Genomic DNA, 1,153,433 nt, shown 5'->3' with positions numbered 1-1,153,433 from the left:
TTTATGACTATTGACCTAATTATCTTTGTTACTTGTTTATTCATATGATGATCATGTTTTTCTGTGATGTCAGATGAGCAATATCTTTCCGCTGTTATCCCCTTTAAGGGAAATTAAATGTCTGTACCACCGCCTCCCTTTCCAAAAATAATGTCGAGGTTCGGATCCCATTTGTTTTTAAAGTTCCTAGTAAATAAAAAAACTTCGTACCATAAGATCGAGGCCTGACTGGAAAGAAAGTTATTTTAAACAAAAGGTGCTACATAGCAGCCGTGGTGTTGGCTCTGGAATTTAAAATGTTATACGAGATTTACAAAACTCTCGAAGAACGTAGTGTAGCTCCCAAAGTTGCTGCGCTGCGTTGCGTGACAGGGAGAGACAGTAGGAACCTGCAATATATCCTACTAAGATGGCACTCTTCTCTTCTCTACCTGCTGCTTGGGGCACAATCAATCTGCCGAAGGTCAGGCACTTACACACACCTTTACACCGTAGTGCAAAGGTGTCTGCATGAGTCCAGCATAGGTTTTGTACTGGAAGGGTGCCCTTTAACTTTAAAACTTTTCCACCTTTGGATGTGTTCTGTATTGTGTATCACACATGTAAAGTGGGAAAAGTTAGTAGAAAGAAAGGTATTTCTTCTTTTTGACACCTGCCTCAAAGTGGCATCATTTTTTGGTGCAAAACCTTGTCTACTATTATTAGTAGATACGATTGTGCATCAAAAACCATGCCTAGTTCCATGAGAATACCCATGTACCACCCATGAAACGCCCCTTGTCTCAGAGTAACTTGCTTCACTTGTATGATACAAACCAAGCAAAAAATGTTAGAACTTAACTCTTCTATTCACTTCCATTTATCTTCAGCAGTAGCATCTCCCCAAATGTTAACCATGAACCTGGTGATTATTTTCAAAAGACACACTTTTTTCCAGTCATTCACTTTCCCTCAGCAAACTCCAACTCAATGATTTTAGGTATGTGAGCTGAATCTGGTACAATGGAAATAACCCATAACTACAACTCCCATAATTCATTATGATGTCAAGGATTGTTACTAAAGTATCCTACTGGCATGCAGGGAAATAGCAAACCTACTTGAACCAGCACTTTATTAGATTACATTGAATTTTAAGAAATATAGCAATTTAAATAAAAATACCTTTTATCCTTGATTATGCCACAAAATTGGTTGTTACAAGAATAGACTAATGGCTCACATAAATTAGAGAAAAAGTATATGTGTTGTAATTCTAACCAGATCAGCATCAGACCACATAATATGATGAAACTGAAACTACATAGCTTCATGGTGATTCTAGCTATGAAACAATAAAATACTCTAAATCATACAAGTCATGCTTTTACTTTCAGTTCAAGCTGACACCCACTGCAGGGTATTTTAGGACGGAAAAGTCTTCTGCGTGGTAAAATATGAATACACCTGCCTTCAGTGCCCACCTCTACTGTTGTCTGTATCTCTAAAGCAAATTTTTTGTCCTAGACAAACATGGATCATGTGTGCGCGCCATGGCATAGGCACAAGCGTAGTGGTAGCAGCATACCATCTAGTGAACAGGTACTTTTTTTATTGCTGCGTTCCTGTGAGTTGGGTGGGGCACACAATGGAGAAAGGGAGGAAAGGACTCACCCTTAACATTTCAAAAGAGTGCTATTTAGGTTTCACCTGCACAATTAAGAGAGGCTTAGAACCCTCCCATTACTTACTTGTACTTACCATTGGCTGGAATCAACATCAGTCTAATTTTCCATGCTTCTGATTAGTCAGCATACTGTCTTTTTTCAGCTTGAACGTCTTCCTGCTTTGCCTGTCCATGCCTTGGAGCATGGCTCAAGTACAGCTTCCTGCCACTGCTAGCGGCCAGTGTCCTTCCACACACTGCCCACTTCAAAAGATAGTTAAAAAAAAAAAATCCTAACAAGCACTCCATAAGAGTGCATCTGCAGGCCATCTCTCTCCTCCCCGGCAATCATAGCCACACCACAGCTCTCAGGCAGGTGATAAGTCAGAAGTAATAACTGTGTAAAATTGCATGGAAGAACAGCTGGCCATCTCAGAGTTTCTACAACTGCATCTTGAAAGAGCGATCTCTGTTAGAGGTGCTCATATTTACAGCAGCCTGTGCCTTAACTAGTCTGCTATAATCATCAGTTTTCCCCGAGTGCCTCCATTTTGCCTGTTGGAGAGAGAACCAGATGTTTAGGCTTGACACCACATTACATGTTTTTATTATCTATTTCGTTTTTCCTCTGCCACTCCATCAGTGGGTAACCTGTCAAGTGAGGAACATTGCAGCCTCCAGTCTCTGCACTCGGAGGCAAAGAATATTGCCTGTTAGTATTTTTCTTGAAATAATTTTACTGCCCTCATGGGCTACTAGTATCACTTTGGTCTTTTTAAAGTACGTTTCAACAGAACTCGCAATAGAACTCTAATTTTACCTGTAAAATGGCAGCCCAGCTGCTGTACGAAATGCCGAAACACACATCACTCGAAGGACTAAATTTGGGAAGATGGAGGGCACAGAAATGGTGAATAAGGCTCAAGTTTCGTGTCAGAGGCTCTGTGCGTGTGTTTATTTTTTGCGCTCTGCCTGCACAGCACTTGTTTAACTCGTCCTCTTTTAATAGTTTATATTTTTGATACCAGTTTATATATTTCTTTCCTGATAAATGGTTGCTTTATCCCTTTCAAAAAAACAAAACTCCAGAACAAAGGAGGCTATCCACCTTTAGCATGATCATGCATTCTGGTCAGCAGGAGACATTTTCAATATATAGCGTGTAGACTATAACTGCTATATGTCATTTATTAACTCATTCAGTCATAGTTCTGTGTCTGCTCTATTCCGAGTTCATTTTGGAAACCTTTAAAAATAGCTCGAAAGTCTGATAATATACTGCTGGAAGTTGTAAATCCAGTCCTGGCAGCCCAGGCTCATGCTTTTATCATTCCAGATCAATAAAACGTTGGGTGAAATTATCAAAAGTTCGTTATTTATTTGAGATATTAAATCCTGCCTGCGGTGGTACAATATAATGAAGGACATGCAAGAAGAGGGTCTGACCCATCCAAGGTGCTTTGAAACATAAAGGACCTGATTTATAGTTTGGCGAATGGGTTACTCCTTCACAAATGTGACAGATATCCCGTCCGCCGTATTACAATTTGCATAGGAAATATTTTTATATTACCTTTTTTGTGGTAGTGTGGGCGAGCAGCAAGGCTTATCAAGGAATTGCATTAAGCATTTGTTGTACTTACAGAGGCAATAAATGAGACACACACTCAATGAATAAATCCAAGACCAATTTAGAAAAATAACAGTTGTTTTCATATATGCTTTGAACCAAAGAACTTCATTATACGGTAAGCAGTTTTGAAATAAAAAATACTTTGCTGTTTCAAAAATCTAAAGTGCAATTTTCAGAGTTCTTCAATGTTACCCTATGGGGGGAGACAGTGATGCAGTTTTGCAGGTAAGTACACCCAGATTTATGGTCCCAGTCTTCAGGGCTTTAGACTAGCACTGGGCAAGGTTAAGGTTGGTACCAAGGCTGCACCCACAGTGACACGGAGAGGCTGGGTGCAGAGGTCAAAGTCGGAGTCGGTGCCCAATGTTAATCAATGGAGACTGGGGGGGGTGGAAGGATGAAGACACGCTGCTCCAAGGTAAGAACAAGCAGTGGCAGAGGTTGGTCTCCGATAGAAGAGGTGAGGAACGGGGGTGGGGAGGGTGGGAGAGGGGGGAGAAACAGGGCAGCACAAAACTTATACCCTCAGCGGCATGGGTGGCTGGGTGTAGAGTGCCAACACAGCGTCAGGCGCCCAATGCTATTCAATAGAGACAGGGGGTATCCGCTGCCCACAGGTGAATAAAGCATAGTCTGGGGGCGATCTCCTGGTGGTAAGGTAAGTACAAGGGGGAAAACAAGGCAGCACCAAACTTACACCCTTAGCGGCACATGGACAACCGGGTGCAGAGTGCTAACACAGCGTTGAGCGCCCAATGTTATTCAATGGCGGAGATCACTTTCAGAAACGGGCTACAGGCTTAGGCCAGGAGGCCGGGAGAGGTCAACCCACAGCTGCCCAGATACATTGAGATGCCAAGGGTTGTAAGTACACTGACTGTTCAGCTCAGAGGTTCCGGGTGCAGGGATGTCTTTAGGTGTCGGAATCAGCTTACCAGTTAGTTCACGGTCAGGAGGAGTCCCCGGATTTAGGTTGCAGGCATCACTGGGGGGTCCAGCAGGGGTCAGCCTACTATGGACTCTTGGTCAGAAGCACTGGGGAACCTTCACTGGATGGGTGGGCCACTTGGACTCGGGCCAGGGATGTTGGTGCAGTGGTCACTTCTGGTGTCTGGTTTCGAGGTTCCATAGGCAGGCTTCCCCTTCTTTGAAGATGGTATCTATTGGATCGGTCCACTGTCCACAGGAGTTCTTGGTCTTTTTCAAAGGCAGGCAGACCCCCCAATGCTTTGGAGGTTGCAGGGCTGCATGACAGATGGCTTCTGGGTGCAGGTTTTTTTTTAAGGCTGCAGACAGGCCGGTAGGGCTGGGGCCAAGTCAGTTTGTGGCTTCAGTTTTCTCTGCTGGCGACGTGTCCGGCTCTTCTTAAGTTGCAGGAACCTGATTCTAGGTTTTAGGGTTGCTTTTTGAATACTGAATTTAGGGGTATTACAGGGAGTGCCAGGTGGTAGCCAATGAACTACTCAACTTTAGGGTGACTACACCCTTTCTATGACCACTTCCTCTGGGAAGTGGCATACCCCTAACCCTGTTGGCCTAATTCATTCCATGCAAGATGGAGGAATTTAAAAATTAGTATCCACTTCAGCTCATCTACCCTAGGGGTGGGACTGGCATGAAGAGGGCACTCCTCGTAATTTACTTATTTTTCCCGCCAGTCCTGCTGCAAAAAGTGGGGTCAGAAACTGGGGGTCGACCTCCTCCACTATTTGGAGAGGCCTGGGTCACATGTCGAAGGTGGCAATGCCTTTGAAACTCTTCACCCTGGAATGTCCATCCTGCCTGAGAGAGGAGGTTACACCTCTGCCCAGAGAAGGCCTTTGTTCTGAGCCCTCAAGAATATTGTCTCTCACCTCAAGGGGCCAGAACTCTGTCTAAGGTGACTGTACTGGTTTTGACCAGTCAGTGCCCACGCTAGGAGTTGGTAGGTTTTGCAGGGGTACCTCAAAGGTGCCCTCTGAGTGCATGTATTATTAATTACATTACTGGATTCAATGAGGGTTTATTAATATGAGATATTTGGCTCCAAACATCTGTATGGTTAGTGAAGCCATCATGTAGCTGGGGAATTTGTAATGACCAGTGTCCTGCACATGTACTTAAAATGGCTTCACTGTACAATGACTATTTCTGAGAATCGACAAAGACATAGCAGGGGAATATATGCTCGTGCAGGTATGCCCTCACATGTAGTATAATGCACCCTGCCTTTAGGGCTGGAAGGCCTGCCAGTGGGGTGACTTACGTATACTACAGGTAGTGTCCGGGAACAGGGCACACAGGCTGTGTGCCATGTTGTATTTTCATTTGGGGTCTGCACCAAGAAACACAGCCTGAAAAGGCAGCACTGTGTGCACTGAGGTGAGAGGGTCCCTGAGGGTGGCACAATCTCTGCTGTAGCCCTCAGGGACCTCCCTTTGGTATCCCATGCCCTAGGTACCAGGGTACCATTTACTAGGGGCTTACAGTGGCAACTAAAATGTTGCCAATTAGTAAAAATGACTGTGCAGTTTTAGGGAAAGAGATCTTGCACTGGGGACCTGTTTAGCAAGGACTCTGTGCACCTTTAGTTGAAATTGCACCAAAACCAGGCAAAAAGTGTAGAGGGTGGTGACCATGTCAAAAGAGGCACTTTCCTACAGTTCTGGTTTCCTTAATAGCTGATGTTATTGAGAGAAACATTTGGTCATCGTCATAACAGGACAAGTCAGGTTTTAAAACCTTTACCAGCGAACCTACATTATGCAAAAACACATGTTTAAACCCTGAACTTTATGGAAATACTGGGGGCAAGGAGATACCTACTGCTAGATCATATCACAAACTGGATAAAAGATTCAGTATGTGATGTAGAGATTTCACATGAGGCATCTGGGGCAGCACACACCTGAACAAACATATTCTACTTGGCACAAACAAGACTGTCTTGCATTTTTAGAGACAATGTAGGTTATGATTCCATGCAAATCCTGAAATTAGGTGTGCAGCTGCCTTCCCTCATAGAGATAAAAGCGTAAACTATTTTGCCAGCTAATGTCCAGACCTATCCTCAGTCTTGCCTGGTGCTTCCCCTTAGGAGTTAATGTAACTCTGTGATCTGTAGGAACTCTTCTAGTTAATGGGAGTGCAAGATAGCTGCACATTAGAAGTGAACCCTTCTGTGTACAGTTGTATGAGACTCAATGATTGGAGAACCATTTTTCTCACCTATAGGCCCTACACTATTATGTGTTTGTGTCCATAAAATAGAGGGTGGCTGTCTTCCCATAGACACATGATCAACCCATCTCCCTTAGGCTCCTTTTTAGTATTGACTATTGTTCTAAAAAAAACATGCATACTATACATACATAGAAGGGCTTTTGATCACTAGGCTTCATCCATTAGTCTACTCAATTGTCATTCACATTCTGTTCCGCACAACATATGGTCCCTTCAAACCCAATCACACTTTAAAGTTTGTAAGTCAGTCTTGAATTAATGCCAACCCTCCTCCAAGACAAGGGTTCTCACATTTGGCTCAATGACTTGGAACTCCAACTGCTGTCCTGAAAGGCTAGTATCTTCTCCCATTCCAGTTACTGCTGCTCTCAATCTGGAGCAATCTTTGTCTTTAAACTCTCTTTTTAAAAATCACATTTTCAAATGTGTCTCTATCCTTATAGTTTTCACATGCAAAGTGCTTGCTCTGAGCTTGCGAAATCTCTTGTGAAGAAAACAAATCTTCAAAAGGGGCTTAGACCCCGCCCATTGCTTACCTTTATTCACCATTGGTTGGTTCCCACCTCACTTTTGTCTCCTACCCACCTGTTGGTTGGTGCCTTTTCCTCGCCTCTGGCTTCCTTCTAGGCTTCAGTCTTCTTGTCCTTGTTATGGAGGTATTAGTGTGTTTTACATGAGCACCAGTTACATTGAACAAGGACACATTCGTGTTTGATTTTAGACACAGGGAGGTTAAGTGAATTGTCCAGAATCACAGGATGTTGAACCAACACCAAGACTTGAACCCAGTTCCCCAGTCGGCAGTTCTGGCCTTTACGCCACATCATCTCTCTAGAGGAGGGGTTACTTGCCACCCCATAAACCCCAGCATTGCTGTAAAGCATAGTGTACAGCAGCACGGGCTGTAGGGCAACATGTTGTAAAGTCATTTAAAAAAAATGCTTTGAAGTGGTCAGTGCTGGCCACGCCATAGAGCTTTTTAAAAAAATGTACTTTGGGCTATGTTGAACAGCACTCCACGCTGCTGTGAAACATCTTTAAAAACATTGACAATGCAAATAGGTCTCACATAGGTGAAACCTATTGGCATTGCCAATGCTTGTTGATTCTGTGTTTGTTCACAAGGAAGGTGCCTGGGCATGTCTCAAAAGGGAGATGGTGCTGGTTCTGGTAAGGGAATAACAGAGTAGTGCTGGGAGCCCATGATTAACTTTTCGATGCACATTTTACTGTGGCTGACATCCAGGTCTGAGCTCCTGTGGCCTGTGCTGTGGGAGAATTAGCTTCAGAATCATCCCTCCTGTGACAGACAGACTTTCAAGAGAAGAACAGGAAAAGTGTGCACTTCAAAAGAAGCAGAACCCCACCATGAAACTTAAAAGACTCAGAACCTAAATTGCATTTGGGGTCTGGAAAAGGACTATATGAAGAGACGGTTGAGACCCCAAAATATGTCATCTGCCAAGAAGCCAGAAGGACTGCGCGAGGAGGAAAAGCACTGCAAGAACTCTGCTTCTGACGAGGACTGTTGGAAAATGGATGTTAGTCTCCCTGCTGGGTGAGGTGATCTCTCCCAGGTAAAACCAAGATCACCTGTCCTCAGGCTGCAGCCCCAGCACCTCCCTGCTTGCCAAGACCAGTGTGAGGAACAGGAAAGCATTGGAGGGAGCGCAGTCCAATGGGAGGCCCTACCGAGAAGACTCCCTGTGCGAGATGTGAAAAAATGGCTGTGTACTGAGGGTTGTTGCACGTGCGCATGAGTGTGTTGGTGACCTCGTATGCCAAGAGAGGGCTGCCGTGATCTGAGCTGTGTCACAAGTGGAGTACAGGTCACCAAGGTCTGCACCTGATTGATTCTCAGGGAACCGCGAAGGATGCTGCCTGACACTTCGCACCCTCGCTGCCCTCCATTTGAGAGCCAGAGGATCAAAATTAATTAAGAGGATTGATGCAGAAGATCAGGACTGTGCGAGTCTCCATAAGACTCTGTGAGTCTTCATAAGGCTTAGTCCAAGGCTAATAAACTTGTGCGAGTCAGAGATTTCAGATTATAACTTCATGGGTTTATTCAAAAATATAATCATTACAGAAAGCAAAAAGTAATTAGTTTGTCAATTTGAAATCAGCTTAATCAAAATAGACAAAGCATTACATATAGACGACTAACATAAGGTCAGCCACTGGAGACAACCCATAGAAAGAACTAAGCATAAAGCAAATAGGCAGACTGAGAATCTGATCAGTTAGAATGCCAGGAAAGCTCTGACCCATCTCCAGAATAAAAAGCTTTTATGATGATTCAAGGTACAGTAGCTTCACACATTTCACGGTATGATACTACACAACAGGGTTCGACTAGCAATGATGCAAACACATAAAACAACAAATATTCAGTTCAACACAATACTTCTGCAGTCACATACTTCTTAATGCATCTCATTAGATAGGTTCCTTCTTCCTAATGCATCTCATTAACTAATTACGAAAACACATTGACAATGTTATCTAACACAGCAATACAATGGCTGGAAACCTTGAAAAATTACAAATAAAGAAATATCCTGAACATTGCTCCATTGAGTGACCACAAATATTACATTACAAACAACAGCTAAGTCTTTTCACTGATTTTTCTGAAATGGAAAAATACACAAGCATACAGAGCAAGAGAAAGGCTCATTCACATAAAATAAACATTGACTATTATTCTGCATAAGGTGAATAGCTATCAATGCCAGCTGACTGTGGTCTAGTAATGCCAACTCAACCAGATCTTAATTAGGCATTATTTTTGTAATTGCTAAAAATGTGTCTACCACCCCTTGGTCTACGTTTTGCTTTCCTTTACTCATTTCTTTCCTGCTTTCCAGTGCTCTTCCTCCTCACATTTTGAATCAGATCCTCTCCATATGCAGGTTGAAAAGCAGAATAAACAACAATGATCCTGTATCAGCAGATTTCCCCAGGTCTTGAGCTCTCTGTAAATCCTGGAGCCCTACGTTTCAATGTACTGACCTATGTTTTGGCACTTTTGAGAGTGTTTTGTTGTTCATGATTGTGAGAAAGTAGCCTCTTTCTAGCCTTGTTACCCCCACTTTTGGCCTGTTTTGTGAGTGTATGCCAGGGTGTTTTCACTGTCTCACTGGGATCCTGCTAGCCAGGGCCCAGTGCTCATAGTGAAAACCCTATGTTTTCAGTATGTTTGTTATGTGTCACTGGGACCCTGCTAGTCAGGACCCCAGTGCTCATAAGTTTGTGGCCTATATGTGTGTGTTCCCTGTGTAGTGCCTAACTGTCTCACTGAGGCTCTGCTAACCAGAACCTCAGTGGTTATGCTCTCTCATTTCTTTCCAAATTGTCACTAACAGGCTAGTGACCATTTTTACCAATTTACATTGGCTTACTGGAACACCCTTATAATTCCCTAGTATATGGTACTGAGGTACCCAGGGTATTGGGGTTCCAGGAGATCCCTATGGGCTGCAGCATTTCTTTTGCCACCCATAGGGAGCTCTGACAATTCTTACACAGGCCTGCCACTGCAGCCTGAGTGAAATAACGTCCACGTTATTTCACAGCCATTTTACACTGCACTTAAGTAACTTATAAGTCGCCTATATGTCTAACCTTTACCTGGTAAAGGTTAGGTGCAAAGTTACTTAGTGTGAGGGCACCCTGGCACTAGCCAAGGTGCCCCCACATTGTTCAGAGCCAATTCCCTGAACTTTGTGAGTGCGGGGACACCATTACACGCGTGCACTACATATAGGTCACTACCTATATGTAGCTTCACAATGGTAACTCCGAATATGGCCATGTAACATGTCTATGATCATGGAATTGCCCCCTCTATGCCATCCTGGCATAGTTGGCACAATCCCATGATCCCAGTGGTCTGTAGCACAGACCCTGGTACTGCCAAACTGCCCTTCCTGGGGTTTCACTGCAGCTGCTGCTGCTGCCAACCCCTCAGACAGGCATCTGCCCTCCTGGGGTCCAGCCAGGCCTGGCCCAGGATGGCAGAACAAAGGACTTCCTCTGAGAGAGGGTGTTACACCCTCTCCCTTTGGAAAATGGTGTGAAGGCAGGGGAGGAGTAGCCTCCCCCAGCCTCTGAAAATGCTTTGTTGGGCACAGAGGTGCCCAATTCTGCATAAGCCAGTCTACACCGGTTCAGGGGACCCCTTAGCCCTGCTCTGGCGCGAAACTGGACAAAGGAAAGGGGAGTGACCACTCCCCTGACCTGCACCTCCCCTGGGAGGTGTCCAGAGCTCCTCCAGTGTGCTCCAGACCTCTGCCATCTTGGAAACAGAGGTGCTGCTGGCACACTGGACTGCTCTGAGTGGCCAGTACCACCAGGTGACGTCAGAGACTCCTTCTGATAGGCTCCTTCAGGTGTTAGTAGCCTATCCTCTCTCCTAAGTAGCCAAACCCTCTTTTTTGGCTATTTAGGGTCTCTGTCTCTGGGGAAACTTTAGATAACGAATGCAAGAGCTCATCCGAGTTCCTCTGCATCTCTCTCTTCACCTTCTGCCAAGGAATCGACTGCTGACCGCGCTGGAAGCCTGCAAACCTGCAACATAGTAGCAAAGACGACTACTGCAACTCTGTAACGCTGATCCTGCCGCCTTCTCGACTGTTTTCCTGCTTGTGCATGCTGTGGGGGTAGTCTGCCTCCTCTCTGCACCAGAAGCTCCGAAGAAATCTCCCGTGGGTCGACGGAATCTTCCCCCTGCAACCGCAGGCACCAAAAAGCTGCATTACCGGTCCCTTGGGTCTCCTCTCAGCACGACGAGCGAGGTCCCTCGAATCCAGCAACTCTGTCCAAGTGACCCCCACAGTCCAGTGACTCTTCAGTCCAAGTTTGGTGGAGGTAAGTCCTTGCCTCACCTCGCTGGGCTGCATTGCTGGGAACCGCGACTTTTGCAGCTACTCCGGCCCCTGTGCACTTCCGGCGGAAATCCTTTGTGCACAGCCAAGCCTGGGTCCACGGCACTCTAACCTGCATTGCACGACTTTCTAAGTTGGTCTCCGGCGACGTGGGACTCCTTTGTGCAACTTCGGCGAGCACCGTTTCACGCATCCTCGTAGTGCCTGGTTCTGGCACTTCTCCGGGTGCTACCTGCTTCAGAGAGGGCTCCTTGTCTTGCTCGACGTCCCCTCTCTCTGCTGGTCCAATTTGCGACCTCCTGGTCCCTCCTGGGCCTTAGCAGCGTCCAAAAACGCTAACCGCACGATTTGCAGCTAGCAAGGCTTGTTGGCGTTCTTTCGGCGGGAAAACACTTCTGCACGACTCTCCACGGCGAGAGGGATCTGTCCACCAAAGGGGAAGTCTCTAGCCCTTTTCGTTCCTGCAGAAACCTCAGCTTCTTCTGTCCAGTAGAAGCTTCTTTGCACCCGCAGCTGGCATTTCCTGGGCATTTGCCCATCTCCGACTTGCTTGTGACTTTTGGACTTGGTCCCCTTGTTCCAAAGGTACCCTAGATTGGAAATCCACAGTTGTTGCATTGCTGGTTTGTGTCTTTCCTGCATTATTCCTCTAACACGACTTCTTTGTCCTTAGGGGAACTTTAGTGCACTTTGCACTCACTTTTCAGGGTCTTGGGGAAGGTTATTTTCCTAACTCTCACTATTTTCTAATAGTCCCAGCGACCCTCTACAAGGTCACATAGGTTTGGGGTCCATTCGTGGTTCGCATTCCACTTTTGGAGTATATGGTTTGTGTTGCCCCTATCCCTATGTTTCCCCATTGCATCCTATTGTAACTATACATTGTTTGCACTGTTTTCTAAGACTATACTGCATATTTTTGCTATTGTGTATATATATCTTGTGTATATTTCCTATCCTCTCACTGAGGGTACACTCTAAGATACTTAGGCATATTGTCATAAAAATAAAGTACCTTTATTTTTAGTATAACTGTGTATTGTGTTTTCTTATGATATTGTGCATATGACACTAAGTGGTACTGTAGTAGCTTCACACGTCTCCTAGTTCAGCCTAAGCTGCTCTGCTAAGCTACCATTATCTATCAGCCTAAGCTGCTAGACACCCTATACTCTAATAAGGGATAACTGGGCCTGGTGCAAGGTGCAAGTACCCCTTGGTACTCACTACAAGCCAGTCCAGCCTCCTACAATGATGTCTTGTGTTTTTGGGATGACTGTGTTTGGCATTGTTCAATGACCCTGTTGTGTCTAGGAAGGATGTGGTGTCCCAGGGCTTGTCATGGGGTTTTTAGAGTCTCTTTTGGGTTGGGGAACCAGGGTTGTATCTAAGGTTATTGGGTGCATTGTATCTAGTCTGGATCCCACTAAGTCTGGGGGCATCAGAGTCTGAGGAGATGTTGGTCTCCACAACCCGTAGGTCTTGCTTCAGTTCTGGTATTATTGCCACTTAGGAACCCCTGTCTTGCCCTGGCACTGAAGCACCCGGTTTCCACCAGAGACACGCAACATATCCCCATCTTACTTGGGATGGAGATTCCCTATTGCTGTGTTGGCAGCACTCCCAATGTCCTCAAAGTGTTTGTGCCCCTGGCATTACACCTCGTTCGATGGGATACAGCCACACCTCTTCCCAGTCCAGAAGAAAGTAGGCCTCGGATGGAGCAGGTGCACACATCACTAATCAATCAATCAAGATTTGTAAAGTGTGGCTAATCACCCGATAGGATATCTAGGTGCTTTCAGTTCCTGGAGGCTTATTCGAACAGCCAGGTCTTGAGGGCGATTAGGAATTCCGTCAGTGAGGTGATGGTCTGGAGGTGCGTGGGGAGGCTGTTCCAGGTTTTTGCTGCAATGTGAGGGAAGGAGCATCCTCCACTTCTGCTTTGGTATATGTAGGGAATAAGGGCAAGTGAAAGGGAGGCAGAAAGTAGTCTACTCAATGGTTGGTGGAAGTTCAGGTGGTGGTTAATGTACACAGATCCTTGGTTATGTAGAGCCTTGTGTGCGTGGGTCAGCAGCTTGAACTGGCATCTCTTCTTACGGGGAGTCAGTGGAGTTGCCTGAGTTGGGGTGTGATGTGGGTTCATCAGGGAAGGCTGAGGATAAGTCTGGCTGTGGCGTTCAGTATGGTCTGAAGTCTCTGCAGGAGGTGTGTGGCGATTCCTACATAGAGGGAGTTGCCATAGTCTAGTCGGCAGGTGAGAGGGCCTGTGTCACGGTGCATCTCATGTATAAGGATAACCTCTTGAAGATCTTACATAGCATGCACAAAGTGAGGAATCAGGCAGAGGAGACAGCATTGATTTGTGATATCATGGTGAGCTTGTTGTCAATGATGATTCCGAGGTTTGTAGCGTGGTTGGAAAGCAAGGGCACGGGTCCTAAATCTGATGGCCACCAGAAGTCATTCTATATATTGCTGCTGTTGCCAAAGATCAGTACTTCCATCTTGTCTGTGTTCAGCTGCAGGCAGTTGTTTTTCTTCCAGTCAGTGACACTAGTCATGCATTTGTGGAAGTTGATTTTGGTGGTGGAGGGGTTGTCCATGAATGAAAGGATGAGTTAGGTGTCATCTGCGTAAGAAATTATGTTGAGACTGTGGGATCTGACAATGTTAGCCAACGGGGACATATATGCTTTGAACAGGGTAGGACTGAGGGATTAGCTCTGGGGGACACTGCAGGTGATCTTCTTGGGTTCTGAAGTGAAAGGTGGGAGGTGGATCCTCTGGGTTCTTCCGGTGAGGAAGTAGGTGATCCATCTGGGTGCATCCCCTTGAATGCCGATGTGGTGGAGTCTGACGATCAACATATGGAGGGATATGGTGTCGAAGGTTGCTGAGAGGTTGAAGAGGATCAAAGCTGCTGTTTGTTAGTCGAGAAGGGTTTTGATGTCATCAGTGGCTGCGATCAGGGCAGTTTCTGTGCTGTTCTTGCTGCTGAAGCCAGATTGGGTGCTGTGGAGTAGCTAGTTCTGCTCCAGGTATGTAATGAGTAGCTTATTGATAATCTTTTCCAGTACCTTTGCTGGGAATGGGAGCAGGGACATTTGGGTCGGCAGAGGGATTTGTGAGTAGTGGTCTGACTTCGGCATGTTTCCAGGTGTTGGAAAATGTTGCAGTGGTCATAGAGGTGTTGAGCAGGGTGATGAGTTCCTGGCCTATCCTTTGGTCTCCAAGGTTGCAGATGTGGTGGGGGTATGGGTCTGTGGGAGCTCCCAAGGGATTAATTTCATGGTGGAGGTGATGTCCAGGATGGAGAGGATGTTTCAGGTGGTCAGTGTGTGATTCGTGTTGGTTAGGGTGGTGGGATATCTGTTGAGGAAGTCAGTAGATGTGGGTTGGGGTTTGAGGTTTCTGTATATAGATACGATCTTGTCGGGGAAGAAGTGGGTGAGGTTGTCGCACAGCTCCTGTGAGGGTGTGAATTTGTTTTTGCTGGCATCTGGGATAATGCAAGGCTGCTCATACTGTTGAGGAGGTGTTCAGTGTTGTTGTTGGGGTCGTTGATGTGGAAATTTAGGTCGCTGAGGAAGATGTAGTACTTGGAGTCTAAGATTAGGGGCACAATGAAGTCTTTAATGGTGTAGAAGCTGGAGTACGGGCCTGGGAGTCAATATGCGAGGGTGCCTCTGATGGTTGTTTTATCATTGGTGTGGAGATTGAAGTTGAGATGTCAGTGGTGGTGGTGCACTGTATGGTCTCTTTGTGGATGATGGCTGTTTCTCCCACCAGCTTGGTGGTGCGGTCCTGCTGAGTGATTTTATATCCGACTGGGATCGCTGTAGCAACGTCTGGGGCAGATGTGGGGTTGAGCCAGGTCTCAATAAGGAAGACGATGTCGGGTGCGAGGGTGGCGGTGAGGTTCCATAATTAGGTGCAATGCTTGCATAGTGATCGTGTGTTGAGAAGGGCGCATGCAAGTTGATGTCTTTGTTCAGGTGGTGTCTGTGGTGTGTTCAGGGTGGGGCTGATCGTGGGCTAGTGTGTGTGTTGTGGCAGTGAATGCAGGTGAAAAGTCCTAATGTGGAGCATGGGTCGATGTAGTGGAAGTGTTTGAGGCATCTGAGGTGGAGTGTGTAGAGCTTAGTGATGGTGTATCTTCGGGGGGGGTAAGGGGTTGTGGCACTGGGTGTGGTCCAGGTACGGCTGGGCACAGACTGATTTGCCTTTGGTGCACCAGCGGCGCATCCTCTGTGCGCAGTTGCACTATGGCCTGCATTAAGTAGGTTCTGGGGTGGGTGGGGATTTTGTTGGCGGGAAGAACGGTGAGTGGGAAAACTCGGTCAGGAAAACCCCAGCCAGAAAACCAAGGCAGCTGCAGTGTCACTGGAGCAGTGTGGAACAAGCAGGAACTGGAAGCCACAAACAAATGGATGCTAGGTGTCCAGGTGCCTATTCCAAATGTGCCAAACTTTTTTGCTACCAGCTGGCACACACCTAGGGCCTTCTCAATCTTTCCAGGGTCTCATAGGAACCCATTCCTCTGTTTTTGCAAGATTTGGGAGTCTTGTGGGATCAGAATGTGAGGTGGAGGCCCTGTGAGGGTGTGGTTATACATAAACTGCGCTGAAGTCCTTCCTTAGATTTTCGAAACCGCCCTTGCAGCAAAAGAAGCATATTGGTAGTCCATGGCCCCAGGGTGAGAAACACATCAAATGTATGCCTCTGGACTGAGCTGTGTTACATGAGTTTCAGGTTAAGGCCTAAAAACAACTGATCCCAATCACCTACAACTTAATTCCAAATAACTGGGTGTAATAACTACTGGATCAGTCTAGGGTTCACCTGTCACTCTTGAAATCTAACATCTCCACCAACACAACATGCAGACTCTTGGTCGCCTACAGCGCCTTGAAGTAACTGAAAGGTGGAGCATGGGGCTATGAAAATATCCTTAATACATAAATAAATCAATGAATGAACATGTACAGACAAAAAGGGCAGCAGAGTACTTATGTGCCTTTGATTTTTATCAGAGCCACAAGCCTGCTTTCTTTTAATGAACTGCTGTAGCATCTACGAACCTGTTCAGCATTCGCAACCCATTTGCATTGTACTGTACTGTTCCTGCACTTCATACTAGTGCCAATGAAGCATCAATCTGTTGTATTAAGATATGTGGCTAGGAAGACTTCAAGGAAATGTGGTAACACTTTAAAGGTAGAATACAAAGAACGGAACACTGATGTGAGATGTAGGGCACATCTTGGAGTTTCTGATGCTAGGCAGGAAATATGTCCAGACGAGTCTTAACAACACCTTGGCTGCATCTGCTTTATCATGCAAACTTCTGAAAATGGCATTCCGTAGACCGCATCAGGTGCAAGCCCCTCAACAGCATCAGTTTTTTGACTGGCAACATAGAGCTCTCCTGAGAGCTCAAGATAGATTACAAACAACCTGTCACTGTGACCTATTGTTAACCATAGGGCAGATCTGAGGATGGATCAGACAGGCAGGTTTGGGTTTGTTATGTAAGGGGGGAGGTGTCTGGATGAAGTGTATAGTTTAAAAATACTCATTGGATGGTGGGATTGTGAATGCTGAATTTATTGCGAATGAATTTTTATGTATTATGAGTTATGAATTGGCATAGAATTTAGTTAACATAGAAAATAATGTGCGACTTGGAAAATATGCCCACTAGAGTGGCCCCATTAAATACATAGGGTGTCATTATGATCCCAGTGGTCGGTGTAATAGTGGAGGTTTGGCCAAAGCCAAACCGCCAAGTTAACACACCGACTGCAACGGCCGTAACTACCGCCGGGCTGGAGACTACAGTCTCCAGCCCAGCGGCCGTCACTAGGCCGCCCATGGAATTTTGACCCCGTCCACCGCCATGGTTTCCGTGGTTTTTGTACCACCACGGAAACCATGGCAGTAGGCACTATCCATGCCAGGGAATTCCTTCCCTGGCACTGATAGGGTCACCCCGCCCCCTCCTGCTCCCCAGAGTCCTCCCCCTCCCACTTCCGAACCCCCCATATTCACACACACACACACACACACACACACATACATACACTCACATACATACACACAATCACCCACACATGCATACATTCATACACACTCACACCAACATACATCCTGGCACACACGCACTCACACTACACATCATGACCGTACACACACACACACACACTCATGCACACACGCATGCACGCATTCAAACACAGTCACACACACCCCCACACAACACCCCCCCTCCTGTTGGAGAACCGTAATTACCTGCTCGCAGGGGGTCCTCCGGCAGGAGAAGGGATGCTGCGCTGCTGCCAGCAGCAGAGTGCACCAGCAAAACACTGCCAGGCCCTATCATGAGACCTGATACAGTAGGCGGCATTTTGCTGCTGTGGCGCTGCTGCTGGCAGAAACGCCACCTTACTGCCGTCCGCTGCCATGACCATAGCCGGGATTCCGCCAGCCTTCTGGCGGAATTCCTGCTACGGTCATATTCGATGGATGGTCGGTAGCCACGGCGACGGTATGTTGGCGGCCGTCGCCGTGACGGTAGGCGGCATTTGTCGCCGTGACGGTAGGCGGCATTTGTCGCCAAGCTTGTAATGAGGGCCATAATGTTTTAGTAAATGTAATACTAATGCTTATTCAGAGCATATATGTAGAAACGTTTTGTAGTAGTATGTTATATTAATGATTTGATGTTATATTTGTACTTAATAACTGTAGGCCTTAAGGTAGCAAGGTATCGGGCCTGGTTTGCACAGCCTCATATTATACTGCAATGTCTGAATAAAAATCGTGAATTCATGTTTAGAAAACAAAGATGTATTGTTCACATTGAGTTGACCAAACGTTTAGCAGATGTCTTTAACTTTCTCATGAGAACTGCTTGCTAGAGTGTTCTGTATTAGTAATTGATACAATGTTAACTTGATGCGTGAGACAGGAATGTTCCCAGGAACCAACAATGGATGCACTGACTAGAGTATGGATGGATACAAGAAAGTTACCTGACGAGTCTGACGATGGGAACTGGTGAAGGGGAGTCAATCATCGACGTGTGAAAGACAGTTACTTTATATCACAGATTTGGAGTTTGATTCTAATTGGATTGACTGTAAACATACGATTTTCTGACAAGTGGTAATGTGGGAAGTTCTTTAGGTGACTCTAATTTAGGATGACTGCACAGAGGAGAAAAGCACTCATTCTATTCTGTTTGGGAGCTGAGCAGTTCCTGTTGACTTTATTCTTAACTTTAACTTTGAAGCTTGACGGCTAATTGATTTGATGCTGCCCTTAGAGATTGCTTCTTAGATGGTTCAGATTGCGTAAAGATCCGTGTCTGAGCCATTCCCTTCATTGCCCCTTTGCTGAAGAATACCAGACAGACGAAGAGAATTGCAGCTTGCTGATTCATATTGAAGAGAGGTATAACAAAATGCTTTTGTCTTGGTGGTAGATATTATTAGTTGTTTTATGTACCAACCTCTAATTTTGTTAGAGCATAGTTAGATGTTTTTCCAATTTAACTTTTGAATAAAACTGTTTTTGCATGAAGCCCAAACATGCTATTCTAATCCAATGGTAGAGAGGGGGACACAGAAAATGCTAACAGATCATTACTAAATAATTCATGTTGTTCATTTGCTGTATTTAAATGTATGCTATTTCTAACGCACAGTTATTCTTGTTATTGATTTGTACCATGATTCTAGAATGCTTGACAGTCAATAGCTTAGTTAAATTGAGATTCTTTAGAAGATTTGGTCAACCAGTGTTATTTGTCTATGTTTATCAGTTGATTTTGAGATTCACTTAAGTGATTTTAGTATTGTTAATCTAGGGAAATAAACTTTCTAACTTTTACTAAATGGTGTGGTTATTCATGACCAAATAGGTCATGGTGCGTGATAATTAATGAGTCTATAAGGTTTTTGTTGATGTTTATTGACTATGCTGATGTATTTATACTGAGTTTAGGGACTTATGGTGGAATCACTCTAAGCGTAGTCAAAAGGTCCATCGACCTATAATGCATCCCTTTATCTATTAACATATAAAGACCAAATAAGGACAGACACTCTAACAGGACTGAGAATGGTCTCCTGCATGGCTCTGACAGGTGCACCCTGCCGTGGATTAAATAGCACTGTAGCTTTTGGACACACGTAACTGTGTGTGCGCTGGAAATATCTTTTTGTGACATAGATCGAGACCCAGGGCAGGGCTCTGAGGTTTGGAGGGGCACACAATGTCCACCCTTCTTTGGAAATGGCCACTCTCAGCTAGAACTCTAGCTTGAGATTGCTTTCCACGGAAGACACTTTCACGCAGCCTCAGGACACCTACGTTTTCATTGTGCTGTTGTCCGATGGGAAGGAGTGCTTGTACCAGTTGAATAGGATAAATGCCCGCATGGAGGTGGCATATCGGGCCACTGGAGCTGCCCTGGACCTTATCCTCGTGACTTCCACTGGTGCTATGCTTGTGGCGGAGCACAAGTAATCAGTCGGAGTGCACACCATGTGACGGGAGAGGGAAGCTATATTTTGTGCGATAACTCCTTCAGGACCATCTTGGAGAAGCTTGTGTTCTTTATGCTGGTTTTCCCTTGCTGGAGGAGAATGAGGTGGAGCGCTGCGCTGAGATGTTGGAGCCAGATGAACTGCTGGACCATCAAAGCCACGAAGAGCCATCTGGAGGGCATTCAAGCCCCGTGACAACCACCAGCAGGATAGCAGTCTGGACTGAGTCAACTTCTGGTCAGCTCTCAACCTGTCTTTGCAAGTACTAGTGGCCGTGGTACAAGTCCCACACGCTAAAGAGATTGTTCAAAGACAAGATTAAAATCGGGACGTAGCTTTGGACCCAAGGCGAAAGGTTGGAGTGGAGGGTGAGCTTGAGCTAGCTTAATCCATGCAATGGTACCAAGAACATAATATGTGAATTTGGAAAGGGGGATGGATCATTGGTTTTGATACGCACAAACTGGACAGGGAGACACAAAATCCTTACGAGCTGGAGCCCTTCCTCCCCTTTTTTACACACCACTTCAGTTGCTGATATTTCCATTGCCAAAGGTTTTGGAGAGCTGCCTGAAGATTACTGCAATCCTGCTCAGACGTGGTGCACAGTTTACCTTGTACATCACCCCAAATAACCCTCTGCTTATGGAATTCCACTTGGGTTCAGGAGGCTAAGAAAGGTCATCCACAAACAACATACTTGTTGGTCACTTCAAAGAAAATCAGATGCAGGTATGGAAACAATCTAAACAATGTGGGAGCTATTCACAAAATAAACTTTAGCTGTGAGTAAATATACACTTGTAAAGTTACTTTTATATTTTGTAATTACGTTACTACTTGAGGCTATTCACCATTTTCAAATGCAAAGTTAAGATAAAGTGCAGACTTCCTTGTCCCCATCCCCTTAAATGTGGGTGGAGTCAGAAAAAAAATACTATGGTAAAATCAGACTGAGTAGTAGGAACTTTACACATGTTCATTGTGCGATGCACACTTGGTGGAAGCCTCTGCAACCGGGGCGGAGATCTCCTTATTGTAAAGTATTGGGAAATTTGTATATATATATATTTTTTTAAATTAGAAAATATATTTTTATGTTAATGTAAATTATTTGTATATATTTATTTTGAATGTAGCAAAAATTACAAAAAAAAATCTATAGCATTATTCACTTAGTTTTGATTAAGTATTTAATTAATTAAATTGCAATAATTTGTTTTGATCATACATGCCAATAGACCCGATTCAGGCAGGAGACTCTGGATTTTTTAAGCCAAAAATTGCATTATTTTAGGTGTCTCCCACCGAAAATAGCCTTGGCTGCAATATAAGCCAATGGGAAACATATATTCTCCGATTTTATTTCAAAGTCTGCTCTTCCGAGTTTGAAAATGTCGCATATGTGTCTGTAATAGATATATTAATTAAAAAAATGCTACCTGGGCTGGAACAAAGGCAACCCTCCCACTTTAGGCGAGCTCTACTCGGATGGTTTGATACTTTTTCTGGAAGAGATTCGGGAGGAATGGCTCCTTAACAGAATACGTGATTTCAGGCCCACAGAAGCGATGCATTGGGCCGGCTCCAGCGTGGTGAAAGATGGGGCAACCTGCGAGAAACCCCACTAGAGACCACGTCCTCTGTCCCCCCCACATTGGCTACTAAAATGTTGGTGTACATGTGCATAGATGTTTAACAGTCGGGGCAGGAGCCGCCTCAGCGAAACGATAAGGGATCGGAGGTGTAGACCTCCGCACGTACGTTTGTGCAGTGGCGTAGCGTGGGGGGTGCAGGGGGGGCCGGCCGCAACATCTTGGAAGAGACTAAATCCACGGGTTAGGGGGCGCAAATTACTTGCCTTGCCCCGGGTTAGGGGGCGCAAATTACTTGCCTTGCCCCGGGTGCTGACAACCCACGCTACGCCACTGCGTTTGTGAATAGCATCCTTCACAAACTCCTTACTTACTAAGTGGGGCTGAGAGGAAAGACACCTTTTAATTTTATAAATTTAAAGCTCCTATACAAATGGCTGTGCCCCAGGCTGTGGGAGACGTGGGGGGAAACAGAGTGAAGACTTTCCCTTGAGGTCTGTAGTCTGTCCCGGAGTACACGCCTACGACAGCCGCTGGTCCTGCCTAAGCATCCATGTTAGTCAAAGGCAGTTCTTAATATGGAAGTTGTGTTTGATGCAGAGGGTGTGTCTGTATGGGATGTACCACTGTAAATGTCAGCAACGTTTGTTGCCTTGATGACAGTACAGCTACTGGTATGTGGTATCACTGCCAGTGGCGTAACAAAACTTGCGAGCCCCCCCCCCTGCAAAGTACATGGAGGCACCTCCTTTTGAACTCACTCAGGAGCTCTCAGGCCAGGGTAGTGTGCTGAGGGGGACCCCTTGAGCTTGGGAGCCCTCTGCACTGCGTGGGCTGCAGGGGCCTTTGTTACACCACTGATCATTGCCACCAGCCCGGCAACACAATCTGTGCTGTCTACTAAGCAGTATTGTTGAGTTCTGTCACTGCACACAGGAAGCTTGCATTGTTGTACTGGCACACACTTAGCTCCTTTGTATTGAAAACTATGCAGGGCAAAATGTTGACTTGCCTGGATTTTAACTAAAATAATCGACTTTGAAAGCAGATGAGCTGTTGAAGCTTTAGGGGCGTGAAGGTTGCAATGGATTTTTTAAAGTTTGGCTTAGGGACCGCTGTCCCTCAGGATTCATATAAATAAAAAATCATATAAAAATAATTATGGAAGTAGGAAGCAAGATGTTGGCCAAGATGGTTTACTTTATGTGATTTGGTGTAAATCCGTTCAGCAGTTTTTGGGAAATTAATATTATAAAACATGTAATGAGTGATGTAATATGAGGGTAATTAGCTGTGCATGGTGAGGGTGCAAGTTATAGTTTCTTTAGGGCATTTTTCGATCCATACACTAACTCATTCATCCACACACTCATTGTTTTAGGCACCTGTCCATGTTATGTTATATTAATTTGTATACTGTACTAATCACACATGAGTTCATGCAGGCACTTGGGCAGGTGTGTAGGAGTACTGTCCCCTCAGTGTTTAATCCAAATGCCGGGTCTTCAGCTACTTGCGGAACTCAAGAATGGATACGGAGGCTCTGATGTGTTGAAGGAGTTTGTTCCATGTTTTGGTTGCGATGTAGGAGTAAAAACAATCTCCTGCTCAGCTTATGCAGATAAGGGAGTGTGTGTGTGAGTGAGAGTGAGGCCGAGCTTAGGTGTATGGCAGGCTGGTGAACATGTATGCGATTGTTCAGGTATTCTGGTCCTATGCTGTGTAGGGCTTTGTGTGTGCGAGAAGTTTGGATTGGCTGCTCTTGTGAATGTGGATCCAGTTAAGCTGCTTGAGGTGCGGTGTGATGTGGGTGCAGTGTGGGAGGTTGATTATGAGTCTTGCAGCAGCATTCTGGATGGCCTGGAGTCTGTGTCGGAATTGTTTGGAGATTCCAGCACAGAGTGGGACGTAGTGCATCCTGCTGATGATGAGTTTTTACTTGACGGTCCATCCGGTGTTCTGTGGCAACCATTTGAAGTTATTACGCAGCATGTGTGGGGTATGAAAGCAAGAGGTGCTCACTTGTGCCATTGTTTTGAGCTTGTCGTCTACTATAATCCCTAGATTTATTTCGTGGTCTCTGGGTGTGGGCAAGGCTTTCACTGCCACCTGGTGGAGTCCCATGGGGAGGTCTTGTTGGGGAAGATCAGTAGTTCCATCTTGTCAGAGTTGAACTTCAGACAGTTGGTTCGCATCCAGTCTGCTACCGTGATCATGCAGTTGTTGAAGTTGGTTCTGGTGTTGGTTGTCTTGTCCATCAGGGATAGGAGCAGTTGGGTGTCATTAGTGTAGGAGATATCAGTAAGATCTTGTGATTGGATAATATTAGTGTGCGGTGTCATGTATATGTATATGTTGAAAATGATGGGGCTGAGGGATGATTCCTGTGGGGCTCCACTTAGTCTATGATGAGAAGGGTCGCAGTCTGACTCTTCAGTTTCTTCCCACGGGGATGCTTTTATGCCAGTCTTGTGGAGATTTCTGATGAGAGTATTGTGGGAGACAGTGTTGAAGGCTGCGTAGATGTCGAGCAGAATAATGGCAGCTGTTTCTCCTCTGTCGAGGATGGTTTGAAAGTTGGTGGCCATGATGTGTGCTGTTTCAGTGCTGTGGTTCTTTCTGAATCCTGATTGGGTGTTGTCTAGATGCTGGTCCAGCTTGAGGTGGATTGTCAATTGCTTGTTGAATGCCTTCTCAATCACCTTGGCTGGATAAGGCAGCAGAGAGATACATTTGAAGTTGCTCAGTTGATTTGGGACAGCTGTCCACGTTTCCATTTATCTGGGAAAGTAGCTGACGTGATTGAGGTATTGATGTGGGTCAGGATAGTGCTGATTGATTATGTTCCCACTGTGTAGATGCGTTGGGTCAATAATCCTTTGGGGCCCCAGAGTGGATGGGTGTGTTTTTCTGGTGAGAGTTGTCCATTCGGTCAGGTGGCCATCTTGGTTGGCAGTGAGTAGGTTGACAATGAGTTCTCTGGAATTTACTGATGATAGCATCTGAATGCAGCCTTGCAGGTGTTTCTGTCAGTGATATCATGGCTGGCTCTCCTTTTCTTTTCTAGTTGTTTACAATTTTTATGTCTTGGAAGTCATCTGTGTCCCAGCTGGCATGCTTGTTTGATCTATTTTGCTTGTTGGGTTTCGTGTGTGCAAAGGAGTCTGCATAATTCTTGATCCTGTTATTGAATTTGTTGATGTCCTTGTCAAGGTTGTCTGTGGGTCTGGGTTGATCTGTGCTTAGGGCACTGAGCCAGTCTGCTTCTGTGATTTTGCCCAAGCTGCGGCTTGGAAAGCTGATATTTGGTTGTGATGTTTACCTAAGGTGCGTTGATTTGTAAGTGGATGATGTAGTGGTCAGTCCATGTGAGTGGCGTTGTGAAGTTACATTTGAAGCTGCCGCTGGTGGTAAAGATGGGGTCCAGTGTGTGTCCTGCGGTGTGTGTTGGTACTGAGACCAGCTGGGTGAGTCTGATGTTGCCCAGGCTTTCGAGGAGTGCTGTGAAGCAGGGGTCGTTTCTGTCTTCCAGGTGGAAGGTGAGGTTGTAAAAAAGTATGTAAACCCTGCAAATGATGGTGAGCGGAGCGATGAAGTCCGTGATGAGGTTAGCAAAGGTGGCTCGCAGTCCTTTTGGTCAGTAAGCAAGGGTTTCTTTCAGGGTGACGTTTTCAGAGATTTACAGGATGAAGTGCTTGAAGATGATAGCGAGTTCTCCTGACTTGTGAGGGTGGTTCTGACAAGCAATCTTGTAGCCCACTGGGATAGCCTTGGCTATATCAGGAGCCAATGTGGGTTTGATCCAGGTCTCACTAATGTGGAGGATGCCTGGTGAGTTGCTACTCAACCAGTCCCATATTTCTGTTGCGTGTTTTTTGAGCGATCGTGTGTTAAGAAGCATGTATACGATTGGGTGTTGATATGCAGGCTTGCTGTGGCACATGGTGTTAAGTGGAGGTGGGGGAAGGGTTATTAGTGTTTGCATTGGGTGTGTGGGTAGCTGCAGGAGCACTGGCAGTGAGTACAGTTGAAAGTTCCTTCTGTGGTGTAAGACATGGCAGTAGTTGAGGGGACACATCCAAGGGTCAAGTGATCTAAGGAGAACTGTGAGGTATCATTGGGCAGTGATCGGACCAGAGTTTCTGGTGCTGGGTTCAGTCCAGGAGTGGATTGGTGTGGACAGGCTTGCCTTTGGTGTGTCTTCTGTGCACCAGTGGCAGACTCGCTGCACAGTCGTGCAGCAGCCACTATTAAGTAGGTCCCAGGAAAGGGGGTGGACATGAGCGGGAAGAAAAAATGGGAGTGTCAGGACCGAGGAAGGAGCAGGAGGAGGGAAAGATGGGAAACGCATGGAGGGGGGATTTTGGGGAGTTCAGCAGAGGCCCGCACAGTGAAAAGGGTGCACAAGCTGAAGAGGCACAAAAGTGGTAAAAAGAACAGAGGGTGAAAGAGAGTAGATGCAAGCCAGTAGTAGAAAAAAGTCTCCAGAAGCAAGAGTGAAAGGTGAAAAGAGGCTTGAAAAGTATAAAGAGGCTTAAGAAGTGAGAAGAGACTTGAAGGAGAAAGCAGACACGCAAGAGATGGAAGGAGAAAAAGAGAGACAAGAGGAGATGAAGCAAGGGGCGAGGTGGGACCCTCAGGCGGAGGAAAATCCGAAAGGGCCTAGGTTGGTAAGAGGATCAGTCACAGGTAAGTGGGTGGAGGGGGGCTGGGTCTAGGCACTCATTCACCTATTCATGAGTTATTCTATCTATGCACTCAGTCATTCATGCATTCTTCCAGCGACTGGCTCACTGACCCATTCAAAAAAACACACACACTCGACAGTCAATGAAAGAGCATTTTAACTTACTTGTAAAATAGTCTGTTTCCTTATGTTTTAGAGAAAAAATTTCTGTTTTTTAACTATCAAGTGATTACTTGTCTTGTGTTGCACCTCCATCCAGTCGATTTTTGTAGCCCACAGTACCTGCGTACTTGGAAGTAAAAACCCGAAGATTGCAGAGTGCAGGTGGATAAAAAGGCCGAACATTTTCAGCTGTGTCAGTCCAATTGTTTCAGATGGAATAAACAAAGATTACAACTCCCAGGATGCACCGGGTTAACGGAAAGCACAGGATATGAAAATAGTCTCCATGGAGTTATCTTGTGACCTTATTTTAACTCAAAATGTGTCCTTGGGATGCCCTCTCCCAACATGCATGACAGTGGCCGAACCCCCAAAAAAGAGAAGTCTTTTTGTAACCTGGTTTGCTTTCAGTGCCCGACTTACCTCAGTGCAGTTTCCGTGCTTTAACATTTTTTGAGCGAGTTGTTTTTGGTTTTGGACTTGAATTTGTTCCATGTGATATAACGCTAATTCCTGGAAAGCCTGTTTAGTGTTCTTTCTGATGAATTATTTTCATCCGAGCAGGCCAAGAACTGAAAGTAACCGGAATGTAGAAAAAGTGGGAGATTTCTAGACAAGTCTCTGACTGTATGACTGGGGCTGTTGGTCACATGAGAGAACCTCCGTGATTTATCCCCAGGACGTCACTTCACCAAAATGGGAAGGGTAACCCAAGTGTCCTCACTAGCGTGAACAGATGGCGGCATGCCACGGGGACACCACTTTACCATTCCTGATGACAACTGTTACAAATGAGTGCACGCTGGGAGCTGTAGTCTTGGATAATTTTGTCGAGCCCACTCGACAAATACACCTTATAAAAATGACATGTAAAACAAAAGTCCAGGGATAGAAAAATGGTGTCCCAGTGATGCGAAGCCATCTTGTCAGCCTAGGCCTCACATATTCTCTGACCCTGAGGAGCAGAGTTGTCAGGTTTGAGGTCCGTATGTAAGAAGCTCATCCAGTTCAGTTTTTATTTGCTTTCTGGGACATGTAGTCCTAATTTTTATAACATGAAAAGCAGAAGTCTGATCCCAGAATGCAAAGTAAACCACATGGACTGGATGAGCTACTCGAGCGTTAGAACCGAGAAACCTGATAGCTCTGTGATGACGTAAAAGAGTTGATTCTTATCTTGCATCTTACGATCTTCAACAACCTCGTATTTGTGGACCAAGGTGCAAAATACAGAAAGCAAAGATGGCACAGAGGACCCTGTTTACTGACTTTATGACCCTTGGACTCGGGATAGGGAGGGCAGGGCCAAGGGTTCTCAAGCGAAAGCCAGGAGTAGCAAATCTGCCGCTTTACAGGGGCTCACCGGGCCGGCCACACCAATAGCTGAAGTTAGGAAGCCAAGAATCATGCTAGGTATTTTAATTTTTTTCCTACCCTTGCCAGACCAGCTGATATTGATTAGCGTCAGATTGCGCCTAAAGTAGACTTGGGCACCCTTCTCCCATAAAAAGTGGCTCAAATCTGTGGATTGTATATTTTTGCCAAAAGCTTATTTTTATCACAAAGGGAAATGGGAGAGGATTTTGGAACTAGGGAACCGGGTTCAAGTCCCACCGTCAGCCCAACATCCTGTGATTCTGGGCACAACATTTAATCTCCCCTGCCTACAAAAATGAACATGTCCTTGTATAATGTAACTGGTGCTCATGTAAAACGCACCAATACCTTCGGGTCGAGTTAATAAAACTGCAGAGAATAAAAATAAACTGGATCTTGAACTAACATGCAAATGGTGTTCCATATCGGAATATGTTAAATCTGCAATAATTTCAGAGCTCACAAATGGAAGCTATGCATATTTCAGGACTTTAGCAAATATTTGTAATATCTGTAAAAAGATGAAGAGACTGAACTCGAGGTGCCCCTGACCAAGAAACCTAAATCGAGAATTATTTTAAAATCCCATTGAATCCTTCGTAAAGGATGAGAACTGCAAAACCAAGGCTTGCTGTTCCTTTAAATCACACGTTTCCTATCCCATTTGATGGTCAGAAAACACATTTAGATTTATAAATAACAAACAAACACATATACTTGATCGTGAAAAGTACCACCTGTCCTTACAGACTTCTGATTACTTGAAGGCTCTACGTGGCCTCCTGGTTTACCACGAAAACCCTGGCGGAAAGGCTACCGGTGACAGGGAATGTCTTCCCTGCCACCGGCAGACGACTCCCCTCCCCACCCCCCCCAAAGCAACCCCAATACCCCTCCCCATCACCCCTCCATACCAAAAACCCCCATCCCACGCCCCCTTCTGGTACAGAATCCCCTTCTAGTTCAGTGCATCCTCCCCGCATACAGGCACACAGATACCCACACGCACACCGCATACACTCATTCACCAACACGGACATACACGCATTCACTCACATGCATCCATACACGCACTCACTTCAACATTCATACAGGCATTCAACCACACATAGACACACCCATACACACTTACATTCACACATGCAGACAACACCCACTCACACACGCACACACAACACACCACACCCTCCCACCCCACTCCCGTGTTGGACACCCGACTTACCTTGTCCGGCGAGGAGGTCGTCTGGCAGGGAACAGGAATAGGCTCTTCCACCGCCAGCAGCGCCCCTCCATCAGGACACTGCCAGGCTGTATTACAGATCATAATATGGCTGGTGGAGTCCTTTTGGTGGGGGGGTTCTTTGATGGAACTGCCCATGTGCCTCCGACCGCCAGCACGACTACTGCAGGATTTCCGCCCATAATGTGATGGAAATCCTGCAGTACTCATAATATGGTGGGCAGAAGACTGGCGGTCTTCTGGCGCCCGCAGCCTTTGCGGTCTTTGAAAAAGGCCACCAAAGTCGTAATGAGGGCCTGTGTGATATAAGTGCCTCCGACAAAGGTTTGTGCACAACTACCAATCACTGTTTTAGACTCTGGCAGTGTCAACTCAGCTGTTGATCATTCCGAGGCTGTTCCGATGTGCACCATTGCATTGTAACTTAATGCTTAAGATATTTGTTGAGCGCAGAGCTATCTCGAATAGTGAACCTAAGACCAGTCCTGGTAAGTAAGGGGATGGAAGTTAAACTGTAACATTTAAAAACATACTTGTTTAAAGTTTTCTGAATTTCATTAGGTTGGATTTGGCCCATAAGAAGAAAAGTTGAGCGTCCCCGACTCTGGAGATAGTGGCAGACAATCAGTGAGATCCAAACTTGTCTTTTCTAAAATCAGGAACTGTTAGGAGATGATGTGATGTAGTGCGCAGGATGTAAGGTACCACTAGAAAATTAAAGGGATGTAACACTTATGAGTCGAAGGACAGATGGCTTTACATATCATCAGCATTTGAATAAGCAGGAATGGACAAATATTTTTACTTGAGACTGAGAGACGAAAACAGGTTGCTAAAAGGTCTTTACATATTCTTCAAAACAAAGTTTAAAATAAAAAATAACCTAAGCTTTTTGTATGTTGCAAGAGTACCGGAGGGCTGCCCAAGTTTTCAGGCCACCAGTTGTTAATTCACAGTTTATGGATCAAATCTGTTTATTATTTTGAACTGTAAACATACAAAAAACAGCATATCACAGGGCCGTGAGAAAAATATATCATGCAGTAGGAACTCAAATCTACAGATAAAGTCCCTCCAATTAGTCCCGCACCATGCTCAAGGGGACATTACCGCCCACCCCTTCCTTACAGTCAAACGAGCAGCCAGACAACGCCCAATAGTCTTCAGACTGCAAGTCCCCCTCATGAGGCCCAGTGTAAACACAAAAATAAAGACATACCAACAATGCTTCCCCTCCAGCACCTGTGTCATCTTAGTTTCTCTCCACTCCTCTACTCCTCCCTCCCGCCCACGCAATCTCAACTCTCCCAGACATCCCTCTCCACAACATTCTAACCAAAGTTCAAGTTAGCCTCAAGACTCTCAAATAGGCCGGGCATGTCAACTCTGCGGATAGGATCTGAAGGAATGGCTTCCATTATTCACTCATTTCTCCCATCCGCTGCTGGGAGGCTAGGGTGAGTTTCTCCATGGCGAGGATAAACCACAGCTTCTGAAGCCATGAGACACGTGTCTGAAGCCTAACTGTACCCCACAACGCCAGGATCAGCTGTAACGCTGCGTTAAGTGCCAGAGCCATCTGCCTCCCTTTTAACGATCTCAAAGGAAAGGTAAGGGGATTGGGAAACCCCAACAAAATGTACGATGGGAATCTAGGGATCTTGGTATGGAACGCTGCATCTATATCATCTATAATGCTTGCCCAATAACGATGGAGCTTGGGACAGTGCCAAAGTAGATGCACAAGTGTACCTGTGGCTCCACACCCCCTCCAACAGAGATCAGACTTAACATGGTCCCATGCGTGTATCCGTGCTGGAGTGTAATACGAGTAGGAAGCCACTTTATATGATGTCTCAGTCCCTGCTGCATTATAGGCTGTGTGGTGAATCCTATAGGATATGCTGTCCCACTCCTCATCTGAAAATTCCCTCTCCAGCTCTCTCTCCCATCTCGACTGTCCCTTTTACTTAGGCGGGCGCTTCTCCCCCTGCAGAAGCCGATAAAGTTCTGAGATAACTCTTTTATCGTCCTTCTTTAGCAACAGCCATTTCTCGAACGGCGTAAGTGGCCTATCTATTAATGCTCTGTTAGCCGGCTGGAGAGCCCAGTGCCGTATCTGATAATACATCAGCCTATCTGCCTCCAACAAGCCGTACGTCTCCCGTATCTGTTTGAAGGACAATACCCCTTATTTGACAAAAAGGCTTCCCACCCTCTTGCAACCCCCTTCATACCAGTGCCTCAGGCCTTCCAGATGAAGTCCAGGCTCAACATCAGGGTTCGCGCCTATGGGGGTCATCGGGGACGGAAAGGACGTCAACCCTGATCGGCAAGCCACCGCATCCCATATGTGTAGCGTTGCTCCCGTAATCGGGGAAGAATAAAGTCCACCCGCCCTGTGCCGACGCCGGAGCCAAGGCTCCTTCCATATGTGAGAGCCCGCCACCACCTGGTCCATAAAACACCAATGTTTCTCAGTGAGTGGGTGACTCCACTCTAGGAGAAAGCACAATTGTGTTGCCTGAAAATATCGCAAAAGACAGGGAACCGCTAGCCCTCCCCTGCTTTTAGGGCGATATAAAACCAGCGTCGGGAGACGCGCCGGCCTACTCTCCCATACGAATCTCAGAACCGCTGATTGAAGAGTGGATATCGTCCGAGGTGGAGTCAACGGAAGCGCCTGAAACACATGCAGTAGATGCGGCAGGATTGTCATCTTCACTGCCGCCACCCTACCAAGACAGTTTGTGTCTCCCCCATGACTCCAGGTTCCGCTGCACCTCACAAACGAACTTCGTGTAATTCAGGCTCGCCGTCTTGGCAGCTGAAGTCGCTAATTCAACCCCTAAGTAGGAAAGACGCGAAGACGACCAAAGAAAGGGGTACCTAGCTCTCAAGGTTTCCTCATGATCCAAGCTAAACGACAAACTAAGGACCTGGGACTTCTGCATGTTCACCCGGAATCCCGAAACCTGGCTAAACTCGGTTATGTATAACAGCAATGGTGGCGTCCAACATACTAGGCGTCAGTGCTCCCAATGTCCGGAAGGAATTGAAATGCCTCACCAAGAGCGGGGCAAGTTCTGCACAGAAGGTCTTATAGAATAATGCCGTAAACCCGTCCGGGCCAGGGGATTTCCCAGCCTCTAGGCAGGAAATTGCTGATATAACCTCTTCCAACCTTATCGGTTGGTCCAGCTGGGACGCCTCCTTCTCACCAAGAGGAGTGATTGCTATACCTTCTAAAAAGGAATCCAGGGCCGCGTTGTCTCGCACCTCCGCGTATAACCTCCGGTAGAACTCTGCAAAAGCCTCTGCAATCTGGTCACTCGTGAGGGCCTCCCTCCCGGACGGGCATCGGATCAGTTTTATCGCCGACGCCGCTCGTTGCTCTCGCAACCGGTGTGCCAAGAGCTTTCTGCACCTATTGCTCCCAATGTAGTATGTGTGCTTAAGCCGCGCTACTGCATACTCCACCCTATCCCAGTCCAACCGCTTCAACTGTTGCCACACTTTCTCTAATTCCCGCCAGATTCTAGGCGCGCCAGTGGATTTATGGGAAGGCTCCAGCACAGTCACCCTCCACTCCAACTCCTCCCTTATCTCTCTCCTTGCCTTATTATCCCTCGCGGACAACGCCATCACCTCACCCTGCACTACTGCCTTCAGGGCCTCCCACACAGTCTCCAAAGCCGTACTGCCATTCTCATTAAAGCTAAGGTAGTCCGTAATTGCGCGCCAAAGCGACTCCACCACTGTCACACTCTGGATCAGAGAATCCCTAAAGCGCCAGCTTGGGGGCCCCACGTGACCCACCTCCATGATAACCTCCACAGTAATCGGAGCATGATCAGCCAAGGCCCTAGGTTCAATCGTGGCCTTCCTAACCCGGGACAAAAACTCCTGTGAGGCCAGAAAAAGATCGAGCCATGCATAAGTCTTGGCCGCCGCTGAATAAAAGGAGTAGTCCCGGAGCGTGGGATGCAACTTCCTCCACACATCCTCCAACCCACATTCAGCCAACCACTGACGCCCCAACTCCGATAATGCCCCCTCCTGCCCAAAGCGTTGGCCCGAGCGGTCGAGCTCGTTATCCATCACCAAGTTAAAATCCCCCTATTACAAAGATGGCCCTAGCTAAGTATCTGGGAAATCGCCTGTCTCAGGAATGCTTCCTGTTGGGCGTTCGGAGCATAAAGTGAAGCAATAGTGAAAGAGAAGGCCCCAAGTCTTATTCTCATAGCCAAAAGCCTGCCTTGCACTTCGTGCACCTTCCCCACTATCTCCCCGGCAAAAGTCTTTGAAAGCAATATGGCTATCCCCGCGTGCTTCGTAGTTGCGGATGACTAAAACTGTCTAGGGAACACCGTGAGCGAATGCGAGATGTGTCTTTGTGCAATAAGTGTGTTTCTTGTAAAAAACAAATATGACTCCCGGTTTTCTATAGACCCGACAGTATCGCTAACCGCTTAGTCGGGCTGTTAAGCCCGCGAACATTCAAACTTAAACACTTAACTGTCATACATCACAAAGGAGAGATTGCCCGGGGGGGGAGGAGTTTCGCGGAGGGGCCACAACCCAGAGCAGCACCTCAGCCACCCAAAATCACCCAGCCCGCCCATTATGACCTTTAATGACCAGACACGCAGGGAAGCATACCAATGTATAACCATAACGCACAACAGGTGCTCATAATAAAACCGTCCTCTCACACACATCCCAAAGAGGAAAAAGTCTCAGCAGGGCCGTAGAACCACACAAATTTGCCCTCCAGGTCCGTCGACTCCGGCGCCCAGGCCCCACACATCGGTCGCAGGCCCACAATGAACAGCCCAATTCTATCCGGGGACTCCCGCCGCTCCTCGCCTAGGCACTTGTCCCGGCCACTACGCTGTTCACAGCCGATTGGCGTTCCGAGATCTGCTCCAACGCAGAAGGGCGCTGTTGTTTCCTCCTTTTCTCCTTCCTCCACCAGCGCGGACGGCTCCCGCCACCCGGACCCAGCTTCGAGTCCGAATCAAGGACGTCTCCCTCCAAGCCCAGGATCCGGCCCGCCTCCGACACAGACTTCACCTGATGTAGCTGGTCCTCCCAGCGGAAAGCAAGACGGAACGGATGACCCCACGAGTAGGACACAGCATGTGCGCGCAAATACTCTGTAATGGGCTTCAAATCAAGCTGCCGTTGTAAAGTCCGAACCGAAAGGTCCTGGTATAGTTGGAGCTGATGACCTCTAAAGTGAACCTGCGGGAGATTGCGCGTCCGTTGCAATATACTTTCTTTCAGCCCAAAATTGTGGACACATGCCAGGATATCCGGCGGGCGGTCCCCAGCTCCGCCAGGTCGGCCCACACAATGGACTCTGTCCAGGACAATTTCTTGCGGCGACTCCAGGTCAAGGACCAAGCAGAACAACGCCACCACAAAGTCTCTAATGTCGTCCTTCTCTGCCCCGATCGGCGCCTCTCTAATGCGGATGTTATGTCTGCGCGACCAATTCTCCAGGTCCTCCACCGTCATCTGGAGGAGATCCTGCTGCTCCCGCAAGCACAGAACCTCCTGCTGCAGGTCTGCTAGCTCCTCACCACGGGCCGTTTCACCATTCTCCACCTGTGCTACTCACTCACCCAAGGATGTGAGCTCAACTCGCAGTTCCTTCACCTCCTGAGATATGTCTTTGCGAAGTTCCTGCAGGTCACTGCGAAGCGATTCGAACAAGGAGGTAAGGAAGCCCTTCGTGACTGGGGCTGCCTCGTCCTATGTCATCTCTCTCCTTGCCTCGGGAGACCTCGCAGGCGGCGGTTCCTCAGGGCCCCTCACGGGCCCGGGCCCCCTCCAGTCAGCCTATTTCTTACCGTCCGGTCCCGCTTGGGCTTGGAGGCCGCCATCACCTCTGCTCTCTTACTCCGAAGGCATAAGGGACTCAACTGGGCCTCTGCGCGTCATCGCCAGGGGCTTTATTCTCCTGGCCTCACACCCCTACCAGCAGCCATTGGTCTTGCGCTGTAGGGCTCTCTTTGAGGCTCCTCCACCCCACAGCTCGCTTCCGCTTTAAGCAAGGTCTCCTCAGGCCACCCGATACACTGACCAGTGACCCAGGCCCACTGCGCCACCGCTAACTCCTCCACGTCAGTGCCTGGTGGCACGAGAGCACTTCTGGCCGCTTAGCGTCTTCTTTGGGGCTCCCTGATGCCGGGACAAACAAGGAGGGCGCAGCCGCCTCCCGGGCCCCAGTGCCCAGCTTAGCACCAGGCTCGCCTCGTGGGATCCTCTTCTCTGCCCATTCGCGTCCTCCACTACGGGCGCCACCTCGCCCCCACGCCGAGCCAGCAGGCCGCCGGCTCTGGGCCCACCTCACGGCACGACCACAGTACACCGCTCCCGCCTGCAGCAAGCGCCGGCCCAAGGCGTGCAACTCCTTGCGCCCGACAAGGCCGGCCGCGGACGCCCCCGGTTCTATCGGTACCCTGCTGCCCCAGTACCTCAGGCTCCACAGCGGGCCCCCCCAGGCCACAAAATCAGGGGCCGCAAAGCTGTTTCAGAGGCCTGGGCGGCGGAGCTCGGACCGACGAGTCCACTCACGCCGCCATCTTGGCCACGCCCCCCTAATTCACAGTTTAGAGTTGCTGAACATCACTATCTCTGTTTTGCTGCCAGTTAGTGTTAAAGAGATTTGATTCATCCACAGAGATAAGTATTTGAGACTGGACGAGAACCTAAGAGAAGTTTCCTCTTCGTTTATGTTCAAAATCAGAATAGTTTGAGTATTGTCTCCATAGGAATTGAATTTAAAGACTCAATGACTTTTGCAAGAGGGAATACATACACATTGAATAAAGTAGGACTGAGAGTAGATCCCTGAGGTAGTCCTGTCAGGAGAGGTTTCGGTAGGGACTTAAAATTACAAAGGGCAACCCTTTCAGTGCACTCCTTCAACAAGCATTGGCATAGCCAATAGGTCTCACCTTTGGGACCTATTAGCTTTGACAATTTCTTTTTGCTGAACTGTAAGGCACTGAAAGCGGGGGTGATATGTAGATGGGGCATGAGGAGCAGCAGTGTTCCTCATTCCGACAGTGTTATGATGAGCTGCGGACCGGGTGAGGTAGGCTGGAGCAAAGTCCCATGAGGCTTGCACAGAGCACGTTCGCACTAGAGTAAGACTGTTTCACCAGTGGCCAAGAGGCTAAACTCTGGTCAGGGAATAAAAAATAAAAAACACAAGGAGAAGGGTTAGGCGGTGAGCACAGAGGCAACACAGGGAAGGGTGGGGGGATGAATGTGAAGGCAACATGGGGTTTGGTTGGGTGATGAATCTGAAAGCAACACAAGCGAGGAGTGGCGCTACTTTCATATTCCTACGGACTGTGATTAAATGTAGCACCACGGATGCTCGATTACTAACTAAACAAGATGGCCTAGCCCAGATGTGGAATGCCAATAAGTTGTACTGGATGTCAGGCTCTGGGTTTGGCACCAGGATGGCCACTGCAGCCAAGCTGCGGACCGGGTGAGGCAGATGTGAGAGTCTCAAACAAAGTCCCAGGAGGCCTTTGGAAAGCATGGATAAAGCTGGGTGTTTTGAATCCGGTGATTAAAAGCGCCGAAACAGAATGCTGCTAATGAACTAGTTGGCAAAATCAATGAGCAGAGTGGGGTAAGCGAAGAAACCAGCATGGACTGGTTGGGGAGGGGGAAGAAAGAGACAAGTGAGAGCTAGTCAAAACACAAACACTACTAGTTTCCCCAATTAAAAAAAGAGCCCCAGAGGCAGACACTAAAACAGGATAAGTGGAAGGCAACAAGTACTGGGGTGCTGCTCCATAGGCGTGAACAAAAAACAAAAGGGCGGGACAAAAAACAAACCTTAACCACTTGCAAGGAAGGATCTTTATAGGACACATTAACAAACAAATAGCAAGCAAAAGGGGAGCTGTAAGCCCACAGAGTAGATACTACATGTCTCGAGATGGTGCAAGCGACCTAAAAAATACTTGAACCAAAGATAGACAGGGCCCGAAATGCCTACTTCAGCAAGGAGATCCAGAAGGGTGCAGTGGGAGATGGTGTCAAAAGCCGTTGATAAATCCAACAGTATTAAGGCTGCTTTCTGCATTACTGATTAGCCTAATTTCAATAAAGCTTTTAGTAACAACAGGTTCTGTGCTTATTATTAATGTATACTAATAAAACCCTTTATTTAGGCACCAAAAGACATTTTACTTAATGGTGTGCATCAGGGGTGGTTTCTCTTTTAGGGCTGAGGGGCTGTCCCCCTCTGAAATTCCTACACATTCATATAAAAAATAATATATAGATAGATTTGTTTAGAGATACAATCATATCGCTAAACAAATCAATGCATTTAAATCTGGGCTGTCTGTCCCGCCTCGCTTTGAAGCACTAGACGGAAGCCAGGCAGTAGATCAACTTTCTACACTTTGACGCACGATGCAAGGCTGACTGCTCTAAAGCCCTTCATTTCCATTGTGGTCTATGACAATATCCACTATACGCCAATGACGCTTTTAGCGTCATGATTTTGGGCATCAGAGTATTCGTCCCTGTGTGAGGGCAACCATCTATCATTAACAGGCATAGATCCCACCCTTTCCCTATTTGTCACAAAGTATAAGTGGATGCAAGCATGTGATTTAGTGCCTTGTCTTTGGTTACGATAAGTTTTATAATGCTAAGTGTGTATAATTTTTATTGTACTGAGATCTCTTGCCACGCTAACCTTCCCCATGTGACACCCCAGGCCCTGGCTGCAGACTGCTGGTTCCTTTAGAAGTGGAGCTGCTGTATTTGTTCCTCGTGAAACTGTTCCAAAACACGAGCAGGGTTCTTGCTCCCTTGCGAAATGGATCCAAATATCCAAGTCAAGCGCAAGGGGAGAAATACGTGCTTGCAGTAAAGGCAGTTATCTGCTGTATGGCCTTAAAACTGGCGATGTCTTCATGCCCTTAACCTTAATGCCACCAACATGGATTGGTATGCGAACAATCAATGTTAAAAATGTTTGTAATGTGTCAGCCATTTAGTTCCTCTTATTTCACATGTTTTACTTAATATTCCATTCTCCAAGAGAGTTAGCTGTTTCATCATGATGTGTTTCTGTGCATTGTATTACTCTTGCATAGTGCATACTTTGATTCGTGCCAGGTGTTTGAGAGGCTGGTGCTGAGGCTGAAGGCAAAGCAAAGTGCCTGACAGTGGGTTAGTCCCTCTGCAGAGCACACAGAACAATGGTCATATTCCAAATTGAATATTCAGAGTAAATGTGTTTGAAGGGGTGCGTAGAGGTCAAAATATTTAAAAGGCAAAAGCAGAATGAAATAAAGTGCTTAAATGTGAATGACTACAGTGTATGTTTGGGGTGTTAAAATGAGGGAGGTGCGAGGGAGTGCATTCAGGAGAAAGGGTAAAAGAGGGTGATGAAGAGGAAAGAGTGGAGGTTGAAAATGTGGAAATGGATGAGATGTAAAGAGAAAAATTGCATACATATCTAACGTAACTCACACATAACTGAAAGCCATAGTCCTTCCATAGGCCTCAATAAAATGTAATTCAGTCTTTCAATTTTAGAATTGAAACCTTTACAATGTTGTTTATAACTAATCATTGTTATTACTAATTTTTCTTAAATATCTAACAACCATTGACAAAGCCAATAGTACCAACAGGTTTGGGTGTATTTAAGTTGTTGTGTTATATTTCTGGATGCAGTAACATCTCAGAGAAACAAAAGTACAGGCCGGGTGGCACACTATGGGAATCACAGAAATTAATTTTAGATGTTCCCTTTTATAGAACCCCCACTTTTTTCATCCCACTTAAAGGTCTGTCTGCACATATTTCTGTACAATTTATTGCAGCCAGCAGCTATGGGTGCTTCCTGATACCTGGTTAGAGAATTTTCTTCCAAAGTTGATGCTGCATGCAGTGCAAGACACTGGGCAAGCACACACTTTAACGGGCCTGAAGTTGTCGCGCTGTACAATTTGCACATTAAAGCAACTGTTGAACATATTACTGCAGTAAGATATGGGGCAGTTTTTAATGTGTTTGGTATGTCAAGACTATACATTCCCACTTCTTTATAAACCTTGCTTTCTCACTAAATTCATTTACTTTCAAATGCACCATTTGTAAGTTTTTTTTTCTTCTGGGGAGGAGAATTCACCTCGGACCCCACGTTTGTCCATTAACCTTGCTCACTTTGCTCTCTACATAAGACATACCCAACTTTTACGCCCCACCACTTTCAAATGTCACCAGCCGCCACTTGTGTACCTTATTCAAAAGGTCAATTCTTGTGAGAAATTGTGAGAATTGAAGTTAAACCATGCCCACTAAACACCAGCCACAGCAAACAAGAGGTGAAGCAACAGCAGATAAGAGTTTTTTTTTTTTAAATGTGTGCTACTGTCAGTACTTTCCTCTTGAAGAGAGTGGTTGGTATAACTGTGCTCACCATACCCCCTTTCCGTATCCCCCTGTAAACTATTAATATTAAAGAGGGGAAAAGGAGGATGTCTGTGTACTTCAGGGCAGGTTAAAGCCTGAAGCTGGCTGTTCTGACGCACCTGCCCCTGCGTAGGAGGTCTTTCTGCCATAATCTAATGGTGAAACGGAAGGCTCTCCTGTTACAACTAATGCACATGACTGTTTTTGTGTACCTACGTTCACCATACACATGCTCTGCTTGCCCAGGCAGCCCCATTGTCATTCTGTGCTTAACTATGGGGCGACCCAACAGTGTGTCCTTGAGGTTGTTGCAACATTTTGCTTTCTGCAGAAGTAGTGTGAATCAGCTGGCACATTTATTAAATGTAGGGGAGAACTGGTCCCCATCTATCCTCAATCACTGGGCCTTGAGCAGCAACGAACATCCGCTTTGCCAGTCCTACCCTGTGTTTGATGTATTGCCAAGCATCAGCATTATGAAAGAACACATATTACAATGAGTAGCATATCCAAATGTTGCCTGGAGAGTCAGGGGCACACATAAAGAAGCAATTGTAAGACATCACACACTTAGCTAATAGTCAGCAACAGAGCATTATCACATTCTATGAGGAAAATGTTTTATTTGTAGAAAAACTGCCTTTATTAAAAAATACCAACCATGTTTTCATACATAATGTTGTCATTTCCATACATTTAGATGATCAACTACCCATTAATATGTGGTGAATATGCATATAACACACAATTAATAGATTACCTTTTAAATGTTATTTTCATATTTAATTTGTGATCATATCTAGTTTATTGTAGTTTTTGTATATCACTCACACAGTTAGAAGGCTGCTTCAGAACACTTATAGAAAAATAACAGGTTCACAACCTTCTGAAGTTCCAGGATGTAAAATTGCACTCCTGTCCAATGGCACATTTTGTACTATATCGCTAGTAAGTGCATTTGCATTGACAGAGACACTAAATTCATACGTTTGGAATATAAGGGGAAACAGGGGTGCATTGCTTCCTAAATCATTATTTATGTTACTAATTTCTTGTTTTATTTGCTGGCTGATATGATTGAATGTTTATAGATGCAAAGGAATCAGAACATGAAGTTTTGTGTTTTAAGTGGTGAACCCAAAAGGCACATGCAGCAAGTTATAGCATAGTAGATTCTTTTGTTTGGACTTGCACAGAATGCGACTCCCACTTGATATAATGTCTACCAACAATTAGAGAAATTTTACGTTGTTGAAAAACACAGTATGGTGTTCATTGGTACAGGAAAACAGTGAGTTAAATAAGGTAGATAGTTATACTAGTATTGTACAAAATGGCAAGTTTTTACGCATTTACATATACTTGTAAAATATTATTTTTTTAACAGTTTGAAAGGGGTAGGTATTTACTAAGTATAAATTAGGCGCACAATAGAGTTAGTTGTATTAAGTTGTTTTTAGTTTGCTAAAATAGTATTTGTGAAAGAGAATTGAGGTTGAGAATGGTTATTTAGTAGCATAAAGTTTGGCAATAGTGTTGATGGAAAGCATGTGCTGTATGTGCAGCACTAAGGAGAAAAGGCAGGGTGTTTGTTAGTAACTTGTATGGAATAGCTTTTGTTAACAATAGAATTGTGCATGTTGTTTAATAACAATGTGGTAATAGCCGTGGAATGTAGACAAAATACAATTATTTTTGTTGTATTTTTAAGACAGTCTATGGACCAATGCAGCATTGGAGTGCCACATTATGACCACGGTGGTCGTGCCGCGGTCGGACCACCAGGATTAGTTGTACCGGCAGTCTGGCGGTCGTGGCAGTCCTAATCCACCAGGGCAGCGCTGCCCTGGGGATTATGACCCCCTTCTCCGCCAGCGATTTCATGGCGGTAACACCACCAGGAAATGGCTGGCGGAGAAGGGATGCAGGGAGTCCCAGGAGGACCCCGGCACTGCCCATGCACGTTACATGGGCAGTGCAGGGCCACCCCTGGCCAACACCATGTTAATGTTCACTGTCTGCTTTGCAGACAGTGAACATTGCGATGGGTGCTGGTGCACCCTACACACTACAGCATTGCTGCCGGCTCTAAAATGAGCCAGAGACAATGCTGTAGGCTGTTTCCCGCTAGACCAGCAGGCGAAAACTGAGGTTCTACCCGCTGACCCAGCGGGAAACCTGTATTGGGCCCGGCGGGGAGGTAGCCACAGTGGCGGCAACCTCCCCATCGGAATTTCAGCAGATGGGCTTTTCCGTCTGCCAAACTCGTAATGAGACCCTATGTGCTGACATCTTTACTTTGTGATAGACAACAGGGGAAACCCTTAGGCCTAGGAGGACAAGGACATGTCTCAAGGGGCAACATTTAAAATAACCAATTTCCATCATCCTTGCAATATAATAACTCAAGATATTGCTTATGTAAACAAATTATGGAAAACGATATGACCAACAGTAAAACATATTCATACATACAATTGTTCAAAGGCAGCATCAAGTCTAAATGCAAAGTGCTCGATGTGCAAGGTGAGCCCAAAGTGCTTGTGAAATTAATGTGGACGGCGCAAAATTAAACACCTAGAAAAGGAGAATAAGGCACCAGCTAAAAGTAATAGTCCAAAATTGTGTGTGGAAATAATGAACAGAAAAGCTTGTACATAAATCACATTGCACAATAAAAGTCTTTTTCAGGCGGCATTTCGACCCTTCATTTGTTAACAGGTCATCATCAGGACAAAGGGAGCACAGATGTCATGATTGCTGTCTGGTATATTTCATGTAGATGGTATTAGATCAGCGAGGACTGATTTCACAATAATGTTAATAATTAAATGGCGTCCGTTGGAGGTTAGGCAACTAAGGCCATCAATTTGGGATGTAGTGTGAATCCACTTACAGTGAAAAAGGAAATCACTTATAGGGAAAAGTGTGGAATCACAAGTTCAGGAAGTGTGTGAAACCAGAAACAATGTTTCAGAGTGTGAGCCATATTGTCCGCCTAAGTGTTTGGTGTCAATCAATGAGACAAATGTCTCAAATTGAAATGTGGGTAGATTCATGTCCCCTGCATACAATGACTACCAGGAAACTTGGGACAAGTTGTGTGAGAAAGAATTCTCAGGAACTAAGGTGGATTTGGTTGGGTATTGTGGAATAAAATTGCCCATTATAGGATGTTTCCAAAACAAACCTATGCTTTAAAGAAAAGGGAAACTACGTGTTGGGTATATGTGGTGGAGAAAGAAAGATGTTTACTTGGTTGGAGGGAACAAACAGCATTAAATATTGTATTGAATCGAAATGTGATGGAACCAATGTTATTGCTGATGCATGAAGATGTAGAAATGTGGAAGAAAGATTTTCCAGGGCTATTTAGAAAAAAACTGGGATACCTGAGAAAATTTGTACACAAAATAATTCTACAAAAGGGAGCGATGGCAAAAGCCCATAAGGTGCGAAATGTACCTGTAACACTGAAGGATGCATTGAAGACCGAATTGGCCAGATTATTAGAAAAGGTGTGATAGAATACATAGTCATCAGGATGGTTAAGACTGGTGGTAATTGCCTTTAGACCAAATGGTAGTATCAATATTTGCATAGATTTGAGAGTTCTTAATGACAACATATAGGTAGATTGACATCTCATACCCAACATAAATGAATATTGGCTGTTGTTAGAGGGGGTGTTGTTACTTTATGCTCGACCACTCAAGCACATACCATTAGATGTAATTGCACCCAGATATGAGACATTAAGCCTCGTTCATAAAGCCTGAAGGAGCATTCCGGTTTGTGCACATGCTATGTGGCCTTGCATTTGCTTCGTCAGTACTTCAAGGGGTCATGCAAAAATTGGTGGGTGAGGTGGAGAATCTAAGATTCTTTCAGGATGACATTTTAGTTTGGATAGAAAGCAATTATATGTACAATGTGTTTGTACGAAAGGTGTGTGGGATATTGGAGAAGGCGGGACTCTCAGTGGAGGTTTAACAAGTGTACATTTGCATGTCAAAATGTTGAATATTTTGGCCATACCACATCATACGAGGGAATAAAACTGAATAACAAGTTAACCCCTTCGCTGCCAGGCCTTTTCCCCCTCCTGTGCCGAGCCTTTTTTTTGCCATTTGGGGCAGTTCGTGCTTAGGCCCTCATAACTTTTGGTCCACATAAGCTAGCCAAGCCAAATTTGCGTCCTTTTTTTCCAACATCCTAGAGATTCCAGAGGTACCCAGACTTTGTGGGTTCCCCTGAAGGAGGCCAAGAAATTAGCCAAAACACAGTGAAAATTTCGCTTTTTTCAAAAAAATGGGAAAAAGTGGCTGCAGAAGAAGGCTTGTGTTTTTTTCCCTGAAAATTGCATCAACAAAGAGTTTGCAGTGCTAAAATCACCAGCTTCCCAGGTTTCAGGAACAGGCAGACTTGAATCAGAAAACCCAATTTTTCAACACAAATTTGGCATTTTACTGGGACATACCCCATTTTTTAAAATGTTTGTGCTTTCAGCCTCCTTCCAGTCAGTGACAGAAATGGGTGTGAAACCAATGCTGGATCCCAGAAACCTAAACATTTCTGAAAAGTAGACAAAATTCTGAATTCAGCAAGGGGTCATTTGTGTAGATCCTACAAGGGTTTCCTACAGAAAATAACAACTGAAAAAGAGAAATATTGAAATTGAGGTGAAAAAAACATCAATTTTTCTTTGTTTTACTCTGTAACTTTTTCCTGCAATGTCAGATTTTCGAAAGCAATATACCGTTACGTCTGCTGGACTCCTCTGGTTGCGGGGATATATAGGGCTTGTAGGTTCATCAAGAACCCTAGGTACCCAGAGCCAATAAATGAGCTGCACCTTGCAGTGCGTTTTCATTCTATACCGGGTATACAGCAATTCATTTGCTGAAATACAAAGAGTGAAAAATAGGTATCAAGAAAACCTTTGTATTTCCAAAATGGGCACAAGATAAGGTGTTGAGGAGCAGTGGTTATTTGCACATCTCTGAATTCCGGGGTGACCATACTAGCATGTGAATTACAGGGCATTTCTCAAATAGATGTCTTTTTTACACACTCTCTTATATGTGGAAGGAAAAAATGTAGAGAAAGACAAGGGGCAATAACACTTGTTTTGCTAATCTATGTTCCCCCCAGTCTCCCGATAAAAATTATACCTCACTTGTGTGGGTAGGCCTAGCGCCCGCAACAGGAAATGCCCCAAAACGCAATGTGGACACATCACATTTGTTTTAAAGAAAACAGAGGTGTTTTTTGCAAAGTGCCTACCTGTAGATTTTGGCCTCTAACTCAGCCGGCACCTAGGGAAACCTACCAAACCTGTGCATTTTTGAAAACTAGAGACCTAGGGGAATTCAAGATGGGGTGCCTTGTGGGGCTCTGACCAGGTTCTGTTACCCAGAATCCTTTGCAAACCTCAAAATTTGGCTAAAAAAACATGTTTTCCTCACATTTTGGTGACAGAAAGTTCTGGAATCAGAGAGGAGCCACAAATTTCCTTCCACCCAGCGTTCCCCAAGTCTCCTGATAAAAATGATACCTCACTTGTGTGGGTAGGCCTAGCGCCCGTGACAGGAAATGCCCCAAAATGCAACGTGGACACATCACATTTTTTGAAAGAAAACAGAGGTGTTTTTTGCAAAGTGCCTACCTGTAGATTTTGGCCTCTAGCTCAGCTGGCACCTACGGAAACCTACCAAACCTGTGCATTTTTTAAAACTAGAGACCTAGGGGAATCCAAGATGGGGTGACTTTTGGGGCTCTGACCAGGTTCTGTTACCCAGAATCCTTTGCAAACCTCAAAATTTGGCTAACAAAACACGTTTTCCTCACATTTCGGTGACCGAAAGTTCTGGAATCTGAGAGGAGCCACAAATTTCCTTCCACCCAGCGTTCCCCCAAGTCTCCCGATAAAAATGATACCTCACTTGTGTGGGTAGGCCTAGCGCCCGCGACAGGAAATGGCCCAAAACACAACGTGGACACATCACATTGTTTCATAGAAAACAGTGCCTACCTGTGGATTTTGGCCTCTAGCTCAGCCGGCACCTAGGAAAACCTACCAAACCTGTGCAGTTTTGAAAACTAGAGACCTAGGGGAATCCAAGATGGGGTGCCTTGTGGGGCTCTGACCAGGTTCTGTTACCCAGAATCCTTTGCAAACCTCAAAATTTGGCTAACAAAACACGTTTTCCTCACATTTTGGTGACAAAGTTCTGGAATCAGAGAGGAGCCACAAATTTCCTTCCACCCAGCTTTCCCCAAGTCTCCTGATAAAAATGATACATCACTTGTGTGGGTAGGGCTAGCGCCCGCAACAGGAAATGGCCCAAAACACAACGTGGACACATCACATTTTTTCATAGAAAACAGTGCCTACCTGTGGATTTTGGCCTCTAGCTCAGCCGGCACCTAGGGAAACCTACCAAACCTGTGCAGTTTTGAAAACTAGAGACCTAGGGGAATCCAAGATGGGGTGACTTGTGGGACTCTGACCAGGTTCTGTTACCCAGAATCCTTTGCAAACCTCAAAATTTGGCTAAAAAAACATGTTTTCCTCACATTTTGGTGACAGAAAGTTCTGGAATCAGAGAGGAGCCACAAATTTCCTTCCACCCAGCGTTCCCCAAGTCTCCTGATAAAAATGATACCTCACTTGTGTGGGTAGGCCTAGCGCCCGTGACAGGAAATGCCCCAAAATGCAACGTGGACACATCACATTTTTTGAAAGAAAACAGAGGTGTTTTTTGCAAAGTGCCTACCTGTAGATTTTGGCCTCTAGCTCAGCTGGCACCTACGGAAACCTACCAAACCTGTGCATTTTTTAAAACTAGAGACCTAGGGGAATCCAAGATGGGGTGACTTTTGGGGCTCTGACCAGGTTCTGTTACCCAGAATCCTTTGCAAACCTCAAAATTTGGCTAACAAAACACGTTTTCCTCACATTTCGGTGACCGAAAGTTCTGGAATCTGAGAGGAGCCACAAATTTCCTTCCACCCAGCGTTCCCCCAAGTCTCCCGATAAAAATGATACCTCACTTGTGTGGGTAGGCCTAGCGCCCGCGACAGGAAATGGCCCAAAACACAACGTGGACACATCACATTGTTTCATAGAAAACAGTGCCTACCTGTGGATTTTGGCCTCTAGCTCAGCCGGCACCTAGGAAAACCTACCAAACCTGTGCAGTTTTGAAAACTAGAGACCTAGGGGAATCCAAGATGGGGTGCCTTGTGGGGCTCTGACCAGGTTCTGTTACCCAGAATCCTTTGCAAACCTCAAAATTTGGCTAACAAAACACGTTTTCCTCACATTTTGGTGACAAAGTTCTGGAATCAGAGAGGAGCCACAAATTTCCTTCCACCCAGCTTTCCCCAAGTCTCCTGATAAAAATGATACATCACTTGTGTGGGTAGGGCTAGCGCCCGCAACAGGAAATGGCCCAAAACACAACGTGGACACATCACATTTTTTCATAGAAAACAGTGCCTACCTGTGGATTTTGGCCTCTAGCTCAGCCGGCACCTAGGGAAACCTACCAAACCTGTGCAGTTTTGAAAACTAGAGACCTAGGGGAATCCAAGATGGGGTGACTTGTGGGACTCTGACCAGGTTCTGTTACCCAGAATCCTTTGCAAACCTCAAAATTTGGCTAAAAAACACATTTTCCTCACATTTTGGTGACAGAAAGTTCTGGAATCTGAGAGGAGCCACAAATTTCCTTCCACCCAGCTTTCCCCAAGTCTCCTGATAAAAATGATACCTCACTTGTGTGGGTAGGCCTAGCGCCCGCGACAGGAAATGGCCCAAAACACAACGTGGACACATCACATTTTTTCATAGAAAACAGTGCCTACCTGTGGATTTTGGCCTCTAGCTCAGCCGGCACCTAGGAAAACCTACCAAACCTGTGCAGTTTTGAAAACTACAGACCTAGGGGAATCCAAGATGGGGTGCCTTGTGGGGCTCTGACCAGGTTCGGTTACCCAGAATCCTTTGCAAACCTCAAAATTTGGCTGAAAAACACATTTTCCTCACATTTCGGTGACAGAATGTTCTTGAATCTGAGAGGAGCCACAAATGTCCTTCCACCCAGCGTTCCCCAAGTCTCCTGATAAAAATGATACCTCACTTGTGTGGGTAGGCCTAGCGCCCGCGACAGGAAATGGCCCAAAACACAACGTGGACACATCACATTTTTTCATAGAAAACAGTGGCTACCTGTAGATTTTGGCCTCTAGCTCAGGCGGCCCCAGGGGGGCAGAAATGGCCTAAAATAAATTTGTCCCCCCACAACCACCACCCCACCTTCACCCCCCCCCCCCCCCTCCCCAGGATCGACCCTTGCCAACGGGGTCGTTCCCCTGATTGACATTTGCGCCACAAAAAAAAAACCTGGTGCCTAGTGGTTTCTGCCCCCTTGGGGGCAGATTGACCTAAAATCGGCAATCTGCCCCCAAGGGGGGCAGAAATGGTCTAAATACAATTTGCTCCACATCTCTAAAAAAAAAAAAAAAAAAACACACCAAAAAAGTTTTTCCTGGCGCCTAGAGGTTTCTGCCCCTTTTGGGGCAGATCGGCCTAATAACAATAGGCCGATCTGCCCCCAGGGGGTGCAGAAATGGCCTAAATACAATTTTCCCCTCCAGGGGAGCGGCCCTTGTCTAAGGGGTCGCTCCCCATCTGAAAAACAAAAAATCCCTGGTGCCTAGTGGTTTCTGCCCCCCTTGGGGGCAGATCGGCCTAATCAAAATAGGCTGATCTACCCCCCCAGGGGGGGCAGGAATGGCCTAAAATAATTCCCCCCCCCCCCCCCCCAGGGGAGCGACCCTTGCCTAAGGGGTCGCTCCCCTTGCGTGAAATTCACGTAAAAAAGAAAACTCCCTGGTGTCTAGTGGTTTCTGTCCCCCTTGGGGGCAGATTGGCCTCATCAAAATAGGCCAATCTGCCCCCAAGGGGGGCAGAAATGGCCTAAATATAATTTCCCCCCTAGGGGAGCGACCCTTGCCTAAGGGGTCGCTCCCCACACCTAAAACAAAAAAGTAAACAAAAAACAAAAACAAAAAAAAACAAAAAATGATCCCTGGTGCCTAGAGGTTTCTGCCCCCGGTGGGGGCAGAAAAGGCCTTCCAAAGAAATGCCCCCCCTGGGAGTGACCCTTGCCCAAGGGGTCGCTCCCTTTATGACAATTTAAAAAAAAAAGAAAACATCCCTGGTGTCTAGTGGGCGTTTCAAAAGCCAGATTGCAAGCAATCTGGCTTTTGAAACGCTTGGAGAGACTTCAAAGGGAAGGAAATACATTTCCTTCCCTTTGAAGCCTCTCCGGGCCTCCCCCACGTGATCGAAAGAGAAATGCAAAGCGTTTCTCTTTAGATTGCGCAGGAAGCTGAGCTTCCAGCACGATGGGGGAGGCTCTGTGACAAACAGCGCGCACTAGCGCGCTGATGTCACAGGGGTGGAGAGGTCGGGGGTGGAAGGGGAAGGGCTTCCCCTTCCATCCCTGCCTTTGGGGGGGTGTGGGGAAGCACACAGAGGGAGCGAGAGCGCTCCCTCTGGGCTGTGTGCCGCGGACGTAATGGTTACGTCCTCGGCACAGCAGCACTGTGCCGCAGGACGTAACCACTACGTCCTCGGCATAGAAACGGTTAATGGAAGCTATTGAAAAGGTTTTGTGTCCAGTTGATACAGATCCATTGAGATCTTTTTTTAGGCCTGGCGGAGTTTATTGGAATTTTTCAGATAAAGTGCAACCTCTTCAGATGTTAATGGAGAAGGGGCAGAAATATATGTGGGTGAGTGAATATCAGCTAGTATTTGACGAGTTTAAGAAAAATATAGTAAATGTAGTGAGTTGAAACCATTTAAGGTATATGATCATATCATAGTTTCTACAGATACAAGTATGCCTGGACTGGGGTTGTGCTTAAGTCTGCAACCGAAAAGAAAGCGTGGTGGCATTTGCCTCGAGAACATTGAAGGCGGTGGAAGCAAGTTATTCCACAACTAAAAGGCGGTGCTTGCCTGTATGCAGGGAGCACATTATTGTCGACATTTTGTGTGGGGTAGGGAGTTCGAATTGCGAACTTATACACCTCTAGTGGATGTTTTCACTACAAAAGGTGCAGGGAGAGCTTCTCCAATGGAAATGTACAGAGAGATGGCCTATGATGGGAGAAAGTGTGTGTGAATTGACAAACTATAAGAACATGTGGTCGGAATTGTTATTTCAGGACGGTGTTGTGAGAATAGGAGATGAGTTAGTGGTGCCAGATGAGTTAAGGGAAAGATTGTTGGAGATTTTGCATGAAGGTCATGGAGGAATGTGTGGCATGAAGAGGAAGGTGAGAGAAGACATTTGGTGGCTGGGGTAAACTGGTACATGAAAACGTTTGTAGGGAAATGTAGGAGTTGCATGTAGATTGACAAAAAACATGTAGTAAAAGAAACTCTGATAGTTACAATTAGTTTTCTGTGCAAAGCGTGGCAAAAATTAGCCATGGACGTCTGTGGTCCGTCTGATTTGGAATGCACTGGGTAAAGGTTTACCATAGTTATGGTGGACTATTATTCCAAATGGCTCGAGGTGAGTTTGGTAAGCGAAGTTAAACCCCAAACAATAATTGAGTTTTGTGAGGAGGTGTGGCAAAGGAATGGTCATCCTGAGGAAGTTCTGACAGATAATGGTCCTTAATTTATATTGGAAGAGTTTGGTGTGTATCTGGAACAGTATGGGGTGAAGCATATGAGGACAGCGATTGGTCATTCACAGAAAGACAGCCTGGTAGAAAGATTCATTAGTAAAGTCCTACAATTGTCTGTGCAAAGTGGATTAGCCTAGAAGGAGGAAGTAAAAAAAAAATGCTGGGGAGCTATCGCACTTCTCCACACTCCACTACATCAGAAGTGCTTTTAGTGTTATTAAAGGGAAGTAAGCTATGTAATAAAGCTGTACCAGGATGGATGGGGAGTATGGGAAGACGAAACGTAGATAAGTAATTATTGAGAAGGGTACAGGAAAAGCAAACAAAGTACATGAAGGATGGGAAGTGTAGAGGTAATGGAAATGATTGTGTGTGGAGATTTTGTTTGCATGCGTTGTTGGGTGGCAAAACAAAGGGACTACCGAAGTGGTCAACTTCAAAAAGGGTTGTGAATCTGAGAAGGTACAGTGTGGAGTAAGAAGGTGGAAAAAGGTGGAGGATAAGAAGCACAGTAAGGTGTGGTAAGGCAGGAGTGGAAAGATGGATTAGTGGTGAGGACAAGAGTGAGGACACAAAAGAGAACACATTGAAAGAAGGGGTGAGGGAAGAAAAGGTAAAGTCCTGATTGAAGAGGAGTGATAGGACAAGAAAGGTACCTGACCATCTGAAAGAATATGTTTTGTGTAGGTCGTGAATGTACTACCAAACAAATGTAATTGTATATAGTTCTGTTTTTAATTTATATATTATGAATAGTGTGTATTTATGCATAGGCAGTATCTATATATATTTGTGCATTAGGTGGGTTTTTATTTGTTATGCATGTAATAGGGTTCTTGGGAAGGGAGATGTGATGTATTATAGTAGAGCATACATATGTAATAGTGGCCTTAGCAACATGCTGCTAAGCAATGAAATAGAATATAGTATATAGAATTTCTGTGCCATGATTGAATATAGCGCTGACAGTTGCTGACGGCGTCTTACGCATGTCTGTACTTGAGAAATAACAAGAAGAACTTCAATGTTGGTGAAAGTGTGCTTTCTCAGTTTCCATGCTGGGGTGTCATCAACCCACCATTTAAGCAGCTTCAGCTCAAGCTGGGGTCACTGTTAAGTGGGGGTCACTGTTTCTGGGTAATTCTGTAGAACATGAACCATTTAAGTTTTCATTTATGGCTTGCAGTCAAAGAAAGAAGGGCGGCAGGGTGGAGAAATGGGAAGTAGGACAGAGAGAGGATGGATAGATGCGGTGGATGAGGCGTGGTGCAGGGGACTGGAGATGGATGAAGCAGAGATAGATGGAGGGGTAGATGGTCAGAAGGAAGAATGGTTGGTGAATGGAAAGAAGGATGACCTTAGCGCTGGAGGGAAAGAAAAGAGAGTGGCGATTAAGAAGAAAGGGATATGGGCGGGTGGGTAGATGGGTAGATCGCGAGAATGGATAAAAAAGGAAAGAAATAAAAAGACAAGGATGGAGATGAGGAAGGATAATTGGAAAAGGTAGGAAGAAGGATGGATGGATGGATGAGTAGTTGGATGATGGAAAAAAGTACAGAAAGGATGGAAAATGAAAGGAAGGGAAGATGTAAAAAGGCAGAAGGAGGGAGAGAAGCAAGGTAAAGAAACTGAAAGAAGGGTAAGGAATAGCTAGGAAGGAAATTTGAGAATTTCAAAATTCCTCCAGGGAAGAAACTTCTTAAATGGCTGCCAGATTTGCGTGCCTCACCCCTTCACTCAGGGCTTGAGATATGTATCTAGGTGGGTAAATTAAATTTTTCTGGCTACTCCCTTGTTAACAAGTTATACAGAAAGCAAACATAACTACCTTCCTAGACAGTTTAAGCTTAGTTCCAAATGACACAGAACACAGGTATGTTCAATTGTTCATGAATTCATTGTATTATCCAAATATGTATTTTTCAAAAATCATAGTATAACATCAAGGTTTTCAGTACTGAGTGATTGCTTCAGAGACACACCATTAATCACAGCAAGAACACCATCACCAGTGATAAAAGGAGTGCCTAAAATGCTTGGAATATATAAGTAATTTCAACACAGCAATTTTATTTTGGCGAGACGCTAATCAAATGATCATTCCAAATGTAGCTGGGAGAAATAGTTCTACACTAATTCTTTTGTCCCCAGAGATTTCTGAAGAATGGATAAGGAAGGGAACCAATAGTCTTAATAGGGAAGGGTGAGGGTATTATTAAGAGGTCCTTTATGATGCAACCCAAATAGTACTGAGCTTAAGAACCTGTCTTCCCCAGTGTGGATATTCAACACTTTTCAACTCCAATGATTTTGCGGTCTCTTCAGTCCCAGGGCCGGCCATCTTAGTGGGAGGTTCTGAAACTCCTCCTAAAGAGATAAGGAGCAAGTAAGGAAGAGGCCTTGAGTGTGAAAATGGTGGACAACCTCTGTGTGTGTCACACCTTCCCTATTCAAAAATGTAAGGGCCCTAATGATGAAGGGCTTTTTCTAGGTAACAAGAACAGCCTGGTAGAGTGGCACATACTCATATAGAGGAACTTTCAAGAAATTGTGACAAGTTGTATTGAAATAAGAGAATTTTCGGGAAGAGCAGGTTCTAATCAGCGGGGTGGTGTTGGAGTGGCTCCTCTGTGTTTGGAAAAAATCTTGGGGAAACCGAATCACATATAAAGTTGTGGCATTTGCGGGCATTGATGGGTATTGTAGTTATTGCAGCTCATATATCATTAGTGAATGTGGATCTGCTGGGAAGTCAGCGTGATTTGGAAGGTTCTGGGATTTGTAGTTGTGCCATATGTACTCTTGTAGGGCCACATACCTTTGCAGAGAGATCATGAGTGAAGGTTTATAGAAACGTTCATGAGAGTCAAGATTGTGTATCTCATTGGAGATTTCGGGAAGTCATTGCAGGGGCACGTTTTCCGATGTCCACAGTCAGCCTGGGGTTGATTCATTACATTAAAGAATTATTGTGAACAAGACTGACAAAAAGAGCAAAACAAAAGAGTAAAACTGCCCAATAGATGTATTAGGTGAATTCAAGTGCAGTGCAGCTGGAACTTAAAGTGCTGATCAGCAAATCCTATGTTGTTGAGCTCTGATAATTCATGAAGGTCGCCTCTTACGATGTCACATTTGAGAATAAAATGTGGCTTCTCTCATCAGGAGGACGTGCTCAATGTTGCTGCCTCTCGGACCTTTCTTGATGATATTTAATACAGTCCATTTCCATTGATCTTCATTTTGAGAGCTTTCCAGGAATAGTTTTAATAGGGCAGCTGCTGTCTTTTTACAGCCTATCCTGGATGTATCTTCTTGATTGGTTTTTACCAACGTACAGTTCATAGCCTGGGCATACTATTCCATATAACACATTTTTTGCCTTACAGTTAGAACATCTTTCATATGTGATCTTGTTATCGCCATAGTTAAATTAAGTACAGGCGTGATGGAGTGTGTTGTAACAGAACGTCTCCAGTCCTGTGACGAATTTAAGCTGGTGGTTACTGATGGGGACACACATTTTGTGGAACCGCAACTTATTTTTCCTCATCAGACATTGACCAAGAGCAAGAGAGGGGAAAATAATCACAGGGGAAAGAAGGCGTCCAAGAAAGACAGAAAACCCAGCACAAAGGAAGGAAGCAACAACCTAAAAGTGAGAGATAAAAGGGCAGGGAATGTCTAGCAGAGGATTAAAGAGGCATCAGGTGGATTTAAAGCTATGCATTCTGCATGCCGATATTTAACAGCACTGGCGGCGGGCTGCTGGGCAGAGCTGTGGCCACAGGCATTATTTTACACATTAAGCACTGCTTCAAGACCCACTGGCATCAGGCGACCAGAGGTTCCAGCTAAGAAGCAATTAATGTCACCATAGGGTACTAACCACTGAGCGTTTGAGCATTTTAATCAAGGGAGGACTTTTTAAGCAAAAAACACAACTTGGCGGACTGCAAAGTGTAAGAACAGGAAAGAAAACCACAGGTATGAGACGGCTTATCACAGTGAAGACCATCTCATGGCTTCAGTAGAGAAAATACTCAACAACTGAGCAAGGCATCTTTCAGTGATGGCCAGCCACTGCAACAAATATACCCTGCGCCCACGTCTACTGAAGCAGAAGAGTTGGGGGATTAAATGTACGCTGTGTGTAGTGGCCCTGAGTATAGACTTCCATTTAGGAAATTAACAGTTTCTTTCGGTGTGGCTGAGAAGTAGGATGAAGGACAAACAGGAGTAAGAAGCGGAGAGAAGAAGACCGAAAATGGCCAACTGATCAAGAAGCGATAGCAAGCATGGCAAACGTCTAGGGGAGAGTGTGGGAAAGAGAAAGTGAAGTGAGAATCATACAATTCTGGAAATGCATACGGAAATTAAGAGCGGTGGACACAAAATGAGACTTAATTCAATGGGGAGACAGCAGAAGACATTCAAGAAAGGACTAGCACATAGATGAAATAAGGGTGATGGCAAAGGAGAAACTCAAAGAGCATGAGACAGAGGGGAGGGAAATTGAATATAGGGGAATGGCAGAAAGGAAGGTACGGTGCTAGAGTGAGAAGTCTGAACATGAGTAAGATGGGGACTATATCAGAGGACAGAATTGTATACTGTGTATGTATAAACAACATAGGGCTTAATTCACAAATGTATTTTGTGAGTATCTGTGTATTACTCCTTACTTAAGTATCAGTTATGTCTACATTTTCAGGAGTAATTAACACTCACAGAAGTAAAACTTTGTGAACCAGGTTTATCGTTTGCTACCTATCAAGGATGAGTATCCTTTTGCATTGAACTGTGGGTCCAACTTTCCACTTGAGTGCATTGGGCTGGGTGTATATTTTGGAGACTCTCAGGTTGCCAGAAAATGAATGGTAGTCCCTCCTTAAATTAGACCAAAAATACACAATGATGTTTTCACACATTAACTTGAACAGTGTTGTGTACAGTTCCAATCTTTCCCACTAATAAGTCCCTCTGGAGGAAGAAAGGCTTCAGAGGCGGTGAAAGCTATTATCTGTTGTGCTCACTACACTCACAAACTGCACTTAGACACTGAGTACGAGCCTTGTCTGAGAGTGGGATGAAGGACTGGTTTGGTATATTTTGAAGAAAGATATGTTTTGCGTTATCGAATGCCCTTCCCAGGCAGCTATCACTAGAGTGTGCATCCTTGCAGTAAGAAGCAGCCATTTGTGATTCAAACAGTAGCTTGAATTTTCCTCTGATCTCCTACTTGGATGGAGTAAGACTGGGCTGTTTTTGGGACTTGCTTGCCAACATCAACCTTCCGCAGCTCCAGGAACTTGGGGTGGGGGCACCAGGTGGGAATATTGTGAATGAAGTGTGCCACAAGTTTGTTTTAAATTTAGTTTAGGAACTTTGCAGTGCAGTTCCTGCATACATGTGTCCTCTTCAGAGTGCAAGGTGAGGAAAAAAACACTGACCACGCACAGGAAAAAGGCAATATTAGGGGTGAAGGCATCTGATCAGGTAGGGTACTCCTACCAGAAGTTGTACCATCACAGCTCCTGTTGGCCCACAGGATCCATTAGAATTCGAGTCTGAATAATTACGTTTTTGGGAGTTTCCTGAAATGCATGAGATTTATTGCCAGTTGTACGAACCTCCGTTTTTACATTTCCTAAATAGCAAATTCTAAGAAATCAATTGCTATTTAGGAAATGCAAAATGGAATGTACAAAAATAAAGATTTCCTAATAGCAATTCTGTCGTCAGTCGTGGGGAAAAGGATTACTAGAGTCATTAAGTTTGATATGTATATATTTATTCTTTCTTCTAGATGGGGGTTATAGTGGACTTCTTTAAGCGATAACTTATAGTCTCTCCTTTCTTTCCTCCAGGACATCTGGGGATCTCGTCCACCGGTACCCTGGTGCAGCCATGCCCCTCTGGGATTGTGGCGGGAGGGGAAACTCTGGCGGTGTCCGCTCCGTGTGTCGGTCTTTCTCTCACTGGATCCTCTGCTTTTCTGTGTTGAGGGTTCTCCACATCTCGTCTGGGCTCTACAATGACCGCTGAATCTTCGGTTCCTCCTTTCCACGTGTCAGAGATTCCTCCACTGTCCGCCTCCATGTTCAAAGGAATACGCACCCGTACAGACTCCTTCCGGGTTCCGTCCGCTTCCTGCTGGGTCTCCGCCTCTTGTGTCTCCACACCCGCGCAGACTCACAGGAGCGGTTGTCCCATCCTGAAATTCCTGAATTCCGGTTTGTGTATCCCCGAATACTCAGCTCTGTAATAGAAGAAGGGTGCATGTGATGTCAGTTTCGGTGACAGGGAAATGAATTGACATGTTCTTGTACCCCATATTGTGACAAATTCCTACAGAGTAAAAGTCACTATTGGGAATTAGTTATTTAGGAAATGCTACACAATTAATTCTTCTGGGCCAAAGAATGGTTTTGCATTTCCAAATTTGCGATTTCCTAATAGGAAATCGTAAATTGCTGAATGCACAACCAAGGGGGCCTATGCCCACTTTGATGCAGTCCAAAAAACAGTGGTGCACATGTTAAGCGCTCAAATGCACTAGGGCTACGTGGCACTTTGGGTGCATTTTTTAAAACTGCACATGGTTACTATCAACTTCGAGTCAATGGTTATAGCATTTCCTAAATGCCCATTTCCCATTTAGAAAAAGCTTTGTACTTGTGCTAAGGAAATCGCAAATAGGAAACCCCTACACTGTGTAGAAACCACATTTTGCAACCACGTTTAGGCCTTTGTACATGTTGAAAGGCAGTATTGCATTCTTAATGGACCGAAATTGTGATTCGGTCCATTAAAAAATGCAATTTCCTTTTGTAGAACCGGCCCTTAGTTCTCTAGGGCTTGCGGACAAATCTTAAGAATGGCGATTTCCAAATAGCGATTTTATTCAAATCGCTGTTTTGAAATCACTGTCCCTTTTATATGAAACTTTGTGTTTATTGCTTGTGATTCCTAGTGGGTCGCAAAGAGACCTGCCTAATGAATATTAATGAGGTATGTCCCAGTCCGCAACCTATTAGGAATGGCTGCCATCACAGGAATGGTAGCCCGCTGAGGTCAGAAGACCACCATGTCTGTGATTGCTTTTGAATAAAGGTTTTTTTTTTGTTGAAATGCAACCTGTTTTACTTGAAGGAAAACGGTATGTGTTACAACAACAAAAAAAGAAACATTTTGTTTTAATTTTTTAATAGCAGGTAGTGGTCAGTGGGACTTGTGCCTGCTCCTAAACAATATTTTTCCAACATTCACAAAAAGGAAGGGGTTTCAAGGGGACCCCTTCCCATTTGCAAATGCATTACTACCAACTTTGAGTTGGGTAAGAAAATATCAAGGTTTTGAGACTGTATTTCGTCACTAAACATTGATAACATAGCACTAGAAATCACTATTTGGGAGGGACGCTCTACACACGCCTCTTCCAAATAATGGTTTCTACACCCAAACTGCGATTCTGGACATTCACAGTTTGGATGTTTGTTCAACAGGAAAGGCATTTTTGCCGTCATAAATGGCACAATTTTGCGATTCCGGCCATTTATGATGGCAAAAATGCTTCATACATATGGCCCATTTATCTTAAGTTGGGGTTGAGGTCGTTCCACAATTTCAGCTTCCCACGGATCTGCTTCTGTATTTCATCCTCTTGAATTACCATTAATGGATCAGGTGGGCAGACAATGAGCGCAGGTTTGTGGCTTGGGTGTAACATGGATCATGGGGCTAGTGTCTGCAGGTATTTTGGAGTTTTTTTTCCAAAAGGCTCTGTAGAAGGTGTAAAGAACCTTGATTTTAATACTGGTTTCAATTAGTAGCCAATGGAGAACTCTCAACGTGGGCTTTATGTGGTTTTATGTACGTGGGTTAAAACATGGAGACTGGGGCACGTCGACAACTGGAAAGGGACTTAGACACAAGCCTTGGGCATGTGGGATGGAAATGGACACTGGTATGGGCACAGAGACTGAGAGGACATGGGGGCCCAAGCATAGACACTATAACAGGGTGACATGGATGCTGCAACATAGTCATAAACACTAAAACACAGAAACACAGACCCCTGACATTGATATAGGGTATGAAGACACAGTCACGGAGAGAAATGGATCATCAGACTGAAAGACATAGGCACAGGAATAGAGACATATAAACACTGGGCAAGAGATAAGAGAGTGCGATAGAGACAAACAAAGAGAGAAAGACCCTGGACCAGGCGTCTTAGCCACAGGCACCAGGTTAGGAATATGTACAGCAAAAGAGGGAGACAAAGACACTGAGGCAGAGACATGCACATTGAAATTGGGGAGGCAGATGCTGTAATATAGAAATATAGTGCATTTTTAGAACATACAGGCCAACCGGTGAATCATCAACAGCCACCTTAACCTCCAAACCTGAAGATGAGGTTCAAGAGGTTTGTGATTTCTCTGATATTTCTCATCCAGTGGAAAGGCTTCAGTGTTGGTCCACCATTTTTCCAAAGCATCTACATAAGCATGTAGCCTCGTAAGGCGGGGACATGGCCATGCCCAAAATTAAGCCGAAGATCAGCTCTTACTTTAGCGTCTCCTATTCACTTGTGTTGAGCATGTTGCTACACTCTGTACAATGATGAAAGCAAGCCAGTCAGATCAACAGTCACTCCAGTGTTTTTTGTGCTCCCCTGGGACTGGGAGGGTTCTTATATGGGCAGTGGATGGCACAGAAGGCAGGCAGTCGGCCTCCAAACATTCGCATGGCGTGCAAAATGTCAAACTGATACTTCTTCGTGGATTCATGGATACTGTGGGGTCCAGTTAGGGACACAGTTTGGCCACATAAAGTGCCAGATTCAAGATAGTAGTGCCATGGCTGGAAGCTGTAGGACATACCTAATCCTTGGAAGCTGCAGGACCTACTTAACCCAGTCCAAATGTGGCACAGTCTCTTCCTATGAGTTTAGTTCCTGTTCAGGCACATAAAAGGGCAGTACTTTTCATAGTGCACTTGTTCACTGATTTTATTACAAGACCCGGAGGATCCATATATGCTATCATTCCTTGCATTTATTTGAATAGCAGGCAAGAAAAAAACTAGAACTCCCAGCAAGCTTTCGTAAAAGAACTACATGCTGTCATAAAGAACAAACATCCAATGACGTGAAGACTATTACATAAAGGTCTTGCCTGAGAGCAATAAGTCCTCTTTTTTTTGCTGCTCGCAGTCAAGATAAGTACTCTATCACATACTATCTGTCTCATTACTTTAAATAATTTGGTTGCAAATTTATATGTATTTTGTAAAATGGGCCTGGTGTGTAGTATTTAAGTATTTAACAATCACTAGATTCCACTGTTATCGCTTAACATTACTTTCCCTCACGAGTTGCATTGCGTCCCAGTAGATTTTGTATAACGCCGACAGAGCTTTGTTTTTTGCTTGCCAACGTGTCACTGTTTTCTGTTGCTGCTAACAGGAGCGTTGCTTAGTAGCGAGTAGTGAGCTTCCTGACAGGAGTTTGTGGCATCCTGGAGCATCGCTTAGTAGTGAGTGGCGTATTTACCTGACAGGAGTTGGGCCTCGTCAGACATCATTCAGCTCACTCAATTCTGTTTCTTCGTCAGAATGGTGTCCTTCTTCGGAACCAGTTCTCTCCTATGCCCTCTCTGCTGGCAGACCATCTGTTTTCTCAAGTGCTGACTTCCTCACAGAGACACGCCCTGGGGCTCGACTCCATTTCTAGTAACTAGAACAGCAAGTTCTTTTCCTGTTTTGACGTGTGCCAATGTTTTAACTTATCATAAATGATCATTTTAATACTTATGCCTATTTAGAATTTACATTTAATCTTTTTCAATATAAATATTACATTAATTTAAATTGAAAATGGAATTTTTTTCTGATGATGAAGAAACACAAATGTTTAAAGATAATCTGAATTATTTTATTAAAGATTCAGTGCAACAAGCTGTAACAGCATCTATGACTAATATTTCCAAAACCCTTGAGGTCTCTAGGAAAAAAATACTGGCCAGTGATTCCAAACACATTAATCCTAAAAAGGCCAAGAACCATGTTGCAGGTAATATGGATGTTTCCAATGATTCTCCTCAAACCCCAGCTGATGTTTCTAATAGTTCAATTAAAATAAATTTTCCAAATAATGTAACCCAGATACAAGATACAGATGATGATATGGGTGTTTCTGGTGACAATATGGGTAAGGATGATCCAGATATAATGATCTGATCTGGGCTTGTGAAGAAGAGGTGAAAACTTCTCCTAATGAACTGGGAGAATCATCCAAAACTGATACTGATAAACATTTGGATAACCTAGGTCAACCAATGTTTGATCCTACACTTAACCGTTACCCAAATTCCACTGAATGGTCGCCTTGCGAGCATGTATCTCTTTATGTATCTAAAAGATTGAGGCAACCTTTGGATAAATTGTCACGCAATAGACTTCCTTCAGAATGTCCTTGTCCTTTTCTGCCTTACAATATCGCTGCCACGCCAACTATTGATCCTAACATGCTCCTATTTTTTACAAAGTTCAGAAAGGACCCTAAAAAAGGTATATACAGAGCCTGGACAAACTGTCAGGACAGACTGCTGGATCTCACAGGTCCTCTTACTAGAAGTTTAGACTCAGCGGAAGAAGCATTAATGGAGGGCACCAAAGTAGACTATTGCCTTGTCAAACTGGGCCCAGAGGGCGCTATGTCTTTTAGGAAATGCCACTTCTGCCATTGCACAAGAGAGACACAAAGGCTTATCATTGAAAATTGATCCAAAACTGAGCAATTTAGCCTCCAAATAGATGGTTCAAGAGGCAAACAGTTTACTTTTCGGTGACTCATTTATTAAAAAACTGAGTAAATATGTCACTATTTTTGCTTCAATAGATAAGACACAAACTTCTTTACAGAAGATTTTTCATGGTTGTGTTTTTGCCTTGGGTTCTTCAGGGTTACTGTATAGATCTTTATAGAATTCCAACCCAGGACAAGATTCCCAAAACCCTATCTTTTTCGACAGGACAGGAAAATTTTCTGTCTCAAGAACTCCAAACACTTCTTCACAAACAAGCCATAAACGTTTTTTCCCCTCATCCAAAGGGTTTTATAAGAACACATTTTTTAGTTCAAAATAAAAACAAAACGTTTAGTCCAGTCATAAGTCTAAGGTCCTTCAACAATTATGTAGTATATCATCTTTTCAAAATGGAGACAATTCTCCATCTCAGAGACTTGTTATTGCATCAGGATTGGATGGTGCACCTGGATCTGCAGGATGCATATGTTTCAATTCCGGTTCACCAATCATATAGGAAATTCCTTCAATTTCAGCTCCTTGGTGTTTCCCCAAGGTGTGGAAACCAGTCATAACCCACATGAGAACACAAGATGTCAGATTAGTAGCTTAATTAGACAATTTTCGTCTACTACATCAGGACAGAACTTTGCTAATGACACATTTAATGAACTTAACATCTCTCCTTCACGATTTGGGCTTTCTCATAAACAAAGACAAATCAGCACTAATTCCATCTCAGCAAATACAATTTCTAGGTTTTGTAATAGATTCAGACAAAGCGATCCTTCAACTCCCAAAAGATAAGATTTCTCACTACAAGAAAGATATGTCACAAGTTTTGAGTCAATCCACTCTATCTCTTAGACTCTTAGCTCGAATTATGGGTCTACTGCCATCTTCAATTCAAGCCAGGTCCATTACATTATCGGGCTCAAGATTCGTCATCTTCAAAAAGGTCTCACTTATGGAGATGTAATCCCTCTAGACCAAGATTCTTGTTCAGAACTCCATTGGTGGTGGATCACCTAGAAGCATGGAACAGAAGAGCGATCTTCTCTACAAATCTTGTCTTAGAATCCGATGCAGTGAAAAGCGCGACAAGGCTGTCCATGGCAGCCCCTGCATTGCCCATGCCAAGTGCATGGGCAGTGCAGGGGCCCACATGGGACCCCCGGCACCCCGTCTCCGCTAGCCTTTGCATGGTGGTAGAATTGCCATGCAAAAGCCGGCAGAGAGGGGACTCGTAATCCCCAGGGCAGAGCTGCTTGCAGCGCTGCTTTGGTGGATTAAGACCGCCGGCACTGCTAGGCTGTCAACCGGTGGCAACCTGGCAGTGCCAGCGGTCGGACCGTGGCAGCTCCGTTACGGTCACAATGTGTAGGCAGGACTGCTGCTTTGACGGCGGTCCAACAGCCACCGCAAGTCTGTCGGTCCCAGGACCGCCAGACTCGTAATAAGGGCCTAAATGTTTACCAGAAGCCAGGATTATTCAGCCAATAAAGGTTTCCGAGTGGATTTCTCAATTGGTTGTAGCACATTGGGTCAATGGAAAAATAAGGCTATGTGTAAACCTCAGGTGTCTCAATTACAATATCATTGTAGACCAATTTAATCTTTACAGGGTGGATAGAATGCTTTCCTTGAAAAGAAATGCCAAGTGGGTCTCCACACTTGATGTGCCCTCTGCATATCACTAAATAGTGTGCACACATACAGGGGATGCACGTATGGCTCTCCTACTCAGAGCACGGCAGCTGTGCTCTAAGCTTGTAATCTGGGAATCCCGGAGCCGAGAGGCCACACTGTGGAGTTGGCTGCAGTGGCAACATCTGGCCGCGAAGCGGCGGACATCTTTGGTTTCCCGGCGATCTGGTGCAGCAGGGCTGGAGGTGACTGGAGGTGAGCAGTGAGGTGCGGCTGTGACAGAATGGCGGCCCAACCTCCAGCTGCCCCTGCAGTGGGCGGTGCGGGCCGAGTGGGGGTTCCACTGTGACCTCTTTCATTTGCCCGTTGTGAAGCTGCCTTTGCCCATTAGGACAGATGGTCTCTGCGAGTTGGATGGCTGCTGGAGCAATGCTGGTGTGAAGGGAGCCCCAGCGGCCTGGTGTGGACAGAGGGAGCTAGAGGGGCACCACCTCCAGTAGGTGATTGCTGCTCTTTGCTTCTGGAATGCTCTCAGCCCCCTAGTAGCCATGGAGACAGGGGCTATTTCACTGGAGGGTCAGCTCATGCCCCCTCTTGCAAATTACTAGACCGACTGATCCTCAGAAGGCACAGGAGCAGATGGGGTGCGAAGAGGAACTATCCAGGGCCGAGCTGCTGGCTGAGATCCTGGTCTCCAGGCTGGCTTGCTGGGATCCCCGTTTGGCTCCCCTCTGACTGCTGGTGTGCTGCCCTGCCAGATTTTCACCCCTGGAGTGGCCTGGGGGGCCAGAGGACTCATCATGACTGCTGGTAGTACACCTGTGTCATGATGGGCAAGGAAAGGGGCGCCTAGTTCAACGAAGGACAACACATCATCCAAAACACCTCAGTTCATACCGCCTCCTGCAAATGACTAGACAGACTGCCCCTCAGAAGGTGCGGAAGCAGATGGCATGCAAGGAGGAACCATCCAGGGTCGAGCTGCTGGCTGCGATCCAGGTCTCGCGAACAGCCCTCGAGAGGAAGATAGAAACGGACTCCATTGAGCTGAAACTCTTGCAAACTGAGCTCCGCAAGGTGAGGGACAGAATACAAATGGTGGAAGGTTCTGTTGCGGACTTTTGCAGACATAGGTCAAAACCCTGAACACCCAAGTGGTGAAGATGAATGCAGATGCCAGGGTCCTGGAGGAGAGGGTAGAGGGTGCAGAGAATCACTCGCATTGCAATAACTTGTGCTTGTTGGGGTTCCCAAAATGGGGGAGGGACAAGATGCAGAGTTCTTCCTGGACAGAACTTTGTCCTGAGGGGTTTTCACTGCTGTTTGCCGTGGGGCAGACGCACAGATCTCTTAGTGCGCCACCCTTGCTTGATACCCCCTTGAGGGCCCTGACTGCCTGCATCTTTAATCATAAGGGCAGAGACCGTATCCTAGCTGCGGCCGGAGCAGGAGTGCTGTGTTCCTTTTGAAATCACAATGTAGCTATTCACCCCCACAACACTAGAAAGGTGCAGATGCAACGCAAATCCTTTTTTGAGATGAAGCAAAAGCCTAGGTCGCTGGACCTTAGATACATTCTGCTCTTCCTGGCACAGCTGAAAGTTATAGCCCAGAGGCAAACCCACTTTTTTGTGCAACCTGAAGAGGTGTGGGCATGCCTGGAGACCTGGGACAAGGGAAGCCTAAGGAGAACTGAGCACCCTCACTCTGGGAAGCAGAGCCAGGACTGGACTAAGGTCCGCAGAAGGAGACATCGCAGGCCGGGCAGCCAAAGGACCAAACGATGGGGTGCGTCTCAGACCATGGTCCAGGATGATGGAACAATGGCCAGAGCAGAGAAATCCTCGGCTGATAACAGAGAATCATACACAGACCACCCTGACAACACTTTGGAGGTGAATGCCCCAGCTGTGAAGGGCCTCTCCCCTCGCAGTGGCCTGCTGGAGGTGGACACTTAATTTTGACCTCATTGCCCCGAGGTAGTGCCTCTTGATGAAAGCTGGGCAGAACTGAGAGTCCTGAGAACCCCCACTGCTTGGGGATGGGTGCTGTACTGAGAAACTTGGTTCACTACATAAACAACAGACTGGGTGACCGTGGAGTGAGCAAAACCCCCGCCTTTGTCCTCCTTACCCACTGGTTCCCATGAGCTGGGAAGCGGTGCGAAGCCCTGAGGTCGGATCTGTGCTGGTGGTGCTGTTACTGGGCTGGGTCACCCCCCCGGGCCTGTGCATGGGCTAGTCTGCCACTGCCTGCATTCAACTTTTATTTTCCTTGACTGACATTGTTTTGGTGGATTTGTCTACTTGCTGAGGGGAGAGGGGGATCAGTGCACCTTGTTCCTATGGCTTGGTGGGTGGTATCACACTTAGGCGGGCCATTGGTTGAGGAGGGTATGGCATCTGCACTGTGGGTGGGGTTGTTGGGTTTCAAGGCACCCGCTGGGGCTCGAAAGTTGTTGTTGGGAGGATTTTTAGACTTGCAGCCTACTGACACTGGAGTCACTGCTTGCAAGGCAGGCTAGAACACATAATTAGATTGTTTGCAATTGCCCGAAAGAATGGGCTTTGCCTTGGACTTTTGCTGCTCATTTTATTGCACTATTTTCAGAACATTGATTACATGGAATGTCAAAGGCTTAGGTAACTGCCCTAAGTAGTACAGAGTTCAGATTGTGCTTCTTCAGGAGACTCATTTACTCAAGCGGAGGTCTACAAAGTGGGGAAAGGCTGGAGAGGTCACCGGTAATCAGCTACCTAATCTAACTATTGTAGAGGGGTTGTGATGTGGATTGCTGACGGGGTTCCGCTCTTGGAGCAGACAGTAATATTGGACCCACTGGGTAGATATGTGGTTGTGACTGGGTTTCATGATGGGATAGAGACATGCCGCATCAATACGTATCCACCCAATGTGGGTGACCAACAGTTCTTCTCTGACATTAGGGCCCTTATACCACCTCACATAAAATGAGGCTAATCTGGGCTGGGGACTTCAAGTGCCTGCTGAACTGGCAGATGAACAAACTGTCCCTGTGGCAAAGTGTAGGCCCAATATGGAGGTGGCACTCTGTGGTGCCTTAGAGGATCTTAATCTTTTCAAAATATGGTGACATCACCTCCCAGGGGATAGAGACTTTTCCATTCTATTCTTAAATCCACATGACTTATAGTAAGTTGGAGTTGGTGCTTGGGTGCATTGCTAAAGTAAATAATGCACGGTCAATGTAAGGGGGAAGTACTCCTAGACTTCCACGGTAAGCTAATGATTAGACAATTATGTATATCCAATCTATGTTACATAAATTATGCTTTATTACTTTAAACTTCTTTTGAGCGATTTAGCAGCATGTATTGTACATTTTTTAAGACAAGAGAAGATTGTACTTGTGATGATAGGTGCTCCTAATTGTAAAAACACAGTGAAAGTGAATATTGTGAAAGGAAGTGATGGTGTTATATACAATATATACAGAAGGTGGTTTAAGAACAATATGAACTTCTAAAGGCTCCGTCAATCCAGGAAGCCCTGAAGTCACATAGAATGTCTTTACAATTTTAATCCACATTCAATATCATGTCGATGTTTTGACCCTATATGTAGACATAAATCAATAGTGGGTCATCATGAGGACTGGGGATATTTTCTGTTCGGTAGCACCTAGGGATTTCAGTGAAGGATTATGGTCTTCTGATCAGAGACCTATATATCAGTAGTTCTCTTTAAAGCAACAATATGGTGAAGCCTGGTCTGTGGCTGTCAATCCAGGATATGCAGTTCTCTGTCGGGTACTGTCAGTATAATTAAGTCGCAAGGCAGCCGTACAATAATGTTGGCTGGAGGCTCACGGAATTTGTATTTTGTCTATGGACGTCTACTCGTGTAGCCGGGGATCTTAATTTCAAGCCACAGACCAGGCTTCACCATATCGTCGCTTTAAAGGGAACTACTGATTATACGTCTCTGATCAGAATACAAGCTCGGCTTGTGGGGGGAATGTTTGTCACGTATCTAGGGGGCTAGAAGGCACCTCAAGGTGAAACTGACTGACCTGGAGTGCGAGCTGGCTCACTTGGATAAGTGAAGCATGCGGCGGCCCTATGAGCTCTAGGATTAGACAATGGTGAAAAGGCAGTTGGGGAAAACATAGGCACGGCTGGAGAAGTACACAAGCACACAATATCAGCAATGCCTGTTTTGAGAAGGTGATACATCAGAAAAAGTGCTGGCATGGTTGTTGAAGCAAGACCGACTCCACACTCATATATTAACTCTCCAGGATGCTGGACGACCTGACATTATTGATAGGGAAAAGATAAATGATGCTTGTTCTGTCTATTTATGACAGGAGTTGGCCTGAGCGGGAGCCACTGCTCAGGAGGAGCTGTATCGTTATCTCTCTGAGATTGATCTCCTTCACCTCACGGCAGAGCAGCGGCAGCTCTTAGACAACCCGCTAGAGCTGGAAGAGTTCAAGACTGCCCTCGCTAAGCTGCCCCACAGCAAAGTGCTGGGAGCAGACCGGATCCCGCAGATCTGTACCAGGCGTTGCCTGTCTCAGCACTGGAGAGGTTCCTGGAAGTTTTTCTGGAGGCGAGATAAAAAGGGATCTTGCCTCAAACTTACTACTATCATTAAGAGAAGAGGTGATGGTCCTTATTCCCAAGGAGAGACAGGATCCACTGGGCCTGGCTTCTTATAGGCTGCTATCGATGCTGAACACAGATTTAATATTGCTGAGTAAGGTCCTGGCTGCAAGGCTTCTATGGCTTGTGGGTGGCCTGGTGCACTTACATCAGATGAGGGTTCATTCTGGGCAAGAGTACAAGGTGAAATATCCAACGCCTAAAGCATGTGCTGCATATATTGGCCTGCTCTGAGTCTTTTGCCATCCTGGAACTGGAACGCAATTTTGACACAGTGGGGTGGCTGTACATGTAAGCGGACCGTCGATGTATGGGGGTTGGTCCACAGTTCATTCAATGGGTGCAGTTTCTGTATACTGTCCTGTGGCCCAAGTGCGCACTAGGAGTATAGTCTCAAAGGCATGGACCCTGGGTAGAGGCACTAAACAGGGATGCCCACTATCCCTGGTGCTATTTGTGTTTGCGGTGAAGCTACTGGCGTGCCGGTGAGGTCAAGGCTTGGACCCTGGGGAATCCGACTGGCTGCAGTGACACATGTGATGTCGGTGTATGCGGATGATACACAGATGTATCTACGGGATCCCGCACAGTCCACCCTTCTCCTGTTGGAGGAATTGAGCGCCTTTGCGCAGGTGTCAAGACTGCTTAGCTACAGGCCGATGTCTTGGTCCCCATGGGCTGGCTTTGACAGAGAATCACTGCTTTCCCCCAAAGCTGCAGTGGGAAACGCACAGGTTTTGGGATTTGGCAATCTGGGTGTCACACGATCCTGTTGCCCAGTATGACTCAAATATGGGGATAGTACCAAGATGGACTTAATTGATTGATGGAATTCTGGACTGCCCCGTCTCTGTCTATGATATGACGCTTAGCACTGGCAAACATGGTATTTCTCCTGCGCAGTATGTATGTGTTACAAAATGAAATGTGCCCAATCCTGAGTACCGCTTTTACATGCCCTGATAGATTGCTTGGGACGCTGGTGTGGGCTGGAAAGTGAAGCAGAGTAAAACCTAAAACTTTGAAGCTCTCCTGGGTGGAGGACATGCTGGGACTGCCAGACCTGTTTCTCTGCTGTGCAGCTGCCAAGATCCAGCACACTGTGAGTTGCTTTGACAAGGGCCATAACTGGGAGAAGGCATTGTTGGAGGGCCCCCGTGAGGAGCACACTCTCCCAGACCTCTTTCCGATGGGCAAGGTGAAACCCACGGTCTCCTCAAACCTGGTCCAGCTGATGGCAGACGTCTGGCACAGCATGGCCTGCAAAATGTTCTGGAGGGCCCCATTTGAGGAGGTATCGATGGAGGATTAGAGGTCAAGTTGGGCTTATTAAGTTGATTTTGTTTTCACGGTTATAACATTTGTAACACTAGAATCAATTCTTGTTTCCAAGGCAGTGGTCATAATGGTTGAGTTGGTACTCAGACTTGTTTCGGAGAAGTTGGTTAGAATATCTCTGTCTACCAAATCTTGTACTGAAAGATCTGTCATTTCAATTCCAGACTGAGTTAGGGGGCTTCTGTGTTTTGGCCTGAAAGAACAATATCAACTTAAGTTTACGTGTAAATTTAAATAGCTCTACCTGTGTTTTAGTCACATCCCAGATGGCAGTTGGGCAAAAAGATAATTCTTAGTTCATAATGTCCATTTCTGCTTTGAAAAGAGGAATGTTGGTCAAATTAATAACTACATTTGTGTTGTTGATAATCCCATCTTCAATTCTTTTTATCTTACTCGTGTTGTTTTGGTGGTTTGGCCTTCATTGTTCTGTGATGTTTCTTGAGGGGTTTCTTGTATCCTATATGTTTAGTATCGGTGTACCTAATGTGTGGCATCTTAATATCAACTTTTTATATATATATATATATATATATATATATATTGGATATTTTGTATTTTTAGCATTTACATCCTGCTTATGTATTTGTGTGGTATAACTATTGTGGGACCGTTACCAACATCTTCATTATTAATACTAATGTGCAATGTGCTATGTGCCTATCATGGATATATAACCGCTATTTATTCATCTTTGTTATGGAAATTCCATTCCATATTTATGGTGTACATCTTTCTATTTTGGTTGGGTATATACCATATGTTTTACTTTTTATTTTGCTAACTTTATCAGCCTTGAAAAAGACCCAGGTCTACACGCAGAGAAAGGGTGAAACGTGTTGGCTGTTGTTTCTTCTGAAAACTGGTTCAACGTATGAACCAGCAACACTTATTTATTTAAATAAAGCAGGATGTTCAAAATATAAATTGGACCTATGAGTCTCTATGCAGAGCAGGACCTTAGATATTAATAAGCCTGACTTGACCCCTAATCCTCCAGCAATACTTTTGCTCCGGTGGGAAATGGGGTTCTTCATTTTATTGAGGCCAATCAGGAATACCAGAACTTTAACTCAGTCATAAAGAGTTTGTGACACAAGGGACAAAGCTCCTTTTTGAGTAGTTTGGCCAAGGTGCAGGGCAGTTCTTGCACTATGAAAAAATTGCGCACACGGCCCATGGGATATGGCTAACCGTCTCCGACAAGCCACAGGAACATGCCACTGTGCATCAACTGCTGGATTTAGTTGGTTGCCGGAACCTGATTACTCACCTACATGTAGCCCCAGAAACTGATAACGGTGTTGCTACAGATCAAGCTAGAAATAGGTAGTGATTGGACTGTGCGGGTGACCTGACTTAATCTAACTGGATGAGGGCTTGCGAGCAGGTGAAATTGGTTGCTCCTAATGCAAGGTTTAAGCTGCACAGAACATACATGACACCTACAACTGTTCAGGATCTATCCCAATAGCCGCATGGCTTGTGTGCGATTCCCCACCCCTGCAGCTGACTTCTTACATACAACATGGAACTGCCCTCTACTGACAGTCTTTTGGAGCGATGTGCTACAGTGGCTGCATCACCTAAATGGATATGAGCTTGAGGGTTCTGACAAGGGCTGCCACGCCACAGGCGCTCTAAGATGCAAGCTAATTTTGTGTTGCTGCTGGTGTTGGCACGACTGACCAATGCAATTCAATCAGTGTCGGCAAAGGCACCTGAAATGCAGCGGTGGGTCTCAGACCTTTTAGAGTGGGCTGTCGCAGATGAGCAGCATTAAGACATACCTGGCGAGATAAGAAGGTGACGGATGACTTATTGATGTGGGGTACCATGCTTGGCAGGATTGTTGAAAGGCCTGCTGGCACCCTTGTGGTTAGCCAGGATATCTCGCAGGAGAACGGGAGGATGGAGTCAGTTTGAGGCCACAAGGGGTTAAAATGCGAGTTAAGTGTCATACCGTACTAGAATACATATATCAAGTCTGTATCACCGAGGAATAGCTTGTGGGGAGGATGGAGGGTTCCGATGCTTGTGTCATGGCATGTATAAAAAAAGCTAATAAACATATTATTTAAAAAAAAAGTAAACCTGTTTGGATGTGTGAAAGTAAAGATGTCAGTTGGGATCATTTAGAAGTAAAAACGATGATTACTGCATCCCAGAATAAACGGAAACTGTACTATGATGCAAAACACGATGTGAAAGATGTTAAGTTGTGTATGGGACAACGTGTAAAAAAAGAAAGAAGAAATTCCAAGGGGAAGGTATTTTCAGTGATCTGACTCAAATTGATAAGATTATGAAGAATACTATCCTTTTGGAGGATGGAAGTGTGTGGCATGTGAGTGGGATTGCAATTGTGAGAGGTGGAGTTAGTGGTCCGATTGGTCGTCAAAGTGAATTAGGTCACCTAGCTGTTGGTTGCCATGAGGTTAAAGAACAAATATTGGTGGCTAGCCGAAAGTGTTTTAGATGCTGCCAGTGTGGATGGATATGTGAGTGAAAATGGTGGCAATGAAAATTCAGAACTGTACTTTGTTGCAGGGGAGGATGATGATGCAAATTTGGAAGGCTACCGGAATGGTAATCATGAAGTTGGGTTGAGTCCACTGAGTGGTCTTGCAGAAGACTCAGATAAAAGTATGAATGGACGTAGAGTTCAATCCATGGATGCTGAGAGGGTTACTGCCTTTGGAAGGAAAATCAGTAGGCTAAAGAATCTTTGAATATATGATTGTACATGAAGATTATTAGCTATTTGATTAGTTATTATCATTTGGGTTTTTTCATAGATGTATTATGTGTTAATAAGTATTTAATTTTTTCTTGGAAGAAAGCGGATGTGTAGTAGAGGTTTATTTTTGTAGTGTCTGTCTTTTATTTCTTTTGTAGAAGGTCATGTGCACCTTGTGCTCTGCATGTGATGTTAGTTAAAGGGGGGTTGTAGGTTCTAGAATTGCGGTTGAAGTTGCAGTTTGAGGAACTAGCCCCTCTGACCTTGGTGGTCAGCAATAAAGGCACTATAAGCATCTACGTGTGATGCCTTTTCACTACAATGACCAATTTCCTACTTTTACAAAGTTTTCATCCGTCCAAGATAACTTCCTCATTTTATTCAACTCCTTCTTTTACCCACCATGAAAGCCTGAAGAGACCTGTACACTTCACTTTTCCATGAATCCCACTGCTGACATCCTGCCTCACCTCGGTCTGAAATGTAAAAACTGTTGTGACACCCCACAGAAGCCCTGATTTGTATCATGACACAAGGACATACCAGAATGCTAATAAAGCCATAAAGGAACACATTAACCAATCTGTTACCGTTAGGGCTTTGTATTCTTAGTGATGGTGGGAGACAGACTGCAGTCTTGTGAGGTAGTCTATTCCAGTAACACTTAGGGGCTGAGTTAGATCGTGCTGTATGGATTTACTCCATCTGGGTAATAGAGTAAAATACTTCATCGTCCTGACAGAGTAACTGTACTCCAGATTTAGAGATGTCCGCCACTCCGGTGGGCATCTTTTACATTGGCAGGAACCACCGTCGTGGCGGTTCCTGTCAATGCATTAAAATGTGACGTGCGGATCCGTCAACATCAATTCCCATAATCCCATTTTTGAAAATAAAAAAGCAATGACCCCCTCAACGTGGGAGTTTTCTCCCATGGCTTAGGAGGTCATTAAAATATTTTTACTTTCATTTGCCACCACATTTTGGATGGAGGTGTATGAAAGTAAAAACTGCCCATTAGTCTGCCCACTTTGAATACAGAGGGTGGACAAATGGCCACACCTTTGAAGACGCCTACTGACATCCTTAGGTTCAGTCTGATCCAAATGAAATGGACATAACTTCAGTTTGGCGGTGTGGGTACTCAGTCGTCTTAGCAACAGATTTCCATCTCTGCCAAAATCTAAATCAGGCCCTTAGTTTCTAAAGATATTTATGTCACTCAACACCAACAGCACCTTTGCCAGTGAGACATACTGGCCTAAATGACCTTTCCAAGATGGCTCAGGAAGAACACACCCCACAGAATACCAGACACGGACTGGATGGCTCTGAGAATTAAATACTAACCACAAAGCTTTGAGATGCATGTCACAACTTGCAAAGTGTAGCCAGACTTCTATTCTCCTGAAGTCAGTAAAATGAAGATCATTAACTTGGGGTGACAATTATAAGTGCTCTTACAGGGCTAAAAAACTGTAAAAGTGAGGCATGGGACTCTGCTCTTACGTGCCGGACAGGGGGAGTGGGAGGGAAGAGGTCAAGTGTGGCAAGGAAAAGCTTTTTAGGGACGGTGGGGCGGGAAGAAGGAGGAGGGATGGGGGTGGAGGTTGAGGGAGTGGTTGTTGGAGGAGTACGTCTGCTGGACTTGGGTTCAGGTGCATGGGGAGTGTGCTGATGTGAGGTGGATGGCTGCTGGGCATCTGAGTGCTAGCGTTTGTGTGCTTTGGCGGGGGACAGACGGTTGGAGAGGACACGGGATGCGTGCATGGATGTTGTGGAGGTGTCTGCTTGTGAGGTGTGTCTGCTGCTTGGTGTGGCGATGCTGCTGCTGGTGGTTGAAGCAGTGCGTGCTGGTGTGAGTGTGGACGTGACTGTGAGGGAGGAGGAGGAGGGGGGCAGTGGAGGCAGTGGATGTGGTTGTGTCTGCAAATGTCTGGTGTTTGCGTGAGTGCTTGTGTGTTGAAGTGTGGTGCCTGTGTTTGACTGTGCTACTCTTGTGTGTTGTCTTGTGTGCATGCTCGTCTGTATGTGTGCATGGGATCGGTTGGGGTTGAGGAGACTGGGCCTGGGAAGTGGTAGTTGGAGGGGAGACGGTAGGGACAGGGACAATGGCTGCTATCAGAGAGTAGGCCAGAGCCTGAATCGATCTCTGTTGGGCCGCCAATCCACTGTGGATGCCCTCCAGGAATGCATTGCTGCATCTGGGATGACATTGATTTGGCTAGATGCCACAGCAAGATGAGGGCCAAACACCGCCAACTGCACGCCACCTGGGACCCACTAAGCCCTGTCTGACATGGAATGCAACCTAGCTAGGTTACCTTATTTTCCCTTTCAACCATTACCCTTGAACTAGATCACTCTGCAATGTCTGGCCTGCCATGACAGGGCACCCACTAACTGACACCACCCGGATCCCATGCCACCTATCAATTATTGTAGTAATGCTTACTGTACTCACCCCCTTGTGGCTGCTGTGATGCCCTCAAGTGCCCGTCCAGCTCTGGGCATGCCACCGCCAGTATGCAGGCCATCAGGGGGGGTCAGGTTCTGACGGGCACCCCTTCCTCGTTGGGAGGCCATCCCCAGCTGGGCCTCCACGGTTTTCCGTACCCAGCGTCTCAGGTCCTCCGACCGTTTCCGACAGTGGGTGCTCCACCTGCCATAGACCCCCACGGTCCGCACATTCTTGGCGATGACATGCCATAATCCCTTCTTTTGATGGGTGCTGACCTGCAGAGGCGATACAGACGGGAAGACACCATTACACATACAATCCAGCCTGTCACACATATGGACCAACAATCCTGTATCCATCACCATTGGCACACACATCGCCCGGCGCACACTATGTACACCACCACATCCCCCCCATGACACGATGCTTTCACACACATCTCCATGCATCCTTCCCACATGCCTCTTGCCCAAGGTGTACTCACCTGTTGGTATGGAGGCCCATACAGCAGTCCTTACTGGGGTAGGACCCCATCCACCAATCGCTCAAACTCCTCCCCAGTTAAGGCAGGGCCCCTTTCTCTGGTCACACAGGCCATGGTAGGTTCCAGACACAGGTCACAGCAGCACACGCAGTGTAGGTGTTCTTCTGGTAGAGGTCAGAAAACAAGTGAGGAATTGGATAGAAAATGGCAGTCACGTCTACGGCGGTGTACACCGTCACCGCCGGCGCTGATCCCCATTGGTCACTGTACTCCATTGAGCCCAATATTATGCAATGAGGAATTGCACGGCAGTGCAAGACCGCCTTCTGCCACGACGCCCAACGTTGGCGATGTTACCTCACTTCCACCTATCCCTATATACAGGACAGGAAGTCGCCATGTCATGGAGATGGACAACCATCAGATTAACCTTTACTGTGTCACTGGCACATACCTGTCATTACCACTGTCCCATCACATAAATGCACCACATATACTGAGGTTGTGGTTCCATTGTTCAAATTGTGACAGCCTGCTCACTGTTGTGACCCTTAGATATCTACCGGTGCAGATGAATGGGAGGAGAAGATGAACCCCCGTGTACAGACCCCTTGGGGACTTGGCTACACTGGAGGACAGGCACATTATAATCCCCTATAGACTGGACAGGGCCACAATCACAGAGCTGTGTGCCCAATTGGAGCCTGACCTGATATAAGCTATCCCTCATCCCACTGGGATCCCCCCACTTGTGCAAGTGCTATCAGTGCTCCATTTCCTGGCAGCTGGTTCTTTCCAAGTGACAGTGGGTTTGGCAGCTGGAAAGTCACAGCCAATGTTTTCTATTGTGCTGGCAAGGGTCTTGTCTGCCCTGGTGAAACATGTGCAGCTACATTTCTTTCCCCCAGATGGAAGATTTGGCCACTGTAAAGGCAGGATTCTATGCAATGGGTCATATCCCCAATATAATTAGTGCGATTGACGGTACGCATTTTGCGTTAGTCTCCCCTGCCAGAATGAGCAGGTGTTCAGGAATAGGAAGAGTTTCCACTCACTGAATGTGCAAATTGTTTGCATGGCAAACCAGTACATCTCCCACATCACTGCCAAGTATCCTGGGTCGGTGCATGACTCCTTCATCCTGAGGAATAGCAGCATCCCAAATGTGATGACCCAACTACAGAAGCACAGGGTGTGGCTAATAGGGGAGCCAGATCCCCCACCCACTGTATGTCAGAGTATGCCTTCAGATGTTCTCCCCATAGGATTGTGTAAGGCTAAGTGTTGTCTCTCAATACTTGCAGGTGACTTAGGCTGCCCAAAACTATTGTGGCTGCTGACCCCTGTGAGGAATGCCAGGACAGGGGCTGAGGAATGTTATAATGAGGCACATGGGCAAACCAGAAGAATAATCGAGCGGACCTTTGGCCTCCTGAAGGCTAGGTTCAGGTGCCTCCATCTGATGGGTGGATCCCTGTGCTACTCACCCGGAAAGGTCTGCCAGATAGTAGTGGCATGCTGCATGTTGCACAACCTGGCCCTCAGACGACATGTGCTTTTTCTGCAGGAGGAGGGGACTGGAGATACCCCTGTTACAGCAGTGGACCGTGAGGATGAGGACAACAGAACATCAGTTATTCGACAATACTTCCAATGACAAACAGGTGAGACAGTGGAACTGACCATTACTCTGACTATTGATTTATATGTGTGCCTGTGGCATTCACTTCCTTTGCATCTCAACTTACTGTCACCTATGCTTCTCATTTTCCAGATGTTGGTGATATGACAACATTGTCCTGTTGTGATCACTACAGACTGTTCCAGGTCATTATTTGTTAGCTATCACAGTGTTCAGATCATTTGCACTCGATGTGACTGTTCCCACAAATGCACATTTAAGACTAGGAAAACAGTGTTACTCCAATTGTGTTCAAGGGTGTTTATTGTAGTGCTATATACATGATGGTAAAGTGCAATGGAATGGGGTGATGGTGAAGGAAAGTCCAGGGTATTGTTCCAGTCAGTTTGTAGCACAGGTCCAGTGTCCAAGGAGCCAAAGGAATGGGAGCAATGGCAGTCAAAGTGGACAAGGTGACAGGGTGGGGCATAAGGTGGACAACCAGGAGAGTCTCATTTCCTGGCAGTGGTCTTGGTCTTGGCAAGTGTCTCTCGATTCTCTCTGGTTCACAGGGAATGTTTGCGGGGTGGTTCACCTTCTGCAGGGGGAGGAGTGCTGGTGGCCTGTGGCGGGGCCACCTGTCCACTAGCTGAAGTGGAGGGCTGGTCAATAGACTGGCTAGTGGTAGGGGCCCGCTGCTGTGCTATCCATTCCCTCATGATGTTGGCCATGTCTGCCAGCACCCCTGCTATGGAAATCATGGTGGTGTTGAGTGCCTGCAAGTCCTCTCTGATCTCCTGATGGTGTTCCTCCTGCAGCCGCTTGTTCTCCTGCATGTTGTTCAGGATTTGGCCCATTGTGTCCTGGGATTGTGGGTAGGCACCCAGGACACTGGGGAGTGCCTCGTGGAGAGTGGGTTCCCTGGGCCTCTCCACCCCCTGGGGCACGGCGGTCCTCCCAGTGTCCCTGTTTCACTGCGCCCCTGTCACCTGAACGGTGTGCCACTGCCACTGACCCTAGGTCCCTGATTGTCTTGGGTATGAGGTGTGGACTGGAGTCCTTGTACAGGTGGGCACACTGCTGATTGACGCGTCCTGGGGACAGAGGTGTGAGTACACTGGGTGGGTGCTGTGGTGTTGGTAGCTGATGGGGGAGGCTCTGTGGTGAATTGGGAGTGGGCTGGGGTGACTGACTGTCCAGTGGCCCCCGATGGGCCAGGTTGTTGATCCAGATACTGGAGTCCAGAGTTACTGTCATCACTGGGGGCATCTTCTGTTGGAGGACTGGAGTTGTGGCACCTCCTCTCCACTGAGATTGGCTGGGGCACTTGTGGGTATGTAAGAGATGCATTATGCTTCATGCCTGTGATATGTTGTACATACCTATCTTCCCCTCTATGGTTGCTTTTTCCCTGCCACCTTTAGTTGTGTATGGTGATGTATTGTGGGATTCTTAGTTCCTCTATGCTGTACATGCTTTGGTGATGGGTGTCCATGCAGGGTTGGGAGGGCTTTCCATGCATTGGTATGGCATGCAGGGCTTGGCATTGGAGTTAGTCATCTGTGTTGTTGCAGTGTGTGGGATGGAGTGGAGTGATGGGAGTGAGGGTATGAGATGGCATGCAGGTATGGGGGTGGTGATAATTGTTAAATGTTGACTTACCAGTGTCCAGTCCTCCGGCTACACTAGTGAGTCCCTCAGGATGCAATAATACAAAGACTTGCTCCTCCCATGCTGTGAGCTGTAGGGGAGGAGGTAGGGGTCCACTGCCAGTCCTCTGTATGGCGAGTTGGTGCCTTGCTGCCACGGAAAGTACCTTACCCTGTAGGTCATTCCACCTATTCCTGATGTCATCCCTTGTTCTTGGATGCTGTCCTACGGTGTTCTCCCTGTTCACCATTCTCGGCCATAGCTCCATCTTCCTTGCAATGAATATCTGCTGGACCTGTGCTCCAAACAGCTGTGACTCTACCCTGACAATTTCCTCCACCATGACCCTCAACTCCTCATCTGTGAAATGGGGGTGACTTTGTGGGGACATGGGTGTTGTGTGGGTGTTGGGTGCTGGGATTGGGTGTGTAGTGGAGTGTGTGAGGGATGTATGGGTGTGTGTATATTTGTCGCAGTGGTCTAGATGTCTGTCTGGTGGCAAGGATTTGTATTCGTAAAGGGTTGTGGGTAATGTGGGTGTGTGTTTTATAGTGGTGTGAGTGGGTGGGTGTGGTGTGTGTATTGGTGTCAGGTGTGTGTTGTTTGAATTGGCCAATGTTGTGCAGTTTAGTTTTTTGGTGTCCATTCTGAGCACGCCAGTGTGTACCACCAATAGTTTACTGCCATTGAATGTCTGGCGTGGTGATTCGTGGGTCATGGTGTGGTGGGCGTTGTTCTGTTGGCGTAACGGTATGCGTGTTGGTACCGCCACTTTAGCACTGACCTTTGGGCTGGTGGATTTGTGTATCTGGCTGTATTCTGTCAGTGTGGTGTGTGTGTGTCGTAATATGCCAAACGGTTATCCGTCACCGCGGCGGTATGTTGGCAGCTGTCAGTATGGTGGTAAGCGGGATTTACCGCCAATGTCATGATGAGGGCCAAAATGTCTTTTGCCCATGAACGCACAGTGTCAATAACAAGTCAAGGTTCTTAGCAGTAGGAACTCTTAGAGCCCAACTGGGAGGTAACTGGATTGCTGCTAAAAATGGTTGGATCCTACGTCCTCTCACCTCTGATTTCCCATTCCTTATTTAAAGATCAGAAGAAACTGCTTTTAGTTTGAAACCCATTAGACAGCACAGCTGTCTGGTTGCAAAAGATTTATTATGACATGCTGATATGTGACCGGGAAAGCAACTCCACCCATTGCTTTCCATTGAATGTTTGTCTTCTCACTCTTATTTTCTTACTTTCTATTAGATGATTTAATTCGTTTTATCCCATCCATGCAGTCTTTGTCCCTCCCTTGGAGGCCAGCCTGCTTACCGTCACTCTGATTGACTCCTTTAACCCCTTCCCCGCCACGGACGTAATGGTTACGTCCATGGCAGCGCCCGTGTGGCGCCATGGACGTAACCATTACGTCCTGAATGCTTCCCTCGGGAGAAGCGCTAGCGCTCCTCCCGAGGGCCGCCCCCCCCACCCCCCTAGGTCAGGGCTGACCGGGGAATCCCTACACCTTCCACCCCCGACCCCCCCACCCCCCCCTGTGACGTCAGCGCGCGCTGATTTGTCACAGGGGCCTCCCTAGTCGCGCTGGAAGCTCTGCTTCCAGCGCGATTGAAAAAGAAATGCAAAAGCATTTCTTTTTCAATCACTTGGGAGGCCCGGAGGGGCTTCAAAGGGAAGGAAAAGTATTTCCTTCCCTTTGAAGTCCCTCCGAGGGTTTCAAAAGCCGGATTGCTTGCAATCCGGCTTTTGAAACCCCACTAGACACCAGGGATTTTTTTTTTTCTTCATTGAAATTGACAAATGGGAGCGACCCCTTGGGCAAGGGTCGCTCCCAGGGGGGGCATTTTTTTTTAAAAGGCCTTTTCTGCCCCCCCTGGGGGCAGAAACCTCTAGGCACCAGGGACCATTTTTTTTTTTTTTTGTTTCATTTTTTTTTATTGAGGTGGGGAGCGACCCCTTAGGCAAGGGTCGCTCCCCTTGGGGGAAAATTATATTTTGGCCATTTCTGCCCCCCTTGGGGGCAGATTTGCCTATTTTGATGAGGCCAATCTGCCCCCAAGGGGGGTAGAAACCACTAGACACCAGGGTTTTTTTTTTTTTTATTATTGTTATTGACAAAAGGGAGCGACCCCTTGGGCAAGGGTCGCTCCCAGGGGGGGCATATTTTCGGGAAGGCCTTTTCTGCCCCCCCTGGGGGCAGATCAGCCTACTATTAGGCCGATCTGCCCCCAGGGGGGGCAGAAACCTCTAGGCACCAGGGACCTTTTTTTTTTTTTTTGTTTCATTTTTTTTTTTTTTTGGTGGGGAGCGACCTCTTAGGCAAGGGTCGCTCCCCTTGGGGGAAAATTATATTTTGGCCATTTCTGCCTCCCTTGGGGGCAGATTGGCCTATTTTGATGAGGCCAATCTGCCCCCAAGGGGGGTAGAAACCACTAGACACCAGGGAGTTTTTTTCTTTGCGTGAATTTCACGCAAAGGGAGCGACCCCTTAGGCAAGGGTCGCTCCCTGGGGGGGAGGGCAATTTATTTTAGGCCATTTCTGCCCCCCCTGGGGGCAGATCGGCCTATTATTAGGCCGATCTGCCCCCAGGGGGGGAAGAAACCTCTAGGCGCCAGGGCAAAAAACATTTTTGTGTTTTTTTTTTTTGTTCTTTCTTTTTTTTAGAGATGGGGAGCGACCCATCAGGCAAGGGTCGCTCCCCTGGGGGGTAAATTGTATTTAGACCATTTCTGCCCCCCTGGGGGCAGATTGGCCGATTTTAGGTCAATCTGCCCCCAAGGGGGCAGAAACCACTAGGCACCGGGGATTTGTTTTTTGGCGCCAATGTCACGCAGGGGGAGCGACCCCGTAGGCAAGGGTCGCTCCCGGGGGGCGGGGGGCGGGGGGTGGGGGTTGGGGGGGCAAATTTATTTTAGGCCATTTCTGCCCCCCCGGGGGACAGATCGGCCTTTTATTAGGCCGAACTGCCCCCGGGGGGGGGCAGAACACTCTAGGCGCCAGGGCAATTTTTTTTGTGTGTGTTTTTTTTTTGTTGTTTCTTTTTTTTAGAGATGGGGAGCGACCCATCAGGCAAGGGTCGCTCCCCTGGGGGGGGGAAATTGTATTTAGACCATTTCTGCCCCCCTGGGGGCAGATTGGCCAATTTTAGGTCAATCTGCCCCCAAGGGGGCAGAAACCACTAGGCACCGGGGATTTGTTTTTTGGCGCCAATGTCAAGCAGGGGGAGCGACCCCGTAGGCAAGGGTCGCTCCCGGGGGGGGGGGGCTTGGGGTTTGCTGGGGCAAATTTATTTTAGGCCATTTCTGCCCCCCCGGGGGACAGATCGGCCTATTATTAGGCCGAACTGCCCCCGGGGGGGGGGGCAGAACACTCTAGGCGCCAGGGCAATTTTTTTTGTGTGTGTTTTTTTTTTGTTGTTTCTTTTTTTAGAGATGGGGAGCGACACATCAGGCAAGGGTCGCTCCCCTGGGGGGGCAAATTGTATTTAGACCATTTCTGCCCCCCTGGGGGCAGATTGGCCAATTTTAGGTCAATCTGCCCCCAAGGGGGCAGAAACCACTAGGCACCGGGGATTTGTTTTTTGGCGCCAATGTCACGCAGGGGGAGCGACCCCGTAGGCAAGGGTCGCTCCGGGGGGGGGGGGGGTGGGGGTTGGGGGGGCAAATTTATTTTAGGCCATTTCTGCCCCCCCGGGGGACAGATCGGCCTTTTATTAGGCCGAACTGCCCCCCGGGGGGGGGGGGGGCAGAACACTCTAGGCGCCAGGGCAATTTTCTTTTTTGTGTTTTTTTTTTTTGTTGTTTCTTTTTTTAGAGATGGGGAGCGACCCATCAGGCAAGGGTCGCTCCCCTGGGGGGGCAAATTGTATTTAGACCATTTCTGCCCCCCTGGGGGCAGATTGGCCAATTTTAGGTCAATCTGCCCCCAAGGGGGCAGAAACCACTAGGCACCGGGGATTTGTTTTTTGGCGCCAATGTCACGCAGGGGGAGCGACCCCGTAGGCAAGGGTCGCTCCCGGGGGTGGGGGTTGGGGGGGCAAATTTATTTTAGGCCATTTCTGCCCCCCCGGGGGACAGATCGGCCTATTATTAGGCCGAACTGCCCCCCGGGGGGGGGCAGAACACTCTAGGCGCCAGGGCAATTTTTTTTTTGTGTTTTTTTTTTGTTGTTGTTTCTTTTTTTAGAGATGGGGAGCGACCCATCAGGCAAGGGTCGCTCCCCTGGGGGGGCAAATTGTATTTAGACCATTTCTGCCCCCCTGGGGGCAGATTGGCCAATTTTAGGTCAATCTGCCCCCAAGGGGGCAGAAACCACTAGGCACCGGGGATTTGTTTTTTGGCGCCAATGTCACGCAGGGGGAGCGACCCCGTAGGCAAGGGTCGCTCCCGGGGGGGGGTGGGTGTTGGGGGGGCAAATTTATTTTAGGCCATTTCTGCCCCCGGGGGGGGGGCAGAAACCTCTAGGCGCCAGGGGAATTTTTCTTTTTTTTCTTTTTTTTTTTCTTTTTTTTTTTTTTTTTTAGAGATGGGGTCGCTCCCCTGGGGGACAAATTGTATTTAGGCCATTTCTGCCCCCCTTGGGGGCAGATTGGCTGAGTTTAGGTCAACCTGCCCCCAAGGGGGCAGAAACCACTAGGCACCGGGGATTTGTTTTTTGGTGCCAATGTCACGCAGGGGGAGCGACCCCTTAGGCAAGGGTCGCTCCCGGCGGGGGAGGGTGGGGGTTGGGGGGGAAAATTTATTTTAGGCCATTTCTGCCCCCCCGGGGGGCAGATCGGCCTATTATTAGGCCGATCTGCCCCCGGGGGGGGGGGGGCAGAAACCTCTAGGCGCCAGGGGAATTTTTCTTTTTTTTCTTCTTTTTTTTCTTTGTTTTTGTTTTTTAGAGATGGGGAGCGACCCATCAGGCAAAAGTCGCTCCCCTGGGGGACAAATTGTATTTAGGCCATTTCTGCCCCCCTTGGGGGCAGATTGGCTGAGTTTAGGTCAACCTGCCCCTAAGGGGGCAGAAACCACTAGGCACCGGGGATTTGTTTTTTGGTGCCAATGTCACGCAGGGGGAGCGACCCCGTAGGCAAGGGTCGCTCCCGGCGGGGGAGGGTGGGGGTTGGGGGGGCAAATTTATTTTAGGGCATTTCTGCCCCCCCCCCCCCCCTGGGGCCGGCTGAGCTACAGGCCAAACACCACAGGTAGGCACCTTGCAAAAAACACCTCTGTTTTCTGTGAAAAAATATGTTGTGTCCACGTTGTGTTTTGGGCCATTTCCTTTTGTGGGCGCTAGGCCTACCCACAGAAGTGATGTACCATTTTTATCGAGAGACTTAGGGGAACGCTGGGTGGAAGGAAATTTGTGGCTCCTCTCAGATTCCAGAACTTTCTGTCACCGAAATGAGAGGAAAAAGTGTTTTTTGGGCCAAATTTTGATGTTTGCAAAGGATTCTGGGTAATATAACCTGGTCAGAGCCCCGCAAGTCACCCCATCTTGGATTCCCCTGGGTTTCTAGTTTTCAAAAATGCACTGGTTTGCTAGGTTTCCTCAGGTGTCGGCTGAGCTACAGGCCAAAATCCACAGGTAGGCACTGCTTTTTATAAAAAAAATGTGATGTGTCCACGTTGTGTTTTGGGCCCTTTCCTTTCGTGGGCGCTAGTCCTACCCACACAAGTGATGTATCATTTTTATCGGGAGACTTGGGGGAACGCTGGGTAGAAGGAAATTTGTGGCTCCTCTCAGATTCCAGAACTTTCTGCCACAGAAATGTGAGTAACATGTGTATTTTTAGCCAAATTTTGAGGTTTGCAAAGGATTCTGGGTAACAGAACCTGGTCCGAACCCCACAAGTCACCCCTCCTTGGATTCCCCTAGGTCTCTAGTTTTCAGAAATGCACAGGTTTGGTAGGTTTCCCTAGGTGCCGGCTGAGCTAGAGGCCAAAATCTACAGGTAGGCACTTCGCAAAAAACACCTCTGTTTTTTTCCAAAATTTAGGATGTGTCCACGTTGCGCTTTGGGGTGTTTCCTGTCGCCGGCGCTAGGCCTACCCACGCAAGTGAGGTATCATTTTTATCGGGAGACTTGGGGGAACGCTGGGTGGAAGGAAATTTGTAGCTCCTCTCAGATTCCAGAACTTTCTGCCACAGAAATGTGAGTAACATGTGTATTTTTAGCCAAATTTTGAGGTTTGCAAAGGATTCTGGGTAACAGAACCTGGTCCGAGCCCCGCAAGTCACCCCTCCTTGGATTCCCCTAGGTCTCTAGTTTTCAGAAATGCACAGGTTTGGTAGGTTTCCCTAGGTGCCGGCTGAGCTAGAGGCCAAAATCTACAGGTAGGCACTTCGCAAAAAACACCTCTGTTTTTTTCCAAAATTTAGGATGTGTCCACGTTGCGCTTTGGGGTGTTTCCTGTCGCCGGCGCTAGGCCTACCCACGCAAGTGAGGTATCATTTTTATCGGGAGACTTGGGGGAACGCTGGGTGGAAGGAAATTTGTAGCTCCTCTCAGATTCCAGAACTTTCTGCCACAGAAATGTGAGGGACATGTGTTTTTTTAGCCACATTTTGAGGTTTGCAAAGGATTCTGGGTAACAGAACCTGGTCCGAGCCCCGCAAGTCACCCCTCCTTGGATTCCCCTAGGTCTCTAGTTTTCAGAAATGCACAGGTTTGGTAGGTTTCCCTAGGTGGTGGCTGAGCTAGAGGCCAAAATCTACAGGTAGTCACTTTGCTAAAAACAGCTCTGTTATCTGTGATATGTCCACGTTGTGTTTTGGGGCATATCCTGTCGCGGGCGCTAGGCCTACCCACACAAGTGAGGTATCATTTTTATCGGGAGACGTGGGGGAACGCTGGGTGGAAGGAAATTTGTGGCTCCTCTCAGATTCCAGAACTTTCTGCCACAGAAATGTGAGGAACATGTGTTTTTTTAGCCAAATTTTGAGGTTTGCAAAGGATTCTGGGTAACAGAACCTGGTCCGAGCCACACAAATCACCCCTCCTTGGATTCCCCTAGGTCTCTAGTTTTCAGAAATGCATAGGTTTGGTAGGTTTCCCTAGGTGGCGGCTGAGCTAGAGGCCAAAATCTACAGGTAGTCACTTTGCTAAAAACAGCTCTGTTTTCTGTGATATGTCCACGTTGTGTTTTGGGGCATATCCTGTCGCGGGCGCTAGGCCTACCCACACAAGTGAGGTATCATTTTTATCGGGAGACGTGGGGGAACGCTGGGTGGAAGGAAATTTGTGGCTCCTCTCAGATTCCAGAACTTTCTGCCACAGAAATGTGAGGAACATGTGTTTTTTTAGCCAAATTTTGAGGTTTGCAAAGGATTCTGGGTAACAGAACCTGGTCCGAGCCCCGCAAGTCACCCCTCCTTGGATCCCCCTAGGTCTCTAGTTTTCAGAAATGCACAGGTTTGGTAGGTTTCCCTAGGTGGCGGCTGAGCTAGAGGCCAAAATCTACAGGTAGTCACTTTGCTAAAAACAGCTCTGTTTTCTGTGATGTGTCCAGGTTGTGTTTTGGGGCATATCCTGTCGCGGGCGCTAGGCCTACCCACACAAGTGAGGTATCATTTTTATCAGGAGACGTGGGGGAATGCTGGGTGGAAGGAAATTTGTCGCTCCTCTCAGATTCCAGAACTTTCTGCCACAGAAATGTGAGGAACATGTGTTTTTTTAGCCAAATTTTGAGGTTTGCAAAGGATTCTGGGTAACAGAACCTGGTCCGAGCCACACAAGTCACCCCTCCTTGGATTCCCCTAGGTCTCTAGTTTTCAGAAATGCACAGGTTTGGTAGGTTTCCCTAGGTGGCGGCTGAGCTAGAGGCCAAAATCTACAGGTATTCACTTTGCTAAAAACAGCTCTGTTTTCTGTGATGTGTCCACGTTGTGTTTTGGGGCATATCCTGTCGCGGGCGCTAGGCCTACCCAAACAAGTGAGGTATCATTTTTATCGGGAGACTTGGGGGAACATAGAATAGCAAAACAAGTGTTATTGCCCCTTGTCTTTCTCTACATTTATTCCTTCCAAATATAGGGGTGTGTGTAAAAAATACATCTATTTGAGAAATTCCATGTAATTCACGTGCTACTATGGTCACCCCGGAATTCAGAGATGTGCAAATAACCACTGCTCCTCAACACCTTATCTTGTGCCCTTTTTGGAAATGCAAAGGTTTTCTTGATAGCTATTTTTTACTCCTTATATTTCAGCAAATGAATTACTGTATACCCGGTATAGAATGAAAACGCACTGCAGGGTGCAGCTCATTTATTGGCTCTGGGTTCCTCGGGTTCTTGATGAACCTACAAACCCTATATATCCCCGCAACCAGAGGAGTCCAGCAGACGTAACGGTATATTGCTTTCGATAATCTGACATTGCAGGGAAAAGTTACAGAGTAAAAAGTAGAGAAAAATTGATGTTTTTTTCACCTCAATTTCAATATTTTTCTTTTTCAGCTGTTATTTTCTGTAGGAAACCCTTGTAGGATCTACACAAATGACCCCTTGCTGAATTCAGAATTTTGTCTACTTTTCAGAAATGTTTAGGTTTCTGGGATCCAGCATTGGTTTCATGACCATTCCTGTCACTGACTGGAAGGAGGCTGAAAGCACAAAAAATTGCACAAATGGGGTATGCCCCAGTAAAATGCCAAAATTGTGTTGAAAAATTGGGTTTTCGGATTCAAGTCTGCCTGTTCCTGAAAGCTGGGAAGCTGCTGAGTTTAGCACCGCAAACCCTTTGTTGATGCCATTTTCAGGGGAAAAACCACAAGCCTTCTTCTGCAGCCACTTTTTCCAATTTTTTTGAAAAAAACTAAATTTTCCCTGTATTTTGGCCAATTTCTTGGCCTCTTTCAGGGGAACCCACAAAGTCTGGGTACCTCCAGAATCCCTAGGATGTTGGAAAAAAAGGACGCAAATTTGGCTTGGTTAGCTTATGTGGACAAAAAGTTATGCGGGCCTAAGCGCGAACTGCCCCAAATAGGCAAAAAAAGGCCTGGCACAGGAGGGGGAAAAGGCCTGGCAGCGAAGTGGTTAACCCTTCCACAAGTGTCTGCGTTCTGTGAACTTTTTTCTTCTTCTTTTTCTAAAAGCACTTCATTAGATTGCATGTGTTTCCTCAGTATTCTGTGTTTTCTCGCTTCTCACAGCAAATTTATTTTTATAACCTCTAATTTTCCACAACTTTGTCCTTCGAGACGCTTTTACACTTTTACTTTCATACATCTTCGCCGTTCGAGCCACTCTCTTGTGTGTTTTAACTCCACGGTGTGCTCGGTCTTGTTTGTTCGATTTCACCCCGGCTCCTTGTTCCCCTGTCTCTGTGTTGTCCCCCATGCTTTCCATTCTGCTTCCCCATGTGCACCCTCTTGTTTTTTCACTGCGCACTCTCTTGCTCTCCTGCCCTCCTGTTGCTTCCATGCCCTCCATGATTCCGCTCTGTGTTGCTTCCCAACCACCTGCTTTCTTTCCCTCTACATCTGTTCGTTCCTTCACCCGCTCGCTTTACTTTTTTTTTTATTTACCGATCCAACTCAGAATGGTGAACATAAAGTAAAAAAACCACTTGCGTCTTTTTGCAGGGGTACGCATGTTTGGCGCACATACCTACAGAATGACGCAGCTGTCCGAGAAGGATGTTTTCCCTGTCTATTAAACGTGATGCTGTGCAGTGCAGCGTGGCGAAATCCAGTGGCAAAGCCAAGAGATCCCGAAGGCAGACCTATTGGCATTGGGAATGCATGCGTCATGTAGCAAAGCCGCCGCCACCGCTGACGTTGGGATAACCATTGTGCAGAGCGTAGGAATTGCTGTATAAGGACTATACTATTTAGGGCGGCTCTGTTGATTAGGGGTGTAACTCGGGGCGTTGCAGGGTGACCCCCAGCACTTCCGAGGGCCTCCAGCCCTTTAGGGTGGCCAGCATTCAGCGAAAGGCCAATGAATATTTGTGAGATATCAGAGACTAAATGCCCCCCCTTCAGATTCTGTAGGGGGAAGGGCATCATTTTGCCTTACGCCACTGCTGTTGGTTCCATGTTTGCATCGATTGGCTGCCCTATACAAAAGGAGTGCTTGGGGGGAAAAAGACAGCACCTCAGAAGGAAACTGTAGATTTGCCACCAAATAAATGAACTTCTATATTCAATTCTGGTAGTTCAAAGGCTAAGTCAAAACCGCATACAGCCTGAAATTTAGAGAGAAGTACTTCGATAAGTGGCCCAGCACATCAAAGTTGTTTCCATAAAAACATTTCTAACAAACCACACATAAATCATGAGACACGAGGAATACAGCATGTCACGCCACTTAAAGACAAATATGCTTTTTTAGATATTTTTGGAAATGTCTTCTGCTGTTTGGAGCCTCCACATTCATGCATTTTGCAATTGCAAGATATCAGTGTGTGCACAGTTTAACCCCTCTCACATCAGTAGCTCTTCTATTTGGCATTTTCGATCACATTTTTCCCCATAGCTGAAAATCTGCAAAAGCAGATATGGACCCTCATCTCCCACAGCCTGGTAAGGACATCTATCTCCCAAAACCTTGTTCAGAACCCCTGTTTTTAACGCCCTTTCCATACCTAACAGTTCCGAAGTCTATTTGACATCTGTTCATCCATCAGTTTTTTTTCACAATCACCTCCTCCTCCTCTGACACCATTGTACTGGGTGGTCACATCGTCATTCTGTTCTCCTGCCATTACGTCTTACACATCCCAGTTAACCAAAAGCACCAAAAAATAATTTCAGTGTCTCCTTCAAACTATTCTGTAATGATATTCTTGGGTACAACATCATACTGACAGTCACAACCCAACCCAAGCCTTACCCAGCATCAACACTCTTCTTGACTCAACCAAGTCTACACTGACCCTCAGTGAACATGCCTGTGGCCCTGTAAAATGCTACTTCACAGCCCTCTATACCCCAAGCTACACGAAAACCTTCTAATTACAAATAACCATCTGGCAAAAAGAAATAAATGCCATAAAGCCAAATCACAGGACATTCTAACATAGGTCACAATTCATACCCAGTTAGCAAAGAACCTAAGCCTGACACCCAATACAACACCCCACATGTCAAACATCACCAGGGCTTCGAACAATGGTTGAAAACACTGTTGCCAATCCTCTTCCATACAAGCCAATGCCTCACTAAATCAGCAAATGATATACTGTTAATCAGTTCTGAAACACAAACAAGATGATTCACCATATTGACAGCACCAAGGATTCCCGTTCATCCCAAACTCTGTCTTACATTCCACAGTGAAACACCCTGTAGTTACTTCCAAACACATATCACACAAATCTCAGCAGCATTCTCTTACCCCATTTGGTCAACAATTATCAATATGACATCATACCACGACCATTGAAATGTTTCTCTCCAGAAAACACCCCTACCCTTCTCAATGCTTCCACCAAACATATTTCTGCAACATTACTCACAACTATGACAGATCTTCCCACTCCAAAGGAAAGCGATTAGACCTGGATGAACTTGCCAAGAACTGAGGTCTTTTGTTTAGGCGTTCCTTAAACAAACAAAAAAAATGAGAAAACGGTCAAAATTCAGATGTGAGACCAAATCAACAGCTATTACGTCCTGCAGTCCAGCTTCAGACTTTCCTGAAGCACCAAAATGCAGAATGCTCCCCTGTTGCTGCAACAGGAGATCCTCCCCGGGAGGCAACCTGATTGGAGGACTAATGCTCATGCTTAGGAGTTCAGGATACCAAACTCTCTGTGCCCAATTCAGAGCCACAGGAATGATTTCTGATCTTCTAGCGAACTCTGGGCAGGAGTGGTATAGGTGGAAAGGCATACAGGAGGTCTTAACTCCACTTGAGACGAAAAGCGTCTCTGAGCGAGAGTCATATTGAAAACTCCAGCGCTTAGAAGTGGTGACATTGTGCGTTCTCGGCCGTGGCAAATAAATCAAACCAAGGTTCACCCCAGTCTGCAAAGAAACCTTGCACCACCTCCAGATGGAGGTGCCATTCGCAATTCGCAAGGCATCAATGGATGAGTTTGTCTGCTCTGGTGTTCAGAGAGCCCACCAGGTATTGAACCACCAGGAAAATGTCCTGATATTCCAGCCATGTCCAGAGACGCAGGGACTCTTCACACAGGATCCACGGCCCCATCCCACCCACCCTGTCTGTTGAAAATGGTGGTGGTGTTGTCCATGATCACCTAAACTAGCTTTCCATTGATAGAAGGAAGAAAGGCTTTCAGTGCCATTCGGATCGCTCTCAACTTAGACAAGTTGATGTGGAGCTGAGGCTCCACCAGAAACCAGAGTCCTCTGATCACCACCTCTCCTAGGTGGCTGGCCCAGCCCACGAGGGACACACCTGTCCCTACATTCAGTTCTGGTTGGGGAAGGGAGAGCAGTCTGCTGCTAACCCAGTCACGGTATGTCAGCCACCACTTCAGGTCTGTTGTAGTTTCCTCTGAGATCTGGACCTGGTCAGAGAGATTAGTTTGATGCTTTGCCCACTGGGTCTTCAGGTCCTACTGCAGAGACCGCATATTTTACCAGTGGGATGCAGGAGGCCATGAGGCCCAGCAGTCTCAGAGTCAGTCTCACCAAAATATAGGAGAAAGGCTCAAACATTGGAATCCTAGCCTGAACATCCTTGACTCGTTGATCCGGAGGAAAGGCCAGAAACTGCACTATATCCAGAACAGCTCTCATGAAAGGGAGAGCCTGAGAGGGAGTAAGGTGTGACTTCAGCATGTTGATAGAGAATCCCAGCAAGTGCAGGAAATCTGGCGTAATCCAGAAGTGGAAGATACTGACAGTCATCGAGGTTGGGAAAGACTGGAACCCCTGACTGCAGCATATGTGCTGCAATCACCACCATCATCTTGGTAAACATCAGAGGGGCGCTGATAAGGCCAAAAGGGAGCACATTAAGCTGGTAATGCTCATGGCCCACCGTGAACCTCATGTAACACATGTATTCCGGCAGGATGAAAGTGTAGAAATAGGCATCCTACAAGTCCAGTGGAGCCACCTAGTCTCCAAGGTCTAGGGCACACAGAACCTGAGCTAACATGAGCATCTTGAATTTCTCCTTCAGGAAGAAATGGAGAAGGCACAGGTCTAAAATAGGGCAGAGGTCTTTGTCCTTCTTGGGCACCAGAATGTAGCAGGAGTAGAAACCTTGACCTACTTCCGATGCCAGCACCCTCTCTATGGCTCCTTTGGCCAAAGGAGCCTGTACTTCCTGATGGAGCAGGGAGAGGTTGTCCTCCGTCAGCCGTACTGAAGATGGTGGCATGGGTGGTGGGACTTCTAGAAAAGGGATGGAGTAACCTCTTTGAATGATCTGAAGTTCCAACCGTCAGATGTTATGAACTGCCAGTGGGGCAGGTGATGCCAAATCTTATCACCAACTGGGTGGCTGTGATGGTACAAGGTCAAACTAAAGTGGCTTTGAGGCTGAGACTGCTGGGAGTGGTAGATTGGGTTGAACTTAAGCTGATTGTCCAAGTAGGCTTGTGGGAACCGCATCTGTGGCCACAAAAGGCCAGGAGAGTCTGTTGGCCATGGTGAATGGGCAGGAATGGACGTGGTTATTAGCCCCTACCCTAGCCACGGAAGGGGCAAAAAGCAGAATGGGGTTGGTGTGGGGCTAGAGAGAGGCTCCTGGACCCAGCAGTGGCTCAGCTATCTTTAAAGGGCTCAAGCACTGAATCTGTATTGCCTCTGAAGAGACGGGTGCCATTGAAGGGTATGTCATTAAGGGATGTCTGGACATCCCCCAAAAAGCCAGTCGATCTCAACCAGGTGTGGAGTCTGAATGCCACTGACGGTTCAATCGCTCTGCCTAGCGAGTCGGTCATCTCCAGTCCACAGTGAATGGTACATTTTGCTGCATCTCTGCCATCTTCAGTAGCCTGTGACTGTATGGCTCGGGCCTCCTCCGAGACCATGTGCAGCACTTGAGCAACCTAATCCCAAACTGTGTGGGTATATCAGCCCAAAAGGCCTGCAGTGTTTTCCAACCTCAGTGCACGGCTGACAGAGAAGAACATCCTTTTGCCAAAGGTGCCCAGCCTCTTGGATTTCCTATCTGATAGTGAAGTAGGGAATATGCCCGGGTTGACTTTGGAGATGGACACCGGGAAGGTGTAGGGTGCTGGGTAGGGAAAGCTGAGTCCCCAGGAGCAGCGCAATGATGGCAAGCAATTGTCCTCTGCACAGGTGCCCCTGTGCAAGGCTTGTCCCAAGCATGACATGGGTGAGGGTTTTGTTAAAAGGGAAGAGAGGTTCGGAAAGGGTGACTCCCGGATAAAGCACCTCTGTCATGATGTTTGTCTCCACTGCCACCGAGGGCAGCGTGAGGGCCAGGATCTCGGCTGCCCTCACCACCACCATAACAAATGAAGTCCCTTCCTCAGATGCCAGTGTCTGGTGAGGTGCCCAGACCACTGGCATCTCCCAGTTCCTCATTCCAGTTGTCACTGGCCTCCTCAAGGGGGTTATAGCCATAAGGATCCTGGGATCCTCCCTAATCCTATTCCTCTCCAGGCCTATCAGAGAAAGGGGACACTGGTTTTGATTCGAAGGCTGAGTCCCGTTCTGTGGGAACAGCATCACTGGAATGGGCTTCGGGGAAGGTCACAGTCTCACGAATGGAGCCAGTCCTGTCTGGACCCAACACCAGATCCAGGGGGCTTGACCGAGGTCAAGGGGGGGACCCGCCGGTAGGAATCTAGTGGCTCGACGGCGCTCCAGAGGGGTCGCCCATCATAAAATGAGAAGCAAGGCCTCATAAAACACTCAGAGTTGGGTGATGGTCACTCCATGTAAGGAAATGCCTGCTTTTGCATGTTCACCCCTACATTTTTGGACTGAATCTGATGTTTTTTGACTCTGAGAATGCACAGAGGCCTGCTAACCAGACCTCAGTGCCTGTGTTCTGACCCTGTACAAATTGCATGACGAATTGGATACACTTAATTAGCGAAGGCTGACTTATATATAAGTCCCTAGTATATGGTACTGAGGTTACTCAGGGCACGTAAGGCAGAGTGTCCACTCAGGACAGCAGCACTGTTTGTGCCACTCTGGGTGTGACAAAGTACAAAATTGCCCCCAGCCTGTCACTGCAGGCTGGAAGGACAGCGTTTTCACTGCTATTTCGACTTTGCCATTCACTCCAATGGCAAAGCCACCCTATCCCTTAACATTATTTGTAATTGTCCCCTAAGGAAAGCCTATAGAGCCCTATGGCAAGAAGTCCTATTTTGTTAAATAAGACATTTATTTTTCAAATGTCTCAACAGCAACACTGCCAAATCGTAATTTTACTGAGGATAAAGTTAGCAGCCCCATTGGCTAGCACAGGGTGTCCGGTTGGCATTCCAAACTGGCTAACTCCTGAATGGGACTACCAAGCTGGGTCATGTAGGGTATCAAATTAATCGTGGCAATAAACCCAACCTGATACCCAGGGTGAATTTAATACCATTATTAAAGGTAAGCAACTTTTAGAAAGTTGCCACTCTGTGCTCCAGCTAGCCCAGCAGCTTCACAAAGGCCCTGGCACACAGACGGGTTTCTGACGGCATGGAAAGACGTGTGAATGACTCCCCTGCACAGGAACAAAGGCAGTGCCACAGAAAGAGATGTCGCCCTCCCCCTCCCCCAGGAAGGCTACTGAAGGTTATTAGCCCAAAAGGCAAGATTCAAAGGTGAAGCCACCTTTGTGCAGGAAGTAGCACCACACCCCTGAGAAGGAAACCTTTTGTTCATGCGGACAAAATTGAGACATGATCAAAAAGGGAAAATCCACACCAAACCAGTTCTACAGTGGGTGTGTAGTCCTCTGGTAACATTACAAAAGGGGCCCAGCTAAAAGAACTACCACAAGATGGATAGGAAAAACGATTATCCTGTTAGAAAAACCCTCACCCACCAGGGTTACCACTTGGTGGCATGCTTCATCATTGGGTTTCTTCCTGTTCCGCTATGGAGTGGGGCATGCTATGACCTACGGGATACATGGGAGCACTAATATAGTCTTGTCGATGTCTTGGGTGAGTTAAAATACCTGCCTCCTAGTAATTCCTATGATTTAATAGATCTCTTGGAGGTGGTATGATTAAAGTGTCACTTTGAGGAAAGTGTGACTACAAGCACACCGCCCTCCCGGAGGAGCTATGATATGAGAATCCAAATACTACTGAGTATCAATGACGGACACCATAAACAATATGTATCATCTTATGACACCATATTAGTAAGATGAATTGCACCATATCACAGAGCATGTATTATTTATGCTTTTATTAGAGGTAGTCAAACAAGGAGTGGCACCAGGGAGTCCACCTTTGTCCTGAAGAGGAACCTAGGGGTATGGCTCTGAAACATGTAGATTAGGAAGTAAGGTACATTACATCCCCCACTTCCGCAGGCCCTTTTTAATCATACCGCCTCCAAAAGATCTATTAAATTGTTGGAATTACTAGGAGACAGGTATTTTTAACTCACCCAAGACGCCACCACTCCTATCCTTCCTATGATTCATATTGACGAGACTGCATCAGTGCTCCCACGTATCCCGTAGGTCGTAGCACGCCCCATTCCGTAGCGAAACGGTAAGAAACCCAATGATGAAGCATGCCACCAAGAGGTAACCCTGGTGGGTGAGGATTTTTCTAACAGGAAAATCTGTTTTCCTATCCATCCTGTGGTACATCTTTTAGCTGGGCCTCGTTTGTAATGTTACATAGGCTATAAGGAGGACAGACCCAGCCCCACAACCTCCTTCTCCCTCTTTGTTTTTGTATAGTCCTTTGGTAGCCAAACCTCTAGGGTGGGCTTCCAGGCTCCTAATGGCCAAGGAAGGGTCATGTCATCTTAAAAGAGGTACACATGTGGCACTCTGGGATAGCCAGATGCCACACATCACAGGAACGTCATTACTAGGTTCGAGGAGACCCAGTAACCCACTCGCTACTGACTGCGTGGACCCTCATTACACTTCTCTGTGATAAATATGGCACCATTGTCACTCTGACCCTCAGATCATGCTGAAATAAGAGAGAAGACTGAAGTTGGACTTCTCAGCTGCCTTTTAACGCGCACAAAGAGAGGCTGCACACTCTAAAGGACTGCACATGCTGTACTTGGGGCTAGCAGAGTTTGGAGTCACTGCTGTTGTTGGATGTCTGGAATCAACTTTTCTCGGAGCCTGGAGCCATAGGCACAGTCCAAAGAACAGTTGGCTGATCTCCTGGAACCAGTTTGAGGGACACAAGAGCTGAAGTCTCAAAAAATCACCAAGTTGGTAGCCATCATAGAAGTTTTGTGGCTACCAGTCTTGCATTGATTATATAAAAAAATAATAGGCTGTGAGAAAATGCATTTTGAGCTACCTATATCACCTCTGCCTCACTAGACATGCATGTTTTAACTCTATATCCTCTCTGTCTCATTAGACATTTTTAGGGGAAACTGAGATGAAAAATTCACCATTTGTCCTTTGTGCCCCTAAAATTTACATAAATGGAGGAAAACCAAACAGCCATGAGGAGGGGCACCCTTGCTTATGACACTATGGAAGCATTGCAATACATCAGAAAGGCCCCTTCAGAACCTATAGCTTTTACACAAAAACCTTTTCTTAAGATGATGCACGTCCACATTGGCATATTCTTTAATGCTAGCACCACTGATGTGAGGGATGGGCACTGAAGATGCAAGATATGGGAATGTAGTGGAGGCTGGAAGTCCTATGTACTCAGCTGAAGGGCACTGAGGTAACCTGGGTCCAAGTCAAGTAACCTACTACAAGGTTTTCTTTCTCCTACCCCCAGACCATGACATTTCTGTTACTCAGGAGAGCTGGAAGTCTCTGTCTAAACAGAAAAAGGTAAGGGTAGAAGCAGGCAAGGAGAAGCAAATCGGTGGAAGAGAAGAAAGGAACAAAAAAAGATTTGATTCCATGGGGCGGTGAAAACTGTGCAGGGCTGTGATTTTCACTTTTGCAGCAAGAATGGCAACTGTGATGTCGACTTTATTTGTGACTACAAATATTTTGCAATTAAACCTACAACCCCAATTGCTGTGCTCCTCTGTATTATTTTAATATTATGCACTGGTCCACTAAAAATGTCACAAATGTTCTCCCTGCAGTGGGGAGGATAAGGTTCGATAGATACTGAATTACATGGAAATATTGTTTCTCAAATCAAAAAGAAATGCCTACATCAATGCTCCTTCACACTTTCTTGTCACTACTCTGCTTGCAGACATGGGCAACTTGACATTTTGACACTTTTTTCATATCTCATTTTCTGAAAGAACGAATAGTGTATAATTCAGTATTTTGTGGCATCACCAGAGCTTAAATTAGCTGAAAATTGTTCTGAACCGGAGTCCCCCAAAATAAGTCTTGTCCAGGGCCCCAGAAATCCTTAATATAGCACTACAATGGCAATCCTGAATCCTACTAGGCAGAGAGGTCCAGGGTAGGCAAGGATGCTCAGCTGAAGGCTAGACAGAAGAAGGTGGCATTAATGAAAGCCGGTGACAAACTCGCAATTGCAGGCCCGGGGCGACATATGAATAAGACTAATTTTCAAGGTAGGGTGTTTAGCACGTGGCCAACACTCAATAACAGGGTGGAGATGATGAAGAATGCTCAGAGCTCCCGGTAATTGGATATTGAGGCTCCCTACTCTCCCATCCGATAGTACATTTGACAGAAGCAATATGAGTCTTCTACGAAGGGCATCTGAAGTTGAATAGAAGTACTGCAGCAATGCAGGTAAAGAGGGTGTATAGACTACCGTCTAGGTGCCCCGGCACTCAAGGAACAAGAGGTAGTGGCATCATTACTGTAACCCTGTGCAATGGCTCTGCAATGGTTATTTACCTGAATTCATACTGAAGAAGGTGGCTGCTCTCAAATATTTCTTCCTGGTCCATGGTCATAGTATTCCTGCTGATTCCACACCTTAGTGCTAGAACTCACAACAGGCAAAGTACTGTTTGAGGTCCGAAAAACACTCCTGAAGTGCTGTATCACATTCTCTTTTTGATGTGCTGGCCACTTGACTAAGATGTATGTGTTCTCTCCGGTGGAGGCAGCCCATGAATTCCTTGCAGCGTCAAGAGTGAAGAAGACGATATTGCAATGAAGTTAAAGATGGTAGAGGCCATTATGGATGCGCACGCTTGCTGGACTGTATGTCAAAATATCAAGGTCAATAATATCGAATAAGAATTAAATTAATTCAAGAGTATGAAAAACCACCATTCGTCAGGGTATACATAAAGCAGGAAGTATATCTACATAACTTTACAATGTGTAGTCGATCGAAGTTCACATCAAAATAAAAAATTCAATATTTTGTTAGAACACCCTCTTGCTGCCCCAGCCAGGCCCTCTCACGTGCCAGATAGTCTCTTTTGGGAGTATGGATTGATGTCTTAATAGAGCTGAATCAGGATGAATACTTAGGGCCTGATTTAGAGTTTGGCAAAGGAGTTACTCGTCACAATTGTGACGGATATCCCGCCCGCCATCTGAGAAGTTCGGTAGGCTATAATGGAATTGTAATGTGGCAGACAGGATATCGCGTTTGTTATGGAGTAACCCCCTCCGCCAAACTTTAAATCAGGCTGTAAGTGTTGTGCATCCTGTTCCTCGCTTACTGTGTTTTCCCCTATGTATCTGTTCTCCCTGAGCCCATCTTTCTTTTCCCTTAACTTTCTTCCCCATGTCATACACTAAAGTTGCAGAATTTAAAACATTTATAATGTGTGGTGCTGCTGGTTTATAATGTGAGGTTATGCTAGCGGCAGACATTAACCCTGTGCCCCTGTACACATGGTTTTACTCCTGTTTACTTAAAGTTGTTTTTTTGTGCACAAGCTCTGCATTACTGATGCTTTTTGGTGTGCACTCTTAATGGAAATTATATGAATACAAAATGATGCTGCAAATTACACTACCTGCTCACCCATCAGTCTGACACTCCTAGGGAACGTTGAGCTTATTTACATATTTATGGTGGGTATTTACGCCCCTGACTTTCAAACATTACTACCTTTCATTGAACATCTTGTATAAAACTAGATTCCAGCACTTTTTTTTTTACAAGGACCTGGCAGATCCTGCATGCAGGTGCAGCCACATTTGAATGTTATTTGAAAGTACACCCGAAGTATTCTGAGATAGCTACTGTTCATGTGTATGCATGCGAACACAGGGGCAGCCATCTTTGAATGTTTTTTTTTCTAACATATAATAAAGAACATTCAAAGATGGTTCCTCCTATGTCTGCATGTATGAACATGCATAGGCAGCTAAATCTGAATATTTTTGTTATACCTTACAATAACTATTCAAAGGACACAGGAATTGATAAGACAATAGTGGAGAAGCCAAAAACCGACCCATTGGTTTTCCAGTGCTTGTTTGGGATTGTGTTTGAAACTCCTACTAATGGACCACAAAATAAAAAACACAAGTGTGAAATTCTTTGGGCACAAAGCAAGCCAGCAGTGCCTTAAAAACGCAAGGTTATTACAGAGCAAATAATGCATATAACTGCTCACTTTTCAGGCTGGCATTAGCCAAAACCTCTCGGTATCACTAGAATAATATGTATAATATACTTACGTTAAGGGGCTTTCAGCCAGCTCTCTTCATTCATTGGTCTGTTATTGTGTCATTCATATTTTGCTTCCGCCCACTACAGCATATACCATGGGGAAGCAGGTCAGGCCTACTTCAGGCAGCAGCTAATGTTACTTTGAGTGACAGCATTTGCTCTTTCACATCGCAACATCCTTGCATATAGTTCCCTTTGGTTCAAGTGTTTTTGAATTTACTTAATTAATATTACTTTTGTGTTGCCTTTGTTGTTTAGAGCCGGATGTGATAGCAGGATACTTTCTACCAGTTTTTTTTTATCATGAGCACTGGGCACTTTCCAGCTTTATCAGTTCCTGTCTCCTGCTAATGCTGCTGTAAATTCCTGTTGGCAGGGCTTTTGTTTATCTGACTGCTGCTTTTTCACAGCATATCAGATTGTTTCCATTTGAAACTGTTCTTTATAAAGTTATCCCCTTTTTAGTATGCATGCAATGAAGTGCACTTATAACTGTACTCCTGTATATCTTGCTGATAAATATTTTAATTGAGGACTACGTTATACTTGTAAACCACTTTTGTCAGTATGTCCTGCTTGTATGGATTCTAGTTTGTTTTCAGTACTCTTCTATGTAGTGCTTGTATACAAATGTAACTATTATTTTAATGTAATTAAAGCTCTGCCATTTCCTCCAATTATCTATCTATTTATTTATCGACTTGTCAGTGTATCTATCTGCCCATCTGCCTATTTATCTACCTGTCTTCCTGTCTATCTGCATGTCTATCTATCTATCTATCTATCTATTTATCGACTTGTCAGTGTATCTATCTGCCCATCTGTCTGCCTATTTATCTACCTGTCTTCCTGTCTATCTGCATGTCTATCTATCTATCTATCAGTGTATCTATCAGTGTATCAATATTTCTGTCTATCAACCTATCTTTCTGTCAGTGTATCTATCTATCAATTTGTCTGTCTACCTATCAGTCAGTCAGTCTGTCTTAGTCTGTCTATTTATAAATCTATCTTTGCAAATCTAGCTATCTATTGGTCGGTATATCAACCTGTCTGTCACTGTATCTGTCTACTTTTCTGTTTATCGGTCTATCAACCTATCTATCTTCTTTTCAACCTTCTTTCTAATATGGATTTACAGAAATAGTACAAAAAACACATTAGCAAAGGCAAGAGTCTGGAAGCAAAAGCCAGACCAAATTTATTTTAGGTATGGTATTAACCAAGACCTTTTGATTTTACTAAAATCAGGTGTTCTTAAACCTACTCCAGCAAGTGTCATGGGGCAATGGGTCAGCTCTCTTCAGTCACTGACTGACTTCACTGTGAGTTATGGCATGGTGCCCTTTTACAAGGAGCAATTCCACACTTGGTGTAGTTTTCTTTTGTGTCAGTACCAAGTGCTTTTTTAGACCATTTTCCTTTTTTTTTTGCGTATAGCCAGTTTCTTTTTTTCGAACAGATAAGGGCCTAGCAGATTCTGCAACAATAACATTTTGCAAAAACCATGACAGAACATCAAGAATGGCCAAAGACAAATGGCTGGTGATCTCAGCTCTGCCTCCTTGAAAGAACGGAGCTTCAACTCTTCTGCTTGCCCTCTGTGCTGTGGGCCAAGTCTTTTCTGGAGAAGACAAGTACAGCTTGAGGAGAACGTTGAGTGGACTGAAAGATTGAGAGGGTGGAAAAACATCCTCAACAAACCCCTCATTTACATCTCCTAAAAGGATGCACATGGGTAGGAGACAAAGACTCTTTCTACCAATGCCTGCCTCTTCAGATGCTTCTTTCTCTTTATCCCACCCACAGCCTCCTATCAGCCACCCATCGACTACCGTATTAGGTACTGAGATGCAGCAAGGACACCTGCTGTTGCGATCTGCTACAACTGGAAACAGGGGAAGCATCAACCAGTATAGAGAACAAGGAAGGGGCCTGTGATTGCTGTCCTCGAAGTGGGTGGGTTAGTAGTCTCCAGCACTTCAGAAAATCTGGATTGGATCCACACCCACCCAAGTGATCAGAGGATTTGTGGGAGCCAATATAAAAGGTCTGATGTGACTGATGGTGCTAGCTAACTGAGCATCACTCAATAAAGTGACGAAACCTGCAGAGCAAATCATAACACCCAGCTAATATAGACTGGGTGCACCCTATCCCCAACATCTTTCACAATCACACCTCTAGTCTCTGTGAGCCAAGAGACCATAAGAGCACCACTCTGATCACTCACGCACAACACCAAAAACCAGGGGCGGCTCCTTCGTTGTAGTGGAGGAGCGTCACCCCACTATTAAAAATTTCCCCAGACACAAAAAATAAAATGGTGATAAAGTAAGAGGGTCAGGACAGGGCAGGGCCTGCTGAGTTGCAGCAGCAAGGAGAAGTGGTGGGCTGCCTGTGCACTTGTTTAAAGTGCGCATGTCCCTTTGACCGTCTGTCTTGCGATGGCCAGCTAGACATGCACACGTTAAACCTCTCAACCCAGCTATCTTAGACAGCTGGATTGAGACCAAGCACAGGACCACATAGCCCTCGGGAGCACCAAGAGGGGCCGCTCTCTCCAATCGTGGTGCTTCTCTCATCCTTGTTAATAGCATGAGAGCAGCGCCAGGATTGGTTTAGGGAGTTGGAGCCTGACCAGAAGACGGAAACCGGAGCGAGGAGGATGTCATTTTGCAAGCAAGATAAGTTATTTTTATTTTATTTGTTTTATGTACCCCCTCCTAGCACCCACCCACACTCATTTGCCCGCCCTACCACAGTTGTCAGCCGCCCCTGACAAAAACGTTCCCCACATAAGCTCACAGTTGTACAAAACACTTCCAAACAAGCACTCTAAACACAGCAGTGTGCTAGCGGATGGATAGATACACTTTAGTGGCCCATAATGGGGTATGAAACACTATGCTCATACAATTACAAAACAACAAACCTTCACATTGAGCTGCATCCCCGGTTAGTTCTACTGAGTGGTGCCATATCTCTGAACATGTTGTTAAACTAGGCAGTACATGGAGCATGTGCTGGAATACTGATATCAGGCTCCCTCCTGCCAGCATCCTGACTCCACGGTACCCTAAGGGGACACCAAGTTACCCAGCAGGTGGCACTGAAGGCAACATGACCTCAGTGTGGGTATGCAGACTGGTGCTGCCACAGGTGACATTCACACAGAAGTGTGTACATCGTGTTGTAGCCCGACTGGTCAGTGGCATTGGGGGTACTGCAGATGTCTATCGGTTAGCCACTGCTTCTGTCTATCCTGGTGGTCCAGGTGGCTTTCGGAACGCCACCACTATTCATGATACACGAGAGGAGGCCTGCGGGGCTGCTTGTGAGGCGGAGCTAGGCCACTCCTACACAATGGCACTTAAATACTTCCTCTCTTATATAGGGGGTCTCTTGGAAGGACATGTCAGGCATGGAAGGACACACCCACTATGACTGCACCAGCCTTAGCACACAGGTTGCATTCATTAAGTCAAATTAGCACAATATAAAGGCAACTGGTTTCTCAGGCAGGTGCGTCGGACTCCTTCTGCTGTAGCTCAGCCCCTGCTCTCTAAACCTGGCCGACTCATGCCTTCTAGCTCTATTTTGTCACAGTTTGCGTAGCACCCCTGGAAGAAAACCACTGCAGTGGTGCATTTAAGAAATTGGCTACACAGCAGGAAGTAGATGGATCTGTCATCGCTTTGCAATCAGTGTGTGGACTGCGCTGCATAGATGGTGAATCATTCATTGTGTGAAGTGGTAGAGTACAGCTTTCATTCTTCCAGATATCGTTTCACCAGCTTGAAATGACACTGTCTGTTGCTTAACACACAGAATGCATTGGTAACTTCCATTGTAGTCGAACTTATTTCTGGAAGACTTCCTTCACGAGTATGTAAATAGTGCTACAGGAGTGATCTTTTACATACTCCTACCTGCCTTTGTGATTCTGTCTTGAAAAGTCCAAATTTACAATAAGTAAATGTGTTAAGAGGGCACAGACTTTTCCATTTGTATTAACTGTGTGTGAATATTCCCATTTTAGATGGTTTGTGGCTAATTCACAAATGCATGTAAGAGCATTTAAAATAGTACTAAGGAGAAGACTATGACTTTTTGATTAGGGCTCTGTATCCAGAGTGGTGCACTCAGTGCCACTGGCATAGAAAAAGAGAGAAAGAGAGAGATAGAGTTCACCTAGATGTTCTCGCCCCATCACTGTAGGGCGAGGGGAAAGGCTGTGCATAAGGGGTTTGGTGAGGAAAGAGACCATGGGCATATTAGTCAGTCATACAGAGCGGTGTGTGATTTTTTTTTTTAACAAACAAGGAGGTGTTTCAAACTAAAATGGCTGGTGCGACAAGTGGTAATGGGGAGGCAAAAGGGGGAATGGGGTGAAATAGGTAGATGTAATAATAGTGTTCCTGAATTTGAGTTTCTAGGATGAGTTACTCCATCACATATGTGACAGATTACCCATTTGACATACTACTAATGCCATATGAAATAATGCACTTGTAATAATGCTGACAAGATATCTGTCATGTTTGTGACTGAGAAACCTGTCCGCCAAGCTATAAATCAGGCCCTTTATTCTCAAAAGTAAACATCTTTCTTCATAGCATTCATGAATTGAACCACAAGTCACATGACAGATACCCATAGCACTCCAACTGGCTGCTAATAATGTATTTACCAAGTGCAGTATAACCAGCACTAACATTGTTATGTTTAATATGTACTTTAAAAGAGAAGGATTTTGGAATTTACAACATCTTACAACACATCCACAGTAGATTATACAAAGTTATCACTTTATAGTTTGAATTCTTCAAACAGATTCACAATACCCTAATGCTTTTGGCTAGTGTAATTCATTGATAATAAACATATTCCTACACAATTCGTTCTTGTAGATTTTACCCAACACAGGTATAACTAGGGAGATCACGAAAATCAACTCTATTTAAACGTACCCCATGCACTGATACCCACTTCTGAGACAACTGCATTGCTTGATTAGCACAATAAACTGCTGTCCAAGGCCTGATGCATCTTCTGGAAGAGATCATCACCATTAAAGGCACATCTGTCCTCATCTGTTCACTGCTGTCCCAGAACTGAGGCATCCAGGGGGCTTATATAATGCACCTCTATCCTAACCCTCAGAATGCACTCGCTTCTATGAAGGAATCACCCAGCAAACGCTCCTGATGCACCTCTGTATGCAATCGTGACCCAGCACTGAGACATCCACTGAGCTCTCGTATTTCTCTCTTTGATTTGACTCGCACCATGTCCATAGAGAGGTATTCACCAGACTCTCACCATCGACCATCATACTACCTTGCATGGTGCACCCATGTGCCAAGTAGTGAAGGCTTTCAAGATGCACCTCTATATGGATCTGCATATTGTACTGATGTCCCAGTCCTAGGACTTTTATAGGGCCACTCTCCTTCTGTGAGGGGATGACAGAAATAGTTTAGAGAGTCGGCAATATAGCCTTACTGAACAACAAGGCACATGCAGAAAATATTGGTGCCTCTGGTGGACCCCTCTTCACATTTCTCAGGCGAACTCCATGATGGTACATTACCCAACCGTGGGGTGTGCTTCCTTATTGAGCTTGCTCTTGTCTGCGGCTGAGTTCATCTGTCCACAGAGTGTGGCGGGCAGTGTGGTATCTAGTGGCGCACGTATGCAGTCTGGGTTTACTTCCCAAAATCTCACTTTTCTATTGTGGAACTACACCCCCACCTCCTCTGGGCCCTATTAATACCGGCCTCTTGTTCACTTTTTAAGATTCTGTAAAGGCCAAGAAATAGTCCTTAACTAGAATTGTATGAAGTCTTCTGTGTTGACTTTTATATAACCTTTCTATGCTGACAATAACTGTTTAAAGCATGCACTGATAAACTGAACAAATACCAGTTTTAGGTGATTTTTATAATTTTTGTGCAGGCAGGGGTATTAAAATACCGATCATGTGGTATGACACCAGCCATGAGGCAACACTAACTACTGTTAACGTCGTCCAGATTTCTACTAATGTGAAACCATGGAAGCGCTCTTCCTGGTATCCAGCTGATTCCCAAAGACCACACTAAAGAATTTACAGTAAACTAAGTATTCACTCTAAATTTCTACTCAGTCAGCAAAGGGAATTACTGGACAATTCACCATTATGAGATCTGGGAATACTGCATGCGTGATAGTTTAACCTCTGGACTTTTCACCTCGTGAAAACAGATGAAATGTGTGGGGCAGGAATGAGCTGAAAGTGGTAAAAACTAAGAAAGATTCAATGCAGAATCACAGTTTTCCATATTTTCCTCAACTTTTAGTTCTGCTATGCAACCACATTCTAATTTTGTGATAGGCACATACATCTATTTGGTGCTGCAAAAAAGCTCTTGGATTCTGTGGTAGATTTTGAGGTATTACATTGGTTCAAGCCTCTCCCCCCGCCTAACAGGGGCGTAGCTTGCTCAGTATGATTGGGGCCGGGGTGAGCTTCAGATTTCCCAACAAGCACGCGGGGACGTTTTGTTAAAACACATTATATGACAAGCAGGGCATTTATGGGGCTTAAGGGGCAGTGGAAAGAGAGGAGTGTGGATTGTTAGTGGTACTTAAAACGCAATATTTTTCCAAATAATCAAAAAATGTTAAGGCCTTCAAAACATAGAGGAGAGTGTGTGTTTTTGTCAGTGTGGGCATGTAAAAATCACAGGTGAAATCCGACAGACACTTCACATTGCCTGACTGAAACACTTGCAGCCAACTATTTAGCACAGATTAATTTGCTTAGGAGGTTGTAACACCCCTAACACCCCCCTGGAGCTATGCCCCTGCCCCACTTTTCAGGATTGTATTTAAAATATTTGAAACTATGGCCCTAATTACAGGTTGAGGGTTAAACTGTAATCATTATGCAAACAGGAGTTTGTGTAGGAATTGGAATTCCACTTTGTATGATAATTATAGCACCCCACTGTTTTCTACTGATAGATTTTTTCAGGCCAAACCCGCCAATAGAGTTTTTATGTGTTATGCCTCATTTCCAAATCTAAAGCCTAGAATGCAAATACCTCATGCCAGATTAATGGTATTTATTGTGTGTAGCAAATATCTCACTTCCCTCTTTCCTGCTTACAATCAATCCAAAATGCCTTCAAATAATTCATATAGCCCTGTTTGTAGAAAATATATTTGGTGATTACAGCTGTACATTTTATGGGGGGGGACTAGGCAACTGAATATATCAGAACTCTTCTTGTTGTTATTAGCACTTATACTGCACACAGTTTCTATAACTGTGGTGCTGCAGGCAATGAATGAAAGAAATGCTGACACCAACATCTGTGAAGGCAAGTCATTGTCAGTGATGGAGTAAAACCACAGATCAAAGCTGCTCACACGTCATTCATCGCGTTGGGTCATTTAGTAGGCATGAAGTCATGGAAAGTCTCCTGAGTTCTTTGCAGTAGAGCTTTAAAGCCACTATTTATGCCAATTCACCAAAATGCCAGAGGCAGTGGAGGTGTCATCGCACATATTTTCACAGCTGATGTCATCAGAAGGGTAACCCCTTGTTCCATACCAAGTCCCTCTACGGCCTGTGATTTGCTGCCAGTAGAGGTGAAGCACAAGGTCTAAAATGAAGTTGACTGTTAGAACCCTGTTTTGTTTCCATTCCCGCTCTCATCCTCATGCTCCTGATACAATGTGTGGCAAGGGCAATACCAGGGGTGTAAATGGGTAAGCCAGGGGTAGCAAATGCCATCTTTGGCTACCACCAATTAATGTGCATACACACATAAGCAACACAGGGAGGAACCCCACTGCCTCCTACTGACACCACGAGATGATTCACCCCCATGAAATCTGAGAGCAGAAAAATTCTAATAATTTAGAGCAGCTGTATCAAAGGTGTTGTATCCACATATCACAGCTGAAATAGCCTGCAAATATATTGAGATCATACAATCGACTCTCAAAATATTGCTACAGTTGTATTAATAGTGCTAAATGCACACTTGCCTTGGCAATATTTTGGTAGACAAAATATTCATGAAATAGCTGCAGGTCAATATTTTGACTGTGACATGCCACCCTTTAAGGCAATCAACCATACACCACCCCAAGAAATTAAAGATACATCACATGCAGGCAGTGTAGGTACTGCCCGTTACAGGCAATCAAAGAACAGCCTTGTCCAGAAAGTCTTAGAGATGCAGTGTCCAAGCAACCTAAGAACAGCCATATGTAGGCAAACAAAAAGCAGCCACATTCAATCAATTTAAAAGAAGATCATCAGGCCTATCTAAGCCCAGGCACATCCGGGTAAAACTACAGCAAACCGGCCCTCTAACAACGAAAGCCCGACATTCAATGATAAGCAACAGATGAAAAACAAACAGATCTGCTGCTGCTGTAAGACTGGCTAGACTTGCCTGATCTTTGTCTGTACGCTGCGGCTCTTAAATTGCCTGAATATGGCAAACAGCAACCTAAATGCGCCATGTGCAAATTATTGAGAAACATTCACAAGGCAGCTAAGAGCAGTTGCTTCTAGACAATCTAAAGAAAGGCACTACCAGACGGTCTGAAAAGATTAAAAAGGTATCAGCGAAAATTATTAGACGTCCGCCATAGAAAGGAAAATTTAACATAATATATCCTGGCAACCCAAGATTGGTCACATCCAAGAAATCTAAGCCAAGAAACTTTTCCTAAAGACAACACAGGGGTAACAACCTCCAGACCGGCAAAGTACGCCTATTTCCTAGCAATTTAAGCACAGTCATATCCAGATAATCCATGAACTACCACATTCAGGCAATAAAGGAGCAGCCATGCCCAGAAACCTAAGAGATGCCACACTGTGGATGTCTACAATAAAAACAGCTACATTTAGAGAGTCCACAGATCCACATCCTGGCAATCTAAGACCAGCCACATATGATTAGCAACATTTAGCCAGACAAAGAGCAAAAACATCCAGTCCATCTACAATCAATTAAATTTGTATATTCAAAGGGTAGCCATGTGGAGGCAATCTAAAAGCATCCACATAACCTAAAAGCAGTCAAGTTTAAGTGGTCAAAGATCTGCAACATCTGAACAACCTAAAAGTTGCAAATCCAGCCAATGAAGAACGGTAAAATCCAGACAACTGAATAGCAACCAGTCAGTCTAAGAGCAGACAGAAGCCTGTGGTATAAGATCGGTCATACATATCTAATCAAAGAGCAGCCCTATGCTGCCAATTTAAGACAAGACACATCCAACTAACCTAAAGGCAATCATGTGTAAGGGAAGTAAGAAAAGCAAAATTGAGACATGTAAGAGCAATAACATTCAGGCAGTCTAAGAGCAAAAAATCTAAGCTATTGGATGAAAGCCACAACTAGGAAATCTTAGATCAATCACTTTTGTGTGACCAAAGAACAGCAACATCCAGCCTATCAATGAACCACCACATCCATGCAATCTTAAAGCAGCAACATCTAGGCAGTCTGGGCAGACACATATATGACCAAACAGCAGTAACACCCAGCCAGCCTACGAACTGTAACATCCAGGCAATCCTAGAGCAGCCACGCCCAGCCAATCCAAGAGCAGTCACTTGCATGTGATCAGAGAACAGCAACAGTCTGTCAAACTAAGAGGAGTAATATTATCTAAGAGCGGCCAAATCCACAGCACCCAAGAGTAGTCACATCTGGGTATTCTACAAAAGCCCAATCAGACTAAAGGCAATCACAAGCAGTCAAAATACGGGCAGCAACATCCAACCAATCCAAGAGCACACCCTAGCGTAATCATGTCTAGTTACACCATGACCACCCAACCCATCTAGGTGCAGTCACAAGGAGGCAATATATAGACAGCCACATCCAAGAGTAGTCATGTCCAGGTACCCCAAATACTATAAGAGCACCCAGCCAATCTCTGGGTAGTCACAAGGAGGTAGGATATAAGCAGCCATATCCAGCCAAACTAACAGCAGCCAAATCCAATAATAGTCACGCCCAAGAACTCTAAGAGTATACAACCAATCTAAGGGCAGCCACATCCAGGCAATAAATGAGCAGCCACACCCATCCAATCTAAGAGCAGCCATATCTAAGAGTAGTCATGGCCAGGTACTCCAAGAGCATCCAACCAACCAAAGGGCAGTCACAAGGAGGTAATACATGAGCAGCCACATCCAGACAAACCAAGAGCAGTCAAATCCAATAGTAGTCACGTCCAGGTACTCTTAAGAGCGTCCAACCAACCTAAGGGCAGTCACAAGGAGGTAATACATGAGCAGCCAATTCCAATAGTAGTTGCATCCAGGTACGCAACAATCTAAGGGCAGACACATTCGGGTAATATATGAACAGCCAAATCCAGACAATCTAAGAACAACCATATCCAAGAGTGGTCATGGTCAGGTACTCTTAGAGCATACAACCAATCTGAGGGCAGCCACATCCAGGCAATAAATAAGCAGCTAACCCAAAAAGAGGGACCGGGAGTGTTGCTGGTCCAGTGTACAGTCTCCCTATAATGGTAACTATATAGAGTTACACTGTTCAAAAAATAGAAAAAAGGGGAAGACGAAAACAGGGGAGACCTGTAATCTCAGGAGCAAGAGCCCTCAAGCATCACTCTGGATGACTAGCATCATCATCGGGAATAGCTCCTCACTAGGCCGGCACTGCAATGCCTAGTGGGCACCCCGAAGTGGGGGCTCTCAGCCGGATTTTGAGATAGTGACTAGAAAATTCAATAGTGCAAAATGAGGGTGCCGTAAGTCACCACCAAAAGCAAAAAGAGGAAAGAAAGGGGTTTAAAATTGGTTATTCATCCATAAACTTAATCATTTAATCAGTCAAATGTAACAAGGATGAAGACCAAGATTAAAAGCAGTATTGAAAGTAAGATAGAGGATTATGCTCATACACCTTTCAAAAGTAAAAGTACTAGAGTGTCCTAAACATTACAAGGCACCTCTATGTTATGGTCGACATGTTTCGCGTCTATTGGTCTATACAGATCCACTGACGCTTCATCAGGACCTACGTAACTAGGTAAACAGACCTCTTTAGAAATATATAGACACCGGTCACTTACTTAAGTTGACTGGTAATACAGGTACCCACCCCCTACTCGAGAACAGGTTCCATGGGTAAGGCGTCTCTAGGACTCATGGTGACAATACTTAGTCACTGGTCCTGTACTCGGACCTACCCTCGGAGACAGCCACCCGGAATCGACCCAATCTAAGAGCAGCCATATCTAAGAACAGTCACGTCCGGGTACTCTAAGAGCATCCAACCAACCTAAGGGCAGTCACAAGGAGGTAATATATGATCAGCCACATCCAGCCAAACCAAAATCAACCAAATCCAATCGTAGTTATGTCCAGGTACTCAGCAAGCTAAGGGCAGCCACATTTGGGCAATGTATGAACATCCAAATCCAGACAATCTAATAACAGCCATATCCAAGAGTGGTCCTGGCCAGGTACTCTTAGAACATACAACCCATCTAAGGGCAGACACATCTAGGCAATAAATGAGTAGCCACATGCAGCCAATTTAAGAGCAGCTATATCCAAGAGCAGTCATGGCCACATACTTTACAAGCATCCATCCAACCTAAGGGCCAATACAAGGAGGTAGTATATGAGCAGCCACATTCAGCCAACCTAACAGCAGTCCCATCCAAGAGAACCTATGTCCAGGTAATCTATGAACATACAACTATATTTTAAGAGCGTCCACAAGCAGGCAATAAAAGAGCAATCAAGTACACTATCATGTGCACTAATCTAAAAACAGAAAAGGCCTGTGACTGTAGGAGCAGTCATGTCCAAGTACTCTTAAGAGCATCCAACTGGTCTAAAAGCAGGGAATCAAAGAGTAGTCACATACAGCCAATCTAGGAGCAGTCAGATCCAGCCAATCTAAGAGCAGCCACATCCTGTTTCTCTAAATGCATCCACTGAGATTAAGGGTAGTCATAAGCAGGCAATCTAAGAGCTGCAATATCCAGCTAGTATAAGAACAGCCAGCTCTAAGCTAGTCTAAAGGAAGAACATGCAGGCAATCTAAGATCAGTCATATCCAGCCAATCAAGAACAGCAAAATCCAGCCAGTTAAGAACAGCCATCCAAGAGCAGTCATGTTGTATTTACTGTGTGTGGTAAATACCTCACTCTCATCTCACTCGCTTGTAACCAGTCCAGAATTCCTTAAAATACTTCAAATAGCCCTATTTAAAAAAAATAATAATAATTGATGATGCTGGTTGTGGAGTTTCAGGAAGAGGATTCGGATAGCGAATGTCTCAGGAATGTTCTGCTACACACATTTTATATAACTGTGGTGCTGCAGGCAATGAAGGCAAGAAATGTTGACGCCAACATCTGTGAAGGCAAGTCATTGTCATTGATGGATTAAAAGTACAGATCAAAGTCGCTCACACGTCATTCATCGTGTTGGGTCATTTCCTAGGCATAAAGTTATGGAAAGTCTCCTAGACATTGGAAAATGTTGTCTTTTTCAATGCAGCTTTACAGCCACGATTTATGCCACCACATGCTTATAGAGGCCAACTCACCAAAATGCCAGGGGAAGTGGTGGAGTCACCACACACCCATTCACACCTGATGGTATCATAAGGGTAACCACTTATTTCATACTTATGACCTTTGCAGATTGTGATTTTCTGCCAGTAGAAGTGCAAGTTGTAATTTAAGCTTGAATATTCCAACCCTGTTTACTTTCTATTCCTGTTCCCAGCGTCATGCCCATGATACAACGTGTGGCAAAGGCAATACCGAGGGTTCAAATGGGAAAGCCAGGAGTAGCAAATGTCGCCGTTGGCTACCACCAATTAATGTGCATAAATACACAAGCAACACAGAGAGGAACCAGAACCACCTACTTCCTCCTACTGACACCTTGACAAGATCCACCCTCATAAAATCTGAGAGCAGCAAAAACCTGACAATCTAGAGCAGCTGTATCAAAAGTGTTGTATCCACATATCACAGCCTGCAAATATATTGTGATCATAAAATTGACTCAAAATATTGTCATGATGAAATCAATAGTAGTAAATCCAGGGGCAGCTCCTCCATTAGGGCTGAGGAGCGTCACCACTCCCCCGGCAGCAGCAGCTGCAAACCTTTACAAGGAAAGGATAATAAACAGTGTTTATTATTGTATCCTTATAAAGGGGCGGGCCACTTGGATGACGAGGAGTGAGTGAGGGGGAGTGGACAGCACTCCCACCCCCCCGGTCCTCCCCAGAGCGTATGTGTGTTTGGCCAGCTCTCTGGGGCTGGCCAAACACACATGCGCAGTAGGCACTCTCCAGCCCAGCAACACAGTTGCCGGTCTAGAGATAGCCTGCACGGGCTCCCAGTCGGCCTGGGAGCGCCCGGGCTGGGCGCTCCCAGCCAATCCTGATGCTGCTCTGAGCAGGTCCAGTTTGGCCACAGGGCAGGCTGGGAGCCTGTGCCTGCCTGCAGCGATGGAGGAGGTAAGTGTTTATTTTATTATTTTTTTATTTAATTTTTATTCCCACCGGACTCCACCTCCCCTGCCCCTTCCGCACGGCGCAAGCCACGACTGAGTAAATCCACACCTGCCTTGGTGATATTTTGGTAGCCAAACTATTCACGACATAGATGCAGGTAAATATTTTGACTGTGACAACATGACATGCCACCATTCAACGCAATCAACCACACACCATCCTCAACTACTAGGCAACCTAAGAGCAGCCATGTGCAGGCAATTACAGAAAAGCCACATTAAAGCAATCCAACAGAAGCTCATGGGGGCACTCTAAGCCCATGCACGTCCTGAGAAACCCAGACCTAATAAGCCCTTGAATAACCACAGCCTGGCAATCAAGGATAAGCAAAAGCTAAACAATCACAAGTCTGCCATATCCAGGCATCTAAGAGCCACAACATACAGACGAAGATCAAGCATGTCTAGCCAATCTCAGAGAAGCAGCAAACAGGCAAATCGAAAAGTGCAAAGTGCAAGCATTTCAGAGCAGTCACAAGGCAATTAAGAGCAGACATGTCTAAAGAGTCTAAAAGGAGGCACTACCAGGTAGTTTGAGAAGATTTGCATGGTCTCAGCACTGCAAAGACTGCCATATCGCAGTCTCCAAGCAACCTGAGAACAGCAATATGCAGGCAAATAAAGAGCAGCCACATTCAAGCAATTTAACAGAAGCCCATTAGGGCATTCCAAGCTCAGGCACATTCTGGTAAAACTACAGCTAACTGGCCCTCTAACAACTAAAGCCCGGCAATCAATGATGAGCAACAGCTAAACACCAAACAAATCTGCTGCAAGACTGGCTGGATGTGCCTGATCTTCGTCTGTATGTTGCAGCTCTTAGATTGCCTTGATATGGCAAACAGGCAACCTAAAAGCACCGTCTGCAAACTACTGAAGACCAGTCACAAGGCAGTTGAGAACAGCTACGACTAGACAATCTAAAGAGAGGCACTACCAGGCAGTCTGAGAAGATTCAAAAGGTCTCAGCAGTGCAAGGACTGCCATATCACAGTCTACCTCCCTCTTCGGTGCTCCCACATGGAACCCTTCCTCAGGAAGTACCCTATACCCACTCCACACTACACTACACTTACCAACATGGGCAGCATTTGTCTACAGTCTCCCCCACCTTGAAGCTCCCCCTTTGAGGAAGCCCTGCAAGTACAGACAGGCTCTGCTCCAAAGTACTAAGAGGCCGAGTAATAATCAAACATCTGCTAAAGGAAGAAAAGTCTAACATAAAGAATCCTGGCTACCCAAGAGCAGTCACATCCAGGTCATTCAAGATCACTTTGATAAAAGCAACATAAGAATAACAACATCCAGACAGGCAAAGTGCAGACACTTTCTGGCGATTTAAATGCAGACATATCCCTACAATGCATGAGCCTCCACATTCAGACAATAAAGAAGCAGCTATGCGCAGAAACCTAAGAGAAACCACACCGTAGATCTCTAAAATGAGAACAACAACATCCAGATAGCTAGCCCCAATCCACATCCTGGGTAGTCTAAGACAAGCCACGTATGAATAGAAACATTTAGCCAGAAAAAAGAGCAAAAATATCTAGTCAATCTCCAATAAATCAAATTAATGTATATAATCAGCAGCCACATATAGGCAATCTAGAAGAATGCACTTTCAGTACCTTAAGACTAGTCAAGTTTAAGTGGTCAAAGAACAACAACATCTGGGGAACCTAAGAGTTGCAACATCTAGCCAACATAAGAACGGTAAAATCCAGGCAACCGAAGAGCCACCATCCAGTCGGAGTAGCCATAAGCCAGCGATATAAGACTTGTCACACAGATCTAATCAAAGAGCAGCCCTGTCCAGCCAATTTAAATGAAATCACATCCATTCAATCTAAAACCAATCACATGGAGACAAGTGAACTAAGAAAAGCAACATTGAGGCGCGTAATAGTAATAACATTCAGCGATCCATGAGTCACTATAACTAGGCTATTCGAGGAAAGTCACAACTACGAAATCTTAATTCAGTCATGTGTGTGTGACCAAAGAACAACAACTTCCAGCCTATCTAGGAACAGCCACATCCATGCAATCTAAGAGCAGCAGCATCTAGGCAATCTTAGAGCAGTCACTTGTGTGTGATTAGAGAACAGTAACATTCTGTTGAACTAAGAGCAGCCAAATCCACTGAACCAAGAGTAGTGACATCTAGGAAACCTACGGGCACCCAACTAGTCTAGGAGCAGTCACAAGCAGGCAAGATAAAAGCTATCACATGCACCTATCTAAAAAAAAAGCACAGGCCTATGAATCTAAGGGCAGCCACATCCAAGAGTAGTCATTTCAAGGTATTCTATGAGCAACCATCTAGTCTAAGGGCAGTTACAAGCAGGCAATCGATGAGCAGTCACACCCAAGAGATATGGAGTCCAGGTATTTTAAGAGCACCCAACGGATCTAGGGGCATTCACAAGCAGGTGATATAACAGCCACCAATCTAAAAGCAGCAAAACCTGTGACTCTAAGAGCAGATATAAGCCGAGTAGGTACAATCAGACATGTCCCAAAATGGATAATGCAGCTACTGTCAAACAGTTACGTAAGCACACCAAAAATGTGTAGCGTCCAGGTAATATGCAAGGCTGAGACCAAGCAGATATTCAAGTGCTGTACCAGGTCATGTGCATCAGACATTTACTCACAGGTAAGCAGGATAAGTTGAAAAATAGACTTTGAAGCACTTTTCGGACCGTCCGAGCATGTAACTCAACAGGTATCGTAGGCAAATCGTTTCACCAGGGGCACCCACAAAAAAAATCTACAAAGCCCAACTACCGCCAAAGAAACAATGAAAATACACAAAAATGTGGACAGACAAACCAGCCAGCTGTAAGTTTGAATACAGACAGAAGGGACCACAGAGTTAGCAAGCATAGTTAGCAGCTACACACCTTAGTGGCAGAGGCGTAAGAGATTCAGCCAGCGCCGGGGAGGAAATATAAACAAGGAACTGTAGCGAAAAGCAGTCAAAGATAGAGCCCCAAATATAGAGAAATGCCGAGTCACAGAGCAGCCACAAAGGGGAGACTGTGTAGCCAAACGTGGACTAAATCGCATCTCTCTTATTGGGGTGAGTTTTTCCTTAGGAGAGGGTCTGTAAAGTGAGCAGTGGGATCAGACATTTATCAGCCGCCAGTAGTAATGTTGAGACAGACCTTCTTTAAAGGCACCCGCTTAACGGACTCATGGCTGGACCCAGGATGAAGGTATTACAAAGGCAGCCTGAACAAAATGCTCTGCGTGGGCCTGCCCTTCTCACCATCCACTGCCTAGGTGAGACCTACTTCTTTGAAAAGCACGAACTCCCAGCAGACACACCATCCCTTTCTTTTGCGTCAGAAAAAGAAGGACCAGCATCTTTTAGATTAGCCTTTAGTCAAGAGCCACATCAGACAAGGGGAAATGACCCAGTCTCCACACAATTTCCTACCAATTTCTCCCAACCCCATGTACCTTTCTTCCCAAGCCATGTCAGCGCTATATAAATCATAGTTGACTTTAGCACAACATAACATAACATTCACAAAGCTGCCATAATTTCCAGGCCCATATGGTATGGGAAACTCATCCAGTCCAGTGTTTTCTTTGCTTTCTGGGATTGGTAGTCCTGTTTTCCAGTATAAAATCAGGACTGTATGCCCCAAAATGCAGAGAAAAAGCCAGGCTTGGAGGAGCTACGAATAGACCTGGGATACTTAAGATCTCTGAATAATATGATATGAGGTATACTTGACATGGCAACCCATGATATAAAATAGTTTTTTTTAACAAGTCTGTCGTCTAAAGAGGAACATTTGACCTTCTTTAACCTAAAGATTTGGAGAGACAGTACATGGCAAACGCTATATCTCTCTAAACCTAAATCATGTAACTCCCCTCCATGACCTGCGCATCCATTCAATGTGGAAGTAATTGTATTCCTTGAGTAAGGGAATTCTCTTTCTCCTGCCACCACTGATGGGAGGCAGTTTGGTTGGCATGTTTCACATCCTTTCTCCTCTTCTGCACCCTAGAGGGTGCTTCCAGCTCTTCCAGCTCACCCGAGTTCCAGCGATACCTGCCTCCTACCAGGAGCAGAAGGCTATCTCCTTGAGGGTCTTCCGGAGCTCCTCGCTCCTGAAGGCATAGATGATGGGGTCTATCACTGAGTTGCATATAATAAGGATCAGAAACAAGTTAAAATAGCTGAAGACACAAGTGCAGATGGGATTTTTGGGGCAGCTGACGATAAGTGTGAGGTGTAGGAAGAAGGGACCCCAGCAGAGGAAGAAGATCCCCAGCAGGATGGTGAGGGTGACGGCCCCTTTTAGGCTTGTCCTGTGAGGTGCGGACCTCCTCTTGTTGAGGTTGGAGATACTTCTAGCGTGTTGGCGAGCCAACACAAACATGTGGATGTAGAGTGTCACCATCAGAATAAGCATGAAGAGGAAGAAACTGATGAGGCAGATGATGACCACGTTGCTGCTGTGATAGGCAATGAAGATAGTACTCGAGATGGTGCTGAGCACCCAGATTAGGATGATGATGATCATTGCCCGATGGATTGTCATGATGCTGTGGTAGCGCAGGGCATAGAAGATGGTGATGTATCGGTCCACGGCAATCACTCCGAGGAAGGAGAGCGAGGACACCACTGAACTGCAAATCATCATGTCAAAGATATTGTCCATCTGGCGCAGGACATTTTGCGGTATGTCTACAACCCCATGCTGTATCATGAGGATGACTGAGGTCTCCACAAGGTGACTCGCGCTGACCAGCATGTCAGATACTGCCAGGCAGCAGATGAAGAAGTACATAGGGGAGTGAAGGTTCCTGTTCTTCAAAATAGCTATCACCACCAAGATGTTTTCCAGCAGGCTGAGCAAACTGAGAACCACAAAAAGCTCATTGGGGGTGTAGACCCCAGTACAGGTGGTGTTAGTCACGTTGGATGCACTCTGGTTGGAGGCATTCACAGTGGTACTCAGGAGAGGTACGGCGGACATGTCCTGTTGGTGCCTTGAGCTTGGCAGTCCTTTCTGTGGAAGATACAAATAACATAAATGACAGACTTGCAGCCATTCATTCAATCAATCAATCATAAACAAATCTAAGAGATGTGCATAGTGCTAAAACCTCAGCAAGGCGACAACTGGCAGTTTGCATGGGTTTTGAGTGCTTTCAACAAAAGAATTAGTTGGTAGATGTTTCTCAATCCGTCTGGAAAGGAGTTCCAGAGAGAACTCTCAACTATTTAAAAGGTTCAACTGCTGGCATTTTTTTTCACCCTAAGGAGGTATAAGGAGTTTTTTGTTTGTTGAGTTGCCGACCTTAAGGCACTTTGATACAGATGTACTTTGTGCTTTAAATATGGCCTGAGGTCTTCCATGCACAGTCTTGTGGGTGAGGGTCAGAACTGGTTTCTGGAGGCGATTGTAAGTGTTTCAGGAAGGTGGGTGTTTCATTCAGACTCCAGCATTTCGCCCACCAACACAAAAATATACTCAATTGTTGGTGCCTATGAATAGCATGCCCTACTTCTTAAAATATTTTGCAAAGTAATATTTTGTCCGATGTATGGGGGCAAAAAAAGCACAGTGTATCGTATACAAACAGTAGGATTGCCTCTTACTAGCTTAAACTCCTAACCTCGAAGAGCTGTAAGTAGAAAGCCAATATCTGCTAAGAAAAGTGGTGTCAAAAATAACCGATATCGCATATGATGCAAACGTTTAAATTGTAGGAGCCCCAAGACTTGGTCACCAATTGGTCTATAATTCAGCAACTACTTACACACACACACACACACCCCTACACCTGAATACATCTTAAGCTGATGTCGTAGCCTGAAGCTATGCATAAAGCACACCTGGAACCTACCTGAGCAGGAGAAGAGTGCAACACCAAAAGATCCAGCAAAGAAGGCCAACCGAGGAGGGGGGCTGGAAGGCGGTCTACCAGCTGGCAGATCCTCGCTTTGGGACAGAAGTACTCTTGAGCCTCGCACACAAAGACACAAGCGGGCTGTCTCTTTGGAGCTTGGCGCGGTTTATCAAAAACACAGGTCTCTGAAGCAGCTGAAAAGTCCTTATGGATGAAAGATAAGCGGACTGTGTTCTCCAGTGTGATCCTGCAGGTGCTTTTGACATAGCCAGTGTTATGACTGGGGGTCGCGTACTCTACCTTGGTCCCGGTCGTCACTCCACAATTCCTCTCATTTCCAGCCTTCTGCTTTTTGATCGGCACTTGTTGCGTCCCGGGGGGTGCAGCTCCTGGAGGTTGAGTCGATCGCGTCCCGTGTAAGGCTCAGAGGTTTCGACTCTCGGGCGTAGAATTGTAGTATTACACACGACCAGGCTGGTAGGGTGCCCCCTCTCCCTTCCAGTTCATTTGCAGAAAGTAATTGATTTGAAGAGGTTAGGAGAAAGAATGAGCTCTTTCTCCCTTCCTCAAAGGCATTTCTTTGACATTCCCCTTTGATTGAGGATGGCTGAACACATGATAACATCCCGGTCAACAAGCGCATTGATTGGCAGAAGGCATGTTATGAAACCAAGAATAGAATTATGGCCGTGGTCCTACCCCACCGCTTTATATGTATGCTGATGGTATCGACCCGTGCACTAGGTGGGGGTGGGGCGAGAGGGGTTAAGTCAAATTTGTTAATCCGTGTAAGGTGATGAATTAGAACGCAAGATACGTTTTGCAAACTGGTGTAATTTTCTTTGAGCTGCAGGAAAAAAACACGAGTTTAAAAACACGATGGCCGACTTCGAGAACTTTCTTTCTGTGAAATCGCTGAAGGCGAGTCTCCTCAAGCAAGGAGCGTTATGTCTCAAATTAGGTTCCGAATGCTGATATTTTTAAGTACTGAAGGCCCTTGGAGTGTTCTGTCTTGTCAGGTCGCCGTTGACGTTAGTGGGAAGGGATTATAAAAGTTGTGACATCGTATACATCATATAGCAGACAACTTTACCGCTGGCATCTTTGCAGCATACTTCAGGCTGCTGAGGTAACACAGAGGATCGGATAAGACGACATCAGTGAGCAAGCTGGGAGTGACGCCATTTTATAGGACTGGACTGCTTAGGCCAGTGGGCTGGGACTGGCCTACAGGGGAATCAGGCCCTGCCAAAAGGCGGTTTGTGGACCGAATTTATGATCTGGTGGGCTGGTTTTTATTGTTCATTTCTCTGAATATTACCACAAACTTTGCCTCCAGCTAGCACAAATGCCAGTAGTCTCCCATATACCTTGCAAAACACCTATACAACATATCTTTACAAGTTTAAAACGTCATTAATTTGCAAATGTGGCTCACTTTCCTTTAGCTATGGGATTTGCAAATGTGTGCCACTTTTAATTTGGGTCCCAGGCCTCTTTTCTGTCCCAGTCCAACTCTAGAGGCCAGCAGTGGACTCCGCTTCCGTGGCTTGTGCTTTTAGTTTGTTGTCGCACTGTTGTGTATGAGGTGCGTTCCACATGTTAGTAATGTGGCATATCAATGCCATTCATTTCCACCTATTGGCTATGAGCCAAGCTTCACACATCCAGCCCAATACCCATCGCATTCCACTATGCAGTAGTCTTGCCTATGCCAATCAGTTTATTTAGATACAGGGAATCTGGAATCACCAGAGTCTACCTTCAGTGCGGGTGCTGGCATGCCAGCTTGCCTGGCTTTGAACAGTAGAGTGATGTTCTTCATGCTGGTGGAATGTATTTTTCAGGAGAATAGCCTGTCATCTTTAAAATGGCTGCACTTGACATCACGCATTGTCCGGTGATTAGCAGGGGTGTCTGAAATTCACATAATTTGCTTTTGCACAATTTGTTGAAATTTCTGGAAAACGAGGCCAAATCCCACAAAATGCAAGTATGCCAATTAGCGCTCTAGATTTTAGAGTGAACTGCAGTTTTGAGTTCATTTTGGTCATGAGGTTGCGTTTTGCTCTAAAAATAACACCAAAACAGCAAGTACCATACATGACCGCTAACCTCGCCCTGGTCATTCACGTTGTCCCAGCACTCCTGCATTATAATTTTGCTGCAAAATTACATGATGAGGCGTAAAGAGTAACACGAAATTCCTGAAATTATGCAAATTACACCACTATCATGGAAATTCCACCTGGGCTTAGTGATTTGTTAGGGTTAATTTCCATTTTGAGTAAACAAAACTTACACTAGGAGTTTGCAGAACAAAAATCAGACGTAATGCAACAGATGAGAGCTATATGGCGTTATGGCCTAGTTATTCTTTGAATGAAGAACCTCACACCCCTTTCTCACTCCCCTGTGGCCTGTCCATCCTTACCTGCCCCCTCACTACTCTTCTGTAATTAATATTTCAATGTTAGTGTTCTAAGAATGACTTCAAGGCTCAGTGATGTGCAATGCTGGCCACAGGGGATGGGCCATGTTGGATTTTCAGCAAACCACTGACTATATAAGTTATCTCTATTCAGATTCATTGTATCATCATCGTCATCAAAGATGGATATAAAATGTGGCATAGTCCCAGCCCTCGCGTACCAATGTTGGGCACCTCTGGTCTAATCTCAATCACGGATGTTGAAAAAGTCAGGTGTAGCATAAGTGAAATCATGCACACCTTGACCCAGAATGACATCACGTGAATGACCACCTGCCAGACTTTTAGCCTTTACACAGCTCCATCTTTGCTCCTGAAGAGCTGGGCTAAAGGCAATAGGTTGAAACTACAGAAATTAGACAAGACTCCTGGAGTCATCTTTACTTTCTCTTCTGCAGCTTCCTTTATTAACTTTGAACATACTGGGTGCTGCTGTCCTGCCTAAATGAAGTTCACGTTTTTTTTGGTTGGTTTTATATAGCACGGATTCTACCCGAGGGCAGTGGAGCGCTTAAGACCAGCACATTACACAAGGACAATACGATTTTGTTTTTTTAGCAACAGCGAGATTAAGTGATTTGCCCAAAATCACATACCTTTGAGCCGACTCAAACCTCGAACCTGGTTCCCCAGTGCCAAGGTCGGCAGCTGGTCACATTCTCCCCCTGTTCTCAAACTTTGGAAAACCTTTCTGGTATGTGAACGGTTTGCAGATTCACTTAGTGACTTGCACTGGAACCCAGATGTGGGGACCTGGGTTATCGTTCATAGCTCCTGAACTTTAGTCACGCCCAGTTGCCCTTCTTTCCAAATGTTGTGTAACTTCACCTAGCTCCAAGAAACCAGCCATGAAGCGCATGCACTTACTAAATGCCATATAACATAACAAGCGTAGGCGCGGGGTGATATAGGGATTTGCTCAGAAAACACAATTTTGGTGGTGAAAGGCCAACTTCCAAAACCCAGCAGCTCAGCAACTCGACCATATCTCCTCACAACACAGGGGCGGCCTTTAAATGTGAGCATTTAGAACACAAACTCTCTTTAGTTACAGCTGTATTTTCAGCACTTTCCGATTGCTTCCATTTGCGATGGTCAGTTAACTTGGGCAGTTTTATATGCAACGCATTCTTTAAAATTATTCCTTTAAACAGACCGTTTTGCTGTTGTACACGCTTTAAGTAAAAATAGATTTGTCATTGCTTAACAAATCTCTTCCTTTCATAGTCCACTAAATGGAGAATTTGAGCTATTTACCTTTCACGTATTTAATTTCAAGAAGACAACTTGAAAGGTTCACGGAAGAAGCCGTGCACTTAGGGGGGCTTCCATGGAGTAGGGCTGCTGGGTTTATGTAATAGGCTCCTTGCCACCGGCGGTGCATTAATCATAGTGTTTTGAGTAATTTTACATATTTTGATTCATTTCTGCCATCTGTACCCGTTTAGGGTGCAAGGTCCACAGTTTTCCTTAGGACCCCGCTGCCGGGGTCGCCCAATACCAAGGTTGCCTGGTCTCGATCCACCTCATCTCTCTTTCTCCCACCACCTTCCACTTCCTGGCTCTTTATCTCATTGCTGCTGATTCTTATTTCTCCGTCAGTTTTCCTATCTTTCTATTCCTCCTCTTACCTCCCTTCTCTGCCTTTCTCTCTATTGCTCTGGGTCAGAGCCTGATGACAAAGAGAAGTCCTGGTCTCCGAGCATGAGCACCAGTGCCCACCCACTGTAGGCACTGGGCCTGACATATAATAGTAAGAAATGCCCAGGGCACTACATACTGTCCACAGTAGACAACCCCAGAGTGGTCGTATTATTGTTACTTTTTTTATTATTATTAATCTTCTTTTCTCTTCAGTTCCTTTCCATTCTTTTACTCCTTTCTATTCTTTCTCTCTTCGTTTCTATCCTCTTACTTTTCTCAGTCTCGTTCATTGAGGGGCATATGAAATGCCACGGTTTAACCCTTTGGGTGTGGGTGTCAGCCACTGGCCGACGCCCGCACTACCTCCCTGGTGCGAGTCACGACCAGTGGCCGACACCAGGGAGGGGGTTAAGAGGATTTTTTTTTTTTTTTTTTTTATGCCCCGGGAGACACAGAAGCTTTTCAGTGTCCCTCCCCGCCCCTTTGTGACGCGCTGACGTCACTTTGTGTATTTCCCCATCGGAGCGGCCGCTTCCTGCTCTGATGGGGAAAACGGCCCCAAACGGCCTTCCCCACGTTCGGGAAGGCCTCGTAAGAAAGGGGAGACTCTCCCCTTTGTTTACGAGGCCTTCCTGAAAGTGTTTCCTGGCCCCCGATCGCAGCACAGCTGCCATCAGGGGCCAGGAAACACCACTAGACACCAGGGATTTCACTTGGGGGGGTCGGCCCCCTCGGAAAACGGGCCGGCCTCCCCGGTGGCATATTTAAAAAAAAAAAAAAAGTAAATTTTCTTAAAAAAACCCAAATTAAAATAAATGGACAGGGGGTCGCCCGTGGGCAGGGCGACCCCCTGTGGGGGCAATATTTTTTTTAGTTGTTGTAGGGTTTCCCTGGGGTGCATTTTGGCCCCCAAGGAAACCATACAACTACTAAAAAAAAATATAGATCTATATATATATATATATATATATATATCTATATATATATAGAGAGAGAGAGAGAGAGAGAGATCTATATAGATATATCTATGTAGATATATCTACATGGATATATCTATAGATAGATCTATATATATATATATATATATATATAGATCTATATATATAGATATATCTATGTAGATAGATATATATATATATAGAGCTAGATCTATATATATATATATATATATATATATATATATATAAATCACTTTTGTCAATACATGTGTGGTTTCCCTGGGGGCTGCGATCGGCCCCCAGGAAAACCAGACCCACATGTAAAAAGTGATCTATATATATATATTTGCCACCAGTTGTCTTGCAGTTGCAGCTTGCATCTTCAAAGCAATGGACAAATTTCAACTGACGTATTTCAACTGTAGCTTTTAGGCAGCAATAAAAAAGTCAAGTAAGTATTGTGATTATGTTTCTGCTACAAAAGGGTCAGACTTTTGTCTTGTGGCAGTTTTAGTGCCATAAAGAAGCGCAGAAGGTTTATATGCCTACTGCAAAGAGCAAATCTGTATTTTATGTAAATAGATGAGTACATTAGTAAAGTAAGCCATTACCTGCGCTATAATACAAATGAAATGTATGTGCGGGGTGGAGGGCGGCTATGGAGAGATGAAGGGCACTTTTGCTGGGTGGCAATGAGGGAATCCGAGGAGGAGGGAGTGGGAGCACCAATAATGATTGTTGGACTGGGCGCAGGAGGTGCTAAAGACTGTGACGAATGGTATGTGACAAGGTGTTTTTTGAGTGTCTTGAAAGAACGTGCTGATTGACGGAAGAAGCGCAGGTAAGGTGGCCTCTACTGTTGCACGTATCTCACACACACCATCGATTTTGTGACTGTCTACGTAGGCTAGTGTTTTAGAGCAACAGTTTAGCCAATAGCAGAGAAGGCATCTTGATGGATGACTGCTGCCTTCACTCGGGTTACAGAGGACAGCTCTGACATAGGATCAGAGACTGAGACATCAGATACTGAGACAGCATCTGAGGGATAGGACAATGGCGCAGACTCTGGGAGTGATTTTTCAGTTGGAGGAGTCCCATACGATAACTCCTCTTCCAGTAAATTATGAGGGAGGTGATGAGGACAGTCCTGCTGTCCCTTCGCAAGCACAGTCTGTGCAACGGGGTAATAGTGGGTTAGCCCAACCCAGAGAGCAGGTGAATGCGGCGGCAAGCAGAGAGAGAGAGTGCTCAGCCCCAAATTCCACCACCCAAATCGTATTGTGGAGACATCAAAATTATCTATCAGAAAACAAACTGATTTTGTAAGGCAGGCACCTGTGTTTTTGGTCCTGGGTTCGGCGGTCATATAGAGAAACACACTAAACCCAAACATTTCTGGAAACTAGACATTCGGGGGAGTCCACAGAGGTGTGACTTGTGTGTATTCCCCAAAGTTTTATTACCCAGAATACCCTGCAAAGCTGAAATGTTGAATAAAAACTCTATTTTTCTTGCATTTCGGTCACACAAACTACAGGAATATGCTGGGATCCACAAAATTCCTACCACCCAGTGATTCCTCACCTGTCCTGATAAAAACACTACCCCACTTGAGTGCCTACACCTAGTGCCTGCGTCAGGAATGGATCACCCCAGGGTCAACAGCTGCCTCATGTAAGGACCAACATTGACCGTTGTGTGATCTATTCCTGTCGCGGGCACCAGGCCTACCCACACAAGTGAGGTACCATTTTTATCAGGAGACTTGGGGGAACGCTGAGTGGAAGGAAATTTGTGGCTCCTCTCAGATTCCAGAACTTTCTGTCACCGAAATGTGAGGAAAATGTGTTTTTTTTAGCCAAATTTTGAGGTTTTCAAAGGATTCTGGGTAACAGAACCTGGTCAGAGCCCCACAAGTCACCCCATCTTGGATTCCCCTAGGTGTCTAGTTTTCAAAAATGCCAAGGTTTTCTAGGTTTCCCTAGGTGCCGGCTGAGCTAGAGGCCAAAATCTACAGCTAGGCACTTTGCAAAAAACACGTCCGATTTCAATGTAAAAATGTGATGTGTCCATGTTGCGTTTTCTGTCGCGAGCATTAGGCCTACCCACGCAAGTGAGGTACCATTTTTATCGGGAGACTTGGGGGAACACAGAATATCAAAACAAGTGTTATTGCCCCTTGTCTTTCTCTACATTTTTTCCTTCTAAATGTAAAACAGTGTGTAAAAAAGATGTCTATTTGAGAAATGGCCTGTAATTCACATGCTAGTATGGGCACCCCTGAATTCAGAGATGTGCAAATAACCACTGCTTCTCAACACCTTATCTAATGCCCATTTTGGAAATACAAAGGTTTTATTGATACCTATTTTTCACTCTTTATATTTCAGCAAATGAATTGCTGTATACCAGGTATAGAATGAAAACCCATTGCAAGGTGCACCTCATTTATTGGCTCTGGGTACCTAGGGATATTGCTGAACCTACAAGCCCTATACATCCTCGCAACTGGAAGAGTCCAGCACACGTAATGGTATATTGCTTTAAAAAATCTGACATTGCAGGAAAAAGTTAGAGAGTAAAACGTGGAGAAAAATGGCTGTTTTTTTCAGCTCACTTTCAATATTTTTTTATTTCAGCTGTTATTTTCTGTAGGGAAACCTTGTAGGATCTACACAAATGACCCCTTGCTGAATTCAGAATTTTGTCTACTTTTCAGAAATGTTTATCTATCCGGGATCCAGCATTGGATTTACACCCATTCCTGTCACTAACTGGAAGGAGGCTGAAAGCACCAAAAATAGTAAAAATGGGGTATGTCCCAGTAAAATGCCAAAATTGTGTTGAAAAATGTGGTTTTCTGATTAAAGTCTGCCCGTTCCTAAAAGATGAGAAGATGGTGATTTTAGCACCAGAAACCCTTTGTTGATGCCATTTTCAGGGAAAAAAACCACAAGCCTTCTTCGGCAGCCCTTTTTCCCATTTTTTTGAAAAAAACGAATTTTTCATTGTATTTTGGCTAATTTCTTGGTCTCCTCCAGGGGAAACCACAAACTCTGGGTACCATTAGAATCCCTAGGATGTTGGAAAAAAAGGACGCAAATTTGGCGTGGATAGCTTATGTGGACAAAAAGTTATGAAGGCCTAAGCGCGAACTACCCCAAATAGCCAAAAAAGGGCTCAGCACTGGTGGGGGGTGGGGGATGGGGGGGAGGCGCAGCAGCTAAGAGGTTAAAGTGGTGACCTCACGATAAATTGCATAGCTGGATATCTCATTGCAAGGATAACGCATTACTTTTTTTCCAACTTACGCTATAACATAAGCATCTTACTTTATCCACTTTATTGAACATGAAAATGAGCTCTGCACCCCCATCCCCTATTAATGTATGAATCACCCCATGGGATGGGCTCCCTGGGGGCTCGGAGAGGGGCCGCACACACCCAACCCCTTAAAATGTGTGTGTCGGACCTTGGGGACGGGGTCCCTAGGCCCTTGGAGAGTGCGGCTCAGTGCCCCCTCTCATTGAAAAATTATTCCCGGGGCCCTATGAAGCTCAGGGAGGGGGCCAAGCAGCCCCCTCCCATTTGATTTACATAGCAGGCCTCCAGGGGATAGAGTCCCCAGGTCAAAAATCAGCTTATAGTGGGGGTTCCCATGCAGGCCCCCTCCCCCAAATAATTTTATATTTTGAACCCCAGGCCATGGCCCACCAGGGGCACATATTATTTTAAAAAATTGTCGCCACCCTTTTATTTTTTAACCATAATCCCTGCAGGAGTACTGCAGAATTGTGTCAAACAAGACCATTTCTTTTTTTTTTTTTGCCCCCCAGGGTGGTTCCTCTGAGACCCCCAACAAGGGCTTAGGGGGCCAGGCATCTATAGCGTTTGTTTAAAAAACATTTTCAAGGCAGGGGACTAAGTCTCTGAGTCCTACAGTGGCAGCTGCAACATTTTTGTTCATGTTACGGACAGCCCATCAGATCACTTGCTACCCCTGGACCCTCACTCTTGCAGGTTCCTGCTTTCTCCCTTTGTGAGATTTCTTCCGTCTTTCTCTTCCTCCTTCTTTAAGATTTGTGTGTTTTTCCTCTCTTGCTCTCAGTAAATATGTGACGTGGAAAAATATGTCCTGTCCCCAAAAACAAGTGCCAGTTGTCCCCACCAGCACCAGTTAAAAAAGCACTGGCTAGGCCCCTATTTAAATGTTCTTTTCTTGAGGTGGGGTGGCCAGTCACCTGCAAAGATGGCCGTTTAAGCTTTTAACTTCCAACCTGCACCACATGATCAGACAGACATTGATAATATGAGGCGCAATCCACACCCGAAAGCACCCGTCTGTGCCCACAGATGATGCCCTGAATGCCAGGTGGGCAGATGTTTTGAGGAACCCTGGCAGTAGAAGCTGGTTGGCAGAAGTGGGCTTGTGCATCTGGCCATGCTGCTGCTTCTGATGCCTGAGGCCTGAATTTGACCAGGAGTGGACCCGCCCTCAATGCTGCACTTACTCGCTTTCAGTCAGGCTCCTAGCCAGGACTATGGTCCCCATTATGACCTAGGCGGTAAATGTCGCCTACCGCCACAGCGTCGGTCTCCAAAAGACCATTGCCATGGCTACCTACCGTCTGCCATAATATCACCGTATCCGAATCATGGTGGCGGACGGCGGTAAGGTGGCGCTTCTGCGAGCAGCAGTGCCACGCCAGTAGAACACCGCCAACCGTATCATGACACATGATACGGCCTGGCGGTGTTCCACTGGCGAACGCTGCTGCTGGCAGGAGACTTGCATCCCGTCTCCTGTCGGAGGACCCCCTGCAAGCAGGTAAGTCAGGTGCTCCGAAAGGGGAGGAGGTTGGTGGGGGTTGTGTGTGGGGGTGTGTCTGACTGTTTTTGTGTGCTTGCATGCGGGTGCGAGGCGTGTGGAATGCGTGTGTGCAGGAATGGGTGTGAGTGTGCGTGTGTGTTGTGTGAATGCGTGTGTGCTAGGATGTATGTCAGTGTGTGTTGGTGTGTGTGTATGAATATATGCATGCATGGGTGAATGTGGGTATGCGTGTGTGTATGTCTGTGCGTGTAGGTGTGTGTATGTCGGGAGAGTGGTCGCGAGGACTCTGGGAGGGGGGCGGGAGAGACCCCTATCAGTGCCAGGGAAGGAATTCCCTGGCACTGATAGTGCCTACCGCTGTGGTTTTCGTGGTGGTAAGATTGCCACGAAAACCATGGCGGTAGGCGAGGTCAAAATCCCGAGGGTGGGACTGTGACGGCCGCCTGACTAAAGACCGAAGTCTCCAGCCCGGCGGCTGTTACCGCCCTCGCGGACGGAGTGGTACATTGGCAGTTTGGCTTGAGCCAAACCACCAATGTCATATTTTGGGGCAAGGTACCACCAGCCTGTTGGCAGTACCTTTCTCCAAAATAACACCGTCCACCAGGGACGTAATGAGGGCTTATATGTTTTGCGCAGCATAGCCTAAGTAACAGCATAAAAAGGTTACTCAGGTGATGGGAAAAGTGTCTCGCTGCCCACCAATTGTTTAAAAATACAATTTATTGAGACTTTAAAGGACACCAAATATTTGTAATGAATTATGCATTTTAAGAACAATCGGCCAGAAGCATTGTTAAAAGCTGAAAGTAATTTTACTTGGCGGTTCCTCCTAGGAACTTCTAGCTATTTTGTTACAAATTTCCAGATAACTTATTGGATTGTATTTAGAGACATCTTTACAGGTATTCGGTTACATTCCAGAAGTTTTGTGTACGATAAAACGAGTGGAAAGCAATGTATAAAGCCCATTAGGCCAGTGACATTGCACAGTGCGCCAGTGCCTTATGGGTAGGTATTCTACAGTGGCTAGGTATGCTTGGGATGTTCCCCCCAATACATTTTGGGAACGAGCTTCAATCACATTGGATCAGAAAACCTTGTCATAGCTAGATAGACTTTCATGAGAGAGTTGCAGGACGTTTGAGAATTATTTTTGGGAAACATGGCATGACCCCTTCATTCTCAGCCACAGCAGGCCTTCCACCTTGCATCTGCAGGTTATCACAGCTAGCAGCAGGAGAGGCAACATGGTCGGAGGTATGTGGGGAGAGTGCAGCCAAGACTCGGGTAACATTTGTGGCCAAACCTGGGAGTAAGTGACTCCCATCTCCATTTACAGTACTGGAGTTTGCCCTCTGCACAGGGCATCCCCTTTCACTACGCTGGTGATGCAGGTGTCATTAAAATGGCAAACGAGCGGCCAAAATTCTACGGTATACAAACCCTGCTGTAGACTGTTTATGCGAATGTGCTGGAAGCCATGTTTGGAGTATGGCTGCGTCACGGTGGTACCCTCAAGGCATCTGCAGAGGCTTCCTGAGAAAGCCATGAGCTGGAGGAGTCTACGCTAAGATTTCAGAAATCAAGGGAGTCTAACCCCTTTGCTGCAAGTGCAAAGCTTTACTTTAGAAACACAATTATTGTGCAGATGTCAAGGATATCTAGGGTTGGGGCTGAAACTTCTTAATTAATATTATTATTACTGGGGGGTTTTGAACCACAAAATACACACTGAATGCATCTCGGCACTGAAAACACAGCCTTACAGAAAAAATAAATGTAGTGTAAATAGTAAGGTTAGCCACTGGAGGGAAAGAAGGAGGTTTATACAGATTTTCTAAATTTCAATAAATCTATTCAGCGCAAATAAATTGAGAAAGCATTTCATCTGATGGAAGCTGCAACCGAGAAAGTCCTGCCACCAGTTGTAGCATACTTCAGCTTGAGGATTCCAAGGAATCACTGATGCAAGTGAAAAGTTTGTACCAGTTAAAAAGGTGAAGTAAGGAAATTGTTTGGAATCACAAAAGGCTCTCTGAACCAGACTTACAGATCTGAAAAGGATCCTGTTCTTTACAGGAAGACAGTGTAGAAAAGCAAGTAATGTGGAGATATGATCACCCTGCTTCAGAACCATTGCAAGCCTGGCAGCAGAGTTTTGAACCAGCTGAATTTTTTGTGGTTATGTTGAAGGAGGACTAACCAGTCCACAACACGAGTCAAAATCGGCAGAAATTAAAGCATTTAGGATTTGAAAAGGTGCAAAAAAGAAAAGCGAGTTAAAATCCGTCCCAGAGTCTATCACAAACCAAAAAGACACTGCCAATGCCAATAGCTCGCACATAGGCGAGGCCTCCTTGCTTTGCTAATGCTTGTTTACACAAAGCGATGCCTTTGACTCTGGATCAAGGTAGTGAGGCCAAAAGGAATGCTCTCAAAACTGGGATGGTCTTAAAGGCAACAATATTTGAGTTTTGTAATCATTTTCACCATTCAGTTGTAATTGGTTTAAACATATCCAACTTTCATCCTTTGTAAGGCACTAATGAAACATAGCTGTTCCTTTAATGTGAGAATGACAACACTGGTTAGCGGGGCTGCTATAGGTCCAGTAACGTAAGCCACACTTCCAAAGAGGGCTACCATGCATTTAAAAGGACAGTCATTTCAGCAGTACTCAGCAGGGCTATCTTACTTCTGTTGGACAGTACCAGCAGTTCTCAGCAGCGACGTCATGCCTTTAGTCCCACAGGGGACACATTCGAGAAAAGGCTGCTATATGTTTAACAGAATCACACCAACACTTTGCAAGAAAGTTTCTATATCTGCAGTAGAACAACTCAAACCCTTCTCGGGAGAGTTGCTTTACTTTTCCAGGGAACTACAACAATTCTTCCCAGGCCTGCTACATCTTTCACTGACAGAGCCAACACTTCTCAGCAGAGCTACCATAATCTAACAGAACATCATAAATACACCTGAACGTTCTTCTACTTTCCAGTGACAACTTTCTCCAGCAGGGCAGCCCCATAATTAGTGCCATAGTATCATCCCTTCTCAGCATCAATGTTCAACAGTGCCAGTACTTCTCAGAAGAGATGCTTATACCTTTCACGAAAAGTACCACTACGTATCATCAGTGCTGCACTACACTTTACAGATGCACCAAGACTTATCATCAGGGCTGCACTACATATCACAGATTTACCAAGACTTATCAGGGCTGCACTACATCTCACAGATATATCAAGACTCCTCAGCATGGCTTCACTACATCTCACAGGTCTACCAAGACTTATCATCGTGGCTGCACTACGTTTCACAGATATACCAAGACTTCTCATCATGGCTGCACTACATCTCACAGATGTATCAAGACTACTAAGCATGGCTGCACTACATCTCACAGGTGTACCAAGACTTCTCACCATGGCTGCACTACATCTTACAGATATATCAAGACTTATCATCGGGGCTGCACTACGTTTCACAGATGTACCAAGACTTCTCATCAGGGCTGTACTACATATCACAGATATATCTAGACTTATCATCGGGGCTGCACTACGTTTCACAGATGTACCAAGATTTCTCATCAGGGCTGCACTACATCCCACAGATGTACCAAGACTTCTCAGCAATACTGCACTACTTTTCATGGGCAGTATCGACACTTCTCAGCAAGGCTGCACATAAGTGGATCCTTTATTGCCCTCAGTTGCTCATACATTGCTTTAATGTGGGATTCTTTCAAAGATACCCCAGTAATTTAAAGACTGTCTTACGAAGGTTTTGTTGGTATGAAAGTCTGAGGTGTAATTTTCTGCAAAGCTAACAAAAGTTTACATCTTTATGAGGTCAATAAAATGGGTTCTGATGAAACATAGATAGGAATAATTACTCATAAAATGACATGTGCACAGCGCTACGATAAGAACAGCTTGTTATTATCACTCCTGTTTTATATCATGCTTAAAAAGGGAAGAAGAGCTTACTCATTTTCTCATCGTGTATCCCTGCCATTAAAATCTAATGCAGCATGGAGAATAAGCTGACTATTCGGCAATACAGTGATGTCCCTAGGCATCTCTCTTATTCACTGTAAATAAAGAGAATTTCCTCTGTCATATAGTAACACTAACTAAAGACACATCCTCCTGTCAAAGAGAGGAGGTGGATAGAGCTAACAAATTGACCCATAACCAGCCGTGGTTTGTTCAACAACAAGATTTATGTTTTTAATTCTGGGACCTTTAATTTCACCTTACCAAGTATGAGCCTACATATCACAACATGTTGAGCACTGCAAGCTAAACAAGCATTTGCAATGCAATGGGTCTCACATTTGCTCGACTTAGAGCTATTAGCGTTGTAAAGTCCTAACTGGACAATTATTGCCACATAGATTGAAAGTGAAAAGTATTACAGTTTTAAATAAGTGAGCCGATTCAAAGCACCACGCCACGAGCATGAGCGTGAAGGAGCACACAAAAGGAAACATAAGTTTGCTTGCAGTCAAACGTATCCGCAGTTATACAATTACCTATGTGGCAGGGTCGATGTCATGCAAAGCGCTGGACTACTGCCCAGCGAGATCGCACTGTGTAGGAAATAAAAATAAAAAGTAGTCCAGAAGCCATGCGGAAAACATGGAGCCTTGTATGTTTTCAGTAGTTGGCCAGTGCACTCGAGTACACCGGAAAAGGCATGGCGTATGAAATCAAGCCATTTTAGAAAGGCAAGCCCATAAACCAATGAAACTGATGGGCGTGCTGTGGGCATGGTTAAAATACCACAGAGAGATTACAGCAGGCTAGAACGCTTGCACGCTCGACCCTAAAAACTGACTTGTTCAAGATGTAATTATGGAGGTATGGGTGCGCAAGGACGTTGTCAAAAAACGTAAAACACACCCCACTTTGATCCATGCCTCTAATGCCACTGAGCGAACCGACCTGATTCATCTTATAAGAGTTCCCTACACCCTTCCATCTACCTACCCATCTATTTTTAGACTTCCATCCAGATATTCATCCATCTTTTCACCATTCCATTAATCCATGGTTCACCAGTCTATCCCTCCATCCGATCACCCATTCATCAATTTATCCATCCATTCTTTTATTCTTTCATCTTTTCACCAATCCATAATTTAACTACCTCATCTTTTATTTCATGTATCCCTCCATCTTTTTAACCTCACACCAAACCACCCACACTTCCATCCATCCACCATTTCATCCATTCACAGATCCATCTATTTACTTATGCATCCTTCTGACCATTCATCTATCCTTTTACCAATCCATCCATTCTTCCACTATTCGATTATCTCCCCCTTCCACCCTTCTATCCTTTCATGTATCCATCCAGGCCTCATCGTTCTATCATTCCACTTCTTTACTATTTTTTCACGTTTCTATCCTACAATACTTTGTCTTCCTTCTTTTCACCTTCCTTCACTTTATCTTGACTTCTTATTACAATTCCTTTACACCTTTCTTTGTTTTACTCATACACCCGGTTTCACCCTTTCTTTCATATGTTCTTCCTTTCATATTTCCTTTCTTTCACCCTTCCTTCTCTTCATTTCGTCAATCATTTTTTCCTCTTTTGTTTACTTTTTCTTTCTTACCTTCCTTTCTCTCTGTACCTTTCTATTTCTGTGTCCTTCGTGCTCCTATTTTTATCAGTCCTCCTTCCAGGTCTCCCATACCATGCATTGCTCCACATCTCTCCGCTCTGTCATGATTCGAGCTTACATTGTTAGTTATAAGCTTTTATCTGCTGATTTGCATTCAGAAGGGGCTCATAAATAATCAATTAGCCTTTTTGTGGCACAGTATATTAGTCCATAATTCTCAGTGGCAATTCCGTCCTCTACTTTGGCTGCTAAAACCGGTTGTTCCCAACTCCACAATCGGTGAGGAAGAATGAAATAGTGAAGCTGCATTCTTTTTTACCAATATACACAATATAGAACATGCACACTTAATCCTCCCAGTAGTGGATGATGGAGAATTTTTTTTATGCACCCTTTGGTAGAGGCATCATTCACTCCTGTTGGAACAAGAGATGGGGTGCAGAAGGGACAATCCTTTGTCACCTCTTTCTCCCTAGGGAATTCACTGTCAGGAGCAGCAGTATATTTGGAAAGAGATGGATTTTCTCAAAAAGGTGAAGTTTTAAAGCCCTTGAAGAGCTGTGCATAGTGCGATCTGAAGAGTGGTTGAATGTACGATGAGTAAGACAGCTGTTACCATGGTATTTTCATTTACTCATCAACCTGTCTTTGTCCAATAAAAGTTAACTTTCTCATTCTCCAGGTTGACAACTATACTACCACCTCATCATTGTTACAAGGAGCATAAAACTTTTAGAAGTACTCTGAAAGAACACGTTACTTACCTTTGGTAACGCTTTATCAAGTAGTAGAGACTCTATCTAGCCACAGATTACTTACCTTTGAATTTTCCTCAGGTGTCAGTCAGGATCTGGAAATTTTCAAGCAGTACACCTGCACACCAGTAGGTGATGTGGTTCAGCTCCACGTCCGTATCGTCCACTCCCGAACTGACATGCACAATGGCTATATAGGCGCTACCCCAGGGAGCTGACGTCAGTTTCTTTTCACGACTTTCCATGCCAGGAACACAGTCACAAGCAACACTGACAACTGGATTAAAATTATATGGCTCCTAGAAGGGTGACCCTCACACTATAATCCGTTTGCAGAGGGGGAGGACGAGAGGGTCCATAAGGCATCTGCGACTAGATAGTCTCTGCTACAAAAGGTGTTTCCAAAGGTAAGTAACTTGTTCATCTGATAGAGACTTTTGGCTGTGTATTCCTATCCTTAGAATAGATATCCAAACAAAACGTATTCGGAGGCGGGTCCGCAAATAGATCAGAACAAAAAGTCCTGCAGGACCAAATAGGTAAAATGCCCATCATGACAGACTTGACTGTCTAGACAGTAGTGTTTGCTGAATGTAAGTATTGACGCCTGAGTTGCTGTCTGACAGATGTCTAGGACAGGGACCCTGCAAGCTAATGCAATGGATGCAGCCCTGGCTCTGGTGGAGTGGGCACACAAACCCTCAGGGTGTTGCTTTTTGGCCAGTGCATGGCAGAGCACTATCTATAGTGTGGCGGTCCATTTCTGCACTGCCTTGCTTTTCTTAGCTCCAACATAACCTATGAAGAGTTGAAAGTCCACCCGGAACAGCTTTCTTTTTGGGTCCAGATGGTGGAGTCTCTCCTCTTCCTTAGAAGGATGAGACGGAGCAAAGAAGGTAGGCAAGGTGATGGTCTGGCCTACATGAAAGGGTGTTACAGCTTTCGGCAGAAGGGAGGCACAACTCCTGAGAAACAGCTTGTTTGGGTAAAAGCTGGTATAATGAGGATGTACAGAGAGTGCCTGCATTTCACTGACCCTTCTGGTTGATATAATAGCCACTATGAAAGTCGTTTTGAGGGTTAACAAATGTAGTGGACAGTTGTGCAGCTGCTTGAAAGGTGTACAAATGAAAGTGAGGACCAGATTTATGACCCATTGGGGCATGATAAATGGTCTGGAAGGAAACAGATGTTGTAGACCTTAAGGAACCTAGTCATAACAGGTGACTTGAACAAAGAAAGTTGGTCCGGCAACCACAAAAAAGCTGACATGGTGATAAATCGCCCTTAACTCTGCCCAGAGCAGATCCCTGCTGGGCCAAAGACAGATCATATCCAGAGACATAGGGCCTTCTGTCAAAAGGTCCACTACCAGGCCTGCCCTGTTTGTTGCAGTACCACAATGCAGTGGTATTGTCCGCCAACACCTGATCCAGGCTTCTCTTGATCGAAGGAAGAAAGGCCTTCAAAGCCAACCGGATTGCCTGGAGCTCCACAAGGTTGATGTGAAGCCTGGACTCCACTGGACACCAGAGTCCTCTAATCTCCACCTCTACCAGTGGCCGTCGCAGCCCGGCATCTGTCATTACAGTAAACTCTGGCTGGGGATGGGAAAGGGGTATTCTGCGACCCAATCGTGGTTTGTCAGCCATCACTGCAGGTCTGTTGTAGTTCCCTCTGAGACCTGAATCATGTCTGAGAGATTCACTGATGCTGTGCCCACTGGAACTTCAGGTCCCACTGCAGGGCCCCCATATGCAAATAAGCATGCATCACAAGAAGGATACAGGAGGCCAAGAGGTCCAACAGCCTCAGAGTCAGTCCCACTGAAATCTGCAATACAGGCTGAAACATCAGTATCAGAGCCTGAATATCCTGCTCAGGAGGACAGGCACAAAACTGCACTGTCGAGAACAGCCCCAATGAAAAGGAACATCTGAGACTGAGTCAAGTTTGAATTTGGTGCATTTATAGTGAACCACAGGGAATGCAGGAGATCCGCCATAGTATGAAGGTGGGAGGCGACTGCCTGGGGCAGGCTCGCCTTAAACAGCCAATAATTGAGGTGGAGGAAAACTGGAACCCCTAATTTCCACGGATGTGCTGCAACCACTGCTATCACCTTGGTGAGCACCCGTGGGGTGCTGGTAAGGCCCAATGGGAGCATAGCAAACTGAAAGTGCTCTTGCCCCACCGTGAACCACAAGTAATGTCTGTAGGCAGGCAGGACAGGGATGTGTAAATATGCATCCTGCAGTCCAACACTACCATCTAGTCTCCAGGATCCAGGGTAAGCCGGACTTGAGCTAATGTGAGCATTTTGAACTTCTTCTTTTTCAAGAAGAAGTTGAGAAGGCATAGGTCTAATATTAAACAAAGGTCTCCATCCTTTTTGGACACCAGAAAGTAGCGGAAATAGCAAGCACAACCTTCTTCTGATGTCAGTACTCTTTAAATGGCTCCCTTGGCCAAGAGTGCCAACATTTTCTGATGGAGAAAGGAGAGATAGTCCTCTGTTAGCTGGTTGTATGTGGGTGGCATAGGTGGAGGCGTGTCCAGAAAGGGGATGGAAAACCAATTTGCGGACATTATCAACTGCCAGTGGTGCAGGTGATGGCATATCATGACCTCTACTGAGGGCAAACTAAAGGGGTTTGGAGGCTGCAACTGCCAGCGGAGTGGTGGACTGCCTGAACCTTTGGCTAGTTTTAGCACGTGGTCTGGGGGGAACCGCATGCCCAGCCACAAAAAAGCTGAGAAGCCTGTTGACCTTGGTGGCTGGGAGGAAATGAACGCAGCTGGAAGCCCTTTCAGTAGCCGCAACACAAGAGGAAGGCAAAATGGGGTTCGCAAGGGGCCATGGATATGCCCAAGGACCTGGCCATTGCTCTGCTATCCTTGAAGCTCTCCAACGCTGAGTCCACCTTCTTAACTAAAGGCAAGAACCATCAAAAGGCATGTCCATATGTGATGCCCGGACATACCCTGAAAAGCCAGTGGTCTCAGCCAGGCATGGCGCCACAGGGCCATCAATGATGAAATTGCTCTGCTCAACAAGTCAGTCATGTCAAGTCCACATCAAATTGTGAGCTTTGCAGCATTTCTCCCAACAGCAATAGCTTGGGAGAGTATGGCCCAGGCCTTCTCTGAGACCATAGGCAGCACTTGAGCAACTGAATCACACAGTGTGTTGGTATCGGCCCAAAGCATATGTGGTGTTCACCATCTACAGTGCTAGGCTGGTGGAAGAGAGAGTCCTCTTTTCAAATTTATCCAGCCTCTTGGATTCCAAATCCAGCAGAGTGGTAGGGTGTGTGCTGGAGTTGATACTGAAAGTGGAGGCTTGGGCCACCAAGCTCTCTGTGAAGGGGTGCTGGGTGAGGAAACTGGGGTCTCCAGGAGTGGTGTGATGGCGGTGGGCAATTGTCTTCTACACAGGAGCCCCTGTGCAGGCTTCAACCAGGCCCCAAGTAGGACATCCGTGAGGGCTGTGTTAAATGGGGGTAAGGGTTCGGAGGTGGCAATTTGCGGCTGAAGCATCTGTCAAGATGTTTGACATGACAGCCACTGAAGGCAGCTGAAGGTCTAGGACCTCAGACACCCTCCGTACCACTACTAAGAAAGAGGCACCCTCCTCCATAGTTATGGTAGGGGCAGAGACCAGGCCAATGTTGTTGAGGAGTCCAAACAACTGGTATCCGCCAGAGCCTCCTACCAGTTGTCCTCTGTGTTGTCTAGATTTGTGTGTATAAGCCCCTACAATAATAACCTATCTCACACTGCCACAGAGGAGTATAGTGGACACAGGGCAATAAATCCTATTAAACCTTACTACAACTAAACATTCAACCGTAGTTCATAACAAGTTACCATTTCTGACATTCAACAGTGTTTACATAGTAAAAACAGATTAGTAGTGAAGGCGTGAGCTACATGATGCATATAGTGCCAAAGCATGCTTACATATAGCGTTCAAGTGCAGAACATGAAAGTGTAAGGCCTTACAATATTAAGCATGTTTTTGTAGTTGTGTACTCAATTCAACAATACAGCATATTATAGTGTGTGTGGATGGTCCTAAGTAGCTTAAGGGAGAAAACTCTAATCTTTATGAACCTCACCCAATTTGGCCAATAAGTCCCCCCGTTGGTCTGACACTGGTATATTCCTAAAGTTCTTAATTTCTTTTAGATGTAACAATATAGCTTTGTCTTCTGTCCATTTATTGATCTCTAATTACCAACCTTCAATCGGGGGCAATGTGGGTTTTCACTTTATGGCAATTGTGCGCTTTGCCAACAGAAGGGAGAGGTCTATAAATCTGGAGGTGGCCCTAGTGGTCGCTGATTATGGGATCTACCCAGATTTTATATGTTCTTGTGGCCTGTTATTAATACCAACATTGTGTCCAATAGTCAGCTAGAATTGGGCATTCCCAAAACATATGGCAGAAGCCAGTAGCAACACGTTAACATCTTGGGCACTTTGCTGTGGCAGCAGGGTAACTCTTATGAAGCTTCTCAAGAGTCAAGTATGGTCTGTGAAGACTATTAGATAAGACCATAAGGGTCCTCTGACCCCTCCCAATTGTCACCCTCTCCAGGCTTGACAAACAAAAAAGGCACTGGCTCCAACTTGAAAAGCATTGACCTTGGCTGGCGCTGGATTTGGTGTCGAGCGATGTTGATCTGGCTCTGTATAGGAATCAGATTTAAAGATGTGGCTCCGGCTACGACAAGGTATGAGTGGTGTCTGGAGCGATGGTACTGGAGCGTGGTCTCGTGGGTGGCACCGCTATGGATCCAGCAATGGATCCAATGCGCTTTTCTGGTGCCGCAGGCAAACTCACTGGCAGAGAGCCAGTTGGAGTCCCTTCAGTACTTAAGGGACCAGAAGGAGCTCCAGTGGGGTCGGGCTGCCCATAGATGAGGTGCAAAGCCTCATAAAACTAAATGAGTTGGGCATGGGTCGCTCTGGGAAACTCTGGAGGCAGCGAGCTGACCCTGACACAGGCTCCACTGAAGAGCAAGTCCTGCAGTGCTGAAGCTTCCGTGCCAGATCCAAGGGATTTGGACTGGCACAGAGAAGTTGTAGACCTCTTTGCCTTCTTAGAATTCTTCTACTTTGACTTATCTAACGATTGGGATCGAGGCAGCGACCGTCTGGAGACGTTCTGCGAGTGATCCCGGGACCTTCTCAGCAACCGAGGTCTAGAATGTTGTAGGGCCAACCGACGTCAGGCGACAAGGAGCTTGAGGGACAACTCCCTCAGAACCTTCAGATTCATGGCGTGGCAATCCTCGCATGTCTTGGAGTTGTGATCAAGCTCCAGATACCAAAGGCAAACCAGATGTGGGTCTATCAGAGATGTCTACCTGCTACAGGCACCACATGTTTTGAATCTGGTGATCTTCTTTGGGGACATCCCTAGCACACCAGGAAATGGAAATCTCAAAAAAGGCCTCCATAAAAGTTGAGGAAAAAGTAAGTCAAAAAAAGACTGGGGGTAACTCTCTCTGGATCTGCACTGACTGGTGCAGAAAGAACTGACATCAGCATGCTAGGGTGGCACCTATATAGGCACAATGTGTGTCACTTCCAGCACAGATGGCTCCAACGTGGAGCCGAACAAAGCCACCTACCGGCATGCAGGGGTACTATTTGAAAATTTCTGGATCCAGTCTGACGCCTGGGGAAAATTCAAAGTAAGGAATCTGCGGCTAGAAGCCTCTATCAGATAAGGCTTTTCGAGGATAATTTGAAGTGCCTACATAGAAAAGGTGAAAGCTAAGATGGGTTACAGGGAAAACAGTTTGGTAGTTGTAGCTAGGGAGAGTTTGAAAGTTGTACTGTAGGCATGCTGATACCCTGCTCTGTGGTTTCCACAGCTAAAGATCCCCTCCCAGATCCCCTCCCATACCATCAATTTCAATCTACTGCCAAACATCAACATCATTCATTCAGACAACAAACCCCAAATCCCACACACTTTTAACATGCATTGCAAATAACATTCTTACAGTCTTATCAAAAACCCACATCATTCCAACTGCAGTGTAACTAGACCAATAGTTCAGGCATTAAAGGAATATTGTATGGTAATGTGAAGCATTACAAGCAGATAGCATGGGAAATGATATGTATTTGTCTGAAAGCAAAGAACTGTAAAATAATATTGGTGTATGTTAAAAGGTCATATGATACTTGCAGTCAACCCAGACCTAAACGTCCATGTAGGTTAATGACTGCCCTCCAGCCCATCTGTGTTGCTGTCAGACAAAAACAACATAAATTATCCAGTTATCTAAGACTCTTTAATAGCTTTACAGTATCATGCCTGTGGCTAAAAACTGAGGGTCAGGAATCTATTTTTCTATGTATTTTATAGTAGTGGCAGTGTCAAATTAATATTTCAGCGTGCAACAGTATTACATTACATTATCTACTCAACCACTCTTTCCTAATATCATTTAGCCAATTTTGGCTCTGTATATAATCTTTTTATTTTAATTATTTGGTTTACAGTGTAGTGTTATAATTCGTCGTGCATGCATTTTATTTCTTTATGCGAAGATTTGTGTGTGTAAGCTCCTACAATAATGAACTCTCACATTGCTACAAAGGGATATAGAGGACACAGAGCAATACATCCTATTAAATCATACTACAACTAAATATTCGTCTGTAGTTCACGTTTCAAGTTGACATTTCTAATATTGGACAGTATGCATATAATAAAAACAGATCAGTAGTACAGGTGTGGGCTACATGATGCATGTAGTGCCAAAGCATGCTTACATTTAACGTTCAAGTACAAGTTATGAAAGTGTAAGGCCTAACATCAATAAACATGTTTTTGTAGTTATGTACTCAATTTAACAATACAGCATATTATCGTGTGTTCGGACAACCTTAAGTGGCTCAGGGGAGAAAAGTATAGCCTTTATTGATCTCGCCCACTATGGCCAATAATTTGTCCCATTGGTCTGACCCTGGTATCTTCCTAAAATTCTTAATTTCTTCTAAGTGTAACAATATAGTTTCAGCTTCTGTCCATTTATGGAGATCTAATTACCAACCTTTAATTGTGGGCACTGTGGAGGTGAAATGAAATTAAATGTAGATTTATATAGCATAGCTTATCACCCGTGAGGGTCTCAAGGCGCAGTCCAGGGCACGGGGAGATTAAGTGATTTGCCCAGGATCACAGGACGTTGCGCCAACACTGAGCCTCACTCCTGAAGCGGTCACTCTGAACGATGTGCTACATCCTCTCTCAGGTGGCCTTAGTTGCCACTGGTTATGGGAAATGCCCACAAAGGAATAATTCAAGATTTTATATGTATGTTCTTGCAGCCTGGTATTAACTTCAACATTGTGTCCAATAGTCGACTGGATCTGGCCATTCCCAAAACGTATGCCAGAAGCCTGTACCAGCTCGTGCACATCCTGGGCACTTTGTCGTGGCAGGAGGGTAACTCTTATGAAGCTTCTCAAGAGCCAAGTATGGTCTATGAAGGCTGTTAAGTTGATTATATTTGAAACGGACATTCTGAGAGAGAGTTTAGGGGGATGCCATTATATAATTTCATTCCTTGTCACTGACACATCTACTCAGATCATTATTCCTTTTGTCTTTCATTTGGGATGTATGCTTGCTTATAATCTTTTTTTAAGCAAGTTGTCTCCCCTCACGCATTGTGTTAAAGGTTTATATGTGTTCAAGGGTGGCTGGTTCAGTATCTGTAACGTTCCAATTTATTGAAAGTGGATTAGTGAGGTCATTGTTTTTTAGGAATTGTCCCTGTGTAAACCCAAAGTCTTCATAACCAAGTCAAACAAGAGAAGTTGACCATTCTCGAGCATGTCGCCTATTGAATGTGTACCTACCTCGTCCCATTGCCCCCAGTGATCTCGATCTTTAATATGAAATAATCTTTTGCCTTAAGAGACCTCTTAGAGTCTACTGAGGGCATATTGGACTGTTCCATGTCTTATGTTTCACTGCTTTCTAACAGTGCTATATGACATTTAGCAATTTAGGGAGCGCAACGTCTGATGTACGATTATCTTACAACATACAAAATAGCTTACCATCTGATATGACGTCAATAGGCTACCCAGCCTCAGCAGTGTTGCATACAGCTAGCCTGTGCTTCAATCGCTGAAGCTGGGACTCCAGATATTATAAAACCATGTTTGCAGCCCCCACCCTACTTTTGTCTGTTGAGACCTTCAATCTAGGCAGTGCAACTTACCTCCTACAGTGTCCCATATCAGTTCTCACTAGGAGCCATCCCATTTCTGGTAGGCTAACAAACTGGCCAAGCACTTTGGGGAAATCACCATTTTTGCAATAGCCACCCAGTCTATTGGATCCAAATAGCAACCTGCTCCCTTAGAGTAGTAATTGCGGCACCCACATTGCCCTCCAGTACAACTGTATCTTTAGGGGACACTCTGATTCCCAGGTATCTAAATGGGTATGGATACTATGTAATATTATCTTGCCTATGAATGAGTTGAATTGGAAGCGCACCTACAATTGTGGAGTAAATGTAGGATTTAGTCCAGTTCATTTTTAGGGCCTCATTTAGAGTGCATTTCTTACATCAGGGCGACAGAGTATTGTTACTCCGTCGCCCTGACGGAGTAAACGCACTCCAAATTTAGAGATGTCCACTGCTCCAGCGGACACCTGTTACATTGGCATGAGCCGTAGTCACAGTGATTCCTGTCGATGCATCGAAAATGTGCTGTAAGGCTCTGCAACACGAGGAAGCTGAATGGCACACTTGTAATATTTTTTTTATTTTCAAAAAGAAAATCTCAAAGCAGGATTTTCTTTTTGAAAACAAAAAAATGCAATGACCCTTCTCTCACCATGGTAGTTTTCTCACATGGAGTGAAGGGCACTGAAATGTTTTTACTTTCCCATACCGCTATGTTTAGGGCGAAAGTTCGCAAAAGTAAAAACTTGCCATTTGTTCACTCACTCTAAATAGGTTGGGGGGACAAATGGCAAAATCTCCGAAGGCCCTTACTTCGTTGGAAGTGTATGACAACAGGGGAGACTGAGTAGTCCCTGCCACCCCACTGTAAATAAGGCGGGTTGACCTTCAGTGCAGCAGAAAGGTACTCCATTGCCATTGCGATAGAGTACATTTTTCGTCTGCACTCTGAATTGGGCCCTAAGTCCTGCCAGTACCTCCGTTTTATGGAGTATCTCAAAATGGATTCTAGGCTCCCTTGTGTATCTTTGATGAAATGATCATACCATCTGGTACAGCAAGACAGTGGAGTCCATCATTCAGAGGGCTATCCTATTCTGCACCAACTATTCTCAATGCTTCAGCAAATGGTTCCACTAGCAGTGAAAATGAAATAGGTAACCATTTTTACTCTAGTTGTAGGACATTTGTTTAATAATAGTATCCAGTGGTGCCTATGATCACTTTAACTGTACGTAAAAAAAATAACAGGTAAACCATCTGTTCCCAGTGTTTATTTTGTTGGGAATCTATGTTTTTTATAAATAGATTTTATTAGCATTTTCATCATAGTACAGTGACATATAATAGTCTTCAATTGCTGATATTAGAATAACAGTCACACTATATAAACATCTATAGAATTGAAGACTTCAATCATACCATAAGGCCAATGTAAGAGTTTTAGAGTTGCCATTCCCCCCCCACCCACCCCTTCCCCAATCCCCTCCCCCAAGTCAGCGAAAAAGCAGCTACCGTAATCAGTAGATCTAATAGATCTATCAAATAAAGCAGATATCACTTGAGAGTCCGGGTCTTTCAGACATGCAGTCAGTAGGTCCCAAGCTGACACTGCCGCTAAACAGCCTATTCCACTGCACGCTTCTTTACGTAATAGAGCCCCCTCACATTCCACCCACTTCACTAGCTCTCATATCCAGGAAAGTAGGCCAGGACCTCTGGGATCTTTCCATTTTCTTGTTATCTCTCTCTTAGCAAGAATTAATCCTAAATCCTAAAATTTACTAGTCAACTTATTTTTAGAAGTATGAGGAAACCAATGTAAGAGACAGTGGGCTGGCGTGGCAGGGACTGGTTTCTTTGTAATCTCTGCAAGTAATCTAGTGACCTCAGCCCAATACAGAGTCAGAACTGGGCATGTCCATAGCATATGTAAGAAGGTGGCCACCGGTTTGTTAAAATATCTATTTATCTTGTCTGGGGTTAAATATGCTCTAGGCAAAACATTGAAGCTAATGAGTTTAAATCTTACATTTCTGGAGACTCTGGGAATCCACTCTACTATTATCTCCCACGTCCTTTCTGGTATTGGAATGCCTAGATCTGCCTCCCACTTGGCTCTAAGATCATCAAGGGGTTGAATCGCCTCTGTTTGCAAATAACGGTACAGACAAGTAATGGCTTTAAATGTACCCTCCACCTGGAGGACATAGTAACCGCAGCGATGGGATTGGGACTCAACGTCCCCCACCTTCCAACGCCGACGAATGGTCATCAAGACTGCCCCATTGAGGAAAAAATGTCCCCTTGTAAACCAAATCCTTTTCTAAACATCTCAAAGGAGGCCAAAGTGGCGTCTCAATAAAAATCCCCCAATATACTGATGCCAGTCTCTACCCAGGCCGCCATTCCCTCCCACCCGTGCTCAGTTTCTAGTAGCGTAAGAACGGCAAGGGGCAGCTCCGGAGAGTAGGGCTTCTTAATGCTGGACTTACTCGTACATCTCGCCCAGCATTTTTGCACGGTTCTGTGGGCGTGCCATGGCATTTCGGTTGAATTAGATGTCTGCAGTACCAATCTCAGTAAGGTATTCTCTGAGGGAATAAACCCATTCGGGGACGCATCCATGCAACACCTACTTGCCAACTATCTCTCTAGCCATTGTAGTTGGGCAGCTAGGTAATAAGATTCAAAGTCTGGGGCTGCTAGACCACCCTGGGACACTCTAAGATTCTAAGAAGTAGGGTTGAGGCACCCAGAGTAGAAGGGTCCCTGTTAGAAATGGGGTCTTTAGTTGGCAGTCGGTTAGCACCCTGTCTAAGTAGGGACCGTCACTCTAGTCAGGATAAGGGAGATACCCGCTCAGATAACACCTGCTCACCCCCTTGGTAGCTTGGCACGAGCAGTCAGGCTTATCTCAGAAGCAATGTGTAAAGCATTTGCACATAACACACAGTAATAAGTGAAAACACTACAAACTGACACCACACCAGTTTTAGAAAAATAGCGAATATTTAGCTATGTAAAACAAGACCAAATACAATAGAAATACAACATACAGTAATAAAAATATGAATTCTGCAAGATTTACTCAAAAATGCAGTTCTTTGAAGTCGATAGCTCCACCTGGGGTTATCGTGGCGTCATGATCAGCAAAACCAACAATTCAGGCCTGCTGTGGCGTTGCGGGCCAGCTACGGTGTCGGGAAGACCCGCAAACAGTACCTTGGATTTTCAGGACATCGTGATCCTCGCGGTGAGCTCCGGAGAGCGGCGTTGCGGTGTCGGTTCCGGAGTCGGTGCAGGAGTCGTTGGGCCCTTGAGGTCACACGCGTTGCGAATTGAACTCCAGGCTGATAAAGTCAGGTGCGCCGCCGTGGATGGCATTGGGGCTGCGGTGCAAAGCAGGATGATGTGATGTGCAGGGCCCACAGGTCACGGTGCAGGCAGTGGCTCGGTGACGGCGCCCAGCGGCGTCGGTGAGACCAGGGCTGCAGTGTGAAGCAGGACGGTGCGACATGCTGTGTCCACAGGTTACGGTGCAAGCAGCGGCGTTGTTGTTGCTGAAGCGCTGTCGGCGGTAGGCCCAGGCCAGCGGTGCGGGACGGGACGGTACTTTGTGACTCTCACAAGCGGTGCCTACAGACCACAGTGCAGGCAGGATGCCTGGTGACGACACAGGAGCCGATAGTGCTGGCGTCTGTGGACCGGGGCTGCAGTGTGGGACGGTGCTTTGTGTATCCCACAAGTGGTGTCCACAGGCCACAGTGCAGGCAGCAGCATCGGTGTCAGCAGGAGTGTTGTCGTCGGGGATGCCCAGGCTGCGGTGTGAGCAGGCGATGCCGGAGTGCGGGACCCACAGGTCGCGGTGGGAGCAGTGGCTCAGTGAAGTCGTCTGATGATGGCGTCGGTGAGACCAAGGTCGCGGTGCGAAGCGGGGCAATGCGACTCTGTGCGGCGTCAGCAGGTCACGGTGCAGGCCAGCGGCGTCGTTGGCGGCGTCGCAGTGGTTTCTCCTCTTGAACAGCACAAAACACACAGTTCCCAGTGCTGCAGGTCGAGGAAACTGAAGTCTTTGGTGTCCCTGAGACTTCCAACAGGAGGCAAGCTCTACTACAAGCCCTTGGAGAATTTTCTCAAGCAGAACACACAGCAAAGTTCACCCTATGCACTCTTTTCAGGCTGAAGCAGCAACTGCAGGCCAGTCCAGCAAAGCAACACAGCAAAGGGACAGTATTTCAGTTCGTCAGCTCTTCTCCTGGGCAGAGGTTCCTCTTGGTTCCAGAAAGATTCTAAAAGTCTGGGTTTGGGGTCTTCTTCTTATACCCAGTTCTGCCTTTGAAGTTGGCAAACTTCAAAGCAAAGTCTCAAGTGTTTGCAAGATCCTTCCTTGTCCAGGCCAGGCCCCAGACACTCACCAGGGGGTTGGAGACGGCATTGTGTGAGGGCAGGCACAATCCTTTTAGGTGTGAGTAACCACTCCTCCCCTCCCCTCCAGCACAGATGGTTAATCAAGATATGCAGGCTACACCCCAGCCCCCTATGTGTCACTGTCTAGAGGAGAGGTGTGAACAGCCCAACTGTAAAACTGACACAGACAGGGAATCCACAAACCGGTAGTGTCACAGAATGGATTAAGCAAGAAAATGCCTACTTTCTAAAAGTGGCATTTTCGAACTAACAATCTAAAAAACAACTTCACTAAAAGATGTATTTTTAAATTGTGAGCTCAGAGACCCTAAACTCCACATTTTCATCTGCTCTCAAAAAGAATCTGCGCTTTAAGGATATTTAAAGGCACCCCCCATGTTAACCTATGAGAGAGATAGGCCTTACACAGTGAAAACCGAATTTGGCAGTATTTCATTGTTAGGACATATAAAACACACTAGTATATGTCCTACCTTAAACATACACTGCACCCTGTTCATGGGGCTACCTAGGGCCTAACGTAGGGGTGCCTTACATGTAGTAAAAGGGAAGGTTGAGGCCTGGCAAGTGGGTACACTTGCCAAGTCGAATTGGCAGTTTAAAACTGCACACACAGACACTGCAGTGGCAGGTCTGAGCCATGTTTACTGGGCTACTAATGTGGGTGGCACAACCAGTGCTGCAGGCCCACTAGTAGCATTTGTTTTACAGGCCCTGGGCATCTCTAGTGCACTTTACTAGAGACTTACCAGTAAATCAAATATGCCAATCATGGATTAACCAATCAACAGTACACTTTACACAGAGAGCATATGCACTTTAGCACTGGTTAGCAGTGGTAAAGTGCCCAGAGTCCAAAAGCCAACAAAAACAGGTCAGAAAAAAATAGGAGGAAGGAGGCAAAAATACTGGGGATGACCCTGCAAAAAGGGCCATTTCCAACAGTCCCAAAGAGGTATAACAATCAGGGCAGAGTCACCATCTCAAGAAGGGCGACTCGGCCCGCTACTGGCAATGGGAGAGCTTGCCAGAAAGCAATAGCGGATTTCAATTTCCGAAGAACCATCCCATAGTTTCCATCAAACATGTCAGTAGCGGTGTGATATATTTTAATTTCCACATAGGGGAGACATTGGAGTTCCATTTCTAGGGCTAGTGGGAGGTCCTGCAGGGCAATATCCCCACCGATGGGGAAAAGCTTGGTTTTTGTCCAATTTACCTGCAATCCAGACACCTCAGCGCAGCTTTCCACAAGGATCTAGCTACCTAAAGGTCTTCTTCTGTATCCCTCAGGAACATGAGATGATCGACAGCATACAGAACTATCCTCTGTGTATTGTCACCTGTCCTAATGCCGTCGTATTAATTGCACAAACGACCCATTGCCACCAGAGGTACAATAGCAATGGCATTTAGTAAGGGGGAAAGCAGACACCCCTGCCGAGTGCCCCTCTCTATTGCGAAACTCTCGGAGATGTATTGGCCCTTTTGCACTCGAGCCACGGGGCAAGTATAAAGAAGGCGCATCCAGGCTATAAAATCTGGGCCTGCACCCATAATAGTCATGACGTCCTATAAATATTCCTATTCAAAGCTATCAAATACCCTCTCAATATCAACTGCCAGTACTGCAGCCCTATTTCTATCATAAGAGTTATCTTCTAGTATGGCCGTGAAGCTTCTTATGTTAACGGTGGTGTTGCGTTTAGGGATAATGCCTATTTGGTCGCAGTGAATCAGTTCAGGCATATAAGGGAGGAGCCAGGAGGCCAAAATCTTGTTCAGGATTTTATAATCTACATTAAGCATGGAGAGCAGGCGATATGCTCCCACTTCATTTGGTGGTTTCCCTGGCTTCAGCTGAGGAACAATCAATGCTTCTCTACTAGTTGGAGGCAAACATCCTCCTGTTCGAACATCGTTGTAAAGCTTTACCAACGGTGGGGCCAGTTCAGTTACAAAGGTACTATAAAACTCTACTGCCAGGCCAACTGAACCTGGGACTTTTCTGTGAGCAATCCCCTTAATCACCCCCAGTACTTCTGGCAGGGTGATCTCTCCGCCCAGGGTATAAGCTTATAAAGGAATCAGGGGTGGGACTGCAACAGTTTGAAAGAAACAAGTACATCTCGGCTCACCCTGAGATAATCTACTAGTATACAAAGTACAATAAAATGAAGCAAAGGAGTTGTTGATCTCTTGAGTTACCAGGAGCTCACTGTTGTCTGCAGTCACCTCCACTATCAGAGAGCCCAATATCTGTGTTAAACCTTTATCAGATGTTTTTGCAAAGAGTAGTTTCCTCAGTGTTTTGTTTTGGCATGTGCACAGACCCTCTAGCTCTGAGGTCGGAAACAGTTACCCTGGCATGCCCAATCATCGCTAGACTCAAATTTTAAAGAGAGAGATATTGTCCGACACCTAGCTAAAGAATGTGGCACAATAGCCTATCAGAGGACTAAGGTCTCATTACTTCCGGATTTCACAGCAGTGGTGCAGAAAGCCAGACACTTGTTGGCTGAATCAGGCCATGCGTTGAGCGGGTCTCACTTATTTTAAGTATCCTGTCAAACTCCGAGTAGTTTTGGATGGCTGCCCATCCTCTTTCACAGAGATGATGCCCCTAAATGCTGCAAGAAACTCCACAGAAAGAAAACCTCTGCACAATCCTCTTTTCCTGTGTCTGGTTCTCAGATGCACTTGAGTGATGTAGAATAATCTGTTCTTTTCCAACCTCACAGGTTTATATAAATGGCAGGTAAGCTGGTTTTATTATGTAATCCAGTTGGGTTGACAACAACAAAATATTATACTGCTAATGGCACTTCTGGCACAGATGCTTCATACTTTAAAGGTGCATGTAATGGTTAGAGTTTCACAGATCATATTCCATTGTTGCTTTGTCTCCTCTAAAGTATTTGTAGGTGTGATTTTTAAATGGGTGGTTTGGGATGGAACACACCACTTTGTGCATTCCACAAAGACAATATATGAGGCTGTTCTGGTACCAATTGTTTGGGTTGTCTACACTGCAAGTTGGCAGTGGCGGCTTGTGGGAAGGAAAAGGGGCAAGGCAAGAAGGCTCATGGCGGGGGAGAAATAAAATAAAATATATATTTTTTTTAACGTACCTTAATTCCACGCTGTACCATGCTGCTCTGCTCCTCTGTCCTCGACAACAGGAACATGCTCCCAGCCTGCCCTGAGGCCTATCCTGACGCTGCGCAGAGCAGTGTTAGGATTGGCTAGGAGCGCCCAGCCAGGGAGATCCCAGGCAGACTGAGAGCCTGCTCTCTCCAGCCCGGCAACACAGTGCCGGGCTGGAGACAGCCTACTGCGCATGTGTGTTTGGCCAGCCTGAGGCAGCCGACCAAACATACATGTGCTATGAGGGGGAGTGCTGTGCACTCCCCCCTGGGCTCGTCACAGTCCGCGGCCTAGTTCATTATCGTTTTGTATGAAAAGATTTGCAGCTGCTTCTGCTGGCGGGGGGATGATGCTCCTCTGCCCTAGCGGAGGAGCCACGCCTGCAAGTTGGAGAATACAGTGTGAGTGGAAGGTGGGGTGTGAAGGTTTGGGAGAAGCTATGTTTGGTTGTATTTGGTGGAATCAACAGTGCCTGAAAATGGATTATATTTTAGGATGGGCGGATGTCCACCTCAAAGAATAATAAAACAGTTGTCCACCTCAAAGAATAATAAAACTAACTCAACTAACCCAAAAGTAACTAACATAAGCTGAACTTATGCCCTTGAGAGCTATGGCACCAGCAAACAGGATTAACTTAGGGCAATATGTAAAATAGTTAAGCAGTATCAAAACAGTAATAATGTAAAAAAATACTCTAATATAGAAATAAAAGTACAATTTAATAAACAAAATCACATCAAATCAACTCAAATCCAATAAGGGGAGCCTAAGACATGAGCTGTTAAAGTCTTAAGTGAAATGGCACCAAAAAGCACAAGCACCAATGATAGTCTATGATCGCAGTAAACTGAGACGCACTTGATGAATCGGGTACACCAAACGGGAAGGACTGGTCAAGCATTTTAACTTCAGGCCTTAGGGCCTGATTTATATTGTGGTGAGCAGCTGTTTCTCCACCAGGGAGACAGAGTAAATTACGAAGGTGCCGCCAACCAAATTGAGAAATTACCACCATGTTTTTGGAAGTTTGGCACACAGCTCCATCAACTTGACAGAGCCATGTATAAAACTGTTTTCTTTTTTAAAATAAAAAAGAGAAGAGGACTCCCATGGCCAGGGGAGCATCTAGCAGTTTTCACTGCCCCTTACCGCCAGGGTTTTCCTAATGGCGAGGGCAGTGAAAGCCGACCTCTAAATACCCCATTTAAATCAGGAAGGCAGAATGAGAGGTTTGCCTCTGATGGTTTTACTATGTTGGGCCCTCACTCTGTTGGGCCCTCAGAGGTATTTAATCGTGGTGAAGATGGAGTAGTCTCCTCTGTGATTAATCCTAAGGCCCACCTGCATCTACATTTGGCAGATGGACCTCATTCATGGTGGTATAGATAATCCATAGCTTGCCACAGAGTATCTAGATGACCAAGATATAAATCAGGGCATTAGTCTGCAAAATAGTGGAAAACATCTTCTAGTCATGCCCCCAGCTTTTCCAGTTTTTGCGAATCACGCTTATCCAGTGAAATTTCAGGAGGCACGCGAACCCAGCTATGTTTAACTTTTCTGCCACAGTAAAACATCATGTTGTTTGTTTGTTTTGTTGCTGTAGATGACCTCTTGCCCGAGGACAATAGGAATCATCCCCTGGCAGAAAAGCAGCAAAGAGGCACCTTTCCCCACTCCTCCTCCCTGCAGCTGGAGCAAGAGCGAGGACTCCAGTGTGTCTCTTAGAGATACAGCTGAGGGTGCAGGCATCGCTATCTCTAAAGCATACCTCGATGTTGGGGATATCTATGTTTAGTTTGTGCAGTTCTGCCACTACATGAGTTAATGCTTTACCATTAACTCTTGGTGCATGTATCGCATGCACACACACACACACATATATATATATAGATATATATTTAGATAGATAGATAGATTTTTTTTTTGTTCAAGAAGTAATGATAACGCAATAACCATTGATGCATACCCATGTAGTGGCTGAATTGCACAAATAAACCTAAAAACCTGGGATGAATCCCTACTTCCCTGCAGAACCAAATAGTATGATCGTAGGGAAATGTTTTATTTCAGCAAAACCCTTTTTAATTCTTTACCACAAATGACAGCACCTTAAAATACAGGAGTTTAGTATCAGTATTTGTGCTGTACAAAAACTTATTTTGTTTGTTTCATTGGGCTATAATGTTGCTCCATGTTTTGAAAGAATGTAGGCCACATATAGGGTATGCATGACAACCAACTTGCCTTTGTGATATGGAAAACCTTTGCATGTTAAACAAATGCACTTTTTTTTTTTTTTTTAATATTTTATCTTATTATTTTATGATATTTGCTGCATGATCTACATGCACATCAGCACTTCTTGTCAACATCCTGATGCATCATTATAGGACATAGAGTCCACCTATTGCATCCACTAGACCATGTTAATATTAAGAATATCAACTATCACTTCACTGGGGTCGGTACTAATGTTCCCAATATGTGTTTTGCATACCTTTTATCTCATAGACAGGGCATGTGAGAAATTGTATCAATATGCGGTTGGCCAGTGTATTAGGAATTTTTGAGTAAAATGAAGTCTGGGGTCCAATGTGATTATTAATCGTGGACCGTTTCAAATGATTGTACCCAGATATACTAGTGATGCTGACTGATGCTCCTTGTGCCTGAAATAAGTGATACCAATGTTTTGTGAATTGTCATTTTCATTATTTTTATTTGCATTCTTGTGGTGTAGTTGTTGTATGTCTTCTATCTTTATAAATCTGTGATTATATATTTTCTGGGTGAAAGGAGCATTTTACCTGAAAAAGGCTCTGCTGAGCTGAAACGCTGCATCTGTTTTTCTCACTATTAAACAAGCGGGTGCAATCACTGAGTTACAGTTTCTTCAGTTGACTATTACTGGTGAATTTCCGTGTTTTTTAAATGGTTTTAAACATTTTTAACTCACATTTTCACCTATGTTACTTTAATCTTTGTTTTTTCAGTGTGTATATATATATATATATATATATATATATATATATATATATATTTTATATATATTGTTTTTTAAAGAACAGTGCACACTTCCACTCAGATTACAAAATGCTGTTAATGTGTAGGACGACCTACTGCAAAGTACTTGTATTGTGTATGACCACATTCAGGATGTGTGGTAGTACATAATAAAACCAGTTTGCAAGGGAGGATGCACACTGTTCTTTATTGCAATGGATGGTAAAGGGATAGATGTACATGTATTTGTAAATAAATTAATATGTAGAAAGCTCATTCTCACAGACTACAGATAAATTGGGGAGCACTTAAATCTCTTCCTATAAGTGACATACTTTGAACCTAAAGTCCAACACAAGACTTTGCAAAACTAATGAATGGTAAATAAATAAAGTGGCTCAGAAATGCAGCTAAAAACTCCATATTGTACTATAAAATTTCACATATTGTGCCACAAATTTTCCTTGTAAATTACGCAACATCTTGGGGGGTCAGTCTAGTGGGCAAAGACAGCAGACTGTATCCAGCTAATTTGAATAGCCGTTAGAGCCATTGGTTTAGGTGGGAAAAGGTCCATGCAGGAGAAACTTACATTTCCTGTCTGCTGAGGTCCAACCGTTGTACGGGTACTTTTCATGCCTTCATCTCTAAAATGGAAGTTCTTTTTTCCAGCATGGCATAGCAGCAGGCTGTATTCAATGAGGACTCCACAAGACCAGTTTTCTTCTCACTGTGGGTCTGCTGAAACAGAGTTGCTGTTGCAGAGAAGCTCCAAGTGGGAGGAACGTATTTCTTTAGTCCAGCGAAGTCACAACTTTGCTGAATCAGCTCTGGTGGCTGGTACCAGTCTTCCAGCACAAATCTTTGCAGGGTTAAGTCAACTTTTCCTCATCTCTTCACCTAAGGCTCCTAGACGTCAGAGGAGCTTCTTAGGGTTTTTTAGGGCTTGGCCCAGTAAAAGCCTTTAGCACTGGCCAGTGATGTCCAGTTGGGATTAGGCAACTGTGAATTCAGAAAAAAAGTGTGTTTTCCACTTTTTCTGTCTCTGGGGGTCAGCCCAGTGACCCTTGTAGTCCACTTCACTGTCCTTGGTACATGAGAGAGCAAATCAATTTCTTCAGGGTTCCTCTCAGTTTACTGCAAGCTAGGCCCAGTCCTCCTATGATCTTCCACAGGTCCAGAAAGTATTCTGAGGAAGGCTCCTTTGGGTGCCACCTTTACGGGTGGCACTAGTCAATGGATGGGGTGACTCCCGGCTCCTCCCTAACCAATAAAATAAAAGTTCCCAAAGGTAACTCTAACCACATCTTTAACAGTTCCTGTTTGCCCTACTGCAAACAATCACACAGTGCAACATACTTCTAAAATTCAAAATGGGGGAACATTCCTCTCTTGTGCAAAGCCTTTGTACCCATCCAGAGATGTGGGCAAGGAAATCGGCAGTTCGTTGCCCTCTGTCTGCCCCAACAAAAATATGGGGGGGCTGCTTCCCTCCCACTGGGTTTGGAGCCAGCCTATGTATTTTGGGCCTAGGGAACAAAGGCTTGCCTTCCTCCAAGTCTCACATTACATCTGCTTGTGAAAGAGCAGGTCTCACTTTGGTCTCATTCAAGTTAATGAAGTTCCAGCCCATCTCAACTATCCTTCTTGCAAGGGTAAGAAAACAACACTCCATATCCAGGTTATTGTCTCTGCTGTGGGAGAGGTTTTCACATCTTATTTTTAGAGAGGCACTGGCAGGCCAGCTGTCCCAGGTCGATGCTAATCAGCCTAACTGTGGCTCAGATTGGAAAACTACAACATTCTAAAAGTTACTATTCCCTCATATTTAATCAAATTCTGACTTCACCAAGGAATTGGATTTTTAATATGTATGAACAATAGACTTTAAATCAGGCTTCTGGTTTCTGTGAAATGTTACAGATTAAAGGTTATAATCTGTACTTTGACGGTTTCCAGGATCCAGCTACAGCTCTGTCGGGGAAAAAGGCTTTTGGCAGCTAGTCACTGGAGAAACACGCTGACTTTAATTTCATACATGCACCACTTTTAAATTTCAGGCACCCCACCTTATGAGCATCAAGGTGTACTTAGGGGCAATATTCCCTCTAATTATTTTCCCTGTGTGCAGCAACAGCATGTCTGTGTACACATATTTCTTCACAGTGTGCATTATTAAGAGTTGTAATGGGCAGCTGTGGAGTGATCATAGGCAGAGTGATATTATGCCTGATAGACAGTTAAAGCACTACAAGGTCACAAAACAACAAAGGAACACTATACAATTGTCAGATAACAACAATGTGTTGAACTGGGATGTTTTATATGGTGTGGTTGTGAGAGCTGCGTAATCCTTACTAAGCCAGTTAGGCTTCATTTGTCAAAATCAACCCTGGATAGCTGTGGCTTTGGGCAGTCAGACTTTAACAAAGAAACAAATGTAAAGCATTAAAATAGCACCAAAACAACTGAAGAAGAAAGAAACACAACTTTTAAGAAATCTGATACAATTTATAAAAATAGCTTATAATTTTATGAATTTATGGGCCTCAAAAGAATTCTGCCCACTCCAAAGATGGCTGAACCATTCTCTCTGTGCGTGAGGCTCAGTAGCCCGTGCTACAGGTGTGGCTACCTGGGTGCTACATGTCCATGGAAAAACTGGTTCGGCCAGTGTTTCTCACTCTTTATCCCCAATGCCAACCTGTCTACCCACATAGAAGAGTAACCCCTCTTGAGTGTGTTCACCATTTGTCCTTCAAAGGTGGCTTCCCCTTTAAAGCTCAACTTTTGGGCTAACACCCTGTGTGGCTTCTTTCCAGGAGGAAGTAATATCTCTTCCACCAGCAGGTCTCTATGGTTAAATGTGGTGGAAGCCGCTGACATGTCTCCTCAGGCGGGCAGAAGGCTGTCTCATTGCCAGCATCGGCAATTGGCCACTGGAAACCTTCGGCAACCAAGTTGTTACTTTTTAAAAGTAGCATCTGGCAACAAGTTACATTAATTTCGACTTGAGCATCAAGTCAAGTTTAATGTAACAAGTTACTTGATAGTGAAGTGCCAGCTTTGGTAATCCCATTCAGAAGTTAATATACCTAAGTTGTCAGCATGTAACTCTGTACTCAACAAAGGGGCTACCAAGTCTCTCTCACAGTAAAAACATGAATTACAAGTTTTTACTGTCAGAACACGTAAAACACATGTTCTACGTTTTAATATGCTAAATCCTGTCTTAGGACTCAATCGGCTTGCTAGAGGGGGTGCTTACATATGTTAAAAAGGGAGTTTGGGCTTTGCCCAACTAAGATAGCTTATGCCAGTTGGGTATAGGTCAGTCAAACATACACATTTAAGGTTCAGGGCACTGAGGCATTGTTAGAAGGCCTCAGTGCACTCTCAGAGTCGAAAAACCAGCAGCATCAGCCCAAAGACTTTCGGGGTGACCTTACAGAAAGAGACATTTCCTTACAAATAATAACACAATTTATTTACAATTATATGAAAGACTGCTGCGGAAGCACTCTGGTGTTCAATAACTGGGAAGATGTCTCAGAAACTTAAATGGTTGCTGCTGACATAAATGCTGATCAACAGTGCTTGAATCTAGCTAGGCCGATTTAATCTTTTCTTTACAGTGCTAATAAATGATAAGAAATGGTAGGAGTGTAGTATGGAGCACTATACTTCACCTAAGGAGCGTCTGAGCTAGGACTGCTTGTAACAGAAAATCTGCTTTATACCCAACCATCACTTTCAAAACACCCTTCACCCCTAATCCGCACAGCTTTGGGCTGTGCGAGGAGAGGTGCCGGCTACAAGGTATGCTTCTAGGATGGCTGGGAAGCTTTTGAAAGTTTGGACTGTTGTGCTGGTGAAGACTAGCCGCACGCTCTGTGTGGTGTCATTGAGAGTCCCAGCAAAATGGAGGTAAAATTAGAGGAGGCGGTGCTGTGTGACCTCTCTCCTGATTTGTCCCCTTCCCAAGCTGCCCTCTTGCTCTTTTCCATCACCACTATTGAGATGCAGGAAGCTCCCCGCAGCACAGACAAAGCTGTCAAGTTGAGAAAACTCTAATGAGTGATAATTTATTATCATATTTGATGACATCACAGGAACTAATGTTATGCTGACTACAGGAATATCAATTAAAAGACAAAACAATTCAACGTGAGTTTAAAAATTATACAATAACACAGTACTGTCGCTAAGGTAGCAATAGAGGTGACAAAATTGTGGTGGCCGCTCCAAAGTTTCTTATTCAGTTTCTCCTGTTAAATGAAAGAGCCTTTTGGAGACTTTCTCAGATGTAGTGTTCTTTCCGGTATCTTCTGTAAAAGCTGCCTTGCACAAGGCATAGGCCTTGTTGTAGTTACCTTGGGGCATGAGTTATAGTTACTTGAGATAACTGTATAACCAGTGCTTTAAACAGGCAGGTACTGTCCGGTACTGAGTACCTGCACTTCTTTAATTTAAAGAAGACAGTACCTGCTCTTCTCAGCACTGGTACAGTGTATTTAATTAGGAGAGTACCAACACTTCTCAGAAGCAAGCAGGTACTCTGGAGAGTGAATACCTGCACTTCTCTATTTCCATTTAAAGCACTGTCTATAACAGATGCATTTTCTATGGTTTAGTACATTTAAAATGTGAGCCTAACTATAAGATCCCTGTAAACCTTGTTTTTTTAAGTGAATATGTTTATATGTGTGTATTATTCTATGATTAACTTGTTCGTAGGTCATTCCATAGTTTCTGTATAAGTTGTATTAGACGCTTATGACTGTTTTATTTATCTATCACAATAGGTAAATGTTATCTTAACTATTGATCTACAAACATTTCATTATTGAAATATTGAGGAAAACATAAAAATAATGCTATAAAAAGTAAACAAATAAATTAACTTCAAATGCTACAACATTTGAAAGTCTGTCTTTATACAATACATCTCTAAATCTCAGTATATTATCTTCCTTATACATATATTCCCTTTCTATGTAATCATGTATCTATATATTCATTACGTTAACCCTACTGTACAAGAAAAAAAGTAAAAATAAATCACTCTATCCAGCACCCTACTGTCTCACCCTATACCTCTATCAATCCATCCACTAGCTCCACACTCAGACTCAGCCCAAACCTCATTCTACTACTATGATCCCCGAAATAACTCTTACTAGGCTGTTCCCTCCTTTAGCCCTCCTGGCTCAACCCAAACCTCAGTTTACTACTATGATCTCCGAAACAACCCTACTAAATTCTCCCATATGTTCTCTCCTTTGACTTATCCCAAACCTCATTTTACTAGTATGATCTCCCTAATGCCTTTCTACAGACTCTTCCCCTCTCCATCTCTCCTTTACTCATCCCGAACCTCATCTTACTACAATGATCTCCCAATTAGCACTTTCTGGATTCTTCCCTCTTCTATCCCTCCACAATTCTATTCAATCCAACTTGGCAGCCATCTTGGAACTCAGTTTCGGCTGAGTCCCACAAAAAAGTGAAAAAAAGACAAGGGGCCAAGGTAGAGTCATCCTGACCTCTTAGCTCTGGTGCTGGGGTCACCAAGGGACCTCTCCCAGGGCTAAAAATCACTTAAAAAAATTTGCTGCAATTTTGCAACAACATGTTTTTTACAAGCCCCCAGGTGGGCCACGTCCCAGGGCATTCATATTTTAGATGTTGGAGGGGCCCAGCCCCGGGGTCCACCACCTCCCCGGGTGATTTACAAAATGGATGTGGGTGGGGTGCCTGGGCCCTGCAGCCCGGGGACCTCCACCTTCCCAGGGCGATTTACAAAATGGATGTGGGAGGGCCAACGGACCTCCCTGCAGCGGATCGCCACCTCCCCAGGGCATTAATAAAATAATGCAGGGGTGTCTGTTTTGACCCCCCCCCCCCCCCCCCCCACAGGCCCCGGGACCCCCACCTACCCAGGGCTTTAATTAAGTGAAGAGTGGGAAACAGCCACCTCCCCGAGGCAGTCATAAAATAATGGTGAGGGCAATACAAATTGGAGGGGGGCAGTGCAGCCCCCTCGAGGAGCTATAGACGGCTCTGGGGACTGCCATCCCCCACAGCCGGTTCCTATTATGTCCTGGGGTGCCCACCCCCGGAACATAGCTGATTGCTCTGACTTGGTGGGAACTTTGACAGCTCCCGCCAAGTCAGAGCAAGCACTTCACTTTCTGCAAGTGAGAGCTGTTACACAGCTCTCACTTGCAGAAAGTGAAGTTTTCATCTGTTGCTCTGCACGCAGATTTGCATGCAGATGAAAACATTGCTCCCACACGCAGGGAGCTGCTATTTAAGCAGCTCCCTGCTTGTGGGAGCAATGCCGGCTCCCTCAAGATGCGGGGAGCCGGATAGGACCATGGGCGGTCCCATCTCTCTCTCTCTCTCTCTCTCTCTCTCTCTCTCTCTTCTCTCTTTCTCTCTTTCTCTCTTTCTCTCTCTCTCTCTCTCTCTCTTTCTCTCTCTTTCTCTCTCTCTTTCTCTCTCTCCTTCTCTCTCTCCTTCTCTCTCTTCTCTCTCTCTTCTCTCTCTCTCTCTTCCTGTAATGGGATGGAAGAGCGAGAGAGAGATATGGTTATTGCAATGATGGAACATTCACATTTCCTCCCTACCAAAATCTTTGGGTTGACTGAAATAGGTGTGTCTGGACACAGCACAGTAAGGAGTCACCTGTGGCATAATGTTTAAGGTCTCAGACCTTTACACTGAAAGTTGAGGGTTCTAGCCCAGGTGTGCAGTGGTCATTTCCCTACTTTAATTTGTTTTCAATTTCAAATGTTTAAGGTTCATACTGAAAGGAGATTTCACTTGTTTAAATTGACAAATACACTTGTCTTTTCAATTTGTCCTAAAATATCTCATTGTAAGTATATCATTCATCAAAGCCTAAATCGCTCTAGCTCTCTCTCTCTCTCAATCTATCATTTTCGCTCTCTTTCTGGGTTGGGTGGTTAGGGAGGTTGGCTGCAGGGATTGCAGCCAACCCCTGCCAAAGCACGGCCAAAAGCAGTGCGTGTGGCGATGGTTGCATTAATGTATAGTAATAAAAATTACTTTACATTACAAAAAAACATAGAAATTAACTGAAAAAAACAAAGGCTACAGAGATGTTATAGTTAGGAAATAGAATTTAAAAAAAACATAGAAATTCAATGAAAAAAAGAAAGGTTACAGAGACATTATAGTTAGGCTCACATTTTAAATGTACAAAACCATAGAAATTCAGCTGTTATACTTAGTTATCTCAAATAACTATAACTTGGGCCCTACGGTAACTATAACTCCCACCCTCGCCATGCACTGCTAACTGCCCCACAAATTACAGCACTCATGACATCGTTGATAACATCACTGATAATATCAATGCAATATTTGCAATAAAATTGTTGACTAAACAACTGTGCATGGCAGGGGGGCGACTTATAGGTCCCTTAGGGCACTATACCTTAGGTCCTGATGTCTTCTCACTTGGAGGGGAGACGGGACTGGTCTCTTGGAGCATAGTGACCTCCTCCTGGGCAACTGCTACGTCAGTGGGCCTGGTGGTCCGCAGCATAGTGGACTGGACATTGCGATTGGTGCCTGCAGGAAGCAGGGAAGTGGCTCCTCCACTCTAAGGGAGATGCTGATGGGCTGGCAAAGTGCTGAAGAACTTCTGAGGCTTTTGGAGCCCCACAGCTGCAGGACGAGTCACAATGTCACGATATTTGGGACAGGAGCAGGTAGGCAGACAGGGTTTCGTGGCAAAAGTCCACCAGCCGTCCACAGTTTTTGTTCCTTCAGCTCCTCTTTGTCGTCTTCGTCTTCTTCTTTAGGTCACATCCGTTCTTCTGGTGTCAGGGGGCTACCTACATTCTCAATTTAGGGGGGTTTAGGGGAGTGTAGAGTAGTAGTTAAAGGGCTACTTACTCTTCGGGTGACTGCACCCCCTATATAACCACTTCCGGTGGGGAGTGGGCATACCCCTAACCCAGAAGGCTTGGTTTCACCAAAAACAAGATAGTGGAACCCTTCCTTGAATGTCCACTTCAGGTAGCCCACCATAAGGGTGTGGCTAGCCCAAGGGTGGTATACACCTACTGACTAACTAATTTTCCAACCTGTCCTGTGCCAAGTGGGCCTCAGGGCAGTAGGTGGCAACACCTAGGCCTTGGGAAGCCAGGGCTGCATACCAAAGGTGGCAGGGCCTTCAAAGTCACTGATCTTGGTATGAAGATATGCTAGCCCTCCTGCTGGAGTAGGTGACAATACCTTTCTCTGGAACAGGCTTTGTTCATGGCCTCTGACAGTTCTGTCTCTCCCCTCAGAGTGTCATAAACCTGTCTGTGGTGGCAGGCTGGTCGAGACCAGTCAGCCAACACACTCAGAGACTGGTAGGGTTCAGGTGGCACCTCGAACGTGCCCTTTGGGTGCATGTCATAATAAATCAGAGTCTGGCATCAGCCTGGATTTATTAGGACGAGGTGTTTGATACCAAACACCATAGGTTTCAGTGAAGCCATTATGTATCTGGGGAACTTGTGATGATGAGCGTACAGCACATACCTTAAGATGGCTTCCCTGCTTACTTCCAATGCTCAACAATGGAGCTGGACATCTGAGGGTCATATCTGCTCCTGCAGATAAGATGTCACATCATATATAATGCGCCCTGCCCTAGGGCTCCAAGGTCTACTGTAGGGGTGACTTGCATACAAATAGATACAGTGGTTGGGGCATGGCACAAAATGGGTGTGCCATGTCGTATTTTCACCTGGTCTGCACTAGGACATGCAGACTGCAATGGACGCCGCAACTGCTACACCTGCATAGGAATGAGGAGCCTGCAGAAGACTGTGACATTTCCAATTGATGGATGATAGTTTCTCCTCCGAACGATACACTCTTGCAGATTGTGTATCCAGTGTGGCCCTCAAATAGTGCAGGTTTTGTACTGGGTGAACAGTGGATTTTTGAAAATTGATCTGAAGTCCCATACGTGTGAGAGTCTCTACACAGATATGAAAATGCTCCTTTGTTTGTAATGGAGAGGGGCTGTTTATTAGCCAGTCGGCGAGGTAAGGATACATAAAGATTTTCTTTCTCTTTAAGAATGCTGTGACGATGGCCATGCATTTTGAGAATGTTCTTGGGGCTAACTTGAGGCACAATGAGAGCACGTTGTACTAATAGTGCCAAATTCCCACTTTGATATGGAGAAATTTGTGATGTTTTGTGGAGATCAGGATATGGAAATATGCATCTTTAAGGTCTATTGCACTCATCCAATCCTCTAGCTGCAACTGCGGATAGATTTGGAGCAGAGACAGTATTCTGAATTTCTCCCAGTGTATGTATTTATTGAGTACTCTGAGCTCAAGAATGGGTCTGAATTCTTGCTTTGGTTCTTTCTTCTTTTACTAGAAAGTAACGGGGAGAGATTGTTAACACAGGACCTCCTCTACAGTCTCTTTTTGAATTAAGGTGTTGACTTCCTACTGCAAGGCGTCTAGCTGGTACTGGGATGTTTTTGCCGGTGGAACATTTAGAGGACGAGACTTGAAGCGAAGACAGTAGCCATTCTGTAGAATAGTCAAGGCTCATTTGTCTTTGGTAATGGACTGCCACTTTTCCCAGTGATTTATAATACTTCCCCTAAACGGAATGGAGCACAGTGAAGGGTGAAGTAACTCCTCATTGCTTGGGAGAAGGCTTTCCTACAGCTGGAGGCTGCTGTTGCTGAGAACCCCTTTTCTCTGGATTGTCTACGAGGATGGAAGTGAGATCGTGCCTGCTGTTGGTGTTGCTGGCAATTAGATGTTTGAATCCTCTCTTGGAAATACATCCTTTCATAGGGCCTATAACATCTGCAGAATTATTTATTTTTCTCAAGGCCTACAGCCTTTAAAGTGTCCAGCTCCATCTTAATTCTGGACGCCTTTTTATCAGCATGAGAATCAAAATGAGTGTTATCAGAATATGGGAGATTCATGCTGTGATGTTGCGCCTCAGGTTTTAACCCGTAAGGCATAGCCAGGATGATCTCCTTGCACAGATGCCATGTGCATACCCATGCGCCGCCAGATCCGAGGCACCCGCAACAGCGCTGATTACCTGATTGGATACCAGGCTACCCTCATTAAGAATCTCCTGGAAATCCTGCCTATCTTCCTTAGACGTTATGACAGATCCTTCTGGGATTCGTTGACCAGGTTCACTGAAAAGCTGTCTGAGCAGAGCTGAGGAAGTAATTACCTTCATGAAAGATGCAGATGTTCCACACATATTTTTTCACAGGCCATCCATCTGCTTGCTCTCTTTGTCTGGTGGAACCAAAGAAGAGGAAGAAGCTGCAGAATGAGATTTTTGTACAGTCACTACTATGACCAAGTCTGGAGGAGGATCAGCTCTGAGAAACAGTGGATCCTGATCAGGAGCTTTGTACTTTTTCAGGATCCAAGATGGTGCGGATCTTAAAGATGCTGGTGTTAAAAACAGTTGCACTACAGGCTCTATAAAGTTAGACACTAGAGGTAGCAGTGACTATGATGCAGTTCTGTGATGTAGGGTTTCAAAAGTCACAGACGAAGACGTTGTCATTGTTAGTATGTCTATATTTAGTTTTGATGCACTCCTGATTAATCCATCATTTAATGTTAACAGGTCATCCACCGGGGACACTTTTGCTGGAGGTGTATTAGAGCGTGTAGGCAAATAGTCCCTCACCGAAGATCAAGATGTGGTGGATCAAGATGATGTTCTCCTCTTGTGCCTAGATGAGGTAGTGTGAGATCTGGACCTTATAGACTTTGACCTTGTTCTAGGGGCTGTCTGTGATCTAGAACGGTGGTGAAGAGGACTTCTTGATCTCCTAGGGGAGGGTTTTGGGCTCCCACACGTGGTCCCTGGAATCGTAGGAGGCACCAATGGCGTGCTAGGAGAGAATCTTGGAGGAGGTGTTCATTTTGGCAACGGCATACGAGGCCTGGAGGGACAGTATGCTTGTGAATACTCATAGTTCAAAGTCACAGGTGCTGGTCTTTTTCTCACACACTCCAACCACCTTGGAGAAACATTAACAGGTGACTGCGACCTGGACCTGGAAGGTGATCTGGGTCTCCTTAAGTCCATTGAAACAACTCTAATGCCTGGGGTCATCAATGGAGGCCTTGCTGCAACACTTTTCTCTGTTGGCATTGACATATGTTTTGCCTTCGATGTCGAGCTGGGTTTTTCTATAAGCCTTGACGTTGACTGTGTCTTTGTCACCGATTAATGCTTCGCGGGCAGCAAATGAGTTGACGGTGCATGTTTCAACATTTTGTCCTTCGACACCCGGCAATATCGTCTGTTGGTCAATGATGACCTCGACGGCAAAGGCTGTCTCGGCGTTGAGGAGTGTCTCGACGTCGACTGATAGTGCCTTTTTGCTGGTGATGTGACTCTAGATGTAGAGCGCTGCAGTGTTCCGACATTGAACGATGAGTTGAACCCCTCTTTGACTGGGTCTTCGATGGCGAACATACTTGCATTTTCCTCAACGTCATACCTCTCGATGCCAACCAGGATTTCTAGTTTTGATGGTTTTCCCAAGATTTCCCTCTGTGGGTGTTCCTTTGGACGAGAGGAGGGCTCTTTAGAGGATGATGTGTGTTCCCCAAGGCCTCCTGTGGATGATCCTCTGTCTAGGAGTGCCTGAACTGTCCTTGAAGGTTCACCTGGACAGCTTCTGGCAGTGAGGACAGGTGTCAGGATGGTGGGGCTCTGCAAGACAGACAATGCAGGCTGAATGAGGGTCAGTCTATGTTTTCTTTTTCCCACAGAAAGGACACTTTACAAAAATAGAAGGCATATTTGTCAGAAAAAATAATATTTTCTATTTAAAAAAGGATGTTGGTACAGCAGATACTGGCAACTTCCAAGTGAAAGTATTTTGAAAAAGATTTAGAAAGATGTTTCTGGAACTTTTTGTCAAAAAGGATAATTCAGTGCCCCAGGATGCTAACGATAGGAGCTGGGAAAATGAACTGACCTAACTGTCACCTGTGGGGTCTGATGGGATACAGGGAGTACTGTGAGGTTCTTAAAAGCACGGTGACAGTTTTATGTCTACTCATTGTAATGGAAGCCTATTGGTTAACAATGTCTCATATTTCCTTTCCTTTTTCTCTTCAATAAAGGTTTGTTTAATTGGTCAGTTTTTCTTATTCTTAATATGAATTGTCTTGAATTATATATTTAAAAAAGTAAAAGTAAATTTCATCTGGACATTTTTTACCCTTTTCTATAGGCTGCATATATATATATATATATATATATATATATATATATATATATATATATATATATATGTATATATGTTAAGTATTACGTAAAAAGTTAATTTATATATATGTATGTGTGTATATCTATTTATATGTATGCATATAATATTTAGGTGTTGCGGGGTCCCGCACATGGGCGGGACTCTTTAGTGCTTATGACTTGATGCTTGATGAGGGTCCCTTGGAAGAAGACTGCTTGGAATCATTGTTGAAGCCAACTTATCTTTGGCCCTCATGCTTTCTATATCTCATGCATCTTCTTTTAGCATCTTAAAACTGCATGAAGTATTCTGACATTCATACATAATAGATGTCATGTTCCTCTGATCACTGCATTTGTTCATTGTCACCACAACTATGGCACTATGACTCTTACCAGCACCTGACAAATCTCTGAAACTGTGCGGCCACCCTTTTTAATTTGCAATGTTTAAAAAACACAAAAATATTTCACTTTTCTTAAAATAATGCATAGCCTTCTGGTACGTTAAAGCATTGGAACTGTGTTTAAGTTAATATTCCATACAGCTTTTTTCAACACTTCCCAGATTTTATTGCATGTAAATTCTGTTGGCACATAGCTCTCCAAAAGTGAAGGTCGAATGATCAGTTCCTCCTCACAATCCCTAGAACTAGAACTGTCACCTTCTGCAATCGTGCCTTCTTAATTGCAGACACTAGGAGGTAGAATGATCTACCCTTACATATCCCCTCTAAATCTTCACTTATTATTTTCTGGAAAAGCTTGAAAACGCTTTTATTCTTAAATTAGCTTCTTAAACTCACACTATAGTTAGGTTATGTTCGCGCCAAGAAACAACATGCGTGCGCTGTTTAAGTAACCTTAACTAGCATAATATATTTTGGCTTTGAGTCAGCCCAGTTCATCGGTTGGTGTGTTGGGTTCACCACAGCATTCTGCAAAGGACAAGGGTCCGCCCTCTTCAGCCACTGGCTCTCCCGCACTGGGACTCGCATCATTTTGCCTGATGGCATCCTCCTAAAAAATAAAGGTGTTCCAGTGACGAATGCATTTTTCTTTGCTAATACTTTTATATTTTCCGTGTTTTATTTAATTATTTAAAGTCCTTTTCTATTTACACGAGGTAGTCAGGTTGCAGTATTGTCTTTTTCCTTGGGCAAATAAGAAACATCTGTACACCAGTACTATGTAAATCTACCTGCTAAGAGATACCAGTACCGTTCAGTTAAAGTCATATGCAATGGTTATTTCTTGCACCTGAACATTTTTATTGCGATCATAAGACTACACAGGTGGCGCTATTTTCTTCTGTTCATTCGCGTTGCACAAAAAGTAGTCTTTTTAAAATAATGCATTTATTGTTTTCTTCCTCGATCAGCATTTGTTTTGTTATAAGTGTTTATGAAAAAGGATAAAATGTTTAACATTTTTAAATCTATAATATGTAACAATTCTACATTTTTAAATAGCGCCTATGTTGCAGATGCACGTAAATCATATTGAACATGTGATGTAAACATTATTGTAGTGGCATATTATTTCTAATGACACATGCATGGAACACATAAGAACAGTTAACGAAACTGAAAATGGAAGGGAAATCTAACGGTGAAGACCAGCAAAGATTGCATTGACAGATATCAGACATACCAGAGTTGCAATGGAAGAGCGAGCTGAGAGAAACAAAAACAATGTAGTGGTCATTAAAGTTATTTTATTATACAAACTTAAAATGTGTGTTTTTTGGGGAAACTTGTATAACAGAATCTGCACAGGTCCTACTGTCCGAAAAGAGGGTACTTTGGTGCCGTCACAGCAAAGGGCCAAGCAGGGGTCGGTCACTGCATGACAAAGGCATGTTTTTTAAACTTTTGTTTATCTTTAGTGAGGCCTGGTAAGGAGTGTGCGGCAGTTGTAAACCAGCAGAGAACTGTCCTTCTAGTGTTGTGTCTCCTTAGTCTACTGCAATGAATGGCCCATTCCGCCCTGAAGGCAGAGCGATACCTGCTTTGTGTTTTTCCGAAGCGTTTGAATTTAAATGTGCACTCTGAGACTTTGAGCCTGGCAGGAAGGTAGCATATGTGCAGGTGCACACCTAAGAGGGAGCATAGCTTAGAGGTGATTTATTAATATTTAAAAGCAGGGCTTCCCATCTGTCAGAAAGGGTTATTCTGACAGGCTGGTTTTAGGCTCTTGGATTCAGGCTGCACACAGTAGGCCTAAAGCCAAATACATATTGCTCTCCTACAAGAGACTCACTTGGACCTCAAGCGACCAGAAGTCTTAGCCTCAACGTAGGGCTCATGTCAAAGTTTCTCTTCACTTAGCACATATCAAGGCGAGTTGCTGTTATTATTAAGAGGATTGTTCATTTTTATATTGGGCAGTGCATTCTCTGACCATGAGGGTAGAATGTTGTTTATCACTGGTACACTTTGTGGTCAATGATGTAAAATTGTGACCATATATGCCCCAAATGTTGAGTCTTCCCAATTTGTGGATGATGTTGAAATATTATTTCATGAATATTGGAATTTCAAGGTGATATGTGGGAAGGACCTTGACGTAGCTGCAAATGCCACACTTGATAGAACAGGTCTAATTCTTCTTGGCCGCTCCAGACTGGCAAAGCACCTCATCCAGTTACAAGACATAAAAAGAAATACAATCACTTCAGAATTTGAAAAAAATGTATCATATTTTTACATTAAGTTTGTTGCACGACATACATGTCAAATGTTTTCATGGCTCAGCTTGTACATGGACTCTTAGAACCCAGTCGGACTAATGGTTCTGCTCTGGTTCAGCTCCCCCTATTAACTTACCTACACACCTTCCTTTATTTGTGGTTTGGACTTAGGACATGGGGCAGTCAGTCACTTGATAAAATGATGTGTAAAAGGTAGGGACTAGACACATGGAGCCCTGCCCACATGCACCAATTTGACAACTCTACTACCAATGTAGTGCAGTGTGTGCAGCGAAAATACATTTAACATTAATGATCCCAGGACAGGGACATCAGGCCATTGTGTTGTATGTGACCATAGTCACGGGTTCCCAGAGAAAACTACCAGACACAGGTGGATAGCAGGAGCATAGATTATTTGGGGTGTGACACCCCTTAAAGGCATTCTTGGTTTAGAATTTGGGACTTGGGGACCTAAGTCAGGTCCGCTATGTCTATGTTAGCTTTTCTTTTCACCCACTGCACCACCCTAGACAGGGGCCCACCCAATGGATATCAGTACGGACACTGTTCCTTGTAGGAACCATTAATCCCAAACTTTTGTCATCTCACCCCTCTGCCCTGCAGTTCACAGCTTCTTAGATGGGAAATTTGAGATTCATACCCTCCCCCGAATCTCACTGACTGACCTACGATCCTGCCTTTGGAGTCCCCCCCCCCCTAATGTCACTGAAATTATCAGGGTGATAGAAAGTTTCCCAGGGGGAAAGTCCCTGGGCAAGATGGGCTTATTGTTGAATTCCATAAAAATTATAATGATCTATTATCTACTTAGCTCAAATGTTTACAATGAGGCACTTGAAACTGGTCAGTTACCCCATCCTCCAGAGAAGCAAAAGTATTATACTTTTGAGGACATTTTTATGAGTTCTCCCACCTCTTAAAATATCCAAATTGTTAGAAATGGGGTAACTAGTTGGCAGTCGGTTTGCACTCTGTCCAATAAGGGACCCTCCCTCTAGTCAGGATAAGGGAAATACCAAGCGCAGATAACCCCTGCTCACCCCCTTGGTAGCTTGGCACGAGCAGACAGGCTTGCCTCAGAAGCAATGTGTAAAGCTTTTGCCCCTAACACACAGTAACACAGTGAAAACACTACAAAAGGACACAACAACAGTTTTAGAAAAAAGCCAGTATTTATTTATATATATATAAAACAAGACCAAATACAATAAAAACCCAACATACGGTAATAAAGATATGAATTTTGCAAAAGTTACTTAAAAAGATAGTTCTTTGAAGTCGAAAGCTCCACCTGGGGCTATCACGGTGTTGTGATGAACAAAACCAACAGTTCAAGCTACAGCATGGGGAAGACCCGCAAACCTTTGAAATTGCAGGGTGTCGTGATCCTCGCGATGACTTCCGGAGAGCGGTTTCGCTGGCGTCGCGGTGTCGGTTCCAGAATTCAGTGCGGGGGTCATCAGGCCCTTGAAGTTACATGTGTTGGAGATAGAACACCGGGCTGATGAAGTCAGGAGTGCTGGCGTGGATGGCGTCGGAGCTGCGGTGTGAAGCGGGATGATTCGACGTGCGGTGCCCACAGGTCACGTGCAGGCAGTGGCTCGGTGACAGCGTCCAGCAGCTTTGGTGAGACTAGGGCTGCGGTGTGAAGCGGGGTGGTGCGACGTGAGGACTCACTAGGTCACAGTGCAGGCAGCGGCATCATCGTTGCTGAAGGTATGTTGTTGGTAGGCCCAAGTCGGCGGCGCGGGACAGGCTCCGTGCGACATCTGCGGGTCACAGTGCAGTAAGGGACGCCTGGTGACGACACTGGAGTCGATGATGCTGGCGTCGGTGGACCGGGGCTGCGGTACAGGACGGGACGGTGCTTTGTGTACCTCACGAGCGGTGTCCACCGGCCACGGTGCAGGCAGCGGTGCTGGTGTCAGCAGGACCGGCGGCGTCGGGGATGCCCAGGCTGTGGTGTGAGCAAGGCGATGCCAGAGTGTGGGGCCCATAGGTCACGGTGCAAGCAGTGGCTCGGTGGCAGCATCAGATGGCGGCGTCGGAGAGATCAGGGTTGCGGTGCGAAGAGGGGCAGTGGGGCTCCATGCGGCGTCGGCAGGTCACAGTGCAGGCCAGAGGCATCATTGGCAGTGTCGCTGTGGTTTTTCTTCTTGAACAGCACAAAACACACAGCTCCCAGTGCTGTAGGCAGATGAAACTGAATTCTCTGGTGTCCCTGAGACTTCCAACAGGAGGCAATCTCTACTCCAAGCCCTTGGAGAACTTTCTCAAGAAGGATACACCGCAAAGTTCACCCTTTGCTCTCTTTTCAGGCAGAAGCAGCAACTGCAGGCCAACCCAGCAGAGCAACACAGCAAAGGGGCAGTACTCCTCCAGCTCTTCAGCTCATCTCCTTGGCAGAGGTTCCTCATGATCCAGAAAGATTCTAAAAGTCTGGGATTTTGGGTCCACTACTTATAACCCTTTCTGTCTTTGAAGTAGGGCTACTTCAAAGGAAAGTCTCTGTTGTTGACAAGATCCTGCCTTGCCCAGGCCAGGCCTCAGACACACACCAGGGGTTGGAGACTGCATTGTGTGAGGGCAGACACAGTCCTTTCAGGTGTAAGTGACCAGTCCTCACTCCTCTCTAGCTCAGATGGCTCACCCGGATATGCAGGCTACACCCCAGCTCCCTTTGTGTCACTGTCTAGAGGAGAGGTGCGAACAGCCCAGCCTTTAAACTCACCCATGCAGCGAATCCACAAACAGGTAGAGTCATAGAATGGTTTAAGCAAGGAAAGGCCCACTTTCTAAAAGTGGCATTTTCAAACTAACAATCTAAAAACCAACTTCACTAAAAGATGTATTTTTAAATTGTGAGTTCAGAGACCCTAAACTCCAAATCTCTATCTGCTCTCAAACGGAAGCTTCATTTAAAAGTTATTAACAGGCAGTCCCCATGTTAATATATGAGAGAGATAGTCCTTGCAACAGTGAAAACCGAATTTGGCAGTATTGCACTTTTAGGACATTTAAAACACATCAGTACATGTCCCACTTTTAACATACACTGCACCCTGCCCTTGGGGATACCTAGGGCCTACCTTAGGGGTGCCTTACATGTAGTAAAAGGGAATGTTTGGGCCTGGCAAGTGGTTACACTTGCCAGATCGAATTGGCACTGCAAGACTGCACATACAGACACTGAAGTGGCAGGTCGGAGATGTTTACAGGGCTACGTATGTGGGTGGCAGAATCAGTGCTGCAGGCCCACTAGTAGCATTTGATTTACAGGTCCTGGGCACCTCTAGTGCACCTAATCAAATATGCCAATGATGGATAATCCAATCACCAATACAATTTACATAGGCAGCCCTTGCACTTTGCGCACTTTACCACTGCTGATCAGTGCTAAAGACAACAAACCAGCAAAAATTAATCAGAAAAACTAGGAGGAAGAAGGCAAATTTTGGGGGATAACCCTACAAAAGGGCCATTTCTAATGCAAATACAACCCAATTCGGCATCAGAAGCACCACAGAGAGGGAATCTGATAGGAGTGCTACATGATTCAGTAGGTATCCCATTCTATCTTGCAGAAGAACAGCACATGAGACTTTTAGTATTCTGCATTTTGTCCGGAGGTCCCACTCAAATGAGACCATGACAGTGTTTCTGTAGATAGGCATTTATGTACAGAGTGGTCTATAGAGCTATAGGGCAGCAGGTTGTACTGGTTTTGTTAGACAAGTTGACGGGCTCGGTAAAAAAGAAGTCACTCACTCTGGATGCCAGGATCTGCTCAAGTGACTATACCAGGCGTAAACATTAGGTCTCTTGGTTCCACTGTCTTCAACTTTGCAACTATACACGATCTCCTCTACATGCTATTTCCTAAATAACCACTGCACCTCACTTTGTGTCTGGCCCAATAATAATGCCCAATACCTCACACATCATTTCAGCTGAAATACAAGTATTCACTCATGGCTAGCAGCCAGCTCTGTGCTCCTTCATTGCACGAGAAAAAGGTTCAGCAGCCTATAAAGCGCATAGAGCGAAGTGGCCACCCCTGAGTAAAAGGGCAATGAAAACTTCACTTCCTCAATGACTCAGCAGTGTCTCTGTAAGACCTTAACTATCTCTGAACAGTTGGAGAAGATTCATCTGCTTCAGGTAACTATTCTGCATATTCTTACCAGTGCAGCCGTGGTCCTTCTCCTGTACCAGGCTGTCTTTGGAGTATCAGAGGCTTGCTTATTACAGGAAACGTGCAATAGCAAAGTTTGGAAGCACTGTAAATAGGCCGTACTTCTGCACAATTGATCACATTCAGAAAGATGAAGGGCTAGACTGCCCTGCCAAGATTCTATTTTCCCTAACAGAGATATCAGCAATGACCGCTTAAGTCAGTGACCTATCCCATCTGAATGCCCTTCCTCACTAGCCTTATGCGGTCTACACATCTGATTGAAACAAGGGAAACAGGACACCTCAGAGTGATAAAGGTAAAACTGGAGAGGGAAATACCACTGGGATAGCATAGTGATTGAAATTACGCTGGCGGATTCTCCGCCAGATGTAGCACTTCCTCCACAGAGGGCACATCATCTAATTCTAAATCAGGGCCTTACAGTGTATTGTGAGGCAGGGGACTGGACTCTAATCTGCAGTGTCTATTTTTCTGCTCCTCATATTATGCAAGAGTAGTAGACCCTACCCAGTGACCCATCTCCTTTTCACCTCCAAAACCTTCATGAAACGCGCATTACATTTAGCCTCACTAGTGAGATCACAAAAACATGCATGTACCTGTGAGCTGGCCTCTGAGAATCTAGGGCAGAAATCTATTTAAATCCTCTCAAACCTCCTGAAAGAAAACACAAGAGCTTGACTCATTGGACTCAAAGAACATAACACTGTTGCGAAAGATCAACCTCTTACTGCGGCCCCTGTGTACAGTAGATGGATTGTTTTCACAGCACAATAACATGTTGACCGACATGCCCATAGGCCAAGATCCTAAATATATACTGCTGCTGTTCCTGGAGATTCTCCGTGTTACCTAATGTTGCTCTAGCAGTTCTGACTCCTTCTTCTGTGGTGAAAGAACGCATTGTTCGCCCTCGCTTCACTGCACCAGTCTACAAGTGGCCCGGTTCATTGAAATATGTTACGAGTTTTGTGAAAAATATCAGCAGGTCAAACCTGTTAATATTTACTGGGGGGAAAATGCCTGATATTTCTCGAAACGTCGATTTTGCTGCAGTAAACACTAAAAACCCTCATGCTATTCCCCAAAAGCTCAGAATTTGGTGGCATTAATCACACCCGATAAATTCCGATTCAAGCACAGCTGGATTTTATAATGTCAAAAATATCACACCAATTACCGGGCCACTCATAACTGGTTTTTATTTCATTTGATGGGCCTCTTCATCACTTCAAATGATTTTTGTGCCTTGCGTACCATCCTGTGGAGGTTTTGGACAAGGGAGACCTACATGCAGCAAGGAGACACCTTTCCCAGCATCCTTTCTTTCCACAGGGGTCTGCATATCCTCAATGACACTCTACTGCCTCCCTCCAGTCAGAGAGTTCACAACAGTTAGAGCCCTCCTTAGAAGGCATTAACCACTGTTACTGTCTGCTTGTCACCTGTGGCCCAGAGCCAGCCGAGAGTGCACAGTGAGGACAAACGCAATTGGTAGATGCCTATGCCTGGAAGTGTGTGGACAATACGCGAGGACAGTTCCTTCCAATCTCAGCTGTTATTTCATGCCCAGATATTATCCATGTCCATGCAGTTCTGGGAGGGGGAGACGTCTTCTAGGTCCCACTGTTTAGTGCTACTTCATGCCGTGCCTTGTGAACTCCAGGGTCTTCTGATCTTCAGGGTTGCTCCAGTGCCTCAATCTGCACCTGCGGTGACCATGAGGGGTGTTGTATGGCTTGCAGATGGTATGGAGTTCACACAGCAGTGGTGGGTTTCCAGAAAAATACATAGGCTTCTTCACATTGAATCACAGATGCCATACGTTTTTAGTGAAGGGGGAGTTTGACCGTGTAAGGTGCTTGGTCCCAGATTGTGGTCTCTTCATTGGGTGTTATTGAAATGCCCCAATTCAAGAAGTGGCAGTCCCTCTTCTTATGAGCTTAGGCCCTGTTCAGGCACATAAAAGGAACCATTTGAAATGGAAAGTTACATTGCAACACATTACTTCCCTGATTTTTCGGTACATTCTTTGCCCCTTCGCTACAGATTTTTGCCCCTGAATTGTCTCGGCAGATTGGATTCTTCCATTGGAATTATCCTGTTTCACTTACTGTCTAACATAGCATCTTTTGCTATTGTCACTTCCTGAAACTTTTTGGATCAATTTCTTTATGAATCATCTGACTCTAGACTTGTAGGTTGATCAGCTATTTTCTCCTTCCTGCTGGCAAGAGCAGTTTACTGCTTTGCTGATTTCAACAAAGATGACTAAATCTTAAATTAAGAACTGAGTAGATTATTAAATGAGTTTTTTTCCACTTTGTGTTTTTTTTCTCCTAGTTGTGACCCTCTAAAGAAGATGTTTGTCACCTTTTCAAGTATATTATTCTGTACAGAGAGGCACCATGGCTACAGGCAGGAGTCAGGCCCGGTCTAAGAAAATTTCGAAGAGCATAGATCGACTTCATGTCCAGTCCTTGATATCACGCCATACAGGCAAACATATCCACTATCTCATTCGCTTAATGCTTATGTCCCACGTCGGAAAATGGTGACAATGTTATATCACAGAACAACTTATTGGTCATATTTTAACTTTCTAAGAAATGCCTTTATTTTTGCAAGAGCTACCACTCTTCTATTGCTGCACATTAATCACTCTCGTCATCATCAGATTAGATAATGTAACTATCACCAGCTTCATAAGATGAAGATGCTGTTGTTTTTTAATGTCTTGTCTCAAGACTTGATTGAATATTCCACATGTGCTACTTTCTGTTACACTGTTCCTAGATCTTGCCTTGGTGACAATGCAATATAGATTTCTGTAAATTCCCCTTCCAGAGTTCTACATCAACTCAGTTTTACGCTCATATACGCATTGTTGCTAAATGATCTCGTCTCGTGGACTTTGTATATAGTTTTATGCTAAAATTGTGCCGAGGCCTTGGATTTATTTCTAAAAATTAAATGTCTTTCATGGATAATGTCAGGACAGTAACCAAGTAATTTGATCCCCAACTAAAGTTAGTGTTTATTGTGCAGGTACTAAGGGCCAGATGTGCAAAGAGACAGATCACAAAAAGTGTTAAACTGCACACAGGCTTTTGAGAATTGTCTCTCATTTTGCAATGCAACCTATCCCATGTTGCAGAAATTTCAGTCACCAGGGGATGCAAAACGACCAGCCTAATAAATATTAATTAGACAGGTCACTGTATGCGACCCCCTGTGATTGGCTACAAACACAGGGATGGTGGCACACAAGGAACAGCAGACCACCATCCCCATATGTTTGTGTTCCTTAAACAGGAAACCTTTTTAAAGTAGTCTATGTTGCTTGAAGGAACAGGTGCTGCTCTAGATTTTTTTTTCCCTTTTGGGAAGACATCAAGGGGTGCAGAGAGTGGTCTTTGGACCACTGCCTGCTCTGCCTGAGGTCATCTGGCACAGTTCTCTTAGGGTAAAAGGTTTCAATGGGACCTTTTTGCCCTTTTTGAATTAGTTACCACCTCCTTTGAGGTGTCAGTAACTGGTCAATGATTTGCGACTACAATTGTGGTTGTCAACCATTTATGCATAGTATACTGAATCGTAATTAGGAAGGAACATCCGTTTTACACACCTTCCTAGTTTCGACTCGGTATGGGCCACCAAACCCATTTTGCAAGTCGAAAATGCATTTCCAAACCACAAAATAGGCTTAGCACGTAGTAAAAAAATGCTTTTGACAATACATTGGTTTTGCGAATGGAAAATGGTTTTGTACATCCGGCCCTTAAATCTGCTACGGTGTTTGTAAAGTCAGTGAACCATCACTGATGGTGGTAGAACAAGGGAAGGAGACCAATTTAAACTGTTGACACCTTGGACTATATTATGGAGTGTTCCACTTCTGTCTCTGAATCACCAACCAAGAAGCTTGCTTATAATGACTCTTCATACATAGAGGTTAGTCCTTCTTTACCCCTTACTGGTTTTTAAAGAGGCATTTGCAGGGCCTAGATCCCTTGCATTGTATTTGTGGCAGGCTGTATGAGAGGCTTTTCATGTACTTATTCCTTAACAACATTAACAGAAAACATCATCACGAGGCAGTGATGGGCTTGGGCATCCAGCAAACCCACCAAGAGTATTTTATTTATATAGTTTCTGTCTTTATATAGTGTGAACCATGGCGCGAGAGGGAATTCTTAACAATGTGAATCAGATAGCGAAAAAGTGGCAAATTTGCAATTCGAGGCAGTTTGGAACATGTACAAACGCGCTGCATGGGAAACTGCATGAATGTGTGCTTGCTACAGGTAATGTTAGTGGTAATGCATCACAGTGTTATACTTCCTCCTATTAAAGCATTTTGTAGATCAGAGTCCAAAACAGTCTTGAAGAGCTTCCACAGTCCACCGAGGGACTTGACAACCTTAGAGAAAACTGCATAACCCTAAAGAAAATGACTCCCCTACAAGAGTGGTCTGCTGCCTACTGATGGGCAATAGTATGACACATAAATTCACACTAAAAACCAATTAAATCTATATTTCTAATGCAGTCTTATCACCCGGACCACTGCAATCAGGGGCAATGGAGAAGCAGGTACACTAATGAAGCATAACCTATGGCACTACTATTTCACAATTTTATCATTTTACAACACATTAATAAAGCATGGACAAAAGGTTCACATTTTTTGGCAAGACCACTTGGATACAGTAATCAGCCAACAAAAGGAAACAATTTAACATTTGCTAAGAGTCTGGGACTGCCCAGCACCTCATGTTGTGCTTTATTTTGGTCTCGTTATCTGTTTCAGATAGAAACAGTTTTCAAGTCTGCAAATGAGGCCTGTAGCGAGCCTACATGTAACACAGCAGGGGTTGCGGTCAATGTCAGTGCCTAGCCAGAAGAGGAGCTATCGACTGAGTGAATCTTGCATCATCTTTTCTAGGACTTTGGTAGGGGGTCCAAAGCAGGAGAGCTCTTGGTCACTCAACTGGAAGAGTCAATGATTGTCAACCGTCCACTCAACTGGAAGCTTCGTGCGGAGGAGGCAAACTCGGAGAAAGACCTTCCGATAACTTAAAGAGGTGTCTGGTAAGAATAAAAATAGCTTCTCATGGTTTTGGAATGACATGGCAGAAACAGTACTACAGGGTTGTGTAGCAATTGCTATGAATAATTATGAGCTGAGAACATATTCAATGTGCATTATGTGCAGTACCACCCTAAAGATTTTTTGTGTCCCAGGCAAGATATTTTTTTAGCCTTCAAGTTCGGAACAATTTTATACTTCTTGCTTATTTTAAAAGTAATTCAAACTCTCAGAATGCCCAAAAATATTGATTTATACCTTAAACTTTCGGAAAAGGGATTTTTTTTAATGACAACCAAAGTTCAGGCTGTCCAGCACCCGCCAGAAAAATAGTATAAAAAATGAAACTTGAAGTACAAGTTACTTACCTTCAGTAACGAAATATCTGGTAGAGACATATTCTAGTTGCAGATACCTTACCTTAGAATTTTCCCCAATGCGTCAGACTGGATTCGGAGATTTTTCTTCGAGCAATACCCTTGCACGTCGGTAGGTGGCATTGGTCGACTCCGTAGGCGTCGTGGTCGCCGTGATGACGTCGGCAGTAGTACATAGACGCCACCCTCGCGCAGTGACATCAGTTTCTTTTAACGACTTTCCATGCCAGAGCGCAGAGCCGCTAAGAACACTGAGATTGGTGCACCAGAGCGAAGGACCTGAAAGGGGGGAATGCCTGTCCCTAGAAATCAGTTTGCAAGCGGGAAGGATGGGTGGGCGGTAAGGAATCTCCAACTAGAATATGTCTCTACCAGATATTTCATTACCGAAGGTAAGTAACTTGTACATCTGATAGAGACTTCTAGTTGCAGATTCCTTACCTTAGAATAGATACCCAAGCAATGCCATCCTCGGTGGTGGGCTGCAAACTAAGATCATACTAAAAAGTCCTGCAGGACCGAACGACCAAAGTAGCCGCCCCAACGGACCTGACAATCCAGGGAGTAATGCTTAGCAAATGTGTGCAGGGATGCCCACGTAGCTGCCTGACAGATATCCAGGACAGGAACTCCACGTGCTAACGCTGTGGATGCAGCAGTGGCCCTGGTAGAATGAACCAGCAAGCCATCAGCATAGCACATTTTGATGCAAAGAAGCACCCATCGAGAGATGGTACGCTTCTGCACCGCCTTCCCTTTCTTCGCACCCACATAGCCAACAAAGAGTTGATCGTCCAACCGGAAGTCTTTAGTACGATTGAGATAGAACGCCAATGCTCTTTTTGGGTCCAGACGATGGAGTCTCTCCTCCTCATGGGAAGGATGTGGGGGTGCGTAGAAGGTAGGCAAAGTGATGGACTGGCCTACATGAAACAGTGTAACCACCTTAGGAAGGAAGGAAGCTCTAGTGCGTAACACCACTTTATCAGGGTTCACAGACAAGTATGGAGGCTTTGAAGAAAGGGCCTGAAGCTCACTCACTCTGCGAGCAGAGGTGATAGCGATGAGGAAGACAGTTTTGAATGTGAGGAGCCGCAAGGGACAATTATGCATTGGCTCAAAGGGGGTACACATCAAGTAAGTAAGTACAAGATGAAGATCCCACTGAGGCATGATGAAGGGAGTGGGAGGAAATAAGTGGGTGAGCCCCTTCAAGAACCTACTCACAAGAGGAGATTTAAAGAGTGTGGGCTGATCAGCAAGCCTAAGAAAGGCAGAAATGGCAGACAGATACCCCTTAAGGGTGCCCAATGCAGTGCCCTGCTCGGCTAAAGAAAGAATGAACAGAAGAACCTCTGAAAGAGGGGCAGAAAGGGGGTCAACAGATTTGTTGGTGCACCATGCCACAAACGACAAGCGTATACAGTTTTAGTCGATGGACGCCTGGCTGCCAAGATAACATTGCAGACTTCGGGTGGAAGGGCAAATGCCGTCAACTGTTGCCGCTCAATCTCCACGCATGAAGGCGGAGGTTGGACAGGTTCAGGTGGAGGACTGTCCCCTGCTGCTGCGACAGAAGATCCGCCCGAAGAGGCAGTCTGAGTGGAGGATCGATGGACATGCTCAATAGCTCTGGATACCACACTCTTCGAGCCCAGTCCGGAGCCACCAAGATGACTTGGGCCCGGTCGTTCTTGATTTTCTTGAGAACTCTGGGCAGAAGAGGGATAGGCGGGAAGGCATAAAGGAGGCCGGAGTTCCACTCGAGACGAAAAGCGTCTCCGAGCGAGTGCCGCCTTGGAAACTACAACGCGCAAAATAGCTAGCATTGCGTGTTCTCTGCAAAGGCAAACAGACCTAACCAAGGCTCTCCCCACTTGAGAAAGAGACCTTGCGCCACCTCTGGATGGAGATGCCATTCGTGATCGACAGTGCGTCGGCGGCTGAGCTCTGGTGTTGAGACAGCCCGCCAGATGTTGAACCATGAGGGTAATGCCCTGATGTTCCAGCCATGTCCAGAGGCGTAGTGCCTACCCCACCTTGTTTGTTAGAGAACCACATGGCGGTAGTGTTGTCCGTGAACACCTGCACTACTTCCCCTTTGAGAGAGGGAAGGAATGCTTTCATCGCAAGCCTGATCGCTCGGAGCTCCAGCATATTTGTGTGGAGTCCCGACTCCGCCGGAGACCAGAGGCCTCTGATCTCTGCCTCTCCCATGTGGCCGCCCCAACCCAGAAGCGACGCATCTGTAACTATAGAGAGATCTGGTTGGGGAAGGGAGAGGGATCTGCCATTGACCCAATTGGGATTCGAATGCCACCACTGCAGGTCTTTTGCAGTCCCCTCCGAGATCTGGACCAAGTCGGAGAGATTCCCCTGATGCTGCACCCACTGGAACTTCAAGTCCCACTGCAGAGCCTGCATATGCCACCTGGCATGTGTTACTAGCAGGATGCAGGAGGCCAAGAGGCCCAGCAGCCTCAGAGTCTGTCTCACCGAAACCCAAGACCAAGGCTGAAAGATTAGAATCATAGCCTGAATGTCTTGGACTCGCTTTTTGGGAGGATAAGCCTGAAACAGCACTGTGTCCAGAACAGCTCTGATGAAAGGGAGCATCTGAGAGGGAGTCAGGTGTGACTTCAGCACGTTGATAGTGAACCCCAGCTGGTGCAGGAGGTCCGCCGTAGTCTGAAGGTGGGAGACCACTGTCAGGGGCGAAGGCGCCTTCAACAGCCAGTCGTCTAGGTAGGGGAAGACTGAGAGCCCTAGCCAGCGCAAATGAGCTACAACTACCGCCATCACTTTCGTGAACACCCGAGGGGCACTGGTAAGGCCGAAAGGGAGCACAGTAAAATGAAAGTGCTCGTGACCTACCACGAATCATAGGTAACGTCTGTGGGCAGGCAGGATGGGGATGTGGAAATAAGCGTCCTGCAAGTCCAACGCTACCATCCAGTCTTCCGGGACTAAGGCAGGCAGAACCTGAGCCAGGGTGAGCATTTTGAACTTCTCCTTCTTGAGGAAGTAGTTCAGGTCCCGAAGGATAGGGCGCAAGCCTTTGTCCTTTTTTGGTATCAGAAAGTAGTGGGAATAACAACCACAACCTACTTCTGGCACAGGGACCCTTTCTATAGCTCCCTTGGCCAAGAGAGCCGCGACTTCCTGGCGGAGAAGCACCAAATGATCCTCCAAAAGGTGATGGAAGGATGGTGGCATGTGTGGTGGTACAGATTCGAAAGGGAGGGAGTAGCTGTAGGAAGTTGGCTCTGTATGTACTATTTCAAAGTAAGAAATAGCATGCACAGAGTCCAAGGGTTCCCTTTAGAGGTAAGATAGTGGCAAAAGTAGATAATTCTAATGCTCTATTTTGTGGTAGTGTGGTCGAACAGTAGGCTTATCAGAGGGTAGTGTTAAGCATTTGTTGTAAACACACAGGCAATAAATGAGGAACACACACTCAAAGACAATTCCAGGCCAATAGATTTTTATATAGAAAAATGTATTTTCTTAGTTTATTTTAAGAACCACAGGTTCAAGATTTACAAACAATACTTTAAATGAAAGGTATTTCACTCAGGTATCTTAGGAACTTTGAATCATCACAATAGCATGTACAGTTTTGACAAAAATGGCAATAAGCTATTTTAAAAGTGGACACAGTGCAAAAATCAACAGTTCCTGGGGGAGGTAAGTATTTGTTAGATTCACAGGTAAGTAAAGCACTTACAGGGTTCAAAGTTGGGTCCAAGGTAGCCCACCGTTGGGAGTTCAAGGCAACCCCAAAGTTACCACACCAGCAGCTCAGGGCCGGTCAGGTGCAGAGGTCAAAGAGGTGCCCAAAACAGATAGGCTTCAATGGAAATAGGGGTGCCCCGGTTCAAGTCTGCCAGCAGGTAAGTACCCGCGACTTCGGAGGGCAGACCAGGGGGGTTTTGTAGGGCACCGGGGGGGGACACAAGCAGGCACAGAAAGTACACCCTCAGCGGCACAGGGGCGGCCGGGTGCAGAGTGCAAACAGGCGTCGGGTTTGCAATGGAGTTCAATGGGAGACCCAGTGGTCTCTTCAACGATGCAGGCAGGCAAGGGGGGGGGGGGGTCCTCGGGGTAGCCACCACCTGGGCTAGGAAGAGGGCCACCTGGGGGTCGCTCCTGCACTGGAGTTCGGTTCCTTCAGGTTCTGGGGGCTGCGGGTGCAGTGTCTTTATAAGGCGTTGCGTTCCTTGAAGCACGCAGTCGCGGTCAGGGGGAGCCTCTGGATTCCCTCTGCAGGCGTCGCTGGGGGGGCTCAACTCTGGCTACTCACGGGGTCGCTGTCGCCGGGGAGTCCTCCCTGTAGTGTTAGTTTTCCACAGGTCGAGCCGGGGCGTTGGGTGCAGAGTGGAAAGTCTCACGCTTCTGGCGGGAAACGTGTGGTCTTTAAAAGTTGCTTCTTTGTTGCAAAGTTGCAGTTTCTGTGGAACAGGGCCGCTGTCCTCGGGAGTTTCTTGGTCCTTTTAGATGCAGGGTAGTCCTCTGAGGCTTCAGAGGTTGCTGGACCCTGGGGGACACGTCGCTGTTGCAGTTTTTCAGTGCAGTGGGGAGACAGGCCGGTAGGGCTGGGGCCAAAGCAGTTGGTGTCTCCGTCTTCTCTGCAGGGCTTCAGGTCAGCAGTCCTTCTTCATCTTCAGGTTGCAGGAATCTATCTTCCTTGGTTCTGGGGGCCCCTAAATACTCAATTTAAGGGTGTGTTTAGGTCTGGGAGGATAGTAGCCAATGGCTACTAGCCCTGAGGGTGGCTACGCCCTCTTTGTGCCTCCTCACTGTGGGGAGGAGGGCACATCCCTAATCCTATTGGGGGAATCCTCCATCTGCAAGATAGAGGATTTCTAAAAGACAGAGTTACCTCAGCTCTGGACACCTTAGGGGTTGTCCTGACTGGCCAGTGACTCCTCCTTGTTTTTCTCATTATTTCCTCCAGCCTTGCCACCAAAAGTGGGGGCAGTAGCCTGAGGGGCGGCCATCTCCACTAGCTGGGATGCCCTGTGGCACTGTAACAAAAGAGGTGAGCCTTTGAGGCTCACCACCAGGTGTTACAGTTCCTGCAGGGGGAGGTGTGAAGCACCTCCACCCAGTACAGGCTTTGTTCCTGGCCACAGAGTGACACAGGCACTCTTCCCATGTGGCCAGCAACTTGTCTGGTGTGTGGCAGGCTGGCAAAAACTAGTCAGCCCACACTGGAAGTCGGGTATGTTTTGAGGAGGCATCTCTAAGATGCCCTCTGGGTGTATTTCACAATAAAAATGTACACTGGCATCAGTGTGCAGTTATTGTGCTGAGAAGTTTGATACCAAACTTCCCAGTTTTCAGTGTAGCCATTATGGTGCTGTGGAGTTTGTGTATGACAGACTCCCAGACCATATACTCTTATGGCTACCCTGCACTTACAATGTCTGAGGTTTTGCCTAGACACTGTAGGGGCATAGTGCTCATGCACCTATGCCCTCACCTGTGGTATAGTGCACCCTGCCTTAGGGCTGTAAGGCCTGCTAGAGGGGTGACTTACCTATGCCATAGGCAGTGTGAGGTTGGCATGGCACTCTGAGGGGAGTGCCATGTCGACTTAGTCATTTTCTCCCCACCAGCACACACAAGCTGGCAAGCAGTGTGTCTGTGCTGAGTGAGGGGTCTCCAGGGTGGCATAAGACATGCTGCAGCCGTTAGAGACCTTCGCTGGCAACAGGGCCCTTGGTACCAGGGGTACCAGTTACAAGGGACTTACCTGGATGCCAGGGTGTGCCAATTGTGGAGACAACAGGTACAGGTTAGGGAAAGAACACTGGTGCTGGGGCCTGGTTAGCAGGCCTCAGCACACTTTCAAATCATAACTTGGCATCAGCAAAGGCAAAAAGTCAGGGGGTAACCATGCCAAGGAGGCATTTCCTTACAGTAGCCCTTCCGAATTTTTTGCAAAACCCACCAGTCCATGGTTATATGTTCCCAGTGGGGCAGGTGATGGCGGTTTCTGCAACCAACTGGGCGGGAGTGAGGAGACGGACTAGGAAGGTTTGGAGGATACTGCTGCAGGGGCAGAGGTGGAGTGGACAGACCTCTGGTTTCCTGTACATAGCCACGTGGGATTCCGCGCCCCCGGCCACGCATAGGCTGTCCAGCGTGCATGGCCCGGTGGCTGCGTGGAGGACGCGACAGGGCGCCCCTTCCGTGGCCACAAAAGGGACGTAAAGCGGACTGTGGGGGGCGTGTGGCGGCAGAAAGGCCAAGGGACCGAGCCGCCGCCCGGGAATCCTTGAACCTCTCCAAGGCTGAGTCCGCTTTGTCTCCGAAGAGACGGGTGCCATCAAAGGGCATGTCCATTAGTGACTGTTGGACATCCCCTGAGAAGCCGAAGTACGTAACCAGGCATGGCGCCGTAAGGCCACTGTCATTCTAACCGATCTTCCCAGAGAGTCGGTCGTATCCAGCCCACAACGGATCGTGAACTTTGCCACGTCTCTCCCATCTTTGACTGCTTGGGAGACAATAGCACGGGCCTCCTCCGGTATTTGCGGCAGGACTTGCGCAACCGTATCCCGCAGTGAGTGGGAATAACGGCCCAAAAGGCATGCGGTGTTCACGGACCGCAGCGCGAGGCTGGAGGAAGAAAACAACTTCTTACCAAATTGTTCCAGCCTTTTGCATTCCCTATCCAGGGTTGCGGAAGGGAACGCGCCAGAAGAAGACACCTGGATGACAAGACTCTCAGGCGTAGGATGTTGGGACAGGAACTTTGGGTCGTTCGGCGCAGGCTGATGGCGGCGAGCGATAGTCCTGTTCACAGGAGCACCTGTGTTCGGTTTGGACCATGTACCCAAAAGGACATCAGTGAGGGCCTCATTAAATCGGAGAAGGGGTTCAGAAGTAGAAGCCCCAGGCTGAAGCACATCCGTCAGGAGAGTAGACCTGACTTCGACAGTAGGTAGCTCAAGGCCAAGGACTTCAGCCGCCCTACTAACCACCATTCTATAGGTAGCTCCCTCTGCCGTAGTCACGGTAGGAGGAGACAGCATGCCAGCGTCAGGAGAAGTATCCAGACCACTGGCTTCGCCCAAGTCCTGTGCCCAGTCCATAGTAGGGTCTTCCTGGTATTCATAGGGAGCCAGGGACCCCTCCAATTCCTCCCCGTATTCGTAGCCATAGGAAAATGGGTCAGAATCCGACCTCGGGCGAACAGGGCCCACCGAAGCCGATGGCGGCGGCCGACGCCGCTCCGACTCCGAGTAGGCATGAATGAGAATTGGGTCGACATCGATAGTGGGCACTACAGACGTCGGGAGCGTTGATAATCGACCCGGTGCCGGGGAAGGTCTCGATTGTACGACCGGCATTGGTGCGGATCCACGCACAGATCCAGAGGCGACCTCGGTAGCCGGAGCCGAAGCTGCCGGCGCAGAACCCGAAGGCCCCTCAGCCAAACCCCTTGGGCCTGAAGGCTTGTATCGTGGTCGGCACGCCCAAAGATGAGGCGTATGGCCACGTAGAACTCTGAGTTGGGCGGGGGTCGCTCTGGCTCCGGGAAGCGCGGAGTCGACCCAGACGTAGGCTCCGAGGACGGAGGCCTAGTGCGTGGACCCTCGTCCCATCAGCCGAGCGACGGGGTGAAGTCAGAAAGCGATGGGACTTCTTCGACTTCTTCTTCTTCTTCTTACCTTGACCCGATGAATTTGAAGAAGACGAGTGGTGATGGCTCCGCGACCGATTTCGAGACCTTCCTCTCTAGCGAGATCAGGACCTATGTGGAGTCGAGTGCCGGGCCGCCATCAGCTTTAGGGACCACTCCCTCAAAGCCTTCGGATGCATTGCCCGACACTCAGAGCACGACTTCGGGTCATGGTCGCGCTCGAGGCACCACAGGCAAACACGATGATGATCCGTCACCGACATCATGTGGTGGCAGTCCTCGCACGGCTTGAACCTGGTCTTAGGGGACATCCTCGATGCACCAAGTGTCGCACCAAAAAAGTCTACAAAACGGTCGAAGTCGGCCAAAAAATAGCGGAGGGAAGCTCTCTCTCGGATCAGCGCGTGGCGCGGAAAGAAAAGAACTGACGCCACTGCGTGAGGGTGGCGTCTATGTACTACTCCCGACGTCATCACGGCGACCACGACGCGTACGATGCCTGCGGAGTCGACCAATGCCACCTACTGACGCGCAAGGGTATTTCTCGAAGAAAAATCTCCGGATCCAGTCTGACGCCTGGGGGAAAATTCTAAGGTAAGGAATCTGCAATTAGAAGTCTCTATCAGATATGTATGGATAAAGTCAATTATTTTCGACCTTGGAACTAGATTTTTTTTGTCTTATATCATAATTTTCACTAGAATTAAGTAGCTAGTCTGTTCCCACCATTGTATGAGACATAGTATGGGTAGGTAACTTGATGGGTGAGCAGTTGACTCATGCATAATATTAAAATAAGACTTGAAAGTCTGTCTCTAACTGCTGAATATTCGTGATCAGAAATAAATCCCTCTTCACAACTAGCATCCTCACAGCAAGTGGATTTAGCAGATCATTGTTCTGTGAAATGTCACGATTGCTTCAGGTGAAGTCTGATCATTTTCTCCTTGATTCTCATCCACTACCTTGTACCTCCTCTGACCTTTCTATATACACTACTTTGGCTAGACAGCGACCTCTCACTCTGCGAAATAAGAGAAATGGTAGGGGGTATGAGACGAGAGAAGTTATGGTATAGCAAGAACATAGAAGGTGAAGAAGAGGGGAAAAAGGAGGTAGATATAGAGAGGATGTAGGGGCAGTAAAAGAGAAGAAAGTGAAATAGCTTGAAAGAAATATACAGAGAGGTAAATAGAGGAAGAGGTAGGTAAAGTAGGATAGGTAAACATAGGTTAGGCTTTTGAGTGTTAAAGTGAGGTAGAGTGAGCTGGAGAAGAAAACAACAAGAAGGAGTATGGTGAGATACAGAGAGAGTAGAGATAGTGAGATAGTGGCAGTTACAGAGATGTGAAGCGATATGGATAGAGAGAAAGCTAAAGGAAGAGGGATTGGGGTAGGAGAGGCCATGTGTAATGGATGAGCAACTTAATTCAAATAGACAGGTGAGACACAGAAAGAAAGTGGTAAACAAAAGTGACATAGTCAGAGAGAGAGACTGTAGAATGAAAAGTGAAGTAAGTAGTGGCGAGAGGGCGTTTAGTGATTGCTAATCTAGATGAAGAAATTAGGTACACTAAAATAGAAAAGGAGATAGCTGAAGTAGAGAAGAGAACGAAGAGACATAGAGGAGCAAGGTAGAGAGAAAGGCACAGTAGATTGAAGGAGGTAAGTGTAGATTAGAGGAGGATAGTCAGAGACTAAGGCCTCCATTCTGAGTTTGGCAGGCGGAAAATGCCGCCTGCCAAACTCCCACGTGCAGGAGACCGTCAGTGCAGTCTCCTTCCCGTGGCACGTATTACGAGTGTCCAGCTGGGCTGGCAGGATACAGCCCACAACATTGACGCCAGCTCATAAACGAGCCGGCAGCAATTTTGCGGTGTGTCGGGTGCAGTAGTACCCGTTGCACTTTTCACTGTCTGCTAAGCAGACCTTCCGAAATTTAACGTAGGTTGAGTTATTTAACGAATTCTATAAATATCAGACACCTTAAATACCTTCAAACTCGTAATTCCAACCCATCTATAAGGAGGCACGGATTGGAATATTATGAGCAACTCGTAAGACAGAGTTAGACGGGAAGGTAGAGTGACGGGAAAAGGGTGAGGTGGGAGCGACAGAGTCATTTGACTATCCTGATCACTTTATTAGGTGGAGCCTCTGGGCAACTGCCAGCGCCTTAAAATGGCTCAGTTTACCAATGGTCATAATCAGTATGATTGCTTACCTATAGTTTAAGAAAGTTAACTGCATTATATCTGAGTGCATCTAACGTGTAAAGGGACGCACAGTGTATGCTCATTTCCTCCAATGGTCTGTTGGGGAGAAGGTGTGGTTGTGTCTGGGTGGGCGGCCTTGACTCACTTGAACAGAAGGAATGCTTGAAATGAGGCATTGGGGCTCCTGCAGGCTGCACGTGCTCAAGCATTACTTCTTGTGCCCAGTGTTGGCACACAGCAGGCACACACATTTGGGAGCTGCCTCAAGACCTGCTATCTGGAATTGCCTGTTGTCTCTATCACCGAGCTCCATATTATGTGACAAGCAATAAAGGAGGCTCGCTGAGTACAATGTTCACCTCTGCCATTTCAGGTCAGAAGTATGAATCTCAACAAGGTCATGTCAGACTTACAACAATGGAACTTCCACTCAGTTAATCAGTCAGTCCTGCGGGGAAACCTGAAATTGAATTTGTAAAGGTCCCAAGTAAGGTTGTGTTTTGGTCCCAAAATTGTTTGGTCTCTTTCTGACTGACTTGCACAAGGTAAGAGAGTTTTCGCTCATTTTTATTCAGATTTGGATCTGGGCAGGCGAGATGGCCAGTGCCTAATCTGAGTCGGAAGTTGGAAGCAAGGAGGAAGAGAAAGACAGGAAAACGTGACAAAGAGAGGTAGCAGGAACCTGCAAGAGTGAGCTAAGGATGGAGTGTCTGATGGTGGATTAAAGAGGCATGAGTGGAGTCAAGACTGCGCATCAGTGCTGTTCGGCATGCAGGCATACAACACCACTGGCTGTGGGCATCTGAGCAAACCTTTGGGCCCCAGCACTTATGGCTTTGTAATCACCAGAGGTATTTCTTTTTATATTGCTGTAATTATATTGTATTGCTTTTTTGCTGGCAACAATAAAGATTGACAATATTCTTCGGTTACCTTAACAAGAAATACCTTGGGAAATGCAGAAGTATTTACCTAACAGATTTCTGAGCCCCAAATTCGAACTTTAGTTTTCAAGTTCACTATTGGTTTAACTCAGGTTGGGACAAGGAGTGGTTCTATGAAACAAAATAAGAAGGAATTACAGAAAATGTATTTGTAATTTTGACATTATCTATTCACTGGAATAGTTGCTTTTGGACAGCCCACTGTTCCTTACTCACAGGCGCAACTTTCTTTACAGGCTTTCAATGTAATATGGAATAATAACTCGTTCCATTGCCGTAGAGCTATTCATAAACATCACATGTTTTCATGTTACATTTTCATAGGTTCATTTTTAACTGCTTTAAAAGCTGCACTGCGATCCTGTAAAACATGTTTTGCATTATATATAAATTTCTGTACTGTTTAAGGGCCTTTGGCCTAACTAAACATTTTCATATATCTATATATATCTATATATCACATAAAAAAACGAAGTTTAAAGGGACATTATAGTTAGGTGAAAATGTCAGTTAAAACATTTGTGCAGTGATGTTTCCATTGATGTAATGTCATAGAATATGTCATGAGTGATGTAATATTTGAGGTAATTAGCAGTGCATGGAGAGGGTGCATGTTACAGTTACTTTGGGCATGAGTTATAGTTATGGGAGACAACTATAATTGGTGAATTTCAGTAGTGTTCAAAGTAAAACATTATTTTTTAAGTTGCAGTTTCACCTAACTATTATGTTCCTTTAACATGTAAAGTATACTATAATTTCAATTCCTAACTATAAAGTCACTTAACCCTTTGTTTTTTTCAGTGAATTTGAATGGCTTTTATGACGTAAAGTAAGATGTCCATTACTGTGCAACGCCTCCACAGGTGCCCAAACCCCTCATTATTCATGGTTGGATGAGGATGGGTTCGAATGCCAGTGCCCAACCCCTTTTTAAAAAAAAACAATATATAAATATAAAAGGCAGGCCTATTGGCTTTCTCAGAAGGTGAGCACATCAACATAAGTAAGAAAATTAGTTACTTACCTGTAACTGCAGTTCTCCAGTATTGGTATCTTTCATAGATTCACATGCTTGAATCATCCCCGTCGTCGAGGTGGGAGCCTCACGGTAAATTTAAATATATAAAAAGCAGTAAGTCAGTAAAAATAAAACCAGTAGGCCCAAGTAGGCCTCATAAGGTATTTTACAGTCTATCCACTTTGTTTTGTGAAAAGACCCAAACTTGAGTATCAACCAATCAGGATTCAGCCCCTCCCAAACACTCCCAACAGAGGCTGTCTCAGATTTTCTATTAGGAGTGTGAAGTTTAATATCTGTATAATAGGGGAGCCTCTGAGGGGAGGAGGGTGGGTCGCATGTGAATCTATGAAAGATACCAATACTGGAGAACTGCAGTTACGGGTAAGTAACTAATTTTCTTCTCCAGTATTGGATCTTTCATAGATTCACATGCTTGAATCCGAGTAACGAGCAGTAATGTTTTCTTACTTACTGAATTACATTGACTGTAATTCCATCGTAATTCTATACGTGATGTGATTCACATTAGTTCAGTTTTAAATATGCACTTACATATAATTATATTTATATTCACAAACATACGAATATAAAAGCAATAAAATGTGTGTGGCAAGAAATCCTGACACAGTTTATGCTATTATTATGGAGAATACGACACGTTAAACAGTAGAAGAAAATGAACCATTAATGACCATACCTCGAGTGTGGTTGTGGGATGTGTAAGAGGCTCACCTTAACCAAATAGATGCCTCAGCACTGCTTGTCCCACTGCTGTATCGACCTGGTTTGTCTCCTCTAGACAGTAATGTCTTGTAAATGTGTGTTGGCTGGACCATGTTGCTGCTCTACAGATGCTATGTAGTGGTACACCTGCAAAGAGTGCCGCTGAAGTGGCTACCGATCTTGTAGAGTGGGCTCTCACCTTGGTGTGGAGCAGCTTTCCTGCTTTTGAATGGCAGAATTGAATCGCCAGGCCAATCCATCTTGCTAAAGTCTGTTTGGACACCGCTTGTCCCTTCTTTGTTCCGCCGAACGCTACAAATAATTGATCCGACTGGCGGATGGCCTGAGTTTTCTGTAGATAAAACTTTAAACATCTTTTAATATCGAGAGAATGTAATGTTTTTTCCGCCACTGTTTGCGGATTTGGAAAAAAGGTTTTTAAGATGACTGGTTCATTTAAATGAAATGTTGAGGGAACTTTCGGAATGAATTTAGGATTTGTCCGCAGGATGACACCTGAGTTTGTAAACTGGAGGAACGGCTGTTTGATGGTGAAAGCCTGAATGTCACTGACTCTTTTTGCCGAAGTAAGAGCTAACAGTAACGCTGTTTTCCATGCGAGGAATTTTAGGTCAGCTTTGTGGATCGGCTCAAAAGGAGCTTTCATGAGTTGCATCAACACAACATTCAATGACCATAGAGGCGGGGGTTTCCTAATTGGCGGGAAGACCCGAAAAAGGCCCTTCATAAATTGTTTGACAATTCTTGTGGAACACAAAGAGAGTCTATCTGGTGATCTGCGGTATCTGGAGATTGCTGCCAGATGTACCCGTATGGAAGAATATGCAAGTCCTGATTTTGCCAGGAGCAGGAGATATGGAAGTATCTGTTCCGGAGTAGAAGATAAAGGATGTATATTTTCCGCTGCACACCAAACACAAAACCGTTTCCATTTAAGTCTATAGGTTTTGTTGGTAGTGTCAGCTCTAGCTTTTGCTAAGATGTCTCTACACTCTGGGGAGATTTTGAGATTTAAGTATTCATTGTGTTCAGGAGCCAAGCCGACAAATGAAGAGACGACGGATGTGGGTGTGTGACTTGTCCCTGGTGCATCGTTAAAAGAGTCGGACTCTGTCTGAGTGGTAGATGTGGTCGTTCGGAGAGCATGAGGAGCTCCGTATACCATATTTGTCTGGGCCATCTGGGAGCTATGAGTAGAAGTCGACACCCCTCCGTCTTCATTTTTCTGATGACTCTCGGAATGAGCGGGATCGGAGGAAAAGCGTAGGCATAAACTCCTGACCATCTCATCGAAAACGCATTCCCCCACGAATCTTTTTGGGGAAGCCAACTTGCGTAGAACTGGCATTTCTTGTTCTCGAGAGTGGCAAATAGGTCTAAGTTTGGTTTGCCCCATAATAGAAACAGGCCATTGAGAGTTTTCTGGTCTAGCTCCCACTCGTGATAAGGAATTACTGTCCTGCTCAAGGTGTCTGCTAGAACATTGATCTGTCCTGGCACATGCTCCGCTTTTAGTGAAATATTGTGTTTGATGGCCCATGTCCAAATTTGTTGGGCTAGCTGCGAGAGTTGTAGGGACCTTGTGCCTCCTTGCTTGTTTAGATAAAACATGCTGGTCATGTTGTCCGTCCGGATTAAGACGCTTGAACATTGTATCTTTGGCAAGAAAGCTTTTAGAGCTAAATGTATTGCTTTGAGTTCTAGATAATTGATGTGGAGCTGGCTCTCTTGCTGATTCCAGATTCCGCTGATTTGCAGGTCCTGGCAATGTGCACCCCATCCTTCGAGAGAGGCATCCGTTGTTACTATGTAACTTGGTGTTTGAAGAAGAAAAGACAGCCCTTTTGAGAAATTGGTTGGAGTCGCCCACCACCTCATAGTGTTCTTCATTAGAGGCGTTATGCGAATCTTGTCTTCGAAGGAGCCGAGGACCTGTGTCCATTGTATGTCCAATTGCTCTTGCAGGGGTCGCATATGGAGCCTGCAATCTGGGACTAGCGGAATGCACGATGATATCATTCCGAGCAATGATTTGTAGATGCGGACTGAAACGAACTTTTTTCTGGATAGGTTGTTTGCCAACGAGGTTAACTTTTGTTTCCTCTCGTGTGATGGGTACGCTTTGCTGCGTACTGTGTCCAAAATTGCTCCCAAGAAACTCAATTCTTGTTTGGGGTATATCTGAGATTTCTGGTAGTTGACTACAAACCCCAGGCTGTGTAACAAATGAAGGCAATAGGAAATATGATTTGTTACTTGGAATTTTGAGGGTGCCTTTATAAGCCAGTCGTCCAGGTAAGGGAAGACCTGGATACCTGCCTGGCGAAGATGTGCTGCTACTGGAGCTAGCATTTTTGTGAAGATTCTGGGGGCTGATTTGAGACCGAATGGTAGAACCCGGAATTGGAGGTGCATACTTCCTACCCTGAACCTTAAAAATTTGCGATGGTTGCGATATATGGGGATATGAAAATAAGCATCCTGGAGGTCTAGGGATGCCATCCAATCGCCCGTGTTTAAGAGACGCAGGACATCCTGCAACGTTACCATCCTGAACGATTGTTTCTTTAGAAACTTGTTTAGTGCTCTCAAGTCCAGGATGGGGCGCCAGTCTCCTGAGGGTTTCTTGAGAAGGAAAAACCGGGAATAGAATCCCTTGTTCCTTTGAGATAAAGGGACTGGTTCTATTGCTCCTTTTGTTAGCATTATCCTTACTTCTCTGAGAAGTTGGCTCAACCTCAGAGGCGGTGTACCCGATGGAGGGACACTCGGTGGTGTTTGGATGAATTCCAGAGTATGACCTCTGGTCACCACATCTAGTACCCATCTGTCCGATGTTATAGCCTTCCACTTGGGGAAATAAGAATTGATGCGACCTCCGACCTTCAATATTGATTGGGGAGGTGTTGAGATTATCCGCTGGTCATTGCTTTCTGCCTGTATCTCTTGCTCGGGCAGCTCCTCTTCCTCTAGCCGGATGTTTGTAAGCTGCGGCTGGTGGTAATCGATAATGCTGCTGTTGTTGATGGTGCTGATGTCCTGGTCCTGTGGAGGAAGATGTATATTGTGACCTGTATTGTTGGTATCCACCTCGAAAGGAGTAATTACCTCTACCCCTTGCTCCACGAAAAGGTAGTTTTTTATATTGCAGGGTACCTAGGGATTTTGCCGTATCGGTATCCGTCTTGATAGCCTGCAGCATATCATCGACATGTTTGCCAAACAAACTCTCTCCATCGAAGGGCATGTCGAGAACACGAGTCTGGACTTCTGGTCTGAATGAAGTAGCTTTAAGCCACCCTTGTCTGCGCAGGACTGCTGCTCCAGCTAATTGTCGAAAGCCAGTGAGGGAAATATCTATTGCACTGTCTATTATCTCTGCGGAAACCCTTTCTCCCTCCTGCAAGACCTTTTTAGCCTCCACCTTGAGATCTTCTGGCAGTGAATCTACAAAAACGGACATGTCTGCCCACATCTGCCGATCGTACCTTCCCAGGATGGCGAGGGAATTTGCCGCCTTGACCGTTACTGCAGCAACCGAGGAGAATTTCTTACCGATATTGTCTAGTCTCCTTCCCTCTTTGTCTGGGGGAGACGCAATAGGTGTAGAGGGGTTTTTGGATCGTCGTTGAGCCGCCTGTGATATAACCGAGTCAGGTTTCGGTTGTGAGACTAAACAGGCCGGAGAATCATCTGGGGCCTTGTATTTTTTCTCTAGCCTTGGCATTTGTGAAGGCACTGTTGCCGGGTTTTTCATTGCCTTCAAACCCTCCTGCCACAAGAAATCCACAATAGGTATGGCTCTTACAGATCTCTTTGATGGCTCTTTAAAGTCATACAAAAAACACTCAGTTTCATGGGAAACAATTTCCAGACCAAAACGTTTCGCCGCTCTCTCTATGATATTATGGAAACCTCCTATGTCTTCTGGAGGAGAATCCACTGGAGCTGCTGGAGGTGGAGATGGTGTGGGAACGAGATAGTCGTCCCATTCACTAGCCGCTGAATCTGCTAGCTCGCCCTCTTCCCTTTCGTCGTCCGACGAGAGGTAAGCTTCCGGAGCTTGGCTAGTTACAGGTCTACTAGCCTGTGGCGTTTCGGAAACATTAGTAGTTTGAGCTTGCTGGTAACTCTGAGGTCTAGGTGGCGTGGACTGAGTTGACGGTGGGAACCTTTTATAGTAGTCCTTCAACATATGTTGTAAATCTGTCACTAATGTGCTAGGCATAGCTAGAGGCGATGGTTGGTTTGCCTGTGGATAAGATGTTGAAGCATAACTATGCTGGTAATGTTGATCCTCTTCTTCATCAAACTCTTGACATTTGACATTTAGTTGGGACGGGCTACTAGCTGCCCCAAACATGCCTTGAACGTCATCATCCTCATCGTCTAAAAGATGTTGCGGTGGGTATGGCAGCACCTTACTTGGTGATGTATGCATCGGCAAAATGTCAGATGGCTTGTCCCCTATATTAATAAGGGAAAGGGGTAAGAATCTGGTGGAGTCCTCATGATGGTATGAGGAATGAGCTGGTGAAATGTCCAAAGGTTTGTAAACTGTTAATGCTGTGGTGATCGTCGGATCCATCGTCGACGGTTCCCTCGTCGACGGTTCCCTCGTCGACGGTTCCCTCGTCGACGGTTCCCTCGTCGACGGTACTGTCGTCAACTGTACTGTCGTCGACGGGTCTCTCGTCGACGGGTCTCTCGTCGACGCTTCCGTCCATGACTGCGTCTTTTCCTTAGTCAGCGGTCCCTTCGTCGACGGGTATTTTAGCGACGACGGTCGCTTCGCCGACGTAGTTTGCGTAGATGGGAGTGCCCTGGATGATTTGTGAACCCAGGAGGCCTCCGCTGTCGACGATGTGGTTGCCGACGAAGCTCTTTTGAAGATTTTTGCAGTAATAATCGTCGTCGATGACAAAGGCGACGACGTCATAATCATCGGTGAGGATGGTGTTGTGAACGTCGACGATACCGTGGTCGCTGTTACCGTCGACACTGTCGTCGACGGGGCGGTCGTCGACGGTTGTTTTTTCACCAAAAAGAGTTTTTCTGACTCTTTTTGTGGTGACAGAGACAGGGATGGTTTCTTTGAGGTGCTTTTCCGGTGTAACGGCGTAGTAGGTTCTGAATGAACCTTTTTTGGTCCATGTTTAACTGCCTCTTCAGTTAAGACTTGTTTAGTCTTTTTGTGCATTTTTCTTGGTGGTTCATCCGCACCTCTATCTCTCTCACCTGTTCTTTTCTGAGGGCGAGAAGTTTGTGGTGACTCTTCGCTGTCTGATGAAGGATGCTCTAAGGCTTTCTGTTTTTGCAGCCATAAGAGAAGTCTACCCTCTCGGTCTTTGAGGGTTTTTTGACTAAAGGTGCGACAGATTTTGCAGTCTCTCACCTTATGGTCTGGATGAAGGCAGTAAATACACTTCTTGTGGGGGTCATCAATATGTAGTCTCTTCTTCCCACAGTTGTCACAGTCTCTGAACAGACCCTTCTTTGCCTTTTCAGACATAGTAAAGTTGTAACTAGTTTCCTGAGAGAAAAAACAATCTTCAGTCAGAAAATAGGAAAAAAACTGAGCAGAGCTCAGGGAGACTCCCTTCACACGACGTGCGGTAGAAAATCTGAGACAGCCTCTGTTGGGAGTGTTTGGGAGGGGCTGAATCCTGATTGGTTGATACTCAAGTTTGGGTCTTTTCACAAAACAAAGTGGATAGACTGTAAAATACCTTATGAGGCCTACTTGGGCCTACTGGTTTTATTTTTACTGACTTACTGCTTTTTATATATTTAAATTTACCGTGAGGCTCCCACCTCGACGACGGGGATGATTCAAGCATGTGAATCTATGAAAGATCCAATACTGGAGAAGTTGACCTACTGACTTTGTCAAAAAGTCCCTAATAATTATATTCAAATTTAAATTTTATAAATACATACATTGCAATGTTTAATAATACTTATTGTCACAAAATATTTTGAATAAAACATTTATTAAACAACCATAAACACATCTTTGAGTATTTTTTGCACATTTTTCAGACCAATAAATGCAGCCATAAAACCAACTAAAAGGGGTCTCAGCTCTCCAGCTGAGGAGCATACAGCTTCAGTTTAGAGTGCTTTTAAAATTATGTAAGCTCTCCTGGGGACATGGATTCAAAGACCGAGGAGAATTACTGTGTTTTTTAAATATTTCTTGAGGCTGCTGCGCTCCCCACAGCCCTCCACATGATAGCAATGCTTGGTGGTGCCCTTGCCCATTCTAAGGGAACTTACAGGGTCAAAAAATAGAATTAAAAAGCCCTTAGAGGGCATTATGGGACGCTACATGCCTGGAACAGCGAATAATAAATAAGTGGCACCTGTCACTCCTATATTATTCAGTTATTTTTGTCTTTTTTGGATGTCCCAATCCCACCCAGCACACATCCACACTTTATGCTCACTTTGGGGCTGCATGGGAGCCCAGCCGGCTTACCTGCCAGCACTCATCCTCAGTGCCGGTGCAAGCCAACCATTATTTTACCATGGGTGCTCTGGTGCCATATGGTATGCCCACAACTATTTTAAATGTTGGGGGCCGCAGGGACAGTCCCAAGGTCCCCGCGGCCCCTGACTGCTCCCCTGCAGGCACCCATCCTGGGTGTTGGTAGGAGCAAGCTTGCCCTTTTTGCTTTCCCAGCGGTAGCAGCTTTTCTATGTGCTCTTATGGAGGAGGAACAATCATCTGTTACCTGCCCGCTAGCACACCGACAGGGAGATAGATCTGTGCTCCCGGCAATGGAAGTGCTGAAATCTTCCCTGCCCGCATTTTGGTGAGCAGGGAACATCAGTGTCCCGGACACTGGGGGTCCCAGGGACACTGTATTTAGGTAGGATCCACCCAATGGGGTCCCTGAGGCCACATCATGGTTCAGGGAGGGGGGACCCATGTCCCCCTTCACAACAAAATATTTGGTGGGCCCCACGGAATTGGCTTCGGAAGGGGGTCCCATGCCCCCATCTAAAAATGCACTGTGCCCCACGGATGGGGTCCCCAGGGCTGAAATAAGATTGGGGAGGGATTTAATTTGACAACCTCTCCCCTGGGTTCTAACCCACCCCAGGGGACTTGAAAATCAAAAGGGCAGGAGCCTGTCTTCTTTTTGTTATATACAATTATAGGCCCAGGGGTGGTTGTCCCTCTGGGACTCCTCCCTCCCCTTTCAGGCCTAGGAGGGTGAGGGTATCCCCACCTTTCCCCCTATATGTTTTTTTAAAAATATTTTTTGAGGATAGAGGACAGAGTCACTGAATCCTAGAATGGCTGCCACTACATCTTTGTTGAAGTGGTGGCGGCCAATCAGATTTTATCTTTAGATCTGTTGGGTATGTGGATCCTCCACAACGTGATATACAAACATTTTGAACCCTAATTTCTAAAACTACTGAACAAATGTATTCAAAAACGTAAAAAACATTTTTGGATCAAAATCTAGCTTTCTGCCAAACTTGGTGTAATTTCATTCTGCCATTCTAGCTGCAGCAGTGTCTAATTTCAAACAAACATGCATAAGGAAAATCGGTTTTAGACCCCCACCTCCCTTTTTCTTGGCCCCCACTAGACGGATCAGCCTAAAATGTTCCAGGAAAGAGCTGAGGTAGATTAGACTATTTTTTGGATGGAAAGTTTTGTGAAGATGCCTCAAATGGTGGCAAAGTTATAAGCAAACCAAACCAAAATATCAATTGCCTATGGGAATGTGGTCCTAACTGTAACTACTCACGAGCCCACAGGAATCACGCAGGTGTCAGCGCAACCACCTTACTCCAGCAAAAGTCCTGTGGGAAACATAATTAATTAAAAAAAGTGGGGTGGGTGTCCACTGGGGAAGGCTGGTGGCCAACTGCACGTCATGCATGGTGGAAGGCTGGGCTGGGAATCAAATAAAATCAAAAACATTTATAAAGCGCGCTACTCACCCATGAGGGTCTCAAGGCGCTAGGGGGACGGGGTTACTGCTGCTCGAAGAGCCAGGTTTTGAGCTGCCTCCGGAATGCAGGGTGGTCCTGGGTGGTCCTGAGGTTGGCGGGGAGGGAGTTCCATGTCTTGGCTGCCAGGTAGGAGAAGGATTTCCCACATGCTGTGGTGCGGCGGATGCGAGGGACGGCGGCGAGTGCGAGGTTGGCAGAGCGAAGTTGATGGGTGGACGTGTAGAAACTGAGGCGACGGTTGAGGTAATCGGGTCCCTTGTTGTGGAGGGCTTTGTGTGCGTGGGTGAGGAGCCGGAAGGTGATCCTTTTGTTGACGGGAAGCCAGTGCAGGTGTCTCAGGTGGGCAGAGATGTGGCTGTTGCGGGGTATGTCGAGGACGAGGCAGGCGGAGGCGTTTTGTATTCGCTGCAGACGTTTCTGGAGTTTAGCGGTGGTTCCTGCGTATAGGGTGTTTCCGTAGTCCAGGCGGCTTCTGACGAGGGCGTGGGTCACAGTTTTTCTGGTGTCAGCGGGGATCCAGCGGAAGATCTTACGGAGCATGCGGAGAGTGAGGAAGCAGGAAGATGATACGGCGTTGACTTGTTTGGTCATGGTGAGAAGCGGGTTCAAGATGAATCCGAGGTTGCATGCGTGGTCTGAGGGGGTTGGTGCAGTGCCTAGGGCCGTGGGCCACCAAGAGTCTTCCCAGGCGGACAGGGTGTTTCCGAGGATGAGGACTTCCGTTTTTTCTGAGTTCAGTTTCAGACGGCTGAGTTTCATCTATTCTGCGACGTCTTTCATTCCATCTTGCAGGTTGGTCTTGGCGCCAGTGGGGTCCTTGGTGAGGGAAAGTATCAGCTGAGTGTCGTCGGCGTAGGAGGTGATGATGATGTTGTGTTTGCGTACGATGTCGGCGAGGGGGCTCATGTAGACATTGAAGAGAGTCGGGCTGAGCGAGGAGCCTTGTGGGACGCCGCAGATGATCTCGGTGGGGTCCGAGCGGAATGGAGGGAGGTAGACTCTTTGGGAGCGGTTGAAGAGGAAAGAGGTGATCCAGTCCAGGGCCAGTCCTTGGATACCGGTGGAGCGCAGGCGGGATGTTCGGGTTCGGTGGCAGACGGTGTCGAAGGCAGCCGAGAGGTCGAGGAGGATGAGGGAGACTGTTTCTCCGTTGTCCATCAGAGTTCTGATGTCGTCTGTGACTGAGATGAGGGCTGTTTCTGTGCTGTGATTGGCTCGGAATCCGGACTGAGAGGGGTCGAGTAGGTTGTTGTCTTCAAGGAAGTTGGTCAGTTGCTTGTTGACGGTCTTCTTGATGACTTTGGCAGGGAAGGGGAGGAGCGAGATGGGGCGGAAGTTCTTCAGGTCGCTGGGGTCTGCCGTAGGTTTCTTCAGTAGGGCGTTGACTTCCGCGTGTTTCCAGCTCTCGGGGAAGGTGGCAGAAGCAAACGAGCTGTTGATGATGGTCTGGAGATGAGGGCGATGATGTCGTCGGCTTTGTTGAAGATGAAGTGTGGGCAGGGGTCCGAGGGGGCACCGGAGTGGATGGAATTCATGGTAGCTTTGGTCTCCTCCGCGCTGATGTGAGTCCAGGCGTTGAGGGTGATGGCTGGGGTTGTAGGTTCTGTGGTGGTTGGCTGGGTCTGGTGTCCGAAGCTGTTGTGTAGGTCGGTGATCTTACGATGGAAGACGGTAGCAAGGGAGTTGCAGAGGTCTTGTGATGGCGTGATGGAGTTGGAGTTGGCGTTAGGATTGGAGAGCTCTTTGACGATGTTGAAGAGTTCTTTGCTGTTGTGAGTGTTCTTGTCCAGTCTGTCTGTGAAGGAAGTTCTTTTGGTGGCGCGGATCAGCTGATTGTGTTCGCGGGTGGCGTTTTTGAGGGCAGACATGTTTTCTGCGGTGTGGTCCTTGCGCCAGGCTTTCTCGAGGTTACAGCAGTTTTTTTGGATTCCTTGAGGGTGTCTGTGAACCATTGAGGTTTCCTGGTGCTGGTCTGTCTTGGGAGGCGTCTGAGGGGTGCGAGGTTGTCTGCGCAGTTGGTGATCCAATGAGTGAGGCTGAGGGCTGCGTTGTTGGGGTCGGTGGAGAAGGTGGGTTGGTTGTCGCTGAGAGTGGAGAGAAGCTGTTCCGTTGGGATTTTGTTCCAATGTCTGCGTGGGATGGGTTGAGTGCGGAGGTGGAGAGTCTTGCGTCTGAAGGTGAAGTGGACACATCTGTGGTCGGTCCAGTGTATTACGGAGGAGTAGCTGAAGGATACGTGGTTGCTGGCGGAGAAGATGGGGTCGAGCGTGTGTCCAGCGATGTGGGTGGGGGTGTTCACCAGTTGCTTGAGACCGAGGTTGGCGAGGTTGTCGAGCAGGGTGGTGGTGTTGGGGTCGTTGTTCTGCTCCAGGTGGAAGTTGAGGTCACCGAGGAGGATGTAGTCCGGCGAGGCAAGGGCGTGCGGGGAGATGAAGTCGGCGATAGATTCGCTGAAGGGGGGCGTGGTCCAGGGGGTCTGTAGATGAGAGTTCCTCTGAGGGTGGTCCTGGGGTCGGTGTGGGTCTGGAAGTGCATGTGTTCGGCGGAGAGGGGGGTGTCTTCGGTGGAGGTGGTGACGTTGATGGAGTCCTTGAAAACGATGGCGATTCCTCCACCGACTTGGTTGGTGCGGTCTCTCCTGGTGATCTTGTAACTGTCGGGGATGGCTATGGTGATGTCAGGGGACGAGGAGGCGTTCATCCAGGTCTCAGTGATGAAGGCGACATCCGGTGCGGTGGAGTCCAGGAGGTCCCATAGTTCAATGGCGTGCTTGTGGACGGAGCGTGCGTTGATGAGGATGCATTTGAGGTGGTTATTGGCGCGTGGGCTGGCGGGCGGGGTGCAGTCGCGGTGGAAGGTGCGTTTGCAGGTGAGGCATGCAAAGGGTCCATGGGTGCGTTTAGGGTTGGCTTGGAAGCAGGTTCTGGAGCGTCCCGGGTTGAGAGCGTGGAGGGAGGTGGGGTCGTAGCGGTGCTGCGGGGTTTGGGAGTGCTGGGGGCCAGGGGTCGTGGCGCTGGGCGCGGTCCGGGCGCGGTCCAGGCGCGGACGGGCGCAGACGGGCTTGCCTTTGGCCAGCGGCCGCCATACGAGGGAGAAGGGGGGGAGGAGGGGTCAGCTGGGGGCAGGAGGTAGGAGGGGGGGCGACGAATGGGAGCAGGGGGGGCGGGAGGCGGGAGGGGGGGCGACGAATGGGAGCAGGGGGGTGCGGGGGCGACAAATGGGAGCGGGGGGCAGGCCGAGCGGGAGGTGGCGGCGGGAAAGCAGAGGGCAGGGGGTTAGGTAGAGGGGAAGGGGAAAAAAAGAAGATAGGGAAGGGGCGATTAGAGAGAATGAGAGGAGTCAGGAAGATGAAGAGAGGAGTAGAAGAGGAAGGAGAGAAGAGTCAAGAAGAAGAGAGGAGTAGAAGGAGAGAAGAGTCAAGAAGAAGAGAGGAGTAGAAGAGGAAGGAGAGAAGAGTCTAGAAGAAGAAGAGAGGAGTAGAAGAGGAAGGAGAGAAGAGTCAAGAAGAAGAAGAGAGGAGTAGAAGAGGAAGGAGAGAAGAGTCAAGAAGAAGAAGAGAGGAGTAGAAGAGGAAGGAGAGAAGAGTCAAGAAGAAGAAGAGAGGAGTAGAAGAGGAAGGAGAGAAGAGTCAAGAAGAAGAGAGACCAGAGAAGAGGAGGAGAGAAGAGTCAGGAAGAAGATGAGACCAGAGAAGAGGAGGAGGGAAGAGTCCAGAAGATGAGGAGAAGGCCACAGAAGAAGAAAAGGAACACGCACAGAAGAACACAGAAGAAGAAAGAACACGCAGGACGGGGTGCAGAGGAGAAATGAAGAACACAGATGAAGAGCAAAGCAGGAAGAGAACGCGGTGAGGAAGAGGAGAAATGAAGAACACAGATGAAGAGCAAAGCAGGAAGAGAACGCGGTGAGGAAGAGGAGAAATGAAGAACACAGATGAAGAGCAAAGCAGGAAGAGAACGCGGTGAGGAAGAGGAGAAATGAAGAACACAGATGAAGAGCAAAGCAGGAAGAGAACGCGGTGAGGAAGAGGAGAAATGAAGAACACAGATGAAGAGCAAAGCAGGAAGAGAACGCGGTGAGGAAGAGGAGCGGGGCACAGAGGAAGAGCAGAACACGCAGCAAGTGGGCTGCAGAAGAGGAGCAGAGAGCGGAGGAAGATGGCTACCAGAAGGAGGAGCAGAAAGCGAAGGGAAATGGACAGCAGAGGTGCGGAGAAAGGTTGGAGGAGAGAGCGGAAGGCAGAAGACAGAAGTTCAGGGAAAGAGAGGTGAGTAGCGAGGGGCTGGGCGGGGGAAGTACTTACGGTTTTAGCTGGTCTTGCTGGGAGGTGTCAGGAGCCTGGGCAGGTGGAGCTGCAGCGGCAGGGGAAGCGACCTACCCTAGGGTCAAGGGAATGCGTGGAAGAAAGGGAAACGACATTGCACCGGGGGTGCCCGCTATATGGCTTTGAGTTTGTCATCTGACGCCACTTCCGATGTCTATCAAAACCAGCATCCCCAACCAGGGAAATGAGAGTTTGAAGTTTCTGAATCCAGTTTGACGCTTGAGGTTGTACTACAGGTGAGAAATCTGCAGATGGAAGTATCCATCAGAACACTGCATATCAAGGATGATTCTGTCAGATACTCTTGAAGGAGCCAGATGGCAATCATCTGAGTAACAAAACTACTGCCACACATCTGTTTAGACACTTTTTAAAATCATAGCTCTTTATCAGTATCTTAACTCTTCCAAAATAATGCACAGAGATATGCCATGTATTGTAGAATAATGGTGAAAATGGTGGTCTCGGTAGCATGTATGTGTTCTATTCAAAGCACCTTAACCCCTGATTCCGACTTCGCAGTAAGTGATTTCTTTTTTATTGAAGCGGTTTCACTGCATACAGCAAAAAAACAGAGAAGGGAGGGATAGTAGAGGAATCAAGGGACAGCGCTCATGCACACAGCACATAGATCAGTGTGGATCTTACATCGCAAATCTAGGGTTACAGAGCATGAGCTATTAGGGTAAAGCATGCACACATTTCTCTGATCCATTGCAGTGGTTCATAGGCCCACGGTCTGAGGGCCTCCCTGGGCTGGAATGGCCCCCCTCTTAGCCAAGGCTGTTTCCAAACGTTTAGAGTTACATGAATGAGGATACTGACGACTGAGTGGACACCCCCTGGTCCTCCAGTTCAGGCACCAGGCGTCAAGCTTCAACCTCATTTTGTTATGTCAGGTAGAAGGTCAGTGGTTGCCAAAAGTCTTTGGGCTGTGGCTGTGCCGTCATGAGTTGCCAATAGGCCATGAGCTGCTCCCTGTAGTATGCCGCATCCTACAACCAGTCTTTGATCTGAGGTGCTGGGTGTCTGCCCTAGTGTACAGCCACTCTACGCTTAGCCAGGGGGGAGCACCATTGTAGTCAGTCATCTGGCCTGAAGGGGTATCTCATTGACATTGCCCAGTAGGACAACTACCCGTATTCAAATTTATAACTTTATAAACGTCTGATCAAAATGCCGCTATTGGAGGACAGTGCCAAGCAAGGTGCATGAGTGTGGCTGTAGCCACTGCACAACATAAACACAGAGCCTCTTCTATAGGTCGCAGTCTATGTATTTGGGCCAGTGTGCAATATGCCCTGTGTAGAAAGCTGCAATGGATTAATCTGAGTCGGTAGTTGGGGGAAAGTGTGCCAGATTGAGCACAAAAGTAGCAACATTGTTCCTTCGTGATGGGAGAGGAGGTGTCTGCCACCCAAGCATTCTGAGCCCCCGGGGCAATCACCAGGGCCTTCTCTTGTATTGTGGCATAGATTTGGGTGAAAATCCTGCGTGGTGATGGAAGTGAAGTATACTGTCCAACGCATGAAGTGTTGGTGGGGTTTGGAAAAGAACTATGCAAGAAGCGCAATTATGTGCAGAGATTGTAGTACAATAGAATGCCCAAAGGTGTGTGTGAGGGATCTTCCTCAATGCTGTGTATATGGAGGAACTGCTCCTTCGGGTATAGGTCACCAAACAGTTTGAGCCCCAGTGAGCAGGCACAATGGCAGGCCTCATCAGCTTTCATTACTGGGAGAGCAGAGTTCCTGGCCAGTGGGACGCTGGGTATGTAAAGGCAACTGATCTGAACACGGCGTCATAAGTCATCCCATACCCATAGCGTGGACCATACCATATCTATGGCAATGCAGGGACATCTGGCTGGCAAATATAGCGCAGTGGCCAGCAGGCAAGGGTATATGCCGTCTGCCTCCAGAGCAGTGTGTGGTTGGAAAGGTGTGAAATATGAACCACACAAAAGGTGATGGGAGGCTGTCTGCAATAAGTCTAACCACTGGCAATAGCTCGGTGTAGTAGTTCAACCCATTGTTCTTTTGCTCACTGAGCCATCTCAGTTTGGACCTAGCCATATGGTAATGAGTACCCACCCTAATCCTCACGGGAACAGTCAGAGTCGTACTACCAAGGCAGGTCCTACCTGAACCAGAACACAAGCAACCGAGGATGGGGTTTCAAGGTGTGGGATATAGCCAGAAGTTATCAAACTGGGTTTGTGCAGAATATAAGTCCATTTCTGGGGCACCTAAACCACTTTGTGAGATTGGAAGAGTCAATGTTTCACATGCAACTCTAGGCTGCCTGCCAGCACATGACAGGGCCACAAGAGTGGAGTGGAGCGGCCTGAGGAAGTACCTTGCAAGGGGGATGAGAATACTGAGGAATAAGTAAAGGAACTTGGGGCGGACGATCATTTGGCAATGGCAATTCTGCCCGCTACAGACAGGGGGAGTCTGGACCAGACTGAGATCTGTTCCTCCAACCAGTCCATGGCTTTGCCATAGTTTGCCCTCTATAGTTCAACCAGATCTCTGCTAAGCCATATATCTAGGTAGTGGAGCGGATCCGTTATCCTTTGCAGCAGATATTCAGATTCAAATTGTTCTCATTGAAGTGATTGGCAAGAGGACTGATAGATGTTGCGGGTCGCAGATGTAGAGGGTTAAGTCGTCTGCATACAGGAATGCCAAAATCCTCCTGGCCATGAAGGATGGGCCTCTGCGTGAGTGGTGCTGTCGCAGAAGAGCTGCCAGAGGCTCGCATGCTATTGCAAAAAATGCCTCTTCACACCAGGAAAGGAGATTGCGCCATTGATACACAGCCATACTGTGGGGAAAAGGTAGGCCAGTTTGATCAGGCTTAGGAATCCAGGACTGATCCTAAGTCGAGCTAGGAGTTGGAATAAATACAGCCATTCTAGGGAATCAGATGCTTTGGTGGCATCCAGCAGTAAAGCTATGGCCTACAACTGGGGATCTATGGTGTGCACGAGAGCGAACATTGTGTGGAGCTTATGTGCAATGGAGCGACCAGGAATTGCTTCTGACTGGTAGGGCTGAATCTTGTCTGGCAGGAGGGGGGAAATAGGCAAATTGCGATCAATTTTGCCAACATTTTCTTATCAAGGTTAATCATCAATAGCACTAGGTAAGAGTCACAGCTGTTAGCTGGCTTACTGGGCTTCAGTATGGTAACAATGACTGCTTCTCACAAGGAGACCATGACAGAGATTCTTTCTACATTGTGAGTAAGTGAGAGGCTAGGAGAGAAGCATATTTCTTGTAGAAGTATGCCGTGAGGCCATCCAGGCCCAGTGCGTCTTCACCAAGCAGGCTTTGAATGACTTAGGTTATGTCCTCCACAGCGAATGGCACATCAAGGTCGACCTCAGATGACTCAGTCAAATGCAGCTTTTGGAGGGAGCATATCTATTCAATGGCGGGTGAGATATGCATGTACCAATTGTGAGCCCACGGACATTCCAGATGAGACATCTAACACTAGTCTTCTGGTATCGAGCAAATATGAGGCTGAAGTGTCATGTACTGAGGCGTTGCAGTCCCCATGCATAGGGAACAAGAGTAAGAGTATCTTTAGTGTGTCGTGCAGTGCACGTTAGAAAAAACAGAAAAGAAGTGACACATAACCCACCAACCTCCCACTTCAAACACCCCAAATGGTTAAAGAACAGTATTCCCACCCCACACCCCAGATAACCTCCCAACAGTAATGTAAATTTCCAGAAAGCATCCCTCTGGATCACTAGAAGCCAGGTATACATCCCAGGTGGTGTCTGCTGAGTGGCCAAGAAAAGGGAGCACGTGTTGACAGCGGCGAGGGGGCCAGGTTGCTATGCCTGGCCCGGTGGGCCATCAATGCATGCCCAGGGGCAGTGGCTACAGGCTTCAAGCAAATGTAATCTGATCTCAGTAGGCACCAGTAGGGCCCTGTGCAGTCATTCTCACAGAGATGTTCCGAGGTCCCAGGTGGGGGAGAGGATACTACGGCCATCTTGTTATTGTGAATTTTCGTGCAAACTTCATGGCTGCTTCGGAGTCAGTGAAGTAATGGTGCTGAAAGTCCAGGTTGATACGTAATTTGGCTGGGTGGAGCAAGGAATAAGTGACAGCAGCTTTTTTGCAGGATGTATTTCACAGAGAAAAATACTCATCGGGTGGTCTGAACAAAGTGTGTGAAATACAGGTAGATTAAGAAAGTTTACCCTGGTATCAGACTTCTTGGCGTTCCTGGGTGAGCTGTAGGATCACATCCCTGTCTCGATAGTTGAGGAGTCTGGCTACAATGGATCTGGCCAGGGCCGTAGGTGGAAGACACCATCCCAGTGCACAGTGACCGCTCTGTCCTATGAAAACCAGGGATAAGGTCTCACCCAACAGGAATTGCAGCATGGTTTCGACAAATGTTTCCATTATGTCATTGGCGGTCAATTGAGGGATTCAGAGGATACAAAGGTTGTTGCACTTGGAGCGGGCTTCGAGGTCTTCATTTTTGTTCTTGATGACTTCCAGAAATGTTCCATGTGGAGAAGGAGTTCACCCACAGAGGTTTGGGTGTCTTTCTGATCAGAGGTACTATGTTCCAGCTGATTAAGAGGATCTTCATGGTTCTCTACTCTGTCATTCGTTTCATCAATTCTGCTAGTGAGATCAATCTTTGAGTCAACTGTGCAGAGGCTGTCTTTCAACTCTTTCAGCATCTCTTTTATTTCCTGATCCGGTGCCTGTGATGTAAGGGGTGGGGTCAGGAGCTTCCGGGTCCCGGTCAGCCGCATGTGTGCCTCTCTTATTGTCAAATGTTAGTTTTGGCTGCTTGTGGTGATGATTGCCCACGGTGGGGAGGGATCTGCGGTGTGAGCAACTAGTTCCGGTGGGTCCCCATGGCTTGCAGGTTCATTAAGCCTTTAGTGATCTGCTCACCCCAGACTGTACAGAGGGGTCCTGGGTGACACAGTCAGCAACCAGAATGGATGTGTTGGACTGAGAGGGCAGGCCTGGCCGGGAGGTGCCAAAATGCTTATAGTTGATTAGGAGCCTGTTGCGTCATGTAGAAAAGCAGATTATCTCTTGGGCTCTGCCACACCCCAACAGCATAGGGGGAACAAGCTGACCCATCTCCTGTCAGATGCCCTCCTCGTTGTGAACGATGTCTGCTGTGCCCAGGCCTTTTTTTGCTAACATCACAGCAGCGCCAGATTGTAGGTTTGCCTACAGGGTATGGGTGGTCTCTGGGGTCCTGTCACTCCTCGATGAGCAGGGGGCACGAGCAGACTCCACTCCCATATGGAACTGATGGTCTGTGGGCAATGTTGTGTTGGCCCTAGTCTCCTATGTGAACACTGGCCTGTGGCACCAAACTGTAGGCCGGTGCCAAGCCTTATGAAGTGCGGCCACTGGTCTAAGCACCATGGCACTTGACAGAGGGGATGGACCAGCTCCCTCATCGCCCTCAGCTACTGGCAGAATCACGGTCTAGAATGTGCCGGGACCCTCCGCGCCAGTTCCACAACTCCTTGCTTGCCTGATGAATTTGTGCCATATAGGGGCACGCCCAAAATGCCATGCTCGCCCACAGCTGGGGCACCGGCAGCCACCTAGAGCTAGCCGTGAACCCTTAGCTATGGGACAATCGGCTAGGCAGACAGACGACAGGTGGCACAGCAGGCCCTGCTCCTCCCACTCCTACACAGGCCACAATCAGGCTGGCGGGGCCCAGCGGCAAACCTCTTCTGGTAATGGTCTTTGATCGGGCAAAAAGGCAGCCCAGCGGTATCCAGTTGCAAAAGGGAGAGGGCTAAGGATGGGGAAAATTAGCCCCTTGCTGCAGAGATGTTTTCGGATTCTACAGCCAGCAGAGCCTTGCTACGCAGCGGCCGGGCCCCCTTGCAATTAATTGAATTTCAGTGACAGAGATATGTAGTTTATAGTACAGAGTAGTCAGTACAGAGCTGCCTCTATAAATATGTACAATTTTTCATGTTAAGAGAGAATATGTGCATGCAGTGTTGTTTTTCCTGAATGACTATGGCTTCTTTTATGGTCCGTTTACTTTAAACATGTTTGGTTGCCTCATGTGAACGTGATGCAGTTCTAATATTTGTGAAAATTGTATATTCATAGTTTCTGATTTACATTGTTGGTTCAAATGCTCATTGGTTACAATCAATTTACATTTTCATTACAAAATTTACATTATTTGAAACATGCACATTTCAGTAACTTAGTTCAGTTTGTAACAGACAGATTGCATTGTACTGTGATTGCTATATTATATAGTCTAATACTCCTGATGAGGCAAGTATTTCTTGGTTGCTAGGTAGTACAATTCTCCATTGTTTGTGCTTCGTTGGTAAAGTTTGGTTTATAGTGTGACCTAGATGGAAAGAGCATTGACTTCAGTCCTGGAACCCTTGGGTTCTACCGTCATAATGCAGCATGTATGTAGTTGAGCTTAAGGTGGAGTTGAAAGGCTATGAGGATGTAAAATATAGTTGCTCATACATATCAAGGCAGTGCTTGTTTGATAGAGTGTGGAATTGAAGTGTGACCTAAAGGGAAACGTTGTGGTATGTGAGTGATGACAAGAGGAGTTCTCTTACCATATTGCAGAGATATTGTAGATGTGCTAAAGCTTGGAATTAACCCAAGAAGAGTGAAATGTACCTATACCAATCATCTATGTGTGAGGGCATAAAAACTTATTTTGGGGGTGGTTGGGGTATTATGCTGCTTTGTGGTGGGGGTCCTGTTAGAGAGCAGCCAGGTCTTTACTGCCTTTCTGAACTCAAAGAAGTATTGGTTGTTTCTTATCTTTCAGTGTCTGAGCAAAGGAGGTTCCACCAAAATGGCTTGAATGGCTAGTTGATCCCTACAAGTGTCACTTGTGATGGCAGGTTTATAGTTTGCATATACTGCTAAAGCTTCATGTGAAGAGTTTCAGAAATGTGGTCACCTATGTGGAGGTGCAGTAACTGCCTTGCTGCTGCATTGTTATGGTCTTCTGGGTAGGTTCAGTGGTGTGTCCAGTTAAAGTCTGTTTTTATTATTCAGTTGTGACAGGTCCAGGGAAATAGTGGTCTTTCTGTGGGAAATTTAAAGGTGGGAAACAGTATTATAGGGTTGCAAGTTGAAGAAGGTGCTTCTAGTAAGCTTGTTCACTTGAAGGTCACGTTATAGCTAAAAGTCCAGGATCACTCTAGTTGGTTTTCTTTAATCGATGTCATTGAGAGAGGACGAGGTTCTGTGTTCAGATGACTGCCCGTTTTAAATTCTTCAGTTTTCTACCTGTGAGCATCTCACTTTTGGTATAATAGAGTTTCAGGTGGTTGATTAGCCTCTATTGATCTGTGGCTTACAGTTGATGGTCTCTCCTGCTCCAGTCTAGGTCCAACTGGTTTTCCAGTAATTGTAATAGATTAGTATGAAAGACTTGATGAGGTCTGGTAATTGGCTGAGGTAAGCACTGAAAAGGAATGGCAAGATGATAGAACCTTGTGGCACCGCAAAGTATAAGTACGGAGTGACATCATTAAGTACAGGGGGAGTGAGATTGTGCTTTATCTGCCAAAGAAGAGATTCAGTCTAGGATGATTCATTGAACGCCATGTTCTAGTCTTTGCAGTAGGGTGAGAGGTGGACTGTATCAAAGGTACACAGGCCCAGAAGCAGTATGTGGTAACTCCACTCCTGTCAACTGTGGCCTTCAGGTGGAGATTAGGGTGTATTTTTGAACCCTGCAAGGACTGAAACCATTTTGACAATTAGACAGTAAGTTGCTAAATTCCAGAAACTTGGAGGTATGACCGAAGGCTACTTTTTCAATGAGTTTGCATAGGGATGTTTTGTAGGAGGTTGGTCAGTAGCTGGATGAATGACTGGTACCAGGATTCTACTTTTTTATGCTTGGCTTGATGTAGGAGGAGTTAAAGGTCATCAGTAGAGATGTCAGAGTGTAGCCAGTTGGTTATGATGGTTTTGGGTACGGTGTGGATGGAGAGTTCTTTGATATCGACCTGCACAAGTGCATGGTGAGAAGCCAGTTAGGAGGCTGGTCTTCAGCAGGACCTTGAATCGGGTGGCAAAGAGTTGCCGCAACTTGCTGTCCAATACAGGAGAATGTCTGAACTAGTGTGCTTCAAAATGCAATATTTGCCATATGATGTTAAGAAGAATGAATCCAGTGTTATGTATTGCATCCGAAAATTGAAGGGAGCCCCCCACTAAGCAATTTTGACTCAACTCTATTTTATTTAATCTTTTTATTGAACATTTTGTATATTGAATAATCACTGTTTACAGAGTAAATTACATACAATAAGACATCAATCTGGTGGCATAGTCGCTGCTTGCATCCCAGTTCCGGCTAGCAGACTAACCAGAGCAGAAAACTGTCAGATAGGCAGAAAATGATGTTTCTGTATAAAGGTGGCAATAGCCTATTACAGCCTGGCATTATATGAGCAACAAAAAGATATTGTTATTCAGTACATCAAAATAAAACAGTCTGCACTCCTACCTAATGCAAGGAAATGAAATCCCAGCAATAGAGCACAGAAATGTTGATCATGTGGTCTGGAAGGTGGGGAGGGAAGCAACAGCACCCAACAGACAACACACTATGCGAGTGGAGGGAGGAGCAGAGTTAGGCTGTGGGGGGGAGCAGCAGCCAGGGGGTGTCAGTGTCCCGCAGGGCAGATTGGAATTCAGATGTAGTGTCTCAGCTAGCAGAGATGGGGTATTTACACAGGGCCCTAATGTCCTCTTTGCGTAAGGCTACACTCTTGACCTACGCCGACTCCCTTGGAGTGCACCCAGGCAGAGATCGGGGTGGAAGATTTCCATTGACGTGTTATGAAGCACTTGACAAGAAAGAGGGCCAGGTTGATAAATCATGTTGTGACGCTGTTTCTCTTGGTCCGGTGAAGCATGCCCAGCAAACATATCTCCCATATATGTAATGATGTATTCCTCTTGCAGCACTCTAAGTGAATGATGACAGGCTGCCACTATTGGGCAAGTGATGGGCATATCCAAAACATGTGTAAGAAACCAGCATCAGACACATGGCAGCGGGGGCAGGCAGTGTCTGTGTGGTAGAAATAGCTGTTGATTTTGTTCAGGGTGAGGTAGGCCCAATGTAGTTTAGAATATTCTATGAGCCGGAAGCAGGCGTTGCAGGACACCAGAGTGAGGTAAGCCAGGATGTTCTGCCATTCGTTGTCGGTGCAAGGGTGACCTAGTTCGCCATCCCAATTGTCTCAAGGAAGTAAGTGATGAGGCAGCGTATTAAGTGGCGACTGGTTTCCATGCCATGCAAATATTGAACTGTAAGGTGCGTTTCAAGTTCTTGTTGTATGTTGTCCCACTGCACTCCTAGCACATGAATTAGTGATGTGTATTACAGAAATAGCCCAGGGTGGAGCCCAGCTTCTGTGTTGTGTCCCTCCGGAAGGAGGAGAGTATCGAACCCCAGAGTTTGTAGTCCCACCTCGTGCCAGGCACCCACCTTCACTAGGGAGTGATCATCCTCCCTCGTGGCGTGCCCAATAACGGGGGTGCTCGAGCGTGTGGCGTCAATGAGCATGTAAGGAAAAGGCACCGTTGGTAAAGAGTGGTTCGGGGTACATCTGCACTAGAAAGGTGGTGGAAGAGTTGTAGTATGCATGTGGCGCCCCACTGTGGACAGGCAGTTGCAGTGCCCATGTGGCACCCCACTTTGGACAGGCAGTTGCAGTGTCGGCTAAGTTGCAGTGCTGACCCTCACTGGGCCACCAATGTAATTGAGAGGCCAGGTATTAGTGCTCAAAATTGGGCACTTGGAGGCCTTCCCAATCAGTTGGTCAATAAAACTGAGCAATAGCAACCCAGCGACGTGCCATACCAGATAGAATCACCTGTCGTCTGCTCCAGTGAGCAGGAGAAGGCCTCTCAGACGTACAGGGGGAGGTTAGCAAAGAAATATAGAAGGCGAGGCAGGATTACCATTTTTATGAGCACTATGCGACCCACCACTGAAAGCGTCAGGGACCTCCAGAATGTCATCTGTGCCTGCGGTGAGGTCACTGCTCGGGTAAGGTTACCCTCTAGGAGGTCAGCAGAACTATGGTAGACTTGAATGTACAGAAAGCAAAACGTGACAGGTTGCCGTGTCAATAGGGCGTCATTGATTCAAAGTACAGGGTCAGTCCTGGTGTTCAGTGGGAAGAGGGAGGATGTAGCCCAGTTGACCCTAAGGCATGAGATCTCTGCAAACTTACTAAGTGTCAATGCTATCTCCGTCAGGATGTCATGAATGTCCCTGGGGTAGAGGAGCATATTGTCTGCATAAAGGGAGACCAAAGGCAGGCCGTTGCTCAGCAGGATACCACAGGGCTGCCCCGCTCCTGAAGAATATGTGCCAATGGCTCCATCACTAAAGGAAAGAGTAGAGGGGATAGCGGGCATCCTTGACGGGTCCTCTGTGGATCAGTATTGGGGCAGCCAATGGTTCAATATATAGGATTTTGACCAGATGGATTAAACGAGTTCCCAGACCAAACCACAGTAGCATCTCAAACAGATAAGCCCATTTCAACTAATTGAAGGTTTTTTCCTAGTCTAGCACAAAACAACATTCTCTGTGCCAAACAGAAGGGGCATTTTCCGTCACACAGAAAAGTCTAAGTAGGTTTAGGGAGGTGTTCTTGGCAGGTACAAATCCGTTTTGGTCTGGTTGTACCAAGATTTGAACTAAAGGGGCAAGGGGATCTGTCAATATCGTAGCAAGTATTTTAGATCTGTGTTAAGGAGTGCCAGTGGTTGATAAAATTCCAGCGCCGTAAGATCCCTGCCAGGTTTTGATAATGATATGCGTAGTGCTTCACGGAGCAAGGGCGGGAGGCAGGCGACGTACATGGCCTTTTCATATAGTGTCTTCAGGCGTGAGGCGAGAAGTGGAGCCTACGATTTATAAAATTCTGGTAGAAGCCCATCCGGACCGGGGTCATGCCAGTGGCAAGTGCACAGATAGCTTCCTTGAGTACGAAGAGTGTAACGTTGCAATTGAGCTTCTCTGTCTTGTCAGGGAGCCCTCAGATGAGTGACACGGAAGCCAGAAAATACTCAATCTCTTCTGCTACCGCGGTAGTCGCCGATGTGAATAAGGAGGTGTAATGTCTGGTGAGTTCAGTGTGAATGTCTTTCTGTTTGTTCAGAAGGGTTCCGGATGCAGCTTGTATAACCAGCATAGGATTTCCAAGGCTGCTCTTGACGGATAAACCAGGTGAGTAGTGCCCCTGATCTATCAGCCATAGGGTGTGTCCTAGCAGAGTGAGCCACATAGCGAGGGCAGCGTAGTCTCCCCAGCATCGCAGCATGTTCGCGATGAATGCAATCAAGCCATTTCTGTCCATGTGCAGAGGGCCGGGCCTGCGTCCCATACCCCATCAAACATCATTCATTCGGAGTAATATCACGGTCAAGCTGATGACCATGTTCCAAGTGTTGGCCAGGCAGTGCCCTCTGGTTACCACTTTAAATGCATCCCACTAGATCAAGCAGGAGATAGGCGTGTTGGTGTTCAGGTCGAAATATTCTGTTATGTTGTTGCTGAGGTTAAGCAGGAAAGGGAGGATGTTCTAACACTGTAGGCTGCAGCCACCATTGGGAAATGGGGGGTGGGGTATGGTCCAGCTTAGGTGCAAGTATTAGGGGTTATTTGACTCGGCTCTGAGGTCTCTGCATCCACTGTTCAAATTGTTAGCCACCACAATGCCAAAGTTTGCCTAGTTGGGTCCCTCCCATATGTGGTGCAACTAGCTGGGGAGGGGGTGGAATTGTCTCTACAAATGTTTCCCTATTCTGCTGAAAGAATAGGCGGCTGGCTCAAATTATCACATGGTCTACCTTGACAAAAATACTTGAGGTGGGTGTCAGAGTTGAAAAATGATTTGACAACCAATATTTCTATGTGGTTCGAAACATCTCGTAGGGTTTTCACAAGGATTTTTTTGGGAGATGAGAATTATGAAAAAAAACATATGGTGTCGGCCAGACTGAGCCGTTTCCTAGAATCTGTTCAAAGATCTATATTGAAAAGGTATGTTTGTTTGATCTTTTTTAATGAAGCTTAATTGGTATTTTAGTAGTACCATAAACAATGACAAGTCGGTCACCTCAGATTCACCCATCCACCACCCACTCTGGGTACAATTAAAGGCAACAACACATGCAGCACATCCCACTTGGCCACAATCAAATGGCTGATATGGCACAATACAAAGATTTACGATTATGAGTTACTTTTTATAATGTATAACTTTGCAACTGCAGAGAGTGAAACACTGACTGTTCTTATATGGGTTGAAACTGTGCCGACGGTGTAATTTTGACTTCTTCGCTATAGGGTTTAAACTTAACACATGATGCGTATTTATGCTAGGCGTCACTGCCTGGAGTCACATCAAGCACATGACAATCAGACGTGCTGCTGCCGAGATGCGCTGCACGTGAAAGAGTGACATCCCTAGTAAGGAAAGGGCACAAAAAACCTACAAAGCAGACAGAACAAGGGAAACAGAAGTTGTACCTCTTTGCTGCCAAATATATGACCACAATACGAATGCTGAAAAAAACACACGTAGACTTTATTACTCTAAGAAATGTCATTGGATTAAGAATGCGTAAATTGTGAGTTCCTTATCATTTTAAGTTGAAGAGGTTGAAATTTGTACCGAATTACTTAAAACAGTGGTTCCCAAACATTTTAGAACCGCAACCCACATTTTTTAGGACAACAAACTTTCGTGGCTTACCTAACTTTAATGGACATGAGGTGGCACAATTTCTGAATGTAACTAAAGCATTGTGTGGTAGCGCATTGTCATTTACAGACAGCACATTTTTCTGTTGAAGTGTTCACTAACTTTGCACAGACATAGGGCCTCATTATGACCCTGGCGGGCTAATGACTGCCAGAGTCACAGTGGCGGTCAGATCGCCGCAAATGCGGCGGTCAGAGTGCCATATTATGACCGCGGCGGTAGCGCCGCAGTCGGACCTCCAACACCGTCAGATTTCATCTCACCACAATCTGGCGGTCCTAATCCGCCTGGGCCCTAGGGATGAAGACCCCCTTCTCCACCAGCGATTTCATGGCATTAACCCCGCAGTGAAAAATCTGGTGGAGACAGGGTGCAGGGTGCCCCAATGGGGCCCCTGCACTGCCCATGAACTTGGCATGGGCAGTGCAGGGGCCCCACTGGCCAGCCCCGTCTCAGTGTTCACTGTCTGCTTTGCAGACAATGAACATTGCAAGGGCTGCTGGTGCACCCTACACACTACAGCATTGCCGCCGGCTCTATTATGAGCCGTTAACAATTCTGTAGGCCATTTCCCACTGGGCCAAAGGGCAGAAACACAGACCCAGCAGGAAACTCAAAATGGGCCCTGCAGGGAAGGCAGGAACCTACCCGTTGGGACTTCGGTGGACTGGCTTTTCTGTCCACCTAAATCATAATAATCCCAAAAGTGTTTTATTGATAAAACGATACAGTGCAAATATAATAATGTGCAGAAATCCGGTTTCTATGAATATTTATCATTTGTGCTTTACTAAGTTAAGTGTCTTGATTTGTTTTGTTCCTATTAAAATCTCTGTTTCCAGCACACTTCAGAAGAACAAAAAACGTGCTTCATTTTTGCTTTTCCCAACTGCTGAATGAATACAGTTCATTTACAGTTATCTACATTTTGTGTGTTGCAAAAAAACGATATCACACTTTTATGTAATACAGCAGGATTGTCACATAATTCACTTAAAACCTCCTCCCACTTTTGCATTTGAGGAAAAAAAAAGTGAGCACCAATTTGTCAGTAAACCTATGTCTGCCATTTGACTTCTGTGCTTGAAGCGCTAAATGTGAAAGATAAACACAGAATTTAAAGGCATTTTTATATATTGCTCTGACATTTGCGACCCATCAAAAATTAGCTGGTGACCCGTAAGTGGGTTGCGACCCACAGTTAGGGAAACACTGACTTAAGAAAAACTAAGATTTTGAGGCAAGCTTTTGACTTTGTTCAATCCCTGTACATTAGAGATATGCAAGCACTGTAAGAATGTCAGATGTATTAGTGTGTAGAGTATTTACATGGATAACAATTAAATGAGCACTTACTATTTTTTCTAAATGTAATTCTTTATAGTGCTACTCATCCCAAAGTAGGGTGTTAGAGTGCTCTACATTAAATGTACGCATTATACAATGACAATAGATCATATAAGTGTGTATTTCAATTTATAGGATTATACATAAAGTGAGAGTTATAAGGTGTGGGAGTAACATATTGTACGTATTTATAGGATTATGTTAAGAGCACATATCCGGGAGAAACACAAAGTTGGAAATTAATACATAACACAGTGCTTGGGTTTATCTATACTAATAAGACTTCATTAATACCCAAAGAAACCCTTTTTAGCAGTCATAATAACAACAGATTGAGAAATAACAATAGGGTTCTGATCCCATAAATTGCAGTTTGCTTGCAGGCCCTTGATGCTGGTTGATAGCTCACTGTGCTATATTAGAAGGACTGCAGTTTATGAGCTGCAAATAATAAAAGATTCTCTGTGTCAAAAGCAGCTAGCAACGTACCTATATCTAAATTAAATAAACACCCATGATTTGCATGTTACACAATCTGCTTTGCAGGAGAAACATTAACTCTCTATGTTACTTTATAAGTCAAAACTGTGGCTAGACAAAATACAGATCTTTCTAACAAGTGCATTAACCACCAGCGTTGTCTTACCATCATTATTATTCCCTGAAATTAACTGAACACACTATAACTTTCTGCAGCAGGTGCCTCAGTCCTATAAGACATTTTAAAGTGCAGCCATTGAAAAAAAAAAAACAGAACAGACTTACTGTCAAATTTGTCCTTGTTTCCAATTTCTTTGTGGCAGTGTAAAAAAATTAAGCATATAAATTGACTGCTAGGCAACTTTTCATGGCCCAGCCTCCATGACTCCTCCCCCTTTTTGTTGCACACCTTGTCCCCCAATTTATAGGTACCCGGTGTAAAGAGTTTCCAATTCCAGCACTTGCGATGTTATAGTGTCATATGTCCCATATGAGCCTTATACCGGACTATGGAACCTTCTCATCGCGAACTGTTCTGAGAGGCAGCATCAGTTGTATGAACAGGTTACACGATTTACCCAATGTACAGTTTCAGCACACTGCAAACGAGTGTTCGCAACAACCAGTACCAAGAAGTGAATGAACGGGTTTGCATGCCTGAACAATTATTGCTAAGCTGGGTGGAGGCTGAAGATCTCCCCACAACCATGACATTTTTGAGATAGCCACTACTTTGGCGTTTTTGTCTTTGTTACAGCATTTCGAACTTTTTACCGCAAACTTTTCTGAGCAGTGGCACCAGTTAAATAAACAGGTTACACAACTTACCCATCCTACGTTTTGGACATGCTTGCAAATGTTAGGGGGGTGAAGGGCTAAGATGGTCGTCCTGGGGCTTATGGAAGGAGTGGGTAGTGTGTTCACGCTAGCCATTGCTGACAAGTCATTAAGAGGGTTGGCCAACACACTTGATAATGGTCAAACTGAGGTCTAGGTCCCAATCTAACACCCCCTCCCCCACCCTGACACTTCTCTGCAGTGGTCACAGCTTTGCTGGCATGTGACCAAAAGAAGCTTTTCCCTGCACAGAGTAGCTTTCTGGTGCGCAATGTTGCACTCTGTGAAATAAATAAGGTTGCAGTTCTATGTCGCTCTGTGGCTTCTTCATTGACGTTGCATATTTTATGGCATGCGCACTGGATTTGTATACGAACTGGGTCCCCCACACATCACGCCGATGCTCTACCTATGCCATCATAGTTGCTTTTTTCAGTTCTAACTTATGTAAATTCTATGTCTTGTAACGAACTCAGACATACTTTTATGGACTATAAATGTTTGGGTTGTTGCTTTAACAGTGTGAGGCACGAGAGAAAAGTGGTGACTGCCCCGAGCAACGTGGAAAAGCGTTTGATAATGCTATGAAGGAACCCTTTCAAAGGACACTAAAAATATCCTGGCCTGATTCTTCACATGGGTGTGAGAATTTCACGGTTCTGCACTGGAAAAAAAAAACTATACGTAGAGCATCGGAAAAAAATACCTCCAAAACAGCAAGCAATGGGCTGTAATGTGGGGTGCGTGCAGTGGCCTGCTCAGTCCCACTTAAGTCTTGAGGAAACAATCACCTTCAGTGCAAGAAATGCACACTCACTGGTTGGACACACAAAAGGCAGGCTTTTGTGATAGGCTGTCCTTTCTAACTAAAAGGTTTTTGTGCATTTTACTCAATGCCATGTAAACCTTCTACTTCCTTCAAATAAGGAACCTGATTCTCCCAAAAAAATTCTGAGTAGTTGTGTCCTACTCCAGGCTTTGATGTGATTTACAGTAATAAAATACACATATTTAGAAAAACAAACTTTTGTGACGCTAAAAGTTTTTTTCCTTGGGTAAACCTGTCATATTCCTGGAAACATACAACTAAAGTCACACATAGTAAAGCACACAAGATTAATCTCAGTCACTGGTAATTCCTTGGGCCACATCCCAGTCCATCATTATTTTGCACACCATACCACCTGAGCTTGGGCCCAGCTGTATGCAAATCAGACTTGACTTTGCTCCAATGTGAATGGTCCATCCTGAACTGCCTAGCCAGGTCATCATTGAAACGGAAAAAAGCAAGCCAGGACCAGTTTCGACCTTGTTATGGGCTCATCTGGCAGGTATAACTTGGGTCCAGTGACACAGTGTGCATGGGACTCACATCTGGGCATATCCTTCCCACTTAGCGTGACATACTAAAGCACACAAAAAGTGATGGGTGAAGTGCATGAATTAATATCAGGCACTGGTAATTGCTCAGTGCTGCATCCCAGTCCATCAATATTTTGCAGACCATGAACCCTAAGTTTAGACCCAGGGTTATGCAAATCAGTCTTGACCCTGCCCCTATAGGAACAGTCCAGACCAAATGGTAAACCAGGTCCTCCCTGAAGTGGAACACAAGCAATTCAATATCGGGTCCTCCTGTGTTATGGGCTCATCAGCCAGGTATAGCTTGGTTCCAGTGACACAGTGTGCACGTGTAGTCACACTTAGGTTATCAAAAAACAAACAAAAAAAGTGATGGATGGACTGCTTGAATTAATCTCAGCCACTGGCAATTGTTCAGGGCTGCATCCCAGTCCATTGTTTTTTTCCCACCATGCCACTTCAGTTTGGACCCAGCCATATGCAAATGAGCCTTGACCCTGCTCTTCATTGAAACAGTCCAGCCCAAACTGCCAGGCCAGGTCCTCCCTAAACTGTAAGTCAAGCAACCCAGGACCATATTCACCCTTACTATGGGCTCATCAGCCAGATATAGCTTGATTTCAGGGGCACAGTGAGCACAGGACCCACGTTTGGGAAAACCCATCACACTTATAGTATATAAAAATTAAAAAAACAAAGTGATGAGTGGAATGCTTCAATGTATTTTATCCACTGGCTTTCACTTGGGGCCACATCTCAATCAATTGGTTTTAAGAGAAAATAGGTTCTGATCCCCAAAAACGAGTGCTGGTGCCAAAAACTGCCAAAAAACGAAACCCAGGGTAACTAAGTAACACTAGTAAATTATAGCACTCTCACCACCCCCTTTCCAAGAACAATCAGCACGATGTATAGTATAGAATAGGCTTCTGATACTATTAGACCAAAATAAGAAGCAGGAGAGGCAAAACAATTGTAGTGAATCCTAGTTTGTTTTAATGGTAAACAGGAGTTAGATTAGCCTTTGGCTTGCAGACTCGTGCCCCCGTCACCTAGTGGCTTTTACCCTACTTAGCTTGCTCTGTTTTAGCACATTTATTTAATTATATCTTTTAAGATGGCTGCCTTGTTTTTAGTTAGGCCTATGTTTTAGTTTCACGTTATCAGTGCCACCGCGCTAAGCGTCAATATCAAGCGACAAAGATAAACAAATGGTAGGTATTCACATTAGATACTTTCCATGCCTTCGAGGGAATTGTTTATATAAATTATCGTCCTAAGCATGTCTTGTTATCTATTGTTTGGGAACAGACCTACGTCGGGGGTCCGAGCAGATCTGTATAAATGCACCTCACTTGGACAGATAGTCAGAGTGATTCCGCCACATGCCACCGTTGCTATAGATGCTGCACGCCGCCTTGACGCTGACCCAGTCTTTGTGTCCCTACGGGCTCTGAGCTAGAGGCCTCATTCCAAAGTAACAAAGGTTGGGGGGCTCTTCTCATGGACATGCTATTGGCAGATTAGGTTTAACACACCTTTCTTTCTTTTAGGTTAGAGATTAGGTACATTATATTAGGGTATTAGGACGTATCTCATACTTTGTCATTTCATGTCATTGCAAGATGGTGGGGGTCTTTGTATTAAAAACTCTTGTCTTTACCATTCTGTTTCTTGCATTATTCATTATTATACTAATCATTGCAGCCCATGCAGCTTACCGCAGATTGCAGTTTTGTTAAAAAAAATAAATAAATATTGAAACCTTACTTCATCTTCTTCGTTGCCTGTGTTTAATTGAGACATGTAGTCCATGTCAGCAAGGGGTAATTTCGGTTGAACCACAACACTCCCTGAGATGTCACACTCTTGAGTCCATGTGTAAAGGCTGCCACAAATCACCTTTTAATGTTTGGGTTTTTGGTGAGGTGCTGCTTGTGAGCCGGGAGTGTTGGGATGACAGATGCGATTTGTTGTAGGTTGGCATAGTCGCCTACAAACATAAGTACTGTCATCCTTGAACCAGCAGTCTTGCCCAGAGCAAGAGTCAAACTACGACATGGTGCCACCAACTAATTTACGGCAACCCTGACTATCACTGTCTCACATACTACAGGTACCCAAAGTAACATTATACGGAGACGTTCGTGGTCTTGGGGAAGATCGTCCTCAGCTGAACAGGGACCACCTAATTAGGTTGTAGGTTGTTCGAGCTTGAACTCATAAAAGGACTTTTTTCCCCACTTGGTGTTCCATCTCTTTACCCACTTCAAAACATGGCTAATGCCATTGACATTCCTGAGAATGCTAGACAAGCATTAACACTACACCTAGTAGTGCGTGGCTTAACAGATGAGGGCGGGGATGTTACATTCATAGTAGAAGCTAGTTAAGCCTACCAAACAGAAACATTCTACTCCTGGGTCACCTTACCTGAGGAAGACCAAAGATCATTCACATTCGACACGTACAAAATTGCAAACATACCTCAACGGTACCAAGCATACCAGTATCTTGAAATCCCGATTACTTATCAAGAACATCAGAACTGGTTTAATGGCACCCTACCACACGTAATACAACCCCTGAGATTAGGTCCTTTAGGTAATGACGGACCAATGTGGCCTATGTTTGCCACATACACACCTCACCCAGGTATACAGAACATTCAGGCAGCAGACCTACGAAACGTATACATAGAGCTAGTAACACTCTATAGATGACTTTTTCAGTTCATTATGTGAACTCTGAACACTACAACAGTGTGTCCAGCACCACCTGCTGGATACCAATTGGCTACTGGGATTAACCCACAAACAGTGCATACTATCATGGGTAAAGTACCAACAGAACGAGAAAAAATCCTGTTCTGGATAGCACAGAAAACAAATCAGTTGGAAGTTGTGTTCCCACATTCGGGACCTCAGGAAAAACATAGAATTCTCACAATGTGCTTGCCCTTTGGGATGGTTCCCTCGGTGGATGACTGTGCCACATGGGGTACAGTCTTTGCTGCAATTTATACTACCACACATGGTACCTTGACACTTGCCAATTTACCAGAAGTGTTAAAACAAATACAGAATGAGCACAGGACTGCACCAGCCCTAGATTTGGGGATGAAATTAATGCGTAACTTCGCAGTCTTCTCAATCATACTCAGTAATATTAAAGGGGAAGTGGTAGCACTGACTATACGCCAGCGCCTCAGAGAGATTCCACATTTGGACCAGGAGAAAGAGCTACCGAAAATTATTTCCGACACCTATTCCAATATAGGACAGGATAGTTTGGGAGCCAAGCCGAAGAAGCTTGAATTACAGAGTACCACCCCTAAGGAAGGTACTAAACAAGCACATGAGGGTTCTAAGAAGCGCTGGGATAAACAAAAACAATTTAAAATAGAAGAAATCAGAGAGCAGATTCTCCACATCCTGAGAACTCCGATAGGAAATACACTCTCAGAAATAGAGAAAATATAAAAGCTCCTGAAAGATATACTGATTTACGTCCCTCTCGTTCCTTTCAGGATGCACCGGATAGATGTAGCGAGAGAGAGGGCAGTCCTGATCGACGTCCTGAATACGTGAAACATGAGAAAAACTCACCACAGTCTTAAGACAAAAAAGAAGATAAGTCCTCACAACAAAAGCCACAGTTTAAAAAGAGAAAGGTGGCAGCACTGTCAATTAAAAATCCCAGTACACTTGAGAACATTGTTGAAGAACAAGACATGGGCAGTGACACTGTTAGACAGCTCAGCAGAGGTCACAATATGTCGCAAGAGTCTGAAAGATCATCTGGATGCGACAGCAACTAGCGATTTCATTGCAGTTGAGACTGCGGACGGGCGCATTCTCCACCTGATCAAGTTTATGATTTAAATATCCAAATTGAGGGAGACGTAGAGCGCACCATTGGTGTAATATTTTGGGATGACCTTAGTTGTGATATCCTGCTGGCCGAAAGGGACTGGCCACCCTAGCACGTCCGTAAGCTCCCACATGGGGAAGATGTAATTTTGCCTTCTTTCTCTAATCTTGTTCTGGGGCAGTAAAACAAGTCTACCCTGTCAATTGGCCTTTAGCGCAGGCACCTGCGTTGTACCGCAGTCATGTAGGTTGGGACAATGACTCTCCATGTCATGTAATACCTATTAGGTCTACACCCCAACCTCAGCCACAATATCCTGTGAAAAATAAAGCAAAAGCTCTGGTGAGGGAGATCCTCACTCAGCTCGAATACCAGGGAGTAATTGAGCTCTGTGTCTCTGCAATGAATAACCCGTTATTCCCCGTTGCAAAACCAGACCATTCCTACAGAATAGTCTTAGATTATAGACACTTAAACACTCATACACGTACATACGCTATACAAAATTCACATAGCACAGCACTAATTAATAACATAGTGTGCAAAAATATACAAAACAACATTGGATATTTCCAACGGTTTCTTCTGCCAGAACTTCGCATATGAAAGAAGGGACCTGAGTGTATTCTCATTTGGCTCACAGAAACGCTTCTGCCATTTGCCCCAAGTCTACAAGAACAGCCCAGGGCTGTTCTCAGCCAGTGTAACATCAATACGGCATGATATTGATTCTGAGGCGTTGTCCTACGTGGATGACATCTATCTCACAAATGACGACCTCAACATTCATCTGGCCAGGGTCGATCGGATGGTTTAGGATTCGCAGCCCTTGGCTATAAATTTAATTCTATAAAAACTAAAATAGCCTTTCTCAGCATATTGTTCCTGGGATACAAGCTTTCAAATGAGGGGAAGAGCCTGGCCCGCACTTTCTAGAAAAATGTGCACAACTTCACCCACCTAACACTCTCAAGAAACTACAGTACTTACATTCCTGACTATGCACAACGTATCAAGCCACTCTTTGACTTAATATGCCCTGATTTTTCAAGCAGACACTGGACAGTTTAACACACACACATTCTTAGGGAATTGCAACAGGACATGCTAGAAGCAAAACATTTTCACACCCGCAATAAGAAAAGAAATTTGGTCATCAGAATATTAGCAGGTGCCATTGGGTTCACTTATGTCACCTTTAACGAGGGCAACACAATGCCCATAGCATATAAATCCCATTTATACTCCAATGCAGAACAACGTTTTGCACCTACAGAAAAAGTTCTAACTACAGTTCAGATGGCTGTCATTAAGGAGAGACCACTTTCCCAAGGGAAACACATTATTGTCGTTACCCAGTTGCCAGCCTCAGGGGCCGTCACCAAAGCTAGCGTTCCTAATGCTAAAGCATTACATCCACGTTCTATTCAGTGGGCAACCTCCCTGACTGCCACCGATCTTTACTACATCTTTGATCCAAAACTCCAGACACAAGAATTTCTCCAATACGAACAGGAGTCCCCCGCTCCTCTAGATATTTTGCCACCTGACAGAGACCATACTCTCATATACACTAATGGTTCAGCACAACCAGCTCTAGGTACCAAACATCAATACTCAGCTGCTTGCGCAGCCGTGAGCGGAGTGATAAAGGATGGAGTTTTCCCACTCTCACAAAACCTACACACAGACCTTAGCAGACTGCACAGCTCAATTGGCTGAACTGAAAGCCCTTATATTAGCACTGGAACATACAGAGCCAGGATTACTGACATTAATTGTCTGTGACTCATACTACTGCGTCCAGTCCTACAATGATTATCTTAATCATTGGCGACTGAACAGGTTTAGAGACTCCAAAGGGTACACCATAAAACACAGAATTCTGTGGGGTGGGGGGTGGCTGATCTTAAGAATAATCTACCTTGTATCCATGTAGTACATACATTGGGACACCAACGTGTAGGAGTACAAGTTATCAGCAATAATTTGGCTGTTGAAGCAGCCAAATATGCAGTAGCTACGGCTTCTGTGGCTGCAGTGACTCGTTCACAGACAAGATTGGATAATGAAATTATGACTGCCGTGAAAGCTTCAGCTGAAGGCAAGCTTCTTCCAAAAGCATACCCTACGAAATACACTTACCACATCAGTGCACAGAATTTGCCTACGCAACACTTATTGGGGTTGGAGATCGAGCAATCCCCAATCAAGACCATAGAATAGATCTAATAAAATCAGCGCATGAGGGTGTTGATTCTGCTTATGCTGGTATTTCGGCCACAGTAACACTGTTACAGAAACGTTTCTGGTGGCCAGGTCTATAAAAACAGCCAAACAGTACGTCCTTTGTTGTGACATTTGCCAGCAAATTAAGGGCTCAAACATCAAACGCCCACCGCAGACATCCCTTTTAGAGTCCAGCAGGCCAATACAATGTGTGTACTTGGACCACTCCAACCTGATGGTGCATACAAATACATCTTAGTCGCTGTAGATTCTTGTTTTAGATTCCTGTGGGTATGGCCTCAGCGGTTGGCTGATGCTCAAACTGTTATAAAAGACTTGCTGATCTTTTTTGGTACATATGCGGTTGCAGCATTCCATTCAGACCAGGGCCTTGCATTTGCCTCTAAAGCATTCAGGGATACCATGGGGACGATGGGTGTTTAACTCCATTACTCCTCACCCTACCATCCCGAGGGAAATTCGGTTGTGGAGAGGCGGAACCGTGATTTACCAACAACTTCCACTGGCTGGATTCCTAAAGTCAGGGATCTGGTTTGTGAGAAGATCGATGTGAAAAAGGAATTTGGTCCATTTTACAGAGCACGGGTCTCAGAACTGTCATCCTACCACTGCTGCCTGGTTCCAAAGGAAACTGATTCATTTCCATTGACAACGTCAAACTTCACCATGCGGCCGATCCTGCACAGTAGACCCAGAGGTCCCTTGGGTAGTTCCCCGTCCCCTCTCACTACCCAACAGGACATACCTCTTCTAAGCAGAAATAGCAACACTTCTTCAGACTATACAACAATGTCCAATGATGCTACAAATGCCTCCTCGGTCGTGGGGAGGGCGGAAAATGAGCTCTTGCTGATTCCATTTACTACTTCAAGGACAACACCTATCCAACATTTGGCTGTTTTCTACACCAACACAACACAGACTGACTTCATCATCTACTATGGGCCTCCAAGTGAAGTGGATCCGTCCACCAGTAATGCACCTGCTCCTGCGATTGCAGAGACTGTTTCTGGTTATTTCATCGACATTGATGACTTTTGTTCAGACTCACCCACTCCAGTAATTGAAAAGGTATCAAAGACACGTAAGCTGCACTTATAGCTTAAAAATAACTAATTCACCCATGGAACTATTTATGGTTCTGCTTGACATTATTTGTATTGTTTCTATGGATTGGTTTCGTGACTGTTTTCTTTTTGCCCATAAACCTTCATTACCTTCCAGAATGCTCCTCTGTTGCGCCTGTGGATGAGGTCTTAACTCCATATCTTTCCTCACATAAGGTCCGAAGCAACTTGTCCCTTGTGAACATTTTCGTTGTACCAATTCCTGATGGGATTGTGTGGGACAACATTTCATTTGATATATACGGGCCTACTGAGGTCATTCAAATTCAATATATCTTCAAAATCTCTATGTCTGATGTAATCACACCTGGTGTTGTATCTGATGATTGGCATGTTCAGACAGTTGATTCTATGTTAACTGAAATGAAGGACTATTCAGTATTTGAAAGTGATGATGTATATACAAATACAATGAATTATGGGGAAATGTTCTGCTATAACAACTGGGGACATTACTACCTACACCGTGCCACTAGACAAAGACCAATACTTAACTACACACAGTGGGAGCACTGTTCAACACCACCTGTGGGGAGCTCAAAACGTTATTCAGATAAATTGACTTTGTTTCTGGGCATGACACAAAACATCCAGAGTCATAATATTTCAAATTACCCCCTTCAAAAATTAGGAACATTTTGCTGATACAAAACTGATTTATTCTGATTCCTTTGTTTCCCATCTTGCAATTGAAGGTTATGAATACTGAAGGAACACTGTTGATTTAAAGAGTGTATGGGGAACACAAGATTGGCAGATACAGGGTAGGGAAGCTGTGTTTAGAGCAGGCCTTATTGCTGTGCAAATGATATTTTTGAATGACTCCATTCAACAGACATCCTGTCTGGTGTTAGCAAAAATAAAAGAAATGAACATGCCCAGCATGCCCACACCGACAAAGTTTAATAATTGGCAATTCTTCCCGAATGTCACCAAGGAAGAGCTAGATGCAAAGGTTCAGGCTAGTACCCATAACTCTTAACTTTCCAGTCCTGGCGGGTGGTTGGCTTGGCCAATAGACACCAATGGATGTCAGGCATGTTTTGTCAATTCCTCAGGGGGTTTCGAGATTAGCCGGCCAGACCCTTGCTTTGTCTCAGGTCAACACATGGGTATAGTCACAACATACAGTGTGGGTAAACTGTGCCAACAATGGATACAGACTAACACGTCAGCCTCAATTAAGGAACAGCTGAACACTCTTTCTGAGGAAATAGACTTTTTACTAGGTCCTAGAAAGCCGCGCTCTAAAAGATTCATCTATGCTATGTATAATGACATCTGGAAGCTTTCTCAGATACAAACTGCTGCGTGTTTAAGGCAAATAGATAAGCAAAACTTAGAAAAGGCTTTAGCTGTTGTTGATAACGCCATGAACACTCTATCCAACAGGATTTACTCCCTGACAAATATAGTATCGTCTGCGATAGATATCATTCAGACAGACATGTCCCTTTTATATCATAGGCAGAGTCAGCTGCGTTCCATCATGCAGTTAGGTTGGACGTTACAGACTTTGAAAAATGGCTGAGTTCCATGGAAGTACATTAACGGTAGTGAATTGTTCACTGCCTTTAATTTATCCAGGGAGCAACAGACAATGGCTAAAAGGGAAGCGAGTTTCACCATGCTTGTCGAGACGGGGCCACTCACCTGAAAAGCAGGATGTCTGCAGGGGCGATGGTATGCCCCCCGACCTCTTGGAACACCTCTCGGCACTTCCTGGTGGACACAGAAACCCTAGCAGGTGTCCCAAAAGGAAAGGGGGAGTGAAAGAGAAAAAGACAAAACACTGCCACGTCTTGCCGGTCCAGCCAGGCACCCTGTATCTTCGGGGGCAGGTCATTGTTGACAGAGTGATAGTAGAGTTAGTGCACTCAACTTCCTTGAAACTGAATCTCTATTTCTGATATGGGCACGTGAGCGGTAGAAGAAGACCGGGATGCTCCAGCACTTTTCTTGGATAATAATAACTGTTGGCACAATTACTAAGACGCCATTATGAAAAAACCCAAACTAAGTACCATAACAATAAGTACTGCTACACTAGGGCTGGCTTCACAGAGATTCACTGTTGCACACTACAATTACAACTGTGGTTGCACTTATCATGCACAAAAAAGACAACCAAGGGCATTAATTACATCACATATAACTTTCCCGCATGCATAGGGTTAAACTAAAAGGAACAAACAAAATCCAAGAACTACAAATGTCCACTCTGGGTTCAAACAGTTAGGGTGGCACAGTTTGGTTTGGTTTCACTCTGTGTGTGAAAACCCATTCAAAAAGCAAATTCCTCAAACCTGAAACACAGGCATGAATGACACAATTTAAATCCAAGAGTTATGCTATTAGAGAAAGAAAAGTCACGTAAATGTTCTTTTAAAATTGCGCTGTCACTTTTTGTAGTACTTGAGCTCAAACAGATTTCCTGAAACACATTTAGGCAAGTAACTAAAATAATAATGTAGAATGTTCAGAAATGCATTTCTCTTTAAGATAAGTACTCTGCCAAAATACAAGTCTGAAATACACCAGCTGTTCTAGGAAAGCGCGGCGCTCAAAGAACAAACTCCCTGGAGAATACTAGTCACTTAGCTGCAGTCTTTTCCGGAATGCTGGAGGAATGCCTGGTGTCAGCTAGTACAGGAATGAAGAAAAGAATTGCCTCAAAAGTCCTGAATACGAGGATGACAGCAGGGGCTGGACTGCCAAATCAGATGCTGAGATCAGGAAGCAAAACAAAGCCAAGCAGGGAGGCATGCTTCACTCTGCTATTTATAGCCAATCAGGAAAGCAGTTGAGTTTCCACATGTGGATGAGTCACCACACCCAATTAGAAGCACATGTCTACACCACACCCAATTAGAAGCACATGTCTACACCTGCTCACATTAGCAAACAAGCATTGGTAAAACAAGCATTGATAATAACCAATTGTGTAACACGGCACATTATGTTACTTAGAAACATGAAGTTTTAACCAAGAACAGAGATATGATTTAACCCTAATCCCTGGGGATGCTGACAGATAAGCAGGAGGCACCTTGGGGATTCCTGACAATGCTTCACATAAAGAAGTTAGAAAAGTTGCCTTTCACAGTTGCAGAGAGTCCTTCAACAGTATGGCTCCTACATGGCATAATTAATCTGCCCATTTCCACTTTTTGCTTTTCAAAATGGCTGAAACATCTTGCTGTGGGCAGGTACGAGCGACTAAGTGATAGCTATATTAAAGAAGAGTGGGAGTTGCCCTTTGACTACAGATGTCAGAATAGCGAAACAGAGGTCTTTCTCAGCAGAAGACTACTGTTAGTCATTCAATGATCTGCAAGCAGGTGTCCTTTCACGGCCTTTGCAATGCGGGGGTCGCAAACTTGGCCTGTTTTCTGAAGGGTACTCCCATCGTTTTGATTCGACCAGCATTTCATGTACTTTTGAATGGAAGTTATGTTGTGCTGAGGGACCAAAGCTGTTGCGGTATGCGACCAGGAATTGCCTGCGCAATTTCAGTCTGTCGGTCGTTACGTGTTGGGGACAAGTTTTATTCCCCCTTACCCCCACAGAGAGATAAAAGTATCAGAAATATGGCCTCACATTGATGGGACTAATGTAAATTATGACAAGCTGAGCAGACTAAAGGCGCTTCAGTTTAAAAAACAAGTTGTGTTGACATCAGCTAGAGAGACGTATGCTCTCCAGATTGCGAAATTGTCAGCCGATATACAATACCTATGAAATCCCAACTTTTCCAAGCACTTTGGAGAGCTAGTATCCAGAATTTTTAACGGCTCAAGCACTACTGGGATTGTCCATTTCTTTAAGGCTGTTGTGTCTGGATTTGTATCCATCTTCCAGACTGTATTCGGAGTCTTTCCATCGGCGATCCATTCACACTTTTTTTAAAAACAAATTTTTATAAACACATTTTTTATGTTTTGAAAAAGGAAAGGTAAAACAAGTGGAAAAAGAAAACTCAAAACAGCTTGCAAAGGTGGTTACAGTGAGTTCCAAATCCAGAGTACATGGACATTAAACCAATCCATACGACAGACGTTCGTTCAATCAATCAATCAAGTAATTTATAGAGCGCGCTACTCACCTGTCAGGGTCTCAAAGCGCTGGGGGGGAAGAAGCTACTGATCGAATAGCCATGTTTTGAGGCGTTTCCTGAATGGCAGGAGGTCCTGGGTCTGGCGTAGGTGGAGCGGTAGGGAGTTCCAGGTCTTGGCGGTGATGTGAGAGAAGGATCTTCCTCCGGCAGTGGTGCGGCGGATGTGGGGGATGGAGGCAAGGCTGGCAGAGCGGAGGTGGCGGGTCGGAGTGTGAAAGGTGAGTCTGTCATTGAGGTAGGCCGGGCCATTGTTGTGGAGGGCTTTGTGTGCGTGGGTGAGAAGCTTGAAGGTGATCCTCTTCGTTACGGGTAGCCAGTGTAGGTCTCGGAGGCGGGATGAGATGTGGTTGCGGCGTGGGACATCAAAGATGAGGCAGGCAAATGCGTTTTGGATTTGTTGCATTTTCATTTGGAGTTTGGCCATGGTTCCCGCGTAGAGTGCGTTTCCGTAGTCTAGTCGGCTGCTGATAACAGCGTGGGTGACTGTTTTCCTGGTTTCGACTGGAATCCATTTGAAGATCTTGCGGAGCACGCGGAGGGTGTTGTAACAGGAAGAGGAGATTGCATTGACCTGCTGAGTCATGCTGAGTGCTGAGTTCAGGATGAATCCTAGGTTTTGTGCTTGAGTGGTGGGTGTGGTTCCTACGGAGGTAGGCCACCAGGAGTCGTTCCAAGCTGAGAGGTCGGTGCCGAAGATGAGGATCTCTGTTTTGTCAGTGTTTAACTTGAGGCGGCTTGATTCCATCCAGTTGGCAATGGCGTGAAGTCCATTGTGGAGGTTGTTTTTTGTGGTTGCAGGGTCTTTCGTGAGGGAGAGAATCAGCTGGGTGTCATCTGCGTAGGATACTATGTTGATGAGTGGATTTGTGCGATGTTGGCAAGTGGGGCCATATAGATGTTGAAGAGCGTTGGGCTGAGGGAGGATCCTTGGGGGACGCCACAGATAGTCTTGGAGGCTTCGGACAAAAACGGTGGAAGGCGGACTCTCTGGGTTCTGCCGGAGAGGAATGAAGAGATCCAGTCGAGAGCCTTGCCACGGATCCCGGCGTTGTGGAGGCATGTGCGACGGGTATGGTGACAAACGGTGTCGAAGGATGCGGAGAGGTCCAAGAGGATGAGCGCTGCGGTTTTGCCTTCGTCGAGCATGGTCCTGATGTCATCTGTAGCAGCGATGAGTGCGGTCTCAGTGCTGTGGTTCTTGCGGAATCCGGATTGAGAGGTGTTGAGCACCTTGTTGTCTTCCAGGAAGCGAGATAGTTGGCCGTTCACGATTTTCTCGATGACCTTTGCTGGGAAGGGGAGGAGGGAGATGGGCCGGTAGTTCTGGGGGTCATTTGGGTCCACCTTGGGTTTCTTCAACAGGGCGTTGACATCGGCGTGTTTCCAGCTCTCCGGGAAGGTGGCTATCTCGAAGGAGCTGTTGATGATGGCACGGAGGTGGGGGGCGATGATATAGCTGGCTTTTTTTGAAGATATGGTGTGGGCAGGGGTCGGAGGGGGAGCCGGAGTGGATGGAGACCATGGTGTTGACGGTGCCTTTTTGTTGACGTGGGTCCAGGCGCATACAAGCTTGGTGTCGCTTGGTGTATTGGGGTCGTGGGTATCTGTGGTTGGCTGGTGGGTCTGGGGGTTGAAGCTGTTGTGGATGTTTTCGATCTTTCGATGGAGATAGGTGGCGAGGGAGTTGCAGAGCTCCTGTGATGGTGGGGGTTCGTTGGAGCAGGGCCTGGGGTTGTAGAGCCGAAGAGCTCTTTGCTGTTGTGTGCGTTGGTGTGTATGCGGCTTTTTTAGTAGGTTCTTTTGGTGGTGCGGATCAGCTGGTGATGTTTGCGGATGGCAGTCTTGAGGGCGATGTGGTTGGATTCAGTAGGTTCATGGCGCCAGGTTTTCTCGATTCTTCTGCATTCCCTTTTGGAGGCCTGTAGGTCGGGGTGAACCAGCTCGCCTTGGTTCTGTAGTGGATGTCGGAGGGTTGTTTGAGTGGCGCAAGGGTGTTGGCGCAGTCTCTATCCATTGATGCAGGTTGGTGGCAGCTGTGTTGGGGTCCAGGATCCTAGGAGGTGGTGCCTGGGCGAAGGTGGAGACCAGCTGTTCTGATGAGATTTTGCTCCAGTAGTGGCAGGGGGTTGTGTAGGGTGGTCGTGAGTGACTGGCTTCTCGAAGGAAAAATGGATGCATCGATGGTTGGTCCAGTGGAGTTTGGTGGTGTGCTGAAGGAGCCGTGGCTGCTGGCTGAGAAGATGGGGTTGAGTGTGTGGCCTGCGGTATGAGTGGGCGACGTGACGAGTTGCCCACTCCACTTCCTCTTCTTGACGAGCTGCCCACTCCAGTCCATTTCTTAACATAACAGCAGGAGCCACAACCCCCCAGCGAACTACAGCAGCAGTCCCAGCCACCCTCCCCACACCTTCTCATGTTTTTGGGTACAGCCCCTTGACTCATACACCAATTTTTCTTGGTTTGGGCACCAATCCACCCCATGTCTCCATTTTTGAAGGGACGGGCCCGTAGATGAGTTCCAAGCAGCTGCAATGTCTCTCTTAGCAACCAACAGGGTGGTACCCACGAAGGCACGGTTTGCTCGCATGCCCCTCAGTTCTTCCATCACACTCAATAACACTAATTTGGCGGAGGTCTGCTGTTCTTGCCCTAGCACCGCATTCAGTTCATGTATTACCTTTTCCCAATAAACCTGTAGCACCGGACAGGACCATACCATATGAACAAAATCAGCCGGTTCCCCTGCACATCGTGGGCATTGAGCCGCGGGGCGAATCCCCACCCGATGCAACCTGTCAGGCGTTAGATATGCCCTGTGTAAGTAGTAAAATTGCACCGCGCGAAGCCCAGCCGACAACGCCAGCACTCTAGGCACCATCAGTGCCTCCCTCCAATCCGTCTCCTAAAACGCTCCCACCCCATGACTCCCATTTGTTCCTGTTCGAATCCAAGCTGCCTGGGGCATTGTTAACTAACATTTTATAAATCTGGGAAACACCCTTCCCCCCTAGATTGCCCATGAGAAACTTGGCTTCAGGTGGACTGAATTCTGGTATCTGGCCAGCGGGGGTCATGTGAGCACCCAGGGCATGCCGGAGCTGGAGGTACTTAAAAAACTGCGTCCGGGACAGTTGAAAATCAACCTGTAGCTCCTGAAATGATTTCATTGAGTCACCTTTGCATACATCTCCCACTAGTGATATACCCAGCAGATCCCACTCAGTGAACCCGTCCAATGCCGCCGATTCACTCAGCCACCTCCCCTGCCAGAGCAGAGTCTGTCGGGTGACAACAGCATTCCATTGGGTATGCTGCAGCGCTGCACGCCAGGAAGACCACTTAAGTTACCGACTCCATGTCTCGGGGAGAGGCACGCGCCATAAAGAAAATCAAGGGTACGGGGGAAACCCAACGTCTCTAATTCCACCTGGTAGGCCGGGTCAGCCCACCCCCCAATAAACCAATCATGTATAACCAGGAGCTGGGTCGCCAGATAATATAAATAGGGATCCGCTGCACCCAAACCCCCGTCGTACTCTCCCCTCCGACAGTGCTGTGTGGCCACTCAATGTCTGGTCCTATTCCAAAGGAATGAGGTGGTGGCGTTCTCCAAAGCCCTGAACCATGGACGTGGGATCGGGAGTGGAAAGTTCTGGAATACATATAAAAGTCACAGTAGTACCATCATCTAATATAGGGCTACGCAGCACAGCACGTTCAGCGGCAATGTATGCCACCTTTGCAAGTCCGCCTTAGTGCGGGCCAAGAGCGGGCCAAGTTCTTGGCCCATGTGAGTTCAGGAAGAAGAGTTACCCAGACATTTAAAACTAGGCCTGCGCAGGGGTATCGCAGCCTGCCAATCAAAGCAGTCTCATGAACTGGCTAAGGGCACCAACACTGATGTAGCTGCGTTCATTTTCAGCCCTGATGCTTCTTGGTAACATATTAGAAGGTGGAGACTTCGTGGGCCAGTCATACTGGGTTCTTCCATATATAAAAGGAAGTCATTTGCATACAGGCCACCCTGTCCTCATAGGAATGCCCCCATCTCCAGCCGCGTATAGTGGATCCGTCCTGATCATTTGCGCCAGCGGCTCGATAGCCAAAGTAAAAAGAAGGGGGGACAAAGGGCAGCCCTGTCACGTGCCGTGACGAACAGCAAAGATCGAAGAGAATTCACCATTGACCTGCACGCGTGCAGTAGGGTTGGCGTACAGAGCCCAGACCAGGTGACAAAACCTCGGCCCAAAGCCCGCCCGCCCACCCACTGAAGTACTAAAAAGAGAAACCCCCAGTCCACCATGTCAAAGGCCTTCTCAAAGTCGATAAATAGGAGGGCGAGGTCCTGGGGCAGCCGGTGGCGTTCAGCCAGGGCCACGTGCAATCGATGGATACAGTGTTGTATGCTGCAAGTGGCCATAAAGCTGTTGTAAGAGGTGGGGGTTCTAGCGTGGAGTGAGGATCCAGAGAATAAAATACTCGGAGCCAACAATACGGTGCTCAGTCGTGATTGTTTTATTTTTCTTATGTGATACAGGTGGTCATTACAACCCTGGCGGTCGGTGTCAAAGCGGCACTAAAACCGCCAACAGGCCGGTGGTAAAAAAATTGGAATTACGACCGTGGCGGAAACCGCCAACAAAGACACCCACTTTAACACTCCGACCGCCACAGCGGTACAAACAAACAGCGCGGCGGTCACTGCCAACAGACAGGCGGACGACAATGTACCCCCCACAGTATCACAACCTACCAATCCGCCACCTTTTCCGGGGCGGATTTACCGCGAACAAAAACATGTCAGAAACTGGACTTCGAAGGGAAAACGCTCTTCTCTACACACCCCACGAGGAACCAGGACGCCATGGAACCAGAGCTTCACATTTTACCAGCCTTTATCTTCTTGCTCCTCTACCAAGAGCATGAACGCCGGTGGCGAAGACCACGGTGAGTACTGCACCTACAAGACAGGGGAGGGGGAGGGAAAAAACAGGGACACACACACGCAATACGCAACACCCCCACTCCCACCCTCACCCACTACAACACACACAATAATACAGCATGATACATTACAGTTACACCCCAACCCCCCGGAAGAATGCAAAGACAGCGGGTGCTCCGTCTGTGATAGACCCCCAGGGTCAGGACGTCCTTGGCGATGGCACGCCAAATATCCTTCTTCTGGTGGGTGCTGACCTACAGGAATTGTGCAGGGGAAAAAGAGAAGTTATTACCAACTGCACCGTCACAGTCATTGGCCCGCATCCCTACCCTTACCATGTGACACATGCACTCACCGTTGTTTCATGCACACCTCATTCTCCACCCCCATCCTTCATCCACCCCACTCTACACAGGCATAGCCCATACAGCATGCTCCCAGTGTACTTACCTGTTTGTCTGGAGGACCGTAGAGTAGTGTGTACTGGGGGAGGACCCCATCCACGAGTTTCTCCAACTCCTCCGATGTGAAAGCAGAGGCCCTTTCCCCAGACGCACAAGCCATCGTCTCTTCGAGACTGAGGTCACAGCAGCAGTGTAGGTCCTCTCCTATCGAAGATCAGGTATCGAGTGATTGAACAGATAGAAAATGGCGGTCACGTCTGCGGCGGTGCGTACCGTCACTGCCGGCGTACATCGTCATTGGCTCCTGGGACCCATAGGGTCCAATGTTAACCAATGCAGAATTTGCGCCGTGGTCTTCGACCGCCTACCGCGACGGTGTACAACGCCAGCGCAGTTACCTCATTTCCCATTGTCCCACTTTACAGGTCAGGCAGCCGCCATTTCAGGGGCCCACATGGCTCTATTTTTAACTGCGTCACACATACCTAGGCCTTGTCTCAAAACTCATACATGCTAATTTCGGATTATGTATCATGTTCTGTGTAAGCTGTGTGTACGTACCTCTGAGTTGGTTGACTCTGTGCTCGCTGTTGTCCTTCATAGGCACCGTCCGCTGGGACATGTGAGGAGATGGCGGCATCCTCCGGTGTACAGACCGCTGGTGGACCTGTCTACAATGGAGGAAAGACATGTAATCATCACCTACAGGCTTGATCGTGCCACAATCCTGGAGCTGTGTGCCCAGTTGGAGCCAGACCTGATGTCAGCTATCCGCCATCCCACAGGAATCCCCCCTCAAGTGCAGGTGCTGTCAGTACTCCATTTCCTTGCAAGTGGGTCTTTTCAAACAACAGTGTCCATAGCATCAGGGATGTCCCAGCCTATGTTTTCCAACGTGCTGTCCAGAGTTTTGTCTGCCCTGCTGAAACACATGCAGAGCTACATTGTTTTCCCTCAGGTGGAGGATTTGCCTACAGTGAAAGGTGACTTCTATGCCCTGGGACATATCCCCAACGTCATAGGTGCCATTGATGGGACACGTGGCCTTGGTCCCCCCCGCAGGAGTGAACAGGTGTACAGAAACCGGAAGAGTTATCATTAGACGAATGTGCAGATGGTGTGTTTGGCAGACCAGTACATCTCCCATGTGATTGCCAAATTCCCTGGCTCAGTGCATGATGCTTACATCCTACGGAATAGCAGCATCCCTTATGTGATGGGACAACTACAGAGGCACAGTGTGTGGCTATTAGGTGAGCACCTGGAACCAAATCAGTGGGAATAGTTGTCTGGGTCTGGGGATATCCCTACAGGTTAGTGTGTGTCTAACAGTTGTCCCTCGACATTTGCAGGTGACTCTGGGTACCCCACCCTGTCATGACTACTGACCCCAGTGAGGAATCCCAGGACAAGGGCAGAAGAACGCTACAATGAGGCCCATGGGCGAACTAGGAGGATTATAGAGAGGACCTTCGGCCTCCTGAAGGCCAGGTTCAGGTGCCTCCATATGACAGGTGGTTCCCTATTCTACTCACCAAAGAAGGTATGCCAGATCATTGTGGCCTGCTGTATACTTCACAACTTAGCTTTGCGATGACAGGTGCCTTTTCTGGAGGAGGATGGTCCAGATGGAGGTGTTGTGGCAGCTGTGGAGCCTGTGGACAGTGAAGACGAGGAAGCAAAAGAAGAGGACATTGACAACAGGAACTCGGTTATCCTGCAATACTTCCAGTGAGACACAGGTAAGAAGACAAACCTGCCTACTACATGTAATTTAACACTACTACCTCTCTACTTTCTCTCTTTTTCACCCAGTGTATGGTCACTGAGTTTTCACTTTCCCTCACAATTTCACAGATGTGGGTCCCACTGTGTGACATCTGCGTTGTTTCCTCATGGACTAGAGCTGTGTGACATAGATATGTTGACATTACAATTGAAAGAGCATTTTGTCACTGTAATTGCTAATACACTATTTCGAAATCACAGACTCCAGATTGTTTTGTGCTTTAAGGGTGTTTATTTTAGTGCTCAATATTGGAGAATGCTGTAAAATGGTGAGGGGTGATGGTGGAGGAATGTCCATGGCAGAGTCCAGTCTATTTGTTTCACAGGTGCATTGTCCAAAGGGGCATAGGAAGTGGAGCTGGGGCAGTTTGACGATGGACAGGATGACAAGGTGGGACCAAAGGATGACAATAAGGGCGGTCTCATTTCTTGGTGGGGGTCTTGGCATCGTTCTCTGTCTTTGTCCTGGATATCAGGGACCGTTTGCGGGATGGTTCTCCATCTGCAGGGGGTGGGGTGCTGGTGTGGTGGTCCTGTGGCTGTGCCTCCTATCCACTAGCGCCGGCGGAGGTGGTGGGCAGTTCATCGTCCAGGCTAGTGTCAGGGGCCCCTTGTTGTGCCACAGTGTCCATCCTGGTGTTCACGAGTTCCTTCAGCACCCCTACAATGGTGCCCAGGGTGGAATTGATGGATCTGAGTTCCTCCCTGAACCCCAAATACTGTTCCTCCTGCAGCCACTGGGTCTCCTGAAACTTGGCCAGTACTGTTGCCATCGTCTCCTGGGAACGGTGGTAGGCTCCCATGATGTTGGAGAGGGCCTTGAGGAGAGTGGGTTCCCTGGGCCTGTCCTCCCCCTGTCGCACAGCAGCCCTCCCAGTTCCCCTGTGTTCCTGTGCCTCTGTCCCCTGAACCGTGTGCCCACTACCACTGCCCCCAGGTCCCTGGTGTTGTTGGGGTGGTGGGTTAGCCTGGGTTCCCTGTAGTGGTGGACACACTGCTGATTGATGTGTCCTGGGGACAGAGGTATGGGCCCGCTGGGTGGGTGCTGTGCTGGTGTTTCCAGAGGGGGGAAGCTCTGTAGTGGCCTGTGCCAGTGTGAGGGGAACCGACTGTCCTGAGGTCCCAGATGGGCAGGGCTGCTCATCTTGATCCAGTTGGACAGAGCTGCTGTCATCACTGTGTGCCTATTCTGTGGGTGAAGTGGACATATCTGGACCCTCCTGTCCGGTGACGTTGGGTAGGGGTCCTGCAGGGGTGTAAAGGCATGATTATTGCATCTGTATGTGCCATGGTGTGCAACGGGTGGGTGACCGTGTACCCCAGTGCTTGCATTCCTGTGTAGGACCTGGTGTGATGATGGTTTAGGGGGGTGTATGGGTATGTGCAGTGGCCATGCTTTGGTGATGGGTGTCCATGCTTTGTTGTTGCATGCAGGGCTTGGGATGTGTGGTTTGTGATATTGGGACATCTGTGAGGAGTTGGAGTGATGGGGGTGAGGGCGAGGGTGGGGGTATGTGATGGCATGCAGGTGGGGGGGGGGGAAGTAGTGAAGAGTGACTTACTGTAGGAGGCTGGCCTGGCTTGTAGTGGGTACCAGAGGTACTTACACCTTGTGCCAGGTCTAGTTATCCCTTATTAGTGTAGAAGAGGTGTTTCTATCAGCTTAGGCTGATAGAAGGTAGCTATGGCAAAGTAGCTTAGGCTGAACTAGGAGACATGTAAAGCTCCTACTGTACCACTGGTGTCATATGCACAATATCATAAGAAAACACAATACACAGAATTACTCAAAATAAAGGTACTTAATTTTTATGACAATATGCCAAAAGTATATCAGTGAGTACCCTCAGTATGAGGATAAGTTATATACACAAGATATATGTACACAAACGAAAATTAGGTAAGTAATAGCAAGAAAAGTAATCCAAACAGTGTAGAATCACAATAGATTGCAATAGGAACACATAGGTATACGGGCAACACAAACCATATACTCCAAAAGTGGAATGCGAACCACGAATGGACCCCAAACCTATGTGAGCTTGTAGAGGGTCGCTGGGACTGTAAGAAAACAGTGAGGGTTAGAAAAATAGCCCACCTCAAGACCCCGAAAAGTAGGTGTAAAGTGCACCTACTACCCCCAGAGAGCACAGAAGTTGGGGGATTCTGCAGGAATAACAAATACCAGCAATGCAATAGTGGATTTCCGGACCTGAGTACCTGTAAGACAAGGGGACCAAGTCCAATAGTCGCGACAGTGGGCAGGAGCCCAGGAAATGCCAGCTGAGGGTGCAAGGAAGCTGCCACCAGATGGAAGAAGCTTGGAGTTCTGCAAGAAAGAAGAGAGCTAGGGACTTCTCCTTTGGAAGATGGATGTCCCACGTCGCGATGAAGCCTGCAGAGGTGTTCCCACGCAGAAAGACCGCAAACAAGCCTTGCTAGCTGCAAGGGTCGCAGTAGAGGTTTTTGGGTGCTGCTGTGGCCCAGGAGGGACCAGGATGTCGCCACTTGGAGGAGGGAGGAGACAGAGGGGGCACCCACCAAGTCAGGGAGCCCTCACAGAAGCAGGCAGCACCCGCAGACGTACCCTTACAGGCACTTGGAAGAAGAGTGAACCGGAGTCGACGTGAAGTCACAAAAGGGAGTCCCACGATGCCGGAGGACAACTCAGAAGGTTGTGCACTGCAGGAAGGAGTGTTGGGGACCCAGGCTTGGCTGTGCACAAAGGAAATCCTGGAAGAGTACACAGGAGCCGGAGCAGCTGCAAATCACGATGTACCCAGCAATGCAGTCTAGCGTGGGGAGGCAAGGACTTACCTCCACCAAACTTGGACTGAAGAGTCACTGGACTGTGGGAGTCACTTGGACAGAGTTGCTGAGTTCCAGGGACCACGCTCATCAGGATGAGAGGGGACCCAGAGGACCAGTGTTGCAGTCTTTTGGTGCCTGCGTTCGCAGGGGGAAGATTCCGTCGACCCACGGGAGATTTCTTCGGAGCTTCTAGTGCAGGGTGAAGGCAGGCTACCCCCAGACATGCACCACCTGGAAACAGTCGAGAAAGCCGTCAGGATGAGGCGTTACAATGTTGCTGGTAGTCGTCTTGCTACTTTGTTGCGGTTTTGCAGGCGTCCTGAGCAGTCAACGGTCGATCCTTTGGTAGAAGGTGAAGAGGGAGATGCAGAGGAACTCTGATGAGTTCTTGCATTCGTTATCTAAAGAATTCCCCAAAGCAGAGACCCTAAATAGCCAGAAAAGGAGGTTTGGCTACCAACAAAGGAGGATTGGCTACCAAGACAGGTAAGAGCCTATCAGAAGGAGTCTCTAACGTCACCTGCTGGCACTGGCCACTCAGAGCAGTCCAGTGTGCCCCCAGCACCTCTAAATCCAAGATGGCAGAGGTCTGGGACACACTGGAGGAGCTCTAGGCACCTCCCCTGTGAGGTGCAGGTCAGGGGAGTGGTCACTCCCCTTTCCTTTGTCCAGTTTCGCGCCAGAGCAGGGCTGGGGGATCCCTGAACCGGTGAAGACTGGCTTATGCAGAGATGGGCACCATCTGTGCCCATCAAAGCATTTCCAGAGGCTGGGGGAGGCTACTCCTCCCCAGCCCTCACACCTATTTCCAAAGGGAGAGGGTGTTACACCCTCTCTCAGAGGAAGTCCTTTGTTCTGCCTTCCTGGGCCAGGGCTGCCTGGACCCCAGGAGGGCAGAAACCTGTCTGAGGGGTTGGCAGCAGCTGCAGTGGAGACCCCGGAAAGGCAGTTTGGCAGTACCCGGGTACTGTGCTAGAGACCCAGTGGATCATGGAATTGTCCCCCCATGCCAGAATGGCATTGAGGTGACAATGCCATGATCTTAGACATGTTACACGGCCATGTTTGGAGTTACCATTGTGACGCTATACATAGGTAGTGACCTACGGATAGTGCAGGCTTGTAATGGTGTCCCGCACTCACAAAGTCCGGGGAATTTGCTCTGAACGATGTGGGGGCACCTTGGCTAGTGCCAGGGTGCCCACACACTAAGTAACTTTGCACCCAACCTTCACCAGGTGAAGGTTAGACATATAGGTGACTTATAAGTTACTTAAGTGCAGTGGTGAATGGCTGTGAAATAACGTGGACGTTATTTTACTCAGGCTGCACTGGCAGGCCTGTGTAAGAATTGTCAGAGCTCCCTATGGGTGACAAAAGAAATGCTGCAGCCCATAGGGATCTCCTGGAACCCCAATACCCTGAGTACCTCAGTACCATACACTAGGGAATTATATGGGTGTACCAGTATGCCAATGTGAATTGGTAAATTTAGTCACTAGCCTGTTAGTGACAAATTTGTAAAGCAGAGAGAGCATAACCACTGAGGTTCTGGTTAGCAGAGCCTCAGTGAGACAGTTAGGCATCACACAGGGAACACATACAGGGCACATACTTATGAGCACTGGGGCCCTGCCTGGCAGGGTCCCAGTGACACATAGACTAAAACAACATATATACAGTGAAATATGGGGGTAACATGCCAGGCAAGATGGTACTTTCCTACACTTATCAGAGTCCATTCCTCCAGCTACTCCTGCAAGGCCCTCAGGATGCAGTATAGCCAAGACCTGCTCCTCCCATGTTGTTAGTTGTGGGGGAGGAGGCGGGGGTCCGCTGCCAGTCCTCTGAACCGCGATGTGGTGTCTTGAGACCACAGAACGCACCTTGCCCCATAGGTCATTCCACCTCTTCCTGATGTCATCCCTAGTTCTTGAGTGCTGTCCCACTGCATTGACCCTGTCCACGATTCTTCGCCATAGCTCCATCTGCCTAGCTATGGTGGTGTGCTGCACCTGTGATCCGAATAGCTGTGGCTCTACCCCGATGATTTCCTCCACCATGACCCCGAGCTCCTCCTCAGAGAACCTGGGGTGTCTTTGCGGGGCCATGGGGTGGTGTGGGTGATGTGTGGGGTGATATTTTGAGGTGTCTTGTGTGAGGTGCTTGGATGTTGTGTGCGTGATAGTGTTGAGTGCCTGTGAATGATAGTGTTGTTTCTGGTGGTGTCTCTCTCTGGCCTTCAGTCGCAATTCTGGTCGTAAGGGTTTGTGGGTGATGTGGGTGTGTGTTTTATATTGTATTGGATGTGTGGGAGTAGTGTGTGTATGTGTATCAGGTGTGTGTATTTGGAATTGTCCAATGTGGATGTGTTTTGTAAATGTGTGTGTATTTTGAGCACGGTGGTGTGTACCGCCAATGGAATACCGCAGTTGAAAGACCGCCGCGTGGATTCGTGGGTCGTGAAAGTGTGGGCGTATTCCTGTTGGCGTGACAGTGGAGGTTTTGTTATCGCCAGTTTATCACTGACCTTTGGTGTGGCGGACTTGTGTGGGTGTCTGGATTTGGCGGATTCCGGGCTGTGGGGCATAATGACTGTGGTGGAATTCCACGGCCGTGGCGGTGTGTTGCCGGTCTTCTGCACAGCAGTAAGTGGCTTTTACTGCCAATGTTGTAATGACCCCCTATGTCATCTAGTTACGCTGCCGCATACGAGTTATGATGTCGTAATATGGTGTCCATGAGCCTTAACCCGAAAGGGAGCACAGTAAAATGATAGAGACCTGAGGGGGTGGAGAAGGGCGTCTTTTCCTTATCCCCGGGAGCCAACGGAATTGGCCAGTATCCCTTAGTGAGATCTAGGGTGGACATGTAACGGCCTTCCCCAAATGTTCTATAAGATCGTCCACTCGGGGAACAGGGTAGGTGTCAAACTGTGATATGGCATTTAATTGGCGGAAGTCTATACAAAAGTGGATAGTCCCATCCGGCTTGGGTACAAGAACCACTGGGGAACCGATGGCTCTATGACACCCATGTTTAACATTTTTTCTATTTCCTGCTCTACGATTTGTTTTCGAGCCTCAGGGATTCTATAAAGTCTGAGTCAGATAATCTTCCCGGGTTGGGTTTTAATAAGGCGTTGAGTCATTGTAGTCCTTCCTGGTGAGGAGGAAAACAACGGTTTGTGTCTGGAAAGGAGGAGATCTATCTGCTTTTGTTGATCTGGTGGTAGGGCGTTATTTATATAAGGTGTCTCAGGTTTCATCTTTTCATCAGTGGGACATAATCCTATTTCTAGTTCCTTCACCATATTTACGAGATACCCGGTTGTCGGGATCGTGGGAACCTTGTCCGGTTCTTCCCATTTCTTTAACAGGTTAATATGATATATTTGAGTTTCTTTAGGATTTTCTGTTAATTCAATGGTATAGGTCACAGGGGTCACTACCCCTATTACTCTATATGGCCCTTGCCACTTCGCTAATAGTTTGTTATCCAAGCTAGGAAGGAGGATAAGGACTTTATCTCCAGGTTGTAGTTTCCTAAGCTGGGTGTTCCGGTCATAATATCGTTTTTGTTTATCTTGGGCTCTCTCTTGGTGCAGCTGTACGTCTTCCCACACAGTTTGGAGCTGGGATTTGAGGTGTTGGGTATACTCTAATAGGTATTTTTCCCCTCCCTCCTCTTCTTCCCATAGTTCTGCAGCCATATCCAGCAGGGTCGCCCAAACACCAGTTCGAAGGGGCTATGGCCAGTAGAACTTTGTACGTGAGTTCTTATTGCATACAAAACGAGGGGTAATTTTTTATCCCAATCTTTGCCGGATTCGGAGATGGATTTTTTAAAGAGGGTTTTTAAGGTACGGTTATACCTTTCTACGAGGCCGTGTGTTTGTGGGTGGTATACGGATGTCCTTATGTGTTTTACCCCTATTATCTGACATATTTGAGACATGACCTTTGACATAAACGGGGTCCCCTGGTCCTTCAGAATCTCCTTGGGGAATCCTACTGATGAAAAAAAAACAACCATGGCATGAGCTATACGCTTGGTGCTCATACTAGAGAGGGGTATAGCCTCCGGATAGCGTGTCGCATTATCCACGAGCACGAGGATGTAGGTATACTCCTTTGATGAGGGGACCAGGGTTCCAACGAGGTCCATACCTATTCGCGTGAAGGGGACCTCAATTATGGGTAGTTGTTGTAGGAGCGTCTTCTTTCTAGGACCGGGGTCTACAAGCTGGCATTTAGGACATTGTTGGCAAAAATGGCGGATGTGGGAGAACACCCCGGGCCAATAGAATTGTCATAACAAATATTCTTCTGTTTTTTCTCTCCCAAAGTGCCCCCCCTTGTAGCTGTGTGCGAAGTGTAAAGCCTGTATTCGATAGGGCTCAGGTACTACGAGTTGCTTCTTTTCCTGACTATTGGTAACCGTGACTCTTGAAAGGAGGCCTTTTTATATCGGAAAATATGGTCCCACTTCCCCTGTTCTTTCGGTCTTGGCAGCTCACCTTGCGTGTTGAAGGATAGGGTCCTCCTTTTGGCTATGGCGAAAGGGGGGAATGGTAGTAACTGCGACTTATTTCCCATTTACCCCATTTTGGTCTCCTTCCTATATTTGGTAGATTTTCCGTACCTCTCTTCTCTCCGCTCTACTAGGTTTGCAACGCTTTTTACCCAGGCTGATCTCTTCTCTGGAGAAAGGTGCTTCCTTCCACCACGAATCCGTTACACCGGTGTCTTGTATGCTCATCAAAAGCTCAGCGAAATACACATAATCTGTGCCCACGATGACTTCTTCTACTAAATGCTCGATGATGCCCATTTTTATGACATCTCGTCTTCCTCCCCATTCCAGGGAGACAGGAACCACTGGGTATTCTCTCATGTCCCCGTGAATGCAACATATGGATACAGTCCCGTTGGGGATAACACTGGGGAAGTTCACCAGGCTGGCCCGAATGACCGACTGACTACAGCCTGAATCGACTAGCACGGTCGTAAGATGTCCATTAACCATCAGGTCTTTTAAATAGGTTGTATTGTTTTTCCCTGTATAAAAAACTCTACCACGGGTGACCCCAATTTCCATAGGCTCTGGCTTCTCTTCCTTATGGGGACACATACGGGCAATGTGGCCCCATTCTCCGCAACTGTAGCATTGGGGTTGTTGGGTCGGATATTTGCCTGCGACTCTGGGGTTTACCCCTTCCTCTGTGTTTTTCTTGGGGATAGGACGGAAGGAGGAGGTGCTGGGTCGATTGACCGAACTGGCTCCTTTTATGGGTCCGGGTCTGAAATCCGCAGAGCGATGATATGCACAGGCGAGATCAGTTGCAGTGGTGGTGTCTACATCAGGGTGTTGCTTGATCCAGTTGCGCATGACTGCGGATAATGCCTCTAGGTATTGTTCGAGGAGAATGGTTTGTATGATGTCTTCCCGTTCGGTGCCTATAGGACCCAACCACTTCAGTCCTAGGTATTTTACCCGATAATATAACGCCCGAGGGTTTTCAGATGGACTCCACCTCATTTTCCTAAATTTTAGCCGATAATATTCGGTGTTGAAACCGACACACTCCAGTATGCTCTTCTTGATTTCAGAGTAGAGGATTGTTCCCCTCGGGATTAACCGCCTGATAGGCTGCTTGGAGGGTACTCGTTTGCAAGGGAGCCACATATTGTCCCCAACGGTCTTCGGGCCAAGTGACGGAGGTTGCCACCCATTCAAAGTTGGTGAAGAACTCATCCAGATCGTCACCTTCTTGATACTTTTGGAGGACGGAACTCGGTACGTTAGGATGAACTCTCGTTGCGGTGATGGTATCCGTAAGTTTCTTTAAGGCGGTTTCGTGGACCAATTGGTTATTCGCCATAATGGTCACCTGGCTCTTTAACGTGCTTTGGAGGTTCTCCCGGTCTGTCCTCGTCTCCTTTTGTTGTTCCTCCCAATCTATTTGGAGGTGGCGTTGTCCCTCCACCAGTTGTTGTATCATGTCCTTCATTGCGGGCTTCCCCTCCATTTCCGGGTCCGTTTAGTCTCCCGTGTCGCTATCTCACTTTTGACACCACTGTAAGAGGTGGGGGTTCTAGCGTGGAGTGAGGATCCAGAAAATAAAATACTTGGAGCCAACGATACGGTGCTCAGTCGTGATTGTTTTATTTTTCTTATGTGATATAGTCTTTAATCCCGTTACTAGGTGTGTGTCTCAGGGTGTTCTATCTTTAGGGTGGTGTTTGGGTCCTGTTACTTTCTGCACATTGTTAATCTTCGTAGCTTCCCCTTAGTCTGCTGAGGCATGAATCCAGGAACACCGGAGAGAAGACCTATAGAGCAAGAAGAAAAGGCTAAGCGGAAACAGCAGTGCGGTACGGTGGAATTCCTGGGAAGAGTGGAGAAGAGAAGGTAAGTTTGGGTTATGGGGTTGTTGGATTTGGTTAGTAAGCGGGTGTAGCGAGGTGGGTGAGGGTACCGGGTTTCCTATTGACCACTCCCAAAACAACCACTCCTTTGTGAAAGGAAAGTTCTGGGTTTATTCCCTAGTGAAGTTTATGGATGTGCTCTGGAAGGCTGTTATATTCACAGACCTTCCAGTGGGGTTAATACGGTTACTCAAAATATTTATAGGTACCAAGGCAACACTTTATACTAAGAGAGGCCAAATAGGCTCATGCACACACAAAAAAACACAAAAAAGAAACTAAACACATGTTTTGCCTCCCTCTCTCTCACTCTCTCTCTCTCTCTCTCCTTCAGGCCTTCGTGATATTGCCCGTTAGGAAGGAGGTGTGTCCCCAGGAGGGTCAGGCGTCCCGTTCCACTCCAACCCCGCTCCCAAGTCCTTCCCAAACAAAGCAGGGCAGCGATCCCGAAGGCAGGAACGTGCCTGCCTCAGCCACGTCCCTCCAGGGACGAGGCGGGAAAGAAGGCGTTTCTGTTGTGGCACGGGCCGCCGTGCCGGGAACTTGAATTGGACACCCTTGTTTCCTTCTTTCACGACTATGCGCCTCTCTCCTGTTCTCCTGGCTCCTTTGAAGTTTTCTTCTGTGCGCGCCGCGCGTTAGCCACACCCCCTTTAAGGGCCTCTCCTCCCGATCTTCTTCCGGGTAGTTCTCCGTCAGATTGTCGCGTTTCCCAGTGCCCATGGGGCACTGGCAGCTAGGGCTGTAGTCTCTCTTCCTAGCCGGGGAATTCTCAACCCGGCTACAGCCGTATTGGTCAGGATGGATCAGTAGTGGCAGTACCCTTTTGAGACAGGTGGCGAGAATTGTGGCATAAACGTTTATCTCACTATTAATCAAAGATGTCGGTCTGTAGTCAGCACAATGTAGTGATGGGGGCTGATTTTTAAGAAGCACCAAATGTTGGCAACGTCCGGGATTATCCACCTCCACAAATAACTCAGAAAGGCGGGGTACAAGGTCTTCCTGTAACACCTTACAGTATTCTGAGGGAAAACCATTGGGTCCCAGGGTCTTACCCGTCCCCAGCGCAGAGGTGGCCTCCCCGACTTCCTTCTCACTGAGAGGTTTGTTAAGTTGCTGCACCTCCATCAAGGACAACTTCGGTAGGGGGACATCTTCCAAGAGCCGGCGGGCATGGTCAGGCACGATCCCTGCCGAAGCCTGATAAAGCGCCCTGTAATACTGGGCAAAAGCATTGGCTATGTCTCGGTATCTGGAGACACAGACCTCCTGTTCGTTATAAATTTCGAGAATAATCCTACAAGCCAGCTTTTGGGACGTCAGCCGGTATAGCAACTTTCTGGTTTTGTCCCCCCAGCCATAGACCCTGGCATTGGTTGCTCGTCAGAGGTGCTTTGCTGCTCTAAAGATTGATATCGGATTTCCTCATGGATCAGTAGGAGTTGCCTAGCTACCTCTTTGCTGGGCTGCGCACCCTGTTCAGCTTCTAAGCATGCGGCCCGTGCATCTAACTGTTCAATATGAAGTGTCTGGGAACGCTTCCAAGCTTGTACAAGGCCCCTAGCCATGCCCCGCAGGACCACCATGCTTGCAGTCCATAAGATTCCAGGGGACGTCACCAACCCTCGTTAAGAACAAAGTACTCATGAAGTGCCTGCTGCAACTGCTTAACATAGGCCCCATCCTGCAGGTACCATGCATTCAATCGCCACATAGGAAGGACTGATGACTGGGTAGGTCCCACTGCAAATCGAAGGAGCGCATGGTCAGAAATTCCACATGCCAAGATTTTCAATATGGGTGAGGTAGCTGCAATCCGTGCTCGGCAGAAGCACAAGGTCAATCCTAGATTGCATGCCATGGGCCGCCAAGGAATGCGTAAATTGCTGAAGCTGCGGGTGCCATACTTTCCCCAGTCACTCTTTTTAAGTGTGTTTGGCGGCTTTCCTATTATTTTGGCATTGATTGGCGGAATACTGCTGCCATTTCTTCTGATTCACAGTGGTTGTGTCTTTCCATCTACGCGAAGCAATGGAGCCACCGCCACCAGCTCAACTGTGCCGTGAATGCATGGTTCATGTCTTTAATGCTTTGTTGCAGGAAGAATTGGAGCGTGATTGGTCATTGTCATTCCGACCACTCCTATGGTGCGTGAAACCAGTCTTGCGCTGCGTATGGTGCCTCTTCGAACACTTGCCTACAAGTGTGTCTTGCTGTTACGACAGTGCCTCCTGTGGACCAAGCACTGCTAATATCCCCGATGAGGGTTCATTCACGGTCGTGCCCCTTGAGACTAAGGCTGATTCGAGAGGCGACTTATGAGCCACCCTTGGTGGTACTACGCACTACTGGTCCCTGGATCTGTCTGCCCATCCTGTGATCGATCTAACATCTGATGATGTGGCCTCTTTTCTGAGGTCCTTTCCATTCGATGGCTTCGGAGATGCTCTTCAAGATCATGACTACTGTTAGAAAGATTTGATGATTGGCTTATAACACCAAATTCAAAGTTTGCATCTATTGCCCCTACTTTGGCCTACTGTGCTTGTCATGGTCGACATTATATCTCTTTGTATGTTTTTTAGCTATTGATTTTTAACATGTTTTTAAATATGATTTTTAGATAGTTTTCATGCTTTTAGCTTTTAGTCCAGAGCACGTTTTAGCATTGGGTTAATTCGCCTTCAGTGGCATCACTAATATGTCACCATACTTGTTACGACAATGGGGAGGGTGTAGTGAATCCTGGTTTGTTTTAATGGGAAACAGGAGTTAGCTTAGCCTTTGGCTTGCAGACTCGTGTCCCCGTCACCTAGTGACTTCTACCCTACTTAGCTTGCTCTGTTTTAGCGCATTTAATTATATCTTTTAAGATGGCTGCCTTGTTTTTATTTAGACCTATGTTTTAGTTTCATGTTATCAGTGCCACTGCGCTAAGGCGTCAATATCAAGCAAACATTAGGCACTTTCCCTCTTCACGCCTTCAAGGGAATTGTTTATAGAAATTACCGTTCCAAGTATGTCTTGTTATCTATTGTTTGGGAACAGAACTATGTCAAGGGTCCAAGCAGATCTGTAGAAATGCACCTCACTTATACAGATAGTCAGAGAGATTCCGACCAGATGCCATCGCTATCATTGATGCTGCAGATCGCTTTGACACTGACCCAGTCTTCGTGTCCCTATGGAGCCTGAGCTAGAGACCTCATTCCAAGGTAATGAAGGTTGGGGGGGCTCTTCTCATGGACATGGCATTGGCATATTAGGTTTAACACACCTAGCTCTCTTTTAGGTTAGAGATTAGGTACATCATATTAGGGTATTAGGACATATCTCATACTTTTTCATTGCAAGAGGGTGGGGGTCTTTGTATTAATGAATCTTGTCTTTACCATTCTGTTTCTTGCATTATTCACTATACTAATCATTGCAGCCCATGCAACTTATCGCTTATTGCAGTTTTGTTAAATAAAACCTATTGAAACCTTACTGCATCTTCTTCATTGCCTGTGTTTGATTGAGACATGTTGCCCATGTGAGAAAGGGGTAATCTCTGTTTAACCACAATACTCCCTGATATGTCACATTCTTGAGTCCATGCGTGAAGGCTGCCATAAATCACCTTTTACTGTTTGTGTTTTGGGTGAGGTGTGCTCATGAGCCGGGAGGGTTGGGACGACAGTTGTGATTTGTTGTAGGATTGGCATAGTCTCCTACAAACATAAGTACTGTCATCCTTGAACCAGCAGTCTTGTCTAGAGCAAAAGTCAAACTACGACACAACGTTTCAGTAAGAAACTGTGCCAACATCCTAAGCTATGGCAATATTTGTTACATGAAGTCAGTGGCTTAGTCATAAAGATTGATCCAAAAATCATTGCCAAAGTCACGCTTTGTGTTCATACACCAAGGGGTGGTCACAGGAAGACCTCACCGGCTCAGCATTTTCAGCATCCTCCATCCTAGTCATCAAGACAACTCCATTGATTCCTATCGGGGTTGCCCACAGACCCTGGAAATGGATTGAAAAATGCTTTAAATGTGAACTAACTGTTCAACTGGACAGTATTGGTCCCTGCGAATGGATCCCTATCGGAGTCGGTCTCCCTGATGGTTCCCTGTAGCCGTTTTCAAGTCACTTATCATGGCTAAACCTAATCTGCAAGCTACTGTGGATTACAATGATTTATTGTGCTAAGTGAAAAACTGTGATTTATTGTTTAAAGTCATATCCTAAAGTCATATCCCCAGAGCCCTCCAGTGGATGTTTGTCATTCAGGTGTCAATTCAAAGATAAAAGTACAACCTATTTGTATAAATTGTTGTTGGATTTTTATTGTGTTGTGTTTTCTTCCTATTAAACTGTTTTGGTACTTCTTAATGCTTTATACTTGTTCCTTTCATAAATCCTGGCTGTTCTGAGCCACAGATACCCAGGACTGAGCTAAGATTTTTCAAACGCACCTGATGCAGAATTGTGTCATTATTACACAGTGAGGTTGCACAATCACACACTATAATAAACCACTTTACTCACATTTTGCATTCGGTTGTTTGAAAAGAGACCTCCAAAAACACATGAGGGACTCATTCTGTTCTGTCAATAACTGTCAACTCATTTGTCCTAAAAATCGTATATTCTTCATTAATTTGCTTGCATGCTGGTATCACTGAACTAAGTCATAAGAGAAGATTAATTCGGGAACTGGGGCTTGCTTTAGGCACATGTTTATCGAAGAGAGGTCTGCAAAACCCACATTTGGTCCTCCTTTGAGTTAACTTACTAAAGTTGAAGTAATTAATTTTAATGCAATAAAGCTACACAACATAAAACAATTGCTAGATTTTCAGAGCCCTCAACAGATGGAGCAAACTATTTCGCTATATTAACTTAGGCCACCAAGCCTTATCACTGGGGGTTGTGTGTTTGATATTCTTTGATAGTATTTACAGCTGTTAAAGTTGTAAAAAAGTGAGATGATTTATCTGAAAATATTAAAAAGACAGGATGATTTTGAGATTTTGAAATATGAGCCATTCAAAGCATCAAACATGTGTTAAGTTGAATTACTTCTTGAAAGCCTTCCTGTTTTGCTGTTTCTTTGGGCAATTCCAGTAGTGGCTTGGTTCGGTCACAAGGGGCGGGGTGGGTGCGGCACGCCGGGGTGGGGGGGCTGGTATTAGGAGGGGGTAAAATGTATTTTAAAATATTTTTAAAAAATAAATAAAAACGTACCTGCTCCACTCCCGCGCCGCTCCTATCGCAGGCTGCAGGCACAGATTCCCAGCCTGCCCTGCGGCTAATCCTGACGCTGCTCAGAGCTCTCTCCAGCCCGGCAACTGTGTTGATAGGGTGGAGAGAGCCTACTGCGCATGTGTGTTTGGCCGGCCCGAGACAGCTGGCCAAACATACATGTGCACTGAAGCGGGTGCATAGTGCACTCCCCTTACTGCTCGGCATCCCTGTGGCCCTGCCCCTTTAACAAACAAAGCGATAATAAACATGGGGGCATATTTATACTCTGTTTGCGCCGAATTTGCGTAATTTTTTTTTAGGAGTTAACATAATTTTTGGGATGCGTGAACCCACCTTGCGTCAATGAGATGCAAGTAAGGCGTTCTTGTCCAAAAATGACTTCAATTCTATAGCGCCTTATTTATCCTCCAGTGCAAAAATGGTGCATGGGTGGGAGGCGGGCCTAAATATTGGCGCTAAGCCTGCTTAGCGCCATTATTTAAAGCCTGGATCAGACCCCAAACACCATGGAATGGGCCCACAGGTGCCCACTCCAAGCCCCAGGAACAACCCCACCCACACCAGAGGGACACCAGAGGATGGGGGACCCCATCACAGGTAAGTAGGGTAAGTACAGGTATTTAAAAAAAAAATGTTTAAGTGCCATTGGGGGCCCTGATATGGGCCCCCCTGCATGGCACTGGGTGCAATGACCATGCCCAGGGACACTGGTCCCCTGTGTTGGCCATTGGGGTGATGGGCATGACTACTGTCTTTTATAAGAAAGGAGTCATGTGCTATGGATGGTTGTGGGTCAGGAAATGACGCTAGGCTGGTTAACGGCATTTTTTTTGCCTCTAACCAGGCAAAAAACCCTTCACCTTTATCGCCACCCCCACCCGGCTAATGCCATTTTTTTCCTGACGCTAGCCCAAGCTTATCGCTGGCTTGCGGCATTCCATAAATTTGGCGCCCGGCTGGTGCTTTGGGATGACGCCAGCCGGTGCTATACTTTTTGCCGCAAAACTACATTTGCGCAGTTTTGCGGTAAAAAGTATACATCGGGGCCATAGTTTAATATCATTTAGTTTGTTAAAGGTTTTGCAGCTTCTGCTGCTGGTGGGGGAGAGGGGAGGCGACCATCCGCCGCCCTAACAGAGGAACCACCCCTAGGCAATTCTGAGAGCTTTACAGTTCCCACTTTTAACTTTGGCTTTTTATGTTTTATTTGATTTATTGTATATCCCCTACAGGGCAGTGTATTTGTTCATATAGGTCTATTTTTCAATGTAAAAATGTAAGTAAATACCTTTCGTTCCCTCCCCATGTATTAAAGTGGATCTCTTTCTTGAGGATGTGAAAGGGTTGAGGAGAATGCATTTTCTGTTTAGCCAGCACTCTCCCATCTTACTTCAGAGATGTTTTAAGGCATGGGCAAAGTGGCCTTTGGTTCAGGACCCCACCCTGCCAGGGGCCCCCCTGAGAGAGCAATCTCTTTTTTTCAGTCTTGCCCCGATGATCTCTTTTAATACTTAAATAGATTGTTTTAAATACCGTTATTCCTTTAATTTGATGTGGGTGATATGTGAGTCTATTACAGGCATTTTGCAGAGAAACTTGTGTTTATGTTTCATGCCACATCCATAAAAAAAAGTTTTTCTAGATCAAAGCAGGACCTCACATAGGAGAGATGGGAGGGTTTCACAGCAATTATTTGAAGTAATACTGGTGAGCTGCTTCTGTGTTACAATATTGAAAACACGTCACTGTCTCTGAGTATTAGACACACACGTTTAGAATTTGGACAAGTGTGTCTGTGAATTGTCAGTGACCTGGCCAAAGAGGGCATGAGAGAACTGGAACTGCTGTGAACAGAGGCCTCCAAAATATGTTTGGCACAGGGCCACAAAATCCTTAAGATGTCTTTGTCTTACTTTTCCTCCCAACCTACTTCCACTATCTGCACTCCTTGCAGCTTCCATTCCATTACGGCAGGAGTAGTGCTGCCACTCCCAGCACATTTTGGGGTTCAGTTCTCCTGAGCCTGTTGCCAGGATCACGTGGCCACTGGGCCTAAGCTGTGAGCACCATTGAGACCGGCAGAGAATTCATCATTTATCTAGAGGACCAGGGACACCATCCTCCAGTCCAGCATGATGGTTGGGTTGTGCAATATATAATTTCTGACCAAGTGAGATGAACCAGGGCATCAATGCAACAGGTTGCTGAAAGAATTAATAAATACCCTAGACTGGAACATGGTGTCCCTGAAAAGAGGGAGCCACCTTGTAAACGTTTTCAAACAGAAGTGGAAAGGCTATTTCACACTGATAAGGTAGGCCAGAATTGGCGTTCTCCCTGATCACAGTGCCACACATTGAAGAACTCTTGAAATGCCCGTCTGTAAATGTGCACTGCCAAGATAAGAATGAGTCGTATGTGAGAGTGCCTACAATACGTATGTTAAATGCAGTTGTAGATTCTCACAGATTGGTAACAACTGTATAAACAAAAGCTAGGCAGATAAAAGGCAGAAATTGAATCATCCAGCACAGTGATCACTCCTAATAAGTTATTTTCGTGAATATCTGATTGTTATCAAATCTGGATGTAACTACGGACATACTGCAATGGGAAGAAGCACAGAGGAGTGTCTGTGTGGATTCTTTGGAACCAAATAACCCAAGAAAATAATTTTTTCAAAAACCTTTTACAAACTTTTTTCCCACCAATTTAAATTGAAACCTCAGAATGTCTTACCTAATTGCGTTTTCTAGAAAACCAAAATGTCCCCAAAAATAAAAATTACAAAGATAAGTAGTTAATGAAGATTTTGAAGTATAAAACCTAAGCCAGTGAAGTAGAACTGTTCAGTTTCTCAGGGAAGTACATTTAAGTAAGATTTCAACCAAGGCCGGATAGGCCGTAACAGCATCAGGCATTTCCCTGGGAGGCTGGAAGGGTGGGGGGCCACTTTTGTTACTTGGGGAGGAAGGGGACGGGGGGCACTTTGCAGCAGTGCAACAGTTTTAAAGGCACTGCAGAGTTCCTTGTATATCAAACAGTTTTCAGGCAACAATAAAATTCCAAGATAACTCTGATGATTAACGTACCTACTGGAGAAAGAGTGGAGTTTTGTCAAGTGGCAGTTGTGACCCATCTAAGGTGGGGGTGAGAGTTAATATGCCTGCTGCAAAGAACGTGTACTATGTAGATCACAGAACAGTTTTTTATGCCCAGTGCTCAGTGAGTTACTGATTTTGTCACAGAGATCCTTTTGTTACTGTGCAGTTCATAAGCTTCAATCATAATCTAGCACAGTGAACTATGAACCGCCATCAAAGAGCTGCATGCAAACTGCATGGTACAGGTTGGAAAGTTATGCTTTTTTCCCAGTCTTTGATTATCCTAATTTTGCTTAAAGGGTTTGTTTGGGTAGAAATAAACAGTTATTAGTAATATCAGCACTAACCACTGTGTTACGTTCTGAAGCCTGAGTTTATTCTTTCCCAGACCAAGCACTCCTAAAAAAAAAAATACCTACTAGCATGGATGACATGAGAATCCTACACTTTGTAGTTCCCTTTCTTTTATGTAACATTTTCTATACTCTTAATTACACACATATGATTCATTGTCTCTGTATATATGTGTAATGTAAAGTGCTCAAGCACCCAATGCTGGTAATAGAGGTGCTATAAAACAAATGAAACACATGAGAGAGGGGCTATAGAGAGATGAGAGGCACTGATAAAGGGTGATGGTAAGGGAATCATTGAAGAGGCTCAATAAATCATTTTGTATCCTGGTGCCCTATAAGGTCATCATTTACAATGCTATAAAAGAATAATACAATTGAATATAAAATTAAACGTGTTTTAGAATGCACAGTTGTTGCCATTTTTCCTAAATGTTTTTGGAGGAAGAACATCTCCCTCTCCAGCACCACTGCACTGGCCAGGCACACACGGAATGCACCCTATGGGGGTTGGTCTGAAAAAATTTGCCAGGGCTGCTTTTGGTTCCCAGTCCAGCCCTGACTTCACTTGCTGCATCACAAAGCAAAAAATTATCTGTTGTTTAGTTTATTTGGTATCAAATGCTGAAATGATACACAGAGGCAACATGCAGGTGTCAGACTCTAAACACACCATTGTCAAGCAACAGAACTTGGGCCCTGATTTGGTACTAGGCAGAGGCACTGCCTACACCTAAGCCTAATTCCTCCTCTGTCCCAACCATCTCTCACCATGGCTGCTAGCTCTCAACTGCAAGGGCAACTGGTTCATGGTGAAAATAGTGCGGCTGTGGCAGACATCAGTATCATGGTAGGACTCTACAGATTAAAATACTAATACTGTAATTTGATAATGGGATTAGCTATACAAATAGTTAAACCACTATTTTTAAAACCAACATTCGAGTTATGGGATTCAGCTACAAGGGGAAAAAACACTGACCACATTCCCTTCTCCATTAAAAAACAAATGTACAGGGCTGCTGACGGTTTGTGTTAGAGGGGCTGTGGGCAGAATGGGATATACTGCAAATATGGTGGACATACCCTAAGATAAAGAGGTTCTGGAAAAAAGTTCTTAGACATATAAAAGGGGTTGTGGATTACCCCTTTCACCCAGAGCCAGCAACTACTGTCCTGGGCCTGTGGCCTATGTTGTACAGTGGCCTTACCAGCGCTGACTGGCGAATAATAATTAGTATGTGTTTGACAGCAAAACAAATGTTGCCATTAAAATGGAAGTTTCAGACTGTCCCTTTGCTACAAGACTGGTCTAATAAGCCGTGGATGCTGCTGTCCATGAAGAAACTAACTTGAAAGTTAACAATATGGACCATAAATAAGATCATCAATGGCAACCCCTAGTGGTCTGCCTCGCCGACAAAGGTTTTTTGAATACGTCCATCCTAAAGCATTGCGATCTCTCAAATTTACCACTTATCTGATGTAATTTAAGGAGAAATACCTCCAATTCTGAAATGCTGATTAAAGCTATGTTAATCCCTTGGGGAAGGGTGCTCTATAATGCCCTGGGTCCATTATCTAGGTCTCAGTCAAATGTATCCTGTTGGAGAATTATCAATCAATCAATCAAAGAAATGTGTATAGCGTGCTACTCACCAGTGAGGGTCTCAAAGCGCTGAGGGGGAGGGGGGGGGGGTCGGGGGGTGGTGGGATGATCACTGTTCGAATAGCCATGTCTTGAGGTTTTTTCTGAAGAGCAGGAGGTCTTGGGTCTTGCGGAGGTTGATGGGGAGGGAGTTCCAGGCCTTTGGGGCGAGATATGAGAAGGACCTACCCCTGTGGTGGTGTGTTGGATGCGTGGGATTGTGGTGAGTGCAAGGTTGGTGGATCGGAGGTAGCGGGTGGGGGTGTGGAAGTTTATTCTATCATTGAGGTAGGATGGGCCGGTGTTGTGGAGGGATTTGTGTGCGTGGATGAGGATTTTGAAGGTGATCCTTTTGTCTATGGGGAGCCAGTGAAGGGATTTGAGGTGTGGTGAGATGTGTTTGTGGCGGGGGAGCTTCATGATGAGGCGTGCGGCTGTGTTCTGGATTCTCTGGAGTTTGCGCTTGAGTTTGAGTGTGGTGCCGGCATATAGGGCGTTGCCATAGTCTAGCCTGCTACTGATTAGTGCGTGAGTGACGGTTTTTCTGGTCTCTGTGGGAATCCATTTGAAGGTTTTTTTCAGCATGCGCAGTGTGTTGAAACAGGAGGAGGTTACGGTGTTGATTTGCTGGGTCATAGAGAGGGAGGGGTCGAGGATGATGCCAAGGTTGCGTGCGTGGGGTGCGGGGCCAAAGGCGGTGGGCCACCAGGAGGTGTCCCATATGGATTTGTGGGGGCCGAAAATGATGATCTCGGTTTTGTTGGAGTTGAGCTTGAGGTGGTTAGTTGTCATCCAGGCGGTGGTGTGGAGGCGTGTAGTGTGAAGGTTGCTTTTAGAGTTATTGGGGTTGCAGGAGAGGGAGAAGATGAGTTGGGTGTTGTCTGCGTAGGAGAGAATGGTGATGCCGTGTGGTTGGAGGATGTTGGCTAATGGGATCATTTAGATGGTGAAAAGTGTGGGGCTGAGGGATGATCCTTGGGGGGACTCCGCAGATGATTTTGGTGGCAGTGGATTAGAAGGGTGGGAGGCGGACTTTTTGGGTTCTGTTGGTGAGGAAGGAGGAGATCCAGTCTAGGGCTTTGTGTCCCATAGCTGTGGAGGCGTGTACGAAGTGTTTGGTGGCAGACAGTGTCAAAGGCTGCGGAGAGTTCCAGGAGAATGAGTGCGACAATCTCGCCCCTGTCGACTTTGGTTCTGATGTCATCAGTGCATGCGATGAGGGCGGTTTCCGTGCTATGGTTTTTGCGGAACCCAGATTGGGAGGGGTCGAGTGTGTGGTTTTCCTCGAGGAAGTGGAATAGGTGGGCGTTCACTAGTTTTTCAGCGACCTTGGCGGGGAAGGGGAGTAGAGAGATGGGGCAGTAGTTGGAGAGGTCGTCTGGGTCAGCTTTGTTTTTTTTTGTTTTTTAGCAGTGCAGTAACTTCTGCGTGCTTCCAGGGGTCCGGGAAGGTGGTGGTGTTGAATGAGCTGTTGATTATGTCTCGAAGTATGGGGGCGATGGTTGGGCTGGCTTTGTTGTAGATCCGAAGGGGGCAGGGGTCGGAGGGTGATCCAGAGTGGATATCTCATATTGATCACTCACCTGGAGGAAGGTGGTGGGAGGGATATTGGGAATATTGTTTATGTTGCACTATTTGGCATGTAGAAAATACTATGCAGTCTGTTGAGCATGCTCAATACTGCTGTGATGCATTTTGTGGGAAATCAATACAACTTGTATGGGGGGAAAGAAACAGGACATCTGTGGTATTGTCCCTGGATAAAAAGGGTAATTGCTATTATTTCTAGTTGTTGGGGCAGTCTCTCTGTTTAGACTAAAGAGCCGAGCAAGGACGTGGGGGTGAAGAGACATCCCATAATGCAATTCAAGAAATAGAAATTCTCATCAGATGATTCTCTCCCCCATTTATTTTGCTAAATGTAATACTTGGTTATTAATTATTGGGCACACCTTTTACGGTGGGGCCCTGTCTTTGCTACACATATGCTGTGTTTCCTTTTTTTTTTCTTTTTTGGGGCGACACACAGAGAACATGGTGGCTACCGCGTGCGCAGTGCGCTGAAGCACTCACCGGCTCCTCGGCACACCACCCAACGCATTCAGCGTTTTCGAAGGTTGAATTCTGGAATCCTAGAGGGACGACGCTGCCGATTCTTGCGCTCCCATATCTGTGAATGGGAGCACCCCAGTGGGATAGCGAGGGCCTCGTTGGGGGTCCCAGCGTTTCCTTTAGGTTGTGCTGGCTCAGGGCCAGCCTGGAACTAGGTCGTATCAGGCGAGCAGCTGCCAGACTTCCCTTCTGGGTCAAAGTAGGCAGAGTCAGCACTGACGCTGACAGGCTGCTTAATGGAGACACAGAAGCTGCAGGTTTGATGAAAGTGGCAAGCAGCTCCAGAATTTGTCCTCTCTCAGGGATATCAGCACCCCAAGAGGAGGTAAGAGATAGTGGGTGTGAGGAGAGGGAGGAGAGTCAGTTGGTCACGGTACAGCGAAAAGTGGATCCTATGCGGCACCATAACCCTCTTGCAAGGAAAAGTTTGCCACGGGCTAATTTGGACATTGGGGAAGGAAGTGGAGATGGTGGTTTAAAGCCCTTAAAAAGTCTTAAAGGCATAAAACCCAGGAAAAAAATAGGAAGCTCTAAACTGACTCTATCGGCAAAAACTTTTTTTAAAGTTAAATCTCCTGACAATTTGGCGAGTTCGGAAAGCGAGATGGACGAGTGTTTCAAGGGGTCAAGAGGTGGAAGGGAAGTGGAGGCAGGAGGGGAAGGGGAAGATAGCTCCCAAAGTGTGAAGCACTCTCTTGATAGCCAGCAGCTACCCGCGATGTTCCAAGGGACTCTAATCGACCGGCAGAAGGTTGGAAAAGTCTTGGATAATGAAGGGACTGTCCCTCAAACTGTTTCATCATTGGTTGATATGTCACAGGGGAGTGAGATTCCTGTTCCCCGCCCCCCCTTGTCATCCAACTCCGGCTTGGTAGGTCTTCGTAGCAGTTTTGGTTCCCCTATTGAGGCAGTGCTCTCAAATCTATCGGTGGACATTAAAAAGTGTTTTTCCATATCTGAAACTAATCAAGGGGAAATAAGAGAGGCTTGTGGAGCCCTGGAGAAACAATTGGACCTTCTGGTATTAAGAACACAAGCATTGGAAGAGGCGGTGGGAGAAAGGAGTGGAAATTAGTGACCACAAAAAATAAATTGATTTGTTGAAGGGAAATGAGCAGGCTCTTCAGAGTAAATTGGGCCAATTAGAGAACAATTCAAGAAGAAATAATCTGAGAGTGCTGAATGTTCCGGAGGATGTGGAAGGTGGGAACTTAAAAATGTTCTTGTGCTCCCTTCTTAAGAGTGCGCTTTCATTGGAAGAGTCTCTTGAGGAAATAGCAGGGGATATTCATCAAATTCATAGAGACCCCATTAAGAAAAGGCCAGGTAGTCTCAAACTCCAGAAGATTTTGATACATTTTCAAACCTATTCTTTGAAAGAGGAAATTTTGACCTTGGCTCTTAAACAGAAAACTTTAAAAGGGGATAATTGTTAATTTGAGGTCAGGTCTGACTTGTCGAGTGTGACTCTAAACAGGCAGTGGGAGTTAGGGAGGCAGATGGAAGAGTTTAGGAAACTAGGTGCCTCGGTTCAGATGAAGTTCCCTGCAATTCTCAAGATTGTGTATAATAATAAAATGTATAACATAAGAGAGGTGGAAGCAGCGGATGAGTTCCTGGGGACTATTAAAGATGGAGGCGTCGAGAAGTAATCTGTGTTGTCGAGGGACGGCCGAATGGTGCTTCAAATTGGGTCATAGACCTGAATAATGGGGGGGTTTGCCTGGGGGGGGGTAGGAGTGGCAGGAGAGGGGGGGGTGAGGGGAGCACAAGAGGGGGTGGCGAGGCTGGGTTTGGGGGGGAGAAGGTCCACGAGAGGGGGGGTGAGAGGAGCACAGGGTGGGGAGTAGATGGGTGGGACATTGGCAAAAGAAAAAAGCCTTGTACACCTCAGTTTATTAGACAACCCGTAAGGCATACATAAGGAAGAAGTAGCCTAAGGAGTTTGCCACCAGAGGAAACTTCAAATACTTTCTTGGAATGTGAATGGTCTGAGGGTGAGTGGTAGGAGGGACAGGATCGTACAGTATTTGAGGGACTCTCCTGCCCAGGTTTTGATATTGCAAGAAACGCATCTAACGGGTGAAGAGTGTAAAGTTTTATTTGGAAAACAGAAGTGGGTTAGTTGTTGTGTATGTACTGAGCAGGGCTCCCACATCAGGGGGGGTGGCAATAGTGTTTAAACATCAGTGCGATCCAGTAGTATTTAAAGTTAGTGTAGATACTGCAGGGAGGTGGGTAATAATGAAAGTTAAGTTATTTGGTGGACCTGTCACCCTGGTTGGGTTCTATGGTCCTAATACTGATGATATTGAGCCTCTTAAGAAACTGTTCTGTCACTTGTTGGAATTTGCAGACCCAGTGTTAATGGCAGGGGACTTTAACATAGTATTAGATAATAAATTGGATAGATCAACCAAAAGTAGATCAGTAATTAATTCAAAGTCTCAGCAGTTTTTGAAAAAGATGATGAAGGAAAGGGCATTGGAGGATTGGTTGAGAGATAGAGTGGGGCCTCAACAGGCCTTTTCATTTAATAACAAGAAGTATAACCACGCATCGCGTATTGATTACTTTTTGGTAGAACAGGTATGGCGTGGCGTGGTGCGATAGTTAGTATTGAGTATTTCCCCCCGCACTTATCAGATCATGGAGCAGTGGAATTAAAAACTAATTTAGCGAGAGAAAGAGCGGCAAGTCGGTGGACGCTGAATCGCTCTTTATTATTAGATATAGAAGTCAGAACTAGGCTACTTGCAGAAACGGAGGAGTTTTTTAAGGTGAATATGGGTTCTGTCCCCTTTGATGTGGTTTGGGACACATATAAGGCGGTGATACAAGGGATTCTTATCAATATTGACAGTTATAAGAACAAGCGGTATAGGAAGGAGTTAGAGCTCATGGAGGAAGAAATGAAGGTTTGTAGGAAACGCTTATTGATGAGTATAGGCGAAGATGAGAAGCGGATAAGGCAGCAAAGATTGGATGTCTTAAAACTCCAAGTGGAAGTACTCTTGCAAACAAGACTAATGCAGCGATGGGAGGCAAGTAAGTTGGCACATTTTGAAAATGGGGAAAACCCTGGGAAATTACTAGCCTGGAAAGCAAAAAGGGATCAAGTAAGAAATTTGATTAAGGAAATTGAGGTAGAGCTGGGGCAGAGGACTAGAGAGAGCGGGAAAATCAAGAGTGCTTTTGGACAATTCTTTTCTCAACTCTATACAGAAGAGATTGAGGTTACTAAGCAGGCGGTTCAAACTTGGTTGGGGGAAGATACCCTCCCCTGCTTATCCGTTGAGCAGCGGCATTGGTTGAATAGGCCTATCACCCCAGATGAAATTATAGCTGCCTTGAGGGGAAGTAAGGGGGGCAAGGCCGCAGGTCCAGATGGTCTTCCGGGTGAATTGTATAAGGCCTTGGAACAGCTATTAATGCCCTTTTTGTTAAAGTTGTTTTCTGAGGTATTTGGGAATGACTCCCCTGTTCCGGCATCCTGGAATGAGGCAGTCATATCATTGATTTTGAAACCAGGTAAAAACCCGGCTAGGTGTGAGTCCTATAGGCCCATCTCGCTGTTGAATGCAGATTATAAACTGTTTGCAAAGGTTCTTTCAGGTAGGATAAATTTGGTAGTAAAGGACCTAATTAACATGGATCAGAAGGGGTTTATTAAGGGTAGGTATTTACATGAGCTCACCCACACCTTGATAGGGGCAATAGACCTGGCAAACACTCATAGGACCCCTTTGGGGGTTATAGCTTTAGATGCTATGAAGGCCTTTGACAGGGTCAACTGGAGCTATTTAGTTCATATTTTGAATAGGTATAATATAGGGAACAATTTCTGTAAAGTCATTAAACGGATCTATTCAGACCCCTCTGCTAGAATCCTAATTAATGGGGAACTAACAAATTGCTTTAGGATATCGAGGGGAACTAGGCAGGGGTGTCCATTGTCCCCGCTCCTGTTTGATTTGTATATTGAACCCTTCACCAGGAAAATAAGACAGTGCTCTGAAATAGTTGCTTTCAAATGGGAACAGTGGGAGAGGAAAGTTGCACTTTACACAGATGATTTAATTGTATTTACCGCCAATTTATCAACTGCCCTCCCAGCATTACGAAGATTAGCGGAGGAGTTTGGTTTTGTTTCTGGCTATCAGGTCAATGCAGAGAAGTCGGAAATTATGGTATGGAATCAGGACTGGCAAGGGAAGGCTGAAATACGCTACTTAGGGTTATTAATTACACATGATATTGAGAAGTTAGTGGTGAAAAACCAAGAAGCATTGGTGGTAGAGTGCATTAATTTAATGAAGGGCTGGGCCCACTTGCCACTGACAGTACTGGGAAGGGTAAATCTGGTTAAAATATTTCTTATTTCCAAAATTAATTTTATCCAGAATGACATTCCGTTATTAATGGATGGCAGATATCTTAAGAAACTTCAACAGGCTATCACCTCTTTTATTTGGGCCTGTAAGGGTCCCAGGATTGCGTGGAAAAAGCTGCGGAGGAGGAGAGAGCAGGGAGGTTTATCATTGCCCGATCTACAGCTATATGCCTGGGCCTACCAGTTGAGGAATTCGAGAATGTTATTTACTTCTTGGGACGATTCAGTGGTAGGCGCAATGTTTAAAGCAATGACATGTAGCATTCAGGGGGCAGGAAAACAGTTCCTTTTTTATTATGGAGACCCCAAATTTTTTAAGAAAATACGACTAAAAGTTCTGAGGGAGGCAGCTATGTGTTGGCATCGGGTGAAATCCATCATGAAGACTGATTATTATAATCAGCTAGCCCCTTATTTGGGATTCCCCGGGCACTCCAGAATGTTTGAAAGATGCTTTGGCCAAACCGTTAAGAGATGTCGGTTTAGAGTGCTGGGGGGATCTCATACAGGATACGATGTTACTTTCTTGGGAAGAACTGAGTACTATGACAGGCGGCACTCTGTCTAGGTTCAAATATTTTCAACTGACTTCCTGAGCACTGTCCACTCGACGGAGTCGTCAGGGGGAGAACCCTTTATCAAAAGATCTTTTTAACGGCTCCCCCAATGGCTGCAAGATTGCAAAGTGGTATTGGGAGATTCTGGAGCAGATCAACGGAGAGTTTAAGTTGCCGGAGCAGCTGTGGCAAGGCATTATGACAAAAGAAAACAGCGCAGTGGGGATGGCAAGAATCACTGAGAATGTGTTTTGAGGTAGTTAAGGCTGCCCGTTAAGGAAGAATCATTTGTACGTGATACATAGAGCTTACATCATCCCAGCGAAACTCACGAAGATAAAGAAAGGTGAAGTGGTGAACTGTCTCATATGTGGAGCTCCGAAGGCTGCAGATGTTCACATGTTTATGGAGTGCCCGGGAGTGTTTTTCTTTTGGACGAAAGTAGTGGGTGCACTGTCACAGATGGTAGGAAAGGAACTATCTGTAAGTCTCCCCTTAATTATTTTTGGGACAACCAGCGATATGGTAGGGTGGTCCAGAAATAATAGGAACTTTGTGTTCTTTGCTATTTTGTTGGCCAGAAGAGAGATTTGCTTAAAATGGATGACGGCAGCCCCGCCACGATATAGGAGCTGGTTGGATATGTGTGTGAAAACTGCTAAATTAGATCTTAAGGTGGGCAGTCCTGAGCGGAGGAGGAAAAAAAGTAAATTATGGGCTCCTCTTTTAGAAGGGGTTTCTCTCCCTTCCTACCTCCCTTCTGTAGGGGCATTATGTCTGATGATTTAAATCCTCCCCCTCTCTTACATCTGGGCCAGCCACTGGGTTCTCCCAGGTGGGCTGAGCAGGTGATACAGGGTCCTCCTTGGGCGATACGTCCACCGTTGGCTTTAAATGCAAGTAGACCTTGCTGGAAATAAGGTGTGACTTATCGGTGAGGTGTATGAGGCCAAAAAGAAAAAAAGAAAAAATGCTAGAGTTGGGGGTGTTTGATTCCTCTAGTAGTTCATGGACTAGCCCAGTGTTTCTGGTGCCCAAACCCAATCCAAAAGGAGGAAAACTAGAGATGAGATTCTGTGTGGACTACATAGGTCTAAACGCAGTCACTAAGACTGATGCATGCTCACCCCATACCCAGAACTGATGAGCTCATTGATAAATCAAATATCTGAGAGACTTTGACCTAACTTTAGGTTGTTTGCAGATAGGCCTCACACAGGGAGCCAAGGAGAGGTCTGCCTTTTGGCCCGAGAAGACCACTTTTAATTCGACAGTGATACCCTTTGGGTTGAAAAATTTACCTGTCACCTTCCAGTGGTTGGTGCATAGATTACTTTCAGGCTTGGAAAGTTTCAGTGCAGTATATCTGGATGATCAGTTCTATCCGGTCTATTTCAAGGAAGTGCTTCAAGCCCTTCAACAGGCAGGGCTGACTATCAAGGCAAATACGTGCCAGACAGGGCAATGGTCTGTTGTGTACTAGGCCACCAAGTTGGTGGAGGTCATGTACAACCTCTCCAACCCAAAATCCAGGCAATTGTGGCCTGGGAAGCTCCAAAAACCCAGACCCATGTCAGAGTATTTGTAGGCCTGACTGGATACAATAGGAGGTTTGAAAAAAGCTATGGTACCATAGTGGCACTTTAACAGAGTTAACCCACAAGAAACAGTCAAGGAGAGGAATACAAACTGACTCATGTCAAAAGGCCTACGACCCCTTTAAGGAAGCTCTGTACTCTTTTCCTGTCTTAGAGGCACCTGACTTTAGTAAAGAGTTTGGGTATACCCAATTGTCGAGGATTGACTTACTTAGAAGTCCAAAGTATATGGTATGCAGGGTACCCCTGGCATCTAAGGCAGAGTATCCACTCAAAGCTGCAGTACTGCTTTGTAACCCTATGTGTGACAGTACAAAATTTATCCCAGTTTGCCACTGCAAACTGGAAGGACAGTGTTTATGCCGCCAGCTCAAACTAAAGGCAAAGCCACCCATTCCATTAACAATATATGTCTCCCCTAAAGAAGGTCTATAGAGCCATATCGCAGGGAGCTGTGTATTGTTAAATAGGACATATACTTTTTATACGTTTTAAGAGTAACACTTCCAAATTGTCACTTTGCTGAGGATAAGTTAGTAGCCCCATTGTCTAACACAGGGTTACCGGTTGGCACTCCAGCATGGCTAACTTCTGAATGGGACTACCTAACTGGGTCATGTAAAGTATCAAATTAATCATGTCCTGATTCCCAGGTAGAATTTAACTTCACAATTAAAGTTTAGCAACATTTAGAAAGTTGCTACCCTGTACCACAGCTAGTCCAGTGGCCTCCCAAAGGCCCTGGCACACAGACAGCTTTCTGCCAGCCTGGGAGAATTTGTAAACAACTCCCAGGCTTAGAAACAAAGGCTGTTACAGCAGAGTTAGTTGTTACCTCTTCACCCAGGATTGCCACTCAGGGTTTAACCCAAAGGGGAGCTTCAAAGAGGAAGCTACCTTTGTGAGGGAAGTAATGATAACACCCCTGAGCAGTCTTCCTTTTGTTCCTGTAGACAAAATGGAGCAAGAGCCAGAGAGGGAAAACCAGTCCCCAAACCGATTTTTCCATGGGTGTGTAGCCCTCTGGCAGCCACACCTCTAGGGTGGGCCTCCAGGCTCCTGAAGAATGGTTGTACCAACTTGAAAGGGGCAGGAATGTTGCACTCTGGGATAGCCAGGAACCACACATCACAGGCAACACTTCAATACAGAGGAGGGGACGCAGTAGCCCATTGGCTAGTGACCGCGTGATCCCCTCCGGGATCTTTCCTGGGATAAATTTGGCACCCCTCGCAACCTGTAACTCAGATCACATTGGATTTGGTGAGAGGACTGAAGAAGGACTGTCAAGCTGCCCTTGGAATCACACAGAGGTTGCACCGTCGGAAGGACTGCACCTACTCCACTTTGGTCTAGTGAAGTTTGGACTGTACCTGTAGCTCCCGGCTTGTGGAAAAGTTGATTCCCGGTCCCAGATCAAAGCAGTGACTCCAAGGATCATTCAGCTGATCTCCTAGTTTCAGCTGCAAGGACACAAGGGCTGAAAAAACCCAAACCACTGAGTTGGTAGCCACCGCAGAAATTTGCCACTACCTGTCGCCGGGCACCCAAAAGAACAAATCTGTGATAGCCAAAAGTTGCATCCAAGTCTTTCTGACCCGGGAGTGCTGTTCAAGACCTGACTCGTTGCACTTAAGGGACATTACTCCCCACCTTAGGATTTTGCTGTATGAACACTTTTGTGTTGTGTGACTTTCTTATTTCGTTGTTCAGTGCTGTTAAATGCTCTACATTAAGCTCCTTTGCCAAGTCTTACTTCTTGCAGCCACAGCTACCCAGGGTTGAACTTAAGGTTAAGTAAGTGAGCCCGTCTGAACCCAAGAAGATACTTCAGAGTGTACTGCATGATAAGGCCCCACAGCTACATCACATAGTACACTCACATCCTCACAGGATCAAAACAAATCAAGAAATTTTTACTTGGTGATGCGTAAATGACAAATATTCACTGAAACCTAATTTCCATGCATCCTTCGTGTGCTATATCGCTTTATCAGAACAACTGTATGTCTGTGCACATTCGGCAGCCATTTAAATGAAAAATGTGCTCTCTGTAAAGGACAGTGCACACCACACAATGCTGTAAGAATCATACCTCTGGGGAGGTTTCTAGCCCACTAGCTTACTGTAAAGCTAGGAAGTCTGCTGTTCAGATGACAGAGGTAGTAGAAGATTTTCTGCCTCGTTGAGCGGCGCAGATTGTTGAGGTGATGGGCCTTTCAAATAAGAGTGATGTTTTGGAGACAGATTTCCATGTTTCTTTTTTTATTTTTCTTTAGAAGACTTGGAAGACCTAGGGTGAGATCTTGAAATGCAGCTGAGACCAACACGTGGCATAACAGCTTGGTTTTGTGCGCCTTGATGACCCTGGAATTCAAAGGTGACATGATTTCAAGGCAATGACTCGAGCAGAAGCACCACAAGCAGATTTTGTATGGCTCATTGATCGACATTTGCCTAGCGAAATTGTGGCAGGGCTTGAAATCTGACTTTTCAGGGCATGACATTCCTTTCCTAAGCACAGCACTCACATTTCAGATGATTTCTCTGAGAACGCCGATAGACAAGGAGAGAGATATCCAGATGCTCTTTGAAGAGCCCAAAAAATGGAGGTGAAGTTGATGCATTGGGGTGGGTATTTATTGGCTCTAGTGACATCGCCAAGGCATCATTTTCAGCACTGAGATTGAGTCAAGCGTTTCGTATGGGTACTGGGGAGCTATGAACGTTTTGAGGCCAAATCTGGCCCCTAAAGACAAAATGAGGAATGTTCAGGTAGAAATATCAATATCAGGAACTCAAGGATTCAGTGAATGAGGGAGCCTCTTGTATACTTGCTGAGCTAACACTAGTGCTGTCATAGTTGTAAGCCACCCCTGATCTTCTGCAGATACCTTGAACTCAGTTTCCGCCTCCATATACGTATTTGGAGTTTGCCTCCTTGACCCACCAGAGAGCAATGATTTTGTGTGAAAATATTAATTTCCAACAGGCTTTAATAAAATGTGTGCCACTTTACCTCTGCCTCTTCGTGCTGGTTTTGGGCTATTTTGGAACCATGAGATCCAGTAGCTCGGTCTCCCCTCCCCTTTACTCTCTATCCTTTGAAAACTGCTGGGATTAAAATTAAGACTGTGGTCTCCGGAAATATTTTTTTCTGAATGGCTGATTGTGTGGGATAACTACTGGAATGAACAGAGTTTTTCTAGGGCTTTTTATTTCACAGCTTGCATAGGCCTCATTTTGCACATCCAGGCTGCTGGATGCATAAATATTTAATCCTTGTACACTCCACATCTGCAACTCTTGTTTTTTTATGAAATTGCTCCTTAGCAGTCAAAGTTCGAATGCCAAAAAATCCTACTCATCTTTTAGGCAACTGTCTGTTGAACAAACACCCTCCAGCAGGTATAGGGAAACAGATTGCTGCTCTTCCTTTGCAGAGTGGGCACACAATTGTGAGCTGTAAGATTAAATTGACCTATTATAAAGAGCAGTACTCCAAAAATATATCTTCTAGCTTGAAGGAGGGGGCGGAGGGTAGCGGGTGGACGCAAAGTTGAGTCTACAGTAGAGAGTTTAGTAAGTATATCATTTGCCACAAAAGTGCCAGAGTGTAGAGTGAGATTAGGCAGAGAAATAAACACCACATATGAGGGATAGATATTTGCCCTTCCACTCCCATTGGAGCTACACTCAGATAACAATTCCATTTGTTAGATGTAGAACTTTATTAACGAAACAGTATTTTAGTATCAGCTAGTTTTACAGCCTGAAGCCACCCACACCTCCCAAAACCAGGACTCCGTAATTTGGTGCATCAATGCTGTAAAAGTGAGCGGAGTAAGGCAGAATGATCAGAATCAACTGTATGTGTAATCAGGTCTCTTTTTACAAATTGAACAGACAAAAATGCTAGATCCCCGGCTCTTCATCAGGCAGGCATCGAAGACCATTGATTCTGAGCCTCCTGGATTATTGTCAAATTCTTGATATGCACAACCCTCATATTTACTCTAAACCTGGATCAGGAATTCCAGGGGAGAGAGCTCTGCAGGACAGCACCGCCAGCTCCAGTAGTGGAAGCATCAAATCTGGGAGGCCCCTGCCTCCCAATACCTATGATTTGACCTCCCACTGTGAGGTTCAGCTGGGAAATCAATCCCAATTGCACTGAATGCATACTTCTGCAGCTCCTGAATGATCCTTGGCAAACAAGGACAGCCGAAGCTGACAGCCTCACACCCACCAAGCTTCCGCACAGTCACTTTCTAAATAAGATGCAAAGCTATATGGTGCTCTCGGGCTTATATGGTGAAGACACAGATAGGCTGAGCAGTGCTTAATTTGAAAATAAAAACGTGCTGGTGCCCAAAGCTCTCCCCTGAAACACAGGGATGCTGCCATTAAATGTGCGAGCATAGAACACTGAGGCATCGTAAACCTGATGTCATCTCTGGCCTCTTTAATCCATTTACGGCCACTCCCTGCCCCTTCAGCTCACTCCTGCAGCTTTTTGCTTTCTCCCTTTGTGAAGCGGTTTCGTCTTTTGCTCGTAGTGAATGCTTGAGGCAGAATAATTATTGCCGGCTTCCTTTTGGTTTTGCAGGCGGGTCGGCGTGCTTCCTTTTGGTTTCTACATTACCTGGAAACATTTCCTGTTAGTACATGTTTTGCTGACAACAGAGCTTGGAAACATTGAGACGCTACTCCGGAACCCAACAAGAATTAGTGATGGATTAATATTGGGAAATTTGAGTACAGTGTTAGTATTATTATGAGTTAATTTCAGCCGCGGATATGAGAGTTTGTTAGTTAGATTGACTGAACTAATGGAGGGGTGGAGGAGGAAAGAAATCCAGAAGTGTTCATTGGGAGTATATCCCTCATTTACCCTTCCCAAAGGCTTGGGATGAGTAAAAGGGAATGGAGGAGGGAAGTGTCTGTGGAAGGGTTAGGGAGATTATAGTAGCAGGGTGAGATAAATGAGGGCAAATTTAATAGGGTTGTTTGGGATGTCATGGTAGTAGAGTAAGGTTTGGTGAGTTAGATGTGGAAGCGGAGGGAAGAGCTTAGGCAGAGTTATTTAGGAGATGAAAGTAGTAGAATGGATTTGGGATGAGTCAGAGTGGGAATGGAGGACAGATTGGTAGAGACATGACATATGATGATGGGTAGATAAGTGTGGTGACTTTGTGAAGCTGTTTCGTCTTTTGCTCGCAGTAAATGCTTGAGGCAGAAAAATTTGTACCGGCTTCCTTTTGGTTTTGCAGAAGGGTCGGCGTGCTTCCAGTTTGCTTCCTTTTGGTTTCTACATTACCTGGAAACATTTCCTGTTAGTGCATGTTTTGCTGACAAAAGAGCTTGGAAACACTGAGACGCTACTCTGGAACCCAACAAGAATTAGTGTAGTAGTATCGGGAAATTTGAGTACAGTGTTAGTATTATTATGAGTTAATTTGAGCCGCGGATATGAGAGTTTGTTAGTTAGATTGACTGAACTAATGGAGGGGTGGAGGAGGAAAGAAATCCAGAAGTGTTCATTGGGAGTATATCCCTCATTTACTCATCCCAAAGGCTTGGGATGAGTAAAAGGGAATGGAGGAGGGAAGCGTCTGTGGAAGGGTTAGGGAGATTATAGTAGCAGGGTGAGATAAATGAGGGCAAATTTAGTAGGGTTGTGTGGGAGGTCATGGTAGTAGAGTGAGGTTTGGTGAGTTAGATGTGGAAGCGGAGGGAAGAGCTTAGGCAGAGTTAATTAGGAGATGAAAGTAGTAGAATGGATTTGGGATGAGTCAGAGTGGGAATGGAGGACAGATTGGTAGAGACATGACATATGATGATGGGTAGATAAGTGTGGTGACTTTGTGAAGCTGTTTCGTCTTTTGCTCGCAGTAAATGCTGGATCCATGAAAATTTGTGCCGGCCCTCAAAAATAAGAGCTGATACACCGCAACGGAACCCACCGGCTCAAATTAAGCACTGGCCCGGCTGATAGGAGTATTTCACTGTGGCTACTTGAGAGCTGCCGGCTTTAACCCCATACACATGACCTGATGCTAACGGCGTTCCAAGTCTATTCACGGCGTTCCAAACGGGGTAGATGTTCAGTGTTCACTGACCATATGTCCTGAGGGAAGGGCCCTGACAAAGTACATCAGGGCAGCTGAAACGTCTTTGACTACATAAAGTTATTGAAATGCATACACAACAGACCTTTAAATGGCTCTGAACTTGTTTTTATGCTACCACAATTTGGTAACCCTTCGGAGTATTTACAGGCATTAACGTGCCTTTATTCTTGTTTTCATTCACTGTTCTCTAACTTTTGTCACTTGTAGTGCACCACTTGAGCAATACGCTGTCGGTTTTTCACTCAATAGCACAAGATGGTGGAATAGTAAACCTTTTCAGTTACATGCATTATTTGTACCATCCAATAGCTGAAATACGTTTCAGGTACACGTCAACTGACAGAAATGAAGTGGCCTTTCTTTTTCAAATTAAGTTTTCAGCTGTATTATTAATTGCGGTGAGTGCTATGCTTTCTTTATACATAAAAAACGTCAAAAAATACCTCTTTGTGCATCCAGTAAGTAGACATCCTATGTCACAGAAGCAGAGCTGCTGATAATATTCTTCTCATATAGCACTTAAAACCACAGCATGTCGGTTTCTAGGTGGTATACCTAAGAGGTCCTGCTAGCCAATTTAATGGGACTCAGTTCATCAGCCTCAGAATGCTGACATATTTTTTGGGCCTTTCTAATGGATAAGGATAGCCAGCCCTCTGCTACCTCCTCGGACCTCCCTCTACAAAACAGGCAAAGAGGTAAAGAAAGCGCATTGAAATGGGTAACCGATGGAAGAGGAAAAAAGAAAAAGGGGCACTGAGTTACCATCTCTTTCTCCAGGTGAGGGGCTTATAACTTTGTGGGTTTGTGTGTGTGCAGTCTGTTTCTAGCTGCTAATACTGGAAACATTCATCACTTGTTTGTTTAATGGAGGCGAAAGACACTCAGTAAGGTCACCAAGTCAATGCTTCAACTGAAACAAAATCAAGATTAAGGGTGAGTAGGCTGAAAGCTTTCCAAAGACGGGGGCGTTGTTTGAACCGTCGAGAAGACAATACAAAGTTGCCCTCATATACGCATGCTGAATTTCTTCTTAAATGTACTCTAAAACAGTGTCTACAGAGGTATCAGGGCCAGGTCTCACTTGTTTCCTTCCAACTCTTATTACCTTTCTCCAAGTAACTCTTCTTGCAGAGGAGGACTGAGTTCTCGCTAGGGTTTGCTTACCTAAGATTTCAATACTTTCATTGGGAGTTTAAACAGAAATACAGTACTCTTTGCATTAATAAACATATTCAGCTGCAGAAGCCTCTGCAGTGGTGCTATCATTATGTGACCAGGAGTGCTTGTCTCCTTAATTTACTTTTCTAGATCTTTCAAGAGTGTAGGCCCCCTGTGCTCAACTGAAGCCTGAATAAAATAACGCCTGATCTGGGCGTAGCAATACCTTTTCAAGTAATTTAGCAAGAAATTAGTTTTACATTGCTGGAAGGATTTTTTTTGTACTCACCTGAAAAGCATCACCGAATTTCAGACATCCTGCCTCTCCTGGTTTGAAAGCTTGGCAATAATGACCTGCCTGGTAAGAAATAAGAGTCACTTAAGATTGTGGTAAATGGCTCTAGCTATGTCATTGCATTTTTATGTGTAATAACTTGTCCCATACTCTCAAAATAGCATTCTTTACCTGGGGAGAACTATCGTGCCTTTAAACAGTAGGCCTCCCAAGAGATCCTTCAAACGAGTAACCCCTATACTTTGTGAACTACAAAACACCACAGCATGCCCAAGTGTAATTAGCTCAATTCAATTTAATGTTTTAGATGGGGTACGCAAAAAGTAGCTTAGGAATTGAGGTACATCAAACCCACATTCTATTATTTAAAAAAAAAATGTTTAGATGCACTCTGGTTTCTTCCTATAACATATATAATAAGTTACTGGAGTAAAGGATTCCCAGGAGCTACCCAACCAATGGCAATCCTCACCTTGAGGGCCTATGCTACCGGTTACAGGCTCACAATGGCAGCATTCTGTGGCTACCAACATCCCTCCGGTTTGAGCACTGCCCTGGTTGGCTCAGGCTTTGTCTCTCAAAGACTGCGCTGAAAGAGTACAGCCTCCCTTATCCGAGCATCTCTGGTTTCTTTTGCAGGTCCAAATCATGATGATGTTTTCTGCACTGCACCAGTGTAGGAAGGGGTCTGTTTGCTTCTTTTTGTCATCTCTAGTGCCTTTGATATAATTCGCATTAGGGCCATCGCAGTGCTAGATGGACTCCAAACAAGAATTACATAATCTGATGGGAAGTGTTAAGGTGTGGTTATAAAAGTTCGGTGCAACAGTATGTTGAAGAATAAAGATGTCTCTTACAGAGCTCTGTGTGTGGCGTATTCAGTTGTATCCTCCCAGCCTGGGGAAGACACTACAACTGGTCAATGAATAGGAGATAAGTGTCCTGAAGCAACAAAGCTGCTCTACCTGAGAGTTTGCAAAGATGCAGCAAACTGCTTGTACGTGCCACATGTACTCCAAATCGATGCTGAGGAGTCTTCGATTGGCATGCGTGGAGTCAAAGCCTTACTCCAGCCCATACACAGCCATCAAAGAAGTTGAAGGTCCTGCAGAGGAGCACATTAGAAAAGCCTACCAAAATCTGTTGGTGAGGCTGAAAGAAGAGATACGGTGCTGCACAATAACAAAGAGCCATCATCAATACAAAGCAAACGCTAAAGGCAGTGATGACAAGGTATGAAAACAGAAACTTACTGGCACAAGCGAGTGAAGTGGTAAATTAACTTGAAAATCAGATGTGACGACAAGGCCCAAGCAACGGGGTGTTGCATGAAAAGGTTGCTGGTCCTGCTGTGCATGAAGTACGCTGCCTGAACAACACATGCTCTCAATGGCAACAGAAGGGAGGGCAAAGTATTACACTGCATTCTTGAAGCCACCACCTTTCTTTGATACAGCGAAGACACAGAACAATGGTGCCAGGTGGACTGCATTGATCAAAATGTTTGATGACTTCATAGATGTGTTAGAAGAAGAAGAAGTAAATAACAAATTCATAAAATATTTGAAAAACCCTGCTGGTAATGGTGTGAAAGAAGTGCTAAAGAAAGTTCCACAAGCTGATGCAACATCATACCAAAAAGATAAAAGAAGCGTTGGATGCCAAATTCAATCCAATGCAGACTGTCAACATTTTCAACCAAGCATGACAACAAGCTGGTGAAACGATGAATTAACTTGTTGAGAGACTTGATGCACTTCTCAAATGCTGTAAGTTCTGTAGTTATTGATGCTGCCTTTCAGGTTCCTTCAGAAGACACATGCTGAGAGAGCCACTCAGTAGAGAGAAAATGCTAATGGATGCATGGGAAAAAGAACAAGCAGATCGACAAGCTGCTGATATGGAATCAGGAACAGCATGTAGGTAATCAGCGTGATCACAAAAAGCAAGCAAAAGCCCAAAATAGAGGCACACAAGTTGACGTCTCCAAAAGAGAAAAAGTTATGTTTCCGATGTGGGTTTTCATGTCCCCATGAAGGTAAATGTCCAGCCATAGGACAGACATGCAAAGGTTGCAGGAAAGAAACCCACTTCATAATGGTCTCGAAATAGGTCACAGCAAGAAGAGAAAATGGACGGCAGAAGGTTTCAGAAACATTTTCGCCACAACCACATAGTCAAAAGGCAACATCAAGTTTAACAAGTAGAAACCAAGCACAGTCGATCATCGTCTAATTCATCATATAAAGGCTCTTTAACAACATTACCAAGCACTAGCGAGGAAGATGACATACACGTGTAGGAGCAGCTGCTTGCAAAGAAGTTCAAAAGTAAAAAAAAAATATATCATCAAATGAAGCAACAAAGTTCATGTGGACACTAACCTAAAATTATATTAAAGGTGAATGGTTGTCCCATAACCTTCATTATAGACAGTGGTGCGTCGATTAACCTTATGCCAGTAGAAAAGTTTAACTGCATGTCTCCTGTGCCACACCTGATTCCGTCAAACATGAAGGTATACACATGGACTACTTCGAAACCATTCAGAGTCAAGGGTGATTTACAGCAACCTTGCAAAATAAAACAACATCAATGAAGGCACCAATTCATGTCCTTCAGGGAACTTCATCTAGTGCATGCTTACTTAGCTTTGCCACTGCTGCTGATGTGGGGCTGATATCCTTCAACTACAACATCCATGCTCAGGCAGAAAGTGTGAGTCAGTTCCCATCATTGTTTCATGGCTTAGGAAGACTCAAGAAGATGAAAGTGCAGCTTCATATTAATGAGGACATTCGCCCTGTTGCCCATCTGCACCGCAGAGTTTCTTTTTTACTTACAAGCAGCCGTTGAGAAAGAGCTAGAAACACTGTTGAAACTTGACATCATTAAACGCTGCACCGGTCCTGCGCCAAAGGTTTCTCTCAAAGTTGTGGTGCCAGTGGAGGTGCAGTGCGCATTTGTGCTGATATGCGCCAGGCCAACAAATCAATTGAGAGAGAAAGACATCCTGGTCCCCACATAGCAGACATGATCATGCAGCTGAACGGAGCCAAAATTGTCTCCCGTTTTGACCTGAACAAAGCATACCATCAACTCTAGTTGGAAGAGAACTGTAGGTACATTACTACCTTTTTGACTCATGTTGGTTTGTTCAGGTACAAAAGACGAGTTTTGGAGTATCTTTGGCTGTGGAGATATTTCAGGATGTTATTTGCTGAGTAATTCAACCTGTAAGGCATACTTTCAATTACAGTGAGGAAATACTGGTATTTGGGACAACCCAAATGGAGCATGACAAGTCTCTTACGCAAGTGTACCAGTTACTTGCTGATGAAGGTCTTACTCTGAATGCAGCAAAGTGTGAGTTTCACAAAACCAAACTTAAATTCTTTGGGCACATATTCTCTGATGGTGGAATGACTCCTGACCTGGATAATTTGCAAGCACTGTCATCTACCTGCCCCCCACAAGATATAACCATGCTCCGATTCTTCTTAGGCATGGCCAATTATTGCTCAAAGTACATTTATGACTTTGCTACAGTGAGTGCTCCACGGAGAGACTTAAAGTGGATTTTTTTAAATTCAGGGTCCCCTGAATGTGATCATAGTTTCAAAGAAATAAAACATGTGATTGAGAATGCAACTGAAATGCCTGTTTTGACCCCAAGTTACATACTGAGATCACATTAGATGCGAGCCCAGTGGGGCTGGGAGCAATTCTTGCTCAACGCAATGGCCACCTGAATGCCCAGAGACGCATTGTGGCCTATGCCAGTAGAAACCTGTCTGAAACAGATGGTGCCTGCTCTCATGCGTGGGCCTGACAACATTTTCATGTGTTTTTATATGGGATACGTTTCACTAACATCACATACCACCAGGTATTGCTCACTATCTTTGGAAACCCAAAAGCTAAGATGCCACCTAGCATCAGGATGAGGGGGTAGTGGCTGCAAGAGTATGATTACGTGATTGTACACAAACTGGGGAAGGACAAAAACCCAGCAGATTACTTTTCACAAGTAATGCTACATCAACACAGTTCAACATCCAAAGTGGCTGAAGAGTATCTCAACTTCATTGTGAGGTCCAAGCATGCCAGCGGCTCTATCCATCGAACAGAATACTGCTACCAAAGCAGATAAAGACATGCTCATCCTTAAATACCTCATTGCAATGCAATTTTGTAAGACAAGTATTCCACCTTTTGCTGATGATGTTTAATTTCAAACATTCAAAAATGTACAGGATGAGCTGTCCGTCACCTGGCACGGTATCTTATTGAGAGGCTCAAGAATTATCTTATCTGAGAGCCTGAGACAGCAAGTCATTGAGCTAGCCCATGAAGGACAGTTAAAAGCATGCCACCTTTGTAACTGCTTATCCCCCAAAGTGACACAGCATCCATTGACAATGTCTGATCTTCCTGTGCATGCATGGGAGGGTTGCACTTTATTTCTTTGGGTCTCTAGAAAATGGGACTTCATCTCATGGTAGACATTGATGAATACTCGCTTTTTCCTATGGTGGAGGATTTGTCATCGACAACTGATGACAAAGTCATTGAGTGGCTTGATGACATCTTTGCAACATCGGGCATCCCCGCTGTTCCAAAATCCAGCTATGGCCTGCCATTCAGTGGCAAAGAATTCAAGGAGTTTCTTGTTCGACTCAGTATCAAGCATCTCTAGCCCCAAGCCAATGGTGGTGTTGAATGGTTTATAGAAATCCTCAAGAGGATAACTCAATGAGTATCCATGGAGGCAATCAATCTAAACCAAGCCCTGTGCCCAGCTCTTCATGCCAATAAATAACTCCTCAGTCCACAACTGGTGAGAGCCCTGCCACCTTGCTATTTGGGAGAGTCATCGGAACCAAACTACCACAATAGACATCGGACTGATTGATGAATGTTGATAAGGCTTGTGTCACAAATACTGCTCTAAAGTGCAAAATGAAAACATATGCTAATCAGCGCCGACGCGTCCAGGAAAAGTCTTTGAGAAAGGGGACTGGGTACTGGTCAAACAAACGGAAAATAGACACTCCATTTGCTGTCGACCCTTTGAGGTTCGTGACATGCAAAGGACACATGGTGAATGCACATCGTCACGGAAAATCCATCACATGTGACTCTTCAGACTACCTCAGTGTTCGTCAGCTCCTGAGATCACGAGCGAGGCGACCCGCCTGAACATCCAGACTGCATATCTGAGCCTATGTCATCGATGCAGGAGGATGTTGCATCTCAACTACCTCATAACACTCGATCTGGCAGACCAGTTTGCGCACCTCTGTGACTCATTGAGGAAATATGAATGCTAATGTATGTTGTTTGTACTTTTTATTTAACAAAGGGGGAGAAGTAGTATCTAGGGCCCTGGTGGACCTGGGTGGATGCCAGAAAGGAATTTTGAAATCTGATGGGAGGTGTAAACATGTGGTTATAAAAAGTTAGGACGCGGTGCGCTGTAGTATATTGAAGAATAAAGAGATCTGTTACAGAGCTCCGTGTGTGGTGCATTCATTTGCATTCGTCTGAGCTGGGGAAGATGCTACAGCATCTTCATTAACTTGAAAAAAATCTGAGTTATGTATGATTCGCTGACAGCAGAGCTTGGAAACACGGGACAGTAATAGCCTCTCAATGTTTCCACACTCTGTTGTCAGCAAAACATGCATTAACAGGAAATTTTTCCAGGTAATGTAGAAACCAAAAGGAAGCACGCCAACCCTTCTGCAAAACTAAAAGGAAGCACATAAACCCCCTTCTGCGCAGTAGCATAGCCAGTACCATAGGCCCTATTGCTAGGAAGGAAATGCCTCCCGAGTCCTGTTAGAAATATAAAATACAGCAATAATCATGGTTCTGATTGCCCCAGTGCCACTGCATCTGCTGCACCACTGAAAGCCATGCCCCTAAGCAACCTCATGGTACGGCCCCAGGTGTTACAACAGAAAGAAAAGCCTTTCCTTTTCCTGCGACACAATGCCACCTCCACCCTCTTGCCTTTATGAAAGCAAGTCCAATCAAGCACAGAAGTAGGGACAAGTAAGCATTGTTATTTTCGATTGCTTGATTGATCGGGCTTGCTTGTAACACAAAACAAAGAGACTGCATTTACCATGATGCATTGGGGCTAACTTTTTGGCTGGAGTGTGAGGCAGTGTGCTCCCTTTTTTCTTTTTGTCCAATGACTGCTCCCTTGAGCTAACGAGCTCTGGTGAGGCACCTGTGTGCCAGTGAGTGGTACATAAACCTGAGCTGACTTTTGGCGGCATTTCAAGCAACCCCACAGACTTTGGCTACTCTCTGCTGATGACGGGCTAAACCTAGAAACACGTGTCCAGAGATACACAGCACTTGCTGCACCTACTTAGGTGAAAGACTTTTGATTAATTTTTCAACACAAAACAAAGTGACTGCATTTACCATGATGCATTGGGGCTAACTTTTTGCTGGAGTGTTAGGCAGTGTGCTCCCTTTTTTCTTTTTGTCCAATGACTGCTCCTTTGAGTTAACGAGCTGACGAGCTCTGGTGAGGCACCTGTGCGCCAGTGAGTGGTACATAAACCTGAGAAGACTTTTGGCGGCATTTCAAGCAACCCCACAGACTTTGGCTGCTCTCTGCTGATGACGGGCTAAACCTAGAAACACGTGTCCAGAGATACACAGCACTTGCTGCACCTACTTAGGTGAAAGACTTTTGATTACTTTTTCAACACAAAACAAAGTGACTGCATTTACCATGATGCATTGGGGCTAACTTTTTGCTGGAGTGTGAGGCAGTGTGCTCCCTTTTTTCTTTTTGTCCTGCAATTGGTGTGGTCAGCATCACGTAGCAGAGAAGGGAGAGCAGCTTATAGCAGCAGCAACAAGAACTACAGGAGCAACAAGAACTACACAGAAAAGAGAAGTTGCACTCGCTTCACATTGTTTGTGACCTAAAGAAGATGGGCCAATAGCCTTATTGCAGCACCTGTGTGGCAATAACAGATGTTAATAGCCCTCACCTTAATGTACAAGTTAATTACCTTCGGTCACGATATATCTGGTAGAGACATATTCTAGTTGCAGATTCCTTACCTTTTAAATTCCCCCAGGCGTCAGACTGGATCCAGAGACTTTTTCTTCGAGCAGTAACTCTGCGCGCCATCAGGTGACACTGGTCGACTCCGCAGGTGTCGGTCACATCGTGTTCGCAGTGATGACGTTGCAGTTCTATATAGGAGCCACCCCGGCAAGCTGACGTCAAGTTTCTTTTCACGACTTTCCAAGCCAAAAGCGTGGAGCCATGAAGAACTCTGATAGTGGTGCACCAAAGGTAGGGCCCTTTAAGGAAAGTTTCTGCCCCTAGAAATCAGTTCGCAGAGTGGGGAGGATGGGTGAGTCGGTAAGGAATCTGCAACTAGAATACTGTATGTCTCTACCAGATATATCATTACTGAAGGTAAGTAACTTGTACATCTGATAGAGACTTCTAGTTGCAGATTCCTTACCTTTTGAATAGATACCCGAGCAATACCATCCCCGGAGGAGGGCTGTAAACCAAGATCACACTAGGAAGACCTGTAGGACCGAACGACCAAAGAAGCCGCCCCTACAGACCTGACCGTCCAGGCAGTAGTGCTTGGTGAACGTGTGCAGAGATGCCCATGTGGCTGCCTGACAGATATCCAGGCTGGAACGCCTCGTGCTAATGCTGTGGCAGCTGCAGTTACTCTAGTTGAGTGAGCTCGCAAACCCTCAGGGGGTTGCTTCTTTGCTAAACCGTAGCACATGTTAAAGCATAGGAGGGCCCATTGTGAAATGGTTCTCTTTTGCACCGCCTTCCCTATCTTCGTCCCCACATATCCCACAAAGAGTTGATCGTCCACCCGGAAGTCTTTAGTACGATCAAGATAGAACACCAATGCTCTTTTTGGGTCCAGAAGGTGGAGTCTCTCCTCCTCATGTGAGGATGTGGGGGTGGGTAGGCAAGGTGAAGGGTTGACCTACATGGAAGGGTGTTACCACTTTAGGGAGAAAAGAAGCTCTAGTGCGGAGTACCACTTTGTTAGGATGTACTGCCAGAAAAGGTAGTTTAGATGACAGAGCTTGGAGCTCACTTATCCCCGAGCTGAGGTAATGTCAACCAAGAAGGCAGTCTTGATGGTTAGGAGCCGTAAAGGGCAGCTATGAAGTAGCTTGAATGGAGTGCACATCAGATATGTGAGGACTAAATTTAAATCCCAATGGGGCATGATAAATGGGATAGGTGGGAAAGAGATGTGTGAGGCCATTGAGAAACATCCCTACAATGGGTGATTTGAATAAAGAAGGTTGGTGGTCAGGTAGTCTCAGGAAGGCAGAGATAGCAGAAAGATAGCCCTTGAGGGTGCCCAAGGCAGAGCCCTGTTGGGCAAGAGAGAGAACAAAGAGATGACCTTCAGAAAGAGGTGCAGAGATGATCGACAGATTTGTCGATACACCATGCCACAAATTTTTTCCTATGACAGGCGTATACCGTTTTGGTGGAGGGACCCCTGGCTGCCAAGAAGACACTACAGACTTCGGGTGGAAGGTCAAAGGCCGTCAACTGTAGCTGCCCAATCTCCACGCAAGGAGGTGCAGAGTGGACAGGTTCAGGTGGATGACTGTCCCCTGCTGCTGCGGCAGAAGATCCTCCCGAATGGGCAGTCTAATAGCTATGGCCATGCTCAAGAGCTCGGGATACCAGACTCTGTGCCCACTCCGGAGCTACCAGAATAACTTGGGCCCGGCCTTGCCTGATCTTGTTCAGAACTCTGGGCAGAAGTAGTACTGGTGGAAAGGCGTACAGGAGACCTGAGCTCAACTCGAGACGAAAGGTGTTGCCGACAGAGTGCCGCCTTGGAAACTCCAATGCGCAAAACAGCTGACATTGCACGTTCTCTGCGGAGTTGAAGAGATCTAACCAAGGCTCTACCCACTGCTGAAATAGACCTTGTGCCACCTCCGGATGGAGACGCCATTTGTGATTGACTATGCATTGTCTGCTGAGTTAGTCTGCTCTGGCGTTCAAGGAGCCTGCTAGATGTTGAACCACCAGGGAAATGTCCTGATGTTCCAGCCAAGTCCAGAGAAGACGGGCATTTTGACAAAGAGTCCACGACCCCAATCCGCCTTGTTTGTTGCAGTACAACATGGCGGTGGTGTTGTCCGTGAACACTTGCACTGCTTTCCCTTTGAGAGAGGGAAGAAATGCTTTCAATGCTAGTAAAATCGCACAGAGCTCCAACAGATTCATATGAAGCCCGGATTCCGCCAGAGACCAAAGGCCTCTGATCTCTGCCTCTCCCATGTGGAATCCCCATCCCAGGAGTGATGCATCTGTCACTACTGTGAGGTCTGGTTGGGGAAAGGAGCGGGATCTGCCCTTGACCCAATCTTGATTCCTTAGCCACCACTGAAGATCTTTCGCAGTTGCTTCCCAGATCTGGACTTTATCAGAGTCTCTCCCCTGATGCTGTGCCCACTGGAACTACAGGTCCTACTGCAGAGCCTGCATATGCCATCTGGCCTTTTGAACCAGCAGGATGCAGGCGGCCATGAGGCCCAGTAGCCTCAAAGTCATTCTCATCAAAATCCAGGACAGAGGCTGAAACATCGGTATCACAGCCCGAATATCCTGGACTCGCTTTTCGGGATGATAAGCCTGAAACTGCACTGTGTCCAGAACAGCTCCTATGAAAGGGAGCATCTGAGAAGGAGTCAGGTGTGACTTCGGCATGTTTATAGTGAACACCAGCGAATGCAAAAAGGTTCACTGTAGTCTGAAGGTGGGAGACGACTTTCTGGGGCGTATCCGCTTTCAACAGCCAGTCGTCGAGGTAGGGGAAGACTGGGACCCCTAACCTGCGCAGATGAGCTGCAACCACTACCATCACCTTCATGAACACACGAGGGGCGCTGGTAAGGCCAAAGGGGAGCACTGTGAACTGAAAGTGCTCGTGGCCTACCCCAAATCTTGGGTAATGTCTGTGGGCCGGCAGCACGGGGATGTGGAAGTATGCGTTCTGCAAGTCCAACTATACCATCCAGTCTCCCGGGCCCAGGGCAGATAAGACCTGAGCCAATGTCAGCATCTTGAACTTCTCCTTTTTGAGAAAGAGACTGAGGGACTGAAGATCTAAGATAGGCCGAAGGTCCCTATCCTTCTTTGGCACCAGAAAGTAGCAGGAATAACAACCACAACCTACTTCTGACGCAGGGATCCTCTCTATAGCTCCTTTGGCCAAAAGAGCTTTGACTTCCTCGCAGAGAAGTGCCATGTGATCCTCCGATATGTGGTTGAATGAAGGTGGCATAGTGGGAGGAGAAGACTCGAAAGGGAGGGAGTAGCCCTTCAGAACAATTTGGAGGACCCACCTGTCTGTGGTAATGGATTTCCAGAGGGCCAGATGATGGTGAATCCTGCCTCCAACTGGTAACTGGTTCCAGGTGTTCCAACGGACAAGGAAGGTTTGGAGACCGAGAAGTGGGAGGAGGGGGGGGTAGACTGGGCGACCCACTGGCTCCATGATCCCCAAGATCGAGGGATGCCGCATCCGTGCAGGGGCTATGCAGCATGTGCGGGTTGATGGCTCAGTGGAAAAGGAAGCGGTTGGGTGCCCCTTTCAAAGTTACGAAAGGGGCGAGAGGCGGACTGGTGGGGTCTAGGGGCAGGTGCTGTCGCGTAGGGTCTCATTCTAATGAGTACTGGATTTTGACTGGCAGAATCATCCGCGGTGTGGGAGACTAAGTCTAACCCACTACGGGTGACACCTGTCGCTCCAATCCCGGTTTTGCTCCAGCTAACTAGCAGTGCCTCATCTCTACCCAAGGATAGGGATGACTGGGCAGCTGAGTGCATGACATACTTGGTTTCTCAGGGAAGCCGTGGTCACTCAGGTCTCATCCGTTTCTCACAATTACATTTAGTCTCATGTATAAATGACAAGCAGAGGCAGTATATGTTTCAATAATGAGTTTAATAAAACAACTGCATCTTAGATAGCAAAGCGTGAGCTGCAATAACCAGGACGACACAGCATGACAGTATGAAAATTATGACGAGGAGAGTGAAGCATAGAAATAACGCTATCATATTGTCACTACGTTCAATAGACAAACTCCTACCTAGGCTATGATAGAGGACAGCATATTAAGCTCTAATTCTGACCTTCAGGTTCCCCTGGGAAGACATCATCCCCCATACCTGAGCAAAGGCCTGCCGTCTGCGTTAGCATCTGTAGCGAAGCATTCGGCAATCAGCATACAGTCGTGGTTCTCTGGCTGGAATCTCCCTCTAACGTGTAAGGGACAGGGAAGTGTCTTTATAACAATACAGCTGATATTCTGGGAAAATGTCCCTGCGTAAGGATGTATGTTTTCTATGAATGTTGGAGACTAAACTTCTACCACGTTCACCGACAATGTACCGTACTGTAGCCTTGGAAGGAGCACAGAGTGATCAAGAATGTCTTGTTTGAGAACAGAGTGCTGGCCTAGGTGAAAATAGTTAAACAGAAAATAAAACAAGACCGTAAAAGTGGCTATTGTAACAATAATAAAATGAAGCTGAATAAAATATATCTAGGTTAAGGTGCACAGCGGCTTGGCCTAGTATGTTAAAATAACGTGCGAAGAGCTATAGCTAAAATGGCTACACAACAGTGCGAGGCCAAGGGACCAGGCTGTGGCTTGGGAATCCTTAAAGCGTTTGAGCACCAAGTCCGCTTTGTCTCCAAAGAGACGGGTGCCATCAAAGGGCATGTCTATCAACGTTTGCTGGACATCCCCTGAGAAGCCAGATGTTTTCAGCCGGGCATGACGTCTTAGTGCTACTGTCAATGCAACCGATCTGCCTAGAGAGTCGGTCGTATCCAGTCCACAGTGGATGATGAACTTGTCTGCATCTCTTTCATCTGCGAGCGCTTAGGAGAGGACAGTCTGGGTCTCCTCCAGAACTATAGGCAGCACCTTATCCCAGAGAGTATGGGCAGCGCTAGACTGGCAGTAGAAAACATTTTCTTCCCCAAATTATCCAGGCTTTTTGATTCCCTATTGGGGGGAGGGTGGTAGGGAATGCGCCAGAGGAAGAAGAAGAAGCCTGGATGATCAGACTCTCAGGCATGGGGTGATGGGTGAGGAATTTCGGGTCTGTTGGCGCAGGCCGATGGCGGCGGGCAATCGTCCTATTCACAGGAGCCCCTGTGCTCGATCTGGACCAAGTACTCAAAAGGACATCCGTAGTGCCTCATTAAAGGGGAGAAGGGGTTCTGATGTGAAAGACCCCGGCCAAAGCAGGTCGGTTAGGATATTAGGCCTAACCTCCACAGAAGGTAGCTTAAGGTCCAAGACCTCAGCCGCTGTTTGAGTATGTGGTGCCCTCCTCCTTAGTCACTGTAGAGGGAGAGAGCATAATAGTGTGAGGCGAGGTGTCTAGACCACTGGCATCACCCAAATCCTGCACCCAGTCCATTGTGGGTCAAGCTGGTTTTCTAAAGGGTCCAGTGGCCCCTGTAAACTCTCCCTGTATCCATACCCGTAAGTATAAAGGTCTGGATCAACCCTGGGCCCAGGAGAGCCCACAGAGAATGGAACTGGCGTAGAGCGACATTCCGGCTCCTGATCATCAGGTTTGAGAAGAGGGTCAACGTCCATTGTGGGCCCAACCGACATCAGGAGCGTCTATGTCTGACCTGATGTTGGGGAAAGTCGCAGTGTCACAACCGGCGTCGGGCGGATCTGGGTTTGGATCCGGAGGAACCCTCAGGAGCCGTGGGCGAAGCCGACGACTTCGAACCCGAGAGGGGCCCTCACTGACTCACCTGTGCCCGAGGGCGTCGAAGGTGGGTCGGTCTACCCAAAAATGAGGCACATTGCCTCATAAAACTCTTTTAGCTGGGCAAGGGTGGCTCCAGCTCCCGGGAAGTCGGGGAAGCGCGGGGCAGACCCAGATGGAGGCTCAGAGGAGAGAGGCCTATAACGTCGGTGCTTTTCCCACACCGTATTGTCCGAGCGACGGGGTGAAGTCGAAGAACGTTTGTTCTTCTTCGACTTCTTTTTCTTATGACCCGAATGTTCCGATGATTTAGAGGACAAAGAGTGGAGGTGACTCCGTGGTCTGTCTCGAGACCTTCCTCTCAAACAAGACCGTGAGCGCCGCGGAGTTGAGTGTTGGGCCGCCATTAGCTTTAGGGACCGCTCCCTCAAAGCTTTTGGGTTCATGGCCCAACACTCTGAGCACGACTTTGGGTCGTGATCACGCGCCAGGCACCAAAGACACACGAGGTGCAGATCCGTCACCCATATCATTCAGTGACAGGAGTCGCAGAGCTTAAAACCGGTCTTGTGGGACATCCCTCGACGAATCCATGACCTTGTCAAAAATCATTTGGCAAAAATGTCGTCGTAGTCGGAAAGTGACTGAGGTAGCTCCTCTCCAGAGGAAGAAAGAAGAAAGAAAAGAACTGAAGTCAGCGCGATGAGGTGGCGCCTATTTACGACTGCGATGTCATCACGGCGAACACAATGCCACCGACGCCCGCAGAGTTGACCGACACCACCTGACGGCACGCAGAGGTACTGCTCGAAGAAAAAGTCACTGGATCCAGTCTGACGCCTGGGGGAATTTAAAAGGTAAGGAATCTGCAACTAGAATATATCTCTACCAGATATATCGTGACCAAAGGTAATTAACTTGTACATTAAGGTGAGGGCTATTAACATCTGTTATTGCCACGCAGGTGCTGCAATAAGGCTATTAGCCCATCTTCTTTAGGTCACAAACAATGTGAAGCGAGCGCAACTTCTCTTTTCCGTGTAGTTCTTGTTGCTCCTCAAGTGCTGCTGCTGTAAGCTGCTCTCCCTTCTCTGCTACGGGATACTGACCACACCAATCTGCAACTACAAATCAGATATGGCCCATGCTTACAGCTTGGGCCAATACTTAATGGGGTGCTTAATTAACAGATCTTAATGCTTAATTAGAAATTTGGAATTTTGAGAGACAATGAAGTGGCTCTGGGCTAATAACGTGGTATAGATTGTTGTGTCATTGTTGTTTGTGTTGTTACCGTTTTTCACTGTTGAGGAAACATGAGTAAATGTTTCATGGTGGTTGCGGCATGAAGCAGCTCACTGAGAATGTGAGGATTTACACATGCTCAAGTAGGAACTGGTGCAGTTGAATTACCGGAGGTCATTGGGACAGGGCCGATTGAGAAGGCAGTGGTTCACTGTTGGCCTTTAACACAAAGAAAAAGTTACTTATCTTTGGTAATTATCTTTCTACTGGATATTCTATATACCTGCAGATCCCTCACCTTATGAATACCCCAGGCACCAGAGGTATGGAAACTTTTCCAATAGCTCTTCCAAACATCTAGGTCGGGCTAGCTCCACATTGGTGCCACATTGACATCACTGGAGCCATAAAGTGGCCACACCTGACATCAGTTTCCCATCAATGTTTTCTGTGCTGATGAGTGACATCGGAACTGAATAGGTGCAGTGCAGCATATTAACTTAGCGATCATTAAATCCTGACCATCCTTCAAGCCAGGGAGGTGGACAGGATCAAGTGAGGAATCTCCAGGTAGAGTATTCACCAGAAAAATTGTTACTGCAGGTAAGTAAATTTTTCTTCTGGTGGCTACTTCTACCTGTAGATTCCTCACCTTCTGAATAAATTCAAAAGCAATACCTAGCCTGGAGGTGAGATTGAAGGAATGGTCAGACAAGGAAATCCTGGAGGACAGAGTGGGCAAATTGGCCATCCCTTCTCAAACCAGTAATTGTAAGAGTATTTATACAGCACTTACTACCCCTGATGAGGCGTTGGAGCACTTTTCGGTGAGTACCATGCTACTCCGGAACCCAAAAAAGGATTAGTGGTGGATTAGTATAGCAAATATTAAATATATGAGCGGTGGACATGCCACTATGTTAGCTGGATTGAATAGGATAATGGAGGGATAGAAGTGGGACGAGTCCACAAGGTGTTATGTGGGAGATCATAGTAGTAAGATGAGTTTTGGGATGAGTAAAAGGAGAGACGGAGGAGGGAAGAGTCTCTAGAAATGGATAAGTGAGATCATAGTAGTAAAATGAGGCTTGGGATGAGTCAAAGGAGGGGTACAGGAGGGAAGAATTTACAATGGGTTGTTTGGGAGATGACAGTAGTAAAATTAGTTTTGTATTATATGGTGGGGCTGTGCGACCTCACTACATGGAAATAGGTTAGTCAATCCCTACAGAAATCTGATGACAATGGATGACTTACAGGCTAGCACGGAAGGTAGAGGAAAGACAACAAAGCTGGATGCAACTAAGGCTTTTGATTCAATTGAAGGCCAGTATGCACTTGCAGTCTTGTTGAGTAGGAGTATACCAAGGTACATTATTAGCTGGGTGCAACTCTTAATACTTTCCTGATTTCCCAGGTTAGAATGGGTGGCCTTCTTTCAGAACAGTTTCCTATTGGAAGGAGCACTCAGCAGGGTTGTCTGTTATCCCCCTACTTTATGCACCTGTTACAGAGACCCTGGCTTGCGTGATCCGCCAACTACATGAGGGCGAGGACTAGTATTCTCTCCTTGCAACCTGATAGGGGCACTATACGCTAATTATATTATGCTGTATTTGTCGGACTCAACGCAAAACCTATACCCGGTCATATGATAATTTACTCTTTCACACAGTCTCTGGTGTTTCTATTAATTGGAACAAGTCTACAATACTTCTGCCATGCCAGGTTCACAGCCTCCGGAACTTGATTTTGCACCAACCTTGACCACAATCTCCATCAAATATCTGGGGGTCTGGCTCAACCAGGTCAAAGCTACAGTGATATGGGAAAATTATGAGACTGCTATGACTCTCATTGAAGAACAAGTCTGTCCCTAGATACTGTTGCCGCTATCGCTGATGGGTAGAATTGCACTGATACAAATGGTTTATTGCTTAAGCTACTTTACCTTTTCCATAACATTCCTATACCAATAAATCAACAGTTCTTCAAAATGCTAAGTTCCCATCTGATGATACTAGCCTGGGCGGGTAGGCAGCCACAGGTTCAGTGGAAAACAATGACGCTGGCTTATGAACAGGGTGGTTGGGCTGCCCCAGACTTTGATGATGGAGGGTGAAAGGACATCTAACACCAAAGTTTCTTCTCCACCAACCTCCAAGTCACGATCACTGCAGTGGGCATGGATTGTGGAGTGGGGAAGAACATCCCACAAAAGGACTTGCGTCCACCAAACACTAAGTCAAGTCCACTGCAGTGTCCATGAAGAACAAATGGAGCCTGTCAGATCCCCTGTGTCCTGGTGCAGAGGCACTAACGGACATTACTAGTGCCATATCCTGAATCTTCTTGGAGGAGGGAAAGCAAGGAGCAATGTTGCATCCAGTACTGATCCTATGAACTGTTGTCACAGAAGGCTCCGAGTGAGACTTAGGCATGTTGATAGAAGAAGAGCCCAAATTGAACAAGGATGCTGCAGAATGCAAGTGGCGTGATATGCAATTTTGAGGAGCCAGTCATTTAAGTAGGAGAACACTGGAATTCCCACCGTCCGGAGATGGGCCCCGACCACTGCCTTCACCTTAGTGAAGAATCAAAGGTGCCAATGTCAATACGAATGGGAGGACTATCAACTGGTAGCAAGTAAACCTTACCATGAATATCAGACACCACCTGTGGGACTGCAGGATCTGTATCAGTTTATGGCAATAAACATCCTGCAGGTCAAGGGGCACCATCCAGTCTGCTGCTTCCAGCGCCATCAGAATCTACACCAGGAACAGCATCTTCACCTCTTCCTTTTGGTGGAAGAGGTTCTAGACCCTGAGATCAAGGGTTGGACGAAGACCGCCATCCATCTTGGGAATCAGGCAGAACTGAAAGTAGCCTCCCGCCTAATTTCCTGCTTTAGCACGAACTTCACTACTTCTTTCTGCAGTAGGACTGCCATCTCCTGCTGCAGGATGCAGAGCTGACCTTCTGACCGAAGAGCCTTTGCAGGAGGGATCTGGGGAACGGCCTGTTGGATGGGTTGAGCATATCCCCTTTCTACAATTAGTATGACCCACTGTCCCGAAGTTATAGCCTTTCAGGCCTGTAGAAAGTAGGACACCTAACGTGCCACTGGCCTCACATGATCTGACACAAGCAAACTAGAGCTGCTTCCATTGAGGGGGGGGCAGGAGAAGAGGTGGCAGAGGATGTCAGATGGCTGCATAGCCTTTCCTTTTACCTCGGTCCCTGTACTGCCTGAGCGGTGGATTTTGCAACTGCTTCTGGAGCTAAGTGAACTACCTTTGGTGAATATTATAGCCTTGCACACAGCATGTTTGTAGTCTCTCTTGGTAGGTAGGAGTTGGGACACACATAGACCTATCTGTACCCCTTCATTCTTTAAATCTCTCCAGAGCAGTCTGCTTGGTCTCCGAACAGCTAGGATCCTTTAAAAGACAAATCCATGAGCATTGATGATCGTGGGAGAATTCCAGTGTATGGAGCCAGGCTTTACTATGGAGGGATAAGGAAGACCCCACTGCCCTTGTCACAGAATTGGCAGTAACCAAGCCAGACTGGATTATACATCTGAATGTGTCATGTAAATCTTGCTTCAGCTCTGTGAAATGGTCCCTGAGGTGGACTTGTTAACTGGGCACAACTCGCTGTGCCATGTCCCATAGAGCAGGTGTATAATGTATAGGCATGTCATACCTAAAGTCTTGAACACCAGATCGCATGACAAGAAAGTCCTTTTTTTTGTTTTTATAACTTCTGACTTTTGAATATTTTCAGTGTAACAGAAACACAACCCCCCCCCCGCCCACCCACCCAGGCTGCCCATCCCAAAGCTTCTGCAAGGGCGGTCAACTTTGAGGCCCTTCTCCAGTTCAACCCTCACATACCCCAAAAAGCACATCACTGTCCTTATGAAAGAAGCAAGAACAAAGGATCCATGAGGTCCTATTTCAACCGAAGAGCCCCCACAATCTCCCTCAATCAATGTCCCCGGGTCTGGTTAAATTTCAGCGCTGAAGCACCTGTGGACAACACAGAGCTGGTGCAGGACTTTGTAAATGGTCCATTTAAGGGCTTCCATGTGGTCTGCTGCATGTACCACAGATCATGAGTTAGTCTTTCAAGTGACGAAAGACTTCTGGACCGATGCATGATATCCAGTGCATGCATTTTGTTCCAATTAGCCACCAATTTTGTTTTTTTTGCGGCCAGCAGCATGTGAAAAAGAACTGTCCAAGTACGTCAAGTGAGGCCTTCCCATTGTGGGAGCGGCATGCCTAGTACTGTCACCGGTGGTGACAGAAATAGGGACACCCACAACATCTCTGATGTGGCTGAGAATTTCTTTCCATAAGTTGTAATTTTTAGGCATTCTTCAAGCGTGCAACATTATACCTTTCTTGCTGCACCCACCCCTAGTAGCGGTTATCACAATTTGGGAACATGTTCTTGAGTCTACTCAGTATCCTGTGCCAACTGAACATGAATTTGTAACATTTCCCTATTGTGTACACTGCGTGCCCGTCTAGGTATATAGACCCATAACAAATCCCATTCTTCTCAAGGAACCTCCTTACTCACTGCCATTTTGCACTGAATCACATTTGGCCATTTATGGTTGGCCGGGGCTACAACTAGTTTATCAAAAATAGGAGAAACCAGACCTTTTGTATATTTGTATTAAAGAACTAGTTACTTACCTTCCAAAACATTTTTCTGGTAGAGATTCTAACTGTGGATTCCTCACCTTAGAATATTCCCCAGGTGTCAAACTGGATAGGGAACATTTTGAGAAGTACCTGTGTGTGCCAGTGGGTGGGGGTGATCGGCTAAGCGTCAGCATTGTCTCCGTTGGAAGTGAAATGCACAGTGCCTATATAGGCACCATCCAGGTGACATCAGTTTGTTTTGTGACTATTTCTGTGCAAAAAAGCAAAACCACGTTAGACTGAATCTATTACCAGTGTGCGGAATCTAGCAGGATATTGGACTGAAGAGCCCATTACTCAAAGCGGGGAGGATGAGAGGGTCGGTGAGGAATCTGCTGTATGTAACTTGTTCTTCTGTTAGAGACTTCTAACTACAGATTCCCAGCCTTATAATAGATATCCAAGTAATACCTCCCAGGAGGTGGGTGTGACAGAGGCACAACCCTGAATGTCCAGGAGGACCAAAGGGCAAAATGCCAATCCTGACAGACCTAACCACTCAAGCAGTCGTGTTTCATGAACGTGTGGAGGAACACCCACTTAGCAGCTTGGCAGATGTCCAAGACAGGTACCCCACTTGCTAAGGCAGCTGTAGAGGCCTTGGCACTGGTGGAATGGGTCCCAAGCCCTCTGGAGGCTACTTACCAGCTAATGCTTAACAGATCATGATAAGAGTCATGAGATGGTCCATTTCTGCACAGCTCTGCCCCTTTTCAATACAGGGAAACCGATGAAGAGCTTACTGCTCACCCGATGTTCTTTTGTGCGATCAATGTAGAAAGGGAGAGCTCTCTTTGGATCCAGGTGGTGGAGTCTATCCTCCCTAGAAGGATGAGGCGAGGCAAAAAAAAGGCCAGCGTAATGTTCCGGCCAACATGAAAACAGTTGACCACCTTCGGCAGAAAAGGAAACGTGTCTGAAATTACAGTTTGCCAGGGTAAAAGCTGATGCATAGCGGGTTGACTGAAAGAGCTTGAATTTTCGCTGACCCTCTTGGCTGATATAATTGCCATCAAGAAGGCCGTCTTACTAATTAGGAGTGTGAGAAGACAACTATGCAACGGCTCAAATGGTGAGCCCATGAGAAAAGTTACGACCAAAATTAAGGTCCCATTAGGGCATGATGAAAGGAGTAGGAGGAAACATATGTTGCAAGCCCTTAAGGAAATATGTCACAATGGGTGCAAACAGTGAGGGTTGATCTGGCAACCCCAAAATGTTACTTTAATGGTGCCCAGGGCAATGTCTTGCCATGCTAAAGACAGCACAAACAGTAAAATCTCTAACAAGGAGGCTGGAAGTGGGTCAACCTGACAGGAGGAACACAAAACCACACGTGAAGGTGGAGTGTGTGTAGGTGTGGGTGTGGAACCATGTCCTGCTGCTGCAAAAGAAGGTCCTCCCAAGGATGCAGCCTGGTCAAAGGACCACTGATCATGCTCAAAATTATGGCATACCAGACTATCCTTGCAAAATCCAGAGACATTAGGATGACTTGAGCCCAGTCTATTCTGATCTTCTAGAGAACTTGGGGCAGGAGTGGTATCGAGGGAAAGGCATACAGAAGACCCCTGGTTCCATTTTAAACAAAACGTGTGTCTGAGCACGAACCACTATGGAAGCACCAACATGCAGGAGAGCTTACATTGCACATTCTTACCAGAAGCAAATATTTCGAGCCCAAGTTCTCTTGCACCACCTCCAGATGTAAATGCTGTTCGTGTTCCGCAAGATACCAGAGGTTTAATTTGTCCACCCTGGCATTAAGCGATCCCACCAGGTGATGCACAACCAGGAATATGTCCTGTCGCTCTAGCCAGACCCAGAGGCACAGGGCCTCCTGGCACAGAGACCCTGACCCCACTCCACTCCACTCCACTCGGTTTGTTGCAATACCACATGGCAATAGTGTTGCCTGTGAACACCTGAACCAGCCTTCCTTCGATGGATGGGAGGAAGCCTTTCGATGCCAGGTGAATTGCCCTCAGCCCCAGAAGACTGATGTGGAGCTAGGACTCCACCAGAGACAAGAATTATCTGATCTTCAACTCTTCCAGGAGACTGCCCCAACTGAGGAACGATTCAGTCACCACCGTCAGTTCTGGGTGGGAAATGGAGAAGGGTCTGCTGTTTGTCCAACTGTGGCTCATTAGCCACTACTTCAGATATTTTGGAGTCTCCTTCGAAATCTGGACCAGGTCGGAGAGAATTCCACAATGCTGCGTCCACTGACGCGTCATGCCCCACTGCATAGTCCACATGTGCCATCAGGTGTGCTTCACTAGCAGGATGCAGGAGGCCACCAGATCCAGAAGCCTCAGAGTGTGTCTCAATGAAATCCAGGACAAAGGTTGAAACATGGAGATCGTAACCTGAATGTCCTGGACAATCTGCTCTTCAGGAAAGGCGCAGAACTGCACCGCGTCCAGAATACTTCAGATGAAAGGGAGCGTCTGAGTTGTCAGGTGTGACTTCGGCATGCTAATAGTTAACCCCAGCGAATGCAAGAGGTTCGCTGTGGGCTGGAGGTGGGTAACGACTGCCTGGTACAAGCCTGCATTTAGCAACCAGTCTTTGAGGTAGAGGAAGACTGAGTCCTGTGGCCTCCGAAGGTGAACTACAACCACCTCCCTCACTTTTGGGAACACCCTTGGGGCACTGGTAAGGCCAAGGGCGAACAGCAAACTGGAAATGCTTGTGGGCTACCCTGAACTGGAGGTAACAACTGTGGGCTTGCAGGACGGGGATGTGGAAATACCCGTCCTGCAAGTCCAATGCTACCATCCAGTCTACGGGGTCCAGGGAAGCAAAGAAAGCATTTGCAATTTCTCCTTCTTCAGGAAGGCATTGACAGGGTGCAGGTCTAATATGGGGTGGAGGGCTATGCCCTTTTTCAACCCCAAAAAGTAGGAGGAACAACAACCATAGCAACCACATCCTACTCATGGCACTGGCACCCTCTCTCCTTTGACCAACAGGGCCTTCACTTCCTGACAGCAAGAAGAGATGGTCCTCCGACAGGTATTCTGGGGACGGTGGCAAAGGTGGAGGAGTTTCCAAGAAAAGAAGAGAGAAACCCCATTGGACAACTTGAAGCACTCACTTGTCTGATGTTATTGCTTACTATTGGGGCAGATGGTGCTTGATTCTGCAATCAACACCATGACTGTGCTGTGTGGAGGGCATGCTAAAGAGATTTAGAGGCTGCAGCAGCCAGAGGGGCAGGGGATTTGACAACAAGCTGGCTTTGGTTCCCACATACTCTGTGGGAGCTGTGTACATGGTCAAAAAAGGCTGGGAGGCCTGGTGACCTTGAAAGTATGGCTGGTACAGCGGGTGCAATTGGGAACGGCTGGCACAATGCCAGGGAAGGACCCAAAGATCTGACTCTAGCATGACTCACCTTAAAGGTCTCAAACACTGAATCGTCCTGATCACCAAACAGGTGGGAGCCGTGGAAAGGGCATGTCCATCAGAGGTGACGGGACATCCACTGAGAAGCCAGATGAACACACCCAGGCGTGGCACAGTACTGCCACTGTGGAGGTGATAGCCCTGCTGAGCAAATCAGTGGTATCCAACCCACACCAGATGGAGAACTTTGCTGAGTCCCTTTCATCAGTAACGGCTGATTTAGGTACGGCCCGGGCCTCTTCTGAGACAATGGGCAGCACTTGCACAATTGTGTCCCACAAAGTGTGAGAGTGTCCGCCCAAGGGGCATACAGTGTTCACCGACTGGAAAGCTAAGCTGGTGCAATAGAAGAGTCTCTTTCTCAAGGTGTTTAGCCCTCTGGGTTATCTGTTCATAGGAGGGATGTGCTGAGATGAAGTTTGGCAGTCAAGGCCTGTACCACCAGGCTCTCTGGCGTCGGGTGCATGGTGAGGAAAGCTGGGCCCCTAGGAACAAGGCAGTAGCACAATGTCCATCCCCTCTTCATTGGAAGGCCTGTGCAGTGCTTAGCCGAAATCCCCAGGAGGGTGGTGTTGATGTTTTTTTTTTTTTTTTTAAAGGCAAGCAGGGCTTTGAAGGGGCTAGACCTGGCTGAAGCACCTCAGTTAAGATGTTGGTCTTAATCTGTTTAGAGGGAAGCTGCAGGTCAAGGACTTCTGCTGCCTTCCTCTGTGGCAGGTCCCAAAGAGACCAGGCCAGCATCTGGCACATGAACAGTCTACTGATATTTTTCAGCTCCTCATACTGTCATCTTAAGTCCAATTTTGCACTAGGCAACAGGGGCATCGTGTTTAACCCAGATGGTTGGTGTAGTCTGGGTGGAGCCATGTTTGACATCTAGTGGTGCTGCCTCGGAGTCAGACCGGACTATAGGGTCTGCTCCATCCAACAGCACCGGCAACATCAGGTGTGGTGTCAGGAAGACATGCTCCAGTGTAGGCTTCAGCACCGAAGTTGGTCTGGATCTGAAGGCAGATCCAGTTGACATTGGGAGCAGGCTCGTCAATTGTTCCGCAGTTGGGGCATCTCTCGGCTCTGTGGGGCCTGAAGGCTTGCCAGAGGGTTCCGGGGGCCCAAAAATGGAGTGTATGGCCAGATAAATCTTCTTAAGTTGGGTATGGGTCGCTCCAGCTCCAAGGAAGTCGAGGAGGCAGAGAGCAGACCTGGCCTCTAGCTATACCGGAGGAGTGAGGGAGCGGGCCTAGAATCACAAGACAGAGGGGGAGAAGGGGAAGCCTACTTGTGCACCTTTGACTTAACCAACTTCGACGAAGTGACCCAGACTTCTAAGATGACAGACCGTGAGACCGACTGTAAACAGACCTTAGATCTTCCTAGGACCAGGACCTGGAACAATGTGGTGCCTTCTTATGCTGTGCAGCTAGGAGCTTCATAGCTAGCTCCCATATCGCCTTCGGGTACATCAACGGACGGTCGATGCAGGTCCTGGAGTTACGGTCTGATCCCAGACACTACAGACAGACCAAGTGGGGATCAGAAACAGACATCTGTCTGTGACATTCCTCACAAGGTTTAAAACCAGTGGGTTTGTTAGGTGACATGTTCCTAGCACACTGGGAGAGATTGCTCAAAAGAAAGAGCTCTCAAAAAAAGTTGAAAAAGATAGTGAAAAAAATGACCAAGGTAGTTCTCCGGATCCACACTGCTGGCACGAATAGAAAGGAAGTGGTGTCAGTGTGTCACCTACATAGGCACAGGACACGCCATTCCCGACATGGACGATGCTCCTGCGGAGCCAATCAACACCACCTACCAGCATGCAGAGGTACTGCTCATGATTTTCTGGATCCAGGTCTGACACCTAGTGATTATTCAAAAGTGAGGAATCGGCGGTTAGAAATCTCTATCAGAATAAAAAGTTTTTTGAAGTCTGCAAGATCTATAGTTACTCCTTCCTTAATATGAGGGTTCATTGCCCAATGCTGCAATTTGAAATACTGGTCTTTCGTATTCCCTTACCCTAAATTCCTGTCTACCCAATTGAAATAACTTGATCCTCAATTTTTGGAACAAGTTGTGCAGCACTATAGAATAACTTTTCGAACTGAGAAGCAACCTTAGGGGTGGTTGTAAGGAAATGGCTCCCTGTTGCAATTACCCCCCACTTTTTGCCCGATACTGATGCTGACTTGACTGAGAAGTGTGATGGGACCCTGCTAACCAGGCCCCAGCACCAGTGTTCTTTCACCTAAAATGTACCATTGTTTCCACAATTGGCACACAGATAAGTCCCTTGTAAAAGGTACCAGTGGTATCAAGGGCCCTGTGACCAGGGAAGGTCCCTAAGGGCTGCAGCATATGTTGTGCCACCCTAAGGGACCCCTCACCTAAAACATGCACCCTGCCATTGCAAATTGTATGTGTTGGTGGGGAGAAAAAGGCAAAGTCGACATGACATCCCCCTCAGGATGCCATGCCCACAAAATACTGCCTGTGGCATAGGTAAGTCACCCCTCTAGCAGGCCTTACAGCCCTAAGGCAGGGTGCACTATACCACAGCTGAGGGCATAGCTGCATGAGCAATATGCCCCTTCCTAAGTCTATTCTTAGACATTGTAAGTACAGTGGGGCCATATTAAGTATATGGGCTGGGAGTTTGTCAAAAACGAACTCCACAGCTCCATAATGGCTACACTGAATACTGGGAAGTTTGGTATCAAACTTCTCAGAATAATAAACCCACACTGATGCCAGTGTTGGATGTATTGAAAAATGCACACAGAGGGCATCTTAGAGATGCCCCCTGTATTTTACCCAATTGTTCAGTGCAGGACTGACTGATCTGTGCCAGCCTGCTGCTGAGAGACGAGTTTCTGACCCCATGTGGTGAGGGCCTTTGTGCTCTCTGAGGACAGAAACAAAAGCCTGCTCTGGGTGGAGGTGCTTCACACCTCCCCCCTGCAGGAACTGTAACACCTAGCAGTGAGCCTCAAAGGCTCAGGCTTCGTGTTACAATGTCCCAGGGAACTCCAGCTAGTGGAGATGCCCGCCCCCTGGACACAGCCCCCACTTTTGGCGGCAAGTCCAGGGGAGATAATGAGAAAAACAAGGAGGAGTCACCCCCCAGTCAGGACAGCCCCTAAGGTGTCCTGAGCTGAGGTGACCCCTGCCTCTAGAAATCCTCCATCTTGATTTTGGAGGATTCTCCCAATAGGATTAGGGATGTGCCCCCCTCCCCACAGGGAAGAGCCACAAAGAGGGTGTAGCCATCCTCAAGGACAGTAGCCATTGGCTACTGCCCTCCCAGACCTAAACACACCCCTAAATTGAGTATTTAGGGGCCCCCAGAACCGAGGAAGAGAGATTCCTGCAACCTGAAGACGAAGAAGGACTGATGACCTGAAGCCCTGCAGAGAAGATGGAGACACCAACTGCTTTGGCCCCTGCCCTACCGGCCTGTCTCCCCACTTCGAGAAAAACTGCAACAGCGACGCGTCCCCCAGGGTCCAGCGACCTCTGAAGCCTCAGAGAACTACCCTGCATCTAAAAGGGCCAAGAACTCCAGAGGACAGCGGCCCTATTCCAAAGAAACTGCAACTTTGCAACAAAGAAGCAACTTTTAAAGACCCCCACGTTTCCCGCCGGAAGCGTGAGACTTTCCACTCTGCACCCGACGCCCCCGGCTCGACCTGCGGAGAACTAACACTACAGGGAGGACTCCCCGGCAACTGCGAGCCCGTGAGTAGCCAGAGTTGACCCCCCTGAACCCCCACAGCGATGCCTGCAGAGGGAATCCAGAGGCTCCCCCTGACCACGACTGCCTGCTTCAAAGAACCCGACGCCTGGGAAACACACTGCACCCGCAGCCCCCAGGACCTGAAGGATCCGACTTCCAGTGCAGGAGGGACCCCCAGGAGGCCCTCTCCCTAGCCCAGGTGGTGGCTACCCCGAGGAGCCCCCCCCCCCCCCCTTGCCTGCATCGCTGGAGACCCCTGGGTCTCCCATTGAAACCTATTGCAAACCCAACGCCTGTTTGCACACTGCACCCGGCCACCCCTTGTGCCACTGAGGGTGTACTTTCTGTGCCTGCTTGTGTCCCCCCCCGGTGCCCTACATAACCCCCCTGGTCTGCCCTCCGAAGTCGTGGGTACTTACTTGCTGGCAGACTGGAACCGGGGCACCCCTATTTCCATTGAAGCCTGTGTGTTTTGGGCACCACTTTGACCTCTGCACCTGACTGGCCCTGAGCTGCTGGTGTGGTAACTTTGGGGTTGCCCTGAACCCCCAACGGTGGGCTACCTTGGACCCAACTTTGAACCCTGTAAGTGCTTTACTTACCTGTGAAATTAACAAATACTTACCTCCCCCAGGAACTGTTGAATTTTGCACTGTGTCAAATTTTAAAATAGCTTATTGCCATTTTTGCCAACACTGTACATGCTTTTTGTGATGATTCAAAGTTCCTAAGATACCTGAGTGAAATACCTTTCATTTAAAGTATTGTTTGTAAATCTTGAACCTGGTTCTTAAAATAAACTAAGAAAATATATTTTTCTATATAAAAACCTATTGACCTGGAGTTAAGTCTTTAAGTGTGTGTTCCTCATTTATTGCCTGTGTGTGTACAATAAATGCTTAACATTACCCTCTGATAAGCCTACTGCTCGACCACACTACCACGAAATAGAGCATTAGAATTGTAGGAAAGTACCATCTTGCCTGGCATGTTACCCCCATATTTCACTGTATATATGTTGGTTTAGTCTATGTGTCACTGGGACCCTGCCAGACAGGGCCCCAGTGCTCAAAAGTGTGACCTGTATGTGTTCCCTGTGTGATGACTAACTGTCTCACTGAGGCTCTGCTAACCAGAACCTCAGTGGTTATGCTCTCTCTGCTTTCCAAATTGTCACTAACAGGCTCGTGACCAATTTCACCAATTCACATTGGCATACTGGAACACCCTTATAATTCCCTAGTATATGGTACTGAGGTACCCAGGGTATTGGGGTTCCAGGAGATCCCTATGGGCTGCAGCATTTCTTTTGCCACCCATAGGGAGATCTGACTATTCATACACAGGCCTGCCAGTGCAGCCTGAGTGAAATAACGTCCACGTTATTTCACGCCCATTTACCACTGCACTTAAGTAACTTATAAGTCACCTATATGTCTAACCTTCACCTGGTGAAGGTTGGGTGCAAAGTTACTTAGTGTGTGGGCACCCTGGCACTAGCCAAGGTGCCCCCACATCGTTCAGGGCAAATTCCCCGGACTTTGTGAGTGCGGGGACACCATTTCACACGTGCACTATACATAGGTCACTACCTATGTATAGCGTCACAATGGTAACTCCGAACATGGCCATGTAACATGTCTAAGATCATGGAATTGTCACCCCAATGCCATTCTGGCACTGGGGGGACAATTCCATGATCCCCCGGGTCTCTAGCACAGAACCCTGGTACTGCCAAACTGCCTTTCCGGGGTCTCCACTGCAGCTGCTGCCAACCCCTCAGGCAGGTTTCTGCCCTCCTGGGGTCCAGGCAGCCCCGGCCCAGGAAGGCAGAAGAAAGGATTTCCTCTGAGAGAGGGTGGGACACCCTCTCCCTTTGGACATAGGTGTGATGGCTGGGGAGGAGTAGCCTCCCCCAGCCTCTGGAAATGCTTTGATGGGCACAGATGCTGCCCATCTCTGCATAAGCCAGTCTACACCAGTTTTGGGATACCCCAGCCCTGCTCTGGCGCGAAACTGGACAAAGGAAAGGGGAGTGACCACTCCCCTGACCTGCACCTCCCAGGGGAGGTGCCCAGAGCTCCTCCAGTGTGCCCCAGACCTCTGCCATCTTGGAAACAGAGGTGTTGCTGGCACACTGGACTGCTCTGAGTGGCCAGTGCCAGCAGGTGACGTCAGAGACTCCTTCTGATAGGCTCTTATCTTTCTTACTAGCCTATCCTCCTTCCTAGGTAGCCAAACCTCCTTTTCTGGCTATTTAGGGTCTCTGCTTTGGGGAATTCTTCTGATACCGAATGCAAGAGCTCACCAGAGTTCCTCTGCATCTCCCTCTTCACCTTCAGCCAAAGGATCGACCGCTGACTGCTCAGGACACCTGCAAAACCGCAACAAAGTAGCAAAGACGACTACTGCAACCTTGTATCGCTTCATCCTGCCGGCTTTCTTGACTGTTTTCAGGTGGTGCATGCTCTGGGGGTAGCCTGCCTCCTTTCTGCACCAGGAGCTCTGAAGAAATCTCCCGTGGGTCGACGGAATCTTCCCCCTGCAACCGCAGGCAACAAAAGACTGCATCACCGGTCCTCTGGGTCCCCTCTCAGCATGACAAGCGTGGTCCCTGGAACTCAGCAACTCTGTCCAAGTGACTCCCACAGTCCAGTGACTCTTCAGTCCAAGTTTGGTGGAGGTAAGTCCTTGCCTCCCCACGCTAGACTGCATTGCTGGGTACCGCGTGATTTGCAGCTGCTCAGGCTCCTGTGCACTCTTCCAGGATTTCCTTTGTGCACAGACAAGCCTGGGTCCCCAAAACTCTAACCTGCAGTGCACAACCTTCTGAGTTGTCCTCCGGCGTCATGGGACCCCCTTTTGTGACTTCGGGTGAACTCCGGTTCACTCCTCTTCTAAGTGCCTGTTCCGGTGCTTCTGTGGGTGCTGCCTGCTTCTGTGAGGGCTCCCTGACTTGCTGGGCGCCCCCTCTGTCTCCTCATCCAAGTGGCGACATCCTGGTCCCTCCAGGGCCACAGCAGCATCCAAAAACCCTAACCGCGACCCTTGCAGCTAGCAAGGTTTGTTTGCGGTCTTTCTGCGTGGGAACACCTCTGCAAGCTTCTTCACGACGTGAGACATCCATCCTCCAAAGGGGAAGTTCCTAGTCCTCTTCGTTCTTGCAGAACACCAAGCTTCTTCCATCCGGTGGCAGCTTCCTTGCACTCTCAGCTGAAATTTCCTGGGCTCCTGCCCACTCTCGACACTGTTGCGACTCTTGGACTTGGTCCCCTTGTCTTACAGGTACTCAGGTCCGAAAATCCACTGTTGTTGCATTGCTGGTGTTGGTTTTCCTTGCAGAATCCCCCTATCACGACTTCTGTGCTCTCTGGGGGTTGTAGGTGCACTTTACACCTACCTTACAGGGTCTTGTGGTGGGCTATTTTTCTAACCCTCTCTGTTTTCTTACAGTCCCAGCGACCCTCTACAAGCTCACATAGGTTTGGGGTCCATTCGTGGTTCGCATTCCACTTCTAGAGTATATGGTTTGTGTTGCCCCTATACCTATGTGCTCCTATTGCAATCTATTGTAACTTTACACTGCTTGCATTACTTCCTTTTGCTATTACTGCATAATTTTGGTATTGTGTACATATATCTTGTGCATATTTGGCATCCTCATACTGAGGGTACTCACTGAGATACTTTTGGCATATTGTCATAAAAATAAAGTACCTTTATTGTTAGTATATCTGTGTATTGTGTTTTCTTATGATATTGTGCATATGACACCAGTGGTATAGTAGGAGCTTTGCATGTCTCCTAGTTCAGCCTAAGCTGCTCTGCTATAGCTACCTTCTATCAACCTAAGCTGCTAGAAACACCTCGTCTACACTAATAAGGGATAACTGGACCTGGCACAAGGTGTAAGTACCTCTGGTACCCACTACAAGCCAGGCCATCCTCCTACAAGAATGATCTCTTTTTGCCACTATCTTACCTCTAAGGGGAACCCTTGGTCTCTGTGCATGCTATTTCTTACTTTGAAATAGTACATACAGAGCCAACTTCCTACAGTGGTGGTTACCAAGAAATGGTGTAAAAGAGGAAGGAAATGTTGTAAGATCACCTGTTCTAGTTACTATGTCCCATTCCTCTAGGGTTGGTTTAAGAAAACCTGAGACATAAGCCACGAACGATCAAGCCAATCTGGCAAGCCATAAGACCTCCCAGGGAGGCTTGCCAAGCATCTTCCACTCCTTGAAGTGCCAGTGTTTGTCTGTCTCCCTAGGAACCACTCAAAGGCCACCCTTAACTGTTTGGCAATGTAATATTTTTCTATGTATGGGATGCTCAACGTCCATTCCCTGTCTGCTCTAGAGAGCCTTTCTGGAAATCTGTGATTTGCCCTTCTAAGAAATGAATTTGTCACACTTTCTGCAGTGGGGATATTTCCGATTTGTGGCGTGCCACCAGTAATGCTTGAACTAAGTACAGCAGCTGGGCCAAAACATTCATTTTCAATGCTGCCATTCTGCCCATCAGTGAGGGTAATTCCTGATAACCTTGATGAGTGTGGGAAAATTAGTCCCATATTGATCACGAATCAAAGATGTTACACAGTGTAGGAAAGTCCATCTTTTGACATGGTCACCCCCCCACTTTTTGCCTGGTTTCTGGTGCAATTTAAACTGAAAGTGCCCTGGGTCCCTGCTAAACAGGTCCCTAGTCCCAGGTATCTCTCCCAAAAACTGCACAGTCGTTTTTCCCAATTAGCAAACCCTTTAGTTGCCACTGTAAGTCCCTAGTAAATGGTACCCTTGGTACCTAGGGCATGAGACACTAAAGGAGGCCCAGAGGGCTGCAGCACAGATTTTGCCATCCTCAAAGACCATCTCACCAACTGTGCACAGTGCTGCCATTGCAAACTGTGTGTCTTGGTGCAGAGATAAAATGAAAACATGACATGGCGCACAGCCTGTGTGTCCTGTCCCCTTTACGCTGGATGCAATATATGTAATTCACCACTCTTGCAGGCTTTCCAGCCCTGAAGGCAAGGTGCATTATAGTACATGTGAAGGCATACTTGCCTGGGCAGATTTGACCCTGCTATGTCTTTGCTGATTCTCAGACATAGTAAGTGAACAGGGAAGCCATTTTAAGTGCATGTGCTGGACACTGGTCATTACTAGTTCCCCAGTTACATAATGCTTTCATTGAAGATAGGGATGTTGGGTATCAAACATCTCATATTAATAACCCCTCACTGAATCAAGTGAAGGATTTATTAATACATGCACTCAGAGGACACCTTAGAGGTGCCCCCTTAAAAACCTACCAACTCCTAGCGTGGGCACTGACTGGTCAAAACCAGTGCGGCCACCTAAGACACAGTTCTGGCCCCCTGAGTTCTCGAGGGCTCAGAACAAAGGCCTGCTCTCGGCAGAGGTGTGACCTCCTCTCCCAGGCAGGATGGGCATTCCAGGGTGGGGAGCTTCACAGGCCTTGCCGCCTTTGTAATGTGACCCAGGCCTCTCCAAATGGTGGAAGAGGCCTACCCGCAGTTCCAGACCCCATTTTTGGCAGCAGGACTGGCAGAAAATTAGGCAGATTAGGAGGTGTACCCACTTTATGCCAGTCCCACCCCTAATGTGGGCGAGCTCAAGTGGACACTACCTTTCAAATTCCTCCATCTTGTGTGGAAGGAATTAGGCCAATAGGGTTAGGGCTATGCCCACTTCCCAAAGGAAGTGCTCATCGAAAGGGTGTAGTCACCCTAAAAGTGAGTAGCCCATGGGCTACCACCTGGCACTCCCTCTAACACCCCTAAATTCAGTATTTAGGTGGCACCCCTGAACCCTAGAACTCACATTCCTGTCGACCTAAGAGACAGGCACCACAAAAATCTCACCAGCAGAGAAGACTGAAGACATTAACCGACTTGGCCCCAGCCCTACCGGCCTGTCAGTAGTCCCCGAAGAACCTGCACCAGAAAACTACTTGTCCTACAGCCCAGCGACCTTCAAAGCCTTGGGACGACTGCCTGCCTTTGATAAAGACCAATAACTCCAGTGGACAGCGGACCTGTCCAAAAGGAACCAATTCCAAAGAAGAAGTCTTCCTGAGGAACCGTGGAACTGCCTCTGGATCCACCTCTGCACCAAACGCCCACAACCAGAGTCCAAGTTGCTCACCAGTCCGGTGAAGGTCCCCCAGTGCTTCTGAACAAGAGTCCATCGTGGGCTGACCCCTGCCGGACTCCACAGCGATGCCTGCAGCCTCATCCCGAGGACTCCCCCTGACCACGACCTGCCCGGTAAGCTGTTTCCGATGCTAAAAGACACCTCTGCACCTGGGGCCCCTGACCTTGAGGAGCTGGACCGTTAGTGCCCCTATGACCCCTGGCATCTCTACTTACCTGAGCAGCAGTGGGTTGACCTTGCCCGGCCTCCTGGCCAGAGCCTGGAGCCTGTTTCTAACAGGGATCTCTCCCATTGGATAACACTGGGTGCCCGAAGCTGTGTTGGCACTCTGCACCCGTCCGCCCCTGTGCTGCAGAGGATGTAAGTTTGGTGCTACCTTGTGGCCCCCCCTTTACTTACCTCAACTTCAGGAGATTGACCCCTGACACTGCTCTACTCACCTGTGAGCAGCGCTTCATCAGTTACCACCGTATCTTTTGGTTAACACTGGGCACCCTACGTTGTGTTGGCACTCTGCACCCGGCTGCCCCTGTGCTGCTGAGGATATAAGTTTGGTGCTGCCTTGTGTCCCCCCGGTGCTTACCTCAGGCGACTAACCTCCGACACCGCTTTCACTTACTTGTGAGCAGCGCATCTTCATTCACCCTTAGTCTCCATTGGATAACACTGTGCACCCGACTCAGAATTAGACCTCTGCACCTGGCTGCCCCTGTGCCACTGGGTGTACACTCTTGGTGCTGATTTGAACCTTGTCTGGTATAGACCTAAATCCCCGAAGACTGGATTTGTAAGTCATTTATTTACCTGCAAAACTGCATTCTTGTTTTTCTCCCTTAGGTTAACAATGAAGATTCTGAAAATTGCACCATGGGTTTTAAGCATATCTATAAGCAATTGTTATTTTTCTAAATTAGTCTTGGATTTATTCTGAGTGTGTGTCTCATTTATTGCCTCTGTGAGTACAATAAATGCTTAACCCAACTCCTTGATAGGCCTATCTTCTCAACCACACTACCACAAATAGAGCACTAGACCTATCTATTTCTGCCTCTGCAAGCCTTTGGAGATTCACTGGACTCTCTGCAGTGTAATTCATTTTAGTGCACTATAAAGAGAGCCAGCTTACTACACATGGAGACTCAAATATTTAATACTACCCTTTATCCACTGAAAAGGAGTTGTGGTGTTGAGTGCATGTGTAAATGCCTAAGATGGTCGCACAACATCTCAGACTTGGAGAGAGCAACCTGGAAACACTTCAACTTCTCCAAATCACTGCAGAATCTGCATCACCCTGGGTATGGAGCCTATGCATGAAAGACCCCTGTCTTGTGCCGTGTAATTATTTTAGTTCCTCTGATTTCTAGTCGTTACCTTGGATCCTCACTGAAGGCTATGAATACCCCTACCATATATGGTTTTGCATTTTAGGGGCCGATCTCAACCTATTCCCAGACCAGCCGGAGAAACCCCAATTTCACTTGACCAAACACCCTTTTTGGAGTGGAGTGCAAGAATTAGTGATGATATAGAGCATCTATTGGACTGCTCTTTGAGATGAAGCACTTGCTTCATAAACCACTACTGGTCAGAATCCACCAGGAAGGGCATGCTGTTTTCTAAACTAGTGGCAAGAATCTTTATATATATATATATATATATATATATATATATATATATATATATATATATATATATATATATATATATGGAAAATGTTACTTACCCCGTACACATCTGTTTGTGGCATGTAGTGCTGCAGATTCACATGCTTTGCATAAGTCTGCCATCTAGTGTTGGGCTCAGAGTATTACAAGTTGTTTTTCTTTGAATAAGCTGTTTCGAGTCACGAGATCGAGTGACTCCTCCTCTCGGTGATAGTGCTCATGGGCATCAAGTCCTTTGATATATCATTTTTCCTGCAGGAGGGTGAAGTAACAAGTGAAGAAATGTATATGTACATTATTGGAAATGGCCTTTCTGCAGGGTCAACCCCAAACGTTTTGCCTTCCTCCTCCTATTTTTCAGACCTCATTTTTGCTGGCTTTAGGACTCTGCTCATTTTGCCAGTGCTAAAGTGCATATGCTCTCTCCTTAAAACATGGTGACATTAGATCATTCCCAGTTGGCTTACTTAATTTACTTGTAGGTCCCTAGTCAAGTGCGCTGCATGTGCCCAGGGCCTGTAAGTTAAATGCTACTAGTGGGCTGCAGCACTGGTTGTGCCACCCACATAATTAGCCCTCTAACCATGTCTCAGGCCTGCCACTGCAGGGCCTGTGTGCAATTTCACTGCCACTTCGACTTGGCATTTAAACGTAATTGCCAAGCCTTAAACTCCCCTTTTTCTACATATAAGTTACCCCTAAGTTAGGCCCTAGGTAGCCCTTAGGGCAGGATGCTAAGTTGGTAAAAGGCAGGACATGAACATGTGTGTTCTATATGTCCTGGTTGTATGAAACTCCTAAATTCGTTTTTACACTGCTGTGATGCCTGCTCCTTTCATAGGATAGCATTAGGGCTACCCTCATATACTGTTTGAGTAGCAGATTCTGATCTGAAAGGAGTAACCAGGTCATAGTTTGTATGACCAGAATGGTCATACAAAATCCTGCTGACTGGTGAAGTTGGATTTAATATTGCTATTCTAGAAATGCCACTTTTAGAAAGTGAGCATTTCTCTACACTCAAATCCTTCTGTGTCTTACAGCCTGTCTCCAATCAACCTCTGGCTAGGTTACTTGACAGCTCCCTTGTGCATTCACTCAGACAACCCCAAACACAGGATGCTCAGTCACACTTGAACACATCTGCATACTGAATGGGTCTTCCTGGGCTGGGAGGGTGGAGGGCCTGACACTAACATGTCAAAGGACAGTGGCCTGCCTCACACAATGGACTGCTAAACCCCCTACTAGGACCCTGGCAGACAGGATGGCACTGAAAGGAGACCTTGTGCACTTCTAAGCCACTCTTTGAAGTCTCCCCCACTTCAAAGGCACATTTGAGTATTTAAACAGGGCCTCTGACCCTACCAACTCTGACACTTCTTGACAAGAAACTCTGCACCAAAACCTGCAACATACCCAGAGGATTTTCCTGGCTGCCCAAAGGACTCACCTGACTGCTTTTCTGCAAAGGACTGTTACCCTGATGTTGCCTTGCTGCCCTCTGGCTCTGCTGAGAAGTGCTCTCCAAGGGCTTAGATAGAGCTTGCCTCCTGTTCCTTGAAGTCTCAGGCCCAAAAAGACTTCCTCCTGCAAAGAACTCCTTGTGCGGTGAAAATTCTACGCACAGCCTGCATCGTGGTGAGAAAATCACTGCACGCCAAACCGGAACGACGCAGCCCGACTCCCGAGAGAGATCAATGCAACGCCAGCGTTGCGACCGTAAACACAACGCAAGGCCCACTGGATCGACACAAGCCGAGCCAGAACGACGCAGCCCCACTTCCTGCAAGAAGAACTGACGAAGCGCGCCCGAAATTTCCACGCATCACCCATCGGATCGACGCAGATCCTGTGACATCGACCTGCATGCCCAGGATTTCTCTGCATCATCCCCGGGGCGTCCAAAAACCCCGCAACTCAAAGAGGATCCAAGTATGCGTGCTGGAAATCGACGCAAAGCCTTCCGTGCATGCAAACGTATCGATGCATTGTCTGTGTGCGCCGGAGAAATCAACGCACACCTCCCCGTATTCCATGCATCTTCTCCTCTACGGCCCCTTGCGGAGATTTTGAACGCAAACCAGGTACACTTTGTGCTTGCAAAAGACACTTGTTGCTTTTTAAAGACTAAAGACTCTTTTTATCATTTTTGTAAGTGATATTTCAACGTGTACTTATTGAATCGTGATCGTTTTGACCTGCATTTAACCAGATAAATATTCTATATTTTTCTAAACACTGTGTGGTGTATTTTTGTGGTGCTATACTGTTGCCTTCTAAATTAAGCCTGATTGCTCAGTGCCAAGCTACCAGAGTGCGGGCACAGGATAATTTGGATAGTGTGTGACTTACCCTGACTAGAGTGAGGGTCCGTGCTTGGACAGGGGGTAACCTGACTGCCAACCAAAGACCCCATTTCTAACATATATATATATATATATATATATATATATATATATATATATATATATATATATAAAGAAAAGAAGATGTCCATGCAGTGTATATACATATTTACATAAAGAAAGTACTACAAAGGCTACAGGTTTCCGGGGAGGAGGCAGGGCGCATGTAAATCTGAATGCCACGAACAGATGTCTACTGGGTAAGTAACATTTCCCATTCAATGGCATGTGTAGCTGCAGATACAAGTTTGCGTAGATTGAAAAGCAGGCCCCTCCCCGAATAAGCAGTGGCTAGCCTGTAGGAGTTGGAGTAGTTTGAAATAGTGTTTTGAGCACTGCTTGACCAACATTTGCTTGTTGGTGAGAACACATCCACCTTGTAGTGTTTAGTATGTGAGTGTGGTGTGGACCATGTGCCTGTTTTGCATACATCTGCCATGGTATATTTAATAAGAATGCCACTGAAGCTCCTTTCCTTCTAGGAGAATGTCCTTTAAGTGTTTCTAATAGCTGTCTTTTAGCTTTAAGATAGCAAGTTTGAATACACTTTACTATCCATCTGGTTAATCCTTGTTTTGAAATAGGATTACACTTATGAATTGTTGGAAAGCCACAAAAAGTTGTTTAGATTTCCTGAAATCTTTTGTTTTATCCACATAATACATGAGAGCTCTTTTGACTATCAAGAGTGTGAAGACCTCTCTCAGCAACTGAATCTGGCTGATAGTGAGAGAGGTGTGACGGATCTTGCTGGCCAGAAATGGAATTAGTGGGAGAGGGAGGGAAAAGCGCAAGCAGATATCCCTGACCAATTGTTCCATAGAGCATTGCCCTTGGATTGAGGGTGTGGGTACATGGATGCGAAGTTTGGGCATTTTGGGTGTTCGCTTGTTGTGAAGAGGTCTTTGTCTAGGGTTCCCCACATGCGGAAGTACTGTTGAATCACTTGTGGCTGAATCTCCCATTTGTTTATTTGTTGCTGCGTCCTGCTTAAGAGGTCCACTAGTTGGTTGTGTATCCCTGGGATATACTGCGCTAGTAGTTGTGTGAATTGTCCATTTCCAAGTTGTCTGTGTTAGAAGGGACAATTGAGATGAGTGTGTGTGTCCCAGTTTTTGCAGATAATAGATTGCGGTCATATTGTCTGTCCTTATCAACACTGTTTTGTGCGTGATCTGTGGCTGGAAAGCTTTGAGTGCTAGGAACACTGCTAGCAATTGCAAATGAACTGTGTGGTAAGTTTGTTGGATTGAGTCCCATTTGTCTTGTATGGTACGGCTGTTGAGATGGGCTGCCCAACTTATCATTGATGCATCAGTTGCGATTATGGTCTGTGGTACAGGGTCCTGAAATGGCTGCCCTTTTGATAAGTTGGTGTGATTCCACTATTGCAGAGAGTTGTAAGTTTGGCGGTCCAACAACACTAGATTGTGAAGTTGACCCTTTGCCTGAGACCATTGTTGCGAGAGACACTGTTGTAGGAGTCTCATTTCCCAGATGTGCATTGGGTACTATTGCTATGCCCGATGCCATAATTTCCAAACGTTTCATGATAAACCTTACTGTGTAAGTGTGATTGTATTGTAGTTGAGATATGAGATTGTGGAAAGCTTGAATTCTCTGTGGGTTTGGGTACGCTAATGCTGACAGACAGGGTATGCTGCAACCACTGCGAGGCATTTGATGAATACCCTTGGTGCTGTTGTTACTCCAAAGGGTAGTACTTTGAACTAGTAGTTCTTGCCTGCTATCACAAATCTTAGTGGAAGTAAGCATCTTTTAGATCTAATACTGTCATGTAGTCTTGTTTTTGTAGCAGGGGAATGGCGTCCTGAAGAGTGACCATGTGGAAATGCTCTGACAGGAGGTACTAAATGAGGGGTCTGAGATCCAGGATTGGTCTGAGAGTACCATCCTTTTTTGGTATAACGAAGTATAGAGAATATACTCCTCCCCTTGTTGGGATATAGGTACCATCACTATTGCACCCTTGAGTAGAAGTGATTGTACCTCTTGTTTTAATAAATGTAGGTGTTCCAGAGAAAGCCTGTGCGAGCAAGGGGGAATGTTTGTTGGGGTAGAGATGAGTTCTAGGCAATAACCATTCTGGATAATTGACAGCACCCATTGAAATGTTGTGCCATTTTCCAGTCTTCCTCCCACAGGAGATGTATACCTTGTGGGGATGTGCAGAAAGTCACTGTTTAGTTGAGGTGGAGGAACCTCTTGTGGTGGTGGATTTACGTCTATCCCTAAAGTTGTTTCCCTTGTAAGAACCTCTGGTGTAAAATTGTTGTCCTTGTTTCTGTTGGGATGTGGACGCCTCTGAGGTGGATGGTTTAAAACCACCTCTAAACTGGGACCTACAAAAAGTTCCCCGAGCAGGGGTGGTGTAAAGGGCACCCATAGCCTTAGCTGTATGAGAGTCTTTCTTTAGTTTCTCTATGGTGGTATCTACTTCTGGGCCAAATAAGTGTTGCTTATCAAAAGGCATATTAAGTACTGCCTGTTGTATTTCAGGTTTGAACCCTGAAGTTCTTAACCATGCGTGCCTTCTAATAACCACACTGGTGTTTCTACCCCTTGCTGCTGTGTCTGCTGCATCTAAGGCAGATCTAATTTGGTTGTTAGACATATCCTGTCCCTCTGTAACTATCTGCTGTACCCTTTTCTGGTGGAAGACACTATAAGAACTACTCCATCTCATCCCAATGAGCTCTATCGTATCTTGCTAATAGAGTTTGAGAATGTGCAATTCTCCAGTAATTAGCATCTTGAGTTGCTACTCGCTTCCTGCTGCATCAAACTTGCGACTCTCGTCTGGGAGAGGAGCATCCCCTGTGGATTGGCTATTTGCCCTTTCCCTCGCTGCACTGACAACTATAGAGTCAGGAGGCAATTGTTCCATAAATAAGAAGTGGATCTGAAGGTGCAGGTTTGTACTTTTTGTCTGCACTTGGTGTAATGACCCTAGACTTCACTGGCTCCTTGAACATGTCATCTGCATGTTTAAGCATGCCTGGGAGCATGGGTAGGCATTGATACTCCTTGTGATGGATCTGTATGCAACTGCACGTTGTGATATGCAGCTGCCCTTGCTATCACCTGGTTGTAGGCAGTAGTGTCTTCAGGTGGAGATGGCCTAGCTGGGTATGAATCAGGACCATTGGATGGTGTAGGGTCCCGATCATATGAATCTCATGGGTCTATGCTGTAATTAGTGTCACCTAAATCATCCTTGGGTGTAGAGATAGGGGATTGTGGAGAAAATTGTGTAGGTAAAGGTGGTGGTGGTGGTGGAGTATCTGGTGGTGAAGAAGCAGAAAGTAAAGGAGAATGTGGTAGTGAAGGCTGTTGTACTGCCTTTGATTTCTCCTTATGTTTCAATATTTTAGCAGGTGGAGGCCCAGCTTCTATAGTCTCTTGGAAAATTAACTTTCTCTTGGTTGTAGGAGGAGGAGAGGCAATAACCCTTCCAGTGGATTTTGCGCTGTTTAGTGTCCATTACCTCTGATATGGGCCTTATGTCCGAAGACTCCTCTGTAGTTGGAGCATTTTTTCAACCACCAGGTTTCAGCCCGAAAGTTGGGAGACCGAATGTTTTAGTCGGGCCGAGAATGTCGGCTCTGAAGTCGATGGTAGTTTTTTCGGCTCTTAGGTGGAAGTCTCTGCTTTTCGACTCGATCCCGAAACAGGTGTGGCACACTGTTCAGTAGGCGCCGAATGCACTCTGGTCTTTTTCGGTACCGAACCCGAAGGTTGGTCATCCGCACGTGTTTTTCAGGTCCGACCATGGCTGGCAAGCAGTGGTGGACCCAAGATCAGTGCTGATGTCTTTTTGGTTGTGTTTAGGTGATGGGAGGGGGCTGATGTACTCATGTACTGCATCGCTGGAATCGACTGGCTGTACCCATCCGAGTCTCGGTCTGAATCAGAGTCTGCAATGGAAACTGCAGCCTGAGCTTGTTCTTCTCCAAAAATGTTGGGCGTTTGTTCCGTCGACTTGAACGCCATCTCCAACCGACACGCTCTTCGATCCCTCAGAGTTCTCTTCGAAAGGAAGGATTGACACGCTTCACAGCTTTCTTCTCTATGATCCGGAGAAAGACAGAGGTTGCACACCGAATATTGGTTGGTGGATGGGAACTTGGCCTGACACCGAGGGCAAAAGGGAAATAGAGTCTGTTCTATCAGCCTGACATTGTTCGACAACCACGAGCCTAAGTAGGCTCAATAAGGGCGTGGTCGAAAAACTATTCTGACGTTTATAGAAAAAAGAGAGAAGTTCAGATAGTAGTGAACTGAGATCTACCATACCGAGAGGAAACACATCCGAACCAGACGGCAGAAAGAAAACAGTCTAACAAAGGACTCGATGCCCATTCGCACTATCACCAAGAGGAGGAGTCACTCGATCTCGTGACTCAAAACAGCTTCTTCGAAGAAAAACAACTTGTAACACTCTGAGCCCAACACTAGATGGAGGACTTATGCAAAGCATGTGTATCTGCAGCTACACATGCCATCGAACATATATATATATATATATATATATAAATCTACGTTTAGTAGAGAAATTGGTCTATATTAAGAGCACTGCTTTGGTGGGTTCTCTGTTTTATGGATTAATGTTATGTCTGCTTCCCACATGGTGACTGTGGCTTTGCCTGTTTCTTGAAATTAATTGTAGACTGAAGACAGTAGGGGGGGATAGTCATGAGCAGAACCACTCACAGAAAATGTCAGTGAGGCTATGAGTGCCCAGTGCCTTATTGGGCGGGAGGCTTTTAATCACCATTTCCACCTCACCTATTGACAGCTCGCTCGCCAGATCTTCCCTCGCTGCTTGTGGTGGCCTGAGTAGTTAAATGGACTTTAGGAAATCTGAAATCCCCTTGGTGCCTGTTATATAGGGCACTATAGAAAGCGTGAAATGCTACTTGCTTTGAGCTTTCCTAGACCAATATGACTGCTGCAGAGTTCTACGCTTGCTATCCTATTTTGTAGTTTTGCTTGACGCAGTCAATCTATTACAAGTTTATCCGTTTTGTAGGCTTTATCATAAAATTTCTGCTTAAAAGAAACTCTTGCTGACCTCTTCACCTTGTCATCTCGTGCGACAGTGTGAAAGTCTTTTACTCTTTATAGTGAGATTCTTTTGCCTTCAGTTCCTACTCCAGCCATGTTTTAGTAAGCGACCAGGTATAGCATTGATGGGTCCATAGCGAGATCAGCTTACAGTGCAAAATAGGCTTAAGGCATCTCAGTTATCATTGGGAGAAGTTGTTTCTGGCTGGTTGTTCTCAAAGAGCTCTTATGTCCAGTCTCTTATCTCTGGCATAAATAATCGGTCTTTCAGGATCATGAGGTCAAAATGCCAACATTGTGAAAGTCTGCGCCCCCTCCCAGCACACAAAGTCCCAAATGATTGGGGCATGATCCGAGAAGGTGATAAACCCTACATCTATTTTGGTTGTTTGAGTAATCATTGGGCTTGTGTTCCAGACGAGATCTATCCTGAAGTGGGATTTATGGGCGTAGGAAAAGAAAGAATATTCTCTATCTTGGGGGCAGCTTTCCCTCCACACATCGAGGAGTCCCAATTAACTTATATGTGATTTAAGCTTACAGGATAGAGCACTGCTAACATGTCAATCTAGGTGGTAGCCACCCATATAAGGACTATGTACCAAAATAATATCCCCCATTCATATCACTTTGCAGGGTGCCCTTTCTGATGATACCAAGTACCTGGGATAAATGAGATTCTTTTTGTGCATTCGGGATGTAAGAACCTACTACAGTAACTTCTTGGCTGTTTAATCTGCCTATTAAGATTACGTATCTTCACTCCTTGGTGTCTATTATGTATTGCTACATATCTTTGGAAAGCCAACATGACCCTACACACAATTCTCTCACTTAGCTGTGGAATGCATTTTTGTAGGATAATTTTGTGTCACCAGTCTTGTACTGCTTGCAAAATGGTGTGTCTCCTGGACGCACATTACATCACCTTGTTCTGTGATAGTCCTCCAACTTTTGTGGCGTTTTATCAGGGAATTCAAACCACTTAACTTCCAAGATAATATTCTAATCATTGGGTTTGGTGATGGCTGTTCTTTAAGAGTGTGCCAGGCGTTGGTGTGTTGCCTTGCCTCTACAATCAAGGGAATACGAAACTGCCTTTCTGTGTCGTCCTCCGTACAGCCCGCTTCCCACCCCACCCCTCCCAAGTAAACTCCAAACCATAACATATCACCCAACTTAAATCTAAACAGAACTATCACAATGGATGTGTCAAGAGAAAGCACTTCTCTGCAAAGCTGCCTCCCCTCATTATTTACCAAAATAGGAGAGTTGTAACTTGTTTGTTAGACCTTGTTCCATTTCGAATCTGACCATACCTCATAGAGGAGCATTTTTTGCACGTCTTGCAGTTATTTATTGCGAGTTTTACTCCTGCCATAACGTCTGTTGTGGTTTGTGCAAAGGCCGCCCCCGCAGGGGGCATAAAGGGCCGGCGCCTTAACGGCTGGCCGCCTTGGCCCGGAAGGGACCAGTTTAACCGGTTTGGGGAGGGCGCGCCCCAGCAAAGGAGCATCGCACCCCCCACCCCCTAGGGCGATCATCAGGTGGGGAGGGGGTCAGATTCGACCCCACCAATAGTGGGGGGTTTGCGGTTTTCAAACCCCCCCAATGAAACTTCACAGGTATGTTGAGGGGGGGGGGGGGGGGGGGGGGGGGGGCAGAGGAGGCATTTAAGGCAAGCGTCCTGCAGGCCCCCCAAAATCGGGACCAGCCGGGGCAGGACAACGCACGCCGGCCAAAGAAGCACCACCCTCCCACCCTAACGAAGAGGCATACAGTCGCAATGACGGTCAAGGAAGGCGGAAGACAGATATAGTTTTACCAAAAAAATCATTGGAGGACACACCTAGTAAGGGGGTGTGCGAACAAAAAACCACACACCTTGGGATGCCTCACGGCAGGGTGTAAGGTGGCAAAGTAAGGGGGCTAAGCGGAACACGGCACTCGCAGCCCAGAACCGCCATGTCGGATGGCAGGGCATTTAACACGCCAGGCAGCGAGTTGGGCCTATTTCCAAGAACGGAAGGCTACCCCCAAATAAACAACACTGGTAAAACAAACACTGTCCGTGAGAGCCTTTCCATTAAAAGGAAAGTGGGACTGCCAAATTCAATGGACAAAAGGATGCAGGACAAAGGTAGGCCAGGACTCAAAGGCCACCAGTCACTCATGACAAATTGTGAAATGGAGAACTTAGACGTGTAAAGTGTAAAAACTAAAGAATGCACAAGATAAAAAGTTATTTGACATATGTACTAAACACTTGTTTATCAGTGACCAGTCTGCATAATCTTTAAATATGTTAATATTGGGGCAGTCACACGATCGCTTGTCCACACTAATAAAGCAGCCAATTGATTCCACTATACAAATGTTGCCAAAGTATTTTTGTATGCTAAGAATTGCATGGGCTGTATCGGATGTCCAGTGGATGTTATTGTCTGCTCTGTAGTATGCCAAGTGCGGGAGTTATCCTTTTCCCAGCTGCCACTGGATGCGGTGAATAAGGCTTTATATAGTGCAAACTCGATCAAAGGTTGTAGAGCGCTTTACATGAGTACCAGTTATGTTACACAAGGACACATTTATTTTTGGTAGGTGCAGAGAGATTAAGTGATTTGCCCAGAATCACAGGATGTTGAGCCGACGATGAAACTCGAACCTGGTTCCACGGCTCCAAAGTCGGCAGCTCTGGCCATTATGCCACATCCTCTTACCATTCAGGGTATTGCCAGTAGATCTCTTCCGTCCTCCACTGATCTTTTGAAAGAGTTTTACCTTAAAGTGTGCAGATGAGAGGCAAGGTAGGCTTTTCAGCCTCGGCGGGTATTTGCTGAGCACACCTATCCCTTTCATAAGTTCTAGATTTCACCAGAGAAGTCAATTCTGTCAGCTCTTTCAAAGACCTGGTACGTTAAGACTCCTCACATAACAGGATTTAAAATTACCCATTCAAGAAGTGCTGTAAATCTAAGAACTATAATCTCCCATCTGTCTTTCCCATTTACTCTGAAGTATCTGCAATTACTTTCACCGAATCACAATAACCTCCATCCCAGAGTTCTTGAAAAAAAAAAAAGACACCCACCCTGACTTCTTCACTTCTTACCCTACCATCTATCAGAAACATTCCCACCAAAGGATTCAAATCCAGATTAGAATATAAGAGTCGTAGCACCATAAAGCTCTCGTTTCTTAACATCCCCTGTTGATCAAGCCACAGCTGTTTTTCGAATTCATAACCGGAGTAGCATAGTCTCCACAGCTACCTCCAACATTCTAGTTTTGGTTCAGTGTGACTGGCTAGGTTGTGTTTGAACGAAAACTTCTAATTGTTTAGTGTGGCGCCACAAGAGTCCTCCAAGAAGCCCTTTAGTAAGGAAAGTGTACATGGATAATCTATCAAAGGCAGAAGAAATCTTGAAGAGTGCATGTCTGGTCAATCAGAAAAAGCACTTTCACCGGTCGGTCTCTTGGTGGTGTAATGTTATGGTATATCCTGCAAATTATCCATGAAACAGACAGTCCTGTTTTTAGCTCGTGAAAATGAAGCAGGTCCATTGTTGAGATGGTCCAGTAATCCTAAACGATAGTCTTTTATAGCAACAACAGCAGTTTTTATTCAGCGCTTGCTTTGGATTCACAACGATAAGTGAATCCCAATTCATATGTTTGGGTTGTGACTAAAGCTACAAGCAGATCACTTTCTCAAGCTGTACTGAAGACCTGAAAGGGGCTAGCAGCTGTCTAAGGGTCTGATTGAAGAGATGATATTGTGTTGTGGAAAAGATAAGCATGGTTTTCATAAATGCATAGACTGAGTGAGTGTGGCCATTCACATCTTGGGTGAATATGAGCAGTCTTTGGTGTGCAGAAGTTCCCAAATGAAGTCCAATGAAAAAAATCCCCACTGATGGTGGGGTGGTTGGTTTCTTGCTTGATGAGTTGCCACACCCGATGCCCTTGATGTGGTGCTGCAATGTCCTTTTGGATGTAGGGACATTCACTAAGGAACAAAACAACGTATTCAGGTTGTTCTACAGTTCTTGGGTGCCACATAATCAGCGTGCACAAGATTATCGTGGATCATCTAACATTATTTGGATATCACATTTAGCGGGTTTCTTTGGGACGAATCATGCTTAAAAATTTCAGGACACTGCAAGCCTTTACAAAGCTATAAAAATACATATTTAGCTAGATCTATGTAACGAAAGCAGCAGCCAAGTTAAAAGTGTTAGTTGCACTTTGTTTTCTTACCTCCTTGCCGCATGATAACAGAAACAAAGGAGGGAGGGCCTGTGGTCACTTTTGGAAAATCATATCAGTTTCTCGGTTTTGATGCAGAGACCATTGTGATGTTTATAGTCACTGCAAAAAGTTTTTTTGTGCAAATCTGTACTAATCCTTTTTTTCTGGAAAAGTGTATTAATAAATTAAGCAGCTGTTCTTCCACAACTGCAGCAACGATGCAGACAAGTGCATAGCAAGCCCTAAAATATGACTGCTTCCGCTTACATGAATTTCCTAGTTTAATACGTGTTGTCATTAAAATACTAAGGACTGCACTTTGATCCAAGAGGTGCTCTGGTCTCATGCCCGGTATTACTCTCGCTAGAAATAAAACTCCTGCATGAAATGTACATGATTTAAAGCATGAGAAGTGCTTTAAGTCTTTGCATGAAAACTAGAAAATGAAAATGTCACTTACCCAGTGTACATCTGTTCGTGGCATTAGTCGCTGCAGATTCACATGTTTGGCACAGTCCGCTGCCTGGTGTTGGGCTCGGAGTATTACAAGTTGTTTTTCTTCGAAGAAGTCTTTTTGGTCACGGGACCGAAGGACTCCTCCCTCTTTGGCTCCATTGCGCATGGGCGTCGACTCCATCTTAGATTGTTTTCCCCGCAGAGGGTGAGGATGGAGTTGTTTGGTATAAATAGTGCCCATGCAATGGAGTGAATATGTATGTATGATAAGAGTTTCTAATAATTATTTACAAATGTTCAGATGTTTAAGGTTCATGATCTACTTCTAAACGGCTACAGGCTTCCCGGGGAGGTGGGAGGGTACATGTGAATCTGCAGCGACTAATGCCACGAACAGATGTACACTGGGTAAGTGACATTTTCAGTTCGATGGCATATGTTGCTGCAGATACACATGTTTGGCATAGACTATAAAGCAGTTACCTCCCCTAAAAGCGGTGGTTTAGCCTGTAGGAGTTGAAGTAGTTTGGAATAATGTTCTTAGTACAGCTTGGCCCACTGTAGCTTGTTGTGCATTTAGTACGTCTACACAGTAGTGTTTAGTAAACGTATGAGGCGTAGACCAGGTTGCAGCCTTACATATTTCGCTCATAGGAATGTTTCCTAGAAAGGCCATTGTAGCACCTTTCTTTCTGGTTGAGTGTGCCTTTGGTGTAATAGGCAATTCTCTTTTGGCTTTAAGATAGCATGTTTGAATGCATCTGACTATCCATCTAGCAATGCCTTGTTTAGAGATTGGATTTCCTATGTGTGGTTTTTGAAAAGCTATGAACAGTTGTTTTGTTTTCCTGATTAGCTTTGTTCTGTCAATGTAATACATTAGTGCTCTTTTGATGTCTAATGTATGTAGTGCCCTTTCAGCCACAGAATTTGGTTGTGGGAAGAACACTGGCAATTCTACCGTTTGATTTAAATGGAATGGTGAGATTACTTTTGGCAGAAATTTTGGATTTGTTCTTAGAACTATTTTATTGTTGTGTATTTGAATAAATGGTTCTTGTATGGTAAATGCCTGTATTTCACTTACTCTTCTGAGGGATGTGATTGCAATGAGAAATGCGACCTTCCAGGTTAGATATTGCATTTCACAGGAATGCATGGGTTCGAAAGGGGGACCCATGAGTCTTGTTAAGACGATGTTAAGGTTCCATGAAGGAACTGGTGGTGTTCTTGGTGGTATAATTCTTTTTAGCCCTTCCATGAATGCTTTAATAACTGGTATTCTAAATAGAGACGATGAATGAGTAGTTTGTAGGTAAGCAGATATAGCTGCGAGGTGTATTTTTATAGATGAAAAAGCGAGATTTGCTTTTTGCAAATGTAGTAAGTATCCTACTATGTCTTTAGTAGAGGCATGTACTGGTTGTATTTGATTGGCATGGCAGTAGTAAACAAATCTTTTCCACTTAGATGCATAGCAGTGTCTAGTGGAAGGTTTTCTAGCTTGTTTTATGACCTCCATGCATTCTTGTGTGAGGTCCAAGTGTCCGAATTCTAGGATTTCAGGAGCCAAATTGCCAGATTCAATGATGCTGGGTTTGGATGTCTGATCTGTTGTTTGTGTTGTGTTAACAGATCTGGCCTGTTGGGTAGTTTGACATGCGGTACTAGTGAAAGGTCTAGTAGAGTTGTATACCAAGGTTGTCTTGCCCATGTGGGTGCTATCAGTATGAGTTTGAGTTGGTTTTGACTCAACTTGTTTACTAGATATGGAAGGAGAGGGAGAGGGGGAAAAGCGTACGCAAATATCCCTGACCAATTCATCCATAGAGCATTGCCTTGTGATTCGCGGTGTGGGTACCTGGATGCGAAGTTTTGGCATTTTGAGTTTTCTCTTGTTGCGAACAAATCTATCTGGGGTGTTCCCCAAATTTGAAAGTACTTGTTCAGAACTTGGGGGTGAATTTCCCATTCGTGGACTTGTTGGTGGTCTCGCGAAAGGTTGTCTGCTAGTTGGTTTTGTATTCCTGGAATAAATTGTGCTATTAGGCGAATGTTGTTGTGAATCGCCCACTGCCAAATTTTTTGTGTTAGGAGGCACAATTGTGTTGTGTGTGTTCCTCCTTGTTTGTTTAGATAATACATTGTTGTCATGTTGTCTGTTTTGACAAGAATGTATTTGTGTGTTATTATGGGTTGGAAGGCTTTTAACGCTAGAAATACTGCCAACAGTTCTAGGTAATTGATATGAAGTTTTGTTTCGTGTATATCCCATTGTCCTTGAATGCTGTGGTGATTGAGGTGTGCTCCCCACCCTGTCATGGAAGCATCTGTTGTTATAACGTATTGAGGCACTGGGTCCTGAAACGTCCGCCCTTTGTTTAAATTTTTGCTGTTCCACCATAGAAGCGAGAGGTATGTTTGGCGGTCTACCAACACCAGATTTTGAAGTTGACCCTGTGCCTGTGACCATTGTGATGCTAGACACTGTTGTAAGGGTCGCATGTGTAGTCTTGCGTTTGGGACAATGGCTATGCATGATGACATCATGCCTAGAAGTTTTAGCGCAAATTTTGCTTGTATCTTTTGGTTTGGAAACATAGCACTTATTAGCTTGTGGAATGCCTGCACTCTTTGTGGACTTGGAGTGGCAATTCCTTTTGATGTGTTGATGGTTGCTCCTAGATATTGTTGTGTTTGACACGGTTCTAGGTGTGATTTTGTGTAGTTGATGGAAAACCCCAGTTTGTGAAGGGTTTGTATGACAAAGGTGGTGTCGTTTGCGCATTTTTTTACTGTGTTGGTTTTGATTAGCCAGTCGTCTAGGTAAGGGAACACATGTATCTGTTGTCTCCTGATGTGTGCTGCTACTACTGCTAGACATTTTGTGAACACTCTTGGTGCAGTTGTTATTCCGAATGGCAACACCTTGAATTGGTAATGTATTCCTTTGAATACGAACCGTAGGTACTTTCTGTGAGAAGGGTGTATTGGTATATGAAAGTACGCATCCTTTAGGTCTAATGTGGTCATGTAATCTTGCTGTTTGAGCAGTGGAATGATGTCTTGTAGTGTGACCATGTGAAAATGGTCCGATATGATGTAGGTATTTAGTGTCCTGAGATCTAATATTGGTCTCAATGTTTCGTCTCTTTTTGGGATTAGAAAGTACAGGGAGTAAACTCCTGTGTTTTTTTGTTGTACTGGTACTAATTCTATTGCATCCTTTTGCAGTAGTGCTTGAACTTCTAGTCCTAAAAGTTCTAAATGATGTTGTGACATTTTGCGTGTTTTGGGGGGGATGTTTGGTGGGAAGTTGTGGAATTCTATGCAATAGCCATGTTGGATTATTGCTAATACCCAATTGTCTGTTGTAATCTGTTGCCAAGATTGGTAGAATTGGCTTAGTCTTCCCCCCACTGGTGTTGAGTGAAGGGGTTGCGTGACTTGAAAGTCACTGTTTAGGTGGAGGTGTTTTTGGAGTCTGGAATCTTCCCCTACTCCTTGGGAATTGACCCCCCCGATATCCCCTGAAACCACCCCTTTGGAAGGAACCCTGATATGGTGTGGTTCTTGATTGTTGGCTGGTGGTGTCTGTGGGTTGGCCACGAAACCCCCCTCTAAATGGAGTTTTTCTGAAAGAGCCTCTGCTCCGCGGGGAGTAGAGTGCGCCCATGGCTTTGGCCGTGTCTGTGTCCTTTTTAAGTTTTTCAATGGCTGTATCCACTTCCGAGCCAAACAGTTGTTTCTCGTTGAAGGGCATATTAAGGACAGCCTGCTGGATTTCAGGTTTGAAGCCTGAAGTGCGTAGCCAAGCGTGTCTCCTTATGGTGACAGCAGTGTTGACTGTTCTTGCTGCAGTATCGGCTGCGTCTAGTGAAGAGCGGATTTGATTGTTTGAGATCGTTTGTCCCTCTTCCACTATTTGCTGCGCCCTTTTTTGGTATTCCTGGGGAAGATGGTCTACGAGAAGTTGCATCTCGTCCCAGTGTGCGCGGTCATATCTGGCCAGCAGCGCTTGTGAATTTGCGATGCGCCACTGGTTGGCTGCCTGTGACGCCACTCTTTTCCCTGCCGCGTCAAATTTTCGGCTTTCTTTGTCCGGAGGTGGGGCGTCGCCAGATGTATGTGAATTTGCTCTTTTGCGAGCTGCCCCTACTACCACAGAGTCGGGTGGTAACTGCGAAGTAATAAACACTGGGTCTGTGGGTGGTGGTTTGTATTTCTTATCCACCCTTGGGGTGATGGCTCTTGATTTTACGGGCTCCTCAAAAATTTGTTTCGCGTGCCGTAGCATCCCTGGTAGCATTGGGAGACATTGATATTGGCTATGTGTAGCCGAGAGGGTGTTAAATAAGAAATCATCCTCTATAGGATCGGAATGCAGTTGGACATTGTGGAAGTCTGCAGCCCTAGCCACCAGTTGCGAGTATGAGGTACTGTCCTCTGGCGGTGACGGCTTTGTGGGGTATGACTCGGGATCATTGTCCGGCACTGGGGTGTCATACAGGTCCCAGGCGTCTTGATCCTGATCGTCATGACTTATGGTAGTTTGCGCTGGTGAGTGCATTTGTGGCGGTGTTTGTGCCGGCGATGCCTGTGGAGGAGAGGGCGGAGGCGTGACTTTTTTAACCACTTTGGCTTGTGGTTGTGTGTCATCCTTTGGAAGTCCGATCCTTCTTTTCCTCATGATTGGGGGAAGGGTTGATATCTTCCCTGTATCTTGCTGGATGCACAGTCTCTTTTGTGTGTAGTCCGATTCTACACTTTGGAGCTCTTGTCCAAATTTGTGCATTTGGCCACTTAGTCCTTGTTCCTCTGAGTAGGATGAAGGTGTGGTATTTTTCGGCGCCGAGAGAGAATCTTTTTTCGGTTTCGGCACCGACAGAATTTTTGTTCCTTTCGGCATGGATTCTCGGTGCCGATGTTTTTCGGTGCTGGTATCTTGTTTTTGTCTCTCGGAGCCGCTTTCTCGGCTCCGAGGTTGCTCCATGGCGGTCCCTCGACCGGAGTCGGGTGTCTTCGCTATGGGCGTGCCCTTTTCGGCCCCTTCGACGGGTCGCCTGATTTATGGGTCGAGCCATGGCCTGTTGGCAGTGGCGTCCCCTGGGCTTTCGGTTTGTCGATGGATTTACTTTTCGACGTCTTACTCACAGTTTGTTGCTGTTGTTCGACGTCGGAGTCTCCGGATTCTGATTCCGGAACCGAGAATGTTTCCTCTTCGTCGTCGAAACGTTGTTTTGTCGACGTGGACGCCATTTGGTGACGCCTGGCTCTTCGGTCCCGGAGTGTTTTTCTGGACCGGAAGGCTCGACAGGCTTCACAGGTATCCTCCTTGTGCTCGGGGGACAAGCACAAGTTACAGACCAAGTGCTGATCTGTATAAGGATACTTACTGTGACATTTTGGGCAGAAACGAAACGGGGTCCGTTCCATCGGCTTCGATGTCGCACGCGGTCGGGCCGACCAGGCCCCGATGGGGGATCGAAACTGCCCCAAAGTCTTCCGATGATCGGTGTCGATGTACCTAACTATCCCGATACCGAACGGAACAATACCGACGCTTTCTTCCGAGATTCTGACTAACTTTCCGAACCGAAACACGGAGCGAAAAGGAATACGTCCGAACCCGACAGCGGAAAAAAACAATCTAAGATGGAGTCGACGCCCATGCGCAATGGAGCCAAAGAGGGAGGAGTCCTTCGGTCCCGTGACCAAAAAGACTTCTTCGAAGAAAAACAACTTGTAATACTCCGAGCCCAACACCAGGCAGCGGACTGTGCCAAACATGTGTATCTGCAGCAACATATGCCATCGAACATTATGTTACAAAACGCCGAACTGTGAACCTGAACAACTGGTTGGTCCGAACTCGGTACAACTATGATGCAAAATATAAACTTCAGGAGACAAAGTAAATGTCAGTGTAAATTGTATCTGTGACCATTTATTGAACTTCAGTGAGTCAGATGATATGTGCATTAGATTTTCCGGAACAAACGGAAATTTGCCACTTCAGTCCCATTCCTCATCTGCTTCTCCATCAGGGTTGTCTTCCCTTGGAGGTTCTTGGAACTGAATGTTTGCAAGCATGTCCCTCATGGCTGCCATCAGCCGATTCACACCTTGGTTAAGGTCCTGAGCAGCCCCCGCTTCCTCAATGCCATCTTGTCTTGGCTCGCCCTAAAAACAAAAAACACTAACATAATGAGCAAAAGGTCTGCTGGATTTGTTACATAGTGCAAAACTGTCTCTCACATACAGTATTCAAACACATCAACGTTTCACAAGGAGCAAATAAAATCACAACCGTGGCTATCCCAAATGTAAACTTTAGTTAAAAGAACCAAGTTAGTGGAGATGTTGTCGAAGGAGGATCTAAAAGCATACATGCAGTTCATCTTCTTTTAAGAAATAATGTATTGTGGAAGATACAAGCGGGTGTGGACCACAGGTTACTTGCCATTACTCTACAGGCATCAAATGTATTTGTTATTAAAGAAGGCGTTCCAAAAACCTCTTGATCTACGTGTATGCAGTGCTTACAATAACATATCTTCATACCTGCTTTTTTATTGTGGGCATGCGGACAACTGAAACATCGACGTGACGTGCCTGCAGAGCCTCAAAGGCCAACAAATCTTGTAGATTAGCTAAATTCATGGATCTGGCAGCCAAGGAACTGGCTATATAGGATAACAAGCTGCCCTCTGGAGATTGTCTGGAAGAGGCATGTCTAACTAAGTGGACATTAGCTCGAACACCTGCATAGATTACACTTTCTAAAAGGCCCGAGCTTGCACTATGCACAAACTAAGGCCTCATCACAACTTTGTTGGTCTTTTCCAAAAACCGCCGAAGCTGAAATACCACCAGTGCCGGCGGTCTTAAGACCGCCCTAGTAAGACTCATCATGGAATTCCGCCCGAAATCAGGTGGAATACCAAGACCAGCAGTAATGGCGGTCGGCAGTGCAGAGGTGGTAACGCCACGCCAAAAAGAGACCGCACATCATATTACAACCCGTAATATGGTGTGGTGGTGTCCAGATGGTGAGGCACTGCTGGTGGTGGAAGCGCCAGGACCCGTCCCCTCCTAGACGACCTCCTCGATGGACGAGGTAAGTGGATCGCCCGACAGGGGAGGGTGTGTGTGTGTGTGTGTGTGTGTGTGTGTGCGTGTGTGTGTGCGTGTCTCCGTGTGTGAGTGAGTATGTGAACGTCGTGAATGCAGGGGGGAGTGAGTGTTTTTGGGTGTGTGTCTTCGTGTGTCAGAGTGTTTGTGGCTGGGGTGAGTGGGTGTTTGTGGGTGCGTATTTGTGTGTGTGTTTGTGGATTGGGGTGAGTGCGTGAGTGTGTGCAGGTGTGAGCAATTGAGTGCGTGAGTGCGATTGAGAGTATGGAAGGGGTGAGTGTGTGCAGGTGTGAGCAATTGAGTGCGTGAGTGCGATTGAGAGGATGGAAGGGGTGAGTGCATGTGTATGTAAGTGGAGGGGTGCGTATTCGTGTAAATGGACGGGGTGAGTGTATGAGTGAACGGTGTGAGCGGGTGAGTGTGTATGCGGTGCAGGGGGGAGTGAATGTATGTATGCGGTGCAGGGGGCAAGGGGGTGTGAATGTATGTATACAATGGGGGAGGGGGTGTGAATATATGTATGCGCTGGGGGAGTGAATGCATGCGTGAGTGCGGTGTTCGTGTATGTATGTTAGTGTGAATGGGGGTGTATGACCCGAGTGCGTGGGTGAGTGGGGGGGTGTTTGCGTATGTGAGTGCATGTGTGTGGTTATGTGGACGTGTCTGCAAGTGTATCCTGGCAACAGGAATGCTTATTCCTGTCGCCAGGGTGCAACACCTCCAGCTTTGTCTAGCGGTGCGACCGGCAGACAAATGCTGGTGGTCTCCCGCCTCATGATACCACTAGCAGTATCACGCCTTCCACCATACTGGGCTCACCTCCAGCTAGGCAGAACGCAGTAATGTGGTGGGACGGGTGGAGGTTTGGCCAAACCGCCAAATTCCTAATTTGGCGGTATTCACCGTCAGCGGTGAAATACCACCAAACTCCTAATTTGGCAGTATTCACAGCTGGCAGTGACACTGTCACAGCTGCCCTGGCGGTCTTCGGACTGCCAGGGTCATGATGAGGGCCATAGTTTCTTGTTTGGGTACTTGCTTTGATTAGAAGGTCCTCAAGGGTTCCTGTATCCGAATTGTTTAACAGCATACAAAATAAACAAAGGTATTCCTTTAATAGTCAGCAACATTGTATGATGGTTCTTTTGTTATATGTAACAGTACTTCAAGAATTCATTTATGCGGTGTGGATTTTATGGTATATAATGCTGGTGTTGGCAGATTTTTGTAACAAATTTTCTTAATCAAACAAATAAAGTCTTATAAGAAAATATATCTTTTGATCGTTAATCACTGGTACAAGTGCATAATTAAGTGGGAAAGAAATTGCTTTTACTCCTGATATTTTAAGTGCAGCAGGAGACGGAGCACCATGTTTGCATTGAGCTGACAGTACTCCCACGGGCAAAAACAGAGGGTCAGATTTAGGTTTGTCAGACAGGAGCTCAGTGACCGGCATGACTGATATTGAGTCTGCCTTATTACAACTGCATTACATCTTAATGCATATGTAAAAAGGCGGCGGGATACCAGTCACGTTTGTGATGGAGTTCCTGTTCGCCAAACTCAAACCCAGGCTCAGAAGACACTGACGAACTAAAAGAAGACACGGAAGACTGAGTGGATTCGATCTACGCCTAGTGTCTGTCTTAGAGGTAGCATGGGCAGTGGAGGCAACAACTACATTCACACCTATATTGCTGTCCTGCTTCGCACTAAAAAATAAACATAGGGAAGCTCTCAACAGCTTGCAATCAATATTTGCTTAGTTCATAATAAATACAGGAAATAATGAAGTATGTTACCCACTGGAGTGACATATACTGGTTGTCATTAGCCTCTTTTTTCACCATATGTCACTTCAATTACCTTAACCCATGACGACTACCATGAATAAAACACCTTGACAAGGCAAAAAGGTAACAAAAGATAATCTTTCATCTAATGTGGTGGCGAATGAACCAAATGTTAGACCAGTTCAGATGGACAGCATGCCAGTGGAACTAAGCCACTCCACTGCTTGATCTCCATTACAGCCTCCAGTAATATTATTTAAACTGGAGAAATAGCTGGAGCTGATTTTAATTGTAGCTTTGCGTCAGTCACTGCCAGAAATTGGATTTAACCCCAACAACTCTCTCCCTAAGAAAAAAAAAAAAAAAAAAACACCAACAAAGGCTTTCAGACTTGCAAAACCTGCAAATTATGTAGTAAATACTCAGTCCTGTTGAGTAGAAAAGTACTCCATTAAGACAACCCTTAACAGAAACATCAACAAAGCAGCTCACTGTTGCAACTGACCATAGGTTGAACATTCATGTGCTAAGAGCCAAGTATGGAAACAGGCACATCATGGGGCAAGCCAACACAACACTACACGTTCCCTAGCCTTAATAACCTAAAACATGAAAACAACAATGCACGAAAACAGGAACATGCAATAAACAGTAAACAACAGTGTGTGCTAAAGCATAAGATATGGAAAAAGATAAGACATGAAGAAAGTAACATGCAGTAACAGTAAGCTGCTCTTTAATGCCTCGCCATGGGTAGTAAGAGATATATAAATGCATTTAAATAAGAGCTAGGGTACCTCCTGCTGTACATTATAAGGATACTGCAAGTCACCGAGGAGTCCATAACTATATAGAACGAGGCCGAAGGCAGAGTTCCCTTATAAGGTTACGGAACGTCGAGGTGACTTGTAATATCCTTATCATGTACGGCACTGGGGTACTTTATCACATATAATACATTGTCACACCATCACTTTGCCCCACAAACTACTTAAAACCCTGGTGGCTAGCTCCTTCATATGAAAATGAGAGCTTGTTTGCACACATGAAGAATAAAAATAGAACTCTAAGTGCAAAATTAAACACATCAAAAACCTGTAAGATACTTGTTGCAACGATATTAGAAACAGCTCAATACAATTCCGTGTTTTTTTTTAAAGCTGCAGTATCGCGGAATGTGTAGAAACATACAGAAAGATTCTATTGTATAACTATCCAAAGAGAGCAAATAAACATGTTCTTTCTGCTCGTCACTATAAGCCAGAAAAAACTGATCAGACAAAAGAAAAGCAACATTTCATTTTCATTACTTTAAACAGTTGTTCTGTGACCTGACCTGCCTTTCACCTGGGCTGCTGGCTCTAGCAGCAGGCACTGCGACGTCAGCACTCGACTGGAATAACTTATTACAGTTGAGTTCTGATGCTGTTTCTTTATAATTGGAGACTATACAAATATGGGGGTGGGACCAACTCATCTGATTAACCCCAGCCTTTGATCCCCACCAATCTTCATATATCAAGTTAAATAACCCCTGCAAATTTAGGAAGCATTTTGGGCAGCAATTTCTATCATGTTCGAATGCTTCCCTCCTGCCCCCAGTATGTTAGCAGGGTAGCAGATAAAGGGGCATCATAAGAATACTTACAAAGATAGCAGGACAGGTAAGATTTGTTCGTAGCATTTCAATACTCACACACAAAAAACACCACTTCCTGTGACTTTTAAAAAAACAAATAAAGTACACTTACAAGAAAGTATAACAAAAATGCTAAGACTGAAAACTGTATTCTTTGGAAATCCCTGCAACCTCTTGTCGGTTGCAAGTTACAGAATGCTGAAGAACAAGGCAAAGAGACACCACCTCAAGGGTTTCCACTCTTGGTTTAATGCCAGCAAGTGGACGCCCTTTAACATGCTATTATATTTTTCTGATGACGTTCTGATACAAAGCCTGAAGCAAAGGTGTCAAAGAAACGCTGGGAGTGGCAGAATATCAGGAAAATGAAAATCCAGTAAGCTGCTATGAAGCGCTGTAGATCGCAACAAGTTTACCACTACAGTATTGTGTATGTATTATATGTTCCCATAATTACACTTTAAAACAAGATTAGGACGTAAGTGCGGAGAGTAAGGGATTTCTTCCTTGCGATCCAGTCATGTTTCTAAGTGTAAATATATTGGAAACAAGCTGGACTCACTTAGATGATTCTTTTGTGTGGACTTAAGTACATCAGGGCCCATTTACTGTCTTCTAGTGCACAACACGCAGGGACGGACAGAATAGGGAAGAGACAATGCTGAAGCTGGCAGACAGTGGTGTGGTGGTTGCAGAGAGAGGGGGCTAGAGACACTGTTACTTTAAAAACACATAAAAAAGCTCAATGACAATGTCCCCTAGTATAAAGAAGACATAACAAATCCACATCGGTTTGGATGAAGTGTGTGGTAAGGATGGACGTGTATGAAGTACATCTCTTTGGCATTAGAATACAGTCATGTGTTGCAATTGAGTCAACCAGAGTGTAAAACTTAAGAAATATCCCTATTTGTTTGCATTAACTACTCATGTTCCTATGGTACACTGTTTTAGGCCCCAACTCTCTGGGATGTATTATCTAAGAAAGTGTCAATCAAATCAAAATAAGCTCCATAAAAAAACACTCTGCTTATTTAAGTTGCCTACTTCTTGCTCTAAATTCTTTCAGTGTCCGGTATCAAGTCTGAAACCTGCCATTCCCTACAATGGGCAGAATATTCTATATGAAACAGGGAGACAGACATCAGTGTTCCTGTGGGAGCAGTCAGCCCATACCAGGACTCGTTCACCCTCTGCCACAATATTTTCTTCATTACAGTTCCCCAAAGAGAATTTCAAAGTTATGTTCAAAATATGCTTTCAGTACAATTTCTTCATTAATGTAAGGGTAGCTAGAACTAAAAGGTTTCTCATTACCATTCCAACCCGTGATAAAACTGGTCGGTATTTATAAAACGCGCTGCAAAATTCAAATGTCCAGGACGAATTATTTCTAAATACAGCAGATGCGGTCAGATTTAGAAGAAAGAACCCACAGTTCTTGAACACAGGCATAAACAGAAACACGAGCGGACAAAAAAGGACCGCACAAGCCTTGATCCAAAACACATTTCACGTGTGTTGCTAAACCAAGAATATATTTTAGCCTTCTCCCGAATTTGACCCTTTTCTCCTAGAGCTCCCCGACATGAGATTTTGCAGAAACAAGACTCTGGGGACTTTATATGGATAAAGAAACGTTTATGAAAACTGGGTTATTTTTAGTAAACTGTGTTTTTCCTATAGCTAATCTATGGGAACCTTCCATATAAGTGAGGCTGGACACTGCTTCTCAAAGCTGTAAATGTAGACTTTTACATGGTAAGCTCTACACATGTTTCACTATGTATAGATTGCCACAATCGTTTCTCTGTGCCAGTGGACCACATTTCCAGGCTTCCCTTAAAACAAGCACAGTCAAAGCCAGTAGGTCTCGCCAAGGCCGGCTTTAGAGCGGTGCGGCCGCACCGGGTGCTGGCTTGGATTGGGGAGGGCGATGACCTCCGGGGGCGCTGTGTTTAGCAATGACTGAAGGAACTAGCGATTTAAAAGCATGTGCTTAAAAGTTCCTTGGGAGTCCAGCCTTCAGGAAGCAATTAAAATGTCAAGCTACATCTTGTGATTAATGTTCCTGCCAAGGAGAGAGATGTGAGTTTTGTCTAGCAGCAGCTTTGACTTGCCATAAAGTAGCGTAGATTGTTGATATGCCTGCGGCAAAGAAAATAATAATATTTTTACATGGATAGCTGAGCCGATTAGTAAAACCAGCCTTTACATGCTCTTTAAAACAAATGAATGAATGTCAAGGGGGCTATGAAGAGATATGGGGCACATTTGCCAGGTGGTAGTGAGGGAATCCGAGGAGGTGCTCATGGGGTGAGGGGGTGCCCAAAAAAGCTGTCGCACAGGGCACCACCAGTGCTAAAGTTGTCCCAGGGTCTCTAGGAAGCGCGTCCTATTGGCTTTGCCAATGTGCTTTAGTCATATTGTACAACAGCATGGCTGCTGTTCAGCATCGCTACAGTTTAGTGCCGTGGAGTAGAATGGAGTGGTGTAGAGAGGAGTAGAGGAAGCAAGTTGTAGAGTTGAGTATCGTGGAGTGTCAGAGTGGGGTGGAACTGCGCAGAGTGAGGTGGCACAGATTGTTCCAGTGTGAGGTAGAGTGTTAAGGAATGTAAGGGTGTAGCAGAGTGCACTAGAGTGCCTTAGAATAAAGCACTGCAGACCAGAATGGAGTGTCATAGAGAGTCAGAGTAGGGTAGAGTGTCAGAGTACAGTGAAGCAGAGTGCCTTAGACTGGATGCAGACTGGGGTGGCGTACGGTGGAGCAAAGTGGGATGGCTTGGTGTCAAGAGGAGCGCTGTAGAGTGGAGTAGAGTGTTGTAGAATGGAGTGTTGTGGAGTGGAGTAGCCTAGAGTGGAGTGGTGTACAGAAGTCAATGAAATTTGGCATGAATATGCAATAAGGTGTGCAGAGTAAGGCAAAACAGCGATTTGCACTGTGTTGCGTTTCCGCAGGGCCAAGTATGGTGGCCTAGAGTTGCTTTGTAAATGTGACTTAAGTACTGTGTTTCCCATGCAAGACCATGAGTGAGTGGCATATAATGGAGTGGAGTAGAGTGAACTGCTGTAGAATGGAGCTGAGTGGTGTTAAGTGGTGTAGTGTGGAGTGGTATATAATAAAGTGGGATGGAGTGGTGTGGAGTGGAGTGTCATGGCGTAGAGAGTAGTTGACTGGAATGGAGCACAATGTTGTAGACTGGAGTGGCATAGACTGTAGTAGCACAGAGTGGAGTGTTGTAGAGCAGAATGGAACGGCACAGACTGGAGTAGAGTGGCACAGATTGGTATGGAGTACAGTGGCGTAGACTAGGGTGGCAGGAAATGGAGTGGAGTAAAGTGTAATAGAGTAGAGTGGTGTGGCATGGAGTAGCAAATAGAGGCGTAAAGTGGCATGGAGTGGCAGAGTGAAATGTCTGAAGTGAAGTGGCATTCAGTGGAGAATTGTAGAGTGGAGTAACGTACAGTAGTGTTGTGGCATAAAGTGACAGAGTGGCACAGATTTGAGAATGTGGAGTGGTGTAGAGTTCAGTAGAGTGTCAGAGTGGAGTGGCACAGTGTTGTAGAGTGAAGTGAAGTAGAGTGGAGTAAGGTAGCATGGAGTGTTGACAGTGGAGTGATGTAAAATGGAGTAAAGTGTCAGAGTGGGGTATCGTAGAGTGGATTAGAGTGTTGTAGAGTGCAGTAGTGTGTTGTAGAATGGAATGGCGTAGTGTGTCACAGAGGTGAGTATCGTGGAGTGGAATGGAGTGACATGGAGTTCTGTAAAGGTTTGGTGAAGAATGGCATGAAGTGGGATAGAGTGGAGTTGCGTAAAGTGGACTAAAGTGGTGTAGAGTGGAGGGTCATGGAGTGGCAAAAAGTGAAGTGGAATTAAGTAGAGCAGAGTGGTGTAGAGTGCTTTAGAGTGCAGTAGTGTGTCGTGGAGTGGTGTAAAGTAGAGAGGCGTGGAGGGGCGTAGGGTGACAGCATAGAGTACAGCGTTGTAGAGTGGAGTGGCATAGTGTGGTGTAGAGTACTGTAGAGAGGAGTAGAGTATTGTAGTGTGAAGGGACGTAGAGTGGAGTATGCATGGTGTGGTAGCGCACTGTCATTACGGACAAAACCTTTTCATTTGAAATTACCATTATGTTTGCATAGACATACAGTTTTACTGATACAAATATACAGTTCACAAACGGGATGTGGAAATTGGCATCGCTTAGTGTACTGATTTCTTCTGATCCTATTAAAATATTTGTTTCCACCATTCTTCAGAATCACATAAATGGGATTAGTGATTATGCTTACCTAATTGTGATATATTCTGAAATATTTGTACAGTTAATTTACTGGCATTTAAAGTTTGTTGTGCACTAGAAAAAAGTAACCTACAGCCTTTCCCACCCCCTGTTCACAGCAAGATTATCACATAAATCCTCTCACTTTGAAAGCCAGAGAAAGAAAACTAAACACCAACCTCCCTCGGAAGACAGAACCTAACATTTGACCTCTGTCTTTGAATGCATATCAAATGTGGCAACATAAAAACAAAATGTAAAGGCCTGTATATTGCTCATTCACTACTGAACTCTAGCATAGTTATTTTGGGGGTGTTTTAGTATACTCCTACTCCGTAGTTCTACCGCCTATGGCATGGGAGTGAAACTGAGGAAGAGGGTTGTTTAAGTTATGAAATAAGTAAAGAGCACTGACCAAAATAAACATGCTCATAGACAGAACATTGTTCCTCACAGGCATGTAACATTGATGAACTGGTAGTAGAAGCAAAGATGAGTAGAATCAGTCAAGCAGAAAGATAGGTGGTAGGAAACCTATTCCACGAAATACAGCACATTTATTGCTCTCTGAACTAGCTTTCAAAGGAGACAACGGAAAACTAATGTACTCTATGAGTGCCTCACGGACAAGAAAAAAGTTCCTAGAAAGCGAGCACTTGTGGAAGAAGCTGAACAGCCTAATACAAATTAAGCCAACCAATAGAAAGTAAGCAAATGTGGATGTAAAAAGGCAAAGCCAATGGTAGGAAAGGGGGCGAATGCATTCTAGGCTTCGACCTAAAAGGAGCCTAAAGGTTTTGATTTTGACTGATAAGATAAGGAATGGAAGGAATAGGAGACAAATTGCAGATTAGAACACCACGCAGCCAGTAAATTAATCAAACTTATCTTAGAAACACATTCCCAAAAAGGCATTTTGTCTTCTGGAGAAGCACTGAGACTGCAGTGTTTGCAGGATGCAAAGGGAGTGGCCCACTGAGCCTGGAAAAGACCACTGATGCTATCTTCAATCCCAAGGAATGTAAACACATTCAATGTAGTGAGTGCCCACTACATCGATACCTACATACAAGACACATACAAGAGATACTCCATTAGAGAAAATGGGATACTGAAGGTATTATTTGATGCCTCTACTTCACTGTATGTAATTGACAGCTGGTTGAGAAACCAACACAGATCACTGTTCAGGACGCAATGTTGGAAAAATCTCCTAGTTTAAGTGAACTTTAGTTAACACTTCTAGGATGAATTACTTGCAAGTACCAGGTAGCTCAATATTCCAATGGAGAATGGTGTGTGATTCAGAGGTCAACCAGGCCTTCAAATGTAATGACAATTATGAAGGGTGTTTTCCATTAAAAGAACATCTTGGCGTTTAAAGGGCTTATGTATCGCTTGTTATACGAAAAGATAAAGTTTCACATTGCAGTATGCCTTCTAATGAGAGAAATCAGATGCAAAAAGCCATCCATACTAAAGATGATGAACTTCTGGGGCATTTTGAGAATGCCATGACATTATCCACAAAACAAGTTATGACGATGGATGGGCCCTGTGGCAGAGGTTCAACAACTCTCTGATATCCAGAATATCCAAGGACAGTCCTGGGTGGGCTGAGACCAACACTTTGTGAACCATGAGCCAGTGTTCGCCTTAGGCTGCAAAAGGTATTAGGTGGCAGAAGACTAGACTTAAAGGGCCATACTGGGCCTATTTGGATGAATGAACACAGTACATTACTTGATTTTCTGAAGCACCTTTGGCATCAGGAAAGTTAGTAAGGGCATAAAAGAACCTCAGAGACCAGTCTACTACAGGACAATCTGCAGAGAACTGCAACTCCAGCTCATGTAGGAGACAGATGTGTTTCATTCTGATTACAAAGGTCCTTGCCTGTAACAGTCATTTTCAGCCTTCAAGGATGGAGTGGAGCATTGTCTAGAAAAGCTAACATTTCTGTTGAGAGCAGATGCCTACTCAGGAGTTAGCTCTCCTCTGTATGTGCACACATCCTCTTAGTACCACTGTCATGTGGAAGACCAAGCACAGTTTATTATTAGGGCAGTTGCCAAATGTGGAAGATTATGTGTTTCTTACAACCTCTTCAACTGCACATTAAAGGTATTATGTTAATATTCCCATGATTGCATTGTAAGACATTGCTTTCCCTAAGTTGAATGGTTGTAAAATCAATAAAAAGTGGTTTAAAATGTGGAAGACCAGGAGAAACAAGTCTTGAGAAATGGTCAAAAGCCAGTAGGCTATACTGTGGTATGTGCCCCATTGTAGCTGTAGTTTAGTTAGTGTGCATCAGTACCAGGCCCTGAACGGCCACTGAAAGGAAGGTGTCTTGGCCAGAAAAACACTTTTTATTTCAACAAGTGTATATGGAGGGAAATTTGTGATCCGTTCCATCAAAAACATAAGGAAGGGTCTCCAAAATAAGCCATTAACTGCATATTCACAAGTGTTAGCACCAACAATCATGCAAGTGTGTTAGGCTGAAAAGGGGACTTACTGAAAGCTTTGCAGGTTTGTAGGATGAACTTATCACTGGACTGATATATTACTTCCTGCAAACCTGCAACCAACCACTGGCGTCCAAAACGATAGACATGTAGCAAGTCTTATCCTTATGACAAAGTGGAGTGCAGTTATACTGGAAAATTGCCATGGCTATGGGTCTCATGGACCTGCATTGGACATCCATATACAAAAGGCAAAATGATAACACATGTTGCCAGTGCTTGCTTCCTTTGTATTATGAAGCATACCAGAGGAGGGCCTCTATGCTCTTCTCCCATGTGTCATTCTATCTTTGACTTCAAACACTTAACACCTGTACTGGTAACAAAACCCTCCTCCACAAAACTTGACATTTTCTAGTGTGCTGGATTCACGGAGATATGAAAATAGGTGTGCTTGAGATCTGCGATTACCAAATAATCAATCAACTCCAATAAAGGAATCACCTCTTGAAGAGCTTTCATTTGAAGCCTTTACATCTTGACGAATTTGTTCACAAACTGCAGGTCTAGTATTGGTCACAGAGATCTTATTTTGGTATTACAAATATACTTCTATGTCTATTTCCTGGGGAGGAAGGAACAGTTTCTTACCTGTAACTCTAGTTCTCTTGTAGGGGTATTTCCATGACAGTCATAAGCGTTGAATAGTTCTGCCTGCCTGAGGGGACCACGGAGCACTTTTTCCAATATAACTTCTTAAGTGTTCATGTTCGCCTTACTTCAGGAAGGCCTGCAAAGTCACTTAAGAATGTTCATTTGCAGCCTAGAGCAAAGGCTACAGTGTGCAAAATTCTTCATCCAGTTTGCTTTAAAAAGGACAAAGTTAAGGCACATGCATTCAAATGCATTAATGAGTTGAAAATTCAGGAGAAAAAATCTTTCACAAACCTTTTTATATTGCAAAACAATGATTAAGGAGTGCAGGGCAGTGTAGCCCATAGGCTGCCATTATCAATGAAGAAAAAGGAGACTGTGGCTTTAAGAACAGCCAGTCCGCCAGTATCCCATCATGCCTAGAGTGAGGCAGTTACCTCAGTTCTTTTTGTAGGCAGTCATCACTGAGAGTCCTGGTATACTTGAGATAATATTCGGTCTACTCCACCGGGGAGGAGGGAGGGTTGCTTATGACTATCATGGAAATACCCCTACAAGAGAACTGGAGTTACAGGTAAGAAACTATTCCTTCTCTCAAAGGGGATTTCCATGTATAGTCATAAGCGTTGACTAGAATAGCAAGCCCATCCCAGAACATCGGAAGAGTAGACCGAACAATATTGTAACGCGCTATACCGCAGAGAGGTTCCTGAGAGAAGCTTGTCCTACTTGAGCATCTGTCCTGGCATCAGTGTCGAGACAGTAATGTTTAGTGAATGTGTGGACAGATTTCCAGGTCGCAGCCCTGCAGATATATGCCAGAGGAACATTCCTCAACAAGGCAGTCATGGCAGACTTGCCTCTAGTAGAGTGCGCTCTTGGTCTGCCAGCTAGAGGTTTGTTAGCTAGTTGGTAGCAATAAAGAGTACAAGAAACAATCCACCGAGAGATTGACTTTTTAGAGGCGGCCAGCCCGGTACGAACCGGCCCATAAGTGACAAATAAGAGTTGTGATTTCCTAATAGATTTGCTTTAATCTACATAGAATTCTAAAACCCTCTCAGCTGGAGTGGAAGGGTTTTGAAAGAAAGTTGGCAAGGAAATCATCTGGTTGACATGAAAGTCAGAGATAACCTTGAGCAAGAATTTGGGATGTGTGCGCATCACTACTTTGGAGGAGTGGAACACTGTGCAGGGCTCATGAGCACAGAGAGCCTGAAGCTTGCTAACTCTGTGTGTTGATCTCACTGCCACAAGGAAAGCCGTTTTCCAAGTGAGGTGTTGGAGAGATGATTTGTGTATGGACTCGAATGGATGATGCATGAGATGTGAAAGAACCACGTTCAGCTTCCAAGGTGGAGAAGTGCCCTGAGTTGTGGGAAAACTTTCTTTAGTCCCTCTAGAAAATCTTTTATGACTAGCAACTGAAAGAAAGAGGTTTGTGAAGGACCTTTTCTGTACGCAGTCAAAGCTGCCTGATGGATTTTAATAGACGAGAATTGTAAGGAAAATGTCACTTACCCAGTGTACATCTGTTCGTGGCATTAGTCGCTGCAGATTCACATGCTGTGCATAGTCCGCCGTCTGGTGTTGGGCTCGGAGTGTTACAAGTTGTTTTTCTTCGAAGAAGTCTTTTCGAGTCACGAGACCGAGGGACTCCTCCCACTTCGGTTCCATTGCGCATGGGCGTCGACTCCATCTTAGATTGTTTTCCCCGCAGAGGGTGACGTAGGAGTTGTGTATGCTAGTAATAGTGCCCATGCAATGGAATGAATACGTATGTACCAAATGAAGGTTAAAGTAATATATTTACAAATGTACAAATGTTGAAGATATACTTCCAAACGGCTACAGGCTCCCGGGGAGGCGGGTGGGCGCATGTGAATCTGCAGCGACTAATGCCACGAACAGATGTACACTGGGTAAGTGACATTTTCCGTTCGGTGGCATGTGTAGCTGCAGATACACATGCTGTGCATAGACTAGTAAGCAGTTATCTCCCCAAAAGCGGTGGTTCAGCCTGTAGGAGTGGAAGTAGTTTGAAATAAAGTTCTTAGTACGGCTTGCCCTACTGTGGCTTGTTGTGCAGATAACACATCTACACAGTAGTGTTTAGTAAATGTATGAGGCGTAGACCATGTTGCTGCCTTACATATTTCGTTCATTGGAATATTTCCTAGAAAGGCCATAGTAGCACCTTTCTTTCTGGTGGAGTGTGCCTTTGGTGTAATAGGCAGCTCTCTCTTTGCTTTAAGATAGCAGGTTTGGATGCACCTAACTATCCATCTGGCAATACCTTGTTTTGAAATTGGATTTCCTGTATGAGGTTTTTGAAAGGCAATAAATAGTTGTTTTGTCTTTCTAATTATTTGTGTTCTGTCAATGTAGTACATTAGTGCTCTTTTGATGTCTAATGTATGTAGTTCTCTTTCAGCTATTGAATCTGGCTGTGGGAAGAACACTGGTAATTCTACTGTTTGATTTAAGTGGAACGGTGAGATAACCTTTGGTAAGAATTTTGGATTTGTTCTTAGAACTACTTTATTCTTGTGTATTTGAAATAATGGTTCTTGTATGGTAAACGCCTGTATTTCACTTACTCTTCATAAAGATGTGATGGCAATGAGAAATGCAACTTTCCACGTTAAGTATTGCATTTCACAAGAATGCATGGGTTCGAAAGGTGGACCCATGAGCCTTGTTAAGACAATGTTGAGGTTCCATGAAGGAACAGGTGGTGTCCTTGGTGGTATAATTCTCTTTAGGCCTTTCATAAACGCTTTAATGACAGGTATTCTAAACAGGGAAGTTGAATGAGTAATCTGCAGGTAAGCAGATATTGCGGCGAGATGTATCTTTATGGAAGAGAAAGCTAGATTGGATTTTTGCAAATGTAGTAAATATCCTACTACATCTTTTGGAGACGCATGCAATGGATGAATTTGATCTTTATGGCAGTAATAAACAAATCTTTTCCATTTACTTGCATAGCAGTGTCTAGTGGAAGGTTTTCTAGCTTGTTTTATGACCTCCATACATTCTTGTGTGAGGTCTAAGTGTCCAAATTCTAGGATTTCAGGAGCCAAATTGCTAGATCAGCGATGCTGGGTTTGGATGCCTGATCTGTTGTTTGTGTTGTGTTAACAGATCTGGTCTGTTGGGTAGTTTGACATGAGGTACTACTGACAGGTCTAGTAGTGTCGTATACCAAGGTTGTCTTGCCCATGTTGGTGCTATTAGTATGAGTTTGAGTTTGTTTTGACTCAATTTGTTTACTAGATATGGAAGGAGAGGGGGAAAAGCGTACGCAAATATCCCTCACCAATTCATCCATAGAGCATTGCCTTGGGAGTACCTGTGTGGGTACCTGGATGCGAAGTTTTGGCATTTTGCGTTTTCTTTTGTTGCAAATAGATCTATTTGAGGTGTTCCCCAAATTTGAAAGTAAGTGTTCAGTATTTGGGGGTGAATTTCCCATTCGTGGATTTGTTGGTGATCCCGAGAGAGATTGTCTGCTAGTTGGTTCTGGATCCCTGGAATAAATTGTGCTATTAGGCGAATATGGTTGTGAATTGCCCAATGCCATATTTTTTGTGTTAGGAGACACAACTGTGTCGAGTGTGTCCCCCCCTGTTTGTTTAAATAATACATTGTCGTCATGTTGTCTGTTTTGACAAGAATGTATTTGTGGGTTATCATGGGTTGGAATGCTTTCAACGCTAGAAATACTGCTAACAGTTCTAAGTGATTTATGTGAAACTTTCTTTGATGTATGTCCCATTGTCCTTGGATGCTGTGTTGATTGAGGTGTGCTCCCCACCCTGTCATGGAAGCATCCGTTGTTATAACGTATGTTGGCACTGGGTCTTGGAAAGGCCGCCCTTTGTTTAAATTTGTACTGTTCCACCATAGAAGCGAGATGTATGTTTGGCGGTCTATCAACACCAGATCTAGAAGTTGACCCTGTGCCTGTGACCATTGTGATGCTAGGCACTGTTGTAAGGGCCGCATGTGCAACCTTGCGTATGGGACAATGGCTATGCATGAAGACATCATGCCTAGGAGTTTTAATACTATTTTTGCTTGTATCTTTTGTGTTGGATACATGGCCTGTATTAACTTGTGAAATGTTTGAACCCTTTGTGGACTTGGAGTGGCTATCCCTTTTGTTGTGTTGATTGTCGCTCCTAAGTATTGCTGTGTTTGACACGGCAAAAGGTGTGACTTTGCATAGTTGATGGAGAAACCCAGCTTGTGAAGGATTTGTATAACATCATTTGTGTGATGTGAACACTTTGTTAGCGTGTTGGTCTTGATTAACCAATCGTCTAAGTAAGGGAACACGTGTATTTGCTGCCTTCCGATATGTGCAGCTACTACTGCTAGGCATTTTGTAAAGACTCTTGGCACAGTTGTTATTCCGAATGGCAACACTTTGAATTGGTAATGTATTCGAATACGAACCTTAGGTATTTCCTGTGCGAAGGATGTATCGGTATGTGGAAATACGCATCTTTTAGATCTAATGTTGTCATGTAGTCTTGCTGTTTGAGCAGTGGGATTACGTCTTGTAATGTGACCATGTGAAAGTGGTCTGATTTGATGTAGGTGTTTAAGACCAATACTAGATCTCAGAACACTAGAGTTTTGTCTTTTTTTGGTATTAGAAAGTACAGTGAGTAAACTCCTGTGTTCTTTTGTTGACGTGGTACTAGTTCTATTGCGTCCTTTTGCAGTAATGCTTGAACTTCTAGTCCTAGAAGGTCTATATGCTGTTTTGACATATTGTGTGTTTTCGGTGGGACGTTTGGAGGGAGTTGGAGAAATTCTATGCAATAACCATGTTGGATAATTGCTAAGACCCAAGTGTCTGTTGTTATTTCCTCCCAAGATTTGTAGAACTGGCTTAGTCTTTCCCCCACTGGTGTTGTGTGAAGGGGTTGTGTGACTTGTGAGTCACTGTTTATTTTGAGGGGTTTTGGGACCTTGAAATTTTCCTCGGTTTCTTGGGAATTGGCCCCCTCTGTATTGTCCCCGAAAACCTCCCCTTTGATATTGTCCCTGGTAGGTAGGTGGTCTTGTTTGTGAGGTGCTGGTTTCTGTGGGTTGACCTCGAAACCCTCCCCTAAAAGTTGTTTTACGAAATGTGCCAAATGTGCCTCTGCCCTGCGGGGAGTAGAGTGCGCCCATGGCTTTGGCTGTATCGGTGTCCTTTTTTAATTTTTCAATTGCAGTGTCGACCTCCGGCCCAAACAATTGCTGTTCAATAAACGGCATATTGAGCACAGCCTGTTGTATTTTGGTTTGAACCCAGATGTGCGCAGCCATGCGTGCCTCCTTATCGTGACTGCAGTATTTATTGTCCTTGCAGCTGTATCCGCTGCATCCATGGAAGACCGTATCTGATTGTTCGAGATACTTTGTCCCTCTTCCACCACCTGTTGCGCTCGTTTTTGGAACTCTTTGGGGAGGTGTTCGATGAGATGTTGCATCTCATCCCAATGAGCCCGGTCGTATCTAGCCAGGAGTGCTTGCGAGTTGGCGATGCACCACTGATTTGCCGCTTGTGCTGCAATCCTTTTTCCCGCTGCATCAAATTTGCGGCTATCCTTGTCCGGAGGTGGTGCGTCGCCTGATGTATGCGAGTTGGCTCTTTTACGAGCTGCCCCCACAACTACTGAGTCTGATGTCAGTTGTGATGTAATAAAAACAGGGTCTGTGGGCGGAGCCTTGTATTTTTTCTCCACCCTTGGAGTTATGGCTCTGCTTTTAACTGGCTCTTGAAATATTTGTTTCGAGTGCCTTAGCATTCCTGGAAGCATGGGAAGGCTTTGATAATGGCTATGGGTGGAGGACAGGGTGTTAAAGAGGAAGTCATCCTCAATAGGCTCCGAATGTAGCCAGACATTATGGAATTCGGCTGCCCTAGCTACCACCTGTGCATATGATGTACTGTCCTCAGGTGGTGACGGTTTAGTTGGGTACGACTCCGGGCTATTGTCCGATACTGGAGCGTCGTAGAGGTCCCATGCATCCTGATCATCCTGGCTCATTGTGGTATGAGCTGGTGAGTGTGTTAATGGTGGAGTTTGTGCCGGTGATGCATGAGTTGATGGTGGTGGAGAGGGTGGTGGAGTTACCTTCTTTACCACCTTTGCTTGTGGTTGCTTGTCTCCTTGCTGGAAGTCAAGTTTCCTTTTCCTTTTGATTGGGGGAAGAGTGCTAATCTTCCCTGTATCCTTTTGAATAAAGATCCACTTTTGCGTGTGATCTGGCTCAATTGTTTGTAATTCCTCCTCAAATCTGTGTTTTTTTAGTTGAGAGGACAGTCCCTGTTCCTCTGAGTAGGAACCAGTTTTCGGTTCGGTTGCCGGGTGTTTCGGCACCGAAACCGTGTCTCTGGATTTTTTTGGCTCCGACAAGATCTTTTTTCTTTTCGGCGTTGTGCCCTCTCGGTGCCGACCAACTTCGGTGCCGCTGTGTCGGTGCCAAATTTTTTCTGCGTCACTCTCTCGGTCCCGAGATTGCTGCGTGCCTGTATCTCGACCGGAGTCGGATGACTTCGACAGCAACTCGCCCTTTTTCGGTACCGATGGACGGTCACCTACTTTCCGGGTTAAGCCATGGCCTGTTGGCGGTGGCGTCCCCTGGGCTTTGTCAGTCTTTTCGTGTGATTTTTGTTTCGACGTCTTACTCACGGTTGGTTGCTCTTCGACGTCGAATTCTTCGGAATCCGACTCGTGGATGGAGAAAGTTTCTTCTTCCTCCTCCTCGAACCGGCGTGGACGCCATCTGCAACCTCCTGGCTCTTCGGTCTCTGAGCGTTTTTCTCGACCGAAACGCGCGACAGGCTTCGCACGTATCCTCCTTGTGCTCGGGGGACAGGCACAAGTTACAGACCAAATGTTGATCCGTATAAGGATATTTATTATGGCATTTAGGACAGAATCGGAACGGGGTCCGTTCCATCAGTCTCGATGTTGCACGCGGTCGGGCCGACCAGGCCCCGACGGATGATCGAAATTACCCCGAAGGGCTACCGGAGCTCTTCAAGATTCGGTGTTGATTTGTTCCAACTAACCTGATACCGAACGAAACAATACCGACGAATTTTTCCGAGATTCTGACTAACTTTCCGACCCGAAACACGGAGCGAAAAGGAACACGTCCGAACCCGACGGCGGAAAGAAAACAATCTAAGATGGAGTCGACGCCCATGCGCAATGGAACCGAAGTGGGAGGAGTCCCTCGGTCTCGTGACTCGAAAAGACTTCTTCGAAGAAAAACAACTTGTAACACTCCGAGCCCAACACCAGACGGCGGACTATGCACAGCATGTGTATCTGCAGCTACACATGCCACCGAACACCAGATTTCGCTAAGCATAACAAATATGGCACAATGACATCCTCCTGGCAAGATATAGGATCTATCTTCTTGGAGGAACACCACATGCAAAATCTCTTCCATTTGGAGGCATAAGCGGCAAGGGTAGAAGGTCGTTTTGCCTCTTTCAGAATTTCCATACATTCCTGTGGAAGATGTAAGTGCCCATACTGCACTAGCTCAGGAGCCATGCTGCCAAACTCAAGGAGAAGAGATTGGGGGGTCTCATCTGACCTCTGAATTTTGTCAGGAGGTCTGGTCTGCATGGAAGGAGGTCTGGGAACCCCTATTGTCTCGGCCATTCTGGAGCAAAGAGAATCATTCTGGCTGAGGTCACAGAGTTTGATTAGGACTGCTGGAATCAGGGGAATTGGTTGAAAGGCGTTCAGAAATTAGTTGGACCAGTCTATCCACAGAGCATTTCCCAGCGATTCTGGATGGTAAAATCTGGAGGTGAAGCCTCAGCATTTTCTGTTGTCTGCTGTGGAGAAAAGACAGATAGAAGGTGTGCCCCACAAGCAGAATATATCTTGAACGACATTGTCGTTGAGAACACACTTGTGGTTCTTGTCTAGAACCCTGCTGAGGGCATCCGCTTGTACATTCTAAATGCCTGGAAGGTGAGTTGCTATTATCTTTATATTCTTGGCCAGGATCCAGTGCCATATTGTCTGGGCCTCGAGACAAGACTCTGGATTTGGTCCCCCCCTGCTTGTTCAGGTAATACATGGTAGTTGTATTGTCCGTCTGGACAAGCAGGGTGTCGGTGCTGAAAGAAGGGAGAAAGGCTTTGAGAGCAAGGTGAACTGCACGTAGCTCGAGGAGATTGATGTGGTAAGACTTTTCCCTCGGAGACCAGAGACCTTGTATTTGTAGGTGATCCATATGAGCTCCCCACTCAGGAGAGAAGCATCCGTCACGATGGTCTGAGACGGAGCATGTGGACGAAAAGGCATTCCTTGTTGCAGATTGGTTGGAGAGCACCACCAACTGAGGGATCTGATTGCATGGGTAGATAGACTGATTTTGTCTTCCCAGTTTCCAGTCTGTTGATTCCGTTGGTCCTCCAGGCACTCCTAGAGAGGTTTCATGCGGAGGCGAGCGTTGGGAGTTAGGCAAATGCAGGAGGTCATGGAGCCTAGAAGTGAGGAAACTGTGCAAACTGTGGGGCGATGGATAGTCTTGAGCATGCAGCACTTCTGTAGTATTGATAAGCATCGTTCCTCAAAAGGATACACTTTTCCTTACAGCGTGTCTCTGGTAGCTTCTAAATAGTGCAGTCTCTGGACAGGTTTTGTTGTGGACTTGAGAAAATTGACATGAAGACCTAGGCGATACAAAAGACTGCATGTCCAATTGAAGTGCTGCTGGGCTTCTGGAAAGGTGGCTACTTTGATAAGCTTGTCATCCAGATATGGGTAGACAAATATTCAGTGCCTTCGAAGATGTGCTGCTATGACAGCCATACATTTGGAGAAAGGTATGGGTGCTGACTTGAGACCAAATGGAAGGACAGTGTATTGGGTAGTGTTGTTTCCCCACCACAAATCGCAGGAGCTTGCAATGTTTTTTCGCAATGGGGATATGAAAGTAGGCATTGTGTAGGTCGACTGAGCAAAGCCAGTCCCCTTGGTAAATATGGGGATATATTTGGTGTAGGGCCAGCATCCTGAACTTTTCTTTTTTGATCCAATGGTTATCAACCATAAGGTCTAGAATGGGTCTGAATTCCTTTTTGTCCTTTTTTGTGACAAGAAAGTATCCTGAATAAATGCCTTTTCCCCTCTGGTAGAGAGAAGCTGGTTCTATCGCTTTCTTTTGTAACAATATGGAAACTTCCGCCTTTAGGAGGGTGAGATGAGAAGTGGTTGCCCTTGGCAGAATACTTGGCGGTGGAGAGGAAAATCTGAGACAATACCCATTCGGTACAATGTTTAAGACCCAAGTGTCTGTGGTAATTCCTTGCCACTCTGTCAAGTAATTGGTGATGCTTACCCCCACCAGAGTGGTTAACGGGGTCAGGGGAAGAAAACTGTCAGAGTTTTGTGGCTGGTTGTTAACGAGTGCCCTGAGTAGGCTGGTGTGCCGCTCGTCCTCTTTGTTGTTTTCTTTGAGGCTGAAAGGCTCTTTGCAACTGCAGCTGAGATCTATTAGACAGCCATTGAGGGCTTTGAACCCTCTGAGAAGGGTAGCGGCGCTGGAAGGGCTGGAAGGATCTGCAGTCTTTAAATTTTTCAAGACCTACCGCTTTCAAAGTGTCCAGTTCTGCATTCATTCTTGCCATTTCATCATCGGCATGAGAGCCGACCAGTGTGGATCCTGACAATGCCAAGTTGTGAATGCGTTGCTGGGTGTCTGGTTTTAGGGACGTTAGATGCAGCCAGGCATGCCTCCTTAAAGATATACCATGGCACCATGGTATGTGCCAAGAGGAAGGATGAGTCCGCTGCTGCGCTAATGACCTGGTTGGAGACCATAGCACCTTCTATTACAATCTCTAAAAAATCCTCTTTCTGATCCCTCGGGAGATGGTCAGCAAACTGGAGCAAGGAGTCCCACCAGGCCATACTGTATCTTCCCAAGAGGGCTGTTCGCTTGCTGCTTTTATGGATGTTGCTGCCGAACTACATATTTTGCAGTCTGCTGAATCCACCTTTCTATTCTCTTTGTCTGGCAGAGAGGTAGCAGATGGAGAAGTGGCATGAGATTTATAGGATCACCACTGAATCAGGGGGAGGGTTGGAGCCCAGAAACAAAGGGTCTTGTTCCAGAGGACGGTACTTTTACATCAGTCTGGAAGGAGCAGACTTTGTCGTGGCCGGTGTAAGGAAGACTTCCATGGCGGGTTCTAGAAGACCCAGTACCAGAGGACGTAAAGGTCTTGAGACCGAACTTTGCTGCAGCGTTTAAAAAATGACTGAAGTAGTTGGTGTTGGGACAGCTATTGGAATGTTAAGTTTTGCTGCGCCTCGAACTAAGACTTCCTGAAAGGTATTAATGGCATTCACTGGTGACGTACGAGGTCGAGGCAAGTCAGATAGAGTAGGTGAATAGCCTCTGGTAGACAATGAGGAGTCTCCGTGGTAGCGTCGGAAAGAATGTGACCTTGACCTTTGTTGTGATCTGTGACGAGAGTGTCTTGATCTCGTTGTAGAACCGCCAGGTGCATGATAGCTATGACGTAAACGGTGGCGCGATCTGGGAGCTGGAGTGATGCTCAGTACTTGATGCATCGGAAGTGGTGTAGGTGCCTGGAGCAGCGGAGAACTAGGCAATGGGGCAGGCAGATCTTGAGGGTGCAGAGTTGCAGCCGTAATTGGAAAGGTAGTCGGAGACGGAGATGAAGGAAGGAGAACCGGCAAAGGAGAAACTTCTCTGGAACGCTATGGCTCCGACGAGGAATAAATCCTCCACCTCTTAGAAGTTGTCTGTGTCCTTGATATCAAGGGACTCTTCAACGTCGACCTCTCCTTTCGTCGCTGATGTACTGACTGCGACCTAGATGTTGGAATGTGAAGGCGACGTTTCCTTCGTCTCGACATCGAGTCCAACGTCGACAGACTCCTCTACGTTTTGCACGAGCATCCGGAGTCCTCAACGTCTTGATGACGTGCAACGATGTTTCTGTGGCGTCGAGCCAGACTTCGACGGCAAACATGTGGGTGCCGTATCGGCTCTCGACATCGATCTCCTCGACGGGACCAAAAGCGTTTTCTGCCAGAAAAACGCCTCTCAGACCTTCCACGTCCATTAGAGGCTGAGGGAAGAGTTCTGGTGGAAGACTGACCTTCACCTCGCTCAAAGGTCCCACTGGCTTCTTGCTGGCATCGCCTTTCGGCTTTTCATTGAAGGTGAATCTTCTCCCTGTCGTGCAGGGTATGTCTGGAAAACGACCTGCAGATATTACATGAGGCAGGAAGATGTGAGGATGGTAGGCAGAGGATACAGACATCATGAAAGTCTGTTTTGGCCTTTTTCCTGCCACATCTTGGGCATTTGTCGAAAAGAGAAGGCATTTTTACTGAGAAAAAAGCCTTATTCCAGTCAGAAAAAGACCAAATAGAAGAAAGACAGTCAAAAGATGTCTAGTGAAAAAGTTGTCACTGAAATTTTCACTGATTTGTTGGCGAAAAAACCTAAAAAGGTCGAGCTCAGTGCTCCAGGGTCCTGTCAGCAGGAGCCAGAAAAAAGAACTGAGGTAACTGCCTCACTCTAGGCATGATGGGATACTGGGGGACTGGCTGTTCTTAAAGCCACAGTTTCCTTTTTCTTCATTGATAATGGCAGCCTATGGGCTACACTGCCCTGCACTCCATCATTGTTTTGCAATATAAAAAGGTTTGTGAACAATTTTTTCTCCTGAATTTTCACCTCATTCATGCATTTGAATGCATGTGCCTTAACTTTGTCCTTTTTAATGCAAACTGGATGAAGAATTTTGGACACTGTACCCCTTCCTCTAGGCTGCATATGAACATTCTTAAGTGGCTTTACAGGCCTTACTGAAGTAAGGCGAACATGAACACTTAAGAAGAAATAAGTTACTTACCTGTAACTGTAGTTCTCCAGTATTGGAAGCTTTCATAGATTCACATGCTTGAATACTTCACCGTTGTCGAGATGGGAGTCCCTGGTGGAATATACAAACTAGGCCTGAAGATGTGTATATACAATACATGGACTAGGCCTAAATAGAATAAGCTATCATAGTTGTTTTGTAAAATTGACCCAAACTCAAATTTGAGCCAATTAGATTGCCTCACCCCTTAGAACCTCCTGTGAGGAGCTGCCTTCCCTCAGATTTTCTGAGCATAAGTGCTGTAATAATAAAGAACACTGCAAAAAGAGAGAAGGTGAGCTCCCCCGGGGAGGCGGGTGGGCCGCATGTGAATCTATGAAAGCTTCCAATACTGGAGACCTACAGTTACAGGTAAGTAACTTATTTCTTACTCCAGTATTGGAACTTTCATAGATTCACATGCTTGAATAAGAGTAGCAAGCAGTAACTAATACATTTTCTGTACTGACAAACACTGTCTATCTCATCATGAGACATTGTTAGCATTAGACAGTTAAATGCAAAGCAATAAAAGTTAACCTTCTGAAACATAAATGAATATGCATGAGAGCTACGTCAATACTGAACAGAAAATGTGATATATCAGAAGAGGATGGTGGGAAAAACAGCGCACCTTATCGGAACAAATGTCTAAGGACTGCTTGACCCACCACTGCATCATGGAGCGTCTCAGCAACCAGGCAGTAATGCTTTATGAAGGCATGGGTTGTTCTCCACGTGGCTGCTCGACAGATGTCTGGCAGTGATACCCCGGAGAAGAGGGCACAGGATGTAGACACTGCCCTGGTAGAATGTGCACGAACTCTGGCATCCAGGGGTCGACCAGCCTTCTGATGGCAAAAGGCTATTGCGCTTGAGATCCATCTAGAACTAGTCTGTTTAGTAACAGGATGCCCTCTTCTGGGCACACTAAGTGCCACAAATAGTTGATTTGACTTCCGGATCGAGGATGTTCGCTGCAGGCAAAATTTAAGGCATCGTTTGACGTCCAAGGAATGCAGCGATCTTTCTGTCCCAGTCTGAGGCCGTGGAAAGAAAGTCTTAGCACTACTGGCTCATTAATGTTGAAGTCTGACGGTACTTTGGGGATAAATTTGGGGTTTTTCTGCAGGATGACTTTATCATCTGCAAACTTCATGAAGGGTTCCTGGATCGTAAATGCTTGGATCTCGCTTACTCTACGAGCAGATGTTAACGCTAAGAGGAGCGCTACCTTCCAGGTGAGATACTTAATGTCCGACTTATGAATGGGTTGGAATGGTTCCTTCATTAGCTGACCCAGGACTGTATTTAGTTGCCAAGCAGGAGGCAGTGGTTTGACTGGAGGATAGGATGGGAACAACCCTTTCATGAACTGCTTGATAAGCTGATGAGACCAGAGGGATGGTTCTTTAGATAGCCGTCTATATCTGGAGATGGCAGCTAGGTGAACCCTCAATGGATGCATGCGCAAGACCAGACTGCGCCAGATGGAGAAGATACGGTAAAACCTGCTCTGGAGCAGATGTAAGCGGATGAATAACATTTGTAGTACACCATAAACAAAACCGTTTCCATTTCAATGTATACGTCTTACTAGTGCTATCAGCAGGTGCTTTAGCTAAAATGGTTTGACAGTCAACAGGAATATTCAGATGTCCGAACTCATTGAACTCAGGAGCCATGCACATAATCTGAGAGACTTGGGATCCGGATGTCTCACTTGGCCCTGGCTGATGGTTAGAAGCTCTGGTATAGGTGCTAACCTGATGGGAGGACACGAAGACAGCAACAGAAGTTCTGTGTACCACAGCTGACGTGGCCAGGCTGGAGCAATTAGGATTATCTGGCAGGGTTCAGATTTGATCTTGCTGATTACCCGTGGAAGAAGAGGTATTGGAGGAAAAGCGTAAGCATAAATCCCTGACCATGCTATCAAAAGGGCATTTCCCCACGACCCTGGTTGGTGATGCCAGCTTGCATAAAACCAGCATTTCACATTCCGTGATGTCGTGAAGAGGTCCAGGTTTGGTTTTCCCCACCTGAGAAATATTGCGTCCAGCCTTCTCTGATTCAGCTCCCACTCGTGGGAAGATGTGCTGAGCCTGCTTAGTGAGTCTGCTGGGGTGTTGCTCACTCCCGGAAGATGTTCTGCTCTTATGTGCACTGAATGCACGAGGTCCAAATGATTTGAGCTTCTGTGGACAGCGAATGAGACCGAGTTCCTCCTTGTTTGTTTATGTAGTGCATGGTGGTTGTATTGTCCGTCCGGACAAGCACCGATGTGCCTCGGATTCTTGGCAGAAAAGCCTGCAATGCCAGGTATTCCGCTCTGAGCTCGAGGAGGGTGATGTGAAGAGTAGCATGAGAGGGGGGCCACCTGCCGCTCACTTGAAGATCCTGAAGGCATTCACCCCATCCGTCCATCGAAGCATCCGTTGAGTGATCTGAGCTAAAAATTCTAGACCCTTGTAGACGTTTGCCGTTGTTGGCCACCAATGGAGGGAGTCGACAATCCCTGCTGTTATCTGTATGATGTCCCTGAAGGAACCTTGCGTCTGTTTCCATTGTTTGTCGAGCTCTTCCTGAAGAGGGCGCATCCGCAGGCGACAGTGGGGAACTAGATTGATACATGAGGACATCATCCCCAGTAATGATTTGAACTTTCAAACGGAAACTTTCTTCTTTGAATTGTATCTGCTAGGGTAAGAAGCTTGAGTTGACGTTCTTCCGCTGGGAATGCCTTTACTTGAGTCGTGTCCAGTATAGCTCCCACGAAGACTGTTCTTCTGGTATGCTGAAGATGGGACTGGTCTCTGTTGAGAGTGAGACCTAGTTGATGGAAGAGGCGTAACGTGGTCTTGAGAGAGTGGCGTAGGGTGCAAATGTTTGGAGCCTTCAACAACCAGTCATCCAGATATGGGAATATCTGGTGTTTGAAATGCCTCAGATACGCTGCAACAGGAGCTAAGCATTTTGCGAAAATCCAGGGAGCGGATTTGAGTCCGAAGGGTAGCACTTCGAATTGTAAGTGCTGGCCGGCTACCATGAATCTTAAGAATTTTCTGTGATTAGGGTGAATGGGTATGTGGAAGTAGACATCCCGCAGATCTAGGGAAGCCATGAAATCCCCTCGGTTGAGGAGTTGCAAGACATCCTTTAATGTCACCCTGCAGAAGGATTAGTTCTTGAGATATTTGTTGAGCTGCCTCAGATCCAGGATGGGTCTCCACAAACGAGACTTCTTTCTGATGAGGAAGAAGTGAGATTAGAAACCGCTTCCTTTTTGCGAAGAAGGGACTACCTCTATCGCCCCTTTGGATAACATGACATCTATTTCCAGAAGGAGAAGATGTAGATGTTGTTGATGTTCCCGGGAAGGTGGCGTCTCGGGGGGCATGCAAGTGAACTCTAGCAGATGACCATAAGTTATTATGTCCAGAACCCACTTGTTGTTTGTGATCTGACGCCAACGTTGCAGGTGATGAGACATAGAAAGAGAGGTAGCCGGCCCTTGGAGGTTGTCATTGCCTGCGTGAGACTTCCTTAGATTGTCTCCCCGACTTTCCTTTAGGAGGAGGTCTATTGTATGCCGCTGTTGGAGGTTGCCTCTGGTGGTATTGGGGTCTGGAAGATTGGTACTGGGCGGAATAAGTTGGGTATCTGAATGATTGGTAGCCACCTCGAAAGGAAGAGTGTCCTCTACCCCTGGCTCCTCGAAAGGGTGTGCGCCTATACTGCAGCGACTCTAAAGACCTGCTTACCAAACAGGTCTTGCCCATCCTAAGGGAGGTCCAGGATCTTGGTTTGGACATCCGGTCTAAAATTTGTGGCCTTAAGCCACCCCTGACGCCTTAGGACGGCTGAGCCGGGCAGTAGTCGAAACACAATGGCTGCAATGTCCAGAGCACAGTCAATCACCTCTGCAGATGTTGGCTGACCCTCCATGAGGATCTTTTTTGCTTCCGACTTGCTGGAATCTGGAAGATCATTGACAGAATGTGAGATGTCCAACCACAGCTGCCTGTCGTATCTGCCCAGAAGTGCTAGGGAATTTGCGGCACAGACCACAATGGCAGACATAGAAGAAAACCTCTTACCAATGTTGTTGAGGCGCCTTCTGTCTTTGTCCGGAGGTGCAGATAGTGGTGCTAAAGGATTTTTGGAGCGTCGCTGGGCAGCCTGAGAAACCACTGAGTCAGGTTTTGGATGACCTACCAGGCAAGCAGGGGCGTCCTCTGTCGCTTTATATTTTTTGTCCAGCTTTGGTAATACCGCTGGCACTGTTGCTGGATTCCTCATAATTTTTAATCCCTGATTCCATACTTGGTCAATGATAGGGATTACTCTGACCAATTTCCTATGCAGCTCTTTAAAGTCATATAAAAAGCAGTCCTGCTGTGTAGATGGCATTTGTAGCTCAAACCGCCCAGCCGCTTTTTCAAATTGTGAAAAGAGCCAATGTCCTCTGGAGGGGATTCAACTGCTGTTGGCTCCGGTGAAGGGGGTGCTGGGAGCACATACATATCCCATTCATCCTGGTCTGAAAGAACTTCCCCTTCTTCAGCCGCTTCGTCCAAAGAGGCCTGGACTTGAGGACTCTGGAGCCTGAGGAGGAATTTGCGGCGCAGCAGGAAGAACCAGTAAAGGTACTGAAGTACATGGTGCAGTCACTACTGGTGCGGGATCCTTCGCCAACTGAGGATGGAAGCGCTCTCTATAATCTGCCAGCATGGCCTGTAGGTCGGAAACAAGACCAGAAGGCAGGCAGACCATTTCCTGTTGTTGTTGTGGTACTGGATCATAATAATGCTGACCATAATAGGAGACATCATCAGAGTACTCCTGACATTTAACATGCAACTGGGAACGACTCCTAGCCACCCCAAACAATGCGTCCTGATCTGAATCCTCGTCATTGTCACCATCTAAAAACCTAGATGGCAAAAGCCTTGACACCTTGCTTGGTGATGTGACAGATGGTGTAAAATGAGTCTTGGGGAGCCTCTTGAGAGGAGTTTGCTGTGCAGATTGATACAATGGCAATGTGGATGGTCTTTGCCGCTTTGATGGAAACATTTTCATAGTCGATGATAAGAAACCAGTTGTCGTCGACGCGAAATCGTCGCCACTGGGAACATCGTCGACGGTGTGGCTGACAACAGTAGTACCGTCGACAGAGGCGTCATTGGGAGCGTCGTCGACGAGGGCATCGTCGATTGAGGCACCGTCAACGGGAGCGTCATCGTGAGATCAACCGTCGATGGGAGTCTCGTCAGCAAGAATAGCGTTGACAAGATGGGGCGCTCCGTCGACCAGGATGATAGCGTCGTCGACGAGGATCCTGCAGCCGCTGCCGTCGACGTTGAGAGAGTGACTATAACAAGCATCATCGACGAGAGTACCGTCAATGGTGCTGAACTTGAACATGTGGAAAACCTTAGGAGGTGGAGTAGCCGGTTCAGAAGCAGTCTTTTTAACTGTTTTTTAGGGTTTCTGTGCCTGCCTTTTTGCTCTGTGGAGAGCTATGACTCTTAGTAGATGCTCCTGCTGGTTTTTGTGACATTTTCTTAGGTGGCTCCTGAATATCCGAGCCTTCCTGTTTTCTCTTCACAGGTGTTTTAGGAGCAGAAACAGAGGAGGAGGCACTGTCCTCATCAGAGGCTGAGTGTCCAGTCTTACCTCTCTGAAGCCACAACAGCAGGCGACCCTCTCTGTCCTTCAAGGTCTTTGTAGAGAATTTTGCAGTCCTTTGGTTTGTGGCTGGGATACAGGCAGTAAATGCATTTCTCATGTGGATCCTCCACATATAATCTTTTCTTCAAACAAGAGGCACAGGATCTAAAAAGGCCTTTCCTTGATGTCTCTGACATGGCAGCCAGTTTTAAGCACCAGAGAAGAAAAGACATGTCACAAAACTGAAGTAGTAGATCTTCTGAGAGAAAATATTGAGCAGAGCTCAATGGAGACTTCTCAGCACAACGTGCGGTGGAAAATCTGAGGGAAGGCAGCTCCTCACAGGAGGTTCTAAGCGGTGAGGCAATCTGATTGGTTCAAATTTGAGTTTGGGTCTATTTTACAAAATGACTATGATAGGTTATTCTATTGAGGCCTAGTCCATGTATTGTATTTATACACATCTTCAGGCCTAGTTTGTATATTCCACCGGGGACTCCCATCTCAACAACGGGGAAGTATTCAAGCATGTGAATCTATGAAAGTTCCAATACTGAAGTAAGTTATATTGGAAAAAGTGCTACGGGGTCCCCGCAGGCAGGTGGAACTATTCAACGCTTATGAATATACATGAAATCCCCTACGAGAGAACTTTTGTTATGCTCTTTGGTTGGAGTTCCTGAATCTCTTGTTGCAGAAACTCTCTTCGATTTGCTTGGTAATTTTGTCTCAGAGATTTCTGTTGAGATAGATTTTCCCCTTGAACTAATTTGATATTCCTCGAGCAGATGTTTTATAAAATCATCTGTGTTCTCCCTCTGCTGGTGTGCATACCTACTAGGTAGTAAAGACAAATAACCAAAGCACCCATGTGTATCTTCAGCAATTGTTCTCTTCAGAGCCCGGAGCTTTTAACTATATGCATCTAGAGGGGCCTTAAGAAGTAGGGGGAATTGTGCTATTTTTCTTTCTGTCACGTCTACAAAAGAACCTGTTTCCACATGAGTCTTTATATACTGTACATCCTCTGGCAGTGGTCTATGGTTCTACTTTATGCACACATTAATCGCTTTAAGAATACCACTCAACTTTGCTGCAGAATACTTGGTAACAATGGGAGGCACTGATTGTTCCTATGGGAACAAGCAGGAAACAATATTCCTTTTGCTGTACATCCATATGGACTGCAAATCAGCTTCTCTCTATTACTCGGCAATTCATAGGAATATCAATAGTAGGTGATGGTTTGATCGAGTATGTGTTTACCTCTTATTCGGGAGACTCAGCGTCTGTCTCTTGTCATATTCTCCTCCTTCTCTTCCAGTTTGTTCTATTCTGTATCATAGTCTTTAATGTCAGGGTCTGAATTATTTCTTCTTTACCTGTCTCTTCTTCAACCTCACTCCCTCAGATGCTATAATAGTGGGGTTTCTCTTTTCCCAGTTATATATGGACTATGTCCTCTATTGGTCCTTAGATGCCTAGTGGCATTGCAATCTTATGTGCAGCAATAGCCTCCTCAAAGGATTTTTATTTTTTATTTTCCTTGATTCTGGCTATTTGAGTGTTGACTGCCTTCTTTTTCTTTTTGGCGTCACTAACTTCAGAAGACTTTTATGGTTCTTTGTATTTAGCCTTCAAAGTAAAGGACCTCTCTTTGCCTTTTTGAGCTTGATCACCCTCTTAAGTATTTTCTTTCTGGTGGCCTTTTCTTGAGATCTAGTAGGGTGAGACTTTTCTGCAAAATATCAACTGATGTTTTTCCACCATGAAATGCTTGTTCTTATGTCCCCTTTCATGTCTGCTCAAAGGTTTTGTTTTTGGTGGTTTAATGGTAGATGAGGATGCCTCATCTTTCAAAGTTTTGGCAAGTCCTTTACTTCTTTTTGTGAGTCTGCCCCGTGTTCACCACCGTTAAAAAGTGAAGTCCAGTCTGAAGTTGGAATCTGAACAGTGATCCCCCTGTGTCTTTCTAGGTGACACTACCTCCTCTTCCTTCATATATGGATACCTTTCTCATTGTTTCTCAAGTTGAGACTGGCCTGCCCAGAGTGCCAAAGGTATAGATTACAGTCTCTGGCTTAAAAAGTGAGCAAGTATAAGACAATCCACCGTTAAGGGAGAACCTTCAATTGTAGCAGAGGCATAACTTTAAAAGTGTGCTCAAACTACAAAATAGCAAAGGAGTCATAGGGACACCAACTTTACAATCGAACATTCTGAGACTACCTCAACTTGGAAACATATGAATCTCAGGTGACTGTGCTATGTCCTCTCGATGTGTCTTTGACTTTGACTGACTGTTCTTTGTTCATTCTAGGGAACTCTCTCAAACCACATACGAAGTGAATTTCATGAAAATGAAGGTCATGTAACAGGACAGAACTGCCTATGGTCAACATCATATTGAGTCATTCTGATTTCCACCAGGTTGATGCCCAATAGAAATCTGGAAAACAAAACACATCCAGACCCAACCACTAGAAGGCATAATAATGCACAACATGTAAATTGAGAAGAGTTTTACGCTGCATAAGGAAAATGTTACTTACAATGTAAGCATCTGTTTGTGGCATGTAGAGCTACAGATTCACATGCTGTGCATACTTCTGTCATCTAGTGTTGGGCTTGGACACGTACAACAGTTTTTTCCACAAAAGAAGTCTTTACAAGTCACAGGACCTAGTGACTCCACCTATTGGTGGTATGGTGCATGGTCATCTGCTCCATTGTTAGATTGTGTTTCCACGCATGGAGGATAGGATTGAAGATGCAGCATTGAAAAAACAGTATTGATGACTGTGCAAAGCAAAGAAATAAGGACAACAAACTATCTGCAACAACCTCTGGGGACCAAGGAGGAGGGTGGGTGCTTTTGAGTCTACAGAACTACATGCTGCAAACAAATGCTCACAGGGTAATATTTTCCATTCGGGCATGTATAGGAGTATATACCCATGCTGTGCATTGGCTGTAAAGCAGTCCTCCCAAAAGCGGTGACTTAGCCTCAGGATGCTGAAGAAAACTGGAGAAGTGTATGTTGGACAGCCTGACTGACTGACTCTACCTTGTTGTTTGGTCAAGACATCCATGCAGTAGTGTTTGGTAAAGGTATGAAGGGTGGACTAGGCAGCTGCTTTAAAGTTGTCAGTTTGTGGTTTATTACCCTAAAAAGTCATAAAGCTCCTTTCCTCCAAGTAGAATGAGGCCTGGAGGGGACAGGCAGGGTTCTTTTAACTTTGACATAACAAGTCTGTCTATACTTGACTAATCAACGTGCAACACCTGCCTTGGAAATAGCACAACCCTTGTGTGGGTTGGAGTAAGACACAAATAGCTGTTGTGCTTTATGGAAGGGTTTTGTTCTGTCAACATAGTACATCTGTGCTATCTTAACGGCCAGTGTGCAGCGCGCATTCCGTGACATTCTCAAGCTGTAGAACGAAGACTGGCAGGTCGACTGTCTGGTTAAGGTGGAAGCTGGAATCTACCTTTAAGTGGAATTTTGGATTGGTTCTAAGAACCAATATCATGATGTACCAGGAAGAAAGGCTCTTCAAGGGTAAGACTTGTCTGACGGAAGTCATGGCTACAATAAAGGTCACCTTCTATGACAGGAATTGCAGTGGGCAATAGTTAGGTGGTGCAAAAGAAGGTCCATGAGTCTAGTGAGGACAATGTTAAGGTTCCAAACAAGAGCCGGAGACGTCAGGGAGTACTGACCTTTAGGGCCTGATTTAGATCTCTGTGGAGGGGTTACTCCATAGCAACGGTGACGGATAAATCATCCGCCAAAATCTAAATACCATTGTTTTCTTTGGCTATTAGATTTCGGTGGATGGGATAGCTGTCACAGTTGCAAAGGAGTAAACCCTCCGCCGAGATCTAAATCAGACCCTTAATGACTGGTATTCTAAATAGTGAAGTATGTTGTCTATTTTGCAACTAAGCAGCTACAGCAGCCAGATTTAAACAAATGGAAGTGCAGGTGAGTCCTGACTTCTGCAGATGAAGGAGTTAACAATGGCTTCTACAGGGGTGTAAGATTACTGATATGTTTAGGTAGACAGCAGTGGACGGAATGTTACCATTTGGCTGCATAACTAGTCCTGGTAGCGGGTCTGCATGCCTCTTTGCGAATAAGCATACACCCTTCTGATAGACTGAGGTAATCAAACTCTAAGACTTCAGGAGCCACATAGCAAGATTGAGCTGCTGAGGTTTGCGGTGTAAGAGTGCGCTATGGTTTTGTCTGAGAAGGTCTGACATGTTGGGGGCCGTCTCGTGCTGGACTAGAGAGAGCTCTAGCAGTGTTGACTATCAGCGTTGGGGTGCTCAAATTGGTGCCACTAGGATAAGAATAAAAGATGCCTGTATCAGCCTCCAGACCACAAATTGTAGGCGTGGGAGAGGTGAAAAGGTTTAGGCAAATATCCCTGACCAGTTCATCCATAGTGCATTGTACGAGGACTGTGGGTGTGGTAGCCCAGTGGCAAAGTTTTGGCATTTTTTATTTTTGGTGGTGGCAAACAGGTCTATTTGTGGGAACCCCCAAAGCTGAAAGTTAGAGGGTAACATCTAGGGATGCAGTTCCTATTTGTGGACTTATTGATGCGTCCTACTGAGCAGGTTGGCCAAATCGCTGTGCACTTCGGTCTGGCTGAAAAAGAGGTAGAACGTTTTGGAAGGCTTACATTCTGGCCAGGCTTGGGAAGGAATTCCCCACACATGAGTCTAAGATGGCCCTGAGGAAGGGCTGTACTTGAAGGGGTTAAAGATGAGATTTATTCAGATTTATGGTGAGACCCAGACAGTGTAAGATCTGAATAGTGATCCGGGTATGCTCTAAGCATGGTTGCTCTGTGGTGCTCTTTATCATCCAGTCGTCCAGGTAACTTAACACAAGGATCCCGCTCCTTCTGAGATGAGCTGCGGCCATGGTCACAGATTTGGTAACAATCTTTGGGGCTGTAGTAACCTCAGACTGAAGCACTTAGAACTGGCAATGTTGACCACTCAACACAAATCTCAGGTATCTTCGATGTACTGGATGGATGGCTATGTTGAAGTAGGCACCCTTCAAATTGAGGGCGGTCATGAAGTCAACTTGCTATAGTAGTAATATGAGGTCTTGCAGAGTCACTATTAGGAAGTGCTCTGACAATGTATTTGTTGAGGGTCCTGTATTGAGGATGGGTCTCAGGGAGCTGTCCTTTTAGGGTATAAGAAAGTGCAGGGAATACATTTATGGAAAAGGCATGCATGGTAAAGGCATGCGTTATATTGTCATATGTCGTTTAAAATGCTTGTTCATGGTCAGGAACTTAAATGCATTTCTTCACACAGATTCACTGCCTTACACCCTCTTTCTTTGTTTTTCAACATCACAATCCAAAATGTGTTCAGAATTTGCATGCATACATAATGGTGCCTTTTCTCACACTTTTCTATTGGTGCAACATGGTTTGAGTGCTCCATACATGCATGACATCAAACACTTCCCACACAGGGGAGGGACACACACACACACACACCATGTATGCATCCATACAATGGCATCTAATGTGTAAGGTTTCTTTTTCTCGCTGCATTTTTGTTGCAAATTCACACATAAGTAAAGAGGCAAAACAGAACAAGAGCACTTTGGTACTAAACATATGCCATTACAACACCACCCATGAAGGACACATGACAGACATAGTTCTATTCATTAACCTCCAAATGGAATTTAATGTTACCCAAACACAAAGGTGCGTGGGTGCTTTGTCAGGGATGTGAACTGTTATATTAAAGAACCTATAAAGCCACTGTACTGCAGGCTTTATTAACGTTTATGAAAATCACACTCTTTGCAAATGTATTCACAAATTTATCAGGTCACATAGTAAAAGTAGTTTATTTGATTTATCCATTATGACCAATGCAATAAAACCAATCTGCTGTGGAAATATTACATTTTTTTGTCAAAATGTTACTGCATTTATTGTTTAACATGATCTCATCAGTTTCCCCAATGGATCATAAGATACATTCTCCCGGACCCTACAAAATATCTTCCTTGATGCAGTCACTCTGAGGATATCAAAATAATACTGCAATACATATGACTGGTCCTGTAGCTGTGGGTCGGGTAGGTGGGCACATAAGATTAAAAAAACCTTTGTCTTTTACATTGGTTTCCCCTGTACATCTGTGAAACCATGTATTTCCATGTGCATCAGAAGAGCCTAAGATGGCTATTAAGAGCTCACATGAAAAACCACAGCTTACCGCCAATAATAAAAGTTCCATATTCAAAGCCTACTCGTCATAATTACATACCTGTAAATTGAAATTTGGCATCAGTGATCGGAAGAAGAGAGATAAGGTGCTTTCATTGGATGCACGATTGAGTCTGTAAGAAAAATAAATACAATCAATAAATGATAAAGTAACTTAGTTCTTCAGTTTCTTCTATTATTTTAAGTGGCTGAAAGTTGAGAACCCAAGTGCCACATCCATAAACAGCTGTGTCCAATATGCACCATTAATGAATACACAATACTCCTCACAAAACCAATATAACACTTCTATCTTCTTTCCCTCGCTTTATTGATTCTGTGTCTTTCTTAACTATTATAAAACTAAAATATCTGCAACAACGATTCACTCATATGTTTGCGAATTCCAAGTTGTTAGGGTTGAGTAATATACAGACGGTCACCAACTTCAAATTTATACAAAGCATGTTTTCAAGTAATAATAGATACTGGCAAGCAGTTTAAAATACAGGATTGAAATTCCAACACTCAAGTTACACAAAGCTGCTAAAAAGTCTTGCATCAACTCTCCCTCCCATACCCAAAAAAAGGGAGTCACTCTCCAGCTGATAAAGCAAAGCAGGAAGTTCGGTCATGGTGGGGCATTCAGCTTCCTTGGCAACTGGATCGGATTTTAACACACAACCAAGTACAGTAAAAGGACAAATTAACGGTTTCACTCCGCACCTATACGTCTACCCTTGTGTGTGTGGGAATGTAGTCTGCACAATCAATCGTGCAATATTAGAGAATATCCTGAAATTACATTTGTAAGATTAACATTATTTCCCCCAAACATGGTAATTCCTTCTAGTCAGTTTTGTTCCTGTGGATGGGTTTTCTATGGGCTCAGTGTGTCCACCGGCAGTAAACTGGATGCAGTGCATTTTTAAAATTTGGAGAAGCTAAGTTGCTGTTTTAAGTTACCTGTATTTTGGTCGCACGGATCACCCTCCAACTGTATGGAAACTTTTTGCAACTACAACATGCAGAACAAAACAAATACCAGGTTTCCAAAACACAGCAGTTCTCCTCAGTCTTCCTTGAGCAAGTTAATTTGCCTCACAAGGCTTGACCATATCTATGCTCCCCTAGACCTTCTGAGTGTTAGGTTATCAGGCATGGGTGATTTTTCCATGGGTATAAGTGTGGACTTTAGACACCAAAGAATATTTTTAATGGTAGAGATTCCATAAGGGATATCTGCAGTATTTGGGTGTATACTCAGGTGGGGAAACTACCAACCCGAGAAACTTCAGAAAATTAAAGGCACAGGGGAATCCACAGAAATATGGCTTGCATTAATTGCAACATGTTCAGTACACAGAATCTTAAAATACGGGGCGAAAATTAAATCACAATCTTTTCTGTGACAGAAAATACCAGAACTTCAGGCAAATGGCATATTTCCTACCATCCGGTGTTTCCACACTTCTACCGTAAATGATGGTATCCCACAGGTGTTGGTGGGCCTACTGAACAGGATAGGAAGTGGCCGGTAGGCATACAGGAGTCCTGTGTTCCACTCTAAAGGGAATGAGTATCCGAGAGGCAGCCTTCTTTGGAAGTCTAACATGCAAAAGTGTTGACATTGTGCGTTCTCAGCAGCGGCGAAGAGAACAACCATGATTATCCCCATTGTTGGAAGATGCTCTGCGCCACCTATAGGTGTAGCTGTCATTTGTGACCTGCTAGATATCATTGGCCGAGTTTGCCGCTCTGACATTTAAAGATAACACCAGGTGGTGTACTGACTCAGTAGTAGATCCTTTGAAAACCCCGTCAATTCCAGAGGCATAGGGCCTCCTGGAACAGAGTCAAGAGCCCCACCCCACCTTCGTTGTGTAATACCACATGACGGTAGCTGCTCTTTGAGAGGACCTGAGTCAGCCTCCCTTTGATGGATGGTAGGAATGCTTTCAATGCTAAGCAATGGCCTACAACTCCAGCAAACAAATAGAAGCAAATTTTGGCTAGAGACCAGAGTCACCTGATCTCCACTTCTCCCAGATGACCATTCCCAGCTAAGCAACGGCGATCTACCACCACCGTCAGCTCTGGATGGGCTAGAGACAGGGGTCTAGTGCTAGTCCAACTGTGGTTGTACGACCACCACTGCAGATATTCTGTAGCCTCCGCAGAAAACTGGATGAAATCGACTGGTCCCTTTGATGCTGGCCCCACTGAGACTCCAGATCCCACTGGACCATCTGGCATGGTTGATGGGTATTATGCAGGAGGCCAGTAGACCAAGAAGCTGCAGAGTCATCCTCACTGAGATTAAGGACAGAGTTTGAAATATCAGAATCACAGCTCAAATTACCCAGATTCATTGACCCATAGGGAAGGTCCAAAAACAAACTATGTCTAGGATGGCTCTGGTGAAAGGGAGGGTCTGTGAAGGAGTTAAGTGTGATTTCAGCAGGTTGAGCTTGAACTGCAGCAATGTAAGGAGGTTTACAGTTGTCTTGAAGTGTTCCTTAACAGACTGTGGCAAGCCTGCCTTTAACAGCCAGTCATCAAGGTAGGGGAAGACTGCCACCGCTGACCTCCAAAGACTGAAAGCGTCCACTCCCATCACCTTTGTGATTATCAGAGGAGTTCTGCTAAGGCCGAAAGGAAGCATGGCAAATTGAAAATGCTCATGGCCCAACTTGAACCAGAGGTAACGTTTATGGGCCTCTAGTTCGGGGATATGGAAATAGGCGTTCTGCTGATCCAACGCCACCATCCAGTCTTTTGGATTCAGGGTAGACAGAACCTAGACCAGTGTGAGCATCCTGAATTTCCACAGGAGAAAACTGAGGGGTTGAAGCAGTTTGCCGTTTGTGGAGAAAGTGCCTGATCCTGCCTCCCAAGGCGTGATTGTGTACTGCTAAAGGTAAACTAAAATCGGCTTGAAGGCTGCTGATGGACAGGCTGTAGACTAGGAGGTCCACTGTTCTTGCAGGTCTGGCCATTGTCCGCTGAATCCCCTACACCAAGCCCGAAAGGTCTGGAGTGCCTGTTGGTGTGGTGGGCTTTGATGCCATCTGCAGGCAAACGCCCAGTGGTGCCCCAAAAGGTCTGGACTGCTGTGGATACTGCCTAGCGGCTGTCGAAAGGGTAAGTGAGCGTGTAGTAATTACACTTTCTTTAAAGCTCTCGAAAGCAGAATCTGCCTTCTCGCCAAAGACGTAAGACCAATTAAAAGGAATATCCATAAGTGATGCCTTTATGTTATCCAAAAAGCTTGTGGATCTCATTGACGTGGTGCCAAAGCAACACACCAGTACCAAACTCTCTGCCTAAGCAGTCTGCTGAGTAAAGACCTGACCAGATTAAAATACTTGGCCGCATCCTGGCATCGTGAATAGTCTGTGCCAAATTAGAGAATAATTTCTTAGGGACAGCTGGTACGAATTCCACAACTTGTAAAAGCAAAATAAAATTAAACATGAAAACTTGAACCATTGTTCAAGCATTCAGCAATTGCATTTAGAATCTTGTTCTAAGAATGCTTCCTGCAACACGCTTACATATAAAAAAATGACTACTTGAGATAAAACATGAGGTTTTTCGTCTCTTGTTTGCTAATTATAAAAGCAGGTGCAGTGCAGGGACAGCCTTATCTCAGTTTTGTGCAATCACAAATCATGAAACCTTTTAAGCTGAGAGAAATAATTAGTTATTTCGCAAATGGAATTCCTCGCAGAACGTTTGACTGTAAAATAGTGCTTTTGGCTAAGATAAAAGTGACATGTGTTCGAAAATTATAGCTTTTTACAATATGTAACCAGCGTGTGACCTTTAGGGGGGCTAGGTTGTTACATACAAAATGCAATTTGCTTCAAACAGGGGCCTTGAAACTAAGATAAATGGCGAGCACAGGCCCCCTTGAGATGTCACTGTCAAATTACTCTACTAATAAGCTTGTTTTTCCTTAAAATATAATTATTTGTCTGCAAAATATAGATCTTGTTGCTGCTCGAAGATGATGAAATAGTGCTTGCAAACCAATGAATGTTGAAACCTATAAAAAGTTCATCCCAACTTTATAAGCTCACCCACAGTCCGTTTCTGTGTAGCTTCCACCTTGGGCTAAAGCAAATGAACCTTTGCTTCGTTTTATCACCATAACTGTGTATTGACTGTTATTTCCCTTCCAGATAAATTTGCCGAGCAAACCGCTGGTGTCGACAGAATGAAGACCAAAGCTGGCAGTAGAAAAATCCTCTACACAAAGGCCTGATTCCTCTTTCACTCTCTGCCCTGGGGGTTAATTGAGAAAACTGGAGTTAACTCTACTGGTGGAGGCCTGTGCTACCAGGTTTTCAGGAATAGAGTGCTGTGTCAGAAATGCAGGGTCATCCAGAACATGTCTTTGGTGACCTGCAACCTGTTTGTTTACTGGTGGGCAAGAAGAGATTTTATTCAAGTGCACGAGGGAGTTACTCAATACCTTGTTGAAGAGCAGTAAGATTGTCTAGGCTGTTGCACCTCTGTGAGGATGCTGGTTTTTAACTCAACAGAAAGTACTCTCACCCACCATCATAGCCAACATTTGGTTGGCTCTGGTCAGAGTCTGATCCAAAGGGTACTGTGCTGTCAGAATCAGACTGTATAGGGACCGGCATGTGTGACCTGTGCTGTACCACAGTTTCAGCTGAGTTCCAGATAGGTTTCAGAGGCGGACAGGACAATAGGACCAAAGACATTCTTTGGCATTCTTTGGCATCAATATGATAGGAACCAGCATGAATCATGGTGCTGGGCTTAGGTGTCAGCTCTGAAGCCAAAGCTGAACCCGAAGCGGGTTCAAAAGGCACAGATGGCTCTGACGGCAGACCCAATGGTGGTAACCGGACTCGAGGCGTCCTTGGATCTATTTGGCCCGAATGGATGCCAGAGGGAGTCGGTATGGTGTCAAAGATACAGAGCATGGTCTCCTTGGATGCCTCATTATGTTGAGGTGTTACTGACAGACCTGGAGATTTGGGGAGCATCGGGACCAGTTGTGGAATCGGCTTCTCAGTAAGGGCAACAGAGGGGCATCTTGATATCTTCGTGGCTTCTCAGAGGAAGAGTGGTGAGGCTGAGACCAAGAAAGCCTGGACTTCTTGTGCTTGTTTTCTGATTTGGACTTAAACGAAGACTTGGATCGCAATGATGGCTTGTTGCAGGACGCGCCTCGAGAGTGGGCACAAGCCCGCGCCTTTGACTTATTACATGACTTCCTGTGGTGTTCTGCAATGTACAACTTGACTTAACCGTTGTGGAATGCCTTTGGGTTCATAAGGGCACACTTAAGAACTATTCAGAGTTGTGGCCCAACTGGGAATTAATTTGGAAAAAAAGATTGTAAACTGACAGGAGAAGTAGATGCTACCTCTGAATGCACATAAAAAGGCACAGACAGAAAGAAACCAGCATGACTGGATGGCCCCTATATGCGGTTCTAACCATAACGTCTGCCATCTGAATCAAGATGAACAGTAGTCTGAATCATGAGGTGGAATCAAAATGGGATGAACTAAAAACAATCCTTGTCCACTCCCTTCCAGCCACCACCTGCTAATTGATTTCTTCAGTTAGTAGGGGTTTAGGGGTGGTGGGATGGTAGATGTAGCTAGCCTGCTCCTTTCTACTGTCACCCACACCTTTTCTCACCAATGGAAAAAAGGATAAATCTGGTGGACAGGACATAAAAGGGAAGACTTGAGGTCAGTAACTGCTTCACCTAGCCCTCCAATAGCTCCAACCAGCTCATTCCTTGGATATGCATGGGAGGGACTAGGGAATCTCCAGCATTAAATGTGTTTGTGACACCACACACATTAATGAGGGGAGGGCTACAACTGAGCACAAGGCTGTCTCATTATCAAATTTGATAGTACCCAGGAAGCATCCAACACTAGAAAACACCTTCCTAAAGCCAAGGGTCTGAGAAGAGTTTCCTTTGTCTGGATGACAATAATAATCATAAAAATATAGACACTGGGGGCCTTGCGTGCTCTAAAACAAAGGTTACAGGGACGTTATAGTTGGGCGCACCTTTTAAACATACGAAACAATAGAAATGCACCTGTTATAGTTAGAGTTATCCTTTTTAATTACATTTCCTAACTATAACAACCCTGTAACCTCTGTTTTTTTCAGTGAATTTCTATGGTTTTTGTAACATAGGGTAATTTTCATTACTATAAGTTAATCCAATCACCACCACGCATGGCCTTTCGCCATACGTAGTGGCGGTTTGCCACAGGTGCTGGCCAAACCCTGGAGCCAACCCTTCTAACCACCCACCCTCATGATGCGGACGGCCAAAGGGCGTGCGTGGCAGGAGTTAGCCTCGGCCCGTCTTTGGGTGTGAGAATAGGTGTGAGAGAGTGTACTGGGGGGTGAGAGTGGCTGTCTGGGTGTAAGTGTGGGAGCATCAGTGCCTGTATGGGTCTGTGAGTGGGTGCATGAGGGTTTCAGTGGATCCGTGACTGAGTGTGTGAGAGTCTGAGTGTGTCAGTGAGTGAGTGGATACTTGAGTGGGTCTGTGAGTGGGTGCAGGAGGGCCTGAGTGGGTCTGTGAGAAGGTGAGTTGGGTCTGTGAGTGGGTGCGTAAAGATCTGAGTGGGTGTGTGAGTGGGAGAAAGATTGAAAAAGAGAAATAGAGAGAGAGAGAGAAAGTGAGAGGGGGTGTTAGAGAGATTTTTCGGCTTTGGAGATTGATACACGTAGAATTAGATATTTCTTGACAAATTGAAAAGAAAAATGTATTTGTGAATTAAAAAGAGTGAAATCACCTTTCATGATGAACCTTAAACTTTTAAAGAAATTAAAGGTGTGTGTGTGTGTGTGTGTGTGTGTCTGTCTGTCTGTCTTTCTTTCTTTCTTTCTTCCCCACATCCTGTGGAAGCCAGCATTGCTCCCACCAGCAGGGAGCTGCTATTTAAAGCTTGGGGGAGCAATGTTTTCATCTGTTTCCCTGCACACATATTTGCACGCAGGGAAACAGATGAAAACTCCGCGTTCTGACAGTGGGAGCAGTTTGACAGCTCCCGCTGCCAGAAAGCAGACTGTTTGCCCCTGCACAGTTGTATTTAGTGCCCTGGAGAGGTGGTGCTTCCTGGGACAGCGGGGGCGCCAGGTGCACACCCCCTCCCCCCCATTTACAGTTCTTTTTGAAAGCCCCAGGGAGGTGGTGGTCCATGGGGTTGCAGGTGGACCGGGTAGCTCTGTCCATTAAAATGGGAATGCCCTCAGGACTTGACTCACCCAGAGGGCTTCAGAATTAGCAAGCACACGATCCTGCACTTGTTAGTTGTTTTTGGCAGTCAATCAGATCTCAGCACGAGATCTGGAGGGTCTGCGTACATATATATATATATATGCAAATTTGGATTTTCTTTAATTTCTCTAAACCTACTGAAAGGATTTACAACAAATTACAAGAAGTGCGCTTTCTGGAACAGGCCCTAGCTTTCTGCCAAATTTGGTGTAATTCAGTCCAGTGGTTTCTGCACTTTTGTTGTTCAAAATCCCTATGGGAAAATGAATGAGGAAAAAGCATTTATGTTCCTTTTCCGCAGGACTCTGGGTGACAAAATCTAGAGTGAGCAATGAAGAAGACTTTTGTTGTTCTGTAAAAGTTTGCCCAAAGTTCTGGACAAGTCAGTAATTTACTGCACTTGCTGGTGTGTATTCTATACTTAAAAATGGACTTTTCCTCGGTTACACACCTAGAAAGCTTCTAATTACCATATTATAACAATAAGCCTAGGATTACTCCAAGAAAAGTTTATGTCTGTGATGAACTCACCTGCCCCAACTAATAAGAATGAGCTATTTTTTTTTGTCTAAACAAGGTACTGAACATAAGCGTATGACATTGTAAAACCCGAAGTCTAATTGATTTCTTGAAAGAGTGAATTTCATGGTTATGTAAACTTTACAGTTCTCATTGAGAAGAAGTTGTTTGTCATAGAAGAAGGAAATCAGTAGGTGCCATTGCTTACTAAACAACATAAAATGCTGCTAGAGAATGTCTGGTTTCATTTTAACAAAAATAACAATAGCTAAAATGAAGCTATGTTCTGTGTGGACAGGACATAATAAATGTTAGGTTATGGAAAATGTTTTTAATATAATTCAGGCGAGTCAATGAAGATACAAAAGTTGGTGTGATGAAGAAAGGAGAGAAAGCTGAAAGGTGCAGCAGTGAGACGTCTAGATTTTGCAAGAAAGTTGACTAATCTGTGTAAGCCTGTAAATGATTGCAAGAATATATAGTCTTTGAAGGAAGTGAAAGATGTAGTAAGGATCGGGCTGCAAAAGTACAAGTCACATGCCTTCTGTAATGCTCTTTCTGGTGGGTACTCTATCTTACCACCTATTCTTCAACTTCTGAATCCTTCGAGGCACTAGACTGTATACAGAAAACTTTCTGACATTCGTTCATAGTCAGAAAATTTCAGCACCATCAAACACGGAATGGCTGAGGAATTGATATGCCGACTGTGTGAAATCTAACTTGGCACCTTATAATATACAAGAAACGTGTTACATGTAAACAGGCATACCCCAACTTTACACAAAGGTGTGTCCAAAGACATAATATAATTGAAAAGAAAGGTGTAATGAAATGCATTTTAACCATCCAAGTCATCAAATTAATATTTCCTTTATAGGCACAGCAGTTAAAAAGCAAGACCTTGTATTGGTCATGAAATCAAAAAAGACTAGGGGTCTGATCTCACGTTTGGTGTACGGGTACTCCATCACAAATGTGAGGGATGTCCTGTTGACCTTATTAAAGAAGTAATAGGCTCTAATGCACTTGTAATAAGGTGGATCAGATATCCATCATGTTTGTGGCAGTGTAACCCGTCCACCAAACTCTAAACCAGGGCTCAAGTATTTATCACAATTGCGAATGTTTCATTTAATTTATATAGATCAATTCTGAATACATTGTACACTTTTTCTTTACATTCACATGTAGTTAATTTTTTAAAAATCACATCTTCCCTTCTTCCACTCCAAGCACTCAACATGGACATCACAAAACCCTTATTAATTGAACATTTGAACATCATAGGGCTAAAATGTATTTTCTATCATAATGGTGTACTGGTGAAGCAATGATAAAAGGGTAGGGATAAAAGGGCATTACAGAGAAGATTGATTATTTACAACCGTCTTCTTCCGGACAACTAAAAACTGCTACTCTTCTCCCAATGCAATTCACCTGCACATGCAGGGTGGATCCAAGTTAATTTGTGCAAAGTATGTAATCTAATCACTCATTACAACACACATTTACTAATCATCTTTTCATGACAAGTAGGCCCTTCCCGACCGTTGTCTCACAGCTGCACTCTCTTTTGTGGTAACTTCAGCACAATTTCTCACAACATAGGTATATTCCTCCTGAGTGCAGTCTGTTCATGTTATAGGTGTTCCTTATATTCTACTTTAAGAATAAGCAGTACACATTTCACAGAATGAGGAGGTGGGCGATCAGTGAGGAACTGCGGCAAGGTAGGGTATTCACGAGAAAGAGCATTACTGAAGATAAGTAATTTGTGTTTCTGATGGATACATCTAACCACATATCCCTCACCTTTTGAAATGATTCTAAACCAATACTTCTCCCCGTCACTATAGACAGTAGGTCTGGAGAGTGAACTTTAAACTTTCGACCTGAGCATCTATACAGTAGCGCATACGGAAGATGTGGATGGATGTCCATATCCAACATGAGAGTCCGTTTAGCCAGGCCCCTAGCGACAGTCTCAGCCCTGCTGGAAAGAGTCTAAAACATTCAGGAGGCTCCTTTTTTTGACAAAAGCATAGTAAAGCTTAATGCAAAGGTCAATCGACCTTCATAAGGTGCCTTTCTGGACTGCCTTTCCTTTCTTGAAACTGGCTAATCTGACAAAAAATGTATTGGTCTCCTGGTGTACCTTAACCATATGAATGTCAAAACTAAAGACCATCTCTAGAATTGGGGGCACACGACAACGGCTGGAAAAGGATCTCATAGATGCGGAGGAAACTCTGGCAAAAATACAGCAGGTTTACACTGGGCCGGATGAGTGCAACGACTCCCTGACAAAGGCTTATTGCCAAGTCTGAGACAATTGGGACAGACTGGCCTGCCTGACCAGTTGCGAATACCGGCAATTGGTGCATCATGAGGGGGATAAACCTGGGAGGCTACTGGCGTGGCTGATAGGACAGGAAAGAGCGTCCCCACTTATTCTGTCATTGCGACGCCCTGACAGATCGATGGTGTCCACTGAAGCCGAGATTAATACACTGCTGCGCAATCAATTGGATGGCGTCTTCTGCGCTGGCCCTCACGTCTCCAACAGCGCTTCAGGCATTCCTGACGGATTTAGATCTCCCACGCCTCACTGAAGAGTAGAGCAAATGTCTCGACAAAGACTTTCTCCAGGAGGGGATTGGGACTATGTCGCGTTGCAGGGCACCTGTCCAGGACAGCTTACCAAGGGAGTATTATCAATCATACGCAGACCTCTTGCTGCTTCGCCTGCTAGAGAATTAACAAGAATCCAGACGTGTCAGCCTCCTGCCACGCTCCATGCCAGAAGCCCAGATAGTGATGCTTCCAAAACCAAGTAAAGATCCTAGCTCGTACAGACCTCTACCTATGCTCAAGGATGTGCCAAAATATTGACTAAGGCCGTCCGGAGGCAACTAGGACACTTTGTGACCCAACTAGTGCATGAGGGCCAATGTGGTTTCATGCCAAGCAGAGGGACACACATGAACCTGTGTAGACTCTCTAACGTACTCCAGTCAACATCGGGCACAGGGCCCGGGCGGCAGTGATCGCACTCGATATCGAAAAAGCCTTTGACACTCTGGGGTAAGAGTATCTATAGGTCGTGGTGGAGAGGATGGGACAGGGCCCAGTATTTATTTCATGGGTCCGACTACTCTATGCCTGCCCGATGGCGTGTGCCTGCAATGGCACCATGGTTTCCGAACCCATATCTATTGCAAGAGGAACAAAACCGGGCTGCCCTCTGTCTCCACTTCTTTTTGCTTCAGCTGTAGAGCCCCTCATGCAGAGATTGTGAAGGGATATGACCCACTGGGGTATTGATGTGGATGGCCGTACACACGTAGTCTCCCTGTACTTGAATGACGCGCTAATATGTCATAGCCACCCAGAACAAGCAGTATCTGCATTGATGGAAATCATGTCCGCATTCGGTGAGATTTGCCGGCCTGCACGTCAACCAGCAGAAATCAGTTTGATTTCCCCTTGTGAGCTTGGTGTAGATGGATGCCTCGGCCATGCCCCAAATGAGGCTTGACTGGGAACACAACCCTTTTCACTATTTGGGCATACAAGTGGCCCATACTGATTCTGACAACTACAATTTAAATCTGTGAGCTGTGCGCACACGCCTTGAGGCCTCAATTCAATTTTGGGAAGGGTGGAGCTAAGTAGAATGGTACTCCTCCCTCGCTGCCTTTTTGTTTTGCAAAACTCTATGTGTCGCGATCCACAGGCTGCATTCAGTAAACTAAACAGTTTCTTGACTGTCCTGATATGGGCAGGCTAATAGAGGAGGGTAAAATTAGATGTGCTGAAACTAGATATGGACTTAAGAGGTATGGGCATATCAGACCTACAGATGTACCATTTAGCAGGAATCTGCAATATGGTGTGCAGAAGGCCGGGTGGGAGAAGAAAACCCTTCTGGCAAACGGGGACGGTGTAGCAGATCTCCCCGAAATACTCGATGAGAGGGAGTGTAGTACCTATAGGTGCCCTCTTTATACTACGCCAGGTGCTGAAGTTTGGGAACTGGCGGTCACACTAGTGCTCCGAAGAGCCACCTATGCAAAAGTACTACCACTGAAGTGGTTGTCGGGGTTTTAAGCAGATACAGGCAGCGATTGCTTTATTACACTGGGGGCTGCTTCACAGCTGGATACCTACACCAAAACAGGGTTTTTCTCACTGCAGCTGAAGCCCGGAAGTGGTTTTAACTACCACCGGGCAATTCCTGTAATATGCTAAAATCTCTTGCAAGGTTCAATAGATGTCGCTCGCCTGTCCAAGGGAGCCAGAGGAAAGATCTCCTGCATATACAAGACAGTGAAACTGGTTCGTAGAGTTGACTTGGCATTGATTCGGGACAGGTGGGCGTGAGACCTACCACTCCCCCTCACTGATGCAGAGTGGTATTGGGCATTTGCACAAGCGTGAAATGTGGCAATTAATGCCCGGTTTAAAGTTGTCCAGATTCATTACCTACACTGCACATACCTTACGCGCCAGAGACTACAAAAGATTTACATAACACGACTGTTTGGTTGCCCTAGATGCGGGGTCAATCCAGTGTTGTTCCTCCACATTACATGGAAATGCACAAACTTAAAAGATTACTGAACTGATGTGGTGAATGTGCTATATGAAGTTGCAGGTGTACAGATAGAAACCTCAATCAAGCATGGCCTTTTAAGTGTGTTGCTGGTGCCATAAAAGGGACAAAAGCAAGGCTTAAATCTGCTGGCAAAACGCTGTGTTGAAATCCATTGGAACCACACAACCCCATACTGAAAAAGTGGGATGCAGACTTACGTGAGTGGGGGCTAGCCAAGGAGTGGAGACAAACTGGTCTGCACTAATGAAAACGCAGAATGTTATCTAGAGATATGGAGTGTTATGCTAGATAGTCTGGAGTCAAGGGAACCCCAGCCTGCCACGCTCACTGGGCATTCGCCAGACGCGGACAAACAGGGGACCCATGCGTGGATGGAAGAGTCACTTCGTCCACTCGAAGCATGCATGGGGGACTAGCATAGATAGAGTCTTAAACCAATACATAGGGTCGGTCAAACATGACAGATTAGAGAAGAGGAACACTAGAGACGATTAATGAAACATGCCCCATTGAAGCTCCCCACACAGTCTCAACCCCTCACCTCTTCCACAATCAGCGGCCGGTAGGGGAACGAAGACAGAGGGATGATGAGATGGCAGTCCCCAGGAGATGTAAGACTGACAACACCGAATAACCTCCCCCCTCCAGGCATAGTAGTAGCCAACACCGCCACCTCCCCTTTCGACTAATGCTTACACCGCTCTCCCCGTATAAGCTGATTCTAGATATACACCATCTACCCATCCGCTGCCAAATGTTCTAAATTGATTATTATTGTTTTAATTCTCTGGTTGAAAATCATTGACCCTATTGGTATTAATCTGCAATTAATGTGCATGTCATTAACCCTGTGAATCGATGTGAGATCATTTTATAAAGAAGAGTTAAAAAAAAAACAAAAAAAACTAAGGACCCACTTCAGATACAACCAAAGTAGCCTCTCCCCCTCTTTGGAGGAATCCGGCAGAGAGGAGAATGTGGAGAGGCTGACAGAGTGCCCCACATGAAAGGGTGACACCCATCTTTGATAGAAAGGTGTGAAGCACCAACTTGCTAAAGTAAAAAGTGGTAAAAGATGGCTTCACGAATGACATCTACAATTCACTGATGTGATATACAGAAGTTAACGCAATAATGAAAACTGTCTTACAGGACAAATTTCTCAGGGTGCACCTGTGCGTTGGCCGAAACTCCACATACATAAAAAAAATATATGGACCGAATTAAACTGCACAGCAGCATAATAAAAGATTGGAAAAAATGTATATAAAAACCCTTTTAAGAAAAGCACCACAATGGACGACATGAATAACAAGCATTTCCAATGCACTGGGTCTTCTTGTATTTGCTCGAATTAGAGCTTTTAGCGTTGTAAACTCATAACTGGACTTTTCTTGTCACACAGATTGAAAAAGAAAAGTAATACAGTTTCACATAAGCAAGCCGATTCAAAGTGCCATGCCATGAGCACGAAGGAGACACAAAAAAGAAGCTTGATCACAGTCAAACATTTATGCAAAAGTGCAATTAGCCATGTAACAGGGACACTGTCCAAGACGGTAACCAAACTCCCCCCAAGGAGGGACAAACATACAGCATTTACCAATGATAACAATGGATTTTTGAAGGGCAAGCCCAAGAACGAGCGAAAGTGATGGACGTGAGGTGGGTGTAGCTAAAAGCCCAAATAGATAACAACAAGTCTGAAAAGCAGCGCCTCCACGCTGCTATGGTTGACCTAAAGAGGACTGATCAGAAAAACAAAAAACTACCATAAGGATTGATACCAAACACAGCTCTGCCCAGCATAAAGCCTTGCCAAGCCAGAAAAAAAACAAGCAAAATAACATCAGAAAGCATGGCCTGAAGAGGATTAGACCTATCTCTTCTCACACCACCTACATAAGCAGCCAAAGTAGATGTACTTGGAGAATGGAAGGCAAGCAACAAAAACATATCCACCACCTTTAGTGGAAGGTCAAAATCACTCAATCTGCATGCATGTATGTATAGATTGTGGAGGCCTGTGTGCAGAACTCTGCCTTCTTGTTGAGACAGCACGTCCTTCCGCAGAAGCAGTGGAAGTGGAGAGAAGATGCCCCGATCAAGAAGGCTGGGGTTCCACACTGTCCAAGGTCAATTAAGGGTTATCAAAATGAGCTAAGCCAGGTTCTTCCTGACCACCGTTTAGGACCCATTGGACCTGTGGCAGAGTTGGCAATGCATACAGGAGGCCAGAGTCCGGCTACAGGCAAAAGAAGAGTCTCCCAGAGAGCCCAGAGGAAAAAACTCAAGGTTGCAAAGGTCATTTAAACAAATTACTCGCCTCAGTAATGTTCTTTCTGGTGGATACTCTATTTAGCCACAAATTCCTGGTCTCTAGAATATTCCCAAGACGCCAGAATAGGCCATGAAATTTTCTTAACAGTGATGCTAGAAGGTGCCGTGTGGCTCTGCGTTGATTCTGTACCATCCTTGAAGTGACTGAGTGGAGCCGCATAAAAGCGCCACCCCAGCGAGCAAACAGTTTTTCGCATGGCTCTTTCCACACTTGCAGATGCAGAGCATGAAACTACTGTTGATACCAGTTTGTGCAGATCTCTAGGTTGACACCTTTTTAGATGGTAAAAGGAGGCCACTCCACAGACCGGGAAGCAGGCAGTGATAAATCTGCAGTTAGGGAGAGTATGCACCAGAATGAGTGTTACCAAAGTTAAGTAACTTGTTTTTCTGTGGAATAGTTCTATCCGTCTGCGGCTCCTCCGTTAAGGTGGAGGAGCGTTGCCCCCAAGCCAGCTGCAAAATCTTTTCAAGAAAACGATAATAAACTCTGTTTACTATTGTTTTCTTTAAAAGGGGCAGGGCATTGGTGGTAACGAGCACTTGAGGGGAGTGCACAGAGCACTTCCCTCAGAGCGCATGTGTGTTTGGCAGGCCGTCTCGGGCCGGCCAAACACACATGCGCAGTAAGCTCTCTCCAGTCCAGCAACACAGTTGCTGGGTTGGAGAGAACCTTCCACAGGCTCCCAGTCTGCCTGGGAGCGCCTTGGCTGGGCGCTCCCAGCCAATCCTGACACTGCTTTGAGCAGTGTCAGGATTGGCCGCAGGGAAGGCTGGGAGCCTGTGCCTACAGCAAGGAGATGGAGGAGCGGAGAGTCCCGCGGCTGAAGAGGTAATTTTTGTTTATTTTTATTTAATTGTTATTTATCTCCCCCACCCCTGGGCCCATTCTGGTTGTCGCGAGCAGCAGTACCCTCCCAGAGGCAGAGGGTCTGTGGCGTGGACTCAGATTAAAAAGTCTGCTAAGAGTCCCTACTGTTGGAACTGACTGTCAAGGCAGAAGTGTTTAGCGAACGTGTGAACCAAAACCCACATTGCAGATTAGAAGAGGTCAAGGACAGGAACTCTGCAAGCCAATGCAGTGGTAGCAGTGGTAGCATTAGTAGAATGGGCTCTCAGTTCTTCCAGGGGCTGCTATTTGGCCAGTGCGTAACAGATCTTAAGGCAGAGAGCTATTCACCTCAACAGTGTTTCTTTTTGCACATCCTTACTCTTGTTTGCCCCAAAGAATCCCTCACCCCAAAAGTTGAATACCAACCATAATGAGCTTGTTTTTTTTTTAAAATATATATTTTATTGCTTTTATAAAGGTGATAACATGAACCATACAAGTTACTAAGATAATCCCCAACTACACAACCCCTCCCTCCCCCTCTCACGCACTTAGTACATCATTATAAGGATCTTATTACGACAAATCTCCAAAGTCATGAAGAAGAGCTCTGTTCCAAGTTATTCTATGTAGTAACCATAATGAGCTTGTTACAATCGATGTAAAAGCTCAAAGCTCTTGTACGATCCAAACAATGTAGTCACTCTTCCTCTTTAGAGGGATGAGGTGGGGCAAAGAACACTGGTAGAATGATGGATTGCCCTAACTTGAAAGGAGTTATGACTACTGCCAAGAATGCCGCCCAAGTCCTCAGCACCCGTCTGTCTGAAGCAAAGATAGTATAGGGTGGCTGCACAGACAGTGCCTGGAGTTCACTCACAGAATGAGCTGAAGTGATCGCAATGAGGAAGACAGTCTATAAAGTCAGAAGGTGCAACGAGTAGCTGTGCACTGGCTTGAAGGGCTTAAACATGAAAAATGTCAAGAACAAGTTAAGGTCCAACTGTGGCACCACAAACTTTTTGAGAGTGAATGTGTCAAACCTTCAATAAACTGCAGCAGAGCAGGTGACAAACTATATTTTGGACGAAATGTCGACAAATAACCTTTAATAGTGCCCAATGCAAGGCCTTACTGTGCCAAAGACAAAAAAAACGCAAAACATCCAATTTTGTCATGTAAAGGGCCTGTCTTGTGGTCTCCACACCAGGTGACAAATTTATCCAGTCGCCCAGCAGAAATGGACTTCATTGAAGGACCCCTAGAGGCAAGGATAGCAGGACAAACACAGTTAAATGCCAACACTCAAACTCAACACATGAGGACTATATACTTGCAGGGGTTCAGGTGAAGGACCCTACCCTGCTGCTGTGTGGCAGCCTGATCGGAAGGCAGATGGTCATTCCTGATCTGTTTTAAGAACTCGAGGCAGGGAGCCATACAGGATTTCATGCCAGAATGTATTCGAGTCGTTGACATTGACAATGTAACCATGCTGGCTTGAAGACTGGGGTTTGTGTCCAGTTGCAAAGGTTTCATTTGAACTTCAAAGTAATTCTGGAGATCAAATTGTTCCAGTGGGAACTGGTCAGAGACTATGCCTGGGATGAGTCTGGGGGTTGCACATGCCGTTTATGATCCACCAGATTCCGTGGCTGGGCTTATCCCACCTTGCATTCAAAGAGCCCACCACATGGTTCATGACCAGGGAAGGAAAAATAAAATCACTTACCATATATAACAATATTTCTGGTGGGTATCTACCTGCATATTCTGCTCATCTTGAATAGTCTCCCAGAAGCAAAAAGACTGGTCCAAAAATCTTTTCACCGGTACCTGGAGGCGGTTCCAATAGACACAGGAAGTGACGTCTCTGTTGTTGCTGATTCTATAAAGCTCCCCTACCCTGATGTCAGTTTCAAATTTGTTTTTTTCATGCTGTTGAGGCAGCAAGATGAGATGAACATTAGTTAATATATGTAGTGCCACAACAGAAAATTTGAATTTTTTGGGGGGGAGGAGATGGGAAGGATTGGTATGGAATCTGCAGCCAGGTAAGAGTATCCACCACACCAGATATAATTTCCGAAGATAAGTAACTTTTCTTCTGATAGATATTTTTACCTTCAGAGCCTTAATTTCTTGAAGAGATTGCTCAGCAATATCCACCTTAAGGTTGGAGGGACTTGATGGATGACTATACCCAAAAGTCTTGAGGCACAGGTTGAGCGAAATGCGCATCCTTTCTGACCTCTAAATCAAGGCAATAGTGCTTAGTGAAGATATCAAGGGATGTCCAAGAGGCAGCCCTACAATGTCACACACGAGGACTCACCTAGCAAAGGCATTTGTTGAGGATCTGGTTTTCATATAATGAGCACCGATGCCCTCCAATAGATCTTTATGGACAATGGCATAAAATGATCCACCTGGATAATGTTCTTTACTGTGCTGCTTTCCCTTTCCTATTGCCATATAACCTACGAAAAGCTGGTCATCCTCAAGGAAGTCCTTTGAGAGGTTGATGGATAAACTCACAGCTCCTTTAAACTCCAGCGTAAGCAACCTCTTCTCTTCCTTGGTACGGTTGTGAGGCGGTGTTGGAGGCAGCACATTCTGGTTGGCTGTGGCAAGGCCCCAACCAGACAGAATCTAGCCACTCCCATTAGGGATGGGTGATTACACTAACTGTATAACTTGCGCTCAACCCTTGAGTAGCTTGACACACAGCAGTCAGGCTTATCAGAGAAAATGTGTAAAACAATGGCACTGCACTTACCCACCACAACTGCGCTGAGCAGCACAAATGAGACTTTACATATTGTGTAGAAATGTAAACATTGTATTCAACATACACATTGTCAACACAGCATATATTTCATGGAAATCTGGGCATAAATCACATTTAACGATAGCTTTCACAACATTCAGTTCAACTGTAACTCCAGCAACAGTATGCATAAGGGAGATAATGATATGTTCCCTCCACGCACCCTCATGCAGTGCTAAAGTCAGCCTAAGACCCCCTCCTATAGTTTACCCACGTTGATGTAACCACTTAATTCACGGTGCACCCCGTTCCCAGCGCTAGCAGCAGTATGTAAAAACAAGGGTTTACACTTTCACAAAGCACTGCGGCCTAGGCCGCCCTAGTAAACCGTACTTGCCTAACTCTGCACCGCCAGGCAGTGCCACAGATATCAGTCGGCTCGTGCACACACACAAACCCACTTGTACGTATGCCTTCCCAGCACCCTAATATCTGGCTAGTGGGTGCCACTGTGTTTGCAGAGACCCCAGGTCCCAAACTGCCCTTCACCCACCAACCAGCTTTGGCGCTCCCTAACCACACATTGCATCAACCTCACCCCTGAATGCTGGATGCTCTCTGCCCTAGTCATTCTATGCAGGATTCCAGGGACAAGATGGCAGTGGGGAAGGAAAGATAGGCCGATTAGGCAACAATTAGCAAGGAGACGGTTTGGCACCCAGTAGGAGCTTCATTCAGGTCTGCAACACACAGGAGGAGAGTTACTGGGGCTGTCTGGTAGCCAACACAGCGTCCAGCCCTGGCAGACAGTCAGTGTTACAAAATAGTTACTAGTTTCGGCACCTCCGGAACAGCGGTGCACTTTCGGGGCAAGCTGACTTGAATCGTCCTCGACAATTCCGGTTGCCCTAAAGAAGTTACTAGGTCTGCGCCCTCTTTACAAGGAGGCGCTGCATCCGATGCACGAAGACTTGAGTTACACCAGACAATTACACTCCCATGTGAAAAGTATTCAGTGTTGTACCGCCACGAAAATGAGGCACAACGTCAAGTCCCGATTACCTGAATCGGACCCAGCCCTACGATCACTCCAAAGACAATTCCCAATGTGGTACCTCCTCAGGAGGAGGCACTAGTCTGGTGTGTGTGATGACTTGACACTCCCGGCAGCTCCCACAAAGAATGTAAATCCTGCACCTCTCTGGAATGAGGCTCAATGTCTAGAGCTCAATGACTTGAGTCGTCTAGACCCTCCAGTCACACAAGTAACTTTGTTTCAGTTACCTCCCTGGAATGAGGCACAACATCTGGTGCATGACGACCTTAGTCTCACCAGACTTCCCAGTAACACACCTCAGCTGTACCATAGGAGGCAGTGTTCTAGCACAACTCTGGTTGCACCCCCACATCCAAGGGTAGCAGCCTATAAACGGGGCACAGCAAGTAATGCATGTGCGGTTGAGAAATGCACAAGAGAAATGCGACTCACTCAACAACTGTGGGCCACAAAGGGTCCTGCAACAGCACACCACGAGGCGTCTCGGCATGCAGTGGTCCCCACAATGAAGGGCCACTCATCTGAAATGCGGGCACAACTTGCAGGCTACGTACCAGGTAACTCCAGTCCCCAGACACAATACTTCGTCCACGCTCATACCACTGCTGCCTCGTGGAGTCCGGCATACAATGTAGGTGCAGAAGAGGGCACCGATCTTCACATGGTATCTGAAGATGATGTACCTCCCTCGCAAGAGTTCTTTGATGTCCTTGAGACCTCCACAGAGAACAGGGGGCAGTCAACGTGCCCTTAGTGTGCACACACCAGGTTATGACACAATAGCAGGCAGTCGGCTCAGGCCAGCCACAATACAGGAAGGGTACACAGATCCCTCCTCGGACAGTTATCCTCCTGTGCACAACAGATTCCTCTGGCAGTGTGCACCACGCAGTCCAACAGCACCGGTCCCGCCGTAGATACAACTCTGCCTTGTTGAAGGATAGTACCCCTAATTGTATAAAAGTGTGCCTTTGAAGTTAGGGGTGGTCCAAAAGGCTCTCCTTTGAACCACAGATGTCTCCCCTAAATTTCCTCCCCGTCCGCCCCGAGGACACAGAATGTAGATCTTTATCTTTAGTGAGGGCATGCTCTGGCTTGGGGAGGCCAAGTGTAAGCAACCTCTACCTCCAATCGATCTATCCCAGGGCAAGAAAGGCAGGAGTCTTTCTGGATGCCCACGTTTTATAGCTGTTGCCTGGGGAATGCACATGTGCTCTTCCCTTGCATCCAGTGGAGTCAAATTTATAAGACACACAATACATTTTACAATCTAGAAATGCCCACTTCCAAGAAGTGGCATTTCTAGTGCATTACTAATAAAACCACCTTTACCATTAGAGGGGGTTTTAGCCAGCACTGGACAGCCTTTATGTGCAGCAGTCATACATGACCAGAAGAAAGCAAGAAGTCAGCAAACCTAGCATGTGAAGGACACACAGGACTGGAATCCAGGCTCCTACCTGGAATCAGGGAAGCAGTGCATAAATATCTCATACTCTCTATGAAAGGCCTGGCCAACTGTGGTATCCTGTACTGCCCCTATGTACTTGAGGAGCTGAGAATGCTCCAGGTGAGATTTGGACACAGTGACAGAAAAATCCAAGTCGTGCAGCAGGGATGCTGTTGACAACAGATGTGACTGCTTCATCTCCAACGTCCTCGTCTTCTGAACCCAGTTGTCCAGAGATTAGAATCATCGAATATGGCTGCTACAACCTCCACCGCCTTTGTGAAGAGTTGTGGTGCCAATGTAAGGCCAAGAGAAATGACCATAAACTGGTAGTGAGTCGAGCCGACTGTAAACATAGGTACTTCCCGTGGGACTTCAGGATCGGTATACAGAAATACACGTCCAGTAAGCTGAGTGACACCATCCAGTCTCCTTGAATGAGCACCACAGAACCTGTTCAAGGGACAGCATTTTCAACTTCTCCTTGCAGAGGAAGACTTTCAAGAATCTGAGGTCAAGGGAGGAAGTACCAGGAGTAGCATCCTTGACCAAACTTGTACGCTTGCACCAACGCCACAGCCCCCTTCAGAAGCAAGGCTGCCACTTTTTGCTGCTAAAGGAGGAGGTGTTCCTGCGAAAGGTCTGAGTGGTGGGAAGGTTTGAGGGCCTCTTTTGTGCTCACTGTTGTGCCTCCTCTCCAGTTTGTATGCTCTGTGGGATATCCTCAAATTTGACAAAGCCACAGACCTGCAATAGGGCGTAGATCTACAGCTGCCACTGCGGCCTTGGGCCGTGGTCACTAAGAGCTTTGCTTCCTGCTCTTTTAAGGCGTTAGGGTGCATACTCAGACACACTTTGCAGATTTCAAGTCATGATCAGAACCCAGACACTAAAAATATATGGATCAGTGATAGACATTTGTCCTTCACAGATTTGACCATTTAGGCATGCAGGTAATACATCCTTATTCCAAAGCTAGGAAGCATTTCTCCCCTGCTGCCTATGGCACTGGGCAATCAAGCAGCTCACAGGGGGTGTGGAACAAGGTATTAACTAGGCTGCTTACTACCCTCTGTCCGGTCGTGCAGTAGGGGCTTAGTAGTTGATGGTCTAAATTGCAAGGTTTCAGTCAGTACATATGCCTTAGTCTCCATGGTGGGCAACAGAAATCCAAAACCTCTGCAGCCCTGCGTTCAACCACATAAAACGTCACACTGTCCTCGGTAGGAGGGCTCAGTCTGGTTTCAGGTGAACAGTCCAAACCACTGGCTTTCTGAAGACCATGACAGATGCTAGAATAAGCATAATGAGGGAGATGTATGTTGTTTGCCGCCTGATCATTGTTTTCATTGTGGGGATTGGGATGCTATCACAAGCGATTGTCAGTGGTTAGAATTTTTGCAAGCATTCCTTCCATCATCTTTTGTGTGTTTAACGGAACCCCCTAAGGGGCCAAAGGTATGCACACACGTGGGTCTCGTGCTCACTCGTCCACTGAAATCAGGCTGCACGCAACTGATGATGCCCAAATAGTCTAAAAAACGTGTTGGGTTGTTGTGTTCCAGCTCAGAGGACCAGGTTTCGCAGTTCGGGCTGAACTGATTCTATTAGAGCAGGCCCAAGACTGATTGTTTACAGACGGTTTTAATCTGAGGTGGCATTGTGGGCAAAAAAAAGATGGGTCGGAATGCAACTTAGAGCGATTGCCATTGGTGATACTATTTACAAGAACTTCTCCCATCATCTTTTGTGTGTTTCATCCTGTTGGAGCTCCTGGACTGCATTGGAGTTGGACAGAAAAAGAACTGCTGATCTCAGATAGTACAGGCATCAAATCAGCGGAACAGTAGGAGAATCCTCCCAAGTGCCAGGCTATACATTTGCTACCTTTTAGCTCAACATAGGCCACGACTTGGCTGAAGTCGGTTCCAAATCCAAAAGTGGAATCACTACAAGCAGCATCTAGCTGGGCACCACCGGTGGGGCATGTAGCAAAGGTGTTAAGCCATGGTTTAGCACTGTCTGGTGTCCAGAATGATGCTGCTGAACTGGTCAGGTGGTGCTTTAGTTATCTTGCAGCATGACATAGGTTGAGATCTGGCAGATGTCCTCTCTACATCAGACAGTGGAATTGGTGCAGAGCCCAGAATTAGTGCCTCCCCCAGTCATGGCCAGTGTCCAGCAAGACACTACTGGCAGGGCCTCCAGCAACAATGCGGAGGCACAGCTTGGCCCAGGCTGAGGCTGACCCGGGCTAGCTGGCACTGGGAGTTTGGGGTGGTACTCGGGGACAATTCAGGTTTGGGTGGGGTCAGAAGTCTGGGTTTGGGTCCGTGGCAGAGGTCTAATTGGAGGCTGTGAATGATCTCTGGGGCTGAAGGCAGCCCAAAGAGACTCAGAGCTGTCTGGAACAACTTTAGCATTGCTTTCTTAAAGGTTTTATTTGGCTTCAGAGTTGAAAATAGGCCAAAAAATTTGAGGCACTTCATCCCCCAATTTCAGAATCAAATCCAAATTGAACATTGTCGTCAAAGCATTTGAGAGCCAACTGCGTGACTTCTACCTGAAGCGGGAACAATAAGAGTTTTTTTTATTTATTATTTATTTATTCATTTATGTTAACAGCATACAACAAACGAACAAGGGTGCCCCTTCAGCCCACACAGCATTGAGACGAATGCATTTACAACCATATTTAACCACGAAGTCTCATCAGGCACTAACAGTACCATATGTCTCTAAGAGTACTTGAAGTTCTGGCAGACAGAGTCCAGCAGTGGTATCAAATGTCCATGTATATACAGCCTGCAGCCGAACCAGGCTCAGCAAACTGCCGAGCCCAAGGGGCGAACCCAGAAAAACAGTCACCAGAAAAAATAAAAGGAAAGGTAAAGGAGAAGGCCGGGAGCAAACAGTCAGCACCATCAGCAATCATCTCAATCAACAGCGATGCTCAGGAGGGAGGACACAACCAATGTATCAGGATGTCCAGTCCGCAAAAAAGCTCCTCAATCCGACGCAGACGCAAAATAGGATCGGAGGGGTGCCCAAATATCACGTGGTCTAGAGCCCTCCGGCGCCAGTTCCCAATAAATTGTCAATTGTTACTGGCAAAATGCAGCATCCCGCCGCCAATCTGAAATTCGAGGAGGGCGACCCCGGCCCCAACAAATTGCCACCCTGCGCTTATCCAACAGTAGCAGCATACTGACTAATCGCCTCACTGTCAACGGCACCCCGCTCACCTTACCCAACAACGCCGTTACAGGAGACAGAGTCAGCTCCAATCCAGTCATCCCGGCAATCACACGAAAAACCTCCTCCCAGAAGTCATATACTTCCACACAGTGCCACGCCAAATAAAAAAAATCAGCGGCCAGAGCACGGCATCTTACACAAGCATCCTCCGCTCGCAGCCCCATAGCGCACAAGCTTCGAGGAGTATAATACAAGCGGTGCAGAAACTTAAAATGAATAAGGCACAGCCTATAGTTGGGCGATAGCTCCTTCATATGTGCAAAGCACGTCCTCCAGACGTCATCTGAAATGTCCTCCCCCACATCATCTGCCCACTTCGCCCTCGCAGCCAGCTCCAGCCCTCCCCCTGCTCCTGTATGCAGCCATACAATTTAGTAATAAGCTTCTTCGGAGACTGGACACTCCACAACACCACCAACGCGCGGCAGGTCAGCAGAATCTCAGGAAGAATAGGATACCGCACACGCAGCATAGCGCATATCCACAACACAAAGAGGCGATGTAGCGCATTAGCAGGCCCATCCCCTAGTAGCTCCCCCGGGGACATCAACCTTCCATCGACAAACCAGTCCTCCAAGGATACCAAATCAGAAGTCCAAAGAAAGTTCCGCAGCTGCGAATCATGGAACATTGCCTCATCCGCCACGGACATAGACGTCGCAAAAGGCACACACATCCCAGATCGCTTCAGCAGGACCGACCAGGCCCTAACGGTACAAGCCACCGTATCCACACCCCGGGAGCGAGCCCTCGATAGGCTTCCCAGTACTCGCTCAAGTTCGTCTGGCCACACCGCATCATTCTCCGGGGCAAGATGCGGCAAATAACTAATCGGCCGGATCCAATAATACGCAAAGTGGGCCTGGGCACAATGATAATAGAGCTCCAGATCAGGGGCCACAAGTCCACCCAACTCAAATGGTAGCACCCATTTTCCCATGCAATGCGAGGCTGACCCCCAGACCAGGCGAATCAGCGCAGAATGGAGCCGCTGCAGAGAACCAGCCGTAAGCACCAGAGGAAGATTAATAAACAAGTACAAACATTTTGGCAATACCAGCATCTTTGCCACCGCAATCCGTCCGGTTAAAGACAAGGGCAAAGAGCGCCACGCCACAATTCTGTCCTCCAGCCAAAACATGGCTTTACCATAATTGGCGAGCCAGAGCGTCTCCGCATCGCAACTCAGCCAAAGTCCCAAATACTTAACCGGGCCATCCGCCCAGACAATAGGATAGCGGGACCGACAAACCCCCGTTCCGGACGAAAGAGGCAACACCACAGACTTAGACCAGTTTATCGCTATTCCAGAGATTCCCCCGAACCGGACAATCTCATCTAATAACACGTCTAAGTTGTGCGCAGGCTCCTGCACATACAGCGCAACATCATCCGCATACATGGATATCAGGATTGATCGCTGACGAAACGGCAACCCTCGAACACCATGATGCTGTCACAAAAAGGCCGCCAGAGGCTCCATTGGTATCACAAAAAGCAACGGAGACAAAGGGCACCCCTGTCTGGTTCCGCGCGCCACCACAAAGGGCTCCGATACACATCCATTCAGCCGTAAACGAGCCACCGGCTGCGAGTATAACAGATGTATCCATTTTACAAAGTGCACACTCATTCCCACTCTCTCAAAAAGCGCGAACAGATATTGCCATAACAATGAATCAAACGCCTTTGTAGCGTCTAGAAACACGGCCACAGCCTCGTCATCACCGGCGACTGAACCAGCTACGGCAAAGAACGTGCGCAAATTGTGCACCGTGGACCGTCCCGGAACAAATCCTGACTGATCCGGCAACACCAGATTCGTCATCAGCGGCTGCAACCGTGCCGCTATCATTTTTGCCAATATTTTGTTGTCTATGTTAATCATAGAGAGCGGGCGATACGAATCGCAGCTATGTGCATCCTTCCCAGGCTTAAGAATCGTAACAATAAGCGCCTTACGCAGAGAAGCCGGAAGGACTCCATTTTGGAGGGCCTGGGCATACACCTCCAACAAATGGGGCGCCAGGATGTCAGCATATTCTTTGTAAAACGCTGGGGTCAGCCCATCTAAACCAGGGGCCTTATCACCCGGTAGACTGTGAATCGTGGCTTTAACCTCTTCCTCAGTAAAAGGAGCATCAAAATATTCCCTGTGCGCTCTATCAAACCAGAGGAGACTAATCTCTGAAAAGTAGCCCTGGTCCACCTCCTCAGACAATACAGTAGGAGCAGAGTACAGGTCCTGAAAAAATGTGGTAAATACCTTTAGGACTTCGGCCGTGCCCACTACCCGCTCTCCTCCTGAGTTATTCATTTCAGTCACATAGTTGCTGGCCCACGGCCTGCGGAGCAAATTCGCCAGTGTGCGCCCAGCTCTGTCACCCTCTCCATAGCGCCGTGCCCACGCAAACTTCCCTAAAAAGTGTATCTCCCTCATAGACGCCTCTTAATACGAGGATACCGCAGCCCGCAAGGCCGCCAATGTATCACCAGACCAGTCCTGCACCAGATGAGACTCCAGTTCCGCTATCCTCAGCCAACTCACGTCGCAGCGCACACAATACACTGTGTTGCTTCAAAATACATAGTCCGCGAATGACCACCTTGAAAGCCTCCCACAACGTGCCTGCCGACCGCACCGTACCCACATTTTGTTCAAAATATAAAACAATATCGCGATGGATTTCCTCACGAAACAGCTCATCCTGGAGTGCCCCCTGAGGCAGCCTCCACATAAAAGCCCACGCAGGTCTGCCAGGTCTCTCCAACTCCAATCGAACCGGTGAATGATCCGACAATGTGCGAGCCAAATGATCAGCCGATCAGGTCCACAAAGCCACATCCTGCGAACCCAGCCAGCGGTCAAGACGTGACCAACTATTATGCACATAGTTAATGCAGGTGCCCTCTCTCACCACAGCGTGCTTCATCCGCCACAAGTCCACCAGCGTCGCGTCCTCCATAATCGCAGATAAAACACAGGCGGCCGACAGATGCTGCACCCGAGCCACGCTCTCCCTATCAAGAACGGGGTCAAGCGTCACATTAAAATCCCCCCCAAAGCACAGCCCCTCCCACCAACGACTCAGTCATTCACCAGACCTCACAAAAAAACTCCGGATCATCTGAATTAGGTCCATACACCGACACAAGACGACACGGCCTGTCCAGCAGCGTTCCGCTGAGCAAAACATAACTCCCCTGAGGGTCAACAATGATCCTACGAGTACGCCACTGCAGCCCCTTGAGTATCAGAATCGCTACCCCCCTAGCATAGCGCGAGTAAACAGAGCCAAGGCATTCCCCAATCCACCCCGCCTTTAAATAATGCACAGTAGCCGCCACTAGGTGCGTCTCTTGTAACATGCATATATCTATGTTCTGCCGCTTAACATATGCCGACATAAGTCGCACCTTTCGTCTGTCATTCAGGCATTGCACATTCCAAGTGAGACAACGGATCAAAGTCGCACCCACCTGTGTCATCCTCACATCCCACCAAACACATAGTGCAGTACTGCCACTCTCCCTGCCCGGCCAACCTCACTTAACCACAAAGCACAGTAGAAAGAACTCAGAAAAACATAGGACAGCAAATACAAGAAACCCCCCCCCCCTCCAACCACCACCCACGCAGACCCCCCAACTGGGTCAAGTCAAAAGCCCTCCCCCCATGAAGCACATATACCCAACCAATCATAGAAACAGGACTCATCCAAAGGGCGGGAAGCTAGCCACCCAACCCGTCCTCCTAGCCAGGACAGGGAAGGGCGGGCATGGGGCCCAACAATAAGGAGCATCATCAGGACGAAAAGCACGAAAAATTCCACAACAGGATGCAAGCGGCACACTCAAATGTCCCGAGGGACAGGTGATGTCCATGCCAGTCAATCGTTATCACTTAGGGACTCACGCTCCACAGCACGATCGTCCGGGGACACCGCCTCAAACTTCCGAAGAAGAGACTTGGCGAACTTCGCCGCCAGCTTCGGATCTGCAAAAAATTGAAGGGTCCCACCATGCTGCACTTTCAATTTCGCCGGGTAGATGAGAGAGAACCGAGCATTCGTTTGGGCCAGAGAGCGCTTCACCGGCAAGAACGCCCTGTGTGCAGCCTGCACGCCGGGGGTATAATCCGGAAAGAAACTCAGTTCAGTATTCTTCTAGATTACCGACCAGCGCTCCCTAGCCAGTCGCAGAATCGCACCGCGATCACGGTAATTCAGAAGCTGAATAATGATGGGGCACGGAGGAGTCCCAGGAGGGGGCCGTGGCCCCAGCGATCGATGCGCTCTCTCCACCACCAACAGACGGGACAGCTGGCCGGGGAAAAGGTCAGAAAGCATTACCTCCACAAAATCCTCCATTCTGCCCATATCTGTGGACTCCGGAAGACCTACCAGTTGGAGATTATTACGACGCGATCGAGCCTCCAAATCTTCGTTTTTAGCCCGGATGACCTCCTGCACCCTCTCCATGCTCAGCAAATGTTCACGCTCGTCTCGCGGCGTATCCTCCAGCCCAGAAGTACACGTCTCCAACTGGTCAATGCGGGAATCGTGATCATCCACCCGGGCTCTGATTCAATCAAGCTGCTCCGTTAAATGGTCAAGCTTCCCATCTATTCCAGCCAGGCTAGTCTTCAAGCCCAAAAACATAGCCTTGACCGACCCATGGAAAGGCCCCTCTCCCATCGCCAGCTCCGCAGACTGAGCAGTAGATGCTCCCCCTCTCCTCTAGACCCCCTCAAAGGAGAGCTTTGCTTGTTTCTGCTCCGCCTTCCCCATAACGCAATCGGCAGTCCTTCCCCAGCCACACACCACCAATATCAGCAAGTCCCTGGACAACGTAGACCAGCTATACCGTCCCCCTCCACAGACTCCACCAGGGTCCACACCAACCAACCTCCTCCGGCACCAACAACGCCGTCCAGCCTCCACTATGGACCAGCTCCAGACCAAGCCACCTCACCAAGGGCAAGAAGCCGGAGCCCTATGGCACCATCCGCTGGTCACAGCTGTATGGCCCATGCAGTCACTCCACCTCTCCCACAGCATACAGCCGGTCCCGCTGCAGCTCCGCCAGTACAGGCCCTTGTCGCAATCCTCCTCCTCCTGTCGCTCACCAGGTCATCAACTGCCACGTCCAGACCACACAACAGGCCCCACTACACGTGAAGCCCGGTGGCAGCCACGGCAGGGAGTCGCCGCACCGCCAGTGTCCCCCAGCCTCCAGGCCCAGGAGTCCCCAAGGGCCGAACTTGACCAATCCGCAGCCCTGCTCCTTGCGCCACGTCTATCACTCCCGGCCAACAGCGCGGTAGCTACTCGGCCGCCCAGCCAGGGAACTCGAGAGCCGGGGGCCGCGGTCTGACCCGACCGCACCCCCCGGCACGCCCGACAGCCAACAGGCGCCCGCAGCGGCCGCAAACGCAACCAGCCTCCAGCCCCAAAAGGTCCCACAACGAAGCAGCACGCAGGACGGCCCGCAAGGCCACACCTACGTCTAGGCCGCGCAGCGCTCAGTCCCCCAGAGAGCGCCGGCAAAGCTGCAGGAGCAACGGGGAAACAATCGCGGGGGGCCGCGGTCCGAACTGACCGCCGATCGGGCCCCCCGCTTAACCTCCAAGGTAAATGGCGGCGCCGCTGCACCTCCTCCAGAGCGGCGCAAGGCGAATACCAGCGGCGCGCGCCCCCGGCTATCCAGCCTGCCGCGCCATGAAGTCGACCGCCTCAACTGCCTCTTCCCCTAGTGCTGCCGCCGATACAGACTCACTACAACCGCAGTTGGGGCAGCACCAATGCAAGGCGCCCCACCGCTGCTCCGTCACCAATGCAGCTCCGTCCTGACCGGAGAAATGGTTGAAAAGGGCCCCAGCCTTAGCAGAGCCTCACAGAGTGCCGGCCATCTTACTGGCTGGCTAGCTCCGCCCCCCGGGAACAATAAGAGTTAACTGAATCACATTTGGCATTCTTGTACTTTCCAGGGTACTTGTCTTTTCACATAATTTTTGACTTGACCAAGGGTGGAAACTGGGAAAGGTTCAGAGACTTCAATAAAGAGAAACACAAATTATTGTGCTCAATAACACAGAACTTGAAATCATGCTCTGTGTTAAACTTTGAATTAATTTGCACTTTTGTTACGGAATGTAGTCGTGGTTAGAGCTAAGGCATCAAAACGGACATCATGTGTGCCTGTGAACAACTACTATTTCCTAGAAGTGTGGCATAATTTAACCCTTGTGGTTTTAGGGAGAAACATCCCTTCACCCTGTAAAAATCGGCAAAACCATGAAATACTGGGAGCAGAGCTCCAGAGCTATGTCAAAGGGCCAGAAAAAGAGATAATGACAGTGTGCCAGGATGGTGGGGGCCTGGCCAAGCAGGCAGTGATGGCGGACGTGCCTTAGCAGCGCTCCTTACCGTCCATCCTGCAATCGGCGTCACATCTCACCTTGGGGCCCGGCATTGACATCCACCAGACTGGGAGACGGGGGCTGTAAGCCGAGATACCCAGCTCCCCTGCCCTACACTCCCGCAGTCTTTCAGTATCGTGAGGAGGGGGGTCATTCCGCAATCCATGCAGCCGATAAGGAGACAAAAATGCAGCTACTGAACCTCTCCAGAAATGTCTGACTGAGACCCGTTGCCAGCCCTGGGCCACAGATCTGCATAACGGAGGGGACCCAACGCCATCATCTGGTGGGAGCTAGGTAGACACACACACAGCAGAGGCGTGACGTCGCCTCCTTAGGCACCATTGCGACGGTTTCCACCTCAGCCCGACTTGGCCTGCGCCGACTGGCAAGCACCTGCTCCCACACTACATTCCCGCCAGCAGAGGACATAATATTATGCCAGAGGTACGGCCCTCTACAAATATCCCAGGCCCCGCACTAGCAGCAACGGTATCTGTGGCTCTACGTGGCGGCCCCCGGCACCTGTGCTGCCACAGGACGATGTGTGTTTGGGGGGGGGGGGGCGACACCACCTGGGAAACGGCCTTCCGCCTGTACAGCTTGAAACCCTGGCTCCAGTGATGAAGAGGGACCGGTGATGACTGCTCTGCGGCATGCCCTAGAGCTCACAGGAATTCTTTGGATGCGGCCTACCTCCCCGTCAACATCCCGCTCTGACTTGCCTCAACTCCACAGAGTGGCACTCTCTTCCATGCCCACTAGGGTCTTACATAAAAAGACAATACCACCTTCTGCATCGGTCGGTGGTCACCTCCCCGCCTGCCAAAGACGGTGGCACTTGAACTGTGCCGATGCATCTGAGCCACGAAGAAGCCCAGGGACTGAACGTCGACAGGTGACAAGGCCCCTGGGGCTACAACCTGATCGACTCCTGTAGCCTAGGCCACACTGCGCTTGGCTGCCATCGGGGTCCTTCACCCATATGGGCACCACACACCAAGACTTACCTTTCTGCAGTCTTAGCTCCCCTGGTGTACCTGTAAGCCCATCTTGCCCCTCTTAGTGCCCCCTGTCGCTGCCTCTCCTGGCGTGGTCAATCTGGTGGGTCAGCAGCTGAGCTATCCTGACCAATCCCATGCCAGCAACCACAGCCACCCCCTTGGAAAGCCAAAGGACCGGTGTGAGCATACATCCTGCCCATAACATATCTCCTGCAAGTGGACAGCAAGGATCTTCAATCCTCATATGCTGGCCACTACTCTGTCCACAGCTGACACCTCATCAGCCTGTGAGAGGTGCATTGGGAGCCTTAAAACCACACTTGGGGCACACAAAACTGACTGGCACCCACTTCCTTTTTCGATCCAGCCCCAGGGTGCACTCTTGCATCATAATCTCGCCATCTCATAGCACCTGGGTTTGTGGTGGGGAGATGCTATAGCAAGGACCCTTGGTGCCCTTATCGGGCACTGTTGAAGCGCAGTATTAGTGCTGCACCATCACCCTTCTTCTGCGGCACCACAGAAACCCTTGGTGTCCAAATCGAGACACAACGGGACCTTTGCCCTTACAGGGCTGGGACCTCCGATACCACCAACATATGTGCCCGGATGGAATTGTCAGGCTCAGCACTTGCTCTTAAACCCCTTGCATACTTGGAGATGTCCCCTGCCATACCCCACAAATCTTTGACATCTACTCCCCCTTACGCCCCACCGGTGACCCCAGATCTGCCTAGCTACCTCTGATCCTTCCCTTTGCCCCACTGTCAAACCATTGGAAGGCAAATATCCCCCGCCCAGCCAGCCTTGGGGCACCTGAAAATCGCTGCGCCAACATTGGAGCCACCACAACCAGATCCTCCATCCAAGATACCAGATACCCTCCATAGGATGTACCTATTATGTCTTTGGAACCACTACAGGATAAATCAATCAATCAATCAGGAATTTTTAAAGCGCACTACTCACCTGTGAGGGTCTCAAGGCGCTTCGGACGGAAGGGTTGGGAGGGGTGGGAGGAGGGGGTGGGGAGGTGCAGCTATTGCTCAAACAGCCAGGTCTTGAGAAGTTTCTTGAAGGTAAGGAGATCTTTGGTCTGGCGTAGGTGGGTGGGAAGAGTGTTCAATGTTTTGGCGACAAGGTGCGATAATGATCTACCGCCGGTTGTAGTTCTGCGGACGCGTTCGATGGTTGAGAGGGCGAGGTTGGTGGATTGGAGATGCCGGGTCAGGGTGTGGAAGGAGAGCCGACTGTTGAGGTATTCTGCTCCGGTGTTGTGCAGTGCTTTGTGAGCGTGGGTAAGAAATTTGAAGGTGATTCTCTTGTTGACTGGGAGCCAGTGCAGGTTTCCCAGTTGGTCTGTGATGTGGCAGTGGCAGGGGATGCCCAGGATGAGGCGTGCAAGGGAGTTCTGGATGCGTTGCAGCCTCTTCTGGAGTTTGGTTGTGGTTCCTGCGTAGAGGGCATCGTCGTAGTCCAGTTTGCTGCTTATGAGGGTCTGGGTGACTGTTCTTCTGGTTTCAGTGGGTATCAACTAGATCAAATCTTAGTGGCTATCGAAAGCTCATGGAAATCAATGGAAACTGCAGTGGGGTCTCTAGTCACTGAACTGAGCATCCTCAGGGATGACCATTGAAAACCTACAAACCAGGTAGCTGAGGGAGGAAAAAACACTAGTGTTGCTACAGTCCCAAACCTCCAACAAGCTATTCGTGATTTACAGGAGTGGGTTGGCATTCTTTGAACGTGCTGACGATGCAGATGGCCACTCCCGTAGGAGCAACGTCCGGATCCTGAGTCTGCCTGAAGGCGTGGAGAGGAAGGGCCCTCTGCAATTCTTGGACACCTGGTTTCAGTCATTTGTCCCTCCCTCGGACGTCACCACCTTCTGCTCTCTGGGGTAGGTGCATTCTCTGCCCACCCCCTCTCCCATGCTGGCAAAGCTCCTGCACTTTCACAACTGGGTAGCTATCCTGTATGCAGCCTGCCTTACTGGTCCCTTGTGCTGGAGGACAAACATGCCATGCCCTTCCCAGACTATACACAATGAACCACCTTCTCCAGGCCAGCAGATGTCTCAGGCAGCTAGGAGTCCATTATTCCTAGCTCTATCCAGCAAGACTCAAGATTATACATTAAGGTGAGACTCACTTCTTCACTGATCCCAAAGAAGCATGGGAATGGATAGACAAACTTTGACACCTCCCTAAGATGACTAATTGGCGAAACCAACAGGCTACCTGGACCAAAACATAAATGGAGTTGGGCCAAGTATAGCCCACAGCGTCCTCTACTGCCCATAAGATGGTTAGACACACGGCTTGATCACTACACTACAATATGCATACCCTGCCTGGCCCCAACACACGTACTTTATGCCAACAGGGTGGACTGCAAGCACCCCTTCTTGTTTCACATCATGGCTGCGCCCCCTACTTACTATGGTTATCATCAAACACCCAGTTTGGGCATTCCGCCTGTTGCAGTAGGCCCTATTTGTTCACAGTTGCACACCCATTCCAGAACTATTCCCAAATATATGCCACGGAGGCATACATCACTGACGTGATAACTGCGGAGGCACAGCCATGGGGACACAACAGGATACACCCCTTATCCTCTTATGGTTTTATCGGGATCATGCTCCCACCACACTCAAAATTGCACCCTTGACTTACCAAATTTAACACCCTCAACATTAGGGGCATGCATACTGCGTGCAAGCACTACTCAGTACATTCTTAGCTCAAATAACACCACCCCCATATAGCTTTTCTACGAGATGCACATCAACTTAATGGTGCTGCCCCAACTCCAAAAGCGATGGGTTGGTTCAGTATATGCTACCTCGTACTCAGCTTACGCCAGAAGTGCCTTGATATGGACTCAGCCAGGGACTTCCTTTCAGGCCATCAGTACTATAATTGACAAAGAAGGGTGGCATGTGTTTCTTGAAGGTCACCATAACGGCCTCCTCATTTTACTCAGGAGTGTTTACATGCCCAGTGTCGATCAAGACACCTTCTGGACAACACTGTCTGGCGTACTCTTTCACAGGACCCATCTCCCATGAATTCTGGGAGGCGACTAGAACTGTGTTCTCAACTTACCATGCTTTTCTCCCTACAATTAGGCAGACCAGTTTGCAAACTGAGTGAAGCATTCGGCGCTAGTAGATGCTTGGAGGGCCCTTAATCCTACCTCTTGGGTATACTCTTTTTAATTCAGCACCCCACAACTTATGTGGGGTGCATAATTCGCATACTATGTTCTCAAGTACTCACACCTGTTAACCTGCAATCGGGGATCCTTTACCCCCCTCCACCTGGCATTTACTCAGAAACTACCTAGAGCACCCAGTGTTTCGGGACTCCTAGAGCTCCCATATTCACAATTTTTTTTACTGAAAACAACTGCACTGCCTCCAATAAACTTTTTGAATGGGACATCTTCAAGATCGTCGCCTGTGGTATTTTGTCTTCAAGAAGTGGTAGGTGTTTGTCGTACGTTAGACAAGGAAATCAGAGACAGAACAGCGCCTGCCATTGCTGGAGTGCTAAACTGAACAGGATGCATGCAAAGACGCCTCCCTCTTGGAGTGCTTGCGATGCTTCAATCTTACTGCATACGTGGCCAAAACCCACATGGAAGGCAATAAATCGGGACGTCTTCTTGCTTAGTTAATCTGCCAGGCGCAAAGGGAAGCACCCATTCTTGAGCTACACTGCTCCTCCGGGGCGCTACTCTGTACATAACATGACAGCCTTACAGTATTCCACAATTATTATTCTCACATATACGAAGCGCACTGTCTAAACCACAGGGCTACTACTTAACCGTTCCTTGACCACCTCCCCATACCGAGCATCAACGCAACTACACCTTGGACACGTTTATAACACTGGTGGACATCAAACAGCCAATTTAAGAATAAAACTCCTTTTCTTGACGGGCTACCTCTAGAATACTAAAGCACATACGCTGAGGTCCCTGCACATCGACTTGCTGACATGTATAACAAGGCCTTCTGGCTTTGCGAACTGCCTTCCTCTCTCTGGGAGTACTTATTAGTCTATCCATAAGCCTCATTGGGACCCCACCAACGCAGCTTCCTACCACCCAATGCTACTCTGGGAGTGGATTATAAAATCCTGGGGAAGATAATATCCACCTGATATGCCCAAATCTTGCTGGAACTCATCCACTCAGATCAGAACTGGTTTGTCCCAGGGCACAGTACCTCTCACAATCTTCAGCGCCTTTTCCGTGTTCAGGACCAGAAACAGGACTGGTATCCTTTTGCCGTGTGCCTGATGTTGGACTTGGAGAAGGCATTTAACTCCCTGGACTGGGCTTACCTTTTTCGCATACTTAACGCAGATGGGCATCGGGAGTCGCCTTCTTGCCACACCTGACATCTACATATGAAACCCCTCTCGCGGGACTGGGTGGGCCGACATATCTCAGAAGCGTTTCAGGTGAAGCAGGATACACGACAGGACTGGTCGCCGTGGCCTCTGCTTTGCGCGGTGCCCATGGAACTTTTGGCTGTTCGGCTTTGCCGGGATGGCACACAATGTGGTATCCCCTTGTGGACAGGGCACACATGGTGTCGCTTTACGCTAACGATCTTCTCCTGTACCTTCGCACCGCCCGAGTAGACCCAATTAGTATCCAAACCGCACTGCAGTTGTTCGCTGGGATATCTGGCTTAATGGTCAATTGGAGCAAGCCCTTCATTTACTCACTAATTCAGGATATTTATGTATCCTTCCCTAACACTCTGACTAGAGATCATGTGGTGATGGATCAGGAGGTTAGGGAAGAGAATATTTTAACAAACTTTATTCCTATTGGTTTGGATAGAGTTACGAAATTACTGGGCTCAACTAAATCAGGCTCTCCGCTGGATCCGGCTCCTCCTCAGATTCTCTCTATGGGAATACCAGTGTTAGGTCCGGTAATCACAAATCTTATTAATACTTCACTATTTTCTGGAACTGTACCAGACCCCTAGAAACAGCCCATTGTTAAACCTCTCCTAAAAAAAACTAATTTGGATTCTAAGTTATTGACTAACTACAGACCGATTTCACTGTTACCTATTATGGCTAAACTTGCAGAGAAGTATGTACATACTCAGTTATCTACTCTTCTGGAAGAGAAAAAGCTTTTACATCCCACCCAGATGGGTTTTAGGCCATTGCATGGGGCTGAAACCGCACTGATCGCGATCACAGAAGCAGCAAAAAAGAGGATGGATAAAGGAATTGATACCGCTATAATCCTCCTAGATCGGAGTGCGGCATTCGACACGGTCGACCTGAATATCCTTAAAGATAGATCGCGAGGAATTGGAATCTCTGGAGTAGCCTTAGATTGGATTCTATCATTTATTCATGGAAGGTCCTTTCAGGTACTGGATAGATCGTGTACTTCTAGGCGTACTTTCAGCAGCTGTGGAGTTCCACAGGGGTCTGCCCTGAGCCCGCTACTCTTTAATATCTACATGCGGCCATTAGCAGAGATTGTTCAGCCATTTGGACTGAACCTGGTGTCCTATGCAGATGATACTCAACTTATTGTTTCCCTCTCCAATACTCAACCGGATATGGGGACAGCACTGGGTCCTTGTCTTAAAGCAGTGGCTGCATGGATGGCGGGAAGTAAAGTGAAGCTCAATGATGAAAAAACGGAGGTCATGTTCTTTGGGCAAACAAAACCTTCCTTAGTCAATCCTAGCATATCAACAGGAGTGCCCACTCTCCCGCCCCCTAAATGTCCTATTAAAAGTCTTGGGGTATGACTGGACCCCCAACTTTCAATGTCACAACACGCTAATAGAGTAGCTGGAACCTCCTTTGCTCTGCTTACGACCCTGAGGAAGGTTTTAACAATACTGCCTTTACTTGCCAGGAGACTGGTTATTCAGGCACTGATAGGTTCTCGTCTTGACTATGTCAATGCCATGTTTGTAGGATCACCAAGATATGTGATACAAAGATTACAGAGGGCGCAAAACGCAGCTGCTCGTTTGCTTCTAAATACACCTAAGCAACAATCCATACGGGCCGGAATTTCTTCCTTACATTGGCTCCCAGTAGATAAAAGGATTCAATTTAAGGCTTTATGCCATATTCATAGAGCTATATTCAATAGTGGCCCTGAAATGCTCAAAACACTTGCATCTATTTATATTCCAGCCAGACCTCTCAGATCCTCCTCAGCTATGCTGGTCAGAGTTCCAACAGTGAAGAAAGCAAGATGGGAAGGAAGGTCTTTGTCATATCAAGGTGCTATACTCTGGAATAGCCTTCCTCTTAATATTAGATTAAATTCACAAGAGATTCCTTTCAGGAAGGCCTTAAAAACCTGGCTATTTAAAGCTTAATTCCTATACGCATATGAACAGTGATTAGTCCGTGTTGCAGTATAAGCGCTACGAGGCCTCTGGGCAGTTTAGGCGCTATATAAGCAACTATAACATAACATAACTCATTGCACAATAGCCTAACCCCACAAAAAACACTATAGGCGGCAACCCCCTCAACTCTGCAGTCAGATAACTAGGAATCTGATTATATCACTCCCCAACTGATCTCTTTGATGGCAATCTGCATACAGTGTTTGCGTCGTGGAAACATTTAGTCTCCTTTTGGGAAAAAAATTCCAATTGCCACGATGGGGAGGATTGCACGATCACAGATGGTGACCCTGCCTCGGTGCTGTGATACCCCCACATAGTTTCTTTCGGGACCTTGACTCTCTGTGACTCATTTGGGGGAGCAGATGCTGCCAGATAGGTCTGTGGAAGCTGCAATTACCTACTGGTGAGTGTGAGCTGAGTGCCCCTTCCTTTGAAGCATATTTCCTGACAGCCCAACTGCAGTGAATGACTAAGTGGATGGCCTTTCCTAATCTTGGTGAAACCTGCCACCACTCATCTCTTACTCCTGCCACTGTCAGCGGTCTCTTACTCCATGGACAATACCAGACCCCCCACGCTCGCTCCTAGTGCGCGTTGACTACCAATGCATCATCAGGAGCCACACACTCACACACCACGTCCTTCTGTATGGTTCGATATTCCCTCTAGTGGGCCTTACACCACCCAGGTACATATTTGGCTGCAGCTCTATGTAGCTGGCAGGAGTGCTCTATTACCACTGCTGATTACCTATTTTCAGATGGTCCTCTTCCCTCTTTTGCTTAGCTCCAGAAAGACTTTGGCCTCCCAACTGGGCAGTTCTTTACCTGTCGCCAACTCCACAATACCTGCTACAGGATATGGCTGACTAAGGATGAAGAGCCACCCACCCCCAAACTCATGCTCTGTTAATGCGATATTCTTCATGGGGGAGGGACGGCTATTGATCACATGGCTGTATAAGGTGATTTGCAGTCACAGTGGTACCTCACTGAGCCCTCTCCACAGCAAATGACAGGATGACATTTGGAGTGCTAAACAACAAGGCATGGACTCAGGCACATGCGTTTCCACATAATGTCTTGAGAAATGCTAGGTTTTAGAACATACAGTTCCACGTTCCACATCATGCATATCTGACCCCTGCCCAATTTAATCAGAACTTCGCCACTGCAAATTTACCCTGTGCCCGCTATAAGTTGGATGACGTAGATCTCCAACTTATGCTATGGTGTTTCACTATTCTCCATACCTACTGGCTGATCTCCACTCATGGGAAGCTTGCGCTCTAGGCATTTTTAAATGTAGGAAAAAGCCCATTGTCTGCAAATGCTTTGCTAGCCTGACCTTGCTACTGGCCAAGAGAACACTTACACTACAATGGAAGGCCTCTACTGCCTTGCCCTTGGGGGCATGGCAGGGCGCAGTATTAAATGGGGAGCAGCAGAGGGTACAGCTCTCCATCATGAAGAGGCATGTCACATTCGCAGACACCTCTACTCTCCTGAATGGGACATGTTATTGTCACAGTTTTTGTGTCTAACAACCCCAGACAACCCCACCTTGATTCCACTACTCAAACACTCTCGTTTTGAGGCCCTTCTGTACCTGTTATCCCCCAGTCCCTTTGTGTCCAAAGATCCCCTAGACGTAGTACCCTTCATTTCCTTTTACCCTGGACCACTTTACCTCACCGCTCAATAGTGGCTTCACTTTACTCTGTCTTCGCAACTCCACTACGTCGTGCCCGTCCTCCCGCACATGCTCCCTCACATTTCATGCTGCACTTGCTTCCGGCCCCACCCCACGCCCAAGTTCTTGCTCTGCTCTTTGTGAACTGTTATTATTGTTTGACAACTTGCTCTAGCGGGACTCAGGCTATTGATTGTAATGTTTACAGCTTACATCATATCTTTAAGTCTTTTCTATTGCCTGTCTCTGCATATGAGTATATTACGCTGTTTTGCTGTTCTTTACCTTCAATGCAAAAACCCAACAATAATATTAAAAAATAAAAAAAAAAAATCAGTGTGCAAGGGTGGTGCCTATTTGTGGCCACATGTCATCAATTCATCAGGTAGACTGTAGCTGCTACAGAGTCTGATGGCACCTACTGACATGGCGGAACTAGTCTACAATGTTTTCTGGATCCAGTCTGCCCCCTGGGAGGATTCACAGTCTGAGGAGTCTGTGGTCATCAGAAATAGCCAATGCCCTTATTTCCTGACGTTAATATTTTTTGTTTGCCGTTTGATTTTGTTTTTTTATTGTATATACACATGTTGTGTGCTGTTATTTTGTTTGAAAATGCTGGAAGGAGGGGGATGGTGGTATGATTAATGTCCCTTCTCCTGCGAATGCTGGATTGTCAGATGTGTACTGTAGAATGTGAAACCTTTCTGTTATGCTGTAGAAGCATGAACAAATTCTGGAGACGTCAGCCAGGTATGTACACTGTACTTAATAAAATGCTTTTCCTTGTTTACATGCTTGCAGAGCTTCTACATACAATGCTCAAACCAATGAAGCAGGAAATGATTAGAGAAAACTATACAAACCATAAACAAAGGCTTACGTGCCCCACGGTAGAGAACACCAGAGAACAAGTGGAGGTGCAAATCCATACCGATCGGCTGATGCATGTAAAGTTGTGCTGAGGAATGTGATGTGTTTGCGTCCATGTTATCTCTTATGTGGTACAGATCACACAAAGCCCTGTATGGACAGCTTTATGGAGAAGTCACAAAGTTGTAAGGTTCCCACAGTTTTTAAATAGGTGTAAGACATAACAAGAGAAAAAGATGCATAAGCAACTTCTGCTACCTTTAAAGAGAAAATCTTGATGTATACTAGGTAGTACGATGGAAGCGTTTATATATTTTCGAGCTGAAAGCTAAAATGACACCACACACAAGCTCAAACTACCTAGACATAACAGCCTGCATTAGAGGCTTCATGTTATGTAAACTGAAACACAGCTGTCTGTATATTGACACAAATGATGACGTACATCATCAAAGAAGATTAAAAGTCAGCTGAGCAGGCACATAAATCTCACAGCACCACATGTTGAAGCCTAGACTTGAGTGAACAGCAAATGCTGGCAGCCATTCATTCTTTATAGATTTATATAACGTTTTGTGTAATCAAAAAACAGCATTCAGCCTTCATTATATTTTCTAAAAATGGTTCAATTATGCAAACCTTTTAAGAGGCTTTTTACTGACATTTTATATCAGCACCTTGTGAAATCAAGGGGTAGAATTACGATTAGCAGAAGAAAATGACAATGCCTCTTAAATCGACCAAAAGAACAAGTTACTTCTCTTCGGTAACAATCTTTCTGGTGGATATCAACTCACTGATTCCTCACCTTGTGAATATATCCCAAGCATCAGGCTGGATTCAGAAACTTTAAAGCAGTACTCCTGTGAAGTGGTAGGTGGCGTCCTACGACTCTATGGTAACATCGTTCCGCTGTGAAAGCAATGAGTGGTGCTGCATGTAAGCGCCACCTATGTATGCTGACGTCAGTTGCTTTTTTAGGCTGTCCGCGTCCTCGGACAGATTGGCATGACTAGTGTGCAGATCTCCAAGCTGGAAACATTTTAGGTGGAAAAAGCCAGTTCACAGAATGGGGTGGACGGGGCGTTGTGAGGAATCTGCAGTTACAGTATCCACCTGAAAGGTCATCACCAAGGGTAAGTAACTTGTTCTTTTGATGGATAATTCTAACCACAGATTTTTCACCTTGTGAATAGATAACATAGCAGTTAGCAGGCTTAGAAAGTCATTGTTGGGCCAGGGAGAAAAACAGCAACACTTCAGACAATTTGGCTTGCAGTGGTTCAATTTGGACCAAGCCACAAATTTGTCCCAACAACTAGAGTTCATCAATGTATGAGAAGAATTCCTCACCACCACTGTGACATCAATGATCTCGGGAGGAAGTTCAAATTATGTTGCTAAATCTCCAACCATGGTTCGCTAGGCGTCCCCTGCTGAGTTTATCGGCCCTGGTGTAAAGAGATTCTGCCAAGTGGTTCACTTCTAGAGAAATTCCAGTCACTTCCAGGGACACAGAGCCTCCTGGTACAGACCCAAGACCTCACCCAGCCCTGCTAGTTGCAGTGCCACATGGCAGTGGTGTTGTCCATTAGCACCTGAATCAGGCTTCCTCTGTTGGTAAGCAAGAAGGCCTTCAAAGCCAATAGAATCACCCTCAACTCCAATAAACTGATATGGAGTCGAGCTTCTACTAGAGACCAGAGGCCTCTGATCTTAACCTTTCCCAGATGACCAATCTGGATGCAGTAAGAAACGGGCCTGCCACTGACCCTGAAGCCACCACTGCTGGACTTTTGCAATCTGCTCCGAAAAATGGATACAATCTGATAGATTCCCCAGGTCCTGTGCCCACTGGGGCTTAGGGTCCCACTGCAGAGCCTGCATATGTCATCTGGCATGTTTCAATAGCAGGATGCAGCAGGCTAACAATCCCAGGAGCCTCAGATTCACCCGCACTGGGGTCCGGGGCAGAGGCTAAGCACCAGGATCATAGCTCAAATGAAATACACTGTCCACATGGGGGAAAGGCACAAAACCATATTGTATCCAAAATGGATCTGATGAAAGGGAGTTACCTTGAAGGAGTCCGGTATGACTTCAGGATGTGGATAGTGAATCAAAGAGATATCTGAAAGTGGCCGACATCTGCCTTGGACAAGCCTGCCGCCACTGAGATATGGAAATCCTGGTACCCCTAACCTTCCAAAATGTGCTGCAACCATCTCCATCACTTTTGAGAAAATCCTATGGACACTGGTAAGGCCAAAAGGGAATTCCGCAAACTGAAATTGCTACATGTCTACTGTAAACTGCAGGTAACATTTGGACCTGCAGGTTTAAATGCCACCATCCAATCTCTGTGATCTAGGGCAGACAGAACCTGGGTTAGAGTGAGCATCCTGAACTTGTTCTTCTGGAGGGAGGCGTTGAGAGGGTGGAGATCTAAATTAGGATGAAAGCATCTGTCCTTCTTAGGCACAAACAAGTAGAAGGAGTAACACCTAGTTCCCACTTCAAATGCTGGCACCCTCTCTATGGCCACCACGTCAAAAGGACCTGCACTTCATTCTGCAGGAGGAACAGCTGGTCCTCTGTCAGCAGCCTTGATGGTGGAGGAAGGTGTTGGGGAGAGAGGGGAGGGCAGAGCCCTGATGCACAATTTGGAGGACCCACTTGTCTGAGGTGATGTCTCGCCATCCATAAAGGAAATATCGGATTCTGCCTCTAACAAGGTAGCGGGGGGGAGCATATGTCCTGCAGGGAGCCAGGTTTTGCCGAAGCAAGTGCTTTCTGAATAGATTCAGGTGTAAAAGTGTTCAACTTGCTAAAGTTATTTTCACAGTTATGAGGAGGTGGTTTCAAATTGATCTCCTTGCAACTTTTAATTGTCGAGCCAGAGAAGTTCTGGTAGATCCGATTAATTTTCTCCTCAAAATAGCTGGACAATGAATTGCCCAAGTTGTTGTGATGCAGATATTGCTTGTGAGCAGGGCCGGGGGTTGACAAAGGCATTTAAGAACTTTAAATAACACTTTAGAGGAGTTGCCAGCCAGACTAATTTGATTAGAGATGTGCCTCTTCCAGGCTTTCCTAATATTGCAATAATAAGTCAGTAAGGCTGTTCAATAAGTGTCTTTCTTGGTTAGGGTACGAGCCCTACACAATTGGCTCTCCAATATTTGCAGGTGGCTTTCTCAGCTTTCAAATCTGCTTTTTAGTTGCCAAATTTTTCAAGCACCATAGTTAAGGTTTTATGATAGCGTAGTAATTCTTGATCCACGTTTCAGTCAGAAGTTGGACTCCTACACTTTCTCGAATGACTCGGGAGTGACTTTATGCCAAGACTTTGATAAGGTTTTTGTGACTGTTTTAGTATTCTCCATCCCAATTTTCTTTGGAATCTGTAAACGGAATGAAAAATGATCTGTCCGGAGCAAAGATTGAAGGGCTTTGCTGGTCAGAGATGCTGAATTTGTGAAAATTAGGTCCAGCTTGTGGCCCGTCGAGTGGGTAGGTCCAGAAACTTTCTGATGGAGACTACAGATCCCTTACCTTGTGAATATTTCCTAGGTGTCAGAATGGATGCAAGAAGTTCAAAGAAATATTTCTGTGCGCTGGTCTCTGTGCTGACTTCATTCCCCTCCATAAGTGACAAGCGGAGCTGCATATGAGTGCCACCCATGTTCTAGACATCAGTTCCTTCTTTTCCATGCCTTCAGCTGTGGATTCTGAGTAAAAACTTGGTCTTTTCTAGACCCTTGAAGTTACAATTGTCCAGGGTGTCTCGATGATAACCTATCTTCTTTTCTTGTGCTTTTGGAATTATCTGCAGCATTCAACACTGTGGCGGTCATTATGAACACACCGCCACATAATGAACCCCATGAGGGCTGCCATTGGCAGCCCTCACTCACCACCAGACTGCCTCCGTCAGGCAGCCTGGCGGCAGTCGGAAACATTATCTGACAGGGCAGCGGTGCTGCCCCTCGGATAATGTTTCCTCAGCCACCAGCCCTTCCCTGGCGGGTTTCCCTGGGGGCCCCTGCACTGCCCATGCACTTGGCATGGGTAGTGCAGGGGCCCAGGAGCAGTGCCCCATCGCACAGGTCACCGCCCGATTTTCAGGCAGTGATCTGTGCGACGGGTGCAGCTGCACCAGCCACACAGAGGCATTGGCGGCGGCTCAATTGTGGAGCCGCCGTCAATGTCCCAGCCAGGCCTTCCCGTGGGCTGGTGGGCGGAAACAATGTTTCCGCCCGCCAGCCCATAGGAAAGTTTATAATACAGCCAGCGGGGATCCGGGGACGCTTGCGGTCAGTGTTTTGACCGCCAGCATGACCACGGTATTTTTTACCGCTGTGTTCATAATGAGGGCCTGTGTCTTATTCCAGACTGACACATAGGCTCCAGGAAATTGGAATCCAGAAGTTAGCGCTACAGTAGTTCAAGGATTTCCTCACTAATAGAAACTAAAATGTAATTCTGGGCACTTACAAATCCCACACCATGACAGTGGACAAGGGGGTGCTACAGGGCTCTTGTCTTAGCCCTACTCTCTTTAACACCTATGTGACTCCCCCCGCTGTTCCACCCCCCTCACCAACCCAGCTAAGATAATCAAAGCCTTCGGTTTCGAAGTGATATCTTATGCGGATGATAGGCAGCTAATAATTACTACTGATGAAAATCATGCCAGGGCAAAACAACATTTCTCAGCGGGATGAAAGCAGTAGCCAACTGGATGACAGTGACTTATCTCTAGCTGAATACAGATAAAACTGATATTGTGGTGTTAGGAAAGGCCCGACACGATTGGCACTCTTACTGGTGGCCTCCTGAACTGGGTGTAGCTCTGATACCCAAACAAGCTGTTAAAAACTTGGGTGTCCACCTTGACCATACTCTCTCCATGAAAGACCAGGAATTGTCAATTATGGGCACTTGCTTTCACACAATGCATCTGCTGAGAAGACTCTCTAGTTTCCTTCCACTCTCAGCAAAGAAAACTCTAGTACAGGCATTGGTCTTTAGTAAACTAGATTATGGAAATGCCTTGCTGGCTTCTGCAAAGGAGATGCTTTTATCGAAACTGCAAGTGGTACAGAATACCACTGCTCATCTCATCAGCAATCTACCTTCCTGGGCTGCGTCCTCTCCCCACCTACGTTCACTTCAGTGGTTACTGGTCTGGAAAAGAATCATTAGTAAATGTTGCTGTCTAACACACAAGTCCTTGATAGGGAAAGATCTCAGTTATCTATCTACTAAGCTTGCCTTCTTTCATCCAGTCAGACCGTTAGGCAGGTCCTTCTCTTATCTTGCCCCCTTATACTGGAATAGGTTACCTCTTCATATACTTATTTGCTCGTACCACTCTAAATTTTGCAAATTACTTAAGACAGTTCTATTCTAAATCCACAGTTATCGCTTGGGCTGGGACTTTTGCTTGCACCAAGATACCCTTTCAGGGATGATCCATGTGCTATAAATTTTACTAACATAACATAAAATATCATTAGAAGTATCCATTAGAAATAAGGTTATGAAACCCAAACAAAATGTTCTATCTGAAACACCCATCTTCACAGGAGATGGAATTATATATGAGGATTCTGCTGACCTCACTAGTACTGTGCAACAAACCCAAAGGAGTAAATGAGAAATGAGACCAAACTGAAAGGTAGTAGGGGGATTCTGAACAATAGAGCCTAGGAGGAATTCCATGAAACACACAGAGGCAGTATGAACTAAGAACCAAGAGACCAATCCACTAGTACGAGCATTAGCAATGTCACTTAGGGCCGGATTACAACTTTGGAGGAGGTGTTAATCCGTCCCAAAAGTGACGGTAAAGTGACGGATATACCACCAGCCGTATTACGAGTCCATTATATCCTATGGAACTCGTATTACAGCTGGTGGTTTATCCGTCACATTTGGGACGGATTAACACCTCCTCCAAAGTTGTAATCAGGCCCTTAGTCTTTTACTTAAATTATGATTTACAGAGATGAAGGCAAATGAGATGGGATCTCTGATAAATTGCAAGGTACTCTTCTTCTTTCCCAATTGCAGATATAATATATAGAGGGGTTGCATTGCCGGACAAGCTAGGAGCGGGATCAAGTGTTTTGACTAACAGACTAAGGGCCTGATTTAGAGTTTGGCGGTGGGGGTTAACTCTGTTACAAATGTGATGGATATCCTGTCCACCATATTACGATTCCATTATATCCTATGAAATCGTAATACAGCAGACGAGAAATCAGTCACGTTTGTGACAGAGTAACCCACCCGCCAAGCTCTAAATCAGGCCCCAAGCGTTTATCTGGTGACTCGCCACCTCAACCATGGGAGCACATTCTTCTCTCCAAAAATGACGTGGCACTTCTTTCTCTCGGCGGGCTGCTATTTTTCAGTGCCAGGACACTTCTAAGTGCAGAGAGGGCTGCAACTCTACACAATGATTTTGATGCTGTGGGTGCCTTCGACATCAGTTCACTCCTTAAAACAAGATGTAAAGCTATGTGATGAGGAATTAGGGATTTCTCCTTACTGAGACAAACTGAATAAAAAAAATAAAAAGACAGTAAATAGAGAAAACACTACGTATATCACGGCATACTGATCCACCACAGCTACACTATTGATGACTGAAGCCTAAAAACTTGTTCCAATAATCTGTTCAAAAAAGGCAAATCTAGGAAAGCTTCAATGGTTGAGAAGAAAAAAAGACTACCTTTCAGTAACTTTGGGTGTGATGGATACTATACTGCAGGTTCAGATTCTCCAGCTATGAAAAATTCCAGCTGCACAAGGGGAGAAGAGGATAAATGGAAAGCCCTTATGTCCCTGTTTATAGCCCAGGCATTAGGCACTGCTGATAGGAAGTGCCAAGATCTAGTATAAAAACAGCATGACTTCTACCACCCTTTTAAGTTCCCAGAACAGTTAAGCCGCAGTGGGACTGAAAAGGTCAGAGGGCTGTGAGAGGCAGTGGGTGGTCAATAAATCTACACAGCCTGAGCACAGTATCCCATCAGAACCAACTTTCCTGAAAGCAACTGACTTTTTCCCTCTGATAGTATGAGTTCTCATTGGTTCTGTCTGCTTGCTATACAGATGTGCTTCTGCATCTCCCTCTTGTGTATTTGTTGTGACTAGAGCAGTCTGCTTTTGCTGTTGAATTCATTGCTTGGTTCAATTAAGCACCGACCCTAAGCATAACAAATAATGTTTCCTCTCTTGCTCCCTATAGCCCCTCTGCTTCTCTGCCACTTCAAGGCACTCAGCTTGGATTTAGAGACTCGGGTTGGGCAGGAGGTGTGTGGAGCAGAGCAGGTAATTGAGGTGGTATGGAGTCTGACCTCCTGTTGAGTGCCTCCTCATTGTCTACAATCTCGAGAGGTAAGAGAAACAGGTAAAAACTGGAGCAAGAGTGCAAGGGCTCAGTGAGGAAACCTGAAGAACTTAAAGAAGACAATGGAGCACAGACTCTAAGGATGAGCAGTCAGCCCCATTCATTCCTTCTACGTTTCAGACAGGAACTGAGCCAGCGCTTGGGGCAGCAGCCAATCAAACGTTCTTCTATAAGGTCAGAGAAGAGGATTTGAGACACTCACGTTGCCAGCTGTGGTATTGCACAACTCTGGTGCTAATATGCTAATGTGTATGTGAAAGTCTCCCCCTCTGGTAGCAAGGAAGAGCTACTCTATGCGTTAAGCTAAATAAGCCTGACTCAGTGCAGCAGGACTCAAGATCCGTTAAGAAGAGTGTAGATCAGTGTCGTAAACTTCTTATTTGACTGACTACCGTAATATTAAGATATTACTTTCCTCTGGAGCCTCATAGCAGAGGTGCAAAAGAGGCATAGCAATGTGCAGAAAACACTGCCATACTTCCTGGCAAGAAGACTTGAGGGCAGGGGTAGGGTGGTCTTAATGCCAGCACATAAGAGAATCCCTTTTGAGTTTTTACCTGTGATATTTCATTTTGGGCTAAATATAAAATGCTGTGAACATCCATAGTTATCTCCTGCTTGTGTCGCAAGTAAGGGTTCTATGGGTGACCCAATGTCACCAACAACTAGCACCTAAAGTAAGATTATGTCTTGGGCCCTCAACCAGACTGAGAAGATTTAATAGAGTTCAGCCTGCAGGGACAGGCTGTACTGTTAGATCAGGCTTCCTGTGAAACAAAAAGGGCACTTCTACTCAGTCTAAAAATATTAGTTCTCACTGAAAAAAATTGTAAGAGTATATTTTAAGACATGAATAATACTGCTTGGGAGAATCCTCTAATTTCCACCAGGTGCACCACATCATCTAGTTACTGAAAGCAATATCAATACCAACCATGATGTGGGTTCAGAATTGAGACCAAACTTAAATCCCATGGTTACAGCAGCTGTTCAATCAAGTAAGATGGAGACCCAGGCTAACCTTCTATAACCCACAATTAGCTGTATCAATGTCACTGACTATAAAAATCACAAGATTGAAGAACCCTATTAACTGGGCAAACTGCGAAGTGCTGAAGTCTTCTAAAAGCTGCATTTATGCACCTAAATTGGATAAACTCACTACCCTTCCCACAATAATTCAGTACTCAGTGGATGAATTGGGGCAACGAAAACATCAAGAGGTAGTTAAAAGAAAAAAAGGATCCAAAACCACAAGAATTAACTGAAGACACTTCACTTGTATAGCCAGCACTCAATCTTTAAACTTGTTATCAAAGATTATGAGAGCCAGTTTATTTAGAAAAAAAAAAACAGAAGCTCGGGAAAACTCAAACTTGGCAAATCAAGCAGCTGTTGGACATACGAGTCTATAGTTAACAAACCAGGGATACGATATTTTAATGTGGTCAGATCCACAGTTGCCAATACAAGCCAAGGACGTTTCTATAACTGGCAATGAAATTAATCTTCAGGCCGATGGTTTTTGTAGCAGTGAAAGTACACTACTTTATCTATTATTTTTGTTACCTACGCCGCTACTGGCTGATGAGGTAATAACTCCCTCAAATTTAAAGTGAATAGATTCAAGCAGGTCATAATAAATTGATGCAGCCTGCTCCCTCTTGCAGTTGTGACTGACACAACTACTTGCAGGATATTTGGAAGTCAGGATTAGTGAAAATGGTCAGGGAATACCTAATTCAGAGCATTTTAAGTTTGAATTGTTATGGAAGAGATAGGCCATCAGAGGGCCTTGAGGACCGTCTCAACAAACTATACAACCTCAAGTGAAACATAATAGAAAGATGTCAAGTGAAGGGTGCACCTCCGACTCAAGCTGGAATAACAGACTATTCTTAACCCTACTTTATACTTCCAGAAGTTCTCATGACTTCCTTTAGAGGTATATTTTGGATCTCTTGAAGACACCCTCAGATCTTAGGCACAGTACTAGTGCAATCATCTGTGTGGGGTTCAGATCCCCACTAGACAAATGGCAAAATGCTACTTCTATCATATCCAGGCAGCTTTCAGAATGTACTGACAAAATTCTCATTTACAGTTCCTTCTTTAAATACAGGTAAATTATGGTTTAAAGACCAAGCAATCAATCAATCAAATAATTACTTAAGCCCACTACTCACCCGGTAGGGTCTCAAGGCGCTGGGAGGGAGGGCGGTTACTGCTCGAAAAGCTATGTTTTTAGGTGCTTTCTGAAGGTTAGGAGGTCCTGGGTCTTGCGTAGGTTGGTGGGGAGGGAGTTCCAGGTCTTGGCGGCGAGGTGGGAGAAGGATCTGCCTCCGGAGGTGGTGCGTTGGATGCGGGGGACTGTAGCGAAGGCGAGGTCGGCGGAGCGGAGCTGTCGAGTTGGTAGGTGGAAGTTTACTTCTTCATTGAGGTAGGCCAGTCCAGTGTCGTGGAGGGCTTTGTTAACATGGACGAGGACTTTGAAAATGATACTTTTGTTGATGGGCAACCAGTGTAGGGATCTGAGGTGGGTGGATATGTGTTCGTGGCGAGGGAGGTTGAGGATGAGACGTGCGGCTGTGTTCTGGATTAGCTGGAGTTTTCTTTGAAGCTTGGCTGTGGTCCCTGCGTAGAGGGCGTTGCTGTAGTCCAGTCTGCTGATAATGAGGGCATGGGTGATTGTTCTTCGTGTTTCTAAAGGAATCCATTTGAAAGTCTTGCGTAGCATGCAAAGGGTGTTGAAGCAGGAGGATGATATGGAGTTGATTTGCTGGGTCATGGAGAGAGACGAGTCCAGTACGATGCCAAGGTTGCGTGCGTGCATGCGTGGGTGGTGGGCGTTTGGGGTGATCTAAGGGTGGTGGGCCACCAGGAGTCGTTCCATGCTGTCTTGTTGGGGCCGAAGATGATGATCTCTGTTTTGTTTGAGTTCAATTTGAGGTGGCTTGTTGTCATCCATTTGGCGATGTCGAGGAGTCCGGCGTGCAGGTTAATCTTGGCGGTGGCTGGGTTCCTGGTGAGGGAGATGATGAGCTGGGTGTCGTCAGCGTATGAGATGATGGTGATGCTGTGGGGGCGGAGGATGTTGGCGAGAGGAGCCATGTAGATGTTGAAGAGGGTGGGACTGAGGGAGGATCCTTGGGGGACCCCACAGATGATCTTGGTGGCTGTAAACCAGAAAGGAGGGAGGCGAACTCTTTGGGTTCTTTTGGAGAGGAAGGAGGTGAGCCAGTCCAAGACCCTGTGGCGAATTCCAGCGCCGAAAAGGCGTGCGCGGAGGGCTTGGTGGCATACAGTGTCAAAAGATGCACAGAGGTCTAGGAGGATGAGGGTGACTGTCTCGCCCTGTCTACTCTGGTCCTGATGTCGTCTGTGCAGGTGATGAGGGCGGTCTCAGTGCTGTGGTTCTTGCGGAATCCAGACTGGGAGGCGTTGAGTATGTTGTTTTCTTCTAGGAAGCGAGACAGTTGTGCATTTACTATCTTCTCATCGGCCTTTGCGGGGAAGGGGAGAAGAGAAATGGGTCGGTAGTTTGTGAGGTCTTAAGGGTCTGCTTTGGGTTTTTTGAGAAGCGCGCTGACTTCGGCATGCTTCCAAATATCTGGGAAGGTTGCAGTGTCGAAGGAACTGTTGATGACGGCACGGAGCTGGGGAGCGATGATTTGGCTGGCCTTTGTTGAAAATGTGGTGTGGGCAAGGGTCTGTTGGGGAGCCTGAGTGGATGGAGTTCATGGTTTTGACGATTTCTTCATCGTTGGTGGGGGTGCAGGTGTTCAGTCGGTTGGTGCGGCAGGGTGTTAGTTTTGTCGGTGGTGGTGGGTGCTGATGATATGAAGCTGTCGTGTATGTCTGCAATTTTACGGTGGAAGTAGTTGGAGAGGGAGTTGCAAAGGTCTTGGGAGTGTGGAGGGTCGATGGTGCAGGATTTGGGTTTGGGTTTGGTGAGTTCTTTGATGATGGCAAAGAGTTCCTTGCTGTTGTGTGTGTTGTTGTTTATGCGTTCTTTGTAGAAGGACCATTTGGTGGTCTGGATGAGTTGGTGGTGTTTGCGCTTGGCTGTTTTGAGGGCGGAGAAGTTGCTCATTGAGGGTTCTTGGCACAAGGCTTTCTCAATTTTTCGGCATTCTTGACTGGAAGACTGGGGTTCTGTGGTGAACCAGGGGGCGGTCTTGATGGTGCAGGTGTTGTTGTTTGTTTTCAAAGAGGTGAGGGAGTCTGCGCAGGTTTCTAGCCATCGTGTGAGGTTGTGGGCGGCGGTGTTGGGGTCGTTGGTGATGGGAGGTGGAGCTTGTGCAAGGTTGGAGATCAGGTGTTCTTTGGAGATTTTGTTCCACTTGCGGTAGGGTGTAGTGTGTTGCTGGTGGTGGGTTGTGGGTTTCGTGAAGGAGAAGTGGACGCAGTGGTGGTCAGTCCAGTGGAGTTCGGTGGTGTGAGTGAAGGCGATGTGGCTGCTGGAGGTGAAGATGGCGTCTAGCCTGTTTCCCGCTGAGTGGGTGGGTGAGGTGACCAGTTGCTTGAGGCCGAGGCTCGTGAGGTTGTCCAGCAGGGCTGTGGAGTTGCAGTCGTGGGTTCTTTCCAGGTGAAAGTTGAGGTCACCAAGGAGTATGTAGTCTGTGGAGGTGAGGGCGTGGGAGCTGATGGTATCGGCGATGGTGTCACAGAATGGGGGGCGGGCTCCTGGCGGCCTGTAGATGAGGGTTCCTCTAAGGGTGGTGTTGGCGTTGATGTGTATTTGAAAGTGTATGTGTTCTGCGTTGTCTAGGGTGTCGTTGGTGTACATTTTGATGGTGTTTTTGTGTATTATGGCGATACCTCCTCCTGGTTTCTTGGTGCGGTCTCTACAGGTGATTTTGTTACCTTCTGGGATGGCTATGGCGATGTTGGGTTCTGATGAGGAGTTCATCCATGTTTCAGTGAGGAAGGCGATGTCAGGAGGGTTTGTGGTGAGCAGGTCCCAAAGCACGATGGCATGCTTGTGGACGGAGCGTGTGTTCAGGAGGATGCAGTTAAGGTGATTGCGGGGTTTGGTGTTGCTGCGGTGCTTGTTGGTGTTGCTGGTGTCGGTGTGAGTGTAGGAGAAATGGCATGAGTGGCATGTGAAAGGTCCGTGGGTGTGTTTGGGGTTGGCCTGGGCGCAGTCAGGGTTCTGGCCTGGGTTGAGAGCAAGGAGTTCTGTGGAGAAGTAGTGGTGTTTCGGGGGGTCAGAGGAGCGTGGATCAGGAGGACGGGCGCTGGGCGCGGTCCAGGGGCAGGCGGGTGCAGACGGGCTTGCCTCTGGTGCGCCAGCGGTGTGCGTGCCTCGGCCACCATTAAGAAGGGGAGGTGGGAGGGAGGAGCATCTGGGAGGCGGGTGGGAGTGTCCAAAGGGGGCGCGAGGGGGGCGGGGATGCAGCGGCTGGGTTTAAGGAACCGCGAGAGCGCAAATACGAAGCGGAGCACAAAATGGGCACAGTTTAGATATAAAAAAAAAAACTGTTCTAAAAACGAAAAACTAAATACAGAAAACGAAATACAAGCTTTGAAACGAAATACTAAACACGCCTACCACTAGGCACCATTGATGAGGCGCAGGCGGGTGCCTGCGGGTGGTGGAGGGCCTCGAACTTCTCTTGCAGCAAACGGCGGGGTCAGGGGCACGGAGGCAGGCTGATGGAGCCAAAGTTTACTCCTGGCCCAAAGCAGGTCAGGGGGTCACACTAGGCTCCATTAAGAAGGGGAGGTGGGAGGGAGGAGCTGCTGGGAAGGAGTGTCCAATGGGGATGCGAGGGGGGGCGGGACCTCAGGGGACGCAGCGGCTGGGTTTTAAGGAACCGGCGAGAGCCGGGGAAAAAAACGGGCACAATTGAAGAGCAAATATGAAGCGGAACACAAAATGGGCAGTTTAGGTAAAAAAACAGTTCTAAAAATGAAAAACTAAATACAGAAAATGGAATACAAGCTAAGGAACAAAATACTAGACACGCCTACCCCTGGGCACCAGGGATGAGGTACAGATGGGTGCCTGTGGGTGGTGGAGGGCCTCAAACTGCTCTTGCAGCAAACGGCGGGGTCAAGGGCACGGGGGCAGGCTGGTGGAGCCGAAGTGTACTCCTGGCCCAAAGCACTATCTGACTCTTTTGCTGCCAGATGCAACACTTACAGCCTGGCAGATCTTCCAACAAGGAGAAGAAATAACTCTGATATGGCCCACTAGTACTGGCTACCATCAACCTTATCACCTGGGAATAAGTGTACACTTCAATTTAAAATGAAATAGAGCGCCTAATCTATATGAAAAGAAACCTTACGGAAATCTTGCATTTTGCTACTGGAATGTGGGGTTTGGAACAATTACAGAAAGACATGGATATAGTTACCTTTGTAAATTATTACAACATTATCTGTCAACATGAGACATGGTGTACTGAAACCTAACATATGGCTTGTTATAGGGTATATTTAGTGCCTGTAGTGAAATCAATAAAAAAGTGAACCTGCTGGGCGTTTCGCTCTATGTCTCATATAAGAGCATTTTCAAACTGAGAAGTATTGAGAGTAATTATTTAAAGCACTAATGCTTTATTCAGAAAAAAATCTAAATCAATTGATTGAGGTGTTACATGACTGAACAAAATATGTCATGGCTAGTTCCCTGATGACCTGAGATTTTAATTCAAATTGGCATATGCATTTTGTGGAGGGCTAAAATTTAGAGTATCACTATAGCCTTTGGTGTATACCAGATCAATGGCAATCACCAAATCAGAATCAAGGTATAATGGATGTATATGCTCTAAATTTCATGTTTCGAGGTGATGGGCCGTCCCCATTTTTTCAGGTTATGGGCCTTAGGACCTTAGCTGGCCATTTTCCTTTGGCTTGTTTGATGAGAATCACACGTATCTAATGTAACAGACAGGTGATCCAAGGCTATAACTCTGCTTCAGTTCAGATGTTCCTGCTATTCATGGGTTTGAGATAAAATCAAGAGTAGAAAGTGATCACCATCCACATTTCCTTTATTATGTATAGTGGGCATTAATATGCCCAAATATCAAGGGTTAGGTGCTTGTAAAGGATACACATGGCTGGCTGGAATTATAATGGATATTAGAGCTCTGACCAGATTAAAGACCTGCCTATTTACACCACTGGCAAAAGAGTTAAAATACATTCTGGAAGACAGTACGGAGAACATCCTGTGCACTAGAGTATGGTCTGAGATCACAATTAATTTGGTAGAAACTTTCAGTGATGGTCATTGCCCTGTTGCACATAAAAACCAGCGTAAAATATTTCCAAGTGGAACAATAAATCAATAAAAGATTGAGAAAAAAAGACTCATTAGCAACAATTCAGGTAAAGTGAGTTTCCCATCCAGATCACGCACACACAATTAGGGAGTTGAAGAGTGAGTTTAAGAGGGTTTTATGAGAAACTAAAAGCAAACAGGGGATAGAAATTGTTCAAAATTCATGGAATATTAACTACAAATGATCTGGTCATCCATGAATCAATTCAATTGAGCTAGACCTGACCTGGGTATTATTGTTTGCACGTACAAATGGGAAAAAAAATTGTTTTGCTGTATGTAGCATCTGTAGAAGGGCCTTAACCTCCATCAATGGAAGCCTATGTTGACACTATGGTTTGGTCTACTAGTGAGAGGACTGAAACGATTGCTGAAAAATGCAGGGTAAATGATGTGCCCTGCCCAAAAGGCCTACTATCTGCTCTTTAGAACCAACTGATCCCATGTTGGTCAAAGTGTGTATGGTCACTTGATAACATATGATACAGGTTGGTGACAATCCCAGGTTTCTGGTAGGGTTCAATGCGGCACCCTTTTGCTTAAGAAGGCCTGTCATGCAGACTTATACACTGATAGCCTTAATCAATGCTGATGCAAAGTTCTATGTAACTCTGGTGTTAAGAGGATTTACGAAGCTGATCCAATGAACATCCATTATTGCCCTGGTTTCAAAACAGGCTTTCAAGGAGAAAGGGGCATGATGGATAACATACAAGTGAGGTCAATGCAGACTAAAACTTGCACCATTCGCAGGGTTGCTCCATTATAGGCCTGTTTTGTAGTTTTCCAAACAACATTTGAATGTATTAACAGAAACCTGCTGCATTATCACTCCTGGGTTTATGTCAAGTTGGGGACAATAGTTTTATCTCAAATAGAAAACACACACTAAAGGCCTGGAGCAGGGGTGTGCGTTGGCACCCCTTGCTCTACAATTTGTATGTGGTAGATAGGGGGTATGCGCTTAAGATTGCAATATCTTACAAATTCGTAATACCCTCCACAAGGTACTGCAGAAAGAAGATGACCTCCCAGAATCCTCCCCACTAGACCAAATCCATTCCTAAAAAAGCAATCTCCCTCACATATTGCAAACTCATCAGCAACACCACCAATGCACTTGGCAGCCTGCCGTAACACTTGGTGTATGAATTACGGGAATTAGATGACAATGAATGGGTGGAGGCTTTAGCTTCCACACGCAAAGTAACCATCCGTTCTAGATTACGTTTATTCCAACTGAAAATCCTTCATAGATGTTATTACGCTTGCACCATCTTGGCAAAGGTGAGCAGAGTGGCCTCCTCTGCCCTCGAAATTGTGGACACTTTCTCATATGTCATGGAACTGCACAGCCATACAGAGCTACCGGGAGTCTGTGGTGTCCTAGTTAAATACTGTTTGTGGAAATACTGTTAAATCTTCCCCTAAATGGGGCACAACTGACATTACCCGTATGGACCAAACCTGGATGACTCTGGGGTTAATGGCAGCAAAACACAATATTGCCAGAACTTGGAAGACAGATCGGACTTTAAGGTTGGCTAACTGGAAAACTGATCTTAACTGGTGCCTGTTGGCGGAGAGAGTGGTGTACAAAAGTAGGGGCTGTTCTTACAAATGGCTTAAAATCTGGGGGAAATGGATTGTACATTGAGGTGGATTGTATATCCCGCTCAGTCTCGCAAACGATTGTAATGGCACACGACTTGATGTCATGGATATCTCCTGAGTTCACTGTGGGTGGGGAGGTAGGGCAACAGGTGCCATTCAGACGATGTGGTATCGATTGGCTGCAAACTGCTAGTGTTAATTCTACTGCTGTACTATTTTGGTTGTTGCTTTACTTGCAATAAAAAGAATTTAAAACAAGCATTTTCAATGCAACGGGTTTCGCATTTGTTCGAGTTAGAGCTATTAGCGTTGTAAAGCAAAAAAAAAAAAACGCAGCGCGGTCGCGCTATGTAAAATGCAGTGCGATCACGCTGCGTGGAAAATAAACAGATAAAGTATGCATGCCTTTCACAAATGAAAGCAAGTAGATTTTAAAAGGCAAGCCCACGAACTTATGTAAGTGACTGACGTGGCATGGGCGTGGTTTGAAGCCCAAAGAGAGATTACAGAATGGACGGAGCACTTTGTGCTCGCCCATAAAAAGAATGCAATATCTTAGCCCCAAGGTAAGGCCTATTAGTGTCAATATTTCAGGATGCAGATTACACTGTCTTGTTAGAGAAGACAATTGCTGGTCTGCAGCTTTTTTACTTTCTGGATTACATACTGTGAAACAAATCTTTTTGCCATTACACCTTTCGAAAACAAACACAGCAATTTTGTACAAAAAATTCAAGAACGCTGGTAGTTGGCTTTTTAATGACAAACCATTATTAGGACCACATTATGCATGTATCTAGGTTTTTGGCTTCACAAGCAACGCGGTCACTGTGTCCATTTGGCCATCTTAAACCCAAAGATGGTCTCTGTTTTTTGTTTTCCAGTGCCTCGTTTGGTTAATGATCTGGTTAATGATCTGATTAACCCGTTCTTGGGGCCCATCTCTGAAATCCCACAAATGTTTCAAAAGCCTTCAGTTGGTGTTATTAGGCGTTTTGGGGCAAACTATTCACTTCGTTGGATCTGGCACAATATCATTTGAAATGGTATCAATTTTGTTTGTCTTATTCAACACTTCAGGTAAGACTACAGTTTGGCCTGGTACACCAAAACGGGTGCAAAAAGATGCTGTAATCACGTGCTTGTACAGGACTAAAATGGCTAGCCCTGGCACTCTAAAGGCCATTCTATAGCAAGATTAAACTGCTGTAGAGACTTGTAATAGCTGGTCTCTTGGATTGAATATGGCACCGAAAGATTCTGAAATGGAGCAACACTGCCAAAAAGGACTATTCTACAGACTTTTGAAAAAGGAGGTAAGGTAATAAACATTTTTGGGACCTCAAAAAAAAAATGATACAACTTGATAGGGTCGTCTTACTCTGACCTGGGCAGGAAACCCTATGTAGTGTATGTAATAAAAACAAGCTCCTTAAAATGCCTTACAGTGGATTTTTCGAGCATCAGGTTTTGGCTGTTCAGTTTTAGAGATGCTGGTCAGAACTGGAAAAGCCAGATAAATTGTGATAATTGCATCTTGTGCAATTTTAGAAGCTGACATTTGATCATTAGCAGTTTGGGTGTGAGAACATTTAATGATGTAATAGAAAAATGGTTTGACTTCAGAGAGGCACAATTTCTGTGAGCCTTTGTTAAGTTTAGGAAACTTGTACAGTCACTTCTTGGCCGCTATGGATTCAAACAAGAATGTTTAAATCGGTTCAGGTAAGGCGTGAGGGTATTACCTGTAGAAGAAAGCAATGTCTTAATCCTGACGCGTTTGTAGGTCATATGGGAACATTTTTCAGACAATATCACTGATAATGAACAGATTTTAGCTACCACGCAAACAAGCCGTGATTAGTACTGGTGCAGATTCTGCGCTGAAGGCCTGTATTTTTTTTTTTTTACCGTAGGTAACTGAATGGAGAACGACAGAAATATTTTAATTACAGTTGATATCGGCCTCTGAGGAATCAAGTTAAAGGGATATTTCATTTAACACGGTTTCTTTTGTTCCTATGTAGTATTATCATAATGTTGATAATATGTGAATAATTTTAATACAATCTGTTTTGCATCTATAATCGGGATGGTTTAATTAAACAATAAAGATTTAACATCTCTGAAGATTTATCTTTCTAAAATTTCCCAGAAACTCAAATCAGTGAAAAAAGGAGTGGCCATGGTTAAGAAAGAAAACAATCTACTCAAAAACGAGGTGAACCAGTGATTTTGCAAACCCTCAGCTTTAGAATCCACGTGAAGGCAATGATGTTTTGTCAGCATGTGCAAAGACAGCCGGTGTGCAGATTTTCTGCAAAGTCAGCCCCTTCAACAAAGCAGCATTTGGCCCCTCAACAACGCCCCTCGAAACAGCACAATATGTAATGTGATGTATCTGTTTGTAACAGCGACACTTTAGGAAACACTCCTAAAGGCCTCTAAACGCCATCCATCCTTTGAACTCTCACCAGAACCAACACGCCGGCAAAACCTCTCCTCCGCCTTATTCGGTGGATGCAGAGGTGGGAGGAGGGCAGCTATACATGAAGACTGGCGAGGTTAACACTCTGTAACAACTACTGGGACAAGCACATGGTGTTATCCATCAAATCACTGTGTATACAGAAGACAAGTGTATCAAAAATTCACAAATCAGGTCCGCTGCCCTACCAGCCTCCTGACGAACGGTATGATCACGAGAAATATTTTTTTTTCATTATTTTTTAAGAGGCAAACCTCAAACCAGAAATAAGCAAATGCTTGCATTGATGAGTCATCAATTAAAATATATGTCATGGAACCAATCTTGTGGTACTCCGGACAGATCAGGTAAAAGTGATAGTCACAGCAGTTTTAATGCCTGGCATACAATCTATTAAACATTGCAGCATGGGGGATGATTACATCCGGTTCATCTCACTTCTGAGGTGGTATAAAGTCAGCCCGGAGCCACGTGACACCACCTATCAATGCTTGGGAGCAGTGCTAAAACAAATCTCCGGATCCAGTCTGGTGCCTGGGAGATACTCGAAGGCGAGGAATCAGCTGTCGGAAGGAAAACTTTACTTCCCTAAAACAATCAGTTACATCCTGCAGTGCTACTGATTCATATGCTGTGCACACTACTGCCTTCTAGTGCTGAGCTTGGAATATTACACCTTTTTCCCCCCACGACCAGGTTTTTTCAAGGTGAAGTCCTCCTCTACAGGCTGCGCTTTCACCTAAAAAGTAAGTGCATATGTAGAGTTGTAAAGCATTAGAAGGTCTGTATACTGTGAAAGGATGACGACGTTACTAAATAAAAAAAAAGGTGTATTAGGTGACAAATGGCTGGCTCCTGTCTGCTCACATCTGGTGAGGTGGTACCAACAGCACTACAGACGGGTAATGGATCAATACAGGTAAGAAAAGTTTCCATTTTGCTGCATGTGCTGCTGTAGATCATGTGCTGCATATAGCACCCAAATCATTAAAGTGGTGTTTTACAAACAAGAGTGGGAGACTGCTAGAATAATGTTTTAAGTACTGTTTGGCCAACACGTACCGACTGAGAAGCATGAATGTCCAACAATAGTTTGGTAAAATAGTTTACATTTACCCAAAGCATCCAACAAGGAGATGGGTCCGGAGTCAACAGGTCATCCTAAAATGTAAGCTACAGCTCACCCAGGAAAGCGGGAGGCTGCAGTTACCAGTGTGCATTTTAAAAGCACTAGTAAGGACTGGCTGCCATAGGAACATGAATGGTGTACAATGTAGTTATAGTTTGAGCAGTCACCAGTGGCCTAGAAAGTGTTTATCTATCACAATACGTAAACAGTCTCATAACTATTTTATCTATAAGTGATTCTCTATTGAAATATTGAGGAAAATCTAAATAAATAAAAAATAGTTATGAAAATACACAAATAAATTAGCTTAAAGTACAGCACCACTTGAAAGTCTGAGTTTATAAAATGCAACTTTAAATCTCGATATATTATTTGCCTTACACTTGCATACCCTCTCTATATACTTATGTATCTGTATATTTATTATTTTACTCCTACTGCAGAAGAAAAAAAAAAAAAAACTCAGCCTCTCTCCAATGTCCACTCTATATCTCACCCTATACCTCTCTCGATATATCCTCTGCACCCACTCTCCGACTCACCCAAACCTCTTTCTACTGCTATGATCTCCAAAACAACCCTTTCTAAATTCTTCCCTCATGTATCCCTTCTTTGACTAATCTCAAACCTCATTTTACTACTATGATCTCCCTAATTCATTTCGAGAGACTCTTCCCTCCTCCATTTCACCTTTCACTCATTCCAAACCTCATCTTACTAATATGAGCGCCCACATTATGCTTTCTAGACTCCCCCCTTTTCTATCCCTTCATTATCCTATTCAATTCAACTGACAGACTCACATGTCTACCGCTCAAATTAACTTATATTTTCCTATAATAATCCACCACTAATCCTTTGTGGGTTTCGGAGTAGCATCCTACTCGCCGAAAAGTGCTTTGACTCCTTGTCAAGTTAGTAAGCGCTATATAAATACAATTACAATAGACCAAGTACGATCTACACAGTGCATGATGGCTCTTTGAACCTTAAAAGTATGTAGGGTTCATCAACTAGTAATTTTGGCTCAGAGAAAAAATGAAGGTCAACCAGTTGACTGAATAACAGGAAATAGTGAGGCTTCTTTTGGCATGAAAACCGGGTGTGTTCATAACAGAACTTGGTCTCTGTGTACCTCCAAAACTGTTTTTTTGAAAGACAATGCCTAAAGTTCACGTATTCTTCAGAGGGGTGGCAGTAACAAAAAAAACACTAGTTTCCAGGAAAGGACTGTAGGGAACCTGACTGGACTGGCTTGAAGGGTGTCCCAAAGTCTACTGAGGATAATATTAAGATCCTAACCAGGAACTGGGGGCAGCTTGGTGGGGGGGAGTGAATTACTCTTTCAATCCCTTCCATAAATGCCTTAATGACAGAATTTTTCTGAAAATGTATCTGTTGCCATTTGTCTCTTCTGTAGTTTCAAAATAGCGTCTGCTAGATCTACGTATGTAAAAGTGTAAATAAACCTCGGCCTATGTAGATATAGTAGGTCGTACATAATGTGTTGTATTCGATTTGTTAACAAGTACAGTAAACTACAGGGCATTTACCTTCAGTTTTATAGCATACCTGATTAGTAGGTTTTCTAGCTCCTTTCAGAATTCACATTCATTCTTCACGGTCAGCCAACAGCCCAATTCTAAGACCTCTGGTGCCTGATTGCAGTGTTGAGTTTCTTGACATTTCTGATGCAGATCCTCGCCTCAGTGCTGTTTTAGCAATTCTGGGCTCAGTTGTAGCTTCTTGTGTGACTGAGTGGACATCTTCAGCAGGAGAGAGTATGAGGACTTTTGGGGCCACGATGGAGCAATAAGAGTGAGTTGTTTTGGTCTCTAATGCTTTTTGCGCACTGACTCGGGCACCTATGGCAGCAGTTCGAAAGTGCATGCAAACACCCCTGAGCAGCTAATCTGATTGACATTGCCAGAGGATAGTGGGAGGGAACGTTCGGTTACAAAGTTAAGGAATTTTGGATTTACACAGGTGGCAAATAGATTCACGGCTGTGGCACTTAACTGGTTAATTTAGAGGTTGAGAACCTCGGAGCAGGTCTCCTACTCGTGAGTCTCTTGATGACGTCGGCTGAGGAATTCGGCAACGTTGTTTTCCACACTTGGGAGCTGCTCTGCTAAGAAGTGTACATAATGACGGAGCACAAAATTGCCACACTGCTTGAGTCATTTTGTACAACTGTGGGAAACGTGCACCCCTGTTCCTTTATTTAATACATGGTGCTCGTATTGTCTGTTCAGATCAGCAAAGTCTTGGGGTAAAGTCTAGTTTGGAACGCCCGTAGCACTAACTGTACTTTAATGACTTTCAACACATTGGAGTGGAGGAGGTGCTCATGTAGGGACCACTGACCCTGAATGTGGGGGCTGCTCAGGAGAGTCCCCAACAAGCGAGGGACCCCTTTTTGTTGATGGTCACCTGTGGGTCAAGAAAAACCTTGTCCAGTAACAGGTTATCCTTTTCTACCATTACAGTATATACTAAACTCTTGGCTCCACCAAGACTATAGTCTCCCACTAACTTGTTACATTTGGCTGGCAAGATTTTAATTAAGGATGCAGGTTTAACTTTGCAATTGCAACAGTTTCATTATCATTCACACAGTCAGAGAACATGAGGTATGATAAGTGGTGAGAAGCCCCTAAAATGCCATAACACTCTTGTTGCAGGAGTAAGCTTTCCCTGACACTGCTTTGAGTGTGGCTTCCAAGAAGGCCTGAGTCTGTGGGGGACAAGGATGTGATCTTTTTACACTGACAATAAAAGTGAATTGATTGAGAAATAGGATAGTCAACCGATTATAGGTGAGGCACTGGCTCATGTCCTTTACCAGTCAGTTGTCTAAGTATGGACACACATGAATTTGACTGCGCTGCATGCCACCACGTGCCCATGCTGGTGGACTGGCAGTGTCTCTTCTGAGTCTGAGAAGTGGAGCTTGCACCACTTCCAAAAAGAGATTGTGGTGGTCATTGTTGAGCATATGGGGGTGACAGAGAGTAGTATGAAATTTCAAGCAATAACCATGTGCGCTGTTACAGCCTCCCGCTGGGGGTGGGGGAGGAGGGGTTGGAGACATCTCAGTCATCCCTAGAAAGGTTGAGGCATCAAGCATGGCAGATCAATGCTTAGTGGCTGAGGTACCTCTTCCTTAAGCATGGCTGGGCAATCATTAATGCAGTAAGATTCTGGAAGTACAGCGCTTTCTTAAACTGCTGCTGGTTTTCCAGAGGACTGTTGACTACTGGTGTGGCTGCCTGTGTTGGCCTTTGGTGGTGGATGTTTTCAGATGCTCTTTTCCAGACATTTTGGGTATCAAACTCTTCTGGCCAAAAATTGTGACACTAGGGTGACTTGGGCATGGTCATCCTGATCTTCTTCAGAACTTTGAGCAGGAGAGGTAAAAGCGGGGAGGAACAGTAGAGTCCAGTCTAAAGAAAAGCTATCTCTGAGGAAGAATTGCCTTGGGAACTCTTACGAGTAAAAGTTTTGAAACTGGAAGTTCTCACCGGTGGGGAAAGGATCGAGACAGGGTTTCCCCCATTGCAAGTTGCCCCATGTCAGCACAGAGTGTGGCTGCTAGTCTTGATACGCTATGCAACACTGGCTTAGTTTGCCTGCCCTGGTGTTTAAAGATCCTACCAGGTGTTCTATATGACCAGTGAGATGGTGTGATGACTCAGTCAGTTCAGAGGCGTACAGTCTTCTGGCACAGAAGCCACAACCCCTCCACACCCTGCTTGTTTCAGAGCCACAGGGAATTAGTGTTGTAAGGACCTGCACCGTTCTCAAATGAAGGATGGTGGGGGAGGGGAGGGGAGCTTTTAGTGCCAAGCTAATTGCCCTCAACTCAACCAGATTGATGTGGAGAAGGATTTTTCACAGTCTCCTCTGACACCTGGATGGAATCAAAGTTTCCCCTGGTGCTGATGCCACTGAGACTTCAGGCCCCACGGCAGAGCCTGCATGTGCCAACTGCTGTGGTCCACTAGCAGGATCCAAACCAAGAAGCCACAGAGCCGCACTCACTGAAACTCAGGTCAATAGCTGAAACATCAGGATCATAGCCCCAATATCCTGGAATCGTTGAGGCAGAGGGAAGTTTTGAAACAGCACCATCTCGAGGATGGCTCCAATGAAAGGGAGACTTTATGAAGAAGTCAGGTGTGACTTTAGCAGATAGACAGTAAAGTCCAGTGATGTCACCCGGTTGGCCATTGCCTGGAGGTGGTTCATGACAGTTTGAGGTGAGCCCGCCTTTAACAACCAGTCTCTGAGGTATGGAAAAACTGGTATTCCCAAACTCCTCAGATGTGCATCAACCACGACCATCACTTTAGTTAATACTCGAGGGGAGCTGGTTAGGCCAAAGGGGAGCAGAGAAAAATGGCTTACCTGAAACAGGAAGTATTGTCTGTGGGATTGCAGGACTCGAATGTGGAAATAGGCATACTGCAAATCCACAGCTACCATCCAATCACCTGGATCCACAACAGGCAGAAATTGGGACAAGTTGGAAATCTTGACCTTGTCCTTCTTTAGGAAGAATTTCAGGAGGGCGGAGGTCTAAACTAGGACAAAATCCTTCATCCTTCTACAGCATGAGATAGTTACGGGAGTAGCAGCCAATCCCGATCTCCGATACCGGCACCCTCTCTATGGCTCCCTTCTAAGCATACATATCTTGCCACAGAATGGGCAAGTGGTGTAGGTGGCATGTCTGTATGGGTGGAGGGGAAGGGCATAAATGCACAGAACAATTTGGATCTGTCTGATGTGATGCTTTGCCACCCGTGGAGGTGCAAACCTTATCTGTTCTCCAAAAGTGCAAAGGTGTGTTGCTGAAGGTAAGCTAAGGGAATATTGCAGTGGCACTAGAGAGTCGGGGGCTGAGTATTTCATTGCCCCTGGTTGCCCAGAAGCTAGTGGCCAGATCGTAACATTTACCTTGAAAGGACTGGGAAATCTGCTATTATGGAGGCAAAGTTTGTTGTAGCCTCTGCTGCAAACCTCTTCCAAAGCAGTGCAAGCCCAAGACAAAGCACTGTTACTTTGCTTTCTTTGAAAAACTTTAATACAGAGTCTGTCTTGTCTGCAAAGAGACATATGCCATCAAATGGCATGCCTGTGAGTGACTACTCACACTGTTAGAGAAGGCCACTGACCGTAGCAATGTACAGCGCAAAAGAACCACACCGGTACAAAGTGCCCAACACAGGGTCAGTAGTTCCCAGCTCGGTTTTAATGACATACTTCACTGCATCTTGACTGTCCTGCATTAGCAGTTGGAGAGCGCAAAGGTCTCCTAGGACTGCGGACAAGATCTCGATCACTACATCCCAAAACGTGTGCAAGTAATGACCTCAGAGGAAGCTCTAGTAAAAGAGCAAAGCTAGCAGAGGAGAACTTTATTTTCCTAAATGCCTCCATTCAACTCTGTCTGGTGGAGTGGTTGGGAATGCATTTGAGTTGAGTTGGTTGATGGAAGCTTTCTGGTCTGAGCGCTGCAGGAGAAAAGATGGGTAGTCCAGAGCTCGTCTGTGCACTTGGGCTATTTGTCTATTGAGAGTAGGGCAAGATCCTAGGTTAGCCCAGGTGCCAAAGAGGGTATCTGTGAGGATTTCACTTAATGGGAGCAGTGGTTCTGAAGAAGTCTGTCCTGGCTGCAGTACATCAATGAGCACATTCATTTTATTCTCCACTGAGGGAAGCTATATATCAAGAATTTCTGCAGCCCTTCTAATTTCCATGGCGAAAGAAGCAGATTCCTCTGTATAGGGGCCAGGTGGAGAATTTAGTTCAGTATCTGTGGAGGTGTCAAGGCCACTGGCCTCGTGGTTCAAAATTAGATTATCATCATCATATAAGTGTGATTCATCATAGTCATCATCATGTGGCTCAAGGTAAGAAAACCTAGGGGGCAAAAGAAGCGCTTCAAAATGAGAATGCTGTGGGATAGGATGAGATACATGCAACGTTAATCGAGGTTGTCGCGGATTCGCTTCTAAGTTCAGAACTACTATTTGTTTCCCCTCCAGTTTTTCAGAGCGTAACTGTCAGTATCGACGCACAGAGGACCAGTGTGGTGGTTGGCACCAGGATATGAGCATCAATCGGAGTAGGCATCAGTCCTGAATTTAAGATGGACCCCCAGAGCAGGGCCATGAGGCACAGCGTGCCTCAAGGACAGATCCACTGGCAATAACATCCGATCCCTGGAGCCTGAACGCATGCCAGCAGTATCCAGAAGGGTAATGAACATTTGTAGCACCGCCTCTTTTAAGGCCTGAATTTGCTGCAGGGTCATTGATGGACTGAGAACTAGGACTGGATCAGGATTAATGCTGGAGTAGGTTCCGCCGTGGGCAACCAAGATTGTGAGGTACCCAGATGTTCATGTGATGTCTTCTAATATAAGTGGTGGGAAAAAGGGGAGCTATGTTTTTATTTATGTGTTTCTTCTCCTTTGACTTACCTGATTTCTTGGGAGTGGGATGAAGATTTCTCTCTGGAGTAGCCTTGAGACAGAGAATGCGTGCACATCCTCAACTTGGAAAAGGGACTGGTTATTCTGGGCTTTCCTACAGTGCTTGATGACTTATACTTTGGCTTCGCAGTGGCCTTTGGTGTCATTTGATCGCATTTTTTGCACAACTTCAAGTCCTGCAAGGAGCCGAGACCTCAGAGAGAGATCATGGGTGGGCCAGTCACAGACATCTGATTGTGACAAACCTAACAGGTTTGAACCTATCATTTTAGGGGTAGACATGGTCCATGCACACTGGTGAAATTTTTGGTAAAATGTTTTCTGTCAAGGGGCAGAAATCGAGGGGGCAAGTTCTGGATTCACCATCAGAAAGCATGGAAAGCAAGGGACTGATGTCAATGCGTGGAGGTAGATGTTATATGGTGTCCCCTAACATTATTTTAGCGCTGGGCAGAGCAAACACCACTCACTGGAGGGAAAAGAAACTGCTAAGAAAAAACCCTGGATACAGTGTGGCCCCTTGGGGTATTCACACGATGAGGACTCTGTGGTTAGAAGTATCCATCAGAAGTGACTGTACAAACTGCAGAAAGTCTCAAAACACGTCATGAAATACACACATCTTCATTAATGCAAACAAATTATAAGTCATGGTACCTTTCTGGTCTTGTGTATGAAGACATGGAGTCTAATGGAGGCAATGGGTCAAACCCCATCACGGGCTGTGATGTCACTTCCTACAAAAACCAAAAAAAATAAAAAGAACACAATGATTCCAAAAGGTATTATCCAATAACTCAGGACCAACATTACATAACCCTCTAAGTATGCCCCAAATAGTTTTTTTCATGCCACAAGTATACAGATGAGCCCTCATCGAACAGTGCCCAAATTGGAATCAAAGAAAAATTCAGTTGAGTGTGTGTGACTAGGGATGTTTTTTGAGTGGCAAGAGTATGCCCAGACCTAGGTCCTGTGTTCACTGTACCACTGGAACCAAGCCACTCCTGACTGAAGAACCCCAATTAGGGCAAAAACGGTCCCTGGTTGCTTGTGTTCCGGTTCAAGTAGAACCTGGCCTGGCAATTCGGACTGATTTGCAAATGGCTGGGTCCATACCGAGGTGATATGGTAGGCAAATAACTATGGGTTGGAATGCTGCCACAACATATTGCCAGTGGTTAGACACATTGCAAGCATTCCTCCCATCACCTTTAGGTTGTTTTATGAACTACCATCTTGAAAGGCCTGCATGAGTCACAGAACACAACTAGCCTATCATTTTGGTAGATGAATGTGGATTCAATCATTCTCAAGCAATGGAAGTTATTTGTGCTAACTGCATATCGATACAGCTGTGGTCATGTCATCAGGCCTTGCTCTCCAAATGGATAGGTACCCTTTCACCTTATTTTTGCAAACTCTATTTTACTAATTAAGAAAAATAGAAAAAACATACTATCTGCATCTAAAATTACTCATGGTTTATGTCTTACTTTCTGTGTTTTGTAGCAAGCACACAGAGATGGAGATTTTCGTATCTGTGATCAAATCCAGAGCATATCCACCAAAATCAATACAGTAAATATGGGTGTTTTATAGAATGTATACTTATACGTCACGTCATAACAAATTCATCAGTATAAACAATTTATTTTACAAGGCACACTGGATGTTTGGCAAAGTCTTTCACATAATCATTCTCATCATCAACTAATGGGAATCACAAACCATGTGAGAAAACCATGAAACTTTAAATGTACTGGATGGTATAATTACAAGTAATTTCTCTTTTGTTCACATGACTGTGCTATAACTGCAATAACATTTTTCTTAACATAATGTCATGTGCTGTCCCTTCATGCACCCTCAGCCCCATCCCTATGAATTTTCTATGTGCTTCACTGTTACATAGTATGATGATCTCAAACGAGGGCCAGAGTTGTGGGGAATAAAAACTGGATCAGTAAAGGAGCAGCTTAGCAAGTAAGTGCATAGATGGTACTACAGACGGTGGGTAACTTATTCACCCATACATGCAAGCCAGATTTCAGAAGCAAATAGGATTATGACACCAGTGACAAAACACACATCTAAGCACTCTTACTGTGGAGCTAGAGTCCAGACATTAACAGAAGCACACAAGGTATAACAAAACATAGACAAATGTTGCTGCATTGCAACTGCACAAATCCTGGTTCTAACAGCGCCTTGAGACCCTCATGGGTGAGTAGCTCCATGGAGGAAGAACATGTGATGGAGTACTATTTTTAGACCTAGAGCAACATCCAAGGTGCAATTCTAATTTGCTTCCAAAACTCAATTCTACCTTCAACGTTGTGGTTAATAGTTACAATGGAGATAAACATGAGACCTTCAGATTAATGTATGCCTGGCACTGATAAGCTGATTTCACTCCTCCCTCCTTCAATTTTCTCAACTGCTGTCTTGTTGATCAAAGAAATGATTTCCAACTAAGGTACATTAAAGGTTAATTATTTATTTTTGAATGCCACCTGAAAAGGTTTGCAGAACTTCAAAAGAAAAGCTACTATACCACAATTCGACTTCATTATCAATTATTCTAAAAACGGTGAAAAAACCTGAAACATTTATATGTTCAGTCATCCCTAAAAAAGGCATTTTACCTTTTTTGCAGGCAATACCTGATGGCACGATACACCAGGGTACAAATGCATGTTTTACAAAGAAGGACGATCAAAACCAGTCAGGATAGTAATGCTTATTTCCTGGCTACATACAAGGAACTAAACCTAATTGCAAAATTACTCCAGATCTACAAAGCAGACCCAACAACACTGCTGAATATGCAGAGGAAACAGGCAGAAAAACATCAGGAAAAATAGTTAACAATCTCATATACCAGCTCTACTTGGACACCTAGACTAAGAAATGAGATGAATTATCTCACAATAAATCTAGGGCAGCACATAAATGGTCTTATGCCAAAACATACAGTAAGAGTAATAAATTATATCAAATAAGTGCATAGCATCAGAAATGATTTGTATTGAATCTTGTCGCCATTGTGTACAATATGAGTACACTGAAACAACATGGAGTATATCTCTAGCGATGGTAGCAGGGAACAAAATCAAGCTACTCCCTTGCCCCCATTCCCTGTGGGTACCTATAACATCAACCGTTCAGCGACTAAATGGAACTTTCCCAGAAGTGTCCAAGACAAGTTTGAGGACAGAAATTGAAAAGTGATTATAGAAAAAAGTGGTGTCCATGGGAGACTGGCCTGTTAGGTCTTATCGGTACCAGTCCTCCATGTTGGCAGCGAGCGGATGGGTTGGGGTATGGAGAGTGTTGGAGGCACATTTTTTCGAGTGCTAACAGTACAAAGCATGTGAGCACTGATAGTACCTCCAACCAAAAGGGCTATAATGCAATGCAGTTGGAAAGCGTGTGTATAAGTCCTGCCGTCGTATTACGACACCTGGGACAGTTGGGGGATACCATGAGAAAGATCAAATATTTTGTGTGGGGTTAAGGTATGCTCTGTGAAGAACATTAAACAGGGGGTTAGATTAGGCATTGTGCAAAATCTCCCATGTGTTTTCAAGAGCACTCTGCCATCCCTGATAATTGAGCACTCTGACTAGTTCACTCCCCCATGTGTTCCTAAGGGGCTATAGGTTTTCATGCTCCCAGATGACCTTGTAAAGCCAGGTGATTGATTTCTTACCTTTGCCTGTAGTGTGCAAAGTATTAATTAGAGCATGTGTGGACTGGTCTTGATACTCTGTGCACCACTGTGTTAGAAATGCATAAAGTATACTGCCATATGCAAGGAAGCAACCCTTCCCAGGGCCATGTTGGTCTACCAAATTTTGGAAGCTAAGGAAAGTAGCCTCTTCAAATCAGCCACCCAATTGCTCAGTCCCACCCACTCCCAATGGGTTAAATCTTTGGCAAAGAGGGTGCCTTTCTGATGTGCAGAAGGGCAGATTTTGTGTATGCAAGCCTACGGCCAAGTCAGCTCATTGCTGTGCCAAGCAAGAGAGAGATGCGTATGGCACCATGTCAGGTGGGAAATAGGATTTTTTGCAGATTCCTTTCCTTAACTTGTGGCTGTGAAAGGCCATTGGCTGCAAGAGAGTGACCAGTGAGCCAATAGGCAGGCCTTTGTAGCTAGGCTGCGTAATAGTAGCTCTGAAATACTGGTCATCCCAGTCCGCCTCTATTAGTGGGGAGCATCAGCTTGGCCAAAGGCAAGTTTCTCTTGCCATTTACCAACACTAAGTCATCCCATATTGCATCTTATTCACAAAGAAGTTTAACAGGGATCAATACTAGAAGATTTTTGAATAAGTAGCAGAGGCGTGATAGCTTCACCATTTTAGAAAGAGATTGTAGAGAACGAATACCTCTTCTTAAATTGCTCCAGTACATCTACTTCAAAAACTTTGATTCCCAAATAAGGGAATGTAAGAGATGCCACTGAAACGTTCCATCTCCCAGACAAAGTTCCCACTGGGGAACATCCTTTCGGAGGGGAAAGAGATAAGATCTGCTTTTTTTTACTTTTAGTAAAAATAATTCCCTAAATGTGCACAGCCTATTAGAGACCGGGGGAAAATCAATATCGACATCACGCAAGTAGAGGAGCATGCTATCCATTTAAATAGGGAAGAACACCTGAAATGCTTTAGGGGAGGGTAAGGCTTCTCCTTCATTGTTTATAACTAAATAGTACAGAGTAGGGATCCTTATAAATCTCTGATGAATGCCTGAGACCTTATTTGGCTAGTAGGAGATTGAAACATGTTGGCAAAACAGGGGGACGCAATGATCACTGCACCTAGTAACATTCTCTCAATATACCTTTCAGTATTTTGTATCCATACCCAGGGCACCAACTAATAAAGTATAGTTCTGTGGTTTACCTGAAGGTATTTTAAATGATTGTAACTGAATCCCTAGAATGTTATACTGAAAAATATTATTCTAAGAATTTCCTAAATTACTTCTTGAGGTTGAGTCCGCCCTGGTAGTATTACCTTACCAGGGTGGAATGAGGTGGCCAATAATGAAGCATGCCACACTGCATGGGTAAGACAACCTCATCCAATACCTTAACTGCTCTAAGTTAGAGTAACCATCTAGGGTTACTAGACAGTAACACAATACAGGGTACAAGGTACCCCTCCCATCTTGAAATGGGTCACTGCAATTCTTTGTGGAAGTTGTAATTTTTGAAGAGGCAAATACAAGTTCTAAAAGCCTCCATTTCTCCTGATGTTTTAAAGTTGTATTCCCCAGTTCATTCCCTGGGTCTGCAATTTTATTGCCAATGGTTCAATTGCAGGGTGAACAATGATGGGGACAAAAGGAATTCATGTCTCGTACCCATGGCAGCTATGTAGCTATATGACATGCGACTACAACTCTTTAATCTCACTGTGGATCTGGCATATAAGAGACTTATCCAGCGCAGCAACCGGCGGCCCAGGCAGAATCCCATAAACATGTTCAGTACATAATTCCAACTCAGGCAGCACATAATTCCAACTCAGGGTACCGAATGTTTGTTGTAGGTCTAGAGTCACACACACACTGCACCACGCCATGGCATTGGCGCTGCCTCCATCACACAATATAATAGTGTAATATTTAAAGAGGTGTTTTTGGCATGGGATAATCACACTCTGGTCTTTATAGTTGAGGCTAAGGAGACAAGTGAGTAAACTGTTAATATTGAGGTAACTATTGCCTTACTTGTGGTCGGTTGAAGGCACTCTTGTGGAGGGTTGAAGGACTCTTTCAGGCTCCTCAAACAATTTAATGGTTTTGGTGACCTGTCGAGACTCATAAGTTGTGAAGAACTAATGGGTACCCAATCTGAGCCCAATGCTTTCTCTTGTGAGAGAAAACAGATGTCTTGCCGGATCTCCTGCTTGGAGATCGGCACCTCCATCAATTCAATGAGTTCAGAGGTGCTTGTTCAGGGGTACCTGAGGCAGTGTAATATCAGTCAGAAACTCTTTGAGAATCACATGTTCAGTGCCGGGCTCTGAAGAGCAAAGCTTCTTGTAAAATTGCATAAACGATATTGATGCCATGTTGACTGAGTGCTAGGCTATCTGAGGGATGTCTGACTGAGCAGTGGGGCGTGCAGGCAGTGTGGCTGTATCAGCCATGCTAACGGTCTACCAGCTTCATCTCCCTCCGTGTGCACTGTGGCTGTATATGCTGCCACATCAAGTCAGCATAGGACTTCAGTTAAAATAGCAAGTTTGCGTCTGGCTTCTTTAAGATGGTCAGTTGACCTGGGCTTTGCAAAAACATACTTTTCCATGTAAGAAGTCAGTCTGCGCAAGATTGTCTACAATAGCTTTGCTGGCAGGTATGGTAGTACAAATGCAACCATCCTCACCACCCCTTTAAATGTTTCCTAATCTACTGTAGTAGAAGAGGCAGTGCCCGCATTATTTTTGTTTAGAGTCTCGCTGAAAGCCCTATCCTCTAGCTTTAGGGGCTGCAGTCTCAGGAAGGAACAGGGGAAAGGATCCAGACTCAAGCCTGAACTAGCTCCAGTAGTCTATTTAGTGAGTGTTTTACCTAAATAGGTGGACTGGAACACCTGCATCTGTACATGAAGCAAGCAGACCAGAAGATCCACCTGACGTGCAACGCATGTGGGGAAACATACAAGGAAAAACCATGCGATCTGGGGTTTCACACCCTCCATTCAGCAACCAGTGTCCATTCCAGTAGCTAGCTTCGCAATGAAGTTGCATTTTGACCTGCTGCTATGCTTCGAAGGGGATGGGAAAATGTGACCTCTCTAATGCTGCGTCCAGTATAGAGTTAAAGTCATCCTCTAGCATCCAGCGCAAGTCTGCTCAGGGTGCGGACAGCACTAGTGGGAACTGAGGGTGCTCAGTTCTCGGGCTATACACACTGCGCAGCAAGAGGGGAAGTCAGTCTAATCAACTTTTAACTAGTGTATCTAATGAAAATGTCACTTACCCAGTGTACATCTGTTCGTGGCATGTTCCGCTGCAGATTCACATGCTATGCATACGTCGTCTGCCATCTAGTGTTGGGCTCGGAGTGTTAGAAGTTGTTTTTCTTCGAAGAAGTATTTTCGAGTCACAAAATCGAGTGACTCCTTCTCTTCGGCTCCATTGCGCATGGGCATCGACTCCATGTTAGATTGTTTTCCCGCAGAGGGTAAGGTAGGAGTGATAGAGTATAAAGAAAAGAAATGTCCATGCAAATGGAATATATGGAAAATGTCACTTACCCAGTGTACATCTGTTCGTGGCATGAGACGCTGCAGATTCACATGCTGTGCACATCCCGCCATCTAGTGTTGGGCTCGGAGTGTTACAAGTTGTTTTTCTTCGAAGAAGTCTTTTTCGAGTCACGAGATCGAGGGACTCCTCCCCTTTCGGCTCCATTGCACATTAGATTGTTTTCCCCGCATAGGGTGAGGTAGGAGTTGTGTATATAGTAATAGTGCTCATGCAATGGAGTAAATATGTATGTACATAATGTGTTTAAAAGTAATATATTTAAAAATTTACAAATGTCTAATTTTTTCACAACTTAAAACGGCTACAGGCTCCCGGGGAGGTGGGAGGGCGCATGTGAATCTGCAGCGTCTCATGCCACGAACAGCTGTACACTGGGTAAGTGACATTTTCCGTTCGATGGCATGTGTAGCTGCAGATACAAATGCTGTGCATAGACTAGTAAGCAGTTATCTCCCCAAAAGCGGTGGTTTAGCCTGTAGGAGTTGAAGTTGTTTGAAATAAAGTCTGTAATACTGCTTGCCCTACTGTGGCTTGCTGTGTTGTTAACACATCCACGCAGTAATGTTTGGTAAATGTATGAGGCGTAGACCATGTGGCCGCCTTACATATTTCAGTCATTGGTATGTTTCAGAGAAAGGCCATGGTAGCACCTTTCTTTCTAGTTGAGTGTGCCTTTGGAGTAATAGGCAGTTCTCTTTTTGCTTTTATATAACATTTGAATACATTTAACTATCCATCTGGCAATGCCTTGTTTGGATATTGGATTCCCTGTATGAGGTTTTTGGAATGCAACAAACAATTGTTTTGTTTTGCGAATTTGTTTCGTTCTATCTATGTAGTACATTAGTGCTCTTTTAATGTCTAATGTATGTAATGCTCTCTCAGCTACCGAATCTGGTTCTGGAAAGAATACTGGGCCTTGAGACCCGCACGCTTTATAAATGTTAATGATTGATTGATTGAGTTCCACTGTTTGATTTAAGTGGAACGGTGATATGACTTTAGGTAAGAATTTTGGATTTGTTTGTAGAACTACTTTATGCTTATGTATCTGAATAAAGGGTTCTTGTATAGTAAATGCTTGTATTTCACTTACTCTTCTGAGAGATGTGATAGCTATGAGAAAAGCTACTTTCCATGTTAAGTACTGTATGTCACATGAGTGCATGGGTTCAAAAGGTGGACCCATAAGTCGTGTTAAGACAATGTTGAGATTCCACGAAGGAACTGGTGGTGTTCTTGGTGGGATAATTCTTTTCAGACCCTCCATAAATGCTTTTATGACTGGGACCCTGAATAATGAAGTTGAGTGTGTAATTTGCAGGTAAGCTGAAATTGCGGTGAGATGTATTTTAATGGATGAAAAAGCTAATTTTGACTTTTGTAAGTGCAGTAGGTAGCTGACGATGTTTTTAGAAGATGCGTTTAATGGTTGAATTTGATTATTATGGCAGTAATAAACAAATCTTTTCCACTTATTTGCATAGCAATGTCTTGTGGTTGGTTTCCTAGCTTGTTTTATGACCTCCATACATTCCTGTGTAAGGTCTAGGTATCCGAATTCTAAGACTTTAGGAGCCAAATTGCTAGACTCAGCGATGCTGGATTTGGGTGTCTGATCTGTTGTTTGTGTTGAGTTAACAGATCTGGTTTGTTTGGTAGCTTGATATGGGGCACTACTAAGAGGTCTAGTAGTGTTGTGTACCAAGGTTGTCTTGCCCAAGTTGGTGCTATTAGTATGAGTTTGAGTTTGTTTTGACTCAATTTGTTTACTAGATATGGAAGGTGTGGGAGAGGGGGAAAAGTGTAAGCAAATATCCCTGACCAACTCATCCATAACTCATTGCCCTGAGAGTGAGCCTGTGGGTACCTGGATGCGAAGTTTAGGCATTTTGCGTTTTCTTTTGTTGCAAATAGGTCTATTTGCGGTGTTCCCAACCTTTGGAAGTAAGTTTTTAGTATTTGGGGATGGATTTCCCATTCGTGGATCTGTTGGTGATCCCGAGAGATTGTCTGCTAACTGGTTTTGAATTCCAGGTATGAACTGCGCTATTAGGTGAATGTGGTTGTGAATCGCCCAATGCCATATTTTCTGTGCCAGGAGACACAACTGTGTTGAGTGTGTTCCTCCCTGTTTGTTCAGATAATACATTGTTGTCATGTTGTCTGTTTTGACAAGAATGTGTGTTGTGGGTTATTATAGGTTGAAATGCTTTCAGCGCTAGAAATACTGCTAGTAGTTCTAAGTGATTTATGTGAAACTGTCTCTGCTGAGTGTCCCATTGTCCTTGGATGCTGTGTTGGTTGAGGTGTGCTCCCCACCCTATCATGGAGGCATCTGTTGTTATTACGTATTGAGGCACTGGGTCTTGAAAAGGCCGCCCTTTGTTTAAATTTATAGTGTTCCACCATTGAAGCGAGGTGTATGTTTGGCGGTCTATCAACACTAGATCTTGAAGTTGACCCTGTGCCTGTGACCATTGTGATGCTAGGCACTGTTGTAAGGGCTGCATGTGCAATCTTGCGTTTGGGACAATGGCTATGCATGAGGACATCATGCCTAGTAGTTTTATCACTAATTTTACCTGTATCTTTTGTTCTGGGTGCATGGCTTGTATTACGTTTTGAAATGCCTGTACCCTTTGTGGACTTGGAGTGGCAATCCCTTTAGTTGTGTTGATTGTTGCTCCTAAGTATTGTTGTATTTGACACGGTTGTAGGTGTGACTTGTTGTAGTTGAGTGAGAAACCTAGTTTGTGAAGGGTTTCTATGACATAATTTGTGTGTTGTGAACACCGTTGTTGCGTATTGGTTTTGATTAACCAATCGTCTAGGTACGGGAACACGTGTATGTGCTGCTTTCTGATATGAGCAGCCACCACTGCCAGGCATTTTGTAAAAACTCTTGGCGCTGTTGTTATACCGAATGGCAACACTTTGAACTGGTAATGTACTCCTTGGAATGCAAACCTTAAGTACTTTCTGTGGGAAGGATGTATAGGTATATGGAAATATGCATCCTTTAGGTCTAGTGTTGTCATGTAGTCTTGTTGTTTGAGCAGTGGGATCACGTCTTGCAGTGTCGCCATGTGAAAGTGATCTGATTTGATGTAGATGTTTAGTGTTCTGAGATCTAATATAGGTCTTAGAGTTTTGTCTTTTTTGGGTATGAGAAATTACAGGGAGTAAACTCCTGTTCCTTTTTGATGAATTGGTACTATCTCTATTGCATCTTTTTGCAACAACGCTTGGACCTCCAGTTGTAAGAGTTCCATATGTTGTTTGGACATGTTGTGTGTTTTCGGTGGGACATTTGGAGGGAATTGTAGAAATTCTATGCAATAACCATGCTGGATAATGGCTAGGACCCACATGTCTGTTGTTATTTCTTTCCAGTGTTTGTAGAACTTGGTTAGTCTCCCCCCCCACTGGTGTTATGTGTAGGGGATTTGTGACGTTGAAGTCACTGTTTATTTTGTGGAGTTTTGGGACTCTGGTACTTCCCTCTACTCTTTGGGAATTGTCCCCCTCTATATTGTCCCCGAAAAGTTCCCCGCTGATATTGACTCTGATAAGTGGGCCTTGTTTGTGAGGTTGAGGGTTCTGTACTCTGTCCCCGAAAGCCCCCTCGAAACTGTGACTTCTGAAAAGTGCCTCTGCTCTGTGGGGAGTAGAGTGCGCCCATGGCTTTAGCCGTATCTGTGTCTTTTTTGAGTTTTTCGATAGCAGTGTCCACCTCCGGTCCAAACAACTGCTGTCCGTTAAATGGCATATTTAGTACGGCTTGTTGTATTTCCGGCTTGAATCCTGATGTACGCAGCCATGCGTGTCTCCTTATGGTCACTGCTGTATTCACAGTCCTAGCAGCTGTGTCCGCTGCGTCCATTGCTGACCGTATCTGATTGTTCGAGATACTCTGTCCTTCCTCCACCACTTGTTGTGCTCTCTTTTGGAACTCTTTGGGCAGGTGTTCTATGAAATTTTGCATTTCGTCCCAATGAGCCCTATCATATCTAGCCAGCAAGGCCTGTGAGTTGGCAATGCGCCATTGGTTGGCTGCTTGTGCCGCAACCCTTTTCCCCGCAGCGTCGAACTTACGACTCTCCTTGTCTGGAGGTGGTGCGTCTCCTGAGGTGTGTGAGTTCGCTCTCGTGCGAGCTGCCCCTACTACCACTGAGTCTGGTGTTAATTGCTGCGTGATGTACACAGGGTCTGTTGGTGGCGGTTTGTACTTCTTCTCCACCCTTGGAGTAATGGCCCTGCCCTTCACAGGCTCCTGAAACACTTGTTTGGAGTGTTTCAGCATTCCCAGTAGCATAGGGAGACTTTGGTACTGGCTATGTGTGGACGATAGTGTGTTAAATAAAAAGTCATTCTCAATGGGTTCTGCATGCAGGGTGACATTATGAAACACCGCTGCCCTTGACACCACCTGTGTGTAGGCTGTACTGTCCTCAGGTGGTGACGGTCTCGCTGGATAACAGTCGGGACTGTTATCTGATACTGGTGCATCATAAAGATCCCATGCGTCGGGATCATCCTGACTCATTCCAGTATGAGTTGGGGACTGCATCATTGGTGGAGTGGCTACCGGTGATGGTTGTGGTGAGCGTTGTGGAGATGGTGGCGGGGTTACTTGTCTTGCCACCTTTGCCTGTGGCTGCTTGTCTTTCTCTTGGAAGGCAAGTTTTCTTTTCATTCGAATTGGGGGAAGAGTACTGATCTTCCCTGTGTCTTTTTGTATGTGGAGCCTTCTTTGAGTGTAATCTGGCTCTATTGTCTCCAGTTCCTGTCCGAATCTGTGTCCTTGCATTTGTGAGGACAGGCCCTGTTCCTCTGTGTAGGAACTTGATTTCGGTTCTGAGGCCGGATGTTTCGGTATGGAAACTTTTTCGGCTGTCTTTTTTTGGTTCTGACAACACTTTTTTTTTGTATCTTCGGCATACTGATCTCTTGGTGCCGACTCGTTTCGGTGTCGCCCTCTCGGTGCCGAGATTGCTCTGACCCGGTGTCTCGGGGTCGAGTCCGCTCTGTGCCGGTATCTCAACCGGAGTCGGATGACTTTGACACATGCATGCCCTTTTTCGGTGCCTATGGTCGGTCACCTACTTTCCGGGTTAAGCCATGGCCTGCTGGCGGTGGCGTACCCTGGGCTTTAGTGCTTTTTCTGTGAGTTTTGTGTATCGACGTCTTACTCACGGTTTTCGGCGTCTGTTCGGGATCGACCTCGTCCGAGTCCGAATCCTCGATGGAGAAGGTTTCTGCTTCCTCTTCCAAGTGTTTTTGTCCTGTCGGCGCCGATGCAATTTGTAGTCTTCTTGCTCTTCGGTCTTTTAACGTCTTTCTGGACCGAAATGCTCGACAGGCCTCACAGGTATCCTCTTTGTGGTCTGGAGACAGACACAAATTACAGACCAGATGCTGATCTGTATAAGGATACTTGTTGTGACATTCGGGGCAGAAGCGGAATGGGGTCCGTTCCATTATCCTTGAAGACGCACGTGGTCGGGCCCGACCAGGCCACGCCAGGGAATTGAAAACCCGAAGGGCCACCGGAGCTCTTCAAGATTCGGTGTCGATCTGTTGTAACTAACCCGATACCGAACGCAAACAATACCGTTGAATTTTCCAAGATTTTAGCTAACTTTCCGAACCGAAACGCAGAGCGAAAAGGAACACGTCCGAACCCGATGGTGGAAAGAAAACAATCTAAGATGGAGTTGACGCCCATGCGCAATGGAGCCGAAAGGGGAGGAGTCCCTCGATCGCGTGACTCGAAAAAGACTTCTTCGAAGAAAAACGACTTGTAACGCTCCGAGCCCAACACTAGATGGCGGGATGTGCACAGCATGTGTATCTGCAGCTACACACACACATTCCGGGGAGGTGGGAGGGTGCATGTGAATCTGCAGCGGAACATGCCTCAAACAGATGTACACTGGGTAAGTGACATTTTCCGTTTAACGGCATGTGTAGCTGCAGATACATATGCTATATAGCATAGACTAGAAAACAGTTATTCCTCCCATAAAAGCAGTGGTTAGTCTGTAGGAGTTGAAGTTGTTTGAAATAATGTTCTTACATTGCTGTGCTGCTAAAACATCTACACAATACTGTTTATTAAATTTATGTGCTGTTGACCAAGTAGCTGCTTTACATATTTCAGGCAATGGCATATTTCCTAAGAAGGCCATTGTAGCACCTTTCTTCCTTGTGGAATGTGCTTTAGGTGCAACTAAGAGTTGTCTTTTAGCTTTAAGGTAACATGTTTGGGGGAGGAGGAGCCAAAATGGCGGCCGGGATGGTCGCTTGATCTGAGCGCTCCGTCCCCGGCTGGATGAAAACATCCTGAAAGGCGCCCCCCGTAGCCTTGTTGGAGTGGCTGGGACGGCGGTCCGACTGGGGAGGACCGGAGCGTCCGCTGTGTGTAGCGGGCTCCGCGCATCAGAGCCGTGTTTCGTGGGCTCGCGCCGTGTGCTGTGAGGAGCGGGAGGGGTTGCTCCTGCGGCCCCGGTCGCGCTCTCGCGTTGCTCGGCCGCCTCTCACTCTTGTGCGTGCAGGCGCCCGGGGGGGCTGAGGCGCCGCGGCCGAGCGGGCCGCACTGAGAATTTTATTTTATTTTTTTTAACTTTTTTTCGAGGCGCCCCGAGGCGCGTGAGGCGGGTGCCGGCCCGAGGGGCTAGAGCGCCATCTTGGACGTGCATAAGCCAGAGGAGCACAGAGAAGGGGCATCCCTGCCCAGGAGTGAAGATTCATCGCTATGGCAAATTAAAAGGACGCAGGAGGTTTAAAGAAGGAGCGAGAGGAATGAGGTGAGGAGGGCATCTGGGGGGGTGAAAAAATTAAAACTAACGCTGCGGGGAAGCTCCTGGACTATTGGACATACCCCCCCACCCCACCTCACCATTAATTCAGGGGCGCAAGACCGGTGTGGGCCGCGTGCCCCCAAGAGCTTGGATCTGGTAATCAGCGCGGTGCGGACAGCTGGTGCACGAAGCGGGCGCGAGGCCTGCGCTAGACCCCCCTGCGCTGGGCACCTGACATGACTGTCCTCCACTAAATGAAGCCCATCCGCGGCGCCCGTCGTTTATCCTGTGTTGCGGTCTTTCCCACGCGGTGCCGCCTCCCCCGGCCCCTAAATACGCTCCCCCTACATTAGGGGGAACCTCTGGCACCAAGCCCAGCCATCATACAAGTGGGAGAGAGTGCTCCCCGCCAGCTCCTACGCTCCCCGCACGCCCCGGTGGGTCCTGCAGACAGTCCCACGAGAACCCAGCGCCGGACCACTAAATTAATCAATGGCTGCAGCGCCTGTCTATGGCTACAAGGCCCCAGGCAACCAACACGCCTGAATAAGGCTACAACATCCCTTGGCATTGCTGGTCAATCTCATCCCTTGGCATTGCTGGTCAATCTCACGCTCTTAACAACGAATGTGTACACCACGCCCAGGTCTCTCAGTAAGAGTTTAAAATAACGAACTAAGTGGACTAAAAGCGCGAACTCACTGTAGATTGAGAGGAGATCTCGAAACAGCCAAAATGGCCGGCAGAGCCAAAGCAACTAAGAATTCAGACCGAACCACTCAAGGATTAACGTCGGCCGACCAACAATCTAACCCATCCCTACAGTCACTGGAGGGTACACTTCTTGCTCATTCTGCTCAGTTTGAGAAAGTACTGCAGGCAATATTGGACACTAAGTCATCTCTGGAGAGCAGAATAGACGCAGTTGCGCAGGACTTGAACCTTCTGCGAGTGGACCACCGAAGCCTAGCTGAAAAAGTGAAAACAACAGAAGCTGAAATAGCCGACTTAACTCCAATAGCGCAAGGAAACCAAAAGCAGATCCAGCGAAAGGATGAGGAGCTGAAGGTACTTTGGAGGAGATCAGAGGAAATGGAGAGCAGGGCGCGTCGCAATAACATGAGGTTTCTGGGTTTCCCAGAAAGCATGCGACAACCGGAATCAGAAATTTCCCTAGAGCAGTGGCTAATCAAGGAGGTGTTAAATGGGGCTCCATCTAAGTTTTTTTCAGTTGAAAGGGCTTACAGAATTCCGGGTAGACCCCCGGCCAGTCCCCCAGGCCATTGATTGCTAGGTTCTTGAACTACAGAGATCGAGATGCAATATTGCAACAATTCCGCAGTAAAGGACCATTCAAATATGAAGATTCGAACATTAACGCATACCCAGACTTTACACAAGAGGTGCAGAACCAACGTAATTCTTTCATCAAAATTAAGCAACGCCTACGGGAACATAACATAAAATACGCCCTGCTCTTCCCTGCCAAACTAAGGGTAGTAATGGAGGACCGCACCCATTTATTCACAAACCCCGAAGATGCCTGGACATGGCTCCACGCCAAGGGCCTAGCACACCCCCGGGAAGACAAGGAAGGGGATGAGAAATGGCAAACTCTTGCTGCACGAAAGCGATCCAAAAGACGCACCAGAGGCCAGCCCAATGACTGGCAAGCAGCAGAAGAAAGAGCAAAAGTGCTAAAAGAGATGCCGTTACACATGCAAAGTCACAGTGCAATAGCTAGAAAACCCCCAGAGCTGGGATCGGACTCAGACACAGCCAGCTCCACATCCACGTTAACAGGAGAACTAGGTGGCCCAAAGGTCACCCCCAGAACTGCTGACGAACTTTAAAACTATACGCACACTCCCAGTGAGACCACCAGCGTTGATGCTTGAAACCTGTAACTCTGCAGAGACTTTGTGGTACCGCCGAGGTGTGGGGACAAGGTGCCTCCAACAATATGTATCTTTGACATAAATGCTAGATTAAGGGATAGGGGGCGCACGGGGGCGGAATATGATTGGCGGGCGGGGCCAGAGGGAACAAATTCATACCTAGGTGGGGCGCCTGACGAAATCAGCGGACTAAGTCTGCGGAAAGATGTGAGCCCTCTATAAGAGCCACATCTGAACGATATGAGAATCCCACTATGCAAATCCAACCGGATATGGGTTATTTCACGTTTTTTTAAGTTTAGTAGTTTCACAGTAGTTGAAAGTAGTGTAGGGGGTTTAATAAGGGAAGTAGGGGTTGATAGCCCAGTAGAAACGCAAGCTCCGGAATCACTTAATGCACAAGTTGAACACCTGCGCCCGCTATATTTAAATACCAGCTACAGAATGGCAGTGACCAGATGGGCCAATCCTAGACCCCAGATCCGTAACACAGCAATGCACCCTCAGAATCCCAAATTATGTCTTCCCGCAATAACACTAAAAACCAGTATATCATAGTAACATGGAATATTAGGGGTCTTGGGGCGCTGAGTAAACGGGCCAGAGTGCATGCACGACTCAAACGACTAGGAGTACATATAGCTATTTTGCAAGAGACACACATGTTAGAGGGGGATCTACGCGACCTGCGCACGAAATGGGGAGGTCAGCTGATAGGCACAACATACTCGGCATTCGCAAGGGGGGTGTTGATCTGGATGGCGGCAGGAGTTCCATTCCTCTTGACAGCACACAAGATAGATCAGGGTGGGAGATACGTAATGGTGGAAGGTAGACTAGATGGCAGACAAATGGCGATGGTCGGGGTATACGCTCCAAACAGTGGCATCACGGGTTTTCTTACCACTCCCACTCCAACATTGCTGTCCCACCCCATGGCCTTAACCATCTGGGGCGGCGATTTTAATAGTACCCCATCTGCAGTATTGGATAGAACCAGTACCTATTCAAGCTCACTAACCAATAGGAAACCTACAGGTCCCCTGCAAGAATGGGCAAACGTTATGGGACTCCATGACATATGGCGACTAGGTCATCCAGAACAAAAAGAGTATTCATTTTACTCAGTACCACACAACACCCATACTAGAATAGACATAATATGGGGCACTCGCGAAATAGGGGCACTGGTCACCGAATCTGAATATTTAGCAAAGACGCTCTCGGATCATGCGCCTCTGAGAGTAATACTGAACTGGGGTAGGGCACGTCAGGCAGTCCCCACTTGGAGATTTCAGGCGGAGGCCTTACAAGACCAAGCATTCACCGAAATATTGGGGAAGTCTATAAGCCAATACTGGGAAATAAACGTTATGTCTGCAACAACTCGGGCGACAGAGTGGGACGCCCATAAAGTAGTAACACGCGGAGTATGCATATCCACTACGTGGGGAGTGAGACGCTCCCTACAGGCAGAGATTAGCAAACTAGAGAAGGAGCTAAGAACAGCGGAAAAAGCGGTAGCACTAGGGGAAATTTCCAACACCGTCCTCAAAGAAAAGCGCTCAAAATATAATGATGTAGATAGCAGACTTCGCTGTCACGACTATAACTACTACTTAACTAGACTGCAAACGGAAGGAGATAGATCAAGCAGAATGCTAGCTTGGCTACTCCGCGAAGATAGACAGCAAGCCCCGATAGGTGCCATTCGCGCGGGCACGCAAGAGATGGCTACCACACAAGTAGAAATAAACGAGACATTTAGGAATTATTACTCAAACTTATACACTAAACGCACCTCGTGCACAGCTACACAACTTGAGGCTTTTCTTGCGGACTCCCTCCTGCCCCAACTATCACAAACAGACAGAGACATAATCGAATCCCCCATAACAACAGAAGAAATAGAACTAGCCCTTGCGCAGTTGCCCAGGAACAAAGCACCCGGGTCAGATGGCCTCCCTTCGGAATATTATAAAGCTTATCTACCCAGCCTGAAACCCCATCTGCTAGGAGTGTTCACAGAGGCGTGGACTAAAGAAAGCCTACCTATATCCCAAAGGGAAGCTATGATAGTGGTACTCCCTAAACAGGGCCGAGATCATACGGACATCAAATCCTATAGACCACTGTCGCTTCTAAATACCGACTGCAAAATATTAGGCAAAATATTAGCTAATAGATTGGCCCCCCACATGCACTCATTAATACATACGGACCAAAATGGCTTCATTCCAAAGCGTAACACCTTCCTAAATATTCGCAGACTGTTGAGTATAATGGGGGACACCCCCCGTGATGCACAGGAGGAAATGGTGCTCTCACTAGACATAGAAAAGGCCTTTGATACTCTGGAGTGGGATTTCTTGTTGGCAACGATGGTGCGCATGGGAATAGGCCCTAATTTCATCCGTTGGGTCCGGACATTGTATTCCAATCCAAGTGCGAGGGTGAAGACGGGAGGGGTGATTTCTGATAGTTTCCCGATTTCCCGGGGTCCACGGCAGGGCTGCCCCCTATCCCCGCTATTGTTTGCCATAGCAATGGAGCCATTAGCGGCGAGAATACGCCTCATGGAACACGAATGGGGAATAATTAGAAACGGGTTATACCACACGGTCTCATTATACGCAGATGATGCTTTAATATATATCAGAAATGGCTGTGCAGTTATTCCCTCTGTAATATCCTTATTGGCTGAATTCGGAAGCCTGTCAGGCCTTGTGGTAAACTGGGAGAAGTCCTGTGTGTTTCCCCTGGCGAAGAGGACTCCCAACAATCAGGATGCCCCTAGGCTAGGGCACCTAAAGTGGTGCCCGACAACATTTAAATATCTTGGGATAAACATATATCATAGCACAGAAGATTTGAGAGACGGGAATTTGGGGAGGGCGCTAATCTCCATAAAAGGCTCCCTGCAATTCTGGAATAAGCTCCCGCTCTCGCCACCCGGCAAGGTGGCGATTGCCAACATGTTGATCCTACCTAGACTGCTATATTATTTTGCGGCCCTGCCGATACTGATTCCCAAAAGCTTTTTTGGCAATTTAAACACAGCTCTACTGCAGCTCATCTGGGGTGGAGGCAGAGCACGGGTGGCACTAACCACGCTACAGCGCCCGCTAGATAACGGCGGCCTGGGAACCCCTAATTTTGAAAGATACTATGCAGCCGCGCAACTTCAGTGGGTCCAACATTGGATCCACAGACCAGAGCAGGCAGAACCCATGAGCTTAGAGCCTCGGCAGGACGGGACCCCTCTCATAAATTGGCTGTCATCTAAGCCCCCCAAAACGGAACAGGTCAACCCATTGCTTGCAGTTGCACACGTGTGTTGGGCTAAATATGTGCAAAAAGGAGTGGATAAGTTTCCGTACTTCCCACACATACCACTCAACTACTTATTGGTGGGGACAGCAGCCGGAATGCAAGCTGCGAGGGTGTGGAGTGAAGCAGGAATACAGACAGTAGGAGACTGCTTTGAGGATGGCAAATTAATGTCGTTTGAGGCTCTCCAGGCCCTCACGAAGATAAGCCCGGGTCAGTTCCTGACATACCACGCTGTATGCCACGAAATAAGGAAAATATGGGGGGCAGGAATTTTGGAACCAGCGATTTCCCCAGTAATTCACCAGCTTTTACAATATAATGACCAAACAAAAATAATATCCAACTTATACAAAACACTTAACAAGACTCCTGAACCACAGGCGGGGAAAGCCTGGGGGAGTTGGAACGCAGTACTCCCCACACCGATCCCACAGGCAGATTGGCCAGAAGTCTTATCCCACACCCGCGGTGTGTCAAGGAATCCCAGATTTAGGTACACTCAATTCAATTTCATGCATCAAACATATCTCTCACCAGCCAGGATAAAGCGTATGTTTCCCGATTCTGAGCCAGTATGCCCAAGATGCAAAACACCGGCAGCACCATTCTACCATATGGTATGGGATTGTCCTAAAATACAAACGGCCTGGGTGGAGGTGGTAGGGGAGGTATCCGAGCTAACGGGGCTTGCATTGATAGCAGAACCCAGGTCCTGCCTACTGGGTCTGAGAAAGAGACCAAAAAAACAAAGATACCTACACAAGTTTATAGACTTAGCCTTTTTAATGTATAAAAGACTAATAGCGATACACTGGAAAGCCCCCAAGGCTCCCGACCTGAAATCCTGGCACTCTCTAATACTACGCTGGGCTAGTACTGAACACCAGGTACTAAAATGTATGGTACGCGAGGGGAGACAACACACAGGGTGCACCACCTGGGAAGATCTGGTAACAAAATTGGAGGCCAAAAATGATGAGATGCCCCCTTGAATGTGGGAACACACACTTGCAATAACTACGACACAAATTACCCTGCATCTCCCACAACAAAAATAAAACCCAGACGACACCCAGGCTCTACAGCATATGCGCATCACCCCCTCTCTCATAGCAACATACCGTCAAATCCCCGTTACTGCAGTACCAGCGATACACGAGGAGTAGGAAACATGGGCAACTGCCCGCATTTATTATTTTGAGTGGTGCCCTCGTTAATCAGCCAGGGAACTAACGCATACAAAACAGGGCCCACACTGGTCACGGGCGAATACCTTCATAAGATAAATAGCAAGGGTAAACTCATGGCGGGTGTAGTTAGAAATGATACTGTAAAATTGGAAGTGATCCGTCTTGTGATTATTGGGGGGGTGTGTGATTGTTAAATGGTTTAGTTACCAGATATTGTACTGGATTATCCTGTGGTTGAAAATTGAACAATTTGTATTACATGACTGGAACATAAAATCAATAAAAAATATTTAATAAAAAAAAAAAAAAGGTAACATGTTTGGATGCATTTTACTATCCATCTTGCTAAACCTTGTTTTGAAATGGAGTTACCAGTATGAGGTTTTTGAAAAGCTACAAATAGCTGTTTAGTTTTCCTGAATTGTTTTGTTCTATCTGTGTAGTACATTAGAGCTCTTTTAATGTCTAATGTATGTAGAGCTCTTTCTGTCACAGAATCTGGCTGTGGGAAGAAGACTGCTAGTTCCACTGTTTGATATGAAAAGGTGATACTACTTTAGGTTCTTCAATAGTGAAAGCTTAAATTTCACTAACTCTTCGCAATGATGTTATTGCTACTAGGAAGGCAACCTTCCATGTTAAGAATTGCATTTGACGCAAGTGCCTAGGTTCAAATGGTGGGCCCTTAAGTCGCGTAAGCACTATGTTTGAATTCCTTAAAGAAACTGGAGGTGTTCTGGATGGGATGAAGCTTTTAAACCTTCCATGAAGGCTTTGATAACCGGAACTCTAAATAAAGAGCTGTGCTGTATATTTTGCAAATATGCGGAAATTGCAGTGAGATGTATTTTTATGGAGGAGAATGCTAAATTTGATTTTTGTAAATGAAGTAAATAGCATACAACATTTTGTATTGATGCTGAAAGAGAGGCAATTTGTTTAGATTGACAGTAATATAGAAATCTTTTCCATTTGTTGGCATAGCACTGTCTGGTAGTGGGTTTTCTTGCTTGCTTAATTACTTCCATACATTCAGTTGGTAGTTGTAAATACCCAAATTCTATGACCTCAGGAGCCAAATCGCTAGATTGAGTGTGTTGGGATTTGGGTGCCTAATCTGCCCTTTGTTTTGTGTCAACAGATCTGGTCTGTTTGGGAGTTTGGAGTGAGGTACTACTGACAGCTCTAGTAGTGTTGTGTACCACGGCTGATGTGCCGACGTTGATGCTATGAGTATTAGATCGAGCGTGTTTTGAAGCAATTTGTTGACTAGAAATGGAATGAGTGGGAGAGGGGGGAAAAGCATAAGCAAATATTCCTGACCAATTGATCCATTGAGCATTGCCCTTGGATAGGGGATGTGGGTATCTGGATGCGAAGTTTCGGCATTTTGCGTTTTTGCTGGTGGCGAACAGATCTATGTCTGGTGTTCCCCATTGATGAAAGTATTTTTTAAGTAGTTGAGGGTGAATCTCCCACTCGTGTGTCTGTTGATGATATCTGCTAATTGGTTGTGTATCCCTGGAATGTATTGTGCTACCAGGTGAATTTGGTTGTGTATTGCCCATTTCCAGGTTTTTTGAGTTAGGAGGGAGAGTTGGGACGAATGTGTCCATCCTTGTTTGTTTAGGTAATACATGGTGGTCATGCTGTCTGTTTTGATCAAGATATTTTTGTGAATAAGGAGAGGCTCAAAAGCTTGGAGTGCTAGGAAGGCAGCTAACAGCTCTAAGTGATTTATGTAGCTGTTTGTGTTGGGAATCCCATTGTCCTTGAATGTTGTGATGGCTGAGGTGAGCTCCCCAGCCAATCATTGATGCATCTGTTGTAAGTATGGTCTGAGGCACAGGGTCTTGAAATGGCCGCCCTTTGTTTAGATTTGTGGAATTCCACCACTGAAGAGACATGTATGTTTGGCGGTCCATCAACACTAGATCTTGAAGTTGACCCTGTGCTTGTGACCATTGTTGTGCAAGGCACTGTTGCAAGGGCTGCATGTTTAGTCTTGCATGTGGAACAATTGCAATACACGATTCCATCTTGCCTAATACTTTCATGATCAATTTGACAGTGTACTATGACCTGTCTGTATTTGTGCCAATATATTGTGAATTGCTTGTATTCTTTGCGGATTTGGACTTGCAAGCGCTTTTTGAGTATTTAGTATTGCCCCTAAATACTGTTGTATTTGTAAAAAACAAACTTGGCAACACTAAACAACAGTATCAATGCACATTCCCTAGTTTTCCCAAGTATATATGCTATTGAGTTGTGCTCATACACTAATGCACATCGTTGCCCTGATGTGCTTTCCGGTTTTCCCAAAAGGAAAGACCGTAACAATAGAGCCAAACAAAGAAATACTAGCGAGCACAACAGTTTTTTTCTAAAATGTTGATAGTCAAAAGTAACTCTGTAATTACTAAGCTGTAATAAGCTGTCCACAATTCATATATACTAATGTATTGTTATTAACCTCAAACAATGTAGGTTCTGTAATTCTTTGTTTGGTTCTACTGTTGTATTTGTGCAGGTTGTAGTTGTGACTTTTGGTAGTTTATGGAGAACCCTAGTGTGTGCAGGGTTTGTATTACATAATGTGCATGGTTTTGACACTGCATATGACTGTTTGATTTTATTACCCAATTGTCTAGCTATGGAAAGACATGAATGTGTTGTCTTCTTAGGTAGGCTGCGACTCCAGTCAGGCACTTTGTGAATACCCTTGGAGCTGTTGTTATTCCAAAGGGTAACACCTTGAACTGATAATGCTTCCCTTGAATGACAAACCTGAGATAATTTCTGTGCGCAGGATGGATGGGTATGTGAAAATACGTATCTTTGAGGTCTAATGTTGCCATGAAATCGTGTTGCTGAAGCAGTGGGATAACATCCTGTAGTGTCACCATATAAAAGTGTTCTGACAGGATGTAAAGATTGAGGGGTCTGAGATCTAATACTGGCATTAAGGTTCCATCCTTTTTGGGAATGAGGAACTACAGTGAGTAAACTCCCCTCCCTACTTGATTTTGTGGCACAGCTTCTATTGCTTGTTTGAGTAATAGAGATTTGACTTCTTCTTGTAACAGAGTGATATGGTCTGTGGATAGCTTGTGGGGTTTTGGTGGAATGTTTGGTTAAGTTTGTATCAATTCTAGGCAAAAGTCATTGCGGATAATTGATAATACCCAGTTGTCTGTGGTAATGTTAAGCCAATTGTTGTGGAACTTTTGCAGTCTTCCCCCCACAGGGGAAGTGTGGATTGGAAAGGATTGGCACAAGTCACTGTTTACTTTGTTGTGAGGCTTGTTTTGGTGTTTGATATTTTCCCCTGCCTCTGGGGTACTGGCCTCTAAGTGCTTTTGAAACCACCTCGTTGGTATTGAGATTGGTAGGCTGGCTTTGGCTGTGATGTGGATGCCTCCGCTGTTTGGGGTCTAAATCCACCTCTAAACTGGGGTTTACGAAAGGATCCCCTGAATTGTGTGGTGTACAGTGCACCCATGGCTTTTGCAGTTTATGAATCCTTCCGCATTTTTTTCTATAGCAGTGTCGACTTCTGGGCCGAAAAGCTGTTTTTGGTTGAATGGCATATTCAACACTGCCTGTTGGATTTCAGGTTTGAATCCTGAAGACCTAAGCCATGCATGTCTCCTTATGTTTACAGAAGTGTTGATGGTTCTGGCTGCTGTATCTGCTGAGTCTAGGGCCAACCTAATTTGATTGTTAGTGATGGCTTGCCCTTCCTCCACTATCTGTTGTGCCCTTTTTTGCTGTTCTTTGGGGAGATGCTATATTATATCTTTCATCTCGTCCTAGTGGGACCTGTCATATCTAGCCAACAAAGCCTGCGAGTTGGCTATTCTCCACTGGTTGGCTGCCTGAGATGCCACCCTTTTCCCTGCAGGGACCGACCAACTTGTAACACTCTGAGCCCAACACTAGATGGCAGGACCCGTGCATAGCATGTGAATCTGCAGCTGAACATGCCACAAACAGATGTACACTGGGTAAGTGACATTTTATATATATATATATATATATATATATATATATATATATATATATATATATATATATATATATATATATATATATATATATATATATATGTTCGATGGCATGTGTAGCTGCAGATACACATGCTATGCATACGTCGTCTGCCATCGTGTTGGGCTCGGAGTGTTACAATACAAGTTGTTTTTCTTGGAAGAAGTGTTTTCGAGTCACAAGATCGAGTGACTCCTCCTCTTTGGCTCCATTCTGCATGGGCATTGACTCCATGTTAGATTGGTTTCCTTCCGCCATCGGGTTCGGACGGGTTTCCTTTTGCTCCAATAGTTCGATTCGGAAAAGCTTGAAAACTCTTAATTTCTCATCGGTATTGTTTTCGATCGTATTACACCTTTGATCGACACTTCCATACCATTTAAACAAACATCTTTTCTCGCCCTCTGGGGCTTGTGCGCACCCAACTCGGGCCTGGTCAGGCCGACCGCGTGGAAGCCTCATGGATCGGATTGTGTCCTCGGTGCCATGCTAAATTCCCTTATACGGACCAACGCCTTGTCTGTAATCTCTGCCTTTCCCCCGACCATCGGGAAGAAGATTGTGAGGCCTGCAGATCCTTCCAGTCGAAAAAGACGCTCCGGCACAGAAGAGCACGGAGACTCGAGATGGCATCAAAGAGCACCAAACATCTCGACATTGAAGAGGAAGAAATCATGCAGACCGCAGTCTCCATTCAAGGATCCGACTCTGACCACGATTCCGAGGAGGACAGACTGGTCACGGCAGGACAGCACGTGACTACGCCTGCCCCTGTTTCATCTAAGCCCAAACATAAGGCCTTGGGAACGCCACTGCCGGAAAGCCATGGCTCTACCCAAAAGAAAATGCTCGGTGACCAACCCTCCAGCTCGGCACCGAAAAAGGCCACCCCTCCAAAGCCATCGGACTCGAGCCGAAGCTCCGTCTCCAAACCGAGCAAACACCGCTCTTCCGAGTCGAAATCTCAAAAATCATTTTCGAAGCCGAGACCATCTTCAACTCAATTTTTTTCAATACCGAAAAAGCCAGCTTTGGAGCCGAAAAAACCTAGTTATACTGAGGAGCATGTACTTTCAAAAGCACTTAGAGAAAGCCACAAAACGACTGAGGAGGACTCACACATGGAAGCAATGGATGAAAGGCAAGCCAGGATTCTCCTCCTCAGTCTCCTCCTCACTCTCCACATCTTCATATCTCTCCCCTACCAGTCCTACACCTATGCAGTCACCATCGCACTCATTTGATTTACAGCAGGATGTGGCTCCATGGGATCTTTATGATCCAGTCCCCATTCCAGACAATAACCCAGATTGCTATCCCTCTAAGCCTTTACCACCAGTGATAGCTAGGGTGGCAACATATCATAATGTCACCATGCATACTGAGCCATTAGAGGATGATTTCTTATTTAATACACTCTCCTCCATGCATGCAACATATCAGTCGCTTCCTATGTTCCCCGGCATGCTAAAACATGCTGACCAGATATTTAGAGAGCCAGTAAAGGCAAGAATAATTACTCCTAGAGTGGAGAAAAATTATAAGCCACCTCCTTCCAATCCTGTTGATATTAGCCAACAACTACCTCCAGACTCAGTAGTGGTAAGTGCTGCCATGAAGAGCGCAAGCTCACAGTCAGGTGATGCACCCCCACCAGACAAAGAGACCAAAATAAACAGACTAAATCCCTATTTAGGGTACCAGTCATTAAAGCCTTCATAAAGGGCCTAAGACGAATCATACCTCCAAGAACTCCACCAGTACCCTCGTGGAATCTTAACATTGTACTTACACGACTCATTGGTACACCATTTGAACCCATGCACTCTTGTCCGATCCAATTCTTAACTTGGAAAGTAGCATTTGTAGTGGCAATCACTTCATTATGAAGAGTTAGTGAAGTACAAGCATTCACTATTGAAGAACCCTTTATACAGGTACACAAAAAGTTGTACTTCGCACAAACCCTAAATTTTTATCAAAAGTCATCTTACCATTTCATTTAAACTAAACAGTGGAACTCCCAGTCTTCTTCCCACAGCCAGACTCAGTGGCAGAAAGAGCACTGCATACATTAGATACTAAAAGAGCTCTAATGTATTAGATCTACAGAACAAAATCATTTCGTAAAACTAAACAGTTGTTCATCGCATTCCAAAAACCTTATACTGGTAATCCTATATCCAAACAAGGCATAGCCAGATGGATAGTTAAATATATACAAAATTGTTATCTGAAAGCTAAAAGACACCTGCTCATTACGTCAAAGGCACACTCCACTAGTTTAAAAAAAGGGAGCAACAATGGCATTTCTGGGAAACATACCTATGACAGAAATTTGTAAGGCAGCCACTTGGTCCACACCTCATACTTTTACCAAGTATTACTGTGTAGATATGTTAGCAACATATCCACAAGCCACAGTAGGACAGGCTGTACTAAGAACATTATTTCAGACAACTTCAACTCCTTACAGGCTGACCACCGCTTAGGTGAGGATTACTGCTTTGTAATCTATGCATAGCAAGTGTATCTACAGCTACACATGCCACCAAATGGAAAATGTCACTTACCCAGTGTATATCTGTTTGTAGCATGTTCCACTACAGATTCACATGTGCACTCCCTCCTCCCCAGGAGCCTGTAGCCGTTTAAGTTATAATTAAAATTTGTACATGTGTATATAAACATACCTTTATTTAAACTCTGTAGATATATCTCTATTCCATTGCATGGACATCTCTCTCTATACACTCTATCACTCCTACCTTACCCTGTGCGGGAAAGTAATCTAAGATGGAGTCGATGCCCATGCGCAATGCAGCCGAAAGGGAGGAGTCACTCAGTCCTGTGACTCGAAAATACTTCTTCGAAGAAAAACAACTTGTAACACTCCGAGCCCAACACTAGATGGCAGGACCTGTGCATAGCATGTGTATCTGTAGCTACACATGCCACCAAACATATATATATATATATATATATATATATATATATATATATATATGGAAAATGTCACTTACCCAGTGTACATCTGTTCGTGGCATTAGTCGCTGCAGATTCACATGCTGTGCACATCCCGCCATCTGGTGTTGGGCTCGGAGTGTTACAAGTTGTTTTTCTTCGAAGAAGTCTTTTCGAGTCACGAGACCGAGGGACTCCTCTCATTTCGGCTCCATTGCGCATGGGCGTCGACTCCATCTTAGATTGTTTTCCCCCGCAGAGGGTGAGGTAGGAGTTGTGTATGCTAGTAATAGTGCCCATGCAATGGAGTAATGTACATAATGTAGTTTAAAGTAATATATTTACAGATATACAGATGTTCAAGATCAACTTCTAAACGGCTACAGGCTCCCGGGGAGGCGGGTGGGCGCATGTGAATCTGCAGCGATTAATGCCACGAACAGATGTACACTGGGTAAGTGACATTTTCCGTTCGAACGCATGTGTAGCTGCAGATACACATGCTGTGCATAGACTAGTAAGCAGTTATCTCCCCAAAAGCGGTGGTTCAGCCTGTAGGAGTTGAAGTTGTTTGAAACAATGTTCGTAGTACTGCTTGGCCTACTGTGGCTTGTTGTGCCGTTAGCACATCTACACAGTAGTGTTTGGTAAATGTATGAGGCGTAGACCATGTAGCTGCCTTACATATTTCGGTCATTGGAATATTTCCTAGAAAAGCCATGGTAGCACCTTTCTTTCTAGTTGAGTGTGCCTTTGGTGTAATAGGCAGTTCTCTTTTTGCTTTAAGATAACAGGTTTGAATGCACTTAACTATCCATCTAGCAATGCCTTGTTTAGAAATTGGATTTCCTGTATGAGGTTTTTGGAAAGCAATAAATAATTGTTTTGTTTTTCGAATTAGTTTTGTTCTGTCAATGTAGTACATTAACGCTCTTTTGATGTCTAATGTATGTAGTGCTCTTTCAGCTACAGAGTCTGGCTGTGGGAAGAACACTGGTAATTCTACTGTTTGATTTAAGTGGAACGGTGATATGACTTTTGGTAAAAATTTAGGATTTGTCCGTAGAACTACTTTATGCTTGTGTATTTGAATAAATGGTTCTTGTATGGTAAATGCTTGAATCTCACTTATTCTTCTTAAAGATGTGATGGCAATTAAAAATGCAATTTTCCATGTTAAGTATTGCATTTCACAAGAGTGCATGGGCTCAAAAGGTGGACCCATGAGTCGTGTTAAGACAATGTTGAGGTTCCATGAAGGAACTGGTGGTGTTCTTGGTGGTATAATTCTCTTTAGACCTTCCATAAATGCTTTTATGACTGGTATCCTAAATAGAGAAGTTGAGTGCGTAATTTGCAGGTAAGCTGAAATTGCTGTAAGATGTATCTTAATGGAAGAAAACGCTAGCTTTGACTTTTGCAAATGTAGTAAGTATCCTACGATGTCTTTGGCAGATGCGTCTAAGGGTTGAATTTGATTATTATGGCAGTAATAAACAAATCTTTTCCACTTATTTGCATAGCAATGTCTAGTGGTAGGTTTCCTAGCTTGTTTTATGACCTCCATACATTCATGTGTAAGGTCTAAGTGTCCGAACTCTAGGATTTCAGGAGCCAGATTGCTAGATTCAGCGATGCTGGATTTGGGTGTCTGATCTGTTGTTTGTGTTGCGTTAACAGATCTGGTATGTTTGGTAGTTTGACATGAGGCACTACTGAAAGGTCTAGTAGTGTTGTGTACCAAGGTTGTCTTGCCCATGTTGGCGCTATTAGTATGAGTTTGAGTTTGTTTTGACTCAACTTGTTTACTAGATATGGAAAGAGTGGGAGAGGGGGAAAAGCGTAAGCAAATATCCCTGACCAACTCATCCATAACGCATTGCCCTGAGACTGATCTTGTGGGTACCTGGATGCGAAGTTTTGGCATTTTGCGTTTTTCCTTTGTTGCAAATAGATCTATTTGTGGTGTTCCCCAACTCTGGAAGTAAGTATTCAGTATTTGGGGGTGAATCTCCCATTCGTGGATCTGTTGGTGATCCCGAGAGAGATTGTCTGCTAACTGATTCTGAATTCCTGGAATAAATTGTGCTATTAGGCGAATGTGGTTGTGAATCGCCCAATGCCATATTCTTTGTGCCAGGAGACACAACTGTGTTGAGTGTGTCCCTCCCTGTTTGTTTAGGTAATACATCGTTGTCATGTTGTCTGTTTTGACAAGAATGTGTTTGTTGCTTATTATGGGTTGAAATGCTTTCAGCGCTAGAAATACTGCCAATAGTTCTAAGTGATTTATGTGAAACTGTTTTTGGTGAGTGTCCCATTGTCCTTGGATGCTGTATTGATTGAGGTGTGCTCCCCACCCTATCATGGAGGCATCTGTCGTTATTACATATTGTGGCACTGGGTCTTGGAAAGGCCGCCCTTTGTTTAAATTTATACTGTTCCACCATTGAAGCAAGGTGTATGTTTGGCGGTCTACCAACATCAGATCTAGAAGTTGAGTTGACCATGTGCCTGTGACCACTGTGATGCTAGGCACTGTTGTAAGGGCCGCATGTGCAACCTTGCGTTTGGGACAATGGCTATGCATGAGGACATCATGCCTAGGAGTTTCATCACCATTTTGACTTGTATTTTTTGTTTTGGATACATGGCCTGTATTACATTGTGAAATGCCTGAACCCTTTGTGGACTTGGAGTGGCAATCCCTTTTGCTGTGTTGATTGTCGCCCCTAAGTATTGCTGTGTTTGACACGGCATAAGGTGTGACTTTGTGTAGTTGATTGAGAAACCTAGTTTGTGGAGGGTTTCTATGACATACTTTGTGTGTTGTGAACACTTTTCTAGCGTGTTGGTTTTGATTAACCAATCGTCTAGGTACGGGAACACATGTATTTGCTGCCTTCTGATATGTGCAGCTACGACTGTTAGCCACTTTGTAAAAACTCTTGGCGCAGTTGTTATTCCGAATGGCAACACCTTGAATTGGTAATGTATCCCTTGGAATACAAACCTTAAGTACTTTCTGTGTGAAGGATGTATCGGTATATGGAAATATGCATCCTTTAGGTCTAGTGTTGTCATGTAGTCTTGTTGTTTGAGTAGTGGAATTACGTCTTGTAATGTCACCATGTGAAAGTGATCTGATTTGATGTAGGTATTTAATGTTCGGAGATCTAATATAGGTCTCAGACTCTTGTCTTTTTTGGGTATGAGAAAGTACCGAGAGTAAACTCCTGTTCCTTTCTGATGTTTTGGTACTAATTCTATTGCTTCTTTTAGTAGCAATGCCTGAACCTCTAGTCCTAGAAGATCTATATGTTGTTTTGACATATTGTGTGTTTTCGGTGGGACGTTTGGAGGGAATTTGAGAAATTCTATGCAATAACCATGCTGGATAATTGCTAGGACCCAAGTGTCTCTTGTTATTTCCTCCCAATGTTTGTAAAATTTGGTTAGTCTCCCCCCCACAGATGTTATGTGTTGGGGATGTGTGACTTGGAAGTCACTGCTTGTTTTGAGGAGTTTTGGGACTTTGGAACTTTCCTCTATTCTTTTGGAATTGTCCCCCTCTATATTGTCCCCGAAAACTTCCCAGCTGATACTGGCTCTGGTAAGTGGGTCTTGTTTGTGAGGTTGTGGGTTCTGTGCTTTGTCCTCGAAACCCCCCTCTAAACTGTGTTTTTCGAAATGTGCCTCTGCCTTGTGGGGAGTAGAGTGCGCCCATGGCTTTGGCCGTGTCAGTGTCTTTTTTAAGTTTTTCAATCACAGTGTCCACCTCTGGCCCAAACAACTGCTGTCCGTTGAATGGCATATTCAGCACAGCTTGCTGTATTTCTGGTTTAAATCCTGATGTACGCAGCCATGCATGTCTCCTTATTGTTACTGCTGTGTTGACAGTTCTAGCAGCTGTGTCTGCAGCATCCATTGCTGACCGTATCTGATTGTTGGAGATACTCTGTCCTTCTTCTACTACCTGCTGCGCTCTCTTTTGGAACTCCTTGGGCAAATGTTCTATAAAGTGTTGCATTTCGTCACAATGGGCCCCATCGTATCTGGCCAACAAAGCCTGTGAATTGGCAATACGCCACTGGTTTGCTGCCTGTGCCGCCACCCTTTTGCCTGCTGCGTCGAATTTTCTACTTTATCTGGATGTGGTGCATCTCCTGAAGTATGTGAGTTCGCTCTTTTGCGCGCTGCCCCTACTACAACTGAGTCCGGTGTTAGCTGTTGTGTGATGTACACGGGGTCTGTTGGTGGCGGTTTATATTTTTTCTCCACTCTTGGAGTAATGGCCCTTCCTTTTACAGGCTCTTCAAACACTTGTTTGGATTGTTTCAGCATTCCGGGTAGCATAGGAAGACTTTGATACTGGCTGTGTGTGGACGACAGTGTGTTAAAAAGAAAGTCGTCTTCAATGGGCTCAGCATGCAGGCTGACATTATGAAATGCCGCTGCTCTCGACACCACTTGTGCGTAGGCTGTACTATCCTCTGGTGGCGATGGTCTAGCTGGATAACATTCAGGACTATTATCTGACACTGGTGCTTCATAAAGGTCCCATGCGTCAGGGTCATCTTGTCTCATTCCTGTATGAGTTGGGGATTGCATCATTGGTGGAGAGGCTACCGGTGATGGTTGCGGAGAGCATTGTGGAGATGGTGGCGGGGTTACTTGTTTAGCCACCTTTGCCTGTGGCTGCTTGTCTTTTTCCTGAAAGGCAAGTTTGCGTTTCATTTTAATCGGAGGGAGAGTACTGATCTTCCCTGTTTCTTTTTGGATATGGAGCCTTCTTTGTGTATAGTCTGGCTCTATTGTTTCCAATTCCTGTCCAAATCTATGTGTCTTCATTTGTGTGGACAGTCCTTGTTCCTCAGTGTAGGAACTTGTTTTCGGTTCCGAGGCCGGATGTTTCGGTATCGAAACCTTTTCGGCTGCTTTTTTCCGGTTCCGACGAAACCTTCTTTACTTTCGGCATCGTGGTCTCACGGTGCCGACCCATTTCGGTGCTGCTATCTCAGTGCCGAACCTGCTCGGAGACACTATCTCGAGCCCGAGATTGCTGTGTGGCGGTATCTCGACCGGAGTCAGATTACTTCACCCCCAGCGTGCCCTTTTTCGGTGCCGATGATCGGTCACCTATTTTTCGGGTTAAGCCATGGCCTGTTGGCGGTGGCGTCCCCTGGGCTTTAGTGGTTTTTTCGTGAGTTTTGTGTTTCGACGTCTTACTCACGGTTTTCGGCGTTTCTTTGGGATCGATCTCATCCGAGTCTGATTCCTGGATGGAGAATGTTTCTTCCTCCTCCTCGAAACGCTCTTGTCCTGTCGGCGCCGACGCCATTGGCAGTCTCCTTGCTCTTCGGTCTCTTAGTGTCTTCCTGGACCGAAACGCTCGACAGGCTTCACAAGTATCTTCCTTGTGTTCCGGCGACAAACACAAGTTACAGACCAGATGCTGATCTGTATATGGATACTTGTTATGGCATTTTGGGCAGAAGCGGAATGCGGTCCGTTCCATCAGCCTTGAAGAGACACGTGGGTGGGCCGACCAGGCCCCGACGGGGGATCGAAAAACCCCCCCGAAGGGCCACCGGAGCTCTTCAAAAGTCGGTGTCGATCTGTTGTAACTAACCCGATACAGAACGCAAACAATACTGATGATTTTTCCAAGATTCTAACTAACTTTCCGACCCGAAACACAGAGCAAAAAGGAACACGTCCGAACCCGATGGCGGAAAAAAAACAATCTAAGATGGAGTCGACGCCCATGCGCAATGGAGCCGAAATGGGAGGAGTCCCTCGGTCTCGTGACTCGAAAAGACTTCTTCGAAGAAAAACAACTTGTAACACTCCGAGCCCAACACCAGATGGCGGGATGTGCACAGCATGTGTATCTGCAGCTACACATGCCATCGAACATATATATATATATATATATCAACCATTAGGGTCCACACGGGTATCTTCAATCAAAAATGAGACTCCTGCCCTTTCCCAAATTGTATTGCACCTACTGTACAATGGATAGAAAGCAATAAACAACTGGACCCTCCATTTACGCCTCAGACAATCGGACTCAGACTTATTCAGATGAGATACATAGAGAAAAAGTGATATGTATTCCATGCTGCGCACGGATCTTATAAGGTTTGCTTACTTACTCCATCCCTTTGAAATTTACAACTCTGTATTTACTCTGTATCCTTATGGTGTGTGTGTAGGTGTATGTGCAGCGTCTGTGTATACAGCTCGAACAGCTGAGTTCTCAAATAGCCTCGAAAACCTTAGGAACTGTTGATGGAATTTCCCAGTGAAAGAGCCATATCTCTGCTGCTCTTGAAACGTTCCAGAGATGATTCACCATTTTTGTGAAGAAACATTCACAATCTAAGGAAATTCCCATACGCATAGCTTATGAAGCCAGTGGAACGCATTCAAGTATGTCCATATAGAGTGACAGCCATGCCCAAGCATCAAGCCATATTGGCAGCAGAATCCAGGCCGCAACTGAAGATGCAATTATAAGCATCCAAACCACTGCTGACCACATTCGATAACACACTTTTATGTGGTCTGAAATACTGATAAATGTGCCTGCCAAGTACTTATATGGTGTGAATACAGCAACTCAGGTGGCATGTAGAATTCACCATACCAAGGGCAAAGCTGCTGGAAGCAAAAGCTTTATATCAAATAGAGTTCGTTTTTTTTTTTTAGATTCTACATCTAGAGGATCTGTGGGAATGGTATTAGGTTTTAATTTCGAGAAAAAGGCTGGTACTACCAAACTTTCTGTGAAGAGTGTGACTAAGAACAAAATCTAGATACAGGAATCCCAATGTAGCTATCTTTTTGAAGTTAAAAAACCATCTAGCCAAAGATTTCTTTAAAGGTTATCTACAAGATTGTAATGAAAGTAATTTGAAAAAGACTGGATATGTAGGAACAGGTGAAATGTTTCGCTTCAGGATTGGAGACGTGAACAAATTCACTACTACATGGACCAGGTGACCGATACAACAATGTAATACTAGCACTATTACTACTTGGACGAACAGACTTGTTATTATGTTATGTCTTTCTAAAACTCTCAACTCGGAAAGAAGGGTATTGTGCAGTGGAATGCCTGAATACCAATGTCAATGCCCGTCTGCTTTGTCAGCTTGACCCTAGTAAATCCACTATGACACTAAGAAGACAGTGTCTTCTGGCTATTTGTCTTTGGACTGCTGGGCCCAAGAACGTTTTTCCTAACAAGCCATAATAAATCAAGAAGTTCCTCCTGAAGGGCTCTGAAACTGTACAGGGGATTCTGCAAGTTTTCTGGGAAAATATGACATATAACCCCTGCCATGGTAGAGTCCTTTCTAATGTTTCTGCTGTTTTTGAATGAAGAGACTTCTTATGAAGAAAGGCCAGAGGGGTAACGGATGTATCCAGACCACTTAGATTTTGTAGATCAAGATATAACTCAGCATCAGTATTGAAAGCAGAAAGAAGATTTACAGCCTCCAAGTGATCTTCTGCACAACCATAGTACTAATCTGGCATGGCAAAAACGAGCAAGTTACTTACCTTTGGTAACAAATGATCTGGTAGAGACATATTCTAGTTGCAGACTCCTTACCTTAGAATTTCTCCCAGGCGTCAATCTGGATCCATGGATTTTTCTTCAAGCAGTAACCATGCGTGCCGCCAGGTGGCATCAGTCAACTCTACATCCATCGCCGAATACGACATTGCAAGTCGTATATAGGCACCCTGACGTCAGTTTGTTTTCACAACTTTCCACGGCAGAAGTGCGGAGTCATGAAGAACACTAACCCTCGTGCACCAGAACTAGGGCCCTGAAAGGAAAGTCTATCCCTAGAAATCAGTTTGCAGAGCGGGGAGGATGGGTGGCTCGGTAAGGAACATGCAACTAGAATATGGCTCTACAAGATAATTTGTTACTGAAGGTAAGTAACTTGTTCATCTGAAAGACTTCTAGTTGCAGATTCCTTGCCTTAGAATAGATACCCAAGCAATACCATCCCAGGAGGAGGGTCTGCGAACCAAGCTAATACTAGGAAGTCATGCAGGACCGAATGGGCAAAGAACCCGTCCCTTGGGACCTTACTGTCCAGGCAGTAGTGTTTGGTAAACGTGTGGAAGGACGTCGAAGTTGCTGCCTGGCAGATGTCCAAGACTGGAACTCCATGTGCTAATGCAGTGATTGCAGCTGTTGCTCTGGTAGAGTGAGCAAGCAAACCCTCCTGGGGGTGCTTTTTAGCCAATGCGTAGCACATTTTAATGCATAGAACATCCCATCTACAGATGGTTCTCTTCTGCACTGCCTGACCTTTCTTCACACCCACATAACCCACAAAGAGTTGATCATCCACCCGGAACTCTTCGGTACAATCAAAATAGAAAGCCAACACTCTTTTTGGGTCCTGGTGGTGGAGTCTCTCCTCTTCCTTAGATGGATGCGGGGGCATATAAAAAGTAGGTAAAGTGATGGATTGCCCTACATTAAAGGGCACGACTACGTTCAGTAGAAAGGAAGCCCTGGTACAAAGCACCACCTTGTCAGGATGGATGGAGATAAAGGTGGCTTCGAGGAAAGAGCCCACAGCTTGCTCACTCTACCGGCAGATGTGATGGCTACAAGGAACGTTGTCTTCAGAGTAAGAAGCCGAAGTGGGCATTTCTGAAGTAGCTCAAAAGGAGCACACATCAGAAAAGTAAGAACTAAGTTCAAATACCATTGGGGCAATATGAACAGAGAAGGAGGAAAAAGATGAGTAAGACCCTTTAGAAATCTTCCCACAATGGGAGATTTAAACAAGAAGGGTTAGCCAGGCAATCTGAGGAAAGCTGAGATGGCAGACAAATAACCCTTAATGGTGCCTAGAGCAAAGCCCTGCTGGGCCAGAGAAAGAACAAACAAAACAACCTCAGAAAAAGGGGCAGAAGGGGGGGAGGGGTCAACAGACTTGTCAGTACAACATCCCACAAATTTGTTCGACAGGTGTACACCGTTTTGGTTACAGGGCACCTGGTTGCCAAGATGACATTACAGACTTCGGGCGGAAGGTCAAAAGCTGTCAACTGCTGCTTCTCAATCTCCATCCATGCAAGAAGGCAGAGACTGGACAGGTTCTGGGGGAGAACCCTCCCCTGCTGCTGAGACAGAAGATCCTCCCAAAGAGGCAGTCTGAGTGGAGGATCGAAGGCCATGCTCAAGAGCTCGTGATACCAGACTCTTTGTGCCCAGACCGGAGCCACAAAAATGACTTGGGCCCGGTCGTTCTTCATCTTCTTGAGAACTCTGGGCAGAAGTGGTATTGGCGGAAAGACTTAAAAGAGGCCTAAGTTACACTTGAAACAAAAAGCGTCGTCGAGCGAGTGCCACCTTGACAATTCCAGGGTGCTAAACAGCTGAATGAACGTTCCCTGTGGAGGCGGACAGATCTAACCAAGGTTCTCTCCCCTGCTGAAAGAGACCTTGCGCTACCTCCAGATGGAGACGCCCTTCGTGATCGACCAAGCATTGACGGTTGAGATCGTCTGCTCTGGCGTTCAGAGAGCCTGCCGAGTGTTGAACCACTAGGGATATGCCATTATGTTCCAGCCATGTTGAGAGGTGCAGAGTCTACTGACAAAGGGTCCATGACCCTAACCCTATCCTGTTTATTCCTCTACCACATGGCGGTGGTGTTGTCTGTGAATACCTGCACCACTTTCCCCAATGAGAGAGGGAAGGAAAGCTTTCAATGCTAGCCTGATCGCCCTGAGCTCTAAAAGATTGATATGAAACTAAGACTCCACCTGAGACCAGACGTGTCTGATCTCCATCCCTCCCATGTGGCTACCCCATCCCAGGAGTGACGCATCTGTCACTAATGTCAGATCTGGTTGGGGAAGGGAGCGGGATCTGCCTTTGACCCAATCATGGTTCAAAAGCCACCACTGCAGATCTTGCACATTCTCCTCCGAGATCTGAACCATGTCGAAGAGATTCCCCTTATGCTGCGTCCACTGGTACTTACACTTTATACCCCTGGTCATTCTCACCGAAGTGCAGGAGAGAGGCTCAAACATTGGTTTCAAAACTTGAATATCCTGGACTCACCACTCGGGAGGATAGACCAGAACAGCTCCTATGAAATGGAGCATCTGAGAGGTAGTCAGGTGTGATTTCGACATGTTTATAGTGAACCAGCCAGTGCAGGATGTCTGCCGTAGTCTGGAGGTGGGAGACAAGTGCCTGGGGAGAGCCTGCCTTCAACAGCCAGTCATCGAGATATGGAAAAACTGAAACAACTGATCTGCACAGATGAGCTGCAACCACCACTATCATCATCTTGGTGAACACCCGTGGGGCTCTGGTAAGGCCAAAGGGGAGCATGGTGAACTGAAAGTGCTTGTGGCCTACTGTGGACTTCAAGTAACATCTGTGGAAAGGCCGGGCAGGGATATCGAAATATGTGTCCTGCAAATGCAAAGCTACCATCCAAGCTCCTGGGTCCAGGACAGATAAAACCTCAGAGTCAGAGTAAGCATTCTGAACTTCACTTTCTTGAGGGAAAGATTGAGGGACCGAAGGTGTAGGATAGGGCAGAGGCCATTGTCCTTTTTGGGTACAAGAAAGTAGCAGGAACAGCAACCACAACATATTTCTGGCACAGGAAGCCTCTCTATGGCTCCCTCGTCCAAGAGAGCCATAACTTTCTCTTGGAGAAGTGCCAAGTGATCCTCCATCATCCGATCGTAGGATGTGGTATGGATGGAGTGGTAGTCTCGAAGGTGAGGGCGTAGCCTCTTCAGATTATCAGCAAAACCCACCAGTCTGATGTGATGGATTGCTAGGAAGCAGATGATGGCCCCTGATGGGGAAGAGTCAAACTAGGAAGGTTTGGAGGCACCTGCAAGAGGGGGGTCAGCAGCAGACTAGGCAGCATGCCGGCTCCCTCATCCACAAGGATGGTGGTTCCCACATCTCTGCCACGCAAAGGCTGGACAACATGCACAGCATGGTGACGGATGGGAACGGATATGGTTGGGCGCACCTTCCCTTGCCACGTAAGGGGTGAAATGCAGACTGAGGGGGTCGAGGGGCCAAGCGCTTGAGCACTGAGTCTGCTTTCTCTCCGAAGAGACAGGCACCTTCAATCGGCTTGTAGGAAGTCACTATTTTTGACAGGGTTATCCCCACTTTTTGCCTGTTTATCAGTGTGCTTAGACTGTTTCACTGGGATCCTGCCAACCAGGAGCCCAATGATTGTGTTCTCTCCCCTAAATTTGATTGCTTCTGTACCCTTTACACCTCACAATTGGCTCACTGGTGTACCCCTGTAAGTCCCTAGTTTATGGTACTTAGGTACCCAGGGCATTGGTATCCCATGGGCTGCAGCCTGTATTATGCCAGCCATGGGAGCCCCTGCAAACTATGTCTGCAGGCCTGCCACTGCAGCCTGCATGATAAGGCACATGCACCCTTTCACTGCTGGTCACTACACCAGGTCACTGTAAGTCGCTCTGATAGTAGGCTCTTTCAGCCCAAAGGGCAGGGTGTGGATTCCTGTGTGTGAGGGCACTCCTGCGTGAGCAGAGGTGCATCTACGAACTCCAGTTCCAATGCACTGGACTTCGTAAGTGCAGGGAAGCCATTTTACTTGTGTACTGGCCACAGGTCATTCACTATCTGTGGTACAGCTACATAATAGTAACTCAGAACCTAGGCATGTTAGGTATCAAACATGTTGAAATCATACCCCAATACTAATGGCAGTATTGGTAGCATGATTCCATGGACTCTGGGGGCACCTTAGAGGCCCATCTAGTAGTGCTCCTACCAGTCTTTCAGGGTTTGCGGGCAGCCCATGCTCCTGCAGTCCCTCAGACAGGTTTCTGCCCTCCTGCTACTTGACCAGCTCAAGCAGGGAAGGCAGAACAAAGGATTTCCTGTGGGAGAGGGTATGCAACATCCTCTCCCTTGGAAATGGGTATTACAAAGCTGGGGAGGGGTAGCCTCCCCATGACACCTTGCTTGCTTGCTTTGAATTACATTTGGTGCCCTCCTTCCATAATCTGATTTGCACCAGTCCAGGGCACCCCGGGCCCGGCTCTGGAGCACCAGCACACAAAGGAAAGGGGAGTGACCACTCCCCTCCCCATCAGCACCCCAGGGGTGGTGCCCAGAGCTCCTCCAGGTGGCCACTTGATTCTGCCATCTTGGAAACAAGATGTGCAGAGGCCCCTGGGAGCTTCTGGTTGGCCTGGACAGGTGACTGATGTCAGTGACCCCCTCTGATAGGTGGTCACCCTGCAGAGTGACCAAACCCCCCCATTAGGGCTATATAGGGACTCCCATGTGGGTGGGTCCACAGATTTGGCAGGCAATACTCCATCAGAACTCCTCTGCAACGACCTCTTCTGCTCCTGGCCACTGGAACCACTTCTGGACTTCACAGGAAACAAACAAGCCTGCAACTCCGAAAAGGACCTCTCCTTGCAACATTGTTTCTCCGGCTCCTTCCAGCAATTGCAACATTTCCACGACTGTGCATCCTCTGGGGTCGGCAAGACTTCAGCTGCACTAAATAATCAAGAACGAATCTCACTTTGCGTGAAGGAGTTACTCTCCTGCATCCACAGGCACCTAAGGCAACAACGTCCAGCTGCTGGGATCTGCTTTTCACAAGAACTGCGTGGATCCTCCAACACAGGTGGTAGTTCTGAGTAGTCCTCTTAGTCCTCTCTGTCTTCTATCTGAATTGGGAGACGGTGAGTCCCTGCCTCTCCTTGCAGGACAGAATCCCTGTGCACTGCTACTCTTTCAGCAACCATGGCTTGTTGACTCCTGCTCTGAGGGCTCTTCAGGATCCAACTAGCCCTGGCATCCAGCACTTCATCCTTGCAAGGACAGTCTCTCCTCTGCTGTTCCAGCGACGTGGGACTCCTCTCTAAGTGTGCGGACTGGACCTCACTGCAACTTACTGTGCCTGCTGCCAGTGGGTTGGCTGTGGGGGTTACGATTCCGTCTGCTGGCTCTCCTGACTGCTGAAGGTGAGCCTGGACTCCCCTCCAAAGGTAGACTCCCCTGGGCCTTGCTGGTCCTCTTCTTCTCTGCAAATCTGATCTGGGTTTGCCAAGGCTTGTTGGCGGTCCTCCTGACCACTGACTATCTGCAACCCGCCAACCAGCGTGAAACATCTTCTGCACAGCTCCAAGGACCTCTCTGCAGCTCCTGAGCTCCACAGCAGATCTTCATCTTCCATCATCGAAGCAGATCTTCATCCACAGAAGGGTGGGTAGTGGCCCCTGCCCCACCCAGACACTCCTACGTAGACTGGACCCTGTCCCCTTCCTTTGTAGGTCCTCTTCATCCGGAATCCACCGTTGGGTTCCACTGGACTGGCCCTGTCCTTGCAATCTTCCTTTTCCAAATCCCCTGTTAATCTCTGGGAAGACTGGGTAACTTACCTCTGCTCTCTTGGTCGTTCGGGATCAACTAGGTACTCACCTTCGGGCGTCCCAAGTTCTCCCAGCTCCCTCCTAACTATTCAACATCCTTGGGTCGGGGACCTCACTTTGCATTCCACTATTTTAGTATATGGTTCGGCTCCCCTATAGGGCCCTAGCTATTTCTTGCCATTGCGTGTTGTTTTTCTATACTAATTCCTAATACTTACCGTGTGTATATACAGTGTGTACTTACCTCCAGTGGGGGAGGGCTGCCTATAAGTAATCTAGTTCAGTGTTACTGTAATAAAGTACTTTTATTTTGCAACACTGTGTGGTTCCTTTCATGTGAGATAAGTTTCTGGGTGACTGCCTTGATATTGCAAGTGCTTTACACTCCTCCTAAATAAGTCTTGGATGCTCACCACAGTTACCACTAGAGAGCCCTGGCTTCCTAGACACTCTCTCACTAACTAATAGGGGCTGCCTGGACCCAGTTTAAGGTGCAAACACCATAGGTGTCCACCACACAAATAGGCCAGCCTCCTACAGGGCACGTCCTTAGGATTAGCTTGGACATCCCCCGAAAACTAGACATCCTCAACCAGACATTGCACCCGAAGGCCACTGTCGAAGCAACCGCTCAGCCCAGTGAGTCAGTCGTGTCCAGTCTACATCGGGTTGTGAACTTTGCTGCGTCTCTCCCATCAACAACTGCTTGGTAAAGTGCTGCCCCGACCCTCCTCTGGGATCTGTGGCAGCACTTGCGCACCCGTATCCCACAGTGCCTGGGAATAACAGCCAAAAAGACATGTGGTTTTTAGGGACCGCAATGCCACGCTGGAATAAGAAAACATCCGGGGGTGCAGAAAGGAACATGCTTTGGGAGGTGGGGGCTTGAAAAACCAAGCTCTCAGGGGTAGGGTGTTGCGTCAGGAAACCTTGGTCATCCGGTGCAGGGCGATGGTGGAGGGCAACTGTCCTGTTCAGAGGAGCCCCTGTGCTGGGTTTGGACCAGGTACCCAGAAGGACATCCGTAAGGGCTTCTTTAAAGGGAAGCTGAGGTTCACAGAATGAAGCTCCAGACTGAAGCACCTCTGTCAGGAGGTCAGTCTTGGCTTCCACCAAAGACAGCTTAAGGACCTTGCTCGCACTCCTACTGAATATGAAGCTCCCTCCTGCATAGCCACGTTCGGGGGAGAGAGGATGCCAGTATCTCAGCAGGTATCCAGACAACTGGCTTCACAAAGGTCCGTATGCCAGTCCATGGGGACTTGGAGGTGGAATTCTAAAGAGTCCAGCGACCCCTCCCTCTCCTGACCGCAACCTTAGACATAGGAATAAGGCTCAGGATCTGCCAAAGAGGGGAAGGTCCTTGTCGGCACTGAAGTAAGCAACGTACGACACTATACGTCTCTGTGTCAGAGTGTGCAATAAGAATGGGTACGGTGCCGTGCGGGGGCAAGGTGTGCCAGGTATGTCGACTTCAGGAACAGTGCTGGGGAAGGTAAAAAGGTTATGACCAACATCGGTCTGGATCTGGAAACTGATCCATGGGTGCTCCTTGGTGCCGAGGCTGAATTCTTGGGCGTGGAATTCGAAGGGGGCCCTTCAGACTACGTTGGGCCCGAAGGTGCGCCAGCAGAGTTGTACTACCCCAAAATGAGGTGCATGGTCTCATAAAACTCCTTATGTTGGGCAGGGGTTGCTTCGGCTCCCGGAAACTTGGGGAGAAGCGGAGTCAGCCCAGACACAGGCTCCACAAAGGGATGCCTCGATCAACGATGCTTCCTCGTCTCATCTGCTGACAAATGAGGTGAAGTCCAAGAAAGTTTTGCTTTCTTTGACTTCTTCTTATGCCTTGACTTACCCGATCGTCCCGAGGACTTGGAGTGGGATGACGAAGAAGGGGGACTCCGCCACCGATCCCATGACCTATCTCTCGACCAAGAACAGGGCTTACGCGGAGTCGAGCATCGGGCCGCATCAGCTTTAGGGACCACTCCCTCAAAGCCTTTGGATTCATGAGCCGGCATTCGGAGCACAACTTCGGGTTGTGGTCATGCTCCAGACACCTAACAAAAAGCACACGAAGTGAAGATCCATCACGGACATCCCCCGACGGCAGGATCCAAAGGGCTTAAACCCAGTCTTAAGCTAAGACATCCCTTGATGCACAAGGAGTAGAATGTTCAAAAAAAGCTTTGACAAAAGTCGAAAAAAGCTCAGTGAAAAAAAGTGACTGAGGGGTAGCTCTTTCTTCAGATCATGGCTGGCACAGAAAGAAAAGAACCAACGTCAGCACTCCACGGTGGGGCATATATAGGACCCGTAATGTAACATACAGCACAGACAACAGTGACAATGGACATGGAGCCAATCCACATCCCATAACGGCGTACAGAGGTACTGCTCAAGAAAAATATCCAGATCCAGACTGACGCTTGGAGAAATTCTAAGGTAAGGAATCTGCAACTAGATGTCTCTATCAGACAGGAACTTTCATGCACCCTTTGACAATCTTTTGTGAGAATAGAGCTGGCATAAAGGAAGACTGACAGTACCAAGAGATGGTTGGCAGGTGCACCGTAACCACTGAATATCTGAAACATTCTTTAGTGCAGGGCAGGAGGTATAGTAGGGATTTGTGGGGTTGTGACAAGAGTGGGTACAAGTTATACTTTGCGCACCAAAAACAAATGTGGTTACACTTGGCAACAAAGGTCTTGGGGGCGAAGAAGCATAAACGTGCTAGGATTTGTGTACATCATACAGGAAGGTCCAAATAGTAAAAATCTATGTAAATAGATACCCAGTTGTGAGGCTCAAGGACTTCAGCTTGCCTCACAAAAGTGCCAGGTGTACCTTCAAGGTGCTCAGCAGACAGCAGAAATAAATTGGTGAACAAATATTGTTTCAGCAACTCAGGTGGAACAAGAATGAAAATGCATGAACCACTGCCTAGTCCTAAAAAACGTTTGAGAACCTTGCATTTGAAAAAAATAAGTGATTGCTTTATTTTAAAGCAATTGTAGACATGCAGCCCACATTCTTTGTGACAGAGCAAATCATTAGTTGGTCGTAATTTGCGATCTATCTCATTAATATTTAATTGGTATTTTGTGGCCTGACTTATTAGTACATAGGTTGGTTCATAAAATACCACCTGATTTGCTAAAAATCAGTGCGCAAATACGACTAGTTTTAGAGACCACATTGTTAGTACATTCACTCAAAATATGAGCAAATTACTAGTGTTTATTGCCATGTTAACATACTTGGGATTCTTGGCCTGACGATGCAGAATGATTAAAGTACGTGGATCTATGAAAGATCCAATGCCGGACAAATATTATTGCTTGGGCCGTAACTTATACAGCTTTAAAAAAAAAAAGAAGCTTAATTAAGGCTACTGAAGCACATATCAAACATCAACAATGTTAAGCTTTTATAAGCAAATGTGTATTGTGAGACCCTTATGCCATTTATGCTCTGTAGATTCGGCCACCTTACTAACTTACAGTGCTGGTCTACTTAAATTCATACACGCTACAATTTGCAAGCTCCGCTCCAGCAAGCCAATCTCAAAAAGCATTATTTAACTGTAACAATATTTTTTTTCCTTTATCGTCTACATATGTTGTGAAGAATGATGAAATCGGTATGACTATTTATGAATTTGCAAAAGGTATGTACACCTAATTCTCTTAATAGGTTTTCTAGTAACTTTAGCTTGAAAACTTTGTGTACGACAAAGATTTCGAACAGTTTTACTGTTAATAAGGATACATAAAAGCAAAACATTAGTTCAGGTGCAATGATGGAGCCTCTTCAGTCTTGTATTTAATGGGACTTGTTAAAAAAACGAAGATGCAAGGGATCAGAATTGGTAAGGAATGGAGGAATGGCAGAAGCTGGCGTCGAGGGAGAGAGTGATCCAGCTTGGAACAAGGCATTAATCCTGCATGCTAGGTGCTCATTTTGGTCTTGTCAGTTTTCTCACCAGGGGTAGTGCTGCTGCAGCTTCTTTAATTTCTGACAGTATCACATGGCGATGAATGTTCCTGGGAGCGCTCTGATAACGTACTTTCCTTCTAAGAGCCGATGTAAATGAAAAGGCAAACAAATTGGTTAGACTGTGTTTTACTACGGAAGGAAAAACAACATTCAAAGAACAGTAATATGCTTATATTAATATATTTGCACCTAGGTTGTTGCAGGAAAATCACATAATTTGTGGTGAAAATAAATAATCTTCTGCTCGGAGATTTGCCACTGCAAGGAGAAATTTCTGCTGGAATTATATATGCTCTGGGCCTAATATTGTGGGGTATTTCTACTGGATGATTGTGTACTTTTATATTATCCTCGAACTTGTTCCACTAATCAAAGGATTGCATGTTGATAACCAGCTGTAAATAAGGTTACCTCAGCTATAAATGGTTCAAAAGCCCAATGATTCAGGCACTAGGGAGTCCAGTATTCTGTCTTATGCACACTACTTTTGAAGGCAGATAAAATACAACAAAGGGAGACTCATGACTATCTATAACATTCATAACTGATGAAGACGAAAACCCAAACTATCACCCCTGGTTCAGTCTGGACATTTTGAATTCACAGTGTACAGTGTGTGTGATCTGCAGAGAATTGAAAACGTGTAATCTGAGACACTATCAAGGAAATCTTTACTAATTCATTAATCTTTGATGCCGCTAGAGCATGTCATAAGAGAATCTTTTTCTTAATCTAATGTTAATCTAATGGCACCTTTTAAAAACAAAAAAACCCCAGTAAAATCACTGTAATATAGAGATTACAATCTGTGAAACGTTTATTTTAGGGATATTTTTCAAATTTAAAAACATTACAGAAGTGGGCTGAAGACTGCAGTGCCCCATTACGACAGCAAAGACAGACCTTCCATCCAACAAGGGTACAGCTTTCGTAGTTGATATGCAGGTAATTATAAAGGTTTATGATCTTTAAATGGACCACCTAGTCTATAGTTTCTTGGGGTGACAGAAGGTGTGCTCATTAAGTCAATTAAGATTCTATTGATGAGATCTGGGATCGCAATTAAGCGCTCTTTTTTCTTCACAGAAATTCAGAAACAATGAACAAGAGCCAACTCATCCCATTGTAATAAGGAGATCCAGAAGGAGAAAAAAGCTTGAAAAAAAGTCAGCTAACAGAAAAGATGATTAACATCTAACAAAACAGGTTCGGCTGAGATGCTTCCCCCCCATTTAGGCAACTATTCTAGCAGTGCTTCACAGACATATAAACCAATATCCAGGTAGGTGTTCTAAAAGTCACACCTATAAGTACATTCTTAAAATAAACTGCAGTAGTCAAACCACAGAACAATCAACTGGCTTTAAAGAAAAATAATTTTTGGCCTTTCAGTAAAAAGTCACTGGAGAATGCAACAGACTGTGGTCACTTGTTGCCAACACTGTATGGACAGGGCCATAATTATAAGCTAATTGCTGGGATATCTTGTTTCTTCATCTAGTTACAGTAAGAATTGTCTTTTCACATCTAGGATGAGAAGAGTTTTCTCTGCAGGAGATGAGGGATTAGGAAAGAAGGGGTCAATATTGGTTTCAATTACAAGGAAATCCGATCGGAGTCGTTAAACCAAACTTAAGCAATGGAATATTGAAAAGGTCCTGTATTTCACTGTTACACTGCAACAAAGAGACTGCAACTACTTTCCAGGGTGGCTGTTTGAGCTTGATTTTTGGTAGGGTTCAAATGGTGGACAAAAGCTTTGACAAGACAAATTTTCAACATCCAAGCAAGAGTAGGATTTCTGATCTATCGAAACACTTTCCTCCGATAATATCCATATAGCACTGGAATAGCAAAAGGCGTTTGGAAAGGATTCCTCCTACAGGCATTAATGGATGCTCAAGGAAACTTTTAAGGAGTAAATATTTACAACCGATCTTGCCAAATATGCCATAATGAGCAATACAATTTCTTCCTGGAACTTTCCCCTACACAAGGCACACAATGTTCAAGAAGATGGCGAACAAGTTACTTACATTTGGTAACGCCTTATCTGGTAGAGACTATAGTTAGCTGCAGATTTCTTCCCTTTGAATTTTCCTCTGGTGTCAGAATGGATCCGGAAGATTTTTCGGGAGCATTACCCCTACATGCCTGTAGGTGGCATAGATTGGCTTTGCATCCATCGGCGGCATCGTTTGGCTGGAAATGATGTTGCGTTACTTATATAGGTGTCACCCAGGTGCACGGACGTCAGTTTCTTTTCACCACTTCCCATACCAGAACCCCAGAGCCAAGAAGAACACTGACACTGGTGTGTCAAAACTAGGGCACTGAAAGGGAAGTCCCTTTTTGCAGAGCGGGAGGATAAGTGCCTCAGTAAGAAATCAGCAGCTAGATATAGGGTCTACCAGATAAGGCATTATTGAAGGTAAGTAACTTGTTCATCTGATAGGGACTTCTAGCTGCAGATTCCTTACCTTTGAATAGATACCCAAGTAATACCATCCCTGGACGTGGGTCTGGGAACTAATTTCAAATGAGAAAGTCCTGCATGACCAACAGGAAAAGTGCCTATCCCTACGGACCTGACTGTCCAGGCAGTAGAGTTTTGTAAACATGTTCAGAGATGCCCATGGTGCTGCCTGGCAGATGTCCAGGAACGGAACTCCGCATGCTATTGCAGTGGTTGCATCTTTAGCTCTGGTAGAATCAGCCCTCAAGCCTTTGGGGAGGTTGCTTTTTGGAGAGTGCATATCAAAGCTTGATGCAGAGCATGACCAACGAGAGATGGTTCACTTCAGCCCGCCTGACCTTTCTTCGCACCCACATACCCTAAGAAGAGTTGGTCGTCCACCGGGAACTCTTTTCTTCAATCAAGGTAGAACGCCAACACTCTTTTTGGGTCCAGCCAGTGGAGTCTCTCCTTCTCCTCAGAAGGATGTGGGGCTGCATAGTAGAAAAACTGATTGACTGGCCTACATGAGAAGGCATGACTACTTTTGGCAGAGAAGTTGCCTTAGTGCGAAGCATGACTTTGTCAGGATAGAAAGAGAGGTAGGGCAGCTTAGATGATAAGGCCTGCAGGTCACTCACTCTGCAGGCAGATGTAATTGCTACAAGCAAGGCTCTTTTTAATGTGAGAAGCCTGAGTGGACAGTTGTGAGGAGGCTTGAAAGGAACGCACATCAAAAAGGACAGAACCAAATTAAGATCCTACTGGGGCATAATGTATGGAGAAGGAGGGAAGAGATGAGTAAGACCTTTGAGGAACCTTTGTACAATAGGAGAATTAAATATAGAGGGGTGATCAGGCAACTACAAAAAAAGCTGAAATGGCAGATAAATAGCCCTTCAAAGTGCCTGAAGCAGAGCCTTACTTGGCAAGGCAAAGAATGAACAGTAAAACTTCAGAAAGAGGGGCAAAAAGGATATCAACACACTTGTCCCTGTACTATGCCACAAATGTTTTGCAACAACAGGCGTATAACGTTTTGGTGGAGGGATGCCTGGTTGACGAGGTGACATTATGGACTTCGGGAGGAAGGTCAAAAGCTGTCAACTGTCGCCACTCAATTTCCACACAAGAAGACAGAGAGTGGACAGGTTCGGGTAAAGAACCTTCCCTGCTGCTGCAACAGAAGATCTTCTCAAAGGGTCAGTCTAATTAGAGGATTGACGGACATGCTCAGCAGCTCGGGATACCAGAATCTCCCTGTCCAGTCTGGAGCCACAAGGACTACTCGGTTACTTGGGCCCTGTTGTTCCTGATCTTCTTGAGAATTCTGGGCAGGACTGATATGGGTGGAAAGACATACAGGAGGCCTGAATGCCACTCAAGTGTCTCTGTGCGAGAGCTGCCTTGGAAACTCCAGCACGCAAAACAGCTGACATTGCCTGTTCTCGGCAGAGGCAAACAGATCTAACAAAGGCTCACCCCACTGCTGAAAGAGACCTTGCACCACCTTCTGGTTGAGATGCCATTCGTGATTGGCAAAGCATTTTAAGCTGAGTTTGTCTGCTCTGGTGCTCAGAGAACCTGCCAGATGTTGAACCACCAGGGATATTGCCTGCACAGAGATGTAAAGCCTCGTGACCAAGTGTCCACTACTCCACCCTGCCCTGTTTGTTGCAGTATCATATGGAGGTGGTGTTACTCGAATGTGAATTTACCTTGAAAAAACAAAAGACAAGAGGCGTTTGGCAAAGCAGGTAGAGTTTCTTTAATTAAACATTACGGTTGGGAGAATCTGAGGACTGTCCCAAGGTACAGCTGATCTAAGAGGTGTTTTATACATTTCCCCGAGTACCATAAAACAATTATAACATTCCTTTAGGGCAAAGAATGTGAATAGTTGTCTCGGAGTCATAAATAAGGTTGTGATAACAAATGCAGGTAGGCCTCGACCTTGCGTGGACACAATGAGGGACAGTGGATAACGTGTTGAGATGTCCGGCCTGAAGGGGGTGTGATCGCCGCGTGCTACTGTGTGCGCTGTGGTCTGATTGGCTAGTTGTTCTTATGACATCTGACTTTATGGTGTTTGGGGATGTGCGCATCTCTCTGGCCATATGTGTTTTATTGGGGCCAATATCCTGGGACCACTGCTGTGTCTATTTGTGGGATACATTTTAAGTTTCCTGTTCACACTGTAGTGTGGTCAGTTTTACGTATATTTTGCGCATTAGCTTCAGGCCTTAGGCCTCTGTGCACTTTGCCCTAAATATATTTTATTCCTTTGCTAACAGCTTAGAGCCTCTGTGCACTTTGCTCTAAATGCTTTCTATTAGGCTTCGTACTGTTATTTTACAGAATAGCCAGTTCTACGGTGTTGTTTTTTATTCATATCACACTGTTTTGCCTACTTCAGCACTGGAGTTCTTCATAACATATTCACTCTGTGCTTTAGTCAAGGATACAGTCTGGTACATTGCCTATAGACGTGGTAGGAGTCTAGACTTGCCATTCCTGCGTAGGAACATTTTGTGATCACGATGACATGTTAGTTATAAAATCACTTCCTTGTCCCAATACATGCAAGAGGGAGATTCCGACCAGGGAACCACAACTAGACGCTGACTGCCTCGTTGCAGATGCTGAACCAGATCACAGGCCTTTGCTCAGGTATGAGTGTGTCCGTCTCCCTAGTGATACAGAAAGGCAAGCTGAAAGCTTAACATGCTGTGCTCTAAATAGAACAAGCAGAGGGAGAGTAGAAAAGGTTAGGAATTATGATAGCTTTATTTCTATGTTTTACTCTCCTGGTTACTATATCAATCCTACTATGTTGTACTGTTCTGGTTATTGCGGCTCACGCCTTAATATCTAAAATACAGTCGTTTTATTAAAACATTATATAAAACTTATACTGTCTTTGTCATTTGTATATGAGACCATATAGTGAATGAGAGAGTTGGTTTGGATCTGAGTGACCACGACTTCCCTGAGAAGTTCCAAAGATGTCATGCGCTCGGCTGCCCAATCATTTCTTCCCCGTGGGAGAAATGAGGCACTGCTAGTTAGCCGGAGCAACAACCGGATTTAGGGTGACAGAGTTCCTTACACGTGGGTCAGACTCAGTCCCCCACACCGTTATCGATCCTGCTGCCTAGAAATCCAGTAGTCTCATTTAGGATAATGAGAGCCCACGCGACATGGCGCCGCCAACGTTTGGTCTGGCTCTAATGTTTGGGTCCGACTGACTCTCTCGGTCTCGTATATATTTTGGCTCCTCGGTTCCGTATGCGGAGACGTCCGTGGGGCTGAGGGTTTCCGCCACCACAGGTTGGGTACATCCTATTACTTAGTGGTTGGTTGTTCAAGCTTGAACTTTGAAAGGAAATACCCCGATATTGGTGTGCCTTCTCTGTCCTAGAGCTATTATTGTTATACTAATGGCGAATCCAGTTGTAGTAAATATACCGCTTAATATGCGATTTCCGCTCACGGGTCATCTGATAGCACATGGACTGACGGTCCAGGGGGGTCCGGTCACTTTTGTGGTGGACGCCCATGCAGCCTATAGATCAGAACTTTTTTATTCTTGGGTCGTATTTCCGGCAGCTGATGGGGGTACAAATACTTTTCACGAATATACTGTTGCGAATGTCCCTGGACAATACAGGGCTTATGCATACTTAGAAATACCTTTATCTTATCAAGAACACCATAATTGGCTTGATGGCACCCTCCCACATTCAGTAACACCAGTACGGTTAGGTCCGTTGAGTAATGATGGTCCGACCTGGCCTTTATTGGCTACATATACACCATATCCTGGAGTAGCAAATGTGGCAGTGGCTGAAGTGCGTCGTTTATATGTGGAATTAAATGCAACGTACAGACGATTAGTTCAGTTTGTGATGCAGACATTAAATACTAATGCAGCGCGTGCTGCTCCAGCTCATCCACATGCGGTGGTGCCGGGAATAAATCCGGCCACTGTACACTCTGTAATGGGCAAGGTACCGGCTAAACGTGAGGAGACTCCATTTTGGCTGGCGCAAAAAATTAATACGCTGGAAGCAGTATTTCCCCATACGGGACCTCAGGATAAGCATAGAATTTTGACGATGTGTTTGCCGTATGGGATGGTTCCTACGGTGGATCTTTGTAATACTTGGGGCACGGTGTTTGCCGCTCTCTATACTACAGCACACGGTACACCGACTTTGGCTAATTTGCCGGAGGTGCTTAAACAAATTCAGGATGAATATGGGGCTGCCCCTGCCTTGGATTTAGGCATGCAATTGATGGGTAATTTTGAAGCGGTTTCTTCTATTATTTTGAGTAATCTCAAGGGGGAGGCTGTAGCACTAGCAGTGCGAATGCGTCTTCGGGACGTTCCGCAGATTAATCAGGAGCGGGAACTTCCGAGAATAATAGCTGAAACATATTCTAGTATTGGTCGTTATAGCCTAGGGGCTCGACCGCAGAAACCACAATTGCAGGGTAAAAATAATAAGGATAATTCTAAGCAACAGCAACCTGAGGGTGCGAAAAAGCGCTGGGATAAGAAACAGCAAACACCTAAGAAAGATGGTGGGCAGTCTCCGCAACCGGAGACCCCACAAAATAAGTATAATCTCAGGAATAGGGATACTTTGAAGACGCCTGATAGATATCAATATACTGATACGCGCCAATCTCGTTCCTTTCAGGACTCCTCGGAGAAAAGAAGTGAGAGAGGTGGGCGGTCAGAGCGGAGGACGGAGTACGTTAAACCGAGACAGGATTCACAACGCTCAGCGGAGGTTTCTATTAAACAAGAAGAGAAACCGCTGCAACAAAAACAGCAGTTTAAAAAGAAGAAAGTGGCAGCAGTCTCAGTTAGACATGCCGCTCAAGAAGAGAGTTCTCTTGACGAACAAGACGTGGGCGTTAGCGCTGTTAGACAGCGCGGCAGAGGTCACAATAGTTCGCCGGAGTCTTCTAGAGCATCTGGAGGCGAAAGCAACTGATGACTTCATACAAGTCGAGACGGCGGATATGAGAGTCTCTGATCCTGATCAAGTATATCTTGTGACTCTACGATTAGAAGGGGACATTGACCGCGTTGTACACGCCATCTTTTGGGACCATATGGTGAAATCATATGATGTCCTGTTGGCCGAACAAGATTGGCCACCTGACTTTGTTTGCGACTGTCCAGTTGGGGAGGAGGTTATTGCGCCTTCCTTTTCACCACTTGTTCCGAGAGAACTAGCGGAGTCATATGGTAAATCATGGGCTCTAGCACAAGCCCCCGCCCTATATAGAAATAATGTGGGGTGGGATAAACAATCACCTTATAATGTCATTCCCATTAAAGGAGAACCTCAGCCACAGCCGCAATATCCTATTAAATTTGAAGCAAGGGCATCGGTTCGGAAAATTCTTACACAATTGGAGTACCAGGGTGTGATTGAGCCTTGTGTCTCGCCGATGAATAATCCCTTATTTCCGGTTGCTAAACCGGACCATTCCTATAGGATAGTGGTGGATTACAGACATTTGAATAGTCATACACGCACATATGCTATACAGAATTCACATAGCGCAGCGCTTATGAATAATGTAGTGCGTAAAAAATACAAAACAACCTTGGATATCTCGAATGGATTTTTCTGCCAGAATATAGCACCCGAAAGTCGGGACTATACCGGTTTCAGTGCGTTTGGCTCTCAGAAAAAGTTTTGTCGTTTACCTCAGGGGTATAAGAATAGCCCAGGACTGTTCTCGGCTCGTGTGACTGTACTTCTGCACGAGTTGGACCCTGAGGCGTTATCATATGTTGATGACATTTATTTGACGGACGATGAGATTCTACAACATCTCAGTCGCGTATCGCGCATTGTTGTGGGTTTTGCTGATATTGGTTATAAGTTTAATTTTAAGAAATCGAAGATTGCCTTCCTCAGTGTTATTTTCCTGGGATATGAGTTATCGAGTGAGGGCAAGAGCCTGGCGCCACATTTTTTGGAGAAATGTGCTTTACTGCAGCCTCCTAATACGGTTCGGAAGCTCCAGTCTTTGTTGGGGTTTCTGAATTTTGGCAGAACTTACATTCCTGATTATGCTACACGTATAAAACCCTTATATGAACTGATTCGCCCGAATTTTTCAAGTAGATTTTGGACGATTGAGCAGACACACATACTGCGAGAGCTGCAGAATGATCTCTTAGCGGTTAAACATTTACACACGCGGGACAATAAAACTCATTTGGTCATCAGGGTGATTCCTGGGGCTGTTGGATTTACGTATGTCACCTTTAATGAAGGGGAGACAGTCCCGATAGCATACAAGTCCCACTTGTATTCTGCTGCAGAACAACGTTTTGCACAGACTGAGAAAATTCTCACTGCAGTACAGATGGCTGTGATCAAAGAAAGACCGCTAGCCCAGGGCCAACGCATTGTCGTTTCCCCAATTCCGGCCTTGGAGGCTGTTACAAAAGCGAGTGTTCCTAATTCGAAAGCTTTACACCCGCGGTGGATACAATGGGCTACGTCTTTGACGGCCACTGATGTGGATTACATATTTGACCCTAAGCTGCAGACTCAAGAATTTCTTCAATATGAAATAGAGTACCCGGTTCCTGCTGGCACATTACCTATTGACCAATATGAAGTGGTCATGTATACCGATGGCTCTGCGCAACCGGCGGTTGGGACTAAACAACAGTATTCTGCTGCTTGTGCGGTGGTGAGCGGGACTATGGAGGGGGGAGTTTTCTGCCCCTGACATACTTATACTAAAACCTTGGGAGATTGCACGGCGCAGCTGGCTGAGCTCAAAGCTCTTTTGTTAGCGTTGGAGCATGCAGAGCCGACGATATTGACCTTGCTGGTCTGTGACTCCTACTACTGTGTGCAATCCTTCAATGAATATCTGCATTATTGGAAAATGAATGGGTTCAGAGATTCTAAAGGCAACACCATTAAACATAAATTGTTGTGGGGTAAGGTTGCGGGTCTGAAAGAGACGCTTCCTAAAGTCCATGTTGTACATACACTTGGACACCAGCGCGTTGGAATACACGTTGTTGGGAATACTTTGGCTGATGAGGCTGCAAAGGCGGCAGTGACTATCGCCACTGTAGCCGCGGTAACTCGTTCGAGTTCAAAACCAGACATAGAGATTTCGGCTGCCATAAAAGCTACGGCTGATGGCACGCCATTTCCTAAAGGATTCCCTTCTAAATATAGTTACTGCTTGAGTGGTGCACTAAATGCTGTTGTTAATATTCCAGGCGTTGGTGTACGTGAGTTACCGAATAAGATTGAGAGACCTCGATTAATTTCTGCAGCGCATGAAGGGGTGGCATCTGCGCATGCTGGTGTGGCTGCCACGATTTCGCTTTTACAGGCCCGTTATTGGTGGCCTGGTCTCTATAAGGAGACAAAGCAGTACGTCCTTTGATGTGACGTCTGTCAACAAATTAAAGCATCGTCGGCTAGACGCCCGCAGCAGACTCCTCTTCTGATATCAAATAGACCATTACAGTGTGTGTACTTGGACCATTGTGGTCCACTGACACCAGATAGTGCATACAAATACATATTGGTTGCTGTAGATTCGTGCTCCAGATTTGTGTGGGTCTGGCCACAGCGCTCGGCTGACGCTCGGACTGTTATTAAAGATTTGCGTATCTTTGTCGATACATTTGCAGTTGCGGCTTTTCATTCGGACCAGGGCCCTGCTTTTGCCTCTAAGGCATTCAGGGACACCATGGCTTCGTTGGGGGTCCAACTCCAATTCTCGTCTCCATTTCATCCCGAGGGAAATTCTGTTGTGGAGCGTTTAAATCGTGATTTAAAGCAATCCTTAACAGCCAGGGTTATAGGTACGGGTCGTAGTTGGCTAGCCCACCTGTATGGAGTACAGAGAGCACTTAATAACTTGCATAGAAGGTCACTGGGGGGGTCGTACTTCATATGAGTGCCTGTTCGGAACACAAATGTATGTTCCTGATCTAGATGGTCCTGGTGTGGAGGCGGCAGATACGCCCTTTGACATAAATGATCGTGTCACTGTTTTGCAGGATTTACAACAATTTCGTGAAGATAACTCTTCTGCGAGTGCTGCCTCCTCTGGAATTAAGGATGAGCCAGTAACACCTACTGGTTGGATACCCAGGATTGGGGATCTAGTGCGTGAAAAGGTCGCAGTAAAGAAAGAATTTGGTCCTTCTTATCGAGCACCTGTCCCGGTGTTGGGGGTGAGCGGCACGAGAACTGTGATTTTGCCGCCGCTGCAAGGGGCCAAAGGAAATCGTTTTGTTTCCATTGATAATGTCAAGTTACAACATGTGGCCGATTCTGCACAGCAGACCAAGAGGGACACCCAGTAGTTCCGGCATCCCTCTCACTACTGGGGAAGAAGTCCCGCTGCAGGTGATTAGCACCGACCATGTTTCCTCTCCGAGCTTGGGGAGGGTGGAAGATGATCTTGCGATTGTTCCACAGTCGACGATTGATATCGATTCTTTTTCTCAAGTTGCTGTACGTTCTACTGATGTTTCTGAACATGTGATTTATAGCGTACCTAGGAGAGAACCTCCATCAGCTTCCTTGTTCACTGTTGCACCTTTTGCAAGAACTGCCTCTGGCTGCTTCAACGACGCGGATGCGGCTGTATCCAGCTCTTCGTCTTCGTTGTCTTCAATCCGAGGTCCACGTAAGCTACTAAGTTGGCTTAAACGTACATATTTTGTTGTTCCTTGGAACTATTTGTGGCTTTTTATGGATGTACTGACTATTTTTTTATGGTTGGGATTTGTGGTTACCTTTTTTCTGGTAATACATGGTCATTTTCTTCCTGATCGATCAGACATTGAGCACGTGGAGACTGTGTTGAGACCACATTTTTCGTCTCATATGGTTCGAAGAGACTTATCCAATGTGAACATTTCTGCAATACCAATTCCGGATGGAATTGTGTGGGATAAAGTAATGTTTGATATATATGGTCCCACTGAATTGATTCAAATACCGTATGTTCTTAAGTTATCAATGAATGATATTGTTATTCCAGGCATTGTTTCTGATGATTGGGATGTGAAGACAGTAGATGCTATGCTAAAAGATTTGCAATATTATACTGTCTATGACGATGAAGATGCTTACCAATTTAAAGATAATCATGGTGATATGTTTTGCTACACCTATTATGGACACCACTTTATTCACAAAGCGAGTAGCCCTAAGTCCATCTTTAATTATGTACAATGGGAACATTGCTCGACTCCTCCACAAGGGAGTTCGAAAACGTATAATGATAAATTTGCATATTTTTCTGGGCATGATCAGCGAAACGCTAAGTCTTACTATTTTAAAGTGACACCGTATTCTAATAAGCAAATTTTGTTGACCGATACTAAATTACTGTATTCTAATTCGTTTGTATCTAAACTTTCGGTCGAAGGATATGAATACTGGTTGAAGACTGTTGACTTGAAAAGTGTTTGGGGTACGAAAAATTGGCAGATGCAAGGCAGAGATACATTATTTCGAGCATGCATTATCCCTGTGCAAATGATTTTCCTCAATGACAGTACAACAGACTAGTTGTTTGGGCTTGGCGTCGATTAGAGAATTGACTTTGCCTAGAATACCTGTCCCTTCTAAATTAAATAACTGGCAGCACTATGTGAATGCTACTTTTAGTGAATTTACGCATTGGGTCCAGAATGGTACGCTTAACGCTTCATCGTTACATCCGGGCGGGTGGTTATTGTGGCCTGTAGACACTAATCAGTGTCATCAATGTTTTGTTACCTCTTCTGGGGGGTTCAGGACTAGTAGGGCAGACCCTCGTTACATTTCACCAGAACATGCAGATATAATAACTACATACAGTGTGGGGAAACTTTGTCAACAATGGTTGAAGTACTCCACGCTGGGTGCAGTTAAGTCACACCTCAAGTTACTGTCTAATGGTACTGATTTACAAGATTTCTTGTCAGGTCCCAAGGTGCCCCGGAGAAAAAGGTTCTTATACGAAGTGTATAATGAGTTTTGGAAACTTTCCCAGCAGGAGGCTGCAGCCCGGTTAAGACAGATTGATCAAGAAAATCTGCTGCAGACTTTGTCTGTTGTTGATAATGGCATGCATACCCTTTCTGACCGTGTTTACACGATTGACAGCATTGTCTCTTCTGCTATTGACATTATAAAATCAGACATGTCTTCTTTATATCATGGGCAGAGTCAGACACGATCTATCATGCAGCTGGGTTGGACTCTTCAGACCTTGAAGGCGGGTCGCGTTCCATGGCAGCACATTCGTGCCAGAGAGATCTTTATCTCCTTTAATTTAACTCGTCAACAACAATTGATGGCTAAGAAGGAAGCGACGTATGTTATGTTAAATATTGAAAAGTTGGAGAAACTGCCTTTTACGGTGGCTGAGATTCCGTCAGCTGAGTGGTTGATTCATGGGGTTATTAATTTGCCTATCTCCACTCTGCAATTTACTTCTTGTTTGAAGCACATTCCGGTGGGTAGATATGAACTATTGGGTGACAGTTACATACACGAGGTGTGGGAGCTTCCTTTTCAGTACAGATGTGTTAATGGTTTGCGGGAAGTTTTTCTTAGCGGTAGCGAATGCGAAGCTTCTGTTGGCCATTCCATGGTTTGTAAACAGCTGTCCTTGCACGGAGCGTGTAATGCTTCGATTGCTAACTTAGCTTGTTATCTGAAGGGAGTTCCAGTCCCGGTAATTAAAAACACTTTCCAGGTGCTTTCTAACGGCAGTTACATTGTTCTTAACAGCGAACGCTGCTGTGGCATGCGTGCCGGAATAGTTTACGTCGTTGTCGTCAACAAGGCCGTTACGTGCTGCGGGAATGTGTTGTTTCCCCCTACTGAATTTAGGGAGGTAGCGGACATCTGGCCTCATATTGCTACTTCCAAGGTTGATTTCGACAAGTTGAGTCGGCTGAAAGCTTTATTGTTTCAAAAGCATGTGGCCCTTACATCTGCTAGCGAGACCTACGCACTTCAAGTGGCAAGGTCATCGGCGGAGATACAGTCCCTTTTGAATACTAACTTTCCGAGTCACTTCGGTGAACTTGTGGGACGTATATTTAATGCATCTAGCACTGCTGGTATTGCTCATTTTTTCAAAGCCGTTGGTGTTGGTTTCGTTCACACCTTCTCTTCCGTATTCATTTGATACCTTCGGCTATACACTCTATTTTCGGAAGCATTTTTGGGGGTTTCCCAATTACTTTGGCTTTATTGGCTGGAGTTTTGCTATTGTTGCTATTTTTTCGCAATGGCTGTCCCGCCGCAACGAGATCCTGTATTGCTGCTCCCGTCAGCGCAGCTGTGTCGTGAACGCATGATGCAGCGTTTTGGAGCAACACTCCTGGCTCATTTGGAGTGTGACTGGTCTTTGTCGTTCCGACCGGTTTTGGATTGTGTGCAACCCGTGTTTCGATGCCTTTGGTGCTCGTTTGAACATGCACTGGCTTTCTGTCTCTCACTGCAGCGCTCTCCAGTGGTTGATCTTGATCTGTTGATGTTCCCGATTAGCGCTCATTCCCAGACTTGTGCACTGCGGTTGCGTTTGCTTCGTGAAGCGGATTATGAGATTCCCTTCCTGGAGGAAGATGGTTTTGTCTCTTTCCGTGGCACTACACGGGGTGCCGCCCTGAATGGTTTTGGGGCTTTGGAACACACCTGCTCCATGGTACTTTGTGGCGTGGATCTTCCGATATTCACATATCTCGAAGTGGAGGAGCTTCTACGTTCTATTGCTTCTGTTTGACAATTGGATTTTTTTTCTCTCTCTCCCGACTAAATTGACACTATATTGCAATTCGCTCTATCGTCACATGTTTCCTAAATTTATGACTTTGTTGTCTTCTCATCTTGTCGAAATGTTGGGTTTAAATTTAGGTCATGTTTTTTTTTTATGTTGTTAGAACCACTTGCTACCGACAAGGGGAGGGTGTAGTGTGGTCAGTTTTACGTATATTTTGCGCATTAGCTTCAGGCCTTAGGCCTCTGTGCACTTTGCCCTAAATATATTTTATTCCTTTGCTAACAGCTTAGAGCCTCTGTGCACTTTGCTCTAAATGCTATTAGGCTTTGTACTGTTATTTTACAGAATAGCCAGTTCTACGGTGTTGTTTTTTATTCATATCACACTGTTTTGCCTACTTCAGCACTGGAGTTCTTCAAAACATATTCACTCTGTGCTTTAGTCAAGGATACAGTCTGGTACATTGCCGATAGACGTGGTAGGAGTCTAGACTTGCCATTCCTGCGTAGGAACATTTTGTGATCACGATGACATGTTAGTTATAAAATCACTTCCTTGTCCCAATACATGCAAGAGGGAGATTCCGACCAGGGAACCACAACTAGACGCTGACTGCCTCGTTGCAGATGCTGAACCAGATCACAGGCCTTTGCTCAGGTATGAGTGTGTCCGTCTCCCTAGTGATACAGAAAGGCAAGCTGAAAGCTTAACATGCTGTGCTCTAAATAGAACAAGCAGAGGGAGAGTAGAAACGGTTAGGAATTATGATAGCTTTATTTCTATGTTTTACTCTCCTGGTAACTATATCAATCCTACTATGTTGTATTGTTCTGGTTATTGTGGCTCACGCCTTAATATCTAAAATACAGTCGTTTTATTAAAACATTATATAAAACTTATACTGTCTTTGTCATTTGTATATGAGACCATATAGTGAATGAGAGAGTTGGTTTGGATCTGAGTGACCACGACTTCCCTGAGAAGTTCCAAAGATGTCATGCGCTCGGCTGCCCAATCATTTCTTCCCCGTGGGAGAAATGAGGCACTGCTAGTTAGCCGGAGCAACAACCGGATTTAGGGTGACAGAGTTCCTTACACGTGGGTCAGACTCAGTCCCCCACACCGTTATCGATCCTGCTGCCTAGAAATCCAGTAGTCTCATTTAGGATAATGAGAGCCCACGCGACAACACGTTTGTTGGCTGCTGCTGCCTCACCTGTGACCTGTCAGTCAGTTACCCCAGGCCTAGGTCTCAGAGCCTGCCTGACCACATACTTTGGACTTGGGATTGATGGAGAGTTCATGACAGGTGAATTCGCTAATACAGATGTGATTTTGTTGTTATATGTGGATAAATGACATCGACTTTTTCAATATTAATAGTGGTGTTGTCCATGAACACCTGCACTAAACTTCTCTTGATTGAGGATAGAAAGGCTTTCAATGCCAGTCAATTCACTCAGAGCTCCAGCATGTTGATGTGGAGTCCCCCTTCTGCCAAAGACCAGATTCCTCTGATCTCCACCTCTCCTAGATGGTCACCCGATCCCAGGAGTGATGCATCTGTCAAGATTGTTGGCTCTGGTTTGGGAAGGGAGAGGGATCTGCCTCTGACCCAAGCTCTCAGGGGTGGGGTGTTGCGCGAGGAAGGTTGGGTCCGCAGGTGCAGGGCGATGTCACTGGGCAATCGTCCTATTCACTGGAGTCTCTGTGATGGGTTTGGACCAGATACTAAAAGGACGTCCGTGAGGGCATCATTATACAGAAGCAGGGATTCGGATGGGGAAGCTCCCAGGTGCAGCACCTCTGTCAAGAGATTAGTCTTGCCTGCCACCGAGGGTAGATGAAGGTCCAGGACCTGAGCCACCCCCTCCTCACCAGGAGGCTCACTCCTCTGTAGCCAGAGTAGGGGAAGAAAGCATTCCAGAATCTGGAGATGTGTCCAATCCACTGGCTGCACACAAATCCTTACAACAGTCCATTTCCTCATAAGGATGTTATTCTGAAGGGTCTGGCGACCCCTCCCAGTATTCCCGGAGGCTTAGCCCAACATAATAGGGCTCAGGATCTGATCTTGGAGGCAAAGCTCCTGTTGGAGTCAGGCAAAGCCCATCCGGCTCTGTGTCAGAGTCGGGGATGACAATGGGGGTGGGCGCAGGGATCGGGGCCAGGGTAGCTTAAGGTGGTACAACTGGCGCCGGTCCAGATCCAGGGCTAGATCTCTGGGAGCCCATCGGCGACAAGGCTGAAGCTGCCTGCGCATAACCGGATGGGGCCCCTAGCAAGCCTGCAGGGTCCAAATGCACGCCGACTGGGTCAGAATGCCTAAAAATTAGGCCCATGGCCTCATAAAATTATTTTATTAGGGCAGGGGTGCCTCCGGCTCCTGGAAATTCGGGGAGGCATGAAGTCAGCCCAGGCGCAGGTTCTGGGGAACAAGGCATAGAATGACGCTACTCCCTCACTGCGTTAGCTGACGGATGAGAAGTTGAAGACTGCTTTGACTGCTTGCTCTTAATCTTGGTCCTTGACTTACTCTATTGTCCGAGGACTTGGAGTGGGACTTCCGACCCGCAACCAGTCCCAGGACCTTCCTCAACCAGGACTTCTACCTGTGTAAAGTCATGGGCCAGGCCATCATCAGCTTTAGGGGGCCACTTCCTCAAAGGCTTCGGATGCATGGTTTAGCACTCGAAGCACGAATTTGGGTCGTGGTCGTGCTCCAAACACCACAGACAAGGTGCAGATCTGTCACCGACATCGCCCGATGACAAGATCTGCAGGGCGTAAAACAAGTCTTCGGTGACATCTCAACACACCAGGAGGTAATACCTCAAAAAAAGTTTGATAAAAGTTGAAAAGGCCAATCAATAAACTGAGGGGTAGCTCTTCTCTCAGATCAGGGCTGGCTGGTGAGGAAAAAATAGAACTGATGCTGGGGTGCAAGGGTGGCGCCTACATAGGTACGTCAACGTCATCTCTGGCGTGGACAATGCTGATGACTGAAGCGGAGCTGATCAACACCACCGACTGGTGCACAGGGGTACTGCTCACAATAAATCTTCTGGATCCAGTCTGACACCTGGGGAGAAATAAAAGGTAAGGAATCTGCAGCGAGAAGCCTCTACCAGAAGTTTCATTTAATTCAAATGTCCATGTCAAACAAAATCAGGAGCTAAGGTGCCAAGCTCTGGCACTGTAGACTCCGGTGCTGTGCCTTGACTTGAGGCATCAACAGAAAACCTGATCTGCATGTCAATTGCCTGAGTAGATGGTCTGATAAGTTGAAGTCATCAGTGAACAACCCCATGCTGAGGTCATTCTGTGCTACTAGGATTATTCTTGCTTAGAATACCCTCTTCAAATCTGTCACTGATAACTATGAGCACAGTACTGGCATTGTCCTTTCAGCAATTGTGCAAAGCTAAAGCAGTTGGTTTCTCTATGGGGTGAAAGTGCTGACCAAAACTTCACCACACATCACCTATGTGTGAATGCCTTATATAATTGTACTGAAGGTCCTGGCGTCCTCATTTTATATATTTGGTAGATGATTTGTTGTGCCTATGAGGTTCTCGTAGTCCTCAAACGCTTCCCCCTGCTTATTCAGGTGGTGAACTGGCTGTGAGTTTTCAGACTGAACTAGAACTGATTTACCATTTGATGTTGAATGAAGGATTTCAGTACAAAGAAAATAAGTATAACTCTTCCTGGGACGACATTGCCTGTATCTGCAGCTCAAAGAAGAAAGCTCCTCATTCCAATAATGAAGCATCTGTCTTTATAGACTGAGCTGGACTGGAACCACCTTATGTTCTTACTTGCTGCAGGAATAATTACAAAGCTGCTGAAGATAGAGTGAATTTGTTGCCCAAGGGCCCCAAGCACAGACTCCTCTTCTCCTTTATGCACACCTCCACAGGCCTCATAGAAAACCTCCCACTCAGGAGTATGAAGTTGGAAGACTCTGGTAATCTCAAAAGAGACTTATCTCATAAGCCATTTAATTAAAAAACATCTTCCAGATGGAAAGTCGTCTTTCTTTAGAATGAAACACTTTTGTTTTAATTGAACCTTTGTGTTTCCAGACAGTGAATCCTTTGCATTACAGAGGTCATTGATTTTTTAGGCAGATGTATAGATTCTGCCGTTGTAGGGTAGGCACTGCAGTAGTTCACTTTACCAACTGGCCTGGTGTCCAGATCAGGGTAGACTAAGACTTATGAAGAGTTACCCTCTTTGGCGTAAGTTGCCACTTGTGTCATGCACTTCAAGAAGACCACTGGGGCAAGTCAGGTTAAATGTTATGATCATGAACTGAAAATGCTCTTTGTTTACCATAAAACAGAGACATTGCCTATATTTCTGGGAATGAGAAATTAGCTGTTTCCTTTTTAGACCAGCAGGGCAATCTGGTTAGGTGCTAACATTCTGTATTTTTTCCTTTTACCCACTGGTTCCCGGTTTGAGGGGCAATATGATACCTATTTATTCTTCTGACTCCTACCGTGTACCACACAGCACAATGTTTTTGTTCTTGTGAAGTCTGGCACTCCAATACATGAGCCCATTGCAAAAGTCAAACTTCAGGCATAAACTTGTTCAGACAGAAATGCTTGAACGAGATTTTTAAAGGAGGAGATTTGAGCCTCGCAGCAGTCACTACAAACAATAGTTAATAGCAGTTTCTCTTTATTTCTCACTAACCCTACATGTAATGCTCATCTGTATAGAAGTGGGAAATGGTTAGGGGGATAGATAACGTCATTTAAAGTTAGAAGTGTCCAGGCCATGGACAAAGGTTGCTGGCCTCCTCTTACCCTCTATGGTCTCCTCTGTTGAAATGGAGATCTTTGGTGTTGGTGCTTCCAGGAGGGCTGCCATAAAGCTTTTGAATGGGCTGACAATGATACTGCCTTTCCAATGACCTTTAAGGCCTTAGCAATCTCAGTTCCTACTGATTTACCATATTCAGTGTGCCATCTTCAACCTTCATTACGTGAAGATCATCTGCGTCAGACAAAAACAGTGTCATGCAGATTTAGATTCACAACATTCTCTTCTGCAGAAGACCTGTCAAACTCCATCACAATGAGTTATGTATCAAGATGTTATGGAAATGATGGAAGCTGTAATATGTGCAGGTTCCATCACAGAACTGGTAGACCTGGCTAGACATCAGGGCTTAATTTATCACCTCAATGAAACGCGACCTTTTAGCTCTTGGTAGGTCATATGAGTATTTCTGTAAAATCATGTTAGATCAAATTTCCCCAGGAGTGCAGTGGAATTTGCACTCTTCGTGGTAGATATCCCTCAAATCCTCCACCTCACTGTGCCTATGGTATTGCCCTCTGTCAGGCAGCCTGAGGGGGATCTGTGTACTACTTGCTTCCCACAGACACCACGGCCAAGTAGCCATCAGTATGTGCCCTAAGAGAGAAAAGGCCCAGTTGTATTTTTAAGTTGTGGTGTTGTTGGCTTTGTTGTTGCTAGCACCAGAGCAAGGAAACTTTCAAATGAAGGTCTAATAAAGCATGGGACTAAAGACATCTAAGGACTAGATGGTACTCTATTATGTAAGATTTAAACTATCACAGTGGATCTGGTCAAAGTGATTTCATAAACACAATGATCAGTTTCACAGCTACCCTTCATCAGTATCTCTTGAAATGTGATGTCATTCACTGGTGAAAAATTAGGATGGGACAGTATGTAAAATGTCAGATATATAACCTCTCATATGATTAGGCCTTTGGGGTAGTCTGCAAAGTCCCAATCCCATAGATGGGGCAGGTCTGGGCGACGGTTATGCTTCTGGGGTAGTTTGCATAGTCCCAATCCAGTAGATAGGGCAGTACTGAGTGTGGCATCCATAAGAAAATTATGAATGCATTTTTAATTCTCGCACTCGAGCAGGAGAAGAATTCATTTTATGAGGACACTTTTGAATGGCTGCCTCTGGTGAAACAACCTCTTCTGGTACCTACTTACCCAGTAGTTAAACACTGAGAGGAGTCTCTTAACGGGCTTCCTAGAGAACCTAGGATTATTCTTTTACATCATAGGTGTTGCCACTGTATGTCTACTTGATGCTGTTCCACTCAGAGTTTAGACAATGACTGCTGCAAGAATGGACTGCTTAGTGCCAATTAAATCCAGTTTGACCAACTTAGTGACCACACGTCAAATAGAAACAAGCATTTACAATGCATAGGTCTTGCATTTGCTTGAGCTTGAGCTATTGGAGTTGTAAATGCATAACTAGACTTTTCTTGCCACATAAAGTGATTAACCCTGCCGCATAATTTGGGCCAAGATTTGTTTAGTGACATGGGAGGGAAATGCATTTCATTCTAGACTAGTTCGCAGCTCTTCAATCTTGGACCTTATCTTGAAGATGAAAGGCTATTGTAAAATGAAATTGTTGCATTTATCTAATACGTAGGAAAGTGACAGAGCAGACGATGGGGCTTTTGCTAAAGTCCAATAAAGTTTTTCATTCGGATGGAAATTTGAAACAGATTTTTATTCAGTCCATTCTAAACACGTTTGCAAAGACCTTTAACATCACCCCTACCACACTAAACAAAAGGAGATAACTTTAACATGGAACAGTCAGTAGATTGTTAGCAACAAATGCCGTGTTTGAGTTGCTTGGACTCCCTTTGGAATCAACTAATCTTTGTTCCCTTATCTAGCTCCACGCAAGTGCATTTGGGCCTTTTAGGGGCGAGCGCATATCGCTCCGTCCTCTGTAGTAACCTCTCTTTGGGCTTCCACCCATGCCCATGTCACGTCAGTCACTTTCATTGGTTCGTGGGCTTGCCTTTTAAAATCTGCTTGCTTTCATTTATGAATGCATGCATAAGTCATGCCTTTTCCGGTGTTTAGCCCACCTACACAGCACCGGTAAACTACTGAAAACATACGAGACTCAATGCTTTCAGCATGGTTTCCTGACTACTTTTTCTGTTTATTTTCCATGCATCGCGATCACGCTGGGGTTTACATATCGCAATCACGTTTGGTTTTTCCGTTTTCAATTTCAGCACGATTGCGTTGCGTTTTTTTTTTCTTTTAATTTGTGTGGCAAGAAATGTCCGGTTAGGAGTTTACAACGCTAATAGCTCTAACTCGAGCAAACGTAAGACCAGTTGCATTGAAAATGCTTGTTTTGTAGACGTTGTCATGATAAACATGGTCTCTCTCTGAAGTCACTGCTCGTCTGGAAATGCATGACTAGTTATCCCAGAAAAAAGGCAGCGAATAGACTAAATATCCAGAAATTCGCACTGTGGTCTTCACAGCCGTGAATATTAACTTTTAGACATCTCGTCCCTTTGTAAACACGTCTGACAGGAGGACATTTGAAACCTCGAGGCAACGTAATTGCGTCTTTTCTCAGGCCATTTCCAAATTGAAATATGTTAACAGCATAGTTACGGGTGATGGTGTGTTTGTGTTTGAGGAGGCATTAAGGGCTATTAATGAAGCTGAAAACAACACAATGTAATTAGTGAGCATGCTTGTCATTACTACCTACCGAGTTCTACCCCCTTCCAGGGAGGGTGGGAATGATTAAAAGTCGCTCCTGAAGTGGATGGTCCCTTTTTTTTTTTTGACACAGTCCCTCGACCCCTCTTACTCCTGAAGCCCAGCAGACATGGCGGCCAACATTCACCATGTTTTTGGTATGTGGGGAATGATGAATGGGAGCAGGAAGCAGCCGCTGCACTGACAGCAGGTGTGATAAGAATAGAAGTGTGGTGGGCAGGGCGACGGCAGAGGGGATGGCATGAGAAATTGTGTCAACTTAATTGTTGCTGTTTTCCCCATCTCTATAGATGAACACACCAAAATCCCGAGGCAAGGCCAATAAAAAAAATTGTCAGGCGAAACTAATCTAAATGCCCCTTGGTTAAATAACACATGTAAAAGGGCCAGTTCCATGGGCGTGAACCAATGCACAAAAGGAGGGACAAATGTGACTGATTCACCAAATAAAAGAACTGGATTTAGAAATGCAAAGGAAGGAACCAATGGTAAGCGACTGCATGCCCAAAGTCCATACAGTAGATAAAAACTGGTCTCAGACTTGTATTTTTGTTGAATCTTTTTGTACTGAGAGGAGTTTCCAATGTGGCTGGGAATGTGCAAGAGTAGTTGCAGAGCAGCTCTAGGCTTTTCAGGCAGCAGTTTGCCACAGCAAACTGAGGAATCTTTTTGTGTAATATTCCTTAACTCTGAACCCAATTTTCCCTATATCTCTTTAACAAATTGGATACAGGTGAGAGAGTGTGCGTGGATCCTTCTAAGACTTCCTTTTACTACAAGAGGACCCTTCACCCATAGTGAAAAGAGGCTCATTATTTGGGGAAAGACTAGGAAGAAAAAAAACTTCTAAGAATAAACATTTGCACCAACAGTGAAACCATGAATAGCAGAGTGCATTATTTAGAGACCTTAACGGCGTGGATAAAAAATTGAACTAACTCCATATAGCCAAAGCAGTGACTTCCGAGACAAGATTCCAGTCTTGCTGGCTTTAAGAGGCAGCAAAGGCACACATTTTGTAAAGCAGTAAGGCTAATCTGTTCACTTTAAGCTCTTCCTTTTCAGAGGGAACACTAGAAGAGTTTCAGAGGCTGTTACCCATAACGTTTAATTGTCTATCCATTAAGAAAACTGGACTTTAGGAAGGTATAGGTTTAAAAACGAAGTATTTCCACATATAAAGTGTTTAGGAGTCATTCACATAGTCAGAGGTGCTCATGAAAATCAATATGAATCACATTATGCAAAATGATTGCTAAGTTGAGGCTTCAAAAATAGAAGAGCAGACGGATACCTCCCTACCCCCACATAAGCCCAGAGAAGCAGGTGTTTCATAAGTGACTTTAGATGTCAAAGAACAAACTACCAGTAGGAATTAAAACTACTTAGAATAACTGTTCTGCAGCGTCAAAACTCAACCCACCTTGCTGTAAGATAAAGGTAACATAATAATAGTGAACATCTGTACTTACTTCATAGCAGACTCCTCTACTATAGGATCATTAGCATCAACCATCCTCAACACTTCTGTAACATTTACTTCCAGCCAGGTCATTATGGTGGGATCCTTCCACAAGCTGCGAGTCCTCGCCAGATACAGAGACACCAACTGTGTAAGAGCAGTAGGCTGGCTAAGGAAAAGGAGCATGTATTATTACAAATTCCATAATAACATGCTAAGTTAAACACCTGTCTGCTGGAAAAGTTAAGTCTACTGATACATCTTGAGCAAATGCCATGCAGCAGGAGATCACCTCCTGCAAAAGAGATGATTAGCACTCATTATCTGAAACTGCTGGTAAAAGCAAGCAAACATGTTTCAGTAGTGTAGGAAAAATGCCTTTTCTGTATGTGCACCCAAGATAGTACAAAGGTTTTAGACCCTAATTTTGCTGGACTTAGAAGTCTAAGCTTTGAAGTCTGTGCACTGCTATCCCTGTAAAACGGTGCCTGTGCTCCCCACTAAACATGATTACAGTGGCTTACCCCCGATTGACTTAACTTCCATATAAATGCAATTTATATAGGATAGACAATGTATCCATGGCCTGAAAGCTGAAAGCCGCCTGTGGTCTGCAGCACCTATTATGGCATCCACAGAGTAGGCATGGAAAACATGGCTTCAGGCCTTACATGTGTAGCCTGACAGCAGGAGCCAAATAATCTGCTGGCTAGCCTGTGAAAATAACCCCTTTTAACCAGCAGGAAACCCTGTTTTTCAATATTAATAGGCCACGCCTAACTACAACTTGCTTCCCACAAGGTAGAATGCCCAATATTTGAAAGTGGAACATGTGCGAGATTACATTTAAAAAAAAACATTTGTATTGATCTTTTTAAAATAAAAAAGCAAACAACATAATTGTAGCGTACAAGTGTATATGTAACAGAGTCACACAAAAGAAGCAATAAACTTAAGTCTAACAACATACTACTCATACTATTAGTATGACTGAATGGTCATTGTTGCAACTTGTATGGTTATATATGAACTATTGTTAGGGGGTGACCAAAGCCTCATGATCTAGTCTGCACAAGTGATTATATAATTGCCACTTTCACAGAGATGCCCACTTAGTTCTTTGTATTCCCTAAGAATTTCCTCCCAGCAAGGTGTCATGCTGTCCCAGGCCTTTGTAATTATCTTTGAGCATACTCTCCAGCTGAGTGTCAGATAGTGTATCACCCACCAATCCAGCTGTGCACCTCTGGGCCATTAGGCAACTTCCACGTAATTGTGATGCTACGCTTAGCTAGGATTAATGGCAGGTTCAGAAATATGTTACTCATTGTCTTCTTTTTAGGCTGCTGGAACAGGCCCAGTAGACAACCTTTCAGGTCTTATAGAGCCGATCTATCCGAGTGCTTCCAAGTATACCTGTTAGTTTGTCCTGAACAACTTCTACTGAGAGACAGGTACACATTATATGTATAAGACCAGTGTCAGGCATGCAGCACTGCAGACAGCCTCTATTTACTATTAATAAACCTAGTCTGTTGGGAGTGAGGTACGTTCTGTGTAGGAAGAGGAATTGATGTAATTTACACCACACCTTTTTGGACACTCTACAGGGGTACTCCAACACTCTCTCAGAATCCAAGTTGGTAATGTCTAAATCCAGGTCTAGGGACCATTTCAATATGTGTAAAAATACAATTGGCATGTTCCTCCGGTGACAAAGCCAGAAAATCTATTTTCCTTGGAAGGGCTGTAGCTGAATCATAGAAAATATCAAATATCTATATTATAAACTTTCATCTATACATTTTGACAGAAACCAGTTACAAAATTAATTCAAAGACTTGTTTTTAATATTTAATAAAAGCTCAATTCAATGGTGAAGTCTTATTTGTTTTTAAATTCTCTTTATTACGAAGCAAGCAAAAAAGAATACATCTTGTCACATGCAGTGCTTAACCCAGCCTGCAGGCTGGCTCTGTTGTGTGGCTATAGACTTACATGCAGGCACAATTAAAGCGGCCATATACAGACCCTTGGGTGCTAATCAGAGGAGACCCAGTCCACAGGAGCAGGAAACAGCTGTAAGAACTAAGGCAGACCACAGTAGTTTCGCCATGGGTCCCATACTTTTTCAAATTTACGCAGGCAGCCCCTCCCTTCATAAACAAGTGATCAGGTTCCATGCGCCAGCCAAGGTCTGCGTGCCATCTCCACATGTGGCAGTGCCAAGGAAACCCATAAACGTGCCCCATTGCGGCGTGCCACAACTAGGCCCATGTTGCAGAATAAGCATTGATATTGGGTACCCTCATTCTCTGCCCAAACACCCAGGATGCAGAGTTTCCCTTCTGGAAACAGTTAGTAGTGTGACTGCCGCCAGGGTCGACGCCACTCCTCCCCACTATGTCTGCAGTGTGAGGCATTCCCACAGTACAAACATGAACTTACCCTTACGGCCACAGCCCCAGAGACACACATCGCTGTGAGCCCTGCCAATCGTGGCTAGTAGTATTCTAGTGCATTCGGTCCTATACATAATATTGACACTGACAAGGTGGAATTCTGTCTTATTGCTATCTCTCTAGGACTCAGAAGTGCCTCAGTCTGTTCCTCATTGGAAAATTTGCCAGGGTCTCATTTCCATTGACCCCGCAGCGCCTTCAGGCATTCAGCAGGTTGTTTAGGATATTCTTATAGATAAGGCAGATTGCTCTGCACCTGAACGGTCTGTCTAGAATTCTATTCTCCAGAGGACTGGCCTTAGGTAATTGGTCACCCCTCTGAGATGTCCTTAGCTAATGCAGCTCAGAGGTGCAAATATCGGAAGACCTCCCCCTTAGGCATCAGGTACTCCTCACTAAACACTCAGAATCCCTTCATAGCTGTGCCCGCGCAGACATCTACCAAAGAGCTGGTCCCAGTGAGGTCCCACTGCAGGAAACCAGAGAGTCCCAAGCCTTGGACTGTCTCCAGGAGTGACATAAAAGAGTACCGCCCATGAGAGTCTCAAACCAACCCATCCCACACCTGGAGTACCATCTACAGTAGGTCGGCATGTGTGTTCTTTTTTTCTGCCTCTATAGGGCTGCAGAGTGGCCTGCTGGCCCTGTCATGTCATGTCTCATAGAGGGTTCAGTCAGATTTATGTACACCCATTCATTCACTACCACCAGTTGGCTGGCCCAGTAATAAAGGCAGAGATCTGGAAAGTTATCCCACCCTCGTACATCTCCCGGTGAGCTTGTTTAAGTTCAATCTCAAGGACCCAGAACTCCAGATTCACCTTCCACAGTCTAGAAGAAGGCATTTGGGATAACGTAGGGTGTATTCCTTAATCACATATAAGAGGGTAAAATAATCATTTTGTAGAGGGCCCCCTGCCTAGCAGAGAGAGTGAAAGCATCTGCCAGTGTGCGGCATCCCCCCTGAATTTGTCCAGAATGCCATTGAGGTTATCTCTAAGAAAGTCCTCAGGGAAGCGGGTGATACAGAGTCCTAGATATCAAAATCCCTGGCTGGAGATCAAGAAGTCCCCTAGATATCCATAGGAGATCTCCAATCTGTGAGAGGGTAAATGACCGATTTTGCCCTGTTTATGCAGAATTTAGAGTAGTTCCAAAATACACTCATAACGGCATTACCCTGCCAATAGATAGTTCTGGAGTCTGAGACATATTATAGGATATCGTCTGCATACTATGAGATTTTCTCCACTCACTCCATATCCCATTGCAGGCCACTAATTAAGGGATCACTCCTCACCCAACACCCCAAGGGCTCCACTGCTAGGGCAAATAACACTGGTGATAGCGGACAGCCCTGTCTGGACATTGTAAGTTGCAAATTTAAGAATATCCCCTCTCTTGAGAATATTAAGTCTACCTTCAGAAATATACAGAAAAGTGAATGATATGATTAAGGAGCCCCAGTAGTTTGTGTTTCGACTGTCGTAGTTTAATATGGGTCATATTCCTGCTGTCTTTTCCTGAGGTATCAGGTGTAGTACTATCCATGCCTCCTCACTTACACAGTCATAGTGTGTATACGTTATAAACCGAGCTTGGAAATAAGTAACCCTGCTTGAATAAACAGTTTATCTTGCTATGATAATGTATACATGGCTAATCTCATCTGGGAAAGTTACTATGCATCCTATTCTCCATTCTGGGCACACTGCACAATAAATGTGGTCTACACTCGGATATCATATGTTTTATGGTGTTATAGACATGTACCATTATGACAAATTGAGAACCAGAAGAAGTTGTTCTAGTCTCAATGTAAAATCATACCTGTCAACGAAGAATAGAATAAGCAACTTACTAGTAATAATAGAGGATGGGCCCTCCACTGTTGAAGTTAATATAAACTTACTATGCCAGAATTGTCCTTGCTTAGATTTTAGAGAATTGTCAGAATGTATATCTGTACCCAGTTATAGCAGTATTCGTACTCCTATATTTTTCTGCCTTTAACATTTATTTTGGAGGAGAATGGTGGTGATATGCTTTTGTTACGAACATTTGTTTAAAGCTAGTGCTACTGGGGCTGATGTATCAAGATGCAGAGTGATGCACTCATACTCACTATTAAGATTGTGTTTTAACTAACATACCAAGAGGCTTTCTTGCTGGTCTGCCCTTTCTGTAATTCCAAAGTGCCCTGAGGGTGCACAAAGATGGGACACATGCCTGGTGCGCCCCGGGGCACTTTCCGTAATACGGCCTGTGTTAGCCACATAGTGGCTCCTACTGATTAAAGGGCTAATCAGTTTTTTTTGTCAGTCGGTTTTCCAAAGACTATTTTTATGTATGTATATAATTTCATTAATATTGGGGATCTTCTGGGTAAAGAAACATGCAATCTACATAGTACTTTGTCAAAGGCACACATCCTCAAGGTCTAGAGAAGACTGCCCTACATTCGATTAAGATATTTAATTGAGACCACAATAGGTATGTGGCACATGTGAGATTGAGTGATTTGGGGGAGGTGGGTGGGAGACAGACTTACCATAACTTCTAATCTTCTAATGATGTATATGTTTTGTGGAATTCCACTTCAGATCGTCGTTGGTACCTGGAGATACTGTACATAGCTGCTTGTCTACCATGGCCATGGAACGGCAAGCAAAGGAGCAGATAACCTAGTATACTAAAGCTTTCAATCTCATGATCATCCCTGTTTTGCCTGCTAAGTGAAGCATTACCTGTCAGAAATTAGCCTTTAGTGCTCATTTAAATATTCAGTTTAGATAACTCCTTACTTGTGCCAGGAAGTAAATCTCCAGGCAACAAGAAATATTTTAAACAACGCTTATTTCTGCACAGTTCAACAGAAACAGAAAATATTTGGGGTGGGCAGTTGACAACATCAAGAAACAATTACATTAATTGGTTAGGGAAACCCCCAAGTCACTAAAATAACCTGAGTTCAACTTCCTGGTAGCTATGGTGCAGAGCAGAAAGACTTTAACTTCGGGCAATGTGTAAAGAGTTTACGCAGTGCCAAAATAGTAATAAAGTCAAAACATATAAAACAATAAAAATCGGAACTGAATTAGAATGATGAACTAGATTTTAAGTAACAAAATGACAGGAAAATGACAAACATCCAATAATAGGTACCAGAGAGATTATTATTATTTATTTTTTAAGTTTTAAGTGCAAATGGCGCCAGAAAGCGTGCCCTCTGGGTCACTTCCAAAGCTACATAGGCCTCAAGGACAGAACCTAAGGATCAGAAATAATTCAAGCAGAGGTCACCAGCAAAGTCCAGTCTAGATCTAGTTGGTACTAGTCACTTGAGGAAAAAGTCCTCTTGCAGCTTTTTGTGTTGTTCTAGCCACACAGGTTGTCAGCCAAATGACCCTTGGATTCCACTTCTTTTAACTGCGTATAAGAAGAAGTTCCAGTCCTTCAAGGCTCAGCTCTGTTTAAAGCAAGCAGAATCAAGAACTCTTGTGCTATTCCACAGGTCCGGAAAGTGCTCTGAGGAGAGTGCCTTGGGGTGCCACATTTAGGCCCTCATTACGAACATGGCGGTTCAGAATACCATGCCGGCGGTGGCAGAAAATACCACCACCGGCATGGTGGTCTGAACCGCCATATTATGAAAATGGGAGGGCCGCCATAGGTGGCCCTCTGCCGCCGCCAGGCAGCCTGACGATGGTGGAATACTTTAAACGACAGGGCAGCGCTGCTGATAAAGAACCCTTGTTCCTCCAACCGTTTCCTGGCGGGTTCCACGACTAGCAAAAGGCTGGCGGAAGGCATGCTCCGGGGCCCCCGGGCAGTGCCCTGTCGCGCAGGTCACTGCCCGATTTACCGGCAGTGGTCTGCGCGACGGGTGCTCCTGCACGCGCCGCACAGCGGCATTGACGACGGCTTCATGTGGAGCCGTCGGCAATGTCCCGGCCCAGCAGAATGTCTATTATACGGCCGGCAGGGTCTCAAGGGGCTGGCGTTCTGTAAAAAGACCGCCAGCATGAACACGGCGGGAAACCCCCTTAGTCTTGTCATCGCCTTGTGAGTGACTCTTGGCTGTTCCCTACCCAATGGGGTAGAAGGACCCAGGAGCAACCCTATCCACCTTTACAGCAGTTCCTATTGCTCATCTGTCAACAATCCCACTATCCCCCTTGCTTCCAAACCTCAAGATAGGGACACTTTTCTCCCCTTGTGCATAGCCTCTGAGCACACTTAGAACTGTGGCTAGGATAATGAGCAGTCCTCTCCTCTCTGGTCACTTAAGACCAGCTCTGATGATAGCTCTCATCTCACTGAGTTTGGAGCCAGCCTGATTTGGGGTTGGGGGGCGGGAACAACAGCAAAGGTTGATCCTGTCCAGGTTCCACCTAGCATTTATTTTTGACAGGGCAGGCCAGATGATGTTAATTACATTCCTGGGTTCACCTCAAGGGATCGTCCTGCCAGGGGAAGAAAAACATGTCCCCAAAACCGAGGCAATGTCCCTCCCCTAGGAGCAGTTTTCACACCTCATTAAGATCAAGCACTTGGTTGGGCAGCTGCTGTCAAATCAATGTCAATTAGCCTCCAGGAGCTTCAGGCAGGGAAAAAGTATCTTTCTAAAAGTTACTTTTCCGATATATGTATTAAAAATCTGACTCAAACAGAAGGGCACGGTGGATGACTTGCGTCAAATCACAGAGCAATATTTTAAGGACAATGAGCATAAGGAGAAGTCCGTGGTGGTGCTCTGAGAAGCAGAAAAAAGTGTTTTACATGGCCAAGTCATCCCCTTGGCAGCCGCTAAGCGTGCAGAGGGGTGGCGGCAAATGAAGCAGGCTGAAGACCGCCTTCTTCAGTTGGCAAGGGTACATATAATGTAACCCAGTGGGGATGTCTACCATCATACTGATCTTGCCCATGGGGAATATCATGAATTTGCCACTGGTGCAGCATGTAAACGCTATCCTGCTGCACAAAGAAGGATTTACCAGGTGGGCAGTAAGACCGGGAGCTCAATTGAATGGCTGGGCAAGAAGGAGGAGATGGAGAGATGGATTGGGGACATTTATATGGAGGACCAGGGTACAGTTACAGGCAATATCCTCACTGTAGAGGAGTTTGCCTGTCATTATGCCAGATTGTACACTTTTGGACTGACCTGCTTAGTGGAGGAGATACAGGCCTCACTCCAAGACATCCTGCTCCCCCACCTCCCGGACTCCGATAGAACAGCATTTCATGCGCCCCTCTGGGTTAAGTAGACAGAAGATGCAATTGGTGATCTGTAGCCTGGCTCTGTCCCCTGGCCCCCAACAGCCTGCCAATGGCAGTTTATAAGTGCCTCGCTGGTGGGATATCTGGCCACCTCCTGCAGATGTACGAGGCAGCACTGAGGGACGGTGTTATTACGGGGGAAGCACGCTCACCATTATTATGGTCATCCACAAAGGAGGAACACAATCGGACCTATGTGGTGCCTATCAGCCCATCTCTCTCCTAAATGTTAAGGCCAAAATATTGACCAAGATATTCATGAGTCAATTGTCTCATGTAATAATGACCCTTGTGCACCCCAATCAGTCTGGATTTATACCTGGAAGGAGTACCAAACTAAACTTTCACAAAGAACTTCGTCTACACTTGAAATAGCTTGTCAAGATTTCTCAAAAGTTACTCTTGGACAGATCCAACATAGCTTGATTTCCACCTATATTGAAGGGACATAAAGGAGCAAATAATAGTGATATAACAAATTATATTTTTGATTGTACACCATCACTGAGTAATACAAAATAGCAGGGTTAGACTGCGCTAAAGCAAGCTGATAATTTACACATTTCAGTGGTTTAGAACCGAGTAAGCCTATAAGGATCATGAATATTAAATAAAAAGCATTATACCAATGTCTGAGCACACCAATTAGAAGATGATTCCTTTTTGGTCAAAGAGGGAAAAACCTCTGTTAAAATCACTCTGGGTTAACTAAACCAATAAGGTAGAGAACAAAAATGTATCTATTCCCCATTAATCAAATCAAAAGATTTTAGGAAACTTTGTTAAGCTATTGATAATTTTGATGCCATGCATCCATGTTGAGATAAATTTAAGGAGGCAATCCGTTGCACTCCTTTGTATGCCTTATAGATTAATAAACTAATGGGACACCTTAGATGATGTTGATGAAGTGCTGCCTTGGGGAAAGGTAATGAAATGTGAGCTAGACCAATCAATACTTTAACAGGACCAAGAAGACCAGTGTTAAACATTATGATGCATGCTGATAATCTTGACAGGAGACTGACATTATTACAAAAGCACTGGTAGTGTGATTAACAGTTTTAGTATTTATACAAATTGAGGCCAATAAATAGTTGTCCTAACTAATCATGACAATGAGTTGAGTTAAGATTGTACAATGTAAAGGTTTTCTACTGCTACTACAGACTGATACAAGTGAGAAACCTGAACATCATATCAACAGGCATGTCCCATGATTTGAACATTCTCAGGTAACAGAACAAGGATTTAATTAAAGCCTTCTGCTGAGCAGCCACAACAAGATCTATCTCGATTGAATGTCAGGACCAGAGGCGAGGATTAGGCTTAGTGTTTCTTCACTTTATTCAATAGCAGTGTTAACCAAGAACTAAAACCACTCATCAAACTACTACATTTCCCATGAGAGATCGGGAAAACAACAACAAATAGTTCAGCAAGCGTTGTCTAATCAACAGTCACCAAGTCCCTGAAGTGCTGGGGTAGACGTCCTTTCTTCCTCTTTCTTCACTTCTCCTGCAGCGAGGTAAGTAGCACTCCTTTTTGTTGCATTATGCGTTTGACATAACAGTATACTGTGCCTATATTTGTTCCTTTTCAGGATTCTGCCATTCGTTCGCACGACGCAGGAACGCTTTTCGTTCCTTCGCAGCAAACATCCCTGCTCTGATCGCCAGAAGGCTCTGCGCATTCTTGGAATTCCTGAGATTCCGCGCTATGCATGTCAGACTGTGGATGCCGGCGAGCGCTAGTTTCAACTGTAGAAACGACTGAAACTAACCCGTGATCTCGGCCTGCAGCTAACGCGAAGGTTTATCTTTCCCCACACTTGGTAGGAGTTGTGTGTTTTTCCCCCCAGACTTCTATGCGGAGCCTGACACCCGTCGTGGGTAAGGTCTCTCAGACCGCAATAAAGGGACGTGGCCCAGGCACAGTAACGCTTGGTGTTATCTTGCTTTCCCTCAGAAAACAAAGGGAGATAATTTTATTCTGCTTTCTTTAGACTGCCTTTGGCACACATATATCTCAGGCCTGATTACCGAACCCTCATTGCCCTCAGTGATCGGCACGTACAGCTCCGATTACCTGGCACTTATCTGCCACATTTTGCCACTATGGCTGAGAAGCTTCATTTTCAAGACCCATCTTTGGGGAATATGTGGAAGAGGGGCAGATCTCCTACCTTCCAATAGACGACAATTTCTGCCAGATAATGGACACCTCTATATTTAAGGTAGTTATCCAACTAATGGAAACTAGACCTGATGGCATCTCAATGCCCTTTACCCCTTACAAGGAAAGACCAAGCTGGGCCCTCAGGCCTTACACCTCCGGGGCAGACAAAAAGCCTAGAACCTAAATGAAAGCGCGCAGACCCCTTGCCTGGCTCATCCAAATCAGATGACTCCCCATACTCCTTAGACGGGGACATTGAATCTGATAGACCTTGGCATCCCACAGGTCCCTTGGACTCTTTACAAGGGGTCAATGTATCAGACAACACTCCCCCAGAAGACTTAGAGATGCTGGACCCCGAAGACTTAATTCATCCGCGCACGGCGGAATGGCCCCTAGCACCCAAAGAGGCCTCCTATGTGGCAGGGTGCTTACGTAAACCCCTGGATAAACTGAGGAACCGTCTTAAGACGGAATGCCCTTGACCCTCTCTGGAAGGCAAAGTGGCACTCACTCCCCAAGATCGATGCCAGAATGGTGAGCTTCCTGGCGAAGTTCATGAAGGACCCCAAGAAGGGGATCGACTGAGCCTGGCAGGCCTAGGCTTTTGGACGTCATGGGCGCTCTTGTCAAACTCCTGGACATAGTGGAAGTCACTAAGTCTTCGAGCTCCCTCATTTCCCCAGAAACGCTGTCAGTTTGGGCCCAGCGGGCAAGTATTTTCCTGGGCAACGCAAACTGCGCACTCTCGACAGACGCAGGTCATTACTTATCAAGGTGGACCCCAAACTGGGGGAACTGGCAACATCGCAGGTGGGCCCGGTAGCGCAAAGGGGTCTCTTCGGAGAATCATTTATCCAAGAACTGGGTAAATTTGTAAACACATTCACTTCTCTGGATAGGGCTCAAACGTCTATTAGAATATTTTTCATCCCCGATTTTTTGCCTTGGCCAGTCGAGGAAGGGGGAGCTCGACTGGCCGTCCTCCTCAGAATGCCTCCAGAGAACCAGATACCAGATGGGGATAGTGGCAGGATGTGTCCCACTTTGGTACCTTCTACCCGAACCGAGGATACCCCAGACAACAGGGCTCCAGAGGCATTCGCAGGGGCAATAACACTCTTAACTCCCATCAAGGTCAGTTCAATTCCCTCTATGGGGTGTCTTTGGGGGGCAGATTGGTGCAATTCTCGCACAACTGGGAAAACCGTACTTCAGATGCCTGGGTTCTATAGGTGGTGAAAGGGTTTCATATAGAGTTTTACTGCTCCCCAGTCCAAACCAGGAGACCCCAACTAGTGTCTTCCACAGCCCAAATGGACCTGGTAGACGCTGACATTTCTGAACTATTTGTGAAGAGGGCTATTGCTGCAGCTTCTCTCTACCCCTCGGGATTCCACAGCAATCTCTTTCTGTTAGAAAAGAGAGATGGAGGTCTCCAACCGATTATCAACTTGAAAGAATTCAACGAATAGGTGGTATTCCTGCACTAAAAAAAATGGGGGACATCCATCTCTTGCGAGGCCTCCTGCAGGCGAATGACTGGCTACTACGCTTTGACCTGAAGGACACTTATCTGACGGTGCCCATTTTTCACCCTCACTACCACTTCCTCCAGTTTCAATGGAGAGCGCAGGTGTTCAAATTCACTTCCCTTCCTTTGGGACTCTCCTCCTCCCCTTGGTGTTTCACCAAGCTCTTAAGACCAGTGGTGGAGTTCCTCAGGTCCAGGTGTATCAGGCTCATCATCTACCTAGACAACTTTCTCCTTATGGACCAATGTCCCTGCTCAGTCCCTCCAATTTCTGGGTTTCGTAGTGGACTCAGTCAAAGCCACCCTCAATCTCTCACACACTATCCAAGATACATCACGAACTCAGACAGACTCTGGCAAAGGAAACTATTTCCCTACATTATCTTATTGTGGGCCTCCTGTCATCCTCTATCCAGGCTATCTTTCCGGGCCCCCTCCATTATCGAGCCTTGCCACAACTAAAGATCTCCCACCTACGGAGGGGTCTCACATATTCACAAGTAGTTCCCCTCTCGGATGAAGTCAAGGAGGAAATCCAATGATAGATTGCACACATGGAGGCATGGAACGATTGCGCCATCTTCGGTTTTCAACTGGATTTGGTCATTGAGTCCAATGCCAGCGCACCCTTCTGGGGAGCTCGTTGTGGGGAATTCACCACAGGTGGAGTGTGGTCTTCCGAAGAACGTTCTCTCCATATCAATCGTCTGGAGCTTTTAGGGGTTCCTTTGCAGTGAGAGGCTGGACAAGTCCCAATGCTGTGTTCTTCTGAAGATGGACAATGTGGCGGCGGCCCGTTATATCAAACCATCTGGGAGGCACCCAATTGAAGACACAATCTAACCTGGTGAAATCCTTCTGGGAATAGTGCCTCGAAGGTCAAATTTCAGTAGTGGCAGAACACTTACCGGGGGCTTCCAATCAGAAGGCGGATTGGCATTCGCGTCATTGACACGACGCGAGTATGTGCAAGCTCCACAAGCAAGTTTTTCGAACGATCAAAGACAAATGGGCCCTTTCTCCATAGACCTTTTTGCCTCCAGGCTAGATCATCAAATCAACAGGTATTGCAGCTGGAGACCAGACCCGGAGGCGACCTGAACAGATGCGTTCCTCCAGGATTGGTGCCAGGAACAGGGATATGAGTTTCCTCCCTTCGCTATGATAATGAGGACGTTACTGCAACTCTGGAAACAGAAAGCAGACCTAGTGCTGATTATGCCGACCTGGAAGTCTCAAGCTTGGTTTCCAGTTCTGATGGAACTTTCTTGGGATTTTCCAGTCTTTCTACCCCTTCTACCGGATCTTCTGCTTGATTGCTCGGGGAACCCTCATGCCCTGATAGAGAAGGGTTGCATCAATCTTATGACTTGGAGGATTACCGACAAAGATGGAATGTCCTTGGAATTTCTCAAGAGGCGGCCTCACTTCTCACCAAGGCCTGGTCAGATGAGACTAATAGACGATATAACTCTGCATGGAAGCGCTTGCTGGGTTGGTGTCTCCAATGACACTTGGATCCCCTGGTGGCAGGAGTTGTCCATATAATTAACTTCCTAGCTTCTTTAGCCTCTGAAGGAATGGTGTATAGGTCGGTCAATACTTTCCGCTCAGCTATTTCCGTGGGCCACCTTCCGATCGAGGGGCACCCTGCAGGTCAACACCCTCTAGTGTGCAAACTGCTCAGAGGTGTTAGGTTATCCTTTCCCCCTCAACCTTGCAATTCTTTCCTTTGGGATGTGAATAGGGTTTTACCCTTGCTCCGATCTTGGCCTGCCAATAAATACCTTTCCAGGAAGCAAATGTCAGCTAAGCTAGCAACCCTATTATGTCTTATTTCCTGTCACAGAGTTTCAGATATCAGAGCATTGGATGTAACAGGTAGAGTGTTTACTCCAGAAAGGGTTACTTTTCATATCCACAGGTGTACAAAATCTAATTCCTGAACAGTCTCATAACCCAAAGCTTATGAGGTCATGACAAATGATCTCCGACCACATAGAGAGGATCAACTTCTTACAGCCCTGACAAAACCCCATAAAGCGGTCTCCTCCCCTACAAGTGTCAAATGGGTCAAGTGGGCCATCAGTGAAGCAGGAATAGACATATCTATTTTTGGCACGCATTCAGTAAGATGGGCTATGGCATCTGAGGCTTTCACCTTAGGAGCTCGATTGGAAGATATCCTTAATGCAGCCGACTGGTCCTCGGACTCTGCGTTCAAGACCTTCTACTTCAAACCTATCCAAACCGTGGCCTCGCTAGTGGTCGATAAGCTTTAAGCTAGCCTAATCCTTGCCCACGTGTCCTTAATAGAATTGAAACTTTCTGTTATGATAGCAAGGACATTTTTCATTCTTGTCAGAGCTCAGTCTCTGGTTACAAATAACTGAATGAACAACCAGCTATCCTCCCCAAAAGAGATAGAGCAATAGCTACTGACATGGTGAATAAGCAGATAGCCTGTTCTCAGATGAAACTTAAGAATTCATTCTTAACAAGCTACTACACATACCTGTTCTATTTACTTCTTAAAGAGAAGCTAGCATGGGATAACAGTCTATGTTGTTTTGATCCATATTTTATTCCAGCTGGTATTCAGAAAAGGGAGATGAAAAGGAAAATGTTACCTAATGAAAATGTCACTTACCCAGTGTACATCTGTTCGTGGCATCAGTCGCTGAAGATTCACATGTTGTGCATAGCCCGCCATCTGGTGTTGGGTCGGAGTGTTACAAGTTGTTTTTCTTCGAAGAAGTCTTTCGAGTCACGGGACCGAGTGACTCCTCCTTTTGTCTCCATTGCGCATGGGCGTCGACTCCATCTTTGATTGTTTTCCCCGCAGAGGGTGAGGTAGGAGTTGTGTTGTAGTAATAGTGCCCATGCAATGGAGTGACTAAGTATGTACCTATTTAAGGTTTAAATAATATATTTACAAATGTACAAAGCTTAAGCTAACTTCCGAACTGCTACAGGCTCCCGGGGAGGCGGGTGGGCACATGTGAATCTTCAGCGACTGATGCCACGAACAGATGTACACTGGGTAAGTGACATTTTCAGTTCGATGGCATCGGTCGCTGTAGATACACATGTTGTGCATAGACTAGTAAGCAGTTATCTCCCCAAAAGCGGTGGCTCAGCCTGTAGGAGTGGAAGTAGTTTGAAATAAGGTTCTTAACACGGCTTGACCTACTGTGGCTTGTTGTGCGGATAGCACGTCTACACAGTAGTGCTTGGTGAACGTGTGAGGCGTAGACCATGTGGCTGCCTTACATATTTCGTGCATTGGAATATTTCCTAGAAAGGCCATGGTGGCACCTTTCTTTCTGGTTGAGTGTGCCCTTGGTGTAATGGGCAGCTGTCGTTTTGCTTTAAGGTAGCAGATTTGGATGCACTTAACTATCCATCTGGCTATACCTTGTTTTGATATTGGGTTTCCTGCATGAGGTTTTTGGAATGCAATAAATAGCTGTTTAGTTTTTCTGATGTTCTTTGTTCTGTCAATGTAGTACATTAATGCTCTTTTGATATCTAATGTATGCAGTGCCCTCTCAGCCACGGAATCTGTCTGTGGGAAGAATACTGGTAGTTCTACCGTTTGATTTAGGTGGAATGGTGAAATAACCTTCGGTAAAAATTTAGGTTTAGTCCTTAGGACTACCTTATTTTTGTGTAGTTGGATAAAAGGTTCTTGTATTGTAAATGCCTGAATTTCACTTACTCTTCTTAGAGATGTGATGGCGATGAGAAATGCAACTTTCCAGGTTAGGAATTGCATTTCGCAAGAATGCATAGGTTCAAAGGGTGGACCCATGAGTCTTGTTAAGACGATGTTGAGGTTCCATGAAGGAACGGGTGGTGTCCTTGGTGGTATAATTCTTCTGAGGCCTTCCATAAATGCTTTAATGACAGGTATCCTAAATAGTGAAGTTGAATGGGTAATCTGCAGGTATGCAGATATTGCTGCAAGGTGTATTTTAAAGGAAGAGAAGGCCAGGTTCGATTTTTGTAAGTGTAGCAAGTAGCCCACTACATCCTTTGGAGATGCGTGTAATGGGTGAATTTGATTCTGATGGCAGTAGCAAACAAACCTTTTCCATTTGCTTGCATAGCAGTGTCTAGTGGATGGTCTTCTAGCTTGCTTTATAACTTCCATACATTCTTGTGTGAGGTTTAAGTGTCCGAATTCTAGGATTTCAGGAGCCAGATTGCTAGATTCAGCGATGCTGGGTTTGGGTGCCTGATCTGTTGTTTGTGTTGTGTTAACAGATCTGGCCTGTTGGGCAACTTGACGTGGGGTACTACTGATAAGTCTAGCAGTGTTGTGTACCAAGGTTGCCTTGCCCATGTTGGTGCTATCAGTATGAGTTTGAGTTTGTTTTGACTCAATTTGTTTACTAGATATGGAAGGAGAGGGAGAGGGGGAAAAGCGTACGCAAATATCCCTGACCAGTTCATCCATAGGGCATTGCCTTGAGACTGCCTGTGTGGGTATCTGGATGCGAAGTTTTGGCATTTTGCGTTCTCCTTTGTTGCAAATAAGTCTATTTGAGGTGTTCCCCAAAGTTTGAAGTAAGTGTTTAGAATTTGGGGGTGAATTTCCCATTTGTGGACCTGTTGGTGATCTCGAGAGAGATGGTCTGCAAGTTGATTCTGGATCCCCGGAATAAACTGTGCTATTAGGCGAACGTGGTTGTGAATTGCCCAGCGCCATATTTTTTGTGCTAGAAGGCTCAGCTGCGGTGAGTGTGTCCCCCCCTGTTTGTTTAGATAATACATTGTTGTCATGTTGTCTGTTTTGACAAGAATGTACTTGTCAGTTATGATCGGTTGGAATACTTTTAGTGCTTGAAAAACTGCTAGCAGTTCCAGGTGATTTATGTGCAGTTTTGTTTGATGTACGTCCCATTGTCCTTGTATGCTGTGTTGATCGAGGTGTGCTCCCCACCCCGTCATGGAAGCATCTGTCGTTATTACGTATTGTGGCACTGGGTCTTGGAAAGGCCGCCCTTTGTTTAAATTTATACTGTTCCACCATAGAAGCGAGAGGTATGTTTGGCGGTCTATCAACACCAGATCTAGAAGGTGACCCTGTGCTTGTGACCATTGTGATGCTAGGCACTGTTGTAAGGGCCTCATGTGCAGTCTTGCGTTCGGGACAATGGCTATGCATGAGGACATCATGCCTAGGAGTTGTAATATCATTTTTGCTTGTATTCTTTGTGTTGGATACATGCGTTGTATGATCTTGTTGAAATGTTGAATTCTCTGTGGACTTGGAGTGGCTAATCCTTTTGTTGTGTCTATTATGGCTCCTAGGTATTGTTGTACTTTGCACGGCAGAATGTGTGATTTTGCATAGTTGATGGTGAAACCGAGTTTGTAGAGGGTTTGTATGACCTGATTTGTGTGGTGTGAGCACTTTGTCAATGAGTTGGTCTTGATTAGCCAGTCGTCAAGATACAGGAATACGTGTATCTGCTGCCTTCTGATGTGTGCAGCCACTACTGCTAGACATTTTGTAAAGACTCTTGGCGCGGTTGTTAAACCAAACGGCAATACTTTGAATTGGTAATGTATTCCTTTGAATACAAACCTGAGGTATTTCCTGTGCGACTGATGTATTGGTATGTGGAAATACGCGTCTTTGAGATCTAAGGTTGTCATGTAGTCCTGTTGTTGTAGCAATGGTAACACCTCTTGTAGCGTGACCATGTGAAAGTGTTCTGATTTGATGTAGGTGTTTAGTGTTCTGAGGTCTAGGATTGGTCTCATGTTTGGTCCTTTTTTGGTATTAGGAAGTACAGTTAATAAACTCCTGTGTTTATTTGTGTTTCTGGTACTAGTTCTATTGTGTTCTTTTGCAATAATGCTTGAACTTCTGTTTCCAGAAGGTCTGAATGTTGTTTTGATAAATTCTGTGCTTTTGGTGGTATGTTTGGAGGGATTTGTAGAAATTCTATGCAATAACCATGTTGGATAAATGCTAAGACCCAAGTGTCTGTAGTTATTTCCTCCCATGCTTGGTAATACTGACCTATTCTTCCCCCCACTGGTGTTGTGTGGAGGGGATGAGTGACATGTGAGTCACTGGTTGGTTGTAGGGGTTTTGGGGCTTTGAAATTTTCCCCTATTCCTAGGGAATTGTCCTCTGTATTGGCCCCGAAAGCCTCCCCTCTGGTACTGTCTCTGGTAGCTGGACGGTGTTGTCTGTGAGGTGCTGGCTTGTGTGGCCTGACCCCGAAACCCCCCTCTAAAGGTTGTCTTGCGGAAGGTGCTGTAAGTGCCTCTGCTCTGCGGGGAGTAGAGTGCGCCCATGGCTTTAGCAGTGTCAGTGTCCTTTTTCAGTTTCTCAATTGCCGTGTCCTCCTCTGGTCCGAACAGTTGTTTTTCATTGAATGGCATATTGAGCACTGCCTGCTGTATCTCTGGTTTAAAACCAGACGTTCGTAGCCATGCGTGCCTTCTTATAGTCACAGATGTGTTAATTGTTCTCGCAGCTGTGTCCGCTGCGTCCATAGAGGAGCGTATCTGATTATTAGATATGTTCTGTCCTTCCTCAACCACCTGCTTCGCCCTCTTTTGTAGTTCCTTGGGTAGATGCTCAATGAGGTGTTGCATCTCGTCCCAATGGGCTCTGTCATAGCGCGCAAGTAGTGCTTGGGAGTTAGCGATGCGCCACTGGTTTGCAGCCTGTGCTGCGACTCTCTTTCCGGCTGCATCGAACTTGCGGCTCTCTTTATCTGGGGGTGGTGCATCCCCAGATGTGTGGGAGTTGGCTCTCTTGCGAGCTGCTCCTACTACGACGGAATCTGGTGGCAGCTGTGTGGTGATGAAAACAGGGTCTGTGGGAGGTGCTTTATATTTCTTTTCCACCCTTGGTGTTATTGCCCTACTCTTGACCGGCTCCTTGAAGATTTCCTTTGCGTGCCGAAGCATTCCTGGGAGCATAGGCAAGCTTTGGTAGGAGCTGTGGGTGGAGGAGAGGGTGTTGAATAAGAAGTCATCCTCGACTGGTTCTGAGTGGAGGTTTACGTTGTGGAACTCTGCCGCTCTAGCCACCACTTGTGAATAAGCCGTGCTGTCTTCTGGTGGTGAGGGCTTTGTAGGATACGCCTCTGGACTGTTGTCCGACACTGGGGCGTCGTATAAGTCCCAAGCGTCTTGGTCCTGGTCACCTTGGCTCGCGGTGGTGTGAGCCGGGGAATGTGATGGAGTTTGTGCTGGTGAAACGTTAGTTACAGGTGGAGGAGAGGGTGGCGGAGTTACCTTTCTCACCATTTTTGTTTGTGGTGCTTGGTCTGTTTGAAACTCCAGTCTCCTTTTTCTCCTAATTGGGGGAAGGGTGCTTATCTTCCCTGTTCCTTCCTGTATGAAAATACGTTTCTGCGTATGGTCCACTTCGGTGGATTGCAACTCTTCCTCAAATCTATGCTTTCGCATCTGAGAGGACAGTGATTGCTCCTCTGAATAGGAACCGGTAACTGGGTCGGTTGCGGCTCGTTTTGGCACCGAAACCCTGTCTGTACTCTTTTTCGGCTCCGAGGTGACTTTTTACTTTTTCGGAGTCGAAACCTCTCGGCGTCGATCTTCCTCGGTGCCACTGTCTCGGCGTCGAGCCGTTTCGGCACCGCTATCTCGGCGTCGATCTTTTTCAGCAGCACTGTCTCGGTCCCGAGCAGGCTGCGTGCCGGTGTCTCGACCGGAGTCGGACGATCTCGGCACTGTTTCGGCCTTTTTCGGTGCCGACGGTCGGTCACCGAATTTATGGGTCGAGCCATGGCCTGGTGGCAGTGGCGTCCCCTGGGCCTTGTCACTTTTCTTGTGTGTTGCCTTCGACGTCTTACTCACAGTTCTTTGATCGTCGAATTCCTCGGAGTCCGATTCGTGGATCGAGAAGGCTTCTTCCTCCTCTTGTTCCTCGAACTCTCGGTGTGCTGTCGGCGTGGACGCCATCTGAAGTCTTCTGGCTCGACGGTCACGGAGTGTCTTTCGGGACCGGAACGCACGACAGGCCTCGCAAGTCTCTTCACTGTGCTCAGGCGACAGGCACAGGTTACAGACCAAATGTTGGTCTGAATACGGGTATTTGTTGTGGCATTTGGGACAGAAACTAAACGGGGTCCGTTCCATCTGCGTTGTCTGACACGCGGTCGGGCCGACCAGGCCCCGACGGGGGATCGAAAGCTACCCCGAAGGGCACCGGAGCTCTTCAAACTTCGATGCAGTGTCGATTCTAACTAAGCCGATCCTGAACGCAACAATACCGACGTAATCTTCCGATAGTTAGCTAACTTTCCGTTCCGAAACTCGGAGCGACAGGAACACGTCCGAACCCGATGGTCGGAAAGAAAACAATCAAAGATGGAGTCGACGCCCATGCGCAATGGAGACAAAAGGAGGAGTCACTTGGTCCCGTGACTCGAAAGACTTCTTCGAAGAAAAACAACTTGTAACACTCCGACCCAACACCAGATGGCGGGCTATGCACAACATGTGTATCTACAGCGACAGATGCCATCGAACTAATTGTTTCAAATGAGTTTTCGGAAGAGATATCTGAATAAATCACTCATTGAGGATTCAATCAAAATATATAACTAGGCTAAACACTGCCTATAGTACTACACTAGAAGATTTGTATGAATGTATGTCTATATTATTGGCATAGCATGACCCAAGCTAAAACGCAGAGGAGTGCTATATAGAGTCAAAGGCAAGAATATGGTCAATGAGTTAGAGGAGAGGCAGCTGGAGTCTACAAGCCAAAGTGTACTGTTACTACACTTTGATGTAGTGTTCTCTAAAGAAGGGAGTTTATAAGTCTTTACTAAACCATAGCAGCATTGGGGTGGTCTTGTTCCAGATCCTGAGTTAATAGATGGAAAAGGACGGCTACTGTTGTTATTCCTTTACACTTACATTGGTGCAATCTCTGTTTATCCATTGCTAATCTCAAACAGCGCATTAACTACATCATCAAAGTCTCTGTAACTATCACTGTGTTCCCATTAATTATGCTACATTCCCAAGGCTTACAGAAATGAATGTCCTATTCAATGTATGTGAAAGGAGATGCACCTTAAGGTCATTAGAATAAGGATAGCGCATCATTTTAGGTTTACATATGTTATGACCAAGTAAAATAGGCCAGATCAGAGTTTCCAAAACTGGGGGCTCGTGACCAAGCCGGTTTTTGATGGGTGACAAAAATATGAGAAATACATGAAGATGCCTTTAAATTATGGGCTTATTTTGGCACAGTCACAGAACCCCGATTTCCACACATTATTATTTGTGTGCTATGTAGTTTTAACAGTAAAACAGTATGTCTGTGCAAATTAAGAGGCTACTTCAATGGGAAATGTGGTGCCTGTAAACGGCAATGCAGTACCACTGAATGGTTTAGTTGAATTTAAAAAAATCACCCCTCTTCATGTCCATTAAATGTAGTGGAGTCACAACAGTTTGTTGTTTTAAAAGGTTGGTCATAGTTCTAAAAACTGAGCTATAGTATTGATGATTGCTAGCAACAGTGTTGCACATAAGCAACACAGCACAGGTGTCTCTCCTGGCAAAGCTACCTCGGCCTTTTATCATATTAAAGGAAACATATCTTGATTGTAATACCAGTGATCTAAGGTCCAAGAAGCCATTCAATTGATTATGTGTGCTAGATAAGTAATCAATAGTACACCCATATTAATCAATTCATAAATTAATTTAAAGATGTTCAACGCTCTCCTGTGTAGTCCTTCATGCAGGCTCTCGAAACTCCACATTCTGTCAATCCTCAAAATGGAGTTCACCTTTAGTTATGCCAAAAGCTTCAAGTCTGTTCCTCGACATTTTTGATGCATTAGAGCCTGGGATTAGCTCGTTTTGTGGTTCAATTGAGCTACTACAGCAGAACTGTGATGATGAAGACCTTGTCTGTAGGTGCAAGGATCCTGGATTAATTGGTTATAATGGTGTTAAAGTCCAGCCACTTCTATTAATGGACGTGTAACATAGGTGCCGTCTACCATCATTCCACTGTTATGCACTTCTATCAAAGACCAAGCTTCATGATAATCACTTGTGAGTCAAAAAGTGGGAAGTTCTATGTAGAATAGATGTGTTGTTTTTAATACGTTTTATTTGACTGTCCAAAGTTGAGAAAATCTCTTCCCAGATATTTGAAAAAGTTGGCCACAAGGCTGCAAGTGCAATGGAGTAGATCAGCCAGGTTAGACCTCTTGGAATCTAAAGAGGGGCACAGAAAAAGACGCAAAGAGCTCCTGAAGGGAAAAGGTGGAGCAATCACAAGAAGGAAAAGCATAACACATTGGAAGGAGGCCATAAAGATATATCAAAGAATCAAACAATCTGGTAATTGAAACCGCTGAATATGAGAGTTCCCTTGCCTCACATTATGGCTGGGAAGAGCGACCAACAAGTAAGAGGAAGCTTGTCTCATGAAAATAATGCCCAAATCTAAATACTAACGTAGGGACTGAGATGTGAGCCACCACTCAGGAAAGGAGAGCCAGATATACAATTAAGAAAAGAGGGTTATGAGAGAGTTCAACCAATGAACTAGGGCATTACTGCTGCATAACATAGGCAAAAGACTCAGACTTTGTGAAACATCAAGATTTTGAGAACCCTTGGCTGGTTTCAAATTAGTGACCGCTAACAGCTCAAAGACATGCACATAGCAGAAACCGTCACTGGAGAAAGTTGCCCTACCTCATGTAGAAAGTTCAGAATGCCATACTTTGGGAGCTAGAATGTTACGTTTTCAAACTCTAAAGAACTTTAATTAATATGGGAGGATAGGTTTAATGTGTTTTCAATGTATATGCATTCTTAGAGATAATAACAAACCCTTTAGATTAATAAAAAAAGTTAATTGTAGTTAAGCTGCAAAAATCATTTGTGACGAACAAATGAAGTAACTGCACATGCTACTTCATTTCTTTGTCCAGATTTCACAGGAAGGTTGTGCATGTAGTTCAGGAATGCAAGCACTTTCAAAACATCAGTAACTCAAAGAAAAGAATAGTCAACAAGTATGTTGAATACTTTACCAGAAGAGTTGGTGACTTACCTTATCTGAGCTAATGCTCCAAAAAAGGCATGATTAGCAACAGTAGAATCTGGCTGCACCCCACAGCTATCCAGCAAAGGCATCAGGACTGAAATATAAACATTATCTTTCAAAGTCAACCACTACAATTTCCAATTCATGATGTTGCCAATGGCAAGGTGGCACCTTAATACAATGCATTGCTTTTGTCAGAGAGAAGGACTATGTTACTTATCCTGTAAGCATCTATCCATAGCATGCAGCGCTACAGATTCACATCCTGTGCACATTCCTGCCATCTAGTGTTGGGCTGTCTCTGCAGCTTGATTTTGTTGAACAAGTATTTTGTTACTGAAGTGATGTTGAGACTCCTCCTCTTTAAGTGAATGCACATGGTCATCGGCTCCATTGTTAGGATTGTTTATTTTGTCTCACCATTGTGGCTAGTAAAGAATGATCTACTGAATATACACAAATGGGGGGGTGGGGGGGGTGTGTGTGTGTGTGTGTGTGTGTGTGTGTCTGTGTCTGTGTGTGTGCCCTCTCTCCCCCCCTTCCGGATCAAGACAGAATTGCATATGGCTGGGAGGCAAACTGGAATGGCACGGTGAGCAAAAAAAATCAATGGCTTTGGGCCCAGATCGGTGACAGGGGACGAATGTTTGACATTGGTAAGCATTCCGTCCATCATCTGTTCTTTTTGCATTTGTCACGATAAGTGGTAGTTATGCCACTGGATTCAGGCTAGCCAGGCTGATGAGGGTTGATACTCCGAAACCGGTCCCAGGATGCTAGTTTCCAGGCCAGGAAGGACCTGGCCTGACAGCTCGGGCTGGACTGTTCCCATAGGGAGAGAGATCAAGACTGATTTGCATATGGCTGGGTCAAAACTGGAATGGTGCACCAAGCAAAATAAAAGGTGGATTTAGGCCCGAATCTGTGCCGGGGGTGTGTGAATTTTTGACATTTCTCAGCATTCTGTCCATCATCTGTTCTTTTTTTCTTCGCGGACAAACTGTAAAGCAGTTCTGCTCTCGCTGTAGCTTTAGGCATTAGATCGTGCAGATGTCTGGAATAGGGTTTGTAAAACTGTTTGGCCAACAAGAGCTTGTTGTCTTGCTTGTACAGTTCCACTATAATGCTTAGCCAAAATGTGCAGATTTGTCCATGTAGACGCCTCGCAAATGTCAGCTAAAGGGATGTTACCTAGAAAAGACATAGAAGCACATTTCTTTCTCGTAGAATGTGCTAGTGATCGTAATGTTTGTTTGACTTTCATGTAATATCTGTATTCATTGGACTATTCAACTCGCAATTCCTGCTTTGGAATGAAAATGTCACTTACCCAGTGTACATCTGTTCGTGGCATCAGTCGCAGTAGATTCGCATGTTCTGCAATAGCTCGCCATCTGGTGTTGGGCCGGAGTGTTACAAGTTGTTTTTCTTCGAAGAAGTCTTTCGAGTCACGGGACCGAGTGACTCCTCCTTTTGTCTCCATTGCGCATGGGCGTCGACTCTATCCTCGATTGTTTTTCCCCGCAGAGGGTGAGGTAGGAGTTGAATTGTAGTAATAGTGCCCATGCAATGGAGTGACTAAGTATGCACCTATTTAAGGTTGAGATGATACATATATAAATAATTGAAGGTAACTTCTAAACTGCTACAGGCTCCCGGGGAGGCGGGTGGGCACATGCGAATCTACTGCGACTGATGCCACGAACAGATGTACACTGGGTAAGTGACATTTTCAGTTCGATGGCATCTGTCGCTGTAGATACGCATGTTCTGCATAGACTAGTAAGCAGTTATTTCCCCAAAAGCGGTGGATCAGCCTGTAGGAGTGGAAGTAGTCTGAAATAATGTCCTTAATACGGCTTGACCTACTGTGGCTTGTTGTGCGGATAACACGTCTACACAGTAGTGCTTGGTGAATGTGTGAGGCGTAGACCATGTGGCTGCCTTACATATTTCTTGCATTGGGATGTTTCCTAGAAAGGCCATGGTAGCACCTTTCTTTCTGGTTGAGTGTGCCCTTGGTGTAATGGGCAGCTGTCGTTTAGCTTTAAGGTAGCAGATTTGGATGCATTTAACTATCCATCTGGCTATACCTTGTTTTGAAATTGGGTTTCCTGCGTGAGGTTTTTGAAATGCAATAAAGAGTTGTTTAGTCTTTCTGATGTTTTTTGTTCTGTCAATGTAATACATTAATGCTCTTTTGACATCTAATGTATGTAGTGCCCTTTCAGCTACGGTATCTGGCTGTGGAAAGAACACTGGAAGTTCCACTGTTTGATTTAGATGGAACGGTGAAATAACCTTTGGCAAAAATTTAGGATTGGTCCTTAGGACGACTTTATTTTTGTGTAGTTGTATAAAAGGTTCCTGTATAGTAAACGCCTGAATCTCGCTTACTCTTCTCAGGGAAGTAATGGCGATGAGAAATGCCACCTTCCAGGTTAGGAACTGTATGTCGCAGGAGTGCATGGGTTCAAAAGGTGGACCCATAAGTCTAGTTAGGACAACATTTAGGTTCCATGAAGGAACAGGTGGTGTTCTTGGTGGTATAATTCTCCTAAGGCCCTCCATGAATGCTTTAATGACTGGTATTTTATATAGGGAAGTTGAATAGGTAGTCTGCAGGTATGCAGATATTGCTGCAAGGTGAATCTTAATGGAAGAGAAAGCTAGGTTAGATTTTTGTAAGTGAAGCAAGTAACCCACTACATGTTCTGGAGTTGTGTGTAATGGTTGTATTTGATTAATATGGCAGTAGCAAACAAACCTCTTCCATTTACTTGCATAGCAGTGCCTGGTGGATGGCCTTCTTGCTTGTTTTATGACTTCCATACATTCTTGGGTAAGTTGTAAGTGCCCGAATTCTAGGATTTCAGGAGCCAGATTGCTAGATTCAGCGATGCTGGATCCGGGTGTCTGATCTTTTGGTTGTGCTGTGTCAACAGATCTGGCCTGTTGGGCAATTTGATGCAGGGTACCACTGATAGGTCTAGCAGCGTTGTGTACCAGGGTTGCCTTGCCCAAGTTGGTGCTATCAATATGAGTTTGAGTTTGCTTTGACTGAGTTTGTTTACCAGGTAAGGAAGGAGAGGGAGAGGAGGAAAAGCGTAAGCAAATATCCCTGACCAGTTCATCCATAGGGCATTGCCTTGGGATTGTTTGTGTGGGTATCTGGATGCGAAGTTTTGGCATTTTGCGTTCTCCCTTGTCGCAAACAAGTCTATCTGAGGTGTTCCCCAGAGTTTGAAATAAGTGTTCAGAATTTGGGGGTGAATTTCCCATTCGTGGACCTGTTGGTGATCTCGAGAGAGATTGTCTGCGAGTTGATTTTGTATCCCTGGTATAAACTGTGCAATTAGGCGAATTTGGTTGTGAATTGCCCAATGCCAAATTTTTTGTGCTAGCAGGCTTAACTGCGTGGAGTGCGTCCCCCCCTGCTTGTTTAGATAATACATTGTTGTCATGTTGTCTGTTTTGACGAGAATGTATTTGTGAACTATTATTGGTTGGAAAGCTTTTAGTGCTTGAAAAACTGCTAGAAGTTCTAGGTGATTGATATGCAGTTTTGTTTGATGTACGTTCCATTGTCCTTGTATGCTGTGTTGATCGAGGTGTGCTCCCCACCCTGTCATGGAAGCATCTGTTGTTATTACGTATTGTGGCACTGGGTCTTGGAAAGGCCGCCCCTTGTTTAAATTTATGTTGTTCCACCACAGAAGCGAGAGGTAAGTTTGGCGGTCTATTAACACCAGATCTAGAAGGTGACCCTGTGCTTGAGACCACTGTGATGCTAGGCATTGTTGTAAGGGCCTCATGTGCAGTCTTGCGTTTGGGACAATGGCTATGCATGATGACATCATGCCTAGGAGTTGTAATACCATCTTTGCTTGTATCTTTTGTGTTGGATACATGCGTTGTATGATGGTGTTGAAATTTTGAATTCTTTGTGGACTTGGAGTGGCTACTCCTTTTGATGTGTCTATTATGGCTCCCAGGTATTGTTGTACCTTGCGTGGCAGAATTTTGGATTTTGTGAAATTGACGGTGAACCCTAGTTTGAAGAGGGTTTGTATGATATGATTTGTGTGATTTGAGCACTCTATTAACGAATGGGCCTTGATTAGCCAGTCGTCTAGATATGGGAACACATGTATCTGCTGCCTTCTTATGTGTGCTGCGACTACCGCTAGACATTTGGTAAAGACTCTTGGTGCGGTTGTTAATCCGAAAGGCAGTACCTTGAATTGGTAATGTATTCCTTTGAATACAAACCTTAGGTATTTCCTGTGCGATGGGTGTATTGGTATATGGAAATAAGCATCCTTGAGGTCTAAAGTTGCCATGTAGTCGTGCAGCTTTAGCAATGGCAATACTTCTTGTAGTGTGACCATGTGGAAGTGGTCTGACTTGATGAAAGTGTTCACTACTCTGAGGTCTAGGATTGGTCTCAGTGTTTTGTCCTTCTTTGGTATCAGAAAGTACAGTGAGTAAACTCCTGTGTTTATTTGTGTGTTTGGCACTAATTCGATTGCATTCTTTTGCAATAGTGCCTGCACTTCTATCTCCAGGAGATTGGAATGGTGTGTTGTTAAATTTTGTGCTTTTGGTGGTATGTTTGGAGGGAATTGTAGAAATTCTATGCAATAACCATGTTGGATAATTGCTAGAACCCAAGTGTCTGTAGTGATTTTCTCCCATGCTCTGTAATAATGACCTATTCGTCCCCCCACTGGTGTTGTGTGGAGGGGGTGAGTGACATGTGAGTCACTGTTTAGTAGTAGGGGTTTTGGGGCTTTGGAATCTTCCTCTATTTCTAGGGAATTGCCCTCCTCTATATTGTCCCCGAAAACCTCCTCTATACTGTCCTTGGTAACTGGACGGTGTGGCTTGTGAGGTGCTGGCTTGTGTGCTTTGACCCCGAAGCCCCCCTCGAAAGGGCGTTTTACGGAATGAGCTGTAATTCCCTCTGCTCTGCGGGGAGTAGAGTGCGCCCATGGCTTTGGCAGTGTCCGTATCTTTTTTGAGTTTCTCAATCGCTGTGTCCACTTCTGGACCGAACAGTTCTTTTTCATTAAAAGGCATATTGAGAACTGCTTGTTGAATCTCTGGTTTAAATCCAGACGTTCGGAGCCATGCATGCCTTCTGATAGTTACAGATGTATTAATTGTCCGTGCAGCTGTATCTGCAGCGTCCATGGAGGAGCGGATCTGGTTGTTGGAGATGGCCTGTCCCTCCTCAACCACTTGTTTTGCCCTATTTTGTAAGTCCTTGGGCAGATGTTCAATGAGATGTTGCATCTCGTCCCAGTGGGCTCTGTCATAGCGCGCAAGTAGTGCCTGGGAGTTCGCGATGCGCCACTGGTTTGCAGCTTGTGCTGCGACTCTTTTACCAGCTGCATCAAACTTGCGGCTTTCTTTATCTGGGGGTGGTGCATCTCCAGATGTGTGAGAGTTGGCCCTTTTCCTAGCTGCTCCTACAACGACAGAGTCTGGTGGCAGCTGTGTAGTGATGAAAACCGGGTCCGTAGGAGGCGGCTTATACTTTTTTTCTACCCTTGGTGTGATTGCCCTACTTTTAACCGGCTCCTTAAAGATGTCTTTTGCGTGGCGGAGCATACCAGGGAGCATAGGCAGGCTTTGGTATGAGCTGTGGGTGGAGGAGAGTGTGTTGAATAAGAAATCATCCTCAACCTGTTCTGAGTGGAGGCTTACGTGGTGAAATTGTGCTGCTCTAGCCACCACTTGAGAGTACGCGGTGCTGTCTTCTGGTGGAGATGGCTTCGCAGGGTATGCCTCCGGACTGTTATCTGACACTGGGGCGTCGTATAGGTCCCATGCGTCCTGATCTTGGTCACCCTGGCTCATGGTGGTGTGAGCTGGGGAGTGTGATGGAGTTTGTGCTGGTGAAACGTCAATCACGGGCGGAGGTGAGGGTGGTGGTGTAACTCTTTTCACCACTTTTGGTTGTGGTGTCTGTTCCGTGTGGAACTCCAACCTTCTCTTTCTCCTAATGGGGGGAAGGGTGCTTATTTTTCCTGTCCCCTGCTGTATGAAGATACGCTTTTGCGTATGGTCCACATCAGTTGCTTGCAGCTCTTCCTCAAACCTATGCTTCTGCATTTGGGAGGTTAGCGAGTGCTCTTCTGTATAAGAGCCTGAAGCTGGGTCGCTTGCAGTTTGTTTCGGCATCGAAACCCTGTCTGCGTGTTTTTTCGGCTCCGAGGTGACTCTTTTCTTTTTCGGGGCCGAAACCTCTCGGCGTCGATCTGTTTCGGTGCCGCTGTCTCGGCGTCGAGCCGTGTCGGCACCGGCATCTCGGTGTCGAGGCTTGTCTCCAGCACTTTCTCGGTCCCGAGAAGGCTGCGTGCCGGTGTCTCGACCGGAGTCGGACGATCTCGGCACTGTTTGGGCCTTTTTCGGTGCCGATGGTCGGTCACCGAATTTATGGGTCGAGCCATGGCCTGGTGGCAGTGGCGTCCCCTGGGCCTTGTAAATGTGTCTCTGTGTGGTTTTCGACGTCTTACTCACGGTTTGTGTATCGTCGAATCCTTCGGAGTCGGAGTCTTGGATCGAGAAGGTACCTTCCTCTTCCTGTTCCTCGAACTCCCGTTGGGCTGTCGGTGCGGACGCCATCTGAAGTCTTCTGGCTCGACGGTCTCGGAGTGTTTTTCGGGACCGGAACGCACGACAGGCCTCGCAGGTGTCTTCGCTGTGCTCAGGTGACAGGCACAGGTTGCAGACCAAGTGTTGGTCTGTGTAGGGGTATTTATTGTGGCATTTGGGGCAGAAACGAAACGGGGTCCGTTCCATCGGCGTTCTTCAGCACGCGGTCGGGCCGACCAGGCCCTGACGGAGGATCGAAAAACTACCCCGAAGGGCACCGGAGCTCTTCGATCTTCGATGCGGTGTTGAATGTAAGTACGCCGATCCCGAACGCAACAATACCGACGAAAATCTTCCGAAATTAGCTAATTGTCCGTTCCGAAACTCGGAGCGACAGGAACACGTCCGAACCCGATGGCGGAAAAAAAACAATCGAGGATAGAGTCGACGCCCATGCGCAATGGAGACAAAAGGAGGAGTCACTCGGTCCCGTGACTCGAAAGACTTCTTCGAAGAAAAACAACTTGTAACACTCCGGCCCAACACCAGATGGCGAGCTATTGCAGAACATGCGTATCTACAGCGACAGATGCCATCGAACATTGTGTTTCTCTTTCTAGGGTTTGAGAAAGCAACAAACAACTGTTGTGTTTCCCTAAACAGTTTAGTCCTTTCAATGTAAGAAATTGCTCTCTCGACATCAAGCGTATGAAGTGCTGTTTCTGCAACTGTCTGGGTAAAAAGACGGGCAGATCAAGTGTCGAATTTAAATGAAAAAGTGAAAACGTTTGGAAAGAAACTTTGGGTTTGTCCTAAGCCGTACCTTAATCTGGAAAAAGGGAAAGTAAGGTTCTTCTATGATAAGTGTGTACTTCACTAACCCTTCTCAGAGAGATGGTAGCTACCAGGAACCTTCCATGACAGGAATTGCAATGGGCGAATGTAATGACTTAAAAAGTGGGAACATTCACCTAGTAAATACAGTATTTAATATCCATGATTCCGCCAGTTGTGCACATGGAGAAATTATTCTCTTTAAATCTTCCATAATAACTGGTATATGGAAAAGAGAATGGCATTTACGGTTTTGCAGGTATGCTGCAACTGCTGCAAAGTGCAGCTGTATGCAAGTGTATGCTAGACGGAATTCCTTTAAATGTAACGTGGAAGTGCAAGGGTCTATGCACTGCGCTAGACAATAATGGCCAAACATTTTCCACTTAGCTGCATAACACACTATAGTAGCTGGTCGTCTTGCCTCTATAAGAATGTCCATACACTCTGGAGGTAACTCAGTAACCACACTATGACTTGAGGAGCCAAATTGCAAGGTTCAGTTGTTTAAAATTGGGATGCCTGAGCTTGCTGTTGTTGTGAGTGAGAAGGTCTAGGGTGTCGGAGAGCTACTTATGAGATATTAGAGACACCTCTAGAAGTGTTTTGTACCAGGGTTGTCATGCCTAGGTGAGAGCTACTGGAATCATTTTGAGTGATGTTTGTTCGAGTTTCCTGACAAGATATGGAATGAGTGGGGGAGGCAGTAACGCGTAGGAAAATATCACTTACCAATTCATCCATTGTGCATTGCCTGTGACTGTGAAGGGTGGTACCTGCAGGTGAAGTTTTGGCATTTTGCATTTTCTGCAATGATGAACAGGTCCATGTGCGGTGTTCACAATCGCTGGAAGTAGCGATGAAGGACTCTTGGGTGGAGTTTCCAATCGTGGACCTGTTGCTGCATCCTGTTTAGTACCTCTGCCAACGAATTGTCCACCTCCTGGAGAGATTCTGCTAGACGGTAGATATGAGGCCCATGCCAAATCTCCTGTGCTAAGCGAGACAACTGGGTTGAGTGTGTTCCCCCTTGTTTTTGGATATAATACATAGCCAGTATCTCAGTTCTGAGTGAAATCTGTGCTGAAGGCTTTCGGGGCCAAGTGAATTGCCATGAGCTCTAGGACCCCCGATGTGCAGCGTTTGTTGGTGACCGGTCCACAAGTCCTAGACTGTCATGTCCTCCACAAGCACTCTCCATCCTATGAATGATGCACCTGTGGTGACAGTCAATTATGGAATTGGGTCCATGAATGGTTTGCCACTTGAGGAGATTGTCTGTGTTCCACCACTGTAATGGCCAATGGACTCTGGGAGGAATCAACGCTAGATCTTCCAAATTGCCTTCCACTTGTGACCAATGAAATGCTAGAGGCTGCATGTGAAGTCGGGCAAGCCAGATAATCGCTATAAAAGAAGCCATCATGCTCAGGAGGTGCACCATTGTTCTGAGTGGCAAGTGACAATGTAGCTAAGAAAGAGCCATTTGGTTCTGGATATTGAGTACCCTGCGAGAATTTGGGTATGCTTTGGCTGTGAGTTGAGAGTCGCTCCCAGATATGGCTGTATCTGGGGAGGCTGTAAGTGGGGCTTGGTGGCATTGATTGTGAAGCCCAATTCATGTAACAGAATGATGGCGATCTGTGTATCCTGTCGCCATTTCTGTCTGCTTGAGCTCTTTATTGGTCAATCATCTAAATGTGGGAAGACAGAAATATTGTCTCTTCTATAACGGGCTGTCATACCTGTCAGACATTTGGTAAACACTTGTGGTGCTGTTGTCACTAACAAAGGAAATACTTATAACTGGTAATGACGTCCACTTACCACAAACCCGAGGTAAGCACAATGTATCAAACACGTACGGGGATGCAAAAGTAAGCGTCCTTCAGGTCAAATACTGCCATGAAGTCACTTTCCTCTAGCACTGGAATCACATCCTAAACTTTTACCAAGGTGGCAAAATGTAATGGTTGAGAGGGAAAAGCTCTAGTATATGCCTTAACATCCAGTGTGTAGGAAAGTGCCCCTTTTTACCCCCTGTACTTTAGCCAAACTTCTAGTGCAGGACTGACCAGTCTGTGCCAGCCTGCAACTTCCAAACAAGTTTCTGACAACATGGGGTGAGAGCCTTTGTTTTCTCTGTGGCTAGAAATAAAGCCTGCACTGGGTGGAGTAGCTTCACCCCCCCCCCCCCTGCAGTAACTAACACCTGGCGGTGAGCCTCAAAGTCACAAGCCTCTTGTTAGAGTACCCCAGGGCACTCTAGCTAGTGCAGATGCCCCCACCTGACAAAGCCCCGCTTTTGGTGGTAAGTCTGGTGGGAAAGTTAGGAAAAACAAGGAGTGACCACTTCAGCTAGGACCACCCCTAAGGTGTCCAGAGCTGAAGTGACCCCTGCCTTGCAAAAATCCGCCATCTTGTTTTGGAGGACAGGGTCCAATAGGGTTAGGTCTGTGCCTCCCTCCCAAAAGGGAACGGACACAGGAAAGGGTGTAGTCACCCTCAGGGACAGTAGCCATTGGCTACTGCCCTCTAACCCCTGTAACTCCCCTAAATCAAGGATTTAAGGGCTCCACGGAACCTAGCTTGTCAGATTCCTGGCGACCTCAGGAAGAAAGAAGGACTGCTAAGCTGCCCCCCAACCCCCGGCTTTTGGGAACTCAAACCCTGGCCCCCCCTCCCCAGGTGCTCTTCTAAACCCCTCAGGTCTGCCCTTCAAAGACGCGGGTACTTACCTGGAATCAGACCCAATTCCGAGTGCCCCCAGCCTCCATAGGATGCCATTTTAAATCCAACAGCACTTTGACCTCTGCACCTGGCTGTCCCCGTGTTGCTGGTGGTGGGTGTTTGGAGTTAACTTGAACCCCAACCTGTGGACATCCTAACCCCCGGAGACTCGAACTGTAAGTCTGGTACTTACCTCAAAAACTGTACTAACTTTTCTTCTCCCCAGAACTTTCTTTGAAAATTGCACTGCCAACTTTTAAAACAGATATTTGCTATTTTATTGAAAACCATATGACTTGCCAAATTGAAACAAAGTGGTGTTGATACATATGCTTGCTACTTACTTGCAAATGTACTTACCTGCAAACTGAATCTTGTGGTTCTAGAGATAAAGTAACAAAATATATGTTTTTCTATATCAAAACAATTGGCCTGGAGTTACTCAGAGTGTGTGCTTTCTTTATTGCCTGTGTGTGTACAACAAATGCTTTGCACTACCCTCTGATAAGCCTAACTGCTTGACCACACTACCACAAAAGAGAGCTTTAGTATTATCTACTTTAGCCTCTGTTAAGCCTCTGGGGAACCCCTGGAATCTGTGCACACTGTATCTCATTTGGATATAGTATATACAGAGCCAGCTTTCTACACAGTCCTTTTTGGGTATCAGAAAATAAAGGGAATATACTTCTCTACCCTGGTGTTGCTTTGGAATTGGCTTAATGGCACTTTTCAAATGATGTGCATTTACTTCCTCTTTGAGAAGATGCAAGTGTCGAGGGCTGAGTGTCTGTCTGCATTGAGGAATGTGCGGAGGGTGAGATGTAAGTTCTAGGCAATATTCGTACTCAACAATGAACAGCACCCACTGGTCAGATGTTATTTCTGGCCATAGGTGGTAGAAATGCTGCAGTCTTCCCCCAACACGTCTTGTGTGATCACAGAGAATTTGAGGAGAGTCACTGCTTGTAGGTGGAGGAGTACCTCTAGCCCTCTGGCTACCACTCTTATATCCTCCTCTGTAGTAACCTTTATGTTCTTATTGGTGGTATGTTTATTGTTGCTCGTCAGTGGTGGTGGTTTTGATCGCACCCTGTCCTCGTACCTATGATAGGACTGTTGCCTAGGTGCCATGGACCACAATGCCTCCATGGATTTTGCAGTCTTTGTGCCCCATCTGCTTCTGGGCCAAAGATGTGCTCCCCATCAAATGGGACATTGAGTAGGCATTGTTCTTTGCCAGGCTTCCAATTGTAGTGATATAGGCATGGTCAAGGAGCCAAGAGTGTACGGTCAATCCTCTGGGCCTGTAGATAATGGTATCTCTAATTGTGTGGGACCCTTTGTTTTTGACAGGCCCACATCTACAAATACCGTCTTGATGGTAATGTACCTAAGCTACACCCTGCTGCATCTAGATAGGGCAGAGAAGCCATTAATAACTAGGCAATTCATAGGATACGTTATGTGAGAGGTTGACATTATGTGATCCGTGAGGATATAACTAGGGCAGTTAGGAGACCAGATCCTGCTACACCTTATGATGTGACTGAGCTGACATTCAGGGACAAGGTTATGGTAGATGATCTGGTGGCCTCAGATGAGAGAACATGTCCAAAAAGGAACCTCTGAATCCAGTTCAAATAAACCAGGTTCTCTACGCATTATAACGCTCAACCTCTCTGTCACTCGGGGTAGTTCCATCAGGTTTAAATGACAATGACTGACTCAGTGCTCCATTTGAGATCGCTTCAGCCTATTCACCATTGGTTCCTGCTTTGTATAATGTAGTAGGTCCTGGCATTAGTGTTCTCCCTGCTCCTGCCCCTGAGTCTATTAATTCCTCTACCTTTGACAGCTCTTGCCAGACATCGCAAAAACAGTTAGTTAATTGCCCAGCCAATGGTGCAATGATCACTTCTATGTTGCACCCGGCGACTCATAATGTTGGGGTACGTTTTGTCTCCTGTAATGTGGCAGGTTTAAGTTCTACTGCCTCTTAGCCAGCTTTTGAACAATTTATTGAGAATTACAATATCTGCCTTTTCCAGGAAATATGGGCAGTGGATCCATTCTTTCGGTCTGGGTGTCTGTATTGTCATATTCCAACACTTCCTAGCAAGAGGGGTAGACCCTCTGGTGGTCTAACTACATGGGTTAAAACAACATTAAACTGTTGCATATTACAGTTACCCATTGACTCTCTTGACATATTAGGTATTCAGTTATCATTTGGGTCAAAGTCCGGAGTAATTATTATTAATATCTATGCAAGAGGGGTTAGTGTGGGCTTGTCCTCCAGTACGCCCCTCGTGCTTGAAGCGTTTCTTAGGCAGTGCCCCCAATATTGTTAAATCATTGTAGCAGGCAACGTCAATGTCACTTTCAAGCCTTTAGACTGGGATGATCTCGGCTCCACGCATGAGCAAGATCAGATGTGGTGTGTTTCATCCTTACACATCCCTCCCAACAATAGGTGGTCGCAAGTAGCTGTGAAGTTAAAAGCCTTGACTTTGGAATTTGTGCTTAGAGCAATTAATAGCAGAACTAAATCAGATGCTAAGGGCTGTCACACTTATAACAAAACTAACCATACAAACAGAATTGATTATTGCTTAGTTGATTTGGGATTGTGGCCTCTGGTCGTTGATATGATAGTTATTGAGAGGCTAGAGAGTGACCATAATCCACTCTCTGTCCAAATGCTTGCTGTATGTAATCAATCGTCTGTGCCTAGCATTCACACTATACCGCTAACGGACATTACCATGACCAACGACAAAAGACATTTGAAGTGGCATCGAATAGTAGCCAGACCTGATATTTTAAGTTCTGTCAACACTGTTTTGAGGTCTTGGTTGGCACAATTAGAGGCAGGCTCCACAACTAATAATGTGCAATTGATAAAATGTCATGTTCTTTGTTTTGAACGTATTGCGGCCTATCTCATGGTAGGTGGTAACATTGGTGGCAAAAGCCCCAAAGGGAAACCTCTTTGGTACAATAAGGACTGCTAGGCCTTAAACAAACAACTGGTCAAAGCTATCAAAACGAAGGATATAGCCTCTATTCAAATAGCCAGAAAGCCTTACAAGGCTGTGATCTGTAAAGCCAAGCACATGCAGGATGAGAAATGGTGGGATGCACTGAATGAAGCTGCATCTGATAAGGATTGTGTAAGATTTTGGTCCTTGGCCGTGCGAGGCGCTAATAATGGTGTGTTGCACGTGGAGACTAATATTGCTCCACCAGAGTGGGCTAACCATGTTAGTCAACTATACTCTAACGATTGTTCTAGTGTGGTGCATGAGCAGAACTGGGCTGTTCCTGCCATTATTGATCAACTACCCAACTCTCCAACTTTACATTTGTTCACTCTTTCTGATGTTGTGCATTGATTAGGCACCTTCAAGCGTGGTAGGGCATCTGCCCAGGACGGCGTCCCAGCAGACTTATTTTTGACTGATATAAATGTCTAGTCCAGATACATCCTTATTTTATCAAATGCAATAGAGCTGGGAGCACCAATCCCTGATTCGTGGAAGGGTTCCGTTGTTGTACTCATCCATAAAAAGGGCGATAGATCCTTGCCCTGTAACTATAGACCTATAAGCTTATGAGACTGTGTGCAACAAAATTCCTGCACTGTGTTTTGGAGAAGATCCATGATTGGATATCTGAACGTGACATTCTCAGCCCAATGCTAGCCGGGTTTCACATCCAAATTTCCATCATTGACCAAGTTTTTAGATTACTGCTTCTATATTGGAAAACGGTCTTAAATGACAAAGGAAATCTTTATGTTGCTTTCGTGGATTTAAAATCTGTGTTTGATTTAGTGCCCCGCAATAAGCTGTGGGAAGTTCTTTTTGACTTGGCAATGCCTCCCCACCTCCTTTCCTTACTAGTAAGCCTCCATGAGGACACCTATGCACGCGTCAGGTGGGGTGATCAGGGGCAGCTTACTGACAAAATACCGGTACAAAGGGGAGTATGACAGGGATGTGTCCTTGCTCTAACTTTATTTTCATTGTTTATCAATGATATTGTCCCCTTCTTAGCTATGGTGGAGGCTGGTGCCCCATGTATAGGGGCATGTAAAGTTCCTGTATTGTTGTTTGCAGACGATACTCTCCTAATATCAAAGACCCCTAGTGATCTACAGCAATCCCTAAATCGATTTGAGGAGTTCTGTCTCTCTCGGGACTGGAGATCAAAATATCCAAAACTAAACTGATGACGTTTAACCCCCATAGATCATTTAAAGGGAAAGTATTTCTTCGAGGTGTACCGCTTGAAAAGGTGAAATCTTTTGGTTACCTTGCTATAACAATATCTGAGAACTTGTCTTGGAAATCCCACATCACCAACGTGACACTGAAGCAAAAACAGTACATTGGGGTTCTAGTCAGGGACCTTGTGTCTCATATACTAAACCGATCTGCCCGGCACTTCAGATCTATGAGACCAAGGCTGTTAGTTTGACTCTATATGGTGCAGAGCTATGGGGCTATGCTAAAGCTCAAGAAATATCTATAGTTGAAAATACCTTTTTAAGGAAACATGTTTCTCTACCATTGAGTACCCCATTGTTTCCTCTTCTTAAGGATCTGGGTATCAAGGGAATAAGCCGTAAAGCTCGCTTACGTCCTCTCCTGTACTGGAGACAGCTCTGGACTACACTGGGGCTTGCCGCAAATACTGAAGCACTCCAGTTTGTAGTTGAAACTGATTGCTCTCTTAGTGTCCCCTGGCTTAGATATGTTAAGGCTTCACTGTATTTGCTTGATTGGTGCGAGCTTTGGGATCACCCAACTACTGCTGTCTTTCCCCGAAGCTTGACTTTAAAAACAAGTATTGGAGGATGGTAGAGTCTGAGGAGTTGCATGTAGCAATTCATTCCAAGCTGTCTCATGCTTTTGCTGATCTGAAGGATATGCGCAGCTACGAGGCATTTTGGGACATAATCTCGACTGCTAAGGACATCAAGCTGTACTTTCAGTTTAGTGTAGAAACAGTACCATTAAGATCATTCACAAGTAGTTGGTCATCTGACGGAACTACTGTCTGTCCAACTTGTAACACCCCTATTGAAAATTTGCCCCATGTATTTTTTGTTTGTCCCGCTTATGTAATCTCTCGAAGGAAGTGGCTTGCACCTGCTTGCAGGTTTCTGGGCATCTGTAGGACTGCTATAGCTCTACGAATTCTTAAATCAGACACCAATCAAGTTTTGGTTACTGATGTCGCAAAATAGCTTGGAGCTATGTGGACCAGTAGAGCAAAGATGTTATCTTCTTTTATGGGAAATTTCCTCGTATGTATAGCTTTACGTAATTGCAGGTTGCTCTTCCGATAATGGATGTGGTTCAGCACATGTTCGTGAAATGAATTGTTAATTAGTGTGTGTACTCATAATACTACTGTGCTGGTGTGTATCTTATTGGGGGGGGTATGGGATATCGTTTTTAGCTGCTGTAGCTGCTGCCACAAAATTTGACCTTCTGTTTAAGCTTAAAAAGGGCGCTGATGCAGATGGTGGCTACATGACAACTGTATCCCTTCCATTGCTTTTGGGTCACATAAGCTGTGTACTGACTATGTTGGATTCTTGGCCTAAAATCGTGAAATCTTGCAATCGACTTTGTAAATTATCTGGGAAAGTGTTGCTGCTTCTTCACTTAGTACTGTATCTGGCGTTGATTGCTGAAAAAGCTATTGCATTTTTGCCCCGATTTATAGCTTTTAATATTTTTATGTATATGGTGCCAGAGTACTCTGTGTGCAAACCTTATGTTTTAAGTCTTGGGCCCAGTGGTATTTATTATTGTATCGATTTTAACTTATTTTTATGTATACGAAATGTGGTGTTTTTTTGTCTATGTTTTGTGCTTTTATGGTACTAGTTACAGAAATAAAGCTTATTTGAAATGCAAAACCACCTTTGTGAGGGAAGTAACGCCAATATCCCACACCAGGATGCCTTTTGCTCTTGCAGACAAAGTGGAGACGGGGTCAAGGAAGGAGGGAAAACTCACCCCCAAACTTGTTTTACTGTGGGTGTGTAGCTCTCTGGCCACTGGCAGTCAAACCTCTAGGATGGGGTACCAAGCTCCTGATAACCGAGAAAGGGTTGTGCCATCTTGAAAGTGGCAAGAATGTGGCATTCTGGGATAGGTAGATGCCACACATCACAGGAACTTCGTCACGGGGTGGGGGGGGGGATCTAGTAGGCCATTGGCTAGTAATCATGTGGTCCACTCATGGCACTTTCCTGGGATAAATATGGCACCGTGGCATCCTGACCCTCAAATCATGCTGGAATCAGAGAGAAGACCAAAGGACTGTCTAGTACCTCTTGGACCTGCACAAAGAGTGGTTGCACCGTTGATAGAACTGCACCTGCTGCACTTTCGGCTATCAAAGTTTGGACTGTGCCTACAGCTCCTGGCTCTGGGAAAAGTTGATTCCCAGCCCCAACCTACAACAGTGACTCCAGGGATCAGTCGGCCAATCTCCTGGAACCACCTCCAGGGACACAAGAGCTTAAGAAGCCCAAACCGACAAGTTGGTAGCCACAGCAGAAGTATTGCCCCTATCAGTGGCCATGCACCGAAGAGGATAAATTTGAGGTAGCCAAAGGTTGTAGCTGAGTCTGCCTGACCCGGGAGTGCTATCCAAGTCTGAATTTGTCACACCTAGGGGACACTAGCCCCCACCTAAAGATTTCGCCCCAACCCTGGTGCTAACCAATAGCCCAGCATCGACTGGCCTGCTACTGCAACGAAGAGGCCTTTGATGGATCCCGATTCCCTGTGACCAAGTTCACTTCACTTCCCCCATGGACCAAGGAGCAAGCACAAAGACACCCCTGTCGACTGCACCACAACCAGAGCATCCTTTGTCTGCATCATCAGGACCACTTAGTTGATGTCTATGGCAGTCGTCCTGCAAAGTTTGAATCTTTATTTAAAAAACGCTACAGTGGCCAGGTAAGGTCCAAAGTGTTTCCTTTGGCTCCCTAGACTACTATCCCACCTGAACTGATCACCCAAACCGGGGTGGAGTAGCCAAACTAACAGTTTCCAACTTTTCAAAAGTTTCTAAAGTTTTTGTTGACCAATGCGTGTTTGTGGTTGCATTTAAAAGTGATAATATCTTTTAAAATATGTATCTCCGGGACCCTCTGGTGGATTTTGTTCAACAAAGTCTCTAAAACATCATAAAAATAGAATCTATTTTTATAAATTGGTGTCTTTCTTCTGTGTGTTGTGACATTATTTGTTGTTTGGTGCTGTTAAATACTTTACCTATAGTTCCTCTGTTAAGCCTTACTGCTTATAGCCACAGTCACCCAGGGTTGAGCTTGAGGTTAAGTAAACGAGCCTGACTGGACCCATTGCGATATTTGTGCACAGCCATACCAGATAATACACCCAAATCTTAACGTTCATTAATCGACATTCATCTGAAATCATGTACAAAAGCTCTACTAAACAAAGAAATACCAGATGGGTGAGACTTGTATCCAGTCACATAAAAGTGAACCAAAGCTGCTGGGATATTATTTCCTGAGCCCCTTTAAAAGACAACAAAGAATAAACTAGAATTACAACTAACTTTTCCTCATCCATCTTGATATATCAATTAATAGCCATAAAGAGTAAAGAGTTGAATAGAATAGTAAGCTCGTCCACAAACAGCAATATGCTAGAAGTCCCGAGGATTGAAGCAGAGGTATTATTAAAAACAAAGTTCTATAAGGAGGCCAGGCTCATATGTGCATCTGGTCTATAATCCAAATCCAAGCATTGTCAGTAAATGTGTGAAAGGACCTCCAGGTTGCATTCTTGAAAAGGACAGCAGAGCTCATTAAAACCAAAGATCCAGCCTTTTCATTTCCATGTGCCTTTCGTTCCCCAAGCAGATGCCTATAAACCAGGACTATGTAGCGATTGCTTGTGTAATTATCGTTTTGCTGAGATCGTATAGTTCTTGAAGTTAGCCGGCAAGGAGATAGTTTGCTAAAAATGTAAGCCTGACACAAAGTCTGAAGGAAAGCCCTTGGTACATTGGACATGGTGCACTGCGTGTGGCAGTTTCTGAGAACCTCTCTAAATTAAAAAAAAAAAAAAACAATTTTTAAAACAAATACAATTACTAAACGTTTCTTTACAAGCACTCAATACTGCATAAGCCCTAACACTCAAAGGGACTACTTTGTGTGTGCATGACATTTTGTCTTTTTGCTTCGTGGGATGCTATCATTCATACAGAAGGAAACCAAAGGTTGAAGAGGGCTGCTCTGTGCTGTATGCTACAGAGAGGAGAGGCAAAATAGAAAATGACACTACAAGAGATCAATGGATGGAGAAGGCTGGCTGACCGCCGTAATAATTAGCAGCAGTATATATCCATTAAACAAACACAATTGAAGTATAGTTATGGCTTAGTAATTTCAAACCCAGACTACATTGATTTTCACCAGCTAAGACATGCAACACACAACAGAGCTCATGGCGTCTGCCATGTTTTGAAGCTTGGTAGTCAGCTTGTTTTTCCTGTGTCATTATTAAAGTAATCTATTAAGCACAAGGGTGGCAAGATTTATGGTGTAAGTTGTGTAACATAAGTGACGTATTTCAGGGTTTGCATTCACTTGCCAAACAGCCACTGAAGCAGCCAACCTCAGATCGGTGCAGCCTTAGGCCATGCGCGCAGGGTGTTGGCCACATGGCCTGACCTCCAGACAGACCTACAGCACCCGCCAGTGCATTCCGCCCAGTTCTTTTCTCAACCAGTCTTCTTTTTCTTGTGGGTGAAAATTCCAGTTTTATTGAACAAAAGGTGCTCGTTTAATGGACACAAAATGGCTGCATCATGATTTTGATAAAAGTCACAATTCTATGGAAACAAACATTACACCGCCCCTCTAACACCTTCCTGGATAAGGCATCTGGGCCACGCCCGTTGTTTGCTTTTTTTATGTCCGCATCGTGACAAACGCAATTTTGTACAATATTGCAATTTTTAAAAGGACACAAAAAACTTGATACCCTCCACCTGCCAATCACATTTGTCAAAAAACAAAAACAAATGTGATTGTCCGAAATCACAATTTTGAAAATTGCAAATTTAAATAGGCAAGATATACAAAAGTTGTAACTCATTCAGTTCCACTGGCACCTTTATTCAATCGTTTAAACCTTAAAAACTACAGAACGTATTTACACCATACCTACAAAAGCACACTTTCTGTTTAAAGTTTTACTTGCTAAGTTTGGTGCAAAGACACTCACTTTTTTGCAACAACTGCGAGCTCAAATTCACATTAAAGCTAAAACGGGAAAACAAATATTTTTACATGCTTCTGCAACTTTTTTTCCCTGCATGAAACTGCTCACAATTGGGCATGCCTGAACATAGCTGCCTACTTTAAGCAAGTGTCAAATCTGGTGCAGATACGATCATGGGATTCAAAGTTATAGGCAAGTCAAAAAATACAGTTCCAATGGAAAATGCAACTCACTCACAACTACAAAGTGGCAACAGTCACTCTGTATTACAGTTTTAGTAACATTAAAAGTCTTGGCTAAAACTACACTTAAACATATGAATAATAAGCAAAGACTGCACTCACCACCAGGGAACATGATGAGGGCTTTCTGGATTAGATGGGCAGCTTTGTCACCTGCATCAGCGAGTTCAGCTTCTGTCATATCTTCCTGACTCATCAAGAAGTATGCAAGTGGAACCGAGAAGGCAAAGTTAGGGAGCTGAGACAAATTGCGGTGACTCTAGGGTAGAGAAACAAAAAAAGAAATGCATTACCAAACAGACTGGAAATGCATGCCTTTCTCTACAATATTCTCATACCATGCATCAGCCCTCTTCGGTGCAGGTCAACTGACGAGCATGGACGTTTCCTAAAGTTATTTTTTTCAACAATCCAATGTTTACCAATAATTTGCTTCAAAGCAGGTATTTGCTTTGGTAAGTTCCCCAGCACATTACTTACAGGCTCAGGCTAGTTGCCACACTTTCTGTCTTTAGATAAAAACCAATGAACCAAGTAGAAATGATGGAAGACAAGGGCTCTGCTCCTATCACAATGTACGTATAATCGCCATTCTCCGGTCCATAGATTTAGTCATTCGATTCCACACTTGCTGAACCTGTTACTCTTCTAAAGCTTTTCCCAGGTGGTAGGGCATTACTCACATAGAGTCCATATTACAATGCACTGATTTCACGTTACACTTTACAAGTTCTTAATGCTCTGTCCTGTGATTGCTGCTTTTATATGATAGGTAACTTACTCCTTTTCATGTTTTTTTATATTGGTTTGTTCTAGGAATACTAGATCCATTACTCCTGTTCATGCTCTCACATGTCCTACTCCTTCTCTCATTCTCTGACCATTATCTAATGAGAAGAGGAGCTGGATGCGGATGGCAGACTTCACCACGTGTCATTTCTGAGATGGACAGCATCATCCACCCTGAGCCATGCCACAATAACTGCTCTTTTGGGAGTCCCTCGCTGCTCTTGCTGGTGCCTCAAACATGCACTGCATGGGAATTTGGGTGATTCTAAAGTTATTCATCTTGCAACAACAGTGTGTGTCGACATTTCTCTGCTGCTCTTTAAATGCAAGGCAGTCAATCTCCACCTCATCTTTCATCCAAGTCTGGTGGGACGCAACCCCCAACACTCTTACTGATAGGTCTCAGGTGCTTATATACCATACTCCACTTCACGAGTGGTTTCTGAAGGCAGATGCGGCCTAGTTACTAGAAGTAACAATCATTATGGAAGACAATGCCAGATCTTTGTGGCTAGGACAAAGAATTCGTTCTGTTCTTTATATATCAGTCCAAAACACGCCTGGTGTGGGTGAGCATGAAGAAATAGCCATTAGGGGTAGCTGTCTGGTATGCCAGACCTTAGTATGATGGCTAGATACCACAGAACATCCTAAATCAAATAGCTTTTACAGGTAAGAGTTCAAGAGATTTCCTAGCAAGAAATACATCAGCACTTTTGAAGACCAAACACTAGCCTGATTGCATGATTTTAGGTAGTATGGCGCCTACTGCAGTCTTGAGTACAACATACTCCCACAGTCCAATCCAGAATTTATCGCTTGACTTACCATAATGGTTGTGTGTTCACACAAGATGAGGTTGTAATTATTTCAATTTTGTGTGACTGGTAGAAACATTTAGTACAGGTAGAATACGATGTCTCAATCACTAAGCAGCAACGAATTGACTGACATCCACGATTAATTAAACTGAGGCTAACAAGTCAAATTTCGGGCACTTCTGGAACTTCAGGTAAATCAAAGAATCCTCCATGTGGAACTGACAAAGAAACTGGAGATAACTTATTTTTATTTAGGTATGTTAATATAGAACTTCAGCACTTTAGAGAACCCTAATATTAAAGCACGAGCATTCTAAATACGAGGCGCTCTAAAAGAAAAGGGAAAACATTACAAACCATGTACATATCTGTTTGTGGCATGTAGTGCTGTGCATACTCCTGTCATCTAGTGTTGGGTGCAAACATGTGCAACTTGCTTTTCTTCAAAGAAGTCTGAGTCACAAGGTCTAGTGACTCCATCCATTGCTGGTAATGTGCATGGGTGATGGTTTTATTGTTAGATTTTTTTTTTTCCTGCCGTCGGGATCAGATGTGTTCTCACTGAGCTATGTGTCGATGTATAGGGTAATGTTGCTGGGCCTGTTCGGCTCCTCTAGACTTGCTGGTGTAACCTTCATTGAATTTTCTCTTCATCTAAAAGCGCCATGCACCCTAGTTTGGTTCCACTACCAAGAATTCTCTGCCCCCTGTTTGGGTCTTTGGCCCTCGGGACTCTTCCTCTCAGTTCAACATCTGAGAAATTTCCGAAACTGCCTGAATTGTCACATCAAGTATCCACAGACAAGCCTCCATCAGATGTGTAACATCTATCTGTCCCCTGAGCACTGCGAGGCCTCCTGTACTGCTTGACTCGCATTCCATAACAACAACATCTTGCGCTACCATTGAACTCAGCACCTTGCATTCATTTCCATGGTACATTAACAGAGTGACAACACTCCAGATCTCTTCAGCAAACAGAACTTTGAAGCTGAGCAGCAAATAGGGACATCTGCAGCAGAGGGGCAGGTCCTTGCTAGAAGTGAGCTCTGATCTCCAAGCCGAGGTGGATGAGTTGCCACCTCCATAGCATCATCCACTGTAGCTGTAAGACTACCCACCCCCTCTCGGCACCAAACAGAGGCCGAGCATCACCCTAGAGTTGAGCTTACAGTCCAGAGCCAATCAGGAACCTCCGGTTTGCACTGCCAGAAGGTCGTAGGCGGCACCATGACCATGCTTTTGACCCGGCACCCACCCATCTCCTGAACATTCAGCTCCATCTGCCCTTTTGGCACTGGTTGTGAAGACACCCTCAAAGCCATCTTCCGACATGAAATCCTCTGAGCTGAAATAAATCTTGGTACCACCTACTCAAAGACCATCTTCTGCACTGAAAAGCTTGGTGCCCAAAGAGCTATCCTTCTCTGCCTCCAAAGATCAAGATCAGGCCACTCTCTAACACTTTCAGGATCAACTTGACAACCGGCCACAGCAGATTATTATCCACCCACAGACTGGTCGGACCCTTGCTCAGCCTCCTCCAAAAGCCTAAGACCCTGCACTTCCCAAGAGGAAGCTGATCTCTTAGGAGGCCTCCAACCCACCAACGGAGCCAGCGACTAAGAATACATAGCGTTGGGACAGAAGCACCAGTCCACCACCGCCTCTACCTCATCTAACTCCACCATGCCTTTCCCCTACTCCTCCTTTGGCTCTTTCTCCACCACTTCCTGACTCCTTGTCTCACTGTTCACAAGGTAAACCACACTGGGTTTGAAGGAGACAGTCCAGGATGTCCTCAGGGTCCTTATAAGACGCCTTTAAGTCCACACCCTTGAGACGAACCAAGGGACAATTAAGATGTCGGTCTACCCAGGGATCATGATCCCAACCTTTTCCCTGCAAAGCCTTCCCACTACCATGAGGTCTTCCATAGGGCGGCCACATACCATAAGGTCGGGATGCATAAGCTACTGGAGAATAATGATTCTTGCTGGGGAAGCTCTCTCCACAGCATGCATATCTACAGCTACAACACTGCCACAAGCATACTTTTATGATGATTTAGGTACTGTCAGCTCTGGCTTCAGGACTTCAGAGATCACTGCTGAAGTCACGATGGATGAAAGACAGTCTAAAACAGGACACTTTTATGTGAGACACCATTTTGCAATCCAAAGGTAATCTGGATCACACAGTATATTAAAAGATGCATATATCAGGCATTAGATAATAGGATTCATTACACATGCAAACTGGGGGGGGGGGGGGGGAGTGGCCATGCTTGGATCAATACTGGATATTATTTCACATTACATTTCAGATATTGAATGATAATGAAAAAACAAACTATTTCTAGCTCAAAAGTAAAAGTGTTGTAAGAAAGGTCACGCTTAAGTATATTAATGCGGATCTCATGTTTCTGAAGGATACCTTCTCATCCATCAAAACAGACAAGCTGTTTGTATCGAAGATTTTTTTTTCTTAAGGAACTCATTAAGTTAACGAAAGAAGACAAAAATGATTTACTAATGGAGTGCAACAAGCTGGTTCAGTAATAGATAAGACTAGTTTAAAGAAATCACAGGAGATATTTTGCTACAACAGTCTTTGTACCTGAATGCATTCTTTAGCCGGAATGTGGTTGTTTACAGAAAATTGTATGTTTCAATAGGAGAGAATATCTCCCAAAGGGATACAGATATGCTATTTTCTTACTTTCCCACTTCTAAACTGAGGTGTGCCACATTAACTGGCATATGGTCTCCTAGTTAAGCGCCAACTCTGGGAGAGAGGCTGGGAACACAAACTCCCATGCTATCATCAATGACTTTCAAAATGTCTACAATCCATTCCCCCTTCATTTCCCGTTAACAAAACAGAGAATGATGAGAGATATGCATCCCCAATCTTATATGAACTTGCTGTTTTATTTTTTATTCAGTTACAAATTGCTTTTTAGATTTAGCTTTTATCTCACAACACTCTTGGGCCCATATTTATACTTTTTTAGAGCAACATTTGCGTAATTTTTTACACAAAAGTGGCACAAACTTGCAAAATACAATTGTATTTTGCAAGTTTGCTCCGTTGTAGCGTCAGACAGCAGCCCAAATGCGGCGCTATAAAAGTATAAATATGGGCCTTAGTCTTCTGTATCCATATCAAATCTTTTTGTTTTTTTAATTGAAAATTATTTCCACAACCAGTGCTGACTCAAGTTGATTAAATTGAGTTACCACCATTCCTGTGGAAAAGCTTACATTACTGCTGAACCTTTGGGGGCAAATCTCATCAGCCCTTGCCCTAACACAAGACTTTTGGGACAAGCATCTTTATATTTATTAGTATGTCAAAGTTAAGGCAATATTCCATTGGATTTCATGTTTCCTAAAATGCCTGCACTATTTGAATTTCCAGCATAGACCTTGGATCCACTCTGTAGTGCTTATCTGGGAGCTCTTAAAGCTATGGCAACATGTAAAAATATGTCTTTCTTCTAGAAATGGCATTTCTTGTGAAACTGTCTTTGATGAAACTGCAAAGTTCATTGACCAAATAAAATTTACTCTGTATACAAAACAGTATAACCATAAAAGATACAACAGAGATAAAAACAAGGAAAAAAAATTAGAAAAAAGGAAAAAACAAAACAAAATCACAACAATACAGATATAAGTTTATAATTTGTAATGCAGGCACTAAACCCACAACTGTCTTATTTCACCACTAATTGTCTAAAGTGAACTGCTGAAGAAATACATTTAAAGATCATTAGACAGATGCACCCTGTAGAAGCTGTAGATAAAATAAGACTGGCCAGCATTGCCTAGTATTTAAAAACTTCAGCATAGGCAATAAAAGCTGTTTCCTCCGGATATCAAAGAGTTTACAAAAAAAAAATGTATATATGTATAACAGAGAATGTGTAGTATTCGAGTCACATGGGCAGGGCTCTAGAGGATAATCATGAAAAATACAGCTGGTGAAGGCTACCAGAAGGTGTGCAATGCCAGATCTGAACCTCATCAATTAAAAGCGCTGAGTGTGTGACAATGGAAACAAAAGATATGGCTCCAAAGTGTTGGTAGTGACCAAAGGGAGATAACTTGCCAATTTTGTTTCCCTATTTCTTTAGCTCACCTAGTCTGTTCTCTCGTGGCAAAGAAATCTTTCCTTAGTTAGTTTTTTTTTTTCAGAAATGCTAAGCAGTAGCAAGGGATTGTGATAGCAATCCTCTCTCCCCAACAGGGTAAGCTGCTAGTTGACATAGCAGAACCAATTAAATTTGGAAGCCATATCTGAAAACTTCAAATAGTTGATTATGGATTGGTTGAGCAAAGTTTCTTGCTTAACCCAAATTACTCTCCACAGCATCAAAGGGGCTAATTTAACATGGTCCTCTAACAGGACTTGCCCCAATTCAGAGAGACATGAAGTAATAGGGAAGCTTTTAGGGACTAAGAGAAGCTTTCTTAAAAAGATGTTTTCTGCCACTTGCAAATTTAGAGGTTTCACAATAACCCCATACTGCTGGACCACATGTTACCACTGAGAGGAATTGAGCAAGACAGATGTTCACCAAAGCACCCAGCAGTTTCCCGTCCTCGCTCAAATCTTAATCGCCTGCACCTAACCAAATGAGTCAAATAACTATTTTGAGCAAAGGGGATGCCTAGTTACATAAAAGTAGTAACATTTAATACTTTTTTCCTTATTAAGATATCAGGAGTTAAGCACTTTGGATGAAGACCCAATAGCCATAACATGGAAGATGTTAGTCTTTAGACCCAAACCATTCATAAACAGAAAAAGCCATTTAAATATATATTTTTTTTTAACTTACACCCCTTCTGAATATTAAAACGCAATCGTCAGCGTAAAACAGAGCGGGTAGTTTCCTATGGCCAACTCTTGGTGGGTCGGCCTTCACTATATCAAGATGTTTTTTCAAAATCATTGATATAAAGACAGAATAAAAATGGGGCCATTCCGCAGTCTTGTCTAACGCTACATTTTATGTCAAAAACACAATGAACTTGGGCCAAATCGAAACCCAAATTAAGCATGATCGACCACAACCTTTGGCTGTCCACCCAATCAAAGGCCGCTGATAGATCCATGAAGCCCAGATGGATAGTCCTGCTAAAATGAACTAGGACCAAATCGAAACCCAAATCAAGCATGATCGACCACAACCTTTCCCTGTCCACCCAATCAAAGGCCGCTGATAGATCCATGAAGCCCAGATGGATAGTCCCGCTAAAATGAACTAGGGCCAAATCGAAACCCAAATCAAGCATGATCGACCACAACCTTTCCCTGTCCACCCAATCAAAGGCCGCTGATAGATCCATGAAGCCCAGATGGATAGTCCCCCTACTACCTGCCTTGTACTTAGAAATTAGAAGTTGAAGATTTAGGCACTGTTCAACAGTCGAGAGACATTGTCTGAACCCATAATGAACATCTGAGAAACACCCTTGCTCGATATCCACAACTCTAGTCTATCAAGAAGGATTCTCCCCATTAATTTGCATGTCGTATCTATCAAAGAGATCGGGTGATAGCAACATGGGTCCGATCTAATGCCCTTTTTAAAGATGGGCATTATAATTGCACTACACCCGATTTCGGGAGACTATCCCTGGCCACATATCTCAAAAATTTTTTTTATCATGGGGGGCTCAGAGGTTAATGTTATCTATAAAAAGATCAACCTGAACCCCATCTGGGCCAGGGGCCTTATTTCTCCTAGTCCAGTTCAGAGCAGAGGTCACCTCCTCAAAAGTAGGTGGATCTAATAGCAATTTATCAGTATTAACCATAAAAGTGTCCATGACAGAAGGACTAGCCACTTACTCATTACTATGATATAAGGTTGAAAAACAAGCAACCCAACTTTGTGGGAGAATGTTAGCATCAGTGAGGGTGTTATGGCCATCTTTAAAGAAAGGATCATTTGCACTTTTCCAAAACAGATGAGGGCCCTTGCGAACGCTTGTTCTATGGAGTTTATCCCAGGCTTCTTTTATAATATCCTTTTCCCTCTGTAATATGGGCTGTTTATATTTGTGTCTAAAAAGCGCCACCATCCCTCTGTCCTGGGGAACCTGCTTCAATGCACCCATAAGTTTTTTATGGGCCCTGGAGCAGTTATTATATTTAAAAAGAAAAAAATCACAGCTTGTCTTTGGTTTCAGCTACTTTCCCTTTCACTGTCAAAAGACCACTAAGCAATTGAAAAACCACATGAAAAGCATTTTAAATCACCCTGGGGGAAGGGCACCATCAAGGCAAATTAATACTTGATCCCCCAAGTTCTATCAGTAATTCCTTGTGAACAGCAGCAGAATCAACCGCTTCCCACTTCCGAGTTAAACCCTGGTACATTTTTGAAAACTAGACACCCAGTGGTATCCAGGGTGGGGTGACTTGCGTGGGTCTCATCAGTTGTTTTTTTTTTACCCAGAATCCCTTGCAAACCTCAAACTTTGACTAAACAAACACATTTTCCTCACATTCCTGTAATGCAAAGTTCTGGAATCTGGGGAAAGCCAAACATTTCCTTCCACCCACATTCTCCCAAGTCTCCCAATAATAATGGTACCTCACTTGTGAGGGCTGGCCTAGTGACAGGAAACGGCCCAAAACACAACATGTATACAGTGCATTTTTCCACTGAAAACTGACCCTCTTTTTCTGATGTGGGTAGCTCTAGATTTTGGATCCTAGCTCAGCAGGCACCTAGGGAAACCTAGCCACCATGTACATTGTTGAAAACTAGGCACCTAGGGGACTCCAGGATGGGGTGACTTGCGTGGATCCCATTAGTCTTCCTTACCCACAAAGCCCTGCAAGCCTCAAATGTTTCCTGAAATCACACATTTTCCATATATTTCTGTGATGGAAACTTCCAAAATCTGCAGGAATCCACAAAATTTCTACTGCCCAGCCTAGCCCATCTGTTCCAATAAAAACGCTGCCCGCTTGTGTGGTTGGGCCTAGTGCTGTGACAGGAACGGATAAAAACAAGGACAATGGGAACACTTGTGTGGAGACTCCCATTGACCTTGGTTAGATCTGTTCCTGATGCTGGCACTAGGCCCAGCCACAAAAGTAGGGCAGGGTTTTTAATCGGCAGACATGGGGCAATGCTGGGTGGTAGGAATTCTGTGTATTCCTGCAGATTCCAGAAGTTTCCATCACCGAAATGTAGGGAAAATGTGTGACTTCAGGCAAAGTAGGGGGTTTGCAGGGCATTGTTGGCAAGAAAATAGTGTGGAGTGCATGTGAAGCACACCACCCTGGACTACCCCAGATGTCTAGTTTTCAGAAGTGTCTGGGCCTGCTAAGTATTTCCAGACTGCAGCCTACCCAAGCCCAAAGAAGTGCAGCAGTTCACCACTGCAATTGGTACGATATATGGAGTTAGTCAAGCTCTCCTGGCCAAAATATAAAATCAACACCCAAAAGAATCAAATGTCCTCTTGCTTGCAATTGGGATGAGATGCATTAGTCTACTGGGGAGGTGGAGGGGGGGGTTCAAAAAGTCTTGCGCCCTATTTATTTTGGGTGGGGGCATGGCCCTCTTTTATATAATAAACAACAATCCCTGGTGTCTAGTGGGCTTCCACCCCCCCCCCAAGCCCCCAGGAAAGGGGGGAGAGGCAGATCGTGTGTAATTAGGCTCATCTGCTCCCGGGGGGGGGGGGGGGGGGGGGGGTATGCCCATTTTTAACTGCCCTCAGCCCCAGACAATTATTCCCCCAAAAATATTGGGGGAGCCCAAGGGGCCGTTCACCCTCCCTGGTGGCTGGATCTCTGCTTGGGAATCACCCTCCTGCGCCAATCGGCTATTTTCACTTTCATTTTTATTGAAATTACAACACCTGCATTTGCAGGTATGAACGCAGGGCCAGTTACTGCCAGTAATCAAAAAGGGCAGTTTATAGAAGTAACCAAGGGGGACTTCACCCCTCCTGATGGAAACCTGACCCAAGAGAAGTGTTTCAACAGTGAACCCACAATCAACTTCTGTGCAAAGTTTACAACTATACAGTGCCTCCCATTGTTTTTTGGTTGAGGACCGACCCAATGCATCCGCTCCATACTGATGATAGTATTCAAAAAGAAAGTCATAGCTATAAAGATCAGAGTTAATGGTAAACCATTGGACCACCCTGTTTCTCAACTGGTCATGGGCCTCCTCCTGGCCTTGGGTAAGTGCTGGAACCTTTTTCAAAACCACTACCACTAGGGTAGCTTCAGGAGGAAGATGGAGTACTCCAGATGTATTACAGCAATGCTGCCCATGTCCTTTGTTTGTAAGTTGAATGCCGGATTTACTGGTTCCCCAAACATTCATACAGGATGCATTTGGAGTAGGAGGCAAGGACTCTATTGCATTAAAAGTAGATTGCGGTGCCATTGCTCATGTGCTTGTTATGTGTGCAGGAGATATTTCTCTGTTGACAGGTATCACCCTTTGTCCTTGCATTTATATCCACCGTAGGAAGAGCATTGTTCACTACCCCTGCACTGCCCGATCAGGACATGGTATAAGCCATTCTAATGCGGCCAGGATAATGACTCCAAGAAGTCAAAGTCTTTTGTGTACTGTCAATACTGTTGAAGGTAAATAATAATACGGCAAAACCCTTCAAGAGAGCTGCCTCAAAACTAGCTGTCATAGTGGCTACAGAAGGGAATTACCCACATGCACAACCTTGGGCAACTCCAAGTCAGTCACATTTTTAACAGCAGCCGGTTTCCCAAGAGTTGCCATTTTCCTAGACTGCATCACTTCAAGCAGTTTGTACACTAATAGTATTGACATCCAGATCACCTTGGTACACACATGGATTAACATCAACAAAAGTAGATTCATTCTTAAGAGGCTAAAATGGGAGCTTCAGATGGCTCCATTACACCAGAACACTGAGCCGACTGTAATCCTTTTTCTTGGCACCTAGTCTTTCCTCAACCACGTCAATTTTATTATCAATAACACCCATTGCATTGGTGAGAAAGCTAGTTATAGTAGCAGATAAGGGGCGCTCCTTTTAACAGACATAACATGCTTTCTCTTAACCATCATGGCTTGCCTTCGTCCAGTAGCAAAATCTGCGCTATTTCAATCAGGCTAGTGTGGTGCTCAGAGGGGTGGTGCAGCCCAGGCTCGGACCGTCGAGGATAGGCACAGACAGGCTATGCCCAGGCATGGCCTGCATTGTCCCGCACAGCAAGGAACGATGATGTGATTTGTATTATCGCTTGGGCTGCACAGATGAGCAGGATAGCCAGGGACTGTCTCAAGGGGCCCTGGCAATGAGGTTCTTTGTAGTCTTAAGGCACCCGGCACAGACGCTGAAACTCCCACGCAGCGGGGAGTGATGATGTGCTTTATAGCGCTTGGGCTGCACAGGTGAGCAGGACAGCCAGGGACCGCCTACATGGGGCCCTGGGAATGTTGGTCTTTGTAGTCTTAAGGCACCCAGCACAGACGATGAAACTCCCCAAAAGTTCATTAAATGATTGGTGCATCCCTTTTTTTCAACACTATTGGAAGCCCACCAGATTATGGTCTCTTAGACATGTTAAACACATTAGAAAAGGCTCTAAACAAGATATCAGTGAAGAATTCTACATAGAAAGGGAAAAAGGGCAGAAAAATATATGGTAGAAAACATGAAATTCATAGATATTTTTCCACTCAGTGCATTTTATTTTGGTGGGGCAAGCTGAATATGTTCAAACTTCATGTGCGGAGTTTGAACCTTTAAAACCGCCAGAAGTGTTAACTTTCCCAGTGTTAGATAAATGGTGATATGCATCATGTGGAGTATCGTATTTTGGCATTAAATGTTCTAGGGGTAAAAAAAGACAGGAAGCGCTTCCTTAGAAACGGACACCTTTACCTGGTGGAGCTTTTGTGAGTGTTAATTCGATTAATGCTCAGCTCCATATGTCCACTTCAAGTCAATTACCAACAATGCTTAATGGAAGAGCCAGTCATAATTTAAAACAAGCATTTGCAATGCAATGGGTCTTTCATTTCTCCGAGTTAGAGCTATAAAAGAGCATGATCGCGCTGCTACAGTTCACTCGTAGTGAAACCTATCGCCAAAAGTGCAATTATCTACGTAACCGGCAAAAGTGCAACTAACTATGTAACAGGGTTGATGTCATGCAAAGCGCTCGACTTCTGCCAAGCGAGATCGTGCTGTGAAAAAAGTCCACAAACTGGACGGAAAACAGCAAGCCTCGTATGTTTTCAGTACTTGGTCGCTGCGCTCGAGGAGGGCTAACCACCTGAAAAGGCATGACATATGCATGCCTTCCACTAATGAAAGCAAGCAGATTTTAAAAGGCAAGCCCACAAACCAATGAAAGACACTGACGTGACATAGACGGGGCTCCAAGCCCTTTTCTAACTACTAGAGCATCTCGCAAGCGATATGCATGCGCAAGTGCAGGCTTGACCCTATTACTAAAATTTTCTTTGAGACGACAGAGGTGTAATCCTGATATTATAGGCACCACCTTTAAACTAATATACCAATGATTATGAGGTCTTTATCACTCCACGAGTTCTGAAGAGGCCCATATTTTTACAGGCCGAAACGCATCGACCTTATTATAAGGAGGTTGCCATATAAAAATTAATGATTTATAGACTCTGTATACAGGTTACATCCCTCCGTTAATAAGTGCCTTGGGAAAGTAGGATTATTGTATGTAACCACATTTGCAACCATCTCTCCTCCATGTGGATTATAGCTTTAATACACTTCCAACCACAGTTTAAGTTCTTTGTGTAGATCGATGAAGATATATTAAATAATGTGTATTGGTGTAAACAAATTGCTTTAAATAATATGTTGTGAATACTTGTACATAACTTTGTGTAGAGGACCTTCCGTTTTCAAGTTTATTCAACACAGTGTGTTATTGCCCACCAATAAATGTTAAAAGTTTGCTGTAATTAATATACACTACCAATGTTCAATTGAGAAGTTCATTGTCAGTAAGTGATCAGATGTATCTATCACTACTAATTACAAATTTTTTTATTCTGCATATACAGCAGCTAAATAGGGCAGAACCAAATCCAAGTTATACATCACCTAATGGCCCAATATTACAGAACCAGCTGATCCAACAGAACACAAGCGGGCTACTCTGATAAAGTGGCAAGGAAAGCAAAGGCAACCTAAAAACAGAGGAAGGTAAAGGGTCACATTCCAGGGCCCACACTTCCAAAAATCACAAAAAAAAAAAGCGCAGAGAAAAGTACAAAAACACAAGCACCACCTCCAGATATGATGAACACCATAAAGAGTCCCTCACCGTAACTGTGGAAGATGGCAACAATCCTTCTCCTTCACATCATCCTAGCCCATCTTTAATCATAGGAAACAAAAACGACTCAGCAAAGGTAACAAAGAGTTAAAGGAGAAGGAAAGCTCATAAAAGGAACCCACCCAATGGTCAGGAAAAATATATGATACCAGAAACTGAGCCACCCAGCAGAGGAAGAAGTGGAATCACTACATATAGACTGAGCCTGCACGACTCAACTAACCAAACAGAGCAATAAGAAGATACACATCTTGCAAGAGCAATCCAAAAAAGGTTCCCTGTGTGATGACAGAAACTGTGTAGTAGGATGCACGTAATCCAAAATGGCAAACCTCAAAAATAGCACAAAAAAAAGTCAACAATAAAATAAAAACAGAAGGGAACAGAACCAAGAGAGAACCAAAGCACCAATGACGGTAATGGATGGCTAGCCACAGGAAAGGAAGAAAACAAGGGCAACTGCACAGATGATATTGATCTTCTCATTGTAAAACCCAAACAAAAGGATATAGCCCAGACTCAGCTCCCATTGCTAAGTGAAGGGTTTCCACACACAAGAGTGTAGCTAACATTGGCACTTTTATGCCCCAGAAGTAGCATTTTCCTAGCTGGTAATGGGGAAAAGGGCAATCTTGTATGCCCAACACACCACTCTACAAGAAGCAAAGTGATCATCACATTAGGCATGAAGTGGCAAAAAGGCAGCCCATCCCAAGACTGAAAGGAAGACTGAGAAGGCCATCGGGGGCTCCTTCAGTCATGATCACGGTCGACATCCAGGCCTTGAAACAAAAAAGATCTGTTTGTCAGAATCACCTTCCCTCAGGCTTTTTATTTTCATTGAGTAAAGATGTGTTCCTCCTGTTTAACGCTGCTCTTAACCCAGTGCTTAATCTGTAAATGAGAGCGCCAGTATCCGAAGCTCTGTTTAGAAGCTGGCGGCCAGTACTATTAAATGTCAGTGCACCGAATACCAAGGCTGTGTACACCTCATGCCCCTTTGACTATCAGTTAATCACGGTCCCTTTTTCTCACTCTTGTGATTCCTACTTTCTCCCTTTGTGACAGTTTCCAGTCTTTCTCTTTCTACTCCCCTCCCCGCCACCCCCCTTGTTTTTCCCCTTCTTGTTCTCTGGAAATGATGAGGAAAAATAAGCACTGGTCCCCAAAAAACAGTGGTGGTATCCACCACTGGCAACCACCAGCTCCAATTAAGCACTGTCACGACCATGGGGAGGTCATTATTTTGTAGTGGCACCTCAGGTCAGATGTACATGGAGTCTTCGGAATCAGCTCGTGCCAGGCCCAGCAGAAGCCCAACTCTGAGACCTTGCACTGTCCTGCCACAGCCACTAACAGCTCAGTGGCAGCTTTCACCCAGGCTCTTGTGATAAGGCTCAGGCCGACTCCGACTCCCTCTGGTGCATGCCCAGGCTCTAAGGAGTTTAGGTGCCACTGCAAGACTTGGATGAGGACAAATAAACAGCCCTAGCCAGGTCCTGGCATACGGTGCTCCGCCTGTAGCCTATTCCTCAGTGCAGGTTTCCTTCAACCACCGAGTTGGCTCAGTCCTGGCCTTGATATGATCGTAATTGCCACCAGATGTAGCAGATTCTGTACGTAACCTCCTAAATGTAGGCCGTACCCTCTGCTAGAATCAATCAATCAGCTTTGGGACTGCTCCTCTTGAACCTCACATTCTAGACCTCAGAGTTCCAGACACCTGCCTTACCCTTCTGTATTGTAGGCTTCATTGATATGGCTTGAGGGACGGCACGTCATCATGTGGATTACTTCAAGGAGGCGTTTTGCACATTTGCTTTACCCGAGTCACAAGGAGGTTTTTATTTAGGCCTTCAATGATACCACTGACTACCCTTTAATGAGGCACTGATGGAACCCATTCAATGTATCTGTATTTTGATATCCCCTCTAGCTCAACTCATCAGCAGCTGCAAATTGCTACTGCTTAGCAGCTAGTTTTCTGTGCTACACAGCTATTGACCTTAGATCACATGGTTGATGTTATCCTTCCACAGTTCTCTTCATCTGTTAGATGCAGCAGTTTGATAGAGCGATGCAAGGAGTAAAAAAATTTCTTATCAAGTGCTATGGTTTACACTCTTGCATGCCTGCTGGCCCGCTATTCCCACGCACTTTGGGAGATTGCACAGAAGTTGGTTCTACTGCTTGCAGACCCTGTCAGTAGTTAGTTTGCTGAACTAGTTTGTCATAGTTTTAGAGCGTCTTAAGTTAGACCTCGACAGGGTGAACTTGGTGGCCAAATCCTTGGTCTCCACAGTCTCCATATGATATTGTGCTTACTTGGGTCCCTCCAGTTTCACACAAGCTGTTTATGCAGACTTGCTGGACTTTGATGGTTTCAGAGCAGGGTTCAAGCAGATTTCAGGACCCATACTATTTACGATTTCCAAAGTAGCGGTTTCCTCCTTTGTAGGAATTGTACTAGTTGCAAGGCAGGCTGTTGGTTGTTTGTGACTTTTGTTGAATTGATGCTGCTGCTTTGTTGCCTTTCTGTATCATTCTTCATTTATCCTTGAAGGAAGACACCAAGATGAGAGGCAAAAAGGCTGCCAGAGACAGAATCAATAGCAGTGCATGCAAAAAGTGATAATCTGAAGGAAATTTCAGAGAAGAGCACATCAGGTCCAGGCATGAAAAAGTAAAGGAACTGATGTTTGAGTACATGGTGACTCCATATGTGGCACCGTGACATAATTTGTAGGAGTTGTCTTTGACCTATGGGGCTACCTAATGTAATGTAGATTTCTGAAACATCTTTTTTCTCAATGTGGATATGCTAAAAACCTGCTATGGACCCGGCTCTCCAGTACCGACTTTGCAGAACCCTGCACTAGAGGATGGGGCCAATCATACAGCATTCAGAATTTACAACACTGAATTTAGCATTTATCAGTATTTACCAAGCATTATCCCCTAGGCTGGGGGTATGGTAACTACTGTGAAGGTCTGAATTCTAATATGTATGCATAAGGAGTACAGCACATACTACAATATACTGTATAATAGTACTGTAGAATATACCCACGATCAAACCCAAGATAGTTGTTTTACACCTTACAACCATGTCTAAAGTAATAAGTTACTCCATATGCCTAACAGCAAAGTCAGACATTCTGAAACTAAGACCAATATAGGTCAGACAGACCACCATGTGGGTAGCAACCACATTGATTATTAATATGTCTCTGCCTAGTTTGATCAAGCTGCAAGCTCACCTCCCAGTCTTGAAACATCCGTATCAGGAACATGTACTCCCTGGACCGAAGTGACAGAAAATCAATAATCAGCAGCAAGCACAGCGGGTCATTATCTGGATCTAGGCTTTGAAAACAAGAAAACCATGGGGGTTATGAACAGATGCTATAAATAAAACATAATTTAAAAAAGCAGAAAAACAAGGTTCGTGAATTAACTAAACACTACGGAAACCCTGAGATACAGGAGTACGTTGTATGAGGAACAGGGAATAAACAATTGTGTAGTGGAATCACAAATGTAAAATGCTGGTTCAAGGAAAATAAAGTAATTTAAAGTTTGAATTCTCATACTAGAAGTCAACATCCAATAGTTTTTGTTTAATTTAAAACTCCAGCTAAGGAATGATATTCTTAGATGAGAAAGATATTGGAAAATCTAAAAACAGGAATCAGTTGTCCTCATTTATTAAGTAAACATTTAGCACTACTGGTTCAGTAGTACCCTGCATTAATTTTAACTTGTTGGATCAGCTTCACTGCCCATCAGGATGATGAAATGAAGAACCACCATAATCAAAATACCATTAGATACATCTTACAGTATGTGTAGCTTTGCCTGAAGCAGGAGATCCTTGTAATTTAATTACAACATGCTTAATTGACCCATCTCTTCATAAAATATTTCCTACCTGAAACAAACGATCCCATGCTGTGTTATAAAATGTTAACAGTTAACACTAAATAGATTGCCGGCTATGACACTAGTTCAAAAGTGGAGCTAAGATTCTTCACAATTAAGTGGACTTAATATCAAAACAAATATGTGGTAGTCTGGACAAAAGTAACAAGACAAAATTAAACAGTGAAAACCCAACCTTCGAAAAAGTCTCCCTTCTTTTTTGTTTTGATTCTTTCTACTACAAAGGACATAAACTTCTCAACTGTTGGTACTACAACTTAAACAACTTTTTATTTTTTATTTATACCAAACCATCTCCGATCTTTCAGTTAGCAAAGACCCACAAAACAAAGTATTCAGATTTGCAGAACGTAGGTATTATTCCCTAGAAATATCAAAAGCATTGTAGTATTAAATAAGAGGGTTAATACGGCCAGTTCTATGTATTGTTAAACTGGAACTCCCAACCCAGAGAGGACTATATGACTGCATTTTTAGATACATCTGCTTTGCCAACAGCTTGATCCAAGTCTTCTGGGTACAGTTGGGCACCATTTAAAAAGTTAATTGGACAATTCATCTAAAGCTACTTAAATTCACAACTTTGTTATGTTTTATTTACTCTTCACAAATGACATGGTCATTCATACAAAAGAGGACCCCATTCAAATAGACCATGACCTAAATGTAATGATCCCAAAGGACTCAGATTTATTTATTTGGTAGGTACCCTTAAACATTCATACATGACTTCAAAGTCAGTTTCACAAGAACCGTGGAACGAAGTCTAAGTTTCTAGGCAAATATTCTTACAGATCCACTCATAATATCAATGTGAATAATTTGTCATATTTAATCTTTAAACTCTTAAAAGACCCTGACTAAAAACCCTCTTCAATGTGCTCATCATAGCAATAACCATGTCAGACTGAGCAGGCAAGTTACCAATAATAACATTGTTCATATTATACTTAAAAAAAAGAAATAAATATGCTAAACAATTAAAAATGCACTTACTATATTATATTTTACAAATACCGACTACACCAGTAAAGTTTCAGTTTTTTACATGCTTATTTATTTATTTATTTTTTAGAAAAAAAGGCTACGGAGAACTGCAGTAATACCTACAAATTACTGCACTGCTTAAATAAAAAAATACAAAAGACAAGCATAGGCAAAGCCAATATATACAAGAGCTATTGGCTTTGGCAGTGTGTTTTTGCCATGTAGTAGACCAGTGTAGCTGATGTTCAGCGTGGCTAAAAGTCAGTTTTGCAGCGTGTCGTAGAGTGGCATGGGAGAGTGGAGTGCTTAAGGGGGGGTTTGCTGGAGTAGAAAGTCAGAGTGGGGTAGGAGGAGTAGAATGTCAGAGTTCAGTAGAGGGGAGTAGAGTTCATTCACAGTAACATTCAGAGTACAGTATTGTAGAGTGGAATAGGGTGGAGTGGGCCGGAGTGGATTGAGGTAGTGGGGTGGATTGCAGTAAAATGGGGTGGGTTGGACTGGGGTAGAGTGGGTGGATTAAGTGGAGTGGGGTGGAGTAGACTGGAGTGGGTGGACCGGACTGGATTGGGGTGAGGTGGATTGAAATGGGGTGGATTGGAGGGGAGTGCATTACATTAGTTTGGGGTGGGTGGATTGGGGTGGGGCAGAATGGATTAGGGTGGGGTGGTTTCAAGTGGGTTTAACTGGATTGGGGTGGATTAGAATGGAGTGGGGAGAATTGGACTAGTGGGGAGTGGATTGTACTGCACTGGAGGGGGTGGGTTGGACTGAAATGGGGTGGACTGGACTTGAGTGGGGCGGGTTGGATTGGACTAAAGTGGACTGGCTTGGTGTGGCCTGGCTTGGGGTGAGGTGGTTTGGAGTGGGGTGGATTGCATTGCGTTGGGGTGGATTGCATTGAGGTAGGGTGGATTGAAGTGGGGTGAAATGGATGGAGTGGGGTGAAGTAGGGTGGAATGGAGTGTGTGGATTGGACTGGGGTGGGGTGGTCTGGAATGGAATCAGGTGGATCGGATTGCGTGAGGTAGATTGGATGAAGTGGACTGGATTGGGGTGGGGTGGACTGGATTGGGGTGGGGTGGGTTTGCTAGAGGTGGATTTTATTTGAGTTGTGTGGATTATGGTGGAATGGAGGGGAATGAATTCGAAAGGTGTGGGATGGACTGGTTTGGGGAGGACTGGATTGGAGTGGGGTGTACTGGATTGGAGTGGGGTATATTGGATTGGAGTGGGGTACATTGGATTGGAGTGGGGTGGATTAAGGGGGGCTGGAATGGGGTGGGAGAACTGGAGTGGGGTGGATTGGGATGCTGTTGATTGGATTGAGGTGGGGTGGATTGCTATGGGGTGGAATGGATTTGAGGGGTTTGATAGGGCTGGATTAGACTGGAGTGGGTGGGTGGGTTGGATTGGAGTGAACTGGGGTGGATTGGTGGGGACATACTGGTGTGGAGTGGGCTGGATTGGTGTGGGTATACTGGTCTGGAGGGGGTGGATTCTGGGGTGGATTGGTCTGGAGTGGGGTGGACTTGGAGTGGGGTGGGTTGAAATGGAGTGGATTTAAGTGGGGTGAATTGGGATGGAGTGGGGTGGATAGGCCTGGGGTGAGGTAGATTGAAGTGGGGAGGGCTGGAGTGGGGCAGATTGCTTTGGATTGGAATGGGGCAGATTGTAGAGGGGCAGATTATTTGGACTAAAGTGGGTCTGACTGGAGTGGGGCAGTCTGTTCTGGATTGGAATTAGGTTAATTGGAGTGTGGCAGATTGAAGTAGGCATAGGTGTTGGATTGGAGTGGGCATATTGTTTTGGATTAGAGTGCGCAGACTTGAGAGGGGCAGATTGGTTTTGAGTGGGGCAGGGTGTTTTGGATTGGATGGGGAAGATTGTTTTGAACTGGAGTGGGGCAAACTGTTTTGGACTGGAGTGGGGCAGACTATTTTGGACTGGAGTGGACAGACTGCAACAGGGCAGAGTGGAGTGGGGCACACTGTTTTGGAGTGATGTGGATTGGACTTGGGTAGGGTAGATTGGATTGCGCTGGATTGGTTGGATGGACTGGGGTGGTTTGTGGTGGATGTGAGTGGGGTGGATTGTGGTAGACTGGAGTGAGGTGAATTGGGATGGGGTGGATGGATTGGGGTGAGGTGGATTGGAGTAGAGTGGGACGGACTGGAGTGGGGGCAGATTGGACTGGGGGTCGGATCAGAGTGTAGCGGATTGTTTTGGATTGGAGTGGGGTAGACTGGAGTGGGGCCAATTTTTAGGTTTGAGGTGGGCCAGATTAGAGTGGGGGCATTGGAGAGGGACAAACTGCTGTAGACTGGGTGAGGCAGAGTGGGAAGGAATGGAGTGATGGAGAGTGTTTTGGACTGGTGTGGGGCAGATTGGAGTGGGGCATATTGTTGCAGACTGGAGTGGGGTAGTTAGTTTTGGAGTGGGCAGATTGTTTTGGATTGGGTCAGATTGTTTAGGATTGGGGATACTGTTCTGAATTGGGGTGGGGCAGATTGGAGTGATACAAAATATTTTGGATTGGAGTGGGGCAGACTGGAGTGGGGTAGATTGTTTTGGATTACAGTGGGGCAGATTGTTTTGGATTGGAGTGGGGCATATTGTGTTGGATTGGAGTGGACCAGATTGTTCTGGATTGGAGTGGAGCAGATTGGAGTGTTGAAGTTTGCTCTGGATTAGAGAGGAGCAGACTGGGGTAGGGCAGATTGGAGCGATATGGGTTGGGATGATTGGAGTATGGTGGACTGAAGTGGATTGCAGTGAGTAGCTTGTATTTGAGTGGGGTGGATTGGATTGGTCTTGGTAGGATTGGATTGAGTGGGGTGGATTGGTGTGGATTGAATTTGGGTTGATTGGCATGGACTGAAGTGGAGAAGACTGGTTTGGAGTGGGGCAGATTGGACTGGGGTGAGGTGTATTGGGGTGTACAGCACAATTATGTATTAAAGCATAATTCTGGGAATTACACATTAGAAAGAAACAATTTCACTTTGCAATAATTAGAGCAAGATAATCGTCATCTTTTGAGAACCGCACCCATGAGCAAAAACAAAAAATGTGTGCGAAGTGAGAAAAGAAGACTTCGCAAAATAAAAGTAAGTTAACAATAGAAAATAAAACTTTGCAGTTTGTTTGTCCTGTTGGGCATGTTTTTGCCAGCCACATGCTTTCTGTTTGTAGGGCACTAGAAGTTAAAAAGAACAAAACAGAACCTAAATCATGTTAGGAGCATCGGACGAGCACTGATTAAGTAAATCAATCAGTGCTTGGTCCTTGCTCCACAGAACATAACGGAAATGATGCTAGGCCTGCAGTGACCAATTATGAGGCTGTAAAGGAGAGTGCCATGCAAGCCAACAAATGATAATAAAGAGGCTAGCTCCTCAGTGGCTTGCAAGAGAGACGCACGCGCTAGTGCATGCTCTCGCATTCTTGACCCTAAAAAATAGTGTGGTTCTCCGTAAACTGCTAAACTTCTGTAAAAATATGTAGGAAAATATAAATACATTTCTCAGCCTATTACCACTTTATTAAAGTGGCAATAGGTAGGGAACAACAATAAAATCTACTACTTACGTATACCGAAGGCTCTAACCCAGAACACAGCAAAAGTGTGCTGAAAATAACAAGGCTACCTGTTAAGTTTTGTAAACTCAGCCATTATCTAATCAGATACTGCCTTCTCATCAGCATGTATAACAGTATACAGCAAAGTTACCATGGTAGAATACATAACTACGTATTTTAACACTTACATCTTTAACACCGCTTACACTATTTACACATACTACCAAAAATTACCACTTCCATCTCAATCTATATTCCGGCTACATTACAGCTAAATCTGTTGACCCACTTTCACGCTACATTTGTTTCAAGTACCACAATCCACGCCACTACACTGTACGCTATTACACCCTACCCCATTACTCTTTACGCAACTCCAGTCTACACTATTCCAAAGTATGCAACTTCATTCTATTACACTACACTATACACTATTCCACTCTATGTAATCCACAGTATGCTATTCCACTGTACATCACTCCATTATATGCCACTCCAGTGTATGCTATTACATTGTGCACCACTCCACCTTACACTACTGCACTATTTAACTGTACAACACTTCACACTATTCCACTATATTGCACTCCACTCTACGTCACTCCACTGTAGCCACCACACTCAACGTTAATCTGCTCTACACCACTCCACTGTACACTACTCTACTGTATGCCACTCTGCTCTACACCACTACACTCTACAACAGAGGTTCTTAACCTGTAGTCTTGGGAAGACTTGGGGCCTGTGACACCTACTCTGTGGTCCGCGACTGCCTAAAGTTATACAATATTAACAGATTAATGAAGTGTATATAAAAAAAGAAGCAAAATAAATTGAAAAATGTAAAACGTTCTCCAAATGTGAACGAATTTGAAACAAAAGGCTAAAAATTAATTTGGTATCCTCAGACTGATTCATGGAAGCAGTGCAACTGTTTCAAACAGAATATAGTATGGACGAAGGATAGTCTCAGTTGAATTTATAGAAGCTTGAAACTTCCGATTTAAATTAAAATGTAGATTTTTTTATGTTTGTGAGTTCAAAAAAATATTTCATAATTTGTGTATTTGTTAATGGATGCTTTTTCTGTATTTTTGTGTTTTGTTCTGTGGATCAAATAAACCAAACTGCTTAGGCCAGGGTCCCCGGCTTCCAGTAATGACTCAATTGTGGTCCCTGGGTTCCAGTCATGATTAACTGGGAATCCATAGAAGTCAAGAGATTAAGTATGGCTGCTCTACGCTATTACACTGTTTGCCACAACAATCTACCCCACTCCACTCTACAACATACCACTCTACACCACTCCAAGATATGCCACTGTACACTACACTCTACACAGCTCCACATCACTCCACTCTGCCCCACTTCAGTGTACGCTATTCCTTTGTGCACTATTCCACTGTACCTCACTCTACACTACTACACTAAAGGCCACTCTACTGTACACTATTCCATACTTTGCCACTCCAGTGTACACTCTTGCACTCTACAACACTTCACTGTATGCCTCTACACTCTATGCTACCCCAGTCTACGCTATTCTTCTCTGCGTCACTCCACTCAGCGCTATTCCACTCTATGCAACTAAACTCTACGCTACCCCACTGTACGCTATTACATTGTATGTCACTAAAGTCTACCCCACTCCACTCTACCACACTCCACTCTACTCTACGGCACTCCACTGTATGTTACAGCAATCCACTCTGTTCTACTGTACACTACATTGTACCTCACTCCACTCTACTGTACTCTATTCCATTTTTCTGTACGTCACTCTACTGTACACCACTCTATTCAACTCCACTCTTCATTACTCTACTATAATCTATTCCATAATAAGCAATTCCACCATATGCATTCCACTCTACCCTATTCCACGCCACTACACTACCTTACCTCACTGTACACCATTCCACTCTACTCTACTGTACGCTATTCCACTCTACAACACTGTACGCTAATTTGAAGATGTTGCATAAATCATAAATTAAAAGGTATGAGTATAACTTTAGAATTTCTACATTTTGTGTAGTTTACATTATTTTGCTATAGAAAAGAAAATATGACTTACCCAGTAATCATCTGTTCATGGCACGTAGTGCTGTAAATTCACATGCTCAGCATAATCCTGCCATCTAGGGCTGGGCTGAGATGCGTGCAAGTTGTTCTTCTTCAAAGATAGTCTTTCGAGTCCCAAGGTAGAGAGACTCCTCCTCTTGCTGTTATTGAGCATGGTCATCGACTCCATTCTTAAAAAAGGTTCCCGCAGAGCAGGTTAGGATGGATTGTGAAGTAGAGCGTAGTACAATGAGATGTCCATGCTGAAGGAATCTGTGATAACCTATAAAAGTTACTGCAATAACCACAGGTGTCCAAGGAGGAGGGTAAGCACATGTGAATCTACAGCACTACATACCATGAACATATGCTTACTGGGTAAGTAACATTTTTCGTTCAAGGCATGTGGCTACACATGCTTAGTATAGACTGAAAATATGTTCTCCTCCACAAGCAGTGGCCTTAATGTTTTGGTTCTATCTATATAATACATGAGGGATTGTTTCATATCTAAGGTGTGTACAGCCCTTGCCGCAACTGAGTTAGGTTTGGGGAAAATTTACTGGCTGTTCGATAGATTAAGGTGGAATTGAGATACCACCTTTGGCAGAAATTTAGGATTGATACATAATACCACCCTATCTTTATGTGGTTGGAAGAAAGGCTCTTCTAAAGTCAATGCCTGAAGCTCACAGACATGTGTGAGTGAAGTCAAAGCCACTACGATTTATACTTTCCATAATAGGAACTGGAGGGACTCAAAAGGAGGGCCCATTAATCGTGTTAATACAATAGTGAGATTCCAGGTGGGAGCTTGTGGCACACTAGGAGTTATGACCATTTTAAGACCTTCCAAGAAGGATTTAATAACCGGGATCCTGAATAAGGAAGTGTGTTGTCTGTTTTGTAGATATGTGGCTACAGCCGCTAGGTGTAGCCTTGTAGATGTAAAAGCTAGATTGGAGGTATGTAAGTGTAACAGATAAGCGAAAATATCTTTAACATTAGGTTTTAAAGGATCAATTTGTTTAGAATGACGGTATTGGCCAAATTGTTTCCACTCTTCAGCATAACAAGCATGCGTGGTGGGCCTGCATGCTTCTTTAAAAATGTCCATACAGGCATGTGTTAGGTTCAAATAACCAAAGCCTAGGAATTCAGGAGCCAGATCACAAAGTTGAGGGGTCTGGGTGACCGATTTCTCCATTGTTCTGCACGAGAACCTGCTGCCTGTTCAGCAATTCCCCGTGAGGCACTACTGAGAGTTCTAGGACTGTGGTGAACCATGATTGTCGTGCCCATGTGGGTGCTACTAAGATGAGGGTGACAGAAGTCTGCTGAAGTTTGAACCACAATGGAAGCAGTGGGAGAGGTGGAAAAGCATAAGCCAATACTCCTGGCCAACTCATCCATAGTGCGTTACCCCTGGACTGTGGGCGTGGGAACCTGGAGGCAAAATTTGGGCATTTTGTGCTTTCTGCTGTGTCAAAAAGGTCTATTTCTCGGTCACCACAATGCTGGAAGTATGGAAGGAGGAGTTGCGAGTGGAGCTCCCACTCATGGACTTGCTAGTACCTCCTGCTGAGGAGATCTGCAAAGTTGTTGTCCGCTCCCGGAACGTACTCTGCTAACAGGTGACTGTTGTATCATAGAGCCCATTTCCAAATGGTCTGGGCTAGATGAGACAGCGGAGGAGACCTGGCAGTGCTTAATTTGTGCCACTGGTTTCCAGTGTGGGGCACCAGCACTTATTTTTGAGGGTCGGCACTTATTCTTTTGCCTCAAGCATTTCCTGCGACCAGAAGACACATATGGGAAAGACGGAGGGAGATAAAAATAAAAAAGCGCCATAAAGGGAGAAAACAGCTGCAAGAGTGAGCTAAGTGGCAGGGAGAGGCAGTAAATGAATTGAAGAGGCCCGAGATGGCTTCAGGATTATGCTGCCTCAGTATTTCGTGCTTGCACATTTAATTGCAGCAACTGTTAGTTTCAGAGAGGGGCTTTGGGCACCGGCATTTTTTTTTTTTTTTTTAACAAATTAAGCACTAGGATCAGGTGCCCCCTGCTTTTGGAGATAATACATAACGGTCATGATGTCTGTTTTCAACTGGACTATGCTGCCAATCATAGGAACGAAGGCTAGAGCACTAGATGAACAGCTAGCAGCAACTTCAGATGACTGTTGTGGAGATGTCTCTGGCTGAGTGTCCTGCGTCCCTGGACAGTGAGATCTTGTGAATGCGCTCCCCAAGATACGAGGGAGGTGTTCATTGTTAAGGTTCTCTGCGAAACTGGGACTACGAAAGGCCACCCTTTTAGGAGATTGTTGGTTTTCCACCACTGCAGAGAGTGACAAGCTTGATGACCGACCAACACTAGATTCTCCCATTGACCCTCTGCCTGAGACCACTGGTGCGCTAAGCACTTTTCCAAAAGATGCATTTTGAGTCTGGCATGTGGAACTATAGCGATGCAGCAAGAAGCCATCATACCAAGGAGACGCATGACTGTCCTCGCTGTTACTTGCTGATGAGGCTGGAACTGGGGAATAAGTGCCTGTAAGCACTGAATCTGGGCAGCATTGGGGTAAGCTTTCCCTCGTTGTGAATCGAGGATGGCTCCTAGGTTGGGTTGTATTTGTAGAGGCTGGAGGTGGAATTTGACTGCATTGATGTTAAAGCCTAGTTGAAGCAGGGTTATGGTGGCCTGAGTGTGTGGGAAGCACTGTTGATAAGCACTGCTTTTGATGTGCTTATCATCTAAACATGGAAAAACGTATGTTTTGCCTGCGCAAGTGAGCTGCTACTACTGCAAGACATTTCGAGAAAACCCTGGGGGATGTTGTGACCCCAAACGGGAGCACCTTGAATTGGAAATTCTGGCTGTTCATTATGAACCTGAGGCATCGGCAATGCGGTGAGTGAAAACAAATGTGGAAATAGGCGTCCTTAAGGTTGAGTGCTGCCATTAAGTCACCTTGTTGTAGTAACGGAATGACATCTTGAAGAGTGACCAAGTGAAGATGCTCTTAGAGGATGTATTTGTTTAGGGGTCTGAGGTCCAAGATGGGTCTCAAGGACCCATCCCTTTTGGAAATAAGGAAGCAGAGTGAAAAGACTCCTGTGCCTTGCAGTTGTACTGACAATGGCTCTATGGCCCCTTTTTAAAAGAAGTGCCTGAACTTCCTCCTTAAGCAACTGTTGAAGTTCTGATGAGAGTTTGTGTTTGCGAGGTGGAATATTTGGAGGTGTGGAAGTGAGGTCAAGACAGTAACAATGTTGGATAATATCCAACACACACTGGTCGTAGGTGATGTTTCACCAGGCGGGAAGGACAGGTGTTGTATGGTCATTGAGGATGGTTGGAAAGTCAGGGTTTAGTGGAGGTGGTACAGGGTTTGGTGAAACCATCAAAAAAAACAACACAGGAGGGGCAAGAAAAATGGGATATTCGGAGAATAACTCCTGGTCCCGTGTGTAAGGTTCCCAATAGATAAGAAATCAAAAAAGGTTACACACGGTTCCACCTAATGCTAAAGGGTTTCTTTCAAGGAAATAGTTCAGCGAGTCATTGAAAGGCGAACTTTATCGAAGCAAAAGCCCTCACTCACCATCCGGTGACATGCTTCATCATAGGGCCAGCTCCTCGTCAGGCCGGCACTGCAATGCCTGACGGGCCCCACAGGGGGGCTCTTTGCCGGAGATCTTTTTTAGAAAACCCGTTTCTGGCCGGTTGAGAAAAGGAATAAAGTGAAGGATTGGTAAATAGGAAAAAAAAAATTAAAAAATATCTAGAGGTAGAATCTAATAATTTTAATGCTCATGACTCAACCTCTGACAAGATTAAAATCAAATAAAGTTGGGAATTGGTGGAGTAATGACCACAATTACCATGAAAGCCAGGTAGGTATAAACCTCAAAAGACAGAGTACACAGGATCCCCTGTGTCACTCTATATTGGTGAAACCACCCTTGCCTTTACCCCAGGAATTATTGACCTTATAGGAGCCCATAAGGTATCCCTTGGGCGAGGAGGTTTGTACCTGGGGATGTTGGTAGGATGTGGGGAGGCCTGTGGAGGTGGATTTTGCTCCTCCACGATAGTGGGGAGTGGCAAAAGGAGCCATGTTGCTGTGATGTCTTCAACGCTCCCATTGCTTTGGCCGTCATACTATCGTTCTTGAATTTTCAAGAGGAGTGTCCACTTAAGGGCCAAAGAGGTGTTCCCCATCAAAAGGAAGTGACAGTATGTTTACTGACTTAAGCTTTGAAGTCTGAGACCCTAAGCCAGGCGTGATGTCTAAGGAGCACGCTGGAGTTAATGCCTCTTCCTGTTATGTCGGCTGCATTAAGGACGCAACGATTGAAGGTGTTTGCGATTAATTTACCCTCAGAGGTGAATTCATATGCCCTATTTAATGTTTCCCAGGGAGACGTTGGAGGAGCCCCTCCATCTCATTCCAATGAGCTCTGTCATAGCGGGAGAGGAGGCCAAAGGAGCTGGCAATTCTCCATTGGTTGGCAGAATAGGCAGCCGCCCTCTTCCCCATTGCATCTACTTGCTTTTGTTATCTTGTGGAGGGGCCTCACAAGATGTTTGTGAGTTGCCCTTTTGCAAAGGACTAATATTTCGGCTCTGATGCAATCTTCGATTCCGAGGCTTTAGATGCTGAGGGTCTTGGGTCCATTGTGGATTTCGGCGCCAAGGTGGAATGATGTTTCAGCACCGGCACCCTCGCTTCCAATGTTCAGCTCGACTCTGATTGTGTGGGAGTCGGTTTGAGAGCATGGGTCTTCTGATGTTTTTCCGCCACCAAGTCAGGGCTGGGTGTTTCTGATACAGCTGCTCGGTGCTGACCCTGGCCCGAGGGAAATGGTGGCCCAAGTGAATGTCAGTCCAGACTCTTTGGTGCGGCTTGCTGGTATTGGGGTCAGGACAGAGGGCATTCAGTACTTACAGGATGCCCTGACGTGTGGTTCAGGATCTCGAGCTCAAAGCCTGAGCTGTATTCAGGTGAAAAGGAGCCTTCGTCTGCTGCCGACACCTGGTGTGGGCCTTGTCCTGAGGTTCTTTGGATTCAAAGATGTCCAGTGTATCCTTGGCGCTGCAGCGGGGCATCTTGAGTCATCATTCATGTCGATCATGTAGCGTCTTCTTGGACAGAAAGGACTTGCAGGTGGCTCCCTGGTAGTCAGGAGAGAGGTACAAGTTACACACCGGATAGAGATCAGTGAGTGGATACTAGGCGTGGCATTGAGGGCAGAAGCAGAAAGGCATTCATTCTATCACTGGGAGAAGGCCCACTGGGGTCACAGCTGACTCAAGTCGCCCCAACAAAGTCGACGTTGAAGCACAGATGGAGACTGAGAAGAGCTGCAATTGAAAACAATGCCAACCGTAAAGTCTGGAAGGAAGAAACTATGACTGTATTGAACCAAAGCAGAGGAGCATGCGTTGGAAGCAGATGGCGGAAGAAAACTATCTAACAATGGAGTTGATGACCTTGCGCATTACCAGCAAGGAGTCACTTTACCTCGTGACTTGAAAAACTTTCTTTAGAGAAAAACAACTTTCACACATCTGAGCCCAACACAAGATGGTAGGATTATGCTAAGCATGTGTAGCTACAGCTATACATGTCTTCAACATGTTATAGTAATTTAAATGTAGTACAAAAATTATTAATTTGAGGTATAGCTATAATTTTAGCATTTCTAACATTTGCGTAGTTTAAGTTTAGTTCTGACATAGGAGGTAACAAAGGTTGAAAAGCAACTTTGAAGTAGCCTTCTGGCTTCAGGGGGAATGTCAGGAATAGAAGTAGAAGTAGTAGCTGAACCATAATCCAAAACCACTGTAGGTCAATAACCACTTATTTGCCCTCCTTCCGCCATTTCTTAATTTCATTTCTACATTTTGAGTGTTTAACAGTAGGTGCAAAGTGGCACTGATTTTGTTTTAGAAACCTGGAATGATGGGGACTGACATTCTTGGTAAAGAAGCTATGGTCCCAGGTTACACCAGTAGCAAAGAACTGGTACTTTGACCTTGGGGGAGAGAAACTCAAACTATAAGGCGAGGAATGTTTCATCCAAGGCTCCAGTCACAGTCATTTCTTAACAGATCAGGACAGAAGAAGTTACCCCATACCTACACTCCTAATTACAGAGAAAGCTTACAACCTATAAAAGACATGGACCACATTCACACAGTGCAGGGGGAAGGTTGTAAGGCAGCATCCCCCTTTCCCGTAGTGCAGCCCTCTCATCTTTCAGAAACACAACACAAGAAATTGCTAAATGCTAATCTATGCAAAAGCTATGTCACAAAGAAAGAGAAAGAGTGCCATGGCATTTCAGAATGCGCAGCGGCTTTCGTTGTTCACTAACATTTAACATGGGAGACAAACCTTCAAACATCAGAGTTTTAATCTACATAAGCCACGAGGAGAAATAGATCTCTACAGTATAACATATCTCAGCCAGAGAGGAAATATGTTTGTCCTCACATTACCTAACTCTCAACATTTTTCAAGGCCCGGGATATAAGAAAGTGCTTTGCATTAATTATCATAGTCCAGCTTGTCAGTAAGAGTATTAAAAGGGCACATCCTTTTCCCGGATATATAGTTTGTTTCCTGTATATTCAGCAGCCTAAGAATTTTTGTTTAGATGACCTTTTACTGGAAATGAAGACCTTCATTCTCCAGTACAATATGATATTCTTATAAAAGGAGTGTGTGAATGCACATTCTATTTATACACACAGCATTTTTGTATTACATTTTTATTAGGACTTAAAACAACATTCTGCAGTTCAATGTATAAATCTACCTCAAAGACAAGGGGGGACGTGCTTGCTACACACTACTGGCATGTTTCCCGATATTTCAGCAGTGATGCAAAGATACCTATCACTTTTGAAGTCTTTTCAGTGGGAGTGCAAAACAAAGCACAGTGTTTAGATGACCAATACTAAACTGCTCTGACAACCTTTTTTTTTTTTTTTAATATATATATCATGTGTTCAAATCATTCTACAAAGGGAAGAAATAAGAGAAGGAGCATATTAGAATCCTTCCTGGGAAACATTAGAAGATGAAAAGGGAAATCCAGCTAAGAAAATTAACTTACCTCAGGATTAGTTTGCAGAACTCAAGTGCAGTCCGAGGACACCCTCTCTTCTCTAGAAACATCATGTGCTTGAAGAGGGCAAGGAAGAATGCTCTGGGAGAAAAGAAATACAAATATAATAAGTTATCCACCTATGAAGGATACAAGCAATATCTAAGCCACAAAAAAAATGACAGGAGGAACGGTAACAGTTTGAATGCATTAAAAAAAAAAAACAAGAACAATTTATCTTATTTTTTTATCTAAGCTGCACGAAGATCTGTCTTCTGTTTTGCATTCTTTTAGATAAGACATCTTCTTGGCACAATCAAACAAGTTACTTACCTTTGGTAACACCTTATCTGGTAAGGAATCTAGCTAGCTGCAGATTCCTTACTTTGGAGGATTATCCTCAAGTGTTGAATTAGATGCAGACATTTTTTTGTGAACAGTGCCCCTGTGCGGCAGTAAGTGGAGTCGTTTGGCTCCGCATGGCATCCACGCTGGAAGTGATGTTTGTGGTGCCTATATAGGTGCCACCCAGGCATGTGGACATAATTTCTTTTTTTCACAACTTTCCATGTCAGCAGCACAGAGCCACAAAGAACCATGACTATTGGTTTGGAAACCTAGGACCCTGAAAGGGTAACAGCCCTGTCCCTAAAAATCTGTTTACAGAGCAGGGAGGCTGGGTGGGTCAGTAAAGAATCTGCGTCTAGATAGAGTCTCTGCCAGATAAGGCATTACCAGGGCACTACCAGGGATAAGTAACTTGTTCATCTGATAGAGACTCATAGTTGCTGATTCCTTATCTTAGAATAGATTCCCAAGCAATTCCTTCCCTGAACATGGGTGTGCGGTCCAATTTCAGACAAGGACGTCTTGCAAGTCCAAATAGACAAAGTGACCATAGAGGAAGCTGGCTCTGTGTTTACTATATCAATTAGTGTGCACAGAGTCCAGGTGTTCCCCAGAGGCTTAACAGAGGCTACAGTAGATAATACTAATGCCCTCTATTGTGGTAGTGTGCTCGAGCTGGCTTATCAGAGGGTAGTACAGAGCATTTGTTGCACACACACAATTTAGAAATGAGGCAAACACTCAATGACCAACTACATGCCAATGTTTTCATATGGCAAAAATATATTTTATTACTTTATTACTAGGCCCAAAAGGTCATTGTCGCAGGTAAGAACTGTTGTCAGTAGGTATCAAATATACTTTGTTTAGGTTTTGCAAATGAAGCAATTTACAAGTAAGTAACACTTTTCAATTTTAAACGTTGACACACTGCAATTTCTCGTAGGAACCAAAGCAGTCCTAGGGGAGGAAAAGTGTTAGCACAGTTAACAGTTAAGTACTCTACTTACGATCCCAGGCTTCGGGGGATAGGATGTCCACAGGTCACAGTTAAAGTTGACCTCAAAAGTGCACCACGAGCAACAAGGGGCCGGCTGGGTGCAGAGTTCAAAGTTGGTGTAGGGTTTTCAGTGGATTCCTATGAGGACTAGAGTGTGCTCGGTAGAACACAGATTGCAGCTAAGTACCCACAGGCTCATGTCTCAGGCCTGGGGGGTTTAGGTCAGCACCAGGAGGGCCACAGGCCACCAAAGGTCAGCACCAAACATACACCCTCGAGACAACACGGGTGGCTGGGTGCAGGGTGTAAAGACAGCGTCAGGCGCATAATTGTTTTCAATGGGGGAACCCCAGGAGTCACAAAAATGCTGCAGGCTAGGTCCAGGGGGTCAGCTCCGGAAAACCAAAAGCTGGAAAAGTAGTAGAGGCGTCCGCTGGACGTTGTTGGACCGTCGGTCCGATTCCCCAAGGCCAGGGGGCTGCGGATGCGGGGTTACCTTTGGACATCGGGAATCTTCATCGGATCTGGTCACGGTCAGGGTGGTCCACTGGATTCAGGCTGCAGGGAGTCATCGTGTTGGCCAGGAGGGGGTCAACCCATGGTGAACTCTAGGTCGGAATTGTCTGGGGATCTTCTCTGGACCGGTGGGCCACCTGGACTCGGGCCATGGGCGTCAGGTGCAGAGTGGGCAGGTCTCGCGGATCCATGGCGGTTTTGGAGTCCTTTTGGATGGGTCTACTGTACTCGGGAGTTCTTGGTCCTCTGCTGGGCAGGCAGTCCTCGGGGGTTTGTAGAGGTTCTTGGCCCTGCACATTGCGCCGCATTTTTGTAGCAGGAGCCTTGAAGCTGCAGGCAGGCCGGTAGGGCTGTTGCCAGGTCATTTGTCGTTTGGAGTCTTCACTGCTGGGGTCGGTTCTGCAATCCTCCTTCTTTCATGCGGTCGCCAGGAATCTAGTGAGCAAGGCACAGGGAATGCCCCTAAGTACTAGATTTATGGGCGTCATAGGGGTGAGAGGGCAGTAGCCAGTGGCTACTGTCCCTAAAGATGGCTACACCCTTCCTAAGCCCACTCCCATCGAGGTGGGGCACATTCCTATCCCCACTGGAGCCTCTCCTCCACACCAAGATGCAGGATTCTGCAAGGAGGGGGTCACTTCAGCTCTGGACACCTTAGGGGTCGTCCTAGTTGCAATGGTCACTCCTTGTTTTATCTAATTTTCCGACCTGATCTGTACCAAAAGTGAGGCTTAGTCCCAGGGGCAGGCATCTCCACTAGCTGGAGTGCCCTGGGGAAATGTAACAGGAGACCTGAGCCTTTGAGTGTTGCAGTTCCTGTAGGGGGAGGTGTTAAGCACATACTCCCAGAACAGGCTTTGTATCTGACCACAGAGAACATAAAGGCTCTCTCCCCATGGAGTCAGAAACTTGTATGTTAGTGGCAGGCTGGCACAGACCGGTCAGCCCTACACTAAAGGGTTGGCTAAAATACAGAGGGCATCTCCAAGATGCCCTCTGTGTGCATTTTACAATAAATCCAACACTGGCATCAGTGTGGGTTTATTCTGCTGAGAAGTTTGATACCAAACTTCACAGTCTCCAGTGAAGCCATCATGGAGCTGTGGAGTTTGTAATGATAAACTCCCAGCCCATGTACTTAATAGGGCCACGCTGCACTTACAATGTCTAAGAATGGACTTCAATGTAGGGGCATATTGCTCATGCAGCTATGCCCTCACCTGTGGTTTAGTACACCCTGCCGCCTTAGGGCAGTAAGGCCTGCTAGAGGGGTGATTTACCAATGCCACAGGCAGCAGTTTGTGGGTATGGCACCCTGAGAGAGATGCCATGTCGACATTACCTTTTTCTCTCCTCTCACACACACAATCTGCAATGACAGTGTGCATGTGTTTGGCGAGGGGTCCCCAGGGTTGCACAATACATGCTGCAGCCCTTAGGGACCCTCCCTGGCCATAGAGCCCTTGTTACCTCTAGTACCTTTTACAAGGGACTAGGCTGTGTGCCGGGGGTGTGCCATCTGTGGAAACAAAGGTACAGTTTAGGGAATGAACACTGGTGTTGGGGCCTGGTTAGCAGGATCCCAGCACCCACTCAGTCAAGTTAGCATCAATACCAGGCAAAAAGTGTGTGTGCTAAAAAGGGCCCTTTCCTAGAGACCATCCCTACGGGCCTGACTGTCAAAGCAGTAGGGTTTTGTCAATGTGTGCGATAAGGCCCATGTTAATGTCTGGCAGATGTCCAGGGCCGAAACTCTGCATGCTACCACAGTGGTTGCAGCTTTAGCTCTGATGGAATGAGCTCAGTCGTTCAGGGGTTGCTTCTTGGTCAATACATAGCAGATCTTGATATGCAGCATGATCCATCTGGAAATGGTCCGCTTGTGCACGCCCATCCTATTTTCACTCCGACATACCACACAAAGAGTTGGTCGTCCACCCAGAACTCTTGTGTGCGGTCAAAGTAGAACAACAACATTCTTTCTGGGTCCAGATGGTGGAGTCGCTAATCTTCCTCGGAGAGATGTGGAGGAGTGTAAAAAGTAAGCAGGGTGATGGATAGGCCTGCATGAAATGCAATTGCCATTTTCGGTAGCAAGGACGCTCTTATGTGAAGCACCTGTTTGCCAGGATAGATAGTGAGATATGGAGGCTTGGATGATAAAGCCTGAAGGTTGCTGACACTCTAGGCAGATGCTATCGCCACAAGGAAGGCTGCCTTGATGGTAAGTAGCCTGATGGAAGGTTGTCATGATGGTAAGAAGCCTGAGAGGGCAATTATGAAGCAGCTCAAAAGGAGTGCACATTAGAAATGCCAAACAAACTTCAGGTCCCTCTGAGGCACGTTTAAGGGTGAAGGAGGGAACATATGTTAAAGACCTTTAAAGAACCTATTTGCAACAGGGCATTTGAAGGGTGACTGCTGATCAGGAAACCGCAAAAAAGCAGGGATAGCAGAGAAATAGCCCCTAAAAGGGCCCAAAGCAAAGACCTGCTAGGCGAGAGAAAGAAGGAAAAGAAGAACTTGAGAAGGTGGGGGTGGGAGGGGGGGGGGCAGAAAGGGGATCAACTTGCTTTTCTGAACACCATGTCACAAATTTTTCCACCGGAAGGAGTTCACAGTCTTCGTGGAGGGATGCCTGGCTGCCAAGGTAACGTCACAGACTTCGGGAGAAAGGTCAAAAGCGGTCAACTGTCGCCGCTCAATCTACACGCAAGAAGGACAAGAATTGACAGGTTTGATTAAAGAACTCTCCCCTGATGCTGCAACAGAAGATCCTCCAAAAGGGGCAGCCTGATTGGAGGATTAATGGCCATGCTCAACAGATCCGGACACCGAACTCCCTGTGCCCAGTCCAGGGTCACAAGGATAATCGTTACTGATCTTCTTGAGAACACTGGCCAGGAATGGTATGGGCAGAAAGGCATTCTGGAGGCCTGTGCTCCACTAGAGATGAAAAAAGTCTCAGAGCAAGAGCTGCCTTGTATACTCCAGCATGCAGAAGTGATGACATTGTGGCAATCTTGATGCAGACCATAACCGGAGTACGCAGTCCACATTTATGTAGCCCATCCAAGGTGCAACCAACATCTGTGCCAATTAAGCCCATTGGGTACTGATGACTATGAAGCCCCCCACACATATAATATATGTGTGGCTTCAGGTCACGTATACAGGAAGCTCAGGGACTGGGCAAAAGCATTTAATACGATATTTGCTTGCAATAAAGGCAAACCAATTAAACATAAAGTGGTTTAGACAACAACAGCACTGTCTGGTAAAGGGTTAAGGCTAGAGACCTACTGGTCTCTAGGTTCAGAAGTCTAACTGTACAGCCACACCACGAAAGTTACCTGGATTGACCATTCCATCATCCACTTAAACATCACCAGCTCACAGACCTCCACACCTCAGTCAGCCCAACGCACCCTACCACAGTTGGAGCAAAGTCTCAAAGGACACATGGACCAAAGCCCTCAGAAACACCCACCCCATTTCAGCCAACAACCTAGATCAAAACGTCAGAAAATTCAACATGTGGATCACCAACTGGGCCATCGTTCCTATTTGCAACAATAACCATACAGCGTCCACCAAGCAGGCTAGTTGGTACACTGAAGACTTCAGAACCGCTGACACTATAAACAACTGTAAAGAAAATGGCACAACAGCAAATACACCGCTGACAAGACCGCCTTCAAGACAGCCTTTAACCTCTACCACAGACAGTTGAGAGAATGGAAGAAAAAGGCCTTAGCCTCAAGCATCGAATCAAGCTCCAATAACAGCAAAGAACTCTTCAACATCATCAAATAATCCTCCAACGCCTCAGTTGCAACAAACATTACCCCCTCAAGCGTCTTCCACAACAAGATCGCCAACATCTACGGAAACTTCAACTCCAGCCCATGGCCACTCACTTCTTCAAGCAACACAGCAACTCTGCTACCACCACAGACATCCAACTAACCGAATTGATCCAGCTCACCGCACAGGTCACTTCCTCCATTATAAACTTGGTCCACTCAGGTGCCCCTACCGACCCATGACCTCACCACATCTTCAACCTAGGAGAAGCCAGAATCAGACACATACTCACAACCTTACTACCTCAATTGCTTCTGCCACCTTACCCGAGGACTGGAAACACGCAGAAGTCAAGGCCCTACTAAAGAAACCATTAGTAGACCCCAGTGAACTCAACTATCGACCGATCTCCCTGCTCCTGTTCCCAGCCAAAGTATTAGAAAAAGCCATCAACAAACTCTCCTCACATCTGGAATGGAGCCTCCTACTCGACTCCCCCCAATCCAGATTCAGCAGCAATCACTGCACCGAGACAGCCTTCATCACAACTACAGACGACATCAGAGCCCTTCTTGCCAGAGGCAAGACTGCAGCTCTGATCCTCCCAGACCTCTCTGCAGCCTTCAATATGGTCTCCCAACACAAACTCCTCACAAGGCTGCACAACATAGGCATCCAAGGAGTTGCCCTCAGTTAAATCGCCTCTTTCCTCACACAAAAAGTCCGCCTTTACCCCTTCACCTCCGAACCTAAAGAAATCATCTGTGAAGTAGCCCAATGATCCTCACTCAGCCCCACCTTCTTCAACACTTATGTGACACCTCTGGCCGGCATCCTCAAAGTCCATGGACTTAACATCATATCCTATGCAGACAACACCCGCCACCTCCTCGCCCTCTCTGCAGACACCACCAACACAAAGACCAACTTCCACCACTGAATGACGGATGTTGCTAACTGGATGACAACAGCCTGAAGCTCAACACAGACGAGAGGTACTGATTTTCAGACACAAAAACGCCCTCTGGGGTGCATCCTGTTGGCCCTCAGAACTCCGACCTACTCCTAACCCCCCCACTTGACCAAACTAGGAACCTAGGCATGATTCTGGACAACAAGCTAACCATTACAACTTAGGTCAGCTATGACTCCTCCTCCGACTTCCTCATCCTTTGAATGTGTCATAGGATATTCAAATGGCTACTCCAAAGCTCCAGATGCACCATTACTCATGCCCTCATCTCCAGCCAAGTGGACTATAGCAATGCTCTCTAAGCGGGATCGCAGCTCACCTCTGATATCTACAGCTTATACAAAAAGCTGCAGCTAGACTTGTCCTGGATCTCCCTAAGTAAACCCACATCACCCCCTACCTCAGGGAACTCCACAGGCTCCCTGTACAGAAAAGATGCCAGTTCAAGCTCCTGACCTATGCATTGCCCTACACAACCGCGGACCCACCTATTTGAACCACCAACTGAACTTCTATCAGCCCACCACCACCGTCGTCACTTTGATGAACTCTCAAGGGGCACTGGTAAGGCCAAATGGGAGCACGGTGAACTGAAAGTGCTTGTGGCCTACCATAAATCGCAAGTAAAGTCTGTGGGCAAGCAGGACAGGAATAGGGAAATAAGTATCCTGCAAGTCCAACGTTACTATCCAGTCTCCTGGGTCCAGAGCAGGTAAGGCCCGAGCCAGAGTTAAGCATTTAGAACTTCACCTTCCTGAAGAAGAGATTGAGTGACCGGAGGCTGAGTATAGTACAGAGGCCCTTGTCCTCTTTGGGCACCAGAAAGTAGTGAGAATAATAAACACAACCTGCTTCTAGCACAGGGATCATCTCTATGGCTCCATGACCAAGAGAGCTGTAACATCCTCACAGAGAAATGCCAGGTGATCCTCTGTCATCCGATCCTAGGATGGTGACATGGTGGTATGGGTAGCCTTGAAGGGGAGGGAGTAGCCCCTTCGGATTATTCGGAAAACCCACCTGTCTGATGTGATGGTATTCCAGTAAATCCTGCTGCCTTCCAGTGATGGTGAATCCTGCCACCGACTGGTGGGGGAACGCCAGACTAGGAAGGTTTGGAGGCAGCAGCTGAGGAGGGGCAGTGGACTGGCTAGGCCGCTAGCTACCTGATCCACGCAGATGCTGGATCCCATATCCTTAGCCCTGCAGAGGCTGAACCGACGAAAGGTGCGAAAATGCAGACTGAGGGGGGCAAATGGCAACAACGACACCAATGTACTGGGCCGTAACCTGGGACTCCTTAAAGCACCGAGTCTGCTTTATCCCCAAAAAGATGGGTGCCATCAAAGGGCATGTCTATCAGAGTAGACTAAACATCCCATGAAAAGCCCGATGTTCGTAACCAGGCATGGCGCCTCAGGGCCACCATCGAAGCAACCATTCTGCCCAGAGAGTCGGTCGTATACAGCCCACATCTAATTGTGAACTTGGCTGCGTCTCTCCCATCAGCAACAGCCCGGGAGAGAATGGCCTGGGCCTGCTCCGGGACCTGTGGCAGCATTTGCGCGACTGTCTCCCATAAAGTATGGGTGTAATGGCCCAGAAGACATGCAGTATTCATGGACTGCAATGCAAGGCTGGAAGAAGAAAACAACTTCTTCCCAAGGTGGTCCAACCTCTGATTCCCTGTCCGGAGGAGCAGAAGGGAACGCTCCATGGGATGTTGAGGCTTTATGACCAAACTCTCAGGGGTGGGGTGTTGGATCAGGAAACCAGGTTGTTAGGCGCAGGACTATGGCAGTGGGCTATTGTCGTATTAACAGGAGCCCATGTGCTGGTTTTGGACCAGGCCCTCAGCAGAACATCCGTGAGGGCTTCATTAAAGGGCAAAAGGGGGTTCTGATGTGGAAGCCCCAAGCTAAAGCCCCTCAGTCAGGAGGTTGGGCCTGACAGCCACCGAAGGCAGCTCGAGACCCAAGGCCTCAGCCTCTCTCTGCCCCACCATGGAGTAGGACGCCCCCTCCTCCATGGCCATAATAGAGGGAGAAAGCATACCAGCATCAGGAGAGGTATCCAGATTGCAGGCTTTACCCGGTTCCTGAGCCCAGTCCATAGGGTCATCCAGCTGGAATTCTAAAGCGCCATACTCTCACCGAATTCGTCCCCATAAAAATAAGGGTTAAGATCAGATCTAGGGACCAAAGTCCCTGTCGAAGTCAGAATCAGCATCCAACGACACCACTCTGCATCAGCGATGAGTATAGGATCGACGACACCCAAAGGCCCAGGTGACGTCAGGAGCGTCGACGCCAGAACTGTCACTGGGGAAGGTCACAAGGATACGATCAACGCTGGCCCGGATCCAAGAGTTGGTCCCTGGGTGCCCTTCAGAGCAGAAGCTAAAGCCACCAGCGTGGAACCCGAAGGGACACCTTCCAACCCCGGTGGCCCAAAGGCTCCCCAACATGGCTGGACTGCCCAAAAATGAGGCACATGGCCTCGTAAAATTCCTTTAGTTCGGGAGGGATGGATCCAGCTCCCGGAAACTCAGGGAGACGCAGAGTTGACCCAGAAACAGGCTCCAAAGACAGAGGCTTAGAGCAAAGGCACTCCTTCTCCTGTGTCGTGTCATCCGATCAACGGGGTGAACTCGAAGAATGATTGTGCTTCTTTGACTTTTTATGCTTACCTGAATGACGCGACGATTTAGAGTGGGACGAGGAGGAGTGGTGATAGCTCTTAGTGCGGTCTCGTGCCCCTCTTCTCAACCGAGACCAGGAGCGATGCGAAGCAGGACGCCGGGCTGAAAGCAGATTTAGGGACTGCTCCCTCAAAGCCTTCGGGTTTATGGCCCGGCAGTCAGAGCACGACTTCAGGTTGTGGTCACCCTCCAAGCACCACAAACACACCAGGTGTGGTGTCGTCACCAACATCATGCGGTGGCAGGAGTTGCAGGGCTTGAAACCGGTTTTACAAGACATCTCAACGCACCATAAGTAAAAAATAAAAGAGTTCTACAAAATGTCGAAGGCCAGTCAAAAAGAGACTGTAAGGGTAGTTCCCTTTGGATGTCCGCGTAAGCTGGCACGAAAAGAAAGGAATTGACATCAGTGCGGCAGGGTGGTGCCTATGTACGATCTGCGACATCATATCCGGCAACCACAACACCAACGGAGTCGACAGACCCCACCTAGCGGCATGCAAGTGTACTGCTCGAAGAAAAATCTCTGGATCCAGACTGACGCCTGGGGGGAAGTTCTAAGGTAAGGAATCTACAAATGAAAGTCTCTATCAGATTCTCCATGCATGAACATGGAGCATGGCAGGTTGGAGGGCAGGTCAGTGCTTCGACACAAGATCCTGCCGAAGGGGAAGACTGATTGGAGGACCAATGCTCATGAGTTCCGTACATCATGCTTTCCGTGTCTAATCCAGAGCCAGTAGGATGACCTATGCCTGGTCGGTCCAGATCTTCTTTAGGCCTCTGGGCAGGAGCGGAATCAGCTAAGAGGTATGTAGAAGTCTAGAGCTTCTGTCTAAACAGAAAGCATCTATGAGCAAGTGTCTCTTTGGAAAGTCCAACACGCAGAAGTGCTGACATTGCGCATCACGGTAGTGGCAAATAAATAGAGAAAATGTTCTCCCCATTCTTGGAAGAGACTTCATGGCACCTCTGGATGTAATCGCCATTCTTGATCTGCAAGGCATTGACAGCTGGGTTTGTCCAGTTTGGCAATTCCATCACGCCAAAATATTTTGTCTTGGATTGCACCCACATTGCATTTACTAGGAATTACTTTCAATTTGAAAAGGAATATCACATACAAACCCAAGGAACATCGATGGGTAGTACATTTTCCCCAGTATAGCCTGTCAATATGTCCATGGCTCTGAAATGGAACACATTTATAACAACATCAATCTGTTTGGTTCCAATATCCGGGTTTGGAAACGGTTTACAGACAACATTTTCATCATCTGGCAGGGCAACGAACGGCAAGCTCATGAGTTTGTTGAATTGCTCATTTCCACGAATAAATTCCTGCACTTCACAATATTTCATAAAGAGTCCATTACCTTTTCAGACCGGAGGATTTGAGCCATAGGCACCACAGTAGAATTGGAGGACTGTTACAAACCAACCGACTGCAATAACCTACTACTCTACAGATAAAAATTACTATGAAGAACATGCAACATTAGTAGCAAACACAGCAGAGGCAAAATTGTATCTTTACCATCTCATTAGGAATGCCAAGAAGAGAGGTGGTAACAATGAAAAAGATGTACTTCTAAAAAACAAAATTGAAAAATCTCACAGTGGCGCCATATGATATTTGTCACCACTTTTGGCACACATTCGAATTTGCTAAAAAAAATGTGTTCTGAGGCATTGGAGGATCTTGAATTCTGAACCTCTTGATTTTAAGTTTCTAAGGGATGCTTCTGTCCATACAAGACCTAAAAAGCTGAACAGTGGAAATCGGACTATACATATATTAAGGAAACTGCCCCTGTAGTAGGCCATTTCCCATGTGGTCACTGTAACACCTGTTCCCGCACAAAGCAAACTAAAGAATTGGATTTGGGTTTAAGGACATCATGGGTCTTAAAACACCTTATGAATTGCGACACCACCAACTGTGTGTAAGTCCTGATTTCACCTGTGCCATGTGGTAGCTTCACAAGTAGAAAAGGCTTCTATATGTATTCTTTACATGTATTACAGACTGCTTTAACTACATACATCAGCATGAAACCTTGATTTGGCTCCTATATAAGAGTTGTAGGAAAGTGGCCCTTTTGGCATTGTTACGCCCTCACCCCCACACACTTTTTGCCTGATGTTGAGGCTAACATGACTGAGTGTGTGCTGGCATCCTGCTAACCAGCTCCCAGTACCAGTGTTCTTTCCCTAAAACTGTACCATTGTTTCCACAATTGGCACACCCCTGGCACATAGCTAAGACCCTTGTAAAAGGTACCAGTGGTACCAAGGGCTCTATGGCCAGGGAGTGTCCCTAAGGTCTGCAGCATGTATTGGGCCACCCTAAGAAACCCCTCACCAAACACAGGCACACTGCCACTGCAGATTGTGTGTGTTGGTTTGGAGAAAAAGGTAAAGTCGACATGGCATTCCTCCCTTGGTGCCATGCCCACAAACCACTGCCTGTGGCATAGGTAAGTCACCCATCTAGCCGTCCTTATAGCCCTAAGGTAGGATGCACTATACCACAGGTGGCGGCAGAGCTGCAATATGCCTACAGTGTCTAAGTCCATTCCTAGACATTTTAAGTGCAGTGTGGCCATATTAAGTACATGGGCTATGAGATTGTTATTACGAACTCCACAGCTCCACACTTACTTCACTAAAGGCTGGGAAGTTTGGTATCAAATTTCTCAGCACAATAAACCCACACTGATGCCAGTGTTGTATTTATTGTAGAATGCACTCAGAGGGCATCTTAGCGATGCCCCCTGTACTTCACCCAACCCTGTAGTGTAGGGCTGACCGGTATGTGCGAGCCTGCCACTAAAACAAGTTTCTGACCCCATGGGGTGAGAGCCTTTGTGCTCTTTGATGACAGGAACAAAACCTGCTCTGGATGGAGGTGCTTCCCACCTCCTCACTGCAAGAACTGCAACACTTGGCAGTGAGCCTCAAGAGCTCAGGCCCCCTTTTACACTGCCCCAGGGCACTCCAACTAGTGGAGATACCCACCCCCCAGACCAAGCCACATTTTTGGGTGAAGGTCTGGCTGAAGAATTAGGAAAAACAAGGAGTGACCACTTCAGCTGGGAACACCCTTAGGGTATCCAGAACTGAAGTGCCCCCCTCCATGCAGAATCCTCCATCTTGCTTTGGAGGAGAGTAGCCAATAGGATTAGGAATGTGTCCCCCTCCCCAAAGGGAGTGGGTACAGGAAGGGTGTAGCCACCTGCTACAAAATGTGACGCATCCTGCAGGACCAGCAACCTCTACAAACCCCAGAGGACTGCCTGCCCAGCAGAGGACCAATAAATCCAGAGGACAGCAGCCCTGCCCACAAGAAACCTTCCAAAAGGAGTCCAGAGCCTCCTGGGATCCGTGAGTCCTGCCCACTACGTACCCAACGCCCACAGCCCATGTCCAGGTGGCCCACAGTACTAGAAGGGTTGCCCAGGCATTTCCGAACCCGAGTCCACCCTGGGTTGACCCCTCCTGACCAACACGATGACGCCAGCAGCCTAAATTTAGATGACCCCCCTGACTGCGACAGGATCTGACGAAGATTCTCAACACCCAACGGTACCCCTGCCTCCGCCACCGCCACAGCCTTGGGGAATCTGACCGACGGTCCAGCCACGTCTTTCGAGGTGCCCCCTAGTCACCACAGAATTCCACTAGAAACCTGAGACCAACTTTGACCTCTGCACCCAGCCGGCTCCGTGTTGCTGGTGGTGCACTTTTGGGGAAAAAGTGAACTTTGAGCCGTGGACATTTTAATCCCTGAAGACTGGGATCGTAAATTGAATACTTACATGTAAACTGTGTTAACAATTTCCCTCCCCCAGGACTGTATTGTTTCCTATGAGAAACTGCACTGCCTACTTTTGAAATAGAAAAGTGTTACTTACTTGTAAACTGTTTTATCTGCAAAGCCTAAACAAAGTACATTTGATATATAAGGTTGATACAAACTTGCAACTGTACTTACCTGTAACCAAGATCCTTTTGGTTATAGAAATAAAGCAACAAAGTATAGAAAAACACTGGCCTGGAGTTAGTCATTGAGTGTGTGCCTGATTTCTGGACTATGGGGGTTATTCCAACTTTGGAGGAAGTGGTAATCCGTCCCAAAAGTGACGGTAAAGTGACGGATATACCACCAGCCGTATTATGAGTCCATTATATCCTATGGAACTCGTAATACGGCTGGTGGTAAATCCGTCACATTTGGGACGGATTACCACCTCCTCCAAAGTTGGAATAACCCCCTATGTGTGTACAACAAATGCTTTGCACTACCTTCTGATAAGCCTAACTGCTCGACCACACTACCACAAAAGAGAGCATTAGTATTATCTACTTCACCCTCGGTTAAACCTTGAGGGATCAACTGGTCTCTGGGCACACTATACCTCATTTTGGTATAATATATACAGGAGTATTGCACACATCCTTTTCAATTTTTTTACAAAGAGCTTTGGAGTGAAACAAGCTAGTTTTTCAGTGATCTGCAGCAGGTTCTACATAGGTTTGAAAGCGGTGACCAGACCTTGATGAAGTACATCAGTCTCCGCATGTGGAGGCACTGATTTTAGGCCTCGTTCGGTCACAAGATAATATAACCTGTTTTTATAGGTCTGGGAACGCCTGTGCGAAATTGCCTGGGGGGGTGGGAGAGAGGGGGCTTTGAAATGGGTCATTCTAAGAGTGTATCCAAATGACAATGTGGTTTTTATTACTCCAGCTAGGTTTTAGCCTTTAACTTCTCATAACTCATAACTTGGTGGGAGCTTTGAAGATTTGACCATTATGTTTCGGGGCACTGTCGCACAAAGGCATGCTACCCTTCAATGGGTGCCTACAGCACAGTTCAAGAATGTGCTATCTTGCTGAACTCCTTGATTTGGGAATTCCCGTATTAAGGGGGAACTTTGGATTAACTAGCTGGGTATGTGAAACTAATTAGACAGATAATATGCTGGATCTGCATAAGATCGTGAAGGTCCCCATTTGCAGATTTAAACCCCAAGATATGGTGCCAGGTCTCATCAAGGTATCATGCAGGTGTTAACTGCCTTTCAAGCTGTGTCAGCAGCAAACAATGCAAAACAGATTCTGGAGACTGAGATAAGTTTGTCCTTTAAAACAATATCTTTGCCTTTTCTTCAGAACTCTTTCAAAATGTGTTTCAAGAGGTTCTTTATAGCCGCCCATTGTGCCCTATTGTATCTCGATAGGAGAGCAACCAAACTGGATGTTTGCCAATGGGCGACTCCTCCCACTGCCACCCACTTGCCCTCAGCATCTATCTTTTGACTCTCCTTATCTGAAGGAGGAGCCTGTGGCTCGGGTGAAGGTTCGCTTGCAGGCCGTTTGAACAAATAGGGAGTCTAGTGGGACCTATCCCCTTATATACACAGGATCATTGGGTGAGGGTTAAAATGTATTTTTTCGCCTTTGGGGGTAACTGCTCCACCCTTGACAGGCTCTTTGAAATTCTCAGGGGCAGGCTTCAGAATCTGTTTCAGCAAAGGAAGTGAGTACTCTGATTTGGACAGCAGATCCATGAGGAAATCATCTTCCCCCTGTATTATATGCATGTCCTCTTTGTGGTATGTTGCTGCACTGCCAAATCACCTCATGGTAGACAGCTGTATCATCAAGGCAGGGGAAGCTCTGACAAGATCGCTGCCTAAGTCAGGGTCAACTGAGGGATCTATAATATATTTCTTCTATGGGTCATCAGTAAGCCCATCCACCATTGGCTAGTCAAAAGGGTCAAAAGGTTTCTATGGGCTGCCATGAGGAGAACCTGAATAGGGACACCCCTCCAGAGAGTGGTGGAGGGGTGAGTTACAGAGTAGCAAGGTGGGTGCTATGGGTAAGGAGTGTTTGGAAGAGGGACAGGGCGAGTTAGCTGTGCCTCTTAGGAAGAGATTCTGGGGAAGAAGGTGTTGAGGGAGGCTCTTCCTGAAAGTAAACTTTTAATGGGATCAGCTCAAATAGTGGATGGCGCTTGGGGACGATCTTGCTGGCGAGCAGCTGAATAATGAGACACTGTTGTCTAGCATCCAACTCTTGTTGTAGTCCCCCAAAGATTTTGGTCTTGATGTCTGCCTTGGAGAGTCCTGTTTAAGGCTTGATTCCATCTTCCTCCCTGGGACCTCAGTTAAGTTTATAAATGGATTTCGGCTTTGCTGCTGAAGTGGGTTTTGGCATTGAAGGAAGCTTCAATGCACATGGTGGATTGGGTGTCAATGAAGGCTTCGGAGCAGTTCTGGATTTTGGCGCCAAAGAAGGTGTTGATGGAGGTGAGGACTTCAGAGCAGATGCAGACTTTGATGTCGGCAATGGCCTGTGGGTATCAAAGGCCTTGGTCAGAGCCTTGCTGTCCCCGCCAACTAGAACCAGTTGGCCTACGGGTGGATTTGCCTCAACTGCCATGCTCGGGGTTCAATGTCCTACTCCCACTGGATTGATGCTCTGCCCTGGTGTGAGGTATAAGTGTTTTATGTTTCTTCTGTGTCACTGAAATCTCATGTCTCTAGGCGTAGTTTTGACACCCTAAGAAATTGGATTATTAAGAGGGGTGGTTAATTACTTACCTCAGGGAATAATCAAAAGTCACTAAATAAGGGGAAACAGTGTTATGAATTTTTAAAGTTTTAAGTAGGAATAGCAACAAGAAACAAAGTGCCAATAATAGTCAACAGTCGCGATAGAGAGAGGATCGGATACACCAACCAAGTGTGTCCTGCTCAAAGATTTTACCAGAGGAGTACAATTCTGAAGCTATCCAGGACCTCCGGAGAGACACTTAGAGGCTCTCAGGGTCTAGGACAGGGGCCAACAACAGGATCCTGCTTTGGTCTAGTTGCCACTGATCAGCTGGGCAGTTGCAGGAAAAGCCAACTGTAGCTTGAACAGGAGTTACTTGGAGTCCAATTCTTTGCCCCAGGTACAAAATGGGACAGAGCCAGACCTTCGGTGCTCCTCTGGGTTCAGCAAGAAGCTTCAATCCTCTTCTGTTCTTCCTTAAGTCCATGAGTGTTCAGAATTGTTTGCCGGGGGTGCCATATTTATGCTTGGTATAAGCTAGTGAGCGGGAATGACACATGCACACTCCCTAACCAATGTGGTGAAAGTTCCAGGGGCCAACCCAACCCACTTTAGACATTTGCAAGATGGTGAAATTCTTCGGCCGGACAAAATTTGGGATCTAAGGTCTGGGTGTGTATGCAGAAGGAAGATATTATGGTAATGTTAAAGTCCACCCATATCTAACACCCAAATCAAGTTGGAAGCGTCCATGGTACTTTCAATAAACCCAAAAACAGGAGTCTGGTAGAACAAAGCAGAATTTTTCAGCCATTAGACAGCACATGCACAAGAACTGTTTTGGCATCCAGATTCTGATGCTATGAAGTGCACCCTCAGTATTATATGAAAAATCAAACAGATCTATCAAGCATGACTTGTCACTGTAATGTCAAAAAGGATGCTTACATCCCTCTACCATGCATATTATGGGAGGTTCAGAGAAGTCATCTCTCCCCATTCAGGTCAGTCTATTGTTTACTCATGGGAGGCACCTTTTCTCACATATTTAAAATGATAATTACAGGCTGGCAGAGTTGGGAGAGTAAAAGCATATTTAGTGTTTAGAAAGTGAAATATACCAATTAGGAATATGCTAATTTGATCATGTTTAAAGGAGGAGCACAGGCACTTTATCACTGGTTAGCATGGTTAACGTGCACAGAGGTTTAATGCCAGCATAAATACAAGGTCCAGCAATAGGTGAAAAAGACAGGGTGATCCACGGAGAAAGGCAGGGGTGTGGAATTTAATACAATATCTACTTGTCCATAGGATGGCTTGCTTCATAAATCTACTTGTGCTGTAACAAATTCCACTTGTCCTTTTAGTGCCATGTTGTGCGATGACAAACCATGGCAGCAATCTCATTAAATAAGGACTCTGATTAGCTGATATGCCAGGGCTCGTACTATAGCAGAGTTTGAATACCTTATTTTGCCACCGTCCACTGATGTACATACTGAGGCTGTAGGTAGTAGTAAGCAATAGTTCCAGGTTTGGAATGCCCTTTTAAGTCAGTGCAAACCTACAAACTTGTATGTTTTAGGGTTTTTTACTTGCTTTTCTCTAATTGTTTTCCATACTGAGAAATCTTAAACACTTATTCCTGACAGTTGGGGAAAAAAGTAATTGGAGAGGGAAAAAAAATTGTAAATGCTCAACAGATTTTTGCATGAGCAATTCCAGGCGTACATACTTGCTTGTGCTAAAATGTAGTCCATAAATAATTTCTCTGGAATACCATTCCCTGGCCTACTTCTGTACATTCTTCATAATTCACGAGTTGTAAATCTGCACTACTATATCAAGGATGCCCTTTTGTGACTTCCTTTAAGAATCGGGCCCCTAATTAGGTCTGATATTAACCAAGACATTTTGTTTTTATTACAACTCTGTATCTCTCTCTGTGTCAATTGTCTGCTTTCACTTTTAGTGACAGCACTGTGCTCTTTCACAAGGAGCATATCTGCACGCAAAGAAGATTTGTTCAATACCAGGAACTACTGTGGCAATATGTGCTTTTTGAGACCAAAATATATTTTTGCTTTTGCCAATGTGTGTTATAATAGTGAGGGCCCGGCAGCTCCCACAAAAATAAAGTTTTACAAAAACCATGTCAAAACAAGACACACTGATAAAACCAAAAGGATGACGACCAATGTTGAACCTACTGACTTTGACAATGCTTGTTTATTTTCATGTTCCCCACAATCTTGTTGAAACTGGTTACACTGTTTTTGCCTTATGGATATCTTTTTTTTTTTTTTTTTTTTTTTAAGAAATACTTGCGTGCATCAACACTTTTTACTGAATGATGCTTCAAAGAAACGGTACAATTTTTTAATGAGCGTTTTGATTTAAAAATTAAAGAATCCTCAATACTGCTTCAAGCTTCTGCAAAAATGTGCATCTAATCAGAGATCATTCTGCGAGCATTATAAGCAGCCTTGTATTGTTCAACTTTGTAAACATGTACACACATGTTTATACTGGAACTACTATTAGTAGTGCTGTCTGAGCTTACTACAAGCCCTTAGCGTGCGCTCACCCTAATAATAAAGGTTTTGCATTATTCAACCATAAATACAAGTTCGAACAGCATTAACATAAAGACACAAATGTTATCTTTACTGAAGACAGTGCCCTTCCCTCATCCATTAAGTGGTACAGTAAACTGGCAGCCAAAGGGTTTGTGCTGTAGGAGGTTGGGCTTACTTGTCCCAAGAACACAATAAGTATGCAAACTTGTTGCCCTTGACCCCAAACAATATGTCCTGGGCGCCAGGCCATAGGAATTCAACACCCCTGAAAAGGCACATTTTCTACAGACCGAGGTCTCGTCTTTGGCGCCAGATCGACCTTCTATGGCTGATCTCCAAAGGACTCACTGACTAAAGGCAGTTCCAGGTTGGTCAACCGTTGCAGGATGGAGAGTCCTGAGAGGCCACCCTCTTTCAGTAGCTGGGTACCAGGGGGATCATCCTCCCGAAGATGTCTCAGGTGCTGGACAGGTACTGCTGCTGTATGGTGATGTGTGCCCAGCAGTGTTATCGTCGCTACCAGAGCGTCTTCTTCAACCAGAAGGCAAGGGACACAGAGCAGGTGATGTCTTCGTGGACAGGGGAGAGGCACAGATGGCACACCTCGGATTGGTTTGCACAAGGATATTTCATGTATCCCTGAGAACTGTATTGAAACTATGTACATTCCTTCACCCATGGCACATTCTCAGATGACAGTCTGAAATTGTGCTGGTGCATCAAACGGATTGTGACGACTACTAGTCCTTGAGATTTGAGCCCAAGACCAGATAGCAGAAGTATGCCGAGCATATGCTGTACATATGCCATACATATTACAAGCACACATATCTCAGAGTGGCATAAAGCCAATTTTTTGTGGTAAATTGGTTTTTCGTAGTAAGTCTGTCTTTTGTTTCTACAACTGCTATAAGTGTTCAATTAGAGAAATCCTTTATTACAGTATTGGTTGTTGCTTTTTTGTAGTTAGCATTGGTGGTAAATTAGGATACAATGTGATTTTGTTCAGATTTACTTTCTTTGATCGATTATTCCCTATACATATTTTTTGCTCTTTTTAAAAAAAATTACTGTATTTATTATATGGCTTTTGTAATATGGCATTATACAAGTTCTTTCACTACCACTTTAGAAAAGCCTAATTGTGTTTTTTTGTTTAAAAAATATCAGTGCTTAACTTGAGTAGATACTTTGTCAGCGTGTTTTTTGCCATGATTTCACTTTTGAAATTTTTGCTCTCAATTTACATAGATATGGCGTCACTTAGGATGTCTGCGCTGCAGCATTGGAGCCGACTCTAGAATCCAGATCAGAACTGGAACCAATGCAGGGTTCATATAATGATCCAGCACTGGGTGTTGAGTGCTGATATGGATCTGGCAATGATTTCCCAATTAGCGAAGAAATATCAGATGATGCTGATATCTCTGATGATAGTGAAACATCTGCTGCTGCAGTCAGTGTTTGTACTGAGCATGAAGTGGAAGTTCCAAGGGCAAGGGTACTTTCAGCTTTTCCATAGACTGGTAAACTTGTGCCTCCTGGAGTAAGGATGGAGGATTAGCTAATGTGGGTTGCCGCAGATGAGGTGCAACCCGTTCTACTGCCTTTTTACTGGAATTACCAGCTATTTTGTGGATACAAAAAATTTCACTTTCATACATGTTTTTCAATCTATTAACAGATTATGATTATCTCTGTAAAATGATTATTCAAACAAATCTCTATGCCAAGCAGTATTTGACACAACACAGAGTTTATTGCTCCATTCAAGATTGCATTGGTGGACTCCAGCCAATGTCAAAGATTCGAGGGAGTTTTGGAGTGTTACATTCCTGATGGGGATTATTTACAAGCCATCTGTGTCCTCTCTCTGATCCTGTCACACACGGCAATGCACACTATTGTGTTCTGCTGCCATAAGTAGAGATTGCTTTTGCTTCTCCAGCACATACTGTATTTCATAGATAACACAGAGGACTTCCCCAAGACATTCCGGATTCTGATTGTCACTTTAAAGTTTGTCCTGGTGCGGTTTAAAGTAATTTTATACACTTGAACAGAACATCACTGTAGATGAGTCTTCGCTGTTGTTCAAGGACAGGTGCTGTTTAAGCAGTACATCAAAAGCAAGAAAGCTCTACTGGCTATACTTACAAGTTTACACAAGGAAAGACTATGGTTGCCCGAGGCTTTAATTACCAGTGTGAAACTTGTATGGAATCGTGCATCCCTACTGAAGCAGTGGCACTACATGTACATAGATAACTTCTACGCTGCAGTTTCACTTTTCAGGTAGTTGTTTCCATGGCCATACCGGTCTGTGGTACAGTCAGGAGGACCAGAATTGGGTTCCCCGTGGGGCTGGTTACCAATAAAGTTGCAAAAGGGCAGTGCTTTGCACTGTAAGGAACTGCCAGCCCTGAAATGTCAAGATCTTAGGCAAGTGTACACATTTGACCACCATCTGCGACATCATCAGTCTTCTTGCATGGTCAGATGTTCAAAAGCTTAATTGCATTCTGGAATACAACAAATACATGGGTGGGGGTGACAAGTACAAACTTATGCTTCAGCCTTACAATGCTGTACGCAAGACCAGCATCTGATATAAGAAGCTGTCTGTGCACTTGATGCAAATGGTAACCTACAGTTCGTATGTTATGTATTGCCATGCAGTTCCCGAATGCAATATGCACATTCCTGAATTTGGGAAAGCAGTTGTAAACAACCTGGTAACAACTGAAGCTGGAGTACTTAGTTGCATCGCTTTCAAGGTTGGTTGGAGAAACATTTATCAAAGCTTCTTTCTGCAACAGATTAGGGACACCGACCTTAGAGGAGGTGTCAAGTTTGCTTCCAAAAGTTATTTGTGTGAGGGATCAAGTACTATTGTTGCCAGTGCCCATCAAATCCTGCCCTGTGCCACCCCCAATGTTTCAAATGGTATCATACACGAGACATTTTAGTGGACTCCTTTAACATGGAGGTTTTGTGGTGGCAGCTGGCAAACACTGTTTGTTTAAATGATGTAGTAAATAGGTGCACACTGGTCTTGCTTGCGACCCTGCTCCCCATTTTCCTCTTTTGTTACAATGTGGTGATTTTCTAACCACCATATTACAAGAGCATTTCAGTCAAAGTGCTGCACAAAACAGTGGGCAGGACATCCAGCATGTTTTGGTAGAGTGCCTTGTCCGCCATACTCCAAGGCCTGATTTAGAGATTGGCAAATGGGGTGGATATACCATTCCCTGTATTTTAAATGCCGTAGGCTATAATGCACCTGTAATAAGAAAGACAAGATATACCTCTTTTTTGTGACGGAGTATCCTATCAGTCAAACTCTAAATCAGGCCCTTAGTCCTTCTAGAAGTGATCTTAGGGTAATTTGGAGAGTCTGTCACAGCATGTTTACCCTAGTGTTCCAAAAGAAGATGATATCACACAGTCCGACAAACTTGCTGCAAGGGCATCCTTTGACACTCCCAATTTACTGCCACACGTTAGAATGAGTTGGATTTAGAGAAGTTAGCGATCTTAAACTGAATTAAAGACAAGTCTTCCTCAACAGGCTGCACTGGGGGTGTTAGTAAAGGTTCACATGACATCTGCACAATATAGTCAGGACACTGGGTAGGAAAGACTTAACAGATGGCCAGAGCTTCGTTTAGGCTTGTTTTCACAGGTATGTTTGGTAGTAAAAAGGCAGAGATTCAGGCAGGAGTGACATATGGATGATGATACCAACCAATGTTGTAATAGGCTGGCAATATATGTGTGTTGCAATGTGTGGCTGTTGGCATGTGTGGCTTCTGGCCAGCAGTAATGTGAGCAGTGATTTTAACTGAGGTTTGTGTTGGAAGCTGACTCTTTATATGGCGCACTAAAAAGAAGTAGGGGACAACTAACTGGTAACTAACAGGTAGGTCGCAAATGTGGGGTGCTCGGGGATGTAGGTGCACCTTTGGTCCTCTTCACCAGGGCCCAGGGGCGACATGTGCAGGGGTGTCCTTTGGAGTCGGGTTTCCTTGTCCAGGAGCACTTGCAGTTGGATGGTCCTGTAGTCTGAGGCTGCAGGCGTACTCAGGGAGTCCAGGAGGCGTGAAACCACAGTGGACTCAAGCTTAGGCGAGCTGGGGGATATCGTTAACACAAATGGTCCACTTCAACTCGGGCCGGCGCCGACAGGTGCAGTGGTTGCTTTAGGTGTCGGGTTTCTCTCAGCACAGAGGCTGCAGGAGAGAAGGGCTGTGTGCAGAGACTGCAACTGACTTCAGGGACTCCAGGAGGGGTGAACCCAAAATGGCTCTGATGCTGAAGAGCTGGGGAACCTTAATGGCACCAGAGGTCCACTCCCACTCGGGTCGGTGACTGCGGGTGCAGTGGTGTCTTCAGGTGTCGGGTCATTAAGCCAAAAAACACTATGTTTTGGATATTTATTTGGTTCCTTCCACAATGAAAAAAGGACACAATTTTAGCCTGGATACCTTTTATGGAACAAAAGGTACAAAGGCTTAGGCAAACTGCCCCAAACATCCAAAAAGAGAACTCAGCGCAAAGGGGAAAGACTAGCAGTCAAGTAGTTAAAACACACAGCTATAGACACACAATGAGACAGAGAGATTACATACCTTGTTATATGACATGTTGTTAGACCTGGCATCCTTAGGGTAGTCTTACCACAGACTTTTTGCCTTTCCCTCCTGTTTTGTTGCTGTATCTTTTTGTAGGCCTTAAGACTCTGAGCACTTTACACTTTTAATCAGTGCTCAAGTGCATGTGCTTCCCCCCTACAAACATGGTAACATTGGTATTCTAAATTGGCATATTTAATTTACCTGTAATTCCTTGTAGAGTGGTGTATCATACCCAGGGCTTGTAAATTAAATGCTACTAGTGGGCCTGCAACACTGAATATACCACCCACCTAAGCAGCCCTGCAAAACTGTTTCAGGCCCGCCACTGCAGAGCTTGCATGCGCAGCCCCACTGCCACCCTAACTTGGCACTTAAAAACCCTTGCCAAGTCATACACTCCACTTTTGCTTACACCTAGGTCACCCCTAAAGTAGGCCCTAGGGACCCCATGGGGTAGGGTGCATGAGAAGTAGAAAGGCAGGACATGCACCTCGCCGTTCCCCTATCCAGGTAATGAAAAACCATTCAAGTGCTTTTCCATTATCGTGAGGCCTACCCTCTCATAGGCCAGCATTAGGAATTCCTTATAATAACCTTAAGTTGTAATTCCTGATCTGAGAGGACTGGCTGGGTTATGTTTAGTCCCACTGAAATAGTAATAAGAAATACTCTTTACTGGTAAGGTTGGATTTATTACTACAAATCTAGAAAAGCCACTTTTAGAAAGTGGACATTTTTCTGCAATCACTGCCCTGTGAGCCTACAGTTTCCCTCCAATACACGTCTGGCTTGGGTGGGGTGACAGTTCCACTTGTGCGTTCCCTTCAGACACCCACAACACCGGGCACTCAGTCATATCTTCATACTGATGGGTCTTCCTTGGGAAGGGGTGGGGAGTATCTCACACTTACATTTCAAAGGGTAAGGGCTGGGGTACACACAAGAGGGATGATTACCTCCCATTGGCTGTCTGGAGCCGAGGCAGACATGAAAGGGGGGGCCGGCACACTTTACAAGGATTCTTTGTGGTCATCCCCACATCAAAGGCACTTTTCTGTATAAATAGTGGGCCCCTTGACCCACTCAGTAGTACACTTCTGGACCCCACAAGATTGTGCTGGAGCAGACTGCTGTGTGCCAGGATAGCCACTTTGCTAGACTTGACTGTTCCCTGGAATTGCTGCCTCTGACCTGCTGCGCTGCCACGCCCACGCCCACCTGAAAAGGTTTCCCCAAGGCAACACCAGAGTGACTTTAGGGCCTGCTTGGTGCACCCTGTCTACCCCCAGGACTTTGATCGGCGAGGTCTGCACCAGTCTTGGCTGATCGTCACTGAGAGTCGCCAAAATGCTCACTTCCAGATCATCATGCCGCCTCAATTCAAAATCACTGTTTCACCTCAAAGCTAGAGCTCCGAGCCTGCCGATGAGGGACCCCAAGATCTCAAAACTGGCCCTGCAGCTGCAACCAAAGCAGTGGCCGTGCCTCGAACCAGCAGCACCACAGAGGGAGGCAGAACCTGTCGGAGGGTGTGCTCACTGGGCTCGTGCCCCAACTAGATTGCGGGTTGTACTTGGGTCACCCTCATCAAAGGAGCTCCCCTACCGCTTGAGCCGCACTCCCTGGTTGCCCGCCGATCACCAGAGACCAGGCTCCGATCCCAGGAACTCCTCGACCGGTCCCTGTTGCCTCCCCTCTCACCCGCAGCAGCATCCCTGCCCATGAGGAGAAGCACCACACAGCAGAAGCGACACCATCCCAACCCGTCTGCCTGTTTAGAGCGAGCCCGGAAGGATTACCATAGTTATTGGAGGTGAGGCGCACTCACATTTCATTTACATTCACACCTCACCCCCCACAGAAAGGAACTGAAATGTGGCACTTCCAGGTTGCACGGAATGCCAAATACCCTGCAACTGTGCCAGAATAATGCCTCAGTGGGGTGCCAATCCCAGGACACTACTATCTAAACTCTTATCACTTTGCATTATTTAAGGTACTGCCAGAGTTAATCAATTTGCATGTAGGTAACTGGATTATCACTCTGTTTGCATATACCCGAGAAGATCAAGATCATAATTATTTTTCTTATACACCCATGTGGCGTCCTTTTAGTGGTGCGTACACTGGGTCTCTGTGGGGGCAAATTGCACAAATACTTTACACACTGCCTTCTAAGTGTAGCCTACCTGCTCTGCGCCAATCTACCAGAGGGTGAGCACAGGTTAGTCTGAGTTGTGTTTCTCACTTGCACTGACTAGAATGGGTGGATTCTGCTTGGCTGAGGTATTTTAATCCTTGTTTGTAGAACATTTACAGGGGATTTTCAACCAGGCAACAGGGATTAATTCAAAGCACCTGAATCTGAACATGAAGAAGATATTTTAAATTGGTATACAAATGAAGTGCAAAAATAAAAAAAGAACATTAAATGATTGCAGAGTTCAGTGAGCACTAAGAGTACAAATGGGACTGATTAGGTATTGCAATAATTTCAGGCAAAATTTGAAATCTATAACAACACTATGAATAGAATTTACACTTAAAGTCAACCTGTTCTCTGGCCTTCGATAATCCATCCGGCAAGTTCCACTGGTGAGACTGAACACTGGATGAAATGCACACTCCAAACTGTAAAGCGCCCGCTCTGCAAACAATATGAACATCATAAGAGTTGGACAGAAAGGCAGTCTCTCATACTATTATAATTCTCATTTTTTAAACCATAGCAGCTAGATTGTGATTGTTACTTTTAGGAGACTGCAGGAGCAGTTCCAATTAAGCTAAATCGCCTTTTGAATTCAAATGCTACTACTATGGAAATCTCATTGTTTCATCTAAGACACAATGAACTTATTTAAGACATCAGCATTTTCATCAATCCATTAACTTGCAGATTAAGACCCTGTTGTGGCATCCACAGATGGAGTATCATTTTCCAGCACCACAGTTGTTTTTAAAAGTCCACCAAATTTTAGGTAGTAGTACTGATGGGAAAACTCCATTACAGAGTTGATTAGTTTCGGGCCACACTGAGTAGTATACACTGTGAAAATGGGCTAAAATAGAGTGAAGTCAAACTAATGAACAAAAAACTGTGTTCTTAACAAGTAACTTTGAAACTGCAAAAAAAGTCTTAGGCTATATTATTGACTTCAATAAAGGCAGACACCTATTAATGTATCATGGATGTTTTGTCAGCTTTGAAGGGACATAAATCTAATGGGACATACGACGTAAAGCTAGTGCACATTCACCAGCTTTGAGTAGAATTTCAAACATTATCCACTTAAGGTAAAAGTATGATTCGCTAGATGTCTTCACACGTTACTACTTAAAACTCAACATGAGTTCCCATCTGGGATAAAGCTCAATGATGTGCATAACTTTGCTTGAACTTCAGCAGCCTGTTTTAATATTCTTTTCATTATTCGCTTTACTTTGTATTTCCTTATGTTGAAGTATCAGCCTTTGCTAATTACATGCTTTATGCACCAAGAAACTGAACCCCTGCCATTTGTTCACACATTACAAAAAATAGACAGTACAATACAATATAGTATCTCTTTTCACACCTTGGTTGATCGCTCACATTTTTAATACTGGAGGGTAGGTGTTAGTTAAGTAGAAGGTCGTGCCTGGGTAACTAGAAACAGACATGTGATGCATATAATGTGGTAAGCTATGTTATGTTGATTGGCTTAAATGTGAAACATTCTGCACTGATTCATCGTAGAGGTATAGGTTCCAGGGAGACAAATGGAGTCCCATACATCATATGTGTGAGTTATTTTTTAATTTGATTATTTGTATAATGCTAGTTCCGCCCACAAGCAGCACAATAGAACGCTTGACAAAGGTTATGCCATTATAGATAAATACAATGCACAATTCAACACTGAGGTTCACCGACTTCGGAGCATAGGAACTTTTGGATGTTCAATACACCATATAATGGTGGAGGCCAGTTAAGTACAAGATGATGTTAGAGAAAACTGTGGGTCCCAGTGAGGAAGATAGGGGATAGGACACTTACATTATCTGGAATTAAAGTGACACTGTCCGACCTAACCCTCACATCTACAACTCCGCAATAAATCCTTAATGTGTCTGTAGAATCATTCTTTCACTATTAAGCATAGATTTAGAAGCTAAACAAGAAACTTAAAATTAGTTAGGGTGATTGGTGAGAGCTGTCTTGGCACACTTCTATTTTACTAAGTGCTGAAGAGTTCTGGAAATAAACCGACTTTGGTCCTGGAGAAGTGCTCGATGCTCAAGAGAGCTCTGAATTAAACTTTCGACTAGGCCACATTGTACCTGATAAGTATGATAGTAAAATAGGTTTCAAAGCGGCTGTTTGAGTTCATTGATCACATGTATAACTAAAAAGAGCTGTTAAACACTGAAATGCAATTATTTTACTTGACTACACCAAGATGGGCTTAAGTGCCATTGAAACTGCATTACTTCTACACCACCACTAATATTCAATCAATCAATAAATCAGGCTGCATTTATAAAGCGCGGCATCACCTGTGAGGGTATCCAGATGCTAATATTAATGTTGTAACAAGCATTATTGTATAATCCTAAAGGCACTCTTTTTTTTTGTTTGTCCTCATGCACCTCAGACTCCAGGTCATAACTCCACAGCGCAACCGTCTCACCCTCTAATGTATATGGAGATGACCAAAGCCATGGAGACCGGATCTCTCTCACTCAGCCTACTCTGGAGGTAAACCAACGTGGCTGGAGAGTGAAAAGGAAAGGTGTTTAATCATTGGACTTCATCACTTACCCACTCCTGAACTCACCTTCCGGCCACCCCCCCTCTCCAGCAGGGGGCCCATAGATTTTCCTTATTGTGCTTATTCTGCTTAACATCCCCCGCAGTTATGTCAATTTTTGCTATATGGAATAAGGCATGGAGCCAATTCGTATGTACCAGGGGGGCCACCGTCACCCAATTCCAACATATTTCTCTTCTCGCTAGAAGGATAGAGTAGAACAGCAAATTCCTCCTTACTCCGCTCCACCCTTCAGAACTTTCTTGGTCGTCCAAACATTCAAGGAGACACCACGATCTCTCGTCTCAATATATTTGAGAGTGTTTCACATACTTCTTCCCAAAAAGAAAACACAGCTGGACATTCCATGAACATGTATATCAGTTGAACTCTTGCCATTAAAAGCATTAGCTTAATTGTTGGTCAAGAGCATGTAAATAAAACTGAATAGGCATTGGCAAAGCCAACAGGTCGACGTTTAATATGCTAAAGTCTGCAGTGTTTGCACATTACAATGAGACACATGGAAAGTTGCCAGCAAAAGTGGGCAGGAACTGCTATAGTTGTAAAGTAGACTCTCATGCTGTTTAACGCAAGCATTTGAGTAAAGGCAGAAGGAAACACCCCAACAACTAATAGCATTGGGTGAGAGATGAAGCCAAGTCACAACTGACTTATTCCCAAGCCAATGACTTAAAGAAATGTTTGAAGAAAGTCAAAGGTTGAAAGGGGAGGACCCAAAGCCCACTCTATGCATATTGTTAACTAAAGGCATGTCTGATAACTGCACTCTCAAAACCCCGACGTCCTGAGGTATTGAGAAAAAGAAACAAAGGAGAGGTTTTCAGTACAAGGAATTAAGAAAACAATTGAAATGTTAAAACTCACAATAATATTAAAAACTAACATAGTCTGGTGGACCAGCTTGTTCCATCTAGTTTTCTAAGGAAATTCTTTCAACAGGAAGATTGCCGGATAGTAAAAAGGGAACAATAATCAAACCTATATATAAGAAAGGCGAGCACTCCCTCCCAGGAAACTATTGACAAATAAATCTGTTAGATGTAAGTGGTAATGTCTTCTCTTCTCCAAAATCCTTTTGTGGATGTTGAGAGATTGGGCAGAAACAAACAAAATTATCCCTCAAGAGTAAGGAGGTTCTAATGGGGGAGGGATGCCATTCAATGATCAATCACAATTTTAGTTATGGGCCATTGCTAATAAATCAATTGAGCAGTGTGGAGGACTGTACTGTTGATTTTAGTTCTGCATTTGATTCTGATGATCGGGCTTTGTTGTGGGAAGTATTAAAGAATCTTCAAATTCCTAATGATTTACTGTCAATGTCAAAAACTCCAACAGAGAATAACTGGGCCCAGGTAGAACTAGATCTAGATGGATCTCTCTCTAAGAGGGTCAATATAAAAAATGGTCTGAGGCAGGGGTGCGTTTTGGCACCGACCCTCTTCTCTCTATACTTTGCTGAACTCTCTAAGATACTTAGTAATTCAAATAGCTTCAGCCCTAAAATGGATGGTATGCATGTCAGTTGTCTCTTATATGAAGACGACTTAAAAATCTTTGTTTTAACAGAAATTGGCATATTCTCCGTCTGATGAAAAGAGAAAAGAATAAAATAATAATATGGAAAATACAAAAGTGCTCCTGAGAACGGAAGAATAGGATAAGGTCAGGGTGGTCAATAAACAAAGTCAAAATATAGTCAGGAAATATAAATATTTAGGGATGTGGTTCTCCCATGACCTACGCTTGAAGGATCACTTAGCTTCTATACAAGCTAAGGCACTCTCTTACTTGGGTGGCCTGAAGAAATGTGATAATCGTGGAGGGGGAGGGAGGCCCTCCCTGCGACCTATGCTGTCAGCCTATGAGGGTATGCTAAGGCCTTAGTTCCAGTACGTCACCAAGGTGGTCGGTATCGGAGGTAAAAAAAAAAAAAAAAAAAGCTAGGATGTTGAAGATGGAAGGTGCTTGAAAACTTTACTTCGCCTTCCATGGTCTACAATGGTGCAGGCAGTTAGAGAAGAGACAGGCCAGACAGGATGGACTCACTTAGCGCATGCAGAGATAATACAATTTTGGATATGAATAGGCTGTGAGGAGACTTCCAAAATGTCCCTGCTATGTAAAAAGGAGATATTACAAAATGAGTTAACCTTGGTCAGAGGACTTAGAGGGACAATCTTTGATTGCTGTAATAAATTAAAAATAAAAACAGCAGATGGCATGGACCAGATTGGGGTGAGCAAATCTGAGCTTAGGGGAGTAGTAAAACAGGGGTCATTAAAGGAGGACTTAAAAAATCTAAAGAATAAGAAATCTGATTCCAACCTGATGAAATCATGGATGAGAGATGAGACCGTCCCTTATCTGGAGAAACTTCCTAATGTACAGATGCGTCACAGTCTCCTGAAATTTAAATGTGGGATAAACCAAGTACTGATGTCTGAGATGCATGAAACTCTGCTAGCTAAATATAGAATTTATAGATGTGGCCTCAATGTGAAAGGAGACCTAATAAACTTCCTTGCTTACTCCTTGTGGTTTCTAAAGCTACTAAAGTCCTTATTAAAACCCATTTAATAAAATATGGTATTAAGGTTAGGTGGCAAGCGATTAAACTATTTACAGAAATTAGATACTTGGATGTAAAGTGTGCTATGGGGCGCTTTTTATCGTCGGTCGATGCCTATTTTTTATGGTTGAAATTTTATTTTATGGTATTATGAGGGCTACTTTTTACTTGAAGTGTAGTTTTAGGAACTGAAGATTTACATACGTTTGGATGAATTGTGTGTTAATGGTGTTTGTTTGGAAGCATTGTTTATTTTCATCCTCGATTTTACTGTGCTTTATGAAATTAGACCAAGGCCTAAATAAACGTGTTTTGCCTGACTAAGGTATGGAGGGAGAAAAAACAGTTAACAGGACTGTATGGTCACTAATAAAACTGTTGTACACTTAAAATTTAAGCCATTGTTGAGGGAGGACACTGTACAGTAAGGGAACAGTACAATCACAACATTATGCAGCAAAAGCCAACAGCTTTACAGAAGCAAAGCTTAACAGCCCTGTTCAGTGACAACAAAACCAAGGTACAGTGACCAGTAACATTTTACAATGACAGCGGCATGTTCCTAAATCACTGCAGAGTAACAGCACTGTACAGTTACAGCAAATATAGTAGAATACAGGTATGTTGCCCAGTTTGAAAAGGATGATACTGTCCTGGGTTATTTAGACCGAGCTTACTTAGCTAAGCTATTTCTTTTATAGGTTCAGTTAAACAGTCTACAAAAACGTTTTTTGGGGGGACGCAAGGATCTGCAGATCCTCCACGGCACTCAGTATGGCCCCTGCGTGAATCTGTGACAGATCCAGGGTACAACTAAAAAAAAGTAGACCCACCCACAGACCTAGTCACACACACAACCATACAGCCACTCACACACCTACTGATATACCCAGACACACATCCACATTCTCACACACCAACAGAATGACACACACCCATAGACCACTCACGTACCCAGCCAAGAGATCCACAAAATCACTCACAAACCCACTCACGGACCCCCCCCCCAGTCACCCACCCACAATCAGTGTGACATAATCGGTGATATCGTCAGTAATGTCACTGACCATACCATGAGTGATATAATATGTGAGGTTATAAGCAGTGCATTACGTAAGTTACAGTTCGCACAGGTAACGGGGGGGGAGGGGTGTGTGTGTGTGTGTGTGTTAAAAATAACCTTAAGCCTGAAAATACCCTTGCCACCAAAATACCCCTACCCACCCTAAAAATACCATTGTCACCTAAATACCATTGTCACCCAAACCCTAAAATCACCTTTACCACCCAAATACTCTTACCCACCCCTAAAATCAACTTTACCACCCAAATATAATTACCCACCTCTAAACCCTAAAAACACCCCATTACCCACCCCTAAATCTTAAAATCACCCTTACCACACTGTACACTTAGCCACCCCTTAACCTTTAAAAAGCTTCAACGCAGTCATTACCATATATATATATATATAAATATATATATATATATTTGCAATTACCTGATATATACTTGGTGAAGACGTCCGTGGTAAAGGCGGAGTGGTAATGACTGCGTTGTTTTACCACACCGATCATTAATAGGTGCTCAATATGGGCAAACAATGGGCAAGAAGATAGGCAAAAAAAAAAGTCAGAAATAGAGCTCACAATGTACTTCAAGACTCTAGGAGGTTGGCTGCAGACCTATGTCTTTAACACTGATTATCTGAATTTTGGTGATGTTAGTGAAGACAACTGACAGGTTTCATTGACGACAACAGCTGATAAGCTGCACTGTTAGACATCTAAAGCACAATCTGGCAAGACAGTTTTGTAGAAGGAAAATAGTCCTGGGATGTAATCGACCCAGTCCAGAAAGTCAATGCAAGAATGTCAAGGTAGAGAATAGAATCAAGAGGTTAGCTCTGCTTCCCAATGAACTATTTGAGTGTCAAATCAAAGGTGTAAAAGGGTTCCTATGACATTAATGCTAATTTATCTATGTCGCCAATACAAACTTATAACTAGCAAATGTGGGCATCAATAATTCTGGGACTCAAAATAATTCTTTCAGTCGTTCTTCCATTTCAGCTTTATAAATGAACATCCTTTGAGACACCCCTATTTACATTTCTGATATAGGATTTTTGTAGAGGTCTTCATTTTTTCTTGAAACCACTCCAGTGCACAAGACCACTAGGTGAACGTGAAGTTAGCAGACTGGGCCGGGCAGCGAACTGTCCTCAAAGTAACTACACTGAGTGAGTTAGAAGGTCAAAGGCTGTAGCAACTCTGAAATCCTCGGGTGTTAAAAGCGGGCTGGTTGCCAGCATTAAGTATTAATGCTGAAAATGGACAACAAACTACCTTCACCTTTTTTAAAGCAGCAAAGCCACACTTCTTCTACGTGGGCCATCTCTTTGTTCCCTAAATAATTCTGGCAGTGCTTGTTGCAAGATCAGTGTTGTTTACTTCCCTCAGCCTTCCAATAAGCCTTGTGCCTTCTCTGGCAGGTGAGAACTGAAGTGAGCCTAGATCTGTTGATGCCCTGAGGAGTTAGTGCACAAAAGGCTACATTTCAAGCTCACAAACAGGTAGGTTTAGTAGAGAACCTACTGATGTAGAAATGGCATCCATCTGAGGAATCTCCGAGTGCAACCCTTTATAGTGGGATTATTTTTTTGGGTAAGCTAATTTTATTGAATTTTGGATAATGAACAGTGAATACGAGTATCATCCGAATCAACATATACAGCGTTGACAGGTGACTCAGGAAGATGACAGTACATAAAGTGATCATTTTGCACCATAAAAAAACATCATAATGGTAGTCTGTGAAAGCCGCACCATTTCCCCAATATCGTGCTTAAAGGGACAACCATGTGCTTCGTAAATTGGTGTCTCTTGGAGAGCACACTAGTCTACTCCTCTGTGCCACAACTGAAATGAAGGGAGCAAGGGGTCCTCCCACAAATGAGCAACATCTCTTTTGGCGACCATGCTCGCTATCCCTATAAAGGTCCTCTCTGAGCTAGGATCCCCCAGCTACTCCAAAAGACCCAACAGCACCACCTTGGGGTCCAACGCAATAAGGCGACCCAGAACCACAGATAGTTCACCACCAACCTCATCCCAGAAGGGGGATAAACTAAGGAAACTCCATGCCACATGGTAAAAACGCACAGTGGGTTGGGAGCAGGTCGGGCATGCACATGAGACCATTTGTGATATACGAAAGGAGGACAGGTAAGTCGCACGCAAGCAGTTGATTTGGACCATAAGCAGGCGGGAAACAATCATCCATTCCCAAGGGGCTAGACAGGACTAGTCTTCATCATCCAGTTCGTACACCCAACCCTCCCATCTCTGTTTCAAGTGGAGACACCATCCAGAGCATTGATAATCAAGGAGCAATAGATCATGGAGATCACTCCTTTGCCCAAGCGGCCCATAAGGACTTTGGACTCTAGCGAACTAAAGTCAGGAAGCTGAGCTGTTGAGAATAGATAAGTTTGCAAAGCAAAACGGAACTGAAAGAAAATGTAGAACTGTGTATGCGATAGGGTGTATTGGTCCTGAAATTCCAGAAAGGACATCAATGTCCCACCCGCCACCCCCAGAAACATGTCTCCCAAATATGTGAACCCAATGGGGTCCCAATGGATGAAGTCCTCAAGGCTAGATACCGAAGCCAGGTGCCCCGCCAGAAGGGTGTGAGAGCTGTCAAACGACCTCAACGCCGCTCTCCAGGACAACACTGTAATGCAGGTGCAAAATGGGATGGTTAGGGTAATTTGACTGCCGTAAAGCAAATAGATGAGACCATCACAACCAATGAGCTGAAGTTCTAGGCAGTACACAGGATCATCCCACCCCCTGTGAACCATTAGTTGATGGGCATTGAATGAGCCACCAGATAATAAGCATAGACATCCAACTTACCCAGTCCACCATCGAAGGGAGACTTACGAGCTGAGTAGAATGCCACATGGTAGTGACCACCTTCCCATGTGATGGACATAATTTTGGAGGTCAAAGCGCGAAACCACCCGCGAGGGATTGGGTCAGGATAGTTGGACAGAATATTTAGGTAGCGAGGGAGGCACATCATTTTAAACAACGCAATGCAGCCCATGGGGTTCAGGGGCAGTCGGCCCCATTACATAGGTCACAATCCAAAGATGTTTCCAGGGGTTGAAAATTTAAGGGTCCAAGTCAGGTCGGGCAGAGGGGAGATGTGGATATCCAGGTAGAGAAGAAAGTTCTGTCTGAGAAAAATATCAGGACACCAGTACTGCCATGCAACGTCTCCGAATACTTCCACCAACAGGGATTTGTGCAGGTTAATTTAAAGGCTGGAGTAATCACCGTAAAGGCAGAGAATTCCCAGGCAACGAGGACCAGACAATGAGGGATCAGAAAGAGAGAGAATGTAATCAGCATAAACAGCTACAGCGTCTTCGAACCCGGCATCCCTCTTTCCAGCCCTAAATCTGAGCGCCACCGCAGATCAGATGGGTCAATGGCTCAATTGCTAAAGCAAACAAAAATGAGGAAAGGGGGCAGCCCTGTCTTGTATGCCGCCAGATGGAAAATAAGGGGGAGAGAATGCCATTGAAACTGACCTGTGCTGTAGGAGCATTACAGAGGAGCTGCACCATTTTGCAGAACAGTGGGCCGATACCTACCCGTAGGAGGACAGCCTCCAAGACGGACCAAGAGACCATATCAAATCCTTGTGGAAATCTACTAGCAGAACAGCTAAGTTATGATCCAGCATTGGGACTGAGAGAGGGCAAGTTGCACACAGCGGATACAATGACTAGTACTCCTGCCCAGCACATAAAGCCACACTGATCTGGGTGGATGAGATGAGGGGGGTGCATTGTAGCCTATTTACCAGGAGTTTGGCAAGGATCTTGGTATCAGCGTTGATAAGAGAGATCGGGCAGTAAGAGGAACATTGGTCTGCTGGAAGTCCTACCTTTAAGAGAACAACTATGTTAGCACAGTCCAGGTCGGAGGGAAATGACCCCTACCGTATCACTTCCATGTACAGGGCCAACAGGTATGGTACCAAAATGGACCAAAACTTCTTACAGTATTCAATGGGAACACCATCTAGGAAAGGGGTTGTCCTAGATCAGAGCCCTGAAACAGCTTTGCAGACTTCCTCAGCTGCCCGGGTCGAATCAGGTTCAAGGGCCACGGAGTTCGGGACAGCGGGTAGAGGAAAGTCATGGAGAAGAGGATGTTTAACCTCTGGCAGAGGGGGTGGGCACTTCTCATATGCTTTGCAATAAAAAGTTGCAAGGACGTGAGCGATTACATCTGGTTATCCAGAAGGAGGCCTTTAGCATCTGTAATGGATGATGCAATTCTACTGGAGACACTGCAAGTTGCCAGCCAATACAGCAATTTACCAGATTTATCACCTAGTTCGTAGACTTACTGAGTTGAGGCCCTCCAACACTGCCTTTGCCTCCTCAAGCGAGACCGCCTGCAACTGGGCCCAAGCTGTTGCCAGAAGGCATTATGGCTTGGACTGCTGACCCGATGCTCCAAGTCAGAGATCTGGACCTTGAGGTCTATCGCCGGCGCCTGTCAGAGCGAGTCCTATTTGCACACATAGCCCGGAGTTCACACCTCAAGGCAGGTTTACCTGCGGCCCACGTGTGGCTCCTGAGGGAACAGAGCCTGAGTTTGTATGGAAAAAAAACTTGCCCTTTTCCACAAAAGCAGAGCCGTCAAAGTCCATAAGTTGCCAGGTATTAAATCTCCAAATTGAGTGATAAGTTTGTTGAGGAACTCCCCACGCAGTAAGGAGAGGGGTATGATTGGATGTTTCCCGGGGGAGAATCTGAAAAGACTTCATCAATAGGAGGTCCACAGCTGGCATCTAAAGCTGATTAATGTGCACATCGGTGCCATGGGCAGCTGACTGATGCCATGAATGCCACGCATCACAAAGACCTGAGGAGTCCGCCCAGGCCCAAAGAATGATATCTGGGGTCCATGACTGCGTTAAAGTCCCTACCCACAAAAGTAGTGCCTGGGGGAAGAGGCCACAAAAAAAGAATGAAGGGCCTGTAAAGTGGGTTGCAATAGAGGAGGAAGAGGAACATAGTAAGATATGAAATTGTAGTTACGCGTGGCAATGCATCCCTCGATCCCAACGTAACTCCTGAGCGAGTCCTTGTGCACCTCGATGACCATCAGAAGAAGGGACCTATGGATGAGAACAGTGACCCCCTTCTATCCCCTGGCAAAGCCAGAGTGGAAAACCCTGTCATACCCAAAGCGGCCCAAAAAGGAACATTGAGAGCCGAGAAGATGTGTCTATTGGAGCAGGACATCAGCTGGGTTATAGTGTTTGGCATACCGCATGAACTGCGGATCTCTTTATACAGTTGAGAAGACCTTTAATATTTCATGAGATAATAGCAATCATGGGGAGTGGGAGTTTAAAAGTATCTCCACTGACAGAGGTCCGCTGTAAGGGGACAGACTGTACATATGAGCCCAGCGTTGTATTAATAATACAAGAATGTTTTGGTGGAGCACTCGTGAGATAAGAACCTGAAAAGCAAAAACAAACCTAAAACAATAGAAGAAATCCCAGCACACCAACTTAACCTCCCCGCTCAGTTCTTCCCACCCCATACTTATACCCTTGAAGCACCTGTCGCCCTTGAAAAAAATATCTAGCAAAAAAAATAACAAGGAAACAAGGAAAACATGGGGAGCAACGATGGCAAGTATTGTCACCAGTAACTCGAACCTTGTGCCTGACAGTGATGGTACAAATAGCCAAAACAAATGTCAATTAAGCAGATATGTATTGATCCACTGGAGTGTCATAATTCTGTAGAAGTAGTACCCTTCACCCGCTGCATCAAACCACAACCCCACTCCACCTCGCCCTGAAGTGCTCCCTCAGCCTCAGAGCCAGTCAATACGATACAGCTGCAGGAGTGTTCTGCTTGTACTTGGACTGAGAGTAAACACGAATTAAAGGAATTCCAACAATGCAGAGCTCGTAGTCTGAGCAATACATTTATTAAAGCACTTTTTAAGGTTCAAATAGGGGAAGCATGCAGGTCAAATGCAGCAACACGAATACACTTCTGAAAATAATCACAACAGTAGAATAATAATGACCACAGAAACAAAAAATGAAAATACACTACTCCAATCACGGATAATATTTCGGTAGATATAGTGATTATATATTCGTTCACAACGCAAAGCTAAAAATAAGATTAAAAAATGTATCACCATGGGGCAAGGTAGGGACATCATCTCTTCAACTTCAAGTCGGGAACCAAGACGACTGCCGAAAGAGAGAACTACCCTCAAGGGGAATGAACAGGGCAAAGGGGTCCCCCTCATGGAATTAGCTAGATCTAACCCCAGTCATCAATTCTCCCTCTTAAATACCTTAAACAAGCTAGAGAGGGGACTTCTAGAAACTCCACCCTCCCATATTGTGAGTTGTTGCTCAAACGCTGGCTGTACCAGTCCATGTTGAAAAAGCAAGTTAGAGGTTTTGCCACATCCCAAGGTGCACTCCCAAGACCAAACTGTTGCCTGCAGTACCATAAACATTCTTCTGGTAAATCTTTATCTTTACCTTACTCCTTCATGTTAAGTCCCTGTCTTGTTGAGAAAGAGAACGAAAATATGTTTCATGAGCTGAATATCTGACGGTGTATGAAGCTAAGTTAAACACAAAATGCAGTCAGTGGTCAAGATGGACCTGGTGGTTAAATATGAATAGCATTACAAGGAGTCTTCGACTATAATGGGATTTAGGGTGACAGATGGAAAGTAGTTTATTTTCTGCTCACTGGCCTCACTAGGGTGAATGACACTGAAGGAGGAGGTGAACTGTAACAGTGCCTATATACATATGGTAGTCGTAGGAAAGGCCCCCAGTATAGATGCCACATAAGTCCCTGTCCTGTTGTTGGGTGTGTCTGCCTCACTCCAGGGCTCAGAACTGTTACAGGCCAATGAAATAGAATTACGACCCGGGCAGGGATGCACCGTCTACCCTAGGCAATATTCATGGAGGATTAGTACACAACAAATGCCTTCAGGATAGAACACTCAATGCGCTGTAACAGAGAGGAAATCCTGGTTATATATACACTTTTCTCCACTAGGATAACTGTCATTAGTAATAAAAAATGAGACCAGATGACAGCTTTGTTATGAGTAGCCGAAATCTTACCTCAACACCTTCCACTGGTTAGTTTTCAGAGGGTTAGGGCTACAAAGAAGTGGATTTCTTTTAACGCACAACATATATCAAACCGGCTTTTAAATTGCTAAAGAATAATCAAACACTTAAAAAGAACTGGGAAGAGAACTAATTAGCAGGATTAAAAGGTTTTCAAGGCATTTGTGAATGTGAAAAACAGTTAAGATTGTCCCCGTTGGAGTGGCAATCGATTCCACAGTTTAGGAACTAGAAACCTAAATGAGTGACCCTACATTTGACATATTTGTCTGTATGAAAGTAAAGTAGTAACTGCTTCAGAGTGAAGGGTCCTATTAGGAACTTATGCACAAAACAGATGTGTTATACAGGACTCATCAGAATGATGATAGGAATGCAGTGTATGTCTTTGTGCATGTGCTCAGAGTTGGACACAGTAACCCTATCAATGAACAAGCTGAACGTGGCCCAAGTGACAAATTAACTAATTGAAAACTGGAGACAGCCAAACAAACGAGCTGATCGGTTCTCTTACAGGACATCCTCAGACACACTTATGTTTGCAGTAGGACGCCACAACTCCAAATATATCTAAAGCCAATTCATCAGCTGACAGTTGAAAAAAAAATAGCTTTCCCATACCTTGCAGAGCTGAGGTCCCCACTGACATTCTGCAGTGTGGAACAACAACAAGTAAAATCTGAAACAGCACTGCACACAGAAGAGCTTGTGGGATGGAGATAGAATTCAGGTGGTGGCGGTCTCTCAGCAAGAACCCTACTTTGTTTGCAGCCATTCATAGCCATCAATCTCTCAGCCAATCGTGGCCGGCAAACAGATGTAAAATATTAGTGTAGGCTTCTGAAATGCAGTTAAATTGTATGTCATCATCATAGAAGTGATACAACAGATCAAACCACCTAAGGATGGTCAGGAGCGGCTTCATAAAGGGCAACAGAAAGGAACCATCAGGGCTATACAATCAACCTCCCGGAGAGAGCACACATCAATCATTTTTCACCCTGTACCAGAGTTGTGCATTGATACTTATTTTAGCTGATACATTGGCATCTCTTCATATGAAACAGCTATATGAGGTATAGAAGAACTACATTAATTAAAAAATGTATAAACTAATTAAAATTTGCTGTAGTGTAATATTCATATTACAGATACCATGTAAGAACTATACCTATTGTAGGTGCTCAACTCAGTGACAATTTATCAGTGATGAAAAAGTCTTTGAATATTGTTAGAAGAATCAAAACAAAAATGGCCGAAAGACTGGAGAGTTGGAGGATCTACACAAGGGCATGAATAAACCCTCAAAGAAAGAGATATTTCCTGAAGACCAACATTATTGTGAGGTGCATGTTCTCTATTGTACCTTCCCCCTCCCCGCAACTCCGTGCACTCTGTAAGACACTACACAGCTGAAGGTAAGATCCCAAACCAGACAAGATTCAGAATCTTGAGACCCTGCATTAATATCAAGTCACATGAAGGAGATAAATAAGTGTAGTGAATGAACGGTTACTCTGTGCATCTAAATGTCTATATTACTGAAATGACAACAGAGAACAGAAAACACACAAATTGTTAAGCTTTTAGTTTTCCCTGAAGGAAAATGTTACTTACCCAGTAAGCATCTGTTTGTGGCATGTACTGCTGTAGATTCACATGCTCTGCATACTCTCGCCATCGAGTGTTGGCTCCGGAGTGGTACAAGTTGTTTTTCTTCAAAGAAGCATTTCGAGTCACAGGATTGAGTTGCTCCTCCTGTGCTTAATTTAAGCTGGTGGTTTCCGGTGCGGGCGCCAGCACTTTTTTTTCCCTTCACTACTTTACTGTGAGCAAAAGGCACATATGGTAAAGACAGAAGAAGAGAAAGATGGAAAAGTGTCACGAAGGGAGAAAGCAGAAAGCTGTAAGAGTGAGCTGAAGGGGCAGGGAGTAGCTGTTAATGGACTAAAGAGGCCTGATATGGGTTTTCTGTGCTCACAAACTTAATTTCAGCAGCACCCTGATCCAGAGGAGAGTTTTGGGCACCGCCACCTTTTTATTGGCAAATTAGGCACTGGACACCTCCTCTCAGTGATAGTGCGCATGGGCACTGACTTCTTTGTTAGATTGTTTTCCCACAGGCAGGTGGGAAAAGAAGTGTAGGAGGAGAATAGAGAAAGAGGTCTCCATGCAAATGGAATGGCCACAGGCATCCGGGGGAGGAGAGAGGGCATATATGAATCTAGAGCACTACATGCCATGAACAGATGCTTACTGGGTAAATGACATTTTCCATTCGGTGGCATGTGTGGCTGTAGATACACACGCTCTGCACCAACTGTAAAGCAGTCCCTCCATAAAATGCGGTGGAAGTTGCAGTTGACTGGAAAAGTGTTTGTATCACAACTGGACCTACGTTGGCTTGCTAGTACATCCACACAGTAATGTTTTGTGAATGTGTATGGTGTAGACCATGTAACTGCCCTACAAATGTCAGCTATAGAGATATTTCCAAGAAAAGCCATAGTAACACCTTATTTCCTAGATTTTTTCCTAGAAGAATGTGGGCTAGGAGTTACAGGTAAAAGTCTCTGTGCTTTAGCATAACTAGTCTCTATACACTTAACTATACATCTAGCTATGCTGCTTTTGGATATTGCACTGTCTTAGTGAGGTAGTGAAAAGGCTACAAAGTGCGGTTTGGTTTTTCTAAACTCTTTAGTTCTGTCAATGTAAAGCATGAGTGTTCTTTCAACATCTAAAGTGTGGAGATGCTGAAAGAAGACTGGTAGCTCAATGGATTGGTTTATATGGAATTGTGAAACCACTTTAGGAGGGAACTTCAGGTTTGTGCGAAGGACCACCTTCTATCTATGCATCTGGAAGAATGGTTCATCCAAGGTTAGTGCCTGGAGCACACTGACACACTGGAACGATGTGATAGCAACTAAGAAAGCTACCTTCATAAATGGTATTAAAAGACATGAATAAAGTGGCTCAAAAGGAGGGCCCATAAGCCTGGTAAGCACAATATTGAGGTTCCAGGATAGTGCAGGAGGCGCCCTGGGTGGAATGACCCTTTCAAGGCCTTCCATGAAAGCTTTAATTACTGGGATTCCGAACAAAGAACTGTGCTGTCTGTTCTGTATGTATGCAGCTATAGCTGCGAAATGTAGGTGAATGGAAGGGTAAGATAAATTTGCTTTTTGTCAATGGAGCAGATAACAAATGATGTCTTGAACAATAGCTTTGATGGGGTCAGTATGTTTGGTTTGGCAGTATCAAACAAAATTTTTCCATTTTGAAGCATAACATGCTCTAGTTGTGGGTCTACGAGATTCCCTGAGAATGTCCATACATTCCGCAGGCAATCCTAAGTAACCAAACTCTATGACTTCAGGAACCATATCCCAAAGTTGAGTGACCTGGGGTCTGGATGTCGGATCTGTTCTTGATTTTGAGTGAGAAGGTTCGGCCTGTTGGAAGCTTCTTGATGGGGAAGCACTGATAGGTCCAGAGGTGTAGTGAACCATGGCTGAAGCACCCAAGTGATAGCTACAAGGATCATGGGGCCACATGTACTGCTGAATGCTTGGGGAAGACTTTGGGAGCGGATTGTGACCCTGAAAGGCAGTACTTTGAACTGGTAATGTATGGCTGCAAATATTAACCTTAGTTATTTTCTGTGTGCAGGGAGGATGGGAATATGAAATTTTGTGTCCTTTAGAACTAGAGCTGACATAAAGTAGGCTTTTTGAAGAAGTGGAATAGCATCTTGAAGAGTAACCATGTGAAAATGTTCTAACAGGATGTATTGGTTTAGTGGTCTGAAGTCGAGAATAGGCCTGAGAGGTGTCCTTTTTGGGTTTTGGGATTGAGGAAGTATATAGAAGTATGCCCCTGAACCCTGGTGTTGTAAGGGAACAGGCTTGATGGCCCCTTTGAGAAGAAGGGATTGAACCTCTTCTTTGAGAAGTGTGAGGTGCTTGAAGGATAGCCTGCAAGTGTGAGGGGGAATGTTTTGGAGGAGTGGTAATGAGCTCCAGACAATAACCATGTTGGCTAATGGAAGGGACTTATTGGTCTGTGGTGATGTTGACCCATATTGAATGAAGGTGTTGGAGCCCCGACTGGTGTTAACCAAGCGGGTGGAAGACTGAGGTAGTCACTGCTTTGCAGTGGAGGAAGAGCCTCGGGAGGCGGTGCTCTAACCTTGGCCCTTATTGCTGTTGCCTCTTAAGGAACCACTATAGAAACCTCTAAAAAAGGAGGATTGAGGCTGTTTGGATTGAGAAGTGGACGCATGAGAGGATGTGGATATATAGGAGCCTCTGAAACTGATAACAAAAAGTGCCCATCTGTGTGGGAGATTGGAGGGCACCCATGGTCTTTGCCATATCTGTGTCCTTCTTTAGCTTCTCAAGGGTAGCATCCACTTGATGGCCAAAATGACGCCCCTTGTCAAAGGGCATGTTAAAAACCGCTTGCTGAACTTCTGGTATGAAACAAGAGCAGCTGAGCCAAGCATGCCTTATAAGGAGAACACTTGTGTTAATGCCATGTGAAGCAGATGGAATTATTAAAAATTATTTGTTGCCTTCTCTTCTGGTGCTCAGGAGCTCCTCCATTTCGTTCCAGTGAGCCCGGTCGTAATGGCTGTCTGCTTGCACAGAAACTCTTTTGCTGGCCTGGCTGCTAGGATGTTTTTTGCTGTGGTAGTGACAATGGAGTCAGTAGAGACCTAATATATATATTGGGTCAGAGGGCGCTGGCTTATATTTTTTGTCGACACTAGTGGTGATAACCCTAGAGCGGAAGGGCTCCTTAAAGATTTCATCAGCATGACCAAGCATGCCAGGGAGCTTTGGGAGAAATTGAATATCCCTATGCATGCGTGTGAGTGTGTCAAACAAGAAGTCCTATTCGATTAGGTCCCTCTGTAGCTCTACATTGTGAAATGTATCTGCTGTTGCCACTACTAGTTGGTAGGAAGTAGTGTCCTTTGGCGGTGAGGGGCATGCAGGGTGCAGGTCGGGATCACTGGAAAGGGTGGGGTCAGGATCTTAAGTGTCCCAGGGATCCTGGTCATGTTGTGGCGCACCCAAATCTTCCCCAGAAAAGTAAAGGAGATTGTTGAGGGGTGTAATCACCAGGTGTACGTGAGACAGGAGAACGAAGAGGGAAGGTAAGTGGAAGTGAAGAATGGGTTGGAGGTGGAGGTGAAGCTGGAGAAGGAGAAGGAGAAGGAGGAGGTAGAGGTGGAGGAGGAGGAGAAGGCCTGCAAATGGGATGGTGGTCTTGTCCTTAGTTTTTCTCTTTTGAGGTGGAGGAGTGTCCAAGGCTTCCTGAAAGGACAGCTTTCTCTTTGCAAAACAGGAGGAGAAGCAGGCATGCGTCCAGTACCCTCATGAACATGGAAGCAGCACTGGCGAGCATCCAGAGTCTTCAGTATAGGCTCCACTGGAGAAGGATTAGGAGAAGACTGACTAGAGTCTGTGTTCCTATGTTTTCGGTTCTGTGGGTTTTGGTACCGGAGGTTTGGGTTTGTGCGATTTTATCCGCACCGACGTGGAGGCTGTGGAAGGTTGGCTCGGAGCCAAGCTTTGGACCGAAAAAGAGATTATATCTTTGTCCAAAGTGCCAGAGGTCGAAGCCGAAGATGATGCTTGGTCTTGGCTGTTTTCAGAGCCGGGCCAGAAGGCAGGACAGGCGAAACAGATTTTCAGTTTCGACGGCAGCCTGGTGGCAGTGGCAGACCTGCAACCTCTAAAAGAAGTCTCTTCATAGTCTTGGGGTGGGTAGGAGGGTCCACAGTACTCACGGGTTGTGCTGATGTTATGCTGTGGCTTTCAATGTCAGACTGCACGTCAGAGTCAGAAGAGTCCTGGATGGAGAGGGCCCCTTTTTCTTGTGCAGGTTCCTCCTGAGCGTGTTCCTACCCAAAGATTTCCGGGGTTTCGTCCAGACTCATGTGCACGATTTCCAGTCAACGCCCCCTTCGGTCTCAAAGTGGTTTCTTTGACTGGAAAGGTTTGCAGGTGTCACAGGTAGCTTCCTGGTGATAGGGAAGAGGTACAGATTACACACCAGATGTTGATCAGTCTGGGGAAATTTAGCGTGTCACAGAGGACAGAAGCAAAATGCAGTTAGTTCAATCAGGTTGGCATACAGTTCGGCAAGGTAGGCCAGAGATGGGCAAGGACACCCCAAAGAGTGCGTGGTCGGTGCCTGGACCGACAAATCGAGGTGAGAGCTTAGATGGAAAGCCGAATGAGCAGAAACAATACCATCGAAGAAGGTGAGAAGCAAGAAAGATTTGGAACCAGAGTGAGTCAAAAGAGGGAGCAAAGACACACTCCTGAATCTCATGGTGGAGAGAAAACAATCTAACAAAGGAGTCGATGTCCATGCACACTATCACTGAGAGGAGGAGTGACTTGATCCTGTGACTGGAAACGCTTCTTTAAAGAAAACCAACTAGCACCCCTCTGGGACCAACACTAGAGGGCAGTAGAAGGCAGAGCATGTGTATCTACAGCCACACATGCCATTGAACATACTGTTTACCAAGGTTTCTCTAATAACTTTCCTTGGCAAGCAGCGTTTTGGAAGTCTGATCTCAAAGCAGTAGATAACTGACATAACTCATCTAGAACAAGTGTGCTTTACACAGTGCCACAAAACTGCCCAACGGATGTCAGAAATGTAATGTGGACAGTTGAGAACCAAACTGGGAAAGAGTAGTGTTGTGCTTTTGTTTTTGTTTTTTTAAATACATCAGTGTCCAACATTTCTGCAACGACATACAAACAGCGATTCATAAAATACAAGGTGTTCACCCATGCTTCTGTGGCATACCTATAAAATCTCGTGCCATCTCCTGGTCTTCTTGGATGCGGCACACATCACTCAGTTGTAGAAGAGAGTCAGTGTGATAGGGATTCATCTGCAGCAGCAGCTGTAGAAAGGATTGACAAATGATGTATCTGGCAAGGCATACATGGAGAGTTTACATATACAAATATCATCTCAAGGATGAGGTGCAATGGTAAGTGGGTGGTTCTGGAAAAAACTAGCAAACAAATAAAGGCACACAATATTACAGAGCATGGACACTAAACCCTCATAAGCCACATTCTAATGGGAGGAAAAGAGAAATCCTCCAGTCAACAAACACCTGAGCTGAAACTCATTGTATTGTGCAACTGAACTGAGCTGATTAAGTGCAGTGCAAAGTACCCATTGACACTGCAATGTATCAGCCCCTTTGTAAGCAACTGTCATAAGAGCAGACACCCCTTAATTGCTTTACAACCACGTAATAAATGTGCAATTAAATACTGACTCCAAGAAAACACAAATGCTGAAATGTCCTATTGAAATTCAGACACAGAAACTGACCCATCTTCCACAAGGGGTAGCGAGCATTAGCTGAGGCAGTTCTGGTGAGAGGAAGATCAAGATTATTAAGAGCACTTACATGAGTACCACCTCTCCCCATATAGCACTTTCTGGGAGATGTGGAACCCTATGGAACAACAGAACATGACAGCATTGAAGAGAATGAAAGAATACTCAAATAAAATCATCAACTCCTCTTTACCTATAAAGGCTGCAGTGTGTAGGACACTGAGGATTGGATGGACATGAAACAGGGGGTATTGTAATTCTAGTCAAAGGTTTTCTTAAGGGTGAGAACAAAAGAAATAAGGACAATAAGTTGAGGATAGATTATGTTTAAATAACCTAAAGCAGAGGCTTAATTGCTCCTGTGTGCTCACAATAGAAGAACAAATCCAACATAAACCACCTTGGTTGTGATTCTGCCACCATTTGCCTTCCAAGGCCCTCTGACACCATCTGCTTTGTTGCCTACACTCTCCAAAAGCTCTGCCAGATGGCAGCGGAGTGGCCTGTGGACAGTGACGGACAGGCTGGAGCCTGTGAAAGACAGCATGGCTAAAATAGCGACCACACTGAGAATCTTGCCACAGATTGTGGCCTGACATGGCTGCAATAGAAACAAGCATTTGCAATGCACTAGGGTCTCGCATTTGTCCGAGTTACAGCTATTACCAGTTGTAAACTCCCAACCAGATTTTTCTTGCCAGATTGAAAGAAAAAAGCAGCGCAATCGCGCTGCTACAGTTCACTCATAATGAAGCCTATCAGCAAAAATGCAATTATCTACATAACCAGCAAAAGTGCAATTAACTATGTACCAGGGTCGATATTATGCAAAGCGCTCGACTTCTGCCAAGCAAGATTGCACTGCGAAAATAGAGAAAAAGTAGTCCACAAACCCAGCGAGCCTCGCATGTTTTCAGTACGTGGTCGCTGCGCTCGAGGAGGGCTAACCACTGGAAAAGGCATGATGTGTGCGTGCCTTCCACTAATGAAAGCAAGAAGATATCAACAGGCAAGTCCACGAACCAATGAAAAACACTGACGTGACGTGGACGGGGCTCCGAGCCCTTTTCTAACCCCTAAAGCGTCTCGCAAGCGATACGCATGCGCAAGCGCATGCGACGCAGGGTCGACCCTAAAAAGAGGAGGGGAGGAGCCAACTAATCAAGAGATCCCTTTAAGGTACTGGTGTGGCTGCACACTGATACCATGGCGAGAGACAGAAGGCTTGCGTAATAGGACACGGATCTGCTCGAAAAGCCTGTGAGCTTGGGTGTGTGGTCCAGAGGGAGAGTCTCACTGAGGACCCCCGATTGGGGAGGCTGGCAGCTGCGTACACTGGCACCGTTGTAGCCTGTAGTGTCTACGATCATACTACAGGGGCACCCAGCTGCTGGAATGGGGCTGGGAGGAGGTCCACTATCTGAACAAGACGCTGAGCTGAAAGAAAGGACTGGATGCCCAGGGGACTGATCTCATCTGGGCAGTGAGATGACATAAGCAAGAGGGTGAGAGGGCCTCCACCCATCCCCGGAGCACTTCAGGGCTCTTGTTTGCTCCCAAAGAGACCCATGTGAAATCACATCAATGTCTGAGGCACCTGGGCCCATGGCCTCGGACAATACTATTCCACACTGAGGAGGCACTCGGGGTGATCTTAGGGACTTGAGGTCTCAGGTTCTCAGACCGGCTCATAATAGAACCAACAGCAACAGACCCTAAATCCCAAGAGGCCCTCCTTACTCAGCCTTCTGGAACAGAGTGCAGAGATTTAGGTGCGCATAAAGTAGATGGGATTCCCCTGTCTGGAGAAATAATCACAAATATGGCCTAACTCTGGCTGCTCGTGCTTGAGGGTCTGCGTATATCACCCAATTGTTTGACTAAGCCTTCGTGTCTGATCAGCACCCCAACCTTCTCCTCTCTGTGAAAATAAAGCAGAAGACCAGGGAATAGACTTGCTAAGTGAAGGCTAATTTTTGGTGGGTTGGGAAAGTTGGCCTTTCCCCGCCAACATTAGCCCATCTCATTAGAAAACTTGAATTATGGGGAGAGACAAAGGCTAAAAAAAAACAGAACTTATGGCTCCTCATCTGGGGGCTACTGGCCCTGCCCCTGATGGCCTGCAAACCAAGGTCTGTCCAATTCCACGGATTCCACGGATACTGGAACCTCCCTAAGAGCAACCCAGACTTTCCAAAGGATCCTGGAGTCTAAAATCTGAGAAATGGATGTGGCTGTGACTCTCCTCTGTCAAAACCTTCGGAATGCTGCAGTGTGTGTTTCGGGTCTTGATCTAAGTATAGAAAGTCCTGGAAGAGAGGTTCCGATAATGGATATCTGTGACTGTCATTTTGATGCTCCCTGAGGTTGGGGGTGGAGTTGGAAGAGGAGTGGGTTGAGACCGTGGCAGACGCAGCAGCGCAAGTATACGCTATGCGTGGAGTGCTGTGGGGCCCATAGATATATTAGTAACATATTACTCTGATTAAAGATTTCTATGTAGGAGGAGAGCCAATGCCAAAGCCCTTTATAGTTTAGTATTGGTTGAGTTATGCTATTTTTGTTGGCCCACAGGTACTTCTGGGGTGGAAGTGTGGAGTGGGCAGCTGGTGGGGTATGGAGACGCTGTGTGTGTTTGCTTATGTTTGGACCCTGTGATCGTGTTTGATACCCAAAGCATCTACAAGTGTAAATTATACATTCATTCGCTGCCAGATTGGCCCTTCAGGCTACTATGTTTAAGTGCCTGAATATATGGTAATTCCAGGCACCAGACTACCAAAGTCTCATATCCCCCAAGACCGATTTCATGGTCATGTCGTGGAATGTCAACGGCATAAATGACCATATGAAATGTTCTACAGTCCTCTTATATGCAGAAAGAGCAGAAGCTACTGTCCTGTTAGGTTTGAAGTGTCCCTTTCTGGTATGTTTCAGTTATAACAGAGTATTTCATGCTGGGTTTACCTAATGTTTTAGAGAAGCTGGCGTACTCCTCCACAGAATTTCCTCTCTGGTGGTTTAGGGAACTACCTTAGATTCCCAAGGACGATATGAAAGAATCAAGCGTCTTCTTGAAGGGAAAGAGTAAAGCTTTCTGAGTGTCCATGTACAACCTCAACTCCCCAAACCTACCTTCAAAACGGTCAAATAGGTGAAATTGAACTTCCCACAGAATATCACCATCATAGGAGGTGATTTTAATGGCTCACCAAATCTAAAGATGGACTCTACTGGAGCCTCGACTGGTGGGAGGATGGGAAGGGCAAGACTGCTGAGAAAATGGATGACCGTGCTAGGATTATGCGATGCCTAGAGACTGTGGTATCCACAGGATAGGGAATACAAGCACATGTCTGCAGCAAATAGATCCCTTTCTCTCATGGACCTCATTCTCCTTCCTGTGCCTGACATCCCCATACAAGAGAAACAACTATTCTCCCCACTGTATCTCGGACCGCTCTTCGGTCACAATTCGATTAAGAGTTCCCACTACAAACTGATGCCCCAAATGGGTCCTCAACACCTGGTGCCTTGTGGACAACAAATACTCAGAATTCCTACATAAGGAACTACGGTCAAAGTTTGAAGTAAACCAAGGTTTGGGTGCTGCAATGGGCACTCTGGGTGGCTGGTAAAGCCACTAGTAGAGGAGTGGTCAAGGCCAGAGTGGGAAAAACAAAGCAAAATGGTTGAGCTTGAGGCTTGGATCCTAAGGGTGAAATGCCACTGTGTGAGGAAGAAGTCACATATCCTCCATCACCAACTTGAGCTTGACAGAGGGTCTTTGAGACACCATATCCTGGATAAAGCTTACTGGTGCTAGATGGCCTTGACTAGAAGGTCTACAAGTGGGAAGATAAAACTGGAAGGGTACTCTATTGGCTGGCCACCAGAGGTAGTTTTCATAGTACTAACAGAGATCCTGGACCAATCTGGCTAAAAGTGATGTAAAGCAGAAGAGATAGAGACAAAATTTGCAGACTATTACCAAAAGCTTTACTCAAAACAACCATGTTCCCTATGAAAATAGACCAAATCCCTACTTGCAGACATACCACTCCCATCTTTGGTGGCCTCCCACAAAGAACTAGATGAACCTCTCACTTTGGAAGAGATTGGAGAAGCCTTGCAGGACATGAACACTGGCTAGACACCTGGGCCAGACAGCTTCCCTCTGGACTATTATTGTAAATTTCAGGAGATCCTATCACCCTTGGTACTGGATCTATACCGCAAGGGTAAAACAAACTGTACTTTTGCCCCAAACTATATTTGGCCACTACTGAAGATATCCACAAGTTCAACTGACACCCAGACCAATGTGCCTCAAATAGGCCCATCTCTCTGAAAAACACGGGGATCAAAATAATTTGCGAAGGCTCTGGCAAACAGGCTCCTGCAAGTTTTAACAACACTGATTCACCCAGACCAATGTGGCTTTATGCCCAATGGTAGAACCCGCCATTGTATATGTGGTTAGATGGAGAGGCATAGGAAAAAATAGCTCTATAAGCAGACAACATATTGCTTTTCATAACAAATCCCCATCTGCAGATCCCTTGCCTTACACGAATCCTAAACCTCTATGAAGAGGCCTCTGGGCTAAGGCTAAGGACAAAATCGCTGCTATTTCCACTCAAAGCTGATAATGAGATCATAAACTGGCAGATTTCACTTCCAATAAGATTGCTAAGCTTTCAGTATTTTGGCATCCACACTGCACTGGAGCCAGTCTGAATGTAGAGCTTCGATCTCTCCCCTCAGGTGGCTAAAATGAAAAAGGATCTCCAGAAGTGAGTCAAGCACCCACTCCATATTCTAGGGAGAGTGGTTCTTTTCAAAATGATGATCCTCTACTTCCCTGTGTACAGTAGAACTGCCCTTTAATGGACCGAAACCACTGGTTTAAAAACTTTCTGGATTAAAATTCGTTCTATTCCATAGGACAGTCACCCTCCCTACATTGGCATGGCTGCCCAATACCCAAACACCTTCCAGAAGTTAATGAAATAGTAATCCTGAACTGGCATTCTGTGCTACGACTGTCTGGATGGGACCAAAGACTGATGCAACAGACTGTTACAGCAAGGGAGATGGTTGGGACACACCTACCACTTACAAGGATGTAAGAAATGGGACACAATAGGTATTACAAACTAATGAAGATGTCTGTCAGGAGTCACATATGAAATTGTTCCAGAAACTTCTAACACATTTGAACCTCAAAAACAACCAGTGTTCTAAATATCTGCAGCTTCACCACGCCCTAAATAGCCACCAAGTGGAGCTTTCAGAACTCCCACAATATAGCTTGCTAGAGGCCAAAATTCTTATGTCATCATTAGGAAAAGGGAGGATATCACAAATATACCTCTCCTTGGTTATTCAAACCCAACAGATGTGCAGCATTAAGGGGGAATTGGGAGAGATGACTTGGCTCTCTTATCGATACCGACTGGAGAGAAGCAAGGATGGTCCCTGGAGAAATGACTGTATCCACACACCTATTTGCGGTCCCGCACAAATAAAGCATGTAACCATTAGTTTTGCATCATAGGATATTCATTGAGAGTCATAAACAGCAGAAGAGAATAGCAAGCAAATCTATCACTTCCCTTGTGGCTTAGTCAGAAGGGCCAAGACATTTTCATTAATCGTACAGATTAGTAGAAACTCTTACAAGAGTTTTATCCAAAAAGATATTTCAGAGTAGCTTATTATATATTAGAGTCAGCTCTAATATCAGAATTAAGACAGTAGTGTCATGCAAATGTGTGGACAGATTTCTAAGTGGCCCTAAAGTTAACTGATGACAGATTATGAAGAAGGCCATAGAAGCCACTTTTCCTTTCCTGAAGTTTGAACAGCAATGTATCAGCCAGCAGAGACCTGAACGAAATACAAGACACCATCCAACGAGAGATTGTTTTGAGGAGGCTGGACATGTGCTTCAGAGCCATAATTTATAAGCAGATGGTGAGATTTGCCCACTGCTTTGCTCTTGTCTAGATAAAAAGGAAAATCATCATTAGATGTAGCAAGCACAAAGAGTTTCTTACCCAAAGAAGATGGGATGCTTAAGAAAACTAGGAGATTAATATATGGTTAATAAGAAATTCTGAAATCACTTTTGAAAGAAAGGATTGATGTGTCTTCATGACTACCGTCATAGAATTGAAAACTGTATAGGTTGCAACTACTGAAGGGGCCTAAAGCTCACTAACCAGGAAGGGAGCAAAAAGGTCACTTTTCATGACACATGCTGCATTTTTCAAATGAGGACCCACTTACTTTGAAAGAACCAAGACGAGAACCTATCGCAATGATATTGCTCTCTTGAAGGTAAAAGAGAAAAAAAAAAATCTTTGACCCTTCTAGGAAATCTTTAATGGAGATACCTTAAAGAAGGATGTCTGACAGAGGTCCTTTCAGTAAACTTTTATAGCTTTAAGATGGACTTTAATTGGAAAGATTTGCAGTTTAGTCTGAGCCAGATGTAAAAAGTAAGGAGGAAATGCTTCTTCTTGGCAAGAGATTTAATTGTGACCCTGCTGATGGCAAGATAAGCGATATATTATACACCTGAAGAAATAAGAGGCCTTCATTGAAAGATATCTTGCCTCTTTCAATATGCCCTTACATGACTGAGATAAATTCAGATGCCCATATTGTCAGATTTCAGGGGTCATAAATGGGAGGTTTGTGTAGAACTACTAAACCTGTAATATGGTGATCAGGTTTAGTGTTCAAGGGCGTCTCTTGTGTGGTTGGTTTTAACAACATCTGCAGGAAAGGAGAATCTCCATTGATTGACAATTATGGAGTTTTAAAATGATGATTGCCCCGCCTGCTGAGCACTGCTGGGCCACTTGACCCTGGGACATCTGTTGGGCTGGTGATGCCACAGAGGGGTGCGCATGAGGATGGACGGGGACCCTCCCGGGGAGCAGTGAGGCTCGGTGGACAGAGAGAACTGAGGGCATATTGCTGGCAAGATAAGGTAGTGAGTACGCAAATCACAAATAAATAAATAAATTGACAAATACACGAAGCAGAGGGCCCCTGGGAGTGAAGCGGAAGCAGTTGGTGGGGCCCCTGAGTCTGGGAGTGTTGCTCAAACAGTGGCTATCCTGCAGGCAATCAATGATTTGAGAGTAACTATGGAGTGCAAAACGGGGGAACTCAAGGTAGATATGGCCCTCATCAGACAAGATCTTCGTAACACCACACATAGAGTTACGGAGGTGGAGGGGCGCCTCTTGGAAACAGAAGATGTAGTCAAATCCCATGAGGAAAGCCTGGAAAAATTATGTTTGTTAACTCAACTTGAGGCCAAGGCACAGAACACAGAGGGCAGAGCTAGATGGAATAACCTCAGTGTGGTTGGTCTCCCCGAAGGCATGGAAGGCAATAATCCTACTAAATTTATGTGGGATTGGCTGCTGAGCTGGGTCCCTAGGGATGAAGTCTCGGCATGTTACATCATGGAGCGCGCTCACAGGGAATTGACGGCTTGACCACCTGCGGGTGCCCCGCTGCCACCGTTCATAGTGAGGCTACTTAACTACACAGACAAGATGCCATCTTCAGGGCAGTGAGATGAGCGGAGCCCCTGACATATCAATTTGTCACAGTAATGCTTTTCCCGGACTCTACCTTAAAAGTACAACAGCAACACCGATCCTTCTTGGAAGCCAAATCTAAACTGAGAGTGATGGGGCACACATACATGCTCTTATTTCCAAGCCCACCTAAAAGTTATTTATCAAGAAAAATCCCTATTCTTTGACACGTCAGAGGCAGTCTGGAACTGGATTGAGGAACGAAAACCCTCGACATTAAAACTCCAGCCCACTACGCAAGGTGAAGGCATTAAGAAGACAGGACGGTAATGGGGCACAGCGCTGTGGCAGTAGATTTGGAGAAGGGGGCAAAGTACCTGCTCCCTCGAACACAGGGTGGTTCAGGAAACGAAGGACACTGCTACCTCGCCGGCAAGCCCATGGACTTCCGCTGATGATGTGGATTTAATGCAGAGGTCTCTGTCGACTGCAAGACAGAAAGACTGATCTTTTAGCAAATGGTCACCAATGATTCAGTATGTATGTAGAAGGGATTATGGGGGAATAGGTAGGAAGCCACTGGTAACTGTTTAGAATTCTTGTTCGAGGTTCATTCGTGTTTGGGGGGGAGGGGGCGGGGGGTTTGCAGGGAGTTCTACAGGTCACCGTTTTGCCCGGTTGGCTAGGACCCTAGACACAACACGATAGGTACTTCTAGTTTGGGAAGTATGGGATGGGAGTTGGGGGTAAGTTGGGGGGAAGATGTGGGTGAGTTCTCTGTTGAATTCTTGTAGGTTACTGAGACCATGGCAGCGCGTCAACATAGTCTCCATCAACAGATGGCGGGCACAGGGCCCAGGTGCACCTTTTCATAACGGACATCACCATGATGGGGAGCAATAACCCGGCCCCCTCCAGGGCAGAAACGCTCAAACTATTGTTCTGGAATGTGAATAGAATTCTAGATAAAATCAAAGATGAGGTGGTTCTCAGAGCCACACTGAGAACTGAGGCGGACATTGCGCTTCTTCCAGAAACACATCTACTTGGTAATAAGCGCCCTTTCTTGGTCTGCAAGGGATCACAGGTTTATCAAGCGGGATTCCAAAGGGGCTCCAGGGGTGTGGCCATACGGATAAGAAAGCATACTCCACTGGCCGTTACACATACATGGACGGACGTCGCGGTCGGTATGTGGCTGTCACCGAGATTCTTCAGGGACAGGCCATATCGATTTTTAGTGTCTACGCTCCTCCCCCACTCAAGACGGGTTTCTTGGCTCAGCTGGAAAGGCTACTTAAGGAATTACCAGAGGCCCCATGGATGATGGCGGGGTGACAGGAATGGGGTGTACAATCTCCATATGGATCACTCCTCGGTCGGGGTGAGTGGGAGTGGGTCAACACATCTAGCAACTTTTATACACAATCTAAAAGTTTATATGGAGAGGCGAGGCACTTGGCGAGGGGACTACCTGACCACTCTCCAGTAGTGATGACCTTGACATGGGGGGTGGAAGGGGTGAGGGTGGGATGGAGACTGGACAGGTGGTACCTCTAACGGGATGATTGCAGAGACATGTGCCGCCAATGTAGTGAGCAATACTTCCCTGAAAATCGGGAAACGTGACCTTCCAGGAGGTGGTCTGGGAGGCCCAAAAGGCCTATTTGAGATCATCAGCTATGTGAAAGGCCAGAGAGAGAAAAGTAGGCAGAAGATCCAGGACCTAGAGGGGCGCATCTTGGATCTGGAGGGCGTCTGGCATCTCTGGCTCAGGAGGACTTCCTGCGAGATCTAACAGACGCAAACTCTGTTGAGGCAGGAACTAACACAAGAGGGACGGGCAGTCTGGAAGGCCACTTGTAGCAGAATTTACTAACGGGGAGACAAGGCCAGCAAAACCTTGCATTGGTTGTGCACACGTAGGATGGGGCTGGCCGCCATACCATACTTGCAGCTGGGGGATGGCTGGAGGGTGATGGACCATGGGGCGATGGCTCAGGCTTTCGGAAAATATTATTAGGACCTTTATCGGGGAGTTCCGAGGGGCTCACACCTGGACCTTCTCCAGTTCGTATAAGACCTGCCAATTACGAGTCTTTCAGCAGAAGACAGAGCTTCCTTAGAGGCGGACGTTTCGGTTGAAGAACTAAGGGCAGCGTTGGGACAGCTAAACCCCAGGAAAGCACCCGGACCGAATAGTTTCCCACCGGAGTATTGACGTTTGGTATGGCAACAGGCAAGCCGGCCTATGCTAGAGATGTTCCAGAAGGCCTTGGAAAAGGACACAGTATCTCCGGACGGCAAATATTGTTGTACTGCCCAAACCGGGCACTGCTGTCCATCACTGAGAAGATTTTGACCTATCTCGCTATTGAACACGGAGGTAAAGGTGAGGGCAAAGATACTGGCCAGTCGTTTGGGAAAAGTAATTTGCCATATAGTACACCCAGACCAGCCTGGGTTTATGCTGAGGCGTGCTACAAGACACAATTTGCGGGGTGTACATAACGCCAATGCCCTATGCACATCGGTAGATGAGCCATGTTATCCAACGATTTTCAGAAGGCCTTTGACTCGGTTGACTGGGTATATATGTTCACCCTTCTGGAGGGGATTGGGTGTGGCCCCCGGTTCATCAGCTATGTGATACTCTGGTATACTGATCTCAGAGCCAGAGTGCACATGAGGGTAAAGGTCACGGATTGGTTTTCGGTGGATAAGGGCACACGTCAGGGCTGCGCCCTATCTCCCCTGCTGTTTGTGGTCCTGATAGAGCCGTTGGCCACCTGGGTGCAAGTGGATCCACTATAGGGGTTTCCAATGGAAGGACCTGGTGAGTGATAGAATATCGCTATATGCAGACACCAATGGAAGGACCTGGTGAGTGATAGAATATCGCTATATGCAGACAACGTACTCCTGTCCCTGGGTGAACCTGAGATATCTGGACCAAGGGCACCGTAAATCCCACAAAAGTCTGTGATTTATCATATAACTTTGTGTCCGACCAACATGCCATGGGAAACTGGCCTACTGATCCAAAAGGATTTACGTATCTAGGGGTGTTTGTCACAGGGAGCACAGAATATTCAGTTGAAAGGAACTTGGCTCCCCAGTTAGAGAGATTGTACAAAGACATGTTGTTCTGGAAGGCTCTCCCACTGTCCTTTCTGGGGAGCTCGGCCATTTTCAAAATTGTGACACTACCACGTCTTCTGCATCACTTACAAAATCATCCGTTTCCCATCGCTACATCCTTTTTCCAGAAGGTGAACGCCCAGTTGTGTACACTGCTCTGGGGAAGTGAGATCCCACGCATCTCTTTAGATAAGGGTTGTCAATTAGTGTTTGAAGAAGGTGTTGCGACACTGGATATCAGGTTGTATTATTGGGTGGTGCACATTCTTATTGTCAACGATTGGTGTTTCAGGGGGGTTCACTGACCTCAGGGGGGAAATGCCCCTGGTGATTCAGGTGGTGCTGGAGACATGGGAGGAGGCAAAAAAGGCTACAGGTTGGAAAAACAGACTGACCTTAGAAACACCACTATGGCAGAGAACCTAGCTCCCGAAGGTTGTGACTCTACAGGTCTTTGGTGCTTGGGACCTCGAGAGTTTATGTAAAATGATGATTGGGCTCAGCGGAATCAATGGAATTGCATACAGTAATATGTGTGACCAGTTCACCAAACGGATGTTAGCCAGCGAACTCAGGCAAGCTAGGGGGTGGGACACTAGCAGCCAGGTGGCCATGCCCCGCTTCCCTTCATATGGTCTGCCACTCAAGCCCACACAGGCGCCTTAAGATCCCACCCAAGTGTTTGCCGAGTCTGTCCATTTAGGCATTCTTAGTGGGTCCGTGAGCAGTTTCGCCCAGGGGAGCAATCGCCATCATCCTTCTCACAAGGGTACTTATCAGTAAGATAACCATCGTCTTCTCTGTCAGCCCCTCCGCATAGTCGCTCAATCATACCATTCCAGGACTCCAAATCTCGCTCTGTGTGCTCAACCACACGGACCCTGCGAAGCCGATACTCCTTGGCTGCTGCCCATTCAAGAAGGTCAGTCAACGACCTATCGCTTGTTGGGAAATTCGGGTTAGCCCAGTGAATGACAATACACCTCTTAGCAAGTACCAACCCCAGATGCGGTAATCTGTACGCCATTTTTTAAAACTTTTTTGGGGAGTAGGTAGCAGTCCCCAGCAAACCGTGTCCCATTGTTAACTTCACTTTCACTGCTGTTACTGCTCTTAGCTTTCGCACTATCTTATACCAAAAGGGTTGTAGGGGCCTACACGTCCACTTGACATGTCCGCAAGTGGCTGGGGATGTACCGCAGCGCGCACAAGTGTCGGGTCGCATTTGGGAAATTCTATGAAGGTGCTGCGGCATCAGGTACGCTCTGTGCAAGTAGTAACATTGTGTCAATTTAAAGCTAGCGTTGCTGGACCCTTCCTGCACCAGCATACGAGTCCTATTCCATTCCGTGTCTGTAAGCGGCATCTCCAGGTCAGCATCCCACATTGCTCGCACTGTAGTCAGATCTATCTGCCCATCTTTTTCAGGGCCATGTATATTTGAGTGAGGAGACCTCGGTCGGTGCCTTGATCCAACAGTGTCAACACCAAATAGGATTCAGCAGACTCCTCTGCAAGGGAGGTCCAGATCTTCTGAGCCGTTGGTGATAAGCTGGCATACTGCAGGAATTGCCCTTGGCCAGTCCCGAATAGGGTCCTGGCCTCCTCTAACGTTATAAAGGAGCCATTCTGATATAAATCTCCTGCACTGTTACAGCCACCTGCTCGCCATGTCAAAAAAGTCTAGTGTATTTGCAATGCGCGCAGCCACCAAACTGGAAATAAGCACGCGTAGGGCACCCATCGCAGAGACCGAGTAACCACCCGCTCCCATATCCGTGCCACCTGCGATATCACGAAGGGAGTGGTCTCCAGGAGCCTAGAGCCACACATTGGCAGGGATGGGAGCTGAGGTATGTGTACCGAGCCTTCAAGCAGGTTTTTCTCCCAGTTGGGGGCATCATCACACCACACTGCCCCATACTGCAACAAGCCTGCCATGTAATATAGATAGATGCAGATGGCAGGTCGCAGAACGAGTTCTGCATGGCGTACAGGCAACTTGGGAGCAGGACTATTTTACTAAGTGCGACCCTGCACATGACTGACAGCGGGAGCGTGGTCCAAACTCGGACAGAGGTCCAAAGTCCCTCCAGCACTCTGCCCATGTTCAGTTCATACTGCAGTTGAGGGGAGTGAGTCACCCGCATACCGAGATACTGAAATACCCCAGTCTCCCATTTCAGACCCACATGTAGGAGTTCCAGCATCGCAAGGGTAGCCAGAGCAGTCGGCGGTATGGCACTGTCTATGCCTGTTGACAGGGAGGCCAGAGACTGCCCCAAAGTCACCCATACTACACAAGAGGATAGGTGGACTGCCCTAGTTCCAAGAAACTGATATTGCAGCGACTCCTATTTTCAGACACTGGACCTCACATTGAGAGATTGCTTAGATGGGCTCCTCAGCCAGAGAGGTATGTGCCTGCATGCCTTTAACTATTATCTGCACCAGAAGTTCCTATAGAAAAGGAACAATTTCCAGAAGATTGTTCCTTTTGCACCGCCACAAAAGAGTCTACTTTGTTGCTATTAAAATCTAAAACCTGTCGTCCCATGAAGCCCACTGATCCTCCAGACAATGCTGTTGAGGTCTCATTTGAAAATGGAGGCAGCCATGAAACCCAGCAAAGAAGAGATATAGCAAGCTGTTGGACTGGAGTCCTTAAAAGGAACATCTCCCAAATTAATTACACTTTCCATCTCAAAGAAGGACTTTTCCTTGAGCTGTATCCATTGTTATCCCAAAATAAGAAAGAACTTGCATGTGGTTGTCACTGATTTTTGGATATGTATCTGCAAACCCAGATGGCATAACAGAGACATTGTTTTTAACAAGTGTTGTCTCACTTTTTGTTACCTGTGGATTTTTATCAGCCAATCATTCACATAAGGCTAGAAGAACATTGTCTGATAATGAAGATGGGCTGCCGCTACTGCCAGGCACCTGGAGAATGTCTAAGGAGTGCATTTAAGACAAAAGAATAGCAGTTCATGTTGAAGTTTGACTGTTCAACTATGAATCTCAGGAGCATTCTTGGTCTCTTAGCAATTGTGTGCAAGTAGCATCCTGGCAGAGCACATCCATTCAGCTTGTGTAAGATGTAAGAAAATTTGAGGGAGTGCAAGCATGCAAAATGTTTGTCTTTCAATCCACTTGTTGGCTAGATGTATATGTAAATCTGGTCCAAATTCCTTCTTCTGGCCTTTCTGAAACAGAAACGATCTGTGAATGCTTCCCCTCCCTGCGAGTCGAATGCGGACATCAGGAGGAAGGAGGGTTGGTTACACTGCTTGCTTCTTAATAACTAAACTGCCTCCTTATGCAGATTGCTTACATAAAATTTCAAGTTTGGTTTTGGCAGGGAAGATGGTGTGGGTGCTTTGAAACATAGTAAGTAGCCATTTCTTACAATAGTCAACGCACACTTGTTGTTTGTAATTTTTAGCTTCTCTTCTAAATGCAGAAATTAAGTATCCTCCACTAAAGTGGTTAACGGAGGCTGGGTTGAAGAGGTCGAGGAGTCATTGGCAGCTACTTGAGGGCAGTCACCATGAAAGGTAGGCAGACAATGATTGGAGTGACATTTCTTAATCATCCCCCTCTTCTGGTAAGAATACCTATGGCACTGTTGATGTTTCTGCTGCTGATTATAGGGTCAACAAAGTGATTGAACTCTATAGCAAGGATAGTAGAAGCACTTTCTTTGCAGATCATCCGAGAAGTTCTACAAGCCATTCTAAAATTAAGTACTAATAATGACCTCAAAGAACAGTCACACTAGTGGTTTTCAGGGATGGTGCTGATGTACTGCACATGTTGTTCTCTGCCACGTCCCTCCTCACACTCCACCCAAGACACTAAATCTTTGTTTTATCGCAAATCAGAAACCATTTCTTTTTTCTACAAATTCCCCTTCCCTACAGCCCCATCCAGTGAGCCTATGCCTCACAGTTTATAACATCTTGTGTATATTTTACTTCGATCATTATGGTATGTCTGCTACTCTGTTGAACATCCCACATCCCAAACTATCTGCACCACCATATCATCTTGAACAATGTAAAAGTAGCATCTCATTGTTTCATTTAGTTTCCCCTCATGAGTTTAAAATAGTTTCAGCACTTTCAGTCTTGGTGTACTTGATAGTGGGAGGATATCCTCCATCAAAGATTTCACTGAATGGTGCCACAGTACTTCAGTGTCTTTGGTGCTCTCAAACATACCACAAGTTAGCCTTTCCATCACTTTAATATTCCAGAGACAGGAATGCCAGCGGGCAAAATCCAGGTGTTTTTTTGTTTTTCTTCCAAAATGCAGCATCAGTGGCCTTATAACCTCCCAGGTAATTTCATGTTAGAAGTTAGTCTCCTATTGTAGATTCTGTGTCCTCGCTCCAAAAAGTATACACTACAGTTTCCTCTGAAGTGGGTAACCTCGTACAGACCAAAGTCCAGACAGGGCCTCCCTCCAGAAGAGTTTTATTTAGGACATTCTCACTATATGTGGGGCATATTTCCTACTGTCCAGCCTTCTCTCTATAACATGGGACTAACTGTAGGATAAACATTTTTTTACCTTGACCAGGTGAAGATTGCAGTATAACAATAGTTTAAAGTGAGCTTCCCTACCAAGTGTACTGGAAGCAGTTTTGGTGACGTCTCTCCAGGTATGCATCCACTGCATCTCTGTGAGTTCTTTTCCTATGAGGGTGTCCTATCTATCGTTGTATGGGTGAGTGTCATTGAATGTTGTGCCACTGAGTTGTTGATATAGTATACAGCTGACCCCCTTCATTCTGGTAGCAAGATGGATAAATCACTCTATTGGGGCAAGTTCTCTCTTTATGGTTTCCTTAAGTGACAGCAGTAAAATCCAATGTTGTAAGTATGCATATTATAGCCTCTCCTCTTCCACTTAGAATTCCATTTTACATTTGTTAAATGAGTTGATTACCCCTTTGGGGAAATGCCACTCACCATACGAGAATCTCCCTCTCACCAGACATAAAAGGGCTCCATGGCATGTGTTCAAGTAAAAGAGGGATTAAAATGGACTGGTGTGTGTGAGGAAGGTTATGTAGTCAACCATAGTCGCTTATTCATGTCATCCCACATTGTAGGAGTGGGCATTTGTTGGAGTACTAAGGTAGACACTGAGCGGTCCGTCATGTCTGGGTTTATGTATTAGTCCCCAAAGGGATGGACTCGCTATGGCTCTCTCCATGCTTACCCACGTTTTCTAAGATTCACAAGCAACTCCAATCTTTTATTATCTGTGCAGCTCTTTAGTATGTGCACATCTCTGTCAGGGCCAGTTCTCACCTCTGTCTAGATCTGCACAGTACTCTGTATGCAGCCACTGGTCATCTTCCACCTCTGATATATTTCAAAATCATTCTCTTTAAGAGGTGAAGAAGCTGTCTGATATCGTTAAGGCAAGACTTGGAACAGATAAAGCCTGGGGAGCACATTCATTTTAATACCATTATTTCTGCCTCTGCGTGATACTGGCAGGCTTTCCCATCTCCGAAGGTCCTTCGGGATGTGATGTCTCTTAAAAGGGGTATGAGGTTGGTTTTATACAGATCTAGGGTGTTCGGAGTTATCCTTATCCTCAGGTAGCTAATGCTTTTGGGATCCATCTAAAATGTGTATGTTCTTGTTAACAACTACTTCCATTTGCAAAAAGCATCAGATTTAGAATATTTGATTTAGTTGTGTTTATTTTAAAACCGGAGACTCTTAAAATCTTCTATGTTGGACTACAATCTGGAGAGGGACCTTGCTGACTTTGCAAGGGAGGAACTTTGCCGGCTCCTCCAGGGTCAAGAATATATCATCAACGAAGAGCATGATTTTGTGCACATACTGTCCAAATTGCAGGCCTATCATACCCTGCCTTCTTTTATGTGACTTGCTAATGGTTCGATACTCAGGGTAAAAAGGAGTAGGGGTTTAAGGCAGTCTTGACATATGCCCACTCCAGTCCAAACAGCTTTGAAGTCCCTCCATTGGGCACAATCCTCAATGTGGGTGTCTGCTTCCCACCAAGAACATGGTCATGAATATTTGGGCCTAAGCCTCCTATTCAAAGCACAAGCACCAGAGAGTGCCACTCCACTCTGTCAAACTTTTTTTCTGCATCTAAAGTGACTCTAAGCATTGCTGTTCCTTTTTTCTTTGGTTTTCCAATCAGGTAGACTACACTTCTCATATTATCATGGGTCTGGTGTTGTTTTATGACTATCGATTGGTCAGGGTGCATGAGACCAGGTAGTACATTTTCCAGTCGCTGTGCCAATATTTTAATAAAGACCTTCACATCAACATTTTGAAGCGCTATGGGTGTACAAGATGAGCACTTCCACTTGGCTTTCCCATGCTAGTGAATTAAGGATATAGTGGCTTCGGCCATTGTATGAGTCCCCCAACCTGTTACAGAGAAGGAGTTATACAATTGCAACAAAATGGAAGATAGTAATGCCAAGAAGCCCGTCTAGAAACCCCACGTGTAGACATCAGTATTGAGTTTTTTCTTAGTTTTGAAGGTTTAAATGGCACCTTTAACTTAGTCTCTGACTTGGGAGAGTCTAAGTAAGATGCTTGATTAGATGTGATTCTTGGAGTGTGGCAGGTTTTCAAGTATTTGTGTCGTAGTGTCACTGGGGCATGTTCTGCTGTATAGAACTGGAATCAGTTATAAAATGCTCTCTGTTTCCCCTCTTACCTGGTCATTCTTTGCCATTATCTAAAATTATTTCTCTCACAAATCCCTGTTCTTGTTTAATTCAGAATACTCCTGCCAAGTGGGAACCCACCTTGTTTCCCTATGCATAGTCAAATGTTTTAGCCTCACAAGGGAGGGTTCAACATTATGTGTGTCTTAAGCATGCATATGACTTTAGAGTGACCTAACCAGTCATAGAAGGCAGTGTGAAGGGGGCATCCTATACTCTATTTCTGCCGCGCTTAGTTCTTCCTCCAATTTCTTTGTGTTGAAGCCCCAGCTTTTTAAGATAGGTTACTTAACTAATACAAGCGCCCCTGAGCGCTGCCTTAAAGGAGTTGCAAAGTCCTGATAGGGAGACACATCACTGTTGTCAAAACAGTCCTCAATTTGTGTGCGTGGTTCTCCTTTTAGTGCTGGGTCTTTAATAAGTGATGGATAAAAAGTGATGGATGGAAAATCCATCTTCCACCCATCTTGCGTTTCTCTGCCCATGGACATGGTTATGGATATGGTGCCATTTATCGATTATGATTTTATTGGTACCATAGGTTACAGACAAGAATATAATACATTCTCAAATACATCCTATGAACATGGGTGAAAAACTTGAAAACTCTTTGTGTATTGTGTTGTTGCCTCCAAATGCCTCAAAGCCATAGTTCTGTCAGTTTACCTTTATACTTCTTTGAGAATCCTCCCAAGTGTGGTGCTCCCATGCCTGTTCTGTTCACTGTAGGGTCCCAGATTGCATTAAAGTCAACCAGAAATATAATGTCATGCTCTGTGAACACCGTCAATATATCTATTGCATTATACAGGTAGGTGTCTCAGTCTGAAAAAGCAAAAACAACAAGTGATGGACGGAATGCTGAACATTGTCAGACACTCACCCCCAGTCACAGATCTGGGTTTAATCCATCGTTTTTTTGCTCACCATGCCACCCCAGTTTGGACCCAGCCATATGCAAATCAGTCTTGACCCTGTTCCTCATGGGAACAGTCCAGCCCGAACTGCCAAGCCAGGTCCTCACTGGACCGGAAACAAGCATCCTGGGACCGGTTTCGGGGTTTCACCCCTCATCAGCCAGGCTAGCTTGAATCCAGTGGCATGGGAAGCACGGGACCCACGTCTGGGTATACCCTTCCCACTTAGGGCGACAAAGCAAAAACAACAAGTGATGGACGGAATGCTGAACATTGTCAGACACTCACCCCCAGTCACAGATCTGGGTTTAATCCATCGTTTTTTTGCTCACCATGCCACCCCAGTTTGGACCCAGCCATATGCAAATCAGTCTTGACCCTGTTCCTCATGGGAACAGTCCAGCCCGAACTGAAAGTCTGAATTGGGGCCACAGATAATCACTATTGTTATCTTCTTCCGTTCCAGCAGTCCTGTGACCATGAACTATCTTATCACTTTATCCTGCTTAATATCAATCTTGATATAGGGCAAGTGTCAATGCATGAAAGGGTCACCCATTATGTCTTGCGAGGCATGAGAAGTAGAAGGCCTACGGATACTGTTAATGTTTAAATCTAGTCTTCTCCAGTTGTTTTAAGTTTTTCTGCAAATAGCTGCATTGTTGTAGCTCCCATATTCTACATAGTGCCACACCTTGTTCATTTATTCGGGGCGTTTAGTCTGTTTACATTTAACAATGTACTTTAACCATTCTAGGCCAGGGTCTGTGTGTGGTTAAGTTCACATCTGCTTCCCCACTCCCTGATGGGTCTAAATGTGGTAACATTTTGGACAATATTTCTTGTGTTGATTCTTCTACAGAGGACATCTTAATACATGTGTGCGGCATGGGCCCCCTACCCATTTCCTCAACAATCCAAAGACTGTAACTTTGCTTGAGAATTCAATATCAGAAACATCTTACAGTGAGGACCTTGTCATTGACCACCTTAGTGGACTTTTTGCACACTATAAATACGATGCTGTCCATAGAACCTTTTGATCTATATGATCCCACTGGCAGTTTCCATCTTAGCAGCCTGTGAGAATTCAGGCCATAAAGCAAAAAAACATAAAAGCTCTAGAGCCTTACCGGGAACAACTTGAGGCAGGTTGCTGTGAAACTAACAGTCAGATACCTGCCACAGATTGGTCCTGCTAAGGCTCTAGAGCTTTTATGGCTTTTGCTTTAAGTCTCAAAACAGAAAGGGACTTTGTCATTTTTTACAGCGATGCTGAAGCCTTTCAGGGAATGAATAGGAAATTCAATCTGATGCAGTGGAACTGCCAGTCAGGCACTTTTTTGATGGCAGGTTACCCTTGACTCTACAGCAGTAGTTTTCAAAAGTTTCCAAATGTTTTTCTGGTGCCCAGACAACCCCAGGAATAAACCTCTAAGCCCCCTACACCTCATGTTAGGTGGTGTGACTACCAGTCAGATACCTACCAGAGTTTGGTCCCGCTAACGCTCTAGAGCTTTTTTTGTTTTTCCTTTACGTCCCAAAACAGAAAGGGACTTTGTCATTTCTTTCAGTGATGCTGGAGCCTTTCAGGGGATGAACATGACATTCAATTTGATGCAGTGTAACTGCCAGTCGGGCACTTTTTTGACGGTAAGTTACCCTTGGCTCTACAGCAATAGTGTTCAAAAGCTTCTGAATGTCTTTCTGATGCCCAGACAACCACAGGAATTAACTTCTAAGCCCCCTAGGATCTCATGTTATGGGAGGAGGTTTCGCCTAAAGACTCTCAGGGTGCTAAGTAGAGGCCACAAGCAAAGTCCAGTCCAAGCTCCAATTGCCACTGGTAAGCTGGGAATTAAAGGGAAAGGTGTCTTGTAGCTTTCTGTGTACCTCTAGTCACAAAAGTAGTCAGTCAACTCACCCCTTAGTGTCACCTCTTTGTACTAGGTACATGGGAGGGGGGTGTCACTGGGGGATCCAGTCAGCCAAAGATCCTCACGGGTCACAAACAGCTATTTCAGTTCTCTTCTGTTCTTCCACAGGTCTATAAAGTGTTCTGATAAGGGTTCCTGGGGATGCCACATTTAGGAATGGGACCAGCTATGGATGGGGGTAGTTTATAGCAGTACAAAACCAGTGGGGTAAAAGTTCCCAGGGGCAGCCCTACCCACTTTTTCAGTAGTTCATGTTTGTCTTATTGCAAACAGGCTCAAAATGCCATGCACCACGGCATCTTCATGAAAGCTAAATTCTTCTGCCACAATAATTATGGGATCTGAGGGTTGTGGTTCTGTAGGAGTGCACTATGGTAATCCCCAGTCTCTTCTCACAACTAACACTAAACTCTAATTTGAAGTAGGGCCTGTGCCCACATTCTCCAAAATCAGATGAAAATCCTTGAGGTTCATCTAGGACAGGAACCAGAGTCCATGGTGCATCTTAGACTAACAGTCAGTACCCATCGAGGCAGAAGGTCCAGGCTATTCTCATCTCAGGGACTGAAAGACGAATAGCTGGCACCAAGAAAATGGGCGTAAACAAGTAAGTCCCTGAGCTGTGTTCTCGAACGTCTGAGCGCAACGGCAGAAGAAGAAAATAATGTGAGGTAGAGCCTGTGTCCTGGTGTATTGTAGATCAAGGGATGAGTCAAAAAGATCTTGTGGCTTAAACTTTTTCAAAGAAAAACGAAATCCAAAAGTCTGGGTTAAACACTAGATGGCAGGTGGAACCTGAGCATCTGTATCTATTTGCACACAGGCTCCGAAACTACAAACATATTATATGTGTGTAACTATGGTTATTGGCAAAAAAAAAATGCTTTTCCTAAGGAAACTAGGTCCTAACTACTAACTGGCGACTGATATATATATCTTCAGCCAGCCATCCATCCTACTGGCAGTCTCTGGTAGGTAGTTATAGTAGTTAGGACCCTATTTACCATAGAAAAATCATTTTTTGTATTGACAATAACTTTGGAGCCATTTGACTAATCTTCACTAAATTTTTAAAACTAATACGACAGTCAGTTCAGCTGCCGTCTTGAAAGTTTCGGGGTGATCTGTCAAGTGGGGGCCGAGAAAAAGGGAGGGTCGAAAAACACATTTTCCTATACGCACTTTAGACACGCCTACCCCCGAACTGCTAAATGGAACTACACGAAGTTTGGCAGGAAGCTAGATCTTGGTGCGCAGATTGTGCTTTTGGTGATTTGTTGTAAAACCATGCAATAGTTTCAGAGATATTAAAAGGAGAATATATTGATATCTTGGGATGTGGATCCTCTGAGGATCCAACAGTCCTCGTGCTGATATCTGATTGGCTGACAGCACTTTAACCAGGAACTCTTGGGAGCCATTTTGGGACTTTGCTTCAGCCAAGTACTCCACCCCACCCCCCCAAAAAAAAGTTTTTAAAAAAAGAAAAAAAGGGGGGCAGGGTTGGAATAACCTAACACACTTGTCTTGATTCTCACAAGGGCAAAAAAGTATTATTTTTTATTTTAATTTTAGCATAATTCAAGGATGGATCTGGAAATGTTTGCAATTTTTTTTAAAAAGCATGGTTTCCTGTGCTTCTTATTAATATTGCACCCGGGTGGGCTATGTTCTGGGGGCATGCCCAAGATAATGAATAAGGAGGGGGGAGCACAGGGTTCCCCTCCTACAGCTTTTAAAAGTCCCGGGGACCACCACTTCCCTTAAGCTAGATTAAATAAATATGGGGGGGGGAAGGTGCTGCGTGGGCCCCCCTCCTCCCCCCTGACTTCCCCACCTCAGACCACCCCCCAAACCCCAAGGGCTTTATAAAACAATTGCAAGGGAGGCCCATGCAGATCCCCCCCTCCCTGGGCCCTGGAGACCACCACCCCCCCAGGACCAAATACTTGTTGAGAAACAGGGAGGGGGGCCAATTGCTCCCCCTCCCCCCCTCCATTGCCACATACGGGCTCAAGACCACCACCTCCCCAGAGCCAGCTCATGCCCCACAGCCACACTCCTGGACCCGTTTATGGCCCTGTGGACCGCCACACCCCAGGGGTTGTCTCCTGCTACCACAGGAGGTGCCCACCCTTGTAAGATAGCTCTTTGATTTTGCTTAGCGAGAACTGTGACAGCTCCTGCCAAGCAAAAACAAACACTCAGTTTTCAGCAAGCGGGAGCTGTCAAAATGCATCTGCTTACTGGAAGCGGAGATTTAATCGCTTTCCCTGGCCGCAGACATGCCGGCAAGGAAAGAGATGAAAGTATCACTCCTGCACACAGCGAGTTGCTTTTCCAGCAGCTCCCTGCATGCAGGAGCAATGTTGGATCCCTCAGGATGCATGAATCTGGCTGAGACCGCAGGGCCTTGATGCTCCTCTTGCGGCCCCCAACCAGGAAGAAAAGACTCCGCTTCTGGCAAGAAGCAGGCACGCACAAAACAAGGCTGAGAGCAAGAAGAAAGCAGAGAGAAGGAGCAAAAGGCAATCACCGAACACACACAAAACATGGTTGAGAGCAAGGAGAAAGCAGTGAGAAGAGGGAAAGGCAAGCAGCAGGCACACGCACAAAATGGGCTGAAGGCAAGGAGAAAGCAGTGAGAAAAAGAAAAAGGCGTGCACAAAACGGGGCTGAGAGCAAGGAGACCGCAGTGAGAATGAGCAAAATGAAAGCAGCAGGCACACACAATACCCCCGTTTTGTGTGTGCCTTCTCCTTGTTTTTCCCTCGAAGGCTGTGACTAGTGTGTTGTTGGTTGCACGCACGGGGTTAGATGCACACAGGGATTTGACCAAAGGTTAGGTCAGGCGGTCAAATCCACCCTCCCACCAACCCCCCGGCCCCAGTGCATTAAAAAAAAAGAAATTCACTGAAAAAAACTAAGATTACAGAGACGTTGTAGTTAGGTTCAGATTTTACATGAACAAAACCATGGAAAATTAGCAGTTACAGTTAGAGTTGATTCAAGAAACAATAACTTGTGCCCTAAGATAACAATAACTCATGCTCTCAACATGCACTGCTGATTACCCCAGGTATTACGTCACTCATGACATTTTCTATGACATCATTGATAATATCACTGACATTTGCACTAAATTTATTGATGAGAAAACTGTGCATGGCAAGGGTGTGAGTTATAGTTTCTTGAAATAACTAACTATGACAGCTGAATTTCTATAGTTTTGTTTGTATAAAATCTGTACCTAACTAACGTTCCTGTAACCTTTGGTTTTTTAATATATATATATATATATATATATATATATATATTTCCCCCTGAAAAAAACAAAGGTTACAGGGACGTTTTAGCGGACGTGCAAGGCGAAGGGCACGAGTTAAAGTTACCTTAGTTATAGTTACTTGGGATAAGTATAACTGTTGAATTTCTATTGTTTTGTGCGTTTAAAATCTGAACCTAACTATAACATCCTTCTAACCTTTGTTTTTTTTAAATTCAATGTTTTAAGGTTTTTTTAAATTCTATTTCATAACTATAACGTCCCTGTAAACTTTGATTTTTCTGTGACTTTCTAGGGCTTTTTAACATTAAGTAATATGTAATTACCTTATGTTAATCCAACCCTGGCTATGCGCGGCAGGGATTGGCCACAGGCAAAGGCTGAGTGGCAACCACATGTAGGCACCCAACCCTGCTCCATGCACGGCCTTCAACCGTGTGGGGCAGGGGTTGGCCGCTGGGCATGCCAATACAAAGCAGGAACATTTAACACATCAATTCAGTTGATGTAAAAGGGCTTCGGTTGTCAAACTATCCAGCACTGGAGTCCTGTGCTCTGGTGGCAGGCCACCCCAAAGCACAACACCTGTAGTCCTGAACGACTACGGAACCACCAGGAATTCAGGGTGCAGTTCACCAGTTTGCTTGACATCCAATACTTTCCACAGGGAAAGGCTTTCCGAGACTAGAGTCCAAAATGATAAATATGATGGAACAATAGTGTATTTAGAGTAGGTCAAGGAATGCCTATACCTGAATACAGTATTAAGTCCTAGGGCCAGATTAGACTCTTCCAGCTTCTTTGATGAAACATTTTCAATGCAATCATCCAAGTTGGAATAGTAGCCGTTTTCCAGAGCTGTAAAATGAGACTTGATTGTTGTAAAGACTAGAGAGGCTGTATTAGGCTGAATGGCAGAAATGTTCACAGTATTAGGCTGAATGGCAGAAATCTTCACAGTTAGCATTGATTTAGAAACAGGATTTAAAAATATGACACCAACATCTTGTGGTCCGCTAGGATAGCATCCTCTATGTTCATAGTGGACATCGATTAATGTTCTGCGAAGCTAACACAACATGGATTAAGCAAAACGTTCATATTTCTGTGGGAGAGGAGAAGGGCAGAATTAGGACAGATAGTACATATGTCACAATGCCATGGTCTTGACTTCTAAGGAAATGGTAGAATTGTGCACCTGTCTTTTTTTTTGCAAGGAGAACAAACTATTTTTGATGCAATCTTGCACATGTTCCAGAAATGCTGGCTAGGATAGAGGTGTCCCTGATAAGGACACCTGAGGGAACAGCAGAGAACGCCCATGAGGGCAGCAGAGGGAAAGCTTTTCTGCCTACAGATGTACAGCGAGTCACCTGAGAAAGAGGCAAGGATAAAGCCCCAGAAAAGCCAGTAGGCTCTGGTGAAATCCGCTATCGTTCCAGAATCTTGTGTGGAAAAAAAAACAAAAAAAAAACGTCAAAACGACTGGGTTTAGTGTTTCTCGATACAGGCAATGACATCAAGGGATTGCATTTAAGTTTGCTGGGTAGAGAAGAGTACTAGATGGTTGGTGTTTCTTGATTCCCAACACTCATTTCTCCTATTATGAGAGAGGTAGGCCACCTCAGAACATTAGGCAACACTGGCATAGTTAAATTCTTCTTGCTTGATAGCAAGCTGTTTCACTATTATCAGAAATTGCGGCAAGAAGAAGGCACCTAGTGAGGGTTTTTCACACAAGCAAAGTTTCACACACACAGGACAAAAGGAGGCTCAAGTTCCACTGTACTAAAACAGAAAAGTCAGAGAAACGCATAAAATAAATGCCACATATCATTTTGTTGGCTGAAACAGAGAAAACATAGCCCATTTTATTCATTACAAGAAACTCTTGTAGTCTGGAGAGGGAAATTTTATTCTAAAAAGTAATCAAAAGCAAAATGGTACCTTTGATGCTCACTCAATATTTTTAAGTTTGAGGCCTCAATTATCTAAGAACTTAACATTTGGTTCCTCAAGGTATTACACAACATTGACAGAACTTAGATTGTGAGAAAGCACAAACTCTGAAAAACTAGCTTAAACAATATACCCAACATTTTGATATAACTTAATCTAACCTAGGGATGCGTAAACAAGTTGCAAAAACTATAATTAACTCATTGAAATATTTAACTGTGTGCTATAATACAGTGACTGCAAGCCAGACAACAATAATTTTGGAGCTAAGCTGAGGTCCATATAAACAATGTAATGATTTCCTCAAGTGTGCAAACGTCTTCACTGAAACACCCTACAGTACGTACCACAATGTTATTTGGGTCCATAGATTCTACTGCATCCAAAAACTTGAACTGCACCTGCTGGTACTCTCTACTGTGCTCAAAGGTGAAAGACTGCACTCCCCTTGTGCTTTCTAGCATCCGCATTGAGATACCTGAGGATATTTAAAAAAAAAAAAAAAAGTTTACGCAACTACAGCACAAAGAGAGAAACCTCACAGTAAGAAGTCCAAAAACAAAGCAACAACAGGACACAATCGGTTTGACTGCATTTAAACATTGTTCAAAATGCCACAGCACACCCCATTTGTTCTTATAATCCATTCAGAAAAGATGAGTCTTGAATAGTCACACTTCAGAAATCTTTTATTCTCCCATGATTGAGGAAAATAAACAAGGAACAGCTAGTCCCATGCAACAACAGCCGACACGTGTTTCATCAAATTGACTTTCTCAAGGCTGTAGATTTAAATATTTGACAAAAAAAAAAAATTATCAGGAAAGCGGTGCACTGGAATAATCAATCCAAATATTGATTTGCTCAAAACACAGATATCATAAAAAGAATCCATTGGGCGTCCAGGTGATGGTGTGAAAAGGATATACCAACCACAAGTTAATAGAATGAAGTGCCTCCAAACAGGTCACATGACATGCAAACAGCAAGGTTTGATAAACATACACCTTAGTCAATTTGTTTTTTTATTTAAAAAAAAGGTAAAAAGAAACGTACGGTAAAAAAAACAGTGTTGTGTGATCAGTGACGCGAATGTCGGTGACTGAATCATTCAAAGATTTTATAAGAATAGAGTATCCACCACCAAGTGATGTTAGCACGATTGTCAACGACGTGATAAGTAAAATATGAAAAAGATCTGAAAATTGAAAAGAAGAGCAGACAGATTTGAAGAGACAAAATGAGGGATACTTATAAATAAAAGAAAGGTGACATACCAAGGAATGTATGTCTCTCATATTATCCAATGTGCTAGCTGTGCTATAATAAACTCGTAGCGGGATTAACCCAAAAGCAGTGCGTATCTCAAATCAGGAAATATATACGACCATGATAAGTCTAAAAATAAAGGAAGTATATCAAAAAAAGTTTATATCTGGGAAACCACAAGATAAAAGCATAACTATTGAATAAATGCAAGGAAATCCAACTCTGTATATGATCATAGTATGGTCATCCCGCTATTAGAAAATATCATGGATGTTGTATGACTATCCCGGGACAACAGAGCAAAAACAAACTGTGTCCATTATCCACCATCATGAATTAACACAAAGTGCTGTTACTAGCGTGCGGCAGACAGAAGGCACATCTAAACCTTTTAAAACATGCTCGTAAGTGACATTGAGCATATTAAAATACTGAGGAATATAATGTGTGCTTATGACCTGTTTAGGTATTTGGAAATACATGTTGCCATGCATCATACTGTAATATATGCTAGCAGGCAAAGTATATTATAACATGTGGTGGTATACGTTTGCTAGTCTTTGAAATTGTGTCAAATGCCATGTCCAGTTAGGGAAGACAAACTATGCAAAAACAGCAACAGCAGTATAGTGAAAAAAAAGTGTAAAGAACATACCCGGTTCAAGAGTTAGTTTCTCACATTGTGAATAAGCGTGCGATGAAAAAACACGTGCGTCGGCCGCCATGTTGTTTTATACGGCGAAACGTATAATTAAAGTTGAGAAAGGACTATAATTCAGAAAATACCCTCAATACACATGTGTGTATTGGGATATAAAAAGAAAAAAAGGTAACTACAGGAAAACCTAACCATTAAGCATCACATCTTGGGATGGGTCCGCGAATCCTGGAGACAATTGAGTACAAAGTTGAAATGAGGAAAAAACCAAAATAAATCCTTGTTAGTATAGACATTAAAAAATGAGGCATATTATAAAATGCAGTGAGGCAAAACCCAGGTCACAAGTGCCATTATTATACATGCAGACATAATGTGAGTATTTAGTGGGTACAAGAGGTAATACATAAGCAATAATAGATACAATATTGCCAAATTTGTTACATTCAATTCAAGTACAATAATATTACCACATCCAAAATCCCATAAGGCCCTGGTACACAAATGGAAAGTAGAGTACATAGTCAAATAGATCAAATAAAGAGAAGGGATCGGAGGATTTTATGGTCCAGTGTACACCCTCCAGTCAAACTGATAATATAATATAATACACTGTTCCAAAACTGGTGAGAAGGAAAAGGGAAGAAGTCCTGATAATCAGGAGCACAAGTCCTCACACACCACATTTGGTGTCATGCTTCATCATAGGACAGCTCCTCGTCAGGCCGGCACTGCAATGCCTGACGGGCACCCCCCGAAGGGGGGCTCTTTGCCGGAGATCTTTTAGTTAATGATGAAGCCGCGGAACCACATGTGGGTCCGAGAAAGAGGAAAGAAAAAAGACAAGAAGAGGATAAAATTGGCTCAAAACCCTCACTAAATAATTTATTTATTGTTCGCTGTTGGGAATTGGTCAAGATTAAAAAAGTAGCAAGGGAGTGAAACAAGAGGTAATGCTCAGACACTCGTACAAAAATCAAGATAAAGGAAGACGGTAATTATCCGAAGTCCCTCAGTATAAGGTCAATATACGGTCGACATGTTTCGCGTCTCTCATGGTCCAAAAGGATCCCTTGACGCTTCTTCAGGACCTATTTATTCATTGGACTTCTCCAATTGAAAACAAAGGAAAATTCATCAGCTCCTGCAACCTAACGCTCACAGTCAAGACGTCATTGGTCACTTACTAGAGATAAACCGGGCTGGCTTCCCTTTCCTATTAGTCACCCATCTCTATTTAGAGGAAGTGTTTCATGGGATCACGCAGGCCTGTTGCCCGGTTCACAATGAATTAGAGATAAACCGGGCTGGCTTCCCTTTCCTATTAGTCACCCATCTCTATTTAGAGGAAGTGTTTCATGGGATCACGCAGGCCTGTTGCCCGGTTCACAATGAATTTGTGAGGTTACCGGCGTGCAATGAGACACCTACCCCCGCGGCTGCGTTCCCGAATGTGAAGCCGCGGGGGTAGGTGTCTCATTGCACGCCGGTAACCTCACAAATTCATTGTGAACCGGGCAACAGGCCTGCGTGATCCCATGAAACACTTCCTCTAAATAGAGATGGGTGACTAATAGGAAAGGGAAGCCAGCCCGGTTTATCTCTAATTCATTGTGAACCGGGCAACAGGCCTGCGTGATCCCATGAAACACTTCCTCTAAATAGAGATGGGTGACTAATAGGAAAGGGAAGCCAGCCCGGTTTATCTCTAGTAAGTGACCAATGACGTCTTGACTGTGAGCGTTAGGTTGCAGGAGCTGATGAATTTTCCTTTGTTTTCAATTGGAGAAGTCCAATGAATAAATAGGTCCTGAAGAAGCGTCAAGGGATCCTTTTGGACCATGAGAGACGCGAAACATGTCGACCGTATATTGACCTTATACTGAGGGACTTCGGATAATTACCGTCTTCCTTTATCTTGATTTTTGTACGAGTGTCTGAGCATTACCTCTTGTTTCACTCCCTTGCTACTTTTTTAATCTTGACCAATTCCCAACAGCGAACAATAAATAAATTATTTAGTGAGGGTTTTGAGCCAATTTTATCCTCTTCTTGTCTTTTTTCTTTCCTCTTTCTCGGACCCACATGTGGTTCCGCGGCTTCATCATTAACTAAAAGATCTCCGGCAAAGAGCCCCCCTTCGGGGGGTGCCCGTCAGGCATTGCAGTGCCGGCCTGACGAGGAGCTGTCCTATGATGAAGCATGACACCAAATGTGGTGTGTGAGGACTTGTGCTCCTGATTATCAGGACTTCTTCCCTTTTCCTTCTCACCAGTTTTGGAACAGTGTATTATATTATATTATCATAGTCAAATAGAAACATCATGGTAACAGAACAGGAGGTTTTACAGAAAATTGTGTAAATCCTTCTCCACGTTCTGCCAAACTGTAGGCTGTTGCGAACTAACTATTGCACTTTTTCCTAGGATTGTCTCCCTTCATGCACTTTTTGTTGAAAGTTTTTGATGCATCTGTGAATAAAGTTGAGTTTGTCAGATCTAGGAATCCCCACGTGTATATCCTCCCCCACCAGATTAGATTTGGTAAACCCCTTGCTTTTAAAGTTCCCAATACCAGAGAGATCCAGTAGTTCCCTTGTACATCCTTCCTGTTGCCAGAGTAAAAATAAAAAATAAAAATCTTTAAAAACAGAGAAGTTAGCAACTCAAGAGAGAGAAACCTATAAAACACAGAAAGGTAGAACTTGCAAAAATTAAAAATCACCTAAAGAACATGAAGCCTAGCAGAGTAACTGTCCCCTGAAAAGACTACCCAAATACCACCATGGGAACACCTCTAGAACACATGCAGAGTAAGTTCCCCACTCAGGTCAAAAAGGTTAGCAAACTCTGCCACGAGTTACACACACATACCAAGACTCGCACGTCACCCTGGCCTAAAGAGGGAACCTTCAACACTAATATAACCACACACACAAGGGCATACATACAAAGTATACAGGGCAAAAGAAGGTCAAAAGGAAACACTGCTAGAGCTCTGGGCCATTTTTGAGGAAGTCAAGGCAGATAACCTTAAACCATCACCAGTGAGCAAGACGTCCGCACCGCCCCCACCATATGTAGGCATGCAGGTGCTTTCCCAGATGCCTGCTATCCCTGTGTTGGATACACTAACCGGCCAGCTGAAGGTGCTCAAGGGGCCCCTACTGAACAGCAGGCTCTTAGATCTAGGTATCGCGGATCATCACGCCCACAGGTTGCTACACTCCATGAACCACCCCAGTCCAGCACTAAAGTGTCCCGAAGGTTGACTACCCCCATATGTCACTAGCAAGAGTGAGGGAAGAGGACCCAGCTGGCAGTGAGGAGGGAGCCACAGGGTACACTTAGGTAGAGGAGGAAACGAAGGACAGCGTGCATGAGAGCAAGTCCAGATTAGAAGGACAACAAATAGCTTTGAGCAAAGGAGGCAGTCTAGATGGGACTCAGATGTAAGGCGTGAATGAGAGAGAGAGAGAGAGCTCACACCCTGAAAGCCCAGCATGAGAGCAGGGTATCGTACCCTCCATCTAAGGAGAGCAGGTTTAGGGTATGGAGCCCTGGTCACGGAAGAATCTGAGATGGAATTGGAAGGCAAACTTTTGACAGGGTCTGTACCTCACCAGAACACCAGCGAAGACAAGGGGCTGACCAGGAGATTAGGAACTAAGGCAGCCTGGTATGTATGCAGCTTAGACTCTGGAGGATCAAAATGGCACCACTGTGTGCACACCACGAGAGCAGCGACGAGGACATCCGCTACTTCCCCCAAACGCGCAGGACAGGTAAACTAATGCCAAGGGACTTAGTAGCTCAGGGCAAAGGCGAAATATTCACCTGACCCTTTTGTCACCTTCTAGCCCGCTGGACCGAGAGAAGTGATCAGTATGATAGGCCCTGGCAAGAAGGGGGATCCTTCAAACCAGAGGACATAGAGATTGCCAAAGACTGCATCCAGCACAGAGGGGGAAGATACCAAGTGGAATTTACCTAACATGCAGGAGTGTCTGAGGAGATGGGAACACTCTGTAGAAGGGAAGCCAGTAAAGATGTCTGAAGCGAGAATATGCCCGTTACTACAAAAGAGCACGTCAGGGACCATCTATGTGCCATGGGCCCCGATGGATACGGATGGGCTAAGAGCCAAGCTGCTGCAGTTGTTGGATGGAGCCAGAAAATGGATATCATGCTTTGAGAAAAACACTACAGGAATCACTATATCGATCGCCGATGTTAAGAGTCTGCGAGGCAGCATCATCAGTGTTCGCCTGCGATTGCATCCCGACGTTCAAGTTGATCAACTCGGAGCACAATGGGGCTGTATTTATTTCATAAATGCACCAGATATGGACAACCCTGAGGGAAATATTCTCTGACTCTCTAGACATAGGTGGGTTAATAAAGACAAAGCGAAAGCAATTGGGAAGACAATCATAGGAAAACAGCGATCACAGTTAGTCATCACACTAAAAGAGAGTACAAAAAATTCAAGCACGGTGCTCCTGGCAAGAGGATCTTCCTCACTCCTCTCGTGTCTCCAAGGAAACCAAATAGTGAAAAACAGAAGTCAGGGCACTCATGAATCAAAACGAAATCTTTCATATGTGTTTATAGTCCAAGCTTGTCGTTTGGTGCAAAAAGTATCAAATTATCAGTCGGACCGGGATTCGTGAAAAAAAAAAAAATCATTCAATATAATCTTGAGATATGATGTCCATCAAAATCATAATCGCCGTCCTTGGAACCAAAATCTTTATTTTGCACCCAACACTAGCATCCCACATGCACTGCACAGCACTCTTTTACACAACATGTGATATCAGCACATTACCTCCGTGGCCCTAAGACATCAGCCAGGTCATGTTATGTCTGTTCGCTGATACCACATGCAGTAGGTTGCAGACAGGTTGTACTTATCCCAAGAGGTAGCCCCTGAAAAAGCAAAATGCCTTCTCCATCTGTACCTGAGTAGAATTACGGCTACCATGCAACCTACTAGAATAGAGCCCCACAGCATAGTAGTAAATATGACTCACTCTGAGACCAATCATACAGCACTGTATCTTCTCAACAAGCCTAGAAACATCCAAACTGAGCTGGGCAGGATGTGCAGAAAAGGTGCTATAGGAGAGGACTCTGTTTGGCCCAGGGAATTTCACAAGAAGAGATTCTTGGAGGTAGCTAAACCACCTATCTGGCAAACAAACATGTCCCCTCCTGTCTGCTGTCCCAGGGTAACCCTTAGTGTGTCTGTGACCCCAGACATGGGTTTCAGTGCAGGGCCATCCACCTAGAGAACATGAAGGGGAATGGGCCTCGTAGGGGAAGGTTAAATAACAGCAAAGACACCCTATGTCAGGAGATGTGGGGCACCAACATAGACAGGTACACATGGACAGAAGGGAAGGTGCAACCCCTAATTGTACGCAACCTCACATTGTATTCCTTACGTTTCAGAGGCAAAGGAACCATACCACTGGATATGAACGTGAAAATGAATTGTATCACAATACTGCACATTCTGGTTCTGCTATGGTGCACCTCCACGCTGATGGACATCTACTGGCAGTGCGGCTAGTTTGCTTATACCAAGCTCGTCCCAGGATGGTGTAGTCTCTGCTTCCTCATCATTATACACACCCCAACCCTGGTCACCTCCAGAGAAGATCTGTCTAAACTGTTCCAACATCCACTGAGGAAGAAAACGACACTGTTGCATCAGGCTCGAAGGAGAAGAGCTGCTGATTATTTTGGTTTGGCTCAGTACAAGGACATACCTGAGGAGTTTAGACTGTTCATTTATGCTCAAGTACCGGCGGGAGGGTCTATACCTTACTTCACCTTGCAGACAAAAGCAAATTCCACTAGTTGCAGATAACACTGAGAGTTGCTCAAAATGATGAACAGTACTGAGCTCAGCCTTAATGCCATCAAAGAAAAACGAAGAGCCACACGCCTCCTAGTGATGCAACATTGGCATATTTTGGACTTAATGACTACAAAAGAGGGAAGGTTGTGTGTCAAGATCGGCGCATCCTGCTGCACTTTCATGCGTGGCAATGACATGGACAATGGGACTTTATTACTTGCCATTCTAGCACTGCACCAACTGCAGAGAGACATCCATGAGGTGCCCCCGAGGAAGAGTGGTTCACAAACTGGTTCTCCTGGCTGGTTTGTGCACATCATTGTTGCCAGTTTTTGTCATGTTACTGTTTTTGTGTAGTTTCCTACAATTGGGGGTCACCTGCTGTAAAAACCCAGTCCCCTAATTGGCTAGGGGTCAAGTAGCAAGGGAGGTGGGTCAAGAAAGTGCCAATACTGTGATTGTCATGACTTATGGGTTTAATGGTGTAGTTGAAAATTCAACTAAAATGGGGAGTGTTACTATCGGATCAATTGATGCACACAAGAACAAGACACCTTTATACATGAACAATATATTTCACATCACCCCTGTTGGATTCCCCTGTCATGAAAACTCTGTCAACCCCAGCAAATCGGTACATGGTCAGGCAGGCTCTGCAGTCCAGGCCTGAAGGTTAATGACTGAGAGGTCTCAGGTGGGTAACACTTAGCCGACAGCCAAATACATAGCTTAGATGAGATCCCACAGATAGGCAGCAACACTACAATGGTCCCCGGAGATTGGCCCCAATAACGCACAAATGGCCATATGCATTCCAAAAACACATTAGAGGACACTTGTAGTTAGGTACACTTAGCTAATCAAGACATAGCACACGCAGCGACCATGCGCCCCTCAGGCCAGAAATCTGAACACGTACTCGCTGTCCCTCAGTGTCCATATTTTAATTATTCATTGCTAACAGAGAAATGTATAAAATGTGGGTCATTTTGATGTTCTATGAGAGAACAGTCCTCAGACCCGGTGCTGTAACTGGTCTACCGGTCGTATTGTTTAATTAAATGAACTGTTTCCTGTTCTGCCAGACACCTCTTCTCTCTTGTTTTTTAAGGTAAATCCTTATTCAAGCATCATAACCATTATTGATTTCCTTTGTGATAGTCTAGAAGTTGTAATATGGTACTGTATAAAAACATGTTGTTGTGAAGAGCATAAGGCACGAGTGGAGGAAAGTGTTTAGATTAGAACTCCAACTTGTGAATTTCATGTCTTTTTAGGTCTTGATTTGTCTCCAATACTCACCCCTTTGACAGACTTAGTTCATTTACCCTTACTTTTTTTTCCAAATAATTTTATTGATTTTTTAAATCATCCCTCCTGCTCCTGTCAAGGGGTTTAAAAAGTGTTTTTGTTGTGTCAAAGAGTAAAAGGGAAGCTTGTTCAAATCAGATTGCAGTTTTTTTTAATTCTGATGCATGTGAACATCTGTTTAGGTCTCAGACAATGCATGAGCTGTCTCTTCAACACATGTTGTTTACTATCAGTGGGCTTGAAGGCCGCCCATTAACCGGTTGGAATCACTGTCGCTCTCAATTGCTAGTATCTCGCTATTCAACACTGTGGTCGCCACTTCCTCTTCTTGTGTATGGCCCTCCCCTGGAGCATAGCCCAAGTACTTGTGTCCTTCCACTGCTAGCGATTTTGGGAGCTATTTTTTTCTTTTTTGTTGATGCACTCTACAGAGTTCATCTTTCATAGCTGGCTCTTTTCTGCATTTTTTCTCTGCCTGGTCTGCTCCTTTGCACCCTCGCTTAGTCGAGTTTGCCAACAGGCTTTCACTTTAGGCATCTTAGAAGGAATGCTGTGAGAATCCGGAGTGAAACAGTGCAGTTTGGCTTTGTGATTTATTGGCAGCTACACTTAGCTCGTAGTGATAAGGTGAGCAATGAAAATCTGTAGCCGCAGAATGCCCAGAGTCAGCGGCTGTAGAAATTTGTGTCTGTGCTGAAGTACTCTTTGACTAAAGCTTGCCCACATGTAACTTTATTGTTTATAAATGTGAAAAAAAGTTAATATATGTATATTTAATTGATTCTGCTGCAAGGTTGGTGTGTAACTTGCTTGTATGATGGAACCAAGCATGCCATTACTATGCATATGCCTTTACAATGAGGTCATTATAAAGCATGGGTGTTTACCAAGCATGCTTCACCATGCATATGCCTTTACAACTAAACTTTTGCTGTAAAGGCATATATGGTTAAGGCACATGCATGATTAAAATGTAGGAGCTAAGTATAATCTACACACATTTATAAAATGTGCTTATTATCGTTTTGTAGTAAAAGGGGCGTGGCCACAGGCTGTGATGAGCACTGTGCACTCCCCTCAATGCGCATGTATGTTTGGCCAGTAGTCTCGGGCTCTCTCCAGCCCAGGACTGTGTTGCTGGACTGGAGAGAGAATGCGCAGGCTCCTAGTCTGCCTGAGAGCGCCCTGGCAGGGAGCCTGTGCCTGCAGCAGAGGAGCCAGAGGAATGGTGCAGTGGCGGCGGCAGCGATGAAGATCCAGGTAAGTGGATCGCTCCGCCCCTAGAAAGCACCACAAGCCGCTCCTGTCCAATAGATACAGCAACTATCTACAAAAACAAGAATTAGCCATCCTGAATAAATCAATTAGCATTTACCTGTTTTGCTGAACCGTGGCCAGGTGTTCTTGGGTGTAGTGAGCCAGGTGCTTCTGTGATACTGTCGCTGTCTTGCTCTTGGCCTGAGGAAATAAGTAAGACTCACCTGGTTAAAGGTATTTTTGTAACCATTTTCAGAACAGATAGGCATCACTTCAATACCAAAAACTGAACACATAAAATCAAATGATCTGTTGCTTAAATTGACAAGCGCATGGAAACCAATAATTGAGACCGAGCAACTGTGTCTAACTGACATTCAAAGTGATCTCAAATTTGATATTCTGATCACAGTCACTCTCAGCTCAGCGGTGGTGAGCAGGAGTGCCGGCTCCGAGAGATCCTTACAAGGCCTTCAGAACCCCTGAAATGCATGGTGTCGCTCATTCAGGAATAGCTGGCACGTGCTGCTGGCGGGTAGAAGATTACACAGGCATCGCTGGAACCGTAATTCACATCACCCTGTGATCGAAGTACCTGAGCACGGGCTGAAGCAGCCTCCCTCTGACACAAAGCTAGCTGTGTAAAGTGCCCTTTTGTGTTTGAGTCAGACAAATGACAGCAGCTCACAGGTAATGCCTCTCATTTTGCATAGTGCATATATAACTGTCAGGCTGGGGCTTCAGTCAGAAGGATCTCTGCAGTAGGGATAAGCAGGTACCAGAATCACCTTAAAGCGAATGACAGACCTGGTGTGGCTCGTCAGTCCATAAAACAATGCAATCGGGGAGTTGTAGTCTCCATTTGCTTAAATTGACCCAATTGGACTAGCTCACTTGATTACAGTGATTTGTAAAAGGAAAGCCAAGGGCTGGATACATGGTGTTTGACACACCTGTTGTTTATAAAAGGAAAATCCAGGACTGGGTACATGGTGTTTGGCATACCTTAAGTTTGTTAAAGTAAAGCCCTGGATCCGATGCCTAGTGTTTGACTTACCTGGGGACTCTTCAGCTGTGGTTTTCTGTCCGCTTTGACTTTGAGAACTCGAGCTGGGGTGGGACTTCATTAACTAGCCTTCTGTGTAATGAGGAGGGGTGGACCTTGGAAAAAACTTGCCGACATGCACTATTTGGTGCGGCCACTTCCCCGCAGCGCAGGATGCTTTAGCTGTGGTTTTCTGCCCACTAGTCCTTTGAGAACTCGGGCTGGGGTGGGCCTTTCATAAACTTGCTGAACTACACTATTGAGGCATGGCCACTTCCACACTCGCAAGAAGTGCTGAAGGTCTCCATTACAAGGTACCGTGTGTATAGTTATTTCTTTCCTTTCTTGAGATTATCATGGGGAAAAGGAAGTTTGCTTCAGTGACTACCACGGGCCCTCCCAACACTACCAGGGTCAAACTTCATGTTGAATTTCCTTCCGCAGAAAAAATAATTATTTTCCTGTGGTTAGGTTGATGCCGTTGTGTTAGTATCATCTCAACCCGACGGGATGGACAGGCCAATGATGAAGCATGCCACGAATATGTGAGTGAGGCCTATCCGTCCATGACAATAATATTAGTGGGTAGTAGTGGGTTGTTGGTAGGCTATAACCCTGTAGGGTGATCCACCCCTCCTTAGGAGGATTTAGAAAAGGAAGGTTACCCCAACGACCCCCATGGGCACTCAGCTTCACTTATGCACAACGATTTTTGGTGAGAGCTGTGGATCTTGTTACAAATAAGATAAGGTTGGCAGAACAGTGGGTTCTGCTTATGACAGAGGAGTTTGCTAAATCCCAACTATCTAGGGCAATGCCACCTAGCCCCTGCCTCCAGGTTAACGATGACTCATTTGCCCCAGTCCATACTGATACACTGCCAGATGCATCTTTAGGGGGAGCAATTGCAGAGAGGGGTTATGCTGATGATGGCTCAGTGGACGGCATTAGTCTGGGAAATGGCACTGAAAATCCTGTTTGTGCCCCTGACCCAGGACCGACGGGAAATATAGGAAAAGAATGCAAACGTCCATACTGCCCAACCCCAATCAGGCGACGGTGACACGAAGACAGACTACCCTGGCGTGTATCGATCTTTGGTACATCTTAGGTGGGTGCCTTAGTAATCTTTTGGATGACACACTACACCCAGTTTATGACCAGCTTGCTGCTTCCAAGGTCAGCTTAAGTCAGTTGGGGGAAATCGGGGGAAATCAGGGGAACGAGGCCTTCCAAATCCACAGAAGCCTCAGCAACAGATAAATATGGATGCAACTTTCTCCTCAAACGCTATAGGGCCTATCTCGCAACCACCAGTCAATAACAAGAAAAAAAGAGGCTGCAATTTGATGAATAGCCCCTAATTTGAGATCTCAGGAAGGTGGGTTACTTTGATATGTCATGATAGCTGGTCTGATAGAAACTGCACAAGATCAGATCCCCAACCCGTGACTGACCTTACCCCAGCTTCCTCCCCCATGTAATTGTTATAGCCAATGTACCTAGTTTGCCAGCCAGTACGGCCAAATCAAGATGGGCTCTCAAGAACAAAGTGTTATGTTAGTTAGACCATGTGGTAAGCCACTTGTGAGACTTTTTTCAAAGAGAGTCTATTTGTGCGACGCGTATTGGGCCTTTGAAGAGGTATTATGCGAGTGATACTAAAATAAAAAATGTCTGGAATCCTAAGGTTGCAAGGGATGTCTTGTTACAAACGAGAGCCAGTATGGTGAAATTAAAACCCTATAAAGAGCCTGCTGCTGTTTTTTTATTTACAAGCATCTATCACCAGGGGCACCAAAGAATAATTGATCCCAAACCCCCAAGCAAACTGTTAGCAGACCTCAACTCAATTTTTATCCTGCTCTCCAAAATAGATTTACAGCCCTTTCCGGTTTTGAAGAAATAGAATGACTACACAGAGAGGAGAACAATTGTACTTTTGCCAGTGCACACTCTGGGACTAATTTCCATTCACCCATTACCACTGCACACAAGGAAGGCACACAAGGAAGGAAATTTTAACATCGGAACACAGTAGGGACTTGCCAGAAACACTTGTGCACAACCAAGGAGTGAAAAAGCAGCTTTTGCTGCCTACAGCCCTGGCTTCAATTCAGGGCCGCAGGCTGTGGAAGCTGCTCTTTCAGGCCTCCTGTGCACCGGTCTTTCCCGTGTGCACTGCACACAGGGCAGGCCAGTGCACAAAAGGCCTGGCGGTTTCACTGCCTAGGGCCCTGGCCTGAATTCAGGACGGGACCGTAGGTAGTGAAAGAAAGCTGCTGTTTCAGGCCTCTTGTGCACTGGTCTGCCCCGGAACAGGCCAGTGCACAAGAGGCCTGAAATGGCTGCTTTCACTGAAAAGGCCCTCTCCTGAATGCGCCTGATCTCGGATGTGCTAAGCAGAGTTGGGCCTGACTGACCAGGCCTGACCCTGCTTAGCGATTCCGAGATCAGGGGCGTTGGGAACTCCAAAGGTCATGGAACTCCACATAATGCCACTGAGGTTTTTTTCACCTCTGCAGAATTCCACGAAGCCGGTCTTTGTGAACTCCGCTGAAGGGTTAGTTCTTAGTTATATTGTTGCTGCTTTAAAGATAAGGAACAAAAATGTGTCTTATCTGTATAAAATGATGCTTTTTACAATGTCCTTTGAGAATTTTTATTTATTTATTCATTTGATGTATCATATTTTTATTCACTGCTTTTATGGCCTAGAGTACTTGGCCAAATAAAGCTATGATGAAAACACATTCACCCAAAAATCTTCACCGTTGCTGATTGGCACGATACGCACATAAAAAATACATAGGCACATAAAAGATACAGGTATTAGCCATGCCGTCCAATGTGCTGACAAAAACAGCGGCACAGCAGTTTTAAAAGTAAAGACATTTAACCTCGCCTAAATTGGTGCCAGACAAATGAATACATCCAAACAACATCTTACTGTAAAGCAACTCTGCATCCAGCAAATCAACTAATACAAAATGTGCACACACGTGATAGTTATGTGAAATTAAAGCGTACAGCACTACAGAGCAGCCATGAATTAAACTGAGTTGTTTTCCATACTTTCTACATTAAGCCAAAGTTACGTCCAATAATTTTGCTCTAGTTTCACCCCTAGTTTTCAGAAGTACCAGGAAATGCTCACTTTCAGTAACCTGGCTAACAGTGCTTAAATCACAAAACAATTTCTATTTAGAAAGGTCTACACTACCAGTTACCAAAAACATGCTTTTTGGTATCAACTTTAAAAAAGAGACGCGCTGCATAAGAAAAACATCTAATTTCAGGCCTAAATCTTAAAACAATATAGCTTTAAGTCACCTAAACAAATTGATACAATGGCAACTTTCTTGATAAAATGCTATCTAGTTTGCACTGAACATGAACGTTATTGGTTATATCTAAAAGTGAATAAAAGCAAAAGTATTCTTTCTGCAATATGACAGATAAGGAACTGAGTTAAGTGGGGATGCGGGGATTAGAATCTAGTTCTGCGCCAGTGTTCAAGTGTAGCCATTAGACTAAATGATTTACAGTTCACCATCCAATTTTGTCCACAGGCCTTGAGTCCCATGTAGGGCAATGCACCAAGATTTTTCATAGAATAAGTAAATTCTACCAGCCACAGGTCATCAATATGTTTTATGCGAGATTTACCTCTGGCCACTGGGGATGTTACTATGTTACTAAAGAAGTACTGTGTGAAATATTACTGCTATACAATTGAAAGCTATTTGAGGAGAGGCCTGCTACAAAGCCCAGGAGCCAATGTTTACTGGCTATGGAGCCTGCCCTAAATCATTCTATATCATTTTTGTAGTAGAAATGGACTTTAAAAATAAAGACACTAGCATAGAAAAAGAAAGAAAATCAATCCGCTGGCATAATCTCGAGTAACAAGAACTCTAGCATTATCCAGGGCTCACTGCTTCATTTAGCTAGGTGGTTTCACATGATAGACATCAGCACTCATTTCGAGGAACCAGGGCTTTTTTTCCCCACATTGATCAAAATAAGGGAGAGACAAATCTAAAAGGGTGAAGGCATGAAGAAGAGGAGAAAAATGGGAAACAGTGACCAAGGGATATAGCAGGAATAAATGTCCAGGTGGCCTAACTATGTGGTCAGAACCCAGGTCAACATTTTTCGGGACTTGAAGAAATCATTAAAAAAATTAACATACTATTTCAACAGAAGAGCTGGATGGATCTTGAAAGTAATTAGTGGACAGCAAAACAACGTGAGAATATCAGTGAGCCAGTGCTGTCTCAGTCAGACAGCTCTACTAGGATCAATGTATACACAGTTCCCCTCCTGGCTATGCTGATGATTCTGGGGACCAGGGAAAGGGAGGAATAGCTAATGCAAAAATGTTGCACCAAGCCAGCTTTCCCCTGGACCACGGTTGCCAATGTCTGATGGCAAAGACCTGGCATTTATTATTCAGCCAGATGGCAAAGATGTCCAGCTGAGGTTTACCCCCTGCACTTGAAGATCAGATGAAGTTGGTCACAAATGCAGCTCCTATCTGTGACAGTATGACAAACAGCAGCTCAGGGCCTCTGCTTGGTTATTGCAGAATCCCAGTAAGTGATATGTAGCAGAGTGCCCAAATAAGTTTCTGCATTTCTTCATACAGGAATCAAGACTTTGTGATGTCCTGCTTGACAATCTGATACACATAGGTTGTGTTGTCTGTCCTACCAACAAAGAATGACTTGTTAACCTTAGCAGAAAGGCCTCCCGGACAGCCATATTGGTTCCAGTTCCTGAAAGCTGATGTGAAGTTTATCCCCCTCTGTCCACAGCCTTTTGCGGATAGAGGTAGCATGTAAGCCCTCCATCGAAGAGTCAGCCTTCTTGACATGGCTCAAATGTGAGGGCTTGAAAGGAAGTCAGACTGAAACATTCTGGGGATTAGCCTCCAGAGTAGTATTGTGTAATTTTTGATACACCTACCAAATTCTTGAAACCTGTTGCCACAGTTGATCTACTTCATGTTGGATGGGGGCATTCTCAGCTGGAAAACAGGAGTTAGAAAAATGGAGGAACATATGAAGCTGCAAAAAGGACTTTTAGATCTAAGTTTTAAAAGGACTTTTAGGATCAGCTTGCAAAAGTCAGTGACCATTAAATTTAACTGTGCAAGGGGATCTGGTGAAGATAACAGTATTGTTCACAGTTGAGTCTGGAATGGCCCCAGAAAAAAAAACTTGAGGATGGAAAAAGGTTCTACTTCCTATCGTTGAGTGGGAGTCTCAGATTTTGAAATGCTGTCAAGTTCCTCATGAGATACCTACTTACAATAGAGGGGTTTTCAAAAGCCAGTTGTCTTGCTTGCACACCTGGTGATTTAGCTTTTTTTTTTTAGATGGGCTGCAACTCGTTCCAAGCACTTAGTGAAAGGTCTTAGAGCTACCCTGTGACCAAAGAGATGCGTTTTGAGTTGGTAATGCTAACTACCAAAAGTCTTACATAATGCATGTGCTTTAGGTGTATGGGATTGTGAAAATATGAACTCTGAATGTTGAAGTATGTCTCAATGCTCCATCATGTATGAGAAAGATAACCTCCTGCGAGGTGACAAACATCAAGGATTTTTTTTTCAAAACTAGTTGTAGGCCCCAGATTATCTATTCTCCTGTTTACTCCAGGATTTTCCTAGTAAAAAGCGAGAGATAGCTGACAGCTCAGGATCCTGGGCTCCTCTTCTTCTTCTGTTTCTTTTGCTGGTTAATGGAATAGAGACTTCAGCAGGAACTCCAAGTTACGGCCTCAATATCTACAGCACCCTGCAGTCAGGTGTGATGCGCTAATCTGCCAACAGTGTGACAAAATCTGAGGTTCTTCCCAAACATTCTTTGATGAGGGGGATGCCCTCAACAATGAGAAGTCAGGCAATTTTGATAGTGTCCTTTGAACAAGAGTGAGATGCTCCCGGTTTCTTGGATGTAGACTGGTTATAGACTATGTTATGTTCACTGATCCCAGAAGAGTGATGCTGCTGTCATGGGTGGTTTGAAAGTAATGATAGTATTACTGTTATCATTGTACAATTAACCTCCTCGATAAACCTGGGCTCTCCTAGATCCACAGAAAGTAGCTGGTTTCTAATACTGTGGCATACCCAAGGAATGTACCATGTCGGTCTTCATCCCTCAAGACTTTAATCACAAATATTCCTCAAGCAGGGTTTCTCATTGAAACGTGTGACCAAGATCTTGATTTGGACCTTGCAACATAGCTTCCCACCATGTCAATGCACCCTGCATCCCTTACATGAGTAAGCTGCGTGTGATGGGGTGGAAGTGTAGTCTTTGCAACTGCTGACATGATAACCATGTCAGACTTAAGATATAGGGTAGGCATACTGGTAATGAGTCTGGGGCACAGTATTTTTTCGATAGGCGAAAGACCACAGCCAGGTTTGCGGCTCATGCCTTCATGAGTTTTATTTATCGTCCCACAGAAAGCATAGGCTAGAGATGAACTTGACAGACCTGCTTGGATACTTCTTAAAGTTGCAGTGGAAGCACTGTTTTTGACCACTGTCACAGGTGGGCTGAAATGCCTGGAGCATCTCGCCTGAAGTGCTTGAAAACTAAAAATGCTGGTGGGATGGGAAACCAAACTGAATAGACATATTTTATCTTCCTAATGTACTACAGGGAGTGCAGAATTATTAGGCAAATGAGTATTTTGACCACATCATCCTCTTTATGCATGTTGTCTTACTCCAAGCTGTATAGGCTCGAAAGCCTACTACCAATTAAGCATATTAGGTGATGTGCATCTCTGTAATGAGAAGGGGTGTGGTCTAATGACATCAACACCCTATATCAGATGTGCATAATTATTAGGCAACTTCCTTTCCTTTGGCAAAATGGGTCAAAAGAAGGACTTGACAGGCTCAGAAAAGTCGTCAAAAATAGTGAGATATCTTGCAGAGGGATGCAGCACTCTTAAAATTGCAAAGCTTCTGAAGCGTGATCATCGAACAATCAAGCGTTTCATTCAAAATAGTCAACAGGGTCGCAAGAAGCATGTGGAAAAACCAAGGCGCAAAATAACTGCCCATGAACTGAGAAAAGTCAAGCGTGCAGCTGCCACGATGCCACTTGCCACCAGTTTGGCCATATTTCAGAGCTGCAACATCACTGGAGTGCCCAAAAGCACAAGGTGTGCAATACTCAGAGACATGGCCAAGGTAAGAAAGGCTGAAAGACGACCACCACTGAACAAGACACACAAGCTGAAACGTCAAGACTGGGCCAAGAAATATCTCAAGACTGATTTTTCTAAGGTTTTATGGACTGATGAAATGAGAGTGAGTCTTGATGGGCCAGATGGATGGGCCCGTGGCTGGATTGGTAAAGGTCAGAGAGCTCCAGTCCGACTCAGACGCCAGCAAGGTGGAGGTGGAGTACTGGTTTGGGCCGGTATCATCAAAGATGAGCTTGTGGGGCCTTTTCGGGTTGAGGATGGAGTCAAGCTCAACTCCCAGTCCTACTGCCAGTTCCTGGAAGACACCTTCTTCAAGCAGTGGTACAGGAAGAAGTCTGCATCCTTCAAGAAAAACATGATTTTCATTCAGGACAATGCTCCATCACACGCGTCCAAGTACTCCACAGCGTGGCTGGCAAGAAAGGGTATAAAAGAAGGAAATCTAATGACATGGCCTCCTTGTTCACCTGATCTGAACCCCATTGAGAACCTGTGGTCCATCATCAAATGTGAGATTTACAAGGAGGGAAAACAGTACACCTCTCTGAACAGTGTCTGGGAGGCTGTGGTTGCTGCTGCACGCAATGTTGATGGTGAACAGATCAAAACACTGACAGAATCCATGGATGGCAGGCTTTTGAGTGTCCTTGCAAAGAAAGGTGGCTATATTGGTCACTGATTTGTTTTTGTTTTGTTTTTGAATGTCAGAAATGTATATTTGTGAATGTTGAGATGTTATATTGGTTTCACTGGTAATAATAAATAATTGAAATGGGTATATATTTGTTTTTTGTTAAGTTGCCTAATAATTATGCACAGTAATAGTCACCTGCACACACAGATATCCCCCTAACATAGCTAAAACTAAAAACAAACTAAAAACTACTTCCAAAAATATTCAGCTTTGATATTAATGAGTTTTTTGGGTTCATTGAGAACATGGTTGTTGTTCAATAATAAAATTAATCCTCAAAAATACAACTTGCCTAATAATTCTGCTCTCCCTGTATATAGTTATGCCACTCCTTATTGACCTAAGCCTCATTTTCATCTTCTTATGAAACATCACAGTAGTCATCTTCTTCTTGCTTTTCATCCTCCTTCCTCTTTCTACACTCTATGCCACTTCACTCTGTGCTTCTCTACTCTACTCTGTGCCACTCTACTTTATACCTTCTTCTTCTACGGTTATCAGAGCCACCCTTTGCAATGAAATGATAGGAACAGTTAAGGATAAAGCAAAAGTGGTGGAAACAGTGGCATCATTTGTGGTATTATAAATTTAGTATTAAAGCTCTGTCATGTAGTGCAATGACTGAAAAATTTTTATGGGAGCCCAGATGTTGGAGAGCCCCTAAAAACATTCTACATTCACATTATTACTGGTATTTTTAAAACGAATGCTGGTGAGGCGCATTGTACCTAGGTGCACAACTCTGTTGCTTTTCTCCAGTCATCGGCTGCCTCATATTCTGGGAACTATTCCACATACAGTTTGTCTGTTCTTAAGGGTGTCTATCAGTGCTGCTCCTCCTCTATATCCAGCATTTTGACCGGCAATTGTACTGTGACCTTAACTGAAGTGGGCAGCTGGTGGCTTTAAAGCAAGAGAACATATGATGATGGCACTGCGATCTCCTCACTGACCTATTAGAAGGTAAGATTTTTTTGCGATCAATGGTTTCACAAATAGGAGTGATGGCAGAGATACTGCTAACTGGACTGCCCACAAGTGTTCCACTGACAACGCTTGCAGAGAAACAGGCATGCCGTTGACAGTTGAGTCAAATGACAGTGTCGTAAATAGTCCCTCCAATATGATTGTTGCCACTGCCTGAGATTCCAGATGTTAAACAGCTGACCTAACAACTAGAAGCTTCCGCTGCAAGTTCTGATGTCAATGAAGGGACTGGAGTGGACAAGGAAGGTGACAAAAAAAAAGGTCCTGACAAGGGTTATGGGCAGACTGTAGCTAAGGAAACAGTCAATGAGCACAACGAGGCACCTTTACATGCAGTTTTTCAGGTTCGAAGGTGACTCTACACTTAATAATGATTTTGGCAGGAAAGTCAGTAGCTGCTTACAGGAGCTAGACTTCTGTGTCATTTGACAGCAAAGAGCTCAGACTGTCTCTCAACAGTTGTTAGAGGGAAGCTTTAATTGAGTAAGATGTTCTAACCTGAAAGGCCATCTTGGTTGGTGCTTCTTTAGAAAAGACCCCTGATGCTTGTGCTTTCAAGCCATCTTTGTAGAAGTAACTGAAGGGGCACTTTACACTGAGGCATTCTCTGACGAGGGTGCATCCTATAGGAAAGGGGCATTTTTTTCACTTTTGAATATAAAGAGCCAGGTGTTTGGGTTTGTCTTTCAGGAGAGTGACAGTGGCTATAAAGTAAAGGCTGAAACTGAGCCTGGTAATAGGTATCCAGGGAATGAATACATTTGTGAGGTAAATCAGTTTGGGTACTCCCTCAAACCCACACACCGAAGAAAAAATCCTTGCTATTGGGATCTCTATGGTCCTGGAATGCTCAGCATGTTCCCCTCACTGGCTGGAGTTTGGGCATTTTCCAATGAGATTAATTTACTAATAAATAAACATTATTCTTTTACCTATTGGCATGTTAATGTTTCCTGCTATACTTAGAGTATCGGAAAAAATACCAACCTAGTGACAGGAAATTAATGAAGTATGTGAATCTATGAAAGAACCAAAGCTGGAGAACCTGACTATCACTTTTTCTTAAGACAGTGAAACATTCACACACGAGACTGTTAACATTTAAGCATTATAAACATAGTTGATCCAAAACATTCTTCTCGAATCAAGCCTCAAGCAACTTGTCTTTGTAGGCACCTGACCCATCAATGTATGACAACATCTAAAGCACGCCAAGACCAATGATAACACAATAAAGCAACATCTAAATACAAAAGTAGTGTCCTATGCTATTCCTTTTCCAGGTTTACAACTCCTTAAGAGATGTTGAATCTTGTATAAACCATTGCATCAAAAATCGAATTATATTTTGAAAAAGTTTAACAACATATGAATTTGATAGGTCAGTATAAGAATAACAAACTTCCAGACAATGCAACAGTGCAGGTGATCCACCTTCACCTTTGATCTCCAAGTACAGCCCTGGCTCCAAAGTATTTCTTGAGTTCAGTTTCGGGATTCAAGTTCCTAGAGTAAAGAAACCGAGAAAGGATTGTTGAACATGAAAGGTGTACACATTAATAAGCACAAAGAAAGGGCAAACATTGTGCTATTTTGGATAAAGAGAACATTTAAAATAAGAGTTTCAAGCATTGGAAATTAAGCAATATCAAGTCGATATTATCCCAGGCATTATTTAGGCATTCCTGACAAAAGCAAATACTTAACACAGTTCCTTGCAGAATTTATAAGAGACACCAAACTAGCATATCATGTAAAATGTTTAAAAGCCTCTATAAACTTAAACGTTTCGCAAAATGCATTACATAAAGGTATCTCATTTGATTATTAAAACGCTTAGAATCCAGATGTTAAGCCTGGGTTACATATTGACAAGTCTCATTAAAAAAAAACAAGAAAAAAAAAAAACTCACAAATTTGAATTTGTTTCTTGCATACAGTGATCATACACATGCTCAGGGCTTGCAATTTCTGTTTATTCATTCCCTAAAACAGCCAAAAGTGACTAACATATAAAACAAGCACTGGCAAAGCCAATAGGTCCTGCCTAAGCAACAGCTATTGGCTTTGCCAATATGTTTCAGCTATGCTGTACATCAGTTTGGCTGTTGTTCAACATGATTAAAAATTAGTGAGGTAAAGGAGTGGCACAGAGTGGAATGTTGTAAAGTGGAGTGTCATGGAGTGGTGTGGAGTGTTGTGAAAGGAGTACAGTGTTGTAGAGTGGAAGGGCGTAGCGTGGAGTAACTTTGAGTGGTGTAGAGCATCAGAGTGGAGTAGAGTGTCATGGAGTGGCATACAGGGTAGAGGGTGTTGTGTAAAGTGGATTAGAGTGTTGTAGTGCAGGGTGGCATAGAGCAGAGTAGGCTGTCGGAGGGTTGAGTGGCACAGAGTGGATTAGTGTGGTAGCGTGGAATAGCACAGCATGGAATAGAGTGTTGTAGAGTTGAGAGGCACAGAGTAGAGTGGCATAGAGTGGAGAGAAGTGGCGTGGAATAGTGTGTTGTGGAGTAAAATGGCATGGGGTGGGAGACGGAGTTGCCTAGAGCGTCGTAGAGTGTAGTAGAGTGTTGTGGAGTAGAATGCCAGAGTGGTGTAGAGTTTAAACAAGTCAAGTGTCAGAGTGGAGTATCAGAGTGTAGTGCCAGATAATGGAGTAAAGTGGTCTAGAGTGAAGTGGCATAATGTACAGTGGTGCAGGGTAGATAGGCATACAGTGTAGTCACATAAAGTGCAAAGGTATAGAGTGGGGTAAAGTGCAGTGGTGCAGAGTAGATAGGTATTGAGTCAGTGACAGAGTGCAGACTTGCAGAGTAAAGTGTCATAGAGTGCAGTGGCAGAAAGTCGAGGCACAGAGTAGAGTGGCATAGAGTGATGTGGTGCAGAGTGGAGCGGCATAGAGCGCAGTGACAGAGTGCAATACTGTAGAGTGGCATAGCTTGCAGTGTCACAGAATAGAGTAGCGTTGAGTTCAGTGGCCAAGAGTGTACTCCTGCAGAGTAGAGTGTCACAGAGTGTAGTGGAGTGGAGCACAGTGGCATAGAGTAGAGTGTCATAGAGTAGAGTGTCAGAGTAGAGTAGCGTAGTGTGCAGTGGCACTGAGTGTTGCAGGGTAGGGTTTAGTGGCATAGAGTGCAGTGGTGCAGAGTAGTTGGCACAGAGTGAAGTGGCGTAGAGTGCACTAGTTTTAAGTAAAGTGGTGTTGCGTACATTGACAGAGTGCAATGGTGTAGAGTAGAGTGGCTTAGAGGGTAGTGTTGTAGAGTGGAGCAGGGTAGAGTGGCGCAAGGTAGAATGGAGCAGAGTAGAGTACAGTGGTGTAGATTGGCGCAGAGTGGAGTAGTATGGAGTAGAGTGTAGTGGTGTAGAGTAGATTATTTAGAGTAAATTGAGTGGAATGGTGCAGAGTGGAGTGGTAATGAGTAGTGGTTTAGAGTGCAGTGGCATAGAATGCAGTGTGGCAGACTACAGTAGCATAGAGTGGAGTGGTGTAGAGTGGAGTGCAGTGGCGAAGACTGCAGTGGTGCATAGTAGAGTGGGGTAGAGTTTAACATTATAAAGTAGAGAAGAGAGGCACAGAGTGAAGTGACAGAGTGTTGCACCAGACGTCAGCAGTGCTAAAGCCAGTCATATGGTGGTAGGCCATTTTTGTTTCAGTGGAACATGTTCACCGATTTCATTGTTGATAACACACACATTCACAGAGATAGTATAAAAACTATGTTTTGACACAGGCAGGATGTTCAAGACTGTAGAGTGAATAATACATTTTGTATCAGGGATTCTGTTAGTTTTCAGAAAAGCAGTAATCTGCGTTGTCTATATTTTTATGGCACAGTGCTACTGCACGTGTTGAACATACACAGGCTATTGCTCATTAAGTGTAGTTGTGTAGGCTACACCTTTTGGCTTGCCAATGCATATCATTATTAAAAGGGTTTGGTACTCTGACTCGCTGATTGCAAATAGAAAGATCATTAGACATTCACTAGAGGGTCACATTACTTAAACGCCAACAGTGAACCTCAAAATGAATATTTGTGAGGTACCACCACTGAATGGGTGTGCACCTCCTCCCTGCAGACCTGTTTTAAGTGTTCTTTTACAGCCTCAAAAACTGGAAAAGAAGAGGGGCACAAGTGGGTCCATGAAGAGAGTAATCTAAATTTTTCTTGCTTTCCTATAAACGCTCTCACTTTGAAGTCACAGAAAGAAAGGTAAAACCAAGCTACCTTGGAAGGTGAAAATGGAGCCTGATGTTTAACTTTGTGTTTAAATGCACAGCAATTGTTACAGGAGAAGAACAAGATTTAAAGTAGTGTTGGGCAAAGCAAGGGATGAACCCAACCTAGACAGCCTAAAAACAAATAAAGCCAGCAAATAGAAAGCAAGAAAATGTGAGTTACAAACCACACAGACAATTGTAAGCAATGGGCAGAATGCATTCACAGGGAAGCTTTCTGAATGTCCCCAAGATGTCTTCAGCAAATCGGACAGCTGCGCTGTCTTTTAGGTTTCGGCCTAAAAAGAACTGAAATAAGATCAAGAAAGTGTTCTGTTGAGTGTTTTAAGTGTCATGTACAAAATGTTTACAGTAAAAAGAGAATAACAACCTTTGGGCATTTTAAAATTGGTCGACTTGAACAAAATTAAATGTAACAATCATTACATCTAGCAACGGGTGGTTATTTGTTGCCTTTATGTTCATGTTTACCACCAACTGATGGAAATGTTAAGAAAAGAGCAAAGGGCTCTGAACAGAAAAACTAGAAACTTCATGTAGACTATGTCATCACTTACTTTTTTGTCTGAAATTCCTGAAGAAGTGAAGTGATTGCAATTCTCATAATCTGAATGTTATTTTTTTAACACTAAAATGCTAGAATAAACTTTGAACTCCAATTTCTGGCCCAGAAGGGGCTGCATAGTTTTTTTATGGTTGTCTATCCTATTTTTCAGAGTAGTATTAGCTTTATGGGTTATAAAGTACTTTTATTTTCATACAGTAATGTATTCAGTGAAGTGCTAAAATTGCTGTGTGAATTTATTGTGAGTCTTAAGCTCATCAACTTCTTGAGTAAACATTTTTTTATGTTGTGTGGTTACAGTGCTTAATACACTGCGTATAGAGATGTACGAATTAAAATAATTTGAAGGTGTTGCATTAATTAAAAATATAAGCTATAAATGTAGAAATTTTTGTGGAATTTAACGTTAGTTTGCACTTAAAGAATAATGAAAATGTTACATATCCTGTAAGCATCTGTTTGTGGCACACAGTGCTTTAGATTTACATGCTGTGCATAATCCTGCAATCTAATGTTCGACTCCAATGTGTACAACTTGCTTTTGGTAGAAGCAGTCCTTCCGAGTCTTGAGGTATATTGACTGCAACTGTCTCTGGTAATGCACATGGGCATCGGCTCCAATATTAAGACTGCCTTTTCCACATGGAGGGCTAATATGTAGATTAAGCATATAGAAGAGATGACCATGCACAGTAAAGGTAAAAAGATTACCATCTGCAACAACTATGGGTGACCGAGGAGGAGGATGGGGGCATGTTAATCTACAGCACTACATGCCACAAACAGATTCCTAGATGGTAAGCAAGATTTTTCATTCATGGCATGTGCAGATGTAGAATCACATGCTGTTGATAGACCATAAAACAGCCCTGCCAACATCCACACAATACTGTTTAGTAAACATGTGAAGGTGAACCATGTAGCTGCTTTGCAGATGTCAGCTAGAGGGATGTTGCCCAAAAAAAGCCATTGAAGCCCCTTTCTTGCGAGTGGGGTGTGGCGTGGGAGGGATAGGCAGCAGGGCACTTTTTGCTTTGGTGTAACAAACCTGTATGCAACTGACAAGCCAAGGTGTAATGCCTGCTTTAACAATAGTATGCCCTGTGAGTGGTTTAGAAAAAGACTCTAAGAGCTGTTGTGTTTTACGAAAAGGTTTTGTTCTAAATATAAATAAATAGTACAGGAGTGCTCTTTTGACATTCAAGGTTTGCAGAGCCTGCTCCGCTACAGACTCTGAAAGTGGGAAGAACACCAGGAGTTCCATTGTTTGGTTGAGATGAAAGTTAGAGACTACCTTGGGTAGGAATTTAGGATTAGTTCTTATGGCCAATTTGTTACGATGCATCTGGAAGAAAGGTTCTTCCAAAGCTAGCGTAGATATTTCACTGACACGACTGAGGGAAGTTATGTCCCACAAAGGAAAGTGACCTTCCAGAAAAGAAACTGGAATGGGCAAGAAGAACGAGTTACTTACCTTCGGTAACGACTTTTCTGGTGGATACATTAGCTACCTGTGGATTCCTCACCTAATGAATACTCCCATTGCGCCAGCATTCAACGGAAATCTTCTTCCTAGCTTCTGCACGTCGACGAGGACGTCACATTTGCCCACGCGACGCCGTCTGACGTCATACAGGCAATAAGAGGTCCTCGCCGACGTCAGTACCAACATTTTTTACGTGCCTGAGAATAATAGGCCATTGAGATAAAAGAACAAATAGCAATATTTAATGATATTCCAAATAAATACATCATTCTAAGAACGTAATTCTTCTTTTTTTTTTTATACAAATAAATAAATATATGAGCAATATATACATATGAACATATATACAGAATATATACAAGTCCTCAAAACCAAGAGGAGCACACTTAAGAATTACTTGGTTAGACCAGACAGGCAACGGGGAGGCGGGTGGGACCGTGAGGAATCCACAGGTAGCTAATGTATCCACCAGAAAAGTCGTTACCGAAGGTAAGTAACTCGTTCTTCTGATGGATACAACTACCTGTGGATTCCTCACCTAATGAATAGAGTCCCAAAGCAGTACCGTGCCCGGTGGTGGGTGCCTGAATGGTCAAACCAAGAAATCCTGCAGCACTGACCGTGCAAAATGGCTGTCCCTTCTGACCTCAGAGTCCAAACCGTAATGTTTCGCAAAAGTGTGAAGGGACGACCAAGTTGCGGTCTTGCAGATGTCGACCACAGGAACACCCCTGGCTAAGGCCGAAGTGGCCGACTTAGCTCTGGTGGAATGAGCTCTAATACCATCAGGAGGATCCTTCCTTGCCAAAGAGTAACACATTTTAATGCAAAGAACAACCCACCTGGAGAGTGTTCTCTTGTGGACTGCCTTTCCTCTCCTCTTTCCCATGTATCCGATAAAAAGCTGATCCTCCAGCCTGAAATCCTTTGTCCTGTCTATGTAAAAGCTTAGCGCCCTCTTTGGGTCCAAACGGTGAAGTCTCTCTTCTTCCTTTGAAGGATGAGGCGGAGGATAGAACGTGGACAGAGTAATTGTCTGGGCCAAATGAAAGGGTGAAACAACCTTCGGAAGGAAAGCAGCCTTGGTCCTCAACACAACCTTATCCCCATAAAAAGTTGTATAAGGGGGTTTTACCGATAAAGCCTGCAACTCACTCACTCTCCTTGCAGAAGTTATAGCAACCAGGAAAACTGTTTTAAGAACTAACAATCTTAAGGGTCAAGAATGCATAGGCTCAAAAGGGGACCCCATAAGGAAAGTTAGGACCAAGGACAGATCCCATTGAGGCATAACGAAAGGAGTTGGAGGGAATTTATTCATAAGGCCCTTCAAGAATCTAAGTACTATAGGAGATTTAAATAACGAAGGCTGGTCTGGAAGACAAATGAAGGCTGACAAAGCAGACAAGTAACCCTTAACAGTAGCCACTGCACAACCCCTCTGTGCTAAAGACAAAGCAAAAGATAAAACGTTTGACAAATGAGCACGTAAGGGATCAATCTGTCTCTCTCCACACTATACCACAAATTTAGACCACCTATTAGCGTAGATAGATTTAGTGGAGTGTTGCCTGGCCGCTAAGATAACATCCACTACCTCAGGCGGGAGAGAAAAGGAACTCAGGTTGCCCCGTTCAATCTCCAGGCATGAAGGTGCAGGCTCTGGAGGTTGGGGTGTAAAACCTGCCCCTGCGACTGCGAGAGGAGGTCTGCCCTGAGAGGGAGACAGAGCGGAGGGCACAGTGAGAGTTGGAGAAGGTCGGAATACCACACCCTCCTTGGCCAATCCGGAGCAATTAAGATTACTTGGGCCCGGTCTTGGCGTATTTTCCTCAATACTCGAGGAATCAAGGGTATGGGAGGAAACGCGTAAAGCAACTGGTCGCACCAGGTCATCTGAAACGCGTCCCCCCAACGCTCTTTGTACCGGATACTGGAGGCTGCAGAGTAACGGGCAGTGCGAGTTCTCCCGGGTGGCAAACAGATCTATCCGAGGAAACCCCAACATCTGGAAGATTAACCAGACTTGATCTGGATGGAGACGCCACTCGTGGTCGGTCGAGAAACGACGACTGAGACTGTCCGCACGTACATTCAAGACTCCGGCCAGATGATTTGCTACCAAGCAAATCTGATGGTCCTTTGCCCAGGACCATAGCCGAAGAGCTTCTCTGCAGAGAAGGTACGACCCCACTCCTCCCTGCTTGTTTATATACCACATCGCGGTAGTATTGTCCGTCAGGACCTGAACCGACTGACCGCGAAGGGATGGGAGGAAGGCCTTGAGAGCCAGACGTACAGCCCGTAACTCTAACAGATTGATATGAAACATCTGTTCCTCTGGAGACCAAAGCCCTTTGATCTCCAGGTCCCCCAGAAGAGCTCCCCACCCTAGAGTGGAAGCATCCATTATGACCGTGGTCACTGGTGGAGGCTGCGTGAACGGCCTTCCCCGGGAAAGATTGTCGTCCGCAATCCACCACTTCAAATCCGTGGCAGCATCTCTGGAGATCCTGACAGAACCTTCGAGATCTCCTTTGTGTTGAGACCACTGCCTTTGGAGGCACCACTGAAGAGCCCTCATGTGCCAGCGAGCATGCGTGACCAACAGAATGCAGGAGGCAAACAGACTGAGCAGACGTAGGACCTTGAGGACTGGAATGACCGCTCCACTTTGAAACATTGGAACCAACGCCTGAATGTCTTGAATCCGCTGAGGCGGAGGAAAGGCTCGATTCAATGTTGTATCCAGTACTGCCCCTATGAACAGGAGGCGTTGAGAGGGCTCTAGGTGAGATTTGGGCACGCTCACCGAAAAACCCAGGTCGAACAACAACTGGGTTGTCGACTGCAGATGATGCAGCACAAGCTCCGGGGACTTGGCTTTGATCAACCAGTCGTCCAAGTAAGGGAATACTTCTATTCCCTTTGTAGGAAGTTGGCTCTGTATGTGCTATTTCAAAGTAAGGAATAGCATGCACAGAGTCCAAGGGTTCCCCTTAGAGGTAAAATAGTGGTAAAAATAGATAATACTAATGCTCTATTTTGTGGTAGTGTGGTCGAGCAGTAGGCTTACCCAAGGAGTAGTGTTAAGCATTTGTTGTACATACACATAGACAATAAATGAGGTACACACACTCAGAGACAAATCCAGCCAATAGGTTTTGTTATAGAAAAATATCTTTTCTTAGTTTATTTTAAGAACCACAGGTTCAAATTCTACATGTAATATCTCATTCGAAAGGTATTGCAGGTAAGTACTTTAGGAACTTCAAATCATCAAAATTGCATGTATACTTTTCAAGTTATTCACAAATAGCTGTTTTAAAAGTGGACACTTAGTGCAATTTTCACAGTTCCTAGGGGAGGTAAGTATTTGTTAGTTTTACCAGGTAAGTAAGACACTTACAGGGTTCAGTTCTTGGTCCAAGGTAGCCCACCGTTGGGGGTTCAGAGCAACCCCAAAGTCACCACACCAGCAGCTCAGGGCCGGTCAGGTGCAGAGTTCAAAGTGGTGCCCAAAACGCATAGGCTAGAATGGAGAGAAGGGGGTGCCCCGGTTCCGGTCTGCTTGCAGGTAAGTACCCGCGTCTTCGGAGGGCAGACCAGGGGGGTTTTGTAGGGCACTGGGGGGGACACAAGCCCACACAGAAATTTCACCCTCAGCGGCGCGGGGGCGGCCGGGTGCAGTGTAGAACCAAGCGTCGGGTTCGCAATGTTAGTCTATGAGAGATCTTGGGATCTCTTCAGCGCTGCAGGCAGGCAAGGGGGGGGTTCCTCGGGGAAACCTCCACTTGGGCAAGGGAGAGGGACTCCTGGGGGTCACTTCTCCAGCGAAAGTTCGGTCCTTCAGGTCCTGGGGGCTGCGGGTGCAGGGTCTCTCCCAGGCGTCGGGACTTAGGATTCAAAGAGTCGCGGTCAGGGGAAGCCTCGGGATTCCCTCTGCAGGCGGCGCTGTGGGGGCTCAGGGGGGACAGGTTTTGGTACTCACAGTATCAGAGTAGTCCTGGGGTCCCTCCTGAGGTGTTGGATCTCCACCAGCCGAGACGGGGTCGCCGGGTGCAGTGTTGCAAGTCTCACGCTTCTTGCTGGGAGCTTGCAGGGTTCTTTCAAGGCTGCTGGAAACAAAGTTGCAGCCTTTCTTGGAGCATGTCCGCTGTCCTCTGGAGTTTCTTGTCTTTTCGAAGCAGGGGCAGTCCTCAGAGGATGTCGAGGTCGCTGGTCCCTTTGGAAGGCGTCGCTGGAGCAGGATCTTTGGAAGGCAGGAGACAGGCCGGTGAGTTTCTGGAGCCAAGGCAGTTGTCGTCTTCTGGTCTTCCTCTGCAGGGGTTTTTCAGCTAGGCAGTCCTTCTTCTTGTAGTTGCAGGAATCTAATTTTCTAGGGTTCAGGGTAGCCCTTAAATACTAAATTTAAGGGCGTGTTTAGGTCTGGGGGGTTAGTAGCCAATGGCTACTAGCCCTGAGGGTGGGTACACCCTCTTTGTGCCTCCTCCCAAGGGGAGGGGGTCACAATCCTAACCCTATTGGGGGAATCCTCCATCTGCAAGATGGAGGATTTCTAAAAGTTAGAGTCACTTCAGCTCGGGACACCTTAGGGGCTGTCCTGACTGGCCAGTGACTCCTCCTTGTTTTTCTCATTATCTTCTCCGGCCTTGCCGCCAAAAGTGGGGCCTGGCCGGAGGGGGCGGGCAACTCCACTAGCTGGAGTGTCCTGCTGGGTTGGCACAAAGGAGGTGAGCCTTTGAGGCTCACCGCCAGGTGTGACAATTCCTGCCTGGGGGAGGTGTTAGCATCTCCACCCAGTGCAGGCTTTGTTACTGGCCTCAGAGTGACAAAGGCACTCTCCCCATGGGGCCAGCAACATGTCTCGGTTTGTGGCAGGCTGCTAAAACTAGTCAGCCTACACAGATAGTCGGTTAAGTTTCAGGGGGCACCTCTAAGGTGCCCTCTGGGGTGTATTTTACAATAAAATGTACACTGGCATCAGTGTGCATTTATTGTGCTGAGAAGTTTGATACCAAACTTCCCAGTTTTCAGTGTAGCCATTATGGTGCTGTGGAGTTCGTGTTTGACAGACTCCCAGACCATATACTCTTATGGCTACCCTGCACTTACAATGTCTAAGGTTTTGTTTAGACACTGTAGGGGTACCATGCTCATGCACTGGTACCCTCACCTATGGTATAGTGCACCCTGCCTTAGGGCTGTAAGGCCTGCTAGAGGGGTGTCTTACCTATACTGCATAGGCAGTGAGAGGCTGGCATGGCACCCTGAGGGGAGTGCCATGTCGACTTACTCATTTTGTTCTCACCAGCACACACAGGCTTGTAAGCAGTGTGTCTGTGCTGAGTGAGGGGTCTCTAGGGTGGCATAATACATGCTACAGCCCTTAGAGACCTTCCCTGGCATCAGGGCCCTTGGTACCAGAGGTACCAGTTACAAGGGACTTATCTGGATGCCAGGGTGTGCCAATGGTGGAAACAATGGTACATTTTAGGTGAAAGAACACTGGTGCTGGGGCCTGGTTAGCAGGGTCCCAGCACACTTCTCAGTCAAGTCAGCATCAGTATCAGGCAAAAAGTGGGGGGTAACTGCAACAGGGAGCCATTTCTTTACACCCTTCCTTCTGAGCTCTGCCGCAACCACCAACATCACCTTTGTGAAGACTCGAGGTGCTGAAGTAAGACCAAACGGGAGGACCGCAAACTGATAGTGCTGCGACCCTACCACAAACCGGAGATACTTCCTGTGCGACTTGAGTATCAGGATATGAAAATAAGCATCCTGCAAGTCGACAGACACCATCCAATCTCCCTTGTTCAACGCCAAAAGCACCTGAGCTAGGGTCAGCATCTTGAACTTTTCCTGTTTGAGGAACCAATTCAACATCCTCAGGTCCAGGATTGGTCTCAACCGACCATCCTTCTTGGGAATCAGGAAGTACCTTGAATAACAACCTTGACCCTTTTCCTGCTCTGGAACCAACTCCATCGCGCCCTTTAAAAGGAGGACTTGAACCTCCTGTTCTAACAACAGGAGGTGTTCTTCTGAACAATAAGATGGGCGGGGCGGGATGGGGGGCGGAAACTCCCGAAAGGGAAGGGTGTAGCCTTTTCTCACAATGCTGGTAACCCAGGCGTCTGATGTGATGACCTCCCACTTGCGAATAAAATACAGTAACCTTCCCCCTACAGGAGAGGAGTGAGTGGGAATTGGTGGAAGCCTAAGGCTGCTTCCCCTGCTGCACCCCTCCAGAGGAAGAGGAAGAGGCAGAGTGCTGCTGAGAGGCTCCCCTGGTACGAACCCTACCCCTCCCTCTAAAAGACCTATAGGTGAGAGAAGAGGTAGGCTGTTGGAATTTCCCCCGAAAGGAGGAAAAGGATGAGCCACGACCAAATCCTTGAAACCTCCTAAAAAATCTGGAGGAGGCAGAAGAAGTGGCTTGTAGTCCTAACGACTTGGCCGTGGCCCTGCTCTCCTTAAACCTCTCCAAAGCCGAATCTGCCTTGGCACCAAAGAGCTTGTCCCCATCAAAAGGGAGGTCCAACAGGGTCGACTGCACATCCGAAGAGAACCCTGAGTTGCGAAGCCAAGCTTGTCTTCTCGCAACCACAGCCGTGCCCATCGCTCTGGCCACCGAGTCAGTTGTATCCAACCCAGATTGGATAACCTGGGTTGCAGCAGCTTGAGTGTCTGACACAAGATTCAACAGCCGTTGAGGAACCTCTGTATGCGTAGATGTTATCTCGTCCATCAGAGCATAAATGTACCTCCCCAAAATACACGTAGCATTGGTGGACTTTAACGCCATGCTACATGACGAGAACACTTTCTTTGATTGCATATCCATCTTTTTGGAGTCCCTGTCCGCCGGCACTGATGGAAAAGATCCAGGCGCAGATCTTGTCGAACAGGAAGCCTGGACCACCAAGCTTTCAGGCGTAGGGTGTCTGGAAAGAAAGCCAGGGTCAGTTGGTGCAGCCCAATACCTCCTGGCCACAGACCTATTGACAGCCGAGGAAGATACCGGCTTCTTCCAGACCTCCAACACAGGTTCCAGCAGCGCCTCGTTAAATGGCAAAAGAGGTTCTGCTGATGTAGAGGCCGGATGTAAAACCTCAGTCAGCAGATTTTGCTTCGCCTCAGATACCGGCAAAGACAGTTCCAGGAAGTTAGCTGCCTTCTTTATCACAGCATGAAAAGTGGCCGCCTCTTCAGTATACTCCCCTGGAGATGACAAGTCCCACTCAGGGGAAGTATCAAGGCCACTAGCTGTGTCCAGCCCATGAAGACCCTCGCCAGAGTCCTCAATTTCTCCTTCCTCCAGGGTCTGCTGATACTCTTGTTCTTCCAAGAGACAGAGAGCACGTCTCCTCGAATGCAGCCTCTCCTCAATCCTCGGCGTCGACATGGCGTCAGCAGATGTCGAAGAGCGACACCGATCACAGGATCCGTCCAACACCGGGTCAACAGGCGTCACAGGTAGCTTCGGCACCGAACCAGGAGTCGGATGAAGAGAAGACTGCCTCGGAGTCGCAGAAGGCCCAGACGGCGTCACTGGCCGAAACACCGAAGCCTCTGGAGCCGAAACCTCCAGAGCCGAAGCCTCTGGAGCCACCGGAGCCGAAACCGGCGCCGAGCCCACGTTCCCCAAGGGGAGAAAGGGCATGAAGGATGCTGGTCGCAGCGGAGCCGGAGTACCAAAACTGAAAGCCAAAGGACCCGAAGGACCCGAAGGCCCCGCCGGTGCGCCACCTGGAGCCATCTGCTGAAAGATGGAAAACATCGCATTTAAAAATGCGGTATTATCGGCTCCAGGGCCGGAAAAGCCGGATACTGTGGTGCCTGGATCGAAGGCGACACCGACGCCGGCCTCGACGTCTGCAACATCGGTGAGAACATTTGAGGCTGTGGCACCTCAAATACTGAAGGCGGCTGGCCCGAAGACCTGGGCGAAGTCGGTGAGGCTGGAGAAGGCAACGGCGTCGATGGATGAGGAGTGACTGTGGGACTGACCTCCCAAGTCTTCCGACGCCGAGTCGATGGCGACCTCGACCGAGACCTCTCCTTACTCGACCGGCGCCGGGAGTCTCGATGACGTCGATGAGACTTCGGCGAGGAGGATTTTCTATGATGCCTCTTCTCCTTTCTCTTCGACTTCGCCATAAAAAGTTTGGCCTCTCGCTCCTTCAGGGCTTTCGGATTCATGTGCTGACATGAATCACACCTGGCCACATCATGGTCGGAACTCAAACACCACAAACAGTCCAAATGTGGGTCAGTAACCAACATTTTGCCCCCACATTCTCGACAGGGCTTAAAACCAGACTTCCTCTGAGACATAGTAACCTCAGAGAAAAAAAACACAGCCAAAAACACACTAACTGCCGAACAGCAACAGTAGCTCCCTCGAAGATAACCGTTTCGAATGGCACGGAAAAAAGGGAACTGACGTCGGCACGTCGGTGAGGACCTCTTATTGCCTGTATGACGTCAGACGGCGTCGTGTGGGCAAATGTGACGTCCTCGTCGACGTGCAGAAGCTAGGAAGAAGATTTCTGTCGAATGCTGGCGCAATGGGAGTATTCATTAGGTGAGGAATCCACAGGTAGTTGTATCCATCAGAATGAAGTGGTTCAAAAGGAGGGACCGTTAACTTAGTTAGAACTATCCTGACATTCCACACAGAAACGGGAGACATCTGTATTGGGATAACCTGTTTAAGTCTTTCCATAAAAGCCTTAATGAGTGGGATGCTAAAAAGTGAAAGGGACTGAAATTTTGAAGGCATGCTGCCACAGCACCTAAATGAAGAGTGACAGAAGGGTAAGCAAGTCCCGACTTCTGTAGGCAAAGAAGGTAATATATAATGTTCTTCAGAGGAGCTGTGAGAAGGTCAATGTGTTAAGGGAGACACCAGTGTACAAACCATTTCCAAGCTGCATAGTAGGCTCTAGTTGTGGACCTGCATGCTTCCTTCAAAAAATCGATGCACTCTGCAGGAAGGTTAAGGTATTAGAATTCTAGGACCTCAGGACTGAGCTGTTGGGGGTTAGGATGCCTGAGAGTGCCTTGATTATGTGACAGAAGGTCCGGCCCACTGGGTAACTTCTCATGAAGGACCACAGAGAGTTTGATTGGGGTGGTGAACCAGGGCTGGCGTACAAGGTTGCAGCTACTACAATGTGAGTGAAGGATCTCGGTCTCATTTTCTGAACATCGAATGACAGGAGTGGGAGAGGCAGAAAATTGTAAGCAAATATCCCTGACCAATTCATTGCCCAAGGTCTGTGGTAATCTGGAGGTGAAGTCTGTGCATTTTGCATTTCTCGCAAAGTGGAAAACAGGTCTATCTGAAGCCACCAACAATGGAGTACAGCAGTAAAACTGGGATGGAATTTCCAATTGTTGACCTGTTGATACATCCTGCAGAGCAGGTCCACCACGTCGTTGTCGATCCTGGAAATGTAATGAATGAGCAGATGTACTCTGTGATATATAGCCCAACACCAAATGTTCTGGGCTGAAGCAGACTATGGAGGGTGTGTGTGTGTGTCCCTCTGTTTCTGTCAGTAGAACACAAAAGTGGTATTGTGCGTCCATACCAAGACTACTTTCTACTGGATGAGGAGGAGGAACGGCCTGAGGGCCAGCTGGATAGTCAACAGTTCTAGGTGACTGATGTGTAGACCCTGCTCAGTAGGTGTCCACACAGCTTGGATGGTGAGATCCTATAGGTGTGCTCCCCATCCAGTAAGAAAGGTGTTTGTGGTGGTGGTTTCTTGCGGAACAGGATCAAGCAAAAGCTGTCCCTGCAACAGGTTGTTTGCATTCCACCACTGCAGAGAGCGATGAGTATGGCTCCAAATCAACACTAGGGCCTCCCACTAGCCCTACGCCTTAGGCCATTTCTCTGCTAGGCGCTGCTGTAATGGATGCATATGTAATCAGGTGTGAGGAACAATGGTGATGCAGGATGCCATTATGCCTAGTAAACACATCACTGTCTTTACTGTTATCTGACATGATGGCAGAAAAAGGAGCAGCAGCGTGTAATGCTATCTATATTTAACCACTGATTCCATCTTGACCACGACTCCATGTTGTGCTTAGCTTCAAATGCCATCACATTGGTGGCACAGGCAATTTTCCATGCACAGTTTAACGTGTTTTCGCTTTTCTCATCAGGGAAGGGAACACAACATGGGTGATGCAACATTGATAAGAGTGTGCAAGGATGAGAATGTTTATGGCAGAGAAGCATACAGCTCGGTCCTGGAAATACACCTTGGGATCTGGCCAGTCTCTTACATGTTTTTTTCAACACTGACCCAGTACAGCCAGCGCTTGAATTTCACAAACTTACTCAAGGGGGGGGGGGGGCTTCTAGAACCTTCCTCTTAAATTTGTTTAACATATATAAGGTGGGAAAGCTTGACATTGGGGTAGTAGGAACTAATATCTGAGAGTGGACGCATTGATCAGAATAATCCCATTGGGAAAGTTTCTCCTGTCTCAGCTGTCACTGGTTCCACAGCTTTACGCTAGCAGACAAGGATGATGTTGGATTTGATCCCCATGGGATGCATTGTTAATCCTTAATATCTAACTTTACTGTGTGGATGCATAAATATATGTTTTCATTCATCATTGCTATATTGCATTTTCTCCGATTATTATTCAACTGCTGTGATTATTTTAGTGGCTGCACGTGTGTCGTTCTAGTCACATTAAGTGCTCACGGTATTCTTTTCGTATATTTGTGTTTGGGACCTGGTAAGTGCCCTAATAAATTCATTAGTCAGACTAAGAGTGCTGCATTTGTCGCATTCTTTAGCTTTGTTCCCTCTCCGTCTGAAGCAAAGCAGAACACAGCGCTTGGAATGTTGGCATCCGTGCAGGGCTGCGATAAGCTTTACCCTACATAAGAGTCATGAATGGCTCCAAGGAAGGGCTGCACTAGGAGGGGCTGGAAGCGGGTTTTAGTCGTACTAACTGTGATTCCTAGTTTGTGAAGGAGCTCTACGGTGATCTGCTTGTGTGCTACGCATTGGTGCTGCATAGCACTCTTAATCAGCCAATCATCCAGGTAAGGGAACATATAGATGTCACTCCATCTACGGTGAGCGGCTACCACAATCAGACACTTGGTTTCCACCCATGGGGCTGTAGTGACCTCAGAGGGAAGAACTTTGAACTGCTCATGCTGACCACGAACCGTAGGCATAAATGATGTGCAGGGTGGATGGGTATGTGGAAGGAGGCATCCTTCAGTTAGCGGGTGGTCATGAAGTAACCTCGTTACAGAAAAGTGATGACATCCTGGAATGTTACCATGTGGAAAACGCTTCAAAAGTATGCATTTGGTGAGGGGCTTTAGGTTGTGAATGTGCCTGAGGGAGCAGCCCTTTTGGGAAATAGAAAGTATAGGAAGTACACCCCCTTGCCACAGTAGTGCGGTAACTGGCTCTATGTCCACTTTGGCGAGTAGTGTGTGCATCTCCTCCAGGGGCAGATGCTTATGTTCCAGGGATAGTTTGTGCTTGTGGGGTGGAATTTGTGATGATGGGTGCATGAGTTCTAAACAGTAACCATCCTGTATGATGTTTAGAATCCATTGGTTGGAAGTAATTTCTGCACATCAGGGCAGGAACCCCTGTAACCATCCCTTAACATGCGTTATATGGTCAGAGAAAGGATAAGAGCATCACTGTTTAAGAGGGGCAGCCATTTTAGGAGCTGTACCCTTTCCTCTGCACCTGCCATTACTCTCCTTGTAGCCTCCCTTGTAGTAATCCCATGAGGGAGTCTGGTGCTGCTGCCTAAAGGGTGGTGGAAGGTTGCGGTTTGGGAGTTTTGATTGTGTCATGATACTGTGAGTGGAAAAGAACAAATTACTTACATTCAGTAACGCCTTATCTGGTAGAGACTATCAAGCCGCAGATTCCTAATCTTTGAATATTCCCAGGCATCAGACTGTATCTGAAAGATTTTTGGACAGTACGGCATGCGCATCGGTAGATGACATTGTTTGGGTCCGCGCTGTAAGTGAGATGCACAGTACCTATATAGGTGCCACCTCAGCACGGTGATGTCAGTTACTGTTGCCACTTTCCACGCCACAAGTCTGGAGTTACGATGAGAAATGATCACTGGTGTGGAAAACACTAATGCCCTGAAAATGGTGTCCCTTACACCTGAAACGGTTTGCAGAGAGGGGAGGAAGGTAGGGTCGGTAAGCAATTCCTGGCTAGATAGTGTCTCTACTGGAGAAGGCATTATAAATGGAGGTAAATTGTTCTATTAGAGACCTCAACTTCAGATTCCTTTGAATAAATAACCAAGCAATACTTCCCCCGATGTGTTTGCATACCCAATAAAACAAAAAAATCCTGCTGGACCAAAGAGGCGAAGTACCCGTCACAATTGACGTGACTGTCAAAGAAGTAATGTTTTGTAAACGTATGCAGTGATGGCCACATCACTGCATGACAGATGTTCAGGAGAGGAATGCCACGCACTAACATAGTGACTACAGCCTTAGCTCTGGTAGATTGAGCCTGCATGCCCTAAAGGGGCTGTTTCTTGGCAAATGTATAGCAGATCTTAATCCACAGAATGATCCATCAGAAGATGGTCTGTTTCTGCACAGCCTTGCCTTTTTTGGCTGTGACATAGCTCACGAAGATTTGATCACCGACCCAGAGCTCTTTTGTGCAATCAAGGTAGAAAGACACCACTCTTGTTGGGTCCAGATGTTAGAGTCTAGCCCCCTCTTAGGAGGGATGAGGGGAGCAAAGAATGTAGACAGGGTAATGCTTTGGTCTACATGGAAGGGAGTGGCAACCTTCGGAAGGAAGGAGGCATGTGACCAGAGGACCAGTTTGCCTGGGTAAAAGGAGGTGAAGTTAAGGTGCACTGAGTGGGTCTGCAATTCACTGACCCTCCTGGCTGATGTGAAGGACATTAAAAGGCAGTTTTAATTGTCAGTATCTACAGAGGCCAATTGTGAAAAAGTTCAAATGGAGCACCCATCAGTAAAGTGAGTACAAGGTTGGGGTCCCACTGAGGTGTGATAAATGGCATGGGGGGGGGTGGGCATGTGCTGCTGACCTTTGAGGAAGCTGGTTAACACCAGAGATTTAAAAAGAGAAGGTTGGTCTGGCAAATGCAGGAATGTAAAGACTGCAGAAAGATACCCTTTGACAATGCCAATAGCAGAGTTCTGTTGGGCCAAACATAGGGCAAAAAAAGAACCTTGGAATAAAGGTGAGGAATGGGGTTCAACTTTGTGGGGGTGCACACCATGAATGGCAGGTGTATACCGGCTTGGAAGAGGGACACCTGGTTGCCAGAATAAAATCACAGACTTTTGGAAAAAGGTCCAAAACTGTCAACTTCCACCACTAACTCTCAATGCATTCAGGTAGAGGATGCGTAGAGTCGGGTGCAAAACCCTGCCCTATTGCTCTGACAGAAGATTCTCCCAATGAGAAAGCCTGACTGAAGGACAGATGATCATCCCTAACAGCTCAGGACACAAGACTCTCCGTGCCCAATCTGACACCACAATGATAACTTTGGCCCGGTAGTCCTGAACTTCTTGAGAACTCTGGGCAGGAGTGTTAGTGGCTGGAAGGCATACAGGAGGCTGAAGTTCCACTGGAGACAAAAAGCATCTCTGAGCAAAAGTCCAATTGGAAACTACAGTGCATGAAACTGTTGACACTGCATTCTCTGCAGTGGCGAACAGATCTTACCAAGGCTCTCACCACTGCTGAAAAAATCCTTGCACCACCTCCGGATGGAGATGCAATTCGTGATCAGCTAGGCATCTTCGGCTGAGTTTGTCCGCTCTGGTTTTCAGACAGTCCGCCAGGTGTTCAACCACCAGTGAACGGTCCCCCCCATCCCACCCATGTCCAGATACGCAGGGCCTCTTGACAGAGGGTTCACGACCTCAACCTACCCTGTTTGTTACAGTACCACATGGTAGTGGTCTGTGAACACCGGCACCACCTTTCCGTTGATAAAAAGAAGAAAGGCTTTTAATGCCAAGTGAATCGCCCGAAGCTCCAAAAGATTAATGTGGAGCTCCGACTATGATGGAGACTAAAGTCCTCCAATCTCCACTTCTCACAGATGGCTGCCCCAGCCCAGGAGTGATGCATCTGTCACCATTGTTAGATCTGGTTGTGAAAGGGAGCGGTTTCTGCCACTGGCACAATCGTGGCTGGTTAGCCACCAATGCAGGTCTTTTGCAGTTGTCTCAGAGCTGGACCAAGTCTGACAGATTCCCCTGGGCCTTCAGGTCCCATTGCATTGTCTCCATATGTCACCGAGCATGTGTCACAGCAGGATGCAGGAAGCTATGAGGCCAAACAGCTTATAGTTGGAGTCAGCCTCACTGAAATCCAAGCTAGAGACTGAAACATCAGAATCATAGCCTGAATATCCTGGACTCGTCGCTCAGGAGGATTGGCTCAAAACTGCACTGTGTCTAAAATAGTTCCGCTTAAAGGGAGCGTCTGAGAGGGAGTCAGGTACAACTTCAACATTTTGATAGTGAACCCCAGGCAAGAGCTGGAGGTTTACTGTAATCTAAAAGTGGGTGACAACTGCCGGGGGCAAACCCGCCTTCAACAGCCAGTCATCAAGGAAGTGGAAGACTGAATTCCCAAACCTCCACAGACAAGGTGCAACCACCGGAATCATCATGGTGAATACCGCAGGGGCACTGGTAAGGCCGAAAGATAGCACAGCAAATTGAAAGTGCTCTTGGCCCACTGTCAACCATAGATAGTGTCTGTGAGCCAGCAGGATGGGGATGTGGAAATATGTGTCCTGCAAGTCCCATGCTACCATCCAGTCTCCCGGGTCTGGGGCAGACAAACTTTGGGTGAGCATGAGCATTCTGAACTTCTTTTTTTTCTTGAAGAGGTTGAGGAGGTGCAGGACCAGTATAGGAAGAAGACATATGTCTTTCTTTGACACCAGAAAGTAGTGGGAATAACAACCACAAACTACTTCTGATGCAAGCACCCTCTCCATGGCTACCATGCCAAAAGAACCTGCAATACTTGACAGAGCAAGGAGAGATGGTCCTGCGTCAGCCAATCTTAAGTGGGTTTGCCTGGGTGGTGGGGGTGTCCTAAAGGGGAGGAAGCAGCCGCTTTGGACTATCTGGAGTACCTAACAATCTGATGTTGCTGACCACCAGTGGGGGAGGTGATGGCATATTCTGCCTCCCACTAAATGCCCACAATGGTTTGATGCCGGACTAAAGAGGCTTGGAGGCAGTGGTTACCAGGGGGTGGTGGATTGAACTGGATGCTTGTCCCACATGGCCTATGGGACCCTCAGCAACAAAAAGACTGGGAAGCCTGCGTCACTAGATATCTATATTTCTTCCCCTTTAATAACTACAAAACTACTGAATGGACTTTCACCAAATCACAACAAGCATTCTTTCTGGACCAAGATCTAGATTTCTGCCAAATTTGGTGTAATTCTTTTCAGCGGTTTGGGCTGTAGTCGTGCCTAAAATCCCTATGGAAAACTGCATGGGGGAAACGCGTTTTTGGATCCCCCCCCTTCTTCTGTGACCCCACTTGATGAATCACTCCAAAACTCACCACACAGCATCTTAAGTGACTTGCATACCCATTTAGAAAATGTCTTGAAGATTCGTCAAACTGCGCCAAAGTTCTAGACAAACCATACAAATTATTTTCCTATGGAAACTAGGTCCTAAATATAACAAACTATTACACCATGATTCGTTTCGGTCAATGCAACAGCCTTAATCACATAGCAAGCAACATCTTTGGCAGCGTTTTTAATCCGTCAAATGTTGCTCACACTTGACAGTGAAAAAAATATGTAAAACATGTGGACATTGAAATCTGCATCGGAAATATCTTGATATAAACAAAATGAATTTATAACCAATTGTCTTACTGCAGATTTGATTATTGTTAAATCTGCCAACCTTAAGGTGGTCTACCTCCAAATCGTTTACCTACTTGCCTCCTATTTTTCTGACTCTTTTTGTTGGTCTTAGGACTCTGAGCACTCTACCACTGCCAGCCAGTGAGAAAGTGCATGTGCTTCTCCCCTAAAACATGATTTGATAGATGTATCCACAATTACCACATTTATTTTACCTGTAGGTCTCTAGTACAGTTCACTACATGTGCCAGGGTCTGTCAATTAAATGCTACTAGTGGGACTGCAGCACTGCCTGTGCCACCCACTCAAGTAACCCTCAAACATGTCTCAGGCCTGCCTTTACAGAGCCTGTGTGTGCCATTTACAATGCTATGTTGACTTGGCATTTAAAACCTCTTGCCAAGCCTTAGACTTCCCTTTTATTACATAATGGTCACCCCTAAGGTAGACTCTAGGTAGACCAGAGGGCAGGGTGCTATCTAACTAAAAGGTAGGACATGTATTTCTAAGTTTCAGAAGTCCTGGTAGTGAAAAACCTCCAAAGTCATTTTTCACTACTGTGAGGCCTACCCCTTTCATAGGTTAAAACTGGGGATTCCTTATTACATGTAACATGCTGTTATTCCTAATTGAGAATGAGTAAACATGTTTAGTACCTGTGGAATTGTAATGACAAATCCTATTTAATGGTAAAGTCCAATTTAATATTACAATTTTGAAAATACCACTTTTATCAAGTTGGCATTTTCCTGCTCTTAGCCCTGTGTTTCTGCAGCATGTCTCCAACACTCGTCTGGGGTGGGGTGACAGCTGGTTTCCTGCATTCCCTCTGGACAGCCCCACACAAAGAAAGGGTAGGTGTGACTGAGTGGCCATCTGCATGTTGATGGGTCATCCTGGGCAGGATGGGAAAGAGGAGCTGACAGTTACACCTGAAGAGGCAGTGTCCTGCTCCCACACAAAGGAATGCTTAACCCCCTGTAGTGAGTCTGGAGACAGGGCAGGAAGAAAGGACCTTTGTGTACTTCAAAGACCCTTCTTTGAAGTCACACACACTTCAAAGGCACAACTGGGTATAAGTACTGGACCTATGGCTCTACCAAATCACCACACTTCTGAATCTGTGAAGAACTCTGCCAGGAAGAAGGACTGATGTGCTGCTAGAAGGACTGCCACTCTGGATTGATGCCCTAGAAAAACTGCTTTTCTGCTGTGCTGCCCTTCTGCCTTGCTAAGGAAGGACTGGACCCATCTCACTGGAACCTAGAGTGTCTTCCATAGCTTGCTCCCTATTTTGAAGTCTCAGGGACATCAAAGACTTCACTCCCTCTTGCTGCAGCAGCCTCTGGACTCTGCCAACTGTGAGTCCTGCCCAGCCAAGTGGTGCAAATACAGTCCTGGGCCCTAGGAAGTGCGGCTGTTCCTACAAAATCCCATGCATCAGCGTCAATGCACCGAGCAGAACTGCCACATCTCTCCTCAATGCATCGCCGCTGAGGACATCGCAGCACCGACTGAGCGCCCGTGATCAACGCATACCCTTGCATCGCCGGATGCGTGGCTCGACAATGACGTATCACCTCATCACAAGGGGTTCGACGCCGCACCATATCAATGACTGCGCAGCTCAAATACGGCACATCCCAGACAGCGCCGATCGGAACCAACACATTGGCTATGCATTTGCCCTCCACCCCCACTCCTCGCGTTAGATCCACATTGTCGACAACTCTCCATATGAGGTACTCTTTTAGCGGGACGAAGTTGGTCCCTATAGCCGTCCTGCGCTCCATCGCAGTCAGCATGAACCTTTTGATTTACCCCAGTCTAGCATGACCAGATAGCCCTGGTTGGCGCTCTAAGCAATACACTTATTCTTTGATAATGCATATCTCAACTTCTATTTATTGGATTTTTGTTGTTACGGTCTTGTTAAATTATTGAAAATATAGGGGGTTATTACAACTTTGGAGGAGGTGTTAATCCGTCCCAAAAGTGACTGTAAAGTGACGGATATACCACCAGCCGTATTACGAGTCCATTATATCCTCTGGAACTCGTAATACGGCTGGTGGTATATCCGTCACATTTGGGACGGATTAACACCTCCTCCAAAGTTGTAATAACCCCCATAGTCTGTTTTTAGGGTCGAGCCTGTGTTGCATGCGCTCGCGCATGGGTATCGCAGCGAGACGCTTTTGTATTTAGAAAAGGGCTCGGAGCCCTGTCAACTTCACGTCAGTGTTTTTTATTGGTTCGTGGGCTTGCCTAATAAAATCTGCTTGCTTTCATTAGTCAAAGGCAAGCATACGTCATGCATTTTCCGGTGGCTAGCCCTCCTTGAGCGCAGCGACCAAGTACAGAAAACATGCGAGGCTCGCTGTCTTCCATCTGGCTTGTGGACTTCTTTTTCTCTAATTTACGAGAGCGATCTCGCTTGGCAGAAGTCGAGCGCTTACATGGTTAATTTCACTTTTTCGGGTTGTGTACACAAATGCACTTTTGCCTGATAAGTGAAAAGTCGGGGTAGGAGTTTACAACGCGATCAGCTCTAACATGAGCAAATGCGAGACCCGTTGCATTGTAAATGCTTGTTCTAACTTGGTGTGGAGTCTTTTTGTGCCGTTTTCATTGAGGTATTGCATTTGGACAAATACTTTACACATTGCCTCCTAAGTGAAGCCTGCCTGCTCTGTGCCAAGGCTACCAGAGGGTACGCATAGGTTAATTTATAGTGTGTAATTGACCTTCCCTGAGTAGGATTGTGGTCCCTACTTGGACAAGGTGCATACCTTTGCCAAACATAGACCCAATTTCTAACAACCATTTATGTACATTATTGCATACTCAACATAAAAATAAATACTTCAGTTACAATGATAAAGATCCTTAAAAAGTCACAGAAATTAAATGCCAAAATACTGCAATATTAACAAAATTAAGTGTCAAAGGTCCAGCACCCATAAAACGTTCTACCACCTCGAGTCCATCCATGAGTGCAACACTAGTGTGCAGTGATGTTACATCCATTGTCAATAATATAAAATGAGTGCTACCCAGTTATTAGTTGAGTTATAATTAACCACTCTGCTCCTCTGGATGCTTCTACACAGATGTGGCGCTGCTAGAAGGTGGGCCTCTCAGTGACACTGTCCGGATCGGTAGTCCTGACAGCTTTTTAGATCTAACTGTTTATCTAAAATATGGTATGCTGAACACTGAGATTTGTAGAAAACCAATAGCTGGTAACACAATATTACATGCTTAGGGTTTCCATCCACCTAAGCTTATAAACAGCATTCTTTATGCTGAAAACATTTGCATAAGGCATAATTGTAGTGATGAGGAGGAACTCTCTCATGCACAGGAAGAATTGACTACCAGATTTATCTTGAGAGGCTACAGGCCAGAGATTATCCAATCGTCCCATGAAAGAGCTAATCTTAGAACAATGGAGGACTGTTTTCAAAAGGAACCAGCTGTAAAGATCTAGGAATTGAGATCAGACTGATCACAGGATATTGCGTAGAACATTGAGCGATAAAAAAAATATTGACCAAACATTGGCATTTGATTAGAAGTGACCCAGAAATTGGCCAAACAATGCACAACTGGCCGCAAATGATCTTTAGAAGAGCAAAGGAACAACAGCATACAAGGTGATGACAAGATGGTACTTTATGCCGATGCCTCGTCGCACTATAAACTGCACCATCTCGCCTCTGTTCTGTCGTTGCACTGCAATACCTGAGGATTTTCTACATATATGGTGCTCATGTTCACTTATTGTGACATTCTGGAAGGAAGATCTTAGTCGCATTAAAGGGGTCAAAGGCTTTCTTCTTCAGAATTCTTAGGCCACAGTGATCCTCGGCATAAGCCATATGCTAGGCGCTACCAAACAACTTACTGCCCTGCACTGGAAAAAAACACCGCCCCACTGATTGCCTAACTGTTTACACGCCTCTGGCTGTGGAGCTACTTTCACAAAAGATAGTGCACACAGAAGCCTAATTCACCCACATTTGGCAACCTCTGATAAACTACTTTACACGACTGGAACACCCCAGTTTCATCCCACCAAGACTCATGGCTCTTCAAGTGTTAGGCTAATTTAACCCCTCACTATAGAGCCTACACCTTTAGGGGATGCCACCTGATGATTCTGCTACTTCCCTCCTTTTTGCCTCCACAGCCAGACCTCCTGTGTTTCCCCCTCTTGGTCTCTGTATGGCCCTATTCAACCCCAGAGCAGTATTGTCACTTACGTGCTTCTTCTTGACCTTTAACACTTTACTTGCTTCTTTATTTCCCATTCTGTTTATGTTTTGCTAAATGTTATTCACTTGATGGTATGCCAATCCAACACTTATTTGACACCTTCGCAGGTTCGAGTCTTTATTCTGCCCTGTTTACTATGTGCTTATAACATATGTTTGACTAACCAATGTTGATGTCACAGTTGATCACCTGTGTTGGATATTTCATTATGTTGTTGCAAGCTGTATTTCATGTTATCCTCATTGTGGAAAATATACCAATAAAAAGATATCTAGTGAAAACAACAACAACAAAAAAGAAAGAAGAGCAAAGGCCCAGCAGCAGAAACTAGTGAGCAGCAGTCCTGAGATGCGGACTTCTAAAAATTGGTTAATAGATAACAAGGGTTTCCGTAAATGTCACAAATGTACAGCTTGCAAATATGGCATTAACAAATTTGAGGTAATGTCACCCTTAATCAAAATTCCACACAAAATAAAAGGGGCATTCCATTGTAAAAGTGAATATGCAGCATATACGTTGGAAAGCCCAGGTCCTAAAATGTATGTGGGTAGTACGATCCTCCCGTTACATAAGAGGATATTACAACATGTACTGGCAATCACAAACAATGACCAGGGTTACCCTGTTGCCAGACATTTTCATGAACAACAAAAAAGTAATGAGCAACAATTGAAGTATTCTGTGATAGATTAAATATCCCCTAGAATAAGAGGTTGAAACAGGGAAAAATAAATTGGGAGATTAGAATCCTGCTACATATTGGATTTAAATATCAAAACACCAGAAAGCCTGAATATTTAAGAGAAACTGTATGTGCACCTCTAGTCCTTCTCCTTTTTTTGAGTCAATTGAGCCAAAAGATGTGTGGCAATTATTTCACATGTTTACTGGCAACATGATTATAGTATGAGTTTGCTTTTAATAAGTTTTCTTGACAATTTCGCAGGTTTGAGGGATTATCAGTTTACAATAAATTCTGTCATATTCTGTATATTAAACGAGCACTTTACACCCACTTGGTGGTACATGTTGAGTTTTGCTAATTAGTTAAGAAATGGTGAGTTGGGAAGGAATACCCACTTGGGTGTACATGAAGATTATTGCGCAATCGCTAATGAAATACTGATTTGTGACAGATTACTGGAATGAAGCAAGAAGTCTAAATGAAATATTGTCAACAATACACGTAATATTGTTAATATAGCAGCATTTTCTAATTTCATTTCTGTGATTTTTGTTAAGGACGTTGATTATGTTAATTGAAGTTGTTCTTTTTATGTTGAGTATGAAATAATGTTCATAAATGATCAAATCTTGGGTAGGACACTTGGTTCGAAATTGTGTTCATATCAACATATTTACAATGCAGATTTCAATGTTCATGTTAAGTATTTTTTCGCTGTCAAGTGTGAGAAACATGTGATGGGTTAAAAAGGCTGCCAAAGATGGTGCTCACTATGTAATTAGGACTGTTGCATTGGCCGAAACATGTTATGGTTGCAATAAATAAATTTGCACACAGCCAAAGCAGAGTTGGATTTGATTTTATTTTTTTAAACTCAGAGGCGATTGTTTGATATTTTAACGGAAGTACTGGTGCCGTAAATCAGGCAAGCCCCCTTGGTCTGGGGCACCGTGGAGCCAGTGGCTGAGAACAAAGATATATGGAAAATGTCACTTACCCAGTGTACATCTGTTCGTGGCATTAGTCGCTGCAGATTCACATGCTGTGCACAGTCCACCATCTGGTGTTGGGCTCGGAGTGTTACAAGTTGTTTTTCTTCGAAGAAGTCTTTTCGAGTCACGAGACCGAGGGACTCCTCCCATTTCGACTCCATTGCGCATGGGCGTCGACTCCATCTTAGATTGTTTTTCCCCGCAGAGGGTGAGGTAGGAGTTGTGTATGCTAGTAATAGTGCCCATGCAATGGAGTGAATGCGTATGTACATAATAAAGTTTTAAGTAATATGTTTACAAATGTACAAATGTTTAAGATCTACTTCTAAACGGCTACAGGCTCCCGGGGAGGCGGGTGGGCGCATGTGAATCTGCAGCGACTAATGCCACGAACAGATGTACACTGGGTAAGTGACATTTTCCGTTCGATGGCATGTGTAGCTGCAGATACACATGCTGTGCATAGACTAGTAAGCAGTTATCTCCCCAAAAGCGGTGGTTCAGCCTGTAGGAGTTGAAGTAGTTTGAAATAATGTTCTTAATACAGCTTGACCTACTGTTGCTTGTTGTGCAGTTAGCACATTTACACAGTAGTGCTTGGTAAATGTATGAGGCGTAGACCATGTTGCTGCCTTACATATTTCGTTCATTGGAATATTTCCTAGAAAGGCCATGGTAGCACCTTTCTTTCTGGTTGAGTGTGCCTTTGGTGTAATAGGCAGTTCTCTTTTAGCTTTAAGATAGCAGGTTTGAATGCACTTAACTATCCATCTAGCAATGCCTTGTTTTGAAATTGGATTTCCTGTATGAGGTTTTTGAAAGGCGATAAATAATTGTTTTGTCTTTCGAATTAGTTTTGTTCTGTCAATGTAGTACATTAGTGCTCTTTTGATGTCTAATGTATGTAGTGCTCTTTCGGCTACCGAATCTGGTTGTGGGAAGAACACTGGTAATTCTACCGTTTGATTTAGGTGGAACGGTGAGATTACTTTTGGTAAAAATTTAGGATTGGTCCGTAGAACAACTCTATTTTTGAGAATTTGAATAAATGGTTCTTGAATGGTAAATGCTTGAATCTCACCCACTCTTCTTAGAGATGTGATGGCAATTAAAAATGCAACTTTCCACGTTAAGTATTGCATTTCACAAGAGTGCATGGGCTCAAAAGGTGGACCCATGAGACAATGTTGAGGTTCCATGAAGGAACTGGTGGTGTTCTTGGTGGTATAATTCTCTTTAGGCCTTCCATAAACGCCTTTATGACTGGTATCCTAAACAATGAAATTGAGTGCGTAATTTGTAGGTAAGCAGAAATTGCCGAAAGATGTATTTTAATGGAAGAGAAAGCTAGGTTAGATTTTTGCAAATGTAGTAAGTATCCTACTATTTCTTTTGCAGATGCGTGTAAAGGTTGAATTTGATTATTATGGCAGTAATAAACAAATCTTTTCCACTTATTTGCATAGCAGTGTCTAGTGGTAGGTTTTCTAGCTTGTTTTATGACCTCCATACATTCCTGTGTGAGGTCTAAGTGCCCGAATTCTAGGATTTCAGGAGCCAAATTGCTAGATTCAACGATGCTGGATTTGGATGTCGGATCTGTTGTTTGTGTTGTGTTAACAGATCTGGTCTGTTGGGTAGTTTGACATGAGGTACTACTGAAAGGTCTAGTAGTGTTGTGTACCAAGGTTGCCTCGCCCATGTTGGTGCTATTAGTACGAGTTTGAGTTTGTTTTGACTCAACCTGTTTACTAGATATGGAAGGAGAGGGAGAGGGGGAAAAGCGTACGCAAATATCCCTGACCAGTTCATCCATAGAGCATTGCCTTGGGATTGATCTTGTGGGTACCTGGATGCGAAGTTTTGGCATTTTGAGTTTTCTTTTGTTGCAAATAGATCTATTTGAGGTGTTCCCCAAATTTGAAAGTAATTGTTTAGTATTTGGGGGTGAATTTCCCATTCGTGGGTTTGTTGGTGATCTCGAGAGAGATTGTCTGCCAACTGGTTCTGAATCCCTGGAATAAATTGTGCTTTTGGGCGAATGTGGTTGTGAATCGCCCAATGCCATATTTTTTGTGTTAGGAGGCACAACTGTGTCGAGTGTGTCCCTCCTTGTTTGTTTAGATAATACATTGTTGTCATGTTGTCTGTTTTGACAAGAATGTATTTTTGGGTTATTATGGGTTGGAATGCTTTCAGCGCTAGAAATACTGCTAACAGTTCTAAGTGATTTATGTGAAACTGCCTCTGATGTATGTCCCATTGTCCTTGGATGCTGTGTTGATTGAGGTGTGCTCCCCACCCTGTCATGGAAGCATCCGTCGTTATGACGTATTGTGGCACTGGGTCTTGGAAAGGCCGCCCTCGGTTTAAATTTGTACTGTTCCACCATAGAAGCGAGATGTATGTTTGGCGGTCTATCAACACCAGATCTAGAAGTTGACCCTGTGCTTGTGACCATTGTGATGCTAGGCACTGTTGTAAGGGCCGCATGTGCAATCTTGCGTTTGGGACAATGGCTATGCATGAAGACATCATGCCTAGGAGTTTCATTACCATTTTGACTTGTATCTTTTGTGTTGGATACATGGCCTGTATTACCTTGTGAAATGTTTGAACCCTTTGTGGACTTGGAGTGGCAGCTGTATCTGCTGCATCCATGGAAGACCGTATCTTAATTATTTGAGATACTTTGTCCCTCTTCTACCACCTGTTGCGCTCTTTTTTGGAACTCCTTGGGTAAGTGTTCGATGAAATGTTGCATTTCATCCCAATGAGCTCTGTCGTATCTTGCCAAAAGTGGTTGTGAATTGGCAATACGCCATTGATTGGCTGCTTGTGCTGCAACCCTTTTTCCCGCAGCATCAAATTCGCGGCTCTCTTTGTCTGGAGGTGGTGCGTCTCCTGAGGTATGAGAGTTGGCTCTCTTACGAGCTGCCCCGACAACTACTGAGTCTGGTGTTAGTTGTGTTGTAATATAGATTGGATCTGTTGGCGGTGGCTTGTACTTTTTCTCCACCCTTGGAGTTATGGCTCTGCCTTTAACTGGATCCTGAAATATTTGCTTTGAATGTTTTAGCATTCCTGGGAGCATGGGAAGGCTTTGGTACTGGCTATGGGTGGAGGATAGGGTGTTAAACAGAAAGTCATCCTCAATTGGTTCAGAATGTAAGGTGACGTTGTGAAATTCGGCTGCCCTTGCGACCACCTGTGTGTAGGATGTACTGTCCTAAGGTGGTGACGGTTTTGTGGGATAGGAGTCTGGGCTGTTGTCAGACACTGGAGCATCATAAAGGTCCCATGCATCGGGATCGTCCTGACTCATTGTAGTATGAGCTGGTGAGTGCATCAGTGGTGGAGTTGTTGCTGGTGATGCATGTGTTGATGGTGGTGGAGACGGTGGCGGGGTTGTTTTCCTTGCCACTTTTGCCTGTGGTTGCTTGTCCCTTTGTTGAAAGGCAAGTTTCCTTTTTATTTTGATTGGGGGAAGAGTGGTTATCTTCCCTGTGTCCTCATGAATATGAAGCCTTCTTTGCGTGTAGTCAGGCTCTACCGCTTGAAGCTCCTCTCCAAATTTATGTAATTGGGAGGTTAATCCTTGTTCCTCTGTATAGGAACTAGTTTTCGGCTCCGAGGCTGGATGTTTCGGAACCGAAACCTTTTCGGAAGTCTTTTTAGGCTTCGAAGAAACCTTCTTTGTTTTCGGCGAGGTGTCTCGGTGCCGAAATTCTTCGGTGCCGCTGTCTCTGTGCCGAAGTTTCTCGGAGCCGCTGTCTCGGCTCCGAGTTTGCTGTGTGGCGGTATCTCGACCGGAGTCGGATGACTTCGACACCAGCATGCCCTTTTTCGGTGCCTTGGATCGGTCACCTAGTTTTCGGGTTAAGCCATGGCCTGTTGGCGGTGGCGTCCCCTGGGCTTTTGTGGACTTCTCGTGAGTCTTGATTTTCGACGTCTTACTCACGGTTTGGTGTGTTTCTTCGGCGTCGAGTTCTTCAGAATCCGACTCGCGGATGGAGAAAGCTTCTTCTTCCTCCTCGAAACGTTCTTGACCTGTCGGCGTGGACGCCATTTGTAGTCTCCTGGCTCTTCGGTCTCTCAGCGTCTTCCTCGACCGAAACGCTCAACAGGCTTCACAAGTATCCTCCTTGTGCTCAGGGGACAAGCACAAGTTACAGACCAGATGCTGATCCGTATATGGATACTTGTTATGGCATTTTGGGCAGAAGCGGAATGGGGTCCGTTCTATCAGCCTTGAAGTCGCACGTGGCCGGGCCGACCAGGCCCCGACGGGGGATCGAAAAAACCCCGAAGGGCCACCGGAGCTCTTCAAAATTCGGTGTCGATTTGTTCTAACTAACCCGATACCGAACGCAAACAATACCGGCGATTTTTTCCGAGATTCTAACTAACTTTCCGACCCGAAACACGGAGCGAAAAGGAACACGTCCGAACCCGATGACGGAAAAAAAACAATCTAAGATGGAGTCGACACCCATGCGCAATGGAGTCAAAATGGGAGGAGTCCCTCGGTCTCGTGACTCGAAAAGACTTCTTCGAAGAAAAACAACTTGTAACACTCCGAGCCCAACACCAGATGGCGGACTGTGCACAGCATGTGTATCTGCAGCTACACATGCCATCGAACATATATATATATATATATATATATATATATATATATATATATATATATATATATATATATATATATATATATATATATATATATATATATATATATATTTTTTTTTTTTCATCTCCCTGAATTAAATCTCTGTTTCAAGACAGAAGGTAGTCCGAACTGAGTCACAAAGCAACAATTTGTTTTCAACCATGAGAAAGAGTTGTGTGCACGAATATTGGCAGACGTTTTTTCACGATTTTGCCTTCAACTGGACTCAGACAGGGGACTCTACCATGGTGCATCTTTGTTGAGATCTAGGCTCCTAAAAAACCTTTAAATAGCTTTAGTGACTAGAATCTAGACTAGAATCTAAACTACAGCACAATCTTCCCTCTATAAGACAAGTGCCCCAATGGCAAAATTAAGCAAGCAAGAATTAAGGGAAATCCAAAACACAATAATGTGTAAAGTTCTAACTCTACAGAGGGTGATTCAAAGACTGCTGCCATTAAACTGCATTGAGTATCAAGACTAAGAGGCCTCTCCAGCAGCTTGCTTATAACACAATCTATACCTATTGACCAATTATGATCATACTCTCTCTAAATGTGCACAGTCTTAATTCCCTTTTAAAAGGGAACCCTCTACTAAAATGGCTTCATTAATTAACTTAATAAAAACAATTTTGATTAGGTGAGAATTTGCCTCTACTGTAGACAGCAAACATCAAGATAAAGACGGTAGATCGGGTATACTTCTAATCACTTAATTCTCTATTTACAGAGCCCAAACAATGACAAAAAACAAGTTTTTCACCTATTACACAGCACAGCAAATTTTAGAGAGGGAGAACTAAGCTTAAGAGGCGACTTAAACACAATACTGCAGATATAGACAGGTCCATAGCAAGTGATAACACTCAGGAAGCTCCACTTTTATTCGCATAAGGAATCATTGATCCAAAATGTAACATATGTTTGGATGGAGAAACACTAGGACAGAAGAGATTACATGTTTTTTCAAAGGTGCACTAAACTCATCCCCTTGAGATCATTAATGTCCCAAATACTAGGTACCTCGGTATGAGACCATGCATTTGTCCAACTCTCTTTAGAATTCAACTGAATTCAAAGGTCCCAGAATTCCCAATGGCATATTAATAAAACAAGCTTTCAAGATTTTGCACTGCAAGATTCTGAACGATCATCTATAAGATTCATCTCTAGAACACTACTTCAAGGAGAATTACAATGGAGAAGTCACTTGGGCATAGTCTGGGATGAGGAAAAAACCATAATCAGGAGGGCGGCTACTTTTGTCACGCTATATAACCATAATTAATAAGACCTGGAGGTCTAGCTGAAACAATTAGAATCCCAACATAAAACAACATGCTTGCAAAGAATCTACAGACAGCTAAAAAATGTTTGGTGAGAAATGGAGCAACTACTAATTAAAGATAACAAAAAACGATGATAAATATTAATTAGGAACTATATGAAACGGGAAATATAGCTGATAGAATCATAGCACACAAACTTAGACAAAAGCAAACTAGAAATCATATAAGTTACATTTAAGATGAAGAAGTCATCTATTGAACAGAAATGTCAGATATACTGCAGACATTTTATGCCTATTATTTCATGGTATTTACTGAGCCCAAGATCACAATACTGTATTACAAGACTGGTGTCTGAACGATATCAACATTTCTGTATGTAGATCCCCAAATAATATTACATTTAGATAATCCATCACCACGCAGTGGGTAATGCTATTAACAGTCTTGATAATAAGAAGACCCCAGGACCAGATGGCCTTCTCTGTGTCCTTTTACAGGCATACACTGAATTACTGACCAAACCAATATTCAAAGGTTTCAATTCATTCTTAACTTCACACACAGTTACAAAGTCAATGCTCTACAGACACAATAGAGCTGGCTTCAGACCGACCAATAACACCTTTAAATTTTGATTTTAAAATATAAACATCTATACTTGTAACTCGTTTAAAAAGGTATCTAGTGAGTACCGATATCAAATTTCCAATTAATATGTATTAAAGATGGTCAGACAAATAATTCATGACTGGCAGTCAATTTTATCGACAACAGCTTCAGTTTTTTTCATTTAAAATACTGACACAAAAAATAAATGACAATGAGTAGGTTATGTTTCATGAACAGCACAGAGTATATGTCTAACTTCTCATACTACTTTTGGGAAGTGGACTATTCTTGGTACCCACGCTTTCATAGTGACAGCGTAAGCAATTATGTCTTTGGGTCCTGGGAGGTTTACTGCAATCAAACAGTTGAGAAGCTTTGTATTCTGAAGAGCAGCAGATCTTAATTTTGGAGAAAATAAGACCCTGGTACTGCAACTGTTCCCATCCCAAAGTACCTCTGTGGAACGTCGTGAACACTAAAGATTCCAAAAGAATAGAGTGATCAAAGAGACTGCATCTCACTGACGTTCTGGTTTCAGTGGAATATGTTTCTAATATTAAGAGAAAAGATACAGAATAAGGCTGTCTGCTGTCATCAAAGACAGTTTAACTATGTCTTTTCAAGCTTAAAAGATTCAGTCTGCAGTTAGTAGGATTATAGTAAACGACCAGGACGTCTGGATCACAGCTATGCAAAGAAGATTGCCCGTAAATCTGGCTTACCTGTGCTCAACATAAAGTAGAGGGCGACTGTCTGTGCAGGCACCACCCTGGCTGTGGCGTGACAGCCCGTGTCCATTTTCAATCTCCTCTATGATGTTGTCTATGTTTTCCAGATCCAGGCACCCAGGTTCCTAAAATGTATAACAACATTTGTTTTCACACAGCACACTATATTCCATTTCAAAGTCCAGCAAGCAACAGATGTTGCGACTACACAATTCAATGACGTCTATATTTGACAGTACCAAGGGCTTAATTCATGAAGAACTTGGAAAAATACACTTAGGCTACAGGTACGAAAGAAGCAGAGCCACGCTGAAGTCCTCTAAGTGTCTATGTTCTGAAATAAACAGTTCTCCTGATTTACAAACGTTCTCCTACAATTTGCAAGGTAGAATTTTCTTTTAAGAAAGTTGGTTGATAACTTTATACTTTCATCAAACCAGAAAGGGGATCCATGCATGCCTGCTATCAGGGACAACAGAGTCAAGGCATTATTTTACTGTCAAAATAAGAAATGTTCCTTTTTCTTAAATATTTAATTCAGGCTTCTAGGACATTATTGATAGAACCCCATTGGGCAATCAACCCCTACTGAATTTCCTAGGATGTTTGCTTCCAGAAAATATTTTGTTGGTTATTTTCCCCAAGAGCTGGATTCCTAGGAGCTACAAACAAGCCATTTAAATATTTGGATGAAAAAAAGTGTGGCAGCTGTGTTTAAACTGACTGTGGTTTCCTCACTTTGAGACCTGGTTGTGTTGTTGTGAACTCACTTTTTTTAAAGGATGAATGTGATTTTCTGTTTGCTGGCAATGGCTTAGCATTTGCTGTTGATGATGGATGCATTTTTAAATATGTGTGATGATGAAATATGTTTATAAGCTTTATTTTGGCGTTATTTGTGGTGCATAACTGATATTAAATATTGCGTAGTCGGTGCAAGGTACAATGTATTGGGTTGCCCTGGATTTCTATTTCTTTCCATGAAAGCTAGTATATGATGTAGTTAGCTTTGAAATAGTAGTTTGTGTATGGAGTGTAGAACTACTCACAAGGGATAGTTAACTGCATTAAGGGTATCCTTTGGTATCAGTTGCCCACTTCCAAAGTTGGGATATGGGGGGGGTCCTGCATATTTACTTTATAAACACCTTCCATTCTTGTTCAACGTATTGTCTTTGCCAAGTGGTGTGGAACTGCAACAGAGCCATACCTTAAGATTTACTAGCAGAACTGTGCAGACATTGAGAGATTTTGTTGGAGCAGAAACTCAGTGCAGTGGGTTGTTTGGCATGACTTGGGAGAACTTAACTAGAAGTGAGAAATGTGTTAGTTCAGGAGCAGTGCAGTAACCTGGGAGAGGATCTCTATCTTGATTGTACATATACTGCTGGAGTTTGTAAGAAAATGTAGGGCTGACAGTTGTCTAGTACACAAAACAGTGAATTGTATTGAAAAATTATATATAGTACCTTAATCCCAGATTCTGAAAAGGTCTCTTTGTTCATGTGCTTCCTGTGCATGTACTGCCAAGCAAAAGTGTGCCTCTGAAACTTCTGGATGGGGGCTCTCTATTCCACAGGATCTTATCCCACACATTCTCCGTGATCAGTGCTTCTTACATTCAGATTGAAAGGCGCTGTTCATTTGTGGCGGAGATAAATGAACTACACCACCATTTAGGACATACAATGCATCATCTGTAGCCCTATATGCAAATTGTATACAACTGTGATGGGTCTAAGGTGCCCAGTTACCTTCCAGAGTGCACTGGTGCAGAAATAAAGAACAAAGCCTGTAAAAATATAATCTAGCTGAAAGGTCATACTATACCAAACTTTCAAATGTTACATTTCATTAAAACACTGTAATACTACTTCTAAAATGGTTGGAAAAGGAGAATAAAAGAGGAAATGCAACACCAACTCCTGGATCCTTCACGCCCTCAAGATGTATTATATATGAGAACATGTCGAATATCCCCGCTCCTCGAGGGGAGTCAGTGGGTGTTCCGAGTGCTACAGGCTCCCACTTTAAGGGTGGTGAGGCAGACGTGTGGGAAAGGGCCCAAAAATAGTGTTTTATTTGGTGTGGTTGTGAGACATGTAATGGACGTCCAACCCTTCCTAGGGCCAGTCAGGCTTTGTTTGTCAAACTTTAGCTCAATACTCGGGATCTGGGGCTTTGAGCAGTCAGGCTTTAAATATGGGTAAAACATTTAAACAGCACCAAAACAACTGAAGAAGAAAGAAACATGACTCATGAATCTGACACCAATTTATAAACAAACTGTATTTTTATGATTTTATGGACACCAAAATGAAAAAGATCCACCAGATGGGTCCGGAGATATAGATTTTTAAAGAAACAATAAATCAAGATTGTTAACTCAAACGTGAAAAAGCATTGCCAAATTTGACACTTGGGTGAATGTGATTATTTAAAATTACTTTCGATGACTAACTCCGGTGTGGAGCTAGTCGGGAGGCTATCCAAAGTCCAATTGAACAGTTATTGCCACAAGAAAAGCAGTCTCCAGTCCAGTTCGGATGTCAGATGGCAGCTGCCATTAACTTCTATGGAGTGGTCTGTATTCAGGGGCTACAGGATGGTTAAGATGCTCAAGGACGCTGAAGATGCACAGTTGACAGGGGACTTCCTGGGGAAACTCCTCAGTCCACAGTCCTGTTGGGGCTACTTTGGTCATAGGTGTTTATTCCCCTCAAAGTCCTATTTGGTCCAGCAAAAAAAACAAAAAACAATCGCCATTTCACTACTGGTCCATAGTCAAACCAGCAGGCCAATTCCTATGGCAATATCTCCCCTTCTAGGCAACCAAACTGCACTCCAAATCACTCAGGTGCTAATTGTGAACATTGGGACTCGGGCTCCCAGGCTGCTCTGCGTCAAGGAGAGACAATACGGTGATGTGGGCTACCAACTCATCCAAGCAGGCTTCCTCAGCTTTTGTGGCCCTGTACTACTTACAGGAAGCCAGCCAATTGTCTCTTGGAGTTTCTGCTTCTGGTTGAACTCAGGGAATGACTTCTCCACGAGAAGGATGTCACAGGCACAGTCCTCTCTTTGCTAGTCCAAAGAGCAGCAGCTACAGTCCAATTTTGGTGCAGCCTCTCTTTGCCAGGTCCTCGGTCAGCACGGCAGTACTTTTTTGGTCTGTTTTCCCAATCTAGGCAAGATCTGAATTATGGGGACCATGGGTGCCTCTTTTACGCCCAGAAAGTTTTAGGGGAGGTCTCAGTCAATAGCCAATGGAGTATTTGGTTCCCCCCTGCCTGATGACAACTTCCTGTGAACTGTGGCATCAGGCTATTCCAGTGTGGTCTATTCTCCCCACTCCTAAGATGTCTGAGCCCTTCTCCTGGTAGTTAGAGCTTGGTAGCCCTTCCTAGAGGTGTGTTTTCCTGCAACCTACACACCCATGGAAAAAATGGTTTGGCCAGTGTTTAGCCCTCTCTGTCCCAGACGCCAACCTGTCTACTCAGACAAAAGAGTAGCCTATCTCATAAGTGTTCACCATTTGCCTTTCAAGGGCGGCTTCCCCTTTAAAGCTCACCTGTCGGGCTAACAACCCATGTCGCTTCCTGCCAGGAGGAGATTACACCTTTTCCAGCGGCAGGCCTATTTTTGCCTGTCTTGGAAGTTGTTTACATGTTTCCACAGGCAGACATAAGGCTGTCCCATGGCCAGCATCTTGAAATTGCCACTAAGAAACTTGGCCATCAAGTTGGGATTAATATATTGAGTTGTTTGATACCTTTTAGGGTCAAGTTTAGTATTCTCATTCAGACATGAACACAGTTCCGTTGTCTGCGTGTAACTCTGTATTCACAAATAGAGCCATTAGCCTCTCTCAAAATAAAAATGACAATTGCGAGTTTTTACTGTGAAATACCGTTTACTCTTCAGATTGCTGCACCCTGCTTTAGGACTTGGAAGGCCTAATGTACGGGGGACTTTGACATACTAAAAAGAGAGGTTTGAGCTTTGCCACAGTAATAAATGGCAGGCAAGTTTAGCAGTTTTAAACTGCTCTACCAGTCTGCAGTAGCAAGCTGGGAAACACACTTTACCTTGTCAACTCACAGTGGCACATCAAGTGCTGCAGTCCCTGGAAGAGACACATTAACTTATGGGCCCTAGGTCCGCATGGTACCATATACTAGGGGATTCCACCAATTGCGTATAGGCCAATCAAACATATATGTTTAAGGGTCACGTTGCTGGCACTGACGTTTAGTAATCATGCCTCAGTACACTCTCAGACTAAAAAAAAACAGCAGCATCAATCCAATCATGCAACAACAACAAAAAAAGAGGCATTTCCTTTACTGAGCAAACCTACCCTCTTATTATCAACTCTTGCTATACCAAAGCACTTAAGGAAAAAAAACTCTGGACTAAGCAAAGGTTTGTGATGGATCATTTCTCATTTTGCCAGGCAAGAAGGGAACATTGGAATAGTGGTGATATAATTCATGGCAGAGGGAGGAGGAAAAGACTCAGGACTGACAGGAGGTGAGCGGATAGATCACTTCTCTTTTCTCCAGTGTGGCTTGGATGCTAGGCCTGGTCGAGTATATGACCTCTGTGGGATAGGAAGAGATCAAAAATCCCTGCCCAACAGATTGAAACAATCTAAAGGCACAATAAAGAAATGTTTTGCAGTGCTAATAAACCCACAACAAGCAATGGTGCAACTGGATAAAACATGCAGTAGCTGAATGAAAGACAAGCATGTAATGAGTGTTTTTTCTATTCTCCAGGGACCATGCACTCCAGAGACTAGCCACTTTCTGTGTTATAAAACTTGCCATATGCCCCACAGTGTATGTGAAGATCAGCATCTCCCCCTAAAAAATGAATAAAAAGCTCTATTTTTGGCATAACAATGGAGACATGCAGTTTAGACAGCTATGCTCTACAGACCTATTAATTACATCTAAAATCCAAATACCCAATCATTTTGTCCAGATTTAAAGAGAGTACTTATTCACATTTGAAGTATCAAGTGTTACTGCTGGTTACTGATTCCAACCTAGAAGCAAAACTATAGGAACCCTAATTTGTAGCCCAGTTTATAAAAAACAAATAAACAAAATCACTAATAAAGTAGTATAAAGGTAAACAAATAAGTTGCTCATTTACTTTAAAAAAGAAACTTTCTGAAGCATATATAATAATTCCAGCACATTTTCCATATTTAACTAATTGTGAGTTTTCAGACTGGTATCAATGTCTATTCAAGCGATTGAGACAACACCATCATCAGCCTTCAGTTGCTAATCCACGAGGCGTCCACCAGAAATGTATTCATAAAGGGACTGGCGATGTCAGGTTTGTAGGTTTTTCAACACTTCTCACTGAAAAAACAGTGATTATCCACCTAAAGGTATATACAAATTTGAGGTCTCCATTTTAGGTCAAACTGAGGAACTGAGCAGCCAACCATGTTTTCAAAGACTGCAGTATTCGCTAGATGATTTTATTTGAAGTGCTAATAACCACATTGCCAGCGATGCAAGCAGACGTTTATTGTTTTTAAATGGTTTTAATTTGTATTGTGCACCTTCAATAACATGTCTATGAAGGGCACAGTGCTGTGACAAAGATTTCAGTCATAGCATCCTTAATAGTATTTGTCACTTTAACTGACATGCCATGGAAAGCATTCCTTATTTTTCTCCATCAAATTAATATTCCTGTCTTCATTATCCGGAGGTGTAGCAGCAAGTGTTGGTAGGTGGGTTGGTGGACCAACATTACACATCTCAGCTGGGACAACAACTTATGACAAGGTTATGTGTCCAGGGTTTTATTTTTATATATATATATATATATATATATATATATATATATATATATATATATATATATATATACACTTCATGAGTGGCAGTGGTGGAATACATGAGGTCATAAGTATAAGTTAAGTAAGTTATAGTTAGCTCAGTAAAATATAAGTGGTGAATTTCAGTGCTTTTTTGTTTGTTAACATTAAGGGACTGATTACGACCTTGGGGTAGGGGATTACTCCATCCCAAATGTGACGGATTTCCCACCCGCTGTATTACAAGTTCTATTAAACCCTATGGAATTTGTACAGGATATCCGTCACGTTTGGGACAGAGTACTCCCCTCCGCCATGGTCTGAATCAGGTAAGTGTTGTAAAACTGTACTAACCATACAGATATCACTTCATGTGGACCGTTATTTCCTCAAAAATGGCTGATCGGATACCAAATCACAAAAAGCATCCTTTCAGTGTAACAATCTACCTTTCTGCCAAATTTGGGGTAAAATGGTTTAGATGTTTTCCTGTATTGCTTCCCAGCATTTCTACGGGAAATTGCATGGTAAAATGCCTTTTGGGACCCCTTTTTTCTTGGCCCCGCTTGAGAGATCACCCCAAAACATCCCTGTTAATATTCTTCACTCTCCACAATATAATTTATAATTAAGCATTGGCTCCTACATCTTCTTCGGAATCCATATCCCTGAAACTGATCTCTACGTTCCTTTTCTTCTCACCCTCTTGACTGGCAGAGGGTTAATCCATGAGATGATGTCATCCACAACTCTTTGTTGACCAGAATAGATAGGGCACTGACTAATGCACTCTACTTGAGGAAGGCGTCAGCAGAAAGGCATTGGTTTGAAAGAGGTAAACGTCTATGTTGACTTTACAAGGCCAATGGTAAGATTACCTTTATCAACAAGGCTGAGGTGAGCAGTATTGATGGCAATAAATTGTAATTTAGAGCTTAAACAGATCTCCAAAGGGTATTGCAGTACAGGAGGCTAAGTGACCATGTTGGGTGTCACTCATATCTTTAGAGTTTTCAGCCCCACAAACATCCTTTTTTGTTGCTTTTTCAATGGAGGAGGCTCGATATCTCACCTCAGGTGGGGTTCTCTTAAAGGCCAAAACTAAACTTGGTTTCCTGTTCCTCAAAACTTGGCAGACAGAGTCTTGCAAAATTCAGTCTTGGGGATTGTTGAAGGCTGAAAACTGCTTTTCTTTGGGTCAAAAATCTAAGGACTGGGAAGTAGGCCCCTGAACCAAGCAACCAGGATTGGCAGACAAAAAAACAAGTAAAAACAAGACATGTCAGTTTGATTAAAGTCTTATTTTATGATTTTGACTGGATTGTATTGAAGGTTTTCATAAGAAAAGCACAGAGGTGGAGGATTCATCTTTAGACAATGTGTTGTAGAAAATCAGAGTTATGGAAGCCTCCAGTCTGAAGACCATTAGACTCTCGCCCCCCCTCCCCCCCCACCCACTCCTTCTCCCTCCAACCCCTTTCCCCAAACCCCATTGTCTCTCTGCCAGGTCTTGTAATGAGACTGTTTTAATGTCAGGTGTGTTTAGCTTTAAGAACATATGAAAGCAGCTTCTCTCATGTGGATGGAATGTCGCTATGTAATAGTGACATAAGAGGGCTCTGAGCTGTTGGTTATGTGGAAAGGGAAGCTGCCTGTGTCTGGCTTGTCGGGCACTGGATTTTGTATACCTGAATAAACTTAAAATGTAGACTTCATTCTGGTTCCGATCTTAATTATAAGGAAGACTACAACATTTATTGGTGATGATGGCGGGGCGGCGAGACAGGTTGGATCAGGCAAACAACTATCAACACTGAATCATCTTAAAGAAATATGCCATTCCTGTCAGACATGCCACTAGAAGAGTTGCAGTAGCAATAAGGGCTGAAGTAATAAAAAGAAAAATCATGGAGCAAATTATCCAAAATAGAATTATTCAGGGTGTTGAGGCCACGCAGTAGTTATCTCCTGTGGTGTTAATGAAGAAAACTGATGGCTCACTGAGGTTTTGTGCTGACCTTTGTATTTTAAACCAAAAAGCAGAACTGGATAATTTTCCACTGCCAAACATTACAGAGTTGATCTTTTTGTTGGCTGGTGGATGGAAAGTATTTGACAAAACTGGATCTTAAAGTGCCTAGCATCAGGTCAAATTGCATCCAGAATCTAAAAATGTGACTGCTTTTATCACTACAGAAGGAATTGTCCAATTTAATACGATGCCATTTGGTTTGTCCTCCTTGGCAAGTGTGTTTCAAAGGCTCATTTCAAATGTATTGTCTGGAGTTAAGAACGTGGTCTACTTTCAGGATGACATTTGATGTTTTTAGGGATAGTATTGATAAGCATAATAACACTCTCTGAGAAGTATTGTCCCGCCTAGCTGGGCTCACACTACCAAAAGAAAATGTAACTTTTTGATGAGAGAGGTTGAATATCTGAGATACCTCATTCCTGCGGAGGGTGCGAGACCAAAAATGAATCTTGTGAATGACATAGTGAATGCAGAGACTCCGGATGATTAAGACAAGCTACGCTCTTTTATGGGGCTAGTGGAATACTATTCAAAGTTTGCCAGAGATTGTGCTGAAGAGTCAGAACCTTTGAGAGAACTATTAAGGAAAGGGAAGAAATTCGATTGGGATGTTGCTCAGAAAGCAGCACTTGAACAGATCAAATATGACATTTTAAAAGCTGACATACTGGTTCTATTTCAATGCAACTTGAAATCTGTACTAACTGTGGATTCCAGTGTGGTGGGGGCATTGGTGTTGTACTTTCCCAGTTGCATAGGTGGGTGGAGAGGACAGTAGCTTTTGCATCTTGTTCATTGACAGAATCTGAAAAGAACGGTAAACATCCTTTATGCCGAATTTTTTATAACGAAGTCCTGGTTAACGAAAGCGGAACAACGCTTTCTTTAACCACGACTTCGTTATTTTGTACCTTAACCACGCATGTCCTGAACAACGAACATGCATGATTAAGGTACAAACAAGGGAGTCGGCTGAGGAGGACGACGCAGATGACAAGGTGACGACTCAGGTAAGTGGGGGGTTTTGGGGAGGGGGTGGGGGGTTCAGGGGGTTTTAGGTTTTGGGGTGGGGTTGGGGGGGTGGGGCGTTTTTGGTTTTGGGGAGTGGGTGGGGGGGGGTCAGGGGGTTTTAGGTTTTGGGGTGGGGGTGGGGCGTTTTTGGTTTTGGGGAGTGGGTGGGGGGTCAGGGGGTTTTAGGTTTTAGCGTGGGGTTGGGGGGTGGGGCGTTTTTGGTTTTGGGGAGTGGGTGGGGGGGTCAGGGGGTTTTAGGTTTTGGGGTGGGGTGAGGGATGTAGGGTGAATGGTGAATGGTGCCTATTGCTAATGATTTCATCAGGAATGCCTTTACAACAAAATATCGTTGTTAAGGCATTCGTGGTAAAATCATTAGTAGTAAAGACGAGGTCGGTGTTCCGACCTCGTTGTTAAGGTTAGTAGTAGTTTAAGATTTGGTGTTCCGTCATATAACCGAAAAGAACTACTCTGTCATTGAGCGGGAGGCATTAATGGCAACATGGGCAACCATTCATTGTCGCACCTTCATTTGGGAAGCTACCATAACATTCAGAACTGAATATAAACTGTTGCTTAAGGTATTGGGTCCTAATGGGATGCAAAATAGTTCAGAATACTTTGCTAGGCTTGCTGTTAAATTGCAGGAATTGCACTGTACCACTGAATTTTTACCAGGGTGGAAGAACAAGTGGCCGACTGCTTGTCAAGGTTGTCAGATAAATCTGCAGAAGAAGGGAACTTGGAAATGGAAGAGGTTGTGGCAGATGTAGCGGTTGTGGTGGAAAATGTGTGAGGAACTGTCAGTGGAAGAATGAACGAAAGCGATTAATGAGGAACTTAATCATGTGATGAAAATTATTAAAGGAGACATATGAAGAGAAAGCACGCATTCCGATGCCATCACACCATATTATAAGATGAGGCAGGAATTGTCTTTGAGTAGTAAACTTACCATGAGGGGTGAAAGGTTTGTACATCCATGTGTGGTAAGAAACAGGTTGATGTGATTGGCACACAAAGGCCACATGGAGAAAAGTTTATTCTTAGGAGCCTGAAAGAGAATTTTCGGTGGCCGATGAAGGATTGTAATGCAAAGCAATGGGTAGAAAGATGTGTAGAATATAAACATTCTGAGAAAAGGTTGACTGTGGGAATGGGCATCAGTGAAGAACAGCAGCATTTGTCAGAGCTGGCTTTGTTTGGGAAAAACTTAGTCTAGAATCTATAGGCCCTTTTGAATTTCTCCCAGAACAAGAAAGGTTTGCTGCAGTTTTAGTGGATACCAGATCATGATAGTTTGAAGTTGTTTTTATGAGAAATGTGAATACAAGATCCACCACTGCCATGCTAGAAGAGATTTTTAGAAGAGAAGGCATACCATCCAAACCTTTCACTGCCAATGGTACTCAGTTCACGTCTTAGGAGATGAGGACTTTTTTGGAAGCTGTGGGTGTGATACACGTGCACCATGCTATATGATCGTCAAGGAAATGGTCAGGTAGAAAGGATAAACCGATTAATTCAAGGGACCAAGGAGTTGGCCAGCAAGGCAGGTTTGAATGTACGCAAATCTGTTAAGGATATGTTGTGGCCATATCATACAACACCCAATGCTGCCATAGGGAAAACTCAATTTGAAATGATGAAATGATGAGGGGTGGGAAGCCAGGCACCAAATTGGTTCCTTCATGGCTTCGTGAAGAGAATGTTGTTATGCAAGATAGGAAAATGGATTGTAATTATAGGGAAGGCAAGACTGTGGTGTGCGATTGGGTACAAAGTAAAACCAGAAGGGGTGAGTTGTGGATTGTCAAAGTTTCAGGGTCCTCACAAAGTGAAAATGGTGGGAAGAATTTGGATGAAGTTGGACAATGATCAGACATGGAACATATGAAGAGTAGCTTTATTTCAGTAGAATGGTGCAGGTATGTCAGAGCTGGAGGGAAAAAAAACAGGTGACTCTTGTCCAGGATGGATGGATGGTGAATCAACTATGGTGACTTTCAAACAAATGCAGCTGGGAGGAGAACTCATGATCTCAGCAATGGTCCTAATACGTGTGCTAATCAGGTGGTGGTAAGGAAGACGTGGTGTCGTAGACCACCAGGTTGGTTAGAATATTATATATGTGAAGAAGTAACTGTGTGTATGTGTCTATTGTGTGCACTTGTGCTTCTTCTATTGTTTCACTCTCCATCCCGTGTTTTATTCGTACTTCTCATCCTTTGGTGTGTGTGTCCTCTTGTGGCGTTCAGTAATGTGAAGGGAAGAGGATGTGTTATATTGTCATGTATGTTTAGCTTTAAGAACATATGAAAGCAGCTTCTCTCATGGTGTCGGAATGTCACTATGTAACAATAACATAAGAGGGTTCTGAGCAGTTGACTATGTGGAAAGGGAAGCTGCCAGTGTCTTGCCTGTCGGGCACTGGATTTTGTATACTTGAATAAACTGTACGAGTAAGTGTATTTATCATTCTGGTTCCAGTCCTAATTCTAAGACTACAACAGAGGTGCATACGAATAACACAGGCGATTGAGTGTACCATACCAACACTATTTAACATTTCCTGCCAAAGACTCCCAACCAGACGAGTGGTCAGTACAACACGAAAAACTGGAGTTAAAGAGAAACTGTTCTGGCCTTTTCCTTTTAAGCTAAAGGTTCACAAGTTTAGGATTTCTAGCCATAGGTGGTTAACTGGTCCACTGCTCAGCAACAGATCCTCCCCTTCCAAGAAGAGGCTATGGTGCTGCTGTGTTAAGGTCTGGTAAGTCACACAGTGGGGATAAAATAGACAGTCTGGCATAATCAAAATGAAACAGGACATTGGACTCCTGATCCTTTGAATCACTAGGACAGTCAGAAGTTGTGAGAGGGAACCTATAGTGGGAAATGAACAAATAATCCTTCTGCTAGGAAAATATCTTGAAGGACACAGTTGCAGATAAGTTTGAGACACCAAAATATTCTAGGGAGTCATTACGCCCAACAGGCTCAGTACTGACCTAGCTGACAGTACAGGGTCTTCAGACATTTTAGAAATCTTCAGAAAGTCAATATTCTTTCACAGTATTTAGTTAGCACTGCCTCTGTACATCCATCATCTGGGTAGGGATCACATAGAACTTGATCTCAAAAAAGGAAAACCCCAAACTAAACAAATGGATGATTTTACATTAAAGGTGCTCTAATGCAAATTGTGATCAGCCAGTCATCTAAGTATGGCTGAACATAGATCCCTCACCTAAGAAGGTTAATTCCACCACAGTCATGCTAACTGTGAACACTCCTGGGTGGATCAAAGTCCGAAACAGAGGACTGTAAGCAGATGGACCATGCACCCTTCTGTACATTTTAGATACTTCTGCTATTACACTTGAAATTCCTGGAGAAACTATTTCAAATGTCTTTCTTTCATTAAGAATTTACTGAAGACATCAATTTAATATAAGGTAGAAGCATTTTCCTTTCTTGGGGGAGGAGGAGGAATCAGCTATTAGCTCTGGTAGCAGTCGTTACCTCCTAATTCCTCTCTGCGATGTGACCATAGTTTATGGCCTGCTTCTACAAAAGAAACTATATCGCCTTCATAAAGATGTTAGAGCAGAGTTGTGGTGGGGGAGTTGTGGCAGAAAGTTCTGGATGGTTACCAGTCTACTGTCAAACAGAAAGGAACACCGAACTTGATAATCTGTAGTATCACTGTTACGAAGAAATAGGATTCCATCTCGCAACAAAGGATGGCACTTTTCCCCCCTACAGGTAAATTGTGTTCCTGATTTTGTCCAGGATGCAGTTTTGGATCTGGGGGCAAAAGGTGGAGGAGAAATGCAGTCACTGACAGCTTCTGCCTACTCCCCTGCCCCTTTAAGGGAGAGAAAGAGAGAGAAAAAAGAGGGAAAGAAAGAGCAAGAGTGAAAGAAAGAGCACAAGCAAAAGAAAAAAAAGAAAGAAGAGAGAGAAAAAGAAATAGAGAAAAGAGAAACAAATAGAGAAGAGCAAGGAAAAAGAAAGAGAAAGGAAAAAGGAGAAAAGAGGGAGAAAGAAAAAATGAAAGAACAAAAGAGAAAGAACAAACGAAAGAAAGAACAAAAGGAAAGAAGGTAAGAAACAAAGAAAGAAAAAGACATAAGAGAAAGAAAGAGAAAGAAAGACCCAAAACATTTCCAAAAATGTTGATGAAATTTTCAAGCAGGAGAGGTCAATCTCAGAGCTCTCAAAAAGCATATTATGCTTGTCTGTAGAATCCTTTCTCTCTCCTGGTGTATCTCCTCAGCATGATGACTGCACATCTGGCCAGCGTGAGACCATCCAACAAGGCCCAGCCAGGTTACCATGGCTTTAGCTACAACTTCCCAGCTTTTTTGGAGGCAAAGAAGTGGGTCTCTCAGAAACTCATGGAGGATTGAAAAATAATGTCTAGCCAACTGCCACAGAACGTCCGAGGACAGTGGCATTGTAAGTAAGATAGGAGCGGGATAGGACAAACTCTCTAACACTAGTACTTCTCTGCTTGCACCTTGATTCTCTGTTGGAAGTAAAAGGAGCCAGGAGGCAGTGGAGGAAAAGCATAATTTTTCTGATTCTCTAAGAACATTTGAACTACAAGAATTTTAGTGAGGGATGAACAAAAAAGTACTTCAAGCCAAAGGGATAGATGTGTTTCCTCACTGATTGTCTGATGACAGATAAGGGAAGAATTATGGCAGACTCTTCAAATCATCTCCAATAATACCTCATAAAAATACAAACTGGACTCACTTTGCTGCTCTTCTGAATGTATTTTCAGGCCTAAGTTTGCAAAGCAAAAATAAAGCTACCCAAAGACGTCTGTTGTGTTGTTGTTTTTTTTGTAATCACTGATGAAAATTAGGATTATTGTTCTAATGTAGGGTCATCCGGATTGAGGATGTCTTCCTCAGCGAGCTAGCTCCATCAGAGTTTTATACAACTAAGAACAGCCTGCATCTAAATGAAAAGGTAGGGAGAGGATCTCCACTTCACTTTCATTAATCTCATTCATACACAGATACTGATTCAGAAAGACTCCATTATCATCTGACCCAAAATGATCATGGAATACTAATCAGCAAAGCTTATCCTTCCTCAGTTTCAATTTTTTCTTGAAGAGCTAACTTTTAGATGTCTTCTTTGCATTTTATTAACTTTAAGATGGGCCACAGGAGTTTGTCTCGTTCCCGGGGACAATAGTTAATGGTGCTGGACTCGAGCTTAGCACCATCAGAGACAAAACAGCTGGCAGATGCGGGTTAGTACCTGCTGGAAGGGATGAACCTTTTGAAGGCGGTACCTAGAGAAGGACAGCTAAATTAGATTTGTATTATTATCAGAGCAAGAAGAATCCGAGTGCTGCTCATTGGACTTACCCCTGTGCTGTTCCCATTTTGCTCATGACAGAACAAGGAGGAAGGAGGAAGGGAAGAACATTTGTGATTTTGGTGGTATTTCCTAGTGGTAACGGTATCTTTCCCTCACTGGGGAACACCCAGGAGTACCTGAGTAATGTTAAAATGTGTTTCCCTCCCTCGCTCTTAAATCGCTTTGAGATGCATGAAGAGCAGACTATAGTGCTTTCTTCACATTTGCTGCAACAAATACTAAATGCAGGGCAATTTCTGATATCTGAAGGATGCAGTCTGAAAAAAAGCTTCATTGGGGACATTTTTTGAAAAATAAGTGAAAATATCTGAAAACCATTAAATCAGTGTAAATCTCCAAATAGTGCAGCTGCAAGGTACTGAAAAATATGAATTGACAGCACGACCATTTGTGGCACTTTTGCAGATTTGCTTTATCACAGATCCACTGCTGGCACTGCACACTGCAGTGTAAGAACTAAAATTGCTACAAAACTTTCGAATCCAGGTCGATGCCTGAAAATAAGGTCACATGAGAAACTGATGGGAAGCAGCATCTATTTAAGATCTTAGTGCATGATTATTTTGCTATACAAGACAAGAATCGGAATAGTTGCAAATACAGACTTACAAACTGGACTATGACATCAGTGAACTTCACAAGAACACATGAAAAAGGAAGCACTTGAGAAGGATGTATTTTGAAAAAACTGTTCTAGAGTTCATGCTTTACGTTTGAGGAAAAGTAGGCAAAAGCAAAACATATCTATATGATATAAATAAATATTTGTGCCTTAACATACCTGTGTTTCTTCTGGTGAGCTTTTCTTAGCTTTTCTTTTCTTCTTTTTCTTTTTTGGTTTATTATTCGAGCTGGGCTGCACAAAAGAAAGTAAAAGTAAATTTCAGTTGTTAAAAAATAGCTAAAAAGCCTTACATGTCTGTCATTCATCCATTACAAACAAATCCCAGTTTAAGTTCAAAAGCGCTTTGATAAAAATTGCACCATCTTTTCTCAAATTTATAATTTATATTGCAAAGACTCTGTTTGTTTGCTGCTGTTTGATTCTTAAACTATAAACTCCAAATATTACATTTTCAAGCTTGTTTTCTGCTGAATGGTCTTCTTCCCATTATGGCACTGATAATCACTTTACTAAAGATATGCATTACTTGTCAGCTAGAAAGAGAAAACACATGTTGTGGCTAAGAAACCATAGTCTTATCAAATGGAAAATTCAATCTACCAGTTAGAATCGTGGCTGACCGTAGCGAGGCTGATCGTGTAATACTTCCTCCATATCATCCACTCGAAGTATCACACTTAAGCAGCCCTAATAAGCTGGAAACCAGTATGAGCCCGACTTATTAGGTACAGAGACTATAATAATATATAAGATGCTAACGAAACAAGACTGTGGAACTGATCAAGAAAATCCAGTAAAGATTCAAGAAGGCTTATTAGCCAACAGATGCTAAAAAAGAAGCAAAGCATCATCGTCTGGCTCCTGTTCATGGAAAATCTGCACACCTTTCTGTATAAATTCAAATCTTTTGATATAGACGACATGAGAAACCCGAAGAACATCTCTCATGCTGCCTGTCCATTTCCGTATTTGCTTGAAATTTATTACCTAGGCCTTTTAGCAGTGAATGTCTTCAGGTACTTACCCCAGAAACACCAATTTAATTATCATAGTAGCAAACCCAAAGAAAAGCAAGACGGCTCAAGCATGATATATATATATATATATATATATATATATATATATATATATATATATATATATATATATATATATATATATATATATATATATATATATATATATATATATATATATATATATATATTCTATATACTGGGGCTCCACTTTGCAATACCTTGTTGATTATAAGTTCAATAGCCGTGAAGAACATTTTACTTTCCTTTAGTAACTTCTTTTCTGGTAGACTCTACCTAACCTCGGATTCCTTAACTTGTGAACTTCCCCAGGCACCAGACTTTATCTGGAAGGTTTTCATCGGAACTCCTTGGAGCACTGGTAGGTGGCACTATCGGGCTCTGCATCTGATCTGACTCGCCCTGGATGTGACATCAGGGCCACTATATCAACATCACCTCTGTGTGCTGATGTCAGTTTCTTTCTATGTGCACTGTTTGGTGCGGATCCCATAAAAATCAGAATATGCCAGTGTGGACATAGGCAGCAGCCAAGAAAGCCACCAGGTGGATGGACAGGCTAACGCTGGAAACTTCACTCTGGCGGGGAACCAGTCTTCCGCGGGTGGTGGCCCTAAAGGGTTTTTCTGCATGGGATACTATAGGGATTCAACTTTGGGAGATGTTTTGACCAAAAGGATATTGAAATCTTTCTAGGAGCTGCAGGAGGAGTATGCTCTCCATTGTACGCAGTATTTTCGATATCTGCAACTTCGTCATGCGCTAGTGCCAGTGTTCCGGGCTACCCGGAAATCCCGGAGATCTTACCATCGGAGGCTAAGCTCCTCCTAACAAACATTAAAGGACACAAATTATTTCAGACTTTCAAGATGCTGTTAAGGAACATGCCGGACCGAATGGTGCCCGTATGCAGGAGAGGGAACTAGGAGAGTTCGAAGCTGATGACTGGCGAGAGGCATTAGAGGCACCCAAGGAGGCAATTATAGCCTCACAATTTCGACATATACAATTTAAACTGCTCCACCGCACATATTACACCAGAGCTCGGGTCCATCGTATGGGTCGCATCCTGGAGGATGGATGCTTATGATGTGGAAGTGCTTCCAGGGTCTTGGCACACACATTTTGGCACTGCCTTCACCTCTCTCTCTTTTTTTGGGGGGGGGGCCCTGAGGAGGTATTGGGATGGGGTGTCCTGAGAGACCCTATACTCGTGCTCTTACATGTCACAAATGAGCTTGGGGCACGCAACACCAAAGGGCACTCTTAGGGATGGGCCTCATAATTGCCCAAAGGGATATTGAGAAGGCCTGTAAGGATGTGGGTGCCCCCTCGGTAAAAGGGATGTGCTAAGGATATGGACTGGTGCATGGGGCTGGAACAACCCATATATGAGGCAAGAGGGATGTACCAAGAAGCACTGTAAGATATGGAAGGGCTGGGTGGAGGCAAGGAGAATATATGTGGAGTAATGCCCGGACAAACCATGGGAAATATAAGGCCTGGGTGTGACACATGGGGTATCAGAAGAAGTAGGCATCAAGGTATTGGGATGGTGGAAAATTGTGCTATGGACCTGATGATTTTGTTATTTTTTGCCTTTGGGATATGTGCAATCAAAATACTGATTTGTACTGCTACTATGCCCTTTGCCAAGTATTATGAATGTAATGTGCGATGCTGCTCCACTATGTTTGGGGGGAAAATTTAATAAAAAGTTAATTAAAAACACAAAAGAATAGGCCAGTATGCCTATCTCTAAAACTGTAATCTTATTAATGAAGTGTACGAGTCCTTTCCACTGAATGGGGAGGAGGGTGGGTCATGAGGAATCAGAGGTTAGGTAGAGTCTCTAGCAGAAAAGGGGTTACCAAAGGAAAGTAACATTTTTTCTGATAGACTTTTAACCGCAGATTCCTCACTTTTTATAACTAGATAACCAAAACAGTACCTCCTCAGGTTGTGGGTCTGTGGATTGGCTCAGACCAGGAAATCCTGCAGGATAGCTTGAGTGATGTGTCTGTCCCACTGGACCTGGCTGTTCAGTAATAGTGCTTTGCGAAAGTATGGAGGGATGCCCATGTAGCAACTTTGTACATGTCCAAAACTGGGATGCTGTGCACGGTGGTAACAGCCTTTGCTCTGGTGGAATGAGCATGCAAGTCTTCTCAGGGATGTTTCTTGGCCGGCCAATAACAGATCTTTATGCTCAAGACAATCTACCGGGAAATGGTTATCTTTGCTACTGATTTCCCGTTTAGGCACCAGAGAAGGCCGCAAAAGTTTGATCATCCCATCAATGATCTCTGGTAAAATGGATGTATCAGCTGAGGGCAATCTTTGGATTCAAAGGGTGGAGTGGTTTATTCTTCTTGGAGGGATGAGGTGCAGCATAAGAAGTCCCCAAGGTGATGCGTTGCCCTATGTAGAAAGGTAGGACTACCCTTGGCAACAAAAAGCCGCTTTTGTCCTAAGGACCAGTTTGTCCTGGAAATAAGATGTGAATGGCTGCTGGACAAGGCCTGGAGCCCACTCATTTGTCGAGCAGAAGTGACAGCAATGAAGAACTCTGTTTTAATGGTTAAAAGGCATAGACAGCAGCAGTGCATCATTTTAAAGGGAGTGCACATCAAGCAAGTGAGAACCAAATTGAGGTCCCACTGCGGCATTACAAAAGGTGTTGGAGAGAATATATGTATTGGCCCCTCTAAAAACACATCACATATTTCGGAGAGAGGTGGCTGAACTGGCAAGCACAGGAAAGCCAAAGGCAGAAAGCTAACCCTTAACTGTTGCCATATCAAAGCCTTGCTGGGCTGGGGGAAACAAAATAATAAAATGTCAGACGACTAACTGTAAAGGTTAAATGCCATGGGGCCAACCACACAACACACCTAATCCCAGCGTCCTGCATACTCAGTTTTAGTGGAAGGACATCTGGCTGCCAGGATGACACCAACTAATTTGGAAGATGATCAAAGCCCTCAACTGTTGCTGGTCAATCTTGACACATGGAAGTGCAGCTTGTGCAAGCTCAGATGCAGGACCCAGTGACCTGCTGTGGCAAAGGGATTGGGGGACCCAACTCGGTAGCCGAATCGGAGGACATATGCACATGACCAGGAGTTCAAAGCACCACACTCTCCTCTCTCACTAGGATGACTTAAGTCTGGTCTTTCTCTTACCTTTTCTCTACCTTGTAAAGGCGTACAGGAGTCTCAAGTCCCAGTCTAGGCAGGAGTCTCTGAGGGAGAACCTCCTAAGCAATTTCAGACATGTAGACACTGCATGTCTGATCTGGCCAGGGGTCTCCCCATTGTTGGAAAATACCCTGAGCCACCTTCAAGTTTAAATGCCATTTGTGATTCGCTGGGCAATGTCAGCTGAATTTGTCTTCCTAGAAGTTAAGGATCCTGCCTGGTGCTGGGTGATCAGGGACATGCCCTGAGTGTCAGCCACTTCCACAGAGATGTAGTCTCCTGGCACAGAACCCAAGACAACATGCAACCCTGTTTGTTGCAGTACCAGATGGTAGTCATGCCATCTGTGAAAACCAGCAACCGTTCTCCCCTTATGGTTAGAAGGAACACAGTCAATGCTAAGAAATAATCCGCAATTCCAACAAGTTGATGTGGAGACAGGTCTCTGCCGGAAACCAGAGTCCTTAACCTTTCTCAGATGATCTCCCTACACCAGCAATGATGCATCAGTCACAATCCTTAGTTCTAGATGGGGTAGGATGAGTCATTTGCCATCAATCCAACTGCGGTCAAACTGCCACCACTGCAGGACTTTTACAGTCTCCTCAGACACCTGGATGGAATCTGAATGTCTCCTTTAGTGCAGAGCCCACTGAGACTTAAAATTCCTCTGCAGAGCCCACATGTGCTACATAGCATGGTCCACAAGCAGAATGCAGAAGACCCAGGTCAAAGATTGAGATCATAGCCTGAACGTCCTGGACTCACTTGAGGTGGAGGAAAGGTTCAGAAAACACCTTATCCAGGATAGCTGAAGTGAAGAACAGCCATTGAGTAGAAGTCAGGTGTCACTTTGGCAAGATGATGTAAAAGCCTAGTGATGTCAACAAGTAACCTGTCGTTTGGAGGTGGTCTATGATTGTTTGAGGAGAGTCCACCTTCAGCAATCAGTAGTCAAGGTATGGGAAAACTGATATCCCAAATCTCAAGAGATGGGCTGCACCCATCACACTTCTGTGAATATCTGCAGTGCACTGGAAAGGACAAAGGGGGGCACTGAGAACAGAAAGCCTGTGCAACTGCAGGATGGGGATGTAGCAATAAGCATCCCGCAGATCCAATGCCACCATTCAGTCTTCTGGATTTAGGGAAGACAGATAGATCTTGAGCCAGAGTAAGCATTTTGAACTTGCCCTTCCAAAGGAAGAAGTTAAGAGGGCAAAAATCTAGGATAGGGAGAAGGCCTCCATCTTTTTTTGGCACCAGGAAATAACAGGAGTAACAGCCAATCCCAATCTCTGATGTCGGTAGCCTATCTATTCCTTCCTTGGACTTCTCCTTGGAATATGGACAAGTGGTCCTGCAGAAGCGGGTGGGGCGTGGGTGCCATATCTGGTAGATATGACAGAAGGGTAGGATGTAACTATGTACCACAATTTGGAGCCCCCATTTCTTGGAGATGATGCTCCTCCATCTGGGAGGTGAACAGTGTTCCAAACTCCAATTAAGTGCTTATGTACTGCAGAGGGTGGCCCAAGTGGCTATACGGTACCTGCTGATGGGAGAGGGAGGAGCTTGAGGTTTGGGTAGCTTGTTGCCCCTAGATGGCCTGCTCCCCTACTTCTAAGTCGAAAAGACTGGGAGATGTGTTGCTGAGGCATGTTGAAGGGACTGCTGCACAGGCAGAGCCAGCCAAAGAGAGCACGCAGTGTTTTTACTGTTGTTGGAACATTCAAAAAACAAGTCTGCCTTGTTTCTAAACAGACCAACCCCATCAAAGGTACAAACAAAGGTTTTGTTTTGTTGGACTAGGACAGCAAGGGATACTTTAGAAAAGCAGTATGTATTGTTGCTATCACAATGCTTCATAAACAATATACCTCAATACAAGGCGCTTCATGGGCAGCGAACAGACAAAACAAAGCACTATCAGTGAGATTGCATTTTACTAAGAAGCAGTTTTTGCATTTCAGTGATATCAGTTTGTCTTAGTCTGGCTACTGAATCTCTAAATACCTTTGACATGGGCAAACAAGAACATTTTTTGATTCCTTTCCCATGATCTAGCAGTACAGGCTGGGTTTTATTTTTTGCCAATGTTTCAATCCTTTGATAAATGAATCTACTTGGGTCTTCCTCAGGAAAGCCGGATAGGAGTCGCCGTGCATCACAGAAATGACAATATGTCACTTTTATGTGTGTGTTGTAACATAATACCTACTTAACTTATCAATGTAGGTATCTGTATCTCACCCAGTCTTAAGGAGGTACACCTATCTTGGCCACTCATCTATAGGTCGCCTCCAAGCCGCCTGTGCCTGTCATTTCATCACAATCAGATGCAAGTCAAAGTAAATGAAACAAGCATTTGCACTGTAATAGGTCTTGCATTTGCTTGAGTTAGAGCTATTGGCATTGTAAATTCATAACTGGATGTTTTTGCCACATAAATTGGTCAACCCTGCCTTATAATTTCGTCTTTTCATGCCAGACAATTCCAGTGGCCCTGCATATAACTAAATCACTTCCATTTACCTTCTTCCTTTATCTGCAGCACAAAAAAATGAAAAAGTTGCCATTTAGCATCCTAATTTAAATCTGCCATGCTAATTCCAATGCTTTCACCACCCCACCATCAGAGCTGCTGGCTGGCTAACACAATTCCCCCAAAAAAGACACCTGACAGCCACAGAAGAGAAATAACCTAGAAGGGTCTCCCAAACATTTCAAGAGTGTTCAAACAGTCATAGTGTAATAAAGATGCTACTTTGGCATGAATTATGGTCATAATATATTAACCCCTTCGATGCCGTGGATGTAACGGTTCCGTCCTCGGCTGCAGCGCTGCTGTGTCGAGGATGTAACAGTTAAGTCCTGCACCCGGCCCAACAGGGGAGCGCCACCCACCCCCCACCCTGGGAAGGGATGACAGGGGAAGCGCATCCCCTGCCAACCCCGGACCTCTTCCCCCAATTGACATCTGATGATGTCAGAGCGTGATCATGTGCTGACCTCATCAGAGGTCACCCCTGACGGGCTGGAAGCATGGCTTCTAGCACGTCCAAGAGAGAAACCAATTAGTTTTATCTCAGGACGGGGAAAGATGAAGTCGGTGAGGCATTAAAAGGAAAGGAAAGGCTTTTCCTTTTCATGTCTCTCCAAGCATAGCACAGCCATCGTGCTGCAGGAATGCCCACAGGGCACCAGGCAGTTTTTTTTTACTTTGGTAAACAAAGAAGGGGATTGGCCCCTTAGGCAAGGGTCGCTCCTCCAGGGGTGGGGGAGGCATATTAGATTAAACCATTTCTGCCCCCTCTGGGGCAGATCGGCCTATTTTTATTAGGCCCTTCTGCCTCGAAGGGGGCAGAAACCACTTAGGCCAGTGGTTCCCAACCTTTTGACTTCTGTGGAGCCCCACTTTATCATTACTGGAACCCACGGACCTCCACAGAATCAACAACGGACTCCCCCCTCCCCCACATATGAGTCATTACCGAAAGCTGGGGTCCTAATCTGTTAATATTATTTAATATTCTAAGCATTCGTGGATCACCTGAGGAGGCTTTGCGGATCCCTTGGGGTCTCTGGACTACAGGTTGGGAACCAGTGACTTAGGCACCAGGGATCGTGTGTGTGTGTATTGTTTGGTGGGTGGCCCCTTGGGCAAGGGTCACTTCCCGTGGGGGCACATTACGGATGGCCATGTCAACCTATTTCTGTAAGGCCCTTCTGCCCCAAATGTGGGGGGGTGAAAGGACACCAGGGAAGATTTTTTTTTTTTTTTTTTTTTAAAGGGGGTCGGGTATGGCCATACCCCACCCCCCCCCCCCCAACTGAATGGGGACAAAGTTGTCGTGCCCACCAGTGGGCAGATGGGGTAATTACCCCCGATCCACTCCAGGGGGAGGTGGGTGGGGCAGGGAATAAAAATTTTAAAAAAATAGAGGACTGGGGGCTTCCAACCACTATGGACATGGTTATGCCCCCCACCCCAACTGAAGGGGTAACAGTCTTTCAACCCCCGCAAACTAAAGAATCTTATCCCAACAGCAAGCAAGAGCACATTTGATTATTTTGGGTTTAGATTTTACATTGGGCCAAGAGAGATTGGCAAACTCTCAATATCGTCCCACTTAAAGAGTGGTGAGCAGCTGCACTCTTTGGACTTTGGGACGCTGCCACCTAGAAAATCTACCAGTCCTAGACACATCTTGAAACTAAACATCTGGGTGAGTCTACGGTGGTGTGCTTCAGATGCAACCCACACCATTTCCTTACCCACAATGCCCTGCAAACCTCCAACTTTACTTGAAATCACGCATTTTCCCTACATTTTTGCGATGGAACCTTCCAGAATCTGCAGGAATCCACAAAATTCTTACCACCCAGCATTGTTGCATCTATACCGATAAAAATTCTGCCCCACTTGTCAGCCTAAATTTTTTTTTTTTCCAAACTGCCCTTTTGGACCCTCTTTGTTTCCCTCCAAATTTCAACTTGTTTTTGGCTCTTCCCTGTCACAGGCACTTGGCCCACCTACACAAGTGAGGTATCATTTTTGTTGGGAGACCAAGGGAAACGTTGGTTGGTAGGAAATTTGTGCCAGTGCGGTAATCCCACACAAAAATGTGATTCACCTCAGATTCCTGAACTTTGCAGCACCAAAATGTGAGGAAAATGTGTTTTTTTGGCCACATTTTGAGGTTTGCAAAGGATTCTGGGTAATAGAAACCGGCCAGAGCCCCACTAGTCACCCCATCCTGGATGCCCCTAGGTGTCTAATTTTCAAATATGGAAAGGTTTGCTAGGTTTCCCTAGGTGCTGGATGAGCTATAGAGCAAAATCCACAGTTAGGCACTTCGCAAAAAACGCGTTAGTGGTCATTAGAAAAATCTGATGTGTCCACGTTGTGTTTTGGGGCCTTTCCTGTAGGCCTACCCACACAAGTGAGGTTCCATTTTTATCGGGAGACTCGAGGGAATGCTGGGTGGAAGGAATTTTGTGGTTCCTATCAGATTCCAGAACTATGCAGCACCAAAATAGAAGGGAAACATGTTTTTTTAAACACATTTTGAGGTTTGCGAAGGATTCTGGGTGCCAGACCCTGGTGAGACCCCACAAGTCACCCCATTCTGAACTCCTCTAGGTGTATAGTTTTAAAAAATGAACAGTTTGCTAGGTTTCCCTAGGTGCCGATTGAGTTAGAGGCCAAACTCACAGCAAGGCACTTTGCAAAAAAATAAAAAAAAGTTTTCAATTTAAAAATGTGATGTGTCCATGTTGCGTTTCCATAGGTGCTGGATGAGCTATAGGGTTTTCCCAAACATGTGAGCTACCATTTTTATCTGGAGACTTGGAGGAACAAAGAATAGAAGAACAAGTGTTGTTGCGCCCCTTGTCTTTCTCTACATTTTTCCTTCCAAATATCAGGCAGTGTGTGAAAAAAAGTCTTTTTGAGAAATGCCCCGTAATCCACATGCTAATATTGGGACCCCAGAATTCAGAGATGTGCAAATAACCACTGCTTCTCAACACCTTATCGTGTGCCCATTTTGGAAATACAAAGGTTTCCTTGATACCTATTTTTCACTCTTTATATTTCACCAAATGAATAGCCAAATGAATTGCTGTTTACCCAGTATACAATGAAAACCCATTGCAAGGTGCAAGGTGCAAGGTGCTCATTTATTGGCTTTGGGTACTTAGGGTTCTTGATGAACCTACAACCCCTATACATCCCCGGACCCAGAAGAGTCCAGCAGGCGTGACGGTATATAGCTTTCAAATCTGCCATAGCTGGAAAAAATGACAGAAGAAAACCTGGACAGAAATGGCTGTTTTTTCAACTCAATTTCAATATATATTTTTTAATTTCAGCTGTTACTTTCTGTAGGAAAACCTTGAAGGATCTACACAGGTGACCTCTTGCTGAATTCAGAATGTTGTCTACTTTTCAGAAATGTTTAGCTGTCCGGGCTTTACAATTGGTTTCACACCCATTTCTGTTACTGACTGGAAGGAGGCTGAAAGCACAAAAAATAGTAAAAATGGGGTTGTCCCAGTAAAATGCCAAAATTTGTTGAAAAGTGTGGTTTTCTGATTTAAGTCTGCCTGTTCCTGAAAGCTGGGAAGATGGTGATTTTAGCACCACAAACCCTTTGTTGATGCCATTTTCAGGGGAAAAAAACACTTTCGTCTGCAGCACCTTTTCCCCATTTTTCTGAAGAAAAAAAAAGACATTTTAGCTGTGTTTTGGCTAATTTCTTGGTCTCCTCCAGGGGAACCCACAAACTCTGGGTACCTTTGGAATCCCTGGGATGTTGGGAAAAAAAAGGACGCAAATTTAGCGTGGACAGCTTATGTGGACAAAAAATTATGAGGGCCTAAGCGCAAACTACCCCAAATAGACAAAAAAAGACTTGCCACAGGAGGGGGAAAAGGCCTGGCAGCGAAGTGGTTAAGGAGAGAGTAATAAAACATATACAATTATCATTTAAACCTTTATCAGAATTAAACTTTTGTCCTTAGTGCATCATATATAGGTTGTTCCAGCCCCATGCACCAGTCCATACCCTTAGCTTACTGTGCTGGGTTTTAAAAAGTGTGCTCTGATGGGAGGCATGTATGAATTGATTATGTAAGGCTTCTTATCAGCGACACTTTTTTACAGCTACCTTTCCTGGCCTCACAGCTGCACTTCCCGAAATGCACTGACAGGCAACAAGCTACTTGCAAGCTATTGGTAGCTTGCGATCGACCTGTTGGAGACTCCTGAACTAGAGAATTGAGCGTATGTGTATCTGTGCCTTGTTGGCATTCCCGAAAGATTTGAATTAAGTAAAAATCTGTAAATGCATTATTAATCAACCGCAAAATACAACAGTCATATTCCCACCCATAATAAAAAGGAACAGAGACAGAACACAGGTATGTCCTCGATGCAGAGTCAAAATATACATTGGAACCAAACATGTGACACCGTCGTGTATATATATGCAAAAACAATGGGGAAAAAGTTAGGGTTCCAGAGCTAATGGACAATTTCAGACATAAGAAATATAGAACACATTTTCACCCTGATGAACTTAAAGTTATGTGGAATAACCAAATTAAATCACTTGCTGAAGTCAAGGATACGCAGATTACTCAATTACATTTAAAATGCAGATCTGAAGGAGAGAAGAGATGTAACTGGAGTCCGGTGGAGATTGCTGCTCTATCTCTGTCCTGAAATAATAGTGATGATTTAAGAGACTATGGTGTGTAGGAAAAAAGGGTGCAGAAACAGAGGGAATAATAAATCGAACAAGAGATAAATTGCAGCTTAGAGTTACCAAGCAGATATTAACACATGCAGTTATGCACAACAGAGAGGAGGGGTCTTAATTTAGCTACTTGAGCCCATCTTTAATGAGCTTGAGAGTTTATAGAAATGCAATCCTAAACTCAGACTTTTTTCACAGCATCCTTATATAGGGGTGGGAAGGGAGGAGGCGTCCCTGGGGGGGAGGGGGGATATGGGTGAAGGGCTATGGGTAAGAGAACAGCTATGGGTCGGGTTGGTATGCATGGGGCCGGGGAAAAGCATAAAAATATCTTCATCTGGTTGCAGTGGTGTCCCACCTTGTCCTCTTCGGAGTACGAAGAGGACCCTCCTGTCACGATGAAAAGAAGCAAAGTACACGCCAAACCGCAGCCCTTCCCAAATGATCCTCTGGAAACGGACCTAGAGCCAGCTCCTGATTCCTTACACCCACTGGCACAAGCTATAGACATTTTGGAGCGCACAACCCGTGGATTCTGAGGATCCGCTCCCAGGTCTCAGAAAACAAGATCAGACTGTGGCGAAATACATCAACAAACCTCAAGGAACATTACCGGGGCACAAATGCATGGACACGAGCTACAGGTCAGCTCTGACCTCCCTGGGTTCAACGTGTAGACAACAGACAGCACAGATCGCAGCACCATCGCGTATTGGGGCAACCAGCCCCCTTGAATGAACTTGCTCGTAAGTTTTGGTGAGCTACACGGGGTGGGACATCAGACCTCTCCGTCCTCTCTCTGGAATAGGTATAATGTTGGGGGATAAGAAATCTCACAGAGACAGGTGGCGGTAGTTGGGGGGACAAGTTTGGAGCATTTCTAGAGGGAAGCAAGGAGTACATACATGAAAGAATTTCCAACTCACTGGTCAACTGCACAAGGGCATGCAGGCCCGGGTGGAACACACTGGGCCAAGGAGAGCACTCCTTCATAGATAGTGGAGGATAGCCACAGATACAAAGTGTTGTCCTGGAACGGAAACGGCCTGGGTAGCAAAATTAAAAGGGGTCTGAGGCAGCATTCATAAAGAAGCGCAAACCACTCACAGTCTTTCTCCAGGAAACTCATTTGAGTGGCACATGCTGCAACTTTCTGGGTAGGGGCACCTACATTCTGTTAGCTAACGCGGGATTCACAGTGGGGTCCCAGGGAGTGTCCATAATGTAAAATTTGTAAGGAAACCACCCCCATTCACTAGATAAGATGTGGAGAGACCCGAGTGGTACATAAGTAGCTGTCGAGGGCTGCTGGGGGAAGGAAGTGACATTGGTAAGTGTGTACGCCACACCCCACCTCCAGCAGCAGACACTTAGGAAGCTAGCAGAAATCATACTAGCATCAAGCAAATCTCTTCACCTAATTCGGGGGCGGGGGATTTCAATGATGTGTTAGACCCAGAGAAAGACCGCTCAGTGTGTACCACAACATCCATACAGGAGACCCACTTGTCTGGCTGGGTGGGCTCACTTGGCCCGAGTGATCTATGGCACCGCCACCACCCAGAAAACAGTCACTATTCCTATTTTTCGGGTGCCCATAGAGTCTTTTCTCGCATAGACTCCATCATAACTGAGGCCGGTGAAGTGGAGGGGATAGAAGAGGAGGAATACTTAGAGAGAAGGCAATCAATCATTCTCCCTTATGGCTAATGATTGAACCCAGGGCGCAATGGAAGAGGGATAGCTGGAGACTGAATGCATGGGAACTGAACGATCGAAACACAGCACATGAGATAAGAATAGAGACTGAGTTATATTTCAGTAAAAATAAAGACTCAGTCACAACAGCAATTACACTCTGGGAAGCGTATAAGGCGGTTCATAGAGACAAGGTTCAAAATAGCACATCACACAAGAAGAAGCACGCAGAGAGGGAACTAGAGTCCATAGAACAGCAACTACTCGACTTGGAAAGGGACCGCGGGTTAGACACGGACCTACAAGTCTTGCATAGAATAATGTTTTTGCGTATGAAATACCATGCACTGACATGTGATGCGGCAAAAACCCAGGCTCTAGCGACACAGTGTCGACTATACGATGCTGGAGATAAGGCAGGCAGATTGCTCGCATGCTTGGGGAGGTGTGAACTAGAGGCACGTTGGGTATACAAAATCCAGGGCGCTGCAAGAGATAGTGGATGAGATAGCCAGATTCTACAGAGAGCTCTATCGTGCACAGCCCGCCTCAGAGCCATCGCAAGTGGAAGTATACTTAGAAGGAATAGAAGTGTCAACTCTGTCAAGGGAGGACCATGGCTCCCTTGAAGAGAAGTTTACAGTATCTGAAGTCAAGGAGGCCATTGCCAAGCTTCAACCAGGGAAAACACCTGGGCCAAATGGCATCCCCATAGAACTTATTAAAAGAAATACTGATATCCTTAGTCCATACCTCCTGGATATGTACCAGGAGACACAGAAAATAGGCACCCTCCAAAGAGGCCTCACAGAGCCATGATAGTGGTGATCCCGAAGGCAGGGAAGCCCCCCAGGGAGTGTAACTCCTATCGCCCGATCTCCCTTCTTAATACTGAGACTAAAATCTTAGCGACAATACTCGTCATAAGAGTAGTGGCAGTCATAACCTCCTTAATTCATCAAGATCAGCTGAGCTTCGTGCCCAAGAGGTCGACAAGGCTTAATCTACGCAGACTGCATAACTGGATGGAGACAACGCGAAGGTGCACAGAACCCCATGTACTGTTTTCGTTGAACGCAGAAAAAGCAATTTACACTTTTATCTGGCCATATATGATGCAAACGCTAAATAAGTTTAGATTCAGGCCTCTATTCAGGGGATGGGTAACATTTTTGTATATGAATCAGCTAGCTGCAGTCCGGATGAACAGGGTAAGGTCTGCGGACTTCACTATTGAAAGAGGAATGAGACAGGGGTGCCGCCTTTTGCCCCGTTATTCGCTCTCATGCTAGAACAAATGGTGTGTGTAATCTGCTCTCAGCCGGGTATCTTGGGCTTCTGAAAGCATGAGGGACAGGAGGGAGACGAACAGATCTCGTTGGATGACCTCCTGTTGTATGACACTCGACTGGGAAAAACACTATCCCAGGTCCTTACAATATTCTAAGAGCATGGCACTCATTCTGGATACAGGATCAACTGGTCGAGCCTGTGCAAGTGGGAGAAGCTCCAGAACAGCTTGAGGTGCCAGACTCCGTGAAAGCAGCCAGCTAAGGTATTACGTACCTAGGGATATACGTCACATTAGACCAGGGGCGTAGATTAGCGCAGAATGTCTCAAAGGTCCTGACAGAGTTCCATAACTATGTTGAAAGGTGGAGTAATCTGCCATAAACGTTGCTCAGCAGAGTGGCTATGTGTAAAATGATTAGTCTGACAAAATTGCTATACTCCCTCCAGAACACATACGTGAGAATACCAGACAAGTTTTTTTTGTAGGGTAGAGAGGGAGGTCCGAAAGTTGTTATGGGGAGGGAGACACCCTAGAATATCCTTACAGACCCTCCAACGTAACCCATTTAATGGGAGGGATTGGACTCCCAGACATAAGGGCAACACACCTTATGCCATTAATAACTGGGAACACGCATCCGGTGATCACCCCACATATGCCCCAGAGAGGAGCCAGTTTGTTAATAAATCACATCTCCATTATATTTATGGAGGGAAATGGTTACAGAGTCTACTACTGCCTACCCAATCATCAATAGAGGCTTGCAGGAAAGCAGAAAGCAAAATGGGCTGGCATGGGAAAATAGCACGGGAAACCCCTATGTGGGACAGCGCACAATTGAGAGAGATTGGAAAGCTCCAGGGATTTGGATCATGGGACACAATAGGGATTTCTAAATTGGGTGACCTGATAGAAGATGGGAATCTTAAAAAGTCTGAAGCCCTCCAGAGCAAATTTTACCTTATCCCTACACAGCGCTACAAATATACACAGTTGGCTTACGCTTGGCAGGCAGAGAAATTAGACTTAACAGATCTCCTCGAATATGATCGCTGGAGGGAAGATTGTTAATGGAAACCATAGAGGGGAAGGCAATTCCCTGGACCTATAAAACACAGAATAACAAGATTTCAGACACACTAGGAAAGCTGAGAGACAAATGGGAAAGGGAACTGGGATCTACAGATGACACAGATTGGAAGGCTGCCCTGATGCACTCATGTGAGGTGGCCATCAGAATCCGTCTGCGGCTAATACAATACAAAATCCTCCACATGGTATATTATGACAGGGCAAAGCTACACTGAACTGGGATGGCCGCATCACCCAATTGTATAAGGTTCGAAACAGAAAGAGGGTAATTTTTGCACACACTCTGGACTTGTCCCCTAATTCAGATATATTGGACTGCTGTCCTGAAAGAGCTTGGAAAAATACATGAAGTAGAGATCACAGTAGACCCTCGGTACGTGTTGTTGGGTATACCCATGGAAGTGGATATACCACGTTCCAAACTTTTCTTTGGCAACCTAGGCCTAGAAGTACCAAAAGAGATGTGGCAAAGCATTGGGGTGCCCCAGAGGTACCTATACTGCAGGAATGGAGGACTAGGATGGACCTCTATATGATGCCCAAAAAAGTAACCTACAAAGCCAGAGGCTGTCCAAAGAAATTCCTAAAAGATATGGGGACCCTGGAGGCAAACTAAGGGTTGCAGGAGCTACAGGAAAACAACAACGAGTATACCCAACGGGGGGGGGAGGAGCCAAAATGGCGGCCGGGACGGTCGCTTGATTCGAGCGCTCCGTCCCCGGCTCGTTCGAAGCATCCTGTAAGGCGCCCCCCGCAGCCTGGCTGAGGCGGCCGGGACGGCGGCTCGACCGGGGGGGGACCGGGGGGGACCGGGGCGTCTAATCAGAGCCGTGTGCGCCCCTCGGAGACCGGGCGAATTGGAGCCGGGACTTGTGGGCTCGCGCCAGGTGCGGCGCCGAGCGGGAGGAGCTGCGCCTGTGGCCCCGATCGCGCGCTCGCCGGACGCGGCCGCCTCCCGCCTCTGGGATTGCTCGTGGCCGGGGGGGCTGAAGCGCCGCGGCCAAAGCGGGCCGCACAGCGAACTTAGCAAGGCGCCCTGAGGCGCGTGAAGCTGGTGCCGGCCTGAGGGGCTGGAGCGCCATTTTGAATCTCGCCGCGGGTATGCGCTGCAGAAGAACGGAGAAGGGGCACCACTTCCCAGAAATGAGGACACACAGCGGCGGCAGCTCAGCAGGATGCAGGAGATATTAAAATAGAGCCAAAGTAGCGAGGTGAGGAGGGCACCTGAAGGGGGGGGGGGGGGGGGGGGGGAGGGAATATCAAAACCAAGCAGTGGGGAAACTCCTGGAACTCTGGACACCCACCCCACCCCACCTCGTCATTAACGCAAGGGCGCAAGATTAATGTGGGCCGCGTGCCCCCGTGAGCTCGAACCAATCAATCAGCACAGCATAGACGGCTGGTGCAAGCCGCGGGCGTGTGGCCTGCGCTGGACCCCCCCTGCAGTGGGCGCCTGCCACGACTGTCCTTTGCTATACGGAGACCATCCGCGGCGCCCGACGTTCGCCCTGATCTGTGGTCTCTCCCGTGCGGCGCCGCCTCTCCTGACCCTCAAATACGCTCCCCCTCTATTTGAGGGAACCTCTGACACCAAGCCCTACCATCACACAGGAGGAAGTGAGTGCTCCCTTCCAGCTCCTACGCCCCATGCACACCCCGGTGGGCCCTGCGGACAGTCCCACAAGAACTTAACACCGGATCATCGAATCAATCAATGGCTGCAGCATTTGTTATTGAATACAAGGACCCAGGCTACAACGCGCCTGAATAAGGCTAAACCATCCCTTGGCTTGGCTGGCCAATCTCACGCTCTTAACGCCAAATGTGTACTCCACGCCTAGGTCACTCAGTAAAAGCTTAAACCAACGAACTAGGAAAACTAAAAAAGTGCGAAATCACTGCAGACTGGGAGGTGATCTCAGAACAGCCAAAATGGCCGGCAGAGCCAAATCAACTAAGAACCCAGACAGAACCACTCAAGGGCTAACGCCTGCCGACCAACAATCTAGCCCATCCCTACAGTCACTGGAAAGTACACTTCTTGCACATTCTGCTCAGTTCGAGAAAGTATTGCAGGCAATATTGGACACTAAGTCATCTCTGGAAAGCAGAATTGATGCAGTTGCGCAGGACTTGAACCTTTTACGAGTGGACCATCGAAGCCTAGCTGGAAAAGTGAAAACAACTGAAGCTGAAATAGCCGACCTAACTCCAATAGTGCAAGGGAACCAAAAACAGATTCAGCGCATGGATGAGGAGCTGAAGGTACTTTGGAGAAGATCGGAGGAAATGGAGAGCAGGGCGCGTCGCAACAACGTGAGGTTTCTGGGCTTTCCAGAAAGTATGCGACAACCGGAATCAGAAATTTCCGTAGAGCAGTGGCTAATCAAGGAGGTGTTAAATGGGGCTCCATCTAAGTTTTTTTCAGTCGAAAGGGCTTACAGAATCCCGGGCAGACCTCCGGCCCCAGGCCATTGATTGCCAGATTTTTGAACTACAGAGATCGAGATGCAATATTGCAACAATTCCGCAGCAAAAGCCCATTTAAGTATGAAGACTCGAACATTAACGCATACCCAGACTTTACGCAAGAGGTGCAGAACCAACGCAATTCTTTCATCAAAATTAAGCAACGCCTACGGGAACACAACATAAAATATGCCTTGCTCTTCCCAGCCAAGCTGAGGGTGGAAATGGAGGACCGTACCCGTATATTCACTAACCCCGAAGATGCCTGGACATGGCTACACACCAAGGGCCTTGCACACCCCCAGGAGGACAAGGAGGGGGACGAGAAACGGCAAAATCCCGCTGCAAGGAAGCGATCCAAAAGGCGCACCAGAGGCCAGCCTAATGACTGGCAAGCAGCAGAAGAAAGAGCAAAAGTGCTAAAAGAGACGCCGTTACACATGCAAAGTCACAGTGCAACTGCTAGGGGACTTCCAGAGCTGGGATCGGACTCAGACACGGCCAGCTCCGCATCCACGATAACAGGAGAACTAGGTGGGCCAAAGGTCACCCCTAGAACCGCTGACGAACTTTAACCTATTCGTACACGCCCAGAGAGACCACTAGCGATGATGCTCGAAACCCGGAAAACTGCAGAAACTTTGCGGCACCGTCGAGATGTGGGGACAATGTGCCTCCAACAATATGCATCTTTGATATAAATACTAAGCTAAGTGATTGGGGGCATACGAGGGCGGTACATGATTGACAGGCGGGCCAGAGGGAACAAACTCACGCCTAGGGGGGGGGGTGCCGGACGATATAGGCAGACTAAGTCTGCGGCATGATGTGAGCCCCTTATAAGAGCCACATCTGTACGATATGAGAATCCCACTATGCAAATCCAACTGGATATGGGTTATTTCACACATTTTTAATTTGTAGTTTCACTGTAGTTGTAAGTAGTATAGGGGGTTTAATTAGGGGAGTTGGGGTCAATAGGTTAGTAGAAACGCAAGGACCGGAATTACTTAATGAACAAAATGTACACCTGCACACGCTGTATTTAAATACCAGCTACAGAAAGGCAGAGACCAGGCGGGCCAACTCTAGAGCTCAGATCCTCAACACAGCAATGCACCCTCAGTACCCCATATGCTGTCTTACGGCAATAATACTAAAAACCAGTATATTATACTAACATGGAATATCAGGGGTCTTGGGGCGCTGAGTAAACGGGCTAGAGTGCACGCTCAACTTAAACGACTAGGAGTCCATATTGCTATTTTTCAAGAGACACACATGTTAGAGGGGGACCTACACGACTTTCGCACGAAGTGGGGAGGCCAGTTGATAGGCACAACATACTCAGCCTTCGCAAGGGGGGTCATCACACAAGATAGGCCAGGGAGGGAGATACGTAGTTGTGGAGGGCAGACTAGAAGGCAGACAAATGGCGGTGGTCGGGGTATACGCTCCAAACAGTGGCATCACAGGTTTTCTCACCACTCTCACTCCAACATTGCTGTCCCACCCCATGGCCCTAGCCATCTGGGGCGGTGATTTCAATAGTACCCCATCTGTAGCATTGGACAGAACCAGTGCCTATCCGAGCACACTAACCAATAGGAAGCCCATAGGTCCCCTGCAAGAATGGGCAAACGTTATGGGACTTCATGACATATGGCGACTAGGCCATCCAGAGCAAAAAGAATATTCATTTTACTCAGTACCACATAACACCCACACTAGAATAGACATAGTATGGGGCACTCGCGAAATAGGGGCACTGGTCACCGAATCTGAATACTTAGCAAAGACGCTCTCGGATCATGCGCCTCAGAGTAACACTGAATTGGGGTAGGGCACGTCAGGCAATTCCCACTTGGAGATTCCAGGCGGAGGCTTTACAAGACCAAGCATTCGCCGCAACATTGGGGAAATCTATAAGACAATATTGGGAAATAAACGCTATGTCTGCAACAACTCGGGCGATAGAGTGGGACGCCCATAAAGTAGTAGCACGCGGAGTATGTATATCCACTACGTGGGGAGTGCGACGCTCTTTACAGGCACAGATTAGCAAATTAGAGAAGGAGCTAAGGACAGCGGAAAAAGCAGTAGCACTAGGGGAAATCTCCAACACTGTCCTCAAAGAAAAGCGCTCAAAATATAATGATGCAGATAGCAGACTCCGTTGCCACGACTATAACTACTACTTAACTAGGTTGCAAATGGAGGGAGATAGATCAAGTAGAATGCTAGCATGGATACTCCGCGAAGATAGACAGCAAGCTCCGATAGGTGCCATCCGTGTGGGCGCGCAAGAAATGGCTACTACACACGTAGAAATAAACGAGACGTTTAGGAATTATTACTCAAACTTATACACTAAACGCACCTCATGCACAACTACACAACTTGAGGCTTTTCTCGCGGACTCCCTCCTGCCCCAACTATCACAAACAGATAGCGATACAATCGAATCCCCCATAACAGCAGAAGAAATAGAACTAGCCCTTGCGCAGCTGCCCAGGAACAAAGCGCCTGGTGCAGACGGCCTCCCCTCAGAATACTATAAGGCCTATTTACCCAGCTTGAAATCTCATCTGCTAGGAGTGTTCCAAGAGGCGTGGACTAAAGAAAGCCTACCTATATCCCAAAGGGAAGCTATGATAGTGGTACTCCCTAAACAGGGCCAAGACCATACGGATGTTAAATCCTATAGACCACTATTGTTGCTAAATACAGACTGCAAAATATTAGGCAAAATATTAGCTAATAGATTAGCTCCCCTCATGCATTCATTGATACACGCAGATCAAAATGGCTTCATCCCAAAGCGTAACACCTTCCTAAATATTCGCAGACTGCTGAGTATAATAGGGGACACCCCCGAGATGCACAAGAGGAAATGGTGCTCTCACTAGACATAGAAAAGGCCTTTGATACGCTGGAATGGGATTTCCTACTGGCCACGATAGCCCGCATGGGAATAGGCCCTAATTACATCCGTTGGGTCCGGACATTGTATTTCAATCCAAGTGCGAGGGTGAAGACGGGCGGGGTGATTTCTGATAGTTTCCTGATCTCCAGGGGGACACGGCAGGGATGTCCCCTATCCCCGCTATTGTTTGCCGTGGCAATGTAACCGCTAGCGGCAAGAATACGCCTCTTGGAACGCGAATGGGGAATTATTAGAAACGGGTTATACCACACGGTCTCATTATATGCAGACGATGCTTTAATATATATCAGAAACGGTTGTGCAGTTATTCCATCTGTAATATCCTTATTGGCTGAATTTGGAGGCCTGTCAGGCCTTGTGGTAAATTGGGAGAAGTCCTGTGTGTTCCCACTGGTAAAAAGGGCCCCCAATAATCAGGATGCCCCTGAGCTAGGACACCTAAAGTGGTGCCCGACAACATTCAAATATCTTGGGATAAACATATATCATGACACAGAAGACTTAAGAGACGGGAATCTGGGGAGGGCGCTAATTTCCATAAAAGGCTCCCTGCAATTCTGGAACAAGCTCCCGCTCTCGCCACCCGGTAAGGTGGCGATTGCCAATATGTTGATCCTACCTAGGCTCCTATATTATTTTGCGGCCCTGCCGATAACTATTCCCAAAAGCTTCTTCGGCAATTTAAACACAGCGCTACTGCAGCTCATTTGGGGTGGTGGCAGAGCACAGGTGGCACTAACCACATTGCAATGCCCGCTGGATAACGGCGGCCTGGGAACTCCTAATTTTGAAAGATACTACGCAGCCGCACAACTCCAGTGGGTCCAATATTGGATCCACAGACCAGAGCAGGCAGAACCCACGAGCCTAGAGTCTCGGAGGAACGGGACCCCCCTCAGAAATTGGCTGACATCTAAGCCCCCCAAAGCGGAACAGGTCAACCCTTTGCTTGCAGTTGCGCACGTGAGTTGGGCTAAATGTGTGCAAAAAGGAGCGGACAAGCTTCCTTACTCCCCACACATACCACTAAACTATCTATTGGCGGGGACCGCAGCCGGAATGCAAGCTGCAAGGATGTGGAGTGAAGCAGGAATACAGTCAATAGGAGATTGTTTTGAAGATGGCAAATTAAAGACGTTTGAGGCTCTCCAGGCCCTCACGGAGATAAATCCGGGTCAGTTCCTGACATACCACGCCGTATGTCATGAAATAAAAAAAATATGGGGGGTAGGCACTTCGGAACCAGAGATCTCCCCAGTGCTCCACCAGCTTCTACAACACAATGACCAAACAAAAATTATATCCAATCTATACAGAACCCTCAACAAGACTCCCGATCCACAGACAGGGAAAGCTTGGGGGAGATGGAACGCAGTACTCCCCACCCCGATCCCACAGGCAGACTGGCCAAAGGCCTTGTCCCACATCCGAGGCGTGTCAAGGAATCCCAGATTTAGATATACTCAATTCAACTACACGCATCAAACATATCTCTCCCCAGCCAGGATAAAGCGTATGTTCCCCGATTCAGTGCCAGTATGCCCAAGATGCAAAACACCGTCAGCACCCTTCTACCATATGGTATGGGATTGCCCCAATAAACAAACGGCCTGGGCGGAGGTGGTAGAGGAGGTATCTGAGTTAACGGGGCTTGCACTGATAGCAGACCCCGGGTCCTGCCTGCTGGGACTGAGAAAGAGACCAAACAAACAAAGATACCTGCACAAGTTTATAGACTTAGCCTTTTTAATGTACAAAAGACTAATAGCGATACACGGGAAAGCCCCCAAGGCTCCCGATTTGAAATCCTGGCATTCTCTAATAATACGCTGGGCTCGCACTGAATACCAGGTACTAAAAAGAATGGTACGCGAGGGGCGACAACGCACAGGGTGCACCACCTGGGAGGATCTGGTAACAAAATTGGAGGCCAAAAACGATGAGATGCCTCCTTGAATTGGGGCACATATACTCGCAATACCTACGACATAAATCCCCCTGCATCCCCCGCTACAGAAACAAAGCCCATAGGGCACCCAGGCACCACAGCACATGCGCATCACCTCTTTCCCTCTCTCTAGTAATAATAATCCGTCAAATCTCCGTCACTGCAGCACCAGCGACACATGAGGAGCAGAAAACATGGGTTGCTACCTGAACTCACCAATCTGGATGGAGCCCTCGTCAGGCAGCCAGGGAACTCACGCATGCAAAACAGGGCCCACACTGGTCACGAGCGAATGCCTTTATAAAATAAATAACAAAGGATAAATCCATGGCAGGTGCAGTTAGAAATGATATTGTAAAACTGGAAGTGTTCCGCGATGTGCTTATTGGGGGTGTTTGTGATTGTTAAATGGTTTAGATATTAGATATTACGCTGGTTTATCCTGTGGTTGAAAATTGAACAAATTGTATTACATGCCTGAAACATAAAATCAATAAAAATATTTAAAAAAACAACAACAAAAACGAGTATACCCAACGGGGTTTATGATGGGACTACAAACATGGGATCATGGTTGTATACCCCCAACTACCCCTCTCCCAAGACCCAAGACTTTTGAAGGCCCAGCCACAAGAATGTACGATACAATAATAAGCGTCAATGTACTGCTACAGCGCTCCCCTGTGACTGGTGCTTTCAAGCTCTAGATGGGCATGTCGTTAGGTTTGATTTGCATGCATGTAAAAATAGGCTAAAAAAATATATATATATATTTTTTAAAACATGTTACTGAGATGAAAACTTTAAATAAAGTTTAATCCTATTGGATTTACAGGCCTGAATAGATCACGGACAGTAACATAAGGACTGTTAATTAAAATGCAAATGGTATAAGATGGAGACAATTACATATACATATGCGAACCTTATGTTTTTCTTAATCAAGAAACACGCTGTCCGTAATAAAATATTTTCTAAAACAGACCTGGTTAAATACACCCATTAATGCCTGGTGCACCAGCTGTTCACAAGGAATGAAAATGTCACTTACCCAGTGTACATCTGTTTGTGGCATCAGTCGCAGTAGATTCGCATGTTCTGCAATAGCTCGCCATCTGGTGTTGGGCCGGAGTGTTACAAGTTGTTTTTCTTCGAAGAAGTCTTTCGAGTCACGGGACCGAGTGACTCCTCCTTTTGTCTCCATTGCGCATGGGCGTCGACTCCATCTTCGATTGTTTTTCCCCCGCAGAGGGTGAGGTAGGAGTTGAATTGTAGTAATAGTGCCCATGCAATGGAGTGACTAAGTATGCACCTATTTAAGGTTGAGATGATACATATATAAATAATTGAAGGTAACTTCCAAACTGCTACAGGCTCCCGGGGAGGCGGGTGGGCACATGCGAATCTACTGCGACTGATGCCACGAACAGATGTACACTGGGTAAGTGACATTTTCAGTTCGATGGCATCTGTCGCTGTAGATACGCATGTTCTGCAATAGACTAGTAAGCAGTTATTTCCCCAAAAGCGGTGGATCAGCCTGTAGGAGTGGAAGTAGTCTGAAATAATGTCCTTAATACAGCTTGACCTACTGTGGCTTGTTGTGCGGATAACACGTCTACACAGTAGTGCTTGGTGAATGTGTGAGGCGTAGACCATGTGGCTGCCTTACATATTTCTTGCATTGGGATGTTTCCTAGAAAGGCCATGGTAGCACCTTTCTTTCTGGTTGAGTGTGCCCTTGGTGTAATGGGCAGCTGTCGTTTAGCTTTAAGGTAGCAGATTTGGATGCATTTAACTATCCATCTGGCTATACCTTGTTTTGAAATTGGGTTTCCTGCATGAGGTTTTTGAAATGCAATAAAGAGTTGTTTAGTCTTTCTGATGTTCTTTGTTCTGTCAATGTAATACATTAATGCTCTTTTGACATCTAATGTATGTAGTGCCCTTTCAGCTACGGTATCTGGCTGTGGAAAGAACACTGGAAGTTCCACTGTTTGATTTAGATGGAACGGTGAAATAACCTTTGGCAAAAATTTAGGATTGGTCCTTAGGACGACTTTATTTTTGTGTAGTTGTATAAAAGGTTCCTGTATAGTAAACGCCTGAATCTCGCTTACTCTTCTCAGGGAAGTAATGGCGATGAGAAATGCCACCTTCCAGGTTAGGAACTGTATGTCGCAGGAGTGCATGGGTTCAAAAGGTGGACCCATAAGTCTAGTTAGGACAACATTTAGGTTCCATGAAGGAACAGGTAGTGTTCTTGGTGGTATAATTCTCCTAAGGCCCTCCATGAATGCTTTAATGACTGGTATTTTATATAGGGAAGTTGAATAGGTAGTCTGCAGGTATGCAGATATTGCTGCAAGGTGAATCTTAATGGAAGAGAAAGCTAGGTTAGATTTTTGTAAGTGAAGCAAGTAACCCACTACATGTTCTGGAGTTGTGTGTAATGGTTGTATTTGATTAATATGGCAGTAGCAAACAAACCTCTTCCATTTACTTGCATAGCAGTGCCTGGTGGATGGCCTTCTTGCTTGTTTTATGACTTCCATACATTCTTGGGTAAGTTGTAAGTGCCCGAATTCTAGGATTTCAGGAGCCAGATTGCTAGATTCAGCGATGCTGGATCTGGGTGTCTGATCTTTTGGTTGTGCTGTGTCAACAGATCTGGCCTGTTGGGCAATTTGATGCAGGGTACCACTGATAGGTCTAGCAGCGTTGTGTACCAGGGTTGCCTTGCCCAAGTTGGTGCTATCAATATGAGTTTGAGTTTGCTTTGACTGAGTTTGTTTACCAGGTAAGGAAGGAGAGGGAGAGGAGGAAAAGCGTAAGCAAATATCCCTGACCAGTTCATCCATAGGGCATTGCCTTGGGATTGTTTGTGTGGGTATCTGGATGCGAAGTTTTGGCATTTTGCGTTCTCCCTTGTCGCAAACAAGTCTATCTGAGGTGTTCCCCAGAGTTTGAAATAAGTGTTCAGTATTTGGGGGTGAATTTCCCATTCGTGGACCTGTTGGTGATGTCGAGAGAGATTGTCTGCGAGTTGATTTTGTATCCCTGGTATAAACTGTGCAATTAGGCGAATTTGGTTGTGAATTGCCCAATGCCAAATTTTTTGTGCTAGCAGGCTTAACTGCGTGGAGTGCGTCCCTCCCTGCTTGTTTAGATAATACATTGTTGTCATGTTGTCTGTTTTGACGAGAATGTATTTGTGAACTATTATTGGTTGGAAAGCTTTTAGTGCTTGAAAAACTGCTAGAAGTTCTAGGTGATTGATATGCAGTTTTGTTTGATGTACGTTCCATTGTCCTTGTATGCTGTGTTGATTGAGGTGTGCTCCCCACCCTGTCATGGAAGCATCTGTTGTTATTACATATTGTGGCTCTGGGTCTTGGAAAGGCCGCCCCTTGTTTAAATTTATGTTGTTCCACCACAGAAGCGAGAGGTAAGTTTGGCGGTCTATTAACACCAGATCTAGAAGGTGACCCTGTGCTTGAGACCACTGTGATGCTAGGCATTGTTGTAAGGGCCTCATGTGCAGTCTTGCGTTTGGGACAATGGCTATGCATGATGACATCATGCCTAGGAGTTGTAATACCATCTTTGCCTGTATCTTTTGTGTTGGATACATGCGTTGTATGATGGTGTTGAAATTTTGAATTCTTTGTGGACTCGGAGTGGCTACTCCTTTTGATGTGTCTATTATGGCTCCCAGGTATTGTTGTACCTTGCGTGGCAGAATTTTGGATTTTGTGAAATTGACGGTGAACCCTAGTTTGAAGAGGGTTTGTATGATATGATTTGTGTGATTTGAGCACTCTATTAACGAATGGGCTTTGATTAGCCAGTCGTCTAGATATGGGAACACATGTATTTGCTGCCTTCTTATGTGTGCTGCGACCACTGCTAGACATTTGGTAAAGACTCTTGGTGCGGTTGTTAATCCGAAAGGCAGTACCTTGAATTGGTAATGTATTCCTTTGAATACAAACCTTAGGTATTTCCTGTGCGATGGGTGTATTGGTATATGGAAATAAGCATCCTTGAGGTCTAAAGTTGCCATGTAGTCGTGCAGTTTTAGCAATGGCAATACTTCTTGTAGTGTGACCATGTGGAAGTGGTCTGATTTGATGAAAGTGTTCACTACTCTGAGGTCTAGGATTGGTCTCAGCGTTTTGTCCTTCTTTGGTATCAGAAAGTACAGTGAGTAAACTCCTGTGTTTATTTGTGTGTTTGGCACTAATTCGATTGCATTCTTTTGCAATAGTGCCTGCACTTCTATCTCCAGGAGATTGGAATGGTGTGTTGTTAAATTTTGTGCTTTTGGTGGTATGTTTGGAGGGAATTGTAGAAATTCTATGCAATAACCATGTTGGATAATTGCTAGAACCCAAGTGTCTGTAGTGATTTCCTCCCATGCTTTGTAATGATGACCTATTCTTCCCCCCACTGGTGTTGTGTGGAGGGGGTGAGTGACATGTGAGTCATTGTTTAGTAGTAGGGGTTTTGGGGCTTTGAAATCTCCCTCTATTTCTAGGGAATTGCCCTCCTCTATATTGTCCCCGAAAACCTCCTCTATACTGTCCCTGGTAAGTGGACGGTGTTGCTTGTGAGGTGCTGGCTTGTGTGCTTTGACCCCGAAACCCCCCTCGAAAGGGCGTTTTACAGAATGTGCTGTAATTCCCTCTGCTCTGCGGGGAGTAGAGTGCGCCCATGGCTTTGGCAGTGTCTGTATCTTTTTTGAGTTTCTCAATCGCTGTGTCCACTTCTGGACCGAACAGTTCTTTTTCATTAAAAGGCATATTGAGAACTGCTTGTTGAATCTCTGGTTTAAATCCAGACGTTCGGAGCCATGCATGCCTTCTGATAGTTACAGATGTATTAATTGTCCGTGCAGCTGTATCTGCAGCGTCCATGGAGGAACGGATCTGGTTGTTGGAGATGGTCTGTCCCTCCTCAACCACTTGTTTTGCCCTATTTTGGAAGTCTTTGGGCAGATGTTCAATGAGATGTTGCATCTCGTCCCAGTGGGCTCTGTCATAGCGCGCAAGTAGTGCCTGGGAGTTCGCGATGCGCCACTGGTTTGCAGCTTGTGCTGCGACTCTCTTACCAGCTGCATCGAACTTGCGGCTTTCTTTATCTGGGGGTGGTGCATCTCCAGATGTGTGAGAGTTGGCCCTTTTCCTAGCTGCTCCTACAACAACAGAGTCTGGTGGCAGCTGTGTTGTGATGAAAGCCGGGTCCGTAGGAGGCGGCTTATACTTTTTTTCCACCCTTGGTGTGATTGCCCTACTTTTGACCGGGTCCTTAAATATGTCTTTTGCGTGCCGGAGCATACCAGGGAGCATAGGCAGGCTTTGGTAGGAGCTGTGGGTGGAGGAGAGTGTGTTGAACAAGAAATCATCCTCGACCTGTTCTGAGTGGAGGCTTACGTTGTGAAATTGTGCTGCTCTAGCCACCACCTGAGAGTACGCGGTGCTGTCTTCTGGTGGAGATGGTTTTGTAGGGTATGCCTCTGGGCTGTTATCTGACACTGGGGCGTCGTATAGGTCCCATGCGTCCTGGTCTTCGTCACCCTGGCTCATGGTGGTGTGAGCTGGGGAGTGTGATGGCGTTTGTGCTGGTGAAACGTTAATCACGGGCGGAGGAGAGGGTGGTGGTGTAACTCTTTTCACCACTTTTGGTTGTGGTGCTTGTTCCGTCTGGAACTCCAACCTTCTCTTTCTCCTAATGGGGGGAAGGGTGCTTATTTTTCCTGTCCCCTGCTGAATGAAGATACGCTTTTGCGTATGGTCCACATCAGTTGCTTGTAGCTCTTCCTCAAACCTATGCTTTTGCATTTGGGAGGTTAGCGAGTGCCCTTCTGTATAAGAGCCCGAAGCTGGGTCGCTTGCAGTTTGTTTCGGCATCGAACCTTTGTCTGCGTGTTTTTTCGGCTCCGAGGTGACTTTTTTCCTTTTCGGGGCCGAAACCTCTCGGCGTCGATCTGTTTCGGTGCCGCTGTCTCGGCGTCGAGCCGTGTCCACACCGGCATCTCGGTGTCGAGGCTTGTCTCCAGCACTTTCTCGGTCCCGAGAAGGCTGCGTGCCGGTGTCTCGACCGGAGTCGGACGATCTCGGCACTGTTTGGGCCTTTTTCGGTGCCGACGGTCGGTCACCGAATTTATGGGTCGAGCCATGGCCTGGTGGCAGTGGCGTCCCCTGGGCCTTGTAAATGTTTCTTTGTGTGGTTTTCGACGTCTTACTCACGGTTTGTGTATCGTCGAATCCTTCGGAGTCTGAGTCTTGGATCGAGAAGGTACCTTCCTCTTCCTGTTCCTCGAACTCCCGTCGGGCTGTCGGTGCGGACGCCATTTGAAGTCTTCTGGCTCGACGGTCTCGGAGTGTTTTTCGGGACCGGAACGCACGACAGGCCTCGCAGGTGTCTTCGCTGTGCTCAGGTGACAGGCACAGGTTGCAGACCAAGTGTTGGTCTGTGTAGGGGTATTTATTGTGGCATTTGGGGCAGAAACGGAACGGGGTCCGTTCCATCGGCGTTCCTCAGCACGCGGTCGGGCCGACCAGGCCCCGACGGAGGATCGAAAAACTACCCCGAAGGGCACCGGAGCTCTTCGATCTTCGATGCGGTGTTGAATCTAAGTACGCCGATCCCGAACGCAACAATACCGACGAAAATCTTCCGAAATTAACTATTTTTTCCGTTCCGAAACTCGGAGCGACAGGAACACGTCCGAACCCGATGGCGGAAAAAAAACAATCGAAGATGGAGTCGACGCCCATGCGCAATGGAGACAAAAGGAGGAGTCACTCGGTCCCGTGACTCGAAAGACTTCTTCGAAGAAAAACAACTTGTAACACTCCGGCCCAACACCAGATGGCGAGCTATTGCAGAACATGCGTATCTACAGCGACAGATGCCATCGAACATACTATTTTGATGAAAATAAAGTAGTGGCATGTAAATTCACATCTGTAAGTCTTAATCCTGCTGGTAGATGGATGGTGGCTTCCATACATGCTATCATCATGGCAGGAAGTACAAATGCCTCAATAAGGATGATCCAACACCTATTTTGAAAAGCATGATTTTACTTGCCAGAATGATTGGCCCAAACATATTGGATGACAAATAAAATATCACCCTAGGTTACGTCAACAAACTGGTTGTATGAAAGGGAGGCTGAAGCCATGCAGCCTTACAAGAAATCTTTATTCTTCTCACTAGTCTCATATACACCATTTACAACCAGGAAATCTCTCTGCCTTCCTAATAAACAACAATTTTTTTTTAGAATTGAAATCTTTCTAGTATGTATAACATATTACATGCAATCTATGGGCATGCACGTTGACCCAAGATAGATTTCAGATCATACCATCGTCAGTATAGATCTACCAGGACTGAAGTCCAGTCCCTTTAATTCCAAAAGAACAAACTTATATATGAACCTACATTTACACATGGTACTCATGGAAAAAATCTGCATAAAACGCACCTTTTCTATGTCGTCACACAGATCTTTCATCGTTTGCTGGACCCTATTTTTGCTAACCAGGAGTAAAATGCCTTCACTCTTCCTATAAAACTTAGTTCAAGTGGCTTATTCCTGGCACAGTTAACGTGCCTGTAAGAACTTAGTATGTGGTGCAGAAAGTCCACCAGGGGCCTCAAAGTTAAATGTCACTTGTAGACTGCGGCCCTTATTGGGACATCCACTACAGTGGAAGTACAAATATGGCTATAGGCCTACCCTGTGTAACCATACTGCTGCAGAGTAAAACATGCAATGCAGTCTGTCAAAACAATCCTTTTGGATGGTAAAGATTTTCCTATTATATATTTATTATTATTAATTCACCCCTATGTTGGCCTTGTAGCCCACAAGTTGCAAGGTATTTAAGAGGGGAATAGGTAGACAATTAATATGACCATATCACTACAGTGAAAAAAGACCCAAACAGCTATTTTCCCTGTGGTAGGCCTGGCTGTCTTCTGTAGAAAACCACAGCACAGATTAAAATAATAACTCAGATAAATTGGGAAAAGGCCCAGCAAGAAAAATTATACAGCTATTTTTAATACTTATTAAAAATCCAATTCAATGGTAAGAAATATTAAGGAAAGACAACTTTTAGAAATCTGCCCTTCGCCTGACTGAGCTTTCAGGAGGCTAATAATCATTAGCTTCTGTCAGATCCCAGCCTCTGCATGGCCGTGAATGAGGTGTGAACTTGCTCCAAAGAGCTACACAATGGGTTGAATTGAAGAGGCAGAGATGACTACTCTAAGCTCTGCCGAATTTTTAGGATGGGAGCTCTGGGCATCCTTTTGACACGGCAGTGTCAAATCCTAACCGACAGATCTGTCTGAGCCACATGTAGCACTTTGAGAACAGGAGAGCAGGATAATTCTTGGATAGCCCCTGTTTAAGTACTCCAAAACCCTACCTTTGTCCTACCAGACTTCTGTCTCCTAGTTTGTAGTGGTTACAGGCCCTGCTTCAAACTGGATTCTAGTGTTAGATATAAGAGAACACTAGTGATTACCATAGTTCACACCCCTACACACCCACAACCCTCAAAGCCAACATTTATTGTGGCTGCAAATGTCTGCCATCTTGAAAATGCCCCAACACACTGCATTTTGGCCATGTTTGCAGTTAGGTACCTGGACCTACTCACAAAGTTGGCAAAGTTGACCTCATGAACTTTTACCCCATTGGTCGAGGCATGCCCAGGGTCACCCCCATCACTACCTAGTGCCAGGCATAAAAGTAGAACCCGAAGGCACCCCAAAAGAACATTTTCTGGACCAGCAGAAGAACAAAAGACGACTGGTCCTGCTGTCTATGACCTGTGAGGAGGTAGCTATGAATGACTGGACCAGCACCTGCTTTTAATCAGGCCAAAGAAGTGGACTCCAAGGGACAGTTGGCTGACCTCGTGTGCAGTCACAGGAAGAAAAGAAGTCGTAAGAGGCAGTTTCCCTACAATTCCCAGTTAACAAGTGGCAAATGAAACTTGGACTGGACTTTGCTGATGGCTTCTGCCTGGCACCCAGAGAATCTCTAGGTGCCGAAAGGGCTTAGAAGTGTACTCCTGTGGTTGGTTGTGCACCAGGAAAAAGTTTGGAAAGTTCTAAAACCTTATCTCCAGGCTTCCGGAGCCAAGTGGCCCTACCATGAAAAGCACCCAACCAGCAGTTCCATGGGGGTCTGATTAATATCAGATTCGGCCACTTAAAGACTTCAACATCTCTAAAAAAAAACTTTTTTAAAATACAACAAAGTCCCTTTCCGATTTTGGTCTTAAGAACTTTTTCAACCAAAAACCTCACATGCTCCAAATTCTTAACAAGACCAGGCTTTGGCAATAACCCAACAAGACTTTTCATGGTGTGGTTTTAATTTCAGATTTGTTGTGTGGGGGGACTGCTTTTTCTACAAAAAATGGCAAAGTCCCTTTTTGGATTAGGGCTTAGAAGCTACTTTTATAGCTACTTTTATTTTTCTTTACTTCCACACCTTCACCGGGACCAATCTACTTAGTGCGCCTAACCAGGACTTTATCATGCTCAGCCTCAAACTGCACTTAGGTCCCTGTCTACAGGTTGCAGTAACTACCAACAGACCTTTGCTCTTTTCACTTAAATCTTTACAAATTCACATTTCTAGTTCGCTTTATTAGATTGTTGTTGTTTTGTTGTCATTTTGATGATTACATTTGTTCTATTTTTCGAATGTTGTTTGGGATTTTTGATTGGCTTGATATTTTTACTTCATTTCTGTTTCGGTACTGTATAAATACTTTATCCATTGCCCTAAGACTAAGTTAAGCTTGTTTGCTCTGTGTTATAGATACCAGGGGGTTAAGTTCAGGTTAATTTTGTGACTTTAAAGGTTCACTCAGACAAGAGTTGTGAATTTTCCTTTAGGTGGGCAGCAGCCAACTCCATAGATTAATCAAATTTTAGGCATCCTTGAAATAGCCATATTTATTAATAATACTAATGCAGGCGCTGCTAATAAAGTAATTGTCTGAGACACATATTAGGCTTTCATTATGGCCTTACAACTCCATTTGTGTTGCATGTAATCAAAGAATTAGACACATTGGTGTTCAGATACAAACTAATAACATTAGATGGCTCCAGCAAATACTAGATAAAAATGCTTCTTAAATGAAAAATAAAAAACAAATAAGTATTCGAAAAACCTCTGCTTATGAACTGGGAGCTTAGGCAGGAAAAGTACTCTCAATCACTAAAACAGATTGATTAGATATGAGAGCAGAGCACGTAACTTGTTTTCAAAGACTCACAACTCAGCTTGGAAATTTCTGAGAATACTTATAACACTCTATTACCCAAAGGACAATGAGACTAGCAATCACGCTATTGATCAACTTCCACTGTACCAAAGACAACCAAGACATGGTTGTCATAATAATCAATATCACAAACATTGACACTAGTAAGAGGGTAAAAATGCACTCTCAAGCAGTCAAGCTGACCTCCAGATAAATTACACACATCTAAGTGACTCCTTTGCCATAAATGGTTTTTAATTTGTGTATGAACAACTGGCAAGATCACTCTGAAGTGGAGCTTGTGGTCTTAAAGAATGTTTTAAAAAAAAGCAAACTGGAATGATCCTCTTACAGATCAATACTGTTTGCAAAATGTGTTCTTGACTGAATAAAGACAAAGTGAGCAATTCATAAAGGTTAATAAGGCTAAGGTCTAAATTGAAATCCATCTAACACGTTTGCTGCTACAGTCCTTGCAAAAACATTCAAACACAAATTAATCGTTATTACAGCTGATGATGAAAACACATTTCACACATAAGTTGGAAACTATTATAAATGGATTTGATGGCACAACATTGTGCAACATAAATGTATTATGTCTCTTAAAGCATTATGTTTTGTTCTATTTGCCTCAGTTCAGGTTATTAAGAGGAGTATCAATAGTTTTGATATTAAGGGTACAAAGCCACAAGGATGCTCCATTTCTATTTCGTGTATACAAGCTACAGGAATTAAAATTAGGAAACCTCTAACATTCCTACTTCCTTGATACACATTAGATAGCCTAAAGTAAATCTCTGTGCAGATGATCTGACCACTCTAACTACTAATACAGAAAATCACTGGATTTGTTCAATGATGATTGTTGTTTAGTTTGGAAAGTTGTCTAGCTTTAAGATTAACCTAACTAAAAGAGCAGTACGATGATGTATCTATAAATTAGAAAAAAAGAATACATACAATGGCTTTGAAATAACATTTGCTTGAATTGTACTATAACGTTTTAACTAAATCACCAATCAAATTTGCATGAGCATATTCAATGAAAGGACACAAATTATGCATTTACCAATATAAATTAATGGAATAAATAACATTTAGATGAACATCCTGACTAAAATGTGATACATTTTTCAAAGTGTGCCAGATTTATGTATCAAACAGATTATTGCAAACAATTGGAGACCCACATCTAACGTTTCACATCGTGCAACAATAATGTTCACTTGTCCAGAAAAAAGATAATTCAAGCATTGCATAAAGCAAGACTGGTATGTCCAGACTGTAAACGGAATTTCTTGGGCTTTTAAGTGCAAAAGGCTCAATTACTAAATCATCTTCTCTGCCTTGAACATTTCAATATTGCTCATAACATCACATCAATGACTGGCTGCAACTCACCAACATTTGACACTTGGCTTCTAGAATTCTATGTTTACCTTGCTATGGAAAAAGATTCTGCCTACCAACTGCAAAAATCTGGACAAAATTAAAATTCATTTTGCAACGGGATTTACATTCTATACTAACTTTTCTACAATTAGGAAACTGCCCTCATAACCAAGAAGTAGTCACGCATTAGCAACCTGCGCATATGACAGGGTTGAAGAATTCAGTCAGAATGCCATGATTGAATAGAGGAGGACTGTAAATCCGGAGCACCTTCCTTTAAATGCCTGACTGCGGCACAAAATAGAGATGGCAAGTTAGATATGTGCCTGCCAGCATGGACAGCAACAGGAGCCTCCAAACATGCCAAATACTTTGGTAACATCACCAGGTTGATATTTGATTTTATTCTGTTCATTAAATTACATATATTGCTACGAGAAAAATCCTCCTTGACTTTATCATATTTTATTAACTTCCACATCAAGAAGGTTCAACTTTAAAGGGAAAACAGCTCACAGGGTAGACAACATGCGAGCGGCCAATGCTCTGCACCGGTACTAAATACATCTGCATTGATATAAAAAAAAAATTAAAACCTTTATTTTCAGTGTTATCATGAACAACAAATAGCAGTTTTGAGGAGAAAAGGGCATACAGCTCAGTAGGGGTGGTCTAGAAAAGTACAGATGTGACCATGCAGCCCATGAATGACTCATGAGACCCACAACAGACAACCTGCAAACTTTACAGATGCACTTGTTCTGAGCCACCGTCTCTCTAAGAGGATTCTCCATCCCTTCCTGCATCTGCTCCCTCACTCTCTGGGTCATCCAGCCCCTCAATCTACGTGGAGTCAGTAGCAGCTTTTAGGTCTATAAACACAGAACATAGGTCTACCCTTACTGCAATGTCCTGCAGTACTCCATCAACCCACCGACTGGGCCTCATCTGGGATTCCTCAGCCACAGCCCGTTCCGTAACAACTCTAAAACAACAATCAAAATCAGGTGCCCTCTGTCCCATCCATGTGATAACAACTGTGCGCCTGGCTAAAATTAGCACCAGTTGCAAGAATTTGTATGCCACCTTCTTACCCTTTGGTCACGCTACATGTAGCAATCGCCAGAATGCTGGCATCAAGGAGTAAGTGTACTGTCCACAGAATCTCCACTACAACCAGGGCCCAGTACTATGGTCCCTCTGGGCACAACCAGGCTAAGTGTATGAAGTCCGCTCCTGCAATTCTGCATCTGGGACAAGTGTCAGGTTAAGTGGGAGTCAAATGATGGAGGCTTTTGAGAGTAAGGTAAATCCCATGTAGAAAATTATAGTGAACCAACTTTAAGTGGGCATTTCAGGATACTGTATGTGTAAGGTCATTTACACATGCCCAGTTCCTCTCTGTCAGTAGAGCATCTCAGTGTCCTAAGCAAGGTGCGATCGCGGAATGGGTCCCACAGCATCCAAACGCGTGGCTTTGTATAAAAGCGTGATCAAATAACAGCCTGCGCCCCAAGTCAAAAGAATGCTGAGTGTGTGTGCGTTTGGGGGCAGCAGGATAAAATGGCCAAGCCACCCTAGCTCTGTCTGCTAGACCAGCGTGGGGCTAAAAATGACAGGCTCAGAGTATAAATGCATGTTGGGTCTCCTCAAAAAAAAAATTAAAAGCTCACCTAGGTACAAGTGCCCGAGAAGTTCACAAACTCCCTCTGCCATGGCTGAAAGAACATATGGTCCATCATCTGCCTGGCTGGCTTCAATATCCATATCAGAAGTTCTTAGTGAAAAGGGACCCGTTCCAAAACTGTCCGAACAAACTGACACCAAAATATGTCCATGTGCCTAATTATTCGGGGATCGTCCATTGGAAGGGCTGTGCATTCCATCAGAAATTTAGGCAGCTGTTCAGCAGCCACTCTGCCGGCCAGTAAGAGTTTTTCGCAATTGTCAGCCAGGTCCAGCCAATGGGCCGGATGCTCTAACTGAGCAGCAAAATAATAGAAGTCAAGTTGTGGAACCTCAAGGCCTCCCTCTGCATAGTGTTGATAAGACTACCCTATTGTGCTTACCACACAGAGGAGGGATATTAGGATGGAGTGCAATTGCCGAAATACCCGTGCTGGAAGTGGACATAATGAGTTCTGCAGCACGTATAGGCATCTGGGGAGCAGGACCATCTTAGCAATGGCCAGCATGCCATCAGCGAGAGGGGTAACAAGTCCCAAAAATGAAACAGAAGACTTCAAACCTTCCACTATCCTGTCTATGTTGAGGCAAAGTTGGAGATTCCGAATGTGAGCCACTTTGATCACTTGGTATTGTAACTTGGACGTCTCCGAGCATAGGCCTAGGTTTGTTAATTGTTCTGTCCATGTTTCAGCCAGCGAGGAGAGCAGAAATAACAGAGACTTGGCGGTGCTGAGCTGAAGCCCGGAATACATCCCAAACACCTCTAACAGTATCAGCAACACTGGTACAGCAACGTGGGGGGTTTGGGGGAGTGGGGGGCGGGGGGGAGGAGAGAGACAGACCCAAAGTCCACGCTTTCGAACAAAAACAGGCCACCTGTACCCTGGCACACGGTTTGGTAAAGAGCAAGCGCGCATAGCAGCAAAATTTATGCCAGAAGCCCAAGACACGCAGAACTTCCAGTAGATATTCCCAATCCACTGTGTTAAAGGCCTTCTCTAAGTCAATGGCCACTAGTGCCATTTCCTCTTCCCAGTGTTGTACTTGAGAAAACAAGAGACAGTTGCCTCAGATTCATTCAGGTGCTGCAGCCCGGTATGAAGCCGCACTGGTCTTCATGAATTAGGTAAGTCATATGGCCAGCCAGTTGAGATTAGAGTGCCTCGCAAAGAATCTTCATGTCAGAGTTAATCATTGTGAGAGGCCGATAAGCAGCTGGATCGGACTCACTCCCACCCAGTTTAAGAAGCATACATATCTCCCCTTCTCTCAGGTTCGGGTGCAAAATACCTACATCACAAGTCTCTTGAAAGACCTCCAAAAGTCATTGTGTTTGCATCTCTGGGAAAGTCTGGAAGAGTTCTGACAGAAAGCCATCACTTGCATGTGCCTTAAGGCGCGGAAAAGCACATAGTGCTGCCCTAAGCTCCTCTATATCTAAAGGTGCGTCCAGGGCCTCCACTACCTCCTTCCCCAGCCTGGGGAGACCCAGATCTTCTAAAAAGGGAGTGTATCACTGCGCATCTATGCCCGGATCAGCTGTGTATATTTGCTGCCGATGCTGTGGAAAGGTGTGCACTATATCAGCTCTGAAAAGTGACTCTACGGCCATCAGGAGTTGTCAAGTGAGTCACTTGTGGCGGGGCTTGTTCCCTGCTTACTATCCAGGCCAATAGTCTGCCCGACTTGTTGCCCTCCAAAGCAATCTCTGTCAGTACTGTTGTAGTGTGTATTCTTACAATCGGTCCCAGATTTCTTCAACCCACATATTGAGCAAGAGCTCTGTGTTAGGCAAGCTGGTACAATTTAAAGTCACCTCCTGTAGTCCCACCCATTTGGCTTTCTTCTGGCTCAGTTCCGCCTGAAGCTGGCGGCGCACCCCGCATGTGAGCCCCAGACAGGAACACCTCGACACTGCCTTAGGGGCCTCCCACTCCGTGGAGCTTCCTTTTGTAGAGCCTCAGGTCATGTCCAAGTATTCAGTATAGGCGCAGGACAACGTCTCGCATCCCACCTGACCCTCAAAGTATCTCCACAGGCATTCTCCACAATCTACTGCCCCAAGCGCTGTCCCCTCCCAAATTACCCGACAGCATACAGGGAAGTGATTAGACAAAAATCGTACTAAATGTGTAACATCTTCCATACTCGGGAACCCGCCAATCAGCACTCTGTCCAACCTGCTGTAAGTATTGTGTGTTAAGGAGTGGCACATAAAGATCTGTTGTTTAGGGTGTACCAACCTCCAAACATCATGTAACAATTTGTTCTTCATTGCATCCTGCAAGGCTGCTGTCATGTATACTTTCATCCCCACTCTTGGAGGAATCCTGTCCAGGTTGGATTTTAGCACAAAATTAATATCACCTAAGCAAATCACAGGCGAGTCTAGAGTTTTTGTCAGTAGGGGGAAACAGCCTTAACGCGGCTCGAACCACGCTGTGCCTTTACAACGCAGCCTGAACCACAAATGCACCTTTACAACGCATTCTTTTACCACGCAAGTCATTACAACGACTTGCTTTAGGGAAAGTCTTTAAGTCCAACACTTTCCCTGCTGTGGCGCAGACTGGAGTTGGAATAGTAAATTATACTATTTTAAAGTCCAGCGCTCTCCCCATGGCAAGTCTTTCCAATGACTTGCGTGGTAAAGGAATGCGTTGTAGGGGTGCATTTGAGGCTCAGGCCGCAATCTTAAGGAAGGGGTGGTAAATGCATTGTTCAGACACACAAACGTCAGTAGGTCCTGCGTAGTGTAAAAGAAGACCGGGTCGTCATTATTAGAAGCAAAGGAATTCAATATGGTCAAGTCCCACCTATACAAAGTACAGGGCAACAGGACATATCGCTCCCCCCCCCCTACATCAGCCTCACAATATGTAAGGGAGAATTAGATCCACGGGCCACTCATATCAGATGGCATAGGTCGAATAGGAGAAAAGAAAAATCTACCTCCTTATTTTCAGAGTCATCTTAGTGTGTTTACTGCAGGCATGCAATATCAATTTTATGGCACTTTAGAAAGGAGAAAACGATATCTCTTGACATACGTGCCCAGGCCCCGTACATTCCAGGTGAGAACCATGAAGTCACCCTGCATCACAGTGTGTGTAGGTAGATATGTGACTCCTTCCCCTCCAGGCTGCCCATAACCCCACTCTCCTGCAGTTTAACATGAAACACTAAGTAAATAAACAAACTGAACAAACCAATATCTCCCACCTACCCACGGGAAAACATAGCTCAGTCACGCAACCATTAATGCCCATCCAATAAATGTGCCAGGACAAGCACAGCTGTCCAGTCAGTCCAACAGGGACAGACTAACACTGTCACAATCTGAACTTCTCTTTCCAACTTTTATGTGCTGGGACGGTTCCCAACTTCGGTTCTTGAAGGTTCTGGTCTGCCCGAAGTAGGGGGCGACCCTTTCGGTAGGCATGGTGCTGCTGACATTGTAATGCAAGAATAGACTGGTCATTCCAGAAGGAGTCCCAAAGAGGAAAAAATCCCAAAGGGAAAAACCTCTTAAACAAGCGGGAACTCCAAGAAAGAAAGCGAGGCGAAAAGGAGAAGGCTAGGAAATAGACAGGAAGACAAGAAGACTACAGACAAGAGCAGAAAACACCAAGGACTCAAAGTAGGGAAAGGTAGCGTCAAGAAGAACGAGGGAGCAGCAGGCAGGAGCAGAATATACCAGCAGGAGCAAAGATACACCAGCAGGGAAGTAAAGAGTCTCCATCGTGGATAGGGAAACATTACGGAAAAATGATAGGAAAGGTCACCATGTTAGACTTGTGTAACAAAACCCTACCCTAGGCAATCCAGGATCAAGACTGTGGATATAGGAAGAAGAACTGCAAGAATATGCCCCCCAGACCCAAGAAGGGCTATTAGCCCTTTTGTAATATTGGCATCCCAAGCGTAAGGTAGGTGAGCCAGGGCCCCAGTGTTATGTTGGAGTCACGGTTCCAAAATTGGAGTAGCAACATTTCTAAAATCCTAAAGACAGAATAACGGGCCACGGGTAGACCCGTGGTGTGCCCACAAGAAAAAGCAGCAGTCAGGGATGTGGAATTCCTATCGCCCGACGCCCGGGACATATTGTTTGGGGTCAAGGGCAACAAGATTTCATGTGTATTTTGTCCTAGGAACAAGTAGGCCAAACCTCCTGCAGCACAAACCCTTTGACTGCCAGTGTGCAGTTCGAACGTGTATTTATGGTTCATTAATAGAAAGCAGTCGTTGTTAGGGTGAGCACTGTAAATAAACGTTTTAAGGTCACACTGCATTACTGACAGTGGTGCCAGAAAAAAAAATGTACACACGTTTGAAAAGATTAACAATATAAGGCTAAGTATAATGCTCCCAGAATGCTCTCTGAGTATATGCAAATATTTGCAGAAGTTTGTAAGCAAGAGTGATTATTCTTTGCTTTCAAAATAAAATGTTCAGAAAAAAATGCAAGTAGGAAAAAAATGTTTTGTCACTATAATATTTTAAGTGATATTTCTTTGAAGTGTCATTTAGTAAAATGTGTTGATGCATACTAGTATTTCCAAAACATATTTCTAATGGAAAATCAGTGTAACCATTTTCAATAAGCTTATGGGAAGCATGAAAATAAACAAGCAATGGCAAAGCCAACCGATTCGACATTTTTTGTGAGTCTTTTGGTTTTGTCAATGCGTGTCTTGTTTTGCCATGGCTTTTGTAACACTTTATTGTTGTGGGGGCTGCCTGGTCCTCACCATTGTAACAAACACTGGTAGAAAGAAAAGAAAAAAAAAGATTTTGGTCTTAAAAAGCACACACTGCCACCAATGGCATAACAAAGTCTAGCGGGTGAGTGAGTCTGGACGGCGGGCCTCGAATTTTGTTAAACCAATGACTGCCACAATAGTTCCTCGCAATAGTTCCTGAACAAAACTACTGTGTGCCAACATGCTCCTTGTGGAAGAGCAGAATGCGATCACTCACAGTAAAGCCTGCAGATAGAGAGAGAAATAGAAGTTGAATAAAAACAAAATGTCTCTGTTAACGACAGACCTAATTAGGGGCCCAATTCTTAAAGAAAGTTACAAAAGTGCACTCATGGTATAGGTCTTTGAATTAGTGGCTTTCATGAATTCACAAGAACTTACAGAAGTTGACCAGGAAATCATATTCCTAGTAAATATTTGTGAACTGTATTTTAACACGAGCAAATATGCATGTGTAATGTGAATATCTACTGAGCTAATGTGAAAATCTATTGAGCTGTTACAAGTTCACTTTCCCTCCAACCACTTTTTTCCCCAACCCTGGAAGAACTTCTACTTCTGCAATTGCCAGGAGTAAGCTTGCAACCTTTCTAATTATGGGAAAAGATTAGAGAAAAGCTGTTGAAAATCCTTTAAACTTGCAAGTTAGTAGGTTTGCAGACTCAAAGGCATTCTAGCCCTGGAACTATTGCTTCCTGCTTCCTTCAGCCCCAGTATGTAGATCTGCGGAAAGGTGGCAAAATAAGGAAATTGCAATACTGGGGATTGAAATTGCAAGTATTCAAGCCCTACTATAGTAGTAACCCTGGCATAATCAGAGAGGCTATTATCAGAGCTCCTACATAATGAGGTTGCTTTCATAATTTGTCACCACACTAAGTGGCGCCAAAGGGACAAGTAGATTTTTTCCAGGACAAGTAGATCTAAGAAGCAACCTGTCCCATGGACAAGTAGATATTTTATTCAATCCCACACCCCTGAGCAGGCGTTGAAGAATGCAGTTGCAATGACAAAACAGTAACAGTAGACCGCCGCACAGAACTGGTGCACCCCGCAAAATAAGAGGGAGGTGCAGTGGCCAGCGCTGGTGAAGGAGGTAGTGTTGCGGGCTAGACTACAGCCTGCAGCGCAACAAACACTCAACCAAAAAGCTACCCAGCCAGCCCCCTCATGGAGCGGAGGCTAACCCAATCAGTCAAGGCCTAAGAGCGTAAAAGAACCCCCTTTCTTGCACCCAACAAGCTTTAGTCAAATGGTCAGACATTTGCTTCACCCTCGCTCAAACATCACAACCCCCCCACCTCTGAAGTGGCCATGGTGTCTGTTATCACATCCACTATGGGGCTTGGAGCCCTAAAACATTCTCTATCTGAAGACATTCAGGAGGCAGAATCGCCCCTCTCCTCCAACATAATCACAGTTTTCAGGTGAATGGTGCCATCTTCCCTGATCATCACTCTCTGAGACTCAGGGGGGTCAAGTTCGGATTAGCATCAACTGTCTGGGAGAGGAAGGGGCCTGTGTGAGGGCGCGTTCCCCAAGTTTTCTGTAGACTACCTCCAGTGTGAGGTGCTACCACACCATCCCTGAGGTCCAGTCATTCCTACACCTCTTCCGGCCTGTCAAAAAAGTGGTCTTTAACCTGAAAAATAACTTTCACCCTCGCTGGATACAGGAGAATTTACCGCAGCTTCAGTGCCTACAGCATCTGTTTAATAGCAGGAAACGATTTTCGCCACTCCTGTACCTGCTTTGTATAATACAGATAAATGTCAATTTTACTGCTGTCAAAGTGAGGGATCTCCTGCTCTCAAACCACTCCCAGAATACAATCCCTGTCATAGTAGTCAAGTATTTTAGAGATAATTCTCTTGGGGGGGGTGGAGTAAGGGGAGGGGCAGGCCTCAAGGTGGAGCATCAAGGCTCAGTGCGCACACTGCACCACAACAAAAAAAAAAATTAGACAGGCCCCAGAGCTTCAAGACAGTTTGCACTCAATTTTCCAAAAAGTATTCTCTGGAGAGCCCCCCCAATCTCTCAGGAAAGCCCAATACCCAGATGTTACTACCACAAAAGCAGCCCACAGCATCATCCGCAAGGCGCCCCAGCTCCGCTGTAGTCCTCGTCATTTGAGCCATCTGACCTTTTAGGACCGATACTTCATCCTTCAAAGGCCGTAATGTTTATTCTGCAGTTGTGACTATCTGCTACTTTCTGCAAATCAGAATGAAGAAGACTGAGGCCAATAGACAAGGTTTCAATTTTGTGCTCAAGAGCAGTACGAGACCCCTGAATGGCCACAAGCAGTTCTGGCCGACTAGGTTCGGATTCTCTTTCCAGGGAATCTCCATTCTCAGACACACCCAACTGTCTGGTTATCTGTTGAGTAGGTTATCGCGGTGTGATACACTAAGTAATGGTATTGGATGCAGGTGCACGGGTCGATTTATGGATGTTGCATGACCCCCACTCAAACCCCCCCCCCACATGTGTATAGAGCTCATGGTTTCCATTACACTGTCCCTTTGACTAATATAAAAAAATAAACCTGAACACTGTCACCTCAACCGCAGGAAAAGACAAGCAACTGATAAACCTTTTACAATGATGCAGGGCAAGCTGCAGTGATCTCTGCAAGCATGAAGAAGTGCTGCGGTTGAGAAGCGTACCACTTAGCAGTGGTAAAACCAAAGGGTAAGGAAGACTCAAAACTCTCCAGCCACACATCTATCATGCTGTGTTTAACATGAGACAGGGCTTGCCCTACTATTCAATATACTCTTAGGGCTTCCTTCACATGTATCCTTAAAAGAAAAACGACAACCACATTTAGGGTTTTTGAGGTGGCAGTTCAGAAACCAATGGGAGTGTCTGGCATCTTTTCTAAACCTGCGATCTCAAACTTAAATTGTGCAATAATGCCACCTCTACTGTCTCTGATTGGCATCTTTTACTGGGCATCCACCAGTGTCATCTTAAGTGAACCGGTTCCTGGTGCACATGGTATGTTTCATCTCTGATTCACCATCCTTCTGCTTGGCTAGTTTGTGGCTCAAATTGACTTTGTGTAAGTGCAATTTCTTAAGATATGAGATCAGTGGTTCTCAATATTTTGACTTCCGAGAACTATCCCTTAGTTATTACAGGAATCAGGGGACTCCACTGAATCATTAATGGAATTGGGGAATCCCGGCACTAGCAATTTCAAAGATTTGAACTACAAAACAAGACATAATATTAAGCAATTATCAACAAAATACACAAGTGATGAAATATTTCAATTAATTCACAAATATAAAAATAAAATAAAAATCAGCAAAATGTAAATTAAATTGGGAAGGTTGGAGCTTTTTTTAAATGCAACTAAAGCCACTCATCATCCTTCCTAATTCTCTTTGATGCACGGCACTGCTCCCACGATTCAACCTAAGGATACCAATGTAATTTTTACCTTCCAATTTCAAATTCCTCCACATTTTCAGAGCGTTTTAAAGTTTTCATTTTTACATTTTGCTTCTTTATTTACATACAAGTTATTAATCTGTTAATATTATTTAATTTTATAAGCAGTTGCGGATCCCAAATAGATGTCACACAGCCACAGGGGTTGCCAGATCACAGGTTAAGAACCGCTGCAATAGATGGTTTAACATAATGCAGGGCTGGGCAATGTTGGCAAATGAGGTACTCTCAAAATGAGGTGCAATTTGTGGTGGAGCGATATTCTCTGAGGCACGAGTTGTGTGAAAAGGTGCAGTTATTAATCATGAAAGTCTGGAGGCCTGTAAAAAGGGTGATATGTGGTATCAGGCAGGGTTGTATAACTTGCTGTTAATGGCTTTTCCGCAAGTTAATGGAGTATTACCTTACCATATGATTATACATTGATGATCTAGTAATACTGGTCAGACATCAATAGGGCTGCAAAAGTAGTTGAATGCATTTTCAACATGTTGTAACACTAATCCGGTCATGGTTACCACTCTCAAACTCAGAGCATTATTATTACATGTATTAATTCGTGCTTTCTAGTATAGTGTGGTGGTGGTGTATGGTGCAAAGTGCTATATACTGTGGAGTTAGGTGCAGGTACCTCTTGTGATGTGCAGCACTATGTTGTGATGTGGTGAAGTACACTCTGGTGTTGATGGAAGGGTGCCCCTATATTGAAAAGAATGCTTTGGCTGGTAACAACTGCCTAGGACTATTGAAATATTATTCAATTTTGAATCATGTGATCAGAAGAATGTTTGCTCCATTTCCTGTACACACATAAAATGGCCTTTGCAGCATTAAAGTATTTCAGTTTCATTTAAAACAACAACAAAAATGATTGCTGCTACTAAATTATCCCATCTCTATACAGAGTTGCTCAAGTTGACAAACCATTCTGCCCAGCTTAAAAAAGACCCCTACCACTTGCAGAGGCACCCCAGGGCTCAATACTGTCTCCTGCTCCTGTTATCTTCAACCAACACGTGGAGCCGCTCAGTGCTCTACTCTCAGATAACATCATCAAGACTCAACAATATCTCGACAATACACAACTCTACTTGATAACATCTTCCGCTTCAGTGATCCAGCACCTCAAAACTGCTTGCACATTAGCCAGACCTGGATGTCCAGTGCCTACCTGAAGCTCAATCCAACTAAGACAGGTTTTCTATTATTTGCCAAGAGCAACAAATAAGATACAGAACAAACCAGGCTGAATGACATGAACCATAGCATCTTCAAACTCTAACTTTCACCAAATGCCAAATCAATTGGATTAATTCTGGAGACCACCCTCTCCCTCAAGGAAAAATTGCCAAAAAAACAAGCACAGCCTGTTACTAGCTCTGTCATCTAATGAAATTCAAACCGTTACTTGTAGAAAGGGACTTCAGAACTGCTGATCAAGCCCTTGTACTCAAGAATTTGGATGGTGAGAATGCCCTCCTCTATGGCCTCCCAGATCCCACAAGATGCAGCACGTCTTGTCGATGGCCTGAAGAAATGTGAAAATATCATCCGCATTCTGATGGAATTCCATTGGCTCCCCTAGCTGGACCACACCGTCTTCAAAAACAGCTGCATAGTTACAAAACGATCACAACCATCACCCTTGGTTATCTTGCAGACAAGTTTACCATCTCTGGTGTATCTTGGCACACATACAGCCAGGCTACCCTCAGGCTGCAGGCCCAGAACTGTAAAAAGAATAAATCAAGACTGCATGCCTTTTCCATACATGCGCCCAGGATCTGGAACAACATCCCCATATCCATCAGGACCGCCCCAAAGCGGCTGCAATTTGGGAAAGAATTGACGACTCAACTCTTTAAAGACCACTACATTGCAATGTATTAACCATCCTCAACGCAGCACCATTCCTCCTATTAGTTGACTTTATGCTTCTCTTAGACAATGTATAGCGCTCTACTGACTTTTGACTTGGTTTATACTACAGAAATATAATCTACATACATTCTGTAAAACTGTATTACTATAATCAGTACCATGGCACTCTGAACTCTCCACCATGCTGAGCAAAAGAACAAACTCAAAAGAAACATCCAAAAAAAATCAACCATATGCCTGGAAGTCAGGTAACAGGTGTACAATTTTGATTTCACAAATTGCTCTGTGAAGTTTACCTAACATTATCATTAGATCCATTACTATACAATGAGTTGCAAAATCTAACAGAGGTCATAAAGTACCTGAAAACTAGCTGGTGTCTCATGATGGCTTTCAGCTGTTCCCTCGTCCTCTTCTTCCGCTTCATCATCGCCTCCTCTGAACCCATTACTTGTTAATTCTCCAGATTGATTGTCCTGGATTGTCTTAGTTCTATTGCATTTTATCAGCCTGGAATCTGCAACCATAGCATTGGAAGGGGGATGTTCCTCTGGGTCTCCATCCACATCGGTTATCTGTACAAAGATGGTGGCAAAATCTGTTCAGAGTTCATGTGTTGAAGGATTATAAAATAATAATGGGCAAAGATTGAACAGTCAGTCAACATTAACTACCTTCAGGACTCAATATTTAGTCCCCTAAAAAGTGGAAATCAAAAGGCCCTTTCTTGCTCATGGTATAAAACACAAAATAAAACCATATGCAACTTTGACTGGGGCATAACAGAATCACATGGACATGGCATTAGATCCCTGAGCGGGTATGCATTGGAAGGATAGGCCAACAGAAAATGGGCTAAGCCCAACTGAAACCTCATCAAGTAGAATCTATAATACCGAGAAACACTTAACAAATATGGCTCAATTTTTGGAGTAGTACATAAAGGAAGGTATGCTGCCACCAAACCCTTAACTAAATTACTACTCCATGTTTCGTCAGTAATCTGACTGAGTAACTCATTCTTGGCTAATAAAATGTCTTGTTTACTTATGGGACCTGGGTTCAAAAATTACTCAGATCTATTTATTCCGTCCAACAAACATTAACCATTTACACTTAAGCACCCCTTCAATTTTCAAACAATCTAAAATCAGTGACTAAGTGAAAGCTGCTTTCGGTCTGGTCCATAATGACAGCCACAATAATACTGGGGCCAACCTACCACATGTTCCAAAAAAGGGAGGCCAAGTTCTTCATGGACAATAATAGCCGGTATACTAAGTGACAGCAAACACATAGAAAATGTGTTATCACTCATTTGCAATGGGGTTGAACCAGTATACCCCCATACTCCCGCACCATATGTGGCGATAAGAATAGTACTGGCTTTATAGACAATGATAATCAAATTAAGTGGCGCAGAGCCTAGGTTAGAGATAAATGTACACAGAGATACAACCGCCTGCTCGTACTGCGTGACTCTAGCTGCTTTAAGATGGTCCCATTTGCTATCACTATCAAAGGGTACTCCCAAATATGCAAATGTGGAGACACATTTGAGACACTTGTCTCCAATATGAAAGAGAGGTACCCTGTTTCTGGACCGTCCGCAGACCATGGTATAAGATTTTGTTTTATTGATGGAAAGACCGAGGGAGGTCATAAAATCAACAAATGTATCTAACAGCTTTTGGAGACATCTACCTGTTCGCCTCATGAGGACGCAGTCAGCATACAAGAAAACAGGTTGCTGACAAGCAACTATCTTTGGGGGGGGTCCACCTCAACCTCTGATAAAGCTTCCTTAAGGTCGCTTGTACAAAAGCTAAAAAGAAAGCGGGCCAGAACACACCCTTGTCTGACCCCCCTTCCTAACCTTGAAGAATTTAGAGCATCCTCCATTCAGTCCATACCTAACCCTGGCTTCCACATCACTATGCAGTTGCGCCAACAAGAAAACAATCTTTGGGGTAGCCCCGCTTAATCAGTATTTCCCATAATCTTCTCCTGACAACGTTATCAAATACTGCACTTAAGTCCATAAATGCGAGGTAGAGATAAACCCTGCCTGATGCCTACGTACTTCTCTACCAACAAGTGCAGGTTCAGGCATTGGTCAATCGTTCCCAAATCCCTCCTTAAGCCATACTGTGATCACAACAGAATATTGTTATTGGTTGCCCATGATTCTAAGTGGTCTAGGAGAATCCTGCCAACATTTTTTGCTGTGGCATCAATCAATGATATAGGTCGATTACAGGTTGGGTCATTACAATTGTGTTTTTAGGTCGAGCATGCAAGTGTTCTGGCCTGTTGTAATCTATCTGTGGGCTTTCAACCAGACCCACTGCATGCCCATCACTATCACTCGTTCATGGGCTTACCTTTAAAAAATCATTTGTTATCATACGCAAGTGCTTTACGTTTTTCCCTCCTTGGGTAGTTTTGTTACTACCTTGGCCATCAATCCGGTTACATGGATAATTGCACTTTTGCTGATATGTTTGACGGAGAGCAAACGTCTTTTTCCTTTTGTGTCTCTCCTTCGCGCTCATGCTGCCCGTGGTGCTTTGAATCGGCTCGCTTATGTCAACTGTTTTACTTTTCATTTTCAATTTATGTGGCAAGAAAAGTCCAGTTGGGAATTTACAGTGCTAATAGCTGTAACTCAAGCAAACCAGAGACCCACTGCATTACAAATGCTTGTTTAAATATGGGAACGATGGTGGCCTTGGATCAGACTGAGGGAGGGACAGCATTTACAGCACACCTGAAAACGTTGGCCAAAGTAGGTGCCCATAACTCTACGTTATCCTTAAAAAGGTCAACCAGAACTCCGTCTGGACCTGATGCCTTATTTGGGAGTGAACTATTAAATCACCAATATTACATCACTGAGATTTATGACCAATTACTCACTGTTGACTATATCAGCATCATCTATTACAAATCTGGCGTGTTCTTCCCCATTAGTTTCGTATAATTTTGCAAAATGTTCCATCCAGAGATGTTCCAGAATGAGCACCTCCATCCCATTATTAGAACTAGTGGGCAAACAAAGGAGTGTTGACTACTTTCCAAAACTGGGATACATCTTTCACAGGCCTCCTCTCTAATCTCCTTTTTCCTCACCCTAGTTGCTTCTTTATAACGGGCTTTGCACTTCCTTACTTCGGGTTGGCTCCTCAGGTTGCTCTTCATGACCCGTATAAGGTCAGCATGGGCACGTGCACAAGCTTTGTCAAACCATTTTTCTGGCTTCCGTGCATAAGATGGTGGTGATGATGTTAGGTAAGTGTTAACCGATGCACGGATACCCACAAATGCTCCCAACACCATCCTTGGCACGGAGTCACTACTTAGACATTGGTCAAACTTTTCCACATTACTTCTAGCCCCTTGGGTCAGAAGAGTCTTGGAATCGACATTTTGCCACTTACGTTGCACTCCTTTATTTCTTAAATATTCAACAGGGCATCTCATTTAGTTCTCGCCAGTCTTCACATATCCATTATTAAAACTCAGCACCAATAGATTATGGTCGCTTAGCCCACTAACAAGAACGGGGAAATCAACCACTTTTATACTCCAAGACTTAGAAACCATGACATGATCAATCACTGATCCTCGCCCCCTTCCTGTAAAAGTTACATGAGAAACAAAGTGCTTAGATGATAGATCACTCTCCAATATTAATTCATGTATCATCAAGCTGTTTAGTTTATCCCCGCATGGGCTATGCACAAAATGCAAGTAACTGGTGGCTTCACTACCAGGTCTCCCACATATCCTATTATCCTGAGTAGAGCAAAGGGTGAGATTAAAATCATGGCCCACACACAACAAGATCATTTTTCAAAGCTGTCACCATTTCCTCAATACTATGAGCAACAGAATCTACAATTTGCACATTACTTTTTGAAAAATTATTGTGACAAAAGTTGACATCCAATGACACCCTTTCATGAACAGCACTATTAACTGAAAGTAGGGGGAAGTGGATTGGGTTTTAATCAAATCAATCAAAGCCGATAAAGAGGTACTAATAAGTGTCAACAGGACCCCGCTACTTCGTCCTGCAGGGGTCAGTGCCACCAAAGTTGAAATGGACACATATCCCACTTATCATTATGGATATACCCCAAGATTCCACTATTATTGGAAGAGGAAGCCCCACATCCACCTTCAAGTCAATCAAACTCCTGCAAAAGGGCATATCGGTTCTGGGTTGTCACAGCAAAGCTAAAATCTTGAGATAGCCAAGACTTATCTACTGATTTGGGTTAATAAAAATACCTCAAGGGTACAGTTGTGTAGTATGGGCAAGCTCATGCTGACTTTCAATCTTATTCAAGCTCTATCCCACTGGAGAAGGGTTATTAAAGTTAACCAGCATACAGTCACCAGCCACCTGCTTCCGGAAATAACCAAACCACTGGACCCTCCTTACACCAATTATGCCTCTAAAAAGAGTCTCTGTAGTTATGTAACTAGAAAACCATTCCACCACCTTCTTCTTTAGTTGAAAATCCTGTTCCTTAGAAGAGCGGAGCAAGACAGGAATGTTCTTCAATACAACAACATAAGGTGTACTTTTGGAGGGGAGCTGTAATAGGAGTACATTTCTATCAATGGCAGTGAATCTAGGGTGAGATTGTGACATCTTTACAGTATTCTTACCACAGTCTACAGTAGGACTAGGTGATTGGTATGTGGCCATAGCTGTAGCCTGGTTTGACACAAGAAGGCTGAAATTCCTATTAGATGTATCGCTGACAATCTGACTTGGCGGGGATAGGTAAACCCGCCACTTCAACACCCCGAGAAATCCTCTCATGTCCACTCTCAAATCCCCAAGTGGCTGGTGCCTTAGATTTAAAGCATGCAAGGAGTTCCTTCATACTAGCATCATAGCTATTCAAGGCTGCAGTTGGAGGGTTTAAGGGCTCTCTCCATTATAACCCAAACCCCTTCCCCCTTCCATGGACTAAGCAACCCCTGTCAGACATCCTGATGGTCCAAATGAATTCAAAAGTTCCTTACTCTGGGGATGGTCTGGCTGGGATGTGACCTTAACAGGCCTACCACATTTGTTACCAGCCGTCTTAAAGGTACACAACTTCCACTGACCCAATTTCTTCCTTTTAGTGTGAGGTGAAGCACTTTTATCTGGTTGCATGTTACCATTAGAGAACAGGGGTTCAGTGCCAGATATAATTCCCCATTCATCCTGAATAACACAGCAATTTGGCACACGCATTGCTTTAGAAGCACACTTTTTCTCATTATCTTCCTGTACGTTACCACCTGGAGCACCCTCGGACACCTCTTAACAGTGATCCTTCGCAAGGAGGGAGGGAATGGAAGACAGCAACTTTTTAGCAGCACCCAATCTCTCTTCTATTGAATCAATTTCCGTGTTTAAGGCAGTAGTAAGAAAAGAAGCAATGGAGACTGTTGCCTTCATTTCCTTTGTGCCCTCAGCAGTAGCGCTTACCTTTCTTTTACTCATGGCTTAAGAGGGTAATTTAGGGCTACATCAAATGTCAGGAAACTCTATGCCAGCATGCCCGGGCCAAGAGATTGGGCCCACCGAGCCATGTCCAGTCGCAGATGGGAACACTCTGGCCAGGTCTTCATCTGGGCACACACCTGTGCACGTCCTGCACAGTGGGGCCAGCAGACTATGTGTATGCGCTTCCAGGCACGTGAACTATGAAGAGGCAAGCCCCCTGCCGCTTAGTCTGCTGTGGATTGAAGTTCAGGCTCTCTCCCCGTCCAACAAACAAGCTACCCGCACAGCTGATTGCACACAGAACAGTCATGTTATATGACAGAAGACTTTGAGAGGACTGATTTTTCTACAAAAATGTCCACAAAGGAACCAATGACACGAACTTGGCTAGCTTTTCTACTTTATTTCTCCGGCGTATATAACTGCCATAGAGCAGATAGCAGCAACCAAGCAACACGCAAAATGGAATTCTGTACCCTGTGACAAACCTCATCATTCACCAGCCAAAAGTAAGCCCTTTGCAAAAGATGTCTTCACAACTTACTTGAATACTGCAGTTGTCACTCTAAAGTGACATGCAGACTTAACCGGCAGTCATCTGCTCCACACATACCAGGATGGGCCAACAATTCTTCAGGCCATTTCTCTCTCCATCTTCCACATTTCCTTCCAACTTTCTGGCTACACTATCCCCCTGAGTTATTCATTTCAATACAGTACTGGTTTCTTTGCAAGTGAAAGAAAACTAATTTCACACACCCAGGTTAAATAGAAAGTACAATCCTACCAAAAGCAATGAGTCCACCAACCCAATGTTCGGTCTAGTCATAGTGTCAAAATATCAGCCCCTTGCTCAACCCCTGGTAGTTTGGCAATGGGCAAGAAGGCTCAACTTAGACTGGTATGTAAAGCATTTAAATACAGCAATACAGTAAATAAGACAACACAGAATAAAAATCCCACACCAATTTATAAAAATAGGAAATATGTTTATCTTTAAAATGACACTAAAAAGACAAAAACCAAATATAGGGAACCAGAGATATTATTTTTAAAGATTAAAAGTAAAACTAGCGCTTAGAAACAAATAGCACTCAAAGGGGCTTAAAAATAAAAATAAAAGAAGGTTGCACTGGACCGGGACACAGTCAAGAGTTCCAAATGTCCACAATGTAACACTTCTACACTTACTTCCAGAAGTGTTTCTCGATGCAGGAAAGTGGTCCACAACCCCAATCCAAGGTTCCAAAATCTTTGAGTTGCTCCTTGGGACTACAATTTCCACAATGCACCTGGCCAAATCCTTAAAAGTCTACTGAAAGCTGTCCAGCTGGGTAGGAGTTGTTGCAGGTGACTCTTGGTAGCTCCTTTATACCTGTTGCCTACAGGGAGTCCACTCCTGAATCCTTTAGAAGCCAGGCAAAGTCCTCTTTTGTGAAACCTAGCGTGTGCGGCAGATGCACTCCTTGCGAGTGTAGTCCTTCTTGGTGCAGGCCAGGAATGCAGCAGAGCAGTTCTTCTTTTTCTTTTTGTTTCCAGGCAGGGATCTTTGGGCGTCCACAACACCAATCCAAGGGTCTAGAAGCTCTGAGATGGTCCTTGGGATTCTGGGACTACGTTTCCCAAATGCACCAGGGCCAGTTCCTTCAAAGGCCACTGGAGGCTGTCCTGCATGGGTCTTCTTGGTGGAGATGATGCAGGTGAATCTCTGTTAACCTGTTGCTTTCAGGGAGTCCACTCCTGAGTCCTTTTTGAAGCAAGGCAAAGTCCTTAGGGCTGTTGTTCCAGTGTGCAACAGGAGCAGTAATTCAGACCAGGGTTCCATCAGGGCAATCCTTCTCCTTCTAGTGATTTCAGGAAGCAGATCAGAGTTGCAATGCAGCTCTACTGCATTTATTTATTCATATTGGGGGACAAGCAGGGGAGCAACTCTTGTCCCATGAGATGCAGGGTGCCACCCAAAAGCAGCTTCCTCCAAAATGTTGCATTTTCTTGTCCTATAAAGAACTGCACTTTAAAGCTGAAGATGGAAGATTTTCCTCCAGGGGACCAAGATCTGGTTAAACCAACCTACTGGTGTGGTTCATTTCCAGTAACACTCCCCCTCCAGACAACCTGTAAATTCCTTTCCTGGGCCTGCTAGCCATCTGTGGCGTACCGGGCAGGCCTGGCTGGCATTCCTTTCTGTCCTGCTTTCTTTGAAGCCCAGTTTGATTTACCCAGCCTTCTCTCCTGGCCTGGTCTATGCTGCTGCAGACCTCCCGCATCAGATAAGTGGCCTGCACTGAGCAGAGGTTATCAACTCATCAAAGCAGCCTGGCTAATCCTGTTAAGGCTGACCAATCAGAGGAGACCACTAGCAGGCTCAATTTTAGCTTACAGAAGAAAAGTCCAATAACTTATTTTCTATATTAGTTATGATAAATTCAACAGCGGCAAGCTGCTGGATTTTGCACTACCAATATTTTGAGTCCTTTAATAATAAATGTAGCTACATCCTAGCAATGCTTATGCTTATGTGAAATATTCCCATGTTATCCTAAGGAGCTAAGGATCTGCAAAGAGGAAAAATGAAAGGGGCAGTTTTTCCCTCACCAGGGCATATAAAACTTTTTTTATTATGTCCCTGCTTATAGTAGCTACATTGCACCCACCCAGTAGGCACTCAGGGGAGACCTTATGGGTGATATATATAAAAATAAGATAGATTATCACTTTGGAAGTACCTTTAATTCCAAATTCGAATTTGCACACATTTGTAATGATATGTAAGTTTTGACCACTGACTCCACGTTGCACTTAGCCTAGCACTACCCTATCACACTAGTGATCACCAGCTTCATTCTGCCTATTGACTTTATCTTAGCATTAGACACTGCCATGTTAAAAGCTGCAAGTGACTTTCCACGCTGTACAATGTGCTCTGTCTTGTTTTTGTGTATTTTTTCCCACCAAGGGCATAGGCTGATAAGAATGTACTCATACAGCAGGGAACTGACTTGTTTTGGATTATCACCTTGGGATTGTGGCCACATCCAGACGTGTTATTTTCAAAGCTGGCCAAAAGCAATCAGCATTTTTTGAATAAGTAAACTTCTGCAGGGAAAAGGAAGTCTGGAATTTTCCTCTTGTTTGTTTAAAGTATAAGAGGCCGATACCAGATGGACCAGGGACAGAGTAGATCTCAGGCACATCCAGGTCGCTGGAGTGAGTCATCCTTCCTGTGAGGATAATTGATCTCTCTCTCTCCTCGATTGATTCTGGGATCTGGCGATTTGATGCGGATAGGAGAGATGAAGGAGTTTTGCCCTTGCCTCATGGTGATGCATAATCTTTAATTAATTATTTGCTTTGCATTATAATATAGATACATATATTTGCTGTTTATATTGCAGTGGAGAATCATTTGTGTATGTTTTCATTTCATTGCTGTGATGATTTTTAAACGTGCGCTTTCAACATGCTGATCTCCTTTTAGGAACCTGGAGTATAGAAATAATAAATGTCTTCTTTGGACTAAGAATCGCATTCCAGAGACTTTTGTCAGTGCATGAGTGTTTCAGCTTGGTCATTAGTGAAAATCAAAACAACATTTTACTTTTTAAAGACAGTCTACAAGTGAGGGTTGCCTTTAAAAAACAAGACAGCAGGCAATACAGCAGCGCACACTCCAGTGCAGGAAATCTACTGGCCCTCTAAACTTCCCTTCCCTATTACATACTAGGGACTTATAGTTAGTTTGAATTCCCCATGCCCTATTATCTACTAGGAACCAGTGGCGGATGGTAATTTTAGGAGGGAGGGGGCAGACAGGACACACTGTCAGACATGGACACTCACATTCATTCACACACATGTGCACGCACACACACATCTATTCACAGCACTCATTACCAAATATTCAAACATACACGCATGCACCAAACATTCATTAAAAAAAAAAAAAAAAAAAAAAAAACACACACACACTTACCTGAAGATCCGCGTCAGAGGTTCCAGGGGGGTTAAGACTGCTGCCTTCCCTCACTGGCTGACCTAATGTCAGCCAATGAGGGAAAGCAGCAGTCCCAACCTGGTCACGGAGTGGGATTGGGTCAGTGGGACTGCTGACCCTACCCAACTCTGTGATGAAGTGTCACTGATTGACGCTCGGCCCTGGGCACTTCAGGGCTTAAAACTGAAGCGCCCTGGTCGGAGTCAATGGGTGACACTATCCCTTGTCACCAAGGAGGAGGGCTTCATGGACCTTTGCTAGCTGAGGAGGTCACGCCCACAGGAGCTGTGACATCCTCAGTATGGCAACGTTCAGCTCAGGCTACCAGGAGCCTGCACAAATAGCGCATGTCTAGGTCCTGGCTGCCCCACCTGAAAATGAAGTGTCTATCAAGCTAGCCTTTGCTCAGCCTGACAGACACTTTTCTTGAGGGGAAAAGGGTTAGGGGGCGTGGCTCCACAGCCCCAAAGTATGGGCCACAGCTGCTAAGGATTTACAGGAGTCTGTCATTGCCAACTGTAATTGTACCACTTTACAATATACCTTTTATTCAGAGCCGAGCCCAGGGGACAGTCAGGGTCAGTTACCACCAGTATCAAGTCAGAAAAATTGGGGTGAACATACTAAAAGGATGACTTTTTCACCTACTTCCATGTAGTAATCAAAGAAACAAGTAGTTCCCTAAATATGAGTAGAGGAAAAGTACAAGTCAGCCAATCAACCGGATGGTAAAGAAGATATGCTCCTGGGAAGGTACTAAATGGTAGGAAGAGGAAGGAAAACCACAGAATATAAAGCAAACAAATGAGACTTACAAGAAAGTTAACCAATGGCAATTGATAGGTTGACCGCAAGACAACTTACAGTATGGATATTGTCCACAAACGATCTTCGACATCAGAGCGTTAAGAGTTGTCTATATACAAGACCTAATAAAATGGTAGCATCCGCATACACAGTGTCTGCTCTCCTCATACTTTTCTCCAATAACTTCTGCTGATAGGCAATCGCCACACAATCCTCAGACACCTATGTGGCACCTCAATGTGCACCACTCAGATAGGCATAACTACAACCAGCTTCCCTGCAATTATACAAAGGTGCCTCAGAAGCAGATGTGAATCGGGCTGCTTTGTGGCCTTGTCAACGGGGACAAGCTCAATAATTCTACAATAAATCTCTGTGACCACAGTGTTTTTGCCATCTCATCTATACACCTTCTCCAGTCAATATTATCGCCGACTAAAAAATTCTTCAGAGTTCTCCAGTCGCACCATGATAGGCATGAGTAAGTTAAACAATCCAAGGTTTTAGGTTGCATTCTGGTAAGTGTAGTTTTGTATTCCCTTTAAAATGCATACATCACGATGCGAAGTTAGAAAAAGAACGGGATTTGCTACTCAAGCTTGACATTTGGTAACGCGAGGGCTTCCCTACTTGTATCACTACTGCTGCTCCTCGAGTACAGAATAGTGAGAAAGTAATGACAACTTTAGCTCTCCGACTACCACCCGCTGCCCTCCCTGCTCAGAGTGCTATCTGTCCCCTTGGACACGTGTGACCGTGTTGCCCCGGCACATAGTGTGCTGACTCCATAGACAAGCTTACAGTATGCGTCCCCAGTAACACCGGTCGTGATCAGTCCCACGTGGAGTGGCACTCTCTTCCACCCAGTAGCACCATTTCAACCCGTGATTGGAAAGTGCTGGGCATTCTCACCAGCTCGAACAAGTTGCTGACATCTCTCCCTTGCAGAAGTTTCTTGCCCTTCTTGTGTTTACTCCGGACAGGGACTTCTGCTTCTTCCTCCTCATCCTCTTGCCCAGCTTGCCGCAGAGGCAGGTCCCCAGGACCAAGCGGCTCTTGAACCCGCAGTTCCCCCTTCAGCCGCCTTAGGGCCCGCCGAGACATGTCCCCCTGTCCCTTCAAACCCCGTCAGGAGCCGCACCGCACATGCGCACTTCCATGGACAGGCAGAGCCAGCAGTGTTGCATACTTCATGCGCGCGCAAGCACTACACGGAAGCGTGAAGGACAAAGCGCGCGTGCGCGAGCCCTAGTACACGTTCACTGCCGCTTGAACGTAGCGCACAAAACCGGCAGGAAAGGTTGAAACGTCACCTAGGGTGTGTGACTGAACGGTTAGTGATAGCGAAGTGCCCTCATCTGTCCTATGGTGCGTCGCTACCTGTGACCTGACGAATTCTAGTTTCTGTGCATTAGGCCACAGGAAGTAAGCGTGATGTCATTGAATAGGTTTCTAGAGGAAAAATAGACGCTGGTGTGTAAGCAAGTTGGTATGGTGTGTGGTTAGTAGGACACTTTTGTATTTCTAAATGATTCAGTGCTGGACTTTGAAAAAAAAATGGGTGTCAAGGTGCGGCAGAGGCCAGGAGGTGGAGGCACGACGTGCAGTGCTTGCAAAGTATAGTCTGGAAGTTTATTCATTTATTTAGAAGAAAAAAAACAGCTGGAAAGAAATTGGCAACAAGGACGAATACAACACTTAATTTATTCTAGTTTACTTAATTGGTCTTAAAGGGCTGCATTTTAAATATATTGCAGGGTTAACACACCTGCGTCAAAGATTTTTGTGTGCCCAGCAATTTTGAAGGGATTACAATAAGTGTGATTTGATTCATTATTTATGTATTTACTCATACAGGCAGATAAATCGTGCATTTTTACATTGCATGCACATCTCTCACATAGGGTGGTTAAACAAAGTGAAAAAACTGCCCCCAGGTCATAGTTTCTCTAAAGTAATTATTAAGTGATAAGCTGTGTGCTTTTGTGCCTCCACTGCATAGGTGTCTAGGTGTTAGGGTTCAGATGGCACCCAACTGGGATGATATTTGAATTTAAAAAAGAGTTGATAGCCCATTAAATCATGGCTTTGTGACCGACTGGAATTATAAACGGGAAAGCCCCCTCGCCACTTGGAGGTTGCTGCTCAGAACATAATGTAGACAGCATTCAGGAGTTGCTGAATGAAAATGTTTCTAGCTTATGCGTTAAGAATTTTCAATTCTATTAAGGACATGGAGGTAGCAGTGGAGACTGATTTCCAGATAGGAGCCACATTTTGTTCTTTGCGAGCAATCAAAATACTATTATTCTTGCCAGGAAATTGTTCTTACCCTTTCTCACTTTCAGCCTAAATGCTATTAACATTACCTACAGCTCTACAGACACTTGGAAAGAGACCATGTTTTCCACATTTAAATCAAGATTTGGTGATGGCTAGGCATGTAGATTTGTTGGAATATCATTTTTCACCACACTTGAAACATTTATGTTTTGCATTACCAGTCTTGACTTATAATTTTTTAACTTATCAGAACTGTTTACAAGTGAAACTTCGTATTGAGTATGTTTTTTCTCATTTAGAACTTTAAATGATGTGGTGGAACCTTCATTGCCCTTAACAATTTCCATTACTTCAGGTAAAGACAAATTTGTATATCTTAATAAATGTTCTTTGCTTTTGTTGTAAAAATGCTTTTTAATCTGGTCACAAATACACTGCTCATTTATTTAACCAAATTCACATGTTACAGCCGAAATGTTTTGAGCCGCGACATAGTCTTAAGCGGTTCATTCATCAACTGATACCTGCAGTAAAAATTGTATATACTTATCACCACCCAAGGTTCTTCCATGCTTTAATTTTAGTCTGTTCAAAGCCTCTGTAAAAGTGTCATAATCCTCTAGTGAGGTACACTGTGGTGGGATAATAGGGGGCAAGTGATTCGACATTTCTTGTGCTTTAGTTCCAATAAGATTAAATAATAGCCTATTTATTCTGTACGCAGTAAAATTATCTCCATCTGTAGCTATAATATAGTTATTAAATAGTCTGAGCCACTTTGGCCATTTAATTAGATTATCGCCAGGATTTTGTAATAGAAGTGGAAGAGGATTTCCACATGTTTTCAAGTTGATACAGAAATATAAAATTTTATTGAAAAACCAAAGTACTTTCAAGTTGGTATTCAGAGTCTCGACAAACAGTAGTATTGAAAACAGCAGTAGCGGCTCAAGGGCCGCAGAAGGGGCGGAGAGGCGCGGGGGAGGCAGGAGGGTATAAACATTAAATTTAATAATTAAAAAGAAAAAACACTTACCTCCTCTGCCGATCCTCTGTCCCTCGACACGCCTCTGCAGGCACAGGCTCCCAGCCTGCCCTGCGCCAATCCTGACGCTGCTCAGAGCAGCATGAGGATTGGCTGGGAGCACCCAGCCAGGGTGCTCCCAGGCAGACTGGGAGCCTGTGCAGGCTAGTTGCTGGGCTGGAGAGAGCCAACAGCGCATGTGTGTTTGGCCGGCCCAAGTTTGCCAGCCAAACACACATGTGCTGTGAAGGGGGAGTGCTGAGCACGCCCCCTCAGTGCACGTCATCCTGTGACCCCGCCTCTTTTAAAGAAAACAATAATAAACATAGTTTATTATTGTTTTCTTTAAAAGGTTTTGCAGCTGCCGCTGCTGGCATGGAGGTAACGCTCCTCCGCCCAAACGGAGGAGCCGCCACCGGAAAACATATGTGGAGAATATGATACTGCAAAATCGTTTATTGACATGAAGGTAAATAGTATAGAAATGTATGATTGCCTGAAGTATTATATGTGATATATATGTTGCCAACCAATAGGAAAGTGGCAGTATATAATGTGCTCTAGGGCATTGCGGTATCAGACTGATAGCGCAGTAAAAACTGAAGCAAAAAAATACATTATACAAAGCGGTCCTATTGCGGTGTGCTTTTGCAGACGTTAGGGATGGACCTTCCCACGTTTTAATGTTCGATCAAAGAACTGCTCGTTCGTTGCACTCCAGGAAAATATATAATTTTATTAAAAAAGAATTAACATGCTTATTGGCACAGCATGCAATTCGCAAACCAAACTTTTGATTGAATAAGTTGTTTTTAAATAGAACTACGTGTCCCATAATGCTTTATTATGGATATGTCTGGAATAGTGTAAATGTGAAATATAGAAAATGCACTCACGAGCTGTGAGCAAGACCTGTTGGTCGAAACGCGGCGATGGCGGTTTGGGTGTTGTTAATTCTTTTTAATAAAATGATATATTCTCCTGGAGTGCAACTAACGAGCAGTTCCTTGAGCGAATATATATATATATATATATATATATATATATATATATATATATATACACACACACACACACACACACTTTAAGTAAGTCATGGTGTGCTGCTCAAGACGAAGTTTAGTGATAAAGAGCAATTTTTATAGAAGATTAAACATGTCATCGCCCTTCACGCAGTTTTTAGTACCAAACGCCATGTGAGTAAAGAGTATACTGCCAGTTATTACGAGGAGAAAAGGTGGCACCCTATTTTACATCATGCCGGTGCCTCCAGGCAGGCTTTTGCACCAAATGCTTCCCCTTCTAACACTGGTGGTTGCAGATACCTCTGTAGCTAACGCTGCATGAAAACAGCATAAAGCATCAGTTCGGAGATCACACTGCGCAGTCTCAAATAATGTGACTCATTGGCAAGATAAGAGTCAGAAGGCTGGGAATTGACAATCTGAAGAAGCTGACAAACTGGACTCTCTGTCAGTGCAATCTGGCAGGCTAAAGTTTTCTTTGCAGTATTGGTGGTATCAGTTCTTAATTTGTAAATAAAAACATGCCAGTGCCAAAGCCCTACTCTTAAACATGCGGCTGCTGCAATTAAATGTGTGAGAACGGACTACTGAGGCAGTGTAATCCTAAAGCCATCTTGGGCCAAAGCTTTTTCGTTTTTCTCTTTCTCCATCTTTCCTATATGTGTCTTTTGCTTGCAGTAACTGCTTGAGGCAGAAAAATAAGTATCGGCCCTCACAAATAAGTGCTGGTGCTCCGCACTGGAAACAACAAACACAAATTAAGCACTGGGTGGTTTCAAGATCAGAGGCAGCTGGGAATGACTAGTCACCAAAGTGAGTTAGGGAACAAGACCAAAGTGATGCTGAAAGAAAACTGGTTAAGTTTATCTCTAATGAAGTCCACAGCAGAAAGCATTCACTAGCTAAACCAGCATCGAAAAAATCTGTCTGGAACTCGTGATAAAAATTAAGACACAACTAGAGAATACAAAGTCACAAGACTCTGACAAGCTAAACAACACCATTCTCATGAGACGACTCAAGGATAAAACATGAGGCCGAAAAGGAAATGTCAGACAAGGGTAAAATGAAACCTAAGGAAAAAATAACGCAAAGGAATAAATAACAGAACAAGCCTAGAAATCGAATAGCGACATTAGAAATTACATATATTGGCATTACCAAAGTTATATTATGTATGCTTGTGATATATACATATTTATTTTACCTAGTGGCATTCCCCACTAAGCAGTTATATTTAGGACCTAGTTTCTATATAAAAAGTGTTGTTTTTTGTTACTTGCCGATATCTTTGGTGCCGCTTGACGAATCTCTACAAATCTTTCCACAAAAATCTGCCAGTCCTGTCAGCTGCTGCCTGTATAGTTTTAGGTGATCCGTCCGGGGGGAGGGCGGGCGTGGAGGCCGAGAAAAACGGAGAGTCCCAAACACATTTTTCCCATTCATTTTTCCATCGGGATTTTGAACAGCGATAGCACAAAACTACTGGACAGAATTACACCACATTTAGCAGAAAGGTAGGTCCTGGTACAGAAAGAGTGCTTTTTAGGTCGAGCCCTAAGCGTTCAACCTCTTGTATACTTTTAAGTATACTTCTTCTGTGGGCTTCCAGCTATTTCATTTGTTAGTTTCAGTGTCATTTAAAAATCCTTGCTTGCCAGTGGTCAATCATATCTCTTTGTCCTTCCTCCTTCTGTGTGGGAGCAGTGACCTAATACTGTATAATTATGCTTTGTCCTGTTTATCTGGTCTGTAGGAAACATTTATTTTTACTTTGTTTCATGCTCTTATTCAGGGAAGCGTACCTTTTCATTTGCAGAGCATTCTTCCTCTTAGCTTAGTTGTAAACAAGGCTATAAATCAGGCTGTTATTTTGGTCACATTTGGTCTTTGTGGGCTCTCTGCAGCCTCTCTCAACTGTCTGGCTCCCGCCCTTCCCTAGCTTGAATTTTCTTTACCAGGTGTGCCTGCCTGTGTGCTGAGAGCAAGGTCGAAGGATCGCTTGTAATTGCATATAGCCTAGGCACCCAGCTCTACCAGAGCTCCACAATCCTTAGAGACAGTGAACTCTTCTGCTCCTTACTGCGATTCCACTCCCCGCTCCATCAGTGCACCTCAGTTCACACACTCCTCCAAGCCCTCAGCCATGCCAGTGCCAGGAATCTCACCCATGCTGTCTGCCAGAGCACCTCAATTCTCACAGTAGTGTACTCTGCTGTTCCATTACTAGGACCTTGAGCGCAGCTCCATCAGTGCACCACAGTTCTATCCCACAAGGTCACTTCCTTTCCTTTATTGGGACCCCGCTCACATACAGTTCCATTACAGCAGCCCAGTGCTAATATGCAGTCCCATTGCTAAGCCAATATTGGACCCAAAAGAGCAATACACCGCTCAGCCAGTGCACTCCAAGTCTAACATTTAACGTCGCTGTTGATGGGAACCACCACAGCTCTGCCAGAATCCATCAGTTCTAACATTCAGTGCACATTTCTTCTCAGTACTAAGGCTCACACACATGCTCTTCAGGAATCCCGTACTTCTGTGGTTCAGAGGCAATGCCACTCCCATACTGGGCCCCACTCGCAGTTTCACCAGGGTACCTCCAGGCTAACACTCGGCAACACTGGCACACCAATACTAGGTGCCATACCTAGCTCCATTAACATACCTCACTTCTAACCTCGTGTGCCTGTTACTATTCCAGTACTGCAGCCCACATACAACTCTGTCAGTGCACCTCAACCCAAACCTGCAGCGCCCCATTATTCCAGTACAAGGAATTAATTACATTGCGCTCCATTTCTCTTTCTTCACCTGCTGCCTTTCCGTTATTCCAGCACTGGACCAGGACACAGCTCTATGCTTTCCTCCAGTCCTGATCTGAATCGCCCCAATATTGCTGTATTGGGGTTCACATACAACTCTGCTAATGCACCTCCTGCTGTTCTGCAGTGCCCCCTGCTGCTTCACACTGACTTCTGTTTGAGGACGTGGGGGAGCCAATTAAATCCATTCTTAGCTGCCATCTTTATTTGGGAGGGTCTGTTTCACCTATCTCACTCCATTCTTTCCTTTACTCTGTTTACTCTCAGTGTTTTCTTTCTCCCCCACTTGTCTCTTTCAGCTCTTAAAATCCACACATTAACAGTTTCACTCTTTTTTCCAACTGTTTATTTCTACTCGTCTCCCTTTTTTTATTTATTTCCCTCTCCCTATTTCTACCTCCTCTTTTAAACTCGCAAAAACATAGTTATTTCTTTCCTTGTTTTATTTGTCTCTTTTTTCTTCATCGGGTGCTCATCATTTCACTATTGTTTCTCTTCCTTTCGTTCTTTTTATTTGCTCTTTCCTTGGGCTCAGTATGCATCCTTTCACTTCCTTCCTTGCTCCGGTGTTTTTCTTATATTTATCTGTCAATTCATGTTTTACAATAAATCCCTCTTTTCCTTGTCTGTATGTGGAAACCACAAGTTACTTGTTGGGAGCCACAGTGTCAAAATGGTTTTTCCCATTCTGTCTGTGGGGAATATGCCAGTACATACTTGCCCTGGTTCTTTCACTGCTTGTTTCTGTCACCATCTCTCTTTTTTTTCTCTAATGTTCCTTTTTCTCTTTCTTTTCACACTTTTCATTATTTTTCCTCTTTATCTTTCATTTGCTAGCTTCCTTCCCTTTTTTCTTTTGTCTCACACATTTGCTCTATTTCTTCTTAGTTGTGTTTACATTTTCCAGTTTTTTTCCCTTCTTTCTTTTATTTCTTTCCAATCACTTCTCTTTCTTCCTTTCGTCTGTTAAATTCCTTTTGCTTCTCTTTTTCTGCCCCATCCGCTTTCTATCCTGAGGCCGAGTTATCAGCGGAGCAACAGGTACAGTGGCACCCGGGCCCAGAGACCCATGGACCTTACTCAATTCTAATTACTGCTGTATTTTGCAACCGAAATCGGCATCAACCAATTTCCCTTCTTACTCAAAGGTTCACAACACCATTACTACGCCTCTTGGCCTCTCCATCTTTACTTGTGACTCCCTCTTTCCTTTCACTCTCCAATCCGTCCATATTTATATTTTTGTTACGGTGTTTTGAGCATTAACATCTAATGCCAAAAGTTTATTTCTGATAAAGGTTATATGATAATTATGTCTGTTTTAATATAGAGGAAGAAGGTAAATGGAAGTACCTTAGTTAAATACTGGGCCACTGGAATTATATGGCAGGAAAAGACAAAATTATGAGGCAGGGTTGACCAATTTATGTGGCAAGAAAAGTCCAGTTATGAACTTACAACGCCAGTAGCTCTAACTCAAGAAAATGCAAGACCTATTGCATTTCAAATGCCTGTTTGTTTTGGTGTTATTCCATTCAGTAGTTTAAGAGAAATGAAAGAAAATCCAAATTTGTATATATTGGGACGTGAAGGATTTGCGACCCCTCCCGGTTTTGTGCACAAAACTGATTGTCTGATAACACTTCAGCAACAGAAGCCGTTGAAGTATTTCACAGTCTTCTTGGGCCTTGGCTGAAGCAGAGTCCCAAAAGAAAGGTAAAAAATAAAGAAAAGGGTCCAGGGTACGAACACCCTGACCCCTTAGCTCTGGTGGTGGGGTCCCAAGGAGTAACACAACCCCCCCCCCCCAACACACACACAGCTAAAATCGTTTATTTTTTTTATTTTTCAAACAGAGTCGCAGTGGAGCAAGGTCTTCAGTGATTTCCTGCTATTAAGACCCTGGGTGAGCCAAGTCCTGGAGGCATTTGTTTACAAATATGGGGAGGGGGCTCCTGGCCCCCTCCCACTGCCCTGGGGACAGCCACCTCCCTGAGGCTTTGATTAATTATGCAAGGAGCCGTGTGCCCCCCCCCCCTTGCTGGGACCACCACCTCCTGGGCCTATCCCGAAATATGAGAGGGGGCCATGCCCCATCCCTCAAAGCAACCCCCAGGGGTAAATATATATATAAAAAAAGGGGGGGTCCCTTTAAGGCCCTCAAGCCCTGGGGACCACCACCTCCCCGGGGCTGCGTGCACAGTTGGAGGGGAGCCCCCATCTTGGAGCCACAAGTGGCCCAGGGGCCCGCCACCCCCCTGAGCTGGCTCCTGCTATGTCCCGAGGTGCACACCCCGGGGACATAGTTGTTTGCTGTGGCGTGGCTGCAGCTCTGCTGCTGCAGCCAAGCCACAGCAAACACTTCAGTTTTTGACAGGGGGACAGAGATGAAATGCTTCAGCAAGCACAGAGCTGCTGTTAAAGCAGCTCTGTGCTTGCTGAAGCAATGGCACAGCGAGGGAAGCCTTAAGGCTTCCTGCGCAGTGCCAGGCAGCCAGCCTGTAAAGGCATTGTAATAAAATCAAAACAAAAAAATAAATAAATATGGCGGGAATGTAGCTTGACAGCTCCCTCGTGGTTCCAGATAGCCTATAAAGGGCTAAGAAAAAAAAAAAAAAAAAAAAGCAATAGCTCGGTGTGAAGGTTGCTAGACCTTCACACTGAGCAGCCAGGGTTCTAATATAGCAGGACTCCCTTATTTTTTTTTAAATTTTTTTTTTAACAAATTATTTTATTTTGTAATAATGTTAGATACATTTGTTATTTTAAATTGTACAGAAATATTTAATTCTAAGTAGATCACACATCAAAACCTAAAACAATCTCTATCTTTATCCCTCTCGCTTTTTTTCTCTCTTTCAATCTCTTTGTACACTCACACACGCACTCAGACCCTTACGCACCCACTCACACACTCACTCATGCACCCACTCAGTCCCTCGTGCACATAGAGCACCACTCAGACCCTCATGGACCTACTCATAGACCCACTCACAGACCCACTGACCGCCTCATGCACCCACTTACAGACCCGCCCACACACTGACATATCCACTAAAACGCTGATGTGCACACTCTCACATCCAGACGCTCTCACAGCCACTCTCACCCCCAGATAGACCCTCTCACCTATTCTGACACCCAGAGAGGCCACAGCCAAATTCCTCTGCGCACGGCCTAAAGGACTGTGCACATCATGGGGTTGGCCAGTTAGTGGGGTTGTCCGCAGCCCTCACCATGCATTGCTAATTACCCCACAAATTACGGCACTCATGCCATCTTTGATAACATCATTGATAATATTAATGTAATATTTGCAGTAACATTTTTGCAGAAAAACTGCATGTCGGGCGCGAATTATAGTTACTTTAGGGCACGACCTATAGCTACTTGTGGCAACTCTGACTATAACTGGTGAATTTCTATGGTTTTGTACGTTTAAAATATGAGCCTAACTACAACGTCCCTGTAACTTTTGTTTTTTAAGTGAAATAAATATATATCCGAAAGACCAAGAGCTGTACAGTTCAAAGACACAGTCAACCTTTGTTGAGTGGTAGCTGCTTTGTAGACAGTTAGGTGTATTCATGATGTAGTGTTCTTTAAATAGGTGAGTATTCTGCTGATTGGTAAACTGGAGGTGGGTTTGGGCTATTCAGTTGTATACCGGGGCATCTTTCCAGATCCTTAGTGCATAGATGGAGAAGGTCTTTTGCCTTATTTTTTACTTTTTTTGCAGTTCTTCATCTCCCATTTGAAGATATCCTGGCTGAGGAAATGTGAGGGGGCACCCGAGGTGATGAGCTTGTCATTCAAGTAGGGAGGGGCACCAGTTGTGATGTCTTTGAAGACGATGCAGCTGCTTTTGAAGATGATGTGGGTTGGCCAGTGGAGTTCAGTCAGGGTGAGGGTGAAATTGTCATATTTCTGTAGGCCCCAGTGAGGTGTACTGCAGTATGTAGGATGCCCTTAACAAGGCCAATATGGATTAAAATTCTAAGGTAGTTTCCTCGATATCCAGTGTAAGATAATGTATGTTGCTCAGAAGATGTTTGAGCAAGAAACATATGAAAGCAAACAAGTTGAAAATTGTTTGACATCTATTAAAGGCATCCCTAAAGTCACTGTAAATTAAGCAGTGGGATTTAGTGAGATAAATCTGAGTTGTGATACAATTTCCTTTTTAGTTGAAATATTATTAAGCACAGGCCAGGCCTCTAAAAAAAGGCAGCAGAGGATTGTACGAACAAAGCATTATTATTTAGGATTTTCTGTGACCATGATAAACATAGTAGGATTTTTCAGCCCAAACTTACAATGTTAAACTTGACCTACCAGAACGCAATGATATGTTGGCTAAAAGGGTTCAGTGGTGTGTGCTCTGAGCAGTCACCACAAGATCCCTAAGAAGCCCCTCTGTAGCCCTAAATTGTTTAAATAGAAATTATTAGTCCGCTCAGGAGGTTCCAGAGTACAATTCAGTTGGTAAATTAGCACAATGCAGATTCATTTCCCACTTTTAAGATATATAGGCCCTCATTTGGACCTCAGCGGTCTTTTTCAAAGACCGCCGAGGTACCGCCGGGCTGAAGACCGCCAGTGCAGGTGGTTTTCCACCCAGCGTATTCTGACTGCTGGCAGCCCTCCGCCCTTTTTCGGACGGAGAGCCGCCAGCAGCCATACAGACGGTCGGAGGTGAAGTGGAGGCTGCTCCACCTTCACCGCCACGTCATCAGAACATCACAACCCATGATTCGGTGTGGCGGTGTTCTGGTGATGGGGAGCAGGCGGCGGAGCAGCCCCCATGGATCCCGTTCCCTCCCGGAGGATCACCAGACAAGGTAAGGTGATCGTCCGATAGCGGAGGGGGGTGTTGTGTGCTGTGTGCATTCATGGGGGTGTGAGTGTGTAGAGGGGGTGTGTGAGTACATGTATGCATGGGGGGGGGGTGTTGTGTTATGGGAAATGTGTGCGTATGTCTGTGTGCATGTGTGCATGTATGTCTGCATGTATGTGTAGTAGTTGTGTGAGCATGCGTTTAAGGGTGGTGTGTGTGTGTGTCAACATTTGGGTGGTGGAGAGGGGGGTCCTGCCACCTTTGTGGGGTGTTAGAGGGGCCGTGGGTTTGGGGGGAGAACTCTGGGGAGGGGGGTGGGGGAGAACCCTATCAGTGCCAGGGAACAAATTCCCTGGCACTGATAATGCCTACCGCCATGGATTTCATGACAGTACAGAACCCCACAAAATCCATGGCGGTATGCGGGGTCATGATACCGCCGGCGGTCTAGTGATGGCCGCCGGGCTGGAGACCGAAGTCTCCATCCCAGCTGTCTTTATCACCCTGGCAGTCAGAGTGTAGAAGTGGCGGTTTGGCATGGCGGTAACCGCCATGCTTGTAATTTCATTTTTTTTTACCGCCAGCCTGTTTGCGGTATTACCGCCACTTCTACACCGTCCGCCAGTGTTGTAATGAGGGCCATATTCTTTAACCTGCATTATATTATTTTTTCCAATATTTCAGTACACCAGGATAGAATACGTCCTCGTGTACTTAAACACTCCTGTGAGCCTGGCTTACTAACTGACTGTTTTTGTTTGACATCACAGTGCTGGATTACGGCTGCAAGAAACATGGAAGGGAGACCAGCCTTCTTGCAGGTTGCTTCCTGTCTGTATTTTACAGGCATGACAACTATTTTCATGTCTAAATCGGAATTTAAAATGGATAAAAGTAAAAAGCTTGTATTTTTCAGTGTTTCTAAGGAAGGACTGCAGAAGATTTGCACACATGGTCCTTATCAATAGCACTTTGAAGAAAACCATGGTTTCCTCAGGGGGTGTAGAATTCCTATAGCCCGTAACATACCTGTACATAAAACATTTTGTTTGGGGTCAAGGACAAACAAGTTTTCATGTTTATTTTGTCCTTGGGATTGGTAGACCCAATTCCCTGCAGCACACGCCCTTCGGCTGCCAGTTAAAAGTACTGCAATATGGATCAGGGAAGGGAATTGTCTGCATTTGAGGTAATTTTTGTGTCCATATGTTAATGTTGTTCAAACTTGTATTAATGGTTCATTAATGCAAAGTCTTTATTATTAGGGTGTGTGTTCTAAGGAAATGTTGTAAGCTCAGGCTGTACTGCTGACAGTGGTCCCAGTATAAAAATGGGTACACACGTTTGCAAATTTTAACAATATGATACTATGTATAATGCTCTCAAAATGCTCTCTGATTAAATGCAAATATTTGCAGAAGCTTGAAAGCAAGATTGATGAGTCTTTGCTTTCAAATTAAATGTTCCCAAAAATGCAACAAGTGAAATTGTAGGTGTCATTTCTTTGAAGAATCATCTACTAAAATGTGTTGATGCATGCTAGTATTCCCAAAAAATATTGATAATGGTAAATCAGTGCAACCAGTTTCAACAGGATTATGGAAAACATGAAAATAAACAATCATTGTCAAAGCCAAAATGTGTGACATTGGTGGCCAGCCTTTTGGTTTTGTCGATGCATGTCTTGTTTTGACATGGTGTTTGTAAAACTTTATTGTTGTGGGAGCTGCCAGGCCATCACCATTATAACAAACGTTGGCAAAAAGCAATAATATTTTTTGGTCTTAAAAAGCACATCCCGCCACAGTAGTTACTGGCACTGAACAAAACTACTTTGATTGCCAATATGCTCTTTGTGAAAGAGCTGAATGCTGTCATTCACAGTAAATCTGGTGGATGGATAGATGGATGGATGGATGGATAGAGCCAGTCAGAATTTTTAAAAAACCCAAAAGGTCTTGATTAACTCGAGACCTAGTTAGGGGGCCCGATTCAAAAATAAAGTCACAAAGTGAACCAATGATGTATGCCCTTGCTTTAGTGCATATTTACATTACAGCTTTCATGAATGTACAGTAGTTTACAGAAGCAGGCCAGGAAATCGTACTCCTAGAAAATATTTGAACTGTATTTTAGCATAAGCAAATATGCATGTGTAGATATTTATCTATGCTTTGTAGAAAGATGCTGACAGTCCATCTGGACCCAGCACTTTCTTGGGTTTCGGTTGTTTAATAGGGGCCCTGACTTCGGCACTTGGTATATGGCTGTTGGTCAGAGAGAAATCGAGGTTGTTGATGTTGGGGAAGTGCATGAGTTCCACATAGGGGTCTCGGGTGGTGTTGTTTAGAGGTTGTGCTGCGTAGAGGGATGCGTAATAGAGATGGAATGCTGCCATTATATCACATGTTGTGGCTTGTGTGTGCACAGTTTTGTCTATTTTGTTTAATGTGGTGTTCCTAATTTGTCATTTCCACAGCTTCTAGGTTGGTAACCATCTGCTTCATTGCCTTTCTCATAGTATTTCTGGTTCATGTAGAGCTTTTTCTTGCCCTACTCCTTAATTAGGAGATGTTCTAGTTCAACCCTTGTTCTTCTCAAAACTCTGAACACTTGCAGAGAGCTACCTAGAGTTCAAGGTCTTGTATCCTAATTTCTAGATATGTTTTTTCTGTATTGCGAGTTGGGTAAAGCCATCTGTATGTGAGATTAGGTCGTCCCAAATTACCACATTCGTTGCGTCCCACAGCATGTTCTATGCTACTGTCCCATTATCATTTTCTGTGAAGTAATACTGTATGGTCTCTCTAATAGATTCCCGCAGAGTTGGATCTCAGAATGCGATTTCATTCATTGCTGATCGTGTTGTAATGGTCATCAATGTAGGAGCGTCAAGTCTAGATGCAATGTGACTGCCTAATGGTCCGACAGGCCCTTGATGCATATGAAAGTGTCTAGGATTTGCGGGGTCAAAATACAGTAAATGAGAAAGTAGTCGATCCTAGAGAAGGACCTTAGAGTAGTAAATGTAGCTCTGTTCTCCTTCATGTTGGGAACGCCATAAATTGATCAATGTTAAATTGTCCATTCCCTGATAGAGAGAGTAAGGGATATGAGAGCTCAACTCACCTGGTGTGGACCTATCATATCGTGGATCCAGAGCCACATTAAGGTCTGTCCCAAGCATCACATGACCCTCTCCCCCCCCCCCCCCTTGAAATGCAGCTATTCATGAGGAAAAGGCTTCATAGAACACTTGTTTACGTTCATTAGGCCAAAAGGAGTGATAGCCATTGTGGTTCCTCTGGAACAGTTTAGGCCTATATATCGTCCTTCCTTATCTTTCATTTTGGCATGTAATGTGAATGGTAGGCCCCTTTTCAACAATATCGCCACTCCCCTAGTATTGTTGGAAGCTGTGGCATGATAATGGATAGACTACCAGAAGGATCACAATCTAGTGGCTTCTTTACTACGAAGTGTTTCCAGTAAGAATAGCATGTCAATGTTTTTACGATGAACCCATTTTATCAGTGCTCCTCGTTTCATAGAGGAGTTGAGGCTTTTTATGTTGAGTGGCAATTGTCAGTGTAGCCATCCTTAGGAGTTTTTCAGGATTATGCTGTTTTTTGTAGTGGTGTTTGTGTTTTGTGAGCATGGAACTGCCTTGCTATGCTCAATATGCGGGCATGTAGGCCCAGACAATTGTGTCCCTCTTAGGACGTGATGGTTGGTTGTTGGCAGTTTGGAGAGGGTTGCGTCAATGTTTCCCTGGAGGGTTTTTGTATACAAGCATAACAAAAATTAATATTAACTGGGAAAAGCATAGCAAATAAATTGAAAGTACAAGCATTTTTACCACCAGTGTAAGTGTGCCAAAAATGGTGTGGCAGCTTCTGAGTGGTGTTCTTTTTCTCTGGGGACTCCTTAATGTGAAGTCCGTCAGAGTGGTTCGGGTACAGATCAGTAGTTGGGACTCTCGGTACATCAGCGCCGAAGAGTTCCTGCTACATGGTGCCTCTTATGGCCTGTTGGTGGGGACGGGATAGCCGTTGAAAATGTAGGGTGCATGACTAGTCTTTTGCTCTTTACTGGTAGTTCACCTTTTTCAGTGCCTTAGGGAGGTTCACCAACCTGACTGTGGTCCCTCATCTGAATTTTAGAGTGAACGTCCTTATCATTGCGTTGTTGTAGCGTGCATGTTTGTCATCTTGATTTACTTGCTTGGGGTGTTCTCCATTTAGTTCCCGGTGGTGCTGTTGAGGGTCCTGGCTCTTGGTTTTGAGTAGGAGTGGCCGGAACTCTCAAAACTGCGAGGCCTTTCCTTCCAGTGGGACGTGGGGTTTGTCACAGTTTCCCTGGTGGATTATCTTCTTTATTGAAGACCTCTGTACTGCTTTAGATTTTTTAGATGCCAATGTGGGCTTAGGTGGGGGACTAGAAGAGAGCCCTCAAAGTGTTCTGTGGTGGCGGGCTGCTGTGACTGGTTTTGTAGTGCAGCTGGTTGGGGAGGCCCTTGGTGATCCAAGTGACCATCGCTGTCCAGCTGTTTATGGGTCTCCTCAGGTTGCAACACTCAAAATAGAATCCTAGTCCAAGACTTGCTGCTTCCTAATCTCTATGACAGGTAATGTTGCACTAGAATCGGGTTCCTGGGTTCTCCTCAGGAGGGTGACTCCCTGTGGCAGCACCAAGGTTGCTTCCCACAGTGTGAAGGTGGGTGTGGTTTGCCTTACCTCAGGGCTGAATCCGTAGCTTTCTTCCTGGTTCACCAGGTAGGCTGTTGCACTTTGTTAACTTTTACTGGTTGAATATTTCTCTAAAAATCCTGGCCTGCACTTCACAGCCTCAAAGGGGCTATCCCCTGGGAAACTGCTCACAGTGAGCATGATGGGCCCTTTTTCAGGATCTCTCTTTCTTACTGTGTCCAGTGTTGTGGTTGGGTGGAGTCATGGTTGCTGCTCACCATCACCTCCCCTCGCAATTCTTATAGACTCATCGGCCTAACTCACTCATTGTGCCGTTGCTTTATAAGAGGTGCCCACCATCTTGGATCGAGTGGAGCCACTATTACAGTGCACCTTTCCCAGCCCCAGATGTAGTGAGGTCAGAGTCCATCACCAGGCAGCCCGGGAGGACTCTTGTTCATTCATTGGGTCCCTGGGGAGGTTCTGCCGCCGATCCTTACTCCAGCCTCTGCTTGTGGGCCATGATGCACCTGTTGCGTGGTGGGGCTGGAGAGGGTCAAACCCGAGCCCGGGATCTGTCACCAGCTTCCATTGTCCTGGGGTGCTGTTTCTCCGATTACAGGTGTGCAGCAGCCTGCTGTGTCTTCTAGCCACTCCAGAACGGCCCTGCTCCCGGATTCACCAAACTCCCAGCACCCGCCTCTACTTGGACGCATTGGCCATCTTGAGTTAGGCGGATGGCTGCCCCCAACTCAAGGCAGCTTTTTTCAGGTTCCCCAGAATTCCCTCACAGCAATCCAAGTTGCTATAGGTGACGGGTGGTTCCTGTTCTGTAGTCAGTCCTTGGTCTCCATCTACATGTGAAGAAAGTGAGTGTCCCCAGGATCACAAGACCAGAGCTCAATAAAGAGACATTTTCCTTTCTCCCTGTTGTGGTCTTACCCCAATTTTATCCGTTCTTTAGTGTAAGTTATTACTCCATTGCATGGGAATCTGCATTGTGAAAAAAACACACCTTTGACCACAAGCTCTCAAAAACTTTTGTCCAGTCTCTCTTCTATCGTTTCTTGGAAACTTTAGGAGGAAAACTGTTTATTAAACAGCTTCAGAAATTTGTCAAACTGATGTGAGTATCATATACCGGGTGTGTTTATTAAAAAACAAACAGTCCCCTTTATCTCACCACTCCTTCAGTGTGGTGTGTTCTATGGTAGACGTGCTCTAATACTAACATCCAGGGTTGTGAGGTTCTAAAGGGAGATCGCTCAACAGTGTGTGATGCTGTGTGGTCCCCAGTATATAGAAATCCAAGGTATAATCCCTGTGAACCATTCATTGGGAGGTAAGAGGTAGGCCACTTCAGTGGAAATAGCAGTAACAGCTGAGAGGACACTTTAACTGTCGTCAGGTGGCTAACCATCTGGGTCCCTCAAGCTACCTCAATAGAGCCCCGCCCCCTCCTAGCTTCTTGGAGCCATACTTCTGCCTCATAGCCCACCATTTGGTGAATTATTTTCTTTTCTCCATATGGATGTGCGGGGGCCTCTTGAGCATTTTCAGTTTCAGGCTATCTTCCTCTTCCTGAGAATGAAGGCCAGGTGTTGAAACTGACAAGTGTCTTTATTCTTAGCTGTGTGAGGGAACCAACCCAGGAGAAAGCACTTCACTGTACAGGGGACCTCCCGCTCCATAATAGCAACATAGTCTCTGTGATATCACCCCAGAAGGTGGTTAACTCAGGACAACCCCAAAACATATGATAAAACTCTACTCCTACCTTTCTACACCTGGCGCATTTCACGTCTGCCAACGGATAGTACCTGTTCACCTTCCCAGGGGTAAGATATGCTCTATGTGACACCTATAGATTAATAAGCCTGAACCTGACTTTCCTAGATGCCTTTGTCGTGTTGTACAGGATGTCTTCCCAGTCTCGGTCTACTATAGCCTTGTCAAGGTCTTTCTCCCATCAGTCTTTCAGTGCAGTCAGTGGGACAGTAATGTCTCCTCGTAATCGTCTATATAGACAAGTGACCGCCGTATATTTCCCTGAGGCACATATTGGTAACAAGCTGCCCATTGCGATTCCACCAGTGCTTACGAATGGCCGCAATGAGTGCACCGTGTAAAAGGAAGTGGCCCCAGGGTGGGTCATATCTGAGGCAAAACTCCTCGAAAGTGAGGAGCACCCATCCTCAAAGTGTTCCTATTGTGGTTGCCCCTGCCTCCTGCCATGCTGTTAGTCCCCCCCCAATTCCCATCATGAGGTAGCACCTCAAGAAATCCTGTTGGTATATCCGGGGAATATGGGGACCTTATCCGTACCTTTCGGAGGCTTTGCGCCCAGCAGCGTTGTATAGCTTGAAGCTAAGCAGTGTAGTCAGCTCCATGTGTCGGAAGTCTGAGAAGAGCCCTAGCCAGCCTAGAGATCCCAGGGCCAGAGATGGGTATGTTCAAGGCCGGTATAAGTCTGCTCGCCACCAATTGTGTGTGAGCCACTGCAACTGAGCCACCAAATAGTAGGTTTCAAAGTCAGGGACCGCCAGGCCTCCCTCAGTCGTTGGTTGTTGAAGAGTACCTAAGGTTACCCTCCTTCGGCCTGAACCCCTAAGGAAATTCTTGATTATCTTGTTGATGTCCTGAACCCTACGTATTGGAGGGAACAGGGTTCCCAAAGTAGGGTCCCCAACTCCTCCAGGGTGAAGGTGCCTGGATTCCTGCACAGGAAACAAGCATGATTTGTGCCAGTTAACTCGATGTCCGTATAGGGATCAGAAGTGTTTCAAAATAGTACGCGCACCCCTCTGGCTATCCTGCTCATCACGGAGAAAGAGGAGTAAGTCACCTGTATATAGAGCGATGTAATGCATATGGTTTTCTGTCTCAAGGCACTGGCACACAGCTCCCATCTGGGCGTAGCATGCCAAGGGCTCCATAGCTAGGGCGAACAGAAGGGGGGGGAGGGGCAATCCTGCCTGGTGCTCCTCTCCACCCTATATCTCTCTGAGATCGCCTGCCCATTACGGACCTTAGCTGACAGATGTGTGTACAGCAGCTGGGTCCAGGAGATGAAGTCCTGGCCCAACCCCAACTGCGCTACAGCGCTATAAAGGAAGGGCCATTACAGGCTATCAAAGGCATTCTCAATGTCCACTGCTAAACTTGCTGCCCTCGTTTTGTCATAAGTATTGTGCATATTCAACCAGTATTATGAGACATATTTCGTCCTGGTATAAAGCCCGCCTGGTCCTTTTGAATCAAAGTGGACATATGGGGTATAAGTCACGTGGCCAGGATTCTGCTCAGGGTATAATTCCTGTGGCCTGGATCCTGCTTAGTATTTTATAATCAGTGTTTATTATTGATAGCGGCCGATAGGCTCATTTATCATATGGCTCTTTCCCCGGTTTTAATCAGGCTATTATCAGGGGTTTGTGGTTGAATTGTGGGAGGAATCCTGTTTTGGCAGCATTATACATGTCTGCTAATTTGGGGGCTAAAGTCTTAGGATAGATAGGGTAGAACTCTTCGGGTAGCCCATCGGTTCCAGGCATCTTGTTCCGGCCCATGGCCTTAATAGCCGTTCATACCTCTTGGACGGTGATTTCTCCCCCTAGGGTCACCGTGCTTTCTCGAAAAAGTCTCTGGAGATTCAAAGGGCTAGAAATGCTTTTCTTTGTACCAAAGGGAATTTTGTGCTCGCACTGCACAGTTAAGCGTATTCCCTGGAGCCGTCATCTGCGACCAACTCTACAATTACTGATTCTCACTTAGCTGGGTTCGCCAGCCATGCAAGGAGGGGCCGGTGCAGTCTCTCTCAGCATGAGCCCACACCATATAGTTTCAGTAATCAAAGCAGAGCAACTGTTCGACCTTTTTGGACACTTTTTCCTCCACATCTAGAAGGTCAGGCTGCAATTCCAGTTGGCCCAGGTGGCACTTCTTACATGTTCTTAGTATTTCTTCAGCAGCCAAAGTCTCCTGCAGCAGGATTCCCCAGATTCCCACCGCCTCTGAGATGCACCTACCCCTAAGCACCACCTTGAATGCGTCCCATTCTGATAAAGGGAACACAGTAGTCCTGTTAATGTCCACAAAATATTGATTAATTCCTTTGCCTATTGTGTCCCGGAAGACAGGGTCCTCAGGCCTCCGGACGCAGACACGAGGTTGGTTTACAGGGGTCCCCCACCTGAGTCCCATCATTAGGGGATTATGATCAGAAATTGTGTGTAAGATATATTCGGCTGCATGGACCTGCACATGGACATCCGGGGTGCAGAGAAGAGCGTCCAGCCTCACGTGAAGATCACGTAGGCTGGTTAAGGAATAATCGCGGTCCTGCGGGTAATGAAGTCGCCAGTAGTCGACCACTCCCCATTCTGCTTGCCAGTTTGCGAATGTCTGTGCTACTTGTGTCATCGGTGCATCGCAAAGGGGTAGGTGGAAACGGTCCAGGTTCAAGTCTGCTACACAGTTGTAATCCCCACCCCCATGTTGCATATCTGAGTAGACTTTGTACTTCTTGGCCATGGAGTGCATCCCCCAGATGTTCCAAGTGAGGATTTTATATGTCATGGGGATTGCCATGATGTAATTGTGTAATAGAGAAATGGACCACCCTCTGATAGAGGAAAACATGCACCAGGATCTGGTCTTCTCCTATTCAGTGACATTGAAGAGCAGCTACTTACGACACCCCGAAATGTCCAACATGTTAAAGAAGAACAAGAGCCCCCTAAACTCCCCCACCCCAGGAGAAGCAGGACATCCCCCCACATCCAAACATTGATAGCTTAACGAAGTGGTAGTGGGAGTACCCCAAAGTGTCTAATCAAGGATGCCAGTGACCAGCAAGTCATGCCCGCCCCTTCCACTCCCACCCACTGGCAGCAGGGAAAAGTAAGTTCATATCCATATGGCCCCATTATCTGTGGCAGAGGTGTCATCTTGGTCAGTCAGAGAAAAATTTACATATCAGGTGAAGGGATCCCACCTACTGTTTGCAGTGGCTGTAGAACAATACTGTGCCATATCCTTTTGTTTTAAAACAAAACATCTGCTTTATGTGGTGTGACCCTAGGTAGTTCATTGTCTGATAGACTGGATAAGCTGTCATTACTGGAGGGGACTGAGTCTCGGACATCGTTTGGCACTGTCGAAGTAGGTGTGCCCCCTCCTTCCCTGCTCATCGCCACCACAGTATCCACTGCTGGTCGCTGATCCCTTTGGGCTTCTGCATCCAACAGGGGTATGACCTCGAGAGTCCCACCTGCATTGCTTCTTCCTCCTCTCTCATGGACGTGCCCCCTAGAGGGCAGGGGGGCTCGCGGCTGGGGCCGGCGTGCACCTGCATATCTTACCACTCCTACTCTTCCTGTGGTGTTTGAAAAAAGTGCACACCTATTGGGGTCATCATGCGTAAACGAACAGGAAACAGCATTGCATACTGCAGGTCTAATTGACAAAGTCGACTTTTAGCTTCTGTAAACGTTGTTTGCCACTTCTGAGTGGCTTTGGTAGATTCTGGTAAAATCATACTTTCTGATTGTCTATGCAGATGTCTTTTTTTGTCATAGCACAGGCCAATATTGATTGCAGTCCTGGTAATAAAGTAGTCTAGCCACCATGGGATGAGGTGGTGCCCCTGGAGGTGATGGCTGGGCAGGGACCCTGTGGGCTCGTTCCAGTGCATAGAGGGGGGAGAGGCCCTCCAGGGCCACCTCTTCTCAAAGCCATCTCTCCAGGAAGGACAGGACATTCCTCCCTTCCACACGTTCTGATAGACCAACTATAGGTATGTTGTTCCTCCTCGATCTGTTTTCACCGTCTTTTGCTCGGAGCTCCAGCGTACGCACTTAATTCTCCACAGGGCTAAAAAAATCCACTTGACCACTCACATTGGCGAGTCTTATTTGACTAGGTCGAGCTATTTTTAATACTTAGTCATCCCTTTTGACGAGTTGACACTGAGCGGGTGTTCTGTTCAGTTGAAAAGTGTGGGAGGGGGGACAATAAAAGATGCCTTAAAATCTTGTTCTTATGTCACATTTGCTCTGTGTTCACAGACAGAGGTCAAAAATCTGTTTTTCTTACAATTAATTTTCCTTCTGACTGCAGAGTTCCAGGACTTTGTAAGGTGAACTGTGTGACCTGCTGCTTAGAATGTAAAATAAAAGATTATAGGGTGCCAGGGTTTTCCTAACACACAACATTTAAATGACTAAGTCAACTGTGCAGACATTTCAAAAGAGATATTAGTAGTTGTGAAAGCCCTTTTTTATATTTCTGTGAATGACAAAATATCTTAATAGGATGAAAACAAATCAGAATACTTTACATGTTGATGTGCAAAGGATATGTTATGTGAAACCCAATTTTTGCAGATTGTTAATACACTATATGGTTTTATCAGTAAAGCTGCAAGTTAGTGTAGAGGTTTTTGACATTTCTTGGAAAGATACTGTGTGTAGATGACAATATGTTACCACATCATGGTTTAGTAATATATTTATTAAAATTGAGTGTTTAAAAAAACTGAGAAACACTCCTGCCCTGATGGCAATGTTGTTAGTAAACTAAAATAATTCCTAGGTTATCTGGGCTAGACCTCATGTGTATGTGTGCTACATTCTTGTGGTGCATGCAGTAAACGTAAGTCTACTTAATCAAACAAAAGAGTTTTTTTTGTACTGCAGAAATGCTGAGCTCACATTTTGAAGGTGCAATCATATGTGAGAATTAAGAAAAAGGCGACTCTGTAAACTATTTGCCTAGGATCAGACGATTTGAGACCTGTTTAATGGTCAAGTACATTACAGTTAGGTCGAGTAGATTATTTAAGTTACTCAACCTGCAGGTCTGGTAAAATTTTTATGATTTTTCGAGCCCTGCTCCATCAAAATCATTCTGTCCCACATTACAGTGACTTCCGTGGGGAGCTTTGTCAGTGTGCGTTCCATTGTGGTGACTCTTTCAGTTAACCGCCTGTTGTCATCCTTCAGGATACTTGGGTCCGCTTTTAATATATCTATTTTAGGTTCAGGGGCTTCTCTGGTAGCAGTGATGGCCTGAAGGATGTCCTGGAGAGTGGGTTACGGGACTGGTTCCACTGGAGGTAACACTAGCATTTAGCAATCAGTCTTCCCCTGAACCGGGGTGCCCGCATCCAAATCCTGTTTCCTCGTCACCTTTCCCATTGTTAGTATAGGACAACCATCAGGTTCAGTCAGTGTCACGTTATCATAGTAGGTTCAATTAGTATGCAGCATTTCTGAACATTGGATCATACACCAGCCAAATAATGCTAAGCTCAGCAACAGAACATCAGAAGAACTGTAAACAGTTAAGAACACTAGAAACTTCATTCACAGTACATGCACTTAGGGAAAATTACTATTACATCAGCTTGCTTTTGCTTCACGGAGCATGTTAGAAGAGAAGAAAAGCAGGGAAAGAAGATGAGGGGGTGAGAGCAGGAGTGAAATTAGCAGCATTAAACAAAATCCATGTAAACCAACATGGCGATTTTATGAAACTGTGGCACGACTATGTTACATTAATAAACGCACTTCTGCACATCATATTTAACTCGTTTCAACAAAAATCATATTAATTTGCATCTTCGATCTATAGCAAGAATCATTTGTTTTCAATATTAATTGTCACCTAAAATTATGAATTAAAAAAAACTTTCAAATATCCCACTCCGAATATTTTATAGTCACTAAAACACATTGATAACACTTTAATTATCAGGAAATCATTTATCTGAAACTGTCATCATTTTCAATTGCTTTCTGGAATTCTTCTTTGCCATCATCATCTTTTCGTAGACCTGATCCTTGGTGCTCTTCATCTCCATGTCCATAGATCTCTCACTTTTCATTAATCTATTTTTACCTTTATCTTTGTTTGTATAACTACTAATCACATACTCAGAAAAATATAGCTAAAGAAACTGAACAGTTGCACAAATCATTATGATTATTACAGGGTTTAGTATTAATTTGAAAGCCTTCCCACCTAAGCTACCTAACCATTCACCAAACTTACAAAACCCTTTTCCAACGCTGTAAACCATGAACCTACAGTTTCCCATAAGCCAGGTTCTTCAAAAGACATAGGCCCTCATTATAAGTTTGGCGGGCAGCCTCTCATACCGCCGGTAGACTGCCATTGCGTTGTAAACACTACCGGCCCTATTACGAGTTCACTGTCGGCCCTGCAGTAAACAGGGCCTTAACATTGCCGCCGGCTCGTAATCGAGCTGGCAGCAATGTGGTGGTGCGGTGGGTGCAGCAGCAGCCTTTGCATGCTACAGCCATGCAAAGGCTGGCAGAAAGGGGACTTGTGATACCCAGGGCGGATTGAGACTGCCAGGCTGGCAGCAACCTGGCGATGTCAGCTGTCCGCCCGTGGCAGCTCCACCGCGGTTGTTATGTGGCGGTTGGATAGCCACTATGGCGGCGGTCCACCGGCCACTGCGAGTCTGGCGGTCTTAAGACTGCCAGACTCGTAATGAGGGCCACAATCTCATGTGAAAGGTTTGTTAGATTAATAATGAAAAAAATCAATAACCTAACACCTCTTAGCCTTTATTAAAATACAGACTCCACCCTCTTTTAACAAAAGAATATTTAACACTAAACTGTTCTGCATTACCATAGCTCTAATGGCTGTTATCGCTACGTTTACTTGCTTCAGTGACCCATCTGTATCTGCTGCAAGCTTACCTAAAGCATAGACAGACGTCTGATTTTCACATCCTTCATTGCAACACCTTCAGAAGGAGTTATAGCACCTAATATGTCTAGAAGTATTTGTCCAAAACAACATTTCTCCCTTCTCGTACTATGTTCACTATCTTTGTCATTCATATGATAAACCCCTTGAAACACAATTTGGCTGTAAGTTGAAATAAGCAGTATTCCAACATACATAATAAATTCCCCTCGGAATGGACTCCCTGTTGTGCAAATAATTTCCACTTGATGGGTTCTGTCACACACACTCTCTTTTACAAATTCAGCCTTTCTTCTCTTCAGAGGACTATACTTTACCAAATACATCTCACCTCTTCATTCTTGTACCATTCCCAAACTAGGATGCATACTTGACAACCCAAATTCCTCCTCTTTCATCATCTGCTTCAACGCAGCATTCTGCTCCTCCCAATTACTCACAGTCTTTACTTCACTCGCATTGTTTTCTCTAATCAAATTATGTTCCACGCTACTAAAAATACAGACATAACCTTGATTTGTACTTTTAGTTTCAATCTTGTTTTGTGCAACCACTCTTAAAAATGTGTTATGTTTAATTTCTCTGTCTTATTTTATAGGCAAGTCCATTAAAGACACATTAAAATTAATCAAATAAAGAGAAAGAAATGCGTAATTGGTAAATATAGCAATATAATTATCAAAAGAAAGAGCATATGAAATTGGAAACTGCACATGCATTGCTCCCTCCCCAACTGACGTAGGAAGGTAAGCACATACAAAACACCCACTAATCCTCATTATATCTACATATTCTTGAATCATTTTAGTATATAGATTATTTTTAAACATTCATTAACTTTGAGTTTCAATCATCTTTCTTTGCTATCTCTCCATTTTTATCTCAAAAGTCTCATTCATACAAGGTCGTTCTGTTTCCATTTCATTTTCTGATTCACTCTATAACTTATACTGGCATTTGCGCACTGAATTATAATTGTCCAACAGTGCTTTGTCCTCCTTATCTTCTTCTGAGAATGTAGCTAGATACACCCATTTAGGTGAGGCATACTTTCTATTTGATACTCTGCTCTTTGTTGATCTTTAGGCTACTTGCACAAGTTTGAGTCTGTTTGTCTTCTTAGTTTCTCTTCTGGATCACAGTTTTTTTCTTTTGCAGGTTATTTTTCTTAAATTGTCTTCTTCAGCTATTCTCTGTCTAGCAACATGCTTTGTCCAAGACCTTTTGCTCCCCAAGGAACGTGAGCTTGAACTTGAACAACTTTCTCTGCTTTGTTCACTGATAACTTTACCTCTGAGTTCTTTCTAACTCTGATTTACAACTGCAAGTTTTCAAGCCAAATTAATCAGAAATCACCTGAAAATACTCGATAAAATTGAGAGTATGGCTGAAGGTATAATGCCGAATATAGAGGAGAAGGAGTGAATGAAACCAGAACCAACAGCCTTAAAGAAATGTGCGATTCCAGGAGTACTGGACTCTTTGAATATTCATCCTACAAGTTCACCAAAGTGTCTCAGAAAATGTGTGCTTGAAAGGGACTGAATCTCTGCCAATGACCTTGCAACTTGAAGCGCATAGGTCTCGCGTGCAGAAAAAAGTGCTGCATGTTTTTGAAACAATAAAGCCTTGAGACTGCTCAACTTGTCAAAATTCACATCAGAAGTAGCAATATGAGGCCAAATGTCTGCTACTCCTTTTTGTTGCATAGGAGGACAAGGACATTCATGGAAAAAGTAACAATTTGGGAGACAGAAACGACATAAGCAATTCCGGCACGCATTCCACAACAGCTTTCACTGTTAGGGAGCACATAGCTGCCATTGGAGAGCACCTGGAACACAGGTCTAATCAAGGGGACTGGAACTCTTTCAGATAACAAGCCAAATTTGCGGCCAAGGCATTACACACCCTGTGCAAGGACACCTGTTTACAAATCATTGAATGGCTCACGTTAGTCTCGCATTCATAACCGCTTAGAAGACCTCTTTCATGCCATTGAAACATTTGTACAAAAAAGGAAGCTCCCACACCTTGTGTATATAACTATCTCCCAGCCTTTCATATCTGCCTTCCAGAATGTGTTTCAAACAAGATGTAAATTTAAGTTTTGAAATAGGCATTATTATAACATTTTCAAATACTGTATAATACTGTAAATCAGACATTATACAATTAACTGTTTTCACATCCCAATCATCAGAAAGTACTCCGGGTGTAATTACATCATTCATAAAAAGTTTGAATACATATGAAATTTGAATGACCTCCATAGGAACATATATATCAAACAATATTTTATCCCAAACAATCCCATCCGGAATTGGTATGGCAGAAATGTTCACTAGGGACAAGTCTGTGCAGACTTTGTGTGATGAAAAATGTGGTCTTAGGACTTCATCCACCAGTACAATTGTAGATCGTTCAGGAAGGTAATGACCATGTATGAGTAAAAAGAAAACAGTGACAACCCCAATCCATAGGGCAAAGACAAGTGCAGTCAGTAAGAACCATGGGTAGTTCCATGGAAGAATAAAATAATTAATTTTGAGCCAGAATATTCGCTTACGTGCACTTGACAGTTCTGTTGCAGTAGAGGCAGATGCGTCAGTGAAAGTGTCATTGATGTTGGCAAAATATCCAGAAGCAGTTCCTGCAAAAACTTGAGCCGTGCTTGGTGGAGAACTTACAGAAGTCTCACTCAGTGGTTCATAGTAGACTATGCCATCCGTTTGTATAGAATTTGAATACAATTGATCAAATTTATCAGTGTTATTTGAAAGCTCATTTTCCATCTTCCCCAAGCTCGGAAAGGTGTCAGCGTTGCTGCTGAAAACCTGTAGAGGAACATCCTGGTCTGTAGTGAGAGGCATTCGGGTGCTACCCAGGTGTGCCCTAGGTCTGCTGTACATGATCGGCCACATGGTGTAACTTGACATTGTTGATGAAGACAAAGCGATTTTTCTCTAGACCCAGGCAGCGGTGGCAGAATGAAGGTTCTTGTACCGTGTATTCCCAGGACTGGAACCAGTTTATGATAAGAAGGACCAAGCTCCTTTTTCACAGCAATCTTTTCACAAACTAGATCCCCAACTTTTGGAATCCAGACGGTAGATGTTATTGGTACATCCCTTATTCCCAAGGAGGCAGCACTGGCAGATGCGTTGTCATCACGGAACTGTTGTAAGTCCTGCAAGGCAGTGACACCTTCATTTATGTCAAAAGGTGTATCTGCCACCTCCACGCCAGGACCATCAAGATCTGGAACATACATTTGTGTTCCGAGTAGGCATTCGTATGAAGTACATCCCCCCAGGGACCTTCTAGGCAGATTGTTAAGTGCTCTCTGGACTCCATACTGGTGTGTAAGCCAACTACGAGATGTGCCTAAAACTCTGGCTGTTAAGGATTGCTTTAAATCTCGGTTTTGTCGCTCCACAGTACTATTTCCCTTGGGATGAAATGGAGACGAGTAATGCAGTTGGACCCCTAATGAAGCCATGGCATCTCTGAATGCCCTTGAAGCAAAAGCAGGGCCCTGGTCCAAATGGAAAGCCGCAACAGCATATGTGCTGATAAAGACTTGCAAATCTTTAAAAACAGTTCGAGCGTCCACTGAGGGTTGTGGCCAAACCCATAGAAATCTGGTGCATTAATCAACAGTGACTAAGATGTATTTGTATGCACTATCAGGTGTCGGAGGACCACAGTGGTCCAAGTACACACATTGTAATGGTTTGTTGGATATAAAGAAGGGTGTCAGTGGTGGCTGTTTGAAGGTGGATCCTTTAATTTGCTGGCAGATATCCCAACAAAGGACCTACTGCTTGGTTGGTTTGTTTATAAAGACCTGGCCACCAATAACGTGCTTGTAACAATGAAATTGTAGCTGCCACACCAACTTGGGCAAAAGCAACCCCTTCATGCGCTGCTTTGATCAATTCTGGTCTTTATTGGGAATCACATGATTTCCCACCCCTGGTATTACTGCTAGGGCTGTACTGAGGAATGATATGCAGTAGGAGTATTTAGTAGGAAATGCTTTCGGTAAGGGCGTGCCATCAGCCGAAGCTTTCACAGCTGTCAGTGTTTCATCATCCATTTTCGTACTAGAACAAATTACTGCAGCAACAGAAGCCTTAGCTACTGCTGATTTGGCTGCTTCATCAGCCAAGGTGTTGCCTGCAATGTGTATTCCAACATGCTGCTGTCCTAGTGTATGTATAATATGGACTTTGGGTAGCGTTTCCTTCAGATCGGCTATTTTCCCCCACAGAAGTCTGTGTTTAATGGTGTTTCCTTTTGAATCTCTGAACCCATTTTGGCACCAGTAATGTAGATATTCATTGAAGGACTGGACACAATAGTACAAATCACAGACAGAGTCATCTGCTCGGGATCCGTTTGTTCTAGTGCCATCACCAGAGCCTTGAGCTCTGCAGGTTGTGAAGTGCAGTCCCCTAAGGTCTGTGTGTAAGTATGTTGTGGATGGAACTTGCCATCCTTCATGTTTCCACTCATGACTGCGCAATCAGCAGAATATTGATGTTTGGTGCCTGTAGCTAGTGGAGCTGAACCATCAGTGTACAAGATTGTCTGATATTGTTTAATAGGCAATGTGTTTGCTGGAACAGAATATTAAAGTTCATATTGCAAAAACTCTTGGGTTTTTAAGTTTGAGTCAAAAATATTATCAACATCATTGGGTGTCAGAGACGCTGCCCATTGGATCCAATGTGGATGTAATTCTTTAGCGTTAGGAACGCTAGCTTTGGTAACAGCCTTGAGGGCTGGAATAGGGGCTACAACAATGATACATTTCCCCTGGGCCAGAGGTCTCTCTTAAGTGACAGCCATCTGAACAGCAGTGAGAATGTTCTCAGTGGGAGCAAATCATTGTTCAGCTGTAGAATACAAATGTGATTTGTATGCAATCGGGACGGTCTCACCCTCATTGAATGTCACGTAGGTGAAACCAATGGCAAAAGCGATTATTCTGATGACCAAAAATTGTTTGTTGTCCTTTGTATTTAGTTGTTTTGCTTCAAACATGTCTTTTTGTAATGCTCTGAGAATGCATGTGTGTTCGACTGTCCAGTATATGCTGGTAAAGTCAGGATGTATTAAGTCATACAATGGTTTAATGCATTGTGCATAATCTGGAATGTATGTTCTGCCAAAATGTAAAAAGCCCAATAAGGACTGGAGCTTTTTTTTTTATTTGGTGGTTGTAATTGTGCACATTTTTCTAAAAATTGGGGCGTAAGGGTCTTGCCTTCATTTGACAATTCATATCCCAAAAATAGGACACTAAGGAAGGCTATTTTTGTTTTCTTTAAATTAAATTTGTAGCCAATTTCGGAAATCCTACAACAATGGGGCTACCCGACTTATATGTTGCACGACGTCGTCGTCCGTGAGATAGATGTCATCCATATATGACAACGCCTCAGGGTCAATGTCATGTAAGACATTTGTAACACGAGCGGAGAACAGTCCTGGACTGTTCTTGTACTCTTGTGGGAGTCAGCAGAATCTTTCTGAGAGCCTGAAGCGCTGAAGCTTGTTAAGTCCCTACTTTCAGGCGCTATGTTTTGGTAGAAAAACCCATAGTAAATATCCAGGGTCGTCTTATATTTCTTGTGCACTATACTGTTCATAAGTGCTATGCTCTGTGCATTTTGTATAGAAAAGTGCATGTGTGACTATTTAAATGTCTGTAGTCTAAAACTATTCTATATGAATGGCCGGGTTTAGCAACAGGAAATAATGGATCATTCATTGGTGAAACACAGGAGTCAACCCTGGTACTCTAATTGTTTGAGGATTTCCCTCACAGGTTCTTTAGCTTCATATTTTATTGGATATTGGGGTTGAGGTTGGGATTTAATTGGTATTACGTGACAGGGGGAAATCTTTAGCTCACCCTGTGTGATTGCGATATAACGTAGGTACCTGCGACCTTGCCTGATCAATGGCGTGTATTTCAACTAGCTTTCTGGGAACAAGGGGTGAGAAGGACTTTTCAATAACCTCTTCTCCATTAGGGAGATCACTGACAAATTCTGGTGGACAATCTTTTTTGGGCAATAAGATATAAATGGTGACGATGCGGTCCCAAAAGATAGCATAGATTATGCATTCATTGTCTCCCTCTAACTGCATAGTTACTTTATACACCCTGTCGGGCGTGGAGACACACATCTGCAGTCTCAACTTGTAGGAAGTCATTAGTTGCTTTCACCTCCAGATGCTCTTGAAGATCCCGGCGAACTATTGTGACGTCTGCTGCACTGTCTAGCAGTGCCAGTGCCCACTTGCTGTTCTTCTGTAAAGCCCTCTTCCGAGTGGCATGTCGTATCGCAACTGCTGTCCCCTTTTTTCTTTTTAAACTGAAGTTTCTGTGGAGGAAGTTTCTCTTCTTTCGTAACAGAAACTTCAGACGAGCATTGTGAGTCCTTTCTTGCTTTCACGTACTCTGTTCGCTGCTCTGACCGCCTACCTCTCTCACTGCGTTTTTCGGGTGAGTCCTGAAAGGAACGAGATTGGCGTGTATCAGTATATTGATATCAGTCAGGCGTTTTTATTTTATCTCTATTTCTAAGATTATATCTATTCTGAGGGGCCTCCGAATGCAGAGATTCTCGCCTATCTTTTGTAGGTGTTTTTTTTTTTTATCCAAGTGCTTTTTAGAACCTTCAGGTGCTTGCTTGGTAGAATCTTTATTGGATCTACCTTGAAATTGTGGTTTAATTGGTCTGGCCCCCAGACTATCTAAACCAATACTAGAGTTGGTCTCAGCGATAATCTTTGGCAGCTCACGGTCTTGGTCCTGTACAGGAACAACCCAGAGCTGCATGCGCACTGCTAGTGCAACTGCTTCCCCTTTAAGGTTATTTATGATTGAAGGCACAGGGGCAAAATTGCCCATTAATTGCATCCCCAACTCCAGGGCCAGGGTAGCCCCGTATTCATCTTGAATTTGTTTTAACACCTCCAAAAATTGGCAGGTGTTGGTGGACATTGTGCTGTAGTGTAGAACCTGGCAAATAACGTGCCCCATGTGTTGCAGTTATCTACTGTGGGAACCATCCCAAATGCCAAGCACATAGTGAGTATTCTCTGTCTGTCCTGTGGACCCATATGGGGAAAGACTGCTTCCAGCACTTTTATTTTTTGGGCTAATCAAAACTGAATGTCCTCCCGCTAAGCGGGTGCTTTACCCATAATCGAATGTACAGTTGCCGGGGCAATACCTGGCATAACTGCATGTGGTTGCGCTGGAGCACCTCGTAATGGGTTAGTATTTAGGGGGTGATTCTAACCCTGGCGGTCGGTGATAAAGCGGCGGCCAACCCGCCAACAGGCCGGCGGTCCAAAAAATGGAATTCTGACCCTGGCGGGAACCGCCAACACAGGCCGCCACATTAACACTCCGATCGCCACGGCGGGACCGACAAACAGCGCGGCGGTCACCGCCAACAGACAGGCGGCAGACAATGTACCGCCCCCACTATTATGACCGGCCAATCCGCCACCTTTTCTGGGGCGGGAGCACCGCCGATAAAAACACGGCGGAAACAGACTACGAACGGGAAAACGCGCACCTCTACGCACTCCACGAGGAAGGAGGACAGCATGGAACCCGAATTAAACATCCTACCTGCTCTCGTCTACCTGCTCATCTACCACGAGTACGAACGCCGGCGCAGACGACAACGGTGAGTACTGCACCTACGACACAGGGGAGGGGGGAGGAGGAAAGGTTACGTGCACACACATACGCGATACACCCACCCCCCCAAACCATGTACACACCAATGCAGAGCAACAAGTCACAGTGAAACCACCCAAACCCCCGTAAAAAAAGCAAGGACATAATTAAATTGTGACTCGAAATTTATGGGAAATAAAAACCACTGATAAGTCACGGTCAAATAGCAATAACAATTCAAAAATACCAATTCAATATCCAGTGCATACGATAAACCGAGGCAATAAGTCCTGCACATCTAACGAGATTCCAAGTGTCCGTGGGCCAAAGTGTATCAACACAAGGGCAAAGCCCACACAGGAGACCTGAGTCCTTTGGAGAGAACACTGCTGGGGCATCTGATGAAAAAACTACAGGCACCTCAGGGGGAAGGGAAGGGGGGGGGCACCACAGCCACATGAGTCCACGACGCCAGATCCACGAAGGGGCCACCATGCCCACTGTGCCATCCTGGGGAGTGCAAAGCCACAGTCTCTCAAGTCTCTACAGTGGGTGGCTTGCCCACTCGGCCATCCTGGGGAGTGCAAAGCCACAGTCTCTCAAGTCTCTACAGTGGGTGGCTTGCCCACTCGGCCATCCTGGGGAGTGCAAAGCCACAGTCTCTCAAGTCTCTACAGTGGGTGGCTTGCCCACTCGGCCATCCTGGGGAGTGCAAAGCCACAGTCCATCAGGTGGATAACAGTCTCCACCGGTCAAGGAGGATGCATGGTGGGCACAGTGAACCGTGAACAGTAGCTCGAGACAGATCCGGCACTGTCATTGTGCCAGTGGTGCTTGAGACGGCGGGGCCCAGCGGAGCGGTGCTTGACAGGAAGGGCCCAGCGGAGCGGTGCTTGAGACGGCAGGGCCCAGCGGAGCGGTGCTTGAGATGAAGGGCCCAGCGGAGCGGTGCATGAGACGGCGGGGCCCAGCGGAGCGGTGCCTGAGATGAAGGGCCCAGCGGAGCGGTGCTTGAGACGGCGGGGCCCAGCGGAGCGGTGCTTGAGACGGCGGGGCCCAGCGGAGCGGTGCTTGAGACGGCGGGGCCCACCGGAGCGGTGCTTGAGATGAAGGGCCCAGCGGAGCGGTGCTTGAGACGGCGGGGCCCAGCGGAGCGGTGCTTGACAGGAAGGGCCCAGCGGAGCGGTGCTTGAGATGAAGGGCCCAGCGGAGCGATGCTTGAGACGGCGGGGCCCAGCGGAGCGGTGCTTGAGACGGCGGGGCCCAGCGGAGCGGTGCTTGAGACGGCGGGGCCCAGCGGAGCGGTGCTTGAGACGGCGGGGCCCAGCGGAGCGGTGCTTGAGACGGCGGGGCCCAGCGGAGCGGTGCCTGAGATGAAGGGCCCAGCGGAGCGGTGCTTGAGACGGCGGGGCCCAGCGGAGCGGTGCTTGAGACGGCGGGGCCCAGCGGAGCGGTGCTTGAGACGGCGGGGCCCAGCGGAGCGGTGCTTGAGACGGCGGGGCCCAGCGGAGCGGTGCTTGAGACGGCGGGGCCCAGCGGAGCGGTGCTTGAGACGGCGGGCCCAGCGGAGCAGTGCTTGAGATGAAGGGCCCAGCGGAGCGGTGCTTGAGACGGCGGGGCCCAGCGGAGCGGTGCTTGAGACGGCGGGGCCCAGCGGAGCGGTGCTTGACAGGAAGGGCCCAGCGGAGCGGTGCTTGAGATGAAGGGCCCAGCGGAGCGATGCTTGAGACGGCGGGGCCCAGCGGAGCGGTGCTTGAGACGGCGGGGCCCAGCGGAGCGGTGCTTGAGATGAAGGGCCCAGCGGAGCGGTGCTTGAGACGGCGGGGCCCAGCGGAGCGGTGCTTTACAGGAAGGGCCCAGCGGAGCGGTGCTTGAGATGAAGGGCCCAGCGGAGCGGTGCTTGAGACGGCGGGGCCCAGCGGAGCGGTGCTTGAGACGGCGGGGCCCAGCGGAGCGGTGCTTGAGACGGCGGGGCCCAGCGGAGCGGTGCTTGAGACGGCGGGGCCCAGCGGAGCGGTGCTTGAGATGAAGGGCCCAGCGGAGCGGTGCTTGAGATGAAGGGCCCAGCGGAGCGGTGCATGAGACGGCGGGGCCCAGCGGAGCGGTGCTTGAGATGGCGGGGCCCAGCGGAGCGGTGCTTGAGATGGCGGGGCCCAGCGGAGCGGTGCTTGAGATGGCGGGGCCCAGCGGAGCGGTGCTTGAGATGAAGGGCCCAGCGGAGCGGTGCTTGAGATGAAGGGCCCAGCGGAGCAGTTCAGAGACGGCGGTGCCCAGCGGATCGGTGCTTTAGACGGCGGGGCCCTGTTCAGCGGTGCTCTTCTCCACGGCGGGGCCCTGTTCAGCGGTGCTCTTCTCCACGGCGGGGCCCTGTTCAGCGGTGCTCTTCTCCACGGCGGGGCCCTGTTCAGCGGTGCTCTTCTCCACGGCGGGGCCCTGTTCAGCAGTGCTCTTCTGCACGGCGGGGCCCTGTTCAGCGGTGCTCTTCTCCACGGCGGGGCCCTGTTCAGCGGTGCTCTTCTGCACGGCGGGGCCCTGTTCAGCGGTGCTCTTCTCCACGCCGGGGCCCTGTTCAGCGGTGCTCTTCTCCACGCCGGGGCCCTGTTCAGCGGTGCTCTTCTGCACGGCGGGGCCCTGTTCAGCGGTGCTCTTCTGCACGGCGGGCCCTGTTCAGCGGTGCTCTTCTGCACGGCGGGGCCCTGTTCAGCGGTGCTCTTCTGCACGGCGGGGCCCTGTTCAGCGGTGCTCTTCTCCACGGCGGGGCCCTGTTCAGCCGTGCTCTTCTGCACGGCGGGGCCCTGTTCAGCGGTGCTCGTCCAGTAGGTCAAGGGAGCCAGACCTGGCCTGGACTCCCTGCTCAGTCGCCCTCCGACCGTGCTGTTGCTGGACCCTTAGGTGACGGAGTCCTGGGCCCTTTGGTGTTCTTCCTAACACCCGGGATGGGGCTTGTGGGCCCCTCTTGCTCCGCGCTCCTGCTGGCTGACTTTTCCGCCCTGCTGCCCTTTCGCTCCTTAGATGGGGCCCTTGCCTCCCCTAGATGTTGTGGCTGGTGAAGTGGGCGAACTTTGCTCCTTGGGGGCAGCCGTGTCAGTCCTCTCACGGCGGCCCTTTAGCTTCCTGGTCTTCTTGCCTGGTGGGGGGCTGGCTGTCCCCTTGCTGCTGATTGAAGTGTCACTGCTGGCAAAGGGTGGGCTCCAGAACCCATGCACCACAGTGACACTCGAAGCTGGGATGGTGGTGGCTGAGGTGCTCTTGGGACTCTTTGCAGATGGAGGGGGTGGGTCAGTGGAGGGAAAGAGGTCAAGATTAGCTAGGAAAACTTTCTTAGGACCAAGGTAAAAGGTAGGAGAAGTGGTGATGGAAGTGGAGGAAGAGGATGTGGTTGTAGGAGAGTCAGGTGTGCTGTCTTTGGGTGCAGGTGCTTGTGCTGGAGGCTGTCGTGAGGTGGATGGCTGTTGGGTGGGTGTCTGCCTGCGTTTGTGTGTCTTGGAAGAGGGGGTGACAGACACAGTGGGAGAGGACACAGGGGACGTGTAAATGGTAGTGGGGGTGGTGACTGCACGTGTGCGGACTGGACTGGAGGGTGTGCGGGTGATGGAAGCACTGGCTGATGGTGGTGTGCATGCAGGTGTGAGTGTAGACGTCACAGGGAGGGAGGAGGGAGACGAGGAGGAGGGGGACACAGAGGTGGTAGTGACTGTTGGAATGTCTGCATCTGGGTGTTGCTTGCGTGAATGCTTGTGGGTTCTGTGGTGCTTGTGCCTGGATGAGCTGCCCTTGGGTGTTGAGGTGTGTGCAGGCTGGTCTGATGGTGTGGATGGGATAGGCTGAGGAACAGGAGACAGAGACAGGCTGGAGGCAGTCAGAAGAGGGAGGCTGGAAACAGGGACAATGGCTGCCGTCAGTGCTGAGGCCAGAGCATTGAACGATCGTTGATGGGCAGCCTGACCCGAATGAATGCCCTCCAGGTAGGCATTGCTCCGATGCACCTCCCTTTCTACCCCCTGGATGGCATTCAAAAGGGTAGTCTGCCCAACAATGATGGTCCTGAGGAGGTCAATGACCTCCTCACTGAGGGCAGCAGGGGTAACAGGGGCAGGGGCTGAGGTGCCTGGGGCGAAGGAGACGCCCGCCTTCCTGGGCGAGCGGGCACGGAGCGTAGGCTGAGGGGCTGCTGGGAGGGCGGGGCTGGTGCGCTGGGTGGCGGCTGTACCTGTAGAGGCGGGGGGCCCGGATGTTGCCGCCACCGCTAGGGAGCTCCCATCCGAGGACGTGTCGCTGTCGCTGGTGTCACCACCGGTCCCCGTTGTGGTGCTCCCCTCGCCCTCCGGATCACTGGTGCCCTCGGTGTCTGTTCCTGGTCCCACCGGGGCCTTGTGACTTGCAGCTCCCTCGTGCTCCAATGCCAATTCTCCTCCGCCTGATGATGCTAATGCACAGATGCACAAGAAGACGAAGAAGAAGGGTGGGGGGAGAAAAACGAAGACCAGGTTGAGTGCATGCAATGTCAACACCGTTGGCGGAGAGGACAGACACAGGAGCCTCATGCACTAAGCCGCGCATTCGGGGTACACTACTCAGTACTTCGGACTAGGACAACAGGTCTAGAGACGACAAAGGCGCACATGTGTGATGCTGGACCATCGATAGCTGTACTTGTCACCCTACAGAGGTGGGGGCCGGGAGCACAGGGCCATGCCTAAAGGAGAGGACTACACTACAGAAAGCGCCCTGGCCTAATGTCACCCCCAACCCTCCTCCCCCACCCAGACGCCTCCACTGCGCAGAGAGATAGCAGAATGTGCTGATACTCACCCCCTTGTGTCTGCTGTGATGTCCTCAAGCGCCCATCCAAATCAGGGTAGGCCACCGCCAGGATCCGGGACATCAGGGGGGTCAGGGTACGACTGGCACCCCTCCTAGGTTGGGAGGCCATCCCCAGCAGTGACTCGGCGGTCTTCCTGGTCCCGCGGCGGATGTCCTCCCACCTCTTGCGGCAGTGGGTGCCCCGTCTGACGTGGACCCCCAGGGCCCGGACTTCCTTGGCGATGGCACGCCAAATGTCCACTTTCTGATGGGCGCTGACCTATTTGACATGTACAGGGTGGGAAGGAAAAATCATCATTTTTCTGCATGTTAGATGCGATTGGCCCCCACCTCCCCAACCTTGCCATATGGCACATGCTCTCATCTGTCGTGCCTTGCACTCCTCATTCGCCCCCCACCCCACCAACTTAGCATCCACCCCACTCCACACAGGCATAGCCCATTCAATGTGCACCCAGTGTACTTACCTGTTGGTCTGGAGGACCGTAGAGTAACGCATACTGGGGGAGGACACCATCCACAAGTTTCTCCAACTCCTCAGACGTGAAGGCAGGGGCCCTTTTCCCAGTCGCAGCAGCCATTGTCACTTCCAGACCGAGGTCACAGCAGCACTTGCAGTATAGGTCCTCTCCTGTGGATGATCAGGTCTCGAGTGATTAAGCAGATAGAAAATGGCGGTCACGCCCGCGGCGGTGCGTACCGCGGCGGTGCGTACCGCGACCGCCGGGGCACCTCGTCATTGGCTCCTGAAACCCATAGGCCTCAATGTTAGCCAATGCGGCTTCGTATGGCGGTCTTCGACCGCCTACCGCCACAGTGTGCCACGCCAGCGCATTGACCTCACATCCCATTGTCCCACTTCACAGGTCAGGCAGCCGCCATTTCAAGGGCCCACATGGCATAATTTGTACTGCGTCACACAGGCCTAGGCCTTGCATTGCCACACATACACGCCTTTCAATACATAGATAATCGTGTGCTATGCATGCAGTGGTGAACGTACCTGTGATTTGCTTGACTCTGTGCGCCATGTTGTCCTTCCTAGGCACCGTACGCTGGGACTTGCGAGGAGAAGGATGAATCCTCGCGTGTACCGACCGCTGGTGGACCTGTCGACAATGGAAGAACGCCACATCATACTACGATACCGACTTGACCGAGCCACTATACATGAACTGTGTGCCCAGCTGGAGCAAGCCCTGATGTCCCCCATCCGCCAACCCACAGGAATTCCCCCTCTAGTGCAGGTTCTGTCAGTCCTCCATTTTTTGGCAAGTGGCTCATTCCAGACAACAGTGGCCATGTCATCTGGAATGTCTCAGCCTATGTTTTCAAAAATCTTGTCTAGAGTGTTGTCTGCCCTGACGAAACACATGCGGCGCTACATTGTATTCCCTGAGGAGGTTGATTTGGCCACTGTGAAGGGTGATTTTTATGCCCTTGGACATATCCCCAACATAATTGGTGCCATTGATGGGACCCATGTGGCTTTAGTACCCCCAAAAGACGATGAGCAGGTGTACAGAAACAGGAAAAGTTACCATTCGATGAACGTCCAGGTGGTCTGTTTGGCTGACCAGTACATCTCCCATGTGAATGCCATGTTCCCTGGGTCAGTGCATGACGCGTATGTGATGCGAAATAGCAGCATCCCTTATGGGATGGAACAGCTACAGAGACAACGTGTGTGGCTAATTGGTGACTCTGGTTACCCCAACCTGCCTTGGCTATTGACCCCAGTGAGGAATCCCCGGACCAGGGCAGAGGAACGGTACAATGAGGCCCATGGGCGAACTAGGAGGATCATTGAAAGAACCTTTGGCCTCCTGAAGGCCAGGTTTAGGTGCCTGCATATGACAGGGGGATCCCTGATGTACTCACCAAAGAAGGTGTGCCAGATCATCGTGGCCTGCTGTATGCTTCACAATCTGGCATTGCGACGTCAGGTGCCCTTCCTGCAGGAGGATGGTCCAGATGGTGGTATTGAAGCAGCTGTGGAGCCTGCGGAGAGTGAAGAGGAGGAAGACGAAGAGGACGACCCAGACAACAGGGACAGAGTTATCCAACAGTATTTTCAGTAGCACACAGGTAGGAATCACCCACGCCATTTAACATTTACTGAAAGCCCCCTGCATCTTTACTTTGTGTATTTCCCCCCAGTTCTTTTAAACTGAAGTTTGATTTTCCCTTCCCTTTTCAGTGCTGTATGACCCACTGCGTGACTTCTGCTTGGTTAGCCCATGGACTAATGCTTATTGACATCGGTATGTTGTCCACACATAAATAACAGAACATTATTGATAAGTAATGTGTTATACATTTGTAAATAATACAGGCTGACTCCAGAATGATTTCTGTGCAATGAGTGATTTATTTTTAGTGCTATATATTGGTACATGATATTAAAACGGTGATGGGTGAGGGTGGAGTTATGTCCATGGCAGAGTCCAGTTCTCGGTCGCACAGGTGCATTGTCCAAATGCCTGTGGAAGGATGGAGCAGGGGCAGTTCAAGGTTGGACAGGGTGACACTGTGGGACAGTGGAATGACATCCGGGGGGATATTAGGCTGGCGGGGGTCTTGGCATCCTACTCTGTCTTCCTTTGAGATCTCAGGTTCCTCTTGCGGGGTGGTTGTTCTTCAGCAGGAGGTGGGGTTCTGGTGGCCCGTCGTTCTGTGGGGGCCTCCTGACCACTAGTGCCGGCGGAGGTGGTAGGCTGTTCCTGGCTAGTGACAGGGGCCCTTTGCGGTGCCACATGGTCCCGCAATGTGGTTTCTATCCGGTTGAGGGCCTGGACTATGGTCCCCATAGCGGTAGCGATGTTCCGGAGTTCATTGCTGAACCCCATGTACCGTTCCTCCTGCTGTGCCTGGATCTCGGTGAACCTGGCCAGTACCGTCGCCATCGTCTTCTGGGAGTGATGATATGCTCCCATGATGGTGGTGAGGGCCTCTTGGAGAGTCGGTTCCCTGGGCCTGTCCCCCCCCCCCCTGTCGCACAGCAGCCCTCCCAGTTGCCCTGTTTCCCCGGGCCTCTGTCCCCTGGACGGTGTGCCCACTACCACTGCCCCCAGGTCCCTGTTGTTGTTGGGGTGTTGGGTCAGCCTGGGTGCCCTGTAGTGGCGGACACACCGCTGATTGACGCGTCCGCGAGACAGAGGCATGGGCCCGCTGGGTGGGAGCTGTGCTGGTGTTCCCAGAGGGGTTTGGGTCTGCTGTGGCCTGTGTCTGTGTGTGGGGAACCGACTGTCCAGAGGTCCCCGATGGTCCGGGCTGGTCGTCAGGTTCTAGGTCGACAGAGCTGCTGTCCTCGCTGGGGGCCTGTTCTGGGGGTGGGATGGACAAATCTGGACCCTCCGTGGCGGTGTGTTGGCGTTCGGGCCCTGCAGGGGTAAAGGAGTATGGTTATTGTTTCTGTGTGTGCCATGGCGTGCATTTTGAGTGCCCTTGTCCCCCAGTGCTGGCATTCCCTTGTGGGAGGTGTTGTGAGGGTTTGGGGGGGGGGGGGGGTGTATGGGTATGTGCAATGGTCATGCTTTGGTGGTGGCTGTCTATGGTTTGTGTTGGCATTCAGGGGTTGGTGTTGTTTAGGGTGGGTTGTGCTGGTGAGACATTGGCAGGGAGGTTGTGTGCTGGGGGGTTGAGATTGGGGATGAGGGGGGGGGGTTGGCATGCTGGTGGTTGGGGGGGGGGTGAAGTAGTTGAGATTCGACTTACCAGAGTCCATTCCTCCGTGTACTCCAGCGAGGCCATCAGGATGCAGGATGTTTACCACCACTTGCTCCCATGCTGTGAATTGGGGTGGAGTGGGTGGGGGTCCGCCGCCAGTCTTCTGCACAGCGATGTTGTGCTTGGAGATCATCGAGCGCACCTTCCCCCGTAGGTCGTTCCATCGCTTTCTGATATCTTCCCGATTTCTGGGATGCTGTCCCACAGCGTTGACCATGTCTACGATCCTTTGCCATAGCTCAGCCTTCCTTGCTATGGTGGTGTGCTGCACCTGTGTGCCGAAGAGCTGGGGCTCAACCCTCATGATTTCCTCCACCATGACCCGGAGCTCTTGGTCCGAAAACCTTGGGTGTCTTTGGGGTGCCATGGGGTGGTGTGGATGAGGTGTGGGGTGGTGTTTGTGGTGATGTGCGTGGTGATATGTGGTGATGTGTGCGTAGATGTGGTGTGGGTGATGAAGTTGGGTTCCTGTGTGTGTTGGGGTTTTCTATTGCTGTGCTCGCTCTCTCTATCTCTATCTCTCTCGCTCTCGCCTTCGCTCCGATTTCCAACTAGTGGGGGTTTGTGGGTGATGTGGGTGTGTGTTTTATAGTTGATTGGATGTGTGGGTGTGTTGTTTGTATGTGTCTCAGGTATGCGTATTTCAAAATGTCCAATGTGGCTGTGTTTTGGAGCTGTGTGTGTATTTTGAGCGCGGCGGTGTGTACTGCCAATGGAATACCGCGGTTGAAAGACCGCCGCGTGGATTCGTGGGTCAGAATGGCATGGGCGTGTTTGTGTTGGCGTGACGGTGGAGGTTTGGTCATCTCCAGTTTTCTGCGGCCCGCTGATGAGGCGGCCTTCCTTGGATGTCGGATTTTTGGCGGTTTCACAGTTGGTGGTCAGAATGACCGTGGCGGTTTACCGCGGCCGCGGCGGTAGAATGGCGGACTTCTGACCGGCGGTAAGGGCCTTTTACCGCCGAGGTCAGAATGACCCCCTTAGTGTTTACAAATTGTACTAATAGTCTGTATATTCCAGTGAGCTCTATATATAAATGGCGGAACTCTGCTACCACTAAGGTTGCTGCGTCAGGGTGTGGTGTATATATGTGGCCAATAAAGGCCAGGTCGGGCCATCGTTACTCAGAGGACCTAATGTGTAATATTGAATGTGGTAGGGCACCATCAAGCCAATAATTATGGTCTTCATAAGATAAAGGTATTTCTAAATATGTGTAAGCTCTGGATTGTGCAGGTATGTTTTCAGGTGTATAATGCGGAAATGTATTTGTGTTCCCATCTACTGCTGGAAAGGTAACCCAAGAATACAACATTTCTGTTCTGTAGGCTGGCTGAGCCTCAACAAAAAATGTGACTGGACCCCCCTCGGCCGTTAGGCCATTTGCCAATAAAGGTGCAGTAAGGGATGGTTGCATACTTACTGCAATTACCACACGTTGCGGGTTCGCCATGTTAAATGGTAAAATATGTGTTCAGAGATAAGGACACCAACAGGGGATCAGTCCTTTTAAGGATCAAGCTTGAACAACCTACAGCTTTAGATAGGTACTACCTATTTAGCTGAGGAGGAAATCCTCCATACCACGGACGTCTCCGTATATAGTATTGAGGTGTCTTTAGCCTTTAGTGAGACAGCGATACTTGGGTGGATCCAAAAATTTGTGCCTGACCAAATGTTGGCAGCACCATGTCACGTAGGTTCTCATTATGCTAATGAGGCTACTAGATTCGGGAAGCAGAATCGCATAGATTGTGGGATACTAAGTACAATTCCACACCATGTGACACCTGTTGGCCTATTCTTGGTTTTTCGGCTAACTACCAGCACCTCATCTCCACCCAAGAGCAGACATGATTGTGGCAAACGGGCTCATGACAAGGAAGACTCTTCAGGGGAATCGTGGTCGATCATATCTTGTCCCTTTCTCTCATTTACATTAGTCTCACGCAGGCAAAGACAACAGAGGCAGAGAATAGAACAATAAGGTTTATTGAAGTAACTGCATCTTAGAAAACGTAGTATGCATTGCAATAACTAGGATGATAAAACACAATAAAAGCAAGAGGGTGACAAGGAGAGTGAAACACAAAAACAGTCCCACCGTACTGTCACTAGGAGTGTTTTATAGTTCTCCTACGTATGCTATGTTCGAGCACAGCATAATAAGCCTAATCCGCCCTTCAGGTTTCCCCTGGGAAAGTATCATCCCTCATACCCGAGTAAGGAAACCTGTAGTGTAGAAAGACACTGTCCCCATGTAGGTCAAGGTTCAGCAGTCTAGGCAAGCAACTGTAGTGAGGCAATCAGAATGCAGTTGTGGTCATCTGGCTGGAATCTCCCTCTAACATGTAAGGGACAAAGGAGTGTTTTTATAATAAAACTGTTGACATTCTAAGAAATGGTCCCCACACGTGAGTGTATATGTTTCTGTGAATGTTGGAGACATAGCGTACCACATTGCCGACAACCTATCTGACTGTAGCCTTGAAGAAAGCACAAAGTGAAATGAATATCCTACTGAGAACATATTGCTTTTCTAGGCGAAAGAACAATTAGATAGAGAGAAATTAAACACCACTGCAAATGTGGCTATCACTAGAAAAATAAAGCGATGCTGAATAAAATGTAACCAGGCTAAAGTGAACATCGGCAGGCTTAGTTTGCTAAGTTAACATGTCTAAAATATGACTTAAAATAGCTATACAACACCCTTGTTCCAATGCTTTTTTATATCTGACTTAAGTTCACATCTAGACGTAGCTAAACCATATCCACCAAGACTTGGGCACTGTAAAGTGACTTCACTGCAATATCCTGATGATGTAGCTCTGATGCACTTGACTGGAATTGGGCTAAAGAGGCTATAAAATAATCTCCATACTTACTGTGTTGAAAATGAAATGGCTGTGAACCTTACAAAAACTCAAATTGTGGTGTTCAGAAGAAAGATTGAAAAGAAACAAAGCTGGATCCTTGGTGGTCTTCTGGTCTCAAGAAGCTCTTGTTATAAATACCTTAGAGTCTGGCTGCAGGATTGCTTGTCTTATCGCTTATACCTCAATTTATTAAAGCCAAAGACTGCCTCCCGAATTGCAGCTTTCCTATCCTTAGAACACAAATTGCAAAGCCCAACTCTGGTGTTTCTTCTCACATTGATAAATGGCAAGTTTACTCCAATAATTCATTTTCCCGGGAAGTTTGGGTCCTTTTCAATTGTGCGCAAGGCATTTCGCCTCCTCTTTCAACTACAGCAAAATGCATCTTTATCCCAGATACAGCGGGAATTTGGCTTTCTCAGTCAAGAACTAGTTCAGCATGGCTCCTTACTTAAGTATATGTTGCTATTGAGACTGTCCAACCAGGCGACATTGCTTTCCCTGCTATGGAAAGAAATTCAAATTGCCATCCCCACAAAAACAAATAGTTAGGCTCAGGGTACTGAGTTGGCCTTGAATGATTTAAAGGCAAATGAATGATGGGAATTGACACTTCTGCATGACCCCTTTAAAATATCTCTAAACAAATTAAGAGAATCTCATGCCTTTTATAAACAACTCTGTTTGCAGTCGCACTTAACAATTTTACTTAATTATTTTATCAAATTAAGCTGCTCCACTTGCACTTTAGTTTGTGTCAAACTATAGACTGCTTGCCAAAATGGTTGATGAAACCTCTTCCCTCTAAGTGCAGACCTTATCACCAATATAAGGAAAGTTTGGCTCATATTTTATCAACTTATCGTAAGCTTCTAATTGAGCACAAGACTTTGCTGCAAGCATTTTTTAATCAGAACTGCATCAGAGCATGCCATCATGCGCTACTTTTTTTTGTTTAAAGAGTGAAAGCCCCCAAGTGATTGCAGCTTTTGTAAAATTCATTACAAAAGCGGACAGGTTCCTGAAAAGGTCCTATAACAGCAGTAGTGATATGAAGGAGGTACGATCAAATGTCCGAGTCTGATGTTTTTCAATTTTATCTTTGCACTTCATAGCGAATTTTGCACCATTCCATCTGCACTTTATATTTGGTACCATGGAAGAGGTAATGTAAGACACGAGAAACAATTTCCCACATAAGGAAAAAGGGATTATAATGTGATTCTGTTTCCCCACATAAGGTAAAATGGAATATGAATTCAATATACTGCACAGCCTGACTTTCTTTCCGCACTCAATTGTGTATTATTTTTACAAACGGAGACCTTTAGGAAATATGACTATCATGCAGTCTTCTGGCCAACAGACTGTTTGCTCCATACACATTATATGAGCAGGTTTGCTCCAATTATTTTGTACTGTTGCAAGAGAAACCAGGTGTTCTGGGGTGGATGGTCCCACAGTACAAGAAAATTCAGAAAATGAGCACATGACCTTTGTCCTAAGTCCTCCCTGGTTTTATGTTAAAGTTTCAGTTTATAATGAGCCCCTGGACAATGTAGCCCATAATTTGTATTATCTCTATTTTTATGAATGTTTTTCACCTTTTGTACTGTACTGTATAAAGTTATGGTTTCAATTAACATACTTACTTACAGTTGTGCAGGGGCCACCGTTTGTAGCCAGTCCAGAAGTGTGGAATTATCCATAATACCCCGTCTAGCGGCCTGTCCAAGAAGAACCAAAAACTCAACTTTCCATGACAGGGGACTCTGTTCCGTTGGATCAAACTGGTCCATTCTGGAGTTGGACTGCAGTGGGTACATGGCCAACATACGTTGTGAAAGTACGTGGATATCTTTGTGCAACATCACTTAGTTTAGCCTCAACACAAACAGTTTGCCCATCTATCCCTATGCCACGCCCAACATTTCAGTTGTGGCTGTGCCCTTGCTTCCTATGGATGCTCACACATTCCCAAAATAGCCTTCCTGAATAGTGTGAGTGCTGAGTAGGTGAGTTGCACCGCAGGTCTGCAGCCCTGCTTTTGCATTTGGGCCCAGAACCTGGATGGGAGCTGTAAATTGAGGCCCTGGCTCCAGAGGTCTCTTTTGCCGAGAGTACCAAGTTGTGTTACATTGACGACTTCAACACTGCAAAAGGATGCTATTTGCTCTGAGCAAACCGACATAACATGAACTACTTCTATACACCATAGAGTACCCCACTGGCATGGGCGTAGGAACTGTGGGGGACGCAGGGATTTATTCCCCCCCCCTTAGATTTTGGAAGTGAGGGGACGTGGGGGACAAGGGTGGGGGGACACGGGGAACAAATGATCCTGAAATTTGAAAAGAGACAATGCACTCCCTGTTTAAACTTCATTCATTTTTCTTTGCATTAAAAGCAACAGAACTGAAAACTAATTATTTTAAATCGGGCTGCTGACTCTCTTCCGAATCCAGGCTGGCAAAGCCCATTGCCCCTGCTGCTGCAGCTTCCATGACACAGAGGTTTATCTGATCTGTGTGCTCATCTCTAGTACTTCACAGGTCATACAAAGGCCTTTCAAATGTAGAAGAGGCTTTGTTTTTTTAATTGCTTCTTGTGTCTCCTGCAGTATCACACTCTTTTCAGCCAACTTGCAAGGTGTTGTTTAAAGAGTTGGTGGGGAAGATAAACAGGGATAAATGGCTCCATTAGCATATCTCTCCTTATTGACAAATATACTGCAGAAGTACCTTGTCACACACTAATCTTCTACAAAGGAGTGGTTATCAAGTTTCCTTCAAAATACAAATGAGCAATACATTACATTGTATTATTATATTGGTATTTCTATAGTGCTTTTCTATTCCTCGTGAGTCCCAAGGAGCTGTAACATAAATATTTGACAGAATATAAAATTTTATGTCTTTTTTATTTTCTTAGCACCTTGAAACCATTCATAACATAAGTCACTATTTAATCAGAATCTTTAATTTAAAAAAAGTTATATTTTGTCATCAGGTTCTATAACTGATTGTATTTAATGGTCCAGCCCTTCATGTTCATCCACCCTTTTCCTTCTAAGTAATTGTTGAGTTTAGCAAAGAGTATTATCAGTGCTATAGGCCCTGTTGCATTTTCCTTCTATGGAAGATGCTTTGAGTGGGGTTTGGGTGAACTCATTGGCCTTTTAACTGCATGAAACACTGGGTTTGTGCCTCTGAAGGCTGGTACCCTTCATCTCATACCAAAATAGCCCAAACATAGGCCACAAGGCACTCATACTCTTCCATCCATACATTAGAATCAGTAGAGATCAACCTATCTCTCATCCCTTTTCATCTGAAATGCATGCATAAGAGCAGCAAAACCACATGTTAAGAGCACAACTCTGATCACTACATATGAGATATATGCAACATTGGGGCGTTAAACCTGTACTAAGGAAATTAAACTTTTGCTCATACATTATTAGAATTGTAAAAATTGTAATATGATGAATAATACCATCACAAAAAGTGTCACATTATGCAGCACAATTTGCTTTTTACTGCAGCATAATTTAGTCAATACTGTCACATAATGTGACCTTCCTAATCTATGGCCAATCCATTGTTCTGAGAGTAAATTGGTTAATTTGGAGGTGGGCAAGCCAACAAATTAACAGGAAGAGACCAGCCAGAGCGAAGCCAAGGGCCTGGCTCACATCTTTGAGCCGGTGCATGAGTCAAGCCTTAAAAATATATGCTATGTAAATTATACAACAAACAGCAGATAAAATATAAAAAAGTCTCTTAACAATTGTGTATTTCTTCAAGATGCAAATACTTTAACAATATTAGGGAGCATTATAGCTCTCCACCCGGAGGTACTTGTTAAAAGTGATAGTTTTCTACCACTTGTAGTCTGAACTCATATATTTGAATGTACTCTCATTGGCGATAATGAAGTAAAAAGAGTGTATGTGGAATTATTTGCCCAAGATTACACATTTTAATCAGGGAAGCCGTGATTAACTAAGTGAATAAATAGGTATTCATTTGTTCATCCATATGTTAAGGCTTTATTTTTACCTCTCAATGCATTTTTCTGCAATTTTTGAAGAGTAGCGCAAAGTCAACCTAGAGGTATTGGAGCGCTTTATCTGAGCACCAGTTACATTATAGAAGATCACATGCATTTTCTTTACCTGCATGGGGAGATTAAGTGATTGGCCTACAATCACATGAGGTTGAGCCAATGCAAGACTTTAACCTAGTTCCACATTCGGCAGCTCTGACTATAATGCCACATCCTGGGAAAGGGAGGGTGTCAGACAGAAGCCAATGCTCAGTTCATTATGGGCTCAAGGTTCCAACAGGATCTCCAGATGAGCCAGAATCAGGCTTCCAGCTCGAGCCTGGCTTGAACTTTCAGTGGCTGGCCCACCTTTAATTTCCAAACAACCATCCATGGTTTTTGATGCAAAGCCGTATTTACTATAAAAAAAAAGAGGTAGATAGGACCCTGTGCCAAGAAATTGTACCTCCTCGAGGCAGGCAAACATATTAAGCTGTTAAAGCATAGTTTTTGTATGCTTGACATCAAACACACACCCCCATGCATCAAAGTGCATGGCTGTATGCATTGGCACAAGGCAGACAAATGGGCGCTAGCACAGGGAGAGACAAAACTGGTGTCATATCTTAGTAGATATGGTGCAGTTCTACTCTCTCCTATTGATGCAGGAAAGTAATTTTCCTCAAATGTTGTATCAAAAGTTACAAATTTGCCGCTCAGCGTTTAATTTGCTCACAGTGCTTTCAAAAATACTTTTTTAGCAAAACACATTCGGATTGCACCTAGTGCACACCTTTCCTGGAGTGGTAATAATCTTAGAGTGCCTTTCAAAAAAGAATAACTCTCTGACACCACGAAGCTTCAAATGATTCTATGAACTAAAGCCTGTTCCTTAGATTTGCTTATGAACCAAGCATCACTCACACTCATCTCGCTTGGCATATTTTACTATACTGAATTAATGTGAGCATCTCACAAGCCGGTGCCACATTTCTCATTATTTTAAAGTATCTCATGACATATGGTATATTGTGTCTCACACAGCAAGCGTTATCTGTTTGTATGACCGGTCTCTCACACACACTCCATCTCCTTTTTGTGAACATATTACACATGCATGCATGTGCACACACACACACAATCTTGTTTTTGAAGGCATCTCACATTCTAGGTTTTATATATCTTTCTTTCACATCAGGCTTTTCACATGTGTAAAGCATCTATCTCCAATACACACCCACTGTGCCTCTCATTTTGCGAGCATCTCATACAGAAGGCATACTTTGTCACATTTATCTGCATCTTCAGCTTTTTAGTTTGTGATCACTCTACACTCATGCCATCCATCTGCACTAATTTTTCCAGCAGATTAGACAGAAATATTTTTTTTATTTTTTTTTATTGTGTTTTATATTTTGTGCTGCGTTAGGTGCAAACAATGCCTCAATCTCCACCAAGCGACCACAGAAGAGCAAACAATATAGTTCAATTGTCTGTGGCAGTATTCTCACTCCCCTCCTGTGCAATGATAAAGCAAATGGCAGCAGAGTTATATGTTGAAAATATTCTTGACCATGAGCACACAATTTTGTAGTGGGGAGGCTGAGAATAATTATTTTTCCTGGTTACACATTCACTACAACACTGTAGTTATGGTGTGGTAGGTTCTGATGAAAATGCCCAGCGATTTCTCTTGTGGACAAATGCCGCTATTGGGAGCATTGTGCAGATTTTAATGCAGGGCTTATTACATCATACTTTAAAAAAAAGGGAAGCTGGCGTCAGAAATGTTATAGTTCTTTGGCTAAAACATACACACAGGACCATGTTTAATGGTGTGGCGCTGTCTACCAATGCTAGTGGATTGCCAACTGGAGGTCTAGTCTACGATTCTTTTAATAGCTTTGTTTGTGAGTGTTTTTATTCTTTGACAAGCCTCTTCTAGAGGCCTGGGGTAGTAGGTGGCTATTAAATGATGGATACTGTAAGATATTGGGTTTTTGATCGAGTTGGGTGAAAATCCTTCTCAAGCAACAAACAGTCTTGGTCAGGGTGAACCACAGAAGTTACTAAATTAACCTGGGCTTAACCCTCCTGTAGCTGCAGTAAAGTGAAAACACAACACAAGAAAAACACAAGAAACACAAGTGAAAACCCCACAGCAGTTTAGAAAACAGAGTGAAATGTAATAAATAAAATGAGACCAAAATGACAAATCCAGTCAGTAGCACTGAAGTATATGCAATTTTAAAAGTCTAAGTAAAAATAGCACTAAGAAGCAGAAAGCTCTAACCCTGGCTATCTGGTCAGTAGACCAGGACAAAGTCAAACATTCAGACTCAAAGAATCAGGATTTCACACGAGGAGTTCAACTAATGCCAGCCAAGGGTCCAGGACTTGGGGTGGGAGGTGGAGGGGCACCTTTGGGATCAGAAACTCATTCCAGCAGAAATCAGCAAGAAGAAGGCAGGTCTAATTACAGGTCCAGGAAGGGCCAATTGCAGCAGGTCAGCTGGGCAGGTGCAATGAGGTTGCTTGCTGTGTCCCTGTAGTCCATAAAGTGAGGGCAGCCACCTGACCATTAGAGTCACTCTGGTAGTCCTTGGTTCAAAGAGATGGTCCTCTCTCTCAAGCTTTAAGACCGGCATCGAGAAGGACAATCTTCTCAAGAACTAGGGAGGCCTCAAGCAGCAGCGCAGACCTCTGAGAAACAAAGCATACCTAAAGCAGAGAAGTAGTACATTGGAGTACAAGGCAGTCCTTCTGTAGTCTTCCACAGTTCCAGGAGTGTATTGAGTTGATCTGAGAGTTCAATACTTATAGCTGGTACCAGCCTTTAAAGTGGGAGAACCTTCTAGATGCCCCCCACATCTAGTTCTGGAAATCCTTCTTTCCCCTGCCAGACTTCAAGGAGTGACAATAGACTGGTGTCAAGCTCTTGGTGAGTCTGGTGAGGCAACCCATTAGAAATGTAATTGGGCCAGGTTACAGTTCTGTCCCTCCCATCCAGCCAACACCTAATCCCATCTTGTTTTACTGTCTGGGAGGAATACACAAAGGCCAACTACATCCTAGAAAAGACTGAATCATGCCAAATGCAACATATATAAAGGAATGGTGGAATATTTTGACATACAGACAACAGCAAAAGAATCTGCCCTCCATACTGAATGGTGCAAGAGAACATTTGGTTTTTCAAATATAAGTGAAGGATTTTGTTATAACTGCCTTCAGCAGAAAGCATGATTTCTGATTAATCCAGCTGCATTTTGAGTTTTATGAATGTCACTAAGAAAATGTTTATTTATCCGTTTTTTCTCTACCACCGTTGTTGCTCAGTGTATAAAGAAGCAAGGATCATGTTTTTTCCACACATTTTCTAATTGCTTTCTAGAACATAATTAACAATAAAGCATACTTATAGACTGTCCTCTTCTCTTGCTATTGCACTTCAGAGCTACGCAACTGTATACATTGGAGACACTAAGATACACCAGCTGTCTTTCATCACAACGCTGGTGTGTTGCGGTCTACGTTGTAAACAGTTATCAATCAGTTCTCGGCCTTGTGGCCAAGACCAAGCGCCGTGTTGATCTCGGCACTCTATCACCGTATGGACAGTGGTTAACATTATGGATGTACTATTAAGGAGTTGTGTTCTAAAGGCCAGTTCAAAAACAGCCGCTGAATCCTGCATTCTCGGAGTGAGTTTGCAACTGCTAAATGCGAGTCCAAAATTTGAAACCTTTTGTAGTGAAGCTGAGCTCCAGCCTCCAGCCACTAGGTGGCGGTGTTGCTTCATAGATTTAACCGACAAAAAAGGGTTACTGTAGAAAGCTGAACAACCGCAGTCTTGCAAGTTTTGAACAAGCCAAGTATGCTAGAAATTGAAGAGCCCTCTTGGAACTGTCACTGGCTAGTAAGACCCTCCAAATAATATATCCAGAGATATTCTGGAAGCTCAGGGAGAGCAAACAGCGAAATAGAAAAATCGTGACTACCAGCAATTTATAACCAGTGCCACTGGAATTAGGCGGAAGGAGAAGGGCAATTTATTCGGAAAGGTTGACTAAATTATGAGGCAAGAAAATGGAAATTATGTGGCGTACTGCGGCTCATTTTCTGAAAATATTGGCTCATTATTTTGTCGCTTTCACACATGTAAACTGTATCTTGGCAAAGGTTTCACCTCATTAGTATTCTCCTGACACTCATATACAACAGTAAACCACACAAATGTGACCAGTCAGACTTTGCAGATGACCTTACACTGCGCTGGAACAAGTGTTGCTACGATTTTATTAACTTTTGAACAGTTTGCGCTTGAATCAAAAAAAAAAATGAAAATGAGGCAGACGCTGGATTATGTGGCAGCTGCTGGATTATGAGGCAAATGTTGCAGTTTCATAATTATGCGAAAAACGCTGAACCACCTCAATCGCAATAGTTCCAGAGGCCCTGCCTATAGCACACAAAATCTATAAAATACTACAGAGATGAGAGAAGCAAGCAAGAACAGCCAGGTATAACAAAACCAAAACAGGTAAAATGTCAATATTGAAAACCACAATTAAATGCATTCATTCTGAAGTCAAAACCATCTTTTTTATATTTCTTTCCAAATATTTTGGCACACGAGTGGCTCTTTCCCAGTTCTCACACATCACCTTGAAACTGCATCACCTCTATTCTCCATGTAGGTCTCAACCCAGCCATCTCAACTACACAGTGCACAAGGGCCCCCAACAGGCACATCGTGCTTAGCTTATTGACTGCCACCCCACTAGAGTAGCCTTTGTCCCACTACCCACTACACAGCCACCAACCACCATTTACCATCACTGGTGGCGGATGGGGAAGAGGGGTGTTTGATTTTTGTATATGAAATGAGTCTGAAGAGGGCAGATTCAGTCACTCTAGGAAGGCCAGTAGACAGTGTTGACCTGGTGAAACAAAGAAATATCACTGTCAGTCAAAGAATGTGTTTATTTAGACCATGGTCTTTTAAACAATCCAATAAATATATATGGTTAAAGAGAAAACATTTTAAAATCCCACACAGCAAATTAAATTTATTTATTAAACAGATCGTATTATAGTGTTAAAACTACACAATTACTACCTAAAAGATTATTTCACCTGCAATAAAAATCTTCCTGTTGCACAGGTCGCATCCAGGTACCTCATAGCCATTGAAAATCATCTTACCCATGCTCTTAATATTCTGTGTTTGAAAAGGATTGGCCGTAACAATGCTTTATGCATGGGCAGTAGCTTGAGCCAGTCCAGTAAAACAGCTAAACAATCACACTTTACATTTAAACTGTGTTAGAAATGGGGTTTCTGGTTGGCTAGGGTATGCACCTCAACCAGGCAGCACCCTCCACTCTAGTCAGGGTAAGGGAGTTACACACCCAAGATAACCCCTGCTTACCCCCTTGGTAGCTTGGCCAGAACAGTGAGGTTTATCCAAGAGGCAATGTGTAAAGCGTTTGCACAACACACACACACCCCAGTGACACAATAAATACACCACAAAAGAGACCCCACACAAGATGACATGAAAATAAATTGTATTGCATATAAACTGATAATTACTTTGCCATGTAGGCAATTGTCAAACCATCATAGTGCAATAAGATGGAGGCTTATAGGTTGCACGCGTCATGACAAACCACCTTCCCTATGTACACAGTGCAGATCCTGTAATATACTTGTTATCCTATCATGGCTAAGGAAACAACATGTAATCTAACATCAGGTCATGGAATGTAGCATAAACACTGAGGACATAAAATACAATCGTGAAATGAAGTACGTAGAGGAATCCCCCAAAACACCTTCCACACGAAAGCCACAGCACACTTGCACTCCTTTTACAGATTACACAGCATGTTAAAGCTCTAAACGTATAGGAATCACCTAAAAATACCTTCTACTGAAAGGCCACAGCACATCTACACTCCTTTTCCAAATGGTACGGTACCTAAACACCCACAACATTGGGCGCAAGAGCCCCTGCGCTCCTACTACTTTAGTTACAGTAATAGAGGGCTTGGCAGGAATGGGGCCTCCGTGGAGGATTCCTTCCCGTCCCACAAAACACTACTCTGTGTCTCCCCCAACAGGTAAGCCATCAGAGGAAGGCACACAGATTTTCCCTGTCGGTGGGGAGGCCTTGCTAGGTCCCCCGCGTAGGAAATAATAAAAAGGCCGTTGGAGACACTGCCGGTTCCCCACCAGGGGACATATAGGGGGTCATTCTGACCCCGGCGGTCATGGACCGCCGGGGTCGGTGGTAGCACCGCCAACAGGCTGGCGGTGCTCCGCCGGGCATTCTGACCGTGGCGGTACAGCCGCGGCCAGAAACGGAAAGTCGGCGGTGTACCGCCGACTTTCCGCTGCCCATGGGAATCCGCCATGGGGATTCCGACCCCCTCACCGCCATCCTGTTCCTGGCGGTTCCGCCCGCCAGGAACAGGATGGCGGTGAGGGGTGTCGTGGGGCCCCCGTAAGAGGGCCCCACTTTGTATTTCAGTGTCTGCTTTGCAGACACTGAAATACGCGACGGGTGCCACTGCACCCGTCGCACATCCTCCACTCCGCCGGCTCCATTCGGAGCCGGCATCCTCATGGAGGGGTGTTTCCCACTGGGCTGGCGGGCAGCCTTTTGGCGGTCGCCCGCCAGCCCAGTGGGAAACCCAGAATACCCGCGGCGGTCTTTTGACCGCGCAGCAGTATTCTGGCGGTTCCCTCCAGGCGGGCGGCTCCCGCCGCCCGCCGGGGTCAGAATGACCCCCATAATCCTCCCAAAGCGAGCATCCTGGCTCGAGGGCTTCTCTCATACGGCACGCTACACTCTGCCACACCAGCGAGCATCTTGGACACCCATGCCCACTACAGCAAGGCACCCGGCAAGGTGCGTGAGATCCCCGGAGTACGGCTTCATTTGCCCTGGGCTGCCGACTTTGAAGGGGATTCCTGCTTGTGCCCCGGGGGCACCAGATTGTGCGTGCTTCAATCGCTCTTACCGGATGATTTGTAGCTGCTGCCAGATTCTGCCTTCTTCCCGGCCCCTCCTAAAGGTGTATGGCCTCACAGGGTCACAGCTCTCACCATGCGTTAAGGTCACAAGAAGGTAGCGTGCTGCACATGCTAATCATGGTTCCAAACTCTGATCCCAGGCATAGTAAAGTGCTTCATATGCGCTGGGAAGACAGCAATGAGGTGCTCCACTACAAAATAAAGCGTTCAACAGGGACTATAGCTGCAGGGCCATGGACTGCAATGGAACCACAGAAATCCTAAGGTGCCCCCTGGGAGATCACTAGGGGTACGGAGAAGCAGAGAACAAGCATCAGGCCAGCACATCAGGGTCCTTAGGGTGAAATGACAGTCCCTCTGGTGACCCAGCAGGCCACAGCTCAGCACAACTAGCAGGTCAGTACTAATGGCGGTTCCTCCTAGCAGCATAACAGTTCCTTCTGGCTGTGTGCACAACCAGCAGCATCTGGTTACAAGTCCACACAGTGTCCAAAGGCATGGGTTACAACCCCTGCACCTAAACTCAATATGTCTTTGATATAGGGGGCATTTCAAAAGAACCTTAGAAGTTCACAGCACCCCATTTCAACCCCAGCCCTGGCTCCGGATATTAGTAGGGGGTAAACCAGCTCTTTGTAACAGGGCAGGACACAGCTTATAAAAATGAGAATTCCTAATTCTAGCCTATGAGAGGAGTAGGCCTCACAGGAAGTGAGAAACCAATAGGCTGTTTGTCACTACTAGGACATGTCACACAATTAAGGTACATGACCTACCTTTTACCTACACAGCACCCAGCCCATAGGGCTACCTAGGGCCTACCTTAGGGGTGACCTATATGTAGAAATAGGGGAGTATCTGATAGAGACTTTTAGTTGCAGGTTCCTTACCTTAGAATTTCCCCCAGGCATCAGACTGGATCCGGAGATTTTTCTTCGAGCAGTACACTGGCGTGCCGTCAGGTGGTGTCGGTCGACTCCTCGTCCGTCGTTGCATCGTGGTCGCCATGATGACGTCACAGTCATATATACAAATGCAACCTTATATTGCTTGTCAGGGAATGTTGCAGGCCGACAAAGTACATGTGTAAGAAATGTTATTATTAGTTGTGAAGGATGTGAGTCCTTCACAAGCAATAAGATCCTAATTGTATTTTTAATGAGAACCAAGTACCCCAATGGTGCACATGACACTCTAAAGATAGCAAAGCTGATCAGTCAAAGGCCTACTCAGGGAAGGTGGTGTGAGCTAGTAAACCCTACACACTGATATGCAACAACAGTCAAATTGTCCTGTCAGTGCTTTTTCTTTTGAAAAGGAAAAATACTTTTATTACACACACAACTAAATACTACACATTAAATTACCAATATATATATAGGCCTTGAGAAATCTACTCGCCCACTTGCTATGGCGAGTTAGATTTCATCAGGATGAGCTATTTTTAGAGCCTACTCGCCCGTTCTGGTGAGCTGAAAAATAACAGGTGTTCTGTTCACTCATAAAGTGAATGAGCCAAAAATATGCCTTTACATCTTGTTTTTATCTTGGCACATTTGCTCTGCATTCAGAGACAGAGGCCTCCAAAGGGCACTTTTGTTTGAGAGCTGGATTCATACTGGTCTCTGCGCCAGACCTGTTTTGTACCTGGGCTCCGGGTGCTCACTCGTACTTGGGGGACATCTTCCTCAGTACTTCCAAAGTGAATCAGCAGAATACACTCTTGGGACCAATTGCCTTTAGGCTTCTTAAAGAACACCTTTGTGGCAGCAGAGTCAAGGCTCAGTCCACAGAAGTCCCAAGGAATCCCTCTATGGTAAACCAACAAGTTCCCCCAACTGTTCCTCTGGGGGCATAAAGGGGACAGCGCTACTCGCCCCGAAGAGACCCATCCTAATCCTGGTGGGTCAGCTGGAGTCAAAGACCCAAAATCCATCCATGGAGGACTTCAGGTGGCTTCTCGTTCCAGCTGAGCATTCTTTCACTGTCGTTGCTCCCAAGTGTCTTCTCTTCTGTCTCTCCGTTATGTAGGGTTTTTTAAATGGGGTGCAAAGATGTAGAAGCCAGGCACTTCTGGCCAGTCCTATGATGCCACATCATCACTCCACCCCTGTCCCAATCCTCCTACACAGTATTCTGGGACAATCCAATATGATACGTTAAAGATTTCTGTTGATAGAGCGTCGTTGAGAGACTTAGCTTTGCTTCTAGGTGACACAGGTGTTTGATCTCTTCCCACCAAACTTTAAAGGCAAGCCTCTCCTGTATTGGCTCCAGAGGTCTGGCTCTCTTCCTTTGTTCCAGTGGGCCTGGACAGTCTCATCCCAGGTGTCTTGTGACAAAAATAACTACCAAGTGCAGATTTCCTCCCCACCCCTTCTTTTCTGAGGATGGGGGTCATGCACTGTTGACAAAGGCCTGGAATGTGATCCTGAGCTGGGTCGGCGAGCATGGCCAATGTTAACGTGCCATATGGAATGTAGATATGGTGTTAGGGTAATCTACAATTTAGATGCATATTTTACTCCCAGATTTGTAGTTCACTAAACCCGGCTGTCCTAATTGGAGCAAAACTAGACTTTAGGGCAGATTTTGCCTAAAATGTGTACTATCGTGTAAGCACCACAGCTCTTCAGTAAGTGATACAGACCTAAACTACGGATGTCTTCTACATTATAAGGTCTACCCCTGCTCAGTACTGTTCTTTGAAGTGTCCTGGGCTGGGCAAGACTGTAGTCTCCCAAGCACTGCCCGCATACACGTTTGCTTGCATGTTGACATGTAACCAGCCCAGAGCCTCCTACCATAGCTGCGCAGCAGTTGCCTTACCTTAAAAGGCGGACACTGATGGTTAGCACTCAGTCCATTTACTATGAATTTACCACAAACGAGGCTCTGGTGGTGAGGTTTTCTCATGGTAAAAGTCCAAACACAGGGTAGTCAAAGGCAAAGCATCTTGGGGGACTAAATGGGCAGAACCAATTTGCTACAATATGTAAATGGCATTGAATTATGAATATTGAATACATGGTTGCGTTACTGTAAATGAAACTATGTGCAGGTCACTACCTGACTGGTTTGGGGCGAGTGCTCACCCTATAGTCCCGTGGCCGGAGCTGCAGAAGAAGTAACTGTGGCCATTGGAATAAAATAAGGTGTGAACCCTAATGTTGTGGGTCTTAAGATAGGGTCAGGGTGAGGGTCTTCTGGAAGAGACAGGGTCCAAGGTTCTATGCAAATGTACATCAACTATGCCTGTTAGACTGACAAATCTTCTCAAATAGTCTGATTCTCCATGTGTTATGATTGAATAATTGTAGTCAGATCCATTAGGGTAACTCTGTGGGTCCATGTCACTCAGGTGATGTGAAATACATGCACCAGTTTGTCTGTCAAACAAAACACGCAACCATTAAACTGTACCCCTAAATCCTGGCACTGCTGACATCACTACCTCCAGGTTAGAGTCCCCTATATATGTAGAACCAGCCAAAGGAGAAGTTTGTTGCAAACACTCTGGCTCCTAGTTACAGTTTGTTTTGCTCCGTTTGTATTCCCTGCTTATTTCTCTTCCTTTTTGTAGGATACACATATTGCTCCAGTGTTGGTGTCTTCTCTGTCTTGTTTTTTCCTTTGACCTTTTTTGCCATCACCATTTCATCCATCAGCAGTGGTTTCTTTCTATAGGCTCTTGTCTGCTGCTGGTAGCCTAAAACCTGTCAGTACAGTGGCTGCAGAAAGGAATTGTTGCTTCCTCTTAGTCAAGACCTCACACATCTGGAGAAGTTTGTCCTGACAAGCTCATGGCAAGAGTTCTCTGTCTAAAATGGTGTAACTGATTTCAGAAGATGTTCAAGCTCTCTAAAATAATATGCAAGAAGGTACCTTTCACCAGTCTTAGGGTAATTCTTTGGCAGAACAGTCTCTGTAGCAAAGAAGAAGGCATCCATTTCTATTACGAAGAATAGATTCCAATAAGGATGTCTTAGAATGGAGCAGTTTGTAAATACTTCCATGTGGGTTTCAAATGGCGTATCTTGTTTGCTACTAAACTAAAAGGAAAGCACTTTTTAGGTAAGCTTCAAAACACATGTACAGCCTCTGTAAAATCCTGCATAAAATGCCTATAGAAATTCGAGTCTTTTCGGATTGGGAGCCAGTCATGTACCGCCTTAATCTTCTCCTTATCCACATTTATTCCTGAGAGATTGGAACCTCAGGAACACAGCTTTCTGCTCTTCAAACAGACACTTCTCCAGCTTTGCAAAAAGTGAATGTTCGATGGCATGTGTAGCTGCAGATACACATGCTGTGCACATCCCGCCATCTGGTGTTGGGCTCGGAGTGTTACAAGTTGTTTTTCTTCGAAGAAGTCTTTTCGAGTCACGAGACCGAGGGACTCCTCCCATTTCGACTCCATTGCGCATGGGCGTCGACTCCATCTTAGATTGTTTTTTTTCCGCCATCGGGTTCGGACGTGTTCCTTTTCACTCCGTGTTTCGGGTCGGAAAGTTAGTTAGAATCTCGGAAAATCGTCGGTATTGTTTGCGTTCGGTATCGTGTTAGTTACAACAGATCGACACCGAATTGAGAAGAGCTCCGGTGGCCCTTCGGGGTTTTTCGATTCCCGTCGGGGCCTGGTCGGCCCGGCCACGTGTCTCTTCAAGGCGGATGGAACGGACCCCATTCCGCTTCTGTCCAAAATGCCATAGCAAGTATCCATATACAGATCAACACCTGGTCTGTAACTTGTGTTTGTCACCGGAACACAGGGAGGATACTTGTGAGGCCTGTCGAGCGTTTCGGTCGAGGAAGACACTCAGGGACCGAAGAGCAAGAAGACTGCAAATGGCGTCGGCGCAGTCAGGACAAGGGTGTTTCGAGGAGGAAGAAGAAACATTCTCCATCCAGGATTCGGACTCGGAGGAGGTCGATCCCGAAGAAACGCCGAAAACCGTGAGTAAGACGTCGAAACAAAAAACTCACGAAAAGACTGCCAAAGCCCAGGGGACGCCACCGCCAACAGGCCATGGCTTAACCCGAAAAGTAGGTGACCGTCCATCGGCACCGAAAAAGGGCAAGCTGGTGTCGAAGTCATCCGACTCCGGTCGAGATACAGGCATGCAGCAATCTCGGACCCGAGAGAGTGGCTCCGAAAAGATTCGGCACCAAGACAGCGGCACCGAAGTTGGTCGGCAACGAGAGGGCACGACGCCGAAAAGCAAAAAGATTTTGTCGGAGCCGAAAAAAGCGGCAGAAAAGGTTTCGGTGCCGAAACATCCAGCATCCGAACCGAAAATTAGTTCCTATTTAGAGGAACAAGGACTGTCCTCTCAAATGAAGACACACAGATTTGAAGAGGAATTACAAACAATAGAGCCAGATCACACGCAAAGGCGGCTCTTTATTCAAAAAGATACAGGGAAGAACAGCACTCTTCCCCCAATCAGAATGAAACGAAAACTTGCCTTCCAAAACAAGGACAAGGACAAACAGCCACAAGCAAAAGTGGCTAAACAAGTAACACCACCACCATCCCCACATCACTCTCCACAACTATCACCGGTAGCCACTCCACCAATGATGCAATCCCCAACACATACGGGGATGAGTCAAGATGACCCTGATGCATGGGACCTTTACGACGCACCAGTGTCAGACAATAGTCCTCAGTGCTATCCAGCAAGACCCTCGCCACCTGAGGATAGTACAGGCTACATTCAAGTGGTATCAAGGGCAGCAGCATTTCACAATGTCGGCCTTCACTCAGAACCCATTGAAGATGACTTCCTTTTTAATACACTGTCGTCTACGCACAGTCAATATCAAAGTCTGCCAATGTTGCCCGGAATGCTAAAACACTCCAAACAGGTGTTTAAAGAGCCTGTCAAAGGGAGAGCCATTACTCCAAGAGTAGATAAAAAATATAAACCGCCACCAACAGACCCATTGTACATCACACAACAGCTATCACCAGACTCTGTTGTAGTTGGAGCAGCGCGCAAAAGAGCCAACTCTCATACCTCAGGAGACGCGCCATCTCCAGATAAAGAGAGTAGAAAATTCGACGCGGCAGGCAAAAGGGTGGCGGCACAGGCAGCAAACCAGTGGCGTATTGCAAATTCGCAAGCTTTGCTAGCCAGATATGATAGGGCCCATGGGGACGAGATGCAACACCTTATTGAACACTTGCCAAAGGAGTTTCAAAAAAGAGCGCAGCAAGTGGTCGAAGAGGGACAAAATATCTCCAATTTATCAAATTCGATCAGCAATGGATGCTGCAGACACAGCTGCTAGAACTGTCAACACAGCAGTAACGATAAGGAGGCATGCATGGCTGCGTACATCAGGATTTAAACCAGAAATACAGCAAGCTGTGCTGAATATGCCATTCAACGGACAGCAGTTGTTTGGGCCGGAAGTGGACACTGCAATTGAAAAACTTAAAAAAGACACTGACACGGCCAAAGCCATGGGCGCCCTCTACTCCCCACAGAGCAGAGGCACATTTCGGAAAACACAATTTCGAGGGGGGTTTCGAGGGCAAACCACAGAAGCCACAACCTCACAAACAAAGCCCACTTACCAAAGCCAGTATCAGCGGGGAGGTTTTCGGGGACAATATAGAGGAGGACAGTTTCAAAGAAACAGAGGAAAGTTCCAAAGTCCCAAAACTCCTCAAAACAAACAGTGACTTCAAGGTCACAAATCCCCAACACATAACACCTGTGGGGGGGAGACTAAACAAGTTTTACACACATTGGGAGGAAATAACAACAGACACTTGGGTCTTAGCAATTATCCAGCATGGTTATTGCATAGAATTTCTCAAATTCCCTCCAAACGTCCCACCGAAAACACACAATATGTCAAAACAACCTATAGATCTTCTAGGACTAGAAGTTCAGGCATTGCTACAGAAAGAAGCAATAGAATTAGTACCAAAAGATCAATTAAACACAGGAGTTTACTTACTGTACTTCCTGATACCCAAAAAGGACAAGAGCCTGAGACCGATACTAGATCTCAGAACATTAAATACCTACATCAAATCAGACCCTTTTCACATGGTTACTCTACAAGACGTAATCCCACTGCTCAAACAACAAGACTACATGACAACACTAGACCTAAAGGATGCATATTTCCATATACCAATACATCCTTCACACAGAAAGTACCTAAGGTTTGTATTCCAAGGGATACATTACCAATTCAAAGTGTTGCCATTCGGAATAACAACTGCGCCAAGGGTTTTTACAAAATGCCTGGCAGTAGTAGCTGCACATATCAGAAGGCAGCAAATACATGTGTTCCCATACCTAGACGATTGGTTAATCAAAACCAATACGATAAAACGGTGTTCACAACACACAAAATATGTCATAGAAACCCTACACAAACTAGGTTTCTCAATCAACTACGCAAAGTCACACCTGCAGCCGTGCCAAACACAGCAATACTTGGGAGCAACAATCAACACAGCAAAAGGGATTGCTACTCCAAGTCCACAAAGAATACAAGCATTTCACAATGTGATACAAACCTTGTATCCAAAACAAAAAGTATAAGTCAAAATAATACTGAAACTACTAGGTATGATGTCCTCATGCATAGCCATTGTCCCAAATGCAAGGTTACACATGCGGCCCTTACAACAGTGCCTAGCATCACAATGGTCACAAGCACAGGGTCAGCTTCTAGATCTGGTGTTGATAGACCTCCAAACATACATCTCGCTTCAATGGTGGAACAGTATAAATTTAAACCAAGGGCGGCCTTTCCAAGACCCAGTGCCACAATACGTGATAACAACAGATGCTTCCATGACAGGGTGGGGAGCACACCTCAATCAACACAGCATCCAAGGACAATGGAACATGCAGCAAAAACAGTTACACATAAATCACCTAGAACTGTTAGCGGTATTTCTAGCGCTGAAAGCATTTCAACCCATGATAACCCACAAATACATTCTTGTCAAAACAGACAACATGACAACAATGTACTACCTAAACAAACAAGGAGGGACACACTCAACACAGTTGTGTCTCCTAACACAGAAAATATGGCATTGGGCGATTCACAACCACATTCGCCTAATAGCACAATTTATTCCAGGAATTCAGAATCAGTTAGCAGACAATCTCTCACGGGATCACCAACAAATCCACGAATGGGAGATTCACCCCCAAATACTGAACACTTACTTCCAAATTTGGGGAACACCACAAATAGATCTATTTGCAACGAAGGAAAACTCAAAGTGCCAAAACTTCGCATCCAGGTACCCACAACATCAGTCTCGGGGCAATGCGCTATGGATTAACTGGTCAGGGATATTTGCTTACGCTTTTCCCCCTCTCCCACTCCTTCCATATCTAGTAAACAAGTTGAGTCAAAACAAACTCAAACTCATACTAATAGCACCAACATGGGCAAGGCAACCTTGGTACACCACACTACTAGACCTGTCAGTAGTACCTCATGTCAAACTACCAAACAGACCAGATCTGTTAACACAACACAAACAACATATCAGGCATCCAAATCCAGCATCGCTGAATCTAGCAATTTGGCTCCTGAAATCCTAGAATTCGGACACTTACACCTCACACAAGAATGTATGGAGGTCCTAAAACAGGCTAGAAAGCCTACCACTAGACACTGCTATGCAAATAAATGGAAAAGATTTGTCTTTCTGATGGATACAACTACCTGTGGATTCCTCACCTCATGAATACTCCCATGGCGCCAGCATTCGACGGAAATCTTCTTACTAGTCTCTGCACGTCGACGAGGACGTCACTGTCTCGCACGCGACGCCGTCTGACGTCATACAGGCAATAAGAGGTCCTCGGCGACGTGCGGACGTCAGTTCCCTTTTTTCCGTGCATTCGAAACGGTTATCTTCGAGGGAGCAACTGTTACTCTTGCGGTTACAGTGTATATCTTGCTGCGTACTCTTTCTCTGTGGAAATAATGTCGCAGAGAAAGTCTGGATTTAAGCCTTGTCGTGAGTGCGGAGGCAAGATGTCTGAGACGGATCCTCATTCCGATTGCCTTTGGTGTTTGAGCTCCGACCACGACGTCTCGACTTGTGATTCATGTCAGCACATGAATCCGAAGGCCCTTAAAGAACGTGAGGCGAAGCTGTTTATGGCCAAGTCAAAGGAGAAGCATCACAAGAAGTCTTCTCCAAGACATCGGCGTCATCGAGACTCCCGGCGCCGTAGAGAATCTCGGCGTCATTCAAGGGAGGCTCGTTCCAGGTCTCCGGATCGGCGCCGAAAGACATGGGAGGTCAGCCCCACGGTGACGCCGCATCCTTCGACGCCGTTGCCCTCTCCGGCGTCACCAACTTCGCCTGGACAGGCGTCGGTGATTGAGGTATTGGAGCCTCAAGTTTTTTCTCCGGCGCAGACGCCGAGGCCGGCGTCGGGGTCGCCTCCGAGACAGGCACCCCAGTATCCGGCTTTTCCCACCCCTGGAGCCGATAGTTCCGCATTCTTGAATGCGATGTATGCCATCTTCCAACAGATGGCTCCAGGGGGTGCTCCGGCTGGGCCTTTGGCCTTTTCTTTGGGTGATCCTGCGCCTCTTCGGCCGGCACCCTTTATGCCTTTTCTCCCGTTTGGGAACGTGGGCTCGGCGCCAGTGTCGGCGCCGGTGGCCGCTCCGGTGGCTTCGGAGGGATTGGCCCCAGGGATTTCCATCCCGTCGACGTCGAGATTTCGGCCTGTGACTCCGGTGGGTCCATCTGTTTCAGCTGCTCTTCAGTCGGCGCCGAAGTTACCCGTGGCGCCGGATGCGGCGTCGGTGGCTTCGGAAGATCGGCGCCGATCTCCGACTTCGGCGGAGGCATTGTCGACTCCGCGGATTGAGCAACGACTGCATTCAAGGAGGCGTGCTCTCCGGGTACTAGAAGAGCAGGAGTACCAACGAGCCCTAGAGGAAGGAGAGCTAGAGGACTCGGGTGATGGGCTGCGTGGACTGGAGTCGGCCAGTGGGCTGGACACTTCCCCTGAGTGGGACCTTTCGTCCCCGGGGGAATATACTGAGGAAGCTGCTTCCTTTCATACAGTGGTACGGAAGGCAGCTAGTTTTTTGGACCTGCCTTTGCCGGTGGTGGAGGCAAAACAAAACCTTTTGACGGAGGTGTTGCATCCGGCCTCAGCCGCGGCGGAGCCTCTGTTACCTTTTAATGACGCTCTGCTGGATCCGGTTTTAGAGGTGTGGAAGAGGCCGGCATCTTCCCCAGCAGTTCACAGAGCCGTGGCCAGGAGGTATCGGACGGCTCCAACTGATCCTGGTTTCCTATCTAGGCACCCTACGCCGGAGAGCTTGGTAGTGCAGGCCTCCTGTTCGTCCAAGTCAGCGCCTGGTTCTTTCCCGACGGTGCCTGGGGACAGAGACTCAAAAAAGCTAGAGGCGCAGTCGAAGAAGTTTTTTCGTCCTGCAGTCTGGCGTTAAAAGCCACTAATGCGACCTGTATCCTGGGGAGGTATATTCATGCTCTGATGGATGACATCTCCTCTTCGTTTACAGAGCTTCCCCAGGGTCTTTTGGATCTTGTCTCTGATGCCCAGGCTGCTGCGACCCAAATTATCCAGACGGGACTGGATACCACCGACTCGGTAGCCAGAGCAATGGGCACAACTGTGGTGGAAAGGAGACAGGCCTGGCTCTGTAACTCGGGCTTTTCGGCAGATGTACAGTCCACATTGTTGGATCTCCCGTTTGATGGGGACAAACTGTTTGGGGCTAAGGCTGATTCGGCCTTGGAACGTTTTAAGGAGAGCAGGGCCACGGCTAAGTCGTTGGGACTCCAAGCTCCTTCTTCCACGGCCTCTTCCAGATTCTTCAGGAGGTTTCGTGGATTTGGGCGTGGCTCTTCCTCCTCTTCCTTTCGGGGAAGATATCAGCAACCTGCCTCTTCCCATCCCTATAGATCTTTTAGGGGGAGGGGTAGGGTCCGCACCAGGGGAGCCTCTCAGCAGCACTCTGCCTCTTCCTCATCCTCTGGCGGGGTGCAGCAGGGGAAGCAGCCTTAGGCTTCCACCATTTCCCACTCACTCCTCTCCTGTAGGGGGAAGATTACAGCATTTTCTCACCAAATGGGAGACTGTTACGTCGGACACTTGGGTTCTCAGTGTTGTGGGAAAAGGCTACACCCTTCCCTTTCGGGAGTTTCCGCCCCTCATCCCGCCCCGCCCTTCGTTTTGTTCACAAGAACACCTCCTGTTGCTAGAACAGGAGGTAGAAGTCCTCCTTTTAAAGGGCGCGGTGGAGTTGGTCCCGGAGCAGGAAAGGGGTCAAGGAGTTTACTCAAGGTATTTCCTGATTCCCAAGAAGGATGGTCGTTTGAGACCAATTCTGGACCTGAGGATCTTGAATTGGTTCCTCAAGCAGGAAAAGTTCAAGATGCTGACCCTAGCACAGGTGCTTTTGGCGTTGAACATGGAAGACTGGATGGTGTCTGTCGACTTGCAGGATGCTTACTTTCATATCCCGATACTCAAGTCACACAGGAAGTATCTCCGGTTTGTGGTGGGATCGCAACACTACCAGTTTGCGGTCCTTCCGTTTGGTCTTACTTCAGCACCTCGAGTCTTCACGAAGGTGATGTCGGTGGTTGCGGCAGAGCTCAGAAGGAAGGGGATAGCAGTATTCCCTTACTTGGACGATTGGTTGATCAAAGCCAAGTCCCCGGAGCTTGTGTTGCGTCATCTGCAGTCAACAACCCAGTTGTTGTTCGACCTAGGCTTTTCGGTGAACGAGCCCAAATCTCACCTGGAGCCCTCTCAGCGCCTCCTGTTCATAGGGGCAGTACTGGATACAACATTGGGTCGGGCCTTTCCTCCGCCTCAGCGGATTCAAGATATTCAGGATTTGGTTCCAATGTTTCGAAATGGAGCGGTAGTTCCAGTCCTCAAGGTCCTTCGTCTGCTCGGTCTTTTTGCCTCCTGCATTCTGTTGGTCACGCATGCTCGCTGGCACATGAGGGCTCTTCAGTGGTGCCTCCGAAGGCAGTGGTCTCAACACAGAGGGGATCTAGAGGGTACTGTCAAGATCTCCAGAGATGCTGCTGTGGATTTGAAGTGGTGGATTGCAAGCAACAATCTTTCACAAGGAAAGCCGTTCCAGCAGTCGCCACCAGTGGCCACAGTCATAACGGATGCTTCCACTCTAGGGTGGGGAGCTCATCTGGGGGATCTGGAGATCAAAGGTCTTTGGTCTCCAGAGGAACAGATTTTTCACATCAATCTGTTAGAGTTACGGGCTGTACGTCTGGCTCTCAAGGCCTTCCTCCCTTCCCTTCGTGGTCAGTCGGTACAGGTCCTAACGGACAATACTACCACGATGTGGTACATAAACAAGCAGGGAGGAGTGGGGTCGTACCTTCTCTGCAGAGAAGCTCTTCGACTATGGTCCTGGGCAAAGGACCATCGGATTTGCTTGATAGCAAACCATCTGGCCGGAGTCTTGAACGTGCGTGCGGACAGTCTCAGTCGCCACTTCTCGGCAGACCACGAGTGGCGTCTCCATCCAGATCAAGTCCGTTTAATCTTCCAGAAGTGGGGGTTTCCTCGGGTAGATCTGTTCGCCACTCGAGAGAACGCGCATTGTCCGTTGTTCTGCAGCCTTCAGTATCCGATGCAGGAAGCGTTGGGGGACGCGTTTCAAATGACCTGGTGCGGCCAGTTGCTTTACGCGTTTCCTCCCATACCCTTGATTCCTCGAGTATTGAGGAAGATTCGCCAAGACCGGGCTCTAGTAATCTTAATAGCTCCGGATTGGCCAAGGAGGGTGTGGTACTCCGACCTTCTCCAACTCTCAACATTCCCGCCGCTCCGTCTCCCTTTCAGGGCAGACCTCCTCTCACAGTCGCAGAGGCAGGTTCTACACCCCAACCTCCAGAGTCTGCACCTACATGCCTGGAGATTGAACGGGGCAACCTGAGTTCCTTCTCTCTCCCGCCTGAGGTAGTGGATGTTATATTAGCGGCCAGGCGACACTCCACTAAATCTATCTACGCTAATAGGTGGTCTAAATTTGTTGCGTGGTGTGGAGAGAGGCAGATTGATCCTTTACATGCTCATCTATCGGACGTTTTGTCTTTTGCTCTATCTCTGGCGCAGAAAAGTTGTGCAGTGGCTACCATTAAAGGTTATTTATCGGCCTTGTCAGCCTTCATATGTCTTCCAGACCAACCATCTTTATTTAAATCCCCTATTGTTATCAGATTCTTGAAAGGTCTTCTAAATCAATATCCTCCAAAGCCATTCGTTATGCCGCAATGGGATTTGTCCTTAGTCCTGACTTTCCTTATGGGGTCCCCTTTTGAACCTATGCATTCTTGCCCCTTGAGGTATTTGGTTTTAAAAACAGTCTTCCTGATAGCTATAACATCAGCAAGGAGAGTGAGTGAGTTGCAGGCCTTATCAGTAAAACCCCCTTATACAACTTTTTATGGGGATAAGGTGGTGTTGAGGACCAAGGCTGCTTTCCTCCCGAAGGTTGTTTCACCCTTCCATTTGGCTCAGGCAATTACTTTGTCCACGTTCTATCCTCCGCCTCATCCTTCCAAAGAGGAAGAAAGACTGCACCATCTGGACCCAAAGAGAGCGTTGAGCTTCTTTATCGATAGAACAAAGGATTTCAGGCTGGAGGATCAGCTGTTTATTGGATACGTGGGCAAGAGGAGAGGAAAGGCAGTCCACAAGAGAACACTATCCAGGTGGGTTGTTCTTTGCATTAAAATATGTTACTCTTTGGCAAAGAAGGATCCTCCTGAGGGCATTAGAGCTCATTCCACCAGAGCTAAGTCGGCCACTTCGGCCTTAGCCAGAGGTGTTCCTGTGGTCGACATCTGCAAGGCCGCAACTTGGTCGTCCCTTCACACTTTTGCAAAACATTACTGTTTAGATTCTGAGGTTAGAAGGGACGGCCATTTTGCACGGTCAGTGCTGCAGGATTTCTTGGTTTGACCATTTAGGCACCCACCGCCGGGCGTGGTACTGCTTTGGGACTCTATTCATGAGGTGAGGAATCCACAGGTAGTTGTATCCATCAGAAGAACGAGTTACTTACCTTCGGTAACGACTTTTCTGGTGGATACATTAGCTACCTGTGGATTCCTCACGGTCCCACCCGCCTCCCCGTTGCCTTTATGGTCTTGCCAAGTAATCCTTGAGTGCGCTCCTCTTGGTCTTTGAGGGTGCAATAGATGTATATATATAATATATTTATATATATATAGGTATATGTGTATATATCTTTATGTATATACTTGGTGTGTGTATATATTTTAAAAGAGAGAGTTTTATATATATATATATATATATATATATATATATATATATATATATATATATGTACATAAAAAGATTTACAGTTATTCATACAATGTGGTGTATTTTTACAATATAATGGATGTTGCTTTGTTCTTTCATTGCATTGCCTGGTTGTTCTCATGCACGTAAAAAATGATTGGTACTGACGTCCGCACGTCGTCGAGGACCTCTTATTGCCTGTATGACGTCAGACGGCGTCGCGTGCGAGACAGTGACGTCCTCGTCGACGTGCAGAGACTAGTAAGAAGATTTCCGTCGAATGCTGGCGCCATGGGAGTATTCATGAGGTGAGGAATCCACAGGTAGCTAATGTATCCACCAGAAAAGTCGTTACCGAAGGTAAGTAACTCGTTCATTACTGCCATAATAATCAAATTCAACCCTTACACGCATCTACAAAAGATATAGTAGGATACTTACTACATCTGCAAAAAGCAAAACTAGCTTTCTCTTCCATAAAAATACATCTTGCTATAATTTCAGCTTACCTGCAAATTACGCACTCAACTTCATTATTCAGGATACCAGTCATAAAAGTGTTTATGGAAGGCCTAAAGAGAATTATACCACCAAGAACGACACCAGTTCCTTCATGGAACCTCAACATTGTCTTAACACGACTCATGGGCCCACCTTTTGAGCCCATGCACTCTTGTGAAATGCAATACTTAACGTGGAAAGTTGCATTTTTAATTGTCGTCACATCTCTAAGAAGAGTGAGTGAAATTCAAGCGTTTACCATTCAAGAACCATTTATTCAAATACACAAAAATAAAGTTGTTCTACGAACAAATCCCAACTTTTTACCAAAAGTAATCTCACCGTTCCACTTGAATCAAACGGTAGAATTACCAGTGTTCTTCCCACAGCCAGATTCTGTAGCTGAAAGAGCACTACATACATTAGACATCAAAAGAGCACTAATGTACTACATTGACAGAACAAAACTAATTCAAAAGACAAAACAACTATTTATCGCCTTTCAAAAACCTCATACAGGAAATCCAATTTCAAAACAAGGCATTGCTAGATGGATAGTTAAGTGCATTCAAACCTGATATCTTAAAGCTAAAAGAGAACTGCCTATTACACCAAAGGCACACTCAACCAGAAAGAAAGGTGCTACCATGGCCTTTCTAGGTAATATTCCAATGAATGAAATATGTAAGGCAGCCACATGGTCTACGCCTCATACATTTACCAAGCACTACTGTGTAGATGTGCTAACTGCACAACAAGCAACAGTAGCTCAAGCTGTACTAAGAACATTATTCCAAACTACTTCAACTCCTACAGGCTGAACCACCGCTTTTGGGGAGATAACTGCTTACTAGTCTATGCACAGCATGTGTATCTGCAGCTACACATGCCATCGAACGGAAAATGTCACTTACCCAGTGTACATCTGTTTGTGGCATTAGTCGCTGCAGATTCACATGCGCCCACCCGCCTCCCCGGGAGCCTGTAGCCGTTTAGAAGTAGATCTTAAACATTTGTACATTTGTAAATAGATTACTTGAAACTTTATTATGTACATACGTATTCACTCCATTGCATGGGCACTATTACTAGCATACACAACTCCTACCTCACCCTCTGCGGGGAAAACAATCTAAGATGAAGTCGACGGCCATGCGAGATGGAGTCGAAATGGGAGGAGTCCCTCGGTCTCGTGACTCGAAAAGACTTCTTCGAAGAAAAACAACTTGTAACACTCTGAGCCCAACACCAGATGGCGGGATGTGCACAGCATGTGAATCTGCAGCGACTAATGCCACGAACAGATGTACACTGGGTAAGTGACATTTTCCTTTCTATTTCTTCCTTGTCCTGTTGTAATGCTGTCTGTGTTTAACCACTGACTCCATTTTGTACTTAGCTTAGCTTAAAACGCCAGCATTTTTCTGCACACAGCTTGTTAACGTGTTTTCACTTCTTCACCAAGGACGGGAACATAACATGAGTGGAGTAGTAGAGACAAGGATCATTATTATCCTGCTGCTGTGATTATTTGAAAATTGCACATTTGTTGGCGCATTTGAAATAAAAGCTCACATTATTCTTTTTGTTTATGAAACTTGGGAAGTGCCTTAATAAATTCATTACTCAGAGTAAGAGTGATGCATTATTTGCATTCCTTTCACTTTGTTCCTTTCGGTTTGAAGTAAAGCAGAACAAATTGCCGTAGTGGGCAGGGTGAGGGGAGAAGTTTGAAGACTGTAAAATGTAAAAGTGAAAAATGTTTGGCAAGAAGTCAAAAGCAGTTTTCACCAGCAGTTTCTCAGGTTGCACATAACCTTCCCAGATGGGAGAAAGAACCTTATGATGTTCTGGTAAACAAATGGGATTGGGGTGCTGGTTTGTATGAGGGCTGGGACGAATGTCAGCGAGGCTGAACCTAAAAATGTTTTAATGTGTTTACAGAAAGTACTTCTTGAACAGGGTCCTGATTTATCTATTTTAGGCCGAAGAGGCTTGTTTTTAGCTATCTGCTTATAGAAAAATGCATGAAAAATGTAAGTAGCTGGAACAAGAAAACCAGCAATTAGAGAGGCAGTTGATTGAAACAAAAATAATGTAACCATGCTGTCTTGTCAGAATAAGTTATTGCAAATAAGGCCGATACGTATCAGTCTGCTGTAAAAAAGGCAGCTGTCAAAGTCACTCAAAACAGGTATGAAAAACTAAGGGGTAAAATCAATAAAAAGCAAGTTCATTTAGCTATCACTAAAACAAGATTAGACTGGGACCCCAAAAAATGGAATATGAACATTTGGGAGAGTACTGATATTTCAAATTCCAGTGATGAAGAAGTTAGAAAAGGTGGCGGCCAGTTTGAGCCAGATGAGCCAAAAATGGTTCGCGCACACCCAATATTCAGACGAAAAATACAGGACACTCCACAGAATCCGGCAGGAATTGAGATGCACTCTCTAGAAGATTACACCCATCAAGAAGATAATGATATTATAGACAGATTCAAGCAGAGAGCTGGATAAACATTACTCACATGGATGGTGCGGTTATTTGACACAGGAGCCTCTGGAGTAATGTTAGATAGAAGAGACAATTCTAAGTTTTGTGCTCTTAGCACTGACCCCATAACACAGGGGCAGTTCAGGAGTTATCGGGATAACCAACAGATCACCCTACTGCAGCTAGCAGTTTTGGGGTGCAATCATAAGTATCCTACAGAACTGTATTGGCCACCAAAGGACAAGCCCTGGTACACTTTGAGAGATGCAATGCAGATTATTAAGGAGGAGGGAAGGAAAACTGCTGTTTTCCTGAGTAATGCTCACCATCTGTTTGACGGAACGCCCTCTGTATCAGTGCGGTATAAAATCATCCACCTTGCTCCTAAAGCCTACAAGCAAGTAATAATGAATCTTAATTAATCAGACAGGGCAGGCAATGAAAGATTTACAAGAGGCAGTCTGCGAGTTGGGAGAGCTGAGAGACTGGAACAAACCAGAGAGAGCCTCAAGATCTGATGGTCACACAGATAATAGAGTATTGAGGAGAGATGTTTATGGCATTACTGAAGTATGGTGTCAACAAGGAGCAGATTGGTGGAATAGAAACTAAAAGCTTGTGGGAGACGTACCGTAAAGAGAGGGTTGGACCGGAAGGAAGGTAGCAGAAAGGTTAACAAGCAAGATAATAAAAGAGTGAATCAGGACCAGCCACAGACGCAGGAGGATGGAAAAGAAAGGGGGAAAATGTTTTCTTCACGAGGGAAAGAGGAGGAAGATTTGGACAGCGAGTGGTTAACTGCTAAGAGCAGGGAAGGAAAGGAATCTGCTCGCAGATATCAAAGCATGTATTTAGAACTGACTTGGGCAAAAGTGACAGGTTTTGAATCAGATTAGGAAACAGGCCAAGCTCTGGAATGGGCTTGTAGAAAGAACAGACCCCATGCTGATTTAGAAATACTCTGGAAACACAAAAATGTTCAAAGGGTCCGGGCATCAGACGACACCAGAGCGGAGGCCTCTTTAATTTATGGAAATCCCAAAAAGTTTACAGGTCAGCACTACACCATTACAGAGTTGGGTGGAAAACAAACTCCTGCCGTGCAGACTACTGTTCAAACAAAAATAGAAAGAACACCAGAAAGAGAATATACTGTTTTGATTGTGCCCCTCCTGGAATATAAACTGGTAATCGACATTCTAAAGGGTACCTGGATGATAGTTGTTATCAATTTGGATCAAGGAAACACATTTCAGTGGCAGCAACGAGGGTGGGTCATTTGAAGATACCCCCGTGAAGATGCACCCAGCAACCAAGGTAATTTGTTTGAAACAGTACTGTTTTCCAGGAGGGCATGAGGAACTAAGACTGTACAAGAAATGATTGAGGCTGGAGTGATAACTCCAATCACCACTGAATGGAATAATCTTCTGTGTCCCGTTCGTCGACCTGATGGGCGCTTAGAATGGCGGTTGATTACCGCGAGCTGAGTAAACATACACCCCCTTTGAGGACCCCAGTCCCCGACACCATCACTTTGATTGAAAGAGTACAGAAACATAAAGGGACATGGCATGCAACCATTGATATTGCCAGTGCTTTCTTTTCTATACCATTGACCCCTGAGTGTCAAGAGCAATTTGCTTTCTCACATTGTGGCAGACAATTTAAGATGTTATCTTTGCCTACAGGGTATATACATAGCCACCCTCTGTTAATGGCTGGTGGCAGTACACCTGGATGAAGTGTCTGTCATTACAGGAGTGCAATTAACTCACTACATTGATGTTGTGATTCAGGGAGAGACACAAGAACAGGTGCAGACTCAGTTGGAGCATGTTGTGGAACTCTTGCAGAGTAAAGAGTGGATGATTAATCCAGACAAAACACAGAGGCCCTCTCAAAATGTGAAGTTTTTAGGAATTCAGTGGCATTAGGGACATAGAGAGATGTTGCCGTAGGCAAAACAAAAGATCTTATAATTTGCCACTCCCCGCACTAAGCAGGAGACTTGGCGATTCATTGGATTGTTTGTATTTTGGAGAAAGCATATCCCTCACTCGAGTCAGATTTTGGCCCCTTTGTACAAAGTGACACGAAAAAAACATGAGCTTGAATGGGGTAAACAGCAGTAGTGTGCGTTTGACTTGGCAAAGGAGGCGATGCAACAGGCTTTAGACTTATGGCCAGTCCATGAAGGAGACATTGAGTTGCAAGTAACTGTTCAAGGGCAATATGCAAATTGGAGCATATGGCAAAAACAAGGAAGAACGAGGGTACCCTTGGGTTTCTGGACTAAAAAGCTACCTGATGCTGGAGAGTGATATACCCCCTTTGGGAAAAAGTAACATGCTTGTTACTGGGCTCTAGTGGATACTGAGCAAATGACCCTAGGTCATAATGTGATTTTGAGACCCGAGATTCCAATAATGCTGTGGGTGATGAGTTACCCTAAAACTCACAGCAGAGGACATGTACAAGAAGCTAGTATCATATGTTGGAAATGGTACATACAGGACAGGGCTCGAGTCGGTCCAGCAGGGACAGCCGATCTACATGAACAGTGCAGGAGGTACCACAAATAAGAGTCACCAGTGAGATGGGGTGAGCTATTTGTATCTGTGTCCCCTGAGGATAGAAACCATGTATGGTTTACTGATGGTTCAGCCAAGTATGTGGGGGTCAAAAGACATTGGAAAGCAGTGTCATATAACCCAGTCACCAAGAAGTTGTTATCTACTACAGGAGAAGGGAAGAGTAGTCAATATGCAGAATTGTACTCTGTGTATCAGGCACTGAAACAAGAATTTCCTGGGACTTGTCAAATTTATACTGATTCTTGGTCTACTGCCAATAGGTTAGCCACCTGGCTTCCCACAGGGCATGCACCTAACTGGCAAATACATTCTAAGTATGTGTGGGCCAAAGAGTTGTGGCCAGAAATTTGGGAAATGCTAGAGCAAAGTACTGTTATTGTGTATCATGTACATGCCCACTGTCCCACTGATTCACTACAACGGTGGTTTAGTGCCCTTGCAGATGACAAAGCCAAAATCTCAGAGGCAGAAGGGGTGACACAGGATTAAGACTTGGTGGAGATGGCTAAGTGGGCGCACCAAAAATGTGAACATCTGGGAGAGAAAGCCACTTACATGTGGGCAGAGATTAAAGGGATGCACATTCCCTAGACTTGTTAAAAACTGTGATCATGCAATGTCCTACTTGTCAACACACACAACAGAGATCTGTCCTGCAAGCAGTCAAAGGTCAGCTGCGGAAAGGGAAATTACTGGGGCAGATATGGCAAATTGATTACATTGGGCCACTACCAACTAGTCACGGGTGTCAATACGCTTGCACAGTAGTGGACCCTTATTTTGGTTATCTGATTGCCGCCCCTTGCAAACGTGCCACCCAACATAACACCATAAAGACTCTGGAGTTGTTAATGTTACGTTACGGAGTCCCACTTCCAAGTGTTGAGCGACAACGGTTCGCATTTCAAAGGATAATTGGTACAACACTATTGTTTACAACACAATATTGAGTGGATTTATCACATTCCATATTACCCACAAGCTGCAGGACTGATTGAAAGAATGAATGACTTGCTGAAAGCCCAATTACGAAACTATCAAATGGAACTTTGAAAAACTGGAGAGAGCATTTAAATGAAGCCCTCCAAATGTTGAATAACAGACCACTGACAAATGCATAGACTCTGCTAATGTGGATGTTAACCCCAGTATTACAGATACAACCTCATGTAGCGACCAACACCATCATGTATTGAGAAGTAAAACCAGGAGCCTTAGCTCCTTGCCAAGCCACCCCAGAATCTGTAGGTCTTGATCTACATGCCTTAAGAGCTTTTACATTGAAAACGAGAAACATGGCACTCTGTGAAACAGGTGTTGGAATACAGATTCCCCCGGAGCATTTTGGATTGATAGCTCCCAGATCTGAGTTGGCACTCAAAGGAATTCAGGTCTTGGGGGAGTTATCGATGCAGACTACCAAGGAGAAATCAAAACTATTCTCTTGAATTGCGGAGACACTGACTTGATAATACAATCTGGAGACCGCATTGCTCAGATTGTGATTATCCCAGTATATGGAGGAATAGTGAAAAAGGGGACTGCCCCAGTCCTTCTTACAGTGTGTGGGGAGGGAGGTTTTGGTTCACCTAACAAAAACCCTGGTGATAAGGTGTGAGTACAATCCGCAAATCATCCTCCAGAACCAGCAGAAATCATCGCAAGGGGCAATGTCAATATATTGTTAGTCATGAAACTAGGACATGAAAAGTGGGAGTAGATACCAGCTGACAAATGTTATTTGCTAGAATGATCATACTTTTTTCTTTTATAGATCATACTACAAAGTGTCTGTGTGCTAGCTGTGCTACGTGGTCTCCCTTCGGACGTGTGCATGTGGGGTCGGGAGAGTCTGAAAGCCCCCAGCTCTGAAATGATTGATCAACCACACCGATCAACACCTTTACTGCACTTGACCGAAAATGTTTGGACACATCTGGCACGGGTCGTACTCAACAGGTCGGACTTTTGTATGACTCCCATGCTAAAGTACAGTGGATGTTATATCCACCTGTCTGGTGGCCATACCAATGTCTGCAAAAGTTTTACTCAAGATTTTCAATGTCACTAACAAAGATGGATATGTACAAGAAAGTGATGTGTTATCCCATTTTAGTCCTTACGAGTACTGTAAATCTTGACAAGTAGTAATGGACGAAGAGTGGGACAACTTGACCCAAGTGATTACTTACAACATTACCACCGGCGACGTATGTTATTCTATGACCTGTGATTCTCACAAAATCGGGAAGTGTGCTCAACTGCTCCTAGTGGCAACAACAGGATCTCCTCAAGAGATCCCGTGGGAACAACAAACTCTGTTACTACCGAACCGATAAACATTGCAAAAAGATGAATAATGGCATGGTTTGTCTTCACATTGTGACTGCTACTAGTCACCTCAAGCAAGTCAAACTACCTGTGGGATGGTTATTCTTTTGTGGAAATACCACTTTTACATACATTCCTGCTAATATAACTGATGGACTGTGTACCTTTACACCATTAGGACTCATGATGTTTCCATTTCATTCTGTACATTCTCGCTATCCAAGGGAAACAGTTCATTTAAGAGAGGATTGTGATTCTGAAATTCAGTTAGTATCTAAATCAGAATATATAAGCTTAAGTCTTTCTATTGTAGGAGTTCCAGGATTAGCTGTTTATAATGCTCGTGTTATTAACAGGTTAGCATGTTTAATGGTGAAAAACGTCACCCATACTTCGATTGCTTTAGCTGAGTTATTGCTAGACATACAAGGTACTAGAAAAGCTCCATTGCCAAACAGGGCCGCTATTGATTATTTACTGTTAAAGCACGATCATGCTTGCTCAGAATTTGAAGGTCTTTGTTGTTTCAATCTGTCACACCACTCTCAATCTGTTCAGTCCCCTAGCAACACTTTACATGAATTGGTGAAAGGAGTAAAACAGGATGTTGACAAAGGGTGGTGGGACTGGTTGTTTAATTGTCTGCCCGATTTTAGGCAATTGTGCAATATTTTAGGCGGGATTCTTGTAGTAATTTGTATTAAAATAATGCTATGTTGCTGTGTACAATTCATAGCTAATTTGCTTACAATGTTTAAACCAAAAAGGGTTAATTTTAGACCAGTAAGTTATGAGAGTCACTGGTCAGAGGGTGGAGTGTAATGCTATCTGTATTTAACCACCGTCTCCATCTTGACCACTGACTCCATTTTCTGCTTAGCTCAGCTTCAAACTCCGTCAAATTGGTGGCTCAGGTATTTTTCCATGCACAGCTTGTTAACATGTTTTCGCTCTTTCTCACCAAGGAAGGGAACATAACATGGGGGGAGTAGGAGAGATAAGGATGTACCAGCCTGAGAATGTTTATGGTAGAGCAGGGCACAGCTCGTTCTTGCTTGGAATTACACCTTGGGATCTGTCCAGTCTGTAGAGTGTTCTTTTAACACTGTCCTGGTACGATCAGCGTTTGAACAACAACTTACTCGACGGGAGATGGGTTTCTAGAACCTTCCTCTGAAGTTTGTTTAAAGTATATAAGGTGGGGAAGCTTGACAACTGGGAAAAGAAAGAACTCATCTGGGAATCGACAATTGCCCAGAAAATAAATCCCATTGAGGTCGGTTTCCCGCTTGTTTCAGTTATCCAGGGTTCCACAACCTAAAGCTGGCAGACAAAGGATGATATTGGAGTCAAGCCCCATGGTGATGCATTTTTAATTCTTACTTTTAGCTTTGAGTTGTGCATACATGAATATGTAGTCACTCTATATATATATATATATATATATATATATATATATATATATATATATATATATATATATATATATATATAATATTCATTGTTGAAGTATTGCATTTTTTGTTTCTTTGATCATTGTTATCCTGCTGCTTTTATTATTTGAGAAATGCACATGTGTTGCTGCATTTGAAATAAAAGCTCATGTTTTTCTTTTTGTTTATGAAACCTGGAAAGTGCCTTAATAAATTCATTACTCAGACTAGGAGTGCTGCATTCTTTGCATCCCATTACCTGTGTTTCTCTCGGTCTGAAGTAAAGGAGAACACATGTTTACAGTGCTCTCCCAGATTCTCCACAAAATCCAAATATCGATCAAGCTATGTAAGATGTATTTGTCTGATATATCTCAGAAAATGTAATTTACAAAATGCTGGAAGGCAGCAAGTGTCTTGTACAGCCCAAAGCGCATCACTAAATGCTTAAAGTTGCGTATCTTGTGCTGAATGTAGTCTTCAGTTCATATTCTTGTTTTATCATTATTAAATTATGAGCTCCAAGAACATCAGTCTTAAAAAAATATTCTGACTTTATTTGCTCCATTAGCACGGAGAGTAATGGCTAGGGTATGTATTTCAATTTGTGATGACAGAAAGTTCTTTGTAGTCTGTGCACGGTCGGAATTCATCCCCTTGATAGGTAACTCAAACAATTGGACTTTGAAATGGAGTGACAAATGAACACCTTCTATAGGTTTTCTCTTAAGTTTTCTTGAAGAATCTTATATTTTTGTACTGTTAGTAGATATGTCTGCCCGTGGGGAATCTTTGCTTCTGGAATTAAATCAATGGGACATTTGGAAGGGTAATGAAGTGGTGTTTGATCTGCTCCTTTTTTTTTTTTTTACTAAAGACGTGAAAATATTTGTATGCCTCAGGTATCTGGTTGCTCTTTATGTTATTTTTGTGCAGCTCAGCTGGTTAAAGGAGCTCTAAAGTGAATAGCTTCCTTCCTTACAAACAGCAGAAATAGTCAGGCTCCCACAAAAAAGCTCAGAACATAAAAAACTCATCTGTAGAGTTCCACAGGGATCATCTCCCAGCCCAGGACTCTTCAGCATCTACATGGCAACCCTCGGAGGCATCATCAGAATCCATGGATTCAACACCATATCCTAAGCCGACGACAAGCAGCTCATCCTGTCCATGACAAACAACACCAACACTTCCTGAAACAACTTCATAAACTGCATGAATAGTGTGGCAGACTGGATGAAACAACTGCCTGAAGCTCGAAACGGTCAAAACAGAAGTACTGATCTTCAGAAACAAGAGCTCACCCTGGGACCTCTCCTAGGACCCATACCAATCCCATTGGAACAAGCCAGAAACTTAGGACTCATCCTCAACAATAAACTCACCATGGCATCTCAGGTAAATGCAGTCACCACCTCTTGCATCCTCATCCTAGGAAGCTTTATCTGATCTTCAAGTGGCTACCTCAAACCACCAGACGCACCGTCACTCAAGCCCTCATCAAGAATAGGCTGCACCACAGCAACGCACTCTTACGGCAACACACTGTACGCCGGAATGCCACCTACCTCACACACAGGCTCCAGACCATTTAGAAAGCCGCCGCCAGACACCTCTCCGACCTTCCTCTCTGCACCACATCCTGCCTCACCTCACAGACCTTTACTGGATACCAGTCAAGAAACACTGCCAATTCAAGCTGCTCACCCACGCATGCAAGGCCCCCCACAACACTGGGCCTGTCTACTTCAGCCACTGCCTACACTTGTAGCTATTCACCAGACAACTGCGATCTAGGTCTCTGTCACTTGCACATATTCCACATATCCACAGAAGCAAAGCTGGAGCTTGCACTTTTCCTGCATCACCACCAAGACATGGAAAGACCTCCCCCAGCACAATAGGACCTCTTCTTCACTACTCTACTTCTGCAAGAAGCTGAAGACCTGCCTCTTCAACTTACCCCCTGTAAGAAAATGCCTTCCTTGGCATGGTTACCCCCTGACTTTTTGCCTTTTGTTGATGCCAATTATGATTGAAAGTGTTCTGAGACCCTGATAACCGTGCCCCATCACCAGTGTTCTTTCTCTAAACTGTACCTTTGTTCCCACAATTGGCACACAGCTAAGTCCCTTGTAAATGGTACCCCTGGTACCAAGGGCCCTGTTGCCAGGGAAGGTCTCTAAGGGCTGCAGCATGACTTAAGCCACCCTGGGGACCCCTCACTCTACACATGCATGCTGCCTCACAGCTTGTGTGTGCTGGTGGGGAAAAAATGACTAAGTCAACATGGCACTCCCCTCAGAGTGCCATGCCCACCTCACACTGCCTGTGGCATAGGTAAGTCACCCGTCTAGCAGGGCTTACAGCCCTAAGGCAGGGTGCACTATACCACAGGTGAGGGCATATGTGCATGTGCACTATGCCCCTACAGTGTCTAAGCAAAACCTTAGACATTGTAGGTGCAGGGTAGCCATAAAGAATATATGGTCTGGGAGTTTATCAAACACAAACTCCACAGTTCCATAATGGCTACACTGAAATCTGGGAAGTTTGGTATCAAACGTCTCAGCACATTAAATGCACACTGATGCCAGTGTGGGATTTATTGTAAAATACACCAAGAGGGCATCTTAGGGATGCCCCCCGAATACCAGTCCGACTCCTAGTGCTAGGCTGACTAGATTTTGCCAGCCTGCCACAACCAGATGAGTTTCTGGCCACATGGGGTTAGTGCCTTTGTCTCTCTGTGGCCAGGAACAAAGCCTGTACTGGGTGGAGGTGCTTCTCACCTCCCCCTGCAGGAACTGTAACACCTAGCAGTGAGGCTCAAAGGCTCATGCCTTTTGTTACAGCACCCCAGGACATCCCAGCTAGTGGCGATGCCCGCCCCTCTGGCCACTGCCCCCACTTTTGGCAGCAAGGCAGGAGAGGATAATGAGAAAAACAAGGAGGAGTCACCTACCAGTCAGGACAGCCCCTAAGGTGTCCTGAGCTGAGGTGACCCCTGCCTTTAGAAATCCTCCGTCTTGAGATTGGAGGATTCCCCCAATAGGATTAGGGATGTGCCCCCCTCCCCTCAGGGAGAAGGCACAAAGAGGGTGTAGCCACCTTCCAGGACAGTAGCCATTGGCTACTGCCCCCAGACCTAAATTTAGTATTTAGGGGCAACCCTGAACCCAGGAAATCAGATTCCTGCAACCTACACAAAGAAGAAGGGACTGCTGACCTGAAGCCCTGCAGAGATGACGGAGACGACAACTGATTTGGCCCCAGCCCTACCGGCCTGTCTCCAGACTCAAAGAACCTGCACAGCAACGCATCCTACAGGGACCAGCGACCTCTAAGGACTCAGAGGACTGCCCTTGAAACAACTTTGAAAGAACTCTCCCCTCCCACCGTAAGCGTGAGACTTCTCATTCTGCACCCGACGCGCCCGGCTCGAGCTCCAGAGAACAAACACCGCAGAGTGGGCTCCCAGGCGACTGTGACGACGTGAGTAACCTGAGTCGACCCCCATGCACCCCACAGCGACCCCTGCAGAGAGGATCCAGAGGCTCCCCCTGACCACGACTGTCTTGTAGCAAGGAACCCGATGCCTGGACCAAGCACTGCACCCCCAGGACCGAGAGGAACCAACCTCCAGTGCAGGAGTGACCAGTATGCGGCCCTCTTCCTAGCCCAGTAGGTGGCTAGCCTGAGAAGCCCCCTGTGCCCTGCCTGCATCGCCTAAGTGACCCCCGGTCCCTCCATTGCTTCCTATTGCAAATCCAAAGCCTACTTAGCACACTGCACATGGCTGCCCCTGTGCCACTGAGGGTGTGTTTTGTGTGCCTGTTTGTGTCCTCCCCAGTGCTCTACAAAACCCCCCTGGTCTGCTCCCCGAGGACGCAGGTACTTACCTGCCATCAGACCGGAACTGGAGTACCCCTGTTCTCGATAGGCGACTATGTGTTTTGGGTCCTCCTTTGACCTCTGCACCTGACCGACCCTGTGTTGCTGGTGCGGTGACTTTGGGGTTGCCTTGAACCCCCAATGGTCGGCTGCCTATGCCCAGGAGACTGACTGTGTAAGTGCTTTACTTACCTGAGAAACTTAACAAAACGTACCTCCCCCAGGAACTGTTGATTCTTGCACTGTGTCCACTTTTAAAATAGCTTATTGCCATTTTAACCTATACTGTGTTTACTATTGCTTTAATTCAAAGTTCCATACTTACCTGTGTGAAGTACCTTGCATTTTATGTACTTACCACAAATCTTGAATCTTGTGGTTCTAAAATAAATTAAGAAAATATACTTTTCTATATAAATACTATTGGCCTGGAGTTAAGTCTTTGAGTGTGTGTTCCTCATTTATTGCCTGTGTGTGTACAAGAAATGCTTACCACTACCCTCTGATAAGCCTACTGCTCGACCACACTACCACAAAATAGAGCATTAGAATTATCTAATTTTGACACTATCAACCTCTAAGGGGAACCCTTGGACTCTGTGCACACTTTCTCTCATTTTAAGATAGTGTATACAGAGCCAACTTCCTACACCCCCCAATCTTCCTCAGATGACCCACACCTACTTTTGCTAGACCTACACAACTGCTCATGTGCCTGGATACCTTCATAGGTGACAAGTGCTCGCCACAAATCTTTGTAACTTAATACAACCTCCTCCTTGGAAAACAGTTCTGAGGGCAATCTTGATACAGGAAAGTGACAGTCTGTTCTTGCCAAACAAGAAAAGCCGTATGTTTTTTAAGCCAGGGCTTACCCAGTATCGCATCACAAGCGAGAGTTTCAGTGAGCCCAAACTGAATGGTTTCAAAATGTCTGTTGTTCAATACCATTCCTTATACAGGAGTTTCACAGCAGACGTCTCCCAAAATCCGCTGTTTTCCAGTGTATTCCTAAAATGTGTCTCGGAGGCAGCTCCTATTGTTTCGGTTGAATATTTATTTCACGAAATCTGTGATCCACAAAGCCCCGCCAGTCAATGAGAACTAGCCATGACTGGTGAGAATCCACATGAGGAGTTTAAAATGCTCTCTGTCACGTTTTCTGCTGATGGATTCAAAGCTCAGAATGCCTCAAGGACTCGACTTGGGTTTGCCGTTCACAGTCGAAGTCTGGAGTCTCACATCAGGCTTGCGATTCTTTACGAAATGCCCTTGTTTCCTGCAATAAAAGCACAGGCCTTTCTTTCCTTTTAGAATCTTGTCCTTTGTTAGTCAACGTTTTACAAACCTTCTCCAGCTGCTTAGGTCGGTCGGTAGAGCTCACAACTTCGCTATGTGCTTCTACAGAGGTAGGGACGGGTAGCTTGACGGGAATCCAATGTAGTTTTTGCCTCTTCTGCATTTATTGGGCATCAGTTTATAGTGTGATAGCATAAGTGTGGTAATGGTTGTTGATCTGGTCACCATTAACGAAAAAGCCTCTTTTTAATCCTCTCGGAGGCCTTGATAGAAGGCCACCCCTGCGGACTCATCTGGCCAGCCTACCTCTGCAATGAACTGCTTTAAACAGCTAACAAATGTTACCCAATACTCCTTGCCTTGGCGAAGGGAGTGTAAAGCAGCTTGCGCAGAGACTTTGAGGGTCATTCAGACCCCGGCGGGCGGCGGGAGCCGCCCGCCTGGAGGGAACCGCCATATGGCCGCTCCGCGGTCGAAAGACCGCGGAGGCCATTCTGGCTTTCCCGCTGGGCTGGCGGGCGACTGCCAGAAGGCCGCCCGCCAGCCCAGCGGGAAACCCCTTCCCACGAGGAAGCCGGCTCCGAATGGAGCCGGCGGAGTGGGAAGGTGCGACGGGTGCAGTTGCACCCGTCGCGAATTCCAGTGTCTGCTGGGCAGACACTGGAATTCAAAGTGGGGCCCTCTTACGGGGGCCCCTGCAGTGCCCATGCCATTGGCATGGGCACTGCAGGGACCCCCAGGGGCCCCACGACACCCCTCACCGCCATCCTGTTCCTGGCGGTCGGAACCGCCAGGAACAGGATGGCGGTGAGGGGGTCGGAATCCCCCATGGCGGCGCATGGGGGATTCCCAGGGCAGCGGAAAACCGGCGGGAGACCGCCGGTTTTCCTGGTCTGACCGCGGCGGAATGCCCTGCGGAGCACCGCCAGCCTGTTGGCGGTGCTCCCGCATCCCCGGCCCCGGCGGTCCATGACCGCCGGGGTCGGAATGACCCCTTTGTCTTCTACCAATAATAGCAATACACTGCTGCATGAATATTCTAAATTGAAACAAAAAGGATTTGACTTAAAATTAAGAGAGACACCTAGGCTAAAGCATCTTTGGTAAAGTAAGATGACGTAAAGTTTAAATAACATTGAGCCATAACGGTTCATGAGCAATATAGATCTCCTATGAACTTTTCAAGTGATGCTAGTAGTGAAGACGGGTAGGTGAATGTCTCCAAATGACTCATTACTCAATTACTCCTTCCTGTATTTGAGGTCATATTGATACTCAGAGGAGAGGCAGGATTTATTTCTCCTCCTCTTGATGTGCTGGGGGGGGGGTTTATCAGCTGACTCAGTTTCTCTAGTAGAAATGTTTGCTCTTGACAAGCAACTTCAAGTTCATCTTGGATTTTACTGATTGCTTGTGCCATAGTTTTGGACTCCATTTTGGGGGTTTGGTAATTTGTCAGGGATAGAGTGATGTGAGCATGCAAATGTTGAGGCCAATGAGTCCGTCTCTGTCACATCTGCAAACGTGCGTCCCCAAAAACCCAGAAGTTGGGAAGGAGTCTGACCCTGACGCAGGGGCTGCGGTCTGGTCTCTCGGTCTTCTCCTACCACGATCTGGCCTTTCGGAAGTCCGCGCTAATCACAGTCGAGATTCACAAGTGCCTCAGTATAAAAACTGCACTAGATATTCCTGCTTTGCCTGTATTTGATTTGCAAACCTGTAATACTTACTTTTTCCACGACGGTCACGCTGCCGCTTCTTCCCGCGACCGCTGACATTGATTCCAGCTTTTTTTCAGTTATTCCTACTTGTATTGCTGGTTACCAGGCATTTTTTGCTATTCAGATTACTCTTCTTTCTTGGTACCTGAGGAGACAAAAAAAGGGTACAAAAAGGTTGACTAACAGCTGACTGCTCTCATAAGTTCTTAAGGTGCATACATGCAAAGTACTGTTGGACATACACTCACTGTCCAGTGCTGTGACTCCATGTACTTTATGGATGTTGGTATACAAACTTTGCAAAAGAAGGAAAAGATTATTAATTGGTGTTTCCTCTACTAAAGCTTTGTGATTGAGAGTTAAAGACCATTATTTTTCTACAGATTCTCTGGTGCTCCTTGGTACATTACTCAATCATTCATGTCTATGGATTTTGTGTTTGCAAGCCATTGCGAAAAATGGTGTAACCCCTTTCTTGTATGGCCTGCATTAAACTAATTTTCTTTTGTTGTTTAGGTAACTACTGGGTGTTATAGTAATGTTCTACCAGTAGTGATAATCAGGTTACTTATTTACTCAGTATTTTGTATTTGTTTCATCCTCTCAGTATTTATATTGCATCCTCAAGCTTCCAGCTGCTAGATTCTAAGAGGGACAGTGGGAAGTATTAGGCAAGAACATATACTAACTTATGTATGTCCTGTGTATGGTCATGTTCAAACCTGAGAGATGAAAGTCCTAAAAACTCCTTATATTCTTGTAGATGCACCATGACTCTAGAACACTGAAGGAATCTGCATTGCACTCACCTTGAAGAGACCCTAAGATGCCATCTTTGTTTTTGTCTCCACTCCCCCTTTCCCCTGGATGCTGTTTTTACTTGGAGTTATATCCATATCTCAGGTTGTTGCAGGGCTCTAATGACATAGGGAATCAGGCTCCTGGTATTGATGTTTCGTTCCCACACGATTGTGCAGCCAAAGCAGAGCCTGTTGTGCCTAGACTTTAGAGTCTCCCTCTAGAGGTTGAACCAATCCCTTGAATTAGGTCCAGGGTGTTAATGAATGTTAGGAATGGGTTCTGTAATTGGCAGTGGTTTGCACCCTGTCCAAATAGGCACCTTCACTCTAGTCAGGGTAAGGGAGTCACACAGCTAAGATAACCACTGCTCACCTCCTTGGTAGGTGGGCACAAGCAGTCAGGCTTATCTCAGAGGCAATGTGCAAAGTATTTGTACACACACACAGTAACACAGTGAAAACACCGCAAACGCACTCCACATCAGTTTAGAACAATAGCCAATATTTATCTGAGAAAAATAAGACCTAAAGTACAAAAATCCACCATACACAAGCAAAGATACGAATTTTAAAAGATTAAGGGGGTTATTACAACTTTGGAGGAGGTGTTAATCCGTCCCAAGAGTGACGGTAAAGTGACAGATATACCACCAGCCGTATTACGAGTTCCATAGGATATAATGGACTCGTAATACGGCTGGTGGTATATCCGTCACTTTACCGTCACTTTTGGGACGGATTAACACCTCCTCCAAAGTTGTAATAACCCCCTAAATCTTAGTAAAGCACTTAGAAACACAATAGCTCCAACTGGGGCTATCAGGTTATCTTGATGGAGTCATTCCCAACAGTCCAACGCCATTCGTAAGGGAATGTGGGCCTGTCATGGAGTTGCATGGACCCCAGGAACAGTACCTTGGAAAACAAGGAAACAAAGACGTTGCAGGGAGTTATGGAGGAGAGGTGTCACTGGAGCCGGTTCCTTACTGGTACCGGGGAGCTGAGATGTTTGTTCCTTACTGCTTGGCAGGGGAGGTAAGACGTTGAGTCCCTACGGTTGCAGGGGCGGTGATGCAGTGTTGGTGGCGAGGAGTTGGTTCCTTATGATCCAGCAAGGTCGATGATTGCAGCAGGCCAAGAAGTGAGGTGTTGACTTTGCAGTGTCTTGTTCACCCCACAGGGCCACAGGTGCAGCACGGAGCGGGAGGAGGGTGCCACGGACATCAGTGACACAGCGTTATGGACTCACGCTGTGGCTGGGCTTCAGGGGCTCTGCTGCGTCATCGGTTCTGTGGCGTCAGTCGGAGTCGTTGCACACAGTGGGACCATGGCTCAGGTGCAGGCATCAGCACGGACTCGGACAGCAGTGCTGGTTTCACAGTTGCTCTGGAGTCGATGTGCTTGGTTTGTTCTTGATTACACAGAACTCATCCCCCAGGGCCCAAGAGCTGAATTTGGCACCACTTAACAAGTCAGGACCCTCAGAAAGAGGGCCCAGGTGCTGGCAGGTAAAGTATTTGATGTCCCTGAGACTTCTTAACAGGAGGCAAACTCAGACCAAGCCCTTGTTGAGCATTTGGAAGCAGGATGGAGAAAGCAAAGTCCAGTCCTTTCACTCTCAGGATTAAAGGCAGCAAGCACTAGGCCAGCACAGCACATCAAAGCAACGGGCATAGTGGCATTTTCTCCTACAGCATGCCATCCTGTCTGACAGAATATCCTCAGTTCAGAAGGATTCTAACTTTGTTGGTTCGGAGGTCCAATAGTAATACCCATTTCTGATGGATACAACTACCTGTGGATTCCTCACCTAATGAATACTCCCATGGCGCCAGCATTCGACGGAAATCTTCTTACTAGTCTCTGCACGTCGACGAGGACGTCACTCTAGCCCACGCGACGCCGTCTGACGTCATACAGGCAATAAGAGGTCCTCGCCGACGTGCCGATGACAGTTCCCTTTTTTCCGTGCATTCGAAACGGTTATCTTCGAGGGAGCTACTGTTACCTTCGTGGTTACAGTGTATTGTCTGCTGCGTAGTCTTCTCTGCGGTAATAATGTCTCAGAGGAAGTCGGGTTTCAAGCCCTGTCGAGAGTGTGGGGGCAAGATGTCAGTTACAGATCCTCACTCCGACTGTCTATGGTGTTTGAGCTCCGACCACGACGTCTCGACTTGCGATTCATGTCAACACATGAATCCGAAGGCCCTCAAAGAGCGTGAGGACAAGTTATTCATGGCAAAGTCAAAGAAGAAGGAGAAACATCATAAGAAGTCTTCTTCGCCAAGGTCTCACCGGCGTCATCGAGACTCCCGGCGCCGTAGAGACTCACGACGTCATTCCAGCAAGGAGTCTCGTTCGAGGTCACCTTTGGCTCGGCGTCGGAGGACTTGGGAGGTCAGCCCCACGGTCACGCCGCATCCATCGACGCCGTTGCCCTCTCCGGCGTCACCGACTTCGCCTGGTCAGGCGTTGGTGATTGAGGTGGTGCAGCCTCTTGTGTTTTCTCCGGCGTCGCAGACGTCGAGGCCGGCGTCGGGGTCGCCCTCGATCCAGGCACCCCAGTATCCGGCTTTTCCCCACTCCTGGAGCCGATAGTACCGCGTTTCTTAATGCGATGTATACCATCTTTCAGCAGATGGCTCCAGGAGCTGCTCCGGCTGGTCCTTCGGGGCCCTTGGCCTTTTCGTTGGGTGATCCCGCGCCTCTTCGGCCGGCACCCTTTATGCCCTTTCTCCCTTTTGGGAATGTGGGCTCGGCGCCGGTGCCGGCGTCGGTGGCCGCTCCGGTGGCTTCGGATGTTTCGGCCCCGGAGGTTGCCCTTCCGTCGACGTCAGGATTTTGCCCTGTGACTCCGGTTGGTCCATCGGCTCCAAGACCTCGTCCTCCGGCTCCTACCTCGGTGGCGAAGCTGCCTGTGGCGCCGGACGCGGCGTCAGATGCTTCTGGAGATCGGCGCCGTTCTTCGACGTCTGCGGAGGCCATGTCGACTCCGCGTATCGAGGAGAGACTTCATTCGAGGAGGCGTGCTCTCCGTCTTTTAGAAGAGCAGGAGTACCAGCGAGTCTTAGAGGAGGGAGAGATTGAGGACTCTGGAGACGGACTACATGGTCTGGATACAGCCAGTGGGCTGGACACTTCCCCTGAGTGGGACCTTTCATCTCCAGGGGAATATACGGAGGAGGCTGCTTCCTTTCATGCTGTGGTGAGGAAGGCAGCGAGCTTTTTGGACCTGCCTTTGCCGGTGGCAGAGGCGAAGCAGAATTTGCTGACAGAGGTATTGCATCCGGCCTCTGCTGCAGCTGAGCCTCTCTTGCCATTTAATGAGGCTTTGCTGGATCCGGTGTTGGAGGTGTGGAAGAAGCCGGTGTCTTCCTCGGCCGTTCATAGGGCTGTGGCCAGGAGGTATCGAGCTGCACCATCTGACCCTGGCTTTCTCTCTAGACACCCTACGCCGGAGAGCTTGGTGGTGCAAGCCTTCTGTTCCTCAAAGTCAGCGCCTGGTTCCTTCCCGACGGTGCCTGGAGACAGAGACTCCAAGAAACTGGATGCGCAGTCCAAGAAAATATTTTCGTCATGCAGTTTGGCGTTGAAGGCCACCAACGCAACGTGCATTCTGGGGAGGTACATCCATGCTCTGATGGATGATATTTCGTCTTCATTTACGGAGCTCCCCCAGGGTCTCTTGGATGTGGTCTCGGACGCCCAGGCTGCCGCAACCCAGATTATCCAGTCTGGGCTGGACACGACCGACTCGGTGGCCAGGGCGATGGGCACGGCTGTGGTGGCAAGAAGACAGGCCTGGCTCCGAAACTCAGGGTTTTCTGCGGATATGCAGTCGACCCTGCTGGACCTCCCGTTTGATGGGGACAGACTGTTTGGAGCCAAGGCAGATTCGGCCTTGGAACGATTTAAGGAGAGCAGAGCCACAGCCAAATCGTTAGGACTGCAAGCTCCTTCTTCCTCTGCCTCTTCTAGATTTTTCAGGAGGTTTCGGGGATTTGGGCGTGGCTCTTCTTCCTCTTCCTTTCGGGGGAGGTTCCAGCAACCCGCCTCTTCCCTCCCCTATAGGTCATTTAGAGGGAGGGGGAGGGGTGGGGCCCGTACCAGAGGAGCCTCTCAACAGCACTCTGCCTCTTCCTCGTCCTCTGGAGGGGTGCAGCAGGGGAAGCAGCCTTAGGCTTCCACCGTTTCCCACTCACTCCTCTCCTGTAGGGGGAAGATTACAGCATTTTCTCCACAAGTGGAAGTCTATCACAACGGACACTTGGGTTCTCGGCATTGTGGGGAAAGGCTACGCCCTTCCCTTTCGGGAGTTCCCGCCCCTCATCCCGCCCCGCCCATCTTATTGTTCAGAAGAACACCTCCTGTTGCTAGAACAGGAGGTTCAAGTCCTCCTTTCAAAGGGCGCGGTAGAGTTGGTCCCAGAGCAGGAAAGGGGTCGAGGTTGTTACTCAAGATACTTCCTGATTCCCAAAAAGGATGGTCGGTTGAGACCAATCCTGGATCTGAGGATCTTGAATTGGTTCCTCAAACAGGAAAAGTTCAAGATGCTGACCCTAGCACAGGTGCTTTTGGCGTTGAACAAGGAAGATTGGATGGTGTCTGTCGACTTGCAGGATGCTTACTTTCATATCCCGATACTCAAGTCGCACAGGAAGTATCTCCGGTTTGTGGTAGGGTCGCAGCACTATCAGTTTGCGGTCCTCCCGTTTGGTCTTACTTCAGCACCTCGAGTCTTCACAAAGGTGATGTCAGTGGTTGCGGCGGAGCTCAGAAGGAAGGGGATAGCAGTATTCCCTTACTTGGACGACTGGTTGATCAAAGCCAAGTCCCCGGAGCTTGTGTCGCATCATCTGCAGTCAACAACCCAGTTGTTGTTCGACCTGGGCTTTTCGGTGAACGAGCCCAAATCTCACCTGGAGCCCTCTCAGCGCCTCCTGTTCATAGGGGCAGTACTGGATACAACATTGAGTCGAGCCTTTCCTCCGCCTCAGCGGATTCAAGATATTCAGGAATTGGTTCCAATGTTTCGAAATGGAGCGGTAGTTCCAGTCCTCAAGGTCCTTCGTCTGCTCGGTCTGTTCGCCTCCTGCATTCTGTTGGTCACGCATGCTCGCTGGCACATGAGGGCTCTTCAGTGGTGCCTCCGAAGGCAGTGGTCTCAACACAAGGGAGATTTAGAAGGTACTGTCAAGATCTCCAGAGATGCTGCTGTGGAATTGAAGTGGTGGATTGCGGGCAACAATCTTTCACAGGGAAAGCCGTTCGCGCAGTCGCCACCAGTGGCCACGGTCATAACGGATGCTTCCACCCTAGGATGGGGAGCTCATCTGGGGGATCTGGAGATCAAAGGGCTTTGGTCTCCAGAGGAACAGGTGTTTCATATCAATCTGTTGGAGTTACGGGCTGTACGTCTGGCTCTCAAGGCCTTCCTCCCATCCCTTCGTGGTCAGTCGGTACAGGTCCTGACGGACAATACTACCACGATGTGGTACATAAACAAACAGGGAGGAGTAGGGTCGTACCTTCTCTGCAGAGAAGCTCTTCGGCTATGGTCCTGGGCAAAGGACCATCAGATTTGCTTGGTGGCAAATCATCTGGCCGGGGTCTTGAATGTACGTGCGGACAGTCTCAGTCGCCAATTCTCGGCAGACCACGAGTGGCGTCTCCATCCAGATCAGGTCTGTCTAATCTTCCAGATATGGGGGTTTCCTCGGATAGATCTGTTTGCCACTCTAGAGAACGCGCATTGCCCGTTATTCTGCAGCCTCCAGTATCCGATGCAGGGAGCGTTGGGGGACGCGTTTCAGATAACCTGGTGCGACCAGTTGCTTTACGCGTTTCCCCCCATACCCTTGATTCCTCGAGTGTTGAGGAAAATTCGCCAAGACCGGGCCCAAGTCATCTTAATAGCTCCGGATTGGCCAAGGAGGGTATGGTACTCCGACCTTCTCCAACTCTCACTGTGCCCTCCGCTCCGTCTCCCTCTCAGGGCAGACCCCCTCTCGCAGTCGCAGGGGCAGGTTTTACACCCCAACCTCCAGAGTCTGCACCTACATGCTTGGAGATTGAACGGGGCAACCTGAGTTCCTTCTCTCTCCCGCCTGATGTAGTGGATGTTATCTTAGCGGCCAGGCGACACTCCACTAAATCTATCTACGCTAATAGGTGGTCTAAATTTGTTATGTGGTGTGGAGAGAGACAGATTGATCCCTTACATGCTCATCTGTCACATGTTTTGTCTTTTGCACTGTCTCTAGCGCAGAAAGGTTGTGCAGTGGCTACCTTTAAGGGTTATTTGTCGGCCTTGTCAGCCTTCATTTGTCTTCCAGACCAACCATCGTTATTTAAATCCCCTATTGTTCTCAGATTCTTGAAAGGTCTTCTGAATCAATATCCTCCAAAACCATTCATTATGCCTCAATGGGATTTGTCCTTGGTCCTGACTTTCCTTATGGGGTCCCCTTTTGAGCCTATGCATTCTTGCCCCTTAAGGTATTTGGTTATTAAAACAGTATTCCTGGTAGCTATAACATCTGCAAGGAGAGTGAGTGAGTTGCAGGCCTTATCGGTTAAACCCCCTTATATAACGTTTTATGGGGATAAGGTGGTGTTGAGGACCAAGGCTGCTTTCCTTCCGAAGGTTGTTTCACCCTTCCATTTGGCTCAGACAATCACTTTGTCCACGTTTTATCCTCCGCCTCATCCTTCAAAGGAGGAAGAAAGACCACATCGCCTGGACCCAAAAAGGGCGTTGAGCTTCTATATCGACAGAATGAAGGATATCAGGCTGGAGGATCAGCTGTTTGTCGGATACGTGGGCAAGAGGAGAGGAAAGGCAGTCCACAAGAGAACACTCTCCAGGTGGTTTGTTCTTTGCATTAAAATCTGTTACTCTTTGGCAAAGAAGGATCCGCCTGAGGGCATTAGAGCTCACTCCACCAGAGCTAAGTCGGCCTCTTCGGCCTTGGCCAGGGGTGTTCCTGTGGTCGACATCTGCAAGGCCGCAACTTGGTCGTCCCTTCACACTTTTGTGAAACATTACTGTTTGGACTCTGAGGTCAGAAGGGACGGTCATTTTGCACGGTCAGTGCTGCAGGATTTCTTGGTTTGACCATTTAGGCACCCACCGCCGGGCGTGGTACTGCTTTGGGACTCTATTCATTAGGTGAGGAATCCACAGGTAGTTGTATCCATCAGAAGAATGAGTTACTTACCTTCGGTAACGATTTTTCTGGTGGATACATTAGCTACCTGTGGATTCCTCACGGTCCCACCCGCCTCCCCGTTGCCTTTTTGGTCTCTCCAAGCAATCCTTGAGTGTGCTCCTTTTGGTCTTCAAAGTTGCAATACATTTTGCATATATGATATTTGTATATATATGTGTATATTTATATATAAATCTATATATATATTGTGTATATACATCGTATGTATATATATATTTATTTGTTTAAAAAAAAAAGAAGGTTATATTAAATCTACAGCTATTTCATTGCAATGTTGTGTGATTTACAATATTAAGAGATGTTGCTTTGCTCTTTCATTACATTGGGTTATTATTATTCTCATGCACGTAAAAAATGTTGGTACTGTCATCGGCACGTCGGCGAGGACCTCTTATTGCCTGTATGACGTCAGACGGCGTCGCGTGGGCTAGAGTGACGTCCTCGTCGACGTGCAGAGACTAGTAAGAAGATTTCCGTCGAATGCTGGCGCCATGGGAGTATTCATTAGGTGAGGAATCCACAGGTAGCTAATGTATCCACTAGAAAAATCGTTACCGAAGGTAAGTAACTCGTTCTTCTGTCTTTGAAGTACACAAACTTCAAAGAAAAGTCTTTGTAGTGCACACAATCCTGTCTTTCCTGCCCTAGCCCCAGAAACATTCCGGGGGGCCTTCCTCCCGTCCCTTCGCAGCTAGTCTGTCCAGATCTGGACTGACTGTGTGACAGCAATGTTGTATGTCAACATGCTAGGAGACGTAGATCCTTACTTTCTCTGTCGGGAAGCACTGTTTTTTTAATGCTTTATTTGTGATTTTCATAAAGCAAACAGAACACAAAAGTACAATTATAATGTAGATCTGCTAGTCAAAGTATGAAATGGATACATGGTGCCTACATGACAATAGTACAGACATCAGGAGTATGTTGGAGATGGCTAGATGTGCAGTGGGAGCAGGTGTAAGTGTTCCCTCCAGGGTTTGTACATGTGTGGGTAGGGAAGGTAGCACATGCTGGCTGTCAAGGAGACTGGGTCCTGATTAGGGCATGGTGTGGGGAGGGTGGAGGTGGAACCTGGGTGTCCTGCAAGCAGCAAATATTCATGGAGTGGGTGCCAAAAAATTTTGGACTGGAAAGTAGGGGGTTGAAGCGTAGCATATAAGTCACTTGTAGTATCATAGTAGACCAAGCTTTCGAGCCACGTTTTGGCAGTGGGGGGATGTCAAGAGCCCCAGTGAAGAGCCACCTCCCACTTCACCAGTAAGAGGGCGATGGCAGTAAACTGGCGCATTGGTTTGGGGATATCCTACAAACAACCGAGCTGGGCCAGGAGAGGATTGGAAGTTAGAGGTATCTCTGTCATCTGAGCCAGTATATCATAAATGGACCGCTAATAGGCTGCAATCACTGGGCATGTCCAGGATAGGTGGGAAAAGTCCGCTATGGGGTTGGAGCATTGTGGACAAGTGGGGGATCTCTAGAGGTCCAGGTGTTCAAGGAAGCTGGGCCTGACATACATTCTGCTGAGGAATTTAAAATGTAGAAGCTTGTGGCGGTAATTAGGGGAGATCAGGCAGGTCTGTGTGCAAGTGACCCAGGTCAGATTCTCAAACCTGTCGAAGTTTAACGTCACAAGAGGGGAGTAGGATGATACACATATGGTGAAGCTTGGATACTAGTCATCGTCCACTCTTGTCGTCAATGAATGAGGTCAGTGGGAGAAACACAGGCGGGACTAATGGGTACGTCGGTATCGTGGCATGGATAGCGCTTAGGATGCGGCGCATAGTGACGCAATCCATCCTTATGGTCGCAGGAAAGCGGATCTCGTCCACTATGTCCACTACATGACCTGCCAAAAATATATCAGCAAAGGTATGGCATGCGTGTTTTTGAAGGGTGCAACGTACTATTAACTCGTTGGTTATGGGCAGCCACGGGTTGGAAGAAAGTTGCAACTGTGGGGAGTATAAGAGTGGGGGCCCTCAGCAACTGAAGAAGTTTTTTCCAGGGCCAGCTGATGATAGAGAGCGGTTGAATTTCTACAGAGTATAGAGGGTGTCCAATAGGGAATATGGATGCAAGTGGGATTGGGAACGCTAAATTCGTTTTAGGTTTTGTGTAAGAAATCCAGGTGTCTGGGAGAAACCAATGGTGGGCGTATTGGCATTGGGCCACCATATAGTAAAGTTGCATGTGAGGCACTCTGAACCCTCCACGCTCGAGTGGTTGCCCCAGTGCACCCCAACCAACCCTTGGGCGCCGACCCACCCATATCAGTTTTAGGAGAAGGTTGCGCAGCATGGAAATAACTTGTTGGTGAGCAGAATGGGAATATTAGGAACCGGGTATGAAAATCGTGGGAGTAAGATCATTTTTATGATAGCGATGTGTCCAGCCATCGAGAGAGGAAGCCACAGCCAGTGGTCAATTTGGGACACCAGTTTGTCAATGGCGGGACAGTAATTAAGTCTGATCACTTGTTCCTTGGCCCTGAGGAGCACAACACTGAGGTATTTTACTGGACCCATACACTAAGTTAACGGAAACTCACTGCGGAACTGAGTTGTATAATCAGTGAGCGGAAACAACCTAGATTTGGACCAGTTAATACATAGGCCTGGGAGTGCCACGAAGTGGGTGATTTCACGCAGGAGAGTTGGAGATTGTCATTAGGATGCCTGACAAAAGCAAGACGTCATCAGCATATAATGAAAGAAGTAGTGGGCCACTGCATCACGCAATGCCCATGGTTTCCTGGAGATGGCTGACCAAGGGGTCTGGTGCACTTATGAAAAGAAGAGGAGAGAGTGGTGCCGCTCGTAACAATAAAGGGCTCAAACAGGGAGCTGTTGGCGCAGATGCTGGTTCTAGGTTGGGAGTAGAATAATTTAATCATAGAGGTGAAATGAGATGATATGCCTAACTTGGCAAGAGTGGCATGTCAGAAGGGCCATTCCAAAGAGTAAAACGCCTTCTAATGATGCCACCTCGACATAGGTGTCAGGTGAAACACAATTGAAGACTGAAAAGATGGTACTTAGGTGCAAAGAGGTCGAACGGTGTGCAACAAAGGCAGACTGCACAGGTGAGATTAGTTATTCCATGAGTAGAGAGAGCCGCTTGGCGAGAACTTTGCCAAACATTTTGTTATCCGAATTTAAACCGATAAGGGTTAATATGAACTGCAGTTGTGAGGGTCTTTGCTGTGTTTTAGGAGCAGACTGGTGACTGCTTCTCGTAGAGTTGGGGGCAAAGATTGTTAGTGCTTCACTGTACATTGCTAGGAGATGGGGGACATGGAGGTGTTTAAATTGTTTATAAGAGATTCCGGTGAAACCATCTAGACCAGAGACCTTGGTGCCATCCAGAGAGTTGATGGCTTGAATAATATTGTTCCAGGAGAGAGTTTGTCTAAGAATTGCTGTTGGCCCTAGTGGTCCATAACATGGCCACTTCCTCAAGATAAGAGGACAGAGAGGTGGTGTCACCTGAGATTCTGATGGTGTATAAATGTATGTAGTAGCGCAAAAGATGGGCCAGTAGGTCCTCACAGTTTGTGACATGGGTGCTGCCCAGTAGCAGCAACTCAGGGATGTACGGGGAACTCCTGTGTGGGTCATGAAAGTCTGGCCAGTGTGCTTCCAGGCCACTTGCCCTCTCCGTATCTTTAGGCCCTCGCATATTTTCCTAGAAAAAGGGACTTGCGATGCACAAGATTGCAGTACTCTGCCAATAGGGAGGTGTGCTGTGTGGACAGCAACGTGTCTTGTGGTGTGGCATGTTTGTCTGATGCTATGAGGTGCGTCTTAACTCGCTGCAGGTAGGAACGAAGATTGTGCAAGACGCCCGTCCATTTTGAAATGCAAACACCACAAATGTATGCCTAAAATGCTTCCCACAAGGTAGCTTGGGTGGGAACGGAGTTTGCTTTTAATTCAAAATAGTCGACAATCTCAGATCTAAGTTTGGAGCAGAAAAGGTCATCTTGCAGGGCCATCGCAGGGAACCGCCATTTAGTCTTGATGCCACTAGCATATGTTAATCAGAGGGATAGGGTCACCAGGGCATGATTTGAGAGTGTGCGTTCTAAGTGGGTGACGTCTTTCAGCCACGGGGTGAGTGTGGAGGATAACCAATTGTCAAGTAGAGACGATTTGTCGTGTGGTGTTTATAGGCTGGGGTGTTGGTGTAAAGCAGGCGCCAAGGGTCTTGAAGAATGAAGTGTGGCAGATATTGTGGACTATTGTGACCAATTTGGGTTTGTTTACCAGAGCTGTGAAGGTGGAGTCCAGGTTGGGCCACAGTATAATGTGATCACAGTCCATGCGTTCAAAATGAGCCATAAGGATGCTAGAGAAGGGGGTTATCAATATTGGGAGCATAGATGTTGGCCAAGTTAATCCGGTGGGCCGACAAAATCTTGGTTATCAGGACATATCGTCTGCCCTCATCTAGGAGGGCTGACAGTGGATGGAATGGAAGACTTTTATGTACAAGGATGCTGACCCTTCGAGAATAGGAACTGTAACAGGAGAAGTTTCCTTGGGTCCCCCAGGTGGATGTACAGGAGTGAAGTTTACCTGGGGATAGATGGGTCTTTTCAAGGAATGCCACTTCCACATTATGTCTGGTGAGCTAGTGAAGTACTTGCCTACCCTTGCTGCAGTAATTGAGACCACGTATATTCCAAGAGAGCAGTGTGACGCCCAGCCAGATATGGGACACTATGATCATGTTGCGTAAACGTGCAGATTGGTACAGAACGAAGGAGTGTGCGATGTGCACCATGAAGAGTAGTATATGTAACAGCAATAGACTGGCAACTAGAAATGTGAAAACTCCAAAACCCGTAAATCACCCACCCACCTCCCACACCAGGCGAAAAGTAACATAGCAGCCCCAATTGAACAGTACCCCAACAGAACAATATAACAAGACAATACTAGAGAGTGTGTGCACTACAGTGAAGTGGCAACTCCTCGGCGTAGTGGGCCCAAATGTAAGACGATATTGAAAGTATACAAATGAGCAGATGTGTGTGAGATCTGTGAGAAAAGGGAGTACCAAGGACGCAAGGAAACTGTCCACGGGCTATGGTGCTGGAGGTCAGAACAATAGGTCAGACGATGTCTTAGTCCGGTGGAAACAACTCTGCGCTGGAAGTAGGCCCAGGGTCCTGCAAGGCTGTGGCAAGGAGGCAGGTTTTACATATAGCGCCTGCAGAAGCTCAGGGCATCCGCCGGGGTGTCAAAGAAGCGGGTTCTGCTGTGGTGTATTGCTCTCACTTAAACTAAGAGGACACAATGCCAAAAGAATGCAGCACTCTTTGTCTAAATAAGGAATTTTTTTAAGGCACTTCCCAAATATCAAATAAAAGTCATAAAATATATGAAAATAAGCATATAGCTCAAATGCAGCAGTAAATGTGTATATACAAATATAAATGCATATATCAAGTGGAAAAGAACTATATAATGTATTAAAAGAGCATGTATACATAAGCTAAATAATCAAGATTCAAAATACATCACCAATGGGGTTGTTGACATCATCCTCGCCAGCGCGAATGGGGAACCCTTGATCAGTCAAGGCAGGAAACCCCCAATTGGGATCACAAATCAGATCCTGGGCAGTACGTCCGCTCCACAGGCTGGCTTCTGTCTTTGTGCCAAGTCTCCCCATCTTCTATACCTTAAACCACCTCAATAAGAAAGTTCTAAGAACTCCCTCCCCTCTTTTATGAAATTAAAGGCTGGCTGTACTTCATCTGTGTCAAACACCCATAGGAGCTGGCCAGGCTCCCAATGTTTGTTCTGAGACAGACTTGTACATTCGTCTGATAAACACAATCTCAGCCTTGTGAACTCGTATCTAGTCCGCATCCCACATAATATAGTCCAGTACTATCCGACTTTTCGCTGGTGAAGAGAAAAGCATGTTTTGTAAGGAAAAAATACCTGTGCTGCACTGCAGCTGCAGTAGGGCACAAAATGGAGTTACTCAAGCAAAATAGAGTCGATGGTCAAATTATGGTTAAACGTAAATAGCATCACACTTGGTCATCAACCAGCAAGCGCACCAGGTACAACATGCCATAGCAGTGACTCAGTCTTCGCAAAGCCACCTTGGTCGCGGTAAACTTGCAGGGCTCCTGCACAGCCACAGTGAAGTCTGGGTAGGGTGGGACAGCAACACCCCGCCTCTGCAGCGGGCAACACTCCCATGCCAGATGAAGCACAGTGTCCCGGTTGTGGTAATTCAGTAGCCTGGCCATGATCGGTCTTGGTGTGGCTCCAGGGGGGCATTAGTGGCCCAAGGACCGATGCACACGTTCCACCACAAATATGGAGGTGAACCTTTGGAGGTCAAACAGGTCTGTGAGTAAGCATTCCACAAAGATGTCAAGACGCCCTGTATCCGTTGACTTTGCCACCCCCATTTTGCGCATATTATTGCGTCGCCCGCAGGCTTCTAAGACCTCATTTTTTTATAGCTACTGTTTTAAGAAGTTTTTCAAGCTTGTCTATTCTTTTGGCTGCTGAAGCGAGATGCGCTCCTCCGCCGCTTCTAGTCTGGTATGTTGTCTGTCCAACCGCTCCCTCATGTGGTAAAGGCAGCCGACTAGGGTGTCAAATCTACTGTCTATAGTGCGGAACCCTGTTCAAAATTCTGTCATTATGGCGTCTGTTCCACTAAGTGGGGTACCCTCCACAGCGGTGGTGGCCCGTCTTCCATCGTGGGGAATGCGTATGGTGTCTTCATAACTCTGGTTGTTGTGAATGGGAGCTTGCACTGGCTATTGTCGCCAGGGACCATGGCTGCAGAGTGAGCGAGGTAAGTTCCTCCACGGTGTGCAGCAGTTGGGGGTGAGTAGTAGTTCACAACCCAAAAAGTAGGGTTGTAGAGGGAGGGAGTTTTGTGGATGGCAGGGGTGTCAAGCAGCAGAAGAGGTCCGATAGCATGTCCTTGAAGTGGTAAGTAGCAAAAGGAGAAGGCCTGGTCCACGGATGTGGGGCTGTGCCCAGCTAGTGTGGCGGTATCAACATGTGGGGCTGGGCAGCACGAATTCAGGCAGCAGAAAACAAGGCATCCCAGAAATGTTACCCCCAATCATGCAAGTGGTTGGGGCTGCGAATGGCTGCAGCAGCACCAGGGAAGGCGAAGAATGACACACCCTGCAACCCAGGAGCCTGGCCTGCGCCTGATGTGTAGCCGTCTGGGAATCAGGAGCGGTACAGCAGTGGTAAGTATCGCAGCAGCCACTAGGGTGGTGGTGATGATGGTCCATACTTGCCGCGAAGGCGGCAGACCCCAAACCTTGCTGGCCTGCACACGCCAGTACCCAGCAAGGCGTGGCAGGCAGGCCGGGGAGCAACAGCATGGTGCGCTCTCCCCAGAGGTGGCTGTGCTGGCAGGTATTGCGCCGCAGAAAGCAGCACCCCACAAGAGGGAGCAGGCCCGGATCAGGAGGCTGAGGGCGTTGGCAGATGGATCTGTGTGGTGACTGTCTCTGTAGCCAGACATCAGCAGCGATGGGACACATTTCGCAGCGTGATGCAGCCGTTCATGGGCTGCCCCGTCGGGTATAGCCCTTCAGCACAATAAGGATCTCACCCATGTGGTGTTACGGGTCATTATTTGGCAAAGATTGGGCCCGCTCCTCCAGAGTTTCAAAGTCGAGCGTCCATCTTGGCTACCAGCTCAGCCACAACCCCCCAGTCAGGAAGCACACTTCAACAGTCAGTGTAACATTTTCCTCGTCTCTCCCTCCAAGGGCACAGAAAAAATAGATGGGGAACGGACGCCAGTGCACTGGGTTGGTGCTTCATGGCTCCTGTGACATCAGGGCCGGCTTTAGGACTGGTGGCGCCTTGTGCGACAGTTTATTGTGGCACCCCCCACCCCATGACCTCCTCCTCGGTTACACTCACTACCATCCGGCAAATGTTCCCCTCACCTCTCCATCGCTCCCCTTGCATATACATTCATGTGTTTTAAAGCACTTGTAAAGGCTGGCTTTACTAATCCACTCAGCTAGCCACTTAAAATATAGGGGCATATTTAAGAGCCCCTAGCGCCATTCTAATGCCACATTAGTGTTATTTTTTTCATGCTAATGTAGCGTTAGAAGGCCAAAAACGCTGTGCCATATTTACAAAGAGGCGCAATGCATGCATTGCGCCACTTTGTATCCCTTTGTGCTACATTATGCCTGCACCATGCATAATGTATGCAGAGGTGGCATTCCCCCGTTAATGGGGACAAACAAATAGCGCAAAGAAATCGTACAGATTTCTTTGCTTCATTTTATTCCGACACTTTTAACGCCTGCTCAGAGCAGACGTTAAAAGGAGACTTCTGTTGGTTACAATTGGCCTCTATGTGCTTTGCAGGATTATATTATTTACACTAATCCTGTAAAGCGCCGGACTAGCATAAAAAATTCTGACGCTAGTCCCCTAACTACCGCCATGGTCCGCCATATTTTAAGTATGACGCACACATGGTGGCGTTAGGGTGGTTACTAAGGGGCACAAAATAAGTGACGCAGCACTGTGTGCAGCGCCACTTTTTTGGAATATGCCCCATAGGGCAGTGCTTAATTTGTAAATAAAAAGGTGCCGTGCCCAAAGCCCTCCTCTTAAACATGCGGCTGCTGCAATTAAATGTGTGAACACAGAATACAGAAGCAGCGTAATCTTGATGCCATCTCGGGCCTCTTCAATCCATTTACAGGTGCTCCCTGCCCTTTCAGCTCACTCTTGCGGATTTCCGCTTTTTCCCATTGTGGCGCTTTTTCGTTTTTCTCTTCCTCCGTCTTTCCCATATGTGTCTTTTTCTCGCAGTAAATGCTTGAGGCAGAAAAATAAGCGTCGTCCCTCAAAAATAAGTGCCGGTGCTCCGCACCAGAAACAACAAACCCAAATTAAGCACTACCATAGGGGCATATTCAAGAGTCCCTAGTGCCCTTCTAACGCCACATTAGTGTCATTTGTTTACACCAGTGAGGTGTTAGAAGGCAAAAACGCTGCGCCATATTTAGAAAGAGGCGCAATTCATGCAGTGCGCCACTTTGTAAACCTTTGCGCTGCATTATGCTTGTGCCAGGCATAATGTATGCAAAGGGAGCATCCCCCCGTTAGGGGGGCCAAAAAATGTTGCAAAGAAATCTGACATATTTCTTTGCGTCATTTTTTTCCGGCACTTTTAACGTCTGCTCAGAGCAGGCATTAAAAGGAGGCTTCCATTGGTTACAATGGGCCTCTTGGTGCTTTGCAGGATTAGCGTCAACATTTTTTATGCTAATCCTGCAAAGCGCCGGACTGGCATAAAAAATTCTGACGCTAATCCCCTAACTACCACCATGGTGCACCGTATTTTAAATATGACACACACGTGGTGGCGTTAGGGGGGGTGCTAAGGGGTGCAAGAAAAGTGGCGCAGCACCATGTGTAGCACCACTTTTTTAAAATATGGACCATAGGCAGTGCTTAATTTGTAAATAAAAAGGTGCCAGTGCCCACAGCCCTCCCCTTAAACTTTCTGCTGCTGCAATTAAATGTGTGAACACAGAATACAGAGGCAGCGTAATCCTGAAGCCACCTCAGGCCTCTTCAATCCATTTACAGGCATTCCCTGCCCTTTAGCTCACTCTTGTGGATTTCTGCTTTTCCCATTGTGACGCTTTTTTGTTTTTCTCTTCCTCCGTCTTTCCCATATGTGTCTTTTCCTCACAGTAAATGCTTGAGGCAGAAAGCGCTGGCCCTCAACAATAAGTGCCAGTACTCTGCACCGGAAACATCAAGCACAAATTAAGCACTGACATAGGGGCATATGTAAGAGCTCCTAGTGCCATTCTAACGCCACATTAGTATCATTTTTTACACTAAGAAGGCCAAAATCGCTGCGCCATATTTACAAAGAGGCGCAATGCATGCATTGCGGCACTTTGTAACCCTTTGCGCTACATTATGCTTGAGCCAGGCATAATGTATGCAAAGGGGGCATCCCCCCGTTAGGGGAGCCAAAAAAATGACTCAAAGAAATATGTCAGATTTCTTTGCGTCATTTTTTTCGGCACTTTTAACACCTTCTCAGAGCAGGCATTAAAAGGAGGCTTCCATTGGTTACAATGGACCTCTGGGTGCTTTGCAAGATTAGCATAAATTATTTGGAATGTGCCCCATAGGGCAGTGCTTAATTTGTAAATAAAAAGGTGCCGTGTCCAAAGCCCTCCTCTTAAACACGCGGCTGCTGCAATTAAATGTGTGAACACGGAATACAGAGGCAGCGTAATCCTGATGCCATCTCGGGCCTCTTCAATCCATTTACAGGTGCTCCCTGCCCCTCAGCTCACTCTTGCGGATTTCAGCTTTTTCCCATTGGGACGCTTTTTCGTTTTTCTCTTCCTCTGTCTTTCCCATATGTGTCTTTTTCTCGCAGTAAATGCTTGAGGCAGAAAAATAAGCGCCGGCCCTCAAAAATAAGTGCCAGTGCTCCGCACCAGAAACAACAAACACAAATTAAGCTCTACCATAGGGGCATATTCAAGAGTCCATAGTGCCCTTCTAATGCCACATTAGTGTCATTTTTTTACACCAATGAGGTGTTAGAAGGCAAAAATGCTGCGCCATATTTAGAAAGAGGTGCAATTCATGCATTGCGCCTCTTTGTAAACCTTTGCGCTGCATTATGCTGGTGCCAGGCATAATGCATGCAAAGGGGGCAACCCCCCATTAGGGGGGCCAAAAAATGTTGCAAAGAAATCTGACATATTTCTTTGCATCATTTTTTTTCGGCACTTTTAACGTCTGCTCAGAGCAGGCATTAAAAGGAGGCTTCCATTGGTTACAATGGGCCTCTGGGTGCTTTGCAGGATTAGCGTCAACATTTTTTATGCTAATCCTGCAAAGCGCCGGACTGGCATACAAAAATTCTGACGCTAATCCCCTAACTACCACCATGGTGCACCGTATTTTAAATATGACACACACATGGTGGCGTTGGGGGGGTGCTAAGGGGTGCAAGAAAAGTGGCGCAGCACTATGTGTAGCACCACTTTTTAAAAATATGCCCATAGTTCTGTTTTTTTGCAGCAGGCATATTAAACCTCTATGCTACTTTATGTTGAGTCAAAGCTGCCACTAGGCAAAACTCTCCCTGCCAGGAACATTAATCACAAGAGGTATCTTGACATTTTAATTGTTTCTTAAAGGCTAAACGCACAAGGAACTTTTCAGCAGGTGCTATTAAATCACAAGTTTTGGACGTTATTACTACACACAACGCCCCCCGGAGGTCAGCGCCCGGTGCGGTAGCCCCGCCCAAAAGCCGGCCCTGTGTGACATCACACCTGCACCTCTTCTGACGCAAACATAGAGTCAGTGTAGGGTGACCAGACGTCCAGGTTTTCCCCTGACAGTCCCTGTTTTTTAGAGGACTGTCCTGGAGTCCCGATGCTTCTGTTAATTCATTTAAACAAATGTCCCGGTTTTTGGGGGAAAGGTCAGATCATTACATAAAGGTCAAATTATATGTGGAAGCATAAGTTAAAGGTATGCTCTCCTTTAAGAGATGCCTACAAAGTATGAAATAAAGTAATTTATCTGTAACTGTCAGGCAACACAGTCCCATGTCTGGTCCCAGCAGAGAGAGGGAGTGGGGAGCAGCGAGAGGTGGGTGGGGGTTGGTTGGGTATGCATGGTGGGAGGTCAAGCCATAGCTAATTTTATATGTGTAGTCTTGTAAATGTGTGTGTGTGTGTGTAGGCACACATTCACAAAGCTACGCAAAAGAACGGGACATGCCAGGTATAAAAGTGAGTATAAAGTCTTTATTACTTCTTTTATGTCTCACCTGTCCCGGTTTTAGCTCCTCAAAATCTGGTCACCCTAAGTCAGTGCCGCATACCGATGTATGATCCAATCTGGTTCCTGGGAACATTTAAGAGAGTAGGAATCTGCAGGTAGATAAAGTATCTACCAGAAAGATCGTTAATTATGTAAAATGTTCTTATTTACAAAACAAATTATTTTGTTATCCACAAGTCTGCAGCATCCTGTGTAATATCCTTTCAGCTTTCCTTGCACAGTCCACTCTTCCTTCAGTTTCTGATTTGGTCACCTTGTCCCCCCACCACTGACTTGAGCTTGGAATACGGCGGCAGATAGACTTTTTCATAGGCTGGGAGAAGCCATGTGCTTTAGTGACACTTGTGTCTGGCTTGCAGATATGCACTGCTGTGCAGCTCAGTGATTTTTCCAAGTTTTTGCGTTATGGGTCTGCTTAGCTTCCTCCTTTATGTGATATTCACTTCAGTCAGAGTACCCTGCAGAAGGATAAAAACCAATTAGACATAGGTTAACATCTTTCAGCACTGGATAGTATAATTTGCAGCACTGGCATGTTATCGTGTCTGCTGCATTAATAACATATTTGAGCATTACTGATCAAGGATAGGTGTCCAGTCACGATCGACTATGTTTAAGGGTCCCTCACTTATAAACCTTTCAATGCCATAACAAAGCTAGTTAGTGCAATATAAATGTGAACATCATACATATGCAGAATAATGTATTAAGGACGTTCATGGACAGGACAAGCAGGTGACAAGCCTAAGTGTGGTTAATGTGATACTATTGCAACATTTGAGTGTTTGGATCCAGTATGTGGGTCAGGGATCTGAACAGGCAAAGCTGGCCGAAACTCAAAGGGATAGTGAGGGGTGGCTCTATGGAGTTACTGCAGTGGCCACGGTGGAGGGACCCGGACTACTGCAGTTGTGGCGGTCCAATCGCCATATTACGACCATGGAGTAGCCGCTACGGTCCGACCACCAACACCACCATGTTGTCGACAGCCTGGCGATCTCAGCGGTTGTAATCCACCAGAGTGGCGCTGCAAGCAGCGCTGCCTGGGGATTACGACTCCCCATTCCGCCAGCCTTTTCATGGCGGTTAGACTGCCATGGAAAGGCTGGCAAAATGGGGGTGTCAGGGGGCCCCTGGACTGCTCACGCACTTGGCATGGGCAGTGCAGGGTCCTCCATGGACAGCCCTGTCGCGGTTTCTACTGCCCGAATTACGGGCAGTGGAAAGCGTGGCGGGTGCTGCTGCTGCACCCGCCTCACTGCCTAACTGCTCCCAGCTCGATTACGAGCCAGCGTGAGTGTTAAGGCCCTGTGTTCCGCTGGCTGGTGGGAACGCTGTTTCCGGCCTCTGGCCTAGTGTGAAACGTGTAATAGGGCCGGCGGTGTTATGGCCGCACTGGCTGTCAGATGATGGTACAAGTTTGGCAAATGGCCTCCGCACGCCCGCCATACTCATAATAAGGGCCCACATCTCTCTTAGGGCTCAAAGAAAGGTCTAGCAGCTACATTCCATGGCTAGGTGTTAGGCTATAACAAATTCTCAGGCCTTGGTAGCTGACAATGTGTGGATGAGGGTTTGTGAGTGTGTGGGAGGGCTGGCTGTGGAAACATGAGGAGATAGGTAAGGGGCTTTCTGGGCCAGCCATGGATCACTTTGGTCCTTTTAGGGTCTGCAGATAAAGAAGTAAGGCTGGGGCGTGTTGTGACCCTTGAAAGGACAGAAGCTCTGGTGTGAGGGTTTCACAGACTTGGTGCTGGCTAAATAGTCTGGGCACTTTCTGAGTGTATCTAAAGATCAACTGATGGTAATGGAAAGCCAGTGGCATGTTCTGACCTTAATGGCCACGGGAGGACCTTTCAGGCATGCTGAAATCTAGCTTGGAAACTTGCAGGGTTAGCTGAGGGCCTGTAATGGGGTGGTCAAGTTCTCTGGCTGCCCAGAGGATGATCTATGATTGTTGGCTGAGATTAACAGGCAAGGAGGATAAGTCAAGAGCCTGTGAGGGCAGCAGACGATGTGCGATATTAAGCTGAGGGCCAGCCTAAAAGCTCACAGAGGCTTACAATGCTGGCTGACAGACTACAAGTGAAGACAAAAGGGAAAAATGGCTTGCTTATGGATGTCAGAGGAATTCTGGTGCGTAACACAGATCCCAGCATGCGCACCTTGCACTAAAACTTGGGAATAGTCCCTACCACCACCATCCTTCCTACACACATTATTGGGGAGCATGAGACGAACCTCCAGTCTCCTACCCCCACACTTACCTACATACTTTGGGTTTGACACCTGACGCCTCTAGAGCGAGCCAGTGCCCCTCACTTGGCTTTTTTGCTGCCTGTTTTTTTCATCTGATCTGTGAGGTAAGTCTGCATCAATACATGTGATTTCCCATTCATTTCCTGCTCCAGTTTGAAAGCACTGTAGTTTGTGCCTTAGCACTTTGAAATTGTAGGCGCTGAGAATCTTCAGTGTGGTTGATTCAGCCTCTTTACAGGCTCCACCTTCGATCACCATCTTGCTATTCAGGTTTAGCCCCATTTCTTCCCTGCGCATGATCCATAGATAACAGTTTTTTCAGCATTTAGTTCTGTTTTCAACAAACAACGTTTAGACTCATTTTTTGCTCGCTCATTTTATATTTACTAAAACTGAATGTGAGAACTGTAATTCATGTGGTTCCAGACTTCGATCCACATCTTTTCAGAGATTGAAAAATCACTCCAATGCAAATGAAATACTTGTGTTACTGATGCAGTGCTTCTTGCCTACCAAACACATGTCCATGCATACTAATTCCAGACAGCACGATCTCCTTAGCAATTCTGTTGGAATGGTGCCTAGCAGTTTCTACAGTGTTCGCCAGCAAAGTTGGTCCCCCGCATGAGTCTATACTTGTCAGTCAGTCAAGTGTCACTGCTGCAGACTCCTGGATGTGGAATGCTCAATCTGTTTGTAACTCCTGAAGTTGTTTGTCTTTTTAGGGAAGGCACCTAACCCTGTTAAAATAAATCACTGTAGAAGGATTGTTTAAGTTCTGTACCAATTACACGTGAGCAGTGCTAGCTTTGGATCTCCCTAAACCCTTCCCTAAAGTCTGGACTGATTAATGTGAAAAATTTGATAAACACGTCCATTTGTGAGAGAGTGAGTCTGTGTGAGGGAGTACATCTCTCCCTCTGAGCAAGCAGTATGTAACTCTCTCTGCCCCAGCCTTACAAATCGTTCAAAGACAGTGGTGTATCCCATTTGTTTTTAAATAGCATTGGGGCCATGTGGGCGAGTGGGTATGCAAGTAAATACATGGATGCGTGAATGTGCCTGTGGGTGATGATGTCAGATGACTCGCTCATTGAGTTTTAACTTCCTGCCATAGAAGAGCCTCATTCTTGAACAATCACGACGGCCCTATTGCCATTAATAGGATGGGAAGTATTTATTTTTGTCATTACAATATTACTTTTGCTTAAAACCAATCTAATGCCTCTTATGTGGCCTTTTGAATCTTGAGGTCATAGGTCAGAGAGTCTGTGTAAGTGAGCGGGTAAGTAGGAGAGTGCATGGGTAAATGATCAAATGAGCCATGAGGAAGGAGGTGAATGAGTGATTAAGTGGGTGGGTACATCCATATGTTAGATGGTGATTGAAATACTTCAGTAAACAAACACCAATGATGGAGGAATGCAGAACCAATCAAATATTCGCCCCCAGTCACAGACCTGGGTTTAATCCATCAGTTCTTTTGCTCACCACATCACCCCAGTTTGGACCCAGACATATGCAAATCAGACTTGACCCTGTTCTCCATGGGAACAGTCCAGGCTGAACTGCCAGGTCAGGCCCTCCTTGGACTGGAAACAAGCATCCTAAGACCGGTTTCAGGGTACCACCCTTCATCAGCCAGGCTAGCTTGAATCCAGTGGTATAGTGAGCCCGGGACCCACGTCTGTGCATACCCGGTGCACTTAGGACAACAAAAGCAAACAAAAACAAATGATGGATGGAATGCAGAACCAATCAAACATTCGCCCATAAATTTTGCACAGATTTGTCTGAAAGTGGCATCCAAGCTTCTGCAGCAGATTAACAGATACCCCAACAGGCTCAGGACAAGTACACTGGTGGTTGTAATACAAGGGGCTTTTGAAAAACAAGTAATGTTTCACGGAGAGAGAACAGCCAAAATGGACATATCCTCAGAGGTGGCAGGGAATTCTCCGCGGTCCCTTTGGTGCACTAAAATAATCACATTTCTGATGGATACAACTACCTGTGGATTCCTCACCTCATGAATACTCCCATGGCGCCAGCATTCTACGGAAATCTTCTTACTAGTCTCTGCACGTCGACGAGGACGTCACTGTCTCGCACGCGACGCCGTCTGACGTCATACAGGCAATAAGAGGTCCTCGACGACGTGCGGACGTCAGTTCCCTTTTTTCCGTGCATTCGAAACGGTTATCTTCGAGGGAGCAACTGTTACTCTTGCGGTTACAGTGTATATCTTGCTGCGTACTCTTTCTCTGTGGAAATAATGTCGCAGAGAAAGTCTGGATTTAAGCCTTGTCGTGAGTGTGGAGGCAAGATGTCGGTGACGGATCCTCATTCCGATTGCCTTTGGTGTTTGAGCTCCGACCACGACGTCTCGACTTGTGATTCGTGTCAGCACATGAATCCGAAGGCCATTAAAGAACGCGAGGCGAAGCTGTTTATGGCCAAGTCAAAGGAGAAGCATCACAAGAAAAAGTCTTCTCCAAGACATCGGCGTCATCGAGACTCCCGGCGCCGTAGAGAATCTCGGCGTCATTCAAGGGAGGCTCGTTCCAGGTCTCCGGATCGGCGCCGGAGGACATGGGAGGTCAGCCCCACGGTGACGCCGCATCCTTCGACGCCGTTGCTCTCTCCGACGTCTCCAACTTCGCCTGGACAGGCGTCGGTGATTGAGGTATTGGAGCCTCAGGTGTTTTCTCCGGCGCAGACGCCGAGGCCGGCGTCGGGGTCGCCTCCGAGTCAGGCACCCCAGTATCCGGCTTTTCCCACCCCTGGAGCCGATAGTTCCGCATTCTTGAATGCGATGTATGCCATCTTCCAACAGATGGCTCCAGGGGGTGCTCCGGCTGGGCCTTTGGCCTTTTCTTTGGGTGATCCTGCGCCTCTTCGGCCGGCACCCTTTATGCCCTTTCTCCCGTTTGGGAACGTGGGCTCGGCGCCAGTGTCGGCGCCGGTGCCGCTCCGATGGCTTCGGAGGGATTGGCCCCAGGGATTTCCATCCCGTCGACGTCGAGATTTCGGCCTGTGACTCCGGTGGGTCCATCCGTTTCATCTGCTCTTCAGTCGGCGCCGAAGTTACCTGTGGCGCCGGATGCGGCGTCGGTGGCTTCGGAAGATCGGCGCCGATCTCCGACTTCGGCGGAGGTGTTGTCGACTCCGCGGATTGAGCAACGACTGCATTCAAGGATGCTCTCCGGGTACTAGAGGAGCAGGAGTACCAACGAGCCCTAGAGGAAGGAGAGCTAGAGGACTCGGGTGATGGGCTGCGTGGACTGGAGTCGGCCAGTGGGCTGGACACTTCCCCTGAGTGGGACCTTTCGTCCCCGGGGGAATATACCGAGGAAGCTGCTTCCTTTCATACAGTGGTACGGAAGGCAGCTAGTTTTTTGGACCTGCCTTTGCCGGTGGTGGAGGCGAAACAAAACCTTTTGACAGAGGTGTTGCATCCGGCCTCAGCCGCGGCGGAGCCTCTATTACCTTTTAATGACGCTCTGCTGGATCCGGTTTTAGAGGTGTGGAAGAAGCCGGCATCTTCCCCAGAAGTTCACAGAGCCGTGGCCAGGAGGTATCGGACGGCTCCAACTGATCCTGGTTTCCTATCTAGGCACCCTACGCCGGAGAGCTTGGTTGTGCAGGCCTCCTGTTCGTCCAAATCAGCGCCTGGTTCTTTCCCGACGGTGCCTGGGGACAGAGACTCAAAAAAGCTAGAGGCGCAGTCGAAGAAGATTTTTTCGTCCTGCAGTCTGGCGTTAAAAGCCACTAATGCGACCTGTATCCTGGGGAGGTATATTCATGCTCTGATGGATGACATCTCCTCTTCGTTTACAGAGCTTCCCCAGGGTCTTTTGGATCTTGTCTCTGATGCCCAGGCTGCTGCGACCCAAATTATCCAGACGGGACTGGATACCACCGACTCGGTAGCCAGAGCAATGGGCACAACTGTGGTGGAAAGGAGACAGGCCTGGCTACGTAACTCGGGCTTTTCGGCAGATGTACAGTCCACATTGTTGGATCTCCCGTTTGATGGGGACAAACTGTTTGGGGCTAAGGCTGATTCGGCCTTGGAACGTTTTAAGGAGAGCAGGGCCACGGCTAAGTCGTTGGGACTCCAAGCTCCTTCTTCCACGGCCTCTTCCAGATTCTTCAGGAGGTTTCGTGGATTTGGGCGTGGCTCTTCCTCCTCTTCCTTTCGGGGAAGATATCAGCAACCTGCCTCTTCCCACCCCTATAGATCTTTTAGGGGGAGGGGTAGGGTCCGCACCAGGGGAGCCTCTCAGCAGCACTCTGCCTCTTCCTCATCCTCTGGCGGGGTGCAGCAGGGGAAGCAGCCTTAGGCTTCCACCATTTCCCACTCACTCCTCTCCTGTAGGGGGAAGATTACAGCATTTTCTCACCAAATGGGAGACTGTTACGTCGGACACTTGGGTTCTCAGTGTTGTGGGAAAAGGCTACACCCTTCCCTTTCGGGAGTTTCCGCCCCTCATCCCGCCCCGCCCTTCGTATTGTTCACAAGAACACCTCCTGTTGCTAGAACAGGAGGTGGAAGTCCTCCTTTTAAAGGGCACGGTGGAGTTGGTCCCGGAGCAGGAAAGGGGTCAAGGAGTTTACTCAAGGTATTTCCTGATTCCCAAGAAGGATGGTCGTTTGAGACCAATTCTGGACCTGAGGATCTTGAATTGGTTCCTCAAGCAGGAAAAGTTCAAGATGCTGACCCTAGCACAGGTGCTTTTGGCGTTGAACATGGAAGACTGGATGGTGTCTGTCGACTTGCAGGATGCTTACTTTCATATCCCGATACTCAAGTCACACAGGAAGTATCTCCGGTTTGTGGTGGGATCGCAACACTACCAGTTTGCGGTCCTTCCGTTTGGTCTTACTTCAGCACCTCGAGTCTTCACGAAGGTGATGTCGGTGGTTGCGGCAGAGCTCAGAAGGAAGGGGATAGCAGTATTCCCTTACTTGGACGATTGGTTGATCAAAGCCAAGTCCCCGGAGCTTGTGTTGCGTCATCTGCAGTCAACAACCCAGTTGTTGTTCGACCTGGGCTTTTCGGTGAACGAGCCCAAATCTCACCTGGAGCCCTCTCAGCGCCTCCTGTTCATAGGGGCAGTACTGGATACGACATTGGGTCGGGCCTTTCCTCCGCCTCAGCGGATTCAAGATATTCAGGATTTGGTTCCAATGTTTCGAAACGGAGCGGTAGTTCCAGTCCTCAAGGTCCTTCGTCTGCTCGGTCTTTTTGCCTCCTGCATTCTGTTGGTCACGCATGCTCGCTGGCACATGAGGGCTCTTCAGTGGTGCCTCCGAAGGCAGTGGTCTCAACACAGAGGGGATCTAGAGGGTACTGTCAAGATCTCCAGAGATGCTGCTGTGGATTTGAAGTGGTGGATTGCAAGCAACAATCTTTCACAAGGAAAACCGTTCCAGCAGTCGCCACCAGTGGCCACAGTCATAACGGATGCTTCCACTCTAGGGTGGGGAGCTCATCTGGGGGATCTGGAGATCAAAGGTCTTTGGTCTCCAGAGGAACAGATTTTTCACATCAATCTGTTAGAGTTACGGGCTGTACGTCTGGCTCTCAAGGCCTTCCTCCCTTCCCTTCGTGGTCAGTCGGTACAGGTCCTAACTGACAATACTACCACGATGTGGTACATAAACAAGCAGGGAGGAGTGGGGTCGTACCTTCTCTGCAGAGAAGCTCTTCGACTATGGTCCTGGGCAAAGGACCATCGGATTTGCTTGATAGCAAACCATCTGGCCGGAGTCTTGAACGTGCGTGCGGACAGTCTCAGTCGCCACTTCTCGGCAGACCACGAGTGGGGTCTCCATCCAGATCAAGTCCGTTTAATCTTCCAGAAGTGGGGGTTTCCTCGGGTAGATCTGTTCGCCACTCGAGAGAACGCGCATTGTCCGTTGTTCTGCAGCCTTCAGTATCCGATGCAGGAAGCATTGGGGGACGCGTTTCAAATGACCTGGTGTGGCCAGTTGCTTTACGCGTTTCCTCCCATACCCTTGATTCCTCGAGTATTGAGGAAGATTCGCCAAGACCGGGCTCTAGTAATCGTAATAGCTCCGGATTGGCCAAGGAGGGTGTGGTACTCCGACCTTCTCCAACTCTCAACGTGCCCGCCGCTCCGTCTCCCTTTCAGGGCAGACCTCCTCTCGCAGTCGCAGGGGCAGGTTCTACACCCCAACCTCCAGAGTCTGCACCTACATGCCTGGAGATTGAACGGGGCAACCTGAGTTCCTTCTCTCTCCCGCCTGAGGTAGTGGATGTTATATTAGCGGCCAGGCGACACTCCACTAAATCTATCTACGCTAATAGGTGGTCTAAATTTGTTGCGTGGTGTGGAGAGAGGCAGATTGATCCTTTACAAGCTCATCTATCGGACGTTTTGTCTTTTGCTCTATCTCTGGCGCAGAAAGGTTGTGCAGTGGCTACCATTAAAGGTTATTTATCGGCCTTGTCAGCCTTCATATGTCTTCCAGACCAACCATCTTTATTTAAATCCCCTATTGTTATCAGATTCTTGAAAGGTCTTCTAAATCAATATCCTCCAAAGCCATTCGTTATGCCGCAATGGGATTTGTCCTTAGTCCTGACTTTCCTTATGGGGTCCCCTTTTGAACCTATGCATTCTTGCCCCTTAAGGTATTTGTTTTTAAAAACAGTCTTCCTGATAGCTATAACATCAGCAAGGAGAGTGAGTGAGTTGCAGGCCTTATCAGTAAAACCCCCTTATACAACTTTTTATGGGGATAAGGTGGTGTTGAGGACCAAGGCTGCTTTCCTCCCGAAGGTTGTTTCACCCTTCCATTTGGCTCAGGCAATTACTTTGTCCACGTTCTATCCTCCGCCTCATCCTTCCAAAGAGGAAGAAAGACTGCACCGTCTGGATCCAAAGAGAGCGTTGAGCTTCTTTATCAATAGAACAAAGGATTTCAGGCTGGAGGATCAGCTGTTTATTGGATACGTGGGCAAGAGGAGAGGAAAGGCAGTCCACAAGAGAACACTATCCAGGTGGGTTGTTCTTTGCATTAAAATATGTTACTCTTTGGCAAAGAAGGATCCTCCTGAGGGCATTAGAGCTCATTCCACCAGAGCTAAGTCGGCCACTTCGGCCTTAGCCAGAGGTGTTCCTGTGGTCGACATCTGCAAGGCCGCAACTTGGTCGTCCCTTCACACTTTTGCAAAACATTACTGTTTAGATTCTGAGGTTAGAAGGGACGGCCATTTTGCACGGTCAGTGCTGCAGGATTTCTTGGTTTGACCATTTAGGCACCCACCGCCGGGCGTGGTACTGCTTTGGGACTCTATTCATGAGGTGAGGAATCCACAGGTAGTTGTATCCATCAGAAGAACGAGTTACTTACCTTCGGTAACGACTTTTCTGGTGGATACATTAGCTACCTGTGGATTCCTCACGGTCCCACCCGCCTCCCCGTTGCCTTTATGGTCTTGCCAAGTAATCCTTGAGTGCGCTCCTCTTGATCTTTGAGGGTGCAATAGATGTATATATATAATATATTTATATATATATATAGGTATATGTGTATATATCTTTATGTATATACTTGGTGTGTGTATATATTTTTAAAAGAAAGAGTTTTATATATATACATATATATATATGTACATAAAAAAGATTTACAGTTATTCATACAATGTGGTGTATTTTTACAATATAATGGATGTTGCTTTGTTCTTTCATTGCATTGCCTGGTTGTTCTCATGCACGTAAAAAATGATTGGTACTGACGTCCGCACGTCGTCGAGGACCTCTTATTGCCTGTATGACGTCAGACGGCGTCGCGTGCGAGACAGTGACGTCCTCGTCGACGTGCAGAGACTAGGAAGAAGATTTCCGTAGAATGCTGGCGCCATGGGAGTATTCATGAGGTGAGGAATCCACAGGTAGCTAATGTATCCACCAGAAAAGTCGTTACCGAAGGTAAGTAACTCGTTCGTTTGCGCCGCTGTGCAAAGAACACAAGCAGCATAATCATGGTAACAGTAAATTTTACGCATCTAACATGCAGTTGTGATGCTTTTATGATTTACTGACTCCTCAGTATGACATCGATTATGTGTCAAAATGAATGACGGTGTATCTCTGAGAAGTGCTATGCTCTTACTTGGGCAGGTGATGCAATTCTTAAACGAATTGATAAATGTATGAACCAGATTGATAAAGGTCCTACAGACCTCTCAGAAAATGGGATTTCTCAGAAAGTCGGGGCTTCTTTTTCAAAAGCAGCCATAAATCTGCACCGACATGGGTGAAGGTTTAGGATTCAGAAAACATTTATAGGTTACACTTGGAAATCTACACTGGTCGCAGCTTTGCTAGTGTAGTCATGGAACAATTTTGTGAATTCCTTTGCCTTACATATACATGGTTTTTGCCTGAGAAAAAAGAGTGTTTTTTCTCTCCAAGGAAATAATTTCCCTGGGAGGAACCTATTACCCTACAGCCCACCGAAATCAGGGGAGGGTGATTGTTCCCTTCCCACTGTGAAAAAGGAGCTTACTTGCTTTTTTGCGAGTGAGTCCTTTCACAAATGTGAACCCACCTTTTGTGAATTTCACACGTGTAAAATATGCTATTTGCACAACCGAGTTACACTAGCTTTGTGACTCATAGTGCTTGTTCTGAGTCAGCCTTATGTCAAGCTGACCAGAGATCAGACCACTCTTCCTCTGCCTACACCTAAGTTGTGTTGCAGTCACTTCCTTCACCCTCACCATCTTTCAGGAAGTATCTGCTGGGAAATATTTCTTCCATCTTCTTTGAAGGCCGGTTACCCTCTGGGTAATCATATTTCTTTGTATGGGAAATCTATGTCTTTCCCACATTCCCTTTTAATTAGGTTTTCGAAATATGTTGGTGAATATGTAGAAGTGCTTCCCAAAATTGCAACCCATAAGTAAGAAATGGGTGCACATGCTAAGGGCTTGTGAGACATCTTGGATTAGGGACGGATGCCAAATATAACGCCAAGAGGCTGAAGTACTACTGGTGCTTAATGCTGGTTTGCTGTTAAGGGGCATCATTTACTTCCAAGCAAAGAACTGTCTTCTGAAGCAGCAAGTATGTATTCTGGAGATAAAAGGTCCACAGTCACCACAGGTCCAATGATCTTTGTTAAATGTTAAGTACATTGACTAATCTGTGATGCTCTCTTGAGTTAGTTGCTTTGTCTGTGTTCCACAGGCGATCACTCATCCATATATAGTGCTGTGATGCCTAGAGGGGCCACAGAAATAAATATATCAATAATGTGAGTGGCTGCTCAAAGTGTATTGGGCACCACTATATTAGAAAATGTTGTATTGATGGCCTATGCAATCCCTGGGGAGAATTTTGAATGTGTTTAGAGGACATTTGGCAAATTAAGAATTTGCATCATTAACATGCTTTGCATGATGTTGAACAGGGGCATGCTGTTGGGACGTTACCAATAATCCTTGACGGTATCCAGAGAGAAGGAATGAAGAGCTATTGCTGTATGTCGTTTGCCTGGAACTCTATAGCAGCCTGTACGAGTCACAAGAAATGTATGAACAGCATTAGATATTTTACCCATTGCGTAGGTACCTCCAGTGTGATTCCAAACCTATCCTCAATCAGTTGAACTTAGGTCTTAGCGCAGGAGCACTAGGATGGCGCCTGAGAAATGAAAGAAAGTACCCGGGTAAGAGCAGTAACAACATATTACAATCACCTGGACAATGAAGGAGGAGCAGAATCTCTTTCACTGTGTAAGGGATCGCTGGAGCTCTGGCAGTGGGCTAGAGACAGGGAATTGGTCTGTCAGCATCAGCAGACTTTTCTCACTGAGTCACGGGTGACATCTTCATCCAGAGGTGTCCCACAGATTTTTCAGGGATTGGGTCTCCTCAAGATAGAACTTTTGCCACCATGGGAAAAAAATGTCACCTGTATTGGTCTTAGTAGTTTTTCTAGGAGAGACTTTTGGGATGCTTTGTCTCTGAAGTGAAACTGCATATTCCATTACTCCTTTTCTCCCTGCCATTGATGCGCATGGTGATTCACAAGATTCATTCTCACAAGGCTCCTGCAATTCTTATCAGTCTGGATTGGAATTGTCATCCATGGGATCCAGACCTTCTCAGCTTTCTACCTCTGTTGCCTCTCCTTTAGAAAGATTAATTTTGAGCTCGAAACAGAGGACAAATATTTATTCCCACTTTCAGGGTCTGCATGCCTGCAGCGTTAGAGGCTTGCTCTTTCACCATATTAGTCCCTTTGGGAGTTTTTGGCTGCCTTTTGGAAGCTCAGAGATCTTTGACTAAGGTAGTAAATTCTTGCAGGTAGGACGTCTTCACGTCTTGATGCTCTATTCGGTCTGCTGATCCTTTGCAGGTTCAGGCAATGTGCAGTTCAGCATTTTTAGGTGATGCAAGGACTTAATATTGGCACAGAAACTTTTTATATCGTTTAACCTTTGGAGGTTGGTAGGTCGGTGATAAAAGTATGAAATGTAGGTCACCAGTGGGCATGGTGCCTTGTTTATCAGCCAACACATCATTGCTAGTGGAACCACCTAACGCTGTCATAAATTATGTTCACTGCCGGTAAGTTAATGGGTAAGGAAAAAATTCCAAGTCCAGTCTGGCCTCTAGGAAGGAGTTCAATTAAGGAATCTTGTAGGAGCCATTCTATCCTTCAGAAACTTTACCAAAGGTAATTAACTTACTTTTCTGGCTTTCAGTGGTGCGTTCAATCAAACGATTTGGAAATTAAGCAAGATCCTTTATGTGCCTTTTCAGCACTGGAAAAAGAGAGACCTTGGAGAGAACAGTCCGTGATTTTTGGAAATGGATCACCAATACACATAAACCCCCAAAAGTCCACTGCATAAAAAGGTGAGAGGGTTTTGACTCCTTACTTTTAGTAAAAATTGGGGGGTTCTGCTGCAGTCATTATAGATGTGCGAAACTATGGAGAGAGAGGGAGAGAGTAGTCATCGTAAAACTGGTAACCAAAAAGGAAGTATTGAGAAGTATGGGACGCGCTCTGAATCACAGTAGCATCACGCTGGCACGGAAGCAAGGCCTTTTTGAAGATGGTAGAGCGCTCATGCTTAGTTTATTCCCCTGCCAGTTTACATGGGTCCCTTAATGAGAAGCCTGAAGTGTCCTACTGGTCCTGGATTTAGGTGAGACGTGACAGAGCCAATGGCTTGCAGCATTAAAGGGGAGAAATGGAATGGAGAGTGCATAATCTTTGTATAAAGTTTGTGATTTATAAGTTTTTTTTAAATTGCCCCCTGATCATTTTCACTCCACCTGCGTCCTCAAAGATCCATTCTAAAAAAACAGATATTGATGGGCTTTAATACTTTCTTTCCAGATATTTCTGGGGGAGTTAAAAAATTGAAGTAATTAACGAGGGAAGTAGCAATGCAGAGGCAAGTATGTGTAATGTGGTTCATGAAATTAGGGGGATGTTTTTTATGTATCACATTTTTTTTTGTTACTTACCAAACAAACATATTTCAAAAACAGCAAGTAGGTTAGTTTTACAATAGCTAGGAGCCTTCAAGGGTCGAACCATGGCAGTTATTAAGAACAATCCTTTCCCTGTATTACTGTATGCTGAAATCGCAGCTCAAGAACCTCCAAATATTGTTGGACACCTTCATAGATTTTATAGACCACTTGAACCTGGAAACTAATCTAACAAAATCTTTTATTATGGTTTATGGCACACAAAAATCCTAGGTCACGTTGTTTATCCATCAGGTACGCCTGCAGTAAGGACTCACATGTTTCCCATCTTAGAGTTTTGGGTTTCTAGCATATCTTTGAGCAGACAGTGATTTTTGCACTCAGTTGGGTTTTTATGGAACCTGGCACCCAACATAAGGAGTAAGCCAATTACTCTACCCTCCCTTTTTAGAAGTCTGTTACATGCATTGTATCCTGATCCTAATCTATGGCCCAGGAGTATGGTGTTATAAATAAGTTAGCACATGCAGCTCGAGAAAAATAAAGTCTGTGGGCACATTATGGATCTTCCTGCAAGTAGCCCAATTAATTTTTGTAACAAAATTGGCAGACTTTCTATTTTACTTAAGTCATTTGCATAAAAAATAATAGATGCTGGTTTAGAAATAGTTTAATGGACTACAGACAGTCTGAAAGGGATAGAGAGGAGCTCTCAGAACCTTACAATCAAGAATATGTTTTGATCCAAACATCCTCTGGGTTGGAGCCATATTTGGCATGGGAACCATTACACAGGATGTTCCTGACAGGATTTAGATTGGGGTTCATGAGATGTCAACTTTTCTTCCCCTTGAACCAGTATGATACAGCTGTTATTGTTACTTGTCATTATGATGAAAGGTTCTTGCTTCAAATTGTGTAATTTGTCATTTTTGTTTGTAAATTTTAGCAGCCATTACGAGTTTTTTTTTAAATTCCTATTCCTAATCGTTTAGATTTCACAAACTGTAAACACGCTTTGCTATACCTTCAATTGCTTAATTCTCCTGAGGTGTGCCGTAGTGTGTACTTTTCTCAGTAATGTCTTAATATATAGGAAAGCACTTATCTTCTGAGTTTTGGTTCGAGACCTCGTTCTTCTCATTGCTGATGTTTTTTTTATTTGTTATTGATGTAAATGCCCTGTTTTCTGATTGTTTTTTATTTGTTTTAGCATTTTATCTCACTGTTATTTAGGATTGTATGCATTTTTATGGTTATTTTGTTAATGATCAAATAAAGATATATTGATTAATTAAAGATCTAGTGCGTCGAAATCCATACCAAATTATAGTGCTAAACATTTTCCTGCCCTTATGTTAATGTTCTCCGTATTCCTTTTCAGGACAGACGATAGACATATTGCTCTGTAGCCGCAGAAGAGCACTTTTTTAAGGTGGAGCATAGCAGAGCGCAAGCGCTGCTTTTCTGATGTGTTGGTATGTATCACTACCACTTGTTCATGGGCTTGCCCTTCAAAAACCCTTTGATGACATTGGTAAATGGTTTATGTTTGTCCCTCCTTAGGGAGCTTTTGTTACCGCCTTGGCCATCGCCCCTGTTACATGGCTAATTGCACGTTTGCCGATAGGTTTGACTGCGAGCGAACTTCTTTTTCCTTTTGTGTGTCTCTTCACGCTGATGCTCACGGTGGCCGTGGCGCTGTGAATCGGCCTGCTTGTGTGAAACAGTTTTACTTTTCATTTTCAGTTTATGTGGCAAGAAAAGTGCGGTTAGGAGTTTACAACGCTAATAACTCTAATTCAAGCAAATGCAAGAAGCATTGCATTGCAAATGCTTTTTTTTTTTTGCCCCTACTAGACTGAGGCTAGACGGGCCTGGCTGTTACCAGTCTGTCTGAATCAGGACAGTTGAGGTTCACTATGCGGATCCTCAAAAGTGGTACTACAGGTTGGCTAGTTTTGCTTTGTCTAGATACCTGATGAATGCATGGAGAATCAGGTGCAGGCTATGCCAGACTGTTTGAATACATTTGTTAAGTCACTTCACTAGGTGTGGTTATTGCTTTCATGTGTATAATCAGCTGATAGATTTTATTATTGATTATATTTATTGTATTTTTATTGATAATGTGTGCGATTTTATGCCAGCAAATTCCTGTTCACACTTGTACCTACGCTTACACCTACTGCAGAGGGATTAGTATCACGAAGACTGGCTTATTGTGGTTTATATTGATGATGTGTGTGATTCTGTGCCAGCAAATTTACTACTAACTACTACTACTACTACTACTACTACTACTACTGCTCTGTAGTTTCAGGGATCTGTCATTTCCCCTTCATACAGAGTCAAGTATTTCCTTCTTCATCCATGCATCGTGAACTCAACCATGTTGGATTGCCTGTTTAAAAATGAACTACAGCCGCAGTCCTTGCAAAACTGGGCTTCCTTAAAACTCTTTGCTAAAACCTCACGTAGCCTCAAGGCTCTCTAGATGAGCACCCGCCCACTGGATAAAGCAGAGCTCTGCATACAATCCTAGGCAGAGGTGCTGAACTTCAGATAGTAGCTTCCACATTAAAGAGAGTCACAAACAGCTCACACAGGTGAAAAAGAAAGAAGCAATCTTTATTGTGGTTTGACATCCAGGAAGGGGCATTCTGGTGAGCGTGCACTCCGGTGCCAAAACACAAAGAGAACAGAAAAATAAATATGCACAAATACTTCTGCAAAAACAGTAGCTTGAGTAAAGCACATTGTGTCACCTTCGTCAGGGACCTTGCGCTGCATTTGTTGACTGCCGGGGCCGGGTTCTTGCTAGCAGCCCAGGGCGCGGTGAAGATGCAGTTTGTCTTTCTCGGGTGAAGTGACGCTGTTTCTGGGTCTTTGGCGCTGGCATGGGAACCAGCGTAGGATTCAGTGCAGATCACTCGATTCTGGCGAAGCTGCTTTGCCTTATTGTCTCTAGGTATATCAGGCACTGTACGTGTGCCAGTTCTTATTTATAGAGTTCATGCCACAGCGGACGAAACCCATTGACTGTCCAGTACAAGGTGTAATGCTCAGTATCGTACATGCAGCCGACCTTCCTGCCAAGATCATTCAGATTGTAGTTTCCTCACATCTATAGCATCTAGATCAACCTGACCTTCAGGTAGCCCCCTCGTAGTCTGCAGGGCAAACCATGCTGTGGCGGATGATGGGATGTATTCGTGCTCTGTGCTCACAGAAATGTCAACACAACACGCATTAATGTGCATGTTCTTCAGTGCCTTGTTATGACCCAACTCTTAAGGGTGGCATATGGAGGCGAGTGCAGAAACATGTTTAAATGTGGCACACAGGTATCATCAGCTGACGTCCTGGCACATATGGAAGGCTGTAGAAATTTGACTCGTACACAGGTGTGCTTGGTTACGTGGCATTTAAATGAGGCACATATGCTTGTGCATGGACATGACATTTATAGGCTGGTGACCCATTACTTTTTAATTGTGCAAACTACATTCTTTGCCCACACATGCACTCTTTCTAACACATGGCACGTACACAAAATGTTGCATTCAGGATTTGCTTATGTACCACTGCCTCGGCATGGCACATACGTAGAGATGTGGCACTGAGGAATGCAGCAGTACGTAAATATGAACTTTATACAGTCCTAACCTTAATAACTGGTACTCGTTGATTTATAGCCCTGGTTTTGATAGAGACCCCCTCCTTGTAATGCATGAGGGGACTAAGCATTTTTATACAGCTCAAAGTACAGTAACAGTTTTGAAGGCCAAGCACGCGTCTGATTCTAGGGGAAGAACACCAAAGTGAATACATGCTTTTTATCAAGCCTTCTGACATAATGTGATCCATTTGCTTTTACTGTTGGGGTCATGGATTATTTCGTATCTGCCTGAAGGTCCTTACCACAATGTTAAGACAAGCCATGTTGTAGGTCCATGCTTTAAGAACCAGATACTCATGCTCAATGATTGAGAGCAGGATGTAGAAAAATGCTCCACCACTAATGTATAAGATTATCCTGCAGATGGAGCGGGATGAGGGTCCGCTAGAGGCCAGCAAACTCATTCCACATCTTTGGCTTCTTTGAAATTTATAGATCATCTTTTGAATCAGGGGAGCGGGAGGAAACACTTAAAGGGATCAATCCACACCTCTCCACCAGTTGATCATGAATTAATCTCCTAAGAAGGTTTGGTACTCGCCCATCCAAAAGCAGGCATTCTATATTGTGCAGGGTACGAGAAATGATTGTGTTTGAGTAACTGACAGTCTGGAAGCACATCATTGTTCCACCATTGTGCATGTTACTTTCTTGGGAGGAATATATCAGACCCCGGAACATCTCCACCAGCATATTCTGGCCCAGTCACATGTGTGACGGAGAACAGAATTTCCTTGCCCAGCACCCAATTTCCCTGACACTCTGCATGACTGGGGAAACACATTCCTGCCTTCTGGGTGGTTCCAGGGGAAGTTTCTGTATAGATCACAACCTTATTGTTGTGTACCTATGTTGTAGGCTTCTGAAAAAAACTTTTTTATGGCCTACACAACTATCTTAAATACATAACATAAATATGAAGGAAACCATGCAGTACAGGCCAAGGGTCAAGAGTGTTCAGAGGCATTTTTAAAGGAGGGCCTATCAACCAGTACACTGTGGCACCTTACTGTCCTAGATCAGCAGCATGAATCTGGAGACAGGAGCTCAAAGGAGGCATCATTCTCCTGCGCTCAGTGTTGTAGTAGCAGTAGTTAAGTGTGGGCCATTCTGAGTCAAGCATGGAGGGCCACCAGAACTTAAGCAGTCACAGTGCCAAATGTCTTTTGGACCTACCATTTCGTGGTAACTGGATAAAAAGGAATGGAAGAGTCATATCCTGATAGCTCACCAATCTCTAGGGAGGGTGGACACTTTCCAGAATGCCCTGCCTGAAAACCCTGAGGATAGACATTGAAATGGGACAAAAGATGACCTTAACTCATTCTTGGAGAGACTGAAATCCATTAAGAGGGAGGTTCCCTGCCGTAGGAAGACCAAGACGTCCTGAGAAGAAAAGCTTTCCTATCATTCAGCCAAGTAGGGACAGGCTTGAGCAATTAAGAGGCATAAAATAACCAGCCGTTACCACACGGTTAAATAATACACATAGGGTATAGCTCGGATAATGAAAGCATATTGTAATTGTAGTAATAACTAATAGTTTCAGGTATACATCGAACCAGGCAGATACCCACACCGACACCTGCAGGACAGAGGCTTGAATCCTGGCAGGGCTGATGCTCCTTTTTAGGGTCGAGCCTGCGTTGCATGCGCTCGCGCATGCGTATCGCAGCGAGACGCTTTTGTATTTAGAAAAGGGCTCGGAGCCCTGTCAACTTCACGTCAGTGTTTTTTATTGGTTCGTGGGCTTGCCTAATAAAATCCGCTTGCTTTCATTAGTCGAAGGCATGCATACGTCATGCCTTTTCCGGTGGCTAGCCCTCCTCGAGCGCAGCGACCAAGTACAGAAAACATGCGAGGCTCGCTGTTTTCCATCGGGCTCGTGGACTTCTTTTTCTCTAATTTACGAGCTCGATCTCACTTGGCAGAAGTCGAGCGCTTTACAAAGTTAATTTCACTTTTTCGGGTTATGTACATAAATGCACTTTTGCCCGATAGGTGAAAAGTCGGGTTAGGAGTTTACAACGCGATCAGCTCTAATATGAGCAAACGCGAGACCCGTTGCATTGTAAATGCTTGTTTCTTTTTCTAGGATATTGATATTCGTGTTGAGTAATTATAACACAGTCTCTTGACACCCTGATAAAGAATTCATTTTGTGAAACATTTTATAACTTTTCTAGCTGCAAAGTAATGTTATTTCATTTGTTGAAATAAGCATCCATCTATTACACGGAGTCCATTCTCAACTGGCGAGAGGGTATGATCTGTTCCAAAGTGAGAACCCTGAAGGACTTTTATAAGACCGAAGCGATTGTGAAGCTGAGGTTCTGCATAATATATTAAATTTCCAACTATTTGTGCACCATGTTGAAGTAGTAATCAAAGCTAGGGTTGATCCAAAAGTTACTGCACCGCTCGAAGGAACTCCAATTATACCAGAAGTGGAGAGAGAAAAGGAAGATGGTTGAAGGGGGAGCCTGACTAGTCTTTGATGAGCATAGGATGCCTACGCAGTTGTTGTTTTTGCTGTAAATTTGAAGGCGGTTCAACATCCCACAGGACTGTGGTTGTCTCTGAATACTTGATTAATGAGTGCATGCTTCTTATTTTGTTACTGAAGCCAGTGAAATGGAAGAATTCCATGGTGACCTTGAGAAACCTACTCCTCTGACCACTTGAATACCCACTGTGCGGAGTACTGCATTTTGGAAAACCACCAAATTTACAAGAAGCTTTAAGTCTCCCTAATTTTAAAAGGACTCCGCCATTTCAGACGATTTAGGCATCCTAGCTTGTGGTGGAATAGAAGAAAATATGAACAGAGAGAAGTCCACTACTGTGTCCTTGAACTTCTGAAGCAAGCAAGAGCAATGAAGCCAGGCCTGTCATCATACTGCAGATCCCAAGGACTTACCTACACCATCGGTATCCACATGGTCACGTGCTCAACAAATTAGTGTCAATGTGCTTGGCATCTGTCAGTCTCCTGGGACATTCTTAATGTAAGCCAGCAAGTTTGTGTCTGAGACAGATTTTCCATTTCTTCCCATATGTGCAGATTTCAACACATCAACACTAATCTGGTGTAGGTACAGGAATGATTTTAATTAACACTATTCCGTTACTTAAATCAACATATTCTGCTAGCACTTAACACAGTGTATGGGTGTATGCATACAACTTTTAATCATCAGGTGCTTGGAAATTATTGGTTTTGCTAGCAGTGTTGGAAAATCCAGACCTCTGCCACTGGTTTATTACCACAATAAGCACTTAAGCGCACCAGGTTGTAACAGAATAGATAAACTTTCTCTAGACAGGGCCAGTAGTACAGAGCCCAATGCTACCTTTAGTTTGAGAACATGTCAATTAAATTCCTATCAAACGTGCACCCTCAGACACACGAGCATGAATGGTGCTTATCTTCATGAAGTCCTCACTGTCAAGCTGATTCACTCACTCGGCCGAGGAATCTCTAACAGTGTCCACATCCAACTGGGGACTGCTGATGCTGAAGGTCTTTAAGAGGCACCAGAAGGGCTATACATCTAGAATGATGGAAGTGATCCTGTGGATCCTACCAGAAAAGTAAAGAGGAGGCACACATTAGCTTCAGGAGATGTGCGAACAGCAAATGTTTTAAAGAAAACCATCAGGAAGGCATTGTGAAGGGGCCTATGGAGGGTGCAGAGGATGGATATGAAGGAGTCTGTAAACAAGCACGATGAAGAACAGGGAGCATCAGTGGTGGATATGTATAGCCTATATTAGGTGGGGGGAGATTAGGGACCCCAGAAGAGACAAATGAGATGAAACAGTCATCATCTCTGGTTCCCAAACTTGAATGCTGAGTTGAGGCAAGGAAGTCATCTGACCTGGGGTGCTGAGTACAAATTTACAATAGCCTTCTGTGACAAACTTCAATGTTAGGTTGCATAGGCACCTCGTGGGCAACCCTGGGATTCGCCACGTGGTCATCTCGGGCCATGCCTCTGTGTTAGGACTCCTTGCCTTAGTGGAACTGCCACCAGTGGAGTGGTTCACAGGAGCCGCTCATCTTGTGTGTTCTAGATTCCGTAATTTACTAGGAAGTTCTTATTGGAAATGACAAATTACCCTGTCCATGGATATATGTAAATAGAGATTTAATTATCTTCTGGATCTAATCAACAAATTCCCAAGCTATCTTGCAATAGGGTTTTCAAAAAAGTTCCATCCACGGGCACAAACCGTTTTTCACTGTCAAAGTTAAAAACCTAGTAGAAGTACTTAGGGTGGATACGCCTCAAGCACTCTTGACACAATAAGTATTCATGAGCAAGACCCACAGACACTGTGCCCAATCATATCTGACCCCCTTGAGTGGAGAGAGAGGTTTGAAGGTAAAGGAAGCTGACAAGCATATCCAATAGCATTTCTCGGTGCACGGATAGCAGTATGTGCAGACACACAGGCATCCAGATTGTTCATTTCTTTCGCACTGTGTGCAAAAATGTGAGCTGTCCCCACCAGAATGGATGTTCCTTAGTTCTGGAGAAAGGGACCTAGGACATGGGTGTGTGTGACTGCAAGGTCAGATGCTTAGGAAAGGCACTCATGCAGTGATGTAACATTCGGTTCTTTTACACATGCCAATGCCTAGTCTTGGCATATGCCTATGGGCATTACATTAATGGAATGGTCATTTATCAGTGTCTTGTTTGTGGCACGCCCAAAGCACCAGCGCTTGCACTTACACAAGGATGTGAAATCTAGGTCATAGTCATGTCCAGATATATGCACACGGGGAATAGCAACGCCAGGGTTTGGACAAAGGAGTGCTTAAACATGGCACTTATACAAACATGGGCTGTACATGCACCATGGCTTTAGCATAGTGCATGTACAGAAATATGAGACTGTACACCTCAAAATGTAGTGCTGCCCAAACATAGCTCATTTGCAGATGGATAGGACTGAGGCCTCCTTGTGCACCACTGCCAACGGGAGGACGGCACACAGGGCTGGGACATTCAGGCACTGCCTTTCTAAGCCTTATGGGGTTGGTGCCACCGCAGAATGCCCCTGCTTCAGTATATCTATCGAATTAAATTAAATATTGACCACTTATGAAAATAAAACCCTTTTCCGTGTAGACCACAAAATAGCCATATGTATGTGAACACAGAGATTGCTTATTGTGGTGTACAGGAAACATGTAGTTAGATGAATGAAATATGTGCTCGTTAATGAAATAGCTGTTCCCCTCTGGTACTGGGATGGTATACATACAAACCGAACCCAGCAAGCGCTTTCCATGCTATTGTACAGACAATACCTATGTTTATTGGGCCCCTTTCTTATTGGCCTACCATCCCAAGCATGGAAACTAGCTGTAGTACACCAAGACATTAAACAGCAAAGGCTACTTCATAATACAGCATAAAGCCAACTGTACACTGCTGGGATACTGGCATGGCGGGCAGATGTGGGAGTTGAGGTTCTTATGATATTGATGTGGCATGGATAGTGACTATAACCGTGCATGGAGAGTCCCTCCAATATGTCCATTTCATACACAGAAACTGCAGCGATGATTGTCATTCCTTTTTACGGTTGCATGCAATGCAAGCATACACAAAACAGCTTTGATCTGGCGTCTCGTTGATATTGTCATGGTTTACACACAATCAGCAGCTTTAAACAGGAGATCCATTTATATTGGCATGGTAGGCACACTGACGGGGTCTTTAAATTGGGGGTCCATGATATTGGCATAGCACATAGGCACTGAATCTATGTCTACTTCTTGGTGGCATGGCATACATTCACAACAACAGCCTTAAATTGTGATTTCCTTGGATAGTGGCTTGGTATGCATACAGACTAACTTCTGAATCACTGTCCGCTTGATAATGGCATAGCAAGCATCACCTAAATCTCAAAGATGCCTCAGTGTGAATGTAATATTGGGATGGTATATACACACAAGTGCACATTCCATCAGCTATGATATCCCTGTGACAGTGGCATGACATACATGCTGATAGCAACTGCAGAAGGCATTTTGTATATTGGCATAGCTTGAACATAGCTGTGCATTGGGCGATGGATGGTGGTGGTCTGTAATTTTACCGTTGTTTATACACACAGTCATCCACTGTGAATTGAGGTCCCTCTTTGAAATTGCTCAGGGGAGTTTTGTCACTTTGATACTGACATCACAGACTTGCAGACCACAGCAGTTACTTTGGGCCCTGTGATATTGGCATGGCACATGCTAAGACATCAGCCGTGATTTGGGGGGTCACCCTGATATTGGCATGGCATGCACAGAACACAGGCAGCAATTAACATTTTATGTCCTCTGAGGATGGTATGAAATATCTACAGACAGCAGTCATGAATGTAAACACACTTGGTATTGGCCAAGCATGCAGTACAGGTAACAGCAGTAAAATTGGCAACTCTCTATTAGTAGCATAGCATAGGTATAACTGCCTGGGGTTTTTCTGTGAGGGATGGCACAACGCCAGTTAGTGCCGGATTGAAGCATCCAGTTTGTGGTCCATTGTACACCAAAAAAATGCAAGTGAACTACTCTTCGTAGAAATTAGTTCCTTATATTTGTATGACACTCACTGCAACAGCCCTGTCTATCATTCTATCATTGTTGTGCACTGATCTCAGTCTGTAAATCATTCCTTGCAATACTACTGGGTCACCAATAATTACCTCCAAATGGAATCGACAAATTGAAATGTTAGCTTGGAGCTTTGGGTTAGGGTAAATGGCCTGACAGGCTGAACTGTAAGTCATGACATGGTTACAGATCTACATTGGACACAGAACCATGGATTTAACTTTATACAAATGCATGGCTGATTGAGTCTGGCACACTAATCCTTGTGGCATCTTGACAACTGTAGTACTTGTAGTACACAGCTTCTGACGGATTCTGGTGAACCTGCATTTTGGATATAATATAAACGTAAACTGATGGGCTACAAGGTAAAATGGGGTGGACTATAAACTGCAATATTCAAATTCTACACAGAAATCAAATTGAAACAGGGAGAGCTGCAAGATAAAAAGAACCATTTGAGAAAATAATAAGCTGGATTATGTGCACCCACCACAAAAACAATGACAACCATGGAGGCAGGGATGTCTCAGTAAACCCTGGCATGGGAAACTAGTGACACGTATGCAGGTTGGGGTAGATTCATGGCACTCAATATTCAGGCAAAAGGAAATGCCCTAGAATATTGGCATGGCTCTGGGAAGCCTGGGGAAAGTAAATATAACTATGCCACCGGGAACCCAAACAGGAACAGCAAAGCTGGGACAGGTGCTGCTACATGGACCCCAACAACCAGCAAGAACACAGGGACAATACCATCATGGAACACCTACCACAGCAAGGATTTGAGAAACTGGAATATGTGTATTAGTTGGACCCAATGGGAGACTGGGATATAACCCTACTGAATTATTGGGAATTCAACTGGGAACTGTGTGATGCTGGTTGTACTGTGGGGCTTGCATAGCTCAGTCCGGAAAAGAGACCAAGAGATCTCTGTTTTGCACATGGAACCTAACCAAGAACTGAGCCTCTGCCATATCTGTGGCACATAAAACAGAACCATGCATAAGCCTATTGAAATAGATGCATTGTGTGTGGCATACATCCAACATGGGATCACTTAGTACACATAAAGAGACACCACCCGCCAATCTGTGTTTAGCACTGGAATATATATGCACTTGAAGACCTTAGCCTACATCTGCTGATATTACCCTACCATAGAGTAATGGAAGCGGGGACATAAGTGGGACCCCCTGTAAAGAGTCAATGAAGAATAATAGCCACATGTACTGTCAAAAACACCCAGACAAATTTCATTTGTGCTCTGTCCATAGTGCGGGCACAACAGGCGAGTATTTCCACAACACCCTGCCCGTGCCTTTTAAAATACAGTGCCTGCCCATGCTGTGCACCCAGGTAAGCTGTGTGCTGCCTATCATGCACAATGTCCCTGTAGAGCTTTGCCTGCTAATACATGGTAGATCCATGGTCCCAGCCCCTTGAACCAGCACACCTTCCTTCAATGATGACAATGTCACATGATGTACAGATACAAAACAACAGGTTGCCAAGTCAGGACAACTCTCAAAGCACCAATATGGTCCGAATACCTCTCCAACGCACCGATACGGTCTGTAGACACATCTCTTCATTATCTCGCTGATATTGTCCATTTAACTGTACAATGAAATAATCCATGCACTTTGCTACAAGATACCAATATGGCCCATATTCTTTTCACCACATGGATACAGCGTGAACACCTCTCTGCTTAAACACGCAAAAAGGTTGCAGCGTATGTTCCTATTTCTCCAGTATACATTGTGGAAGTCTATAGGTGAGCTTGAGAATCGGGCATCATCCTTGGATGCATCCTTCAATACATGTTTCAGTGACTGAGGCAAGGAGGTATAACAATACTTCCATATTCTTTTGTTTTTAAAGATCTTTTTTAGAATTTGGAGTGATGCCAGCCTCACAAGCGTATTTTGCAGAGCGCAAGCGACCAACATCCACGGATCCTTTGCTCTGCCTTGCAATCAAACTTCTTCAGTCAATTTTTCAGGAGAGGAAAGGACTTATTAACTGCAGCAGAGACATATTTTGGCCAAAAATCCAGGTGATAAGGCATTTATGTGTTTAATCAGGGACAGGTTTTTCAGTATACCATTCAAGTAGCATGTGAATTCAGGTGTTGAAGAGTTGAACTATTTTGCTCCATCTTGCTGAATGGTGTATCTTTGCGCAAGAACGGCAGTGTTGAGTTTTTAAAGCACTGTCCCTGGGAACTAGCTAATTTTGGAAACAGTTGAGGTTTCTGAAGATGCAATTAACTGCAGTAAAGCCTTGTTACTATTATGAAGCTCGGTAGGCGCTGAATATTAGAAAACAGATGGCGATATTCTCTCAAGGAGATGTTGTTCTTCAACTCCTTTGATATGCTTGTTGAGGCACCAACTCACTTCCATGGTGCTGCTCTGCTGTGATGATACTGTGTCACCTTGGCTTTGCGGCTTGGTGTATTGTTCAAGATCTCCACGCTCTTACGGCTTGAGTTGATGACATCAGCAACAAAGCTGGTGCAATCTCTGCATACATCCTTTAGCATGCAGCCATGGGCATAGATGTGAGGGAACTCCTCTTCCACGCTCCGCCATGAAGTGCCCCTCAAGGACCTGGAGGACAAGGAGACAATTGGGATGTGGGTGCTTTTTGTGACAATGTTAACTAAGAAAGGAGACATTTATTTTACTGTCCACGTTTATATTGAACACATTTACATCAAACCACATAAAGGGGCTGAGTTAGACCAGATTGTATCTTCATGTCACGTTTACTGTAATGCTGAATAGCCTTTTTCTGCCAAAAGAGAGCAAAACTTTATGTGGCTTTCTGGGTAGCAATTGTGCTTTATGTTACCTGCCTCTTTTAACGTTCCAGTAAGCACAACACTGCTTAGAATCAAACTGTGGTGCATGGCTACCTCTTTGGAAAATGTCATGCAGATTTTTCAAACAGAGCCTTAATTTTGAGTGATAAAAAGATATTTCCACACAGGTATGAATTCACTTAAAACTTGTATTACAAACCAATATGACAAGTAACATTATGAAAATTAAAAATTTCATTTATTGGGAAGTTAGTTGTATTTGTATGATCCACTTCTGCACCCTACGTGCATTCTACTTTTTGATTTAGTTTGCCCATCTGTCTGTTAATCTTAATGTTGGCCACAAGCGTCCAATTTCAAAGGCTTTTACTTTTTATAATGTAACTCAAGCATAAGGAAAATGCTACTTACCTAGTAAGCATCTGTTCGGAGTATGCAGTGCTGTAGATTCACATGCTTAGCATAATCCTGCAATCTAGTATTGGGCTCGTATGTGTGCAAGTTTTTCTTTGAAGAAATCTTTCAAATCCCAAGGTATGGTGACTCCTCCTCTTGAGGGTAATGCACATGGTCATCAGCTCCATTGTTCAATTGTTTTTCTCGCAAGGTCGGTGAGTATGGGCTGTGGATCAGAGTGTAGTATAATGAGATGTCCATGCTGAAAAAACTCTGATAAGATTATCTGTAACACACACAGTTGTCCGGGGAGGAGGGTGGTTGCATGTGAATCTACAGCACTACATGCCATGGACAGATGCTTACTGGGTAAGTAACATTTTCCGTTTGAGGCATGTGTGGCTGGAGATACAAATGCTTAGCATAAACTGTAAAGCAGTCAGGGCTCGACTGGGAACCCATAGCAGCTCTGGCAAATTTTGGCAGACCAGCCCCCATAGGATGTATTGCCAGCGAGCCTGGCCACTACAATGTGGTTGGGGGGGGGGGTTATTATACCCAAGAACATTTTGGGGGGAAAAATGGCAAAAACTGAGCATTCTGCAACACATTTCTCATTATATATTAAATTGTATTAGTCTTTTAAGCAAAGTAAATGGTGTCCTTACAGTGCACCAGAATACAGCAATCTTTATTGGATCTCTTCAATGATTTCCTCACCTTCACCCTCTAACAGTGCCTCTCATCTCTCACATGCACTTCATTTGTTTTATAGTGACTATCTTACCAGCGTAGGGTGGTGGGGCACTTTACATCACACACACGTACAGAGCCAATGAATTATACGTGTGCATATCAGTGTATAGAAAATGTCATCCATACTGGTAGGCAATTTTTAAGAGTGCTTGATCTGGGGAAGCATAAACTCAGGATTCAGAATGTAACACAGAGATTAGGGTTGACTTTACAAATAACGATTTACTTCTACCCTAACAAACCCTTTTTAACAAGAATTAGGATAATTAAAGACTGGGACAAAACATAATTTTCTAAACTGTACCATGCAGTTTACATGCAGCCATTTGATGGAAGTTCGTAGTTCACTGTGTGAGATTATGATTGTCACTTATGAACTGCACAGTAACAAAAGGATCTCTGTGATGCAAGCAGTATCCCACTGAGCGTTGCACATAAAATACTGCTCTGTGATCTGCATAGTCATGTTCATTGCAGCAGGCATATTAACCATATGCTCTAGCCTTAGATGAGTCAAAAATGCCTTGCATATGTCAGCTATTGGTATATCACCAAGAAAGGCCATTGACACTACTTTTCTGTGAGGGGTGTGGGCTCTACGGGGGATAGGTAGTTATTTTTGCTTTAGCATAACACATTGTATACATTTAACAATCCAATGTGAAATACCTGATTTGGATATGGGCGCTTCGTTTGTGTGGTGTTTAAAATGCAACAAATAGTTGTGTTTTTCCTGAATGTATTGGTTCTATCACTGTAGAACATAAGGGCTCTTTTAACATCTAATGTATGTAGGGCCCGTTCCACAACCAAATCAGGTTGGCGGAAAAAGACTGGTAACTCAATAGATTGATTAAGGTGAAAATGACACTTTTGGTAGAAATTTAGGACTGGTCCATAGTGCCACCCTATCTCTCTGTAGCTGGAAGAAGGGTTCTTCCAGGGTTAAAGCCTGAAGCTCACTGGCACGTTTGAGTGATGTGATGGGCTCAAAAGGAGGGCCCATTAGTCTTGTTAATACAATATTAAGGTTCCATGTGGGAACAGGTGGTCCCTGCGGTGGAATGACTCTTTTTAACCCTTCTATGAAGGTATTGACAACTGGCATTTTGAAAATGGAAATGTGCTGTCTGTTTTGTAGGTATGCGGCAACAGCTGCAACGTGCAGCTTTACTGAGGTATAAAGGTGGAATGGATTGCAAACAATATCTTGAGCCGTTGCAGCTAATGGGTCAATGTTTTTGGAGTTGCAGTAGTGAACAAATCTTTTCAATTTAGCGGCATCACAGGCACGAGTAGTAGACCTGCATGCTTTGCTAATAATATTCATACATGACTGAGGGAGGTTTAAGTAACCAAACTCTAGGGCTTCAGGAGCCAGTTGGCAAGATTGAGAGCCCTCGGATCTGGGTGTCTAATTTCTCTGTCATTTCGGGTGAGAAGATCTCACTTGTTCATCAGTATCTCATGAGGAACTAGAGAGAGTTTTAGAAGGGTGGAGATTGTTGTGCCTCTGTGGGAGCCCCAGGGTCAGGGCTGTATGCTGAAATTTGTGGACCACAAATGGAAGCGGCGGGAGAGGTAGAAAAGCGTAAGCAAATATCCCTGACCAGTTCATCCATAGTGAGTTGCCCTTGGACAGAGGGTGTGGGAAACTGGAGGCAAAGTTTGGTTATTTTGTGTTCTCTGCTGTGGCAAATAGGTCTATTTGCAGTTGACCCCTAAAGCTGGAAGTATGTGTAGAACTTGTGGGTTGAGCTCCTACTGGTGGACTTGCTGGCGTCTCCTGCTGAGAGATTCTGCAAAGTCATTGTCCACTCCTGGGAGATATTGTGCCAACAGGTGAATGTTCTATCAGAGAGACCATTTCCAAATTGCTTGGACTAGGTGAGAAAGCTGTGGGATCTGGTGCCCCGTAGCTTCTGATGGTAGTACATGGCAGCCGTTTGTCTTTAAAAAAACAAAAACAAATCAGGACTACCTTGCAAATGATGATGTAGGAGAAAGGCTGTGAGCGCTAGATGACCAGCTAGCAAATCCAGATGTTTGATATGGAGATGTTTCTGACTGGGTGACTAGTGGCCTTGGACAGTCAGATCTTGTGAGTGCGCTCCCCATCCTGTCAGGGAGGCATCTGTTGTTATCGTTTTCTGCAGAAATGGGTCCTGGAAAGGCTGTCCCTTCAGAAGATTGTTGAAATTCCACCACTGCAGACAGTGACAAGCGTGACATCTGACCAACACAAGATCACTGACCCTATGCTTGAGACCACTGGTGTGCTGGGCACTCTTGCAACAGATGCATGTCGAGTCGAGCATGGGGCACTATGGCTATGCATGAGACCGTAGTTTCTAAGAGGCGCAAGATTTTTCTCACTGTTAATTGTTGATGAGGCTGGATCTGTGTGATATTGTCTAAAAGGATTGGATCCTGGCAGTATTTGGATAAGCTATCTCAAATTGTAAGTTGAGTATGGCTCCTAAGTACAATTGTATTTGAAGGGGCTGGAGGTTGGATTTTACTGCATTGATAGTGAAACCCAGCTGATGGAATAGTCCTACAGTGGCTTGCCTGTGTTGGAAACACATCTGGTGGGTTGAACTTTTGATGAGCCAATCATCCAAGTATGTGAAGACGTATGTTTTGTCCACGTAGGTGGGCTGCTACAACTGCAAGACATTTGTAAAGAGCCTTGGGGTGGTTGTTACCCTGAAGGGAAGCACTTTGAATTGAAAGTGCTGCATGTTTATGACGAATCTGAGATTTCTGCAATTCGCCGGGTGAATGGGAATGTGAAGTCGCCTTGGTGTAACAATGGAATTACATCTTGTAGAGCCACCATGTGAAAGTGCTCTGAGAGAATTTATTTATTTAGGGGCCTGAAGTCCAAGTCTGGTGTTAAGGCCCTGTCCTTTTTGGGAATAAGGAAGTAGAGAGAATACAGCCCTGTGTGTGCTGTTGTAATGGCACTAGTTCTATAGCACCCTTTAGGAGAAGTGCTTGAACATTTTCCTTGAGGATGTAGTGGGGAAAGTTTGTGTTTTCAAGGCGGAATGTTTGGAGGTGTGGAAATGAACTTCAGGCAGTCACCATGTTGGGATAATATCCATCACCCACTGGTCCGAGGTGATATTCCACCAGGCGGGAAGAAACCCTTGTATACATCCCCTGACAGGTGTTGTGTAGTTTGGGGGCGATGGTTGGCGAGTCAAGGCTTTGTTGCTGTGGCAGAGGGTTTTGAAAATCTTGCCTTTCATCTGTCTTTAGAATTATAGCCTCTGTAGGAGCCTTTATAGCTCCCCCTGGCTGAGGTGGTTTCTGCTGGGGGATGTTGGTAGGATGTGGACGTGTCTGTGGAGGTGGAGTTTGCTGCTCCACAATAGTGTGAGCAATGAAAGTAGCCACGTTGCAATGGTGTTTGCAATGCTCCCATAGCTTTGACCGTTTCATTATCTTTCTTGATTTTCTCAAGTAGAGTGTGTACTTGAGGGCCAAAGAGGTGTTCCCTATCAAAAAGAAGTGCTAGTATGTTTTGTTGCACTTCAGGTTTGAAGCCTGAAACTCTGAGCCGGAGATGACGTCTGAGGAGCACGCTGGAATTTATTCTCCTTGCTTCTGTATCTGCTGCATCTAGGGCGCAGCGGATGGAGGTGTTTGCAATTAATTCTCCCTAAGAGGCAATCTCGTATCCCCTTTTTTTATGCTCATCAGGGAGATGCTGGAGGCGCCCCTCCATCTCATCCCAGTGAGTTCTGTCATGGTAGGAGAGGAGGCCGAAGGATTTGGCAATTCCCCACTGGTTGGCAGACTAAGCAGCCACCCTCTTCTGTCTATCTTTTTACTTTCCTTACCTGGTGGGGGCGCCTCATCAGATGTTTGCGAGTTTGCCCTTTGTCTCGCTGTAGTGATCACCAGGGAATCAAGAGGCAGCTGGCCTTAAATGTATGTGGAGTCATTTGGAGATGACTTGTACTTTTTATCGACCCTTGGCATTATAACACAAGTTTTAAATGGGTCTTTAAAAATGTCAGGTGTGTCTTAGCATACCCTTTAGCATATGCAGATACTGTGCCGATTGCTGTCTAGAGGAGAGGGCCTTCAATAAAAAATCATCCTCTAGTGGCTCAGTGTAGAACTCTATCTTGTGGTATGTAGCTGCTCTACGTATGGCATTGGGGTATGTAGTAATGTCATCTGAGGGAGAGGGCTTTGCCAGATAGAGAACTGGGCCTGTGTCTGTGGGTGGTTCCATATCGTATGTAATCCATGGGTCATCCTGAGGTGGGATGGAGTACTGGTCTCCATCATCTCTGTCCAACCTAAAAGAATTAGTAGAACCCTTTAGGGAATATGCAGCTAGTGGAAGTGGTGAAGGTGGTGCAACTGGTGGTGGACTGTGGTGCACTGGGTTAGTAGCCTTGTCGGCCTTCTTCCAGTGCTTTGGCGGTAAAGGAATGTTTAAAGCCTCCTTAAATGAAAGCTGCCTCTTAGAAGGTTGTGAACCGGTATAGACAGATCTGGTCAAGCTATGGCCTGTGTCCAGTATAATCAGGTGCTTTTGTCTGGACTCTGTTTCTTCTTAGAGCCGTTGGACTAGCGGCTCAGATCCAACTGTTTGTTTTGTGAAGGAGTAGGATTTTGTCTCTGACGTGGTTTTCAGCTCCATGGATTTTGATGCTGATGGTTTTGACTTCAGCGTTGTGGTTTTTGGTGCTGAGATGGAACGGTCTTGCGGTGCGGTGCTTACGCGCTTTGACTCAGATGTTCAGCTTGACTCTGATAGTGTAGGAGCATGGGTCTTCTGCTGTTTCTTCAGCACCAAGGCAGGGCTGGGTGTTTCCGAGATAGCTGATTGGTGCTGACCATTGTCTGCATGTAGTGGTGGCCCAAGTGAAGACTTTTAGAATGACTTGGTGGTGTCGGGGCCGGGATGGAGGGGGCACTGTACTCAAAGTTTGTCCCGGTGTGAGGTCCTGCTTCTCCAGATCAGAGCCTGAGCACTCTTCTTGCAAAAAGGTGCCCCCATCAACTGCTGACTCCTGGGCTTGGGCCACCTCCTGAGGGTCCTTGGATCGAAAGAGGTTTGGTGCATCCTCAGCGCTGCAGCGAGACATCTCAAGTCGTCGAGCTCTTCAATCAAGCAGCGTCTTCTTGGACAGAAAAGACTTAAAGGCCTCCCGGGAGGCGTCCTCATAGTCTGGAGAGAGGCACAAATTACACACCTGGTGTTGATTGGTGCGTGGAAATTTGGTGTAGCAGTGAGGGCAAAACTGGAAGGGCGTCTGTTCCATCACCAGATGGACATGGCAATGACTGGATTGAAGTAGGTTTGCCTTGAAGGAAGAAGGCCCAAGAATGCCGTGGACGAGCTGAGTTGCCCCGACGAGACTGACGTTCATCAATGACCGAAGAGGGATCGCGGACTAACCCCGATCGAAAACAATACCGACGTAGGCCTAAAAGTAGAAAACAACAATGTCAAGACAGATCAGAGAAGCACACGTCCAAACCGGACGGCAGAAGAAAACAATCTAACAATGGAGCCAATGATCATGTGCATTACCAGCAAGACGAGTCACCATACCTTGTGACTTGAAAGACTTCTTTGAAGAAAAACAACTTTCATACATCCGAGCCCAACACTAGATGGCTGGATTATACTGCCTGGGTATGTGTATGTTAAGCCACACATGCCTTGAACTGTATGTTTATTCGGCAATTATAGGGGTTTGTTAAGATGTACTTCCAAGTGTCCCTTGAGATTTTTGGTGTTGTTTTGGTCATATCCTTCTCTGTTGCATTGTGCCGCAGATCTGAATGATGATGTGATATGTGATGTCACATGTCAAATCGTTAGTGTGTTGAGACAGAAAGGTCCCCTCCGTAGTTTGCAGTCATGTTCCCCTGCCCTTAGTGACAGAGTATGAGTAATTGGGATGCAGATTTTTTATTTTAAATTATTTTTGGCCCTAGACTCACAATGATCTAGTGTGAGGGAAGGGGCCTCGACCTGTCCTTTGACATGAGTGTGGTCCTGGAACTGTCATGTGAACTGAAGGGGTGCATCAAGCATTCCTTTATTTACTGGAAGAGGACTACTGCATGTAAAGCAGTGGTGGAAGCATACCATCATTTTGTGAACCCTTTTGTGGCCCTCTTTTGCAAAGTTCTGCTTTTATGTACTAACCCAGATCTTAGCATTAACATTTCAAGTGTATGTTATGTGTGTGTGTGGCCTGCGTGGCATGTGCATGGTGAGTGTGAATGAGCCTGGGTAATTAAGGCCTCTGCATTCTATTTTGGAATCCCCATACCTGTTCCTGTGCACAAGACAGATGCAATCTATTTTCCCAGACAGTGGAAGTGTATTGCTGACATTCCTGAAGCTGGTGAGAGAAGACCTACACAGTGAAGTGGGGACAGAGGAGAAAACCCTCTCCAGAAACTCAACTGGTAATTTTGCTAAGAGCCAGCTGCTGATTGGTCTTCTATTAGAACCACAATTTATTAGAAGGTGGATGTAGGAAATTAGCCTTTCCTGCATGGTCATCCCAGAGGTTTCCCTTTTTGCTGTACCCTATTTTTGCTGAATTTAGTATTCTGTGCATGTTACCCCTGCTAACTGGGAGTAAAGTGCTGTGCTCCTCTTTAAGCATGGTTGAATTGGCCTATTCCCGATTTCCACATTTAACTTGCTTGTAAGTTCCTTGTATATGGTGTAGAAAGTGCACCCATGGCCTGGAAGTTTAATGTCAAAGGTGGACTGCTGTACCTATTGTACCATTCACTATAGTGGCAGTGCAAATATGGCTACAAGGCCTACCCTGTGTAGCTTGACTGCTGCAGTGAAAAGCCTGTGCTTTGTTCTTTCAAAACAACGCTTTTAGCAGATAAAGACCTCCTTCCCTATCAAATATGTGCCAGTCATCCCTATATAGCTGTTATAGCCCACAGGGCAGGGTGCATACTATTTAAAAGTGGGGCAGGTAGAAAATTAATATTACTATGTCCCTACACAAACAAGGCCTAAAACATTATTAACACCGTGGCAGGCATAGCTATCCTCTGCAGAAAAACAGAGTGCAGATTAAAAAAAACGAATACTGAGAACTCAGGAAATGAACCAGCTACAAAAATAACGAAATCATTATTTTTAATAGTTATTAAATATCCACTTCAATAGTGAATTTTGATTTTTAATTAAAATTAAGGAAAAGTAATTTTTAGAAAGCTACCCTTTGTCTGTTTGAGCTTTCAAAAGGCTAATAAGCATTAGCTTCTGCAATTTCCACCCAGTTCTCAGCCTTGATGAGGTGTTAAATTCCTCCCAGGAGTTACGCGAATCGGTTAATCTGGATGGGCAGGGGTGACTCCTCTGAGCTCTGCAGAGATTTTAGTGTGGGATCTGTGGGCATCATGTTTAACACCACAGTGTCAAATCTTGCCTGATGGGTCTGCTTGAGCCACATGTAACACTTTGACACACTTGAAAGAAAAGAACAGGATGCCAGAACAATGATTTGTAACCCCTGCCTGGGTGCTCTATGACCTTGCCTTTTTGACTTCTGTCTCCTAGGTTGTGGCAGGTACAGGGCCTGCTTCGAACTGGATTTTAGTGTTAGATGTGGGAGGACACAAATGATTACCATGGTTTAGCGTGGCAAAGATTTTTACAATCTTGAAAGTGCCCTGACAAATGGTATTTTGGGCCTGTTTTGCAATAAGGCAGATAGGAACTAATGAAAAAGTGGGTAGAGTTGCCCCCGGGAACTTTACCTCATTGGTTAGGGAGTGTCCAGGAGTCACACTTCCCCTCTAGCTAGTGCCAGGGTTAAATGTACCATGCCAAGGCATCTCATCACAACACTTTCGGGTGCTACAGAAGAAGATTAGACCTGCTGTCTGTGACTTGTGAGAAGCTTTTAAGGATTGAACCTGCTCCCCCTTATACTCAGGAAAAAGAAGTGGACTCCAGAGGTCAGTTGAATGACCTTCTTTGTGGCTTCAAGAACACAAAAAGCTGCAATAGATCCTTTCCTAATGAGTCCCAGCTGAACAGTGGCAATTGGAACTTGGACTAGGCTTTGCTGGTGACACTGCCTGGCACCCTCATAGTCTGTAAGTGCCTTTTTGGGGTCCTGAGCAGTTCGGAAGTGAAATCTTTAGGTTGTTTGGGTGTCTAAAAATGTTTGGCAACTTTTGAAAACTTTTTATGTAGAGCCTACAGCAAAAGTATCCGAACAGCAGTTTCATGCCATCAGATTGAATTTCAAATCAAATGAAACAGGATATATAGAGCATGGCTAACCACCTGCAAAGATATCCTGGTGCTGCGAACCCTGCTGCTAGGGAGTGATCAGTTGAACAGCCAGGTCTTGAGCCCCTTCCTGAATTCCAATAGAGAGGATGAGGTATGGAGATGAAGGGGGCGGTCATTCCATGCTTTCGCAGTGAGGTAAGGAAAGGAGCATCCTCCACTGTTGCCTCAGCTGAAGAGGGGGTGGTGAGCGAGGGAGAAGGAGGCAGAGTGCAGGAGGCTGGTGGGTAGGTAAAAGTTCAGGTGGTTATTGATGTATGCTTGTAGGCTGATGTATTTGTAGGTGAGGATCAGCATCATGAATAGACATTTCATCTGAATGGAGAACCAGTGGAGCTTCTTGGGGTGGGGCGTTTTGTGGGTCTTCTTTAGGAGGTCGAGGATGAGTCTGGCTGCTGAATTCTGTATGGTCTGTAGTCTTTTCAGGAGGTGCGAGGTGACTCCTGCATAGAGTGCATTGCCGTAGTCCAGCCGGCAGGGAATGCAAAGAGTGAGAAAGCAGGTGGAGGAGCCCTCATTGATCTAGTTTTTCATGAAGAGCTTGCTGTCCAGGATGATGCAAGATTGCAGGCATGGTATCTTGGAGGGGGTGAGGGTCGTAGTTCAGAAGGCCATCAGGCATCCGCAATGCTCGTCATGCACCAGTGGAAATTGTCAATATTACTGAAGAGGTCTTTTGATAATGAGAGGATAAGCTGAGTGTCGTTGACATAGGATAGACTGTTTAGTCCAAGGATTCTGACGATATTGGCCAAAGGGTGTTGAACAGTGTAGAACTGAGGGATGAGCCTTGAGGGAAACCGCAGATGCTGTTCTTAGGCTCTGAAGTGAAAGGTGGTAGGCAGATTCTCTGGGTGCTTCCAGTGAGGAAGAAGGCGATCCATTTTAGGGCATCTCCTTGGATTTCAATGTGGTGAAGTCTCTTGATGAGGGTGTGGTGGGATACAGTCTCTAATACTGCCAAGAGGTCGAGGAGAGCCTCCATTCCTTCCCAGTCAAGGAGGGATCTGATGTCGGTGGCAGCGATCAGGGTGGTTTTGGTACTATGGTTGGGGTGGAATCCAGATTCAGAGTGGTCCAGAAGATTGTTGTTCTACAGGTGTTCAGTGAGTTGGCAGTTAATGGCTTTTTCAAGGACTTTGGAGAGAAAGGGAAGTACTGAGATGGGACTGTAGTCCTTGAGTCCGCTGGAGTCAGTGGATAGTTTTTTGAGAAGGGGTTTGACTTATGCTGTTTCCATTCTTTGGGGAAGGTGGTAGAGGTGATGGATGCGTTGAATTGGCAGTCAGCTTGTTGCTGATTATCTTGCACCGAGATTGAAAAAGTGGTGGGGAGAGAGGTCCCTGGGTGCTCCTGAGTGGACCGAGTTCATGATGGTTGTCGGTGTTATGTATGGTGAGCTAGTTCAAAGTGGTGAGCAGGAGGTCAGGGTTTGCATCTGAGGAAGCAAGGAGGCTGAGGAAGTGAGCAGTGGCGGGTTGGGGTTTAAAGTTTTTGTAGATGGTGGAGATCTTATTGTGGAGGAAGTCTGCCAGGTTGTCGCAGAGTTGCTGGGAGGGAATGATGATGTTTTCGATGGCTGAGGGGTTGGAGGATTCTGATGATGTTGAAGAGTTCTTTGCTTCAGTTAGAACTGGCTTCAATGCAGTCGGAGAAGGTGATCCTTTTCCTCTACTTCTGGAGTAGGTGGTATTTGTTGAGGTATGTCTTGAATGTTGCACGGTCTGTAGGCTCCTTGCTGGTGGGCCATTTCGTTTCCAGTCATTTGTGGTTGCGTTTAGTAGTTCTGATGTTTGTGGTCTACTAACTGACCTGTTTGAAGGATCTCTTGAGTTTGGTGGGCCTGAAAGGGGTGACTCTGTTGGCAGAATCGGTTTTCAGATTCATACCCCTGAAAGGCTTTAACATCTGTGAAAACACAAGAAAGTTCCTTTTTTGGGGGGGGGGCTAAGAAACTTTTTTAAAGCAAAAAGCTTCATAATCTCCAAAGCCGTAGTGTAACCAGCCTGGGGCAGATATCCAACCAGCAGTTCCATGGCAGCAGCTACAATTTCAGATTTGCCCCACAGGGAGACATCTTTTTCTTCAAAAAAAGGAAAGACAAAGTAAATTTTTGGACTGTGACATTGAAAGTGTTTCAAACATTTTGATTACCAGATTTTTACTAGGACCAATCTACTTGGTGTATCCGACCAGGGCTCTCTTTCGTTCGGCCTCAAATTGCTACCAGGTCCTGGTCTACCGAGTCCATTGGCGCTTTGCACTTTTTGGTTCTATTGTCACGTAAATTTTAAAAATTCATATTTCCAGTTGCCCTTATTGGATGTTGTCATTTTAGCATCATTTTGTTCATTATTATTTTTTCTCTATTGTTTTGGTTTGAGAGTTTTGCCTTTATTACTATTTTGGTACTACATAAATACTTTACACATTGCCTTAAGTTAAGTCTGTCTTATCTGTGCCATAGCTATTAGAGGGTTGAACTCGCATTAAGTTACCAACATTAAGGGTGTACACCGGCAAGAGATGAGGTGGGTAGTCTTCCCAAATAATAATCCAATTTCCCACATTGGAGGTGAAGGGTTGGCCTGCGGTGTGTCTCTTGTTAAGGAGAAAGGGACCCCTTTAGATGACGCCAACCAATTATTTCTTCCCTGATCATTGCTCAGTGTAGCTGTTGCTAGGTGGAAAAAACTCACAACTCTTCGTACTTCTGCTGTGGGTCCTGCAGACTGGTGACTACCCTGCTATGAGGAGCATTACTGTACTGAAAGGCTGTGTTTCGAAAGGACTCTAGAAAGGACACTTCAAAGAAACCACCCCAAACTGGTTCTCAAAGTCAGACAGTGGGTCCATATCTGCTATGACTGTACAAAAGGGAGAGACACTGACCCACTTGCTGATCCAGTTCCAAGTTCTTTTGGGAGTGCTCTGCAGAGTAGAGGGGCTATCACCTGAAGTCTTGCCTGAATGCAAGAAGCTGTTCCTCTGCTCTGAGGCGCCTAGAAGCCAACCTGCCTGCTGAGAGAGGAAAGGAGTAACAATCCCAGGAAGCGAGACGCAGCTTGGTTCCCAGAATTGTGTGGACCAGTGAGAACAGGTAGGTGGAAGAGAGCGATCCACATTCCCTGAGGACCATGGATGCAGGCTCTCCTTATGAACCATTCCATGTGGGAACTGCAACAAGAATTGCATCTCAGTGGATTGTGTCACTGCAATGTAGAACTGCCCCTGAGCAGACTGTGCTCCGGCTCTGAAGGACTGTCCCTGAGAAGACTATTGCTCCGCATCTCAGAACTGTGCCCAACGGTCCCTGCCACTGTATGGAGAACTGCCCCTGAGGCATATTGCTTTGCGACCAACGCTGACCCTGTCACTCTAACACTCGTGAACCAACCCAGTATCTCACCTGCTCCCAGAAGCAGCTTCGTAAACAGCCAGAAGCCTGCATCAACACCGGAGCCCTGGAGCCTCACACGCCTGCACAAACTCCAGGCAATGATGTCCACTGCTACCTGCTGTGGCCTTTGCTCAAATGCAGTAGGACCCTCCAGCTGGCGCATCCCCTCCCAGAAGTGGGGGGGAGGGGGGGGGTAAAAGGACATATGCTGTAGCAGGGGTGTGGAATTTATTAAAATATTTACTTGTCCATGGGACAGGTTGCTTCTTAAATCTACTTGTCCTGTAAAAAAATCTACTTGTCCCTTTGGTACCATGTAGTGTGGTGACAATTTATAGCAGCAATCCCATTATGTAAGAGCTCTGATAATAGCCTCTCTGATTATGCCAGGTCTATTAATGTAGTATGCTTGAACACTAGTAATTTCAATCCCTACTATAGCAACTTCTTTATTTTGCCACCATTCCACAGAGCTACATACTGGGGCTGGAGGAAGCAGTAAGCAGTAGTTCCAGGGCCGGAATGGCTTTGAGTCTGCAAACCTACTAACTTGCATGTTTTAAGGATTTTCACCAGCTCTCCTCTAATCTTTTTCCATCATGAGAAAGGTTGGAAATTTACTCCTGACAGTGGCAGAAGTAGAAGTTCTTCCAGGGTTGGGAAAAAAGTGGTTGGAGAGAAAGTGAACTTGTAAAACGCTCAATAGATTTTCACATGAGCAAATCTACACATGCATAGTTGCTTGTGCTAAACTACAGTTCACTAATAGTTTCTAGGAGCATGATTTCATGGTCTACGTCTGTAAGTTCTTGTGAATTCATGAATTTAACTATTTCAAAGATATATACCATGGGTACACTTTTGTGACTTTCTTTAAGAATTGGATCCCTAATTAGGTCTGGCATTGACAAAGACATTTTGTTTTTATTAAACTTCCATTTCTCTCTCTGTCGGCTGGCTTTACTACAAGTGATCTCATTCTGCTCTTCTATAAGGAGCATATTGGCACACATAGTAGTTTTGTTCAGTGCCAGGAACTATTGTGGCAATCAGTGGTGTAACTAAACTGGAGGGGGCCCCCTGCAAAGAACATGGAGCTCCCCCAAACCCCCCTTCAGACTCACTCAGGGCAGGTGCTGTGCGAGGGGACACGCGGGGCCTTTGTTACACCACTGGTGGCAATGTGTGCTTTTTGAGACCAAAAAATTTTTTTTCTTTTTGCCAGTGTTTTACTGTGGTGAGGTCAGGTCCTGGCAGCTTCCACAACAATAACGTGTTACAAAAGCCATGTCAAAACAAGACATGCATTGACGAAATCAAAAGAGACAAAAAATGTCAGATCAGTTGGCTTTGCCAGTGCTTGTGTATTTTCATGCTTCCCATAATCGTGTTATAAATGCTTACACTGATTTTCCATTACGAATATTTTTTGGAAATACTAGCATGCATCAACACATTTTACTAGATGACGCTTCAAAGAAATAGCACTTAAAATGTCATGGTAGTGAAGCTTTTTTCCCTACTTGCATTTTGTTCTGAACATTTTATTTTGAAAGCAAATAATTAACACTCTTGCTTACAAGCTTCTGCAAACATTTGCACCTAATCAGAGAGCATTCTGGGAGCATTATACTTAGCCTCATATAGTTAAACTTTTCAAACGTGTGTACACTTTTATTTTTACTGGAACCACTATCAGTAGTGCAGTGTGACCTTAAAACGTTTATTTACAGCACTCACACTAATAATGAAGGCTTCTCATTAATGCACCATAATTACAAGTTAGAACAGCAGTAACATATGGGCACACATATTACCTAAATTGCAGACAGTTCTCTTGTCTGTAAACTGGCAGCCAAGTGGTTTGTGCTGCTGGGGGTTAGGCCTACTTGTCCCAAGGACAAAATAAACATGAAAACTTGTTGCCCTTGACCCCGAACAATATGTCCTGGGTGTTGCTTGTGGCCACTAGAGGAGAACTGAAACTCCACTGTGGTGACAGTTGTAACCTGGAGACTGCTCAAGATAACTTAGAGCACCAACTGTGCAAAAGGCTCTTAATACCTGCCATAAGAGAGCTCAAACCCAGAAGTGAGTACCTGCCTTATTATACTGTGGAGGGGCACGCAGGAGAAAGGGACAAGCACCCAAGGCAGAATAGCCCACATGGCAGTTAAGTAATTGTGCCTGTAGCCGGTACTGTGAACTGTGTACAGTTTGAATTCCAAGAAAAGTGACTAAGTCTGACTCTAGAAGTCGTCACCACGACTTCATCCAACGGGCATCCCACCGACAACGCTCCCTCTTCGGACACTGCATGCGTCCTTGCCCCACTGAACTTTGCCTTCTCAGTACTGAAGGCAAGTGCCGACCAGGCACTAATCCACTTCTTGTATCCAACTGTGTTTTAAAGTACTCTTCTTTACCGAAGTAAAGCGGTGGGTTGTACAATCAGTTATTGCACTCCTGGGAGATTGTTGAGATACAATTGAGTGTGCCCCCCACACTATCTCTCTGAGAAGCCTGTGAATGCTCCCCATCACCACCACTGAGACTCAGGTTCTGAAGGAGTTGTAGTTTTGCAGAACCGTAGTAGGACGGACCCTGCAACATCTGAGACAAATTACCTCTGCCCCAAAGGCTGAGGCCCAGTAGTCCTTGGTTTCCCCTGGACCTGCCAAATGGGTTGTAACATGATGTAATTTTTTATGTGACTTGTGACATCATGTTTGAGGTCTTGAGCAGTGCATTCGGGTTGGGAATTACTAGTGCACAGCTACCTCAGCTGGTGAACTTCAAATATCTTTATCACGTAGACACTACATGAAGAGAACACTGTTTTTTGGTCTCTTATTCAGCATCCAACATTGAACAGCCATGCCAGAGAGAGTCTTCTCTGAGGTGGTTGCTACCTTTAAAATTGGTACACACTGACTCTAGTCTTGAGCTTTATTTAAATAGTCAATGTACTGCGGTAGATGTATTCTTGGCATACTTCCATCACTTGGATAAACCCAGCAGATAACGATGAGCTGTAACAGATAAGATCAAGACTGGAAACAAGATGTCCTGTCAACATGGAGAAGTTTGGCAACCCTCTCCAAAGTAGATTAAAAGTTGTCACTAGATAACAGCTGCACAGGAGAAGAAGAGGAAGCTGAAAACTTACTGGAAGGCATCTTTCTTCCTTGGTGGGTTTCCCCATGTGGTAACAGATCCAGGTAGGCCTTCAAATCCCACGGTGTATACAGGAATATGTGCCAACTTCTTGGAAGGAATCTTCATCTGTGCCATTTGGTACATGAAAGAGGAGAGAAGAAAAGGCAAAAGAAGTCAGCTGTGGCACTGATGCATCACTGATTCCAACGTGTACTTTGAGCTAGATTGAATAGTCATGAACACAACCATTCTAGTATGAGGAATAACAGTGGAGGATACCAGCATAATGGGTTACTTGCCACACTGCAAGGGGTGCTGTGCACAAGGAGTGTTTTTACAATACGCCATTATGGTAATGATAAGTCAGGTCTTAAAAGGATGTACTTTGAGACATAACATCCGAGTGAAGTGGTGTAGAGTGGAGAAGTGCAGGAAAGAGTGCAGTTGCGTAGACTGGCATAGAGTGTAATGGCGTAGAGTAAAGTGGTGTAGAGTGCAGAGTAGATTGGAGTGGCATACAGTGGATTAGCGCACAGTGCAGGAGCATAGAGTTGAGTGTTACAGAGTAAAGTGCACTGGCGTAGAGTGTATTGGCATACAGTGCAGTGGCATAGAATGCAGTTTTGAAGAGTGGCGTAGAATGGAGTTATGCAGAGTAGATTGGTGTGGCCTAGACTGGAGTGGCATATAGTGCAGTGGTGTAGAGTAGAGTGGCGAAGAGTACATTGGCGTACAGTAGAGTGGTACGGGGTAGAGAAGAGAGGCATAGCGTGAAGTGGCATAGAGTGCAGTGGTGTGGAGAGGTATAAATTGGAGTTCTGCAGAGTAGAGTGCATTGCTGTGACGTGGTGCAGAGTACAGTGGAGTGGCTAGAGTGGGGTAGGCATGGTATGGTAGCACGCTGCCATTAGCGACAACACATTTTCAATTGAAATGACCATTACATTTGCACAGATATATAGTTTTACTAATAAAACTATAAAGTGCACAAACAAAAATGTGTGGAAATTGCATCACCTAGTGTAATGATTTGTTTTGATCATATTAAAGTATTTGTTTTCAGCACACTTCAGAAATAAAAAAAATGGGCTTCATTTGTGTTCCTACTTCTGATATATTCTGAAATACTTACACAGTTAATTTAAATGTTGTCATGTGCTACACCCAGTATCCAGCAAGATTGTTACATAATTCCTCTCACTTTGAAGTCAGAGAAAAAAAAGTAAACAAGCACCCTCAAAAGACAGCACCTGACATTTTACCTCTGTCTTTAAATGAACATCAAATATGGCAAGATAAGAGCAGGATATAAAGGCCTGTTTCCACAAAGGGAATTAGTTAAAGAATACAGTAAACACGTATGGCACCGGGAAGGACAAACTGAACCTGGAGAGTCTAAAGCAAATAAAGCCAGCAAATAGAAAGCCAGAAAATGTGAGTTACTAACTACAAAGCTAATGGTAATAAATGGGCAGAATGCATTCCTAAATCAACTTTGTGAAAGTCCCCAAGATGTCTTTAGTAAACCAGACAGCTCTGCTGTCTGATAGGCTGCGACCTAAAAAGTATGTTACAAATATTACTAACCTTTACAGTACAGGTGCTGCACACTGACCTGTGGAGAGAAAATAGCGAGAATGAGAAACATAGTAATGCATCTGCAGCAGGGAAAATACGGTGAGAAAGGAATGGCAGGAGAGAAGAAGGCAATCTGTTATATATTAGGAGGTTTGACTGTCAAAATTAAAATTTTGCAGGCACATCTTGATGTGGCCAGTCATACACTGTCAGGTTTTCTTGTTACTGTGATCTGTTGATCCAAGGTAATAAGCAAAGCCACTTCTTCCATACCATACAGGGACTCAAAGCTCACATGCTGCGTGTGAGGATTTCTCAAGAGGGTCTCCTACTCGCACACTGTACACAGCGTTAGTCCACAGGGACGCACTGCTTATGGACCCCACACAGTATTAATCCACGCAGACTCACTGGTTATGCACTGCATACATTACTAATCCACAGGGTCTCCCTGCTTGCACACTACATACAGTATTAATCCACAGGAACTCAATACTAATTTACTACTTACTAAGTATGTTTTTAAAGTAATAGTTTTCAAACACAAATTCATAAATATTTGACAACAGAAAACCCTATTGAAAGGCCTCACATTCCTATAGTATAGAGTATAGTAATGGTGCTCAATACATTCTAAACATGCCTGTTGTCAAACATGTATTATGGGACAAGAAAACTTGTACCAATAAACTATGACTCGAATTGAGAACGGATCACACTTTGAATAGTTAAATTAAGTTAGATTTCTAGTTGTATCCATGGAATCTTCAATTCTACTGGAAAGTTCTATAAATAGACATAGTAAAGTCAAACAATATATAGCATAGGTGTATGATGGTTCCAAGACTGTACTATTACAATTACACTTTTAATACAAGGAATACCAATATATCATACATATATACAAAAAGAAATTTGTAGAAATAAAACATATATGTCAAGACAATATCAAATTACAAACATAAATACCACACATTTAACACAAATCCTCTAATCCTGTCAAAAGCAAATATTCTTCAGAAACTACAGCGTCAAAGCACCATGCTCCAGTTAGTCCATAGAACAAGTATGCAATGTCCAATTCGTTGACTTGTAGCAGTGAAAGTTCTTATCATCCAATATAGAAGATTGGTTTGCAGATTTCTGATCAGATTCAGACCCTTGAGAGTCATAGATCGGATCTGTGAACGTTTCTACTGGAGGCAAAAAAGCACAGTTTTGCAGTGACTTTGTATTCAATTGGCTAACCATAGCCTGAAAAGCTCATAGACAGTACAGGAAGACAAGCCTTGATAAAGTCCCTTACAGGACGAAACACGTGTCGGCTGAATCTGATCAGAAATCTGCAAACCAATCTTCTATATTGGATGATAAGAACTTTCACTGCTACAAGTCAACGAATTGGACATTGCATACTTGTTCTATGGACTAACTGGAGCATGGTGCTTTGACGCTGTAGTTTCTGAAGAATATTGCTTTTGACAGGATTAGAGGATTTGTGTTAAATGTGTGGTATTTATGTTTGTAATTTGATATTGTCTTGACATATATGTTTTATTTCTACAATTTTCTTTTTGTATATATGTATGATATATTGGTATTCCTTGTATTAAAAGTGTAATTGTAATAGTACAGTCTTGGAACCATCATACACCTGTGCTATATATTGTTTGACTTTACTATGTCTATTTATAGAACTTTCCAGTAGAATTGAAGATTCCATGGATACAACTAGAAATCTAACTTAATTTAACTATTCAAAGTGTGCTCCGTTCTGAATTCGAGTCACAAATTTATAAATATTTATTCTTCCCTCCATGCTGATAACAGAGGCAAGTAAGATGTTATGTGCACTTTTTGGGTTACCTGGTTTCCTATTATTCATTAGGAACATTATAGTTAAATCAAAAACAGAAGGGTTTGCACAGCGCACATCCTGATATCATGCATTGTAAGATCCTCTTACATACAAAAATGAAGAAAATGGGGAGAAAGTGAAATTAAATAATTGCCAGGGAGGACCCAACTTAGTAAAGTGGTGAAGCTGGGATTAATCACAGGTTGTCTTGTTTCACATAGTGCAGTTCAGCCACGAGATGTGTATGTTTTGCTGCCCTCTATAACCCCCCTCTAAAACCTCTGCCCCTTTGACTGCTACCCTGCTGGCATCAATGCGGCTCTCGGTCACACCACAGACCAAATTCATGGCCCCTGAAAAAATATTTGTGCGTACCCATGGCATACTGCATTAAACCAAAGGACTTGAAGCTCACACACCGCATAGAGTATCAATCCACAGGGTCTCCCTGCTCGCATACTGCATACAGTATTAATCCAGAGGGACTCACTACTTATGTACCGCATGCAGTATTAATCCACAGTGGATCCACATTCTGGTATATTATTGCCCACTGATTGAAAGATAACCCTTCCCGACATATGTATTGGGGAAGACAAATGGCTTGATCATTTTGCTGCCATTTATTTACCTAACACTAACTCACATTAGCCAGCAGAAGACATTTGCCAGGATTGTGCTATTTTGTTCCCTTTACACTAAATGACACCTTCGGAGCGTATAAAAAAGGGTTGTCCTCTTGGCCTCAATAGGACCTTAGCTGTCAGAATTGTCAGTCTAGCAAACATGTTTAGCCAACATTGTTGGCCAAAGTGACATGTCCCCCCCACCACTTGGCCTGGTGTATAAATTGTTTGATTTATAAGAAGGGGTGCAAGGACAACCCTTGTAACAAGATATGTTATTCTCCTAGACCATACCCTAATATTTTCGGCTGTACGTTGCTAATTGCATTGAGTAATGGGTGGATACTACAAACACACTTTACCACTGTCAAGCAGGATTTTGGAAGGAGATACGCACTGTAAACCAGGCTTTCAGGATCCATCTGCTGGATCGAGAAGTATGTGTAATTTAAAAACAATCTTTTATGTGATTATTGTCAACTTGGAGTCAGCGTGTAACAGCATCCATGGAGAGCTATTATCGGCTGCCTTATACTCACTTGGAGTGATGGTTTATTTACTCACAAAAGTTATGTGACTGCACAAGGATAAGGTTGCAAGATAAATCATCTGGGGAGTGGACCACTTCGATTCCAAAAGAAGCATGGGGATCGGTATGGGTGTGTGTCAGTCCAGACATCATATATTGTATTCATCACTAGTGTTGTGACTTGGCTTAGCAGTTGTTTTAAGTAGTAGTATAATTATATGGAGACTCCAAACTACTTCTCTCCCATACAATGATGGGAATGAGATCTTGTTAAGTAGCTTTCAAAGCTACAGTTAGGAAAGGGCTGATTATCAGTCAATCTAAAACGACATTTTAGATCCACATTCAACCTACAAAAATCATTATAAAACTATCTAACTTTGAATAATATTCGCCTCCTCCACACCTGCTACCTAACGGGTGACTAACACATTATAAAAACATCAATAACATAACACAACCTTGAAACTGTCAGATACTTTAATTTATTTGGTTAGAAGGTTTAGCCGTAAAGGCAAACCCGACAGCTGGATCCAAAATAGTACTGTTATATTCACATAGAGGGCATGTGCTATAGCTGTTTTAGCTAGGAAGCTGGAGAGCTCTGTCACATGCCTGTCTATAACGCCAACGTAGTTGTGGCATCCAGTTATGGCAGTGAGATCTGGGGTCATACTAATATGCATAGTTTATCAGCTACCAAAAGTGGATTTATAAAAGCTTCAGTATGTTTACCTTCAAGTACGCCCAACGTTTCGAATGAGGACCAGCACCCATTGATATAAGCATAGCGACTTGTTGTGAGATTTTGTCTGGGTGCTCTACCTGTAGCTGATCTAACCGAGTTTGGCCAACCCAGCTTAGATCAGCTGGATATTAGCTTTTTTCCCTTTGCTCAGTGAGCCATAGTCACTTTTAATTATTTTTTTCCATATGTAAAGGAAATATGAAAACATTTTACTACCATTTTTTTAAGGATATTGGCATGAGGTTATGTGCTGAAGCTGTTAGACTAAGTAAATCAGATACCTTCAGGTCAGCCTTCTTTTCTGCTTTAAAATGTTTGCTTTCTGAATGACAGCTGCACTCTGAGGTTATAGCAGGCTCACATTAACAGATTTATTTGGCAACAGCCCTAAGGTTAGGAGTTTATTTGGTGACGCCTAACTTTGTAACAATAAAAACAGTTTATGAATTTAGGGCCATGTGTACAAATGTCAGGTTTTGTGATGCGAGTCTTAGCGACCTGCATTAGCAAGTCGCAAAACCTGATGTGCAACAGTGTCTCAGACACTGTTAGCGATTCCCAAATGGGAATTAATATACATGAGGCAGGTCGCAAATTGCGACCCATTTGCGAATGGCTGCACTCACAGTGATGGTGGCCTGTTGGGATCAGCAGATGAATATGTCTGCGATTGCTTTTTCAATAAAGCAGTTTTTTTTTGTTTTTTTTAAAATGCAGCCCGTTTTCCTTAATGGCAAACTGGGTGCATTTCAACAATAAAAATGAAACGTTTGAGTTTCTTTTTTAAAGAGCAGCCAGAGGTCCATTGGACCACTGCCTGCTCTGAAAAAATGTGTATGCCCCCATTTCCAAAGGGAAGGGGTCCCCACAGCTCCCCTTCCCGATTGCGAATGGGTTAATACCAATTTGAAATTCGTGTTAACTGCAGTTGTTTTGCGACCGCATTCACGGTCACAAAACAGTCATACATACCACGCCCCTTCCTAATTGTGCCTCACAAACCTATTTTGCAGTTCTGTGAATAGATTACCGAAGCTTTGTACATCTGGCCGTTAGTCTCTAAAGAGCATGTTTTAAAGAAAATAGTGCTAACTTGGTACCAGGGGCGAGATGTATGTACCATTTTCCTGTGCGAATTGGGCCGTTTGCAACAGGAAAAAAAGGCACAGATCCTATTTTGCGAATCGGTAATCTATTTACCGAATCGTAAAATGGGTTTGCGAGTCGCAATTAGGAAGGGGCGAATCGCAGTGTGATGCACGATTGTTTTGTGACCATGAATTGGTGCTAACCCATTCGCAAACTGGAAGGGGTCCCAGGGGACCCCTTCCTCTTTGTGAATGATAGCAAAAATATTTTTTCAGAGCAGGCAGTGGTCCCACGTACCACTGCCCCCTTTGAAAAAATGAAAAGAAAACTTTTATTTTTTGTTTTTGTAATGCATCCCGCTTTCCTTTAAGGAAAACGGGCTGCATTTCAAGAAAACAAAACTGGTTTATTTAAAAGCTGTCAGACATGGTGGTCTGTTGTCCCCAGCAGGCCACCATCCCTGTGAGGGCGGCTATTACCAATGGGGTCGCAAATTGCAACCTACATCATGAATATTTATGAGGTAGGTCATTTGCGACCCCATTGGGAATCGCAAACAGTGTCATTGACACTGTTGTACCTCAATTTGTGCGACTTGCAGTTTGCGAGTCACAATACCTAATATTCGTACATGTGGCCCCAGATATTAAACTTATTTTCAAAGAAATATTTTTGATTTATGTATGTGTATGTCCAATGTATGTTTTTAGAACAATGCAGATCTCTTACAAATGTTACATTTGTATGTTTTATGAATGATAAATTATTAAAAATAGCCATTCATTAATTACATTCGCGAGGGTTTAAATTGGGATTGGAACTCCCTTGGAAGACTTTAACTTTATATTTTCTGTTTTACGTTCTTTCCCTTCAGAAATGAACTGGTTTTGCATATAGCTTCAATGCACTAGACCTTGCGACCCATGAGAGTCCTTCTTTCTCTCCTGAATCTCTGCCCTCTTTATTCTTTTCTTTCTCACCTCTTGCAGAAGAGACAGGTGGCAGGCCAGGAAAACAATGGAAATTTCACCCTGCAGCAGCAGCAGATCTATAAGGCAAAAAAGACAGATGTGAGATCAGAGCAATGATGTATTCTGTCAGGCTTCTAAATCAATTTTCACTTCTCATATGCCACCTTGACAGTACTCTAGGGTCTCCGTGGTGTTTATGCTGCTCTAGTTTTCACAAAAGGTAGCACTGAAAGTTACAGATTGACCCTTTTATTTTTTGAGGCAGTATGGATGGGTCGAGATCGATCACCACAGGATTGTGTAAAATGGTTCCAGGATAAGGTCGCTTACTAGAACTGTAAATATATTTTGCTCAGGCTTTAAGACGGTTTGTCCAGATGCCGTCAGATCAGGTACAGTCACTGCAGTTCGAAGACATGCTATAAAATCTTTCAAAAATTAAGTTGGGTTAGATCGGCATAATTCTATCTTCTGATACGGTGACACTGATGACCAGGCTAGAAAGATACGACCAGTCACTTAGGAGTGCATTTAGGGTTGGCAGGTTGTATTCCATTAGCCCAGGTCAGCACAAGAGTCTACTCTACTACCCTGGTGCAGTATAGCTCAACATATTTAGGAATCTCTGCTTGGCAGGCAGCAGACTCTGTGCTTTAAGGTGGATGTGCTGAAGGCACTGAAGATTTGTTGTTTGGATGCCATGTTCAATGGGTGCTCAAAGCAAAGATTTTAGTTTTTCAAAAAGACAAACTCAAAACTCTGTAAATAAGCCCTTAGTTTTTAATTGGATGTTGACCGTTGCATAACTATTTAACAACTCCACCCAATTTAAATGACAACTGGCTCGAAGTGTGATCAGTTTTATCTGAGGGCATCATTACTATTTTTACCTGAACTTTAACTCTGGGGGACCGCCTTGGACAAATGAAAGACAAGCTCCAGAAGACATTGAACTTGTACAGAGATACTGTAATCTGTCACAGCGGGGTGCACAGTTTAAGTCGGAAGTTATTTGATTGCCCACATTTGATCTACTTGTGTCATGGGTTTATCAAACCTTTGTATGCAAGTGGGTCGTTGAGGTCTACCTTGTATGTTTTGTTTCATGCAAACTGGATTAATGTGTTTTATGGACTTTTTAAACATTTTAGTACCTTTCATTCTGATGACTGCTGTGTTGTAATTGATCATAGGGTGTATTTTGTCCAATCTCTGAGACTTGTGGTGTAGCCAATCAATAAATATACAAAATATAATGAGGCTTCTTGATTAGGAGGCACAACCAGGGGCATAGCTTCAGTTGGAGGTTTGGGGTGTTACACCCCCCCCTCCCCAATAAATGTATTTTTTAATAAGTAGGTGGGTACAGGTGGTTTCAGTTAGATATTGTGAGATGTCAATTGGATTTCACCAGGAATTTTTACATACATGCAGACAAAAACACACTCACCATCCATCTTTATTTTTAAAGTCCACAAAAATATTGGTTATTTTACAAAATCTTAGAACTCCTCCCAATCCTCATTTCTCTTCCTTTCCGCTGCCCCATACGCCCCTCTCGTGCATCCTGCTTATCATACAATCTGTTTAATCATTATATGCCAGCCTGATTGTCGGAAAAATCTTAGACTCGCCACCCCCGCCATCTTACTGACCAAGCTACGGTCCTGAGGACAACAGACTAATATGTGGCAAACAAAAGTCACTGATCTGTAGCACAGCAAGATTGTAAATCATTAAATTATTCCCACCTTGTCATTTTTAGATTTCGCCTGCACTTGCAAAATCTATTGTATTTAAAAAAAAGGGGGGGACTTAAAGCCCGCCCATTACTTACCTCTACTTATCATTAGCTGACTCCCACATGGCTCCCACGTGGGTCTCTTTTCCTTGCTTCCTAGTGGTCAGCACCTTTTTACTTACCATTGGCCGGCTCCCACGTGGCCTCCGGCTTCCTCCTTTGGATTATTCGTCCATGTGGTGGAGCCTGCACCAAGTACCGCTTCCGGTGGCCAGTGTCCTTTCACTGGGCAGCAGATACTCTTTTTTTAATTTACTTTTGAACATGCACTGAGAGTGCATGTGTCTGCAGTGTCCTGTAAAACTGTATTAATGTCTATATCTTTGGTTGTTGGTTTTGTATTTGGCACCGACCATACAACCTGAACAGCGGACACTCACGATAGAACTTATGTAGTGCCTCAAAGTCGAGCTCTATAACATGTCCTACGCTTTAAAGGCACATGATGGTTACCCCCTTATTTAAATACCATTTTAATTTTGCTGGGCACTGAACACAGCCAGGTGGGTAGTTACACTTTTTAGAGGTGAGGCAAATTTGCAGTGTGTAGGAAAGCTTTCCTCTTTACTATTTAATTGTTCGTCTGTGTAAATTATTATTATTTTTTTAATGTTACCTTTACAAAATAGAGATTGCATTCAGTGCGGGCTATACAATGGATGCCATCTTGAAATGAGACATATGCCAAAGTGACTTGATGTGTCTGAAGGGCTCCTTCAAGTCTGTTGCCGCTCATGTCACGCAGCACATCAGTTCACAAATTCACAACATTCCACTTCCAAAATGGCCACCGCCACATCTATACAGTGACCAGTGCAGTCGTAAGAGGTAGGAGCTAGGTCTCGACATCCCAAAAGGACAAAAATATAATTATCAGCCCTGCTATGCTGGCAAAAGGGAAACATTTACATTTTTTGCCAAATGTGTCCAATATCTCAAAGCATTGCATTCATGGCATGTTTCCCCCTAACTCTGACAGCTTGCTGTGAGTCTGAGTTTTTCCTGAATAAATTATTTGCTATTCGCCACTACTTCCCAGTCTAGATTTCTCTGCTTGACATTTAAGAATTTGCATCGCTCCAGCATGGAAAAACATCTCCGTTCTAGTTATGGTTCACCTCCCCAGCTTTCACCGTGCTTGCAACAAGAAGAGGTAGGGGCTTAGTGGAGCAGGGTGACACCAGCGGGCGCCAGGGAGCTGCCATTGTGTGTATGCAAAATCTGTTAACTTTGGAAAATGTTATTTTTTTTTTTAAATCATTTTTAACATGTTTCGCAGCTGTTGAGCTGCTGTAGAAGATGGATTAAAGTAAGTAAAAAATGGTAAGACACAGTCAAAGATGGCCATGTCAGTGTTTTTTTGTTTTTCATTTTTTTTTTTTTTTTTTTACCTAAAGCCATGTTGCACAATAGGCCAACTGCTCTGCACCATGTATAAAAACACTGAGAAAGCCAATAGATTTTACATAAGCGCAATGTATTGGCTTTACCAATGCTTGCTTTGTTCCATTTATTACTGTATGGGGTGAAGACGTCCCATGGAGACATATATATTGAGTGCATACGTTAGTTAGTTAGGGGGCCTTGCCTGTTTTTGGTCACTTTGATATCTGTCAATGAGGTTCTTTTGAAGGCCAATGTGGCACATAAATAACTTAACTAGTAGAAGAATGGTGGGAATTTGTGGGAGAATGAAACTGGAAAGAGTGGTAGGTATGAATCTTCCTTAGACATCTCATTTTAGCACACTGAAAATGATCTTTAGCACAGTGGTTTCAGGCTGCACCCAGCATTCTTTGGGTTTTCCTTTCATAACTTTAGCACAGTGATCACAGATGCATAGTCTTTACATTCTAATTTTTAGCACTCTGATAATAGCCATTATTTATATCCATCCTTCTAGGGATGGCTTTTCTTCCCCTTTCCCCTGGGCACAATGACTTTAGGTGGCACACAACATTTCCTGGTGTGTGCTATCTCACTTATCATATCAAGAACCCCTCACATTTCTTCCATTTAGAAAAGTAATCACATTGGCATGTAGCTGTGGATGTGTCTACACCTTCTTTAGCACAGTGATCACAGAAGACACCCAACCTACAAGTATCCTTTTCCTGTTATTGTGTCCATCTATAATGGGGTTGTTAGTGTTTATCTCAGTAGTCATGTGTGGTGCACAGACATCCTAGGCTTCTTTAATCCTTTAGGGCAGGGATCGTGGGTGGCACCAAGTAGCCTCCTGTACTTACACTCTCCTTTTAGTAAAGTGAACACAATCCCCTTTTAGTAAAGTGATTAAAGGTCAACCTTCTCTCGTCCTGACTTTGTTTATGAAGTAGACATAGCTTATCTCAAGTCCCACCTTCTTTCATTTCATGGCATGGTGATCATCAGTGGCATTCATCCATCCATGACCCATACCTTTCCTCTCTTTAAGTTGTTATAAAGCTCTTTGTATTGGAGGAATTTCTCCATCTCTGCTTTCACCAGCACTTTTCGCACACTGATCACCTCCTCCACAGTCAAGGCCAGGCTCTCCACTGGATGACTGAACTCCTGCTGATAAAGTAACAAGACAAAATCAAAGTAAATGGAGGCCTCTTCCCTCACTCATTTTCTGTGTACAATGGATATGTCAGAAAATGTCTTATGTATCTATGTGTAACAACTCTGCACCTCAGTCATAACTTTGGTCATTTCTCTGCTTTTCAGGTACGAAACCGTTGATCCTCTGACAGTAGCCTTCAGCCTTATTCCCTATAATGTGTTGGTAGTGAGACGCCCAAATTATTCTTCATTCTTACGTCTAAGAATGGACGCATTGGTTATCGTACGTATTTCCAAATCTCATTTGCATCAATGGTTCGCCATTCATTAGAATTTCTGTAAAAGATCTCCTTCACTCTAACTAGGCAAACATCCAAACAAGTGGCAGCCCTATGTGTGCAGAGGTTCCTTCTAGGCTGGGGAGGCAAGAAACTGCTCAATAATCTTGATATACTGGTGCTTACCAACCACAGATGTTTTGAGTGCCCCTCTATGGCCGGACTCAACTCAGATTCTGACCTTTCTTCAACCAGAGAGAGGTTGCTGCGATCTGGGTGGAATGCACTGGACCCATATGTTGCTTGGAAACCAACTGCTGACAGGCCTAGAATTGAGAAACAAGGAAATTCAATGTTGCTTTGTAATGTCTCCCACAGAATGTCATGTTTGCATGCTTAGTGTACAGCATCTGCCATACGCGTGTTGCCTGGACAAGGGAGATAAAAGTTTGAATCCATGCAGGTTAGCATTTCATAATCCCTGTGTAGCAGTCCCAACAGTACAGACACTCAGTAGAGGCAGCTTTGGTTATTAAGGTAAGTATTTATTTGTTATTTCAAATAAATGATGTATAGGGTTCTGTAAAGTGGTTTAGAGACTATTCCTTCTTTGGGTGGTGAGCTTCGTCTTCCTAACGTGCTTCTCTTCCTCTTTTCCTTTTAGGTAGCGATTTGGATCTTCCTCATGGGATCCCGGGTAGCATACAGGGGAGAAAAGGAGAAATACCGATGGTGAGTGGAATGAAGGCCGTTACGTACGTCCTTTACTTAGCTGTAATACTGGGGAATGGGTTCAGGAAGGGGGGTGCCAGTGAGGACTGTGGGCTGTGTCTCTATTGCCTTATCTCCTAAATGTGCTTCCTATTGGTGCTTGTTACGTGCCCTTTTTTTGGTGCCCTCTGACTCCCTCCCTGTCCTCCCCTCACCCTGCCTCCCTCCCTTCCCCAGCTTGTCTCCCTTTAAGGTGCCCCTCTGTTTGTCCACAAGGACCGTACCTTCCAGAGCCACGACCCTCCGGGGCCGTGGCTGGCTCTGTGGAGGTCCTCTCGTTGGTCTCCGGTCCCGCTGTCGTCTGGTCTGGTCCCCTTGGGCTCCGGTACCACTCTGTTCTTCCTGGCGTCGTCTCCACAAGGTCCCGGCCAGTGGGACTGCCCTCCGTCCTCGGGGTTGCCTTCCAGATTGTGTGGCTGTCCTCTCCGACCGCCGCCGCCGCCGCCTTTCTCCTCGCTCGCCGTTCCTCCGTCCTCGCTCGTCGCTCCTCCGTCCTCCCTCGCCGCTCCTCCGTCCTCCCTCGCCGCTCCTCCCTTCTCCTGGGGAATCCCTGGCCTTTGGCCTCCCGCTGGCCAATCCGCTGTGCCCTCGTCATCGGAGGTTGTCGAGGCAACCTCCGAATGCCGGCCTCGCCGTGAAAGCGTTCCCATGGCAACATGGGAACGCGAAAACAACTCTTGTCCTGCTGGTGCCTCGCTTACGATTGGGCTGACCCGGTCACACACCCTTCCCCAAGGACTGTCCTGCTCTAGGACAGTGGCAGACAGGGGAAACCGAGACAGATAATCCGCGGGGGCCTGGCGAGATCCGGGCACGTGGCGCACCTGAAAAGAGAAGGGTTGGAGTTCAAGGAACCAGCGGAGTATCCTGGAGTTCGAGTCCTTATGTGCAGCTAACCACGTAAGGGGAGCGTGATCCGTGAATAATATAAAAGGTCGGCCCTGGAGGTAGTATTGTAGAGAGTCTATGGCCCATTTGATAGCCAAACATTCCCTCTCAATAATTGGGTAATTACGCTCCCGAGGATATAACTTCCTGCTGATGTAGACTACGGGGTGGTCAAGCCCTTCGGCATCAGGTTGTGTTAGAACCCCTCCAAGCCCAACATCCGAGGCATCGGTGTAAAGGTGGAAGGGTTTTGTAAAATCCGGGCAGCGTAGGATGGGGTTGGAGGTTAAGGAGTCCCTTAGTCGTTCAAAACTCGCATTTTGCGTCTCCGAAAAAGGCAACAGCTGATTGAGATGGTGTTTAGCGAGGAGGTCCGTAAGGGGGGCTGCTATGGTGGAATAATGCGGAATGAAACGTCGATAATAGCCCACTAATCCTAAAAATGAACGTAAATCCTTTTTAGTGTGTGAAAGAGGGGCATGCAAGATAGCCTCCACTTTTGGGTTTTGAGGTTGTAGGGTACCCTGATTAATCCTATAACCCAGATAGGAGATGTCTGTCTTACCTATGATACACTTCTTGGGATTGGCTGTTAAGCCGGCTGATTTGAGGGCGTGGAATATCTTCTGTATGTGTACCAAATGTTCTTCCCATGATTCGCTAAAAACGACTACATCGTCTAGGTATGCGGCAGAGAATGTAGGAAAGGGTTTTAAAATCCTATCCATCAACCTCTGAAAGGTTGCGGGTGCTCCGTGAAGCCCAAAAGGTAGAACGGTGAACTGATACAACCCTGACTGGGTGGAAAAGGCTGTTTTCTCCTTATCCTGAGCGGCTAGGGGAATCTGCCAATATCCTTTTGTTAAGTCGATAGTGGACATGTATTTTGCTCTTCCTAGTTTTTCGAGAACGTCGTCTACTCTCGGGATGGGGTAAGTGTCAAAGAGGGAGCTTGCGTTAAGTTTGCGGAAATCGATACAAAACCTGACACTACCGTCAGGTTTTGGTACTAGGACTACCGGTGAACACCAGGGACTATTGGAGGGTTCGATGACTCCTAAGGATAACATCTTTTTGATTTCTTCCTCAATTATTTGTTTTCTAGCTTCCGGAATGCGATATGGACGCTCTCTAGTGATTGTACCGGGATTTGTTCGTATGTTGTGGTGGATTAGGGAAGTTTTTCCTGGCTTCTCTGAAAACAGCGGTTGCCACTGTTTCAATATTGTATGTGCTTGTTGTTTTTGCCCCCCTGATAAAGTATCGATCACTGAGGGTAAAATAACCTCCGTGGATGGGGTGGTGGGGTAGAACTCGATATCTAGTGGCTTGTTGGGACAGATGAAGTGACCCCTTTCTATGGTTTGGTTAGGCTGTTCGGGTGTTTCCCATTTTTTTAGCAAGTTTACATGGTATATTTGTGTTTTCCTCGGATGGGAGGATATTTCAATAAGGTAGGTGACGGGGGAAACTGCTTTGATAATGCGATATGGCCCTTGCCATTTGGCGAGGAGTTTGTGTTCGGAGGTGGGCCTCATTATTAGGACCTGGTCTTCGGGTTGGAAAACCCGTAGTTTGCTTCCTTTGTCATATTGGAGTTTCTGAGTTCGTTGGGCCTCTTCCATGTTTGCATGCACGTCAGCCCATAAGCTGTGTAGGTGTTTTCTCAATTTTTTTGCATAGTCTAATAACGGAGTCCCCCCTTCCTCCGCCTCAGCCTCCCAGGCTTCTACCGCCATGTCTAGTAGGGAGCGAGGTTGGCGTCCAAACACCAACTCAAATGGGCTATGCCCCGTGGATGCTTGTTCGTGGGTTCGTAGGGCGTACAGAACTAGTGGCAGCTTTTGATCCCAATCTTTCCCTGTCTCGTTGATAATCTTTCTAAGTAGCGTCTTAATGGTTCAGTTATATCGTTCTACCAGTCCGTCTGTTTGAGGATGGTAAACGGATGTTCTGATCTGAGCTATCCCCAGCGTTTTGCACACTTGTTTCATTAGGGTGGACATAAATGGGGTACCCTGGTCTGTAAGAATTTCATGGGGAAACCCAAGTCGAGCAAAGACATTAATCATGGCTTGGGCGACTGCCTTGGTCGTCATACTCGTCAGGGGAATAGCCTCTGGGTATCGTGTGGCGTAGTCCACAATGACCAGGATGTAGGTGTGTCCTTTTGATGAAGGAATTAAGGGCCCGACCAAGTCCATCCCTATTCTTTTAAAGGGAATATCTATAATGGGAAGGGGTACAAGAGGTGCCTTCCTAGGCCTCCCAGGTTCGGTTAACTGACATCGGGGACATTGGGCGCAATACCTTCGTATGTGGGCGTATACCCCAGGCCAGTAAAATGTTCTAAGCAAATATTCTTCGGTTTTCTCTCTCCCCAAGTGTCCCCCCCCTGGGTGATTATGTGCTAGTGCAAGAACATGATCCTGATAATCGGTAGGTACTAGAAGTTGGTGTTTACGTACACCCAACCGTGTGGTAGTTACTCGATACAATAAGTTTTTTTGTACTACAAAGTAGGGACCCACCTCCTCAGTCTCTTCTGGTACGGCTGACCTCCAAGCGTGGGTAAGGGAGGGGTCCTCTCTCTGTTGTTGGCTAAAACTACTAGGAGCTTCTTGAAGTTCTGCCACTATTTCTCCGCAAGATTTTTCACCTGCAGTCTTCCGATATTCCTCCCTCTCATGTCATTTTTCCTTTCGTGACAATTTTCTACGGTCAGCTGGACACTCAATACAACTCTCTGCAAAAGGAGCCTCCCTCCACCAATCTTTGACTACCTTGTTATCTCTGACGTGGTCCAACAACTCTTGGAAGTGGATATAGTCTGTCCCAATGATACACTCCTCGATTAATTGGGGCAGTATTCCTACAGGTAGGATCTTCCTGATAGGGTCCCCACACGATTGGAAGCATCTTTGTAGGATACTGGGCCTTGTCTCCGTGTATACAACATATTGTTACCCATTGTTTCTCTTCTGCGTCGTTATGTATCAAGTCTTTTCTAATTACCGATTGGCTACAGCCAGAATCAACCAGGGCTTACACCCTTTTCCCGTTAACGGTTATCATTAGTTTGAATTTGAGAGCACCCTTTCCTGTACATAGTACCCTCCGTCTTGTCATTCCTATCTCCATTGGTTCCCCGGTATCCTGTTTTTGCGGACACATACGTGCGATGTGTCCCCATTCGCCACAATTATAACATTGGGGTCCCATTGCAGGTGGGCCTTCCGGAAATCTTCGTGGTACTAGGTGGTCGGGTGGACTTTTTAACAAGGTCTTTGGGTTCGGAAGGATCGGTTTAAGGATGTTTCGTGTCGGAGGGTTCCTAACATCGGTAGACCGGTGAAAAGCACAGGCGAGATCAATGGCCGTTTCAGTGTCCACTTTTGGGTGTTGCCTGATCCAGTGTTTTGTTGACGGTGGCAGACCGTCTAGGTACTGTTCTAGTATGATGGTCTTGAGAACCTCCTCCCGACTATTTCCTACATGGCCTAACCACTTCAATGCCAAATCCTTTACTCGAAAATAAAAGGTTCTAGGATCTTCATTGACTCCACATTTGATTTTACGAAATTGAACTCAGTAATATTCCGCATCGTGGCCCACCCTTTCCAGTATACTAGTTTTTATGTCTTGATAAGGGGTGTCACCACCCGGGTTGGCGGCTTGATACGCTGATTGTAGGATACCTGTGAGCAAGGGAGCAACGTACTGTCCCCACTTATCTTCCGGCCACAGGGCGGAGGAAGCCACTCTTTCAAAATTAGTAAAAAAGGACTCTGGATCCTCTCCCTCCTGATATTTCTGTAGTACCGAACTAGGTACGTTCGGATGTACCTTACTAGCGGCAATAGTCTCAGTTAGTTTTTTCATCGCGCTTTCATGGACTAGCTGATTATTAGCCAGTATGGTCGCCTGACTCTTCAGAGCAGATTGTAGGGCCTCCCGATCCTCTTTAGCTTCTCGCTGTTGGGCTTCCCATACCAGCTGTAAGTGTCTTTGCCCCTCCGCTAGCTGCTTGACCATGGTCTCTAAGGACGGACTTTCACTCATTGTGTATACTGTTTGGACTGCCAAGAAGAGGGGTTTAAATCCCACTTCTGACACCACTGTAGCAGTCCCAACAGTACAGACACTCAGTAGAGGCAGCTTTGGTTATTAAGGTAAGTATTTATTTGTTATTTCAAATAAATGATGTATAGGGTTCTGTAAAGTGGTTTAGAGACTATTCCTTCTTTGGGTGGTGAGCTTCGTCTTCCTAACGTGCTTCTCTTCCTCTTTTCCTTTTAGGTAGCGATTTGGATCTTCCTCATGGGATCCCGGGTAGCATACAGGGGAGAAAAGGAGAAATACCGATGGTGAGTGGAATGAAGGCCGTTACGTACGTCCTTTACTTAGCTGTAATACTGGGGAATGGGTTCAGGAAGGGGGGTGCCAGTGAGGACTGTGGGCTGTGTCTCTATTGCCTTATCTCCTAAATGTGCTTCCTATTGGTGCTTGTTACGTGCCCTTTTTTTGGTGCCCTCTGACTCCCTCCCTGTCCTCCCCTCACCCTGCCTCCCTCCCTTCCCCAGCTTGTCTCCCTTTAAGGTGCCCCTCTGTTTGTCCACAAGGACCGTACCTTCCAGAGCCACGACCCTCCGGGGCCGTGGCTGGCTCTGTGGAGGTCCTCTCGTTGGTCTCCGGTCCCGCTGTCGTCTGGTCTGGTCCCCTTGGGCTCCGGTACCACTCTGTTCTTCCTGGCGTCGTCTCCACAAGGTCCCGGCCAGTGGGACTGCCCTCCGTCCTCGGGGTTGCCTTCCGGATTGTGTGGCTGTCCTCTCCGACCGCCGCCGCCTTTCTCCTCGCTCGCCGTTCCTCCGTCCTCGCTCGTCGCTCCTCCGTCCTCCCTCGCCGCTCCTCCCTTCTCCTGGGGAATCCCTGGCCTTTGGCCTCCCGCTGGCCAATCCGCTGTGCCCTCGTCATCGGAGGTTGTCGAGGCAACCTCCGAATGCCGGCCTCGCCGTGAAAGCGTTCCCATGGCAACATGGGAACGCGAAAACAACTCTTGTCCTGCTGGTGCCTCGCTTACGATCGGGCTGACCCGGTCACACCCTGCTTCTTTAGAAACTCTTAAAATGAGTAGTTAAAATGCTTTGAAGCAACAGAAGTATACACTAAAAATAATGAGAGAATACTTTAGTCATTAAGGGCCAGACGTACCAAAGGATTTTACCCATTCTGTGTCTATGGGAAAATGCTTTAGTACATATGGCCCTAAATTTCTTCAGCCTATTCTTTCTTGAGTCATAAACTTAGAAGAGTCTACAGAGCGCTATTGTTATTTGCCTTAATGACATTTTTGATCAGAATTCTCTGAAAAAGTATATTCCGTTAACATTTTCTGCTTTTCTATAGCCATTGATCCAGTTTGTTCATGTGAAAAATGCTGACAGGCTCTTCACCCTTCACATCTGGATTATGTTCATTCTCTTAGCCTGACCCACAGCCAAGGCTCCACAGGCCTGGGCAGCTTTAAGCTCGCCTGCAGGGTCTTTGCACTCTCTGCTTCAATCTGAGCTCTCCCTCTGGAATGCAGATGAGGATCCATAAGCACACTAAAGCAGCTCTGCAGAATCATCATATCCAGTAATCTATCAGGAGCACAGTCAAGTAATTCCAGAATGGGCCTAGGCATATTCACTTACGTCATCCTTCCTTCTGAACAGACATAGGGTCTGATTTAGAGTTTGGTGGATGTGTACTCTGTCACAAAAATGATGGATAGCCCAAATGTCTTATTACAAGTATATTATATCCTAATGTATTTGTAATAAGGTGGGTGTGATATGTGTCACGGTTGTGACAGAGTACCCCTCTGCCAGATTATAAACCAGGCCCATCGTCACGGGCTGAACAGTTGCTGACCACATAATGGCTTCATTATTTGACATGGACCAGCTAGGTGCCATCCTTGTACTTACAATGATGGAATGTAGGATTATACTTAATTTAGATACTGTGAATACACACATAAAATATGTATAAAAGAAAATGTAAAATTACCTTACTGTAGCAAATCCGCCTTTTCTGCATGGACACCTCGTATTTTTCACCATTTTGCTTTTGCTGACTTTAGGACTCTGTGCACCTTACCACTGCTAAACAGTAGTAAAGTGCCTGTGCTTCCTATTAGACATGTAATTTTTAGGGAGGTCTTCCCTCAAATGTTTTGTTTACTTACCTCCAATTTTGCTGGATTTTTGCTTTTGTCGGCTCTAGGACTCTGTGCACTTTACCACTGCTAATAATGCTCACTCCCCTAAATATGATTTGATTGGCATATACCTAATTAGCATATTGAATTTACTAATTTGTCCCTTGTAGAGTGCTATATCGTCTACCCAGGGTCTGTAAATTAAATGCTACCAGTGGACCTTATTGTGCCACCCACTTAAGTAGCCCTCCAAAATATGTCCCAGGCCTGCCATTGCAGCCTGAATGCAGTGTCACACTGCCATGTCGACCTGGCATTCAAACCCCCTAAAACTCCCCTTTTATTACATACACATCATCCCTAAGGTAGGCCAGAGGTAGCCCAGAGTGCAAGGGGCTGTGTAATAAAAAGGCTGGACATGTACTTTTAAGCTTAACATGTCCTGCTAGTGAATTACTCCCAAATTAGTTTTTCACTACTGTGAGGCCTACCTCTCCTGTAGGATAACATTGAGGATTACGTATTACATTTAATAAGCGGTATTTCCTAATTGAGAAGAGGTAGATAACTTATGTTTGCTACCTACAAAATTGTAATGCTTAAACCTCTTTAATGGTAAAGTCAGATTTTTCAATACAATTTTAAAAATGCCACTTACAGAAAGTTGGTATTTTCCTGCCTGTACCCCTTTTGACTTCCCTTCCTGATGACGCCACCATTGGTGATATTTTGAGAACCTAGGAATAGTGTCTTTTGTCACTTTAATTACTGGAAGATGAAGTAACAATGTTTCCTCTTTGCCTCCTTGTTCATACTGGTCTTATTGATCAATATTAATTCTGGTCTTCCTTGAGAAATTGAAGGAAACAGTGTAATATCATTCAAATTGCTGCTACAGAACAATGACATGATAAAATGTTTCTTCTGTGACCAAACCCACTGGATCTTTTTTTTTATATCTTTATTTGTAATTTCAAATTACAAGTGATGATGTGGTAGGCACATTCAAGAAAGATAATCTTCCAAAACCTCTGGATTCATAATTCTTTCATGCCTCCTCCTTCCCTTTTAAAATTGCTTCTGTCACAGCAATCTCCTGATGAGGGAGTGTGTAGTTGAAAGCCCCTCATTATTTTCTTCATCACTTGATGCTGAATTAGTGTTTGTGCAATATTCTTAATATTAAAATCATGTCCTCCCATTGGCTTGAGATTTGCTTTAATTGCATCTGTATTATTTGAAGATGAGGATGGGAATCAGACATGTGCAGGAGCATAGTAGATTAATTATGAAGACCATCAATATGACTGATGTTGGATTTTATGTGCAGGGTTGTCTATGTCCTTGAAACAAAGTTAAATTGGTAAAGTGCCTGTTACTGCTCCCACAAAAATAACTTGCATCATGAGTCGGGTGACAGGCTTTACCCTCTTCAAATGATAACTCACCGATGAAGCTTGCAGGACTCTGGAGCAGTCTGTTGGGGCTAAGGATTTTACAAGTTCATCATCCAGGCATGAATAAATATGAAAATATGTTTGACTTTGGTAAGTAGCAACCATTGCTAAACACTTTGGGACTTATGTAATTTCCTCAGTGCCGGACACACTTGCACAGATGCCATGCAACTCATTGTGGACAAACCAGTGTAAGATGTTGTGTGTGAAGTAATCAGTTTGTGCAAATGTCAATGCAAAACTCTAGTGGTACACTTTATGTGTTGGTGATCACAACCAGTGAGAATGCACTTGTGGTAGTGGTCTGTGCCCTGTATCAGTTGCGGTAAATACCTGTATGTGAACTAGTGACTGGGATGAAGCAATAGATTACTTCAAGCTTAAAATGGATGTCTGGTCTCTGTTGAAGGATTGGTGCTAATGGCTGCAGTAAAACCACTGTGTCCCCTTCGAATTTCTGCATTTGTACACTCCCTAGGGAACAAACCGTGCTCTGGATGTTGGCATAAGCATCAGGAGTTTTGAATTCCCTCTTAGATGATGTGTCTTTGATGTCTGTCACAGTGGCATAATTATCAGTAGTTTTGAATCCTCACTTAGTGGGAAGGGTATGCCCAGACGTGGGTCCCATGCTCACTGTTCCACTGGATTCAAGCTCGCCTAGCTAATGAAGGGTGATATCCTGAAACCCGTCCTAGGATGCCTGTTTCCGGTCTAGGGAGGACCTGGCTTGGCAGTTAGGGCTAGATTGTTCCCTTGAGGAACAGGGTCAAGATTTGCATATGGCTGGGTCCAAACTGGGGTAGTGTGGTGAGCAAAAAACAATGGATTAAACCCAGTTCTTTGTGACTGGGGGTGAATGTCTACATTGTTCAGCATTCCGTCCATCATCTGTTCTTTTTCCCACAAATAACTGACCATCCTTCTGGCAAAACCTAGCAATATTTTGCACTGCTCTTTTTGTATAGTCCATCCACTTTTCTCTAAAACTGCTAATACTCTTCTTGCATTGTGGTCCCAAAAACTAAAATGTCATTTTGGAAATAAGACAAATTAGGTAACCCCTTAAACAGTTTTTGCATGCCCCTTTGTAAAATGGCTGGATCCGAGAAGAACCCAACAGGCATGAGAGTAAAACAATATGCACCCTAATGCATGACAAGTACCTAATGTAATGCAATTGGGTGATATGCGGAAATCAAATGAAGGGTTGTAAAAACTCACCCTTGAACCATCGTCAGCAATTCACCAATATTAGGCTGTGTCAAAGCATATCTATCAGCCCACTCTTTGCCATTTAAATCTCATAGTCAACACAAAGCTGATGCTGATCTTCTGGCCACTACACAGGAGACAACTATTCCAACACCTCTGTCTCTTCAATGACTCACTCATTGCACAGCCTATCCAACTCCTTCTTCAATTAACTCCTAACTGAAAGTCCTACATTCCTCACTTTGTGTACCCTAAGTGTAGCACCCTCTTTCAGAATGATTGTATGGACAAAACCATTCAGTAAGCCCAAAAAGTCATTGGAAACCTTTGGAAAATATTCCTCACACTTGGCTTTTTAACTACCCAGTGCCACATTCATTATATCTTCATACCATAACACTTTTGTTTGTAAATTTGTTTTATTCATATTTTTCATTCTTTTAGGTTCATTAGCACTGAAATGAACAATAACTCGCCCCCTTAGACTGGTGCCCACTTATCCAGCAATCTATTGCAAATATACATATCAACATTTTAGTGAATTACATCACTTAGGAGTCCTACGAATTGTCCCACAAGGTATGCCACCTTGATTGCCTCAGATTGGTCCCTTCCCTCTATCTTTCCTCTCTCGAGCTGGATGAGTCTGAATCCCGTTCTGATTGCCACCTCTCTGGGATATCAACACACCTACCCCATTCATCATCCTCCAACTTGCTGAGGTCCTCCTTCCACTTGTCTCGCAACACCTCTAGTGGGGGCGGGGGGTACTATTAGTGAGTGGTGTGCCATATATTACTGAGACTGTATGGTGTTGCCATGGGCCCTGCAGCACTCTATATTCCAGTGTGCTCTCATCTGCTTGGTCACCCTGTGGGCCTACACAGCCCTTTAAAATGTACCTGGCCTGTCTGTAGCTCAAGCATTGGTTCCTGGGCAACTAGTACTGTGCTTGGAGATCTGCAAAAGTCAACATACCCTTTTGAGTGCAAATGTCCCCCAGCTTCGTTATGCCCAGCACATCCCATTTACTGTATCTTTCAACCCCCCTCAAGGGCACCAAGGCTTTTGCATCCCACAGTGGCGTCCCCAGATTTACTGTGTCCTGCAATCCAATCTTTCTGTTGCCTCTCTCAATGCGTAGATTACCATCGCTGTGGGGATGGTAATGCAGTCGATTTCCCCTTCCCATAGCTCTGCCTGATGTAGCCCAGCAGGTCCATGTCTCATCTGTCTGCCATTAGCGAGGGCTCTTCCTGTTCTGCAAATGATCAGTCGGTATGTTTCACTATTTGGGTTTCTCAAAAGTAGAGTCGCAGGTTCTGCAGGGCTATATACTCATCAAAAGGTTTTCAGGTGAGGCTTACCAGCTCTGTTCGCAGTACCCCACCATTCCACAACAGTAGCCTAGCTTTGGCATGAACCATAGCGAAGAACCACTCAGGGATTTCAAAAAGGGAGTTCTGAAAGGCATATAGGAATTTGAGTTAGTATATCATTTTATTTAAGGATGCTTGGCTCATTAGGGACTGAGGAAGCCGATGCCAGTGGCCCACGTCCCGCCTGCACTCCTCGAGCAGCCTGCCTAGGTTCCAATCAAAAAAGACCTGCCATCCTCTGGTTACATAAATTCCCAAGCATCTGAATCCTCTCTCTTCTCTGGGTATTGAACATTACCAGTTTATACTACACCTCCACCTAGTAGCTAGAGGTAAGATTTGTTTCAGTTAATACAAAGTCCAGAATAAGCCCCAAAGACCTCAAAGATCACTAGTATTCTAGCAGTGGACTCATCAGGCTCCGCTAGGTGTAGCAGGATGTATTGTTCATATACTGAGACTCAAAGTTCCATCGCAGCTTGCTGATCAGAGCATCACGGCAGATCCAGATTGCTACTGGCTCTATTGCTATCGCAAATAGGAGGGGAAATAGGGGACAACCCTGTCTTGTCCCACTCCCTAGTTTGTACTCCGCTGACTGTGTCCTGCTTACCTGGACCTGGGTTGTAGGGTATGCCTACAGGAAGCTAAACCCCTGTCTGGAAGGAGGGTCCAAAGCCCACCTGTTCCAGCAGTGTCATTGACTACTAAATTAAACCAAAACCATAATCTGCAGGTGTCACGATCTCTCAGGCCCTTGGCAATTGAGGGAAGCCAATTGAACATCTACTTGGACTATACTAATGCTGTCCTACTGCATCGGGAGACTTTTCTGCCAGTAAAAATACATTTGTGCAGACTGAATTTGAAATATGCCCTGCTCTTCCCTGCAAAGCTGAGACGTTGCACCTTTTTTGCCTCAGCAGCCGAGGTCTGGGACTGGTTGGAAAGCAAAGGATACCTGATGGCAAAAACTATGGAGCAAACCCAAATAACTAGCTGGCAAGAGTGGAAACCACGGAGTTGCACACAATGGAGGACAACCCCTACAAAAGATCAACCAATCCTGGAGAGAGCCAAAGTGGTGCCGGAGGTGCAAAAGGGCCGCCCTTAGTCTGCAGGTAACAGGTGGTCTGCCTGTCAAGAGATTTAGCAGAGTCCAACGACAGCACAGCAGCCTTGGGTGATGAGGCAGAGGAGAATACACTACCAGTAGTCATTCCCATTACCTCCCGTCCCTCCCTCGCCTTCCTTTAAACCAATGAGGCTTCCTGCCTCCCCATAGACCCTCCCTTCCCCTTAACCCCCCCCCAAATCCCCACCACCTCCTGTTCTTTTTTGTCTAGCCCCGCTAGACTTACCTTCTACCTTTCTCCACGGCAGGGCCTGGGGGGTCTTCGTTTCTGCACTCCTCGAGGTGCGGAGCTCCTCGGGGAGGGCTCCTGGCGGTCGCGTCTTTGGAAGGCGGGTGGGGCCACCTTGGAGACGCGTCCTAGGAGTCGTCTGACGAGGTCGGTCAGCTCTTTGCGGCTGGGGCTACAGTTTCCGGTTCTTCTGCTCGCGGAGCCACACTGAAGTGCGGGTTTGAATTTTCTGCAAATTGGGCGGTAGGAAGGGCGTTCTGCCCGCGTTTTTAACTCATTTTAGTAATTGTTGGAGTGTTTTCATTTGCTGGTTCTTTTTCAGAAGGAGGGTCTATCTCTGATATTTAAATGGGTTGGGTTCCTGTAGATGGCATTTGTGTTAGGATATCATGCCGAAGGTACCTGCTAAACGTCCCAGGATTGTTTCTTCTTCCTCCTCATCAGGGGAGGAGGGTGATGCTCCCGTTTCTATGCCTGGGGGTCGCCAGGTTCCGGGAGGGGCTTCTGCGCCACTCATGTCCAGAGAAGAGGTTCAGGACATGATTGAGGTGGCTGTCTCTCGGGCTCTCCAGGCAGGGGTGGCCAGGCCTGGTCGTTCTCAGGCTGCCCGGCCTCCTGGGACTGCAGAGAGGTCTGCTTCGGGAGATGAGGATGATGACGCTCCATCTACTTCTTCTGGTGGGAAATATATCTCCAGGGAAGAGATGTGGGAAGTGATGTCGCATGTCCGGGACAATTTAGGTTTTCCTGTGTTTTCAGCCTGCGGGATCGGATTCGCATTTGTTCCCTCAGTATCAAACTCCTTCTAAGTTGCCTTTTCGTGACCTGTGAAGGATATGGTGTTTCGGGAATGGAAAGATGTGGATAAGGCTCAAGTGCCACGATTCCTTCAAATACTTTACTTACTGGAAGGGGAGGATGTGTTACCTCCCTCTGTTCGTCTGGATTCCATTTTGGCGACACTGATTGGCAAGACGGCGGTCAATCCGGAGGATTGTGTGCCTACAGATGCCACTGACCGGAAGGTGGATTCTGGTCTCAAGAGGGCTTTTGTGGTGGAGAATCTGTCCCTCAGAGCGGGTATATATTCGGCTTATTCTGCCCAATCTTTGGTGCAGGATTTTGACAAGCTGGCGGTGGCGGTTCAGAAAGGTTCAGAGTGCTCAGAACTTCTGGCTGTCATGAAGCAGCAGGCCAGGTTGCTGGCTGACGTGTCTTCTGATGTGGTCCGTACTTCGGCTCTGGCATCGGGAGCTTTGATTGGGGCTCGTATGTCCCTCTGGTTGAGGTCATGGAAGGCGGATCCTGGGGAGAAATCTGCTCTCCTGAGACTGCCTTTTGAAGGGCGTAGTTTGTTTGGTGATCAGTTGCCTTCCATGCTTTCCAAGGCGTTTAAGGAGAGGAAACATGCCTTGCCTTACAAATGTGGTTCTGCTTCTACCAAGGGGTGGAGGAAGCATTCACGCTCTTCTCCCAAGATGGATTCCAAGTCTTTTTCTTTCAGGAAACATAATTTTCAGCCCCGTTTTTCTCTTAAGAAGTCTGCCCCTTCGAACCGGGGTGGGTTCAAGAAGGGGTCCTGACAATCATTGTGGGCCTGGCATAGGGCAGGTTGGGGGACGGCTGAGGCACTTTCTTCCAGTATGGCAGGACAATGTCAACGATCATTGGGTGCTGGACATTGTGGACAATGGCTACGCCATAGATTTCGATGTGGTGCGTCCAGATTCCGGGGTTCGTCCCACTCCTCTGCCTGCTGTCGGGGCATGGAGACAGGCATTGTTGGATGGGGTTCGGGACTTGCTTCTCAAGGGGGCCATTTCCCGAGTTCCTGTGAGGGAAAGAGGTCTGGGCCCTTATTCAGTCTTATTTCTGGTTCAGAAGGTGTCAGGGGGTTTTCGACCTGTCCTCAATCTGAAAGGGGTGAATTCCTGGATCAGGACGGTACATTTCCGTATGCTTTCCATTCAGACTATATTTCCCTTGGTCAGTCGGGGATTTCCTGGCATCTCTGGATCTGCAGGATGCTTACCTCCATGTTCCAGTGGCTCGGTCTTCTCAGCGGTTCCTACGTTTTCCAGTAGGCCTGGAGCATTATCAGTTTTGTGTTCTGCCTTTCGGCCTCAAGTCATCTCCCCGCATTTTCATCAAGGTGCTGGCCCCTCTGGTGGCTCGTCTACATTCAGAAGGGGTGTTTATTCATCCTTATCTGGACGATATTCTAATGCATGCGCCCTCTCGTAAGCAGTTGCGGAGGCATGTGGCCCGGGTTCTCGTGGTCCTGCAAAACCATGGGTTTTTGATCAACTGGGGGAAGTCAGATTTGGTCCCTTCCCAAGATCTGGTGTTTCTAGGGGCTCGGTTTCTGACTCATCAAGGTTTGGTGACTGTGTCGGAGAAGCGGTTGTTGGTCCTCCAGTCCCTGGTAAGGTCGATTGTGTCGCAGTCTGCTCCCCGGGCGCTTCTGTGGTTACGCCTGCAGGGTCATTTGGCGTCGGTGATTTTTCTGGTTCCCTGGGCACGGTTCCATCTTCTTTGCCTGATGAACTGGTTCCTGAGTCATTGGTCTCCAGGGTCCGGTTCTCTGCTGACTCGAATTCCGGTGTCAGGGTTGGTCCGCAGGGAGTTGGGGTGGTGGCTGGTGTCCACTCATCTTCAGGTAGGGGTGTCTTTGTCTCCTCCGCTCCCAGTGGTGGTGACGACGGATGCCAGCCTATCCGGTTGGGGGGCTTGGATGGGTCGGCGCAGATTCAGGGGTTTTGGTCACCGCTGGAGGCCAGACGCTCTTCGAATTGGCGAGAATTGAAGGCGGTTTTGTTGGCTCTGATTCATTTCCAGGTCTCCCTGAAAGGAGTTGCAGTTCTTATTCGGACAGACAACTTGGTGACCAAAGCTTATGTGAACCGTCGGGGGGGACCCGGTCGAGGGCTCTTTTCCGTCTGGCGAGAAAGATTTTTGTTTGGGCTCAGGAATGGGTTCTTTCCCTGCGTGCCACCTACATTCGGGGGGTGGTCAATGTTCGGGCGGATCTTCTGAGCAGGGTGATTCCTTCCTCGCAGCTTTTCTCCCTCCGGTGATCGCTGTTTCTTCATCTAGTTCACCTCTGGGGTCTTCCAGTGATAGATGTGTTTGCATCTCCAGAGAATGTGAAACTCAGTCGCTTCTGCTCTCCGTTTCGTTGTCCTCAGGCTTGGGAGGTGGACGGGATGTCGTGTCCTTGGCCTCGGGGTCTTTTGTACGCTTTCCCGCCATTTCAGTTGCTCTGGGCGTTTCTGTTGAGGGTACGTCGTTTGGGAGCCAGGGTTATCTTGATTGCGCCCCATTGGCCGAGGGCGAATTGGTTTCCGTTACTTCAGTTGATAGCGTTAGGTCGAATGTGGACTCTTCCTCTTTGTCCGTCGCCTCTGGAGTTTCCTTGCCTCTCGAAGGGGTCATTGAGGAGGTTGCCCTTGACGGCCTTGAAGTTGAACGACGGGGTTTGACGGGTTTGGGAGTGCCAGTAGCTTTGAGTTCTACTTTGCTGGCTTCCCGACGGCGTTCCACTTTGCTGTCTTATGGTAGACAGTGAAGAGTTTTTTCTTCTTGGTGTTTCCGGCATAAGTTGGATCCTACGTCCACTTCTATTTTTGATGTGATGCAATTTTTGCAGGATGGTGCCCTATTGGGGTTGTCGGTGGCTTCTCTACGGGTGCAATGGGCGGCAATTCAGGCTTTTAGGGGTCCTTGGCGTAATCTGTCTGATGAGGGTCATTTGATGCCTCGGTTTTTTCAAGGTCTTCTTAACTTGTTTCCTCGCCCGGTGCGTTCTTTTCCTTCCTGGGATCTTTCCTTGGTTTTGGATGCGTTGACTGTCGCCCCTTTTGAACCTCTGGGGGGCTGTGACTTGCGTCATCTTTCGTTGAAGACTTTCTTTCTGGTGGCCATTACTTCGGCCCGCCGTTTAGGGGAATTGGGGGCCTTTGCCTGCTCGTTTCTTTTTTGTAAGGTTTTCCCGGATCGTGTGGTGCTTGTTCCGGTTCCTTCTTTTGTTCCGAAGGTGAATTCGTCTTTCCATGCTCGCCAGGAGGTCATCCTTCCTTCGTTTTGTCTGAATCCTTCCTCGGATGAGGAGGTTCGGTTGCATGCCTTGTTGGAATATAAGCAAATAGTTGCTCCTTTTCGTAAGGGTGATTCTCTTTTTGTGAATTTCGGTCCGGCCCGGAAGGGTGAGAAGCCTTCCACGGCTTCTTTGAGTCGGTGGGTTTGCTCGTTGATTCTGATGGCTTATTCTTTGAAAGGGGTGGTTCCTCCCCAAGGGATTCAGGGCCGTTCTACCAGGGGTATGGCGGCTACGGTGGCTGAGCTTCAGGGTGCCTCTGTGGTGGAAATTTGCAGGGCCGCCACTTGGGCCCCACCTTCGACCTTTGTTCGTCATTATAGGCTGGCGGACTTGGGCAATTTGGAGTCGGTATTGGGTCACCGGGTCTTATCCTCTATGATGTAATACGGGGGTGGGGACTCAGTGGTCTTTATTGATTGTGATTAAACTTATTGGAACTCAGTGTCCGTCTCCTGTTTTCTCTTGCTATGTCTCATTGGTTTAAAGGAGGGCGAGGGAGGGACGGGAGGTAATGCGTCCATTACTTACGTTAATGGCATTACTCCTAGTCCTACCCCCTCGCCTTCCTTTCTGTTCCCTCCCGCCCCCCCCGGTACGGACCACCTGAGTTGCTGCTTGGGCTTGTTTTTGTACAGGAGGTTGTGGGGGTGGGGGAGGGTTTAAGGGGAAGGGAGGGTCTATGGGGAGGCAGGAAGCCTCATTGGTTTAAAGGAAGGCGAGGGAATAGGACTAGGAGTAATGCCATTAACGTAAGTAATGGACGCATGACTGCAGATGAAATAGCCTAAGAGACCATGGCTGGGAGGAACAGCTAGTGTAGACACTAATTAAAAGAGCCTGAGGGGGAGGATCTGTCTTTACAGGAGCAGTGCTGGAAAACGGGCCTACGTGGCCAGTCCTCCCCACTTCGACACGCATCTACTGTAATTGTGGGGTGATGAATAGAATGTTTATGGGAGGACGACAGGCTTCTTGGACATTGGGGGAGTGTGTAGTTGGAAGCTCGCTGCACACGATGACAGGAAAGGTAGGGTAGCTGGGGGAGTTTAGGGCGGCACAAAACAACAGCAATCAGAGCAAGACCTGAGAGGGGTCACTCGTCACTAGCTTTGATAAGTCCCCACATGCCATTAATACAGAGACTTTTTTAATGGGACAGAAATATCACTGATGATCTTATACTGGAATGTGAACAGGCCGGGTAACAAACTAAAGAAAGGAGTAGTACTAACACACCTGGTCCAATATATATCTGACCTTATTCTATTACAAGAATCCCACCTGGTGGGTAACAATGATGGTTTCCTAGGTAGGGGCAAATACACAATGCTTGCACGTGCAGGCTTCTGTACAGGCTCGCGTTGGGACACACACACTTGTCCACAAATTCCTGCCATTTCCAGTATTCAAAATGTGGAAGGATCCCCGGAGCTACCGGGTGGCAGTGTGGAGTACGTGGCAAGGGGAAGAATTTTGTGTGGCATCATTGTACTCTTCCCCCGGGCCTGCATTGGCTGGGTTAGTGTGTCTAGAGGAATGGATTATGAAGATGCGCAAGACTGTCATGGTAGTGACAGAGTAAGTAGGGAGGGAGGAAAACTCAGAGACGATACAAGGTTGCATACATTTTTCGACTGCGTTAAGGTTAGAAGACCAGCAGCTTAGACAATATTTTGTGTGACTAACTCAAGGATATGCCTCTTGAGATTAGACTACTTCTTGGTCCTGGCACACCTTCTAGGAAGATACCAAAACATGCAATACCTGCAAGGGGAAACTCTGATCACTCACCACTGAGCCTGCAACTGGCACAAACCACTCCTTGCACTTCCCTCGGCTGGAGACTAGACGCTTCAATTCACCCAAAATGTCACACAAATGTATTTTAAGGAAAATGAAGGTTCAGTGGCATCAGGGTGATCATGTGGGAGGCATACAAGCAGTGCTTAATTTGTGCTTGTTGTTTCCGGTGCTGAGCCCTGGCACTTATTTTTGTGGGCCGGGGCTTAATCTTCTGCCTCAAGCATTTGCTGCAAGTTAAAGACACATATGGGAAAGACGGAGGAAGGGAAAAACAAAAAAGCGTCACAAAGGGAGAAAGTAGAATGCTGCAAGAGTGAGCTGAGGGGGCAGGGAGTGGCTTTATATGAATTGAAGAGGCCCGAGATGACTTCAGGATTACCTCGCCTCAGTATTCTGTGTTCACACATTGAATTGCAGCAGCCGCGTGTTTAAGAGGAGAGCTTTGAGCACCGGCAACTTTTTATTTACAAATTAAGCACTACATACAAGACGGTGGTTAGGGGCCAGCAGATAGCATGCACAATAGGGAAAAAGAAGAAGAGAGACAGGGAGGGCAGAGAGCTGGAGGAGAAACTACTAGCCTAGAAGACACAATACATGGCACACCATCATAGCCCCAGACCGGCCAGACTACATATCATACAGGTCTACCAGACATAACCTCAGGTGACCGTTCGGATGTCTGCCGTGTGAAGGGAGAATGTGGAAGCTGTCAGTACTCCTAGCGGTGACAAAAAGGCTTTCGAATCTCTGGAGTGTCCATGCACTGGCAGCCTCCCTGGGACCCAGTGAACGTGCTCCACCATGTTGAGGTTTGGCGCTTGTATCTCCTAGTACTGTTGTTAAGTAATTGTTCCACGAACAGTTCTGCACTGGAGCGGCCGGCCTTGTGCACCCTCTAGCTTGACCATCAGGGTCTTTATTTCAATCTGCAGTTGCTGTAGCTTGGTGGGGCCATCTGTGACTAAGGGGGAGACCTGGGCCATCGGTATTTCTGGCTTCGTTACCCTTTCTGCCGACTTTGTGTGATCCAAGCACAGCAGAGCTACAGTGATCGCCTTGGCTCAGTTTCCCTTTCGTGCCACTCAGTTACAAGGGCTCATCTTTCCTCAAATACACCTCATCCTCCATACTGTCCCTAAGTACACTCTCAGGGACCGTGTGCCCTATATCAGTGTGTTGGTGGCCATTGTGCTAGTGCAGGGGGCTGTACCATTTGGACTGCTGTAGTGTTCCCCTGTACCGTGCACCTGGGGCCCCAGAGCCGTTTACCCCTGGTGCTCTGCACTCTTAGCTTGGGCAGGACTGCCAGGCTTCCTTTAGGGTGTTCCAGGGCCCATGTAAACTGTGGGTGCCCCAACTCCGTCTTCTTGTCTGGGGGTCCATTGGGATGTCAGCGGTCCCCCAGCATTACTTGGTTTTGAAAGCCTCCCTCAGTCAGGCCTAGGCGGGTGCCAGCTTAACACTGGCAGCGATCTCCTGTGCTCCGGCCTCACTATCGGAGCCACCGCTTCTTTGTACGATCTTTGGGCCCCCTCATCACAGGGTCCTTCTTCTCGCTGCTGCTCTCCACGGGGGCCTGAGGGCACTGTTGTTGCACTGTGGCCCACGCCGTCTGGGTGGCGTTGGGTGGCATGCCATTGTTCAGGGGCTGGGCACCTCGGTGTTCGAGGACCAGCCACCGTTCTGATCAGGGGGCTCCCACAGCTGCCAGGACCTCAGGTGCCCCAGGGACTCAGCTGACACCAACCCGACTTGGGGAGCCACGGGATTATGCTGCCTGTGGGACCTTCAGCGGTGGAGCTCAGCAGCGAGCGTTTTCTGTCCAGGCCATGCACCCGTTTACATCCTAAAACTTGATTCAGTTTTCTCATAAGGTATATTTGTTGTGGCTAATCCAAAAACACTCATCTTCCATGTACCTTCGTTTACCCTTGAACTCTAAGCACATCTTAAAATGCCCTAAAACCTCAACCAGTTTATCATGATATCCTGTCAAAGAAATATCGAGTCGATACCAAAAAAACTGGAATAAATTTCATTTCTCTTCCACTATTACCGCATACACAGATCCAGAATCAACACATACCCATATGTTGGTACTGCTTATTCTCACGGTTCAACAGGGACCATATTTAGCTGCATTTTCCACTTCATAATTTTCTAAAGTTATACTTCCGGAAGATTTTCACTTAACTTCTTTAATCTGCACTCGCCTTTTATGGTTCACTCATCAAGATCTTCATCCTCTCCATTCTCTTTATACACTAAGGGATGAACATGTCTTAATACAGGCCACCTCTCTGCACCCAAAGATATGCTTAAGATATCCTCTACTAAAACTTCTAAATGTAATTAGTAAACCTCTTTCCTCTGTTCCCATACCAAAATATATTCTCCAAGTACAGGCAAAATTAATTTGGTGCAACCAGCCCTTCCACGGAGCCACCGGCAGTTTCCAAAAATAATGGTTTCATGAGAAGTAGTATAGTATATGCATATAGAGTGATCATTTCCCAGCAGTTAATTCAGCTAGAACACATTAGAGCTGGCTTGATCTGTTAAATTCACATTTAGAAACAAACAAAAAAAAAATCTAAAATATCTAAAATACTGTTTGTTTATTCCTTCTTTATTTCCTTGTTTGTTTTTATTCACTTCTTTTTCCTGTTGTACCACTGGTTCTGTATGTGCAGGAAATCAGTGTTTAACTCTCCCTTCCAGCGAGGCCTAGTCATGAGGTCCACCCAACAGAGTCTGTCAGTCTTATTTCCTACCAAGATCGTTTGGATGGGGAACCTCTCATCAGAAGACGAATGTGTTCATTTAGTATTACCACTGCATCAGGGCCCTATTTCTGCTGTGAGTTGGTTAATGCCTATATCCTGGCAATCACTACAGTTTGCTGCATCGGCACACTGAAGTGGACCCATGCAGTAGGGTAAGTGATGTAGCCTAAGCACCTGTTCATAATGCGAATGTCAGCCAATGCCCCACAAGCTGGATGATGCATGTTAGGTTCCGTCGTCACGGGCTGTACTGCTGACCTCATTCGGACCAAGGGCTCACAGAAACTTGAGATCGCTGTCCTTCAGCTTTCCGATGGCATACTATAGCAACTGAAATCTCTGGATCAGTTCTTCACCAGGCCTCTCATCAGCTTTGACCAGTTGTTGGCCAGCAAACTGGATCCATCTTATCGGGTGCAAAATCATGATCCTCTTCTCCCGGAGACCACGCTTAAATATATATATTTGTATCTCTTTGTGATCCTTAATATAGTGTCATTGGTATATTTCGAGTAGAAACTTGAAGAGATATAAGTAGCCTTGATTAATTACTATATTTGAAAATAGGATTACAAATATCTTGTCTCTGATTATAATCCTTTGCTACTGCCAGCGTACTGTAATATGAGTCATAAATAGGACAGTGGCCTTTGCTTTTAGAATTCTCTCTCCGCCCACCTTCCACTTATCTACTCCATGGCCCATTCCTCAGGGTGCTGGATAGACGTCCAGGCCCAGTTCCTAGTTTGAGTCCCTCCCAGCACCTCCATGTCCCTTATCCCTGATCTCTTCTGTGGGATTATAAGGCACCCAGGGACACCTTTTGGTGTCCAACCTTGCTGTTGGCTGTGAAACTGCATCCTTCTCTTCTTCTTTCAACCTCCCATGTCCGTCTTGCTCATAGCTGTCTTCCTTCCCCTGTTTTCCAGATGCACTTCTGACATGTTATTAGTCTGCTTCTCTGGCCTTACAAGTCCCTAGAGATTAGTTTACCATTGGCTAGTTTACAGAGAGTAACGCTACTAATCCCTTATCCCTTTATGTCTTGATGGCAAAGAAACTGTGTCAAAGTTGAAAACAGGTTCAAGAACATGGGGATGAAAACTGCATGAAATGAAATTTTTTGTTTTGGCAATGTGACGCCCTAAATGCAATAGGTGTGCCCAGATGTGGATCCCAGCCACCTGAGTGGAAGTCTCCCTTTGATAAAGAATTGGGGAAAATGTAAAATGTTTATTACATTTTTTTTAAATGAGAAACATTTTATATAAAATATTATTGTAAATTAATTTCACATGTTTATTCTAATGGTGGAACAAATAAAAAAAACATTTACAGCACTATTAACTTAAATTTGAATTAACTATTTAATTTAAATATATTACATTCACTACCTTTTCAAAGATTTAAGAAAAAAGCCCCACCTAAAATAAATGTAAATATTTTGAATGTATTAAAAATTATAAAATGTTATGTTTAACATTGATTTAAATAATTTGAATATTTTTTTACAAATTACATTTACATTATATTCAATCATACAATATACTTTTCAATATATATATGAATGTTTAACATTAAACTGTATATTTAAAACATTGAAATAATTTAATTTAACGTTTTTTCCAATGGGGTTTCATTATAATTCCTTCCTCCATTAATTTCTATTGGAGGGTGTGGCACTGACCTTCTGTGGTGCTTGACTTACTGCTGCTCCTTTTTTGCAGTAGTAACTCTACACTCCTAATTTTAGCCCAACTATTTTAGGGGGTGAAGACATGTAAGTCTATATTTTTCAATAACTTTACCTGCAGATTTTGTGAATATCCCAAAGTAGTGAGTATAAAAGTAAATGTTCTACTAGTAAATTTGCATATACACATTTACATTTGTGAATAGGCCCCATTGTCTTTCTTTCACATTAGCTGGAGTAGGCAATCTACAATTGCTGCGGCCATATGGGGGTCAATGGAAATTCTGTGTGCACTCTGAGACAGATTTATAGGTTGGCGTGAAGAGCACTCCCTAACCGCTAACACAGTGTTCAGCACACCCAATCTATATGTGAGCCAACCCTATGTTTGGCCACAGCAGAGAGTACTCCGTATCCACCGTGGCCAAACTTCTCTGACAGCCGTGAGTAGTAACGGCCATCAGAAGAAATTGCTTAATGTCTTCCCGTTTAATTAGGATGGGCAGACATATAGCCATTTTTCACTGTTTATCACCACCAGGCAAATCCTGGGGGTGAGGGACAGTAAAAACAAAATAATGCTCCCCCATCCATGGGAGATGACTCCCATGGTGAGAGGAACATTACTTTTTATATATTTACAAAAACAAAATCTCGTCTCAGGATTTCCTTTGTGTAAATAAAACAAAATACTGTTTGGTACAGGGCTGCGTCCTGCTGATGCAGCCCTCTAGCAAAGAGTAAAATGCATTGACTGGAAGCACTGCAACAGAGGTTCCTGCCAATGCTTTTATGAATAACCGCATGTTTTGCAGTCACTTATAAATTAGGTGGGTGGGCTCTCCATCATGGGGACGGAGTATTTTATTCTGTCCTCATGGCAGAACGGTCATCCGCGTAAATATAAATCTGCCCCTCAGTCTGAATTTCAAATCCTTGCCTTTGGTTGTGTCAAATTCACACCAGTATAGATGGATGTGCCTTAGTCTGGATATGGCTTGGACACTATATTTATGATAGGATCTTGATGTCCTTAAAATAGATTAAAATGCCATCCAACTAAATTACCAGAAACTGGTTAAGTATAACGCAGAATATATGATCCATGAATCTCTGAGAAATGGCAGGTGCATTGCACAGACTGAAGGGTATGATACCCTCCCAGGTGATAATGCACTCTACAAATCTGCATAACATAACATTACCCTATATTCAAAATGAGCAAAATGAGCTATCTTATACTTGTATTCAGCCTTCATTCACAACTGGTGGTAAACTCCATGAAAATCTAGTGAAGTATAGATACTGGCCCCTGCTGCAGACAACAGGATATCTTTGACTAGTGAAAGAGGATAATGATTCTTACTGATAACCTTGTACAGCCCTCAATAGTCTATACAGGGTCTTAACTGATATGACTTCCTTGGAGGGAGCAAAAAACAATCTAAGCCCCCAATATAATGGTGGACCCAAAAGTGAGAAAGAGGGGTTTTCCTGGAGATATTGTCTCAATATGTATTTTGCAGGCTCTGGTAAAGAGTAAATCCTGTCAAAGGGATCTATAGGTCCAGACTCAAGGGGGGTAATGTAACTTAATTCCTTATGTGGTGGCAGAAATAATTTGTTAAGCTTCTCAGATATATCAAAAATCATTGATGTTGGAGTAATGAGAAATTGTCCTTGTGGTCACCAGAAGTCAGTATCAAAGAAATTGGCATTTCCTTGGCTGGACCCGGAAACGAGTGGAGTGCCGTCAACAATTTGGATCTATTCAAGAGAATTTTGTGAACAGATCAGATATTTCTTCCCATCACCTACCTGTTGCCCATATACAATCATTCTGAACTAAAAAAGATCAAAGTCTGCAGCATAGAAAAAAAATGTTTTCTCATGGTTACAATTCATGTATGCGATTAAAAGAAAAAAAAACGAATCTTTGATGATCATTGTATTTTTAAGATGTAAAATAACATCTCATCTATGCATATGCAGTGCTTCCATAGGAGCTGGAGAGATACACCAAACAGGCAACAGAATTAGGGGTGGCTGAAAAATTCTGCTCTGCCCGGGGAGTTCGCAGAGTTTTGCCCACTCCAGGTTCTGCTTGGAGCATGGAGTTCCAGTCAGCCGCTTGGTGGAGTTTTTTCTTATACGCGGCTAGCCAATGTGAAGTTGGTGAACGCAAGCAAGAATTTGTGTTCCCAAGCGTGATTTTCAGGCACTAGAACACCTCCCGGCAAGACTTCTCAATGCAGAATGCGGATGGTCACCGCAGGTCACATTGAGAAAGCTGCTGCTCCGGTAGAAAATCTACTCAAGTGGCAGAAATAAGCAGCACCTCAGGCACACTGACTGGTGCCGTTCAGGTTGATTTTACAGAGCAGAAGCTTCAGGCACTAAAAATCAGCACGAGCAGTGCGACGTGCCCGAATTCCACCCGCTTGCAGAACTCTTGTTTTTTTTATGTAACTCCTTGAAGTGAAACTCCGTGAGTTCCGCCCACCCGTAAATAGAATGAGTTGAGAAAGAAACACTCCTCTGAGTGGAAGCAAAGCTTGTTCTATGTATATGTAAAGAACTGATTGGAGTAGGTATTGCACACCAGTGTGCTGTTAAGTTAGACTTAATAAGCACTGGCAAAGCCAATAGGTCTCACCTACGTGATGTATTGCCTTTATCAGTGTTTTAACCATGCTGTACAGCATCGCTTCTGCTCTGTAGCATGGCCACACAATAGAGCTTCTTTTTTTGCTATGTTGAGTGCCTAGGGTCAAGCAACGGACGTAGTCTGTGTGGGGAAGATAACAACAATGCGCAGGAAAGAGTATTTCCATGAACTTGTATCTCTGGGAAGCACGTTTAGAATGGGATGGGTGAGGAACCCTTCCCCTGATTCTTGTTGCCTAAAGACCAGTGTTGGCTGCTTCCATTCTAGCCTGTTCATTGAAACGCAATTGCGAAACAACTTCCTGCTCCTTTTTGGCTGAAGTTCCAGAAACTGTTAAGCTAGCCCCAGCATAAACTTTTTTTCCTCTCTCCACAGAAGAAGCGGTGAGAGAAACAAGACGGATGCCGGCACATTGTAAAATAAACAAACAAACAAATCAAGTATACATAATGGTCCTGGTCTGTCTGTTCATGGCTGTCAACAATTCTAATTTCTATTGACCTCACTTCAGCTGTGCTCTTTCATTTACAAGCCTTATATATAGTCTGAGAGCCTCGCTCACATTTCATAAGCTCAGAAGTCGGCGGTACCATGGCGCCCCCGGAGAGGGCAAGCTACTCTGCTGCTCTGTCTCGCTTTCAGGTACGTAGTAACAGACTGAACGCCATATTTACATATTGAGAGTCCCGAGCTATTATCAGTTTTGATGGTGAAATGCTGCAATTTTAGAACATTTAGGGGGTGTTTGTCACATTGTGCATTGCTGCTGAAATGTAAAGATAATTATATAATCCACCCTCACTTACTACGGACCTGAAATCGAGACACATATAAATAAAAAAAGATTGATATTTTGTAGCGCTGAGGAAGCTCACAGAGCGTACTTGTCACAGGGTGTGGGTGAGTGAGTACAAGCAAAAACAAGCATTGGCAAAGTCAGCTCTGATGACTTGAAAGCTGGAGTTAAGCACAGATGAGAAGAGCAACAATAAAGGTGTGGCGCACTGCAACAATTACAACAAAAATAGTTCTCCCTAACGCCAGCTGAAGAGTACAAGCGAAGGGAACAGTAGTTGAGCAATGCTCCTCCGCAGATAAACGGAAGTGACCTATCGCTGCTGAACCACTTAGCAGGCTGCAAACAAGAGCAACACTAGACTAAACCAACGGCAAGCAGCAGCGGGAGCAAAGTCCTAATACAACAGGTCGTCCATACAGAGCATGCCTGCTGCCTAGGATCGACCTAAAAATATCTTGCAGGTGACTGCACATTTTCTTCACGCAGCTTTAAGAGTGATAAGGGGTGCACACCATAGTTTTTACGGATCCAGTTCTAAGTGAAATTAGTGTAGGCCAATGTGTGGCAATTTGATATGTGCCCTATGCCCACTTTGTTTCGTAAGTTACATAATACTTTTTTCTTACCAAAATCAATTGTTATTTAGAGAAACTATACTCATAGTGATTGCACTGATCACTGGAATTCGATTTCATACAACTTCCATCTGTGTATTTCAGAACTATACAGCTGTTTCCAACAAAGGCGTGCTCAGGTGGTGCAGTACAAATTGCTTTTGAGCTGAAGTATGTAGACAGAGCACAATGCACAAACATCTCAGTCACAAAGGAGCTTTTTGTATTGTGGGTCTACAAAAGCATGTTTAAATAATCATACAGGAGCCAGACACCCTGTCACGGCCTACATAGTCATTAGTCCACCAACCATGTATACTGGCCTGCTGATGATAAGATACCTCTGTCCAAGGATTTCCTCATAATGGCATTGATGCTGATATTATTTCTAAATTATCTTAGCTGCATGCTTTAATATATGTTGGGCAGTCAACAACTGATTAGTGACTTATGATTGTCATACAAGATACATACCCTTGCTCTTCAAGCTGTAGACTGGCGTGGTTATCATGCTTCCTGAACGAGGTCTGGTATCGGTCCTCACAGGTCTTAAGTGTCCTTGACATGATTGGCTGTTGGCCATCTCACTCTGAAGCTGTGCCAAATCATGTTCAGAGAAGGAGCGGTCCCTTTTGAGAGGCAATGGGGAACTGGTCACTCTCCGCATCTCTACACTGGGGGATTCCTCCTCCTGCAAAAATATAGAGATTTTTATTAGCTTAGAGCCATATGTTTGGGCTGCAGTCTGAGAACCGTTTCAGATAAGCCAGTTCCTATCAGATTTTATATGATGTAGGTGTACTATGTTCAGTGCTCCAATACACAAGAATTGCTAAGTCATTGAGAAAAACATCTTAGTTTTCAACATGTGCATCGTACGAATCATGGTAGTCTCCTGCTGTGATTGTTAAGCATGGTGAAATTCACACTTTAATACTAACAGACAGAGAGGTGCTCCCATTATATGAACTCCTAGCATTATTGTCATCATGACATTGTGATCTTAGGAATCATTGTAATCACATATTAATGTATTTTTGTGGACAGAAAGCTCCACTGCTTCCCCATCAGCCAGCCCCATCTACAAAACCGGCTGTATCGTCTTCAGACCCTTCATAATGGCACCCCCGCCTATTTGGCTCTGGTGGGTGTGTAGGAGAAGTGTGAAAAATATGAAAAAAAATCCTTCTCCACTTATGAACCAAGGATTTGGAACAACATAGTTGTATCCTTGCTCTAAGTAAAGAACAGCTTGAGGTACCAGAGTGCCTGGCTCCAAGATGGCCACACTCTAGCGAGGCTCCTTGTTCCTGCACAATTATCCATATTAATCATGGCACCATCCGTTATCTAGTATGCTGACAAAATGTATATGGCTACTGAATGCCACATGGACAACACCTGCCAGGTTTATCCGGTTTAAGATCTCCTGGAAGACTCAGAGAGAAGCAAGCATGCTGGCCTGGTCCAAAATGGCATCCCCGCAACTCATACCATGCATAGCTGCTGGCAGCAAGCATCAAGCAATCCAGATAGAAGCGGAGGAGCCAGTCTGGTGAAGGAAGAGCAGGCAGCCTTATCGGCGAGAACCTGACAACTGGTGGATGCCCGGCAGCGGTGCGGGGAACCTCGTTGTGCCTTCCAGGAGCTGCTGTGACCAGGGGGCAGGGTTCAGCTGTCTGCTGTGGGCCTACATACATGGATGACCCCCAAAGGCACAGTGTGGTAGAGGAGGATGTGCCACAGAGACCACCTGGTGGAGTTGCAACCTGGTCGGTCTGCTGAGGCCTAGAGAAGGCTTATGTTGATTATGGCGATAAGCTATGCTGATGGCAGGAAGCCTAAGGGCTGACTGGGGAAGGCTGCCAGACATCAAATCTCCTGGACCCTGCATGGGTGACTTGAGAGGAAACCCCTTTGAACAGGGGCAAGTAGGATACACAGCCACTGGCTACAGTGATGGGCAGCCTGGCGGCTGAGTGGTGAGTCTGCTCGTGCCCACCGAGGGAAACCAGGAGGTGGGACTCATCTACCCACTGTGGGACCCCCATGAGGAAACTACAGAGGGAGCTAGTGACATAGCAGAGAGTGATGCATTGACCTTGCTGGTCACTGGGGCCACTTAGGGGATCCACAACCTGGCCAGACTCCCCCGGATCATTGAGTGTGTGGGCTGGATAGATCAGATAGACAGACTAACGTCCACAATTGGCAGGCACAGCAAATGCATCACTGTTGCAGAAGACCAAATTTCAAGCTTGCAGGACGAAACAACCAGACAGAATGAAAAATGATTAGACATGAGCACGGTACTCAACATCAGCAGAGCGAAGAACAAGAATTTTGAGGCCAGGTTGAGCCGTAATAATTTGTGCATAGTAGGATTGCCAGAATCAATGAATGCTGGCAACATGGCCAATTATGTGGAAGCCCTTCTCAAAAAAAGTGCAGAGGGATGACAGTTTTTCATCATTATTTGAAGTGGTAAGAGCTCACCAATCGCCTGGTTCCAGGCCCCCACCAGATTGTTCAATTGCTATGACAGGAATACAGCCCTCGTTTGGCTCGACAGAAGCTGATGCTTACGTATAAGGGCTCCAACCCTTCTATATTTCCTGACATCACTCTTGTAGTGCAGAATGCCCGCTGAGAGTACCTACCCATCAAACTCAAGCTGTGCCAGGTCAGTGAACAGTATGCAATGGCATATCCTGCATGCCTCAAAGTAGTCCACAAGGTCAAAACACATATTTTCATGTCACCACAGGAGGCTAGACCATTCGTCAAGAAACTCTTCAAGGATAGTGGACAGTGACACCCCGTGGGCTGCAGACACCAGAGGAAGACATGTGGGACATAGAATGACACAAGGACCCCTTCTGGTGTGCTGGAAGGCGGGCACCCCCTCCAGACCCGGATTTGCCATTGGATCCAAGAATGGACACTAAACAGATGCAATGCACTTCAGTACCTGGTACTGAGTAGACTCTGCAGTAGACTTGGACAGCCTTGGCCCTCCACTATCACCCCAGCCATAAGACCATTTGAACCATGAGCAGGAGGATGTAGTGATGGGGTCGCCTCGCTGGGACCATCCACAAGGCCAACACCAGGCAGCATGCTGGATTATAACACAGCTTGTTTTGGTTTCTTGTCACTTTCGCCATTGAGACTGGCAGACACCCCTAAAGGTAGAGGCGTATATAGGCTGTCACTCTGGGCTCCTCCCCGGGGCAAGCCCTATATTGAGACAACTGAGTTAAAGCATGAGTGGTTACATAGTTTTGATGCGCTTGTTGTTTAATGTTCTTACAATTAAGGGTAATTTCACTGGCAGTTTGGGGTAGCTATTCCAGGTTGGGGGGGCAGATACACTGTCAGAAAATCAAATGTGCTTGCTTATCTTTACACAGCACACATCACATGCACATCAGACCCTTGCTGCCCGAAAACCATTAGGGGTGCAAAGCACAGAGCAGATCCTGTCAATGAAATCAATCACTACGTTGTATATACACTGACACTTGAAGGAAGCATGTACCTCCCTCTCCAACTCATTGTGTAGAATGTGCAAGGGCTTAACAATCCTTGCAAGATGCAACAGGTGCTTGCATGTCTAACTTGTCACAAATTTGACTTTGACCTACTTCAAGAGACGCACATCAGGGAACAGGCACCCCCCACATGAGCATCCAAATGGAGAGGGCACGGCTCCTTCTCCAGCTATTCCTCATACATCAGGGGGACAGCATTGCTCATTAAACATGGAATATCACTCACACTAGACCCTCAAGGGACCAATCACACTAGACCCTCAAGGGACAGTCAATATCCTACAGATAGTGATTGGGGGAGAAAACCTCAGGCACCTCAACTCCTATAGCCCCAACACAGATGTCCCAGACATCATACCACGGTTATGGTACAAATGCACCACACTTTTGTCCCGCTCCATACTCTGGGCTGGCGATTATTACCTAGTGTTAAATAACCAGCTGGAATGCTCAAACCCCTCGGCAAGCACCCACCATGCTGCCACCACTGTATCAAACATAATGGAAACTCATAGGTTATATGATATCTGGAGAAATAGATTCCTTGCCAGGAGGGAGGGGACACGTACTAGACTACTGGCCGGACACGTGTGGGTGGACAAAGGTGGTAGATCATGCACCTGTCCTGCTTGTGATCACAACTCCAGTCCTCAAATACCTGTCTTCTCCTTGTGCCTCTCCCCATAATCCTTACTTCACACTGCATTCATGGAGCAGCTAAGTTTCCTTGAACTAGTTAGAAGAACATAAGGGTTTTGTGCACTCTTTGAGGACACTCTGGGAGGCTTTTAAGTTATACATGTGTGGAGTCTGTATCTCCAAACAACATGTGCAGACCACACTCTACGCTGACCAAACCAATACAATGTGAACTCAAGAGTTGGAGAAGAAGTATGTCACATCCCCAAACTCCCATTTATTGGGGGAAATTAGAAGGATACAGAATTTATAGAGGCAGCAGAAACTGAGGTTAAACACCTCCATAGAAATGCCAGGTCCATAATATATGGATAAACAGAGCAACCCAGCAGAACACCCACTATGTTGGCGCAACCAGACAGGTAAACGCCAGCCATTACTCATGTGCAAATAGAGGATGGCACATTGCTCCATGAGGCAGATGGTATACTGTTGAAAATGGTGGACTACTGAGCCTGCCTGTATACGTTCCGTGTAAGCTGAACACCGGTGGATAGAATAGTACTTTGATCCTATAACACTGGTATGAACAGAGGGGCCTCAGAGACAATTCCTAGAGGAGCCATTCTCATTGGCTCGCCATCGAGGGATTGATTCCCCAGGGGTAAGGTCCTGGGAGGAGTTGGCTTCTTTGCCGAATTTTATAAACAATCTGCAACGCTGCTGCCGCCGAGGTTCTTACAGGTGAATATCGAGTCGTTACAACTGGGTGCTTTGGCACAGACACTGAGAGAATCGATACATATAACACTCCTTAAACCAGGTAAACTATCTGATTGTCCAGACTCATACCTCCCACTGTCATTAATAAATCTAGACACAAAGAAGATGGCCAATATGCCTGGAAACCGGGTGCTGTTGCTGCTGCTTGGGCTGATCCTCCTGGATCAAGCAGGTTTTATAGCTGTTAGATCCACCACACATAATCTAAGAACTCTTTCTGCCCTTATACATCAGTTGTACCGTAGGGAGGGAGCAGTGGCTGTTTCATTAGAGGCAGCTACAGCCTTTGACTTGATTGACTAGTATTACATATTTGCAGTTCTGTTGTGAATGGGTATACCACAGTACATTATTGACTGGGTACGGCTACTGTACACTGCTCCCACTGCCCGGAGTAGAATGGGCAGTCTGCTCTCGGTCCGTTCGCCATCAGCTGGGCCACTCGTCAGCGGTGCCTCATCTCCCATATTCCATGCGCCTGCCACAGAGCCCTAGGATTGTGCAATTAGCCAGCTGCACAGGAGATGTCGGCTGGCGTCCTTGCCTCACAACTTGCATCATTATATGCAGACGAAATTACTCTCTATCTGGCTGACCCAGGGTGAAATTTCAAGCCATGTTATAATGGAGTTTATGCTGTTCCGGGTAGTCACAGGGGTCGCAATCAACTAGATTAAGTCCATGATATTTCCACTGACTCCGACTGCACAACTCCAGGATATGGACTTCCTGTTGACTTGGACCATCACCTCTATCAAATATTTACAGATTTGAATCAATTGAGATAGGTCCATAGTGATTAGGGTTCATTATGGGACCTTGATACACATAGAATAACAGACCCGGTGCTGGGCATCACTGCTATTGTTGCTGATGAGCAGAACTGGATTGATCAAAATGGCCATATTGTCCAAGCTAATATCCTTATTCTATAATATCCTGACACCATTAACTCAGCAATTCTTCAAAATGCTAAACTTGCATTTGATATGACTAGCCTGGGCGGACAGACAACCACGGATCTGATGGAAAACATTGATGCTACCCTATGAACAGGGCAGCTTAGCAACCCCCGGACTTCGCACTCTACTGTATGTGCCTCAAGTGCACTTTGTGCACTTTTGGCATTACCCTCCTTCAAATTAACCACACCTGCCAAACGAACATGATAGGGCACGACCCATTCCAATGACAGTCCTGCAGGTGCAACCAAATGGAGATTGGCATAGTACGCATGAGAAAAAAATTGCAGGAAACTTATTTCTCCAATACTTTATTTACCTAAATAGACCTTGAACCATCACCCATTATATTCACTCATGGGACTGCAAGCAGACTTTGAAAATTGCATAAATGGGGGTTGCACAGTGGGTGACATGTTCCTGTCAGTTTGGTTTTTTGAACACCCGGGTGGGGCAGAAGTTGGGGAGCCTTCTCCACTGGACACTTTCACGTACTACCTACTATGGGTGCTGTGTAGAGAAACTTACCCAACGTTCCGACAAGAACCCCTGGAATCAAAAACACTAACATTATTTCTACTCGCCCCAATGGCAAAATGCTTGGTAACAAATCTATACTCTTTCATTCAAGCTGAAACTCCCCAGCCGAATCCTAGGTCACAATTGCAATGGGAGGAGGACCTAGAAGGGGAACCTTTGGACACAGATTGATCCTATTGCTGTGACCGAACCGGGGAACTATTGCCTAATGGCAGGCTGGGACTCGTTCACTTAAAATACATCCAGCAAGCCTATTGCACTCCCACACTATTCCTAATTAGACTCCGAGATCATTCCTGCTGCACCAGACGCGCTATCCCTCATGCAGACTTCCTCCATTTGGCATAGAGATGCAGGACTGTAGCAGATTATTGGTGTGAGGCGGGTGCCACACTGTCAACCATGACAAACAAAGTGATCAACCTAACCCTAAAAGTGACATTACTAGGATATACCCAAACCGTATCAAATACTGTAAGACGATTCTTTTTACTGGGATTGCTGCTGGCCAAGAGACAGGTATATTGTGTGTTGGGGAGGGACCGCAGACCCAGATCTCAAGATTGGTCGGGAGATATGGTGGACTGTAATGGACAATAGGAACCCAACTACACAGTGATGTCACAGGCCCAGCAACCTAAGAACATATGGGGTTTCATGCTTGTCTACTAAATTGAGATGCTGGGGATGTGGGCGCAGAATGAGTGGGTCTGCCGGGGCAGATACACATGTAGCTGTTTTGAGGTGCAACACTGCGCTGCTGGAAAACGTATCTGAACCACCCGAGGGCATCTCCGAATGGGGTGTTGCCCTGCCCTGGAGATGGGAGGGAGGACTGTATAGTTTTGAACTAGGGGGACGGCTGTATAATGGGAGCTCTATCTGCATGATACTTATGTGGACATTATTGTGCGCTGACCATCAGAGGCTACTGGGAGGTGTTTCCTTATTTTTTTTTATATTGAACCATGTGCTGTACTTGTTCATATAGAAATTTAATATGAAAAATAAGTTATGAAACAGCTTCAAACACATCTCTTTAAAACATATTACAACATGATAACAGTCTGTTTGCTATCAGAACTCGGCTACCCCTCCAATCACTTTTATAGTGCTTTGCCTTTGACCATATACAGTGACACACTGCCTTTTGGCTAAGTTTGTGCTATACAAATAGCACATATATACATACCATCTTATAAGAGGCTCCTGGTGGATAATATACTTTATTTTTAACATCCCTTCTACAACAGTTGGATCTTTGTCAAGTCTCCACTTGTAAGGACTTTTGAACCTTTCTATCAATGCCCCCAATAAAATGAAGTACCCCTCGGACTGTCATAGACTCACCAGTGTCTCCTACCATAACCATCCTAACATCAGGTCAGGTCTGATCCAGGAGTTTGCACTCAGTTGGGAGAAAACTTGCATCATTGTAATCAATGATCTGTAAGTTATAAGGACCCAACACATAATTCTAGACTCATTTTAGAGATTCTAAGCAATGTGAGCATTTAACTTTGCAGATATCGGTGACTGAGGGATTCACATGTATGGATGGTGTGTTAATGTGTGTTTGTACACCTGTACTAATACAATATTGTATAAACTATCATGACACGTGTTTGTTTATTAAGGGATATCTGTAGCACAAAGTCCTTAAACAAACAAGTTGGCCCATTAAACATGAAATGTTTAAGCCCTCGAGTACTTCAAAAGTTTGTTAGATTTTCGAGTGTGCTGTAAAAAAACAGCCTTTCTAAACATGCATTTGTAAAGCTAATAGGCCTGCCTTTATTTAGACACTGCATGCAAACACAGGCGCACAGAAATTGTGTTTTTGTGCGATAGCATATGAAAAGCAAACCAACTGTCTTTTCCAATTATTAGTAGTGGTAGTTTTTGTGGTGGTAGGATGGTATAGGTGATGTGGTGGTGGTAAAAAATAGTGTAATTTGTGGTATTGGTGGTGGTTTCGGAAGTGTTGGTGTTATTGGCAGTGGTGGTATTGGTAATGTGATTGTGGTCGGGCAATTGTTAGTGATCGTATTTTTATTTGTGGTGCTAGTCAGGCTGTCAAAATGTACACAATGAAAAGCCAATAAACCATGATGATAGTTGTGTTAGGCTTGTGCACGAGTCATAACAAGCATTAAAAAATGTCCGGTATTTGTTGAAACACTGACCGAGTAAGAGCCCAAGATTACGCCCAAGATTCTATACAAGGGACTAGTAACAGAGTACTACAGTGCTGCATTAGTGCTTCGTCAAGACAAGAGTCTTCATCTTCTTTCTAATCTGCTGGAGAGTTAGGGCATTTCACCAATCGGAAGTATTTACCATTAGATATATGTTGCAGGGCATCCATGAGAGCAAAATAGGCCCTGCAGTAGCCCTCACTTGGTTGAACATTTTTCTGTAAGTGACTAGGTGGTAAATTTTAGTAGCCTTTCACCAGTTCTGCAAGTGGTGGTCACCATATGATGTTTACCCCACTGAGGGCATTCTACAGTCTTAAGTGCTTGAAGAGGACTGGGACAGGGCAGTTCCTATCTTGGAAATCCATTTTACTACAGACCAGATTAACAAACTGGATGTGGGCTCTTACTTCTGAGATGTTCATCTCCTCCATCTCTGCAAGCGTAGGTGCCTTGAGCAGAACTCTGGGTCGTTGCCGATGACTACTTGGCTCGGATAGTGAAAGGTTAATGCAAGATGTGGATTTGATGTCCGCTGTACAGGCATTCACGATGCAAGGCAGTGAGCCAAAACCTGTGGAAAGAAGATCAAATAGCTATGGAAAACAAGACTATAAGGAAGTGTCTGGCAATGGATACCTAATTAATTCAGCTACTACAGGCTTTTATTGACAAGCTATCTGTGTAGAGCTTTCAACTTTCAGAACTAGTGTTAACCAATAGCAGCTCCAGCACAGAAAGAGACTGTGATTAAACCAAGAATCCTTGGACTCTAGACAATAAACCAAAAAGTCTTTACCTTTAAGCACTATTCAGTCAGACGTTTGAACACTGACTGCTTTGTCAATGCAAGCATCTTCTTCTATTCTATTACAAAGGTACCACACAGGTCTGCCACTAAACATCAACCCTGTTTTGGGGACCGTTCAACTATTTACTGCCTGGACCCATACACATCCCTGCTGGTGCTCCCCATTTCTTCTATGTCACACTCTCTATTGTTCCAATAAACAGATACCAGGCAGTGTTCAAGTTTGCAGAATTATGTACACATATCTTGCATATGTGGTCTATGTAAAGGTTCTATGTAGAGCACTTTAGTACCAAGCAGTCAACTGGAGCTGTACTAAAACATGTAAATAAATAAAGGGGGAGTTTCTATCCAGTCTTTGAGTATCCCACTCATCATCTCAAATGTTTCCAAGTCTAGTATGAAACTAGCAACAGACGTACATATCTTCAAAACATCAGTCACCTTTGGTATGGGTTGCTCCAGGTTTCTCAGGGTTAATATTATGTCAACTACAAACAGCTGTATTTTGTCTATCCTGCCACCAAAGTCCATTCCCTATATCGCCCTAGTTTGCCTGATATTTTGGGTCAGAGTTTCCTTAGCTAAGGCAAAAAATAAGTGACAGGAAACACAACTGTCTTGTACATCTGTGTAGCTTGATTCCCTCTGGCCTGTCACCAATCACTGCCACACTAGCCATTTGGTAAAACATAGCTTGTCTAGATTAAATCAAATCAATCAAAACAGGATTTGTAGAGCATGCTAATCACCCGTGAGGGTATCCAGCTGCTAGCTCTGGCTGCTCGGTGCTTCAGTCGAAGAGCCAGGTCTTGAGTCCCCTTCTGAATTCCTGGAGGGAGGGCGATGTCCTGAGGTGGATTTGGAGGCTGTTCCAGGCTTTGGCGGAGAGGTAGGAGAAGGAAAGAGGCGGATGCACGGGATGTGCGCGAGGCAGAGGGCAGGGGTCTGAAGGGAAGGTGGAAGCTCAGGCTGTGGTTGAGGTATGCTGCTTCTTGGTTGTGAAGGTCTTTGAAGGCCTGTGTCATCATCTTGAATAGGATTCTTTTGTGTACGGGGAGCCAGTGGAGTTTCCTCAGGTGGGGGGTAATGTGGGTCCATCTGGGTAGGTTCAGGATAAGTATGGCCGCTGAGTTCTGTATGATTTGAAGTCTCTTTGTGAGGTGTGATGTGAGTCCGGTGTACATTGCGTTGCCATAGTCCCGGCGGCTGGTGACGAGGGCTTGTGTTAGACTGAGACAAAAAAGGGTCCCTGAAACCAATATAGTAGCTCAGCCAGGGAAATACAAGCTAAAGCTAAAAGAAAAATGAAGAGCTACTCTAGAATTACATTTTATACATAGATACACTCCAAAGCATAATAATATAACAATATTTATCTTATAATGTATGTCAACAATTGTTTAGTGGCTATATGTCCAATCCGGGGCTACATCAGTATCATAGCCTTCACTTCAACAAATATAATTTTGCTCCGACATATGTGTCGGCTGTATTGTTCGTAAGAGAGGATAAACAAACACACATCTTCCTGGTAGGAGCGTCTGCCTCGTGGCTTTAAACCATAACAACAGTGGGTCATAGAAGTGGTTCTGTCCACAATGAGCCATCTAGCAATGGAGGTAACCCAAAATTTTAAATATTAGCGTGGACGATATGGCGTTCATCAAGCGGTATCTTTTTCAGCTCTTGGAAGACCGTCCATTCTCCATTATAATGTCTATTTAGAGACCTCTACAGATATCGTCATCTAATGTGGCATATATCAAAATATCGGCACTATGTTCAACATATATGTCCTCCTTATGGTGCTTGTATCCACTTTTTGAACACAAGTTTGGGAATGGTCCTGATGAAGGTGGAGTCCCTATGAGAGGATCGACCTTTAGTTCCTACTATGCTCTTGGAGTATTATACAAGAATATTGTGATATTGGCCTTTGGTTCCTACTATGCTCTTGGAGTATTATACAAGAATATTGTGATATTGGAGCTTACAGCTCCCTGTATATGTGTATCTATATTGATAATATATCAAACTATTACTATATATATATATATAATCTTTGAATGCATTTTTGTATATTGTTGTATATACTAGTGTTGAGTGAATGTGGTATGATTGATTTTAGGTATTGTCTGTTTTACAATGTACTTGATATTATGTAATAAAACATTGATAAATGATTTTATGTTTCCATGAAATGATATTTGTTGAAGTGAAGGCTATGATACTGATGTAGCCCTGGATTGGACATATAGCCACTAAGCAATTGTTGACATACATTATAAGATAAATATTGTTATATTATGATCCTTTGGAGTGTATCTATGTATAAAATGTAATTCTAGAGTAGCTCTTCATTTTTCATTTTTCTTTTAGCTTTGACGAGGGCTTGTGTGACAGTACGTCTGGTGGAGATTGGGAGCCACTTGATGATCTTATGGAGCCTGCGGAAGGTGAGGAAGCAGGCAGAGAAGACTGCTTTGATTTGGTTCTTCATGGTGAGCTTTTTTGTCCAGGATGATGGCGAGGTTTTGGGCTTGGCCCGTGGGGAGCCCAGGTTGGCAGGCTACCAGGAGTAGACCAGTGGTAAGGCAGTGTTCCCGAAGATCATAACTTCTGTTTTGTCTGTGTTGAGTCTGAGGCAGTTGTCTTGCATCCAGTTGGCGATGCTGGTCATGCAGAAGTGGAAGTTGGCCTTTGCAGTTGAGGGGTCTTTAGATAGCGAGAGGATGAGCTGGATGCATATTGTGATGCATTTAGTGTCCCGAAGATGAGGTTGGGCAAAAGCTCAACATTCTCGAGGATGAGGTTGGGCAAGAGTTCAACATTCTGTTTTCCATTGGTGCTGGCCAGGCCACCCCTGATTAAGTTTTAAAATTAACTGACAATTTGAAGCTGCAGCATGAGACTTGTGGGACCTTACCTACTCCCATTTCTGCAGCCAAGAACCTCTGGGTTATATGTGACTCAGCTCTAACCTTCGATGCCCAGCTAAATAGACTCACTAATGCCAGCCTTTGGATGGTTAAAATCCTAAAAAAAACAAAAATCCTGCCGTTTATACCAAAAGAACTAAGAGTGACAGTGGTTCTTGCTCCCATCATATCTAGATTGGACTACTGTAGCGCCTTATACCTAAATATAAATCAATCATCCCCGAACAAGCTGCAGTTCATTCAAAATGCAGCTGCCCGGCTGGTGCTTGGGCTATCCAAGTTTGCATCCACCAGGGAGTGCATGAGGGAGCTGCACTGGCTACCCATTAGGAAGCGCATCATTTTTAAGGCACTGTGCCTGACACACAAAGCCCTCCACTCTCAGGGTTCAGGATATTTGCAAGCAGTGATCAATTTGTAGACTCCCAGTCGCCCATTAGGATCAGCAGATCTCAGATTGAAACAGACTCCGAGGATTAAAAGAGTAAAATGGGGAGACAAGCCTTTCTCAGTGGCAGCTGTTAAGATATGGAACATGCTACTTGTTAAAATTAGGGGTATCTCATCCCTCCTACCATTTCGAAGGCAACTAAAGACTTGGTTGTTTTAGCTATAGTTCTCTGAACCTCGTCAGCCTCTCTTATCTGTCTAGCGATTGGTCTGAATGCGCTCCATAAGTAACACAGATACAAATGTAAAATAAATAGTAAGTGATACTAGATCAAAGCATCCATTGTGCATCACTAGAAGATGCTGAAGTATTCTTAGTTCGGTTGCTGAGGTATTGTTACTTTAGCTGTCAGAATGATTACATAACAGGGATTCCAAAGTAGTCCTCATTGGTAATACAGAAGACAATAGCTACACCCAATTGCTTGCAAATAAGCCGCATGCCATTTACAATGTTTTACTTCTATGTGTTTAAGTCTATGGCCTTTTCAGCTGAGGTATGTTGTTTAAGATTATGGGCACTTTTTTTGGTGTCACAAAGAAACTTGCCCATGGTATGGATGGTGCAGGTATTCTACTGGTATGTCCATTAGTGCATATCTGCTAATAGAGGCATTGTTGTAAACCCAAATCTTGACGAGGCTCTTTCGATACCGTTATTGGTTCATGGAAATTGGTTTCCAGCAGGGTTGGCACAGGACCCTAAAGTCTTGCTGGAGGGTTTATGCCTGTAATAGTAGATTCTTCCCTTGACACTAGATAAGTTACAATATAATTTAAATAAAGTAGTCTACTCTGTTTAAGGATGCATTTTTCGAACCAGACGTCTTTGCAATTAACAGCCAATTGCTAGTCAGTTAACTAACAGCAAAAGGTCTGTCCATTATGACTGTCATTGCTATTCAAAAACTGGTTGTCAATAAGGTGCAAAGAGACAGATGATGGGTTTAAGCCTCTTTAGGGTCCCCAGGACTGGTCAGATGATGATAACTGCATTTACTGCCACTATAGTACTGAGTGCTTACCTAGAAAGTCTATGGGTCATTTAATGCTGCACTGAATGCCACATATGGACACTTAAGAGCTCTTATAGTTCTGAAAATACCTAGATGTGTGTTCAAGGGATGACAGAAGCATGATTTAATGTGCTGTCCAGGCTCGTGTCTACTGCCAATCAGGGCCGTACTGCTAAAAGCGGCAAATGTAAATGTTTTATTATAACCCCATAATGCACCGCACCAGCATACAAAAAGACTCTTACCAACAGAGGGGAGTTTTGGGGACACTCACCCTATTATTTATTTTCCGAAACAAAAATGGGCCAGACAGTGCAACCTACAGCTCAAATTTCTGTACATATTATGTGAAAAGCTATGCATGTCACAGGCTGTACTACAGATAAACCCCTGGCATAATCGTATACTCTAAGTTCAACCAGAGCGTCTAGGAACATTATTACCTTAAAAGAGCATAACATGCCCCCACCCCTCATCTTATTAAGGGCATCCGGGTTGCCGACAGAGCCAATACAGCCTTCCTGCCAATTAACACCCATACGATCTACACACATTGATGACAGGAACCCTGGTCCGGTTAATGAATTATGTTTCTTTGATAAGTAGCACTATTTACATTTATGATGCAAGTCTTGTCAATGCACCAACAAGAGGTTATGTCAGTGGTGAACATAAAATCATTCCTAACATATCAACACCAGTTCCAATACTCCATATCTCAACAAAGCTATTAGTCCAGGGAATGGGACAAGAAAACAACTGTTAGTCCTTTTCTTGGCTCACAACCATATATGCAGCTCATCGGTGACCAGGAGAGGTGTATGCATTTCAGAAGGTGACTATTTACATTTAGTTCTCTGATATAATCAGAAATGTACATGATTTAGGGAAACTATGTCTTCCCTCCACCTTATAATTTTATGGTCATCATATGAATCACCAAATCAAGTGCCCTCGGAAACTAGAATAGAGACAGGAACAGAGTGCCCACACTTCCATTGTTTCCCCATGAATCAGCATACCTTTCCCACTCTTGTGGTGTGTTTGTACTGGTCGAAGCTTTCGCTCTTGTTTGATTTCTTCCAGAATCTTTTCATGAAGGCTCCTCTGCTTCAGAGGCATAGGCCTCAGATTCCTTTCTGATACCTAAAGGCATTGAAGTGGAAATTAGTAAATGCTTATGTTGAAAAGCCATGCGTCTAAATTCTGTTTGAATAAATGAATTGTCTCTTACAATGTCATGCAAATACTAAGCAAGGAGATTTCTTAGATTACTCACTGTGGTCCTTTACGTTAGGGGGCATTTCAGCTGGCTGTGGGAATTCCTAGAGTTGTCTTGTAGGTAGGTGGTGTTGAGATTAGGTGGATGAGGTCCATGCGATTTATCTGTTTAAGGTGTTTTAGGTCAAGTGGGCATATTTCTAGAGCTGCACTGTGATTAATGAGCCTTCAGGCTCAGTCAAATTAGTCAAGCTTTAGTGGGCTGAATGGATATATGCATATGATCATAATAGGCCGGATTTACAAAATATTACACACACTTAAGTACAAGAAACTGGAAACTGCCACATAAACTCTCCTTTTCCTGATGCACAATGTCAGGATCTTTAGATTTCGTGTTGCATTCACTATGGAACACTAAAGGAATCTGAAAGATGAGTAGATATTTCCACATTTGTGGGTGAGATCATATTAGAGGGGTGTAAAGAGAACTACCAATATAAACAGCGTGAATGTTGAAACGTTGTCGATATTGACAGACATTTGCAGTATGTTTCCCAAACATTTGTGTATTTCTAAACTTACAACTTTGTGACGCAGACGAAAGCAGTGGACAATTTGTGGAGCAGAGTTTAGGACACCTCCTTTTTTTTAAAGTCTTCACGTAGGAAATCATTTTCTCTTTGAAAAAAATGAATTTTACCCTAGGCCTGCAGAATGTTCACAGCGGTGTATATCATCATGCATATTGTTGGGCTTACACAAAAAAAATCATTAAAGTGATGTGCTTCCCTAGTGTGCTCCTAAGCTTGCTTCAGTATTGATTACTTTTAACGACTCAGCTCCTATTAGATTTATTTGAAATGATTCAAGAATTAATTTTGTTTAAAAACATTTAAATGTGTTAGAGGAATTCCTCAAAATGATTGTGTTTAGTGAATATTTAAATTCGTTTTAAGTATATACAGTACTTAATGTTATATACAGGTGGGTAGGGGGAATGGAGAAGTTCTTTAAATGCCCTTTAAGAATCTTCATAATTTGGCCAGGTATGTGGGGGAGGAAGGTCGGCACAATCAGGGAGCTCCCTTATTGTTGGACGGTGAGGACCTCTGAGGCGCTCCCCAAGTAAATGAGTTTTAGCTACTTATGGTGGAGAAGAGAAGGAGCAAGTCTGATCTGTGATGGCATATTTATCCCCAGATCCTGGAAAAATAGCCTCGGAAATCTTGTCCGCTGGCCTTGAGGCCCTCAGCTAGTAATAGGTAATAGCTGAGATATGGGGTTGTCGATCTGGACAATAATGTTGGTTAGGAGGCGAACCAGTATAGTAAAGCATTCCCAAATTCCATTGCTCGTTGGAACATGGTCATTGATATTAAAGGTGGGAAATAGATCAAGCAGGACTTTGAGTTGGAGGTGCTGTTGTTTGATGTAGTGTATCATCCATGACCAGGACTGTATGTAACTCAGTGCCACAGCATAGTTTAAAACCGTATTGGTAGTTAATTTTTCCTTGTACAGTGGCAACAACAACTTCTCTCTTGATTTCTTTCTGGGGAATGATACATGTGTGATGATTGGTAGCTAGTGTTGTTGGCTGAATTGAGGTTTCTGTAGAAGGAGTCCCTTTCCAGTTTTGCATGTGTCTGGAAGATCCCTTGTGACAATAAAATGAGAAGGAGTGTTGGTGCTTGTTTAGCAAGAGAGACTTCACAGTGATGGAAGGGGAAATAATATATTGAAGATTTCTGCATAGTCTAAATTTGTGCCTTTAGCACTATTTTTATTCTTATTCCATATAAACATTAACAGGAATTTTTGCAACAGTAATTGCAACAATTCGTGTTTGCAATAACAACAACAAACATTAAATGTTTCTTGTACAAAACTGAATACTGCTAGTACTGGAAGCAAAAACCATCATTCATTAAAGAACACATCAGTGGCATTTGGCAAAGGTAGTTTTATGCATCACGTCTCAATTACATATGCCATTCATTAGCATTTTGACAATCCACTTGCTATGATATTTTTAATCCAGTTGGAGGCCAAGTCACCTTTTAACAATAGTCTCTTGGATTCTGACTATGGCACCAAAGATAAAAACTCACTGGTCCCCAGTTAGCAAAATTTGTAACATAATGAATAAAAGCACTTCTTGAGTTCAGCATATTCATATCATAAGTAGCACTCTGAATTCTCTCTCTCTATATATATATATATATACATATATATATATATATACATATATATATATGTATTTATATATATATATATATATATATACATACATACATATATTTGCTTCATTGAAGGGTTTATTTTATCATTTGGAAATACTGTGATGTTATGGACTTCAAGTGAACAACACAAGTGAGAAGTTCTCAGTTCATCTATCAGAGAAGCTTCTTTAGGGATATGTGTTATTTAAATAAATAAATACAATTAATTTGCAGGCACCCTGCGTTTTTATAGACATTTACATTAGGGACAGAAGTTACAGAATTTTATAATGCTTCGAATTGTTTTGGGGGGGAGGCATTGGGGTTTCCTCATCAATTAGATTGATTTAGAAAGTTATAAAAGCATCATAATTTGATCTTTAGAGGAGAGGTATCACTTTTGGGATGGAGCTGGATGTTAATTCCATGTGGTTTCTTTGGTTACAAACTCATCAAATTTCCAGCTCATTGAGTTTTCTCATCAATCTTAAACCCGTCTATTTTGGTTTTATTCTGTACTGGTTCCTGCACAGCAGTTCAGTGTCCTGTATCTCTACATTATTGTATTTGTAGAATTTGACTTTAATTTCATGTCATTATCTAATTTCCTTCACATTTTACACTTTTTATCTTTGTCTCCCCACTCCTCCTTGTTCACTGTACTTGTGTGCTTTCACTTCAATGTGAGCTGTTTCCACATATATCAAATGTGGTGTATTGGCAATATTTGCTAGTTCTCCAACTAGCCCCTCAGATCTTCGCCTTCCACTGATTTTGGAGTGCTCTGCTTCCCCTCCCCATGATTCAGGCATTGGCTTTTCCCCACCAAAAACACAACCACCCATCATGTGACTCCAACTGTTATAAGATGTTCATATTTTTCACTTCTTCAGCACCATTGCTTTTGTGGGAATCAATATATAAATTGTAGTAATTTTTGGACGACTTTTAGCAGGCCATTTTTGGCCTGATGGGGGCTACACTTGTTCAATTGATCTCAAAAGGACTCGTGCACTTGAGTTAAATATCTGATAAAGCGTTAAGAAAATTGCATTTATTCATCTAAACGAATTTTAATTCTTCATCAAGACGCATTGCCAGATTATTACATTAGATGTATGGGCTAATTGATGAGCCCTGTGTTTGTATCGATTTTTGTTATATTTAGTAAGAATATAGCAGAAAACTTTTCATTATTACACGTTATTCGATTACATTCTAAAGATGCAAGAGGTTCTTGCGGTGTGTCATCGACATATGCTGGAACTTGAAACGCCAGTGTTACTAACTAATGACATTAGCTTCATATACTCTCATTGGTTCACTCTAGTATTACATGTATAAATTGTGAAATGGCATTCTTGAAGTCCCTTGTGAGAGTGGTTTTCAGATTAGATGGGGGATTTATTAGAGCATTAATTTGTGCTGGGACCCGATTCCTTAAACTGTTTTCAAGCCAGGTCCCTACACAAAACTTCAAAAAATCTGGAAGTTGTATGAATTTCTCTGCTGTCATGGGACCTTGGGGTATCTAAGTGGCCTTTCCAAAGGAATGGTATGAGGACAGGTAACGCAAGTATGGAGAAAACTCGCATGTCCATAGGTTTGTTGCTTAGTACAAACATCTGCTAATACCATCGAACACTTTCTGAACCTCAACACTTGCATCTAAATGAAGTAGGTGTACGTGAATAAAGTAGTGTGGGAGTGTAGGGGAAATATTTCTTCACTTGGAAAATGGTTTCTATAAAAACGGTAAGTTTAACAAACTTGTGCAAATGATGGAGATTTCGCTAACATTAAACTTGCAGAATTTGAATTCTCCTAAGAAACCGCAGGAGTAGGGTTGTTGAAACAAGTGTAAGCATACAAATATACTAAAATTCCACAATGCAGAGAAGGAGCTATACCCATTGTGCATTTCTGACTACTATTAAAATCGCCCCACAATACTCGGCAAATATGAATGTGTCCAAAATTAATCCTTTTCTTGTTTTTATTTTCCAAAAACACCGCCCTGTGTTAGGTGGAGACGGAAGTTGCTTAAACTGTGTGCTCGGGGCGAAATGTGAACACTTTAAGAAAATATACTACCTCATTGTGGAGAAGGATTCAATAGAACATAGAAGGAGTAACTTTCCCCCAAGCCCCACCTTCACCCATAGCCCCCTTGTTATTCTCGACCAATCACAACTTGTAAAAGATGCAGTACCCTACCGGTTTAAGAGGTGGTCGAGACCTTATAAAATCCAAAATGAGTTCATGGGCATCTTTCTTCACCTTTGGAGGAATGTCACCATCCACCTGTGGAATAAAAGAGCTCAGGTGAGATTTAGCTGAAAGAGGAAAGAGGGAAATATCCACCCGTTGGCGAGACAACACAGCTGAAGTTAGGACTAGAGAGGGGATTGGGAAAGTCACCTTTGTATTGACAAATACAAATGACTTTTGGGCTAGATAAGGTACAATGAACATCACCCCTGGAACGAGAGAGTACGGTACAAGTCAGTAACAAGAAAACAGCTTGGAACATAAAGGAGTGTGGGGGAGGAAAGAAGAAGGAGGGGAAAGGAGAACAGAAAATGAGAGAGGCAGTGGGTCAGATGGAGTGGAAGCTACAAAATGATGAGGGGCAATGTACGAAAGAAAAGAATGCGTGTTTGAGGAAGAATACAGTGGTAGAGAAATAAGGAAATAAAAAGAAATCGTAGACCTGGTGGGAGTGAGTGCAGTGGGATTAAAAGGTTTGAAACACTTAGAAGGGCTAGGGGGTGGATGCCATAAGCAAAGCGTGGGGTAACTGTTAGCAAGGTGTGTTTTGTTGACTCAAGCTGATAATGAAACAGCATCAAATAAACTAATCTGTGGTCTCGTGTGTGTATTATTAGTAAAATCGAGGCCGCCATGCACAAACTCTGATGATGTAATCTGAGCAAGACACACCCGGGACAAGAGCTAGGAGGATGATGTAAGAAGGAAATACTTACAAATGAGACAGCTTTCATTCCATTAGCTCAGCTTGAATTGAATTAATGGAAAGCCGAATTATTGAGCATTCCCTACTTCTTTCAATGACGTGTCTCATTACCTCCTCGTCCGTCTTCCTTTTCTTAGGCATTACCTTTTAGGAAGATTACTGCCTCGAGACAGGTAGCAAGCTCATAGAAAAAAATACTTATTTTTAGTAAGTCTTTCGACTCATACCTTCATTACCTCTGCTCCTCGGTCACTTCCTGTTTTATTCTGTCTCTGATGCAGTAATTATCCTGCTAGCACAGGTAAGAATTTATTATGAAAATATAATAAATCTACTTTGCATAAAGTATTACGTTCACCACGAACAGACAAAGGTTCAGTGCACACATGTTCTCTTAACCCCCTTACTATAGGTCGAATCAGGGATGAGGTTACTGTAAGTGGAGAGACTGCCAACAGGGCAAGGAAGTCGATTAACAGAGATTACCAAACTAGAGAGAATGTAGGGCTTGAACCTCCTGTGCCTGAACCTGAGGAACTAGTCAGTCACCTTAAAACAGACACCATGGACTATTTTCCTCCACAGAAAACCACTAGGAGCATGATAGGGGAGGAATGGAAACATGTGGATCGTAATAGGTTTCCTCGCTTTCAATCAAAGAAATGCCCTCTAGAAAACCTTTAAACAGAACTTGTGTCATGCCTAATAGTGAACTCTATTTTTGCAGTTATAGCTGCCATTTTCTTTACTGCATCTAAAACAAATCTACTCATGATCCAGGGGTAGCAATGTAGAAGCAAGTTGAAAAGATCATAGTCAGCTGTGAACTTTTCTATCATATCTGGACCTTAAACAGTGCATATGCAAGTCAAATGTTATTGGATGGTTTTTCAATTCTTTGAGGCGGTGCAATAAAGGAAAGACCGCAGCTACACTATAGCTTCATTGGCGCTAAGCACAGTATTCTTGTTTGCATTAGCTTTGATAATCTTTGTTCAATAGCAACTGCCTCAGGGGTTGGAATTACTTCTCAGAAACACTTATGGGTAAAGTCATAACAGATGCAGGCAAATAAAAAAACCTCTATTTTCACTAATTCTGTACTTCGGTCTAAAGGTATTTGGTCCTGAATTGAATATGCTGGTGAAAAGGACTATAGAAGAAAAAAGGGATTGCAACCATTTAACAAGAAAAAGCAGTGACATTTTGAGACAATCCCATCCTGTTAGGTTTGAAGACAACCTCAGATGCTATTTCTTTGAAGTGATCATAGCTAGAACCCCTATGTACAACAAATGTCTGGTCCACGTCTGGTACTTACCATTTTCAACAGAAAACATAGCTATACTCACAGAAACCACCAGGAGGAGGCAGGCTACAGTGCTTTCTCGAATTGAACAAAATTCAAGATGTGTGGGTCCAACAAGTTGTATTTTTGGCATATATAATCAAAATCTATCTTCCTCGACCACAGAGATTTTGTAACACTCCAACTCCAAAATACCAAGTCAGAATAGAGGGCTTCAGACAGGTGTGAAAGCTCATCTAGTTCCTTAAAAGGAAGTAAGTCAAAGCTATTGTTCAACAATTTTCCTAGCATTGAAACCTTCAAGCAATTGCAAACCTATCAAACTTAAAAGTTTGTCAACCATTTGTGGCTGACAAGGAAGGTTACACGAGTTTGCACTTTGTATGATCCTACTTTGCGCTGATAACCATTCTTTTAGTTCTAAATGTACACCTATTTAGTAGCACTTTACTGTTGTCATTACTTTCAGATTTTGTTTCAATATACATGAGGAGGTGTATACGCTTGCTACAGACCAACTTACAGGAGGATAGAACTCCATGAAGAAGGAAGTAGAAATTAGTGGGAGACAGAAATGGGTGTGGTGAAGACAGTGGATGTGGTTTGTGTTTGTGGGAGAGAAGGAGTGAGAGAATCATTGTGCGTGACTGTGAGGCAAATTCCATCAATATCTTCCTGTGACATGCTCTGTAATTGTGTTCCACACACATGCTCTATAATGGTGCAGCAGATTGCAACAATGTCTTCTTATAAAATGCTATACATGTCATCTATGTGAGGCATGCTTGCTAATTGTGCACCAGATTTTATTATCTTCTTTGGCCACGCACTCTAATTGTCCACCAGTTTCCAAGTCTTCTGGAAGCACGCTCTATAAATGTGTACCATAGTGTATTTATTTATTTGTTATGCAGCATGGTATATAAATGCACACAGGTTCCACAAATAATTTCTGGGGCATACTCTGGAATTGTGTTCCATGTTCCATGCGCATCTTCCTACAGGATGCTCTACAATTGTGAACTACATTAAATTAGTATCTTCCTAGGGCGTGCTCCATAAGTCTGTACTTGACTCCATCAGTAACCTCCTGATGCATGAAACATAGCTGTGTACCAGTGGGGCATGTGTTATAATGTGCATCAGACTCCATCAGCACTTTCCCCTGGGATGCTGTATAATTGTATTGAGATTCTATCATTATATTCCTGGCATATGTTCTACAATTGGTCTCCAGATACCATCAATATTGTCCTTAAGCATGTTGTATTATCATGCACCAGATTCCAGATATTGTTTTTACACGCACTATAACTATGCATTAGATTCTGTTCATTTGTTGTTCACTGCTCTGGAATAGAGTGCCTCATAGTGCCCTGGGAGGGCTTTCTATATGCATTTTATTTATCCTGTTTGTGCCCCTAGAAATATTTTATGTTTTGGGGGGCTGCAGGAAGTGCAGCAGCCCGCAGCAACATTATAAAAACAGTAAGTCCTGTGGGCCATTAAATCTATGACCCCAGGAAAGCTTACCATATTTTTCTAAAACACTCATAGCTGGAGCTCTATGCTCTTCAGCTGGAGTGCAGGGCCCTCTTGTGGTTGTCTTCACGACTGCATTAACATGCCATTTTAAACTAACAAGACAGCTGAAATTCACCAGTTAAAGTAAGCTCAAGTAACTGTTACCCATACCCTAAAGTAACTATAACTCGTTCCCTCACCATGTACTTGCTAATTACCTCATATTTTACATTACTCGTGACATTTTATTACTTTTATGACTTCACTGATAACGTCAGTACAACATCTGTAATGACATAGCTCATGACAACAATGTGCATGGTGGGGCAAAGAGTTATAATTACTTTAGGGTAGTGGTTCCCAATCTTTTGACTCCTGATGACCCCCACTGAATCTCTACTGGAAGCTGGGGACCCCAAAGCAATTTGTAGGATTTAAACTTCAAACACTGAAACAGTAGTTCACAGAAAATACACAAACAAGTACACAGCGAACAAATCTGTGAATTACTAAGATGTTATTACTTTATATTGAAAAAATATGGAAAAATCAAAAGATTTAAATGTAAAGGTTAGTGCTGCATCTTGGCGACTAACTTTTCAATGTTTGGTTATATTCCGGAAAGTTAAATACTCAGGTCAGATTCTGCATTTCCCAAGTGATTTCTGCATTTATTTTTTAGGTACGTAAGATATGAGAATGCTTTTTCACAAACATATGTAGTGGGGAAAGGAAGTAAAACCTTAAGCGACTCTGATCTCTCCATAGTCCCTCTGCCACATGTATTTCATTTGTTTCATAGCACCTCTCATACTAGTGTAGGCTGTTGGAAAACGTTACATCAACACATACACACATACACACATGTCATCCATACTTGTAGGCATTTTTTAAGAGTGCTTGGTCTAGAGAGGCACAAACGTAGGATTTAGCACATAACACAGTGGTTAGCTTTGACTTTAATACTAATTTATTTATATGCAAACAAACCTTTTTTAGCAGCATTGGGATAATGAAAGACTGAGAAAAAAACATAACTTTCTAACTTGTACCATCCAGTTTGCCTGCAGCTCTTTGATGGCAGTTCATAGCTCACTGTGCAAGATTACGATTGTAATGTATGAACTGAACAGTAACAAGAGAATCTGTGTGCCACAAGCAGTAAACCACTGTGCCAGGCACATGAAATACTGCTCTGTGATAAGCAAAATACATCTTCTTTGCAGCAGGCTTATTAACCTTTCTGCGTTACCTTAGATGAGTGAAAACTGCTACTAGACAAAACTCTCATCTCTCTCGAGCATGTGTATTAATCAACAGAGTTATCTTGACGGTTTTATTTTTGCCTGAAAACTGCTAGTTATTCAAGGAACTTTGCTGTGATTTTAAAACTGCTGCACAAATAAAGTAACAAATATATAAACACTCACTTGTTTCTGTCGAGAGGCCCCAGCTGGAGAAGTGCCTTCTTGCTGGCCCAGGCCTTGAGATGCCTGCAGGCCACCTGGGAATGTGTCACAGACCCCTGGGGGTCCGCCAACCATAGGTTGGGAACCTCTGCTTAAGGGCACAAGTTATAGTTACTTGGGATAACTATACCTGATTAATTTCAGTGGTTTGGTTTATTAAAATAGTTTATTTGAACATTTAAAAAAAATTATCAGTGACTACATATCAAACACTCTTTCTCTCTCTGATGTGCCACAGTAGCTGAATACCAAGAATTCCTTGTCTTCATTTCACCTCATGCCCCTTTCTTCCATTACCCTACACTTCATTATCTCACTCTTACACTTTCTTTTTCATGTCCGCGTCCCCTCTTTACTGTTGTTTTACTATCTTTCGCTTTCTTCTCTTTGTCGCTTTCCTGCCTATACATCTCTTTTTCTCTGGGGCAGACTGGTGATGAAAAATAAGTCTCCAAAAATAAGTTCCCCAAAAATTAGTCTTGATGCACACCACCTGCAACCACTGGTACAAATTAGGCACTGTTTAGCTCTAGTTCTGTATTGCGACAGAACCCACTATCTTCAACTGAATGAGCAGCAGGAAAGGGGCATGGCTGAGCAAGACAGGCGAAGGGAGTGTCTGCTTAGTAAGGACATGATGGCTGCACATTAAATAGGCTGACTCTCAGAATGGAGTAAAAGATGAGGGAAGCAACATCCTCTCACAAAGTGTTCTTCAAATGCTGGCTCTGGTGTTAAGCCCTCGGTGGTCAATACCTTCTGATTCACTTTCCCAATACCGTCTTGCTCAGCTTAAGGTAAACTCCAGTGAGATGCATTGTATGAGAACTATTTTTGCCTAGCATATAAGGAAGGCGGATCTTTGTCAGACTGTCCTAGCAGCATCCTCTTTTTCTTGATATGCCCTTGCATCACTGTGACTGACGAGCTCTCGGTATTTCCAGCTTTTCCAATAAACATCCCTGAATGACTCATTCGTTGAAAGCAATTTTTTCGACAACTTTTAAAAAGCTTTTGTTGTCCTTCTTAGTGATAATCACTATTAAGGTTCAGTATATTTGATTGAGATTTTATAACATAAATAACATCGTTACACTCTCTTACACATTGTGCTATCACAGAGTATGTATTATGGCTTCCCTACAATTCTGCACTGTGCAACTCTTAAGGCATTATCAACATTACTACTCAGTTTTCATTGTATTCCTTAAGGACACCTAGTATGTATTGTCAGATCCCTGGGTGTTTTCACCTAGTGAATGTCACCATCCACATACCTCCGTCTCTGCCAAATAAAGTGCTCTCAAAATTTTGGGACAGTTCATGCTATTGCAAACTCTATCCAGGAAGAGAAAGAAGCACATCTCCCAAGATTTTCAGGAACAATGTCTTGCTCTCAACCATTTTGTAGGTTAGACTTTCAAGACTTAACCACGACTATATCTTTACCTAGGTACCATTGCTTTCCTGCACAATGTATCACAGCTTTCCATATAGTAATAGGAAGGATATAATTTTCCCTTTAGGTTGATGAAGCAGATATATACATTCTGAGGGCACACTGATGTGTACTTAGCTAGGTCCCCCTCCCCGTTATAATGCATATATCTTCAAGCACTTTTTTCCAGTGTGGTTTCAGTTTAAAGTAGGACCATATAATGTGCATTACTTTTCCCCAAGCCCCCTCCAGTGTGTGCTTCTCTTCTTACTCTCAGATTTTGTGTAGGTATGCAGGAGTGTAGTGCCACTGGTACATTATTTTATATAACATGTCTAGAGTATTGTTAAGGCCACAAGTTCTAGCGATCCACATCAGAATAGCCAACTGTATGAGATTGGTTTATTTATCAAAGATGTAGCACACTCAGAGACCCCCAACAGGGCCCATTTTTCAGTAGGAGTAAATTATAAATAATGAGTATGCTGAGTTCTCAAACTTTTCTTGAGAACATGTGTTCAATTATTTTTTAACTATGGTTCAATAAAAGTGTACAAAGTATAATAAAACTTAACATTTAATGATTTGAATACAAAAATGCATTTATTATTTTATTCTGCAACATCTCTAGACACACATTCTTTATATTGTGAGTCCAGTCATATTAGTTCTTGCACTTTCTGAAGGGAGTTTACTCATCCAGCATGTGTTTCGCCCTTGCGCACCTAATAAGCTTGGGCCATTTTCAAGGCGCAGTAATTTGAGGTAGTTAGAGTAAGTCCTACGTAACGTAGGAGAAAGAAAGCTGACTTTGCGCAGTAAATGTGTCTGAGTGGGACCATTCCAAAAAGAAACACAGATACAATGCTTGGTAATATCAAAAGAGGTGTGGCATGCCAATGTTGTGTCCTTAGCTTTCACCCACTGCTCTCTTTCTTCCCCAGTTTTAACTATACATTCCTCACTTTAGAATATGTTCCAGGTGCCAGACTGGATTTGAACATTTCTTTATACCAGTGCTCCATCTAGCTGCTAGATGTTGTCCTGTGGCTCTGTGCTGACTCCAGACTGCCCCAGAAGTGACAGAGCAGGGCTGCATGTGAGCGCAACTCCGGAATGCTGTCAATTGCTTTCTTTCCATGTCTTGCGACGTGAATCCGTAGCACTGCTCCGACTCTGTCATTTTTCAAACAACGTACTTTTCCTCAGTGTGATAGGGAACGATATTCCCACTGAAAGTTTCACGATTAAAGCCGTGCCACGACTGAAGGAAGCAGATGTCAGTCATGAACCTGTACCAGGTGTTCCTTTGATGTCTGAGCTAAGCACATGACTCGAAGTCACGTGATAAGTGCGTCCTCATGCACCAGAAGACAAATTGAAACCTGGAGGTGAAGTTGTTTGTTGCGAAACACAAGAAGAAGTTGCTGCCTTCCTGTAGATCCCGCTCCAAGTCATGGTCCTGGTCACAGGGTTGTTTCCATGACTGTCCCACTCCTGCTCAAAGTCCTCCATTAAGTCCAAGTTCAAATGCAAGCAAAAAACGCAAAGTGGAACTTGACCCCATTACGCCACCCTGACCCCAGAGAAAAGGCTTGAGAGTATAAAGATGTCAGTCAAACTCCATCGAGGTTGCCAGCACTGGAGCTGATTCCTCAGTTGATCCTTACACCTTTTTCTCAGGCTGTCATCAGCCTTGCAGCAGATCGAGGCTTTGAAAGATGACATCCTACACATTTTAATTGTGCTTCTGGCTCAATCGGGCACACCTCGGAGCCCTGTGGACCTGCAAGGGCATCCAAGTGGGTTACCATTGGCGGGTCCCTGCCTGGCACCATCTGCCTCCTCAGTACCCATGACAGGGCCTGTACCGAATCTGGTATAGACTTCCACCATGTCCTTGAGCCCCACACTGGTCCCAAACACCAGTGCCTCCAACGCTGGTGAATGATCCTTGTACCTATGTTAGATCCTGAGCTGATGTTGGCTTGACCTCAACTGATGCTATGTGATCAGGTTATAAAAATGTCACCTGTTGTCATGCAGCCTGGCTGCCTGCCTGGCTGAAACCCTGTGCTTCTAATGCATTGCAGCTAGTAGCAGTGGCTCCATTCTCTTTTTAGCTCTGATTCTGACTCTGACCTACAAGGTACACTCCAAGATATCGATGATTTAGAAGAGAGTGGTTTTTCCCCCATGTATTATCCTGATGTTGCCTTATATCTTGATTTACAAAATGCCCAGGGTCTTGATACTCCCCAAGACACAACTTGACTGTCACATGGGCCACCAAAAGAAGAAAATGTCCATTTACAGCAGTGGTTCGGAGGCAGCCAGGGTGCTAAAATTACAACTGCCCACCACTGACAATATCTGAGTTCTTGCACCATTCAGTGATGGTCTCAGAGATACTCAAATACCACCTGGTCGAAACCATGTTCTTGCCCTTCTGTGAACAGGCAGATGGCCAGATGTTATAGACTGGTGCCTGGTGACCTGGATTTTATCATGAAGCACTCCACTACAGATAGCTTTATTGTCCAGATCTCAGCCAGTAAGGTGACCCCTAACTCGTTTTGGACCAATCCTCCAGATTGACGTCTTTTACAAATGTAAATTTTTCTCTGCCAGATTGGCAGTGAGATCAACAAACGCAGTATGTCTGTTGGTCAATACAAGCATGCCCTATGGAACATGGTCAACAAGATCTTGCTGGCAATCCACAGGATCTGAAGGTCGCTCAGTCTCAGATGATACATGCCCTGCAGGGCGCAGCCAAGTATATTATCCATGCCAGTCTAGCTACCATGGATTGCATTGGTAGAGTAGTCGGTACCAGGGTTGTCCTTCAAAGAAATACCTCGGTGAAGACCACTGGTTCTCCAGTGATGTACAGGGTTTGCTAATGGACATGTCCTTTCATGAAACTCCCCTCTTCAGAGGTGAACTCCACTTTGAATGCTTTAAGGATAGCAGAGCCAAAGCCCGTTTCTTTGTGCTACTGACTCCTGCCAAACAATATCCGCACCAGTTCTGGAAATTTAGGGGCTATACAAGAGGTCTGCCAGATTAGCAGAGGCAGCCTTGCTAGCAAGAGGTGCAGCAGACAACCTAGCCTTTTTGGGACTGTGGATGGTGAGATAGCAGGCAGCATGCAGGCCAGAAGGAACCCTAGTCTTTGCACTACTCTTCCTCTGCTACAATGGCCAATAAACCATTGCACTTTGTTCTCAGCAGCACTTGCCCAACAAGTGTGGAGAAGGATCAAACACTTCTCTTCTACTTTTTCTCTCCTCCCCATCCAATATTGCACCCACACCAGAACTAATTTCAGGAGAACATCTGTCAAACCTACTAGGAGGTATATCTGTTGCTGCCCAAAGGTACTTGCTGGTAACTCAGAGAAAGATCGAGATTGTTACTCTTGCAATTTCCTCATCCCAAAAAAGGACAAGGGTCTCAGGCCTATTTTGGTGGATAGCGCATGCCCCAGAAAAAAACATTCCCAAAGGTAAGTAACCGCTTTTCATGTGTAAATTTAATCCTATGTCCATGTGGCAGCTAGAATTTGAGGCGTACGCTGCAATCTGTTGCATTTGTCTATAGTTTAAAAGGATCAGTATGTGGCTCGGATTTGTGACATCCGGGAGTGTTTTATTCAACACATTGTGCTTCAGAAATGAGAGTAGCAATAACCCAATTCTGGTTACATTATAGCCCTCATTTAGAGCATGGCGTTATTGCCAAATGTGCACAAACTGTAGTTGTGCTCAGATTTAGCTCTAACACAAATTTAGAGTACAAATCAAAAGAGCTCACAGTTATCCAGTCTCACCAGCATCTAAAATCAGGAAAAAACTAAAAGCACAAAATAGAAAAATACACCAAATATTTGCACTCCTCGCCTTTGTATTATCAAGAACAGCTTTGTGCATTATCTGCTATAAGTGCTTCAATGTCTGACCTGTTCTTTGCCTATATAGAAAGATCTCACTTCTTTAAGTGATGACAGACAAACATTGTCCTCAAGCACTGCCAACCTCCCAGTCCTTTCTCTGCAGAGGGACACCGATGTCAGGCAATATTGCAATACAGTTCATCCCAAGAAGTGACCCCAGGTGTAACCCCCTGTTTGTAAGTGAATTCTATACCTCTTGTGTTAAGGAGTGCTGAATGATCGACCACGAGTCAGGCTTTGCAGTGCTAATCGTGAAACAGCATTACATCAGTTTATTAATAAAGGTTGGAGTCAGCAGTTGATCAGTTCTGGTGGCACTTCCAATGAACACAGGACATTGCTGCCTCTACTTACCATTACTGTGCGCAGCTTGTAGTTTCGTGCTCGGATATCTTGCATCAACATCTCAAAGGGTGTTAGCTGATACTCAGTCGGTAGGGGGTTGAACTGCATTTCCTGGACCTTCTTTAGTTTCACACCCTGACGCAGGTCCCGCATAAGCTGCACCCACAGCCGGGCCTGTGGAGATACAAAGCAGCAGCCAAAATATCACCACAGTAAGGCGCCACACCTTTCGCACATAGGTCACAGTATTGAAGTCAGACCCATAGCAGTTGAAGAAAGAAAAGCAACTACAAGACAGACAGCTTCAGAAGTGACGACATTTTGACCAATAATGAGCACCAAACGTGGTAGAAAAAACACCCAGAAAGCAATTACTGTCATGCAATTCAGTTTAGGTAATGGGTGAATTAAATTAGCTTATAGGGCCTGTTGACATTTACCAACTGCCTGTGGCCTTGGAAAGGTTTAGGGAGCTGGGGCAGAGTCAACTGAATCTGGTACTCACAGACGACAGCATCAAGAGTCACCAATATGCTGATGATACACAACTCTACTTTAAAGTCTCCTCTGCTTCAGAAATTCAATACCTCAATCACCGACTGCACATCATCCACACATGAATCTCTAATGCCTCCCTGAAGCTCAATCCAGTCAAAGCACAGTTCCTGTTATTTTCCAAGAACAATAAGCAAGAGACAGTAGAAACCTGGCTTAATGACACTAATCTTTGGATTCCCTCTTAACACTAACTTCAGCCTCAATGAACACGTTGCCAAACAACAAAGACAGCCTGATACTGGGCTATCTCTTCTAAAGAAAGTGAAGCCCTCATACTCTCCCATCTAATCTAGATGGTGGTAATGCACTGCTTCCTGCCCACCCCACACTCTATCCTGGCATATCTTAATGACATCCTACACGCTCGAGCATGTCATAGCTAGAGCCTGAAGAAATATGATCACATCAGCCCCATCTTGATGGAACTCCACTGGCTAACCTTGCCAGCCCGCCCCATCATCACAACTAGCTGCATCTTTTAAAAAACCATTAGAACCAGCATGGCCACTTATCTTGCAGACAAGGTCACCATCTCTGGAGGTTCTTGGCACACCATTATCCAGGACACTATCAGACTGCAGACTAAGAGGTGTAAAAAACAAAAACCAAGGCAGCAGGCCTTTTCCATCTATGCATCCAGGATCTGGAACAACATCTCTGTATCCCTCAGGATTGAGCCAATGCTGCTCTAATTTAGGAAAGAGTTGGAAGATGCACTTATTTAAAGAAAACTACACAATGCATTAACAATTTACAAACTGCTACCTCTCCTATCACTTGTGGAATATATGCTTGGCTTTGACCCTGTACATCTGTCTGCTTCATTGTGACTATGTTAATGCTATGGACATATCTTCTGGCTTTTTGGAGGGACCTGCCTTTTCAGCAAAATGTGAGGCTGTGTTATTCTGTCATCATTGCTAGAACAAACTTCAGTGAATCCTTTTGACTAGGCAGCTTACCCAAAATCCAGAAGATCATTAAACTAAACACAAAGAAAGAAAATGCCAGTCAAATAAATCTGGCCAGTTGCTGCCTAATCTCCTCCAGCTCATTTCTCAGCAAACTTATCAAGAGCTGCCTTTAATCAGATCTCCAGTTTCATGGAAGAAAACAACCAGTTCTTAGATCACCAAATGTATTTCTGACCTGGCAGAGGTATAGAAGTGTTGTTGCTCTACCCCTGGACTCTGTTGTCCCAAGAGAGCAGTCAACATAAATTGGGTTGTTGTGCTAATGCTGAATGTGCATTCTTCTTTGACGCAGGTTGGTATATCACACCACTACAGACGCTGAATGGCCTTGACTTCCAGCCGTCTGAAAAACTGAGCATTGTCTCACCTCCACCATCTTCCTCAGCTCCGTCCATGCCATCATCAGCTACCTAGATGATTCCACAAAAGGCTCCTCACCTGCAAATCATGGCTTACTACCAACAACAATGTTCAAAGTAAGAATCCTGTGTGCAAACCTAGTCTCCGACTGTTCTCCGTTTGCCACCAGTAAATGAACTTATCAGTAGTGCCTGTTTCACTATGCATAATATTTTTCCTCATTGAGATTTCAAAAAATGGTCTAAGCCACCATCACCTTGGTGTGTCATGCCTGGACGATACAAGCAACCTATACCTGGCACCCTCACTCAACCCACTACAAAGGGACTAATTTAGAGTGTGGCAGCCGGGTTACTTCGACACCAACATGACAGATACCCCATCCACCTCATTGCAAGTGCCATAGGCTAATAAGAAGTTTGTAATAAGGCAGGTAGGATACCTGCCACATTTGTGACAGAGCAGCCTGTCTAGCAAGGTCTAAATCAGGCCCAAAGACTAAACAGACTCATAAATGCAGCTCCCTGATACTTGCTGCACCTGTCTATGCAATCACTCTAGACCTATCGGCTTTCTACTGGTAGCCAAGGGCTACCAGTAGAACGCTCTTCACGGCTCTTCAAGGCTCTGCATTGCTCACAAGTCCAACCACAGCAGAAGACCAGACTTCATGTGGTCGAAAGCTTGTTGATACACCCATAACAAGGCACTTTTCTCAGGACTGGGCCCCCTACTAAGTGACCCACCATTCAAGAAAATGCCAGTTGGCGGTACTTCATATTCAGCAGTTAATCTTTGGATCATACAGGACCATCAGGAATTCAAGAACATAGTAAAGGTGTGGTAACACAGATGACTGTCTTATTCTTAGAGGAGGATAACACGCAACTCTGTCTGTCACCCCTAGTCTTCCAATGCACCCAAGCCATAGATAAACATATAAGACCGAACTTCACAAATGCATCAGGCCAGAACGTATGCCAGACCATGCTTAAGCACAACAAAAAACGTGCCATGACACATTGTGAACATCTCTCCATGCCTCACCCACAACACCAAATTGGCCCACGATCTGAACTTTGTTTTTCATTTTAAAATAAGGCCCAAAGATCTGTTGGTTTGAACTGACTACAATCTATTGCTCACAATTGATGGAGGCTGAGTCACAATGGCTTGCAATCACAAGCACAGAAGCAGGGGTGAGTTAATTCCCATGTGTCCCACAAATTCAATTGACTCAGGAAAAGATACCACATCTTCCATTAAATGGCCAATGAAGAAACTCGTGGCTGTTGCTGTGGTCATTGCTTCTGATACCATTTTAATCTTGAAGCAAGCTTTTTCAGCCCATCAAACCATCAATTCCATCATTTTTGTAAATTGTTATTGCAAATCGATAGAGGATTGCAAAAAGGATAAAAAGGTTTGGAGAGATATACAAAATGAGTTGTAAAGATAGCTAGGTAGATGGTGGCAAAGTTAGATAGGGTTGCAAAGATGGATAGGGCTGCAAAGATAGACGGATAGATAGGTTTACATAGATAGAGACGGTTAAAAGATGTTGATAGAGTTGCAGAGATAGCTAGATAGATTTACAGAGATAGATAGGGTTGCAAAAGTAGATAGATGAAGTTGCAAAGCTAGATAGAGAGGCTTTGAAAGACAGATAAGGTTGCAAAGATAAATAAGATTTCAAAAACAGAGAACGTTGCATATATACATTAATAGATAAGATTGCATTGATAGGTAATGTTATACAAATAGGATTTGAAAGATAGAGTTGCACAGATAGATACTTTTGCAAAGACAGATAAGTTTACAAAGATAGATGCGTTTGCAGAGATAAAGTTGCAAAGACAGATGGAGTAACTTAGATAGATAAGGTTGCAAAAAGAGCTAGAGAGGCTTTCAAAATTAGGTAGGGTTGCAAAGACAGAGAGTGCTGCATATATAGAGTGATAGGTAGATGGACAGCTAGATTGGTAGATAGATAGATAGATAGATAGATAGATAGATAGATAGATAGATAGATAGATAGATAAAGTTGCAAAGATAGATTAGAAGAGATGGCTATGTATGGATATTTAGAGAGAAAGGGTTGCTAGATGGATAGGATCGTAAATTGGAATAAATGGTACCGCTTCTATTAGGAACATGATAGTTAATTGTCTCTATATGCACAGCATGGAAAGCTGAAAGCAAACTGGAATGATATACAGGCAGGATGTACAGGGTCTCTGAAACCAAACTAAATTGGTTTACAACTATAACTATAGTCCTCATTTAAAATACCTATCAGCATGACATAAGGATTGCAGTTATCAATATAATAGCAAGTTCACAAAGAACAGTTTCACATGGCCAACATCTGGTTTGCTGTGAAATAGCAGCAGTCAAATAAACAAAAGGCAAATGCAAAAGGAATTTACATCATGAGCAGCAGACAGAAACTAATAAAGCCGGAATGAGCCCTGTGCTCACATCATAACCATAATGAGGAGCTGGAAGAAAGCAACATCTTATCACATCAGGAGCTAAACACAGCAAGAAAGGGAACACTAAAGTAATAAAGTAAAAACAAACACTGGCACTACAGGGAACTGCTTTGTGTGTGGATGTGCTTCTTAGGAAAGTGCAGAATGCCATCACTCACAATGACGTTAGCCAGTGGCTGAAGTGGGCTAACCTACAGCCTCCTGCTGTAGTTTGTAGTGGGTGGGTGGAAAGATGTGAATGACACAACAAACCAATTGATGAAGTGAGCTGGCTGAAAGCCCTAATGCCTAAATATATTTTACATAGAAGTTTTTAATAAACTCAGAACGCCTTGGATAATGCCATAAAGAGTAAATGTGACATAAAGATGTTGGGAAAACTAATACAGAGGTCATATCAGTACTTGTCCACCCCTAATCTTAGAAGGTTTCACGTAGTTTGCGACTGTAATAACACTTTCTGACAGACAGTATTATAAATTAATATCAGATAACTCCATACACAGCGCAGTAAACGGCCATTCCCAGAGGGTCTGTCTTATATTTAAGAGCAATGCAACCATGTCTACATTACCCAATCCGTGTTGCGCAAGGTATCCAGATCTGCATATGTTGTGTCTTGTGATGTTTCTTCACCAGCCCTCAGCTTTTTCAGCATCTGCAAAAACATTGTAAGAACTCCAAGTAAGCAACTAATCTTCCCCACGAAGCACAGCAAGCGCAAATTAAACAATAAACCATGGCTGCTTTCATTTCAAGGGTGGTGGGGGAACTAAATCAGCTTCAAGACAGTCAGGACTGCAGTGCTGATGCACAAAGGACAACTTAATGTTCATTTGGATGGTGCACTTGATTTGTGTTACTAGTTTCATAAGTCGCTTAAATCCCAATTCCTGTCTATAAATATGTTCCCTCTGACCTCTAGTTGAATCCCAAATTATATATTTAAGAGAACAATGTTTTCACTTATTCACTCTCGACACCTGAATCTAAGTCCACTACTCTCTGTCTGAAATAACCCACAATAGAATTAATAAAGAATTGAACCGACTTTAATTCATCAAAACGGCCCCAATTGTTTTGCTCCAATTTACAACGAATATAAGACTACCATAAACATAGGTCCAATACATGCTTTCTGGTGCTTTGTTACTTGGTTTGTCCTTGTAGCACTGTGGGTTCTTTGGAGCATGTGTTCTTCTGGGCTTTTGGCTCTGTTGTGGGGTTTCCGCTGGACAAAGTTTGTTGTGTGGGCAGTGCTTAATTTGTAAATAAAAAGGTGCCGGTGCCCAAAGCCCTCCTCTTAAACACGCGTGGCTGCTGCAATTAAATGGTGTGAACACGGAATACCGAGGCAGCGTAATCCTGAAGCCATCTCGGGCTTTTTCAACCCATTTACAACCACTCCCTGCCCCTTCAGCTCTCTCCAGCAGCTTTCTACTTTCTTCATTTGTGACTCTTTTTCGTTTTCCCCTTTTTTCCGTCTTTCCCATATGTGTCTTTTGCTCGCAGCAAATGCTTGAGGCAGAAGAATAAGCCCCGGCCCTCAAAAATAAGTGCCGGTGCTCAGCAGCGGAAGCAACAAGCACAAATTAAGCACTGTGTGTGGGATGCCTTCTACCCCTTGCAATACCTGTATCTTTCTGTCCCTAAGTGAGGCCCATTGTTCATGCTTTCCTCTCCCAGGCTCCTTGCCTCCTTTTCCCAGTGTCCAGGTCTTCACTGACTCTGTTTTCCCAAACCCACAGTCTATATCTCCTCATCCTGAGGTCCCTCAGGGGCTCTGTTTACATTCTCCACCTTCCAATCCTTGCCCTTCACCTAACCCATGTAAGTAAACAGGAAGTTGCTGAGGCGCTAGGGTCAGTACAAGAAGTCAACCCTGTGATGGAATTATAGGTCAAAGGGTTCATGATGTCACGTTCACTATCACTGGCATTTCGGGGAATCAAGTCCATTGTCAAGACACAGTAATTTGTATATAATTTTCGTTACTCTGTTATCTTGTTCTACAAGAACGAAATGGCTCTTTACTGGAACTGTCAGATCGAAACAGTGTTCAACTGAGCCATTCCTTGTTTGCTCTCATAGAAGACACCGGACCAAGCCGTGAGGCTCAGTTTTGCTTTGGGACACAGCTTTCCAAGGGTGTCACCTTCCAAGGGTGACTTAAGATGGCACTCATTAGTATATAAAGGAAAGTCAAACAAGCGTCAGGAAACTGGCATTTGCGACTCTATCACCAAACTGGATAATTGTATGTAGAATCAGACTTTTGAGAGTTATACTACAATGTATTCTCTGGCATATGGTTTTTTGATATTCGGAGAAGCTTCGATAAATAAATGCGTTTTCTGTGAATGCTATGTTCTACAGGTATGGTAGGGAAGTGTTCATATTTATATAGGAACAATTTGTGTGGAATCTTTAATGGTTAACTAAGAAATCGTTTTCTGAACATTGTTCCTTGAGGCTATGGTAAAATTAATTGGAGCAGATCTTGATGAAGGAGAATAAATACAATGATAGATCGTTATGTGATATGTGGAGTATTACAAACACATAGGCGAAGATACTTTTGGCTGAAGAAATCACTGAAAAATTACATGTTGAAATTAATGTAGGTCGTATGTACTTAAAAGTGGATTGAATAATTGATTTGTCATTAAAAAACAAAGAAATCTGAAAAACTCTTAAGTTTGCTCCTAGCAACTGACCTGCATTCTGGAATGAAAAAGTATTGTTCCAATACATGATGGTCTAATTAGTCTCTTGCGGCCAGGGACAGTATTACTTAGCCAATTATTTTAAAGCTATATTAAAGTACGTGTCCTTACATTAACACTACCATTCAGAAAGCTTTGAGTGCACTAGATGTTGAGATACATTGTTGTGGGAATAGCTGGCAGTATTGCATCAGACATGTCGTTCACATACAGGTTGAACAGTACTAGAGTGAGGAGACATTTATGCATGACATTCCAGTTAAGCTAAATGGCGCTGAACGTTTAACTTGTACACCCACGCCTACCTATGAAGTGTATTATGGTGGAGAGTAGTGACAGTACACACCACATTTATGCCGATGAGTGTTCTTCTTAGTTTTTTCCAGTGTTTTCTTCTATCATCCGCTTACTGGCGGACTGCGAGCATGGTGATCAATCTCCAGGGAAGCTTTGGATCACCTGTACTAGCAGCCTCTCCAAGTGTCTGCAATGACTGTCTAAAAAGAGGCAGATTGACAGCACCGGTGAGTGCAAACAGGGGAGCACTGGCAGCCATCTCAATGGACCCTTCCGACCTCTGTCACTCAGAGCCAGGAGCGTAATGCACCTGGTCCAAGACCAATGAATATATGTGCGATATGGAAGAGTTAGGGGCCCCTCTCTTCACATTCTGCACGGGCCACATAATTTTGCGTTACACGACTGCTAAGAACTCTGCTCCCTGACTCTTGGAGGATGGTGAGGAGGAGAGAGAAGGAAGCAAAAGTAAGGGTGGACCCTTAAACATTGGACTTGTGTGACACTGCCAGAGATTGTTTCTCCTGAGTCAGTCTCCCACTTCACCTTGGCCTTTGTACCAGGGGTCAGTCTGTCACCCGCAGTTGCTTTGCGTATAACACCTCGGTGAACCCATTAGTGATGAGCTGACCAAGTGCCATAAACACCGGCGGGTATTTCTCCTTCACAGGGCCTTATTATGAGTGGGTCAGTGTATGCATGGGTCGGAAGTATGAGTTTGAAGGTATTTAACGTATCCAATAATTATTAAGTACATTAACTAGCCCAACTCGCAGATTTTGTGCATGTTATTCACCACAAATTCGTAAGAGGTGTTATTCATCGCACTCTATAAATAACATAACCTGTGGTATTGTTATTTATTAGGTGCATTAAATAACACCTAGACTTTTAATCAGACCTACAGAATTGTGGAGCCTGAAATATTTAAAAAATGTCTTGCAGGGACGATCTCTCTGTCGCCTTGAAGCGATCTAAGGTCATAAATTCACCTGCTACATATATTGCAATATAAGCTTCCACACAGCTACAGGACATCTCCATTTGGCCAGACGCTTTCTTACATTTGTCTCCCCATTTGCAGAGCCCGAGCTGTCGTAGCAGTGTCTCTTACCTCTCTCCCAAAGCCTGGAATGCCCAGCCCCTTCACATGAGGGTTGCCTCTTCAGTACTTGATTTCCACAAGACATGGGAACGTGGCTCTTTACCAGGTACCAGACCCGGCCAGTCTTCTTAGCCACTCAATCAATCAATCAGTGTTGTTGTATAGCACGGCTAATCACCCGTTAGGGCCCCAAAGCGCTAGGGGAGGGCAGTTCAGTCAAAAAGCCAGGTCTTGAGGTCCTTCTTGAATTGAGGCAGTGAAGGCGATTGCCTCAGATGTAGCGCAAGAGTGTTCCAGGTCTGCATATTAGCCTCTGCTTATCAGCCCCAGGATAATCGCTCGGGTAAGTCGTGTGCTCAAAAAGTTATCATAAAATATAGTTCTTTCAACTTTGTTATGCTCCGTTGCAAATGTTGTTCCTGTGCCTTAGGCTCTAATATGACTTCCTGCCAGTGACATTCACATATGGGAATCACAGGTGAATATACTCCTCTTAAACCAACTGCTTTATCCAGCTTATGATAAGCATATTTTGTTCAGCTCAGTGTGTTGATGTTGAATTGCGCCCATGGCCTTGAACGTTTGGTCAGAATAGTGGTTAGTGAAATGGGATCCTCCATGTCTTTCTCTGTTTTGATATGTGGAGGTCTGTAACCTGGGTGGTACAAATAATAAAAGCACACCTCATACGCATCACCCAAACGTAATGCTTAAGTGCAGCACTGCGCCCCCACCTCTTGCTTAGGAAAGGTTCAACAAGTTTCAGTCTAGATAAGGTTGTCTATTGGCCCACACAAAGCCATGTAGTACTGTACCAAGTCAGCATATAGGCCAGTTGGAGTCTAATATAATCTGTGCAAAACTTTTAAGTGTATAATTCTTTGCCTGCTGTTCAAAGATACCCTCTCAGCTTGGTAACAACAATACTACCACATTTCATCAGAGATTGTTTCTCCCGTGTCTATCTCCCACTTCACCTTGTCCTTTGTGCCAGGGGTCAGTCTGTCACCCGCAATTGCTTTGCGAATAATCCCCCGGTGACCACAACTAGTGATGAGCTGAGTAAGAGCCTTAACATCGGCTGGGTATTTCTCCCTCACAGAGTTGCAGAGCATGAAATACAGAAAAAATGTCTACAGGCGAGGATCCTCTGCCTCCTTGAAGTGATCTAAGGTCATAAACTCGCCTGCTACATATAGTGCTATATTAGCCTCCACATAGCTACCAGACACCTGCTCGGTCAGACTCCTGCTTACATACATCTCCCCTAATGCAGAGCCTGAGATGGTTTTCATGCTTTCTCTTACCTCGCCTCAAAACCCTGAAATCACATAAGAGCTGCCTCTTCAGTACTTGATTTCCAGAAGAAACTGGAGATGTAGCCCTTTACCAAGGTCCCAGATGCAGCCAGTCTTTTTAGTCTCTGCTTATCAGCACCAGGATACCCGGATACCCTCCTGGTAAGTCGTGCACTCTAAAAGTAACCATTACATATACATCTTCCAAATATGTTTTGTTCCGTTGAAAAAGTTGTTTTTGTGCCTTATGTTTTAATGGGACTTGCTGCCAGTCACTTTCACTTATAGGAATCTCAGGTGAGTATACTTTTGTAAGCCCACTGCTTTATCCAACTTACGGTAAGCTTATTTCATTCAGCTCACTATGTTGATGTTGAATTGCACCTATGGCCTTGACAACATTGGTCAGAACAGTGGTTAGCAGAATGGTATCCGCCATGTCTTCCTCTGTTTTGATATGTGAAGGTCTCTAACCAAGGTGGTACCAAAGAAAGTCACACCGCACCTGTGCCACCCAAAAGTTTTGCTTAAGTGCTGCATTGCTAACCCACCTCTTGCTTTGCGAAGGTTAAAAAGTCTCAGCCCAGACAAGGTTGCCACCGGCCCACACAAATCCAGGTAGTAATGTACAAAGTCAATACAGGCCAGGGCTCTGGAGCAATGGCAAAATACAACGGTGAAAGTAGACACCTCAGTCTCGTACCTCGAGTGATCGGGAAGTGAGGGGAGGCTCTCCAACTCAGTCTGATGGAGGCCACTGGTTCATCATAAAGAAGGATCATCGAACCACGTATACCCACTCCCCGCCCATCCATCATATTATGTGTGTCTAGCAGCAGGGCTCTACTGGCTAGATCGGATCTGTTTGATGTGCCAGGGGGAAGAAGGTGAATAGATTGACAAAGAGCGCCCTGATATAAAGCCAACCATACTAGCTCTCACAAGATGGGTTATAATTGGTTTACAGTTACTTTGCCCAATATACCAGTATTGATATTAATCAACAAAAGTGGCCTATAAAATGTGCAATCGTCAGAGTTTGTCTGGTTTCACAAGGACAGCAATAAGTGCCTCTTACCATCTGGTGGTAGCTTCCTGTTATCTCTGGCTTCTTCATATACTGACAGCAGGTATGGGGTCAGACTATATGCATATTCCTTTAGAATTCAGATGTTAACCCATCTGCCCCAGGGCTTTACCGCCAGTCAGGGATTTTGTTACAGTCCTAATCTCTTCCACAGAGAAGGAGACTCGCGTGAGCTTCAGCCAAGCCAGAGCGGCCTTTCAGAGGTATTCCTCTATTTTACCTTGATCTATATGTAACCTGTTTTTAGTACTTGTTATTTAGTACCTGCATCTAGTACAACATGTGTAGTTGTACAGCTTTCTCCATCACTGCCCTTAATTTGTAATAGTTCATGTGTTTTGGTGTATTCTTACTCAAACATTTGGAGATAGTTCTCCGGCTTCCCTAATCGAGAATAAATCGATTAAAGTGCACCTGTCTGCTAAGAGATACAGAGACCTCTGATACATGCTTCAAAGATCTCCCACGAATGGAGAGCTACTAGAAATAGAACTCTCATTTAATTCAAAATGATCTTCAATACTTTTTCTGATGACATCTGTAAATGCTGATACGAATAGGGTATTGGAGGGAAATGTCCATAGTTGTTTACTGCCATGTAACATGGGGGATAGTAACACCAAAGGCACACGGGAGTGGTCAGTGAGGTGTGGGGCAATATATCCACCGTCATGGTTTGCATTCAGGAGTCTTTCATTATCAGCCATTAATTTGTGGGGGTTTCATATCACATACAGATGAGTAAAACATGCAGGGCCTGATTCTGACCCCGGCGGTTCCTTACCGCCGGGGCCAGGGTCGGCGGGAGCACCGCCAACAGGCTGGCGGTGCCCCGCAGGGCATTCTGACCACGGCGGTTTTGCCGCGGTCAGAAGTGGAAAACCGGCGGTCTCCCGCCGGTTTTCCACTGCCCATCAGAATCCTCCATGGCGGCGCAGCTCGCTGCGCCGCCATGGGGATTCTGACAACCCATGCCGCCATCCTGTTCCTGGCGGTTCTCCCGCCAGGAACAGGATGGCGGTATGGGTTGTCGTGGGGCCCCTGGGGGCCCCTGCAGTGCCCATGCCAATGGCATGGGCACTGCAGGGGCCCCCGTAAGAGGGCCCCACAAAGAATTTCACTGTCTGCATTGCAGACAGTGAAATTCGCGACGGGTGCAACTGCACCTGTCGCACCTTCCCACTCCGCCGGCTCAATTCTGAGCCGGCGTCCTCGTGGGAAGGGAGTTTTACACTGGGCTGGCGGGCGGCCTTTTGGCGGTCGCCCGCCAGCCCAGTGTAAAACTAAGAATAGCCGCAGCGGTCTTCCGACCGCGGTGCGGTATTCTGGAGGGAGGAAGTCTGGCGGGCGGCCTCCGCCGCCCGCCAGACTTAGAATGAGGCCCGCAGTCTCTTAGAACATGATGTTTGGCACTCCAGACATCCACCAAAGCATGATTCTTAATTAGTGCCTGGTGACCTAATGTAATCTATTTTTCCAACCCCCTCCCACACTCAAAACCTCAAACATCAGTGAACATTACTTCTTTCCTACAGCAAACCTCGTAAAACAGTCTGTAAATAAAGTAGTAAGGCGCCCTATTTCCTATGGGGAAAAAATAAAATAACATTTACAGGGTTTGATTGTGGAGGGGTAGGTGGAAATAATACTTCAGCGATTTTGTTAGTAGGTTTTTACGAATGATGATTTTATTGTGGGCAATGGAAAAAACTTTTGAAATATGACTTTTTCCTCTTAATAATTTCTCCATGCTTCCTGTTTTACAGTTCCACTAATTCTCCTTGTTTCTTTATTTTGTTTTTTAGGGTCCTTGAATTGTCACAGCCAATGTTCCTCAGAAAAGGAAAGAATAGCCCAGGTAAGTAGGGGTTTATTATTTCTATGGTAAGACCTCAGCATATTTGCAAAGTCTCTCATATGCTCAATACTCTCTGGTGGGGAACAATTAAGCAAGTTATAGCACATGTACACAAACACTTTGGCTTATCTTCACAGCAGTTTCAGTCATTGTCATTGTCTCTGAGGCCAGGAGTGGGAGGTGACACATAAACCTTTGTCTAGAGGAACTGTTTGTCATACTGTGGGTTGAAAAAGAAATGTATGTATCTTGTCATTGTGTTTGATTTTTAGTTTTGCAGGGTAAAGCATGGCATACTACAGAATGAGCCAGATGTTTTTTATCGGTACAAAGCCCTTTTGTGCTTCTTGCACTACCATTGTGAAGTTGGGGGGAAAGTTGCTATTAGGACCCTTATATTGCAAGTCTCTTTTTTTTCCTTCCCAGGCAGAAAACCAAATCTCTGTCTCTGAAGTTTAGTATGTTTGCTGTTATAGGCCTGGGTAGTTCAATAGGAGGTTGCAAAACTGTAGGCCTGCGGGCTCTTTCCACAATGAGTAAAGGTGGGTGATAGTTTAATGTATGAACAAGTCTTTAAGAGTTTTACGACAATTTTTTTTTTTGCCTGGATTTGGTGGACTCTAGAAACCCCAAGATGAGGGCATTCTTCCTTCTCTACTGGGCTTCTAGATCTTTGTTCTTGACTCTTTTCACCTCTAGGGTATTCTCCATTTGTTGCAGTTTTCTGCTTTCTTTTATTAAGATTGTGCTCTGTATCAGAAATGTGTCCTTCAAACAGGTATGTGTGGTCTGTGAATTTGTACAGCCTGTCTTTTATGTGGTCAACATGTGTGGAGAGATTATCTGCCTTGCCAACTATGGGGGTCATTCCGACCGCGGCGGGCACCGCCCGCCGGGCGGAGACCGCCAAAAGACCGCACCGCAGTCAAATGACCGCGGCGGTCATTCTGACTTTCCCGCTGGGCGGGCGGGCAACCGCCAAAAGGCCGCCCGCCCGCCCAGCGGGAAAGACCCAGCAACGATGTTGCTGGGATGCGACGGGTGCAGTGGCACCCGTCGCGATTTTCAGTGTCTGCAAAGCAGACACTGAAAATCATTATGGAGCCCTGTTAGGGGGGGCCCGCACTGCCCATGCCAGTGGCATGGGCAGTGCAGGGGCCCCCAGGGGCCCCACGACACCCGTTCCCACCATCCTGTTCCTGGCGGTAAAAACCGCCAGGAACAGGATGGCGGGAAGGGGGTCGGAATCCCCATGGCGGCGCTGCAGGCAGCGCGGCCATGGAGGATTCCCTGGGCCAGGGGAAAACCGGCGGGAAACCGCCGGTTCCCCTTTTCTGACCGCGGCTTTACCGCCGCAGTCAGAATGGCCCAGGAAGCACCGCCAGCCTGTTGGCGGTGCTTCCGCGGTCGTTGGCCCTGGCGGTCGATGACCGCCAGGGTCAGAATGACCCCCTATGACTTTTGTTCATTGCAAGTAGAATGTTTTTAACATTGGCATCAGAGTCTTCTTGAGCCTGATCATGGTACATGTGAGGGTCTAGGTGGGCATAGAAAGAATGCTCGGACTGCCTTCTCTCAGTCTTCCCCATAGTGGCAGGTTGTGACACACTGCCAGGCACTTAGCAGAGCAATCAGGTTAAATATTTAGGTATGCACTTCAGTTGAGGTTGTGTCCTCCAAGCTAGCTGTGTAAAAAAAGAACGCAGAGAAAGTGTGATCAGATTTTCTTGTTGCTGTTGTTCCTTGTTCTTGTATGAGCCTCTCCAAAGGCCCAGTGAGCCTCAGCTCGGCGTTCAGCATTAATATGTTGCATCCCGAACCTAAATTTAAATATAACCCACTCAATTCTCAGTTGTTTTATAATGAACAAAGTTTATGACACCGCCAGCTGTTCAGCTTTGAATGGTTGAGGCCTCTCTGCTGTCCTTTACCACTGCAAGTCTGAGGCATAATAGCGCCAACTGGGTGGCCTCTCGATTCGCATTCCACCTACTCTGGCAGTCCACTGTCACGTTGAAGGCCCACAACCTCCGGTCTCAGCGCTGCCTGCCTCTACCTGGTGATCTCAAGGTCCAATTGAGGCTGCACATCCAGGCCCACATCGCACTTGGCCCAATCTGGAAAGCACTGCAGGCACCAGCAGACGCTGAGGAATCCCACCAGCCACAATCCTCAATTATGGGCAGGAGGACACTGAAAAAAGGATGATTTATTCAGGATTGTGTAGTTGGTTGAGCGGAGCCGCACAACAGTGTGGCCTTCTTACCTGACAGCTCTCTGGCTTTGACTGACCAGTGGGGACCTATGAGGCTGATCGTGCACTGAACTTTGTAAACATTTATGTTAGAATGTATTTGCCACATCATGGCACTGGTTAGCATTAGGGAATATACCAGGGGATATAGCATGGCACTAGCTGTCATATGGTTGAGTTCTGTGACACATCTAGGCACTGCATGGTAGATGTGGTACATTTAGAACCTGTCATGATATTGACTGGCATCTATCTGGTGGGCATTCCCATGCGCATGGTGACATTGACTATCATATGAAAGACACAAAAAGCACATCACATCTTTGACTAACGTGATGGGGATACTTGGCACTTGGTGAGATCGACTTCTATCTGACGAAGTATTTGACCACATGATGCAAAAAGATTGGGAGTTCTATGACAGTGATAGGTATATGTTCATTTACTTAAAATGAAATATCGATCTTTGTCGAAAAATAGCATATTTTCATAACATGAAATGGTGGTTGGTCCCAGGCATATAATTTGTTAAATGCAAATGCCAAACTGATTCAATTAGTTGACAAAATATTTGAAGGTGATAATTGCATAATAACTCATTCTAATTTGAAGTCAACAATTGCTGATGTTATAACATAGTTTCCTTTGCAGAGGTGCTCTCTGGCTGATGTAAAGGTTATTACATAACCAATGCGGAGGCATTTCATAATGTGCGCTGATGTTTATGACCTTATTGTCACAGTCTGTAACTGCTACAATTCCCCATGTAATAGATCACCCATTTGCTGCATGGATATCCTTGAGGCACTGGAGATAGACACCAGGACCCATTTAGTAGTTGTAAGTGTATGAAATTCGTGACATACTTTGAGCACCTAGAGAGGACATAGAGAAAGATACTCCGACTGAAGGTAGAGCCAAATGGGATGGAACAATGCAGATCACTTTGAAGAAGACAGACCAAAGAGTGGGATTGGTGTTATGCCACATTATCATAGTCAACCCGCTGAATCCATAACATTGACTACCAGTGTATTGTCAAGATAAGTAGATGTGGAGTTCAATATAAGTAGCATCGTTGTTGCCCTGTGTACACTTACCTTAACCGTACAGTGGTAGTTGGTACCGGGAACTCGCTATCTTTGCAGGTTGATTTTTCACCCACAACACTGTGACATGCAACCGTGGGATCATCCATGCCAAGTGCTGAGACAATTTTACACTTCAACACATAACTTGACTGGCTAATACCTCTTGATGCTGATATGTGGCCGGCGAGTTCCTCACACATTGTGCTGCAATAAACTGGCGTTTAGCAAATGATTTGCACAAGATTTGCAGTGAAAGTGTTCAGATGGCAAATACGAAGATGAAAGAAAACACCAATAGAAAGTAAAAGCCACGAGCAATCGGGAAGCGAAATGTTGTTTTTGTGTTCTAAAAACAAACTTTTAAGCTTAACCTAACTTTTGAGATCACACCTCTGACTGACTTTACCAGAATTAAAAAAGCACGGTATACTTTTATACTGAAAACCTGGAATAGATCTAATTCCAGTGAGTCTTACCGCACCAATAGAATCCTTGGTCAGCATTACCAAAATTAGATGAAGAATAGAAACGAGAATACAGAAGCCAGAAATTTGCAAGAAGATCAGGCTGCTGGGAGAAAGTTGTCACACACGATCCCAGCAAATAAATGATCGAGTGGAAAGTACAAGTTCGATGAAATAAAGGCGAGGTGTGATAAGAACAAAGAAGCTGCAGGTGTAATGCTAGTGGACTTAGGAGAAACTGGACACTTCCAGGCCACAAGAGGGGACCACTTCTGCCGTCATCCATCTTGGAAGGTAGGACAGGCGACTGTCACTAATAAGCTCTTTCGTTTTCTTTGTAAAGTAACCTCCTCTACAGCCAGTGGCAGCATCCACAAGCTGCTCATTTATAAATTCCCAGACACGCAGTCGGTCGTCCCCCACGAGAGTAAGGGTCTATGCAGTGCTTAATTTTTAAAAGAGTAATAGCAGGCACAAAGTTTTGCTCCTAAGCTCCCAGAAGTCCCTGTCAAATGTTGCCGCAGGTGGTGAATACGAAGGCTATGTAGTCTCAATTCCACCTCAGCAGTGCTTAATTTGTAAAAGGATAAGTGCGGGCCCAAGGTTTTGCTCAGAAGCCTGCAACCAACACAAGTGAATGTCGGGATGCTGAGTTACAAGGCAGTGTACTCTAAATTCCACCCCTTGCCTTTTTAATCCACCACCAGATGTTCTCTGTCCCTTTATTTCACTAATTCAGGTTCTTTTTTTATCCCTGCATCTCCCTTTGTCATTGTTTTTCTATAAAAGTGTGGTTTCAAGAGAAAGGGTCAGATAAGTGCTGGCTTTACACCCATCTAGAGGCCACTTCATAGAGGTTGCCATGTAGATGTAAGAAATACCTTTTGTCCTAATGAAAGGACACAGACCAGACAGGCTTTATTAGGCCAAAAATATGTAGACACTTACATATAGAAAGGGTGGTAACTCTCCATTCTTTTTTATGATTGTCATATGGTGACCAGATTAAACTTATGTTGGATCAAACTTAGACTTTTATTTTTTATTTTTGGGTCCCTACCCTGAATTAGGAAGCTCTGCTGTTGCTTTACGATTGAAGTGAAATACATCTTGGGACTGTGCTAGGTTTCAACATGGTCCCCCCAAAAGATCTCCAAACAAAGAGGGAACTCACCAGGCCTGGACTGGAAAACCAAAGCAGCCCTGACAAAATGCATAAACCAATCCCTACTCCCCTCATCACCCTGTATTATCCTTCTTTTTCCATCAATTCTGTCTCTCGCCTTCTCTCCTCTCCCTCTCTGACCGCTATCTACTTTCCCATGCCCTTCCTCTCTCTCTCTCTTGAAGCCTCCAGTGCCTGCTGCAACTAACCTGGGGAACCGGGGAAAGTGACAGGGGTACCAGGAGCAGCCCTGATCTTTCAGTTCTGGCCTCCATGGATTCCAGCCCACCATGGAACTACCCAGTGCAATGTCGAACAGCTGATCCACAGTGAGGTGAGGAGCAGGCCATATGATGAAGTATGCTACCTAATGTAGGTGAGGGCTCAGCATCCTGAACAAGCAATTTAACAGTTAAATTTTACAGGTGTTCAGCACACATTTTTGCTGGTGACTGTTTCAAGGTCCAGTGTGCCCAGTCTTTTCTCTTCCATTTATGTTGTAGATGTCAGACCTGGGAGGACGGAAAGACAGATCTTGATCCCTTTCCTCCTCCTTTGCAAATTGCCAATTAAAAAAGCATTGGCAAAGCCAATGGGTCTCATATGTGAGAGCTATTGGCTTTGCCAACTTATTTTAGTCATGTTGTAGTACAGTATGGCTGCTGTGAAGCATGGCTGAAAGTTAAAAAAAAAAAAAAAGGTGCTATGATACGGCCAGCGCTGGCCACATCATAGTGTTTATTTTTATTTCTGGGTTGGCGGGAGATAAGAGGGAAGGAGGACATCTGGTAGTGCAGCATGGACAACAGAGCGTGAGAGGGAAAAAAAGCTGTGATCCAGCCAGCGCTGGCTGCCTCATAGCACTTTTTTTTGTTTATTGTGCTGACAGAGGCGGACAGCAACAAGGAGGGAGGGGGATGTGAGGCAACACGGGCAACAGGGGGGGGACTAGGGGCAAACACATGGACAGTGCAGAATTGTGGGCAAGCTGATAGACAACAGAGGGTGGGCGGGTCTGGAGCAGAACAGAAAGAAGGATGACGGGTGGCCCCAGACAACAATGCAAAGAGGCAGGGCTGGGTGCCACGGACAACAGCGGAAGGAGGTAGAGAGCAGGTGGACATGGACAACAAAAGTAGGAAGCACTAGTAGGGGTAAGCAACAACACAGACTACAAAAGAGGGAGGAAGAATGAATGGGGCAAGCAACACGGATGGGTGAGGTGAGTATGGGCAAGCAACACTGACGAGGGAGGTGACTGCAAGCAATACAGGTGACTGAGGGAGGGAAGAACATGGAGGGAGAGGTACATGAATGAGTCAGCTGAAAAAGATGCAGTGTGCTAGAGTGCCGAAATACCAACAAATAGTACCTAAAAAGTTAGCAGTGGAAAGATACAAGTAATGTGTCCGTGTTCAAGGGAAGGGACAAACACACTAATAAAGATAAAGCCTATTGCAGATGATCTGTAAAAAGTAAGCAAATGAAAGTAACACTAGAGGCCAACCAATGGTAAGTAATGGGCGGCCTCTTTGAGCACTGTTAGAAACAAAAAGTCCTGAAGAAACAGCACACACGCTGTCTAGGTGAAACCTAGAAAGGATAGCAGAAGGATATTGATGTATACACATATGAGTGTCATGCGAACACTTATTCTCATCTGCACACTGAATGATGCTATGAGCCCTCTCTTGTACAGGTTACCACCACAGACTGACACTGCTTGAAATGATGGTTGTTTCCAGAGTGGGTAAACATAGCTCGCAGTTAGTGTATTGAAAATAGTGTACTCATTTAGATCTTAAAAGCCAACTAAGCACAGGGCGTTGTTCTTTGGTATAAAACTGGAGAGGAGTACATGTTGTCAAGTGGCTAAATTACAAACTGTGTGTCTGTGAAATCTGAGCTCAAATCCTCGCTTCCACACAGGACCACATTGCTCATCCCAGACTTATCTCTTTGCTTCACTATATACTTCTTGACTAAGAAATCTTTAAACACCTAGGACCTCAGTTCTGAGTGTGAACTATACTAAAACAAAATCCTTACTCATGTGTGGATTTTAAAAAAACGTAACTTTGCTTTACATATAAAAATAATCGCCATTTAAATAGCTGATATCACACTCTGAATTGTCTCTTGGTTCACTCATGGCAGTAAAACCAAGGCATAGTCTGCAAAGTATTCTTTGTAGAAAGTGTCAGAGTTTATGTTCAGAAATTAATTGTTTTAATACGTCATTCAGTCATTAAAAAATCAAATGTGCTAAATGATGTTTTGTTCATGGGCCACTTGCAGTTAGACACTTAGGGTGCGGTCAGACTCCTGCTCGCCTTCTCCACTTCGGCTCCCACCTCCTGCCCCACTTATGAAGCTCTGATGGTGGGTTGCATAGTTACAGGGATCAATTGCAGACTGGCAACACCACTCCCTACACGAATATGCCCATCACAGTGAGATGCTCCATCCAACTGTTTTACACAGGTGTACCACATCTGTGATACTGTTATGTGTCAAGAATGGCATTTCTGCTTTGTTGCAGTAGGCCGCAGTGGTAAAGGCAAGAAAGCCCCAGCTACTTCATCATACTCAACTATATGAGATGGTGGGCATGTTGTTGGCACAGAACCTGTTGAAGTCACAATGTACCCACTTTTGTTAAAAACCAACATCAGCCCTGACAGAAAAGTTCAAACTACCCCTAAATTCCAGAGACCGCAAGTAAAAGGTAGCCACGGGGCTTGGTCGGGTCGTGGCAGCCTATTCTGCTCCGAAAGCAGTCCCTCACTAACCGGAAGCCTGTTGTGGAAATGCCAGGGGGGCAGACTGGCCAGTCCCCAGCTGAGCAATGTTGTACGGTTTTAGGCAAATCTGTATGATTTTATGTGTCTACGTTCTCGTATCTGTAATGTCGAGAATATTCAAAAACAGAATTGATCTAGCTTTAAGTGCTTTAATGTTACACCTGTGCCTCTAGCTGCCTATGTGCCTCCCACCTCCAAGAAGAAATTCCAGCAACAGCGAGCGAACAGTTGAGGGATAATTGAAGTGCGTTTGCCGGCTGCCCCCAGTCGTACCTCATAGAGCCTGCTCCCCGCCCACGCTCATCCATCCTGAAACAGGCCCGGAGAGATGTTTGCACACAGACAGAGCCCTCGGGGAAAGGAGGGGTTCCTATTGTTGTGACTGACTGCAGCTGTCAAATTGAGCAAAAAAGCTCTGTGAAACGGAGCAGCGGAGCGTGAATAACGCCCTACATCTCCAACTAAGCAAAACAAACAAACACCTGAAGTCTGGGGTGTGGAGCTCAGCACACAGCCTCGGTGCAAAGGCCGGCTCGATCTCCTCAGAAGTCCACCCTGCTAGGAAATCTAACAGCAGACTCCATGATGCAGCGATCGCACCCCACCCCAGGCAGCTCCAAAGTGAACATATTGTAAAGCGTAGAATAACAAGTGATCTTTTCAAGATGACACACAATGACCGACCAACATGACACGTTTCGTTGAAAGACAGTGCTAAAGGCAGGAAAAGGCAACCAGCAGTAATGAGCATTGGCAAATCATGGCTAGAAGTCAGTGGTACTGCGTAAAGGAGAGTGGAGTAGAGTGGGGTGAAGTGGCAAAGAGTAGAGTGGCATAGAATAAAGTGGAATGGTGTTGATTAGAGTACCATAGTAGAGGAGTGGCGTAAAGTGGAGTGGTGTAGACTTGAGTGGAATGGTGTGGAGGGACATGACGTAGGATGGAGTGGCAGTGAGCGGAGCTGAGTGGTATTCAGTGTCTTTATGTGGAGTGGAGTGGCGTGGCATTATATGGAATGGAGTGGCATAAAGTGGCATTATATAGAGTGGAGTACAGTAAAGAGTCATAGAGTAGAGTGTTGTCAATGGAGCAGAGTAAAGTAGCATAGAATGGACTGAAGTGGAATGGCATAGAGCAGAGTGAAGTAGTGTATCATAGAGCAGTACAGATACAAGTAAGCCAAAAGTTCCAGGTGCAGATAAAGTGTCCAAAAATGTGTTTGAAAACAGAACGAATGGAGAAAGCAGTTGGAACTAGTTTAGGTGTCCTGAAACACGTGCCTCATGCATAGCGCAATCAGCGGACGGACGCTAAGTAGAAACAATCTGGGCTTGGTCTATGCACCACAAAAGTAAAATGAAGTGACATCCAGCACACGCTGGCCAATTGAGAGGCAGCAAAGAAGAGTGACATTGAAGCCAACGAATGGCAAGCAATGGGCAGGCTCCAATACTTTATTCTAAGAAAATGCCTGTTGCTAGCAAGAGAACATCTAGGGCATGCTCTCTCACAAACGAGACTTAAAAACTTAAACCCACGGGGGGATGACCCACAAAGGTATTTAGGAGTTCTCTTTTACATGCTCTTCCTTGCCTTTGTGAACCGGTCCTGAAACTTTTAACTCTCCATCAGTAGCATTGCAAACAGGGCAGGGTTCTTTTAGGTTGGACTGAGTAGATAGGAGTAGTCACAGAAGATTCCTATTTTATTCCCATTTTGAGGCAAATTCACAAATGCATGCAAGAATATGTATAATAGTAGCAAAGGAGTTCTACTTTATGTTCTCCAAAATGCCTTTGACACAAAGGACCTCATTCACAAAGACTTCATCAGCAACAGTAGTGACCCCCATGCGGTCCGGCGCCAGCACTATGAAGGGGCTGACACTACAATTGACTGTGCATGGGCTCGTCATCCTTTCATTAACCCTCTTAAGCCGCACCTGACGTCAGGGTCTTTGACCCACAGCGGCGTAGTTGTCGAAGGGCGGCCACCAATGCTTGTGGTATCAGTAGACTTTCTGAGCATGCTCCTCGCCGCTGGTGTAGCGATGCTGAGCGGTCTGGCACCAGCGCTATAAAAAAAGGAGACCAACACTAAAACTGACGTGAGCAGCATATGCGCCCATCCGAGCACAGTTTTCTCTTCTCTGGCTGTCAGATTTCTTCTGGTAGCAGTGTGTTTTGGATACCGTGGCAGTAGCCTCATTACCCTATATACATTTTGGACTTGTTAAATCGCTGTTTTGTTTGCTTATTGATCTGTGACTCTTTGTCACAGTTGAAGTTGGTTCACATGGTCAGTGCTGTGATGGACCGCGGATAGTGGTCAAAAGGGTTTGCAGAAACGTCAACATAGTTTCTTGATCGGTGGATTTTCTTTTTGATCCAATCCTTCAATTTCACATTGAGTTAGCAGAGATGGTCGTCCAACATCGCAACGCGCAAATCTCTGTGGAGGTCGGCTGTTCTTACAAAGCAGGAGCACCTGTGGCTATCCATAAGGCCTTGTTCTGTAGTGTCTGCAGAGGCTGCCGATACTCTGGCTTGCAACTGCTCCACACTGTTGAAGTATATGTCATTGTGGGTCGCATCCGTGCACAGGCTCGTCCTTCTCCTTATAAACCCCCTGATCCTGCGTCCGGCATCAGGGTCTCTGCGTGGTTGCGTGTGTCACGAAAAACTAGAGCGACCAGGGCACTGGGGTCTCAAGTAGAGGAGATAGGTTTTAATTTTTTTTCTGAGGCAGTGAGAGTGGGGTGTTCACAGAGATGCCTGGGCACGCAGTTATAAATTTAAGGGCTTCACAATGCAACATGTCTGTTAATGTGCCCAACATGCTTTGATAGGTGGGAAGCCCGAGGTAAAGGTGGCACGCAGAGCATAGAGGTCATGTCAGTTGCAGCAGAGAATTTTATTGAGGAGCTGTGCCTGCATTGCGGGAAGCCAATGGACATATGATGGATCCATGCCTACTTCACAGGAAGCAATTGGAGGCCACATAGTGCGTAGCTGATCAGGTCTGGTTTGTTGAGCCCTCTTTTTGTAGGCGCCGAGCTGCAAATTAACTAACATAGCTTCAGAACCAGAATATTTGGGGAAAGTTTTTCACCAAAATATATACCTGTACTTATGTTGTAATCGAGTATCTCAGTATAGTGCTGGACGTTGCTGCCCTGAGGGCACAACTAAAGAGGGTATACTGGGAATACACTTTGCATTGCTGACCTTATCAATTCGAGTCTTCCTTATTGATCTCGCAGCTTTAGCTTGATGTTCTTAGGGAGTATTTGAGGGTTTTTCTAAGAAGTCTTTGTAAATAGTTTACCTCTTTAATGCTGGCACTCACTTGAGAGTTTAGGCTGAACAGAGCTGTCACAAGTGGGAAGCAGCCGGGACTATCTGCCCCAGGCCTTACTCTGTTCATGGTCTCGAGCTGCCATTGCTAAATCTATTTATAAATCAAAGAAGCATTTGCAATGCAATAGGTCTCGCATATTTCGAACAAGTTAATTGTCATCTTTGGACAATAGTGCCCACAAGCAAAAACAAAAAGAAAACTTGAGAAGAAACTGAGAAAAGACGACTTGGCAACATAAAATAAAGATGGCTTTCAAAAATAAAACTCTGCAATTTTGTGCCTGCTGGGCATGTATTTGCCAGCCACAAGCCTTCTGTTTGCAGGGCACTCGAAGTTAAAAACAACAAATAGTACCTCGATCACGTCAGGAGCTGAGGCGGGCACTAATTAAGGTGCATTAAGCAGTGCTTGATCCCTGCGCTACACAGAGAAATAGAAATGAAGCCAGGCGTGCCTTGACAAATTATGAGGCTGTAAAGAAGAGTGCCACGGAAACCAACAAATGGTGAGCGACAGGCGGGTTCCAAGCCCCGTACTGAACACAGCCGTCTCTCGCAAGCAAGACACATGCGCTAGCACATGCACTCATAGGTTTAACCCTAATGACAAAACAATGAAGTAATACTATCACAAACTGTGCCACAGTACGCCCCATATTTTGCCTTTTCTTGCCACATAATTTACTCAACCCTGCAGCATAATTTAGCCCTCCCCTGTTGCATATTTCCAGTGGTCTGAACCATACTATAATGCATCAGATGGAACATATACCTACAAGTACCAGTGACGACCCCCACAACGTCATGAGTGACAATTTACTCACTTCAGATATTGTTAGCCAAGAGCACTGCTCATTCTGTAATTAGTTGTCCCAGTCCTTTATTGAAAATCACATATTGCACATGCAAAGTGCTGTTGGCCATATAGCCAGCACCGGATTATGGTTTACAGTTTATGTGGACCATTATATACATATAGACAAGGAATGTGCAAAGTTTTTTCTACGCAGGCGTAATGTCGCCTAATTCTTGCATTTCGCATTACACAAATATTGAGAAACTTTCACTATTATACATAACAGGGAATCTCACATTTTGTTTTGCTTTGAGGTGAAAACTGTCTGAGGAAGTGACGGCTGCTCCTCAAACTGTCTCCTGACCAAATGTCATGTGACTTTTCTGTGCTAGGTGTATTATTGCACAGAAGAGTTACTCAAGATACTGATGAAATTCATTTTGGGATAAAAGTATAGTTTTAAAAAATACACACATTTAAAAAAATGCAAATTTCTATGTAGCTCGTGAGATAGATCAGTGTAATCACTCCTGTGTAGCTTGCGAGATAGACCAGTGTAGTGTGAATCCGTGAGCTTCTAATAAAGCCCTGGGGGTGAGTAGTGGTCTTTGATTGTCCTTTTACTTTAATTTTTACTTATGTGTTTCAAATAGAGGCACATATCTTCTGCACTTGTCGAAGCACTAAACATGACGTAGTATATACTGGCATGTAAGGGGAATGCAGTGTGAGGACTCGTAGTTGAATTGTAGTATCTTAAAACTATCTTAAACATGTTAACAAAGTAGAGGGGCAGGATACTTTAAGACTTGGAATATGAGGGGTTTCATTGTAGCTGTATAAAAATGTCACCTTGCATGATGGAACTTGCAGGCTCACTTTTCCAATTGGAAATATGGACAAAAAAATAAAAAAATGCAAAGTACTGTAAACTAAAATGTCACATGACACGGGACCACACTGCAGCCATGCAGTTAACAGGAGTGGGCAATACATTTTGCTCTGCGGGCGGAGGTTGTGTAATTGTGCCCATTCAATGTTATGTCTGTAATGTGGAGGTTCCAGACAAATTCCGCCAACTGCCATGTGGCAGGTTTTTTCCTCTCATGCGGCTCGCCAACAGTAAGTTGGCGAGCGAGAATTGGCCTATCATAGCGCAATTTTTGGGCATTGGGGAGGCATCCTTTGAAATTCGCTGTGAACACTAGTGAGCCGTCGTGATCGTTTGCGGTGAGAAAGCTGCCACTCGAGTAGAAAGTCTACTCAAGCTGCAGCAAAAGCAACACAAGCGGCAGTGCCCTCTGACACGCCACGTGGTGCCCTTTGCGCTGATTTTTCAGCATAGAATGAGCTCCTAGGGCAAAAAATCAACACGAGCAGCGCGACATGCCGATTTCCGCCCGTTTGCAGAACTCCATGGAATCTCACAGAGTTTTCATGTAACTCTGCAAATTTCGTGGAGTGAAACTAGAGTTCCACCCACCCCTAGTTAACAAAGAGCTTCATGTTAGCTATGTAGACCAGTTTCCAATCCTAGGCTTTCATTGATGACTTGAATCATGAAAAGCAAGCAGTGAAAGGACAGAAGTAATGCTTCTATGTCCCAGGGAAGGGACAAACACAAGAAGAGGAAGGAAAGCCTACACACACTAACAAAAAGCAAATGAGAGTGACAGTAAAGCAATCAGTTGTAAGTAATGGGTAGGCTGTAAGTCCACTGTAAGCTGACATTGGGTCTTTTTGCCAGAAGACAGCTTGCACTGTCTGGTAGAGAAGAAGTACAATGTACCAAAAGTGCCATTTATTGTAGGACACATCATAGCTAGAAGGAGGTGCACTCTAATGAATAGCTTGCAAACTACGCAGCAGGCAGCCCTTCGCTTGAGCAAATTGTGTGATCCTAGGCAGATCATCTAATATGCCTGTACCTCGATTACCCAAACTGGCATACACGTGAGAAGACCTAGCAGTGTCTAGGCTGACAGTGTCTGCTACACCACATAGTCGTTTCAGCACTTTTAATACCTAGTTCGTGCTCGTGCTGAGTTTTGCACACCATCACTACTAAGCTAAACATCAAGAAATGTTAAGATTGAAGCCAGAATGGGAATATTATTTAACACTTATTAAGCTATTTATTAATTTATTTATTGTATTTTATCATCATTCACCAATCACATGCCAAAATGCAGTAGCTGCCAGCTTGCACTCTTGCTTAAATCTCCATAAATATTTGGCTTATTTGGACTCTCAGCTGCGTGTCAGCTGAAGGGCTGAGCGAGACCAGCATTGCTCACTCAGCTGTAAAGAAATGGATATTCTTATTGAAATATTTCATTCCACTCTCCTCCTTTATTGAATACTCAATGTCCAAGGACGCGAAAGCAAGGAGGATGAACTCTGTTTTATGTGGAGGACCTGCAAGCAGACCAGGCAGCTGTTTTAACCTCCTCTATTACTGTGGCAGCATGAAAAGACAGAGGTTTGCTGGAGTTAGTTCAATTAAATAAGCAGGGATTTTTCCACCCAAGCCAGTTTATAGAGGGGAGATGGAGATTCTGACACAATCTTTTCTTTCACACAAGAGGGCTCATGTATATGCATCAGCTTAAAAGATGCACCACACACTGCCCAAGTGACAGCAAAGCAACACAAACACATACACATTCTTCGGAAAATGTAGAAAGAACAGTATTTAAACACAAAATGCACTATAGATTACGATTCAGAGAAAAACAAACTAGCGAGAGAGCTATGTGGGGCATGGGATGGGTGGAAGAAGTAGTAGGCGAGGAAGTACACCACAGGAAGCACATCAGAGGTGATGGTAAAGAAGCACAGGGGCAAGAGACAGACACAGCACGGAGCGTGAAGGGTGGCAGCTTGAAACCCATGCACTCTAGCAGTGTTTACGACAAAAATAACAAGCTTTTGCAATGGCAGTAGGTTTTGCACATTTTGAACAAGTTTTCATCTTATGACAACAGCGCCCACTAGCAAAAAAAAAAGCTCCAATGAAGTTAGCAGAGGAGCCTGAGAAGATTTATGGCCCAATAAAGGAGACAAGCGAGGCCCTGTGTACGATGTCCTGAGTGCTGGCGGGGAGGGGCCCTGGAGAGAGATAGACTCTCTGCAATGCGATGGGAGGGCATGTGGTGTTTTTATTTACTAAAAATAAGCTCATTTTAGGAGAGTTTATTTAGTAAAATAAGCTTATTAGTAAAATAAGCTTATTTTAGGAGCAGGGTAGAGGACAGCACTGGAATAAAGGCAAAACAAATGTCAGCCCCCTGGAGGGGAGGTGGGAGGAACGGAATGCTGCAATAAAACATAGGCAGCTACCAGCCTAAAAGGGAGCACCAAAGAAATGTAAAAAATAGTCCCTCACAGCAACAGATAAAGAAACCAAAGTGGAACGATACAGTACTAGGTCACTGCTCTGAAACAGAAAAAGGAGGGAGAAAAAGGCAGAACTGACCACCAGCGAGCAAGATTTTTTAAAGGACAGGGCAACCGACAATTTAAATTTCTTTAACCCACAGTATAAGTATACTTAAGTATACACCACGTCGAACGCTAACTCTCAACCTAAAAAGCAGGTTTAGCCCACTTTTGTGATGTGTTCTTGATAAGGCAAATTAGCTTAGCTGCCACTAAGTGTCGCCACAAAACCAAAGAAGGGCCCCATATCATGTTTGCGACCTGAGGCCCTCAAAGCTTTCTTAAAAGACTGAGGTCATTGTGTTTTGGGAGTTTATGTCAAGATTTCTAGTGCAGACAGCAAACGTTATGATTTAGAAGAAGAAAGAGTTCTGGCGGAGCGGCCATGAACCAAGGTGGTTCTGCCTTTAGATCTCTCAGAGCTTTTCGGCTCAGGACTACTTTGGGGGCCTTGGCCACTGCTGCAAATGAATCTGGAGGGCCCATTGCCCTTGAGTAGATTTTGGTGTTGTCTTCAGAGGAGTGGTAGGTGAGGTTGTAGGGTCCGAGGAGGCCTTGTTGAAATGCAGTACGACATGGGAGAGGATGGCGCATTAAGAGATGGTGCAGTTCAATGGTATTTTGTTGGATAAAGAGGCCAGGTCTGACCTGTTGGCATCAATGGCAAAGGATTGTTTTTAAACAAGGTGATGCTGTATTTGCCTAAGTTCTGTCAAGCACAGATTTGTGGGTCGGGATTGAAGGCAGCCTTTTGATCGAAGGATTGAGGTGGCCTCCACGTTTGATAGTATGTCAGTGTTGGATAGTACATCATCTCGTGCAGCATAATGACAGCAGTTTCAGTGACTTGTGACTAGGTTGGGTACTGAACTAGCATGGAACAAAAATGGCAATTCTTTTAGTGTTGTAAAGGGATTAGCACAATTTATTTCTAGTAGTTTATGGACAGAATGGCAGGGTTGTAATAGGACTTAAATTCTTGAGCATTGTGCGCTCAAGTCAGGTATATGTAAGCAGAAGTTGAGGACTGATAGCTTGAAAGCAGGTGAAGCTGTGCAGATTCTTAGAGCGATTCATGTCCATCTTCACAGGGGATGTAAATAGGGAAGCACAGTGCGTGGTCTATTAAGTGGGGATGGCAATGAGTGGGCCAGGAGATGGCCTGAGTGCCATGACGAGATGGTTTGGTGTGCGCGTTCCAACAATCGGCATGAATCAGAAGTTTGGACCTTTACTTGGGAAGTGTATTGATGAGAAGTGTCTCGATGTCCCTTTAGATGCCTCAAAACATTCTCTACCAAGAAATTGGGTGAGGATGATATGTATTGCAAAGTTTGGGATATTGAGATTCAGTGGAAGGCTGAACGAGTAGGTAGCTTGCAGGAAAATGGTGGTGATGTTTTTAATTTAAGAGGCTCGGTAGGACTAGCAGTAAAGAGTGCATGAGATGGGATGACTGGACTTGCCTAAGCACCCTGCAGTACAAATGACCTCTGTTGTGCTCCAAATAGTTTGGCATACTTCTGGTGGAACAAAGACTTTTAAGAGTGATGGGGGTGAGGGAGCAAAGGGGGACTTTGTTCAGATCCGCAGTCTCTGTTCGCAGTGTTAGGAAGGAGTAATGAAGGTGATAAGTTGATGAGATGTGAAGTAGAGGATGGCTATTGATCTGTGTATGACAGAAGGGTATGGGGTTGTGAACAGTCAACGTTTTTGGGCTGTGGGTCAACAAGAGGATGAGAGACCAGTTGGTCCTAGAGCTTTCGATGCAGTTATCAGCTCTCTTGTTACAAATACACCTCCCAGAGGCAGAGGCAATTGAGGATGGAAATTTTCAGGCCCTGAGAAGACCTGAGTGCCATGATGAGACGATAGACAAGCTGCAGGAAAGTGAGCAAGAGAGTGTACTAAGAGAAAGGGGTGTGATACAGGAAATGATTAAAGGCAAATTAAGAAGAGAGGAAGTGGAGCCAGCTAAGATAGGGATATGCTTGAGACAACACATGCAGGGAGAGAGTATAGGAAGGAAGAAGTTGGAAGCAGTCCAATAAGAAGGAAATTGGAGCTAGCAGAGGAAAGACATAAGTACTAACATAAGAAATGGCAATGGGGAAAAAAGGACGTTCTGTACCGGCCCAGTGCTATAGACCTCAAATTTTTTAGGACTCGAATTAATAAGTAAATGATGCTGTCACAGAATATTTACGTAATCGTTCAACTGTGCCACCATGGTCATTAAGCACTGAGCAACTTCTTCTGGCGAATGTGCAGTCATGTCAAAAATATTCTAGAACACTGCAGCAACGCCATTTAACAATATGACTGATTACTATGAATTGTTATTACTTCTTCAGTCTTAGAATATTTTGGGATGATATTTCCTCTTCACTATGCTTGCACAGACAGAGTGCGTGTTTAGTAAGAGCTCAAGTGGAAGGGAAGGACTGAAGCAGCTGAGGGAGGGTGAGGTGCTGGGGGAGCGACGAAGCGCTAAGGAAGCAGAGATGCTCAGAAAGTTAGAGAAGATGGAGGCAACTGAGAAAAGTTAGGAGATGCTGAGGGGGAAAGGAGACGCTGATGGAGATTGGAGGTGCTGAAGGAAATAGGAGGTGCTAAGGGCAGGAGATTGAGGCAGCTGCGAGTGGGTGAGGAAGGGGGGACGTATAGCTGAGGACAAGAAGAGATGCTGACAGAGGAGAGGGAGAGACGGCAGAGGAAGGCAGGAGATGCTGAGAAAGAGTGAGGTAGAGGGAGCTGATGTATGAAGGTACGGCAGAAATCCTTTAAAAAGGAAGATGGCGATATATTGAAGGGATGGAGGAACTGCTGATGAAGGTGGAACTCAGAGGCAGCCGAGGAAAGGAGGATGTACTGAAGAATGGAGTAGATGTTGAGGAGGGAACAATGGGGGCCGCTGTGGAAGGGAGGAGGTGAAGGCAGCGGAGGATGAGAGGGGGTGCTGTTGAAGGGGTAACGTGAAGGCAGCTGAGAAATGCTCGGAGTGGATAACCAGGAAAAGGTGTCTGAGTGAGGAGTGGGAGGCAGCTTAGAGGAGGGAGAAATTGGCGCAGCATGGGGGCAGGAGGAGGTGGATACAACCAAAGAAAGTCAGAGAAGCGGGAAAAGAGGTGACGAGGAAGAAAGCATGCTGAGGCAGCTGAGCATGTGGACCGGGGGAAGAGAGTGACTGTGGAAGTGGTGGACGCGCATGAGGCGAAGAGGAGGTGCCAGCAGCTAAGGAAGGAAGGACTGAAAACTGAGGATGTGATTTAGGAAACTACGTGGCAGAGGCTTTAAGGAATGGAGAAGGTGGAGGTGGTTAAGAATTTGTGGGATAAGTTTAAAAAAAGGGCAGGTAGGAGAAACTGAGGAAGGTTACAGGCATTAAAACTAAAGATCATGTGAGGAGGCAGAGTGTGAGGAGACTATATTGCCGAAACGCTATGTTCCTAAAGGCAGAAGATTAAACATTTGGAGCATCACCTGGAGTGGCCCCATTCAGAAGTTGGCCCTTCCCCAAAATAGGATACAGTTATGACTATATAGAACGCCCAGAAAGATGAAATTGAATGAAGATCGTTCAATAAAATGCACAAGTATGTTAGACACAAATAAAGCACACTTTACAAATACATGTAAAGAGGAGTCATACCAATGTGTGTTTATGTGGGTGAGTGAAGTGATTATGGCACAGGTAAACCCTGTACTTTATTAACATATTTCCAGGAATTTGTGTTACAGAAACCGGTAGTTTGTTGAACAACTGTAGAGCACTTTTGGTTAAGAGTTGCAGTGCCTTAAAGGGGAGATAGAAGTGGTTGGGCAGACACAGTACTGATCAGTGAGGTGGGACACCGAGGGCAGCGGTGCAGGACAGTATTGAGTGGTTGGGTAGGATCCTAAAGAAGACAAGGGCTACAGAGGCACGTGTCCCTAAATGTGCACATGGCATTAGGAAGTACAGGAGCGGGGCTCACTAAAGGGGAATTGGCTGGGAAAGGGACTGAGTAAGATGGTTAGTAAGGTGATAGAACGGCGGTTACATTAGAGGGGTGTGTGATGGAATAAAAAGGGCAATCAAGTATAACTAGAACAGAAGGATCGGGAAGGCCACTCGAAGGGAACAGGACAGGTCAGTAGAAAGCTCATGGAATATACAGAAGAGCTTGATAGTAAAATGAAATGTGGTGGGGCTAAATGGGGCATAGACAGTGGTGCAGGGCAGTATGGTCTAACTTCTTGGCTGTCTATCTTGTGTTTACATTATACACATTGGACTATTCATCATGTTTTGACCCGTGATTAGAGATGTTGATGTGAACCTGGGAAAGATGATATTGAATGTGACATCAGCACCATTTGTTTGAATGCTATGTGAGTGTTGCAATGAAGGTGATGTGCCTAAGTGTCAACCCCCACCTCCCAGACATCCAAAGCGAGAAGGTGCACTTACCTCTTTGGACTCTCGTATCTTGGATAGAAATGCCTGCAGCTCCACCGTCTCCATGAAGAGAGCTCGGCACACAGCTTGGTAGTGACATTGTGCCTCCTTTGGGTCTGTCAGATGGGATGCACACACCATCATTACTTGCTGGAAGGGACGGAGGACTTTGGCTGTCCCATCAGCCTCCTCCTCGTCTTCCTGCCCCCCATAGCCTTCGTCCATGGTGCCAGAGCTACTGCTTTCAGTGTCACTGTTGGCCATGAGGTCAATAAGCTGCTCCAGCTGGGGACTCAGCTCGCGCTCCTCGTTGTCTTCCAGACCCCAGTCCAGGGCTCGATAGATGGCAAATCCTAGTGACTGCACCATCTGCAGAACAAAAGGAAAACAGCAAGGGAGACATTAATATGCTAACAATTGGAAAACATGACATACAATAGAGTTCTGTTAGAGATCAATATAGGGCACAAGAAACAATAACAGAAGAGGAAAATAACTGGCAATAAGATAACAACATGAAAAACAAATGATGTTACGAGAGTAGAAGAAGAACACTGGTGGCCTAAAGACACAAGAAAAGAGAATCCAAAACATAAAAAAACCCAGATTATATCTACAGACACAAAACAGTAGACAAAAAGAAAAATAAAGATGCACAGAAAGACAAAAAGTGACTTGAAAACCCAAAGGGAGTCAAGCAGAGACCTGAAAAAGCTGTGCAATTAGCAAAAAAGAAGGGTTTGCAAATACCAGAAGACAAAAAAGATAATTGCAAAAATAAACAGAGAGAAATAGAAATGAGTTGAAAATAGAAATGCAGATATTAGAAAAAAAAGAGTCAAGAACAAACTGCTGGGACAAAAGAGGCAAGATAAGAACGCCAGGTACAAAACAGACGAGTAAGAGATCCAAGTTAGTAAACAAAAAGGAGCGAACTGAAGACACAAACAGTGCCAAAAGTAAAACTTTCTCTAAGAGATCTACAGTGGCAAAATGAAAAGAAAACTGCAGGCACAAAACGATAAGTGAGACCCACCAGACATGGAGAAGGCAAGAAGAGAGCAGCAGATAAGCTGACCAATGATCACCCACTTCTGTCCTAGAACACTAAATCATGAGGATGCCCTTCAGTCTTTCTCACTGCTTTCTCACATGAATGCAACTGTCAGAGGCACATAGGTCCTTTGTACACTGAGTCAGCCAACACATGGTAGGCTTTTCTGTGAACAGTACACGTTGCAAAGCTGATCACTATCTGACAAAAAACAGGCTGCCACTGGCTTGCTCTGCCTAACATGCCAACAAACAGATAACCTAATCCAAACACATGAGAAAGCAGTACCTTGTATATAGCACATGTTTGATGTTGTGTTCAAAACTTCAACAACTGGATCACCAATTGCACCAACAGCATTATCCCCATCAAGTGCAATAACCAGAGAAAATCCTCCAAAAAGGCCAGCTGGTATACCCAAGAACTCAGAACAGCGAAACGAGACAGCAAATAGCTGAACAGGAGATGGCGTGCCAGCAAGGATGCTGCCGACAGAGCAGCTTTCAAGATGTCCCTCACCGCGAACTGAAGAAACAAAGAAGACAGCTCTTGCCACACGTATTGACACCAGGTCCAGCAACACCAAGGAACTTTTCAACATCGTTAAGGAATTCTCCAAACCGGCTGTCAGCGAAAACAACATCACACCCTCACAGGAGCTGTGCAACAACCTTGCCCACTTCTTCCACAACAAGATCACAACCGTATACAAAAACCTCGAACCCATACCTACAGACTTCCTCGATAGATATGCCACCCCCGTAACTGACATGAACCATACACTGGCCACCTGCAACATCCTCTCCACACAGGACATCACCTCCACCATGAAATCCATCCACTCAGGAGCTCCCACAGACCCATACCGGCACCACATCTTCAACCTTGGAAACCAAAGGATCGGCCAGGAACTCACCACCCTGCTTAACACCTCTATCACCACCTCAGCATTTCCTGACACCTGGAAACACGCCAAAGTCAAACCACTAATCAAAAAACCCTCAGCCAACTCCAGGGAACCCAAAAACTGCTAGCCACTCTCCCTGCTTCTATTCCCAGCGAAGGAAAAGTAAAAGATCATCAACAAGCAACTAATGACATACATGGAGCAGAACCAGCTACTCAACACCTCCCAATCTGGTTTTCTGCAGCAATCACAGCACAAAAACTGCCCTGATTGCAGCCATTGATGACATCTGAACCCTCCTCGATTGAGGGGAAACAGCAGCTTTGATCCTCCTTGACCTCTCGGCAGCCTTCAACACTGTATCCCACCACATGCTGATCGAAAGACTCCACCACATCGGCATCCATGGGGATGCGCTCACATGGATCACCTCCTTCCTCACCGGAATAACCCAGAGGATCCACCTTTCACCTCTGAACCCAAGGAGATCACCTGCGGTGCTCCCTGGGGCTCATCTCTCAGCCCCATGCCAACACATATATAACACCACTGGCTAACATCGTCAGATCGCACGGTCTCTACATAATGTCTTACGCAGATGCACCCAACTCATCCTCTCACTCACCAACGACCCCTCCACAACCAGAACCAACTTCTACAGATACATGACAAGCGTTGCTGACTGGTTGAAGAACAAATGCCTGCAGCTGAACATAGACAAGATAAAAGTACTGATCTTTGGCAATAGCAGCAACACATGGAACAACTCTTGGTGGCCATCAGACCTAGGACCCTCACCCACTCCCTCCGACCATGCCAGAAACCTTGGAATCATCATTGACAACAAGCTCACCATGAAATCACAGATTTCTCCTCCACCTGCTTCCTCACTTTGTGCATGTTACGTAAGATTTTCAGGTGGCTACCCCAACACATGAGATGTGCAGTGACATTGGCCCTCATCACCAGCCAACTGGACTGCGGCAACTCCAATACGTAGGAATCGAGAACACCTCCTGGAGAGACTTCAGATCATACAGAATGCCACAGCCAGACTCATCCTCGGCCTTTCCCAATGAACCCCCATCAGACCCCACCTCAGGCAACTCCACTGGCTCCCCGCAAAGAAGAGATGCCAATTCAAGCTGCTGACCCACACACACAAGGCTGTACACAACCAAGGACCCACGTACATTAACCACCGCCTGAACTTCCACCAACCATTGAGAAGACTACGCTCTGCCTCCCTTTCACTTGCCCATACTCCCCGCATGTACCAAAGCAGAAGTGGAGGATGCTCCTTCTCTCACATCGCAGCAAAAACCAGCAACAACCTCCCTACACACCTTCGGACCATCACCTCACTTCCTGAAATCCGAATGGCCCTCAAGACCTGACTGTTTGAATAAGCCTCTGGGGCCTGCCAGCACCTGGAAACCCTATCAGTGATTAGCGCTGTGCTTCATAAATCCTGATTCATTTATTAATTGTTTGTTTTGTGATGTATCTTATTTTGAGTTACATGCAGTTTTGTAGGATATTATATCTAGCAAGGCTGACAAAGCTTCAACGACTGCAGAATGCAGCAGTTCATCTTACTTTTGGCACAGTTTCACATTTGAGGCAGACAGCTGTTCGTTAGTTGCCATTTGATATGATTCTTCATATACCTTCTATTTCAGGTATCCCCTTTTGTATAATGCATGTTCATTTATTTAGGTATATATTTTAAATGCAAATGCACAAACACCAATGCCGTTAAAGTATTTGTATCATAGCAACAAGATAACTCAGCTTGCTTGAATATATTCATGTTTTATTTTAGTCTAGCTTAAATTGCGTTTCTAGTTATTTTTTTAAATAATGAATGAGGCTTCATAGAAGTCAATATCTTGATTTCTCAGTCATTGTTTTTGAATAGCAAACAATATTTCACAGAATATAAGTAGGTGACAGGTTGGAGGGGCTCCAATATTAATTTTTATTCTAAAGATGTTCAACAATGTTCAGACAGAGTATATAAACTGGAATAAAGCATTAGTAGATACACAGGAACTTTGTTCCATGAACACGGGATGAGGGTAATTTGCTAAAAGCTACAGAAAATGTGCATTGAGTCCTCCTACTAGCTTATTTGCTGGTTTAAATATATCTTAGTAGCTGAGATGTGGAGACAAGAACAACAGCTTTTGTTTCTTTCATGAACATTGCTATTATTATTCAGAGAACAACAGGATGCAAACCATCTATGAAACATGAGTAGACTGCCTTCTGGTCCTAAGTTCAGCTGAGTTAGCCTACGCTAAGAAGGGGTTGGGGATATTGATGAACATAAGCCCTAAATTTATAATAGGTACTATTCATATTGTGTGCTCTTGGATAGCATTTTAATTGTAATAAATGCTGAAATATATTCTTAGATTACTGTTGTTCTTGAATGTGTGTGTATTCATGATGAAAAATCGTCTGGGTCCCTCAAACAATTTCTTTCTGATGGATACAACTACTTGTGGATTCCTCACCTATTGAATACTCCCCTTGCGCCAGCATTCAATGGAAATCTTCTTCCTAGCTTCTGCACGTCGACGAGGACGTCACAATTGCCCACGCGACGCCGTTTGACGTCATACAAGCAATAAGAGGTCCTCGCCGACGTCACTTCCCTTTTTTCCGTGCCATTCGAACGATGGTTATTCTTCGAGGGAGCTACTGTTACTACTCTACGTAGTTACAGTTATTTTTGCTGTTTCTTCTTTGAGAAAATATAGAATGTCGCAAAGAAAATCTGGATTCAAGCCCTGCAATGAGTGCGGTGGCAAGATGTCGGTTACAGACCCACATACAGATTGTTTGTGGTGTCTCAGCTCCGACCATGACGTTGACAAATGTGACTCTTGTCAACGGATGAATCCGAAGGCATTAAAAGAGCGAGAAGCAAACCTCTTTTTGGCGAAGTCTAAGAAAAAAGAAAAGCAGCATCATCGCAAGTCATCTTCTCCGAAGTCGCATCGGCATCATTGTGACTCCCGGCGTCGTCGTGAATCTCGGCGCCGGTCGAGTAGGGAGAGATCGCGTTCAAGGTCGCCTTCAGCTCGACGCCGCAAGACATGGGAAGTGAGTCCCACCATCTCTCCACAGCCGCAGACGCCGTTTGCATCACCGACTTCACCAGCTTCACCGACGTCACCTGTGAATCCTCCATCGGTGTTTGAGGTTCCTCAGCGTCAGGAGCTTTCACCAGCTTCTCAGTATCCAGCTTTCCCGACCCCAGGAGCCGACAGTTCCGCATTCTTGAATGCGATGTTTATAATATTTCAGCAGATCGCTCCAGGTTGTGGACCGGTTGGTCCTTCTGGCCCCTTGGCTTTCAACATGGGTGCTACGGCTCCGTTACGACCGGCACCTATTATGCCCTTTCTTCCCATGGGAAATGTGGGCTCGGCGCCGGCGCCTATGGCATCAACCTCTCAACCGGTGATGCCGAGTAGACCTGTGGCTCCGGCGCCAGAACAGTCTCCTGTCCGCCCTTTGCCTCGTACGGCGCAGAAGAAATCCATGGCGCCGATGGATCCGAGGATCGGCGTCAGGCTTCGACGTCTATCGAAGCCATGTCGACGCCTAGAATTGAGGCCAGGTTGCATTCGAGGAGGCTTGCCCTTCGCCTCCTTGAGGAGCAAGAATATCAGAAGCAGGCATTGGAGGAAGGAGAGATTGAGGAATCTCAGGGAGACCTCCATGGTTTAGATACAGCCAGTGGTTTGGCCACCTCTCCAGAATGGGACTTAACATCGCCTGGAGAGTATACGGAGGAGGCTGCATCATTCCACTCGGTTATTAAGAAAGCAGCTGATTTTTTGGACCTTCCTTTGCCGGTGTCTGAGCCTAAGCCTAATATTTTAACAGAAGTATTGCATCCTGCTTCAACAGCTGCAGTGCCACTTCTGCCTTTTAATGAGGCTCTGTTAGATCCAATCCTGGAAATATGGAAGAAGTCGGTGTCATCTTCGGCAGTGAATAGATCTGTGGCTCGAAGATATCGAGTGGCTCCTGCTGACCCAGGTTTTCTGTCCAGGCACCCAACCCCTGAGAGCCTGGTGGTTCAGGCTTCATGTTCATCCCGGTCTGCCCCAGGTTCATTTCCAGGTGTGCCTTCAGACAGAGACTCAAAGAAGATGGACCATTCTTCTAAAAAGGCTTTTTCGTCATGTAGCATGGCTTTAAAATCTACTAATGCTACATGTATTTTGGGAAGATACATTTACGCCCTGATGGATGAAATAGAGTCGTCCCATACTGAGGTGCCTCAAGAGGTGATGAGCCTGGTTTATGATGCTTAAGCAGCGGCAACCCAAAATAATCCAATCTGGACTGGATACGACTGACTCTGTAGCCAGGGCTCTGGTTTCTCGTCTGATGTACAGTCAACCCTGTTGGATCTTCCCTTCGATGGGGATAAACTTTTTGGCTCCAAGGCGGACTCTGCCCTAGAGAGGTTTAAGGAGAGTAGGTCCTTCCACGGCGAAGTCTTTAGGCTTGCAGGCCTCCTCTTCTGTTTCATCCAGATTTTTTAGAAGGTTTAGAGGGTTTGATCGTGGTTCCTCCTCCTCCTTTCGAGGCAGATTTCAGCAACAACCCGCCTCTGTTCTCTCCTACAGATCGTACAGGGGGAGGGGTAGGGTCCGAACCAGGGGAGCCGCCCAGCAGCACTCTGCCTCTTCCTCTTCCTCTGGAGGGGTGCAACATGGGAAGCAGCCTTAGTCTTCCACCAATTCCTTCTCATACCACTCCTGTAGGGGGGAGGTTATTGCACTTTCTCCGCAAGTGGGAGGTTATAACATCAGACTCCTGGGTCATCAGCATTGTGGGGAAAGGCTATGCCCTTCCCTTTCAGGAGTTTCCTCCCCCTATCCCGCCCGCCCATCCTACTGTTCAGAAGAGCATCTCCTGTTGCTAGAACAGGAGGTTCAAGTCCTCCTTTCAAAGGGTGCGGTGGAGTTGGTTCCAGAGCAGGAGAGGGGTCAGGGTTGTTACTCAAGATATTTCCTGATCCCCAAGAAGGATGGTCGGTTGAGACCAATCCTGGACCTGAGGATCTTGAATTGGTTCCTCAAACAGAAGAAGTTCAAGATTCTGATTGGATGGTGTCCGTCGACTTGCAGGATGCTTACTTTCATATCCCGATACTCAAGTCGCACAGGAGGTATCTCCGGTTTGTGGTGGGATCGCAGCACTATCAGTTCGCGGTCCTTCCGTTTGGTCTTACGTCAGCACCTCGAGTCTTCACAAAGGTGATGTTGGTGGTTGCGGCAGAGCTCAGAAAGAAGGGGATAGCGGTATTTCCTTACCTGGACGACTGGTTGATCAAAGCCAAGTCTCCGCAGCTTGTGTTGCATCACCTACAGTTGACAACCCAGTTGTTGTTCGACCTGGGTTTTTCAGTGAATGTGCCCAAATCTCACCTAGAGCCCTCTCAGCGCCTCCTGTTCATAGGGGCAGTTCTGGATACAACATTGAATCGAGCCTTTCCTCCGCCTCAGAGGATTCAGGACATTCAGGTGTTGATTCCAATGTTTCAAAGTGGAGCGGTCGTTCCAGTCCTCAGGGTCCTGCACCTGCTCAGTCTGTTCGCTTCTTGCATTCTGTTGGTCACTCATGCTCGCTGGCACATGAGGGCTCTTCAGTAGTGCCTCCGGAAGCAGTGGTCTCAACACAAAGGGGATCTCGAGGAATCGGTAAAGATCTCCAGGGACGCTGTGGCGGATTTAAAATAGTGGATTGCGGATGGCAATCTTTCTCAAGGAAGTCCGTTCTCGCAACCTCCGCCGGTGACCACAGTAATAACGGATGCTTCCACTCTAGGGTGGGGTGCTCATCTGGGGGACCTGGAGGTCAAAGGTCTTTGGTCTCCAGTGGAACAGATGTTTCATATAAATCTTTTGGAGTTGCAGGCAATACGTCTGGCTCTCAAGGCCTTCCTCCCTTCCCTTCGCGGTCAGTCGGTTCAGGTCCTGACGGACAATACTACCGCAATGTGGTATATAAACAAACAGGGAGGAGTAGGGTCGTACCTTCTCTGCAGAGAAGCTCTGCGGCTATGGTCCTGGGCAAGGGACCATCGGATTTGCTTGGTAGCAAACCATCTGGCCGGAGTCTTGAACGTGCGTGCAGACAGTCTCAGTCGGCATTTCTCGACCGATCACGAGTGGCATCTCCATTCGGATCTAGTCCGACAAATCTTCCAGATGTGGGGGTTCCCTCGAATAGATCTTTTTGCCACTCGGGAGAACTCGCACTGCCCGTTGTTCTGCAGCCTCCAGTATCCGGTGCAAGGAACGTTGGGGGACGCGTTTCAGATCATCTGGCGCGACCAGTTTCTTTACGCGTTTCCCCCCATACCTTTAATTCCTCGAGTTTTGAGGAAAATTCGCCAAGACTGGGCCCAAGTCATCTTAATAGCTCCGGATTGGCCAAGAAGGGTATGGTATTCAGATCTTCTCCAACTCTCTCTGTGCCCCCCGCTCCGTCTCCCTCTCAGGGCAGACCTCCTCTCGCAGTCGCAGGGGCAGGTTTTACACCCCCACCTCCAGAGCCTGCATCTTCATGCCTTGAGATTGAACGGGGCAACCTGAGTTCCTTTTCTCTCCCACCTGAGGTAGTGGATGTTATTTTATCGGCCAGGCGACACTCCACTAAATCTATCTACGCTAGCAGGTGGCTAAATTTGTGACTTGGCGTGGAGAGAAACAAATTGGTCCCTTACGTGCCCACTTATCGGATATCTTGGTTTTTGCGTTGTCCCTAGCACAGAGGGGTTGTGCAGTGGCTACAGTCAAGGGATATTTGTCCGCCCTGTCAGCCTTTCTATGCCTTCCAGACCAGCCTTCTTTATTTGAATATCCTATAGTGCTAAGATTTTTAAAAGGTCTCATTAATAAATTTCCTCCCACTCCTTTCATTATGCCCCAGTGGGATTTGAACCTAGTCTTGACTTTTCTTATGGGCTCGCCGTTTGAGCCGATGCATTCTTGCCCTTTAAGGTTATTGGTTCTGAAGACTGTTTTCCTTGTTGCAATTACTTCAGCAAGAAAAGTGAGTGAGCTGCAGGCTCTATCTGTAAAACCCCCGTATACATCTTTTTATGGGGGTAAGGTGGTGAGAGGACCAAAGCTGCTTTCCTGCCGAAGGTTGTTTCACCCTCTCATATGGCCCAGACAATTACTCTTTCCTCATTTTATCCTCCACCTCATCCTTCGAAAGAGGAAGAAAGACTGCACCGCTTAGACCCGAGGAGAGCGCTGAGCTTCTACGTGGACAGAATGAAGGATTTTAGGTTGGAGGATCAGCTCTTCATCGGGTACGTACATGGGAAAGAGGAGAGGAAGGGCAGTCCACAAGAGAACACTCTCCAGGTGGGTCATTCTTTGCATTAAACTGTGTTACTCTCTGGCAAAGAAGGAATCCCTTGATGGAATAAGAGCTCATTCCACCAGAGCTAAGTCGGCCTCTTCGGCCTTGGCTAGGGGTGTTCCTGTGGTTGACATCTGCAAGGCTGCAACTTGGTCATCCCTCCACACTTTTGGGAAGCATTACTGCTTGGATTCGGAGGTTAGGAGGGATGGCCATTTTGCACGGTAAGTGCTGCAGGATTTCTTGGTTTGACCATTCAGGCACCCTCCACCGAGTGCGGTACTGCTTTGGGACTCTATTCAATAGGTGAGGAATCCACAGGTAGTTGTATCCATCAGAAGAACAAGTTACTTACCTTTGGTAACGACTTTTCTGGTGGATACATTAGCTACCTGTGGATTCCTCACGGTCCCACCCGCCTCCCCGTTGCCTGTCTGGTCTAACCAAGTTATTCTTGGGTGTGCTCCTCTTGGTATTTGAGGGCTTGCAGATATATTGTATATATTTATGAATTTAAAAAAAAAAAAAAAAAAAAAATGAGATTTTGGAATTATGTTTTTATCTTTTGGTGTTATTAAATATTGTTATATGATTGATTGTTTCAATGGCCTATTCGTCTCAGGCACGTAAAAAATGTTGGTACTGACGTCAGCACGTCGGCGAGGACCTCTTATTGCTTGTATGACGTCAGATGACGTTGCATGGGCAATTGTGACGTCCTCGTCGACGTGCAGAAGCTAGGAAGAAGATTTCCGTCGAATGCTGGCGCAAGGGGAGTATTCAATAGGTGAGGAATCCACAGGTAGCTAATGTATCCACCAGAAAAGTCGTTACCGAAGGTAAGTAACTCGTTCGTCTCACAGGACTGATGGTTATCTAATATGCACCTTACTCATGTTGTGCTTAGTGGGTTGCCGGAGATTGCAGTCCATCTGGTTTGCTGCATCATTTTGGTACATTGACCAGTCCTTAGTTTCAGTGGACTTAGAGAACCCTCTCTCCGGCCATGTCTTGGAGAAAAGTCCAGAAAATGCATCACTGGACCTCAATACACAGCTGGATCTTTTGATTCATCTTGGATGACACACACAATTATTTGTCAATTATTACTAAACATTCATTGTAATATTGGTCTCCTACTTCAGACTGATATTCACTCTCTGCTATGCATTTGTCATGTGATTGACTTACCACATTTCAGTTTTCAGTTTTCACTCTGTTTTATAATAGTGCAGCAATCTATTCCATTAGGAATAAATGTTACACCAAAACAATTAGCTAGGGGGTTTTCCAGCACAGAGGGTGGGGTAACTTTTATAGTGAATTCACATGCTGAACTTGTAGGAAAGTACCATCTTGCCTGGCATGTTACCCCCATTTTTACATGTATGGCAGTTTGTTTTTGCCTGTCTCACTGGGATCCTGCTAGCCAGGACCCCAGTGCTCATAGTTTGTGGCCTGAATGTGTATACCTGTGTAGTGACTAACTGTGTCACTGAGGCTCTGCTAATCAGAACCTCAGGCTTATGCTCCCTCTGCCTTTAAATTTGCCACTATAGGCTAGTGACCACTTTTACCAATTTCAATTGGCATACTAGAACACCCTTATAATTCCCTAGTATATTGTACCTAGGTACCCAGGGTATTGGGGTTCTAGGAGATCCCTATGGGCTGCAGCATTTCTTTTTCCACCCATAGGGAGCTCAGACAAACCTTTACACAGGACTGCCATTGCAGCCTGAGTGAAATAACGCACACGTTATTTCACAGCCATTTTCACTGCACTTAAGTAACATATAAGTCACCTATATGTCTAACCTTCACTTGCTGAAGGTTAGGTGCAAAGTTACTAAGTGTGAGGGCACCCTTGCACTAGCAAAGGTGCCCCCACATCGTTCAGGGCCATTTCCCCGAACTTTGTGAGTGTGGGGACACGATTACACTTGTGCACTACATATAGGTCAATACCTATATGTAGCTTCACAATGGTAACTCCGAATATGGCCATGTAACATGTCTAAGATCATGGAATTATCCCCCCATTCCAAATCTGGTATTGGGGAGTCAACTCCATGCATCCTGGGGGCTCCACTATGGACCCCCAGTACTGCAAAACCAGCTCTCTGGGATTTTCTCTGCAGCTACCGCTGCTGCCACCCCACAGACAGGGTTCTGCCCTCCTGGGGTCTGGGCAGCCCAGTCCCAGGAAGGCCGAACAAAGAATTTCCTCTGAGAGAGGGTGTTACACCCTCTCCCTTTGGAAATAGGTGTCAAAGGCTGGGGAGGGGTAGCCTCTCCCAGCCTCTGGAAATGCTTTGAAGGGCACAGATGGTGCCCTCCTTGGATATGCCAGTCTACACCAGTTTAGGGACCCCCCAGTCCCTGCTCTGGCGCGAAACTGGACAAAGGAAAGGGGACCCCTCCTGAAAGGTGCTTACCTGACTAGGTGGCCAATCCTCCTCTGAAGGCTATTTAGGGTCTCTCCAGTGGGCTTTTCCTCAGATAACGACTTTCAAGAATTCACCAGGGTTCCTCTGCACTTCTCTCTTCGACTTCTGCCAAGGATCGACCGCTGACTGCTCCAGGACGCCTGCAAAGCTGCAACAGAGTAGCCAGAAGACTACCAGCGACATTGTAGCGCCTAATCCTGCCGGCTTTCTCAACTGTTTCCTGGTGGTGCATGCCCCCAGGGGCTGCCTGCCTTCACCCTGCACTAGAAGCCACGAAGAAATCTCCCGCGGGTCGACGGAATCTTCCCCCTGCTTCAGCAGGCACCAAATTTCAGCTTCACCAGTACTCTTGGACCCCTCTCATCCTGACGAGCGTGGCCCCTGGAACACAGGTGGTTGACTCAAGTGACCCAGACTGTCCAGTGGTCCAACTGTCCGAATTTGGAGGAGGTAAGTCCTTGCCTTCCCTCCCCAGACAGTAATCCTGTGCACCACGTGTTCTGCAGCTACAAGGGCTTCTGTGTACATTTCCAAGAAATCCTGCATGCACTTCTGAGCCTAGATTCCCAGCACTCCGTCCTGCGATGCTGATCTCCCTGAGTTGATCTCCAATGTCGTGGGACCTCCTTTTGCAGTGTTCAGTCTTCTTGAACCCGTGTTCAAGGACTTCTGCGGGTGCTTCCTGCGTGTGCGTCGACTCTCTACGTTGCTGAGGGCCCCCTCGCTCTCCTCTTCCAAGTGTCGACATCCTGGTCCTTCCTGGCCCCGGGCAGCACCCTTTTTCTCCAACTGTGACTCTTGCAGCTAGCAAGGCTTGTTTGCGGTTTTTTGCCAAGGAAACAACTTTGCATCCTCCAACACGCTGTGAGACATCTTCTGCACGAATAACTTCTTACCACCTTTCGTTGTTGCAGAATCTTCAGCTCCTTCCAAACATAGGCACCCATTTTGCACATTCATCTGGGGTTTAGTGGGCTCCTGCCCCCCCTGGACACTTTAACGACTCTTGGACTTGGTCCCCTTCCTTTGCAGGTCCTCAGGTCCAGGAATCCGTCTTCAGTGCTTTGCAGTCTGTTGTGGTCTTTGCAAAATCCTTTATCACAACTTTAGTGTGTTTGTTGGGAAATAGTAGTACTTTACTCCTACTTTCCAGGGTCTTGGGGTGGGGTATCTTTGACACCCTTAGTGTTTTCTTACACTCCCAGCAACCCTCTACACACTACACTAGCCTAGGGGTCGGATCGTGGTCCGCATTCCACTTTCTTAGTATATGGTTTTGTTGCCCCTAGGCCTATTGCATCCTATTGTATTCTACAGTGTTTGCACTACTTTTTGAGTGTTTCAATTACCTGATTTGGTTTGTTGTGTACATTTTGTGTATTTTACTTACCTCCTAAGGAAGTATATCCTCTGAGATATTTTTGGCACATTTTCACTAAAATAAAGTACCTTTATTTTTAGTAACTATGAGTATTGTCTTTCTTATGATATAGTACCTATATGATATAAGTGGTATTGCATGAGCTGTGCATGTCTACTAGTTCAGCCTTGGCTCCTCTGCTATAGCTATCTCTACCAGCCTAAGCTGCTAGAACACTACTACTCTACTTATAAGGGATAACTGGACCTGGCACAAGGTGTAAGTACCATTGGTACCCACTATAAGCCAGTCCAGCCTCCTACATTGGTGGTGCAGCGGTGGGATAAGTACTTGTAACTGCTTTACCACCTTGTCATTGGTGCTTTTCATAAGAAAAACATATTCTAAATACCTAGAAATATACACAAGTAACCTTAACGGTCTTACTTTCTCTCTAAAAACTTTCTAAAAAGTTTCTGAAAAGTTTGAAAAAGTTTTTCTCTTTTCTTTAAAAGTTTTCTAAACATTTTCTCTTACCCCTAACCTCTTTCTTTTCACCATGTCTGTGGTAGAAGCCACTCCCAAAGTTGTGCAGACAATGTATGATAATCTAAACTTTAAATGTTTGAGAGGTCTCTGTATAGAAAGAAGTGTGGGGATTGGTAAGAACCCTCCTAAGGATCTCCTTCTTAGCCTTCTCCTTGAAAGTAGTCAGACTGGTCAAACCCAGGATCAGGAGGTAGAGGAGGGGGATACCCAGAAAAATTCAGGGGAGGGTCCTGAGAACTCCGGGGAGGGTACTTCCAAAGACCTTTCACTTGTCAGGCCACCTAGTGAAGCTGGTAGTGGGAGGGGGTCACACAACAGTAGGGCACCTTTCACTCCAAAAGGCCAGGTCACTAGGGTTCAGGTAGTTAGAGAAAGGTCCACTTCTGCAAATTCTCACATTACCTCTGTGTCAGAGAATTCCCAAACCTCCCACCCTGAGGATAACACCCTAGACAGGGAACTCAGAAAGCTGAGGTTGGAAGAGGCCAGACTGAAGCTAAGACAGCAGCAGTTGGCCTTAGACCAGGGAATCCTTAGATGTAGAGAGAAAGACAGAAGTTGGGGTTAGTTCCCCATGGTGGCAGCAACAGCAGCAATCTTGATAGTCATCCTGTTAGAGAAACAGATTCAAGAAACCTGCACAAGATTGTCCCCCCTTACAAGGAGGGGGATGACATAAACAAGTGGTTTTCTGCACTTGAGAGGGCCTGTATGGACAGTTGGTCCCTCAAAGTCAGTGGGCTGCTATATTGTGGCTATTTTTCACTGGCAAAGGTAAGGACAGACTCCTTACTGTCAGGGAGAGTGATGCCAACAATTACAAAGTTTTGAAAGATGCACTCTTAGATGGATTTGGCTTAACCACTGAACAATACAGGATAAAGGTCAGAGATACAAGAAAAGAGTCCTCTGAAGACTGGACAGACTTTGTAGACTGTTCAGTGAAGGCCTTGGAGGGATGGTTACATGGCAGTAAGGTGACTGACTATGAAAGCCTGTATAATCTAATTGTGAGAGAGCATATTTTGAATAATTGTGTGTCTGACTTGTTACACCAGTACTTGGTAGACTCAGATCTGACCTCTCTCCAAGAATTGGGAAAGAAGGCAGACAAATGGGGCAGAAGAAGAGTGAGCAGAAAAGCTCATCAGGGGGTGACAAGGATGGCAAGAAGAAGGATGGTAAGTCTCATGGCAAGGGTAGGGACAAAGTCAAAAAGAATTCCGAGTCTTCATCAGGCCCACAAAAATCCTCTGGGGAAGGTGGATCCAAATCCTCTTCACACAATCAAAAGAAGCAATGGTGTTATTTATGTAAAAGTAAAGGCTATTGGGCAAGTGATTCCACTTGTCCAAAGAAAAACACCAAGGCTCCCACCACCACAACCCCTACTGCATCCACTAGTGCCCCTAGTAATATCAGCGGTGGTGGGAAGAATACTACAAATAGCCATTCAAAGGGTGTAGCTGGGCTCACCATTGGTAATGTAGTGGGGGTTGGTCTAGTTAGGGAGACCACAGAGGCTGTTTTAGTCTCTGATGGTGGTATTGATTTTGCCACCTTGGTTGCTTGTTCCCTTAATATGGGTAAGTACAAGCAACTACCCCTGATAAATGGTGTTGAGGTTGAGGCCTACAGGGACACAGGAGCCAGTGTCACCATGGTGATAGAGAAACTGGTTGCCCCTGAACAACACCTACTTGGTCAGGAGTACCAAGTGACTAATGCTCATAAAAATACTCTTAGCCACCCAAGGGCTGTTGTGAATCTCAACTGGGGGGGGGGGGGTTACTGGCCCAAAGAAAGTTGTGGTAGCCACTGATTTACCTGTATACTTCTTACTAGGAAATGATTTGGAAACATCAGCTTGGGTTGAAGTGGAGTTGGGGGCTCATGCAGCAATGCTGTGCATTCCAGGGCATATCTTTGCTCTCACAAGGGCTCGGGCCCAGAAGCAAGGAGGACAGGGAAACTTAGATCCTGGAAAAATGGACCAAGTGCTCCCAAAAGCTAGGGGCAGAAAGGGTAAATCCTTGCCCACTATCCCTCCCTCTCCAGAAGATTCCCCTTTTGAGGAAGAGGAATCCTCTCCCTGTGCAGAACCTACACCAGATGAGCTGGCAGCAGACACTGCTGAGCTTTTGGTTGCAGGGGGCCTGCTAGGGAAGAGCTGAGTGTGGCACAGCAGACCTGTCCCACACTAGAGGGTTTAAGACAGCAAGCTGTCAAACAGCAGAATGGGGATGTCACTGATAGCTACAATGTCTATTGGGAAGATAACTTTCTCTATACTGAGTCAAGGGACCCTAAGCCTGGAGCTCCCAGGAGATTGGTCATCCCTTTGCAGTATAGGGAGTTTCTTCTGACTTTGGCCCATGACATTCATTTGGCTGGGCCTTTGGGCCAAAGTAAAACTTGGGGCAGGCTTGTTCCATTGTTTCACTGGCCTCATATGTCAGGGGGCAAAAAAGGAGTTTTGTCGCTCCTGTGTGACCTGCCAAGCCGGAGGCAAGACTGGTGGCACACCTGAAGGCCCCCTTAATTCCACTCCCAGTGGTTGGGGTGCCCTTTGAGAGGGTAGAGGTGGATATTGTTGGCCCCCTTGACCCTCCAACAGCTTCAGGAAATAGATTTATCCTAGTAGTAGTGGACCATGCCACTAGGTATCCTGAAGGTATACTCTTAAGGACCACTACAGCTCCTGCAGTGGCAAAAGCCCTCCTAGGAATCTTTTCCAGAGTGGGTTTCCCTAAGGAAGTGGTATCAGACAGAGGTAGTAACGTCATGTCTGCATATCTCAAAGCAATGTGGAAGGAGTGTGGTGTTACCTACAAGTTCACCACTCCTTATCATCCACAAACAAATGGATTGGTAGAGAGGTTTAATAAAACTCTCAAAGGCATGATCATGGAACTCCCTGAAAAACCCAGGAGGAGATGGGATGTCCTGTTGCCATTCCTCCTTTTTGCCTATAGGGAGGTACCCCAGAAAGTAATGGGCTTCAGCCCCTTTGAACTCTTCATTGGGCACCCTGTAAGAGGTCTCCTTGCTCTTGTGAAGGAAGGTTTGGAACAACCTTTAAAAGTTCCCAAACAAGACATTGTGGACTATGTGCTTGGCCTCAGATCGAGGATGGCTGAGTACCTGAAAAAGGCCAATAAAAACCTTCAGGCCAGCCAAGAGCTCTAAAAGCAAGGGCATGACCAGAAGGCTATCCTGACTCAGTACCACCCAGGACAGAAGGTGTGGGTATTGGAGCCTGTGGCACCAAGAGCACTCCAGGACAAATGGAGTGGACCCCATCTCATTATGGAGAAGAAAGGTGAGGTCACCTTTTTGGTGGACCTGGGCACTGCCAGAAGCCCCCTTAGGGTACTTCATGTCAATCGCCTTAAACCTTACTATGACATGGCTGACTTAACCCTGCTTATGGCCACAGATGAGGGGCAGGAGGAAGAGAGTGACCCTCTCCCTGACGTCTTCTCCACCTCTGAAGCTGATGGCTTAGTGGAGGGAGTTGTACTTGCAGATTGCCTTTCTGCTGAGCAGAAGGACAACTGCATAAATCTCCTTGATCAGTTCTCTGACCTCTTCTCACTAATTCCAGGTACAACTACCTGGTGTGAGCACACAATTGACACTGGAGACAGTTTACCTGTCAAAAGTAAAACTTATAGACAGCCTGACCATGTCAGAGACTGTATCAAACAAGAGGTACAGAAAATGTTAGATCTTGGAGTGATTGAACCCTCTGAAAGTCCCTAGGCCAACCCAGTTGTGTTTGTCCCCAAACCTCATAGTACAGATGGAAAAAAGGAAATGCGGTTTTGTGTGGACTATTGGGGTCTCAATCAAGTAACAAAAACCTCATGCTCACCCTATACCCAGGGCAAATGAGCTGATAGATACACTGGCTTCTGCCAAGTATCTAAGCACTTTTGATTTAACTGCAGGGGTATTGGCAGATCACAAGACGCTAAACCAAAAACAGCATGTTCAACCATTGGGGGGCATTATCAGTTCACTGTTATGCCCTTTGGATTTAAAAATGCACCTGACACTTTTCAGAGGTTGGTGAATACATTCCTCTAAGGATTGGAAGCCTTCAGTGCAGCATATCTAGACGATATAGCTGTCTTTAGCTCCACCTGGGATGATCACCTGGTCCACCTATAGAAAGTTTTGGAGGCCCTGCAAAAGGCAGGCCTCACTATCAAGGCCTCAAAGTGCCAGATAGGGCAGGGTAAAGTGGTTTATCTGGGCCACCTAGTAGGTGGGGAACAGATTGCACCATTGCAGGGGAAGATCCCCTACAACTCAAACCCAACGGAGAGCCTTCCTAGGCCTCACTGGGTACTACAGGATGTTCATAAAGAATTATGGCACTATAGCTGCCCCTCTTAATGACCTCACATCAAAAAAGATGCCTAAAAAGGTATTATGGACAGCTAGCTGTCAAAAGGGTTTTGATGAGCTCAAACAGGCCATGTGGTCTGCACCTGTCCTAAAAAGCCCTTGTTACTCCAAAAAATTCATAGTTCAAGCTGATGCTTCTGAATTAGGGGTAGGGGCAGTTCTATCACAGCTAAACACTGAGGGCCAGGATCAACCTGCTGCTTTTATCAGCAGGAGATTGACCCCTATAGAAAAGCGTTCGTCTGCCATAGTCAGGGAGGCCTTTGCGGTGGTCTGGGCCTTGAAAAAGTTGAGACCATACCTCTTTGGTACTCACTTTATTGTTCAAACAGACCACAAACCTCTATCATGGCTTAAACAAATGAAAGGTGAAAACCCTAAATTGTTGAGATGGTCCATCTCCCTATAGGGAATGAACTATACAGTGGAACATAGACCTGGGAGTACCCAGTCCAATGCAGATGGACTCTCCATATATTTCCACTTAGACAATGAAGACTCGTCTGGGCAAGGTTAGCCTTATTGTCCTTCGTTTGGGGGGGGGGGGGTGTAGCAAAGTACCATCTTGCCTGGCATGTTACCCCCATTTTTACATGTATGTCAGTTTATTTTTGCTCATCTCACTGGGATCCTGCTAACCAGGACCCCAGTGCTCATAGTTTGTGGCCTGAATGTGTATACCTGTTAGGTGACTAACTGTGTCACTAAGGCTCTGCTAATCAGAACCTCAGTGCTTATGCTCCCTCTGCCTTTAAATTTGTCACTATAGGCTAGTGACCACTTTTATCAATTTCAATTGGTATACTAGAACACCCTTATAATTCCCTAGTATATGGTACCTAGGTACCCAGGGTATTGGGGTTCCAGGAGATCCCTATGGGCTGCAGCATTTCTTTTGCCACCCATAGGGAGCTCAGACGAACTTTTACACAGGACTGCCATTGCAACCTGAGTGAAATAACGCACATGTTATTTCACAGCCATTTTCACTGCACTTAAGTAACATATAAGTCACCTATATGTCTAACCTTCACTTGCTGAAGGTAAGGTGCAAAGTTACTAAGTGTGAGGGCAACCTTGCACTAGCAAAGGTGCCCCCACATCGTTCAGGGCCATTTCCCTGAACTTTGTGAGTGCGGGGACACCATTACACATGTGCACTACATATAGGTCAATACCTATATGTAGCTTCACAATGGTAACTCCGTTGTCCCCCCATTCCAAATCTGGTATTGGGGAGTCAATTCCATGCATCCTGGTGGCTCCACTATGGACCCCCAGTACTGCCAAACCAGCTCTCTGAGATTTTCTCTGCAGCTACCACTGCTGCCACCCCAAAGACATTGTTCTGCCCTCCTGGGGTCTGGGAAGCCCAGTCCCAGGAAGGCAGAACAAAGAATTTCCTCTGAGAGAGGGTGTTACACCCTTTCCCTTTGGAAATAGGTGTTAAAGGCTGGGGAGGGGTAGCCCCTCCCAGCCTCTGGAAATGCTTTGAAGGGCACAGATGGTGCCCTCCTTGCATAAGCCAGTTTACACCGGTTTAGGGAACCCCCAGTCCCTGCTCTGGCGCGAAACTGGACAAAGGAAAGGGGAGTGACCCCTCCCTGTCCATCAACACCCCAGGGGTGGTGCCCAGAGCTCCTCCAGTGAGTCCCAGACCTCTGCTATCTTGTTTCCAGAAGTGTGAGGGCACTCTGGAGGCCTCTGATGGGCCAGTGCCAGCTGGTGACGTCAGAGACCCCTCCTGATAGGTGCTTACCTGACTAGGTGGCCAGTGCTCCTCCGAAGGCTATTTACGGTCTCTCCAGAGGGCTTTTCCTCAGATAACGACTTGCAAGAATTCACCAGGGTTCGTCTGCACTTCTCCCTTCGACTTCTGCCAAGGATCGACCACTGACTGCTCCAGGACACCTGCAAAGCTCCAACAAAGTAGCCAGAAGACCACCAGCGACATTGTAGCGTCTAATCCTGACGGCTTTCTCAACTGTTTCCTAGTGGTGCATGCTCTGGGGGCTGCCTGCCTTCACCCTGCACTGGAAGCCACGAAGAAATCTCCTGTGGGTCGACAGAATCTTCCCCCTGCTTCAGCAGGCACCAAATTACAGCTTCACCGGTACTCTGGGACCCCTCTCATCCTGACGAGGGTGGCCCCTGGAACACAGATGGTGGACCCAAGTGACCCAGACTGTCCAGTGGTCCAACTATCTGAATTTGGAGGAGGTAAGTCCTTGCCTCCCCTCCCCAGACAGTAATCCTGTGCACCATGTGTTCTGCAGCTACAAGGGCATCTGTGCACATTTCCAAGAAATCCTGCATGCACAGTTGAGCCTAGGTCCCCAGCACTCCGTCCTGCGATGCTCAGCTCCCTGAGCTGAAATCCGGTGTCGTGGGACCTCCTTTTGCCGTGTTGAGACGACCGCTGCATTCAGTCTTCTTGAACCTGTGTTCAAGGACTTCTGCGGGTGCTTCCTGTGTGTGCGTGGGCTCTCTATGTTGCTGAGGGCCCCTCTGTCTCCTTTCCCAAGTGGTGACATTCTGGTCCTTCCTGGGCCCGGGCCGCACCCTTTTTCTCCAACCACGACTCTTGCAGCTAGCAAGGCTTGTTTGAGGTATTTTACCAAGGAAAGAACTCTGCATACTCCAGCATGCCGTGGGACATCTTCTGCACAAACAAGAACTTCATACCACCTTTCGTTGTTGCAGAATCTTCACCTTCTTCCAACCGGAGGCAGCCATTTTGCACCTTCATCCGGAGTTTAGTGGGCTCCTGCCCCCCCCCGGACACTTTAACGACTCTTGGACTTGGTCCCCTTCCTTTGCAGGTCCTCAGGTCCATGAATCCGTCTTCAGTGCTGTGCAGTCTGTTGTGGTCTTTGCAAAATCCTTTATCACGACTTTAGTGTGTTTGTGGGGAAATAGTAGTACTTCACTCCTACTTTCCAGGGTCTTGGGGTGGGGTATGTTTGACACCCTTAGTGTTTGCTTACCCTCCCAGCGACCCTCTTCACTTTACACTAGCCTAGGGGTCCATTCGTGGTTCGCATTCCACTTTCTTAGGATATGGTTTGTATTGCCCCTAGGCCTATTGCATCCTATTGTATTCTACAGTGTTTGCACTACTTTCTGACTGTTTTACTTACCTGATTTGGTTTGTTGTATATATTTTGTGTATTTTAATTACCTCCTAAGGGAGTATATCCTCTGAGATATTTTTGGCACATTGTCACTAAAATAATGTACCTTTATTTTTAGTAACTATGAGTATTGTCTTTCTTATGATATAGTACCTATATGATATAAGTGGTATTGCATGAGCTGTGCGTGTCTCCTAGTTCAGCCTTGGCTGCTCTGCTATAGCTACCTCTATCAGCCTAAGCTGTTAGAACACTACTACTCTACTAATAAGGGATAACTGGACCTGGCACAAGGTGTAGGTACCATTGGTACCCACTATAAGCCAGGCCAGCCTCCTACAGCACTCTCTTTCAAATATTTTAGTCATGTGTGGTGTTTAATGCTGTAGATCCAGTATGGGGAACTTTCATACATACAGAGTTGCTGCAATACCTGCTAATTATGAACACTATTGCAACTTATAAGTCCTGTTAGGATACTAGAACATCAGTTGTGGTTTGGTCGACAACTACCTCATGTAGTTTAGAATGGGTCCCTTCATTAATGAGCTACCTAGCCCCTATTAGCCGGCTATACACCATATCTTGATTCAGTATACCTGTCAGCTCCAGAGGTAATACACTTACTAAATAAGTTAGTAGCCTTCTATAGGTAACTTTGAACGTTTGTTTGACAATCTAGCGCCACAGAAACATTTGTGTTTGGCTCTCCAAATCAAGAACATTCCGCACTGCAGGCAATTAGTCCACAGACTATTCATGCCATCATAGGCAAAGCGCCCAAAAAGCAAGACAAGATTCCATTCTGGATAGCTCATTGAGGGGCCGTCTGTCCTTTTGCGGCACCCCCGGATAAACATTGGATGCTAACTATGTGTGTTTCACTTGGGATGGTACCACCTTCAGAAGAGTGTACTACACGGGGAACAATCATCATGAGTATTCATACTACTGTGTATGGCACACCCTCAATAACACTGCTACTGGAGGTGTTAGAACAGCTACAGAATGAGCATAGAGCGTCACCGGCTCTTTATTTAAGAATGAGATTAACAAAATTTTCAACGAGTTTCTGAGTAGCAATCAACAGGAAGCTGCAGTTCTATTAGTATGTCAGCAGTTGGCAGCAGTTTGCTGATCTAGATTATAGCCTTAGAACCCGCCATAGCAGGCTCTACCGGCTATTAAAGGCCTGCTACCCGCGTTAAATGCCCGAGCCGAAGGCGAGGGCATTTAACAAGGGAGAGGGACTTTAATAGCCGGTAGAGCCCGCTACGGCGGGTTCTAAGGCTATTAGAACATTCTGCCACACAGGGCAGAATGTTCTATTAAAAAAAAAAAAATTCACAGAGCCCGAGGGGATTAAAATCCCCTCGGGCTCCGTGAGGCTTTGTTCACAGCTGCTGCTGTGAACAAAGCGAACATTGGAATGTTGGCGCTGCGGGCTTTTACCGGCCAGTAAAAGCCCGCAGCACTCCATTGTTTTCAATGGAGCCCCCGGCATTCCAATGTTCTAATATGATTTGGAGCTTCCTAAAAATTATTTTAGATGTTAACACCTCTGGGGGCCATGGTACTTGAGGTTCTGTAACTGCAAAACTGCAACTCAAAGCAAAAAATGAGAATGAGGATTCTCCTATAAAGAGAAAGCTGCGCGGGAGGCTAGGGAAAAGAAGAAAATATAAACAAAAAACAGGACTGCATCTCATCCATTGCAGGAATCCAGTATGGGTGGATATAATTTGAGAAACCATGATAAAATTAGAAAGCGGGATCAGTATCAACATTCTGATAGCAGTTCTTCCAGTTCTTTGCAGGACTCTGGGGACAATAAAAGGACAGAAAAGAGTGGGCAAACTGAGTACTGCACAAAGGATGAATATGTCAAATAGGAAAGTGAACTGGCGCGTGAACCTGAAGGCAGTGCAACAAAGAAATAGAAAGGTTTGGATTCAAAAACTTATTTTAAGAAAAAGAAAGTAGCCGGTGAAGAGAAAAAGTATGCCTTGGAGGAACAGGACTTGGGCAGTAGTGCTTCTGGACAGTGCAGCAGAAGTGACAATAAACAGCAGACCCTCAAAGAGCATCTGGTGGTGACTCCAACTAAAGAAGATATACAGGTAGTGACACTGGATGGACATATGATGTAGAAATACAGATTGAGGGAGCTATATTGCACAACCTATAAAGCTATAGTCTGGTCTCACTTATTAGATGCTTATGGCCTATTTCTTCCGGAGAATGACTGCCCACAGCTTTTCTAAGGGATACACTTCAGGTGAGGAAGTAATAATGAAATAATGTTGTCCTTATTACCTGAAGAACTCACAGAAAAATATGCACACGTGTGGGCCTTGAAACAGGCTCCTGCATTGTATAGAAACCTAAGTGATGTGAGACACAGAAACTGTTTCACTTGTAATTGCCCTAAGGGGTTCATTGACCTCTTCAATCAAAAGCTAAGTGTGATATAAAAGCTATCTTAGATCGGTTACAATATCAAGGTATAATAGTGCCTTGTCATTCTACCATAAACACTCCTTTTTTCTGGTGTTATATACTGGTAATTCATACAGACTATTTTTAGATTATAGAAATGTGAAAGCATATACTTTGCACACATGCTGTATAAAACACTCCTAGTACTGGATTAATAACTGATCTAGTCTAGTCAGGAAAAAATATAAACGAATGTTAGGTATGTCTAAGAAGATTTGTCAGTGAAAACATAGCGCCTGGAACCCAGTCTCTAAATGCTTTTTCATTTGATGATTTCAGTACTCATATATGAAATTGCCTTAGGGGTATAAGAATAACCCTACACTATTTGCAGCAAGGATTTAGGATTTGCAAGAAGATCCCCAGGAGCTATCATATATATGCAACATCTGCCTCACAGATGATGACTTGATTGACTGAACAGGGCAGAATAGTAACACTTCTCTCGTAGGGGATTTCCATGTATAGTCATAAGCGTTGAGTAGAATAGTTTGGCACTCTTGCAGGGACCCCGGAGCACTTTTTCCAATATAACTTCTCAAGTGTCCATGTACGTCTTACTTTAGGAAGGCCTGCCAAGTCACTTAAGAATGTCCTTACGCAGCCTAGGAAAGGCTATAGTGTCCAAAATTCTTCATCCAGTTTGCTTTTAGAAGGGGCAAATTTGAGATTACATGCATGTAAATTCTTAAATGAGTGAAACATGTTGCAGAAAAATTCCTTCACAAACCTTTTTATATTGCAAAACCCTGATGGAGTGCAGGGTAGTGTAGCCCATAGGCTGCCATTAGTAATGAAGAAAAAGGAGACTGTGCCTTTAAAAGCAGCCAGTCCTCCAGTATCCCATCATGCCCAGAGAGAGGCAGTTACCTCAGTTCTTTTTTCAGGCTCCTGCTGACAGGACCCTGGAGCATTGAGCTTGACCTATTTAGGTTTATTCTTCAAAAATACAGATACAATTTCAATGACATCTGCTTCTCTCAACGTCTTTTGACTTTCCTTCTTGATTTTTGTCTTTTTCTGACTGGAATTAAGGCTTTTTTCCCAGAAAATGCCTTCTTTATTCGACAAATGCCCACACACGATGTGGCAGAAAAAAGGCCAAAACAGACCCTCATGAGGTCTGTATCATCTGTCTGCCATCTTCACACATACCTGCCTCCTGTAACATCTGCAAAACATTTTCCAGGTGCACCCTGTGCGATAGGGAGAGGATTTGCCTTCAAGTGAGAGCAGAGAGATGACGCCAGGAAACTAGTGGGACCTCAGAGCGAGGGGAAGGTCAGTCTTCCACCAGAGCTCCTCCCTCAGCCTCCAGTGGACGTGGAAGGTCTGAGAGGTGTTCTTCTGTATGAAAACACTTTCGGTCCCGGTCGACGTCGAGGAGATCGACATTGAGAGGAGGCACGGTGCCGACATGCTTGCTGACGAAGTCTGGCTCGACGTCGCACAAGCTTCGCCGTTCGATGTCAAGACACCACACGACGTCGAAGACTCCACGACATACGACGTCGAGGAGCATATCAGCGTCGTTAGAATCGACGTTGAGATGAAAACGCAGACGCCGTGCTTCGACGTCGAGATCCCGCTTAATGTCGACACCTAGATGTTGGAGAGAAAGATCGAAGTCAAGGGGTCCATCGACGTCGAGGAGAGAGAAACGGAGAAGGATCTATTCTTCATCGGATTCGCACCATTCTCCTTCTCTAGTGCTTCTTCCTTCGTCGCCTTCTCCTCATGCCTCTCCTCCAACAGCTACTATGCTGCCTCCTCAACCTTCACGAAGTCTGACACCGCTGCGGTCGACTGATCCGGTTCTTCCGGCACCCGCACCACTTCCAGTGCCTCAAGTGCCTATCAGTGCCCCAGCTCCCAGACTGTGCTCAACATCGTGCCACCATTCTCGACATGGCCATCAGTCATCCGGCCGCTTAAAGTCACAACACTCCCAACGCAGATCTAGACATAGATCAAGATCACGGGCCCATCAGAGTGATTCATCGTCCTGTACCAGAGATTACTCTCCTGCCTATCAGACTCACCTCCACCTCGGTCCTCGCCAGATGATGATATTAATACCTTTCATGAAGTTCTGGTCCGAGGTGCAAAAAAACTCATCATTCCGATGGCTGTCCCTACTCCATCTACTTTGATTATATTTGATACTCTCCAACAGTGCATAGCTACCTTTGCTACCTCTGGTACCTTGCCTTTTAGAACCTGCTATGGAAGTCTTCCTTATACCGGCTATGACTAAGTCTCCTCCCTCCAGACTACAGAAAAAGTATCGTCCTCCAGAGCAAGATTCTTTGTTTCTGTGTTCTGACCCTCCACCTGATTCGGTGGTAATATTGGCTGCTCGTAAATCCCACGCTACCTCTCCATCTTCTACCTCTCCTCCGGACAAAGAGAGTAAGACAGTAGATTCAACAGGCCGCAAAGTCTGTAGTTCGGCCGCAACCTCCATGAAAACAGCAAACACAACAGCCCTTTTGGGCAGATACGATAGGGCTTTGTTGTATTCCCTACTCCAGTTTGCAGAACATCTCCTGAGAGATCATGGGGAGGATTTTTTGGGAGATCGTCCAAGAGGGTGCCATGGTCTCAAATCAGATAATCAGTGCAGCAGCGGATTCTTCATTGCTCTCCGCGCATACATACTGTAACGGAGTGACGCTACGGAGACATTCATGGCTGCGGCTTACATCACTGAAGCCGGATGCTCAGCAGCACATTTTGAATCTACCATTTTCAGGCTCCACTCTATTTGGTTCTCACACCGACGATGAGATAGCAAGGATGAAGGCTGAGGTGGACACATTGAAGGCAGTGGGTCTTGAAAAACCCAAAGAACAACGAAGGCCCTTCCGACCTTTCCAACGTCGCTACTCCACTCAGAGGGTTCAAACCCCTCCGTGGCTCCCTGCAAGATCTCACCAGCAGTTCCAAAGATCTTATCAACCTCAGCGAAAAACACAGAGGGGACGATCGACACATCAGTGCAATCAGGGTTCTTGACAACCATCAGCCTCAAAACCCTGAAAATGTCCTTCCCCCAACTCCGTTATCCACTCCAGTGGTGGGGAAGCATCACCAATTGCCTAGCAGAGTGGCAACGGATCACAACAGACGCTTGGGTCTTAAACATTGTACAGAATGGGTATTGTCTCAGATTTTCCACTCCACCCCCAAGCATTCTGCCGAAATCCACCACTTCTTATCGCGGCCTTCTAAAGGTGGAAGTTTCCATCCTCCTCGAAAAGAAAGCAGTGGAACCGTTTCCCTCAACCAGCGGAGGAAGGGCATTTACTCCAAGTATTTTCTCATTCCAACAAAGGACAAGAGAGAGTTTAGACCCATTCTAGATCTCAAAATTGCCAACATATGGATCTGAAAAGGAAAAGTTCAGGATGCTGTTCTTACACCAGATATATCCTCAGATTCAGCAAGGGCACTGGCTTTGCTCAGTCGATCTACACGATGCCTACTTTCACATCCCCATTGCAAAAAAACATTGCAAGTTCCTGAGGTTTGTTGTGGGTCAAGACCACTTCCAATACACCGTCCTACCATTCGGTCTCAGGTCAGCACCCAGAACTTTTTCCAAATGCATGGCTGTGGTGGCAGCACATCTTCGAAGACATTGGATCTTCATCTATCCATATCTGGACGACTGGCTAATCAAAGCATCCACCCGTGCAGAAACCCAACTGCATTTCCAGTGGACTTGCGATCTCCTTTATCGGTTAGGACTTCATGTCAACTTTCACAGGTCTATAACAGTTCCTGTCCAGAAGTTGCACTACTTAGGAGCTACCATAGACACTGCAGGCAAAAGTGTGTCCTTCGGAGGAATGACGCTTATCCATTCTCCAGAAGTGTCGGGCACTCCAAACTATGCATCACCCAACAGTGCGCAGAGTCTCCTCACTCCTCGACTCCATGGCCTCCTGCATCTTTCTGACACCCAACGCTCGCCTCCACATGCAACCTCTTCAGGCCTTTCTCCCGTCATTCACCACCGATAACTTGTTTGTCCAGACAGACAATACAACCACCATGTACTATCTGAACATGCAGGGGTGCATCAGATCCAGAGTCTTGTCTCAAGAGTCCCAGACACTATGGCACTGGCTCCTAGCCAGGATGTTGAAAATACTGGCAACTCACCTTCCAGGTGCTCAGAATGTACAAGCGGATGCCCTCAGCAGAGTTCTCAAAGAGAACCACGAGTGGGTGCTCAACGAAGATGTTGTTCAAGATATCTTCCGTTTATGGGGCACACCTTCTGTCAACCTCTTCGCCACAGAGGAAAACAGAAGATGCTGCGCCTTCGCCGGCAGGTTTTACCACCCAGAATCGCTGGGGAATGCTCTGTGGATAGACTGGTCCAACAAATTTTTATACGCCTTTCCACCAATTCCGCTGATCCCAGCAGTCCTCCTCAAACTCTCAATGACTTCAGCCACAGGGATCCTCATTGCACCAGAGTGGCCGAGGCAGTGGTGGTTCCCGGACCTTCTTCAACGGTCACTCCATCCATATCTCAGGCTAACATGCAGACCAGACCTCCTGACGAAGTTCGGAGGGCAGATGAGACACCCCAATCTCTCCTCCTTGAATTTGGCAGTATGGCTCCTGAGTTAGTTCAGTACAGACACCTAAATCTTCCACAGGATTGTATGGAAATCCTAAAGGAGGTGTATCGGCAATCTACCCGTTCGGCATATTCCTTCAAATGGAAGAGATTCTGCATCTGGTGTTCCTCTAAGAGGATAGACCCTACATCTTGCCAGGAAGATGTCATTGTTCCATACTTGTAGCATTTGGCTCAATCTGGCCTGCAACTCTCCTTAATAAAGGTCCATTTGGCAGCTTTGACTGCATACAGAAAAAGTCCTTTGCAAACCTCTTTCTTTAGCATTCCAGTTATCAAAGATTTCCTAGAAGGGTTAAAGAAGGTCTTTCCACCAGTTAAGCGCCCTTCCCCACCATGGGAACTTAATGTGGTCCTTTTGCGGCTCATGCAAAATCCATTTGAGCCCATACACAAGGCATCTCTCCAACATCTAACTTGGAAGACTGCTTTTCTTGTGACAATCACATCAACACGAAGGGTTAGCGAGATTCAGGCCCTCTGTGCCCACAAGCCTTACACATTATTTCACTCATACAAGGTATTACTGTGAACACACCCTAAATTCCTGTCCAAGGTTATATCTGACTTTCATATCATCCAGTCGATTTCCTTGCCAACTTTCTTTCAAAACCCATCTACTCCAGCAGAGAGGGCTCTCCATTCTCTAGATGTAAAAAGGGTGTTGAAATTCTAATTAGATAAGACCAGTTCTCTTCAGAGATCTTCACAATTGTTTGTTAATTATGGTCCGGTTTGTACCGGCCTGGCCTCCTCCAAGCAATCAATATCGAGATTGATTGTCTCCTGTATTCTATTTTGCTACCAACTAGCTAACAAGACACTAGCTGGCAGACCAAAAGCCCATTCTACCAGAGGCAAGTCGACAACAACAGCCCTAATGAGGAATGTTCACTTAGCAGACATCTGTAGAGCTGCAACTTGGAGGTCTATTCACACCTTTACTAAGCATTATTGTCTTGACTCCAATGCCAGGGCAGATGCTCAAGTAGGACAGGCTTCTTTCAGGAACCTCTTTGTTTGAAAGTGTATTTTATGAGTGTTCCGTGTACTCCTCTGCGGGTTAGGGGATGGGCTTGCTATTCTATTCAATGCTTATGACTATACATGGAAATCCCCTACGAGGGAAGGAATAGTTTCTTACCTGTAACTCCAGTTCTCTCGTAGGGATATTTCCATGATAGTCATAAGCAACCCTCCCACCTCCGAGTTGGAGTAGACAGATTACTTACTCAGGTTCCTCATAACCCTCAGCTGGGACTGCCTACAAAAAGAACTGAGGTAACTGCTTCTCTCTGGGCATGATGCGATACTGGAGGACTGGCTGCTCTTAAAGGCACAGTCTCCTTTTTCTTCATAACTAATGGCAGCCTATGGGCTACACTGCCCTGCACTCCTTCATCAGGGTTTTGCAATACAAAAAGGTTTGTGAAGGATTTTTTCTGCAAATTTTTTCACTCATTTAAGCATTTACGTGCATGTATCTCAAATTTGTCCCTTTTAAAGGCAAACTGGATGAAGAATTTTGGACACTGTAGCCTTTCCTTTAGGCTGCATATGGACATTCTTAAGTGACTTAGCAGGCCTTCCTGAAGTAAGGCGAACATGGGCACTTAAGAAGTTATTATGGAAAAAGTGATCCGGGGCTCGCAAGTGGGCGGAACTATTCTACTCAACGCTTATGACTATCATGGAAATACCCCTACGAGAGAACTTAGTTACAGGTAAGAAACTATTCCTTTTAGCCCAACATGGGTATAAAGTTAGTTTTTAAAATCTAAAATTGCATCTCAATGTGTTTTTTCTTTAAATGAATTATCCAGTGAGAGTAAAGGATTGGCACCTTACTCCCTGCAGAAGAATGCCACGTTACCACCTTCAAATACATAAGGGACGTTATAAATCCTAAATTTGAAGAGCTTACTTGTCAATCTATGCTAAATGAGTTAAGCCCTTGTAGGACAGACAGTTAAACAGGAGGAGCATCATCTTGCACAACACAAAAAAATCATAGGTTCTCCCATCCCTCCAATGAAAGCAGCAAAAATGTTAGTATCCACAATGCTCATCCTCTGTGATTTTTATTGGGTGCAGTTGGCCATATTTTAAATGCAAATGATTTAAAATCTGAATATGATCCAATATGTCAGACTCAAGAATGTCTACAGTACGTACAAAATATACCAAAAACCCAAATGTACAACCTATCTATGAGAATAAGAGCTGCTCTGCATGGACAGCTCTGCACAACCTCCGGTTGGCACTAAACACAAATACTCTGTAGCTTGTGCTGCAGTGCAAGGAGTTTTTGAAGATGGCAACTTCAAGGTGCTATGCACACACATTAAAGATCTAGGTGACCGCACTGCACATCTTGCAAAAATACATGTTCTACTACTTGCCCTTCAGAAGGCAGATCCATCAGTTCCTGCACTCATTGTGCCAGATTCACCATTCTGTGTACCGGGCTACACAGTGAATTGGCATATAAATGGAAAATAAAGGGATTTAGATATTCAAATTCTAAACCAATAAACAGTAAACAGCCTTGAGGAAAAGTAACTGTTCTACAGGACAAGCTTCTTTGGTCCATGTAGAGCTCACCGTGGTCCATAAAAGTGATTGAATTCACATTAAAGGGAAATGTACAGTAAACATGTCTGCAAAAACAGAGGTGCAGCCATTGAAGATAGCTGCTGTAACTCGATCTCAAACTAAGATCAGTGCAGACATTTTAGTGGCAATACAGTCAATACTTAAAAGAGAAAAACCTCCTGAAAGGTTTTCCTCTACATATTATTATACTCTTACTAAAGACAATATCCCTTTGTCTTTCATACCTGGGATTGTGGATAGGCATATTCCAATTGAGTGAGCTACATTGGACTTAGAGCAGCTCATGAGTGTATAGCTTCTGCCCGTGCAGGCAACAGCGCTACTGCATCAATGCTACAGCAACAGTACTAGTGTCTATACTTACCAAAGCTTACAAAAAATATGTTCAGCAATGTAACACTTGTCAACAAATAAAGCATTCAACTGTTGTAAGACCAGCACCTACTCCTCCTACTATTTACAACAGACTGTTCAGGCTAATTTCTCTCTACTATATTGGTCTGTTACCTATATGTATAAGTAAATTTTGATAGAGGCTGATTCTTGCTCTAGATTAATTTGGGTTTTGCCACAAAAGACTGCCACTGCTTGAGCAGTGCCTGGTAGCAATAGAAGCAGTTCTTACCTTTCATTAAGACAATGATCCTGCATTCACCTCTCAGGCGTTTCTGGATGCTGTATCTGCTCTGGGAGTACAACTGTTATATTTGCACCTGTTTCACCCAGATTCGAACAGTATGCTTAAACAAGCCTTGATCCCTAGAGTATTTGATACAGGATTGACATGGTTATATAGCCTGCATGAGAGTTCAGAGAGCACTAAATAATTTGCCTGGGGGAGTATTCCGTGGTTACACTCCATACAGATACTCTTTGGAGTGCCCATGTATGTGCTTGTTCTTGATTTCTCTGGAGACGTGACAGAGTCAAAAATCAAATCACCTAACCCTTTTTCACGGTTAAATCTATTGTAGATCATTGAAGAAATTAGAACTACATTGACCAACATGAAGAACTCTGACTCTACCACCACCAAAGATAAGTAATTAAAGTTGCTGACAGGTCCCTCCCAAAGTGGGAGAGCTGGGTCAGGAAAAGATCTTTAACAAGCACGTCTTTGTACCATCGTTCGGACCAACTGTTCCAGCTGTTGTGGTGGAATACACTCAAATAGCAATCTTGCAGCCAGTTCCTGGTGCAAAGAAGAACAGGGAAGCGTCAATTGATCTAATCAAAAGTCCTATGTGGACAATTCTGGCTTAAAGAGAGGTGAATGCCTTTTATGTTATCAAAACTACAGTGAGTGAAACGAATGAAAGCAGTGAATACAATTTACATATTTTGCTACCAACACCCAAATTAAAACTAGATAGAATGAACAGGGTACAAATTAAAATCACTATGGCTGGAAGCTAAGGGTGCGATAGCAGTATGAGATGAAGGGTAAGAATACACAAACATGGTTAGGATTGGAATGTCAAAGGACTGAATGTCCATCACGCCAGTTGGGAGGAGCCTCCGCAAGGATAATCTCTAGAGTCAGCATATTTTGCGCTTTATAAAAACTGCATAACATGTGGTTTGGTGATCTGTATCAAACTATTTATGGCTTTAGGGGCGACTTTGAAGATAGTATTCGTTATAGCCAAGGTAATGTTTATTAATTGCAAACCAGACCCTTGGGAAGACAGCGCCAAAGAAATCTGCAATGTAAGTGGGATATACAGAAAATGGGTAAGTGTAGTACACCGACAGGTTCTACCATTATCCTACAGTTAACCTGCATATTTGAAGTCCAATTAAATAACATAACAATTGCAAAGGGTCAGACATGTTACACTATTTTTGTGTGGTTATAGGATTTAACTTATTCAGTAATCACTGTTCACAAATACTACTAATAAATTGATTGTAAAGCTTAAGTGTTTTGTGAGTATGCAGGGATGCATAATAAGTAAGTGTTCAGTTATGTATTTTGCACACTGACCACAAATTTACAAAATTAGTACATTACGGTAGAATAGGGAGGGAATTGGGTTGGCTTGAAACCACTGAAATTACAAAATATCCTCAAATTCTGTGCCTGGGCAATAAAAATATAAGCTGATGTTTGTGCTTGCTTCAAGGCTGGGAATGCAAAATTGAGAATGCTGGCTACTACTCTGGTGAATTAACTTGGATGAAATATCGCACACGGAATAAACTGTTTGCCACAACATACTATAATATCTCACCTTTTCCACCCCCTCTGTTTGGAAACTTTAATTCACATAGAAGACTGTTTTTGTTTTCTTTTTCAGTGAGGTCTAACTCAGTTTTTTCACCATTTGAGCTCAACCTGTTCTCTAATGTCTTGTGACTTATGGAACCAATGTGTTTAGGGAAAGTAGGTTCTGAGATTAGAAGTGAAGTGGGTATAGAAGTTTTGCAATAGTGCAACATACACTTTAAATAACAATATTGCGTTAGAAAAGGCATGTGCAATGTACTGCCAGGTGACTCGGGTCTTTGCCGATTATGAAGCAAATCAGTGTCTGTACAAATTTGTTTTGTTTTGATTCATTGTATCTAAATATATTTTACATGGACACCCTGAAAATCTGGAATTCAGCAGCCCTCCTGCACCTACACCGACCTACCTTGGATGCCCCTGTGTTTGCAGGACCACATGGAACACCACATGAAACGGCTGAAAATTCGGGTATGGATATGGAATTACCTTAAATAAGACATGCCATTTATTACCTATAAAATTACCTGATTTGGCTTATGTGTTAACACTAACTCCCACAGTGTCAAAAATAAGATCACTGAAGACATATTTTTTTAGCAACTTTGTGGGTGTTCGGTAGCTTGAGGTTTCAGGCAACAGTACCTAGATGTGGATAAGTCAGTATCTTACACTCTAGAAAAAGTAGTTTCTATGGAAACAGCCACACATTAGGTCTGGTGAAGACAAACACCTAGTGCGAACAATACACACTGAGTGAGCTTTGGGTCAGTTCTCTACACGTCACTAATTTGCTTCCCTCAAGCTTACTTGAAATGCTTGCAACATTTAGATTAGCCCACTTTACTACTGCGTAGTTAATTATATATCCCGCAGTGGTGATTTTTAATTTCAGATTGTCCAACAAAATTATGTTTGAGTTTTCCCAAATTCATGCAACCCATGCAGTCATTGAGCTGACGCCTCATAAAGAAAATGAATTGAAATGGCATAAAAACATGTGGAGGTTAATTAACTTAAAGCATGTGTAAATGCCTGATTTGATCACAATACCACAACAAACGCCTATCATTTCTTTAGGTGCACTGAGACTGGGAATAGTTTTAGGGAGAAAACAGATCATATGAACAACAGATTTGTTTTCTAGTTGTTTCTGTAGTAGAGACACTCTTCTGCCCTGGATATCATTCTGGCATGAAGCAATTAAACATCTTCCCAAAGCTTTAAAGAATGTGCTTACAGCGAGTCTCTGCAGTCCTGACCTGCTGACGATTTGTCACTCTGCTCTCAGTTCTCGCGGTTTGTCTGAGGGTGCTCATCAGAGAACAATGTTTTCACAAGAAAAAAAACATATGTAAGAAATGCCTGCAAATAAGTGAGGAGACCAACTGTACAAGTGTTCCATGTTAAGCAAGTAGATCTCCACCATTACCAATGGATGTGGAGGGAGGTACACAAACAGTGCTCTCCAGCAAATGGTGGTAAGGCTAGGACAGTATCCTGAATACCTTGAAAATTCTGAAATGCCCACAGGTTCCACTCTCGCAGTTATTAATATTTGACTTTGTCGACATTGACAGAAAAGATCAATGATGTTAACATTCACTCCAGAATTCTCTATGATCATGCACCAGTGATGTTGTTTGACCAACGCTTCCAAAATCTTAGCCTAAGAAGTCGCAAGGATGTCGGGGTGCATCTCAGTCTCGCTCCAGGTCCCCCAACAACAAGACTATTCTGCAACTAATCCTGATGCACCCCGAGTTTCCAGGGCCCTTGACAATGTTGCAACAGATCGAGGCCTTCAAAGAGACCATGTTTTGAAGTTTTGGCACTCTTCCTGCCACCTCTGGTGCACCTTTGGCCCCAAAGATCTGCAAAGGCCTCCAGTCTGGTTACCGCTGGCAGGTCTGCACTTGATGCCATCTGTGCCTCCTGAAGCTGTCTTGGGTTCTGCTCTGACACCAGAGCCAACATCCAAACTGGCATCAAAATCTGCGTTGGTCCCTTTGATATCAACATGTGCCCCATTCTCTGGTGCCGGAGGAAGGCAATATCCCAATATTTCCATCTGATCTCGAGACATATTTGCCTTGGCCTTGACCTAGTCACAATCTGAAGCTGTAGTGATGCACCCCGTCCCTGTCCACTGCGACTCAGACAGAGCCATGCCTTTGAACCGCACCCAAGAGCTCCAACAACTTTTCGGTTCCTATTCTTGTCATAGACAACCAGCTTTTAGAGAGGACAGTTAAGATGATGGGTTTTATTTTCCCCCACACTATGATGACAACAGTTTGTACATGGACTTGCAAGACGCATATGGGTTGGACACTTCCTCAGACAGTGGCGTCTCCATCATCCCATCAACGGAACAGAGTGGACATGGGCAACAGAGGTATTAGATTTATAGCTTCCAACTAAAGAAGAGAAAAATAATGTATTAGCAGACTTTTTGATCCTTTACTTCCATTCAGTGAAGCCCTGACTGACACCATAAGGAGCATCTAGTCTAAGCTGTGGACACACAGGTTTACAGGTGCGACAGGCCTGCACTAGGTGACCTTGACCTATTGACTCGACTCTCTTCATCAGAAATTCTGGTGGTCCAGGCTTTCACCAGCAGAGTAAATGCAGGGTGTACCCTAATTCATTCCCTACGACTTTCCCAGACAGAGAGTCAAAACAAATAGATGTTGCTTCAGTCAGCCTAGCCCTCTGGTCAGTCAATGTCAGCTGTTTCGTGGGGAGATATACCAATGCCTTATGGGACATGATTGGCTAGATCTTGCTGGCAGTCTCCGAGGAATTTCGCGCTGACCTGGTTCACACCATATAGGATGGCCGGGATGCTGCCAAATGCATCCTACAATTATGCAAGGCTATAACCGATTAAAAAAAATGTACATCAATTAGGGAGGAGTCTGCAAATCCAATGATAGATCCCATCACCAAAGGTGTAGCCAAGCCATTTGTGCACCAAAGAAAGTAGGCGTGCTGATTATATTTGGAAAGGGAGAGAGATATCAATGCTCTCTCTGATTAGGGGTGGAAAAGGCCAATCTCCCAAGTGACAATTCATCTTTTAGCACCCATTGTGTGTTATTATCCATCAATCAAATTGACAATAAGCGCTTTCATACCTAGTCGTCTCTTATTGTATTCCTACCATGTGTCTGCATGTCAATGTTGGCAGTGTCCTACAATTTAGACATACAGTGTCCCACTGTTACCATAACATCATAGGTCTAACTATAGTAAGGCAACACCATGATCATGTCTTACCTTATGTTGCAATATCACTGGTAGAGAAAGATGTGTGTAGTAAATCAAGTTATAATGGTTCCTGTACAAATCAGTAAAATCAAATGCAACCATTAATACCTAAGTAATCTTATTTCACTATATTTATAAACGTTACAATTCATAGCATGTGAAAAACCACAAATGGTTGGACGCCAAATGACACCAATGTCAGGTCACCTACGGTATTGATCAGGAAATAATCCCTACATCTTGCAATCCCCTGGCACGTGCTCAAAAACCATATCATACCAATTAGTTCTGTTCACTAATTGTCATTTGAAAGGACCATAATCACAGTGTGATGTCCAGAATAAATGACAAGCCTAAAAGTGTACCCCCCAAGTCTGTATAAAACCTAGTCATCAGATATAAGCATAGCACCCCTGCACTATTGTTTACCCTCTTAAATACTTATATACGTGCAACACGTCTACATACTGCGTGACGCCAATCTAAGTCAGTGTAAAACACATGCCCATGTGTAAGTGGCATAACTATAAAGCAGGAGTGATCTTAACGCAGCCACCAAATGGCATATATCCCAAGTTATGAGACTCTGTCTTTAAGTCTGGTCCCTTTTCGAGTGACTGAATGTCCTTATAGAATGATCATCCATCGCAAATAATATCGCACACACCCCAAGAGCAAACACATATATAATCCATATACCTATTTCAAACTCTTCTATCTACAGCAGGACCCAAAGTGATGTGCAGGGCCTGCAACTCACTCACTTTGCGGGCAGAAAAGATAGCTACAAGGAAGGCTGTCATCAGAGTAAGAAGCCGAAGTGGACAGTTGTGAAGTGGCTTGAAAGTAGAACACATCAGGAAAGTAAAAACCAAGTTCAAATCCCACTTGGGCATTATGAACGGTGAAGGAGGAAACATGTGGGTAGGACCCTTCAGAAATCCACCAGCAGTAAGAGATTTTATCAAAGAGGGTTGCTCAGGTGATTGCAGGAAAGCCGAGATGGCAGACAAATAACCCTTGAGGGTGCCCAAAGCAGAGCCCTGCTGGGTTAGAGAAAGAACAAATAAAAGGACCTCAGAAAGAGGAGCAGAGAGGGGGTCAACAGACTTGTCTGTACACCATGTCACAAATTTGTTCCAACAGCAGGTGTATACCGTTTTGGTGGAGGGATGCTTGGCTTCTAAGATAATGTTATAGACTTTGGGTGGAAGGTCAGAACCTGTCAACTGCCATTGCTCAATCTCCATGCAAGAAGGCGGAGACTGGACAGGTTCGGGTGGAGAACCGTTCCCTGCTGATGCGATAGCTGATCCTTCTGCAGGGGCAATCTGATTGGAGGATCGATCGCCATGCTCAAGAGCTCGCAAAACGAGACTCTTCCTGCCCAGTCCAGAGCAACAAGAATTACTTGGGCCCGGTCATTTTTTATCTTCTTGAGAACTCTGGCAGAAGTGGTATGGGCGGAAAGGAATAAAGGAGGCCTGAGTTCCACTGGAAATGAAAAGCGTTGCCAAGCAAGTGCTGCTTTGGATCCCAGGGGTTTGGGGGAGTAGGAAATTACCAAAGGTAAGTACTAGAAATCCCACAGGTGCCCAGGTGCCCAGGTGCAGAGTTCTTATCGAGCCGGGTGTCCCACAGGCTAACACAGGACTCTTGCAGTTGGATTTTTAAAGATTCTGGACCCTACCCAGTGGACCCCGAGGAAACCAGTTGGCACAAAGAAGGTTGGAGATTGCCCCCACTCATGGATACCCAGAAGACCGGAGTACCAATCCATGGACCAGGTCGGTGAGAACCCAAAGGTGGATTCCGGACTGGAGAAAATTGAAAAAGGCGGGGACGGTGTCCAGACAACTAAAAGATGTCCAGGCGGTGCAGGTAGTCAATGCCCACCCTCTTGGGTGTGAAGTTCCTGCAGGATAGTGGAAGTCCAGCGGTGGAGTCCAGGGGGATGCAGGAGATCCTTGGAGTCTCCCACAAGCTGTCCCATGTTGGTCACTGAGTTGCAGGAAGGTAAGTGGCCAGCAAGACCATCAACAAGCTTTGGCAAATGCAAATCGCTGTTGCAAGGAAGTTTGCAGATTTTGGAGGATTAGCAAGGTCTTAGTGACTCAACCTTTGATGGGGAGTCAGGGCAGGCCTTCAGCAGGAAAGAAAGCCAGTCGGAGTTGGAGGAGCCCCCACAAGTGACCCACTGGCAGCAGGCGCAGGGAGTCGCAAGGAGGCCTCAGCAAAACAACAAACAGGAGTCCCACATCACAGGAGCTTCAGATGGGGGCCTGAATTTGGAGTTGCTGAGTGCTGGAGGCCAGGGCTTCTTGGAGCTCGAAGATCTTCTTGGAGGAAGAGCCAACAAGCCTTTGCAAGAGCAACAGTCACGGTGCACAGGGGTTCCGTTCCAGTGGCTGCAGAAAAGGTCCACCATCTCCCAAGTTGGTCAGAAGATAAATTGCACGCGAAGAGGACCGCAGAGCCTTTTTATTGTCTGTGGGACAGCAGGATCCATCAGCCAGTTGTTGTGGTCTTGAGGTGCCTGCAGATGCAGGGGAGTAGGACATTGTCAATATTGACATATGGACACGTGGTAGAAATACGACATGACTAACTATGAAAGCACTTATTGTCATTTGGATTGATGGATAATGACCGACAATCCATGCTAAAAAATGAATTTTCACTTGAGAGATTGGTCCTTTTTAACCCTTAATCAGAGAGAGCATTGATACATCTCTCCTTTTTTAAATAAAATCTATCAGCGCGCCTATTTTCTTTGGTGCATGAATGGCTTGGCTACACCTTTGGTGATGGGATCTATCAGTGGATTCACACACTCCTCCCTAATTGATGTACAGGTTTTTTTAATTTGTTAGAGCCCTTAAGAAATCAGCTACAACTCAAGTAGTGTTGACGAAAAACGTGTTGGCATTGTATGGGCACTGATTTGATTCAAAGAGAAAATAAAGCTATGACTTCTTACATGTGAATTCAGAGTTGATTTACTCACAGTGTGCTCAAAGTTGTTGAATACCTGTTTGGACCTTTTCCAATTGAGGAAGTAAGGGTGGTTCTTCCTTTTTTTGTGAGCACCAGAAACTTGAGATGCTTGTTTTTGACTATTACGCTACGGTCACAATTGAATAGCAAGTGCACCGCTATTCCCAACCACCTCTGTGTTTCAGTTCTTAATACATCATAGGTTCAGACCTGGACAACACGACTGCTTTGGCAGAGCAGTTGTCACTAATGTGGTGGTTAGGCATCTTGCTTGGATGATATCTATTGACTTCTCTAGTGACGTTCATGCCTCTTTGATGGCTATGTCATTCAACATATCTCGCCTGTTTGGCAAGAAGGGTGATTCTGCATTAAAACGCTTCAAGGACAGGTAGATGGATCGGTAGGAGTTGTGACTGTTTTATCAGGATGTAGTTACAACATCTTCTGAAATTACAGGCATCCTTCGGCGTGTGACCCGCACACGTGGAGCACGATATTCAGGGAGGCGCATCTCCGCATCACAATCTCCCATATATTCCCCGGACACAACATGATTTTGAAATTTAAGAATGTCACATTTTGTTTGTTCTGGGTGCTTCACAGAATAAATCAAACACTTATAAGTATATGCAGTGTGTGGAGGGTCTGGGAACCAGTGCTTGGTGTCACTTTTACTCAGCGGAAGTTTACAACACACATTAGAATTCTGTATAGCAATGACAAGCGTGCTCTACTATTTTCTATCTGAATTTTGTTGTAATTGTGATAATCGCTTCGTAGAACATGTTTTAAAACAAATGTCACGGTATCAGCGGGTGTTCTAGCTGTGCGCAGGCAGTACTTTAAATGGGCAGGCCCTGTCTGGTGCTGAGTGCCTGCACTTCTTAACACTGAGGCAATGCATTTAATGGGAGAGAACCAGCACATCTCCGGAGCACAGAGGCACTATGAATAGTGAGTACCTGCCCTTCAATATTTCCAGTTAAAAATCAGTTTGCAGAAACATGACGCTGCATGTGAGCCTGATTGTGGGTAACTATGGGACGTTTTGTGAGTGTGAACTGGATACAAGGTGTTGGTATATGGGTTGGTTCCCAATGTTGCTTTAATGCGTTGTTTAAATACCAATGCCGGTAATTCCCAATTCAATGCCCCCTGTCCTGCTTGGGATATTACAGGATTGGAAGGTGGGAACCTAGCCTGGAATTGGTTGTATTTCATTTACTCTTGTCAAGTTATCTCGCCAAATGCTCTTCATTCATATTCTCAAAAACACTTATTTTTGTATACCTGGGTTTATTGTTTAATTATGATCTTCTTATTCAGTGGTGAGAGCATCAGCCAGCGTGTTTCACCCTCTTAGGGCACAGTAGGCCTCTGCTTTCCAAGGCTTGGTAGTGGTGTGGTTAAAGGTAACCTTTTGTATACCAGCCAAGCCTCAAGTTTCACTGCGGTTGTATGTCCAGTCTTAGCCCCCATGTGTCAGTGATGTCTCTCAGTCTGTGATCAGCATTGGATCACCGAGATCAGCAGCTCATCACGATAGGATGGTGGCCTCTGACACACAGGCAACCTGAACTGGACATTATGGATGTCCTGGGGCAGTTTCCCCTCTTCCATCTGTTGACAATGCCAAGATCAACGTTTTGTGTGTGCTGCTCTGGGAGTCTGTGGATGTCTGTCTTTGGTGTGTAATAGTCTCCCTGAGTCCGTATTTGTGTGCATTATCTTGTTCATGAGAGTCTGCGAGTGTACATGTTGAGTCTGGGTACATAAGTGTGTTTTGTAGTATGTGAGTGTCTGACTGAGTGCGTGGGGGGTCTGGCCTTATGCATGGATTTGTGATCATGTGCACAGGTGCCTGAGTGCATGTGTGTATATATTCCCCAGAGGTGTCAGATGGCTTGCAGTCGCTTGTGAACATGTTTGAGAGTCTTATGGCATGTATCTGATAGTGAACATTTTGATCACACATGGCATGTACCTGATTGTGAACATTCAGATCACATGTTTGGGTAAATGATTACGGGAGTCATTACAACCCTGGCGGTCCTTGACCGCCAGAGCTGTTTTGGAGGAAGCACCGCCAACAGGCTGGCGGTGCTTCCAGGGGAATTACGACTGCGGCGGAAGCACCACGGTCGCACCGCCGGGACCGGCGGTTTCCCGCCACATTGGTCCCGGCAGTTGTAATCCCCCTCCCATCAGCCTTTTCATGGCGGTAAGAACCGCCATGAAAAGGCTGGCAAAAAGGGGAGTCGTGGGGCCCCCTGCCACGGCCCCATGGAGCTTTTCACTGTCTGCTATGCAGACAGTGAAAAGCACAACGGGTGCAACTGCACCCGTCACACAGCCGCAACTCCGCCGGCTCCATTTGGAGCCGGCTCCTGTGTTGCGGCCGAGATCCCCGCTGGGCTGGCGGGCGGAAACCAGGTTTCCGCCCGCCGGCCCAGCGGGGATCTAATAATGGACCCTGCGGGAGTGCAGCCGTATTGGCGGCTGCCCGGCGGTTCAACCTTGGTGGGCGGCGGTTGCCGCCCGCCAATGTTGTAATGAGGGCCTATGTCTCTTGGCGTACAAAGGGTGACTTTTGGCGTAGGTGCGAGTTAAAGATGCTATTCAAGATGTCTGCTTTAGGCTAGGGTGTCTGCCCATGGGCTTTGGGGTCTGATTGTGTGCTTGAGTGTTGATCGTGTACATGGGGGTCTGTGTTTGTGTGAGTGTGTGTCACTGTCCGGTCACATGCATGGATGTCTCATTAGGTACTAGGGTGACTGATGGTGTGCACTAGCTTCAAATCGAATCTGTGGGCGTCTGATCATGTGGGTGGGAATCAGATGGTCTGTATAGGCGAGGTGTCTGGTGGGTTTTGGTTTGCCTGATGCAGTGTGTGGGGTTGCCTGATGGAGTGTGTGGGGTTGTCTGCTGACATTTGAATGCCTGTTGTTTTGTGTCATTATATGAAGCTGCGTAGAAGTGTCTGATTATATACACTGATGTCTGATGGTGAATGTGTATGCGTTTTTGTATATGTCTCTGATCATCTGTTGAGTTTTGAGTGTGTTGATGTTTCAACCTTCGCTCCGCCGCCCTCGCCCACGTTCCCCGCATCCGTCGCACCACCGCCGAAGGAAGATCATTCTCTCACCTAGCCGCCAAGACCTGGAACTCCCTACCGCTCCACCTCCGCCTGACCCAAGACCTTCTCTCTTTCAGGAAACACCTCAAGACTTGGCTTTTCGACCAGTAACTTTCCCCCTCCCCCCCGCGCCTTGAGACCCTACCGGGTGAGTAGTGCGCTTTAAAAATCCTTGATTGATTGACTGATTGGTGTCTCATGGCATGTTTAGTCATCCCTTTAACCTATTCTCTTATTCATCAACACAGCAGCACTACCACACATAAAAATTGACAATCATCTTTCATTGAAAAAGCCAAATGTTTTTCCTTTGCCAATGCTTGTTAAACATTAATTTACCTTACCTGGTTTTCCATGGCGACAGACATTGGCACTGGAACTCTCAGCTCAGGGTCTGCAAACAAACAGAAAGCACAATGTTCATCAAGAAGCCGAGATTCATGACTCAGGAAACTAATATATTTACTGCAAGAATCTGTGTTTGAATTCATGGTCACAGGTTTTTATTTCCAGCCCATCCAATCAGCCTTTTATCCTTCCCAAGTAGACAAAACGAGGACCATCAAAGTGGTTAAGAATAAACATCTGTTCTTCAGTGCCACCGTTCCCTGGGTTGGCACATGGAAAATAAGGTAAGGTGTCAGCATGCAACAATAGTTATGGGAAGAAACATAAGTAGGGATTGAAGCCTGGGTGAAAGTAGTTTCTGAAGCAGGTACACGGCTCGACTTAATAAAAAACAATGAGTAACATTTTTGCTCAATATGTGGGATACGCTTGAAAAATGGACTTAGGTACTCCCTCTGGTCCTTCTGCTAAAGAAACTCTACAAGGCTTTCTATTTATTTAAAGAGTTGTATATAGCGCCGGCAAGACCCAAAGGTATCAGAGCTCTTTACAACATTGTCAGAGGCAGTATCAGTCAATAGCATTACAGTACATTACAGTGTTGAGAACTGAACCATAGCATTGACCTTGAGTGAAAATATACATATATCGAAGTAGTGTTTCCAGGTATGCGCTAGGCATTAGTGCCTAGAGGATTGAGGTGCCAGTTGAGGAAGAATTATTTGAATTGTCTCCTAAAGCTTATGAAGGAGGGGTTAGTTCTGATACATACTGGGAGGGAGTTCCAGATTTTGGGGGCATTGCCGGAAAAAGAGTGTGACAGGGCGTTTTGTGTATGTTTTTTAGGGGGATGTGAAGCAGAGTGTTGGTGCTTCTTAGATTTCTCATCTGGGCTGCCTTTTGCGAGTTTGGTCGTGAGGTAGGCTAGTTTACCAGTGTTGAGGACTCTGTGAGTGAGACAAGCAGTTCTGAAGCAGCAACATGCTTCGATCAAAAGCCACTTTAGATTTTTCAGGGAGGGGGAGATGTGATTGTATCTTTTTACTCCAGTGACCATCCTTGCTGTTGCATTTAGTGTGGCTTTCAAGGGGGCTAAGTGAGACTTTGTCATGCCTATGAGGATGGCATTCCCATAATCCAGTCTGGACAGAAGCCGAGCTTGTGTGTCTGTTTTTAGATCTTTCTGTGAGAGGAAGGGCTTGATTTTGTTCAGGAGGTTTAGGTGAAGGCTCCCTTTTGCTGAATTCTTTATGTGTGTGCTCATGTTCAAACTTGGGTCCAGGATGATCCCTTGACATTTGGCAGAGTCAGCCAGAGTCAATTTGCAATTTAGAGCGTCAGTGTATTTTAGCCACTCATGGACCTGTGGGGTATGTCCATTGCTGGACAGGAGAAGAATTTCCTTTTTGTCTTGATTGAATTTCAAGTGGTTGTGTGTCAATCAGTTTTGGACTTTTATGAAAGTGGGCATTTAGCCGGTTTACGTTGTCCAGTGAGAATATTTCTAGGTATAAATGGGTGTCCTCTGCAAAAAGGTGGTAGGGGATGTTTACTTGTTTGAGTATGACAGTGAGGGGCTCCATGTAGATACTGAAAAGTGTAGGTGAGAGGACTGAGCCATGTGGGACAACCCGGATGATAGCAGAAGTATTTGAAGGCAAGTTGTTTATTTTATTTGTTGGGAACGGTTTGGTAGAAATGATGTGAACCACTGCAGAACTATGGTGTCTTTTCTGATCCGTTGTTGGAGGGAGTCCAAAAGTAGCTTGTCGTCGGCAGTGTCAAAGGCTTGTGATAAGTCTAGGAGGATGAGCAGGCAGCATCGGTCTGCATCCAGAGATTTGTCTATATCATCTGCTAATTTCGGTATTGCTGTTTCCATGCTGCATCCCATCCTGAAACATGATTGGTGTGAGTTAAGTAGATTGTTGGTGTCAATGTATTGGTTGAGTTGTGTGAGAACACATTTCTCAAGAGTTTTTGCCAGGAAGGGCAGGTTGGAGAAGGGCATAACTCCAATACATATGGAGCTGCTTATTATCTTAGTCCAGAGACGGGTTAGAGTGTGGTTGAGACTTTTCTCCAGAAAGGGTGGAAAAGGGTCTGTGTGTTGGGGGGTGGGGTTGGTTGTCACAATCATCTTGGAGATGTCCTCCTATGTGAGTTATTTGAACACCTTCCAGCTCCTGGGAGTTGTGTGGGACCCTGAGATTTTGTTGCACCCAGTGTTCTATGGGTGAGTAACTGCTGCTTGGGTGTCTGAAGAATGCATAGGGGGCGTTGTTTACCTCCATTATGGGTGGTGAGTTTCCAGTGGATGTCAGAGTGGCGGTATCTTTGAAGAATTTTTTATTTGTCATAGTGTTCTTTGGAGACATGAGGAGCTTTTTTGGCTGGTTTAGAGGTTTGTTGTTTGAGGACTTTGAAAATCTCTTTGGGGATGTTTTTAGCTTTGTCTAGCTCACTGCAGAAGAAAGAGGCTTTTTCTTTCATGATATGATTTTTTTTATTTTCTGCATTCCACTCTGAGATGGGAAAGATATGTTATGGGCAGGTTTGTTTTCCAAAGTTTTTCTGCAGTTCCTAATTGCCTTCTTTCAGTGTTGAGGTCTTTGTTGAACCAGAATCTCAAGGGGGTGTCTCTTACCCTCTTTAGTTTCAGTTTTGGTTGGTCTAGGACAGCTATCATCATTGGATTGCAGTGAATTGTAAGTTCATATGTTGAGAGGTTATCTGTTTGGAGGGGGATTAGTTACATCATTCTTTCTTTAAGACCAGTTAGGTGGGTTTGACGGATATTTCTAGACCATTGGAGAGTTTTCCGGAGTACTGTTTGGGGGTGGTTCCTCATGGTTAATGTGGAACAAAATGATGTGGTGATCCGACCGGTCAACTGGAAGGATGTTATCTATGCTTACTGCTTTGTTGTGGGCTATAATAGCATCAAAGGTTGAGCCTCTATTGTGATTTTGGCCATTGCAGTGCTGGAAAAGGTCTCTGCTGAGTAGGAGTTTGTTTAAGGATTGGATTAGTGTGTCCCTCTCATTTCAATGGAGATTGAAGTCACCTAAGATTTTGTTATTGGTGCTGCAGGGTGAGCACTGAGTTATCAGATCCGATAGGTGTTCACCGAATAAGAGTGTGTTGCCCTGTGGGTGGTAAAGAAGGTGACATTTTGTCATTTTGTTGTTTTTTAGCATTATAGTAGCACTGAGATATTCAAATGTGGGGTAGGTGAAGGTGTCTGTTTCTGCCATAGTGATGCTATTCATGTGAATGATGGCTATGCCACCACTGTGGAGGTCCGCTCAGTGCTTCTTGGTGATATAAAAACCAGGAGGAACTAGTAGATAAAGGATCAGGTAGGAGGATTCATTTAGTTATGTTTCTGTGGTGAACGCTATGTTGATGTTGTGGTTGAGGATGGTTTCAGTCAGTTCTGTTGCATACTTAGTTGGTGATCTACAGTTTATGGCCATGCAGTTAGAATTACCCCTGCTGCTGTGCTTCTGTGAGGAGGGTGTCATGGAGATTTTTATGTGTATGCTGGTGGCATGACAGTGCGTGATGGGTTGAGGTCTCTACCTATTCAAGTGATCACCTGGATCTTGGAGGTGTGGTTGTCCAGGATTGACATAAGGTTGTATGTTTTTGCTAGATCCGTTGCCTCACTCAGAGATGATGACGGTAGAGGGGGTTGGGGGTGTTGAGCGTGTTTAAAATAGGTTTTGAGGTTCATTAGGATTTGGTTGATACCCCATGTTACTTTATTGAGTTGGCTTCACATGTGAATTAGTCACTCAGTTAGATTGATCGTGGACATTAGGTTCAGTGCGCAGGGTGTGGAGGTGTTGAGGAGCGAGTGGTCCAGCACGTGGTGTTCAAGACTAGAGGGGTGCTGGTCATTGACAGTGTGAGTTGAGCTGCCAGGTGTTTCTTCCCTGGTGGGGTTGGGTACCAGGTACGAGTTGTGTGAGGACCATTGTCCTTTTTTAGTTGTCAATTTGGTGAGGATTAATGCATGTTGGGTATGCTGGGGCAGGCACCACTAGATCTATGTCCCGCATGGCGTGGGAGGATAAGGTGGGGGGATGGCAGAGGGGTCCCTGAGGGGGTGGTTGGGCTGAGGTCTAGGACTGGCGTTGGTGCTGGTAGCTAGTCTTGTTGCTGTGTTGGAGCTGGCTGAGCAGTCCACTGCACGGAAGGGGTTGAAATGAAGTTAAGTGGTAGCAGAATGTGTAAGGGAGGTTGTGTGGGCAGAATGTATGCTATATAAAGTTCTCCTGATCACCTATCGGGCCCTGACAAGACCTGCCCCATGTATCTCCAGATGATGGTACAGAAATACACACCTACCAAGGCACTTGGATCGGAAAATGCACACCTGCTGAGAGGTACAGACATCAGTTGAGGCAGATTTTGAGTCAGATCCATCTATTTCTTAGTAGCCTAACTCTTGAATTCTTTCCATTGGACATTTGAAGTGCAGCGATTTAACTTACCTCCTCAAGCAACTGATAACCTGACTTTTTGCATCCAGCTAGCATGGTCTTTAATGCCACATCACCCAATTTTTAGGGAAGCCGTTGTGCTCTTTAAATACCTCATTTATTCGGTCTTTCGAAGCACCATGGGAATGGACAACAGGGCCACAAAGTGGCAAACAGTGTAAAATATGCCTTAAAATGATAAGGTGTATGCCTATATAATATAACTAAGGGTTTCTTAACTGCGTTATGTTGATGAGCTGTGTGTTGTGTAAACGAACCAGTGGAAATGGTTATAGTTCAACTTTTCTAACTAGATTGCATGTGTTATTGTGGGCATTTCTTTAGAAATCACGTGGGTTTGCATTGCTAGACAAATGATTTATCTTCACATTGTAAAGTGGGTTGGTTGAGAACAAGGTCACCTGCCTGGGCTTGTTTATTGTCAGCTTTACTTTGATCCAAGCGTGTGCACGCCACCTGCACAGGACTCAAACAGAACACAATGCGCTCTGGTGTGTGCATAGCATCAGCTCTTTGTTGTGGTGCGTCCATGACACTGCCACCGAGGCTAGCAACAGCTGCCACAGGGAAATAAGTAGCTGAACTCCTGCCAGCTAGCCTGTCAGGGACTCTCGTCACGAGAAGTGGATGAGCGCTCAAGTCTTCTTTTTCGGCTTTTTCGGCTTTTTTGTATTTCTGTGCTTTCAAGAAGCAGCTTTGTTTGGACGCTTCCCCCGCTCAACGGAGGAGGCCTAGAAGCGGGATTAGCTATCATGAGTGCAGGAGGTGCAGTGGATGCCGGGTTCCAGGAAGGGCTGGGCTGGCCACTGTGCCACCTTGGCTTTGCCCTGGTAGGCTGCACGTGAGGGGTCTGCTTTCAGACCAGGATGGGCTGCCATGACCCTACTGTGCCCCCATGCCTCCGTCTGGTCATAGCCTCATGTACTGTGAGGCTGGTATGAACTTTGCTGCCAGGGATGATAGGATCCGGAGGCCTCCAGACGGCCCACACTCCCCCCGCCAGGAATGCACGAGACGACAAGCTTTATTCGTTGGAAGAAGTATCTTTTATTTTCAAAAAGTCATCATATAAAATAACTCATAACTTCAACAAGCCAAACATCAAATAGCAAGTATAACAAGGTTAGTCAATAAAGAAAACATTTTTATTTACATGTTACTGAGAAATTACTTGTGACCATAACCAATCTGACAGGATCCCTTCCTGTCCTGAACCACCATATTGGACCACACAGGTGACCCGTGTCTCACCTGTATCCGTAGGAGGGACAGTTACCCTGACTACCCGGTACCTTGTCCTCCAGTTTAGGGTTCCGCCCCCCCCTCCAAACACCAATCAGCCCTGGGGTGTAATGGGGGGAGCCAAGAGCTGGAGCCCCATGTTCTCCCCCAGCGATCTGAGGTCTCTTACCCCCTGATCTGGTGTGTACATCCACTGGTTGGCTCAGAACTTCAGGATCCTATCCCAGATGTCCTCCTGGGAGCCCCACCTTGGGGACCCCCTCCTATTGTTTCTAGTCACATTTTTTATCTCAATTTCCCAACTTCCTTCCAAACTACTAACATAAAGGAGAGGGTGGGAGGGACAAACACGGGCCGCACGCCAGGTCCCGCCGCCGCACACAAGTAAAGAAGGTTTATCCTTCTTGGGGGGGCCATTAAATAGCCCCCCACCAGTGCGCGGCGGCTGGAACCGGCCGACGGCCAACGTCGGCCCCACGACATGCCCCCTGTGGCATGACTTCCGCTCCAACGCCTCGCGAGGCGTCAGGGCGGAAATCCGTCCGACTCCTGCACCCCCAGCAGGGAGGAAAAGGAGGGGGGGAGTGCCACAGGGCCTCGGAGGCCCTGTCCTGCGGACACATCATAGTACTATTCTACAATGTCAGACAATACTGTACCATTTCAAGAAGCGCTCATACTCACTATCCGAAGCGCTTGTAGATATGGGACAGTGCTGTTCTATTACTAGTGTATTTACCAATGTCCTCAAAGTGTCTGCATAAGGTGACGGTATTATCCAATTACATGAAGCATACATGCTCCCAGTCGTACAGCGGTTGCAGGGATGGGTTAGTACTGTCCCATTACAAGAATGCAAGTACTCACTGTCTCAAGGTGCCTGCAGATCTCTGACAGCAATGTTACCTTAGAGGAATCACGAGTACTCAGTCTCACGGCATCTTTCAGATATCCATACTGCCCATTATTAGACGTGTGAGTATTCACTCTTTCAGTGCCTGCAGCTACCTGACAGCACTATCTCAGTACAAAAAGCTTATGTACCCACTTTCTCTAAGGACCTAAAAAATGCACATCACATCACTGCCGCCCTACAAGAATTTTGAGATTCCACTGACTTATAGAGTCGACAGACATCTGACAGTCTCCCGTTACAGTAGGCTTAACTAGCCACATGGTCGGCATTTGTGCAGTGCGTTGTGCATTAAGTGTGGTCGCTTAACATACGTGCACTAGGCCTGAAACCGAGGCCTCAACATTCTTTTGAGCTTTCCTGCTTTCTTGTGTGCAAGCTGAGAGAACGTTTTGTGCAAAAGTTCCGTGTGTCCTCTATTGTACGCTGCTCGAGCTGAGGGGGAATGGTCGAGCTCTTCCTGCCGGATGTTAGCAGTGACTGCAGCACCGCGGCGAGGCTGCCCTTGCAACAAGCTTTGCTATTACACTATAGTATAGTATATTATAGAATAGTAGTATTGGGTTCAAAACGTGGTAAGAATGCTTCAGGTGGAAGTATTGTCTTCAGATGGGTGCTGTAAACAGAGATTTCCGAGGCACCCCCTGCTCCATGGACACGCTAAAGGCCTGATTACGAGTTGGTCAGTTCCTTCGGAATTACCAGGTGAAAGGTATTTAACGCATCCGATAATTACCGGTTGCCTTAAATACTTAAAGCTTTGTTAAATTTCGGCAGGTTAAACCTGCCAGAATGTAACAGGAGAAATGTGCACGGGATTTACTGTACCATGCGGATGTCGGTGCATTAAACACAAAAATCCCCATGTTATTTCCCACAAGCTTGTAATAGGCACTATTTACCGCACCTGATAAATGAACCTGCCCCGAGGTGTCTGTGTTTATCAGGTGCGCTATATAGCACCGACACTCGTAAACAGGGCCATAGACAGAAAAAGTTACATAAAGTCACCACGTTGGGGTGTGGCGGGGAGAAACCAAAGGTTGGGAGGCCTGCTCTCGGCAGGACCTCACCGCGGTCTGCAGCTGGCATGCAAACAGAACAATAGTAGGATGCCAGAAAGCAAACAGGGAGGCTTGGATTAACTGGCTAGGGATGTGCCATAAACTCTGTTTGAAGTCCTTGTCTTATTCAGTTTGACAATTAATATAACTACCAAGCTTTGTGCGTGTGTGCCGATTAAGAGGGCTCACGGTGGGGTCCCTTGTGTTTACCTCCAGGAGTAAGAGATTCTCTTGCGGGTAAATCAGATTCAAATTCCACTTTACTCCTGTAAGAACAACTCAGAGAAGGGGCGTGGGAGTATTTGTCCGTTTTCCTTTTATCTGTGAAGGCAGAAGTCGATTTAAGGGCTAAGGAAATCTGTGTGTGACCACTAAAAAAGTGTGGGTCCATGACAGCACATATCTTCACCTTACCATATCACCTATACCGCTGCAGATCTTTCACAGTGTAGTCTCGTTACGAGAAGTGCAGGTGATAGTGTCTGATTACAGGAAGCGCAGGTGCCCACGGTTTCACACTACCTGCTGTACTAGTGGTAGTTACAAGTACTGTAGCATGCCAGAAGGTACCCCGTTTCACAGCACGTGCATGCAGTCCCTCTGCTACCGATCAGTACTGTTGGTAACTGGTAGTCACTATACCACAACACCAGAAGGGCCTTGGTATGTACCCCTATGCTAACTTTACAAAAACTGCAGTCCTGTAAAAATGGCCGAGTACTGCTCAATGATAAAAAGCACAGCACCAGTGACATGCAAGTACATGCCAGTATTCTTCCACTTCAAGGAGTACAGGTAGGTATTTATTGTTTGAAAAAAAAACACCACTCTGTCAAGCTGTGCCAGTACTGACTTATTACAGGAACAAAAGGTACTTGTAAATATGGATTGGCCACACATGAGAGCATAATGTGTGGGGAGGAAGGGGTGAGGCAACCCTTGATGCAGGTCATCATATTGAAAGCACTTTGTACCTATCGCGGAAAGGGCACACCTGTGCCATGGGGTCAAGTGGTCCACGCTGGAGGTGGGATCTGTGGTATGGCTGGGAAGTTTTTGTGTAGTCTGCATGCAAGACCTTCAAGATTGCCGCTCTCATCATGAGGAGTTCCCTACACAAAATAGCCACTGAGCCAAACCTTAAAACATGGTTACCAGCCTGCACGCAAGCGTGGAACCTGTCCTATTGATCACGGCCTCCTAAGACCTACTATTTGTTTGATAATTCACTTAGATCAATGCTGGAGTGCTTTAGCAACTCCTCTGGATCTTATCTTCACATTCGTTGTTGCTGTTGCTTTAAACCTGCTAATATATTGCTTGGGCCTCCATTCATACCCTATCAACCAACAATGTCCATTATGCCATTTATGCTTTTTTTTTTCTTATAATGTTATTTGGCACCATCTTTTTGAAGGAATCTTTCTACAAACTCTGTTTCCAACAGAACACGTAGTGACATCCAGATGAGTTTGACCTCAGAAGCCCTTAGAAGGACCCAAAGAAAAAACATCTACACTCAGACATTTTTACTCAAATCCCAACAGTCCCTGATGTGCTGTACACATATCAGTAAGACAAAGTAGAGAGTAACCCCTCAAACCAAGGAAGCAGAGTTATGTAAACCAAATATCTAAAAAACTCTCCTTAATAGAGACTGAGGTACAGTATCACCTTCACTTCACAAGCAATAAATCGTGTTTCAATCTGAACCTTTCCACACACAATCATAAATAGAACAATAACCTAAAACCACAAACATTTCTTAAAATATGTATGATTTTAATTCTATTACATAGTTAAAAACAATAATTAAAAACAGACATTATATGGAAAGTACATATGAATACGAACCAAGAGAGATGTCCCAAAGCTAACACAGTTCGTCTTTCAATAAGTGCGCCTCTATTCTTTATGTCACTCGGTGTCCATGAATTCGATTAACAGCTTGTAAGGACCACCATGAATTTCATTAACAGTTTGTTAGGACCACCGGGGCACCATAGATTGTGGCTTTGCAATCCGTCAATGTGTTTCGATGGAAACAGTTGATAAGCTCCACCTTCTTCTGGACTATTACATAGATTCCTCCTCCCCAAACCAGGTTCACAAAGCATCTGTTACATATGAAATAAACAAGGAGCAGGCAACTTTCACGTCCACTTCGCTCCTCCAAAAGCTGTACTGGACCCCAATCAATACCCTATATATGGCCGAGGACCAGTAGGCCTCTATGAGATCCTCGATTTCTTCTTGGAAGTTGGTCACCCATACTCATATTTAAAATGATTGTCCATGGAATTGCTGTATATTTATAAAAATCGTAATGGCAATCTGTCACACCAGAGTGAAGGTCACTAACAAATATGTCGTACCTCAACCCTTTAGTACATAGCCCTTTCTTCTTCTATTGTGGAGGAAGTCTCCTGATCTCACTCTTTGTTGTCGGACTATTTCCCCTTCACTTACCTGCCATAGGAGATGCTGTGACACGTGGCTAAAACCCCTTTGTGGCCCCTTGTAATGATGAGCCACCTCGGTGGGAGGACAGAAGAGGCGGTACTGAGGGCTTGTTCTATTCTGTTCTACCTTGGTCGCTCGGTGCCAGGGGAAAGTGGATCCATGTTGTTCAGTAAATACTGCGAGAAGGAAGGGTAATCAGAGTAATGAACAGTACTGGTCAGTAATCGGCGCATGTCTAACCGAGCCCCAGACCACTGTAGATTTCTATGTAAAAATTAAGGTATTCTAGTTATTGTGTCTTGAAGGAATGCCACGGTCTCCTGGCAACATAGTCCACCGATGGCACACTTTCAGATGTGAAGCCATGGCAACAGGCCTACCGGGCATTTTCCACATTGCTTACGGTTCTGAAAAAAAAAGTGCTAGTTACACTTTTACATCCAAACTGCCACAGAACGTTTTCACCACTTCTGCAGAGAGCTGATCTTCCCAGCAGGTAATCTGATGCAAACATGAGCCTGCGGGGATATCCCAGCCTCTCCAGTGGCTGCTGTAGCAGGAATAGTGGCTTTACTCTGCACCGCAGCATTCCTTGACTTCTGCCGTCAGCAGCGCCCTCAGGGTGGCACATGTGGGCAAGTTCTAGATTGTGACATTTTAACCCTTTTAAAAAATATGTGAGTTTTTTTATTTTGTTCTGTAGCAAAACACTTAAGTTCTTATTCAATAGTCGTGCCCTACCTTTGTTTTAGAAGTGACTTATATCAGAATATCCAGAGGCAGTTCACGAAGTATCTTCAGTTAGATGTTGTGTCTTTGCTGTGTCTTACCACGAATGTCCACGCTAACGAGAAAGGCATGCTTGATCGCAGAAAAAGAAGCTTTATGATTTGCAGAAATTATCTCAGTAAGGCCCGGATTACAAGGTGGCTGGGTTTATGTGTGGGCATACCTTCTTGTCGAAATAATGTTTCCCGGTGGCATCCCCACACCTAAATCCAGCTAACAACGAGTAGTTGTATCCAATTGGAAGAAAATGTTGCCCCAGAATGGTGAGTAACAGCTGATGCCCCCGTTCCAGGAGCTAATCCACTTCGATTTGCCACTTGTTCGAAAAAGGTGGTAAATGGAGCTGTGGGGGATTGTTGGCATAAGGAGGCATACGGAGAGTGGCAGGAAACAGCAAGGTAATGTGAAGCATTACAACTAAATAGCATAGGGCTTTATGTTTTGTGTGGAAGCAAAGAACTGTCGAATAATATTAGTGTAGGTTAAATGGTTAGGTGACAGTTGCACAGTCAGCCAGACCTAAAAATCCATGTAGATGAATGACTGCCCTTTTCCCATCTGCTTTGGTGCCATGAAAAACATACACTACAAACTATCTAGTTATTTAGGACACCTTTACAGCATTACCCTGTCATGTGTGTGCCCCTGAAAGTTACATTTCAGCCGGCTGGATACATAAACAAAATGATCACAGCTGCATAGAGGGCAACCACCTTTTTGTGGAAGCACACAACTTCTGCCTAATCAAAACCTGTACTCCTGGCTCCCAACATGTGGGCATAACCAAAGCCCCTCTAGTGACGCTCACATAATTGTCTGGCGAAAGCTGTGCTATCAAGCCAGACCTAGTGAGCAAACTAGAAGACAAAATAATAAATACGTGCTGAAGAAAGACCATGATGAAAAGATGAAAGGAAACATTATATCAAGTTGAAGAGGTAACATTGCAGCCTTCATCGTCAATGAAATTACTTAATTAACGTTAATAATAAGTATCAAAATCCCTCATCAAGTGAAGGAGTGAGACAAAGAATACAGGGGAATTTGGTTGGCCCCACCATAGAAGAAAGCCTAGTCAATAAATGTAAACAATTCGTTTTTGTATACAGCTTTCCGTACTGCACCTTTGCTGTGTCTAAGCATTGTGAACAGCATAGCACAGATTTACTGCCCTTCACGCAATCTAGCACAGCAACCTGGAGCACTGTTTTGCACCAACAATAGAAAATAGCACTATGCCGGATTTAGTATGAGTCAACTGCAGATGGTGTCACCAGTGCTCATCACACTAAACTTGGGTGTTCTGTTCACGCAGAGCCTTGTGCTGGGGCACAAACGAGATTCTGTAAGGTTTGGCCTAACAAATGTGCTGAAAGTACACCCTCCAGTACAAATGCAAAGTGTAGACACCAGCACAGGGTCAGACATGTAAGATATGCTTTTTAGGGTAAAAAAACATGTTACATATAGGCATAGCATGAGACATACAGGTCGACTCCTTACTTGTGCCACATTTTCCTTGGCTTTAGAATTTGGAGCAAAGTTCGATTACCCTACATTGGTAAAAGTGACTACACTAAAACCTAGAGTTTTTGTGGAGTCCTGCTCCCCCCACACCCCTCCCCACTTGCATACATGAGCAGGGGGTGGGGCAAAGGGCTTTAGGTGTTCCACGAGAGGCAGCTTTCAAAGTAAGATAGCTTTTATACTAAAAGGAAATCCACTGCTACTGTTAGCGGTGCACAAGTCCCTAGTAAATATGACCCCACGTGTTACTCTTAACCAGTTTAATGTTGCTCTATTTATTGACTTCGGAACAGTGCTTTAAATGGGCGGGTACTGTCTGGTACTGAATACCTGCACTTCTTTAATTTGAAGGGGAGAGTACATGCACTTCTCAGCACTGTTGCAATACATTACAGTAGATGAGTACTGGCACTTCTCAGGAGCAAACAGGTACTCTAGATAGAGAGAACCTGCACTTCTGTATTTCCATTTAAAGCACTGCTTCAGAAGAATGGAAGGCTGACTCTGCCCTGCTGGAATTCAAATTCATAATCTGAAGATCAACACATATGTGCAAATAATAAATTGCCCATAGCTATAACAACAAAAAAATACAAGTCTCATTGGCTGAAAAGCCGAACATTGGGAGTTGAGCCGATGGGAATTTTAAAACCGGCAGTGTTTACCTTCAGGTGGTAATGCACCTTGCTGGCACTAATGCAGACTACTAATACCAGAGTGGCAGAGGGGTAATTTATCATATTTCTGAATAGGGCCCAATGAGGGTCATTTAGAACATAGTGTGCTGTATTGTGTTCCACCATGGCGGCGGAGTGATGCACGTGTTACCCTGGCAGGTATGCAGCCTGCCATATTAAAAGATCCCTGCCTGCCTGGCAGAAATCTCATAGCCCTCAGAGGAGCCACACAGGCTGAAAGGTTGCTGAGCTGTTACATTTTATGCAGCCGTTCAGCAATTTTTCCCCAAAGCAGGAATTTGTTTTTATAAAACAAAAAAATAATGACTGGCATCCTGGGAGCTTTCCAACTTGAGAGTCATTAGGACTGGCCTTAGCCAAGACCTTTTGTTTTATTATAATTATATGTATAACACACTCATAGGCAGTTGCAGCCAGACATCTTCATCCATTGGTCTGTTAGTTTGTCATTCACATTTTTTTCTGCCTACCACAGCATACAGCATGGGGCAATGGTTCCGCCCACTTCAGTCATTTGCAAACATCACTGTGAATGATGGCGTTCTGCCCTTTCACATGGCGCACCTCCTTTCACAAAGCAGTTCCTTTTCTGCCCCTTCTGGGAAGACTGTAGGAGTGTTGCCTTTCTTAAAGGTATTAACTAAGGAGTGGAAATGACTGAGGCTCCATTGGAACGGGGAGCTGTTCTCGGAGTGCTTCAAGATGTTGGTCACAAACACCTGAGACGGATGCTGTTTGTTACAAAAATGATTGTGTTAACTTGAGAAGATGATTAATAACGATTACAGATGAAACACAGCATTGGATAGCATTATATGACTAGTAGAATATTATCATCCCACCCATGTGAGGTGTCTCGAAACAGCCTAATTTTCACTCCAGTGGATTTTAAACAGTTTTCTGCTCCCACTCACGGACCCTCTGGTACACGGTTGTTTCCCGCCTTTCTTATTCTCCAGCGTGCTACTTCCGGTTTCTACTTTCAACCTCCCAGGGCCACCCTACTAAGGTTACAGATCTCTTCGCGTCCCACGCGTCTTCCCTTCATCCCCTGAAGCTTTGGGGCTCCGTCTCCGCGGTGTCTCTGGTTACATCTCATCCGGAAGTTTCTGTGGTCACCTCCGAGACAGTCACTCTGTGGCCCTGCTTGAGATGCTGCCCCAGCCTGCCACGGAGCCACGTTCAGGCGTCCAAAACAGGGAGTTTGGGGTCTGACTCTGTAAATAGCAAAGGAATAAATATGTTCCTGTCCTAAAGGGACAAGTTAACCGTACTACGGGGACATATTACACCACGACCCCTGGAATCCCACAGTGCAACCACCCACCTTCCATTCTTCATTCATTGCAAGGGATGGAAGTAGGATAGCCCTGGTACAAACCAAACAAAAAATAACTTTTTGTTGACAGTAACACAGTAGAAATTGGATCGGATGCAGAAATGGTCACGTACAAGTGCACCAAAATAAATAAACAAAAAACACCTTCAAGCGGTTCAACATGCTTAGCAAAACCACTTGTAAGTCTACACCCACTGTTTTGTCTGTCAGGAGTAGTCTGCAATAATTCCAGGGGTACTTCTGGGAATGTACGATGATCACAACTTTCCAGAAGTATTCACATATGTAAGCAGTTACACATTTCTAAATGTGTGTGTGGTGTACATTAACAGACGTGTAAATGCCGAGCAAACATGCATTTGTACAGGCTGTTTTTTTCCTTCAACTGAAAAATATTTTTCCCGTGGAGTTACCCCTTCCAGCGTTACAAATGCAACAGCTTGTTCCGTGCACTGCAAATTCTCTGCCGTATCTGGTATGAAGAGTGAAAATCAGAAGAAAAAATGGCATTAGAACTGCAGTCTTATAGATAAAAATCGCTCAAGTAAGATAATGAGTGAGAGTTTTTCAGCAAAGGTTGCACTGTGAATTAGGAAGAAATGAATAATTGACAGGCTGAAAATGGCTCTTTAGAAGAGACTGAGCGTCATGCAGACATCCTGCATGCCTTCCAAAACACCACAGCCAGTTTTGGGGGTTTCCATCCCCTCTCCCACGTTCTATAAAGATTTAACACTGCCCTTCGAAGCAGTACATCCCTGATTGGATCCCTGGTAGGAATGGAGGTGTTCAATTATTGTCTGGGCATTCCAGCCCTAGAAAGCCCACGAAAGAGCCACATGAAAGAGATTTACCTCAGGTGCCATTGTACTTCGGCACTATATTGCACAGTACTGGTGAAGTGCCACTTTGCAAATAAATGACTTAAAGAGTATTTACCCTACACAATGTTTTAATGAATGGGCCAGCACTATATTTCAAATAGATCACCTAAAATGCATAGGTGTTATTGGCTTTTCTGGAAAGGAAGTAATGAAATAATCTAATTATTCAGACTCTCATACGGTCAGAGGAATATTAATTATCCCTAGCAACACACCTTTTATGTGCCAGTGCACATCCTTTATGTGCATGTACTAGAAACACTCACTGGTTGCACTGAACTTTTGACACAGTTGTAAAGCACTGTTCTGGCTGCCAAGCAATGGCTTATCTGCCTTGTTCTGCAGGTTATGACAAACTCTCTTAAAGATGAACTCTTTATGACTGGCCAAGGCTGATGGATTGCATGTAACATACTGCAAAATCACAATATCAGGCATCAGGCATTGCTCAATCTCTTTTAGTACACAAGTCATGTAGAGCACTAAACGTGCAAAAGTCTATTCTCTGAGTCTGACCTGGTACCTTATTGCTACATGCTGTTTAGTGCACTGCTAAGTGTGGAGGAAAGGTGTGGGGTGTTCAGCCGCACCCCTTTTGATATCTAATAGCCGTCGCAACCTAGACTTTCCTCTCCTTCCAAAGGCCCAGCCTCTCCTTCCGATAACATGAACAAAGGCATTCAGGTGCCTGTCATGTCCTGCGAGCCTTTAATAACCGGATTGTGGGACGACAGAGCTGAGACACTAAACAGAAAGCTGGGAACAATCGATATAAAAGGGTTTCCAGCTTGCCTAATGTTGTCCATGTGATGCAATGTCTTCGTCTTTCTGCCAATTTGAAGAATTCTGAATCCACGTGGCAAATGGGGGGATGGTGTGAATTGGTAAGTCTAGAAAATTCTTCCTCCGTGCTCCTTTGGCAGCCTGTTGAGCTAAATGGCATCAATATTTTGCTGATTAACCTTAAACCAATCAATTCTCCTCAAGGTACCCATTTGTCATAGGTCCAAAAATCTCACCGACCTGATGCTCATCACTAAGATTTGGGTGATAGGATACATTTCTCTCATTTTTGTGAGAAGATATTAATCGCAGAGCTGAAACTACCTAATGAATTCCCGTCGCAATTCATAAGATGAATTTCCTCTGGTGAGTTAATCTTTTCAGTGAGGTTTCCTCCAGGTGCATAATTTCCTCCAAGATCAGAGGATTTTCCATTACCATCTAACTTTACATTAGGACTGAAATATTCCAAAGAAGATGCTGTCCCAAGAAATCAGAAAGAGGCCGTGGTAGCAACATCACCAAAGAAACCAATCCCCACCTCTTCCATGTTTTTGTAACAATTTCATTTATGTTTTTATTAGACACAGGTCAGCATCTCTTTCATCCATGAAGAAAGAGAGAAAGATGAGAAATTGACCACTGCACAAACTTTCTTTGTTTTCATCTACTGCAGTGGGATTGGCGGGGTCTGTGTTGTAAGGGTGTAGGTGATTTTATCTCCTGGATCTCCTAGCAGTAAAATTACCTGATCCGGCAGGAGCTCTGTATTCGTTATGGCTTTAGTGCGAGATAGTGTCTCTTTCCAAATGCTTGTATGTCCATACATTCCCATCACACGTACATCTAAGAACTAGTCAGCCAACACCCCTTGTTGCATGTGTCGGATCAGCCAAACATTGCTCTCAACCTGGAAGGTGTAAAATACCATCTTGTTTGACGTTGTGGGCATGCTGGATGCAGAAAGGGGACTTTGCCTCTCTAGTCTGAACATAGGTCCATTCCCCTCCTTTGATTCCCTGTTTACATCCCTTTCCGAGAAAGGCATGTATTTATATTTGGGGTCGGTGGCAGGCTACCTACAAGGGGTACAGATTGGAAATATAATTTTTGATGCGTGTTTGTGAGATAAATGCCTCAATGGGTGTCTTTTCCTGGCGGCCTCTACTTTCTATTTTTCTCCTATTTGCACAGTTCAGCAGCTGTTTAAGGCGAAGCTCCCGAGCCCGAGCGAGCTGAACCACTATTACATATGTGTGTCTATTAATAATCTCTGTACAGCTCTCCCAAATAGGGCGGAACCCTGACCTCCATCTACTAAAGCCCGGGTCATCCATTCCCTGTTCACAGTCTGGGCTAAAAGTTATTGAGGTATTAGTGATGGGAACGTGGTTGCTGTCTCCTGTTTAGTGAACAGACATCAGTGCTCCTCCAAAATTGTTCATGGGTGTCATGTGACAGGCACAGTGCCAGATGTAATGGGCTGTGGAGAAAAACCCTCGTCTACACTTACTCATAGTTCAGTATACAATAGCTTGTGCCAATCAATGGATGGACGTCATTGGCCACCCAAAAATATTGTTTCATATGGGGAAGACACAGCCTTTCCTCATTCTAGTGTTGGTATAAGGTTACCTTAGGCGCACTGGGTCGATTATCATTCAAGACGCAGGAACACAGTGTATTTTGCATACATTTGACATGATCTCTTGGGAATCTAACTAGCAAAGTTTGGGCCACATACCAGAGCCACACAAAAAAACTCATGTTTGCGCTCAGGTGCCTTCCTAACCAGGATATTTTCAGTGTAGCCCATCTGTTAAGGTCAGTGCATCAGTCTTCCAGTAGAGGGGAGAAACATTGCTGGGATATAAATCTGCAACCTAACAAATTAGTTTAGTTCCTAGATATGTAATTGGCCCCATGGTGCAGCACAGGCCATGGCTGAGTCATAGGTTTTTAAGGGTATGCTGGTCATCGAATATACCCATATCCTGCAATTTGGTAAAATTAATTCGAAGCTCAAAACATCTAAAAATTGATGCAGTCCTTTTATGAAGCTGCAATGGACTTCTCAGGTACTGGTAACAGAACAGAATACATCAAATGCAAATAGTTCAAGCTTTTATAATATTTGTTTTATTTTGTGGTCATTAATTTCTGCATTTTGGTTTATGTGATAGACCAATGGCTCCATTGTGAGAGTGAATAACGGGTTAGAGAGGTCACCTGTCTCCTTCCTCTAGTTAATGGAATTGAGTTAGAGAGTTCACTATATATTTTGAATTTAGTAGAAGGTGATATGATGTTTGCCTTTCAAGAAGTCCTCGCTTTGGGGCCCTACCCCAGTTTCAGAAGTATTTTCTTTGGGTAGTTTCAGTCTACTCAATTGAATGCCTTCTCCACATCAAGTGAAATAAAGACTAATCTGTTTGTTTTAATTTTCAGTGAAGTCAAATAAGTCTGCCACCAACTTAGTGTTGTTGTAGCCTGCTGGCCATTAATGAAGCCCAATGGTGATGGAGACACTAAAGTTGGCCACATGTTACGGAGACATGTCATCAAGATAGCGGTGAATATTTTAACATTGTAGTTAAGTGAGACCATTGGACTACATGATCCATAAGCCATAGAGTCTTCATTGTGCTTTAGCAGGAGGGAAACAGTAGGTTCTAGCACAGAGCCTGTGGCTGAGTGTGATTCAAGGAAAACATTATAAAACTTATCAAATGGCTCCAACAGCAACTCTTGGTATCCCTTATTGGATAACACTGAAAATCCACTGGGGGATGAGGTCTCACTTTGGCACAAAGATCTGATTGCTACCCTGTCTTCTTTGACATTTACTCATTAATCTATCCGTCTCTTCCATCTTGAGTGATTGTAGAACAATCACTAATCTGCCATGACATATCAGATCATGGAGCAAGTTAGCTTAACACCACTGCATTCCTTTCTGGAGTAGTTATATCGGTATGTCTCATTCTTGGACCTTGCTAACTTCCTCTGCAGGTAGACTGCCAGATCCATTTAACCTGTGGCCTGTTTACAATGTGAATAGAAGAACGCCATGCGCAGAATACATATGTATAGACATGACTTAACTGGGGTTCTTATTAAGAAGAGTCCAACAGAAGTTGGGATTTGTTTTCTCAAACTTTATTTAGGTTCCACAGGTTCATATTGCACAGTACCATCAATGTACAGCAAACAGCTGGATTGAACCAAAAACAGTACGGTAGCTTAATGTGTCTGAAGTCAGGATCTTTAGAGTAGGATCGGCTATGTGGATCTAGCAGTCTATCTGCAGGTGTAATTAGCAAGGTCCAGGATTGAGACATACCGATGTAGCTACTCCACAACTTCAAAGTATAATTGTCCTATGGTTGAGATTATTTGTGAGCTACGTTGTTAAAATTCGAGCCCTGAAAAAGTGTCTGTCAAGCCACGAAATACGTGTTGACTGTGATTACAATAATCCTTCAAAGAAAAATATAAAGGAATACTCAATAGGGTTAACAATGAATTTCAACATCTTTGGTCTATGAAGTTGAAGTTGAGATGGCTCAGCAACAATAATCCATTAGGATGTGGCTGCCTTACAACGTCAGCCTGAGTAGGGCTGACACCGCCATACGATGACACCAGCCCCAACAGAGCTCTAACTACCTAACGTGGCCTGGTCACTACTGCAACTGCCTTATGACGACCTCAGCCCAATTAGGGGTTCAGCTGCCTGATTGTCCCAGTCGGGGCTGCAACTGCCACACAATGAAACCGGTCCGAAAGAGGTCACAACTGTGTACTTGGCCCATTCTGGGCTCCAACTGCTGCATGATGACATTGTTCTGACTGGGTCTAAAACTACCTGCTTGGCCCAGGTGGGGTACTGACCTGTAAATTAAAATTAACTGGTGTAGTGTTTAGCACCATTTTATGATTGGAAAGTAGTTTCTTTTCCTTAAAAGATAAGCACTGGGTTGGACATTGAATATTGTGTCTATTGGTTGCTTGGTGAGTTCTGAGCTCATACACTCACACACAACCTCCCTGAGATGCCTGTGACTACTCTTGTTCACTACCCTGAGAGTTAAGTGGGGAAGGGTTTGTGCTTGGCCCAGTGTGCACAGCCACACTAGGATGGACATCAGTTATAAATTACTTCAACCACAAATGTTGGGGCCCAGTAGCCTCAAATGTGGTATGAGATGGTCTTTCATTGACACTTGCTATGTTTTTATGTGACATAACTGAAAATGTAAAAGATAATTCTTAGTAAAATCGAGTCAAAGTTACCCAATGTCCTGGGGTCGCTTTTGGCCCTGACTACCCTAGACATTCATTCTCCTAGTTTCTATTCTGTTTTCCCTAAGGTTGGGCCAAACCAGGCCAGTTCTAGAATTTTCGGCCACACAAGTTATAACATGGCCCTAGAGCACCTCATCACACCTGCCCTTTCGCGGTATGTGGAAAAACATGCATTGAGACATACATAGATACAAATGCCATTTTAACTTATTTTAAAACAATTGTAACTTGTTGTAAAACACCTATATCTCTTTCACGTTTAAGGGGCTAATGGAGCTTATATGTGCTAACCAATCTCGTGTGACCTTGGCTAGCACAAATAAAATATCGACTTTTCACTGGCATTGAATACATAAAAAATACTGCTTCTTTTTTAAAGGTAATGGTTTTGTGTGTTAAAATTAAAGGATGCACACAAAACCATTAATTGCAAAAAATGCAAGCATCTTATTTTATTTGCTCTGGAACAGCAGCCAGCCAGTGCATGGAAGCGTCTGAATATTAACCTTGAGCACGCTGATCGCTTTTACATGAGAATCAGGCAGCCAGGCAATAAAACAGTCAAGCTGAGACAAAGTGGTCTCCTTGGATGAAAGGATTGTGGTGCCCCGTGTCTCCTGCTGCAAGTATGACAGGTTAACCATGAGACTCTCTATGGACAGATTCCCTCATTCTCATGCCCTTTCTCTTGAGCTGGCTATTAGTAAGGTGCACATGAAAACCTAAAGATGCTGAGTAGTCGAAAGAAATATTATAGGAGCCCTAACACCAAGGATTTGGGGAAAGCATGTGGCGTTAGAACCAGAGTTGCAGACTCTGGATTGGAGAACCAGGCTCAAATATGTAGTGGTTAACCATAGTGAAAGTTGCTACATAATTCAACTCGGGTCCTAACCAATGGGCAGCCATTTGTTACAAGTCTTTCACTCACAGGGAGACACGTTTGGTCCCAATCTTGACCAGTGGCATCTCAGTGAAAATACGTATATGGAGATAGCATGCCTTTTAGTGTAATAGTAGGCTGTCCACCCAAAAGAACACTTAAGTATTTTTGCACATCGCAAAAACAACTGGATTTTGCAGCTAAGGATTGCCTTGGGGAGCTGAGGTAGTTTGAGCTCACAAGCCTCCTTTTGGCTTGTGAGTGAGCCCCTTCCTTTCTGTGGCTCTACAGGTGGGTGGCGGAGGGCATGTGGCTGGTTGTTTGCCAATGCCACCCTGAATACGGCGAATGAGTACTCGATGCTTGGATTCCAGGTCTTCATTATCCAGCTTCAGAGTGAATTTAAAAACAAAAATCACACACTCAGAAGGAGGTGGGATGAAACAAGACGAGTACAAGGCCCACATGCATCCCTCTTTGTATCACCCGCTGCGTATTTTGTGTTCATGAGCTCCAGCTGTTTAATGATCCAGGCTTCTCCCAAGAGGAAACCATTGGTTTCACACCGAAAAGTCTAAAAATTGCACCGATGCGCTTATGCCTACGGAAGGATGCAGATATATGAGTTTTGGATGTTCACAAAACAGCAGCGTTTAAAAGTGATGCCCCTGTTTTTGTGCTCAGTCGTCTTCTCCCCGGTGTACAATGTGGTCATAGTACAGTTCTGCGCAGGGCAACGGCAGCGCCACTGTGCAATTGCACATTTATTTTCTCCTTTGCTCTCCACCAGGACAATATATTTTTCCCCATTGAGAAATACCGTCTTCTATTCTCTCAAGCAAAGTTCCTCTTGCTAACCTGGAAAGGGATTACTGTAGTGTAGCCCTTGACTGGTTTAAATCTCTGACCATTCCCTGGCCCCCTGAAGGTTTGATGAGGCCCATTTCAAAGACCCCCTCAGTGAAGCGGCCCCCTAGCGCAGGCTGCCACTGACACTAAGGGCCAGATTTAGCAAAGGTTTTTACCCATTCTGTGTCTATGGGAAACAGTGTTCGTACATATGGCCCTAAGTGTAGGCCTCTTCATCGTCTTCCAGTTGAAACAATCGCTTCCACCGACTCCTGGAAGACTGAGGTTAAAATCTGCAGAGGATCCTGATGCTGCCTGTCCTGTCTCGGCCACATTCACAAGGAAATCTTGGCTTGCCATTTTAAGTACGTAGACTGCGGACCCCCGCAGTAGTGGGTGTCCGACATACGTCCAGAATAGCTGGATCTATGTGATCTTTTTTAGGATAACTACAGCCTTTGTAACATTGTAAATGTAACTAATGTGAAGGAGGCTGACAGGGACCCGCCCCTCCTGGCCCTATATTGGACTCTCCATCGCTACAAGCATCCTTTCCTGGAAGTGTTGCATGTAGTACTAAGTCTCCGTGATTGCTCAAATACTTTCTTCTAGCTTTTGTATCCACTTAAGCATCTCAGCTGGTTACCTGTGCCGCACCAGCCACCCCAGCACACTGCGGAGTATCAGGGATGCCATAGCATAATGCCAGGGTGGGCAGATACATGCCAGAGGTTTAGGGCAATCACCCAAGTTAAATGTCCATTCAGTAGGTTAGAATGGAGCTCATTTACAAGGTCAGTGTTAGTTCTGAAAATCTGGCACTCATTCATGCTTCGGCCCTCCTGGGCCTATGTGGGACACCCCTGTTCTAGACGCACTCCTCTTCTGTACAGTTCTGCACCAGTGAAAGGAGACACACACATGGCTTGGTAAATACAAACATGCACACTGTCTACCATGTTGTATGCCAGTGCTGGAGGTGAGAGATGTGATAACTAACTTTCTGCCAGTAGAAAAGCCATTTAACATTACCTATGTCACTCGATCTTGGCAGGCCTAGGTCCGCTTTTGAAGGAAAGTTTGAACAACATCAATAATGCTATTTTTACGAATGGTTCTATGAGTTTCCTTTTTCATGCAACAAATAAATGTGACTTGGTGGATGTTTTGTGCATTCAGGAATAATTGTAAAGCGTGACCTATACACGTTGCCAAGCATTTATAATGACATTATTGTTGTAACTGTGAAAATCAAAGCTTAATTCAGAAAATATTCAGTATTCCATTGGGTGAGGTCTGATAGTTTTCTCATTAGTTCTCTTTCCTTGCCTTGTTCCAACAAAATGGGGGCGCACACAGGACACTCACTGCATTGACATGACTTGCACTGATATATCTTAAACGCTAACATCTTCAAAGTCCGAATGATTCAGCCCAACGTAGAAGAAACACTCACGGAGCCCTGTCCCCAAAGGTTTGGGGGTCCGGTGTTTGGTATTTGTATTTTTTGTATTTTATTTATCACGTGTACGGTCAATAAAAACATTACACAATGAGGAGAGAAAAAAAGAAAAAAGGAAAAAAAAAAAGGAAACCAGGGAATCATAAAGTACAGTAATATAATCGGTTTAAGTTAAAAGGTTCATCTGAATTACGGATTACTACAAAGTTGCATGCAGGCTGGCTGTGTGCACTTGTCTTGCTTGTTCAGTCTCTTGAAGAAGGCGCCGTAATTTACCCGAAAATTTAGCCAGTCTGCAGCTGAGCTGCACGTCGTTCCCTTTAAAGCCTGCCACTATCACCGGTCTGCAACTGCACAGCCCCCTTTGAAGCCAGACTTGTCATAGGAGCCTAGTACGATCTGTTGAAGTGCTTTTGCATAGGCATATCTGATAGATCAGTGTTTCTGGAGCCAGCACACATAGTCAACAGATGTCCGTCATATTGACTCTCGTCCACCTAGGGAGTTGGGCATATGTTAGAAGGCAGCCCATCTGGTATTTCATAAAGGCTGCTTTAATCCATGGATTAACTGCTGCTCCCAGATAGAGTTGTGGGGTTAGAGAGCCGTATGATGACAGAACCAGCCAGGCATGGCTTTGTTTCGATAAAGCCTCTTTATCCTGAAGATGTGAGAGAGACTTGACGCTTGCTTTCGTTGCACGTTTGACAAGGTGGTATGATCTGAGTTGGGGTAGTTGATCTACCAGGCCCAATGCTGTCAAGGAGGACTTGAGGTAGAGATGGAAAGCACAGGTTGGGTCTAAAGTCATTTCCACCCAAATAAGAGACCTTAGAGAGCCTTCTGTTGCTACCTTCAGTTTATGGCTTTAATTGATAAATATCCCTTTCCTTGCTAGAGACTGCCTGACTAGGCCAAATTCTAGGCGGACTTAGGCCTGTGAAACATAATTTGGTAAGCTGAACAACCTCTTGAAAAACTTGGTGATTATTTTGTCGAAGTGCTCGTCGCCACGGTCTCTTAGAACTTTGCTGCCATATGTAATTGTTGGAATTAATTTGGCTTGGATGACCTTTAATAAAGGCAGATAGGTTGAAGAAACAGTTGCTTTTTTGACACTGTTGAACGCAAGTGCAAGCAAGATGGATTTCCGACCAAAGGACTCCAGATGGGGTTTGAAGGAGCCATTGCTGCCAAGAAGAACCCCTTGGTACTTATATTTGCGCACTGTTTCAACCTTTTGTTACCCAAGTACCACTGATATCGCAGCCGCCCAGTCGTCTTAAAGGGCATGATTTTTGATTTGTTCAAATTAATGAGGAGAGCATTGTTTTTCCAAAGAATTCAGCTGTTGCGTTAAGTAGCCTCTGCAGGCTTATTCTAGTATGACTGAAAAGGATGAGATCATCCGTGTACATCAAGCTTGTCATGGCAGTTTGCCCCAACCTTGGTGGATGTGAGTTCACCTTGTCCAGTTCCGCCGGTAAGTCGGCCAAAAATAGATTATAAAGAAGGGGTGCAAGTACACATCCCTGGCGCAGACCCTGAAGAGTGGGAAGTTTCCTGGAGAGGTGTTTGGTGTTCATACAAAGCTGACAAGGCAGCCAGGGAGCCCCAGAAACAGACGGGGTGTGCATGTCGTCCAGAGGACAAGGCTGTACCTGGAGCTGACACAGGGCGTGCACAGGTAGAGTAAGGCAGCTGTCTCACTGGAGCCTGCGTGAAGCGCCTGGACCACTTGAGAAACGCTTCACATTTAGTCCACAGCTTTGGGCACGTCTAAGGATATCCTAAGAGCAGACGGCCGGTTCCACAGTTATCCTGTGTCTAGTTTGGTCTTCAGTGAGAAAGTGATGCACATATAAAGTGCACTTATGTCCAAAGGCTTCTTGGCGCTAAAATGCACAACAAACACCCTCATTACATACCCAACAGAACAAGTGTATTTTGAGGCCCCTGTGAAATGCAGAACGTCTCTCTAATTGCTTTAGGGGAAAGGGCCAGTGATTCTGGAGTTGAGGGGATTACAACAGACAGGGTTCTCCCTCCTACACATGCCCTTTTAACTCTGGGAACCACTAGCAGCCAGGACCGGACTGTTTTTCTTTCCATCTGTCTAGTTTCTCACCAGGGAAATGCCGGATGGAATAAAAGGCCAGACAGGGCCTTCTAGAAGCAACAACTCCATTGGCAAAGATTTCTTCTAGGAGAATTATATTGTATTCTGGCATAAAGATGCTTAGTTTTGTCACCGACCAGGGGACCACATTTTTTCTCTAACCCACGTGAGGTCTGGGACTGGCTTAAAAATGAGGCCGCAGCACCCAGGATCTTGTCCCGCTGCATGGCAGCGCTCCAACAGCGGCCCAGGCACATCAAGAGCATCAAAATACAGTAGAGGCAGCTGCGAAAGTCACAACCTCGGACTCTGAAGCTACGCCAATACCAACAAGGGGCATCTTGGGGGACATGGACTCGGGCCAGGGACATGGAGTCCACACTGGGACTAACCAGAGCGTGTCATGACCTTCACTGAGGCTGCGGCCTGCCTCTGCCCACCCCAGTTTGTTGGGTAGGTGAGTATAGAAGTTTATTTGTTACTTTGTTATATAATGTTTGGATGTGGGGGTGTTGTCTTACTGTCCTGGCGTGGGGAAGATGGGATTTATGTTTTAGGATCCTTGTGGATGTCTACGTCTCACAATTATAACACCGGGATCGGGGCAGGGATATTCTGGACAAATTAGGGTTACGAGGACTGCAGATGTCAGTGGATATGACACGTCCAAAATAATTTTCTGAAATGTGCTTGGCCTGAATGATATGAGTAAGTGCTACAAAGTGCAGGCAAGCCTAAGACAAAGAGGGGTACATATAGCCCTATTACAGGAGACCCACTTGAATGCCAGAGAAGGGGCAGCATGGCGCAAGAGATGGTGGGGACATTCTATTCACACCATGTACTCTGCTTTTGCTGGGGGACTGTGGTAAGGATGAGGCCGGGGGTGCACTTCCAGGTCACTAGTGAAATGGTGGATGCGGAAGGGAGATATACTATCATAGCGAGCCACTTAGCAGGTAGAGACACTTCAGTTGTCAACATTTATGCACCTAACATTAACCAGAGGACATTTTTTGTTGCTTTATACCGTACACTGGCCCCCCTAAAGCTGCAGGCGATCCTTCTCCGCAGATAATTTAATTGCAAAGACAGTGTGGACCTGGATTGCTCCAACCCCTCCCTAAGGCACTCACCCGCCACCCCCCTGGCTGGGAGGATCTCCACCTGGCAACACCATTGGGGGATTGCAGTTGTGTGGAGGCACTTCTAATTTAATGAAGATTACTCTTACTTTTTGGTCCTAGACATGTTGCGTGCCACACTGGATATTTTCTTATGCTCACTTGACATGCTCGGCATTGTAACAGATGTGGGTAGCTGCACCATTTTTTCCCCCTGCACCAGAACGCCCGCTGTTGCATACATTATACCTTACAAAGGCTCCATGTGGTGCAAGGGGTAGCAAAGTGGCGCAATGTAAGCAGAAAAGTCACCTCAGCGCTACCTTAGCATAAACAAAATGAGGCTATGGCAGCGCTAAGGTGACGCAAGGGGTTTGTAAATATGCCCCATGATATATTTGGCACGGATTATATCTGACCTTAACCCCCTTCTCCTACTGTTGAAATGGGAAGGCTCAAGACCCTGTATTGGGGCTTGAAAGCAGAAAGCCTGGATGACCCTGTGTTTCAGGAGACCATTAGGGAGGGGATCTGAAATTATTTCACTGACAACGAGGGCTCGGCAACCTCGGTACTCAGCGAATGGAAGGCACTTAAAGCGTACCTCACATCTCAACAACTTAAAACCTTCTTCCCACTCACTACCCATGAATGTCCTAAGTGTCCCGTAGAAGGCGAAGGCATGCTCCGTGTGATATGGAGCTGTGTACATTTAACCTTCTATTGGACAGAGGTACTATACTTACTGGCAGATATCACATAAGTTTTGTTAGACCATGTGGCAAAAATGTGTATATTGAAGGTTTATCTGTGTCTGGCTAAGCAGAAGGTGAAATCCATTGACCTGGCGTTCATACGAGCCAAACGGCGTATGGCGATGCAATGGAAAGCTTCTGCTGGTGCCCAGGTAGAACGATGGAGGGCCAATATGCTTAGATGGGTGAAATGGGATGGGGTCGCGGCTTAGGGAAGCCTATCAGTGTAGGAGACTGATAGAATTTGTTAGAATGTGGGAGGTGTTAACAGATGCACTAAAGGAGGGGGGTGCGGACAATGGGACCCCTGTGTCAGAATAGCTGCCTTTCAAATCCACTGGGGTAGCAAATGGAAGCTGCAGGGGATTATAGATTTGGCAGCATTGTAGTCCTGAGATAATGGCCTGCAAAGTGCAAACAGGGAGGGCTCACTACAACGTAGGGTACCCGTAATAGAACATTCCTATGATATAAGAGATGATGGGGGGGTTCTTTTGATAAGTTCTGTTCTTCGGGGATGGACTTGCTGCTGATGTGTGTTGAGTGAACAAATCCCAGTTGTGCTCCCAATGCGCCCTGTGATAACTGCTGTGCTTATGCACCTGTACTGGAGTGGGAGGAGAATTCCTCAGAACACGTTTCATCCTGATGTATTATATCTATTTGATGCTCAAGTGAAACCCAATAAAATTGTGTTTATAAAAAAAAATACACTTTGGGCTAGATCCAAAGAAAGTACTGTGTACCATACACAATGAACTGGATACATTGTGTCACATGCAGCCAAGGGAGTCTATGAGGAACTTCAGAGACATGAGTCCTCGCATATCTGTTTGAAGTGCAACTTTCCCCAAAATACTCCCAGGAGGCCTCTTTACTATTCTAGCTCCAGTCTCAGGGTATTGTTGGTCAAGTTAGAAATGTATCAAGTATTTAAAACAAAGGGTTATAATTTGTAATTTTGCATTGTCATGAAGTGCTGCCCAGAGGGCACTGCTAAAGGCAAAGCCTCAGGGCCATATTCTGAATTAACTGAAGTCTGATGATAAACATGCTCTCAGGTATTCACATAATGCAACCTGGACAAAATGTTAGCAGCCAGCATTGCAATCTGACGGTACGTCGGGAGAAAATAGCCTCATTGGATGAAAATAAGAGGCGATTTTTGCGTTTGTCTGGGGAGCCATTGAGGGACTCTTATCCAAGAATAAAACCCAGAGTTTTGGACTTGGCTACTGGAATTAGGATATCACCCATTTGTGCTGGCCAGAAAGAGGTTTTCCAAAGATGGTCATTTCCTAGAGTCAAAATATTTATGAGCATTCAGTGTTAAGTAGAAGGTATGATTGAAAGGTAGTTTGAAACTTATCCAAGGGCTGGTCTAAATGCAGAAATAACTGCATGTTGTACACATAAGTTAGGCCCTCACAATTTTCTCATGGGTCTAGAAAACCTCCACGCAATCATTGGGTCGTCTCTGGTAGGGCTACAGGATACAGGGTGTTCTGCTGCTCTGTGGAGGAGAAGGGAGCATAACTGAGGGATGAGCATGGGTACATGAAAAGTCAGAGGGTATGTCGACCTCTCTCTTGAATAGTGTGCAGCTGTCTGGGAGGGTTTAGGAGAAGCAACACGGGCTCTCTTCTCCATATCTGCCAAATACTGTGCTACTCTGGACAAGGGAACCTCTACCGTGGGCTAGAGGATGTTAGCCTTCGGATTCCTTCAGTTTGTGGCTGATCTTTTAGGGGTAGACATCTCAGGATGGGAGGCCCACTCTATGCTTCTTGTTATGAGGAGAATTCTATACGGGTAAGGTATTAGAAACTATAGTGTATGGATTTCCAGCTTTGGAACGCCAGAGTCAAAGCCATGCAAGATTTCCAGGAAAACCACTGATTAATTAAATCCTTCCCGTTTTGATCATTTTATGTAAATGCACCTCATTTGCATGTTCAGAACATTTGGCTTTTATGCTGACCGTGGGAATCAGCATTGCTAAGCCGTAGCTTGAGGTATGTTTACAACTCACTTTTGAACTGCATACCCCCTTCACATCAACCAAGATGTTAGCATGGCCAATGCATGAATAGAAGGCTTAAAATATAGCAATGTAAGATCTGAAGATAATTATCAATGGGTTGGTTAATGTCCCCATTTTTGGTGTGCTGAGGGGTATGCACCCCATTCCTATTCTCTGGTAAGGATAGAAGGAGCAGATCTAAAGTCCCTTTTTGGAGTCCACATTTTCCAGATTTGCAGTTATAGTAACTGCGCGCTTTTCATCTCTGCTGACATGGGAACATTGATAATGGACTAAAGCCGCAGAATCTCTCGCCGTGTTCCCATCATTAAAGGTTACCTGAGAACGATTGAGCAAGCCACGGAGGCTTTGTCATAATACAGGAGGGATAAAACTCTTTTGACTGATGAAATAAAAAAAAATCCGAAAGCAGGTGAACGACAGCCTCTTTCCCAGTCTCCCTGACGCTTATGTATCAAGGTTGTTACTGCAGATATCTCAGCTGGAGGCTTTACTGTCTCCCATCAGTGATAGATCGACCCACTGTGCACCGTTTTCAGTTCTGCAGCCTGCAGAAAACTTCATCTTTCCCTCTTTAATATGACACAAAGACAGCGAACGCAGCTGTTCTTGCCGATTCTGCAAGAATAGTGCCAGGAGGCCATTTGAATGGGGATAGGGCTCTCTATAAGTCTGTAACATGGAATGACTTAACATACTGTGACATGCAGAACTGTTTTACAGCTTGATGAATATTTACAATGGTGATTTCTTTTTACAGCGAGGATTATTACTTCTCATTTCTGCCATGCTTCCATTTCACTGTTTTCAGCTTCATTTTGCAGGCTTCATTACTTTCACTACTGCCCTGTCCAGAATGCACTAAGGCCGCCCACTACCCAAACACAACAGATGACCATTCAGAGAGGACAGCATCAGAGGCAGGGAGACTCATGGAATCGTAGAAAACGAGAACACACACATCCTCAGAAAGAAGCACCATTTTGTTTAGTACAAGGAGCGTGTAGAACCATACCAACTTTGCACCATTCCACAACATATAACACAACAGCACACTATATCACACGAATACACTGCATGGCAGAGCACCACATCACACCTCTGTACAACACATTACAATACACCATAAGTTATTATAACATACCATTTCACGCTACATCAAAATAATTCATACTATATCGCATCACACCATTCAATACCACAGCAAGATACCACACTGTTAAGTTGTACACACAACCTAAATCACACCACACTGTCCACACAAATGATTTCTTGAAATTCCTACATAGCCTTAAGCCTCTACTGAGACCATAGTGGGTGTAACCTCTGCCTTTGCTTTATCTAAGTGGTTACCCATAGCCCCCAGACCTGTGGAACAGTGCCAGGAGTCGGTGAGTTGTATGAACGACTATCCTTTCAGGAATCTGGTAGGTTAGTGCCAGCAGAGCTGCATGTAAAACGCAGCATTCGATCAGTGCATTGTGTATGTAATCAGAGTTACACTGTGTTAGAGGCACAGCTCTGATGCATTCATCTGTCTAAGTATTAGAAGCTGTCACCGAACAGGCAGCAAGTATTAACATATTGCATATTGTGTTCCTAGCCTTGAACAGAATGTACTGGTTATATGTAGAGAAAAGGCTAACTAAAACAAGCAACTCGCAAACAAAGTGTGTAAGATGTCACTGCTAAAATGCACTGCAACTAAAACGTGTAAAGTATGAAACATACAACAAAGCTAAAAATGGGGAACCAACTTATGTACAAGACGGCCTCACTACACTATACTTCAGTACATCATACCATAAGAAACAACCACAATCTACCCAGTTGACAGCAGTTCACTCCATGCTTCACTGAATACTACCACTACATATCAACATCCCTAATCTGCACATATAGTCAAACCAGTCAACACCACATTCCACAGTACCATGCTCCACTTTTTATGTAATACTTGATTCCATACCATACCACAGCACATTAGTCTGTAGCACACTACATCATGATACACCGCATCGTATCAGACCACACAACACTACACCTTACTCCGTATACAACATATAAGGCATACCATTCCTTACCATGCCATACCACACCATTCAAGACCATACCACATGCTACAGATCCAAATTACAATGTCCTGTTGTACAAGGCGAGCATAGACATGGGGGAGACATAAGCAATACAAGACTGCTTTAGGAAGAAGCTGTTGAGAAAAGGACCTGAGGACATAAAGACACATGGGGAGGGACACAGGGAAACAATGGGGAAGAATGGGTAGAATCTGGAAGCCATGCCCCATATGCACATGACAGGCTCTGCAGCAGAATCTTACACAACTCTTCACTGGGGCCAATCAGTAGAAGGGTCTCTTTGCTGCCACTATTGAGGATACAACCCAGTCTCCTGGCTTTCAGGAAACATTTGAAAACCGACCTATTTCGACTAGACTTCACCTAACTCCTAATCTCACCAAGCCTGGCTTGCTGATTTCTGTGCTCTCATATTTTATCAGTTACTATAATCTTTCCTTTCTGTGATCCTGGCTGCTAATCATGTACTGTGATTGTTATGTGAAAATTGCACTAACACCTTCTGCCATACAGTACTAGAAAATAAATGAAATGCTGCCAGGCAGCAGCGCTCCAGTGTCACAGGCATGATAGAGCAACGGAATGGAAACAATTCAATGAACATGCTAGGTAAATGTTTCTTAGGTGTGGTTTGCTCATCAGTTCCCTAAAGCTATGCATAGGTGAATAAAAACAGGCACCCATCCCACAAACACAGCAACAGTTCACTTTGGTAGACATTTCTGTCTGTACTTGCCATCAACACTTTGTACTACTCATCTACTGACCCTGTGGACTTCTTTACCCATAAGCATCACACTGAAAACAAGCTTTGGCAAAACTAGTAGATCTTGCCTACAAAAGAACCATTTTTTTGCCAGTGTGTTTTAATCATGTTCTACACCAGCTTGGCTACTGTTCAGCATGGCTAAAAGTTAGTGGCGTAGAGGAGAGTGGCGTGGAGTGGTGTAGAGTTGAATGGTGAAGGGTGGAGTAGAATGTTGTAGAGTGGAGTGGCAGAGGGTATCATGTATTGGAGTGACATAGTGTGGAGTCACCTAAAGTGGCATACACTGGAGTAGAATAGAGTAGATTGGACTGGTGTTGAGTGCATTGGCGTAGAGTGTTGCAGAGTATATTGGTGCAAAGTGTAGTGACATTGAGTGCACTAGCATTGAATTCAGCTGTGTACAATGCAGCGTTGTAGATTCAGTGGCATAGATTAAAGTGGTGTATAAGAGAGTGCAGTGGTGCAAAGTGCAGTGGTGCAGAGTGCAGTAGGGCACGTTTGGAGTGGCACAGATTTGGAGTGGCGCAGAGGACAGTGGCACAGAATAGAGTAGAGTGGCGTAGAGTTGTGCAGAGTAGAGTGGGGAAGAGTTGAGTGAAGCAGAGGGCACTGGCTCAGAATAGAGTTGAGTGGCATTGAGTGCAGATTAGAGATGAGTGGTATAGAGTGCACTGGCGTGGAGTGGTGCAGAGTAGAGTCGCATAGAGTGGTACGGAGTAGATATAGTGCCGTAGAGTTCAGTGACATACAGTGCAGTGGTGTGGACTGCAGCGGCATAGAGTGGAGTAGCGTAAAAGTACAGAGTAGAGTGGCGTAGAGTTCACTTGTACAGAGTAGATTGTGCGGCCTAGACTGGAATCGTGGAGAGTGCAGTGGTGTAGAGTAGAGTGGTGAAGAGTGCATTGGCATAGAGTAGAGTGGTACAGGGTGGAATAGCGTGAAGTGGCCTAGAGTACAGTGGCTTGCAGTGGAGTGGTGCAGTGTGCAGTTGCATAGAGTGATGTAAGTAGTGCAGAGTATAGTGGAATATTCATGGTGTGGTAGCACACTGCGATTACAGACAACACATTTTCAATTGAAATGACCATTACATTTGCACAGACATACAGTTTTACTAATACACCTATCTAGTGCACAGACAAAGACATGTGGAAATTGCATCCCCTAGTGTAATGATTAGTCTTGATCAGATTAAAGTATTTGTTTCCAGCACACTTCCGAAATTACAAAAAATGTGCATTCAAAAGTTGCCATGTGCTAAAAAAAAACTCTTTCCTACCCCCAGTATCCAGCATGATTGTCACATCAATCCTCTAACTTTGAAGTCAGAGAAAGAAAAATAAACAAGCACCCTTGGAAGAAAGCACCTGACATTTGACATTGTTTTTGAACACACAGCAAATGTAACAAGATAAGGACAAGATTTACAGGCCTGTATACAGAAGGGAGCACTTGGGAGGATGCTGTAAGTAAGGTTTGGACCAGGGTAGGTACAAACTCAAGCTAGACAGTCTAAAAAAAGCCAGCAAATGGAAAGCAAGAAAATGTGAGGTACAAACCACAAAGCCAATTGCAAGCAACAGGCAGAATGCATTCCGAGGTCAACTTTCTGAATGTCCCCAACATGTCTTTAGCAGCTGCACTGTCTGGTAGGCTCTGGCCTAAAAACAACACATTGACTCTACATCCAAAGGTTGAGTATCTTGATAAACTTCTTAGACCATCCAGATAAACAGCCACTCTTGTTTTTGTATAACAGGAGTAAAATGTGTATTTTAGGTAAAGGCTTTTTTTTAGATTAACAAAAGAATTACCTATTTTTAGCTTGTCATGCAGTCGTGTTGGGCAGAGTAGGTCAGGTGGTGCTTGAAATTGATTATTGCTCTTTCGGAAGCAACCCTGAAAAATTACTGATTCAACCCTAGCCCAGCTGGCCTTTCAGAGGGGGTCCTGCCATATGACTAGCTCTATCCAGCATTCATTTACTGGTCTGACATATGACTGAATCCGAAGCTGCTATACCATCCTCTCAGAGGGCATCCTGGCATATGACTGTGTTTGACAGTCTTGGAAGCCAGGTAATGCTAATACTAACATGATATGGTAGATGACTACAATGTTTTAATGTTGCGCAATGTCATGAGACACAGTCAGACAGTCTCGGGATTTCAGCCAGCAGCACTGTCTTCTGGGACTGTAAGATTTGTTTTTACCATTGCGGGTGTGAATTCCAAAGTCTCTGCACGTGAATTGCTGTGGGCCAACAAGCTGGAACTGGCAATGAGTCTTGCACTTGACATGAGACCACTTGGCAGATATGACTGCACTCACACACCCATCAACCTTTCATAGGCCCTTTAAGAAGAACCGTTCATACAGGCAATAATATGCAGGCTATTGTAATCGCAATAGCAGTGTTGTCCAAGCAAAGACACAGATTATTATTCCTTACTGCTAAAGTCCTTTACTCATCACTTGGGTCGAGCAAAGAGGTCTTGACCTTGATCTAGTGACTAAACGGAGAAGTCAAGGAGGATTCAGGCCTTCTCATTGACTACCAACAGATGTGACTCAGAATCACACCACATGGATCAGCGGGAAGGTTGCAAAAGCCAGCTCCCCCCCAGATATATCCAGTGGGATAAAGCAAAAAGTGGCATGCCACTGGCTCTGATCACGCCACATAAGGCGTGAGAAAAGTCACCTCCATACAACAGCAAATAAACCTCAAAGAATGCAACATCAGTGAGTTATGAACACGCAACTCAAGACACAGAACACTCCTACTATGAAAGAAAAGACTCACATATTTGGTGAGAATTAATCTCTATCATGACAAGCTAAGGGACCATGTGAATGGCATAAGCTGTGCTATACAAAACCCTTGGTATGCAGCACAGTATATTAAACAATGGTTGACCAAATCTACATTCTGCTCTATCTGGGCAGAAGAATGATTGTCCGCTTGCCCAAATGTAAACTAAACTTGGCTAAGTTTGAGTTTCTATCCGGTGGTATAATGAAGCTAAAGGAGGCTCCTAGCAAAAGTACATTGAGGGCCGCCCCCTACCCCAACCCCACCACCTATCACTTTTGCTGAGGGGAGCAACTGTTTCTGCCTCTTATTTCTAAATATATGGCTTGGTTCACTCCTTATCCATTCAAAGAATCTTTCCAAGAAGGCTGAGCTAGCTGATTATATAAGCATTTATCTCTAGTAGAAAACTTGTCAAACCTAAGATATCGGCCATGTAACAGTAAGAAGGCAGTGTGATGAAGATCCGTTTCCAAAGAAAGGCTTGTAAACCATGATTTTGGTATTCTGTAATCATAGGAAGGCTTGAAACCCCTTTGACACAGTGGTCTATTTCCAGAGGAATGTTTAGACATCCCACACCCAGCCCTCTTTGTACAGATAAAGGGCTGGTCAGCTCAGGCACCACCAATATCTATCTGGCAAAAAAAACCTGGACAATGCCAATGCCACTTTCATATGGATCCAAGTATATTAAATGATTTGGACCCAGTACCAGCGAGCAATAAATTCCATTTGTTGCTCCCTTCTCCTGATTCTGCTCCATTTCCCCTAATCCTCTGGGCCCCTCTCACCACACCCATGTCAATCAAAACGACTGACATGTCTGTTCGTCATTTGTGGCATTGTCAAATGCTTTATGCAAGTCCAGGTAGACCAAGACCATTTAATTGCTGCATATGTGTAGGTTTTTTTGACAATTAAAATTAATTTAGGATGCCATGTTTTATTCTGCAGAATTTGTGTTGGCTCCTCGTTCATTTTAAGGATATTTCCCATACCCACCTTTCTCCAGGTGGGCTAAAACCGAGCCCGACCAGCTGCTGGCGGGAAACTCCGGATTCACTGAAAATACTATGTCCTAATTCTGTGTACTTTCAGAGGCGATGGTCTATTGGAAAACCTCCTTGTGTATGAAACTCACTCTGTCTAGCCTTGCCATCCTGGTAGCCTTGGTCAGACTGGACATCAAAGCCATCTTGTGCAGCGGGTGCGTTGGCGCCAGGGCCCAGGAGAGTTTGGGGCTCACAGAAAAGCATTTATTGTTCTTTTTTTACTACCCGACTAGATTACATATGGCCCGCTTTTCTTGCTTACGCCAGGGCCTATGGCTGCATTGCTACACTACTGGCTGCCGTGACTGCTCCACTGCACAGAAAAATCACGGGAAATAACTCATTCCGTGGCCTCTTCACGGGCCTTACCCAGAGGCCACACTGAATAAAAGACTAGTACTGACAGGTGGAGAATGAGATGGAGACTCTGATCAATACCAACAATCTGGAGTCAGCCATTTCCTGAGCTGCAGCCTCAGATTTAATAACGTTTCAGCTGGTAAGTGAATAATTACTGTGGGGTGCAGCAGGCGCCTCGAGGGGCCTGGCACTGTAGCCAAGCCCGAGGAAGCTAATGTGGCCCAAGGGCGCCCATCACCCCAGTGCTTTCTAAAAACAGCGTGAGCCGGGCTGGGGCAGAAAATAGGTCTGGGCACCAAAATAAAAGTGTCCCCATTTGTGAATTAGATGGCTAAAAAAGCCGTAGCGCTCATTTTTTTAAAAACAAATGAAGCCCCATTCCAGGTCCATCGCAAAGCGGTCGGGCCAGAGGACAGCCTGCACTGTTAGTGCAGATAACTGGAGCCTAATCTGTGGGGTCGGTGCTACAGCAGAGTTATCCAAAATTACAAGAGCACTGCAGAATTAGAGCAGATCACTCAAAGCGAGGAGAGGGACCCCCTCTCCAGCCCCTCACAGTACCGCCAGGGCCATTGAAAGTACTGCACTGGTTGTTCAGATCACTGGGGCCTGTATATTGGGTTAGTCCATCAGTGATATCTACACACAGAGAAAGTACTGCACTGGTAATGCAGATCAGAGAGAGGAGGAGGGGGCAACACTCCAGCCCATCACAGTACTGCCAGGGCCATAGAAAGAACTGCACTGGTAATGCAGATCAAACAGAGGAGGAGGGGGGCAACACTCCAGCCCATCACAGTACCGCCAGGGCCATAGAAAGAACTGCACTGGTAATGCAGATCAAAGAGAGGAGGAGGGGGGCAACACTCCAGCCCATCACAGTACCGCCAGGGCCATAGAAAGAACTGCACTTGTAATGCAGATTAAAGAGAGGAGGAGGGGGGCAACACTCCAGCCCCTCACAGTACCGCCAGGGCCATAGAAAGAACTGCACTGGTTATTCCGATCTCTGGGGCCTGAGTATGGGGTCAGTCTATCAGTAATATATACATACAGAGAGAGCACTGCACTGCTAGTGCATCTCACTCAAAGAGAGGAGTGGGCATCACTCCAGCCAATCCACAGTACCCCCATGGTCGCAGAAAGAACTGCACTAATGCTTGAGGTTACTGGCGCTCAGGCCATGCCGTGCCTCCTCCACATGCGACCACTGGAGGGGACAACAGGCCCTGCATGAACTCTCACTTCTACAGCACTGACCGTAAATCTAATAAGGTTCCATTGGACCAGGCCTTGCATTGACCCGACTGGGGGCCAGCTTAATATGCTGCAACCAAGCATAAAATAATACCTCTCTGCCATGCACAGAAATACGACATGTAACGCCTAAATCTAGGGTGGCTTGTTTCAGAGCACTTACAAATTTGGCATCTAAAAAGGGGGCATGGGGCTTGGGGAGCCCCCTAATGCACATATGTTGATATGTACATGAACAAGTTGCCTAGCCTGTTTATTGTTAACTTTTTACCTTGTCTGTATTTTGTCCCCAATTATACATTCCTAATGCATTTAACATGAAAAATGTATACTTTACCACTCAAATTGTCCATTACCTGCTGTACCCTTGGTCTTTTGCTGTGTACAGCATTTCTTGTCAAAACCCTTATCCCTGACAAAACGTCCAAAAGTGTCAGATGCAGTTGCACCTTTTAGTTGTGCGGTCACAGCAGTTACCCAGTGTGTGGTATGTGCCCGAAAAGCAAACGCCTGCAGAGGAGGCAGGAGCTTCTCAGCTGGTGTTCATGATAGTGACCGACCGCATTAGTTACTAACAGGAAAATATTGGCTAGGGTGCTAACTCGATCCATCATCATTAGTGGACCGTGTGCAGGCACAAGCAGTCTATGTGTATTGAGATCATCCACTTGTATGTCACAATATCAAGTTCATTAATATGAGCCTGCACCAACATTGCCTCCACACGATCAATAACCACCATATCATCGAGGGCACTGGAGATTTAAGGCCTGATTTAGAGTTTGGCGGAGATTTTACTCCATCATCGCAATTGCATTGTAATATCCTCTCCACCAAACCCTTGGTCCGCTCGCCTGTCTTAAAGCTAGGCAGACTAGACCTGAAATATGTCAGCGATGGAGCCTACTACGGCTATGTCACTAACATACTACGCTGTTGGCCCTATGGAGAACGGGCGGTGGGAGATTTACGCACTGTCTGCCTGATTTGGACTGGACGGTGTTATCATTATGTTGAGCACCCAAGCGCTTTGACTTGTTGTTACTATTGTGGGTTTTTAACCACGCCCACCTCACACTCATCACTTTCACTCGTTCGTGGGCTTGCCTTTCGAAAACCCTTTGTTACCATTGGTAAATGCTTTATGTTTGTCCCTTCTTGGGGAGGTTTTGTTACCGCCTTGCCGACTCACCCTGTTACATGGATAATTGCACGATTGCTGACATGTTTGACTGCGAGCGAACTTCTTTTTCCTTTTGTGTCTCTCCTTCGGGGCTCATGCTTATAGCGGCCATGGCGCTTTGAATCGGCTCACTTTTTTCATGTTTGTGCTGTGTTTTTCTGTGTTAGAAATAATCAGTCCCTAAATTACCCGAAGTGTCATTGCAGTACATCCGTGTCGTGTTTTCCAGTGTCAGTGACTCCATGGGGACTTACACTGTACCTGTGTGTCCCGCAGTGTGTCATTGCAGTACCTTTGTATTGTGTTTTCCAGCGGCAGTGACACCATGGGGACTTACACTTTACCTCTGTGTCCCGCAGTGTGTCATTGCAGTACCTCTGTGCTGGTGTTTTCCAGTGTCAGTGACTCCACGGGGACTTACACTGTACCTCTGTAACCCTCTGTGTGTCATTGCAGTACCTTTGTGTGTATTTTCCAGTTGCAGTGACGCCACGGGAACTTACACTGTGCCTCTGTGTCCCGCAGTGTGTCATTGCAGTACCTTTGTGTTGTGTTTTCCAGTTGCAGTGACGCCACTGGGACTTACACTGTACCTCTGTAACCCTATGTGTGTCATTGCAGTACTTTTGTGTGTGTTTTCCAGTTGCAGTGACGCCACGGGAACTTACACTGTACCTGTGTGTCCCGCAGTGTGTCATAGCAGTACCTTTGAGTTGTGTTTTCCAGCGGCAGTGACACCATGGGGACTTACACTTTACCTCTGTGTCCCGCAGTGTGTCATTGCAGTACCTCTGTGCTGGTGTTTTCCAGTGTCAGTGACTCCACGGGGACTTACACTGTACCTCTGTAACCCTCTGTGTGTCATTGCAGTACTTTTGTGTGTGTTTTCCAGTTGCAGTGACGCCACGGGAACTTACACTGTACCTCTGTGTCCCGCAGTGTGTCATTGCAGTACCTTTGTGTTGTGTTTTCCAGTTGCAGTGACGCCACTGGGACTTACACTGTACCTCTGTAACCCTATGTGTGTCATTGCAGTACTTTTGTGTGTGTTTTCCAGTTGCAGTGACGCCACGGGAACTTACACTGTACCTGTGTGTCCCGCAGTGTGTCATAGCAGTACCTTTGTGTTGTGTTTTCCAGCGGCAGTGACACCATGGGGACTTACACTTTACCTCTGTGTCCCGCAGTGTGTCATTGCAGTACCTCTGTGCTGGTGTTTTCCAGTGTCAGTGACTCCACGGGGACTTACACTGTACCTCTGTAACCCTCTGTGTGTCATTGCAGTACTTTTGTGTGTGTTTTCCAGTTGCAGTGACGCCACGGGAACTTACACTGTACCTGTGTGTCCCGCAGTGTGTCATAGCAGTACCTTTGTGTTGTGTTTTCCAGCGGCAGTGACACCATGGGGACTTACACTGTACCTCTGTGTCCCGCAGTGTGTCATTGCAGTACCTTTATGCTGTGTTTTCCAGTGTCAGTGACACCATGGGGACTTACAATGTACCTCTGTGTCCCGCAGTGTGTCATTGCAGTACCTCTGTGTTGTGTTTTGCAGTTGCAGTGACGCCACGGGGACTTACACTGTACCTCTGTGTCCCGCAGTGTGTCATTGCAGTGCCTTTGTGTGTGTTTTCCAGTGTCAGTGACACCATGGGGACTTACACTGTACCTCTGTGTCCCGCAGTGTGTCATAGCAGTACCTTTGTGTTGTGTTTTCCAGCGGCAGTGACACCATGGGGACTTACAATGTACCTCTGTGCCCCGCAGTGTGTCATTGCAGTACCTTTATGCTGTGTTTTCCAGTGTCAGTGACACCATGGGGACTTACAGTGTACCTCTGTGTCCCGCAGTGTGTCACTGCAGTACCTCTGTGTTGTGTTTTGCAGTTGCAGTGACGCCACGGGGACTTACACTGTACCTCTGTGTCCCGCAGTGTGTCATTGCAGTACCTTTGTGTGTGTTTTCCAGTTGTAGTGATTCCCAAGCTCTTGGTCCTCCGCTGCAGCCTGCGAGTGCTTTTTATTGTTAATAATAACGGATGCGCTTATCATTTCACCGCAGTCTGTTTGCGTCTGTGCGCGCGCTCGAAATAACCAGGCACTTTGGACTTCCTCCACAATCCAAGACCAGCTTCTACATCAACGCAGCCTTCATCCCACAGCAGGAAACGGACTTATTCTGCGGCAATTTTCGCATTAATTAATTATTGCTTTAACAATGCCGATGCGCCAGTATATCTGGCAGCCTGTCACTGAAGGAGGGCTGCAGCATATACGTCGCAAGATGAACTGTCGTGTTAATTAAAAACAGCAAAACACACACTGCAAGCATATCATTTGAAGAGATTTGCACTGAAAGCAAAGTAGCACTTAACGGCCCTCGTTGAATTGCAGTTAGTGCGTGATTTATGCCAGTGTTTCTGGTGAAGCGCCAGTACCGGTCACTGCACCCAGCGGGGGGGGGGGGGGGGGGGGGGGGGGGGGAATAGTGCGCTGCCCGGGCACCGCCCCCCCCTCTCAAGGCACCGCCCACACTGCTCCTTCCAGCATCCTGCATCCTCCTCCTTTCCTGGCTCCCCAACGGAGATGTGCATCTCAATCTAAGCACCTGTTCGGGATCGTGCAGGCCCATGAGTAACTGACACGAGTGCAGCAGGTGCAGTGGCACTGAGGCATCCCTGCCAAAATTTCAGAAGAAGAAAGTGGGAGTTTAAAAAAATAATAATGGGGCTGATGTATTTCTCCCATTTTTACTTATATTGAAGCGGAGGCATTTTCAGACGGAAGACAGTGAAAATAAAGCCATTTTTGGCTTAAAATATCAGGAGTCTCCTGCCTGAATCGGGTCTGTGGCATGTATGCTGAGGCCCAGGGGTACGAGGGACATTCTGCTTTGCCATTATGACTGTCCTTTATTACTTAGTTGTTTTTTAGGTCTTGCCTAGAGATAGCTTTAGCTGTGCCACACCTATATGGGCTTTCCCTGGCAGCACTCTCTATTCAATGGTCTCTTTAAGTGCCAATCTCATTTTGCTTCTCCCACCCACAGTATGCATCATAGGGGCAATGGGCTGACACACTTAACCTAATTTTGCGTGTCCACTCTGCACCGCCGCCTTTAAAGTAGCTTACTTCAATGACAGGTTTGGAGGGCCAAACTCTGTTTTTAAGTCTTGCGTCCCAGATGGCAAAAGCCCCTTTTGGACCATAGAAAAACTTACAGTGACTGCCAGCCGACATACTGCTTACTGTTTGGTTTATTGTCACTCTCATTTGCTTGCTTCTTATTTCAAGGCTTGCCTTCCTCTTGTGTTTGTCACTCTCCTGGAGCATTGCCTTCTCACTATCTTTTCGGTTAACTAACATATTCTTCCACTGCTCACATGTAGGGAGCTGCTTTTTTCTTGTTCGTTAATCACTTTATGAGAGCGCTTGTGTTCTCTAGACATCCCCCTCTTGTGCTTCTTCCCCCTAAATACCTACTGCCATACTCCATATTGCTCCCCCCACTTGCTCTCTCCCTCGTGTGCTGCTTTTCCTGTCGGATACCTACCCACCATCCCATGCACTCCTTTTCGATCCCTTTTGCCCCCTGGCTTTTTATAATTTTTTCTTATATCCCTGTTACCATCTGTTGCACCCTACTTTCCGTTGTTTATATTACCTGCTCCCACTACCCACTCCTTGATTGCCCCCCACCCCTCAAAATAGTTCGTTTTACATATTTGAGAAGACCTGACAGCTCCAATTTATTGCCGTGCCATTCTGTTTTTAAAAATCTTTTTACACAAGTGAAAATTAATTTTGTAAATTGCTGCTCAAAGTGGCGCCTTGCTTTTTCGATTAGTAAATCATAAATCAAATGGCCTTCTGTCATTCAGTAGGCACACGCATGCGTGCTGATGCATGCGCACACACACACATCGAACGCCCACTGAGTGGCGTAGCCCCGTGATGTCACGGCACGAATGCGCTCATGCCCTTGTTGTGTCATCATGACTTTTTTCTTTTCTTCCATTGGGGGACATCATTGGCAAAAAACATTTTGTTTAATAAGTGTTGACAACGTCACAAACGCTAGGCCTATTGGCGTCACCAGCGCTTCGTTTATTTTTAATTTCTGCTTTAATTTCCTGCGTTTTAACATTTTCTTTTTGTGATGGGTCATTTTATGTTTGATTTACGAACATATGCCTCGCAACTTCAGAAGGCGGCATTTTTAGTATTTATTTCTTTTTAACTTTTAATGCCAATTGCATATGTTTGCAAAAATAAAACGATCAGGATGCTTGCAAAGGTCAGGCCTAATGGCTTTAACAGTGCCTGTTTTGCTTGAATTACGGCCCATGACATTCTTTTAGTGCCACTCGTGTAGGCACGGCCCAACTCCAAGGTCCCAAAGCAGTAGTGTTTCCACACGTCTCGAAGTCGTCTTCGGGAACCCTAGTACAGTATGAAATAAAGCTCTCCTAGAAGGTATGATGTTTGGAATGGCACAGCTGGACACCGGCTAGCCAATTCTGACTGTCCCGTTGGTGGCTATTTCACGCGTAAATTGAAAAGTGGTATTTGCATGTCCATCCTCAGTTTGGTGTACTGTAAAATATATCACTCAAAGATCGGGAGAGGTAGTTGGTGGCTCTGAAAAGGTTTATCAGCTGCATCTTCCTAGAGGATCACAGAGCTTTTGTTTCATGAGGCAAGCCCACCCCTCGCTGTGCTAACATACTTGGCTTCCTGAGTTCAGGAGCTGATGAAGTCACGTTTCCGGGTCAGTCAACATAGTAACCATCCCCATCCGAGTTAAGTACCCGCCGCAAAAAAAAAAAAAAAAAAAAAAAAACTAGGACACTATAGCAGGGGTGTCCAATGGGTGCTCGGGAGCTACCACTAGATCACCAGTACCCTAGAAGTAGCTACATAGTGCACCCCAAGACAGTCCTTCATTTAGCAGGACTACTCTCGCCCTATCAAAGAAGGTCTCTTTTCCTTGAAACAGACAAGATTTTCTTTAAGTGTGTTAACTCAAAACTGGAAGTGCACATTTGATAGAAAGGCAAGTATTTAGAGAGGGTGGCATGCTATGGTTTGTTAACCAAAAAGATTGAACATCTCAAAAGTGTTTAAACTGCTCTTTGAATAATAGTGCATAGCGAGTTGTGTAGGTTGATAGCTTTTAGTATTTCCTTCGTGCCAGTGGGCCCATATGGCTGGGACTTTTATATCATTAGTCATGTAAAGGCATTTTCATGCGACTAAGCTTTTTCTGACATTGTTGTTCGTTATCCCATTTTATGCATCAGGGTGGTTAGTGCTGAACTACAATATCAAATTCTAAAAATTGTGCAGATAAAATATTGTATGCAGCATAGTACTACAATATTGTGAAGGTAAGTACGTAAAGGTCAGTATTAGTTTTATTTACCCTCTTAACTCCACATCTATTCACCTTGAAGATCTATATCTTCAAGATACATTGATGTGGAGTTTTGTCTTGTAAGTCTACACTTTACCCTATAGGTGCATTTGTGGTACAGTATTAGTCAATATTCTAGATATGATAATTTAGTATCACTCAGTACTGTGACATGCATTTGGGTGGCCACCATTACTAGCAACTCTGCAAGGTGTGGCTATGATTGTGATTTTCTCTGATGTGGTCAGTACTGTAACAACTGTCAAACACATCAGTGGCTCTGGACTATTTTTATTGATCAGAAGTAGCTCTCATCATAGAAAAGGTTGGAGACCCCTACCCTAGAGCGACTAGTAGCAAATGTCCTTTGTTAAAATCCAGAACCTTTGGCAATATTGGAGCAGGGTAAAAAGTGATGCTTTACAAAAACGTAGTACGTACTTGCCTTCTCAAGAAGTATACTTTAACATACCAAATTAGATTTATCACTTACCATTGTTTACCTATTGTTGTGAATAAACGTACAACAAGTATAGTCAGACTGCGTTTATTCATAAATAATACGACCCCGACAAACAGGACAGACACAGGTAAGCATCTTCACCCCAGTCAACTGTCTCCTCTCTCCACACGTTTGAATCCCATTCCCATAGCGATGCTCGAGCCCAGTGACAGCACAAATCCGCATTCGCTGTGCACGAGCATCGCAACACATCTTCCCCTTAACCAAAGGAAATACAACAATTAAGAAATACATATAACTCTACTAAAGAACAGATTACCGACCCAAAACAATAGTGAGTCCATACCCTCAAGCAAAACAGACAAAATCTTGAAATTTACTTGGCATCTTGACTAAACGTCCACACTTGCTCGTTTTTCTTGCCGGCAAAACCAATTGATTGCAAACCATTGGCATTGAAACTGTCGGCTGTTCGTTTAAGATGCGATCTGGATCTTCGGAAGGTGAATTCTTCAAATCATCTAACCAGTCAAAATTGCATACCTTGCGTTCTGGAGTGATTTCTTCCCCTTCCTTTCCAAACAAATCAGAATTAACATTGCTACACAAAGACAAAGATGACATGTGCCAAACCTTGCCATCACTCAATAATGCGGAATTGCATAAAATTTTATCTACTTTAAGCGGACCTGAAAATCGATTGTTACTTTTTTTTATGAAACCTGGTTTCTTGACTCTCACCAGTTCACCCAATTTAATGATATGTTCTTTACATTTGTGTTTTGTGTCATAATACAATTTGCTTTGCTCTTGGGAAACTTTAATGTTATGTTTCACTTGTTTGAGTGACCAATCAACCTTCTTATCACCAGAACTCCAACCCACATTATCTTTTCCCGTAGGAATTCTACCTCTCATCAACACGAAAGGAGAAAATCAAGTAGAAACACAAGGTGTTGTTCTATATGACCATAAATTCCGCATTAATTCACATCTCCAATCCAAATTGTTACAATTAGCCAATTGAATAACACCCTTAACCACCTGGTTGAATCTCTCCACAGCACCGTTCCCGGCAGGATGATATAAAGCAGTAGTATTGTGTATAATACCATTTCTTTCGACAACATTTTTGAAAGCACGAGAAATACATTGGGGACCATTGTTGCTGACTATACACTTAGGTAAGCCCTCCTTCAGAAATACCTTGTCCAGGAAATGCACAATTGAATCTACATCAGCTCTATTTACAATCTCAACCTCCGGCCATTTTGAGAAATGTTCAACCAAAACTAGTAAATACTTTTGCTTATAATTATACATTACTGGCCCTGCCACATCTATGCCTATGCCTAACCTTTCCCAAGGTCCATTTGGACACGGAATAGGATGGAGAGGTGGTGTTAATGTTATTTGAGTCTTATCGGACAAATTACAGGAATGGCAGTCTCTAACCTTCTTTTCTATGTCTGAGTCTAACCCAGGCCACCAGTAGGTATACTTAATTTTGTTTTTTGTTTTACTAATGCCTAGATGACCTTCATGACATATGTCCATAATTCTATGTCTCAAAGAAGTGGGGGGAATAACCCTGCCATTCCTAAAAACAAGACCACCTTCAAGGGAGAGTTCATGTCTCAATTCCCAAAACACAAATGCTTTCGCTTTGGTTCGTCTTGCGCCGGTCCAAGAATTTCACCTCTAGCGGCACAATACGAATGCCCCCGGCTCTTCACCCCAGTCAACTGTCTCCTCTCTCCACACGTTCGAATCCCGTTCCCATAGCGATGCTCGAGCCCAGTGACAGCACAAATCCGCATTCGCTGTGCACGAGCATCGCAACACCTATGTTGTAAGAACAATTAACAGTAAACAGTGTGTTGCCACCTTTGGGGAAGTGCAAACTGATCTCTCCTTAAGCTTTGTATTAGTTCTTGCCTACAGACAGCCATGGCTGTGGTCTAAGAACGTATGCTACCAGTACAGTATAACATACATACTGTGCAAGAGAGTGATCAGCCCCCTTCAGCCATTGGTGATTTGGTATTTTTTACCAGTTGCCATTGGCTAGGTAGACTGTCCCCAAAATCCCTGGCATTTCATGGATGGTTACATAGGCTTTAAATAGTCCCCTGTGTTAACATCTTAACTGTTGGCAGAATCCCTCACCTCCCTCCACCCACACTCACCCTGTGTAGGATGTGGCCCCAGCTGCCATCCGCTGCATTCTGCTATGTAGACTGGCACACCTTGTGCTTTTGGCTATGCCAATGCTTGCTGAATTGCTTAAGAAGCAGTAGCAGTGCACAAAACTCAGCCGTCATCTGGTGAAAAAAACATTGGCAATGCCCATAGGTCAGCGCCCTGTATCAAGGGCGAAACATATTGGCTTTGCCAAAGCTTATTTAGAGTAAACACGAACAGACTCTGCTACACAGTGTCATGCATTTGTAAAGTTACAGATACAGCGATATGGACACAGGCTTACATTTTAATTTCTCAGAGACAGGGAATATTATCAAAATTAGTTTTTAGCCTTAATATAATGAATACGATTTAAGTATATTTTAGTAATGGAGTCACTTAATTTTTCACTTGTTCACAAATGGCTTGATCATTCTTATGACTAGGCCAGGAAAATATAAGGCATCATGCCAGGCTTTGTTCTGCAGAGCTTGGTTCTACAAGTAGACTGGCTGGCAGCCGTTTTGGAGCACTGCAGTCATATCATTTTCATGCCCACAGTGCTAATAAACATTACATTGTATTGCAGTCACTGACAGGAAACCTAAAAAGGTCTGTGCAGAGCCCATACACTCAGCTCTGTTTTGGGGTTCCATTGAGGCATGAACGTCATTAAGAGCTCGCAAGGGGTCGCAGCTGCGACCCTTTGCTTACCCTTTGTGACCCCTGGCCCCAGAGGTGGCACATTTTAGTGCAAGGAACACAGAGGCAGCTCGTCCTTATGGACGTCAGTTAGGGCTCCACTCTGTTTTCTATCAATTTTTTATTACACTAATAGTGAATAATGCATTTTTTACATTAGTGCAATACAATGGAGTATAGTTAGCTGGAATATGCCCTTCTATGGCAGCTGAGGTAAGTAAAACATGGTTTTAAGTGTATGTTGTGTGCAAGCTTGCAGGTGAGAGTGTGTTCATATGAGAGTGTAAATAAGTGTGAAATTGTAGTATGTGTAAGTATGAGTACTAGAGAAAGTGGAGGGATCAAGGGGTATGTGATGTCATTTTCACTACCCCTGGCATTTCGGGGAATTGACGTCCATGCATTGAGGGTGGGTACTCTAATGGCTTGGGACTATTTTTTTTGTTTTGAAGATGAGAATATGTTAATACTCTTTTCAACGCAGCTTCTTCGGGTGCATATACCTGCCAACTTACAAATTAACGTCAGCAGTGAAGAGGGGGCAGGCCATGTAGGGATGGGGCCTCGGGCAGAGAGCTATCTAAAAGGCTCTCTGCCCTTCACTAACTTCCCCCAACCCTTTCGAACACAAAAAAAGCAAAAGGTCACTGAGGCTGTCGCCGATTTCCTTAGGTGTTTTCACACCTAGAATGGACAGCGGCTGCTTGCTGCCTCTGGAAGCGAGCTGCAAATCCAATGTTTACACTTGTTTTCAGCTCATTTTTACAGCCACCATGTCATTTTGGCTCCTCACTTGGTAACTGTGTGAAGGGAGCCAGAATTGTGTGACATAAAGTAACACCATGTGAGTTGGATGGTCTGGGTGCACTACTTGAAAGGACTCGAATGGAAGCCTGAATCTCAGGGCGCTAAGTAGGCCTGGTCCCTACGGGTCTCAGACACACTAGTAAATTAAACCATATGTTGAAACAGTTCCCTAGCGGGCCAAAGATTCATGTCCTTATCTTTATTGGCAAAAAACATCCATTGATTTCTGAACAATTAATTTAAAAATGTTAATGTATTCCTGTTTTTGTTTCACCTGTATTATCTTGCACAAAAATACCACTCAGTTGGCACATTGTAGGGATCACTAAAATTTAGTTTACATGCTTAAATCACACCCTTAATTGTATAGGCCATGCACTTTTAGGGACCCCCGAGTTTTTGCTTCACACTTAAAGCCCTGCAGAATCTGGTAATTTTGTCACAATGTGGAAGCATATATGTGGTAGTTTGGTAATATTTTTTCAAACATCATCAAACTAATCCAGCTACACTGAATTAGCGTTATCATTATGTACATATTCTCGTTTTGTTCTCAAACTTTGTAACCGTAAATGGCATGAGCTGCAGCATTTGTAAACAGGATAACGTAACAATCATAAATTTGTTGTCGGCCCTTTGTCCCTTTGCCTACCTCAGTGATTCTTAGGGCCAGATGTAGGTAGCCTTTTGCGCCTCGCAAACGGGCGCAAAAGGCCTCACGCGATGCAGAAACACATTTTGTGAGTCGGTACCGACTCGCAAAATGTGTTTCCGACTCGCAAATAGGAAGGGGTGTTCCCTTCCTATTTGCGATTTGCACCACGATGTAGAGTTGATTTGTGACCGCGAAAGCGGTCGCAAATCAACTCGCAGTTACCATCCACTTCAAGTGGATGGTAACTCATTCGCAAACGTTGTGAATGCTCACAAAATTATTTTTTCAGAGTAGGCAGTGGTCCTATGGACCACTGCCTACTCTGAAAAAAACTGAAACAAAAAGGTTTTGGTATTTTTTCTATTTGCAGCTCGTTTTCCTTTAAGGAAAACGGGCTGCAAAGAGAAAAAAAAAACTGCTTTATTTAAAAGCAGTCACGGACATGGTGGTCTGCTGTCTCCAGCAGGCCACCATCCCCGTTAGTGCCTAGACTCGCTATGGGGTCGCAAACTGCGACCCACCTCATAAATATTTATGAGGTGGGTCTTTGCGACCCCATAGCGAGTCGCAGAAGGTGTCTGAGACACCTTTCTGCATCGCAAATTGCGAGTTGCAATTTGCAAGGCGCTATGACTCGCAAATTGCAAGTCGCAATTTGTGACTTACCTACATCTGGCCCCTAATCTTTTGACTTCTGAGGACCCCTACTAAATCATTACTGGAAACCGGGGATCCCCACTGAATTATTATTGCAATTGCGGACCTCCACTGAGCAATGAAGATGGGGAGGATGTGAGTCGGGAAGGAGGGGAGATGGCTGGCAAACACATGCACCTTTATGGATTGCTACAAGTTAAAGAAAAAAAAAAGTAATTCCAGAAACACACGACCAGTGGAAGGACACTGGCCAGTGGCAGAATGCAATATTTGGTCCATGCTCAACAAATAGATGAAAAACTCAATGAGGAAGTGAAATTGACATGTGCTGACTAATGAGAAGCAAGGAAATTAGAGTGACTATGAAGACAAACAATGGTAAGCAATGGGTGTGCTCCAGACCCCTTTTTCTGGACTCAGACAAGACCTAAAAGTGTAGACTTATCCTATCACTTCTCCCCAGAAAGTAGAAACAGTGCAGTCCAGGCGCTAAGGTGCCCTTCTTCACAAAACCAGAGGAATAGGCTTCTCATCCTGGCTTTCCTACCTAACCAAATTTTGGCATCCTAGGCAAACCACTTCATTTTCTTGCATCTCAGTAACATTATATGCAGATACTGAGAGCACCTGGAAGCATGCCTACCACAAAAGTAGGTACTACAGAGAAACAAGCATTGGTAATGCAAAAAGGTTTGCACAGTGTGCTGCTGGCTTTGCCAATGATTGTTTGTGTACTGTAGAGTGAGCACAAACAAGAGCATCTGACAAATGGATAACAGAGGAAATATATTAACCCTTTTTCTGTTGAATTTATTTTCCATTCAGGTGCTTATCTCACATTTCGATCCCTAATGCTATGGGATTGGTCGACAACTGTAAAATAGTCCCTCCTGTATTCCAGTCGAGGAAGGACACACTCAAACAGTCAGTAAAAAAACAGCAAAATTGTAATACTCTACTGGACCGAGCCAGGATGTGATTTACAATGTTGCAAGCAAATGACCAAAGGTCCCACACCAAACGATACCAGTTACTGAAGGACGCTGACCCAAATCCTCTCCAAGTCAGTATAGAATACAATATGTTTGACGTGAGCATCACAAGCGCCATTCATACACACCAATCCTAAATGCCTAAATACTAGCTGGAGTCTAACCTTAGGGTACTGAAGAAATAATTAGCAGCTTTTCTCAGAGCCATGTAAAGCCCTTGGTGAAGTATGAGTACCAAGCCCCAAACCATCATCTCTTTGCACAAGAGGAGTTTGGCTCAAATGTAGCTCTATTCTCTCGCCAAACCCAACACCCTCTAGTTCTTTAAACCCAAATCTTTTCCATCAGAATGAACATTTAGAATGCCCTAGCTCAGCAGGATTCATGAAACCTATCCCTACCAACAAGGTGGGGATTGCTTCTAGCTTTAAATGTACTGGATCTCTCTGTCTTGTTTTATCTGGTGCTTATTTCATCTGGTGCTTCTTTCATCTGGTGCTTCTTTCATTTGTTGCTTCTTTCATCTGTTGCTTGTTTCATCTGGTGCTTGTTTCATCTGGTGCTTGTTTAATCTGGTACTTGTTTCATTTGGTGCTTGTTTCATCTGGTGCTTGTTCCATCTGTTGCTTGTTTCAACTAGTGCTTATTTCATCTGGAGCCATTTTCATCTGGTGTTTATTTTATCTGGGGTTTATTTTATCCCCTTCTTATTTCGCCAGGCGCTTATTTAATCTGGTGCGTGTTTCATGTGGGGGTCTATTTTTCCTGTGCTTGCACAAAGACACATGTGAGAGGGGCGTTAACCAAAGTTCCAGAGTTACGCTCTTTGCGTAGCCTGCAAAGTTCTTCTTGGTATTCTCCCGATCAAAAATGTTTCTGTGCTAAGCAGGGTCATTTTCACTTTAATATATTGTTTCATCTGGTGCTTGTTTCATCTGGTAATTTTCACTTTAATACACCCCAGCGCGTCTGAAAACGAGCTATGGAGTGCTATGTATGCCGTTCACGTACTTTTGTCATAATTCCATGCTGGAAAATGTAGGCAAAATATATTTCTGGAAGTTTACATTTTGCAAGGCTTTTCTGTGTTCAGCGGCATTACTAGCCCGAGGACTTTAATTACAGGCCTGACGATTACATATCACGGAGAAGAACTTGAACTCTTCTGTGCAGTGTGTCAGCGGTAGAATCGTGGCTAGTGCTATGCAATAACATTTGCAGTGTCGCAAACGTCATACGTTTCAAGCATGGCCCGAAGCTAAAAGCCTCACAAACTAAGCAAAGATTTCCAAAGACCTTCGCAAACATTCAAAGCCAAAGAAAAAGAAACTTTGGGCACTCCTTTCATAGCAGGGGTCACACAAGGCCCAGGAGATAAGCGGAGATTGCTGAACCCATTTGGGAGGGGCCTCTGACCCTTTTTAGGTCGAGCGTGCGAGGGCTGTTTTTCCGACGTGTTGGTATGTATCTGGGCTTTCAACTACGCCCACCTCACGCCCATCACTATCACTCCTTCGTGGGCTTCCCTTTAAAAAATCCTTTGTTATCATTGGTAAATGCTTTAGGTTTGGCCCTCCTTGGGGCGGATTTGTTACGCCTTGGACTTCGACCCAGTTACATGGATGATTGCACAATTGTTGATACGTTTGACTGCTAGCCAACTTCTTTTTCCTTATGTCTCTCTCCTTTGCGCTCATGACAGCCGTGGCACTTTGAATCAGCTCGCACATGTCAACTGTTTTACTTTTCATTTTCAATTTATGTGGCAAGCAAAGTCTGGTTAGGTGTTTACAACACTAATATCTCAAACGCAAGCAAAGGCGAGACCCATTGAATTGCAAATGTTTGTTATGGATTGGATCTTTGCGGAGAGTATACAAAATTAAATTCTATTTAGGAATAACAGGAGCTACATTTTACCTACCATTTTTAATCAATTGTTTTTATGAAATGTTATATAAAAATTAAAAAACAAGCATTTTCAATGCAACGGGTCTCGCATTTGTTCGAGTTAGAGCTATTAGCGTTGTAAAGCAAAAAAAAAACACAGCACAATCGCATGCCTTTCACAAATGAAAGCAAGCAGATTTTAAAAGGCAAGCCCATGAACCAATGTAAGTGACTGACGTGGCATGGGCGTGGTTTGAAGCCCAAAGAGAGATTACAGAATGGTCCGAGCACTTTGTGCTCGCCCATAAAAAGTACAGGTGCCCAAAGTTTTTGTCAGGAGTCCCTTGCTAGTGATGTTAACTAATATCAAGGCTGCCTAGTCTGGATTCCACCTTTTGTCTCCTTCACCAACCACTCTAATCTTACTGTCTCTTTATTTGACAATTGCAGATCCTTTATATCCTAACTTCTCATGTTGTCTCTTTCTTCCTATATTTATTCCTCCTCCTTTCTCCAGTTTGTCTTCCTTACTCCTAGTCAGTGTCTGCTAATGAAAAATAAGTCCTTGTCCAAGAAAACATATTTCTGGTGCCCACCACCTGCAAAAATTAAGCACTGGTTATTTCTTGTTTTTATTCAACCTATCGCATCATTATCTCATGAATAATAAAAAGGGGATCATAGGAGTGAAATTGAGTTGGCCCGAAACTTCATTTTGTAATAGAAAAAGGATCTCTTGCTGTCAAGCTCCGGTGGGGTGAGTTAGTCATTTGGACTAGTTGAGAGTGGAAATGCATCTCTAGATGTGAGGCTCCCAGCCAATGATCAGGACTGAATCCTAACACTACACATGACCAGCAGTAACAACAGGCATTGGCCCACCCGTCCCCAGTGAAGGTCTCTGGATGGGACAATAGGGTAAGACTATGAATGGTACAGTAGCCCATTCATAGGGCCGGGAGTATCAGTGGCATTCAATCAAAGACCCCTCTGTGTACTGAAAACGATATCCTCCTGCCAGAGGCAAGGGGTTTCAGGCCTGGAAACCTGTGCACTGTCTACCGCTGAAAGCACACATTAAGCTGGACTGCGCATCTTATCAGAAGCTAAAAGCAGGCCAGGCTGCAGCGCATCATGTGTTGTGTATGCGGAGGAATGCCACAGGGGGCCCTGGAAGAATGAGTCTCTGTTCTCTTTACTGTGTCAACCCCCGTTCTCCCTCTAGATAGGGACGGGGGTTTGTTTTGCCTCCAGTGAAGTTTCCTGAGCTGATAAATTTGATACTCTAAAATAACACATCTCTTAAGGAGTGCGGTATAAGTCTTCGTCAGCGTGCTTTAGGGAAACTTGTGCTATTTGCACCACGTGGCTCAAGAACGTGTATGAATTCCAGGTAAGTAGTACTGCAGTGCTCCCACCCTACCACTGAGGACCTGTGCCCCCTTCACAGGCAGGGGACAGGGAGATGTCTCCAAGCCACCAATATTTCACTTTTTGCCATGTCACCAAACAAGACCGGTGCCTGATTTTCTGTTGACAGGTATTGGGAAATTCTCCAAATTCTGCAGGAATTTTGCATGCTCAGGAGGAGAATTCACTTAACAAATTTCCTCCACCACCGGAATAGTGTGATGGGGGAAATTCAACCTAAGCATTCTCCTTTGTATCTGCCATTATTATCCAGAAATTGGGGGATATTTAATTACCATCAAATCTTTCAGGCTTAATTATGGGTTGATTGTTAATGGAAACCCCCCAAATCAATTGAAGAAACACTGAAAACTGAGGAAAATCAAACTGAATTACCCCATCGTTTTGTCTGTTGATTCTCCTTTAATTTAGCATTGGCTCCAAAAAGAGAGGATTTTCTGTTGTTGCCCACATGTAAATTAAGCTAAAAGTCCGTTTTCTAGACAAGGGGGGGAGGGGGGGAACATAAAATACTGCAGCAACCAACGGTAGCATAATTTCCTCCGTAAGTGTATTTCTATCAGAGGATTGTCTGTCTTAGGAACTGCATTGTTGTGCTAGAGAAGGGCAGTGGTAATTTTCCCACTGCAAAAATCCTTAAAAAGGCAGCAGTGACATATGCTTCCCCCAAAAGTATTTGCTCTTCCGGGTGAGTCTCTGCCAGATTAATTACCATTGCCGTACTGCACGCAAGTAGTAATTCTCCTGGAAGAAACCCCTCAGTGGAACACATACATGTACATGGCACTTAATGCTGGTCTCGGTTTTGGCAGATACTGGTTAAGAAACTTGTTTAAGGATTCCAGACCTTGACAAGGTAACCCTTAGGTGACCTCTCCTCAGACTTCCCTGTACACTGCAAACATAAATTGAGCTGCTCGCACCGTTATAATTTGGACTAATCATCAATAGGACGTACAAAAAGGAAAGTGGGTCTATCTTTTTAGGATTAGCAGCTATGTTTGCTTATTTGTGTAAAATAGATGTGATCATTGAATGTAAACACAGTTTCTTTAAGTTTTATTTTAGTTTCTTGAAACTACATTATAATAGCAATGTCCCAACATTTTAGCTTTCCAGAGGGATGGTGTGGTTTCAGTTAAATAGACCGATGGGTTCTTTTGAGCTGTTTATTGGCCATCTCACTTTTTATTCGGTTCAGTACACTTCTAAGGACTGTGCTCACACACTCTGGCGATTAATTTGCATGTGTAATAATAGGTATTTCGCTTTTATGTACCACCTGCCATGATTTGTGTCACAGACTCTCCTTTATGAGCTTGAGCACCTGCTCAACATAATGCTCTAAACTTGTTAGCACTACAGTCATTGGGGAAGGAGATGCTGGCGCTGCACCAGGAACACTGGCCACCTTGTGCAGGGCATAACAGCACTGGAGAATGCACTTTGCATAGGCAGCTGAACACAGTTTTAGAAACCACAATTCACATGAGGCCACAGGACTCTCATGGTGTTTGGAAATGTTGGCGGCCCTTTTAAAAACATCTGAGTGTCCTTGCTTGACAATCAAGATATTTTGTTGTTGCATCCAGGACCTTGACACCACATCTTGTGAAAACCTTGGATATTATTTACTTTTTTGAAGCATAATTGAAGTCAAAGTTGAATACAGAGAAATATTTTAAGGAATGTAATCACATTTAGAAAAATAACTTGAATAGTTTAAAGCAGTGGTTCCCAAACTTTTTCAAACCATGGCTCCCTTGACCTATTGGCTGTTGGCCACGGCTCCCCATTATGTTACTTTGTTTTGGTGGGTGGGGAGATGTAAGCCTGGCCTCTGGAGTGCTTCCATTTTTCTCCTTAAAAATAATTGGGATGAAGGCAATGAAGGTGTTATAATCATGTGTGAAATCCTATCCTATCCACTGCGGAGCCTCATGCAGTGTCAATGACTGATTGGAGGGACACAGGGTTCCCAGAGAACGGAACATTTACTGCATTGTGATGTAGTGCTTTTTAAAGAGGTGTGTCTTTAGCTCATTCCTGAGCAGGGTTTGTGAGGCCCTGATAGATACAGGAATATTGTTTCAGATCCTTGGTGCATTGATAGAGAAGGTCTGCGTCTGCCCTCTAGTTTTTTCCTTTTTGCACATTATTGCCTCCAGTTCGATGGTACCAGGTAAATTCTTGTCTGGCTTCCTCTCTTTTAACTCTGTCCTCTTTATGAGCATGCTTTGTGCACTCTCCTGTCTGCTCCTTTCTAACACCAGACTGCGATCTCATGCATTCTGTCTGCCTTATGCCTCCTGTGTGTACTTGCCTCCAATCTGTGTGTACTTGCCTCCTAACTATGTTCCCATGCCTTCTGTCTGTGTGTTCCTGTTTCTGTCCATGCCTTCATGCCTCCTGACTGTGTCCTCATACCTCCGGCCTGTGTGTTCTTGCCCGTGTATCCTAGAGTTCTATCTGTGTGTTCCTGCCTCCTGTCTGTGCCTTCCTGCCTCCTGTCGGTGTCCTCATGCCTCCTGCCTGTGTTCTTGCCTACTGCCTGTGTCCTTGCCTCATGTCTGTGTGTTCCTGCCTTCTGCTTGTGTGTCCCTGCCTACTGTCTGTGTGTCCTTGCCTCCTGTCTGTGTTCCTGCCTAATGTCTGTGTACCTGCCTACTGCTTGTGTCCTTGCCTCCTGACTCTGTGTTCCTGCCACCTGTCTGTGTGTTCCTGCCTTATGCCTGTGTTTCTGCCTTATGCCTGTGTGTTCCTGCCTATTGTCCGTGTGTCCTTGCCTCCTGTCTCTTTGTTCCTGCCCGCTGTCTGTGTGTTCCTGCCTCCTGTCTGGGTGTTCCTACCTCCTGTCTGTCTCCTCATGCTTCCTGTCTGTGTTCATGTATTCTGCCTTTGCCCTCATTCCTCCTGACTGTGCATTCTTGCCTCATGTCTGTGTTCCATGCCCCCATCCCCTCATGCCCCCTGTCTGTGTCCTCAGACCTCCTGTCCATGTCCTCAGGCCTCCTGTCTCTGCCCTCAGGTCTCCTGTCTCTGCCCTCAGGTCTCCTGTCTTTGCCCTCAGGCTTCTGTCCCTGTCCTCGTGACTCATGTCTCTACCCTCATGACTCCTGTCTCAGTCTTCAAGCCTCGTGTGTGGACACTCACGCCTTATGTCACTTGCGGACACACCTTGTCTATGCTGTCTATGAATCTCCTGTCTGCTCTCTTGCCCATGGTGTTTGAGTCCTCAAGCTCCCTGACTGTTCCACCCCAATGACTTTGACACCCCTGTATACTGTCTTTTTGGTGCTTGCACCGCTCTCAGCTCAAAGATGATAATGGCATCAGTGCTGTGCCAGCCCCTCCCTAGGGTCCCAGAAGTGTCCCTCCCAGGTCCCACCACACGCTCTGCCTTTAGCAATGTTTTTTTTCGGTGACCTCGGTTTGGGCACATTTTTCCACATTTATGTGCATTTGTTTGGGCCTTTGGCCTATTTTTTTTACCTTAGGTTCTGAACTTATGCTTCTTACCAATGCCATTTGCTTTTGGTCTTCTGTTTCTGATCTGCTGAGTTGCTTATGAATATTTTCATTTGTTTTTAGTGAAATAAGCATCAACATATTCACTTATTTCTTCTTTTGGAAACTGAATGAACTCAAACATCAACCTGCACTGAATACTGCAAATGTCTTGCCTCCCTTTATGAATTTTTAACACTTCGGACAGCCTGTGTATGTTTTTAAAATGTAGCATGGAACTGGTAATTGTGAATTCATTAATTTTCTTTGGTGATAACTGGAGACAAGTACACCCGTGCATCATAAATAACTTGGCTTTGACACTAACTGCACATTACTGACTGAAATGTTTTCTTTCATCTGCCTCAGCTGCTTAGCTTATTATTCCCTTGTCACAGACTGGCCTGGCCAGAGAGAGCTGAGGAAGTGAATCTGCAGTTCTGTGCTTCAAAAAGATCTAATTTACAGGCAAATGCATGTCACACAGTGGTTCCCAAACTATGTCTTGGTGCAAGGCTGTCTAGTTTTGACGGTGCACTGGGGTGCCGTGACGCACAGATTGGGAACCACTGATTTAAAGTACTAATTGATAGATTATCTTGAATGATTATTAACATTTGAGGGACTAGAAGGTTCCTTGTTACTTTTAAAGACTTGATCTTCTCACGATGCATATATTGTATTTAAGGTATCAGTATGTGCTTAGGAAAACAATTTATTGGTATCAGTGTGAACTATACAATCCTGATGAATGTTGTTTATCTTACAGTTTAAGATGCAACCTTGAATGCTTAGGAGAACCAGAAAGCATGCACAAAAATTGAAGATAGTTGCCCATAAAAGAGAGCGAGGTTATGACAAAAAACAATTAATATTCAAAAACAAAGGTATGAGAGGGTAATTGTTAGAATCAGCAGTACATCCTACCAGTCTCAATACAGTATCCACAAAAAATGAAAAATAAATCTGCCCTGAAATCGAAACATATAATTCTTATGTATCAGAAAATAGCATTCACTGGGATAGTTTGTTATTTTTATGTTGTGTATTTATATAGGCTTTAAAAAAAGGATGACAACCCGCCATACACCTAAAGTGGCATGCTTCATCTTCAGGTGCTCCTTTACCAGCAGTTTCATATTCTGCAGAGGCCTCACAGTAAGCTCTTCAGTGAGGAGTCTTTTGTGTTTAGAGTGTGCTATGTTGGGGGTCAAGCCAGTGGAATAAAGTTGTACCACAAGGTAAACAGGCATCTTTTAGGTATAGTATTAGCCAAGACACTTTGAGTTTACCACAATGATATATATGATATGTTGCGGCTTTTTTTCCAGCACTCTTCATCCAGTGATCTGCTTTAGTGTCATTCACATTTTGCTTTTGCCCGCTCTACCATACTGCATGGGGGCAGTAGGTCAGCCCACTTTAGCCATTGGTTTCTTTCTCTGTGAGTGACAGCCTTTTGTCGAAATACAGTGTCATTGCCCACAAATAGGCCTGTCTTTGGAATCAGTCTTCCCCCTTCCCTTGTGAGCATAACATTCTAATTCTCAAAGTCAGTGTGTGCCCTCCAGTCCTCCTAGCCTCCGCTTCTCCTCACTATTGAGTGACCATGAAGATGTCTGTGAAAACGCCACTGCTTTTTCTATAAACCACTTGCTGCATTCCCATCACTCTCATTCCAACGATGCCAGTTATGTTTTTTTGATAAAAAATGTAAACTGTGTGTAATTTTATTAAAAAGTAATGTAACCTCCATACATCATACAAAGTTTGATTTTTCATACACTCATGCGTAAAACAAACCAATACATGATGTTGGCTACACTATCCAGTGCCCTACAAGTTCCATTTTAACAATGTGCCTGTCTGCAGCTTCATAAAATGCCCCTTCTCCCAGCTTCAGTCGTGCAGATGCCATGTCCTTCTGCAAGAGCCCTCTCCCTACACTGGAGAAGCCTCCCTGGAGCTCTTAAGCCGAGACGGAGACCCTGCGGTGCTTCCTATCCATGGCGCTGAAACAGCTGGCGTAAAACACACCGAGGGCATTGCACCTGTCTCACATTGTAAGGCGGGTTGGATCTAGGGATTGTGTTGACAACATAGTGTTATACTTTCCATACACTACAAAGTGAGGGACACGCAAACTAAGCAGGACGCAAACTTTTAAATTAGCCTAGAAATAGTATTGAAACCCCTTTCACAAATTTGATGAAAAATTATTTAAAGGGCATAAAACCTTAGTGTCTGAGTTCGAATGTACGTGAACCTAGGCACAGGAGATGAGTGGAAAGGCGTAAACATAGTGCTTTAAGGTTGTCATTCAGAGATCGCTGGCACATGTGAGATTTCTTTTCATCAAAACGGGCTTCAGATACTGATTAGAAGCTTAACTACCACTCAATATTCCACAAAGAAAGTGGAATAAAAAAATGAGAATGTAATACGACTGTGCATTTTTTTGTCACTATGCATATCATACTGGTACTGTATGCTATACTATGGATGTATGTAATGGTAGGAGGCAACTGTTTTCTAACCTGTGCACTTTACCCTGCATCACTTTGTTGCGATCCCTGGGATTGTCGTAATCACAGTATTACCTCTGGGTGTTATAATTATATGTTTATCAGGGTGGTATTGATAATTTTGTTCTGGAATGAATCAGAACAAGAGGAATTTTACTTCTAGTGGACCATGAGCAGTTCAGAGGTACAGCCTCATGGTGGAATTTCCTCTACATTTTTTAATTAAGTACTAGTTAGTATTGCTAGACAAAATCGAATGCACAACACCCCATTTTTTCGTTTACCTAAATACCTTTTATTGTTGTCCCCTTAACGTACTGGCCAGTGCTCCCCTCCTTAATGCATCATTCCCTGTGTGCACAAGGGCTATACATTGTGTAAAGGGCTGCGTTTGGCATAGTGACCCCGGCGTCCACGTCAGCCGTCACTGTGTGATCAGGTTACATAAAGAATGCAGATAAAGTTTGTTTTCATTGGTTTAAGATGCACTGGATTCCATGTTTACATTCGTATTTAAAAAACAATATTAAGAACAAGTCTGTGGGCATTTAGCTAGGCATTCTCATCACAAAAATCCCTGTTTTCCTATCTTCCACATGTGGCTTTGGTCCCACAGATGTTTTTCAATAAGAATAATGCATATTTCGGTCTTCTTTGCATATGGATTTTGGGATTTCATGTCTTTTGTTTCGCAACCACCTTGTATTGTGATAGTTGTACCAACAGTAGTAGTGCTGGGAGACGTGTTGCTATTATAATGCTAAGGCAGCTGCGTGTATGGGGATCAACTTGGCAATGGTCTGGAAATAGATATTTATCTTCACGCCATTGTTCTCTGTTGCCGTAGACTCTGATATGCAATGATATTACCATTGGATTGCAACGTTATATATTCCAGATAATGTCATCACTTAGACTTATCTTGTTTAATGAAAGTGTTGTTTAATGAAAGTGTAAACATCCGTCTTTGCCCATCCTGACAAATCATAAAATTGCAGGTGAGGAGCACAACACAAACCAAGTAACACCAATTACATAGTTTTTATTTATGTTCCTACATCCCACATTTTGAGACACAGAGACATATTGTTGGTGGATCATTGTTATAGTAAGTGACAGAGGATTCTACAAAGAGATGGAAAGTTACAGACTTCAGCCTTGTTCCTAAATATTCAATCAGAGCCCAGCAAAGTGATGAGTCGGAGTAGTGACATCCATTTCTGTGTTCTCTCTCATTCCGTTCCCCTTTCCTCAGATCTACTGCTAGCCAACATTTTTGAGTCTGGCTTACTCTGGATACAGAGAGTTGCAGAACAGATCATTCCTCCCCTGGAATCTGGAAATCAGATTAGTGCACGCTCACATCCCTCTTCCCCTGTGCATTCTGCCTATTTACTGTTTTTTTTTCTTCTTTCTTCTTTTTTATGTAGTGTTTGTCTAACAATTAATATTTCATGTTTATACGGCGCTTGCTTCCCGAGCCTTGGGTTTTTGTTGAGGTGTAAATATGTGTTTGTTTTCAACGCATTTGTAGTAATTGTTTTGTCAACCTCGGCAGAAAACCGGCTCGAACTGGTTGGTAATAGACAGAGACATTTTAAGGGATGGATAATGGGCGGGATTGCCAACGCCCCCTCTTTTCAGGGCCCTCCTGGTTACATCTTCTTCTAACCCTGTTTCTTTGTACCTATCCCTACATGACACTCCACTGTCCTTTCTAGTCTGTCTCTAGATCACCGTCTGTTGCACTTTCATCTCTCCCTCACACTACCTCCCTCCTCTTTATCTCGGGGTCTCCTCCTACCTTCTTCTGATTTACTCTTTCCTCCCACTGTCTATCTTGCCTCTCCTGGCTCAACCCCCCTTCACTGTGTCACTTCAAGGAGACCAGGGATCCCTGCTGGGCACGGGCACCTCGCTGCCATATGACCTGTGCATTCAATGTGCTTCGTCTGTGGTGCTAGGTGATGCACAGAGGAATGTACATGACACGGCGAGTAATATACGCTGTAAGTGGGGGTGTTGTCACCGAATAGATCTTGGGGAGCAGTGCTCTTTCAGGGACATGTGAAATAGATCCATGCTTTCCCACTTTTATCTACTGGGTTTCTTGTCTTGCCCGGGGCCCAGACAAATCCTTAAGATGTCCTTGGCAATAGGACCTGTAACCTTCAGCCGAAGCATTCCTCCCCCTCTTGCTCCAGTCACCTGGAGATATCCTTGGGTTAACCCATGTGGTTCTGTATCCCACCTTCGTGAATCTCACCTAGCCTCTCTTTGTTTCTCTTGTCCCTTTTCCCATTTTCACAGATATTGCTCGTGACTAATGGTGGTTTTCTGTGCATGCTCCTTTTCTGCTTAGTTGTTTCTGATAGTTTACACCACTGCTTCTAACACATATACGATTCTGTCTGCATATCCTTTTTCAACATGTACTTGGTTGCACTCTGGACGCACAAACTTTAACTTGCCTGTAGCGATTTAGCAATTGTTTCTTTATTTTCTCTGTGTCTACAGTTTCTCGGTGAGTTACAGTGCAACCAAAAGCTGGCATCTTGGCACTATTTCTGACACATAAGTAAAGCAATGCTTAAAAACAAGAATTTAAGTTTTATAGGTTTGGCCGTTCCGCTTTAAACATGGATGTGGGTGATGAGGTCAACTGACCATTTTCTTTCAAAAGCTTCAACTCACCATGTAGAAAGTCAGTTTATCAGTGCAGACAGTATTGTAATCCGGCAACATCAAAGCAACATTCCAAATAGTGGATTACGACAGAGGCTGCTCCTCCATTTGGGCGGAGGAGCGTTGTCCCTGCCAGCAGCGGTAGCTGCAAACCTTTTACTGAAAAACGATAATAAACTATGTTTATTATCATTCTTCAGTAAAAAGGGGGGGACCACGCGGGTGACGGGTAGTGAGGCACTGCGCATGTTTGTTTGGCCGGCCGTCTTGGGCCGGCCAAACATACATGCGCACTGGGCTCTCTCCAGCCAGCAACACAGTTGCTGGCTCAGTCTGCCTGGGAGCGCCCTGGCTGGCCGCCCCGAGCCAATCCCAGCGCTGCTCTGAGCAGCATCAGGATTGGCGCAGGGCAGGCTGTGTGCTGCCAGTGATGAAGTAGAGGAGCGGAGCTGCGCGCAGCGGCAAATGTAAGTTTATTTTCTTTTTTTGATTAATTTCTTTTTTATTTTCTGACCAGCCCTTTCTGCGCTTAGTGAGCCGCTACTGGATTACAGGCCTGCAAAGTAAGTATGTGTGTGTGTTGTGGACACGCACAGCAGTTTACTGATGATGAGTCCTGTAGACAATTTCATTACAATGTTGGTTAAAAGCTCTTTTAAGATAATTCTCCTCTGTGAAGTAATTGCAACAGTGCGCAGAGAATCTGCAGTTATCATGATGGATGGGTTACTGCCTCGTCTAAGATGTTTGAGGCAGAAGATAATGCTGACTACGAATACTATTATATTCCTCGTCAGCATTAGCTTCTGCCACGCTTCCAGACATTGTACAGACAGTATGATTGACACCTTTATTATCCTGGATTTTGATAGTCTTTCTAGAATAAAATAATTGAGAAAAATGTACCTGTTGCAGGAAAGTGCCTGGTCCCGACTGGTTGCCCGGTGACTTTCACAGTAACAACCCAGGTCTTTGGTCTGGCTCAATATTGAGACAGCTGATGCAATTACCAGGTCTGGCTGCGTAGCCAGGCCCTAGATGAACACAAATTTTTTTTGCAGTGCTGCGTTCAGAGCAAGAATGACAAATCTACCGATGGGAAAACCAAAACAGTCACAAAGGCAGATTAAACACAGAAAGGGAACTAAAGCAAACACAGGAGCAAGGCAACTGTGATTGGCACAAATGCTTTCCAATTCTTGAGAAACGATTGGGTCTGTGAAGCATTGTATACAATGCTGTCTCTCGACAAAGAGCTGGAGCTGTCTGTACTGAGACGGCAAAAGGCAATACCTCAGACCCAGGGAACTATCGAGGCTGTGGGAGACTCGTCTTATAAAACCTTCAGGAGTGGGGTGAGAATCACAGGTTTCTGAATAGAATAGGATGCAGTCATTATTTCTTAAGGACATGGACAGCTCATCCAGCATTTTGCTTGGAAGCCATTATTATGAAATATACCCATCTTAAAAAACACACTATCTGAATTGCTTTTTAGGATGAAATAATGCTGTTGATGTGGTGGAGAGACCTCGAATTAATACCATGAAGAGAATAGGGATCCAGGCCTGATAATGCTGGCCTGCTTGACACACTTGGGCACTGTCTTGTTTCTGATACGGCCATGATGAAAAATGTAGAAGGGCTTTAACAGTGGTGTAACAAAGGCCCCCGAAGCTCCCGCAGCCTAGTACACTGTGCACAGGCGGCAGGCCCCTGACTTGGTCCAGGGGGAGGGGGCCCATTCCGGGCACTTTGCTGCCCCCCCTTAAGTTTTGTTACGCCACTGGGCTTTAAGTATGGTAAAGGGAGTTCGTCAAGAATGTACTTTAGACCCCTTTCTTTTTAATAGTAACCTAATTGTCTTGGTGTTGTCCTAAAGCAGTGGTTCACAATTTTTTTTACTTCTGTGGACCCCCACTTTATCATTAGTGGAACCCGGGGACCCCCATGCATAATTTTTGGAATCCGGGGACCCCCCCACTGAGTCATTACTGAAAGCTGGGGACCTAAAATGTTAATATTATTTAATTTTGTAAGCAGTCGCGGACCCCCTGAGGAGGCTTTGTGGACCCCCAGGTGCCCCCGGACCACAGGTTGGGAACCACTGCCCTAAAGGAAATGCAGCGTGGCAATGGTGTTCCTAAATTGGGTCTGGTCAGAATCCTCACTTCAATTCTGCCAGCATGCCAGTTTTATTTGGTCATACAGACAATAGCCTGAATTGGTTTTGGCACGGTTTGAAAGGTACTGCGCTGAATGTAAACTCATTATTAATGTGCAAAAGTCTAAGATACTGGCCATGGTCTCTAAGCATAAGTGGAAACAAAGTTTGTCTTAATGGAACTATGTTGGCCAAAGTCTAGGAATTTGATTAAATAGGAATTTGGTTTGTTGCATCAAGCAAATGGCGTAAACAAATTCAGTAATTCAGAAATAGTCTGAGCTCCTCGGTAGTTGGCTTGCAGTCGTTTAACTGGTGTGCATTGACTGTTTACAGTGCCAGGTGCCACTGCAGCTCAATTTACTGGGCGGAAATCAGGGAATAGTGTGATGTTAATTGCTTGACTATTATGAAAACAATTGTTTACACCACTTTTGTCACGGCTTCAAGCCACCCCACTCTGCTCTTCTAGGATGGCTTCTTAAGCATGTCTGGCTGTGCTCACTTTAGGACCCTGCTTTCTGGATACGCCTCTGGACACAACCTGATGCGGCTGTTTTCAGGAATACAGTGGGTTATCTACTTTCTAGTAAGGACATTGCATCATTTGCATGGATCAGACATATAAATTGTTTGTTCTGTTATCTAGATCTCCTTGATATGTCTCTCCCATGGCACATTACAATCTAGGGACCATCTTATATTTACCTCTGGGCTTGATAATGGATGGAGAACTCTAACCTGGAGCTATCGTTATTGAACTTCTTGTTCCTGCCAAGAGAAAAGGTAATTGCCTGCGAGCCTTAGCTTGAGGTTGTACCCTCCCCACACTCGATCACTCTGTCACGTTTAGACTAAGAACACGCCCAATTGATGAGGTGACCAGAAAACAGAGCAATGCTACCTCTCAAGCTGGAGTCTCACTATGTGAAGATGAGATGATCCAATCAAGTATGCATTTTCTATTATTTTTCCTCTAGGCCGAAATGCTAGGAAAAATTATTTTAGCACGCTTCAGGGTTCCTAATGTAAGATCAAAGTGGGAGGCTCATGTGTTGTCTTACTCAACTGATAACCCATATTGTTCCTTTGCAGTTTCTAGGTTTAAAACGTCTGCGGGAACAACATTCCAAAAAGTGTAAAGCTAATGAGAGTAACAGTTTTGTTAATTTTATGTTTGTTGTTTTATTATTATTTATTCAAAACTGTATTCAAATATTGAATTACGTTTTATTGCTTTTTATTAACGATGATGCATTGGTGTAATATTTTATGGGTGTTTAATCTTAATAAACATGCTGAACTCGTTAAAACTCTATTTCGAGTTCCACATCATGAATTTGCCAGTGTTTGATCCCTAGTAATTTAGTTAATCACCAGCGCTAGTTAAAAAAAATTAAAGTCTAATTGTTCTGTATATCACAAACCTGACACATTCATAAACATATGATCCCTACTGCTGGGATCGAGGGAAGAAGAGGAAAAAACTGAGCTGGACTCATCTGCGTCCTCCCTAACCACAGACTGAGCTACCATAAGCACAGATGAGACTGGTCAGTCAAGACCATCAGTGGTTCTCACCTGGGGACCTTTTGTCCAAATTCTTTGTGGGAATCTCAGTATCTGGTAAGCTTCCCCATATGTGATGACCAGGAATTCTTACACAAATGTATCACAAACCTAACCTAACCTAACCTTCGAGCCCTGTACGACAAATAGGGTAACAACAAGATAAAGATGAAAGTACAGTTTATCCAGTTTATGTGGATATAGACATTGTCAGAACAACATACAGGTTAAATGTAAACGTATACACGTAAATACGGACATTGTTTGTGTCATAAAAAGCACTGAAAACCAGCACCTGAAATTCAAAGGACTAGGTGGCGACTCAGGATATCAAAGATACCAAATTGCAGACATGGAGATGCAGTTTTGTCTGCATCCCTCCCTGGCTGTTACCTGACGCCTTGCATAAAGAACCTGTCATATAACAGGTTATGCACTTCAGATCTGTTTGTGACTTCCTGTAGCCCACCATGCATGCTTCCACCAGCCTTCGGACAAAGGCTTCTCCAGTGCCAGCTGAAAGCATACACTGCACCCGTGAACCCTCCTTAAAATGTAACTGTAGCAATGAACCATGCAGCACCAAGCCGGAGCTCAGGCCTGCTAAGAGAATGCATTCGTGCAATAGACTATTACACTTACAAGGCAACTAAGGGGGAAAGCAGTTTACACGAAAGGTTTATTCCCTGCACATTATGAATGCAATCTTGACACGTTTCACTAATATGCTGCAATGACAATTTCTATTGACTAAGCAAGACCATTGTTTACATGACAACTAACTTTTTTCGTACAGTGCTTGCCGCTAAGTTCTTGTGATTGAGTACTGCCCATTACTCAATTCAATGGTACTCATAAGCATGAAAGGTGGGACTGACTCAACGGGATGCAAATTCGCTACCTATGGGAAGCGTGCAGACATCTGCAGCAGCCACAGCAAACAGAGAGCTGTTCTTCTTAGGTTTTGCCTAGAGACAGCTTTAGCCATTTCTCCACTTACATGTAAGTTAAAACAAACTAGCATTGGCAAAATCAATAGGTCTGGAGTTGGCATCCAATGTTGTTGGCTTTTTCAATGCTTCTACTCCAGACCTGAGAATAGCTTATTCGGACAATGCGTCCAAGAGGGCAATGAAAGAACTCTTTAACCAGCAATCCCTAAACACGGTGAAACATGTTTTTAATTTGATCACATATTTGAGAGATGTCTACTTTCCACTGATGGAACTGCCTTGATGCTCCCCACGTTGATGCATGCCCCTCGGCTGCGTAGGTAGGATGCTGCAAACCATTGTTTACCCCCAGAAACTCCAGGAGGTGTGGCACGACCTGCTTGAGAAGAAGCACTGCAGTGCTAGATCTTAGCAGGATGTTGGCCTTGGTACCCAGAAAACAAATACAGCAAAGAATCATGTGCATCATATCAGGATGTTGGACAGCCTGGGTTATCTAGGCTGCATTGCATAGTATCAGAGTTGAAGTATTTCTTCTAGGCTGCACAGTATCACAGTTAGACTGCTTAACAGTGTTCCATAAGCCCTATTTTTTCTTTATGGCTCACACTTTTCCCTGAAACCAAAGCATGTTTGGCAACTCCAGTTCCTAAATTACACAAAGCCCCATCACAATGTCTTGTACACAGATTGGGAGAAAGCCGCAAAGAATAGAGAGCAAACATACTGTAGGAAGTTGGCTCTGTATATACTATCTCAAAGTGAGAGATAGTGAGCAGAGTCCAAGGGTTCCCCTTAGAGGTTGATAGTGGCAAAATTAGATAACACTAATGCTCTATTTTGTGGTAGTGTGGTCGAGCAGTAGACTTATCAGAGGGTAGTGTTAAGCATTTGTTGTACACACACAGGCAATAAAATGAAGAACACACACTCAAAGACTTAACTCCAGGCCAATAGTTTTTATATAGAAACATATATTTTCTTAATTTATTTTAGAACCACAAGATTCAAGATTTGAGGTAAGTACATAAAATGCAAGGCACTTCACACAGGTAAGTATAGAACTTTGATTCAAAGCAGTAGTACACACAGTTTTAGTTAAAATGGCAATAAGCTATTTTAAAAGTGGACACACTGCAAAAATCAACAGTTCCTAGGGGGAGGTAAGTTTGGTTAAGTTTCTCAGGTAAGTAAAGCACTTACACAGTCAGTCTCCTGGGCATAGGCAGCCCACCGTTGGGGGTTCAAGGCAACCCCAAAGTCACCACACCAGCAACACAGGGCCAGTCAGGTGCAGAGGTCAAAGGAGTGCCCAAGACACATAGGTGCCTATGGAGAACAGGAGTGCTTCAGTTCCAGTCTGCTAGCAGGTAGGTACCTGCGTCCTTGGGGAGCAGACCAGGGGGGGGGTTGTAAAGCACTGGGGGGGGACACAAACAGGCACACAAAACACATCCTCAGTGACACAGGGGCGGCCAGGTGCAGTGTGCTAAGTAGGCGTCTGGTTTGCTATAGAAAGTAATGGAGGGACCCGGGGGTCACTTAGGCGATGCAGGCAGGGCACAGGGGGGCTTCTCGGGCCAGCCACTGACTGGGCTAGGAACAGGGCCATCTGCTGGTCACTCCTTCATTGGAAGGTGGTTCCTCTCGGTCCTGGGGGCTGCAAGTGCAGCGCTTGGTCCAGGCGTTGCGTTCCTTGTTACCAGGCAGTCACTGTCAGGGGGAGCCTCTGGATCCTCTCGGCAGGCGTCGCTGTGGGGGTGCAGGGGGGTCGACTCAGGTTACTCACGTCGTCGTAGTTGCCTGGGAGTCCTCTCTGCGGTGTTAGTTTTCTGGAGCTCGAGCCGGGGGCGTTGGGTGCAGAGTGAGAAGTCTCACGCTTCCGGCGGGAAGAGAGAGTTCTTTGGAAGTTGCTAAAAAGTTGCAAAGTTGTCGCTGTTTTTGAACAGTGCCACTGTTCTCTGGAGCTTCTTGGTCCATCGGGTTCAGGGCAGTCCTCTGAGTCCTCAGAGGTTGCTGGTTCCTGTCGGATGCGTTGATGTGCAGGTTCTTTGAGTCTGGAGACAGGCTGGGGCCAAGTCAGTTGATGTCTCAGTCGTCTCTGTGGGTCTTTCAGGTCGGCAGTCCTTCTTCTTTCTTCAGGTTGCAGTAATCTGATTTCCTGGGTTCAGGGTAACCCCTAAGTACTAAATGTAGGGGTGTGTTTAGGTCTGGGGGGCAGTAGCCAATGGCTACTGTGCTGGAGGGTGGCTACACCCTCTTTGTTCCTCCTCCCTGAGAGGGAGGGGGACACATCCCTATTCCTATTGGGGGAAGCCTCCAATCTCTTGATGGAGGATTTCTAAAGGCAGGAGTCACCTCAGCTCAGGACACCCTAGGGGAAATCCTGACTGGGGGATTGACTCCTCCTTGTTTTTCTAATTATCTCCTCCAGCCTTGCCACCAAAAAGTGGGGGCAGTGGCCGGAGGGCCGGGCATCTCCACTAGCTGAGATGCCCTGGGGTGCTGTAACAAAAGGCATGAACCTTTGAGGCTCACCGCCAGGTGTTACAGTTCCTGCAAGGGGAGGTGTGAAGCACCTCCACCCAGTACAGGCTTTGTTCCGGGCCACAGAGTGACAAAGGCACTCACCCCATGTAGCCAGAAACTGGTCTTGTTGTGGCAGGCTGGCAGACACTGGTGAGCCAAGCACTAGGAGTCGGACTGGTATTCAGGGGGCATCTCTAAGATGCCCTCTGGGTGTATTTTACAATAAATCCCACACTGGCATCAGTGTGCATTTATTGTGCTGAGGAGTTTGATACCAAACTTCCCAGATTTCTATGTAGCCATTATGGAACTGTGGAGTCCGTGTTTGACAAACTCCCAGACCATATACTCTTTATGGCTACCCTGCACTTACAATGTCTAAGGTTTTGCTTCTGGTATAGTGCACCCTGCTTTAGGGCTGTAAGGCCTGCTAGAGGGGTGACTTACCTATGCCACAGGCAGTGAGAGGTGGGCATAGCACTCTGAGGGGAGTGCCATGTCGACTTAGTCTTTATCTTCCCACCGGCACACACAAGCTGGTAGGCAGTGTGCATGTGCTGAGTGAGGGGTCCACGGGGTGGCATAAGACATGCTGCAGCCCTTAGAGACCTTCCCTGGCAACAGGGCCCTTAGTACCAGGGGTACCATTTACAAGGGACTTATCTGGGTGCAAGGGCTGTGCCAATTGTGGGAACAAAGGTACAGTTTAGGGAAAGAACACTGGTGGTGGGGCCTGGTTAGCAAGGTCCCAGCACACTTTCAATCATAACTGGCATCAACAAAAGGCAAAACGTCAGGGGGTAACCATGCCAAGGAAGGCATTTCCTTACACATACTCAGTAAACCCCGAACACTGTCTACAGGAGCCCATAAGAGTCAGTTCCCAGCTGAAAAGCTGTCATAGGTCAATAGTTTCTGGAACATGGCGTATTTTCTGTTCGCCTGGAGGTGGGAGTGGAACCGAGCGAGCAGTGTTCCACTGGCGAATGGTTTGTAACTGACAATGGGTGTCAGGTGAAGATGAAACAATAACATCATCATTGTTGCAGGGCGTAACTAATTAATGGACCTGTATATGACCATGCTGTAGGGACAGTGTTGATTTGTATAAGTCGTAGTCATGGTTAGTGCTTAATTTGAGACAGTGGTTGCCAGTGAGGGACACAGCACTTATTATTCTGGGGACTGGCACTTATTTTCCATATCACATATTTACCAAGAGCAGTAGGAAGGGGAAAGCCGTAGGAAGTGAATAAAGGAAAACTCTTCAAAAAGGGTGAAAGCTGGAATCTGAAAAAGAGAGATGTGAGGGGGCAGAAGTGTTTGGCAGTTGTTAAAGAAGTGTGAGGTGAACTGAAAACTACACAGCTTTGGTAGTCGGCTCACTGACATTTTATTGCACTGGCCTCCGGCACTCATTAATTTACAAATTAAGCGCTAGTCGCGGTCACAGATGACCATTGGCACAGCACATAGTTAATTGAATTAGGCTACCTAATGCAACTGGGAGGATCGATGGATGAAGAAAAGCTAGAAAGTGAAAACCTGGACCACCGCACAAGAACATTGAACCCTAAATGTGACAATTTGAGGATATATCTGGGAGAGAATATGGAGATTTGAAGACAGTCTTGGAAATCAGTGAAGGAAGTAACATTGCTGGCAAAGTCCACAAGATGGGAATAATAAGCCCATTAAATGAATCATGGTCTAGAGGCGTGCATCAAACTTTCCTCCTATCCAGTGCTTAATTTGTAAAATAAATAAATAACTAAGTGCTGGTCAGAAGGCCACCACAGCTTGCATCACCCATTGCTACTGCCAGCTCTGCCAGTGACACAACTACTAACCATCATAATGCTACAAATGTGACAGTTCAAACTGTTCGAAGCCCTCAAGGCTTGGGCAGCAGATATTTGTTATTGTTAATGCATATTAAATAATAAACAACTGTTCTGCTCATCTCTAAATTTCACAAATAGCGCCACCATGTGGCAGCTATCATAAGTGCTGGTGTTGACAATTAAGTGCCCGTGCTGAGCACCAGGAACCTCCAACTCAATTTAAGCACACCTCCTATACAAAATTTCATTGGAGGAACGTATCTATGAAGAGAAACTATGGTAGTAATCTCATTACTATAACAGTAGCGATGCCCATGGCCATATAAATATCTCACAAAGCACTTCGACCCCAAGAAGTGATATGCACGAGGTTACTGTCAAGCTCATGAAATGATAGTTTGCCTGCAGATGGTTTTTCCTCTTGCATCACATTTTAGATTGCAGCCGAACACTAATAGAGTAAAAGACACAACTCACAATCACAAGAAAGAGGGCACAAACGAAGCAAGCATGTTAAACACAAAAAAGGACCGACCACACAGGAATATAATTGGCAGTGACTGATAGCGCGGATTAGCGATCTAAGAGCCAATAAAGAGAACGAGTATCTGCCCCTTGAAAAATACTGATGGCTGGCGACATCCTTTTAATAAGCAGCACAGCCACCTTGTCCAGCTTCCATGTCACTGTCATTACTTATTTATGTGAGTCCTCAATGAACAAGCACTGGCAAAGGAAATTATTATTTCACAGAGCTAGTGGCTTTGCCGGTGATGTTTGCTTTGGCATCACTTTTAGTTTATTCTTAATCTACTCATAGGTGCTGGAAGTAAGAGTGCAGGGTATGCTGCAGCACCCTCAAAATAGCCATGCTTGAGTTCAGAAGATGAATGAGCAATAAAGCTGCCTTTAAATCGTTTTTTCAGCTTATCACATTTGCTATGCAGTCAAAGACAGAGGTCAAATGTCACGCTATGTCTTCTTACAAATTACTGCTTACTCTTTTAACTGCATTGTTAGAGGATTTTGTATACCGGACTATGGAACAATTTTTGCGGGGTACAATGAGTGTGTAAGAAAAGGCTGTAGGATGTCATTTTTTTTCTAACACACAACACAATTAGAAATGTAAAAACCTGTGAAATAACTGAACAAATATTTCAAAATATATGTTATGAAAGCACAAATGATGCATGGTATTTGTAATTATAAAGGGTAATGGAAACAAATATTTTAAAGGATCACAAAAATCACTACAATTGATGATATGCAAATGAAATATTTGCTGGAACCCAAAATACACATATTGTGTTTTCTGTAGTGTATAGTTTGGTCAGTAAAACTGTATGCATTTGCAAATGTAGTGAACATTTCAGTGGTAAATGTGCTCTATAAAATACAGTGTGCTACCACGCCATACTTTTGTGATATATTTGCAACAATGGGACCAAAATGCACCATTAGCTACATCTACACCCTTTTTTGCATGACTTGGAATGGAAAATTAATAAAACACTATGTAACAAAAAAACATCCAAGATTGTAGCCAGTGCATTAGCATATATGCATGGGCGTGCGCATACACAAGTGGCCATCTTGGAATGCTTTTTCTAGTACAGGAGATGGGTAGGGATGATATTCTCCAGAGAAAATGTATAAACACGCCTCCTGGTGACCCTCAATCTCTGTGGACTACAAATGGTTTTCTGCTCCATGTGTTAAATGGTAGAATATTTCTACAGCCTATTTACATAGTTAAATATCAACAATGAAAATAATAGGCATACATTCTCCAGTCAATAGATATGAAATCTGGAAATTCATACCCTTGGTAGAAAACAGCTTAATTAGCAGGTCATTTGTGCAACTAGGTTCTGCCTACTTCCTCCACAGAATTCATTTCAGTGGGCAGATACACATCAAACTACAGACGAGGAAAGAACTTCCTTTTGTCTTGTTGAAATATAAGAACTAAAGGCAGGTTCTATTCAAGACTACAGTCCACGCGTCCCTGGAAGAGACGATCAACAAAATTGCTGGGATCTACATCGGAGGGTTAAAGTGAAGAGTATTTGTTAGCAGATCGCCGTATTGCCTTACCTCCTGACACAAAAAAGAGCTGAAAGGATGTATTATCACAACAATGTGAGCCAAGGGGGAAGTGTTGTATAAAAAAAACATGACACCAAATGATTGAATGAAAAAGATAGTTGATGAAGCAAAAATGTCCAAGAAATAAGTTCAAGCTGGAGTATGTTTTCGAGTGTGTGTGGTAAAAGATACACGCAATCAACTCAGAAAAGCACTCATGATTGGGAGTCCTACGGGTTCACCAATCCATGAACCAATCATAAATGAAGAAGACCTCTCTGCAATGCAAGATGCACCACAGCTCATACAAGAAGACTCCAGGGCAAGTTTAGACCCAGCAGTCCTTATTCTGAAGTGTCTGGAATACTGTCAGGGTATTACAGACACTTCAAAATAATGTCAGCGAGGACAGAATTTAGGATACCGTGGGGATCAGTAATTCAGCTAAGTGGGAATACCGCAGTATTTTGTTTTTGACTCGGACTGTCCTTGAGAAAATACTGAGGAATCAGTGTTTCCTTAGATGTGGATAAAACTATCTGAAGTCCTTGGGTCCTAAAAACCTACATCTCACCAGACATTTCACCAGACCTCTTGTGTAGTACATTGTCGCCCTCCTAGCTCTTGGCCAACGCTGGGAGACCCACTGGAGGTATTCTCATCATCATCTCATTCAGCCACCTGCCAGTACCTAGGGACCGAGTTTGTCTAGAACAGAGGTCTTCACTCTGTGGGGCGTGACCCCCAGGGGGGCCTTATAGGCCTGGGCATGGGGTGCACGTATTCCCCAAGCCTCACTTCGATCATTAAAATGCTTCAGCTGAATTTTGATTCAGTGAGTCCTTCGTGCCAGGGCGCCTGCTTCCTGAATGAAATGCAAATGGGTGCCGTGAACCGATCTACAAATGTAAAGGGTAATCTGCAACTGTAAAAGATGCTTGAGAGCCGGTTCTGGTTTTAATTGATCGAATCACTCAAAGCTTTGTGATGACAAACATTTTTTTTTTGAGTGGTAGTGCAAAGAGTTAACAACTGCGCTGTGAAGTGCGTGCTTTTAATTGTAATTGTATTTACATGGAGCTTACTTCACCTGGAGCTGTTGAAGGGACAGCTATTAAAAAATGGTATTGCTTATGCACTGGTATTACTTAAATCTACCTTTTGGAAGCACTGTTTAATATTAAACCGTTTTGTAGTGGCCTATCTTATACTGTGTGTAATGCAAATATAAAATAATTCCTTCAATATTCACAGTGCTTTCTGTCATAGGCTGTGACCTTGTGGCACTAAAAATACATGTCACTATTCTCCACTGAACCAACCAAGATTTAATCCTGCTGCTGTCCGGTTACACACAGACCTCTGCAGTACATTAGCTAACAGAGGTTTTATAATGCCCTATATTGCATTTCCCACTGAGTAACAACTTTATTTTATTTATTTTTCATTTAAGCTGGCTGTTATTTTATACGTAGCTACCTGACAGTGAAAGGCCTAAAAAAAACATACAGAATATTTTGGGGCTTATTTATGAGAGGTTTGCGCTGCCGGAGCATCACTTTTTTTTTTGACGCTCCGGTAGCACACGCCTCTCAATCATACCTATGATGTGACGCAAAGCCAGCCTTCGTGGCTTTGCATGGCCTCATTGATGTGGAGGAGGGCAAATCAGCGCAAGCTGCTGCGCTATCTTACTCTGCATCAAGAAGGCGTTCCATTCCTGTTGTGGGTGTTCCCACGCAACACCCATGGATTTTGATGCTTTGACGCCGTTTCTAAGAGCAGGTAAATAACAGATGATACAATTACCCAATATATGGTTCTCAATTTACCTACCTTGGAAAGATAGGTACCGCTGAATCTGCCTTGCTGGCATTCAAACTCATGATCTTAATAACACCACATTTATCAGCAGCGAGCGTTCAGCTCCGTTAGCCATCCCGCCCGCACAGGATGTTTCATTTTCAAAGACACAAATAGTAAGCAGATGTAGAAAGGTACCATAACAGGTGGTTAGTCATCAATATTTTTGGGAATGGCAGGTCTTTCGCAGATACAATGCTAAGTTCTTTAAGTGAGGGGCTGTTCTGTTCTAGATCAGTTCATCACTGTGTTGGAGTTAATGATCTGGCAGTGGAAGCATTCTAGCTGTCCCTACATTACTGTAAGCCATACACAACGCTGTGTTATCCAGAGGTCTGTAGAATTGCTGCAAGCAAGCAGAGGTTTGCGGCGCACACAAGCATTCTGTCTACCTATGCTGACCACTGGCCACTGTCTACAATCAGTGTGCACCCTTTAATGCTATACTTAATCTGAAATGCATCAGGGGAGCCTTGGAGATAGAAAGAAAAGGAGGGTGCAGAATGGGCAGTACTTCTGGGTGCCTCCATGTAATAGTAGGTAAATGGAGGGTTTACCATTTACAATGGTGTACAAAAAAGTAAGATAATGTTAACACTTCTTGGGTGAAATATAGGCAGATACAAAGGCCATACGGAAACCAAGGCGCACTGCAACGTTACACATGAAATGCCAACAATAATATTTCACACTCCTACAGCAATATACCACCAGGGATCTGGGATGTGCTTGAGGTGTCTGTGCCCAGACCATGCCAAGTTGTTGTTCACTTCTCTTATGCTTCAATTTTTAACACGTTTTATTTTATAACGGTACTATCTTTAAAAACACCCCACCCGAGGGTGTAAGCACAATTATTACGAGCAAAGACAGGGTACATTTACACTGGTTAGAGGGAGCATTGTTTTTAGAAACATAAGAAATAACCTGTCTAAAACCAACTGTGATATTCATTCATCAGCGTTATTTATAGATCTCGGGCCGAACTATGAAGGGCAAGGGAGCGCTGTGCCTAGCAGTACCCCTTGAGAGGAGTCAGGGTGAATTGTGAATGGTCGATTAGTAGGGTCGCGCCCTGGTTGATGTGCCGTAGGGCAAGGGCCTAGACTTTGGAGCAGACATTGCTCAGAAGGAGGAAGCATTTTATTTTTGCTTAGTAAACATTCCTGTGCAAAATTGCAAAATGTTATTTTGCTAAATTTCCTGAAAAATTATGCAACATTCTCTTTACAATATTTTATGTGAAAATTGACCACGAGAACATATATCGAATTGAAAGCTCCCAAGAGATAAACTGGTTCGAGCAGGAAATGTCTCCCTCGTATGACATTTTATCCTCAAACTTGTCCCCCGTGAGACATTTCTTGCTCAAGCTAGTTCCACATATTTAAAAAATGTACTAATTTTCCCATCGGTTGTAAATAAAGCATTTTGTTGTTCAGAAACAATGCTAACAAATAAGCTTGACAAGTTCAAAACAACTAAAGATATAAAACTACATTCAAACTATTGGAAATAATAAGATTAGTTATTGCGCTTGCGTTCTTCTGAATAACGTGGCACCCCTGTCATTTTAAAGAAACAAAGTGTGACCCAAATGCAAATTGTAAACCTTGGCAGACATAGGTGTAAATGAAATATCAGGGAAAATAGTGTGTATTCTGTGTACGTGTAGAAAACTATAGTAAAGTGGACACATTTTGAAAGTTGACTAAAAAAAGACAAAACGAGACACTTTTTAAAAGTTTGCTAAAAAAAAGAAAAAAGGGAGCAAATTTTAAAAACTGACAAATTACAATAAAAAATAAACTTTTGTGAGAGTTTGTAGGGATTGTTTTCTCTCCCAGTCCATTAATTGTAGCACATCTTTTTACCACTGTAGATTACTTTGACTGTGCTTGGAATGTAACCCAAAAAAGGATGAACTTTGCGGGTCCACCAAAGGGTGCGTACCCCCAAACCTCGAACTTCTACAGTTACGTTGACCCACATGCTATGTATGCTTCGTTCTCTTCATCCCAACTAAATGTTGCATATAGGAGTGCTCCTGCTACACCCTGGTTCTTTTAATTCAATGCATATATAGTGTTACTCGCTTTATTTTTTGGCTAGCAACCAGGATCATACCTCTGACAGGACTATGTAAAGTTCACAAGGATTCAGAAAAGCGCCGTCTCCCAGCAGACTTGCGACTGATGCTTCTATCCCAACTCCCCACACGCAGACACTCCACTGCGAATCATTATTCCGACTCTGTCTTAGTGTAAATGAAGTGATGTGACACCTCGGGAGTATTGCACAATGACTGGGAAGCCCTGGAAGATCCTGAAGAATATAATGAGTGGCGCTGTTGTGATGTAGTTAGGGTTCCATGGGCTTTAATGCAAGCAAAGATAATGTGCCCCCTTCCATTGAGCAGCAAAAGACAGAACTGGAGTGCAGTGGACCCTGGCGCCTCTGCTCCTGCATTAGTGGCAGCCATGCTCACTGAGAGCTGTCTGGGATTCCCTGGACACCCAGCAGAGAGCTCTCACATACAAGTGAGCCATTTCCACCTCCCCCCGGCACAAAAGGCTGCTTTAATGACAGTGGAGTCCTTGTGTTACTGCCAGTGCCTCGGGCCCTCGTTTTGTTCCAGTGACAGAGGGGTTCTGGTGACTTGGGTCTGTGACCATCTTACTCCAATGCCAGAGACCTCAGCTGTAATGATGGAATGGCTGTGCTCCCTCCCCCAGGAACGTCTGTTGACCTCAGTTTAAATGACAGTCGGTTTCTTGTCTTCCTCTTAGTTTTAGGGGTGCCTCTCTTTTTAATGATGGGTGTTCTGCCCCCCTCCATCACCTTCCCCTGTACTTGTCTGTGGCCCTAATGACATTGATTCTGGTCTTGCAGCTAGTGTTTGTTGCCTCCGCTTTTAATTATAAGGGGGATTACCCTTCCTAATAGTTTTGGGGCCCTCCGTTTTAATGATGGGTGTTCCCTTCCCCTCACCCCAGGTACACGTCTGCTGCCCTCATTTTTAATGGCAGTGATACTGTTTTTACCGCCCGTGTTTCTGGCCCCACATTTAATGACGGGGGTAGCCTTCCTAATAGTTTTGCCCACCCCCTCCCCGTTTTATTGACAGGTGGGTGTTGGTCTGCAGGAGGTGAATGGGGTCCAGGATATTAAAAAATGTCCTGCCCTCGCTGTCAAGGGTCCATGACCTTCACTTATAATGAAGCAGGGGTTCTGACCTGCTGCCAGTGCCTGGGCCCCCCAGATTTAACGAGAGGAGCAGTAGTCCGCTCCAGAGCGTTGTGTGTTTTTTAATGAGAGTCGGGATAAAGTTTGTTGCCTTGATATGGTACTATCAGTTTTAATGGGAGTCGGCGTATGATTTGTTGCCTGTGTTTGAGGCTCTCAGTTTTAAAGACACAGAGGTTATAACCTGCTGGCTTTGCCAAGAGCCATCAGTTTTAAGAACGGGGGAATCTGGCCAGCTACCAAGATATGACGGAAGGACTGTAGTATTCAGCCGGGTCAGAGTCTTGGAGCTCCTTACCGTGGGTTTAAAGCGTGTTGCCTGTGACTGTGGCTCTCGGTTTTAAGGACAGAGGGGCTCTGGCCTGCTGCCTGTGCCAGGAACCGCCAGTTCTAGCCTGCTGTCTGCGCCAGGAGCCATCTGTTCCGTCCTGTTATCTGTGCCAGGTGCCGTCTTTTATGTTCTGCTGTCTGTGCCAGGAGCTGTCAGTTCTGGCCTCTTGCTTGTGCCAGGAGCCGTCTGTTATGTTCTGCTGTCTGTGCCAGGAGCTGTCAGTTCTGGCCTGTTGCCTGTTCCACGAGCATTCAGTTATGTCCTGTTGCCTGTGCCAGGAGCTGTCAATTCTGGCCTGTTGACTGTGCCAGGAGCAGTCAGTTATGTCCTGCTGTCTGTGCCAGGAGCTGTCAGTTCTGTCCTGCCGTCTGTGCCAGGAGCAGTCAGTTATGTCCTGCCGTCTGTGCCGGGAGCCGTCTGTTATGTTCTGCTGTCTGTGCCAGGAGCTGCCAGTTCTGGCCGCTTGCCTGTTCCACGAGCAGTCAGTTATCCTGTTGCCTGTGCCAGGAGCTGTCAGTTATGTCCTGCTGTCTGTGCCAGGAGCTGTCAGTTCTGGCCCGGTGAAAGTGCAACGAACCGTCAGTTCTGTATCTGTATCCTTAAATCATCACAACCATTTATATTGACACATGGGGAATCACTGCTACATTTTTAGTGATCATAGGTATCATTTTAAAAAATAAAGGCATATATATTTTTTTAACAAAGCAGCGAGACTGAGTCATCTGTGTTTGCATAAATAAATATGTTCTCCATTTGTCAGTATAGACAGTTGTGATGGTTTAAGTATGCAGATAAAGTAAACATCGGTGTGAATCCTTGGGTTACTGGCAGTGGCTAGAAATATTCATAGACATAGTGGAGGAATCTCGTTTATGTGTTTTACTGAATACTACCCTGTCTCTTGTTGGGGTTAACAGTGACTCTTCTCAAGTTTTGAAGTTCTGGCCTGTTGTCTATGTCAGTAGCTGACAGCTCTGGCCTTCTGACTGTGCCAGGGACTGTCAGTTCTGGCCTGCTGACTGTGCCAGGATCTGTCAGTTCTGGCCTGCTGACTGTGCCAGGATCTGTCAGTTTTGGCCTGCTGACTGTGCCCGTAGCTCTCAGTTTTAGCTTGTTGCCTGTGTCAGGAGCTGTCAGTTTTGGCCGGCTGACTGTGCCAGCAGCTGTCAGTTCTGGCCTCTTGCTTGTGCCAGGAGCCGTCAGTTCTATACTGTATTCTTAAACCTTCACAACTGTCTATATTTACACATGGGGAATCACTGCTACATTTTTAGTGATCATACGTATCATTTTAAAAAATAAAGGCATATATATTTTTTTAACAAAGCAGCGTGACTGGGTCATGTGTGTTTGCATAAATAAATATGTTCTCCATTTGTCAGTATAGACAGTTGTGATGGTTTAAGTATGCAGATAAAGTAAACATCGGTGTGAATCCTTGGGTTACTGGCAGTGGCTAGAAATATTCATAGACATAGTGGAGGAACCTCGTTTATGTGTTTTACTGAATACTACCCTGTCTCTTGTTGGTGTTAACAGTGACTCTTATCAAGTTTTGAAGTTCTGGCCTGTTGTCTATGTCAGTACCTGACAGCTCTGGCCTGCTGACTGTGCCAGGATCTATCAGTTCTGGCCTGCTGACTGTGCCAGGAGCTGTCAGTTCTGACCTGTTGCCTGTGCCTGGGGTTGTCAGTTGTGGCCTTCTGACTGTGCCAGTAACTGTCAGTTTTGGCTTGTTGCCTGTGCCAGGAGCTGTCAGTTTTGGCTTGTTGCCTGCGCCAGGAGCTGTCAGTTCTGGCCTGTTGCCTGTGCCAGCAGCTGTCAGTTCTGGCTTCATGCTTGTGCCTGGAGCCGTCAGTTGTGACCTGCTGACTGTGCGGGAGCTGTCAGTTCTGGTCTGCTGCCTGTGTAATGACAGCGGGGCTATGTCCTTCGGTAGAGCCTGGGTGTACCTAGTTTTGACGCTAGTGTCTGAGGTTTTCAGTTTTCAGAAGTGAACTTGTGCTCTGATCCCAATGGTTGGAGCTCTCGGTCTCAGTTTTATGGACAGCAGCAGGCTTGGGTAGGGTATAGGATATGCCACCAGTGTCTTAGACCCTGGGAAGAAACCGTTGAGCGGGGTTCCTCGGAGAGGTGAGCCTTACTCAACTTTAGGATGTGTGTAATTTCCGTGGGTCTCTCATGTAACGCTGCTGAGTTAGTAGCAACTTTGTGCTCGTGTTAAGTGACACCTTGCAACATGCTAATACCATCCATGTATGTTTGATACGGCAATAGAACATTACGGTATATCGCAGAAACGTGGTAAATATACAGTAGGCCGAAAAAGCATGATAGGTGTGAGACGACCGAGAGATAGAGCCTAGCGACAGAACTATCGCGACAGCAGAATATATGAAGACTGTGATACTGAGTGGCCATTCTAAAAGAGTGTGCTACCGGGGTGGGCTGTGTCGATTCTGCAATAATCTAGGAAAAGTAGCGGAGGTGACGTCACACGAAGCTTTTAACTTCCGATGACATCACCAAGTTCTCCCGTCCCACTCTCAGTCCCTCAATGCTCTTCTTTTGCTGCTGAGAATCAGGAGGAAGACAAAGTACTGGGGGCACAGATAAGGGTGTTTTGTTTACTTTCTGTTCCTGCTGCGGCCTCCGTGACCCCTGGGACCCGGGGAGAAGGGACAGTGTCCGGGTTACCAAAGGACGCCCACGAGTGCTATACAGCGAGGCTGAGAAAGAGAGCGCGGAGGGCGCCTAAAGGACACGCCTGGGGAGAGCACATCACAGAGGACGAGAGAACTCCTGACAGGAAGAGGCGAAGATGCGGAGCTCCTTTCAGACATGAGAGAGGGTGGGGGCAGGGAGGACGCGCGGCCGCTTCTGCTGACCTGTCTTTTTACCCGGGTTGATGCAGCAGAGTGTAAACAATGCCCTCTACTTCCCAGCACTGCTCCCCGCAGCCCTCCCCAGCACAGTGCTCCGGAAGCCGTCGGCGTTAGACTGGACAATAGAAAGCAAACCCGAAGCGAGGCTGATTGTGCAGTCAGAGAGTGGGCGCAGGAATGCCACGTGCTAGGCTGGTAGCATGGACCGGCCCTGGTGATATACAAGAGGCTGATGGTGTGCAGTACTGATATACAAGAGGCGGGATGGCAATTTGCAGTATTGATATACAAGAGGTTGGATGGGGAATGTGCAGTGATGATACGCAAGAAGGTTGTACGCAAGCAGCTGTATGGGGAATGTGCAGTGGTTATATGCAAGCAGCTGTATGAGGAATGTGCAGTGGTTATATGCAAGCAGCTGTATGGGGAATGTGCAGTGGTTATATGCAAGCAGCTGTATGGGGAATGTGCAGTGGTTATATGCAAGCAGCTGTGTGGGGCATGTGCAGTGGTGGTAACCAGGAGGCTGGATGGGGAATGGGATAGTTAACAGAGTGGGCTGCGTGGAAAGCACGCTCACTTCCACGACTGGACAGCACCTTTCTGTTGTTGCGAGCACTATGTTGAGACTGAAAGGAAACCCTACCTCGAACAAAGAAGTAGGGTTTCCCCCGAGCTCAAACATGACAATGAAATCAATATCACTGAACTGCACCTGAGTGCACGGCACTTCGGGCGAGACTTGTGGCATACTTGAGACTTGTGCGCTGTGGTGAGTGTGGCCCTTGTACCCAGAGATGTGTCACACATGAAGGCAGTCATGTGTGGGCCAAAGATTCACCATTTTCTAAAGATGCCGCGCTGCTTCACACCGCCCTGTCCCTGTAGAAATCCCACCATCCACAAACAGCAGGCAGCTCTGCCAGTGCCCCTCAGCGATAGCCTGCAACAAGCCCAGCTGTGCCAGGCCGACACCCATCTGTGCCAGTGACCACGGTCTTTGCCTACAGCGCCCCTGCTGTTCCAGCTCTGACTCCAAGCACAGCTTCAGAGTACATCAGCGCTGTCCGCAGCATACCCTGCCATTCAATTGCAGGGATGTCTTGGCTCATAAAATGCACCTCAGCCCTGTCTTGCAGCATCCCTGCTGTGGTAGCACTGAACTCTAAGCACTGCCCTCCTAGTGGCATCTCCAGTCCTTCTTGCACTATGCGCCAACGTTTCGATGCTGGAGCCCACGAGCAGCTCTGCCAGTGCACCTCACTCCTGCCCCTTAGCACCGATGTTCCAGGAGTGAGACCATACAGCCATGCCAATGCAGCCACCCCCTCGACAGCCCCGGAGAGAAGCCCACATGCAGCTCGTCCAGTGAGATTCGCGCACGAACGAAGGAGTGAATAAATGTACTTATCGAGCACGCATGCACCCAGCGACTTCTTGGCGCGAAAAGCATGAATTGCAGCACCACCTGCGAATCCAGGTTCCATGAACTGAGACCCAGTCGTTTTAACAAACCCCTTTAACTATCGATTTCGCTTCCAGCCGCAAAGCCTCTGAGCCGTCTCCATGAGGATACTTCACATCCGTCTTACCCACTAAGCCCCTTGCTTTAAATGTGCCCTTGCCTCTAGGCACGCCCTCTGCACCCCCACTGCGTGTTTAACTACCACATTCCTCTGAACTCCCTCCCGAGGCCGTCACAGCACCCACTTTACCTCACAGAGTCATCTCTTAGGCACTTGCTGCCCCTCACCGGGCTACAACCATCGGACCCCTCATAGCGACAGACGCATCCACCCGTGCCCCGAATATTTTTTAAAATAAAATCCCACCCAGTCCTTCGAATTCATGCTTTGTAATACGGTTCCAAGACGCACGCACAAAGCTTGCGGCAGTGGCATCGAATAGTGGGTTTCCTTTAGTTACCCCAGCCCTGGTACCCACTACACCCCCAAAAAAAGCCCTCCAGGAGCCACAAATCACAGTGACATTGCCACCCCCACCACCACCAGCACTCTCTCTCCCGAAGACACTCACCCCTCACAGTGACCGCGCCATCCCGGTGCAGGATGAGGGCGGAGGGCCCCAGGAGGCGGCCGGCCGGAGCCCCCCCTGGCCCCTGCAGCCCCCGGCAGCTCTGGAAGGTGAGGGCCCAGGCCTGCTCCTCGTTCACCGGCTGCTCGTAGCACTTCAGCACCTGCTCCAGGGACAGCTCCTCGGGCTCTGGTGGGAGCCCCGCCGGGGGGGCGCCGAGCTCTCTGCCACCGGCCTGGGCCATGGCCGCCCATCACGGGCCGCCCCAGGTCCCCGCCGGGCACCTGCGCTCCATCCACGGGCTCCGGGCAGGGCTCCACCCGCGCAGGGCCGCCGGACTGTGCAAGGGCTGCGGAGGCCTGTCAGAGCCGGGGGGCGGGAGCGGAGGATGGACAGGAGGGAGGGCAGAGGGACAGAATGAAGGGAGGGACAGGTGTAGAGAGAGGAGGAGGGTGAGCCAGAGAAGGCGCAGCTAGAACGGGCACAGAGAGGGAGGGAGGGTGGGGAGAGCGTGGAAATAAAGGACAAGGAAGGAGGCTGGACATGAGAGTGGGGAGTGAGAGAAGGAGGGGGGAGGATACGCAAAGAACGAAGGGAGAGACAGGTACACCGAGGGAATGAGGGGAAGATGAGGGACCTGGGGGGGCCAGGGGGGGTGGGGGGAGGGGGACGGACAGTAGGGCAAGGCAGGCGACGCGAAGGGAAGGAGGGAGGGGGACACGGGCAATACTGAAGCCAAGGGCTAGAGCACACGAGGGGACGCAGAGCGGGAACGACAGTGACACATTTGAGGCAAAATACCCCGAGGCAGTATCTCGGGAGCCGAGGGTGTTAGCGGGATGGGTGGGAGGGCAGCACTGGGGTAGGAGGGGCTAGCGGTACTGTTAGAGGCGGAGTAGCATTTTATGAGAACACGCATCAATAAGTATGTTATGGGTTTTCTGTTTTTTACAACTGAACTCATGCTGTGTAAAGCTTTACTAAGTTTCTCTGCTTGGAGGGAGCCTTCTTACAGGGCCCGGACTCTGTGACCTGTTAGCCCACACCCTTGATGCCACTGATAATGGAACGTGCGTTTTATTCGTTATACAATCATCCTCCCCCCGCAGGTGTACTAACCACCTTAGCTTTACACTGGGATAAGAACCGGTGACCACAGTGTCGCGCTCTGCAGTATTTGCATTCACCAGCTGAACTCTCTGACTAGAATTAATACAGCTTGTAAAAGCCACGTTACAAGCGGACCTCATTGAAAATCATTGACACACTGAAGCCCCTCATTCATTTTTAAAATATTGATTTAGATGCTGTTTTTGTTTCTTTATTTTCTCTTTATATCTCTGTCTCTCTTATCAAGCTCCGCCCTCTTTTATCTCCAGTCTTTCTTTCCCTCCGGGTATTTTTCCTGTTTTCCTGCTCATGCATTTATATTTTCATTCTTTCCCCTTTCTCTCTGCTGCTGATTTTCTTGCCTGTTCTTGTAGTTTTGCATTCCTCTTCTTTCATCTGTTTCTTCCAACTTGTTGTTGTACTTTTGTTGTATTGAGGATTTTGGTATTATTCTTTGAGGAATTGTAAATGTTAATCTGCCATGATGTCTATATGTTTGTACTCGAATCTTTGTCCGTGTTCTGTTGCCATGGTCGTGCGGCTTTCTCAGACATTCTCAGCTGGGAGTTGGGCGAGATTGCAGCACTGACCATAGGCTTGTTAAATGCTCTTATTGGGCCTGAATTTATTGAAATAAATATTCTACTTTCATCTCATCACTGGCGCCATCTGATTCTTCGTATTTAAAGAAGACACTACAACATTCTCATGTTTTCAGGTCTGGCCTGACAACGCTATCCATGCCTTATGTGAGAAACGATAAAAGGGCTTGAAAAAGCAGCACTGGGAAGAGGTGTGTAGTGTGTTCTTATTCTTAGTTAGAATGCTCTTAGATTCTGACCTAAGGAGATTCCACGTTCTAGTACGTGTAGCCTCCTTGTGTCAGTTGAGCCTGAGCTTCTCCCTGCAACGGACCTGTTCCCTTGTACTCCTTCACTCAATAAAGTGTATATTTTTCTACCTGGTCTTGAGTACGGCATCACTTCAATCTGGCGACGAAAGTGGTTACCGGCGAACATCCATTAGATTGCTCATTTCGGCTTAATCGGTGAACATTCATTGGATTGCTTATTTCGGCTTGCTGATTTTGAGGTGCTGATCTTGAACCGAACTTCGAGGGATATTTCCATCTTCGTGGTCAGTGAAGGAAAGATTTTTTATTTTTTTATTTTGTGGAACTCTACCGCGTGCGCAACCACTGACCGTTGCTGTGCACGTGATCTTTGGAACTACCATAAGTGTTTGAACGGAGTGCGCTTACACGTCTTTCAAAGAATTATCGGCGGTGCCACGAGCGTCTCCCAGCGTCTCCTAGGGAACCTGACGCCAACCCGCTTCAAGGCGTTTCCCTGGAAACTGAGACGCAGTGACGGCACTCGTGACAGGGCGCCTGCGCACACAGTTCCAGAACAGCTGCGAGCGTCTCCTTGGCAACAGAGCACGTTGACGCATCTTCTGGGAGACAGACGCTTCTTCCGTGAGCGTCTCCTAGGAGGCGGAGACGCTAATTTCCCCAACGCGTCTCCAAGTAACAGAGACGCGATCAGACGCCGCTTCAGCGACAGTGACGCGTGTACTATCAAAATAACACGCGTCACCCTACGTACTGCTACCACATCATTTCATCTGAAATTTGCACAGTATTCTACACGCTGGTGTTCTGGACACGATAAAAAAAAAAAAGGAGTAAGGAAAAGCACGGCAAATCATTTTATTTTATCACCTTACTTTGAAGGGTTATATAACAAATTAAGAACAGGTCCAGAAAGGGGGAGTATTGAAGAAGTCTTCAAGTTAAGTTACCTTGTTTATTTGATTTTGCCTCTGATATGGCGCAGGCCAATTTTACCATCGTTCCTCCGCAAGTATTCTGGGCAATGGGTAACTCACCACCCATCAAGTGATTGGAGTGGAAGGACTATTTCTTAAATTATCTAGGCGCTTGATGTAGACAACAAGATGTCTGCTGAACAGAAAAAAAGGATTTTGTTACATTCCTTGGGTCCTATGGGTTTAAAAACTTATAATAAGATGTCCAAAAACCCTGTAAGCGGTGATATTTGCGCCTTTAATGCCGCAATGCTAAATCTCGACAAATACTTTGCACCAAAAGTATGTGTTGGAATTGTCCGATATAAATTTTCCAGAGAAAACAAGAGAAAGGTGAGCTGGTGGATGACTACATTGCAGACTTAAAGAAACTGGCTCTTGACTGTAAATTTGGGGCAATTCATGATGAACTTATTAGAGATCAAGTGGTCATGCATTGTAATAATCAATCTATTCAGGAAAGGCTATGGATAAATGGCGACTCTCCATTGGATGAAATTTTGGCCATAGTACGGAAGGCTGAAATTTCTGAAAGATGCTTCTCAGAACTGAAATCTACTAAAAAAAATGAGGATGGCATTTATAAAGTGACAAATCGCAAAACTGAGGAGGGCTTACAGAGTGGAGAAAATGAAAGAAGATGCTACAGGTGTGATAGCAAGGACCACCTGGCATATTCCAAATCGTGCCCGGCTTTAAAATTGAGATGCAGCAAATGCGGAGTTGTGGGCCATTTTGCAAAAGTTTGCAAAAATAAAAAGAAAACAGTCAAATGTATATATGAAGGTGAAAATGTTGTTAAATGTGATATGGAGGAAAAAACAATAGAGCCCAGAGGAACTGATGAGGATAAGAATTTCATTCTTAATATAACGGAGGTAAACACCAAAGGAAAACCCATATGTGACATTAAAATTGGAGGAGTACCCATTACAATGTATGCAGACTCAGGCTCACCTTTCACAATTGTGAATGAGGATGTATGGAACAAATCTTTCCGGGAAAAAAGAGGCAAACAACTAGCCCCACCGAATATTCAGCCAGAAAGTTACACCGGAGAAAAGATTGATCTGTTAGGGTTTAGATGGCTGGTATTTACATTCAAAAACAGGAACGCCAGAGGAAAACTATATGTGGCTAAAAGAGGGCCATCTGTTCTGGGTTGGAAGGATCAAGGACAGTTGCAGATGATCCTGGACCCAAATGGCAAAGAAAAAGTATTGATACTGAATGATAAACATTAATTGGCGTCCAATATACAAACAAGATTTCCAAGAATTTTTAGTAAAGGTTTGGGGAAACTGACTGGGTTTGAGCACAAAATTATATTAAAGAAGGAAGCTGTACCCAAAATTCATAAAGTCAGAACTGTGCCGATCATGATTAGAGAAGAAGTTTCAAAAGAACTATACAAATTGGTATTAATGGATGTAATAGAACCAATCGAAAGTTCAGAATGGATTTCGCCTGTAGTTATAGCTCAGCGCAGCAATGGGAAAATCCGTTTATGTGTAAACTTAAGATGCTTGAATAACAATATTCTGATTGATCGGTTTCCCCTACCTAAGATTACGGAAATGGTTTCTAGTCTTGAGGGAGCATGCTGGTTTTCCACTATCGACCTGTCGTCTGCTTATCATCAGGTTCCCTTATCTGAGGATTCTAAAAGACTAACGGCCTTCATCACACCTTTTGAATGCTTTCAATACAAGAGGATGCCTTTCGGTCTTGCGTCCTCTGCAGCAGTTTTTCAACGACTAATGCACAAACTGTTTGGAAAATTCAAGGGGGTTATGTGCTTCCAGGATGATATATTGATTTTTGGAAAAGATAAGAGTGTGCATGATGAGCGGTTGGAACATGTGTTGGAAGTGTTGGGGGATAAAGGGTTAACGGTGGAACTAAGTAAGTGTAAATTTGCGAAAAAAAGTGTGGAGTATTTGGGACATGAGATAAGTGGTGATGGTGTTAAACCAAAGGCATCTTTGGTGAATGCTATTGTGGGTGCGTCACCTCCAATGACTAAAGAAGAGGTAAGATC

General features: G+C 45.3%; 3 protein-coding genes and 1 long non-coding RNA gene across 6 annotated transcripts; 1 reads left to right on the top strand and 3 right to left on the bottom strand.

The window, feature by feature from the left end:
• Positions 1-115,067: 115,067 nt before the first annotated feature.
• On the bottom strand, positions 115,068-118,229 carry MC1R (melanocortin 1 receptor). Its single transcript, XM_069216810.1, has 2 exons — positions 117,737-118,229; positions 115,068-116,895 (listed from the first exon to the last, which is right to left on the bottom strand). The coding sequence occupies exon 2, from the start codon at positions 116,860-116,862 to the stop codon at positions 115,939-115,941; it is 924 nt and encodes a 307-aa protein (XP_069072911.1). The 5' UTR covers positions 116,863-116,895; positions 117,737-118,229; the 3' UTR covers positions 115,068-115,938.
• A 207,305-nt stretch (positions 118,230-325,534) lies between these two features.
• On the bottom strand, positions 325,535-770,059 carry TCF25 (transcription factor 25). Its single transcript, XM_069216958.1, has 18 exons — positions 769,805-770,059; positions 758,939-759,151; positions 712,283-712,357; positions 697,199-697,329; positions 663,133-663,198; positions 651,849-651,931; positions 641,715-641,845; positions 615,272-615,371; positions 595,373-595,466; positions 569,695-569,787; positions 555,250-555,355; positions 539,115-539,271; positions 519,314-519,401; positions 496,775-496,933; positions 473,475-473,565; positions 429,147-429,226; positions 361,531-361,603; positions 325,535-325,798 (listed from the first exon to the last, which is right to left on the bottom strand). Exons 1-18 carry the CDS (start codon positions 769,994-769,996, stop codon positions 325,631-325,633), a joined length of 2,100 nt encoding a protein of 699 aa, XP_069073059.1. The 5' UTR covers positions 769,997-770,059; the 3' UTR covers positions 325,535-325,630.
• Positions 770,060-770,164: 105 nt separating this feature from the next.
• On the top strand, positions 770,165-846,380 carry LOC138267768 (uncharacterized). The gene is made up of 3 exons (XR_011199867.1): positions 770,165-770,225; positions 771,475-771,530; positions 846,264-846,380. It is a non-coding gene; the product is annotated as an uncharacterized lncRNA (long non-coding RNA).
• Positions 846,381-875,421: 29,041 nt separating this feature from the next.
• SPIRE2 (spire type actin nucleation factor 2) lies at positions 875,422-1,148,954 on the bottom strand. Of its 3 annotated transcripts, none has more exons than XM_069216797.1 (15): positions 1,148,456-1,148,785; positions 1,063,732-1,063,781; positions 1,020,706-1,021,062; positions 993,082-993,165; positions 988,130-988,294; positions 977,318-977,404; positions 972,677-972,800; positions 966,846-967,009; positions 958,234-958,450; positions 930,202-930,341; positions 929,612-929,749; positions 925,399-925,466; positions 919,578-919,605; positions 918,001-918,116; positions 875,422-875,527 (listed from the first exon to the last, which is right to left on the bottom strand). In XM_069216797.1, exons 1-15 carry the CDS (start codon positions 1,148,694-1,148,696, stop codon positions 875,518-875,520), a joined length of 1,989 nt encoding a protein of 662 aa, XP_069072898.1. In that variant the 5' UTR covers positions 1,148,697-1,148,785; the 3' UTR covers positions 875,422-875,517. The 3 variants fall into 3 exon arrangements, with proteins under 3 accessions (XP_069072898.1, XP_069072895.1, XP_069072896.1); XM_069216794.1 differs by lacking the exon at positions 875,422-875,527 and adding an exon at positions 899,083-901,747 and having other exon boundaries at positions 1,148,456-1,148,954; XM_069216795.1 differs by lacking the exon at positions 875,422-875,527 and adding an exon at positions 899,089-901,747 and having other exon boundaries at positions 929,612-929,746.
• Between the last annotated feature and the right edge of the window lie 4,479 nt (positions 1,148,955-1,153,433).

This window comes from Pleurodeles waltl, chromosome 12 (genome assembly GCF_031143425.1).
Source record: "Pleurodeles waltl isolate 20211129_DDA chromosome 12, aPleWal1.hap1.20221129, whole genome shotgun sequence".
Taxonomy (NCBI): domain Eukaryota; kingdom Metazoa; phylum Chordata; class Amphibia; order Caudata; family Salamandridae; genus Pleurodeles; species Pleurodeles waltl.
Note: the sequence above shows the minus strand (reverse complement) of the source record. Positions and strands in the feature narration are given on the sequence as shown.

Excerpts from the sequence above, each read along its gene's own strand:
- MC1R (XM_069216810.1), bottom strand. The coding sequence starts at position 116,862 with ATGTCCGCCGTACCTCTCCTGAGTACCACTGTGAATGCCTCCAACCAG.
- TCF25 (XM_069216958.1), bottom strand. The coding sequence starts at position 769,996 with ATGTCTCGGCGGGCCCTAAGGCGGCTGAAGGGGGAACTGCGGGTTCAA. Across the intron at positions 555,356-569,694 it reads TTCTGCAAACTAATCCTGAG|CCTAGATCCAGATAATGACC; the intron begins GTAAGTTAATTT and ends TTGTTTTCAAAG. Across the intron at positions 429,227-473,474 it reads CTGCAGCAGCACTACCCCTG|GAAGTGACATCACAGCCCGT; the intron begins GTGAGAAAACTG and ends TGGTTTTTGTAG.
- SPIRE2 (XM_069216794.1), bottom strand. The coding sequence starts at position 1,148,696 with ATGGCCCAGGCCGGTGGCAGAGAGCTCGGCGCCCCCCCGGCGGGGCTC. Across the intron at positions 930,342-958,233 it reads CTACAGCTTGAAGAGCAAGG|GCCTGTCAGCAGTTGGTTTC; the intron begins GTATGTATCTTG and ends TCTCAATTCTAG. Across the intron at positions 929,750-930,201 it reads ACTCAAAACATCTGTGGTTG|CAGGAGTTCAGTCATCCAGT; the intron begins GTAAGCACCAGT and ends TTACTTTATCAG.